Source organism: Euwallacea fornicatus, chromosome 19 (genome assembly GCF_040115645.1).
Source record: "Euwallacea fornicatus isolate EFF26 chromosome 19, ASM4011564v1, whole genome shotgun sequence".
NCBI lineage: Eukaryota > Metazoa > Arthropoda > Insecta > Coleoptera > Curculionidae > Euwallacea > Euwallacea fornicatus.
In genome coordinates, this window is record NC_089559.1 from 245,733 (window position 1) to 1,386,685 (window position 1,140,953).

Below are 1,140,953 nucleotides of genomic sequence, written 5' to 3' on the forward strand. Positions count from 1 at the left end.
GTTCAGCGAATTTCTGAGATATTTAATGATCGAAAAAGGAAAATAATTATTAATCTTGAATTTTTTAAAAATCGTTTTCATTCGGTTTCTAAAGTCAATGTCGGGTCGCCAGATAGTCAAGAATAGCCAGAAATATTAAAAATTGCATTTATCTTACTGTAGATTGATTGGAAATCCCAATTAAAAATACACGAATCGGACCCCCCAACAGGCACATAGTAAGGAGAAGCTCACAAAAACAGCTCTCTGATCCATAGGGTATAGCATAGATACGGACTAGTCAAACAGAAAATCGGTTCTACCATTTGCAATGAGCTTATGGCGCGGGACACTCCACCCAAGCTGGGGGGATGTTTACATTTAAAGAAAAGAAATATTTCTGAAAAAACATTGCGTCGGCGTTGCGACACCGAGCATCGCTTTCCATATTTTAAAGTTTTTAGCATTTATTGTAGCTTACGTCTTTTTATTTCATATGGTAAAACAGCTACTTTACTAAATTCATCTGTTTTCATGCATAGAAAATGGATGGGACGTTGTGTTTGACCGACCTTGTACTATTGAATATGATTTTGTATCTTTTTTTTGGAACGTCATGTATGAGTTCTGATATCAAATTTAATTTGCTTTGTCAATTCATTAACTCTTTGGTCTTTTGCAGTATTTTCTTATCTTTCAGTTAGTGACTATCTGAATTAATTTGTAGTATTTAATCAAATTTAATAAAATAAAAATCGCAAAATATCAAAAAAAACTCAAACTTTGTACTTGTCAACCCTGTATATCTAAAACGATGTGTTTTCGATCATGAGCCTATTGTTTTTTTTTATTTTGAAGAGAATTCTCGCGCTCTGAAATATGTTACACCCTGTATAAGAGGTGCATAAAATACCATGTGCGCCCTACTGACTGCGCAAATTACTCTCGATGCACCTAGATTAAATGAATGAAACGGAAACAGTAAGAAAATAAAACAAAAAGCTTAAAAAATAGACAGGAGCAAAGCAAAGGAAAACTGTTACATAATGTGATCATCTCAGTAGTAAGGTACCCTGTATACATGCTCACGTCCGTACTTCTCATGTTGGGTATTCAATACGGATACCCAATATGAGGGGGAGGCGGATGGAATCGCTTTTCTCATTTGGGAGAAACTTCCGGTTCTTGAATGAAATAAAACACTCTCTGTCACCGAGAGGGTATGATGGTTTTGCACATAATGTGGTCACTAAAATGTAATTTTTCCTACCGCATTGCCTTAACTTAGACTTTATTTAAACACGTGATAATAATTGACACAATAATTTAAAAATCGTAAATTTTATTACTCGACTATTAGAAACACCTCTAATTGTACTACTACAAGAATTTCCAACCTGAACGAGAGCAATTCTACGCTTTATTCTCCTTCAGATAATTATCTAACCATTTCTCGATAATAGGAAGGTTTTCGTTGCTCCACTTCGTTTCCTCCCTGATGTTCTTAAGAGCTTTCTCGATAACAAAATCGGCGTTTCCGAACTCCGTCTGCCTTTCCACGTAGAGCTCAGAAACTAAATCCAAGCCTTCCTGGGTCTTAAACACGGTGGTCGCCGAGGTAATGATGCTGTTCCATAGCATGGGTTTTTCCTCAAATCTAGAACATAAATATATATATGTATATATATACTTATATATATATATATATAAATAATTGCGTGGCAACTGAACATTCCGGTGATACTAATGAACTTAAGTTTAATAGATGTTTTGCATAGTTATTTATGCACTAAGGTCAAACGAAACCACACGGTTAAAGTCGAAATTTACTGCCCATCGGCTGCATACGTAATGTCCCATTGTTTATTGTTAAGGTGTGAAGGTACGATTGATTCGGTGATGTAATTGGATTGCCATGATCAAATTCGACCCTGCAGGGCTCAGCAGAGTGAAAATTCCCTTGAATTTAGTACCTTATTCATTACCGAAGATAAGGATATACATGTGACCTTTGCGATAGTAAACCAGGGGCACCTTACGGTTACATCAGCGGTTCAGTTATAATGGAAAAATTAATCGATTTAACTTCTCAAGGATTGTATTAATCTCTTCCTCACTGCCGGAAAAACGGTAGTTTCTCAGATCTGTTATTATCTTGATATTAGTTAGATAACTGCAAATAATTAACTTTCTCTTTGATCGTACAAGAATCTATTATAAAAGCAAAATTCATGCAATTCACCAATCTGTCCGCGACTTTAATGAGCGATTATGTGAGCTCTACCTGGCCTTAATGGGTTCCCAATTCTTCCGCAGGAAATTGAAGAGAGTAGTATAGCCGTTGGCTCCGCCTGTGAGCATGCTGAATATGAGATAAATGTCGTTGTCGGTGAAATTTCCATTCTGCTCCAGGACTGTGATGTTCAAGAGTCTCTCGATTTTCCAAGAGTCATTGGGACAGCCCGCTAGAGTCTTCAACAGATACGTCCTTTCGCTGGGTTTCCTTCCGGGAGGGAAGTTGATGATTCTCTGTAGGCCGAACTCCCACTCTTCCTTCGTACCCCATTTGAATACTGGGCAGATGTATTGATTCGACACCCTGTTAATTAGTTGAAATGAGACCTAAATTTCAATGAAGAGGGAAAATCACTAACGGATTCCCTTCATCTGGGTCAGTACTTTCGCTCCACTTCCTAAAAGCCTTTTGCGCTTCTTCGATGCAGGGCAGATATCCAGCCTGGCATAGAAACACTTTTGAGGAGCTGCGCAGATGGGCCCTGCCCTCAGATTCGCCCTTTTGAGGCTCGTTGCCCAATTCTTCATATAGAGGGGTTAAGAGGATCCTCACATACGTCTAGAAATGATTTTAAACGTTGTATAAGGGCGTTTTTGAGCTGCCACTAATCGGTTAGGGATGAAAGTTGGGGTGAATGGAGCATCTCAGGTGCTATCTATGACACAATTTAATACTTTTCTGAACATCTGAATTTGATCAAATCCATATGTTTTCTGGAGATGCATCACCTGGAACTTCTTGTGAACCGCAGAACTGTCGATGTGCTTCCCAATATGGTCAATCAACGTAAATACTGGATCCCAAGCCAGGTATTCCCTTTCATTTTTCAGAAACAGCGTCATGTTTAAGGCTGTGGCAAAACTGAGGTCTCCAGCATAAGCCAGATTCCAGGCATCGTGAAGGAGTTTGGCCCTGGTATAGACTGGGATCTTGGTCCTGTTCTCCGTTTGCAGGTACTTGGCCAGTTTGTTCCAGTTGTCCACGTCGTAATTCACGGGAAATGGACCTGGAACCCAATGTGTGAAACCGGTAAAGTGTGTCGCTTAAGTTCTTACCAATTTCTTCTGGATTGACAATAACGAAGTTGTCTGCATTCGGTAAATTTAGCACCTCAATTTCCCTCTCTCTCTTCATCCAGACCAAAGGCGTGGTGTTAAGGAAATTCATCTTATCCTGACGAATCAGCACCACCGGGATCCACCATAGGAATTTTTCTTGATCAGGAACGTCATGGGGTCTCTCCCTCAGATACACTCGCTGCAAGATCAGGTTTTAATCAACTCATATTAATAGCTCAAAAAATGCAAAAACCTGATGAATTTTTGCTGAGTTTGACGCATAGTTCCTTGTAACAGTTACGACGGGTAGCCGATCCTTGGTTATCCAGGATCCGGCAATTTCGTTTATGGTAATGGGTTCTGGAAGAGTTTTGTCGAATCTCGCTTGGTCCGTTAAGGACATCCAGATATCGTCTCCGAAGAACGTTTTGTATTGCCTTAAATCAGATAAAGTAATGGTTGATTGCTGCTATAGTGATGTAATACCTACCTATCAGCCATGAATCGCTGCATCCCATGTCTGAAAGTGCTTTCTCCAAGAGTATAATTGAGCATCCTGAACACCAATTCAGTTTTAGCTGACGAGGAATCCTGCTTAATGGCCGTATTCTTGCCGTGGGGATATCTTTTGCTGAATTCGTAGTATATTGAGTAGAGCATGGTCGTCGGCCAGTTGTTGAAAGTCTCATTTTCCCCTATCTAAAGCCGTTTTATGGTGCATTTTTCCTCGGGTGATTATAAAGCAAATTACTTTGAGAGTGGTGTAAGCAGTAGCATATCGCACTAGGGCGTTGTTGATATGAGCGTCACTCCACCAGAATGGGGTAGCCAAAGCTCCCAACCATTGATAAACTAGTTCTTGAGTTAAATGCCATGATCCTTTGCTGCTTAATTCGCTTTCTCTTTATAAATAAAAAAGAAAAATGTAAAAAAGTGGCTATATGTAAACAATAGTATTAGGAACCAAAATATAATTTTCATGAAATTGATTTTTGCTTCAACAGAAATTATTATCCTCGGAAAACCGTAAAGTTATACTCATTTTTTAGATTTTCTTGATAATAAGGTGAGTAGTAGTGTAGATTGCAATAACCCACTCTAGATGGCGCCAGTGGCAACTTTTCAATTTACCCACTATATGATTCTTGATAATTTGGTGAAAACTGTTTTCTCCAATAATTACTAATTTAAAGCTCAACTAAACTGATTTCCCATAAGCAGTAATATCTATGAAATAGTATAGTAATGTCCATAGAAAAAACTTACTTGAACATTAATACTCCCCAACTGTCGGAAGGCCTTGTGGCCTGATAGTTCGGCAGAGCAAAGATGTTCAACTCAGGTAATGGATAAGGGGATCCCCAGAAGTCTTCCAGGAACTTTATGGATTTAGAGACCTTCGTGGTGATATTAACCAAAGCCCCAATGAAATCGGGCCTCGCCCAGATCTTCATCTTGATGTCTGGAAAGTAAACTATTGCTCCATCTTATTTTAAGATTACAAACTGCTTATTTCTTACCTTCACTATCGCTGACATTGTGATTAGTATAATTGAGCTCTGAAATCACCACTGCCATGGAAAATGTGGCTATAGGAGGTGTTGTTTGAAATTTATCAGTCACCCAATAATTACTGAAACAGTAAAATTGTTACGAGGAGATATCATTAGTCATTGATTCTGAGTACTTAGGGTCGCTGCTGGATTCTAAAGGCATATTGGAGACAGCTTTCATGAAATTGGGTCTGACCACTGTTAGAGTTACTGGAACTTTATAGGAAGGCTCGTCGAAGCATGGGAAGACCGTTCTGGCCATGTTTGGCCTCATAAATGTGGCCACGTACCTACAGACATAAGTATCATTAAGGGTTTCTGCGTTTTTGGAGCAAACCACCATTTATTTTTTTTTGTGTCTGGATCCATGTAAGAACTCCTGAACAGTCCTTCGGAGGTGTTATTGAACATCGGCCCTTTGAACTGAATGAAAATTTCCAGCACCCCTCCAGTGTTAACTTCAGAGCTAAGGTCGATGGTCATTATAGACTGTTTAGGGACTTGCTCCCAATTAGATTTTAAGATTTGTACTTTGTTCTCTGACTGTTCTCTATAACAAAATTTTTACTTGTAAAATTGAAGAGGTTTTTTCATTCTCTTACTTCTTAGGTTCATAGTCTGCGGGCAAAAGTTGTGCAACTTTCAAGGCGGTTACCGTCAAGTCCACGTGCTTGTGTAGAGATATCTGTTTGGTCCTATGCTGGATGGTGGCATTGATTCGAATTTCTCCACTGAAGTTGCCATGTTCAGCATAAGGGTGCAACTTGATGTTGTAGGAGTTGGGAGTTACCGCTCGAGGCAGTTTTGTGTCTGAAATGAGCCCGTGGGCAGCTATGAGGTCAATGCTTCGCTTCTCCAAGCCTTCAGCCTAAGATTTAAAAATATAACAGATTGTTTGAGGAAAAAAACGGGTAAAACTTACGCTAAATGCTGACCATAGGGCCAGGATAAAAGCGAGCACTAATTTAAACATTCTCTATAGTTTATTAAAACTTATGTCGACATATCACTAGATCACCACCAATTGTGGTGCTGACAAGACAAGAATGGGGATTAAATTAGACTAATTTTAGTAGTGCCAAAGAATGGACGTAAAAATGATGGGGGACGCTGGCCAACTCAGCTTAAATTCACTCATCCTGAAGAGTTTTATGGCAAAATGGCTTCTAGGGGAATTGGCCAGTGACCCGAAGCGAAAAAACGTTGCGATATCGCCGATGAATGGGGAATTATTCTATTGACGAGTCAGGAGGGTGAATTAACGCTAATCTTTAAATTAGAGGTTATTATGATCTCAGGAAGAAAACACCGCTAAATCACGGTGATTATTTAATGTCCGACGATTATTAGGGAACGCAATGATGGTGATTCAAGGACCTCAATACCTTATGCGTGCAGAATGTCAAAAACAATGATCTGGATGCTTGAAGTTTCGAAATTATTTCAATTTTTTGAATACCTCATGTCAGTGATCAGAACTGAAAAATGAAATAACAAATTTAGAATTTTAGACAGCCACAGTAGCAGCAAACTAGAAATTTTAAGCCCCCCAGTAACTTACGATTCAAACCTTCTCACCCTTCTCTTTACAAGGATCTCATCATCACAATGCCCTATATCTTCGTGATCAGTGGCGTGCAGTGTAGCTATGCCACTGATATCGTGGTCGATTTAATTTGATCAATTATATTAAAAATTAGATTCACCAAATCGTTAAAAATGACCTAATGACTAAAATTTACTATAGTTAACGATATTTAAAGGTAGGAAATTATTGCTAGAGCCATCTAAAACACATCGTGAATATCAACATTTTTTTTCATATAAGTTTTATATTTTGTTTGAATATAAAATTATGCGAAATTGCAGAGGAGAGGTTTTGATGCAATAATAAATGGAAGAAATCAAGGGAATCTTTTATTTCAGACCATTGAAATTCTTTAGTTCGAAATTTGATTAACAAATATTTAAATCCACCATATTGTCAAGGAAAAAGTTTTATTCAACAATTTTATAATAATATGAAATGAAGACATCTGAAGACCTTCTAGTGTATGTTTCAAGGTAATAAATATTTATATTTTAAACTTTGTTGAATGATGACGTGAATTAATGTGAAGTATGTATAAAAGGTAATAAGTAGAACATTGATTTTATAAAATGATAATTGTCGATAATTTTATGAGACTTTTGTCGAAACAGGTCCAACGGTAGCGTGGCCGAGCGGTCTAAGGCGCTGGTTTAAGGCACCAGTCTCTTCGGAGGCGTGGGTTCGAATCCCACCGCTGCCATTACTTTTTTATTTTTTTATTAATGTATTACATTGATTTTCTTAGTCTACAGCACATTAAATTAACAATATGTTAGACTTATAATTAAAGTATGTGGCTTTACGACATACTAAGAATCGTTGAGCGCACGAATTTCTAATCATAAATCTAACTTATTATTGTGTTAATGTTAGATTCAGCGAGACTCGTCTTTATCGATGAACTTTCTTAGTCATTTTTGAATATTAAAGATTTACGACGGCACCAATTTCTTTCTAATATATACATGGAACCTCCATAATTCATTTTCCACGTAAGGACAAAGTCAAACCGAAAGTTTGCAATAAAATCGGGCCCCTTTTAAAATTAATTCTTTAACAAGCGCTAATTCCCCTCAAGAACGCAGCGGGGAAACGGCGTTCCGGACTCCGGGGAACAAAGCTTCCGGTGCCCGCCATTGTGCCGGATATGACGCTGACTGATGATTCCGTGCCGTACTTTCAAAAGAATCTTTCTTAAGAATGTAAGCGATAGATGGTTCGCCCTATGTTAAGTTGCATTGCTCCTGGAAACTGCTCAGTTGCCGGCTCCACTGGATTTTTAGCTTTTAGAAGTAGTTGGTACACTTCTAGGGTCAGTAGATAAAAACTTGATCTACCAAATAATTTAGTGAAAATTCAAGAAATAACCAACGATGTAGTCTCGTTCTATAGTTTCAACGAAAATGACATTTCTGCTAAAGTTACCTCGCTTTGATTTTGTCAGCACTTCGAGAAGCAGAGTCCTAGTGAAAATTTGGACGCAACTTGGCAACGCCAAACGTGACGTAGCCAAAAATTCCACGGCCTTTTGCTCTACCATGAAAAGAAGAATGATTATACTTTTGTGTCTAACACTAATGGGGCATTTGCTCCGCACCAGATTTCTCTCCCGTTTAAAATACATCGGGGGAGGATTCAATAAAAATTCTTGAATAATTTCCCACGCACGCATAAAGCCCTTTTCTCGAAAATTAATAGATGCAAGACCTTGCAAAAAATCTAATCCCTGGAAATTAATGTCTAGTTCTTAAGGTTGAATTTATCATTTGCCGGCGACAAACACCTTCCCCGGCTCAATTAATGCAGATGCAATTTATAAAATTTAAGAAACTTTCTCGGCAGAGCTTAACTCAATATAAGACTACACAGTAACGGGAAGTCAAAAAACAAGTTAATTAAAAAAGTCGCTGACTATTCTCTCAGTTTATTTCACTCTCGACAAGGCGCAGATGGAAAGCTGAAATGAGGGATGTAATATGCAAAATCGTCTTGATTGCTGAAGTTTGGTGTGAGAGATGAAGACTCCTGCTGCATAAAGAAGAGCATGGAATATTAGCCCTAACAGCCCCTATTCGCCATGTGTCAAGAATTATATCAGGCTTGCCTATTGATTAAAAGATGGCGTTAGCTCCTAAATCAACTAGTGTTCTCTTCAGACGCCATATTATCAGGAAATACGAAGGAAAATGAAACGAGATATTTAATCTTAAATAGACATCTATATTTTAAATCCTTCTCATACAAGTAAAACAAAAATTAAACTTCTAAAATGGATGAAAATCAAAATGAAAAACTCTATAAAAATATAACGGAAATGTGAGAATGACCAGTACCGCAATGACGAGATGGGGGTAAATATTGATTTCGGTGGAAAATGTGGAACCACCGTCGATCTTCCAATTACTTTTCAGCCTATATTGGAGCCTCGTAATCGTTTCCACCCACCGCTTATACACGTAATTAGACTAATTACTTTTATAAAAAAATATTACAAATGAAACAACAAAAGAAAACAACAGGGCTCGCCGATTGTGGCTACCTAAACTAGACATGTATATACATTAAATTGTTTTATTTGAAACCAAGAATAATAGCGCACCCCTGACAACATGTTTATTAATATTTTACACTAGACTCGATCTAATTAAACAAATTCGAAATAAGCCCTATATTTCGTTGTATTTGTCCGAGGATTAGGCGACTTTTATAACATTTCTTTTTATCACAAAAAATGCAGCGTTTACGTATTTTTAAGTCTTACAACACCTACCAACATTGACAATAAAGATCGCCTAAACCTCGGCTGAAGAAGACGTCCCCGACTGGAACACCCAGTATATTTTACATCGAAACAACAAATAGCGAGACAGGGACGTCTTCTTGACCCCCCCCCCCCCCGAGAATTTTAGTTAGTATGGAACTTGTTTTTTGGTCGTCACGAACTAAGAAAGCTGCGTTTACATTATCATTGAGGGTGCTGGACGTTCCAGGCAGTAACAGTGAACGCGGCCTTAATTTTCTATTACTCTAAAAAATCGTTAAGAACTTATAAGTAAAGCTACTATTATAAAATGGCACCAGAGCGAAAATTGAACGGTCACGTCGTAGCTCACCTCCGTTCTCGATAAGTCTAACAATTAATTGACGGTTAGTCCTATATAAATTAAATAAAATTTACTAACAATCATTATTATTTATTAATTTATTAAGGTACCTCCGTACAAGCACGTTTCTCCATCCCTTTAAAACCAAACTATCGACTTGTTTCAAGGAACTATTAGGATAAACTCTTTTAGTTTTAACCTGAGGGTTCCTTAAAAGCCAGGGTTGACAGAAAACATTGACTATTATGGCAAATTGAAAAATTCCCCGTTTAACAAAATATATTGTAAGTGAATTACATAAATATGTGTATATATCTATTGCATTTAAGCAGAACATATTACAGTATGTATACGGATATCAATATGTACAAACATGTATACAAATGATGAGCATAAACCACGAGATCATAATATATATAACAATATTACGTAGTAAGATGGCATATTGCATAAAGAGTTTGAGGGTTCAAGGGGTGGGCAAAAAGAAGCGCCCTTTATTCAATATGCTTCTTGTAATCACATTAACGTCAACCGTTTAGTTTTGCACAACGAATTATAATAACGTAAACATCGCAGCCTATTCCTAGACAGTTACCAACTATTAATTGGTTTTATTTGGGCGGTGACACAGTAGCGCTGGTTTCTCTTTAGAATTAATCTGAAACAGAAAAAGAAAATGTTACGCCTGGTCATCAATTATAGGAGGGAAAGTGATACGTTCCCACCTGAACGCAAAGAAACGAAATAGCATAAAAATTATACACCAAAATAACATTACAATACCTGATACGGCAATGCTATAGTTGAGCGACCTTAACAAACGCTAATTGGGGACCTATCGCTTAAAAAAAAAATGAAACTTGCATTCGCCATATTTTCAAGAAATGTCGCTGTTGACATGGATCTCAACTGGTAATTCGAACTGAAATATTATAAGAGACACGACCATTAGGTGCATTTCCAGTGATAGTTGAAACCTTTCAGATTTGCCTTTTAACAGTGCCCAGTCGAAAAAAAATCACATTCTAATAAGTTACCTAGTGGCCTAGTGACGTAAATAACTATTGGGTGACGAGACCGGAAAGCAGCGTTTTGCGGGGCAAGCAAAGTAGGCCCGAAACCTTGAAGAGCTCGGCTCAACCCACTTTCGGCCGCGTGACGTGCCTACGATAGTTTTTTTTTTGCGACTCTGGCTGATACTTTATTCATATGGTATATCCTTTTTCCGACTCTTCAACATTTTACCAGAAAATTGTATTAAATCACTCTTTCGCGAAATTCCTGCTCGACGTCTTAAGACTACTGGCATATTATAAAAGAATCGATTAAGATAATGTGCCCCGCCAAGGCCCCTTTTCATCGCTATGAGAACCCGAACTTATGTACTCGGTTTGCAAATCATCATCCCCTGCGAGGGGCCAGAAGTGGATGGTAATGGAAGCTTCCAGGGCCGTACATGGCTAAGAAAAGTGCAAAATTGCCTGCAAAAGTCCTATTAGTAGTGGTCGATTCATTTACTGGATTTTTATTGAGATACATTGGACAGTTTAATTGCTGCCCCTGTTCGAACTTTGGATTTATCCCCAGATAAGGATAAACTTAATTAGCCGAATACCTTAGTCCCTCTAATTTGTGAGTGTCCATTAATGGCAAAGAACTTTTATCTCTCCAAGACTTTACCTTGATCGAGGAGGAAAAATTGGCGCAGCTTGGAGCGTCAGACGCCATCGAGACGCCCTCGTCGACGGCGGCGTCGGAAGCGTCACATTGTGGCGTCTTCGAAGGTAATTTGCAATTTTGCAATTTTTAGTTTTTACAGTCCAAGTTGTTTTATTGCTTTAGGAAGTTTCTTTTGCCCTCTCCAGTGCTTCATAAGTTTCCTTGGAATTAAGCAAAATAGTAACTATATCGTAAATACAACGCTTCGATAACGATAAAACGAGAAAAAGAGAGAGATGGTTTGTCCTTTTTATGTCTGCAATTCATTCGGGGACTTTTCCTGATTCAACGATTTTTGGGGAAAGTTGGTAAATGGAGTTTTATCAACTCGTAAAGTAGGTAAATACTTAGGAATCAATGGATAAACTGATCTATGGAGGCTTCTTTGGATCGTCCAAGTTAGGTTGAAAATGGAAAATCTATAACTGTCCAAATATTCAACGTTCCCTTTGTATTTTCTCCTTTGTTTCTGGGCATTTCCTCGCTCGTGACACTGTCCCTCTTCTTTCAACAGTGACTGGTACCGTAAGGGCATCCACTGACCTGAGCTATTTCCTTCTCGCTCGTTTGTTGAAATTCCGCTTTTCGATTTGTTAAAAATTTAAGAGTGACCTTAAGACTTAAGAGAAACACTTCAAAATCGAAGGTGCAGGCCTTCAAAAGGGCCGACTTTTCCCGGTAGTCCCTTCCAACTGAACTAAGTCGCGTTAGGACATTTCATTTCGTCTCGCATACGTTTCCAATCGCCATTTCCGTCGCTATAAATTCCATTGTAGTGAACGCGCATGTTTTGCCCAAGTTAATATGTCTAAAATCACACAATTTTAAATTTAACAACTAATAGTGCCTGAGATTAGATAAGGATCGAAAATTAGCTAAAACAACTAACTGTTTCTGCCACGGGGACTCGCACGGTCGCTGTCTACGCCACTGTAACTTCATTGATGTACACCGAAGACATACTTATGATACTGAAAATTCTACACCACTTCCTCCATCATACAAGTCATTTAATCATTTTCTCAAAGAGGGGAAGTAATATAAGGTTTCGTTACTTTCATACGCAGTTTCCCAATAGGGTTGTGAAGAATTTAGATAAATGGCGGTGAATTTTTAATTAATTTTAAGGGAAAAAGTGGCGTTTTCCGAACCGTTAACTCCAGTTAAGAAGATCAATCAAATTAGTAGTCGCTGATGGTGAAAACAAATTAAGGGGACGTCAACTTTAGTCGGGATGGATGTGTTTAATTTATGCATGAATTAAACATTAATTCGGGGGTTCCCCCAGTGCAGTGCGCTGATTTATTGTCGCGGCATAATTTTTGAATTTATGTCCAAAATTATATCTTCATAAATTCCTTCGGAGTGACCGGAAAATCGACGTTCGAAAATTACAACTTTCCGCAAAGTTTCGGACTAATCAAATTTCCTTCTAGGGAATGATTGAATTTAAAATTCAAAAAAGGACCTCCTTCTCGTGCGAAGTTGACATGATAAACTTAATAAACGGCGTTTAGGAGGACTTTTCGAGGGGATGTTTGTGTCTGGCAATTGAAATTTTTCCTGGAGTGGATTTTTGCTAAACTAACGTCTCATCTGCTGAATATTTCCAGTAGTATATATTCTACCTTGTTTACTGCTGCTTAGTGTTGACAAATACCTCCGAGTTTCTTTTCATGACGACGCAAGATTCTCATTCAACAATTTAATTGCAGTTTAATTGGAATTTGAAAATTAATATCCAAGGAGTGAAGATGCCAAGACTTGCTTCTCCATTCGTTTGCATTTTAAGTATTCCGGGAATAGTGGATTTCATACAGGACGACTATTGATAACAATAATTGATAACGTATTGAGGTCGCACGTCCGTTATCCGAGCTAAAAGGATTAATATCGATGGACTGTCACTCGAAATGGAAAAGTCACTTGAGCGATATATTTCAATCCCCGTTTCCTTTTCTAATACATCAAAACGACTTCCCCGAAGGGAAAAACCTTATAATCGATATGATTTTTCCCTTTAATTATCTGTGCACAATTTGAGGAAATATGACACACACGTTACCCCTAAGGGCAGCTACAAGTTGCAGCTTTTTCACATTTAACTATGGCCTGCTAAGGAGTTGTCGGAAACGTCATTTTTAATAATCTTCTTGGTCTGTAAACTTTCATTTTTCTGGTTTTACGAGCCCTAACAACCATACGGGATCATTCACGGTGAGCGTCCCATTAAAAGTTTACAGGGTTCTGATCCAGCTAGAGACCTGAAATTTTCGATGCCGATGTAACGGAGTTTGATCGGTTCAATTAAAATATTGGTATCGTTGCGAGGTTGCCAGATCTGCGTGCGACCGACAGCAACTTCGCGCTATTTTAAATTGCACACCCTGTATTTTATTACATTTTCAAATTGCCCGGTAAGATTTAAACCCGAGTTTATGTACTTTAGTTTATCATCTATAATTAAAAAAAAAAAAAAAACGTCGCAATTAAATTTAAATGGAAACCCCCTTCCTCGCGACATTTTTGGATTTTGGAAAGACCAAATGTGATTACTGCGTTCAACGTTCCTCCCTGCAAAATTTTTCCTTTGCTCATCTAAATTGATTAATTTTTTCAAGTTTGAATCTTCCTGAATTCCCATCGAAATTATTTCCCGAAAAGCTATACGTAGTCGTGCGGCACCCGGAAGGTGTTGCCGCACCGTGATGAATTTACGATCACGAGATTTGTTTTTTCTTAAAATGCGTCGAATTGATGAGTACCAACTAGCAAGTGGTACTTTCTCCTCTCAATTATTCTAATTTTTGCAAACGTCCCAAAAACGATTGAAAATAATTATCAATGTACGTGTAGTGACGTCAATGTTTAATAATTTTCGATAGCGAATTTATTGATCTTCCGGATGCCATCCAAGGATATATAGGGTGTTCTAGTTAACATTATGGTGTAACTGATAAGCGTCTGTAGCTCAGTTTCGGCTCTCTAGATGCGATAGTTGAAGAAATATTCGTTTTTTAATTTTGAGCTGTTTCTTGCTACATCAGACAAACAAATTTTGTTTTGGTGTCGAAAACGAATGATCGTAGCTATGGGATATGATGCGTAAACTGGGGTTTAAATCTCCCGGGGAAATCGAAAACATTATAAAATACAGGGTGTGACATTTGAAATAACAAAGTTGTTGCCGGTTACGCGTGGATGTGGCAACGGCGCGACGCTACCTGCACTTTAACTGAACGGATCCAACTGACGCCATCCAAAATTCCAGTTATCTAGCTACATTGAAACCCCGTAAACTTTTAATGGGACACTCACCGTGAACGCTCCTGTATATTGGGACGGATTAGATTTTTTTTTATTATCAAAATTTTGAAGCAAACGATAATTAATATTTTCAAGACGATTTATATTTTCAAAATGCCCACACAGCGCATGAGCAACTAGCAGAAGCTAATTTGACGAAATTATTGTCAAACACCAAATGTGACGAATTTTGAGAAATGTTGCTTATTGCGTTTGACAACTATACGGGGTAATTCGAAAAGACGGTTCGCCTTTCTGACTTTGCTGCTTTCAAACTTCGAAAGTTTCAATTCTGAGGAAAGCTATATGGGAATAGGGCCGACTGATTGAAATTAGTGACGTTTATCTAGCACTTCCGATTTAACTGCAAATTATCCCGACTTTCGATTTTTAAACGTAGCGTCCTAAACATTTTTACTTTTTTGCGACCTAGAGGCCTTTTAGGCTGAAATATACAGGGTGTCCCACAAGTGTTTCATTATATTTCAGTGGGTAATAGTACATTGAAAAATAATATGACTCCCTATATAAACCATATTCCAATAATGCTTCATTAAGAAGATACAGGGTGTTAAACTTAAAACACACCTGGAATATTTCAACGTATCAGAGTATCAATGAACAGGCGAGCTCAATTATGTATTGAACAAAATTGCCGCCAATTTGAACAATTTCTATAATGTTATAGCAAATAAATAATATTTAAAACAAACTTAATATTATTAAAACCATTTAGAGAATATCGTGCATATAGACGGTATTGAATTTTTTACTGGCAAACGATACGTCGGACGAAAAAGAGTCAAGTGAGCATTTTTCTTCTAAATGAAATTAAACTTCTAAAAATAATTTTTATTTTGATAAAAAGCAGTGGCGCACCATGTTTTTCTTAAAAAATGTGCTGAGAGGTGTCCGTACGCACGTCACTGGTGAAACGAAAAATAGCCCTTTTGCATAAATAAATGCGTCTACATTAACTCTCAAAACATGCCAAATTTCACTTACATATCTCAAACGGTTTTGAATATATCAATAAAAGTTAGATTTTTTAAGTAAAGTTTAACACCCTGTATCTTCTTAATGAAGCATTATTGGAATATGGTTTATATAGGGAGTCATATTATTTTTCAATGTACTATTACCCACTGAAATATAATGAAACACTTGTGGGACACCCTGTCTATCGTTGTCAAAAAAAATTGTTTTTTTTTGTGGTTTCTTCGTGTCGAGGTACGCCACTGGGGCTTACGTATTGCGCACAATTTTAGGTCGGAATTGTGAAGAAAAATACTAATTCGTGATTTTATTGAATATTTTTTCTTTCATACGCAATTTAAATGCCGAAAAACAGCTTTTCTCGTTCGCCTTTCGGTTTCTCAAATTGCAACGTGGTGGCACACGTCGCGATTTCTTAAAAGACGATTTTCCTGAATTTTTTTTACGTCGAACACAACGCATATTCGTCTAGAAATAATTCGTTAAAAAATATCGATATTTAGAAAAAATACGTGCCGCTTTTCGATTGCCGCAACAAAAGACAAAAATATTTCTTCTTGTGGAAATTATGTGCAGTCGTGAAACCGTCACGGTAAAAGCACAAGTTCACGCCACTTCTTCAAATAATCAGGAAAAATGAGAAGAAAAAGTTCGTAGGGCGATAAATAATATTACCCCAAACTAATTGGACAAACGTTATGAGAAAAACAGTTCAAAATGCTTTTGCTCGTCGAGAAAAACAAACTGGTCATTTTGAACAGCTCAGTTAATTACTTGTTGACAACCGCAAGAATACTGAAGTTTTTTCAAAACTTGACGACTTGCCGAATAGGTAATCCAGCATTCTAGAGCTATCTCACGAATTGCCGTGCTCGAATTAACCTCTACCATAAACGAAATATGGATTTTTTCGTCTTCGCTGATGATAAACTCTTCTTCTTCATCGGCATTTCCCGTTTTCGGTTCATTCGTTCATTTTTGAAAATAGTGGCGGCCCGGATGGCATCCAAGTGGAGGCCATCCACCTTCCCGCCTAAAGTCGCGCAGCATCGCAGAGCCGCTGGCGGCGTCCTCCAACTACTGACCGGATATCAATTTCCTCACAAAAAAACATATTTTTTTTTTAAATGACGTTCTTAGGCTAAAAATTGCCTCCATGTTTCAGGTAAGTAAAAAAATTTTAAGGCGTTAGATTTAAAAATCGAAAGTCGAGGTGATTTTCGGTTAAACTGGAGGGGCTGGACAAACGCCATTGACGTCAATCAATCGGCTCTATTCTCACACAGCTTCTCTCCAAGTTTCAACTTTCCAACTTTAAAAGCAAAAAGTTAATACAGGCAGCCATCTTCTTGAGTCGTCCGGCATGTTGGGACAGGTAGAATTTATTTCTGTTTTTATTTATTTTTCTCTATTTATTTTTATTCATTCCATATACGACCGAAAGGATCGTCAAATGAAGAGCTTTAACAAATTCAAAACGTCCGTTTGATAGCTTCCAACGGTTTATTGTAGCAGATTATAGTTTATTTATTTGCAACGTTGCAACTGGCGATCTAATAAGTGAATTCGTTGCAAAATGGCTCGAGGAAAACTGCAAATGCAAAAATCTGGGAAATTGCGGTCCGGAAATGCCACGGAGTCGTACCGATGAGAAACGTTGGTGGAGAATTCGACGTGGCAAAAAGCGCCGTTCATGACGTTGTCACGAAATATGGCGAAACTTGTTGTATTGAAGTCCTGGAAGACCGAAACTAGTTTCGGAACGGCATCTTCGAATGTTAGTAAAAATGTGCAAAAATCAGGACGGGGGAACGCCCTGAGAGAGCACGCTTTATCTCAAATTGATAGCTGGCAGCGTCGCCCTGGACTTCGATTACTCCTTGGGTTCTTGCAGGCGTACTTCTCACCAACTTACGGCAAAATTCGGGTATGAGCGCGTTCCAAATCTGTCCGATTGCCAATCTTAGAGCTTCAAGGCTGCCACGAGGATTACTTCTTAGACATATCTTCATTTCGCGCCGAATACGTTCAATTACGTTCAAATCGGGACTGTTCGGAGGCCAGGAGACTTCGTCAATATTGTTTTTGTCAAACTATTGCTTTCGATGCACGAGCAGTGTGGCAAGAAACGCCGTCTCGTTGGGAAATAAAATTTTGGTTACCGCAGAACAGAGGAACGCTTGTAAGTAATTTGTTTCGAAATATCTGTCTATACTCCTCGGCATTCGTTGCACCGTCTATAAACTCCATCTGACCCTAATCCCTTGGCAGACATGATGCGTCCCCAAACCGTTTGACCTTTGGCAAACTTCACCGCTCCTTTTAAACAATCTTTGCGAAAGGTCTCTCGTTTTGTCCATATGACTTTTTTACCCACATGTCCGACGCAGACGTCAAATTTGGACTCATCGCTGATGATGACCTTCTTCCAATCCTCATGGGTCCGTGAAACTTTTGCTCTCGCCCAAGTGAATCGATTTATTTTTTGGTTGGGTGTTTCGGTTAATAATGTCGATTTTGCACGGGGGTTGCGATACTGATTCGTTCGTTAACGTAAACTAACGATACCGATGGGGTCCTGAGAGGTAAAAATACCGCATTCAAAGTCGATTCGCCATTAATTGCCACTGTGCAGAAGCGGCTGCCGAAAGTCATCGATTATTACTTGAAGCGTATGATGAACATGCTCTATCCTAAAAAAGTCGCAGACGATGGTTTAACCGTTTTAAAAGTGGCGATTTTGATAGAGAAGACAAGGAACAACCAGCACAGGTTAAGAAATTTGAAGATGCAGATTTGCAACAATTATCGAACGAAGACCCCACTCGAACGTTGAAGCAATTGGCTGAAACCCCTAATGCCGCCCGATCCGCCATTTCCGAACGTCCACGTGCCTTGGGGAAAATTCAAAAGGAAGGAAAATGGGTGCCGTCTAAATTAAAAGCACGAGACATCGAAAGGGCGAAAAGCCATTTGTGAAATTTTGCTTGCCAGGCAAAAGCGACAGGAGGTTCTACATCGAGTTATCACAGGTGACGAGAGGCTCCGAAATGGTGAAAAAAATAAAGGAGAGGATGGAATGCGCCATCTTGACGGTGGAATTCTTGGAAAATAAACGACAACAAAATCAAAAATCTAAAGGATTAACGGAGATATAATCTTTCCAGCCTTTCTGAATTAAACACAAGAATTAGAATTAAGCTTAATTTACAAAAAAAAAAAATGGAAAAACTCCCTTTCAATAAACAAAATATTTGCATGTACCGGTGCAGATCGAAAGCCACAGGGAAAAGTAATCATACGCTTTTTTTCAGAAAATTAGTTTGTTTTTTAGCCACCGCAATTTAATATTATAATAGATATTGGGAAATGGCCCCCTCCAATTTCTACACATTTGTTACGTATTATTTTCTATCATTCACGATTTTATCCGATTATCCCATCTCTGCCCGAAAATGTAAAAACCGCGTCTCGAAAACAATACATTTCCGGATCTATGTTTGTGGGAATTTTGTTCGCAAAATGACCTGAGAAATCCCTGCTTTAAACATTGCCGCGTCTTTTTGGAAGACCCTGTATGGTTGTTGGGGCTCGTACAATCGGCACGGCGCTGAGAATGGAAGTGTCCGATTAAAAATTTTGATCATTTTCGGAATGGCCCTTTGCTTGACGTTAAACATTTGATTACGTTGTAGTTTTCCGCACCCTGAAGGGCATTTTTTGGGTGAAAACAGTTTCAGTTTTCCACCTGCCGGTGCAGCGGCGCGCGAAGGCTGGAAACTCTCAACGTTTAAATCTGAAAGGAAACTAAATATCTGAACAATTTTATACGAAACCGCGTGTCCTACATCAATCGGTCTTCAGCAAATGCCACTTTTACTAACCTACGTTGATCGAATAGAATCCTCCCGACTGTTAATCATGAATTTAGAAATAACATTTATTTTTTGGCGGTTCGTGAAAGGATCCTTTTGTAATACATTGATGGGACTTCCCCGAGGGAAAACGTCCCGATCAATACATTTTTCCCTTTAATTACGATCCCGAGCACAATTCTTGGAAATATGACACACACGCTGCCCTTTGGGGAAGCAACAAGTTGCAGCTGCTTGAAATTTCATTCAGCCTGCATCCTCCAATTTCGAGGACAACCTTGTTTAGCACAAATAACGGAATTTGAACTTGCATCGGCAACTTGTTGTACTTGGCAAACGACCCTTGTGCGAACTTCCGGATTGCCATCTGTCATATCGAAAACCCATGAGGGAGGCATTACGTTAACATTCTTCTTCGACAAACGGTCTAACGATATCTCTGTAGGAAATTTATGCCCTACGAGCCTCTCCGGTGGCCTAATTGATTGCATTTTCCACTCCGGACTCGAATTGTCTTCACCTTAGTTAGTTGGGAAAACCGCAAGTGTGCGGTTACGCCATACAATCGGAATAAGATATATTAAGGTCGGATGGGAATTGATTGGCCATATTTTCCTCTCTTGTTAGCTTACACCGTTCGAGTTAACTGGAAAAACTTCGCAGAGTTCTATTGCGTAATGTGGAGTTCGGTTACAAAGAGGAGAAAAATCTCAAGAGTAAATCGTTCCGAGAGAGCCCTTGTCTCGATTGAATCCGCGAGTCGTCGAGGAGTATCAGAAGTGGGAGACGACGACGTTTCAAATTTAAAACCTTTATGGAAAGAGGTTTCGGAGATTTAAACACAAATAAATTACGCCGGAGTTTCCTGAGTCGAAAATTGTCCCGCAAGACTCGTTGAAGAATCCGCGTCAACTCTTCCCAAATCCCGTATGAATCCTACCAACAGCCCCCTGGGGTCCAGTACGGCACGCTAAAGGCTTGCGGAAAGTCCCGAAGAATCCCCTATGGTCAAATGAAACTTTTTGAAAAATCTTATACTGTCTCCTAGGGTCAATCTAAGATCGCAAATTTTCCCTCGAACTTTCTAAAATAATTCTCTGGCACTCTTTCCTCACCATCTCAACATCGATGTGGTTGCAGTAGGAGCCCCCTAAATTCTCTCCAGCAGTCGGTGCTGCTAAAACATTCATATTTTAGAGAATATCGTAAGTCGTGGCAGAGCTGTGATAAGTCACTCCTCGCAACGTCCCAGCGAAGACCGTAAGTTGACTGGGGATTCCCCAAGTCCTACGTGTAACCTGAGGTCAATTCGAGTCACTATATAATCGAATGTAATCCTTTAAGGTCAGTAATTCTACTTTTCTTTTAACCTGAGATCACAATCTGCAGCCCTTGAAGTTAGAGCGGTGTATACCTGCAGGAGTCTATGGAACACTTCTCAGTTATTTAACGGGGTTCCAGTGGCGGTGCAATTCGTTTTACTCAAAATCGGCGAAAAACTAGATTTCGGAATTGGTAGGGACATGTGAAGAAATGTTATGAAAACAATTACTTTTAAACAATAAACATTAACAGCGGCTTGCGCTGCCTTTTTGCACTTCGAACTGTTTAATTTCGGAGCATTGCAGTGAAACGTACACACTAATGTGGACATACCTGTATTCTCCTTCGAGACTAATGAACCCACGAGGGGGAGGTGACCGCTACTTGGGAGTATGCCGGTGGAGGAGCCTGCGCCCCCGCTATCGTCCCATCGGCTGTCTGCTGGACCATGGCTTGTTGCTGTCCCCCGAAATTGAAGTCCAAACATCCTTCTGCGTTCAGTTCTTGCTGAATTATATCCTGCAATCCCCTCGCTTGTACCCCTCTTTATTAGACAACCCTCTCGCGACTTACTTCAACGTTACAATCGAAACCTCCAGGTAATGAGTCCACGTGAATATTCAGATCCTCACTGACATTGAGGGCGCCAATATATTGACCCATCATGGTAGAGGGAGTCACCTGATTCTGCGGAGTCAAAGGGGGACTCGAGGAAGGCGGCCGGGGCGGCAGCCGGGCTTCCATGAACTGATGCGTGCTTAACGGATCTGGTGATGGTTCAGAGTGGGGATACGAGGGGGACATGCCCGTAGGTGACATGTTCTGTCGGAAAAAAATCCAACTTGTGAGGGTGGCGACCAAACGTCATTACGTAGCAATCAATGATTTATCAATACGCTTGTCCGTTAAGTATTTATATCGGGTTTTACCTCCACTTTGACACACTGTTGCTGCATGGTACACGTACAGGGCTCCATCCTGTGTATCAAACAGGCGTAGGGCGAAGCACCAGTCATGGAAACGTATTCCCTGTGAGGGAATGTAGCGTCGTTGAACAGGGACGTACTATACGGTGGCGGGGGTTGACTAGTGGCGCTCTGCCTCTGAGTCAGGTACCTAAAATCCGAATATTACACCATTACTACACGCGAAGACGCACGGGCAACCCCAAAAAAAAAAAAACAAAGCGGTTCAGAAGCGACACCCCAACGCAGCAAAAATGCTCTTGCTCACCCCATGAATTGACCGGGCTCCAGTTTCATTCTTTGCTCTAAGTTGCCGGCCAATTGGTCGGGAGAATAGCTGCCGGCGTTGCTGCCACCCCCACTGGGGGTGGAATTGTTGATCAGGTCGGAATTGCTGAAAGTCGAACTGTTAAACCCAACCCATTCGGTCTCGATGCCCACCGCTGGAATTGGTGAAAGCCGGGCTGAGGATTGGGAGGAGGTTCTGGGCCTGAAGTCGGGACTCAGCTGAAAACCTCCTCCGCTGGGAGAGAGATAGCGATTGAGATTACTTTAAGTGTGACTGAGAAAGAACGGCAGTTATGAGCAGTGAGCCTGGATTTAAAGCGAGTTAATGATGAATTTCTGGTGGAGTTAGCAACGAGAAATGGTTACAGAATGATGGTGACAATGTGCAGAGAATCCTGTTTTCTCGGTGGGTTTAGCACTTCTTCGCCGGAAACCTAAGATATTAATGACCGACTTTAGACAAGCTGAGGCATGCGTGGAACCAGTAATTAATGCTATTTCGTACCAGAAAACCAAATTCCTCTACCTATTTAACGTTAAAACGTACAGAGGCCTATCACGGTTTGGTTCAAGCGCTGTTTTTCATTGTGTTTGAACGTTCTGCTAATTCTCATTAAAAAAAGAAAGGGAAGGGGGAAAGAGAGAGAGAGAGAGAGAGAGAGAGAGAGAGGGGGGGGGAGAGAGCAAGAGAAAGAAAGAGAGAGAAAAAAGAGAGGGGCCAACCGTTGAACTTTTAAAGATCCACTAATGAGACCCCACTGGGTTTATGTAATCGATTGTTATTGAAAGGGATGAAATCGGGCTAAAATGTGAACCGCACTGTTTCCAAAATTCTGAAAAATGAAAGGCGAATTAGGTGAAATTCCAAAAGTCGATCACGCAAATCCAGTGGCGCATCAAACAGCGATTTTGACAGTTGAAGCCGACACAAATCCTAACTTTAGAGCCTAGACTTTACACATTTGCAAATATCTTTAAAGGCGAGCCACGTTATTGCTTTTCTTTCAGTTTGAATTCTCCAAAGTCCCCTTACAAAGCTTATCAAAAGGATAAAAACAGATCACAATCCGATCTCAACACTGTAGATGGAATAATTCGTGGCCGCGTTCGAACACACGCCACGTCACCGATTTGTCTTTTTTTACCTTTGGAACGTCCCAAGTTTCGTTAACAATTTGCGAGATTCCTAAAGCTCGCTATGAAAATACAGTGACGTACGAGAGAGGCATTTAAATTGAATAAAATCACGACAAAATTTGCCCTTAGCAGCCTTGATTTCGAAAATGAAATTGCATTTTCAAGCCTAAAATAAGACACAGAAAGCGAGTTGAAAACTTCAGCTGAAATTCCACCTGGCTCACGAGCTTTATTGAAGTGTAAGCACTCAGAAGAAAGAAAATATGTTTTCCGAGCTAGACATAAAACTGAAAACGATTTGTTATATAGCAAATTTCGATATAACAATATTGCTCTAAAATTGTGGGTCTTTTATGGCGAAGAAAAATTGCGCTAGGACTAAACGGTGATTGAAAAAACTTGCGAATAAACGCTAATGAGTCGAATTTACGTCTACAAACTTAGGTTCGAACTAAAAAGAAAAAAAAAAGCACACAAAAACTACCTTATTTGCAGATCTACCCAGATTTCGATCAAACCCTCACCAATTTTCGATGTGATGTTTGATTAACGTTAAATCGATGTAAACTTTTGATAACAAAATTTCTCGAAAAATTCCCATTTGACTAAAACGACTCCCAGTAAGTAGTGATTTTGCATGATCAAAACATTGATGACGAAATTAACATCTCAACACAAAACGTCTTTGGTTTTTTTTACCTATAAACTGAGGGATTGGAATAAGCCCTCGGCCGGGATTCTGGACTTATCTGGAAGCCACTGGAGCTGTCAACAAGACACACAATAATAATTATCATTTTACATCAATTTACAGCAAGCTTACATCTCTTCATTATCAACAAAATCATGCACTAAGTCTGTTAAAAACAGGTGGAAGCATTAGTAAAGTACTACTTTATTATAACAACGCACCACTTTAAGTTTTTAAATTGAGGGTGGTGTTAGGGGTGGTTTACCTGTGGATGGTAGGAGACTCTGGGAAGAGATCGAGACTCTCGGAAACTGAAGAACTAGGGCTAGGCGGCTGGTCCGGCAAAGTACCATTCCTCATTAATTCTACCTTCTTTTTCACCCTCCCTACGATCCCTCATCATAAAAAAAGCCAAAAAATCGGAAAAAAAAATACCTCGTCGTTTTTCAAATTTGCTAGTTTCCATCGAAACCGCCCTCCTCCTAGGCGACTTTCCAGGCTTCGCATCGGGGTTAATCATCCACCAGGAAGACTTCCCCGTACCTTCGTTCTGCACCCTCATAAATCTGTTATGTAGAGACAGGTTATGTCGTATTGAGTTCTGCAAAAAAAGTTGTTCTCAGTCAAATAATCGAGTTAAGAAACTACATCGGGGGGACATAAAGAGATTAAGTCATTAACATAGAGGGGGAGAAACATTTCGAACTTGACTGAAGGGGGGTCATTAAACATCGTTAATTTATTACCAGAGGAAAAAATGAATTTTTCATGGAGCAGACTCATTGGCGCCCGTCGAAGTCCGCAGGTATTACCCTCTTAAAGTGATTATGTAAATCCAGATTTAGGGGGCGGTTTGTATTCAGATTCAGCTCGTAAAACTCTCAAAAATTGCCGAATTAAATCGCAGAAACTTTTCTTGGATACTAATCAGAGTACGAAAAAGTTCCATTTTTATAACGTTTCATAAGTAAGCGACAGCGTTATAGAAATGGGGAAAGAATGAATTTGTGGGAAGTTACAGCCTTTATAGTAGTGTTATCGCGGACTGCGGCTTTGAGGGGGATAAAATTATATAAAAACTCCCCGAGTAAGAACACAATCGTTAATTAAAGCGAAACATCTTCGGAGCAGGTGGAGGAGTAATTTAGTTTCTATCCTTACCCAACCGCACGTGACAGACAAGGATGGACTGTAATCAAAGTAAATGCTTAAAATTCACTCCTCCTGTCAAAATGCAAGGTTCGACCCTTCTGCACATCGATTGCCGGACTCGATGAAAAATTCCAAGGGTATTTCTAATAGTTTGACAAGCATTTGCAATATTTTATAATTTTACTACCTTGCAGTTTTATTATAGCCTCAGGTTAGTCCGGGCGAACATGGTTAGGTATTGTTGCAAAAAATCTCTTAAACTATCGTTCTTAATAAAAAATTAAGAGGCAAAAGAGTTTGTAAAACAATTAAGGGACTAAATGAAGTTAACGAATGAAGTCTAAAAATGTCATAAAAAGTTCTTATCTAAAATACTGAGAGCGACCAGGAAAAAAGTAACGCCGGGTAGGGCATTTTAAATAATTCTTTATTCTAGTTCGTTCGTAATGCTAAAGTGATTGCTGTGACCAATTTTATGTTAATTATCCTTACAAGTAACAGAGGAATTAATGAAAATCGAAAAAAAAAATTTAACTTCAACACCCTGTAAATCGAAATGAAAGCAATTCGAGATATGCCTTTACGTGAAGTTTTAATCTTAAAATAAGCTCGTGATTCGCCCATTTGAGCTTTTACCACACATTGAGATACGCCCTGCACACAGGCCAGGTTTCAAAAATTTGAAAATTACAGCGGGCCCATTAATGGGGACGGGAATAACGTGTAAATAAAAAAGCCATACTGGGTGTCTCGTATTAGGAGGCCAATCCCGGTGATTCTTTATGCGAGAACAATTAGACTTTAAAGTATTAAAATTAGTGAAAAAAAGTTACATTTGTTAACAAGTTTGGTGTTTCTGAACGTATTTTGATGAAATTTTGCAGTGATGTGTAGTTCGACTAGGCGCACACATTTCTTATAATTTGACTTAAAAAATTCGAAGAAACAATGGGGAATATGCTTTTTTGCGCATGCCAACGGTGCATTTGTTTAGTTATTCAAATTAGTTGTTTCTTTATCTTGATTACTTTAATCTAGGAAAAGTTTTATTTACAGCTTCCTTTAGAGAATATTAATATATATATATATATAGCTTATCACTTCCCAATGTCTGACCTTCATTTTCAATTTATATCGAGGACATATGTAGTTCTAAAACGCACATACTTGCCGTTTTAGTACTTAGGGAACGTTGCTCTTATTAATCTCTTGATTTTCCAGGTTATCAGGTATTACCAATAGAATTCGGTATAACTTATTGCAAATCGATCGTTCTCGTACTATACCCGGAGCGTTATGGACAATTTGTAAAATTGCGTCTTCCTGGTGCACTCAATTAAATAAATAAATAATGGAAGCCACGTACTGAGGGACAATAGGGCGAAATATCTTCTGACGTAAGCTGTAAATCAAAATTTTCCAAGGACGAAAATATCCAGTTAAAAAAACAACCAATTCGGATAGCTAAACAAATGCACCACTGGCATGCGCAAAAGAAGTTGGAGCGAAAACGGGAAGGCGGCCCCCCATTTTCGCCATCGTTTTATCGAATTTTTTTATTTAAATCACAGGAAACGTCCGGCTAATCGACCTATGCACCACTGAAAAATTTCATTCAAGTATGCCAAGAAGCGCCCAAGTTAGGAACCAAAGTTTTTTTTTTAGTATCTTCGACGCCCTGTGTAACGAGCGTAGAGCGCCAAAGAAAAAAGTGCCATGAAGGAGGTCCAATTATTTTCGCATAAGGAATCTCCGGTTGGCGGATTGTCCCACTAACACGAGACACCCTGTGTCTTTTTCGTAAACTTTTACGATGTGCCACTTAAGAAAAATTAATTGAAGACGCAACGTCGAAGAGCAGAATTAGAGAAAAAACTATTTTTTAACGGAACACCAGGTGTATCAAGATAACATTTCATAAAGGTATTCGTCCCGATTTCAAAAATATAGATTTTCACGAAAGCACCGCCGGACTGTTTTTATAGATGTTCCCGCACATAATTCATATCTGCTATCGTTATCTAACTGCTTCTCTACCGGACCACCTGCTTTCTCTATGTTTCCAACCTCCCAAATCAAAATACATTTAATATTCAGCTTTATCAGCTCCACCAACATCAAAAACACTAACCATCGTCCAACAACAATCTCCGCCTCGACCTCATTCGATTAAAGGGTCAAATCTACTACTGATAAGAAGTCTCCCGTCAAATTCTTCTCGAGTTCACTGCCGAGTTGATGTTGACGAAATTACATGTTACAAACCGATTTCTAAATCCTGTTAATGACGTCATTAACGAGAAAACCTTGTCCAAGTGACCCGAGCTGAAGTTTCATGTCACGAAAAGATTTTGACCACGAAGTGGATCACAGTGTGATTGGCCGTAAGTGGACCTAATCACAATGGCCAATCTGCATACATTGGCCTCTGCATAATTTATTTATCACTTTCGTGAAAGGCTTAATTGAATTTATACGAAGTAAGTATTCTCGTGGGGGGGAGGGGGAAGTCGTAAAATTTCCATAAAAACGTTTTACTACTGTTCCCAGACTAATATCAGGTCTGAGGATGGTATAGATGTATGATGCAAAACGGAAAGCTCCGTTGTTGCTGGTCCTGGAGAATTGATACCGAATACCGCTTCTGCGATTCCCTCATCGGACCAAACGAACAAATAATAACTCATCCCTTGCAAGAGTTGCAATTCTTCGCAAATAAGTTTTATTATCTATCGGAATAAATTACCGAGCGACAAATCATGGAAAGTTGCAGCGAGAGTAACAAACTTTTATTTTGTCCGAATCGTGACAGGTGACGTTACCGCTCCGCGAGGTGCTAAAGTGGCGCCGCGACGCCCGACGCCACGTCCGTCCGTCGGGACGCCCCGATCTCTTAATCCGTCCCGTATTCGCTTCACAGTCGTCGAAAATTAATCACCTCTCTTCGGCCCTGATGCTGCCGTCCGGACCGTTATCCCCGGGCTTTCTTTTCAATTCCAATGGAACGGATAATGGAAAGAGGAGAGGCCCGACCATGGCCTCATGTTTAATTCATGCGAGGTAATTAGGTGCCCGCAAAATGGGCGGGGTCGATGGTTTTTTCCCTACATTCTTCGTAAGTCGGCGATCATAAATTTGATTAATTAAGCAACGTCTGGCAACATTGCCGAAGCGGCAATTTGACAGTTAGCTCGTATCGTCATCCCAGTCGCTCCCGTCGTTACCGTATCTAATCAGCTCGACTTGGTTTTGACAAAAATGCCAGGCCACGTTGGCCTTTATTCAAGATACTCATTCTATCGTCCCAAATACAGTCGGTTTAGCTGACTTAGATGATGAGGTGCCATTTAATCACTGAACTCCCCCTTTGCTACAGCTCTGACTTTCACGTCGCGTCGATTTCGAAAATGCTCAGTGGCGTTACATTTTACATCCCGATGTGCGAGTACGAACTTTTTTAATCTAGATCGTTAGGTCAGATATCGAAATTATTTATTCAATTTAAATCTCTGTGATGGGCCACTGGACGTTAATAATGGAGAAGTTAATAGTAAAGAGGAGAATCAAAATTAAGGCTGCCGAGGTCAGATTATTATATCCCGAAGTTCTCCAATTTAAATCTCCTTAATTTCGAATATGAGTTATACGTTAAAATGAACAATGCTGCTTGACAACATGGCGAACGCAATATTTGAATAGATTTGTTACTCCGATTCACTCGAACGCAATTAGATATATCTCATGGGTTGAAACCTGCGAGTTTCAAATGCGTTTGCTATTTATTGTAAAAATATTTGGCTACGTGTAAAAATATGAATATTCCAACGTTTCGACATTTTTTTACGTTAAAACTAGTGCCCACCATGGTCACGGTTCTGGAAACGACTGCAAATTTTCAAACAACGGGCCTCTAATTAGAATCCGGCAAGCTTGCTTAGCAACGACATTACAGTATCGGGTACTGTAATGTTCGGTTTACTGGCTGCAAATCGGTACAGGGTGGCGCGCGTGGCGTAACGTACCGATTATCGCATTCTCGACCGCCGAGACGAGTGCCACATTCAATTTAAACCTCTCGCGTACGCCACTGGATTTTCGCAACGAACTATCGCGGATTTTTACCGAGATTTGGTACGTGGCGCCCAACCTAGAAATGAGTCGCGTCTAGCTCGTCTAGGAGTGATCGAATTCAATATCGTTGAGCCCCTCTTTTCTCTAGGCTTTATCTCTTTATTACGCCACTGAGTTATCTCGGCAGATATTGAATTCAGTTGTGACGCCGACCCGAAACGTCCGCGCTGAAAAAAATCAGTGACGCAGTTCGAAGACAGTTTTGAAAAACCGATTGCGTAGCAAAATCGGGTTGATCCAGGATTTCCCGGCCACTATTGCCAAGACCTTTCCCACGATATCCAGATCGTCTCTCCACACTAATTCCGAATACTTACCATATTATTTTCTGGAACGAAGCTGTATGGAAACAAATTTACCGAAGAAAAGTCCTAATCAATCATCGGATCCCCGCCCACTGGAAAGGCAAATATTTGGGGATTGTAAATTCGTGGAACGTAGTTTAACTGGCGATTTTTTGAAAAAAAAAAGGCTAAACATAAGCTCGGATTTAGGTACATATTGTTCAAATATTTACAGTGGACGGCAGTTGACCGGACAGCGAGTGTCTTATTTAATTTTCAATTTAAAGGACAACCCGAAAATTTCGTACGATCACAACAGTGTTTGTGAACAAAGTCACAGTTTAATATTGATAAAAACTTGTAGAAATGGAACCGACGCAGGTTTAAAAATTCTAAATGATAGTGGAATATTTATTTGAGGTCTGTAATAATTGTTATTTGCTGCAAAAATAATCGATAAAACGGCGTTTCAGCGATTTTCAACGAGTTCCCTTTGTAGACATTCCTTGCTATTCAATTCAGCCTTAAACAACTTTATCTTTTTACCATCTCCTCTCTCTATAATGAATGTTTCATGAGGATAGAAACGAAATAGACCAATTTGCTTGTTCATATTGCGTTTGGCTCCAAACCCGCGCGTCCTCAGATAAGCCCTGACGACTTCCGAATTCCACTTTCACCATCGATATCCGAAGGTACCCGTTATCTGGCGAGTACTAGGAATTTCCCTTAATGAATACAGGAAGTGGGCTCTTTCGAATATCAGTTTATACACCCAATTTCTTTGGATTCCCCGCCCATAATTCCCTTTGTGCCTTCGTATACTTTCGCTTCGAAAACTTCAAGATATAAATTAGCCCTTTGCGGATATTTCCAGATCGCAATTTTCAACGCGAAATTAATTACATTCGTGACACACAAAAACCTCACCCCCCAATTTCGTCTTACCAAGACTAATTATCGTCCTACAACGTGCAGATTATTTTCAAAAGCCCTTGTTAGGGCACATTTTATTTCACTGCCTGGTAATTTTCGCCCCCCCCCCCCAGCCTTTCCGCCCTTTTTAGACTTCACTAAAGTGGTTTGAGAGGCGATTAATTACGTTTAACTCGGTGAGAAAATTGAGAAACGTACATTACCGGTGGGAAGTTGAATCTTTCCCTTTTCGTGACCCCTTGTAGAATATGCAATTTTTCGAATACCCCTCGTTAACATCGACTAAAAATCTCATCGCCCATCTTTCTTAGTTTTCGAATAATGCGAGGATTGAAAGGAATACGTTCTCAATGCGTTTTAAAAGTGGTCGAATTACCGTTTTTTTTTTCTCTGTAAGTCCTGGACACTCGGTATAATATTGAACATTACATATGTGTGTACGTTCGACGTGCGTACGACATGAAAATTCTTAAAATTTTCGATTAATTTTAGCCGCCACGAAGCGACAATGAGAAAAGTATTTTCACTAAATACTTGAACGCGCTTGGAACCAACTCACTCCACTGATTTTAATCGGTGTTAGTACCTCTAAATTCCCTTTACAATTTGTGATTGTGACGCACTGAATGGAGAATCGACAGAGGCGTGCCAAAAGAAATCCTGACGCCGCCAATTATATCGAAATATTAGTGATGACAGTTACGCGCGTTTGGACGAATACTTCAGTGCGCACGTAGACAGTCTACGTCACTGACTTCAACACCTTTTAGTAACTCGAACTCCTTTTTACACCGATTAGGAAATCTGCGGCGAAATACTAGGGGGCAAAGCGAACGCTTCTCTAGTTCTTCTTCGGGGTCTCGCTCTTACTTACTTTTCTCCTACACTTCCAAGTGCAACAAATCCATTCAAATATCTATTATCATATCTTAGCATTTCTGATAGCTTTCACCGCGCTAGTACGCCACTGCCTCCTATTTGACAATCAATACTTGGAAGACCTACTAACTAAAATACTATTTTCTCAAATGGATTCAGTGGCGCGTCCTCCTTTTTGCATTGCTGAATTTATTTAAAAAAAAAAAAAAAAAAAAAAACACTTAAATCTCCATGAAATTTCTCTTTTTTCGGATTCGTCAAAATCACATTTTGTTATCGTGCGTTTGGAATGCGTTGGACCTTTTCGTATGGGACACAGGGTACGTTAGACAATTTTTGAATTTTCTACTTGATGGGATTGGAGTATCTATACCCATCCCTGCAGGCGTCTCTCTTAGTTTCTGAGTAATATGAGAATTAAAAAGCGCACGCTCTAAATGCCTTTTAAAGAGAATTTATCCTGGAAACTCGACGATTTCCCATGGGACACTCTATGTATTTTCGAATATTGGGACTGTACCAGTAACAAGAAATGTGTAATTCGTTCGAAACCACCACCCTCGTCGCTTTTCAAATGATTTTAAGTTTTTTTAGGCAGTTATCAAAAACCCATTTTTGCTATGTTTTGCACGCTACAACTGCTCTTTTTCACACAGAAAATCCCATATTTTATAAAAATTTTTTTCGAAAGGGGATTTTCGACACGATAATCTGCATTAAGTTCTAGAAGCTTAATTTTTTCCTATGGGACACGCTTTAAACCATTGAATTTTACGAACTTGCTGGTCACGAGGAACAATAGAACGCCCAGTATGTTCCGCGATGCAGGATTTTAGTGCAGTTTTCGACAGCGGAAACATACCAATAACTCCGTAAATTCACGGTTCGATTTAGTATCGAATCGATTTTCCATCGATTTCCACGCGTTCTCGGCTGTAAACGCAGTTTATTTTCGGGCATGAAATCGACCAATCCGGGGCCCATAATGGTTAATCACGCTGACGACTCTTAATAATAAACGACGCCATGAAAAGCTTCTTTAGCACTTTACAGACGATCAAGGTCGACCGGATCAGAGAGACTTAATGTGGTTAATACACTGTTTTTTTGGGACTAAGGATGCTCGTTTTTTCGATTTTAGGGAAGAGACGTAGATGGCGATTTTGCCACATGTGATCGCAGACTACCAGATGCCAGAGATTAAGCTTTGTATGTAGAGCATTTGCGAACGTGTAGTGCCGTGGATGAGTGCCGAAAAGCCACATTCGCCACGAGGAATAAGAACATATCTCCTAGGCAGGAGTTACCAGGATTTCGTTGTGTTGGCCCTATCCAAACAACAAAGCTGCGGCTAAGAGATAAGAACGAGGAACCGCTTTCTCACAGGATAAGAACCTTCCTCGTGGCTTTCCCACATTAGCACAGATACCGTTGAGGTTTGAGGAAGACTTTTTTGATATCCGCCAGTTGCGATGGCACCCGAGGATTCTCACCCGAACGGAACCACATATCGTTACGTGCATCACAGAGTTGCCTAATACATGCACACTAAATCGTAGACGAAACCACTGGGGCGCCGTAGGCGCAGCCCCCTCTATTAGCTCCAATTTGGCTCCAATCAAATGCGCCCATAAATTCCGATCGCAAACCGAACAACACGATTAAAAAGTGGAGGTGAGTGCACGTATCTTCCTGACAGGGGGGTGCCATAAATCTCGCAAAGATTCCGGACCTGGTTCTCACCTGTACGGACGCCTCGCCACGGCGTCGCGGCGCCTCCGATCGTCTTTTGTCCGCCCTCGGGCGCCGCTCAGACTCCCGTTTCGGATAATGGACCATTTTTCGTCCCTTCCGTTGCCACTGCCACCCTTTAGTTTTACGACTCTCGAAGACGTTTTTGGCCACATAATTTTTTTTTTTTATATATTTCAATGTAGGTGTTGGAAAAAAAAATTAGAGGTCACTTTAGTCTCCAAGGTCGCAGTCGTCTGCGATTTATTTTCAGAGACTTGAAAGTGTTAATTCACTTCCAAGCAGAGGCGTAGCACGGGAAAGTTGGTTATTTATGCTGCAATTTTGCGCGTTAAAACCCTTCGCATCGTGCGATGGACAAGACAAGCAAAACCAAAATTTGCACGCCAGTGCCTCCGTACCATAAACCGTAGCAGCGCAAAAGTATGACCTAGGATAACGATATACGAATTAACTATTAAAACTAATGGATACAACGATGTGATATAATGCTTTTCAAGGCTTCAGAGCAAAACGAAGTTAAGCTTCGATGCGGCTAAATACTCACCATACACGAGAAATATCGTATTTATTGGTACACGTTAGAACTTCGTAAGTGGGTTGCTGTAAGTTCACATGTTTTTCTCCGGAATTTTTAGATGATTCGGGATTAATGTAAGAGAATCCCGGAACGTTCTCTAATGACCAGGATCGCTCTCACTTACCGCTCACACATGTCGAACTTAGAAGTGTCGTTAGAGGTTACTTCAGATTAACGCTACTCAGAAATGCATGTACGTGTCCGTTTGCACATTGATGTTATTTTTAGAAATTATCCCCGTCTAAATCGAACTGCGTACACCAATGAGTTCGGTGTATTTTATTTTTTCGACGATGCACAATTAAAATTAAAATTTGAAACCTCCTCTGTTAGGCGTCACGAGCATACTGACGGGATGAAAACTGCCAAGAATAATTCGATGCTTCATTCAGTCATTTTCGTAATTTTTAATAAATTATTTTTCGGCCATTTCAAACAACGCACGTCACGCATAATTTAAAAAAAAAAAAAAAAAAAAAAAAAAAAAGAAAAAAAAAAAAAAAAAATGACCGTTCGTCTGAAGTATCCGAGGCGTACTGAAAGATCCAGAATATCCTTAGGATAAAAGAAAAATCAATTTTCTTGAGGAATGCGTGAAGTCAAAAGAAAACCCCCCTCAGTTATGTTAAACCATCGATTTTCAATATTATTACAATAGTTGAACGTTGGAGGGCAGAAAAATTAAGCGGTGTAACTTCCTTCGTAAATCGGGGACGTACCGAAGAGGTCAGAAATACTCCAAAATTAATCAAAAAATTCGTTGTTTCCAGGAATGTTCGTAATTTTTAATAATCCTTTCCGGTCATTTTTGACGACTTACGCCGACGCATTTGCCACATTTTCCCGTTTTCACGCTACAACATGAATTAAAAAAAAAAACTCAATTTCTCACGTGAAGCATTAAAGGCGCAACGAAAGACAGTCTCAAAATCAAGAAAAAACTCGGGGCTTGAGAGGATCTAGGCATTTTAAAAAAAACTTCCCAGACACTCGAGGCAAAACGTTTCGATGACTTTTTGCGCATTTGGCCCTTTTAATTTGGCAGAATAAAGCTAACAACGTGCAACGTTGTGAGAAAAATATCAGGGCCGCATTAAAACCGGCCGTGACTGCCCCAAATGTTAACAAAAATCATCAATACGAGGAATTTTCGTGCTTGCTTTGACAAAACACCCGTCGCCCCGGGGCTTTATCACGATTTCACGATGTTTTAAATAAATTTCATTAAATTGTATTTTTCGTCTCTCATTAGCCACCAAGACCGGCCCGTTTGATGCCTCGGCCGAAGAAAAGCATGATATGGCATTCGCATTCTGAATTCCCCCTCATAAAGCACGCAGTAGAGACGGAAAAAATAAGCGACTTATCGACTTATCGAGCCCCTTTTTTCCGGTCCCTGACAACCGATAACAGGGCTCCTTCATTTCGTGCATCAAATAATAATGTAACACGTGTCGTCGTACGTTGGGAACGAAGCAGAGGAGGAAGAGAAAAGTCTCGTTTCTGAAGGAGTCTCCATCGTTACACAATAATCCGGCAGGTTCGACGAAGTGCGAAGTAATTTAGTCCTTAACGAGACCACAGCAACCACGTTAGAGCCGGATAGAGCTGAGAGGGAGTCGCGTGCCGCCAGGACCGGACTCTGACCGGTTCTGAGCTCCGGTGAACGTTGCGACAATGCGTGACGAATTTTTGCTATCGCAATAATCAGATTTTAATTGTGCACGTATCTACGTAATATCATGTAAATTCTACATTTCCTCGTTTAATATGCGTAAATTGGCACCCAGGAAGGCCACCTGAGAAACTTTCTATGACGGCTAAGTTCAGATTAATGGAAAAATTCCGATACAAAGTGGATGATAATAATAACAACAAACCGAGGAAAATTCTGGGTCGTCCCCTTTGATCTCTCTTATGACGGTCACGACGTTACAACTCCCTCGCTATCGGAAACATTCAACTCCCGGCGGAACTTCGAAACGAGTGGCACTTGTTGCTCCATAAAGGGGATGGGGGTGGAACGTTTCAGGGGTAACTTGCATGGAGGCACAGAGTCGGCTTCAAAACTTTTTCCTCAAAGAGAACTCGTGGATGGGGGAAATCAAAACTAAGGATTTATAAAAATGCTTCGCTCGTTTGAGTCAGGTTGTTGGTTTTATTCTTTTATTCTATTTGGGAATAACGCCACACACACACCAGTAGAGGTTGTAGCCCGTTCTCAGTTGAAATTGACTGAGAATAGCGTTCACCCCTTACGCAAAGCGAAATATCTTGTTGACGTAAATTGTCTTTAACATGAGTCACCTCCAACAAGGGTGATTTGAGGCAAGTGATTGGTGTGTGAACGTTTCACCAAATTTTCACCTGCGATTTTTCCGATTAATCGCCTGCGTTGGTGCTCACTCTGTGATATATTGCTTGATGTTTAGTTTCCTTTTTTACGTGTCTGAAATTGTTCTCTAGCTCAAGCATCGAGAGCCAAGAACCTATCCCCGCTCACTGAATAAGGTGCCCAACATCGGTATTTATACCAACAGATGGCGAATATACAAGAAGAATAAAACAAAAAAACGAATTAGAGCAAAAAACTACTGCTATTTCCATTGATAAACAAAGAAAAAAACCAAGAATACGGTCTTTAGTAAGCGCGAAATCCTGTGTATTTTTGTTTGTTTTTGGCTGTTGAGAGTGACGTTACGGCCAACATACAGAAACGATATCTGGAGAACATATTGGATTTCTCACGTTTATACAGGGTGTTACTGAATGTGCGCTACATACTCGTAGGGCATGCAGGAGGATTGTAAATTGACCGGCTTTTATTAATAAGCTCACGTGCGAAAACGCATCGTTTCAGAGCTGCGGCTAGACTCATTAGTGATGCTCATATTCATCAAACGCGGCAAATGACACCCATAACAACTCTTTAATCTGTTGATAACTGCGACAATCGTTCAAAATGGCTGCTGCCAACCTCAATTCACACACTGCGTCTACAGCTACTCAAAAAAGCATTCGTACAGACGGAAAAAAAATTCTACAAACCGGAATTTTCGACTGATTTGGTTCAAATTTTGCTTAATGAAAATTTGAACCTAAACCCAGTTGATGTGTTTTGAGCAACTTTTGACCATTTCATTTTTAGAGAGCTTTTTAGGGTTTAAAAAAAAACCGTTTTGAAAACTTTTTGTGCGGTGGAAAAATTTCAATGTGGTTTCAATAATCTCGTAGAAGGGGATTTTTCTACGCGTATCCCGCAAATTCGATCGAAGCCGAACCACAAATAAGGGAGTTGCAGCCCTTTAAAATCGTCAAAAATGTATAAATTTCGTCATTTTCTGTTAAAACCGTCGTTTTTTGGCGATTTTAAAAGGCTGCAACTCCCTTTTTAGTGATTCGATTTTGACGAAATTTGCAGGATCCGTGTAGAAAAGTCCCCTCTGCGAGATTATTGAAATTTTTCCACCGCACAAAAAGTTTTCAAAACGGATTTTTTTTTTTAACCCTAAAAGGCACTCTAAAAATTAAATTGTCACAACTTGCTCGAACACGCGAACAGGGCTTAGGTTCGAATTTTCACTACACAAAATTCGAACCGAATGAGTCGAAAATTACACTTTTCGGAATCGTTTTTCGCCTGTACGGATACTTTTTCGAGTGATAGCACGTGTCATGTTGCGACACGCTATTTCTAATAGGCCCGGCCTTGCTTGTGTTCTTTCTGCCGTGGTCGCAATGCGCGCCAATAGACCTTCCTCCGACTCGACGAATGTCCCGTAGTCGGGACTGCTCACATGGCCTCCAAAAAAAAAGTCCAAGGAGGTTAGGTCGGGAAGGCGCGGTGGCCATGCAACCGGTCCCCCTCTTCCGATGCGTTTTTCATCGAATTTTTCTTTCTTTCAGGTGGCCAACGAATGGTGTGCCGGTGCCCCATTTCGTTGTAGCCACATCCGATGACGAATCTCCAGAGGCGCTTCTTCCGGCAATTCGGGCTAGATCTCTCGCATAAAGTTCAAGTAAACGGGAGGGTGTGGGCCGATTAAATGGCCAACAACAATACCAGCCCGCATATTGATTCCGAACTTGTTGATTGATAGTTGACGGACCGAATACCTTGAGGGTTTTCGTCAGCCCGAAATATGACTGTTGCGGGAATTAAAAATACCCTCCTTGGTGAAGGCAGCTTCGTCAGAAAAAGAACGAACCGTGGAAATTCGGGTTCTATTTGACAACGTTGCACGAACCACCGAGAGAAAATGGTGCGCGGTGCATGACCAGTCGGGCTTAGCGTTCGAACTAGGTGGGGACGATAGGGCAATGGATCGAGTGCTACTTGATGGATCTTGTTCGATCCTACGAAGCGCCTCTTCTTCGAATTCTATGGTTCCACGACTTCTCCGACCTCCAGAGTTCGCCCTATTAACTGCCACTGTTCCTATTTCCTCTAATCGCTGAAATACTCCGGCGAAAACTCCATGCGGTGGCCTTGGCCAATTGGGAAATTGAGCTAAATGGAGCTGTTCCGCTCTTCTACCGTTACAGTGAGCTTGGCGGTAAAGGAACACCGTGTGTTCGCTCATTCGCTAAACGCGCCCTCATTCCCGATGCATCCGCAATTCAATTAAGCTACAAACACTGAGCCAATCTAGCAAATTTGACACGTCAAAATTGACAACAACTATCGAGGGAATGACGACAGCTCACTTAAAGGAAAAATTTTAAAAAATCCAGGCAATCACAGAAATAACGCGCATACGGGTGGGTCATTTGGGGTGTTTGATTAATATGAGCATCAATAATAAATCCGGCCGCGGCTCGAAAACGGCACATTTCCGCATGCGAGTTTATTAATAAAAGTTGGTCAGTTTTCAGTCCCCCCGTATGCCCTTTAAGTATGCAATGCACGTTCATTAACACCCTGTATGTTTCTTCGCATAACATTCGTGGAGATTACGAAATACACGAGACAAATCAATATTTTTACGTGGCTCTACTAGAAGCGCAAACTATCACAGGGATAAATATCCGAGACCAACAACGACTTGAAACGGCACTAATAACTTGGGACCTCTGTTCCACGAGTTACCACGCTCGATGGGGATACTGCCCCTCGAAGGATTCGTCTTGAGGATTAAAAAATGACCAATGAGGAACGCCTATTGGCACACTGAGTAGCTGGGATCTGAGACACTATAGGTGAGAGCCAACACCTTTCGATTGATTGAACATTGTGTTGAACTCGGAACTCCCTGACATCGAACTGGTTTCTTCGCTCTTTAACCGTTTTTGTATGTACATCTTTGTGACATATTACTAAATGTAGGATGCAAAATATGTGTGTTATTTTTTAGGTATTTTAGAGTTGTACGCATGCTCTGGTGACTTGCGTGGCACGAAGTGTTGTCAAGATACCAACGAAGAATCTAATCCCGTCCAATTTAATAAGTATCTTCTATTAGACGAAATACATGTACTTCCTGCGATTTTACTCACGTTCGTTAGCAGTTCTTCGATAACGACGAGTGCATCATTCTAATATCTCTTTCTCTATCGTGCCTCTCTATCTAAAAATAACATGTAATTCCCTGACCATTCTCAAACGCATGCTGGCATAGATTTGACCTACGAAATTCTCTATTTTTAATATAGATTTATTATTTTTAATTCTCTCTCTTGAGAATCTAGGCGTTTCACCCACATCGAATTTCTCACATTCGCTACGAATTTTATTCGTGATATTTTTTGTGTTCGCTTTCGTTCGGTAGTTTTGTCCTTCGCAGGGCCTGAACGCAGTGTGATTTCTGTCCTGAAAACTGTCCCAACATTGTTTTTATTTTCTAATCATTTGATCTAGTTTGATATATCTGCTATGCGCGGTGTAAAATAAGTTGGTAATAGATCTATTTTTATTTTATCCTCATTAGAGGTTGTTCGAAATGCTGAAAACATTTTTCTATAAAATGTTTGGGATAATTGTTTTCACATTTTTTTCCATTCGATCACCTAATTATACCATGATTGGATGGTTCGAGTCGTGATTCAAGTAACGGTCTGTCACAGTTGGTTTCCGGTAAAAACTTGTTTGGAACGTTTGTAAATCTTTTTTGATTAAAACATCGAAACAAGAAAGTGTTTTGTTTCGTCCATTCTGAATCGGAGATTTTACATTTGGCTTTTTGGAATTTAAATCGTTGAGAAAATTAGCCAAATGGTTACTATCACACTGGCGAATCGAAAAAACATCCTAAATATGTACAGTCAGCGCAGAAAATGTTCGCACAGCAGATACTGTTATGTGGAACGTACTGTCCCGATGTTATTACACTTTTTCTACAACGCCACATTGACGACAAATACTCTTTGATCTTTTTAAAATACACTTTTTGCCACAAAAGAAAAAATGCTTTTAATCGTTACGAGAACGACAACATAAACCAAAAAAAAAAAAAAAAAAAAAAAAATGAGCAGGAGCAGACTTGCCAAAGGCCCTCGTACGCTGCTGCATTTCGCACCTTGGACTTTGGTTGTGATCCACCCAAACTACGTCATTAACAATGAAAAGAGGTGATTAGTCCGATGAGCTCGGGGTGATAACATTAAATTTTTCATGACTATTGAGATCACGTGACGTGAAGGTAGTCAAACATCAAAACAACGGCAACGAATAATTCTTAAACTACATAATGACTGCTAATCATCGGAGGAAATTACTCGAATAGTAAATAGATCAAGGTCTGCTATTCAAAGCACAATAGACAGATATCGCTCGCGAAGAGCTTTAGAAAAAGCGAGGACGCTGAGGCCGTCCAAGAAACATAGACGATCACTTCGAACCAGTCTGATCCCGCGAAAAGTAGACGAGAGGTCCATGAACGAATGCAGAAAAAATCGTTTCGACAATAAGAACGTCTTAGCCGGCATTAGCAGAAGCTATTTAAGAAATAACTGTAGAGCAACTCGTAGAAACTACTTAGTAAACGAAGTCAATAGAACAAAGCGATTAGAGCTCGCTAGAACTTATCTAACACCCTCATAACGTATTGGAACAGAGCGATTATCACAGATGAGGGCAAATTATCAGTTTTTAACAATAAAATCCATTTGGAAGCATGGAGGAAAAAGTTCACTGAATTTAATAAAGAAAATTTTCGACCGAGCGTAAAGGACGGCGAAGGTTCGGCAAAGGTATGGGATTGTATGGGCGCTTTAGGGGTAGGATCGCTTCGTTTTATGAAGGCAACGATCAACCAAAATATAAGTATAAACATTGAAGAAGCCCACCTCTGTGTTGGTGCAACTGAAATGGGGATTAAGGATGATCTTATATTTAGCCACGACAGTGATCTCAGGTGTGCAGCTCGTAGCGCCGGGCTCTGGATCTTGCACAAAGTACCTTAAAGTATTTAAAAACGTCTCCACAATTACTGGAAGTGGTGAACCAAATCGAACATCGTTGGGACAATCTCGAACGAAAATGAGGAATTATGTTACTTCGTCCAGAGATAAGTTAAAAGTTGCCCTTCGAGAGGGATGGGACAAAGTACCGTCAACTTGGATATCAAATTTAGTCCGTTCCAGGCCTAGAAGACTAGAAGCGAGAACAGAATCGAGGGGAACCCCAGCACGTCATTGAAACCAAATTGATTGTTACTATTTTATTATTATTTTACATCTGCACGAATGCTTTAAATTTTTTATTTTTTTGTTTATATAGTAGTTCGTATTCGTTACTTGATAAGCAACATTATTATCTTGTTATTTTTCATTAAAAATAAATCCTAAATATACGAAAGATGGTTTATGATTATTTGTGTTTTTTGTAAAAATTGCTTAAGACCATATGTACGAATACTGCCCTCACCCACTGTCACAACTCAACCTTAAAATTAAAAATGTCGGAAAGCTGCATGATTTAATAATATTTTTGTTTATACAGAGTGTTCCGTTTTCGCTGGGCAGCATGAAGCCATAATTTCTTAAATAGCAACCCATAATTTTTTATGCCATTTGATGAAACCTCAATTTAGAAGGAAAATACATTAAACGTTTCTTAAATTGGTTGCGGCGTTGCCACATTAGAAGGTAGTGACAGGTGATATGACAACTAAATGAAATAAGTAATTTACGCTTTTGTTAAATAGAAGCAAAGCCTACTAGAATAAATCTGCTAGATTATGATAATGCCTGTTGCAGTTTGATTGAAATTTTGTAAATATCTCCATAACTGTAAATGTCAGACGAGAAGATGTTATTGCAAATTAATAGAGAATTAAAAACTACATTAGAAAGAATTGAAAAAAATCATGGATACCATTTAAAAAAAACGAGTTTCGGCAATTTGTAAAATTTGCAAATTAGCGCTCTTATACAAAAGAAGTATGGTGCATTAAAAAAATGTTTTAAAGTTTTTAAGTACCTCTGACTTTCATTTCCTACTTTACAACAGCAAATTTCAAAAAACACGAGTTTTATGATAATTTTTTTTTATGCTGCATTAAAAAAAAATTCTCTAATATGGCAACGCCGCAACCAATTTAAGAAACGTTTAATGTATTTTCCTTCTAAATTGAGGTTTCATCAAATGGCATAAAAAAATTATGGGTTACTATTTAAGAAATTATGGCTTCATGCTGCCCAGCGAAAACGGAACACTCTGTATAAACAAAAATATTATTAAATCATGCAGCTTTCCGATATAAATTAATACCGTACTAAACATGTCACATTGATATTTATACAAAGACACCAGGAACCGAGGCCGGAGCAATGGCGAACCCTGTATAATTTAATTTTTGCAAAAAAGAATTGCCAGAATTTTTAACGTGAGAGTCTGTGCTCCCTGCTCACGGATTTAGGATGCTTAGGGAGAGTCTAGAGAGTGGATGTGTGAATGAATCTATGCTACTACCAATAAGTCTTAGAGGTATGTTATTTTCGTCGATCTTAGAAACGCCGGAAAAATTGGGCGTCCAAGCGTTGAGCGTGACGAAAGAAATTTTTTCGTCATCGGCAAAACTATCTGGTACCTTTTTAAATGTGTCGTGAACTTAACTCTCTGGCCCTTTCGCGGGGGATGGGGAGGGGGGATGAGAAGAGGGTGGTCCTTGTTCAATTTAGTCCAACTCCCATAATTCAAAAAAAAAAAAAGATCGATAGACGAATCTTCTTACCGCCGATAGTTGTGCAATAGTAGTTATTTTGTATGAACCGCAAAGTGTTCACTTTCGTTCCGAAAGAGAACTGGGGGGGATACGTAGCCCAACAACTTCGAAATGGAAATAATTTTAGAAATGCTCGAAACGCCTGAAATGTTGCAAATTTTTCTCTTGAAAAAAAAAAAAAATGTTGCAATACGCCAATGATTTTCTGCGGGAATGGGCATGGAAAAAAATGAAAGTCGCCTTTCATAGGGCCGAATTGAATTGCTGAGTTTTTTTTTTTAATTTTTTTATAGATAATTAATTTAAATTTGTGGCGTACATCTCTCATTGGAAACCATACAGAGCCGCAATATTGAAATATGAAAGGGAGATAGATGGGTATATTTAACCGTCACATAATGCAAATGTACTTTTGAGAGGAATCTCGTTCCTGCGGATAGATTCTTGAGTTGCTTCAGGCGGTTGTGGCTTTTTTTAGATCGTCCCCAGTGACCTGTTTAATTCCGAGCACTTCTCACACCCATTAAGCATTTACATTTTTTAATGCGTCTTAACAGGAAAAAAATCCAAGAAAATGCATAAATCCGCACTGACTTTGAGTTAACCTTGCCTTTTGCATCGCGCCATTACGTAACCCATTTGGTCCCTACCTGCACCAAGTCAAACGCTGTTATCCCATGAACTAAAACTGACTAATTAGGTAGTTTTATTCACAAATAAGTATCTGTATTATTATCTATAGTATGGAAAAGCGGTTTTTATTGGTTGCGATTCGACACATGATCGACTTGATGATAATATTATGACATAATCTTGCAACGGTGATAAATGACGATAACGAATCTACGTGGGGGTATTTATAGGAGTCGATTAAAAATTACATTCAAATTATCGAGATATGAGCGTTTTACCTCGATTTCACAAAAAATGTAAATATATTTATTTATAAGATTGACATTGAACAGATTTTAGATCCACGTTCCTGCCGCGTGATCTCGGCTATGCCTACCTGTTTCTATTGGTACTGTGTCAGTTCAGGTTAGAGCACGTTGACCATCAAAAATCTCCCGAGGGACCAAACTGCTCCTTAAAACTCTTCCCTCCTCCATGAAACTTCACTAACAATTTGCCGATTTCAGCGATTTCAAAGACATGTCAGGCAGTACAACAATTTTATTTAAATTTTTCCATTCTTGTACCAAAGCTGCATACAAATTGCAATTTCGGTTTTGATTAGGTTAGTGAACTTGCGCAAATGTGCAAGGTCACATTTTAAGGTGGATTATCTTTTGGGTAAATCGTAATTTTAGCCTCGTGAAGTAAAAAACTGTAGTTTAGAACATATCGATCCTCTCTTGAACAAATGCTTATTATTTTATCGTTTCGTTGTTTGAAAGATCTATATCTGTCCTGGAAATAGAACTGAAATTATCAGCGTCAAAAGAAAAATGGCCTTGGTGCACTAGGAATTTTCTACAAACATAATCATTAAAATGGAGAAACCACTTCCACTTAAATAAGGCAGAAAAAATGTGGCTACATTTAGGTAAACACGGGCCTAATTTACTCAAATGTGAGAAAAAAAACCTTCGTCTACCTACGTCTAGATAACATATTAATTGTCATTAATATGCATTAGACGACAAAGTAAACATGCACACAATTTCATATTAGTTATGGTCATGGTACATCGATCATCTACGTCACACACCTTCGCAACCATTAAAACAACGAATTGTACAGAATAAAATTGATATGTACTGGAGACTGATCTGGCAGCTAGAAGCTCAAATTCGTTAAATTAGAAAAAAAATTCCACCATAAAACGATCAACTTCTCCTTAAACGGCAACAATGCATCGTTCTTTTGTTTGAGCGACTGAAACAGCAATAATGTCCGCATTTTTTATTGGTTGACCGGTCACGTGCGCGCTTCGTGCGCGTCACGGCCTTGCGCATTTTACTTAAGAGCGGTCGATTGGTGTCTGAATTTTCCCGGAGGAAAAAGCACGAGTTTTGAAATACGAAGTGAGACAGGAGAAATTCTCGATTCATTCAGCATTTCCGTGCCGCTTTTCTGGGCACGGCCCAGGTATTCCCGTGTGTTAGGTGACAGTTACGTCGAGCTCATCTTAAAATTTTAAATTATGCGGATTTCGTTTGCGCACCAAATTTCGAACACGAAAGAAAAGTGATCGAAATGTGCAACGTGAAAAAATCGAATTTTCGCATTTTGCATTTGTCGAAGCTCTCTTCGGCACGGCCCCAATGTGGCTCTCCACGAGGCAACAGATATGTGGAGTGAATTTCAAATTTTCGAGGTTTTATAGGGGTTTTACAATTCATAAATTTGCGCAAGAAAAAAAATGATTTAAACTTGGCAACTTTGCGCGTCTCTCAGCACAGCCCTATTGTTAAACAGCTAATACAGTTATAATCGTATCAATCCAATTAAGATTAATTACCCTTCGAAGTCGAAGGCACACGCATACCATAGGTGCGCTAAATTATTGGCAGATAAGCAGAGTTTTTAAAAAATACCTCTTCGCCTAACCGTTTCTGTGGTGAGGTGCTGCTGCGCTTTTGGCCCTCTGCATTACGTGAAACCTTCAAATGCCCCTTTATCAATCGCCATGACCACCAAAGATATTTTAAGTCACTGTTTCGGCCCCAGAGCGAAATTAAATTTGAAATATTGATTAGCGAATATTTGAAGGAAGTCGTAACGTTGATGAATTTTACATAAGCCCAGGTGTCCCAGTTAAGAATTTCTTTGACATTGCCCCATTTATTGCCTTGACAATGTCCCATTTCGACGAAAAATAATTCTTCCATCGTTCCCATGCGAAAATCCGAAATTTGCAGCTGCAAAAACCCCTTTTTCCAAAACCCTTTCATTGTTCATGCATAAAATCCGAAAATGTGGTAACCATGATTTGTATTTTCGGGCACAATAACCCATGACTCCGCAGGGGGTGGGTGTGGGATGCAGATGACCGATCTTCTCGACGCGATAAGCCTCTATAGGGCCTCAAGAAGGGTCTCTGTTAACAATGCCTTGCATGTCCAATGCTAACAACATATTAAATTTCTTTGCACAAGGCCATATGGCCTGATCACTTGAGACAATGATTAACACCTTATCACACATGAGACACTTCTCTGGTATTTAATGTAAGCTCGTAACTAACGCGACCTTCACCATTTCGAACAGTATGACAGGATTTATGGTATTTTACGTTTCATTCTCTGCCCACGAGCTACTTTAACAATAACTTATCGGGTATTATATAATACTAGAAGTCTGAGATTTTTTCCGATTTCCAAGAAAGCATAATTAGTCGAGCTATAGGATTGTTAATCTAACTGACAACCCTGCAACATTGTGCACATTAGTGCGCTACTAATCATTGAAATTTTCACTTTAGAGTCATTTATCACCAATTTCAGCCTTCCTATTAATTCTCATTCAAGGGTGCTGGGACTTAAATCAACATCTTTCGCTGATGGGTGGTTTATGGGTTTAGTTATTTGCAATCAATTATCATCAGTGATCTCGTTTCGTCGGCAGTCGCGAAAATTGTGGAAAAATTACTAAATACAGTGACGCTTTCTGAGATGTGAAACGGCTGAAAATGCAGAGCTTTTTCAGGCGCTGAAAAGTAGCCTGCTTCGATGGGCTCTGGCTACCGCTCATGACTGAAATACGGGGGAGAAAAAAAATCATCGACTGAAACAACTGCGATGTATCACTTTTGAGGTTTTCATCGAGGCGTTAACTTTCGAAACGACCTGCGGCTCATGGTTTTTGACGGTGCAACGCTCTCTTCGATCAAAAATTACTTTTTTCCCTACGCACATATACGGGGTGAGTCGGGAGGATCGTGCCGAACTTCAGGAGCGCGTTGTACATGAAAAATAAATGTAAAAAAACTCAAATGTTGTTATCCGATTTTCGTTTGTTTACGAGTTATAGCGTAAATGAAATGAAAACATAAAATTTTAAAAAATTATAAATTTCATAAGAAATTCCATAAATTGACGTTTGGACATCATAGTAAATGTTCAAAAATATCGCCATTAACTTCTAAACCTTTTCGGCTTCGTCTATGAAGAGCATTCGTTGCGCCCCTGATTGTTTCATGTCTCTCTTTAATGGCAGCTGCAGCATTTCTAATGCGTCGAATTAGTGCATCTTGAGTGTCCGCTTTTACTCTGTACCCTTCAGTAGTTTTAAACCAACCCCCCAAACAATAGTCTAGCGGTGTGAGGTCTGGAGACCTTGGAGGCCGACTAACAGGGCCACCACGACCAATCCAACGTCCAGGAAAGGTACGTTTATGGTAAATAGAATCCTAGTTAAAAAAAAATTATTTGCGCTATAACTTGTAAACAAACGAAAATCGGATAACGACATTTGAGTTTTTTTACATTTATTTTTCATGTACAACGCGCTCCTGAAGTTCGGCACGATCCTCCCGACTCACCCTGTAGAAATATCGCTGATGCGAAAAGAACAGGGCAGTACTAGATGCGTAACAACGTGCGACTCTTTCGTACAGTCAAGCTGAAATCAACGGCCCCGGCGGCTGGTCTCCCTCAGATTACGCAGGCAAGATTCACACGTGACCTCAGGCTTAAACTCCAGATTTGACGTGCACGCATCCCACTGATTATCTGCCACAACCTTGGGTTTAACCTTAGGTGGACTTAAACTGGAAGCGTGCAGCCGAGCCTTAAAAGAGTGAATGCACATCAGGAACTCCATTTGTTATTCTAATACTTCTGAAAGGAGCTGTCTTATAGACCCATCCATTATTAATTTTTAGCTTTAAAAACAGATCATACTCCTGATTTTCTCTTTCCCTCAACATCGGATTGTTAACGTGCAGATAACTTTACCAACAGGATTGAGCCGTTAGATCATCTAGAATATCTCGGCGAACGAGATTGTCAGGTGACTGTTTCGTTCTTGACTTAAAGGCAAAAGTCTCTCCCTAAAGGTGTCTTCTCATAACGAAACTCCTCTGACACCGATTATTCGCCGGATTGGATTAAACCGAGCTAATTAGCATTTAATATGGCGTCTGAATGGCAGCGTTGCGCCATTGAAACGTCCGATTCATTTAAATTGTCAATTGACTCTACAAATAATCGCTTTAACAATAAAAAGATTAACATTGTCGCCTCAGTATAGGTATTGTTGCCCACGCACCGATTTCAATTTTGACTCGTTTTCGAGATATATTATGTACATACCTTAAGTCAAGTACTGAGGAATGTGGTAGAACCGCGTTTCTTACCTGAAAAAGGAAAAAGTGAAAATGAGAAAATTATGCTTTATGTAACTGCCTTCAACAGATGTATATTTGCAGCTATTTTCGGCTAAATAAAGTCTCTAATAAGAAACCGGCAAATTAACTTCAGGAGTTAGTAGTGACTGAATTGCTTTAACATTAAATACCAATAATAACCCCAAAGGAGTTTCATTAAAAATTTAACGTTCTCGATGTTCAAAGTTCATTTACTCTTTACATTCGAAACTTCTTTAATTAACGTCTTTTTTCTAGTTTGTATCAAATTTGCTTTGAGAATTTTAAATTAAATTCCCTCAGTTTTTGAGCGTTCCAACACAATTAAGGCTCAAATTACTAACGCACTGCTACCGTCAAACCAAGCTAGTTTCGATTGTTTCCGATGTTGCAGTTAAATTTAACACCGTATTAATAATTCCACCTTTAGACCTAGACATTCGACCCCCCAGTTTTTCGATACATTTCCTCCCGAAACTGGGCCATATAAATAGTAGGCACGAGCATCGGAATATCAACGTATATATCTCTTTCATAAAATTGGCCTCGACGTCGACGCGGCGCCAGGTATCCTTGGAGACGCCGGCCGGCAGCTGCGTCGCCTGGCAACAGCGTCGCGACGCCTAAGCCGCACCTGGATTCGAGCATATTACTTTTCGACACACATTCATAATACAAACGACGTCTCTGCACGGTGGCCGCTTCAGGCCCTAGGTTCATTTGTTTGCACGCTTGAGGCGAGATAATGGCTTAATTGGATGGCACGCGTCATCAACAACGAAAACGTCCCTCCTCGAGCTGAAGGCGCGTTGTTTACCGATTCCTGTAAACAAACAAGATCCAAACAAGCCGAAACGTGTTGACCTAGGTCAGTGTTGCCGTGGAAAACAAACAAGTCATAAAAATACGTGAATAATAAAACAAGGCGGTTGTGTAATGATGTTGAGAACAATGGGAGAGAGTTGGGAGGATGATTACGGATGTTTGAGTCCGTAAGCGAAGGATCGCCGAGGCTTCTTCACCGAAGAGTCCGTCCTAGAAACCCGTGGAGAATCGTCCCTTTTTGGAGACGACTGTCTTGTGCTCTAGAAAGCAGCATGGATCTTTCATAAAGTTTCACGGTTTTTGACGAGAAGTCGCGATTTTTTTCAACTTTCTTGGAGGCTTCGGAACGACAAGAGAAACGTCGCTGTGACCAGAAATGTTGTAAACCGATTATAACGGACTGCAATTTTAGAGCCCACCTGAGAAACATCTCGATCGGATAGAATTTTTTTGAGAATTCAGGAAGGCTTCAGAACTTCGTGCTCCGTTTGAGGAATCTCAATTTAAGGAAACTTGCCCGTTTCTTAAGAATACTTTACGGAATCAACCCTGCAGGAGGTTGAAAACGACTTCAAAGCCGCTTTTAGATGAATCCAGATCAGAGACGATTTTCCGAACTTCTAGGAAGGTGTCGGAATGACGAGAATAATTTCATGGGCCACGCAAGAAAGCCCAGGTTGGAACCACTTTCCTGACCCTAATTTATTTCGCGGTAAAATCCGATTTCGACCTGCCGACTGTTTCCCTCTTCTGCGTTCGTAGATTTTGACTATTAATTTTAAATATTTAAACACACTTTAATACAAATCTGAATTATTCGCACAGTTAACTCTTGACATCAATCTCCGAGTCGCTTCTTGTGTGGTGCTCTTAGACGCGCAACCGCAAAAAACCAATTCATTACGAACTCAGGGGAAAATCTACAGATTTTGGACTAGACGCTACTGAGTAAACGTCACCATTAAACTTAATACAATATACAGCCCTAAAGCATAAATTTGCATTAAATCGCGCAATGCGCAATCGCAATGAGCAATCGCAATTTTAGTAAATCATCGTTGCAGACTGCAGAACATATCCCCACATACCTGGTCGTACCCAGCAACGGAGTGCACCAATTTATCTGAATTATACCAAAAGTTTTTCAAGATTTTCGACGAATATCCATGTCGAGTTTTATCTCAATTTGTAATCGCATCATAAACCCTCACTATTTATCTAATGATTGCGCAATGATTTATCTCGTTTTACATGTACGAGCTAGTCTTATGCGCCAAAATAGACCCATACTTGGATGGGACATAATTTGGGTCAAAAGGTGCCGGCCTCGAACGGCCCGTAAATCGTCGGTTAATGGTAGCGGGGCAGGCAGGATAATTTCCCTTATTGAGTCATTACTTTCTCTACTAAATTGATGAGGGGAAAGTTTCCATAAATAAATATGCGATGACGTTGCACTTGGAGCCGCATTCCAGGCGTCGAACCTCGCCGCCCCCAAACGGCTCTATTCCACGATAGAGTCAAGAACATGCGAAACGAAAATTGAATGACGCCAGTTTCGAATTTCGCAAATTGCGTTTAAAGGCGTTGGACTCAATTTTGAGGAGGAAGCGTGGCGTCATCCGGATTTGGACTAATTTGTCTGGGAGGGGGGACGAAGCCCTGACCTACTTTCGGGTCGAATTTAAGGAGTGATTTGATGGGTCTCAATTAAACATTCACATTTTTCCCGGCAAACCATCACGTGGATGGCAGGACTAATTATGGGAATAAATAAGTCCGCTTCGGGCGTGTCGAACGTGCATTTTTCGTATTTTTGCAATGCTGCATTAAGCCGATCATGCAGAAAAATCCGCAGGAGAATCAATTATTGGTGCATGTATAAACACGACAAATCGCAAAATGTTGCCCCAAATTTGGCTCGTTTGTGGGCTCAATTTAAGTTTCCGTGGAAAGGTAATTTTCCTTTTTAAAACATCCTCAAAACCAGGAAAGGCACTCCTGGGGATTCTCCAGAGGATCGCAATTAAATCAAGCCCTAGTAGCAAATGTTCATCTTTGTTCGGGACGTTTGAAGCTTTTATTGTTGACCTGTAAATGAACTTGTTCCGAGACTTGCTCGATAATAAGCAAATAACTCGCAGAAATGTATCATAGGCTTTTACGAACCAAGACCTTGCTCGTTAAGCCCGTGAATTATCAAGGATGTTCTGAATTGTTAATTATTTTTTTCAAAGTTAAAAAAATATTGATATCAAAATCAAATTACTTACTACGAAATAACCTTTTTGCTACGTTCCTGTTTAATGAAGTTTCTCCGAAGTTCTTTCGCCTGTTTCGCGTCTAGTCAGGGGCGCGCCGAACGCGGAGCAGTTATTTTTAGTGTCGTATATTTGCTTTTCACTCAGTTGGTATCAGTGTTAACGTTTACCCAATGTACTTCCTACTCCTGAAAATTTAAATGAAAACACCCAGTGTTCAATGAAGAATTTAAAAAAAAAAAAATTGCATACGTAGCTCTGCGACGTACGTCGATCGTGAGAGCCCCAATGGTTTTTTTTTTAAGTTTTAAAACGTCCAATTTTTACTCATTTCTCGTTTCTTTAAACCCACATCCAGCACGTCCGCGACTTACGAACATCGAGATTGAACTCCTCATTATAATTAATCTAATGTGTACTTCAGTGGCGTAGCTCGATTCTAACAGTTAAAATCGCATCGGAAAGTTTCGGGATTCACACATATTTGAACTTTCGATGCGTAATTCCAAAGTCGCATCAGTCGAAGGGTTCCCGATAGTTTGTCCCTGCTTATTTGAAAAAATACTCCAAAACTTGTTGATCCACCAAATTCCTAATACGACTCTGCTGTTTTAAAGTAGTTAATCTATTTATATTGGTCGATATAGGACAGATAAGAGTTTAATAATACAAATTATGTACATCGACGCATTCGAAATCATCTGAATCCTTATCTTAAGTGGATGGGTTTGGCACAGTCAATAAAACCCTCACAATTGACTACGTTTGTTTCCTCAAAATCAAATTGGAAATTCCTCCTTGATCTGCATTTCGGCTTAATTAAAGCAATACCGAGAGAAAGGCAATTATTGTCCTCAATTAACCGCAAAAGCTATATAGGGATGTCTCCTTCCAGCCTAAAGCTTCTTTGGGATGTTTTCACATCATTGTGGAGTGATTGAAGCTGGACAAAGGGCGCTAATGAAAGTCCGAAATAACAGCGTGCCGACTGGTCGCTGACAAACTGGGCAATTAAACGCAATCCCTGCTTAATTGACAGTTTGATTGTGTGCGGGGGGGGAGGAAGGGGGAGGGAGGCAGGGGGGGGCGGGAGCACTTGTGGTGTTGTTTGAAGCCCCTCTTCGTGTCACTGTATACGGAAATTAGCTCGACACCCTGTTGGCATGTCAGCCATTATTGGACCAAGATGGCGCCACAATTCTGGTCACTCTGTATCTTGAAGTTGAGCAGGTTTCGAGGTGCTAAACCTGAAATTACGTGGAATCCTTTTAACAGTTTATTTCCTCGATACGAGCTGTCCATCTGTCGGGTGCCCATTCGACCTTCAGAGATCGGCAGACCGAGAAATTTGACCTCAAACTCGGTTTGGGTACGATTTTCACTCGCTCAGTACTACCTGGTTGCCACATTCACCCATTGGCGCTTCGCCTAATGGAAATTTCCATCAAGTGGAAGTTAAACTCAATTAGAATACAACAATTCCTGGAAGGAAGCTCTTTATTACTAATTAAAGAACGAGGCAAATCGATTATTTTTCTCCCCTGTAATTTGCTAAAGAGCCTTAATTCGGTTTGGAGACGGCCTAACTACAAACGAGGAGTTACACGTTACAAATTAAATGGCAATTGGGTGCAATTTGCGCTCCTTTGGCAGAGGGAAGAGTTCAATTTGTGGATTATTGACTTGTAAGGCCTGGAAATCCGAAAGGACACTCCTCATATTGATATTTGGCGAGTTTCCATTTGGAGAATTATAAACGAAAATTTATCCTAAATTGATGCAAAATTATATCATTTTTCCAGCTATTACTGAATTTTCAAGAAAGCAACAATCCATTTGTTGTTCATTTCAATTTCTTCTCTATAAATATACACTCGAACTCGGTCATAGCGAACCTTGGTTATAACGAACGGTCGCCTTTAACGAACAAAATGTCAGAAATGTACAAAGTGTCTATTTAATTCCGTGTTATCCTTGCTCGGATATAACAAACGATTGATTTTAGGGAACGTTTTTCAAGGAAGAATTTGTAGGTCCGATCTGTTATAACGAATTCTAATAAAACGTCCATTACAAAGACCATCCTTAAGAACGTATTAGGGTAGTTCAAGGGTATTTTTTGTCGGAATGATCTCGAAACCGGGAAATCCCCATGTACGGAATCGTAGTCGATTTCGAGCGATTCTGGACTGCATTAGCTGCATTTTATTCAAATTTGACGTTAAGACTTGAGCAATCTACAAATCTGTCGCTGCCCATTTGGCCTTATATCAAATTAATATGCGTACGTCTAGGTTTGGTTCACACCCCTAATCCACCATCTTTCGAATGAACGCAGTTCGTCAGCTAAGGCAGGACATAGAGTATGTATGTACGTACAGGGTACCCAGGCGAAAAGTCCCACCCCCCTTCTAACTTTTTAATATATTGAGAGAGGACGAAAATCCACTAAAGAGTTATTGAAATTTCATGTAGTTTTTCGAGATAGTTCGCAGTTTTACACAGGGTGTTCAATGAACGTGTGCCAACCCAACGTTGCATTTTTGGAAAATTAAGCAATACTTTTTTAGACATTTAAGCTCTGATTTTCGTTAGGAACGATATATGTATACATGTCACATCTCAAATCTTTTAATTATTGTTCTTACAATTATAACGAAAAGAAAAGTGACAAATGTAACAAGGGACATCTACCGAAGTGATGATGACAAAATGCCTACAAAATTTCGAAAAAAGATATCGACTGTGTGGTGAACATGGTGGAAGAAACTTTGAAAAATACCTGTAAAATAACGACAAAAATAAAAGAATAAGTTTATTCCGTCTTACTGTCATTGTGTTCAATTTAAGCTCATTTAAATTTAAATTATTAATATTTACTTATACTCGTGTTGGGCCGAAAAGTAAATATTGGGTTTAGAAATTAAGAAAAATAAAAAATACCTTTCGAAGCATTTTTCTCGTGTTTCAAGTAAATTGATCAAATTTAGCATGCGTCTTCTACAGTGTATATAATTTTTGATGGAAAATATTGACTATAAACGCAATAAACTTTCAAATTTAAATCCATAATGATGACAAATCAAATAAATACTGCTAAACACATCAGCCACATTGTTTTAAAAACTACCCAAGATATATTTGCAGAACATCGCCATAGAATGTTGCATCAGAATAAATTTTTGTAAATTTTTTGAAAATTATAAGATTCGAAGTATGACACATATATATATATATATATACATCGTTAAATTCGTAATAAAGCGCAAAACTTAAATATCTAAAAGAAGTAATGCTTGATTGTTCAAAAAAGTGTAATGGTTGGTTGGCACACGGTTATTAAACATCCTGTACAAAAATAAGGTGACTGTCTTGAAAAAACTACATGAACTTTCAAATACTTTTTATTCGAATTTTTTTCTCTCTTTCAATATATTATAAAGTTAGGGGATGGGTGGGACTTTTCGCGCGGACACCCTGTACATACTAACTAAAATCGGACATAACCGACTATAAAGAACAAAATCTCTGGTCCCCTCGTGTTTTTTATAACGGAGCTCAACTGTATAACAATCTGATTTTTTGGGGTTTGCAGCCACTTCGGCCACACTGTCAAAGATACCGTAATATTGAGTCTTCGCGCAAATTGGGATTTCAGTTAAGGTTAATTTAGGTTATTAAACAATTCGAATTTAGAAAAATGGGCATTTGGGGAGGACTGGAATGACCTTCGAGTCTTCTAGAGTTTGAGAAGCGTTACACGAATTTCGCTTTGTAAAATCCCAATTCCTAGTACTCTCAGCTACATCTCCAGCGAAAGTATTGAAACTACATGTGAATTTACAAGTTATTTCAGATCAGTAGAAAATTTTAGTTTAGGAAAATTGAGATTTAAAGAGCTTTGGAAAGATCTTTGAGCTCTCAAGGGATTAAAAAACTTTCGCTCCGATCGATCGGTCCTAAATATCAAAGAAGCTTAGAACTAATATATCCCACTGAATACAGTGGCGTAACATGTTTTAATCAATAATAACATTTTCCTAAAATCAGAAATTTAAAGACTCATTTAAACCGATCTTCAAATCGAGAAGGTTCCGTTTCAATCCGTAAATGTTTGAAGATGTTAAGCATTGAGTTTTTCGCCAAATTAAGTTTTTGCAGTTTAAATCGGTATTTCCAAGAAGTTTCTTCAAGTTTGCGAATTTGCAACAATAGTTTCAAAAAATTATAAAATAAACTGGTTTAAAGCTGACTAAAACCTATTGAAAAACCACTGAAAATCCTTGAAGCAGATAACTGATTTATAGTAGTCCTACTAGAAAGAAAGTTTTAAGTGTTTACAGGTTTTTACACCAACTTTCCAGTTTCGAGGGATCTCAAAAACTTGATAAATAAACTGGTTTATGCCTATAAGTAGTTTACAGTTCAAACCGGAATAACTGGTTTGCACATTGGTTTTAAATTCCATCAGGAGAGTCCATTTCGACAACAACAAGATTTTTAAAATAGTCTCTTCAGGCTTTAAAAAAGGTACTGGTTTTCGATTTCTCGTGAATGACACACAATTGCGAAAACCACGAAAGCAAAACTGATTAAAACCTGTAGAAAATGCATTACAAACTCGTAAAGTAGAAAACCGATTTTTTCTAGTTTTACTTTGCAGGAAGTTTCTAGTTTAATCCGGAAATTCCAAGGAACTTACCATAAAAAAAAAAGAATCGGTTTATACTAATAATATTTCAAGTAGGAAATTCACCCAGTAAACCGGAATTACAGAAGAGCTTCCTAGAAACTTTAAGGTATAAAATTTTTTATGCAAATCTTAAAATTTTCGGAAACGAAGTGATTCAAATTTATTAAAATGATTTTCAGATTTTTCACGTACGGCCCTGCTGAAGGAAAATAAACGATTCTAATAGTTACAATATTCCTTTGTTTTTACATTGGTTCAGATAACCTTTGCATTTCATAATTATTTATTGGGGATCAAAAGATAACTATGAGCTTCATTCAAGCATCTGACAATCCCCATTAAGGGGTAAATTCGTTAATTTTATAGCTCTTCTCGAGCTTAATTATGTTAATTATTCACATGACACGTGACTATTACGGATCGTAGGCCTTTCTGTAATAACAGGTGATCATTAAAAAACACCTCCCGGTAGGCGGTATACCGTAATCGTATGGCGTTAATTAAGCCATTTGCCATTCACTATCAAAGATCTAATTGACAACTGATAATAAATGAACTCATCCAAGATGTTTCTCCGATTTTTGAGCTCTTAGTTGAGTTTTCCTTTTTTTTTAAATAATCACCCTTTATAACGATTTACTACTGACCTGCAACCTTAAGTTACAGTTTTATCAATGTTGACTTGCAATGATAACCCTGAAGCAGGAGGAAGTTTGAGAGAAAGCTAAACACACACAATTGCAGCGATCGTGAGTACTCTAAAATGAACAAAATAAGTAAAAGTTCATTAGTACTTTTATAAGTTTAGGAAGTTGCTTCGATATGGCAAAACTAGTCGGAGGAACAACCTAAAATGTCAGAATTCTCGTTTGCAGTTTGCCCACCAGGCGTCGCATTCGTTTTTAAAGTTTGTCACATGCGCCGGCCAATGTGGGAATGAGACACCACCGTGTCGAGCGACTAGGTTTGTTTCAGAGACAGGCATCTGTACGGAAATAGCAACTAATCCAAGAAAAGACTTTTCTTCGTCTTTCAAACCACTTTCTCGACACACCCTGTACACCGACAAAATCTCGACGTGCGAATTTGGGGCACGCATTCCTCCGTTAATTGAGGCCTTGGAGACCAGATATACATCATCACCTGTGGCAACCTACACGGGCCATTTGGGGCCCCTGGTTATGGCGCCGCACAGTGGGACATAAATCCCAAAAAAGGGCCCAAAAAACAGGCAAAGACCAATAAAGGTGGACGCTATTTTGTTACTTTGTGAAATTATCAATTTAAGGAGGACGGGGGAACCAAATCCAACGTAACCCATAAAATCACGATATGAAAATTTCCAAGTTTCCGACCCACTGCCCGACAATATGAAGCTTTCTCCTGACGATTCATCAGGCCCAAGGAAAAAAAATCTCTTATGATAACAATCATTATTGAAATGGACAGAACGTCATTGTTCAATAGCAAATTTATTGATAAACTTAAGTGTCAACAAACTCAGCTCTAGTCCAAAACGCATTCAAAATCGATAATAAACATTCTGACTGTTGTAGTACCGAGTCTACTTAAGTACTCACTTAATTCCAACCTGGTCGCGAATCGACCTTGGACGTTCAACTACGATTTTCGTGACGTAACTATAGATTCAAGTCGAATAAGCCAGTGTTGCCACCTTCGGTGGAAAAATCGACAAAGTTGAAGAGAAATAGAGCGGGCAAATATAGCCAGATTAGTGATATAAGCAATGCTGCATATGTATTGATTTTATCGTATCATGAAAAGTAAATTTTCATCAGAAATGTGCTTAGATATTTTAGACACTTTTGACCGAGTAAACGCACTTAAATGTTGTTTAACTGAAAATAGGCTAACGTTGGAGCCATAGTTGAAACGCTATTTCAATGAAGTTAATTTTCCGAATTTCAACGTAAATGCTCTCAAGTTTGATTTCGGTTAACAATAATTACTAATGTGAGTAACTAGTAATATATTTATGTTGGGGTTAACATTATAAAGACAATGAGTAAGTTTATCGAGTTTTAACCCACTAAAAAATTCTGACATAGGAACGGAAACAGTGCACGTAAACATACTCAATTTACTGGTTCGATAAAGACAACGCCGCATACATACTGAGTACGTTTGACAAGGAGATGTGATAAGAAGTAAATTGGATTTTTTTTCCATCAAATGTACGTTTAAATATTTCAAAAATTTTTAGACCCGAGAATGCACTTGAATATTAGTTAATTGAAATAAGGACAACGGTGAAACAGCTGAGACGGTGTTCCAGTTAACTAAATTCCGCAAGTTTCAACGTAGACATATCCAAGATTTTATGAAAGAATTCAAAAAAACTATAATTGTTGAGATAACCATTAAACAATGCACCTATTACAGATTAACGCCACAAGACAATGCGTGGGTTTGCTTAGTTTTAACCGAGTAAAAAATTTTGATCCATGAAGAGAAATGGCATGCGCGAACACAGACATTTTTTGAGATTTAGCGTAAAAAAGGTAGTTTTGTCAAAGTAGACAATGTAAACAATGTGGACCAACATTTTTATCATTGTTCAAATGCACTAATGATAATTAGCCTCGAATCGTTCTTTTAGCGATACTCATGCAGTGGATTATGTAAACAATGGTAATAAAAAAGGGATGAAGAGATTTTTTCCGTTGGAAATGCCCGAAGAGTCTGCAAGGCTATTAACTGTCTAAAGAAACTTTTCTGTCATTAAATATTATTTAAAAAGACTGAAACGGCAGAATATTTAGGATGAATAAATTTATTGCATCAATGTAAACATAGTCAATCTAGATTAAGTTTGCCCAATTCTTAAAGAGGACAACTAACGCTACAATCACAACCACAGCTTCTTATCCACCATTTTGTTGGTTTGTTGAGAATTGAACAAAAATTCAAGATTACAGTTGAGTAACTTTTTTCTTTCTCCAATACGATTGAGTTAGCTACTTGCGAAAATTCTAACCCCGTAAACCCACTTTAATGACTTCAAACGTAATTCGTAAAAAACTGTGCTCAAATGCTTAATTGTTTGAAATTCCTTGCGATATTGACAATGTAAAGAAAAAAAGGTGAATAAACGAGAGTGAAAAAAACTGATAGTCCGAAATCACAGATGATGGCAATAACCTAAACGAACTTAATTTTCATCCCTCTGTTAATGTCGGCAACCAAAAATTTTGCAATTTGGAAGGCTGAAAGGAAAAGGTGCCTAATAAAATTTTATACGAACGACAGCGAAAAATGCAAAGCTCTAAAATCACAGAGAAATGCGATAATTTAAAGAATGTCACTTATAGATCTCAACATAGGCAACTAGGAATACAAATTACGTTTTGGTTACGCGACAATGCGTAATTGCTGTTGTGGAGAAGTAAAACGTAGGAAATTGTGCAAAAAAAACCAAGAGTCGATCTAACTAAGATCGAAACATAGGCAACCAACAGTACAAGCACGAGGCAGGATAACGTTTGTTAACAGTAAGTGAAAAAATAATAGAATATGTATATAGTACGTTTCAAATTGATACAATCCAACATGACTTGCTGGAACCGGGAACATTTGCGACGATGTAAATGAACTTCACATTACTTTGGCTGATGTTTCAATACGGGTCACCAGCAATGTAAATAGGTTCACGTAAATTTTAGGAGGAAAGTGGATAGGTTTGTTAAAGAGGTATAAGGGGAAAGTACATAAACTCAAGTCAGTTTATACAAAATGGAAGTTGAAGAGCACCAGGGACATAACGACCAAATTCATGTTGGTACTGTAGTGTATTAAAAAAAAGACAAAAGTTAGATACGAAATATTACGCAAAAAAAAGTCTGATAATTATTTCATATTTGTGTTAGATTATACACTACATTAGTCTTACTGATGGCCAGCATGCCTTCAATTTCGTATTAAACTCAAGGCCGCGCGACCGGAAAAAAATTACTCACGGAAGATATTGTTGCAAAGTTACTATTAAATTGTCGAACACTTCGTAATTAGGTGTAATAATGAAGTTTTACACGCATGACCTTCCTGCTAAATTCTTTTTGTGGACAATTTGTCGCAGGTTTGTGCCTCCAATAATCAACTGCGCGAGTCGTCGATCATAACGCGAGATTAGTGGAAAATGGATAATTTTCAAGTGTAAAACGAATTTAAGTCAGATTTGAATCCAATAACAACAAGGAATTTAATCATCGACTTAAGTAAATTGGCGATTTTACGTTTCTTTCGTAAGACGAAATTGTAAATTTTCCAAATCTGGATCGTCAATCCGGCGCAGGTTTTTTGACTGATTGGATGATATATTGAGGCCATCTGCCTGGAAAGCGGCAATTTAAATCCGGAGAATACGGCCTAATAAAATCGAACAGGGTTACATATAGAGCGATGTCTTTGCGGTAAGAATGAGTCATCTGGGGGATGCATGCACCCAAACATCGGGATTTTTAGTGAAAAATGTCCTCATTGCAGATTATATTACTCTCAACTTGTTGTCCTCCCCAGCGGCAATATCTTCCTGAAGCACCTCATTAGTGAACATCCGTAATTCTACAAGTTACATCTGAAAACCTTCTTAACTAATCTTCTCAAAAAGAAGCGTTCCATGTGAATCTTGGGAGGAAAGACGATATGAATTAGAAGTGATAACGTTTACGTCGTTGAACAAATACAACACGGCGGAGGTTTACAAGTTCCACTCTTTATTTTGGATTTTTTTGCCTCGCGTAATCGTTCGGGACAAACCTACTCAATAGACGCCGCGTTAACGGAGGCTACGATTGTACAACGGTCTGCAAATATTAGGATTGACTCCGTTTACTCCGTTGATGCTGCACCCATTATAATATATTCAAGATCAAAAATTTACTTCCGAGATAAATCTACTCGTCCGACAACACTCCCCTTGCAGGGGAAAACTAGGATTAAAATGTATTACGGGTGGTAGAATTTCATTATTATAAGGAGTATCCGACACGACAATGTTCATTTCATTGGATTAGATTTCTTTTCTCTAGAATCGCATTCTAATGATGAAATCAGTTTAATAAAAACGTTCCCCTGTTAAATTTTTGTTAGATGTTTCAAGCTACTTCAAGTTGGTTTAATAATTAATTAACAATTTTTCAAGGATAATTTTTTGTCAATCCTGTTAAATTACCGTGGAAGTCATACTCCTACTTAGGGAGCAAATTTGTGTTTCCTGCACGAACAGGCGAGTATCACCTTATTTGACGATCTACGATTTTTTTGTTGAAATTTTATTGAATTATAATTTTTTTTTAATTTGATCGAAAGAAACTTCAAATAAAAGCGATGTCAATAACATTTAAAAGTAATTCATGAGTATGTTTCGGTACGTTCATCTCATTGAAATAAAGTTTATGAAGCCTAAATTAATTGAAGGATGATTTAATTTTAAAGGAAAATCTCTACGAGCAACGTAGACATTGCACAGGACTCATTACAATGTAATGTTCGTTGCCTACATGTATTTGGGAGTGCGGTAAATGTATGTTAAATTTGACTTCGTTTATCCTGTAGAAATAAAGATCCACTAAGCTTGATTTACAGTTTCATTAACGTAAACCGTGAGACGTATCGATATTCGCTATTGTACATTAAATGGATGTCAGAATTAGAAGGTGCCTTACGGTACCTTTCTATTGAGTACAAATACTAACGAAATAATCAATATGTGTATTTGTCTTACGTCCGAACGTTACGTCTGACGACTTTCGACAATGAAATCTAGTTAAACCTACAAATTCTAAATTAATTTAAAGACTTTTTTTAATTATTTATAAAGAATGATAATGATAAACGCACTCATTCACACGGCCTCCGGATTGCTGATGTTCAAACGTATTAATGACGGGCTAAGTTTACATCGTTGTGTGTCGTACCAGTTAAAAGCATTTATATGGTTCTCTGGTATTACCGTTGAACAATGTCTCATCATTGTTGCATCATAACTTTTCAATTTTCTTCTTTTTTTTTTTTGGCAGATTAGCACTCACAGTGCATAAGCAGAAAATTCGCTTTTTGTCCCGCCTTATCTCGAGTTTATATCGCATTTAATATGTAAATACGACGTGCCTTCGCCTGGCAACACTGGAAGCCCACGATTGGCCGATAACCCGGCTATCCAAGCCACTTGATTAGATAAGGAAAGAAGGATCTCATTCGAGAGGAGAATATTAACATTACTACATTTACTGTGATGCAGTGGTCCAATTTTTCCACATCTCTATGGCTGATTAATAAGGCTTGTTATCGGCAACACTGTTGCAAACCGGTCATCGATTAACATTAACCTGCTGGCAATTAGCAGTGGGAGAAGTGCGTGCCAAGGCTGGTCAAATGCCTTTTGAGGGGGGGGCCGGGAGTTGGGGGGAGGGGGGGTTGATGTAACGCGAAAATGAGAATTCCCTACCCTATCTCAACCTTGGCAATGTTGTCCTAGGGGCGGATCTCATCTAAGGGGGCAACAGGTGGGAGGGAGGGCTTGAGCCGCCTCTCGCCATCACCCCGCGACTGGAAATGGACCTTTTGGGTGGAAAGGGCACGTGCCCAACTTCGGGCACCCGAATTATTGTTGACCGCAACTTTATTTATATTTTGGAGCATTTCGACACAGGCTTTCTATAAATAATGGCGGAGAGCGTTCTTGCGTGCCAAGACCGTGTAAAAATATAATATGGGTTCAACCAGAAGTCACGCAAATGACGTCGATTTTTGGCAACGCCCGGTACTTCAATTAAGACTCGAATCACCCTTAACATTCTTAAACGCATAATTAAAACCATAAATTAGCGAACTTGTCAATTATCCGCTAGCAACCTCGCATTAAGTGGTTATACCATTCAAAGTAGCCATCTTTTTGCTCTGAGGATGTCTCTTAATTACTGGCATTAAGTAACGTGGGCGACTGGTTCTGCTTATAACTGTGAAGGTAATAAATTTAACTCTCAGCTAATACATATTCCTTTGGAAATATTCTAAAAACTATCAGTAACGAAAAAAATGGATACTTGGTAGTATCCTGCAATAATGAATGAGAAATATACGGCGGCGGTGTCATATAATTAATTACTATACTAGAAGTAAAACCAATGACTTGAGGAAATCCTAAACGAACCAATTACAAAGCGAAAACAAAGTTTGCTTGAGCTGCAATAACTTCTATTTACCAACTGATAAACGTTGTTCCCAATATCATTGATGCTTCAGTTGTTTGCTTCCAAAATTACCCAATTAGGTACTACAATTTAAATCGAGAGAGATGTGCCGAATAAAAATTTTCCAGTAACATCTATCCCGCATACCAGACTCAAGTCCGTTTGATATAAACCAGGTAAAGAATGCAGATATATGAATATTCCGTCTAATCAACAAAAAATATTATTTGAAATGCAAATTTTCCAACGTTGCCGGACCTTCGATAATTATTCGGCAACCATGTATCATATGCGGTTAATAAATAAGCTTTTAAACCTTGGCCTCTTATGCTCTAGCAAGCCGAAATAAAACTCATCACTGCTTATGGAATAACTGATGGGTTCAAGGTGTCCAGAGCAAACTTGCCCAACTGTATGGGAATTCCGGTCTAGACCGCCATTGTTAAGCAGATCGACTTTAGTGTACGGACGTCGATACAAGTCGATAAATTAAGAAATGACGTCCAATATTGGGCTTTTGATATAGATCGCGTAGAACTAAGAAACCTAATCGTTGATCTGCACGGGACTTGAGGATATGATGTCATAAGAATTTCAGGTATTTGCCTCGTTGGATTGAATTAAGATATACGCAACAAACGTACTCACACTCTGCGCAACATATTCCTGAATAGGAATATTCCTATTATCATTATTTTTATACGGTGGGTGGCCCATATTTAGGGAAAATCACCGGTGAATATTGGTGCGCATCGATAGAAATAAGGTATTTATTGGGAATTTACAGAAACTTTCTGGAATGTAATGAATTTTGATTAATTTACAACGTAAATATCTTGATAAATACTCATTCAAATGGTTTCCTACATGCAAATAAGTGAGGTCAAAGAGTATTGTGAGTTACACACACATACAAGGAAATATTTATTATAACTGCATAGCATTTCATTGCGTTTATCACGCATCAAATTCCATTTATCACTACAAAAATTTTTCTTCGGGGAAAACGTTCGGGAGAAACCCACTCATCCAGTAGCGTCGTCTCCGACAAGCAGAAAAGAGGGTTACAATCGAGGTTATACTATATAATGGATCGTCTGCGTTCAGGGGTATTTTATTACATGTGCATATTAGACTTAAAGTGATTACATTTACTCCTTGAAAAATCGGAAAAATATTAAGAACAACTGTTCAATTGGAGAAAATGTACAAAAATGTTCGAAGCGAAGGTACCAATTCAACAAGGTAGCCCCCAAAAAGCAACAGAGAGGAAAGGTCTCGGGAAGGTATTATGGGTTGCCTATATCTCACATTCGGCGAAATTTTAAATTAATTAAGTCACACTTACGCTTCGCGACGAAATAGTTACGAATCAATCCACGTAGAAAAACTGCAAATACAAATACGGAAATTCTTGTGGATTATTGAAGCATTAATGTGTCGATGAAGATTTAACTGCGTTTCTAGCGCGAACGCACACGCCAACCGAGTCTTCTACAAAAATCTTCAAGTCAAACGTGTTAGCGACAAAGACGAGTATAATCAGTGCCATGGGTGATCAGCCTAACAAAAAGTATAAAGAGTACTGCGAGTTGCCTATATTTCGGGATACATGTTTCATTATGAAATGACGGAAGCACTGACAATTATATATAAAATATTTTCCACATATGTTCGAGTAGAAGCTTTCGCGAGAAACCTTCTCGTTGAACAGCATCTCAATTATCTTATGCATGATTTGTATTGCCTATTGCCGATATCGAGGGGATTAGTTCGAAGAGTTGCATTTATACCGTCATCGTTTTTTTTTTTTTTGTACAGTTCGACTCTAAGATTCATTTGAGAAGATTAAGGCCTATTGCGACTCTATGCGTCATTCCATTTCTGCGTTTAATTAACTTGAGCACCCCAAAGACCGGTTTCGATCCCATTAGATCTCGTCAATTCGGTTCATCACGAGTCAATTAAACTCACGCAGAAATCGGCAACGCCGACAACGAGTGTATTTGGGTCTGCAAGAAAACGTCCAACAAGCCCCGTTTTACTCATCCGGACCAAGTCTTCCAGTGTAAACATTGGCAATGAAGCAAGAACTGCGCGAGCAACGCATATCAATACAATTGGTCTAGGGAAAAAATCGAGAAATTTTAAGTCCTATTACGACTTGATGTGCAATTCCAGCTCTGTTTGCCTTCGTGCTCCTGGCCATAGGTGGGCCCTGTGCACGCAGTCCTGCTGGTTACGCTCGAAGATCTGATCCAGATGCCCCAAAAGGAACACCACAGATGGCGCTGGTACGAAATTTTCCCGCAGGCCCGACATAGTTCTCGTTGACATTCTCCATTTTTTTTTTTTTGCCTGCGTTTAATCGACCCGAGGTGAACCGAAATGACGAGATGTAATAAGATCGAGACCGGTCTTTGGGGTGTTCGTGTTGTTTGAACAGAGCTGGGATGACGTATAAATTCGTAATAGACCTTAATCTTCTTAGATTTTTCCTACGGCTGTTTGCATTCATCTTTATAAGATTCATTGCCGGAGGATCTAAATGAAGACCGAAACGTCGTCCAGCTGTGATTAAGTGTCGTAAAACTAAAACGGTGGCCTCAATTCGAGCGGGCTTCCTAATTTTAACCTGCCAGCCAGTCGGAGAACTGAAATATTACGCATTCCACGAGAGGCGAGGACTGTGACTTTAGCCACCTTATTAATACCATTATTATCCAATTTGAAGCCAACTAAAAGTAATAATCGATAACAGTATCGATACTCGATCTCTCGGAACTAACACTGTTGTGAATTCAGAAATTCAGATAACGCACAACCTTGACTGCGTATAGTGAAGAAAGTGACAGTTAACAATATAAAATTTTTAACAGTTGCGAGCGTTCATTTCAGGTTTTTATTGCTACTGATTACCTAACTCTACAATGAGATTAGATTTCTTGGTGCGTAGATTCAATTTTGTGGTGTCTACGGTACACCTCCAATCAGTCCTTATGTAACGCATTATGTGTATAACTCTAATATATTCGTATTCAAGGATATAAGCAAACACTTGAAATTATCCATATTGCAGTATATCTATTGCAACTAACATTCATTAGATTCTCGGGCAAACATCAGGCGAATGGGTGAATTTTCCTATGCGGGAAAAATCTAATAAGTCCTCGTGCCTTTCCCAGTGTAAATATTAGTATTGGCCCCGGTTGGTCAGACAGTGAGAAAATCGCAATTTCCAGAAAACATTTTTAAAAATAGAAAATTATGGGCGTTGCCGCTGAAACTGCTAAGTCTGAGGTTTTATTTCAAGTCAAGGCTGGACTCTTGTTTTGATCTGCCACGTTGCCAGGATATAATAAGGCAGGTTGATAGAAAGACACGTGAGGAAGTGTGCCTTCAATCAGAGAAACGGTTATTATTTCCAAAAAACTGCCATTGTATCTCCTCTCGCAGTCGGCCAGCCCTCTGTCTCTTGTCACAATCCATCTATAAAACAAAGAAAAAATATGGTCGCGACAACGGTCGCGAACTAGACGTTCGTTTGTCTTCACGCTTCTTTAGCTAAACATCGTGAAATTTGGCAGCAATGTATTTGTGCGTGGTGATTTGCTTTAACCTAACCTTACTTATGAATTGGTGATATTTTTATGAATAGCGTAACGAAAACTATCGAGTTTACACCAAGGTTGTAAAGTAAATAATTATGACCCGAACATCAAGTTAAACTCTCAGAGCGCGCGAGATCTAAGACGTAAGGATAATTGAATAGAAGATTTATTTTCTGCTAGAAACAATTAAGTTTAGAATTTTTAACGTTTACACAGAAGTAGGTGCAATGTAATAAAATTACAAAATGATAATTTGCAAGCAAATCTGCTTTGCGGCCGTTTCATTGGTTGCAATTAATTACAAAATAAAGCGGATAATTCACTAAATTAAGCAAAAAATGAGATTATGTGATTAATTATATACAGTGAGCGCTCGATTATGTGAACTAATGCAAACTAGGGATGTTCATAAAATCAAATTATTCATATAACCAAAAGTACTTTATTCGCGATAATTTATCGCTTCATTCGGGCTTTACACTTAACTAAAATATTGTGCAATATATTTTGGTACTTTCTTCCCAGCTGAACCTTGTCGCAATGCCCGATCTCCGTAAATTCATAGAACTGACACGTCGTCAAAATCGAATAGGTCTCTTTCTCCCCAACGAACAACATTAAATGCGTCTACAGCTTCTGATGTGGTTACTCCGAGTCGTTCTCTATCATTTTAAACTTCATCCCCACAGCATTCCACATCGTCATCATCATTGTCGCTTTATTGCTCGTCTACCCGATCATCGTTTTACTTGTGAATATCATGTCCATTGAATGGCAGAGAAAGATTTTTTTATGGCATCCCTAATGGTCAGTTCCTTCAAAAGTTTGGACGCGTTTTTACGTTTCGAAGATGCAATCGAAGACAACAAACAAGATCTGTTGTAAAGTTTTGTGATGCGGATGGCATTTTGGTCCACAAGTTGTATGAGCGATGTGAACTTTGGTGGCAGGAAAAATGCAAAGATATTTCCATTATTGGAGCGTAAATTTTTGGCTGACAGATGACCGGGAACGTTGTCCAACAGGAGAATCGCTTTTTCAGGCAGCCCGACTTGTTTCAAAGATTTCCTGACCCAACGAATGACAAATGTTCTTTCAATAACTGCATACGCATGCGTGTTACGTCCAATGTATGTAATCTATGTACTTTTTACCTGCGAAACCAAAAATTATCGATGCCGTCCAAGGGTTTGCGGAATAGTCGTAATCAACTGGTAAGAATTCTGGTAAGTTCTTGAAATATCTGGCGTTCTTCGCTTTTCCTATTACAAGCGATCAAATTTTATATTCTCCAATTGCATTGGTACAAGCAGTCTTGCCGTTTCAGCCTTTCTCCCCGGAGTAGATTTTTGGTAACTTTTAACCAAAATTTTATCAGGCAGTAATGGTCAAGAGAAACCGGTTCCGTCAGCATTATAGATCTGCTAGTTTACTAAATTTAGCCTTAGAATAACCGAACGCAGATTTTGTTTAAATAGATTGACTAGTTCAGGATTTGTGGACAGTTTTTCACGAGATTTTTTTGAAAATCCTACTGCCAAATCTGTGTTTAAAATTCTGCACCCAACCGTCATTTGCAAAAAAATTCGGTTTTTTCTCCATTTTCTCTTGCAAGGATTTGGCTTTAGCTTTTGAGAATTCGCTCGTTACTGGAATATTTTTTAACCTCTGTTATACGGTTTTTTCTCTATTCTAGGCAGACATTTCACCTTGCTTTAAAATTTTTCTTTTAGGTTTCCGAAAATGTTTCGAAGTTACTTTTAAAGTTTACAACACAAATTGTAGGTTTGGCGACACCACATTTTTTAGGTATATTTGTAATACTCACACCGTTTTCCAAGATTTTTATGATGTCACTTTTTTCTGATAACTTCGACTCGATACACTGTGCACACTGTACATAAACCAAAAATGTGTACCTGTCACAGCAAATACAATTGAAACCTGTGTAGTGATTTATACGGCTTCTCAGGTTGCAAGTGGTAGTCCCGGATGCTTCAGGGTAGTCCCATTTTAGTCTACCAAGGTACAAGTACCTTTATTAAATTTAGCTCTATGTTCGCAAAATCGAACGTCCACTATATATATATATATATCGTTATATAAATATTTTATATAAATTGTTATACTAAAAATGTGTATAAATATATATGATTTTTCCCTTACTTGAGTTAACAAAATTTTCTAAAAGTATCATGTCTTTTAAAGCTAGTAGTGAAAAACGTTATTAATGAGCCTTAACGCTTTAAAACAAAGCAAATATTTCAATTTCAAATTGTATATGACGCGTATAAGCGATTTTAATTGATTTGAAACCAAAAATATAACGAAAACATGGAACAAAATGGCATTGGCAAGGACATTGCCACATATCCACTCTGAAAGCATGTATTCTCATTGGCCAACCGCACATGCGTCATCCAGAAGTGGAATTGAAATTATATGCAAATTAATGTAAAAATCATGGAGTTAATTTATTTTGCACCTTTCGCTTAATTCCCAGAACTAAACAAACTTGACAATTCAAGGCATAACATATAACTTTTCAACAAACAAGTCAAACTAGGACTTTATGCGTTAAAAAGCAGCAATGTCAACATTAGCACCTCTTAGGTTCTCCCCCTTATGCCACCACATCCAGTTCTCCGAGTCACATTCTTCTTACCACCAGGTGTTTATCAAAGACCAATAGCATCCCATTGAGTCGAATTTATGTGCTTGCGGCCCTCTTGTACTTTTCGCCTCCGAACGAGTTCTAATTTTTTGCCATTACCACGAGCATTTCGCGCTTTTCCAGGCCGGTGACATGTTCCATGGCGTTCCTGAAGGATTCCTTATTGAAATAGCCGATCAGAGGCCACAGCCGCGAAGAGTGTTCACAGCGGGTCTTGGTTTAAATTGGTTTGTTTACCTGGAAAATTGGTCCCACTATTGCAAATCTTAACTTATGGGTTGAAAAGGTCCTTGCCGCAAGCATAAGAAGAAAAGGTGGGGGACCCGAAGTCTGCGTTCGGGTGGCACGTGCCTCCACTTATTTACTACCGATTTTACTACAATGGGGCCCCAGTGATTCGAAACAAAGCGGCTTTTTAGCCCGGACCTCCGACAACAACAACAAACAACCATCCGAGAGTGTAAACATACACAAGAGGGACACAAAACATATAAACACGTGAAATGTGAGCTTTCCGGTTTCCGCGGAATAAGCCGTTAGTTAAAGCTTGCTCTATCCGTTAATGAACTTAATAAGGGACGTTATCTCGTGTTTTCAATGGGTCATCAAACGGTGGGTGAACTAGGCTGATTTTTACCATCCTCGGGCCCTGATTATGCTGTTACACATCCTCGAATGTATAAAAGTTTGGTGCCACTAACGCCCTTAAATTCCGATATTTCTTCGAAAGACACAAAGACTTGCTTCAAGACATGCCTACATGTCTTGTGTTTTGGAGCCAAAACAGGTGGAGTTGAAGAACTCCATTTAATTCGCTATTCAAAGAAAGTTTATAAGCGATTTCATTAAAGAAATTTGATGTCAGAAACGGGAACTTTGTGTTTGCAACTTTGCGCGCACTGGCAAAGGTTTCTCATTTTCTTCCTTTATTAAAAGGAAAATATTGACATTTCTTTTGCAAATTGGCCTACATTGGTTTATTGAACGAGGAAATATCCAATACCCGACGGTTTCAGGTTTTGTTAATTTTTAGGAAATTTAAACATTAGCGTGCATTAATTATTGTTATTAATGCACGTGATATGCCAAACCGATCTCGCCTAATAAGACGCTTTATTTCTAAAGTTTAAAATGAAAATCTGAGGATCTATTTCTCTGTCTCGTACTTACTCGATGCAAATATGATGTTTAGTGAAACGGAAGTATCTCCGAGTTTCGTCTCAAGGAGCCTGTTATCTAATAGCATTTTCAGCTTATTGCTCTTAATTAAATAGAAGATTTATTTTGTGCAAGAAATAGTTTTAGTTTCGATTTTACGCGCCTGCGCAGAAGTAATTGCAATAAATATGAAGCAATAAATTTCCGAAATGGAAATTTGCAAGCAAATCTGCTTTGCGGTTATTCCATTCATTGCAATGGATTATTATAGATCGGGAAAGTATCAATTTCAATATTAACAACCCCAAAATACGGTAGACGGTTGGAAGAAAAATTATTGCAAAATCAAGACAGAATTGCATCCTCACCTCCGCCAGTTGTGGTGGGGTTCGCTTTTTTTTTAAACTACTCATTTTCAATTTCACTTTTGGTCTATCTGTAATCATCAGTCGGAATGAACAAAATGACCGCAAAGCAGATTTACTTGCAAATTTCCAATTTGCAATGTTATTTTTTATTCATATCGATTGTGCCTTCTTCGGTGTGAACGCTAAAAATTCCAAACTTTCACAGCTCACGCTTGAATTTACGATCGTTCTGTAAGTGATCTGTGACGTCTTGGATTGCACTTTTCTCGATCGAACTCAAAAATATCGTGCGATCGACTTCGGATCGAGGATCGAATGAAAAGTCGAACATCGTCGGGTGCCGTTAGTAACGTCGAACTTGTGATTTAAGACATTCGTCTGTAAAAAAAAATCGATCAGGCGAGAGCGGTCGAAACTAGATCGGAGTCGTTTTCGGAAAATCGAAGAAGCAACTCGAGCTGCGAGCGATCGAAGCCAGAGACGTAAATCGCCAGTCTAGCGATATAAGATTGTCTGAGAGCAGTAAGCCAACACTTTATCAAAAAGTCTAATTCACAGATTCAATACCCACAGAGTTAAAAAAAAAAAAAAAAAAAAAAAAAAAAAAAAAAAAAAAAAAAAAGAAAAGAAAAAAAAAAAGATTTTTCGCACTTTTCTTTGTGTATTTTCATGATTTTTTTTGAGTGCATAGCGTCGATTGGTGTATATTGAGACATTTTTCCACAAAGCGACCCATTCGATTTTTTTTGCATATATGTGTTCAACATAACTCTAAAAGTCCTGCCAACGACAATAAGCTTAAAATCTAAGAGATAAAAAGCTTGAAAGTACCTTCCGATTTTTTCCGATCTCTCCTTTCATCGGCCCGTTGCACGAAGCCCTGAAGTTCACGCGGGATGAGACGCGTTGAGAATCGGTTGAGAAAATTAAAAATGGTTTTTCTGATTGCAATTTGCCCTCAATTTATTTATGAGTTCGTTATATTACGAGCATACGCTTCAACTTGTGGAGTTGGTGCAACATTCTATCAGATTTATGTTGCTAAAGAGCACGCCGCCTGTTATACAGGGTTCCTCAGAAGTGTCGTAAATACGGGGGTAAATAGAGTTGAATCTAATACGAAGAAAGTCGTCATAAACGTGGGTCCCCAAAGCGTTCGTTGCTAAGATACAGAGTGTTGAGATTTAGTTTGAAAAATGCATTTTATAATTACGCATCTTTTTGTCATTTTTTTTTTGTTTTTCCGTATTCTCTTCTCTCCGCCAAGAAAAAAAACATAAAATCGAGTGGATTAAGACTAGATGGACGCCCAGAACTTTTTATTTAAAATATATTATGAATTTCCATTACTTTACACTCGATAAATACCTGTTTTAGAGTTCAGATTAGCCCAGATTTGATCAGGTCAGTTTCTTTCGGCGTGGGTTTGATATGGTTAGTTCCAGGGGCCTGGTTATAGAGGGCAGTTTGGCGCCTAGTACAGACAGACGAGGCTGTCTTGGCAAAGATAAAATATCATATTGACAGGGTAATCCCCCGAAGATCGGTGCTGGGGATGTGCAAAGCTATAGCAAAACGTAACTATATTGTGTTTATACCTGATCGTCCGGTCCAAACCTTAGATTCGATTAATGATCGTTAATCTGGTTGTGCCAGGCTCCGAGATTTGGATGGATTATTGGCGTGGTTATTCAGGATTCGGAGAATTAGACGGTGTTTCCCTTATTTATTCACAAAACTGTGAATCATTCACACAACTTTGTGGCTTCTGAGACCGGCGTCTGCACCAATGACATCGAAGGCCATTGGTCTCGCTTAAGGCAATTTATTAGGCAATTATAGTATGTATGTTTATAGTACGTGGGCCAATTTATGTGGTGGGAAGTATTTGGACACACTCCTACAATTTGAGTTTGCAATCTGGTTCAGCAAATATGCGAGTATTGTTTTCCGACAAACGTTAAGATTCCCAACGAATCAATCATTTGCGTTATTACCTCGGATAGATATTGAGTACTTATCTCCTTATTTTGCGATAGTCATCAAGATGGTTTAATGGCTGTGGGGTGCCACGAGCATTAACTGAGCATTACGAACAACTGACATGTTTGCCGAGCCTGTCAAATCGTTTGGCCATACTACCAGATTTGAAGAGCTTTCGTATAAGTTTCGACGTTGTTCTGCAATGCTTTTGTGTCGTTTCTTTTACAACAAGCCCATCTAAAGATTAATTTTTTAAATCTCCTCACTCATCACGATAGGTATTCATGATAATTCTGTACATGAAACATATGTTGATGCTGTTTATTGGTCCCATTTTGATCCTTAAAGCTCTGACGATCTTCTTTCGCAGCTCATTGATAACGATGGATATCGATTTATAAACGAGGTCTTTCATGGTTTTCCATAAATAACAATCGAATGCGGAAATATCGGGTGACCGTGTCGACCAATGCAATCTCTCCATTATTTGAATTGCCCACCAGGAAATATTTTAACTCTACCACCAACTCCTAGCTTGACATCGAAATTCGGCCGTATTTCCATGAAAAAATGGAAAATCGGTTTAAGCCGAGTGTCCGCATATCGGTGTAGATGCGTTTCAGAAATAACTTGCTCCGATCGAGGGACACCCAGGAACAGTCCGTGAAAATCTTGAGTTTCGGTGAAATTCGACGAATACGGGGAGCGATCAACAAAGCTGCCGACTTCCACCGAGCTGGTGGTCTTGTTATCCTCAAACGAACGCGACTCCGTTGAGATAGAACCGTACAAGGAACCCAGGGTCTAACCGAAATAAGCCAGCAAATCAATGAGACAATATGGTGTGTTTTTTCTCACGTTTTTCTTGATTTGAAAAGGCGCGAATTCTTATTGAGTAAACCGTAATACGGTATAAAAATCCACAAGTAATTTGCTCTTTCCATTAAAAAGTCCGGGCTGTTAAAGTTAATCCTGTTTTCCAAGAAAAAAAAGACGTCTTCCAATTATGCATGGTATTGCGTCGTATCGAATAGTCGTTTCGCACGGATCGATATAACGAACTTGGCTCGAGATTTACAAGGCAAAGAATTTTACAATTATAATTTTCTTCTTGTTGTTGTTTGTTTATTTTGGGATGATTAAGTGTGAACGGTGACGACGCATAAATCTGCGCCTAAAAGCGGGTCAAGTCGAACCGTTCTACCGTACCGGGTACCGGATTCGGGCATACGAATTAGGAATCTCGAGAGGAATCTCTTCGGAAAGAAACGAACCCGTTGGAATTTCATAATATAATCCAATGCACGTTGTTAAGGTCAAATTTCAACATCATTGGCACTGACCATTGCATAATCGTCGTTTAGTTATGTATCCACGTGCTAGATGTACGAGTACGAGTATCAAGGATAATTGAAGCCAGTCCCCATCACTGTTGCGAATCTAATTACGTTTCTGTTATTAAATTCTAGGTAGAAGGGAAACTTGTGATTTCCCCTTTTACCTGTAATACGTCGATGGAATATACAGGACGGTCCTGATTTATTCTGCCCGGACAAGAGAGAATTTTCTGACGCAGATCCCGCGTCGAAAGACTCCGGCAAATGCATAATTTCTAATATAGTACAGGGTGTTTTCTTTTTTTCCACTTGGACACGACGACTGACACATACTATGTACGTATACGCGTGAGTACAGGTTGTTGAAGCCGTGGAATTGCACACTACTCTCACTTGAAATATCTTCAGAATCTGTGGAATTATTCATAGGAAGCATTATTTGAAAAGCCTAAATTAACAGTTGAATATAATGTATGGAAGGTGAATATGCAAAATATGTGAAAAACTGTAATTGAACCAGAATTTTTTATTTCAATTTCTATGTTATCCATGCTTACTGAACAAAAGGCCACATATATTGCATTGTAGGTTATTTGTAATACATTGTAGATTTTTTGCTAAGTAAAATAGAGCACATAAAATGTTTTTCATGCTTGTTTTCTACATTGAAATTTTATTCCATGTTATCCAATGAGGAGGATAATCCAGTGTTTATGGCTCTTATCAACTGTTGTGGATCTTATATTGACCCTGGATGCCTTCGTTCAGGCTCCGGAACCTTAAGAATGCAATTTGAAAAACTTTCATTTAGAGGGACTTCCAATTTGAGAAAATCAGCATTAAAGTTAATCCATATATTGGGAACTAAAAGAGACAGAGCAACCCGCCCACACCAAGTTGATAAACTTCATCGAGGCAATTAATTTGATCTATACTTTTAATGCAATTGCTCTTCGGGTTACCAAAAGATCGACGCTTAAAGTTTGAAAAGTGGACTGAAATCGGGTGCCTGCTGGTCCTTTGGAAACTTTCGGGAAAACTTAGAATCTTTTGAAAGGATGTTTATTGCTCTAATCGACAGATGTGAATCCTGTGCTGATACTGGATGCTTCCGCGAAGGGCCCATCTTAAAAATGTAATTTGCGCGATAGATCGGATAGTCGAAGTAAATTGCTTAAAGGAAGTAGATCGTTCTTACACAAATCGTTAGCGACTCCGCGATGGTGTTCATGTTTAATTTAGTGCGTTTTCCAAGATTGGGGTCGTTTTCAAATTTATTTGTGATAATTGAAAATGTTTCGTCAATTGGAACGTTTGTGAATAATCTAGAAACGTGAGAACTTACCAACGTGCCATTTTGCCATAAATACATATTAATTTTTTATTTTTCTGAACGAAATTTCCTAGGTTCCGAGGACGGTGACGAATCTGAACAACCTGGCAAGGGTTTTCGGCTTAAACGCATTCTCGGAACGCCGTGTATATGTCAAATTGCACCTCCCCGAGACCTTGGTGCCGTGAACTTTTGAACGTAATTAGTTCGGGAAGAATGAAAATTTTACTAGCGATTTAGCCTATAAAAACTCAATGACGACTTGGAACAATTGAATATCAAACTTTTTCATTAAAAATATAGGGATAATTTGTTAAGAACTGCGCGTTTCTAGAACGAGGATATGTGCACACACCTCTGATATTGCATAGACGCATTTACCCGTAAAACTCACATCTGACTGTTACGAAAAATCACACTAGTATTGGTTATTCCAGGAAAACCGTAATCTTTCGCCGAAATAAAGTGTGAGCACAACGTGTGTTGTTGTCTACTGATACGAGATAGCTCCCTACCTGATCATCCGAAGCAGTGAATTTTTTTTCTTTAATCTCGATTGCGACCATCCATTTCCCACATTTACCCGCAACAAAAACAAACCCAAAGCCAAGTTTTTGCCACTTAGATGTTGCCTTGAGTTCTGTTAGCATAAAGACATTCAATGGACCACACAATAAGTGCGTATTTAAATTCATAAAACGTACGAGGCACGACGTTCCTTCATTTTGTGGAGGTTCGAGCAAAGCCATGGGAGATTGTTGAATGAAAATTTACCTAACAAAAATTCCTACGAAGTTCGTCAGAACTACATACATAATATGTTTTCCTGGCCAATGACGCCACGTGTATTATAATGTCCTGTTAGGCGTAGGAGTATTATTTGGTAAACACGAACGAGTTATTTGGGTCGAAGGTTCTGAAATTGCCAGGACCGACGTAAACTCACCGATTCTCATAGGAAAAGTTCAAAACAATCCACCATTAAGTTTTAAATTCATACCGATAGTGTCCCGATCTAAGCCTCAGGGAAAAACGCGAATGCCCAATCAAAACTGTCTTTGCATAAATGTGTATGGATAATTGAGTGGCTTTGAAACTATTTTCTGGCTTCAAATCATCTCATACATTATTAATGCCGTAGTAAAGCTTAGTCACACTGCAATTAACCGTAACTTAATCGGAAAATGATGTATTTCTACAGATACAGAACTCTTCAGAGATTTAGTTTTTGCGTTGAAATTCTTATGGGAGCTTACCTTCCATCCGGCAGAACTGTTACTGTCTCCCTTATCCTTAAAATAGGGCACATTCTGGACCATCCACTCGTAAATCTGCGAAAGCGTTAACCGTTTATCTGGAGAGGTGGTGATGGCCTGCGTTATTAGGTCTGCGTAAGACAAGTTGCCCCACGCGTTACGCCGACTAGAGTTCTTTTTCGTTGGTAACGACGTAACTGGTACCTAAAGAAAATAACTCCTTAAAACCATATATTATGAAGCCTCAGGGAAATGTTAGAACGTCACGAAATTATCACCGTTTTTTTCTTTCATTTTATTAAGGACTAACACTTCACACACAAGTAGGGATAAAGTTGCGCACTGTCCTCAGTTAAAATTAACCAAGAATAACATTCACCCTTTACCAAGGGCTCGGACGGAGACCCTCGTTAACGTTTCAATTATCTTCATTCATTTAAGTAAATTGTACAGTTTAGTCCAAGGAAAACTTAGTAACAAGTTTTTGAACATTGAATAATCATAATAACAATGTAGTTACAAAGACAAGTAATAAATCTGTCCAACAAAAACCTCTCTGAAATTGAAACTCTTGTTCTTTCTACAAGCTGAAATTACTCTGTCACTCCCAAATATGTTCGTAACCTTAACTTCATTTCAGCCATAGCAGGAACAGTTGAAAACTTACCACAGGAATACCAACAAGAGTTCGGAATTAGGTCAAAATTAATTTTAGGTAAACCCTTTAAAATTAAACAAAATTGAAGCCCTACTGAACAAAAGGCATTCAATTACATAAAAATTCTTCCGGTAAACAAAGGCAACGCTATAATCATAATGGACTGCGTTACCTATGAGCGAAAAATTGAGAGCTTTTGAATGATGAAAAGTGCACTAAATTCAATGCGGGCCCCAAAAAAGCGTAAAATCAAAGAAAGTTCGTGTGTAAGGCCTCTTATTCAGGAAGTATGGATAACATTTAGTTATTCGTGCACATAAAAATAAACTAACCGCCAATATAAAGAATAATATTAAAACAAAAAACATTTTCCATACATTTTAATTATTTTAAAATTTTTTTTTAACGAAATCCTTCAAGGTACCGAATAAATTATCATTTTTTTCGATAAATATTTAGTATTCACAGCTAGCATGTATTCAATAGAATCATAGGTGAGAACTTTCTTTTTCTGAGGATACGAACTTGCAACTTGAAACCTTTTTTCTTTTCAAATAATTGTAACTTTGAGGGAACTTGTCCAGACGCACATTTAGCTTCCATTAGATCAATCTGTCAGTTTTTTTGCCTGTAAGTAATGTCAACATCTTGCATATCTCCAAAGCACGCGGACGGTCAACCCCGTTTCATTAAATAATAACTTTAAGGACTTTAATCTAAAAAAAATTGTCTTGTAACTTAAATAATTTATACGGTTCTGCTATGGCACACTTTCGCCTATAATGAGCCCTAATATCATCGTATGGAATAATGTTTTAGAAAATTCACCTCATTTTGATGATTTCATGCGGCGTTATTTCCGAAAAAATGAAAATGTTAATATCAAAATTGACATAAGGTGCGGTGGGGTAAGTGCGGACAAGTTTTTGTATATTTCGATTTGCACTGATTTATATATTTTATTATTTATATGAGTATCTGTTTTTTTTTCACACGTCACTGACATTCTGGGTTATTGCCATTTAATTAAAATAAGCGAAAACGATAAACTATCATCCCAAAATGCAATATTATGGGAAACTGTTAAAAAAAATCAGCTCCGTACTTGGCCCGAACGTAGGGCCAGTGTGGACACGCCTGTTTGAAGTACTTTGGCGCCGTACGTTATAGGGCAAAGAGTAAAAGCCGAATTAGTAAAAATTCATCTACAAATTGCTTTTCATCGCATTAAAATGTATGATTTAGTTTACAAGTGACACACTTTTAAACAAAATGAATACTTTTTTTTTAATTAAAAGGTAAAAAGTTCAAAAGTTAGGGACGTAAGTTAAAAAGTGGCGTAATATGTGTAGCATGTTTCATAATCCTATCGACAAACTTTCAAGGGATGTAGAGCTCATAAAAACAAGTACTTAGAATGAATAAAGTTGGGTCTGAAATTGCTTCGTTTCTAAGATACAGAGTGTTTAGCTTTTAATTTTTTTCAAATATTTCAAAAACGGTTTGGGATACGGACGTAAAATTCGAGACACGCTGTGACGGAATAAATGTGCACATTTTTGAGTAGGCAGAATGTTCCATTTAAACAAGTGGCGTCTGTGCAGCCGCCATTCAATGGAATGTTTTTAGTGGAAGACATGGGACGCCCCTGACATTTTTTAATACAAAAACTTCTCATAACACTCCGTTCATTCTTAATAAAAAAGGCCTTTTAGTGTTTTGTTGCTCGAGTAGTCGTTTTCGAGATAAAAAAATTCTTCTATAGGGTTCGTGCAGCTATGAATCGACGGTGCAATGCTTGTATCGAGGAAAATCGCCGAAATTTCGAAAACTTGTTATAAAATATTTATCATCATTTGTTTTCAAACTATTTCATATTGATTTATGTGAATTTACATAAAACATTAGGTTAAAGTACACTTTATTATCGTATGTGCCTTTTATTTCTTCTAGTCAAAACCGTTAATTTGCGGACAATTTATTAGACAAAAAATGTTTGCCTTAATGTCCTCCACCTCTACTAAAATTAAATTAAATTAAATTTTCCTAAATAATTCTAAAAAATCGCACTTGGAAATCAATACCGGTGTTTGGTAGCCACATGAATGAGAAATAGTTTTTTTTTTATCTCGAAAACGGCTACTTGAGCAATAAAACACTAAGAGGTATTTTTTTATTAAGAATTAATGGCATATTGTGGAAAAAATATTCGCGTTAAAAAAATCAGTGGTGTACCATTATTTTCATCAAAAGTGTTCCATTGAATGGCCGTACAGAGGGCACTGGCGTAAATGAAAACATTCTGCCTACTGAGAAACGTGGACATTTGCTCCGCCACAGCGTGTCCGTATTCCAAACCCTTTTGTAAATATTTAAAAAAATGTACAAAAATGAAAAATTAGACACCCTGTATCTTCGAAATTAGACGATTCCGGACGTAACTCTATTCGTTCTAAATACTTGTTTTTATGAGCTTTACATCCCCTGAAAGTTTGTCGGTATGTTTATGAAACACCCTGTATATTTAATGATTTCGTTTCGTAAAAAGCTATAATGTAAAAAATGAATTGTTAATTTTAGTTTTGCAAATTAATGAGCGTTATTAATTTTCGTCAAAACATCTCTCACATTCATAGTGCTTCTTTTTTTGAACCTGTCGCAAATGTCGCACATTCACTGCGTACAACTAACGCATCGAATCCATTGTCCGTGATTAATATAAAACTGAAAGTAGCACTTGCAGACGGTACACAAGTTATTGTCGTTATCGACATTACCACGATTATGCTTGATGGGCTTCTTCATTCTGCCCCTTTTTCTGCATTCTGCTTTGGTCGCTCGTCTCTAATTAATCTTTTTTTAACCTCTTCGATGGTTATTACTTCCGTTCCCGTTGCTATCTTTTTCATCTTCTTTTCTGCATTTGTTTAAATATTTTATGCGACTGCAATCTAATCGACACTCGCCCCAGCGGCTAGCTTGTACTTGCTCTGTGCATAAATATTTCCGAGGTGTGAGTAGACTAATGCTTTTCTCAAAAAATATCAGTAAACGACCTGCGGTACTTTCTTTAAACGTAAACTTTAATCAAAAATCTTTATACATACCAAAAATGACAACTAGAAACTGGATATTTCGCTAAAAGACAAGGTACTTTAATCGGAACTCCGAACATGTACATAAACCTTTGTTGAAACATAACCTAATTTATTTATTTAGACAGAGGAGACTCAGAAATAATGCGTTAAATCGGCGCCGTTAGATTAAAGTCACTTTTAAGAAAATTTCTAAGCATTAACTAATAAATTTTTACTTTCGTTACAACAGGGGGAACTCGGTAACGTACTTAACATGTTTACACACATACCACACTGCACCTTAATAATAAAGTTCTTGAATACAAGAACAGTTTTAGAGAAATTTCAGTTAGTCGATTGAATTTCAGCTCCATCTAGGTTGCTGCTTGGTCATCGTGCTACTTTAGAGAACTTAGCGCAAACGTCACGGCATCCCTCCGGATATTATCAAATTAAATCGAATTTTAAAAGTGGGATTTTTACCTTGTTTTAAGGCGGGCATGATCTCGGACGAGCACTCGTTACATTTATACGAAATTAACCTTCAACTCCCTTACCAACTCTTCCGAATTTCGTGCACATTTTCACTTGAAATTTAATATTTTTCGCGACCGAAACGGAACGAAATTCGGACACGCCATTAATATTGACAAACGAAGCGTTATTGTTTTGTTTCCAAAGTTTGCTTGACAAAAAGCGTCCCTCCCGTGTGACAAATTTTATGAATTCACTTGTCTTGGTGAGTTGAACTTCCTAAATGCGTATTACAATGATTCTTGTAAAACGAATTTATCAAGTGTTTTGCTTCTGAAATTGAGCTAAATAAGCCAACTCAGTCTCAAATCGACCTCGTTCTTCTGTTGAGTCTAAAAGCTCCAAACCGGGTTTAAATGCTGCCAAATTCATTAAAATCCACCCTCGTGCTATTGAGGCGAATGTCAAATTGGAATATTCCTTTAGTGGCGTCGTTATAAATCAGGTACTGCTCAAATGAAATAACCACTCAATTAGCACTCTGCGAACATGATCTATTCCTCTCTTCCATTCCCGATTGATTCGGGGATTCTCCTTTTTTACCACTACACCGTTAACGGTTACATTCAAACAGCTCCATTCCCGGTTTATTCGAGGACTTTCCTTTTTTACCGTTCCATCGTTAACAGTTCCACTACTGACAAATCTATCAGTAGTGTCTAGAACACTTACAGTTAACCAAAGTTTTTCATTCAAGTCCTTAGTAACGAGTGAATGTTATTCTCAGATATTTTCAACTAAGAATGTTGTGCAACCCCTATTTGTGGGTAAAGCGTTGACCCCGAACAGAATTGAAAAAATTTACAATCTAGCTCAAACACACAGAGACCATATTTAAGATCGTTATTGTCCCGCTAAATGCACACTTGCAGGGGAAACATCGTATGATCATCAAAATCGCTGATTGCACGAAATAGCATTAGGACCGATGACCTCACTACTCATAAAGTGGGTTTTTGTATCAAGTTCCTTTGACGCAGACTAAACTTTGCCCTCTCTGGTAATTTTATCATTGCGATTACCATTATGCAAACAGACATGAACAGAATCAGCAGCACTAAGAACAGTAAAAAATCCTTCAATGGGACTCAGTGTATGTTTGGAAATATTTGAAGGGAATTGCTGTGGACAAAAATAAGGGTTGAGAGTCGAATTTATTTTTTTGAGATTCCAGAAAAACGTTCTGATTAAGTCATCTATTGCAATTCTCTCAATCTCCGTGATGTGCATCAATACGTAACACTCTGCATCTTGATATCTAATGAAATCGAGGTGGAGGAAAATGGCTGCCAAAAACTGAGTAAAATAGTTATAAACGAAAAACGTCTACAAAAACATACATATGCAAGGAATCCTTGGAGTTGACCCCCGGTATGGTCTCTGGACAGTTATGAGACATACAGAGCTACAGTTTGGCTTAAAAAAAAAACAACAAAGCATCATAGAGGCAGTATTTTTTTCTTGGTAGAGACAGACATGTCTGGGTGTAATACGGACAATGAGAATCCACAACCACTGTTATGTAACATATGAATTTTTTCCCTCCAACATTAAGTACACTCCAAGACGTTTTTAAGGGGGCCGTGAAAGGAAACAGCATAATCCCTGATATGCTTAAATAGGTAACAAATAAGAATTGCCATGGTGGTTTACACGGGCCACCACCTGCTCTTGCACCACATTAATATATTTGAGAAATCGGAATGCAGACATTGGTCCAGAAGACTTAAGCCGGACAAAACTGAGAGAAATAATCAACGTTATGAGCATAATTAGAAAAAATAAATAAAAACATACGGGGCACCTTGCAACGTATTGGTCAGTTTCTAGGATTTCCGCGAACGTTATTTTCCGGATGAAGTTCTTAAATACCTTGTTCTATTAAGTAATTATTTAGAAATTATAATGTGAATATGTAAACACTTATACAGGGTGTTCTAAGTACTGCAGCCAAGTTTCAGATTCTGGAGTCTGCCTGTACTATCCATTAATTCTCAGAAAACTCATAGAGACTCAAATGGGTATTGAAAAGAGTACAATTTTTTTTTTAATCAGGAACGTGGATTCACGACCTTACGGTTTTGAAAAATACTGTGTTTTGTTACTAGTTAAACGATTGGAATTGATTACAGTGGTGGCTACTAATAATTTAAAAATCTAACATGGATTGGAAAGTTTCTTAGTAAAATTTGAAAAAATGCAAAGTCTAGTTTAGTCCTAATTAAAATTATTATCACTAACAAAACAAGGGACTCGTAAACGTGTAAACAAAATACAGGGTGATTTAATGGTTTCTGCATGTAGGTCACTTAGGCAGTCACGTTATATCACTTATCATTAATGAGTCAGTAATTCTTGTTTATCAAGATACAGAGTGTTTAACTGATTTACAAATGATGAATGATACAATTATTATATCTCAAAAGCGGCATAAATAATTGAGGCAAATAAGACATATTTGCAAATTGCGCGAATGGTTTTTCCAATATTTTTTCAACACAAAAGAAGCTTTTTCTCACACTAAAGAACACATCAAGTTTCTGGTTTCCAACGGCAACATTGAAACGTCAAGGAAGACCTCATATCATCCTTGAAGATAATTTAATGAATATGGTTGAAAATAATCCTAATATTAGCATGACAAGAATGCTAATGGATTAAATATTCCACAAACTACCGATTGCTAATGGATTAAATATTACACAATCTATCCTTTGACGAAGATTAAAAAAACATCGACTCATTTACAAGAAGTTCAAGGGCTGCTATTAGAAGATTATATCGATTGCTGCTTAAATTTTAGTCGATGGATTTTTCCAAACCCAAGAAATCTAACATATTGTTTTCTAATGTAGTGCAATTTACAATGTTGTTTTCTGGTACAGCAAAATTTACAAGGAATGGTCCAGAATCTGACACGTTTGGCCAGAAGATAAATTCCACTTTATTCGGCAGTCCAGTTCACAGCATACATCTTCTATAAACAGATGAATTTTACTCACATTGTATCCAAAATCTGCTGTGTCTCTAGTTAAAATTTTGAAAAATCATATTTCAACAGGACGAAGTTCCTTCATATTTGATATTAAATGTGAGAAATTTTTTGAACCAAAATATCCCTAACATGTGCGTGCCAATTCTTTATAAGCGGTGATTTGAAAACGTGTTTTTCGAATATATTTCGTGTTTCCTAGACCTCATAACAGATGTTTTATAACTTTTGTTGCAAGATCTCATTTTTGACATTTAAAAATTTGGTAAATTTTGTTAGTCCGGTCCTGTTTTCTGATTCTCCTTGACGTAGAGGAAAATTTGGTTGACGACTTAAAACATACATGTCAAATTAATTTTTTTTATACCTACTAGTTCTAAAAATATGACCCAAAACATAATGAAGCAGCAGATACTCCACATCTTGGTAAATGAGGAATGATGGCTCACTAATTATGGGTTATTAAGGCTGCCCGGTAAGCTACATATGCAGATAAAGTATGTAAATTTACCGATTAATCACTCTGTATATTAACATGTAATAATAAATGATATACCTATTTTAAAATCTTGTTTTTTGTTTTAGATCTTTTAAAATATTACAAAAGAGATATTAATTAAATTTAAGACAATCGATACAGTCTTGAAGTGTAACGTTGAATTCCCTCTGTAGTCATCATTTTCATGGTTGCAATAAATTGTTTACTTGTTTTAGGGTTAGGTTTTTCTTCATTTCATTTTATTAGACGAATTTCAGCGTTTCATTTTATACTTTCCTGATTTTTCACTATTTCTGCCCTTTTGAAATAGTAATTACCTAATTAATGTAAAGTTGTAACAACCAGTATAATTTTGAAGTGCAAAGAAAGCAAATGTACAACTTTTAAACCATAAATGTGCGGGGGTAAAGAAAAACCTTTGGATCAAAGTTCGAGAAATTTGCTCTGAGTTCAGCCTGGGAAAAATGTGGATCGAGGTATGTAGGTGATCGGTGAACTATTTAGGTAATTTTCGTCTTATTTATGTTGGCACTTGGTATTAAACATCTCAGACAAAACTAGCTATTTTAGGCACTTACCATGTAAATCCTAGGATTTTCAATTACCTTAGATTTAAAATATGTTAGAACTAAGTGAGTAACCTAAGGTTACTAAAAGTTGCCTGGACAAGTACGTTTTTTAATGCTCCAAAGAATGACGTCATTAAAAGATGATAATTTTGTCACTATTGTGCAGGGGAAAAGATAAACATTACAGCTTCCCTGTAAACAACCGCCCCCTCATCCCATTTCGTATGAAATATAACCTCAGTTACTGCGTATTAAAATGAACGAATCAAGAGTGAAATTTGTCCATGAGTTGGAATATGAATATGGGACACCCCCAAGCTAAAAAAATAAACCATCATCATCCTCAATTAAAGGATAGTCTAAAAATAAACCTCGCAATTCGCAGCCAACCAAAACAAACGCAAAATTGTAAACATAAACATCAACTACTAACCGGCACGGGACACTTGTTGCCACCCTCGGGCATGCCACCCCCGTTGCCCTGCGCTCCCTCCTCTGGATCAACGAAATTCTCCGGCCTTGGCAAAGGCCACGTGTTGGAGCGGGCCCTCGTTTGTGGCTCGAACCCGTCCACCTCAGCCAACGGTTCCATGATGTTCAAGTTCATTTTGCCTGACAGAGGACTGTACCCCCCGTACAGATCGTTGTTCATATATGCACAGATTCCGTCCTTATTGCGTCGAACTGAAAGATCCTCTACTTTTCGCACTAGAGCGGTAAACAGCGAATGATCGTCATCGCCCCGCGTGCTACGATACACTGTTCACAAAAATAAACAATTATTAAGGCGATAACTCCAAAGTCCACGCACTCACTCGGGACACTCGTAAACTTTTTTTACCTTTTGGTGTGAGGACCACACGGCACTCGGTCCTCAATTCGATTGGACAAACTCGTTCTGGAGGTGATGACGCAGTGGTTAAAACACGCGCGCCGAATACGACTTCACCGAAATGCGTACCACCACCCACGACCACGAGACACCACTGCTCAAGTCTGCGTTCATGGACCGAATGCCAATCTACGCAGACGACGACGACGTCCTCGGACATCGCGTTGGCGGCGGCAACGTTGGGGGCGCAGGCGCGCCGCTTGGCGCCACGGAGGCAGCAGCGGAGTCACGGCGAGCCCCGCAGTAGGGCCCGCGGCTGACAGTTACGTAATTCGCAATTAAATTGGTAGCAGCGGGAAAAGAGCACACAGATGACTGATGGATGGTTGCCTGGGATGCGGGGCGAGGACCTGTATGTTACTTCGAGACACCTTTTTCCTGAGAGAGCTTTTCCAATTAACTGAGACTTTCAGCTGCATTGAATAGTTTTTCCAGCATACAGGGTGGAAATCTGGAGGCACGACACATCAGATGACGACCATTGGCAGCATCCCTTATTCGAAGGTTATTAGTTTCGGAAATACCGGGTGTTGAGGGTTAAAATATTATTTGGTTATGTTGCTATTGTTCTGAAATAGCTAAATTGAAAACTTGGAAGATTATAGAGTTATGTTTTTTTTAGACGACAAGTAAGATTCGTGTTGTTAAATCTGGCCACCCTGTATGTTGAAGAAAACCAGACACTGTGCGTTTTTGAATAGTTTACCCGACAGGCACTAATTCATTGTCAGACTCCCTTGTAACTGGACTCGCCGAATCCACTTTGGGCAAATTGGGCTTCAAATTGAATGCTCTGCACCCCGCGCTATAAATCAGCTATTTCGTGTCAATAGTGGAGCCCGGAAGTCATTAGTTGCTGGAAAATCACTGAAGGCATTTATTAATTTTTTGTAATACGTGCATGTTCCCAATAATGCGCAAATTCTACGAATTCTGTGCATTTCCATTAGCCTATAGGTACTTGCATGAACGAACTTGAAGAGAGTTTACCTTCAGCCTCAATTTGTTTATCAAATTTGACATCATACATATAAGTACTGAGTATATTGTTTTCTGTTTTCGAATCTTCGTCCATTCAAAAAAAAAGCTTTATGTAGAAAGTGTAGGGTTTAATCCAAAGATTTAAAAACACTATATTTGGACTATACAGGATGTCTGAAGAAAAATAGCAGATCGATCCCAACTTGCGCTTTTTTTTTAAATGAAACACCATGTATATTCTTGTTTTGTTTGATAGGGCTCTTCTCGACTCAAAAGTTTAATCTGCCCCGATTTTATTATAAAAGATATTAAGTTACAGCTCTACTTCAACACGAAAGAAAATTATTTTCGTATCGTCAGAAACAGTCAAAAACATGTGCAAGCGGTCCCAACCGGTGATTGCGCATATTTTTTTATCGTCTATCTCGATTCGGAATTGGTTTACCTCTTTGTGGGAACAAGCCCTATGAGATAGCCTCGGAAAGTTTTCAAATGCGCATAAGCGATGCCGACGTTGCCAAGTTGCCTTCTTTCGGGCTTTCAAAGACAGACTTTTTCAGGGGAAATACTCATGAGGACATGGTATGAGTGATTGTTTTCACATATTTTTAGCGCTTATTTGAGTCGTTTGTGTCCTTTTTACGAAATTACTCTTGAGTAAGAATTAATTAATTTATCGTTTGAAGGAAAATTTAATAAAATCCATTATTTGCTTATGCGATTTGAAGTACCCTTGCTCTTCTCAAATAATAGATTAAAATAAATAATCTGATCGATTACCGCATCTAGAGTGCATCCAATCAAGAAAGGCGTCACTTCATCGCTCATATAATTTTATCTTTTACCCCACATTTCTATATACTAAATCCCTTTGATTTATCCTCTAACCTGCCACAGGTAAATTAGTGGTACATAAATCCTTTTTTTTAGGTTCAATAAATAATTGCTATATTTTTTATCGTCTAATCTACTGGCACTTGACATTGGGATAGGTCACGTTAGTCGTTTTGTTATCACTGCAAAAAGCAATGAACACACACACCCCTTTTATGTTTTTTTATCTTGTTTATCCAATCGAACTTATCAGCTCTCCCGTATACAGGGTTCGCCTTTGTTAGTCGAAAAAATCCGTATATGGAAAATTACAAGTGTTATATTTTTGTAATACCCATTTTTGTTTTCTCGGAAAAAATCTTACATTGTAAAAATATTCTCACCCTAATGAGAGCCACGGTTAAACTGGAAAATTACTTCGTTTTTTTAAAGCGATTTTGTAACTGCCATGTTCCATCTAAAAAAATTAAGTACGAATCAGTTTCGGAATTAATCGAAAGTCATATCAGTTTGCAAATATTTTTACAATATCAAGTTTTTTCCACAAAACAGTAAATACAAACTTCAAAAATATATTAAACTCGTAATTTCCGATATACGAGTTGCGTCAGCTCCCAAAAACGAACTTTGTCTAATTCAGGACAAAAAATGATAACAAAGGCCGCAAATACTTCATTCCTGTGATACAGATTTTAAAATTTCTGGAATAAATTCTTCCAGTGATAGAACCATATTCTATCCATAAAAAATTGCAGTATATAGGATTTTAAGGCATCCACATACTGGATGCCCAGTCAAATACTGAAAATAGGAGGTTAATATGGGAAATCGGTTTTCATTTTTGGTCATTGATTTCTCATGTTAATCTCCTATGTCCGGGTTCGCCTGGACACCCGGTATCTGTCATACATAAAGGGCTAGATTCTCAAATATGGCACTATGAGGCGTGTTTGCTGACATTGCACATATCTGGGCTGTGTTGACCGAACTATTTTGACATATTCCTTCCTCAACGGGAATTCTCGACTTCCCAGATTCAAAAATGAGTTCCCGGACCCCGATTCTTTAAGAATATGTGACGGTGGGAGAGAAATTTATGTCGCTGTTGATTTATCAAGAATTTTAATTCGGCGTCTTCACTGAGCCACACAGAATATATTTTTGTTGAATATAATATATTTTAATTTATCGATTTACGTTTTATCAACAAAAGTCAAAGAAGTAATTAGAAGTTGCCGAGCAGTCAGGAGTTATTGATTTTTGTCCACTCTTACCTATATGGCAAAACACTGAGCGGCGCTCAGCACTGATTTTATTTTCCATGTAAAAGTAAATATGTAAAAACTTAAGAAAGTACATTTACCTTCCACCCAAGCATTTCTTTTCTCAAATGCGTATCGAGATTCGTCTACAAAAATCATCTGAAACCAGATATATAAAATATATTTTATACTACTATTATATGTATTTCCGCTCGAAGCAATCAATTTACTTATCAATTATTGTTAGTTAAAATCTTCACTTTTATCCATATTATAAGGTATGAAGCATTTAGTATAACTTTTTCGAGCAATAGATCAAAACGATTAGCAAAAGATTATTCACACAATGTTCAATGTTCAACAGGAAGGGCAATGACAAGATTATACTCTTGTGTGGGGCTGGGTCTCATTCACAATCGTTGTCGCGCATATGTCGCGTATATTCTCTGCTCGAAAAAATAAATGGAGAATGCATAGTATGAATGACTCAACCTACTCGCTGAGTAGCCTGCGCAGATGCCCGAAAGCCACTGTGACCATGACCTCAGCCTCACTAGCCTCACTATACGCCTGCTCGTCAAGGGTGCATTCACAATAGTTGGGAATATTCCGCGTGCAAAATAAAATAAAAATAAATACTCAGTCTACTCGTCGAATGCGCTTGGCATACATATGTACGCCCGACAACTATGAACGCGATATAAGGAGAAGTGACAATACCATCCCAGATCCACTGGAAATCGCTGGTATCGAAGTACTGTGGCAAAACAGGCTTTGTTATCTAAGAGTTGAACCAGTTAAAGTATCGACCTGGAGCCCCTCTGCAAAGGCTGCTGCTACTAAGGCTAGGAAAAACCATGGTCTCGACCGCACAATACCCTTGCTCGATAGGGGCACAGCCACAGTCGTAGTCGCGTCTATTTGGCGAGTAAGTCGAGTCGTTTACAATTCTTATCCTTCGTCCTTTTCCAGATTCACGCTCCAAAACAAATGTAAAAAATTCATACGAATAATAGGGCCAATAGTTGCGCGTTTTGCCTCCCAAAGTTACTTGTATTTTAGGTTTTAGGTGAAAATAATTCGCAGTTAAGTCCATAACAAATGTCAAGTAAACATATATGTCCAAAAAGAAATTGTACAAAATGACCAACTCTTGAATTAGGCACGCGGTAACGCCAAAATCGACGTTGCCACATTCCACTGCATGTTTTGGCACGTTAATGTGAACTTTTGACACTTCCCACATAGTGGCAGTGATGTTTGTGAGGTTAGATTTCTATTTTATTTTGTTTTGTACTTTGTACTTTTATTTGCTAATTTATTTTATTACTGTTAACCATATTTATACAATATTTGTCAATTAATTAATTAAATGAATATCTTGTTAATGGATTTATGATACAATAATACTTAGGTGGAACCGTAAAAATGAGTGAAAGCGACATTAAAGAGGGAGTGAATGTAGTTGTTTATGAAGGCGAGAACCTTTGCAGGTCTTGTTTGGTTGAAACTGATAGTAAACGATATTTTTGGCTTGAAAGTTATTACTTGGAAAGGAAGTTTATAGAAATTTACCATAATGTTACATCCCTCGAGGTGAGCATCATTCATGATTTAATAATAAATTCAAAGTTTAGCTGAAGGAACCATTCTTGGAAACGTCTCCCTTTGAATGGTTGCATTGAAATGAACTCGAGGTATTTTTCTGTTATTTTGAGGTGGACATCAATGATGGGAAGCCTAAGAAAATCTGCGCTTCATGTTATGATACAATAATTAAATTTTACCAGTTTAAAACAAAAGTTCTTGAATGTGAGAAGCTGTTAAATGAAGTCTCAAAACGAGAAAATAATTTTCCCAAATTTGAAGTAGATCTTAAAAATGAAGTCAATTTAGGTAAGTCACTAAGACTACATATAGCAAATATTAAGACACAGTGGTATAGGCAACAGGGTGGGAATAGAAATTCAAGAAGAGACCATTGAGGAAGAAGACAACAAAGATTGTCGACTTTTAAGATATAAACATAAGAGGAAATTAAAAGGTGAGTATTCCTTTTTGGTTTTATGTGAATTCTCAAACAATGCCTTTGTGACTATACAGCCCGAGGAGTTGAAAAGCAACATGTCTGTTCAGTTTGTGGCAAAAAATTGAAGAATTACTATTGTCTCTATTCACACATGAAGTATGTTCATGAAAGAGCAAATTATAAGGTTAGTCTTTGCTAACTCTGTAGATAAACAACTTTTGTATTGGAATTTTATAGGAAGATCAGACAGGGTTTGTTTGTTCCACTTGCGGTAACGTTTACAAGACCAAGTCAATTTTGATGACCCATCAAAAGAAACATGAACGTAGGTTATATACTTTTTTGAAATTTTTTTTATTTATTAAAAAACTGTTAAATACAAATGCAAACCTCTTTACATTTGGTCTAAAATGCTGTAATTGTTTAGAGCCAAAGCCATTCTTGTGCACAATATGCGGCAAACGCTATTCGACCAAAGCAGTTCTTGAAAATCACCAGAAAATTCATACAGGAGAGAAGAGTTTCACTTGTGATGTGTGCAAGAAGCAATTTCGTTTTATTAGCACCTATAAGACCCACGTAATGGTAACTATTACTTCTTAAAGAGAAAATGTCCTAATTTTCCACAGTTTTGGTTCATATCTGTAATTCAGCCTAAATGCTCTTTAGATCCACAGCAACGAAAAGCCCTTGTCTTGCCCGGTATGCGGTAAGTGCTTTAGACAACACGCGCATTTAAAAACACACATTCGAGGCCAACATACCACAGAGCGGCCTTTTAAGTGCACTTATTGCGGCAAAACCTTCAAACTAAGGTAATAAGCATCCCTTCTATTCGATTCCTTAATATTCAATTATTTCAGCGGTAATTTGGTAGTGCATACTCGCATTCACACGGGCGAAACGCCCTATATTTGTGACGTGTGTTCGAAAGGCTTCTACGACTCAAGCAGCATGAAAAAACACAGAAGAGGTCATTTTGAAAAGGGAAGAAAAAAGATTAAGCTTGAGGACTTGAATCTAAATAAAGCGAATGAAGTTATGCGGGTTTTAGAGAAAGAGAAAGAAAATACCTAATTTAATAAAAAGATTAAAATGTGTTTTATTTCGTCGTTATGTTCATAAATATTTATCATTATTTTTTTCGCAGTTTCCGATTCTTCATAAAAACGTAGGACAGTAGATGGAGCAACGTTTCTATTAGCTGTGGCGCCATCTATCTAACAGAGAGATATGTAAGAGTGACAAATTCAAAATATTACAGTTTCCTTCAATACTTCCCATCTGAAAATGACAAGACCTACAGCTAGTATCTGGCACCATGTGCTAGAACAATAGATAATATACGGTTCTTACCGTTATATTTCTTTAGGTAAACAGTATTTTTTAAGAAAATCATCAAACACCATTATAGTTTGAACATTTCCTGTTTAAGTTTTAGTAAAGATGCTTTTTTTTTAATGGAAAAACTCAATTAAAGATGAAAATTAAAACACAATCTCCTCTGATTAATTTAATTGCTACATCGAAATAATCACTATAATAGTATAGCTATGGAAAATATCATATCAATAATTAGGTACTCTAATAATCATACGAATATCAAGATATATGACTAGGACACATCAAAATATACTCACTTCTATAAAACTAGAGTTTTCTCTCGTCTGATTCGCGCCACAGCACAATTACAACGACATTAACGGTACAGCAGCAGATAAAAAAAATAGCACCATGTATATATAGAAAACTTCGATGTCGATAATGGAGAAATACTGATTAATAATAATTAATGTTACTTGAGGCGTATTTATTTTAATTTACGCCTCCTTAAAATTAATTAATTTGATTGTTGCAGATATGCGTAATTCACCAGATTTTCTATGAGAAAATGGTTTAAGTATTTAGTTTCTAGAGCTACAATCGAAGCAATTTTTTAGTCTCTATTAAACACGATTGATGACAGAAAAAACAAAGGTGGTGACGTCAATGTGGAAGTTAGCCAGTTGAGAATTCTTAAATTACATACCTCGAACACTTCATTAACCTTCTAAAATATCTTGCGAACTAAACTAGCAAATTTCAATCAAAGCTAACATGGTCCAGACACTCTTAAAATTATTAGTTTTTGGCTTATGGTTACCGGCAGCTTCTCGTTACTATTCATTTGTCCTCAGTTTCGCTGTCTTTGCGCAGCTTCGGTTCGGAGTAGTTTTCGGGAGGGGTCAAAATGTCAGGGTTTGAGGACGTGACATCTTCCGATTTCGGCCTTTCTAAACTCCCTGACAAATTCCAAAATCTCTCGTGATTCGTTAAAAAAACATATACGCTTACCTCCTAAATCTAGGCTCGAATTGAGGCTGCCACCGATTTTAGGGGGAATAGGAGGTGGGTTTGCATCGCTCCTCTCCGAAGGACTGCCGCTGATATTCACCTCGGCCGATTGAGATCGCAGCTCGAACTCGTCATAGCAGTTTGCGTGAGAATTGAAATTCTTTAAAGCCCTATTACAGATCAAAAGATTTTTTCCCAATTTCAATGATAATAGATCTCACCCATTCTCGTTAATGCTTATCCCAGAATCGCGAAACTCTTTGGTATCAGCAGCGGCAACACCGCCTCCTAAATTGTCGCCCTCCAACGACGAAGTCTTGTCATCGATGGGTAAATACTCCATTCCATAAACCGACTTCTTTTGCCCTCGTTTCGGAATGTTGGGAGGTGTGTCAATGGGCATCGACTGAATGCGTTTATCTGGTGCTGTAAACTTCGCATTAGTACGCATTAACACTTAAAACTTCGGCTGCATACTGTGAGATCTGGGCGGCAGCGGTGGTGCCTCGTCAATCCCCGAATCCGGCCATGAATTCCTTAGGGGAGAAATCCCGTCTGTCGGAGTCATGGAAAGGGCGTGACGTAAAAGCCTTGGGGAGGGCGGCTTGGTCAACGATCGCTCCCTCGAATGGGTAGGTTTGGGCGGCAGGGGAATCTCGCACGAATCACCAGCCTCTCTGGATTTCATAGAAGGCAAACTCCCTCCATTATACTCTAGAGGACATCGTGTGGGGGTCCGCAAATCGGAAAAACTAGCGTTGTTGTTGAACCCTTGAGATCTGGGGCGGCATTCCCTTTGGGGCACTGGAGGTGCCCCCATGGGCAGAGACAAGTGATCCCGGTTCAGTGAAGGTCTCTCTAAGCTCTCATATTCTGCGGTTTGATGCTCGACCAGATGCCCGTAATTTCCGCTGGAATTCGATGAACGATTGCTCCCTCCATTCTCCATCAAGGCAACAGCGCGTTTCTCTGAAGGTACTGGAGGCAGTGGTGTGCTAAAATTCCCCATAGAACACATCAAAATTTCTAAAATATCAACACAAACACTCACTGTATTATACTATTAGGAGTTTGCAAACTCAAAGCCCCTAAGCTTTCTCTGAGCTGCAGGAAGCGTTCGATTAACCTTTGGTGCAACGGCTGAACACTCGCAGGAGCCAACTTGCCATGGAGGTATAAACCTTCCTCGATTACCTAAATATACTATAACTAAAATCAAAAATAAAACAATTTACCACAAAAACGCACTGTTGTGGCATTTAAAATTAGCTCTTGCAACGTATTAACGTGACATTTATGCTCAGGAAAGAGCTTAGCGAATTCTTTGGTGAAAAAGGCCTGTTGGTATTTGCTAAGGCCGCCCTGCACGTTGGCATCAATGATGCCTTGCAGTCGCATGGTGAATGGGTTCAGGTTCCTCTTAGGTTCGTGCGTGTAAATCGCGATCAGTTGTCTAAGTTCATTCTCGACGTTTTGCATGGTCTCACAGGCGTATTGAACTGGAGGAATCTCTTCAGTTTGACGTTCAACTACCTCGAACCATCGCAAAATCCCCGGCAGGGGAGAAGCGATTTCCAGGACCGTTCGTTCGATCCAAAGAGTCTGAAATTTGGAAAATAACAATGACAAAAACCTAATTTGATTTGGATTTTGCTTAATTTCTTAATGAATGCACTTGGAATGGTGCCAAAGCAGATTTGCGTAAGACCAATGAGCTTTGTTTTACCTTAATCTCATTTTCCTTGTCTATGATCCCCTTATGCACGGGCCTATCACACTGGAATTTCTTAACGTCATTATAGTGGTAAAACCTGGCGATTTTCTCTGGAATGTCTGTGGCAGTGGTAATAGGAGTCACTTCCGGAATGGGTTTCACATTGCAAATTTGAATAACTATGAGAGAGATATTAAGGAAAACCCACATTTTAAAGCATAAAAAAAAAACAAATCTTAATAGAAAGGATACACTGGCCGTCGGAATTTATAATACTGTCATCGGGAGGAGTATTCTTCATTAATATCTGGGCCGAAGGGAATTCGGTTTGGAGTCGCTGCGTAAACGCACCGATTCTCTCGTACTCCAAACCGCGATACACGAACTGTTTGTTCTGAAAAACAACACAATTACTTCCCTGTAGATAATAAGTGAAAAATCAGAACTAACCCGGACAAATAAAGGAAAACTGAGGCCGTAAAAGCCAACCCTAAAATACTCGGGTTCTGGACGGAGCTGAGTCAGAATATTGTCGTAAAACTTAGCCTGGCACTTCAAGATGTCACTCAGCTGTTTATAGTCGAAGAACGTCGTTTCGTATAGATTTGCTAGTTCTTTTAGCAGTGGAATGCCCTTTTCCCAACACTAAAACAGACACAGTGCGACAGAGGGTTCCTTGTGTATATCGTAATATACTATATAATATTTTTCTATATGCTACGCAATGTTGTCACAGATTGTAGAGTAAAAATCCAGCATTCTTTAGTTAGTAAATTATTCTTGACAAAGGCGGATGCAAAAAAACTATTCGACGAATATCAATATCAAATTTCTATCAGAAAAATTCGATAGACAGATCAATTTTTTTACTCTACCATTATTACAGTTTCTATTTCAAACTATCTTAAATGTTGATATGTAGGCAAAAGGATAGGGGATTCTTTACCTTTCCTTTATCAAAATAATTGATAATCTGCCGGTACAGCAGCTCTTTGACTTGACACTCCGTGTGATTGGGATAATTCGTATCTGAAACCACCTGAGTGTTATTCCAGGTGAGCTGATCCGCGTACAATTTCATCGTAAACGCTGCTTCCGTGTAATTTTCCGCGGATAAATGTAGATCGTGCAGTTTATAAATATACCGCAGGTACATCTCCTTGCGGTTAAACTCGTTTTTGTAAAAGTTCTGAAATCGTTTAGGGCTGGAAAATGACCAATTCAAAACTATCGAAATCTACCAATAAATTGAAAGTGCAGCTCATGCGCTTGTCCCGATTCTCGTCGCCTTGTATCACGTTCCTATAATCTAAAAGTCTTTCCAACAGTCTCGTTATGGAGCTTATGAAGGCAGCACCGCTGTCCTTCCAAGTGGGGTCCTCGGATTGCACTCGGTCTAGTAAACTTCAAAGAAAACAATTATATGAAATATACAGAAAAAAATCCTCAGAGAAATGAAAACACTTACACAGTACTGAGATGTTCCCTTATGAAGGCATTTAACAAGTCGAAAGTTAAAAATAAGTAGAATTGTTGATTGGATGACTTACATGGTATTAAACAGTCTTCTATACTCATCATCACCCTTGTTTTCACTAATGAGAATGTCCAATTTATCGATCAACTCGCATTCGACCTGTCGGAAGTTGCCCCTGGCCCTTTGCTCACATTCCATCATGTCGAAGAAGATGTGCAGAGTAGCTTTGCGCAACTCAATTTCCGGCACCAGCGTCACCTCCAAAAAAGGGCCCACCATTGAGGGAATAAAGTGAAGTTTACACTCTCCTACAACACGTAAAATAGCACTCTGGTTCCAAGAACAATACCAGAAATTTGTACCTAATTGGGACCACATTGAGAGAATTTGGAAGCCCATGAGCACGCGCATATCCCCGTATTTTTCGATGACTTTCTCGCGTTTTACATCCGAAAATTGCTCTAGTTGCAGGGATTGTTGAGTCAAATAGTTCACTGAGAGGTTAAAGTAGTTGGTCCAGAGCTGCATAGGTTAGTTAAGCATCGAGAAAATTGGCAAAAATATTGCGAAAAATCACCTCTTTGTCGAAATAGCCCGCCTTGCTATCTAAGAACCTAAAGGCTAAAGGTTGAGCAAATTCCTGCAAAGCTTTGAGTATCACATTATTGGTCAGCATCTTGATGACGAGCCAATCAGGCGGAAATACCTCCATGATGATTAAGTTCCTGAACACCAAAAACACCTGCAAAAGTCCTAATTATTTGTTGCACTAAATGGGAACATTTCACCAATTAAAATTTTGTTTGTTGCACGCTGGATAGCAACATACCTACCCTCAATAAGAAGTCTTTCAAAGGCTTTCTATCGTAATTAGGTCCCATTAGAGCCTCCCACAGGCGCTTATAATGAAACTCGTCCAATAGCTGCAAAATGCCTATCAGACACGCCACCAAACATCCCTGAAAATGCCTGTTTTCATTCTAAATCCTTGCAATACTCCACAGTACTCTAAGTACCAAGATTTTCAAATCCTTATCGATAATACTCAAGACGGTCTGTATTAGCACTTCCAGTATGGACAGATTTAAAGTATCAACGTCGTGATGGATGCAATTGTTCACTTTTCCCTGGTCTTCGTTCGCCTTCTTCTGCTTGAACAAGAATCCCAATATTTCCCCCATTATGTCCGTGCACAATTTCAGTTCCTCTTTGCGCATCAGATGGAAGCGCAGGTGTTTGCAAGCGTTGGCCAGCAGGATGGTACGGGATTCTTAATTGAAAGCGAGTGAATGTAATTATTATTAAGTAAAGAAGGACCAGCAGCAAACAGCAAAATACTTAAAGCAGTGTGTACTAAGGATGACAACATGGCCGAGTTATTTCTAATTCTTTGATTTATTGTTATATTTTAGACCATATTATCTGACATTAAATACACATTCAGAGAAGATTAAGACGTATTTTTGTAATTACACCTAAAAGCCTCTTGAAGAGATACGGAAAAATGCAAGGTTTCGGGTTTCAGTCATGAGATTTTGTTCCTACACAATTTTCAAAATATTCAATTTAATTTTCATTTTTACGGGAGGTATTGCATGCAGGAAAAAAACACCAACAATATTCCCTTGTTACATCCGACTAAAAAATCGAATAAACCACAACTATGCAATTTTCAAAAGTTACGTCCGCAATTTTTTTTTTTTTCGACGATTTTTTGCAATTTTATTCATACTGAAATTGTCCAACAATCAATCTAAACGTAAAAACTCATGGGAGTCGGCTTTCAACTTACCGTCGTCCTGAAATAACTTGCTGGTGACCAGATTTTTGACACATGACAGCTTAGCTTGAATCAGCAATGGAGGCAAATCCCTAGGAATGGAATCCAACATAGTAGCTGCCAATTTGGTGCACTCGATAGTAGGCAGAACCTCATTTAACTGCTCATAAACGGCGCTGATCGTCAGCATTAAAGCCACCTGGTAAACAAACTTGAAAATGAGAGCTCATTTGGATAAAAAAAAAACGTATACCTGAGTGTTAATGATGTGAACATCGTTGATCTTCAACATGGCGTTCAAACTGGAGAAAACGCTGTATAAATCCCGTCTGAAACTGTCCTCGAAATGCCCGCCAGTGGCCTTGGAGAACAGCAATCGACTCTGAATGATCAGCTTGAAAATATATTCCAGACTTTTGAAACATTTTTGAATAGGTTCTTGTTTCTCGAAGGACACTACCCAATCAGCACAATGCTGAACGCTGGTAAGAAGACCCCTAAAAAATCACCAAGTTAATAGGGATACGGTAAGCGCAAGGATGGACTTGCTTGTAAACTAAAGCGGCTGCGAAATGATTTTTGATATATGCGTCTAAAACTGGCTTGAAATGCTGATATTTGCTGCCATCCAGCAAATTGAAGATGGAAACTAACACGTGGAATACAAGCCCGCTGTGGGGGGTGGAATTGCCATCTTCTGTAGAAAACAAAGCAAAGAGAGCATCCAAGACATCCTGCAGAAACTTGATCAACTCCTCATCCCCCAATTTGAGCACACGTTGCAGTGATTCTTGAATGCGCTCCGGATGAGCCTTCCATTGCAAAAGTGCCAGTAAATCCACTACAAATAAGCATTTACACAAAAATTTTTTGACTTCCATTAAATCTGACCATTCTGAGTGAGTTTCGTGGAGCAAAGTAATGTTCTAATAGACACCAATTCCTTGTGACTTCTGGAAAATTGCCCGCTGGCCTCATGGTTTCCCTCGTAATCTTTAGCGAACGCAGGCAAAGTTAAATACCCGCAATTATCTAACTTGGAGGGATCTTCGCATTTGTATATATACAATTCGTGTGGACCATCCTGGACGGCTGCTCCGTCTTTGTCCATTAGGCGCATGAAGGAAAAACCGAACAACTTCTTATCATTTTTTTCACGTGCTGAAAATAAATTATTAGTGTTTTTTCATGAATTTTTCCTATGTGTGAGGTACTTGAGCAATGCCGGTATTCTAATCGCACATGTGCCCCAGCAAACTTATCAATAGGCAGTGTCAGACGGATGTTTTCAGCCCATGCAGGGGAATTGTGGTGATAGATAATCATAGAATTGTACTCGCTGGCTCCGTCAATACCAGAGGCGCCCCATAAACAATTCTAAAATTTAAAAAAGAAATTTTAGGGCAGGAAATATACGCAGCGAATTGAAAATAAATTAAAAATTATGTGGCCACTGAACTCAATCAATAGTGCAGGAAGCACGAATATCCCCTTGAATGTTCCCCATAACCACCACATACCTTGACAACATTCTTTTTCCCATCGAGCACTACCACTGCCACCTCAATGTTCTTTCCGGTAGATTTTCCCCCACGTTCGAATTCTCCTTTATCCAACACTAGATACAGATCATTCCTCACATCTCCCGGCATTATAACATCGGGGAATCCCAGCTTATTTGTCAAACTAACGTTTTTAAACAACATAGGACTGTCCTCTCTAATAGTCCTCAACTCCCCATGTAACATCTTCAACGAGATCATAATGCCGTAGTTTATAGGCCCCGAGAGGGCCGAGTATTTCCCGGATTGTCTTATAATAAATTCATGCAACTGGTGGAAGTCTTTGTCTTCCCCTTGAAACACCTTCATGCTGAACTCCTTCTCCTCATTTTCCTCCGATTTGGAAGTTAAAAAATCGCCTATATTCTGCACTCCAATGCCGTGGGGTCTCTTGAACAATTGCGGCTGACCCGCCGACTTTTCAGTCTTTTTGGAGCTGTCCGAGTAGAGCATTTTGCCTATTCGCATGACGTGGGCCACTATGTAGATATCTTTGATTAAATCCGAGTTGCCCAAGTCGGTGAATACTGTGCAGTTGCTGTGGAGCTTCTCGATATGGTTCGTGAAGCCTTCTTTGGAGATTTTGACTAGGAAACGTTCGCTCAAGTATTTCTGCTTGGAAGCGTCATACAGGGAGAAGTAAACTTCGGTGTCTTCACCGATATGGTGGCCGAAATCGCGCATGCAGAAGTACAAGTGGTGGGTCAGTGTTTTTTTCAGTTCTTTCTTTTTTATTGTACCTCTAGCCTGAAAGCACGGTGTAAGACATTAAGTTTCAATCGGAAAAAATTACACTTACAGACACAGAAGTGTTTTCGTCGCTGGCAACATGGACGTGATACAGCTCCACTACTGACATAGAGTCGGGTTCCACCATATTGGCTCCCTGGCGGGGAACCAAGTCCAAACCTAACTTCCTGCAAGAATTAAAGTTTGTGTTACATTCATATCGAACCAAGCGACGCATAATCAAATATACACTACAGGAAAACTTCCTCTTCGGTCTGTTCATAAATATTAAAAACATGCCTTTGGACCCCTCTAAATCGCTCAAGAATTTATAAGTTTGTAGAGTTGATAACCAATGGGATATCTACAAATTCCCTTTCGGGGATATTTCAGCATCATTGACAGATTGAAAATGATTCTGATATTCCTCGAATCGCACTGATCTACCCAAATCTCTCATAAAGGATAGCGAATTTAGGTATCCAAAGAGTGCGCATTGAGAGCGTCAACATGGCTGCCAAATGCAATCTGTCCCTCTCTTGCACGTTATATCAGGTTTTAATAAGACAATGAGAGACAGAAAAATCGACTATATTGCGAATGTTTGTCATTATAAAACAATCGCGCTCATCGTGCATGTTACGCCATGAGTGCGATTGTGACGCAGACTGACGTAAATTTATTCCACTCGAACCATCATGGCAGCTCAATTTATAAGCATTTGTGACGTCAGCAATAATACTGCTCCATTTCGAAGCAGATATTAACTTCAGTGCAGACTCGTATGTTCACCTACATTAAAGCTTATTTAATGACCCGATAAACAACAATTTAAGACGAAATGTCGCAAACGGCAACCCAGGGGAAGAGGTAGATACTAATAAGAAAATTTTAGGTGCTCAAATACTTCAGGAAACTTTTACCAGAATTAATCATGTCACTTTCAGTCGTGCAGACCACGCCACCAAGTCTAAGAAAATTCCTTGAATTCATTTTGAGGGTGATTCTCGTCATTCCAGACAGTAATCGTCGAATTGTTGACAATACCTCGAGGTCGTTACAATTTCACAAGTATTCGCTGTTATCATTTGAACTAAAACCTTTTTTTTTGCGGAGGAGGAAGAGGAGGAGGGGGCAATATAAATATACATACGGGCCGTTCCTCTTTGGAGTGCTCTCGGACGACCTCTGCTGTAGTCTCTTCACCTTATTATAGTGCAAATACATATTGACACTTTCGTTAATGAAGCACATCATGATGAATTTAGCGCTGGAGTATTTGCGGGCGATCACGTCTTGTATGTGGTCCTCCATGGTACCCAAAACCGACCGCAGTATGTCTCGCTGGGCGATGCAACGCGAGTGATTGAAACGAAACAAGTTTTAATTTACGGAAAAGCTTGACGGTCGTTAAAGGTAATTGTGCCAATGGTTAATTCTTCTGGTTAAGTTGGTTGTCGAGAGCATTTTTACACGGAACCAACTCACGTTAATAAGTAAAAGTCGGTCTGAAGATGACTGAACACAACTGACCTTGGCACCTTCCTAATACCGCGAACGTAGATACACTTAGAATTTAATCCCACCTGGTAATATGTGTAATAATAACAGTTGGGAAAGATAGTTAGCATTCAAGCACAGTATGCATTCCGCAAGTTCATTGAAATGAACGTACAACGATTTTGCACATTTGTGCTTCTCTGGCAATATCATGGCATGCACGAAACCAAAGAATTAAAGGTTTCTGCGAAAATTATAATGTCGTCTCATCACGAATATTCATCAGCTGTAGACATTACTTGCCCTTGTCTTAGGTCAATCGCATCTTAGCTAAACCGCGGTGGTGGTGGTGGTACCGCACGGCTGCCAATTGGCATCTACCCAAAGTATCGTAGCAACGTTACCTATAGCCGAAAAAGAGGCAGCAAAAATTCTTCTTCCTGAACCCCACTCCCTTGAACAATTTTCTGCGTTTGAGTTTCATGGTCCACCTGCGTTCACTATACCACTCAAACACTACTATAGATAAACTACTTAAAAACCTATTAAGCAGGTACTTCCAATATAGATTTCACAACTTGACACGACGCGTGTTTACACACAACGCACAGCAAAAAGAACGTTTTGTAAGTATTGTCCAATTTCACCTTAGACAATGGTTCGGACAATATTAGTAACATTAATGCAAATATGAAGCCTTTATCTACCTCCACTTAGATTAGACTAATGTAATGGAAAATTGTCACGGTTTTCATTGCGAAAGTATTCCACATTATCAGTTCCTACATACTAATTATTGAGTACCTTATGCTGCGGCAAAAATCGTGTGCTAAATTTTTAATAATTATTAGTTCAGCAAATATGGACATAGGCCCGTAATAAATGGTTTTATTCGGGAAAAGGCAATTTATGTGGCTATTTAAATTGCTTCAAGACTAGCAAGTTCCCTTAATTAGTGGTAAAACTCTCCCAGAACGTTAAATTTATTAACGCATTACAGTGAGACGAACTACCGATTAAAGATTTTCCAGCAAATGCGTAAAAAATAATTAAATTGATGATTAGGCTCGAAAAACTACAGTGACCGAATGACGATTACGTAAATTAAGTAGACACAACACGGAAAAATGAAACTTCTATGTAATCACAAGTAAATAAGGTGCTGATAGGGTCTCAATAAATTATATGTACAGGGTTATTCACCCAACACTTTCATTGCAAATTTACCGGGATCTAAAGTGATGCAAATTTGGATTTTAGTTCATTTCGATGGGCACTTTTTTTTTTTTAATAATTTTAACTTCCCGTCACTTTCGGTCTAACCAGAAATAGCTGTCGACTCGCTTATTTAAGACACCTGTTCTATGTAATGTTCTACACCTAGCCCTTACCGTTTTTGAGATATTTAACCTTGAATTAAGGTGCCTCCAAGATGACCAATTTGAAAAATGTATATCTTGGCAGTTATTAAAAAAAAATTATAACACATTCTTCATATTTTGCATGAATGTGAATGTGGAGTGTTCAGTTTACATTTTTGCTACTTAACATGGCTCGGTGTGATACAGGGAGGCCGAAATTCAGCTCCTAACCTTGAAGTTTTTTAAGTTGCAGAAGTCTATTTTTTTAAATGGAACATCCTGTAACTTTAAGCAGAACGTAATTCTCTATCGAAGTGTTTCGGGCCCGTCTACATCTATTCCAAATCGTTTTCGTAATAATTGAATTTTACGCGAAACTGGTAGTACATATTAATTCCGGTTTGTATAGATGAAACTGAAACTCCAAAATCCTTTTGACCTTTGCGGGGACAAGCGAACATACACCAGCGTATCTATTACCTAAGTGAAGACTAAAAACTTCCCAGAACGAGCGTGTAGTACTAGTTTCACCTAAAACTTATTGTCATTTCGAAGATAGTTCGGAACAGGTACTGTTAACTCTGATACAGCTCGATAGAGAACGATATTCTCTACTTGGTATCGCTTAAAGTTATAGGGTGTGCCATTTAGAAAGACGGACTTCTCCAACTCTAAAAATGGTAATGTTAGGAGGTGAATTTGGACACCCTGTGTGATGCTAAGCGATATAAATAGCCAACGTGTATGCTGAAGATTATGTATTGACATTCTGCCAAGCACGAAGATTATGCCTTTAATAATTGCGGAGATGTGCAATTTTAAAAGTGGTCATTACGGAGGCACGTTTTTAATCGAAATTTCAATATTTCAAAAACGGCAAAGGCTAAGTAGAGAATTTTACAAAGAAAATGCTCCTCAAACATCACCTAGAATCTCAAAATAATATAATATACTGGGGGTCCCATTTGAAATAAGTTGACAGCTATTTCCGGTTAAACCGGAAGTGACGGGAAATTGAAAATATTTTTAGAAAACAACACACGTCGAAGTTAGTTCAACTCCAAATAATCAAATTAGTTTCACTTTTGGATCCTAGTAAACTTTTAATAAACATGTTGGGTGAATAACCCTGTATACGGATTCACCCCCACTCTGTGACAGCAGCTCTAATAACGTCATTACAACACGGCACCTACCAGGTAGTTATGAGGGGGATTCTGAAAGTACGCGCTTGTCGCTTCTACAACAATCCACGATTTTGCGAAATTTTTGGGAAGCAAAGAAAAACTAAAGCAGTCGTGAAAATGTCCATGCTAAACAGCATAAAAGACATTTTAGCAATTAATTATGTTTGATGGAAAAAAGTTTGCGTGTGCTTGTGCATGACTCGGTAGATTTTCCCATCTTGCGATGAGTCAGGAGTGGATATGGCAAACCAAATATACGAAACAATTTGACCAAGACCTCTGAGGCTATTTCGAGTTTAAAGCGGTGGACAAAATCATCAAATTGTAACATATAGCCCTCCAAACTTTAACATATTCCCCGTGAAGGCAAATTGGTCGACGTGATGCCCGCACTGAATCCATGCCGTACAAGCACCACCAGCTATTTTAGTCAATTAATACCCATCGACACCGTTTAACAATAGTCAGTGGTACTGCCAGAGACAGTTCAAAATGCAAGTGTTTCTGCTTCTTCGAATTGTGGCCCTTTGTGCATTCAGTTGAAAATGACCACATTCCTCCCATGGAATGGGTGGAAAGAACTTTATGAAGAGAGGGAAAGAAACCGGTTCTTCGCGTATGGTCGAGCGAGAGATGTAATGTCCCCACGGGTTTATGCTTCCAGTTGCAAAGGGGCCACATTGTCGGATTGACTTCGATATATCGGAAATTGTACCGAATCCGGCATATTCAAAATAAAACTCCTTTAACGGCTAAGACTAGGGGGAAAGTTACGTGCCCAAGGTACTAGACGAGGTTTTTGCTAACTGACCCTAAAATCGAACGCGTTTATTACCCCGATGAAGGAGAAGAAAAAGACAATCTCAAATTTGATCAAGTGATCCATCGGTTAAAGTCCCTTATTACTTATTTGAACATTAAAACGATTACGCTATTGCTGATCGGTAAGTACCGACTACTACTGGTACCCACAATTTAAAGGAAACGCTGCTTAGGCGATTCGACAACGCCGCATCACAACGCTACGAACATAAAGAACCATTCGCCAGTTAACTACAGCGTACCGACTGATAGTATAATCGCGGTACCACTCTTCGATCACCATTTTGCAGAATGCACCCCAACAGCAGCCCCAAGGCGACACAATAAATTTCCCAAAAGACGTCACGAAAGCCCGCTTTATTGCACACTACCTCTCATAAACCAGGCCTTTCTTCAGTTCCTCTTGGGTGTGCTACGGTCTTCATACCTACCTACCTGAGGATACCGTTGGATTTCCGCGAACGTGACTAGTTTCCACTAAAATTTCGTTTAAAGGTGAATCGTCGTGGTTGTGTAAGACGTATATAGGGGATTTTCCTGAAGTTGGAGGTATGTGAATTGAGTCTAAATATGTACCACATAGGGGAGATAAACAATAATAGTCAATAAAACCGCTATTAAAGCCTGGCAGATGCATCGTAATTAATTGAGCATTAACGCACAGCTTCAATGATTTTTTGTTAGTGTTATTAACGCACATATGTTATTTGGTGTCTAATTGTTTCTAAGTAGTTCGACAAATTTCATGGGAAATTAACAACTTCTGCACGATATTATTTATGCCGCTGGGGACTTAACTAGAAGCAACGCCGTGAGTGCTATAGTTAACTGAATTATTTGACCTCTGGGGTTATCCAAATTAATATTTATTAGCCACGTTTTTAAGCTTCTCATTACGAAGAAAAATCGTTATTGCATGGAACGGAACTTACTGCCTTTGACACAGATTATGGTTAGAAATTGTCCTCCAGGTGCAACCGATATTTGCCTGGTTGATTAATCTTGCATGACATCATTATTTCGCATTTAGATTAATCGTGTTTTAAATTAAACTATGTTTACTTAAACTATAAGGAGTTCAAACCATAACTCTTCTTTGAGACCAACATTAAGGCTCTTTTGTAGCTCCAAAGGCCTGCTAATGTGCCACGTCCAACCCGTTTCAACAACAATCGTTGATGTTATTACACTTTGCTGGTACTGCGTGTGTGCTTATCGCAACAATTACGATTTAAGATTTTACAGCAAATGTGATAACATTACAGGACATCCTTCCATATAAAGCTTTTCACCATGCCTCGTAATACTCGATTTAATGCACGAAATCCTCTCTAATGATGACAAGGACAACCAATAGTAATCCTTAACCACTGTTTAATCGGTTGTTGTATGTTACTGTTGATTTCTTGAATGTCTAAGATTTGTCTCTCTCTCAGTGCATTTTTGATTTATTAATCATGGAATTTGTATGAAAATTGAGACCACACGAGTGCAAATCATTTGTGGGTGTTAACTTGTTCCTCATTATGTTCTTATTAGAAAATTGCCTTTACTCTTCCTTCAATGCTGTTACTGCCAACTAGCAAAATTAACTGCAATAGCAACTCTTTGCACACACTTTGTAGAGTCGATTAATCATTATCAGCACTATATCACATTTATTTACATTCTGATTCGCTCAACTAAAAAAATCACTACTTCCTGTATATAAATTCCTTAAATTCGACCCATCTGCGTTTGATCTTTAATCCTTTCATTTTCCTAATTTTAGCGCTAATAACCCTTCAAAATGACGGTCTTCGGCATGGTGTCCGCAGTGGCGGGCTTCGTCAAGGTCCGTTTCTTGGTAGACAAAGCCATGATTGACAATATGATCTTCAGGACTCACTACAGGGTCACATCCGCTATTTTGTTCCTTTGCTGCATTATTGTCACCGCCAACAATCTTATCGGTAAGTTGCATCATTTATGAACTGGAGATTTTGAGCGATAAACTGTGGATGTAAAATATGTGAAATCCGAAGCTTAAATTTCAAGTCGATATTTTTGAAATATACAACCGGACCTTAAGGCCAAATTATTCGAAGTAGTAATAAACCTATTAGGAGCATATACGGTTCTCGTCACGTTTGAAATGGATGAGTGTTGCCATAATTCTATAGAACGAATGCTGTTGGCAAAGTTATCAGAAGTTCAACAGTTTAGCCCCTAGAGCCACATAAATTCCCTTAAATCACACTATGCAAGGCTACTCATTAGGAGTCAGTTTCTTAAGAAAAACTGGTTCATAGAGAGAAAACCAATCCACACTTCCAAATCAGACTCACCTACATTTCGGCGCCTTGTTTACAGTATTTAAAAGGTTCCCTTCTTAGGAAATTATTGGCGATTAACCAGCAACTACTGTTAAGATAATGAGAAACTATTTTGTGTTCCAATATAAAAAAATCCCTCGAAGCCATGAAAACACAATGGTTGAATTTAAGAATTCATGTTAGAAAATGAATGAAATATCTGATTATTCAGAAGAAAAGCATTAAATATGTAACGTCGTTCATCTTTAAAATCCAAATACTATCAATAATACATTCAGGGGATGCATGTGTGACTTCCATTATCTCAAGGGACTTTCATTAAATTAGAACTTAGTATATAATGCTGTTTCAAAATTCATATGCTTCAAATCCACTTTAGATCCATAAGAAATTCATTGCTAACTTGGTTTAATATTGAAGATTGCTGTGTTTCACGTCATGAGAAGTTCAATCTAGATAAAAAAAAATGATGAATTAAAGTGTGAGAATGTATAAGATTCTGTCTTATGATTAGCAAGTCAACAGCTTCCAATTGACACAAATTTTCAAACGTCCAGGTGATCCCATTCAGTGTATTAACGACCGCGGAGTACCAGGCCACGTCATTAATACTTACTGCTGGATCACATACACTTTCACCCTACCCCATGAGCAAGGGAAACTCATTGGCACCGAAACGGCGCACCCAGGGCTCGGCAACGAGAACCAAGAAAGGCGCTACCACAGCTACTACCAATGGGTGCCATTCGTGCTTTTCTTCCAGGCAAATTTTGTTTATTTTTTACATTAGTTCATAAAGGAAAAAAATCTTTTTTAGGGTGTGGTATTTTACGTGCCTCACTGGTTCTGGAAGAACTGGGAACAGGGTAAAATCCGCATGATCAGCGAGGGATTGCGGGGGCTGTTGATTGGTGAGAAGGCCGAGCGGGAGCATAGGCAAAATAGGTTGGTCCAGTATTTGGTGGAAACTATGCATCAACACAACACTTATGCTTTTGGGTACTTTTTGTGTGAAGCTTTGAATTTTGTTAATGTGGCAAGTATCACACGTTTTTATTTGAGCTTAGAGGTAATTTGTCAAGAATCTCATGTAGATTGTGAACATTGTGATGACCGATAAGTTCCTCGGAGGGGCTTTTATGAACTATGGCACTGATGTAGTAAGATTTTCAAACATGAACCAAGAAAATCGAACGGACCCCATGGTTGCGGTTTTTCCTAGGGTGACAAAATGCACTTTCCACAAGGTTATTATTTTGATCAAGTCCAAAATCAGCAATAAAAGATTCTTGAATTATAGTTTGGTCCTTCTGGTTCCATCCAACGTCATGACGCCCTCTGTATCCTGGCTTTAAACATCTTAAACGAAAAAATCTACATTTTTCTATGGTTCTGGTTTATTATTTTGGCAATTTTGTCCGGATTGGCTATAGTCTACTCAGCAGCTGTGATTTTGTTGCCCAGCACTAGGGAGACCATCTTGAAGAGACGCTTCAGGTTTGGCGCTCCCAATGCCGTCGACACGATCATCCGAAAAACTCAGGTAAATAAAATTCGTGTAAATTTCTTTTTATCGTGAATATTTCGATCGTTCGTTTAAGCCCCCATATTATCTCTTTTTTAATATTCCTTTGATGCCAAATCCCTGCTAAAATTTAGGTTGGAGACTTCTTGCTTCTTCACTTGCTCGGTCAAAACATGAATTTACTGGTGTTTGGGGAGATTTTGGATGAATTTGTGCGCAGGCTCAATTTCGGCAGTAACAGCAACCTACCCTCGGCACCGAGCACCATCGAGATGAGCAATATGTACCCAGAAATCGAGAAGATCGGGAAGGAAACTGAGACTTAACGCGATAGAATTTGTTTTTAATAAACTTAAGGTACTTATTATTTTTGACGATATTATTATTATTGTGATGAAAATTTTTTGTGTTTTAATCTTCTAGATGTTAAGGTATAAAGGTAATTGTGTATTGTTATAAGGAGCAGCAGAGAAGTCCCGCACACTAGAGGTGGTTTACCGAAACTGCCCTGTATATATAAAAGTAAGTAAACCACCAATTAAGTTTTAGGCATAGGAGTTATCAGAAGTTGCATTTACTAGTTAGATTTAGTTGCATTTTACTGATTTACGCATCAATTAGATATAATTATATTTAGATTAGATATTATTATTGTCAAGGTTGCGCAATATTTATGTTATTGTACATTTTTATATGAGAATTTACACATATCCATTTCATAGCTAGCAGTAAATTAGTACCTTAAGACTGCTTTTTAGTTAATAATTTCTAAGAATAGCTCAATTTTCTAATCTAAGGTATATTTTTCTGACAATAAACAATTCTTCAAAACCACTTAAGTTTCATTCATGGTACCTATACCTGACATAAATTGTGCAACTCAATGAAACAATATAGTTCTCAATAATTATAAAATAATCACCCATTATGACAAAAATGTTAGCCAATACTCATAAATCCCATACTAATCAAGTTTCCACACTCACCTGTTTCCCCAGTCGATTTTTTGTATGATTTTCATCTTGAGCTCCTTGGTTTGGTCGTGGGTCAAAGTCCCTGAAACCAATTGCCTGCGCCACTCCAATAGATCCCTCATTACCTTGCCTACAGTATCGAACTTATACTGGTTCCTTTGCTGTAACAAACGTCAGGCTATATTGGCGATTCTCGTTTGTTCATGTAAAAACCTACTACAAACAGATCCTTCCATATCCTGACCCATTCTCGTAGCACTAAACTCAACTCGCGCACCACTGGGTCCTCTAGTGGCACTACACTCTCAAAGAGCCCTTCATTCTCCACTTTGCAGGGCTATAAAGAGGGAGATAAATTTAGATTTGAGGCCCCATTTTAAGTTCCCATGAGTACCTTTAGATATACATAATTTTGTGGGAAAATCCCTTTAAAGGCGCGGTTTTTAGTAGCAAAGCCGCGGTACCATCCTTGGCATTCTTCAAGGATCTGAATGGTGTCGCCTATTTCCAAGGGTAAAGCGAAACGTTTGTCAGCTTTCCAATTGTATATGGCTAGAATTAAAAGAAGAAATTTCTAGTATGAATTTCTGGACTGATATGATTCAACAATGGGTATGGATTATATTTAATTGAGATAGTGATTGACAAAAACATGAATAATAAAAGGGAAGGAGTTCTCCTATCAATGGTCGTCAAGGTTAACATGATTCAGTTTATATTATTCTGCTTAAATTGCTGGTTTAATAAATAATAATTGCAAATTGGCCATGCATATTTGAAACCTCAATTAACAAAAAAGTATTCCTTAATTATCAATATTTAAGTAAAAAACTCCTAAAATGTTAACTATGGATTTCACTTAATTATAGGAAACAACTCTTGGACTTGGAAAATATCATGAAGAAAATAATACAGATGATTTCGAAACCAAAAAGAAATTTGACTAATGAGGTATTGAGTTAAACTCAAATTATTGATATTCACATTTTTGTTAATTTAAATATAGCTTTGAGATTAGTTTATTATGAACTCGGGTTCCATGAAATCTATTTTCCTGGTTAAGATATCAACATATCAACAATTTGGTGAATTAATTTTCAAGCTTTAAAAGGTATAAAAAGGTTATAATCAAGTGTCAGGGCTTTGCCTCAACCAAATAAGACAGCTTTAAATATAATACCAATTAAACATTCCAGTCATGTCCATATGCTGAGAGGAAGTAGTGATTTAGTACAAGAACCTCAGACAGGAAATGGCTGTGCTGCTGGCCTAAGCTTAAAAAAGAGGCAAATGCTGTGCAGTGGGGAGTGATTTGATGAAATTGTTTCAAATCTCAAGAACGTTTTTCAGCAGGATAAAAGCAATTAATAATTTTTGTTTGTTTATAGGCTGATGGTCTACATATTATTCTCAATATTCTCTAATCAGCAAGAATGAATAGGTAATTAAAACTTTTCTGTTTAGGAGAATTTTAACTGCTTTAACTGAGGGCATGGAATAAAAAAAACTAGTGATGAAAACAAAATAAAATAAGGAAAAAAGCAAAAGTTTCCAGTTTGTATTAACTGGGGAGGAGAGCGCTTTCCATAGCCCAAAACACGATAAATTAGAATAAATTCTGTACTCACCGACGCCATATTTTTTACTTTTAGTTGGTGTCCACATTTTTCTAGCTTTGGCAAGAAAAATCACATTTTATTTTACAAGAAAATTGGGAAAAACACTGGAATCGATTGAATTTACGATCTTTAATCTGCGGCCATTGTTTTGAACGTCACTGTCACTGTTAACGGGGTGTCGGAAAAGTCTCTCAGAGGGCGCGGATCTGAAAGTCGAAATTTTGATAAGAATGAGGACGGTTGTTCATATTCAGAATTAAAACCAATCCTGAACATTAATATTTACTGAGAAATTATATATCAAAGTCAAATTTTATAATTTTTTTAAATTATTAAAATAAATTATTCCTAAATATTCTCATTTTAGAGTGAAGGAGGAGAAGCACAAAAATCATACAAAAAAATATCGATTGAATGTCTACAAAGATTACATCAGTATTTGTCAATCAATGATACTTTGCACTTTCTTAATTTTTTAACATGACAAGCAATGCCGATCTAACCTCAAATTATGACTCTCAGTTTCCCTCTTTTGAGTCCAAATTTAAAATCAATTTTCAATGAATTGGGATAATTTTAACTTATTTTTCTAACTAAAAATCCCAAAAACTTGCTTGACTTTACTTATTGAGAGTATGTTCGTTATACATCGTTGCCTAAAATGCCTAAAAAACTGCCACAGACCTCTGACTCGAGATATATCAGTTTCACCCCCCAAATTGAGCCCCATTCGTACCTTCCACACGCTAGTTTTTGGTAAATACTTGTTGCACACTAATATTATAAGTTCCGGTGTTCTTATGTGGCTGGGCGACCTCTGCCAGCAAGAAATTGAGTACAGGCAAAGAAAAATCTTGAAACGCTATGATTATGGTCGAATGAGTAAAATTCTGTTGATTGGCTTCTTGTGCCAGCCTTTAACAGCGCTATTTTAGCTAGAATGTTCCTTGTGGGATTGGGCCTAGGCCCCATACACCACTATTACTATTTGTACATAGCAAAAATTATGCCTAAAAGGGATCTATCAACAGTATTGATTAAAATTGGATTGGACCAATTCTTTATGTCCCCAGTGTGCATTGCTGCATTCTTTTATAGTATGGGAATGATGGAGATGAAGCGTTTGGAGCAGATGAATGATGAAGTTCTAGCTAAGTTTGTAGATGTTTATGTTGTAAGTTTTGGCATAAGTTATATTAAAATTAAAAGTTGTTTTAACGGGAATTATTGTGTTCTAGGTAGATTGGTGTGTGTGGGTGCCCACTCAGTTTATCAATTTCTACTTTGTACCTGTGAAATACCAAGTTTTTTACATTAATGCAGTAACAATGCTTTACAATGTGTTTTTGTCCTATATTAAGCATGTTGATGCGGAACATTTCCTTCAAGAAGAGGGTCTGCATGAGAAGCTCTCCATGAGTATATTACAGACCAGTGAAGGTAAGACATTATAATTGACTTGGCTGTCGGTATTAAACCAATAAATTATGCCTTAAGTATTTTTTTTATGTAATGCTGAATGTACTTCTATTAGTATTTTACATATAAATATATGTTTTTGTTGAGAATTGAAATTACTTTTATTGGATACATGATTACTATCTGTATATACACATATTCTTTATATAAAAGTTGGAACATCTATGTAGGAGAAAAATAATAAATTTGTTTTATTTGGCGATAATCTGCGATTAAACTAAGTGGCGCCAACCCCTATCCAGATATATAAAACGGCTTTCAAGAGGGGTTATTGCTACCCCTTTCATGAATAATAACCGCATTTAAAAAAGAACACAAAATCAATTTTTGCCGACTGCCGAGCGAGAAGGAAACAGGTGGTAAGGCACCCCTCTAGCACAGAGAGAAAATGAGGGACCGCAACACCGCCACAAGAAACCAGCCAGCGGCGGCGATGCTTTCTTGTTCACATTCACTCTGTTTCAGTAGCGATTCGCCTTACTAAGCAAGAGTAGTTTTCCTGCTTCGATCTTTTGTTTATAAACAAATCGAAGACTGCTTTATGGGCGTTCGCATCGTGCTGCTTGTATTGTTTTAACGGCATCGACTGTGATTTGTTTTTGTTGAAAAAAGACGATGATAGAGGGCAGCCCCTTTATCGCGCGCCTGCAGTGATAACGCTCGGACTTTGACTTTGCCTCAATCACATGTTTTGAACTTTTATTCGTTGGATCTCACGGTATGTATTAATACCAGCCAATGCAAAATTATTATTGAGCCGATTCGGAGTATTGTTATTTAACGTCTCTGTTTCTGTTTATTGTTAAGCTTCTGATAATCACAGGCATTAAGCGTGATATTGCTTTAGGTCGGCAGCAGCAGATATCGAATATCGGAAAGAAATAGATTTCAGTTTTAGAGTTTACGTAATCGCAACAACAACACCAATTTTTGGCAGTTTTTAAAGACGGTGATGCGCGAAAAGCATCACGCAAATCCGAGCGTCCTTGTCCCAATGTGTAGCTTTTTTATTTATTAGTATTCAACCGGGCAACTTTTGATTCGGATTGCTTTGAAACCGGTTAGCCAGTTCCTAATAGTTACATTTACCCATGGTATTTTGTCACACGGTGGATCATGTGCCTATTTTGCTGCTGCTGCAAGAAAAAACGAGATAAGGATGGAAACGACAATTCCGACGCTAAGAACAGAGAGGTTCATATCTATTTTTGTATTTTTTATGTCTGACTTGACCACACTACATAGAATGGAAAGTAGAAAACTACTGAAATTACATAGGCAAAACGCGCACCTTAACGACCTGTTGGATTTATTTCCTGGTCGCAAGAACTGTCCTTACCATGTAATTACAGCCATTGTATCCGATTTTATTATGCTCCTGTCTATGTTAGCAGAGAAATATGATTCTTTCAACAAGTACCTGTTTAAGTGTTAAATTATGTAGGTTCCATTACGGGATTTCAAACTTGCCTATATTTATTCTAGGGAAGTAGGTTTATTGCATGCTTGATTGTAATAAAAAATCCATTAATTTTACCACTGGCAGATATCAGTCAGCAAAGTTGGTGGCATGTTTGCACAGGAGTCGAGCATTCAAGTAGAAATGAAAAGGTTATTTTAAGCAACACCGAAACACCTGTTTCTACTTGTTGGCTTCTTCAGGCCGTTGTTCATTACAGTAGGTCCACCCACGTCATGTTGCGTGTATCTGAAGACATGTTTTCCTTTCATTTCATTTGGAAATAATGCCTTACACAGGTAGAACGGCCGTGAAATTGCACAATATTTTCCATTCAATCAAAGTAGGCACAGAGACATGCGGTGCATGTCCGAAGAAATACAGGGTATTTTAAAATTGCATGGCACTTTTTCACGTAGATATTCTCTAGCGCAAGATGAAGAAAAACGTGCATGTAAATATCTGTCCGATCTCGATCGGTAGCGTAATTTCGGAGTGTTAAAAGTTACGAAAAAATTGGGTTTTTATTATATTGTGCTTGATTCACTGTCACTAGAGCTTTTAAATTTTATATGCTGATTAGGCAATAGACGCTACTTAATAAGAAAGTAAATTGCCCCCAACTATTTCACACGATAGTGTATTTTCTGAGGTCACGGTCCGTAAAATCCTTTAGAGAAATTTCCGCGTACGCCATTGAGGAATTTTAATAGTTTCCCCAAGTTCTTCGAGCTATTACCAAATATTATATCTCTTGATTTTTGTTCGAATCCTATTGAGCTTTCTTACAAATTCGTTCATTTATAAATTCAGTCAATTCTGCGGACCATAAGGTTTGACTTCACACCTGAAATTAGAGAGAATGGCTTTTTTCACAAAAGACTGAGGAGCTTTCTTTTCATTTTTCCCAGGCCACATGTGGGTATATTTTCGAACATGCACAATTTCGACGTTTCTACTTTGATTTATTTTCTGATGAATTCGATAAATACATACGCAGCTCTTTCGCGGACTTGTCACTGTCACTTTTCGCATACTGCCATATGTACTTCCTAAGAGTTCTGCGTACAGAGCGCATGCTCGTGGGGCCGTCATAGATTACGTAATAGAAACAACCGGCCGATGGTTTAATCAGATCGGGGTGCGTCCTCACATTAGTGCTGTCAGTCGACTCTTTTCATCGTCCTTTTCCGAAGTGCTGAAACTGTCGGTTGATTCGTAGCTGGCCCTTAAATAGACCACCCTCTATACGCATTAGGATTCTACGGAGTATTTCTGGATGAAAGAACTATAGGTCGAGGGTAGATAGACGGTCTAAAATGCAGCTAAATGCGGTCAGAATTGGGGCTCTTCGTCGAGACACAGGCATTTTAATAAATTTCGTCTAAAACCAGACTTTTTAAACTCTAAACCTGCCATTTCTCCACTTCCAGCCTCGTAAACCACAAACACGAGCACATTTTTAAAGTCCACGTAAAATTTCCTATAAGACGTATAGAATAGTTTTTGTTGGCAAATGTGCGCTTTCGAGCCCAACGTAGCCGACTGGAGAATAGAAAAATCCGAAACTGCATATTTCTTGGTATTACTCGATGGTAGCTCGTGCAATGAACTTTCCTGATGGCTCTTTGGGGTTTTCATTAAAGTTGCTCTATTTAATATACCCTAAATGATATACTCACTTTGAAGAATTAACAATCTTTCCCCCGAAAATTCTGCTTTAAACAGTTAAAAATAACAAACACAAAACATAAAAGTGGGCTTATTCTTTAATAGCATAAAAAATAGAGCAACTTTGATGAAATCCCCCAACGAGGTAGCTGTAAAAGTCATTGCGCGAGCTACCATTGAGTAATACCAAGAAATATGGATTTTCAGATATTCTTTTTCTCTATTCGGCTACGTTGGGCTCAAAAAGGCACATTTACCAACGAACATTTTTCGACATGTCTTATAGGAAATTTCACGCGGATTTTAAAAATTCAGCCGTTTTTGTGTTTTACGGGGTAGGAAGCGGAGAAATAGCACGTTTAAATAAGAAAAAATCTGGTTTCCCACGAAATTTATTAAAATGCTTTCATCTCAAAAAGGAGTCAGGCCAAGGCCCTCATTTTGGCTGCTTTTCAGTATATTTTAGATGTCTATCCACCCTCAGTATGTGGCCGTAGCTTCGTAAAATCCCTGTGTGAAAATTTCTATATTGTCTTTCCTATCTTTGTCAATAAAGTAGTCATCTTGGGCAATAATTGCGCAACGCAAGCCAGTTGGTTGTCAAGAAAATTGTCAGTTTGTTCGCTTCTGCAAAAAGCTTTTAGGTAACTAATAGCTGGCATTGGGCAGTTTGTAAGCAGGTTGCGGTTCAATATGTCTATGTAGGTACACACTTAACTAACAATACTTAGCAAAACCAAAGGTTAATGACTTGCCTCAAGACACAGTCTCATCTCTGGTGGTTAATTACGTATGGGTGTTGCAAATATCATCATTAAGTTCACTAACCATCCCACATGTCATCGACCGTTAAGTTTACTATGTATTGTGTTTATATAATGATTTATACATCAACTTTTCGTGGAGCAGATGGCGTCAATTCTGTAGATATTCGATACCTATCAAAATATTTCAAACCGTCATTGTATCTCATTGCTGGCAACAACCAGGCCGGAGATCCTAATGATCATTTGCATTGTTTTTGCTCGTTCCAAGTGACCTTTTTTCCGCGTTTTCGTTAAATTTAAAATGATTAATTTTCTCCATTTCGGTGACATTCACGTGTAAAAAAGTCGATAACACATTGTACGACAATGGAGGTGAGACATAGAGGAATGCACCTCAAAGCCAAAAGATCCATAGTGCAAATGGGGTTCAAGCAGAAGTCATAAGAAGAACGGAGGCTGACGCACTGGTTGTAGTGCATCATTCTCAGTCAACGTTCCAGAACATGATGATAATTCCTTGCGAGACATGAGACAGATCATATGCGGCATGACAAAGGTGTCGCTTGCGACGGAAGGAGGTGAGACCTGAAGGAACGTGTTTTAAAGCAAAAAGAGTTCTCTGGAGTAAACGAGCTTCAATCAGGAACCAGAGGAAGAGCAGAACCAAGTGAAGTGGTCGCAGTGGGACGCTATTAGTCAATCATCCAGACCGCGATGGCAACGATGGCGTGCGCAACGACCAGAGCTCAAATACGCACAGATATGTCTCAAATTAGAAAAAAAAAATCATTTCACGTGTAGGCTTCATGTGAGAAATGCCAAAAGAGCAAAGACTGGGGAGATAACCTCAGCGGTCAACATCAGTTAATCAGCCAGACCGTGATGAGAGCTTCTTCCGAGGTATGGAAAAAGACACAGGCGGTAAAACAGTGACGGTGGGTCCGAGGGAAGCAGTCGAATACGTCTCAAAGACGAAGGGATCCATATTGGAAGCAGGCCTCATGCGGAAGACGCGCGGAGAGCAGAAGAGGCAGGCGAGGTGGTCGCAGTGTATCGTCCATATCACGATGATGAACGATATTGATGATGGTAATGTCTGATTACGTAATAAAAAATTTAATAATAATCTTGTTGGCGCCTTATTTTTAACCTTTCGAAGGGGGATTTTCTTCAAAAATTTCCGCGAAGCAAATCTTGGATTGAATAGATCCTCCATAAAATATTATTCTTGGCAATCCTCATGTCTGTCCACTTTCGTAATATGCTCTTGCTCGGTAATGAAGCAGAAACATCGGCTTCTCAATCATGGTTCATTGAGTTTGCTGATGGCGGCAAAAACTTTCTCCAGTAATAAAATTACGTTTTTCACGTCGCGCACCTGACTTTGGTACCATATTTGAATAAATTGCCGAGGACTTTGCTCTATGGGCAGACCTATCTAAAGCGGAACAGACAGAGGTATAAAACCTCTCGTGTATATGTCAATTCCATTAGCGAAACCAAACATTTCCTAGTTTACATTCCTGATTTTGAGGATACAATAATATTTACACATAACTTAAGGGGCAATTATTGTTTTCTTGGCTAAAAATACGTGGTTCTGGGAAGACCCAAGCGGAGCGTAAACTTCGGTATTACAAACGCACAAGCAAAAATTGATACTTTCTATAATAAGACCGTGAATAGAGTCTAACCTGCAATGCATAAAGTGTGCAGCGATCGAGATAAAACAGGCACTTATGGGCATAAGTTAATCATTTCATTTAGATATTATACGGTTATGTACTTTCTATTGCCAATTCTTGTCAGCGAACACATGATGATAATTTATTGCTTAGTTTGATAATAAACGCTGTGAAACGTTATTGTAAAGTCTATCGTCGTTTAAATATCATTTTAAAGCCGCAGAGAAATGCACATTACCAAACTGTTTAAACACTATGGCTTTAACGTGTAATGCAATAATGCAGTTAACCTTGTTTGGGTGTCCTCTCGATAAATCCCATATTCGTCAATAATACTATTTGCTCGTAAGTAACAGTATACCGGCCTTGGAATACTACCTATTTACCTGCGATATTCCAATAACCATACTAGTGAGTAACGTTGCCTGTGATCCACATTGTCACCGATTATTTTCCATTTTTAGATATGAAAACGCAATTTTCAGTAATTAGGTAGACCCATGGTGGTACGAAGCGCATTTGCTATAGGCGATGTGTACTCGGCATAGACGCAAGTTGGAGGTGACATTGCTGAGGTAAAAATTAGGGAAAAGTCCCCGTTAACATGCAGACACTCAAAAAAGTATTCATACAGCCGGAAAAAAATTCTGCAAACCGTAACTTTTGACTGATTTTGTTCAAATTTTGTATAATGAAAATTCAAGCCGAAACTCAATTTGCGTAATCGAGCAACTTTTGAAAATTTAACTTTTAGGGTGCTTTCCAGCGTTTTGAAAACTTCTTATGCGGTGGAAAATTTTCAATGTGGTTTTAACATTCTTGCAGAGAGGATTTTTCTTCATATATCCTGAAAATTTGATCAAAATCGAACGACAAATAAGGGAGTTGCAGCTTTTTAAAGTCGTCAAAAACGTCAAAATTTCATTTTGCGCGAAAATCGTCACTCTTTGGCGTTTTTGACGACTTTAAAAAGCTGCAACTCCCTTATTTATCGTTCGATTTTGATCAAATTTTCAGGAAATATGAAGAAAAATCCCCTCTACAGGAATGTTAAAACCACATTGAAAATTTTCCACCGCACAAGAAGTTTTTAAAACGGTGGAAAGCACCCTAAAAGTTAAATTTTCAAAAGTTGCTCGATTACGCAAGTTGAGTTTCGGCTTGAATTTTCATTATACAAAATTTGAACAAAATCAGTCAAAAGTTACGGTTTACAGAGTTTTTTTCCGGCTGTATGAATACTTTTTTGAGTGACTGTATGTCCGGAACCGCTTCACCTTGAATCAAATATTGACCAGATGATTTTTTATTTCTTGGGCCGAGATCCAAAAGCGAAAGGCGCAGCATCGGCCATAATTGTTGCAACATCTAAAATTGATTTATATCTTTGTTTAAGCCGAAGGGCCGAGTGCGCCACCCCGTATGTACATCCTTTATTAAACTACCTTTACTTATTAGAGAAGACGAATGTGTCATGTTTCTATACAGGGTGTCCCAGATGAAAGTGCAAACATTTTAACCATGGTTTTTACTAATGAAATTAGCAAACGCGTATTTTTGTCCAAAATTCTGTCGTTTAAGCTCTAGGGCTCTTCGAATGTGAAAAATATAATATGATATTTTATTCAGGGCGTTCGACGAACGTGTGCCAACTGAATATTGCGTTTTTCCAACAATTGGGCATTACCGTTTTACGTATTTGAATTCGGCCCTTTATTACGAATTTGACGACGTATACAGGGTTTCTCATTTAAAGCTGCGATTGACAATTATTCGAAAACGGTGCGTTGCATTAAAGAGAGTTTCAGATAAAAATTGTCCGTTTAAGAGAGGGACACGTCGCGAAGGTAGTGACTTAGCCGAAACGTCATTTTAAGGTCATTTCAAGGGCAACTCTTTTCAGATAGCAACCCGATATTTTTTTACAGATATTTGCACACCTTTAAAAACTGGACACCTTTTATTTGAACAGTTTTTCCATTGGACGTTTTGCTGCAGAGTTATCCTCGATTTTCGTCCAATTTTTGAGATAGTCGAAATCATTAAATTTTTTTTTCTAAAAAAGTTCTGCAACGCACATTCCGTTTAAAACTCATAACAGTCCCTCTATCGAATCAAAAAAAATATATATTTCTTTAAAAAAATATATTTTTTTTTAAATTTGACAATTTAATAGGTGTACAAAAAGAACCTGAGCAATGAAGTTATATGCGATAAAAAAACATACTTAGACACGTTCAATTCGCCTGCAATTGTAAGCAGGTGTTGTTTGTTTATGACTTTTTATATGATAAAAGTTTCAGTTGCTCAGGAGCTGTAGTTCAGTGCACAAAACGTAAACAGGGACATGGACATTTCCAAGCAATATTTGAGAATATCAATGTTGTTCTGTTTTAAACTGAAAAAAAATGCTGCTGAAACAACAGAAATGGTTAATTCGGCTTGGGGATGTTGGAAAATCAATGCCCAACTGAAAAACAGCTTGCAGAGCAGTTAGGAGTAACTCAACCAGCAGTTTCAGTTCGATCGCATGGAATGGGAAAAATTAAAAAAGCCGGAAAATGGGTTCCTCATGAGCCAACCGAAGACAATAAAAATCGAAGAGTTGACATCTGCACGAACTTGCTTTCTCGGCATAAAAGAAAAAAATTTCTGCATAATATTATTACGGGAGATGAAAAGTGGATTTTCTATGACAATCCTAAGCGCAGAAAAACGTGGGTTGACCCAGGCCAGCCATCCACATCAGTTGCAAAACCACTCGTTCATGCCAAGAAAATCTTACTGTGTGTCTGGTGGGATTGTAAAGGAGTCGTTTACTATGAGCTTCTGGAACCCGGTCAAACTGTTACAGCTGACCGTTATCAGGCCCCAATGATCAGATTAAGCGATGCTCTGGAGGAAAAAAGACCATTTACGGGCCAAGGAAGTCGGAAAGTGATATTGCTGCATGATGATGCTCGTCCGCATACCCCAGGTCCCAGGAACTCATCTTCTCGTTAGGCTGGGAAATACTCCAGCATGCGGCGTATTCTCCAGACTCGGTTCCTACCGACTTCCACTCGTTCAGATCCATGCGGTCTCATTTAGCTGACCAACGATTTTTTAACGATGAAGATATTCGAAAATGACTCGATAACTATTTTTCGTCGAAACCACTGAGCTTCCATTACGAGGGCATCCATCATCTACCCAGTAAATGGCAAAAGACCATAGACAGTTATGGAAATTATTTTGATTACTAATATTCTCAATAACTATGTTTTTAATGAAGCTTAATTTCACCAAAAAAATGCTCAGTTTCCACTTGTACACCTATTAATTTAAAGTCTTGATTTGAGGAACTTGTGGAAGCAAATGTTCAAAAGATTGTCCTTCCTGCTCCGAACAGTCTTAACTCTTGTTCGAGACGAATTCTTTACTCTGCCCAGCAGTTCATCAATTGACGCGCACGTTCAATTCTCCCTTTCGTTCGGTCTGCAGTCGTTGGCGCTTCTGCATAAGCTTTGTCCATTAAAAGAAACCCAGAGGAAAAAATTTGGTGAGGTCAGATCAGACGACTTAGAAGACCAGTGGACCGCTCCGTCTAACCCATCGATCTGGATACATTTCATCCAGAACCTCACGGAACGTTCTAGATGAATGGGCTGGACAGCCGTCGTGCTGATATCACATCACTCGTCTAATCACAAGTGAAACGTTCTCTAACAATTCCGGAAGATTATTACGCAAGAAATTGCGGTATGTTTCTCCATTCAAGTTTCCTCAATGAAGAAAGGTTCAATTAAGTATTCCCCAATAATACCGCACCATACATTCACTGATTATGGTCTTTGATGTTTACGTTCTCTGAGCCAGTGTGGGTTTGCAGCTACAGCACTACAAAAAATGCAGATTGTGACGATTCACTGCACCACGGTTTGTGAATGTGAATACGTCCGCAAACGTAATGTTGGTGGAAGGAAAAAATACATTTTAATTTAATTGCTACCTTGCCCAATTACAAAAACTGGCTCGGTTTTCAAAATCAGTTTCATGTAGTTCCTGGTGCAAAGAAATGCGGTAATGATGGTATTTATTCACCTTCAAAATTCTTTGGGCACTTGTCTTTGAAATTCCCGACTCCAGCAGCATTTTGACGATAACCTACGTGGGGATTGAAGGCAACAGCTGCAACAATTGCCATTTGATTGCCTTCGTGTGTTCTACTTTGCAAGCGATTGCGTTTTTCCGTTTCCAAAATTTCCGTTTTTTTGAAATTTTGACTGACACTGTTGAGAGTCGTCCATCGAGGCGCCCTTTCGTCCTGAAATCTTTCAGCATGAAGTTCTACTGCCTGACTAACATTTCTTCCAACCTCTCTACAAATAAAAATTATTTCTAACTTTTCATACAGGGTGTAGCAATCCATTTCAATTGTCGAATTTTAAAGTGAAAAGAATAATTTTTTAATAATTTCACACAAAACAATTAGATTAATTGTCGAAAAAATAATGTCGATTTCTTACAGCCCTTTTATGAGGTGGACTCTAGCAGGAGGAAATTTAAGAATTTTTTTTTTCTTAGAAACAATCACTTTTTTAATTAGATAGAAGGATTGTTATGAGTCTTAAACATAACATGCATTGCAAAACTTGTTTAAAAAGAAAAAAATTCAGTGATTTCGACTATCTTAAAAATTGGACAAAAATCGAGGATAATTTTCCAACAAATCATATAATGGAAAAATCGTTCAAATAAAAGATATTTATTTTTTGAAGGCCTCCAAGGATCTGTAAAAAAAATACGGAGTTGACGTTTGAGAAAAAAATGTGTCCTTGAAATGACCTTAAAATGACCTTTTGGCTAAAAGTCACTATATTCATGATATATCCCCCTCTTAACTTTTCTTTGAAACTTTTTTTATACAACGCACCGTTTTTGAATAATTATCAATCACAGCTTTAAATGGGGAACCCTGTATATATCGTTGAATTCGTAATAAAACGCGGAACTTAAATATTCAAAAAAATGTAATTCTTAATTATTCAAAAAATGCAATGCTGGGTTGGCACACGTTTATTAAACATCCTGTATAAAACTACTAACTATCTTGAAAAACTACATGAACTTCCAAGAACTTTTTGTTAGAATTTTTTTCCTATTTCAATATATTAAAAAAATAGAGAGAGGGGGGGGGGTGGTTTTTGCGTGGACACCCTGTACATATCATTTTTCCACATAACGTCCTGATATGTTAATACATTTTTCCTTTCGTGTCGGAAATATCTTAAAGCCGTTATCGTGAAAAGAAGCGGGGAGTGTTCGCAACCAATTGCCTCAACATCTGCATCGATGCAGAATCTTTCTCTTCGCGGGGCCTATTTCGAGGGGACAAACACGGAGCGATAAGTCCGGACTGTAGGTAGGCCATTCTTATGTGGGTCTACGAATGTTTGCCAACTTTTCCCAAGTCAGGTTGGCGATTGGTTTTGTTGATTAGTCAGAAGGCCATATGCCTTCTGACTTCTTCTGTAATGATGGATTGGGCGCTTCCATAGCTTATGCCTACTTCACTGCAATATGGTTAATCGGTGATGGCCCCCGAGAAAATGACGGATGGTGCTGAGGTTGTGCTCCACATTGGGCCGAGGGCGGCGAGCATGGGGCTCAACTGTTTTCCAATTCTCTTTCGTCTCTCCAAAAATTGATTGTGCCATTCGTATACCTGGTTTTTTTTGACAGGTTTCTGTGCTTCAGGGCTTTGAAGGATTTCAGCTGATTTTACCTCTTTACGTGCGAAAAATTTAATAATAACATGATGTGCAGCCTGAGTGTGGACCTCATGCTCGCTCACGGTGATGCTGACTGAAAACGCGACCTTCAGGCTCCAAGCAGAATGAATGTGGTCTTGTGATATTCGTATCTATTACACTTAGACCCACGGGTTCCCCCCGATGATCTACTCGTCGCACGAGAGAAATTCCGATTTATATTTGATGTACCCTCGTATTAAGTTTTCTTCACCTCTTGCCTTTCTCTTCAAATAGCTCTCATAGGAGCTACATATGCTCAAATTATGTCTCATCGTCCTCCTTACTTTCGGTTTCTGAAGGACGAGGAAATTACTTTGGGGCTTCTTCATATCTGAGATTTTTGGAGGATTTAGAGTTTGGCGAATAAGATTTTCTTTTTTTTTTTCAAGAAAGCTTTAGTTGTTTTCTAACAAACCTTTGCTGTCTCTATGAATTACGTCTCGGAATTTAAATTTGAGGTTGCTCGTGGTTGGAAATCCTCATGGGCTTTCAGTCTTTAATGCTTCCTTTAGAGCCACAAAAAAGCTTGCAAACCCCTTTTTGAAGCTCCAACTGCTTTCAAACGATGCTTTTTATATTTTCTCAATACTAGAAAAAGCGCACAAATTTGAACTTTTCAACTTCCGAATCGGCGAAGACCGCAAAAGATCATACAAATTTTTTTCAGAGATGTGCAGGAATTAGAAATTTAATATTAATGTCGGAAACGAAACAAGATACGTCATAAATATTAACGAACGTGGCAGTGGCTCTATTCAAAATAAATATAAAAATTGTAAAAATCTACCGGGCGTTACTCTTTTTGTGTAAAATAGCGCCTCGTGGGCACGAGCCAGAAATTTTTAGACGAACCTTGAAATGAAGCGATTCAGGATGTAAGTTTAAACGAAATTTTGTCTTATTTTGGCCCAATATCTCCTTACATTTGCGACAGGTGTTTAAAGGACACACCTACGCTAACAATTTAGACCAATTTGTCCGCTCCCCAAAACAGCATTTGCGACCTCTAAATTTCACGTTTATGACTGGCTGGCGCGAGTAGAGGAGGCGTGTCTTAACGGAGACGTTAACAAACTGTTCCACAATCCGTCATTTTTACTTGACGCTACATGGCATAATTATTCGTCAGTGTAATTATTAATAATCCATTTTTTTTGCATGTTCAGTTCAATAAACCCAATTATAATCGAAAATATCATTTTCGCAATTTAAGAATAAGCGTAGCTGTTATTGGCAGCATAATGCCAACGTAGTCGACCGTTTCAAATTAGTTTTTAGGCCTACATAGTGCCTTTTTCAACCATGATTTGTGGATAATATATAACCGACATTTATGCAACATGCAAAGCAGTTAATTAGGTGTCTAAGAGCCAATTCCATAATTATTGCATTCCTTTTACGTAACGACACACTTGGTAGATTTTGTACCAACTCTAGCCATTACGAGGCAAGAAACGCACGTATTGTTGTTAACAAATTTGCAAATAACGTGGGAAAGTGGGAGCATGATTCCTAATTACATTAATTTTATAAATAAATTGTAGGTATATCCTAATATTGGCTTAAGTCATGGAGCTTAATTCAGAGATTTACTCTTACCGAAACCGCTCTAACACCTACAGTAAATATTATTTGAATATAGAGCCAGGAAAGGCGCATCATATGGAATCTCTTTTCTAATTTTGACTTTTCCTTCCGGCTCTGCTTCAAAATGATGAAAAAAAACAGACAATTTCGGAATTGCTCGGCACCATTCGAGGTATCCCATATACATGGCGTCTCGGGCAAGAACGCGCTCTACAGGAATCCTGTAAACCGTAAGAGATAAGGAGGTGGTTAAATCAGAGAAAAGCGACGCCTTTCTGTGTTCTGAAATCATGCTGTTAAATTTGAATATCCATGCTTTCTTCCTGGAAGAATAATCTTTTACGAATGGTTTACTAGACCCCTGGAGAACATAATGAAGATTATCACTGTCCCGATCAGATTTCGTGGGTAGACGAGAGTTATCATTCAAACAAAATCATCTTTAACGGAAAAAATCATAATTATTGAGGAACAAAAAATGAAAATCGCACCCAAACATTCAGATATCAGCAGAGCTTTAAATTGAAGTTGTGATGTGGTATTTTGGGAACACGAATTATTTAACCCATTATCAACGAGGGAACTCTAGGTTCTGAAAGATAAAGACAATCCTTAAGGAACCAAGTTGAAGACATTCTGGGCGACCTTCTTTTAGCAGTGCCCGGTAACGAGTGGTTCACAATAAGATGTAGTTCTTCCCTATAACTCTAGACATAATGCTGAACGTTTAAGAAGTCATTTTAGAAATAATTAAATTTCTACTAAAGATGTCACAAATTGGCCACCGCGACCGCCCGATATTACACCAATGGACTTTTTCTTCTGGGATTCCTTAAAAATCAGATTTGGTGCAAAACTTTTCGAAATGATGAGTTGAAGGTTGCAGTTCTTATTGCAAATCGAACGAGAACTCCAGAGATTTGAAATAATGTTGTAGACGAAATTGTTAATCGGCGTTATTCACGTTTGGTGAATGGGGGTAGAACATGAAAAGTCATTTCAAACGAATTTTTTGTGTCGATTTCCTTGTTTACTTAGCGACAGATCCGAATAAGTTATATTTAAAGCCTCTCCTGATGTCAAATCAACGTTACATTATGTCGCAAAACGGGGAATGAGAGTTTTTGCACTTAACCGTTTAATTAATCGTGAGTGTGACGTATCGTTGGATTCAGAAACAAAAGTAGAATTTGCTGAGCGCAAAGTGAAATTTGTTGATTATTTAGAAAAACAAAGTGGATCACGGTTTCGGAACAACTAAACGCCGGATCGGAAGCCTAAAAGCATCACCTTGTAGAGGATTAAAAACGGCAATGAGCATTTTAAAGTTGTTTTAACATGTCTTTTGAAATGAAATCTGAAAAGAGCAAGAAAGGAATCTCGAAAAATCGGCTTTCCTCGAACAACTTCGGATTCGTTCGGAATTTTTCCAATTTGAAAACACGTTTTTGCAGAATAAAGGAGGGAGCGACCCTTCCCTAATTTAACCTCCTCCCTTTCCCTCATGATTGAGACGATTCTTGTGGAGAGCATCCTTATTCGCGACAGTTCGAATATTTTATAGCACAAAATTAACAAAAAAATTCATGGAGCATATGTCCAATCTTACACTGATACACCATGCAGCCATTTTAGGTGGGTATTTGTTTGCAAGTCTATTTCTGTGTTAATTAACTTTGTAAAAATACCGCAATAAGTTGACCTGAATACTTGATTTATAATCTAGATTAACCATGGATAAAGGCGTGCATAGCCTCTATAATACATTCTGAATTTTTTTTTCCAAGATTTGTTTATTGCTGCTTTTCGAACAATTTTTGACCATAATCCCATTACATCGAACTGCTTTCGCATAACAGACCGATTTGGATGGCTTGGAAATGCAAAAATAAAATTGAAAGTTGTCCAAGAAACTAGAATATCGTCATGCACACTCACTTTCGCGCGAAATGCACCACCCAGTGATACTAACAATGAAGTCTTGTAACTTCGGCAAAATAACGCTCCACAATGGAGAATCAAACGATCAGACTCTCAGCAAAAAGGTACAACACTTGTTAATTAAAAAATCAATAATGAGTGACATCGCCTCGTGCGGCAATGCGAGCTCGTACTCGTCGCGGCACGCTTTGCAGCAAATGATCAACATCCTCCTGGGGCACCTCATTCCATGCTGCCTCAAGACGGTGTCGTGGGTCATCCACGTGGTTTGGAGGCCTCGGTAAGTTTCGAAGACGGCGACTCGCCCCAAAGATGTTCAATGGGCGATAGGTCCGGTGGCCGTGCAGGCCAAGGCAGTATTTCCAATTGCGCTTCTTCCAGGTATTGTCGAGTAATGTTCGCGCCACGTGGTCTTGCATTATCCTGTTGGAAAATGCCATTTGGTGAAGTTTGCACGAAGGGTGCTAATACTGGCCTCGGGACATTGTTAACGTAGCGCCGCGCGTTTGGGGTGCTTGGAATGAACACAAGAGAAGATCTTCCACCAACACGTATCGCACCCCAGACCACGACACCAAAATGTTAGAGCCGTGTGGCGCCTTTCAGAAAATTGCAAATTTCTTCTTTCACCTCGGTGACTCTTCTACGACCGTCATTGATCCATAAACAAAATCGTGACTCATCGCTGATGACGATGTTGTTCCGCTCATGACTCCGATCAACTCGTTCTCGACACCAGGCCAATCTGGAAGCTCGGCGTTGGGCGGTTAGTGGCAGTCGTAGATTTGGGCGGTGCGAATGCAGGCCGAAAGACGAAATTCTTCCGTAAACTGTCGCCATCGACACCCGACGATTTAGAGCTCCCGTCCAGTCTACTGCGACGGACGTCGTTGTTTGAAATCGATCACCAACGGCCGTCCGTCTAAGAGGTCGGTTTTGACGTGTGTTGCTGCCACGGGGAGGTCGTCCAGCTGGACGATGTTGCTGAACCCTTTCTTCAGACCATGAATTCTCGCAATCGCGGTGTGGTTCCGATTCATTCTTCGGGCAATCTCACGGAGAGAAAGTCCACCCTCCTTCGTGCCGATAATTCGCCCTCTCAAAATCCGAAACGGGGGATAAATTTCGACGCTGTCTCACTTGGGGGCATCTTGAGATGTCTCGTTCACAGTTCAACAACAAAATAAACTGATGTTTCCACGCAAACATTAATTAATTTATTTACAATTGAATAAAAAATCTAAAAGGTCAATGGCAAAAAAACCACCAGCATTCTTCCTTTTTTACTGAAAGTCTGATCGTTTCATTCTCCATTGTGAAGCGTTTTTTGCCCGAAGTTAGAAGACTCCATTGTTAGTGTTACTGGGTGGTGCGTTTCACGGGACAGTTAGTGTAGATAGAAAATTTAAAACTTTTTTATTTTTCGTAAAAAAAACAATGCAATTTGGTAGTTGCAAGGGGGTCATTCGTCTTTTCACTTCAGTGTACATTTTTTATTGTTTTTGAGGCAAAACCGCACAAGGGCAAGCCCAAAGTGGCCCAAATTTGCAGGTAAAAAAATGTTTGATGCGATGCGCATTTTACGTGTGACACCGTGTAATAAAGCGGAATGTAAATATTGAGCAACATGCCTAACACCAAACATTACATAACATCTCTCATCTACACGAATATCTGCTTAGAGATGCCTTAGCAGCCCGTATGGGCATCATTAAGTTTAATTACCCCACTCAAGACTAGTCACACCACGTATTTAATTCTACGTGGCTTTATGTAATGCCCCATTATTGGTTGTAATGGACGTTCTATTGGTGACAATTAAGACCCCAGTTGGCTTTAGAATAAACAATCCGGTTGTTTGTCAATATCGCCTCTCCCTTTGTTAGAGCATTATAACATTTGTCGGTAATAATTGTTGCAGGTAGGAGTGTGTAGTAAACAGACGAGGTGTTTACGCTACAAGCGTCATACTCTATGGACAAATTTCCCAATTAATATGCCTTTATCTATCTAATTATCTAAGCAATTTGCCATATGATACATCTCAAATAACCATATAGAAATCATAGCCTTCACCGGTAATGCACATTGTTCTAGAGTGTGCCCGTAATGGATTTTCAATAAATTAAGATTTTTTTTTTAGATTACTTCCCTTCTTAATTCTGTTAATTTTATCGGCTTATTGGAATACAGTAGATGGGATTTAGTTTCGTATTTTCTCGTTGAAATCCTCATTAGCCGTTCAGCCTATGTGTATGAAAAGATCTTATCAGAACATGGCAAACAGTCACGCTTTATGAAGCTTGTTCAAGCTATAGGACACACTTTAGTTCTGCATGAACTCATTTTTTCGGTTACAGCGTCTGTGTTCAATTCACTGTTCAATTAGAGAGTTGTGAGAGTGTGAAACAGGATTTTGAGAGCTTAATACAAGGGCACTTCGAGAAAGTAAAAAAAAAAAAAAAATCGAGAGACACATGGATGAGGATCAGAATGATCTCGTTGCAGCTGACTGCGACAGGGGAACTTCTGAGTTGCCTCATAAAAATGTGAAAGAAGAGGAGTTAAAGGAAAGTGATTCAAAGTTGATGTTTTCAATTGGGGAATATGGGAAAATTGTAATGTTGTGAGTTATTTTTGGCTCTTTATGCAGCTCGTCTCTTGCAGGAGTCCAACACGGGGGTCCAGAAAGTCGTTAGAAACAGCACTGTTGAGGAACTTAAGCTCAAGTTAGAAAAAAAGGAATTGTTATGTGAGTATTTTAGGTAAACAAATCTAAAGCTTACGCAGAAAAATTTCAAATAATGAACGAAACGAACATTAAATGATCCCCTTGCTGATAATTTATTTCGCGGTTTTTTATTATTTATTGCTATTTTCATATAAACCGAAATCAGTGTGTGGCAAAGATAAATTGTTAATTTATTACAGAGATTGACCTCTTCACATCAACACTTTATCATGTTTATGTATTTCCTTTATTAATACTGATCATTTTTTATTTATTTTACGTGACCCTGCTCGTTGCAGAAGTCCACGTTTAGAATTTGATCATTTGTGATGAATTTTGTGCAGGTATTGAAAAATGGCGTAGGCCGAAACCTCAAAATTAAATGAGGATTCTTGTTCAATCTGGTGGAGCAGCGGTTTTTGATTCGGCGCTGCCGCCACACTGAGAAAGCAAATCGGCAAATGTTGACTAGGTCTTTGAGTAATGTCTTAAGTGAAGAAAATTATTATCTAGCAGATAGTAAGACGAAATCTAGCGTAAGATAAGCGCATCCTAAACCAACTTGACAATTCCAGCCTTAGAAAAAAAATTTAAGTGAGGTAAATGCCGCGTACCACTTCGGAGGCAAAACCTTTGGTAACTGTGCCCTTTTCATTTAGTGATTTTTGTTAAATTCAATTTGATCAATCTCGCACTTTTAATCCAGAAACACAAACTTAAATCGCGAATTTTCGAGTATGTAAATACTGAAAAACCATAAGAAACAAACTTTCGGTTTTTCTTTGCACGAAAACTTCATACAGGGCGTTCTGTGACGAGAGAAAAACATTTAAAGGGATAAGTATATGTATTTCCAATAAAAAATGTCATATAACTGAGAGTCCAATTTCAATCTGTTTTAGAGATACGTGAAAATTACACTAAATATTCTTCGTATACAGACAATGTTGATTGCGGAAAATTTACCGAAACGCATGTTAAACGATTTAAAGAGTTAAAAAATGTAAATATCGCAAATGGAATTTAGCAAATCGATATGTTTAACGCGAAAACGGTTAAAAATGTCTCCCCTCGTTTCGAATACATAATCTGCATCGCTGAGAAACAGAATTTAAGAGCGTGACCAAGTTCCCACAGACTTTCGCGCATGGATTCGCATGCTTCTGGTATTCGCCTCATCGGTTCTTCTCTGGAGTTGATGGGTCACCGATACAGTCGAGATTTTAGGTGATCCCAAACGTAAAAATCCCAAGGTGAAAAGTCTGGATTTCGAGGGGGCCAGAAGAGAGGAAAGAAAGGGGCCAGGTTCCCTCTAAAGTTTGGGAAACTCTCGCAAACGTTTTGTGATTGGGAATTTGACGTTCTGGAAATTAACACTGGCATGACCTAACCATTTCAAGTGCATTACTGTTAGGAAAAGCATACACGAAAACCACGTCCGCATATTCTTCGCTAGTAGACATTATTGTAAATAAAACACGCTCATTTTACCACTGTTACGGTTTTAAATTGATGAATCAGAAATAATGCACATTGACTTTACCCTTTTCGGTAGATACGCAACTATTCGGCTGAAAATTAAGAAAAGCACAAAATCTGAATATCTCCAAAGCAGTTGAAAATAGGACCTTTACACGTTATGTACGTCCGTTGAGCTCTACATACAATCACCATGCAAATGCATGAAGCAACAAACTTAGGCCATGAGGCAACAATTATTTAGATATTTATTGGCATTCTGAATAATAGCCAAAGGGCGATCACTAAAAAAAAACGAAAAAGGCATTAACATATCAGAGGTATGGCGTTGATTAACTCATCGGCTATTGTATGTTCGTCAGACGTTCGATGTTAACTAGCGAATGATTTAATCAACGCCTTACGTTCCCGATTCACCGCCTTGTGTAAAATTTTATGAATAGGCACCCGTTAGTTGTAATATGTTTGTATAGGACGATGATAGAACGCAGAACAATTTAGCAAGACTAGCCCCACACAAATATTTACTTATGTCGATATCTCAGAGCATAATGAGTTCATTGGAGTTATCAGAACAGAATCAAGTGAGAATTTTACAGTTTTTTTTAGGCTGAATCTAATCTTATTCATTGATTCACAAAATCAATTTTGCTATTTATATATATATATGTATGTATATATGTTGCTAATGCACTTACATCGAGAGTCAAACCCTTGTGATTCATCAACGGAAATAGCTATGAAGTTATTATACAGGGTGTCTGTTTCTGGAGCTCAACCACGAGCGTTTCGGTAACCACGAAAGTTACAAGATCGACGCAAACATGTTTTAACCGGGCCATATCTACATACATACACATATGTACTTATTTAAGTATCTTTATATCGCGTGAAGAGATACGTTAATTTCTTCTGCTGTAACCCTTGTCGGGTAAGATTATGTTCACTCTAATGATGAATTCGATTCGTTGCTATTACTTTTGAGGACGTTTTAACATTCTGCTCGCCGCCCGTAAAGCTTCCATTTCACTCTCCTTTGGCCCGTGAAAACCCCTTCGAGGCTTCGAAAATGGACTAGGCCCCCGTCAAATCTCTGGGAAGAAATAGATCGTGATAGTGAGCGGGTTAGTGCCTCTGCGAACACCGCTGTAGATACGTCTCCGACTTTCACATCGCAAATTGAAGCGCGGAAAATGATCGGAATATTATGTTTCCTTCGTTTGAAACGGACATTTTGTTAATAAGTTTATTCTCATTTCGATAACTGCAGGCGACGTTGCGTGAAACTCGCGCGAACTGTCAAAAATCCGTTAATTAAACAAAAGACTAACAAGCAAACGTCACATCCAAGGCACTCGTTGCGACATCGATTTTTTCGCCGTTCGTTCCAATTCCAGAAAAACTGAACCTTAACACGTGACGCACAGAGCCAATCAGAAACCGTTTTTTTCTGAAAAGTGTGTAACTTCGCCCTAATTTAACTGATACGGTATCTATTATGGTTACCGACATCCCCATGGTTAAACTTTAGAGACGGCCGCTCTATATACGTCGCTGAACAACCTGATGGAATAAATTCAATATCTGCGGATTTCGACAAGCAATAGTGGCCAAAAGTAAATGGACAAACAGAATTTTTCAATGAATTCGTGCATACGTTAATTGATCAGTTTCCCATGCACGTACGGTAGTTGGCGCAAAACACGTCGTAAGAAACAATAAACAAATGTTGATAAAGTTGCTTTATTGTCAATAACAAAGTAAAGCTTCGGAATTCACCTGGTCGAAAGTAGATACGTGTGGTAAAAACAATTGGATTTACTTTGAATTCTTAAGGTATCAGAAAAATATCAGTACAATTCGCGTTCAGTTTACAGTCCACAACATGCCTCGTAGTGTAAAATTGTCCCCTAATTTAAAACAGCGAATTGCTAAAGCTTTTAATGAGGATGAACGGCAAGTGCACGTTGCCAGCAGGATCGAAGTTAAAAGGGGCACCATTTTAGCTATAATAAAAAGATGTCAAATGGATCAGTTAACTCGAAACTAAAAACTGAACAACCAAGGAAGCTAGACGAAAGGGACATGCGGAAGATAAAAACATATCATATATTCATATCTTCTGAGAAAATTCAATCTGAGCTAGAAGTTTTCGGGGTTTCTGCCTGTTTAAAGACTCTAAGATGTAGATTAGTCGAAGAGAAATTATTTGCCCTTGGGCCAGCAAAAAAACACTTCTCACTAAGAAGAATCGGAAGGTCAGAATGGAATTTGCCAGACAGCATCTTCATTGGCTCAAACAGAGCCGGGAACAAGTAAGCCGGAGCGATGAATCCAAGATCAATTTGTTGAATTCCGATGGTGTTCAATATGTTAGATGTCCCACTGGTCAGCGATTAAACCCTAAATACACCAGACTCGCGGTTAAGCACGAAAGAGGATTGGTAATGATATGGGGATGTTGCAGCGATTTTGGTATTGGCCCACTGCATGGAATGAATGGAATCATGGACAGATTCGTGTACAGGGACATACTTCAGAATGTTATGTTACCTTATGTTGAAGACAATTTACCCTTAGGATTCCATTTTCAACACGACCCCGAACATTCCTCGAAGTAAATTAAACGATTTCTCGAAGAAGAATTTTTTCCGATTTTGAAGCGGCTTTCCCAGTCGCCCGATCTGAATCCCATAGAAAACCTGTGGCGAATTGTTGGTCAGGGATTAAAATTGTTCAAATTTTATTGAAACACAAGGAAAGGGGCGAAATATTGTTCCAGAAATATTAAACAAATTCGTTAAATCGGTGCCGCGTCGATGTAAGGCAATCATTGACAATAACGGGTATTTTACCAAGCATTAGTGCCTTGACCTTTGCCCCAATTTATTTTTGAAATAATTTGAAGCAAATTGTTATGTTTTTATTTTCATCTTTAAATTATCCACCTACTTTTGACTACGTGAACTCCAAAGATTTATTTTTTTATTAACAATAAAGTAACTTTGTCAACATTTATTCGTTATTTATTATAACGTGTTTTGCAACAAATAACGCGCATGCATAGGAAATAAGTCAATTAACATATGCGTGATTTCATTGAAAAATTCGGTTTATCTGTCTATTTTCGGCCACTACTATGAAAAAATTCAACCCTCTTTAATGACAGTTGCAACCCCCAGATTTTTAAATTGGAAATATGGGTTTGTGATGCCTCATTCGATGGGTCTTTCCATTTTCTAATTGAAGCTGCCGTAAAAAAACCGCAGATTCAACAGATGTAATAGGCGAAATTCTCTACAGCAAACTAAAAAGTTAATAACTAATGCTATTTCGTTATTGATAACATAATAAAATATCAAAATTGATCAATCTTAATGTGTTTTAACTGACTTTTCCAAATTAGGAGGCAGGGAGGTGAGAGTCGCTAGAACGGCCAGCACGATCACCTGATTTTACTCCATTAGACTTTTTTTCATTGGGATATGGGAAGAGTATGGCATATAAAGTAAAACCACGCGATCTAGCTAACTTAAAAAGTAGAATAACGCTTAAGACTAAATCGGTTACGCCTCAGATGTTGTTTTACGTTAGAAAACAGTTTTATTCACGATTAAGATACCGCCAAGGGATTCGAGGAATGCTTTTTGAACAGCTCATAATAGAACGGGATTGATTCATTTGGTGTTTTATTACATTATCGTTATTAGGTTTGCAGCTTATTATAGGGAATGATGCCAATAACACGAAATTCGTTTTTTCTATTATTCTTTGCAGTAAAGTTTAACACCAAAGCAGTTTTGATTAGAGAACGAAAGGAGATACTTCTATGGGGCTGCAACCATCACGTAAAGGGCATTGAATCTACGAATGAAATTTTTGCATTACTTACTTATATTTTTTTCATATACCTCGAAATATGCAGATATCGAACCATTTGACTGCTCGAACTCGTGTAGGACGCCGTGCTAAAACCAAAGTTACTCAAAATTAAAAATAATAATTTCAAAGGCGAATATTGTTAAATTTTTGGCTCGCCCTGTAGTGCGATTATCCTATTTTTCTAATGGAATTAGCATCGTGTGCATTAAAGGTTGAATTGGATTAGAAGGATGCGATATTAATTGGATTGCTCGATAATCTATTGATTAGGCTCCAAATCGTCTGGGCCTTAGAAGCCTCCAGCGCGCGCCAATCTAGTAATAGGAGAATTTGGAGAGAGCTTTGAGTTAATGCCGACGCCGTTTTACAGGAATTGGCAAAATCTAGCCATGACCGCAGTACTTATCTTTAGGTGCTACACCCTTTTAACATCAATATACTTTAGCTTATGGGTGGATGGATATATATAGCCCTGCAATTTTCTAATATAGGGTATTGCGTGCTGACCTTCCCTGCTGGAAGGCGTATTTACCAGAAGGTCAAGACTATCTAAGAAATTGCCCTCCCCTATTCCATTTGGCATGAACACTATTCCACCTAAGGTAGCTTCGTGGGTCTCAAAGATGACCCAGTCCCATAACGAACTTGTAATATCCACATCGTTCCTAGTTCCATCACAGTCAAAATTATATGTGGGCGAGTGTATCTCACATGGATATACATGGTGCTCGATTAATCAGTGCTTCAGTGCGCGTTTTCGTCCTCGAGCAGTCAGAAGTGAATCGTCGCGAGACGTGCGGTGATCTCGAAAGTGAAAACAAAGCCTCCAGGTGGGATTGCGAGCTAATTTTGGGTACCCAACAGGTACCTGCACCTGCATCTTTTTTGAAGCCCCAGGTACCGGTTTATGCAAGACGTGAACCCGCGGTGTAACGAATTAGAAATTTTGTTTCGTCTTATGTCAATTCACTGCAAAGCGATTAAATATTATGGCTTTCCCCATTAGTTATGCGTGCAAAGCGTTTCCGGATTATTTCATAGTATCGGATATTTTAATAATAATCAGCGCTAGTTCCTCCAGCCCGGCGGCGATCTACATCAGCGATTATTTACCTCCATTTACTTTCGTTTTCTTATCAACATGTAAATATAGATAGTGTTTATGTGTGTTGCTCTCATCATCTCAAACCTCTGTTTGCAGAAGCACAATAGTTGAGCTACAGAACGGTCAAGTGGAATCCCATAATCGCTTCTGTTTTTGGAATGTACCAGTCTCCCCCTTGGTTGCATTAAGCAAGTTTTCCAGCAGTGTTATTTTGCTTGCTGGGTATTCCTTACACGTTCGGCATACAAGAAAATTCAACAAGCAATAATAACGGTTCCCTGTCCCCATTGGACTTGACATAATTCCCCTGCTTAAATGGCCAACATATGCAATCGCAGTTTGTTTATTTCGTTAAAACCGCAGGAGGAGTTACATGGTTTTTTGAAATTTTGAAATTTTGAAATTTCCCCTCCAGAAATCCAGTTTTGTGATGAGTTCAACGAAGAAAGGAAGAAGCTGAACTTCCGTATTCTCCTTACTTATCCTTACTCCTTGTTACATTCGGTTTACTTCACTTTTTGCTAGCTAGGCGAGACCCGCTATAGAGGGCGCTTTCTTTGGAAATCCCCGAAAAACTTTTTTTGTGTGTGATGATAGGTCGTTCTTGATCCTATAGGCCACGACGTCGCTCTACTTCGCCGATCGTACGGGGACCAGTAGACCAACGTGATACGCGTATAGCTCCCCAATAAAGATTAAATGAAGGTTAAATTTGAGATTTTTAATCCTAATGTTTTCACAGATCTAAGCCCGCATGCCTTAGTTATCAGTAGTTCCAAATTAATCGAGCCTTTTTATTGGAATTTCAAATGTATTTTGCTCGGCGCAGCAAACCTTAAAGGCTCCATCATAAAACACTTTCACTCTTTTTTTATTTCCTGTCTTAACACCATATTCTCGAGATTAATCGCCTGCTCGTTATCCCAAACTGCAACCCAAACCGGTTCTGCACAGGTGAAAAGCCCACACTGCCCAGAATTGTTAAAAATCTCGAAAACCGCATGATAAAACCAGTTGTCAGTCACATGTTGCGGCATGCAAATATAGTTACCAACCTCACTGTGTTACTTAGTAATTGTTTTATAATGTAGATAATTGTACGTTATAGACGTAAGTATAATTTAATTTAAAGTTAGAGGTATTCAACGTGATAAGGATAGTAATCTCGGAGATACGAAACTAAGTGCTCACTGTGAAGGTAGTGGAGAATTTTCGGAAAAAGTGAATTTATCTCGACGGTTTGAGTCTTTGCTGTTGGTTATTATGGGTATCTCAGATACAGTTGTGATCATTCCGAGAGGTTGGTTTTGCGTGTAATAATACTTCATCCTACATCAACCGCAACTCTGCCAGTAGTTCGATTTTGATTTTATGAACCCTAAATACTTACCGTTACATCACTTTTGAGTAATTTTAGAAAAATATTATGGCGAAAAAGAAAAACTAATGTTATTGCTCGGCGTTTGTTTAGAACTGAACGCTTAAATAACAAGTAATTACCAGAAACGAAAAAATATAGAGTTACTCGCGAAATATAGCTTTGATTTTCGTATACATTCAACCAACTGGGAGAGATTCTTGACATTTCGATGAATTTTATTGTGTTACATCTTATAATTTTCGTACGTTGCTTGTACTCATTTGGTTCTTTGCCGTTCAATTTACTACTTATTTCAAATTCTGGAGGGCACTGCGTTCTTAAAACTTGAAACTCCTAAGTACCTATCATTATTGAACTTTTTCCTGTATTTTACAAATTATTAGGACGAAACATTTTTTTATTGCATTTCACCATATTTATTCAAAATTGAACGATTAAGGGACATATTATTAGTAAATGCAGCTATAAAATTTGGATTCGTGAAATAGACAGTTTTTCATTTCTTTGTGTAAGTAACCTATGATACATACTTGGGAAAAATTGTTGACATTTTGGTGGAGGCTAAATATTATAGGCTATATATTACGTTAACTTGGGCTCTTTTATCATATTACCTCATATGTTCATTTATTTATTTGATTTTCAATCTAGCACCTACCTCAAGTGTACTATATTCCCTCCCTCTCTGTGTTTCTAAAAATTTTGCACTTGGCATTGAAACCTCTTCTAATCCTTGAAACGGCGCCTTCGCCTTATTTTGAAAATTTGTAAGGTTTCTCTTAAATCGAGCTCTATACCAAACCAACCTTGAAGACAAAGCTTTAATCAAATTATGCCGTTTTTACGGTTTTTCGATACTTTCACAGTCACCTGTTTTCACTTCATACTTCTTGCGTAAGGCGAGCATTTAAAATTAATTAAATTACTCATTCACTCATTAAGTTACGTTAGAATTTTTGATTGTAGTTAAACCACGCCCCATTCTTTCATCTCCATCAGAGACGAGCTCACCCACGACACAATTTGTAACAGGAAAAGATATGATACCGGAGACCAAGGCTCCACACCACCTCACTGACGATGGGTTAATTGCTCCCAGGAAGCCTGCCAATCCTGTTAGGGAGGACCCAGGAAGGCAAAATCTTCACCGCGAACTACGTTTTAATCAAAAAATGTAAGTGTACTGACATTGAAGACACAAACCAAAGAATTGGTTTTCCATCACGTTTTTATTTGAGAATTTTTGTGCATACGCCTCTGTTCTTCATGTGTAATATGTAATGAAAAAACTGTGTCATCGCATTTTTTCCGACAATAGCTTCGCTACTGGCACTTACCCACGTCATCATCATTAGTGGAACAAACACAAGTGTTCTCCAGACCCGCATGCATGCGGACTTATATCCTGGATCTTTTGTTTCAGGACCCTTTGGCCCGTCGGAAATATTTTGTTACAGCATTTCAGTATTAATGTTAATAGTGGAGCTTTGATATCCAGGAGGTTCCTGTATTATAAATCCATGAAGCCCGCAGTTTAACGTTTTTGAAATAGAGGAAACTGATATTAATAATAAACCAATAAAGTGTTTTGCATCTGCACATTTTACAAGAACGGATGTATTGCTGCATTACATCGAAAGCCGAGGTTTTGTGTCGTCATATTCATTCGAGTTAATGAGCTTACATTGCGTACCGGATGCTTTTACCTTTTTGCTTCATTTTTAGTTTATGGCAGTAGCATGGTTTATGGGAATAATATATGTGACGTCATAATTAAAAATTAATAATAATAAAATTTATTGCTCTAATTACGCAGCAATAGTTAAGTCCTGGATTATTTGATATTATCTTCGTCATTAGGGGTAAAAGTGTGCTCAACCAGAAATCGGAGCTCCAAAGGGCGTTGGAAAAGCACAAAGACAACGCAGCAAAAAAGCAACTGGAGCACCATATAGCTGAAAAGACCCCCGAACTCGAGAAGGTGATAGCTGATAGGGCGAGGCGGTTGGAGGGTCCACCCAAACAAGAAGTGAGGATCTAATAAGTGTACAAATGGAAACTGAGCATTTTTTTGGTGAAATTAAACTTCATTAAAAACATACTTATTGGAAATATTAATAATTAAAATAACTTCTATAACAATCTATGATATTTTGCCATTTATCTGAAAGATTATGGATGACCTTGCCATAAAAGCTTAGTTGCAAAAATGTTATTCAACTATTCTCGAATATCTTCAACTTTAGAGAATCGCTTGTCAGCTAGATGATCATGTGTTGATCTGATTAAGTGGAAGTCGAAAGTAGTTAAGTCTGGAAAATACGCTGTATGGTAATGGCATACCTTCCTAGTCTAAGGCGCAGATGAGTACCCGTGCCGGTGTTACCTTATGCGCACGAGTATTGTCATGCAGCAACATCACTTATATGGTTTTTTTCCTCCGGAGCTTTACGTAATCTCATCATTTATGCCTGACAAGATTCATCCGTAGTGGTTTGACCACGTTCCAGAAGTTCGTAGGAAACAACTTCTTTCCCATTTCACCAAACACATATGTATTAAAACATCTTAGGCCTGAATATTTGATTTTGTAACTGATGTGGATGGCTGGCTGGAATTAACCCATATTTTTCCTCGCTTAGGATTGTCCTATAGAACATTCTGTCTATTATCTTCGATTAGCTCGTATGTTCTCGAAGTTCCCCATCTTCAAACTTTTTCCCTACACCCGGACGTGGCTCATCTTCAAGAAAATCATTTTCCTCACGAAACATCCTTCTAACAATTGAGCAGTTAACAAAATTGTGTCCCTAAGCCAAATAAATCATCTTTGTGGTTTCAACTGCATTTTTGTTCAGTTTAAAATAAAACAATATGGAAATTCTGAAATTTTACCTGCAAATATTAATATCGTTATCAAGTTTTATGTGTCGAATGGCAACTCGTAAACAATTGAGATTTTTCTCATATAAACAGCAATGATTAAGCTGCACATGCGCAGAATTGCAGACCAAATTGATGTGTCCACGTATGTTATTTTAATCCGGCTAACGGGAGTGCTCAGTTCCTTTTTGTACACTTATTAGTTTGTTTATTTTTTAGAGAACGCCGAATTGTTGTGTTCTGATATTGTAGAATGAGGAAGACAAAGTCATAAACAAAGAATTTCTTCAAGCCAGAATGAAACTGAAAAAGTCTACCAAGGATCCTAAGTAAAGAAGTGTTGAACTCTACAATAATGTAACAAATAGTCGAATATTTTGTTTACATAAGCTTTGAATATTTATTAATATTTTTTTCTTATCGCGAAATTTCTACCAATATATTTTTCTGGACAATATTCTGTAATGTTGGAAAAGCAGATCTTAATTTGAATATTAATGACATTTTTTTAATGATAAAAACATTAATTAATATCTTATTTAGTGATTGTTTTATAATTTGTAAGTAAGGCTAAGCTTAATACCTAACGAATTATATACATTATAGTGCGCCTATCTTTACAGTTATGCCCATATATTAGACTAATAATATGGTCAATGTGATAAACGTGTGGAAATGTGGCCCTATAGGCATGTTGCCTACTTTTTAAGTTTTGATGTATGTAGGTAGTTTCACTTTAAGGTTGTAATAATAAGGGAAATAAACGTATTTTTCTAAACGTTACTCTACATCTACGGGTGTTTCCTTCATTCCACCAGAGTCCACTTCTGGAGATCAACCGCGGAATCTCGGTAACCGTGAAAGATACGAGGTCGGTTAATTTGGGACAAAGTTGGGAGTCGAGAACAGTAAAATTATAAAATTTCCGAGGACTTTCGAAGGTATTTGAAAAACGTATGTCGAAGATAAGGATACACAGGAGAATACTGAAAATCATATCGTAACATTCCGAGACGATTAGTAGCCCAAAATCTGATTGGACCGTTTTGTGAAAAAAGAAGTCATCTGAAGTGCTATTTATTTCGAAATATCTCTGTTTATTAAATCAGAAAAATATATGTAACTCCTGTGGCGTACATCCTTACTTGGACACCCCGTATAAAGACATCTATTCTTATCTCTTGTGTAATTCAGCATTGAATTCAAGTAAATTAAACATTCGGCAAATAATTTAGCCACATGTCAGGAATGTGTTTTGCCGAAATGTGAGAACAGATTTCCAAAAACATGCTCGTTTGAAATTTCCACTTGACTAACAGTGCTTAGTTCGTTTCCCTGTGTGTGAAACGAAATTAGGAGCTGATTTTGAGGATGAGAAAAAAAATAGAGGCGTTTGAAATAAGACTTTTTATTGCAAGATAAACATCAACCAAACGAAAACTGACATTAAAATAAACATAATATAAATAGAACAAAATTTTACACCTGAAACCTAAATCTACACTATCAAGTAAGCAGTTGGTAAGGTGTCGTTACAAAAAGATAGAAAAGGTGGTTAACAACGTTACTATACGAGAAATGCAAAGGCAGAACTAACGTTTCTCTCTAATCCATCGCAAGCTTAAAATATATAGAAATGGAAATATTTACACTTCGGATTGAACAACAGATTTTCACTTGTATAAAACGTAATGTGTGCTTTTAAGGCTTATAATTATTCCTAGTCGCCAGGAATATTATCAGACATGTCAAAACCACCATAAAAATAAATCGTTTCAAACACAAATAGTACCTAAACCCCATGTCCACGCACCTAAGTAAGCACTCTATAAAGCAATTTTTTAACCTATATTGCCCTATAATAGTGAAGTGTCTTACAAGCTACCGTAAACTTACAAGCTAGAAAAATATCTATAATAATAATTGTAATTTGTTAAAAATAGCTAACAGCTGTCTTTTAAAGGAGATTTGCCTTTGCAACACGGCCTATATAAATGCTTAATGTTTCCCGAAAAATATATATTCCCTTTCAGACGCATTACTATAGCAAGTTTTACGTTTTTAAAGGGTCGTTTAAGCTACCATGTAAGTAGCCACAACGCAGTACCTTAATACAGCCCTTAAAATTACGTTTCTCTTCACATAAATGCAATTTTAATACCAACGTTTCTCCCTAATATCTCCACGAAAAGGAAATGCCTTCTCTGAGCTGCTCGTTTAAAGCTGCAACAGTGCCGTCAAAATTTAAAAAAATGCAACTACGTTTTTTCCTATTCTAAACCTAGTTTTTGATGACGTTTGAAAAACCTGTGGGAAAAAATTAGAAAAGCCGCGCTCGACGTTTCAGTTCGTTTCTACGCCACTGCGGTAATCTGTAGAAATCGGGCCTTGAGGCCTGGAAGATAGCTTCGAATTCCTGGTCTGAGAGATGGCGCTAAAAATTGAAAGAAAAAATTATACAACCATGATATAAAAAAAAAGGGTGCCCTTCACCTCTAAATTGAGACGATCAACATCGACTGGCAGTCGATAGTTGGTGATAACGAGCAGATGATAAGGGTAGATCTTGGCAGGCTCGTTGATCAACATCTGGTGCGCCATGTTGGGCAGGCTGCGTCTGACTTGAGAGCCGTACCCGCCGGGTACCCCGAACCTCCCCACTGCGTACGAAACTGGGCCCAGTTCCGAGTGCTAATTAACAACAATTAACTCATAAAACGGTCAAATGCAAATAAAACATCTTAGTTCGCAGTGAAAACCACACCTGTGGCGGACTATTAAAGGCGTGCAATGGGAGTACTGAAGCACTATTTACATACCATTCGCGTTTCGACATCTGTGATGGACCCGGTGGAAACTGAAGAAGAAAGCATTGGTTTTAGTATTAGGGCGCAGGTAACCATTAAAAAAAATTAAAATGTCACGTGAGAAACGTCAATGTTAGTTGGTAAATGCAAATCAAAACCATAACAGGGTTTTATGCCATAAGAAACCTCAGGAGTATTACAAAACCCATGCAATATCCCTAAGCCAACCCTCATAGTAACCTTTCTAAATTAACCCATCGCCCATAGGATTCAACACATATGCTATAACTTAAGGATTTCTCAAAATGAACAAAACTGGACCTTATACCTGTACAAAAATGATCATAATCACACCCGAAAAGGAACAGCAAATATACTCCCCAAAACCTTAGGAAAAATTCCACAATGTGGCAACACGGATTCTGTTATGAACGAGTGTATTGCGCTATCCGCAGCTAAGGATGATCAAAATCGATCTGATTCTTGATCGATACTATAGTTTTCAGTACGATGCATTTACACAATCGAATGGTTAAAGCCGGCAATTCAGTAAAGCAAAAGGTTGATATAAACGTAGGTCCGCAATTACTTTGTTCATACGTTTTGAGATCCAAATGGAAACGTGCTGAGCACCAGCGCTCTTTAAGAAGAATAGCTGAAGGGTTAAAGAAGGCATGGTCCTAGAAAAATAACACCCCGTAGACTCAAAGAAAAAAGCCTCCGTAGATTTTCGCAATCAGTTGGCCTATCTAACGATATTGGCCCTGATAATTTATACTCTGAACTACATATTTCATTTTTTTGAAATAAATAAACTTTTGTCGCCCTGTATCTTGCAACGGAGGCGTTTGCGAACCCGTGATTATTCCTGTTTGTCTGATTTTTGGAAGTGGATTGCGCTGGTAAAGTTTGGGAAACTAATTTCGGGGCACCCTGTATGGTACGCGTGGCATCTATAGTCGAAAGCACTTTTGTCATGGAATTACTGTATCGAACCGATGCAATTTCTAAAAATGGGACCAACTCGTTATAACATTTTGGCCATTTCGAAACGAAAGAACGGCTGCCTGTTCTATTGGTTCGCGCATTTCAAGGAACATTGTCTCCCTTGGAACTGTTATGTTATATCACAGGAGCATAGTGTACAAAACGCAGAGCTTGGAATTCTCGATTTTGAGCACTTGGGCGCTTTTCTGAGGATTTGAACGCTTCACACCCAAACATACAGGGCGTCCGGTTTTCGACGCCTTCGCAGCGTATCTCCGTTGTTGTTGCAGTTCGAGGGTTGGAGTTTTCGCAAACGCGTCACGTTTTTTTCAAAACGAACGATGCCGCAAACAGATCTGTCGTAGCTCTCTTAGTTGTTGAAATACAGGGCGAAATTGAAAATTGTGCATTTCCAGACGCCTCTTGTAATCCAACTGTCCAATTGCAATAATAACGGAGATACGCTGTAAAAGCGTCGAAAACTGGACACCCTGAACAAAGAAATACATCTACACCAATGCAGGCCTCGTTACAAGTAATACGGAAAATATTCAGGTTGTCGGTGATAGAAAATCCATCACCATCATTGGCAAATACCTGGGAACGTGTGCATTAACGAGTGGGTAATCCTCATTGTGCCCAAGACTGCGTTTTGTTTTTTAATTCATCGGATGAGACGAAAATGTGCTGATGTTAAACATGTGAATAATTAAGTAAAAATAAGCAAGGCGAAGCTTTGTAACTGCAATACTTACTGTCGGATTTTCCGGAGCTAAAGTCAGTGCTATGGGTTTTTACGCCCATCCCGGCAAAAGAATAGTCCCCCTGCGGATAGACATGTAATATCAATTGCAACACTTAACCTACTGGGGCTGGCTTCGAAGCAAATGCAACGCATTATTACTCGTTACGTTTGCCCCTCTTCTACACTATCCTAAACTAAAAGCCAGGAAATCCATTACAAACAAAATCAAAAAGTACAATTGCTTTGTTACGTTTAAACACAAAGTTCATATATAAACACGTAATAGTGTTGTGCTCTCCCTTGGGGTACTTGCGCAGTAACATGCACTCTACCAACCAAACAATTAACACGTAACGAAACTCGCATGCACTCGAACCACCAAAAAATTAGTCGATGTTAAGACACATAAACACTGCGCGCAACGCTGCCTGAGGATGATTATCGTCCGGAAACGTTGCGTTTGCACTCCAACTTACGGGGATATGATTGTAGCTACCGGCGGACGAGGAGAAAGTATGAGATCGGGGGGCCAGGCCGTATCCCGGTTTCGGAATGTGTCTCAGGGCACTCACAACTGACAACAAACGGAAACTCGTTAATTCTAAATTATTATTGTTTCTTGGTAATAATCGACGCGATCTTTCGTACACTTTTCTGGACAATTCCACGCACCACACATTATTAGATCATACGACATATCCACTGACCTTTCCATGCTGTACGGGCGGCAGCACATTTTTTTAAGAGTTGAACTTCGTGTTTATCAAAAGGGGGGCTTAAGCGGGTCTTACTTACTCCTTAACCAATACTACTTACATATCCGTTTCCGGCAGGCAAGGTGTGGGCTCGCAATCCATAACCAGGTCTTGGGGCCATTCTCAGGGACGAAACTACTATACGGCAGGCAAAACAAAGGTGCACAAATAAAAAAAAAAAAAAAAACGAGCGAAAAAATAAAGGTAATTGAATGCATGCCAAAGTAAACAAAAACAAAAAAACACGATAAATAAATCAATCGAGTAGTTAAAATAAAATCGTGATGCCTCACCTTATTCGCTACTACTTTGCGGCTGACTGAAGGCATAAATATCAAGTATGGCTTATATCTAACTTCAATGGCATTCTTAATTAAATCAATCAATCTGAATAGCTAAAGTAGAGCTTTTCATATCGTACAGAACTTAAAATGGTCAATTAATAGTTTAAATTTCGTGCCACTGGGGCTTGCACGTACGAGAGATGGAAATATAAAGGCGCTTCCTCCAGTAATTTTCAAGACTAACTGCAGTTTTGTTAGTTACCGAGCAAATTTGTTTCCAATAATAAAGTGCAGCAGGGCTTTAGCGTTCTCCGAGATATCTGAGCCGCTTTCCACGGGCAACGTTAACATGACGGCTTTTCACTGGCCAGGTCTTAATCAAGGCATTGTATGACATTTTAAGCTGCGGCGTAATAAATATTTTAAAATAGACATATACAGTCTGGCTAAAATGGCCATGAGTTTCCAGTTTCCAAAATAAAATATGAAAAAAACGAGTAAAAACACGTAATTTTCTTATGTAGCCAGACGTATGTCTTAAAGATTCTCAAACGAAACACCCGAAAAATAAAACGAGCTGGTTTAAAAACCAATTGAATTACCTACCTCATAATTTTGTAGTTATAAAGGAAACTCGTCCACGCCACTGAGTTTAACATAAAGTTTATTCGGACCACCCTTAAAACTCAATCTGGCCAAAAAACAGAGGCGTGCTGGTCTTCAAATCGTAATAGAAATAACAAGAAAAACTAATTTTGAAAATAAACATTTACACAATTTGAAATTGCAAAAAAATGATACTACTCCACTGAATTCTTACAGGAAGTAGTTTGAGATTTTTCGAAATAATTACACCCAAATTATTATCTTTAAAATTTCCTTTTTCATCTCCCGAACAAGGAACAAATTAAAAAATTACAAACTTATTTGAGTCAGTAGCGTACGCAATTTAGTGCGAACTTGCAATTTGGTCCTACGGTTTAAAAGATCTCGGCAGAATTCGGGATTGCCAGAGAAAAATATAATTTGAATACCAACCCAGTGAATTTACAAACTAATTATGAATTGATTTATCAGGATTAAATGGAGCCGACGCAGAACACTCACCGTTATAGTTCCATCCGCCTGGACGACTCATCGATGACGATCGCCAGCTAAAAGACCTGTCATACTCGTCTTCATCGAAGGGCCGCACGTGATCTGACTGACGAGAAGGGCTCGCACCTATTGGATTATCGTAGCGAAGCCGGTAGGTCGGCTCCTTATTGGCCGAGGGCGTTCTAAAGACAAAAATTTCTCTCCACAAACACTCACTATTTTGTCAAACCTTTAGATACCTAGAGGCGTTCCTCGGGTCTAAATGGGCTGCCTTCCACTGCTTGAACTTTTCCCTTTCCTTGACGTTCTTCAGAAACACCTTTCCGATGCCGCTACCCATTTTGCTCAGCTCTTCCTCCTCTTTCTTCAGCTGAATATCTTCGATCTGCTTCTCGGTCAAGCCGTCCAGATCATCGTCTTCCGATTCGGGCACTCCCTTATACGAATCCGACCATCTTTTCCTCCTCTCTGCAACAGGTTTTATAACATGAACAAATTCACTAAAAAAACATCCTTACCGGGATCAGTATAAGGGTAAGGCGGAGCTGGAAAATCATCCCTTTCAATCTTGGGCGCCTCTCCCGGGGCTGGGGGTTTTGCCCCCGGATAATGACTCAGTTCAATTGGTTCTTCGTTATTCATGTGGGGAGATTTTGGTCTTGGAGTCTCAGTTCGAATCGAATCCACCAAGACTTTCATTGCCGATCTGGAACCGAATCGTTTTCCTCCCGCACCAGTCGAAGAACGAAGGGAATTCTGGGCTAAATCACAAGTTATTTTTCGTTTTTCTCGTTATGGTAAGCTTGTAAATAAAACATACAAGTAGGCCTGTGGAAATGAGGCGACGTGGGTGGCCTGTCATAGGGATCAATGGGCTTGCGCAAATATCCTAACGTAGGCTCATCTGTCAAATAACTGTACGTATATATTCTAGAAATGTCGTCGGCTATGGTACCAGATTTATTGTAATCGCGCAAGATCAATCCGGGAGAGGGCGTTCGATAGCGAGACTGACTGAAGTGCTACAATTAAGATAAAGTAATGTAGTTAAAGGAAAATTAACCAATGTAGGAAATAAATGGAAATGCATAATGAGGCATAAAAAAGAAATAAATAAATAAAACCAACCTTTCGAGATGTGTTGGTAGGGCTGTACAAGGAGCCATTACAGCTAGAAGTGCGCGATCTCATGGAAAACTGAAAGAAAATCATGCAAAACGAAAACAAAATTTATAATAAGCACAAGCCGGTAAAAAAACATTTTCAAAATCCCACTACACACTTAGTTCATCCTATATCCAATTTTTACATATTTCAAGTTTCCAGCATTAAATAACGATCAAAAATAAAATAAATAAAAAAAAAATCTATATAAGCGAAAGACAAACTCAATTCTGGCAGTCAAAAAGAGGAGGATTTTTTTCTTTTTCTCTCCTATAACTGAACGTAGGATCTTACCTGCAGTTCGCTAGCGCCACTGGTGCTATGTCTATCGAAGTCTTTAGTGCTAATATCGGTGTCTGTGATGTTTCCGTTTTCGGGACCGTTCAAAATCAGACCGTCTTCGGCTTGGGGCCCGGGACCGCATCTAGGATGCCACACCGCACCTCCCTGCGTTTATACACGGGAATAAATACTCGAAATCACAGTACTTATTGCAACTTACTTGAAGATACATTTCCTCACCATCTCCAAAGGGATCGCCGCATTTTGAGCATCTGGCGCAGGTCGGATGGAAGTGGTGATTGTCGCCGGCCTAAAATCACCCCAGGAAGAAAAAAGTACTTAAATGGTCATTGAAGGTTGAGAAACTGCGGTTGAAATAACTGTAAGCTAAAGAACGACTGGGCCGCGTCAATAGTGGCTTGAACTCTTCTCTTCACTTCATGCGTTCAAAGCGTTTTAACACTAAAATTATTTCATTAAACTTGCAGAAATAATTGATATTCAAAGTCCCAAAATGAGGACATTTCAGGCAGTACGGAATGGGCCCTCCTTAATCGTTAATCATAATATTGTCTTTATAATTTACAGTAAAATATTCAATAATTATTTTAAATTTTGCACAATCGGCCTTCCGCCTACGTTTAGAAATTTCCAAATGGTAATTTACATGAAACTCATAGACAAGCAGATGAAGACGAGATGTGATCAGTGCCCTTTACGACGTCGCAAGGGTAAACTGCTGGTTTTATTAGCGCCTTGAATCTATGAGTATTCTATTAAGCCACCTGATGCGGTTCTCCTAAGCAAATGCAACACAAAATTTTTACGTTAGCGAACTTTTATATGTTCTGTTATCAGTTTCATGGCAAAACATGTGATATTGGGAGTTCAAGGATATTAATTGGACTGGTGGGGACCCTTGTTAAACGCCCGAAGAATTTCAATTTCGTAACGCAAGACAATTATTTAATTCAAATGAAATGAAACACGTTCTTATCATTGCAGACTAATAAAAAAAATCGTCCTCCAACTTTAGTTAACTCATCATCTCATAGTTTTAAATATCTCTAGTATTTATGCTATAAAGTGATGATAGAAAAAATTTAAACTGATTTGTCAGTTCCCGTATCTTCACCGCTATTTAATGAACGAGCAAAGATGGAAATTTGCATAAAAATAGCGGTGAACGTCGCACTCCAAAATTAATCAGTTAAACATATCGTCTGAAAGCGTAAACGTTCAAAATGTCGCTTTATCTCCGTGACTTTACTGGAATTTTTCTATAAATATGTTTTGTTTTTCTAAAAACACTAATGTTGGAAATAACAAAATTTCTTTAAAAGGACATATGTTCCGTTATACATAAACGAGCTCTAATGCAGCACCTTCCTTCCCCATAACATTAAAATGCCACCGACAATTAAAGTACCAATAAACATAGATTAAATTAAAGCATGACATCATTCACCTTGTAGAGTCTAGATCTATGATGTTTATTTTTAGCAATCACTCATTAGTCGGAATTCGGTAATAGACCGAGAGTCCATATTACGTCTTCTTACCTGCAAGACTTTGCCACTAATGTAGCGGTTGCAATAGGCGCACTTGACCCCAAATTGCTTCTGGTAGTCTCTTTCGCAGTAGGGCACCCCATCCCTGCCCATATACTCGCCGTGAAGCACCGTACTACAGGTATAACACTTGAAACACCAGATGTGCCAGCTCTTATCCAGGGCGACCAAGACTTGGCCCTCTTTGAGGTCCTCTCTACAGCCAGCGCACTCTGTATTTGGAAATAATTCTCAAAAATGGTTTAAAGTTTACATGCACAAGGAAATGCACTTTCAGTGTTGATGTTAAAGTGATAAATTTGTAGAGCTCCGGGGTTTCCCTGTGTGACTGATTATTATTCAATTTTAATAACATTTTGAACATAGTGATGACAGAAGAAAATTAGCATACTGCAGCTACTAACTCTTTTTATAAATTGAATATCCATAATCTAGAGGAGTCATTTATGTTAAGAACTAAAAGTATTATAACCAAAACTTACCATTTGGCAAGGGACTAGTGGCAGGACTGCTTTTAGGTGTGGAATCTCTAACTGGAATTTGAACACACTTCTGGCAAAGCACCTCCTTTCCAGTATAAGTAACCTTTTCCCCTGAAGGGAAAGGTTGCCGGCACCTTGCACAGGTAAAACACTTTTGATGGTAGGTCTTGCCTAGTGCTGTAACAACCTACACAGAATTACCTCAAACTTTTGAGCATTGACAGTTTATGAAGTCTTACTTCTCCCTCAACATAATCACCACAAGACGCGCACTTAGTTCCGAAGTTTCTTTGGTAGTCTGCAGTGCAATAGTAGGCACCCTCCTTACTGAAAAAGCCTCCCTGAGCTAGGGATGAGCCACAGGCCTTGCACTTAAAGCAGCTAGTGTGAAAGTATTTGTCTTGGACCCTCAGGACTTCGCCCGAACATTTTTTCTTGCAGGCTTGGCAATATGCTTTGCCTGATACCAATAACAAATATTTACATTGTGCATGACAAAACTCTCTAAATACAAACGTAAACAAATGACTACAATTGAGTCTAGTTATGTAATAATTTTTGTGGTAATTCCGCAAGTTTTTGATACAAAATACACAATTTTAATTGACGCCCACTAAATGGCTTGCCCAAAAACAATGACAAATGCTTAAACTATGCATACAATTTTACAGATTTTGCTTGTTACATAAGATAATAACAATTACCTGTTGTAGGCTAATTCTTAGAAAAACCAAAAATATGGCTGTTAAGTAAATAAGAGAAATTTCAGAAAATTACAGCAATATTATAATGTTATACAAGTAGGTAACCTCTGAATTTCGATTTGTTTTAAAAACAACTAAAAAATATAGACTATTGAAATAAGTACACTGTAATACTAAAAAAGAGACTCCAAAGAAAAGTCTTGAAAAGATTCAATTACTCTAATGAAACCCAACAAGGGGCAATGAGCCTCTACAGCAATTAGAGCTGAAAAGGGGCCCCAAAAATTCAGACTATACCCACAACATTACCTATAAGTGGAGGCTATTAGTACTTAGTTTTAAACCCTAATGGAATTCCTATAGTTCCTCAAACCCACTCCACCTACATTAATAACAACATCTATTTAAAGAGTTTCCCATTAAACATTTCTTAATGCACCTAAAGGAGAATTAATGAGGAGAAATTGACTTGATCTATCTGATCTTGTACCTGTTCAATGTTTGATTAAATAAGGTGTTAATCAATGGAAAATACACACTTATGACTTTGGAGTATGTGTTTATGACACGGAAACAGGTTGGAATGTTAACATTTGCGCCGTAATTAGGGCAAAGTGTACTTTGAAATAGATTTTATTCACACCTACTACTCGGCTACAGATAACCCAAAAACTTACCCATTTCGCCACGCTAAAGATCGACCGATACGGCTTAAACTTGGTAAGAGGAAATTCCTATTGCTGCATCACTCTTGCGCCACGTGATTTAATTCTGGAATTAATTGGTAACTAATTTTCGGAAGCTTAAATAATAGTAATTAACAAATTATCAGTAGAAAATTAAACAATGGGCGAGCCCCAAGACCTGACTCTGACAGCGACAACGACAACGACTAGAACGACTGCGGCTATGACAGTGTCTTGTATGTGCATTTGCAGAGGAGCAGCACTTTCACTATATGACTTATCTCTGACGAAATATTTAGTTAAAGAAAGCCATTTATTTGGCAACGCTGTATTATGTTCACTATAACATACTTATATTTTAAATTCAAGAGTTTATGGTGAATTGATGATTTTTCCTTTTTTTCTAATGAAAAGAAATGTGCAATTGTGTCGCAGCAACAACCCTTACTTAATAAAATACAAATAATAATTACGTTAAAATTTTATCACGAAATGCACTGTTGCCAGTTTGAAAACCGCGTAGATTCTAAAGAAAAAAATTAATTTTAAATAAAATTCTTTCAATGTCACTGGTCGCTGTCATATGTGACTGTTAATGTGACAACGCTTGAACTGCTGTTTAGTGTTTCTACTTTTTTTGTGTTTAATATTTAATTTTGCTTTAAATTGAAATAAACGAGAATTCCTTTTTACAAATGAGAAAAATTATGTAAAAAAGAATAAACCCATAGATTAAACGGGTCCGAAACATGGATTGGGTTATATCAGATGAGCTGTCCTTGACTGTAGGCCAGATTGTAGGATGGGGGAGCGCTGGAGCAATGATAATTGGGGGAGTAATTCCCTATATACCCCAATATAGGCAAATAAAAAAAACCAAAGACGCAGAGGGTTTCTCGCTTTTAGTTTGCTTAGCTCTACTTATAGCCAATACTTTAAGGGTATTGTTTTGGTAAGTTTTGATAGGCTTTGAAGGACTTTAATTGAATGGGGCTGCGATTTAGGTTTGGAAAGCATTTCGAATATCCCCTGCTAATGCAGAGTATAATAATGACTGTTACAATGTTTGCCATGATTCATTTATGTGTTCAAACTCGTAATAAAAGTGAACTACAACAAGCAAGAAGAAGAATATTTACTGGTAAGTTGTTCCTATTGTGCTAAACAGCAGTCCTCAGGATATTTGTGTTATATAACTTGTACATAATGCTTTGTGCCCTTGTTTCTTTTACTTTGTACTATTTTGAATTAGTAATCTTATATAGTGTTTTTGTTTGGCAGCCAGTAGCCAAGAAGTAGTGAGACTAAAGCTTCTTTCTGCAAAACCTCGCCCTCCTCAGCGCATAATAATTGGTAATAGGCATGCACGCTTAAGTTTCTTAACACATACTTTACAGTGATTGTTTGCCTGTGTTTGCACATTGTTTTCTGTTCTGGCAGATGCTTGTTCTATCTACCTCAGAATCTTTTAGGTGCCCAGAAAATATGGGTTGCACTGTAAAAAACGACATTTTGAGAATTGGATAGCTAATTACTATGTATGCCTGCTTATATGTGCCTACAAGCCAGAGTTTGCTATTGAAGTCGATTGGTGACGGAAGCTCCAAACTGATTAATGCACTGGGGTTCATTTCTTTTATGTATATAATATGCCAGTATTAATTACATGAAATCACATTACTGAAGGTTATAGCTCATTTGCATGTAATAATTGTGTCTTCCTGAATGCCCTGAGCATTCATACTTATATCTTATATTTGTCTATAAAACAGAACCAATAATTCAAATATTTGGATTTGAACTTTGGCACTGCTTATCAATCAAATATAAATAAGTAGTGTGGGAATGTTTTTGAAAGGATAAGGTACCTATTTGTGTATTGAGGTCATCACAATTTTACCAGCATCACTGAATTATAATTAGTCATACTGACTTTGGTCTTTGTAAATAAATTTTAATTTACTTCATACATTAAGCTTGAATTAATTTTGGGTTTCAATTCTTTTCAAATTGGCCTTTACTGTGAGCACAAAGTGTCTCACCACAATGTTTACTCTAATTTTCAATCCATAAAACTCTGTACACAGTGAACAAATTGTATTGTCACCAAAGATTATTATATATGGTAAACAAAACATTACTGTGATTCACCAGAGTTTGTGCTCCAGAAATTGATAATCACCTGCAGGTTACCTAAAGCTGAGTCCCATATTTCAGATTTCGACGCGAAAAATTTCTGGAATTGGTCTGATTTTCAGTCCTACCTGGACTGCATGCTCGTATTTACCATAATAGCTTCCTTGTTAATGTACTTGTTCATAGAGTATATAATTTTTGTTGAGCTTATTGGATTCTTGGCTGTGTTTACTGAGGCAATGCTCGGGATGCCTCAGCTGATAAAAAATTACCGGAGCAGATCTACGGAGGGAATGAGGTTGGTTCAGTTACTTATTCCCTTCCCCCACATCACTCTTAAAGAAGTGACTAATTCCAGTCTAAGTATGGTGGTTCTCTGGACTTGCGGGGACATATTCAAAACCCTCTATTTCATCTTGCGGGACGCCCCAATGCAGTTCTGGGTGTGCGGCTCACTGCAAGTGACCATCGACATGCTGATTCTGCTCCAAGTGTACATATACAGGGGCAACAGCAACAGCAATCGATTCGGGCCACATCGGATCGATTGAGTGGTCGTCAAATGGACCCACGAAGAGTGCAGACACCCACATAAAGATCCGCAAGTGACTGTAATCAACGAAAATACCTGTGGGGATAATTTCACATTCGCGAATGGAAATTGCGAGGAGTTTTATGACTCAAAAGTGAATGCGCAGAATTTCGTCGTGAGTGCAGATGTACATGTGATGCGCGAGAAAAGTTTGAGTGTTTCTAGTGACAATATTACCAAGGTTAGCGACAATTTAGAAATTTTGTACAGGGACGTTAATGGCGGTTGTTGTACAGAAAAAACGGGCGGGGATAAATTTCTTCAGACCTACAGTGTAACTTATAAGAAAAACAGCAAAGTTAGCATGTTCATACATAGGCATACATTATGACATATAGTTTGGACCCTAAATGGCTTCCATCGGCGTATTTTGAAGCTTCCATGTATAGGTTTCTAGGAAAGACAATTTTAAGTATCATTATGATATTTGACCGGCAAGGAAACTATTCTCATTTCTTTCAGAGATATACAGGGTTCCTATACACATAATTATCTATCAATAAAGGTTTCTTAGGAAAGCGGTTCCGTAATAGGGTGGCAATAACTTTTTTTCAGCGTCAATCAACCTATTTTGCCTGCTACTACCCAAAAAACCATATGAAACTATATAAACACATGGGGAATATTTTATAATGGCCACTATATTACATCGCTTTTCTAGAAAACCATATTATACATATGGTATGATAGGAACCCATTTCTAAGCAAAAAAAAAATAGCACAGGGTGGGACATGGGAATCGGGTGTTTTTGAAATAATCATAGAATCGTTAAATTTTGATACATAATTTGTTTTTTATTATAACAGCATGGTCGAAAAAATACTATTTTATAATCACAAACAGAAAATTACATCTGGCATGTTTCCGAGCAGAGCGAAGTGGACATTTATATATCGGTTACCTCACTCTTTCAATTTTTCTCACAGTGCACACAGTACGTTGATGGCGGAGAGGCTTTTTTCCTATCGTTGAAACTCCTTTTCGTAGATCGTTAACTCAACGTAAGATTGTGTCACGCTTGAGAACAGAATAATATCGATTAATGTCAAATCTGTAACGTAACTTACGCCGAACTGCAGTCACAGACTCAGCTCTCCTAACAAAACAATTATAAGCGAATATTCGATATTCTAACGTCCAGGACGACTTCATGGTGGCAACTGAAAGATAATAATAAAATGCTACAAGCCAAAGAATGAAATGCCTTTTAAAGTACAACCCTTCCATTGTAAATGGTCGAGTACTACTCGTTCGAAAAAATCTTGGTTCCTGCGCCGCATCCTGTGTGTTATGCACCAAGCTTATGAAGTATCGTAAGTCCCTATACTATTTTATATCATGTGCTGAGCGCCAAGCTTAAATCTTAATTAATAATTAAATAAGAGCGGTCTAAAACTTGAGAGGCACAAGTGTTTCACATTTGTGGTGTATATCACGAATTTAAGTGGAAATGTAGGGATTGTGTAAGTGAGAGACGGACAGCACAAGCTATTATGTGCTTCCGACAAAGATCAACGAAGTGTGGTCAGTTGGGCTAGTTTCTCCACTTCGATGTTTAGATTAGTGCCGATTTCTTTGCTTTCGCCACGCTTTGTTGATCTTTGTCGAAGGCATATTAAACATTGTACAATTCATTTCCCACTTGCACAATCCCTGTATTTTCAATTGAATTTACGGTACCTGTATACGGTTGTTCCCACTACTAGATTTTATAGATTTGCAGCAAACTTATTTAAAGTGAAAATAAATGAAATCTACCATGAATTTCCATGGCAACCATAAATAGAACAGTAATGGGGTGATAGCCCATTTACTGCCTAGGTACATAATGAGCCACATGTCTCTCATTACTTTACAATAATTCAATATACCCAATAATAGTGTTTTAAAGTCAGTAGTGGGAGGAGTAAGTATACACCAATTTTTGATTGAAATACTTCTAAAGAATTAGTATTTAGTGCACATTATTGCTCCTATTAGAACTTGATTCTACCAATGACCATCATAGGCTTTTTCCAACCTACCAAGCAGCTCGTACTAGACACATTAAGAACCCTTCTTAGTAAGCGCACCTCTCGTTTTGAAAATAAATTTGCAAGGCGTGTTGCTCAAAGGAGTTTTCGAACCATCCTGAGATGGTTTCCTTACCAGTTGGAACAGGCCTATATTTCTAACTTATTATTTTGGTCGTTTCTATTGTTGATTTAAAGAAATAAAACAGTTTTCGCTCACGTTTAGTCAAGCAATAAAAACCTAATAAGATAATTATTTCGCGCACACTGCGACCCTTATGAAAAATTTTGAAAACACTATTATAAAGATATAAGTTAAGTTTGGAGCTTCCTTTGAAGAGTGAAGAATATTAATAGCTACAATAATTGAAGGTTCTTATTTTTGAATGAGAATAGTGTTATTTTAATAATCATTATTCCTGATTAAAAGGTAATTTCGACTGCATAATATCCTTTTGCCATTCTGTGATTGTAACGTTTGTCCCCCTAGTCATTCCCTTGTCAATTGTTCAGAGAGTAATACGTATTTCAAATTATGTTATGTTGTTAAAAATATAAATAAAAAATATCTTCTCAATTGACTTTTTCGTTTGTATTTTATGTTTAGGTCAAAAATAGTGAAAATAGCAGAAACTTGAAAAAGCCGCCACGATGACGTATTAACAGCTATGAAGTTTTACAAGTGCTATTGATTAAATACAAAATAAATGTCTGATTTACCAGAATTCTTGCTTTCAAACCACATATCCAGCAGAAAAAGACGGAATTATAAAGTCACCATGAGCGTGGTAAAGATAGAGAATCGAAAACTGACACCTCACAATAGTCCTTTATTACTATCTTTCTTACACAAATGGATACCCTATTAACCCTCTTTCTCACTCCAGCATCGGCTTTAAACTTTCATAATTTTGAGGTTAAGAATTGTATGTTTGCATTTTAACTTTGTTCTTATTATTCTTTATATAAATTGTATAAAATAAAATATTTCTTAAAAAAAAATAATTTATACAGCCATATTTAAGCAAAGGTTCAATTGAACGATCTCCCACGAAGTATCTTTGATTATTATCAGTTAATTAAGCCCTTAAAGATGCTCATCAAGGTTAAGGTAAGTTTTGGTAATTTTTTAAGTTTAACATCCTCTATATCCCATTCCCTATCTGCATTACACCAATTTACATTATTAACAACCCATTCATTACAAGCAAGCAAAATATATGCAACTGTAGGTTATTAACAAGTCAAGGCTAATCGAGTTCCATAGGCTCAAAAACTCATAATATTAAAATGTGTATAGATTTTTCCAAAAATATACATTAGTATCTTCATAAAACTATTCTTACAATCACGATCATATTAATCCACACCTACATCCGTGCAAAAGAATGAATTGAATACTCCTGAACCTCTGTCATTGACTCCCACTTCTTCATGTCCTCAGGATTAAAAGACTTTCAATTTAGACTTTAACTGGTAAAGAAATCGAAATTGACATCGAGCCCACAGACAAAGTTGAGAGAATCAAAGAGAGGGTAGAGGAAAAAGAAGGCATCCCACCACAGCAACAGAGATTAATTTTCTCAGGAAAACAAATGTAAATTAATCGATAAAGGATTTTTCAAATTTTAGCATTTTCCTATCTTTTAGGAATGATGAGAAAACTGCCCAAGATTACAAAGTACAGGGAGGTTCAGTATTACATTTGGTATTAGCTTTACGTGGTGGGGACAAAGAGGATGATGATTGTAAAAGGTTTTGTTAGATAACAAGTTGTGTCATTTTGTAAAGGTCACCTCTTGATACTATTAACTTATGTTTGTTGTTTCTTAATTAAGTCATCATGAAATAAAAGGAATTTTAAGCATTGTGCATTGTTGTTGCCTGAAAAGAAATTTACTCAAAATATTTTAATTTATACAAACATTCTTTATTTAGTAACATTATCACACCAATACTTACAGTACTGAAAACACCAAAAGCTTATAATCTTCCATCTATGACTAACATTCTATGGAATAATAAATGTCTTAAAGGGATGGCATGTATTGAGTGTTTTTTTAAATTCTATCATAAGTTTTTCTTAGTATATGTAACCTTAAATATAATAACGCTCAAATTTAATGTAACATTTATAACACAGAAGCATCTGTTGTCTCGCTAAACCTTTATTCCTTTGAAAAATGGCTAAAATATTTGGAAGACAAAACGTCTAATAAATCTAATATAAATGTTTAACAAAATTATCTTATACTGTTATTTCGTATTGTTGAAATTATTATATAGTAGTTTTAATAATACTGTTTGTGGGGTTGACTCACTCCCTAATTGTATTCCGATTTACCTAATCATACATTGTAGTATATTTTGATCATGGCGTTTTAAAACAACAGTTTATGTTAATGTTAAACTTTGGCACATGAGTGAAAGAGAAATTAATAAAGGGCAGAAAGTATACCTGCCGCTACACAGCTGAAACTGGAAAATACTCTATCCATCTGACAAACTAGGAGTGACCCATCCATACTTGTCATGCGTCCTCACCAAAGACCGGAAACTTTCTTCAGCTGTCCTCCTATTGAACACCTTTTGTCCTTTGTTCTTGCGCTGTACTCTGCCTTGGCCTTTAACTACACTGGCTGCAAACTGCATGATCACTGCCTCCACTGTGTAGGCGGAGGCCCAGCCTCGAGGAGTCAATAGCTCCATGCATATTGCCCCACCTAAATTGATATTTTAAAGCGAAGAAGTTTAATGTATGGTAAGTACCTTCCATGATGAATCCCTTTTCAATCCTAGGAGAAATGAGCCTCATGAAGGGCGGAGCGAACGGAAAGTTTTCAGGGAAGATCAAGTGCAATAAAATGTAGTGAATGCCCAGCTCTAGCATGTCTTGCATGAGGTCGCTTTCACCATCCACTTTGTAGACTTTTACATACCATTCAAACAGATTGTCTTCGACTAATTCGACTGTGAAAATCGGCTCTTGCTGAGAGTTTTTTAGTCTGAAATATTAATTATGTTTATCAAACAGTTATTGATGGCAAATAAGACCTGAAAACCTTTGTAAGTCTCGAAATTCTTTCATCAGTCTTTTGGCACGGACAGACTTATTTTGAGCCGCAGTCTCTTCTTTTTTGGTTTTTGTGCTGAACCCTGGAGAGGGGGCTTGGCTTGAGCTTGCAGGAGATACAGTGTCTTTGTAACCTAAATAGACAAACATCGTTATTGAAGAAGAAATTACAGCGGCAATGAAGTACTTCTTAAAAGGCGACGTGCAGGCGACCCTTGTGCGGAGCCGCTGGGCTTGTTGGGGCCCTCTTCTTTGCTGTGCGAGGATTTGAACAGACGCCTAAATACCGCAGTGACTTTGTCTTTAGGGCGGACGTTCATTGTGCTGAGAAGAGCAAGTTTAGTTGAAGCAGACTAGTATCACTATGATGTTAAGAATTTCCGTTTTCCTGGAAATGTTAGATTAAAAACTTCATCAATGTTAAGAATTCACTGTTTTCAGAATAATGATATTCCTCACTGCAAACTTAAACTGCGTATTGAGCATTATTATTATAGTATTCAATAAGAGTAAGAGTAAACATACAATTGTACTAAAATGATAAGGTTCCTTCGTGATCTAAAAATTCCATATCAGATGCAAATATTGGTGCTCTAGACGCTAAAGGTGAATGAAACCGTACTATTAAACACAATTATTAAATTATTAACATTAAAATATCTTCATCTACCACTTGATATCAATTAAATTATATGGGAAATCAACCTTTGACTTGTTAATATCACAAGCTTACGATACAATTCACTCACCTCTCGTAATGGGATGCATTTCAATCATATAAATTGTTGAAAGTAGAAGTCCAGAAAAGGGTTTATCCACGGCCCTCACTGCGTCACACAATTATACAGGGTGCGATTTGATTGCGCACCCCGATCGATTGTTGGCCGTCAGCGTCGTAGATGATACTATGCGATTCTCCTTATCATCCCATTATATATCCCGAGGTTGGTTTTAGAAATAGCTTTTATTCCGATATAAAAGCTAGCTTTGTTGTGTCCACTGTATGTATCATAGCAAAAACTTTTGTATTTAGTATAATATAGATATTTTTTGTTTTTAGTACGAATATATATATAAAGATTGTAAAATTCGGCCGTTTTTATTATTTTCGCGGAGGAACGTGTGACCGATTTATTGTTATCTTTTATAAATAGTGTTTTTTAGCAGCATTCACGAGCTTCTGTATATAATATGAAGATTTTGATCGTTGTAAATAATAAATAAATGGATAACACATTTCATTCACCAGAATATCAAGAAAAGTTCAATAGTTTTAGTGTAAATCAAAAAATAATGTTATCGGCTATGTAAAAAATTAATCATTAAATTTCATTCTCCATATTAGCACTGCAAATCAAAAACGGTTTTAAACTTTGAAATTTTTATTTTGCATTACTCTCAATGTTTCAATAAATATACTAATACTTTCCCACTAATAACGAATTTACTAGGTAAATTTGACCTTTTCTGGCATAAAAATGTACAGCAAAATTGACCCCCAGAGGGTGGCAATCATTGGGCAAAAATAAACGTTCACAGCGATGAGATTCTACGACAAATGGTGATATAATAACAATATCTCTTAATATTAAGTGCCCCAAGTTCCTACTCAAACCACTGAATTCTACGATACACCGAGTTGATGTCGCTCTTTCTCAAGGCACGAATTTGGGACACCCTATACATATTCAAGCAACAACACTTATTTGCGATCATTTGAGTTCACTAAAACCTAATCCCGACGCGGACAAACGCTGCTTAAACGACACTTTCAGTTTTTTGAACTCCGCCATCAATCAGCGTCTTGTAGAGCTTAATTTCTGATCAATAGCTGACTTCTTTGGGGAATTTAATCCGCCTATATGCAATTCTGACACATAAACGTCCTCGTTGCGACCGTCAGCTTGTTCTGGACGTGAAGACATGCTGGAGAGTATTGCTCTTACCTGCAAAAACTCATTCATATTAGTCTCTCACACTGATGAATTTTACCTCTTCCAAATCCTCATAAACATTTTCACTCATATCTTTTTCGCTGACCGCAGAGCTCGTAGTAGCAACACTGCATATTTCACACCGATCCAATTCTGCAGTAATGTCGGGCAGAGAACACATATTTTTAGCTTTTTGAGAGCGAATTTCGTCGAAGGATTGATTGAGTTCAGCTCCCACGCCTGGCTCTCGAGGTCTAGTCAAAAGATCATCCTCAGATTGTTTACCTACAAGAATTAAAAATATTTTATTAGTTTTTTGTTTATATATCTGACAGTTAATGAATGATGATTGGATTGCAAAACTTAACTGACCTTGCCGTTTTATGTGAATTTCATTAGAGATTTGTTCTAGATTTTTCAGTGTTTGTGAATAAAAATTTTTTGTTTTCAATATCTCCTGTTTTACACCTTCAATCCGCTGTTTTTGCGTATTTAATTGCTCCTAAAATTTCACTTAGTCACCAGGTAAACTATTTGGTTGCACAAACTAACCTGGCACAAAGTTTTTTCATCAAAGTAAGGTCTGGATTTGATGATAAATCTTTGCAGTTTCTCTTCAAGCTGTTTCAGATTTTCCTCAGTTTCTTTGAATATTGAGGCCTTGATTTGATGCTCCCGGCCCCGTTCTGCCTTCTGTGAGTCTGCCTCCATTACTTTCATGGTGGCATGATTTAGCATTTCCTGCCAAGCATTGTCAAATTGCCACTCATGCTGGTTGGTCAAAAACCTCTGCTCAGCTAAGGCTACTGTTTCTTTAGCTGCTCCATGAATCCCTAAAAAACATGCTACTAAGAAAAATTACATTGAAAATTACTGAATAATTACCACTTGCTTTCTGATACTGTAAAGCTGCCTCCTGGCATTCTTTCTGCTGCTTTTTTGCAATTTCTAATAAGTCATAATAGGGCCTTGCTTTTTCAATGCAGCTGCCCAGTTTCTTAGTCAGCAGCTTTAATCGTCTAGTTGATTCATTGAGTAGCATTCGAAATGTTGTATTGGCCTCCTTAAATGGACAGTTAATGAACCAAATCTCCTTTAAGTTACTTATGAAGTACTTACATCATATTCAAGCTCAAGTTTGTTGATTTCATCAGTGGTAGTGTTTAACTTCTCGAGCTCAATTTGAATTCTTGGATCTAGTTCACTGTCTGAGTCCCCATTGTCACTCATTATTCTTCTGCTTTGGAGTGAGAAGTAGAGATGCAAAAACTGAACAAAACAATATTAAATCAATGCTAAACAATTCAGGGTTAGTATGAGGTTGAATTTTTGAATATTACTTACTATTTAGCTATCTAAGTACTCATGGAAGATGTCAATGCATAGAGGTCAGTGAATCAATACTTTACATTAATAACAAGTGTACTGGCCTGGTGTTTAGTGCTGTTTTTGATGAGTTTATATTATTTGACCTACTTTGAAAATGGTTTACAAATTTGGTCTGCATCAGCAATTAACTTATTGATTGAAGATGGAAGAAGTCTCTCAAACAGACTTATTCAACTTACTAAATACTAATGTTATAAATATTACAATTACGTAAATTCTATAATTGTATCGCAAACAATGGCAACAATTTTTCTATAAAAGTCCTGTTTGTAATTGATTTAGGAGACCAAAAAAGAAACACTAAAATCGAAAACTTTGAGATAATTGTTGCACTTAATGGTCTGTAATGTTTGGTTCTATATTTGAGTAAAACAATGAGAAAATCAATTTAAAATTTTGAGGAAAATTTGATTCAACTTATTAAGAAAGTTTCACTAAAAAATAAGCGCAAAAGCGGACCGTAGTGTTTGTTGTTGTTTAATAAAAGGTTAGATGTCGTTGTCAACGCCACTGTCATTTTAAGGCGTCATTCGGTATTTTAACAGCGTCATCTAGAATACTGTATTTCACGACGTCCTCAAATGTTTAATATCTCGGCAAATTGCATGTTCTAGACCCTGATCATTGTATTTGCTATTTAATATCTAAACCAACCTAATCTGATAGACAATAATTTGGACATCCCGTTATATTAGGATGTATGGTGTCCACAGACATCTCCAATTATTTTTATACTAAACACATGCCACTTATAAACGTCAAACATTCGCTTTTAATGAGAAAAAAACCTACGGAACTTAAGAGTAGGACCAATCTTAGGAAATTTGGCCCCCTGGACGAATTTTTTAGCCACTGCCGTCTTCCTGCAATAAAAACAACCAACCAGGAAAGTCTGCCGCTCTAGGCCGTCTCTCCACAAGACCGGTACTGCCTACAGGCCATCAAATATCTTTTTTTTTTTCATTTTAAACGACGCAGAATATTGTCAGTAATATTCAACACAAAATATTGTCAAATTATTTAATAAAATTTCGTGTGGGCAGGGCTCATTAACCAGTGACCCAGTAAGGAAAAAGCTAACATATCATCTGCGTTTAGCTCGAAAAGTTTCAGACCTTGGTGCGTCTTAAAATAATCGAGTCCGTGTGAACGACTCCTAAAACGCATTGGAGACATTGTTTAATCTCACGCTCCAGGACTTGGTGATCATTCATTCATGTGATAATGTTTTGATCAAACATGCATGTAAAACTGAAAAGTTGCACTTTCACTATTTCTTTACGTTACGTGAAAAAATATACAGGGTGATTCACACCTATGGAATTGAACTTTTAGAGATTATTCACCGCAGCAATAAAAGATATTTGAATATAAGAACCTCTGTCCCGTAATGCCTCCTCGGGGCGCTACATTATCGGTCTTATGACGACCTCATACGGTCTTAGAGTCTTAAGGAGACATTTCCGTACATTGATACTCAAATGTCTTCTGCTATTGCACTGAATAATCCCTAGATGTTTGATCCCATAGTTCCGAATCGCTCTGTATAAGTACAACTTTTTTTAATTTATGGAATCTAAATACAAACACTGATAACCTGTGTCCGTTGTTGCTTCTTCACTTTAACTGGATCATGGTTTCTGGGTCAATAATGCAAAGAAGATATTTAATTTTGAAACAAAATAATATTCCAATCACTACAATTAGCTACGAAGAAAAATTGTAATTACCATCACATTCCCTTAGAAAAGTACAAAAAACGGCAATCCGTATTAACATAAAGACAAAAGGCAATGACGCCATTCGGACAGTTATCAATTTCAGGCACGTTCTCCTTGGTAATGACCTTAACCCTACGACTGCGAAGAAGATAAGTGAAGTACGGTGATTAAGCGCTATTCTCTTCCACACATCTTTATTGTTACAAACATACGCAGCAATTACTCACAACACCGTATAAAATAGAAGACGCAAATGGTGAAGAGCTAATTCTAAAAGAGTTTATGATTAAGATGAAGCTGTCTCTTGGCGTTTTAGCTTTAGTTTTTTTGTTGTGTGTGGGTAATTCAGTTGTGACTGGATCTCCCTTTTGGGACAAATTATTCAGTGGTTATGACAATACTAATAATTATTATAATCGACCTAGGTGAGTGTACTTTACAAGAGTTTTAAGGTCTATTCTATGTTTTTGCTTAGGTCTTATGGAAGGAGTTATGGCTCAGATAATGGAGATAGGTATAGATCAATCTGTCGCGTGCATTCGGTGAACACATTGGCCTTTCCAGGACGGGTTGGAAATCCTGTTTGTGCTTAAGTTTATCATAGAATATTTTGTAGATATCAAATAATAACATGGAAAAACAATAAATCTATTTGAAAAAAGCCCCTTATATCACATTATATTACGCTCAATTACACCGTCCTTTAAATTTAAAACATTCGTTTTTGAATTATATACAGTACACAAGAGATGAAAAATAGAAATGCAAAAAACATTAAGATTTTATCTGTACAATCTCGCCTTCCATATTTATCCAATAATTTCCCCGATTGGCTGATTACCCCTGAAGTAAGCTTCAGTTCTTCGTGAGTACCAAACACTGTATTTGATGAGGAAGTTAAGGTATCTAATGTCTGAGCGCTCTGGAAAACCTCAAACTGTGACTTCAAAGCCTTACTGATGGTTTCAAATTTTAACCTGGTGAGTAGTGTTAGCTAATTGTTTGCTAATATTCAACAATTGATCAGTGACATTAGCACTCATTTTAACCATACTCTCTTTATCTCTATTTTGTCTTTGCCGTGCCTCATTGTCTTTACTATACCTTAACAATTCCTCCTTTGAATATTGTTCTATCACTATCATGGCTTTTAAATTGGCTTTTTTAAAGGCATCCATAGATCTATATGATTTCCTTCAACTGAGCTTCTAAAGAACACGCTTAAAGTCACTTACTCAGATAGTTGTTCTCTTTCCAATATCACTTCCCTGAGCAATTCCTCATTTCTATGCTCTTTAACTGTGTCTCCAAATTCATCAATTAACTTGCGTAAGGTCGCAATTTTAGATCGACCTGCACTGTTCAAGTTTTGAAGTTCGAAAAGCGGGCCCGGACATGCATTAATGTCCTGTGAGATGCCAGAAGTAACGCTTTAAAATTTGGGCCTAACCGTAAAGACATTGAAGAGTTTACGAAACACTCCTTACTTACTTGAATGATGGCTTTTAATTGCAAATGATTTTCTGTAATATCGCGACGCACATTTTTAAGCAGAAATTGAAGAGAATTCATGGTTTTCATTGGTGTGCAATGGATTATAAGGCAAACATACGGAACTGGGGAAATTAGGACAATTATTCTTGAAACAACTTGTTTAAGGGAATTACAACACCAAAACAATGAATTGAGGTTAAGTTAGGGTTTGTCTTACGGTCAGATAAATGTCAGAAAAATGATTTTTAGATGTTCACACACTACATACCCGATATACTTGACTTTGTCGCGCACATTGCTTGTGAGGGGATTATTTTCACTACTCTTTTTCAATATTAAATTTCTTTCTCTTTTGTATGGTTAATTTAATTTAGAATTTATAAAGTGTAGAAATCTAAAAAATAGTTTCTATCAAATAAATTAAACTAAAAATTATAATTTTGTTTGAGTTTTAAAAAGTAATAAAAAAAAACAATACAAAAAGAATTTTTTGGTAAATCCCGCTTTATGACTTATAGAATTGTCAAAATCTATGTATTCATATTAATGAAACCAAAAACAATATGCCAACCTTAAAATCAGGCCGGCTATTTTCTACATTCTTTCCGTGTGTGTTCCATAGCAAGTGCTGAAGTGTATGCATAAAATTTCGCTTAAAATTATTTTTCGCTAATCATTAACTATGTTATACATAAACTTAAAGCATCAACCCTATCAAAAAATTTGTAGCAATAGTAATCGTACTGACTAGATGCTAAACACATCAGTGCCAATTTAACCTCATCTCTCATTAATTGGCAGATGAAATTAAAATGTCAACATATCAAATGACTAAAGAAGTAAATATTGCGACGTTGCCCGCTTAGTGGGTTTATCTGAAATCTTATTAAAATATAATAAATTCCCAGTCGATCCAATTGGCCCTAAGCAATTTTATAGTCTGCAATCAACAATTTAATATCCTGTATTTTTTCCCATGGATAGGATTTATCCTAAAAATTATTGGGCCCTTCCAAAGGCAATTTTAAAAACTTAGTTTTGCTATAAAAAAAAAACTTTATATACGACATTCTGGTAACATTGTAATACAGTAGTAAATGGTGATTATTGGTGATAATTTTGTATTATTATTTTATGACCTCTTAATTTAAAGTTTTATAATAGTAACGTTAAGAAACGTTTATAGGTAGAAAAATTACAGAAAAAAATCAGAAGAAATGTCTAAAATCTATAAACAGCCCCCCCACTGCAAGGTAATCACTAATTTAGAAATCAAACACAATTAAATTGCCCAATCTACATCTCATGAATGTCTCTAAATATTGGACTCTTAAAATACATTTCTCTGGCTTATATAGGGCGGAGACGATCACCAAAAGTACCTTTCCAGGATCACTAAAACTCTCTATTATGGCAAACTCCCTAAAACTGACATGCTCAGCTTCCCCACCACAGGTTGGTGTTTTGCATACAAAATTATTCCATATACCATTCATCATATCCCCCACAGAATTGGCAGTCGAAATTTTCTCTGAGGCTCAAAAAGGAAAATCCCTGAACTGTCTCACTCTGTACACTGCAGCTCAAATATCAAGGAATGCCTGTGTTTCTCCATGTTCTCTGGTCCTAGCCATGTTATATTTAGAAAGGTTGAAAAAATGCAACATGGACTATGTTGATAAAACGACGCCTTCAGATCTCTTTTTGGTTTCCCTTGTAAGTCCTTTGTATGAGAATAGTGAAAGTAGATAATTATAGGAATATATAACATACTAGATGGTTTCCTCAAAATTCCTATTTGATGATGGGGAAATTGATGAAGTTTTCATGGATGAATGGGCTGCTTCTTCAGGACTGACTTGTAAAGAATTGATCCAGCTGGAGCGGGATTTTTTAAAAGCTATAGTAAGCTAGTAATTGATATTATATTCCTAGTTGTCTAAAAGATATTCAAATACCTGATTTGAAATTAGCACATTTTGGCACTTCTATTACTAATTCCTATTATTAAAAACAAAAAATAAAACAGTGTTGCATTTTTATGACATGCTTTACAGAACTGGGAATTATACTCGAGTAAAGGAACATTTTGGGACAAATTGAATGATATTGAGATCTCTCTGGCACTCAAACAAGGTACTTTGAGGGGATATTTTACCTACACAGAAATGGGGGTTCTGCTTTATAAAGGTATGTAATATGAATAAGTTTCAATCTCAGTCTTAAAGAGATGTTTTAGACATCCATGAAGTTGCTCAGTGCATTTTGGCTCTCTCAGCAATTTTGGCCGCTGCATATGCTACGGCAGTGCTAATGCTCGTCGGGTCAGTGGCATTGGCAAGCACAATACCTGGGACCAGTCTCTACTATAATAGAATTTCCAATTCTGCTACATTGCCATTTGCATATCAAGCACAAAAAGGTGAATTAAAAAAGTTTAGCTACGATTTTAGACATATTGCAATATAGCAATCAACTCAATAAACAAAGTACCACTACATCCTACAATGATAATTTCTTTTAGTAGAAACTTCAGCTGTCAATCAAACCACCAAAATGGCTCCACCCAAATGCCATAACACTCTAAACTCCAACGCTCTAAAAGTTCTTAAAGCAAGTATTTTATTAGCATCCATCAAAACCCAAGGACCCTCCAACAGCACTTCCGAATTGGATCAACAACCATTAGACACCAGTACTCAATCTGTAAGCTGGGATTGGTGGAACGTACCAATAATGAACTGGCTATCAAAGTCTGCACAATTGATCAAATCTTTTGAGATGCCAGTTATACAGAATTGTCTGTCTTACTTGGATGTGGCAATGGTTAGTGAGAAGTTCATTTATTTAGAGGATCACATCCATAAGGCTACTAAAACAAGGATTCAAGACCAACTAGAGCGGTCTTGGCATGCCGAGTGGACCGATACCATAAAGGGACAGTTGGCTTATTATGTTTTGCCAGAGACTTGTTAAATGAGTTAGTGCAGTAAAATGTCGATTTTTTCTGTTAAAGGAGTTTAACAATAAAACCAATACCTTTAATACTTGATTTTTATTATAAATTTCAAGTCCTTTTTTATGTATTATAGAAAAGGACTTGATATTTTACAAAAACTTACATTATAAAAAAATTACTTTAAGAACGGGGACGTTCCTTCTTTTCTTTGTACAGCGCCAATAAGGAAACATTGGCCACCTTAACAACCTGAAAATCAGACAAAACCCTTGAATGAACACATCTCTCTACCTTTGTTAAGGTTTGAATTAAAAAAAAAAGACTCAGAAAAATTACAGTTGAATCACAGTTCTCATGGGATTGGCTCTGAACATTTATCATCATTTAAAAATTAATTATAACAGTCTTTTAGTAAAAAAACATTCTTACCTTAAACCTAACTCCAGGAATATCACCAACAGCATGACCTTTTCTACCAAATCCAGCAACCAGCACTTCATCATTCTCTTCAATGTGATTAAGGCAACCATCCCTGGGCACAAAAGCTGTGATTTTCTTGCCATTTTTTATCAGTTGAACCCTGACACATTTGCGAATGGCAGAGTTAGGTTGCTTGGCTTCCACACCACTGGATAAAATTTTTTTTTTTAATTTAATAATCAAATATTAGCATTTTCACTGCAGAAAGCACATGTGCTTCAAAAATAGCTATGGTGTGTAATCACCATTTATAAACATATTTAAGACTATTATCCTTTGTAAGTTGAGTTTTAAAGTGACAGTACAGTTTTTGTAAGAATGTTAGTATGTTGTATTTGTCTGCAGGAAGTGGTAAGGCAATAACAATTATAAAACATGGTTGTGCCCTAAGAGTCGCACAGAATTCTCCTGTGATTGGGCTTCAAATATCACCATTCACAAGGAAATTCTGCGTAACTCAAAAGGTGCAAATACATTGTAATGTTAGGCACATATCAGAGTGGTTATTCCATTAATGGGAATACCCAATGGTTCAGTGCCTACTTTATTTTGCACTATCACAAAGGATATTTCTAATGTAGTTAGAATCATCAAATAGAGTAGAATAATGCAATGAATGAATAGGAAACAGGTTTTTATAAGTGACTAATGAAAAAATCTCTGGCAATAGAGCGTAAACTACAAAACTTAGGGCGACGATTAAGCAATTATTACATTAATTGATTCCAGTTAGGCATTTGTTATTTTAACCTCTGCTTTAGATTCCTTCTTTAATGATCACCCTTTACTCAAATAACAACTCACACTTTCTCAAGTACGATTCCCTTGGCGTGAGAAGCCCCACCAAAAGGATTAGCCTTCCATCTGGTCCCCAAATGGGCCTTTTTGTAGTCCTTATCGGCCCATCGCTGATCTCTTCTGTGATTGACGTGCTTTCTGGCAGTCCTAAGACCACGGGGCTTACCTAAAAATCAATCAAAAATGAATAAAAAAATTATCGTTCTACGGAAAATAGCGGTTCAAAACTTAAATAAGGGCTCCACTGCAACTAAAAAACCTAAATTTAACTCCATGCGTTGAGGATAATTCAAGATGAATGCAGATGAAAAAGTTCTTAGGAAATAGTTGGGAAGTTGACTGCTGAAGAGCCGACTTCAAACTATGTTTTTTTTTATTATCAGATGAAATATATGGGGTTTACATTTTAATGGGATTAATAAGAAATGTTTTCCCCCCCAAAATTAGATGAGTTTAGTTATGAAAAAAGCATATTTTCTACAAAAATAGCTAAAAAATATCTTCAGGACACTCACCCATGTTGTCCTTCGCTTATCGGCAAAACGGAAAAGAGACTGCAAATGACGCATGAATATCATGAATGTCTAGACTATCTCAGCTGACAATGAAGTAAACTTTCAACTGTCACGAAGTTCAAAATTAAAGAATAGGCATACTGTGACGTCATAAGAAACTATTTGTTTTTTTTGTTTTTAGTCTCGATTAATGATTTTCCTATAAAGATACGCTTATACTGAGAGTTCTATCCAACTGAGGATGAAAATAAGTTTCAACTGTTAATAATTAAAGTAACGCGAAACGATGTAATTGTTATCTTTGATGGTTGAAAATAAATAAATTATATTGTGGTATATTCTGCAATTACTGATTTTTTATATTTTAAATTTCATCTAAATGTAATTAAAAAAAAACGAAATCGAAAGACGAAAGTAAAGATAACTAATAGTCATCATAAGTTAAAAAATATTATTTATAATAAAAAAATGATATCTAAAAACATAGTAGAAAAGAACATTTCCGTATTTTCATGACGTGCTGTTGGGCTGTTCGTTTGTCTTGCCTTTTATGCAGTGTAATGTACTACTTTTAAAACATTAAAATCAGTTGTTTTGTGAGAAAATGAAGATGGTTTTATTGTTGTATGATATTTAACGTCAAATAGAAACCCCAAAATAATGTAATTATGCTCATTTCATTTATAAATAAGTTTGTTCTTAAAGCTCGATACGGTTCTATTGACCTATTGAATACACTATTGTTTGATTTTGACATTTTGTCAAAACCATAAACGTCAAAACTGTCATTTTCAACGGCCATATTGTTTACTCCATATTTATTTAAATTATTTAAAAGGCCAAAGCCCAAAGCGAAATGTTAATGGTGCACGCTTATCAGAAGCATTTAGTAGGGCTTCAAGTGCGGATCAAAGGAACTTTAATTTCCAAGCATTACTTGTCAATTAGGAGTTAAGTGTTCTTATTGTGATTTCAGATTTGATTTATTGTCTAAAAAGACCGTACTTAAAGCTGCCCCTTCGTAATATCCCTGTTTAATATAATAATCTCTCTGTATGGGGCCATGCATACACCCACAGCCTCGTAGATTGTCCAAGTGACACTCTTCAGTTGTCACTATCAAATTTAGACAAGTTAGCATCATGAAATTTACTTAAAGTGCCCCATTTATACTCTACATACTTTATACATTGAAGAATATAAAAATGTCTCAAGGAAGTAGTGATAACATTCTTCGGCAGTCCAAGTTGAGAGTGTCAAGGAATCTTTTTAATGTGCAAGCAGCCCCTGCAGGAAACTATGATCGGTTTATACCGTGTCGGACAAATAACAATTGGGAGGCTAGTTTTGCTTCCATGCCTGATCCCAATAAGACCCCTCTGTCAGGAAAAAAGTCAAGCCGTGAAAGTGGGGAGAGTAGCAGAGACTCCTCAGTTTATAATATTTTATTAAGGAATGAAATATTGGGGGAGAAGATTGAGGATGTTAAAAGTCAGTGTGATGATGGACAAGTTTTAACACCTGTTAAGAGTAGAAATTTGTTTCGATACGGAACTCCAATAAAGGTAAGTTTGTTTTTTTTTTTTACTTAGATTTTTTCCCATATTGAATCATTGGTAGAGCTGTGTTGAAAATATTAAAATTTAATTAACCGTAGTAACCAGCAAGCAATATTTTAGTTGAAAATTGTATGATATTTTAGAGGTTGGTTTTATAGAAAGTGTTTTAAATATCTGTATTGAAATTGAAGTAGGTTAGATTAAAAGAAATAATTGATTTACAATAATTGCCAGCCACTTTGACTGGTTGATCAGCTGATAGGGATCAATGTAGTCCAGATCATCACTTCCAAAAACTCCTTATAATTGAAGAATAATAACAATATTAAGGAAACTACCATAAATTTTTTGTGTTTGTAATAATTTGATGTGGCCTACTCACTAGACAAGACTATTTCCTCCCACTGTGTCTGAGATTTGAACGTCCCATGACGTCAGTTGAATGTGGCAACCATCCAAGTATTACCAGTGGTGGTAAATAATTATGTTTTTGGACTACTAGTTTTAAGATACCATTATTGAGTAGGTTGAATGACTCCAAAATAGGTTTTTACTCTTTTTTTCTAAAAATAGTTTTAATAACAGGTTAATGATGTGACCTACAGTATGTGGTGTATTATTTATCTGGTGCATGTGGCTCGTTGTTTACCTAGGGAGTATATGGCAGAAAATGTGGTTATCACCCCATTACTATTTTATTTATGATTTCTAATTGAAAGCCCATCTGTGTTGTTGCGATTTAAATGCGTCGTCTCTTTGAATTTCTGGTTGAACGTGTACAGGGTGTAACGTGTCGTCATGGAGATATGTCAGGGAGCGAAAGTACTTTATGAAATAATTAAAAAATCCTAATAGACCCATGGTCAAAAATCCACCATTTCTGATATGCAGGGTGGCAAAATATCGTTTTAGCATATTTTTATTATTTTGGACAGTACTGTCACTCCCTGAGATATACCCACAATGGAAGGTTACACCCTGTGTAAATATATTTTTTTAATATAGTTATATCCAGCGGTGGAAAGAATAGTATGTAGACCACAGTTGTAAATACTTATGAGCCTCAAGTCGCAGGTCCCTCAGTGTCGCTCGCTTCGGGATTTAAACTTAACGTTCAGGGCATGATAATATACTACTTAACCTTAGTGTATAATGTATCATTTTGAAGTATTACACCTAAGAATTAAGTAGAGAAAAAAATGGGAAATACATAGGGAGAATCTCCAGTAAAACCCTTGGTAAAGACATTTTGACTATATCATGAAAGTCTGCGCTGGCTCGTGGTGTTAAACTTCTAACTGAACACTCGTATATTCTCATGACTTTAAGCAAATTTAGGCAACCAGCCATGCACAGAAACACCATTCAAAGCTCTCACCATAAAGAAGCTTTTTAACAGAACTCATTAAACTGTCAGAAATCTACTAGTACGTGCCATTCATCAAGACCTAATGGCACTTCCTTCACTATCAGAAATTAAGCAATTACTCACCAATTTTTACATTACAAGTAGCAAGTTCTTATTGAAAGGAGTATCTTTTTCAATAAATTGCAGTTTTTATCTGCGGGGGCATATATTAAAAGCTATTTCTGGCCATGATATATAAGTACCCGACCAAAAAGCGTCGGCATGTCATTAACCTGGTGCTGTTTTAGAGCATTTCCTTCTAAGCCATAAGCTGTAAATAGACAACAACACAGTGGGAACTAACAATAATCACTCTGGCATGCGACACCATTATGGGCTCGAATATATCAGGACAAGCCTCATTCCAGTTTTATCGTTCACGTTAGTAATTCCGGGCTTCTTATCAATTTCATTAGAGATAAAATTTTCGTTCCCTTCAAAGTGCGACTGGTCTAATGGAGTTTCTACCTTTGCAATTATTTGCAAAAGCTCCATAAAGATAATCCTAACGCATTTCTATAGTATCAATTTCCAGCCACATATGAACAATGAGGCATCAGGTTTCACATTCCTTCTTGAGACTATTACACAGTTGTAAAGGCATTATGCATATTATTACAATGGCCAATCATTGTCGCAATACGTGGACGTTGATTTGACACGTTTTTGTCCTATTGTTTAGTCATAAGTAAAACCATTGCTGGTTAGAAATCCACACATAGTCCTGGTATTTCAAATGCGCGTTATTAATTAAAATCATATTGCCCAAATAGTCATAATGGTTGACTTAGCAATGCTTCCAACAGGGGACATACATATGTATGAGGTGCTGAGTTTGTTGTGCCTTAATGGGTATAATTAACGATGTTTTTAATATTAATCGACCTGATAAAAAAACGCTATTTTCGGGGGTTTCGATCGCCTTCTTCTCCAGTCTTGAAATGTTTTTACACTCAATTTAAGCTGGAATTCGTTAACCTCACTGTAACGATGGCGTAGGGCAATCCCGGTACGGAATTCACGTTTTGTCCTCCATTAATTCTCTTGTGTGTTTAGCGGAGCACATGCTCAATGTTTGTTCGCTACTTAACTAATCTTGTAATTCGAAATTTTCCGAATAAACGAGAGCGGCTCCTATGAGTCGCAGGTACTTCGTCTTATCGATTATGAAATACTCCTTGAAACTGATAAGTTTCGTTAAACTTAGAGTTTGTTTATCTCACAACACGCGATTTTAATATAGTTCTGGGTCAGGTGCTTATGTCCCAGTGAACGAAAATCCTGGTGTGAACTTTCAGCTTTGTTTGACTTGAATCAAATTCCGAGTGCTGCATGATTACATGATTCGTGTTCATATTACAAACAAGTTGTATACTCGCCAATGTTAGTATTTGAGTTTGTTTGAAATGATAACACTGTCTGCAATAACGCATAAAATTTTTGCTGATGGCGAAGCATACGGGTCGTTTCCTTTTCAAAGGTCAAAGAGTTTTAATCTACACGTTGAATTTAAAAATACCTAATAAACACGAGGTGTAACGTATTATCGCGGGGATGTTTCAGGGGGTGAGAGTACTCTGCAAAATAATTGAAAAATGTTAATAGACCCACGATCAGAAACGCATTATTTTTGATATACAGGGTGGCAAAATTTCACATATTTTATGTTTTTCCCATGCATTCTTAGAGTTGAATTTTTGATATTTCGCACAACTGTTTTCTTAAAACTCTTTAGAATGAAATGCCAAAATCGCCAATAGTCATATACAGGTTGCTATATTTCTTTGGGTCATGTACTATTTAATGCTGGGTATCTTTTTTTGGAACATCCTGTGTGAATTCTGGCACCAAATTTAGATTTCTTATTCGCATCTTTAGCTTATTTTTGCATTTTTCAGCATTTTCGTAGAATTCGCAAAAATACCTGTCAATGAAAATTAAGAATATGAATCCGGCTCATTTATCAACCATCTGAAGCCATTTGTAATAGTTGATCAAATTTGTTAAACTGAAAATTAATCTAAGCGAAAACAAAATTATAAAAACTATTGAAAATCTCCTCGTCCTCCTAAGATGTCGAGCCCCACTCGTTGCCTCATGGACCAACGGACTTTCTTGAAGATTCCAGGAGTATTGCAGATGATGTTACGTAAATGCATTATTCTATTTTGCAATTCCTCTTCTGTTTCAATTGGATACGCCAATGATTTCAGGTAACACGAAAAAAAATTCCAAACTATTCAGATCAGGGGATCTAGGGGACCCTGTCCGAGGAGGAGTATATTTTCAACAGTTTTTACAAATTTCGTGTTCCTCTAGATTTATGCTTATTTTAAGAAATTTAATTAAATATTACGAATTAGTTTAGATACTTCGTAATTAATCCGAATAATATTTTTTTCCTTATTTCCTTTACATTTTTAATTAGCATCGATAGATAATTTTACAAATTGTACGAAATCAGTGAAAAATATTTTACGAAAATGCTCTAGAAGACCAAAAAGCTAAAGAATTGAAGAAGGAATATAAATTTGGTATCCTAATTCATACAGGGTGTCCCAGAAGAGATACAAAGCATAAAATAGTACATTACCCAAAAAACAACACTCTGTATATGGCTGCGAACGATTTTGATAGTTTGCCGTAGAGGGTGATGAAGTCGTTAGGTGTACGGAATTTGAGAAAAATTTATTCGTGAAGAAAGCGCAAAATATGTGAGAAAATGTGAAACTTTGCCACCCCGCATATCGAAAATGGCGCATTTTTGACTATGGCTGCATCAGCATTCTTTAAGACTTTTGCGGAGAATTGTCGTAAAATATATACCTCCATGATGATATATTACACCCTGTATAGTAATTTTCAGTAATTTTATAGTTTCCGACTAAAACTCTATGAATGGCATTAACCCAGTCAGCATTGATTAAATTTGAATTGTGGATAAGTAGATATGGTGATTGTATGGTAATAAATTCCCATGGTGAATATCTTTCTTGGGTTCCAGAGGTCATGTCTTTTTGGTAGGGCACAATCGAATAAACGGCATTTCGATAAGTCTGTCTGATGGTTTTTAAACACTAGACTCGGTCTGGTCAATTGTATCACCGGGTCTCTATTTGAAAAACTCATTAGGACTCGTCATCGGCGTATTACAGGGAATTTGTCCAACTTTCTAATGGAAAACGGAGACACATCTAAAGCGAAAACATTTGGCTTGTTTATCTGCTCAATTATTATCAAATACTCGTTAGTTTCGCTGACTAATTGTTGAAGTTATTAGTTGAGACCATTACTGAATAATACGATTAAAAGCTAATGCATATTTAAGGGCAAAACTTATCTCTTCTTTATCATGCGGGCCTTAGGGGCCAAAGTCATAAAAAATGTTTTAAGTACCTGTGCTGATCCGAAGACCTGGAGAAATCCGTTATAAACGCCCTTTTTTTTAAGTGTTTGTTTTTGGTTTTTGTTAAAATTCTTTGTAAAAAACGTGTAGGTAAGTTTCAAATTTAGAGATTAGAACGTGTTATATTTGGGTATACAGTGTCCCAAAAAGGGGCTCTTCTAGATTTAAAAAATATAAGATTTTTTGATATTGATTCGAATCGTTTTTTCGCAAATGACCAATTCGCCGATTCGTAAGAATAACAAGTTAAGACAACCCTCTTCATTTTCGACGTTGGATTAGTTCTTCGTCGAATGCATTACTCCAGTGGAACAGCTATTCCTTAGTTGCAGATGGCGGCTAGAATTATAGGAAACTCTATATCTTTGGAATCAGAAAACAGAGCTCATTAAACAAAATAACAATGCACAGAGTGTCTTTAAAAAAAACACAAGTTTTGTTTGCCACGCTTTTTTGGGTATATTTTAAATATACAGTTTTAAGGCGGTTAAAACCAGGTACCCTTATAAGGCGATTACCGGTACTGTAAGGGAAATAGAAAATTTTAAATTCAAGAATTATCCCATTATTCTTTAAAATGTCTAGAAAGTTTCACGACCGATGTACGTCACTGGTTTCTATATATACACCTTGAAAACTCAGAAAACATATTAAGCGACACCTCTCACTTATTCATCATTCTGAAAACAACAGGGTCGTACTTGGACAGGAACGTATTGGAAAATTTAAGCACCTCTTTATCTAAAGTTTTGTTAAAAGGCAGGGGTGCACTGAAAGGCAAATGAAAACGTGTAGAATGCAAGAAATTTGCCCAGTTACGCTTCAAAATTTGTAAGAAGTTTTACCATCGGCACACCTCACTGATGATTCTATGTGTAGATCTTGCAAACATGAAGAAAATTTGAAGCCGTTCATTCTTCGTTCCATGGGAAATTCTGAAAAATACCCAGAGTTCTACGGAGTAGAAAATAAAGGGAAAAATTGACGAAATTTGTCAAACTGTTATTCGAAACTCGTAAAAAGTTTTCACGAACGATGTACACCACTGATTTCCTGGAAAAGAAGCCGGACTAAGAGGAAAATGAAAACCGAAGGAGACCTTGATATGGAGTCCTAGTTCCTGTACTTGAAGGGCAATTTTGTTGACGACGTGGCCTTTTTCGGAGTCTTCGGAGTATCCCAAAAAATGGCAAGAAAAAGGGTCATCCAGTGTGGGGCCGAATAGAACGAACGCTACTGGAATGATTGCTTGAGCCTTGATCATCCACTCTGGAACTCTTCGAGAGCAGGAGAAGAGGTCTAGTAAACCTTGATGGACAACATTTGTGAGCTCTTACGAGATTTTATACTGAGGTCTTCGGACGGGGGCGTCGCATGTACAAGAGCGGTTTAGCGAACTACGCCGAATGAAGATCTTGTGGTTGAGGAAACGGTTTGAATGTTACTTAGAAACCAAAAAAATTGCAAAAATAAATGTTGGACTTCCACATAATCTCACTCAACGGCAGAGTTGAGTTTCTTAGGAAGTTAGGGCGAACTGTAATGGATATTGAGGCAGAATGGATCCTCTAGGTCGTCGTACAAGGGCAGCCTTACTCATGATAAATATAATTTAATCTAACTCGGGTCGCTAGAGGACATTGATCAGTGGTGCATTGAAAACACGGCTCAATTAAATGCCTCAACGTGCAAACTGTTTTTCTATATGCACATGCAGTCAACCGACCTATAATGCACCTTGTACTAGACGCTATAACTGCATGTTGATTTAAGCAAAAAATTCAAGCATTATCTTAATAATATCCCTATGGTGCGTGTGAGTAGTTCCGATTTAAACGAGAAATTCGTTGCTTCCTTCAGGACTTCAATGTGCGATTAAATCCAGGAATAACGCAATAAATCCTTGTTGGACCATTGCGAAAATGGAACTTCGTGATGGAAAATGTAAATTTTGATTTAGCCGAAGGGTTTCATGCTTCTATCGAGAAAATTTATTTTTATAATAGATGATATGAATTTATTTAGACGTCTCGAAACACGAAAAATCTTTATCGTGCAATTTTGGCCACGAAGAAAACTATGAAATAATAGGAAATCAAACGCAATCGCGCAACACGGATATGCCCGTCATCCCCAAATTTTTGATAGCGTTACCAACGGGCTGTCTTCGTCACACTCGTGTGCCGGCAAAGGGCGATAGCAGTGACAGCTAAACAACTGAACGTCGCGATGTTGTCATTCAGTTGCATTTATTGATAAATAAGTACTTATGTTTCATTTCGAGAGGGCTGAAGATAAGTATTATCGTTTTTTCCATTATTTGCACTGATAAATTAAATCCGTTCGTCAAGTTATTTTTGGCGTTTCATAGTTACCTAATGAATAACCGGTAAAATCTTACTCATCAAAATATTGAATGTCATTGCACACCACTTTGTGATTTGCAATCTAAATATGGAGTACTTCCGTTAAGTGCGGATCTACCATTTAGGCTGATTTGAATTTTGATTTTTGTCTTATGGCACTACCGTTATTATTTTTGATGTTTTATTACATTAACTTCCTGTACCTACTAAATTTGTCAATATTTCTCATAATAACAACGCAGTATTTTCCTCATTGCCATTGCATCGAAAGCGCATACAAAGGCGCCATTAAGGTATGTGGCAAGAAAAATTGCCCATCACGCAATATATTATATTACGTAAAGTATTTATTTTTAGTATCAGTGCAAACCTCATTATGCGAAATTAATTGCGAATGCTCTTCTAATGGAAAACACATGGCGTGATGCGGTTTTTCAATGTTCCCCATTATAACTGTTAAGGTGTTTCGTGACGGGGATGGTAGAGCCACGGGTCTTAGACACGGTCCCCTGATTTTAACGGAATATTTTAATCAAAAGGGCATTCCTCTGATTAGGGGCAAGCGACTCCTCTCAAGGTCCAATTTTGACCATCGTGCATTGATAGCACTAAAGGTCTATATAGCATACAGAGATAACTGCACGCATGTTTCTCGTATTGAACTCGCAGTGACCAAAAAATTCCATTAATATCATTAATAAGTAGATTATTTGAATATGGTACTTATGTGAATTACGACGTATTCGAATACCATTTATCATATTTCGAGTGCAAATTTTATGGTACTTCGGACCACGGCTGCATAAAAAAGGCCTCGGCGAATAATTTATCAATACATTTACAATGTAAATGGCCCTTGATAATTGTTTTTACGCATATATTTTCAGTTGAAATTACGTATTGTTTTTCATTTCCATGTAATAATAAGTTTAGTTAGAAATAGACTGTATAATGGTGTTGTAAGCTGTAATCCCAATGTAGATCTATTCCAAGGTTTATAATTTTATTATTGTTGATATAATTGGTGTGTGGTTTTCAGAAAAACAACCAAAACGATAGGATTCCAATGAAATGCCAGGCCAGTCCCTATTCCCTCTCCCCGCTTAGTATAAGTAGCCAAAGACTGTTGCGGTCCCCCCACAAGGCCACCAGGAAAATTTCAAGGATACCTTTCAAGGTGGGTAACATTTCATTATAATCAAAATGCCTCAACATGGCGCGCAACTCTGTCTATTCTCTGCGTGGAAAGACTATTTAAGGAAATGCCCTCCAGAGAAACCGATAAACAATGAACCTGTAGGTTTCTTAGGTCTTTGGGAAAAAAGCATGGAAATGTCGTCAAAACGATGACCAATGCTGCCTCAAACTCTGAATAATGGCGTTGTAGAAATCCCACGAAGATGGCGACAACTGACATTTGTCAACAGTCGGCCATTTTGAGTATTTCCCGTTGGGATTCCGAAAAATGAATGCGGCATCTAGGGGCAACAGCGCGTATTTAAGAAAGTAAATGATTCGGACAGGATAATGAATTGTATTTAATGAGTAAATACCGCGAAAATGGTTTCGATAAGATGGCCCCGATTGTAGAGTCAGCAGTTTGTTTTACAAAATGTTGCGTCACGTGACGTTTGTTAATCGTCTAACTTCACAGTCAACAGCCATATTGATTAGTACCATTAGCGATTTGCACTACCGATAAAGGTGCCGTGAAATGTGAATAAACTTTGAGGATAACGAGTATTCTTGGAAAATTTCTGTTAATTGATGTTTTTCAAGTTGCCAATAGCTAGTGAAACAGTTCTTAAAATGACGTCAAATTACATTTGCATTCAGTTATTTTTTAACCACAGAGCAATTTAAAAAAAGCCATCAGCCCTAATATCAACAGTCGATCGTGCAACATGGCGCTAACTCAGGTTTGTCAACTGTCTACTTATGCAGCCATTTCCGTTAGTGTGGTCCTTATGAGATCACATACTTCTATAATATACTGTCTATGACCAACGATTTACATTGATGACCTTGAACTGCAAGACGAGGGGATGAGAATATCAATATTGACCTTATTCGTACTTTGCAAGTTCTGCGCATGCTCAAAATTAGGCCGGCTTTCAAAATTTCATAGCTGTATTGGCAGTTCAGTACACCCGACAGTTGAGCTCGGGCGAACTCGGGGTACTTGGCTTGGAAAGCAGGACCACATCACGCATGCATGTTGCAATCAATGTTGCCTATATTCTTACAAGTCGCTTTGACTCAGCATAGGACTGGTATAAAAATATTCCCTACATTCGACAATTAGTAAATGTGTCCGAGAATTGGCAACAGTGCGTGCGCATGCGCGCGCCGAACTGAGTACGTTATCCCATTTTTTTCAAACCAAGGTTATCAAACGATGATCAATATGTGGATCAGACTGGGTATTTGTGCAGGATTCCATTTCACACATGGGCGGAGGAATAATATAATCAAAAGCTTATTAAATTATCTCCTTGAGGTTATCTTGCATGACGAAAATGATCCCTTATGGAGTTGGTCATTTGTTACTATAGATTTTAGGGGTACGTTTAAGATTTATAGGATCGTTCCTGAAATAAGCAGGGTCTGTTAAACAAATGTTTGCCGGAAATACGGCCACGTGTGCGAGTTTAATAGACAAATAACCAATGTCGAATTCGGGCATTCAAAAAGTGAGTACTAGGTACGGAAGTATGCGCACTGAATGCTACATGCGCTTACCTAACGTGCTATCACAGACCACAGTACCACATATACAGTAAAAGAAATCAGGCATTTTGCCCCACCTACTCGCGGGCACTGGTGCCCAAATACACCATTAGTATTGAGTAATTTAGCTATTAACAGGTACTCACGTTGACAATTTAATCCGTCAAAATCATTTATTCGTTTATTCACAAACCGAGTTATAAGTATTTGATAATATACTATGATGTACGTGTTATTTTAAAACTGCTGTCAATCAAAACGGATGTAAAAGTCTAAAAAATCAATTTGTTATTTTGTTATGTAGAGAGAGAACTGATGAGACTAAAGGAGGCAAAGTAGAGGGCAAGATAGAGAGAATAAGAAAAATAAGGGAATTAAAGAGGGGATTAATATAATATGATAGTTTGCGTTATTTCATTTCTCTTTCGTGTATTTCAGGTTTTAGACGCTCCCGAGTTGCAGGACGACTTTTACCTAAACCTAGTCGATTGGTCGGTTCAAAATGTACTCAGCGTTGGCCTGGGTAGCTGCGTATATCTATGGAGCGCATGCACTAGTCAAGTAACCAGATTATGTGACCTGTCAGGTGACGGAAACGTGGTTACATCCGTGTCATGGAGCGAGAGGGGGAATTTAGTAGCGGTGGGCACACATAACGGATACGTGACGGTGAGTAAGATAAAACACTATGAAAATGCACGAGAGCTAAAGCTGTCAAAAGTGACTTAAAATAATACTACTAAACTCTTCTAAAAGCTCTCCGGGTATAGTCATTGTATTGGAAATAGCTTTAATTAGTGAATTCTAATATCTGTACCACATATTAAATGAAGCCTAAATTTTTATCAAAAAGTGCCACACAATTATCTATATTACATAATTATCTGCTAAACGGTAACATGGCGTTTTTCAACTGTTTAACTACCATGGTAAACGCATTTGATTGATATGTTAGTGCACCAAAGATGACATGTCAATGGTAGTGTTAAAAACGTGGAATTGAGTGCGCATTTGTATTTTATTGTTTTAATTGTCTTTTTTTAACTTAAAGTAAGAGCCTGCTGTAATATAACTATAATAATGTAACGGCCTTCACAATAATGCGCTTGCGAATGAAGGAATTTGATATTGACATTCACTATCTGAACTCATTAGACAGCTTTTTTGGCATTCCTTATTTTTTGTGTTAAATATTTTAATTAGGTTTGGGATGTGGCGGTGAACAAGCAAGTTAACACGCTAATGGGGCATTCGGCGAGAGTGGGGGCCCTCGCTTGGAACGGAGACGTACTAAGTTCAGGAAGTAGAGATAGGATGATATTGCAGAGGGATACGAGAACTCCACGTAAGTTACATCTCTTATTAAATATCTCATTTTTGTTCGAGAAGAAAAAACCTTAGTTTTTTTTTTTTTTATTTTGTGCTCTCTTAGCGAACGTGGCTGAACGTCGCCTCATAGGACATAGGCAGGAGGTGTGTGGTCTTAAATGGTCGCCTGACAATCAGTACTTGGCCTCAGGTAAATTAATTTTGACAGGATAATTTAATAGCCTAGTTTTTAAGCTTTCAATTCAGTTTTCCTTGTTATTCAATATATTTTTTAGGTGGTAACGATAACAGACTGTACGTGTGGAACATGCAATCTTTATCGCCCGTGCAGACCTATACGGATCATTTGGCGGCAGTGAAGGCGATAGCATGGTCGCCCCACCACCACGGCTTGTTAGCTTCTGGGGGTGGTACTGCCGATCGATGTATACGGTTTTGGAACACCTTAACTGGACAGCCGATGCAGTGTGTTGATACAGGTGAGAGAGAAATATCCCAAGTATCAATACAAATTTTGTCAGGACTCGAATGACCCTTAATGAAAAATTTCTATTTTTTCCATTCTCAAGAAATAATGGAAATTTTGATAATGTCAAAACTGTATTTTATCCCAGTGGTAATTTCGAAAAAAATCTTAATGGTTTCCTGGAAGTTTCAGATACCCTATTCATAACAGTATTTGGTCGAATTGTATTTAATTTTATTGTATACACTCCACGAGACGAGCGATAAAAACAAACTCTAACTGCCACGTTGCCAAGTTTTTAATTCATAAGACTAATTTTATTTAAGAAAATAAAGGCTGCCTCGGGACAACTTCTACGATTTCCCGTATTTGTATAAAATTTTGACATATAAAGCTTGAACTTCTTTCCAGGATCTCAGGTGTGCAACCTGGCTTGGTCCAAGCACAGCTCGGAACTGGTGTCTACACATGGCTATTCACAGAACCAAATCCTTGTCTGGAAGTACCCGAGCCTAACCCAGGTTGCCAAATTGACAGGTCATTCGTACCGGGTCTTGTATCTGGCGCTCAGTCCCGATGGCGAGGCTATAGTGACCGGCGCAGGAGACGAAACGTTGCGCTTCTGGAACGTCTTTAGCAAAGCCAGGTCGCAGAAAGAGACTCGTAGCGTCTTGAGTCTGTACACGGGTATTCGGTAATTTTGCATTTCGATAGTTAACGGATATGCAGTGATTAAGAGTGACGTTAATTTGGAAATAGTTTTCAATTGTGTTGGAGAGTTGAGTGAGTTTAGGGAAATGCATGTATTTTTTATGTTGAATCGTGAACTGAAAGAACAGTTTTCATTTAACCAAAAGAAAATGAAAAAGTCAGAGAAAGCAGTAGCGTATTCTGGCATCCGCCAAAAAGCGCACATTAGACAATAGTTACAGTTCACCATTTTGTCGCCAATTGTTGACTGTCCGAATTTGTCAAATGCAGCGAGTGATTACCAAATGCATAGCCCTCGCCTGCGGACATCGCCTTTTTATTTACAAATCGTAATGTACTGGGTGAGCCAAATAATACGAGAAATCAGGAATCCACCAATGCTTACAATATAGTAATATTGCATAAGACTATAATAATTTTTGCCTACTTCTGTGAAGTAGCCGGCCCAAAAGCTAGTATAATACTTTTTATTTATTTATATATTTTTGTATATACTTATTTTCGTCTTGATCTGTCTGTAGGTATTGTGATACGGATCTCTTTATTTTTCTAAGTACCTGCTTGAAGGTAGTCTAATCTATACCATAAGAGAGGTCTATTATAGAAAAGGACGCTTCCATGCATTATATGAAACAAAATGGAAAATTATAGCCATATTTCCCTATTTCCTTGAATGAAATATGACGTTATAACAGGACTTTTCTTATGGTAACAAAGCTCATGACGTACGAAGAAGCCCTTTTTTATGTTTTTTGGAGGGAGCGGTTCGCAAAACTGCCTATGTACTAAATAGGTACAAAAGTCTGATTGGGAATGTTTTTGAACTTAAGAAAGTAAATTTGATTGTTGCAATATTATTATACTTTATATTCTACATTTAATGATTATTTATGGAGATATAAACTGAGAAATAAATGTTTGTTTTTGGAGTGGAACACAATTGACTATTTTATGGATTTCTTAACCTTTGGGAAATTTGGAAGACGCTTAAAGATGAGTGTATTCTTTTGTAAGTAAAAATTATGTTTATCACCAAGATACTTTAATAATAACGAAATTTGTTAAACGTAATTTTGAATGTGGCCGGCCAAAAAGCCACCAATTTCAAATTTAGAACTGGTTAGAATATATTGACGGTGAAAATGTCACTATCATAATAGGCTTTTTCGGAAAGGATGATCAAAATCGGATTAGACTGACAACCGGATTGGCTAGCCACCATCGATGATCAATCCCATTGGAAGAAAGTCAGCTGATAAGGATCGATCCGTCCTTATCATGGTTCCTGAAAAGGCTTATAATGATATGGACTTAACCTTAGAAAATTGTTTCCTGTACGGAAAACTTTCTTTTTAAATTTGTGTTTCTAAATATTCATGTTTTATCCATTGTCAGTGCTTTAAAACCTCATCATCAACCGAATTTAGTAGGTAAGTAGGTTAAGAATCTAAAACTTAACAATTCAGATCATCATAGAAATCGCTGGGATTACAGATATTCGCCAAACTAGATTTTACCTCATATATATTCACTCTATGAAGCCCCCTATTTTATTTATTTAATGATGGAAAACTTGAAATAACATAAGAGGAATATAAGAGTATCTTAAATTAAAATGTCAAAAACTTAAAACTCATTACCTTAATGTTTTGTCGTCTTTTCAGGCACTCGAAGTGCTACAGTCAGTTACAGACAATGCATTTCACTTTAATATGTTTCTATAGACTTGGTTGCATTATTTATAGTAATAACTGAAGTTAATATTAGAAATCGATACAATGGGTATAAAGCCTGTTACAAATATCAGACGATACATAGTGTAAGAAGACGTTTCTCCACAGCCTTTACATTTTAAGGCATTTTTGCCACATGTCACATGTTACATTTTTTAGGAAGAAAGTTCCAAAGAAGGACAGTGTGGCGAAAAATATTAATAAATGTATTGTTGGAATTTCATGATAAATAATTCTTTTTCACTAATTTAATTAATCAAGCAAATTAGTTTATTGCTTTAAAAAATCTTTAAAAGTTTCATTCAGATTAGTACCACTACTTCTGAAACAATATATATTTTGAAAATTCAAACAACTTAAAAATTCAAGATATTTGGAAGGTTAGAAGGTGAAATATTTAAATAATTATAATAAGAATTTCTGGTTGGCAAATAATGTGGGCACTTGTTTGTATGAACATTTTATTATACAACAGTGAACAGTTAAGTGTAAATACTTCGTTGCATTAAAATCAGAGCCAAACCAATCCTATTGTCTAATCTCAGATCAGCATTTACCAAGCAAGGCCTTTTTTTAATGGGCCTTGCCTCGTAGCTATGCTTCTGCGATTTTTTTCCAACTCTTGTGTTTTTAAAAGACACACTACACTATTATTCGCGATTCCGGACATACGTTTATAGGAACCTTTTCTTTTTATTTTGACCCAAGGAACGTTCTTTTAAAGTTGAGCTCTGTATTTAGGAAATACCCTGTATAGAAGTTTTTGCGACGAAAAGTCATTGACGTGTAAGGCAGTTTATTTTAGCCATAACAGCAATGCCACGGGGATCAAGCAAATGACGCGGAAATTTCTGAAGAGAAAAGATCCTCTTTTTATGTGGAATTCATCAAAGAGTGATTCACCTAAATTGCAAATGGTGTGTAAGTTTCCTAAAAACGCATAACGATGATAAAATATCCCTGAAACTGTATTCATTTTCCTTCCCAACAAAAGCAGCACGAGAAGAAGAAAAATTTGACCATCAACCAGTAATTATTTGCTTTCCCTTTAAATTAGCTAACAGTCTTGAAGTACTGTAATGTGCAAACACTCGGTTCAAGAGCATTTCTAGTGGTTCTCGGGATTATTGAATTTTTCTTCTCAAGGTGCCTTGAAAAAATTAAAGGAAGAGGAGTATAGAAGAGGAGCGATACTGAGCAATCTGATCCGTTTTTGAGGAGTAATCATTTTGAAATATGGTCTCACTATGAGATTAAGATGATATTTATTCTCTTGAACTTTTCGAAAAATAGATCATACACCCTTCCCCTGTTTCTCAGGGGTTCTTAATGGTATATCTACAAAATTAAATTCCGTATTGAAAACACCGTTTACTATACACCCGAACACGCGTTAACGCAAACGCACCGGCAACAATCGCAGTCTTCTGGAAGTGGGCAGAAAAAGGGGGAACTTGGGGGAGTGTCGGGAGCCGCGGGACGCAAACTGGAGCCACCGCAGTCTGCGTGTCGCGAATCGATGTGCGGGGAGGCTCCAAAGTTCCCTCGCTCTCTCATCAAGGATAACGTAAATACGAGCAACACGTGGCCTTGGCAGGCAGGTGGTTTTTTTGCCTCTAATGGGTTTATTGGGGAATTAAATTCAATTTTCTGAGGAAAAAATGTCATGTGCGAATCGGGCCTCTCAAGCTGTCGCTTCGTCCTCTTCCAACGAAGTTCTTGCGGCCGCTTCCAGGGAGGCTTCGGGGCTCTCTGATAAGGAACGGGAAATTATTCTTGGAGTGTTGACAAAGGATGAACAGTTGAGACGGCATCAGGAAGTGAGGATAATGTAAGTGGGAACACAGTAATAATTATATATTTTCGTTTTATGCCTTGAAATTTCGTTCCATGAGATTTCGAAACACACTTCATTGCTCCGCTTCTTTCCCATGAAGACCTGTCTATGACTAATTGCAATTAAAAGCAAATTCTCCTATCACCTGTTAAACCACAGTCTCCCGATAACTGTATCCGTATTATAAGGGCGCTTGCGTCCGCTTTCAACTGCCGCTTTCGGTTTCTTAGGGTGTTGTCAAACTTGGAAAAACCATCCGCAAAATATTCCCCCAACGACCCTTTGAACGAGCTTTATGGGATCTACCCTAATACTGCCAAACCTTCGTAACATGAGGATAGTAATGGTTTAAGAGCAAGTTCGCTTGATTAGAAATCTTTGCAGTCGATTCGCAAACTGTGGCAACATGGCGAGTACCACGGACGGTACCTCGGCTCGAGACCGTACCAACTTTGGTACCAAGAGCAGCAAAACAACGCAAGAAAGTTGATCCGCAGCTACCGGCTCGGCTATAGCCGTGGTACCTATTGTTTGCCCGTGCTTCGTGCTTTTATAAACACCCAGTAATTGGTACCATATATTGTGTGGTGGTCAATTGTGTCCCCATCAGTGTAGGATTTTCCCTATTTTTTCACCCCCAGGTATTGTAGTTTTGACATAAGTAGTCCTCAAGTAATACATGCTCAGTGTCAGAAATCAGAGAGGAGGAGCGCCGTTTAAATGAAATATTGCCATATAACGTTACGGGTCAATAACCATTTGACTTGCCCATTATAGAGTGAATAATGTGACATAAAAGCGCATCACATTAAAGAAAGTGCAGTATTATTTTATTGCTAATAATGACAAAAATAGCTCGGAGTGTGATATCTAAAGCCGGCGCCACACGATGCTTTGAATGTTTTCAAACGTTGGACATATGGCTACTTGTCACGTCGTGTGGCCGTGAACCGACAGACTTTATGTGTCGAACGTTTGAAGCTCGTCACGTTCGTACCAAGTCCGGGCTCCGACTTCAAACGTTTTGAAAAACAACTCTGGAACTTCCGACTCACGAGCAAGTGTCGGGTGTTCGATAGTGAAGTTGCCATTGTGCGATTTCGAATCATCTTCCTGGCAGTTTTCGCACACATCATTTTCTCTTTTGTGTCTCCTACTTATGTTTCACTTCACAGAATTACTACGCCAGCAGCAGTCTCTGTAGACGTCATTTCATTTACAGTAGAATTCGTCTATAACGAACCTTCAAGGGACTTCGCCCGTCGTTCTTATACGCGGAGGTTCGTTGTAAGCGGCCGAGAGAAAAAGCTTTTTGATTCAAAATTTCTGCTTTAACCAAATGTCCGATTTTACAATTTTTCGTTGTAGTAAGTAGGTACACGAATGGACTAGAACTAAGGAAAGTTTCGACGATACTGTTTTTTGAATAGTTCCGTTGAACTAACGCAGTTTGATATACAGGGTGTTTCCTAATTACGTGTAAAAATTTTAAAGGTGTAATCTTCGACTGATTTTGAGTCAAAAATGTCTGATAAACATATGTCCGCAGATGCCTTGTTTCCAAGATACAGGGTGTTGACTGAAAGACGTTGAAAAAGGTTTTAAAGGTCTCTAAAGGTTTGGTGGTATTTACTAGCTTGCTTGTTGTTAGTTTTTCTTCTACTTTTGGGGTGATCTGAAGAGACTTATCGATGCTGTCCCAGTAAACACTCTAGATCAACTTCAGGAACGTACAATTACCGGATGTGAAACGATACGCAACACACCAGGAGTTTTAGAGAGAGTGAGACGATCATTAACAAGAAGGATGGAAGCGTGCATCATGAGTAATGGTGGTCATTTTCAGCAATTCTTACGATTAATCATTAAAGCATTCCCCCAAAAAATTGTCTTTTCTAAAATTCAAACACCCAAACTGAGTCGTTTTGGAAATAAAATCTCTTTTTCTTGTCACATTTCAACACCCCTATATCTTGGAAACAAGGCTTTTGCGGACGTATGTTTATTAGACATTTTTGACTCAAAATCAGTCGAGGATTACGCCTTTGAATTTTTTACACGTAGTTAGGGAACACCCTGTATAATAATGGGCATAAGCCGAGAAAAGAAGCTCGCTAACGTGCAGCACAAACAATTTGCGTTACAAAGAAAACAATAAATTATTCTATGAAAAAATAGTTGGGAAAAACTGCAGGAACTTCGGAGAAACTAACAACAAACGACACTTGTGACAAAATAGAAACAATCGAACTGATCATGCGTAGCCCTTCATTCTTAATAACTTACATACATCTGCGCAGCGATTCAAGAAGAGTATTTATTTTGGACATTTCTCCACATGCTTTGAGTGGATTGCTTAAATTCTTCCTCATTTCTGATAGTTTCCTTCGTAATTTGCACTTTTAAGTCAACAATCAAATTTCCAATTTAATTCAAGTGTGCGCTTTGCGCTGGCCGATTCAAAGTACCGACTTTTGATTTCTTGAGCAAATTCGCATCGATTGTTGCTTCACGTTTTGAACCGTTGTTATGCTGGAGAATCCAATTAATTAGCAGATTGTTATCACAAAATGTTTCCATTCCATTTTTCGGAATGTTTAAGCACACGAACCTTTCCATTTTTCCTCCAATGAAATAAATTGGACCCATTTTGCGGGACGAAAAACATCCCCCTACAACAACGGAACCTCCGTTGTGTTTTATCGTGGCTACAGTGCACTCGAGGTCGTACCGTTTACCAACTGGACGCCCATGCCATTCCGTGGGATTCACAAAGATTTACTTTGATCTCGACACTAAATAAAACTTTTTTCCACAAATGTTAAATACTTTTGGGCGGAAGCATCTCTGGCTTCTCTATTTTTCGGAGCGCTCGATGGTGTTTTTGCTGGTCGTCGGCGTGTAAGCTCTATCTCGTTGCACAGTCTCGTACCGCAAGTTTTCGACTCCAAATTTGCGTAGATTATCCTTTGCAAACCAATTCTGTTGTGCCCCACCGATCATTTTTACTCTGGCCTGTCTAGGTGTTTTTCTTGGGTTGCCACCTCAGCGTCTGTTGGAAATAACACTTCCTCGCGTCGCGTACCTCTTTAACATTTCGAATACCACGGATTTGTGCAAAGAAAAATTACGTGCAGTGTCTTTTTGTTTCATTTCGTCATGAAACGCTTTATTTTTTTGTCGCAATTGTCTCAAGGTAAATATCTTTTGGCAGGCATTCCGGCAATGCTTTGCGCTAAATTCGCATGGGTATTCCACGCAAGATACGAGTTTAAGCTAATAAAAATCGATACAAACCAAAATTGCTTTTTTTTTTTTAGTACAAATCGAAAATCAGCAAAAAAAAAAATCGTACTGCGTACATTGAACGAACGCTTCTTGATAAATAAGACTTGATATATGTCTGAACGTTCGACGGGGGTCGAGTTAGATTTATTTCTGAAAATTTCAAAAGTTTCTTTAGTTTTTTTTTCATTAGCGTATATATTAAACGAGAAAAAAAAAGCAAAAAACATTTTAAATAAAATCGAAGTTTAGGTGGGACGGAAGTCCGTAATTTAACTGCACTTGTGATTTTTCAATATCTTTTCAGTTATTTTGTTTTGCAAAAGGTCTGTAACGTTTAAAAACTTTTCATTTTCTGGATAAGCCATCTGTACATAATACGCGACGATCTCCAAAGCAGAAAGGGCCTCTTGAGCTGGGGGGATTCAAACTTTATTATTCATCTCAACTTTCTGCTCATCACTCGAAGCGTTTTCATATTTGTCACTGGCAGTTATTTGAACAATGCTAATATCATTTAAGTTAGTTTCCTCAAAATCAGGAATGCGCTTGTTTTTGGCCCATTCGCTTAAATCTCCACTAGCTCGTTCACAGCAGCATCTCTGGAAGGTTCGTTAGAGCGACTTCAAAGCTCCAGAAAATAATAAATATGGTATGTTATGACCGAGCGTTGGTTATATTCGAGTTTGTTATACCGAATCAAAATACATTGACTTTATAGGATTTTGGACGGGACTTTTTTGTTCGCTCGTTATAACCGAGTGTTTGTTGCAGCCCAGTCCTGCTACGCATCATTTTTTCTTCCCTTTTTTAATTTTCCCCTTTTCGAATACCCCACCCTTTTCTTTTTAATTTCCTATCGGTTTTTTTACTTTTTTTATTTTTTTATTTTCCCTTTTTTCAACACTGCATCCCGTTCGGAAAAATGACCCTTGATGAATGATCATCGGCTCCAATGCTCCTTCCAATGTTGAATCTAACTCCACCCTGGAAGGGACAAATTTTCCAATGGTTGTCCCGTATTTTGAATGTAAATTTGCTGCGGCATTGTCACGAAGGCCACATCAAACGTTCAACGCATCGCGTCGTGCCGGCTTAATTAGAAAGTTAAATAATACTGCGTTTATTTTGATTATATATCGAAAGTTGTTTTACGTTGGTGTAAAATAGACACCAAACCGATTCTGCAAAGCGTGTGTACTCAATTGACAAATTATAATTTCCCTTTCGAAACAAATCCACATGCTAATCGCAATCAGATTGACACGTAGGTATACCAGGGGAGGTTTTCTTGCACCCGGCAAGATGGCTCACCCGGTATAGCTTTGTTTAAAGTACATGAGGCTAATCACTCTTTGAGTGAGGAGATGCTAAGACGGTATCATCTCGGTTATTTCGGATCTTATTGCAGACCGGTCACAGGCGAAAACAGGATCTGATGGCAATTCCTTTTCGAAAATCGAAAAATTAATCAATAACCCCGTTCGCGAATGATTTTAATTGTTTATATTTGGTTATAATAATTACAACAAAAATAATAGAACGTGGGAAAGTTAATCTAGAACTAATTATGATAATTCGCTACGGATGCATTGTTTTGGTCTGATAATCGTGAAACCACATTCAGTGACATTCAAAATTATCAACGATCGGAACTCACTAGTATTTTTTAATCACTCAAATGAGGAATCGCACTTAAGTGGCTATATCTCTCTAAATACTCGTAAATGTTTTTGAAAATGCACCTGCGTGTCCACTTATTAAGTTCATTCAAAGATGTTTTTGTTCAATATTTTTATATTTATGTTCAATAGTGTCGCATTAAAACTGTACACGACTTAAATATCATACAATGAACTTTAAACCACGCCAGTCCCGACTAAAAAGTTCAGTTAGCCATTGTTCTAATCCAAGGTCTGACCATATCTTAAAAAGGCGAGGTACTAATGTGGCAACACTAATGCTAAATAAATAATAATGGTAATCTTTGGTCCCATTCTAGTACTGACCATTCTATTGATCACTGTGGGTTTTTTCTTCATAAGTACCACTTTATTTCTAGTCAGGATTCGTATTTTATGCCACTCCAATTTTGGTGAGATATTACGTTAAAACCTTTTCTTTTCTTATCAATTGAATTGGCTACGGCCCTCTTATTCATTATCACAAAAGTAAAAAATAAGGTGGCAATTCGTCTGCAATACCGACTTACTTTGGCCTACGATTATATGAAGACTTTTCCTGCTTTCTTCTAGTCGTAAAAATAATCTTTTGAAATTACCATTTTCCTCTCATAGCATTTGCATTCTAAGCAGGTACAAATAGTGCGGTAAGTACAAATAATGGCCGGTGAATGACCGTTGTACGGACCTTAATGGGGCCCCCTTTTGTACTCTTTTGAACCTGCATGGTTTCATTCACCCACGAAAAGAAATGGATGGAAGAAAGTCTTGAAATAATCGGTCGAGAGCATACCCGCTGACGTTGCTTCCTTGCCGGGCGGAAATCCGAGGTTTTTTCTTTTTAAGACAGCTTTAAATATTTTGTTTGACAATCAAAGTTCAATGTCAGAATTCGACGATATTCATTTGTTTTCCGAACAGCATCTAGTATCGATAAAAGATTCGCTCGAGAAAAGTTCGTTAAAAATACACGTTTTTTTAAATTGTTCAGTTCCTCTTAATTATTTATTTATGAAATTCTAAACCTTAATCTACCCGAAGTCACTCGCGCGGGGCCTAATCGGCAGTTCTTAAGGTAGGGGGCTGGTCCATCGTTGCCTGTCATGACGCTTTCAAAATGGCTCCCGAGGTATGTAAGTAAGGAGCATTTCGAAATCCATTTGCTTCCTCCTAATGCCTGTTTTGCCATTTATTAATTATTTGATTCATGCCTGTTTTTGTCCCTTTGTCGGTTTTTAAACACCTTCAGTCCCGGACCGAACGAATGTACCTCAGTTCGTAAAATATTATGTGCGTCTGGCAGAACAGGCACATTAATGCAGTGTTTTCGTAAATTCTGGTATGAACTCATTAACATTAAAATTAACAGGTTTTGGAACGTAGTCCTAGAGCACGTCGATTTAGATTTTAAGAAACGTTTTTTTTTTTAATATTTGTCATTGATTGCTCTTTTTTTTTATGATGAACCTCGTTTTTTAGTCAAAATATTAAAGAGAATATTTTCTGGAGTATAAACTGTAAAAAAATTAGGCGGTTACATAAGACATTTTTAAAGAAAAATAACATTGAAATACGCAGGTCAAACTTTGTTACTATTTATATATACGGTAACAGGTAAAAAAAGACAAAAATAAGAAACAAACATTCCCGTCAACAGGACATTTTGTCAAGTCAGAATCGTTTTGCATAATTAATTGTGTAGTACTCATCATTGTGCAAAGAGTATTCCACTAAGCTCTTAAATTTTGACGATTTAAAGAGACGGGTTCGTGTAGAAGTGCCACTTACAAGTAATTTCAGATGTCATCGACGATGTTTTAAAGAATTTATTTACCGTCTTGCTTATTGGCATGTAATGAATTGAGCTCAGTTTAAGCATCGCGTTTGATAATTTGTTATTTTTTTTGTGTAAATTTTCAAATTATATCAACGCCATTTTTCTCAAGAATTTTCCCAATTTCTGTATGTAACTCCTTTATTTATTCCACAGTTTGAACTTCAACAAATTTGCTCTTTAACATTTCGTACAAAGAAATGGGGGTTTTCATTAAAAAAAAAAAAAGTGGTCCATGACGTCGTATCTCGGACAGCTGTGACGTCACCAAGATGAATAATATTTAAAAAAATATGTTTATTAAAAACTAAATCGACGCGTCCGAGGATTTTTTCTACGACATGTTAGTTTTAATATCAATCAAGTTATTCCTTACTTTACGAAAGCACCGTATATCAAAATACAAAGGTGTGAGCCTAATTAATAAATAAAAAACCACTCTGCTTGAAAATGGGTAAACCGACTGCATAATGCAATCATTCAACGTGAAATCGCTCGCGGGCGTATTCTTAATTTCGATTTCAAGGTGAATATGGGGTCGCGTAACGCGCTTTTAAAATACTACTCATATTTATGCACGCTTTGATTGAAACATGCTCAACCATGAAATATAATAGACCAGTTTACATTAAACCACCATAAAGCCAGATACTAGGAAACTGTTTAGTATAGGTCCCCTTGCTGACAATGATAAACCTAGAGCTAGATGTAAATGATAAAATCATTTTGTTGTGGGCAGTTTGAATTCAACCTTAACGGTCAATAACAAGATGGAAATACATGCCAGTTTCACAATGCGTTAAACAAATTCGTCTTTAAGTAGGTTGGCAGGTTTTGCGTGGAAAAGAAGAGCCTTCGTATGTTCTTTGTTCATCAGTCGCGTCCTTAGAAAAAATCGTTTTAAACATGTAAGCCTATGCTAAAATACGTAAAAAAAGTAAAATGTAACTTCATAATGTTACCCAATACGTTCAATAATATATAACACACAGGGCGTTTTAAGTCATCTCATTTTACTTTTAAGGGGTGAGTAAACGCCTCAAAAGGAGCCGTTTAAACCGAACACACCATAATAGAAGTCGCATTATAACAGGGATTTGATTTTTAAAACAATTTATCGTATAATGATCTTCCATATATGTTTAAGTAAACGATGATTATCCAATTAACAATAGCAATCGGCATAACACGCAAGTCTCGGCTTTCGTCTTTGCGAAACGTGATTAAAAAGATCTTCGACATCGTGTATTTCGTTGTGTATACCGTGTTGTTCATAAGGCGTCATAAATCAAAATCGATGGTGTCAGATTGGGTGACCGAGAAGACTGTATAGTAGAACGGGACCAACACGAGAAATCCGTTGGTATCCAAAGGCAAAAGTCAAACACTGAAGAACTGAAGGATTGAAAGATTGGGGTAAGCCACCTTGGAAAGATCTATAATTATCAACCTACATTTAGTGGAATCTCTTCTAAGAGTTCTTCGTAAAACAAAATAAATAATCATATCCGGCTAATCTATTCGGCAGCATGAAAGGGCCGATAAGTTGTCTGTTCACCAGTCTGGTCCAAACCTTTATCGAATAACTGCACTGCATATGGTTACGACGAACAGAATGTGGATTATCGACCGTCAAGGTATGAGCATTGCAAGAGTTGTTTATGTTATTGCGTGTAAACATTGCATCATCGTTGGACAGTACAAAATTGGAAAAGTTTGAAATTTCCTAATGTTTTCCTAGAAAGCATCTATGAAATTCCGAACGTTGTGGATGATCTTCAGGCTATAAAGCCTGCACTTCTGGTGCAATTTGTTCGCACACGGTGTGTCCTCCAGACAAACTGATTGGAGACATTTATTTAGCGGTATCTGTTTTCGAGTACTGGTGGTAGACTATCTTTGTCAACAAGATTTAACGGTTCCTCATCCACATCCGCATCCAAATCCAATGCCACCAGTGTCTTTGTCCGTTTGCAGCACTAGGGCGGTAAAGTCTTGAAGAATAATCGTCCGCTTACTAGGACACCGCTCAACGCGCAATCAGTTTGTTATTTGGCAACAAGTCAAAGTACTCTGAACCGGTGGGACGAACCACTAATTTACACTTTCGTTAATGTTTCTAAGGGAATTAATTTTCAAAATTAGAGAATTGTTGCGACTGATAACAGATGACGTAGCAGACAAGAATGAAAAACTTTTGGCCGCAACCAGGCATCTGATGAATCACGATTATGTGAAGACAAAAAATTAAAAAAAGATGATGAATTTACGTTCAAATTGGAGAATTCGGAAATTGGCACCAGACGCACTTCTGAAGCGACGGAGATCTGCGATTTATCAATTTCAAGACTTCCGCGAAAAGGAAGGCTGGTCCATGCTATTTTACGTCTGTACAGGACTTGTTGGCAAGGAATTTTCAACCCAGAATTGATTTTCGCCATTTGTTACCTCAAAGCAACATCATGACCCTTTGCTCTTTAATAAAATATTGTTCACTGAGGCGGCAACATCACAAGGAGAGGCACATTTAATTGGAGGAACAGATGTTCTTACAATGAAAAAAATTCTCACTTAATGAGAGAATATCACCTTCAAAAATTAGTACGTGGTGTGGGATTTTGGGGGGTCCAATTTTGGGACCTGTCGAAATTCCTGAAAAACTGACCATTAAACGGTACTGGAATTCTTCAAGAAACGGTTTGTCTCTAGTTTCGGAGGCTGTTTCTCTAGCCCTAAGACATTTGCTTTTGGTTTATCTAATATAGCGCACGCGCTTATTACCCTACACGTGTCGGTAAGTTGTTGAATATGAATTTTTTACATCAACTTTTGTTGTTGAAGAGTTCAAAGCATTAGAATTCGTGAAAATATCAACCTTCTCGGCGTTGATAAAAGAGTTTGAAAGATTTTCTGTCTTGGTAAGGCACAGCTAGTTAGAAACAAATATTTAAAATGACTTTACCGTACCCAAAAGCCCCCTACGTGCAATTTCAAGCGTGAATATCGAACACTGTGAGATGTATTCTCAATTTGCAGAATAAAAAATGTATTTAACACTTTGTAGAATGAAAACAAGTGATAATTGCATAAGGCAAGTTTAGGTGAATCCCCCCATTCTTTTATCTGCTAGCGCGCTATAATGGTTTGTAGCAATAATAAATAATACTGAGACATCTGTAGATTAACATACTAGTGTGGTAGATTGCATTATCCTTCGAGTAAAAAACTGATCCCATATAGGGGTTTTATCCTTATAGGAAATTGAAAGCCGAACTCCAGAATCTTCGTCGCAAGGGTGCTCTAAGGGTGAGTTTGGAATTAGCCGATGTACCCTCAGACCCAGAGAGGACCTGTGGACGTTGTCGGGCGGAACTTGGATTGGTGATCAACAGGGGGGCCTTCTGCCGTTCCTGCAGGCTGCGAGTGTGCAAGGCATGCCGGGAGTACAATTTCAGGGCTACGGATTGGGTGTGTGCTGTCTGCCATAAACGAATGTGAGTCGTATTGTCGAAATTTTTTATTTTTTTTTTGGCAGCTAATTACACCGTTGTTAACTGAGAATGTGAGTGTCGATGCTCACAATAGATATTTGAGTTCTAAGAATTTAGATAATTAAAATCAGTACTCAAGCATAAAGAACTAGTTATCTTGGACGATAAGTAAAAAACAACTCGATGAAGGGAATGTCCACTGTAGTAAATAATTTGAAATTTCTACATATATAAAAAGTGTTAACCGCGTTAGTGACTATTCTGCATCTGTTCTTGACTGAACCTACACCCGCATTGCGCAAACTTCAAGGATTTTCTGTTCGGCATATTTCAGAATTTAACCTTTGTAGGATATTTAAACGCCTAAAATCGAAAGCGGTAATTGTTGATAATTACACTTGACATGATAGTATTTACTATTATATAGACAGGGTGTCCGTTACTGGAGCTCAACCTTGAGAATCTAGGTAATCATAAAAACACAAGGTCTGTTAATAAGAGATATACAAGGTATAATATATCACCACGGAGATATTTCAGGGTGCTCTGCAAAATAATAAAAACATGCTAATGGACTCATGTTCAAAAATTCATCATTTTCGGTATACACACAAAATGTCCCGAGATGTAAAAAAAAGTACAACTTTACCACCCTGTATATCGAAAATGGTGCATTTTTGACGATGGTTCTACCAGTATTTTTTAAATTATTTCACAGAGTACTTTCGTTCCTTTAAATATCTCCATGATGCCATGTTACATCCTGCACAGTTTTTGTTGCCACTAGTTTCTTCCTAATCTTCAACAAGAATTGAAAAAATGACGGCCAAATTTTAATAACGAAACATTTATTAACCAATTATTAGCAAAAAAATATTCAGAAAATACTCATTTTGTGGAACTTTATGGAGCCCCAAAGTTGATGTTGTATTCATTAGCGACACATGTGAAGGTACTCTTATGGTCATCGTAGGCGTAGCTGTAGGCGTCTGGGCAGGCGCTCTTGAACTTGGCGGGGTAGTCAACGGGCCAGTCCGAGCTCCTGCAGGTCTCAGGAGTGTTGTGGGATCCAGCGCAACAATATTCGTCAGTTTTGAAAGCGTTGCAAGCAGAGTTACAAGCAATCACTTGGCTGTGGTCATCGTTCCACACTTGCAATTCTCCGGGACACTCTGCGTTGATTTGTGTTCCGCAACTGGCCTTTTTGCAGCTGTATTCACTTCCATCTCCAGATCCGCCAACAGGTTCGACCTGAATCGTTAGTAAGCAACGATGAAACTGATGACTTTAAAGAACTTACTGAAGCCTCGGTGTTGTAACCGTCGACCAAGGAGATGTCGTAGTAGTCAAGTCCTCCGTAACCTCTGAGGGTGAATTCGATAAGAGTAGCTGGGGGAGTGCCACCAGCGCCGGCGCATTCGACCTTGTTGCCGCAGTCTCCGGTCTGGCAGTGGTTTTGATCATCGGAACACCAAGTCCTGGACCAGAACCTACCGCCCCAGTCGTCAGCGGCGTCTAAACTTCTCTATAGAACAGAACGAATCGGATTTAATTTATTTTTTGCTCGACGAAACTTACTGATTCGCCTTGGCTTAGTTTGAATCCTCCATTGGCCAAGTGTTCTTTTCCGTTATTGCCCTGGATTCCGACCCAGATGGGACCTCCATCTTTGTTGTTAATGTTGAATTTGATTGCCTCAGAGCAGACGAGGATGGCCGCCAAGATAGCGACGATTTTCATTGTCATGGTGGTTGTTTGGTTGTTACTTGAATAAAAGTTTGGTCTTGAGTAAGTTCTTTCGCTGTTATGGTAAGATACTTACAATAGCAAAACGACCACTAATATGATTATTGGAGACACATTTTGCGGCATTTATACCATTGTGTCACTCATGAGTGACGATAAAATGAGGTTGATAATGTCTCTAAAGTGCTTTGTTTACTTACACACTTGAACTTTTGAATTTCAATTTGTTTTTTTTATTATTTTTGGACGAAAAATAGGGCCGTTATTTAGGAGCATTTCCTAACATGTTTAGGCAAGATTTCAGAAGGGAAAGCTTGATTAATTTTGATTAAATCTTATTTTTTTATGTGGTATTTGACGAGAATAACACTTTTAAAGAAAAAAAAAATTGCGCAATAATGGAGAAAGAACAAATTTAAAAAAAATGGTTGAAACCATGGCATCGTTCATATTGTTATTATACAGTTATGATTATACGGATTCCAATGCAGATGGAACCTCCATCCTTGTTGTGGATGTCCAACTTGATTTCCTCAGAGAAGAGCAGGAAAACGGCCAAGACAGGTACGAATTTCATTGTCTCAATGGCTTTTTTGCGTGTTTCTTAAAAAAACCTCTCTTGATTGATTTTTTGCTATAATGATGGGGTACTTACTGTAGTGAAAGACCAGTGACATATTGATTTGTTTATAATTAATGTGTGTTTTTTTTTCTCATAGGTGGATAGAACAGTATATTTACAGTAGTAGGAATCGCGTGGCTTATCTTAGTATATGCCATTTTAAAGGTCACGTTTTAGACTTTTTTCAGTAAAAAATTGACTTTCGATAATAAACAACAAATTAGTTAATAGTTAAGTTGAATGCGGATAATCGAACTATCGGGACATTTTATTATGTTATTTTCGATAGGGCAAAAATGCAGTGTAAGCTCAGAAGAAACTGCCTGAAGTTTCTGCTGAGGGTTGTCTTATCGAACGCCAGCATCAGCGTTGGTTCGTTCGCTTTCGTTCCGGAAATTTTAATATGCAAGATGCACCACGTATTGGGGACTCAATCACCATTAATAGGAAACTCAAGGCATTAATCGATACTAATCGGCGTATCACAACTCGAAAGATAGCAGAGAAGCTCGACAAACCCAATTTAACCATTTATCTCCACTTATAACATCTTGGTTATGAAAAAAACAGGATGTTTGGTTTTTTCACGAATCGAAAGAAATTCATCTCGCCAAACGCATTAACGCACGGGATTCTTTATTGAATCGTAATCAAAGCAACCCATTTCTAAAAAGATACATAACAGGTGATGAAAAATTGATGGTTTACGATAGCGCAGTCCGAAAACGATCATGGAACAAGCAAGATGGCCCCGCACAATCGACAGTCAAAGTCAATATTCAGCAGAAGAAGGGTGTGCTTTCCATGCGGTACGATTACCAGGTTATTCTTTATTTTGAATCGTTTCCAAGAAACCAAATTTGAATGTCTCTGTCGTTAAATATCGGAATCGAATGGAGAAATCAAAAGAAAAAGTCCTGAACTGGACAATCGCAAAACGTACTGTTCCACGATGAGACCTCCATACCTCACACGTCCTTAATAGCACGTCAAATATTATTAGAGCCGAATTGGGAATTAATCTCACGTCCATCATATAATACATCGGATTATCAGTTGTTTCATACTTTTCCAAACTATTTGAATGGTACAATTTTCGATTCCGATCAAGCTGTTAAAACTGAGTCGAATTAGTTTTTTACTTCAAGAAACCACCAAGGCTTCTTGGAGGGCGGAAATTGCCAATTTAACGAAAGATACCAAGAGATCATCCAACAAAATGATCAATGTATCATTGACTAATGTTGGTTATTAATATGGATAAATTCATTTTGAAAAAAGTGAAAAAAAAACGAATTTAATTATCGAACAACCCAATAATTGATGGAAGTGCGTTTTTCGTTATTTATATTGTTTTAGTATTTACCTGATCGACGATAAAATAATTTACTGATGCCTATAGATTTTTTGTTTGCTTAAGCACTTAAACTCTCCAAGTTTTCAGTCGTAAGCACTTCAGTACAACGGTGCGGCAGTACTAGTAGCAATCTTCCTGATGACGGCTGCTCCGTTTTGGGCCTTGTGCCATCTCATGCTGGAAGGAGGTTGCGACTAGTCTGGATATGTCACCATAGCCAACCTCCAGATATTTACACGTTTCCGTACATTTAACGGGGTCCCATAAGAAAGTTAGATTTATTCCTGCACACGTCAACCATAATAAAGAAAGCCCCTCGATGGGCTGGATGTAACCGTAGCTTGCAAGGCCCCATTCCAGAATCTGCACGTATGTATGTACCTTTTCTCGCCTTGCAATAACCCAACAAGGCACAGACCCCGGAATAATTCCCTCCCAAATAGGTTATTGACCGGCTAGTTTCCGAGGACTAGGCTCCTTTCTTGAACTCCTAACTCAAAATCACGCGTCCACACCAGAAAAGAGCTGCTCCGAAGGCGACATTTCTGAAGAAAAGTTGGGACAATGTGCTTCCTTTTTAAGAATAATTTCGCCCACCGGGCGGGAACGATCGTGGGTGGAAAAAGTGTAAAAGAACTATAATTAAATTTCGCAACAAACACCGGCAACAGAAAGGGCTGGCAATAAGGGCTCGCTCATTTGCGGAAACAAAGTGGCCGCCTCATTTAATAATTTTCATAAACAGATATGTTTAAAGATCGCATTGTTAAATTGTTTATATACATTTGTATACTTTATATACATAGAAATATCTGCCATATAAATATTTGACAGGCTTATGGTAACGTCAAAATTTGTTTTTTTTTTGATGCGGTGTTGTCAAATATATAGCAATCGTGTTTGTTGAATGATTTGCAAAATTTTGTCTGAAGTAAGCGACAGTGGATCTGTCAGATACATCGCTAGCGGCCATTCGTTTTGACAAGTGGAATGTCGCCTTGTTGCAAATATTGATAGTTTTGTGTGACAAAATTGTAGTCGAAATTACTCTATCCATGTTCATAGAGTGTCCTAATTCCTACTTGAAAATACCTTTAGGATTAATTTGTTCGTTTCCACCATCACACGTAATTATTTTAGATCATGTAATCATGCATTAAGCTGATTCTGAGACAGTCGACATGACACAAAAACGGTGATAATAAATGTTTTACCTTGGTAAACGTCACAATAATTAAAAGCAATTTTGTTGATGCATCCAAAGCTTTTAAAGCGAACGATAAATAACTGCCTCGAATAGGTTTTTTATCACTCTTTTAGAGTTACTTATTTATTGTTATTGAATATTAAGTCATTAATAACGCATAATGGAGCACTTTATGCAATATTGCACTAATAATTAATAATATTTCGCCACTTTTTTTTGATCGGTTTCTACGCCGATTTTTGGCGCAAAGCGGTCAAAAATGTTATTTCCGTTCCTCCAAATCATTTTGAAGTGTTTATTCATTTGTTGAGAAATAATCGAGTGGAAAATCCATAAATCCGGACATTCCATAACCAAACATTAAAATATTCGCGATTTTACCTCTTTGGACATCAATAGAAAAGTAAAGAGTTCTACGAGTTAAGATAGGAATCTAGTGTTTGTTATGCGTGTTGTTTTATTTGATAATAAACTTGACTCTACAGACCGAGCCACTGCGCTCGGATAGAGGGGAATTAATCGAAGAATTTGGTAGGCCAAGTACTCTGTACACATTTTAAACAAAAATATGTTTTATCAGCAGTTGCCCTCACGATTGAAAAGATTATGTTCTATAAAATAAGAATTTTAAATGTAAATAGTTAATGTAATAATTGAACACTAATATCAATACGTGAAGATAACGTTACTTAAGATTAAATGGAACGAGAAAAAACTGATTAAGAGGTAATTGGAAAAATTCGGCACTTCAAGGGCTTTGTCGATTGTTTTATTCATGGTTGAGCTCAAGTCAATAAGAGAGGGATGTCGAACTTCTTTTCGACGTAAGACAGGCTGAGTCGACCATTGAATCAAATCGATCTTGTACCTTCTACCACTGCCGCCGAAACTGACTATATCATAATTGTGCTTCCCGAGTAAATTTGAACGGCCTCATGGCTTATAATAATTGTACGACATTTAGAGCAATGTTTTTGATCATATTGCCTTATGATGGTTTACTGTTTTCAGGGAAATCCAGGCAGCTTCCGGTGAGTGGATGAACGAGTTCGTTCGCAAACCGAGCAGACGAAGAGATGCCCGAGTGTACGTCCCCGCTGCCGATTTCATAAAAAGAACCATCCGCCGGTCTTGGACTATATCAAGTAATTTTCCCTCCATAATTAAAATTTGACTTACCCCTAAAGTCCTCGTTTCAGATCCAACTCCACGGTGGCCTGCTCTTAGAAGTTCGGTGGAAGCGAGGCCTTACAACAGCCTCCCGCGAGGACAAGAAATCAGCAGTTATCCTTCTTTGGTGAACCACCAGAACAACCTGAGGACGGCTGATGGGGGAAGCGTCGAAACGTGCACAGTTAATGAAGAAACTGGTGGCGGACGGTTGATTTTTAAAGCGACCACCGTGGACTCCCATCAAGCTCCGATTTGTCATGTTTCCGAGAACAATAAGCAATGTAACTCTAATTAATGTTATTAATGTAATCTTCTTTCACTGCGTGTTATGACCGGAATTTTACAGCACTTGGATTTAATTGTGCTTGATTTGCAAAAGGGTCGACCGCGATGGACACAGAAAAATATCACGTATTCTATCATTAAAAAATTTAAATATCCTTCAGATGCCAGTTCTTCGCGTACCTTGATCTCATTTTACGATTCTACACATGTTTAAATGTGCTTGTGATGTTATTCAAAAGGGGTATTTAACCACATTTGCTATTCATTTTGTATAATGGGATCGGTATTTGTTATATTGATATTTAACGAAACTTTGTGCTCTTTCCAGATGACCTAAATAACCCAGAAAAAAGCCCTAGAAAAACACGTACGAACCCATTAATGTCGGTATCATTGTACGATCACAAGGGAGCCAATAGGAAGGCTGCAAGAAGGAAAACTGAGCCCGCCTTACAATCTGAAAGCGCCTTAATTAGCAATAAACTCGAATATGGTCAGTTCGCTCTCTCAATATTACACACAACTCATATTTTCTTTAGTAGTAGAAACAGATATACGTACACAGACACCCCTTCAGCCTTGCAATGAAAAAGAAAAAGTTTCGCCGAGGCATGTGAGCTTTGATGGTACCCAGAAAACTGCCGATTTGTCCTATTTTCGGAACAGGTCTTTGTCGAATAACAAACCCAGCGAAGAGGTGGGGAAGATGCCTTTTAGTAGCCGATCGCTGCCCGAGGAACCAGTTAGCAAGAAAAATGAGGAGGTGAATAAATGATTTTTTTTTCTTCATTTTTATTTCACATGTATTTTTTTTATTTTCGATTTACCAACAGACTAATTCGGAGAATTCGCACCCCGCAGTGGAGCTTTGTGACATAGAACCCCTGAGCGGCACGGTTTTCAGGAAAATGACCGTCAGAACAAGGCGGCAGCACAATATGAGGAAGATGAATGCCATAGATTCAGGTAAAATGCTTCCTATAACGCCGTTTACCCTTCCTCTATTCTCTGTTAGCTAATTTTGCTTGGGGTAGGTCCGCAAATGACAACAGGGTGCAGCTAATTTGTTCAAACCATATGGCTGTTTTGATAGTTTTCTGTAACGACTCCGTGTTCTCATATTTCAATTTTTACAATTGTGCAAATTGGTTTAAAGAGTTCCCTGATATCCTGCGATTTGTTGTGTTGGTGAACAATTTCAATTATTAGATAGAATAGCAGGAAGAATTTTAATACTTATGTGCATGCAACTCTTTGTAAGTGATAAGGAGGTATCGTTCGTTTGCTAACACAATATGTGAGGCAATTTGTTAGTCCTTAGCCAGATTCTCAAAACATGAGACATTTTCGAAAACGATAATCTGGATCGAATTGATCCCTCTTAGTTGATTTTAAATTAATCGGATTATTTGGGTGTGGTTTCCGTCGCCCGATGAGGGCTGGCTAGCATCAGGGTGATTCCTGGTGATTGCCAGCGAATGCGATTGACAGGGTTATTAACCGTTAAAATCTCTTTATAAAATCGTCCATAAGTGAAAACAAAGCGCCTTTCACTTGTTGACGATGTTAACAGAAAATGACTCCTAATTTGTAGATGTTAAACCTATCGTTACCTGCATACAAGAATAACACAGATCTTAAGCGAACATTTCGTTTCATTAAATTACGTTTAGTCTTCCTTAACACTTTTTCTTTCAGTTCTAAATTCAACTTTGAATTCTTTTCAAAACAAGAAACTAAAAGTTGTCTGAACTGAAGAGAAATATGATCAAATCCATTACTGAGTGATTCGCCTTCGCCATAATGTTAGGACTCGCGTTTTTATTTTAATAAGTGTTCATTTTAAAGCTGCGTTTGCTCTTGATGTCATATTTAAACTTGGTTTTAGCTGTTCCTAAGGTAAGACGTGAACACAATAGTGTTCCGTTATGAAGCCCTTCTCATGATCCTTCTGCAAGGTACAATAAGCAAAACCGTAAATATAGAACATACGTATAATAGAAGTATTGTAATAGTGTTTGCACTCTCCGCTCGCGGAATATGAACTTGTTGATGGCTCAACAACTTAGTGACATTTCCTCTTTATGGCCAAATGGTCTTATCGGAGGGTTGTGACAAGATTATTGTGGTGCTGAAAATGAAGTTTTGTTTATTGAAGACAACAATAAGGGAGGATGAGTAACGTTAATGTTCTCTATGTGTATCGTGGAGTAGACACAATGTGTTGCACAGAACAAAGACCTATTTGTACCTTAAATGAAAATAAATGAACGTAAGAAAACAAAGATTGTACCTTTCGAAGCGGCGACTTGAGTAATGATGTTTGTTAAAAATTTAACGTGTTTTGGCCATATTTAACGCCCCAACTTTGGTGGGCGGCTTTGCTCAACATGGAGGAAACGATCGGGCATTGTTGCCTGCTTGTTTATAATTCATATTGAATTGTACTACTTCAGTCTTCTTCGAGAAATAGAAGTGTTTAAAGTTCAAGAAAATTGGCATCGCGGTAGATTCTAAGGATTTTCTTTGACTTCAACCCATACTATTCTCTTGTAGCCAATGACAAAGAACAGTATTTGGACTTGCAAAGAAGTGCTCCCTGTTGAACTAATCCTTCTAATAAGTAGTGCTTCTTACTAACTGAGACGGCTATGGTGAATGGGCTTGTCTGGTCTTTCTTGAAGGGTGAGTCTCGTGGGGGATTCCGGTGTAAATGACACCCGTAAATGCGTGTTCCTCAAAAGTCGATTCGTTTGCCGAAGGTTGGAGACGGACGCCCGACAACGACTTCTTTGACATTTTGCTACCCGATGGAGAAGACTACCGCCTGGTTTTCGTGAATTCGGACAGTTCGTCGAAAGAGGAGGACTTGGACGATAACGACAGCTCCTCCGCCTCGAGTTTCCCCATTGATGAGTGCGATTGGGATTATTTCGAACCTGGGGCGGGGTTGGTGGCAGGGTGGGGTTCGCCCTTTGGTTCTCCCAGGGGGTGCAGAAAGCGGCTCATCGATTCACCACTAGGTATGTCTTATAGTTTCATTCTTGTAACATCTGTTCGAGCAGGGTATTGGCCTCGAAAATTACTAGTAACATATGGTGGTTTCGTGCAAAGTATACTCTTTCTGCTCAGCGAGCGGAAACAAACGAAAACCCGCTGTTTGGATTTACGTGCTGGCCCAACTAGCATCAAATGCAAGTCGATATCTAAGTGATATTGTATATGCAACGTATTGGGTAGTTGTGACGACGTCAAAATGATGTTCATTTAGATTGATTTGGGTTGTCGTTCTGACGTTGTTCTGACGATGGTAAAGAAGCTGCAGTCTAAATATCATAACGGAAATTTGTTTTCGAGCAAATATGATAAATTATTAGAGTGAAATTAAGTGAAAATTATAGATTCAATGTCATTTATTTTAAAACAGGGTACTGATGAAGCAGGCGCACTGACGCAACGTTCAAAAATTCGTTTTACGCTCACTCTGTCCTAAAACGGGGCAGTTTTTTTACCCATTTACCCGATATGTTGACATTCGCTCACATTTTAAAATCAAATTTAATTTTTTGCTTAAGTTCTGTAATTATCTGACTTATTTTGTTACTATTTATACTCGGTTTCATTTTCTACCTGTCTGTAATAATTGGGGCCAATGAATTTGCCGTGAACCAGGTTTGCTTGCAAATTTCCAAAAAATCCAAATGAAACTTGTTTCTCAGATTTTCTCGAATTTTTTCGATCAAAAATTAATCAAAACAATCTCTAAGAGTTTTGTGGGTCTCATTTGCAGGTTCCCCCCTGCTGCAGCGCCGTCCACGCATCAGAGAATCCTCGGACGAAGACGCCGCGATAGCCCCGAGCCCCACTAACCCCCCCGTGACGGGTACCGTGGCCGAAGCGATGCAATGTGTCCATCAGAGCACCGCCGGCCAGTCCGTCGACCACTCTTTGCGTACGTACACCTGTAAATCTTGCGGCGGGTTCGGCGATCCGGCACCTGTCGCCCAATACATACCGGTACCGATACCCGTGCCCTTTCCGGTACCTTGGGGTGGTACCTCTCTACCCTTTTCGCTCTACAAGTCGACGTTCGCGAATTTGCAACGTTGCGCGCCCGGTAACACCAATGTGCAACCCGGTGATTTGTGGCAATACTTTGCCCAGGTGCTTCCATGGTCGATGCTGGAGAAAGCGATGATCGATGCGAGGAAGAATGCGGGGGAGAAAGATGGGAAGAGGGAGGACAACAAAGAGGGCCCTGGACAGGTGGACGATGAGCCAAAGGGCCACTTAGAGTGCGAGAATCGGTAAGATTATTTGTTTTTTCTTCAGGGTTTTTGATTTTTTTTTCAATTGAAAATTGCGTAAGGTATGGCTTTGCTTTTATTATATCTGTAGGGTAATGTTTGAAATGATAGAAAACAAGGTGCTGAGTACGCAGGGCGTCTCTAAAATTGGAGAAAGTAAGCCTTAGCCAGTAACCTAAGTTTTTCGAGCGAAGAAACAGGTTTCGGCCACGAGTGTTATACGAGTTGTTTATACAGGTAAATTAAAATGGGTTTGTCGCGCGAGTTTTATACAAAGCTTTATTCATTTTTGATCTATTGCGATTATAAAATACGAATTAATGTCTACTACTTCGATTGGAAGACACTATTATCGTGTTATAGTACTAGGTGAATTGTCTTTTTGCATTTAGAACATAAATCATGCTTAATTGGGGAAAGTTTATGGTAATTTTACCGAAATTAATAAAGTCTAGTAATGGAAAAATCGTATATATCTCGTGGTTGTGAAATATTTATGACTTTCCCGCTTTAAAGCTTGCTACATATTCCGAGATTTTCGTACTTGACATTCCGGTTTCAGTAATATACTTCCCAACCTTAATGTATAATAATACTGGTAAATCACTGGTGAATACGACGCCATTTAGGGGGTTGCTGAGCATTGTATAATTAACTTACTACGTTAAAGTTGTGAACCGCATAACACAATAAGGGAAGAAAGTAACTCTTAATGCAGTAATTAGTGCCTAATTAGCCAAAAAGTGCGGGTAAAACCATAAAACACAATGTCATGTCTGCTTCTTATAGATTGTGGGGATAACTCTCTTACATTTACCAATGCGTTGGGTAGTAAGAGGATTCCCAGAACGGCACAAAACAGCCCAGTTACGTCTCCGCCACTGGTTTTGCATCGCCTTAATTCTCGTTGCCCAATTTCCTAAACCAGGTTATTTTAGATTTCAATGTTTTTCATAGAGCTTTTAAAGGTTTTCCAATAATTAGGACAATTTTCTATAGATGCTTGTAACGTTTGCCAGTTTAATTCTCAAGTGTGTTCAAGTTTATAAACCTTTTTCGCTTGTATAGTGGCTCTGAAAATCGAATTTAAGAGCATAAACCAAGTGACTTAAGTTTAATGTAGAGGAAGGGGGGGTCTTTGCGATGTATTTATGGGGCATTGGTAAAGCAGCAATATAAATAGGCGAATTGTTGTTGCACACTTTTGGATCTGGCAGAGAAACCATTCCATATCACTGTTTCACAGTTAACCGATTCAGTCTTCATATCCCTATATGGCGTTCTAGATAAATCTTCGATTTGGTGATAGCACTGTATCTTGGTTATTACAGAGTACAAAACAGAAATTTAAATAGTAGTTTCATGGAGATTGTGTGGTGGAGATGTAAGATAATAAAAGACGTTGCACATTAACGAAGTCTTAGTTCCGTTATGTCATAATCATGTTTCATATTTAAAATCTCTGACTGTAGTGATAACTGAGCTTTGACTACGTACATTCCATTCGGATCATCAGGTATGTCTAAGAAATCCATGATTGTATTTTTCTTTCCAGCGGTTCATCTGCCTCGGAAAGCAGCACCTCCTCAGATTCGAGCGAGGACGAAGGGAAACCCCCCGCCAATAACGTATACAACGTCACCGGCAATGACAGAGACAGCGATGATGCTTTGCCAAGCAGCGATGTTACCGACGAGGACGAGGTCGATCGAAAATCATCCGCAGACGAAAAAGAACGCGAGGAGGGTGAGGAGTCTTCGTCAGGATCTGCGGATACCGATAGCAACGATACTGGCACAGTGGCCGATCAAAAACCTAAGAGATTCTCAAGGGTCTTTGTGGTTAACCACCAGGACTCGAGCAGCGCCACCGGAAGTACTGGAAGTGGCGATAGCGACAGCTCTGACAATGACACCGACACGGAGTTAGACTGCGGCGTGGTTCTTGTCAATGTGAAGCAACTGCGGAGCGAGGACAGCGACGTTCCGGAGGTATGTGATGCAGAAGAAAGAGAGGATAAGGGAGAAGCCAGTTTGTTGAGAGTCAGATACATCGGAGAAGATCACAATAGTAAAGGCAAAACCCGGCGATTTAACAAAGCGAAGAAAAAGGGCAAAAAGGGAGGCAAGAGTGATGTAGACCCGAGCGAAAGTTTTACCAAAGAGAGCTGCGCGGAAGTCGTGAGAGCTGACTCATTGAAAGCTGAACAAGTCTGTGATAAAGACCTGAACAATGAAGAACAATGTGCGGAAGCTGTTGATACAGGATTGGAACCAGGTGAAACGATCAAAATGGACAAGGAGGAACTTGGTGGTGACAAGTATAAATCGGAGTATTTGTATTCATCTAGTCCGGGCCTGTCCGACGTGAGCGCCGAGTCGCTGAGCTCCAGCGACGTGGAAAAAGAGAGTTCCTCGCGATCGCGCAAAGAATGGAAAAGGACAGATAAAGCGGGTTCTAACGGCGATCTAATGGTGGGAACCGAGACGGAAGAAGTGGAAGGCGCGTGCGATGATCCTACAGGTGTAACGGCGGCAGTGATCGATGAGCAGCCGCCTGTTGACGGTCGAAATGGTGCGGGTGCGAAATACACGAGTTTAGTGATGATCACGAGTGATGTAAGCTATCAACAGGTGAACGTGGTGACAACGGACACCACTAGAGTGGTGCCGGGCGGGCAAGTGGTGGTCAGCCACACCAATAGGCAGGATGAGTGCGCAGGGACTGATGGCCAGAAGAATCACGGTGAGCAACAAACACCTTTCCTTGCGACAATCATTTGCCACTTATTGATAGGCACCATTAAATCATTAATGTCCACAAAAAAATTAGAGATAAGCTGATTAGACGAGTATTTTTGTTGTTAATTTCAGCGATTGCATTGAACTATTAGTGGGTTTTGTATTAATATTGCGTGCACATTATATGCATGTATACTCATTTTCGCACGGAACATCATGTTTATTTATAACGCCATAAACCTTATTTTGGCTCTTTTTTTCGGTGATGGTCTGAGTCATAAGAGATCCATTATTTCATAGTCGTTATCGTAGGTCCTCGTAGCTGCCACTTTTAACTCACAGACTCATTAAATTCTTTTGCGAGTAGAAGTGACGGCTGTCAAACAGGCAGACGGTCAATTCGTCGCTATTGAAAGGTCATGAAAATGCCCTGCAAAATTCAATACAAAAGTGGTAACTCTGTACGGCCGCAGCGTCACTATCACATTGTTTATTGATAATGGCCGCCAGAAGCAATAGGGCATTCTCGGGCGCGGGACACATACGGTCATCGTTCATCGCGTTTTTTTTTTTGTTTTTTTTTTTGTTTTGGATAGTTTTCCTAGATGAAAAAAAATGATCTGCGTGACCGAATAATCATTTATTGATTTTCCATTGATATCTCTGTAAAGCTTTGAGGTATATTCTAATCTATATATTACCCTTGCTCCATGTCGACCATTCCCAAACGGAACATGTGCTTAAAAGAGTTTCTTCGTTTAAGGACCAATGGGAACTGTGACGTTAATGTCAAAATATGAAAGGAAGCACAACGTGGAGACCTAGCAATATTCGAAATACGCATGCCTAGCAGCCCTGTTGCGCAGTCCTCATAATTCTTCTCGCGGTGGGTTATTTCGAAGCTTTTTTACTTTTGATTGAAGAAAATTTTCGTTCTTCCTTGCTCTTCCGAGGCCGAAAGTGAAGGCGTCCGGGAACCGAGCAATTTAATTGATTACTATCCATTTAGGCTCAAATTGTCGAATTCTATACACATTTGCGAATGCCTGAGGAACCGTAGCAAAAACAACACATGCTGAGTAGATAAGCGCAGCTGTGTGCAGCGTGCTATCAAAACAAATCATTTCATATTTTGGCAGAGATTTCAGGCTGCCAAGACCGCTTGTTTGTTTAAATAGCTGGCCAGCGGCCGGCACTATTAATCTATAATTAAAAATATATTTTTAATTGGCACATCTTAAAAGCAAATTGTTTTTCTGTGTACTGAATGACCACTGGGCAATAAAATAACGGTATAAATCGCATCTGCGCAGGTTTATTTTATTACTCAGTAAGCTACGTTAATGTGTAACCAACTCATCACCTTTTTTTTTTGTGATAATTGAAGAATAATTTCTCTGGGACCTGTCGGCAAATTGCAAATAAAATACCATTGTCCAACCACTAAGGAAACGCCCTTTTCTGACCAACCAACATGGACGGGAGTCTAAGAAAATAATTAATTATCGTCGTAATTATGGTTTTAACAGGAAAACTTACAAATTTTTTCTATAAAAGTTCACTGAAATCTGCCGTGCAAAAGATAAAGTAGAAAAGTCGGTTTTCCAAAAATTCTGCCGATATTGGACACTTTATACCAATGAATCATAATTGTAATTTTCGTTCGAGGAAAACGATCATGAGAAGCAAAGGGAAATATGACATCCTAACCGATCTCGGGCAAATAGGGGGTTATCTACTACCCCAAATCGAAAATTTTGTTTTCCTGAACATCTGGTGTAAGTTAAATGTTAATTCAAAAGCCGCCTCCGAAGCAACTTGTGAATATTGCCTGACATTTACAAATTGCCTCAAACGGTTTTGCAATAATTGTAGAGCCATAGATTATTCCTTCACTTTCTTTGACGTCTAGAGCAATTAACTTACTTAATGACAGAATTCGTAGTAAATTAAGGAAAAACTTTGGCATTTAAAGTCAGCAATTAACAGTTGAAGCTTACTGTTTGCAAAGAAGCTCCAAATACACTTTGATTTATACTATTAAAAAGCGCATATACAGGGTGTGTCAGAACATGTGTTGGAAAATGAAGGGTGTTATTCTTTAGGTCGTTGTAAGAAACAAAGTTCGTACTAACATGGGTTGGCAAACGCACCGTTTTCACGATACAGGGTGTCAAAACAAACTTTTTTCCTTTTATTGAGGATATCTCAAGAATCGTTGCGGATACAGAATTCAGATTTTGTACAGCTATTATAATTGATATTAGCCACGTTTGGAGCGCTACTTCAGTTTTTTTTCAATATGCCAGAGGCTGAGGTTTTCGGGTCGGGTGAGATTTTTTTGCTCCCTAATTTTAACGCCACTGGACTAATTAGCATTTTAGAATCGCAACAACCGAACCACAGGCCTGGTCCCCACATCTTGAAAAGTTCAGCTTATACTGCACCGGTTAGTGCTGTTGAAGAACTGAGGAATCGCATTGTCGCATCCTGCAACACTCCGAGCATTTTCGAACGGCTACGTCAGTCGCTGAGACGCAGACCGGGGGCCTGCGTTGCCATTCAACAATTGTGATTTTAAAATTAGTGCAACTCTAAAATCTCTAGCATGTGAAAAAAAAACTGAAGTAGCACTCAAAACGTAACTAATATTAGCGATAATAGATACGCAAGATCTGAATTCTCTCCTGTATCTCAAACGATTTTTGAGATATTTTCAAAAAAAAAAATGAAAAAAAATTGTTTATCGACGCCCTGTATGTCGAAGCCGATACGTTTTCGGACTTACGTTAATAGGAACGTTGTTTCTTATAACGAGTCAAAGAATCACGCGGTCATTTTCCGACACATGTTTCCAAACACCCTGTACAATTGACCAACGATTAATAATCTACGAACGCAGTCCCTTTAAATCGTGACTATCTTGCACCAAAGGCCATAGTAAAAATAACAGTTTCATTAATGTATTGTTTCACGTGCAAACTGCAACATATTCATTAATTACCACATTAGCAATATAGAGAACAATCAGCCATTGTGTAATAAGCCAATTAGGCAAAGATCTTTTCGAGTTTCCGATAATTGAAGTGCGAAAACGACTGTATGATCTTATGGATTAAATCACTTGTGCGCAATAAATCCTACGACCCAATGGATTTACAAACGATTTGCTTCTGTTTTTTTTTATTGTTGTATTGTTGAGAATGACGCTTTATACACAAGTAGGGGCGAAATTGCGCGCACGATCCCAAGTTAAAACTAACAGAAAGTAAAATCACCTTTCATTCAAGAGTTCGGACGAAAAACCCTTGCTGACGTTTTGGCGACAAATTTGTACCAAAACTAAAATTAATTGTTTCATTCGGTATAACAAACGCATTGTTTGTGGTTCCCCCAACAAGAGATTGAACCATCTCAGAAATATTACATCGTTTCTGAGTACAGTAAACTTTACAGCCCTTTGTGAAGGGGCAGTCATATGCTAGAAAACTGCATAGGACACGGAGTCACATACAGTGTGTCCAAAATATTAATGTTTTTAGTTAACCAGGAGAAGGGTTGTGCGTCCGAGGGGGTAGTTTTATGACACGAATAAATCCAAGAGCTTATTTGTGGTCTTGCAATATTTCGAAAAAATCGGAATGTTCTCCCATTTAACCAAGTCTGTATCGAGTACTGTTTACGAAGTACACGCTGGACATTCTTAATAACTTCGGCAAATGAGCTCCGAACGCCTTAAAAACTAACTCATATGAATCAGCTCATATGACGAGCTCTTCAACGTGCCTCATACGGCTTGATTGTATCTTGTTGAATTTTCCAGACACAGAGTCATTTACGTGCTCAAACGCTCGTTTCGGGCGACACCTCTAACTTTGAACCTCGATAACGTCGGACGTTCATCTTGGACGCGCTGCATGTAGTTCATCTGCCATTCTCGACAGTCTACCGGATCAATGTTATGAATTATCAAATGAAGTGTAACAGTGAGGTTTCTCTTCGTGGCTTTATCAAATATTTATGGTTTCGACGTCTCCACAGCGCTTTAGAATACACCTTTTCCGTAAATGTATCGATGACAGATCCAGCTAAGAAGCGCCATCCTCACGTGAGCTACCATAAGGCCATCTATAAGCAAACTCATGAACAATGTTCAAAACTATTTACTTTCACATATGATAGATCATTGACCACAAATCTGTGAGTTCTGATGTGCACAAAATTTTCTAATGGTTAATACCAAAATAACGAGTTCTGAAACTTTTCTTAGAGTTTGCTTTACGCAATAATTCGTTGTTTGCCGTAAATGTTAACATAGTTTATTTGCACGTTTGCTCCGCAAACACAGACCCCACGAAACCTTCACTATTGCTTCACAGGCTTAAATATGTGAGATTCGGCGCTTATCAGTTTCAATTGGTTTTATCGATAAGCGTTCATATTAATGAACGGATCACATGTTACGGGTATCTCACATTTCTAAAAATCACTCCTTGTGCATTCGATTTTCTTGCAATCAATTCTGAAATGCACTCTTGAGAAACGCCAATTATTCCATTCGAAAAGTTAACCAGTTTAATTACTGCTAATGTTTATGCAACGATAATTAAATATGTATTGAGAAGAGCTGTTGGGTGGATTTCCCTTTTTTTATTAGCAATCACGATAGTGAGATACCTAGAGACTATTTGTTCGTTAATCACTACTTAATGCAACGATTCAAAAGGTGAGAAGAAGAAAGATTTGTATGGAGGAAAAATTTAGCCATTTACCTAAAAGACAGGTAACTACTGACTTCATTGTGGAAGGCGGTCGCTGTAGACTTTCTCTTTTGTACCGATTTCGTCCAATTCATGAACTTGGTTTCACTTTTTTAGGCACTCAATTAAATGCTATTCAGTATCCGCACAAACGTTCGAATTTTATCCTACTTAACCAGTCGTTTAAGGAGATGAAATGCCGGAATTTCCATTTTTCTCGCATATCTCAGCTGATGGAATCTAGTACAGCAAAATAAGATCATCCCACACAAAAAAAAAATATATATATATATATATAGCAGTAGGTCATTCCAACTGGGCGTCATTCGCTGGGTGGTCTCTGAGTTATAGCAATCGTTAAAGAAATTAACAACATCGAAATTCAGTTTACGTCTGAAACGTTCTTAAACAAATTGTTACATTGACCTGTTCGCATGAAACAATCTTGTTCGGTATCGCCTTCAGTCGACATGTGCTTATTGCCAAAATTCATTATGTAATTGGTGTAAAAAGTGCCTAAACGAACGTTTCCTTTTGCATGCGCTCCTGGTTATGATTGTAGATGGTACATTCGGGCACCCGCACCAAGGCAACATTATGCCCGGTGAAAGCTATCTGCGCCTGTCTAATATGTTATAAAACGTCATAACAAAACAAAGACAGTCGATAAAGTCGGCCATTTTGCGGCACTGGTGCGGCGTCCTGAATTCGGCTTCCGTCCGCCGCAGTTATAACCCGTGCGAAAGGAAAACCCTCAATGCTCACTTCAAGTTCGTAACTGGAAGCTTCTTTTCTTGTTTCAGATGGTCCCTCCCAGTTGAGCCTCGACGGTGACGTAACTGTGATAACGTCAGCTGAAACGTTAAGCGCTTTCGAAGAGGGCTTAGCAGATGATGATTCGTGGGTTGAGAACCTCAGCTATGACGACGACGATTTTCCCACCGAAGAAAACTCTTCCTCTGGAGAAGAGGTCACTCTCACCTGCTCCGCCGTGGTGGACCAGGAGGATGAGCTAAGGGGTTACCACCGAACTGCCATCGACTTCACTCTGCATACGATCGTCGAGGAGAGCTGCGAGGACAGTGAAATTGAACAGGCGCCATGCAGAACCAAAAAGGACCGCCCTGCTAGCGCTACGGATTTGGAAAAATATTTCTTTTATGGATTGGGGGATGGGCCTGCTGCCGCTAGTAGGGACGATGCATTTTCAGAGACCAGCAGCATTTATTCGGAGGGCATGGAATCCCTTGGGGGGACCGAAGAGAACTCCAATGAGAATTCCGAAGAGCTCGCCTCTTCACGACTGGAAAAATACTTTTTGAGCGGATTCATGGGATTTACCTCCGAGAGAAGAGACTCGGATGGAAGTGTCGGTAGTGATAGCGAGGGGAAACCCAGTCCGGAGCAGCGCAGAAAAAGACTGGTGCGCGCCAGAGGGACGGGGAGGTCTCACTCGAATTCTCTGGACAATCTCTTGGGAAATCCAGATTTGGCCGTTAGCGATCCACAGCAAATGGAGGCTCAGAATGACTCAGAAGACTCTTCAAGCTCAGACTCGGATACTTTCGATGAGGTGAACGGTTTTGACAAGTCAGATACGCAGTTCGATACAGTAAAGAGGAAGAAGTCTAAAAAACCAGATATTAAGAACCTCGAGACTACTCAAGAGGAGAGGAGCGATTCGGATGTTGATGAAGACCGGAATAAAACGCCTCAACCTCATCAAGATACTGCGATAGTGGGTACCAACTTGACCTCTTCAAATCCAAACCAACAAAGCCGCGACAGTGGCTTTGTTGGAAGCTGCGATGATTTGTTAAAAGATCCACAAGAGAAAACTGTTTTTATTGAAGAGAAAAGGTTTGAAAAAGCTTCAGAATCGTTGCCGCCAAACACCAGCCTCACGAGGAAAGATAGTTTCAACAACTGGAGCTCAGATGAAGAGACCAATTTAATGATGAGCAAAATGAGGCAGTTTTTTAAAACCATGGTGAAACCGGCAACACCCAATTTAAACGATCGAACCTCTCCGAAACCATCACCACGTATGCGGAACCGTTGCAAGCCTGCGCAACTCGTTTATTTTGAAAACGAACTCACCAGGCTAATGAAGACAGTGCCGGGTATTCGGGATGATCAAGTCCGGGAAATTGTAGAATATCTAAGCAGTGAGGACACTTGGAGCGACTCGTACGATTCCAGTGATTATACGAGTAGTGACCTAGAGGGGGCGTGCGGCAAATCTGCTTTGCAGCAGCAAATTTCCGATAGCTGCAAGCAGATCATCAATAAGTTCGATAATAGTGCCGAAGACGAGGAAGGAGATGCTGGTGATGGGGGTATTGGAGGTGTTGAGGGGATGAATAAGGAGACGGCATTTGTGTATCAAAAGTTAATGGCGAGTTTTGAGAAGATTGCTACAACTGAGAATCGAGCGGAGCCCACCAACTCACCCCCTTTAATCGAAAAAGTGATGCATCACATCGGGAGCCGCTTAGTGGCGTTGATGCACGAAGTGTCAAGTGGGGAGAGCCACGCCTCTAACAGCCCCAAGGGGCGTACCTACCATCGGAGGTTGCAGCAGAAGCTCAGCAACGCTTCTACCACCGATGAAGACAGCAGCAGCACCTCAGATACGAATCTCCCAGATAATTTGGGACTGCTGCCTCGAAGCCAGTCGCATGATCTCTTAGTGGGGGAAGCCAAAAATCAATCAATGGGAGGCACCTCAGAGATCTCCGAGGAGAGAGAAGCCAGTGACTGTGAGCGATTTTCTTGGAGAGGGAGCTTCGAGTCTGCCTTGCTAGCTAGCGACTCACGCAACAGACTCTCGTTAATCTCAACAGATGGCTCCACCTCTGCGATAGCAGCAAAGCGCCGCTCCGCAGGAGATTTACTCTTCAGCCATACCTCCCTAAGCCGAGAACAACTGGATAGAGTGCGCAGCTGCGGTAGCATAGGTGGTAGCACTTCTGAAGATCGCATTTGGGCGTCTAAACCAAATAGAAGACGCTCTTCAGTCCCCGACGCCACTTCCTGCTCGGGGGCCGAGGGCGAGGATGAAGAGGAAGAGATGGACAATCGGGCGACGTTGCCACGCAGCCTTCAAACGGGGCCGCAGACCACAAATTCGCTCCCTCGCCTGCCCACCACATCCCTGGCGGCCGCCATGCAAAAGGCGCAAAGTCACCACTTTCTGGCACAGAATGTGAAAAGTGCGCGTTACCGTCCTCCTGGATTCGCGAAGCACGCGCCTGCGCAGCCCAAGAGGGCTGTCAGTGCGCCGGGATTGCAGCCGAGCCATCAGAGAAGAGGCAGGAGGTCGCTTCAGTCAAATATCGCCAGTGGTGAGTTGGATTTTCAATCAGGTGGTGGTTTGTATCTAACTGGAGTTACGGTTGTTTCAAAGTAAGATGTCTCTTTCTCCTAATGGCTTCGCGGCTTTTCAAATTTCGCTCTGCCCATTAGTTGAATTATGGGAGCATAACCGCTTTGTATGTAAACCAACCGCGATTGTCAGGAATAGCAGCAAATAATGGTAATTGCGTAATTCTTATTAGGAACGCTCGAAAGTAATTATTATTGCTGAGTGGTGTGGAATGTTGTTTGTGCAGTAAGGCCCTTTTGGTAACTGTGTAGCGCAATATAAAAAAAATAATGCGCCTTCTGGTGGACAAAATGCAAAGCCATGACATGACAAATTTGGCATGTGTTGTCCTATAATTTGTTAGAAAGCAGTGTGTCATTGCTGTTGAGTAATTAGATTTGACATTTTCTCGAACGCGTGAGGTTATGATTTGTTGCTAACGTTTATCGGTTCGTTAAAGTCACGCAACGCCCTCTTTAGTACTAAAAATTCAACTTGAGAATCGAAATATATGTAAGTGCGACACTTGGTCGGAATAATTCAAAGCGAAAAAAGTTGACTTTAACTTTGTTTGGTGGCACCGCCCAGCGCTTTCATTGTTCAAATTACCTTATTCCAGTTGGAGTACCAAGTGGTTACTTGAAAATTCGTCTACGACGTTTTGCTTTTTCCCGGAGTTAACCGGAAAACCTTTTCTTATCTATGCTTTAATTGAAGCACCTACCATTCATATATCGGGCAACATATCAAGCAGAGTATGGTGCAAAAAAGTACTGTTATAGTAGCACAAAGTTCTCACGCACCAACGGCAAAAAATGGTTTGCTTACGGTTATTAATAAGCGCACCGGTCCGTCGAGTACTTGCACAAAGACATTGCGAAATTAGCCTTAGTACCATCATTACCATTCGTACCGTCGGTACCATTACACATTTTTCCTCATTATACAATTTCGTTACGATGCAATTCTTATGTCCGAGGGGACCCTATACTAAAATAGGTCGGATCGATTTCGCTCATTAACGCGATTTACTCGTGGTTTAATTAAGTGGAATTTGAAACCATGGGCCTATGAAAAGGGCAGAGGCCTTTCTTGGCAGCTTACCCGCGTTTCTCTAGTATTGGGAATTTATTTGCACCGACTTACCTGGAATTAAACGGTTTTATGCATGTTATTACATCATTCAAATGAATCAGCGAAGCGTTGCGAACGACAAACAAGATTGGGACATATTCGTTCAAGTACTCCGCTTATATTGGGCTAAACTTTAAATTTCCAGTTAAAAATACCAAAAAAGTCTTCCAGTGATTAGGCTTAATTGGGTTTAATTATTAATTAAGCCATTGAGATAATTGTGACGTTCTCCTTTGGCAGGACCTGTGGAAGTCGATTTATTTATGTTTTAGCGTAGTATCTGGTTCATTGCATGTCTTTTAAGCCCTCAGGGGAATCCGTACAAGGAACGAGTTTAAGGTTCGGGTAACAAGAATTAACGTGAAAGTAACCCGTTCGAGAACTTCCTTTTTACCAAGTATCAGTTTTAAATGGTCAATATAGTTGCCGTTTGCTTGATAACAGCAATTCATTCTCTTTTAAGCCGTCCCTGGATCTCTTATTATGTCTGCTCGATCAGTAAGAATCGATACGGTTCATGTTATGTAGGTGGGTCGGCATTTGGAAACCCGTTCGACGTTGGTTGGCCATTGTTGTTTGAAGAAAGAACCTTTAACCTTCGGCTTTCTTGTTGCAACACTTTTGCCTGGGCAATTCGCCATTTCAAGCTTAAAATGATCTGTAAATCAGGTTAAATTCATCTATGGTAAAGAAATCGATCGTTTATTAAAGAAAAAATAGGAAGGAAAAGTAAAAAAATCTAATAGATAAATAAAATCGCCTACTCTGTAGCTTGATGACGTCCACACATAGAAAATACTTAAGAACGGAACGGAACATCATCTCAAACAACCTAGAGTATTACATAATACATTTCCGCTCTTTCCCGCGTTCCTTTTTTCTTTGAGTGGTTAAACCGGAAGATAACGGATATATCGAAAAAGTAATGCTTTCGTTTGATTGGTTTGAAATGGATAACCGGGTTACGTCACGTTCCGCCTCCAAACATATTTTGGTATGTGACGGCTCGATCCGTGTCATTCTCACTTATGTCAAATTATGGCGTAATGTGAGACAGAAGCAATTTGTAAATGTCAAATCTGAAGCAGTGACACTTCTACGATTGTCGCTTGTTCTGTGTTATAGCCTGTATGCATATTTCTGGAAATTAAATTTGATTATATATATTAAGCATATATTATGCGTTGGTTAAAATAAAAAATATATATGTTTATAGTATTTAACAGTGTTTAAAGCAAGAAATTGTCGAATTTCTGGTTGGTATTTATGAGAAAATAATATGTTGTGATTTAGGAATCTGTAAGGCAAGAGAAGTGTTTATACATTGGCCACCCTGGATATGATATCTAGAATTGAGCAACTTTGAAACGAATTACTACTGGTATGTTAAACTAACATAAATTGAATAATATAGGGAAAAATTGTCGGGATTTTTGACTGGAACATAACAACGAAAAAAACAAAACTAGAATCGTCTTGTTTACACATACACATAATAAACTAGAGTACGATCAACTTATACGCACGTACATCCACTACTCCGTGCTAGATTTGCTTTTTCTAATTACCGTGGGCCTAGCATGCGGCCCAGCAATTCAACACTACGTACAACGCACTCGTTTGCCCTTGAAAATGGTTTTTATGCACAGAACAATAATTATCCAACTCGGCAATCATTTCTACCATTTGATATTTTCTTCCCATCAAGGTGAAGTTATTCATGTATACGTCACACTTAAGGCATCCATTAAGCCGGAGCTTTGCACTGCGATTATCTTTGCAGGGAGAGACAATTCATAGATCATAATAATATCATTAAATCTAAAGCCATCAAAAATGACTATTTATCACGAACAGTCTTTCCAGATGAAATCAGCCTGTCAGAAGCGCATTCCTCGCCGATGCTCACTTCGAGAACTGGCAGCAAGAACACCACGCCTAGTCCAGTGGCCCTGGAATCCAGGAGGAAAACGGCCTCACTCTCCAGTCAGGAGTGGTCCAATCACGAGGATGATGGCGATAGGCTGATGTCTCTAAATCAGACTAGGAGCAGTTTGTCCAGCCTAGGAGTAAGTGTAACTTCCTTTCCATTACTTAGTAATGACCATTTTTTTCCAGCTGAGGTCAGACTCGATGGCTAGTGTCTATTCTGGAGCGGACGACGGCCGTTATGGGTCTGTCACAGTTCGTGGTCAAGTAGAGTTCGGTCTTCAGTACAATTACAAAGCAGGAGCACTGGAAATCCAGATAAAACAGTGCAAGGATTTGGCCCCAGTTGATGTTAAACGGAATAGATCGGATCCTTACGTCAAAGTGTATTTACTTCCGGATAAATCCAAGTCCGGCAAACGAAAAACGAAAGTGAAAAAACATACGTTGAATCCGGTCTTCGATGAGTGCCTCAAGTTTCACATGTCGATTAATGAATTAGAGCTGCGCACGCTCTGGATATCAGTCTGGCACTCAGACATGTTCGGAAGGAACGATTTCCTCGGAGAAGTCACGATGGCTTTAGAAAATAAAGTTTTCGATGACCCCATGCCCAAGTGGTACAATCTTCAGGAGAGGGTAAGTTGAGGATTTTAACCAAGAATTGAAGGTGAAAATGTAGATTTTCAGAGCGAACCATTCGACGATATGCTATCGTTCAAAGGCGATATAATAGTTTGTTTGAAGTTCGTCCCTCCGGACATGACGGTGCACAAGAAAGGGAAGAAGTCGAGGGGGGCCCTGCATATTCTCGTCAAGGAGGCCAAGGCACTTAGTGCTGTCAAGGCTAATGGAACTTCAGATCCGTTCTGCAAAAGGTAACGATCGATGATTCAATTAGAAACAAAAACCTAAACAGTCTTTCAAATCGGCATGGCGTATGACTTTTTCTGTAATCATTTTTCCTACTACAGAATGACTGCAAATCTCCCGAGATTGATATTATCGTCACTCCTTAGTAATTGTTTTTAGTTTTTCTGAATTTATTTTTTAGACTAAAAAAATTAGTCATTTTAAAGTTTATTTCACTCATTTCTAGTTACCTTCTTCCCGACAAGGGGCGCAACGCCAAGCAGAAAACTCCAGTGATAAAGAAAAATGTAAATCCAGTGTGGAACTACACTTTTATCTATGATGACGTTACATTGCAAGAACTTGCGGAGAGAAGCTTAGAACTGACTGTCTGGGATCACGACCGACTTGCCAGTAACGAATTTTTGGGAATGGTTCGCTTTTCCCTGGGGACCGGTATGTATTTACATAATAAATCAAGCCTTAATTTCAAATCTCAATTCTTGAATGCTATAGGCAAACATTATGGTAAATCGGTGGACTGGATGGACTCTACTGGGAAGGAACTGAACCTCTGGAAAAGCATGCTGGAGAGGCCAAACTTCTGGGTGGAAGGATGTGTGCCCTTAAGGCCTTCCATAGGATCGCGTGTTCCATAACTTCTATAATAATTTCGTAAATTGTAAGATTGTGTTATTGGCAGAGTCGACTTTGAATTTTTTGTTTATTTCAGAAATTAACTGAATTGAGCCAGCCTGTACCTAGACGTGTAAGTATGAGATTAATTCTCGCAATACTTAATAAAAAAAATGTGATACTTGTTTCCGAAGGTATTCGGTGTATTTTCAATAAAAACCAATTAGTACATAAAGCAGGCATTTTGGTCGCGATGTTAAGCGTAAATTTCATTTTTAATTTCGATTTTCTATTCTACATGGTAATCCTTAGATTATTATAGTAAATCCCTGCATCCTGAGGAGTAAAACATGAATGAGCCAACGTTGACCCTGTACATATTGTATACTCTAATAGGGGATTTTTTCAGTAATGCCTTAAAGGCGCAGATTTTGTATAAACTATAGGTATATTACATCATACAGTATTTTTTTAATATATAATCATGTGTTTTATTTATATTCTTGAAACCTCATTTTCCCTAGGGTTTTAGGAGTGTAAATTGCGGTAGATATGTTCCATCACTATCGAGCAGAAGTACCTTTTTTTAAATAGTAGCAAGAAAAAGTTATAGGTTGTTAGATCTAAGATCAGTAGTTGATTATATGTCAATTTAGTCAATCCAGTTTTGCACTTTCCAAAGACTGCTTTAGTGGTATATTACATCAAAAAGTAAATAAAAAGACATTGTAATTGGTGAAGAAGAGTGAATAAAGATTGAAAATCATTTGTGAATACGGCCCTCAGCTCTTTTGAAAATTTATAGTTTGGAAATCAAATGTCTGTTTACTCAGTTGGTTGAGCGGATTACTCAAACTTGTAGTAATGATCTCTGATAATATAACGGGAAATTGCTAGAACCACCCGCGTATTTTTGAGAAATATATCTGCTTTTGTACTAAGCTTCGATCCGTTTGGAGAACTGGTACTCTCGGGGAACTTATTACGGACAGTCCTATACCTGCTCATTTCTTTACATTGCGTATAAACCACCATATTTATTTAAATTAATGTCTTTCGTTGTTTCTCCTGATATTAAGGAGAGCATCGGAATCCATTAAAATAATGCTACCTTCGTCCCAAAATAAGTATCCAATTCCATTAAAAAATATGTAAAGGCATATATAACGTATATGTTCACAACTAAAATATAAAATAAATTAGAAATATTTTGAAAATTAACACTTATTATTAATTCTATGCAATTTTGCGATGTAATGAAAACATCGTCAAGTTTTGTCGCGGTTATTTCGTCCCATGCTTTATACACGGCCGCAATGAATTTCTTAATACTGGGATGAGGACTCTTTGTGTTACAATGATTGAATGGTGTTAAAAAAGAAAAACAAATCGAAAACGTTAAAATTGGGACTTTTTTGTGGTTGACAAATTTCAGAAGCATTCTTACGTTTTACCCTTTTTGAATATCGGCGCGAACAACATTATTATCGTCAACTTTGCAATGTGGTCTGGTATTACCTTGCTTAATTGATACTTAAACGTTAACTAAACAATTGATATATGTGATTTCATTATTTTCACAATCTATTAAAAGATCTGAAATCGGACACTTATTTTGGAACGGAGGTAGAAGTAAAGAGAGAATAAAATTAAATTATATGCAGTTTAATTAATTCGTTTATTTTTCTGAAGGTTTATTGCTTTTTTGTGAGTTTTTTTTTATATATATTATTAATCAAAATTTAAATTATGAGTTACCCGCAGTTGCTTGAAAAGATCTTGATACAATGGCGGAGGATTTTTATTGCAGTTCATGGGTTTATTTTCTCAAAGATATTTTGAAGTGAGGTTTCTTATTCCTACGTAGTGCAGAAGCCTAATTTACTAAAAAAATGTACTAAAGTAAGTCAACTTTTCAGAACAATTACTAGAAATGTTTTATTAGTCTTCCTTCAAACATAGAAGTCAATCTGCATTAGCCATGCCAAAGTTAATCCTGAGAATGAAAGAAGTAAGTTCTAAAGAACATCAACAAAAAAGCTCTAAATTTGACTAATTTGTTGTTCAAAAGAACATAGTGGTTACGAATAGAATATTATGCTTTTCAGTATATTTTGTATAAAAATCTGACCTACTTCTATAAAAACGCAAGTAATGGACTACGAAATCTGTTTATTATTTCAATGAAGATAAAAAAGTTTATATTTTTAACTCAATAGTCTAGCACATACCTGAGGACTTAAAACAGTTTGTTTTATGTTAGACCAAGAGCAGTACATAGTTTAAAAACAATTTTTGTTTGGGTTATAAAGACACAAATTACTTAATAATAATTTTTATTGAAAAAAAACTAAGGTTTTTTTTCAGCACCCAAGAAGGCCATGTAGTTATTTACGTGTACTTCTTGGGTGCTGGTTTGCCACCTTCCCTGAATCCGTTCTTGAAGCGCCTACGTATGATCTTCAGGTGACGAAGTCGACCAGTTCCAGTGGTCTTCCTCCTCTTTGCTTTGATTGACCAATTATCTGGAACATAAAATAATTTCATACTCGGATATTGAATATTACCCTTTAAAGCCCAGTTTATAGATTTAACTAAAATGGTAATGTTACCACATAACATGCTGTGGAACTCTCTTAAATTCTGTTTATGTTGCTTACGTAAAGACATGAACTATTGGGCATGTTTAAGCTGGTTTGACCTTTTACGTTACATTATTCTTTTATAGGAATCTCTAAGCCAGGTTTTATTTGGCGTTTTAAAAAATCAAATATTCCGTGATTTAATTTAATAGGTTGAACGAGACTTACATGAACGCATTTTTGCAGAGGGATATCCGCACTGAGCACATACAGACTTCTGGATGTGGTAGGAGGACCTTCCACATCTCCTACACAGAGTGTGGGTCTTGTTGCGACGTTTACCAAAACTGGATGTACCTTTTGTCTACAAGAGAAAGATTTTCAGTTACGATAAAAGGCCTATTCCCCATGAAGAAAAGTCCCAAAGGTAGGTAAACCAAAATTTTGTTTATAGGTTATATTTTCGTATCATTAGAGTGAATGATTAAATGGGAAATTGGGGGAAAAATACTTGTGAGTACTTAAAAGGGATCACAATTGGGGAATTATCCACAATGTTTTTCTTTTTTCACTTAAAGATCTTTTAAATATTTACGGAAAACTTTAATAAAAGCAATTTACCCACCATTTTGCAAAAAGTACAACTTGAGAAGAAGGAGCGAACGTCAAATGTTTTGACGTTAATGACGTTTAAGAATTGAAACTAGAAATGTCTGTATAATCAATGAAAGCAAGTAAAAAATGTAGACAATAGACAAAAAGATACATCAATTTGCGTTAAGTTAATTTTAATGCAGACATTTTACGGCTTAGACTTTCATCACTGTAGTTTATTAGTAAATTAGGCGTCAATAATAATAAAAAATATAGTCATTAGTTACAAAGTGTGTTAAAACGGAACAATGCGCACGTTGCAGTTTTACGTTATTATTATTTTATATTATTATTGAAATATGTTATTATTATTATTATTTATAAGAAAATGCCTTTTCATTCTTCTGTAGGGGCGTTGGGCGTAATTAAAAAAATTATTCTTATTACTATTTTACTATTATCATCATTATTATCGTTATTCTTATTAAGCAATATTTTCGAATGAAATAAAATAAATAAAAGTTGTGCTTCATAGCCTGACAGTTATGGTTTCGAGATATTCGTTAATATGTTTGAGAACGATCTCGGGATCAACTAAAATTTCTAAAAATAAATACCAGACCAATCCGACATATAAACACTGGCCGCACAGGCACACAGCTCTGGCGAAATGAACTTGCTGGAAACAGTAAATATCTACTCAGGGTTTTAACCATTTTAAAGGACCTTCTAAGTATTATTCTTTCAGGATTTGTGGGAAGTCTCATAATGTAGTGTATTGATTTGTCAGAGGTATTTTAGGCGTCTGAATTGAGGTGAAGTGTAAAGTGCGCGCGAGTGTGCATCAGTAGCAATGTGGGGACGATTTGCACATCGTTTGTCGAACTTTAGTCAGTCATTTTCCAGTGATTTACCATTGTGAGAGACGGTCATTAAGCTAACTTCTGCGTTCTTTCAGAAGAACATTGTTGTCTATCAAGAAATAGTAGGTATAAAATAGGTGGTGTAGATTTAAAATAATTAGCAGTCTTTTGAGATGCTATCTATTAATAAGTGCTTTGAGAGATTCCCTCTATTCAGATCGAAAATTTTTAAATGCATGGGAAAATCATAATTTAACGCGTACGCTGCTTTTAACTCTTAATTTGTCGGATTTAGTTAAAAATAGTTAGGAAAGTGTTTTTCCCACCATACTAAAAATATTCTTCCATATTTATGTTACACTACTCCCTCTATACATTAAAAAAGTTGCACTTGCAGATTTTTTAATGTCGACAATATTTACATACTTTGCTTAAAAAACGCGCAAATTAAGTCAAACGGTAATTGAAAACCCCTAGCTCCAATGTTATCAGAAAACAAATGAATTACTTCCGTTTCCGATTGATTTAAGTTGCGGTTATAGTGGTTTCGTTCTCTGACGAACCATTGGGCTGATGAATACGTGAAAACAATGTTCGTCAGAACGTGGTGGTTATGGCAATTAAATTATTTGATGAATACTACAGATTAATCTAGGTTCTCAAATAACTAGCAACTAATACCACTAAATTGATGGTGCATACTCGTTTCGCCAATATTAATTTACTATGGGAACAGCTTTGTTATCAGAAAATGGACCTAGGTAATGATTACTACTTTTTATTAGATAGTAATTTATTTAAAGTTTTAACAAGTAAAAAGCAAAAGTCAGCATGTTAAAATAAAATGGTTTGCATGAAGACAAGTAAATAGAGAATTCCATGTGTTATTTGAAGATTGAAGGATTCCATAAATTTTGGCGAATAGTTTAGAATAACGTCAAAAACATTCTTTTACATTCTAGAAGGAATTTAAGAAAATGTTTGTATGTAATCAATTTTTGGAGAATGGATATCACCAAAAGAATTTCCTTGCTAGTTTTCTCCTACGTCTTTCGTAATATATCCCTGTTATGATATCATTTATTTTTCATATCCCACAAACATGTATTTTTCTAGACAAGCGTTATTAGTTTTTCACGGTCCATTTGGCGTCAATGCTTGTGACGAAAAAAATCAAACGAATTTGAACAATTACTCGCTTGTGGGTGTTCTGGAGAATTATTCGTACGTAATAGTATAACCGCAGGTATTGTACGTGTGGTGTTTGATTACTCGTGCGTATTCGAACGTATCCGTCAGAACGATAGCTCGTCAGAAAACGTATCCACTATAACCGCGACCTTATGCATCTTGGTGTCGTCATTCACGCTCCTCCCTACTTGTTGCTTGAAGCAGCGTTCAGTTTTTGAATTGCTGTCTATTTCGCAATCGTTAGTAGTTTTATTAATTTTTTTTTTTATAACAATCGTACTTTTTTTGGTAAATTTTCGATTTTTAATTAAAAAACATACTCCTCCTCTGGGATGCGGAATGAGATTTTTTCTAACCATTTCCGCTTTAAATTCATCAATTAGCAAGAACGTGTCGGTTCAATTGGTATTTTTGAGCCCAATTTGCCAAATTTCTGTTTACTTTTCCGTCGAGGTAATCTTTCCTCTGCGATGGAAATTACATATTTTGCCACGAAGTTAACGAAAATTTTAAAAACCGCAACCGAGGAGAACAAGTGAATCCAAACTTTGCAAATATATTTCGAAACACTTTTAATTCAAATATGAGCATATTAAAAAATTATACTAAAACTAAAAACGGCTTCATCTACTCCAAAGTACTTTTTTGCCATTGAAAACCCTATGCTTTTTTCTGTTTTTGTTGGAAATTTCACATAGGGCAGTGGCGTATCACATGAGTAGCACCATGCATTTAGAATCACCCGAAGAAACCGAAGTTTCCAAAAAATTCCTATTGGGACTCGTATTATTCGAAAACACATTCGCCTACGTGTGGTAACTGTTCCCTTAACCAGTGAAAACGTCGTTATTTGTCTATATTTTTCGAGAATTTCGTATTAGCCAGGGCCAGCGGCGCATCACGCGAGTAGGGATTTCACAAGTTTTTCAAATCGCTTTCGTCGAAACTGGAATATGTAGAAATGAGTTTTTGGAAGTTGCAGATGTAACTCGAAAATGTATTCAACTGCACCACGGCGGCTTTACTCATTGAGAAGGTCATGTTGGCTTTTGTATTGCTTGCGTCTTTCACGCAACCCAGTGGTTCATCACACCAGTGTCGATTTAAAAAATATAGGAACCACTTCTGACAGAATCTTGAATTTACAAAAAAAAAAAAATGCCATTTTCGAGTCTTATTTCTAAAAACGAGTTCACCTACGTCAATGCAATTTCAACCGTCGACAATTGCAATCTCCATTTATTTTACCTGAGAATTTCACATAAGCCAGTGACGTATCACAAGACTGGCAGTGTCATAAACATTTCGAATCACAGAAACTTAAGTTGAAAAAAAATACTTTTTGGGAATTCTATTACGTGAAAATGTGCACTCTACTGCGGCCTCGGTTAGTTAAACGTTGCAGATTGTTCTTTGTGTCCTGAGAATTTCACTGTGCGTATCACACGAGTGGTAATTTTACAAACGTTACGAGTGATTTCTAACAAAATCTAAAAAACTGTGACTGGCACTAATCAAAATGTTCGTGCTTTCTTCTGCGTTTTCTAACAATTTGTGTAAATAAAAAAAAACAGTGGCTTATTACGTGACTGCCCATTTTACCATCCATTCACAAAGATATTTTTAAGATTCACGGATCGCGTTGTTCTGGTTAAATTTATTCGCTTGAGTTCGTTAAAACGCTGAATACTTCATACTGAGCAACTACCTTACGCTAAGCTGACGCAATTAAGCAGCTGAAGCAGGATCAGTCTCATTGAAATTTGAATACTTTAATTTTCAATATTGAATAACTCGCATATCTAATGCATCTCTTAATTGTTTCATTAACCGGCAAAACGTAATTGTATCATTTCTACAAGCTATTTTTCAACGTGCTCTTCCATCGAGCTGCTTGTTTTGGCACGGCGCCCCGATTTTATTAATTTCGATTATTTTCGAGAGGCAAAATAAAATAAATCACTTTTTAATTTGTTGATTGTTATCAGCCGTTTCGTTGTTTGCACTGGAAAACGTTGTTTCAGAATGTTTGCGAGCCGCCCCCTCGCGATGTCCCCTCGCAAAACACGGACCAAACCCGATTTTCTGCCGCCGAACAGCCCCTGAAAATACCGAAATGCATTGGGATAAGCCGCCTCACGAAGTTCGGTTTTTAAGAGGTTTATTGGAAGTATCTCTAATCTGAGATTACAAGATGATGTTCACTGGGGGATCGGTGAACAGGCAGAGGAAGAGCAAAAGTGGGGAGAGGAGGAACCCCCACGAGAGGAAGAGGCATAACGGGCGCTCTCCGAGGTGTCCTGAAATGGCTGGATACACCGAGTTGGTGTCCACCAAGGTGGGTTCCTGAGCGTGTTGAAATTTCGTCTTGAGGTAGCGCCGAAGTCTGAGAGAGGTGATGTTTTGCGTCTCGATGTTGTGCACACGCAAATACGTTGCAGAGACTGATCCCTTTATTATCTAGGATTAGTGCGATTTTAGTATACACCGGCCTCATTTAGATAAAAATTATGCCATCACTATCGCGCAAACCAAAGATTCTTATGTTGTGTGTCTTATCTACTTCAAATCGTTAAAGTTTGCGCAAAATAGAGGGAATTGTTGATGTCTTTTCGTATCAGGTAAGCAGCAACAAGTCTCGCCCTCCCCGTCGTCACAATCCTCTAATGATATCCCAAAGCCTTGACGGTGGGGAACTTCCCAGCTCTAGGGGTAGCTCAGTGACGCCGCTGATGTCCAATGCCTCGATAAGCAGCGAGGAAGACGAGTTTTCGCAGGTTTTCGGAAGGGCCATCAATAGGCGGAGGGGGGCTGTTAAACATCAAAGGTAAGTTTCAACGGTTCTAACGCGTACGTATAGTTTTAATATATACCGGGTGTTTCGTAAACATACCGGCAAACTTTCAGGGGATGTCGAGCTCACGAAAAGGAGCATTTGGATCGAATAAAGTTACGTCGGAAATCGCTTCGTTTCCAAGAGACAGAGCGTTCAACTTCTTTTATTTTTTACTTTCTAAATATTTCAAAAACGGTTTAGGATAAGGACATGGAACTAAGGCTATGACCAGATAAACGTGCACAGCTCGGAGTAGGCACAATGTTGCCGCTTGCACAGTGGCGCCCGTGCGGCCGGTTAATGCGATGTTTCTAATGAAAAAAATTGGTACGCCTCCGACTATTTCAGATGCGAATACGTATTTTTCACATTCTATCAGTTCTTGGTGAAAAAGGTCTCCTGGAGTTTTGCCGCGCAAGTATGGGATAAAATTCCTCGTTTCTGTGCTCACCAAAAGACTGGTGTAGGTTTCCCAGTGCGATGTTTTTCCACTTCTTTAAGAGAAATCGATTTGACTTTCGTTCGTTAAATATAGAAGATACGAACGCAAACGCGTGTGAAACAGGCCTCATCGCAAGATGATGCTCTTCTTTCTGAGTCTCGTTCCGCTACACTCTGAGCGGTTAACACGTGTAGAAGCGCTGGATGGCCACACGAACGCTACTAACGTAGGTGGAAATATTCCTCCTGGTCCAGAACATCAGCGTGTCCCTAATTTAATGTCCTCATCCTAGAGCATTTATGAAATGTTTGGAGAATATTTCAAAAAATAAGAGATTTAACACTGTATCTTGGAAACGAAGCAATTTCGGACTGAACTTCATTTGATCTAAATGTTTGTTTTATGCGCTCTACGTCCCCTGAAGGTTTGTCGTTATGTTTATGAAACGTTCCGTATAAGAGATAGATATTATTCGTACAACGAGAACAAAATAGAACTTAATCAATCCACATGTACGATCGGATGTGGTTTTAATTAAAATGACTCCGATTAAACCAGTTAGCTTCAGATTTTAGAAGTTACAATTAGACAGTCATTCCTGAAAAATAACTGCCCGCAAATTAGGAATAGTGGGGTCCGTACTTTGGACTAAATGTCGCGGCATATAGAGTTAAGTTATGTGTAACAGTATAGGGAACCCCGGCAAATTTAGAAAAATATTTCCCAAAAGGTACAGGTGCGAAAGGAATCTCGTATTTTGCAGTTTAATAAGAGTGTCTTATTTCTTAGGGTCCATTCGGTTAAAGGCCACAAATTCGTCGCGAAATTCTTCCGACAGCCCACCTTCTGCGCCTTCTGCAAAGACTTCTTATGGGGCTTCGGCAAGCAGGGATATCAGTGTCAAAGTGGGTAGTCAGATTCGCTTTGTTTTGTTTTTTCTTTTTTACATATTGAAACAATTTTTAATGTCTTTTTAGGTTGTCAGACTGCGGTGCACAAAAAGTGTCACGACAAACTTCTGGGCAAATGTTCCGGCTCTGGAATTAACTCGGAAAGCACCATAGTAAGTATTTTTTAGATATTAAACACGTAAAAACTCGAAAAGAGCTTAATCAGAAAATTAGACAAAAAACATTTTACTTTCCAATGCTTGTTCGAAGATAAACTTCCAAACTTCCCGCATTAAGGGAACTGAGGAAATTACGTTTTCATCAGTTTGTTTTCGAGTAGCTTTCTCTTCATTAAGGGAGTATTTGATGAAGAACTATAATTACTGCTTTGGACCTACTTAACTAAGGATAAATCTCATTAATTTTAACTGAAACGTAACGACAGCAGACTTCTGAACCTTTTATTCCACCACAGAGAAAAGCGTTAGCTTAACTTTTCTGGGTTAATAAGCAATAATAAAATAAATAAAATATTAAAACTGCGGCAAGGCATTCGACCTTGCGCTAAAGATACACCTTATTTAGCTAATTGCCTCGTTAAGGGCGCTTATGTAAAGTATCCCTTCATCTATTCTGCTAGGTAAGGCGTAATTACTGAAAAAAACCTCAGGTAGAAAGAGTTTGTAATTAATACATTTGCTAGGCTGATATTTGAAAGAAAATAGTGAGGTGTTTAATCAACGCACTTCGTTATGGTTCACCGCGTTTTCCCTTTTAATAATCACCCGTTGGTTTTTCCCTATTTGTTATTAAGGGTGAGGTTTTTCTCAACAGGAAAAGAAAAAGTGAGTTGGTTTGATAGTTAACAGTTCCTATTGATTTTGTTTGGCCTTACATTATTTATGTAGGTGAGCCGACCGGGGCGACGAAAGGGCGAACTTTAGTACTCTTCGATAATTAGGGCTTGATAAACTATCACTCTTAAGGTAGAACTCCGCTTTTCTTTGATTTTTTATAAATTAGGGAGTGACGGAGAGGATTCTTGCCAAGATGGCGAAGGAAAATTTATTCCGAATTTACTTTTCATCGTCATCGTGATTGTGCGTTGCGGGCTGGTAAATGGTACGCGCAATGGCAAAGACCAAGGGGAGAGCCCACAAACTGACTTCTTCGTGCCACTGAGTGGTACCGCCCGACGGCTTTCATCCACGATTTTGTTTCGCTACTTAGATGCGTCACAGAACATTTCACGAGGACGAGAATTAAGCGAACAGAAGGTTACTTCTAGGATTGGCAAAGTCCACTTTAGTCAAGAAAATACTGGATTCTGATCACGAAATTTCAGTGTTCGCGCTCCTGCAACGTAGGATCCTTCGACGGAAACGTAAACTTACATCGACGTATCCGATAATAATGGACAGAATGACAGTTGGGCACTTCCATAGATTAATGACTATTCTATGCGCACGTGTCAATCAGTACACTCGGAACCTTAGACACATTAATAATGATAATTTTTCGTTTACATTTTTTAAAATCTTAATGCGCATTTACCAAATACCCGTTGAAAACAAATTGCACATAAAGGACTGTTTACGATTTTGACTTAAGGCAACGCGCATTTCAGGATATGTATATTCAAATAATAGATAAACGTTCTGCCTACTTAAATTCAATGGATCTAAGCGACAAGGGTTGCGCAGGTGGCGCGCATGACGGAATTATCAATGCGCCTGTCAAATATACTGTTAAGCATTTTCTGTGGAAGCCTGTAATTAGAACTTATCGGTCGGTCAAACTCTGCATTTCGCCGGAAAGCGTCTTGGGCAAGTTAAACTCGACGGTACCATGATAGTCCTAGAAGTACCTGACCTAATTCTTAAAGAAAAAAAATTTTGGAAAACATTACATCGTTTCTTACATATATAGTTAATGCAGTCTTTTTTAAGATTGGCATGCTGCTCTCAGAGATGTTTTCTGATTTCTCTATCCTGTTTATGGTAAGCAGCTTCGAATGTTTCTAAACATCCATCAATATTGGACTTCACCTCCTCGTTGTTGGTAAACCTCTTTTCAAGTTTGGAGATAGAAAATAATCAGACGGGGCCAAATCTGGCGAATAGGTTTGGTGAGGAAAAAGTTCGAAACTTGATTAATGTTGGTCATCGCGATGACGGAAATGTGGACTGATGCGTTGTCTTGATGAAACAAGACTTCAGTGCGGTTGCTTTTTTCCGATTTCATCGCTCAAACGCCGCAATAAATTTGTATAATGTTCCGCGTTTATCGTTTTCAGATGGGCAATAAAAATGATCTCACGTGCATCTCAAAAAACTGACGTCATCGCATTTCCTGCAGACGAAACGGTTTTTGCCTTCTTCGGGGCCGTTTCTCGCCCCCTTTTAGCCCATTGGTTCGACTGCTCCTTTGTTTCGGGCGCGAAATGATGGATTCATGTGTCATCCATGATTATGAATCGACGCAAAAATTCGACTTTATTGTCTGCAAACTTTACCACACACATCCTTCAAACATCCTCATGGCGCAGTTTTTGTTCGATTGTGAGTAATCGCTACACCCATCTTGCGCACGGCTTCCTCATAGCTGGTCCAAGGGTGACGTACAGGGTGTCCAATTTTCGACACTTTTGCAGCGTGTCTCCGTTGTTGTTGCAGTTCAAAGGTTGGAGTTTTCGGGCGTGCGACCTACTCGGTTTTTCTCCTGGTGTCCCCATTTTGGAGAAAATGATCACAACTGAAATTTATCAAATGGGACGCCCTGTATGTTAATTGGCAGTTACATTTTACTCGCTGCGAGCTTTATAGGAACATACATTATCGTCGATACTTCGGTTCAAATCGAAGGCTAGAATTTACATTTTTTTAAAGAGGCTTCGAGATTGGAGGCCAAACAGATTTGCCCTTATTGAACTTATATTATCAACCAACGACTAATATCGTGTGGATGTTTTTTAGAGATATCGTTCAAACACCAGTTGCCATTTTCCCTAATACGAAGCTGTCACATTTGTGAAATTTTATTTATGGTATTTAATAAAGTCATTACGGGATGATTTTGTAAACATCGAAATGCTAAACGGGCAACTCGCCGAAGTTCCTCTAACGTTCTGCGCTGAGTTTTGTACTTCACGAGACCCCACGGGAAAAATTCAACCCAGATAGGTCGGGCGATCGCGGTGGCCAGCCCCATTTGTGGCTCGTGCTCTTGGGGGAAAATTATGTCCTAGAAGACGTCTTTTTATGTGAGCGTCGTGACAGGGCGCACCGTCTTGCTGCAAATGTACGTCTACCATTTACCTGGGTCACAGGAACGTTTTCCAACGACTCTGTTATAACATCTTCCACGATTTCCAGATACCGGTTTGTCGCAGGCCACCTCTCAAAAGTCAGGTACCTTATTCGGGTGCCCGAAATGAAGCGGGACACACCAAAACCACAGTGCCCTCCCTGCTGCCCTTCGAAAATAATATGCTGATTTTCGGCACACCGCTGTCTCCCATTATGATGGTCAAAAATACCAGCACTTGAAAAGTAGCTCTCATCGGACCAGATTACCAACCTTACAAAATTGGCATTGGCACATACTTGTTCTGTACACCAACCACAGGGGACCAATCTCCGACCTGCGACTCTTGCACGGTTTTAAATTTATATAGATGGTATTTGCATTCCTTTAAAACTTTTGTGAGTACGACTTTCACTTATACCAACTTTTTCTCTATTATTCTGCAAGAAGTTGAAAGAGTGGTTTCTGCCCGTGCCAGAACGTTTATCTCATCTACTTTTTATTTTTCTTTCTTCTATGTTTCGGGTCGAGGCTTCGTAAAGGGTCCGTGTTCTATTAGTTTTTTCTTGAGCATGGAAAATCTAACGGGAAAAGGCCGACTTCTTTCCGGATTCTATAAAATAATTAGAGACCGCTTTGCTACTGTCCATGCACACGTAAGATGCCACTTAAATGCCTCCTGCGGCCTTAAAATTGGCATCTTTGGAATGTCTAATTGTGGTAAAGACACGCTTGTGCTTCCCAACAATAAACGCAGTTCAACCAAAAAAGATTCCAGGAAACACAGCGGCGTCCAATTAAATCCAGAATTAATTTAATTATTTGATGCGGCTCAAAAGTACTGTATTCGCTCCAGAGCTCAAACGGCTCATTTACGGGCGTATGTTTGTTAAAGGAGAAGGTTTACGTCGATGTACCTCATCACCCTTCAAAGTTTGTCGACACGTTTTCGGGACACCCTGTATGTCATTTCCGGGTACCCCTGGGATTATCCTCGTGTATTCATGACTTGGCCCTCGGCGCTGAATTGCTGAAGTGCTTTAATTGGAACGTACACTGCATCGCAAAATTAACGCATCATTTTCAAAATCGGAAAGTCTGACTTTGAAAATATTTATTATGTGCGTTATTGGTTCGAAATCATTTCTTTATCACTCTCGAAACATTTTCCTAATTGTTTACATATTTATTTATAAGACAACAGTTGTTAACAAATTACTCAAAATTGCTCTGTCGGCAAATCTGGCTTGAAGGATCGAAGGTTGAGTTCGATTCGATTATGCTTTTAACGCATTTTGTAAGTTTAAGATTTTTCCCTTGAAAAAAATGGCCGCGAAAGGGGAAATCTTTCGGTGGAAGAATGCGCAGCCGCTGTGGCATTTGCGGAAACGGGTTCAAATCGGACTGCGATTGGGAGTGGCAAAATCTCCAGAACACTCGTGTGGTTCCTGGAGACTGGTACGAATCAAAGAAGACCTGGACAAGGACGACGAAGGTTATGACCAAGATCGATTGGTTTCGCCTACTTCGCTGCAACAGGAGTTTTCTCATCGACGTGACTTTTACATCATTCAAGATACAGTGAGAAGAGGGTTGGCGGAAAGCAATGTCACTCCCTATAGGGCTGCAAGCGGTCCCCTATCGAACGTAGACCATCGAGAGCAGCGTTTTCAATTTGCCTGACAACGCCAAGATTGGGGAGATCGTCAATGGGGCAACGTACTCTTTACGCATGAATGTCGATTTCGTCTTTTCTTATGATAATCGTCGTAGGAGAGTGTATCGACGGCCCCGGAGAGCGGCACCGCACAGTATGACATTGTCGGAACTGTGGGCCATGGAGGTGGATCTGTTACGATCCGGGGAAGCATCAGTTCGCATGGAGTCAGTTGTGCTTCAGAACGGTGCTTTGACAGCCTCCCGATACATAACAGGCATTTCAGAGCCCCGTTTGTCGGCGAGGAGTTTTTACCGATGCAGGATAGCGCACATCCACACATGGTGCGAATGGTGCAAAGTTACCTCGAATGCGGCCAGCAAGAAGCCCTGATCTGAACCCCATCGGACATCTATGGGACAAGTTAGAATCTTACGGATTCCCGATTGGGACTTAAATGGGCTGTCATTGAAGATCACGAAAATGTCGGATCACGTTAATCAAGATGAAATTAGAAACTTAATTTCGGGCATGCCAAGGAGGTGTCAAGCAGTAATAAGAGCAAGAGGGGGCAATACGCGCTGTTAAATATTAATTCGTTTGCACGAATTAAGGATTTTTTGGTACAACATGTATTCATTTAACTATATCCCTTGTCGATTTCGTCAAGTTAGATTTATTGAAAATCATGGTGGTACGTACTACGTTAGTGAGCGTAAATGATCTACTCTAGAATCATAGAAACGAGAATGCGTAAAAACTTAGAATATGCGTTAATTTGGCGGCGCAGTGTAGTTTCTATCGAAATTAATCCTCTGTGTCCAAATTTGCAAAAAAAATGTAAACGTGGCAAAATTTTGGAAATTTAACGTTTAAACATTTATAATCAGCAGCGCACCTCCAGTGACGGCACGTGCGACCATCCACACCACCACCATTAATACCGTTTGAAATTGTTCAAAAACAGCGAATTTTTATGTTAAACGTTGATGTCGCTCACGACCGTTTTTAAGTCATTTTCAACGTCGTCCACGACACGTGTTTGGACCAGGAGGGACAAAATGGACACGAAACGTCACTTTGTCATTTTCGAAACTCAACGTTTTCGTTGGAACCGAATGACGACGTTGCGGTTCGAATGCAGTCTGCTAACATGGATCAATACCAGGATCAATGTTAAGAAGAAACGACTTAAGCTTTACGCATGTTCGGCCAATCCAGCCCGATGCGGCATATCACGGACGTGCCTTCGTTAATCCATTTCTTTCTAACACAGGCGGACCCCGCTTTTTACGTGTCGCTTCACCTGAAACGATTTCCCAACTTAAGTCTCCGCATTAAGGGCGGTTTCCCAGAAGGTAGCAAAAGAAAAAACAAATAAATCGCAATTTATTTCTCTTTTCGCACGCCCTACTAAGTGGTTGCTTTGTTTTCGAGGGGATGATGAAGTTTAAGCGAATTCGGTCGTTTTAATAGGGGCGGCAACGCTACACGTGCTGAAAAGAAACCAACCTTAAGAAGGCATGTCTGAGTGTTTTGTCTTTGCTTAACGTCGGGCGATTTTCAATGAGGCGAGGAGGGGGGGGCTCTAATTTATCGATCAGAAAAAAGTCGATTTGCCGGGTCTCTGGGCCTCTAGAGCAACCCGGAGTCAGTCAAACTTGCCGGAAATGATGCCTTTAATATGATGAATACCCGATTATACCCGGCCAATCCGTTTTTGTGACATACTCTAACAAGGAAGTGTCCTTTAGTCTGGACAGGGAAAGGTCAAAATCTGCCGGTGTATGAGGTGGGCCATTTACGTCAACTTTAAAAGAATTAGGGTGACTTTAAGTGCCCGATCAATCGTTTTTTTTCTGATCACTGAGCGAGACTGTCCCGATGAAGATGGAAGGAGTACGGTCACTGACAGGGTGGTTAAAATAACGCTTTGGGAGTTTCTTCAGCTTTGGAATGCGTTTTGACGAAGTAACACTTCCTCTAGTCCGAATTGTGTTAATTACTGACCTTTGATGATAACGATGTAGCAAAGAAAATCCCTTTTAAAGGGCTTCAAACATGAAAACGAAACATTTTTTTTTTGTCCGTAGTACCTTAGAGAACGCTTCAAAATCGATGTCCCCCATCGCTTCAGGGTGCACAATTACATGTCGCCTACGTTTTGTGATCATTGCGGCTCCCTGCTTTACGGCCTCTACAGACAGGGATTGAAATGCGAAGGTAAGTCATCCTAAGTTTACTTAAAATATAAACCCGAAATATTTTGCCAAAACCGGGATGAATTGCGCCCCTTGCACCCCTGTTTATGTACATGTTCCTCTTGTCTTGATTATGTGTACGATTATGCGGCACGAACACTAAGATAACATTAATTTACGCAAACAGCAAATGATCATATGCATAAAGTGATTAGGTAGGGAATAATATAGCTGCTATTTGCCTGGTGTATGCGTGTTGTTTATCTGGGACATGGTTTGGGGGGTTGAAATGTGTGTGAAAGAAAGTAGGTTCGACAAATTCAATTTGGGGCGATTCCGCTTGTGAAGGAATACACATAGCATACCGGTCAAAACATGAATGCCTTCAGGGCCGGACTCCGGCGGGGACCGCAAACAACACTTTCGCGATATTTTGGACACTCTGGACGTCTTTTGTCGGAGAAACTGACGCGGATCTACGTAAATCCTGAAAAGAACTTTTGTAATTTGCGTATCTACTATACGTATGCTAGAGCGTTTTCCCGATACTAATAGTCGTTTGGAAAAAATATATACACTCACTTTCTCGTGAAATGCACCACCCAGCAATACTAACAATGAAGTCTTCTAACTTCGGGCAAAAAACGCTTCACAATGGAGAATGAAACGATCAGACTTTTAGTAAAAAAGGAAGAATGCTGGTGGTTTTTTTGCCATTGACCTTTTAGATTTTTTATTCAATTGTAAATAAATAAATTAATGTTTACGTGGAAACATCAGTTTATTTTGTTGTTGAACTGCGAACGAGACATCTCAAGATGCCCCCAAGTGAGACAGCGTCGAAATTTATCCCCCGTTTCGGATTTTGAGAGGGCGAATTATCGGCACGAAGGAGGGTGGACTTTCTCTCCGTGAGATTGCCCGAAGAATGAATCGGAACCACACCGCGATTGCAAGAATTCATGGTCTGAAGAAAGGGTTCAGCAACATCGTCCGGCTGGACGTCCTCCCCGTGGCAGCAACACACGTCAAAACCGACCTCTTAGACGGACGGCCGTTGGTGATCGATTTCAAACAACGACGTCCGTCACAGTAGACTGGGCGGGAGCTCTAAATCGTCGGGTGTCGATGGCGACAGTTTACGGAAGAATTTCGTCTTTCGGCCTGCATTCGCACCGCCCAAATCTACGACTGCCACTAACCGTCCAACGCCGAGCTTCCAGATTGGCCTGGTGTCGAGAACGAGTTGATCGGAGTCATGAGCGGAACAACATCGTCATCAGCGACGAGTCGCGATTTTGTTTATGGATCAATGACGGTCGTAGAAGAGTCACCGAGGTGAAAGAAGAAATTTGCAATTTTGTGAAAGGCGCCACACAGCTCTAACATTTTGGTGTCGTGGTCTGGGGTGCGATACGTGTTGGTGGAAGATCTTCTCTTGTGTTCATTCCAAGCACCCCAAACGCGCGGCGCTACGTTAACAATGTCTCGAGGCCAGTATTAGCACCCTTCGTGCAAACTTCACCAAATGGCATTTTCCAACAGGATAATGCACGACCACGTGGCGCGAACATTACTCGACAATACCTGGAAGAAGCGCAATTGGAAATACTGCCTTGGCCTGCACGGCCACCGGACCTATCGCCCATCGAACATCTTTGGGGCGAGTCGCCGTCTTCGAAACTTACCGAGGCCTCCAAACCACGTGGATGACCCACGACACCGTCTTGAGGCAGCATGGAATGAGGTGCCCCAGGAGGGTGTTGATCATTTGCTGCAAAGCATGCCGCGACGAGTACGAGCTCGCATTGCCGCACGAGGCGATGTCACTCATTATTGATTTTTTAATTAACAAGTGTTGTACCTTTTTGCTGAGAGTCTGATCGTTTGATTCTCCATTATGGAGCGTTATTTTGCCGAAGTTACAAGACTTCATTGTTAGTATCACTGGGTGGTGCATTTCGCGCGAAAGTGAGTGTGCATTCAATCGTTTTAAGAGAAACACCGATTCGCCCTAGTCGTGGTCATACCTTGCAAAGGGCCGAAATAAAGCGTCGGTTGTGGTAGGTGTCGATCATCGCCCGTACATCAGAACTTCGCGTTCTACTAAATTCCATAATAAACTTATTTCCATGAAATACCTCAAATGCGAAAAGTGAAATAACGCTTCACATTCCAGCAGTTCGCCCTTCACTAAGGGCCCGAACGCACAGGTTAGGTAATAAAATCTATATGAAAAGTAATAGATTCAAATTTAATAATTTTCGAAAATGGATTGTTATTCATTATTCCATCCGCATAGAATAGTCGCATTTCCAAGTGAAATGCACGAATATCGATAGAGGGAACAATATCCAGTTATGTCTCTATCCAGTAGGGGAGGTATAAATATTTTATTTATGGCTCGCAATGAAAATGAATGCAAATATTGAATTTTATTTGAGCGGAAATAGTCAGTTTTAGGATAAAATTGCTTCATAACCCAATCATTTAAATTAAATACCTAATGTCCTGTGGGGACGCTGTACACCGATAACGTTCAATAGCCCACATAGCAGAAGTGTGTCGAATGCTGGCCTAGATGTTTAACGTCTATAAAGCGCGGGTCAAAGTAGTTTTTCTGAATGCTAGCCTGGATTAATCAGATTAACTAGTTAAGGTCCGTAGATAAGGTTCAAGGTTTTTCTCGTTTAGGGCATAGTTCACGACGCGACCGGCCATCCGTATCGATGCCGATGCGAAGATAAAACTATTTCGCTGCAAAGGTCCAATAAAATCTATTGCAGATAACGCTGGACTACGTCCAGAGGCAATCACTATTTACCTGTTTTGTTTTTATTCTTATATATTCCAATTTTGTCTGAATTCAATCCCTCCCCCTCCTCCTCCTCCTCCTCCTCCTCGTCGGGGACGTACGAACACCTGGGAGTAATTCCAACATGAACGTTAACCCACTCTGGGAGGTCTTGCTCTCGTGGGTTATCGGAGACAGGAGATTTTTGCATTATTAATGCAACTTATTAACTTCTCCCAACCGCATCAGTCCGCCTGAGGTTATCCTAATATCCCGGATTCTAAAAGCCGTCCAACTTCGTATTCTATTTGGGCCATATGCGGCCATTTTCAACTATTTTAACTAAACGTGACGTGTACAAACATAGAGTCGAAACTTTCGGGTATTAAAGTTTGAGGTGAGCTTTTTCATTGGAAACTAAATTCGACCGACAGTTAAGCTTGTCTGCAAGTACTAATCTATTGGGAAGTAATTAGTGCGTTGCGCCGTTTAAATTCCCATATGACTAATATCAAAGTAGACCTTTTCCAAGAGCAAAAGTCTCCGGCAAAACACATACATACAGGTGTTAAAATAACTCCGCTGTTCTACGTCACAATTAGGCATTAAAAATAGTTCCATTTGGCACAAATATCTCTGCTATCCCGACCGCGGGCCTTTAGTATCGGTAGAATCCCGGTCGAGAGCAAAATATCCTGGATTGTGCTCGAAAAAAATCGAACTTTTGAACTTCTTGCGATCGAACGAGCGAGGCAGGAAAAGTGCTTCTTTCCGGCTTGCGGTGATGGGAAGTTTTGAGTGTCATTGAGGGTTTACGTGGATGAGTACAGTCAAACGATCAGGGGTACCTATACATTGTGGTGTGTTTATACGAAATTAGTGCAGATTTTTTTTTTTTTTTTATGTATTAAGCTTTCCATTAATTTTAAGCTTAAATTTTTTGCTGTCTTCCAGCGAGCTTTGATATGTGGTGTTTACACTAGCACAAGCGTCATCAGGAACCTTTCCCATCGGAGGAATGTGAAACTCATTCAACTATTTGTAGAAAAATTTTTAATCATTTAAACAGCTTCCAGCAGAATTTTGGAAGATTGCGGCGCCGTGAGTTCGAATTTCCGTCGAGTCCGTGAGAACGGCTCGGTTTCCTCAAAACTCTGACGTAGTTGCCATATCCGGTATGTTTATTGTCCAAAATGACACCGTCACGGCTAGTTTCCGCTTAAAATACACCTCCTTCGGGCTAGCCCAAGTCAGCCGAAATCGGTACTCGGTGTCATTTGTACTGCAGCTGATTTGTATGAATTTCTGAGAAATTAAGCTGCGCTCTTTCCAGTGCCCCAACAGGCGGCGGCGTGGTAAAAAAGCACTCCCTTTACGGTTTGTTCAAAATAAAAAAAAAATATTCCCTTCACTCGAAACGCCACTGATTCAAATGAGCTTCTGGGAAATATGCACCAAACCGCGCTTTTTGCGCAGCGGTGCGGGAAGGGCCATTTCGTGTATTCGACGGATGTGTTTTGACAGCAACATAGGCCATCATGGCGGACTCCTGCGCGCATGAAATTGACAGCGTCAACGTCATTTTAAGCTGTTTTATTTCTGTTACGAGGCCTGTCAATTGCCGCGCTGACGCGAATTCGCCATTCCAAAGGGTTTTCCAAAATGTCCTCACACATCTGGGAGCAATGTTTTGTCTTGTAGTTCACGCACTGTCTCACCAGAGTCGACAATTGGGCAACTGCTGGGATTTCTGTTGAATGACGCTCCACCCTACAAATACATTTAGATGGGAGATGACGCTATTCTGCTTAAATTTATAACAGTTTTGCGGCGATAACAGTTGTCCAACTTTTATTTTCGCTGAACGTGGCCGCCGTTTCCGGCAGCCATATTGAATAATTTTTACCTTGAAAATCGCATTGAGGACCGCGTAGTATCTTAAAAAAACACGTAAAAAGCTTTTTCGTTTATGCATATAAAATTTCGTATAAGCACACCGTCGATTCGAATTATTATTAGATCACGTTATCAGTCATCGAGGGGCGATATCATTGAGCAAGAGCAGATAAAAATACTGCAAACAGGTGTGCTTCACCTCCAACATTTAACCGCCCTGCCAAGACTTTTAAGTGCGAAATGCCGTACTATTCCGAACTAGGCGTGTACACGCCGAGCAGTAGCTACTCGTCCTCATTACTGAAAGGTCCGTACTCGACCCATTCATCCATTTTGGCCTCGAACTTCCTCCCGCCCTCGTCCAAGCAGTTCGGCCGGGGCAATTTCAGAGGATACAAGCCGCACTTGACCACCATCAGCGAATCGAACATTACCCCTTTGCGAAGGGTCAATTCCCCTAAGGTGCTTTATCACACCTCCCCCAAGGTGCGCATTCCCAGGCCTGTGAAGATTAATACTGCGGACATTGACGTATCCAGCAATCGTTTTAAGCACGATCCTCACAGTGTGAAGAGTGAAGAAAAGGTTGTGGAAAAGGTGGTGGAAAAGGAGGCGAAGCCAAACACTGAAATACGAAGGGACAGGGCTACTATAAGGCTTCAGACGATCCATCAGGATCGGTTAGAGAAGGAGATTGGTCAGATTAAGAGTTGGAGGGACAATTTTAAGCCGGACGAGCTAGTTACCGAAGCTAAACACAGGAGAAAGTCTCCAGGGGAAGTTCTCAAGGACAAATTCCTCATCAGGAGTAAAAGCAAAGATAATTTGCCTTCGTTTCCGTCTCCTAAGATCCAAAGGAAATCTTCGGTGAAGAAAAGCCCGAGTTTCAAAGATATCTGCAAAGAAATCACCTCAGATGAGCAGGTCGAAGACCTGAACCCCGGGCAACCTCTGGAAGTGCGTAGAAGGCAGAGCAGACAAATTTCGCACGAAGATGTCATGAAAGAGATTAAAAGGTCCTCCTCCACTTTGAGTGTGGAGGAAGTGCAGCTACTCGACGCCCTTCTCCAGGCAGAAAATGAAGTTGGTTTATTGGACGTTCCTCCAGTTATAAAAGAAGAACCGAAGAGTGTTAGAAAAAAGAAAGTTGCCAAGAAGAAGTCCGAACAAGATGTTATAAAACATTCGACTAGTGAGAAATCCGTGCTCGATTGTCCAGCAAGCTTCAGCAGACTCAGAAAAGAAAGCTCCCTTAAAGACATGATCAAAGATATTTCTCAGGTGGAAATAGAGATGATCCCCACCAAGCAAAAGCCCATTATCACGGGGTATGTGGGAACGATAGAGGAAAGAGTTAAATCCAACTTAAAAGCCGTGGTCGAAGATCTGGAGATGGACGAGAGCCCCAAAGCCGAAAAGAAAGAGAAGAAATTCAGATTTAACGTGACAGTCCAGGAGTTCCCGGTGAAGAAGATAATCACCGTGCCGAAGTTCAAGATTCGTGAGAACGATTTTGGAACTTCCCAAATCCCTCTAACTCAAAAACCTGTGATCACCAGTATTTTGAAAAAGCGCCAACCTAAGTGCATTGTGGAGCTCTCTGGTGATGGTCTGGTGCTTCTGCCAAAGCCTGAAATAAATAACGATAATAACAACGTTGACGAACTAGAGAGCGTTCATAGCAATTTCAGAGTCACAGTAAACCATTCTGATGAGGATGTGCGGTACGTGGGCAGCCCTGAGGGCAGCGGTAAGCTGAAGATTGTTTCCATTGAACATGCAGGTTTGAAGACTGACAATGATGACATTCCTGTAGTTGAGAAGGAGGCAGCTGAAACTGAACAGTTGCTGCGTTCCACCAAGAAAAATTTGAGGGCTGGTACATTTTTGTGTAAAAGTGATTTGGGGGGCCTTAGAGAGACGTCACCGAAAGCTGAGTTCGGTGAGCCTACAGAGCCGGAATTGAGCGAAGAGTTGACGAACGACTTCTTTAATCAAGAGGAACAATACGAGGCCCCGCAACTAGGAGCTTTAAACTTAGAGCTAAAAGATCCTAGAACTTTACTCTTGGAGATCCAGAAGGCAAACTCAATTATTGATCACGAATCAGGTGAGCCGGAAACTCCTGAAGAGTACGAGAGGAGGATTATGTCCAAGCGGTCCTTGATCCAAAAAGCGAACAAAACTGATCCGGATTTGTACATATTCGAACCTCCCACCCCTCCGCCTCCCGAGCCGGAGAAAGAGCCCTCCCCTGAACCCTCTTTTGTTCCTTTGCAGTCCAACCGACTCTCCCAGTGGATGAATCCTTGGAAAAAGCCTCAGCAACAGGAGGATTGTCCTGTGGAAATTTACGCGAAGCCAAAATTCATTCGGGCGCGTCATATTCCGCGGCGGTGGCGTAAGAATGTGAGTGAAAGTGAGGCCAGTACCACTACCAGCGAGAGCGAGGAGGATGAGAGTGAGGACGAGGAGGAGAGTGAAAGTGAGGAAGAGGAAGAACAGGAAGTGGATGAGCAGAATAAAGCGGGAGCCAGCATGTCCAGCGACGATTCCGGCTTCGATTCTGGAAGGGTCAAAGCGAAAGGTCAGAATTCGATTGTTGTGTTTTATTAGCTGCCAGTTAATCTTGGTTTCGATGAAAAGTTAAAGTTAGCCGCAGATTAATAATTTGGCCCTTAGAGTAGGTGCAAAATTCTAATTTGTCATCGCCGAGGGGTTTATTTTGGATCTACCATGAACTTTAACGTTGTTATTATTTATTCGAATCGGCTATTTTTATGTGGCGACATTGACCAGGAGCCAAAATTAAAAAATTGAAACCTCGGCCTCAACTCAACAATTGAGGCAGTAAATTTTCGTTTCGGCCCAGGATTTACGGTCAAATTTAACTGTTTTAATAATATCCAAAATGGCAGGCAGGTGTTGCTTTTTGGTCCAAAGACTCGAGAATTTATTCGATTCCAGGTCTAACAGTCAGGTATTTTTGGACGTTTTTGGGAAATATCGTCCGTTTTATATTTATAGTAAATAATACACATGTTGCTTCGTATTAACTGCCGGGAATATACATATGAGTTTTGGAAATAAAGAGAAAAAATAGAAAACATTTAGTCCGGGCTGTTTTGATCCGGGAAATGCCGAATAAAAAAATACTGTAGTTATCAATTAGAGTTTTTACCGAATAAATGTCCCAACAATTTTAAATGCACAATTTGTATTCGACATAAATTGGCAACGTCGCGTGTAGCTTTTGTTTGTTTGTTTGTCTTTTTTTTTTTTTTTTTTTTTTTTTTTTTTTTTTTTTTTGAGAGATGGCTGTGCAATTCAGTTAAGACAAAGGTGCGTAGCCATCTGGAAGTATAAAATGTGGAACGAGGAAACCGACTTTTCGACTACAAACATTTGAATTTAGACTCGTGTTTAATTAACGTTTGTCAGGTATCAACTTCACGTTAAAATTTAGATGTGACGTTGGATTAACTGAGGCTTCCTCAAGATCCCAGATCTTGTTAAAATTAGGGAAATAGTAATGTCGCTGTCTATTTATCTTTTAAGCGGGGATTTCAATTTTAATCGAATGAGGCTAGTAACAACGTTGCCGGATTGCGCACGTAATCTGAGCATGCCGACTCGTGTGACGCGAATTTTCATGGAAGTAGAACGTTTCTTCGTCGATTTTTGGAGCTTCTGCGTTATTGACATTTGAAAGTGTTCGGACTGTTTGTCGACAGGCCCAGCGGCGCGCGCATAAATGAACATTCCTTTAGTTGCACACCAACGAACAAGTCGTTACCGAGGAAACGTGAAATTAAAGAGAGCGCATACATATACAGGGCATCTCAGTGATTCCGTTACAAGGTAATATCTCCGTTGCGATTAGAGATACTCGAAGACGTTTTGGGAACGAACCGTTTGCTCTGACGAAACGCATTGCGAGGTGGGACTCCGCCGTTTCTACTACTTCCGGTTACACCGGAAGTCGATGTCAACTTTTTCATTTCAAACGGAACACCTTGTATATTTTTGCATTTTTTGATTCTACACCTTAAAGTGGGTAAATAATTCTTAGACTTCCCTCCTCCGAGACCTTGCATTTAAACGCCCTTGGCTGCGCCCAGCTCAATAGCACGGCCGTAGTATCGTTCATACCCTCTCAATACCGGTTAAATGTGTACGGAATGATGAACCATCCTTAATTAAATGTGCAAGTTTTAATGTTGAGTGATAATTATTCGAAATATCTTTATTAGCTTTGCAAGCAGTGTGGCTGGTTTTTGGGCAAAATAGCCCAGACAGTAGTAATCGCAATTTGTTCAGTCATTACCATACAAACCAAATTTTGTTTTGAACAACAGATGAAACAGTTATTAAATGGTTAAGTGGAATTTGTTCCGAAAATTAGCTTTTGTTTACATTGCGTTATTGGAAACTTGTTTGAGAACCGTTATAAAAATGTCATAAAACTGGCCGTTGGACCAGGCGAGAATTTGACATTTTGCAGAGATTGTCTTTTAAAAAAACGTAAGAAAAAGAGAATAAGCGGAGTTGCGGGTGCGCACCTGAGCTCCGCGCAACCAGACATCGCACGGGAGTTCGAATGTGGGGTCTGAGAATAGAGAGGCCCGATAATCATTTAATCGCTTCAAGGTGTGGAACTTAAAAAAAAAACGTAAAAATATACAGGGTGTTTCATTTGAAACGAGGTAGTACCGGCGTGACCCGAGGTAGTGAAAGTAGCACGCTCCCACCGCGTCGTCGATCGAACGAAACAATTTCAAAACATCTTCGAACATATCTAACGATAATGGCAACATCGCCTTGTAACGGAGCTATCGAGTCACCCTGTATTTTACTTAGTACGAGGTACGACCTCTTGTTCGGTGAGCACGGAGAACGCTTAGCTACCTAGGCTCGAACAACAGATCGACCCTCGACACATACAAGACACTGAACAAATAACACTAAGAATAATCATCAACGCGGGAAGAGGAGTTAAACAGAGACAGGCTAAATTACTTACAATAATAAATTACCGATCAGTTGTCTCGAATCAACCTTTCGGAAATGTCATCCCTCAGCGATGGAGAAGAGGAGATCCGGAGCTTTTCCAGCTACATTTTAGTTATTTGTTAATTTTCGTTTCCGAACGATTTTGGACTTCAAGCTCCGGAAGGGGTGGCAGTTCGCGCTCGAGTCCTCAGTAAGGGACAAATGTTATTCTCAACGAATTTCAGCTGAGGAGAGCACACACCCCCGTCCCCGCTTGTATGCGCGTGTGGGACCTCGTTCCCAAATCGAATGGAAGAATAAAATTCCTGAAATTATTTCAGTAAACTCACGTTGAGACGCTTCAAATTTAAACGATTTAAATTGAAACGCGTTTGCAATGTAATTTAATGAATAATTACAAAAATTTCAGTGCGTTTCGGTGATCGCCAGTGGCGTACGAAGGCTCGTCTCCGAATTTAAACTGGCAAGCGCGAGGCTAAGCCACACCTAATAGTGTTGTCCCACTGCTTTAATCTTACTGCACACGCTACTGAATCGTACCATTGAAATTTAATTCATTTTCGGTGTATATAATTTAGACACCGTTCAATGTTTTTTTTTTTTTTTCCAAAACGGCCTGGCATGCAGTGATGCAGCTTCAGTGGCGTAGAAGCAAACCAAGAATTTCTTCAAACTTCGACCATTCATTTGGTCGAAATGCCGCTGACTTTTACAATTGTGTGTGTGTGTGTGTGTGTTAAGCGTATTTTCTTCACTTTTTGTTAGCCGTCAGTGGCTTACGAACCACGTTTTTTTTTTTCATTTTTTTTCAATTTTTTTTTTCAATTTTTTTTTCAATTTTTTTTTTCATTTTTTTTTTCAATTTTTTTTTCATTTTTTTTTAATGCTCTCAGAGTTTTTGTTTTATTTTCTTGTTTTTAGCTTTGCATAAAATTCCAAGCATAGAGAGACGACTTACTATATATTTACTTCTTCGGATATGGCAAAGATAAATAGACAGCATCGAATGGAGATGAATACGCCATTATTCAGTTGCAACGTTGCTTTCAAGCAGGATCGAATACTGCGACAGGGATTTTAATTTATCGACTCGTAAATCTCGTGAGAAAAAGCCGCTTTTCGTTCCCGATTTTCGAAACTGACTATTTTTAAGCGCGTATCTTTCAACGTGCGGTTGTTTTTGACATTTCGCTAATTTACCATTTGCCTCGCATGGGATTACGAGCGATTTATATTTACATATAACGAAATGCGGTGAGTCACGCACCTTCCATTGCACTCTGAACTCGGCAGTTTTCATTTAGCCCAGATTGATGGAGATTTAAGAAAAAAAAAAACGAAAAAATTCCGATATACGACATTTTAATTTTGGAGTTTTGGAGGCATACATCGGCTCCAGTTTCTCTCTGGCATATTATAATTTATAATATTTCCAGAAACAGCGAACGTGAAACGTAATATATTATGCAAATTGCCTGCTACTTCTGCCAGAATAGACGTGTAGTAAGAAACGAATCTCGCTGTACATAAACATGTCTGCAAAGGGATATTAAAGTACCTATTTAGCATTTATTATTTACGGGCAAAATATTCAGGGTTTTTTACGTAAATACGAACAAAAAGCTTCCAAAAGCTTTTGATTCTATGTAGAATGCGACGTGAACTGTCACAAAAAATGCCAGAAACTCATGGCGAACCTGTGCGGCATCAATCAGAAACTGGTGGCGGAGACCATTGAAAAAGTAAGAAAAGGTAAGTGATGAAAATCGAGCCTCTCAGAAAGGTGAAAAACAGTTTAAATTTGATCGATAACAGTCTTGTGCGTATGTTTCTTGGCACTGGGCCCCGTTCAATTAGGTGCGTTTGTAGTTTTATTGCTCGATTTCCCCCTAATGTAAATTGATTATGATCCGCTTGAAAGTTATTTGCAAATGGCACCCAAAAACATTAATTAAAAGCCATCATCGCGAAACTTATAAATTAACCAGAAAATACAATGCCAGTTTGCTGTGGTCCATCAGAGAAGCGTTTCCATTGGCCGCAAGCGTCGATGAGGGTATTGCCGCGGTGTTGGACGTTGACAAATTGGTCTTCTCACAAAACGTCAAAATGCTAAATTAATAGGACCGCTAGAAGCAACACCGCTCACACAAACAGACGTATTTTTTGAGTTCTCTTTTTTTTTTTTGCAGAAAACCCTTTCGTGACGTATATTGACGCGGCCACAATTTTGTTGTTACATATTTTTGGCCTCAGATCTCCTCAGGCTAATAATAGCCAGTACGCGTCACGTTCGTATCAAGCGTGTGACTTATCGCTTGTCTAGTAGTTGTTTATTTTTGGACAGGTGGTACACACAACATGTTAATGCTGGAGGCGGTGTCCTGCAATTGTCGCCATTTTTTCTCCCAAAGCGTATTTTTTTAGAAAAAAAGGCTCGTCTAATTATAGTTTGGTACTCGGCTTTGATAGACAAGAGGCGACAATTGACGTCTGTCAATTGTCACACTGAGGAGCGTGTCGAAGCGGTGGCGATTTAAACTGCTCGCTTAAAACTCCGAGCGGCCATTTTAAATTATTAGTACCTGAACCAGGGGCGTCTGTTGCCAAGTTCATTAATTGGGACGAAAACCATTTTAGGCTGTATTTTTATGGCTTTAATATATTGACTAGAGGTCCAGAACTTACACCAGCGCAAAATTATTACCTTTTCCGACACGTCAAAAAATTAATTTAACTGCGAATATCATAAACTAATGGCACTATTTAAGGGGTTTATGCAATAAAACGTTTATGAATTACAACTTTATGTAGCTGTGGCCCAAACTTTTTAGCTATTTCATGGATTTTTTATCTTTTTTGCACCCTACTTAGAGCTTAAAATTTATGCGAATAAAATTATTAAACAAACATTAAAAGCTGTCGTAAAGTTTATTTCTTTATAAGTTTTGTAAACAAGGGACCTCTTGCAAAAGAGTTTGTACATTGAAACTTCCATGTTCTTGTCATGTTTCAGTCTTTAAGCTATACAGAATGTTCCTGAATTGATGGTAAGAACCTGAACGGGCGAATTTTGAGCCAAATTTAAGTCGAAAAGTTCACGTGAAAATATGTCCAAAAATGCTTTCGTTTCGACCTACAGGGTGTTGAAAAACCGCTTTTTTTCGTCTTTTTTATCACTTGTATGTTTTCCATCGAAACTTATTCGGAATTTGTACATATCACACGCCGAGCGTTTCCTGCAAACGGAGAATTTCGAATTTTGATTTCGCATACGGGGTGACGCGGATTGACGAGCCTTGAGCTCTCACTTGCCGCATTTCTTTCACGTTAATATTTTGAACCTTTTAGAAAAATCTCTGAAATCCGCATTGACTTTTTTCACTTCAGTTCCTTGCAAAATGTCCATTTCGCGGTCACATCGATCGATCCAAATGACAAAGCGACACTTGGCGAAGCCGGCCAATCACTTGTCGCTGCATTCGTTTGCTGTCAAGTTTGACAACTATCGACCGGTAGCTGCTCGAACCTGTCAAAATTTGTGAAAACGCGAGAGCGTTTTTTTAACACCCCGCGGATCGAAGCCGAAGCATTTTCGGGTACACCTTTGCGCGACCTTTTCGTCTTAAATTTGGCTTGGGATTCACCGATTAAATTTCAAAGCAGACTTTGACGCGCGCCCATGAACGAGGTCTAGAAAAATCAGTTTGATTTTGGACATCGCAAATCGGGGACCATCTTAAGCGGGTTCGCAAGCTAAAGAATTTCACAGTCGGCCTGCGAGGTTTCACTTATATGGACGTTTTGCCTTCGCTGCACGCCACCGAAGGCTTCGGAGGTGGGTGAAAAAAATTATTGAAAAAACGATCGAAAATATCGTTAAATGTATTTATTTACCGATTCATAAATCAGGGGCAGTCCTCGCGTGGCATACAAATTGAATCGATCTAAATCTTACTGAATATTTGAACGGTCGGATTGCACACACCTTCGGCGAATTCATGACCTAAGTACGCCAATGGAGATGTCGGAATGGCGAGGAAAGACCATTAAGGACTGTGAAGTGACAACAGTGACAAACTTGTTCGTTGATTCCATTTAATACACAGTTAGTGGATTATGGGATCGTCAATAACATCTGGCCCGGGCAATTATAATACAATGCGTGAGTAATACGTCGACGAAAAATTTCTAAAAACAAAAAATCAAATTCATTATCGCATAAACGAATAGTAAAATTTTTACAAGCCGGAAAGCTGAGTATCGTTGGCCGAGTACTAAAATTTACTTGTCGAAAAGCGTTTTGTCGAAGATTAGAAATAAGATTTAGTGACTCGAAGTCATGAGTCATTCCCTTAAGTTTGCTAAGTCGTTTCTCACTGATACTGTTCGGCTTAGTCTGTCCGATCGCCGGTCTTGAGAATTCTAAATGGATGCGATTTTTAAAACCGGCGTTACGGTCATGCCGACGTCACTGCAGATAAGCCTAACGAAGGAAAAGTCATTTACATCGAACGATTGAAACTAACTTCTGCATGAGGTCCCGTGGACGTCAGACATAGATCCGATTATAATCCGTTGTTTATCTCAGCGGATTGTGCCATGAGGATCGCTCCTCTTCGAATCATTTTTTTTTTTTTTATCAAGAACAAACAGGGGCTTCGCATATACCGGGCGATTCGAGAAGGTGACTCGCGTTTATAGCTTTTTTATTTTTAAATCTAGAAAGTTGACGTTTGGTGAGGAACCGCATGGGAACGGGGGCCGATTGATTGACGTTAATGACGTGTACCTAGCACTTCCGGTTTCACCGGAAATGACGTCAGCTTTCGTTTTTTGTACGTAATGCCCCGCAAGTTTGAACTTTTTTGCAATCCAGGAGCCACTTTTAGTCTAAAGATGTTTTATTTTTTGAAAAATTCATATTTTTTTTAGGTTTTGTCGTGTCGTGCCATGCCGCTGAGGCATACGTATTAGGCACGACTTCAGGCCAGATTTTTGGGGAAAATACTAATTTGTCATTTCACCGAGTATTTTTTCTCTCATACGCAATTTAAATACCAAAAAAGAGTTTTTCCCGTTTATCTTCCGTTTTTGGAACAACACAGGGGCTCAATGCGATTTTCTAAAAGGCTATTTTCCTGGATTTATTTATACCAGGCACAACGTGCATACATTTAAAAATGAACCGTTAATTCATTGAAAATATTTAAATTTGGAAGAAAATACGTGCCACCTTCCAAATGCGAGGACGAAAAACCTAAATATTTCCACTTCTAGAGAAGACAGTTTAAAAGGCTACTGCTTACCGAGAACAACGAGGTGGTCATTTTGAACGGCTCGGTTAATTACTTGTTGATGACCGCAAAAATACAGAGGTTTTTTCGGAATTGGACGCCCTGACGACTAGCTAATCCCACATTCTAGAGCTATCTCACGAATTGACGCACTTGAATCAACTTCTACCACAAACGAAATATGGATTCTTTCGTCTTCACTGAAGATGAACTTTTCTTCTTCATCGGCACTTCCCGTTTTCATTTTACGCACTAATTTTTTAAAATGGCGACGACCTGGATGGTTTCTAAGTCGAAACTTTTCCGCACAAAGTCGCACAGCATCGGAAGGCCGTTCACGACATTCTCCAAACACCACCAGCATACCAACTTTTTCGCAAAAAAATACATGTTTTAAAATGGTATATTTTTGAGTCAAAAAATGACCTCTAGATTCAAAAAAAGTTAAAACTTTTAGGGCATTACGTTTAAAAATCGGAAGTTGAAGTCATTTCCGGTCAGACCGGAAGTTCTAGGTGTACGTCATTGACGTCAATCAATCGACTCTGTTCTCATACAGCTTCCGTCCCAATTTCAACTTTCTAAGTTTGAAAGCGAAAGAGTTATAAGGGCGGCCCATCTTCTTGAATCGTCCGGTATATAGCATTTTTTCAATGCGAGACATCGACGTCAGATCTCGTTCCAAGTGCATTGTCGTTCGTATCTAGGGGAACTGTTCAGATTCGATTTTTATTCTGTGACAAGACGAATTTGACATGACCCATTACATTAATTAATAATTAAAATTAAAAATAAATATGTTTATTTGTTAAACGTTTTTAAACTGTGAGTTAAAAAACGTATATCCTGAGACTTATGGCTCAAAAGTAGAACAACCGAAGCATTCCCTATGTTTTCCCTAGAAATTAAATCTTTTATTTAGCGTCAGTGGCGGAGACCTTATTTTTAATTAATTCCCACCATCTGTTGTTCACAGACTTCAGTAATTGTTCAATATAATCTTCAGACATTCAGTTGCGGGCATTTTGAGCCTCCTTGAGTAAATCCCCCATATTTCATGCCATTTTCTTCCGAATTATTCTGCCAATTTCATTCCGAAGGTGGTTTCCTATGGGTTTCAGATCGGGGCTTCGAGCCGGCCAGATCGTCACCTCAAATTTATGTACTGTTTACCACCATTAACTGCAATTAATTTGGAGTACGTCTCGCATTGTCATGTTGGAATGTCCACGGAAGGCTCGTATTTTACACTGCCGAGGACAGAGCATGTGAGTTTCTAGAATATTTTTGTGAACATATCGATGCATAATTTTCGCTAATGGATCGATGTCAAATCCTCTGAGGCATCCCTCAACTACCTGTAACTCCTCCACGTTCAATCGTCAATTTAGTATATTTCGGATTAAACCGTTCATTAATTGGTCTTCTGACCCAACGAATTTCGTCTGATTCGAACAGTTTAAATCGATTTTCATCTGATAAAAGGACAGTTTTCCAATTTTCGTATGACCAGTTCGCATGCTCTCTGGCAAAACCTAATCCAGTCTTTCTATTTTTCTTTGAGATGAAAGGTTTCTTTGCTGGTTTTCATCCACATAAACCAGCGTTTTTTGATCATCGTTTACGTGGTACTCACTCGTGCTGAAACGCGTAACTCTCGATGTACGCCACTTGTACCCCTGAACGGATCCTGGGTGGACATTTTCATTCTTGTGTCCATCACTCGATCAGTTTTTCGTCTTCGGCCACACCTCGGGAGCTCGTCTTCGGTTCCTCTACGTGTTAAGTCAGAAATCACCCCTGATATTGATTTATTCAAATTTAAATCCGGTGCGATTTTACACTGCCTTCCACTACCTCAAAAATTTTCCAAGTTTTTTTTTTTTCTTTTTTTTTTTTGACTGACATGATAGATGAACTCCTCTTGGCATCTTGAAATATTTTCAGTAAATAAAGTCGATATCACGCAATAATATTATAAGTAAACAAATTGGCTGCTCTACGTGACAAAACAGTCTGGAAAAAGGACATAAACAAAATTTATTGAAAATATGTTTTTACCTTTGCGATATGTGGACAAACGAGAAATATGTGTTTTATCAAATCTAAAAAAAAATATTTTTTGGAAATTTGTTTATTTTGAATTTCTAATTAGGCGTTCCCCACGTGAGCGATAGTGTACGTGCCCTCGATTCGGCCGTTTCAGCGTATTCTATGCCTTTTCTAGTGTTTTTGCAGGCCGACTGTAGTACAATAAATTTGTTCTTACTTACAAATTGAATCTCCTGTGATTCTCTTGTGCTCAGATTGACTCCATTCTCTTCGCACCAATCCGACATTAAATCGACGGCTGTGTTTGCTTTTGTTAGAATTTCCATGGTGTTCGAAGCTGTTATGATTAAATTGCTGTCATCCACGCATAATATTGATTTTCCTTGTGATGCTAAGCCATTTAGTAATGGAGTGGGAGAAAGACTTAATCCTTGAGGTGTACTCAACGTTACATGCCTTGCATCTGATAGAACTCCATCTATATCAACAATCGGCAATTTCCCCAAAATTAAGTTATGGCTTAACGTATCAAAAGTCTTTGGCATCCCAAGGAAAAGCCCCAAAGACGATAATTTCCTTGTTTAAGGCGTCGTCAATATATATAGTGTGTGCCACTTTTGTTGCAATCGCGGTTATTAGCAAAGATGGAGGGATGCGACTTTCGCGAGCCTGTGTCTCTTTTTCGTGAAACTATTGATGACGTTAGCAGACTTAACCCAGTCATCTTAGTTTGTTCACTACAGGGCGTTTTTGAAAATATTGCATTTTGGGCTCCCCCTATAGCTCGAGTACGAACCAAGTTATTGAAAGTGTCAAACCTGTGTCAGATAGGGATTTTTACGTAGAATCCAGTGGCGTACTCAGATTTTATTTATAATCCATAGCTCTCTTGATGTGAACTAAACTTACATTTTTTTTAACGGGACACCCTGTATAATTTTAGCTGTTCCAACTCCCTTAATTTTCCCAATTTCAAAAATGCAAAATCCGATATGGTTATTTCAAATAACGTCAGAAATTGACGCTTTCCGCTAGAATAGTTGTCAGAGGCGGCCATATTTAACACAAAGTAATTAGCGACAATTATAATCGTTAACATTCATATAAACAGTTGAAATCTAATTGACAGTATGCAGTACGAAAGGCTTAACACACAGTTTTACTTTTTAGAACATGATTTCTAGCAAGAGGAAAATACAGTTTTTTTGAGCTGCGTAATGAATAATAATAGAATAATAATCAGAATTAGTAAAAATATACAGGGCATCCCATTTAAGAAAGCACAAGTTTGGCCCAAATGTCAAAAACTATGAATTATAAATGAAATCTGACTACGCCATTGGATTCCACGCAAAAATCTCCATCTGACACTGTTTTTACGTTGTCAAGAACTTGACGCATATTTAAGCTATAGAGGGAGCCCAAAATGCAATATTCTCAAAAACGCCCTGTGGTGCACAAACCAAGATGACTGGGTTAAGTCTGCTGACGTCATCAATGGTTTCACTAAAAATGGGACACAGGCTCGCGAAAGTCGCATCTCTCCATCTTTTCTAATAGCCGAGATGTCCCGCGATTGCAACAAAAGTGGGACACCCTGTAGAGTTGCGTCGAACGGTCAGGGCGAGTTCATGTTGAGAGTTGGACAGAGTTTATACCTTTCCGGGCTATCCATTAGCGCACGATCAAAAACACTTTTCCATTCCTTTCCCGTTACATCCCTAGTTGCAGAGATATTACTTATGGAAAATAAATTTTTCCACGCCGGTAAACTAAAAATCCTGATTAAGTACTCGTTTAATTACGCACTTTCTGAGCTGAGAGATAAATCATTTGAGACTTATTCATAAATTTCTTCGCTGAAATTCGGTATTAAATACGCCAAAGAGCGGAACTTTCGGAAGTTTCCGAATATCATTTATCACGGATTCTCTCTTTTGTTTCTCTCGGTAGTTTCTTGGGCCGTAAATTGGACGCTCGTTCAGCAAATGTTTTGAGAAATATTTCAATCGTCGGTGCCCGAATCCCCATTGTAAATTAGTTGATTTTAATCGTCTTAAGCTATAAGCGATCGTTTTTGGGGGAGTTCGTTGCAGTCCGTCAGGCAAGCCATTTGATTGGTGTTCTACGGCTAAATGCGGGTGCGGACGTTGACGAATCGGACCAACCTATTTTGTTTTTTTTTTTTTTTTTTTTTGGAGGTATGATGCTATAACGCGCATATTTTTATCGTGACACGAATACTATTTTGAAAAATTGAATATAATTTAGTGCATTAGCGACGTTGAAATAGTGCCAAGTAGCAGGCCATAAATAACCAGGAAGTAAAGTTTTGCCTAAACCGTGTTGGCGGTTAAACAGAGCATTTCCTTGAATGCCGAATAAAAAAAAACCTCCATTTTCAGGTTCAGTAGACAGTCGAGATTCTCCTGGAAACACTCTAAATCCGGCCACCAACCCGGCCTTCGCCCTTGACTTCAACGACCTGCCCGAAGAGGTGTGCCAGAGCAGTACGTATCAGAGTTTCCAAAAAAGTGGCAGAATCACTCCCCCGGCCACGACCATCCCCCGATTTAGGAAATACTGTGTGGACGACTTTAACTTTTTGAAGGTGCTAGGAAAGGGCAGTTTCGGAAAGGTAACGAATCGCTCTATGGCTCTCTAGTTAGGCGGGACATGTTTGCGTAGGATTCGATTTAATAATCTTAAAATTGGTACAGGTAAAAATGTAAAAAATCGCTTTTTTCTCGGGAACTATTGACCGAGATCTTGATGAAATTTCAGGAGAGTTTTAATTGCTTTTTAGGTTCTGCTGGCCGAACTGAAAGGCACTGAATACTACTACGCCATTAAGTGTCTGAAAAAAGACGTGGTGCTAGAAGACGATGACGTTGAATGCACCCTTATCGAGCGAAAAGTGCTGGCTTTGGGCACGAAACATCCCTATTTGTGTCATTTACTCTGCACCTTTCAAACAGAGGTAAGAACTCATTACGTTTTTAGGACGTTGATTCACCACTATTGCGGAACAGGACTGAGTGATTTTCTAATAGTTTTTGCGCCCCAAATCCTAGAAACCGTTTGATTTGTTCCTAAATGCAACGTCGAAATGGCGGATGCGCTTTTAATTGCCGTCTCTGACGTGGCGTAAGTGTCGTCATCTAGATGCCCTCACAGTAGCGGTCATAAGTATTTAAATTTTTAAAAATCGCTTTTTTTTTAATCGACGGGTATAATTTGAAATTTGAAATATATAATATATTCTACTTTATCGTCCTCCTTGGTATGTTGGTACTTTTTGGAATTTGATTTCGAATAGAAATAAACACACAAATATACTGCGGACGAAAGCATGGAAATTTTTGTATTTATTGATAAAAAACGCAACTAAGTTAAATTTATAGAATTTGTATGTAATACAGTAGAGTTCGATAGCAGTAACAACGCCAAAGCGTCATTTGTCTCAAGGATTAAAGCGACGCGTAGTTGAGTTGTCCAGGAATGGACACAAGCGGCGGGACGTTTCTAGTGCTTTAAAAGTCTTCAGAGGAACAATATCAAAAATATTAAAACCTTTTTGGTGAAGGTGGTACAGTAGACAATTTTCCAAGGTCCGGCAGGTGTAAAAAGTGTCCGAAAAGTACTGCGAGATTAAGAGAAAAAGAATGTCGGAAAGAAACCCATATGGACTTCGATGGATATTTCGGGACATCCTGCTGAAAAACACAATATTGTGGTTTCGAATCGAACGGTGCGGAGTATCTTGGTAGCTGGAGGTTTATTTGGTAGGGTTCCTGTCAAAAAATCATTCATTTTCGAAAAAGATCGGAAGACATTTCCTTCGCAGCGTATCAACTGATCGCAAAAAAGTGGAATACCGTCTTGTGGAGTGACGAGAGTAAATGGCAGTTATTTGGCAGGGATGGTGTCCCATACCCAAGACGTGTCAAGAATGCAAGATTTAACCCCAAGTATGAATTGCCCCCTGTAAAACTTGGCGGTAGATGCGTCACGGCTTGGGGATGTTTTTAAGCATCTAGAGTTGGGGCAATAATTAAAATAGAAGTGACTATGGATCGATTCATCTACAAAGATATCTTAGAAAACCATACGCCTCCGTTTGCTGAGGGGAAAATGCCTTTGTGGTACGGCTTTCAACAAGACGATGACCTAGAGCACGCATCGAAGCTTGTTAAAAATTGATTTTAAGAAAATTGTGTCCCGAAAACGGAACGGCCGTCCCAGAGCCCCGATCTTAACCCGATCGAACATCTTCGGGAACACCTCGGAAGACAAATTCATAAAGAAAAAATACATGGAAACGGATATGCCACCAAATGTTAAATAAAACTTGAACTAAATGTTATGTTTCACTCGTTATCTAATTAGAATTTATAGGTTTTCATGCTTTGAACTGCATTCAAATTTTCTTTTCTTGTTATCGCTATGCACGAATCATTCAGGCCTAACTTTAATGTGTATATTTTAAGAGTGTACATTCTTAAGTAGTAGCAGTACTTAAATAACCCGGAAACTGTGTAGAAGGCAGATTTACAGGGATATTTAAAGTAGCCATACTTATGGCTATTACTGCAATTTAGAATTTAAGGTAAATGTGGCCCAAAAACGTAACTAAAGAATCGACTTCAGATTTGATAGTCATTTTGTGGACAACTCAAGTATTTTTCATGACGTTATTGATCTAAACACTTTTTAAAAAAAGTTCCCAACTCTTTTAACTGTCCACAGAAATCTACTTCGCCATTTCGTCCAGATTATTTAATTCAACGTGCGACCTCGCCCGTATCCTCCCCTAGGATCGTTCCTGCATAGTTCTTTGGCCATTTTTGTTGCCTTGTCCGCAGAACAAACTCGATATTCGTCCAATAAATAAAATTTTGATCCCGTCCCTACGTCAGCCCATTTACGCATCGCTGCCGTGGAATTTCGAGTGTCACGAAACCTTAATAACTGAATTGACAAATTGCCCGAGCTATTTATACATTGCGCCATTGGGTTGTTATTATTTAGCTTTGGAGTGACGTTAATATTCCCCGCAATGCAATAGACAGTTTTGAGGTTCTCCCGGATTGCTCTATCGGTTTTGACGTGTTCCGGTTGCCTCGGCTCTAGTTTTAGTGATGTGTGCGACGGAGCAAATCTCATTTAGATGGCGCAGTTGAGACGCCTGTTCTAGATATGATTATCATCTCGAAGGAGGAAATTGTACCTGCACTGTATGCGAACAAAGCTCGAATTGACTGCCGAGGGACGACGGAGATAAATTACATTTGATTTAAAATCAACGAGAGTTGACACATGACCCGTTAAGAATATTTCGAATTTGAATTAGCCATGGCGTCGATTGCGACAAAATGGCGGCCAAGCTTTTTTTTCTTCTTTTTTTTTTTTTGACATATTACGAACGCCATATTGAGACCAATTCGACTCACTTGGGGCTGGAAATTCGTCGATATTCACATCCGATTAATTTTCAGTCGATATTACGCCGTAAAAAGCGAATTAAAATCGTTCGTGTCGATGAAATTCAACAATCTCTGCATAAAATCGAGTTTGTCGCTAATCTAATTTCACGTTTCGTGCAACCTCCTGTAACAAGTTCACACGGCCTAATTCGAAATTACCTATTAAAAACGACCTATTTACGTCCCGTTTAATTAACTAGGCCATTTTTGACTGCGTCGAATATCAGCCTAAAGTCGACTCCAGCGTTCAGGCCGATGACGGTCTGCTATTAGACATGCAGCAAAATATATGAAATTAACTTTGGCCCTTGTGAAACCCGATTTTTATACATCAGGGCGGAGGGATGAGCTTTTATCGTCGTATCGGCCTCCGGGGCGCGTTGTCTTTCCATTGAAATCCCATATATTCGCATTGAAGTAAGTAAGAACTCGGCGCAGCAAATATGCCATAAATCAGCTAATCTGCCGTGACTTTATAACCGGGAACATAAATTATAATTTCCCCTCTTTTTAGGAGTTTTCGGATAAGTTGAAAGTTCGAGGTGCAAGAAGAGACAATAAAGCGAACGCTCCGAACATTTTCACAAGTCAGTAGTTTTCACGGCTTTTTCCTGCGAACAGCATTAAAGTTGAGAAATCTCCATGCAGACGATGGAAAAAGTCGATTTCTCTCGACGATATTGAAGTCAGAACATCCGGCAAGTTTTGTTAACGGAATCGTAAACCGATTGAAGATCAAATGGCAATTTGAAAAATGATATGATCATAACAAAAGCGAAATAAATCAAAATAGTTCTGTGGTGCACGGTGCACATACGCCCGAATGTGTGAGCCATTGTGGCTTAACCTTTTGTCGGATTTCCGTCTCTCTTTCTCTCGCTGATTTGAGGCATTCACAGCGAAAAGAAATATATATATATATATATAGTAGTCATATCTTCTTGCTTCGATTCTCTGAACATAGGAGGAAATCCATGATACGTGTTAGGTGTCGAAGCAGCTCGATACGTGCACGCTGAACACTGAGAATCTCCATGAGCTTTAATGACGGGCTAAATTTGAATTAACTAGATCACCCGTAGGAAGCCCTTGTGAGGTGCGTCGGTGAAGGGTGTCCATTGGAACGGTCCCAGTTAGCCGTCGAAATGTGAGAATTAAGTTCGAGATCAATTCGTTTGCTATGCTTGACGGTAAATGATAAAATTCTGAATCACGCCCTGCATTTACGGCCCCCGCCCGTTCCCTGTTTTTTAACGATCACCCGTTATTGAGATTTTTCCTTCAGCCTCCGTCCCGACCCACGATACTGATCCAGTATAGTGTGTTGCCTACCCTCGAGGTTACGGCAAGAGTAGGAGCAAAACAGCTCATAAGTCATTACTAGATTTTTCTATTTTTAAATCGTGATAAGTAAGCCTCCAGACTTTAGGTGTACAAATGTGTGGAATTTAGACATTTACTAATGTTTTAAGTAGGTGAATTTCGAACAGAAATATCTCATTTACCGCAATTTTTGATCCGACTTTGAAGGTGGTACCAGCATGCGCGCGTGGGAATCCGGGGCTTATGGGAATTGGAAGGTATCTCGGTATCGTTTTGGGTCCGAGCCAAAAATTAGTTCCGTTTGGTAAAGCAACTTTTAACTGAAATTCCGTTTTTAATCATCGAAGCACGATACACAAATGGGAAATTAGTGTAATTTATAGATTTTTTTTACGTTGAGGACAGCCAGATTTGATATTATCACATTTAGTTGCCGTTTTCACATTTCAACAACAAACCACCGTCGACGTTCTCAATTGTAGAGCGCTAAACTTGTGCGAACCTGAAAAACGCCCCTTAATGCGTCGACAAATATTGAAATATAACACATGCAACGTCAAAAGTCTCGGACCCCCTATACAGAGTGTTCCACAAGCGTTTCCTTATGTCTCAGGAGGTTGAAATATAAATTAAAAAAATTATCCCCCCCCCCCCCCCCCACCGTATGAACTATATTCTAATAATGCTTTATTGGGGAGATATCGGGTGTTAAGTTTTGTTAACGATTCATGTGTTTATTGATATCTTCATGAGATGTGTAAATAAAATTCAGCATATTTTGAGAGTTAATATACGCGCACATTTGTTTATGCAAAAAGGCCTATTTTTAATTCCACCAGGAGGGCGTGGACGCACGCATCCAACCGCATATTTAAAGAAACTAAATGGTACGCCACTGTTTTTTAATAAAAGTTACTTTTGGAAATTCCATGTCATTTAGAAGGAAATTGACTCTTTTTCATGGGACGCGTTCTTTGTCGGTAAAAATAAATTAAATGTGAAGAGGAGTTGCTGGCAAGGGCGATGGCCGCTTGCACACAAATCCAAAACACACCTGGAACGTTTCACCGTATTGGGGCATCGATGAACAGGCGGGCTCAATTATGTCTTGTCCAAAACGGCCTTCGATTCGAACAATCTGTGCAATTTTACGGCAAACAAACAATACTTGGAGCACATTCAGTGCTGTTAAAACCATCTACAAAATATCATGAATGTAGACTGTTTTTGTTTTTTCACTTGCAAATGATGAGTGGGATGAAAAAGAGGCAGGAGGGCACTTTTCTTCCAAACGTAGTGAAACTTCCAAAGGAAATTTTTATTTTGAGAAAAACCAGTGGTGTACCAATTTTTTCTTTGAAAATATGCGGGGACGCGGCCGTCCGCATGCCGTTGATGGAATTTGGAAATAACCATTTTGCATAAACAAATACGTCCACATTGACCGTCAGAACGTGCTAAATTTTGTTTACGTATCTCATGCGGTTTTGAAGATATCAATGAACATATGAGTTTTAAATAAAACCATATATCTTCCTAATAAAGCATTATAGGAATATAATTTATAAGGGGAACTACATTATTTTCCAACGTACTATCACCTCTTGCGGTACAATAAAACACTTATGGGACACCTTGTACACATTCAAGCTGTATCGCACGAAATACTATAGTGGGAAGTACTGGGAATACGAGGCTTTCAAAAAGTTTCACTTTTGGGCTGTAGAGGCGTTTATTATGGTCACTTAAAAAAATAATTTTCATATTGTGCAGGGTGTCCCAGAAGCCCTAAAAGAACGAAAGTTTTTTTTATGGAACCCCCTGTATGTGTTAGCATTTTTTGATTCTATGATCAAAATAACTGCCTGTTTTAATTGTGTTTAGGATAACCAAAATTTAAGGTTTTTTAAATAGTCCGAATTTCATTCAAATTTAACGCAATTTCTATATTTTAAATAGGAAGTGTTTAGGTTATGTCAGTGTAATTTACCGTGAAGGGTAACAAAAGATCATATTTTATGTCCCAATCATAGTGAGACTGCCATCTCCTACAGGGTGTTCAAACACTAAAACTAATCAAATAAGAACTTTAAGTGGCTATAACTCGATTGGGTCAAATACAATGCCATATTTTTTAACTGTCCAGGAAATGTGATTTTTAGTAACCTATCGAATGGCAATAGGGTATCCACAAATGTCTCCGTTTTTTTACAAAACACATAAAATATTTGCTCTTCACGCCATCTGGCGTTTTTTAATTAAAAGTTGAAAATCACATACTATCGGCCTCTCAGATTCCCGGACTTAACTCCGCTAGATTTCTTTATGCGGGGATACATAAAACGAATTGTCTGCAATATTCCTCCGACAACTCCATACGATGTGAAAACGCGCATACAAGACACGTTGGGAACTGTTATCCCGCAAATGTCGTCCAGAGTTAGCAGTAGTTTTAAAAAATGACTTTGGACATTTCCTGGACAGTTAAAAAATATGGCACATTGTATTTGACCCAATCGAGTCATAGCCACTTAAAGTTCTTTTTTGATTAGTTTTAATATTTAGCCACCCTGTACAAGATGGAAAACTTATTGCGATCGGGGTATAAAGTATTGAAAAAATTTAAATTATTTAAAAAACTTTGAGTTTTCAGGGTTCTAAACCTTATTAAGAGAGGCAGTTTTTTTTATCGGACAATCGAAAAATGTCGTAATATACAGGGGGTTCCATTAAAAAAAATTTTTTAATCCTTTTAGATTTTTAAAAATATTTTGTATAAAATGAAAATAATTTTTAAAAGTATATACATAGTAGACCTCCATGTAGCCCGAACGTAAAACTTTTCGAAAGCTTCGTAATTTGGTTGCAACGTTCCCTGCCGTAGAGCGCGAATAGCCCTGTATAAAACGATTCGATTAAACCCAGTTGTTTTTCTTATTGTCTGAAAAATTACACGTATTTAGGGAGCAAAAAATTAAAATAAATAAATAAATAAATTACGTCGATGACGAATTTTTACGTTATCGTCAATGCTTTTGCAGACATTGACACTAACAGCGAATTTGACCAAGTGATTAGTGTACTCCTTCAAATTTTTGTTCACTTATAATGGCAGGTCGTGAAATTCCTGCATTTAATCGAGCAAGAATTACTGCTTCACATGACGCAGGGCACTTTAATCGTCGGGCATCGGAGATCTTGGACACCCCGCCTCGATTATCTTTGGTGCGAATAGTACACGGATATCCAAAATTTGATACAGTGGAAAACCGACTACGTCGTGGACGTCCTCGAGTGTCCGGCGAGAGGGAGGATCGTTATTTGGTCCAATATCCCCGCAGACACTGCACAGCTTCAGCTTTCAGACACAATTTTCAGGGTACATTTCGCCGTCTTATATTGACACCCACAGTTCGAAGACGATTCCATAATAGAATTTACGTGTCAGAAGACCATTACGGGCCCCCGCCCTACTTGCAAGACATCGTGCTGCCCTTCTCCAGTGGGCGCGAGAGCACGGGGGTTCGCTTTTGCGCCAGCGGAGGCCCGCGTTATTTACGGATCAAATCAGAATTGGATTGGTGAGTGATGACCGTCGACAAAGGGTCTGGAGAGAACCAGGTGGTCAACAGCTAATTAATTTTCCCCGTGAAGTTGCTCCCTATCGAGTAGAGGGTACCGCAATGTTTTGGGGGAAATCACGTTTAACAGCCTCGCCCCGTTAATCCGCATACCACAGAATGTTACCAGTCAAAATTACATCGAACAAGTTATTACACCCATTACCTACCCCATACGTAACGACATGGGGAGGGGGGATTTTTTGTTAATGGATGACAACGCCCGACCACGTCGCGCAGAAAGGGTTCGGGATAGACCTGAAGCGGGACACATCAGCGGATTGAACTGGCCAGCAAACTCGCCCGATATGAATCCTATTGAAAACACGTGGGGAGTCGTTGTCGGAGCCATTCACAACGGTATCGGTCCACCTCAGACTGCAGATGAGTTAGTAGTAGCGGCGGTAGGGGAATGGAAAATATTCCACAAGAGATTATCCACCGCTTGATTGTTCCAATGCGCAGACGCGTCAATGTGTTATTGGAAGGCAGAGGAGGTCACACCGACCATTAGTCATGCTTTGGTACTTTCTTCAATAAACTTATCAATTATCTTTTTTTTTTTGTTAAATAAGATATACGGTGTGTTCGCGGATGGAATGCGCAAGAAGAAAATAATCTTTACTATTTATTTTACGACAAAAAGTCATTCTTTATAAAAAGTTCTGTTTGTTGAGAAAATGAGTTAGCAATAAATACGTTTTAGATAGGTTGCACATCGCTACGCATTATGCGTCCCGATGTTGGCTAGGAATTCACAAACTTTTAACTTTTCACAATCAGAGCCGATTGCGACGCCCACCACCAACCCACACATTTGTGGCTTTTTAAGGGAAAAGTGGAATTTTATCCGGGGAAACACGGGCCCCGACGCGTACTAAACTGTTATCAATTATTGCGCAATTCTTTGATAAAACGATTTTTAATCGTCAGCTAAATGGTCGCGCATCCGCCAGAACGTCGAGAGATCAAGGACGGTCAGAGCTTCGGCGTCCATTACTACATAATTTATAAACGTTTATTGTCATTTTAGTCACATCTCTTCTTCGTCATGGAGTATTTAAATGGCGGAGACCTGATGTTCCACATTCAAGCTGAGAGGCGGTTCTCCGAAGCAAGAGCGAGGTTTTATGGGGCGGAAATAGTGTCGGGCCTGAAATTCCTGCACAATAAAGGGATTGTTTATAGGTAAGTTCCGTGCATGCACGCAGCAATTTGACGAATTCCCCGCCTAAGAATCCGCACAGACAACGGGACTTTTACCGCAACTTGCAACGGCCATTTGCATACTTGTTTTACGATGAAGCCACGGTAAACAAGGCCAATAAAAGCAGTTGGAATATAAGATTTCATTGAACTTTGCATTCGCCGTGCCTCGTAAAACTCCGAAACGGCCGTATCGGATGCTTAGAGTTTAAAACGTATAGTTTTCCGCGTAGCTGAAGACGTGAATTAGGGGCGTTACAGTATGTCAATTAGCAAGAAGTTTCTGATGTTGACAATAACTCGAGGGACTAAAAGATAATTGAGTTATCACTATATTAATGTTTGTTTTGTTTGCCTCGAACGGTAGAGATAAATATTTCGAAACTTGCTGGAAGTAGCTTCGAGAGTTCTCTGTAATTCGGAAACTCGATTTTCAACTTGAGGTGGGAACGCTGCCTCTTTCAATTTTAATGCCTTTGATTTTAATGCCTTTTATTTGTATTAATGATATCAAATTTGGAGGGTTGTATTGACGAGTAGGACGTGTTGACGCTCGTCATCTCAAAGAGAGCAGTTTTCCGGCTGCTAAACTGAGCTGTCTTCCTCCCTTAAATTTCCTATCTGTCTCGGTGTAAAGTTGCGCCCAAACAATACATTTTCCCGTCAAAAACCTCAGATTTATTTCGTTTACCCGAAAGGCCATAAACTATCCCGCTTGCAGGAACAAACTATCTAGTGCATTTCCATTTTCGAGACTGGCTGGCATAAATTTACACGAGCTTATAGATTTTATACGGAGTGCTTTCGCCATTTAGTCGAGAAAACAATGATTATGTCACGGCATTTCCTAATGCGGAGCGTCGTCATTTTTTTTGCCGATTCGGTCAAACGGGGTGGCGAATTGATTGCATCGGCACGGTTTGGTCGGTAAAACAACATTTGTGTGCTAATAATTACGGTGACGTCGTTCTCACATTGGCAGCTAGAGAAATGGAGAGCGGCTCCTTCGCCCTTTAGTCCAGAAACCGTAGGCCGAATCGTAATTAGTCGGTTGATTGTTTTCTGCGGCCATTACTCATTTATGTGAACGCAATATTGTCATCGAGAGGCGATTAATTTTAACGAATAAACTGGCTAAAAACCTCACTCAGTGCCAAAATAATAAAGCGATAGGATTAGCTAAATAATTCGCCTCTATCTGCCCTAATTGGACGTGTAACCAGCCAGAGCGCGGCAGGGATTTATATTTATTTGCCAAATATGCTACAAAATTAATGAGAAGATAATAATTATTGCATGTGGAGGTGGAATATGCTAAATAAACGCGGCTTTTGATTATTTTAGTTATGTTAAAAGTTACTTTAGTAAGGCGAAATTTGGGGGCCGTGATTTATTAAGATAATTAATAGTCGTACGCAGCATGAACGCCACTCCCATTGGCTCCGGCATTCAATTTTTCCATAATGTTTGCTCTTTCCATAATTCGCAATCAGTTTCCAGTCAATCCGATCGAATAAAAAATTAATCCGAGTTCATTCCAAAACAAATTAATTCCTTTGGATGCATACCAGTTCCGCCTGGCAGTAAGTTTTTTCATCGATTCTGGGACGTTCCAGAGACCTGAAACTGGACAACATTCTCCTGGATTTCGACGGCCACGTGCGGATAGCTGATTTCGGCATGTGCAAACTGCAGATTTTCCTGGATCGCATGGCCGACACGTTCTGTGGTACTCCCGATTACATGGCCCCCGAAGTATGGATATTTACGATTTGAAAAATTAATCTCTTTTAACGTTTTTTTTTTCTTTTTGTTTTTGCGTCCACGCAGATAATTAAAGGACAGCACTACAACCAGTGTGTGGACTGGTGGTCATTCGGGGTGCTCTTGTACGAAATGCTGCTGGGGCAGTCTCCGTTCAGCGGTGGCGACGAGGACGAGCTGTTTTGGTCAATTTGCAACGAAAAACCGGTCATTCCCCGGTTCCTGAGTGCGGAGGCCGGCTCTGTTTTATTACAGGTAAGTGTCAAATTTGCTCCATTTCCGCTCAATTGTCATGTTAAATTTTATTACAGTTCCTGGAAAAAGACGCAAACAAAAGACTTGGGAATCGATTCTCGCCTCACGGAGACATACAGGATCATCCTTTTTTCAAACCGATAGACTGGGCAGCGTTGGAGGCGAGGCAGCTGGAATCTCCCTTTAAACCCAACCTGGTGAGAATTCGTTTTAGATACGTCCCCGTGTTTGACAGAGAAAGAAATGACGGCAGCCACTTTCTGACATCAATTTTGAACGCAATTTCCAGTGAAAGCCCGAAAGAAGCAAAAAAAAAAAAACAAAACAAAACTGTTTTTCACGTGTGACAGAACGCGGCGTTTGACGAGAACCAAAGAATGTGGCAACGTTGCCGCCCTTTCCCAAATCAAGTTTCAGATTGCACTTGGGTAGGATCACCCTTAAAACCTGCACATTTGCGTGTACGTTTGCCAAACGGACCTCGAATTTTAGCGTTGCAACGCGATAGGCTGCGCCACTGCCGGTGACGCGGCGCAGTGGGTTTAGCTCTCAAAAATAGTCGCACAAAACTTTCCTTATGCGAGGAGATCGCGTAGAGTCGCGTAAGAGAGCATAAAGTGCAATATATTTTGCATGATGTTTAAACGGATTGTCCTATCCCAGATATCTCGAAGCGTAAATCCTCTTAAGGTTTTAACGTCCGGAAGAACAATAGAAAAAGATAAAGTTATATTTCAGTCTTTGTTTTTGCATCTTGCCTGACTTGATAGTTCCATCAATAGCGTTTCCCGGACAAGAGAGTGTTTTGCACTTTTGTGGACGGAAATTAATGAAAAAAGTTAACGGTCTCGTGAGTCGTGAAGCCGGCTTAATGTCGGCAAAAAGACCCGAGATTTATTATCATATTTCAGCAGTGATTCGCACGTAGAACTTAGGATTCATTTGGACGAATTGAATGGCCGGAGACTTAATTAGGGATCCGCCTCAAGATCGAGAATAAGTTTTGGGATTTTGGCCAAATTGACTGCTTTCATTAAAACTAGTCGGGATTTAATTAACTACAAAATACAACTTTGCGTCGTCTCCCAGTCGTCTTAGACCTGTTTTAATTTATTTTAATTCAGTCGCAGTTGAGTACAGATGATGGATATTCTTCAAGTTAATTTCGTTCGTAAGTCGTAAAGTCGTAAAACATACTTTGAAATTCTAGATTGTATTAGGTATTGCGTCTGTAAAACTTAGGAAAATTGTCGATTTTATCTCACGAAAGATCAGCGGCGTGGACAGGAACTGGCCGAGAACTGAAAACAGCGTTGCATTACTATTATTATTATATTAATCGAACTCGTTCCGCCACTGTCTGTCGTGACAGGCCATTGGAGTCGGTGTGCATAGAACGAAGTCAAGCTGTAAATTTTTATTCCCAGGCAAAACAGTGGCGAGCAACACAAAATGGTCGATTATTAGAAACTGATTTGTAACATTTTTCAAGGCAACGTGTTGAGAAATCCTACTTCACGCTAGAAATTTAGACTGAGGAAACAGCGGTGTGGCAGTAAACTTTTTTATTACCAAAGAATTCTTAGCATCTCGCGGGCACACGAATTTCTTGCTGCACAAACTCGTTCCGCCACTGTTTACTACCACGGACCAGTGTCATAGATGTGCGTCAAATTGTGGAAAATTGGCAAACAAAGACGCAGCCGGTCAATTCAGCCCATTGTTACGATTAATTTTTTTAAGTATAATTCCCGAAGATCGTCGAATTTTTAACGAACTTGTTTCGTCCCGTGTGCGGTTGACATTAACGCGCGTTAATTTCCGGAAACTTTCAGTGCAATCCTCAAAACCGCAGAGGCGTTGCATTTCAAATTAGCTGCTTAACTACAAAGTTACAAAAGAAAAAAACCGGTTTGTCCCACTTCGTCGATATCTCCCCTCAGCGGACTGCGAAGTTTGCAGTGGCGCCATCTCGTGGAGAAGAGGTGTCAAAGCTGACGGTCGGATAAACCACGGGGTGATGTCATAAATATGCAGGGTGTCACACTTAACTCGAGACACCTCAATATCTCGAATAATAAGTGCTCTACGGGAAAAATACCCATTATGAAAGGTTAATTATCGCAGTGGGGGAAACACGTCGATGCTAAAATTAGTGCCCCTCTTTGCGGGGAGGATGGGGGGTAATTTTAAATACTTAAAAGAGATCCCCAACTTTTTATATTACAGATTCGCATTCCACGGCAAAAAAATCGCAAACTTTGCCTGGAACGTTTTTTTTCGACTCACGGTAGACGGCGCTTTGGTCGGAAAAATTCAATTTTCCTTTCGCTTATAGCTTATCGGGACGTTCGACGATATCTGCTTTAAAATTAATGCAAACAAAAACTTTTTGCAGTTAGTTTTCAAAGTAAGTGCTCAAAATGATGGTCTTGCAACCTCGATGCACTCATGAATTTGCATCTCAAACGGCCGAACACAACTGAGAAGTGCGCCTGATGGAAGTTCGGCACATGCATGCACTGTTAATACCAAAACAAATCGAAATGAGTGAAACTAGTCGTTTCTTCAAGTTACTCCATTTCCCCGTGCGTCGAAGCCAAAAGCGCAGGCAAACAAAAATTTGGCGTTTTTCTCCATCTCCAACAGCACGTGAGAATGAAGCTTTTTTTAATCGGATTCCAACGAACACTCCGATAAGTCGTGAGCGAAAAGCAAATTAAATTCCGTTGATTCAAGCGCCATCTATCATGAACCGAAAAAATGTTCCGGACAAATTCTACGCAATTTTTGCCGTAGAATTCGGATTCGCGATGAAAAGCGCGGAGTGCCATTTAAGTATTCAAAATCTCCCCCCATCCCCCTCACAGTAAGGGACATCGATGTGCTTCCACGGTGGAATAATTAAACTTCGGCAATAATCGGTTTTTTTTGCGCAGCATTTAGTATTCGAGATAGTGTGATTTCTCGACGTGAATGTTACACCCTGTATACGGGGACCGAGTGACACAGTTTTTTTTTTTTTTTTATATTTAGGTGTGGATTGTCGTCGTTTGCGGATCGTTACACGGCCCTAAGAACGAAACTTCATTTGGCTCAAAAATATGCTCTTAAAAGGAAATCTTTCCATTGTTCACCGACGCTTAACGGGCTTATTGCCATTGCCGTCCCGTTGACCACGCCCGCGCACACACACACACACACGCTTACTACTCGCCCGACATTAGAACTTTTCCATTGTGGCGTGCGAGAAAATCGCGAACGTGTCGGTCATCCCTAGTCGCATATCGAAATTTTCTTGCTACGAGAAACAACTTGACGCCGTCTCTCGAGAGGACCCCGTACATACTATTTTTCGCAACGGCTCCATTAAACGGCACCGCCGTAAATGATTTGTCGACATATTAAATATGCTCATCATAGACGGATACGCAGCATTTGTATCACTGTCATATATCTATGCCATTACGTCCCGGTGTGGTATGAATAATTATAATTATTATAACCTGGATGATGATAATTGCACTCGGAAGGAAATTTGGAAAACAAATATGCTGCGCGTTTGAAAGTTTTATACCGGAGCGGTTCGCCATTATCCACATTTCCTCTCTATGAGGCTGTATTATACGAGATTCATTAATATTTATGACTGCGTGTATGTTGATTAAAATTACCCCAATCAACGTCGAGAGTTTTTATTGCATATATAAGTTGTCTATCCGTCCATTATTCGTTCCCCGTTTACCGTACATGGATTAAAACTGAAGTGGGTCACACGGACGGAAGTTTGATGCGGACGTTAATATTTACCACGTGATGAATCTTTGAAGAAGGTTAAGTCCACGGTTGTCCCCCCTCGTAACGGCGCCATCTAGTGGCGACCAACCGAAGCGATGTGTACGGGGCACCCTCAAGAAACCTGCGTGAATATAATTTTTTTTCCTCGATGGCAAACTCTTAAATAATATCGTCTCGTTGACACGGCGAGATCCGAGATAAGTTCTCTGGAATTTCGCCAGTAAATCATTCTCAGCTCGGGGTTTCCTCTTCCATTTCGGTTCGTTATTTTGAAGATTGTTTGTCAATAAAATTTACTGCTCTCATGTAACCGAATGATTTACATGGCAATGGGAAATGGCGTTGCGAAATCGGCATAAAGTCAAATATTTGCGAACGGTGATTAATGTTTTCATATGCGGGTCATCTGTATCGAATACTTTCGTTAAGTATCGTTTCCTAAATAATTCAATTCGATTTTTCCGGAGCGTTAAAACTTCGCCGGGGACGACTTATATCGCTGGAATCAATAGTCAATTAACTCGGAAAAACCGGACTTAGGGCCAATTTATCACCCCAGAGATTAGTTTTTTTCCGACTGCCATATTTGCTACAGCTGTTCGGTCTCCAGATAAGACGCTGATGGATTGGCTTAATAAATCCCGCCCAAGGACTGAGAGCAAGAATTTACCTATAGAGTACTTTGTCCGTCAGATTTGACCTTTAGACGGGCGTCAAATAGCCCTTTGATTAAGGCCGTATGAATATTTCACCGGACATTTTGCGCAAGATGAAACGATAACTTCTTATTATACCGTTCAACGAGATTGTTCGAGAGTGGAACAATTTAGGGGCAAATTGCTTTGCAGCGAAGGATGACCCAATTTTTGTTTTGATGTTAAAAACGGCAATTTTAGGGTGGATTCCGTCGAGCCGAGGTGACACCAAAAAGCGATGTTATTCGATTTTTCCCGTGGGAAGTGATAAATTTTTTAAGTTAATCAGCAATTAATTTCCTTTGATGAGCGAAATTCGCGGCGCTCTCGTTCTGCGCACTCGCCCGTTCAAGTGTTTCTCACTCAATTAATCCTGCGAAGAAAAATAACGAAATTTACTTTCCCAGCAACATCCCCTAGACACGCAATACTTTGACAAGACCTTCACCACCGAAAAGGCGAAACTCACCCCCATCGAAACCGGCATCTTGCAGTCCATGGACCAGACCCAGTTCCAGGGCTTCAGCTACACCAATCCTAACGCCACCGACAAGTGAAAGTCCACCGACCATCTTGGTTGTAGTCGTAAATTGTTCCTGTTCTCGTTTAGGGCCGGCGAGGGTGTTACCGCCCTTGGAATCGGAAATTGTAGATAGGAGAGGAATCAGCTTAACGTTAATTTTTGAGTGAAGGAATAGTACAAAATTTGATCCAATTCGTTGGTTGCGACGTCAACGTTGCTTCGTCGTAGCTACCTGACTTTGTCTAATTATACTTAACTACGCCGGACGTTCGATTTTGTTTCTGGCCGAGCCTCGAGCGTCGGAAACGATCGAGTTAAACCGATTGATGTTCTGACGTTTCGTCTCGCCGAGTTTCACATAAGATGGAAAGGAAAAGAAGACAGACGTATACGGTGTACAAAAAAAAAATACAATTAAAAAAATTGTTCCTATTTTGTATTGGTTGCCTCTACCGTTCAAAAGATGTATGTTTCCCTGAAAAACACGTATATATTTCTATTTATATCAAACTGGAAAGCCAAAAGTTTCTTTTATAAGCACATATACATAGGGTCAATGTCAAATGTAATCCCTTTAGTCTCATACGAATTTTAATTAATCCGTATTGATGTTTTTAACGTTTCTATTAACTCAACAATATGACTATTATTTATTTATATTTTAGATGTAACATATGTCGCGCATAATAGAATATAAATATAGATTTATTTTCTCTGTGATTGGATAAACAGCGGGTAAATGCAAATAAAACGCATTATTCGCAGCGGCCTTCATTTCGGCTTAAACCTGTCTAGATTTTTGTGTTTTCGATAAATATAGATGCGAGGAATAGTGCGTTGCATTGTAATGCACATTTATATTAGACATAGATTTGTACATTTGCAAAAATGGAATATTACATTGAAAGTTTAATTAACGGCGAAATTTGATTTCAAACACCAAAGCAAGAACGTCGAATCAATCGAACCCAATGGATTGTGAGAACTCCGCCGAAAAAGTTTCTTCGCAACCTTACAGTCGCGATTGCCACTTCTTCGAAGGTGCTAAGGACGAACGAAGTGGCAATCGCAACCAAAAAATTATGAAAAATTCGTCGAAAAATTTTTGCACAACCTTTAGGTCGCGATTGCCACTTCGTTCGTCCTTAGCACCTTCGAAGAAGTGGCAATCGCCACCCAAAGATTATAAAAAAATTCGCTGAAAAGATGTTTGCACAATCGTTGCGTCGCGACTGCCGCCTCTTCGAAAGTCCCAAGAATGAACAAAGTGGTAATCGTGAGCAAGAGGTTATGAAAAATTATAAGGACCTGACGAGAATACATGAATAGAATATTGCACGATTTCAGCGAGACTATTTTTTCCGGAAGAATAAAAATATTTGCATACAGAAAATGCGAAGTAAACGTACCCACTACGCTAACTTCTTCACTTCGGCTCTGACCGCGCCTAATTGGTGAACTCGATCCCAAAGGGCGGCACCATTTCCACCATCTTACCGTTCTAAAACAGAAAGATACGCAGTTGTAATTGGTGCGCTACGTACTTAGTTCTGAGTTCATATCAGTTGATGGGGCCACACTGTGTAACGTTTCTTAAGTGCATTTGGGAGTCGATAACCCAAGCCATCTGTTGGGTGTATATTTTTTTAATTCGCCCTACTCATCTCCTTCGTCGAAATCGCGCTCTGACAATCAATACCTTAAAGGAAAATTGCCATACATTTGTCCACACACAGGAATACTCACATTATTCCTGCCCTTAACATCTCGGCCGTATTGAAAATCGGGCTTCGAGTCGTTCCGAAATCGCTTAACGACAATGTCGATACCGCGACCTGGCAGGGGCTCAGCTATGAAATATGGAGTCATGCTTAAGTCATGAGCGGGTTGCGCTTTTTCGCCCTTTTCTTTCCGGATCCTAAAAATGGGTTTATCAAGTATAAATCAATAGAAAGCGTACGGGGCAACAATCGAACAATCGCACTACCTATTTAAATACTTCCGTTCTCGAAAAGCCGCTATAAAGGCCCTTATGGTAAAGTAGTAAATTATTTCGACTCCAGATAGAAGGCTGAAGCCCAGGAACAAGCCCGCGATGCCTCCGAAGGATACTGAAGCAATTCAAGGAAAGCGTACGGTTAAAGTAAGTAATTTATCGACGACTTACCCAATAAATCCACCCAGCCGAAGAGCACTTCGCGTTTATACCGCACCATGGGCCAGGAGACGAAACTGATTTCGATTTTATTCTCATCCAGCGCTGACTCCCTGGAAACCATTTAAATGACTAATGAATTAACGCAAAAATCAACGCTTTCACGATTTAATTTTCGGCGTTTCCACCTCGTAAACCGTGTTCCTGCAACCTAATTGACAGTCGCATTTGCTGACATCCTTAATATCCTGCATGTGCGTCGAAATGCATTGAAACGACGACACGTTGCAATGGGGAAATCCCGATACTTTCGGGTAGAAAAATGGAACGCAACCGCAACGGGATTTTGCCGAGTCCATTCTGCATTGAATCGTACATGCCGTGAATGTGTAGGTATTGTCAACTGCAAAGAAAAGAGGAAAAAAAAACACAAAAGTCGAACCGAAAATCAGCGGCGCCTTCGCCAACGAGTCAGGAATATCGACAAAATGGCGTAGCTGCATGTGCGCCTTTGTCAGCGTATCGCTGTTTCTTTAACATAATGGCGAAAGTACTGAGTTGCGTACTTTTCAGTTTGATTTCGTCCTCGAAAATACAACGCCTTTGCTTAATACTTAGCTGCCTCGTGTCTTCAGTGCTGTACGTCTCCTTGAACGAGAATTGGATTCTGTCAATTTTTGAGTCCCAGTTGAGTTGCGGCTGCACGTCAATGCCGATTCTTTCGTTCGAATCGATAATGTAGAGCTGGACAAAAATAAAACGAGATTACGCGGAAAAAAATTGGGGCCGCTGTACTGCGTGTCATATAGAAAAGAGAGCGCCCCGTAAAAACGGTTTCATTTATATAATTTTTGGTATTCATATTTGTGTACGGAAACACCAAAAATCGATTAAATTGTCTGCCATATTTATCGATGTATTTACGAGTCATCAAGAATTTCAGGTTTTTTCTTCATAAAAAATTGCAATGAAATATCAACAACACGACTGCAAAGTATCATTTATTAGTGTATAGCGTGCCTTCAGATTAATCGAATATGCCCAGAAGCAGAAGGCAGCGAGATGATCATCAACTTGATGAATTTGAGAGAGATCGAACGGTAAGTCTACGAGAGGTTGGTCGGTCGTTTAGTGAAATCGCTACTAAATTGAACAGTAGAGAAAACACTATGGTGTGATGTTGTCAGGCACGGTTCCAAGAAGAGCAAACAGGCAGAAGGAGGGGTACTGGACGATCCTGAGGAACTACAGGACAAGATCGCCGCCTCCGAACTATGGCCCTAAGAAGTATATTCGTCTCGCCGAGAACGCTGGTGGATCAGTGGTTTGCCGATTATGGAAGGCCCATCGGGATTCAAACCATTTATCGCCAGATGAGAAGTTTTGGACCGATTTCCTAATCGGTCCAAAACGGTAGGAACCGTCCCCACCTTGTGTTACCCCTCACCCAACCTCATCGTCAAAATCCACTGTGGTGGTGAAGAGAACGGATACGTTGGAATCTGGAATGGGATAATATCGCGTTTGGTGCCGAATCCAAATTCCGTTTAAATATGCATGATGGGCGGGCAAGGGCAACACGAAGACGGGGCAAAAGACGGGATCCTAAGTTTACTACCCAGAGGTGTTCCATCAGACCGTCGGGGTAATGGTATGGGGCGCTATTGCGTACGGTAGCAGGTCACCTTTAATTTTCATTAGAGGCAGTGCGACAGCCCAACGACACATGCAAGAAGTCCTGGAGCCTCGACTCGTGTCTTATCTGAAAACTCGCGTTGATCCCATTTTCTAACGAGGCAATGCGCGATCACGTGTGGCTAGAGCGATTGTAGACTTCTTTCAATGGAATGCGATCTATTTACTACCTTGACCACCTCGATCTCCAGACTTCTTGCCGACTCAACTTGTATGTGACATTGTAGGTGGATACATAATTTACCCCCATCGCCCACAAACCCTGGCGGCGCTATGTCATGCTGTCCAGTTAGCTCGAAATGAGATCCCCCAAGGGGACATCAATCACCTCATTAGATCCATGTCTAGACGTGCACAGGAATGTATAAGACACCGCGGACGACCGACAAATAATTAATTATTTTTTTTGTTTTTAACAATTAAATTTGTTCATTTTTCTAATGAAGCATTCGTTTTGGCGTGGGAAACTCACGCATCAAAAATTGTTAAAATAGAACCATTTTTACGAGGTGCTCTCTTTTTTACGTCACGCGGTATAAATTTGTAGCGTCATCATCTTGAATTGCCAAAAAATTCATGAATCCACGTAATAAGAGGCAGAAAAGGGATCGACACGATTATGACATGCTAATCTGCGGCGTGGCAAGCTCGAGAGCCTGAACCTTAGTGTTTTTTCATCCCTCCCTAGCAGTTTTTACCCTTAAGCCCCTACGCAGTTATCCACAAAGCAAATTGCTAATAAATACTAAAGAGATTTTATTTACAGTACAACTCGCTTAATAGGGGGACCCGAGGGATCGGCAAGTTTGCTCGCTATAAACGATCGTCCCTCGTATCCGGTCCATCGTGTTTCTAATATACCTGGCGGGACTTTATAAATTGGTCGTTACAACTGTAATCTCTATTCTACTGTATTTACTTTTTTAATATGCTGCATTGATGATCAATGAGATGGTTTCAAAGCCGATTTATTTGCTTGGATATTCGTTGCATCTACTTCTCTCTGAACGCTAAAAATTCCGCCCTTCGAACTATTTCCCAGAGAAATCGTCTACTCAAATAAGGCGGTTTTGGATGCTTTCCATGTCGTTTATTAATAAGCTGTACAGGGAAATTTCAGATTACGTTTTGAACGCACTGAGGGATTTTTGGGGATCACGAAGGTTTGCGAGGTTACTGGAGACGCATCAGTTATGAGTTCCACCTCAATACTTTAAACCTCGAACAGGATCGATATCAAGGTTTTTTTTATTGCATAATTTTATAAAACACTTTCCAAATAAATATTTTGTGTAATTTCTACCGAAGCCACGCCGAACGCATAAAATATTCAATTTTCCCGAACATTTTGACGGCATCAAAGCGATTTTTTTAATTCTGGAGGTTGATTCAAACGTTCCTCATTTCGGTCAATGGAAAAAACACGACTCAAAGCCTCGGATGATCATTTAACGTGGAACAACTTTATCCCCCAATTAATGTCGGAGGTTTAATATGACTCTTCCAGCTTGAACTTTCCACACAAAACGAGGAAATGCGGGTTAAATTAATGGAGACGATTTGTTAACTCTTGTTGCAGTGGTGCGTTACAGAATGAGTAAAACTTTATGAGTTTAATGGAAAAGTAATTGGAAAATTTCGGCTCAATACTGACAAAAATTGGTATGAAAGCGTTCTGTGATTCGAACCTTCCAATTCTCTTATCCTTAATTGGTGTTCCTCGCTGAATTCGAGAGATGAATATTTCCGTCAGCGATGCCCTTTTTGCTCATTTTAAACCCATATTGGCTTGAACTTTATCAGTTACTACCGAAAAAGAAAGAAATTCTTACCGACATGGAAACTGTTCGAGACTTCACCGAGAACTCCAGCGACCATTTAATGTCCGTTTCCTTAATATATTGCTTATGAAACTTCTTCTCACTGAAATAGAGTTTCAAGTTTATTATGATACACGATGAGGTTGAGTTAATTCATAAATTATTAAAGTTGCATTCCCATTCGGCGGAACATGTTGCCTCTAATGGAAAATAAAAACATTTTTTTCGTAGCTATCTCGAGTAGATTTGGCCCAATAAAATATGACACGATAAAGGCGTCGTTGTGCTATCTCAATTTTCGCCGTGTTCTCCGCCTTTTCTCTCTAATATTCCCGGCCATTCATCATAATAAAAACCTACAAGGAATACCGCTGTTGTGTATCTGCGCCGGCGAAAAACCCGCTCAGTCCAATAAATTTTCCAGCCCCGGAAAGGAAAATGAGGAACCGCGAAACGAGGTTCGGATTTTGTATAATAATTAAAACGGGCAGGGAACTTATGGGTTTCGTTATTGCGCCATCTGTTAACATCCTGTTTCGAATTATTTTTTCAGAAACTATAATAAAGGGAACAATAAATAACAGCGAAACACTTAAATTTGAAAATTCTACGCAAAAACACACGGAAAATGGCCGGCCACGTCTCTTGGTGACGTAACGCCGGCGACATTCATTTTTTGTCTTTGTTTAACCCGACCTGATGAACTGACATAATCCGGGAACAATTGGGTTTACATGAACCCTCACGGCAGTATTGAACATCGGGGACACTCACAAATGTCGCTGGACAAAAGGAGGTTTTAATTCTAATTCGGTTCGGGAGTTAAGCAGGATTGAGAGGTATGAAATGTGAACCATAAGGGGGCGACCGTTAAAAAAGCTCTAAAGCGCGTTTTTCCTTTATCGATTGCTCGTTATTCGTCTAAAAATTAATATTCGGTTCTCGTGCGATACGTTGGTTGTCAAATCGCGTAGGTTTTTTGGAATATTTTCGAATTCCGCCTCTCGAAAGGCGCTGAAAAATGTGCAGGATGACAAGTAATTTCTTATATCAAGATTTCTTTTTTCCCCGCAAACTTTTCCGGCATCTACAACTTGCCGACCATTGAATTTCTCGCCCAATTAATAACGCTCCAGTCAATATATTCGTCATAGGAAAATGCTCCGCGATCGTGTTTCGTCCTCCGGACTTTCAATGCAACTTTACATTTGAAAGTTTCGCAATTTCGTATATATTTTTCTAATTTACTTCTCAAAGTATGGATCATCGGACGCAGGACCCACGAAGTACAGAACGAGAGCTCACCGAGGGAAACGGAAAAGGTAAGGGAGACCCCACAGGTTTTCTGTGCCGCGATATAAAGGAAAGTGTCAGAACAATCGAAGTCGCATTCCTCAATCTTTGATCTCTACAAATTGAAAAAAATGTCAAGGGAAAACGTATAGAATCACCTTCTTTTCGGCCACTAAATCAATGTACTGTCAATTTTGCCTAGAGGATAATTTGCATGGAACTCACGGAACTGATCAATACTCAATCTTTATTTCAACGTTCCTGCGAATATCTTCATGGTGAAATTGCCAGAATCCATTGGTTTTAAATTATACAGGGGAAACATCGGGAATAACTTTCGCGTCCAGTGAAACACACTTCTTCTGATTACTAGACCCAATATCACGCCAACAGGTGTTTTATTACGAATTTCAGTAAGTATTTCCAAGGCTCCTATGACCACCTTTAGAAATACTGGAAGTGTACCCATCAAGGCCCCACGGGGAATGGCCAAGATCTCGGGATCTCTGAGGTTTGGCCAAAAATTGAAAGGCAATTTTGACAGTCGAAATTTGCAATTATCACCGCCGTGCAGTACTGCTGTCATTTTTTTGGGCTGAGTCAAGTACTCCCGGCCGAATGGTCCTTGTTTATCTCGTTACGTTGGACAAGAACCAAAATACAATCCTGCTTCCGGCGCTCCCCGCGAGGTTGCGCCTGCTTGAATATCGCCGCCCTGAGCAATTATTTTAATGAAATTTCAGACAAAATTAACAAAATGGCGCGCTGTTTGATTTGGGCGATCGTACCTTGAACGGGGAGAGTTTTCGCACACGGACTTCCAGCTAACATGGACGTTCCAGATAAAACTAACTCTAATTTGCTCCTTAGGTCCTAACTCGATGATATCGTTTCAAAAATAGAGCTTTAGCTGTTAAACTCCACGAGAAAATTGGATTCACTTTTGAATTTCCTAGGAGGAATACCTTAATATGCACACACGGAAATTCCCCATTCTTACTTCCCCATTCTCCTTTTCCCTAAGGATATTTGTTCTATGCATTTCGGGCAGATGGATGTATTCAGAATCATTTCCTACTCTCCATTTCAATATACTTTTTCAGCTATGAATCGATCATAACTTGCTCAGTCTCGCCGTAGTTCACTAGGCCCAATAAGGCTTTTAATTATCGTTACAGAAAGTGAAAAATATTTATTATAATTAAAAAACTTAAAGTTAAAGCGCGACTTTGGTTTCTTGGTTTAATTAAAGTGGCACGTCGTCTACAGAAACAGTAGTGCAAAATGTAACTGTGAAGCTAAAAGAAACCAGGAACGTCTATTGGTAATTTCAGAAAATGAGCAAAAAGCAACAAAAGATATATTTTTTTCCCTTAGAGGTTAAAAAATGGGCAAATAAACTTTGTACCATACCTGGATTCCTGCAAATGCATGGAATTGAAACTGTAGCAGAAGCCATTCTCCGTTAAAACTGGATGGAAACTGAGGCTACCGTCGCGGCAGCACGTGATTGGATCGTTTTTGAATTTGCACTGGTCGAATATATCTTCGCACTTGTCGGCAATCTGGAAGGTACAGGACGTATTTCGATTATTAATTTTTTTTCATTACAATTGAAATTATTATAATTTAAAAATCAGAAAAAATTGCGACAAAATTTGAAAATAAAATTTCGAAAAATCGCACCGGAACCACCTCAATTACTAACCTAATTTTGTTTTTTTCATTTTTTAGGAAACGAAAAAAAAAAGAAATTATTTCTTACATGTACAGTGTTCCGAAAAGGCTGTGACAAACTTGAGGAGGTTAAAGAGGACACTGCGGTGAATAATTTTGTCATGAAACCCCTAAATCAAAGGTGAGTCGCTTTGGCTTCAGAATTATTTTTCTTCAGCAGACTTCGACGTTCAAGTAGGGAACAGAGAAAAAATAAGGAAATTCTCTCCTCTGTTTTATCAAGGATGTCTATCGAAACGTTCCCATGGAGGTACAGCATAGACGGTGGTTGCAACATGACGGTGCACTGACACATTTTGTCCGTACTGTACAAGATCGTGTAAACCAGCATTTTTACAGTCGATGAATTGGAAGGAGCGGACATATCAGGTGGCCAGCGCGAAGTCCCGATTTAAACCTGTTAGAACGTTAGGATATGGGATTCACTGACTTGTCCCGTTGATGAATTTAACTGGGGCTTATTTTAGGGTTTTTTTTTGAAAATTTTGAAAAATACCTTCGACCTGACGTTCTGGCGGGCAGGCAGTGTGAGATTCGCCGAAGCACCTGGTAAAAAAACCTAGAGGAACGCACCTTCCACGGCCCGGAATCGTCCTCGAGGGATACAATGTTTTCATTGTCTTGAAATTTCGTGGTTTTTAATTCTAAAAACTTGAATTATCGTCGTCTTTCGAGAAACGAGGGCCTAATTGCACCCCTATTATGTGGCGTATTCCACCCGATTCTTTCCTTTATTGGGTTATTGCATTCTTGTCCTATTCTCCTTCTTAAGTAGCGGCACGCTCCATTTGTTCCTATTCTTTGACCATTGCAGAAATGACATTGCTGCAACGGTCCTCCTTCGTTTTACGTTCCGATACCCCATTAATGAGAGATGTTGGGGTCAGATTGTTCACGCTCTCGTTTATCGTTTCTCTTCGTTCTTCGAATAAGTGACACTGAAAGATGCAGTGCTGTGCGGGGACATTCCTGCGAATCCTGCAAATATTTCAGTACACGGTTCCTGCAATCTGGGCCCGTTTTACTTATAGGGTGCTTACAGCTCCTCAAGCTTTCGTGTCCGCCAATCACCCGAATTAGGTGGTGATTCAGGTACCTGGGTTCACGGGAAGTCCGCAAGCCTAGGACGGGGATAGTTTGTCTTTGGTCAGCCAACACTTGTCCTCGAACCTTGACCGGCAATCCTGCGATTTTTGGATGATCCCACTTCTGGCCGCTCTCCTGTCGGGCTTCGTTGCCTGCGAAAGAACGTGGAGGGTTCCTCCAAGGGGAAGTCGATTGGGGGGATGCCTGCCGCAATTTCGGCACCCTCACGTTAGACAGTGCGTTGTGCACATATGACCCTCGGTAAACCTCTTCTCTGTATGTTCAGCACCACACGCACCTGCTTTCTTAGTCTCGTCACATAGTTCTAAATTGGGGTGACGCAGAGTGGCGTGAATTGCATCACCCCGTAGAACAGCTATTGTTTTCCGAGTGGGATTTATGTTAGAAATACCTTCAAAAACTCATGTTAAAGCTTATTTTTTCGTAACGTCTAATCTTCGGGTAAACACGAAGGTTTTAATTCAGTACAGAGTAAAGAAAAACATTAGTAATACCCTGCAAACGGTGAAAAATATTCAAAATCGGGTTGGTCTGCGACATCCTACAGAGTGTTCCAAAATTATTGGGTCACATTCAAGGAGACTGTAGAGAGCGAATAATTTTTGCACACAAACGCTTTATCAAAAACGAGCCATTTTTAAGTAGTTTTTGTTCAAGAGACTTCGATATCCGACCTAAGTAAACAGAAAAGAAGAAACAAACTAAATACTTTTCACACGGCAAATCAAATGCTTCAAATTCCTAAATTTTCTGTAAAGTGTACCTCCTGAACTATTGGAAAATACACGCGTTCCTGCGGGCGTACGGGACAGAATGTGGTTCCAACGTGATGGTACATTTGCATATTTTGCCCGTGTTGTGCAGGATCGTGTAAATCAACATTTTTACAGTCGATGGATCGGAAGAGGCGGACCTACCAGGTGGCCAGTGCGAAATCCTGATTTAAGCTCATGGGATATTTCCATTTGGGGTTACACTAAATCGGTAGTGCATGAAACTCCTGTAACCATCCAAGGCAAACTGTTGGGAAAAGCGATGGCAGCCCCACTTTTCAGAACTCAAAGGACAATTTTTTTTCGACCAGGATGAGGGGTCATTTCGACCCTTTATTACGTTTTTTTTTTTCATTATCTTTAACGATTTAAATATAGGAATCTTTTGGGGTCAACGAGTTATCATTACGTTTCATAACGACAATGAGTGGACCCAAAACAGTTCGTTTGCGAGTAGGAGCTCCGCGCAAAAAATTTTCACCGCAACGTCTCCTTCAACCTCCTCAAATTTGGCACGGCCTTGCTGGACCACCCTGTATATTTTTTAACCTCCCCAGAACTGATCGCTTTCATTTTTGCTCGGACTTCGACTTAAACTATTGCAGCCTCTTAAGCCACTAAACCTTTGGAATGTCCTCTATGTGTCGCGGGAATGCCGAACGAATCACTTACTTGCAATATCAACTGGGCGAGACCGTCCGATTCTTTCGGCAGCACATTCCTCCATTGTTCTTCGTACTTACGGGAAAATTCTGGAATTGTCGCGAGAGACAGTCTGCTAACTTCTGCATACAGGTCAAAAACCTCCAGGTTTTTGGTCCCGTTCTGCCTGGATAATATCAATTTCATTTCAAGGCTAACATCGGAACTTTATTGGGTGTAACACCCTTATTCAAGACAATACACGTGTACACATGATGTGGAAAACCCAATTAAACGAGCTCCATTGATTTTAATGGAAAGTGGATAGATTTAAGTTCCATTGTTTAGATCAAGTTGTTAAAGCAACTCACTGTGTTTTCAAATATGCGGCAATACTGCTCAGACTAGCCGGCTGCGTTGGACACAAAGTGACCGCCGGAAATGGTACCAGCCAATTGTGGAAGTCGGTGTCCAGGCCCGTGATGGTGGGGTTGTTCTGGAACTTGTCCCACAGGCTGAAAATGACCACGCAGGTGGCGACAGCGCCCATCGTCACGCAGGTGAACCACATGAATCTGAGGGGGGAAATTTAAGTAGGAAATAATGGGAGAATTTCCCTTTAAAGGATCGAAATAGCATTTTGCTCGTATAATACAATAAAGACCGGTCGAAGTTTCGGCCCCCCAAAAGTGATGCATTATTCATAATGCCGGGAATTTTGGTCGGAAAAAATATGATCCATGAAATACGGGTCCAAGTTTTAAAAGTTTTCATGGCTACCAACTTCTTGACGCAACTTTGAAATATATATCTCGAGGCGTATCGATGTGATAGGAGATACAACTCGAGAGGGGAGACCAGGAAATGGAACAGTATTAAAATATTAATGCGGACCGATAATGTACCAGATCCTAAAAGGCATAATAACTTACGGCAAAAATAAAATTAAGGTGATTCTGCACGGAGGTCGAAGACTAAATGTTTGAATGTTTAATCACCTTTTTAAACATGTATAACCAGACAGGCTTTTGATCCGACATCGGCCCCTTGAGGGCGAACGACCAACGAGACTGCGCGAAAACTCCCAGGTCTCATCCGAAGAGTAATAAAGTGGTGTAAACAACTGTTATTTCTATAAGGCCAAACAAGGACAGCTGTAACCGTGTTGCGCAAGATATATTGTAACGCTCAGATCACAAACAGGGACGTTACCCGGTATTCGTGACGTCATTGGCGGCGTCTTCCCCAGTTTTGGAAAACGGGAATTTTTTGGCGCGATCGCAACACTTCCACGCTTTCCCCGATGCCCATCGATGCGTCGCTGGTTTTCGTTCAATGGGAAATTTCCCAATCAAAAAGCAATATGCCGATTTTGATCATTTAAATGGGTCACACTCACGTGAAATCTCCCCCTCGCGCCGCACAATCACTGCCCGGTGTATCTAGCAGTTTGATGACGTCAACATGAGCCCGCACATAAAATCCAGTGAATTACCGCCACACTTTCGGTTTAAATTGCCGCACATTGCGGCTGCAATAAACAATAAAAGAGCAACATGTAAAAATATCCAAGCCCTCTCACAATGGAATTGCGCGAGCTGGGGGCATTTAAATACTTGATGGGGTCCTGCCTTGGGCGTTCCCCATATACTTTAATGTATGGACATTAACTTTGCGCCCCGGCTAAATGTGACACATTAGACTTTCATATCCTGGACTCGATGTGTTATTTATGCATGGGAAGGTTACCTTTCGATAAAGGGCCGGTCAGATTGAGCGATGTACTTGACTCCGTGCAAAGTGGAGTTTTCGAAGAATTCCTTGGTTTGCACCTCGTAGCTGGTCTTCAAGTAGCCGCAGCTTTCCCTGACTTTGGCCAGGAAAGGTCTCTTCTTTGCCATAGCTTCGATATTTAAGTTCGGACTATCAGTCGGAAATATCAAACTAGTCCTGTACACACGTGCAATTCACCTTTGTGCAGAGAAATCATGATTGGCCTTTTGTGTACTACTCCATTTACTCATATACCTGTGTCAGGCTATTTCCCAGGAATTGGTTATAGTGCCGGAGCCGGTGTTCGCGGAATATTAAATAAACGTAAGAAAAATGCATCACAACGCTCACTAAAACAGTGATTAGAACTGCCCTTGAAATTTGAGAAGCTGGGAGATATTTCGAAGCCGCAAGCGAGCGGGGAAGGTAACTGTGAACGGCGAGCTTTTGCCCACGTACTACTATATGGTTTCCTATCAACATCCAAATATCTAATGGTGCACGAAAATGGGGGTTCATCTATATTTCAGTAATTATTGTTATTATTATTGTTGCCGCTACATCAAGGCTATTGTACAGGGCGTTCCAAAGAGGTTGTGCCAAACTTGGGAAAGTTTTGAGGGGCGCTGCGGTGAACAATCTTTGCACGGAGATCCCTAGTTAAAGATGAGCCGTTTTGTCTTCAGAATAATCTTTGGTCGAAGCACTTTCACGTTCAACTAGTGAACAGAACGCCAACAAGCAAAATAAACCCCTTTCGGTCTCCTCTCTTTTTTCCAAAGACGTACAGTCAGTCACGAAACTGTTCGGACGAAACAAATAAGAACGTAATGTTGCTACTTACTTAACGTGTGACAAATTAAACTAGAAAATTGAGAAGAGAAGTTATATACAGGGTGGCCCGGTAGTTTTGCGGTGGGCCTGTAAAAAGTTTATGAATTGTGCGATTCAGCCCGGATTTTGTTTTAAGTTGTAGAGCTTGACAAACTGCGCATGGTCATAGAAAATTGCCCGGTTGATGTAAAATTCAAAGTATACTATGACGGTTTCTAGGAGCGAAATTTTGATAAATCTTATTAGCGATTTTTTTAGAGAAAATCTGTGCACGCCACTGAATTGACCACCCCTCAAAGCGGGCTCATACAAAATTTTAATGACGAATTTTGACTAGCAACGACTTCGTAGAGAAGAACTGAAAGTGCGCACTGGGTACTTACTTATTTTCAAAAATTTATAGCTTATGACGACTTAGTTGCGGCCTACACAGAACAAATAAAACAAAACGAAAATAAAATTACGTTACACGAAACAATTAAATTTTTGTAACTTCTACCAAACCACCGTTTCCTCCGATGCGCTTGTCGTTCCTTTTGCGCACGTTCAAAATTACATTTCGTATTTGCTGCGAGGTAAGTTTCGCACAAGGGCGGATTATGCTGACTTGTAGCTCTTGTAAATTTCGAGGTCCTAACCTACTAATTTTTCCTTTAAACAAGCCCCGAAGGAAAAAATCTAACGGGGTTAAGTCTTGGGACCTCGATGGCCACCCACAAAACGGACTGTTCCGCCCTGTCCAACAGTTTTCGAAACTTTTCATTTAGCCAATTTCTTATCAAACGAGCATTGCGAACAGGACCACCATCTAATGTTATTGCATTTTTAGTTCGTCTACAAAGTCGTCGTTACTCAAGATGTTTCATTAAAGTTTTGTGTGAGCCCGCTTTGAGGGGCGGTCAATTCAGCGGCGTGCACGGGTTTTTTCTAAAAAAAATCGCTAATGTGACTTATTAAAGTTTTGCTCCTGGAAACTGTCGTAGTGGACCTTGAATTTTATGTCGACGAGGCCATTTTTGATGAGAATGTGCAGTTCATCAAGCTCTATAATTAAAATTTTTTTTTTTTTTAAATCCGGGCTAAATGGCGCAATCAATAAACTTTTCACAGACTGACGCTCCAAAACAAGTGGGTCACACTGTAGATGAATAGCTAGTAAAGAAATAACAAGTACCATCCTGTTAAGAAGGTATTTGAAATATTTTTTATATTGATCTGCAAAAGTGTTCGAGCACTTCAAAAAGGAAAAAAACACGAGCTGCAAATAATATTTTAACCAAAATGTACAAACATTTATGAGTTAACGCTGTAAAGTTAGTAGTGAAATATCATTTACGGCCACATATTATTGTTTATAAAAATGGCAAATAAAGGGGGTGAAACATCAGTTCGCGAACTGGAATTCGTACCAAAATGGCACGACGAAGGTAAAAAAAACATGCAGAAATTGCTCGTTTGTTAAATAGAAGTAAATTAACTACCTCGTTTGTGTTAAAAAAAAAACAAAAAATAGAACACAGGGAAATATCGTCAGTAAACGTCGATTAGGAAGATCAAAGGAATTGACAAAACGTAAAGAGTCTATGGTTTTACGTGAAAAAAAAAACGGTAGGAAATCAGTTCGAAACTTCTTATCCGGTGATAAACGGTTCGTATCTCAATGGGTCTTCCACAGTCATCAAACCATCAGCGTCCGTAACGAAACGAACCGGTCTCTCAAGACCATAATTCGAAGGCGGCCATCTTGGTGTTCTGCAGTTCTTCGGGATCGTCCAGTGCCTCCTCTTCTGCCTGTTCGCTTTTCTTGGAACCCCGCCTGCCAACATCATCTCCCCATAGTATTTCCACTACGGTTTAATCTAGTGACGATTTGCCTAGATGACCGACCCACCTCTCGTAGACTCACTATTCGGTCTCTCTCAAACTCGCCCAATTAATGAAAATTTCGCTGCGTTCTGCGCCTGCGCATAATTGATCAATCTAATGGCAAACTATACAATAATAAATGATATTTTTCAGTCATATTGTTGATATGTTATTGCAAACTGAGTAGTAAAAAAACGGTAAAATTCCTGACAACTCGTAAATGCACTGATTAATATGACTGAAAATTTAATAGTTTTTTGTGTCCCGGTATGCAAACATGCATATCAGAAATTGTTTAAATAAAACAATTTTCACGGGGTGTTTTCTTTTCCACGTCGCGCAGCGCAAAAATCGGCATCTCGCATCCATTGAGCCAGAAAGACCGATGGTGAAGAAGTTCGTACAATTAGAACAGACATTACCTCTACTTCCAGGTGCGTATCTTGCAATATGCTCGCCGCCCGCAACGCCTACACATCTTGGAAAATCCCAAATAGCATTGGAACCACCAGCGATTCTTTCCCTTTTCCAGGACGCTTCCAGGCATCTGAAATGAAAGAAAAATGTCTGATAAGTACCCAACATGTACTCGCACATACGACGAACAACCATTGGGCGCATCATCTACAATTATCGCTATCTCCTGAAGTAGTCGCAAGGTCTAGTGATGATTATTTTAGTGTTTCGCTTTTTCCGGGTACCACCCGTTCGTCCTCCGAAATCATTGTAAACGGAAGAGAATTCGGCGATGAAGGTGAAAGCGAACACATTAACAGGGACTTTCGTGGATCGAAAAAATTAGAAGAGGAGGGTAATGACGAGAACGAAAACTACGAAAATACCGAAGACGCCCAAGGGACTCGGGTGCCTTCGACACCTGGAAAGAATACAAACCAAGATGAATGTTAATGTCCGAATAGGAGTAAAATTGCCACGTAAGCATTTATTCGCAAAAGAAAAGTCGATTGTCAGTCCCGGAAACAAGGGGCCTGCGCGAAATTTCAATATCTGAAAAATAGGCGGAGAGACAAACTCGATTTTTTTGGAAAACGCACTGCTTGTAAACTAAGGGATTTGAACGATTCTTCGCAGGAAATGTTGCCGAACATCCTATAAGCAATATTTTCTTCGAGGCGAGCACGGGTTAACACGACCACGGATTGCTACGGTTAAGTAGCACGTCCAGGACAGTCCCGCCAATCCGAACTCATTCCTCGTCTTGCAGTGCACCACTTCCATCGCCAGCGGAGTCGCACGTGGACAACTCTGTCGAAGGCTATCCAGAAGATACTTCGAGAACATTCCAAACTTCAGACATCATCTCGATGGCATTACGAGTGAGCGATGATACAGATAATTTGGTGCAGCCCTAACATGGGAAATCGCTTGATAATGAAATTCGCTTACTTCAACTTCGTTTTTCAATACGTTTACTATCGCTGCACGTGCTTCTGGTGCCGTCTTGGAAACATCCATTTTGGAAATTCTAGATAAATACATCGAACTGCTATGGGAATCTTCGGTTCCTTGGAAACGCAATGTGACAGCTGATCGTTCTCATGCAACTGTCGCTTTTCCACAGATGGCGTCTGCTGTTCTTATTCGCGGTGCAGTTTCTTTAAACAAAACTTCGCATCTGAGCTAGACATGCGCAGGAAGTTTCTAAAACATCCATCGCTTCGAGGTTCTAACGCTACGTCATCGTTCTTCGGATCTACAGTCAGAACGGGAAACGCTGGGACGGCCGCTGGACGCTTACGAAATAAGGCGTTTCTCGATTGAAGGCGTTAAATACGGAGTTTCCTTTGTAATAATGCCTCGAATCGTGGACAATAGAGCCTGAAAGCTAAAGTTTCCAAATATTTAACAGCAAAAATTTGCTATCAACAAATAATCAAAATGGCAACATTTCAATTATCGAAAAACATTGCTCTTGACATGACCAATCCGATTTTAGTGAATAAAAACTTGTTCTATCTTGTTCGCGCTGTGCGAAGTGGTGCAATTTGGTTTTCGAGTTAGTTACGATATGGAGCGCGGTAAAGCCACAAGTGTCGATTTGAGACGGTGAGCGGGGCACCGTTGCGAAAAGGGCGGCTGCTAGAGCAAAAAATGCTTCAATGTTATTAAGACTTGGCAAAAGGACAGTGGGAAATATCATCATTTTGCGATGTAATGACGAAGACAGCCTGGACCAAAGAGGGCCATCCAAAACTTTTGAATGTAAAAGACCACTTTATTGCGCGAAACGTTAAAGAAGGTCCAAAAATTAGCGCCCCAAAACTCCAAATTTCATTAGACCAACGTACACGGGAAAGGGGGTCCCTTCAAACAACACGCCGACGCATTGATTCTCGTGGTTACCACGGTAGAACGGCTCGGAAAAAAACCATGGATAAATGAAAAGGATCAGAAAATACTGTTAGAATTTGAGTCCAGTCAAATCTTAAAGGAAAATGACCACTGGTCAGATGCAGTCTTCTGTGATGAGTCGAAGTTTAACATCTCCGACTCCGAACGTGGCGCTCGGACGGTACAAGAACGGCTACTTTATAATCGTCCTAAGGTCATCAAAACTCTTGACCAGTCCCCGGACGTTGGAATGTGTCGCATTTTCTTGAAACGCAAACGAGAAATCGCCAAATTACTAATGAGGACGTTGTAAAGCAAGCGTTGGAAGAAGAATGGGATAAACCGAAGAGCGATTTTCTACAAAAAAAAACATTTTTTCAACTCCAAAGAGGTTAAAAAGTGCTCTTGAGCAAGAAGGATCATCGAATGTCCCCATTTTGAATGTTTGTTCGTTAATTATTTTTGTCGTTAAACATTTCGGAGCTTCTGCTGTGAGTCTCTTCATCGCTGGTGATTTAATGTAACATTCGAGAAAAATCTCTCCCTATTTACCACTTTTCAACGAAGAAATATCTGATCTTGCAAATGTTCATCCTCTGTCCCAACATTTTTGGTACCGACTGTAGTAGCAGCTCTTTCCTACTACGTTTTTCCTTTTCCTCCGAACTTGGCCGGACCCAAGGATTACGCTTTCGTCTTCCCGACTCATCTTCCAAGATCGCGAAACAGACTGCCGCCACCGGCAAGTCTCCATCGATCCTATCAGTACTGTCCGGTGATGTCACAGTACTCACAATTCGCAACAATCACCGGTCACTGCAGACTGGACGTTCTATTTAGTTGAATGCATGCGCATGCGAACGCCCTGTAAATTCGATTGGCGAGAGCGACCAAGTTTTTCCTTAAAAATTTTAATAAACAAAAACTCTTTCTGACAAAAAGCTGGTGTAAGTTGCACTGGATGCGCTTTCGAGGCAACAACGAGTGAACGGTGATTTTCCGAAGGAAATCATTTCGTTAACGTCATGAGATGACAAAGAAATTCATTTGGTCCCGAATTGACGCGGCAGATCTCGCACATCAGCAAACGGGAATTGTCTCGCGCCGCGGCAACGCGATGTGGCCACCGCAATCACACGATTTGACGCTGTTGGATTTTTTTCTAATGGTCGGATTCAATGTGTCATTAATGAAATTGGGCTGCCACCATGCTGAAACACCACAGAGAATTTCGTGAAAAGAATCGAGGAATGCCGTCGGCCGCGAGAGGGCAATTTGTCGCATCCTGCATTGTATCAATAACCTGCACGTTTATGCTCTTTATTACAATACAAACGTGTGAACGTTTCAAATGAACATTGCGCCTCTTTCAATTTTTAACGCGGCCGGTCCTAGTGGAACACCCAGTATTACATTATGTTTTTAATCGAAAGCTACGAGAGCTGGGCTACGAGGGCGACGTTCGGGTTCAGAATATTTTCTTCGGGGCGTTTAAGCGGAATTTCAGAGATTCTCATCTTGGGAAGTGCGTTTGATTGATGTCCTCAGCGGGTTTTCTATCAATTTTCTGTGTCTCTCAACGTCTCAGAATTGCCGGGGTCATGTTATTCTATCAACAGTGCAAAAATGTGTTCTTGAATTTTAATAAAATCGCTTTTTCCTCACTCTAACGAGACATAAAATTATGGAAAGCGCAAATTCCGACTCCGTCTGGTCTAATAACGAAAGCAAACGGAAATTCACTCTGTGCGCCTTACTGTGAACCATTAATAAACGCCAGAAAAAATTAATTTAAAACCGGAATGAACTAAGTTAGAAAAAAAGAACATTCACTGCAATTTACACATTTTTAGATTAATCTATATTCCTGCAAAAGACTCTTCTTTTACGGATGGAAGTGAGTAATTGGGAATAGGGAAATCATGAGAGAAATTGCGAGTTTTAGTGCTATTATAAGGGAATATTACTCAATTAATTTGTATTGAAACTTTCGTAAAATGACGGTAAACGGGGTGGATCACATAAAGAAATAATGGTGGAAAAATTGCTTCTTGAAGATGTATCAGAGCTACCCTCCTTTAAGTTCCGTTTAGTTGGTCGTGAATGCTCAGCTGTCACTGTCCTTGCTTCATACAATTCATTCACGTCTCTGTCATCGATCACATCAGGCGAGTAAACTATTCGATATCGCAGTTTCGATCCGAGAGCATTTTGATCATGGCAGTTGCAATCCAAGTTCCCGCCAGATGTGAGACTCGTTAAGTGATTCGTTTACGCCACAAGCACTGCGGGATTTCAGTGTGAAACTTTTAAACGTCTTAAAGGAGATATGAAAAAACAAAAATAAAAAGGGAGACGCGTGTCGTCATCGGGAGTAGGCCTAGTTCACGAAAATGCGCGCCCCCGCGCGGCAGCAGAGACTACGAAGTTGCTTAAGAATTTCGGTGTTCGACTGTCCACCGCACAATCCAGACTTGGCACCAAGAGATTTTTGACTTGTTCGCTAGGGCGAAGGGATGGTCGGAAAAATTGCGGTTTAACACAAGCGAGGAATTGGAGTGGCTTGTGCAAGGCTGGCAAGGCGGTAAACCGGCATGGAAACAGTGGAGAAAAAATTGTTCTTCGTCACGACCGACATCTTAAGCTTGTTGGTGACCGCCTCGAAAAGTAATTTGGATACGTAAGTAACTTTTACGTGCGGAGCGTCTACTATACGATAAAATTAATTTCAAAGGGGGATTTCTTGTCACGTTTTATGGAAAAAAGAAGTCTCAATAAACGTATGTGCTATCTTGCCTCGTTTTCGTTATACAGGACGTCGGTTTTATTTATTTTTCGGTTTTTCATAAATATTTTCGGACGTAAGAGCAATATCTTGATGAAATTCCGTATTCAGGGGTTTTCCGAGATGAGAAATTCAAATATAACCTCGGTTTTGCCGTAATGTGTAGGGGGGACTATCTGCAGTAATGCTCCTGTGCTGGATTTGCCCCAACGTTTTCGGGGCCGTGTGTGCGGACTTCTAATAGATTACGTCTTGTTCGCCCGTCGCTTCATCAAAACACTACTGATTTATTAATTAACATTTAATAATGGCCCCCCCGTATGTTGCGGCAGAACCGATACCACATGTGAATTTATCGTCTCGGAAAACCGCCGAATGCTGAATTTGATCGAGACGTTGCCCTTACGTCCGAAAATATTTACGAAGAGCCGGAAAAAAATAACACCCCGTATCACGAAAACGAGGCGAGATAAGACGTGCGTTCGTTTCGTGAAATGCGACAACGGATCATCCCTTGGTCATCATTTAGTGGACACGCTGTCTAATGAAACATGTTTTGCCGAATTCGTTTGTCTTTGCTAACTCGTCGGAACTCGGAAAAGCGATAGCCCTCGTGTTATCACTGAGGCGCGCAAACCCCTCAGCGCTGGCGCTGCCTATTCGATGGGTGGCGGGGACACGCCGCGCAAGTCTGGCTCTAAAGTATCACCTTTAATCGACAGCTTTGGCGTCAGCAGTGACACTTTACAGTATGACATTAAAGAAAAAAAAAGAAAAAAAGAAAGTTAATCAACTTACTTCTTACCGTCGGAGAAAAACGGATCAATCGGCGCTTTTTGGGAGAAAAATTGTACGTTTTGCTCGGCGAAGATTTAGATTTACTGCCATAAGATCTCCGGATTCATGTGCCCCTTTCATTGGCATTCCATGGGGTGGTGCCTCCGGCCGTTAACCGTGATTTATGAAATTTCGATTTTAATTTTAGGAAACCCGGAGGCGTAATTGACATTTAACAAAAATCCGTTAATAATTGAGACGCAAAGGGCGATAACATTCTTGAACATTTTCCACTGCCCTGGTGCCGAAGATGCGCCAACGGCACTCCATCGGGGAATTAAGCAGTTCTTCCGACCCGAACGCAAACGCGGCCTTATCGCATATTTCCCGTGGATTTTTCATAAACATTGCGTAGTTCGATTTCGGCCACACAAAGGGGGCAACGTTCCTTGGGAATTCGGGCTTTCCCAGATCTATCCGAGACACCGCAAATCCCAATCTAGGCACAATCTCCAATAAATACAGTCATCCAAGCAGCTTGCTTTCAGCATAACCAACCATATCCATATTTTACTTGCGAAACTGTTTCGGCTTCCGATTGTTCTCCTGTCCCGGGAAGTTTTAGTTTTATGGAAATGCGCTCAAACTTTATTACAAAAATCCGCAAACTTCCACCAACTTTTATTCCTCTCTCGCAATGGTGTTTTATTAAATTAGTCGCGTTCTAACTGCGACTACTTTTTGTCTCTTCCATCAATCATTTAGCGAAACCATGAAAAAAGCTTTTTAATCGCACTCATGTCGCATTTGTCCACCAGAAACTTTTCCCACTGGTCGTAAATTGGGAGTATGGACAAACAACTCTCTTGACCCATATTCCTTACAATGCACCGTACATTTTATATCTCACGTCGCGACGTAGGAAGCTAAACAGTGCTCCCTTATGCTTTATATTTTTAATGGAGTTTCGTGTGCATATTTGAAGGGTCAAAACTGGGCGGCCCGTGGAAATTGATCAGGGATCTTTTAAAGTCCATTAATCTCGCGTGAAATACTTCCGAAGGGGAGAGATGGTTCTTCTGAGGTACTCGAAAATTTGCAATGAGCGCGAGCGACACACTCGCCCCCCCCCGTCCAGGGGCGGGGGGAGGGGGGGGGGGAAATAAAAAAGGTCCGACCCCCGTTATCTTCCATGATCTTCCGTTTCACTCGATCAACATTATCTTTATGCGCTCCGCTCTTTTAAAAAATAGATGCCTTAAGGTCACTTCGAAGGGCGTGAAAGCCCATTTGCCTTATTTATCGGTCCGCACTTAAGATGGATGTAAATAAATTCGCCGCTTCTTGGTGATAAAACAAAGATTGAGGGATATTGGATTATAAATCGAAGGAAAGAAATGCTTCAAGCTTCCATTCGGAATCAACGAAACGCTTGTTTTCGAATATGCAAAGTTTTATTAAATTCCCTTTAAACTGCAAAAAGAACTTTACAGGGGCGTTAAATTCGAAATGTCCAATAAAACTTTTACGATATGGACTGCTTCATTTGCTGTTGGAACGGGGTATTGAGATTCAATATAATTTTCTAGTTCGAGGCATTAAATCACGTGAAAATGGAAGAGTTGTACCTGCTTTTCTTTACCGAGAGGATAAACTTGAGTGCTAACTTCGCCTTCCTCGCCTTTGCCTTATTTGCCGATGCTCGTAATTCCCAATTATTCCGAGGCACGGCCCTGAAATTATGTTATAACGTATTTCTCGCAGCTAAATTAATTTATTTAAAACGTGGACGCAGCCTGTGCCGGAGTTTCGTCTGTTTTCTTTCGGGAAAAGGATTTTTTTTAATGAGCTTACCTACAAGTATTTCGTTTCCTTGCCTCTCCCGCCCGCCCCCGCGCGATTCGCAAATGGCAAATTTCTCATTAACAACAACTCGGAAAATGCCGACACTCTAAAATTTGGGGCTTAATCTAAGGGCCAAATTTTACAACGTACATGCGAAAACTCCCAATCCCTCGGGCTACAATCACTCGACTAAATATCACTTTCTGGTTCATAAATCATGAGCCAATGTTGGCGGTGATCAATTGTCTCAAAACGAGTCTTAAATTAATGCGTACCGAATGATAGGATCTGGTCCTTATTTTTCATCCTCGTCCAACCGCCCGCGATAGACGATGCCAGCTATATGATCCGCGATCAGCTGGAGCTGATTTTGTTTCGAGCCGATCGACAGTGGCGGCGATCGCAAACTTACATAGGCAAAATTCAGTTTTGATTCTTGGTCAGTTGTCGACGTTCAAACTGTCTATTTTAGATGATCGTTTTTCAAAGGTCGTCGAGACCTTTCGGGTCCTGGAAACGACGGTGGCGTGCCAAGTTTGCCAGGAATTTTACAAATATTAAGTTACAGGCAATGGTTACTCATTTCCTTACCAACTCGAAATCTACCGTCAAGCGTGGAGTTCTCGAGAGAACTCGCTTGTTTTCGAATTCGGTATTTTGCGGACTTTATGTATTGATTGAGAATTGACAAAAACCAGTGGCGTTCTTTCTGTCCGCGTGCTCAGCTCAACTTGGGGGCTCCGCGACGCCGCTGATGAAATCGGAGCAAGCACCGCGTTCGAAAATTATTAATAAACGTCTAAAAATATCCCGAATCGGCCTCTTCCCACTGACAGTAAAAAATTAGTGCGTGTGTAAGTGCGTGTAAAAGGGACTAGACGTGGCACATCTGGAGCGGCAATCAGGCCCACCCATATCGACTTCAGCAACAAAAAAAAAAAAAAAAACGACTTTATATTCGAATATTTAACGCAAATTTAATCATACCGAGCGTCCTTGGCACCAGCTGCCAGGAATCCATTTTTCTGGCAGGCGTTTTGCCCTTTTAGCTCTCGATCGACACTCAATATCCGCCCAATATCGGTCCGCGTGCAGCACCCTTTGGCCCTTTCCCTTCGTTTTTTCTTCTCCGGGGACACAATCTTATCTCCGCGTGTCACCGCTGCACATGTGCTTCTTGTTAAAAACGCTTTCCAGACGAAGAAAAGTCTGGGATTTTGAAGCCCCCAATCCAGGTTGGGATGGGTGTTTTGTCACCGCCTGAGAGGTCTGCGATTAGCATTCCCCCTTTTTTTTTTTATTGATGGAATTGTGCGAGTTAATGAGAATTGAATGCTGTTCGATTTTCGTTGGGAGTGATTCAAGAGTTTGGGGAGATTCCCGCGTTCCAATGGTTCCTGCCCGAAGAGCGTCTAATTATCAGAGTTTCGCTAGATCTCGAGACTCTAAATTACTAAAAATTTTAAAGTAGCAGTTTTGTTCCGGTTCTCGGATACTCGGAGCATAACTTTCAGCAGAACGTCAGTGACGCAGAACCCGGGCACACCTATGGACTTATTATAGCTATCCATGGGAAGTGCTCTGTTGTCAGGCGGCACCAGCGCGCAAGATACTGACACGTGCGGTGGGGAGGATGCCCTTCCAAAAAGCGGATATCAATTGGAATTGATCTTAAAAGATAACGAAAGAACGACGGCCATTGTTTCTGGTACGCGGAAAAGAACCGCGACTGTAACCCTAAGTATGACTTCTTGGATCGCAAATTTTCAGGCTTATTTAAGAGTTAGCTCCCTCGTGATATCATAAATCATTGCGAGAATGAACGAACCCTTGAAATGCTTGCAAACACTCTAAATGTCTGTGGCAAACACGTTTTCCTGCAATCTCCTCTCTCGGAAATCCGATAAAGATGGAGGAGGAGCATTCAGTGTAACAAATCAAGAGTAGTGTTGAGGACAATTAGATCGGAATGGTATGCAATTAGGGTCAGGATTATATTAAGACAATTCCGGGGCATTATTAGATTTCGACTGTAATTAGCTCGGAGAGGACTGAGGCGAAATTGAATATTAACTGTTAATTGCCATTACCCGGCCTTGTGTTGACCCAATTCTCCGGGATTAGAGGGCCCCCGTCTTTCTTTTATAAATCAAACAATAAATTACATGTGCGAGAATAATCACACCTCCAGGCTGCATTCGCTCAATTACACTTAATTTGATACACTTTTTGGTTAATGCGACGTGCGCCAGCATTAGAACCGGGCGACCGTGTCAATTTGGGCATCGGATTTGCCGAGCTACCAAGTAACCGGAGGATTTTGTTTTTCCTCCTTGTCCAATCGCACGTTACGAACGAGGACGGCCAACTGATCCAGGATCGGCTGACGCTTGTTCAGTTTTGGAGCGGTGGTTGACGGCGGCACAGCGGCGGCAATTACAAATTTCGACGGACAAAATAGCCATTTCCATTTGCGTGGCCTCGAAACACGGCAACGACCGTTACGCGACGCATTGCTCGGACGGTGGTCAACGCTTCATTTGCGGACTTCACACGATCCGGCCCCGTGTCGAATCTAATCCCCCGGGATTGAGGACCCTGTTTTTTCACTGGCATGGAGGTGCCGATAGACACATTATTCCGCCTAATCTCGAGCTCATATGCCGAGAAAAAAGACGTGAAAACAAAAGGAAAAGTGGTCTGTCGGGGTCGTAAAATGTCCGCAATCAAACCGCCATGCGGATAATTGGTTGTCATCGAGGAGGGACGTCTTCTCTTTCCTTTTTTGGGCCCTTCGAGGGTTTAATTGTCGCCCCATTAACCTCGCCGCGATTTCTCATTTCTTTCGCTTTGACACAATGCGAGCCTTATAAATAAATGTTGAAATTACATCGGTGAGAACTAATTATCAATATAAACCGTTTTCAAGTGCTTAACAAATTCCATGTTAATTGAAAATTTCCAATAATTAGCCCTGAATTGTCATTGTTTCAAAAGCGCCCAGATTTGTATGCTTAAATAGCTGTAGCATTACGTTTCGGTGGGTAAATAGTCCATAATTAAAATTGTTTAATTTGACTAGACCTAATTGAATTGTGACTTAAACGAAATAACATTGTCTTTGTCATGCATTTTCCCTGCGTAAACTTCTCAATGAGTTTCTCAGGGTTGCAAGAAGCAGCCCTACAAAGTTAACAGCGCGAATTACTTCGCGACATGCTCGGGGAGTAAAACTTGCCGGAAAGCTGTAACAAAATTTATACACGTGTTTCAACTTGTGCATCAAATAAACTCTGGGCAGTGAAAAAAGTAAACTTTTACGCCCATCGACACTAATGTGGACGGTAACTCATTCTAACGGCGAGAGGACTCGATTCCGTCCTTTGCGATCTAGAGCTAATGGCCTATTAAAAGTGGAAGATGTTTGGCAATAAAACCGGAGGAATATAAAAACCGAAACAATTTCCCATCAAGATCAAACAGCTTTATAGATAGATCCACAGATTTATCCAAAATGAGAGGACTTAATTCGTAAAGCAGTCCTCGGGCCAGGAGGTATTACATGGAAAGATCTATAGACCATATAAAAGTTTACACCCTTTACAGCAGAAAGCTGATGGCCCTCATTTAGCAATGACAAACGGATGGCCGATCGTAACAGAAAATCTTTTGGTAGGCCGTTATGCTTTCGACAAAAACATTCCTGAAAAGGGAAAGTTTTATGGGGTGGCCTTTAGATGGGGAAATAATGGCGGCCCTTTGGCTTAGGGACATACGAACATTTCATTTTAGGGCATGCGTCTTGACGATCGCGGTCACGAGAAAATATGATCCGGGACGAGACTGGCCCTTTTCTACTGTTGTCGAGATTGTTCATGCGACTTTCTTTCCGAGGCTTCGCCTTATCGCTATAAATTGCCCCTTGCTGCGTTCCCGACTCGGATAATTATCGAGTGTCTACGCCAATTTTAGTGGTTTTAGAGCCAATTCCGCTGGCGCCTTTACCCAAGGAGATTTCGGAGGCGCGAGCTGCTTCGGACGCTACTGGCAAAGGCAAAAGTGAAAAAGCTTCTTGCCTCAGTTTTCAACCGGCAAACGAAGAAAAATCCAACACCTCGACGGGTAAAACAGAGGCGGAGCCGCTCGGCATTTTCGGAGAAAAACCCGATTAAGTGGAGTTTCAGAATCCTCGATCCCCCCCCACAGAGGCGCTCCTGCGCAACTTGAGCCGTTGTCAATTTTACGGCTGATTTCTTTAATTGATTGGTTTCTTCGCGCCACACCGTCGACAATAACTGCGATCGGTTGGTCGAAGTGGCGCACTTTTTGCTCAGTCGCACTTGGAGTTCCGTATTTATGACGGGAAAAATGCAAGTTTTACGGTCGGTCAAGGGTCGGGGGAGGGAAAATACCCGGTCGTGCCGCGCCGACTGTTGCATCATAATTAACTGGAGCATAGCTGGATCAATTTACATAAAACATTCCGTATTTTGGCCGTTAAGTTCTGTTATGAGTCGCCTTTAATTTCCCCCAAAAATTTATAAATCTCAGTAAGCGAGGGCGCTTTGTTTTCTGTTTTACCAACCGAGATAATGCGAGGCGAGGAAACAAACGTTCGAAACTTTTTAAACCGGTAATTAAGCCGAGCTTTTAGCACTGAACTGCAATTATTAACCCAAAAATACACGCAAATATCTGGACGGTCGGCGGGAAAAGGGGACGCCGAAAATCAGGTCCAGGCATATGGAAATTATTAAATTATCCTTCACGGAAAACCCTTTGGAGTTGCGATGTTATCTCGTGATTCGCAGCCACTTCTCGAACGTTTCACGAAAGATTAACCGTCTTAATTGAAAGCGTGTTAATTGCGCGCAACGTTTAATTAAACGTCGCAAAAATCCATACAGGAGGTAATGACCCCGTGTCCATAGGCCTCGGGTCTTCTTCTTCTGGGGTCCGACCCGGTGCCGATTCCCGACAAAGAAGAGTCCGTTCGCGCTTTCAGCATCCCCGAAACGCCCGATATGCGGCGAAACTTCAGCATTTCCAGTCTGGAAACGACCGTGGTGCCGACAGGATCTGCCCGGACAATGGATTGGTGCCGGCGCGAACACGCGACCAATTCCAATCTGGCAATCGGAAAGCGAAATTTTTTCCCCTGAGCACCTCCCCGTTCCGCATTGTATTCAAGATTTGTTGAACCGGTGTTGTTGAAGGTTGTTGATGAAACTTACTTTTTGTGCCGGGAGAGAAGAGGATTTTCGCCGACTGACGATAATCTCATTGGTAAGTCTTGATAAAGGTAAAACCGGATGGATCGAATCTAAGTTGTCGCCGAAAAGCGTTTCGTCCATGTAGCTCTCGAGATAAACCACATTTATTTTTGATCTTGCCGAGAAAACGGGACGAAATTCCTTCCCATCTCGACACTTCTTTTGTCTAACTTAACACTCTTTAATCTCTCCGTTGTCGGCTTTAAAGATACGTTAAATGCACGAAAGACTTTTGATCTGCTGTCATCCGCGAATGACAATTGACGAAGATGTTTATTTTCCTTCGAAATGGCCGCCAGCTGGGGGTTTTCTCCGCCGAGCTGTCAATCACGTTTCGGCGTTTTGGGCGATTTTTTAAATATCCGAAACGTGTCCGATGGGATCGGCTCCAGAGGAGAGCCGGAGCGAACTTCAAAGCGGCCGAGCCTGATGAACAAAGTGCTTTATCCCCGTTTAAAACGTATTTGCCGAGACGCCGTTGGCATTTAGATTTTTAAATAAATTGACATTCAATAACTCCCTTAAGTGTTTTCAATTTTCCAGGGTAAGATGGGATACTCGGTAACGCCCCAGGGTGATTACAAAACTGCGCTGAGCACCACCGTTTCATTTAGTAACGATTTTACACAGACGCATCTGGTACCCGATTTTTGAAGCAATGACTCGGTGTGGCCGATTTTTAAACGTAAACGCGTGCGGTAATGTGCGGGGTGTTCCGTAAACGTGCCGACGAACTTTCAGGGGATCTAGAGCTGACGAAAACGAGTATTTAGAGCGGAAGAAGCTAGATCCGAAATCGCTTCGTTGGCGAGATACGGGGCGGTCAACTGTTAATATATATATATACAAAGGTCTGTACAAAATTCTACCACAGATTTCTGAGGTCAAAACACGACGATTCAACCCAATTTACCTTAGTCCAAAAGTGGACGGTCTTCGAAATACGGGGCGTCAAAGTGAAAACAAAAAAAAGCAAAAAAATTGATTTCTTGGTTGGTAACGCTGCTGTCTACACAGAATGTCGTATCGGGCGGTTTTTGGGGATAAGAAATCAGAATCCGTTTACATTTTCGATGCACAATATAGAGGGCGTTGTCAGCGCTCGATGAACCAAGATTACCAACCAACAAATGAATCTTTTTGCTTTTTTTCCTTTTCACTTTGACGCCCTGTATTTCGAAGACCGTCCACTTTTGGACTAAGGTAAATTGGGTTGAATCGTCGTGTTTTGACCTCAGAAATCTGTGGTAGAATTTTGTACAGACCTTTTAGAGACACCCTGTATATATAATGTTATTAATAAACGACGTAAATTTGTTAAGAAGCACTTATCATCTGTTTTCTATCTACTTTATGTTGATTTGTGTGAATTCACATCAAACACTAGATTATAGTACATTTTGTTATCACATGAGCGTTTTGTTTCTCCTAGTCGGGATCTTTGATTTGCGGACAATTCACTGGACAAAACAACGTTTGTCTCCATATCCTCCATCTCTATCAGAACAAAATAAAATTAACTTCTCCTACACAATTTTAAAAAATCGCACTCGGAGACTTATGCCGGTTGTTCGGCAGGCGCATGAGTGTGAAGTCATTTTCCTTTATCTCGGAAACAGCTACCCGAGTAAACATTAAAAGGCCCTTTTTTTTATCGAGAATTAACGGAGTATTATGGAAGGAATATTCGAATTGAAACAGCCCAGTGGCGCGCCATTTTTTTTTATGGGAAACGTCCCATCGAACGGCGGCACTGACGCCGATGGAGCAAATGGAAACGCTCTGCCCACCAAGGAACGTGCGAACATATCGCGTTGTGGCGCGTCCCAAATTTTACGTGCGTGTCCCAAAACCGATTATGAAATAGTAAAAAAACAATTAACACCCCGTATCTCGAAAATTGGGCAATTTCAGGCCTAACTTTATTCGTTCTAAATGCTGGTTTTTATGAGTTCTACATCCCCTGAAAGTTCGTCGGTATGCTTGTAAAACATCTCGTGCATAGTTCGGGTTGCGCAGAATGGGACACAGAAATGAACTGCGGACTCGTATAAAGACACCAGCAGCACGTGAAAAATAATCTGAGGGTTAATTAAAAAAAAAAAAAAAAAAAAAAATATTAAAAAAGTCTCATTTACTTGCAATTTAATTTGCACCGTTTGTAGGTGAAATTCTCGCTGGGTCGGAATCTTTTTAGATAGGCCCCAATTTGCCACGTATACATACACATATGTGTGTACAGCGTGATTCTTTGCGAATGGGACGTGGCAACATTCGAAATAGGGGACATCAATAAATGACCATTGAATCCAACATTGCTAATACCAATGTTTCGTGTTTCCGGAACTGCAGGGTGATAAGGGTAAAAAAGTTTTTTTCACAATTCAAAATTTTTCTAATTTTTTTTTTTTCATCTCTTAATAACTCTTTGCGCTTTCGAATCATCAATACCGAAGTTCCTATACTTAGATTTTGTAAGAGGCGAAGTAAGAATTTTGATTTAGTTTTCACGTAGGTCCTAGAGGGCGCCAGCTACAACCTACCGCTTCAAAATTTTCGGTCACAATTTTTATAAGCGCGACTAAGGTTAAATTCTACTCAATGTAACTGAAGGTAAAAAAGACTTATCTTTCATTAGTTAATGGCTTTCGATTTTTTTAAGATTGGAATATAAAATATTTTAATTAATTAAATGTTTAAAATTTATTAAATATTTCAAATAGTTTACCGCGAACCCCCTTATGAATATAAATCCGGTAGACGAGGGGAAGTGTCGAGATTAAACGAAAATTTTTTTTTTTAGCAAAAATAATTCATTATATTGGATAGAATTCGGCCTTAGTTGCACTCGTAAAAAACTATTACCACATATACTGAAACAGCGGGTTGTAACTAGCGTCCTGTAAAAGCTACGTAAAAATTGGATCAACATTCTTACTGCTGACCTTACAAAACTGAAGTATACCAATTTTGGTGTTGATGCTATGAAAACACAAAAAGTTATTAAAACATTTTACAATGAAATTTCAACTTTAGTCACCCTGTAATTCTGAACAAGCAACATTCGTCTAAGATATGTTAGGTCCAATCATCACATTTTGGTGTCCCCTATCTTGGGTTTTGCCATGTTCCATTTTCAATGGATCACTAGGTATATAGGATGTAACATATGAAGATATTTCAGGAGATTTTGCAAATTTTTTTCTCATATTTTGCAATTTTTGTCACATACGTCTTAAGATAAATTTTCGAACTTTCGTGCATTTAATGTTTTTAAGATCCTCTACAGCAAAACGTCAAATTCGCCGATAGCCTGACACGGGGAGTTATAGCGTTTTGAGTCGGATACTATTTTATGCTTTGTATCTTCTTTGGATCACCCTGTATAAATTCTGTTACCAAGTAATGTTCGTTTTTCACTTTTTTAACGTTTACTTTCACCGATTTCACAGAATTTGCCAAAATATTTACGAACGCACATCAAAAAATTCTAACCAACATATTTGGGTCCGAGTTTCGACCATTTTCATGCTTTTTCTTCTATTTTGGAAGTTTTGCATAAGGTGATCCTTCTTGTAAAGCATTTTCGAATTGTCACAAAATTCGAGAAAAAATGTGAAATTTCGCAACTCTGCATATCGAAAATGATGCGTTTGTGACCGTGGGTCTGTTGGAATGTTTAAAATTATTTTGCAGAGGACCATCGCCGCCTGAAATACCGCCATGATGGTATGTCCCATCCTTTGTATGGTGGAAATTAAAAATTTTTTTAAAACGATTGGTAAAGACTAATGATCATTATTTTCCGTTTATGAATCATTTCAGGGATAAACTGATATTCGATTTTTGAACTAAATTAATTTTAAATAAGTCACTTAATATGTATTTTTAGTACAAACAAAGCCATTTTTCAATGGCGTCTGAAAAAGCAATCAAGTTTTGCTTCGGATAATTCTAACAATAACTTTAAAATGCTACATTGCAGCGTTTCGATCACAAACCAAAAACGAAGCGCCACTGGTTTTTGATTCGTGTTATAAGTGGACACTCGATGACCATCTCAGTTATTTTCCTCCCTTTTAGATTTAAAAGAGAGGTATTCAGTGACGTCCCCGAAAATCAAGATTTTTTTTGCCTGCAACCGATTAACCTCAACGCTCGGACATTTATAATTTCCGTTACCGAAATGGGCAATGGAAAATTCAGCGACTACGGAATGGTGTCGTGGTTAACATCGTGTTACCTCTTTCTTTAACACGATACAGTTGCAGTTGATTATGTAACGCAGCATTCGAGAGGTGGCATGACATCAAAACGACGTAACACGGCATCTTCGCACGGCGAAGATTTACAATTCTGACGTCATTTCATGCGATTGCGTTCCAAATTTAAAAAGAGTTGTTCGGCGATTAAGGTAGTTTTTTTGGGAAATCGAGTTAGGGCGATATATGAATTTTCTGATGAGGTATTATCGCAAAACGGAACTTAGGGCCATAAAATTTCAATTTAAAAAGTAATGAAACTAAAGGGTATGTATGCATAAAATTAAAGCCTTTTCCCGATGAGGCATTAAATTTACAATTCGGTTTCATTCCGAATTGGAGTTCTATTTTTAATTTTCTGGTTGTTTACTATTTGCATTTAGTTTCGAAGTCGGGAAATAATTTAAAAAGCGAACTAAAGACTGATTTTGTTGTTTAATTAAAAACTCAGCAAATAATTGATCTTCTTACTGAAACGTTCGAAAGCAAAGAGAAATATCTGGTAACACAGGGCTTTTGTACTGGTATTGGTTAATGAAGTGTTAACACGCCTTTCAGTTGTAAAACGCTATTTAAATGGTTTTTATTGTCTGTGTACACATATTATAAACAGCTAAAGATTTAACTACAAACATGGGAACTCCGCGCGGCATTGAACATTTCAGCTTAAGAATTCTCATTTAGACGTTTTGTTTAATTGTCAGATTATTCTGGCATTTTTCCAAATTTACAAAACATCTGCAACAAAGTCCATTGAAACTTCATGCATTAGAATTGAGATAAGTATAAAGGGGCCTTGTCAGGGAGCGCCACTGCTCACTGAATAATCACCCTTCTCCATTGTGTTTTATGCAAATCGAGGAATCTAAATAGGCGACAAACGTATGAAACAATAGTTTACACAAATTTATCAAGATTAAATCTTAATCCGTGAAATTTGCATCGGGTCGAACCCGGGCGCTGCGAAATAGCATAATAATTGGTTATCCGGGCTTGTTTTGCATAGATATAAGGCGAGAGTCCCCCTCTTTTCCCTCCCATGCCTTATTTCACTTTCATGATTTTTACGTTAAAATCATTCGAAATGAAAGTTTTTAAATATCGAACGTAGCTGCCTCACCGTTTGAATGCAGATAGGCAACACTTTGACGTCGCCTCGACCGACGACGTTCCAAATATCGACTTCGGTTCGGTGCAGTAAGTTGGTTGCGACCGGCGAATGCCAAAAGTGTTACGCTTTGAAATTTTTATCAATTTTTCGAAATCTCCTGACGCGACCGCACTGTTATGCCATTAAACGTGGCAGCATTTTGTGGATACATAGCAGATACGCACTCTCAAATTCTTTAAAAAACAGCGACGTACTTCTGAGGAATTTTCACATTTTTCGATTGAAATTTCCTTCAAGCCCTCGTGGGGGACTTTGGCCGTCGTTACGTCCCTTAAAAACACGGATGTTGCAGGCAAATACCTAAATTTTCAAATTCGATAAAAATCTGTGAAGTATCTCGATTCTGACGAAGTAAAGGAATTTTCAAAAAATAAAACGCAGAGATTTTGTTAGTTGATTATTCGAACTTTCTTTTTTCCCTTGATGAGACAACTCTGGATTACCGAATTGCATTTTCACGCGGCGGATTTTATAAATGCATTTTCAGCATCTTAAATATACGAAAGGCAGTAGCGCCGATGCTCGCACGGCGCGTTCAGGGACGGAGACATTGTACGTTTTAATTTTCACGCATTCCTTTTAATTTCCTCATCGAGCAACACTTGTACGTTTATCCCATTACCAAGCGTCGCACCTTGCCGATAAATGTGCGGGCCCTCAAATCATTCAAAAATCAGTGGCGCACCTTGTTTTCAAAAGTTTCCGGAAATTAAAAAATAGTTAAACACTCAAATTTATGAGTTGATTTTTTAAACGTGCCTCATTCCGTTGATTGCACCGCACTAGTTTTGTCGAATTGCACTTTCAGGGGTCAGATTTCAAGAGATTCCAAGAATTTTTCAATAACGGCAAACTGAGATTTTCCCCTTGGATTTTGGGACGCCACGCAGGATCGTTCCCCTCGTGGAGCGACTCTGACTGCTCTAATTTCACTTATGGCTGGAGAATTCTCTACACAAATTCTTCAAGAGAGTTCCGATTTTACAAAAGCGAGTGCCGTAGCTCGGTTCTTAACATCTTCAGAAATATTCGAAGTGACTGATTCAGACCCGTCCATTTCTGGCAGTTTATTTTTCCACGACAAACAGATTTTACAGACAGATTTTTAACGTTTTAACAGAAACAAAAACGAGTAGCGATTACCACCTTCCTCGGGACTTCCCCCGAGGAAATTGGCACGTTTTGTAATTAATTTTCTTATTCGGTGTTCATCAATTTCCTGAAAAATCTAAACCTTAATGTCGGCTATCTCCTAATGAGCAAACGAAACTACATTATAAGAGAAAAAGGGCATCGTTTGCAACTTTAAGCCTGCGAGATTAAAACTCAGAAAAAGTCGTTTATCATTAAACGCCTAAATACTTCAAAACTCTTAATTGCCTTAAGACTATAATTAAGAGCTCAAGATAATTGGCTAGATGTACCAGGAAAGCAACTGTACCGTAGTTAAAGAGGTAATTGCGGCATTACCAATTTTTGAACAGTAAAAGTGGGATTGGTAAATTGCAACGCCGCAGCTTTGTTTGTTTCACTTTCGACCAGTGTTGCCGTTCTATTTTTGTGCCTTTTAAACGTTTTTGCATTCCCTTTTGTTGTACGCATAAATTAAGGGATAAAGTAGCAAATTTCCGATGCGTTAATGCCAATACAAAATATATTGAAGGGGCAAAAATACGAAAAGTGTAGGGAAACAAGTACACGAAACAGATAAAACGTGGATCTTATATCAAAGTTCCATCTCCCGTTCTAAATGACGCGGGATCTGGATCGAGTTTCTCCAGACGAACCGAGATCTGGAAGTTCTCGGGACGTCCGACAAAAGCCAATTTCTGTGTATCACCTCGCTATATAAGACAGATTAAATCTGAAAGGAGACATTCTTAATTCAATTTCGAGCGATATTAACTTTCCTTCATTTCTGGTCTTGTTTCGTAAGTGGGTGAAAATGCTATAGTTGGGGCACGTCGTAGTTATTAGGAAATACCGTTCGTCGTCCTCCTGGAGTTCAGGAATTTCATAAGGAAAGACTGGATTTTTCGCCTTTGACTTCCAACAATAGATCAAGTAATCCGGAACTAAATTAGGCCATATAGTAGTTTTATAATAAGAAGAGTTTTTATCGTTAATTGATCAGTGGCGGGTCTGGGGGCAAGTGGGCCTCGGTGCCATGCAAATTAATGCGGGACGTTCGCGAATTTTCTAGAACTTCCGTTCCACTTTTGTGAATGCACGTATATGTGTGTTCGAATTCCTTTCGTCAGCGTTTTGAATTGCGAACGCTACCTCTGGGTGAAACTGTCAAACGACCCACTTAAATGACAAAAATTTCTGCATCTACGGGGAATAACGTGTTACGGAGACATTTTAGGGGGCGATAGTGCCCTGCGAAGTAATAAAGAAATGCTTCCAGACCCACGATCAAAAACGCACCATTTTTGATATACGGGGTGGCGTCGTTTGACGGGTGACGTAGTGAAACAAAATCATCGATACGGCTGAGACTCCACCGTGGCATTCTGGATTACAAACCGAATTATGTAGCCCGAACTTTCTTATTTTGCGCCGATGTATATTTGTGCAAAATTCACGAAAACGGGGAAAGGTACGAAAGTACCACACGAGACCTAAAAGCTTGAAAGATCGAGGAAGGAATTTAAATTTGGCGCCTGAGTTCACGCGGGGTGTCCCAAAAAAAGGCGCAAAGCACAAAATGGTACGCGATCCAAAAAAACCTAACGCCCTGTACATGGCTATCGACGAATTTGATATTTTGCTGATCTTAAACGAAATAGGTGTACGAAATTTAAAAAATTTAATTAATTAAAACGCAAAATACGAGAAATAATGTGAAACTTTGCAAGGTTGCACAGGGTGATTTTTCAAGTAGCTTCAAGACGGAACGTTCTCCTGTATAGTTTTCAAGATACGAAGTGTCAAAGTTGATAAAATAAATTACACGCTGTCTGATATCTTTCGATGTATTTGAGCTAATTGTACGAAAATACAGGGTGAGTCGGGAGGATCGGGCCAAACTTCAGGAGCGTGTTGTACATGAAAAATAAATTTAAAAAAACTCAAATGTTGTTGTTCGATTTTCGTTTGTTTACAAGTTATAGCGTAAATAAAATTAAAACATAAAATTTAAAAAATTTATAAATTCCATAAGCAAATCCATAAATTGACGTTTGGATATCATAGTAAATGTTCGAAAATATTGCCATTAACTTCTAAACATTTTCGGCTTCGTCTATGAAGAGCATTCGTTGCGCCCCTGATTGTTTCATGTCTCTCTTTAATGGCAGCTGCAGCATTTCTAATGCGTCGAATTAGTGCATCTTGAGTGTCCGCTTTTACTCTGTACACTTCAGTTTTAAACCAACCCCACAAACAATAGTCTAGTGGTGTGAGGTCTGGAGACCTTGGAGGCCCACTAATGAGGCCACCACGACCAATCCAACGTATTAATTTATGGAACTTCTTATGAAATTTATACATTTTTTAAATTTTATATTTTAATTTTATTTACGCTATAACTTGTAAACAAACGAAAATCGGATAACAACATTTGAGTTTTTTTGCATTTATTTTTCATGTACAACGCGCTCCTGAAGTTTGGCACGATCCTCCCGACTCACCCTGTATATTTTTTTAAGAGCAGCGTCTTTGTCGCGTTTTCAGTTTAGAGTTGTAGAAAAACGACGAACAAATTACAATAATTTTCTTTAAACTTACAAGTTCAATTTACAGGCGTCAGTTTCCTACGACGTTCCTTTTTTTTGTTTCTTTTGGAAACGCATCAGATGGAAATTAAGTGTCCTAATGGTCGCTTGTGGCGACCTCTAGAAGATAAAACTAAGTCGTTGATAAATTTGTATTTCCCGTCCCAAAGAACCCCCGGGAACGAAATTTCGTTAAAACTAGCTGGAAGAGATCGAAACGTATCCGAGAGTATGTGATTTATGTTTCCAACTTTGATGCCGCGTATCCTTAAAACTAAACGATCCAGGACACATGTTTATAAGATGTTCCATCTTAAAACAACTTGAAAAATCACCCTGTGAAATATCGGACAATTTTTCAATAGCACCCCGTACATCGAATGCGTTGCGTTTTTGACCATGGATCTATTGACGTGCTTTTACTATTTTGCATAGTACCATCGCCGCCTGATATATCTCGATGATGACACGTTACACCTTGTATATTCCCTTCCAAAGAGTACTTTTGTATTGCCCTATCTCACAGTCAATAATGCGCCGGGCATCCGCTACACTAATTTATAGGGGTCAGATGAAAACCGGCATATCTCTGACCCTTTTACATTTGTTCAACAACCAGAACTGGACGAAATTTTACTGCAATTATCGGCAACGCATCGAGCATAAAATAAATTAGAAATTACTAATTTGGATAAAATCACAAAACTCTCCGGTTCAATTAACAGGAGATTAAAAATTTCCCATTAAACGGCAACTCAGCACTACTCATTTGCCGATCGTCGTAACCGAAGTGCAATTTCAATATAATTAGTAGAATCGCAAAAGATAACGGGGTGAAAGGTGTTTCGTGGAATAAGTAACGGCAACGCGGCAGCACCCTTCTGCTTTCGACGCATGAGGGACGCAGCGGCGTTGCCGCAATCGCGAATTTTCCCCGAAAGCCATGAAATTTTATTGCTTATGTAAAACCGAACCCTTTCGGAAATAAACGAGACCCCTTAGGACTTTAAGAGAATATTGGCGTATATAGAAGATTACGGTTATATATTCCCTGTCTTTGTATTAAGCGCAATTTTATCGGGATCGCGTCTCGAGGCGCACAAAGGCCCTTTATTACACGGTCGAATAAGAAAAATGGTTTTTTTTTTAACTCAAAGGAATTGTGCGGAATAAATCATGGCCGAACGAAATTAAATCGCGATTTCGGCTAACAACGTCGAAACTGGATACGAATCGGGCATGTTCCGTTATTGGAGTGCATTTTGACTGAGGAAAGTTACGATTCAATTAGTGACTCGTTTTTGAGGCAGTTCAATCAAGTCCAAGGTGAGATTTTTCCTCAACGCAACGCTATTTTATTTTAGTTGCGGATCATGGTAAAAGGCAATCTCCCTAAATTGAACAAACAACAGTTTCGCTTAAGCTTTTAACGATTTTATTTTGGAGGGCTTCCAATTCCTTTTTGTCTGCCACAGAATAGACGCTGTAGCTATTTAACCCCCATCAAAGATGGTTTTTAGCCACCGCGACACGCAATTTTCTATTTGATCAATATTGAAAATAAGCAAAACAAACTGGATTACTTCCGCAATTATTTAACGAAAATGTTTATTTCGGTCGGAACGTGCGTTTTCAATTAACGGAAAATAATACAGGAAAGGCCGGGCACAAAGTAAAATAGGGAAATTTACAGCCCATGGTTAATGTAAACAATGACGTGCATTATTGCTAATTGTTCACGAAAATATGAGCAAAAATGTGACTGTTGTGAGGTGTATTGTTATTGAGGTGGCAGAGTTGCTTCACAGTTGAAATTTTGAGAATTTTCGCCGAAAATTGGATTTCGCACCCAAAAACTCCACGCCCGAGAGATTTGACAGTCAGCAGGCAAAAACTCCTTAAGACGTCGCTACGATTGGCCAACCAGAGCTGCGTTCGCTTGTTCAATACGTCAAATTAATCTTATACCACATGGCCCCTGTATCCGGGCGTGCCCTGACGTGCCTCAGGGCCGCCAATTTTCCGTCTTTGTCTTAGATGACCCGATAAACAGAAACGGACATGTGATCGGGGCGCGGTGGCCGCCGACGTCGAATCATTTTTAGATCTTGAGCAACGGACCCGCATCTTCACGAGGTTCCAAAGTGGAAGGGCCTAATTTCAGCGGTTTGAGACCTCGTTTGACGTGTGATGCGGAAGCCATAGCAATGAACTAAACCCGAACTGACCTGAAAAATTCAAATTTCTTACGCGCCAACCCGGCCACGCGACGCCGCTCGCTCCTCCATTTGCTCCCGCAGTAGCTTCCGATCCATCGCTGTGCCCATGGAGAAACTGCAAAAATAAGAAGTGTAAACGACTAAGTGCGGCAACGCCGAAAAGGATTGACAAGCGATGGCGGCGCCGTCGCTGTCTAAAGCGAAAAAAAAACGAAGTGCGGTGCGACCAGATCGACCGAATTTTCCTTTTTGTCCGGCGAAAGTATTGATTGCGCGAGTTTCCTCGTACCACCAAGGAGAGTTGCGATGTGACAAAATCAGTGTTGCTCGTGGTTTTTAAATTTAGATCATTTAATGGCGTTTCAAGAGTGGCAAAAAACAGTTCCGTCCGCGTTTTAGTTATATTTAGGTTGAATTTTCGTATGGGAGGATTAAATTTATTAGAGCAGCAAAACCTTTGCCACGCCACAGAAGTCACATTGAAGCATAAAATGAATGGTTTACTAAGTGGTTTACAGAACTATATTCTACTGAGATAAGTCGACATTTAAAACAGGGACCTCGTGTTCGAGACTATATACGAGCTCATAAATTAAGCTTCCATTAGCTCGAGAATACACAAACGCATGTAATACGGTCAAAACAAGAATCTTAAAATGTTTACACTTGACTTTTCCGATCTTTTCGGCGCTATTGCCAAGGGAAACTCAATAGCAATTAAATGGTTGTTATTGTGATGGACGGCGTAGCGACCGATCGTGTTTGATTCGGCTTTAAGAGAAAAATTAAAAAGTACGGCAACGTCCTCGATAGTTATGACGGATAAGCGAGCGGTACGACGTTGCCGTTCGGTCGAAAAGGAGGAAATCATTGATTCTTTAAGTTTATCGGCTCTTAACGAGGATCCCAATGGGCAACATTAAGACCGACTAACGGGAAAAGTTGGAGATTTCATTTAAATCAATGCGGAATTGTTAAGTAATAGGCAGATCCAATCGAACTTTTTAAATGGGCGAGAAACTTTTCCCCAAAAGTTTTCCAACTTCGCTTTTTTCCGGGGCATTTCAAGAAAAGTGAAAATTCGAAAGGAGGGCCTTTCTCTATTTCCCCTTCAATATTTGAATTTAATTAACCCCATTATGATGTTTGTTTAGGATTCCGTTGAAAATAATCGCTCTGAATAACGCCCATACAGTAATTTATCCCTTGCAAAGGTTCTTCCTCAATGGAACACGACATCAGCAATGAATCTGCTTGTCATTCGGGTTTTATTAATTGTTCGCGGGATAAATTGAGATGAAATTATCCGTGGTGCACAAGAAAATCTGGAACGACAAAGGCCCGTTTTGACGACATACAAATACAATCGAATAGACGTTAAACCGACTTAAGTGTTCAAGTAAAATTTTTGGGCCTCAGGCCTAGATGTCACCCCCGATGGTATGTTTTCCGAAAATGTAATTACCCCCCCCCATGCCATTTTTGTCCCACTTTTATATACGATCAATTAACAATCAAGCTGAAAACCATTTTATTAAATTCTCGCAATAATCCCCACGGTCTGCCAAATAATGAACGGTCAACAACTGTGTATTATATTGTTTCGTAACATGGTCAATATGAGATTTTTCCGATACAAAAACGAAACGGCAAATAGTGATTTATTATTAGCGAACATATAGCCGTTCCCAGCAGCCCTTAAACCTAATCAACTTGGGCATTGTAATGCCTGCGCTAATTCGATTAAAAACCCCGTTAAATAAATATTTTCGGAGGTTGGATAAAAATTTTCAAACGATGAGCATACTTGATGACATCAAATTCATTCACCGCCTACTTCGTGACAAAAGACTGCACGGACGTTTATTTGGCAGCTGACAGATAAAGTAAAGGCACTTCATCAGTCATCAACCGTCAAGGACTCTATTCTATAGAAACATATGAGAGTGAAAACGACATTTCCGTCCAATCAAATTGCCGAATAAATTTTTTCCGCCAATCAACGCCGTCCACAATTTCACTCTAACTCCCGCGTTCTATATAATCAGGGCGTCATTCTCATGTGTTTGGCAAAAATGTCCGGCGAAAAATATGTGAACTGCAAAAGGAGTCGAGAGACCTCCTCCTGTCTGGTCCGGACCAGGCGAAGCCCATCGAACTGAGGATGAGATGGTGGACCTGTGCGCGGGAGAGCAAAAACTAATATTTTCGTGGATTTCGAGATGAAAAAAGGGACTTTTGGAGGCGATGCAAAACTAATTTGCCGTTGAAAAAAATTAATATAGAAAAAAATCCGCGAAAAATGTAAACTTGCACGCTGCAGCATGCATAAAACGTCGATTATAGTGAATGCCAAACAACGTATTTTTAATCAGGTGCAAAAAATGCGTTAAACAATAAAGCGATCGCGGGCATAGCAAGAATATTAAAATTTTTTACTCTCAAAATTTCAAATTGCAAAAAAAAAAAAAAATGCGACGACCGGTTAAGAAATATACAGGATGTCAAATTGAAAACGTCCCGCCCGTATCATCTCGAAGTGGTAAAGGATTTTTGAAAATCGCCGGAACACGTCGGTCTTGTTATCGAGGGCGAACAATTTTTATGTAGATTTCACTGCGTCTCTTTCAACCCTCTATCATCTGAGCCGCCCTCCGAAATATCGTAAATGGTAAATGGGGTTAAGTGATACATCATTGTAAAGGGCTTTCCATTCTTTACATGGCGGTACCTTGTTCGTTACGTTTGACTGTTGCGCTATCGAGTTGGACGTCTTTGATCGTCTTAAATTCCCCTTTCCTATTAGATTTTGAAAGCGTCGAAACTAAGACTTTTTCATTCAAGTTTTACGATTAGGAGATTGTTGTAATAAATCTATTTGCCGACCCATTTACTTACTGCTTGCCCCGGCTATCTCCGAAACTGTATAGTTTCAACTCAAAATGTCTAGTTAATCACCGAAACAAATGTTTATCAGTATAATAAATTTCATCGTTCCTCGAAAAGAAACATCTACGTAGAATATGAATCGCTTTATTATTTATTTTTGTTTGTAATTGAATATCGATTCGATAAATTTTGATATTGTTTCGCGTGTAAAACGCTATTTACCTACCTGTGGTACTGGCCGGTGTTACCACCAGGTATTCAAATCATTTAAAAACTTTTGCGATGACTCGTGTGTTATTGTGAGAAATTTTTAAAACGCCATATACAGGGGTGGTCGAAATTACGGCAACTTTTTAAAATTTCAAATAATTCACGGCCTAAATTCAAAACAGTTTTTGAAAATATGATTCTCCGATGACTGCTAATGATAGAAGTATATAGCAATAAAACAATGATAATTTTTATACAAAAATTTAAAAAATTATTCATTTCGACCTGAACAAAAATGCAGCAACTTTTCCAAAATAATTATAAAGAGCAATAAAACTTCAGCGAATTACAAAGGAATTGTTCAACAATTAATATCTCGTATGATGCCCTCGCTGCTGATTAACTTCTGCACATCTTCGTGGCGTTGAATTTATTAAATTGTTGAAGTGATTGTTATCGACACTCTTCCGGGCTTCCTGAAGTGCCTGAAATAAATCCTGTAAATTGGAATGTGTGTTATTCCGAGTTTTACCATCCACATATTCCCACAAATTTTCAATGGGATTGAGATCGGGAGATTGCGACGGCCAAGCAAGACCTTCCATCCTTTCCTCTCTAAACCATTCCGAAACAAGTTTCGATTCATGTTTGGGGTCGTTATCTTGTCGGAAAGTGCTTCTTAGTGGCACGGTTTCTTCAAGGTACGGTCGTAAATGATTCCTGAGGATGTCTCGATACATGAACCGATCCGCGCGACCTTCTACTTCGTGAAGCGGACCCGTACCAAAAACCAGAGAAACAACCCCGAACCGTAATCGAACCTCCTCCACGTTTTACGGTTGGTAAAACAAACTTTCTTTGCAACCTCGCGCCTTTGGATCGTCTAACGTACGATGGGCCATCGCCTTTGAATAAGTTTAATTTGGACCCATCGCTGAAAACTACCAATTTCCACTGTTCAGATGTCCAACGTTGGTGATTCTGCGCAAACTGAAGTCGGGCTTTCACGTTCTTCTTGGACAGCAATGGTTTTTCCGCTGGTCGCCTACCGAATAATCCATTTTCCGCTAATCTTCTCCTTATGGTCTTGGAACTAATATGAGCTAGGCCCGTGTCCTCTAAATATGATTTTACATGAGTAGATGATAGAAATGGATTTTTTTGACACATTCGAATTATCCATTTATCAGTTTTTGTTGTAGTTTTCCTCGTGCGTCCTGAATGTTTCACAGCTGCTTCACTTCCTGTTTCTGTGATTTTGTAAATAATTCGAGATACAATTGACTTATGCACACCCAAACTCTTTACAATTTCACTTTGCCGTTCGCCACTTTTACCAGGTATACGGGTATGAAGTGAGCGTCAACGATAATTTTCCTGATCTCTAATGAGATTGTTTTACCTCGACCCATAACGGAAATCGTCGATTTAATTGAGATTATTAAACGTCTTTTAACGCACAAGTCCGTTAATCAAGTGAAATTTTAAAATTCCGAGAGTTGCTATATCTTTGTCAGGTGTTGAAAAAATATGTCTTGATAGTTTCTTATAGGAATTGTTGATATTTCCTTTGGATGCATTTTAAACAACAACGATTGTGGAAGATAAATAACATAAAAACGTATGTTGGGTTTAGCCGAATGGATACATTTTATTTAAAATATTTAAAAGTTGCTATAATTATGACCACTACTGTACGTACGATCCGGCAAAGAACTGAAATTATGACCGGAAATTATTTTTATTTATGCAGAGCAAGGAAAATGCTCAAAAAGAACAGGGGAAGTTTTTAAAGCTAGAAATCCTAATTCGAATGTGAGTCCCAGATACGTTTCGGGCTTAATAACAACATGCTGAAACGGGTTCTATTACGAACAAAAAAAAAAAAGAAAAAAAAAAGCATTTTCTGCGTGTTTTAAATGAAGCTGCCCAAAATGGAGGTTCTGGGAACCTCTACTGCAAAACCCGGCAATTTGCCGCGTACGGTCGTAAGTTAAACTAGAATATCACATGAAGCTGCACGAAGAGCACTGAAATTAGATAAATTTCATCCTCATAAAATGTAAATTTCTACGGGAAGTTTGTGACGACGATCTTGACAGAAAAATCGAATTTTGCCCAACCACGATCGACCTCATTGAGAATAACAATTTTTTTAGTAAACATTTGCTTTAGCGATGAGTGCGCCCTTTTCTCTCGACGGTCAAGTTAATAAACAGAACCGCTGAAGAAAATCCCCACGTTTTTAGAGAGGGCGCTACACGGTGGCTCGAAAGAAAAAAATTAATGTTTTAAATGAAAAATCTAATGCAGTTGCGCGACCTTTGTTTACTGAGGAAAACTCAACCGGAGAGCTGCACTCAAACTCACTTGAAAACGTAATTGATCCTTTAGTAACAGTTCGTTTGGAAGATCAAGTTGGTGGGAACATTCTGTGCGAAAAGAAAAAATAACAAGATGCAGCTTCGTCAGATTATTCTCGCCTAGTGGGAGACAGGTTGGACGTCCGATTTCCGGACAAATGGATTGATGGGGGGAGACCGATGGGATGAACTGCACGACCACCAGACTTGACGCCCTCGGATTGTTTTTTATGGGGGCAAATAAAATCGGTTGTTTGCGGAACCCACCGCGACAATATTGACGATTTGAAAAGGAGAGTCGCAGAGGCAAACAGGGCCATTCCAGAGGCGGCATTTCGACTTTCCAGAGAAGCGTTCCAAAGCGGACTCTGTTGCTGTTTGTTCGGGAAATAATGGCGAACATTTGGAATATCTAACAAACCAAAAGCGTCAAAAGTACGAAGACCGATTTTGGACGTGTTTTCCTTAACGACCGGTAATAGGAAAATTCGTTCGTTTTATAATCGAAAACGCCTGCGCAGAAGTTCGTTACAACAATTCCCCGATCGTAAGACGCTTTTAAGTAAAAAAAAGTCTTAATTTTAGCGCTCTCGAAAGGCGAAAGGGAAAATACATTTGGGATGACCGAAGACGTCTAACTTGATAGGGCGACGGTCAAATGCAACAAGTAAGGTACCGAGATGTGGAGAACGAGGGCCCCTCACAGTGGTGTACCGCCCGACCCCCGTGCTATTTGAGGTATGTTAGGGGCTGCCACTGGAACTAGGGGATTGAAAGAGGCGCAGTCAATTTTACATCAAAATTGTTCCCCCTCGATAACAAAATCGACATGGCCCGGTGATTAAAAAAAAAAAAAAAAATCTATACCGTTTCGAGAAAATACGGACGGGAAATTTTTCGAATTGATAACCAACATACAAAATTGCTGTTACATATAAAATCAGTGGCGTGGCAGGGGCACTTCGCTGATTTTCTTTTAATTAGCGACGGAACTCGTGGCGTCCGCCCATCGTCATGTTCGCGCGTGTAAACCGTCCCGCGTTTACTCGTCGATACTTGTAGTGGTCTGCTTGTAGCCTGTGTAGTGAGCGGTTTAAATCTGTTATCACCGGGATTTGATCATTCGGCCTTTCGTCGAACGGCTCGAATCGGGAAAACCTCGGTGCCTCTTAACGCTGCAAAAACTGCGCTTAGGGCTCGATTAAACCGGAATCGCCCAGAAAAACTAAAGTGAAAACTTACTATTTTAATGTAATGTCTGTTTAAAGCCGGAGACATCGTTTAGGAGACAATTTCATCTCTCCGGCTTTTTGTATTCAATGGGTAAACTTCGAGATTTAAAAGGAGTTTTCCCGGAGAATATTAAATATACCTCAAAACTTTTGTTGTGCCAGTTGGCTGAAACGGGGGCCAATTTCCGCAGATGAATAAAAATGCCGAGATGTAAAGTGAACTTTAAATTAATTAATGATTGCGCAACTACGCTCAAAACGCAAACAGTCTTGCGACCCCCCCCCCCCACCCCCCCCCACCCCAAAAAAATCCCCCAAACCGGTGGAGCCTTGGCGAAAGTTTCGAGGCATCGAGTTTAGGGCAGAAAGTTTCTATTGTGAATTGCTGTAGCCGCTACAAGGCCCATAAGTTGTTCCGGACAAAGCTGATGCAAATCTGCGCCTCTTACTGAGGCAATAATTAAAAACGCATCGATTCGTGGCGCACTTAAGGCAATTAAAGTGTCGAAACTTCACAGTGAAGAATTATGAAATTTTTTAAAACTTAAAATTTACGACTTGAGCTCCCAGTTTGTGTGATTAATGAGCCATTTAAGTCCACTTAGTCTTGAGGAAAAAGAGGGATTTAATTTTAAAAAATATGCAAGAATTGCTGCTCCAAAAATATGCACTTCGTCATAGAAAAACAACTCCTCGAGAGAGTCCCATTAGCAAGCTCTAATTACGTCGTTTTCCATTTAACGTTCTTGGAATTAAAGTGTTCCTCTGCATCCAAAGCAGCAGTTAGCTGCTCCAAACAGCGTGTGCCAGATATCCTGGATGAAGTTTAAAACGTAACCAAATTGCGGGATGAAATTCCAGAAGTTGGGCACAAAGGCTCTCCGCTTTCGTGGCTTTCCGAGTTGACTGAGGTTAAACGGATCTCGCTCCAGGCCTGGTTACCATTTGTTTTCATATCGCGCTCCTCAATCAAAGCAGAATCCAGACGTTAGCCTGGCACCCGTTCAAGACGGCGATTTAATTAGTTTTTGACATTATTTGACAACAGAAGAAGAAATTATCACCCCCCTAATTGGTCCCGAAAGGAAATTTCGATGTTTTTCCTAGTCAAATTGCTGAGGCGCCGAATTTAATTTTAACGGAAAAATCGAGGATACGTTTTTTGGGGGAGCGAAATCTGGAGATTCTTCGGGGGAATTTAATAGCGGACCTATTTACATGAATTTGCGTCCAAGATGGTGAAAATTCCCTAAATTCGCACATCTCTATGTAACTCAATTATCCGGAGGGGAATGAGGGTGGCCCCGATCTGGAACGTTCGTCCATCCGAATTTTCACATCCATTTAATTAAGCCCAGTTAAAGAAACAAACAACGATAATTCCAGAGACTGGATTTGGTACCCTCCTGTTTAATGTCCAGCTTACAGAGAGGACCTTAAGGCTTTTTCGGAAGCATCGAAGACGCGTTGTTCGGCGAATCGAATCCCCCTTTCAGCTTTGGGCCGGTAGGGACCGGACTTTCCGACACAGCTTCTGGACGGACCTCATCAGTTTCCATTTAAAGAGCGATTCGATCCGAACTGGCACAACATAATATAAAACATTTTTGAAATATCAATGTACAGCGTCGGCTCTCTGATTCGAATTGCTCAAGGTGCGGGCTTAAGGAGGTACGTTCGAATTACCGACATATTCGGATTACTCAGCAGTGCGTGCGTAATTTAGATGCGTTCACAGGGTGGCCCGGTTAAAACTGTCCATTCGAAATATTTTGAGGGGATTTGTTTCCCTTAAGAAAACCCCGAGGCACGTTAATTTTACGTTTGCGGGGGACATCTTTAGAGCGCAAATCCGTAGGTGTGGAGTCATACTCCTAAACGGGGCGGCAACCCCATCGAGAATCTTAAAGGGCGCGGGAAGACAAGTGACACATTAAATCAAAGGCATTTCAATTCTTTTCAAAAGTGTGCTGGACTTTTTGTGCCCCGGCTTGAAATACTGCAAAAAACACACGTTTTGACACATCGGCGAAATAAATTGAACAAAATTAATTTTTAAATGATGATTTACTTAATTAACTATGCAAATTGCCATCCATTCGCTGCTACACAACGATAAAGTCTCTGTTCGACTTTTCCCCGAACATTTTTTAGCATTTTGGGAGTTGTTTCGCCACTTGCTGTCACTACTCGATGGCGAATATCTTTTAAAGAGGTAGATTTCGTTTCATGAACAACAGTTTTTAAATGACCCCACAAGAAATAGTCCATTGATGTTAAATCGGGCGATCTTGGGGGCCGTTCAATGTGAACCACTTTTACCGATGCAGCGTTCGGGAAAATGTCGATCCAAAAAGTTACGTGCAGGAACTGCATGCCGTGGCGGGCGCCATCTTGTTGAAAAGATACATTATTCTCTGAGGTCTGATCATCGTTTTCAAGGATGTCCACAACGTGAGGGTTGATGACGTCTTTAGGCAGATTGGGGTGAGATTCAGCCGTCGGGTTATCAGTTAGAAAAAAGATCTAACAATACGATTTCCCAAAATCCCAGCTCGTACATTGAATTTTTCTGGATACCGTGAATGCTGTTTTCTCATAATTTTAGGATTCACATCACTCCAACATCTGCAATTATGTCTGTTGGCGAAAACATTCAGAAAGAATGTGCGTTCGTCAGAAAAGCGTGTAGAATGTAATAAATTGGGATTAATGAAAATGCTTTCGCTCATCACCTCACAAATATGCACACGGCGATCTGGATCATCTTCATTGAGCTCATGAATTAGACGCATCTCATAGGGATCAAAGTTGCGCTTTTCCAAGATTCTCCGAATACCACTACGGGAAGTACCTGATGTTGCTTCTAATTTTCGGGGCGAATATGATATAAATGAAATAAGATTTTCTTCTCGATTTTGCATGATCCAGTGCAATATGTCACAAAATTGCTACTGTGTAGCGTTTTTGGTAACAGCGTCGCTTTCCATATATTTCGTTAGCAACGCATCCAGTCTCCATGAATTTAGATATTAAATTTGTCACGTAGGGATGGTTCAGATTCTTACCGGGATGCCTTCCATTAAGAATTCTTGTGCTTTCTCGGGATATTTTATTGTTTTTGAAATAGACAGGGCCCAATTTCATTTTCTCTTCAATGGTGTGAACCGTGACGCTTCGGATCGTCGGACGAATCGCCAAAATTCGCGATACAATTTTGATCAGTGTAAAATCGGAACAAAACCCATCACCTTATCTTAAGAATTCGATGATGAACGTAGTTTTTTCAGAATTGGCGAGTTTATTATCATTAAGTTCGGGTGATTTTTTTCAATTTTTTTCGCTTTTTTTCGATTTTTTTCATCGATGTTCTAAATGGCGGCGCAAAAAAAATCAGCACACGTGTAAAGGGAATTGAAACGCCTCTGATTAGATGTGGTACTTGACCGCCAGCGCCATTTAAGATTCCTGAAGAGGTTGCTGCCCCGTCTGGGGGGCGACTCTACACCTACGAATTTACGATCGGAAAATGCCCCCCTTAAAAGTAAAAGTGTCGCGACTCGGGGTTCTTTACGAAGAAAGAAAGTTCCATTCGAAATATTTCGGGTGGACTGTTTTAAATGGGCCGCCCTATATATATATGTCGGAGCATCAACAGGAAGGTTTTCCATGATGATGCAATATAGTTAGTTTTTATTTCAATAGCAAGAATAGAAGAAGGGCAAAGCCAACGAATTCGCTACCACACAAGCGCTTCTCGTCACTTGCCAATCTAATCTGCCTGTCCCTTTCGGTTTCTGGTTTTCCAGATCTCGCGAGTCCTTCAAATTCGAGGGATAAAAGTACCTGTTAGTCCCTGTTTCCCACGAAGGTTCGCACACATGGCCCCTCGATTTCGCCCTTGGTGGTAGCGACCTCGTTCGACAGTACTTTATCTCCGCGATAAAGCTGTCAGCCTGCTCTTCAACCTTATTGCTAACTAGAATTTTACATTTCTAAACTTAAGGGCTAATAAATCTCCGACATATATATATATATATATATATATATATATATATATATATATATATGTATGTATGTACATACATACATATAAATTTGGTTTTGTGTGTTACTGATAAGTCGAAAAATGACAAAATCATACATTATCCTAAAATATGTGTTTAATAAAAATTGAGGAAAATCCATGGAAGGTACATATAGTCTAACTTTTCCATAAGAAATCGGTGGTTCGTGTTCGCTTTTCAGTAGTCATTTTTCTCTTGATGCCTTCTGCCTGCAACGTGCGTTGCAACATTACTTGCTGAGGAGGTAAATCGTTCTCGCGAGCCCATCTTAAACATGTTGCGAAACGTTTCACAGCTTCTTCGTGTTTCGCAAACGTAATTGGTGCCATTACCTCATCGTTCTGCTCATTGCCAACCTCCTCGTCGTTTTCTGTATCGGAAGCCTCTTCGTCAGTTATTTCTTCTTCAGCTAAGAACGTGCCATCTTCATTTTCTCCTTTCGTCCATTCCTGTATATCCCGATTCGAGACGGTTTCGCCGATTTTACCAAACGCTTCCTCGATTTCAACCGACTCACCACTACCAAGCTGGATTTTATTAAATTGAGGGAGTGTACTCAACGGCAAGTCGTCCTCGTAAACAAGTTCTTCTTCAGTCTGGTCGTTGTTCATAGCCGAATCGGCATCCTCCTGATCAGTTCTAGTTAAGTCGGGTCAAACAGATGTCCAGAATTTCTTCAACAGCTCAGTTTTTACTCTTCGCCGTGTTTGGTCGAGAGGAGGTACCACGTTTTTAAAATTTAACGGCTTTAATATCTCTGCAACATCACCACCGGATCCAACGATTTGTGAAGTAGTAAGTTTCTAGTGACAATTAAGTTTAACAGCTTGAATCGCGTGTTGATCCACGGGCTGCAGAAGTTGGTGTCCGATGTGGTGGATGATACGTGGAAAAAATTTGTTTATCTTCCCTCATCAGTTATGAGGCATCGGGATGGTCAGGCGCATGATCCAAAATTAACACACCTTTCTCGGGTAATCCTAAATCCACCGTTTTTTTTTTGTCCACCGACGGCGCAAAGTGAGAATGAAATCAGTCCTTAAACAGATCCCTTGTTACCCAAGCTTTTTTTGTTCCCTCATAAATAACTGGTAATTGGAAGTTACGGAAAGCACGTGGATTTTTTGCCTTTCCCAAAACGACTAACGGCAGTTTGTGACTTCCTGACGCGTTTGCTCATGGCATGAAAGTTATCTTTTCCCTACTTAATTTTACTCCTGGTGCCGATGATTCAGATTTATGAAAAAAAGTTTTTTTCGACAAACATCCTCAAGAAAAGCCCACTTTCGTCTGCGTTGTAGATTTGACGAGAATTCACTTCTAAACTTTAAACTGTTTTTGGAAATTTTAATTTAAACACCTCCACCGCGCTGAAGTCACCAAACGGTTTTTCTCCTTAGAGGCTTAATTGACGAGTTCCATATCCCCTTTGGAGCTTCCGCAGCCACCCACCGCCGGCGTTAAAGTCTTTGATGTCGAGCTTTACGGAAAAAAAAAATCGCTTTTTCACATAGTGCGTCACCAAAAATCGGAGCATCTCTAGAACGCCGTTTCAAAAACCCGGTGCAAAGGGCACTTTCCATATCATTATGTCCACATGCTTTCAGAGTTTTTCTTCCTCCAGGTGCATTTTCAGAAGCAGACGCCACAAAATGAAAAATTTTTCCATATTTTTCTCAACGCCTGTATGCGACGTTATGAATTTTACTTAACTTAGATTCCGGTTCTGGTTAGTCTAATTCATTCTGAACATCTACTTTTTGCAAAAAGGGTTAACCTGTGATGCGTTCTTTTTTGCGACATATCCGCGCGGCAATAATAGTTCGACTAAAAGAGATCGAATCGAAAAGCTTCCGCCCCGCATAAAAGGGGTTTCCCCGGACCGCCGGGAAATTACCCATGAAAAGTGCATAATCATGTGATTATTATGTCGTCTAACTATAATACGAATTTTATTCAATCCGAATTTTGTGCGAATTAAAAAGTTTGCTCGAACTACCGAAACGGGCATTGGCCAGGACAGATTACTACTGGATATTCGGATTAAAGCGTCTGTACTGTATTTGCCGACGGCAACGTGAGATTTCTAAAGTAAAAAATGAAACAAATACAGGGTGTCCCAAAAACATACCGACGAACTGTGAGGGCTGATAGGGGACATTAATGTGCATTTTTAAACACATCATTTTCTTTAATTAACACATGCGCGCAGAATAAAACTCCACGTTAATTTTCCCTTTGGAAAACTGGCACGCACCGACAGATTGGAAGAGCTTTTGTAGCGTGATCCGCGCGTTCTTCTTACCTTAACACCCCGATTTCCTTTTGCGGTTATCCCACCTCTTTGGTCTGCAAAAAGCCTATTCGTAACGAGGGAGACCTCTTCCCAGGAATGGTAGTTACTCACGTCTAGAAGCTATTCCCGGAATATTCCATAGACCGTGCGAGTCAATGAGCCGACAGTGAAATCTCTGCGTCCATGCAAATGCCCAAAATGCTGACCATTTGCATGGACCCATCGCATATTTGTTCATAAAACAACGTCTAGCACAAACAAAAAGTGATTGTAATGACCAAAGCCTCATTGCGTTTTCTCTGTTCAAACGGCTCATTTGCGGGCATATATTGGTTTAAGGAAAAAGTTCGTATTGTTGTCTCCAGCTATCCCTCTAAGTTCGTCGATATGTTTTTGGGACACCCTGTATAATCACGGAGCAATGTGCGAGTCTATTATGGAAATTGCCAATTTAGGAAAAGCGCATTTCGTGTTTTACGTGAATTTTTTGGCGCGTAAAATCGACTTTCTGGGTGGACAATTTGGAGTATGGTCCAAAAATTCGAGTAAAATGCGTGGATTGGCCGCCGCGGTCATCTGATTTAATTTCCGCGGATTTTTTTCGCTGGACCCGCATGACGAGCGGACCCCAGAAGAACCACCTGAACACCACTGCGAGGCCGAAACAGGGGGCCGGAGCATGAAATGGCCGGCATAGAACCTGATTTGTGCCGCAGAGTGGTCGAAAATTTTCGCAAACAGATTAGATTATGTTACACGGGCCGTGACCACCATTTACGTGACGTCACCATTCATACGTAATTGTAATGAACCTCAAAGGGCAAATGAACATGTTTCATATTTGTCGATTTATCCGCATGTTGTTTAGTACCTTCATGTGAAAATCCAAACAAAAATCACCCTTCAGGAGCCGGAGGTGCATCCCTAATTTTAGAGTCTTCAGGAATTTTTCAAAAACATACTGCGTCACGCAAAAAAGAGAACACCCCGTAAAAATTGTTTTATTTAAATAACTTTAAGTTTGCATGTTTGTAGATAGGAATGCAAAAAACGATTAAATTTTCAAACATATTTCTCAACGTATTTACGAGATATCAGGAATTTTAGTGTTTTTTTTTACTGTAAAAATTGCAATAAAATATGAACAATACGACTGCAAAATATCATTTATTGGTGCGTGGTGTACTTAAAAAGTGCTTTTCGATTACTCAAATATCCCTAGATGCAGAATGCAGCGAAATTTTCATCAACTGAACAAGTTTGAGAGAGGTAGAATAGTGAGTCTACGAGAGGTTGGTCGGTCATCTAGGAAAATCGTCACTAGATTAAACCGTAGTAGAAATACCATAGTGAGATGTTGTCAGGCACGGTACCAAAGCGAGCAAACAAGTAGAAGAAGAGGTACTGGACGATCCCGACGAACTGCGGAACACCAAGATGGCCGCCTTCGAATTATCGGCCTAAGAAGTAAGTTAATCTCGTCGAGGACGCTGGTGGGTCAGTGGCTTGCTGATTATAGAAGACCCATTGAGATTCGAACCATTTAGCGTCGGATAAGAATGATCGCTTGGGGTGCTATTGCACATGGTCGCCTTTACATTTCATTGGAGGCAATAAGACAGTCCAACGATACATCCAAGAAGTCCCGGAACATCGTGTCGTGTCTCATCTGAACACTGCTGTTAATCAGTTTTCCAGCAAGACAATGCACGACCACATGTGGCCGAAGTGGCCATGGACTTCTTTCAACGAAACGCGATCAGTTTGCTAACTTGGCCACATCGATCTCCAGACCTATCACCGATTGAACATGCAAGGGACATTGTAGGTAGAAAGTTACATAATTGGCCCCGTCCCCCATAGACACTGGCGGTGATATGTAGTGCCGTCCAGTTAGCTTGGAATGAGATGCACCGAGAGGACAACAATCCATGCCTAGACGTGGACAGGCAGGTATTAGACACCGCGGAAAACCTACAAATTATTTTAAAATTTTTTGTTTTTAACAATTAAATTAGTCCAATTTGTTAATGATGTATTTAATTAAGCGTAGGAAATGTGAACGTCAAAAATTAGTTAAATAAAACCATTTTACGGGGTGATCTTGTTCTATGTCCCGTAGTACAGAACAAACATGTTGAAAGGCGTTCGCGGGCCTCAAACCGAAACTTCCTTACTGCCTGGCTCGAGATACCGAAAATCGAGCTGTCAAAGTCAAAATCCAAACCTCAATCAACCGTAACCGGTCTTGGCGGGGGTGGTGCACGGGGCGAAATTTTTAATCCCCACCTCCGGGAAAGTGCGCTACTCTTTCTGGTCCGCCGCCCCGGGCCGTCGTCCAACCTCATCCTCTCCCGTAAGGCCGGCCCTGGCCCTAACCTGAACGTGTAAGTCGTGTTTCCACGTTCCGCCCGAGGATTTCCGCCGCGCACGGCGTCCGCGATTTCGCAAAGGAATCGCCGCTTTCAATTCCCCATTTTGAAAGTCTCCAGTGAAACTCCTCGACCCTTTCTGAATTTGTTGAATTGTCAAGATGACGAGAGACATTTAATTAACGTTAGCTACACGTCAGTTTGCACTCTGAATGTGAATCACGAGAATGGTCGCGAAATCAAACTTTGCTACGTCACCGAGAATGCGATTGATTACAAAAATAATGCTTTTGAATGCGTCTCACGCCCCCGTTCTCACGTTTTAGTGGTTTGAGGTTATTTTATATTATCGACTGCACGGAGCAGCGATTTGTGTAAATATTTGCCCTTCTTCTCGCCCAGTGGATTATGGATTTTTGCAATACTCCTCCTAAGCAAAATGGTGTGAGAGAGCTTATTTATTGATTTGGTGCCACCAAAAAACATCTTGAATACAAAACAGCGCTCCTTTGTCATTGAAACCCGCCCCGAATGGCTCTTCCAAAGAGCCAACCTAGCGTTTTTTAGCATTCCAGCAATTTGGGCGTCCTCCTAAGCAAGATTAATTGCCATCAGGGTATTTTATTATAAATCGTTGTTTAGGATTATAAAAAAGTCTCAATCTTTTCGGCTTAGATTAAACAAATGGTGCGTCATAGGTTGATTAATTGCTGGCGCCCGGAAAATTACCAATTGACTTTTCCCTTTCGTTTTTAATTAGTGCCGGTTTTTGTATTTCGAATATATTTTTAAAGGCTAAAATTGATGGCGAGACGCCCCCCTCAACCCGAAACGAGCGGATTTCGCACACCTCATGGAACTTTCCATGACTCTCTCAAGTGCCGTGAGGCTTAAGGGACTGCCTATGGATTTTCCCTTCTTCCTCAATAAAAGTGGAACGAATTACGTACACGTCACTTATCTATCTGTACTTTCAACCCGCATAAAACTCGAGGTGGATTGAAAAAAAGGTTCGGTCGGTTGCCCTTCGGTGTCCCGTTTTCAATTTTTGAGCCCCAAGATCAGCCGTGAGAGCTACCTTGGGATGAATATACTTCTCCAACTTTCCCGGAAATGGTTGCCAATTATAAAGAAATATTGCGATAATGGCACTGCCGGGAAACTTCAAGTAACAACTCGACGGAAATAACACGATTATTCATTTAAATGTTTATTAATGAACCCCTTTCTGCACGCCTCAACAATATATTTCCAAACGACGAAGAACATGTTGGAATACATTATTGATGATCCGGAAGAAATGCCAGTCACATACGGGTAAATTATGAACTAAACTTGACTTTTCTGCTTGGCGTGTACAGAGTGAATCTTAAGTAGGGAGCTTCTCTTTACCACGGCATAAACCTCAAAAAACCAAGCAAAGTCCTGATGGAAGACTCTTCAGGAGTTTAAAAAGCAACTGGAACGTGCGTGCACGAGGTAACGTCAAGGGAAATATTGCACGTTTCAAATTACCAACTTTCTAGCAAGTGGGTAGGCCGCGATGACACGGCCTGCGAAACGACCAGATCTAAATCCATGTGATTTTTATCCGTGGGGCGTTATGCGAAAAGCTTGGCGTTTACGACTGAAATTAACGCAGTGGCAGAGTTGCGTGAATAAGTGGAAAATGTCACAGAAATAATTCGAGGAAATAATTTTAACAGCGGCTACATGGTAGGCGAGCGACATTTTCTGTAAATGAGACCGATGGCGGCAGCTTCGAAAACCTTTACATCATACATCACCGTTTTTGTCGTATTTCGATGGTTTCTGAGATTCCGAAATAATGCTACATGAAGGTTTTACTTAGTTTTTTGAGCTGTATGTCGTGTCAAAGGAAAACCCGTATTTGAAATTCATCCTGTATAGCTCACACTCCGTTGGATTAAACTTTGGAGCATTGTAGTAAAACTGCATTCATTAAATCCTCTATACCGCTCGATTCGCAGACATTTAGTAGATAATTGGGAATACCGGTATTAATGGAGCAAATTGCCGTTGGTAACGAGTGAGGGTTTGTTCTATTGCCAACAACGCTCTAATTTGTGGCAGATTTTGGATTTTAATTTATAGGCTTGACTGTGTAATTGTTGCTGCTAGCAATGCAATTTTATGTCGTAACACAGAGATTGATTTATCAACGCTCATTAACAGAGGCTGACGCAAGGGCGTCTCGGACAAGAATGCCCTCGTCAGGAATCGACGCCGTGCCCGAAAACTGCCTCGGATCGGGGATCGCCCTTAAAAATTCCTACGGTATTGCAACTTTCCAGTAGAACTACTATCAAATCCCTTTTTCCCGCGATGTCGTTCGAGGGAAAATCTCCTTCGAACCCTTTACGGGTTCTCATACAGAGCTAATGCCAGTGACGTCTACAAAGGAGTCGAAACCCCAACAAGTCGACCTAATATTCATTTTGGAATTTCGGTTTTATGAAAATTCTCGATTGCTTTGTACCTCGCCGAAGATCGCGAATTTCCGCTGAACGCGCATTGAAACCTTGAAAGCTCAAAGATCCGTTCAGACATAAAACGACAGTGGCGCCTCAATGGGGTGTTGAAAACTGAAACGAGCCGCACTAAAGTACGGGTCCGGGATTGTCGATTCTGTCAAAAATCATAAAGTGCTTTGTGCGTGACTGATCGATTCGAGCTCGAAATTATTTGATATCCTGAAGTCTCGTGTCAGACTTAAATACGAACGGACAATGGCGTATCGCTTCGTACGCCACTGAAGATAAGTGTAATGGCGTAACTGAAGCAAATGCTTATTTTGTCTAGTAGAAATTCCACATGCGAAGTAGATGCTTGAAGCGTTCTCGTTCTGACCTTATGTCTAACGTTTTTCAAACGAACGCCGTACAATTCTCTTGATATTTCCTTAAAGAGGTTGAGAATATGTACCTTAAAAGGCTTTTCTTCTTCTTGGAAATTATATTCAATTAGGCTGAAACTTTCCACTTAAATCAAATAAATTCATTTTACAAGGCTAATTGAAATTCCGGCAGCACTGTACGGGAAAGAACTGTTTGTTTTCAACTTGAAACTAGCAACTTTCATAATTTATTAAACTCCGGGTTAGAGTGGGAACAACAAGGTTAACACGGGCTTTGTAGCGAACTTTAACCGAGTTATCGGAATCCTTCCAAGCCCATTAGGGCCAAACTTGCTGACTTTAACCATTGACAGACATTACTCTTGTAGCTGAATGTTAACGAGGTGCACGACAAGTAGATAAAACCGATTTTAATCTTGTACTTATTTAGCTGAAACTCAAATTTTTTTTTTCCAGGGTATTAAGGGCAGTTTAAATGCAAAGCCCGGATGCTGTTCACTTGGCTCGAATCTTCCCTGTCGAACACTCGTTTCTTTTTAAAATTAAAACGAAAGCTCTCTTCTCCGAGAGAATTTCCCCTTTTCACTGTATGGAGGTGTTCCTGCAGTTTTCTAAAGGAAACCGTTTAATACGAAAGCACAAAGTGGTCCAACATTCCATTCCCTTAAGGGCCCCACGCGGGGGACCCCTGCCAGACGGGCATACCTTTTTCGGCAATTAAGTTTGATAAGATCCGCAAACTTCCTAACTACATCCAATAACATTCTTGACCCAGCCTTGCATGAGAAAACTATGCAAATAGGATCCGACAATATCCAAGATGCACAAACCAATATGTGGTTTCCCCATAAAGTAATTGCGAATTTCGGTTTTCAGGTGGCTGTGAGTGAAATGGTGCGTGCTAAAAACTTTTTCTTCGTGTAGAAAAACTGGAAATTCGGTCACGCTGGCGGTGACAATGAAACTTTGGAAAGTGCTCGCCAGGAATAGTCACGTGTACACCAACGGAGTAGGGCAGGAGGTGCCCGTGGTCAAGGCTCATAAAGTTCCCATTATCGAGCTGCATGGTAAGTGAACGTAAAAAAATTATTGCTTCAGAAATACATTCGGCACGTCAATGACTTCGTGCCTAGATAAACTTCTTCATTGTCGCGCACGATTCTTAACAAATTAGCAAAATGAGAATTGTCGCGACCCCAGAAGTGCCGTCGATGATACACCATTGATTTTCTCCGCAGAAAAACTACACAATGGTTATTCGTTAGTCGGGAGTCGGATAAAGGTGCGTTTGCACAAAAACGCAGAGACGTACCGAGGCGTAATATAAATAATTTTAATTTATTCGGTTTTCAAAATAATTAAAAAGTTCGTAAATTTGAAAATATATCCATACGTTTAACACTCCAATAAATTTTCTGGCAAAACGAACTCTAAAATACCCTTTAATTAGTAAAAAGTTATCAATGCGATAGCTTAATCAAAGGCGTACCGAGCCCTGATTCAGCTGCAACAATTAATTTAAAATAAAAATACAAATAAAAATAGTGAAACCAGTAATTACTTGTGGTCCGCCGATGGTTCTAATATTAGACGTAATATACAACGTTGCTTAGGAGGTCACCAATTGTGAGTGTACCGGATACAGAGGCGCACCGAGACGTGAGGCAGCACTATTCAAATTTAAGATGCGGTTTTTAACAAATCTTAAAAAATCATATTTCTTAGAGACAACTCTGCGCGCCAATGGATTTATTTAACGGCTCGGAATGGAACCTTGTTAATGTGGTTAAAAATTATTATTATGACTATGAAAACTATAGGAACATCCTGGCTGTCATTAAATTAGGTGCCAACGACAAAATTTATCGCAGCAATGTCTTCCCACATTACTAAAATTGTAAATAAATGAAAGGTTCAAGATCAAATGAGTGGTCACCATTTTGTCGAGAGGGTTGAGCTGATTTTTCAGTGATCCGGAATAGAGCTCCTATCATTGCTTTTATTTCGATTGGAAATAATGCCTTTAGGAGCAAAATAAATGTGGAAAATATTAACAATGCGCCTTGAACGTATAGTACATATTTACTTCATAGCCGTTTTCTGTCTCATATTTCACAGAAAAAACCACCTACCAATTACTAGAAAATGCCAGCTTAGCACGCGCTACAGGTCCATTTATTGTTTACGATCGAAATTTATAGGGAAATATCATCTCTTTAATGGAAAGACTCAAAAACCACCATCAAACATTCACGAGCCACGACGAGGTTTCTGGACATCTAAACTGGAAAGCGGCAAGAAAGCAATTTGCTCTGTGTCAGAGCTATTTATGATATACAGGATGTTAGGGAAATAACTTTCGCAAATCTAGCCAATGATTAAGGACATGATTTTGAACGAAAAAGTTTTTGCAACGGGAGGCAAAAACCTAATGGTTTTTTCAGATAAAAATTGTTGATAACCGAAAAGCTACGATAAGCTTAAATGTTAATCAAATTTACATATATATATATATATATATATATATATATATAATAGCCTGTGTAATAAACATTTAATAAAATGTTGAAAACCATACATGACAAATATTGATTGTTCGACGTGTAATAAAAAAAAGTTAATAAGAAATAATACAAGTTAACCGTTAAAAGTAAACTTTAGCGGCAACGTCGCACTGAACCCTGAAAACGTGACCCTGTAAAGGGTCGCCCAAGTTAACTTTGCGAGTGAAGCGATAAAACGTTGAAAGGCAGTTAGCGGGTATCGGCCCCAAAAAGCCTTGCAAAAATGCATACCTAGTTTATGCAGCTACTTAGGGAGATATCGAAATGAAATAAACATGGCGCGACGTTGCCAATTCTAAATAGATGTTTTTTTTGCCTCCCGGGGAAATGGTCGTATTTACGACCCCCTTTATAAGGAACTTGTTAATTCAGAATGATGCTCTTAAATATTGGCTGAATTTAGGGAAGTTATTTCCCCAACAGCCTATAATACCGTGCAGCTCCGAATTGTACCTCCCTGCCCTCCTCAACTTTTTAAATTAAAAAAAAGCACTAAATAGGACAAAAAACACTTTTTTTTTAAACTTTTGCGTATTTTTTAGACGTTACTTACGTCACCGGTAGCGCAAAATGGCCGATTTTTTAAAATTGAAACATGGGTCATGTGACACTTTGCATTGAAAATCGTTTAAAACTACATGCAATGGCGTATTGTGATTCGAAATCTATCGATTGATTTTTGGGAAAAATGGGTATAAATTTGGTAAAAAATGCAATACAAATTCAGCCAAACAGTGCGTAAGCAATGGAAAACTTGATTGTTGATAGAAAATTGGTTTGTTTTAGATTTTGTGGTCACGAGCAGGATTGGTTTGGAAGAGAGAACACAAAGATAAATAAAAATAACCTCAGACTGATACTTCCCTTACATTCTTAATGTGCATCTATAGATATCCACGGTAGTAGATACGCAAGAATCGAAAGCGGTCAAAAAGCTAGAGGATCGGGGGAGTTAAAATTTTATATCAGAATTCAAACAGAGCGTCCCAAAAAAAAGAACAAATCATAAAATAGTACGTGGCCCAAAAAAAACAGAACACCCTACGTAGAGCTACCGACGATTCTGACATTTTGTTGTAGAGGGTATTAGAGAAAATAGATGTGCCAAATTTCAAAAACTTGACTTGAGGCACACATGGAAAGAGCGAAAAATATGAGAAAAAATGTGAAACTTGTCCACGCTGTAAATCGAAAATGGCGCGTGCGCGACCACGGGCCTTCTAGTTTTTTTTCACCATTTTACTGAGTACTGCAACCCTCGGAAACATCTCCATGATCACTTTTACGCCCCATTTTTGAAGGGAAGCTTCTCGCTTAAAAGGTAAGAAATTTTCGCGTAAGTTTCTCGTAACGGAAAATTCGATCTTCCATTGAGATATTCGTGGGACGCTTAGTTATTTCATCAAGTAAATAACATTAATTTAGTTGACTAATTTGGAACAAATTCCTGGGGTTTCTGGCCCGACCGAAGGGCGTAAATTTTCCGGGCATAAACTCGGGTTAAGAAAAATCGCACGCGACCGCCGAGGGGGTCAGGACCCTCCTTTGAAGATTATTAGCTCGAAAAAGGGGTCCGAGACGAATTAATTATTTTATATAAATGGTAATTCGGTCGTTTATTATTTGCGCCCCCTCGCCGAAGGGAAGGGGCGCAATTTTATTTCTAAGGCTTTACCAACTTAATTTCTCCTTTGGAACGATGGGCAAATTTGGTTGATGTGATGTTTCATCAAGGAACTGATAGCACCCTTTTTGCCCTTATTCGCATCAATCAAGCACTTTCCGCTCTGCCAGCGGCTGCCGCAAAAACAAGAATGTAAGTGTCCTCTGGGCTGGAAAATTTTCACTTTTTACGCGAAACTCGCGTTTTTTCCCCCCCCAGTTATATGTATGAAAATAGAGGACTCGAATTTTTGGCGATAAATTATATCTAACCCTCGTAATGTTGTTTTACTTGATAGTTATAAAAACTTAAACAAACCCCGGCTGTTTAATTAGCGCCAAATCGGGATTCAATTTAAGCGGACAAAAGGGGGATCTAAAGAGTTAATCAAACATCTCGGATTCCCATTGTAGAACTTTGCGGTTTGCGGGATAAATTGTATATAGATCTGAAAGATAATAATGGATTTGTGGAAGCTTTTAAAACCTAAAATAATAATTCCGCGAACTCAATTAAAGGGAGAGTTTTCGCTAGAAAATACAACAACGCAACTAAAACGTCTGATTTAATTCCGTGGAGTCACCGCACGAAATTCGCTCAACTTTAATTAGTTATGGAATCGGTTCTCGGCAAACAATAAGGAAAACAAACTTCCATTATTAATTCCCAAAATATCACCAAAGTTAGCGCATCTCCCACGTCTCAGTCTATTTAACGTTGCCCTGAACTAGGAAGTCTAATTTACAACTGTTGTCAGGACCGTGATTTAATAACTTCCTGGGGCTAATAAATAGCAATGATAATAATAATAATAATAATCCTCCGACACTTTATTGTCCAACTTTCAATGTGATACCGCGTTACTGCGAGGGCGGAGATGGAACACACCGAACAGGTACACGTAACGGGAGTCGATCTAGTTACACCTACGCCGCATTTGCACACCGCTTCACCCCCCCCAGTAAAAAGGGGGTGGAAAATGTTTTGGGTCAAGTTCGATTCGGTCCGTCGAGTATTTCGACCCGTCGGTGTCATCTCACTGCCGTCATCATTGCAACCTCGTTTTTGGTCGCGTACTCCTTGTGTTGTGTTGCACCGGAAACGTCAAACTTCCGCTACGTCAAAACTGTCATTTCGACTAATCTATCTGGCATTGTTGGCACAGGCCGCAACTGCGAATCGCGAAGTCCTAACGTTTATTAATCAATCACTCGGCGCTTCCCTATCACATGGGTCATGGTTATGATGGTTATTGTTGGTTATCAAATTTTACCGAGATAATTGGAATGTGGCTCGTTGAGAACTCGACTGCAAGCTCCAGCTAAAGCTATCAGGTCGCCATTTTAAGTTTTCCTTTTTTGCTCGTTCTAACATACGGTCCCGTTAAACCGGCGGGTAGAGTTGCATGTTTTGAAAGTTTTACAAAGAAACATCGCACACTCCGAGTTTTGATTAGACCATTTCTTTTTCAAATCCGGCACAAACATATCGAAATTTCAACAGAGAACACAAATAACACCTGAGAAGGGCGAACGCTTTACCGCTTCGGGATACTTTAGAGGAATGTGATCCCACTTTAGTGGCACTTCCAGAGGAAATGTGATAGATAGATAATGGATAGAGAAACCCCCGAACACTTTTATGGAGTAAAAAGTAGTCGTAACGTGGTCTCAAAGTCAAATTTCTGTGATTTTTTTTCCCAACCCGGAGACTTTCAGGTATCACCACTTTACGCTGCGACCTGTGGGATCGCTCGTAGTGCAGGGAGATGGGCCAGGCGTGTCCCTTGCGGTAACGCCATGCAAAATGACTGAGGCAATTCAAATAACGGGGCTTCTCCAACCGGAACGGCGAGCCCTGCGCCTGCAAAAATTTCGCAAGCTCGTTTAAAAGCTTGGAGAGCTTCGCATAATTTCGATGTCCGACCGGCTTCGATGCTCAGCTATACAGTAATGAAGGCCCTTGAGGTTTCCCGTCGCTGCAGGTTTCATCGCCATTAATTGATGTTTGTGACTTGTAGAAACGATCTACTGAAATGGAACTTTGGGAAGATTCATACATTTGCCTTTCGCATGAGCCCCGGCGGTACTGCGCAGCTCGGACAGAAAGACAATTTTTCGAACAATTCCCGTTTTTCGGACCTGCTGGACTTATGATAAAGTATGATTATCCAGGTAGAGTTTCATCAGTGGATCGTCTTTAGCTAAAATGAAGCGTCTCTTTTTTTTAACTTCAGTACATTTCCTGAGTCTGAAAATCCTTTTTGATTTTGATCGATTTGATTTCAAAAAATTTGCAACTCAGAAAAATTTTCGAATTTTTTATCGTGTAGATGCAGCCGACGGGGAGAGGTTAACAAGCGATAAATCATCACAATCATTTTCGGCGTCCCACCCATTTGACCTCCCGCTGGAAGAACGCGCCTTGCTGGGCAATTTACCACAAGTCACGGAAGCGGACAACAATGGGTAAATATTCATGGCAAGGGACAGTGGACCAAGTTGATCCCGGAGCTGGATATCGCGATCCCGTGCAAGCATAAAAGCCTCAGTGATTACGCAACTCTAGCATTCAGCGGCCATGAGAGTTTTAAGCTATACACAAGTCGGACAGGAAAAACCGGCCCGAATTATAAGTCCCGCGGAGTTGTCGGCACCACAGGACACTACTTCTGTCACTGTTCGGACTTACAAAGAGAAAGGGCTATGCCGGTGGACACGCCGACTCCGGTACTCTTAATGGGAGAAATGATGGAGGACCAGAATGCACGGGACCGCTGCAGGAACACCGTTGATGCAATCGTAAAGGAAAAAGAGCGTGTGGAACGGGCCGTGCTAGATGCCTAATTATCTAGTGGTAGACATACTAGAAATACTGCAAAGAGCCAAAAATAATGACGAGACATCCAAATCATGTTCAACTACCAAGTGCACCTCTCCGACATCGTAAGGAACGGTTCCGGGTAGTTGCGGGATCGACTCCGAGTGATCCCCGAATTTGTAGTGAGTAGACGTCCCGGCGAATTCCACGCTACCCGGTTGCCAGAACTTCACACCGAGTGTCTTAAGATTTTCCTCGTAGCAAAAATCTTTATAATAAAAAAAAATCCAATTTAAAAATGTGAAAATTTAAAATGGCGCCCGTAAGAAAAAAAAAGTTGATAATTGTTGCGGAAAACGAAACGTTGGATTTCGGGTATGAGATGTCCACGTTATGGAAGAGGAAAAGCCGCAGTGATGGATTGCCAAAAATTTTGAATTAGCTCGCCAAATGGGCCGAGGAAAAAATAACAACTTATTTCCAAAATTTGGTTTTTTTACTAAAACCCTCGAAGATCATCCAAATTTGTTACACTTTCATAGGGCACATTTTTGAACTCCAAAATTGCTCGAGTTTGCTCCAATTTAACCAACCTCGTACCTTTGACGATAAAACAGACACCGCGTATGTAGTGTTTCGTATAAATTAACAGCACATTCTTGTGAGGGACAACAAGAAAATTATTATTGTTCATATCATAAAGGGGGCTTACGTGGCTTAAAAACCCGTAGAAGGGAGGAAATTTATGGTTCCTGAAAAGGAGAGGCTTAATTTGAAGTGTAATTAAATGTATTATTTATGATCAGTCCTGGAGGAGGAAAAGAAAAAACAACGTACATTTCTAATTTATTTCCCCTTTGAGACCGTAAAAGGTTCGGACAAGTCCCACATTCCGCAGACACCAACAAAATGCGAAATTTAAACAAATACGAGAATGTATCAATACCAAAAATGGCAATATAGCCACAGGGGGTGTCTCAAACAAAGTGAATTCCGTGAGGACTATAAACCCGGTAAGAGACATAAGGTGACTCAAACTAGAAAACAGATGCGTATTTTTGTGCCTGTTCAAAACATGTTCTAAAATTAAAAATATGAATAGAGGCAGACAGAATGAGCAAAAAACTGAAAACTGTAATTTTCGAAAACAATGAATTATGAGTAACCTATTTGAGTTAATTAAATAATAATAAAAAATTAAAATTAAAAAAAGTTTTCTATTGTCGACAATTGCCAATCGAATGGCAGGAAATTTTTCTAGCTTTGTAGATTTCGAACAACTATATCCAATTTTGCTATTTATTATGGCCGCCATATTGGATTTTGGTGGTGTTGAACGCGCAATAGAAAAGTTATTTCAACCATTTACGACAAAGGTGCCCTTGGATCTACCAAAGTAGAAAAAATAAACAAAAGCACCATTTCACCTAGGTGGGGTTAAGAGAAGTGCTTTGTTTTATACTATTCAAAGAGCCCTAAGGCACCACATATTTTATTTAGTGAACCTATGAAAACTTCAAAATAGACATCACTCACGGACTGCACCTCTTCGTCGTTGGCAAATTTCTTTTCAAGTTTGGGAATAGAAAATAATCTAAGAGGGCTAAATCTGGCCAATAGGGTGGATGGAGAGGAAGTTTGGAACCAAGCTGATTCATTTTAACCATTGTGATGACGAAAGTATGGACGGATGCGTAGTATTGATGAAAGAAAACTATTTTTTTCGTTAAATGTGGTCATTTTTAGATCACAAGTTCGTAGGTGCGGGGTCGTTCCCCTCAACGGGGTGGCAACCCTTTCGGGAATCTTAAATGGCGCGGAGGGTCACGTGGCATATCAAATCAAACACTTTTCAATTCCCTTTACAAGTGTGCTGATTTTTTTTGCGCCGCCATTTAGAACATCGATGAAAAAAATCGAAAAAAAGTGAAAAAAATTGAAAAAAATCACCCGAACTTAATGATAATAAACTCGCCAATTCTGAAAAAACTACGTTCATCATCGAATTCTTAAGATAAGGTGATGGGTTTTGTTCCGATTTTACACTGATCAAAATTGTATCGCGAAATTTGGCGATTCGTCCGACGATCCGAAGCGTCACGGTTCACACCATTGAAGCGAAAATGAAATTGGGCCCTGTCTATTTCAAAAACAATAAAATATCCCGAGAAAGCACAAGAATTCTTAATGGAAGGCATCCCGGTAAGAATCTGAACCATCCCTACGTGACAAATTTAATATCTAAATTCATGGAGACTGGATGCGTTGCTAACGAAATATATGGAAAGCGACGCCGTTACCAAAAACGCTACACAGTAGCAATTTTGTGACATATTGCACTGGATCATGCAAAATCGAGAAGAAAATCTTATTTCATTTATATCATATTCGCCCCGAAAATTAGAAGCAACATCAGGTACTTCCCGTAGTGGTATTCGGAGAATCTTGGAAAAGCGCAACTTCGATCCCTATGAGATGCGTCTAATTCATGAGCTCAATGAAGATGATCCAGATCGCCGTGTGCATATTTGTGAGGTGATGAGCGAAAGCATTTTCATTAATCCCAATTTATTACATTCTACACGCTTTTCTGACGAACGCACATTCTTTCTGAATGTTTTCGCCAACAGACATAATTGCAGATGTTGGAGTGATGTGAATCCTAAAATTATGAGAAAACAGCATTCACGGTATCCAGAAAAATTCAATGTACGAGCTGGGATTTTGGGAAATCGTATTGTTAGACCTTTTTTCTAACTGATAACCCGACGGCTGAATCTCACCCCAATCTGCCTAAAGACGTCATCAACCCTCACGTTGTGGACATCCTTGAAAACGATGATCAGACCTCAGAGAATAATGTATCTTTTCAACAAGATGGCGCCCGCCACGGCATGCAGTTCCTTCACATAACTTTTTGGATCGACATTTTCCCGAACGCTGCATCGGTAAAAGTGGTTCACATTGAACGGCCCCCAAGATCGCCCGATTTAACATCAATGGACTATTTCTTGTGGGGTCATTTAAAAACTGTTGTTCATGAAACGAAATCTACCTCTTTAAAAGATATTCGCCATCGAGTAGTGACAGCAAGTGGCGAAACAACTCCCAAAATGCTAAAAAATGTTCGGGGAAAAGTTGAACAGAGACTTTATTATTCTATGGAAGTAAATGGATGGCAGTATGAGCACTTAATTTAACGAGTGCCTCTACATTTCTCCACTACTGTAGCTGACCTGAACTTTTTGAAGATGTGGCATTGGAAACAAGGCTAGTTTATGCACGTTGGAGCGCCTCCTCGTTTTACATTTACAGGTTCGAGAGCACTTGGACGATACATTGCCGAATCGCTGGATTGGACGAGGAGGCCCTCAGCCTTGGCCACCGCGATCGCCGGACTTAAATCCTTTGGATTTCTATTTTTGGGGGCACCCGGAGCAGCTAGCAGGCGCTGTTCCAATTGCCACCGAAAATGAACCGCAGAATTCGATCTTACAAGCTTCCAGCAATACCGGCGATGGCCCCGGTATCCTTGGACGCGCGCAAAAATCTCTTGGGCGACCAGCTGAAGCATGTGTGATAGCCAATGGAGGTCATTATCGGCAATTTCTTTAACATAATTCAATTATTCGATTACACGTGACATTCTTTCCTTCTCGTAACGTTGGATTTCCTTACCAACGCAGCGATACTATTGATTCTCATTTCTCCAAACCGATACGTAGTACGGAAAACAAACATTAATTTTCAACGCCCTGTATATGGGAGATGAAGCGCCTGCGCACTTGTGATCACATAAACTTTTTTTTTTATATTTTGAGCTGGGCAATCGCCCCGTGAAATATTTTAGGATACCTAAGAAATGCCCTGTAGGTTAAATTACATTTTGTTTCTTACCGTTTGGACAATCTGCATGGAGCTCACTTTACGTGGGACATCTCGTATATATACATATATATATATTTTTAATATAAATGAAACGTTGCTAAATAGTATGCTATTCTGGCTTTTCCATAGACACACACACACACACGCACACAAATGAACAAAAATCCAATTAGACTAATTTCCTGAAAGGGTCACTTTGAATTTCCAATATCCTAGTGGCTAATCCAGGACTTGGACGCCTCCAAAAGCAAATTTAATTTTCATATATATAAAATTATTTAATCCTGGCTTATAGCCTCGAGAGCCGACGCTATAATACCCGAAGGATTAAATTCCATTTCGTTTTCTGGTACATTTAAATGGCAAGTGCAACCACCCGCAAAGGGTAGAAATCCACCCCGACCCGCGGCATGTATAACAAACATTTCCTAATACAGTTATGCATATAAAATATTAGTGCAAAAATAATTTAAGGACATCACTCATGACGGGGAGATGGAGCTTAATGCGTTTTAGCTGCGCCTGTGGGCGGATCATAAGAAAACTGGCGGAAATATTTCATGGCACTTGACAGGTGAGAAGCAACTTTAAAAGCCATTAAATTCGAGGAAGCAAAATGCAAAGGTTGAAAGGATATTATACGAGACTGCAGAATGCAGGTTAAAGTATTCATTTTGCGACTTCGAGGGCAACAAACCCCCAATAACCCCCACATAGGGGCATTTTAGGGGAGAGAGTTTGCGTGGGGCCCAGCCCTGAACATCCTGCGTGTCATAGAAAAGACAACACCCCCCGTAAAAATGGTTTTATTTAAACAGCTTGTGGGACGCATGCGCGGGAGCACAGAAAACGATCAAATTTCCAGCCATATTTCTCAATGTGTTTACGAGATATCAGGAATTTTAGTGTTTTTTTTTACTGTAAAAATTGCGATAAAATATCAACAATGCGACTGCAAAATATCATTTAATGGTGCGAAAACGTGCCTAGACGCAGCACGCAGCGAAATTTACATCAATTGAGCAAGTTTGAGGGAGGCCGAATGGTGTGAGTCTACAAGAGGTTGGTCAGTCATCTAGGAAAATCGCCACTAGATTAAACCGTAGTAGAAACACCCTAGTGAGATGTTGCCGGGCATGGTTCCAAGACTAGCAAACAAGCAGAAGAAGAATGGAGAAGAAGAGAAGGCAGAGAAGAAGAAGAACTGGACGATCCCGAAGAACTGCAGAACACCAAGATGGCCGCCTTCGAATTATGGTCTTGAGAGACCGGTTCGTTTCGTTACGGACGCTGATGGTTTGATGACTGTGGAAGACCCATTGAGATACGAACCGTTTATCACCGGATAAGAAGTTTCGAACTGATTTCCTACCCTCCCCATCTTGTGTGAGTCCTCACCTTAAATCATCACCAAAATCGACTGCAGTGGTGGATACAATGGAATCTGGAATGGGGTAACATTATGTTTAGTTACGAATTGGGGTTGGGTGTGCGTGATGGTCGGGCAAGAATACAACGAAGAGGGGGTGAAATACTGGATCCTCGATTTACAATATAGAGACATGTGCATTAGACTGTTGATTTGGGATGATGTTGCATATGGTAGCAGGTCACCTCAGCTTTTCACTAGAGGCAGTATGACTGCCCAACGATGCTTCCAAGAAGTCCTGGAACATCGTCTCGTGTCTCACCTGGAAACCCTTGTTGATCGAGTTTTCCAGCAAGACAATGCACGACCACATGTGACTAGAGTGACTATGGACTCCTTCCGACGAAACGAAATCAATTTGCCACCTTGGCCGCGTCGATCTCCAGACCTCTCACCGATTGAACATGTGTGGAGCATTGTAGATAGAAGGTTGCATAATTTACCCCATCATCCACAAACCCTGGCAGCGCCATGTCATGCTGTCCAGTTAGCTTAGAATGAGATCCCCAAGAGGACATCAATCACCTCTTTAAATCCATGTCTAGACGTGTACAGGAACGTATAAGACACCGCGGGGGACCGACAAATTTTTTTGTTTTTTAACAATTAAATTTGTTAAGTTTTTTTTTTTTTTTAATAAAGTATTCGTTAACGAACATTATTTAAATGAAACCATTTCTACGGGGTGTTCTCTTTTCTATGCCACGCAGTATAAATTAAATTTATCATTCTTAAATATCATCCCCTATTCTTGACGTTACCCGGGCGATGTAAAGGGTTTTTTTTCGGGGGCATAAATCCGTTTTATTACTGCTTTATCTTGGTGATATCTCTCGAAATATATCCGGCGTTTGGAATGTAGCATTTTGGCTAATAAGTAGAATTATGGCCCTTTTATAGTAATGGAATAACGTTAACGCGTTAACAAGATTTATGCCCGGCAGTAAAATTGTTCCGCAAAGTATTACACAGACGAGTCCCAATTCAATGGGGAGAATTAATGTGTTTTGGAACCACCGAACTACCATGGGGACAAGTGAGATATTTATTGGGGGAATTTCGGTCCAATTGTTGCCATACGAGACACGCTTGTAAATTCCCCCCATAAGGCCAAAGATGGCAAAGTGTCTAAACATGTTTGGTTTTTCCATTACCGCAATTCTCGCTGTAGGAGCCAGAATAAAAATCCTTCCACGTGATCCACAGACATCGTGTTCGGACCCGTTTTGATCGCGCAGATAACGCAAGAGAACGCTCATCAAGGAGCTTCAGTGTATTCAGGCAGGGCCGCCCTTCCTGAGGGGGCCAGCACAACAACGCTAAATGGCGGCTTGGGAAGATGTGACCAGTAGAGCCATGAAAAAGGAAGTGAGTGAGATCTGTCGTGATGACAGCAATGTTGGGAAAGGGAGTGTATACATCAGAAATAAGTACTTTAACTTTAACTAGGGGTAGGGCTTTTCAAGGGCAACAGATCTCCTTGATACTTTTTTTTCGATCACCCCTCGTTATCAAGATAAAAGTAAAAATGGTATTGGACAAATTTCATTACGCGAAAAAGAGGACACATTGAGCAAACAGAAAATTTCAAACTTGTTTCATTCATAAAAGATGCTCGAAATAACCATCATTGTTTTCAAAGCAACGCTGCAACCTCCGACGAAATGATTCTTCAACTCTTTGCGACATTACTCAGCTACTTCGAAGCGATATAGCAACATTTCCTACACGTTCTTCCAACTGTTCGTTTATGTTCACCCGAGTAGCATAAACTACACTTTTCGTGTACCCCCAGGGAAAAAAGTCACGCGAGTTTAGATCCGGAGATCTTACGGGCCAGTTCATAGGACCATTTTGTCTTATCCATCGTCTAGGAAAATTTTCGTTTGGCCAATTTCGCACTGCTCGTTAGTCGTGGTAGGACGCCCCGTCCTGGAGAAACCACTGGCTCGAATGTCCAATAACAAATTTTCCAATAAATCTAATAATTGTAAAAATTTTTGCCTATTTATCGGTCTAGGTATTGCGTGAAAATCAGGCGATTTACGAGTTCTGCTCACACATTAATTCCAAATCTTTCCTGGAAATGGTTTGTTGGGACAATATACAGGTTTTCCTCTGCCCGGATATGCTTATCGATTTTAAAATGCTAATTTTCCTAGTGGCGTAGAAATTAGGGGCAAAAAAATCTCGCGCAACCCTAAAATTTCCGCCTCTGGCGTGTGGAAAAAATTGAAGTAGCGCTCGAAACGTAGCTAATATCAATGAAAATAGGTGGACAAAATGTGAATTCTGTATCTCAAACGATTCCTGAGGCATCGCCAAGAAACTGGAAAAAAGCTCTTTTGACATTCCCTATATCGAAAACGCTGAGTTCGCGGATCCGTGCCAATGGAAACTCTTTTTCTTACCACGAGAAGGAAGAATCACACCTTCTATATTCCTACGCATGCTTTAAAACACCCTGTATACAGGGAGACTTTTTGTTAAAAATTTGCCCATATTGCAAAGACGCAATTTAAAAAAGCTCAGGCCTAAAGCTTGAGAGTGCTACGTTGATTTATGTTAGTTTTGGAGCCGTTTTTAGAGAACGCTTTTAGAGAATTTGTGAACGTAGCTATAATTGGTCATCGAGATGTAATTCAGTATTTCCGTTTGAAAGGTTTTAGTCCATCCAACATCAAAGCGGAGTTAGATTCTACTCTGGGGAAATCTGGTCGTTCGTTAACAACTCTAAAATATTGAGTGAAAGAGTGCAAACGCACCCGTGCGGGCTGTGAAGACGCACCCCGGAGTCGTCGTCCTGATGACACTCTAGATCCGACCTATCTGGAAATTTTGATGAAAATTCATAAAAATTTACTGGGAAACCGCCGGTTAAAATTGTGTCAGTTAGCAGAGACGAAATGCATATCAAAAAGTACTTTACATCATATTTTGAGGGGCTACGAGAACGGTGGGCACAAGATGGGTGCGGCGATTAGTCACAATTAAACAAAAACAGCGCAGTGGGGATGTTTCAAGGGAATGTTCAGCGAAGTTTCGCAACAATAAAGCCGAGTTTTCGACTCGATTCATAGCCATGGATGAAACATTGGTCCATCATTTCGCACCCGAGACGAAAGGACAGTCGAAACAATGGACTCAAAGGGCAGAATCGGTTCCAAAGAAGGCGAAAATCGTTTCGTCTGCAGGAAAGGGAACGGCGTCGGGTTTTTAAGGTGCACGTGGTTTAATTTTTAATTACAATTTCCCTAAAGGAATAACGATAAAGGGGGATTATTGTACAAATTTATCGCAGTGCTTGAGCGAAGGAATAGGAAAAAAGCGACCGGATTTGGCGAAAAAGAAGGTCTTGTATCATCAAGACAAAGCGCCAGTCCACACTTCCGTGATCCCGATAGCCGAAATCAATCAACTGTGTTCCGAACTTCTTCCTCGCCCACCCTATTCGCCAGATTTAGCTCCCTCAGATTATTTTCTATTTCCAAACGTAAAAAGAGATTTGTCGATAATGAAGAGGTGGTGTCCGCGGCTAATGCCCGTTTTGAAACATTCGAAATTCCTTATCACAAATAAGGTGTAGAGGCCGTAGGACATCGCTGGGAAAATTGTGTCAATCTCAAAGGAGACCACGTTGAGAAATAATGTAATATTTTCCATTTGTTTTTTCTTTAAGTGTCGAGCACTCTTGGGACCATCTTCGTATGTCCCCGAAGGAGAAAAATGCGGTCTTAATCACGAAAACGGAAGGAAGTACGTTACGTGGCTAAAGCCTTAGTCTAGTCAAAAAATTCAGTGTCTAGGGCAATGAAAACATTGTAAAAATTGTCGATAAACACGTAACAAAGGAAACACTGGGGCGACAACAAAGATCAACGGGCATGCAGCCGAGAGAAATCGATAAAAATAAATTCGATATATGTAAAAAAAAATAATCTCACAAAGGGGGTATTTTTAGGGGCTGGAAGCAACCTCGAAGCAACGGTCGCATTTAGCAGGGTAAATCGTTCAGCAGCTCGAGTCATTTTGCTCCGAAACTCAATCGGTTGCTAAATCGTTGAATAACTGTTGTCTGTGTTGGATACGGCCAATAACTGAAACGTGGAAATTCAAAAAGGGCCTGAATGTCACGTGGATCAAATTCCATAAATTATTTGCAAAAGGGTCCATGTGACAAGCTAATACTATAAAAAATGGTTTATATGCCTCACGCTTTACGCAGCTATCAAATCGTGAAGTCAAATTTGAGTGGGGTCCAAGATCGTGTGAGTCTTGTTTGTTGGAGGGGTCCAAGTGGCAAGATATCTACATTGTTTACAGCATTTAGAACGGATGGTAATGTTCCGGCGGGAACTGTGAAGGCGAAAAAATGGAAAAAAATTCAAATTTTCATAAACAAAGGGCTGCGGCAATGTGGAGTGACAACCGCACGGGGCGAGACGAGGGCGGGATTATTTTGATGTTACTCGTTTGTGTAGTCGTCAAAGGCATTTACGAAAAAGTGGAACAGAAGTCCGTCGTAAGTGGTCATTCGTTTCCTACCTGCGACAGGGACTTTGTCCAGATACAAAAAAGACAACGTGTTAGAAAAAACTGCATCCCTGATAGTGTGGGGGGATGATTGGAGAGGCGCAGCGTGAGAGACCTCTCAATTTAATCCACATGCTCAGAAACGATTTTAAAAATGTTCAAGACGTGGCAGAGGACTATTTTAACGCTATTAAGGTGAAAATTTCCTAAGTGGCTTGGATAAGAATTGAACAGGGACAAGCGAATTTGATAAAAACCAAGAAGACCTTTCCTGATTCGGAGGAATGGGCATTCGCAATGTCCTGATGGAGGGAAAAAGGTTAACTGACCTTTCACAAGAGCAGATAGCCGAACTCGATTGCGCTAATCGTGCTTCAGCTGAAAAGCTAAAAAAATCTGAAAGACATGATAGAGTATATTCCTTTAAAACAGCCACCTTTTTGTGAGGATCTCATAGAGATAAATGAACGGAAGTAAAAGGTTCCTTTGGACGTAGACTCTTTTTAAGGATTCCGATATATATAGCACTTAAAACCTTCTAGAGTCTACAACGTTTAGGCCAATTTCGTCTCTGGCGCATATTTTCAGAATGTGTAGAGTATACTTGTTTCACGTAACTGTAACTTAACTGTTCAATAAAAAATATTTTGGAAAAATCTTGTGGCTTATTTTCAGTTTTAGACGCGTACTAAGTAACATCTTAGTTCAACATTTTTGATATTTGGACAGTTTTGAACTTCCATGCTTCGATTGCAAAAATATACTTGATGAACACGTCATCACGGACATATTTCGTGCAGCGATGGCACTCTGCAAAACAATGAGAAAAATGCGAACACACGCATGGTCACAAACGCGCCATTATCGATATACAGGGTGGCAAAGTTTAACTTCCCTCGCATCGTAGCAGGACATTTTCAACAATTATTATAATTTTGTTTTCGCTCAAATTTACTTTTATTTTAAGAAAGCTGAATTTTTTGTTTACTGAAATGTTTTTGCGAGTTTTGCTGAAGGTGCGAAAATATCGCAGGAGACGGAAAGGCGAATGAACCAAAGGAGAAATTGAAAATTGGTATCAGATTTCGTGCAGAGCGTTTTAAAAAATTTAAAGCTTCAAATAATGCATGACCAAAGAAAGCATGGCGCCCTGTATACAGCTACCAAGGATTTACGTGTTGTCGCAAAGCGTATTAAGGAAAATCGTTGTACGAAGTTTCAAAAATTTAACGCACAATTTGCGTGAGAAAAGCGCTAAATACGAAGACGAATGTGGAGCTTTGCCACTTCGTGCGCCTTGACCATGCATGGTCAGTTAGCATTTCTGCAGAGTATTAACGTCCCCTTAAATGCATCCATGACATGTCCCTACGTACGTGTGCGCTAGGCAAGTCGGAAGATCCCAACCAAGCAAGAATTCCACGTCGAAAGGGCGCAGATTAAACTGCAAGTAGACTAACCTTTTTTTTTTTTTTAAATTGACCATCAGATTATTTTTCACGTACTTCTGGTTTCTTTTTACGTGTCCGTAGTTTATTTCAGCGTCCCTTAGATTATTTATCACTTGACCGTAGTTCATTTTTTACGTGCCCTCAAATTGTTTTTTACGCGTTCGTTGTTTAGTTCCGCGCGTCAGTAATTTCCCCGTCTCGTGCCTATAGCGTTTTTTACGTGCGCCCGGTTTGTTTACCATACGGTCGTAATTAATTCATCAGGCAGGTAATTAAAAATAATACCAATAATTGAGTGGGTCTATACATGGTGCTAGGGAAATAATAAATTTCGCGAATTTAAGCGATAATAAAAAACGTTATTTCACACAAGACGTTTACCTGAACAGTGGCTGTATGCGACCGTTTTCCCGGAAAGCAAAAAAAAAACATCTTTCGAGAATTGGCAACGTCGCGTCGTGTTTATTTCATTTCGATACCTCCGTAAATAGCCGCTTCAACTAGCCATAAATTTTTACTGAGTTTTTTTGGGTGCAATAGGTTTCACGGTTAAAATTTAAACATCACGTGATTCACATTTTAATATTTTGATAGGCCACTCACCTTTAAATTATCGTCGTCATCTCTGATTAGCATAACGTGTCACGTTACACGCTTTACACCGCCCGCATCACAATCAAAAACACACATTTGTTATTGTTTTCACTGCACTAAATGTTCGTAATGTCCGCCATTTAAGTCCATACAGTCCATATATGTCCGATGGCGTTTTAACACATTTTCCTGCACACGATGGAAAATTCCGTTTGTCAACCTGGAGGTTTTCCTCCTGAATAGCGATTAGCGTTGAACGGGCCCGGTCCCTTCGGAATTTTGCAATGCCTCCCCGTGACACGTCACCTCATGGTACTCGCATCAAATGCACATTTTCACGTGGGTACCGTCGATTCCGAATAAATTCGTGTACTAATAAAAAGTCTGGTTTAGGCAGCTATCGGATGTTGAGGAATTGCAAAAAATTATCATAACAAAAACAAATTCCGTTTCCTCGGTCGCGATCAGTGCGGCGTTGCCGCTTCAGTTGGCTTTCGCCGATTGAATTGCATTGTTAGTTCGCATTCAAATTTTAAATCGCTTTCAGCAATGCTATTGCTGAATAATTGCAACTTCTTTCACCGCAAGTCCAACGATCAACATCTTCCAAGCGCGTTTTTCATCATTTTCCTAACACTGTAAGCTCGCCGTAGCCCTTCGGGCACCACCTGCAACCTTTTCTCTGAAAACACCACTAGGTCTTCCGTTCCGGTTGCACCGAACTGTTCTGTTCAAAATGACATTCTCAATCGTCGATTCGATATTTGCGAAATTTGTTTGCTTAACGTCATTCACGCATATGCGAGTCCGAGGGTTGTGCGAGGAGGTCCCCGCCGAGCGGCCATTTCCTCCGCAGAGAGTGCAGATTATACTGCAGATAAATTAGCCAATACTTTGTTATTTTTTTAGTAGCTCTTTGTGGCCTTCCAGACATTTCCTGACCGAAAAAGAGCCCTCAAACCTGCAAATTCACCCCATGAAAGGCCTGGCCCATAAACGATTAAATTAGGGTCCAAATACAGTTATGAACTTCCTATGGAGCCCCTTTTTAACTCGACAGCCCTCGAAAGGGTCCGGATAAGTAGACCCGCACTTTTGCCGGCTGCGGGCAGGTGTAGTGGAAAAGGGCTGAAGGGGTTATTTATCGGAGTTTTGTTGACAATCGTCCCTCCAAGATTAAGGTGAATTTAGTGCCGGAATTAGCGCGACCGCTTTAAACGGCCAATTTGTGAGTTTTGCTGTCGCGCTTAAAGAGACGGGGAGCTTCCTGCCGGGGATTAAACAAAATAACCCTTCTAACCGCACACATTTACCCCTAAAAACTATAATTCATATACACAAGGCACAGCCGAAATAACAATTCCCCCCATCATCGTCACAATGGTATGTAAATTTAAATGCCATTTTCGAGCAGCCTTTTTCCAGTTTTTAAGGGTAAATCAGGCCCGGGGATGTGTTATGTATGGGGGTGATATGAGAACCTTTTGTTGCTGTCGGGACCGGGGTTGAAAGGGAAGTCAGGGAAAAGGCACGCATATTGGATGTGTTCGGCGATAAAAGTGTGGAAGTTTCCATTAATGAGCCGTCTGTTTTTGCATTTGAAGTCCCCGCTTTTCATGGGCAAGTTTCGTGTTACACATGACGGTTAATTTCCGGCCGCTAAATCGTAAATTTTGCAGGAAAATGACCCAGAAAAAACGGATGAAGGAGGGAAATATCCGCCGCTATAACCCCAATTATCCGACTCGTCCGTTCCGCAATAAACTTAATAAATCAGCCATGTTTTTCAATTTCTGTTATCGCCCCTGTCAATTAAATTTAATCAGCAGGAATTTCCGCCGGTCGACAGTCCTAATTAACGCGAATAATTAAAATCCGATTCAAATATTCGTTAAAGGCTATTTTTAAAGTGCTTGCTAATTAGATCCATTTTCGTTTCTATTTTTTGTTTAAAACATCTTTTTTGGTTCATGACTCAAACACACACGCCGTGGAAGGTAATTACGAAAGCATACGTCATAGTCACATCTCTCTTTGTAAGAACGTCTGGAATTCTTGTTTCAGACTCAAATTGAACTTATTTGAGGAGCAAAGACCGGGGATATATTCTCGAAACCGGTGGACAACTTCTACGATCCAACGACGTCAAAGTGACGTAATTTGTCGAATTGTTAGCACCTGAAGAATGAGACTGTTGCCGGTTTTGACGTCATTCGGATGCGGAAATGTTTAATTCCTGTTTTGAGAAGATCAAGGATCGGGGGCTTATTTCTGAAACAAAAACGAGAGGAATGAAATGGGGCATTGCACGTTCGCTTTGTCTCGCGGTTTTTAGATTTTTTGTCAAATTCTGTAGGCCCGCGGGCCCCACCGAAGACCTCCACTGGCAGGATAAAAGTTTGCGAAGCTATTAAAAATGCGTAGAGTTTACTTGAATTGGAATATCACAGACCAGAGACGTCGCGATGGAAAGAAGTATACTTATTTTTTGAATATTCGGGCCGTCTTGGTTGCGGCATGGTGGGCCCAGATGTACAGTGAAAAACTCAAATCAAAATTTTCAAGTCTGCGCCAAGCCGTTCGGACGCCAGAGCCGTCTCTGTGCGGGGGCTAAAACGAGACCCGCCACTTAGCCTTATTTCGAAGTCTTAAGTTTTGACAATTTTTTTAAATATCGCCCGCCACTGAAAACCCCAATTTTAGGCTTAACATTTAGGTACTAAACACTTCAAAAATTCGCTATTTTCCAATTACAACCACCTGCTAATTTGATAATAACTCCATGTAAAACGTCAAAAAAAATACGAAATTTTCTGAGTTTCGTGCCTCTGGGAAAACGGGGATTATCCAGATTTGTTTTTCCTAGACTTCCGTTAAATTTCAATAAAAACTTCCCTCTCACACGATAATGCTCTCACAACTACATGGAGTATGTACTTGGCGCATCAACATATATCGCACTTAATGAAGGACTTTATTCGATGTTGTTGTGGAAACATAAAACTTAACGGTATTCCTCCTCCTTTTTAGAGCTGAAATCGATGTCGCCGACGTTCTCTGAGGATTCTGGAAAGCCATCGAGCACTTGCCAGGAAAACAGGCAAGGCCCATTTACGACGACGGTGCAAATCAGGAAAAGGGCTGGAGAGAACTTGGGAATCATCTTGTCAGCTGGTAAGTTTCCATTGTTTAGCTGTCCGAGATTCGGTGGTGGGAACTATTCCTCGCTGATAAAAGTATTTCAAGAATTTACAAGACATTCACTCCTTAAAGTGGCCGGTGGATTTGCTGTAAATGTCCGAAAAATATATGTAAAAGTGAAAAAAAAACAAATATTTACATGTTTATTCTGATTATCACATCAATTCTGGGAGCATTTTTAATAAAGTTTTGTGGAATTGCGTTGTATTATTGCAGTTTTTTGACAAAAACGGATTTTCCGACAAAAATTTAAAAACGAATTATAGTTAATGTTTACTGATGGACAAGTACTTAATATGGAATTTCGTGGAAAATTTCTGGTAAAATTTAGCATTTTGCTCGTAAAAAGTTTCCGAATTTACAATCACTGTTTTCAGTGCTGGATGTAAAATAAATTCGCCGTAAAATTTCAATAAGCGAAAAATATGGGATATAAGGGGATTCTATCTACATGACGATTCCAGCGACACTCAGCTACGCAGCGGGGATTTTATGGTCCTTATTTATGTCCCATTTCCAGAAATACGAGCCTGATCCAAATAATAAATAGAGATCAAAAGGAAGTGCAGAATCCGGGAATAAATATCCGACTTTGGAAGCTATTTCCAGACGTCTGGCATGGACCAGATATAGATGCCTGAAATATGAAATTAGTAATTTAAGTTCCATTTCGATGTGTCGATGATGCATCTTTAGCAGATGAAACTATCCATTACTGTCTCTCCATTGTTGTCAGTTCCCAACAAAGAGAAATCGGATAATGTGTTTGCTCACTTTGCCCAACGTTTATTCAGTCCTAAAAATACAGAGGGCTGGCAACCAAACACTTAACTAACAGAGCGAAAGGGGGACTGGAAAATCTGGCACGTAAAAGTTTCAACTTTAAAGGCATAGGCTCGAATACCCGACACCTCCCTTTATCCAGGAATCCAGGGAGGGTGTCTGTTTATAAATTCTTAAGCTTGCACACACTTAACGACGTCGTTGACGGCTTTGCAGTCACACGGGCCATACAAACGCATCCGGTGCCAGCACTCCTGGATACACAAAGCCGTAAAGGGAGAAAACTGGAAAAACAGTGGAGTGTAGCAGGAAACAAAATAAACGAAATTTGTCAAAATCCCATTTTGATTTTTTTTTGTTGCTTAGCTAACACTTTCCCGGTAAAGTGGACAGAGTTTTTCTTTAATGAAACAAATTTTTTCAGGAAATTCCAACTATTTTCATAAATTTTCCTTTTGAAAAAACGAAATCGGTCTAAGCCTTTCTCATTTGCAGTGGCGTTCTTCAAACTGTTAACACATTTTTCTCTTTCAATTTTCATATTTGACGTGGCGTTTTTTCAGCTTTCTCGAGTCCTGATCCCGCTATGATCAAAACAACTTTGAAATGTGAAAAAGTGAGTTGTCTGCTAAATTTGAATATATGAAAAATGTCTTATCTGCAGGTCGTATGTTATGAACTTTTAACATGCTTTCCGACTTCACTTTCCAATCTTTATAGTTCGTTTTCAGCATTCGAATTTTTTAGCCGAAAAGAGGTCTTCAACAGAGTTCGGTCTTTTTGCCTCTCTCGGTCGTGGTTCCATCTACCGTGCTTCAGCTGACAATTCAGGAAAATAGACAAAAATCCAACAGAAACCACAAACTACAGATTATATGTGGCGCCATCTTGGGGAACGCGTGTCTAATTAATTGCTCTTATATTTTGCATTTATTGATATTATTTGCATTGCTAAAATTTGACTTGATTTTATCAATTATTTGTTAAAATTCCAAATGAATAATTTTTGGGATTTTCAAATCAATTTTCGTCTCGAGGAAAAATTTTACTTGTGGCGGATTTCTAAAAGCGTTATATTTATACATCGAAACAGCCCCTACAAGAATATTTCCCGGTATTTTCCGGTCAATTTTCAACGACAGAAATAGGAGGATTATGGAGAATAATTTACGGAACGCCTCTGGAACGTGACACCTCCAGTGAATATCCAGAAACGTGTTTTAAGGGGAGAACGAAAGCCTTCTTCGGTGTGTTGCGTGTAAATATAGATAGTATATTATGAGTTTTAACGACCTCCGTTATATTTATAAATGGACTTCTGTATATTTTATTGAGTCATATTCACAGATGTTATGTTTGCACCTTAGGCAGGTCCGGGCTAGAAGTTTTTGCCGCCGTTTCTACACTGTTTTCTACAACGATTTTGGTGGATTTGTCATAGTTAACCGAGGAGGTTCGTTACGACAACCAACTCGGAGGGTGACTGAAAAACGGTCAATTTATCAAGATGGCAGCTCTTTTGCATCCAAACCCGACACGGTCGTAATAATACGAGCTCGGTTTTAGTGTAGTGTAAACACCTACAGCCATGGCAGCGTGCATTACACATTATTAATGGACGATGTCGCTGAAGCTGAAATAGTTCCAGTCAGTGATACGTTTCGAGTCGTTGCTATCACAGCTTTGTCACTTCAGCGTATACATATTGCCTCTTTATGACCCATTTGCTAGGGGTGACACATCCGGGGTCCAGAGCACGTTATTAGTTTAAATTTCTCAAAATAATCAACAGAGATTTAAAAGTGTTTCGTTTCAGTAGTAATGAGAGCGGTAGACCGAAAGTGGCCTGTCTCCGCCGATAAATGTCGTCAGTGTCAACGTCATACGTCAACAGTACCGACATTAGTCACTAAATAACGACGTGGCGGTACTGTCATCCGTTATTTATAATGGGATAATTCATGAAGAGGTCGAAGCTAGGATAGGTGAGTTGTGATGGCCACGCCCTAAAAATAAGTAGGGTAAAAGCAGGCACATTTAAAATTAACCTCCCACATTGCGGTAACTACATGCTTGCTGATAAAAGCATGTGGTTAGCTGACATAGTGGTAGTACGGGTTATGAGGGTCCAAACTGAAAATAGGCTATCATTTAATAACAAATATCGCAGGGGCGTAGATAGCGTTCGTCATGGTTAACAAATGGCAATTATTGGCAGACGACAATTATTGTTATTATTGACAAAAGACCTCGATTCTAGAGGACGTCGATAAGGCTTAAGAAGCGTTTTTGCGGTTAAAGAAACATTATAAATGTAAAATTCTAAAGGAACGGGCACTAAACAGGCAATTTTTGGCAAAGGAAGAGATGCCGAAAATATGAGGGCAATTTGTAACTTCAGCCAGGAGTTGCGAATAACAGTAACCCCCAGATTTAGAATATAATATCTATTTGAGTGCTCGAGCAAGCTTCAAAATTAACAACGACGACACGAACGGTCCTAGAAAGTTCGTTTTTCATAGAGATGAGCTTAGAGCCTAGAACCTAGAAGAAAGACAGTAAAAACATATAATTCGCTACACTTTCTCTCGATACAATTTATACTTATTATATATAGATTTAGGGTGAAAAAATTTATGGGTAGAGGTAAAATTTATAGCTTAAAGGCTTCGGAATGTTTCTTTTTTTATAGAGATTTGACTCAGTACCCACCTAAAAGATACTGAAAATATGGGTTCAATTCACAACTTTTGTTCAAAGTTATGAACACGAGTAATAGGGCATCACGAAGATTTATAATACCTACTTGAGGGTTCGGGCAAGTTTCAAAATTTATAACCTCGAAGTGAAAGGTTTTAGAAAGTTCCCTTTTGATATAGACATGACACAATATATACCCTTAAAATGCTGAAAATATGGGCACACCTCGCCACTTTAGCCAGAAATTATGTGTAGCAGTATGATAGGAACCACCGAGCTTCAAAAGTTTCATCCAACGATTGGAGCAAGCTTCAAATGATGCTTTAATCAATAGAGAGCAAGATCATTGCAAAACTAACTGACTCTTTTAATGCAAATTTATGCATTTATTCTGAACATATTCAACATCGAAATGAAATAATAATGTACGGCAAACATCAATATTGTGCTTTCCTTTGCTCTGTCCGTTCCTAATTTAGAGCTATTTTTCCTTTATATCATATATGTTTTAACAGCGTCATACAGCCAGTCTGGATCAGCTGGAGTATCAGCGCAACCTCTCGCGATCAAATATGAATTTTCACGATCCGAAAGATATATTCATTTTATAGGATTAGCGGCGACAATCTGGATATATACGAATGGTCGATGTCCAGGAATAAATAAGTTAACAAAAATACCCAGATTTTGACCAATATTATGAATGACAGAGTAAACATGGCAACTTTCCAGCTGCATTTCAACATACTCTGTGAACGACTTCACGCTAATAATCACACAATCGGCTACTTAAAACCGTTTTAATGTGCAGTTAACACGATGCTGGACAAGAGAAACAATTTTTTTTGCGCAAATTGGATTTGTAGGAAACCTTCAGGAAGGTCAATAAATCTTTTCACATAACGAGCCAGTTTCTGGCTTCTCATTCTCTCATCTGGTTAGTGTTAATGGATTGCTCGCAACTATCGAATTTCCTTTATGTATCGATTTTGTCTTTACACACATACATTAATACAAGTTCTGCTAAGTAACTTCATTGAAACTGAATCTCGAAGCAAAAGTGCGGAGATCTTCGTCATAGATAATAAAACACATTTCGCAGCAAGTTAGATTAGACCGAACAAATGGCTTTCATTATCTCTCATTTCATTTCCCTCCAGTGTAGGTTTGTTTCGTCCTTTTTGCAATGGAAAGCAGTTAATAATTCCGCAGTTATTGCCATAACATTTGACACGAAAATTGGAATATAAATCCAGGGTCGTACTAAGAAAGCATTAAATCCTCTAGAGTAAACCTTTCAAGTGTTTAATGACATAGCCCTGGAAGACGAAGACACCGTTTTAAGCCTTCGCATTTCCTTTCAACAATTCCAGCACGATCGTCCAAAAATAGAAGGAAAAAGGGACAAAATACGGAGACTGTTTTCGCACAAAACTTAAGCCGCGCAGCGTGGCGGTAATTAGCTCGACACAAAAATGAAACGGAGCAATAAGAGCAGTTCGAGTGTTCTCGGAGCCAATTTGAGTGACAGTAATGGAAAGTGTCTCGCTAGATAGATCGCAGTCCATTTGTAAAGTTGACTGAACCAGCCAGAAATAAAAGTACTCCTTTATTGCCTTATTCCCTTCTATTTTTCCGCAGTCGCTTTTACCGCCGCTATTAGAAACTCTCGTTTTTCCACTAATCGCTCCCTGAATTGACACGAATAAACCAACTAATTAGAAAAAAAAAGAAAAACACTGGACGCAATCGTTTCAATTTGTTCAATCCGTCCGTCTTTCTCGTAGTTCAAATCAGCGTTGACAGGTGACGGCGCCATTGCTCCGACGGTGACACGACCAAAGACATTGTGATGCTCATAGATGGCGGTCCCGAAGCCCTACTCGTGCGTGCGCGCGCGTGTGTGTGTGTGAGTGAGATAAAGCTAATTGTGGTAAAAGCAACACTAAATACCCGATTAATTGCCATAATTTCTTCATTTGTGTTAGAGTAAAGACTTTCATGGGACGTTGACGTTGATGGAAAGTATTGCGCTCATGTGGACCCGTGATGAATCGCTCTCCATTTGTAAAGTTGGCTCAACCAGCCAGAAATAAAAGTATGTACTCCCTTATTGCCTTCCTCTCTATTTTTCGGCATTCGCCTTTCTTCCCCCAGAAAAACGAGCGTGTAATCGTTATTGGGATGTTTGGGAAAGTGGCGAATCGTGTCAGAATCTACTTTTTTCCAAAAGGGACTATGAGGTAACCGATAATATGGTCGATTAAGAGAAGGTAGACAAATAGCGACCCCACTGCTGGGGAGACGAAGTCGTCGCTTTTGGAGTTCTGACACAAATGTGAAAAATCGGACGTTTTTCTTCAAATTTGGGCCTCGAATGCGTTCTAAATTTATATATCGACAAATTTAAATGAAGTTATAATTTAATATAAGTTTATACGTCACTACTGAAGCTACGTCCCTGCGGCCATTAAAAGGTTATGAATTATTTGTTTTATGCGGGTCTGGAAAGTCGATTTTAAAAACGGCAGTGGCTACACCGAAGGGGTTTTTAAGTGAAATCCAGTTTAGGATATTTCAAGCCTTGTCGTAAAGCATTCGGCACAAAATCAAAATCTACAATGGAGCAAATAATTTATTTTCAAAAAAAACCTTTAACGCTCTGTGTCTACATCAAATTTGCAATATTTAGTAATGTTTAACGAAAACCTAAACCGTGAGTGGGTTATTAAGAATTGGAGAAGCTACAAATCTAAATCGCATAATCTGCAAAGTGGTGCGAATGTTTAACGAATTCGGCGCTTCAAAAACACTCCGAATTTTTCGTTTTTATCTGGAATCAAGATTTAGCTTGGAATTAAGTTCAGGCGCACCTCGTCACACTTTTGCAAGTCTTAAAACCTGGGATCAAGGCTAAACTTAACCGATTTCCTAGTTTAAACTTCAGGTCGTCAGTGCCGTACCTAAAGAGGGAAGTACATTTTACGAAACTTAAAACTCCTGAAACGCTAAACCCTAAATTTTCAATTAGCCGATCCCTTGAGAGACACCACTGGCATCTAACAGTGCACAGGAACCAACGCTGAATAAAGTAATTTATCGATTTGTTGAGACGCCGCTGGTTTTTCGAGTTGCATTCAGATGCATTTCGCAGTACATCAGCTGAGAATTCGAAGTCTTCAACGGCGTGTCAACGTAAATTTTTGAACCGTTTTCAGGAAATCCCCGAGACCCGCATTAAATCCGCATACCCCGATAGAGGTCGTGGAAACCTGGAAAAAATCTAGCTTCAAATACCGTTTTCGAACACTCGAAATTATTACATAGAACCAGTTAACATTCGTCGGTCGTTAATAAATTCGTCGGCGAAAAGAAAATTTTCAATTGGTCAGCCATGGTCCAAAATGTTACATACCGACGCTCGGCGTCAGCAAACTGGAATTAGCGCGTTCAATAAAGGAAATCGAAATGGAAACCTTAATAATAGAAGTGTTTCTGTCTAACATGGAAATGAAATTGATTCTGCATCTGTATTAGTGGTGCGAAACGGACGCCAACAAACTGACCCGAGCGTTATCAATGTTTACAGTCTCCATTCAGCGTTATAACCGGAGACGATAAATTAAGAAATTTTAATAACTGTGACAAATTTCCAGAACGAAGCGAACCTTCCAACTTCCATTAAAACTGTTAACGAGCCGTTCAACCATGGAGCCATCCCAGATATGGCCCGTTCATTATGCAGGCAAGAGGTTGCTGAATTTTAATGAAGCTCAAATATCTGATTAATATACTTTGTGAAGGGCGCCACGTCCACCCCACTGGATCGTCTTGTTTTTTTTTTCGGTGTGGGCCAACTTCCTGGCATATTTACCTGGCTTCGAGTAAAATAAAAATAACTGGATAGCGCACATGTTTGACTCGAAAGTTCGGTTTATCCAAGAGGCCAAAAATAAACACGCGCCAGCGTCTATGAGCTACAACACTGGCCAAACACTTTCGGATCTTCCGCACTTCGGGTCGACGTTTCAAACTCTCGGAATACTTAAAATACTTGAAAAGTGCCCGTTTTTCTGGATTTATTAGTGCGTGGGTTTGAGTGCAGTGGACAATGGTCGAATGAGGATTTTTCCTACTCAAAAAGTAAAGGCGGCCAATTAGGACGGAAGCTTTTCCACGAAGTCGAAAACATTTGCATAATGAGCCATAATCACGCTCCCAACTTTCCAACACACTACATATTTCTTTAAAAGCGGCAGAATTTCCTCCTTTTTGGACTCCGATACCTCGACAGGGCTGAAAGTTTCCTTATAAAGCTCTACTGAGCATAAATATGAACTTTTTAAGTTTCTTTCATCAACTTCCACCGTGAACGGAAACTTCGTGAAGGAAGCACTAATAGAAAAGCTAATTTGTCGATTATTGTTTAGATGGCACCACCTATAGCTAATTAAGTTCACGCAGCCCACAATGCTAAGCCCAGAGACTGTTTCTTGCTACAACATCAGTGTTTCTTATTGATTGAACCTTTAGATGTTTTCCTATATATATATATATATATATTTAAGTTTGGTCTCAATTCCAAAACTAAAACTTCTCTCGGTAAAATATCCGGCGAACAAGTTAAAACTTTCCTCAGGAACTTAGAGAGAATTCTCATAGAAAACAAATGGAGGTTTTTGAAGTTGCTTAAATCCTTCTTAAGAATCAATGATGGGCGTGTGGCAGACCCAGCGGTTGCGATACATCAGGCTGATTCAACTTTTGCTCTGTTTATAAATGGGTTCGGTAATAATTTAGGCCAATTAACTAATGAACTTATATTCGGCCAATTAAACGAACCGACTCTGGGTTTTCGGAAATTAGTAAAATTTAATTAATTGAAATGATCTATTATTCAACTCTAATCAACCTGTAACGAATGGAAATTCATATTACTCTATTAATAATGGTAATAGCGGCAGACGCAAGAACTCTTCTTCATTTCGTTTAAACAAAAGTTCCGCTTTTGGTAATTTATAGAAAAACGTCTGTTAGGTGGTACCTCTTGCCACCCTCGACAGCCCCTAAACCAGTTACTTTGTAGAACTAATAACCCTAACACGTGTGGTGAGTAGATGAGCGAAACGGGGTTAGTTACGGCTTAATTGATTCCATAAGTGAGTAATAAAGAAAAAAAATGCTTCAATCAGTTTTTAAAGAGTGTTAAAAGTTGCGACGCCACTGACTTTAGGGAACTGTTTAACGCTAAATGCTGCCTGCAAAGAAAAAACAATTTTTTCCTCTTCTGTAAAATACAGGAGTGTGTTAAGGGGATTTGTGGGCCAATGATTTTCGAAAAAATATTTTGCGACGAACGTTCTCCGCGAACGGGAAAGTGTAAGTTCTGCTTTCGTGGGAGGTTTTAGGATGAGTGGTAGAGGGTGCCCCGTTATAAACGCCCCCTGTTTAAACCGTTTCACCAGATTCTTCATTGCCCATTTCGACCGCTTTTAAGCAAGAGGTCCATGATATTTGATCCGGCGCCAGATTTGGGCCGAAACATCTGCCAAAACGGCATCTGAAGAGCTTCATCTCCGTTTCATCTTGGGGCCGCGAGGGCAGAGCGAAGCTCTATTTTTTTTTTTTTTTTTAAATTTATTTCGCACTAGTTAAACCAACGATGCGATGGTGTACGACTACCTGACGGCATATTGCACCGAATGTGCTCGATAAGTATAAAACTTCCATTTCGTTCAGGAGCGTGCGCCCACGGGGACATTTTTATGCCTTAAATAAAAAATTTCGTCGATTTTCGAAAATACACTACGACTAACGCGACCCATTAATAAGCTCATTTAAATGTCTCGCGTGTCCGTAGTTGCAGAGGTCGTCATTAGATGGCGCCTCTGCTTGCAACATCCGACAGCTTTGAAATGAAATCCCTCTATGTAGCCTCGACGTGTGAAGAGTAAGACGGTGCCGTTCGCGGCATGTAGAGCGGCAAATAATTACACGAAACGAAGCAAAGGGAAAAATGATATGTCGCCACCTATGCCCACATATTTCGCGTGTTTAATAATCTATCATGGGCCTCCAACAAAGAGGACTGCTCTAAATATGCATCAAAGTGGCTCCGCTCTCGTTTTTAATCGAACCTAATGGGAGACAACGACCTGTTGTAAAAATCTGTAAATAATTACTTTGTAGATTGGAGCTAATGGGTTTCGTGAAAGCTCACAGCACCTTCGAATGCACGTCCATTTGCTATAAATAAGTTACGCACTGTTTAAAGTAGCTGCCAGCTAAATGTGGCTATAATAGAGCTATATTACATGCTCTTTTTGTGTCATACTTAAAGCTTTATAGGCAAAGTAAAATGCTTTAGTAGCAAAGTTTAATTCGGGTAATAATAAATAATTTAGAGTTACCTGAAACAGGAAATGCAAATTTCACTGAAAAGGCAACTAAACCACCCTCCAATCTCAGGCCATTATTGCAAAGTTTCCTCCCCGATTTGCAGCTTCCATTTGCATCTAATTAAAGCATTTCCAGGTAACATGAAGTACACACATACTTCCGTGTGTGCGAAATGCATAATAAACTTCCCTTCCAGAAAATCAAGGAATGTAAATTAAATTTGAAAGTTTCTCTCTTTCGCCTCAGAATTAGGGGCGACTTTACAGGACTTAACAGTCACCTTGTCCGATTCGAGACTATTTATCAACCCTGGCAAAATCTAATGGCTTCGGCTTCGGAATCCGAATTTCAAATGTGACCCTAAATCAAACAGTTCTAGAGCATTGTCGATCCAATAAATTAGTCCTAATGAACTTCGCTGTAATTTAGTGCCTGGACTACCCTCACCTGCTAATGGTCCTTGAAGAGTTTGGACAGTGGTCAGGATAATCTTCCGAATTTTATGGGGTCCTTGATGGAAATCGATTCGGTTTCTCCATCGAGACGTCCCAATTCACTAAGATTTAATGAAGCAAATTCCAATATCTCATCGAGCGAAGGAAGCGGGGCTCAGAATGAAGTTATTGCACAATGGAACCGATAATGGAGAAAAGAAATTAAGAGCGATAGCAGCGTACCTAGCGGGGACCTTTTGAAGTTCATTTGTCGTCACGAATTAGAGCTGGTAAATAAACACGTTTTGTTGTTGAGGGAAGGACTCGTTTGGCTCGTAAAATGATGCCCTAAAACAACCAAAAAATACAAAAAGGACATGATTAGAAATCAATTTCGCTCCTTTCTTAGAGAGCCATTGATTTTAAATCAAGAAAGCACTTCGAGGAACGATAGGAACGATGCATTTATCTCTCTTTACGTCCAAAACAATCTTTAAATTTATACTTACGTTAGACAAGATTATGATCCCTTTGTGATATTATTGACATAATGGCGAAGGTGGCTCGGAAGTAAAATACACACGCACAAAAAAGTAAAAGGGAGCGAGCATTTTTCCATTTATAGAGATCACTTACACTAAAATACTTATAGAAAATGATTGGCAATTCAGAGTATCATTATAAAAATAATAAAAGTGCCCAGTTCGTTTCTGCCTTCCTTGACAGGAGAGCTATTCCATTTATTGAGAAATTTTATGGCAAAATATTTCCCGATAATCATTGGCGAATCACAAAGTTTTTGAAATTTAGTCGAGCAAGACATTATACTCATATGCTCACAACGTGTTGGGTACCACTGCTTTCGAAGGTGTCAAATGCGACGCGGTGACGCCACTTCGTGTATCGAAAATCTTTTTTTGACAAAATTATATGCTCTATTGTAGGACTCTTGACGCATTGGTGCAGGAACCAGGAAAGCAACAAGGAATTCTTTGCGTAATGGCGAACTAATCACTACACGTTGTGGCATGTTTAATATACAGTTTTCAGTGGCGTCTGGTTGTAAAACGTTGTGTTTATGCGTTTTAACAACTTCATCCGACCAATTCGAGTTCTATTTCCGAACTGAGACTACTCGGTGGCATTTGAAACGTTTAAAAAGTGTAATCCATTCGGGCCCAAACAATAAACAGAACTCTTTCGGGAGCGGTTTTCATTGTTTGGTTTCGGGAGCTAATTATAACCAAATTGACTGCCATCGAGAGTTAGTCTGTTACCGAGGGAAATGAACTTGAAATTTTTTATGTCTTAAAAAATAAAATTTGATAATATTTGCTTTAATACAATACTTCCAAAGACTTTGAAATTTTTCGAAAATTTACGAATTAACGTAATTTTTGCATTACCGCCATAACCTCCAAACAAAAGAGACAACGTTGCCATTTATTACCAAAGACTAAACTGTTTGCCTGATGACCAGAGCTGTGTTGCCACTAGTATTACTATAGGTATTTTTACCACGGGAAAAATTTGGAGTGCCCGGAGCATATATACAGAGTGTCTCAAATTTTATATTGCATTTTTCTATATTCTAAATTGCAAAAAGTTCCAAAAGCGGCTAAATCATCTTGAATATTGATTTACCGTCCCTGTCTCTAAGTCACTTCGTCGTCTTCTTGCGAGGAATAGAAGAGAAACGCGACGTTGTCAGACTGCTCCTAATTTTTCTTTTTAAGAAAATATTATCTCACGAAGGTCAGGTATTTCAGCACAAATTATGATATTTTTATTGTCCGCAAGTAATGTGGCTGATTTAATCCGAATCGACTAAGAAGGATGAAATTACTATGATTAAACACTGTTGGCAACGCTGACTGCGCGATATAAAAGCGAAGTACAATGTTGCCACATTGATACTTTTCTCCCGTTTTGAAATAAAATAATTTTTCCAAACGATCTGATCCAACTCGTCCATTGAACCAAGCTGATTGGCCGCCTTTTTTGACGAATAGAAAAATCCACGGCAAAATGAAATGCAACAAGACTGGCAACAATTGTAGAAGCCCGGGTGTGGTGCCAAAAATGTTCCAAAACTTGAAGCTCAGGCCCCGAGCAAGGAGCTTTTCTGGGCTGCCTCCAAAACCTGGAGGAGATCACTCCAACAAGCTGACGGGGAAACCCCCCAAGACCCCCAATTCCTCCCCCAAAGCCAAAGAGCGGCAGCGACGTACGTATTACAATTTTTTTGGGGGATTTTTTCAGGCTTTGTAATTACACGTCTGAGTTGCTCAAATTAATGACAATCCGGGGGTGAAGATTTTTACTGTTAAAATAAAACGGTTTTTATATGAAGAAACGCAAATGGTAATGGAAAAATTCGCCCCGATGGAGTGATAAATGGAAAGCTGAAATTAATATTACCAGCGATGAAATTTTCTTGTTGGCAATAACGGCCCGACCGATTTATCATCTCCGGGGGGTAAGAGAGAGAACCTAATTTATTGAACTTTGTCCATTCAGATGGCTGTTTTAATAATGGGGTAAAATACGGGGTTTTAAAATGCCACCCGGTAAATTCTTTCCGGTTCTTGGGTAGTACTTAGACAAGTATTTACCAACTTAGTCCCTTTACGTCGCTCTATGAGGGACTATAATTAATATAATTTCTTGTCTAGATATAGGGCACTGAGCTGACTGACGTATTTTCCACAAGTAATTGATGATATGACAATGATGAGTACCCAAGTTTGTTCAAAGCCACTGCAATGACCCAAATTTCTTGTCTACTACGTGAAGCACAAACACCGCATTGATCTCGTATTTTTAACAACTGAAGGCCTTACGTGGACACGTGTTTCGAATAAAATTGAATCTGCTAAATTCTCGCTTTTACAAATCAAAATTTTCGTAAATTTGAGTACACACTTGAGGTTGTTCACAGTCGATCTGTAATGGCCTCGATCTATTCTCTTAAAAAGAGCTAACGCATTTACATGACATTTTCAACAATTCAACTTGTTCCACAGGCACTCGTTTGGGCCAAGAGCCTTCCAGGCACTCTCATTTCGATCGCTTGTATTTTTGAAATTTTGAAAAACATTTTACCTGGTCGACGATCGCTCCGTGAGGACTTGAGGCTCTCCGCTTTTCGACACACTTACCCCAAAAATATCTCGAAAACTGTCCAAAAAATTTGAAAAACGAGAGATTTTCACAGCCCTGTAGTTCGGCGATCGTCATCAATTCGGCTCTGTTTCCATGGGAATTTGAAAACTTCGACCAAAGAGAGAATTTAATCAAACTCTAACATTTGCAGCTCTCGTCAAAACTGCAAATTTTGAGTACACATTTAATAAAATTGCATTTTCACATGCAAGTAGACCATATTTCACATTTTATAGTCCACTCGCTGATTTATTGTTCAATATAAAGCTCATTTCGGACCCTTTTGTAATTCAGTACCTGGGTAATAATTTAAATTTCAATGTTTTCCTTAAACTTGAATAATCAATTTCGTATCAAAAACAAATATAATTGAACCTGCTAGAAAGCGCCTGAAAAAACTTTTTGTTTGTATTGTGTGTTGCCTATATTTGGCGTTGAATAGGGCCGCACGAACAACATTTATACTGCAAACTGACTTGTTGACCGTTGGCTTTAAAGCAAAATTCCACTAACAGAACGCCTCTTTTCCAATATCTAATATCATCGTATGGAGGGCCTCTTCGTGAAAATGGGCTTACATCTGCAAGTAACGGGGATCCCATCTAATTTCCTGAATATGCTGAATTCTTCGAGAGCCTGCCAGGATCTAATAGAGAAATAAAGAGTGACCCTATATGCAAACTAGACTTATAAATTCTGCATAGGACCGACGTTCGGGAGTTTTAGGAGCATTTCCTCTACAGCCCTGCTATCTTGCCTCTTGCAAGATTTATGGGGCTAACGCCTAAGTTTCCAGACACCTCTTCAAGAGTTTCCCATCTAACATTATACTAAAACAAACATTTTACTACCAGTGTTTTATCAAATTTTTAGAGCGGATGTTGGTGCAAAAACTGATCGGATCCCAATAATAAAACAAAGTCCGGTTAGCATTTCCTATCTGGCCATTTGGCCATTTTCATCCCTTATAAACGGCCGGGGGGTTCACCTTTAACACTCGCTTCCGAACTGAGGAAGGCGCAAAAGCGATTCCCGGTTTCCGCTCTCTGGATAAATGGGAGTTTCCAATGAAAACAGTGACTAGTTTAATTGTTCCCGAATATTAAAGACTTGACCAATTGAACCCGAAAGATTGATATTGTTAAAAACGGCACAAACCAGCTACTGGCGCAATGGGTCGCTGGCCGATGTGTTTAGGTGATCCGCTCGTAGGGCTTTAAGAAGTGAATTTTTCATACCCTAATCGTCGAAGAAAAATGTATTTAATAGGAATCTCACGATGGCAAACATGGAAGAAAATAATCAATAAAAACAGACATTTGGAACTAACTTTGGAATTTTACTGCACTAATCAATTCCATCTAGTTTTATAGATTTTAATTCTCTGTACATTTTCAAATTAATTCTGAAAGTAAAAAAGGAGTGTTACACGAGAATATCTAGCGACTTGAAATCTATTAAAAGAATTCGAAAATTTGAAAAAACTCGGACTATCTTTAGTCCTTTCGATTCTGGAAGGAACAAAAGTACGTTAAACAGAAATTTGAAAATATCAAATCTCTGGCAGGAGCTAAAGAAATTTTAGAACAAATCCTAATGTGCCCATGCAGCTTTACTACGCCAATGGCTTGTAGGTGTGCGATTCGGTGGCGCCAAATTTTGAATTTATTAAATCTCGATACTTTCTAATTTTTTCTGAAATAAACAAAGGCGCATAAGAGAAAATGTTGAGGAAAAGATATCGAAGAAAATTAAGCAATCCTAGAAGAAATCTCAGTGCGACAAGACTTACCACACGACAATTATTTTTTGTGCCGTTTTGTGACGTGTCTTCTTCTTTTTACATTTAAAAATGTTTAAATTAATTGCGGAGTACGCAGAGACGTGCCAGGTAAAATTCGAAGGAATAAAAATTTATAAGAGGGAATTCATGAATCTCTGAAATATTACTCATTGGTTGTGAATCTACCCTGCGCCACAGATGGCTGCTAGGCAGATCTATCTTTAAATATCTTTAAATCTTTAAATCTTCTAAAATACCAATAAAATTTTTAACTAAAAATAGTGTGCCGATAAGGGGTTTGATGGAGGGAAGTACGTGAGAGAAACTACACAATTTTTGAGAAGAATCCGAACCGGCCTCGCAGCCACATCACTCCTGAATTTTGAACATTTCTCTAAAAGAATAAATTTTGGAAACTTCAAATAAATTAAAAAAATGTCTAGAAGATCGCTGTATAAACAGAGGCGTGCCAGACAGAAAAGAAAATTTTTTGAAGAAGTCTCGCTGCATTCAGCCCACTGGCTTTCGCGTAGTTCAGTAGCGCAGTTTCTGTCGTTACAGGTTAACGTTTGCAAACTAATTCAAAAATAGACAGAGGCGCGCCAGTTTGAGGAAGTCAGATCTATGTATCATGAAATACCAATTATATTATTATCTTGTTAAATTATCTTTAAAGGATCCCTTAACCGCCTCGTAACTACTCTATGCCACTGACTTTTGCGTCTCTGTGGAAAAAGATATCTTCAATTTTGAAAATTTTCAGACGAATTCGAGATAAAATAGAGCCACGTCAGATGGAAGTCTGTCAAAATTGCAATGTGTCCGAACAGCAACGATTTTTTACGTGGTAGTTCTACTTATTGCGCAAGGAACTGCGCTACGCCAATGGATAGCTTGTTTCTGTGCGTTTTTCAAAATGCCGGTAATATTTTTCTACGCCTCTGGTCATAAATACCCCAGAAAAGAAAAACAAAATTAACACGGTCCTCCCATTCCGGAGGTTCAGTTTCGCCCTTAAACGATTCGACGTTTTTCACTTTGTTCTGGCCTTTGTGAGCAGCCTCAGGGAAAGATTGCGTGGAAATGATTCAGCCCTCGTTATTTATTATCCACTAACCGAATTGTCTTCCGGGAAAATTCTAATTTGTTAAAGGCATAGATTTAATTAATAACCCTCCTATACGATAAGATCCTCCGCATAAAGGCTCTTATCGGATAATAATTGCTCGCCTTAATCAAAATCTCCTATTAAGGGATATTGTATATGAAAAATAATCCCTTATAACGAAGGAATTTTCTCAGTTGAGCATTACTAAAAGGAGTATTTCTCTGGCTCGATGCATTTGCAATGAATTTAATAGAGTACAACATAAGACCTTAAAAGTAGGCCAATCTACCTCCCTTCAAAGGGAGTTGGGGGATGATATATCTGTTGGTACCAATTGTGTTTTAGCAATATCGTTTTCTGATACGGATTTATGCGGTCATTTTGCATACGGGTCAGCTGCCTCCGGTGGATGACAAAGACAAGTTTATTTCCGGTATTCGTTTCCGGGGAACAACGGGAAAGCCAATAAAAGTTTATTTGGAGAACGGCTCTATTTCAATCGGTAGTGGTTTAGAGTCTCTATCCGGATGTGGGGATCTCGCTTTAGGAAATCACTGAGCTTCAATAAAAACCGACAAATTAAATACAAAACTCGACATTTTCTGCCATTGTCGACTCATCTCCGGAGCACCTTAAAAGAACATCTGCTTCCCAAAGGAAAAGCCCTTCACGTCCTCCGGACTACTACAGGGAGTTTACCTCAGTCACTAAATATAAAAAATACGCGTCGGGTATCTGAAAGGGTCTTTTAAAGGCTCAAGCCCTAAAGGAAAACAAAGCCGGCAAACGTCTAATGGGGCGCAAACCCGCAGGAAACGGCCTCGGAATATAAGAAGTTAGCGGGCGTTTGAATGACCCTCATCGTCCCAAGTGATGTAACATTTTTGTATTAAACCAACTGCTGCTATGGCGTAATCTTGCGGGTTCTGGTGTCCCTGGATAGTGCTGAAACTCGGGAATGGGAAGTCCTCAGAGAGATTTTTAACACTGTACAGTTACTACTTATTTACTTCGATGTTAATGAAGCAATTTCTTGCGGAAGAGGCGGCGGATTGTTGGCGCTACCTGGCGAGGAGCGGCGACACCTTCGATCGGACTCTCTAAACTGTAAAGGTGTCAACATAGCAATCACGTGAAGAAGCCATGAAAATGATTTGAATCAAAAATTACATCATTGACATTCTCGATTCTGTCATTGTCATTAGATGACATTATTTTGACGTAATTGTCATTAGATGACTTTATTTTGACGTAATTGTCATTAGATGACTTTATTTTGACGTAATTGTCATTAGATGACTTAATTTTGACGTAATTGTCACTAGATGACTTTATTTTGACGTAATTGTCATTAGATAACGTCGTTTAATGCCAGGTTTTTTCTTGTTTAACACTTTGATCTGTACTTTCCAAACGCTTTAATTCGGGTCAATCCATTTTCGTCGATCGCGCCCAATTTATTCTGCAATTCAAAACTCATGACCAAAGAGGCATCTTCTTTTTGTCTTCCTATTCACGTCAGCTTTAGTTTAATCTACGCTTGAAATCTTAAAAGGTGCAGACGTAATGCGCTTTTCTGCCTTTAGGTTAATTCGAGATTAATCAAGTCCCAAAATTCAAAGAGAAGCAGATATTTCTTGCCTTTCTTTTCTCTGAAGGTCTTTATTTTACTCTGGTTTTTCTCCGTCGGTTTTACTTTAATCCAAATCTGAAATATTAAACAGATAAACGTCAGTTCTCGTTCTCGTCCTCCTTTTTTTTTCTTAATCTTAGTTCAATCTAGATCGCAAAACTCAAAAAGAGGCACCTTCCTTTGATCCACTTTGGTCTGTAGTGGTTGTAGCCTCATCACGTCGCGCAACGCTCTCATCGTTGCTGCGCCCAAGTAACTTCCTTGAGACTTGAACAAAAGATGTCGCTGCTTTCTTCAAGACGCTTAGCAAAGAAAAAAATTATATTTATTAAGTTGTGTTCAGCTGTATTAACAATAAAGTCTATCGAATCAGACTATACTACCAGCTACAAAGTAAAAATGTTAATTGCAAATACATGTGGTACGAGAGTTAAGACAACTTTCCTCGTTAGTGGGCGGTTAAATATAAAGTCCGTTAACTTAAGTAATTAGGTTTGAGTTTCCATCGTTGCCCGCTTGTGTAGGCAGGCTTGAATGCGCTACACACACTGAAATAAACGATGTTCAACTTCACTTAAGGACCCTTTTAATGCATCTGTCAACCACAATGCGATCATTCGAAATTTTCTCGAACGATGGATAGACGAGAGAAAAGCTTTAACACGTATCCGTTATTCCACAATACAATGATCCAAAAATACTTTTAATGCATGGAAAACCTGTACTGACCTAAACTGCAAGGTAATCACAGTATTAATCGAATACAAAGGAGTACAGCGTCGGACAAAAGTTGCAATCATTGCAACGTCTTGCGACGTGTACTTCTCTATCATTTGCGATTCGAGGAACTTTCCACGAACTGTCCACATTTTCCGCTACCTGAGAAAGACTCCGTGGCAAGAAGCATGCATGGAACAGAAACTTCATCATAAAACGATTGTTTCAGGAATTTCGGACGCTGACCCATGTCCCGTGATAGCAGGCCTGCGCCCAGACAGCTGCGCCATGAGCTCCGACCAATTGGCGCCCTGCGATCGTTTACTCAGCGTCAATGGCATATCAACGGCGCGCATGCGCCCCGACGAAGTGTCCAGTATACTGGACAGCATAGACGGAAATGCTGTAATGGAGCTCGAATATTCGCTCCCGAGCTATGGTTAGAACCCTACGAAATTTTCTAAAAAGGTTAAAACAATTAAACATTTTTTTAGCCTCTCAAAACTCCCTCTGTATGACCTCCCAAATCACCGAGGTCCCAGTAGGACGAGTAGACGGTTCGCTAGGGATTACCCTGAGGGGGGGCTATGTGCCCGAGCACCCCCACTTGAGCCGCCCTTTGGTTATTACGCATGTCAGGCCTAATGGGCCTGCTCACAGGTAAACAAGTTCATTAGAACATCAAATCAAAACTTCTCTGGTGTTAATTAAACCACCGCAGGTTGAGAATAAAGTTAACCTGAACTCGATAAACTTACAAGGGGCTTAGTTTTGGTATTTTTATTAGTTAGGAAGTTAGTGCCACATTAAAGGGGACCTAGGGGAAGTTTATTTGTTTCCTTGCGAGGTTTATACTGTGAGGGAAACTTTTTTAATTTGCTCTTGGCTTATAGGGCTGCCGCCTTTTTGTCAACGGTTCCTCTGCTTTCAGCTATTATGGAATTTCGTACTCAAGAATATTACTCTATCAGAAAAAATCCCCAAACAACAAAACGTAATATAGCTTAATAGCGAAACATGTTCGTTTTATACATGTTCGTTTTCCCCGTCATATATAATGCCCTTCGAAGGGGGAATAAAACCGAGGATCGGCAAAATATTTCTTCGCCCTCCTGAGGAAAATAAATTACACGACTGGCATGCTGATGCGAAACGAACACCAAAAAACAGAGATCTGTAGCTTGACATGTCTATTTTTAAGGCCACTTTTATGATTGATGTTCGCATATTACTCTTCGCTTTTGTGCATCCACCCCAATACCAAAAGACGCCGCTGACTCCGGCAAACGCTTCACAATTTCCATACAACTTACAATTTCATATACGGCCATTTCAATGTGGGCGCACTACAAGAAAATACCACCGTAAACCGTTCTTACAGCTGTTATATGGCTCTTTGTAATGATACGAGTAACAGTTTTATAGCTGCTGTAAAAGCCGACATGACATGCCCAACATACAGGGTGTGCGGATATATGTCCGGGAACCTCTTAGAAATTCACGAAATAGAAGGGTTGCGGAAATGTGTCAGCGCTATAAACTAAAGACATTTTTGAATAACATCACGCGTCAGAGTTCTATTTGTCTTAATGGTGCCCCTTTGGCGTGTTAAATGTGCGTTTAATCTTTGTGCTCTACAATTTATTCTCAGCAACTCCTACGAAGAGCGTCCCACCGTGGAAAGACTGCCCAAGTTCGGCAGTCTTTCCGATAATCACGTGATGGACGTAAACGTTTTTCCATATTTGAAATTTTCAAAATTTTCGCTCCTCCGAGTAAATCTGATTTCTTCGCGTTCGATCCGGTTTCGTCCATCCGGACAAAATTTCAAATCACGAGGAACCGAAGAAGTACTTAGAAATTGGAATTTAATTGATTTAAATGATTAAAATGGAGTGCGCCAAGTGGAGAGAATAACCGAAAAACAGAATTTCACCCCGAAACGGCCCTGTGTTTGCTCTAGTGTAATAAACCTGTAACAATTAACGTTTTCATGCAGGAGCGGCCTAATCCGAGTAGGCGACCGGCTGCTGAAAGTAGACCGATGCTCGCTTGTCAACAAAACCCTGATGGAGGCGCAACAAATCCTCCGAGATACCGATGGCGGAAATCCCCACGGCCACGCTGTTTCAGCTCTAACCATTGAATACGACATCAGCGTTATGGAATCGGTGAAATATGCTAACGGCCCACTTTTAGTGGAAATTGACAGGTAGATGTGTCCATAAAGAGTTTATAAAGAGATTCGAAAAGAAATTTCCAGACAAACTGAAGAGGATTTCGGTCTGGTCTTGTCCAACTGCAATCCGATTCTCGATCTGAAAGCGTCCCAAAACGACATAATGGCTGCTGGTTACTATGTAGAGCGGGTGCTGCCGGCTAGTACCGCAGATCGATGCGGGGCTCTCAGTATAGGTATGTTATTGGGCGAAAAATGATTTATTTTAATTTTTTTTCCTATCGCAGGCGACCAAATTCTAGCTATCGATAACTTGAATCTGGATAACTTTAGCGGAAATCCGACTGAAGCGGAAAAGCTTCTGAGGAGAGCCACCAAACTTCAAGTACTTCCATTTGGAGCTGTCCAGAGGGCGCAGAGTCGAAGTCAATATGGAATTACTGGTACGCGTCCGTCAATGTCATCGGCAAACTTCATTGACAGTGTAACTGTCATTTTTACGGAAAGCGAGCTATTTCATTGGTTTAGGAGACGTCTCTAATAAACATTTTTCGCCAAAGAAGTTGCCTTATGACAAAGGTCGATCAGGATCTTCTATTTGGACACTTTTGTCGCTCACTAACCGATCCTACCATTAGAGTTTCCTTAATGCTGTTTTTCAACGATAACGGCGCAAATTCTTAAAAACGAACGGTGAAACTTTGCAAATTAATATCTAAAAACTCGGTGAAACTTTCCCTGTTAGTTCGCAACTAAAACAAAGTAAAACTTCAGACACGAAATAACGTTTTAGGGGAAATCTTATTGCTCCACGGGTGACCGGGAACTCTGGTTAATGAAGTTTCCAAACCGGCTGAGACTACTTAATAAGTAGTTAATAGGTAAATCATTGGCTTTCTTTTAGAACTTCCAAGACACTGATATTCTGTAATTAACATGCGGTCTGAAAAACTTTGAAAGTTCGCTAATTAGTTGGTTGATACAAGAATTAATTGAATGACCGTTAGAAAATATATTTATGAAATTTAGATGAACTTAAAATGCTGCATCACATGTCCCTTTAGATCTGCATGGACCTGGGATGAATACAAATGAAGACCCATAACCGATAAATTCGGAATAATATGATTACTAGCATTTCCTTTCTCTGTGTACAGGAATATCAATTTTCCAATGAATCATGCCAGTTTGATAGCCAGTCTGTTTGTGAATAAGCCACGCCTTTGCGCATGAATGCCTACCAATTCTATGAATGAATGATACAAAGGCGGAGACTTCAATAATTCAAAAAACGCTGTATATTAATCACCCACGCCTTCATTACCATTACCTACTAAGTAACGCATCAGGGGCAGAGAATTCAGTAAGGCATACCGCCTTGCGTTCGCACCTGTCTATGAGTAGCGAGTGAAATGAGTCCTTACTATTGAATTCATCAGACGAATAACTTGTCTGTAAGGTACACTCCCGAACTCGTCAATAGGCCACGCCCCCAAATAAGCGTGTCTGTCAGTGAACCACGCCTCCTCACACGGCCGCTTACCAATGAAGGCATTACAAACGGAGATTTGACAAACCTCCTGGTTACATTGTTTAGAAGCCACGAATATCTTATTCCTAGAAAACATTTGATTTCCAATAAATCAGAAACGAATAAAACAAAGCCGCCCTTTTCTCCCTCTGTCGATTGAAAACGACAAAGGCTGTCGGAAAAGGGGAGCACATCCGGCAAAACAACACTGCAGTGTTGTCTCAGCCATCGTCTGTTCAATATTTACCTGAATGTCAGCGAAAAATGGGGAAATTCTGTGTAAATTTGTTTGAAGACGTTACGTAAGGGGGAGAAGTTTATATTCGAAAGCTTTCTAGTTTATTTATCTGTGTCGATTTTCTATTTGATGTTTCAGGTCAATTTTCCGGGAGCAGCGCCAGCGTGGCCGGTTACAGCACTATCAATAGCAGGAAATCCAGGTCCAGCAGGGTAAATAGGAATAACAGGCAAAGCACAATCAACAAGTCTTTCGACAGCGACTGTGGTATGTTTTAAGCCAAAAAATCAAACACTAAAATACATAAACAAAACTGATATTTGCAAATAATGAGTTATTGCCTCGGCTGCCGTACGAGTATATGTCGGATACATAACTCCGGCTCTATTTACCTGCCTCTGGATGTTGAAAAATTAAAGGGGGATTAATACTCGGCTATTAATCGAGTGTATGTTTTGCTGATTGGAACATATGAAGCTGAATAAATCATGCTCGGACAGTCGGTATAAAAGATTAAAAATTCAAATATATCGACTCACTGGGGAAGCAAATAAACGAGTGTTTGTTGTGATGAATATATATTTCGGTGAAGTATAAGGATACCAAGTAACTCTTAGTTATTATATTTTTATCATACATAAGACGAACAATCGAAAGGCTCCTCCCCTAGAGCGTCCTATTGGCTAACATACGAAGATGGGTTGTTGGTGACGTCACAAATGTCTTGGAACAAACACTGCTGGAACCAGTATCATATGTTTGGAGAAATTTCAAGACCTAAGATAGTTAGAATCCTTTAGAATTCAGTGGCAGACACGACACAACTAGCATCGCCATTGTGTTAACTAGAAAAAAAAAAAGGTTATGTTCCGGTAGAAGTTTCTATTAGAGAGAGTTAATAAATTTGTAATTTTAACTAACTGAAAACGGCTGCCGGAATGAAAACATCTCTACGAGTAGTAATGGAATTCGCAACTGAATATTCCCCAATAGCCAATCCATGTTAAAAATTAAACGATACTTCCACTTTTGGATCATTCTAACAGTTACGAAAATTACGCTTAAGTAATTGAAACCACACCTGCTACAAACAACTGACCAAGTCTCCTCCCTCCAGGCTTTTCATTGGTCGTCGCGCAAGCAGCCTATACAGGGTAGTCCAAATATTGGCCCCTGTTCTTATCTTGAGAGCTGTAACTAGAAAAAATTGAAATTTGGGTGTCATACTGAAGTAGAGGTAACCTACTGACTAAAAATATTTTTATGAAAATACCACTTTCGGCTATACTATAATTGTATGTCAACTCGCCTACTTTAAATAGAGTACCCTGTATATTATATCAATTTTCGATTCTGGAGAACATTGGGCACATTTTTCGTGTAGTGTAGCGTCCGATACCTAAATTTTACGGTTTTCGAGACGTTTAGAATTGTCCATAAAAAATTACACTTGCGGCCATTGAGGTATTTTCTAATAATTCGCAAATTGCTAGGAATTTTGCAGTAAAAATTTGTTGTGTTCTACAGAGTTGTTCACTGTTTTTTGAATTAGTGAGTTAAATCACACTTATTCATGCAGGATGTTCAAAAAAATAGCCCAAAATTGCAATTCAAAAATTGTAAAAAACTTTCATTTTTTAAATGGGAACCCCCAATTTTTTAAGGAAGTCATATTTAGCATAAAAAAAATGAGCACATACCACTTTCAATTCAATTGTTTATACCTGAACCTAACCGTTTTCATGTTAACTTAAAAACGCACTTTTTAATGTTCAATATACTGTTTCAAATATGGCGGCACCTGTAAATTATAAAAACGAAGATTTTCTCAATATATTTATTACTTATGGTGGATGCAGTAGAAGAAATAAGTCTATTGACGATGAAGAAATAACTAAAACTGCAATTTGCTAGTTATGAAAATAAACATTAATGGTTGCAACATTTTTTTCTTTTTTTCAAAAAACCTAAATATCTCAAAACGATAAAATTTATATTGAGCATTATATATGAAAAATCTTCATAACATTCCGCAAAAGCGAAATTTGATTTAATATACAGGGTGTTCTATTAAAAATAAGCGATTCGATATTCATTTTCGGTGTAACCAAAAGTGACATTTTCACGAAAAAAATTCTAAGGAGTAGATCACCGCCACTTTAACGTGATACCCAAGTTTCAACTTTTTTCTAGTTACAGTCTTCAAAATACGAATAGAGGCCGATATTCGTGGGACACCCTGTATACAGTCGGAGGTGTTTAAATTGGATAATTAAATGTGATTTATATTATGCGTATATTAGTGTTAAAATAACCGATGGCGCCCATTCGGAAAGCGTCGTCATGAAAGATCAAACTCGGAAAGCCAAAGTTCATCAAGCAAGGACAGCAAATAAATCAAATCAAAGTTTAATATTCTAAACTAGAAGAGTTTAATTGACGAACCAAAATAATAGAATATGCATATAATTCACCGCACAATTCAAAAGTTACGTCGCCTGAGGAGAGCGCCATATATCATAGAAGCCCCGATACTAAAAACAGCACCCTAAAAATATTTATTTTTATCTTGAACCTGTGAAAATTGTCTTCTTATTCTCTTCTTTTTTACTAGTTCTTTTCATTGGTTGATTCTCTAAAAGCATCCTTTTCGTAGTGCTAGAAACCACGCCCAGAACCAACAAGGCAGTTCGTTATTTGGAAGAAATCAATCAGCGTCAAGAAGTCAGTGAAGGATAACTATTAAAAAGAATTAAAAAAAAAAACTTCTATTGCGGTTCCTAGAGCGTTCTGGGTCATGAGGTTACGATTAACTCACGCCTGCTACAAGAAATTGAACAAGGATCCGCCCCAGAGGGGTCATAGTCTTAGAAACAAGCCACGCCCACGACCAGGATAAACCAAAAGGGGCTTGCCCCGGGTCAATTCTTCCCTTTAAAATGGACCAGGTTTTATTAATGGTGACTTATAAATTCACCTCTCCCGTACTTGATAATGGCCAATTTCATATGCTCTACGCTATGTATTTTACTCATAATATATTCATTTCTAAAGCGCGCGTTAGAGGCATTTATCCATTTAACGGCACGAATCAGACACGAAATTGCCCATTCTCAACTTTTATTACTTATTACAAAAGCGCACATACAGCCATTATCTACTAGTTTTAGTGGCTTTAAACCCAGGTTTAAATCCAAAGGATTCAGTTGCTGTGCAGAATTATCGTTGACATAATATTCAGTAAGTTTTCAGGGAGGCACGTGCAACTCACCCCCAAGTTTCTCCTATTAACTGATTACATTTGATTCAGAGTTGTTTAATAATTGAATGGTGCCGCAATGCTCAAAGCTAAAGTTGGGATTTCCGACACAACACCTAATCGGAAGGGATATGCTTATCCCCAACTAATTTCCCAACTTTCCGCCATGTGACAAACTTTCTGCTAATAACACCTCAAAGCTATTATCTAGCACGGTATTTTGAGCTTCATATCAATGTAACACATCCATTAAATTTCTATATTACTAGGAATTTGGATAACTAGGGGCGGGGCCTCTAGATACTGGTATTCGTGGTACCGCCCTCCTGACTGATGCTGATTATTTAAATCCGGTGTTCTCACCAATTAACGATTACTGGGGGCGGTATTTTGCAGATTCGGGCGTCAAATTCAGTACTGTTCTTCTTTATGTTGTTACGTAAATATTTGTGTCGGCGAAATGCTTCTTATTTGAAACGAAATGTCCAGATTTATCACCGATATGGGCACGTTCGAGTTGTAATGGCCCAATTTGTTTGTTTAGAGCCGCTCAAAAACGTCGAGGAAGACATAAATAACTCCTATACTACTTAAGAGGAAATACCGCCATGAGATAAATTCAAAAGGAGATTTGTTCGGAATTCATTTTGGGGATGATTTGATAACGAGAAATAATTTCTTTGTATTGCAGGAAGCAATTACTGTGGCTGTCCGGGGTCCGCAGGGGTTTCCCATCCTGAAACTTTGACCGTTACTTTGACCGCTGATCGTGGAATTGGTTATGGACTCACTGTCTCAGTTGGAGATCCTACCGATAACCGATCAGCTGAGGTGCTGATTACTAGGATTACTCCAAATTCTCCTGCGTATAGGTAAGATTTCCTTTGGTATAAATTCAATTTACGCTTCAAAAATTTCGCGAGCTCTCTTATTATATGACTGAGTCTGGATCTCAATACATACAAAATATGATACGAAGCCGCATCCAGGAAAATTTCCAATCCTCGATGGCTCTTTCCTGACTGTCGATACTTTTTCACGAGAGCGTGCTCCAGAGAGCAATCGGATTTATAAATTTCCTCATGTTTGTTTCCAGACTGTTCCAGTTTATTAGCCTATTATGCTCGCAAACGCGGCTGTAGCCCCGGGAAACATTTGCTTAACAACCCCGCTTATTCCAGGAACAATTCGACGAATCTTAAACGCGTCCCTGAAAACCATAATAATAAATAGCTAACTCTATGAGGAATAATTTCCCTGTTTGAGGCCGCATCTACATCACCCGGTTAGTTGAATTTATATTTCGCCTGAGAGCTATTTTGACGGGTAATTTTTGCTTCCCCCGCGTGTATACGATGCCAGAGAGAGATAACCCCAAGGAGAGGATTTAATAAGCTTTTGATTGTATTACTCCTCCGCCCATGTGTGAAATGGAACCCGGCACAAATACCCCTGTACTCTGATCAAGACCTTAATAATAAACAAAATGGCTACGGATGATTGACGATTCGCAGCGAGCGCCATCTTGTGTGACTAACTGTTGCCACTAAATTATTCAAAATGACGACTACAGAGGCCGTTTTGAGTAATTTACAGCAGCCTTTATGGCGCCATATTTCTTCGTGTTATTTGACAGAAAAATACAGACCCACGGACGCCATCTTGAGTAGTTTGCAGGCTTAGGACGCCATTTATTCGGGTTTTATTTATTGCTTGGAATATCGTCACAATTACACGCCTTTTTACGCTTGCGTTTTACTTGCCTGAAGGCGCATTTCGTTACACTTATACTAGTCCATATGACCGCCTTATGTACTTTATATTCCCCAAACAAATAGTAAATTGACGCCCTCCTGAGGCTTCCTCAGGGGCGTAGGTAAGATACCTGCACTAGCTAATCGCATAATTACAAAGTTTGCTTCAATTTTCCTCCCAATTTGAGAACCGCTGCACTAGCTGTAAGTCGTTGTATCTCGTAATTACTAAAGGGGGTAATGAGACTCTAACTATTTTGCCGTAATATAATAGAAGCCAACTAGGGATGTTGCAAACTATATAACTTTTGACGAACATCCGCCTCTGCTTTGGGAGGTTATCGAATTTGCTTTATTCAGTTTGTTCTTCGGAATTGCAAACTTTTTGAGTGCGCCATGTTAGGTGTATGCGAGTACAGCGACGGTTTAAAAATTATCGAATAATTCATATTCGACAGCACTATAGTGTTTATTCAGCCTGTGGGGAGTTATCACAATGACTCCTTAAGCCGTCTCTGCTTTCAGAAGTATTTTTTCGCAGCATCTCTGGTATGAGAAAATGATTTAAAAAATCTTTAAATCTAGTCTTTCATGTTTCGCAATGTAACTAATTGACAAAAATGATAGTAAATAACACCGATAGCTGGTGGGCACATTAACCGATCCATCGTTTGAACTGGTATTAGCGGGCGCAATTAATTGAATACCTCAACAATTCCCCATAAATTATTATTCCCTCTACCTGTCTGTATTTCATATTAACCCTTTGTGGTCGACAGCAGCATAAATTGACTGTCAATTGAATTTAAATCATCTCTCCAACTCCGCGTGTAATTACTATCTGCTAATTACTAGGAGAATTCAGCAAAAACCGCTAGTAATCAGGCACAATTAAATAGCACGATGAATGGCAACATTGCAGCGTTCTTTTGTTTTCAATTTACCATGGTCGACCATCGGACAACGCAGTTAGGTGCAGGACCACCGATGTTGTCAAACTTTGCGGATTGTCGGATAGCGCTGCGGGAGAAATTCGAGAAACACGGCACGTGTAATTTTGAGCGTTTAAACGAGTGCAATAAGAACGTTTCTCGTCAGGAAACGTGCTTTTGCTTCAGACCCAGAGGATCTTATTCTTATGGTTAAATTTGAAGTTTTAAGTCACTAAACGGAACTTACGAATTCCAGATGCAGTTGTCTTCAAGTAGGAGACAGAATCGTCTCGGTCAACCACCAGTCAAATCTCACGTTGCAAGAAATTACGTCCATACTAGAAATGGGAGCCGACGTCACTGGAGGCCGGACCGTTACTTTAACCACGGAATTCGACGTCGCAGACACCATAGTGCCCTCCAGTGGGGTGTTCACGGTTCGAATGGCCAGGAGGGGGCCTAATTTAGGAATCACCATAACGGGTAAAGCCTGTGAAAAAATATGGAACGATGAAGGGTGCGAGAGATGAAACTTCATCGCAATTTTTTTTTTCCAAAGTGTGAGCGGCGATATCTCAAAAATTAGTAAAGACGTACCTTAATAAATATCTATGAACAATTGTCTTGATCAGCTCGATAAACCTATAGAAACTGGCTTCTAACGTCTGTGCTGGTTTTCCAGCTTCGAGGCCCTTTTGAGACTCATTTTCAAACTTCTCACATCCGGTTTCCTATGTAATGAAGAACGGAACGCTCTACACACATCTTTATATAAAATCCTTTGCTAAACCCTTTCAAGAGCGTATTGCCCTGGATTTTGTTCTTAAACCTCCACATTCCGTAATAAGTTGCTTGAAAGGCGAAAAAGAAAAGCCGATAATCAGCCAAGTACTCACTTTCTATAACCCGAGCCGTTGTTAAAAGACACTTAATCACGAAACCTCGATGGGTGGCAGATTTGTCGCCCCGTTAAGCAGTTTTGCACGGCTCCGAATACGTTTACTAGGCATTTTTCAAGTGGCCTTTGAGGCTTCACGAAAGGAGATTTTCTCGCACTTACTTCAGCAAAAGCAAAATTGTTACAGCCTCCAAGCACCAGCCTGAGGAGCCCTTTTTGATATCTGAAATCCGACGAGGCTCGATTGCGCATCGTACCGGGACTTTGCACGCAGGTGACCGGCTGCTCTCCATCGACGGACGCCCTCTGGATCACTTGAGGTACTTTTAGTTGTTCGTGCCTTTTTAGCGGAAAATAACGCGTTCAACGTTCCGTCCCCATTTAGATTTGTTTAACGATCGCCCCCACTATGGATTTTCCACAACAAAACAATACCGCTTTAATGGGCTTACTTTTAACTTAAGTGGTTCCAAGAAAGAGCAATTTACTTGAGTTTTTTAAAATCGTACAAATTGCTCTTTTAATTTACTCGGTTTGATGATATTGCGGCGGATCGGCCAATGCGCAATCCAATTACACTTCGAATTTGCTTTTTTGATGTTTCCATCACACGTGTGTCCAAAAGCAAACGAAAACGAGCAAAAACATGTTATTCCATGGTATTTAATATATATATATATATATATATATATATCCAAATACATATACATGAAAGCTGAGGAATTGCTTTATGCAAGCCCTTAGGACCCTGCCCAGCATATTGAAATTTACATATTCAAATTTAGATTAAATAAGTTCCACCGCTGCAAAGTTTATATAGGTGCCGGTTTTTTCCAGTTTGGAATCGGCATTTGACCTCTTCCAATCGTCAAACAACGAAATCGTCACCCTTAAGGTGGAAAAAACCGAAACTGAGAACTCCAACCTGTTTTTGGATAGCGTGGTGTACACCGTAGAACTTCACAGGTGAGTTCGCAAAATATCCAGAATTTTATTCTGTTGGCATATGGATGAATTATCAGGAAGTGTAACTAGCTGATACATTGCTTGAATCCCGACTTGAAAATTTAAGCATATTTTTATTCTTTAAGGTAGGGGATTGGAGAGTTATACGGGATGTTTGACATCTTGTCTGTTTTTAACGGGTGATTAGCCGCATCAGAAGAAGTTGACAAAAAAATATTAAACCCATAAATTTTCACTCCATTGAGGCGATTAATCACCCCTTAAAAACAAAATCACATTATATAGCGAGAAACGATCACATTTTATAACGCGATGGCGGACGCGAGTTTTCTAATTTTAATTGTCCGCAATACCCCGATACGAGTTTAGGACGCTAAATATCGTGAGATTTCCATTAAAATCGTTGAAACAAATGCAAATCTTTGCACATGAACTGTTGTACCACCCCCAACAACAAAAAAAAAAAAACAGAACTGAAGGGCCTTTCTTCTGCCGTTCCAGCGGGCATTATCTTGATTGTGCAGCAGCACACAATCCAAACACTAATGACCCGGAACGTAACAGCCACTCGAAATGCTTTAGATTTGCCAGAGTTGTCCGGTTACAACATAAATTATACTCTCAAACATTGCGGGTGTTTATATTGTTCTCATGGAGAACACCGTGCTCCAATCCGTGCTCTATTATGTCGAGTTCCAACAATAAACAAGGTTCGTCAGTGGTTGAAGAGTGAGGAGTAAACAAACCCTAGCGATTTCACCCCGATATCTCTCATATTACCCGTTCGTGTGTGTTTTAATTGGAAACCTTTAGAAATTTGCTATGGAGCTGTGTCAAATTGGCTAAAGTAGTTGGTTTACAATGAGTAGTTCGGTGTCATGAAATTTTGGGTTAGCGACGATTTAATAGCGCCGAGTAGAAAATGTCACGGCTGTGGGCATTGAGGAAGAACTTAAGAAAGAACGTAGTACTGCGCTGGTTGATACCGGGTGTCTTGGCGAACCCTGCCCACAGAAGATTAACATGGAAAATCGATTTTGATTTTTTTGCGCCTGCCCCGATTATCCAATTGAAAAACTTTTACAAGGAGGTCATAGTAGTCAACATTATTCTGTAATTTTTTCAATCTTCTTATTGTAAATCGGAAACTTGGAGCCGTTGTAAGCCAAAACGACTCCAAATTTTGAAAATTTGAAAGTCTCGCCTAACCGCTTAGGCCTCGATTGGCCAAAATCAACGTCAAAACTGCACCAACATAAAGTCGCTAACAAAATAAGCGTAAGAACCCAATGTCGATTGAGTTTTCCTTTTTTCATTTAATATTTTATTTAAATGCGCCAAAAAAGCGATAAAAAATCACTTAAACGACTGCCCAGATATTAAAGTTCCAACAAACGAATAAGTGAGGAAAAACGTGATTGGCGGAAGCATTTACAGCAATTGCTGGAAGGGACCGCTGACCAATCGTGGATTCGGACGTTTACGCGGAAAATTTAAATCGTTTGAAACTCGGAGGCGTTTTGAGCCGAAACAGCTCTAATAAAAGAATTGAAAAATGATGGCCGGTCTTGACTATTATGATCAGGCGCGAAAAAATAATAACCTATTTCCTATGTCAATCTCCTATATCTCGGTTTTACCTGGACACCCGGTATAAAAATTCGCTGCCGTTGATCAGTCACCAAACCGCGAGAGCTACCGTTTTTTCAACTTCCGTTTGGTTAGACGTGGATAATCAGTTGCCACAGAAATGCGGTTCTTGTTTAATATCATTTATTCATCTCTTTGTCAAATCATATCAAGCGAGTAAACTATTTGACGCCACAATTTCGATCTGAATTAATGTTGATTATGGCAACTGCAATTCAAGCTCCTGCCAGGTGTAAGGTTTGTTCAGTAATTAGTTTACACCACAATTACTGCAGCATCGCACTATAAAACTCTTGAACGTCTAAACGGAACCATACAGAACTAAAGGAGACGCATGTTAACATCGGGAGTAGTCCTACGTCGTAATAACGCACGCCTACATTCAGGAGTAGAAGCTGAAGAGCTGCTTAAAAAATTTAAGATCGGAAATGTTTGATCGTCAACCGTACAGTCCTGACTTGGCACCGAGTGACTTTCACTTGGTCACAGGATGAAAGTGTGGATGAGAAAACGGCAGGATAACACAAACGAGGAATTGAAAAGGTCATAGGCAAGAGGGGCTTAGTGCGTAGGTGGCAACTTGATATGAGGAGGGCATAGAAAAACTTCTGCTGGGATGCATAAATAGCTTTTATGTACAATAAAACGTGTTTTTCTGACCTCATTTGGTTTCGCTAATTCAGTGGAACTTCGAAATAAATAGCCCTCGTATTTCACATCGTTGGAATACTGAAAACATGGATAGAGGAATTTTTCCTACTTACATTTGCGTAGCCACTTAACGGCGCTCAGGAGAGCCATGAAAAATGTAAATTGTACCTGAGCGTTTTTAATCAGTAATCATAATCAGTATGTGTCAGTAATATAATCAGTAAATTTTCGCTGAGGGTTTTTGTCAATTTTAAACATTGAGTTTAAACAATTTCGTGCCGCCACTGGAGTGCGGTAACTTATCTCGGTTTTTAAATTAATATTTTTCCTTGATAAAATAATCCATTGATGTACATAAGTTCTTCCTCTAGGACTCCTTCAAATGCGGAAAATGATGTAAATGGGTAACATCCGAGTGATTGCCTAAGGATTTGTAAACTCATCTCAAGAAATGCTGAACAAGAATTTCGCTTTTTCCCATATTTAACTCTTGATGGGCCCCTCAAATTGACTCGCTATGTTAGATTCTAATACCTCAACGATCTTGTTTTCTTAGGTAATCAGAGGCATGTATAATACCCCCCGAGACACATGTACCCCTTGCGCTATTCAAATTTAGTATATTAAGACAAAAATTCCACGCGGCAGCTCATATTCGCCCCACTAGTACAAGACATGTGCGTAATTTGTTTCGTTTTTTTGGGAAAAAAGGAATATTGCCCTGTTTAGGCGAGAGTTGCAAATGTGGCACAATGCGCCAGGCAGTGGAGAGCGGACGGCTTGGGACTGAAGGGCGCTTAAAGAGAAATATTAGGGCTTCCCAGCGCGACCCCTTCGAAGTCGATTGGGTAAGGGGGGCCAGAGCAGTGGCGTGCCCAAGCGTTTAAAGCCATGACGCCATGGCATATTAACGTGCTGACACTTGGAGAAAAGGGGAAAGTCTCGGGGTGCACGTTCTGGTGCGTTTTGGCGGTGTGCAAGTTAGTAGAAATAAATAATAAATTCCGGCTTGAAAATTGTTGGATGTTTGTTCTTTTTCTCGTCGCCAGTAACTCCAGGCCGAGTGTCTTCGAAAAGGCACTTGATCTGATATTCTGACGGCCCAATAGTATGAGATTCGCCAAAGCACCTATCCACTGTAAACCTAATATTAAAAGAACGTTCTCCGACTTCAAAGTTGTTCACGATGAATATAACGTGGAGGTCGGAGAAGACTGCAAGTTGCGACTTTCTAACGAACTCTCGCCCTCTTATAGTTGTTTCGCGTTCTTCTCATCTGGTGTAATTGCATAACATTGCCGCCTCCTGCCATTTTGGACCAATTCGCTCATGTTGCACTTCTTTTTGCCCTCAGATTTTACCCATTGCGCATTCATACTTCTGCATTCCGCGCCTGTTACCTCTCTCCCTTCTCGGGCATTAGTTTCCCGAACTCGGGAGCAGAGGCGTCCGGGAGTCATCGCGTGGAGGTACGAATAGGTCTTTGACTATCAGGAAGTACCCGAACTAACCCCATTTTGAGGGTATTTTGGTCTGTCGAGGGTCTCGACAGACAAGGTCTGAAATCTAAACAGTCAAGAATACATTTTTAATTCTACCCAAAGGTTACTGAGATCAGCAACCTACTGAGAAGGAGAACCATTGGCTGCCTCCTTTAACACTTAACTTTTTCTTCATATACATTGGTGAAAGAATGGGCTCACGGGTTAGAAGAAGGCACAGAGATGGTGCAGAATTGATTTAGAAGTAGATTTTACCTAGAAAATACGAGAAATGAACTTATAAATAAGAAAATTTTTAGTTTCATTTAATCTTGAGGAAATGGCGGCGAAAATGTAAAGCAAAGCTTGTCATCCCTTCAGCCATGTGCTGAACATGTCTAGAATTAGGTCTGGATGTTGTCGTTAAAGTACTTGCTATTAAAAAGCGAACGATTTAATTATTGAAGAATAATAGGAAACGATTGCTGAAACCTCCAACTCCACTTTGATTATTCCCCGGTCTATATTACCACTAATAATTAAGCGATTTTATCGATTTTCCTATTAAGAAGCCTCAGCTATAATTTATTGCCATCCACTTCTGGCTACAGAATGTAGATCTCATCGTTAATTGGGAGGCTTCCCGATGATATTAAGGGCGAAACATGAAGTCGACCGTAATTATCCGCGATATTAATCCCGCGTTTTCATTCAGTTTCCATAGTATTGGGGAATATCCGCCATTTGAGCCCTCATGCGTTAATGAAGCTTTTATTAAACAAGTATTGTGCGCGATTTCAATGCAATAGTCAGCCTACTTTGCAGGTATGGAGGTCCCTTAGGAATCACCATATCCGGGAGTGAGGATAGCGGAGAACCCATCGTGTTGTCCAGGTTAACTGAAGGTAGACACATTATATCGTTTACCTGTACTTTCTAAAAATTATTTTCTTCTTTAAGGTGGTTTGGCCGAAAAAACCGGAGCTCTTCATGTAGGTGATAGAATTCTGGCAATTAACGGAGATAGTCTGGAACAAAGGCCTCTCTCCGACGCCATTCGGTTGTTGCAAACCTCCGGTGATCGCGTTCAGCTGAAAATAGCCAGAAATATCAAAAACGGTGCTAAACTTAACACTATTTTACACTCTAAACGCAAATTTAGACCCTTTAGGATTGGAGGAGCCCCGATGCAGCTACTCCAGTCCAGGCCTCATGAGCGTGGATAGTGCCATTCACAGCTGGGACAGCAGCAATCCTGGAGATCCTCAGATCGAAAATACTTATGGTAAAATTTATAATAAATAAAAAAGATTAATACATATTTAAACCGGAAATTTAAGAATTCAAGGATATAGAGAGCGTGCTGAGTGAGCCCTTATCGTATCAAGAACACCAATTCGCTGAACATCACCATGACAAAGAGCTTACGCTGACAAAAAACCGAAAAAGAAATTCGGAGCTGCAATATTACTCGGATACTGAAGAAATGTTTTGTCCCAGCCCCTTACCACTACCCAATTACAATTTCGGGAACACCATGGGGTGAGAATATACAATACCATAATGCCACCACAATAATTTTTCTTTCGCGTTACTTAGACACTACAATCATCATGCTGGTACCATGGAACGGCTCACAAGTTCCTGTAGCTCCGAAAATATGATGGAAAAAGAGGTGTATCATGTGACTCTTTATAAGGACTCCATTTATGACGATTATGGCTTTAGCGTCAGTGATGGTCTCTACGTTAAGGGCGTTTACATTAACCGGATACGAAAGGGCGGCCCTGCTGATATAGTGGGTCTGCTAAGGCCATACGATAGAATAATTCAAGTTAGTAACTCCAGTGTTATATTTTTCCATGGTATCAAGATAGTTTTACAGGTGAACGACACGAAAACTACAGATTTTGACTGTTGTTTAACAGTGCCCCTGATAGCCTCAGCTGGAGATAGGTTGGAGCTAATCGTCACTAGGAATCCAAATTTGTTACCTATAGAAAAAGTATGATTAAATATTAATAGACAATAAGTTTATGGTGGAACAAAATTTTCTTGCAGGCTGTTCATGGCGTAACGAAGATGTCGTTCTCCTCGAGCCACAGCACTATAACAAAGACTTTATAGATTATTATTTATTATCAAATAAATAATTCCAAGTTTATAATAAAATAAAATATTTATTTTTATCTTAGTTGACATTATATCACCATTTACAATTTAGTATGGTTACTAAAACAAATTCTGTTATATAAATACAGTTTGATATTACTATTGGAAGTTTTTTTTCATAGCTGCACAACATTGAATTCTCAATAAATATTTAAACATAAAAAAAATACCAACACATTTTCTCACACTCACTTAAATGAAGGACTTTTATATTTGACCTAACTATATACAGAGAATCTATTATTGGAAAAATATCTTACAAGGTTAAAAGAGGACTTCAAAATGTTGAAATATGATTCGAGGAAAATGGCTTCTAAACCACTGAGTGAACCAACCACAAAATTTATTCTTAAAAGTAGCAGAGCAAATTTAAATTGAGCAACAATACTATTAAATTAAACCTAAACAACAACTATCATCATCTCACTTTACCACTGCGATTGTCACATCACCCACAGTCAATTATCTAATTCTTTGGCTTACCACTCAAAGCCTTAAGTACCTGGACAAGTTCTCCTACCTAAAACTATGAGAAAAGCAAATTGCCTTTTGATCGTATAGTCCTTGAGTTATAACTAAAATTATTGTTTAAACTGTTCATATCACCACCGGCAAAACCATTCAAATCTTTAACCCCATTTTCAAACACAGGGTAGGTGATTTTGTCCTGCCAGCTTTGCACATAAGGTAGAAGAGTTTCCTTCTGTTCACTTTGCTTCTGGTCATATTTTGCCTAAGAAAAACTTATCCTACTTTCAATTCCATCTCAGTTCAAAACAACTATTTACCTTGTTATAATGAAGAACTCCAAAAATCGCCATAAGCATACCTACAATGTTCATTGAGGTCACTGGGTTACCCAACACAAATAGAGATAATCCAATGACAAAAATTCTTTTGCTGCAATTGGCCACTGCATAAGTCAGAGGAGTGACTAAATTCAATAAACTGAATGCTATAATGTTTTGTAACCAGTTTAGAAGGCCATCAATAAAAAGCAGGGTAATTACCCTATAGTCCTGATAGGTCTATAGAGAGAAATAAAGAATTATTTATTTTTCACAAGGGGCAAGTTTACCTTAGTTTTGTCATGTATTAAACTTAGAAAGTCTGCATACAACCAGACAGGAAGGAACATGAATAAAGCTAATCTACCTAGTAGATGCAACAGTCTTAGATGGTGAATCTTGGTATCTTTTAATACCTGTTAAAACCAGAATATTGTTTCAGGTGGTATAGACATGAAAATGAAATCTCACTTTCTTGGAAAATATATGCTGAAGAGAGAAGCCAGCAGTAGCCACTAAAGCACTGACCAATCCAATCATGTCGAAACTGATCTCAGTTAGAGTGGCAATGGCCACTCCTCCAATTATTGGAATAAGGCTAATATACACCTTAAACGTCTGCTTTTCACCCATAATAAGTCTTGATAGGAGCACCGTAAAAAGAGGCATTGTAGCTTTGACTGAAACAGTATTAGTATCAAATGTAGTTTGAAGTTTTGATTTAGATCTCTCACATAAACATATGGCACTTGCAACTATTACTTACCTGTATGGGCATAAGATACAGGAACTTTCCAAATACTGACATGGCTAAAAACACTTGCAATAAACTTCCCAAAGGCAAGGGGGATGATCAATTTACAGTAATATTTCCAGTCTATATCCACGTATTTTCTGATCCCCCATAAGTTGAAAAAGGGCCCACTGAGAATAGTGATTGTGAGCAACTGGACCATTGTCATGGTCATAGGATACGGGAATTCGTTGAGAACAGTCTTCCCGATTACATTGTTTGTGGAGCTGACAACGTACCATGCTAAACATAGCAATATAATGCTCAAAACCTCTTTGCCCCTTTTTGGGTCAGCCATGATACGTTGGCAGAAACACAACCCCTAAAGTGACCTTTATCAGCTGATTGAGTGACAGATCTCAATGTGACGAATATTCAAATTGCTAGAGCGGAGGTGTCTTTCAGACAAATCTCGATATCGAAAATTATTATCGACATCGGCTTTTCGATGTAGACTGTTATACAGGATGTCTCCAAATTGGTCAATACTTTTCAATTTCATAGTTAAACATATTTTAGATTAGTTAGATGGTTAAAAAATCAATGAAACCCAGGAAAATTCTCATCGTAGACAACGTAAATATACTAGTATAATCATTTTGAGTTAATACGAATTTGATTTTTTGCATTTATCTTACTATCACTCTTAAACCTTAAAAAAATTATACCTTCATTAAATTTGAACATTTCTAAGTGATTCTGCTAACATTCGTCATCAACAGACACATAAATCAATATTCCTGTACAGGCGCTTTCTGCGCTTTTCAGACGTGATAAAACTAAATCGCCTCCTAAATCTACGAAATTTCGTAAAAGACGAAGTTATTAGGCAAATTTTATTATTTTCAAATATTCTCGTGACCTTTTGATAAGCCACAGATAAGAATATCGGTCGTTTACGAGTTATTCACCGCGCTGCGGTCCATTATTTCCACAAACGTCTAGTGCTCATTATTTTTTGTCATTAACACGCATCAACCAGAGTAAAAGTTTATACTTATTTGAATGTGAACTTTTAACGTTTTAATTAACTCAAGTTTATATTCGATCCCAAAATTGACGTTTTAAAAGTGCAATAAATTAATTAAAGGTAAGTTTTCCAGCTGAAGAAGGGTCAAAGCAAATGCGTCATTACTATCTACTCTCTTTACTTTAATAAGGACCGAAAATTTCTATTGAAAATTTTGCAATTCAATGTTAATTAACACGGTTCCAATGTTAACTTAGGTCATATAACATAAATTACTAACGTATTTGAAATTTGAATAAGAAATCCTTAATTTTTCTATGTGTTTTGCGTGAGACGTAAAGCGAAGTCACAAGACGTAAGTAGATACATAATAACGATACGTGATTTGTGATTTTCATATATTTTATAAACATTCCTCTTTTCAGATTAATTTTAGCATATCTCTAACGAAATGATAATAACAAAAATGCCGGATTCCGAGGAAGAAGCAAAGAAAATTAACTTAGATGAGCCGCGTTTTGACCAAAACACTTATATGGGAAGGGCCAAACATTTTATCCAGACCACTAACCCCTTAAACCTTTTCGTTAGCAGTCGCAAATTAGACGATGCTAAATGCTTAATACAATCTTACAAGTAAAACATTTATTCGATTTAATGTCTGGACTTTTATAAAATGTAATTTCTATATAGATCTGGAACGCAATTGCCTAAAGATACAACTGAAAACGATTTATGGACGGCTAAGGTGTTATACGATTCGGCATTCCATCCGGACACCGGAGAGAAGATGATGCTGATCGGAAGAATGTCTGCTCAAGTATGAAGAGATATTCTTTCATAGTGGAAGTATATGACGGTTCATTAGGTACCCATGAATATGCTGATCACCGGAGGAATGATCACGTTCTACAAGTCAACTCCCGCTGTGATATTTTGGCAGTGGATTAATCAGTCGTTTAACGCCATTGTGAATTATACCAATCGGAGTGGAGATATAGTCCAGACTGATAGGTAAAATAATTTTATTTTGATAATTATGTTATGCGCCTACGTGCGTAATTTCAAAATTCTAGGCAAATCCTGACGTCATATGCGTTTGCTACCACGGGGGCCGTTTCTACAGCTTTAGGGCTGAATGCCCTGGTTAAAGTAAGTGTACACATATCTTAAATTGTTCTTTTTCGGCAATTGATTGGGATACAAAACGGTGTCATTGAACACGCGGTCTTCTTAGAGGTACCCGATGCCAAATGAATGATTTTTGTGCCGCAGAAGATGCCGCCTTTGGTGGGACGCTTGGTGCCGTTCGCAGCGGTGGCGGCCGCTAATTGCATCAACATTCCAATGATGAGAGCGCAGTGAGTTTACATTTTACGAAAGCTTGAATGTAACGCGCATTTTGGCATGAGACTTGTAATGTGATAACAATGTTCGATTACAATTAAAGATAGTCGATGGGGGCTATATCTGTCACTCTAAGTGCAAGCGCAAACATAATTATGCATAGTGGAGACAATATAAACAATTTAACGTGACGATTGTTACTTCACGTGAATTTCTTATGTTACTCCATTTTTTTTCAATTATAATAATTCCTTAATATATTTAGTTAGTTAGTTAAAGAACCTTCATAGACCAAAATCCGAAGTTAGCCCGAATATTAGGGAGTTAGCATCGAACCTCTTATATGGGGGAAGGGGGGTACCCTCATGTCACTACAAGTGCTTCTGCATGGTAAAAATGCATCTTTTAAACCGTTTTTAGGGAACTTAAACATGGAACTCCTGTTTTTGACGCAAACGGCAATAAACTCGGATACTCAAAAGTGGCTGCGCAGTACGGCATTAGCCAAGTGATACTAAGTAGGATCGCCATGGCTTTACCGGGAATGGGTATGAAATTCACTCTATTGGCAAATTATTCTTGAAAATGTGTCTTAATGCAGTTCTAACCCCCGTGGTTCTGGACTATTTGGAAAAGAGGGGGACTTTATGCAGATACCCCTGGCTAGGTCTCCCGACCTCCCTGGGAGTTTTAGGATTGTGTCTGACCTTTGCCACGCCCTTGGCATGTGCATTTTTCAATCAAAAGGCCAGTATACCCTTCGCACGTTTAGAGGACGACCTTAAGGTAAAAAAACACGTATACCGACCTTTCAAACCTTTCGAGGTGCGTGTTTTATGACAATAACTTATTCTCTTTGTATATTTTATTTTAATATAATCGACCTTCAAAAACTTCTTTGATTTCAGATGGAAGTCCGCAAGAAATATGATGACAAAATTGAACGAGTGTTTTTCAACAAAGGTCTGTAAGTTTTTCCCTCATTCTGGGGATTAAAGCATACATTTTCATTGAAAAACTCGTCAAATCTTTCGTTCAACGTGACAATAATACTAAGCAATGTTAAATTGTACTAAATAATTTTAGTAAAAGCCATTTCGTGCATTTTATTTTCCTTCCTTACCAGTTAATTCAATGCAATATTGATATAGACTCATCAGGAATTAATTTGGGATGACAGGATTTCCAACTGGAAGTAAATACTTCGTCGGGGTTTCTTGCCAGTTTAACTACGCCTGGAAACTCTGGTAGGGCGAGAATGTAGCCTAATAAAAAGATAGCTGGAAGATATGGTTAAAAAATATATATTACTCTCACCTGGAAACCAAGTAGGAGGCTGACTACCCCTCAGTTGCACCTTGGAGATATACTGCACAGGATCGGCCTCAACAAAATACTCGATTCCACGGCTCATCACACTCTCTAAATTTCCAGAAGATTCCAAATCTGGTACATAAGCTGGCTGCAATACTATTGCAGGCTCTGCTCCCACAATATTCACTATCGGCTCCAAATCTAGATAAACGCCTAGTAGAGGCTAAACCAATGAGGTAATAATATGCACCCTCATCCGCCCAAGGCATCTCCTCGTTCTGAAGAGGCTTAAAGGGCACCGTAGGGTGCTCTTTACTAGGTTTTCTTGCCGCATCATCCATTACAACATTAAAAACGTCCATTGCAGGCCAATCTTCAGCTTCGCTGACGTTTTTATAAATATCGATCAAGTTTATTAAACCTGCAGTCACAGATTCTTTATGAATCTCTTTGGCTAGCTGTTGGGGCACCAGGACATCTTGCAATAGACCTGGACTTACAGAGCTGAAAAACTCCTCGATTTGAACTTATTGTAGAGAAAAAAACTTCGATTATTTAACCTCAAGACAATCGAGTGTTCAGTCGACGTCTCCTCAAATAAGGTGTGAAATATCTGGTCAGGGGGACACTCGGGAGCCACACCACTTTCTACTGTGTGCATTATACAAGCTAGAACTTCCGGGGGGGTTTCCACTATTGCTTCATCAGCTGTAGGAGTATGGTTTATGATCGACTAAAAAATGTTACTGTAAGAGTACTCGACAGAGTTAAAAGCTACAAACTTCTTCTAGGAACATCACAGATTCAGCGTTCAAGCGCAGTCTCTGCACCCGCTGTTTTAATGCATAGCGGTCCTCACGTAGGGGCAAATCGGGGGGGACTATTTTGAGAATATTCTCCACGTCCTGACTCTCCTCTTTCACCATTTTGGCCAGTTCGTGGTACTCCATGTGCAGTTTAGGCTTAAAGGCATTTAATTTTAATTATTTGTCGATAAAATGTTATTAAAACAAAAATTAAACAGATTTATGGTTTTTTTCAAGTTCTGAGTTACATTACTATTAACATACTTCAAATGTGAGTTTTAAGCACCCACCACATGGATTATAAATTTGAAAATAGACAGAGAGAGAAAACGAGGAAATGGGAAAATTTTAAACGATGCGGTGACTCACTTGTACAATAAATTTCGAAAAATCAGGATTTAATGAAAGTCAAAATATGAGATTTTATGGAATTTTAAACTCATGAATGATAACAGAAATGACTCTTGTAGATTCTTACCCTTGCCTCTTCGTGGACAACGTCCTTGGGAGACGAAAGGTAACTCGGTGTGACAGAGAGGGTCTCATAATCTGGATTTCTATGTAGAAAACGTCAAAATATCTTAAATTGTTTATTACAAAAACCTACAATTGTTGCATGCTAATGATCACTTTGGCCCCCTTCTTTTCTTTTTCATTCATCTTATCAACAGCCAAATTCTTCACTACTTTCTTAGTCACCTCATCACGCTTCACCCTTGTTCCGCTGAAGGTTTGCTGTAAAAGTGGCTCCATCCCTTAAGGGTTTTATATCAAAAAAATGTATTTAGAAATTGGGTTTATAAATGAAGATTCTAAAGGAAGATTGAAAATCATGGTTGAAAATTAACCTGAAGAAGTTATTTTGGCTGGTTGTTTCTGGATTTCTTGAATATATTGAGATCTGGAAAATATCCGATAATCGCTCTGCATCTCGGATTTTTGAAAGTTTTCATCAACTGTACCTTCTTGGGCTAAAATTAAAATTTAATTCCCCTTTTATTTTTAATTTTTTGGTAATACAACTTACAAAAAGGTACTTCCGAACTGGACACGTTCAACATTTCATCAGCAACCTGTTGGTTTATCTATTGAGATAGTTATAGGTCAATATTTTAGATACAGCTGCATAGAGGAAAATGAACCAGAAATAAATAAATGATTTTTCTCCCAATCACTTCAATTACGGATTATTTCAGAGACAAAACACACCCCCCTTTTGATCCAAAAACTATCAAATTTACTGCAATTTAACTGCACTGAAATTACCCGATTGCCAGACAGAAAACCTATTTCGTCGGCGTTTATTTGTGTCTTAAAAACACTTAATTTGCACTTTGAACCATTCCCTTGAGGTGTCCCCCCTGAAAGCACTATAGGTTTAAAAATTAGAGCATTTATAGGGCTGTAAGGAATGTCGGGTAAAAGCTCTACCAATCCTCCATTTGCAGAATCATATCCTGCGCCCAAAAGAGACAACCCTCTAAAGACAATAGTCCCTTCTTCAAAATCTTTCTCGGCAACTTCACACTTTAATCCTACTTTGTCAATTTCCACTCCAAAATTTCTGGCAAAATTAATCTTCAAAGCAGCAATTAAAACCTTGGGGAAAAACCAGGCACGCACTAAAACCTCTTTTCGATTAAAATTCTCCATGAAAGTCAGATTTTCACGAAAATTTCTGGCAAAATTTCCAAGATTTTGCAAAGTGGGGTAGCAAAACTTTAACCAAGTTTTAGGAATTTTATTTTGCGATAAATCTAAAGCCACCGCTTCAAGATTGTGATCCAAAATCTTGAAGCCCAGCAATGAGGCCTTTAAGTCTTCAAGATTGCTTCGAATACGCAGCAATAATTTCTGATATAGTTTCAATTCTTTCAATACAAATTCTGATGGGTTTTTTTGAGGTACATTTTCAGGGAAAATATTGAGTAAATCTTCAATTAGTTGTATTAGCAAGTCGGAATTTGGAATTAGGCAGGTTTCCTCAGAAGAATTTGTTAAAAGGGCAAAGTCTTCTAAAAAATCCTCTTTTGCTTCCTCTTCAATAAATTGATAGTGACTCAAAAACAGATCTTCAGCAGTTTCATCTGGTAAATTTTGAATCAGTTGTATATAATCGCTTCTATCATATTTTGAGAGTTTCTTTTCGGCGTCGTTTAAACAGGTTCTTAATATTTCCTCTACCAATCTCCTCTCCTCAATGACTTCTAAGCTTCCACTATAAATGCACTCACCAACGACATAGTAAAGCTTCTCGAACAAACAGCTTTCCTCATTAACAAACTGCCTCAAAAAGGACTGAGAGAGCTCTAAATTTGCCTCCTCAAATTTATAACTCAAGTTCCAATGCATGTAACGCCTCAATAGAATAAAATGAAATCTACATAAACCATATAACAACTTTGAGAACATTTCTTGCTGTCCGGGACATCCATAATAATAATCATCCACAGTTATTGGATATCTATGATAAGCTTCCAATAACCCATTTTTTACCCTTCTCTGACTCTCCCAAACAACCTTCACACAATTCTGGATCATCTCCAAGGGCAACTCGGCGCTTGAATCCACAGAAAGAAACAGCCGAAAGTTTTCATGGGTGTTCTCAAAGTCCATCCCCTCCAACACCCTCTCCAACTCCCACAACCAATTGGGAGCGAGATGGCAATTCTCCAGAAGCACCCAAGAAGCTTCAATTCGAAATTTCTTAATCAAATTTTCGGCTTCAGTGTAATTGGAGGCATCTAGGCTGAAATGCTGGAACTTGTGGAGAACTTGCTTTAATTCGGCAAATCTGCGCAGGTGTTTGAGGATATTTAAACCTGGAGTTAAGAAGAAGATGATCGGCATTAAACTGTGAGATTCATTGTAGATTTGTTGGATATCCATGAATGAAGGTTTTAAGAATTTAGGGCCCAGAGTTTGCTTTATAAAATCGCAGATTTTTGACCTCAAAAATTGAGGTTTCAAAAGTTTAATTTCATCGTTACTTTTAGTTTCAGCTACACTTAAAGAGAGCCAAAAGGCAAATAGCAATTTGTGCCTTTCAAACAAACCTTTATTGATGCACTGGAACAAATTCAAGGTAAAAGTTTGGCAAATATTCCTGCAACGAGTCTGAATATCCCTGGATTTACCTGCGTTTAATATGGACATAAAATAAATGTTTTTGAACCATTTAAGGGAAAATTGGTAACTGTGATGGAGCTTTTGGAGATTATTAATGCAGAAAAATTGTCTAGAGACATATTTTGCCACATCCAGGTAATTTTCCTTGAGCTCGCTAATGATTTCAGCTATTCTCTGAGCCTGAGCTTGTTTTAATTTGACTGTTTGGCTCAGTTGTTTCGACTGATCCAGGATATAAATACTTGCTTCATCCTCCAGAATATCGGTTTTGCTCTCACAAAGAGTGTCAAGTATCTTCGAATCTAGATTTTTAAGCTCCTCCCTAGAGTTCTTCGTCATTTCCCAAAGCTCCTCACTCATCTTCCTCGATTCCGGTCTTTCAATCTCCATCACAGTCCTCAGAAGGTTTTCTGTTAAAGCTTCCTCTGTTAATTGAAAGTTTATAACAGTGATTTTACTACAAATCTCCTCACTGTATTTGGCGTTACTCTTACATCCGATTAAATACGTTTTCGCACTACCATGCACCTCCACCTCCTCTAAATTTATGGTTACGGGGTTCTTTTCTTGCGACAAAAACTCTGTGAGATATAATGGGATAAATCCCTGAGGATCTTTAATAAGGATTCTCAGCCCGTGAATGAGAGAGTTTTTCAATTGAGATAGAAAATCATTGAAGGTAAGTTTGGTTTGCAAGAGGTTATGTCCGGCCTCAGTTTTGATAATCCATTGTTGGGCTTGAAACTCTGGATCTATAAAAAGACAGTGAAATTGGGAATTGTGCACAATGAGGGCGTTTTCTATAAAAAATTCTGAGGGCAAAAGTCCGTTTTCTATCCAAGTTTCTACTTTGGAAGTATTCGCTAAAAGTGCGGAAAACTTAAAATCTTCTTTCTTGGTTATAGGAATTTTGAGATTTTCAATAAAATTTCTAAAAACTAGAAGTTTCTCATTCCTTTTCTGCTGGGACAATTGTGGCAAATATGCAACTAGTGCACAGCTCAAAAGGGCATCTCCAGGCAAATCGTCAAGATGTCGCTGCAGCCTCTCAGCAGCTTCACTCCAACGCTGTCTCTCCCCCCCTAGGCCTCCAATAAGCTTCTGCGCACTGCTCAGTTTTCTGTTACACAAATCGACTTCACTCTGCAATTTCACTTGCTTCTTAACGGCCTCATCCAGGAGCCAATTTAGCTGCGCTAACTTCTCTTCGATCCTTACCACCTCCTCCTTCTTCTCATTCAGAACTCGCATGGTCTGCGCATACTCCTTCTCTGCTTTATCGAGTTTGACTTTCTTCGGGGCCACCTCTTTTGCTACTTTATCGTACATATCCATGGCGATAATCCACTTGCAGAGGCCTTCAGCTGCACTTGAAGCTTTAGCAACTACATGAGGCTTGAAATCTTTATGGGGGAGGAATTCTTTTCGTATTTTATTTATGATTTCGAGTTTGATGTGGTCTTTGTCAAAGTCTTTGAGGGTTTGAAGAAAGTTCATGTCGCCTAAAATTCTTTTTGAGGGGCCCCAATAGTCATAAGTCTTTCGGCCAGTACTGGCATCAGGGATTTTATCAGGTTTCACTTCTTTGATCACGCAAACTGAGGCCATGACCAATTTCACTGCGTCCGGGGGATTTTTCATTGATTTTACCAAAGTAATATCTGAAGGTTTGAGAGTGTTTAGGGCAGAAATAGCGTCTTCTAAAATAGGAATGGCCTGCGCCAATTCGGACTCACACTCAGACTTCAACTCTTGAGCCACAATTGCTTGTCGACTTGCAGTTTTCTCATCTTCCCTTACCAAATTTGAGGCTTTCTCCACCTCCTCACTCTCCAAGGCGATTTGCTCAGTCATCTCTACAGCATTTCTAGTCATTTCCTCAAGTTGAGGCTGATATTCTGCTAGGGCTTTTTGCATGTCGCAAATCTGAGATGAGGCATACGACAATTTGGCCAAACCCTGTTGAAATCTGGATTTTTTTGCTGTGAGATATTTCTGCTTTTTAACTACCAAGTCGATAAAGAGGTTATTGAAGTGAGTGAAGGATTTTGAAGTTGTTTCAGAGGTTTTGAACATAAAAACTGAAGCTGCAGAAATTTGTTCAGAAATTGTTTTATCAATAAGAGAACTTTCAATGTAGTGATTTGCGATGAATTGCAAAGCTTCTTCTGGCCATAAATGCCAGAAAACTCTGCTACATCGAGCAGTTAACGAGGGATATGAGGAAATTTTTCTTCTGAGCTGATCTCCAATATTAAACGATAAGGTTAAGTGCAAGTTTTCCCTGCATTGTTTGTTAAAGTACTTAAAGACCTTTTGAAGACTTATATCTAAATTCTTATTTCCTCCTTGGGCCCCTAGTCTTGTAACCTCCAAAATTTGCAGCTTCTCTTCTGGATTATAAAAATCAGTAACGTCTCCATCTCTCAAAAAATGATCGACAACTGCCAAAAACTCCTCGTTCAGCAACTCTTCAGAGACAAAGAAAACAGTATTTTTTGCCATATATCCGCATTCTTTAAGCACTGTTTTGAAGTCTGTTAACAAGCGTCTATTATCACGAACAAAACTGGATTGAAAATAATTTTGATCGCAAATGAAGCTACAAAATTTTGTCAAGGACTTCCTGCCACGCCCTGTGAGGCCCAGATGCAGAATTGTTTCATTGGAAATTGATAAAAGCCTACATAAAATTGCCATCTTTTCTAGGGCATAATCAAAAAATAGTAGGTTCACTTTGGGAAATTTGTTATTGTAATCTTGCAATAGCTGCTTGCAACTATCTTTGAGATTTATTTCCTCATAGCAACCATTTGATTTGAAGCCAAAATAAATCTTGTCTAAAACCCAATCTTCATGGTTTTCTCCGAAGGTCTCTGAAGCATCCTCTTGGAAGTTCTCCTTTAATGCGACTTTGATGAAATCTAAACCATTCTTGAAATCATCCAAATTATCCAAACAGTCCAAAAACTCTCGCACTAATTCATGAACCCACAATTTGAGATAAATCTTCTTATTTCCATCAAAAGTCTCCTTCTTCAGTAATGTACAACCCTTAACAATTCTCCCTAAACCCTTTATATCGAAACAACTCCTTAAACAGTATTTCAACGACTCCTTTAGCTGCAGATAAATCTTCATCGAAGCTCCTATTAATGTTTCAACAGAATTGAGCGTATCTCCAGGGAATCCAGATTTTTTCCAGGAGTAAAATAGACTTTGACTAAAAATCTTGCAATAACTCTCATTGGTAAATTCGCTAATTCCAAGAACATTAAAATTTTTAAGGAGTCTCCTAGGTAAATCCTCATTAAGTGTAGAGGCTATAAAGTTGGTATTTTCCAGTTTCTCGCGGAAATTTGGGGATAAATCGTGATCTATGATAAGCCTCAATAGTTCTAGAGTATTCGAATCTTTACGGGAACAATTTAAGTCATCCAAAAAACACACTAAGCGCTTAGTGCGTTGATTTAACTTGTACTGTAATAGTTCTTTGAATAAATTATTTGCGCTCAGAAAATTGCTACAGCAAAAAAATGCCTGATCAAAATCATTTTCATCCAACCTCTTCATACAATTCTTCAAAGCTAAGGATTTCCCAGTATTTCTCGGCCCAACTATCAGCAATTTTCTATCATACTTCAAGTGCAGATCAAGGATAAAGTTGATTCTAATCGTATCAACAGTGGGCACAGTCATATCCATCATCTTTTCATTCTTCAACACGTCAGCCCAAAGCTTCCAGGTCCCCCTCAATTTATACATGTAACAATAGTCCAACACAATCCCCTCTGTAGGCACTGCAACTTCTAATTTTTCCAAACATGAAGGATACCCATAAAAACCTTTCCAAAGCTGCTTATAAAACTCATCAAACTTCTTCCGTTCTTCCCAACACATGCAGCTGGAAAGTCCTAAGGCTCCCGCCTGGATTAACGTGGCATGTATCCAAGGAGAAATGTTTTTCAAGTCTTCATCTTTTTTGCCATTTTCAGAGTATGCTTCATCCATAATCAGTTGGAAGTACGTTAAAACATTGTTGACTAAAGTGTTCTGGCTAAGCGTAATATAAGGGGTTAAAGTGAGAAGAGTTTCCAGAGAGGGTGGTAGGAACCATTTGATAAGAGCTTCTATTTGCGTTTTGTGATCTTGAAGCCACAAGGATTTGCAGGTTTTCAACCAGGATTCAATGAGGCTCGAGTAGGGCATGGTTTGAGGCGGAAAGTAGATGACGGTACATCTGGAGATCTGTGAAAAAAACATTGATTTTGAATCGATGAGCACCACTTTCATCTTTTTTCTTTTCCTTCTCCCTTCTGGATACACAAGAGTGTATCGAGGGAGGAAATGATAAAGATGGACAGGTGCCCGCCCTTCAAAGTTCATTTATTATTACAGGTGGCCGTTGTTTAAAAATTTACTTTTTTTAAGAAATGATGTAGCTTTCGTTATTTAATTTTATCCATACGAATATACTTATTTTTTGATTAATCAGTTAATCGTAGAGCAGTTTAAACCATCTTTCAGAAAGCCGATCCAACAAATACTTACCATTGTTGGACTCCAAGACATCAATTCTGTGGTCTCAAACACAAACGTCACGTTATCCACAACCTCAACTTGTTCCAAAGACTCTAGAAACAGCTGCCTTTCATCCAGAACCTCCAACATATCACCGATAAAGTTCTGTTTCATTTTACCATCGAACAAAATCCAGTTTTCCTGTTCCAAATTCTTTAAAACAGACAGTAATATTCCATCTCTCCATCTAACGTTGGGATTTTTGGAGGGTTTTCCAATGATAGTTTCATAGTCTATACAACTGGGGCTGAAGATGTGTAATTTCACGTCAGATTTCAAGTTATGACAAAGTTTTACAGAAGTGGTTTTTCCAGTACCAGAGTCTCCCAGCAAGATTAGACTAGTTCTAGGACGGGTTAAACAATCGAAGACTTCTTGGGTTTTAATCAAGAACTCTTGAGAATAGTTTCCTTCTACGGAAACGTTGTTCGAATTCCGTGGCACGAATGAAATGTCGGCAAAAATGTCTGAAAGAAACTTCTGGAATATGACTAGATCATCAGGCTGTAATTGAGAAGAAAACACCTGACTGATGCTCAAGCTTAAAACTCTGAAGTTGTCACTCTCAGAGCTTTGTAGCTTCTGGAAATTCGTCACAACCTTCTTGAGTTGTTTTAGCTTAAAAATGTAGTGTTTTTCAGTGCCTATGAGGTCTTCCAAAAGCCGCAAACAAAGACACAAGTGCTTTGAACAATTTTTAAAGTTGGACATCCCAATGGTGGCAAAAAGACCCTCTGCAATGATCTCTAAATGAGGCTTTGATAAGCTAAAAGTCCTGAAAATTGACTTAAAATTCTCAGGTAGCTGCGCTGACGCAGAGGATTGACATATTACTATGAAATTCTTCATAGGTCTTCTATCCAAAATATTCCTTAATTCCTGAGAAATACTGCTGAGTACTTCAAATTTTAGTTTCTCAATATGTTTTATATTAATCCAGCAGTAGTTGATAAGGGAAACCCCCTTGAGGACTCTCCCCAATTCATTTACTTTAAGCTTCGAAATACAGCTGAATGAATAAAAAGCCCTTCCGAGAGTTTCTGCTAAATATTTCACAGTAACAGACTTTCCAGTTTGATAAGCTCCTTTGAGAAACCCAAAGAAGTTGTTAAAATACGCGATAAGTAGCGTGACGTAGCAGCGCTCAGTCTGTGAAGAAAGCATGATTTGCCCATTGTTGCCCAGATACTCATACCCATAATCGATCACATGATTCATAAATCTCACAAAACAAACAGAATTTTGACAGTAAAATCGCAGCTGCCTTTGCCAATCAAAGTGATGATCGTCGATCACTAATCCATCTTTAACAAAGTTCTGCAGGAAATATTTCAAGTTCAAATCTACCATGAGTAAATTCTGGATTATATTCCTTTGTAGGAAATTAGTTTTTTGAAGTTTTATTTCCAGAATTTTCTCCTCAATCCTATTATCCAGTCTTTGTTTCAGCATTAATAGTTTAATGTTATGTGGCAGCTTCAATCCATTTTCAACTTGATCGGTCCAGAAGACTTGAGCCATTACTTGAAGGCTTTGTTGGGGGTATTTCTTCATTAGCTCCCTCAAAGGGGTTTTCTTGAAGATTTTGAAGCACTCCGAGTGTTTGTGCTTCAAACTGTTGCGCACCTCTGTATCCAGTGTTTCGAGAAAGATTTCCAGTATCATTGAGAGTTTCACTGGGTTTTTTAATCGCAGTTGCTCTTGACAACTACTCAATACTGCTTCTACTCTGTGATTATTAAGTTTTAATTGATAAATTCCTGGAAAAATCTTCGGGAGCAATGATTGATTATCGGAGATGTTCCTCGAGAGCAATTGCATCAATTCTTTGTCTGGTATCAAGAATAATCTTGGAAATCTAATGCGGATTGTTTCTAAATACTGGTCAATGCCTTTCTGGATTTTTTCCAGGTTGAATAATGCTTCCTTCAAATCACTGCAAAAGCGGCTTTTTTCCACAATCTCAATTAATTTTCTGGAGGAGTTTTTGAAAGTTTCTATATAGAATTTCAAATTTTTTTGATCCATATTTTCCAGCCAAATTTTTTCTTGGAAAAGGACTTGGGAGACTTGTCCATTGAGGGCGAAAATAGAGCTTAAAGTGCTAAAAGACGTTTGAAAAATGTTCCAATCGTATACAACATCTTGAATCTTCACTAAAGTTTCGTAAAAATTTTCAACTTCACTCTCGAATGGTTTCACAAACACCATTCCGCGCATTCTGGATATTTCCATGATTTGCTCATCAACGATCTCCTGAATTTGATTGAAATTCTCAAGGGAATAATTTTCTGCATTAATGATGAAATACACACTTTCCCAACGCTCTTTTAGGGTTTTTAAGTGCCTGACAAGAGTTTCTTCTTTGCTAGCACATAATGAGATGATTTCGTAGTCCTGGAGGTTGTCTTTGAGATCGAATTCGACCATTTTCTTCAAAGTTGTGCCTGTAAATGCATCGCGTTAATATGAAATATACGATTTTCTGATGATCTCGAACCTAACATCAATACAGAAAATTGAAAATTTAATAGGCTAAATTTACGTTTTACTGATGATACCTCAAACATCAAAAAAACCTCACCTGCATTGGGCATCAAGTCGAAGCCGGCAATCTCAGACATTGCCCTCCAATGTGTAGCCTTCAATGCCTTATTGCACATGATTTTCATCACCACCAAAGCCGGTTTGAACTCTTCTAGAATATTCAAGGACATACCGCAGAGCTTCAAAGGCGCTGGCCAATTCAAGATATCTGGATCGTCGACGGTACCTTTAAATCTGGACCATTTAATTTTTAGTGAGTTTTTATCCATAAGAGGTGATCATTATTTTGCCGTACGAGGTAAATCGTAACCACACGACGTTGATTGAGTAATTTACTCTTTACTTGAGTTTTTTTAATGATCACCCTATACGAGCACTGTTAACGGGAAAGAAAACCAATTGTGAATAGACTGGAAATATTTTTGACAGTTCCAAATCGGTTTTCCTCTCTGTTAAAACAGGCCCATTGGGGTTGAGCTAAAATTCAGACCTGATGGGTAAATTTTCGTCCTGCGCCTGTCTCAGCTTTTTCCTGTAGGTTTTCTTGATTTCCTTCAGTTCTGCACAGAATTTTTCAACTGCCCGATTGGCAGATTCGTAGTCCAGCAAGTCAAACTGACCATATTGCCACACTGAAACGTGTTTTTGCACGTCGAGGCTTAGCTTCAAGAGGTGGTAAAAAGGGTATACGTAGTCTTTTAGATTATCAAATTCTGGATACGAGGATTTGGGAAAATTAAGGCAGACTTCTTCCTTATTTACCCACTCAATTTGCAGTTGAATTTCCTGGACAAATTATTGCACTATATCGAACTTACGAAAATTTCAAAAATACCTTGATTTTAGCCATCTGCAAGGTGATCTTATTGAGGTATTTTCGGGCACATTTAAAGTCGTCCATTTCGTCCAAAATCACCAGCAGCGGATACGTATTAATAATGAGGACATTGATGTCCTCAATCACTTTTTGCAATTTGTCCTCAGCTTCGAATTTCAGCTGCTCGTAATTGATCGAATGCTGCTCGATTATAGGAAAAATAAAATTCAGCCAGTTTATTGCTGAAATACATATTGACTTGCACAACTTGCAAAACGCATTTGTTATGACTACAACCTTCGCAATTTCTTTTTATGTGATCATCATCCAAAATCCCCATGGTGATCAAATTTGAGAGCGACATCAGTGAGGCCTGAAGTCTGCAGTTTAAAGTCTCGAGCTGCTCGTTGCGCACCCAAGACATGAATTTTCCTTAAGAAAGTTCAATGATTACACATCCTTTCTGATAATAAAGTTACAAAGGCCGTAACTTTTCGGCCCTCAATTTATTACCAATTTCAATCAGTTCCTCAGTAGTCAAAGGCTTCTGCAAAGCTCGCGATTTGATCAACTGAAAACTATCGCAAATATCGTTGATTTCCCATAAATGTTGTGAGGACAAGTTGGAAAATATTGAGTCGGCAATCATTTTCAACCCTGCGTGTAATTTCGTTCTATAGGGGATTAAATCCACTTGTCCTATGTTGAAATACTCGTTGTCGGGAATTTGGGTAACACTGTGAATGTGCCTGTTGAGAATTAGACTATTTATAAATAAATCTTCGATTAAAAACCAGCAAACCTGATCGAATTAGTTAACGTTCGCGGTTGTCGAGTTTGAGGGGAAACGTCCCTATTTAGTCAAAAATCTACCGAGTGATTGCGGAGGTTTGCCAATGCGGGGTAATATCCAAATTGCATAATTATTTATTTATTTTTTTAAATAATGCACTGTTCTAATTGATACTGATAGGAATAAGTCATTCCGGTAATATAAGCAATTGATGAGAAATTACCCAGAGACCCAAAACAATTTTTTTTTTAATAAAAAAACATTCAAACCTTTTATAAAACTCTATCCTCTCACAGCCATCCTCAAACAAAACGTCATGAGACTGTGCAGAACATCCACTAATTATATCCTCATATACCCCCTCAAAGCGCTCTTCGAGGATGCTCAAATAAGCTTCCATGGGCTGGTATAACTCCCTAATGTTGCTACTAATGGTACTTTTGCATTGCAATATAAATTCTTCAGTCAGGCACAAAGAGATCTTCCTCATTTCTTGCCCTTTAATTCGTCCTCTCTCCATTACCCTCAAATCCTCCCCCAAACTAATTAAATCGTTCAGTAACGCATGAAAAAGCATTACCACCTAAAATGTTGATTCTAAAAATCATAGAGATGTTTTACAATGACGTCTCACCTCAATTTCTGGAGGAGTCATGATCAACTTTCCTGCAAAGTCGACATGCAATTTCAGATATGGACAGCTTTGAGTGAATTTAACAACATCCTCCATGGTATGAGCAATGCTTTTACTGACGTATTTCGACAACAACATGGTACACGCAGGAAGAAATTTGAGGGGACGTTTTTGGAAGATCAAATCCGTGTTTTTATCCAAGATATTGCACAATATTTTGTGGAAATCTTGCAGACAGCATGAAGATATTAATATTTTCTAAAAAGCGAAAAATTCTCAGATCCGCGATTTTTTCCTTAAAAATTTGCTTAATTAAAATTTCAAATAACCTCTTTAAAAACTGCCTTCAACTCATCGACTTCCAATACTCTTTGGATTTCCAATTTTATCAACTGTTTGGGCAGTTTAGTGAGGCAAGTTTCCAAGAAATTTCTCATTACTGGATAATGTAGAATCCAGCGTATTGCAAACTGCTTTCTAACGAAGATAAATTTGTTGTATTGGTCAGTTCTACCTAGGAATCTATAGTCGCTAATTGTGAAATTTTCAGGGCATTTTTCCTTAAATTTTAAATTCATGCCTGCGCAATGGGTTATTTTCTTGAATTCTTGCTTCGAGTCACGCATAATATCATTTAAAAGCTGCGGAAATCGAAGCTCTAATTTTCTAGCGTTGATTTTACTTCTAATATTTTTTTCCTGGAATCTATAAGAAAGTATAAATGCATTAAGTCTTATTTAAAATTACCGAGACATTTCAGTTATGGGACATCTCGCTGCAAATTCTCTCATAGAATTATTAATAGTGGTTGAGACAACCGCTGGTATGTCTACTCTTCTATTCCATGTAGACAATCGCCTAGTTTTCGTAACATTCTTGCTTATACACTCTGAAATTTGGCCAATTTTTCGTGCCCTAACGTCAAAAACCGCGCACAAATCTTTAGGGATATTAAGCAAGGGTGGTAGCGCTGGGACTTTAGTGCGGTGGTACTTTTTGGAGGGTTTGTTAGCCATTATTTATTCGAAGACAATTTTCAAACCGATACGAAGTGATTGGGAGCTTGGGCGAAATAAAAGGGTATTATTGATCAAACATTATCACTGGTTTATTTTCGAACCCCTAAGACATTATCTCTTCACAACAACCCCTCTCGTTTAAATCATCCCGATCCGCAATATTTTCGGATTCATCTGCTCGATGTACATCGAAGGAAAACTCATATCCATATTTCGCAATAAATCATACAAAAGTAGAATTACCTGACAAATACCATTGCGTTTCCTCGTACGACAGAGCTTGACATGGCTGAATTGTGGTTCCATCTGTTCCCTAGATTCATTTAAAAAAGTGGTTCCTCCTCCCCTCATGTACCTGAATCCAACTGGTGTCGGCACCATATATTGGCCAGGAGCAGATTTTCTACTACCACACGGTGCCGTTCTGCCACTCATCATACTGTGGGGGCTTCGAACACTTTTGTCAAATGAGTTTTTCGAGTATTTAATTAATTAACTGAGGAAAGAAAACCGACCTCGAAAGTGGTTTCATTTCACTAGAACCAGCAGGGGGTCGTGTGCCTTGACCAATTTGTACTGGTTGACAACCTTGTTCGAGTGCGTTTTCGGATGGATTTTAAAATTTTTAAGTTTAGGGCCTTCTCAAGCTAAACAGTCATCCAATAGTTTAGTTGGATCGAGTTGCATTATTATGTCGTGCATGCATTTATCAGACAATTTGTGCACACACATACATATATGGATGTATGTCTTTATGCCAATTCATCCGTGTCTGCAGAAACTGTTGGCAGAGCAAATATCTGTACTTTGTGGTCTTAATATTGCGATTAATATCTATGGCAAAGTACTGGCTCGAAAACGGTGGTGCCGGTGATGGTTTTGACAATGGACCTTAAAATTCACTAAAATTTTTTTTGGCTTGAGGAATAACTTTTTTCAAATTTGACTGAACGCTTGACATTGCCACTACTGGGTACTGTATTGTTAATCATACACCTTTGTAATTTTCAACGGGTCATTGTTAATCTGCAATGAATCACCGCAAAATCACATAATCATTCCTAATTTATACTAGATTATATAGTTTTGAAACGTAAATTATTTATCCCATTTTATGTTTATAATAGTATGTTTACAAATTTGGCATTTTAGTTGGCGATTGCCATTTTTTGAACAAAATGGAAAATGTAAAATTACGATAAAAAGCAGGGTTTCTATTCCTTAAATTCGAATAAGAGCACTTCCTAGAAGAATTATGTCAATAAGATGCTCAATAACTCGAAAACGGTTAGAAATGCCAACAATCGGTTATATACCTGAAACGTGTTGAAAGCGATGAAAGAAGATTCTACCTCGGAAAAACCTTTACCGTATAGATTTTTGTCTTAATAAATATAATCATTCAACAGATTTATCACATCTGATGATAACGTATTACGTACACTTGAAATGTGAATTAAATGCCTCAAAAATGGTAGTAGATATGATGAAAAAAAACTTCATACTCTGTATATTGTTATATATTGATTTAAGCATTTGGTGATATTTTCAAAAGAGAAAACTATAATTAAATAAACCTTAAAATAACAGCTCCTTAAAACTTAAAATCTTTTACACAGATATGAAGACATTCCGTTTTACAGGTTTGTGGATAAAGTGGTGAATATAAAATATGTCTTCTATTTATTGCTCGTCTACGATTTGCCGTCGGCTTCAAATTTGATTTTACAACTATAAACCATTAAATATAATCCAAATTTACAGAAAAGATTATTTATTAGTCCAATTGCAGTTTTATTTGCAAGCAAATCGCACATTATGATCAAATTTTTTTCCGAATATTTAGCAGTTTAAATTATTCAAGCAAATATAATCATAATTTATTTACTAATCATCTGACTGCCTAAAACTTATTTTAATTAAACCAGCTATCCGGTTCTCATGATAAATTTCCCATAAGCAATTCTAGTCATATCAGCAACTATAAAACAAAAAAAATCGTGCATATTTGCGGTAACATTCTTTGACGTCCCCCTAAATCTCCAGCTCTCATTGGTCAATGCCTAATCAGCGGCAACGTCGTACGCGTGCAATTATGTCACAGTTGTCAGTGTCACACTGTCAGTTGATTCCCATCTGCGAACGTTGGATGTTCTTCGCGTCTCTCTTGAAAGAGAAATTGGACGTTCGTGGATCCAAAATTTCCGTGAAAACCTGGGAAGGAAATTGATACGTAACGTTACACATTTACCATCAATTTCCCACTTCGAATCGAACCCTTTAGGCCAAAAATCGTGTACAATCAAAACGAATAACCACGATACGGGACCCGCGAAATCAGGCTATTCACGAAAATGAATGCAGATGATTATGAAACGCTTCCTACAGACAGTGTCGGAACCCATATGACGGCAGGGGCTATAGCCGGGATTATGGAGCACTGCGTCATGTATCCCCTGGATTCCGTCAAAGTGAGTATCCCCCTTTCAAACCCTCAAAAATATGGTAAAACCCCAACACCAAATCCCTGTAATTGAGGTTATGTCTTAGAAATATTTTTCCATTATTTTAAATTGTTTAGTGATTAATAAGCTCGTTTAGCAAATTTATTCGTCGGAAACTCAATTTTAGGATTTGGTATATTGGCCAAAAGGATATTCAAGCAAATTCATCAAAGTTCAAAATGATAAACAATATGATAATATTTTGCAATTTTCAGACAAGGATGCAGTCCTTGGCCACAGCAGGAACAGATGGTATTAGTGAAACCTTCATTAAAATGGTCCGGCAAGAAGGTATATTTCGGCCCATAAGGGGCATGAGTGCGATGGTACTGGGAGCAGGCCCATCCCATGCCATGTACTTCAGTGCCTATGAGTTTTTCAAGGAAACACTTACTGAAATGGTGCCAAGCAATAAGTACAATACTTTATGCTATGGTAAGTTTAGTTGGATATAAGATAATTGTAATTTATCTTCAGTTTGAGATTGATTGGGTATCTCCCATGTCAACAAATAATAATAAAAGACAAACTTTTGCTTATTAAGTCTAAAAATTGACATATTTTTATTGAGATTCACCCAAGCATTTGAAATTTCCTTATATATGATATTATATGAAAAATACACTGATGAAATTCGAAATTGGTGGATTTGATATATCTTTCAAATCTGTCCAAAGGAGGCAGATCAATAAGCTACTATGCATTTAAGATAATACAACAAATTATACGAAAAAGGTATTCAAGACATTATATTATATTTATTCATAGGGAGATAACGCTTCTAGTGATAAACAGGGATCCCTCATTGGGGCCAAGCTGTGTTATTGTTACCATTATCAATCCATTAATTCCCAGTAGATAAAAAAAAAATAAAAATATTGTTATTAGACTGCATATTTTACATGGGCAATTAAGATTGGACAATAATAACAATTATTAAGTCCCCAGTGGCATATGACAAATAATAGCTCAGAAAGCCAAGTGATATTCCTTTAGCCAGGAAACCTTGAATTTTCCCACGTTAGACACTAAATTAGCACGGGCACGGGCAGGAGATCGAAATATTTTAAACCACATGATTGGTCCTTTATTAGTAGAATAGAGGAAAAGTACAATCATTTTATTCTTTAACTGTTAAATAATTCATGAAATTTTTGCGGTGGCATTGTTTTTTCAATGTAAATATTACTTTCCTCTATAGGTTACTCCATAGGTATATTATAAACAATTCAATTTCATATTAATCAGAAAAGTGTAAGGAGCTTTTGAGTTACATCCTGGTCTAAAACACTAGAGAGAAAAATTAATTATTTCGATCTGAATGACATTCAAATTTGCCTTATTTCTGCTAATATAAAAACAAATTAGTTCAGGTTAGTAGGAATAACATCTATAATTCTGCAACTCATTTATATATGACAGTAAACCAAGGGATTTACCAATGATTCAGTGACATTGGCATTACTTCATCGTAGATATTCGTTACTTATTAGGCATTACACCGCAATTCAAAGTTCCTTTTTGCACTTAAATTATGCTAAGATCACGTAGAGAGATACGATTGTTTTATTCAATCTCTAGGACAACAGAGTCAATGCAAAAAGTGAATATTTTTTCAATTTCATTTTCTCATCTGATAAGGAATTTTTAGAATTATTTTTTTAAGGACAGCTGCTATTTATTTACCACATAAAACTGGACTAAAATACTTTATCATATAAAGGAAACTAAATGAAACGGTTTTATCTATGTATGTGAATTTTTGCATAACACACTGCGTAATGAATGATTATTTGAAGTTGCAACCAATTCTATTAATACCGACTTAATTACATAAACGGGGGAAACGTCTCACGTTGATAACAATGATCGGTAATAATTGCGAACTTACACCTGCATAGAATTGTAAGTTTCAAAAAATTTGATCTTATGACCTCAGACAGCAAATAATGTTGCTAACGAAACAATTGGGTTAAGATGCACAGAAACTACAAATTTCCCCGTAGATTTTTGACAAATAGTGGTCTTGAATTATCCATTAATACAGCTTTGAGCAACAGAGAATACTAAAAAAAACTTTAACGAATCTAAACTTTTTATCTTGATCAATTTTCTCTAATTATAATTTTGTACAACCTCATCCGTACAACAACACAAACTCATTCTACCTTGCAAAAAAATTCAATTTACACCAAAATACATACAAACCGCTTTGTATTAAATAACAGGTCTGTTTCAGATTTCACTCTCAGGTACTTGCCGCTTAAGTGTTTTTAAGAATAAGTATGTCATATTATTATTAGCAAGGATAAATGGCGTTTAGAATTTACGTGGTTTAATTTTTATATCTTTGCAATTTACTATTTCGACAAAGGCCGACCGACCTTGAACTTGACTATTATTTTATTTAGTTCCACAATGTAAATAAGCAACCATTACGTAACGATTCAATATTATTTTAATTTTCAGGTGCCGCTGGCTGTGTATCGACACTTCTGCATGATGGGGTCATGAATCCGGCAGAAGGTGAGTAATATCCATTACCAATTTGTAAATGCAACAACTAACCGATAAGTTTCTGACTAGTTAGTTGATTAAATTTACCTACAAGCATCATTACATATATATCTTGACGTTCATAGTGAAAGTGAGCGGTTTTAGTATTATTTCCGTTGTTATTGCCGGAATTATCAGGCTTAAAGTGATAGCTATTTGACGCGATGCTGCAGTAGTGGTTTGCTCAATGAATATGGTGTAGTCTTTAAATCTTTATTGAAAAACTGAGCGAAAACAGAATTGGTTTATTGCGTGTTTTAAAGTGGATTAAAATAGCTCAGATCCAGGCTCGGATTAATTTTTCTCGTTAGGTTCACATATCATGTTTTGGATTATTCTGTTAACTTTCAGAATTTTTTTTTATTCATCGGTTAAAAGATTCTTCCTGCTAAGTAGACAAATGGCTTCTTGTATTTGTAGATGATTAATATTACAATAATGGTGAATCTGTGTGGTTTGGATAAATTTAAATGAGATTGAACATGAATTTATTCGTCGCAGTTGGTCAGTTTATTTAGGAGTGTATGATAAATAATTCTGGACAAATATAAAATGGATAGTAACGAGTTACAACCGCTTATCTGTTGCCATATATATTTTTTATGGGAAATCTTTACCTCAAACACATACTTACGTGCATAATGTGCCTACAGCAATGGACGCCTTCAGGGTGAGGGGGCCCCAAACAGTCAAATATTGAAATCGTTGTCTTGGCTCAAATAACGTCTTGTCGCAGCAGCTTTGAGGATTTTCCCATAAATTCCGGCTGGAAGTTTCGTAATTTCACAAGTTAAACCTTGAAAAACACTTTAAAAACGGAATATTTTAAATATATTCTTAAGTGGAATTGGTTCGTATTCAAATCACGCCGCCATGTTGTCCATACGATGACAATACAAATGACAGTTAAGAAGCTTCTGTTACCATGTATCGTTTCTGTCTTTGTCTTACCAATGCGTTCTGATGAAGTGGAAAGAAGTTCGAGAAATCTTGGGAGTAAAAACTAATTTTGATAATTTATTGTTGGTTGAGACTAAGACCATTTGAAAGAAAGTTCGATGGCGTGACATATCAAAAGTAGCTGTTATTTTTGTTGTTTTTAGTAATTAACGTTTAATTTACATTGGATATTTTTCACTCTAATTTGTGTTTTATAGGATTTTTTTAGGTTAAAAATGTAATAAGATGTATTGTGTACTTACAGCAATAGATGCCTTTAGGGTCAAAAAAACCAAAACAGTTAAATAATCGAAACTTGTTCTTTCTTAAATAACGATATCTTGCATCAAGTTTAATGAGTTTTCCATAAATTATGATGTGAAGTTTCGTAGTTCAACATGTAAAGCGACGAAAACATTTCTGAAATCAGTTGTTTTAATTGATTCCCGAGTTAACTTGTTTCGATTTCAAATCACGCCGCCATTCTTAATCCTGTCCTTGTCTCACCAGTCTGGGCTGTGACAGAAGGAAGAATTCCGAGGAATCTCCGAACTGAAAGTTGATTTTAGTTGTTTAGTGATATTTGCAGTTAAAGCTATTTGAATGAAACCTTGAAACTGTAACGGCATCAAACGTAGGTTTTATTTTCGTTTTAATTTAAATATTTTCCACGTCCGTATGTGTTGTTTTAAAGGAATTTTTTTTACTTAAAAGATGTATTTATGTGTGTCACCTATATGCCTATAACAATGTCAGGGTCAGCATACGCACCATTACGCCAATTTTAAAATCAAAAACTGTTCTTTGTTGCTGGTGTAATGACTATCTGATAAATTACGTCCGAGAATGATCGAAATTTCACTGTTAATACTCCGAAAACCATTTGAACTCGCTTTTGTTAACTTTGTTCGAACAAAATTCAAATCAAGTGCCACACAGAACAAGTGAAAGGGGGCCTTTGAGGCCATGGCCATTTACATATTGAGCCTCAAAGCGGTGACGTTATCAATCTTAGGTGTCGCTTGTTGCCTTTATTTAATTAAGTCAGTTAAGTTTAAGTTAGTGACAAATGTAATTCAACGTTCAATAACTAAATATAGTGATTTTTCATGTAATTTATAAGCATACTAGGTGATTTACATTTGTAGTAGGAATACAAATTGCTCTCTAATTATTATGTATTTTAACCTATGCGCTCATATACAATGAAAAAGTGATATGCATTTTAGCGAAATTTTATTACTCTACGATAATCATGACTTGAGGTTTTCACTGTGTATGTGAGTACCGATATCAAAACTTCCTGATTAATATAATGATTAATTAAAAATTATAAAATGACAATATGGGACTAAAATGTTGTGTAAAAAATGAGCTTCACTTGGTTTAGTAAAATTATTAAGTCACTACGCAATTACCGCGGCCTTGATGTCCATATTTAGACTTAAAAATACACCTTAGGAGGGCTATTGTTTTTCAGTTGTAAAACAACGGATGCAAATGGTCAACTCCCCCTACAGATCAGCCCTAAATTGTCTCACTAACGTCTACAGAAGTGAGGGCTTTAGCGCCTTTTACCGGTCCTACCCCACACAGCTTACTATGAACGTTCCTTTCCAAAGTATTCATTTTATGGTATATGAATTTGCACAGACGGTAAGAGCTCCATATAATAATTAAACAATCATTAATGGAGGGGGGTAGATAACAAATAAAGAAAGAAAATACAATCCTGCGGCACATATGGTCAGTGGGGCCGTAGCGGGGGCTTTAGCTTCAGCCATTACTACTCCTTTGGATGTGTGCAAAACTCTTCTCAATACTCAGCAAAATACAAAGGCACAAGGACTGATTCAGGCCATGAAGCTCATATACCAGCTCAAGGGGCCGGCAGGATATTTCAGAGGTGTACAAGCTAGGTAGGAAAAATGATCATTGTTGTCCACATAATTGTCATGTTCAAATTTAAACAGAATAATGTACCAAATGCCATCAACGGCCATTTGTTGGTCGACCTACGAATTCTTCAAATACGTGTTAGGTAGTACACAAGAGCTGCGAATAGCCCCCACAAAGGTTTTTGCTGAAGAAATTAGTGGTAACACTGTAGATTGCTCAGAAGACCATTCCGCAGACCATGGGAGCCAAACTCATTCCGAGAAAATTAACTTTAGGAGTGGGTTGCCTAGGGAATTACCAGCTATGTCTGGTGAGAATTTGAAGGAACAGTTTAAAGAATATATATAAACATTTGGTCGTAATTTCAGGGGCGGGTCTGTATGGGTCAATGTCATTTAACACCATGCACAAAGCAGATTACCGGCAAAAGGACACGATCCTGGATGTGATCCACACTTAGTCCTCACTATTTCACATTTGCTGTAAATACTGTAAGTCCTAAATGTAGAGATTTAATTGGGGTATCAATTATTGCTCTTTTTACAGCCATAATTCGACTACGAGGCGCTTGAAGGGCGGTGAAAACCAGTCACTTTGAATAGGCCCAGATACACATAATTATACTATAGTTTTAAAAGACGGTATATTGTGTAGATCTTCGAACTTTTTGCTATTTAATTGTGCGCTTTGATGGAGAAGAAAATCACTGTGATGGACGTCATATTGTTCTAAAATATGACAATTTTGTTTCGTTGACGAAATTCGAATAGTTTTCTTTATAAGATTTTGGCAGTTAATGAACTTTTAAGATCCGTAGTGCAGTTTGACGGTTCCCAACCATCGGCAGTTTTCATGAGCGTTTCGAGCAGCTCGACGTCCTAACCAGGGATGCGGACAAACTACATCATCAATAAAAATAGCGAAGATTTGTACATTATATTGTTAAGTCGTTACGTATTTGCCATCTACATGGTGGCGTGTCAAAGCTGTGATAAAGTCCTTATCAACTGTTTTTTTAAGTATGATATTGACTTCGTTCAGATGGGGGTACTATCATATTGGTTTTTATCCGAAAGTACCTATACACGCCGAAACTTTGCTCCTATAGGGTTAAACTCCCTGTAGAGTCGAAAGTGGTGTATAGATCTCTAGTTACATCGTGATAAGGGTTCTTGTCACTTGAAAACCCATTTACTTTTAAATAGAAAACACATAAATTAGTGTCATATTTGATTTGTTTTGTAAGGCATCGAGAGAAGACATTTGTAAAAAGTATAACGTTTGAATATAGTACATGTTACACAAGGAGGAGTTTTATTTTCTTGTATTTGTTGAAATTTTGGAAATTATCATAAACCAGAGTTGTACAAAAAACAGAAGAAATTTAACAAATTTCTTCTAAATATTAATTATTTTTGGCTGATTATCAACATTTGTATAAAAAATCTGGTGTTTTTGGAGCGAAATGAAACCCAACGATCGGTGTGTTTTAAACTTTTATTCCCGTAATAACTGAACAGCATCCGCTGCTTACAAATTACAAAACTTAGAGTAACACGACGGACCACTAGGGCCCGCACAAACTATAATATTAGACTAAAAGAATAAATGAGAAAACGATTAATGTGACACGAAAATATAGTAGTTATCATAACAAACTATGAACGGTTTACAAATTGGTCTATTAGAGTTACTTTCCTCGCTTTACAGCAACGAAGACCTTTCCGTCCGCCTTTCAAAAAACGACACGCACTTATAATAGATAGTATTATTTCATATTATACTTATAAATAAATTGAAACAAGCACACTTATTAATCTTTATAGTCGAATGAACTGGTGGTTTTAAGATTTGGGAGACGGAGACTATGGACAGCTCTAAAAAACGAAATTCCTTGGTATTATATACAAGGCGGATTTTATTTTAGCCGTCGCATTTTCGAAGTCTCGACCGCCATTATTGGACCTAACCTCAATGACTTGTCAGGTATCACTGTTAAGACGTGAACTTGTCCTGTCAATCCAAGGCTAAGTTTGGCAATATGACGGCCCTGCTAGGCAAAACGTGAGACAGATTGGTAGGACAAATCGATGGTAGCTTCACATTGAAATTTATTTAGTTGTAAATGTACATACTACATACAGGGTTCTTGAGTCTTTCACGGAGTGATCAATCGAAACAAATAAAGAAAATTGAACTGATACTAACGATGAAAGGCGCAAGAACTTCCACTTCTCACAGTTCTGTTCAGTTGTTATAACTAGTTTATTAAATAAGAACAGCCAGACTTGCATTCACACTCACTCTACTCTCATCTCTCTTACAAACAAAATTATTTTCCGATTTATTACTTAAAACATATTTTTTTTTGGGTGGCTGGGGAAGAGGGATGTAGTTCAGGACTCTCTTCCTTCAAAAGGGAACGTACATCACTCAGTAGTCGATTTCAACGCAGGTTTCATTGTAACTTTTCGGTTACAGCTTCCGTGTTTTGTGTTAAATAAATTAAAAAAACAAATGAGAGCGAAGAAGACGAGGAAGAGAAACGGCCTCTGGACCCGCCGACCAGCGAGGATTTCCCAGTTGATGCGTTGTGAGAGAGAATGAAACGGTTGCTGCTTTAACGGTTCCCTATAAACAAATAATACTCATTTTTTATTCACCTTTGGTCACTCTTTTGTTAGTAAATGATTCATTAGTGGTAGTGAATAATATTGCTATGTTAGAACAAACTAAAAAGGTTAATATATTATACATATCTACACAGCTTGCGTAATATCCTAATCACAAAATTCTTCCGCTTCAGTTATTCTTTTGCAGTTCTCCACTATAATTTCCGGAACAATATTCTTCAAAATCTTCATTCTAAGCTCAAATTCCATGTTTTTCAATTTTAAGTGTCGATGAACGCAGTCCAGTCGACGTTGTCAGGAAGGCAATTTAGGCCTCTCTGTTCCAGATAAAGTTGGCAGTGCTTGAATTTATCCACCCTTAGTTTGATTGGTCAAAGTCCCGAAAGGACAATATCCATGAAAACGTTGTAGTAATAACGGTATTGATATAAAATACGGTATTGGCCAGCTTCTTGGTTTTCACAAAAACTACCGTGCGGATATAGTTGCCAATATATTGTGGTTTTAGTTTTTAGCAAAACTCTATAATGTAGTTTATTTGGAAATGTTTAAATAACATTTTTAAACTTAGTACTGATTGAACTTTTAAACTGAAATGGTGACGAGATTTTCATGTCCCGAAAATTGACATGGTTAAGATGTTAATTCCAACACAGATGAACATATAAATGTTTATATGTGTTTGTAATATTTAAATATTGATAGCAGCGTATTAGTAACCAGACAAAAAATTGTAGTATTCATATATGAGTCTGTACACAATATCAGACTAGATGAATTTGCCAATTATAAGGCTATTAAAACATATCGTAAGTTAATTGATACGCAACGTTGTGAGGAAGAAAACATATCAGAGCACCACCCAGTATTTAAAGCCCGCTTTGATTTACACCAAACCCATGCAAAAGACACGCACATTAGAACAAATCACAAAAACGAGTACAGTCAACGCATGATTTATTGAAATTTCACACAAGAAAGCGGGTCTTTTCAGGCGTTTTTCTAAAATAATCAGAAACAAAATCATTAGACGTTACGGTGGAAACGTTAAGACTTAATGAGCGTATTATTACATGGATGACAAGAATATGGTTTTGAAGAAGTCTAAGCGATCAAAAATAATGTGGGAACTAACTTTTAAGAAGTACATTGCAAATTGCCTTGGCTGTAGGTACCTTTGGCAGAATTTTGCTTGATCTTTTCGTCGTCTTTTTTGTCACGACTCACCGTCGCTGAAAAGAAAAAGCATCTCTTTATTCTCTTGTTTTGACTTTAGACCCATCAAAATTTGCACTAAATTCGCAACCTCAAACACTCCGAAGTATAACGTAAAAAATTTTGAACTCGAAAAGAAATCTCCTGAAACAAGAGAACAAAAAGGCAACGTTTTTGAAATTCGACTAAAATTTACTGGCCGCATTTCTTTAGGTTAAGAGAAGAGAGCCACTTCGCTGCCCGTTCGGCAGATGGGCTTGCGAGCTTGAAACCTGAAAACAATCAAAACAACTACTGAAAACTAGGCTAAATCAACACTACATTGCAACTTGAGAAACACGGCCCGAAACCCAGACAAAAACTACCCAAAAGGTGCATTTATTTACATTTAAACACAGAGGGAAAAATTACAACCGCGCCACCGCCATTAGTCCAGCTGCCATCTTGCTTCTACATAATGCCACAAACGGAACCATTAAGCAACAAAACCTCGTTGTCAAATTTGGAAGTAAATCTTTTAACCGCTGAATAGTTATTTAAAACCGAAAATTTTGCGAATCTGCTTTACTCACCCGGTTGTGCACCAGCGATGGCCTGCGAAGTCTGCGCCTGTGCCTGTCCCTGAACGGGCGCAGCCGCAGTGCCGGCCGCTCCAGATTTTTGTTTCAACATCGTCCAATCAAAGGTGTAATCATACTGGTGATTGAGTGTACGAAACAGAATGCGGAACAGCTGGCGCAGGTACATGTAGTCGGGGGCCTCCTCAAAGCGCAAGCCACGGCAGTAGTTAAGATACATCGAAAATTCCGCAGGAAAACCCTGGAAAATTTTCCATTGAATTATGTGTCCTTGTACGCATGCAAAGAACACTTTTCAGACTGTAAGGCAGGAGAGGATTTCCTTTTTATTTTGTAAAACAAATGTGATATACACCATTGCAACTTGCAGATATTTTTCACTGTATATAATAAAGAGCAGCATATGGCAAATAAATGAGATTCCAAATCCACCAAATGTCAAATTTTACTAGGTATCTATCAAATTTTTATGCGTTTAAATGAATGAGTGATGTTGGAAACTTGTCACGTGCATAATTCCTAATGCAACGCCATAATAAAACTTGACATTTTCAGAATTCCTTACTTCACTCATTTGTCAAATTTGGTCACTGTCAGTGTCAACTATCGCTGGTCATTATTTACACATGGGAAAAACATGTGCGTTCTTCCGGAAATCGGCTCTGTTCTGAAAATCTAAAAATTATTTACTTTGCACAGAACTTCCACGGGAGTGGACATCTTCTTCTCGCTGATTTTCTCGTATTTCTGCTTTTTGGTGGCCGCCTTCAGACCTTGCCAAGGCAGACAACCGCGATTAAAGTACATCAGAACGTAACCCAGTGATTCCATATCGTCGCGTCTGGCTTGTTCAATGCCCAGATGGGCATTTATCGAGGCGTATCTATATCAACAATTTTTTTTTTAAACATCGCAATGTGGGATTCATTTTCAGGGAAATTACTGGGAGTAACAAAATTTTGATAAGGGATTTTACGTCACAATTACAATTTGCGCATTAACTACCGAAAGACAGAGGTGTACTGATTGGCAACTTTACTTACGAAATCAACAAATTAAAACTCACACTTTCAGTTACTCACCTGGCAGTACCGGTCAAATTTTTGTCCTCTCTGTACAGGATATGCTGGCGCGTACGTACGTCCCTATACTTTTTGGCTAGACCAAAATCAATCAAGAAAAGTTTGTTACAGTGTCGTCCGATGCCCATTAAGAAATTGTCGGGTTTGATATCTCTGTGGATGAAGGACTTGCAATGGACATACTCAATGCGGCCGATCATTTGATCGGCGAGCATGAGCACCGTTTTAATGGTAAAGCGGCGAGAGCAAAAGTTGAATAGGTCCTCCAAGGAAGGACCCAAAAGGTCCATGACGAGCACGTTGTGCTCCTTTTCTTGTCCATAGTATCTGGAATGAAATTATATGACTCTATCATTATAACATGTCTAGAGTGGATTCAGAATTCAATATATTTTTTAATTGTATGCCTTATTGCAAAACGTTTGCAAATAGTGTGACCCATCAAAAACATAACTTTCGAGAATTTAGTGCAGAGACACGCAATCTAATTAATAATAAAAGTTAATTTGAATGTATTGAAGTAGTAGTTCAAGTACCATTGTACTTGAAGGACCCACTTAAAATACCGATGCTAATGCTGCTACTACAACAATAAAACCAAATTCTCTTTTTGTATATTTCCGACTAAAATCACTGCTATAGACTTTGCTTTATCGTCTACAAATCACAAATTAATCGTCATTGTTGACACAACATGGTTAGCGGCGGTTTCACCTGGAAAGGTATGATCAACTTATCTAGAGACTTTCATGCTTGGAGCCGCGGACCGGTTGCATGCGACCTCCATTTTCAGTCTGTGCGGGTGTCGAAATGAGGACAAAGAAACGAAATTCGGTTTACATAAACCCGCAGAAGTTTAATTGTTAATCTGAATGTTGCCTAAAACTGATAAACATTAAGCAAAGAGGAAAATTTTTATTATTTTATCTCTCCAATATTGATTAACAATAGGAACATGTCTAGGAAGCACTGACGAAAGTGAATTCAACTTCTGCATGCAATCACGTTCCTAAAGAGTTGTCCAGCAGGGAAAACGTGGCAAATGACACGCGGTTATTTACGTATTCAGATCGAGTTAAATGCGGCAGCAACTTTTCGGTATGCATGACCAAAGGAAGAAAGCCTTGCAACTTATAACGACGCTTGAAACATTTATTCTAAATAGATAAATAAATAAGGGAAGATAAAGGTAATAAAGGAATAGTAAAATCCATTATTAATGGCTTTCAAAGTAAAATAAGGCCGTCTCAAGCTGCAGCCTGCGCGAGCGTCTCGTCTTTTACCGTTGCAAACTGGACGTGACAAGAAAAAGTTGTCCCAGAAGTGACCAAAGGTGAAAACAAGAGCCGCGGTCAAAACCATCAAAAGATGTATAGCAACTGTAGTAAATGGTATATTTATTGGGGCATTTTTCATGATACAAATTTAAAAAATTCAAAAATTTCAAAATAATCAATAATAATTATTATTCTTACCTGATATGTGGAATTCCTATGCCCCCGTGGAGGATTCTATAAAGTTTGCTTTCATAGAGAAGCTGTGGGTGTCTGGCTCTGATTGGCTCTAGCTTCACTGCCACTTCCTATGTGAATATGGTATTACAAAAATAGATGTACCAACTTGAAAATTCATAAAGCCAAGGCGCATAGAAACCTCCTGATTACCTGGTGCCTCTGCAGGTATCTGAAGAAGCCTGTTCTGGGATAGACTTATATTGATTGACCTAAGTAATGTTCAAATATTTTCTATGCTTCACTTATTTTGATTGAATTTTAGATCAATTTAAGTCAAAGAACTCATTTAAAACTGTGGATTATGCTAAAATCTCTAATGGTTATTGAATAAAGAAAAATGTAAAATTATCTAAGTACAGTAGATAATTCATAGCTCAGTATTTTCCCTTACAAATTGTTTTGTTGCCAAATCTGTTCATTTCCAAAGTCAATGTTTCTGCTATTGTTATGACTCTTGATAAGTATGTAACAAGCTATACTTCAAACCAGTTTCTTTTAGCATTCTAAGATAAATATATTAAACTAAATCTGAAGAGTTAGTCCAATAAATTCTAGTAAGGTTATTAAATAGAGTTCCAGAGAAGTGAATAAATTGAATCATCTCATAATACATCTATTCCATAGAGCTGTAGAAGTCAAAGAAGAGGGGAACTTGCCAAATTCTAAGAATAGAACAAGTACACTAGTGACTTTTGATATCAGAAATCCACATGCTGATGTGAACAATGCATTATTTACACATAAAAGTAAGGGTAGAATGGTAAGATATGCTCACAAATAGGACAATTAGAATAATTTGTGGGGGTTTCTCATATTTTTTTATAACTTTACTATTGACAGCCTTGGTTAGTGAGTAATGCAAGTTATGAATTTTTAATTCTTTCCAACTTTCAATTAGATACACTGTTGCAAGTGGCGCTATCTCCAAACGAATATTTTAAGGAAATATTCTCAGTAAACAACCACAATTTTATACAAGAAGATCTATAATTCTACAATACTTAAATGAGAAAACTCTTGGTAATTTACTGTTCTCCATAAAATATCTATACAGAAAAGTACCTTTAGCCAGCTCCATGCATATATTCTTAAATATACTATTGAACTTAAATTTGAATAAAATATCTTATAAATTAAGCAGCTGTATAACCAAAGTGAAGAGCAACATTCACATTTTAGCACTCTGTATTGTTTTACTGATAAGAATATAGCTGAGCAGCACATCTACCTTAGACAAACAATAAAGGGTAATTATATAGTTAGTCACCACAATCATTGGAAACATATTTTGATAAACACAACATACTAAGTGTGGAACCTTGGAAATTTTTTATTTATTGAAACAATAAAGGGAAACTGTTAGATTATTTGTGAAGGTACTATGTAACCCACTTCTAAAAGAGTCTTCAAACATCAATGGGAATAAGGGGCGTGCTTAATCCCAATCAGTTCTGGTTGATTTATGATTAAATTCTTAAGGAGAGAGTGCAAAGCAGGATTTATATAATTAGTTGAAGGCCTTTTCATGTGAACGTGAACCTACTCAGCTGCCATTTCTATGGATGCCAAGTATAACTGAGGCAACTCATACAAAGAAATTACATTTTTCGAGGTCTTGCTGCTTTGGAAAATATTGAATTTCATGCAGTTATTGTAAATGGGGCTCTTACCTCTCCGTTGGTGATGTTAATCCCTAAATATATGTCCCCGAAGGAGCCACTACCGATTTTGCGAACAAGTCGATACTTGCCACCCACTATGTACTCAGGTTTCCCGAAAATGTGTGTAGACATGACGGAAACTTTTGAGAGTCTATTTTCAAAATATTTGGTTGAAAAATTCGAATTTTATACGATTCTGGCACGATTTTCCGTCTTTACTTTCTCGAGCCTCTAGCACTTCGACATCTTTCTTTTGGTGATTTTTTTATTTTTTTGACTGATCGTTGATCCTTCATTTGTCAGTGACGTCATGCACATACAGCGCCATTAGCGGATTAACTGCGAAATGCAATTCAAGTATGCATAAATTTTAAATTTTTGAATGGAAAATCGCAAATTGGGCACTGCAAGGGATTTTTGAGCTTTACTACTGTTATTCTATTAATTTAATTTCAGAATTATATTGAATTTATTGAGAAAATAGTTATTATTGGATCAGCTAGGGAGGTGCCATCTTTACTCAAATATGAAAACTACCCGTATCGTAAAAACTACCATGTTTTATGTGAAAAGTCACGTGAATAATTATTTCATATTTAGCACGCAATGCGCGTTTCAGTCGTTTGACATTTAATTGATTTTAGGTCATAAGTACAAAATTTTGCGATTTCCTACTGTGTTTTTTTATTTTAATATTCATGTATTTCGTTATTATTCTTTCTTTGAATTTTATTATCCCAAAATAGCTAGCGTTAAATAAAATTCATCACATTTCGAGGAGAGGTGACCATAAATTATTTAGTGAATTGTCAAAGGACTACAAATGAGATTTTTTGGCAAATGCAGGCAAATATCTTTCCTGTTAGATTTTTGCGAATTACAGATCTTACTTTATATATATCTGCACGCGGTCAAGTTGCAAATGTTTACATTAGTTTTCTACTTTTGTGAACATTCTTAACATATTCTACACACAATCAATTTAATCAACGTCAAAAGTTCTAACCTGAAAAATAATTTCTTTTTTATCTATTACTTGTGCAACTGCATTTATATTTTTACGCCAACTTAGGCCCCTCAAGTAAAATGTCCGCATCTCAGTTCTTTAATCGCATAGGCCAAGTCGGTCTAGGCATAGCCCTTACCGGAGGGGTTATAAATTCAGCGCTCTACAACGTGGACGGTGGACATCGCGCCGTCATTTTTGACCGATTCGCCGGGGTCAAAAAACAAGTAATCGGTGAAGGTACGCACTTTTTCATCCCCTGGGTGCAAAGACCCGTCATATTTGACGTAAGAAGCAGGCCCAGGAATGTCCCTGTAGTTACCGGAAGCAAAGATCTGCAAAACGTGAATATAACCCTTCGTATCTTATTCAGACCAGTCCCCGATCAACTACCAAAGATTTACACTGTGCTAGGTCAAGATTATGAGGAGAGAGTACTGCCCTCAATTACCACTGAAGTCTTGAAAGCTGTTGTAGCACAGTTTGATGCTGGTGAATTAATTACACAAAGAGATTTAGTGTCACAGAAAGTCAATGATGACTTAACAGAAAGAGCAGAGCAGTTTGGGGTGATTTTAGATGATATTTCCATTACTCATTTAACCTTTGGCAGAGAGTTTACCCAGGCTGTTGAACTAAAACAGGTAAGATGTTATAACTTTTTATATGCTTCAAGAGAGGTAAATTATCACATTATTAGGTTGCACAACAAGAAGCGGAGAAAGCTCGATTTTTGGTGGAGAAGGCAGAGCAAACCAAAAAGGCCACAGTTATTTCTGCAGAAGGAGATGCACAAGCTGCTACTTTATTAGCAAAAGCTTTTGGGGATGCTGGAGAAGGATTAGTCGAACTAAGACGGATAGAGGCAGCTGAAGATATTGCTTATCAATTATCTCGATCCAGACAGGTCTCTTATCTTCCAGGTGGGCAAAATTTGCTGCTGAATGTACCTACCCCTGGCAATTAACTTTACTAAATAGAGAAACCGTGCTGTTTGAACTTTAATACTAATGAAAGCAGACAATAAATTGACATTATTTTATTGTCTCCAGCTTCATTTCTATATAGTGCATAAGATTTAGTTTAGTGTCAGAATTTGTTAAAGGTATTTTATAATAAAATGTATACTTAAACTGTATGGCTCATTATATGTTCAAGTCATTAATCAGTTTTACTTGGTTAAAGCTTTATTAAAACATAATTCACAGTTTATTCTACAATATATGTCTTGATTCAATTGGCTATTGCTTTAGGGGACTTAGGAGCACTTGAGAAAGAGTCCACAAACTTTCTAATTTCAGGGTTCTCCAATAAGAAATCAGCTCCCTTCCTCATAAGTGCCCTGGAGCAACTTGGTAGTTGTACTAAAAACCTGAAAGTAGTTTTAACACCTACATTCCAATATTCCTTAGTCAACTGACACATGTTCTCACTCTCTGGCACATTTGGCAGCTAAAACAAAATTAATTTAAATATAACTGACAAGTAATTATGAAAATAAAACCTCAAAAGGAATTTGTCTCAGCAAGTCATTTAAATAAGGATCAACGGCAGTTTTGACCCGTTTAGAAGCTTCAATGGCTTCTTCGCTAGTATTCCAAATTCCCTGATTTCGTACATAGTATACAGCAGTGCCAGCTAAACCAGCTTTAATAGCAAACCTAAAAATTGTCTTAACAGAACTTCTTATGAATTCTTTCCAGAAAATCAGGGCATTTAAAATTTAACTGAGGAACTTTTTTGACTGAAAATGATGATGATTTTACTGGGAGAGTAAATTCTTTGGAGAACATTTTTTTGTGATGGCCCTGCTAAACAAGGACATTTTTTTGAGCTAATGATCAATTATTTAACTTGTGTTACTTACGTAATAATACCCATTGTATGAATTTCAAAAGGGAAACTTTGGGGCTGCAGTAATTAATTTCGCCCCACAGCCCCACTTGTACTGTGATTATTGAGTTAAATTGAAAGTTATGTCACAGGTCGCGTAAGGTTAAGGTAAAAATTTAATTTTGACATAGTTTACGGCACCAGGTTAGGATTGTTTTGTGTTTTGTTAACAGTTTTAGTAACTTAATTGAATAATATTAAAGAACAACAAAGTCTTATTAAGTTTAGAACCAAACAACAATATTTATTTGATAAATTAATGAGAAATAACGTAAAAATGATAATAAAATTAAGTGTTTGTCCACTGTTTGACTTGATATAACTTTTGTCTGATGTGTCAAAAGGTTCTTTTAAGGTTATGTGCTTTGTATTTATTTGAATGACTCATTTTGGAAAATATTAGTTTTCATTGTTATTCTCTGGCTAATTCACTACAAAATAGCCACAGGAAGAAAATGGAAACTCAGGCAAATTCCAGTGTCTCAAACCACTCCAGTTTGGATCAAGTCACAGAAAATATTAAAGATTTAAATCTCAATAAAGAAGCTACAAACCAAGATCAAACCAAAAATCCACCATCAGACTTTGAAAACAGTGATTCAGAAGAGTCACGAACGGAATCTGAGCAGCCTCTAGGAGATCACCCGGATGACTATATCGATGAGAACGAACTTGAAGATTTGGAAGCAAAACTAAGTTCAGAAGAAAAATCAGATCGACACAAAAAGACACTAGCTTTGAAGGATCAAGGAAATGAAGAATTTAAAAAGGAACATTATATGGAATCAATCAATTGTTACACTGAAGGCTTGAAGCTGTGTCCATTAATGTTTGGGGTGGATAGGTCAAGATTGTATGCCAATCGAGCAGCTTGCAAAGGTTTGTCTCCCTTTTAAGTTTATTGTCAGTTCTATGAAATAATTATTTAGTCAAACTGAACAGAAAGGAGAGTGCCATAGAAGACTGCACTAAGGCAATAGAACTAGATAACTCATATGAAAAGGCATATCTAAGGAGGGCCAAGTTGTATGAGGAGTCTGATAAACTAGATGAGAGTTTAGCAGACTATAACAAAGTGTTAGAGTTTAACCCTAGGAGTCCTGAAGCGATTGCAGCTCAGCATCGCTTATGTGCACTTATAAATGAAAGAAATGAGAAATTAAAAACTGAAATGTTAGGTGAGAATTTTAAAGGGTTTTAATAAGGTTAAATAAACATTAAGGATGTTTTCTTTTTTAGGCAAATTGAAAGATTTGGGTAATGTAATTTTACGTCCTTTTGGTTTGTCAACAGATAGTTTTCAGATTTCTCAAGATCCAAATACAGGAGGATATTCTGTGAATTTTAAGCAAAACACACAGTGAGAGAGATTTAAGTTTCAATTTATTTATATTACCCCATAAATTGATTTGTTTACCTCATTATTTGAATGTCATATTTGTATTTGGCTGGAATAAACCTTATTATATCTATATTATTTATTAGTGTTTATTGGATCACAGCTTTACTATAGGATCTTATATATGCAGGTTGCAGGATAAAGCAAACACCTCTTAAATAATAATTTATAATAAACAATTTACTACCTCATCGAGGACAATTTCATTGATTGAGTATTTAAAAAATTCTAAAATAAGTCTACAATGTATTGCATTTACATCCTTATACCTATCATAATGATTGAAGACTTCCTACTCTTGAACTCTGTCATATCTTGAGAATGTTGTCTTAATAAGAGAGCAGGCTTAAAACTCACCTCACTTGAATCCAAACTTCCACAATATCATATTAAACATTAAATTAAATAGTACTGATAGTGGAATTAAAGTAAAATATGCACAATAAAATGTTTTAAAACTATTTGAAGCTCTAATAAACAATATTTAAGATAAAAAGTACTGTGGAATGTCACATATTGAAGAAAATTACTATCATACGTTGTAGGCAATAGAGAGAAGTAGAGAGCATAAATTATGATTTATATGCAATAAAAAAGCAAGAAGTATTGTAGGTTCAATAAAAGCTTTCAGTATTGCAACTTACAGTAATGAAATAGAAGATAATCTCAAATAAGCTTAGATAGTGGCTACGTTGATTCTATCAGCGTGAAAACCACTACGAAAAAAAAACCGAATTTTCTTCTCTAAATCTGCACTGAACTATCTCCGTCACCAGAAGAGGAGTTTTTATTAAGTGTGAGCAGTTGTTTGGTGCTGCCCCCACTCGTGTAACTATCCGCACTGCTTTTAACGCTCAATGGAGTACCTGGAAGTTTGTTGGGAGTGCTATCCACAGAACTGGCAGTGTTGGTGATAGTTTGGGAATTATACAAAGTATTGGCGATGACAGAGGGCTCCTCTGGAGTGTAGTAATCCGATTCGTCACCTCTTTCTGTCAAAATCAATAAAATACCTAAGAGAACTTCTCTCTATAGTTCTCATTCCTTACCATATCTTCCATTCTTTCCTTTATTAACACTCAACTGGGAAACCTCACAATCTTCCTCATGATCATCTATATGGTCCAATACATCTTCCATGTGCAAAGCTAAAGTGGTAGATCTAGTAAGACTTGATCTCTCTTTTTGTAGCAATGGAGACAATTTCTCAGCTTCACTGTCCTCACTAACTTCATCTTTGTCCTTTTCATTGACCAGTTTAACTGAATCCCTCTGTCTTTGTCTTGATCGAACTACTACCTCCTTCTCATCCTTTAGAAGAGGACATTTCTGAGTCTCCTTCTTTTCGCTCATGTCATCTTCAGATCTAGTGGTCAAAACTGTCACTACAGCTGCAAAAACGATGCCCCTAAAGAAATCTTTATATAATAAGTTATGGTATTACATTTGGTTGTATATTCAGGAGTTGTAGGTTGACTGCCTCTCTTTGAAGAGGGCGATTGTCGGCTCAAAACTCGGGCAGCTAAAACTGCATTTTCATTTTCTGGAGATTCCACTAAGTCTGGCACGGCAGCTGGCGGTTGTCTGGGCTGACAAGGCCCATTTAATGCCTCAATCAGGGACACCGCTTCATATCCAGGTGGAATACTATCACAGTTTGCCTGTATTTTGATTGAGAAGAAACACAACTTTTCATGGCTTTACAGTAACTAAATATATGACTATAATTACATCGGGTTGACTGATTGGAGGGAGACTGGGTACACTGCCCTTTTGTAGAGCCCTAATTTGCAGCAAAGCCCTAAAAGGAGCGCGGCAGATTGGGCAATTATTCGCTTGATAGCGCAGCGAATCAGCGCAAGAGTTGCACAAACATAAATGCCTGCAGGGAAGAATTAACGTGTCTCTAACGTCGCACATACAAATGACACATTCTGAGCCATTGTCCTCAGTATCTTCGTCTCCACAAGCCTAGAAATTCAAAGAATGTTTCAAGAAAAAATAATTAAAAATTTCCCTAATTAAATGATAATTCTTGGTGTATTAATACTTTTATTGGCTATTTCAATATTTTATTTTAAGCAGTGGTATCTGTGCTAGTTATCAAGTGAAATTTAGACAAATCTTAGAATACTCTTTTAAATACTACCTAGCCAGGCCACAATTATATGAAGACGGCTCTCTTAAAGTTTTTAAAAAGTTATGCAGACATTGTAATTAAAGAAACCAATCCCCTATCTAAAGTTATGCATTGTAGATGGATAATATGGTCAAAAATTATCATTTAATTCTGCATCTTTATCTACTATGTTCAAATCATCATCTTGTATAGGATAAAATTTTACTTTTATCAATACCTTCTCATAGTTTTTGTTCTCGATACCATAAATTTCTTGTAACAAATAGCACAGGCCATCCACCCACAATTTCTGCTTTAAAGCCTTGAGCAGAAAAATACCATCTGCAATTTTCTCAACTGTAGCTATGGTTGTATGGGACTGTCTCATGTCTACAACACTTTCCATTGGTTTAAACCTTTTTAAGCAATGGAAACTGACCTTCAGGTCCCTCCTCAGCCACACAATAAATTACTATAGGAATAATCTCTTTGTCAACATCATAAAGAAGCTCGCCCTCAGTATATTTTGCTGGATTAAACATATGAGTGGGCTGGCAAAACTGCTGATTTGCCCCTTTCTTGTAATGGAAAGTTTCTGAGGAAAGTGCAGCATCACGCGGCACATATCTAGATACATAAAAAATTTACAACTTTCCCTTTAAAAGTGAAGAAAATTCATACAATACTCCTGTAGGGGTAATTTCCTCAATGCAAAAGTAGTGAACAGTAATTGCACACCTAACGTCACAGTCAAATGTAAATTCTATATTAAAATAGGAGTTGGTGCCCAACTCCAACTGAGACAAATCTGCCTTCTCAGAGGTTAATTTATTGTATTCATTTGAGGCTCTAACAAATCGAAGGGATTCCTTCCTGATGTTCACTAAACATTTTAAAGTTTTGGTAGGCTCATTTGGTTGTGGAGGTGGATATGGAAACTACAGAAACTGAACCTTTAGGGGACAAATAGGCTTCAATGCCTGAAATTTACTTACAGGAGTGGGGCGACTACCTAGGAAATTTAGGTCAGTATTTTCTCCAAATAAATAAGACTCTGGTTGTGGGGTGTCGAATCTCTCACCCCCCATTATGAAATGGTTGCCAAAGTAGCTGCCTAAAAGGCATTTTCACATACAATAATTAAAATAATATATAAATTACTAGTTCTCACCAGATCTGGGTGGGTACTTGTAGGCATGGTTTGGGCCCACATCCACTTCTTCAACTCCATTTCTCTGCCTAGTTGACAGAAGGGCACCCATCCCGATTTATTCGAATAAATTGTGTAGCAAATAAAATGTTTTATAACATATTTTTGGAGATTTTTATAATAATTATTATTGGGAAAAATCAAGGAAATATTTGCATTCACCATTCATAACAAATAAACGTCAAAACCAGCTGTGAAATGATTATGGTGTCGTGATTGGAGGGAGAAGCTTCGAGTACAATGAGATGTATTTATGTTTCATTTGTTCTATGCAAGTGAGAGTGACATAGAGAGGTGATCCCCGTAGTGGGGAATTCTGATGGATTTTAGGGGAAGGGCGATTATATATTATATCAGACTAGAAATGAAGATGATATAGGGGAACTTCACTTAAATATCTAAAATTTTTTTAAATTTATACTGTGTTTCGAATAATGTTTTGACTCATCTTAGATATGAATCGGGACAAATCATGATTATATTTTAATTGAAAATAAAAAACCATAATGTAAACAATGTAAACAATCTTTTTGTTTATTGTATAATACTTCATTTTAGAATAAATCCATAGGTACATTCACATCAGCTCCAAATGTTCTTCTATCCAAAGCACTGTATTGATAATATTATCCATTTCATTAGGAACGGAACCCAAGGGATGATTGTCTTCATACAGATTCATTCTAAAGAAAGATATCAACAAAACTTCTATTAGCAAAGCGAACAAAACTCACCTAACTTTCACCCCATTCGCCTTTAATCTTAGAAAATATTCATTTCCTTGATTAGGGGGAACCCGCAAATCCTTGGATCCAATCTGAAGAAGAGTGGGCGCCTTCACCTTGTGAGCGTGAACTATCGGAGATGCTTCACGCATTTTTAACAAAGTTTCATTGTCGATTTCGCCCTTTTGAGTATAGGCCCGCCCCGCTACTGCATAACACCTGCTGACCTAAATGTTTATTTTGTTCGGTATTTTAAGAAGGGCTCACCAGTCGGGAATATCAGAAATAATGCTCATTGACGCGATGTCGATTACTGGGTTTCTGGCCACTACAGATTTAAACTTGTCCGGATACTGACCACTTATATGAGCAACTAAAAAACCACCATGGGAACCTCCACACAGGGCCAACTAAATGCATTGTTATTTTCCAAGTTTTTCTAAAAGATTTTTTTTACCTGGTCAGGATTGAGCCAAGGCCGCCCTTCAAGGACAGAATCAACGGCCTGAATGCAGTCGCGCACGTCTGCAGTCCCCACTTTACCCTCTAAATACTTAACTGATTCATTCCCTGATCCAATTGAACCTCTATAGTTTACAAGCAGAATTGCGTATCCTACATACATTTTGAGTAATTATCATCAAAGAACGTTTCAGCCGTCACATTAATAAGATGGGAAAACCTTACCTAGCGACAAGAAAAGCGCCTCTTCTAGGAAGAAATAATTAGCAAATGCTGCGTGAGGGCCACCATGAGGCCACACTACTAAAGGCACAGTTTTACTACTTCCAGAACTTGGACCCAAATAAATAGCATTAAAATCGGCTATAAATGCAGAAAAATCAAATAACAACAAATACTTATTTGACACGCACATACTGAAAGCACCATCAGGAGCTATCAAATCCAGATATTCATAACTACTATCCTGGATTTGTGGCACTTCCAGTTTTGAAGTTATTTCTGACCACTCTGATATTTGTCCATTAATTAGCTTTCCACACACAACTTTATCAGGGACTAGGAAATTACGCCTTAAAGCCAATACCATGTCCCCTTGAACATCCAAAATTTGCTGACTTCCGGAATCGAATTCAATTTCTTTAATGTTACCCGAATCTGCTTAAGACAATAAATATTAATGTTTATTTGCCATTTAATTTTCAAAGTGATATATTGCTGGAAATTAGTATTAACCATGACACGCCCTGCGAGGTTTTTTAAAAACTATCCTCTGTTACACACACGGTTAAAAATTTATCTGCAACGTGAGTATTTTCTCGACAAAATCACGTCACGGTCAATATTTATTTCCTAGATATTACCAATATTAATGAGATAGCAGTTCAAAGTATACTTTTGATTGGTATTGAGGAAAATCTCATTATTGCTGGCCCAAAACCTTTTAGGAAAGACAGTATTGTAGATACCAAAAAAGGTCTTGTTGCCTGAAATTTCTTTTTTCCACTGAACTGTATCAACCACAACTTCCGCCTCTGACTAAAACCCCCAAAACATGAATGACTTTTAAGAGATATTTTTTGCCAAACAAACTTTAGCAGTCAAGGGTACTGCAACTTTAGCAAGCTGCATGCAGGACATATGGGGACCTCCAGCTTCTCTTTCCAACCAAATGACACTTTTACCATCTGGAGTGAACCTCGGCGATTTTACCGCCCTGTTTTTAAGTGGCAACTCCACTAAAAGAATTTTATTTCATATTCATCAAATTAAATATTTGTGACTAACCAAAATTTCCTTCAAAATCTAACTGAAACAAAGTACTTGGCCTATTAGTGCAATAAATCAGGCCAAGTTTTCTAGGCTCAATAAAATAAGCAACACCAATGATGTAAGTGCCATCTGGAGAATATTGAGGTTGAGCTACACAAATGTTATCTGGCAATCCTTTGAGGATTTCTACTGAATCATTCTCAATGTCATATTGAACCAAGATTGATTTTTTCTTGCCCACCAATTGTTCACCCCAGTCTTGCTCAAAAAGGTACTCTTCACCCTATTAAACATAATTTAATACGTGAATATTTGATTTATTAAATTACTTCAAACATCTTTTGATACCTTAGCAGCAGGCTTAGGAGAATTCTCGCCATCTTTAGGCTCTTCTGGCTTCTTCCTCTTGTAAAATGGCTCACTTTTTGGGTTTTTTTTCTCAGCCACATACAACAGTTTCGTTTCATCAGGTGAGAATTCAAATGATGAAAACTCAACTAGAAATATTCACCACTTTTTTCTTTACTTTTTAAATATTAAATGGTAAAGTTACCATCTGCATAAACATTCCCATGCACATCTAATGCTGCCAAATCAACAACCCTAACTAAATTGCTATTTTTCCATATTTCAATATAGTGTTTAGAGTCATTTTCCCTCAGTACAGCTTTAAGTTTTTGGGATTCAGATATTTTGGACAGAACTCTATTAATTACAGATTATTAAGTGATTTTATTCATCATAAAACTATAATGTTTCATTGAAATTTACTAAGGGGAACTTTTTTTGCTCATAGCATACATAGCAAAACAGTAACATAGCCCAACACAACTTACTCTGAGGTTATATCTACAGGCAAGGTACTTTCAATGCTTTTTAGATGGTTGTTTAGCATTATCGTTCGGCTAAATTTTGCCATTGAGCCTTTCTCGAGGTTTCTTTGTAGCCATGTTGTATGTATCACACCTTCTGATTGGATTTGGGCGCCAATCAGGCTCGGTATTTGAGCAAGGGATTTATAGGTCTTCACGATTTTATCTAGCTATAAAAGAAATTTTTCCCAAGCGACAAAACAAAGCGGAAAGAAGGAGTCACAACTCTGTATTTTATAATTTTATAAAAGTGCTAAGACCACACATACCTTTGTAGACATTTCGTTTGTATCACACGTTATTTAGTACTATAATACTACCTACTTTAGCACGATCAGTTGTAGCAAAGAAGGGGCGGTGACAAACATAAAATCATACGATTACAAATATTTGGTTAACCATTATGATAACGGGGTGACTAGACGTTAAACAAATTTACCTAACAGAATATTAATCTTTTAGATTGTTTTGTGTGGTATTTAACGCAATTTCTCACAATTTTAAACCTCGAAAGAGGAAAAGCCCTGAATCTGTTAACAAATAACTAAAACAAATCAACGGAGAAAATAAGTTGAGGTTAGAAGTTTGTTTAAGCTGACACAGTAAAAAAAATGAAACCTGCAACGTTGCCAAACTGTCTGATCGGTACCATGACGAAGGAAAATGGAACCAGATTATTAAATCAACTTAATTTTGACTAATTATCTTCAAAGCGGGTTCGAAGCAAAAGGTCGCCACACAACAATGATTCAAATGAAATCCAGAAAATTTTGAAATTTTTATGTCAAAGAGCCTTCAATATAGTCGAAGAAATGTTACTAATTCAGGTCTCTCTTCGTTGGTTCGAGAGATATATTATAGCATATGTGACATTCATAAATATATGTGTCAGTAATTTGATCGTCTTTACTTGAAATTAAAAAAAAATCTCAGTTTGGATTAATTCGCTGTAGCTCGGATGATTTATACCATTTTAACATTTCCTGTAGCAGTAGGTGTCGTTACTATTGATTCTAGCGCGCCATCTACAGGTGCAAGATTAAAGCGAGAGAGAGAGAGAGACGTGGTATTCAGTTTTTCTTTGGGAACCCCTGAAGGACTTTGAGTATTAGTTCTGACTGATGCTAGATGTCATCACAAGAGAAATCATATACAAATTGAAAATATCGGAGGATTTATAAGGCTCAAAAGGCGGCGAGAATAGTTAATTATTTTGGAAATAAATGAGTAAACAAACATTCGAACACACTCAACCCGCTTAAGCAAACAGAAATTCCCAACAAATCCAACTGGCATGAGTATTAATAATAAAGCAATAAACTGGAATATATCTTGGCATTTTGCCATTACTCTGTCTAAAAATAAAAGTCAAATTTCCGCGGACTAAATCTCTGTCTTTTTTTGCGGGATACAATCAACATGTCTCCCAAGAAACCTGTTGAAAATTTACGTGTTTTATGCTCGAAACTGGTTATGGCCCTCACTTTGGACATTATCAGGTGCTCGGGAAATAAGTGCATTGAGGATCTTGGAGTGCATTTGAGCAGATTACCTCGCACGTTAAAGGAAGAGCTTATCTTGGATATTTTGGACTTGACACAGTTAAATTCCACCAGCAAGTGGGTCAGTTTCTGCGCTTTCCAGACTTCTTGTCCACGGTTCGATTTCAGGAATTTGTCCTCAAAGTTCCATGAAAAATTTGCAGATCTTTTGGAAAATGTTTGCTATCTGAATCTAACTGAAGCCCAGGTAATACTTCATAATAAAAATACTTGCAGCTTCAATTAACCCATTCTAACAACAAAATTAATCCCCTCAGTGCTTATTAACGATGATTGATTACACATTATTAATGGGGAATTCTACTGAGAATCGCAAATAAATCAATAATTTTTTTCTTAGATTTCGGAAAAATCCCTGCGTAGGCTGATTAGTAAGTGTCCGCTATTAAGATCCCTCATCATTCCTAATTTTGCTACTGACCTGGTGATGCAAGAAATAAAGATCTTACAAAATCTGGAACTTCTGGACATCAGCGGCAACACACGCGTCTCCCAAGAGGGTTGGAAGTGCCTCACTAACAAATCCCTTCAGATATTGGTTATTGGGGCATCCTGCAATGTTCAAACCTTATCGGATATCCTAATGCAGTTGCCCCACTTACGGGAAGTTAGGAATTACCAGGGAACTGCTCAAGCGTTGCTGCAGCTGAAAGTTGTAACTAAGCTTCAATGTATTAGTGATAGTGACACTAACACAGAGCGAATGCTTGCGATTATTAGCATTTGCCCAGAGCTTCAGGAGCTTTCTTTGGAAGATCCTTTGGAAGATTCTCTGGACATGCTAGTTCAGGAACTGAGTTCTCTCAAAAAGTTGAGAATATCTTACGTCCACAACTGCAAATCCCCGTTAAAAATCACAAGAAAGCTCACTTTACTAATATTAGAGGCCAAAAACTTATCTCTAGATCTCAATACAATCAGCATAGCCCTTGAGTATTTGTCAATGAAGTCCTGTCATTTATATGCCTCTGATCTCTACTTGCGCAATCTCAGAGTTCTAGAGCTAATTGAGTGTGATGTGAAAAAAGAACTGGTGATAGAGTTGCTGGAAAACTGCGCTCAACTCCGGAGGATAGCAATATCGCATGATATAGGGCTGACGGACGCCGATGTGAAGAAGCTGTGCAAAGCTCAGAAACTGAAGCAGTTAGAAGAGCTGTGGCTGTCTTTAGCTAAGCAGCTGAGCAGTGACTCGGTGATATTGCTAATGAATCACTGTGAAAGGCTAACTTTGCTGGGGACTTTGAATGGGTGGAATGTGGAGAAAATCGAAATTAATTATCTGAGGTGTGTGATTTACTTCGCGAACATTAATTTGAATTTGTTGTATTTTAATTGTTTTTGAGGTTGAGAATAAATTTTATGAAGTTTTGGGGTAGTCTGATTTGACCCATTCGGCATTGGTTCATTCAAATTTTCAAAATTAAATATAAAATATTATTTGGATCATTTTTTTCCCTGTAAAATAATCAATTTTAGGGAGAAAAAAGTCTAGGAATACACATAGCATACAACACAAAGTCTAGCATACATAGCATACACACAAAAGTTTTGCAGTACCTTGATTTTTGGATATTTCATCGCGTGGTTCAAAAAATGTAGGATATATTCATTAATTAACGAATTTTGATGAAAAATCAATTAGTTTGTACCATAATTAGTATACTATTCAATTTTAAACAATCGAAACAACTTTTAAAGTAAACAAATTAATAACGTGTACTTCTATCCCTGGCCTCAATGCTAGCTGGAAAACGTCGCTGCATGCTTCGAACAATGTTGGCTGCAAGGTCTTGAGGAATATGTTGTCATTGCTCTGCAGCAGAAATAACAAGCTCCTGGATGGTTCTGGAAGGATTTCTTCGAATGTTTAGAGGTCTGAAACGCATATCCCCAGCATGTTCTATAGGGTTCATGTCGGGCGACAAAGGAGGCCAATTTGAACGATGGATTCCCTCACTTTCCAGGTAATCATTTATTGCCATAATACGATGAGGACGGACATTGCCGCCCATGAATGCTGATCTGTCACCAACAATCCCCCACCGTAGTCTAACACATGGACCCAGGATATTCCTAGCGTATGCATCTATCGCCTGTCGTCCCTTAAACGTGCATCACTTCAGTTCGTCCGTAGGACACTATGTCAGTCTAAACCGCAAAACGAGGTACTGGGCGAGAGTGGGCAAATTGAGCAGCCTTTGTTGGCACTTCTGGGTCCATCTTGTACAGATTTGGTCTCTAAATAGCGATGCCATATGCGGGAGACCTCGTTTTGAGAAAAGCCTATTGGCTCAGCCATAAACCTCTGCGAATGCGCTTCTTCCGCTGAAGCTAATGTTCTTGCGCGATTAACTTGTGATGTCACTTGGCGATTCACGGTTTCGTTTTGAATTTTAAAGTGGTACCGGTCTGCGCCATTAAAATAAACCTCGAGTTCTTTATTTAAGAAAAAAAGTGTTTTTTCATAATTTTTCGGTACAAAACGGGCATCGTTATTAATTCTAAACGATAAATATGAAAGTGACAAAAACGTTCTCGTGTAAATTATTTTCAAATAGAAAAATCAGGTGATGCAAAACTCGAAGCTATGTGTATTTTCTTTGGAGGGATTAAATCTTCGATCTACTTCCAGCATCTCCTTAGGGAGTGTTCACGTGAAAAAGCATGTTGTTCTGCATATTTAAGGCGAAGTTTTTTTTTTATTATTGTAAATATTTAGAGATCTGGGAACTTCTTACGAGGACAGTCCCAGTATTACGCTGTCGAACCCTGAAAAAAAATGGGAAATACTACATTATTACTTAACATGGTCTCCTTTGAGATTGACACACTTTTCCCAGCGGTGTTTTATAGATTCTATACCCTGTTTATAGTAGGAATGTTTCAAAATAGGCATCAACCTCGGACTCCGCCTGTTCTTTAACTGCAAATTTCCTTCCACCGAGGCATTTTTTCTGGTTTGGAAAAAGCAAATAATCTCAGAGGGTTAAATCTGGCGAATAGGGCGGGCGGAGAAAAAGTGGGAAACTAAGTCGATTGATTTTGGCCGTCGCAATGACGGAAGTGTGGACTGGCGCGTTGCCTTGATGAAACAAGACCTTCTTTTCCAACAAATGCGGCCGTTTTTTCCTAAGTGCTTCGCTCAAACACTGCAATAAATTTGAATTATAAAATTCTCCATTTATTATTTTTCCTTTAGGGAGATATCCAATAAAAATTATCCCACGTGCATCCTAAAAAACTGACGCCATCGCCTTTCCTGCAGACGGAACGGTTTTCGTCTTCTTTGGAGCCGATTTTCCCCTTTGAGTCCATTGTCTTTCGTCTCAGGCCTGAAATACTGTATTCATGTTTCGTCCATGGTTATGAATCGATGCAAAAAGTAGAATTTATTGCTGCGAAACTTTGCCAAATACTCCCTTTAAACAACCACATGGCGCAGTTTTTGTTCAATTGTGAGTAATCGCGACACCCATCTTGCGAACAGCTTTTGTGTATTCAATTTTTCAGTCAAAACGAAATGTACAGGGTGTTCGGAGTTGGAGCGGTTTAACAGGAAAGCCCCATTTCCTGGCCAGACAGGGAAAAATTAGCATACAGAGCAAAAACTCGATTTATGGGAAAATATTAATGGCGAAAACCGTTTTTCGATATTTTTACAGTCGACGGCGCTAGAGGGCGTTCTTCAAATTTCTTTTTCAAAATTCCTCATTAACTTTTTGTTTAGGATAATATTGAAGTAAAACAAAAAACATTCTTAAAGCAATTTTTCGATTTGATTCCAGTAGCGCGCTTAGTTTTTTTTGCTACAGCGTACCGTTTTGCCAAAAACCGACATAACTTTTTTATTTTAATGAAAAATCTAAAAATCCCAGTCGCCTATAACTTTAAAAAAATGGCCATTTTAAACCATATAAGTAGGTCTATAGTTATGTTCAACAATAAGCGATTTGTTTGGATCTTCTAAAACTTTCCTAATTACATTTAATTCTTCGTTGTCTATCATTTTTACTTGCAAAAAGGGCATCAAATCAACGGCAAACACTAAAAACTTTGGCGTAAAAATTAAAACATGAAATAAATAATGTTACTTGGACAGCTTACCCTAAAACCAACTTGAACATAAATACAGAAGTCTAATACTTGTTGTAAAGTCGGTTTTTGACAAAATGGCGTACTGTAGCAAAAAACTATGCACGCCACTGCAACTACATCGAAAAGGTGCCTTAAGAATGTTTTTTCTTTTGCCTGAATCAAACGAAAAGTTATGATGAACTTTGAAAATGGTCGAAATCTGAAAAACGCCCTGTAGAGCCGGGGACTGGAAGAACATAAAAATACGATCTTCGGTATTAAGATTTTCTCATAAATCGACCTCTTGATATGTATGCTAGTTTTTCCCGATTCAGCCGGGAAATAGGATTTCTCTGTCAGAACACCCTAAATCCGAACACCATGCACTTTTTGATACGCCCATCTTCCAGTACAGTTTTGTGGATTATCACCACAATATCTGGAATGGTCAGATCAGGAGTGTCATCCGGTCATCAAACTTTAGAGGTAAACTTTTTTAGATTTGGTCTTTGTCATATAGACAAATTTTTAATGAAAAATCGCCATCTATATAGGTATCAAGTGGAGGTATTTCTGGGACTATCGTGTCTGCTGATAGCGGCTCCACTCGGAATCTTCCATGTGAAAGAGCATATTATTATCAATATTTTTTAAATAAATTTTACATATTTCTATTTCGCTCTGGAAATTTCTAAAATAAATATACCCATAATCACGAAGTGAAAGATTTGTTGAGTAATCAATAGATCGAAGTCTGCAACGTCGGACCTATTAACGGGCGCTCTATGCGAAATCTTTCAAGTGAAAAGAGCTTGCTTTTCTCTATGTTTCCTGTAAATTTGATAACTGCAACGTTTTTCCATTTAGCTCTGCAAACTTCCAAAATAAATATGCCCGTAATGCTGAAGGGATTTTTTTTTCAAATAATCTACATTCAGAGGCCTGAAACTTCGGATCTATTCACACCAGCTCTATGTCGATTTTTTCCTGTAAAAGGGGATACTTTTCTCTATAGTTTCTGTAAATGTCTTCATCTTTCCATTCTCGCGAGCGCGTCTGGAAAATTGATTTAAAATATCAAAGGATGACAAACCTTCCTTCTCCTTAATCCCTCTAATCGCCGATTGCAGGTTTATCAGCATTATGAACAAAAACTTAAAAACGATTAAAGGATCTGTGAAGGTATAAAAGGATTTTGCCTTAGATTAATTGTTCTAGTACTTCCACTAAATCTATGATGGCTTATTGGAAGTTAAGCTGCATCGTGCAATTCTTCCTGTTTTTACATCTTCGAGGTGTAAAACCTGACTGCGGTAAGACCCAATTTTTCTCCAACTTCTTTTCTGTAAAACTAGTCTGTTTCAGATCACAAGAAAGAAGTCGTTTGTTATTATGCCAGCTGGGCTCTGTATCGTTCGGAGGAGGGACAATTCACTACAGAAAATATCGATCCCACCCTATGCACCAACATTATCTACAGCTTTGCAGGATTGAACCTTGATCTACAGATAGCTTCTCTGGATCCTAATGCAGACATAACGCAAGGTAGAGAAATGTCAGAGCAAAAACCATCTGAAATATAAGCTTTTCCAGGTGGTTTCTACAATTTCTCTCAAATCAAAGCGCAGAATCCCTGCGTGCGAACCACCCTAGCTGTGGGAGGGTGGAACGAGGGGTCTTTGAAATATTCCATCGTAAGTTCAATGAAATTTTTAAAGGAATGGCATTCATGAGTTCGTTCGATAGATGGCCGCGGATGAACAAACCAGAGAGGCATTCGCTGAAAATGCCCTAAAATTTATTGCCTACTATGGTTTTGATGGTTTGGATTTGGATTGGGAATACCCTACAGCTCGAGGAGGAATTGAAGATGATAAAAAGAACTTTGTGTCGTTGCTGAAGATTCTTAAACAAAAATTATCCCCCTGGGGGTTTAAGGTTTCCATAGCAGTCGCAATGGAAAACTCATATTACGATGTTCCCTCAATAGCCGAGTAAGTTAAGTTGCAATAACATGAGTTTCCGGTGGAAAACCACTTTGTTTCAGATATGTGGATTATATCCATATCATGGCCTACGACGTGACCCCAGCTGACTCCGAAGTTACAGGCCTTTTGGCACCCCTTCCCATCATAGTAAGTTTAATATGTCCCTCGTGTTTCTGCTCTTCGACAACTTTTATTATTGAAACTAAGTAATAAACGCCTTACTTTCCAGAGCACAAATGTGAATGCATGGATCGACAAAGGGGCGAGTGCTAGTCAGTTGATTTTAGGTATTCCCACCTATGCCCGTTGCTTTAATTTGGAAGACCCTGACGATTCTGGCATCGGGGCCAAGGTGGCATCCAATACGACTTGTGGAGGGATTTGGACTAATCAGAATGGATTTTTGGCCTACTATGAGGTATGAACGTACCGGAAAATTACCTCAGAGAGATGGTGATCCAATTAATTACCTCAGGTCCTCGAATTCGTAAAATTCTTTGAATGCGAGGACGAGATTCTCATAGATTCCAACGTGTATTTTTCGTGTCAAGATGTGTGGATGTCATATGATAACAAGAAATCACTGGAAAGCAAGGCAAGATGCCAATTTCGAATATTTCCAATTTAATCAGATCTATTTGCATTTTAGTGTCAGTATGTAAAAGATACAGGATTAGGAGGAGTGATGCTATGGTCCGTAGACACAGACGACTTTAAGGGTCTATATGGAGAGAAGTACCCACTGTTGACTACTGTCAATTTGTCTTTAAATGGTTGACAGCGAAGAAGTAACTTGTTACGTCATGTTGATCAATAATATATGGTACGCATTAGTTGAATACGATTTAAGTATCAGCTCTCAAAATAAATCAATAAATAACATTTATACAGCACACGAACTTTTTTTAATACGTCACTGGCCACAGAGTTAAATCGGTGTTGGACAGAGCAATCAACAGCCTTAAGGCATCAATTTCCTCCTGCGTAATATCCCAACCCATCAATGACCCCAAAACTCTCAATTTGGGACAATTATCCGCCAACAACTCCACTGTAATTGCAGTCAAACACCTCGCCTCAGAAAGCAGCAGTTCTTCCAGATTTTCGAGGCTGTATTCACTCAGCAACCTAAAAAATACCAAATTGCTTCCAACCGCTTTCTAAGTACACCACACATACCTAAACATATCACCATCGGTCATCTCAATGCTGCACCCTACGGTGAAGCTTCTGAGAAAAGGCGAGTTGGTCAAAACAGTCCTCAGAGCCGCATCACTTATATCACAGTACAAAATCTGGATCTTCTGGAGATTCACGAAGTACGCCCCTGGATTTGTGAAAGTCAGCTGCATTTGGTAGAATTCGGCTGCGTGCAAACCAGGGGCGTACTCGCATAACTGAGACAGGTCGATTTGGCCCGGTTTGCTGTGGTTCAGCTTCAACTGCTGCAACTTATGGCCACAGCTTTGCAGGAAGATCTGAAGCTCCGATGTATCGCCTTCATTTCGACTTTTATTGTTTAGTAATTTGGATAAGGAAATGTTTTTTTCAGACCTTTAGTAAGTTTCACGGAGCATAAATTCCTCAGTATGGATAGTTTCTTGACTACCTCCTCCTGGGGTTGGTTAATATGGGCATTTCCTAAATAAGGGCAAGTTTCATGGATGGCTTCAAGAATTTCTAAGCTGCAGTCAGTGGCGTGTAGATAAGTGAGTTTTGTCCTGAAATTATTGTCCTTTTTGTATAGGTATAAAAGGGCATGTCCAGTGAAGGAGTAGGTCTTCAGGACATTTAGATTGGGCAAATTCGAAATGATTTCCGCTATTAATTCATAACCATTCGTCGAATCTTGGCACAAGTCCTTCTTCCCGAAGCTACCAATATCCAAAATTTTTATAGTGTCGCTTCGTAGCTGCCTAAAAGCCTCAATAAAACTCATCAAAAGCTCAGTTTTTCCATCAAAATACTACCGAATGCCTGCAGCAGTATAGCAGGCCTCACCAGATATGTCCAGCTTCACTAAACTCTTTAGGCTCAATAGGGCTTTTATCACAGAATCATCTGACATGTGAGGAACCATCAGGCTCTTCAGTTGGCTTAAACTCAATATAAGTTCGCTCAAAAGCTCAGGAAAGTCCCTGGCCCAAACTCCCTTCAAATTCAACTGCTGCAGACCTTTTCCTTGATGTTTTATTGTTTCTAAAAACATTTTTTAATTATCTGTTTAAGAGCCTTTGAGGAATCAGCTTACGTAAAATCTGATCATAATAAAACCGAGGGAAAATCCCGATTTCCAGAGTCCTCAAATCGCTCTTTAACAGCACTTGCAGGCAGCTGAATCTAATGCTGGCGTCCAAGTTTGTCAGCCCTATGCATGTCAATAGAGCCGCAATATTTTTAGAGCAAAACACGTACCTAAAATTTCCTTAAGCAGGGATTGAAGGACATCATAAGGAGCTCCACAGACATATTTCCTCACTTTCTCCTGATAAGTTCCTTCTTCATCACTGAGGGCGTGTATCAGTTGATTTGAGAGCATTTTCAAGCAAAGCCTCTTTAAAATTTGAGGCTGCTTTTTCGGAGACATTTCACTGTTACTTAATACATTTGATCAATTAAATCGCGTGTTAACAATGTGCTCCATTGACAAAGAGCCGATATTTCCTTTGTCCGCGTTCCTTAATTAACTAAATCGTGTTGACAAAGTATTAACACAGACTTTCGGCTGACAGCCTAAAATACACTGGAACAATCATGTTTTAGGTCAAAAATAGATTCTGAGATTTATAGATATGTAGGTATTTTGGTTACAAAGTTGTTGGACTATAATTGGGTTTTTAAGCTTGGAACGTAGTCGAGTTGTGTGACGTAAAATTGACGTGAACTGCGGCTGCAGGACTGTTACGTTGCACGTCATTATGACGCAGGCCGAGAAAAATCTACCAAGTTCCCAAATTTCGTTTTTTTTTCTTTTTTGGAAAACATTTTTCGGGGTTCCCACCAAGTCGTCTCGTGAATTTGAGGAAAACCCCCCTCTACCAGGAAGTTCTTTACAGAGAATTCTAACTTCGCAACCAGAATTTCCGGACGTGCGTCGAAGTCCAAATCTAGATGGAATCTAGGTGATTCGGGGAGAAACTCACACGAAACCAAAATAACGTCCTTTCACTTTCAGTCTTCGCCTCGGTCACACGCAGGTCCACATGAGGACGTTGAGGTCGGGGCATCCGCTCACGAGGAGTGCTTCGTTCTCAAAGTATACGTTAAGAAACGTTCCTTTGAGGGCGGATCACACACTGATCGAATGCGAGTCGAAATCACCGTGGACGACTCAAATCGAATGAGCACAGAGCAAAGGCAAAATATAACGACTATAACGTAATGAGCAGATGCGGTTCTGGAGCCTTGGACGACCGGGGAGACCCCGTCCATCGAGGTCCGATCGGGGGCCCGACTCGGGACTAACGCACACTTAACAGCATTTTCGAAATCGCAAAAGTGAGTGCTACCCTGACTCGGTATCTCGAAAACCAAATGAGATATTGTAACTCTGTTTGTATGGGTGTATAAAGCGCATCTTAACGTCTCCTTTGACCCACGTTTCTGTGGCAATTGCTACTCAAGTTCCTGAGATACCGGCATTTAAAATTTGAAAATTGGGAAAAAGTAGATACCTCCCACACTTAACGTGTATGATATTCCTACGGTCTGTGATGCACTTCAACTAATATTTCCTCGCTATGAACTCGTTACGAAACGCAGGCGCATGGCTCTATGTTCCACAAGAACCGGCACACAAAAGAAAACTCATCAGTCCCTTTTCTGCATTTCGCCGATAGAGCAGTGGAAAATCGAGGCGTGGAAGCTCTAAACACGCGAGAATTTACGGGCATCAGCAAAAAAACGGGTTAAACTATATTAATATGGTGGTGATTGGGGCTCTGCCTCTATTCATTTGAGTGAGGGTAATATGACGATAGAGCTTCTTAGGGGCTGAGGCAGGAAAATCGGTTTTTAGAGATTATGTCGTGAGTAAATATATGTATAGGTAGTTTTCGGACGTCGACGACATTACTTACACTTGGTTATTTGGGGGATTAATTTTCAAGGTACGAAGGTCAATAAGGAATAGTTCACCACAATCATTACACTCGAGTCTCATTTAAGGTAATTTGTAGCTCACTCTACGGACTCAATTTTTACTATAACTAAAACTAATGTATCTGGAGTCTGTGCACCAATATCATTAAGGTTTTACCCTCCGCACTAAAAGCTCACCCCCCACAGAAACTTCCACGCGCCCTAAAACTTTCTCTTCCGGCATTTTTACATGAACTCCCGATTTAAACTTTGAGTTTCGCTCTATTTTCGCGGATAGTTTCATTGTAGGTCCCGAATTATATTTGCATGCCTGAAGTTTGGTCCCTTTAGGTTCGCTCTCGGGCAATACTCCGCCTCTATCGAGCCGGGAAAATCACTAGAAAATTCATCATAATTTTAAAGTTTCAGGGCGAAGTTTAGAGCTAACTCGATTCCGCATAAGTTCGGTTTTAGTTTGCGACAAAACTGTCTTGAATGCGGAGATCTCATGATAACTGTCTGTGACTATTAAGCGATGGAACAGTGAATATTTTTACGTTAATGGTGTATGTGAGATGTGACTTGTTTTTGTCTAAATATATTCAAACATTTTCTTGCTTTTACGACGCGAGAATCCGCATTTTCCCTAATATCGATAGTTCGGGAGTGCTACTGAGAGCACTGAACTGGGGAGAATTTTAAGAAAAACTGACGCAATCTATTGATGAAGCATCCAGTCTGTAAAATATTACGAATATTTTTCTTGACAATATGGCGAACGGCAATCAATTAAACTCAAAACATCATATCTCTTAAGCAGTCGTGTATGTGTATTGGTAAATAAGCTACTAAATTGAGACCTAAAACTGCCTTCGCATGCCCAAAACATAACATTTCGTTTACAACTATATTAAAAAAAAAAAAAAACAAATATCAATTTATCGGAAATTCCCTAATGTTTTTATACTCCAAAATTTTCCACGTTAAGCTATCAATGCATACACATCAATATTAATGCGATCCTGAAGGAAGACTTCGGTGAGAATTAGCTTCATATTGCCCACATACTCGTTCGACATACCGAGTGACTCAATTTTAAAGCACGAATTTCGTAGTGTAAATAATTGCTTTTGAATTTAGTGCGAAAGACTTGAAATGTTAGACGGGGAGAAGTTTCTGTTCCTGGGGATGTTTTGTCAATTACTGACGTGTGTTCCTGAATGTAACGCTTTTCAGGGTAAGTACACACTCTCGTGGTTCGTCTGCATGTACAAAGCAAAGCTGTATAGAGCTTGTTCATAGTTGTTAATTAGATGACATGGGAAAAGGGGTTAGTTTGAGGGAACCTGTCGCCAGAGTACTCCTTTATATTGTGTTTGTTTAAACTGCTCAATAATCCAAATGCATAAATAATTGTTGGGTAATTAAAGCCAAGCGATAATTATCATGGAAAGTTGAGATTATCGCTCGCATATACTACATTTATTTGGAAGCAGGTGTTTCAGCTAGTTTTAGTGTAATTGCTCTGTGAGTGTTGTTTAATTATATAACTTCCTCAATTAGCATATAACATATTTAGCTTTAATTTTTAGAGGAATGGCTACCTCACAGCAAATTCAATGACTCCATCCCTATGGGCAACATCACAGTTTCCGCAGGGAGGGAGGCGCTTTTTAACTGCGTCCTCAATACCACTTCTAGATACCAGGTAAATAAGGTAATAGGCGCCCACATAAGCCTTTTATCGATTGCACGAAGGCATGAAAGCCATTAAAAGTTGAAAATAAATAAGTTCATTATTTACTTTAAGCGTGTATAGCGAAACAATCCTGAGCCTGAGGCCCTTATTAAAGTCCCGGAAAAACTCCAGAGTTGTTTGCCTGTGTATTCCATTAAGCCCTTGTTTGGGGGACAAAAAAGCGTTAATGCCCCTTTTTGCCTTGCCATTGGTGGCAATTTCTTGTGCCCTCCGGCTGCTGGAGCGATCATTTGTCATTTCTCTAATGTATTTATTTATCTACCTCTACAGTATTTCCTCCTCGAATAACATCATTTCGGGGCATTTTTTTCCAGGTGGCTTGGGTTAGGGCCGAAGACCAAACAGTCCTCAGCATAGGAACCAAGGTGGTGACGCATAATAACCGGATTTTCATCTCCCACGATAATTTGCACACGTGGCAAATGCGTATCAAGCAAGTGAGAGAATCAGATAAGGGATGTTATCTATGCGAAGTTAGTGTGAACGTTATGAGGGCGCAGGAAACTTGCTTGGATGTGAAGGGTAAGTTTGCGTTTTGGTCATCGGTAACCCTTACTAACATGGGACTTGTGAGGCTCGCCAGGTTTTATTTTGGGCTGTAACGGCAGATTTTCATACTCACTCCGGCACCTTCTCAAATTGTATTCTCCTTTTATTTGCGAACAGAAGGAGAATGTCAGGATTTTGAGTTTTGAGTTAACAATATAAAATTACTAAATTGATAAGGGTTAATTTTTTTAAATCTGGGATTTTCATCCGTATTGTGAGAACCGGTGTAATAAGTGGTAAAATGAATAATTATCGATTGCTCGTAAGAGATTGATGCTAGAGAGAGGCTGATAAGCGGATGTTTCTACCGACCTCCACATTTCTCCACTATGTACTTAACAGCATTGAGATCGATACCTACATTTACCCCTTGCACGATGTTTATTGCATATTGATAAAATTCATATTTTGCGGTTTTCTACTGGGTTAATACGCTGTAGCTTAGTGCGATAAAACATCGAAAACATTTGTAATACTTTTTTTCCTATTATATGTGAATTTTTGCAAGTATATTTTTGTTTTTTGATATCTGCAATATTTTTAATTTGCACAACTTCTCACTATTCATTTAAATATGTTTCAGTTTTTGCTGCCAAAAATATAACTTGCGAACGTTATAATTTACTTTTGTTTATAACAAAAAAATATATACGAACATTTGGGAAAATCGGTAACTACAGTCTTACAGATCCCGTGTCATCATAAATGATTAAAATTTAGACGTCCCCAGTTGAGAATTAATGCGATTTCACCTTAATGGCGAACGTGTGCCAAAAATTTCAGTTTTATTTTTTTTTGTATTAATGACAATTAGGCGAAATAGCTTTTGCCAAAAATGCAGAAACATAATACAAAACGGGACTGCGTTAGGGTGAACTATCGCCATCTGTTAACGAAACGGCCGAGCAATAACGCCATCCGGATGTTTTCTGACATTGTGGCGAATGCAAATTTATGTTTGATTTTGTTGTTTATACGTGGCCCAGATTCAAAATAAACATACGATCGTTGAATCAATCCGAAAATTTGCTCGAATTGGATGATCGATCATCTTGCAGGTCGAGAGTAGAGGAGACAGAGATCGAATCGGTTCAAGTATATAAAGGAGCATCTTTTTAACAAATTAATCGGTTATGTTTGACCTGTCAGATGTTTCATGGGAATAATGAATAGTTGGATCAGCGCCATACATTTACCGCCCACTGGGTGAGTATTTTTTTAATGATCACCCCTTATTTTTTGGTTCAAAAGAATATTTTTATTGGCAAAAAATATTTTTGGTATGTGGCGAAACCTTTATAGCCACACACAGAGAATGGCCGGTCAATAATAAGCCTTTTCAGGACGCTTTATGCTCGGTTGAAAAATCACAATTTTGATTACACCCACTTCGATTTCAATAAGCGAGTCTCGTTTTCGATCAAAAAACTTTCGGAATCGAATCCGTTCAATTTTCCCGTCGAAATTGTTTCCGTACACACACCGTGTGACACGCGCCATATATCAACGTAAAAACTTTAAAATAAATTCCGCGGAAGAAGGAAAATTTCCCATTTTCATGCATTTCCACGTGTGTGCAACACGCCTTGGCTGAATTTCATAGCGCGAAACTAGAGAAATGCTGCCTCACACTAAATCAATGGGGATTACCCGTTGTGTGCCCTCGATGCCCGACAGCTGTCGCGTTCTGTTTTCATTAGACAATGCATTGTTTTGGCTTTAAAATCAGCACAAACACTCCTCAAAACATCTCAAAGAGTTGACTCCATTGTGTACCTACCTGGGCATAAGAACTTATAAGCCAAATTGCTGGATAAAAAAAAAAAATTGAAGATTTGAAGTTGTTCATTGTGAAAGATTTGAGAGATTTCCGAGGCATCATGATAAATTACAACAAATAATTTACACTCTTTATCTCCGCGGCGAGGGGGGTGCGTATTTATTTTTCTTGCTCCGAAATAAAAATCCAGTTTTCCAGGTCGTTTTGATATTGCAGTCCCGGGCGGGCATTTATTAAATCAGCACCAGGAAAAACGATAATAGGTTTCCAGGCAAAAAGTACGGCGGCCTCATAAAATGAAAATCTCTTTTACTCCTCAGCAGGAAACTTCCTTTAGAACGGAATGAAAACCGCACGAAAAATTCATTTCCCTTACAAGAAATAATTAAAAAAGGGATGAAAAACTTAAATGGCTATCTAGAATTTTTCGGCACAATATATAATAAATGCGACCAAGGCGATCGATCATTTCTGAGAAATTTGCACGAGTACAAGTTAAGAAACGCGTGTGGCGCACGAGCGACTTTTCGAGTTTAAGTCGCGCGAACGTTAAATTTTCAAAAATAATTATTACACAACGTTGCATTATTGCAAACTGCCGCCGTGATTGGACAGCGACTGATTTAGCACAACCTACATAAAGGTTAATCATTGAAAAATCCGCAAGTAAGCATTGAAATGCGAGGGCCGTCTCTTGGATGAGTTCATCAGCCGTTATACATTTGTCAGAAGTTTCGTGGTAAGTGACGAAAGTTGAAAATATCAAATTTCTTTTGATTTTTTCCCGATCTGTAGTTTTTCGAGGTATTGTTGACAATTTAGAAAATTAACATTTGCTGACAGCAACCCGATACCGAACGTATCCGCCAGGGAATCACACGACGCGTTGTTAATGCCGGGCCCGATTTGCAAGACGCATCGAATTATTCTTGACATTTGGTGAACGCAAACCGTGTTACTAGTTGCTAAGCAGCTGATAATTTAATTAATTAGACAGGGTGACTAAAATTTAACGGCCACTCGGTGTTCCTAGGTAAATACGTGAGGTATTTGCCTAACATTATCGTCACATTTGAAAGGAAGATTTCTTGATGCGAAACATTATCGGATTATTCGAAAATAGTTAAACAAGACGGGGCATTGTGATAGTCTTACTAAACTTCTTGCCCGTTTCAACGAACACTCTTTCCAAAACTGCTCAACCTCCTGGGCTTTAGGGCAATTAAGGCAAAGGTAAAATCCAACGGTCGGGTTAGTATTAATAATTGTTGATTACCTGCATTTTTAGCTTTGTTTTAAACCACAATGAGCAGATATTCGATAACGAGTAGATATTTTTCCGGACAACACAAGGAAATCGAATGTTATGTTCCAATTTTGCGAGGATTATCTTTCTGGATCAGGCAATTTCCTTTCATCTCTTTTATATTATTGACCGAACATTTTTAGAAAGTTGGAAAATGGGAAGTCGTATAGTTTATTAAACGATGACAAAACTGATTTAACTTCAAAAGAGTACTTTTCTCTCTTCGAAGAACATGAAATGTATCTAATTCGAAGTACATTGCAGTTATTATAGGTCTGCGGGGATGGGAATAACGATACCAAAAATGTTATTCCATCATTCTATCATTGTACGAATACGGAGTTAAAAAGGGCCATAAAGGCATTGTCCATGCAAATTCCATTATTCTGTAAATTGTAACACCCGACAAATAAAAAAAGGGGTTATTCCCGTTTTACAGCACACGTGCCTTGTTATGCAAATTTCACCCCACTATATTGTTGAGTTTTAAAATTTTTTTACCTTTGAAATTGGACCTTTGCTCGGTTTTATTTCAATTTCTCTTTGATATATTCTTGACTTAGAACCAAAAACAATATAGTTAAAACTTAGCTCTAAGCCTCATTAACGAGAGAATGAACGAACCTTAAAAGGGGCCCCACGTTGAAAATTTGATACTATTAATCTGGGGTAGAATAAAAGATGAAAATCCTCCCAAAAATGCATGAGAGTCATTATCAGCAGCCGGTGCCGAGGGCGTAATTTGTAATATTTCCTGCTCCGAATGTACAGGCTTAAATGTAAAAATCCCTTAAATGAGACAAAAGTGTACACCGTCGGTAGTGAATAAAGAATTCAGACGTGCACCAACAGAATTTATTTCCCTCCCTCGTTCTCTCTTTGCCTTCTCCTTTTTGCCCCATTTTCCTTTTTAAATTATAAAGTTGGAATTATAGAAAATTGGCTGCGAATATAAACTACCTGGTTCTGTAATTCTCTTTTAGTTTCACAACCATAGTTAATTTGCATGAATTTTAGTCCCTTACGGAGGGTGTTAGAATTTCTGTCAATACTTCAAGAAATGTATAAACGGGGCAAGTCAGCCCAGATTGTTTATTACCGTTTTGTAAGTCAGAACTAGACAAACAACAATGTACAGTAATGGCTTGAAATGTGCAATTTTGCACTTCAGCTAGATTATTGTTCCTGATAATTATCACAGAAAATTGCAACGAATTTCGGATTTTTTTTACTACCGTACTCATGCCTTAAAAATGTTTTATCAAGTTAAATTTGATTTTAATTTAGTTTTTAAAGTTTTCTTTTAAGAGATAAATATCGAAATGTTTTTGTGATACATTTTGTTGAAAAAAGTTCGTTCACTCTAAAACTAGAACAAATATGAATTTCTCCAATGCAAAATTTAATCGCTCTCTCTCATTTAATGTAATTTGAATGTGAGTTGTTCTTAATGTGAGCTCGAAGAGGTGGCATATTTCAGGAATTAATGGTGAAATTGTATTAAAAAACGAATGCTGAGGGATTGAATGTTATTATGAGTTTTAATGATACCTAGAGATTGATAAAGGCGAACTGCATTACAGATACAAAATCAAATTGAGTAAAATTTGAATAGGTTTCTTGATAATGTGGCGAATGTAATTCCTTTTTCATTCTCCGGCTGCTCTTGCGGTATTAAACTTGTTCTTTCACCCGTTGATAGATGACGCCATGTGTCTGGATCCAAAGAATTTTACTTATTATCTTAAACACAGTTTTACGTGGTGATCAATAATAATTCTGGATAGATTTGATCGGCCTGGAATTTTATTCAAAATTCACTTTTTTTAACCGGGTTTACGTTGTTTCTAACAGTTTTTCGACTTTTCGCCATCGTTCTCTTTCAAATCAACTTCCTCAAACCAAACAAAACTTAAATAAAATAACTTCGTAATGGCTGACCACAATTGTGACCATTAGAAAGCTTTATCGTGCTTTTAGGCACGCATACATCGCCTGTGATTGTCAGACTATGTACGCTTAATGGCATAAAAGTGATTTTATCAAATTTACGTGTGTTAAGTACAGCATAACTATTATTAATTGCGCTCAAAGGCGAGCTTCGAAAGTCGTTAATCTGGGCTGTCGATTCTCTGGCGAGATAAGCATACCCGAAGCTGGGGTCTCCTTAATTTCGGACAGGGAAATTCAATTTTGTTCATGTAAATTATACGCAAATATAAAAAAAATCAGGGGGAACATTAATTTAAAAGGAATTTTCTAATAAAAAAAAAAAGCTTGTTACTCCTAGCCCCCATCGGTCCGTATATGGAGTTTTTTTTAGTTCCACCAGACATTCTCAATGAGGATACCAGCGGTGACTTGTCAGCTTCAGAGGGAGAAAATGCGACCTTATGGTGCAGAGCTTCAGGGCATCCATCTCCGCGGGTTGTGTGGAGGAAGGAGAACGGGGAATCGATATACCTGCGAAGAACCTTTAGGAACTTCTCCAGAGGTAAATTCGACTCGCTGCAACGACTAGGTCTAATACTAACACGTTTCTGTAGTGGAAACTTACAATGGGAGCAACCTTCATTTCTGGAAAGTGGACAGAATTCAGATGGGTACTTACCTGTGCATTGCCAGCAACGACGTTCCTCCAGCTGTGAGCAAACGAGTCTCTTTGTATGTTAATTGTGAGTATTTCATTTAAACTTTAAAATTGAAAAATCGAACAATACAGGCAGAGGTGGTTGTCTTGAAGTTCATTTATTTCCAACATCAACAGCTCGTGAAAGACAATAATACGAGGCACAGCTGCTTTCTAATTTCAAGTAAAACAAATGGGGCTTTCGCAATGATGACTGGCGAGTTTTCTACTTTGTTACTTGAAGAATAAACTTTTAACTTTCCGAGCTTAAGAGTTTTGAAACAAGGAATCTCCAGAGAAATTTCATTTTGTAGACACCCTATGGCATTTGAGAATAAATTTTTCGTCAATAATTTAGTCTATCTGGCTCCGCATTAACAATTCTACAAATTAACATTCGAACCAATAAAATATTAATAATTTGATTGTTCTATTAGGCGTAGTTTGCATGTTAGTGCTGAAATGGGTCAAAACGTCACTGACGACAATATTTATACCCCATAATTAATGTGCATTTATTAGATTATACATGCGGAATATTTAAATCAAGTGCCAGGGAATGAAATTCTGGTTTTTCGAATGTCGATACCATATAGAAATGCGTGCAGGTTCTAAATAATGGCCTGTGTGTGACTGATCTAGGGGTAAATCGAAGAGGAATGTGCATATATAACGACGCAAGTTGGGTAGTGGAGGTCTTTAAGCCGCAGCTTTACAGGTCTTTAACACCACAACGCACGTAAATTCTTTAGTGCCTTAGCTATAAGGAAATTGGGAAGTCTCTACCTTTTGACACTCCAAACTCGATATTGATAATGTTTCGCCCACACCTAATGCCCGTTCAAAACTGAAAAAACTTGATTTTAGCCATCAACCAAAGCCCATATCGAATCGACTCGGAAACCTCAATATCAAACCCCAAAAGATGCTTTTACCCGTGAGGGATTGTAACTCGCTCCGATGAAATATTTTCAATTTGTTCGAAATAAATCAATTTAAACTTCAAAAATGGGGTTATATGTAATATATTTCTCCGGGAAAAAGTCTTCACGTTAATTTTTATACAGTTAGAAACCCCTAAAAAATATTCCCTTGATTTGCATAAATTATCATTTGTATCCCATCGGGCAGAGCGTAGTGAAAACCAAAGTCGTACCTAACGTTCTCATACGGCAATAACTCAGGAAAATCATTTTCGAAAATTTTCACTGTGAGAATATGCCGCAATGTGAAGATTCATGAAACGTAGACAACCAACTTTCAATATTATTTTTCTTTATTTTGTTATAAAATTTTATCACAAAACGGCGGCTTAATGAGAATCAGAGATGCGCTTCTCATTATCCCAACGTGTACCCCAATTCTCTGGACCCATCAGGGAATTGTTCATCCACCTGTTAACTTTATTCGGCAGTTTGGTTTTTCCCTCGATGATAAATAAAATGGACGTAAAATCGAAGCAGTCCAGGACTATGGGTCCAGTGAGTGATATGACGTCGGCACGAATAGTATGTCAGAGTTGTCGGACACGGGGTGACACATGAATCACAAGATGCGGGGATGAAATTAACTCTAGCTGATCGATGGTGCACACATATTTGTCAGGGGATGATGAATTTGTTTTACCACCAAATTACCACTAAATTCATTTATCTGAGTTTACGGCTCATTAATGCACTACAGAAGTTTAGTAATTTAATGTCCTTTGTCAAGAGTGACCGAATAATTAGATCCGATGGGAATGCGGCACTAGAAACAGGTCGTTATGGCTGAAATTAGCAGGGAAACTTTAGAAGTTGGAATGTCACGGGTTAAGATTATCCCTGAAACTCCTATTAAATGGTGGCTCTAAATCCCTGACTGACTTGACAACATTTAATTCATATTCCATCGTCAAATCTCCTGCCTGCCTTAATTGAAATTCATAATGAGCTTTTTTCTTAATTAATTGCGATTAGAATTTGAAACAAGGCTGTCCTTGAGTCGACGTTAATGGCCCACATTTCTTAATACAAGCTCTATAGAAGACTCTCCGTAAATTTTAATTAATGCTCAAACTTGCAGCCCTATTCCACCTTATCTGGGATTCTAAACGAGCATGCAAAGCGGCAATAAAACCAATATATTGTAATGCTTCAGTAGGAGAAAAGTTGACAATTTTCTTATTTTAATGGGGTTTTTGACACGTAAAATCCCCACAAAAACCCAATTTACGGGTTTGAGCAACTCGCAACTCCACATTTCCTCTGCAATTTTTCTTATTGATGTAGCTCAACCTGGAACTTTGTGGGAGTTTCCCGTTAATTGCTAAACTTCATTTCCTCTTAACTTCCTCGTTAGGTACTATAAAAGCTCGATTCTCCTGAATGCTGTATTAAAGGGAATTGTCTGGTAATATTTTCCAGGTCCTACGTGCAACTCAATCAATAATCTCTCTTTTATTTTTGCATTAAAACGACAAAATCGATCTACAAGTTGAATAATAACTTAACAAGCTTTTGAAGGATTTAACATGCTCCTGTTCCAGTTTCCCCATCAATCAGGGTACCGAATCAGCTTCTCGGAGCCCCAGTAAACACTGATGTTCAATTGGAGTGTCACGTGGAGGCTTTTCCCAACACCATTAACTATTGGGTGAAAAACAGGAGCGAAATGCTGTTAAATGGGTAAGACTGCGACAAACACGGGATTTTTAACGTCACTAAGTTTCATGGAAATTACTTTCTAATCGTTTGTTTGTTTGCACACTCTTTCCGTATTTGCTACAATTTTCTGAAAACTGCTATTTAAAAATGTAATCAAATAACTATATTGCAGGTCCAAATATTTAGTGAGTGAGAGAAGGATAGGCTATAAAGTGTCCATGTGGCTCATTATCAAGTCGTTCTCCTCCAAGGATGTAGGGACTTATAATTGTGTTTCCACTAATTCTTTGGGGAAGGCTGAAGGCACCCTTCGATTATATGGTAAGTTCGGGAGGTTTTCTAAAGCGACAAGAGTTGTAATATCGTGTAACTAGTGCTGGAAACGTACAAGTTTCATTATCTTAATGCAAAAATACACATACTCAAATACGCTATATATAGTAGTAATTGGGCCAACGAACGTCTACAGTTACTTCTGGCTCTTATCAAGAACCTCCACATTACCACTTTGTTCTGCACTACAGAGATGTTTAAGTTCTTCTCGTTAATAATTTCGAGTATCTCTTCCTAATACTTCTCTTAGCTTTCTTATCCAGAATGATATTTGGCAATGTTTTGCGCAAGTGCTTGTTTGCAGTTTCCGTGTTTAGCTTCATTATAGCTTCCATACTGTTCACATTCTCGTCATATGAAGAGAAGAAGCTTACAGGTTTTCCAATTCCCATACCGTTTGTCTCTTCAATGATAATCTCCTTGCTCTCTTTCACAGCCTTTTTGGGTCCGACTTTGCTTTCTATCAATTGCACCGCCCGATTAGTTTATACCGAAAGTCAAATATTTCCAGACATCACACAGTGAAGTTATTTCTTGGGACACTGGGAAATTTGCACGAGCTTCCAAACTCTATTTGGTGCTGTTTTTCTGGACGCTTTTTCGAAACACTTTTCTCGTAAGATCACTTAAATTCGTGAAAATTCGATGTAATTGAAAGTTGCAATTTTTTATCTCTACGAAACGGCAGTTTCGCCACTTTGCCTAGTTCCTGAAGTAATCTCATTTTTCCATTATTTTGCAGACTTTTGCGAATTGTTTGGAAATTAGGAATTACTTTTTGAAAGCGTTTTTTTTTCGATTTCACTCCAGTTAAGTAACGTTATTTTTGCAGAAATCAAACTCAATCCTGTTAACACGCCGAACACCTTCAATAATAAAGCAGAACTTGTTGGTGGTAAGAATTGTTTTGTATAAGCAGGAATGTGGAATTTTAAGACTGTATATTTAGGTGCGGTCGAGCTAGCCAGAGGAGCCAGATCCAAAGGAATCCAGGCTTCTTCTAATTCTTCAAAACGGCAACTGCACCCTCTTCAGCTCCTATTTGCAATTATGTATTCACTGGTTCAGTATAGCTGATTCTAATACCTCAAAAACCACATTTGTGTAGTCGGTTTTAAAGGGAAATCAATGTCCAGTCTCATTTTTAAATTCTCATACACTTATTATAGCTATAAAGCACAACCAGATAACATACGGCATTATGGCGCACACTCACTACTTACATACATATAATATAAGAACCCAATTTTACATATCAATTGGCATTTTTGGGCCAAACTGTTGCATGTATAGGTTTATGTAAATACTAAGAAACCATCGAAATAAAAGTCCTCTAAAAAGCACGACTTTGAAATTTTAATCCTTCAGATTTAATTTCTCTATCTGTATAAATCTATATCTATTATACTTAAACTTGGTTGGTGTGGCGGCTCAGTAGTTTTTCATTAGTACAAATCTACTAATCTCTAATAAAGGACTTTTGGTACGTTTTTTACTTTACTTTTGCTGTGCCAAATTAAACTAAAAATTCTTTAAATGATCGTAAAAGTATCTATTAGAAAACTATTATAGAAGATTTATTAGTTTGAAATTTTACTGCCAGGGTAATATGTTTAAACGAAAAGAGGTTCTTCGAGAAACTACAGAAATATGAAATATTTTGTGTTTGTAAATAGTGTAATTTATGAAATAAATGTAATAAATAGCTTTTAAATTAGTGAAGATTTTTATTCCCCATTAAACCGAGTTATTTCCAATTAAAAATCATAAAACAGGTACGTGATTTTATATTTCCATTTAGGTAGACCTGCCTAGCCGCCATTTTGAATACGTCATTTGCAGGGTTTTTTCATCCAGCACTGCTGATTCGTATCAAAATTATTAATCAATCAAAAAAACATCTCATTATAGATAGAAGACAGGAAAGTGTGTCTAGAATCTAGAATAAGTACTTGAAAAATTCATACTGATTCTATAATATAGTCCAGCTTTCTCATCCACAATATTTTTCGTCTTTTTAATAATTTTAGCCGATAATTAAATCGAAATGAAATTGTGTGTTTGCCCTCTCAGGTTTCACGGTTTCGTCGGTGGTTACAAGACCCAGTTGGTTACTGTTTACCCTTTTTCAGACTCAAACACGAAAGATCACAATGAATTGCATCCAGGAAAAGACCATTCTTTGATGGATCATACTTGAATCCTTCGCCTTTTCAAAACGCATCCTTCGTTCAAAACAACATTAAAGCGAATTGAGGTTAAGGAGACGTAAACAAAAAAAACGTGTGAGGTAGCGCGAACACGTCATAATCGATAGGAAGTAATCAGAAGCGATTTGCATGATTAAGCGTTCTACTCTCTTCTCCGTCTTGCCTGTGTGGGACTAGGGCAATGGATTATTTAAATTCTTCAATATTTACGTGAAATTATTGTTAAATTCATTTACAATATTAAACAACCTAATTTCTTGTCCCCCCCCCCCCTAAATACCAACGAAACCCAATTGCCAGCATCTCAAAAATGTGCGAAAAACCCCACACAGATGTGCTAGAACTATTTAATCAAAGAGACTTGGTAAAAGTGTGTGCTCCCATGGTCCGCTACAGCAAACTGCAGTTCCGAAATCTGGTCAAAATCTATGGCTGTGACCTCACCTTCACCCCAATGATACTTGCGGATTCATTCTGCAAAAGCCCCAAGGCTCGTCTCAATGAGTTCACGACAAATACCTTAGATACCCCCCTTATAACTCAATTTGCTGCGAATACAGTGCATGACTTCGTAGGGGCTAGCTACCTTGTAGCCCCTTATTGTGATGGGGTAGATCTGAATTGTGGTTGCCCTCAGCGATGGGCCAAAGATCTCTGTCTGGGCTGTGAGATGTTGAACACCCCCCAGAAGATTTTTGAGCTTGTCAGAGAATGCCGGAATAGAGTTTTAAAGCCATTTACCGTAAGCATTAAAACTAGAATTCTGCCCAACATAGCTGAATCAATAGAATTGTGTCAAAACTTGGAGAAATGTGGGGTGAGTTTTTTGACAATTCATGCAAGAACTCCAATGAATAATGTAGGGCCCATTAGTGAGGATGGGCTAAAGATGATTAGTGATAGTGTGGTAGTTCCTGTGATTGGAAATGGGGGCTTAGGAAGCTTAAAAGAGTGTCAAGGGTTGCAAGAAAAGACTGGTGTTAAAGGTGTGATGGTGGCAAACGCAGTGTTAACAAATCCTGAATTATTCTCTGGGTCTACAGTGACATCCTTGGGCTGTGTGCAACAGTGGCTAGACATTTGTTACAATAGCACTTTAACTATTGACGATTACATCAGTGACAGTCAAAAGACCATTTCAGAAAGACCTCGCAATCTAACTTTTCAGTGTTTTCATCACCATCTAGTTTTCATGCTTGAGAAGCTATTGACAAAAAAGCAAAGAAGAGTGTTTAATAATATGAAAAGCTTCACTTTGGTGCTGAGATTTCTTGAGCAAAACTTTCGATTAAAGCCTAGAAAGTTTCCTGCAGACTATTTCCAGATGTCCATACCATTTAATCTGGATTTCCAGGGTCGTAGTGTGTTGTATGAGGAATTGAAGCCAAAAGAGAATGAAGATCATATAGTGGATGTTTACGGGGCTTATTGGGAGGGTGATGGGAAGTATTTCAAGGGTAAATTTGATTTGGATGTTCAGGAAGAGAGTGATTGCGATTGGTCTGGAATGTTTTTTGAAAATGATTGACTACAGTGGGGATAAGTTGGGATTTTAAAGAGAGGAATAAGGGATTATTTCGAAATCTTGAAATCTACATGGAAACATTGTTAGTTCACAAGGTGGCAGGAACACGGCAGTGATTTGAATGTTCGAATGTTAACAACGTTGTCAAATAACTATTTCTTGACATAATGGTTGTTTTGATGAATAGTACGCCGTTATCTATTGGGACATTAATGACATCGCTTCATTTTCAAGAAATATATTATGCGCAATCAACGAATATATAGACCAAGTGTCACAGTGATGCAACGATTCAACACTAGATGCCAAAAACTATTGCTGCAATCCAATAAAAATTGGTCCTTTTTTGAACGAAAGGCTAGGATACCTTACGAGATTGTTTTGCTGCCGAAGCCACACTATGCGCCTGCGCATATATAAAACGTCAGATGTCATTCCGACGTCATTTTTTCCAATTTCGCCACCATGGATTAATGTCTATTTTGTCAAGAAAGGGAGACAAAATAAAGAAAAAACAATGTTAATCTCACCATTCATTTCTAAATTCTTGGTTTCTTTTTTGGAATTTTGCAACCTCTTTAGTTTTTTTCCATTTAATAATGTTAGCCTTTATTTTTTTATATAATTGATTAACCTATTTAATTCATTAGTTATTGTATTATAAATGTCAAAATAAAGAATATGGCATATTTTAACGTATTTTTTGCTAGTGTTATTGGTGTTCAACATGGCATTACAATAAAGTCTGCATATTATTTTATTAGGCGGGTCTTTTCGTCACAACTTCAAAAATAAAGGGATAATTACGACTTTATTTCCAAATATTTGCACTCAAATGATTTATATGTATGTCTTATTGTGTTCCATAAGGATAGTATGTAGATATTAGTACAGAAAAACAAATCATCTTACAATCGATAGGTAAGAGGTACGAACTAGAGGTCCTCCGCAACAAACCCATCTTACCCTTATCTTATACTCTCCTCTCCCCTCCTTGAAAGGGCGTGGCGCCATCCAATAACGTCTCCCTTAATTCAAAGCAGTTCCGCCTTTCTATAAGGCCACAGCCCTTATTACTTATTACATAATTATTAGTCTTGTTTTCACTTCATCACGTTAAACTAAGATTTAACGAAACATTAAACTGGAGAAATTATCCATCAAATATGTGAAAACTATTGTGCTATTGTATAAAAACTAATAATTAAAATCTAGTTGTCTTGAAAGTGATGATTTCAAACATTTTAAATTAAAGAAACCAGACGAAAAGGTAGTTTATAAAGTTAAAAGCCCTGCCACCCACTTTAGATCATTAAATGCTCCACGTAAACAGAATTTATTTGTGTCTCTTACAAATACAAATGCGCATTGCTCTCTGAGTTTTTTTTTTACTTCAAATGGAGGTCAGAAAATGAGGCCTATTAATCCTATTGCGGTGAAGTGATTTATTATTTACATTTTTTGGCTAACTTGTATAAAAATATTCATACTTATTTTTTGTGATCACACAGGCTTCATAGGTACTAATATACTACAGTATCAATAACATGGGAAAAAAGTACAATTGAAGAATATCAGGAAAAAAAGAACTGCCGTATTTTGATAGTTTTCACACTATTGGCGCCATCTTATGGAAAACAACCGAATTAATATATATGTAAGTCATCGGTGGAAAAAAGGAAGAATGTGCCGAGTTATTACTACGAATTTAAATCGCAAGATGGGAAAAAACAACGATTGTCTTAGCGTCTGTTTCATCTAGCTCAAAAACTTGCCTGGAGGACATGTCTTGTTTTTCCCCATATCCATTAATTATTATTTTCGAAAATAATCTCTTTGATGTTTCGGGACCCAGACATAAACATCTAGACAAAATGTTATTCGGAAGATAACAGAAGACTTATTTTTTGGGACTCAAAAGATAATCGAATCGAATTTGTAGCGCCAATATCCTGTAAAATCTATTAGAGAAATGCCGTAAATTTGCTTAACTCTAAAACAATTGGCGTAAAGGCATGGCGTCTCCAGTGGCTTGCTATTTATTTTTTGGACGGCGGCACCAATTTTGATCGTTAAATATTGAATTTTCATCCTTCAAGCATTCCCCTTAATATACTCATTAATTAATGACTAACTGTAGTTAAAATGCTCATTAAAAACTAACAATATTTACCAAAAACTGCAATAATCGGAAGATCAACATTTTGACGCCGGAAGGACACAAACAATTGAACATTTTTTGAATTTTCAAATCTAAGCGCACGGTGTTAGTGCGCAGCTCTTTGGATAAAAATCATGTGCCAGAAACGACATTTAGAACTGTGCGCATAAAACAATGGCAACAATGTCAACAAATTTGTAAGAGTCTCACGGTGTGGATATCTCAATACAAACGTAACCTCGAAAATCTGAATCAATGTCAAACTTGTTTATAGATTGATTTTCGTGATAAATAATGTAATTAATTACGGCAAATAATTCATTTTAAGACTGTATATTAAAAGAGTAAGGTAAGAATTTACTCCATTTGTCCCTTATATGGCCTAGCAATTGCGGCAAATTCAAAAATTTCCATAATCATGAATATTCTCACTCTGGAATCAATGCAATTGAGATGTCCTCAAAAATAGCGCTCAAACGTACCTACCCCTTTTATAAACATATATTTATGTCGTCAAGGATGTATATACACAATTCGATTCTTTAAAGTGGTGTGTTTGTTTATTTAACATCTCAAATTGTTGTCTTTCCTAGTTCTCAAACATTGGACTTCACAATTGTACTAAAATCACTTTTAATACAAGTTTTTAATGTTAATTTTTTGTTTTTTATTTTTCATTGTGTTGAGAATAGTACTCTTTATCCCAATGGTATATTTCCTTCGCTACAGGATATCCAAAATGTTATTTGAAACTGTAACAATTTCAAATGAAATAGAAACTAGTTTTTCTATAGCCTCTTTATTTTATGATGTTTTATACTACTTGGAACATTTTGAATATCCTTTTCACAACGTCCTAAGCTTAGTTGCATGTCTTTCCAAGCACCTTGTCTTGTTTGAAACTGGGGCTTTATATTTCAGCACAAACACAGTAGTAGTGATGCGGGTTTTTCGAGGCTTTATGAACAACATACAGCATAATCTGAAAAATAAACCTGTTGTAGAGGGCACCAATGAGCTGACCATTGAGCTAGGCAGCAACACTGTCGCCACAGTTTCCTTTGTTAAAATTGACAGTAACACATATGATTTAGTGCACACTCTTATACCTGAACAACTTCAAGGACAGGGATTAGGGCATATTTTTGCTGAGGTATATTAGATCACAATAATAATTATTATAATATCGATAATAATAGTAGTAACTAGATCATTAAATTGCCTCAAAGGAGGTGGCCTGCAGTGATACTCCTTGATTGTGTGACAATGTAAACCCTTCTAAAAAAAATGGATCTGAGCATAGGGATTGCAATTCCTAGTTGATATTAACATCTCTATTATAGTTACAAGTTTCTTTTAAATATATGAGATCTTTGAAATATCTCCTTTAATTGGACAGATCTCCAAATAGAATGTGTGAATAATTACAACAGTCAAAATTATGTGAACTTGATTTCCATACATGGTTTCACATAATAGGTTTAATTATTATAATTTCAGAGAATATTTGACCATCTTCTAAAGAAAAACGCCCGCCTCAAACTAAGCTGTGAATTTCTGCAACACTTTTACTTCAAAAACCCCTCCAAATATCGAGGTCGAGTAATTGAAGACTTCCAAGCTGAAGAACATGGAACCCAGTGATTATTTCTCAAAAATATTTTACCATTTTTATCATAAATATTACAATTTAATGCTAAATTCTTGCAAAGAAGCTATAAGCAAATTCCCCAGCAATCTTGAATTTAAATTGTACCACTCTTTATCTTTGATTTTGACTAGCAGGCTTGAGGAGGGAGTCCATGATTTGGAGGCAATTAGTCAGGAAAATGAGGTAAAATTATCTGCTACTATAGCTCTAATGTACGGCCATAAGTTCCTTGGGGTGGCCGGTAGGGAGATTTATGTAAAGTTAGATATGCAGATGAAGGAGTATAGGAAAAACGCTGAGGCTCGTGATTTCTTTAACTCGGCATTTGTACTTATAACTTTGAATAAAGTGGAAAAAGCCTTGGATTATGCTGAGAAAGCTGTGTCTATGAGGGAAGATTCAGATTTCATTACTTTGAAAGGCTGGATTTTTCTAATATTAAAGAGCGTCAAAAACAATGCATCAAGTATAAAATTGATATTTAGTGACTCTTTACGGCTGAATTCCAAAGATTTATTAGCAAATTTGGGCTTGATTGAATGCGATTTACATTTGGGGGAAGCTTTAAATTCAGCAAATCAAGTAGTGATTAAATTTCCTAACACCAATTTACCATTGCTGCAGAAAATTAAAGTTCACTTTGCCCTGCAAGACTGGGAGCAAATTTCTGACACGATAAGCCGTGTTAACAGGTCCGAAGGGGAGATTCTTTATTGTGTTTACTATGAGATTCTTGTGAATTTGTGCTATGAACGAGACCACGAAATTGCCTGTCAGGCCATTAAGAGATTCTCAGATCTTTTAGAGAAATTTGAAGTGAATAATACTGAGATCAGATTGGAGGCTTCCAGGTTATTTTCTAGATTATGCAGCAAGCAGGAAAGTGTCCTTAAAGAGACCACCAGTATGTTAGAAAGTGTCTTGCAACGAAATCCAGATAATGCAGAGTTGATAGTAGAATTGGGCAATCAAGCAGTGCTTTTAGGAAAAATCAAAGATGCTCTTCGTTTGTTTAAAAGCGCCACTAAAGTAGACGAAGGCTGCTTTGGAGCTTTTCTAGGTCTCTCTTTTTGCGAATATTTGGAGAACGGGAGAAGCCCCCAATTACAAAGGCAAGTGCAATATTTGTTGGAGCTTAATTCTGACGGCAGTTCCATGCATTTGCATCTACTTCGAGCGAAGGCATCGGAGACGTCCAGCGAAGCTTTAAAGCATTTGAAACTAATCTATGACCTCAAGACTCATTTATTGAAGTCCCATTATTATTCAGGCAGATATCTGTTTCTCTTAGACCCGGACTTCACTTTAGACGTAATTAAAGAGTATCTACAACACTTCACTACAAACAAGCAAGTAATAGATTTTGCTTTGGAACTATCTACGCTTGTAGCCAAGGCTTGCCCTGCAAGCTTCTGGGCTTTATACTTTCAAGCGAAGCTTTATCATCTTAAGGGCGATAACATTTCCGCTCTCAACATTCTCGAAAGTATGGCCCATATTTCCGATATAGACTCCAGCGAAAGTAGTTTGCTAATGGCGCAAATTCAAATGGATGGTGGTCAATTTGAGCGAGCTGCTCAAAGCCTCGAAGCCTGCACTAGCTCAAATTTCAAAATCAGAGAAAACCCGTTATATCATTTTATAACTGCAGTGGTAGAAAAGCACTACAATAATCACCCTGGAGCAATTAAAGCGTTGACTACAGCATTAACTCTAATGGGGGATGTCTCTCTAATAGACAAAGCTTCTATCTATATAGAATTAATCGACAGTTTAAATTTGGTGGGGCAGACGGAAGAAGCTTTAAAGGTCCTTGAGGAAGCAACAAAGGATCTACAGGGAACTCCTGAGGAGTCTCGGATTCTGATCTTGACCGCGGAAAATTTGTTGGTAAGGAAAAATGTGCAGGGGGCCATAGAATTGCTGGAGAAGATCGGGAAGGATGAGGGTTGCTATAGAGAGGCTCGGATGAAGATTGCAGAGGTGTATTTGAAGTTTCGCAGGGATAAAAATGCGTTTTTGCAGGTAAGTTATTGGTAATAAAAAGCAGTAATAAGGGAATGAGCAAGATGAGCTGCGCAGTTCGCCATTAATGCTTGGGTTAGCTTGTCCAGTAACTCAAAATTTTTTTTCCCGCAAATGTTCCAATTATTCGCAAGTTTTCTGATGTAAGTACCACACGTTTATGCTCAAAATGCTCTCAATAAACAGTAGAATTTGATTCTAAAATAAAATATCAGATGTCTCAGTTGGAAAAATTGAGCTTAAGTCACGGTAACAAGAGCAACTCTTACAAGTTTTCCAAAAATAGAAATTTTCGCAAATCTGTGACTTGCTTGCAAGTTCTATGAGATAGATACAATAAATTGGTATTCAAAATACTATTGTAAACAGTAACGTGCCAAGCTAGGCCAAGATTGTTGACTATATGTTTCTATTAAAACAGGTTTTTCATTTAGAAAAAATTACAGGAAATTATTAATTATTTTCGCTAGGTATACCAAGACTTCCTCATCGAGCAACCCTCCTCCGAATCCTACATCCTATTGGGTGACGCCTATATGCAAATCTTAGAACCCGATTTCGCCCTAGAAAACTACGAAAAAGCGCTAAAAGAGAACCCTTCAGATCTCTATTTGACCACCAAGATGGGCAAAGCCCTGGTGGATACTCACTACTTCAGTAGGGCTGTTGAGTACTACAAAAAAGCGATTAAAGAAACCAAAGATCCACAGCTGAAGCTGCAATTAGCTGAGCTTTATTTGAATCTTAAAGAGTACGAAAAAGGAGAAGTTTTGTTGTTGAGTGAAATTGAAGATGAGTCCCGGAAGAGCGGTGATTTGGATGATGTTGATTACAGGTATTAAAATTTGGTTTTGTTTGGTTAAGTGAGCGAGTTTTTTTGGTGAGTTTAGAGCAAAATTATATTACCTTTTGGCGCAAATACAGGAGAAATCTGGCAATATTAATGAGGCGATAAAGAGCTTGAAAAATGCAATGGATTACCAGGTGCGGGTAAACAAGCGAATTGCCATTGCCCAAAATGGTAAAAAATAAATGTTTATTGAATTATTTCATCTAATAAAAATTTCAGGAACTTTAAGCGATGTTGATAATCAATTAGTAACAATTTCCATTAAATTGGGTGAACTGGCCATTTCCATTAAAAACAAAGAGCAAGCAGTAAATTATTACAAAGAGGGCCTCGCAGTTTCGCCTAATAATACCCCCATTTTAGTCGCTCTTGCCAGACTTTATATGCAGGTTAAGTAACCTTTTTTCTTAGTTATTGTGTTCCTAAAACATTTTTTTTTCAGATGAACAATTTAGATTTATGCCAGCAAACTTGCAGCTCAATATTGCGCATCGACCCTAACAATGAAAGTGCCTCAGTCCTCATGGCCGATATCGCTTTTCGAAAGGTTTCATAGTAATTTAACCCATAGACCATATTTGCATTTTGACCTATTTAGGTGGATTTCGATATGGCTTTGTTTCACTTCACTCAGTTAGTTTCGAAACAGCCCACAAATTGGAATGCTTTGGTGCGTTTAATTGAGGTTTTCATGCGTTTGGGAAATATACAGGATTGTGAGCAATTTATTATTAATGCAGAAGAAGCCTGCACAAACCCTTTAAAAGAGCCTGGTAGAGATTTTCTTGTTCCGTTTAATTTTCCAGTTTTTTTTTTTTAATTTAAATTTGCAGGATTTCTTTACTGCAAAGCTTACTACCAATGGCATTCTGGCAATTTAAATGCGGCATTGAAAAATTTTAACCAAGTGCGTCAAGACCCAGACTACGGGGTGAAGTCCCTGTGTAACATGATTGAAATTTGCCTGAATCCAGACGGCGAAATGTTAGCTGAGCAGTTAATGGGTAGTGATGATATTGAGTATCGAGATTCCAGAGTTCTGGCTTTAAAAACAGGTAAAAACACAGTTTGCACATGCTCTCGATGGAAACTTTTTTTTTCTTAGCCGAACGATTAATAAAAGAACTGAAGCAACGCCTTGAAGCCAACGGCGAAGACCTCCTTAAGTGCAGGCTTCTCACCAATTTTCGCCTTTTAGCCACCAAAGAAAAGCCCAATATCGATCAAGCTCTGGAAGATTTCGTGGCAATTGCCTCATTAAACTCAACTAAAGATAATTTGGGTGCGGTTCTAGGAATGGCAACTGCCTACACCCTCAGCAAGCAGCAGCAAAGAGCCAAGAACCAGTTAAAACGAGTAGCAAGGAATTCCTGGAACTTTGAAGATGCCCAGTACCTAGAAAGGTGTTGGTTGCTCTTAGCTGATCAATATTTACAATCTAATAAACTCGATTCTGCTAATGAGCTGATTGCAAAAGTGGTGCAGCACAACAAAGCCTGCATCAAGGCTTATGAGTATTTGGGGTATATTGGGGAGAAAGAGCATCGCTTCAGGGAGGCTGCGGCCAATTACCAGCAGGCCTGGAATGTGGGGTTGAAGTCTAATGCCAATGTGGGCTTTAAGTTGGCCTTTTGCTTGATGAAATGCAAGAAGTATCCTAATGCCATAGATACAGCCAATGAAGTGTTGAAGCTCAATCCGGATTTCCACAACGTTAAGAAGGAAATTTTAGACAAATGTATTAGCAATTTAAGAATCTGAATCTTTGATTTATAGGTGCACATATCAAAACATGCTTTTAGGTCATCTAATATGAAAGTTTAGGAAACTGATTGTTCTAAAGAGAGTTCACGATCGCATAAAGTTCAACTTACAATTGTATAATTTTCCGAGATACTTAATTAAAAAAAAATGATAAGTAATTGATTGTTGTCAGCGGTTGTTTTTAAATAGTTCATTAAATCTATAATAACAGTCAAAGAGTTTTTGTTTTATTTACACCGATGCAGATGTCCCAACAGATCAATTCCTCTTTTCCTTTTAAGATTTTTCTCTTTACATCGTGTCCATTAGCCCTGTAAAAGATGCAAATGTAATATCTCGTGTGACTTTTGAGATAAAAATTTACTTTAGCATCTACGTTTGCCGTTTTTAAAGCGCTTGAGATTAGGGCATGTGGGCAGTAGTATAATACAATATCTCTACAGATTGTCTGAAATTTGTGTCCATATTTATGTGCCTGAATTTCAAAAGAACTTAGAGCTTGTAAATAATTCACGCTTTTTTGACCTAATACATCTACGCCACCGAAATTAGACGTGGCATATAGTACCTACATTGTGCTCTCTATTGCTTGTCCAGTGGCGGCACCAATTTTTTTTATTCCGGTTCGTGCAAAACGTTTTTTGGTAAGTCTGAAGAGTTAATTTTAGAACCGTCTACACTGCTGAAGGTCGATGGGGAATAGAAAGCTTTAAGTGTCTGATGATCTTCCAGTAGAGGTACGAAGTTATCTGATCAGGGTTTTCCTGAAAATTTAGGAGACATATTGGGTGTTTGAACAGATAAATTGCTCCCATTTCAGTTTAATTCTCTTCTTTTTCCTGGCGTTTAATTAGATGCGCACAGCTCATTAAAGGTTTACAAGAAAAAGCTTATTAGATGAGGTAAAAAATGAAGGCCAAAAGCTGAACTGCTAAAAACAATTTTATACGTAGTAATACGTACAGCAGCTAATTTATGTTTACACAGTGATTCGTGTAGGCCATTGAAAAGCTGTTTTAGATTTAAACAAGCCATGCATATCGGCACCTGATCGTAATAGTTCCACTTTTAATGGTCGAATGTACTAAATTGCCGTAAATTCGGATTTTCTTAATTAAGCGTTATTGCTAATGGTGATTTATTTAAAAGCAATTGAGGTGATTTCATGCCTGAATTATTGATGAGTGCAGCAAAAAACAAAAGGACCAGCACAAGTATTCAGATTTTATCAGAAAATATGGTATTTAAAAAAAAAATTATTTTCAAAATTTCGCGATCTAAGAGAAATGAGGTGAAAGATTTAAAAATAGTGATTTTGAAGTGGATTTTGAATGGGCAAATTCCACTAAAATTTCCCTCTCAAATCTATCGGTTTGCATATGATTTTAATTTTTTTTTTTAATCACTCATTTGAATTCCTTAGGGCGCAAGACGTTTCTAATTTAGAGGACACACTTTCCGCCCTGAAACTTCAGATATTACTAGAATAGAAAAAGTGGCCATGGCCGCAGATTGCGTGGTCAAAGAAGAGAAACGTGACAAAAATCCCTGATTTCCACACTATCCGCAAGATCGATCATTATTGGAGCCCCTCAAAGAGAATTCTAAGCGACATAAACTTGCTTCAAAACTTAAAGTCTTCGACAAAGACCACATCGAAAACGAAATCATAAATAAAATTCCAAACGAATTCCTTCCCCGTAACAATTTCAAGCCGCATGTAGGTGTTAAAGCTTCAAGTGCAGCTAACGACCTGTGCAAGTGGATTATTTCCATAGATATGTACGATAAAACGACCCGAGAAGTGACCCCGAAGAAAGTTATGGTCGTTAAAGCAGAGAAGGAGTGTCGCAGACTGTGAGTGTTGATTGAAAAGGTGTAGGTGGTGAAGATTGAAGAAAAGTTGATATATTTCACTTTGCTCCTGGACGAGGCCGTTAAGAAGCAAAGGAAACTGCAGAGTGAAGTTAATTTGTGCAACACGAAATTGGGAAGCATGTACAAGCTCATTGGAGGGCTTGGAGGAAAAGACAGCGACGGAGTGAGACTCCTGAGACGTTGCAGCGACATTTTGAGGATTTGCTGAAAATACTCTTTTCAGTTACGGATCCACCACAATTGTCTCAGCGAGAAAGCAATGAGGAACTTGTAGTTTTTAGAAACTATTAAAAATCTCTCTTAAAATTATCAAGAGAGAAGATTTTTAATTTTCTGCACTTTTGGTGAACACTTCCAAAGTACAAAACTGGATAGAAAGGGGCGTTGCCCTCAAAATTCGCCATAGAAAATGCCCTCGTTATGCATAGTGAAAATCTTCACTTTCTTTTCAAAGACTCAGGTTTCCAATCCCAACTTATGGATCATCAAATCTGAGGCCGGAAACCACCTCTTGCAAACCAAGCTTACCCTCAATAATTTTCCGTCGCAGATGAAAGACTCTCTTATTCAAGGACTGAGAATCTTCATTCAAGCGATTCGTCCTATTATACGTCACAGAGATTTTGTCGCAAGAAAAAAAGCCTTGTGTCCATAGATTTTGAGAAGTTGGGGATGCACAGCGGCGTCCGAATGCATTTAAGCGAATGTGAAAATGACGCCAAATGCACTGCTGAGATTTGTGGTAAAATCGCTGTTATAAACGTTCAATGAACGGAAGAAATTTTAATAGAAGACCTCCTGACGACTGCGATGAAAATTGGGAGGCCAGAAGTGAAGAAGATGAATTATGGGAAATGATCGAGAAGTTCTGGGAGGATCTTCAACACCTAGACGTGAAGATATCGGTAACTCTCCTTGGGGGCAAAACTGATATTCTGGAAGATTTAATCAGTATCTCTATCTTAGATAAATCCAAGCAGCTCAGCAAGGAAGTTAAATTGAAGCAGGCCCAATGGGTAAAGTTGTCGAAATCATTAAATTAATCGAAGCAAATTTTTTTAGATATGGCCAAGTATGTTTCTAGATCATTTTGCATTATTTCATTTGCTTTTTATCAGTAAATTTTAGATTTTTATATGCCGATGCCCGTGGCTTCCATTACAGGGGATGTGACACTGAATTTTTTTTAAAGGTCAATAAAAAAAAGTACTCGGTATATATTTTTTTGTTAATTAATTATAATAACATGGAAATTTACTCAAACGGTTTTAAAAAGGATATTTAGCAAGTGCCCACCGGTCGTTTTGATGCATACTCGGATCAGTCCCCTAATGTTCCTTTCAACGCTTTTCAGCATAGCTGGAGGCATGTTGACAATCGCGTCATGAATATTTTTCTTCAAAGCTCTCACAGCTGAAACATGGAGAATTTCAGTGCCTCTTTTGAGGAAAGCTTTTCTCGGACGGGTGATCTCAAATAGAGGTTACGCTCCATGGCCCGCACGTTCTCCAGATTTGGCTCTTTGCGATTATATATTGTGAGGCTACTTGAAATTGGTGGTTTAGGTAAACCGTCTAGCAACCATCGAAGTTTTGGAGAACAATATTCGTAACGCGGTTGCCAACATACCGGTAGCTATGCTGGAGAGCGTTAAGAAGAACTTCTGGGGATTGATCCAAGAATACATCAAAACGAACGGTGGACACTTACTAAATATCCTTCTTAAAACCATTTGAGTAAATTTCCATGTTATTGAAATTAATTAACAAATAAAAATAAAAATATGTGTTTCGAGTACTGTTTTTATGTACCTTTGAAAAGAGATAGTTTCAATGTTGCACCGTGTATTTGAACACTCTTCACTGGTTTTTTTTGGCTCAATCTCAATCCTCATAACAGGTTCAAGCATGAATCCTCCGAAATAAATCGCTTATTGGTAGTTAAGTAGGGAAACCACGAAGTATCTGAATAGCAGCATTTACACACATGTAGGTATCAGAATAGGTATTTGAAAAATGGAGGTAGCTCTTGAATACAGGATATTTCAAGGGTAATTTTCTAATTAAATTCATTAAATCTCTTCAATGTGGATTGCGCAACTAATGAAGGAGAGTTTTCGGGCTCCCAGAAGCATTGACTAAAAGTTAACCGGAAAAATTCGGCAAATTTTCGTAAGTTTGCTTTTTTTTCAAATCCCTGAAATAGCATGTTTCAAGATTTTTGACACAACACCACAAAAATATATTTATAGTAAAGGAAATCGCAAATTGAACTATTTCGGCAGCGCAAAAACTACACATAATAACAACATACCATTGGTCGATTATCACGTGTGACCATACCATGACCAAAATTAGTATACCTACCAAGTGGATTCATCTGTAGCCCATCGAGGTAGTGTGAATGGATTTATGTTAATCAAAGCGATAATAAGAAGTAGATTTCAGAATACCGTGGCGCAGGCAAATTTCGAGAAAAAGTGATTTTTGGATGGGAAAGTTTGTATTTTTGTACAGTGGACAAATATAATTTTGGTGAGGTATCCTAGAATGTGAGTTTATTAAGAGGGAGTTTGATTGGTAAGTAAATGAGTTTATTGACTAAATCTTCTACACATACCTCCATTCTTCTTACATAACTCATTGTTATATAAAGCAAATAATAATCACCCTCATATAATAAAACGAAATTAATTGCCATGGTAATGTATCAGTCTATTGTATGTTAATTGCAAATCTGGAGGTGCATCCCATCAACTTGGGCAATTATCGGTATCCTTTTCAGTACTATCGCTTAAAGTCTGTAATGAATACTAAACTATGCCGATTCAAAATTCCAGTCCAAAACTAGCTCTGAGCTCTTCCTTCTAGAATGATCCAAAATGGTGAAGAACTCAGCTCCATTTTCCAGTAGAACTGAATTCATTTCCGACGAAACCATCAACGATGGGCTTCGCTACAGCAGAAATGGGGGATGTTTCGTTACCACCAAAAAGGCCATAGCATTTGTCGTGATTGCTTTGGCATCCCTTTGTGTGGTCATCGTGCTGATGTATTATTACGGGCCCAATACCAGACTTCAAATGGTAAGAAAATGATCAGAAATAAGCTAATTAACTCCGAGAAATTTTTGGTTAAATATTGACTTTGCAATGGCAATATCTGCAACTTCGCGTTAGCAAAAACCAGATTTTGTGTCAATAAGGCCAAATTTCTTTAATGCGAAGATTGCTCTAATAGATTATTTCATTTTTGGTTCTAACACAATGTGATGGCTTATGCTAATCGAAGTGAAAAAAATGCAAATTAACATTGGAATTATATATGGTTTGAAAATTAAGCGAAGGCTATGTATTTATGTCAGGTCTATAGCTGAAAACTTTTCGTTTTGAACGAATTTCAATTAATTACCTTCCTTTTGTCTTTTTTTTTGTGCGAGGCTAATCGGAATGGAGGATTTCAATTGAAAAGCGACAATATCGAAAAAGTACATGAGCGATTGAGGAACTTCAAATTGCAATTTTTCCCAAATAAGGGAACCATGGCCTCATTAGAAACTTTCTCCGTTTCTGAGATATGCCAATTTAAAAACGGGGTAACTCGTGTTCGTTGGAAAATGGCGGAATGTGCAAAAAATCGGGAAAAATGTAAGAACAACGGCATAATTGTCTATTGAACACAAGGTGTTCCAATTATTAGGGGCCAAACTTGACCCACGATTTCTACATGGAAAACTAATCAAAATTTGTTAAATAAGGTATATCCCAAAAATGATTCGTGACAGAAACGCAGTGTAATAAGAACTTCGTAGAAAATCACAACTTACTTAATTTATCATAAATCGCTCGATATATTTTATTGCAATTTGTAGACGTCACTCATATCAAGCAACGAATTGTTTTAAGTAAAAAATAATCATTGATTTCAACAGTTGCGTGCGCACAGGCGCGACTTAAATATATTTAAAGAAGTAAAACTTACGGCGCTAGTTTTTCTCGAAATAAAAATCGCATTCTCAATTTACATTAATTTTTGAATAAAAACGATATCTGATCTTTTTCGAGTAATACACCGTTTTAGAGTAAAAAAATTAAAATCGTCTCAATCCATAACCAGTTTAATTCTTTAATAAAATAAATTTAAACAAATTAATAATTAACAAGTAAATTTTTTCATTTATTTTATTTAAAACAATGTATTGCTGAGTGCTGGACACTTCTGAAAAATTGCCACGTACTTTGAAATACCGAAAACTAATTTTGATCAAAGTATCAAATATCAGGGGCGTCCCCACAAGGGCTAATATTTTCTATTAATGTACTCTAGGCCTAATTTCAAAATTCGCAATTTCACTTGCACCATTGCAAATTTTTGCAAAATCATCACATATTCGAAAACACCCATAAATATTCTTGCCTTTTTAGTACGCCATTAGAAACTTGTGAAAAATTGCTGCAAACTTAAGAATAACGATTTTCGATTTAGTTATGAGACATCAGAGGCGTCTGGAGGAGGGCTGAAAAATGTCAACAAAACACGCAAGCATAATTCCACAGTTTTTGAGTAAATAAAAAATTCTTAACTGCCTAGCACACCACTAGACAGTTCTGGAAAATTAGCACATACCTGAAAATGTTAAGAAGTATTAATGTGATGAGTGGAGTTGGAGATGTCGAGAGATGTTGAAAACATGCTTCCTTGTATTGTAGATTAACAGTAATTTTTAATTCGCAACTCAACTCCTGCTGCAGTTTTACATTATTTTACATTTTTTTTACATTTATTTCTCAAAAAAAAAAGTTCTATTTTCTACTGCTTAATTGAGACTGAAGCTGTTCCTTTAAAATGAATTTCTATGCAGCTGCAAAGAGAAGTGAACGACATAGAAGCACTCTTGAACGAAACCATCAATGAGGAAATCTCCACCGAGAACTTGCGCCTACCCAACTATCTCCATCCCATCCACTACAAACTTACGATACACCCCATTTTGGACGAGCCCAGAGACGACAATTTCACCTTTACAGCCCATGTTAAAATCACTGTAAGCTTTTAACACAGTTCTGTATATACAGGGTCTTTATTTCAAAATGAATCATCCGAAATATCTTTTTATTGGCCGCATGGATGTCACTGATATAGGTGGTAATGTTTTTCCTACTCCAGAACATGCACATTTACCTCGCCGTAGCTCCCTCTTAATTTCAGGTCGTCATCTCAAAGTGTTTTTGAAATATTTAAGAAACATAGAAAAAATTAATTAAATGCTCTGTATCTTTGAAACGAAACGATTTCGGAGCTAACTTTATTCGATTTAAATATTTGTTTTTATGAGCTTTACATTCCCTGGAAGTTGCTCAGTAAGTTTATGAAACACCCTGTGTTCTGTTTTTTTTTAATAGTAAAGTTATTTTACGCCTGCGCTAGTAGACCTTTCTTCTTCCAACTTCCGACTCTATTAACCAACATCAGTTTTCTTGGTACAGGTATATAGCAAATTGAATTCCGCGTGCAATGATATGCCACTCGTAGGGGTGCCAACTAAAATATCGCAGCGAGGGTAGTCGAGGGTGAGAGGGTATCTGATACAATTCTCTCTAAAGGCAACTTAGACCTCTCGGTGTATATCTAAATAGACGTTTTTTTATTATTTTAAATTATCCTACTAATCACGAGATATTTCAGGTTGTTCATTTTGAAATAAACACTCTGTACATACATATGTATATTCTGTATATGAAAAGTGGTTTATAGCTCAACTGCACAGTATCGACGAATAAAATCATCTTAAATTGGGATGAAGAGCTGCTTATAAATGACTCAGACATCAAGGTTTTTACCATTAAACACGAAGAACCGCATGGAAATGAGACGGGGCATAATGTAACTCGGAGGGAGGCTGTTGAAGATGAGGATGAGGGTGTTTCTACTACGGAGGACAGTGCTAGCACTACAGAAATGGTTCCTACTGAGGTCGTTCCTGAGAAGGTTTCAGTTTCTTCGGAATTCAAGGTGCTTGAAGTGCATGAAGTGGTCAGAGATGCTCCAAACTCCAAGCTCACAATAATGCTCAAAGATCGTCTTTTTAAAAAGCACATTTATACCGTGGAAATCAAAGTTTCAGGCAATATTACCAGCAATCTGGTAGGCTTTTACCGGACCAGTTACACGGACTTGGCCGGTAACGTTCGGTAAGTATTCAAAATAAAAGTATTTGTGAATTAACAAGAAAAAGTAGAAGTAAATGGGGAAGTATGGATTAAAACTTTTGGTATTGGGTGAATAAATTGATGATCACTTGGCTCATTTTATATTTGAAAGATAAAATACAGCTTCAATACACTGTAGTATGAGTGCATGCTATAACCTGCATTTCAGTAGTGAATCCACAAGAAGATTTCATTCGCCAGCCTGTCAATAATCTATAAACGAAGATACTTAAACCAAGAAGCTTAAATTTAGATTTTCAGTAAATATTTATTTGAACAGTACATAACCATTGTATATAATACAGGTATATACTATATAGTATTTTATTTTAATTAAATAAAATAGGTAGTTGCAGTGGGCAAATTAATTTTCCTCAATTTAGGTGGCTGGCAACTACCCAAATGGCTTCAGTATATGCCAGAACAGTATTTCCATGCTTTGATGAGCCAGCATTTAAGGCTCCCTTCGAAATTAGTGTAGCTAGACGTACGAATACCACCGTGCTCTCCAACATGCCTGTCAAGGAAATTGAGCCAATGTAATTATCATTATTATAGAGAAATTTGGATTCTAGATTATTTTCTACCAAAGGAACGAGACTGGTTGGGTCTGGGATCACTTCGAAACAACCCCGCCCATGGCAACCTATCTGGTGGCCTTTACTATCTGCGATTTCGACCACATTACCTCATCAAACAAATCTACAGGGCCGGTTTTCAAGGTCTACGCCCCTAAAGATGACCTTTCAAAGGCGCAATATGCTCTTGAGGTAGCTCAGGAGATTCTCCCTTTCCTAGAACAATATTTCGGGATTAAATACCCTCTACCCAAGCTCGATTTGATTGCTATTCCCAGTTTTGGCATGGACGCAATGGAGAATTGGGGGCTGATCCATTTCAAGTAAGAGCGATTAATTGTGAGCTGGGCAATTGTCTTCATGTAACCATGAAATAATAGGAAGTCCAATTTGCTGTTCGACCCATCATCCAGAAGCATCAAGAGCAAAAGCCTAATTTTCGCGAAAATCGCCCATGAATTGGCCCATCAATGGTTCGGGAATTTGGTCACCATGAAGTGGTGGTCGGATTTGTGGTTAAACGAAGGTTTCGGCACGTTCATGGCAGAAATTACCCTAAGCAGAGTTAGTACTTATGCTAGAATTATGATCTATATTACCATCATTTCAAACCCTCATACTAGTTGAGGCCCAGATGGCACGTATACAGTAGTATGCAGCTGCGCAATGCCTATACTACTCTCTATTACGACAGCCTCAGGTCCACGCAGAGCATCGAAGGCAAAGTCAGCAGCAATGCTCAAATTGAGCAGATCTACGATACTGACATTGTCACCAAGAAAGGGAGCAGTGTGTTGAAAATGCTCAACTACACTTTAACCAAGGACGTGTTCCAAATGGGGTTGCATAATTATCTGAAAAAATTGTAATTGGTAAAGTTAGTTTCCTTTGGCGATTATGATTTTGGCTCTTCTCAGCTCATTTCAATCCACAACTCAAGACGACCTCTGGGGTCTGTTCACCAAACGCGCGCACAACCAGAGCATTATACCCGAAAACGTGACTGTCAAGGCTTTGATGGACTCTTGGACTACTCAAAGTGGATATCCCTGCATTACTGTGATCAGAAATTACAGTTCAGGTAGGCGTACGTTTTTTTTTCTGAAAAATGCTTGCTAGAAATGCGGAAAAACTCGAAAGTAAAAGTTCGAAAACTGCTTCTTGTTTTGACCCTTAGTCCGGCCCTGACCATTGATCAATGGAGCTAAAATAATTTATTATTTATAGTGGAGTGTTTAAGGCATAAAATGTACTAAATCCACTAATGGAAATCGTTTCCAGAAACATTTGGGAATTATGTAAATTTATTCAGGGGCGATATTCAATATATCGCGCTAAAAAAATTGCCGTTGTTTCATCCCTTTTGGTACGGCACTGATAATTTATCAATGAGCTTGGCAAAAGTTCGGCTTAATAATGAACATTGAAGGTATGTACCGTCCAGAGTTCATTGGCGTAGCTGCTCTCTCGGGACACAAGGAATTTTTTATCAAGAATATGAGAGCGAGTCTTTGGCGTTTCATTCGCTCAACGTGGCACGACCCTGAAAATCTATTAATCGAGTTGGAAAAAATTCTTAATAATAAATATTACAGTCCTGAATTAGCAAGAGTTCAGTGGCGAAGTTGTTTTCCACGGTTTTATCTTGTTTTTTAAGCGAAAAATGGAAAATTTGTCCAAATCAAGTGTAGTTTTGTTCCTCCTGGGTTATACCTGATAATTTATCGATTGAGTTGAAAAATTTTCTGTTGGAACGTGAATATTCAAGAGATGAAACATTTGGAATTGATTGGTGTGGTCAGTTTCTAAGGACATTAAGGTTTTTTTCATTTGCCAAGAACAAAATTGACTTTTTCCCTAAAATTCCCCCCTTTCTGGTACGCCATTTATAATGCACAAATGTACTTGGAATTTTTTGATTTATGAAGGAACAGTTAAGTGATAAAATATACGAATCCCATAGGCGTAGTTTATTTCTTAATGTGGTATTTAGCAATTTATTTAATTCAAAAAACGTAAAATCTGAATTTTCCCCATATTTATCATTGTCTCTTGCTTCGTTTGCGGACATGATGATCATTTCAGGATTCGCTGTTATTAATCAAACTAAAATGACCGAGGACAAGACAGTTACATCGGATCAATTATGGTATGTACCCATTACTTACATCACCAGGGAGGAGAGGAACGTGGAGAGCATTTGGCTGGAGAATGTTCGTCAAACCGACCTGAATTTGAGCCATTTGGGAAACGAATCTTGGATTCTGGTCAATATTGAAGAAACTGGTAAGCAAAGTGACTCGCGCCATACCACACAGACTGAAATTCCTTGATGTGTCCCTGAATTTAGGATTTTTTCGAGTGAATTATGACTTTCATAACTGGAACCTTCTGACCCACCAACTGCGCAGGAACCCTAATAAAATCCCCGTCTCCAATAGGGGTCATTTAATTGATGACGCATTCCAGTTAGCTAATATTGGTCACATAAACTACACCATCGCCTTTGATTTGGTCAAATACCTGACCATCGCTGAAGTCAACTACGTCCCGTGGTATTCCGCGCTGAGAAACATGGAAGAATTGAGGTTGGTACCGGTTAATTTAGGTTAATTACACTGCCATATTGATTTTTCAGAGTGATTATCAGCAACTACGAATATTCGGGTTTGTACGATAACTTCATATTGAAATTGGTGAGGCCAATGTTCGACGAATTGGGCACCAGTGAAAAACCTGATGAGACTCAAAATGAAAAGTTGTTGAGGCTGGTAATAGTTACTTCGGCATGTCAGCTGAGGTACTCCAAATGCATTCAATGGGCGAGGTCTCTTTATGATAGCTGGATGAGGTCTAATGATCCCAACACCAACAAAATGTATGCTTCCACTCTTTGTCGATTATGGTCCAAATCATCATTGATTCTCCTAGCATCAACGTGGACTACAAGTACATAGTTCAGTGCTCTGCCATCAAAGCTGGAGGCCCGGACGAATGGGATTTTCTTTGGAACCGCACTTTATCCCCCTCAATGTCTCCTACAGACTTGGAAACTGCCTATTTGAGCTTGGGCTGCACCTACGATCCCTGGCTAATAAACAGATATCTGGAGTATTCCCTGGATGGCAACATGACCCTGGAAAACGTCCAAAACGTCTGGATCTCCATTAACCATCCAGTGGGTGTCAAAACAGGCTTCCAATTCTTGCGATTAAACTGGGACCGCATTTATGCCACCTACGAGGACATATTCCCGGTTTTTAGTACCATTTTCCACGATTTTGTATCGCAATTCTCCACTGAGGTCGACTTGGAAGATGTGAGTATTGTGGTTGTGCGGTAAATGGCACCTTTGCAGTATTAGTTAGGTTGTCATATCAAAATGAGACGTTTCCAAACTTTGGTCAAAGACACGAAATATCCAGACATCATTGGCGTAGCTAGTTTCCAGGGCCAAGAACGAATTTTTATAAAATTTGGGCATACAGTTCTTTTTCAATCAAAATTACCATTTATTCGTCTCCTTTGATATGCCACTGGTAATTTTTCCATGGGATTGAAAAATATTCTGAAATATTTGAGGCATAAAATATCTAGAATTCATTGGCATAGGTCCTTTCCAGGTCTCATATCATCTTCTAGGATCAATCTAGAATAGAAATTTACAATATACAACAATCAATTTTTGAGGGAAATTATCTCTGATTATTTTGCAGTACGTTGACAAATTGTCTGCGTAGAAGAATTGCTTGTTTAAGGCCTGATATACCCAAAATTAATTGTGTTAGTTAGTTTTCCGGAGGCGAAAACTATTTTTTTCAACAATCGAATGTAAAAGAACAAATCTTGATTGCCATAGCTTCGTCCCCTTTGATGCGCCCCTGATCATTTTAAAAAGCGGTTCAAAGCGTATTTTAAAAGGAGCTAAGAGAGGAACGTTTAAGTCATGGAGTTTTCAGAACTCATTGGTGTGGCTGGATTTTAGGGGCACTGGGAGTTTATTTTCTTTCATTTTCACTGTTTGTTACGCTCCTGATAGTTGTCCATTTGGGTTGAATATTTTTCAACTTCGAAAACAACATAGGGAAAGATCTAGAGTCTGAAGTAGTGAAAATTGATTGGCGTAGAAATCTCCCAGGGTACGTAAGATTTTTTTCCTATTTAAAACTAACAATAATTGTAATTTTTGGTAAAAATAAACATTGTTTGCCCCCCTTATGATACGCGCCTGATAATTTTTTTATGGTGTAGCAATATTCAAAGCATGCAGTTTCCAAAATTAAGCAGCGCAAAGAGATTTCAGGGGTGCATACAAATTTACTAAATTGATAGCATAAATTTTTGCAAAATGTCCCCTAATTTGGCCCTTTTTGGCATAATTCCACTGAAGTTTATTTGTAATTCTCCGAAGAAAATGGCAAACCCGCAAGACTGATGCGTTTCTCACATCAATACAACGTTGTCAAAGTTTACCAATTGTCTTGAAACTTTCCGATTTTTCTGCAGCTGACGACCTTTTACAAACTGCACCAAACCGATCTGAAATCAGTAGCGGCCATTCTGCAGAGTGCTGTAGACCAAATGAAGGTCCGTATTAAGTGGAAGAAGAAGCACTTGGACTCTGTGGTGAATTGGCTTAAGGAAAATCGGTTTTGAGTTTATCTTAGTATATGAAAAAATAGTTGTAAATATTGTAGATCCTTTTACCAGTAGTGTTAGTATTGTATTTTAATAATATGTTGTTTATTAAACTATATTTTAAGCAGTTTTAAGTTTTCTGGTATTAAAATCTCATTCCCCTGCCCATTAAAGCGGCCCACAAAGTGTGCCGTGTTGAGCACAATGCCCTGAAAAGCACATAAGGGCTTTTAGGCATGATTTATCTGTTTGCTATAGCTCTTCAGATTCGCCCGTAAAATCCTTACATAGGTGGTTATAACGTTTTAAACAGATGTAGCCGACAGGTATTTTCGCAGCTTCCCTCTTGCCAACTAGGCATGGGACTTTATCGAAAGAATATCGATAACATCCATGGCACCTTTAGATCGAAACCTTCTGTATTCGCCCTAACTTTAACGCAGCCACAATATCCTCATCTTAATTGGTCCATCCACGTCTGATTCGAGGGATTCCAGGAACCATATGGTTTGCTCCTTCGAAAATATTCAAAATTTTACATTGAAATCGCCCTATAGGAACATCAAATTTGCCTCTTCTTAGAGGGGAAGTAAATGGAATAAACTTGAATGCGTACCTCCTAATAACAGCAGAGCTGGAGCCGTATAAACAGATAAAAGCACAAATCCGAGGGATAAATGTATTTAAAGTGGTTTGATATCACTTTACAAAGGGATCTGCATTTCTTCTGCCATTGTTAAAGATAATTGATGGAAACGGGCCATTTGATAAATGATTTTGTTTTGTGAGATTAAGTGTGCTTTTAAATTAGGTAAGAAAGGACTGTCGTCGCGGAAAACTCTTCCGTATAAGCAAATTAATCTTAAGAAAAATGTGAAGAGACGAAATTTGTTAATAACATGTAGCTAGCAGTAATGAGACCTATAAGGGCTTGCTTGCAAGAGCCCTTGGGGGATCGCCCAATTAGAGACATCTGCGCATAATTTAAGGCACCAATAAGGGCCCGTTCGGGACTGCAGGGGCGACATCGTATAAGGACTTAAAATGTCGTAAGCAAGTGTAAAGAATCTGGCATTCTCATAATCAATTTGAATTTAGCTTAAAATATCTCTAAAAGCAAAAGTATAGAGGCGCAGCTCTATTAGTAGAGTTATGAGGTGCCCGAAGAGGCCAATAGGCATGGGAGAGGAAATCGATGTGCGTTCACAAGAAACGGAGCTAATACAAATGTGCGTTTTCTCAAACTTCGCCTAGAAATGATTAATCCCGCTGACGTATTTAAAGAAAATTTGTTGAATCACCTGCAATTTAAAAAAATCAAAATTTCTCTCATCCACTCTGTATCACATTGGCGTGCCTTGCGACCGATTTATTTCAAAAGGGGAATAGAAATCTAAAAATTAACTAGTGGATTTACACAGAAGATCAAAAGACCCGCATAAATTAATTGTAAATTTATGGAAATTACTTAGGTGGAAATGCCGAAACACGCCAAATACTGTTTTTTATTGTGCATTTTGTGACGTAATAGACGTGTATCCAGGATTACTCATGTAGTAGATAAATGTACTTTTTAGTTTATTTCCGTCTGGAACCCCATTTGTATTATAAAGTTTTTGAGTTCTTTGGCAAATTTTAAATATATTTTATGCAATATACCTACGTTTAGATTCAAAAATTATTAAAATATTTGCGCAATGATACAATTAGAGCTAGATCGCATGACCTCACTGCTATAAAGGTTTTTATGGGGTTATCCGAAGCATAGAGCGTATTTCGATAACCTCAACGATATAGAAGGGTTAAAAAATAAAGTGACCAAAAATGCTTATTAAATATCTCCTCACATGCTAAGAAAATTTCTTGAGGAATTTGAATTGCGGCTTTCCCCCTGTGAGGAAATCAACGAGGCGCAGTTCAAACATCTAATACATTAGATCATAGTAGTTTATATGGTTATTTATTTAAATGTTAATAGTTCTATCATTATTTTTATTTTTTTTGTATTTTTTTTCGATACCTCTTGAATTTAGGCATGGATATATCACATACAGTATAATCAGAATTTTTCAAAGAAGTCAAAAACGGCATTTTGTATGTGGGGTTCCACACGAAAAAAATTTAAAAATTCAATTATGTACTACGTGGGTAACCTTATATACATGTCCGTAACGTCAAAAAATGCACCATTGAAAAGAATATTTGATGCGGTTAGCATTTTCATGAAAAGTACTTCCTTCATTTTCTATCGGATTTATGAGGAACTTTTGGTCTTCTATGTGTAACTACGGCAAAAAATTAGCTTCACCACTGATGTATTTAACGCAAACCCGTTTAAAGCTCAACTGCAATTGCGAAAGATCCATTATTGCTCTCTTCAACTCAGAACCACAGTGGCGCGCCTTGCAATGGATTCATTTTAAACGGGGAGCAGCCATCTAAAAGTAAAGGGCTCTATATATAGCTACTGCAAAAACTGAGCTATGCCCCCTTCAAAACAAGAAGTACTGTGGTGAAGCATGTGCAGCTATTTAAAATAATTTTTTTTCACAATTTGCTTCAAATAATCAATCTAAAACGACGGTATATGCATATTCTTAAAAACGCCCAGAAGTAATCTACAGCTGTGACGTAATTCGGATAAAATCCCTCACAGTTCCGTTGAGTTAAAAACTGAAGTTTCAAACTCCAACTTTCAAATCATAGCGACGTTGCAAGGGATCAGTCTTGGGGTGATGAATTGAATGCAAAAAGTTTTTTTTTGCACGCTTGCAATTGCGTTTGGTAAAGAGTGACGCCACTGGTATATTTAAAGTATTTAATTTTTAAGATGTTTCTTCTGTAAATCAGCTACGTCACTAATTATAATTTAAAGTTAACTTACAGAAAATTCGTTTCTCGCAAAAAATTTAGCGGCAGATTTTTCTGCCAGCCGCAGTGGCGTAGCACCTGACCTCCTTGTTTCAAGTGGGAGAAATAACATTTCCCTTTTGTTTATAATGACGATAAATGCCAAAGGACAGTTTCGCCACTGATACGTTTCAGGAAAAATTGCTTGCTGTTTTATTGGACAAAAACGTGAAATTACATAATCTAACCGTAAGCCACAGAAGCATAACATGAAAGATATTTGTTTAATTGAGGAAACATTTATTTAAGATTGCGGCGAGACACGAAATTGCAGATTTCGATATTCAAATAGAATGGCGTAGCCAGGGAAATATCATATTTAAAGTGCAAAAAGGAATGTAAAAATGTAGGAATTTGCACATTCCTATCAATTTCCAGTAATGAGCTGCGTCCCTGAGTCATTGTAAGTTAGAACTGACTAAATTTAGGCAGATCACGATGGCAAAAAACGGAATTGGGAATTACGCTTCAACTGCTGGTCACGGTGATGTAGCAGAGAAACTCACGGATAGAAAAATTGAATCTAAAACATTTGGTTGCTTCATATTGCCAATTGCTTTCAGAAACGAGCCACACCACTGATTCACTTTTAAACTCAGAGAAAACTCATTGAAGAGAGTTCAATTCACTAAAAATCCAATTTATAGATTTCAACCGCCAATTGCAGTGGCGTAACCAATAATCGATTTGAAGAGCGAAAATCGATAATAAAAATGTACTATTTGCTCAGTCGTGCCTACGTCTGAAAACGAGCTACGTCACCGACGACGTACTTAAGAGAAAATTGTTCATAGTTTGAATCACAGGGAAGTGTCCCGGGACCGACAGCTTTCGAGGGAAAATCTATATTATTACATATTATGAATCGGTTTTAGAAATAAGCTACGCTACTGACTGTAATTTAAAGCCAAAATGTGCTGTTTAAGCAAAAAAAACTGAGACACCGATTAAGTGGCGTAACGGACACATCAATTTCAATCTCAGTAAATTTGGAAGAAGCAATGATCACAACCAACTTTTTTTTAGATATTAAACTTCTAAAAACTAAAATTTTGAGGTGTAAATAGGTGATAATCCATGGTATATACGCCTACCTAAAGACCATTAAAGGTTGTCGAGTTTATTTATGAACAGTATCAAATAAGAAGGATCAAACCATATCTGGTGATCAGGAGCTCGGTTCTTGAATCTGGGAACCGGGACAGTCTCTAGAAATGACGCCAATATGGTTGGATATGGTCGTCCTTATCCAGCTACGTGGAATGGGAACAAACCCATAGTCCCGGCCTTATGGGGGGCCGAGGTTTGTTGACAGTCCAGGAGTGCGAACTTTCCTGTTGGAAGTTTTTCTTAGGGAAAGGGAGGATGTGATTACAAATTTCAAACTTGCTAGGGTCGGCCCTGCAAACACAAATCATATTGAAGTCATTCCTACTCTTCAAAATTGAAAAATCTTGCCCCGATCGAGGCTGGATATGTTCTTCCAGAATTTCTCTCGGTATGTCGTTTAGTCTTAAATGAAGTTTACAGACACTATGGCAATTTTCAGGCCTCCTGCAGGGTAAATTTAGATTTTTAACTCTTTTTCAACGGCAAAAATCGTTTAATCCTATGAGAAAATTCATACGCTAAAATCGACTTAATATCTGCAGAATCAAACTTAACTTATGAGCACTTTTCATAGCTAAGGCCTAAATAGACCAAAGACATAACCGCATCACTTTTAAACTTCCCTCTCACAAAGGGGGGATCACCTCCTGAGCGGGGCCCCATGACGCCCCCCTTTCCACTGCCACCGGTACCTATTACAGGATTCCCACACTACTCAAAATCGCGGGATGTTGAACAGGCCCATTAACGCGCCTTTGTGTTATGGTTATTTAAAGCCCCGGATGGTTAACAAGGGATTTCGGGGGTGGAAAATTCGACCCTAGAGGGTGCGAAGTTGTCGATGCGCATTGGGAGAAACCCGGTACACTTTACGTATATTAAAACTATGGATCAAAGGTAAATTTCGAGGGAGTTTTTAAGGCTTTTCCCAGCTATTATTTATTTATAGAGAATTCCTGAGGAAAATGCAATTTCAGCCTGATAGAGCGTTTAAGAGCACGCAAAACACCAATCTGGGCTCTAAAAGACCCCTCTAAGAGCCGCTCTCCCTAACCGGGGGGCGGGCTGATCAGAGCAGGGGCGGAGCTTATCCGGAGGTGCTAACTGGCGGCTAATGGACCAAAATAATCGCTTGTCTTGCGTTAAAAACAGATTGTTAACAGGAGCTTTACTGGTGTGAGATTTCTCGAAAGATAACGGTGTCCGTCGGATAAGACAAGAAAGGGTTGGTGGCCCAAATTGGTGAGCATTTTCGGAGTTGAGGGTGGTTGTGGTATGTTTCTGGATGGTTTAGGCGGGTGCAGACCTGAGGCAATATGGTAAGAATATGTAGTTGCTAATATATTAGGAAACTGGCTCCTTAAACTTTTACGAATTATATAAAGACCTTGCAGATCCTCCATGTAATCTGGTGGTAACTTTACATAGAAGATAATTTTCATGGAAATGGAGAAATTGGCCGAATCCCGTATATAACTATTTCCTTGAAAATTATTTTCCTGAGTGTGAATATTAAGATATCTCTGCCCTAAATATGGTTTTCTCACAAAAAATTCAATGACAATTAGGTTCTCAAGCTACGCCACTGATTTTTTTTTAGTTTAAAATAAATGACAAGAATTTATTCTTAATTGGATATATATTCACCCGTTCTTTCCAGAAAGGGACGAATTGGTCGATTTCTTTATTTCATTATTCCTTCAGAAGTTATCTTTCTGATAAAGTACTTTAAACTTGCAGTTTGATTTTTCTGCCCTAAAAATGATTTCTGCGTTTCAATTTTTTGACTAAGTTTGATTCAATACCTACGTAACGCAATACTGATTGATTGAAAAAAACTAATTAAATTTACAAAAAATCCCAGCTCTGATATGATAACGGCAATGGCATAGCACTGGTTGGTTCAGTATTAACCTAAGATAGAGACCCGAAACTTAAAATCTATCTTTTGTATATTCTTGCCTTCTTCGCAAAACTAGCCACACCACTGATTAATTTAATACAAAATTACTCACTCGGATTATAAACAAATTGCTAAATTTCAACTGTCAATCACAGTGGCATAGTAAGGGCAGAATAGTGCCTAGACAGATAATTATGCATCTCCTTTTTGCTTATTGTCAATTAGATTTGTCGCTACGCACCTGATTATATGAATATAGTGTTTTTTAAAGTTCGCCTTTTCAACCAACATGGCGTAACATGCGACAGACTAATTTCTTATCAGAGAATTGATTAAAAAAAATTACATTTTGCATGATATTGCCACTGACTAATTTAATGCAATATGGTTTAGAGTTCAGTTTACTAAAAAACAAAATTATGAATTTGAATTCTGAACCACAATGACGTAATATGGGACAAAACGATTTTTTGGCAGAAAATTTACCATAAAAATCTACTTCCTGTAATTTATCACCTTTTTCCGGGAATTAACTACGCCACTGATTAGTTTAAATTAAAATTGTTCAAAATTTGAGGTATGATGAAATTGCAGACTTTAACTACCACCCACAGTGGCGTAGTAAGGGACAAGATAATTTTTTGACAGAAAATTTATCCTAAAAATCTACTTTTTGCATATCTTCCCCAACTATGAGAAGATAATTTAAAAGATTAACTGAGCAGATAACTAATTTAATATAAAAATAGTTAAAAATTACTTGAGGTATAACAAAATTTCAGACTTAAACTGTCATCTGTAGTTGTGCGGCCAGGGCTCTGCGTACAAAATTAAGTCTTAAGACCTCTATTTCCTATATAATCAATTAGATCTAAAAATTAGTTATAGCACTGATTAATCCTGTAGGAATTTATTCAGAACTCGAGCAGAAAATTTAGTCCACATATTAGGTTTTTAGCATATCATTAATTATTTTTAAAGATTAACTACGCCGCTGACTAATTTTAATTAAAGTTCGCATGGGTAAAAACTAAATATACTGGCCGTAAATTTTATCACAGTAGCGTAGCAAAGGGCAGATCAATTTCTTGGAGTGGCATCGACACTACAAATCTACTTTTTTATATATTTTTAGTTTCAACTGACTAATTTAATACAAAATTAAACGCTTAAATGAAGATGGAAATTTGAGACTACAACTGTCAAAAATAGTGTTTGGCTTCGCCACTGTAAAAATTCTTTTAAAGCCAAATTCCAGGCCACGATGATATCAACCACAGTGGCGTTGCATGCGATGTAAATTCAAGATATAGGTATTTTGCATATCTTTGAATGGTCACTCGCGGAAATCAGTTACGTCTTTGTATTGTTTACGTAAAAATTTCATCTTTATTGACTTTATACCAAAAACAAACCTGTAGTCTTCCACAACACTCCATCTTAGCAACAAACAAAACAGGAAACTTAATAATCTAAGTGTGTTTAAATGCCTCAAAGTCGCTCTAAAAAACCCGAATTTCAACCTCAGATGCCACCCTCATTGGCGTAACAACCGCCAGTCTAAATCGATTTAAACTCTCCTCCAGGAAACCTCAACTGACGACTCGCCTCGCAACTACTCAGACTGCAGCTCAGAACTCAACGATGCTCCGTATACCTCGGAAGACGATAGCAGCTCAGATTTGTTCCAGGACGGCCCGAAAACATTAGAAGACGACTGCAAATCCAGCGCTAATAACAAATTCTCCATAGACAGTATCTTGGGGCTTAGCGCCAGAGTTAATGAGGGCAATAGAAGTCCTCATGAGGAGAGTGAGAACGTCCAGAATGAGTCTGTTCGGTTTATTAAACCTACGCCCATTAATGCTGCGAATAGGACTGGTATGAGTTTTTACTATAAGTGGAAAAAATTGAGAAATCAGGTGGGTTTTTAGATTCTTCATTATATCATCAGTCGATGCTGGAGAGGTTTCCCAGGCCTGAACCTCTACCTCCAGAACCTTCGGGAAGTTTGTTGGAATATATAGCTAACCAGAATAAACTGATTCAAAATCGGTCAACTACGGAAGGCAATTTTTTGCCCTATCAGCTGCACCCTACTGGTTCCACTTCAGCAGTTCTGTATTCTAATTGGTTGGGAGGCGTTTCTGACGTCAAGGGCTCTAGTCATTTGTTCGGACTGCCCGGTAAGTTTGTCTCGTGGGAAGCCGACTTAATTCCAATTAGAAAATTAACAGATGATGATAATTACTTTGGGTGTCTTGAAACCTGAGAGAAATCGTCTAATTTCAACAGTAACACGGGGGGTTGGGGGTTAATTTCTGTGAGGCACGCGAGTTGCTCGTTAGAGCGAAAAATCATTTTTGCACCTTTCAGCGAACGCTAAAGGTGTTTAATGGTATAGAGGCAGTTATAGGGCATTAGCGTTGTTTATTGGACGTTGGCCCTTTGTTCGCAATTTGGAGAAAAACGAGCGTTCACGGAATTTTATAGCGGGTGTTTGTCCAGTCATTATCACCCATAAGAGACCACCAGTTAGTATAAAATTCCGAAATGGGAAATTAGCATCTCTAATAGAGAGTTTGTCTTAAACGCTGAACAAACAGATAAATCACACAACACTATTTGACACCCCAACTCTTAAACTTACTTCCTAGAATAGTCGTGTACGTGTGAAGCTATAAAACTACATACGCGGCTTTAAACTAACTATTTGCAGGTGGAATCTCTTCATTTCTTAGGCACACAGTAGCGTCCAACTTAGGCCATCTTACATTCTCATTAATTCGTACAAAAGACTTCATCAAATTCGAAGTAATGTATTTACGTACAAAATTTACTGAGAAGGTCCTGCAGCATCTAGGGGTGATTTCTTTTCTATTATATGAAAATCTTCTAAATTTAACCTAAACGGTGATAACTTACACCACTTTTTCAACTCATGTTTTATTCAAGACGTACTCGCGCAAAATGACAAAACACACCATGTAATCTGCCCATCCATCAACAAAGGTTCGTCACGAAGAACGTGTGAATTTTTCGTGTAAATACCTCACAAAAATGCAGTGATTTCTCTGTTTTACTGTCCCTGCAAACCCCTAACGATAAGAAAACATGTTCACTTTAGTGGTATCACCCCCGCCCTTTGCATACACACCTTATGCGAAAAGCATTATCTAACCAATTTTGTTTACCGTCTCTAAGTGCATTTATCGACAAATTTGCGGCTATTAATAGAAAAATTCGCACCTCATTGTTATTTGTGTAATAAGTGGGATGTTGTCGACTTTTACGATTAAAAAATCAAGTTTTGTAAGTCACAGCAAATGGACTATTATCAAGCTTATTGTCCACCATTGTTGAATTACGCAATTAAAACTTGGCCGCTAATTGAATTGATTGATGGATTTCATTGGCTGTAAAGAACTTTGAAATAAATAGGCATAAATTTAATTGTTTCAGGCCCCAAACCTGCGAATAGAAGGTCTCGTAAACCGGGATTAGATAGGAAGCCTCGACAAGCCTATAGTGCGAAACAATTGGAGCGCTTAGAGGGAGAATTTAAGGTGGATAAATATTTAAGTGTGAGCAAACGAATGGAGCTCTCAAAGGCACTCAATCTAACTGAAGTGCAAATTAAAACTTGGTTTCAGGTAGGTAGGTAGTCAATGTAATTCCATCAATAATTTTTTGTGTATAGAATCGGCGTACGAAATGGAAAAAGCAGCTTACAACGAGGTTGAAAATGGCACAGCGACAAGGCCTTTTTCCTCCTCATTATTTTGCCCCATCTCCGGCATCCCCTCAGCAGTATTCTCCTCTTTTCCCCGCCTATTATTCCCCTTTAATGTTCGGCGTCCCCGCAATGGAAGACGTTGCTATTGCACAAACATCGCAGGAGGATAGTAGGAGATAATTTGTTGTTAGTTTTAAGAAACTGTACAATGTAAATAAATATTTACTATATTATTTAAGTTTCTTACTAAAAAGTTGATATTTACATTATCTACACACTCTTTATTCTGTTCTAATCACTTGTTGATGCGCGTTAAATGAAAACCCGTTAAAACCGTCATTTTCACAGCTGATTTTGTGTCAGTGGTGGCTAGTAAATTTGCCGTCAGGTTGAGTAGCTATGAAAATGTGGCTTTTTGCTGATATTTTTCTATAAAACCCCTAAAATTTCCTTTGATTCACCCCTATAAATAATCCTAATATTCATTACGTTTCTCCCCCAATCACTCTTACTTCGGGTAACATAATTTCCCCTGGTGAACGTTTACTAAATCACCAGAAAACTTTGTTTAATTTGGCCCAGGGAAATATTCCAGCTGCTAGCAAAATTTTATAATTTGTAATTTTACTAACAAAAGCCCTTTAACGTGGCAAAATGAGCGATTCGAAGGACAAGCTGATAAAAGCTATTAAGCACTACCAGGAAAGCTTGGAGAAGCATTCAAAAAGTGGAAGAGGTGAGAAGGTAAGTCGGGGATTAGTAGGAAGGTTACAATTTTTGATATTGGTATTATTTTTACTGTTATTGAATTGAAGATACGTATACATATAGCCAGTTTTCAAACCTTGCACCTTAGTACATATTTACAGCCCTTAGTTGTTGAATCATGAATTAAGCTTTGTTCATCTATACCCAAAACATAAATTTTTATATTTAGAATGCACCATTGTCACGATAAAAAAAGGCAATCTAACATATACAAATTCTTTATTTATATTAGTGTGTTCAAAGGTTGATTTTTGGCAACACAAACTTATAGGCATGACTTGGCCTAATTGTGGATTAATTTGATTGTTTTGTCATCAATTTTTATTTGGTCATTCAGATGGTAGCTAAAGATAATATACAGCTCAATGTTGCTACAAGGTATTATAAATTAAATTGATTTGACAGTCATGCTATTCTTATGGAATGATTTAAGTATATATTACAAATAGTTCAACAAAACAAACCTTGCTGAGAGTTTTTCATACAACTGGTTCTTAATCAGATCATTTGCATTAGTACCCATTTGAGAATCCAATTCAAAGGCTGCAAATTTGGATAAACAAATTATGCAGTGATTAAACTAAGTTGAATGATGGAATATTTATGTTACCAGAGAGGTCATAGTTGGGTCAAATATTGTAACGTTGATTTTATGTCAGTTATAGGAATTTGGGGTAATTCGCAAGTTACACTCAAACAATGTAACATAGGTAGGGCTAATTAAGCAGAAGACCACAGGAGCAGAACGTTTATTGACCACTGTCAAAGGATGAATGTTGCAATGTAAAAATGATTAAGCTAGGATAGTGGTATCTACTACGTAGTACTAGGTCAAACTTTTTGCTCAAACAGCCCCAATCTTATTATATTTTCCCAAGACTCTGACCTGATCAATAATAAGAATAATTAATAAATTTTCAAAAAATCTTATTCTTCATTTTGTACAGCTTCTTCATGCAATTGAAAGACTTGCCACCCTCCCTATTCGAGTGTGGCACCTGGAAGAAACAGGTGTTGGTAGGACTGTTAATGGATTAAAACGTTATGAAGGTACATTTCTTTGGCATTTCCAAAATTTCAAGAATATGCTTTTTTTAATTTTAATTCAGGTGAAGTTGGCGAAAATGCCAGGAATTTGGTGGATAAATGGAAGTGCATGGTAAAGGAGGAGGAGGATGAAGAGCAGGCAAAATTAGAGGAGCCTGATGTTACATCAGTGGAGAGAAAGAAAGATAAAGTGGTGGAAGGTAAGAAATTGCACACAATACAAAATAATGAAAGTTATATTTATTTACTTGTGTATTATTACTAAAAAAAGACTGGTGAAATTTTTTACCCTCATACTAGTTTATATTTATAAATCTTATTTCTGTTTCAATTATCATTTATAGAACCTGGATCACATCGAGGAATCCATCATAAGGAAGAAGAAAACCAAACTTTGCGGTATCAAGAATCAAACGTTTCTAGTCATAAAAAGTCTTGCAAAAAAAGTACTGAGAGAATGAATAATAATAGTGACAAAAAACGGCAACATTCTAGTGATAAATCTGACTCCGATCGCCGATCTAAGAAACTTAAAGTCAGTGATAAACATAAAGAAATTAGGAGAAAGAGTGAAAGTAGTGACGACAGTGAGTCAGAAATAGAGAAAGATGATAATGCTTCAAGGAGAGGATCTGAATCTGAATCTAGTGATGATGATTCTTCAAGTGATGACAGTGATAGTGAGAGTGAAGATAATGGGAGCTCCTCAAAGTCAGAAGAAGAAGAGAGAAAATGCAAAAAAAAAGAGAAACCAGAGGCGCAATCTAACAGAGATAAACAAAGCAAGACCGAAGAGAAAAAATCTAGAGAAAGTCAGTGGGAGAGAGAGAGAGATATTAGAAGCAAATCAGGAGACCATAAGACTGAGAAAGAGAATGTTTCTAAAAGTTCCAGAACGTCGACAACTGCAAAAGAGAGTCGAAGAGATTCCAAATCATCTTCATCAAAAGATAAATCCAGGTCAAGTGAAAAAGACTTGAAACAGTCGGATAAAAGTGAGAAAAATAAGAGGCCCAGAAGGAATTCTTCATCAGAACAGCGACATAAACACGAAACTTCTCGTCATAAAAATTCATCTTCAAGTAACAGCAAAGAGAGGAAGCATGAAGATGATGTTAAGAAGTCAAGACCTAAAGAGGAGAAATTTGAAAGCAAGAAGGAAACTTCCCCGAAAAAGAAATTTGTTTCTGATCAGTTGGTAACTAATGGCATTGATTCAGGGTGTGGTGCGAGTTTTGCTGATGTTTTAGGCATGCTGGAAACCCCTCTTCAAAGCAAAAGCAAGAAGAAAATTACACCAGAAGAGAAACCCAGTTTTAGCAAAAGTACCATGAAAGAGCCTTCAAAGAGTAATAATAAACTGTTACAAGCCAATGTTCCTCCTTTGCTCAAAGACTCTAATAACTTAGAACCACTTGTGGATATAAACATCTCCAGTCTCCTCCCATCAATTACTCCAAACTACCGGCCTCTAGGTTTACCAGTGGATGGTCCTAATAAGAAACTTTGGATGGATGATGAAGCGCTTTCCCGCGTTATTACTGCAAAACATCAAAGAACCAAAGTGTTCTCGGGCAACAAATCCACCTACAACAAAGTTCCTTCACTTTTCAATCTTTGCTGTAGGATCCTGCAAGACAACCTAGATGCTCTGGAGTATACCGGAGGAGTTCCATACTCCATTCTCAAGCCCATATTAGAGAAAGCAACTCCAGATCAATTGTATCAGCTGGAGTTCCATAATCCATATGTGATTGCAGAGACTGATGAATTGTGGCAATTACACTGCCAAAAGGAATTTAGAAACAGGAAACGGGAGGAGATGGAGACATGGAGGGAGATGTATTTGAGGTGTCTGGATGAGAGGGAAGCTAGATTGAAAGCTTTGACGGCTAATATAAAGCAGAGTCAGGATAGATCAGTTCCCGTAAGGCAGACCAAGTTAGCGTACGTGGACAGTGTGGTCAAACCTCCGAGGAACGTTGCTAGGAAGCAGGTAAGTTTGCTTTCTTATCAGGTTATTCTACGTTAGTCGTGAAGGGTTGAAAAATTACAAATTTTAGTTAATGCGTGAAAAGTTCTGAAGAAGGTATGGCTATATATGATTTTTCCGGGTTAGAAATGCGTATCTAACGTTAAAACCTTAGTTAAGCGTTGAGTTATTGGCTTAGTCTGCCTTTATTCAAGAGATTCTGAGTGAGGATTTTTGAGGATGAGGAGCTTGTTTTATTTTTGGGCCTAAATTTTTAGTGATTTTTCAGAATTTCAAGATTAGTTAAGAGGTGATTTTGAATGGGAATAGGTACATTTAGATCACTTTTATGTTTGTTCAATTCGTTTTTTATATTTGCATTTTATTTAGATCTGAGAGTAATTTCTTTTTCTCACTTTGAAGCGTCGTAAACAACGAAGAAGAAGAAAGTTAGGCTCTAGAACAGTGTATAAAAGATAGTACCTATTTTATTGTGTTTAGAAGTTTTAAGTATATTTTTGCTATTCTCTTTATACAATTTTGTTCCTTTTTTCTAACTTAGAATGGCCTAATTTTTATTATTATGATTATTATTTATATTTATGAATTTATTAATTATATTTAATATATTAGTTGTTTTATTCATTTTTTAATCTTTTATGTGCAGGCCAAAAATGGTACTGCAGTTGAGATTAAAAGGCCTTCACAAACCCCAACAGAAAGACTGAATCAGTTAGCTAAATCAGGAGAAGCTGGTAAAGTGAGCGTGCCCAATCCCGGAAGGGCTGCTTATGATAGAGGTAAATTGAAATGAATTTTTAATTTGCTTAAAGTATGCCCAAAATAAACGATATTTTAGGTTCTGGCAGTATCAGTCACAGCTCGCATCTGAAGCCAAAAAAGGCTCCTTTGATGGCGAAGAGTCTCTCTTTACTTAAGAACCGTTTTGGACGTAGATAATACTAGATTTTAATAATTTTTCTGAATTTTATTTCATAATGTATACAACGTGTGTTTGTTCTTTCATGTTGGGAATATGCAAGTGTATAAATAAGTTGTGTAAATACATTTTAAGTAATTAAAATAGGAATTATTGTGTAATTCGTAGTTGAAGATAATGGGTGATTATTAAAAAAAAACATCGCAGTATTTTGTATCGATTCTGGTGATTCGAATTTATTAAACCGTGTACTATTTACTACCAAAATTTTAATGGTAACAAGATCTAAATTACTGTCGGTTTTTAATGATCACCCTTCAATTTATTACATGGCAGGAACTTTCAGGATTTTTTGTATCTAAAATACTGTTGAAAATGGGAAAGTTCCCTTGAATGTCAATTTTTACCCAAATAAAATGAAATAAAACAGAAAGGATATATTTTATGTGATTTCCATTAATTGCTCCCCAAGTTGTTGCCTTACCCTCTTAATGTTATTTAGAAAACATGACTTTTTGAGGTTAGTGATGTGTATGAGTCACTTTTGACAGTTGCCCGCTGGTTAAATGTCATTTTGACGTTTATTCTTGTTTTCCTGCAACAATTTTTCGAAAAAGGTGTGTTAGAAATCCGGAAAATTGTGCTTTTAACTTAAGTTTCGAATAATGGAAGCGTACGATGTGATTGTCAACCAACCGGTAGTGATAGACAACGTGAGTATCACGCATCATAATTCAGTATTGAATTGAGATTAACTGAATCTTCTCTAGGGAACTGGTGTGATTAAAGCGGGCTTCGCCGGGGACCAAATCCCAAAATGCAGATTTCCTAATTAGTAAGACACCAGCGAATTTAATCCTGCAAAGCAGTCACTTGAAATTTTAGCGTGGGACGGCCCAAACACATTCGAGTAATGGTTGGGGCTCTAGAAGGGGATGTTTTCATTGGTCCCAAAGCAGAGGAGCACCGAGGCTTGTTGTCCATTAAATACCCAATGGAACACGGTATTGTAACTGATTGGAATGACATGGAGAAAATATGGAGTTATGTTTATAGGTACTTAGCGTAAAGTGTTGAAACAATGTTAAAATAACCTTCTTTATAGCAAAGATCAGCTAAATACCTTCTCAGAAGAGCACCCAGTTTTGCTTACTGAGGCTGCATTAAATCCAAGACCAAACAGGGAAAAGGCTGCTGAAATTATGTTTGAAACCTTTAATGTGCCTGCATTATTTATTTCTATGCAGGCAGTGCTTAGTTTGTAAGTATTTTTTAATCCTTTTTTCATAGTTAAATATGTATGAATTCAGGTAAATTTTTCTTCTCAAACTCCACAAATTGTTTTTGTTACTGTCTGCATACACTTGTTTTGCAGATATTCAACAGGTCGCACCACTGGTGTGGTTTTAGATTCTGGAGATGGGGTCACCCATTCAGTGCCTATTTATGAGGGTTTTGCCTTACAACACAGCATCATGCGGTCTGATATAGCTGGTCGTGATGTATCTCGATTTTTAAAGTTAGTGATTCTCCTTAAACACATAGAATCAAAATTTTGAAAATCTTGTATTATATGCTTAGGTTACTGCTTCGAAAAGAAGGGATTATTTTTCAAACAACTGCAGAATTTGAATCTGTGCGAACGATAAAAGAAAAGGCAAGTTATCTTTCAAATAACCCAGCAAAAGAGGAGTCTGGCGAGTGTGAGTTGATAAATTATACTCTTCCTGATGGGAGTGTGATTAAAATTGGACAATCCAGGTTTAGAGCCCCAGAAATTCTTTTTAAACCTGATTTAATTGGTCAGTGTCAATGAAATATAGCAATTCCTATGTGTATTAATTTGCTTTTTCTTAGGTGAGGAATGTGATGGCCTTCATGAAGTGCTCCTATATTCTATTCAAAAGTCAGATTTAGATTTGAGGAAAGTTCTCTTTAAGAATATTGTCCTCTCAGGAGGATCTACTCTCTTTAAAGGGTTTGGTGATAGATTGCTTTATGAAATTAAGAAAATGTCTCCAAAAGAAACACAAATTAAGGTAAAATCAAAGTATTTTTTCTTCAAATCAGGTAAATTGGATTTCTATGTATGTAGATTTCTGCTCCTCAAGAACGATTATTTTCTACGTGGATTGGGGGGTCGATTCTAGCCGCTCTAGACACATTCAGGAAAATGTGGGTCTCTAAGAGGGAATTCGACGAGGAGGGGCAACGTGCGATACATAGGAAAACATTCTAAGTAGGCTTTTTCAGTTAAATTTATTTATTTCCTTAAAAAATTTATGAGTAAGACTTGTTTAATCCCATCGAAAGCGTTACAGTGTCTGAAAATCTCAGTAAGTGATGTGATTACAGTTTTTGACTGGTATACACTGATGTGAGCTATAAAAATCCTCATTTTTATTGAAAAATGCTTTATTTCCATGACACTTTAAAGGGATTTTTAAAAATAATTTAGAACATAATAAAAGGTGACAATTCGTAAATAACAAATAGCATAATCTCGTCCTGAGGTTACGGTTCGCTGTCGAATGCCAGGTTTTTTGAATGATCACCAATACGTTGCAAAAACTTAATATCATTTACATTTTACTATATTTACTTATGTTTGCTATGTACCGGATGATCCGCAAGTTAAGGCTATAATTAACAAATTCAAAGCCCATACTCTGATCGTCTATAAACGCGTTTCTTAACTATTCTAGTGCCTATATGTCGGTGTCATAATGGGGACTGCACAGTTAATATCTAATTTTTCAGCTTTATAATGTGAATTTCTTTTGTTCTCCTTTTTGTAATAAAACGATTAAGAAACGTTAAAATGTGTTTTTTCCCTGGGATAATTCTTTCAAATTTGACATCTTTAATGGGAATATCCGTGGAAACCGTAGGTAGAAACAAAGAGAAAGGTAAGAGCCCTTCACTGAATGTCTATAGAATAAAAAAAAACTTGTTCTTTGACTTTATATCTAAAATTTCAGTTGCGTACATGGAATTGCTTGGAAGAAACTAGATCCAAAAAAAAAAGCATTTTTCTGATCTGTCGATCACCTGTTTAGAAAAATGTTGCAGGAAAAAAATCGAGATATGCATATGTGTTGTGAGTCTATTAATTTCTTAAGGGCCCATTTGAACTTGAACTTGTTAATTTACCTGTAAAATTTCAGATTCAAGAGATTTAAGAATTATACAAAACTTTGATTTTAACCACTCTTCTTGCCTTCTAATCACAGATGGACTGGATTTTAAGAGCAAGCAAGCACGTATCGTCGGTTCAAGTGAAAACATAAGAATTGTGCAATCAGGAGAAGGATAGCACAAGGTTTAATATCTCTAACAAAGACCATAGAAGCGGGTGGAGTCTGTCCGACTGGCGTTTCCATTTCGATGTTCAGATTAGTATCGATTTCGTTGCTTTTGCGGCGATGCAAATAAAAAAAAACATCAGGAAAATGCAGTAATGTAAATCAATTAAAAAAAAAATTAAATCAATCAGTAGAACCTACATTAGTAAAAATTCTGAAACGGTGAAAGATCTGGACACTGGACTGACTCCGCCCATTTCAGCTGATAGTTTCGCGATCCACTTCTTTGGTCTTTGTCAAAGATATTTTAAGGCGTTTAGTTTTTCTGCCATTTATAGAGTCTATGTTTCCACTTGAATTGATGATACCAGTACTTGCCTCTATGCTTATATATATTAGTTTTGGAGTTTTAGACTTTACAGAAGCTTTGAAAAAACTATTTAATTACAGTAAAAAGTTTGATTATCCTGAAACGTGTTAAATTTGGTTTAATTGTATTTGGGAAGAAAAGTGTTAAGTAAAAAAACGCATAAAGAAAAACATTTATACACATTTTTATTGTAAGAAAATATAAATATTAATACCTAAGATGATTGTTTACATTTTACTCTGCTGACTAAGAAACTTGTTTAATATTATAAAAAATCAGACCTGAAAACTGTTAACCTAATGAGAAGATGAATTTATAGATAAGAGCGAACTGAACATTTGACCCTACCAGCCATAGATAGATATATGTGCAATAAATAAATATATACATACATAAAAACTGGTCACAAAATACAATTTTTCTCGTCAGCCCAAACCTAACAATGGCACGCTCTCAAATATCATATAATTTGCCTTTGATAATTTATCATATTAAAAAAAACATATCAGTGCAGTGGGATATTGGGGAACCCAAAGGAGCTCGTGTATTTGTAAGTCTGCAGCACTGGTCTATATCCGAAAGCGTTCTGGGTAAACGTACTCTCTTGGTTCGATCTTAGAAACCTGTTATTCTGAGGCTGACTGATTTCCTGGTTGAAATTGGGCTTAAAGAACCTGTTGGTATTAGGCTGAATGCCAAAAGGTTGGATACTCTGTTGAATATTGAAGGTCTGAGGCAGATCCAGGTTTTGCCTAAAAAACCTATTCTGGTTGTTAGTTCTTAAAAATCTATTTTGGTTTTGAGGGGGAGTTAGGAAACTCTGCTCGTTTTGCCTTAGGAACCGGTCTGGTACCAGACTCAGCTCGTATTTTGGGGGGAATGGTTGTTGCGATGGTACTATTGAGAAGGTATTCTGTCTGATGTTCGCGGTACCTTGTTCCTGCCTCAAAAACCTGTTTTGGTTCTGGAAAATGTTATTGTTTTGGAAATTATTGTTAGTCCTAAAGTCTTGCTGAGGTGCATTGTTCTGAGTAACTAGAACCCTGTTGGCACTAACGGTGTTAAAGGGAGTCGAAGCTAGGAAGGTACTCTGCTTCAAAGGCTTGGGCAGGTTTACATAATTATGGAAACCAGAGGCCTCTTTATTGGGTAAAATTTGAGCATTCTCTGGAAGTTTCCCAGCCTCCACCAATGGGTCAAAGCTAATGCTGGGCACCAAAGAAATATCCCCATTATCTTTTCGATTCGGAATTGGTTCTGGGTTCTTAGGTCTGTTAAGATCCAAAGGCACTATAGCCTCACTGGCAGTAAACTTATTTAAAAAAGGCTCATTGTTCAATAACTGGCTAGGGTCAATGGTTGCCAGCTTGGACACAACGGATCTATCAGGTTCCGTAAACACTGGGTCAAAATGGTTGAAGTTTTGGTTGATGGCTTTGTTGATTCCCACTTTGTTGGCTGCTTCATTACCATTGAAGTTGGTTCTCGCCAGCAATTGTTGTTGCTTGCGCAGCTCTTGAAGCTCCTGCTCCAAAAGCTGCTGCTTTTGCTGTAGCTCCAATGATGGGGACTGCAAGAGAAAGACAGGATCGGAAGGTTATGAGTTTATTATTGATAAATATTTTTAGTTGTTTTATTAGTTGCGCACCTTTTGGGATGACTCTTTGGGATTGATAGTATTTTTGAAGATGGGTTCTACCTTTTGAGGGAACCCACTTTCGTCTTGGTGAACGGTGAATGCAGCCACCAGCGGGGCTGTAAAGAACTGTACCTGCAATTGAAGTTTTAAGAGAACTTTTTTATGGATTATCTAGGGCGCTTGTGCGTGCGCAGACGGCTCATGAACGCAATATTTTTTAAATTCTGCGAGCTGTAATTTTTTAACTAATTCGGTCTTGATATTTGCCACAACTGCGGCTCTGTTTATCTTGGAATTTACCTGATAATTTCAAAGGCGTAGAAGGTTCCTAAAGCTCATCTAAATCGCATTTAGTTTTCCCTAAAAATTACCCACCTTCTCCACTTTGGCCTCATTTTCCTCCGTGGAAACCTCCAAAGGCTTCTGAGTAACCACTTCTTCTTTCTCTCCAATTTCATTTTGATTCTTCCCCTCGCCTAACGGCTTCACACGAGTTTTGATATAAGGCTCTTCCATATCCTTTCCTGTAGCAAACTTTTCAATTATAGCCTTAGACTTCTTGGGATCGGTATTTGAGATCACGTTCAGATTTTTGAACCCCGCAATCTTTTGAATTTGAGGGTTCAGCTCTTTCGCAACTCTGGGGTCAAAGTTGTTGGAAGCACTTGCAACTATATGTTCTGTATCTGTAGAGATTTCTTCAGTCGATGTTGATTTAGTTGTGACTGCGTCTCCTTGCTGAAAGAGGAAGAATTGAGGCTTTGTGGCCTCATCTCGTTCAGTTTTCAGTTCTTCATTGGCAACTGTCGGGTCAGGTGACTTGGCTGGTACGGATAAGTCGTTGGCAAAGATTGTTACGGCGCTCGCGTGGGCCTTCTTAATGTTCTTTCTGTCCTCATCAAAGGATTCCACGTTGTCATCAGCCTCGTTTGTGTCCTCATTTTCCAGGTCAGTGAGGGCCTTTGAGGGTTATTTAAAATAGAGAGGGTGTCTGTTTCTGGAGCTCAATTGTGGGGATCTCGGCAACCACAAACGACATGAGGTTGGTTCAATTGGGGTAAATTGAGTAAGGTGGAATTCTAAAATATGCTGGGTTAAAATTTGTAAAATTACGGTGATTTTCGGCGAGGTCTATTGAACCGACCTCATTTAATTTATGGTTATCGACATCTTCGTGGTCGCGCTCCGGAAACTGGGGCTCTGTATACAGGGACCCACACGGACGTCATATAGAGCCACATATCATCATGGAGATATTTCAAGGAACGATAGTATTCTACAGAAAAAAAATGCTAAGAGAACCCATGGTCAAAATATAAATATGATTTTGTTTTCGCTTAGGTTTGTTTCAATTTTAAGAAATTTGATTAAATGTTACGAATCGCTTCAGAGATATCACAAATTTTTCATCTTTTGAATTCTTAATTTGCATCAACAGATATTTCTGCAAATTCAACGAAAACGGTGAAAGACGCGAGAATACTGCAAAAAGCGAAAAGTTAAAGAGTTGAAGAGGGAGTTTAAATTTGGCATCAGAATTCACACAAGGCGTTCCAAAAAAGCTACAAAGCTCGAAATAGTACATGACTCAACATAACACTTTGTATACGATTACCCACGATTTCGATATTTCATTTTAGGGGTCTCAACGAAAATATGTATAAAAAAACGAGACAAAAATTAATTTGCCACCCTGTATAGCAAAAACGGTGCGTTTTTGACCATGGATCTATAAGTATTTTTTTGTTATCTTGCAAAGTACCACCGCCCCCTGAAGTGTCACCACGACGATGTGTCACACCCTCTATGCACTACATACTCGAGAAGAAAACTGACCTTTAAAAGGGCCGATCGCAGCTGCGAATCCAATTGTACTTGACTTTCGGCGAGGGGGGTTTGGTTCTCAGCCGCGGTGCCTTCAGATGTTGAGGACGTGTCTGAGGCTTCCACCTGATCAGCGAAAATGGGACGGACTGAGGTGAATGCTATCAGGAAGATGAGGCCACCAGTCTGAAATAAATTGTTTTAATCAGAGTCCTCTTTTAGATCGGCAAAGCATTTACCTACTTAATCGTAACACTTACCCTGATTATTTGCAATAAACAGTATCTTGGAGAAATCGTTCAAAGAAGGAAAAAAGCCGCAGAGAAAATATTTTCTTTCAAACGATTGGCAATAACATTTTTTCCAAGAAATCTTGATTGATTAATTTAATTCATTGTTCTGTCAACAACTTTGGATTGTTTACCATCAACAATGGTTCGAAAACAGATCCAATATTTGTCGGTTGTAAGTGAAAATTGATGGGGTAATTTCACCTTCAATTGGCAAACACAAGAACCCAATTTGTTTGCATATGTTGCGGTCGAAAAGAAAGCTTAAACATGCCGAAGTAAAGCCGTGGTACCTGTTTGTTATGGATGATGGTACTGCTGCTCGGGAGCAGGGAAAATCATTGTATACATGTGTAACTTACTTGAAAAGGAAAAGTGATATTAAATTCACTGAGGCAAGGTTGTAGATACAAGTTTCTACTCGTAGTGTGGCTTAAAATCTTCAAATTCTTGGCACAAACTATGACGCAGCTCATCTTAATCATATAATACAGTAATTAAAAAGTCTTCATTATGAGATGCTACCGAAGGAGAAAGTTTCTTATTAATGGATTTCTGCGTTATTCTCGGAATTTAGTACCATTTAAGTGTTTAAAATCGATTGGTCTCACGCACATCTGTAGTTTTCACTGTTTGCTTATTGGGTGTGAATCTTCAAATTATAGCTATTTACCTTATAAGTCTGTTAACATGGCACAAATTGATGCTTGGAGATTCTTTGATTCAGAAATTATACCAGCAAGTCGGTGCTTTGTGGCGTTTCCGTGACCGAACAGGCTCACTATAAAGTGAACTTCTTAAATGCCCCATATCTAAATTGCCTACTTAATTAGACGGAACCCAGAGGCGTATCAGGCCAAGTTTCTAATCTCCTTAAATACCGTATCAAAAAGTTTTTTGTTAAAGGGCCTTCGCTCCGACACTGAGTATTTGGCGAGACGGTGCCGTTTTTCAATGTGTGATACTCAGGGTCGTACTGTGAATTAATGCGAAATTTTCAGGCTTTGAGAGCATATTCAGCCTTTTTGCTCTGCCGCTGGAATTTTCATTCATAAATTTATTTAATTAGAATTCAATATTGACAATGTGTAATACGATTTGGTCAAGGTTTGCATTAAATTCTTTTACAATTTCGGAAAATCTAGACAATTGCCGATTTCCTCCATGGTGACCTGCTTTGTAAAAAAACTCCCCGGGGAAAGTGCTTTTAATTACAATTTTTCGAGAAAATCGGCTGTTTATGTTGATGACTTTCTTAAGCAGCTTCTTGAAAGACGGTTTCTCACCACAAGGGCGATTTTCTCAAAAACATGGCGGAAAATGCACGCGTACGCATGACGTAAAAACTGCACAAGCGCAGTGTACATTTCGCCACGTTAGGTTGCTAAAATTTTCGACGATTTAAAAAATTTATATTTTGTCTGGATATAGCAGAACAGAATTCGCATCTACTTCGGCCCCGAGAGTTGACTCTCTGTGACGAAAATTTTGCTGTTTATGGCGGAGAGTGTAAGCTCACTGATGAGTTAAAAACTGCACAAGTGCGATATATGATTTGACAATTTAAATCCTCAAATTATCTAATTAAAAAAAAAATTAAAAAATCTTTCTACAGGGCGATTCGTTAGTAATGTGACAACTGGAAGCTGGAGATACTACACGTCAAACGGTGACGATGGGAGTAAACATGCCTTATCCGAAAGTTGATAATTTCGGATATACAGGGTGTTGAAAATTAAAATTTTAATTCGTTTCTTTAGAATTATTTTCAAAATATGGATTTCGGTTAGGCAGTTGACAAATTTGTAAAATTTTTTTTTTGGGGTGATGGATAAGATACGTTTTGCAATTTCCGCGTTGCTCATAGAGAAGAACATTTACAGTCAATTTTGTAGAATTCACGGTTGATAACTTTTTACTTTGAGCGCTTAACATGAAATTTGATTCAAAATCTGAAAGAGCAGTCATTTTTTCATGAATTATTTATACTTGTTTCATTTCGATATCTGGATTTGTTGTCGACAAATCTCTGTTTAACTAACACTATGTTTAAATTTGATAATACGAGGATTTAAAAGTGAAACGAATCAAATGTACTTTCGTTTTCTAAAAGACTTAATTCATCACCTAAAAACACAACTTTACAAATGTTTAAGTTACTAATCTAGATATTTTCAGAATAGCGACTAAAAATAAATTAAAATAGTAGCTTTCAACGCCCTGTATATGTATTCGGAACTATCAACTTTTGGATAAGACGTGTTTTCTCCAATCGTCACCGTTTGACTTGTGATATCTCCAGTTTTTGGTTGTCTCATTGTTAATGACCCACGCTGTATATAGCGGCAATGAGTTTGCGCCTGGTACGGGCCTGGTTATACGTACATACATGATGATGCGTACATCACGATGAAACCTTGACAATTAATAGAAGAAATGTAATGATTTCTGATGACTGAACGTAGGTTTCTCCGAAAGCAAAGTTGCCCATACGTTTTCCGAAATGAATTTTCATATTCACACATTTCCAAATTAGTCAAAAAATGTCGACATTGTGCCCGTAAGTTTTCCACATTGGTAATTTAGTCGTTTCCAGTTTATTCCACGTTAACCTAAATTAACCTGGAACGAATCAAAACTTCGTTCCTCCCATCTTTCTTGATCTTGCATTGGTCAGCATTCGGATAGCTGGAAGAAGCTTCTTCGAAATCTGTTTTTTTAAATCGCCAATAGACGTGTGTGTTAATGCGGCCCGAAGTCGGTCAATGACTATCATTATCGACCTCAAGTGTGAGTATAAACAGCGAAATTCTCCGAGCGATAAAGAGAAAGTAACGTATCATCTTCATTCAGATATTTATCTTCCCCAATAAAGGGGATTGGCACATTAAGTAACACGTAACATCGTTTACTTTGTTGAAAAAACGCATTTCGGTTACAAACAAGCGAATTATTACCCTGTTGGGTTGTTAATAATGCAGTTATTATGTTCGTAATGGCTTATCGCTTTAGAGATTTCAGCCCAATTCGCTTGTCGGTTTTTGATGACTTTCTTGCCTGTAAGCTTTAAGTAAATAAGATTATTATAAAGGGTGATCGTTAAAAATCACGTGAAATGGGAGTTGAAACATCAGTGGCATGTCTCGGACACATTCATCACCCGTTATTTATTCGTCAGCTGTTTGATGGTGATTAATAAATTGCTTAATCGGAGTCCTCCGTCTTCTGCCCACCATCCACCGCGAGGTCATTTTCGATAATCAACCATTATTGTGTAACACCATTTTGGTGAGAAATCTCAGATCCATTTAGACCCATCCCGTAACGCCATTGTTGTCTTGTTCGTCCATCTAGAAAAGCGCAGTTTCATTGTTTCATTTCAGCCATGAAGTTGGTGTAGATCTGATATAGCCCCTGGTGTTGAGTTACCAAGCTTAATTCGAGTCCTGCACATTAAGCCTTAAATAATTGTCGTTTATTGCGATGTGGGATTCTCCAAGAACTACACAATGAGGCATTCATTTTACACCCAGTATTTGGAAAATTGCCGTTCTTTGTGTAACTCGAAGGGTAACGAAGTAGATTCGGTAATTACCCTTGTTGATTAAAGTTAATCGTGTCACAACGTACATGGGCAGGTATAAATAATCTCGAAGAAGTAGTGTGTTATACGCGAAATGTTGCCAACTTTCTATTTCAGATGGGAGGTCGATCTGGTCTTGACACTACACCTGAACTTTAGCTTCTATCGGTATAGGAAGAGATAAGTTACACTTCTTGACAATATCTTCCCACGCTTTTTCTATTTTAGTATCACGGGCGGAATTAGATTTATCAGCTTATATACACTGTTATTATACATGTACTTAAACATATACAGGGCGTCCCGTTCAGAGCTGCGATGAAGATCGCTCAAAAGCGGCACGTTGTATGGAAAAACTTTTGAACGAAAATGATCTGATTAAGAGGGGGGCGCGTCACGAAGATGGCGACTTTTAGCCAAAGCGTCATTTTAAGGTCATTTCAAGAGCAACTTTATTTTTCGAAGTGGCCACCCCGTATTTTTCACAGATCCTCGTCGACCTCCAAAAATGAACATATTTTATTTGAATAATTCCTTCGTTAGACGTTTTGCTGTGGAGACATCCTTGATATTTGTCCAACTTTTGAGATAGTCGAAATTGCTGCACTATTTTTCCAAAAAAGTTCTGCAGTGCACTCACACTCTCATCACTCGTCACAATCCGTCTAATTAAAAAAAAAAAGTTTCTATGAAAAATTTTTTTTTCTTAAATTTCCCCTTGCTAGGGTCTACTGTGTGACGGAGCCTACAGGAAATCGATATTACTTTTTCGACGATAAATCAAATTGTTTTTTTTGCAAAATTACTCAAAAATCGTTCTTTTCACTCCAAAATACAATAGTTGAAACGGGTCGCTACACTTTGGATGAAAAATCCGAAACGGTTTTCATTCATGGAGGGCCTGGAAGAAATGTTAGTCGGGCAGTGGAATTTGATGCTGAAAGATTTCCGGATGAAACAGTTCCCCTTTTCCACGGTGTCATTAAAATTTCAGTAACGTCGGCAACAAGAAGAAATCAATCCGAAGTGCAACACGTGAAGACAACCAAATAGCAGTTCCTGCAGCTGTCGCCTTCAATCCCCATGAAAGTTACCGTTAAATTGCTGCTGAGTCAGGAATATCAAAGACAAGTGCCCAAAGAATTTTGAAGGTGAATAAATACCATCATTACCGCATTTCTTTACATCAGGAACTCCACGTAACCGATTGTGAGAACCGAGTCAATTTTTGTTATCGTTCAAGGCAGCAATTAAATCGAAATGCAAATTTCTTCTTCAACATCTTGTGTTTGGACGAATCCACATTCACAAACCGTGGCGCGGTGAATCGCCACAATGTGAATTTTTCTTGGCGCTGTAAACCCATAATGACATAGAGAAGTTAAACACCACAGATCATGATCAGTGATTGTATGACGTGGCATTATTGGGGAACATTTAAATGGACCTTTCTTCACAGAAGAATACTTGAATGGAGGCATGTACCGCAATTTCTTGCGTAATAATCTTCCGGAATTGTTAGAAAACTTTCCACTTGCGATTGGACGGGTGATGTGGTATCAGCGTGACCGCCGTCGAGCCCATTTTTCTAAAACGTCCCGCGAGGTCCTGGATGAAATGTATCCATACCGATGGACTGGACAGGGCGGTCCCGTGAACTGGCCTCCTAGATCGCCGGATCTGACCCTACCCAATTTTTTCCTCTGGGGATTTTCATACGTTAAAGTTTATGCAAGAGCACCAAAACTGCGGACCACATGAAGAGAAGAATTGAACGTGCGCGTGTCAATTGATAAACAGAGAGATGCTGCGCAGAGCAAACATGTATCTTAAGAATTCGATGATGAACATCATTTCCTGTAGTATTTGTGAGTTTATTATTATTATTATTTTCAGGTCATTTTTTTATTTATTTCGCCGATGTTTTAAAACGAGTTTTTTACAATATTTACAGACGGAGCAAAAAAATTCCAGCATACTTCTAGGGGGAATTGAAACGCCTTTGATTTGATGCACCACTTGGGCCCCCGTGCCATTTAAGATTCATGAAGGAGTTGCCACCGCATCAGGGGGGACGACTGCATCTACGGATTTACGATCTAACAATGACCCCCTTTAAATGTAAAATTGACGCGACCCAGGGTTTTTTCCCGAAGAAAATAGTTCCAATCAAAACATTTCAGGTGGACAGTTCGGAATGGGCCACCCTGTATTTGTATGGCCCTGCGTGTTTAAACTCAGATTACACAATCACCGACACTATAAAGCACTGAACACAATGGGTGCAGACTCCGCAATGTAATTAATAAACAGAAGCGATAACCATCTCTTAAGCGGGTTTTGATTACTGATAAGTCGGAAACTTTAGCCTCCGGCGGTTATTAACAAATTCGACTTCGTAATTATTGTTTCTTTGTGCGAGATTAAATAGAATTGTGTACGACGCAAAGCCACCTGTGGGTAAACAAATAAAATAAATTAATTAATTAAATAAACAAATATTTCACGCCCAAGCATTCTCACTTTGTATCCGGGAGGAAAACATGTTCAACAAACGAAAATTTGCTAACATATCGACCTATTCAGTTTGTTAGACGATTCGGCCTCAGACTCAATTTCACAAATAAGTGTCGTCCCGACTTTTCAACCCTCAAAATCGCTCGAAGTAGATGGAAAAGCACTCGCGTTTCAACCCTCAAACGGCAGCATTATCAACCCGCAATCTACCATTTCAATTCTGATACGGAGGTTCAGAAAATGCGAACGAAGTCTATAAATTCGGTGATATATACCATTGAACTTTCATATTTTGGAATCAGCATATATCCTCACTCTTCAATTTTCACCAAGGGGCTGATCAACACCGAAATTCGTCACTTTTGGTTGAAAATAATGCAAAATAACTGAGCGTAGTAGTCTCATTTTTCAACAAAATAACTGACACTCTATGTTCAAATATCATCACTTTTCAACAATAAAAGCATTTAAAATGACCCAAAACCATCAATTTTTATTAAAAAATTATACGTTTTTGTTGCATTAAGTATTTTTTATATTTTCTCACTCCTCACATTCCTCACAAATGTGTTGTTTTCGACCTGAAATCACTTGCAGAATTTGACACAGGTCGCATCAAAAGACTGAAAGAGAGTCGAATGTTGTAGACGCACCAGAAAGATCTCTCCTAAAGCAACCTCAGTTACGTACACTCACCATAAGGACTTTTTGGGTCGCTTGGTTAATCTGACATGAGCAGCATTAAATGAGAATTAGGCTTTGGCTAGGCGGACTCACCAGAGACACCTTACCCCCGAAAGTCAGAGATGTGGCTCGCCATAAATAATCTTTCACTCACTGACTCAAATAAAGAATTTCTGACCTTTTCTCAATTGCGTCATAACTCGTCTCAATTTTTCTGTTTCAGATTCAATCGGAAAATCCTTAACCTTTAACTAACCCCCTCCACCAGAAAGCTCCTCCAACTCACCCAATTCATCGTAAAACTCCTCAAAGGTTGCCACTAACCAACAGTTCTTCCGGTCACACACGTCCAAGTGCGGAAATCCACCGAGAAGAAGCGCGTTTGAAGACCAACTGAGGCCGATGAAGAGGAAGATTTCGATTTCACCGGACCCCTTGAACGATTCGCGAAGATCTCAACAGAAATTTCTTCTTTCTTCAATTGTGTCTCGGGGCGTTACACGAGGCGGTGCCTGATGACACCGATAGCACCTTTAATAATTTATCTTCGAGCATCTGCCAGGTAAGTTTATCAGCAGGTTTTGAGGCAGTTAGGCCCTGCTTTCCAAAGTTCTGGTTAGCATTGCAATTTCCATGGAAGTGGGGAAAATTGATCCGTTCTCTCCTTCGATTTTGGCATTTTCATTGAAGTCATCTTAATCTTTAACAGTGCATGTTTTTCTACATGTCACTGATTATTTTCGTGTTGGTGAACAATGGGTCCTAATCAATCAGTTGTGTCACTCCCATAACTTTCTTCTGTGGTGATATACGGCTGAAGAAAAGAAAAACCCACGTAAGATTTATGGTATGCATAAGACCCAGCAGCAACCACACGAATTTCCCCTTAGGGTTTTATGCAAATACCACTTGTTTTCTAGTAGGAAGATTGCAACGTTGCTGAAATTTTTTACGACATGAGTCTATATAGATTTATTCATAGATTCTCGTATTACTAATTCTCTAATTAAGTTTTTAAAGTGATCTATTATAGAAATCAGTCTATATTTATCAATTCATGAACGATTACCCTACTGAATCTAGAACATGCATGGGAGCTCAAACGGCCACCCCGACAACTATTTTTGGCATCGAATCTAAGCCACCCCGATGGGGATCCTTTGGGGATAGAGCAGCCTCTCGATTGACCCCTTTTTGGTCGTGTTTCCAGGGGCCCCGTTGCCTGGTTTTCCCCAGAACGACTCCCAAGTGGAGAAGTGCTTCATCGAAGTCTCATTATCTCTTCTTTTCATTTCCTGTTCAATTTTTATTGCTAAAATGCTTCAGGGGGTGAAGAGCAAACCTGTACCTGAATCTGCTCTCTTTTGTTAAGCATTTGAGCAGTCAAATCCTTAAGGTAGCTCGATCCAGATCTGCTGCAAATACCATTTTTCCTAGAAGAGAAATTTAATGATTAATGGCAGCACTAAGGGTTGGCTCCTTTAAATACTTTTCCTTAGTGACGTCGGTACTGCTTAGAGGTACTTTAATAGAGGTTCTCCGATCTTTAGCCAATAAATCTACCAACTCGAGACCGTTTTCCTTGTTGCCGGAAAGCGGTGAGAGTTTTCTGGCTTTCCCAGGAACTACGAACTCTTTTTTGGAAGTCTCGGATATCGGGTCCAGCTTGACGACTCGGTTGGGAGGTACCATTTTGGATTTGCGAAAATTTTGGTACCTTCTGAAGAGCAATTAAGACGTGCTTGAAAAATGTATTTTTGTTTGTACCTGTCGTCTTCGCATTTTTTCAGTATGGTCTCTTGTTCCAGTTTCCTCAGTGTTTCTTCGTTTGACCATCCCTAGAGATCCAGAGACTTTTAATTTGCAGTTTTGGGATAAGCTGTATGTAACAATACATGCAGGCCATTCCATTGTGTGCGGAAATTTGGATTTTGCTATTAAGTTCTGGAACGGACATGCAAATGCTGATATTCGATTATTGAAACCAGGGAAGTAGGCAGGAGGAGTCCCAGTTCTAGATGTAAAGACCCCATTCGAGCTATTCAGGGTCAACAATAGAGGAGAGGTAACTACTCCTTAAAAAGGATCTCCTGCAAGGTTTCACGTGAGTTGACGATTAGGGGCTGCCCGACACTTTTCAAAGTTCGAGGGCTGATATCGCAAGAACCAGTGGAGTAATTGTTTGATAACAATGGCTACAATTCATAATCTGGATAAGCTCCATAGGGCTGCATAAATTGGGTTGTAATATATTTTTTAACTTTTGTGATGCATTTTCTAGATTTTGAAAATACTCTCCTACATTTCCAGGACCTGAACTGAGGCATCCAGGCTCAGTATAGAGTCAATATCAGTGGCACTTAACCAAAAGTCTCTTTATGGGTATCTCGAAAATATGCTATTTTGGGTTAACACGGATTGAATTTTGTGCTCGTCCAATATCTTTTTGATCCTAAAAAGCTCTGGTCCCTTGGCAGAAACGTCTTCAGACTTCCGAAATTGGTGAAGAGTACTTTCATAAAAGAGGACCAAGAATCAATTCACTTAACGAATCGTTCGTCGCAAAGAATAATATGCGAATTCACACAATCCTAAAAGATTTTTGGAGCTGGTACTAACCTAAATTAACGAGTACTGACTTGAACTAACCCGAACCAACTAGAATTAAACCGAGACTAAATAGCTTTAAATGAGTTTCTGAGTCCTCCCTGCGGCTTCGTCTTCGAGTTCAACAAATCATTTAAATCTTACAAAATTAATTATCAGGAAACATGCAGCATTACTAATCAATTACATCTTTCCTCATTCTTCCGAGTTTTTGCGTAATTGATTTTGTCCCTCAATAGAATTCTTGCAAATGAGTAAGCCACCAGTGTAGCTTACCAGGGATGCTAAAAAGCCAAGTCCAACAGTTTGAGGCTGTCTCCAAGGCCATCCTCCGGGTCCCCTCAAACCCCAGGGGGGAGTTTTCAAAAACTTCCAGGACAAAAATGGACTTTACTACACAAAACTTCACTCACAGCCACATGCAACATGCCTCTCAAAGGACCAATAGAAATTACTCACTTGTCGTTTTTCAGACTCAACGTCGAGGAATTTCTGCTTCAGCTGCCTCTGCTTCTTCTCTTCAACCAGCTTATCTGCATTTATAATTATTGAAATATTGATTTGTATATAATTTTCATATAAAGTAAAAGCACACAAAAACCATGATTAAATTTCGATGTTTGTCATTCTGGTTAGCGGAGAATCTTCAAATATTTCACATACTTTCTCCTCGTGTGCCTATTTTCTCAGACCTAATCGAGTTTATTATCTCGGAGGAAATTCCTTTTAAATTCTTATTTACATTGTACGATTCATTATGTAAGTCACATTTCTTATATGTACGTCTTACCTAATTCCCGCTTATACTGCATCTGCTCTTCTTTGTTTGTTTTGTATCGAAAAGAGTTCTCGACTGCCTTCTTCAAGTCCTTGCTCCCCAATTGGAATCTGAGTAGAGGGTCTTCTTTCGTTTTGGTCATGCGCTGTCCATCCTTGATATTGGGAGCCCCACAACCTGGACGACCCAAATCCAGACTTCCAACGAACCTTTTGGCCTAAAAAATGTTCCTAGTTTGTGTTTCTTGGATTCGAAAAACTTACATCTTGATAGTCTTTGTCGGGGAAGATTTCCTCCAGTCTCAAATTGCGCAACCCTCTAGGTATGGCATCAGAGGGTTTGCTCCATGGCCAGTAGCGTTCTAGCATTTCCTTCATCTTAAGCATAAAACTCTAATATTTGTTAATTATTATTGAGTAATAAAAGACCTCTTGTTGCTCTTTGATTTTCCTTCTACGAGCTTCTTCCTTTTGTTTCCTGAGCAGCTCCAACCCGTCCCTCATAATCCGCTCTTCTAGTTCTTTTTTCCTCAGCTCTATTCCTGTTTGAACTTCCTCGCTTATTAGCATTATTTGGTTTTTTGAAGTACTTTAGGGTGTTACTAGAATGTTTAAAATACTTTTTACGAAAGAGAATTTCAGTAGTATTTATCTTTGAGTCAGCGTTTACACCCGCAGTACTCCACTGGTTTCATGGACGATGGTGTGAAAATTTCCCCACAGAAGGTGGTGCCTAGATCCTATTATTATGATCAAAAACCAGTAACGTAGTGCATGGTTATTAAGGGATGGTTTTTTCTCATTATTTCCTATATCAGACTACCGGTAAAAAGCCATTGGCGTTGTTCATGCGCCTTAACAGAGTTTGATATTTTTAAGGCACTTTACAATTTTTCGTATTAATATGTCGGTCACTTACGTCATCAGTACACCACTGACTTAATGGAGCAAGAACTAAAAATTCCTCAAGTTGAAAATGCTTGTTATATCTAAATTTCTATAAAAATCCAGTGGCTTGTAAATATCTACAATTATTTGAATAGCATGGTCCATTTGATCCCGAGCATGGCACTGATTCCATAAATGATGAATCGCAAAATGTTTCCTTTGAAAATACTTCTTCTAGGAGATTATTAATGAAACACCATTAGCGTAGGTAGCGTGCATCTTAAAGGTTCGATTTTTTAAATTGAGCTAATAGTTTTATTCACTTTTTTGTGTATTGCACTAAAGTAACTAAAAATGGATACTTAACGGTGGTTTTGAACAGCAACATGGTCACCAGTGCCGTCCCAATAATATGTAAGCAAAGTTCAACATTCTTCTCTTCGAAAAATGTGAAATTTTCAAACTTTGATTTAAAAATGCGAAATGACCAATATTTTAAATGTAAACATTATTTAAAGAAATGCCGGAATTGAGAAAGCCGAAAATTTGATTTAAGGAAGTTAGAATGAAATTTTATGATTCTCGAGAAAATACAAAACACTGCATAAACTTTCACTATTTTTGGAGGAAAAAGTTTCGAAAAAAAGGTTTTCTGTAGGTGTAAAACTGATCTGTATCACATTTCACTTATGAGTACATAAACTTTACTTAGAAACCTGAAGTGAGCAGAGAAATCTGATGATAAAGGTTAATTGATTAAAAAAAAAACCTTAAGTAGGTATTGAAACATCAGGAGCATTTGTTGGATAAGTTCATCAGATGTAATTTATCTATTCGTCAGATGTTTGATGATAAATAGTACATGATTCAATTAACGCCATACGTTTAATTAAGGGTTTTTTTCTAAAGATCTAAATTTGAAATCATTTGAAAAGTCTGCATCCAAAAAACACCCTTTTATTATGGATGAACTCAAATTCGTAAATTAATTAATTATCATATTATGGATTTAAAGTTGGGGCACTTTTATACTTTTAGAGGCCCTGAGAAGCAGAGCTTTAAATCATGCTACGCCAACGTTACCTTGAAAGGCCTGAAGATACTTCTTTCCTTGTAGTCTAAATGCCAACGAGTATTTCTCAATTCCTTTAATATGTAGCCTCAAATGGAGAATCGAACCACTGACAGCAAAAATTCAAAGAACAAATTCCTTTACACCAAAAACTGCAAGTGCAGGCGAAGCTGTGACAGGCACGGCCCGAGCTCCCCGAAATCTGATTTCCTGGGAAAATCTTTATAATGGGACCGAAACGCGCAAGTTACAGCCCTGCGAATAGCTCTGAAAGGGCTGCAGAAAACCCTTTTCCGCGCAGCCTTTAACTTGGTTGGCTAAATTCGCTGGGTCATCCGCTCGGTAAATAAATGGGAAACCATGAATTTTTATGAAAAATCTATCATAGGTATTTGTGGATTTCGTGATTGCTTTGCATTAGAAAGAATTTGCATGTATTAGGAAGAGACATCTTCTTTAATCATGATTGAGTCGAAAGTCATGTGTTTGAAAGAGAATAGAAGGGAATTTCATATTTTGAAACCCTCATTCAGGTTTGCAATATCCTGAAAGCTGCATGTGTATTTGGCCTATATTGCATTTTCTATGCGAGTGTGAAAATTCAAAATTGATGATACAGGTAATACGTAATATTATATTCAATCAAGGGGGGTTTGAATGAAATAGGGACTGTGATTAATGACTGGAGCGGACGTTATCTAGGCCAACCTCTTCAGAAACTGAAATAAAGAGGTTTAATGTGGTCTTTTGATTTTTGGGAAAGGGCAGTGTTTGCCCTTTATGAATCGAAAGTAGAACGGTTTTGTTGGGCTTCGAAATGCGTTATAAATATAGAAGAAACTCTCAATAAAATACAAAAAAAAAGCTACGTAGAATAAACACTACCCGTTTTAAATACATTCAAATATCTGTTTTTTTTTTAATTTTTGATTTCCTTATCGCAAACAGAAAAATTGGAAAGAATCACAGACTTATGGAAATTATCAGGAAATGCTATTTTGCGCAAATTGTGTTGTTTTGAAGAACTTCGCTTCGCTCGTTCGGTACAATCCTCCTCGTTACATAAAACCAACCAAGTAGTTCCTTATTGATTACACATCTAAGTGGCTAATTATTAATAACTAACAATTCACTGGTAAATAAGAACGTATAAAACAGTTCTTTAAAGTGCGAACTAGAACTATGAGAGCCATCTGTGTGCGAACTATCAACCTACGTATCCCTATTGATAGAAACCAAAATGGTTATTTCAGCTTCCCACCACTCGAGGGCGACCTAGTCTCTAGGCGTCTAAATTTTAAATTCTCATTTTCGCGGTGAAAAATATTAAAGTTCTTCAATCCAAAATATCTTTTTATCGTCAATATACCCATGGCTTTAGTATGCAAATTAGGCAAATCGACAATTTTCATACAGAGTTTTTAGCCCCTTCCAATGATTAGATAAAAATCATTTGAATTGCAAATAAAGAATTTTTTTATGAATAATTAAAAATCTTTAGTAAAAATTCAGAAGTCGAATTATTTTTGCGAGCGTCTTGAATTATACGCCATCTCTATGTGAAACCGTCAAATGACCTACTTGTATGACAAAAATTGCCATATCTACAGGGGGTAACATATAATCATGGCGATATTTTAGGGAGCCATAGTATTCTGCAAAATTATAAGAAAATGCTTATAGATCCATGGGCAAAAACACACCATTTTTAAAATGTACGAAAGTAAAGTTTCAAACTTTTCTCACGTATGTTCTGATTCAAGTTTCGAAATTGTGTACATCTCATAGATCTTCTACAACAATAGGTCAAAGTGGTGAGCAGCCATATATTGGGTGTTCTATTTTTTTGGGTTATGTACTATTTTATGGTTTGCATATTTTTTTGAAACACCCCGTATGAATTATCATATCAAATTGAAATTCCTTCTTTAATTCTTTAGCTTTTTGGTCTCTTGCAGTATTTACTTATTTTTCACAGTTTTCGTAGAGTTTATCAAAATTTTTATACAAAGTGTTTGAAAAAGACGAGGCATCATTTAAGGGGGTGATTTCTCAGGTTATTTGATGAAAAAAGTTCTTGTAAAAATAGATCCCGAAATGTTTCATTTCCAAAATACAGGATGTAAATTTTTTAAATAACGGTTTTTGAAAAAAAAATTAAATATCTTTTGACCGGTTTTTTTAAATTTTGTAGCGTTATTTGTAGTAATAAAGAACTGATTTGGCCATAACTAGATTAACATTATTAAGTCCATTGGCCTATGGGATAAAGAGTGGAGTTCTACCTCTTAGTAGGAGGAGGACATTTTCGACAATTTTTATAATTTTGTTTTTTTTTTATTTTTATATTAATAAATTTGATTAAATGTTACGAATTTTTTGACATAGTTGATAACCGAGGTGAATAATTTTTAAATTATTTTCTTTACATTTTTAATTTGCATCTCATTTTGCAAATTCTACGAAAACCAAAAAAAAAAAAAGAAAATACTGCAAGAGACCAAAAAGCTAAGGAATTGAAGAAGAAATTTAAATTTGGCAACAGCGTTCATATAGTGTATTCAAAAAAAGTTTTTATTATTATTTTGCACTTTACAATTTTTTTTTGGCACCTATCTATAAAGGATAGACCGAAGGGAGGATGAGAAATGTTGGTTTCGCGATCACAGACTATTCGGAACACCCGGAATTTCGGTGCACAAGAACTCTCTTCTGGGGGAGGTTGAAAAAATCATGTGGGGAAACACTTACAAGAAATATCTCCCATCTGCTGTTGAAGATTGGGAGTGACTGTGATGCAAATGTTGGGGGGGATCACGAGAACGAAGGAGATAGAAGGGATAGTGCGAAATATATGTTGAGAACGTAAACGTATTCTGAGGAAACGCCGACGACAGCAAATAGACTAATTCTTCCCTCTGAAGTAATGCTTTTCTGTGGGAGAACTCAGAGCGGAGAGAGGATAAGGGTTTTTTTAGGGAGTTAAGACAGCCACCGACTCCGACATACCCTGGTGCCTATACATCAGATCAACCACCGGTTGGGTAGTGTTAATGCATTTTTCCTCATCTTTCAAATAAAAAGTCACTACGTATCTTCGGTTACTTTTACCTTTGAACTAGAGCTACTTGAAAGGAAGAGAATGAAACTAGAATAAAGACTAGCCATTTATTATTATTCTTATGGTTTTTACAAAATTTACATGAGTTTACATCTTATCTACACATAGAATTTTCTCACCTAAATGACATAATTTTCATATTCCATATTATCTCTTAGTACGACAGAATTAGGGCCAATTTTTAACGAAAATTCGAGTGAGATATTTGCCTTCAGAAATGACGCCATTAAAGCATAAACCTTTCCCTAGTAAATTTCTTCAAGTAAGTGCAACTTGCCTATCACAATTCAACTGCTTTTGAGGTCATTCCCGAGGATCACTTTCAATGAAGATAAAAAGGCAAATTGAAATACATTAGTTATTATACAAAAGATTCAAGGCAGGTTTATAAAAAAGTACAATTTTACTAATAATTTTTCTATCACGAGTTGCTTATTTTTAGAAACATTTAATATTTCGTATATTAAAAATAGCTCATAATATTCCTTGTGACTTAACTCCTCTTTCCTTTCAAATTTCTTACGCAGTCGAGTTAAATCGCACAGAAAATTCTAACGAGTACCCTAAGATAAATAGCTATTAATCATAGTAATATTTCCAATTTATAATTTCCCTAAAACATCTTTTGATTATGTTCGTTTATTGGCAGTAATGGACGTGTTGGCACAGTTATTGCTTCGTTCCAAGTGTTGAAACCCCCCGATCGGACGGTTATCTCTCTCTTTCAGCGTGGAAGACAGAGAGCTGCTACTCACTCCGCTGTCGCTAGATTTCTCGCTCAGGCAGCTCTTGCTGATGATGTTAAGCTGCACTTGCTCGGAGATTTCCGAATTAGCCACATATTTCACTAAAAAAAAATAATAATTTTTTTTTACTCCTTTTCCAACTTCAACTGACCTGAAAACTTCTGATCGCTCTCACAGAACTCGTCAGACCTCTTCCTAATCTGGACACCTCTTTTGGAGGGATCCAGCAAGGAAGTTTGGCCGTGCATCGACACATATGAATCTTTGGCTCGACGCTCCAAAACTGGAATGTTCAAGTCGTAAACTACCTCCCCTTTCAAATTGATTTGGTTTTGTTGAGCTTGTCGCACCTTAAACCATGAAAACACACTGTCCAAGTCAAATGTAAATTTAAGGCGCGCAACAGGATGTAAGCAACAAGGGATACAACGCACCTACCCTAGCCAGAATTTCGTTGTTGCACTGTTCGACCACCGAGTCCAGATTATTCTTGTCACCATGATCGCTGGCGTCGCTTTGCGGCGATGCGTGCGCCCTCTTGTGGCTGTCATAGCAGCCCGAGTCGCGTGACAAATGACGTCTGTTGAAGGGAGTGCGTCTGTTTCTCTGGTCGTCGTTTTCGCTACTTGAGCCTGCGATGTCTGGATCGCTTCCAGCTGAAATATGGATTTGTCCTTGTTCATCTAGGGCATTTCGTCTCCCTGAAGTCTTAATTGAGCGCCAATGTCGCACAGTAAATGTCAACGTCAAAACTGTCTCTTCCAATCGAATTCTTCTCGAAACAAAAGAAAACACGAAGAAAGAAGTTGATGAATGCAAATCGTATCCTTCATCTATCAACTTCCAAATTTCCCATTTGAGAATTTAATTAGAGAATCTTCGGGGGTGTGCCAGATGGGGACGGGAGGGGAAAATAAATACTACACGCAACTTTGAATTTTCTTTTCTTCAATTATTTACTGCTTTTGTAGAAAACTAGGCCCACTGACTTAAATGTATCTTCGTATTTCCGCATTCAATCTGCGATTTTACAGAATACAGCAAGTTTGAAAGCTTATTTAAAAAATTTTATCGCTCCTAAAAGGGACGTACGCCACTGAGTTTAATACACTTTACATGTTCAAATTTCCTTTACAATTAGTTATTACAGAGTTTCAATAGATAATTAACAGAAACGCGCTCGGGGGAGGTGGCATGTAAACATTAGCTAGATAGTAGAAGCTACTGCAAAATATTCTCTTTTAAAATTATTTATTACGTTTGCAGCTCCATTCCATTTGCCATTTAATGCCTTTTTTATACTTCGAAGTTTCCTCTACAATCAAAAAACGAACGGAAAAAACGAACAAAAAAAGAATAGAGGTGTTGAAAATCAGTGCCGTGCTACTAATAATTTCAGTTGCTTTATTTACATTCGAGCTGAGATAGTGGAAAGCTCGTAGCAGCCCTCCATAGGTTATTTACGTCGAAACACATAAAATCAGAGGGGCGATAAATTCGAATCATTACTCTTGAGCTGTGAATCTGATGGATCCCTACACAATCAGCGATGTGAAGAATTTGATTAGAGAATCACCGCTAGTGAGCCAGGTGATTCTGAACTATATCTTGATGATAAGACAGTGGCGTGTGAAAGACATAGAATGACGAGCTTTTAAGTTTCAGCATGGCAGTTTCTAGTAATATTAGAGGCTCTCTCCCAACTTACAATCAAGCTCATGCAGCAACTGAACCGCAGTCAAAATCTTAGCCCGATGTTCTCCGTTCACGATCCCCAAATAATCCATATCTGAAGGCTCAATTTCCTTGAAGAGCTCCAAATCTTCATATCCATTCACTATGAAAACCGATATATACTCAGCAAGCCCGATCTTCTGAAGCAAATCTTCCACTGACACCGGCCGACCTTTGAAGGTTCTAATCCATTTTTGGTCCTTCTTTTTGACCGTAAGAAGTTCCACATTCTTGAACTTGAACGTGCCTTTCTTACCGTGAGAAACTCCCTTCCATTGTCCAGATGGGTTCATTGAAACTATATCTATTACATCACCAGCCTTAAACTTCAAAGTTTCTTTATCATAGGGACTAGGGTTTTGGTCCACCAAAGCTTTGGCCCTTCCAATAATAATTTGTTCTGAGGGTTCAACTTCGTCTGTGGAGATTGAGCTGTGGTTGCTACCAGCCCTGACTAATGCTTGAGTGCCTATTAGAAAGTGAGTAATGGAAGGTAATTAGGATTAATGAAACATTTACTTGAGCCTGAGCCACTGGGCAAACTTTCCACAGAACTTGCAGAAAAAGTGAGGGTTTGCTCGTGATGATTGTGAGACTGTTCCTCTCCTTTGAGTCTGGAAATTTTCCTTTGAACATCTTCTCTGAGGCCTCGAACTTTTCCCACTAAACTGGACACTCCCGAGGATCTACCATCGCTTGACTAAAACCAAAAACGTTAATTTTCTCATTTTCAATGGTGATTTATTAGCCGACCACATGGACTGTTGCAACTTGTTGCTGACTGCAATTGCTGAACTCTTCCTGATCTTCATAGTCCGAGCTTTGGCTTGGAGATAGTCCATCTTCACTACGAGGGTAATTGTGGCTTCTTCTGCAAGGCAAATGTAGCTAGAGGAAATATTCAATTTGGTCAATAAAACTGACCTAAACTGCCTGCTTTTGTTGCTTTCCAAAGGGGTGTAGTATTGCGGAGAAATTATGCTGGTCATTTCAAATAGCTCAGACCTGCTGGTGTCCATGGACAAGGTGGACAATCGGGAACTCACACTTTGTACATCTGAGCTGGCATAATCACCGCTTTCCCGTTCTTTGGAAGACCTACAATTGGTGGGTTGGTTCACTGTCTCGGGTGGGAAGGGATCCTACCTTAGAGGTATGATTGTGGGCGGGTACCCAGCCTCACGAGGTAGTATTAGACCTCTCCGAGGAGTCTGACAGTGTCCGGTAGAGAGGGATATGTCACCTGCACTTCGCAATGAAATCACCCCCTCCCCATTTTTTTGTTCTGGACGTACGTTTAGGGTAAAACAGACTCGTCCATTCTATTGGAGAGAAGGAATGAATCAAGTCATTGTCAAAAGGGGTGTATGTACCTGTATGGTTGCCTGTCCACCACCCCCCATTAAAAAATCTTCCGGGTCACTTTCGTAAGGAGGTTCATCGTACCAATGCCCCAGTCGCGGGTCATGGGGGTGAGATCCCGTTGACGGAGCTAACATTCTCACATCGTCATCATACATATACGTATCATCTAAGGAGGAGACGCCTTGTTGATAGTCGATTTTGACGAGACTCAGTACTTACCTGTTGCAGTCATCGGACCTCTAATTCCTTCTTTGCCTAATTGTAGTAAACCCTGTTTAATGTCCCTCAGAATCTGCGAAAATAGTTGGCATGAGCAAATAAACAATAAGCCGAGAAACCGCGGTTTGTATTTAAATAAAACGGGGCCCCATAATTTATTTAGAAACAGCCCTAGAATAATTGCAATTGCTTATTGGGCCCGTAAATTTCCAGAGGTTATCCATTCTTCTTTATCCGCGGTTTGGGATTCAACGAACCAAAACACTTAGACCTGCCTTTGATGCATGACTGCAACACGGAGGTAATACACCTCTAAAGTCTAACTATTTTCGGAGGGCAAACCTCACACAATTTGAGCGCAAATCTGCGTACTCGAACCATAGAAAAATTAGCTCAAAATGTGAGAACTCGTTCGATTTTCATCATACCTCTTCGTGTTCCTTAGTGAATTTCTCCCTCTTCCTCAGCGCCTCTTGAACCTTGAGCTGAAACAAAATTAGAAAAACTTTAGGAAACGGATAAATTAACATTCATCGGGAAAAAGTAACGGGATGGGCAATAAATTCCTCCTCTAGTTCGAATTTAATTAAATTCTTAAACCCATGTTTGCTCGCTCATGACCTTAATCCATCTGAAACTTACAAAAGCAAAAAAAAATAAATCGAAAAGTTGCATCTACGTATTGCTTCGGCGTGAATATTCACACTTATGTTATACATAAACAATGAAATGTTGTAAACAATTGGATAGTTGGGCCAGATTTGAGGACTCCTGAAATCGCAGTTTTAATCGCAGCTTCTCAAACAAACCATCTGCACCAATGAATTTTGGACCAGATGTTTTCTTATGCGTTGTGTATGTGCAGAAAAATTATCTCCTTGATAACAGAAGAGCCAGAGGCGTAAGGGAGCGACATTTGAGAACTCTTTAAATCCCACTTTATGGAGCTTAAAAAACGAGAAAGTTTTGATAAATTGAAGCTTTTCAAACTAACCATTTTTATCAATAAGTTTTTAGGGGAAAGCCTGAATCAATAAATCTTCGAGTAAAATTGTAAACTTGATAAGTAAAGCAGAAGACACGGTGGCGTAGCGGGGTCACATCTAATGATTACAGAAAGCGTTTTTGGAAAAACTCCAGATACGGGAAAATTTAGAAAAAATTTAGCTCCCAAATAGACCGTCTGAGCCAATGAAACTCAAAATGAACACTGTGCCACGCACCATGTACACATAGCAATATTTTTCACTTGACAAGCGCGGAAACAGTGCCGTAGGGGGTGATATTTCAGGGGACGAGAAAACATTTTAAATTCGCGAAACATGAGAAACATTTGAAAAAACACAGCTACGAAAATTGACTAGCTGCACCAATGAGTTCGGACCGAACACTCTCACATATGTTGCGGCTATACAGAAAAAAATCAATTTGATAGGTAAAGAACCAGCGGCGTACCGTTGAGGACTCCTAAAATCTCACTCTGAGGACCCTCAAAAAGAGAAAATTCATTGAAAAATTGTAGTTAGCCAAACACACTATCTGTACCTATGACTTTCGGAGCGACACTTCCTCGAATACTGTGCAGCCACAGTAAAATATTCATCTTGATTGACGGAGACACAGTGGTGTAGTCGAGCCCAATACATTTAGGAAAATGTAAAAAGTCTGGAAGTAGTATATGCAACTCTGACCCTTCCCCTATTTCCAAAATTCTGGACGGAGACAGAGACCTATTTACTAGACGAGGCAGTGGATAAACTTTTACGAGACCTCGTGATTCCCAACGACCGTCTAGGGAATTTTAAGTGGCCATCGGGAAACACCGAAACCCTGCAAATGTGTCACGTGACCGATCCGCCCCAATCAAACCCGATATCGGGGAATATCGGACATTTTCTTTTAGACTCAGTCATTAACCTCAGTCATAAGACGTTATGAAAACTGCTGCATGTGGAAAAGGGGTAGTTTTCGAAGGCAGTTTTTCGGGATTAGAACAACCACTCTGGCAAGCGCACCTTGGAAACAAGCAACAAGAATCTTTCCAGCGGTCATCCCTTAAAGCTGAGGGCCGTAAAACTATCCCTAATAAAAGCTGCAGGAAGGAGGAATCCCTCGGTCTCGAGGGAGGGGATGTTGCTGGGTTGAAAAAACTGGACCGGAGCTTAGTTTCCTCGTTGACAAGCTGATTTACGCTTGTTTTTGGGGATGTTATTTAAAGGTTACCTTATAAATGGTCTCCTCGAACGACGTGGGAGCTCCTCCGTTCATTTGCAGATGCCGAAGTCTATCATAGTCCAAAGGGTCCACCATGGATCGAATTACTGCATGTTGCCCTAAGTCGGTTAGCCCTAAACCGGATTGAAGAACACTGTCTGGAGTATCAACCTGGAGAATAAAAATTGATAAAATGAGGTATGCCGCTGAGTTTGAAAGTCGAGGGTCACCAAGGGCAAAAAGAACTTAAGGGGAGAAGCCGTACTTGTCTGTTTATTTTTAGAAAATTTCTGGAAACTCCGACAAACGAGGAACGCTACTGACTTTCGCAGAATTCGAATTGTCCACGAAATCTATCTTTTGTAAGTATAGTGAGTACACCAGTGGCGTCTCGTGAGGGGATTGAAAAGATAGAAACAAATCGAAGTACAAGTCTCTTGCTAAGTTTTTGGTAAATCCGCGTACGGAAGCCAGACTGTTCCGTTGACTGCAAGATAGTACATGCCACAAGGGATACAAAAGGCACCCCCCTATTGAGACAAGAGGTTAATAAGTCCCACTTGAGACAAACCGTGACATTGACAATGATGCATCCCAAAGTGCTTAGATAAGCCTTTTTCCCTTCGGAAAGGACACGATTTTCATATTTTTAAAGTTAAAATTTTGCATAATTGCACATGGCGAATCAATCGCATATAATGAATTTGTTCCTATTAGGAAACTGCAAAGGGGAAATAATTTGCACACAATCACTTTCAATTCGGCCCTGATATGTTCGGATACATTAAATTCCGGCATTAGTTATTAATTCTAATTAATAGCCGATATTGAAAACTCATTATCTTGGCACAACTGTAATTTATTTCAAAATGATCGTTTCCATGTTGACATTCATACTGATGTTATTACATTTTGAAATTTTAACCGAATGAGCTTAAAAAACTTAATTTTCCATTAGGGTCTCCTCGCGAGAGTCCCAGAGATATCCAAGTCGACATACAGATGGCGGTTTTCCGTTAAAAGTGCACAAAAATTACAAAGACCTAACCTTAATCAGTTTAGATCTAAAGTTTGAGGGTTCTACATTGATTTGCGTCAGTTTTGCTAGCCGTTTTTGGTAAACGCTTTTAGAGAATTTGTGAACGTGGATGAAATTGGGCGTCGATACATGATTCAGTACTTTTATTTAAAAGCTCTTGGGTCGTCTAATATCGAAGCTTAGGTAGATTTTACTCTGGGGGAGTTTGGTTCTTCGTTAACCACGGTAAAAGTTTGAGTGGAAGAGCTTAAATGCGATCGCACAGGCCGCGAAGACGCGCTCCGCAATGGTCGGCCCCACGACACTCCAGATCCGACCACTCCGGAAATTGTCGGGGAAAATCCACAACATTGTGCCGGAAAATAGACATTTCAAAAAGTGCTATATGTCGCATTTTGACCGAACAATTGAATATGAGAATAACGCGTGCAAGATGAGTGTTGCGATTACCCACAATTGAACAAAAACAGCGCCGTGGGGGCGTTTCAGGGGAGTCTTTGGCCCCAATAAAGTGGAGTTTTTACGTCGGTTTGTAACCATGGATGAAACATGGATCTATAATTTTACACCTGAGACGAAAGAAAGGTCGAAGCGATGGACTTGAAAGGGACACTCGGCCCCAAAGAAGGCGAAACCCGTTCCATCCGCAGGAAAGGTGATTGAGTCAGTTTTTTGAATCGCACTTGGGATAATTTTCATCGACTCTCCCTAAAGGAAAAACAATAAACGGAGAATGTTGTACAGATTTATTGCAGCCTTTGAGCGAAAAAAATCTGGACAAGCAATCGCATTTGACGAAGAAGAAAGTTTCGTTTCATCAGGACGATGCATTAGTTCACACTTCCGTCATCGCGACGGTCAAAATCAATCAATTTGATTTTGAACTCTTTCTTCATCCACCGCATTCGCCAGATTTAGTCCCCTCAGATTATTTTCTACTCCCAAAGTTGAAAAAAAATTAGTTGATGAAAAGAGATTTGTCAATACTGAAGAGGCGGAGTTCGAGGTTGAAGCCTATTTTGAAACATTCGAAGCTTCTCACTATAAAAATGGCATAAAAACCAGAGAACATCGCTGGGAAAAAATGTGTCAATCTAAAACGAGACAATGTTGAGGAATAGTGTAATATACTGGTTGAAATGAGAAAGAGAACACCCAGTAAAAATGGGTTTATTTAATGAATTTTTGGTATGCACGTTTGGATATGGGAACACGGAAGATGATTAAATTTTCATGTTCATCGCATATTTATCAAATGTATTTATGACTTATTAGGAATTTTAGAGTTTAACTACAAAAATTGTAATAAAATAGCAACAATACGACTGCAAAATATCATTTATTGTTGCATAATGCGCCTTTAGACTAGTCAAATAGGCCTAGACGTAGAACGCAACGAAATTTCCATCAACTGAGTAAGTATGAGAGAGGTCGAATAGTGAGTCTACGAGAGACCGGTCGGACAATTAGGAAAATCGCCACTAGATTGAACCGTAGTGGAAACACTATAGTGATATGTTATCATGCACGGTTCCAAGGAGATCAAACTGGCAAAAGAAGAGGTGGTACTGGACGATCTCGAAGAACTACAGAACGCCAAGATCGCCGCCTTCGAATTGTGGTCTCGGTTCGTCTACGTCGAGGACACTGGCGGATCAGCCGAGCATTGGAAGACCCGTTGGGATTCGCTCCATTTATCGCTAGATAAGAAGATTTGGACTGATTTCCTCTACGGTAGCCATCTCGCGTTAACCCTCACCTCAAATCATCGTAAAAATCGACTGCAGTCGTGCAGAGAACGGATACATTAGAATCTGGAATGGGATAATATCGGGTTTGCTGATGAATCCAGATTCTGTCTGGCTACGTATGATAGTCGGGCAAGAGTAGGACGATGACGGGGTGATAGACGGGATTCTCAGTTTACGATACAGAGGCACGTCCATCAGACTGATGGGGTAACGGTTTGGGTGGTAGCGGGTCACCGTTACTTTTCATGAGAGGCAGTGTGACGGCCCAACGGTACAACCAAGAAGTCCTGGAACCTCACCTCGTGTCTCATCTGGAAATTCTTGTTAGTCCAGTTTTCCAGCAAGACAATGCACGACCTCACGTGACTGGAGTGGCTAACCTGAACTGATTTGGAGTTCTTTCGACGAAATGCAGTCAATTTGCTACCTCGATCCTCAGATCTCTCACCGATTGAACTTGTGGGTAGAAGGTTGCATAATTTGCCCCATTCCCCGTATACCCTGGCGGCGTCACGTTACGCTGCGTCTAGTTATCCTGGAATGAGATCTCCAAAAGGAGAGCAATCTCCTTATTGGATCCATGTCTGGACGCGTACAGGATCGCATAACGCACCGCAGAGGGCTGACAAGTTGCTAATTTTTTTTTGTTTTTAACAATAAAAATTTGTTCATTTTTTTTATGAGTTTAAATTTATTTTAGCGTAAATAACGCGCACATCAAAAATTGTTTAAATGAAATCATTTCGACGGGGTGTTTTCTTTTATGCGTCACGCAGTGTATTTGTTAAAAAAAAAAAAATGTCTCCAAGTGTTAGAACAGGTACTTTCGGGACTATCTGCATAAGTGATTCGATTTCGGGGCACCGTCGCTGGTTTTTCGGTCGAATTTCGATGGTTTTTAAGGGAGGAACTCCTGCTAGGCGGTTGTAATATTCAAATGAGACTCAGACGAATTACTTATGTCGCGACAACATCAGACACGGCCCAAGCAAACTAATCCTTTCTAATTTTTCAATTAAACAAACAACCGCTCTCATGTTGGACAGTGACGTATGAAGTCTGTATATTTTTCCAACACCTTCGCGTGTCTGCGTGCAGGGTTCTCATTTGTTATCCCCAACACTTTATCTCGGAATCGGGTACTATAGAGAGAGCTTAATTTTCTGCTTAATTAACTTTTTCTAGCCTTGATAAATTCGCCATCGTGGATCGTATGCCGAAAAGCCCCTTTGAAACGTGCACAACTCGAACCTCACACGAGGCGAAATTTTCGTTAATTAATATGGCGGATCTTAATGTCCTTTTATCTTCTATACCTATGCTCGTTACGTGCTTCACGGATAAAAGAAGCGTCTGACAATAGGGCTGCTGAGCCACATTTCTGCATCTCCAGGGCCTTGCCAGGAACATAGAGCTTTCTCTCTCGCATCACTCAAAAATACACTCTGAGAAAAACGCTTCTAGGAGATCGCATAGGCCAACGTTCCTGCTAAATTCTTTTTGGTTTTTTTTTGGCAAAATCCTGAGCAAAAGGGCGCTCTAAAAGTCGTCGCTATTACCGAAATGAGTCCCTTTGGCGAAAAGAAGTTTTAATCACGATTTCGGAGGTCCTTGACATCCCTCTCGTTACCGAGCTAAAGGTGTGGATTCGTTAAAAGTAAGGTAAAGCGAAAAAATCGGCTCTGGGGAGGATTTTTTAAATTCTGAAGGGCTGTTTTGGTGTTGCAGGGCGGCTAGGTTAAGTGGAAATGTTTAGACTGGCAATTACCGAAAGCTCAAAGCAATTTTTTTTTGTGCAAAAGCCTTTAAATGTCGTTTCTTTAGCCTTTGCATAAGCAAAATTGGCCTGGTAGAATCCACGAACGCCCAAAATTTCGTGCTCGACCCTGTAGGTACGCCACCGTCTTTCAAAAATTTAATTTGCTGTTATTTTCGCATATTATCGACAAGACATTTAGGCACGTTCCTGCCTGACGTCACTGGCGTATCACATTTCTTGTAGATGCACTCGTTAAACAAACGTCATTAATTTTGAATTTATTGTTGATATGAGCTCGTAAATTCGGAGCTAAGTACGCCACTGTCGTTAATCCAATTTGAGTAATCCTGTTCCACGTTATAAAGAAAACATTTGGGCACATCCTTGATTAATTTCACTGATGAATTGCTGTGGTTATTGCATTTAAAAAAAAAAGAGTCGCAAGTAATTTTGAAATAATACGTTACCTCGGGACCCATGCAGTTCGGAGAGTTGTGTGTATACAGGGTGTAACATACAACCATGGATATTTTAAGGCACCGATAGGGCTCTGCGAAAAAAAATGGCAATAGATCCGTGGTCAAAAACACACCGTTTTCGGTATATACAGGGTGGCAAAGTTTCACTTTTAAAAAAAAATTTCAAGTCTCCACAATTTTGTTTTCGTTTAGATTTACATCTATTTTAACAAGTTTGATTAAATGTTACCGCTTATTCTTGATGATTGCTAAGCGAGCCGGACGATTATTTTGTCCTTACTTCCTTACATTTTCAATTTACACTCGTAGATACTTCTGCCAAATTCTGCAAAGACTGTGAAAGATACGAAGCTACCGCAAGAGACCGAGATGTCCAAGAATTGAGGAACGAATTTAAATTTCGTGTCAGAATTCATACAGGGCGTTCCAGAAATAAATACGAAGCATAGGATAATACGTGTCCCGAAGAAACATAACTCCGTATATATGGCTAGCGACGATTTTGACATTTTGCGGTGGAGAGTCTTGAAGAAGATAGGTGTACGAAATATGCAAAAAATTTTATTCAAGGCGTGTGTGAGGAAAGCGCAAAATATGCGAGAAAAATATGTCTCTTCCACCCTGTACATTGAAAATGGTGCGTATCTGACCCTGAATCTATCAGCTTTTTTGTCATTTAGCAGAGCACCACCGCTCCCTGAAATATCTCCGCGACGACATGCTACACCCTGTATTGGCGGGCTATTTAGGCTCATCCGTGTAAAATTCCAGTACCGTAACGGATTGCTTTCGTAAGTATCTCCTTTTTAAGATAAAAAAATGCAATTTCTCAAGTGCAAAGCCCTTTAGAGTGCCGTGACGGTTGCGGATCCTTAAAAAATTTTTCATTAATGGAAAATCTGCAAAAAACTTAAGATCCTTCAAACTCACTTCCCAATTAATTTAAATTTGTGTTTTGTACGCATTTATTCCCAGCAATACCTTGCTTTAGAAAAAAGATGGTATCCGACGGGGCCGTTTAATTCAAAACAGGCTTTTCTAGCATTTCATATTAATGCCAGAACTTCTATTCAAGTGGATATACTCGGGAAAACCACAGGTTTTTCACACATTGTGTGCAAATTCGCAAGAGGGGTGTACAAAGCAAATTACGTTTTGTGTTGTTTGTGTAATTTTCCACGCTGCAGAGGTTTATTTCCGGTAATTGTTTTGCCGTATATATGCCTATCAATGAATGATATTTTCGTCTAAATAACGTACGAAAACGAAAGTTTCTCCCCCTTGGAGAATGAATGTACTTCAAAAAAAAAATAAATAAAATAAAAAAAAAGACGTATCCCAGAGCATGGAAAAAAAACAATCTTCCGTTCCAGAAATAAAATATGCAAATTTTCGTCTATTTGCCCCTTCACAGTTGAACGGTTCGGAAAATTTGCACCCCCAATCTCCAGTTTTTTCGGAATTCGCTGTTTGTCTCCTTCCAGACGCCCTTTTATACCCCTAAATAAATCTTTTACTGCTGTTAGCAACAACTCCCTGATTTATGGCAATTTTTAATAACAATTAAATCCAATGACTAATGATGATGGTTTTATTATGAGAATGTAACTGAATCAGGCAATAACCGAATTAATCATTGGTTTTGTTGTTTATGCCTATTGTTATGGCATTGAATAGTGCAACAATTGCACATTTTTCAGGTCGTTAATAATACTAAAAAATGAAATAAAACCGAATATTTCAAAACGGGCTTGTTTATTGTGTGGAAAATTTGCGTTTGATATTCGATCGGACCAAATCCGCACCTGCAAATCCTCATTGGTGTATGTCTTCGCTTCATCTGCTTAAAATGCGCTCAGGCAGAAATTGCTACCCAACACGTGCAATAATATTCCGAGGACGTTCTGAGCCCTTCCAGAGGAAGTGATTGACACTCAACTCTTATTTCCTGGGCTTTAACGTCGATATAAAAATGTAGGAAATTTTAAAATTAGTTTAGCCCCCTGTGTGCACTTTAAATTTCGCTCCGAAAAGGGCCTTCGGTGATGTAGATTTACCGCTACATGAGCATCTTTCCTGATTAAAGCTGGATAATGAAGAAATTTCCATTATCCATCTTTGACAAGAACTTCTATAGAACAAACTAAAATAAATACGAATTTCTTTTAATTATTTAAGTCCCGACAAAGGCCTTGATGTTCAATATTTACTCAAGTCTGTTCAATTGTGGCTCGGTTTGTTCATGGAAACTTTTTAATTACAAAACGTTTGCAATGGAGACAATGACGAATTCACTTTGCTTTCAGTTCATCGTGGGTTGAATTACATTTACCAACTAAAAATACCAATTAAAGCATGACTTCAACGGAGTTTGCATGCAACTTTAGCTGCACTTACTCCAATATTTAAATGGAGGGATTTAGCACTAATTCAAACTATTTCAGGAAATTTCATTAGACTGCCATAAAACTCTAAGACCTGTAAAATAATATCCCAGTTTTCTGCTTTAGTTTCTTGAAAGCAGGATTACACAGCTTAAGGCAACTTGAGTATGCTTTACTCAAGGAATTTCAAGGGATAAGTGCATTCCAGGGAGGGAGGAGTGGGGGAACGGGTGTTGTTCCAGAAAAACTCAAAAACACAGCAATTACTCAGAAGAAACGAGAGGAATAATCCCGAAAAGAGTTGATGTTTGTGAAGCGGCTTACAAGAAATCCGGATGATTTAATCAGAATTCTGCGGGCCTCCCTTCGGATGAGATTAAGGGGGATTTCAAAGAGACTTTACTGCCATTAATGAGAATAATACGCAAATATTTGTCAGTTTATTTGCTGACAACTGCGTAAAACGAACCATTTAAATCATCCCCCATTGTGTCGCAGTCGTATCCCCCTACAGCGTTTGAATGCATTACTTTATTTGCACACTTTATTTAATTCGCGTTAATTATAAAAAAATTCAATTGCCGAGTACACAGTTTCTAATTAAAACATCCTCCGTATCGATTATCCCTCTTTTGCAATCTCCATTTCATCATCTATTTATAACTGGCGAAAAGTTCGCCTAAGAAAGACAAAGTTTTAATATTCTCGCCGATATCTAACTTCTAATTAACGATTAGAAATAACTCTCCAATTAAGAATCCTAATTGAACAGCTCATACGGAAAAATAAAATGAATCGGCAACGTCGCGCTTGGCTTTTGTTCAGGCAAGCCGGGCAACGTTGCCAGGTGATGGGAATTTCGTGAAATTTCCCGACTTCGTGCAAAGTTATCCAAACAATTAAAACACAAGACCGCATTATTCGGCCCAGTAAACTGAAAAATGGCATGCCTCAACTCATAGGGGAAATAGAAATTAAAAATATAAAAGGGTTAATTTAGAGGGTAGTTAACATGCGGTAGAAAACGTGGTACGTTTTTTTAATACTTGTGTCAGAGATTTTTCGGTTTTGCGAGCACATAGCTATTAATATCAAAGGACGACGCCCTAAAGGGCATATCCTAAAAATGAAAAATGATGCATGCATAACTAGTTCTTAGAGAAGGACTGATTAAAAAGTTTTATGGGAATTTTTAATAACGATAATAGTGCTGCTTTAGGGCTGTAATAAGCGTTCGGTAGGGAGTCATTAAAGATGGGAGAAAAATGGCCCTTAATTGGTGTTTTAATCAGAAAGTTCATCATCAAGCAAAAAGGCTTCCTATAGGTAGACAATTTATTGTCAAAGACATTTTTTCAACTATGGTTTTAGAACATGGGAAAATATCGAGTAACTCCCAAAAAAGTTCGCGCAACTTTCGGAGATCTCTAGAACGGTAGGAGTTAGGTTGTCTTTGACAATGGAGTTCGATTTTTTGGGAAAAATTTAGTGAAAATAAGCTCAAACTTGTCGGTTTTACATCGGAAATTAAAGAAATCCTAAAAAGAAGTTCTTGTTGCGGGGCACTTCGCAAAGTACAATTTCCTGAACGTGTATTTAGATGTCTGGACAGAGCAGTTCTAAAGCTTCAGAAGTTTTCTTCAAATTTTCGTGAGTATGTTCAAAAGAAAAAATAGGTTTCTAGATATTTTATCTCTAATGGCTCAGAAGCCTGATAGGGTAGCTCTAACGTCACGGTAGATTGTGTCTAATCCTTTTCAGGTTTTAGAAAAAACAACATTAATTTCTCTAACGGAACTAACTACACTGATTTTTTCCAAATTCTGATCGATAGAGTTGCTCATGCATGAGATTCCGGATGTTTCCACCATAAGAGCACAGAAGTCTGGATATCGTAGCTTTGGCATACCAGAAATTTTTTTTGTTATTTTCTTTATTTTGAGGAAATCCGACGTTCATTTCTGAACCTTCTGAGACTGGGAAGATGCCTCAGAAGTGCGAATTTTTCGAAACGTCAACTTTTTAGGCTCGTAACTTCCGAAAAAAGGGAGATGAGATATGATTTTTTCCCCTTTATGGAAGAAATTGATTTCTGAAGCTTTTGAAAATGGAATTGTCCATAAAACATTTCTCTAATATAAGTTTCTGGCTCTTTTAATCCTAATGACCGGAAACTTGACAGAGAAGTGCTTTTTCGCAATTTAATGCATTAAAAACTGTGCCAAATAAACTCCAAAATAACCACTTTTTCTCCTCTTCCATTTCAGAGAGCAAAGCTTCAACATGGAAACAATAAAAGCAAATCTTTTTTACCGTCCAACTTTAGCTATTTAGGGAATTTAACTATGCAAAAGGGAATCAGCCCCCTTTTAAAGGCCTTTTACCTTGTTTATCACCCAAAAATGACCCAGAAACCACTCCCATCCAGATTCTTCTACTTCTACGTTAGACAAAACTAAATACTATTAAGGGATGCAAATGGGTCCCATTTACACTTAGAAAGGGTGGGATTTTGCCCGCTTAATTTATCCGGAAAGTTGCTCGCAAGAAAATCGTCTCAGCCGGGAAAATTATCGTTAATGTTCGGTAATTTCCCTGAAAAGCCCTGGGAAATGAGGGGAAATGGTCCGAAATAGCCCATCTGATGCCGCATCAATAGCGGCGCAGCCCTTATTTCATTTCACCCGTGATAATAGACGTCATTAGGTTAACTGGGGGTTAAAAAAGTCAGTGTGTCTTACCCTTTGCGGAACGCCCTTGATGGTAGTTGCCCTCCCGTGTCTGGGCGAACTAGCCCCATGTTTTTCCTTCCTATGGGACGTTTTGAAGATTCTTTGTATCCTAGAGAAAGTGTTCTTTTTCTTCGTTGTGTTCGCATAGCCTTGCTCTGAAAGTAGAATAAAATAATAATTTCCCATTTCAAAAGTATCAAAAGAATACACGGAATAATATATTTATAGATATATCCATTTTGATTAGCTCTATAAGGTGGAATAACAGTTTCATTGGTTAACCTGTCGGAAAGGAAAATAGCATTGAATTATTTATAAAAGAAGTGGTTTTCGTTAGAAGCAGCAGCAGGAAAAAGACATCATTGAGTTTTGGTATTATTTATTTTGTATTAAACCATCTAAACACGTAGCAGCAGTGGATATTGGATCCTGCGATAATGCAGAACTTAAACTGTTTCCATTAATCCGATAAAATTGAGGCAACACGCAATCAAACATGGCAATTTTAAATTCATATATTTTTGATGATGGGATTGGATGATGAGAAGTGGGCACATCAGTACTCCCGAAGGAGAGGAGGCCTGGAACCTCTAGAAGGAAGCATTTTTATTCCAGAAGCTTTCTCGAAACCTGAGCGGCTGAATAATGAACCTTTAAAGCCTCAAATGCCAGGGCAGAACAACTCTAATTTCTCAGAAGATCTTACCATTTTGTACAGGAAACTTCTTCTGAAACTCTACGTTATAAATCTGAGACTCCAAAGTGGGATGTTTCTATCTTTATCTAGATCTGGAGAACACGCAGAAAATTGCAATTGAGGATTTATGGATAAGGTGATATTAAACAGATGCCGTGCCAGGAAAGCTGTCGTATGTGGACATTTTGCCTTTCTGGAACTGTGAAGTTCTGGTTAGGATAACCTTGAGGCCGCGAGAATGTGAGTAGGAAAGCTTTGACATTCGAATTTATTTAAGTCGCGTGTGAGAAACCAGAATTCTTCCGAATAGAACTTACGGCAGTCTCGCCGTACAGAGCGATGAAGGACGCGAGTTTTCGAACCCGGGAAAACTTTTAACACTTATTATTTTTAACCTCGATAATAGGCTAAATAAATGCTTTTGAAGGGGGCTAAATGGGCTTTTAAAAACGTAATATTCAGCGCTAATTCCTAGACTGGGAGACCCTAGAACCCCGCCCGGGGACCCGTAGAACGACAGGAATTTCTGAAGTTATGGCGTGTTCTCCAATGCACGCTTCTGGATAATGATGTTCAAGACCTCTATTTGGGTTTCGGAAGCATGGGAATCATTCCCCCATACAGAAAAGCTCATACCTATATCTCTTAAGTCTTTGTTCATCCACTTCGTGGGTTATTGCAAAGAGTTTTCCAGGATCACAATACCGTAGTCATTAGGGACGAAAACATACGAAAAAACCTCTGGAAATGCATCGAAATGGAGCGAATCCAAGATGGCACGCCTGTGCAATAGCGGAATTATGAAAGCCCTATGAAAAACTCCCGTACACGGTTAAAACTGTCGCGTCTGCACTTTTGTGCACACATCCGTTAATTGCATTTTTTTTTTTTTAGCTGTTGGGATAACGATACAGCAGACAGACATGTTGAAAGCGATGTAGCTGGAATAATCAAAGAATCCCGAGTGTCTTTTTTTACTTTAAAACCGTTTTGATCGCTTGTCCCCTATGGCCAAAATTTGGGAAGAATATTATAGGGCCTGAAGACAGGCATTAATCTAGCTCTGGAGGCAACTTTTACAGCTTCACTTTACACCCCCTAAAATTGTGCCATAAATCGGAAAAGCTCTGTCAGAGATGCGCTTAATTTAGCCGAGCGACGGCTCCGGAAAGAAATAATTAATTTTCCTACTTTTCCTGAATTATGGAGTTACATAGACAGGGTTGGATTTTAATTGAGATAGCACGAGGGATTTAGACGAATTTTTAGCTTCTATAAGCGCATTTCCATTGAAAGCTATAGCAGGAACTTGGCTCAAACTTTAAGTTTACCGGAATAAACTTAAACGCAATTATAGTGCTAGTTAGACGATAGTTTATAGGGGATGAGGGTTAGTTTGTCTGTAAAGTTTAAATTCCGGCATCGATCTGGTTAATTTGATTAATTCCACATTGGCGATTGAACAACCATGTTTACTTTGCACAGTTTTAACAACCGTTTTGCGCTTGAACACACTTGAAGTTTAAGTACCAAAGTTCTTCATATTGCGGTCATGACGAGCTAAATGGAATATCGCTAATTTCAAAACTGGAGTCGTATCTCCGTGGTGAAAGTTTAGGGTTAAGAGCTCTTGGTTAGCATAATTTAATAATACAGTTTACACGACGCCATACGAGTAACTAAAGGGATCTTAATTAACTTCTAAACCGTGCGGCTATGAATTGTCACCCCCCGTCACCCGTTCACTATTTAACATTTTTTCCCTCACGAACACCACTAAAGAGGACAACGAATGCCATCTTTTGGTGTTTTTTATTTTTCGAAATATTAATTGTGTCACCGGTAGCGCAAAATGGCCGTTTTTCGAAAATTGAAACGTGGATCGAGTGCCACCTTAAACTGAAGATCTTACAAAACTGCATTCCATGGCGCCTTGTGAGTCAAAATCTATCGATTATTTTTTGAGAAAAACAAGTATAAATTTGGCGAAATATGCAATGCAGACTCAGTTAAATAGTACATAAACTATAGAAAAACTTGTTCGTTGATAGGAAATTGGTTTATTTTTATTTATTTATTTATTTTTTTTTTAACCAAAGCCTTGTTTGCGAGCACAAAATCGAAAACAAACCAATTTCCTATCAACAAACGAGTTTTTCCATTGTTTACATACTATTTAAGTAAGTTTGTGTTGCATTTTGACCGAATTTATATTTAATTTTCTCATTAAATACTCGACAGATTTCGAGTCACATTGCGCCATTGAATAGAGTTTCGAAAGAGTTTTAATTGGAGGTGTCACTTGACCCACGTTGGAATTTTCAAAAAACCGACATTTTGTGCTACCGCTGACGCAAGTGACATTTAAAGAAACAAACAAACATCAAAAGATGGTATATTTTGTCCCATTTAACGCCGATTTGGAATTTTGAGCAAATAAGAATTTCCAAAAAAGTTAAAGGGGGAGGTGGGGGAATGGAGCGTATAGCAAAAGCTTTAACGCACGAAATCTGGAAACTTGAAAGCACAACACTGACGGTGTAACAAGCTGAGGCAGGATTGTCGGACACCTATAGAAGTTCGTGATCAAATCAGTCGCTTAAATATTTCTACCTTCGATGAATAAAAAAAGGAGGCGCATTGAGGCAATAGCACGTGACCTCGATTAAATTTCGATATTTGATAATCCCCGAAGGTTTCAGAAAATTCCTAACTGCTTGAAGAAAATTTACACGCAACTGGTTCGGCACCTAAAATTATCAGTAGAGCTTCAGCAAAAGCTGAGGTACTTGCCCTGCTCGCACAAAGAACAGAGACGTACTGAGGCAGGATTGCACGACACGGACTAAATCCACATTGACAATCATAAAACCAGGGACGTACTGAAACATAACAAATCTTAAAAATTCGAATTTTTTGTAGTAATTTGTACCGGTATGAAGTAGGTTTCATGATGCAGCTTTGATTTAGGAGCGATGTCTATACTGAGCACTTGTAGTACAGATATCTGATACATGTAAAAGAAACCCGGGCAGAGCAAAGGGCGTAAAGGGAAATAACGTTTTTGCTTCGGTGTAACGAAAAGAGCAGTAATTGAGAGTTATGTTTATATTTTTCATAGATTGAAAAAAATGTTTGTAATCACGTAGTGAATATTTAACAGTAATACACGTCGGGGACTGTTATATGCCATGGATTTATGGTTATAAAGCAGTATCCGTAATAGGGTCGCATGTCATATCGTTGGAAAGGATTATGCGCGCGGGGTATTTCACGGGTCCATAAACATTCCAAAGTGAGGCCATTAATCACTAATCTCACGACCCAGAGCCGATCGCGTGCTAACGCAGCTGAAAAGTCATATTAAGCCTTTGGGGAGTGGGTGAATTATGTTTTTTTCCCATTGGGAAACGAGAAAAATGCTCACTGTACATGGCGGAAATAATTGGTATAAACTTTTCGAAAGGGAACTCAGAAACCAGAATATCTTTTGAAACCTGGACAGAATTCGGAAGAACATGTTCAAAGAAGGTATGTACGTCTCGTGAAACCTGGTGAGGCTCGGAAATTAGAGATGTAAAAATTTTGTCAAGGAAACCCTCTGATTTATAAGTTGAAGATACGTAATGTTACACCGGAGGTTGTTGCCTCACACCGACGTCCCAAAACGCATCTTCAGGAGTGAGTTGTACAGGAGCGATTCGCTTTAATCTTTAATTAATTTTAAGAATACATCGCTCCGGTGCCTGAAATTGCATTCCTAAATTTATCCATTTGGAAGACAAAATTTTTCAAAATTAAGGAAAATCGCTCGTTAAATTGTTCCGTCACACTAACGCTCTCAAACACCACCTGAGCGCGCCACTGTGAGCGAGCGAACATTTTAATTTTTCATTTAATTGCAGACTCCATATAGCTGCACACTTAATTTCCTGAAATTTTCCATTTAGGATCTAGAAAATTCGAAAATGATTGATGATAAATATGCGATCGACGAAACTTGTCTCCAGCACCGACCTAATTGCTATGAACTGGGGTACTATATTATAAGGTTTCGTGGCGTTGGAGTTAGCGTCGGTACCACTTCGAGGTGCTATCCTGGCGCCTTCAGAACTTAACTTGGATGGAAATTGACACGTTGTGCTTATTTCTGGCACAAGAACGATCCCCAGAATACGTCGGTTCTAAACATTGGAAAATATGCAGTGTAGAATATTATAAAAATCACCACTTTTGGGTACGAACAGTGGCAAATTTGGAATTGTTGTATAGACAGAGTATGGATATTGAAATATGTACAGGGTTTCCTATCTGAGGAATTCGACATTTGCTTCGAGAGACGACGAGGAGGCAAATTTGATCGAAACGTTGCCATTCAAAGCATTGGAAATTACCCTTAAGATATATGGATTCTAAATATCGGTAGCTATACAGGGTATTCCATCTAAGAAACTTGACTGTTAGACGAATACTACATGAAAAAGTGCAATTTAGTCGGAATGTTTACCTTAGAACTAATACAGTTTCCTCGAGTTAACCCCAACGAAAGGCGGGTTTAGAAAATCGCATAATGTTCCGTGTGCTTTTTGAACGATATACTGTTCTACAGTTTTTCTGGTTTTTAGAAAGAAATTTTAAATTCCTTTTTCAATTCTTTACTTTTTTGGTGCCTTGCAGTATTTCCGTATCTCTCGCCGTTTTCGTAGAATTTGCAAAACTATTTATTAATGCCAACTGAGAATGTAACGGAAGTAAATGGAAAAATGATTCATCCGCGCAGCTATTAACCATCTGAAATAATTCCTAAGTCCATTCCGTTTTCCATCAACGTTTTAACGACAATTCGGAGGACCTCAGTCTTGGCCTCCTGGGTCTCCCGACCTGAACACTCCAGACTTTTTTTGGGACACCAGCAATCATTAGCGAATCGGATCTCCATTGAAACAAAAAGAGGAATGGAATAATAGATTCGTACATCTTTAGCAACACTCCTAGGATATCTTAGTGAGTCCCTTGGGGCAAGAGTGGAGTGCTACCTCTTAGTAGGAGGAGGCCATTTTCGGCAGTTTTCATAATTTCGTTTTGTTTTTTTAATTTTTATATTAATAAATTTGATTAAATGTTACGAATTTCTTGACATAGTTGATAACTGAGGCGGATAATTTTTAAATCGTTTCCTTTACGTTTTTAATCTGCATCTCATCTTGCAAATTCTGCGAAAACCATAAAAATATGAAAATACTGCAGGAGGCCGACGAGCTAAGGAACTGATGATGGAATTCAAATTGGGTGTCAGCACTCATACAGGGCGTTCTGAAAAAAAGGTACAAAACATAAAATAGTTTAAAAGAGGCGCCCGCTGTACGGTTCCTGGCGATTTTGATACTTTTTTGTGGTGGGTCTTAGAGTAAATATATAAAAAATATGTGAAAATCGTGATTTTCCATCCTGTATATCGAAAATGGTGCGTTTTCGACCACAGATCTATTAGCGTGTTTTTAATATTTTGCAGTGCTATCGCATTCTGGAATGTCGCCATGATGATATGGCACACCCTCCACAGGGCGTTTGGTACGGAAGCGTAGAAGACCTGGGGAAATAACGAAGCTAACGAAATACTCCCTGTTATAGGTAAGTTCAAAATATCCGAAGTATACCGCGTGTCTCGCGGGAAAAATCGAGCTTTTTGCGTTTGAAGGGAAATATTTGCATATTGAAATTGTAACTCTTCAATTTACGAGAGCTACAGCATACATTGTTACCTTTCCACAAGTTCCTTATAAAACTTGTAAACAAGCTTTAGAGTAGCCAATCCGTCCATAAACACGGAAACTACTAGTAAACCGTCATATTTCGTATGGGAGCCGAAGAAATCGAGCTTCTTTCGGAGAAAATTCTCCGGATTTATCGTCGGAAAATATTTGTTTAGGCCACAATACACGCGGTTATGGAAATACGGCGATAGCAGCGGCTTTGTGTGGCTGCTAAATTGTTTTTTAAAGGTAAACAGATGTCTTTTCCGTGTTTTATAACCGAGCTTGGAATTTTATTGAAGCAGCCGGGATTTAATTTTGTTTGCACATCACGGTTTATGTCGACACCCTTGTTAAATTTAAATTTTGCTGCAGGAATTATACCAAAATTAGGATATCAAACCTAAAAGTTTCATTGGCTTGTCCGTAAGTTTGACCCAATTTTTCCGACTTACCGTTGGGTGGAAACTCGTAGAAATAGGCGGATCGGGGGCTCAAGCACCTGCAAAGTAAGAAAACCTAATTTCAAAACTTCACTGCTTAATAAAATAAAACTGCTCTCCATGCAAATCGAATATTTTACTCTGGAAACCATTTTCTTAAATGTTTTAAAGGGAGTATCTACTTCAAAGCTAATCGGTTTTTAAAAGAGAAAAATCGATTTATTGACACAAAACGTTCGTTTTCTTATGACTCTGGACAAATTCTCGGATTCCAGAATTTTTCCAACTTTATTTGCGGAGACTAAAAGTGTTTAACTGGACGTACGTTTGGTAGTTGTGCTGCTGCTGCGAGAGCAGGGGCTGTGTCATTTGAGACCCGACGATCCTGGGGGGTTGCTGCGGGATGGCGATTTGATTGGGTTTCACTTGGGCGCCCACAAACCCATAGATTTCATCCTCGTCTTTATGAGACAAGCAACTCGACGGCTGCAAACATGGTTATTATTCAAATTTTCAATAATAAATTTTCTTGACGGAAACCGACCAGGTATTTCCCAGGCGCATAAATGGGCTGGCTCAGCGACGTGGTCATGCCTGGAACTATGCTGCTAGTTGAAATTTCCGACACCTCGGTCTTGCGAAGGTCCTCCAAATGAGCGAACACGTCGCCGTAATGGGTGGAAAACAAGTCTGCGTATCTGGAAGCGAGCCCCTCCAGGTACCCCCTTTCGCCATCCTGAAAAGAAATGCCCGTTATATAATGGGATTGTCGATGTCAGTTAGAAATATAGATTTCGTAAGGGCGAAAGCCACGCTGGTTAAGGTCAACGCAGCGGCCGTCGCCTAATGCATTGAGCCCAGATTTGAACTACCTTAATTAATTTCGATGTAGCGGTTTTGGGCTGAATTGGGTGCGGGAATAAAATAATTCCAGGTCAAAGTATGAATATTCAGGGGTTCGGGTCAGATGTGGCGAGGCAAAAAGGCGGAATTTGAGGTTTATATCTCTGGAATCGGCGGAGAACAAATTTATTCTCTACCTGTAACGACGGTGTGTCTTCTCTCAAACTCTCAACAAAAACATCATAAAAAGGCGTGCTAAATTCGATTTATTCATCTGATTTTTAGCGCAAACTATGTTTTAAATACGTCTCTACATCAGCATCATACTACCGACGTAGAGATAAAAGAAACGTTAAAGGTACTCCTGAGGACTCAGTTGCGATATTTTTACACCACTATAACTAAGGTTGAAGTTAATATCAAAATCGTGAAGGAAATAATAATTTTCTTCTTGATAAATCGTGAAATTTCCCCTTGAATTCGTTTCAATCCAGGGACGTGCGAGACTAGACGATGAAAACTTTGTTGGCGAGTGAACAGGCGACGAAATTTGTTTACAAATTTAAAAAATGCTGAATCTCAGAGAGCTCAGTTTTACTGAGCCATATCCGGGGAAAGACCATTCTACATCTCCTGGATAAACTATAAAATTTTTATTTAGATTAATATCCGACCAGGGGCGTACGGGAGCAGAAGTGAAGATTCAACCCAAATAACACAAAACTGGTTTCAATCGATTGAAACTTGAGCAAAATCCTGAATACCAAAGGGAAAGTTGAGAGCCGCGAATTTCTCTGGGAAAATTGATTTAAGCCTTGTTAATAAACTGTGAAATTTTCACTTAAATTGGTTTCAATTCAGAGGCGTACTCGATCGCAAACAGGGCGCCTTAAAATAGGATTCGATGGACTCAAAATTTCAAAAAATCGCCGAAGTTCGGCGAGAAGATTTAGAAGGGTGAACTCGTTTTAACAATGTTGATATAAAGCTTCTCGATCAACCTTGAAATTTTAATTTGGACCAGTTTAAAAGCATAAGTGACGCAAATCAGGGGCGGACGGGCCCATCGCAGAGGGACCCGGTGGTGACGTCTTTCGTTTCCGAAATATAAGGTTATTTTGATATATGTCTTCTCGGCTTCACCAAAAATTTATCAAAATCGACCATTTTCGCGAAGATAATGGATGTGAATTTCGACACAAAACTACTCAATTATTTTGACCCTGTAGGCCAGTTCTCCACGAAAATCGAAACAAAATCAAATTTCCCCAAAGAACACACCAAACTATAGCCTCCCTCCTCACTTACGCCTGATTTCATTATTCTCTTATCTCCTCTCTACAAAGTAATATTTTGATTGGCAATTTGCCAATGTCCTTTTAACTTGTACCGGGAAATTGACGCTCTTCAGAGGCCTATACTTAGAGGCCTAATGACACATAATTTAATAAAATCTTTCTTAAGCTTCGATAATGCTTCGCAGGACATATTTCCAATGAGGAAGATCATCTCAAAATTTCAGAAAAAGAGCTTGAACTTCGTAATGAAGGTGATTAAAAACCGTGATTAAAATTCTCGGATTTAATGAGGATTCGAGATAAAAACGAAAAAAAAGACGTTTTCTTTGATTTGGAAAGGGAAGTTCGAAAAACAAGTCTTTTAACGAGCTGGTTAAATCGATACTTAAACATAGTTCATAGCTCTATAATTCTGCTAGGGCTGAGGTTATCATCCCCCGTAATGAAACTGCGGAATTAGCATGTCAAAGGGGCTGTTTTGAAGTTGTTTTAGCTGGATTTTTGGTGACAATCGAGAGATCGATGGAGTTCGAAAAAGTATATTTTTCACACGAATTGGGGCAACGTTTGTCCCCAAATGCAACATTGAATTAAGGTCCAAGATTAATGAATTCCCTTTCGCTTATCTCCTGATTTGGGACACGTTTCTCTGGATTGATGATCGATCCAGAGAACCAGACTTTAATACACAAAGCAGTTTTCTCAGAAAAATAGGATCAATCTGCGAGATAAATACTAAGTAGGGAAAGAGATGAAGTTCCATTTTAGTTGCAAACAAGTCTTTGTCTCCTCGGCCAGACAAAATGCACCCCAGCGACAACAGGAGATATACGGTGGAGTTTTCTGATTTAATAAGTTTAATACGTTTCGCCACCCCCGGGGGTGCCAAACAAGCCGATGCAGCACAACTACCCTCTACGTGATTTCAACTTTTTAAAGTTGAAATTGTATCGCCACTGCTGTTTCTGGATAAACATTGGATCGGACCTGGAATTAATACCGTTGAAATCGAAGAAAATTGTCGATTTGCAAGTAAAATCTTGTTTGCCATCAGAGAAATCCTTGGGGATTTGCAGGTTTTAACTAGATTATTGCTGAGAGGAGACCGTGATTTTACACATTGGAAAGCGATTTTGCAAGTGCAAATTTATATGTCTTACTGGGACATTTTTAATAGTTCAATTTTTTGAATTTTTCAATATTCTAGCTGAACGGCTCAAATGAGTTGTTGAAAGCTTCGAAATGCTGTTTGGGGCCCGTTCATTCAAAACAGATTTGCGTCTTAGGAACTAAAAGACACATTGCAGTCTGGTTTATGGAAGCTTAAAGAGCTCATTAAGAACTTAGATCGAGCTCTTCTTCGAAGTAATTTCTTTACGAGTTTCCGAAATACCGGCGCTCAAATTCCAAAAAGACTAGGTACTTCCTCCCCTTTAATAATTTAACATCGAAACTGCTTTTATTATAAATTTAAATCAGTGTCGGAATGGATCAAAAACAATGCAAATGACATAAAAAAAAAAACAGAAAAAATTCTAAGTTTTTGTCGTCCTAGAAACCTTCTTAAAAACGCCCGCTCGTGTTTTCTCTGTAATCGAGTAACGAATTCAGGAATTCTATACTTTCTTTTGGAATTGAACTCAGTGGCGTAACAGTCCAAAATGGCCAAGTTAGATTTCAAAAAACAGCAAAGTCATCGAAATGTTTTTTTTTTTTTTCAGTCGGGGGAAAACCACATTCTGCCCGTCTCAAATGAAAAAATCAGTACAAATTTGACCTTTTTTTCGGTCATGCAGTTACGGAAATCCCCTCCGATACGCCTTAATTTCTGAAGGGCTAGAAAACGAAATTGGTCTAATTGAGTGATGACTCCTATATCGAACTTCGATAGTTGTAAAATAGAAAAGATAAATAATAACAGAAAACTCAATGTCTTTGACATTCTCTCTTCGAAACTAATAGAAATGTTACAGCGCAATTTATGCATTTTTACAGAGCTCTTCGAGATAAATAATTTTAGCTATTTTCTATGGAAACTCCTTTACGGGTTCTCTAGATGTTGCATCTCAAAGTTTGAAAACTGGCTAAAAATAAGCAATATTTCAGAAACGGGCGATAAAGACACAATCTAGTTTGTGCATTATCATGGAGCTCATCGACATGATTGCTTAATAGTTTTTTTTATGAAACCTTTGTCAAGTGAATCCCCGAGATATTGCGTTCAAAATCAGTATACCCTCATACAGGGCGTTACTGAACCAGTGTTTTGTTATTTCCCAAGGTGACTTTCCGAGCAGTTTTATGATGGAAATTTCTCATAAACATGTACCCTAGCTCGGTTAGTTTTCAAGATGCGGGGTATCGAAGTCAAAAAAATAAATCACATGTTCTTTGATGTATTTCAATATTTTGCAGCTAATTTTACATTTCATATTCAGCGGTTTTTTGGGATGATAAATCCAAATTTATTAGTAATTTAGTTGTATCTTCGATAGGGTGCCATAAGCGACCGTTAGGGCACTATTAATGTTTGAAATAGTAGAATCATGTCAAATTATTCAAAATACTCCTGGATTTTTTCAGAGAGTTCGCAATAGAACAATAACGACATTTCCAGCTCTTACTGCAATTTTTATTGTTTATTTAACCTTATTTCGAAATATTCTAAAACAAAAAAAAATTATTACGAAAAATTTCATACTATTTTGGCTAAAGTCTAATAGTATTTAATTTTTGAAGTGTAACGCCCTTGTTTCCGGGGACAAAAAGCAAAACAAGTTATTTTAGCATTTTTTGGATAATTAGCAAGCATGATCAGCCTTAGATACGCTTTTCTCAGAAACCGTTGCTCTTCGCGACGGCAATAAAGTATATTTTTCTCTTCCAAGGTGACATACAGTGTAGCGCAAAAAGTTGCAGCTGTTTAAAAGAGTCCTAATGGTCGCTTATCACGCCCTCTAGGAATCCTTAGTAAATTTGAATTTCTCACCCCAGAAAACCGCCGGTTACGAAATTTCGTAAAATTAACCGGAAGAGAGCGAAAGATATCAAGGGAAATGTGATACATTTTTTCAATTTCGATACCCTGTATGTTAAAAGTGGAACGCGTTAGGGCACATGCTTATAAGAACTTCCCATCTTAAAACTACTTGAAAAATCGCACTGTGAAATATTGGACATTTGTTCAATGACTCCCAGTATGGAGTTTTCAAACGTAATTCCTCTCTTCGAATAGACATTTCCGTTCTCAATGATAATTTTTTTATACGGAAAATTCCATTTTTCCCGTCACTCCAAATCATCACATTCAAATATGTCCCGAAAGAGGAAAAATCGTAAAAAATAACGGACGGTCAGCGACAACGTCTTCAGGCGTCTCTAGTAAGTGCTCTAATAAGTTCCTTCGGGGACTCTGATTTCATTGGGTTATGGAGATCTCTATCTCTGACTGTCCGACCCTTTTATTGGCCTCATTTACATATTACCGCAGCCTGAAATATCTCTATTGCAATTTTTCCTGCAAGACCTCCGACAAAGGAAATTGAGCCCACTATTTCAGCAAATATGCTGGAGAGCGAGACCAGCGTGAAATTAGAGCTGAAAGCGTTTCACGGCTCGATGGCCGCCATGTTAATTTTTAATACCCTTGCAAGGTTTATGAAATCCACCCTTTTCGGGGGAGCAACGCAAGACTCAATTTTTAATTAAACGGAGAAACGAACTAATTTTAAGAGGCCATGTAAGTGCCTTGGAGAGATGTAGATCTAATTGATTGCCACCTGTTGTAATGGAAATCCAAGGTGCAATGTTGACTTAACGCACCGGAAGGTTTAACCGTAAAAGTTGGCCATTCGATGACCATCTGCCCTGTTCAAGTGCAGGATGGCGAGTGTGTTTGCAGACCGACACGTGCTTTGCCTGCTGTGAATAATTAGGACTCAATTGCGAATTGATTGCCATTGAGATTCCAGCGTAAAAAACTGTTTTAGAAACTGTGCCCCTCAGCAGCCATATGTATGTGTATAGTAATTAACGAAAAAAAAAAAAATTATTAATTAAATGAAGCTCTTGGAGTGCGTAAAAGTATTTTTTTAATCCACATTTTTTTTCCATATTTTATGGATTTTCACATAATGTATCTACAGGGTGTCGCTTAAGCGACTGTACAATCCTTGACCTGAAATTCTTTAACCAAACTTGAGACGTTTTAGGCAGGCTTGCCCATATCCACTGTTGCGTCATTTTGCAGCTGCGGGACGCCAGGTACCCCAAATCAATATCGTTTTTTCGAAATAATTGCTAAACGATTTGATCGCTTTTCACTAAATTTGAAATTAATACTTTCTACATAATTTAGCGTGTTTTGGCGTAAGCCGGATTTTTTTTTATAAATTAAATATGGCGCGTAACTCGTAAATAAAAATCTGTATTTTTATTACCCCCCGTAGGAATAAGTTCATTTTTTTCTCTCCCAATAGCTGACTTTATTCTTAAACTTTTCTGCATCTCGTAGTATTTTAGCCAGGCGCACCGTCTCTCTATAAAAAAAATTATTTACGAAGATTTACAATTCATCACTGTTTTTCAGGCAAAGTTGACAAACAAGTCCGACGCGATGCTCAAAGCGCAGATTAATTTTTTTAAACAAATTTACCTGTACCGAGAGATTCTTTGAATTTCATATCTAGTGAAGTTTCTTGAGGAAAAGAACGCATATTGATCATCATCTGCTTATATTCGGTTATCTCAACAACCTAATATAATAATCTAACCTCATTTTGCAGCTTATAATCAAGCTACGACCTACTTTTTATCTTCTATTTCTCTTGTGTAAAGTCCCGCAGCGGGCTGGATATAAAATTTAAATGATCTCACTGTATAATCAGGAAAACGGGTACTATATTGAGTGTTTGTTATAAGAATTAAACTAGGTCGGTTAGTTATTTAGAAGTAAAGTTTTTTCATGTTTTCGTTTTGACGAAACAACAATTCTGAATTGTGAGATATCTTAAATATCTTTTTAGACACACTGCGCGAATGGCAAAAATTTTGGAAGGAACCAAAAAAGTTTCAAAGTAAATTCAACTAGTGGAATACAAAAATCTAAAGTCGTTCATGTATATATACACAAAAATACAAACTTTCATTTACGACTAAACGTGATTTTTAATATTTCCGCGAATTGAAAAAAATCTCGCTCAGGTGAAAATACGTCAATTTATGTGATAATTCTTAGGTTCAAAATTAGCGAAAATTGATAAAAGCGTTTAGCAGTTATTTTGGAAAAACGACATGAATTTGGCAATTTCGGCGCCCTGCAGTAGCAACACGAAGCAACGTTAAATATAAGTAAGCTTGCCTGAAATGCCTTATTTTTAATGATGGAATTTTGTGTCAAGCACCATACGGTGATTTCAAGGACACCCTATATACAGGCCATTTCATGATAATATGTCGAAAATTCAGGGGGTCAATCTATGTCCGATTTCAACAAAAAAAGTTTATAAGAACATGAATTCCTTTTAATTTTTTTTCAAAAAAATATGAAGCATTCAGAAAATTACCATATTTCTATAAAAAAAAAAAAAAAAAAACGTGGCGCATCATATTTTTTATTTAAAATATTCGAGGTCACGTCGACGGCTACGCCAATGGTGAAATTAAAAACTCTGTTTCCCCTAAAAAATGTGCCGGTAGACCTATTTTAAGATCCCCAATTTTCGTGAAAATATTTGATCCTGGATTGGATTTTTTACGGAAAAAAAATTGTGCCCCTGTACATCAGACAGGAAGCGAAAACGGACCCATGTTCACATGAACCATTTACCTTAAAATCATCCTCAGGTTCGGCCCCGCATTTTTGACTATTATGGAACACCCCGTATTTTGCAGAAGTTCTTCTTCTACCATCTTATTGATGCCTCTGAAATATACAAGGTCTTCACTTCTGGAGTTCGACCATCTCAGGAACACTAAGAATTAGACTGGGGCAAAATTATGAAATTTTGAGTTCAAGAATGTGCCGTTTTAAAATTTGAAAAACAGCAATGATTTTCGGAGGCATTCGAAAAATACCAAATATTTTGAAAAGTGTTAGCTCTACTCTAGAATAAAATCCAGGGGCGTGCGGCGTTGCCACACTGGAATTTTCACAAAAATAAAAAATTCAGTTTCACGGCGGGAACAGACTTAGTGGTTACGAAAGGCAGAACGGAATTTGCAATCTATGTCTTCGTGGAGATGTAGCCTAAAGGGCACCTAAGTAAGACAAAAACGGGGAACTACATGGTCAAAATCAGAGGCGTGCAGGGACATCAAGCAGCTCATTGCAAAAATGCACATTACCTCGAGATTCTAAAGTCGAAAGTAGACGTATAGTTGTCATGTGCTTTGGTGGAGATATGGCCGAAACATTATGTGGAAAATATCGGCAAATTATTCAAATGAAAACAGCGGCGCCCGGGTGCATTATAATCGAATTCTTCACGAGTTTTTAAAACTTACTTTCGTGTCTCAGATTTGAGAATTTTTAAAACCGGAAAGAGCCTTCAACCCTTTAGATTTACTACAAAAATAATCACTTGTGGAGGTCTCAAACGCGGACTATTGCTCAAATTGAAGCTTGAGGTTGAAAAATTGAAGAGTATTAAATATTTTTGAGGCCTCAAGGAGGCTGCAAACCCTATTGGGTCCTCATAGGCACTAAAAACTTATCGGTTCAGATATCACGCGGGGGGCGCGAGGGGATCGAAGACGCTTGAAAAAATATGTAGCTCACGTTAGTGGAAAATTTGAGCATATTTACAATTTGTGAAACCTGATTAAGGGTTCGAGGCTTGTCGGGACTTGCCAACGACATAGTCCTGATCTTTGTTTTACTCCTAAAAAATCGTCATATTGATCTGGTGCAAACCGGGGGTATTCCGGGTTAAAAAACTCTAAAGCGAATATTTCAAAGCTTGGTAATTCAAAGAGGCTTCGCATGCGTTCTGGGAGGGCCTCAAAGATCCGGAACGTAAGCGACAGAAACAAATTGAGTATACACCAATGTATATCATGTTCAAAGACGGCACAACATAAACATATCCAATTTAACCGTTCCCGGGAATACGATTCCGGATCCGCTCCGGGCGACATTAGAATAAATCCGGGCGAATTTATGGACTGACTCTCCAGTGAAACTTATTAAAAAAGAGGAATGGCTCCCGGAAAAATCTGCCGAATTTCCTCTTTCTCAGTTTATTGTCGGTGGAAAACGAATTGGAAGGAACTTGTTGAGTTTATGCGGCCTCCGGGGTTCGCATACGAGATTAGAAGGGCAAGTCCCAACGTGCATCACTGAAATAGTTAATAGTTTCATTGTGCAAGTCTCTCTTTGTATGCAGATGATCGTTTTTGTGTCACATTGTGCCTCTCTTTGAATTAATTAGTTTCCAGGCACAATGTGATGGACCCCTTTCATCTGGCAAACTGTATAACCTTACATGGTATATGAGGATTGTTCACATTTCATGAGACTTTATTCAGAGGTATTTCACACAGAAATTCGTTTTTTTTAGACAAAAAAAAATGCATAAAATTAGACGTAGAGGGAGCTCCACTTGAGCGGTCAAACGGGGTTAAGTCCTTCACTTGAGACGGCACGTCGAGATGAAATTTCCAGCTAAATTTCCAGAGATTTTATTCCCTGTAACTGTAACAGAGCACATAGACAAAACATTGTTATCTTTTCCTGGTATAAATCATCAAGGAGTTATTAAAATCAAACGTTCGAATTTCCTACGTCTAAAGGGTTCAAGCTCAAAGTTCTAAGCTCAAAAGAACCGCTTTGCAACTTTTTTTTGACTACAATGGAATCCGAAGCGGGTCGAATCAAAAATGTATGAGGCTCTGATGGCAATTTAGATAGCTGTATCTGGCATTATTGCTGTTTTTCCTCACCTTTTGAACCTTCTTAAACACTCCAGGCTTTTAACCTCGCATTTCTAATTAAAAGTCTCAGGTTTTGGCGAGGTTTCCGGAAATAATTTCTATAAACCTAAATTATTTAAAAATTAGCAGCAAAATCCCTTCAGTGGTTTTGTCAGGTTATAAGTAACCGCACTTCATGGAGATTTGTGAGCCCAGTCGAAGTTTCAATATTACCGAACAGTAGTGAAGGTAAATTGAATGGCAGGAACGTGCTCAATCCCTAAAAACCCTCAAAGAAATTGTGTCAAAACCGATTTTCGTCTGAGTATTATTGAGGCAGTGTTTATTTAACAGATTTTATGGACAGGGTGTGAACGCTGCTTTTTTGGTGAATAACGAAAATTTTCCATATGCAGGTCGTTTCAAGAATTGCATGGTACTATTTGAGATACGTGTGCTCTAGAATAAAATAAGGAAGAAAGCTCGTAGTATGAGTCCGATCTCGATCGGTACCGAAGTCAGAGGGTCTCAAAAGTTGAGAAAAAAATATCGCTTTTCAAGCACATTAAAATAAAAATCCAAGCGTGTCTTAGCACTTACCATCCTGTAACTCCGCTACTGATCGACGTCGGACGCACGTTTTTATGAACTTTTTCCTTTTTTTTATACTAGACAATACAAAACTAAAATAGTACCATGCAATTTTGAAACATTCTATGCCAGGGATTTGTTGCAAAACTCCTCGCCCTGATGTGTTTTTGAGGTCATGCTTTTACTTGTTTTCCAGGAAAATTGTATAGTTACCTTAAGGAAAATCTTTATAAAATTGACAATCATGGACACATAGTAAATTCGTAAATTATGTAGTACATTTCCGGCACTTTTTCCACGTTGGTGGAAAAATTCGATATATTCTACGCTGTCCTTTAAAATTTTAAGGGCTTTTTGTTTATAAAATGATAGAGGGGATACGAAATAATGGCCATATTGGTGGTTTTTGATGATTTAAAAATGGTGTAAATATTTAGGCAACGTATTAAAATAGCTTGGTTCTCTTTCGTCGTTTCTAAAATCATTGAAACTGGTCCCTCAATTCTGCACTTGCACCTAAAGTACCAGATTTCGTTTCGAGAACTTTGAAACCAACTTTCAACTCTCTCTGAAATAGTCAGACTTTTTTCCCCAATTGACTTGTCGCCATTAGAAAATCGGCTTACATCCAACAGTTTCTTTTCTTCCACTGCCTCCGTTTGTATATGTAGATTTATGACACATATTCCAAATTCTCTCCTACTGTGGATACTGGAAACGAGGCCTGCAGTTAGAACTTTTGTCACCTTCAAAACGGCCTTAAACTTTTAAAGAAAAACCTTATTAAACTTTGGTTTTGACCGTATGACTCGGCTTGTTTAGTTGCAGATAAAAATTAATTCTATGGAGACAACTTGGTATTTCTTTCGAACAATCTCTATTTGTTGGAAGTTCTGGAAGCAGGAATTTAAAACTATGATAACGAGGGACAGACATCCTTTGGCTTTAGTCCTATTCTCCTAGGCGGAGCCTTATATTTCCCACGGGTTCTTGTATAAATATCCCAAAAAGTGTTTTCTCTGTCCCCATTTCCTTTAGTTCTCATAAAGCCATTGCAGGTATTTGTCTATGATAAATGCGACTCTAACGTAATTCCTAAATTTTGTTGTTGTGCGCCTCTGGTTTCAGCCGAATGAAAGTATAACTTTGCTTACTTACAGAGCAGAAATTCTAGTTTTCGTAATACTTCAAATTTAGAGCATACGTGCTGCTGGTTCCGGTCCTGTGAAATCCTCAAATTAGCGAATTTTATTTGATCTAGACTTCGAGTCATTTAAGTCTTAATTTTTTTTTTATAAGGGAAATTAAAACCAGACTTTTTTACTTTATAGGGCCTGGAAGTCTTGCTTTGCACGCCCCCGATTTGACTATAAAGAATGTGGCAATTTATCGAAGATCCTGAGAACCATCTGTTTCAATTTTAGTAAATTTAGCATTTTCAAATATCACGAAAATTTAAACCAAATTTTCTAGTTTTATAGAATTCTTGGGATTCGGGTTATATGCGACTCCGAATTAACTCGACAAGAGGTGCCGCTTTGGCATATTAAAAAAGACTTTCAGAGGCAAAATTTACATATAAAGAGCCTCTAGATTTCCACTCTTTCGGGTTTTGCAATTTTTCCAAAATTGAGGAACTGAAAAACTGGCTTGTCTATATCTATATTTAGTAGGCGTCGAGTTTAGGTCATTCACACGTTTAGTTTGAATTGCATGAAAATTTTAATATACAGTGCGACCCGTTTGTTTTGGGGTCAGTCTGCAAAAAGTTTATTAATTGTGCGATTTAGCCCGGATTTTTTATTATTATAGAGCTTGATAAACTGCGCATGGCCATCAAAAATTGCCCGGTTGGTGCAACATTCAAGGCCTACTATGACAGTTTCTAGGAGTTAAATTTTAGGAAATCATATTGGCGATTTAAAAAAGAAAAATCTGTGCGCGCCACTGAATCGGCCACCCCCCAAAACGGGCCTGTACGAAGTTTTATCGAAAAATTTTAAGTAATAACGATTTTGTAGAATAATTAAATACGCTCCCTCAGCGCTCATTTATTATCAAAAATTCATAGCAGGCTATGGAGAACAAGTGAACTGTTTAACTGTCAAACAAACGCAACGTACATCAACATCGTTATTAGAACTTATTTGTGCCCAATGCAGATTAAATCATTAATCATTATAATTGTGGAAAATTTAAGTGTAAAAGAAAAAACAGAAATTGTTCGTCTTGATGGCGACAACGCGCGCACGGCGGCAGAAGCCGCGACAGAATTCAACATCAGACATCCAGACTGACCAGTAAGCCGAAGGAGCGAGGCAAAATGGACGTCGTGGACTTTTTCCAAATAGCAAGCAAATTTTGCAATACTTCGACGACAATCCCCGGAACAATATTCGAATGGCCAGTTCGGACCTTAATATACCCAGAGAAAGTGTAAGAAGATGTAAGTAAGTACCTAGCGTGCATTTTTAATTCTTCTACAAAATCGTTATTACTAAAAGTTGTTCGATAAAATGTTGCACGAGCCCGTTGTGGGGGGTTGCCAGTCCAGTGGCGTACCCAGATTTTTTCTAAAAAAATCGCTAATGTGATTTATTAAAATGTCGTTCCTCGTAATTGTCATAGTAGCCTTTCAATCTTACATCAGCCAGGCCAATTTTGAAGGAAATGTGCAGTTTATCAAGCAATGGGTCGCACTGTATATGAGTGAGGCTTTCGACTCAAATGAAACCGACTTAAGGGCAATAGATTACAAAAATCAAATATACGGGGAAATCGCGAGAGGTACGAAAGAATATCAAGGGTACTTTTGGCCTACAATTGAATACTGTAGTTTGCGAATATGGTCATTTTTCTTGCGTAATCAAATGATCGATCCTCGTACCTCCGCCACTGGTGGACGGTCACTTCAAATTTTTTGGGCTTGTGACGCATTACGAGTACGTCAATTCTGTTCGTCAAATAAAGCTCGAGGCGCGCAACTAGTACGAAATGAAAAAATCTATAAACATTAAAAGAAAAGAATTTATACATTTTTAACACAGTCAGAACTCGTTGATAGACATTCCAGAGCGGATGTACTGCTTTTTAAGGTCAGTTTTAAGTCGGTACCGTGTTTTTACGTTACGTAAGTGGTACCTAAGAATTCATAAAATTTCCTTACTGGTGTATGTTTTAAAATTTTTCAAAATTCTGCAAATATTTTGAAAAGAAAACTAGTAAAACGCACACCGTTTTTCGTTCAAACTAATTGAGGAATGAGTGCGGAACCCTTGTTAAGGTTTCGACGGCAAATTCTTCACCGTCTCCAGTTACGTCGAAAAAAACCGTTACAAAACCGAAAATTAATGGAGGTAAAGTATACAGGGCGGTAAATTTAACTCGAATAAGTTCGGTATCTACGTGGATTTCGATTTTATAATCATCATAGGCCGAAATAATACTAAAAATATTTTTTCCTGCTTAATTTTTGGTTTTTTATTTTGTTATGAAACGTGCGAAATGCCCCAATAATCTGAGTATTCCTTCAGTATAAAATTTAGTTCATTTCGCTTAACACATGAAAGAAGTACTCGGCGTAACTTAAAAAAAAAAATTGCCGATAATGCTCTGTTTGGCTGAATTTCGTGAAATCGAAATTTTAATTATTACTGAATGCGGTTGATGAGTTCGAACACGAAATAAAGTTGCTCAATTATTTCGACGAACCTATTCTGAGTTGCCGCCCATTAATCAAGAGAGCATGAGCAAAATAGGAAGATAAAACTAGAGATCATGGTTTTGTGACAGATACTCCTAGAAACAGACCTCAAAAACTGATGATACATAAATTAATGAACTCTTGGCGTCTGAAGAATACCCGATAACATCAGGTCGGCAGACAGCTCATGAAAATTTAATCAGTAATACATCCTTTTTGAACACATCGAAAAATGAAAATATTCGACCCAAATAAAGTTCAGGCACGCCGGACGAACAGATTTTGTTACAACAAGATGGAGCACCATCACATTTTGAATGATGCCTTTCCCAATCGATGAACAGGAAGAAGAGATTCGATAAAATGGCCGCCGAGATGTCCCGATCTCGCCCCTCTCGATTTATTTTTATGGAAATACCTGATATTTTTACGGATTCTGATTTATACGGCACCACATGATATCGGCGAGCTCAAAGAAAGCATAAGAAATGAAATTAGGCAAATCACTCCAAATACTGTAGAAAACGTGAGAGATGAGTTTTGTCATCGCTGCGGGCCATACCAAGAAGTTAGCGGGGAACATTTCGAGCAGTTGCTAAGTGAACGAAAAATTGTTTGTTCATAATTCTGTTTATTTTCTAGTATTATTTAATCCTATCAAGAAGAGTAATGTGACAGTTAAAGCCAGGCTGAAAGGATCTTTAAGATAATGTTTCTCTGAACTCCTTTTCCATTTAAACTTTTAAATGGAACCATCACCCTAGCCAAGGTTGGCAGTTTTAGCAGCGAAACAATATCAAAAAGTGTATCGGGTAAAGTAAAAATTTGCGTATTCGAGCAATTTTGACAAGAATGCCACGTAGACATCGGACTTAATCTAGTCAAAGTTCCCACAGTCAATAGGGCTACTCTAAAAACTCCCCCCCCCCCCCCCTCTCAATCGCTGAGGAATTACAGTTTGTCTCTTTGGACAATTTGAAAACACCTGTTTTTTAAGAAATTGTAATAAAGACGTTTAAAACAAAATAAACTATTTTAAACAATTAAAAACAGATGTTTTGCTTAAAATAAAAAAAATATATTTTTTTCCAGCTCCGCCTGCAAGTAAAGTATTCATATTAAAACCTACTCTTTGGCCACCGAGGGCATTAATACAGGAGGATTTAGAGGCCCTTAGGGAAATATGTATTCGCCGCAATTTTCTACCGGTTTTCAGACTGTGTTGACCCGAGTTTCTAACCACTATATTACACGTTATTCGTTTTTCCAGCAGATGTAGTTGGAAGGTAATTAGGGAAGTTGCAGATAAATATTTGCTCTCTGTGGATTTAGCCCCAGAAACTAACTTAAAAAATGTGACAATACTGAGACTGTAATCAAACTTTTACCATTTAGCTCGTAGCAGCTCATAGATCCGAACATACGGAACTTTTAACTGAGCTTTTAAAAGTTCCGAGCCCATTTTGAGATTGGAAATCTCTATATTTGTCCTACTAAATCTAACCCAAATGTAACGACAGACTCAATCGCCGGAAAGAAAGAAGTTTTTTAATATCGCAAAGTAAAAGGAGTAATTTGCTTCCCATGTAGAAGAACTGGCAGTGTGTGCCATTCATGGATGTCGTATTTGCATGCAAACAAACATTCGAAATCGACTTCTCAGCCGAAAGCATCGATCCCCGAAGTCCTTAACTCGACTTCGACTGCTGTTTTCATCAGGAAAATAACTCTCAAACTTAAAGTTCACCCGAGTTGCTGAAGTTATTTCAACTTTTCTGCTTGCAAAGTGAATTATTTTGGGCACTTAATCTTTGAGAGATCGATTTATTTTCAAATCGCTTGTTTGGGGGAGGGTCGGATGCCCGATATCGACTCAAGTTTGCTTAAAACAATTATGATCGCAAAAGACGAAGGCTCGAGGTCACAAATAGTAAATTTCAGCAAAAAAGTGATATTCCTATACGTATACCCTCTACGGAATCTTGTAGCATAAATTATTCATTAGGGCTGTCTACACTCTACCCATCTCAAATAGGTGCACTCCGCCCAAATTGAGATTTATTAATGTATGACATTAAACCAGCTTGGGATGTTTACTTTCCATGTTAGCGTAATAGCTCAAATTGCAGCAAAAGAATATTATTCTCTAGAGAATTTCGCTTTAGGGCCCATAGCCTGATTAATGAGAGCGAATAAAATTTTTTTTAGACAGTCGCTCCATAAGTTCCCGAGATATCGGCGTCTAAAGCTCCAAAAATGCAAATAGCATCGAAGCTAATTGGCCACACACTGCCACATGCGGGGCTCGCTTGTAGCAGCAGGCAAAATCCGTATATGGACAATTACAAGTTAAATGTATTTTTGAAATGTGTGTTGTTGTTCTGTGAGAAAAAACTGAAATTGTAAAAAACACGATGGAAAAAAGCAAAATAAGTGTGAAGCGACTTGATTGTGTGAAGGTGCACTGATGGATCTATCCATTGCCTGCGCACCATAAAGTAGTTTATAACTTTTTTCGATTTACTCAAAAAGTATAAATTTTTTATAGTTATGATGTCTATCCGATTTGTTCATTCTTTTTTCACCAATCTAATGATGTAAAAACAATTTTAGGGTAATATCTGAAAAAAAAACTTTTTTGAATTTAAAAATTCTAAATTTCATGAACTTTTTTTGAAAAGTTTTTCTTAACTCTTCAATTCTTTGTAAAAGTTAATTTTCCAGGAAGTCAAAATTCCTTTTTATAAATTCATTTCAAATAGTTTTGTAGATAACTGAATTTTAGTAAAGCTCTGCTGGTCTCGAAAAAAATCTAAAAATACAAACAAATCAAAAACAGTTGATAATCGGCAACGTGTTGTATCATAAAATTTACGCTTATTTTCGGCAGGCCAGTTTCCATTTAAAAAACTGCGATGTTTCATTGAAAACATTAAGCCAACGTCAGTTCCCGGTTTGACCGGAAGTCGTGTCCATTTGGAAATACTTTTACAATCTCAGGTTTTTTCCATAAAACAAAAATACGAACTTCAAAAATACATTAAACTTGTAATTCCATATAAGCATTGTGCCAGCTCCCGAAGGCGAACCTTATATAATTTGCAGTTTGGATCTTTGCGTGAGTATCGAATTAGGTAACACGTACGTGCCTAGAGTGCGTGGGTGAAACGTGATATCTAAATAACAAAGACAGAGAGATGGTATGCATGTCTTCTACAGAATAGACTAACGGGTCAAAATTGATAATGGAAACGTATCCGGGTTGAATAAAGATGGTAATATGAACATATTTCTTTGAGTTAGTTATTTGTTACAGCTCTAGAACCATCAGAAGCGTGACAATATATGCTAATGATTTCACAGTGTTCCGTTTTATCCCCCCATTCTTTACCTGCCGTTATTATACCAACTTTTTTATTTTAATCCAAAAACGTACGACCTGTGAGACGCCACTGGTTATATTTTGTGTTAGCCTTGAATTGATTTGATGCATACGATTCGTGTGCATGACGCACATGCAAAGATTCAAACTACAAACTATAACTACGTTTGTTTCGGACATTTAATATCACCAACTTTACGTTTGGGAGTCCTTTCAAAGGCTGTTTCCTTCCCTTTCTGTAACGTTCAGTACATTTAGGGTTTCAATTTAATTTTGAATTTTTACTCCTTTGTTTTCCCGAATTTTCTCATTTTCCTCAATTTTCATATAAACGCGACTTTATTGTATTTATTATTTCAAATTGGAATACTTGGCGACTGTGTGAATGTTATTAATTCTACCCTAAATTACCCCTTAATCCAGACCACCCATCATACCCAAAACCTTGCGGCTTTTACTAAACTCGTTTATCTCCGCTTATGAGACATGTCCTTGGGATGTTTAAGATTGCAATTAAATTGAAAATAATGTGAATTTTCTAAAAAAAAAACGACATCGACTTGGGGCCTTAGATGGGGGCGGAAAGCGTGGCGACATTTCGGCGGTGAAGCACGTCTTTCTGGGGCCCGATTCTATAGATACACGTAAGAATGTTATGGATGTTTCGTCCAGTGAAACTTGATAAATCAATTTTTTCATCGAAATCGACAAAAATCTCACTTGCGCCCTCACCTGACCCGACTTCGACATTCATTTTTGGACTCCATCCGACAGAGTTTGCCACTGAGTCGCCACAAAAGAAGAAATTGGAAGAGAACGGGCAAACGAAATTTCGTTCAAACCAGTCCTGGACAGAGAAACGACTGGAAAAGTCCGGACTGCTGGAGAACATTCAAGACAAATGACGAAAAATACAAACGAAGAAAATAATTAAAATTAAATGCTCTCAGCAGCGGGCTAATTTAAGTGAAGCGGCAAGTGGACACAATAGAATGGAAGCTATGTACTGCTGTGATTGAAAAAACTGGAAGGGAGAATTCCCCAGAAGAGGGAAATATCGGGTGTGCAAGAAAATTGAAAGTGAGTTAAAGGAGTGAAGGAGAGTTAAGAGTTGGAGTTAAAGAAGTTCGTCGAATCGAAGAAGGCGCAAAAGTTAAAATGGACAAATGTGGAAGGAACGAAACGACAAAATTGAGAATATGTGACACGAGCTGGAATATTCCAACTGAACTTGCAGGCACGTATGCGAACAAAATCTTATAGTAAAATTCATAGGGGCACGTTATTACAAGCTAATTTTCCCAAATCAACCCTCATTTTGAAAAAAAGCTCCATTTGCCAAATGAAGTTCCATTGCATTTCGACTTCATAAACGTTGCAGTTCTAATTAAGTCTGAAGCTTAAGATTTTTAATTAAATTAATTTTAATATCTTAATTAGGAAATTAGCAATTCTGGCAGTCTGCCGCGTCTTAGTGCTATGTTGGAGACGGTTTTCGTCGGGAACAAAGGGATATGAGGATTATTAAATTTTGAATTGAGCTTAAACAGGTAGACAACCCGTTAATATTGTACTGAGTTAAACTGGAATTCCATATGAGAGGAAACTCAAATTCTCTGAAGGTTTAAGTGCAAAGAACAAAAGGGCTGAAAAACCTTTAATGCTCTTCCATGTTAAACAACTGCCAATACAAAGTTTAATGGTGTAGGGAGAAAGTTAATTGTCCAATCTGAACTTTAAATTGGATTAAAATTCCGGTGTCCAAAGTTGGGATGTTGATTTTTAGTGAGATTTAAAATTGCATTTTCGGGAATTTGCAGCATTAAATGGCGTATGGGGACACTCAAAATTGTTATTGAGGAGGAAATTTCCCATCAGTTAATCTTCCCGGAAAGTATTTTCTTATTCATTAGAAGGCTGCGTTTCTGTCTTTCCCCTGGACTTGATTTGTAGCCGGCAATTTCTCACTTTCCAGACTGCGTCCGGAATCCCGCCATTCGCGCGTCACTGATAGCGCCCGGAAACTTTTTGGTTTATTACATTCGGTACGTTTTTAATTTAGTTGTTTTGCGTTAAGCCCGGAATTAATCACTTTCACGGTCTTGAGACGATTTTAATTGCCCGAAAATCCAACGACAGCCAAGCTCGTTAGATGCGAAAAAAAACCAGAGGAGTAATTTATTTATCGCAATGTAGCACACCTGAACAAGACAATATATCCAGGAAGGATAACACTCTGTCATCCAGGCTGGCACAATCCTTATTTATTAAGGATTCCGCTGACGACAATTTGCCCGCTAAAGCCTCGTTTTTGTATTTGTCAAATTTCGGGACGTCTTTCTAACAAGTCGGCAAAGATTCAACCCCAACACGAATAAGTTATGTTTCCAGCAAAATTGCCTCGGTAAAAATGGATTTGTTTATTCCACAAATCGTTCGGCTATTTATAAAAATTGATGGAAAGGAGAAAAGAACGTTCAGTCAGCCCGAAACAAGGTCTCGAAGAGGCAAACTAAAGCACGTTAAACCAATCACAAAATTGATCCATTGCAGACGCAACAATCCCCATTTCTCAAAAAAACTGAAAAATTACTCAAAATCTGGATGGTCCTAAATTGTGAAAAAAAAAATGGCCCGATCGGTCATTTCGATGAACTACAGACACAAACTGAAATTTTCAAAAATCTTCGAAGGAATTTTAATTCCGCACTTCGTTGGACGTTATGTATTCGCCGTTCGCCATTTGCCAAATCAACGATTGTAGACCTAATGAACTCATTCCGACACTCCCCCATGAAAAAGAAATGAGGCAAATAACGTGATGTTTCAAAGGAGCACGTCTGATTTCAGGCCATATTATTACACCCTCCCCTTGTCCCAACTTGTCTTGTCAAAAATCATCCCTTATTGTACCGATCAAAAGAATTTTGTGCGTTTCGGACGTGACCAGAAACCAAAGGGCCGACACAGGTGCGTGTTGAATACTTTATTTCCTCTCCGGGAAAGACAGTTTTTCCTGGAAAAGTCGGTAGGAGATAGTTGGAAGGAACAGACTCGCCCTAAAGGATTTTAAAATTTAATTAACCAAGTTTGTTATTAATAAAACGCAAACTTCCCTGCTCTGCCTTAAAAATACCTCATTGTTAAAACCTCCCCGAACGAAGAAAAATTGAAATAACTTTGAAAAACAATTTCGAATTAAATTAAATAATTAAAGAACCGAGGAAAAACATTCCACTTTCCCCATATTTACGAAGTTTTCAAGGGAAGTTTTTCCAAGTTTCAGATTAATTTTTCGTAAAAGCGTCCTCGATAAACCGCCGAGAGATTAAAACGAACTTTCCTGCTTTGATTGGGCTGATTGGGGGCCCGATCGACGAGGTTAATTTGCATTTTTTCAGCATTCACTTTTAGGATTATGAGTAAAGAACTTTAAGGGGGACCTCAGGGAAATTAAAGGAGAAACAATAATTGCCATTAACACTATTCCATCAAGGTTTCCAGACCAAGTTCTTGCAGGAACATGTCCTGGGAAACCACCGACGTGACGCGAATAGTTTGGGCCTAAAACGCGTTCCTGTGGGACATAGACTGCGCTGCTTTCAAACTAAAGGTCACAGAGCTTTTTGTCCATTAAGGGCGCATTTCAGCGACCTGAATTGTCTTAACTTAGTTAGGCGATGACTCGATGATGTATGGATGTTTCGGATAATTTTGAAAATGTCTATCTACGCGAATAGACCCTCTGCACAAACGACTTTTTGTCCGTTCGTCTGAGAAGCGTTTTGTTTCGACAGGAAAACTTTCAGCTGCATTGACGATGGAACAGTGACGTAGGTGGAGCCCATTTGAAGGGTCTGGAAAATACACTTGTAAAAACTCACAATGAAGCGAATTTCTTACAGTTCTATTTATCCACAATAGACTCTCTACACCAATAATTTTCGGCTCAAACAATTTTCTCAATTTCATGTTTAAACATTCCATCTTTAGTTGCATTTCGTACATACAGAAAATAGAGAAACATTTTGGAAACTTCTTTTTCTCTCAAATAGATCGTCTGCTGCAATAAATTTTTGCCTAATTGATCTCGTAGGTATCGTGTTTTAATAGTAAAATTTGCAAATGAATAGGTTGTGGTGCAGTGACGTAGTTGTGATGGATTCTGTAACTCCGGGAGTCACAATTACAATTACTCACAGAAACAAACTAAATTTCGTAAATTTTACTTGCGTAAATAGACCCATGACTTTCAGACCGAGTAAACGTTCGAACCACAAAGCCTCCAGCTGAACACATGACGACTCAGTTGCATACGAAAATTACCTTACAAGAAAAATATTTTGAAAATGTGTCGCTTTTCGCGTAGACCATACGCACCAATGATTTTCCGGCAATATAATCGCCGAAGAATTGTATTTACGCTATAAATCCATCCGTAAGATAGACGGAGAAACAGTGGCGCATTTAAAGTTGCAGGATGCAGAAGACTCACTTAAAGAACAGTGCAATAAGAGAAATTTTGAAAATGTGTTCCTTGCCGAAAAGAACCCGTCTACAACAATGATTTCCTGCCCAAGTAATGCCCTAAATGTGAAAAAAATATCAAGAGTAAGCAATAAAATTTTCTGTCGGTGACAGTTGAGAGTCATCTGAGATAATAAAAGAGAAAATTTTAAGTTTAAAGAGAAAGAGATGGACCCGAGACTCACCCTGATTTCCTCAATTCCGGATTCAAGGCTTGAGATTTCCAAAGAATTTTTTTACCTCTAAAATTGGGTGAAGAATGAGGGCTCAATTAAGGCCGTTTCCACTTTTTCCTGCCGCTTAAAATCCAAAATTACACAATGTTTAGTTCCCAAAGTGACTTTGCAATATCCTCGTAACGCTCATAGAGCCATTTTAGCTTTAGACAGAGCTTAATGGCCTCATTGCATCAAGCCATTTTCTATGCAGATGATCCCCATTTCACTACATTGTTTCAGGATCTTAATCTAGAGTCGCTTTGGAGTTATCTTAAGTGAGTGTCTTCTAAATTAATTATCCTCGAAAAACATTTAATAACTTTATCTTGGAGGTATGTGATGGAGAAGAAGTTAGAAAGAAAAAAGTGCTTTTAAGGGCAAAAAGAGACCTCCGAAAGTGCATCTGAGTGTATAGAAACTCGGTAATTGCCCTAACACTATCGGAAAACATCCCGGAAGCATGTGAGGCGAAAGTTAATTTGCCGGGCACTGCGTTATATACTTGAGTTTACTTACTTCCAGACCGAACTTGCAAAATTCATTTAACTTCTCAACTTCCCGGAGTTTGCCTTTTAAATTTTGAATCAGTCCTCAAATATTGAGGCCAGGTTTTGGTTATTTAATGAACTGAATTCAACTTTATGTCTTACCAAACCACCTCCAAATCTCTAAACTCATAGCCGAGGAGAAGTAATATCTCCAACTATTCAGCAAGTGAGTCACCCCTCGGTTGCGAGCCTCGCTTTGATCCTCGTTAGCCCTAAGGAGCTTAAAGGGCAGTTTTTGTGGTTTAAATGGGGTTGTGCTCCTTTGATAAACACAAAAAATAACATTGTATTCGATACTTTTTGTGCGGTTTTATTGCGGCCGTTTAGTCCCCGTGAACGTGAAGTATAAAAGAGGAAAATTAGCAGGGGCGGTAATGGAAAAATCAATGGACATGATGCGAAGCTCACATGGAAATCTCTCGATATACTGGTCAGACGAGGTATTAAGAGCAGCTGGGAAATCTGCATTTTTATCAAAAAAGTGGAGCTTCCTTCGATAAGTCGACTAATGGGGGAAAAAGCCAGGACGAGGCCCAAAAAGAATTCGAGCAATGCAATTTCTATGCTCATTAGCATAATAGATTTTAATATTCATCCCTAATGCACTCAACGCCTCCACTGCCTCAAGTGCCTTTGGGGAAGAGCGACAAATAAGGGCGCTTTCTTTCCCTTTCGCATGTAAAAAAAAAAAATTTAATTCAGCATTTGTAATTTTACAATTTGGTTTTAATCGCAATTGTAGAGTATAGAGGCGACATAGAGGCCTTTTATTGTGCCGTCCGTTATCTGGCATTGTTGTTCAGCAATTAGCTTTTTTTTGTATTTAGGGCAAAGGCGTGACACCCAAGTAGATGTGGAATTGCCCGCCATTCGCAGTTAAAACTAACTGAGAACAACATTCATCCTCTACCAAGCTCCCTGACGAGCATAGAATAATACGCATAACAATGTAGCTGCAGCTGTGAGGCTCATGCCCAATTTAGAAAATTAAGAAAATTACTTCGGCACCCTGTGGAATGAACACAACATTACTACCGAGGCGGGTCTGAACTAAATCGCCGCGCTCTCTTATACGCAAGCGTAGTACCTTCCCTCGTACTAACGTTTTTGAAACACCCTATATATTCATGTATTACTTGATGTTGTGAATCGATTTTTAGACTCGTGAGCTGGATGCGTGCAAAAAGGGCTGTAAAATTTTTTGCACGTTTTCGTACCGATATTGTTCTATAGATGACTTAGATGAGTGTTCGCGTGGCAACAAACAAGATATTCGTAATCTGGAACCATTAATCGGGCGTTTTTTTTTTCCAGAGACACGTGAGTTGCGTCATTAGTGTACCGGACATTTAGTGAGTGCAAGAGGGTGCCACCAAATACTTCTTCATCCTTTTGCTCGAAGGGAACATGCCAAATCGCCAGGTGAGTCGCCACTTGCTAAGAGAATTTGCATATTTTACGGCCAACATACAAACACTAAAATCCTCCGCGAGGTTCATTTAATAAGGTTTTGGAAATTAGGAAGAATATTTAATTATGGAACACCGTTCCCTGGATTTTATTTACATTAGTCATCCGGAATCGCTCGCCAGACTGGCTTTTCCAGGAGATTTACATACATTTCCAAGTGGAAATAATGCTCCTTTCCAATAATTTCCAAATGAAAACTAAAATTTATTTAAAACCAATATTCTGGATTCCGTTGCTCTCGTTTCCACATACCAAAACTGTAAATCAGCAACTTGTCTCATTTTCCAAAATTTAAAAGCATATTTACTTACGATATACTATGAAGTATTTATTCAGATACGTCCTGGGGATCGTGCGACAGTATTGAACCTGGAAAAATAGTTTCCTGGAGTGAACTTTCCAGGAAATAGGTCCCAAATGACACATGAAAGTGCAGGGTGATATTGGAAGGGAAACATCTCCATTTAAAATTCAGGTTTTATTGCAACTTTTACGTTATGGAAGTGTTAACACTGGACGAGGATATTTTAGATATTCCGTGAGTAAACTAAAGTTTGGGGTGTTTAGTATATCGCCCTATATACAATATTGCAAGTGTTTTCAGATATTGCAGAATATTAGCCGATACTTGATATACGATTTCATTGTGAATATTCGGTTTCACAAGTCTAGAAATTGATTTTTTTTTAATTTAAAAAATAATTAAAATTTCTTTTGGATCCAACTGCTCTTAGACATTAATTTTGACACGTGTAGTCAGCAAATTTTAGCGGTTCTCGAGAAATTTCTAAGCATAAAACGAAATATAAAGTTGTGAACATTTAGAACCGTGAAAATTTGATTTTTCCGAATGGGGCAGCTTCTATATCGTTATGTCCTCTGATGTGGCTACGTTTAAGAAAAAATCCGTTTTAGAAAAAATAACAATATCTAGACATTTTTTACTTATATGTCCTCATGTTGTTTTATACAGTGTCTCAAAAATAAATATTCCATGTATAGAGATAAATCGATCTTGAACATATACGGAGAGAATTATGATAAAAACGGTAACAGAAACTTTGTTGCAGAGGTGCAGAGTGTTTAAGATTACTTTAATACATACAAAATTGTAAATTTCTTTAAAACATTTTAATGAAATTTTGTCAAACCATTTTAATATGCTTCTTCAAATCAATTCTAAAAAAAGAAATTATTGCAATTTTTTTCGAGCAAAAAAAAAAAAAGTCAGGAGATCTTTTGTGCGCAACGAACTCAAAACTTATTTTTATTTTCAAAAAACAATGTCGCATCATTTCTTTTTTTGAAATATGCGCCCATAGGTCGGTGCCATTGCGCTTTGACATTGATATCCGTGAAAAAGGCATACTTTTTAAGGAAAAATACCTTTGATTCTCCCATTACATTATTGGATCTTTTGTATTAAAAAAATTTTCACTTGATTGTACAAAGAACCTCTATTTTTTTCGGAATTGGCTAGTGAATTAAAAATAATTTCACTTTTCATAAAAAAAAAACAGTGACGCGCCTCTATTTGTAGATTCTCAAAAGACTTAGCTCAACATGTAGTTCTGAATATGCAGAGCTTTCGATTTCGACATTTCAAACGAAAGCCCCTGCATTTTTGGTGTCTAGATCCAATTACCCATAAAAGAGAAGTAGTCTGTCCTTAGCCCTGTAGTGATCTCATGCGAATCTCAAGACATTTGTAAGTTTTCTGTGAACGATGCTTTAATATATGGTTGCGGATAATCCGAGGCTTCAGTGTCGATTTTTTTAAACGCAAGGCCCTGTACATTTTTGTCTTTGTCTATAGACAATTCTTTAAACACATCTTTCTCAACACAAGCGCCTAGAACTCGTGTTTTGTGAAACATCTAATGTAGAGGGTGTCTCTAACAAGTATGTACCAAATTCTACCACAAATCTATGAGATGACAATATGATGATTTAACCCAATTTGCCTTATTTCAAAAGTGAGCGGCTTCCAAGTTGCAGGGCGTCGAACTGAAAATTAAAAAAAGGAAAAAAAAATTTATTTAATTTGTAGTGTAGTTATCTGAACAAAATATTTAAGGGATTTTTAGGGACGAGAAATCGAAATATGTCTCCATTTTCCATGCAAACTGTGGACAGCACAGTCCTCGGTATGTGAGTTCTCTTTAAAGGGACGTAACTTTTTCATCACTCGGTATAAAATTTATTTATGACTGAAATTGTGTTTTTCTACATGTTTTACGAAAGATGCAATCTTGATACAACTCCCCATGGACACTCCTTGAGATATTTCAACTTCAATATTCGCTGCACGCTCTGAAAAATAACTTTAAAATACATATTATTTACTTGTACAGTATAGCAAAATAAATAATTAATAAAAAAAATGGTAAAATCAAATAAAAACATGAATATTAAAAAAAACTGAGTAATAATTGGAGATTAATTGAATATTTGAATATTTTTCGATTCAAATGTACGAATAAATATGTACTTTAAAGTTGTTTTTCAAGATATGCAGCGAACTTTGAACTTCAAATATCTCAAAGAGAAATGACCGTAGGGTCTTGTACGATGATACTGTTTTTTTTTAAATATGTAAGAAAATACAAATTTAGTCATATATAAATTTTATACCGGGTGATAAAAAAATTGTGCCCCTTTATAGGGACTTCTCACAGCTCCGACAGTGCTTTCTCCAATACACATCAAAAGTCTAAACAAGTTCTGATTTATTGCCCCTAAAAGTCCCACATGCGGCATTTTGCTCAGATAGCAGCATTGCAAACGAAATTATTGATTTTTTATTTTTTTTTTAGCTTTACTTTGACGTCATGTATTTTGAAAACCGTGTACTGTTGGGGTAAGGTGCATTGGATTTAATAGTTATGTTTTCCTCTCAGAAATCTGTGGTAGAATTTTGTACAGACCTCTTAGAGATGTCCTGTACATTGCCGCCTTTTTTAACCACACACTTGTCGCATCATTAATAATTCTCTTTATTAATACACTTGTTAGTTAATCAAACAAGACGGATTTAATATAAATTACACTGCCTACAGACAGGTGAAGTGAGAAAGTTACCTGTTTATTTGCATACTCGATTCAATATTCACATGTTAGAGCAACATCGGGGTGGGGTCGCGGGGGTTGCGAATTCACTATTTACTTTCCCGTTCCAGCCATGCCGAAATTGAATTAATACCACGCAAGTGTTGTTTTGTAAATATGAGGAACGTAAGGGATGAAGTGAGAATTTGGAAGGGCCTTTTGTGTCGAATTTCTGGCAAAACAAGTCATAGCAGTTTTCCCTGGAACTGTTAAGAAATGCAGGAATATTGATTAATAATTGGTACGCGGGGGTGTCGATCGTGACGTTGCCATATTAATTTCAATCACAAATGACGTCGACAAAGCTGTGAAGCGATCATTTACCCACCCGATGGCAGATTATTAATCAACTGCGAAATGTCGAATTTGCAATACCATTTACTAGATTATATTATATTTTTCCTTCGTCGACTGTACAGCGGATCCAAGCAAATTGATTTATTAGCCTACAACTTGCTAACTGAACAGACTGAGGGGGGTTCATTGTCGGATAAAACAATAATTTCAAACTCTGGAAATTACATGCAAATGCCAGGAGTACGCTCCTGATATTTGGTTTGAATAATTGCTAATTTGTGTTCTATTGTACCGGGTGTTGCAAATTAGCACGCCAATTCGCTAAGCACAGATACCTTGAGCGAAAATAATCAGACTCTCCTTATGCGACTTTTCTCCTCGGCGCTTTTCGCTTATTACACAGAGTTTTGAAGTTATTAAAAAAATTTTGTTTAGTTAATAACTTCGGTCTTTCTTGACATATTTTAATGAAATTTTGCAGCGATTCGCAGTTAGATGAGGCGCACTTTCCTTATAACTTGAGTAAAAAAATCCGAAAGCAGAGTGGGGAAAATGGGCAGTCGTGGGCACGTCCCTTCCCCCAACTTCTTTTTTGCACGCTAATGGTGAACGTGTTTTATTTTTCAAATTAAATGTTCTAATTCGTCATTTTTCGTTCTGGTAAAATTTTCATTTATCGCTCACTTTGGATGGTGTTCAAGCATATTGCCTGTCAATACATGGCAATATTTCATCTAGATTTTATTCAATTTGATGCAAACTGAGTCATTTTCGCAAGCACATAACGATTTTGGAATGTTGAAGATAAACAATAATAACACATCTAAGTGGACCGAGTGAATCTGAATTAAATATTCAATATAATCGCCCCCATCTTGACTTCGCGCCAGAGCCCTTTTCATCACAGAAATGCGAATGTTGTGAAAAATTTCTGGTTTCAACTTAAATTGTCCCGTCTCTTCTATGATATACCCCCAATTTCTCGTAAATGTTGTTCATTTAGCATCGAAACCATGCAAACGGAATCTTTAATAAATTCTCAAAAAAAAAGCTAGCGGATTAAAGTCGGGAGAAAGAGCTGGCCACCGAACAGGTGCTTGGCCCTGGCCAATTTAGCGATCTTTAGAGACCACGTTTAGACGGTTCGTAACGTTTCGGCCATAATGCGGTGGGGCCCCACCTAGCCAAAACCCCATATTTTGATGCACATTTAAAGGCAAATCATGACGCGAATTTAAGAACGAATTTCTGAATAAAAAATAAAAATTGTTTAAGCATGAAAGCCGGATCTAAGAGACGATTGTCAACCATTTCCGGTGAGACGTTTAAGTACAATTTTACTTGATGGTACCTCTCCATAATAGCCTTTGGATTATCTTCTGCTCTCACGTGGGTATTCTCTACATTGGTAAATTAATTGCACGTAAATGTGGGTTCACCCGAAAATAAAATAAATCTGAGAAATCCAATATCATGGTTATTTTGCTTGCAAAGCCAATGAGGAAAAGTAAGTTTCGCTGGAAAGTTCGAGGGTAGAAGTGCATGGACCTTTTGAACATCGTATGGGTATAATAAATTTGGTGCAGTTGTGGACAAAAGTATGGAATATCCTAAACAGAGTATGGTTTTATATCAAAATAATTGACTATTAAAAAATAAATATGTTATAAAAAAATCCAAGTGTATATTTACCCATATTATAAACAAAAACAAATAAATTAATTTCTATAAATACAGGGTGTTTCCTAAATGCTAGGCAAAAATTTAGAGGCCTATTCTGAAGTAGTAAGTGAAGAAAATTTTTAAATGTTTTCCCCTTGGATGATTTTGGGAAAAATGCTTTGTTCCCTAGACACACGGCCATATATGTTTACTGATTAATTTTTTTATTTTTCGTTAAAATGGTTTAAATTAACGTAGCAAGATAACGTGAATTCTCGAAACAGCACTGGTATACACGTCGAACGCCATTTAATTTGAATACGTTTCCGAATTTGCCACTTTTAATCTTTTTTTTTTATCATGAATACGAATACGGAGATGACTGACATGCATTTCATGTATGAACTTGCCCATGGAAATTCGTTGCGGGCCAGGAATTTTATATTGAATGATTTCCGAATTTTAACTTTCCCAACTGAAAAATGATAGAAAGAATTCATCTACATCCTCGTGAAACAGATACATTGAAAGAAAGTAGAGGTGCAGGAACGCCGGCGACAGAATTAGAAGAAAATGTGCTAATAATAAAATAATATAAGAAAATCTAGGTACTTCTATAGAAAAATTGGAAGGGTTTTGAATGTTACTAATAAGACTGTGTGGAAAGTTTTAAGGGAAAATTTGTTGTACCCGTACCATATACAACGTGTTCAGGTTCTTCCTCTTACAGATTTAACCCTGAGGATTGCATTTTTTCAATAGCTTTTGCATCATTGGCGCAAATTCCGCAACTACTGTAGTTGATTCCCTTTACAGATGAAGCAAATTTCTAGAGAAATGGAATAAGAAATTTTTATAACAATAATGCATGGGCCGTAAAGAATCCATGTGGAGTTATAACTGATGATGCCCATAACAACACTACAAAGTATTCCATACCTTTGTCGAGCAAAAAAAATAGTTTTTAACTGTTTTAAAAACATTTCTAAACTAAATATTGTATGGTGAATTTAGGAACATACCTTTACCTTTTTCAACAAACTTTCAATATACCATTCTTTCGTCCCCACCTGTGTGCAGTAAAATAAATTTGACTCTATGGACATCACTAAAGTTGACATGCGCATCGCCGTTAATTCCACCGATTTCTATATATTTTATTTTTCTTCTATAATAAATAAAAATATTAATATCTCGTACTTATGCCGAGGTATCTTTCCACTATGTAAAGAACATGTCCTCCTTGATTTAGTCATATCTTGCGAGGTTGTCCACATTGCCCTGTTCTCTCTTAAATTTTTGCCGATTCCCTCAAACGGTTAACTAAATTGGAGAAAAATTTTCTTTTTGGATTGTGCCGATTAGCAAATGTATCTGGATAACATCTAGCTCTTAAGCTAGCATTAGCACTAACTGAATTTTCCTATGAATGATAAAAAAAACATTTACCACGATATCAAAAATTTCTACCATTATTAATTATATTATGTTAGCTGCTACAAGCCCATCGTTAAAACTATATCGTCCATTTCCGAAAATGATCAAATTTCTTCAGAGATTTAAGGCGTAATTGATGGACATACTTCTGTAACTAGATGCTGTAAATCTTGCAAATTGGCTGGTGTGATTTAGTAAGCGATTGATTCGATGTAACCCCAAAAAAAACCAGCGGTGTTAAATCCGGTGACCGCGGTGGCTAGTCCATTCATTCCCTGCAACCAATCCATCTTCCCGGTTAGCGTTGTTCTAATTACTGTTTTGTTCGTATGGCGTAATGCGGTGGAGCACCATTCAATTGAAGATTTTTCTAGTTGTTGTTCGTTATCGATTTACAAATTGAGCGATGCGCCATTTTTGCAAATTATTTTGAACACAACATTCGTATTAGAACAATATTCGTCAATCCAATATTCAAACTAGCAACAGATCAATAAAGTTTTATTTAAAAAATGACCCCACAATGCAAGATAAGAGGGAAAACACATAAAACTTGTGTTGACAAAACATTTTGAACTGTTTTTGTCAATATTTTTTACATATGATATTGCTGTATTAAAAATGCCGCACCTTCTGAAAATTTGATTTTTTTTTATATAGGAACTGTTTTATGTATGCGGTTTACAAAGAGGTTCAAAATGAAGTATCACATGGTAGATGTTGCAAATTCAAATTTGTTAGGCGGGATGCCTATGCTGCTCAAGGGCACAGATGGAAACTGGCAACCGCTATTAAGCTGCTTCCCCCTCCATTCTGCCAAAACGGTGTTCTGAAAGAATGTCAATTTTTGGAGTTATGAGCAATTCAAAGCGTTGATATCGACACCCTGTATACATTCCCGACATAAACGAAAAATAGGTTTGATGGACTGAGATGCACTGAAATATCTTCTAAAGCAAGCGGCCAATTCAGATTTTCAAGATTGAAAAAATTAAGATGAAGGAATATTTAGCTTAAAAACGTTCACTATGAGGTGCACAAAAAAGGAGGGGAGGGGGGGCTGTGGGCTCTTATTTCCTCATTCTGGTTCCAAACGTTTCTGTCTAAATTATACCAAAAGTGCGCTGCAAAATTTCATTAAAATATGTCAAGAAAGACCGAAGTTATAAATCAAACTAATTTTTATTACAACTTGAAAACTGTGCGGCGAGTGTAAAACGCCAAAGAAAAACGTCGCATAAGGAAAGTATAATTATTTTCGCTTAAGGAAGCTGCGGGTAGCGGAGTGGGCCACTCATTTGCGACACCCTGTAGAAAAAGAAAAGATGTGCCTAGATCATTGCTGTACGTTATCATCAAAATGCAAGATTATGGTCTTGAGTTCCGGAAATCTGAGAAATAAGAGATGTTTCGATGATTTTTGAACAAATTTTATCCTTTCAGTACGTCCCTGATACTTAGTAGAGGAATTTGTAACTGTTTATTTTTGCTGCTAGACGTTACCTACATGATTTGATTGTTCAGCATAAATTGCATCAAAGAGAATTGTTTTTTGTTTGAAATTCTAAATTCCTTGGAAATATGGAGGTTTTTGCTGATATCACGATGACCTTCGCCCGTCCAATGCGCCTCTTCATCATAGAAATTTGTTAATTTTTATTTATATCCTCGGACGTTCATATAAGAAAATGCGGTAAAATTACCGACGAACGTGGCGTCATATTAAATTTTGAGTCCAACGTCAAATAAATCACATCAATAAATTCATTCCACCGGTTACATTTTAGGGTAATTTGCGATTATTAGGCCATATTCCCGAAGCTAATAAACATGGAATTAACTGGACCGAATATCGTTTTGAAAATCTACCTGTTAAATGGTAAATAATGGGTTTAACGCTTATGGGAAACCACTAAACACATAACTAAAAACAGTATTATTGTTGCGATAATGCGAAATTTGAATTGTAATCGCAGCAGCTGCCAAAAATGGAGGTTAATGCGGTGCTTCATCGCCATTTTGCAGTTCAGATTCGAGTTCAATAAAACTATTTTGATGCTTTTTTGGGTTCGTTTCCAAACCCCGATGGAGCGATAAGGAGTCTCGTGCAATTTCCATCAGCGATTTGCAGGGATTTATTCAGTCAGCTCGAAATTTTGATTAGTCAGTCCAAGCCATTTTAATAATGCCTGGATTCGAGTGCCCTGTGCATTGATTTTCGCCAGGAAAAATTGTTTGATTCGGGAACTACACGGATCCCTCTTAAGGGCCATCAATTTTAACTCGTCAGCATATTCAAACTCGGTGACACAATGACGCGACCAATCGGACATGTTTCATTAAATGGGGTATCAAGGCATCCCCTATTTGTACATCATCGTAATTCGAGACGCGTAACTCGCTCCATTCACCTTCGGGAACTTATTGCAAGAAGGGCATGACTAAAGGGCCGCACGTCTCGGAGTGAGATGCACCCCCGGAGCTCTCCCATGGGGAGGGGGGCAAAGTCATTTCTCGACTCCACAATTGTTATTGTTCTCTACCTCTGGAAAATGCTCGTGGATCTTTCCCCGTGCATGGTTGTTTTTTTTTTGAGTTCTTTAGGCGTCCATCAATCAAAGCCCAAAATTACCAGACAATCTAGTAGGAAATAAAAGAAGAGGTCGGCCGAAATATAACCCCGGAAACGAGGTAATGAATTTCGTTCGTCGAGCATTCCCATTTGGTATTCATGACGCGGACCGTCAAAAGCAAATGCCTCTTCGGCCGAACGAGATCGGCATAAAACCGGCGCGAATTTCTATTTTGCATCCCCACGTAAAAATACAAATACCGATGTAATCCCAGGGAAGAGCCAGTGTCGCCCTTTTTAGGGAAGAGTCACATACGGTGACGACCCGTGATCAATTCGGTCGTTCCTCTTCAAAATTCCGCAGAACGGGGCCAAATGGTGAAAACAGGCAGCGCTGCCGGAATCACAAAGATTGCGACACGACCTCTTCTTTAAAAAAGAAACAAAAGAGCGGTGCAGTGTTGCCGCAGGTAGGGTGTTTTCGAAAGTGCGCTTGTTGTTGCTACCTCTGGGTAGGGTGAGAGTTACGAAATCGGTTAAATGGGAAAAACTTGCCATCTTTTTGGGGAGTTTCGTTATGCTGTAAACGGCGTTCACGGAGACTAATTCGCAACAATGTACACGTAAATGCCCGGCAAACTGTTAGTTGCGGCGCCAAATGGTTATAGAAGAAGAAATGCTCCAAAGTCAGTGGCGTTGGTTATCATAAAGATGCAGGCGCGTTATTTTGCAATTGGGAAACGCTCAGAAATAAGGAAGTTTCACGTGGCGCCCGAACAGATCAACCCATTCCGTACGTCCCTGATTTCAGCAGTGACCTTTTTCATTTTTATACGGGTTACGAAACATTGTCAGAAGATAACGTGCCAAGATCATTTATGTACGTTGTCTTAAAATCACAAGCAGACCGCGTTTCAGCCGAGAAAAGCCGAGAGGCGAGAGGTTCTTACGAGATTTTGGGACCAACATCTTCAGTACGCCCTTGGTTCGCCATAGAATATATGCCAAGATCATTGGCGTACGTTGTCACAAAAACGCAGGGAAAATTTCTCATTAACAGCAACATACTGAGAGATTCTGACTTCGGCCCTGGCACTTCATAGGAAGCTACGGAAAAAAATTAGTTGCGCTCGCAAAACGCAGAAGAGAATTTACTTTTAACGAGGAAGAACTGCAAAATCAAAATTTTTTTGCCCAACTATATATTAGATTTGACCCCTCCAGCACGCCCCCCTATACTTAAAAATGAATTTCGTAAATCTGTGTCCTCAAACGTTTCTTGAGCAGTTTTAATTAATTATTGAATTATTAATTCGTTTAATTACGACTGGCAACATTGCTCCGTTTTGAATGACTGCGTCACTCTCTTCGGACGCAACGAAAGAAATGAATCTCGCGACGTTGCCAAATGGCGGTCTTATTCGTTGAATTCTTAATTAGTAATTTAATCATCCCTTCAAAAATCGATTCGACATGAAGTGAAACCCCGTACTTTTCCGCCAATACTTCAAAAAAAAAGGGGGGAAATGAGATTTTTCTGTCATGAAAGAATGTTGTGTGCTATCAGCTGTCTCCGCCTCGTCGCAAGTGATTGACGTTCAAAATTAAAGAATTTTAATCCAGTTTTTCTGGCACCGGTTGTCGCGGGCATCCCGATGAATAATAGAGTCATACATCAACCCTCTAAACATTCAAAATTAACTGAATTTATGCGGAAAATTCACTAGCAACTATCTAAATTCGAGCCAATCGCGTTTCGATCTCGAACACTCAAAATCCGCGTATTAGATCTTGATAAAAAAATTGATGTATTCTAATTAACTAAGTGACAAAAATGACGTGAAATATGCCATCATAACTCTATTAAGCTCAATCGGGTGAACGGCTTTATGTATGGCTGCCACTCTGGAAAATTGACTTTTCCCGTTATGGATTTCACGCATGAAAGGTCATAGATCCTTGCGTTGAGTTGGTTGAATAGTTTATTGTTGGAATTTAGTATGGATAAATACATTGTGCCCTATTGGGCGATAAGGATAATCGACTAGAGAACTAATAATCGAATTTTATTACTTCACATTTATTGTCCCTTATTTTACACTGACGCAAAAATTCTAAAAATAAAAATTATAGATGCACAGCGTTATGTCATCTTCTAGCAGTTTTACGAGATATTGCATATTTTACGTTAATGACGCTTGAAATGTGGTCATTTAGAGGGCAGAAAATAGTGTTTTAATGCTGCACGCTGTATGTTACTGAATTTTTAGGTTCGGCGTATAGTGAGGAACGATTTACAATCTAGTAAGGAACAATGCATACAACCGCAATATCTGGGGATAATTAAAAATGCGCCTTTAAACGGTATTTAATGTGCAACTTTCTGCTTTTCCTTGTGAAGGTATAAAATTGAGCTTTAGAGTAATGCAATAAACTCACAAATTGAAAAAAATAATGAAATTTAAAAACCACGAAGGCACCGATATTGTATGGAAATGGCCGGAAATTAAAAAAAAAAACCAAATTTAAATTTTGGCAAAATAAAAAAAATGCCGAAAGGTCAACGACTTGTACGCTCCCTCGACCATTGAAAACTGCTCAGGATCGTGTGACGTGCACACAATAAAGTCATCAATGTCGAATTGGAACGTCTTATTCCATGCCTCTTAAAGCCCTAAAAAAGTGTTAGTTTATCTATAAGACGAACTCTTCTTTGAAGCATATTCCAGATGCACTCAATAGGGTTTAGATCCGGGGACGATGCTGGCCACGGTAATGTATCGATATTGTCGCTCCCCAAACATTCAATTGCAACTCTTGATCTGGTATTATCATCCATATAAAGCTGAAATCAATAGTCGCTGCAAATGGCACGACCACAGTTTTCAGTATCTGATCCACATATGATCTATCGATGAAAAACTTCTTCAACAGAACGAGATCGGTTCTTCCGCCGATACTGATTCCTTCCCAAACCATAACTGTTCCCTTTAAGGCAGACTTCACCTCTTGAATGTTGCGAAGACGGTTTACACCATCAGGCTCTCTCTCACGCGCAAACCCTTCTGAAGTCGGGATAAATTCTAAACTGAGATTCTTGAGAGGAGAGAACATTTGCTCAATTTTCATCTCGTCATGCGAAATGTTCTTCTGTCCATAAAAGTCATACCCCCCGATTATCTCACGATAACGGTTTTCGTGTAATTTACGTTGCACAGTTTCAGCCAAGACATCAACATTATGTACGTGCTGGAGTGTAATTCGCAGTTCTGATGCCGGTACAATAGGGCTTCTCCGAGCATGCACTTGTAGGAAACGGTCTTGTATAGGGGTTGCAACGCGAGCTCAAGGGCGACTTTCCGCCACATCGCCCTCTTCTCGATACCGTACATAAAGTCTTGATATCAGGTTCTGAGCAACACTTATTTCCTCGGCAACGTGAATTTGCCCCATGCTGCTGCCCAGAAGGGTCCTGCCCTGATATTTTCTTTTTTTTGCCAATTTTCTTCGCTGCGTGGTTAATAAACACTATACTGACTTAAGCGTATAAGATTAAGAAGTATTTATTTGTTGTAAAAAAAAATTTTTTTTAATCACCGAATTTTAAATTTTTGGCTATAGGACTAAGTATAAGGGAGAAAATATCCAAGTTATTCACTAACAAACTAAAATAGGACTAAAGTAGTTGTATTTTTACGAATGTAGTGAAAAAATAGCTCTTGAATGCTTAAAGAAAAATTAAGCCTTAAGTTAAGGAAAATCGAGCCTAAAATGGAAATATCACTAGATATGCCGAGCTATGTCTGGGAAAATATTTAAAAAAATGAAAAAACAAAAAATAAAGGAAAAGTAAAAATGTGTATACGGGGCATTTTCTGAAATATCGGAAATACCAAGGAAATAAAAGAAAATTGTACCATCCTCTGTGTCTTCAGGGAGGCGGAGAGAAGGCACCTCCATCCTCTTTAACCCTAAACTTTTAAGCTTCTGGGTTTTTAAACCGATTTGCGGTTTATTAAATTTCCGACCTACAGAGAAAAGGTACTCCTGGTTGACGTATGTACCTAAATCGAATCGTTTATCGGAGAAACGCCCTTTTATTAAAGGGCGCATTGTACAAAAGTAATGGAATTTTGCGTGTGGTTTTCACCTTAATCACCTAGATAACAAGATAAGCAACTAATATTTTGTTGCATATATTTTCGATTCGACAACAGCCTGACGTTCGACGGTGCATAGAATCGATTAAACTTCCACAAATTTAAATAAGAATCTTAACCCGTCCTTCCTGCAGGACTTTCCACCACTCATCCCGATTGGACGCATTCCTGTCTCGAACTTTTCGTTTTAAGTGTTCCCAGAGATGCTCAATCCGATTGAGATCTGGCAAATGAGACGGCCACTTCCTAATACGGGGTGTTATCACTCAGCCTATTTTTTACCGATCGGGATGAATGTTTAGGGTCGTTGTCCTGCTCGAAACGCCGGAGCAAAGGCATGTCTTTATCAGCAAATGGATCTCGAGGAGAATGGTTTTGTATTTGAAACCGATTCGTAATTCTTTCAATTTTGACCGACGGTCCAACGTCGAATCGAGAAAAACGTCCCCGTACCACTGTGATGCCACCACCACGTTCCACTGTTGGCTTGTCATGGTTGGGATTGAACCTGGTCCCCACGGGTCGACGAGCGTAACTTTCCCCATCAGACTTGAAAATATTAACTTTGTTATCGTCGCTGAAAAGAAGAGTACTCCACTTTGAAGAAGACCAAGACAAATGTTCCCGAGGAAATTTGGTTCTGGATTTCGTGTTCTTCTTGGAAATTAAGGGCTCCTTCACTGTAATCCTCTCTACTAATCCCATTTCGCACAACCGACGCCGTACAGTGCGATCGCTTATATCGATGCCATTCTTGTTAGTGGTTTCTTGCTTTGTAATCCTGGAGGACTTGCGAGGATCTACAGATAATATTTTTTTAATCGGTCGATCGATAGTGCCCTTCGTTTTTCCTGGACGTCCAGGTTTTAGACAATCGTTTGCGACCCCGTAAGTGCTAATTTTTTTTTTATTTTGGAGAAGGCCCCTCGGCTGATTTCGGACATTCGGACCATTGAATTTCGAAAATCTCCCGAATCGCTGATGATGCCCCCGTGAACAACAACACCACGCAGCATTCTACACTTATGTCCAACAAAAAAGGAGTTGTTAACAACAATTATCTTGAAAACAACGCTCCTAAGCCAAACATTGTACGGTGAATTTGGGAACATGCAACCTTTACCTTATCAACGAACTTCGAACACGAAAACTTGAAAAGAAAATGTCGTTTCAAAAAAGTTTCCACACTTCTGTCCACAATTCTGCGTATTTTTCTGGATACACATAAATTTCCCAAAATTCAACAGCAAAAACCAGCTTCGTTGGAGCTTTACCATCTTAGCAAGTATTCAATTTTTCACAATACAGAAGCACGATTCCCAATAGCGAGTTCCTCCATTGTCTCCATCATCAAAATATAGCAATAAAAATAAAGGTTGTCCTTTATATTTATAGGAGAATTTATTTGGGGTCATTTATCGCCTGCTTCTGGAGAAAAGCTCCAAATGGCAGCAAATAAAGACGCAATAGAAATAGTGTTATGAAAGGTATACGTGCAATATTATTTGTGGGGGAAAGCACTTCGAGAAACTTATATAAAATCGAATTTAATAATGCGGTTTTTAGGCATCGAAATCGAAGTCTAAAAGATAATTAAAGAGTCACGAGTTTGAGGCATATTTAAAGATAATTGGGGAACTAAAAAGTGCTCAAAAGGCCTTGAAAAACGTTTCAAAGAATTTAACGAAAATATATCTGCAAGTTCAAGCTTTGACCTCTTTGGAAAGTGTGACGTACGAGAGGACAAAGGTCAGCTGAAAGCTCTGGAGCTGAGCGTCAGGGTGATTTGTTGCCTGGATAGGACACAAATTCCTGGATAGAGGAGCTTTCTCTGGTAATTTTGATGTCTACTAGTTTGATTTAGAATCGCCAGACATTTATCACAGAGATATTCTTCGTGCTAAATATCAACAAACCGACCACGTATACTTTTCATTACACTCTTTCAATTGCGTCTCTATTTGCCGCCATTTTGTGCTTTTCTTCGGGAACAGGCGATAAACGGCCGCAAATAAATTCCCAGATAAGTGTAAAGGAAAATCGCTATTTATTTTTCTTTAGCATTCGCTGCAGGGATGGCGGGAAAATGTCAGCGATAATATGAAGGTTTTGTTCCTTGTAGCTTGATCTTGAAGCTGAAAGAAGTGAATCGCGGGCGTTAAAAGTGCAGCAAAGGGCAGTAAACCTATTTTATTGCCGCTTGATGAAAAGGGGATATTGACCTTCGACGAATTTCTTAAATGGGTTCAGTGAAAGTTTTAAAGAACGAAGAAATTTCCGTATGCCGGCTTGGTTCTTAAATGGACAAATGCGACTGGGCAGTGGACAACGAGAATGGTTGTTCTTCGCGGGTTTAGTGCCCATTTCTCTTTCGCAGTAGACGATTTTTGAAAAAAGTGTTCTTGCCCTTCGTCATTTCAAAATTATATTTAATAATTTTAAATCGTGTACAATGCGCCTCTGAGTTACAAGCACATGATATGTGGGAACTCTATTGACCATAAAAAACTTCAATTTTTCGCGGATTTAACCGAGATTCAATTCTGACAGCTCATGTAAAAAGCAGCGACGGAGCAGTTTTTTTTAACCCAAACAACTTAAACTAATTTAAAAGAATGAAAATTAATTTTGAAAATTTTGATTGGTGCGGCTTCTAAGTTGATCCGTATTTAGCACATACATTACGCTGATTGCTCGCATAACCAGTAGCGGAACATGTTAAAAAAAAAATAAAATGTATGATGGACCTCAGCAGAGAGGCACATTTAATGTTTTTTTGATATTAGAGAATCTCGTCATGTTCTTACTAAAATACAAATTTCAAAAGTGTTAAAGATTCTTAAATTTCTCGTTTATGCGCGACTTACGATTCCACGCATGACAATTCAAACCACATTTCTAGAAGATTTTCTTTGGCTCAATTGAATTTTTGCATTGAAAAAGATTTCGCTGACATCGAGTGCCCACCCATAAACCCCCTTGCATCCCCCTAAGAACTGAAATCATGGCCATGAAGAAGGGGAGGCGAAATCCGGAGAATTCGCTAATTGTGTGTCGCTATGCGTGTAAACTGAGTATGTTTCCGAATTTAGGGAGCTATTTGCCTTATTTAATGTCTGTACATTTGGGCCTTTATTGCCTACACTGCCTCGTTATTACATTCTGCAGTTGCCAAATATAAGCTTATTAATATTTGCGAAAGGATTTTATCAAGAGGCGTATCTTGGGGGGCTGCAATAAAGCCAATGCAGAGCTTGTGTGTAGAGCCGTATAACGATTTTAGAGCAAAGAGCGTTATTTGTTTAGTTCTGTAAAATGATAATAAAGCACTAAAACAAGTGTCAAATTTTTAAAAAGGAAATGTGTTAATTGGAACGTTTTTCCTACATAGTGGGGGCAAAACAAGCAATTCTTTATCATTAAAGCTTTCTTGAGGGCGTCGAAAAATTACCCCCCAGGGGCCCCTTTTACCCCATATCGCCACCGGGAGAGGAGGGCATAATTGCACGAGCTCATAACTTTCATGAATAATAATTATTCTGGGCGCAGGAACCGGTCTTACAGATTTTATTGCCTCGCTGCAGTAATTTCTGATTTAAAACTTCTTCCTGCGGGTAATTAGAAAAATTCCTAAAAGTTCAATTTTTTTAAGGGATGGTTTAATGGTCTTTTCAAGAGAAAGTTTCCATTTCATCGCATCGGGGCTGTAGCCCCAATTCATTCAAGCGCTAAGGGCTAAGGGCGATAACCGACTGCGTCAAAGGGATTGTAAATTCTTAAACGGACTGAATACGAATCTCGCATTTGTACAGATATCGGATAATCGGTAAATCCCCTGCAAGAACTTGTCCAAGATAGCGCTTTGTCTAGCTCGAAACGGACGAGATATAAAGTCCCTTTTGTAAGGGATATGATGGGCTGTAATTGCGCTTACAAAGTGATGGGATCATTGAAGGCTTGAGAATCGAAATTGTTGCTATAAGCTGCAGGGAAACGATTTAAGATTTAAATCCGAATAAATGAGCACGGGAGCTCTAATTGAGATGCTTTAAATTGGAAAAGGTACATGGAGAGACTAGGAAGTACCAACGGAACGTTTAAAATTAAGAAGATCATGGAACGCTTAACTCGAAATAGAGAGTTATTTAAAAAAATTTAAATGTTGAAATTAAGTAAGAACTTTCTTGGTTTGAGGTGTAATTAAGCATTAAAACTCAATCTACAAATCCTTAAAAGTTAAATAAATTGCCTTAAGAAACATGAGAGTGCAGGCGAAGAGTTTTGCATAAATTTTAGTTAAATTTTAGTTAAATTCTAGAGAAATGAAATACTTGCAACTATCGAATTCAAGCTGGAACTTCGTTGGTTCGTGGCTTGACGAAGCTTCAAACACTCAAAATTTCAGGAAAATACCTTGAGACACTAAGTAAAAATAACTACGGCACCTTCAAATATTTGTAACTTATGAATTGAAGCTGGAACTACGGTGGCTTGAGGCCGAACCGAGCAATATACGCTACCTCAGGCTGCAAACGCTGAAAATTGCAAAAAAATATCTTAGATACACGGAAGTGCAAACCAAAAGTTTTAGATAAACTTTCATACTGAAATCCCAGTTAAATTATAGAGAAAATAAGAGATTTGTAACTTTTGAAATAAAGCAGGATCTTCGCTGGTTTGACGCTAAATAAAGCACTAAATCTCAAGCTACAAATCATTAAATTCTGACGAAAATACGCTGAGAAACGGGGAAGTACATGCGAAGTGCTTGGGATTAAGGCTTGTGCAGTAAAATTCCAGTTGAACCCTGGAGGATACAAAAATTTGTACCTTTTGAACTAAAGCTGGAAGTTCGTTAGTCAGAGGCTTAATAAGCAATAAACTTTGGGCTACAAACTTGGAAAATTTCAAGAAAACATCTTGAGAGACTGGCGAGTACGGTCTACAAATTTTCGTAGTCAAATTCGACGCAGGAACTCTCTTTTTTATAGAAATTTTTCGACATTATTAACGCACGTATTTTTTTTTAATTTTATATGAAAAAAAAGTTTAAGCTTACGTGCGATTCTACAAAATTTCACAGGCAAAAAAGGTTATATGATCCAGGAGGCTATAGCTCCTTTATTATGAGAGACATGGAAGTGGCCCAATAGACAAATTTTTAGAAAAAAATTGCATCAAATATGATGCAAAATGCGAAAATGTCGAGGCTTTAGAGTAATCTACAGGGCACTACAAAATTTAGGAAAAAAAAATTGTTTGATTTACCAAGTGTGCCGTAATGGACCTTCGCCACAAACGCAAGGGCGTGATGTGATCAACAAAGAATGGATCTACAATTTCGTGAAAAAATCGCGGATCCACATCACTTTAAACCACCAAAAATTAACGATTTCCTCCTTGACAAAAATCACTTGTTTGAGATTGTAGTACGTGATCCTTCACAAAGAAATGCGGATTTTTTTACTCATTTTCCATAAAAAAAACGTGCAGATTTTCGGGGTCGTAAAAGGGACAGAGGCACCGGGTGCGGTGAAATAACACACAAAAACAATTGGAAAATGCAAGGAATAATGTAATAAAATGTAACCAAAGCTAACCCAACCACAGGCAAACCCTCCAAAACCTAAACCAATCCTCTCACATCGTTGATATCCAATAAAAGTTAAAACGGTAAAAACAAACATATAACATAATTGAACAAAAGTTAAATGCATATGGTGAATTTGGTTGTGGTTGGGTTAGATTAGGTTCGGTTTGATTATATCATCTATTATGTTTTTCAAGTGTTTTTACCGTATCCAGTGCCCAATTCGCTCCAGAGTTCCCAACGCTTGCAGATGCTTATATGAAAAAATCCGAAAATTGTTACCAAAAATTACGTCAGAGAAGTCATGTTTTTTCTTTTTTTTTTTTAATAACCCATTAATTTTTGATGGGTTAACGTGAACGTTACCAAATCATTTAAATCGCACGATAAAGGCAGAAGTTATATAACTTTAATGCTGTGGTATATTTTTAGTCGAGCGATAAGTTTGTCCAGGCATTTAGGCCCATGTGGGTTGTAAGTTTTTCAATATTTAGGATTAATCGTATCCTCCCTTGAGCATTCGGCACCCCGAACCCGAAACCCTAACTGGTTGGATAAAGCCAGAACAAGGGAGTCTATCTATGCGCACCTAATCTCTCCCTGGGAACAGCATCCTCCACTCAATGAAACCCTCAATAATACGGACTAAGAAGATTTGGAGAGAAAAACTTTATATTAAGCGCATTTTCCAGTCGGCATGGTGCAACATGCCGGGATTTGTTGCTGGTGCTAAACCGGTGTGAATGAGGCAAAAAAGAAACGAAAATTGCCTTTGCAAGGAAATAACCTTATCGAAGATCTGTGCATGTACGGACTTGCCCAGACTTTCCATGTTCAACCAACCTGGGAATAAAAATTGAAATTTTGCGTGCTTTGAGTTAAAGATCTTCGAGTTTTCCAGATGTAGATTACTCGTTAAGAGAATTCATTTTTGATATTGAATTAATCTATGTCGGGCAGCACATATTCAGTGATTAATCCTGTTCGAGCTTATGGCTAACTCGTCTCTAACAACATATTGTATCCTGCTGAAAACAATAATTCTGGATGTGCAGTTAGTTTCCAGAATTCCGAAACGTTCCTCGTGTACAATCCCCATAATATCCCCGAAGAGATTTTATCATTCAATTTCGTCGCTCGGCTTATAGTGTTTCTGCAAAGAATGGCCGATCTTTATATTTTTATTAAAATGAATATACGCAGACCAATTTATTTTATTGGCTTTCCCATTCTTTAGTGTTTTCCGAGGGCATATGGTCTGGATTTTATTGGCTCAATTAGAAAGAAGGGGTGCAAAATCCTCCCAATAAAAACGTGCCCCTAGAAGTATTCTATTAATTAACGTCTTATCTCGCTGGGCTACTTTCGACTTGTACAAATGACGTTTCTACCGCTGGCGTAAATCCACTTCTGAATTTTGACGAGGGTCGAATTGACCCCCTTATAACTGGTCGTGTGCTTGTTTAACACGCCTTGTTTTTAGATGGTTTTGATCAATTTGCCCCATCAATCCTTGCCCTAAACTCCCCTTTTTACAGGGCGTCAGCCTGAGCCAGGCGAAAGCGAAGAAACTTAGATCATGAAATTCCCTTCTTCTCCTACATCATTTCACTTTTGTAGAGCTCGAATTCGACTCCTGTAACGAATTGAAGGAAATTTCCCCTCGCAGATGTGAATAAAACCAAGGACTATGGCTCCCCTTAATTTTTACACAAAAACGATTAAAATTGATCCTAAATTTGCCTGAGTGCGTAATTAAATTCCATTGAATTAAAACAGATTTTTCCATTCACGTGAATTTATCGATGGTTCTCAGATTTTTCTTGATTTCATTTGATCTAATTTCGTTCCAAAGTGTTCCAGATTTTACACAATTTTCCGATATCCTTCCAATAAGAAAGATTAATCTGATTTCGTTTCAATGGCGCCAGTTTCTTTCCAGCTTTCTCAAAAACGTAATTTGCCTGATTTCGTGGGAAGCTATTTCTAACCTGAAGTGATTTTGCCTACGGTTTTTCAGCAACTTTCCACTATCCAATATTTTCCTAATTTAATCTGAACATCACAAAACGCTGCCCCATTTTCTTCTATATAAATATCAATGATCTCAGTTCAAATGTGGGAATTCCTGCAATAAGTTTTTATGGAAATAACTTCGTCCATGCAATCCTGTCCGAAATCAAATTTTCGAATTTAAGGCCCTTTAATTTGATTTCAGTAGAACTGGCCTGGTACCAAGCTTCAATTTCGGTAGAAAATTCAGTTTCCATGGTCTTAGGTGGGACTCTTGTACGGCACTGTTTCCAAATTAATGGAACTACTTTTTTCTCCAGTTGCGCGTCATGCTTTGGTGATTATTCACCTTGAACATCATTGGCTTAGGGAGGGGGTCTATTTCGTAAATCAGAATTTTCGAAACTTATCATTAATGAAAGGTGCTTTAATGTGATTTTTGATTTGTTCCAAGCAGAGCTTTGTAGACCACCGATTCGAAATAAATTTAAGTGCAAATTGTTTCCCTCACAAACTATAATTTGGTGATTATTCACCCTCAAAATCACCGGCTCAGAAGTCCTATTTTTCTAATGAGTATTTTAGAATTTTTTTGCATTCTTGAAGGGTGCTTAAATGCGATTTTTCAAGTGTTCAGGTGAGAGCTTCGTGGGCGATTGACCCAAAATAAATTAAGCTGCTAGTTTTGCCCATGGCCGATTACACTTTGGCGTTTATTTAACTAGAAAATCTGTAACACAGCTCTTTTCCATTTTTGACCCCAAATTTCGATTAACTTTATTTACCGTCGTTCAAATGAACGTCTTCATACGGCATGAACCACAATCGAAATTACATCCTCAAGGCCCTCAAAGGATCCTCGAACTGGATAGGGAAAATTTGCAAAGTTCTGCGAAACCGTGTTAAGTGCCTTAGAAGTTGCGGCGGAAGTGTTAAACTATCCCTTAGTCCATCCTATCTATAACTTAAGTGCGGGCCTATTTGCCATCGAAGTTTTTACCCCATTTGAGAGGGGTTCGAAAGATTTTGGTCTAATTTTAGAATATTTATCGCATGATCAAACATTCTTCTAGAGCTATATTAAAACCTGAGACACGGGAGATTAATTTAAATCTGAATCATGTTGTCATCGCTGGGGAATAACAAGATTTATGAGGGGCTCGTGTTTGTGGAAGTTCAGCGCCAGCTTGCAACATTAATATGTTTTATTCTTGATTAATTGACAGTGAGACTTGTTTTAAGTCTGGGTCGTTTATTATCGCTTGCAAACATACGTCGTTTTGCTTTCAGAAAAGTACAGAAATAAGGCCTTAAAGGGGTTATCCACCTCTATTTCAACCACAGACAAAGATGCTTATAAGTTTCCCTAACTCTGCGAAAGCTCAGCTTTCACAAAGAAACAACCCCCGTCTTGCTGTTTTATATATATATATATATATATATATATATATATTTTAAGATTCGATAATCCCAGCACGTTCTGATATTACCACAACCTGTAAAAAGCGAATTTGTAAGAAAACTTTTCGTGGTCGGACTAAATTAACCAATTTTCACCTATAGAGGAGAATTTCATCCTTCTACGCTCATGATTTCACCCTTTTAACCCCCTTTAAATTCCTACCTTCTACAAGCGGATTAAACCGAGTAAACTCCACAAGATAAACTATGTATTTGGCCCCGCCTTATCACTGTGTACCAACAAACTAAAATATTTATTTAGACCCGGGATTTGCCAACAATTTGCATTTTTGCCTCAGGTTTTAATGACTTTAATGCATACTAATTCCACCAGAAATATTCGACCAGATCTAATTTGGGTGGGCTACCAAGCAAAAATTGGGATGCGGCACTAAGGTATAGGATATCCCTTCCAAACCAACAGAGGGCCTAAATCAGAACTTTTGAACGAGTTTGGAAAATAAATTTACCCAGAGAATGGAAGGGTGACCGGTTTAACCAGGGGTTAAACCGCATTGCTTCGGTTTAATTAGTTGCGATAGCATGGGAAAACTTTAAAGGAGTGTTTTTAGACAAACACAATGGCGCACTTGGGGATTACATTCATTAGAAATACCAGAACAAAAACATAAAACATGGCATATTTGCCAACAAATCTTGTTGCCTTGCGCATAATGGCCTGCACGCACTCCTGACCTAATTCCTTTCGATCCTTGATATAACTAATTAGGAGAGTTTAATCTGAGGTTTAATTACGTTTGACTGCGATTCCTTTTAGTACTTAAAAAACTTGCTATGTCAGTTGAGTTTCTCGGGTTAAAAAGCTACTGAAACTCTGTTTCAAAATCACATTTTTTAATTATGTTTTCCCGGAATCTAGAGGCTTACTAAAAAATATTTATTAAATGAAAATCATGAGAAAATTGCCGAAAATCGAATCACAATTTTCATTAATCGTTTTTATTTCTGAAACTTAGCAATTTGCCATAGTTTTCACAGTTTCCAGCTGGCGAGAATGTCATTCGAAAACAAGTTTTCTCCCCTCGTTATTGAGAAATCGGAACGCACTAAAGGATGTACAACACAAGCTTGAGACAATGAGGATATCTCGGACATTTTAACTGCGCATTTTTTATCATGTTAGTTAGGGGTGAAAAGATCGAGGCGCGCCACTGATGTATAGGGAGTAAATCTTGTGAAAATCCTTTTTGAGATCACAGTTTTCTACGGTGTTCGAGAAAAGTTAGAGGTGTATTGAAGGAGATAACAAATGAGAACATACTGTTTAGAGCAGTTAATAATGAGCTGATAGTAAGCTGCTGCGCAACTGATTTTACAGGTAAAAACTAATGAACTGTCCTCCGAAAGTCACACGTTTGTCCAACTACCGAGAAGTCGGAAGTAATTTGGAGGATTATAGAATCATGGGTTGATAGGACTATTAGGGGAAATTGAACAACAATTTGTTAACAATTAGTCCTGGGAGTTAACCTGCCACGTCATTTTGCAGATTTTTTTTTTCAGAAATTATTCAGAAATTAGAGAAGTACTAACGGAATTTTCTCAAAAAGGGGTCGTAGAACATTTTTCGTTAAATTAAGTGTGTCGTAGAGGTCCCCTCTACGCCTGTGGTATTTTCAATATAAAACTACTCAAAATTCAATTTAAAATCACTGTTTTCAAGGTGCCATAGAAAAGAGGCCGTTCTAAAGTGGATTGCAATTATTTAGTGACACTCGCACAGACAACCTGCTACGCCACTGATTTTGCACACAAAGAGGCTCCTGGAATCCGCTTTTAAAATCACAGTTTTTTGCCCTATTATTCAGACGCCCAGCGGCGTACCGAAAGAGGTCCATAAAAGTGCGAAATAACGGGAACTGCTGGGAAAGTTTAACTGCAACTTACCAACTACATCGCTGATTTGTAGAGTATGAAACTACCGAAATTCCTTTGTAAATCGCTGATTTCCAAGTTGTAACAGATAAGCCAGAGGCATTCTAAAGGAGGTTGCAAAGGCGAACATTGAAGAGATTAATTAGGGGAGTGTAGCTAGGGGACTTAGTCCAGCGTCAAACCAGTTCCTGCTACGCCATTGATTTTCCATTAAAAAAAATAAAAAAAACTATTGAGGTCTTTCAAATTCGCAATTATTTGCCCTTTTATTCGGAAATCAGGAGCGTACTAAAGGAGAATTATTTAATAGGCTTTAAATGCACTTTTGTCAAGAAGTGACGTTGTGTGCGCTCGGGGAAGATTCCCTCTTAGGTGAAGGAGCCCATTCTTGCCATGTCTTGAATGGTCGGTAACAGATCAGGTTTGTCTATCTTCATATAGCATAATATGCACATATTTATTCACATCGGACGTTGCTCAAGAGATTTACCAAGTAATTGCAATCCAATTTGCGTACATTTTAGCTAGACGTGACCCTTATACAAACTCGCTTATTTCAGCATTTAACTTTGGCCTACTTCAAGTTAAAAGCTCCCCATTGGCTAATTATTGAAATGAAGCTTATTGATTCAAAGTGGTGGACGACAAGAACAACAGGGAAATTCTCGCCCTCCGTGTTGAACCTGTCGACAAAATTAATCTTAGGCTTAAAAAACTTATACTCAAACAAAGTAGATCAGTAAATTTTAGCACCCGGAGCAATTAGCTCTCAGTTTTAAGTTGGGGATGCAATTAAACAAGATAAAGTGTAACCTGGAGTTGAAATATGGGGAGTTCCTGGGGGGGTAATTTTATGTATCCAAGACAAATTTCTCTCGATTATATTTTCAAACCGGAATTCGCTAAATAAACAGAGCAAGCGAGTTGAAAAGCGGCCTGAATGGCCTCAACGCTCAAAGACGCATTAAGGGTGAAATTCCTCACATAGAGGCCTCTTTGTTTATCAGTGAGTCGCTCAAAGTTGCCAGAGCTGGCCCATTGTTCCTCGGACGATTCCCGAGATTGTACGGAGGGTTTCTTAATCGTATTACAGGCAATTTACATGAGCTCTTAAAGGGGACTTATTTCGGAAAATCGTTTGCTTTTAACGACTGCTCTAATCAGTAAGACTGACTTAATAACGCTCGGAAAAATTGAAATTTACATTTTAGATGAGACACTAAGTAAGTACGCACTTGCATCTCGGGGTTTTAATTTTAATGCCCGAAGCAGAAGCACCAAAGGGACATAGAACCTTTTTTCAAATCTTTCAAATGAAAATATTATCAAACTTTAAAAATTTTTAGCTTCCAAATGGACAGACTTGAGAAGCTCTATTTGGGTAATAACAGACGTAGATAGTCCCCGAAGTAACCGACCTAAAACTTAAAGGAAAAAAAATGGGAGATATTACGTTACTTCTCGACATTGTCTCCCTCGAGATTGGCACACTTTTCCCCGCAACTTTCTATACCGTACGTATCGTAAGAAGCTTCCGAGTGTTTCAAAACAGGCATCAACCTCAGACTCCACCTCCCTATTGGTGGCAAATCTCATTTCGCGGGGCCAATTTTTTAAATTTAGAAATGGAAAATAATCTGAGGGGGCTAAATTTGGCGGATAGGGTGGGCGAGAGAAAAGTTCGAGACCAAGTTGATCGGCCATCGCGATGACGGAAGTGTGGACTGATGCGTTGACCTGATGAAGTACGACTTCCTTCTTCGTCAAGTGCGATCGCTTTTTATGATTTCTTGGCTCATAGGCTGCAATAAATTTGTATAATATTCTCGGTTTATTGTTTTTCCTTTAGGAAGAGTCAATCAAAAATTATCCCGCGTGCATCCCAAAAAACTGACTCAATCACCTTTCCTGCGGATGGAACGGGTTTCGCCTTCTTTGGAGCCGAGTGCCCCTTTCGAGTCCGTCGTTTTTACCTTTCTTTCGTCTTAGGTGTGAAATGATGGACCCATGTTTCATCCATGGTTAGGAACCGACGTAAAAACTTGACTTTGTTGACGCCAAAGACTCCCCTGAATCACCTTCACGGCGCCGTTTTCGTGCATTTGTGAGTATGTACTTGCAACCCTCATGTTGAATACAATTTTTTCAAATTCAATTGTTCCATCAAAACGTGACTTTTAAAGTGCCGATTTTCGGGTACAATTTCGTGGATTTTCTCCACAATTTCTGGAGTGGTCGCATCTGGAGCGTCGCGTGGTCGACCACTGTGAAATTCGTCTTGGCAGCTGGTACGACCGCGTTTAAACTCTGCCACCCAATTTTTTACAGTTATTAACCAAGAAGCCGATTCCCCCAAAGTTGAATGTCATTCCGCCTTGATGTTGAATGTACCAAGATGTTTCGAATGTACAGTGATGGCCATATAAATGAGAACGCTCTTTAAAGTGGTAAAACTGCTTCAAAACAAAAATAATAAACATATTTGTATAATCAGGCATTTTTATATTAATCCAATAGGCCGAAGCAATAAATAAACAAAATTCCTTTGGATAAATAAATAAGATCGTTTTCAAAGAAATTATTTATGGATCAGTCTGTGTTGCTTTAGTGTACAAAATGCACTTAATAGAACATAAATTAGGCAAAAAAAAACATCGTACTCCAAGTTTGCGAAAATTGATTTTATCTTTAGTGGAAAACAGTTGGAGTTATCAAAAAATTGCTGACCATTTAGACTGGTCCAAAACCATGGTCGCAAATACAGTTAAACATTTTAAAGTCCATGAAACTTTCGAAAATTCTATAAGACGTCGAAAGAAAAGAAAAACAACAGCCCTATGTGATAGACATTTGTTAATACTACAAAAAAATATATATATCCAAAATTAACGTCCATTCAACTACAAACAGAATTTTTCGACCAAAAATCACCCACAGTTTCAACAAGAGCAATACCATGGCGTTTAAATGAGGATGGTTTGTTTGGAAGAGTTTCCAGAAGAGAACCCATGACATGAAAAAAATAGAACTGCATGGTAGTAATTTGCAAAACCTCATATTGGATGGTCAAGTTGCCAATGAAACGCATGGGTCATGGTCGAACGAAACAAAAATTAACACATTCGTTTACGATGATCGAGTTTTCATGCGAGACGACCTCGTAACACAGAATTCAAGCCAAAGTACACTACAATGACCATCAAGCATGGTGGCGGCAATATTAAACTGTGGTGGTCTATGTCTGGACGTGGAGTTAGACCCATTACCACAATTAACAGTATCTTGAACGTGCACAAATATCGGGATATTTTAGAGAATTTAATGCTGCCATAAGCTGAGAATACCCTTCCTGTTGTACGGCGGTTTCAGCAAGACAATAACCCGAAACGTACAGCAAAAATTCTAAAACAGTGGTTACTAGAAAATCTAGTTGATGTCATTAAGTGGCCTGCTGGCAGTCCCGATTTGGACCCAATTGACTGCTTATGATGGGACGTGAAACTGACACTAAAGGATAAAAATATAACAAATCTTATTCAATTTTACGAAGAAATTCGGCGAATATGGTATGCCATACCCCAAAAATGATGTCAGAAGTGTTACGAAATCATACGGAATAAAGGATACCCAACTAAATATTAGTTTCGGTTTAGTAGTATTAATATGATTATTAATAGGTTTGGGCCATTTTAGGGATAAAATTTCATTTAAATGGAATTATTCTTATTTATTTGTCCAGAGGAATTTTGTTTACTTGTAATGTCGACCTAAATCCTCATTGGAAATGTTGGAAATGTGAATTAAAATAAATATTATTTGATATAAAACTAATGTGATAGAAATACGTTTTTATTTTCCTGATTTTAAACAAGGTCTTTACATTTTAAAGATTGTTCTTATTTACGTGGCCTCCACTGTATGCATCGATTATGATTTTTCTCCATGTTTCCAAATTCTCTAAAAGCTCTCACTAAAAACGGCAAGAAAAAAAGCACAAATCAACTTAGCACCCTCAAACTTTAGACCTAAGCTGATTGAGGTTAGGTCTTTGTAATTTTTGTACATTTTTAACAGAAAATCGCCATCTATATGTCACCTCGGGCACTTCTGGGACTATCCTCATACGTACGTCCACTTCTGAGGCAAAGTGGCGGTTCATTATTCGAACTCTTTGAAAGTATACTCGGAAGAAGTTGCAAATCATCGCAGAAATCGTAAATTTTAAGTTAGAAAGCTCTAAAATGCACGTGTACGTGCCCTTTATTGAGACAAAATAGAGGCTCGATTTAGTAGCGTGTTCGAGATATTTTTTTCCATTTTAGCGCCAAATGTATGTCCGTCTGCCTCTTAATAAAGCAAAACGGAGGCTCAATTTAGCAATTAATTTATGAGTGCGAGCATGCGTTGCAGGTTATGCTAAAAACTGAAAAATGCAATGAAAATTTTGCTACAAATTTATTGGAAGCTGCAAATGTAAAAACTTGTAATTTCCGAATGGATAAAGCTAGAAAGTTCTATTTTAATTATCAAATGCATGTGTCGGACCGCTTTGTTTCTGCAATTTGTTTGAGCGTACTGAACACGAGTTGTGCGTTGGCATTTATAGAAAAACTGTGAATCATAATGAGAATTCAACGAAAAAAATCTCCAAATGGAGGCATACACCCTCTTGTTCGACGAAATAGAGGCTCGATTTAATCATCTGTTTAGAAGTGCTTAGCACGAGTTAGAAGTTAATTCAGTGAAACTCGATAAAACTTTTAAAATGTAGCTTCGAAACGTACGGACAGAAAGCTCTCTTTTGACGGTCAAATGAATACATAATACCTCCTCTTTAGGCAAAATAGAAGCTTTACTTGGAAATCTATTTGGGGACGGTGAGCGTGAGTTCGAAGTCACCTTAGAGATTATAAATCTATCCTCTTATGAGGCAAAATTGAGGCTCAATTTTGCTATTTACTCGGTGGAAACCGGACACGGACTTCAGGTCGATTTCGCACTTGCGTCCTGGATTTTTGTACTTTCTAAAACAACGATTAGTGCTACTAAATGCGAACCACAAACGACTAAACAATAAAGGCTTTATGTCACGGCAAAAGGTCGCAACCACTCCAAAAACTCGCTTTCATTTATTTTAGATTCAATGGGATAAATCACATGGGCGTAACAATATCGAGAGATCATCTCCATAAGTAAATATTAACGTGTTCTCTCGATTGTTCAGCTCGCATTTGTGGATGTTTCGAGTCAAAGAAAGAATCAATGTATGTGGTTAAATAACCCGAGTGGAACACCAGACCAAAAATTAACCATCACAAGTACAAATGGGATTAGAGAGACTTACCCCTAAAATAATTAAGCAAACTTTGAGACTGCAATTTGTAGTTAGACGAAGTCATAGCGTCGGGCCTTAAGTAGAATTAACCGTTTTCCCTCGGGCCACTTATTTTCATTTAATCCCGCCCTATTTTTCAGTCTTTCCTTGCAAGAAGGGCCGCAGTGTGATTTAAGCTTTAAAATGAAGCAACAAACGGCCCGAATTAATTTGCTACTGTTGCGACACTGTGTTTGGGCCTGTAAATTTCACTTAAACCCCCCGATCCAGGGTAAAAAATAATAGTACTAAAGCGCACGAAATTTCCGCTATATGGAGAGTGTAGGCCTTTTGATTTTCGAGAAATATCGAGAAGCCAGAAACGACGTCTTTTTTAATCAGCCCTGATTTCTTTATTTATTCAGATCTGTCTCTCTCCTCCTCTCCTTCCCTCTTGACTATTCGCATTATTTCACGCTTTCCTAAACCTTCCTTAGTCAGTCTCCGACTTCCGACTGTTAGGGAAAAAATTTTAATTTCCAAAGGGAATTTTAGTGGTATTTTTTATTTACAAAGTCAGTGGGCCGCAAGTTTCTAAGACCCAAAATAAGTTTATCGAAAATTCGCAGTGAATTCACCTAGGGTGTCTCAAGAGTTCACGCTTTCGCAAACGCCCTTCGAACGCCTCTGACTTTTTTGCAGAAGTAATCTAATCGCAGAGCGGGACCTCCAACGCGGTCGTACCGCCAGCTGCAGTTGATTACTGCAGACAGAAAACGATGATTGAGGAAAGTGAGCAGATGAATTTGATTTGTTTTGGGAGTGTGAGTCAAAGTCCCAATATTTGGAAAAAACGGCCGTAAAATCACTTTCTGCGAGTACGCAAATGCTCTCGCCTCATTGGCGTGCGATCCTTAAGTAAAAATTGCAGGAGATACGTTCTAGATTCACTTCTTAATTTCTTCAATCATGTGCTTTGTTTCATTTCCGCTCATTCGAACTATTTCATTTTTATCCATCTGCAGTAATTAACTGCAAACAGTGGAATGACCGCAAATCGGACATTTGCTTGCAAATTTCCAATGTGTAATTAAATTATTCGTTTCAAATGCATTGCACCTACTTCTGCATAAACACTAAAAGTTTCAAATGCATATTATTCCTCAAAAAAAATCATCTATTCAACCACAACTTTGGGACGCATTGAGCCGGAACGCTTTGTAATTTTGGAGTAATTTAAACTCAAATTCTGCAATTTTTAATCAAAATTGCTATATTAAAACCTTGTAATTTCGGAGAATGAGTACACCCTCTATAATTTTGGAACAAATGAAAATGGCTTGGACAGCTTTAATGTAAACTGAATCTAAATATGTAATCGACGATTTTGGAGTAACGTGAACTCACCAGTCCTGGGAAGCTCTATAATTTTGAAGCGATGAAAATTCACCTGAATACAGGTACTGTAATTTTGGTCCAACTGAAATTCATCTGATTAGGGACACTGTATTTATGACTCAAATTGATCGAAAGTACTCTGTAATCTTGTAATTTGTAATCTGGCATAATGGAGCGATTATGAATGAATGAACCAGTCGGAATGGGAATAATGTAATTCAGAGGACTGTACCGCACTCGAAACTTCAACAGCTCTTCGTGCATCTTGTACCTTGCTGAAACCGAGATACACTGTAATTTTACATGAACCGGCAGTATAGCTATGGAGTAATGTCGGAAATTTGGAGTCACCCTAACGCATTTTTTTTTTTTTTTTTTAGCAAAACTGAAGGTCTTCTTCCCTCTGTAAACACGTATAATAAGTTCCAAATATTAATTAAAACCGGCCTAAAAAAAGCAGCGGGGAAAGGGCGGCGGTTCCCAACTTGGGGGGGAATTGAATTTACAAATAGAGGAGCATTAGCATTTTGAATATGCATGAGGCCGGAACGATGGAGGCCCGTCTCTATTAATTTCTGTTTTTGGATGAAAATTTCGAATGAATATTACCACCGATCGGTCCAAATTACGGGGGTTATTTCATATGCTAACTGAAACTACGTGATCATTAATGCAGTTTTCGTACAGCTGGATTGAGTTGCCCGCGAACTTCCATTAGTATAAATTGAGTTAATTTTGAGGAAAAAAATGGAAATTTGGCAACAGACGAACGCGAAGAGGGGAGGAGGAGGAGGAGGGGGGGAGGGGAGGAAGGAAAGTGGGAGGGAGAAGGAAAAAGGTGAAGGCGATTGCATCAAAACCCTCAATAATTGATTTCTTGAGGGACTCAATTTGAAAGTTTACGTTCAGGATTCCTGAGGGAAAACCGTATCCAGTTTCGTGGGATTGGGGGACGTTGTTAACACAATGTCTATTTACATATTTATGCTTCTTGCAGTTTGCATTTCTTTAACCTCAGCAAAGATTTTATTTCAGGGTTTATTAAAAAAAAAAAAAAAATAACAAATTGCGCAAGCTACTCTTAACCCCCGGAAAAATATTAATTATTATTGTGTTCGTCGTTAGGAGAGCTCCCTTCGAAATTAATTGAAAACGAGATGTAATTTGCGAATTGGCATTTGGAACGCCATTTTATACGGTCGTAACTCTGAGGAAAAGGGGAAGATTTGTTACTTTAAAGTCAGTAAAATAAACAGTGCCAGAACAAAAACTTCTTAAGCAAGGAATTCGGATATTTGAAGAAATCCCCAATTATTGAAAACAACGCTCGCAAACGTGAGCTCTAGACGAGGGCAACGTAATTCTACTGCTCAAATTAAGCTAATTCTATTTGGAGCCTAATTGGGTTTTGATGAGCATAGGGATGCTCAACTCTTCAAATAATTATTCTATCTAATTGAGACTCAAGACGTAAAACAAATTCTGTAATTTTGGAGCCAACGAAACTGACCAGAACCATAACGGAAACGGCGTAATTTTGGTGCAATTTTAGAGTAATTTTGAGCAATTGGGTGCCGAAGGAGACTTAGGTGACTCCCCGAACATCAGATTCTGAGCCTACAAATCCGGTAAAATGAAAACTTGCATCAAAGTATTGCCTCTTGGCACAACATTACACCGATACGAAACCGACTAATAATAACTTCATAGTTCGGTGACAGCCCCGCTGTCCCAAATTGGGATCATGATGATTCCGCCCTTTTAGCAGCTTTCTCTTCTTGGGGATTTTATTATATCTCCACGGAAATTCCCTTTGTGCTCCCCATAATTTAGCGATGAGGCAAAAACTTTGGACCACGTCGCATATGGCAGACCGCCAGAACTTGGTCTTTTTTGCGATGTACCTCCAGAGGCGAGCCGTTTTGAGGCAATAATTGAACACTGGCAATGGGGTCGATATTAACCCCCGATTGAAGGGTTGCGAGCCTTAAAAAGAGATGGGAAAAATTGAAAATTAAACTTGAAACAATAGCGATATTTTTACGGTTATCCTGAAAGTTGAGGCAGCCGAAATGTGCTCAGAAACGTTGATAAGAGGGGGCTTAATCAGAACTTTTTACATCAAAATTTTCTCCTTTCTAAAGGGCGTTAAGTTAGCCAGTAAAAACTGAGTTACATGGCTCTTTTGCCATCCATTTTCCATTATTTATTTCCATTATTAGACAGCATTTCCAGGGCCCGCGTGTGTGTCTTGCCTTACCTTTCGACAATACTTCTCGATTTTGCGAGGTACTGACCTGGAACAAAAATCTTCGTTAAGAGTTTTGCAAAACATTTTTGTAGAATTTCTAACAACTCTATGAAAGTCAGTGGGGAGACTCTTTGCGGAAAAGTGGTTGTAGTGTATTGCGCCTTGTCTCCTCGATTTCCCCCCTTCATTTCCCAATTTTACTTGCCAGAGCGTACTACAGTTTGACAGTTTTTTACATTTTCAAGTTTTCAAATTCGATAGCTTGGATCGTTTCGCAACGAAAGGAACTTTCAACAGCAGAGTGACAAACACAGATGTTTTCCTTGATTTTATAGATTCTCCCCAAACCTCTCGTAGGACGACTCTTTGATTTATCTAATTTCATATTCAAGAGTCTTCAGACAATTCTTTAAGTTTTCCGATCCCATATAGATCAGTAGCGTCGCTCATTTCTCACAACTCCCGGGCGTGAAGAATGCCAGAAATTTATTGTTTAATTTTCTTGGAATTTTTCAAGAAATCACTGGCGGATTTTGTGGGCGCACGTTAAAGCTTTCAAATGCCCCAATAGTCAGTAGCGTATCTTGATCGTCGGCCCTAATTTCAACTTTCAATGAATGACCTCTTGATGAATCATTTTGACGTTCTTTTAATCCCTTTATAAGGATTTATCTAGTTTTAGTTCCCAGAGAAGAACTTTGTAAAATACAGAAGTGTTAATACTCAAGTTTTTCGGAAATATAAAAGGAAAGCGAACGAAAGTACACGATTTTTAAGGTTTTCGTCAATCTCCTATAAGACGACGCTGGTTTTCAGTCTTCTTTTGCAAAAAGCGGATTTTCTAGATAACTCCTTAAGCTTCGAAATCCTACCAAAGTAGCGCAGCTCATTTCTCAGTGTTTCCAGGAATTAACTAAATGCACCACCCTTCCTATTAAGTTTTCCTATATTTTTTCCATTTTTCGGGATACCGACCTGCGAAAAATTTCTTATTAATTCAGTTTGGCATCTTAAATATGCAGGAAACGCTTAAGTTTATGTGACGCCCATTTTCTTGCCTTTACAACCATAATGTAACGGTCATAAAGCTGGAAGATTTAGTGCTTATTAAAGGTAACATAATATTCCATAGAGAAGATAATGGAGGGTGGTGTTTGTAACACAGTTATTAATTAGGGCTTTGGGAAATTAATTTTTGCTTTTAGAGAAAGAGAGGGAGATTCGCATTGCTCCGGGATTCACATAGAATTTAGCAGAGCAATGTCCTTCGATTGTCGAATTTCAAAGCCAAATAGATCGCATTTCGGGAGCTGCGAGAATAATAAAGTTTCGGACCCAAAACAAATTTTGATGATTATGGTACTGAAATGTTCGGCAACCTTATCGATTTTATGATCAATTCTGATAACCCGAACGTGAAGACCTTCTACCCAACTCGCAGATTAACCTAATACAGCCTGAGCATTCCCCGACACAGACAAGGAAATTACGTATTAACAGACTCCGTCCCTATAACTATCAACGCCACATTATCCATGACTTGGTGGTTTTCGCTAATGGAACTGGGTAATGGATAAAATTGCCAACTTACATCCGGCGCATTGTAGCCAAGCATAATGTGGATGTTTAATTATTCAATCTTGATTTAATTGTGCGCAAAAAGATACAGTAATAATAATTGCCGAAATTACTGTTAAGTTATTGCGTCGTATGGTACACTAGCAATAATCCTGAAATTAAGCTTAATGGGGATATTAATTTTGACAGTGGTGGCAAATTGCATCAGATTGGGGTCAATGAGGATTGGTATTCCCTCCGTCTTTCCTCCATGAATAAGCAGGTATAATTTAAATTTATATGGCAAGCACAGCGTGTTCTGTGTAAGTTTACAAGCCGTCTCAAATTTCCCTCATTTGAATATTTTCTATATGTAAAAGGAGAGTGGGCGCTCTTCATGTATACATACTTTTCTTTCATGGTGTTAGATTGTGCTCCAACAAAGCGAGATACATCAATACGTAGGAGGGAGGCATGCTTTTGTTAGTGAGACGAAGAGGTAATTTACAAATGAAAAATCTCTATGGTTTATCCGCAACTGCATAATCACTAAATCAGCTTTCCAGGGAACAGTGGAAAATAAACCGTTCCAGGCCGCAAAATGGAAAAGCAGAAAATAGGATTTAATTCGTGCGAAGCCCGCAATGGCCGTCATGAATTTCAAACATCCCGAAAATACATAAAACAATATTTCTTTCACGGCAGAAATCTTCAAATCCGGAAAATTTGCGATGGTCAGACGATTACGGAGAGTTTTCGACTTTCCCAATCTGATATAGAGCCTCAACTTCCCCTAAGGTAGTCAGGGGCTGTTTCTTTAGGCGAAAACTCTCTGATAATCGAACCGGAAGTTTAAATGGCGCGCACCGGAACTCGGCCATTTTGAACTTCTTGGATCGGACTGCAAAAGGTGAATGCATCTTTCATTTTTTGGAGCAACACGGCGGAAAACCATAAAAATAATGGGGCCATAAAGCAAACTGCGCTCGTAATGAGGGCTTTATCTAAAAAAAAAAAAAAAAAAATTCCCATGGCAAGGTATATCTGTTTTTGTGTTAATTTGGCGTTAATGGAAGAAGTCAAATGGTGATGATAAACGCAGCGAGATCGAGAAATAAAAAAAAATTGAAGAAAAAGCTGATCACTCCAGGAATATATTCTTGTTGATCATTTGAATTGCCCCACACTTGATTTGCAAAAATCATCTTTAACACTTGCAGAGACCTTTTCAGTATTTCAAGTGCCTATATGAAAATCAATTAAGTACCTCCTGTATAATGCGATCTTCAGAATTCCCCAAAATAGGAATTGCCTAAAAAAGATAAATTATTTTTATTTTTTCAATTTCTTCAAGGCGCGACTCTGATTGTTCTAATTCCATTTGCAACAGTGGCATTTTACAGACAATTTGTTAAGTTTTCACACTCCAATAAAGGTTCAGTAACGTAGGTCGTCCTCCAGCGTTTCCAGGAATCATTTAAAACTAGAGCGTCGCAGTGGGATATTCCTCTTGAATGTTATAATCTTCTTCAGTGTTGTTTAATTCGATTCGATTTCAATCCCACAAAAATCAGTAGCGTACAATTGTTCGTGCTTTTCGGAAACTTTCTAGATATAAACTATCAAGATTCATCACTGAATGAAAAAAAAAAAAATTAACTCCCCCGTGGAACGGCCCTGGTTTTGGTCATTCTCCTTTCAATAATACAATCTGTTATCGACTTCTTTAATGGAAACTGTCAAGCACAGATTTATTTCATAATACGACCACTCTCTCATTATACGACCCCGATTTTGCTAACTTTCCTTACACGCTGGTCCCGACCCAATGCATCAAGCTCCTACACGATTTTTTTTCTGACACCCCGTGTATCTTTTCGATATAGAGGGTGTTAATTTTTTTTCGAATTCGGCCTATAGTTCTAAAAAGCTTTGCTCAGCTAGAGTGATTCTAGGTACGACTGGACAGTTCTAACCGAGTATACCTAATTGAACATAATGCTCATATCACAATTTGAATTACATAGGGTGTTTTATAAATATACCGACAAACTTTCAGGGGATATAGAGGTTATAAAAACAAGTATTTAGAACGAAGAAATTTAGGTAGATTTTAGGTTTTCAAGATATAGGGTGTTAAATTTTTTATTATTATTATTTTTTTAACATATCAACGCCGGTTTGGGGTCCGGACATAAAATTCGGGACACATTATGACGGGATAAATGTGCACGTTCCTGAGCAGGCAGAATATCTCCCTTTGCACCAGTGATGTCTGTGCGGCTATTTAATGAGACGCAAGTGATTTTTTTCATAATATTCCATCGATTCTTAATTAAAAAAATTCCTGTTAGTGTATTGTTGCTCAAGTAGCCGTTTTCGAGATAAAAAAAAATTATTCATGTAGCAACCAATAAACCGCTATAGGTTTCTAATTGCGATTTTTTAGAATTGATTAGGAGAAATTAATTAATTTTTATTTTTGTAGAGGTGAAGCACATGAGAACAAACGTTCTTTGTCTAATAAATTGTCCGCAAATTGACGATTTTTGACTAGAAAAAATAAGACTCGTATGATAACAAAATGTACTATAATCTAATGTTTTACGGATGTTCACAAAAATCAATATAAAATGGATAAAAAACAAATTATAAATATTTTATAAGAAATTTTCAATATTTCATCCATTTTCCTCAATACAAGGATTGCACCGTCGATTCATTGCCGCACGAACTCTATGGAAAATTCCAGAAATAGTTTCTGTGTATGTAAATACTGACATTACCCTTGTAAGTACTTTTTGGTGATCACGAATTGGTCTGTTATAGGTAACGATTTAATATATTTATAATATTATATATATATATAATTTTATATCCGTGTCCCAAACAGTTCTTGAAATATTGAAAAAAAATTAAAAAACAAAAATTAAACACCCTGTATCTTAGAAACGAAGCAATTTCGGACCGAACTTTGTTCGTTCTAAATACTTGTTTTTATAAGCACCACATCCCCTGAAGGTTTATCGGAATGCTTATGAAACCCTCTATGTATCTCAAAAACCGTCGGGCCTATAGGTAAATTTGGAAAAAATAATTGCAACTTTGACACCCTGTATATCGAAAACCGTCAGCTTTCGTATAACACAAATTTAGCCAAATCATAACGTTCTTGCAGAAAGAACACACGAATGAAGTTCGGCCTGTGAGTTGGGGCCTTCCCCTTCAACTCCTGATGGAAACTCCCTTCGTACAGGTATGTTTTAAATCTTTTTGTGCTTCCTCATAAAATACCCGATTTTGTCCGCCCTTCAAATTAAACTGAATCGTTTAAGCGCCTATAAATCTTTATTAAAAATTAAGTCTACAGGAAAGGACTCCGGATCATTAATCTCTATTAAGAGGTGAGTTTTGACGTCGAGCCCTCCCTCCAAGTGTCACACAACGTTCTATTTAAGACCTCGTTTGCCGCTCTTTCCTCAAGAGGTGCCGAAATCGCTGATAATTAAGATGCATTTCAACGAGCTCTCCATGTAGATGTTCCCCCCTTCTTCTCTCGATAGGGAAGAATTTTATATTGGCTATTTATTTCTATATTACGAGCAAAAAGAGACATATGTTGTCGTTGTAAAGGGACATTTACCGCGCATATTTATCGCATTTTTATTGGCCATTTTATTTTACGTTGCAGTAAAACTTAAATTTTTAGGACGAACACTTGCCCTAGCGACCCGCAACAATTTGCCGAAATAAATTTGTCAACGGATGGCCGTAAAGTTGAATATTTACAAGGAAGCGGCGGTAAAAGTTAAATTACGACTTACATCCTAGGACAAATCGCCTCCTTTAACAGCCTTTTCTGTGCTCCCACCCTTATTGGTTTAATGCACGAAAGCGTGGAGATACCAAAATCATCCGCAACCGAAGAATTCGTGGGGCATTTTCCTCCCTAATCCATCACGAACGAGCTGATTCAAAGGCTTAAACCCTCGGTTAGAAATTTTAATGAATTACTTTAGACAGAGTTTATTTTTGGCCACACGTTCCTGTTTGGACAGAGTTTTAAATAGTTTCGGCAGTTCCGTGTGGCTAAACCGTTAATTCCGACTTGTCTGCAACGAAGTTTACTTTGGCACTTGGTTTACGTTTGTGAAGGGCGAAGCGGAGGGCCGAGAGGACAAAGAGGAGCAAGATGGACGACTAGTTTTCGTATAATTTGCTGCGACTAAACGAGTGCGAGAACGGTACCTATACCGTGCAGCTCTCAACTCCGCAATACCTTCCGAACATCCCCTATTCACCCTTAAACGGCTCAAAAACAAAGATGGGTGGATGTATAGATATTTAGTGTGGGCCGTCGAGGTGAATTGCCGCAATCAATCGTAAATTTAATGAAAATCGAGTGATATACAGGGTGTTCGACGTAAAAAAATTATTTTTGCCTCTCACAGTTCTCGGTAGTGTTAGAGGATATGCATAGACGACCAAAAGTCTCAGGTAAATTCGTTGAAAATTTGAGGAAATATTTTTCGTGAAATCCTGGAACACGCCAAATACTGTTTTGATTTGAGTATTCGTTGACGTAACAGACATCTATACAGGGTTCCCGTGTAGTTAATAGATACACTTTTTAATTTCGTTCTTATGGAACCCCACGTATATTACGAAGTTTTTGAATTCATCGAGAAATTCTGAACGCACGCTACACCGCAAGATTAACGCATATTTTTTATTTTAACGCATTTTTGTTTTTATGATTTTAGAGAAAAGATTTTGCGTTTACTAAAGGATTGCCGCAATTTTCAATAAATCTAACTTAAAAGGGCCAATAAGGACCATAGCTAAGCGAACGCATGCGCCATCCAAAAATCATGTAATTTTTATTCCTTACCTATGTGATACTTACATGTAAATACTTTTTTATTCATTAGCAACTGAATGCGAATATCTGGAAGGTTGACGACAAAAAACCATTGGCGTTCTTTCGTTTTTTGCAAAACACTAATCATTTGATACTCTGTTATGAGTCACTACAAGATTTAACTGCTATTATTACTGCGTGGTGCATTTCACATGAAACTGAGTGTAACGATTTTGAATATTTTGTTAACAATGCCTTGCAAATAAACACGTAAAAAATGTATAAAAAGGTTTTAAGAGCAATGGAGCAATAATTTAAAATCAGTAACGCACTTTATAAATATTATCGAGAGCAAATTGTTCAGTTTAAAAAATTATGCCTTAATTTTGCAGTGCGGTATATTCCATGTCACATGCCCATGTCCAAATTCACCAGCTTTTGAAACAAATTACAAAAATATAAATCACGATAGAACTACTAATACTTAAGAATAACAATATAAAGTACTATAATCTGATGCATTAAATGTCCGAACTGTGCCCCACTGATCTAGTCTTAACTTAAACTAACTTAAAAGTTGGCAAGCCCCAATTCAAATTCCTCAAAAACCTCTTTTTCTCATTTGAACGGGTATTCATTGGGCCTCGTGAGTAATTTCACATTTTAACTCTCCCACATTGTTGGGTTCATTTAAATACACCCTACGTTTCAGATGACCCCATAAAAAAGTCCATAGGGGTCAAGTCGGGCGATCTAGCAGTCCATTCTAATTGTCATATTGCGCAAATATTTCAGGAACTGTGGAATTCAGACGTGGCTATGTTGCATGAAATATGCTCAGAATGTTTCAAAGAACTCGAAAACATCATAATATACATGGAGTTTGGTAAGAAAAAGTACATTTACCTGCCACATGGGTAACCCTGTGTACAAGTGCGTTACGTCCAAAAATGCACAAAAAAACAACATATGACGTGTTTCAGCATTTCCATGAAAAATATTTTCTTCGATTTTGAACGAATTTACACAGAACTTTTGGTCCTCCATGTAGAAGAGTGTGTAAGACACATTGTTTCCCGTGACTAGTATATTTGAATTATTCAATAACATACAGAAGGTTCAAAAAATGACGTTTGATTGGAAAGACGTTAGAAAGGACCTTAGAAAAGCTTTTTTCTTTAACTTCAAAGCACTGGGGAGTAACAGATATAGGGTGTAGACATACGGTATTGGCCATAAATATAGCGACTTTTCATAAATTCGTTTTTGAGATCCCTTTGCTATTTCCCTGCCATTTTAAAATATTTTTTAGAATAAATTTTAATAAACAAACTTATGTTTTATTGGTTAAATTCCGTTTCTTGTAATTTAACCAATTTTTTTTTTTTATTTTGGCTGGCGAAAAAGAGCAAATTTTGATATTTCAATATTATTTGACATTTGACTCGTAAAGTTCCGCATATTTAGTATTGCAAACGACTCAGTTGCATTCTTCAATAGTTTTTGGAACAATGGGTGGAGGCAAAACAATATCGGAAGACTTAAGGAAAATTGCGATTAAGCGATTCGATAATGGCGAGAAACCTATCGAAATTAGTGGAATTTCTCGAATTATTGCACAATATAAAAGTTCAGGCATCCTCGGTCCAAAACCGATCCTTGGAAGACCTAAAGTCACTTCAGAAAAACCAGATCGCTGCATTGTTAGAATTTTAAAACATAATTCATTTCTGTCATCAACTAAGATAATTGCTGAAATAAAAAAAAAGAAAGGAGCAATGCTCATGTTGGTGCAGGAACTGTGTGAAGAAGATTAGTGGATGCAGGACTGTTTAGTAGAAGGCCAGATAAAAAACCACTTTCATCTAAGAACATAAAGGCCTGATTACATTTTGCTAAACAGCACTTTGACTGGACTTCTGAGCAATGGAGAAGAGTCATTTTTAGTGATGAATCTAAGTTTAACTTGTTCGGAAGTGACGATATAAATCATGTTAGACGTCCTGTGCGAAAAAGATGAAACGAAAAGTACATTGCACCAACGGTTCAACATGGCGGCGGATCGGTAATGGCGTGAGGATGTTGCTCTGGATACGGAATGGGACTCGTTCACAGAATTGAAGAAACGACGTATAGATTTATATATGGGGATATTTTGAGAGAACATCCAGTACAATATATATTGATGAAAAAATGCCCCTGGAATCTTATTTTCAGCAGGATAATGATCCCAGGCATTCGTCGAAGTTCGTCGAGAAATGGTTTGAAAATGAAAAGATTGCCGTTCTGTCTTGTCCGTCTCAAAGCCCAGATGTGAGTCCAATAGAGGACACGTGGGAGTTTGTTGACGCGAAGATTCGTGACAAAAATTACACAAACATGAATGATTTATTCGTTTCATTACTGAACGCTCGGGGACAAATTAGTGAAGATTATATTAACAAATTAATTCTGTCAATGCCCAAGAGATGTGCGACTGTAATTACCCAAAAAGGTTGCTGTGCCAAATATTAACTAATTATGGAATTTGGCTGTTTTTCGTACAATTTCCATCATAGAAAATTGGAATAATTGTAAAAGTTGCTATCTTCTTGCCCAGTTAAAAATGAAATTAATTTTTTAATGCCCTTTTGTGTGACTTTTTTCATTTTGTTCCTTTCAGTATCTTGAACAAACTCTTAAATAATTGTGGAAAAAATGATACAGGGTGTTTCAGAATAGCATGTTAGAGATTTAATGGGCGATTCTGCGAGTGATTTTGAGAAAAAAGTTTATATATAAACACAGGTCCGTTTTCGTTTTCTGTCTGAAATACAGGGTGTTAAAATTAGCTACATTTTTTTTTTTTAATAAGTCCGGGCCTGCATTAAACGTTCCATCAAACTTGGTGGGCGTAAGTTAGGTGTGGAGACATCTCTTTTGAGAGAAAAACGAATTTTTTTAATGCAAGCAGCGGCGCCCCCAAAGCCGTGCCCTTGATTATTTTTTGTGGAAAATGTGTTAAGCCTCTGCTTTTTCGAAAAATCAAAATCGTTTTCTTAACGGAGGACATTTTCGGCATCTTGTTCAATTGTTGTTTGTCTAAATGGTCGTTACACATTGCTGCAAATTAAGCATTATTATAACTAATTTGGTCGTTATTATGACATACAACGTTAACTAATCCGTTTGTTGCTTGAAAACGCTTGATGTTACGGGAAAAATGTACGAGACAATTTTTTAAGCAAAAACAACTAGAATTGAGAAAACGATTTTGATTTTTTGAAAAAGCGGCGGTGTAACATATTTTTCACGAAAAATAATCAGGGTCGTGGCCTTGGGGGGGGCCACTGCTTGCATTTTAATATTCGTTTTTCTCTTAAAAGATGTGTGTCTACGCACAACTGACGCCCACCAAGTTTGATAAAAAATATTTCATGCAGGTCCGGACTTATAAAAAAAAATATATATATATAGCAAATTTTGACACCCTGTACTTCAGGCAGAAAACGAAAACGACCTCAGTTCATACAAACCTTTTTTCTCAAAATCGCTCCTTAAATTTATGACACGCTATGCCGAAACGCCCAGTATGTTGAGTTCTCAAAATAGCACTTCCAGCTTTGTTTCACTTTTTTAAACGTTGCTACAACTTCGGCCAATACCGCACTTATAGATGGTTTGACCTCACCGAGCGGTAGGTTGAAAAAGAATCGATTGATACAAAAGGTGTTCCGTAAAGTGTAGCTTCAGCCCCTCGAGCCGAAAGAGCACATTTTTTACTTTTTTGCAAACATTAATTTCAGTGGAAGAGAAGCAAAGTTAATTTGTAGCTGAACTAGTCATTAGCAGGACTTTCGTATGCCTCAAAACTGGTGAAAAGTTGATCCGATAAATCAAGCAGGGTCGTGTCAAAGAGCCTCCGAAATTAGGAACAATATTTGTATAGAAAAGCCGAAGGAAATCGAGAAAGGCGAAACGAATCGTTTCAGTAAATATTGATTCGAGTTCGTCGCGACTCCACCGAAAGACTATTTAATTCTTTTCAGGTTCAATTTAAAGTTACCCCTAATGCGCTTTCTCGAAGTTATAAATTCCTAAACTCGAAACGTTACAATGGGAAAACGCAAACCGAAAACTTGGATATTTAATATGTAGATATTGGTTAGGAAATTTATTTCGACTCAAAGCCCCCTGAAAACTCGCGAAATGAAATATGAAAATTCTGCACAAAAGAAAGAGGCGAAACATAACTTGGTTAAATAAGAAACATGGCCCAATATATAACTTGGGCTTTCGCAGAAACTTTTAAATAAAGTAACGGTGTACCACCCGGTTATGCCCTTTAAGACAAAGAAATGCCGGGGAATGGGAAAGTGCCCGGGAACTAAACAGACTGGGATATTACCACCATAAATAATCACTTTTTATTGTATCTTGCATTTACCTTTTAAATTGAACTGCATCAAGGAATGAGCACAGAAATAACAACCCTTAAAACAAACCAAGTTATTTCGCAGTATAAATCAACGAAAATTTGTGGAAGAACTTTTATAGGCACGTCCATTGGGTATATTACGGGAACCCAATCTTTCCAGAGCTAAAAGTTATGGAAAAGTTGCTAAGTTTTTAGATTAATGCCCGAATTAGGGTTGAGAGTGCGATGGCGTGGACGTGTGGGGGTTCGCGTTGATGAAGCACATCTACCCGGGTTTATTACCGTTATGCGAAAGTTACCGGAGGAGGCGAGAGCCTTGAAAGAATTTCGAAAACAACTCGAAACAACACGCGTCTCCATTTGTCCCCGGGCCCACGGATCGATCCCGCAATCTGGCACCTACGCCCCGGCTTTGACAGCAAGCGATGGAATTTTGAAACAAAGGAACGGTCCCGCGTTGCCGTCCGCTCGCGCAAGTGTACCGAACCAAAAATGGAACTGTTATAATACGTCCGCTGGATAAATTATGGGATTTAATAATCATAAAATGTGATTACAGGCCGGGCGATTAATAACAAATATGGCGGTCGTTTTAATAAATAAATAACGAACGGTGCGCAACGCATAATTGCCAGCGGGATCGGATTAACCATTGTGCATAATAATAATAATTATTATTATTAAAGTTTTCGTCAAAGTTAAGTGCTGCGCGTCAAGAATATTATTGTGGGTTTGCGTTAGGAATGAAGTACTATCGCGAAATGAAGGGAAAGTACTTTTATTTGTCAGTACAGAAATATCCAAAGCGGATACACACGCCGAGAAAACGTAATTTATGCATATCAGATGCATGCGAAAGAGCAAAAATAAAATAATTTCACATCTCAGTAGCGGTGAGAGATAACTTCTTGTTCGGCCGTCAGACGTTTTAAATCAAGCGGCTCTTCGTTTTTCCGTAATCACGACTGCATGTTTTGATCTGTCCGTTTATATTAACGTATATCTTGTTGAAACAGGTTTCAATTTCCTTAATTTGTATGTATTTATGAGGCAACTTGTCGGTAGAATTTGCGGAGTGTCCAGTTATCGGTGAATTTTAATATGCCAGCCGAAAAAATTTCAGCAACATTCATGAATGAAGAGATGGCAACGACGATAAATCTAATTGAGGTCCGTCTTTGGTTTCTTTTAAGGACCTTTGAAAATGAAAATTTTTAGACCACGCTCAAAGGCCCCCGAGTACCACTAAAGAAGCCGCCAAAGTGGTCTTCAAGCAGTCCCTTTTCGCCGATATGTTTGTGGGAAAATATCCCCCTATTTACTGCGCATAAGCCCGCAAATTTATAATTTGATTGGTGGAGAAACAGACGAATTGAGCGCCCATCTGCTGACTACGAAACGCACTAAAACGACGTGGCGAAAAGGGTACTTCCGGAAAAGAGTGACGTTACGCCAATGAATTTTCCCAAAAACAAGCTCCTAAATACTGCAGATAAACTCGTAAATTTGCATTCTAACTACCTCTTTTTCGGCTTTCTCTATAGACCTCCGAATATAAAACGTTCAAAGCTATTTAATAAGAACAACTCTTAATCGCTTTTTCTTGATTTTTTCCACAAACCTCTGAAAATCGATAACGAAGACTTATGAGGCCCCTTTAAAATGCTCCGAAAACCGCCAAAACCGCTCAAATGAAGATGGGAAATGACGCTTCCTTAATTTTGCGTATGAGCCTCTAAATATACTAAAGAAAAAATCCTAGTTTTCTTGAAGTTTCGGCGTAATTTGATGAGCCCCCTGTACGAGGGAATACTTTGAGAAAAATCTCTAAAATTTCATCCTTGAAAGTCTGTTCGTACCAAAGAACGCGTGCCAAAAGCCGGGAAGATGCACAGTAGAAAATTCGACACACCTCCGAGAAGCGTGCTACGCCACTGATAGTAGGAAAAGTAAACATTGAATTTATGTTCAAAATTTAAGAAATATCCGAGACGGCGCAAGAAGAGTTTAAGTAGTTTGAAAAAGAGAGAAAAATTGCAGTTAAATATTCCACACATATCCGCAAATGGAGGTACGCCATTAACGTTAAAACACGTTGGAAATCTATTAATTTCTTGATGTTTTGATTTTATTAATCTTTCATGTCTGGATCCTGAACGTACACTTCGGAAATGTCAGAAACGGCACGAGGAGGGTTTAAAAAGTTAAAAAAAAAAAAAAAAAAAATCGCAGTTAAATATTCGACATATATCTGCAAATCGAGGTGCGCCATTAACGTTAAAACACGTCGGAAAGAATCTATGAATTTCTTCATGTTTTGATTTTCTTGATCTTTCACGTTTCGGTCCCAAAACGTACACTTCGGAAATGCCAGAGACGGCACGAGGAGGGCTTGGAAGTATTAACAAAGTCAAGTGTAATCGTGGTGTAATAACATTCAACTCATCTCTGCGAATTGAGCTACGCTCCTGACGTTAGAGAACGCGGAAACGTTCGCACTTTCATTACAATTCGGACCTTGAAAATCGATTTTCAGAATATCGGAGAGGGCACGAGGAAGTTTTAAACTGGAATCAAATTTTTCGAGTGAATCTTCGTTGCACGAGGACGAACAGAGTGTGTATTTCAAAAAACCCGAAAGTTCTTCCCACACTTCGACGAAATCCCCTCCCACGCCACTGACAACAAACGATTCCGGAAAACTTTCTCTAAGAATTTTGGCTTTCACGAGTCGATTTTGGAAATCTCAGAGGCGGCGCGCGGAGGCTTCGAAAAATAACGAACTTTTCTTGCACCATCTCAAATCCTAAGAAGAAATCCGGAATGAATCAATACAGAATAGGCGTCTTTCCCGCCCTTTCGTCAACCTTCTCATCCCTCGGGAAATTGAATCCGACGCCGCCTCAAGTGCCACTGTGCGTCCATCATTTTGTTATTCCATCTGTTTGTCGATACCTCGAAATGTTGTTCCTGGATTGCCGACCCTGTTCTTTGTCGAAATCCCGATTTGGCGAACGAATTGTTAACCCCAATAGGAATTAGATTACCCCAAGAATAGACCATGCCTTGATGAGATGTAGTTAACTTGTAGTTAACTTTCTTAGTTTTAGAGCTAGAGCAATAATTCGGTTATCCTGGATCTTTGAAAGGTGCAGCACAGATGGAAACTTAGTTAGCAACAGGATTTTTTTCCTTCGAGCAGTTTCCCGGAACGAATTTCTCATAAAATCAACCGCCACGAAACGTCGAGGAAACATTCGATTCCAACTTTTAAACTTCTTGGCCGAAGGAAAGTTTCCCTCGATGTCTTTGTTTAATATTGGTTTTTAATATTTGGTAAAAGCGTTCCAAGTTTCGGGGGAGAAGCTGTTATAGTAAATGAATGTGGAAATCGAGTTTTAAACTTGCCAGCAGTTCCTGAAAGTGGGATAAAAGGATCTGACGGTGTAAGAATGGAAACTATGGAGGTTGAATATTAACGAGTTGACAAGGCGGAGTCAGAATTAATCCCGCAATAATTATCCTTATTTACATGCCGAAATTGCTTCGTCTTCAAGATGGATATTTCCCTTCAACCTCCTCGATGTATCGAACTCGATTTCTCCAAACGAAAACCCCTCGAATGTAATCTTTGAGCAATTTTAAAACGGTTTCGTTGCGAAAGTGGCTGAGGTAAGCAACTATAAATTCTTACCAGACCCGATAAAAGCCAAGCTTGAAGGGGAAATAGTTTTTCTTGGAAGCGCTGATAAATATTTTGCTATATTGGGATTTATTCAGATTAATCTAATCTTCAAGCTTTCCTGCATAAAACGTTCTCCTCGGTTCTTGTTGCGATGATCGTTTCCGTAACTTTTTTTTATTCCGAGTGTCCGTGATTTCGTTATTCAGACCTGCCCACCTCCGTAGTTTACAAACTTCCCCCCAAGAGCGATTTTAACTAGACGTACATTTACGTAGTTCCCACGTTCCGAGGTGGTCCGTGGCGTTTTTTCTCCAGGTTGCTCCTGCAGTTTTGTCTGGATGTGCATTTCCGTAATTTCTCTTAAATGCTCCATTCTTGAGCGAACGAAAAGTTTCGGAATTTCCTTAATCTCGTCCTTCCGACAATCGCCATTTTACACTTTCATCTAAAGACAGGTTTATCCGCCGAGTACGTCTACGTAGTGTCCGTTAAGTTCTTGCGAGCTTTCGGCGAATGCGCAGGTTCCCGTGGACTTCCCCCGAACGCTCGCGATTCCGCGTTCGAAACGCAGCTTTCCCAATGCACCCGTTTCCATAGATTCCTCACGCCCCCGTGCTAACGCTTCCATTCTTCACGTTAATGCTTCGCCTTGTCGCAAAAGTTATGAAGACTTTAAACCAACTCTGGTTGGATTTACTGATGTTGGAGGAGCAACAAATCAATCGCCCATAAAACTAACATAAAGCAAAAGCTAAAGCTTAAACTTCACATTCACGCCATTGTCACGTACCACCAATGAAACGACAGTATGTTATAAGTTATCAGTTTCAAGAAACATATTGTAAGCGAGCTTTATGGGGACGGAAATGGGAATAAAGCTGTGGAAAACATACAGAGTGGGCAAAATTCATTGGCCATTACGTGTGAAGAACTTGTATAAAAGCTTTGGGCACGGACCGCTTCGTATAATATTCTAGTTCGGAGCTTTATCTGGAAGAGTGCATGGAGAGGCCCAAATTCGTTGATATTTTTCTACTAAAAAGGAACGCGAAAGCAGCACGATATTTCATTTTAAGACTTTATCCAGGTGGCCCAAATTCGATAGAACTTGAGCGCGAACCACCTGCTTAGTCATACGCGACACATGGCTCACTCTGTATATATTTTACTTTACGACTTTATCCGGGAGTCGATTTATGGTATAGGTAGAACGGCACATAAAGCATTTTCTCGATTTTAACATATTGAGTTCATTGGCCCTTTCTGGGCCTGAGTGGGGAGGCTGCGGAATTCCCAATTCCCATCGCAAATGATGCATTATCACCGCTGCAATTAACGGGGCTGAGCCCGACAAGATGGACCTTAAAGGGTACACCGAAAACACCCTCTCAAAGGGCTAGACGAGTCGCAATCGATAATAAAGGGGAGAATGTATGTACGTGTCACTGGCTTGATTTTTAGTCCGGTAATATCGTACTTTTGGAATGAACGTTGCGACGCTTTTGAGTAATAAAATAATCAATAAAATACAGGGAGCGTCTGGGGAAAAATGAGTTTAAAGGCAGTTAAAAATAATTTAAATGCCATTTAAAATACATTAAAAGTGATGGGTCGACCATAATGAACAATAAATCAGTAAAATAAAATTAAAATAATATAATAGGGATGGTCGAGAGGAAAAAATTTATTTCGGTGTCTGAAGCATTGCTTAATAAAGCTCAAATTTGCCGAAAACTAGTGGAGTTATTAACTATTTTAGACAAATGTTCATTTGGAAATCCCTGCAAATATTTCCTCGATTAACCTCAAATTATTCAAAAACTAGAAAATATAAATTCGATGTACGAGGTGTTTCGTAGCAGTGCGAAAATGTGTAAAAAGTTTAAGGCGGTGTAACTGTGGACGATTTTAAGGAAACAAGTTCTTGTGAACGTTGGTCCGTTTTCCCTTCCTGCCTGCAATAAAGGGTGATAAAAAATTATGGAAACAAAAATTTCCCTGATAAGTCCAATCCGAGTTCACGTACCTTTATGGAAATTGTAGAGCGTAAAATACATGCAAAGACGCGTCTTTTAAGGAGAAAATAATGTTTTTAATTTCACTAGTGGCCTTCCCATTGATGCGATCCTGAATTTAAAAAAAAAAAAAAAAAAAAAAAAAAAAAAAAAAAAATTAAAATCTCTGAATGCTTCATATTCCTGTCACAAAAACCTCTGTCGAATATTTTTTATAACGTCAATCGTTTTCATGGAACAAAACATTATTTTTTTAACTAATACTAGAACTACAAAACTAAACTAGGTGCAGCACGTTATTTACAAAAAAAAAAAAACAACTAAATAAGGCGTCGGAAAATCCTCCACCTGCAAAAACACACGACTTGGCCCTTTTCGCGTATTATCGTGCACACTTTGAAAAATCTCTGGTGCATTTCTTATTCTGTTAAACGAATGAATTATACCATTTATCAGTTGCAGATAGTTGCGCTTTATTTGCACCAGGAGAACGGTTACAGTTACGAAAAATATACAAGAGATTTTTTTCGCATAAATATGCAGCAGTTGGAAAAAAATTTTTCTCTTTAGAAAAACCAGTCGCGTGTGTTTTCACTTAAAACCTCCGCGGCCACATCAACTGAGACGCCACTGGTGAAATTGAAGGAGTTTTTTCCCCTTGAAAGCTGCATCTCTACACCTATTTTACGTTCCCGAAATTTCCCACAAACGGTTAATGCCGGAACGGACTTGTTAGGAAAAGCTAAAAGAATGTACCACCCCGTATTTCATACAAGAAACGAAAGCGGACCACGCTCATGTCAACTTCTTTTGTTAAAATCATTAACAGATTCACCCCATGAATTTTTCACGAACTATTAGGGCGCACAATGTATACGGCCCAACATACAGGATGTTCCATGCATGGGCCCTACACGATCAGGAACGAGAACAGAGGGCCATATAACGCGAATATCTCGTGTGATTAGCAGCGTTAACTAGGACAAAATGTGTAAAAAATGCAATACAAATTCAGTTTCGTGCTACATAAACAATAAAAAAAACTTTTTGTTGATGGGAAATTAATTAAATAAAATGTTCGAAATAGGCACCATTTTGCTGCTGCAAAAAAACGTAACCCATCAACAAATTCCTATTTTACATTGACGAAGGTTTATGGGTTAACATATCTGCAAGTTTCCGTAATTCGACGATTTTATTGCACTAAAAAAACTGTTGTTATTGCACTAAAAAACTGTTGTAATTGCATTAAAAAACTGTTTTTATTGCACTAAAGAACTAATTTACCATGATCAGCCTTGCAACTGATCACAGAAAATTATAAGGAAGAAAGATGCGGTTTCAATGGTTAAGGGCGATTTTATCTTATGGTCCTAATGAGCTCCATTTGTCCATCGCGCCAGGCGACTTCGCACAAAATATTACAATGGGACGAGATGGGATGAAATGCAGATGACCACAAGATAACGCAGATGGTTTCACGACGATACAGATGGACACAGAACTCCTGGCATTTCATAAAAGTAACAGAAGGCTGATATGTATTGCACTTTTACCGCATATTTTTTTCTATTTACCGCTCTTTTCCTCAAAAACGAAATAATCGATGTTTAATTGAATTACACCGTTAAATGCAGGTTTCAAATACCTCTAATTGGAGGTGTCACTCGACCCATGTTTAAGTTTTGAAAAAATGCCCATTTGGCCCCACCGGTGACGTAAGCAACGTTCAGCGAGATAAACGAACGTCCGAAAACTAATTTAGAGACTCGCTAGGTACTGAGTAATTTACAGGATGTCCGATTAAAGACGTCCAGGTCTATTCAACTTCGAATGCCGAAAAGAAAATTTAAATTTTTCTTGGCCTAACATAAACCTCCGCTCACGCCCGACAGAAACATTCTAATAAACATTTCATTGTCGTGGAAATTTTAGAGTACAATAAATATAGAGTAAGTTTTGGGGCTGTTCTGACATCCCCTTGTGTGGAAATTACAATGATCAATCACACACCAAAACATGTTTTCTCCACCATCACAGACACGCAACTTCATTGCGTGAAATAAACTCGAAGACATTATTATACCAGCATTATAGTGCTTAGTTTTAGTGTTTGTCCACAAAGGGCAGACGCGCCCTAAAAAACGATTTCTTTCTTCGTTGAGCTTAAATCCTCACGCAAATTGCTAGTGAATAACGTATAATTCGCTTGCAAGAAGGGCTGAAACAGTGACTAGTAAAAAGGCGTTAATGCCGAATCCCTTCAACTGCCTCACTCGTATCGTGTGTACGTTTTAATGCGATATACTGCATAAATGAAGAAACCACACCAACATTGTTCTTGCGCTTTTTATTTAATAAAACTGGCAGCTCAGGGTTAAAACCCTTTATATTGCTGCCAGCTGCAAATGGATTACAGTCGGAAAATAAGTGCCAAAAGGCTTCGCAGGATTGAAATCCAAATATAATAATTAGTTGAGGCCCTTGATAATTCCATTGTGAAGGGCTGAATACACCTAATCAACTAAACCGACCCTGATCGAAAGTTCGATTACTGTTTAATAAGGGTCAAGTCGGGAGCGATCCTATTTATCAGGAGCGGCTTAGATTCCCTTTCAAAGGGCGATCAGGGCACAAATACTGTGGCTCGTATTCCAGAAATTCGAATAAGCCCTTTCAACGAGATAGAGATACCACTCAAACTGGAGAAACCAACGAAGTCAAACTTGGAGTTCTTGAAATCACTCGAAGAACCGCTCGCGGGGTGAGGAACGAAGGAACGCGTCAAATTCTTCTGCTGCTTCGTGCGGCACTTCGAAGACCGTTCATGAAAGACGTTTGCGCGAAAACTGATTTTTTCCCGTGATAATAACGATTTAGCTGTCTTCAGATGGAAAAAAAATTAATTTTAATATAATAACAATTAACAAAAATACAAAATTTGAGTTTACGCGACGAACACTTGCTAAGATTTTTCAGTACTTCGCAGCCATGTGACTCGACTCATAGTTGCGTTCTTCACAATTTATTAAACTTTTAAAGGAAGAAATTGAGTCCCAGAGCACGTGGTTTTTCGATTAATGCCATTTCATGTCACGAAGAAAATCTTGAGGGTTATTTGTCAATTTTCTCGAGTTCAGCGGACTAATTCGGACGCATTTGCTTCAAATCCGAGTGGGGATTCCTACGTGTTCAGAAGAAGAAGTTGAATGATGCATATGCAGCAGCAGCTTCTTCATCTTTGTTATCCTTGCACATTCACGAAGAAAATCTTCAGATTTTCTTCAGTAAGAATCGCGGCTCTTGCGAGTTTTCTCAGAATTTTTTTCCTCAAGACCCAGTGAAGGTTTTCTTGTTTAAGATGCGTGAATTATTATAGAGCTCTGCTCCTCAAACTCTGGAGAAGGTTAAGCTGTTTTTTTAGAGAAATTAATTCAAAGAGAGTACTTCTGACTCTTCCCGTATCTGCGGCTCGCTTAGATGAAAATTCCCAGTGACTCTTAAGTTTTGGAAAAGAAGAAAATTAACCACAGTTTTGTAAAGCATTGCACAACTGCTTTCTCCATAAAGGAGTGAAAAGCGCAACACACACGTGTTCCTAGGAAAAGAAATTGACTTTAGAGCTTATGTTTCTGCATCAATTTCGAATGGATTTCTTTAAGGAAACTGAGCTGAATGAGAACTGTTGCAGAATAATTCTCCTCTGAAATGGTCAGATTATACAGGGTCCGCCTTTGGGAGCTGGCGCAATCCGTGCATGGAAAGTTACAAGCTTAACGCAGTTTTGAGGTTTGTACTTGTATTTTTTGGAAGAAACCCGACATTGCAAACATGTTTTCAACCTGATGTGACTTCCAGTCATACCGGGGACTGATCGTTACCAAATTTTTTACGCGGAACGTGGCAATTTTGTCGGTGAATATGAGGTTTTTGCTAAAAATAAACGTAAGCTTTTTCGATTTACTCAAAAAATATTTATTTTCCGTACTTAACGTGTGTGATGTAATTGTTCGGTTTTTCCTACCAATCGAATGGTGCAAAAATGGTTGCAGGGTGCTATTTGAAAAAAATTACTTTTCAAATTTCCAAAATTTCAATTCCAATCATTCCTTCCAAAATCTTTCTCAAATATTTTTCTTAATTCTTCAATTGTCTCTAAAAACGCATCGATTTTTCAAAAATTCAAAATTTACCTCACCAATTCATGCACAAACAGTTTTCTAAATAACTGCGTTTTAATAAGGCAATGCAAACGTGGAAAAAGTCGCAAAAATGCAAACAAATCGGGAACAGCTGGAAATCAGCGCTGTGTTGTATTACGAAACGCATGTTAATCGTGAACAGAAAACTAAATTTCACTAAAAAAATATTAAGTAAGGGCCGGCTTCCGTTTTAACCGAAACTCACGTCAGATTGAAAATATTTTTATGTCGTCACGCTTTTTCCATAAAATGAAAATGCAGACTTGAAAAATGCATTGAACTTGTAATTTTCCATATACAGATTGCGCCAGCTGCCAAGGGCAGATCATATATTTTAGGAAGAAATGCATGTAATGGTGATAGGCGTCATGGTACACGTTTCGTTAATCCATTTCAATGTAATACCCATAGCAGAGAGATCATTGTGGGTGCTCCCGTGTAGCTCTATCCTGCGCATGTTATTCCTTAGGGTGGCAGCAGTTCAAGAGCAAATCTTTGTCGTTTTAAATTTCATTTATTTATACAGCCAAAAGTCGAAAAGTTTAAATGAGTGATTCGAATAAATTTTTAACGTTTTAATCAGAAAAATGCAAACATTTTCTTTCCACTGCTGCAAATCCAAACAAGGAATCGCTGCGTTTTCCGGAAGTTAACCTATTTTTCTTTAGCACAAAAGAAAGGCGCACTATTGTACTTGGCGCGAAATAGTCGTTTTTCCTCATTTTTTCCTCAAGAATGGGGCTAACAGGAAAAAAAATTGCTATCCGCAAAATGGACTTTTTAGAGGCTGTTGGTGACTGGACGAAATTCCCCTTGAGAATGAAAACTTAGCACACGTGACGAAGAACATTTCTCATCGCTCTAATACAATAAAGCACAAATCTGCTGTAGTAGCCGCCATTATCATACATTTTTAACTTCAATAAAAGTATGAAATATCGACCATAATCTTACAGCAATCTCCATAGAGAATCCAGAAAGTCGAACTTTTATGGCTCGGGAAATTGCCCTTCATCGATGCACAGTTGATATCTCAAAAACTGCTATATTTTACATATCTCGCAAACTAATAAAACCATAGACAATAACATATTTGCACTCGATAAATTCAGGAATAAATCGAACTGTCTGACTGAACACTGAGCGATTCTATAAATCTCCATTTGAGTCCGAACTCAATTCTGAGACATCGAAGCACAGGGAAAATTCCTTATTATGCAACATCAGGGTCAATCTAGTTATGTCTGTAGAATGATAATGAGGACATGGAAAATATGTATGACATGCATGAAAGTGGGTTACGGAACTTGTATAACCTATGCTAAATGTCTGAGTCTAATAGTCTCTTTAGTTCCTTTCCTTTCAATGGCAAAGTTCTTGTTCGGTAAAAATCACCTGAACCAGGAAAAGGTGTGACCTCATGTTGGAAAACGTGCCGCACATTTGACACTCTTCAGATATCAGAGAGCGATACATTTTAATTCATTGTTATGCTGCTTCGGACTCAGATTAAGGTCATGATATATTGCATCACACTCGGTTAAATCGCGAAGATTGCTCCTAGTACTGCACTGGAATGTTTTAAGAACAATTAAATAAGGCCAAAGCCGTGGAGATTATAGAACTGCAAGTTTGTTCAAGTTGGCAGATCTGGGCTTTACCTGAAATTGCGAATATGGAAAACTTGTGTTTCCCAGAGCGAGCTTTTTGGGGAATATTATCAGCACTTTTCAGCTTAAGCGGAACACTCTGTATAATCAAGCCCTCGTGCTAGACCCACATAACAATTAAAAAGCAGGTTACTTAAGAATTAAACTCCCTGTCCAGCCATTTATTTAATGTAATTTTCTTGTATAAGAGCATTAGATCGAGTTAGGGAGATTTCGCACGGCCGCCTTAGAAAACTTCTAACCTCCACTAAATCTGAAGGACATTTCATCGACCGCTTCTAGGCCCGAAACCAACTTTCCATGGGAAAGAATCCGTGAAAACTATACTTGCGGGCTAGATCAATAAGGCGCGGTAATGTTAACGTGGCAAGTGCGAAATCTCCCTGTTTAAAGTAAACAGTGTCGCCAAATCAAGTTTGTGTAAGTTGTTGGAAGACCAGGATCGAGGGTCACTGTGTATGCAGTTTTTGGCCATACTTTACGGCAAATTGAGTTGTAAACGGGCGGTAATTGGTGTTGCTGATTAGCGGGGTAGTTGAGGCCTAATAAATGGCATTTGCGGGCACCTTTCAGAGGAGTTTCTCCGGATTCGGGAGGTGAAAACTGTCCTTAAATGAAAGGAATTTCTCCCAAAGAAACCATTTGTAGCTAGCGGGATTTTTTGGACACGGCAACGAGATGCACCAGAGACTTAAGTCTTGGCGTTCGTCTATACCTAGTGCATCCGTTAAACTTCGAAGAGTGGCGCAGGCCACAAAATGGCTTCCAAATCGGGAATGTAGAGAAGTTTCCTAAAAAGCAAAACGTACAAGATTGAACACCTTTGTGATACGTCTATGCAGTTAACTATAGACCTGGGTCTTGATACCTTAAGAGCCAAAATTGGGCGAGCAAACAGTGGCGTCTGCAGGCTCGAAAGTAACTTCTACATTAGGATTATAACGATCTTGGGACATCACTGAAATTACAAACAGTGGCACAGGGAGGTCGGCAGATGGTTCCTATACTACACCGACTTATTCACGAACATAAAAAAAAAGTAGATTAGGAAGTTTTCGTGACATCCCAACGGAACTCGCCATAGAGATGAGTCATAGTATTGTGCGTATGCGTAAAAATTGGGGCTTTTATTAAGTCTCAAACAGTGGCGTACGGTTACCAAATTCTACGTATTGTCGACCCGAAACCTTCGACGTTCATAGCCAGTAGGAAAACACTGGCAAGCAGAAAGTTTTGCGCAACTATCACGTTACAAGCCAGATACCTCCAAGCCTATTAGAAAATGCACATTCCCCTGGAACAAAAGCCCAAAAGCTCTCGCAGCGTCAGCCAATCGCCGATTTCTTTAGGTAAAAACAACAGGGTAGCAGGGGCTAATTTTCCCTTTCAAATCACGGGCATAATAGCCCATAACATAAAAACTATAAAGGCTATAAATCTCCATTGTTCCGATGCAAAAACCAGATGTCCGAAATGAGACCATGCGAGTGTCTGTCTATAGCATTATTTCCTCTGGTTGTAAAGAACGCTTTGATGGGATTGAAAACATTGGAATTTTAACGTAAAATTGGACAAAAATTGTTAATTAACAGCTCTAAATCCTGCGGCTGTATTACACAAAATCTTCAGGAAACAGCCATCATTTTCATTAAACGTGTACGCACATACTCCGACAAACGCACTCCGAGTGCTTTCAATTTTCAATGGGACGTTGAATTAGGTCTCTCCATTACGGATTTCCACTTGGAAAGGGTTTAAATCACCCCATCAATAGGACTTTATTATGTGCGGAGTGATGTGTATTAGGCCTCCATTACTTCGCAACAATGCCCTTATATGCCTTTATCATTTTTATGTCTTTGATGGATTTGCGCTGGAAGACTGTTTCAGCTGTTGCTTCATCATCAATTACAGACGGCAAAACACAATTAGAGGGAAAAAATGGACTCATTTAGAGCCGGACTTAGTTTAGTTCATCCTTTAAGCTTAAGAGTGCAGTCTCAATCCAGCTGGAAGACCATTTATCACAAAGCGGAAAACGCCGAACAAAACAAACTGCTTTCGCCAATTAGCGACGTCTGTCTTTTCTTCCAGTTCATATTGTGCCACCGTACATGTCTTGCTTAAGCAGTGGCGGAACGTGAAGTTTTCGCCCACGCAACTTCCTGCGAGGGTCTCCAATCTCTTCTCGCTTAAGACACCCTCCAAAGATGCGGTGTTCCATCGCGATTGTGAAGATGTTGAAGGCGGTTTCTACGCCCCTGATTACTGCCAGCTGGTTTTTAATTACTTATTATACCTTTATGACGAGGTCCAGGTGCAGATACGCCTATCAGTGAAAGGAAATGCATTTTAACTCTTCCTCTTTTTTGCTCTCGTCAAAGAACAATTTGAATGTTTCGCCGAAGGATTGCCGTGAGATTCTCCCCATGTATGGGGCACGAAAACCTACAATCGGCCTGAAGAATGACTGGTTGTGCTCGCTAAGCTCGGATTCGAGTGTTGCTGAGACCTGAATTTTTGACAAATTATCAGTTGCAAACAAACCTTTCAACGCCACTGTAAGCAACGGCGTCGCGAGATTTGCAAGTTGGGGCAAGTGTTCAGCTTGGTACCCGAACAATACAGAGCGTACCGGAGGTAACTTGTAATTTTTGCCAAAACTAAGTTCAAACTTCTAAAAGCTGAATATTCGGAAAATCACAGGTGTCAGGTCTAATTACGCTTCAATTTTGTAGAATTTTTTAATTTTTCATCTAACAATCAGAGGCATGCCGGACTGATTTGAAAAAAATATGATAGAAAAACGTTCAGATTTCTTAAAGCATTTATGCTGAGGAAATAATCAGGCTTCAGACAGGACACCGCGCCTTCTTTTGCAGTGTGAGGCATTTGGTCCTAATTATTCTTGGAATTTGTCTATATTTCCAATGTGGGGTCTCAAATCTCGGGGGCGTCCGAACTGATTTGTAGTATTAAAAGAAAATTGCCATTTAAATTCTTGAGAGATAAACGTGCAGAAAATCTTCAGCTGGAAGAAGACATTCTACGCCACTGCTCGCCGCAAAATATACTAGCTCCAGGTATGCTTTAAACTCAGAGATAATTCCGATTTGGTATTTCAAAAATCAAAAGCGTTCCAAGTTGATTTGTAACTTTTAAAAGAAAAGAATTTAACTTCCTCAAAAATTAAGCTCGGAAAATTTCCCGGCCAGAACTGCAAGTTTCTGCATCTGCAAATGGAAAAATTAATTTCTACAATTACACTTCTTTCAATATTTAATTTAGTTCATAATTTGATGCACCACTGATTTTAATGTGCGGATAAGTGTAAAGTGCAGAAAGCTCCGAATTCCGCTAGCAAGTTGCCTAATGGAAAGTGTGAGGAGATGAAAAACATATTCTAAAAATTTTACGGTTTTCTTCCTTGGAAGGAAACTAATCGATAAAAGTTGATTCTTAATTCCCCTTTAACAAGAAAAACGGGAATATTCGGGTCGGACGAAAAACATTAAAACTGCAGTTCCCGAGATCCCGAGTCTGTCCGTGGCCGAACGAAAATTCAACATTCAGGAAGTTTAGTGTTTCAAAATGGCATTAATGGATAACTCGGCGATACTTCTTTCACGTGCCGTAAACACCGAATGTGGGGAAGAATCGGTATCAATCCAGAGGTATAAATCTGGTGCCCCAACGGGTGATTTTCCATTTGCGCTTAATAGAAAATTGTAGAGAAAAAACGAACTTCTATAGCAAACGGTATTAGAGGTATTAGTTTTTGAGAGGACGAACTCATGCGGAAAAAGCGTTTATTGGGGAAATAGCACGGGAGCAACATTCCAACAGGATTGGAGATTAGGGGAAAAGCGGCCCTAATACGATTGTTACGTCGGAATTTGTCCAATTACAGAGAAAAACGCGAGAGCTACTATTTTCCGAATTTTTCCAATGGAAAACCGATTTTTACGAGTATCGCCTATTAAATTAACTGGGTTTCCCTATCCAATCGCAGATTCGAATAATAGAAAAGCACTTCAGTTTACGGGTGTTTTCCGGCACTTTGTGCCAGATACCATGGGAATTTATAAATAATACCACGGTATCAGATAACGTTTTAATGTCGCCCAAATGCATGTCAAAGAGCGTAACAGTTCTTATTACTCAAAATGGAAGCTTTCGCCTGCCACCTAAGCAGAATTTATCGAAAAAGTTTTAAGTTGCACTACCTATTTCTCTTCCTTATACTTGAGGAATAAAATCCTGCATTCTGGTCATAAATCTCTTTCAAAGAGACCGAGACTTTAAAGTTTCCCGTCGCTCCAGACACAATCGCCTAGATTTGACTATTGAAACGACGTTTTGGATGTTTACGATTTCAGTGTTCTGTTAATAAAATTCTATTTTGATCTCGAAACCTGATACAAATCGCTCCATTCGAACATCATTTATCGCGTAATACTTTATCTGCCCAATTGGCTCGTTCGAAATTGGCGATCTTTGAAAATCCTCCATATTTTGATGGGTTAATCCTGTCAGTGATGTATTTCTCCACCATGCAAAGAACCGCATTATCCTTAAGGGACATCGAAAGCTCTTTTCCCTCAACCCGAACTAAATAACTTTTGAAATCCCCCAAGATTAGTTGCGCCTCTCTAGTTGGAAAATTTACTGCGTTAACTTTGTGTAGTTTCTAATTGCTTCCAGAATTCGTTGGAAGATGATGTAAAATGGAAATTGTGAGCTGCCAGGGGGCGCTTACCGATTAGGTAATGCAAATTTCTCCCTTCGGAACTAACCATAACTGGGATGTAAACATACCACATCCCGATATAAGCGGATCGAAAAGAAGAGAATGATTCCCCCATGGGCCACTGGCAGTCGCCCCTCTTAATTCAATGCCCCATTACCTCTAATTTGAGACCTGAAGGCTTTGAAAACTTGTGCAGTCGCATTGAGCTCAATGAAACGATTAGTTTGAGCCATTCTTCAAGACGGCCCCTCTGCGTGTTCCCGAGATGTCGGCGTTAAAACTTCCAAAAGTCGATGGGAAATTTGCAAATTTTAGGGAAAGTTTGGAAGTTCGATGGGGTGTCGCGAAGTATTTCAAGGCTGCGCGTTTTCGAATCCGCTTTTGATTTAAAAAAAAAAAAAAAAAAAGGGAACGCCGTACGGGTCTACTTCGAAATTCGATTACCTGCTGCACGCCACTGTGTCAGCTTTAATGAAAGCTGCGCGAAGTCTTGTGCTTGACCACAACAACAAAACCTACATCTGTTGGGGAATTTTGTTGATGCACCTCGAAGTATTTCACGATTGTAAATATTACAATTTGCAGTCTTACAACTAAATCGCGTCCCCATTTCACCGCGAGTCGTCATGCGATCAAAGCCCCAAATTTCGAGTTCATCTTATTGATTGATTGATTGAATGATTTAATTTGTGAATCATAAACAGTCGTGGAGTCACGCATTTGTAACTCGTCCCTCTTGAAACAGTCTGCTGCATGAGCCCCATTGACAACCCAGAACCGTCCCCGTGGAAAAAGTGTTCGACGCACCTGATTTAGGAGCTACAATTGAACCTTCGCACGCCGCTGTCTTTATTTTGACGAAAATCGCTTACGCACAATATTGAGACCAGAAATCTGTCGTCAATTTCATTGAGGCATCACGAAGGCTCGCAAGTTGCAAATGTACATTTTTAGGGAATCCCTTTATAGGCTAAGGGCAATCGAAGCACTTGCCTGTACGTTACCATTGCTGTGTCCGCGGTTTTTATGCTCGGCAGTGCCTCGTTTCTGGACATAGAGGGTGTTTCGTTTTTCCAGATCGTAGTAAATCGACGTTTGGGTCCCCCCGCGGTCGAGAGGGTACGGACTGCTTTGCAAGATTTTGGGCTCAATTAATGTGGATGCTCTCAATGGGGCCCACAATCGAACCGACACGGCAATTGATTTGACAGCGTTGACGGAAGTTTAACGTATTTTTTTTTTTTCAAATGATCTCGATTATTTCTTTACACGCCCTGTCTCAAGTGAGGATGAACAACGTGGGAGTCTCGGGGAGGGTAACAGAGGCGAAATCGCTTAAATTAGAAAGAAGTGGCGCGATTTAAAACGAATTAATAATCCGTTTTTGTATCGGCCAAATTCCGAAGGGTCACGAACACACCCGGAAAAAAACGAAATTTACGGTTTTCGTTTTTTGCAAATAACTCTCGAACGGTCGCAGTTGGAGGAGCGAACGTTTTACGTTGTCGAGACACTTTTGTGAGGATGTGGTGTTGCCAGTTTGTCTTCTAAGTCCTTGCTTTCGGAGATAAATTCCTATAACCAAATAAGCGCGGTGTCGTAATAATTTCATTTTTAAGCTTGTCACAGAGCCCCCGTTCCGGCCGCGTATTTTCACCTGGAGTTTCTCGTAGAAACTCCATGGGTTACGACCATTGAAACACTTTTGGATGAGTCAGCTACGATCTGGCCTTGGAACAGCGGTACGCAATGAATAAACGAATGCTGCGCAACCGTGAAAAATATTTTCAAGGTGTGATTTGGGTGACGCGTGCGCAATTGTACTTGTGCGCATCCTTGAAATCGGCACAAAATAGGGGAAAAAATTTAAATTAAATTATGTTTTTAATGTCCACAATGCGGCCAAATGTGGATCGACAGAAGTTTCAGATTACAACAAATGTTCAAATAAACCGCCATTATTTTCCAAACATAAATATGCTCTTTTCACAATCGAATTTAAAACTTTGTTTAGCATTTCTGGGGTAATCGCGTCGAATACTTCTGTTACACACGTTCGTCATTGTTCTTCCTTTTAAAAAGTTTCAGCGCAAACTTTGCCTTTTTTTTGTAAAGCCCTAGGAAAAAAATCCAATGGAGCTATACTCGGAGATCACGCAGGTCGCAGGGGGTCATTGCGAGTTCGAATAAATCTTCCTACAAACTGCCCAATCATTTCCATAGCATTGATTTATTTATTGTGTGCCATTACTATAAGTCAAAACCATATCCGACTTATCAAAGAATGTTTTAATGGTCATTCCTCGTAGAGTTCCTGAGAAAAATGCCGAATAAAATGCTCGGCTGAGTGGGAGGTTTTGTGACGATGTTAAAAAGTTTAACTATTTATCTTCAAAAATGGGGACTTTACAAGAAAATCGACAACACCACTAAGAAGTTCTCAAAAAGGTGCACCGATAATACAAAACTTTCCTTTCTCTGACCGTAATCGTACAAGAGCTATTTGCGAAAAACGAATTCGTTTTTTTCCGGATGCATTCGTTAACCATTCGGAATTTTGCCGGTGTGAAAACGTATTATCAATTTGTTGTAAATTGCTCAACTTTTTACTAATTTAAGCGACTTCGTACCTATTGCCCCTTCCGAGATCTCCGTGCTGTTTATCCTTATCCGGGGCAGTATATTAATTGCTTGTTAACCCGAGTGTCGCCAAAAAGGATGTTCAGGTGTGATACATACTATGCTAATTAGGTAACATCAATGCTACAGTAGTAGCAGGATCGAATATGAAGTTTTAACATGAGGCCTGGATCAAATGTATCTACGGGACGTCCCCGGATGGGGTTACCTAGAGGAGAACGTTTCTGACTTTTTATTGAAGCGTTTGCTTCTTCCAAAACGGTTGAATTACTTGTCATCACTGCAGTTTGCCTTTTCGTCACAGGTCAATATTGCGCAGTGAGTCCGTTTAGTTGAAAATTTTTCCAAGTCGCGAAAATTAGTTTTCTTTTTTGACGGCAACGACGCTCAAGATTTTTGGTCATTCAGTTTTTGTTGCGACAATTAACAAAAAAAAATTAATAAAGAGGAAACTACAGATGAAGTTTCCGGTTGATTTAGTCGCCATCTTCTCGAATTCATGGCTCAAGTCTTCGGTGCAGTTCACTCTGACTTGTTCAGATCTCCATCAACGATAAAAAAAAAACACACAGTATCTCTGATCCTCTCTTGCAGATATTCTGCATTCGGAGGAAGATCATTTGCATAAACAATTTATTTTAAAACGTTCCCAACGAAAAAAAATCTGCCGCAGCCCAATCGGGACTTCTGGATGGCACACCGTCAACAGTCCATTTGTATCGCACCAAAAAGCTCATTTACAACGATGAGACTTGCGGAATAATTATTCACAAAAAATTATAAAGAGCGATGATAGTTTCGGATGGTTAAGGGCGGTTTTATGCGGTCTTTTCTCCCTGGGCCCTAATGGGCTTCGCTTGTCCATAGCGCCAGGCCTGCTCACGAACAGCATTACAATATGCGTGTGTGATGAAACAAAAGACGGAATGAATTGCAGATGACCATGGGATGACGCAAATGGCCCCGGGACGAAAGACATGTTTATGAGGCCCACGGAAACGTGAATTAATTTTCGGGATCTTCGAGGAACGTTCAATTGAACGGATCCAGATTTCGATGTTTGTGGCCGACGAAAAGGAAGATTGAAACGATAAGAACTGATTCAACCGTTTTGGAACAAGCGAAAACTTTTCTAAAGAATACATTCTTCTCGTAAAATGAGAAACAAGAAACTTTCTCCTCTTGGCAACTTCCTCTCGGGACATACTGTATATCTTAAAAATTCATCCTTCCAACGAAAAGTATTATTCAACGAAACACTTTTTCATTGAGCCTCGTACCGACCTTGGTGCAGATAAGACGTGTCTAGAGAGAGTGATTCAGAAGTTTTTATCCTTTCGTGTTGGAATACCTGCATTTACTCGTAATAAAAAACCCCAAATCGGTGGTAAATTACATTGGCGTAGCACAGAGTTTTCCGGCGCCGGAAAACGTTTCGATCTGATTTTTTTTGTTTTTTTTTGTTTTTTTGAAGATCGCTTATTTTCTCCCGGATGGCTCCGCCACACTCCGAAATGACTCGGAACTGCATAATAAATCATAAGAACTTCACATTCGCAGGCATACGTTCACCACTTCGAATTGAACCGATCGAATTTCATGCCAGGAAATGATAATTTCACCGTGGAATCTTAGGGAATAATAATAAAATCTGGAGAGGAACGAAAACTACCACCACATAATGAAGCTGTTCTTCTTTTGGATTTATTTGCATCACGGGAAACGTTAGAAAGTGAATAAAGGTTATATGGTATCTCCCTTTTCCAAGTGAATAATGGCCCTGGAACTGCATCTGTTTATTTGAAAACGTGTCTAAATGTTGTTAGTTTCGGTGTTCAGACAGATCGGAGAATGGACGATTTGTTTGACTTGACAACCATTTTATGCCTCCAAATATTTATAGAGCGGAACAATAAAATTCCCCCACATCTTTATCTACCATTACGGTTCGATCTTAGAAACTCAAAAATCTCAGGGAAGATAATAAATCCCCTCCCTGCGAGATATCTTATTACGATCCACCAATATTGACTGGGGCCGTTTTAGACATGAATATTTCAATATTTGATATTAAAATGCAAATTGGACGTCGGTATATTGAAATTTTACAGCCGCCATAACCTCGAGGCCGAAGATATTGTTTTTTAAATTAGCTCAATCTATGGGAAAATAATAAATTATCTTCACTTCCGTGCAAAAAGTTTGGATTTCCCGGTACGGTCAAAAAGCACCTCCACTTGACCCATAAAGCCCCCTACAAATTTCCCACCGCAAAACCCACTCAAAAGCCCATAAATCAGTTGAAGATATCCGCGAATACTAAACAACAGCTGATATGCCGGTGCCATTTTTCGTTGGGCACAAAGTCATCCATCATGCCCAGTGTATGGAAATTTTTCTCTTTGAATTTCCCCCTATTTGCTCTCAGTTATGGTCCATGTAATGTGGGCTGAAGTAGACGTTTTTGCACCTATTTTAATTCCTGACGCTACATCTAAATCGACTTAACGAGCATCTCTTTCATGCTTTGCATAAGTTATTCAATACAATTTGACAGGCTGCCATGGAACTTTGCAGGCAAACTGAATCCTGAATCCCCATTAGATGGCAATTCCGGTTCACGTGTATTTTAATTTGCCAGGTTACCGATCGTCGCTATATGTAAATTGGCTTTTAAGGGGAAACGTACATCATTGATTTGATATCGATATGACGAGATCGTTGACACCGAAAAGCAATTAGACATGCATTATATTCATTAGTGATCCACCGACTTAAGATTGCCGAAACTGGATTATTATTGAAATTCGGGAACCGCAAGCCCGGGGCGTCCGTTCGACAGCCCCTCGGACCCCCGCGGGTTTGTGCTCCCACAAAAAATCAATTACGGCACGAGGTGCACGTGAGGCTGGTCAAGGTCAATTTTGGAACGAGTCGCGACCCTACGGGGTGTCCCGAGAAAGCGGAGCAGTCGCAGAGGGTTATTGTCTGTTTGTTTTCGTTCTTTCGGTACCACCTGAATTCTTCCACGTGACAGTGTCCTTCCTCGGTCCCGCGTCACTTCCTCGATTTCTTCGCTAAGACGCAGCGACTCGGAGCCGGGACGTCCAAAAGGAAATTTTCGATATCTACAGTGCCGTAGTACCCATCCCAGTTAGCTTAAGTTCGATTTTGACAACGTTGTAGGGTGGATTCTCGAACGGTGAGGACGCGCGGGCTGGAACAAATTCATTTAAAATTCAGCGATTCGCCCTTTCGAACAACGCTCGGATGCGTCGATTTGTATTTTCGGCTGCGATTTTTTTTTTTTTTTATCGTAAAATCACGCACACCGGGTGGCCCAAAAATAAGTTATCACCATCGACTTAATTTTTTCAGACGGAACCGACTATTTTTTATTTAACTTTTAAATCCCGCATCGAATTCGAAGTGCAATACGTATCGTAACATATCGTATTCCTAAATTCAGTAGTTGTCGAGAAATTTGCGGTTGTACGGAGTGTTCGGATTTGGAGTGTTTTGACAGGAAAATTCCATTTTCCGGCTACGTAGGGAAGAACTAGCATACGCGTCGAGAGGTCCATCTTTCAGAGAATATTAATGGCAAAAACCGTATTTCAGCATCTTTACAGTCCGCAGCACTATAGGGTGTTTTTCAAATTTCAGCTATTTTCAAATTTCCTCATAACTTTTTTGTTTAGGATGACACTGAAGTAAAACTAGAACATTTAAGGCTCTTTTTCGATGTGATTCCAGCGGGGTGCTTAGATTCATGGAAAACCCGCATAACTTTTTTATTTTAAATGGAAATCCCAGTCGCTTGTAACTTCTAAAAAATGGCCATTTTTAACCATTTTCAATTATGTAAGTAGATCTATAGTTACTTCAAAAAGCAAACATCTTCTAAAATTTGTCTAATTACATTTAATCCTTTAATTTCCTTATCTTCCTTTAATGTTTTAATTAAATTGTAGTGTTGTGGCCCACACTTTTCGAAACTTCCATAATTCTGAAAATTGCTTCTTTGAATTGCTTAAACTGTCTTCTACCTGTTTGACGCTGCTCGGGAAAGGTATGGAAGTGTAACTCACTTGCGGCTTATGAGATTTCGTTTGACGCTATAACATACTTTGTCATGTCATATTTTTCATGATTATCTGTCATTTTTTCAGGAAAAATCGGCACCAAATCCACACTAAAAATGAAAAACTTTTAAAACATTTAAAGTAAATAACGTTACTTGGACAGCTGGTGCCGAAGCCATCTTGAATATGAGCACAAAGTCAAATACTTCTTTTATTTTTGAAAATAACTATAGGCCCACTTGCACAGCTGAAAGTGATTTAAAATGGACGTTTTTTGAACTCACGGCCAATTTTGATTTTAATTTAAAATAAAAAGTTACGTCGATTTTTCTCAAAACGGAGCAAAAAAATCGAGCACCCCACTGGAATCACATAAAAAAAAGTTCCATAAAAACGTTTTTGTTTTACTCCAATATCATGCTAAACAAGTAAGTTGTGAGGGATTCTGAAAACGCCGAAATTTGGAGAACGCCCCCTAGCGCCGTGTGGAGTGAGAAGATATCAGAATGCGGTTTGAGCCTTTAATATTTTCGCAAAAATCGAGTTTTTGACATGTATGCTAGCTTTTCCCTATCTAGCCGAGTCGAGCCAAAGCACTCCAAATCCGAACGCCTTGTACATATCTAAAATTTTAAAACATTTCCTCAACAGGTTTCAAAACGCGCATCCGTTTCTGATTTAAGCCACCCTGCATCTTACTTACCACTTCCCATAATGCCCGTCGAACTCACTTTAGTTGGCACACCCCGTATAATATGCCGCGGTCGTCAAGGTGGAAGGGGCATCGAGCTGTGGGGATTAAAACTTCATCGTTTCTGTCAACTTCATCCCATCACTCGGACCATTTTCATTTTCATCATAGGCAGAGTTACTTGAACAATGTCCACATCGCTAGGAAATTCAGCAACTTACGCGTGTTCATCAATCATGTCGTATTCATTTAAGTTCACTTCCTCAAAATCAGAAACGCGCCAGTTTTTGGCCCATTCGCTTAGATCCGGTTCTGTTTCTTCCCTCTTGTTTCGCGTTAAAATCCATCGTGCAAGGGGGAGTTCACCTTCGTCTGCGTATTCTTTCTAAACGTTGAACGCGACATGTTTAGAACGGCTGGAAGTTGTCTTTTGAGGCATGTTCCTTCGGGCTTTATTAGACAGTGAAATTGCCTCCAAATAATTAAATTTTAAATTTCACTCTTTTGTAATGAGTTAATTAATTAATTGCAGCAATAACTGTCTCCGATAATTTAATTTTACACATCGAGTTTCCCCTTGGTCGGTGGCTGCAAGGTCGCACTGACATCGGAAGGAAGGAAAACCCGTCCGATTCATCGTAAATTCTCATTTTTTTGGATGCGCAGGGCAATTATCGATAACTAATAAAATTTTTCTTTATTATTATTATTTTTATTCAAGTTCTCAGGATTTCGGCAAAAACGTCCGACGTTGCCCATCCTTTCTTATTAGCTTTACAAATTACAGGTAGTCGAGGATGATTTTTGAAGCATCTGGACGAATAAACTCGCGCGTGTTTGTACGTCTAAACATTTGTTCCTTTCAGCCCAAACGGTTGATATCGTCGACTTAGAAAAGCCATGCTCTTGACGAATTCGAACGTTTGCACGACCGTTTCGTAATGTACGAATTATACTCAACTTATCTGACGAGGAAAGGGCTTTGCCTTCGGCCTTATTAACATTGAACATTTTTAAAGATGTGTACGTAATTAAGGAGCATTATCGTACTATTAGTATTACAAACGATGACAATACGTTAAGACTTTCACTCGTCAAAACTGTTAACCGAATGCTTCGTAAATTTTAGGTTGTCTCGCCAGCCACGGCCACGGCAACAGCCTATCCGGTTATCTGTTTTAATTCCAATCATAACTGACTAATAAATCGGTCACCTTAGACTTGAACAGCTCCGCAATAGAACGTTAATCAAGCCCTATTCCTCTAAGGCCAATAATTTATAATAACTTTTACAGGCATCAGTCAATTACGAAAAAAAAAAATAAATGAACAATAATAAGCGATGCTTATTCGGGCAGCTCGTTAACATCAGCATCTCTCCACGGTTTGTTATAACTCGGCATAATAAGCTTATAGCTTCTGAATGTTAAAAATACGATGCGTTATAACCGTGCGTTCGTTATATCCGAGTTTGTTATAATCGAGCGTTCGTTATATCCGAGTTAATTATAATCAAGCGTTCGTTATAGCTGAGTTTGTTATAACCGAGCGTTCGTTATTTCTGAGTTTGTTATAACCGAGCGTTCGTTATTTCTGAGTTTGTTATAATCGAGTGTTCGCTATATCCGAATTTGTTATAATCGAGTGTTCGCTATATCCAAGTTTGTTATAATCGATTGTTAGTTTTTTTTTTATTCGAGTTCGTTATAATCGAATAAAAAGACATTAACAACTTTATAGAAAATTCGACAAGACCTTGTTATTCGTTGGTTTTAACAGAGTGTTCGTTAAACCGCGTGTTCGTTACAACCGAGTTCCATTGTATTTTGTACGTGGATACTGCCACGGAAATCAGTATGATAGCCGAGGAAACACACTACCGTTAACTTCAACAATTGTCCGCATTAAGATCAAAGTGATTACTTCTTATGTGTAACTTGGGCAGGAAAACAAGTTTAGGATTGAATTAGGAGGAAAACGCGGATAACTACTTTTCGACTCCAGTCTCAAACTGTTTCTGCTTTTAGGAAAACTCTGGAGAGAAAATGAACAGGTGTTGGTATCTGACTTCCTTGGTTTGATTGACCTACGAGAACACTAATTAGCTGGTTCCCACGGATTTGAGGCTTTAGTCTGGGAAATTTAAATGTAAACATCACAAAGTTTTGGCAATTAACACTTTAACATGTCGACTGCGCATGACACAGTCGGTATCAACGTTTATAAGTGGCGCTTGTTCTTCTTTCCATAGATTCTCACGGTCAAACCAGAACAATCTTCAAGTTGAGTGATTTATGAATTATAATCTTTTAGTCCTCTAATATGTTATAGATCCAAATGCAAGTGAAAAATAACGAATTGGGTGGGTATCCAATAGCGTACACAATAACAAATTTAATTATCACTCTTTCAACTCCAGTTTTCTCGATTTTTTCAAACAGAATTGAATGTATTTTATTAAGTAAAACGAAAGAAAATTCAATTTTCTTCTTTTTGGTCTAAAATAATGCCGTGATTATCTTAGATATTAACGGAATTATTAATTTTTTTGGAAAAACCTGCATTCATTGCTAAGTATCTCAGTGTTACTCATGCGTTACCACGGTTTTCATACTTTTTTGCTCTAAGTTTTGACAGCTCAGTGAGCTTAATTTCTCTTACGCTAATGCGCTAGTTTTCTACTACTGATGAAATTATTTCCAGTTCATGTTCTTTTTTTAAAGCTCTCTTGTTTCGAATTTTCTTTCCATAATTAACACTTCCCGTTCGTACGGAACGCTTTTTTAGACCTTTTAAGCTCCTTATTTAGTTAGAACGTCTTCTATTGGGAACCGTCCTGCCGAGATGCTGACAAACAATTTCCATCACATGAACTAATTACATAGATCAAGCTAATAAGTTCTTGTTGAGTATACTTCGTTTTGATGGCCAGTTAAAGAAAAACACAGATTTCGAAGGAACAAAAAAACAGTAAATGAGCTCTCAAACCTTAAAACAGAAAAAAATCGAAACCATGGCAACGCGTGATTACCGATAAGCCACTTAAGCTTAAATGCAGGTGTTCTCGAAATAAATAATAATTCGATTATCATTCAAGGTAAATTGGCATTATTTTATACCAAAAGGAAGAAAATTGATTTTTTTTTCGTTTGGCGTCATAAAAAATAAACTATTATTTTTGAAAAAATAAAAAAAATTTCATTGAAAAGGGATAATTAAAGTTGCCATTGTGTACACCCTGTACGTATATCTGACTAAATAAAAATTCATCCCTGCCAAGGTAATCTTATATGAGAATCCATCCTAAGATTATCCAAATCTAACTTAGACTAACAGTGACATAAATTTTTTTATTAGACACTGCAAACGTTTGGAGTCTATTTTTAAACGTCATAGTTCAAATCACTGCATCCCAGGATAAAAAAAAATCCGGGAGGTAGGGAGGGATCACGAGAGGGTTCTGTCACGTCGAAAAAATGCAGGTGGCTCCATTTAAAAAATTACATTTTATGACGTCGCACTTTCTAGGGCCACCCTGTACGTTCTCGCCAATTTCAAAATTCACCTTCGTTAGCCTCATATACGTCCCCATAACTGATGTTTTTTTTGTGAAGTCACAAGTTCATAGCAGTCTGAAGAGCTGTTAAATGAACACCCTGTATATTACGTTTATAACAAATGGGGCCGAAAATACACGGGCCCAACGAAAACTTTGCACCTTGACTTTTAGTTTTTGAAAGTGAACACTTGCGAAACCACTCGGACCTGTCGATTTCCGATTCGAGGGGGACGATTTTTAGTCGTATTTGAATTCCTCGCACCTCGACCACTGCCCGGGGGGGGGGGCAACGGTGGCTCCCGAAATTTTTAATAGGAAAACGTACCGAGTGATATCTCATTTTGAAAGAAATTTTGCCCTGATTGTAATCTCAAAGTTTGAAGTCACCGCCATCATCCCCATATCGATATGACAGCTTGTCAAAGCCTGTGCGAAGTTTAACTTAATGAAAAGTGCAGACTTCAAAATGGGGGCGAGATGACCTTTAAAAGTGAGGCATTACTGACTTGTATTGAAAATTTCCTTTGCACATCCTCTGTTTAGAACGTTGAAACAGCAATTTTCGATGCGGAACGCGGTATAATACATATTCACTGTTTTGAATCTACTGTTCATTACAACGAAATACTCCATAGATATCTCTAGTTCCGCCTCTGACATTTCTGGAGTGATTCGAAGGTAATGGAGGGAGCGTTCGCAATGCTTTTTACATAGGGTTTCAGCTTTCTTCCTCTTCCAACTTTTGGAAGTCTGCTTCTTCTCTCATGGGATGCTTTATGTATTACTGAATTTTTCGAACGTAGCAATTACCGGGAGCATTTCCACGACACACTTTCCTATGGCTATCTTTATCAGTTTTCGAGCTATTTGAGCCTTTATGGGGCCAATCATTTTTAATAAAAAAAAAAAAAAAAAATCTCTGTTTGGATTGCTGAAAGTCGCGATTTGCACATGGAACATCCTGTGTATTATTAGTTGCTCGTAATACGCTGTTCATTAAGGTCGAATCGAAGGCAGGTATCTCTGTGCCCACACTTTTCCAACTAATTTGATATTCATAGAAGGAATACATATTTGCAATGCCCCTTTCAAGCCTTGTAACTCGATTTTTTCATGGAGCACCTCATACATTATTTAGCATTTCGAACCTACCAACTACAAGAAATAATTCCTTAATACGCATCCTGATCAGTTTTCAAAGAAATACGAATCTTCATGCTACAAAACAAAGTTCAAGTCTGGTTAGCCGACCAGGGGAATGTACCCAAGAAATTTCCTATTACCTGTAATAAATTTCAATAAAACTTGAACTGCTGCGGCAATCGATCTGTAACTTAAACAAGTCTATTTATTACCGGTGTCACACTTGAAGCTTTAACAACAAACAAAAAAGGTATACGTATCCTGGGCATTAAAGGGAACGTTCCTTCCGGTCTCGTTAAGGGCCGTTTTCATCATCTTGTATGACATTTGTCCAGAAAAACTGCTGAACGCTCAAATTACAAAAATGATGGATGATGTGAAGCCCTCAGGAAATACATTTTTAATGTTCTATCCCTTTCTCTATATTGTCTAGCTCAATTTGCCCTGCATATAAAAGAAAAATTGAAATATTCTTCATAGCCGCTCAAAGGGATGTGTACATTCGCGATACTCGCAAATCTCGTTATGCTGCCCTGCAGCCCTTAATTAGTCCGAGATAAACTTAGCATGAACGTTCGGACATCGGCGATGTCCGGCGGACTTTTATCCCCGAAATGTTGTCCCCACCCACGGTGCTTTCCCCTTGATTTACTTTAGGTTTTGTATTCCATAACAAGACGTCAACACTTTGGAGAAATATTACAATTTACGGTTAAGTTACGGCCGGATAACGAATCCATTAGTCAAGAATGACAAACCAATTATTCAAGGTAATGTCGCGTCATTTGTTAGTTCCCGAAATAAGGTCATTTAAGAAACTTTTCAGGTCGATAGAGCCGAAATTGGGCTCCTCTGTTTCAAATGTTAAACGTGCATCGCAAACAAATCGATAAATCACTCGACATGAATCATAAAAGTCATGAGGCGGCTGCAATTATGATAAGAGGTCGATAAAAGACCACCAAGCTGCGGTTTGATGAGTGAAATTAATATTTTATTGCCATGTGAAACGAATGACTTTTACGGCGTATTGCAGTAAAAAGTTGGGAAATGACAGGAGACGATGCACCAACGTTCGCCTCGCAAGATTTAAAAATACAAGCAAATGCGGGAATGTGCCCGTGAGTTAATGTTCAAATTGAGCAAGTCGACATGCCCCCACGGAGCCGCAAATAGCACAAAAGGTGCTGAAGACGTAGACGTCGGAAGGATCCCATATTTAATAAATGTTACTTTACTAATTAAATAAGAACAGAAAAGGGCACCCGGTAAATTACCGAACACTGTGCGGCTCTCAATTATCTTTTGACGTTTCTTCATTACTCGTAACCGTTGTTGACGTCATCGCCAGGACTAAATGGCGGATTTTTTATTTTTTTTTTATTAACGCACAGGTCAAGTGACATCTCAAATTAACGGTGTTCCAAAGCTACATTTAATCGTACAACGCAATTTAAAATCGACTGATCCGTCATCGAAAGGCAGAAGTGTGAATGGGAAAAAAAATAAACATAAGAGATGCAACACCAATTCAGTATCGCCATACATAAATGATAAACGAACTCGTTTGTTAATAGGAGATGACAATTAATATAAGGTATAATAATAATAGGAAAAAATAGAAAAAATTTCCATTAAACAACCTTCGACAGCACTAGAGTTTCGACTAGCTTCAGCAAAAATAAACACAGCTTCACCTTTTTGTTCTAACGCACGCACCACTAACAAATTATTAGCACTTGTGGATGTTGCCCAGCAATTTACAAAAATAACCAGTGACCGTTAGCCCAAAATCGAATAAAAATATTATTATTATTATTATTATTATTATTATTATTACTGTTATTTTTATTATTATTATTTTAAGTTATATTAATTATATATTTATATATTTTTTATTTCCTATTAACGAAAAATTTTTAAAAATTGTTTATGTGCCATGAAACTCAATTGCTATTACATCTTTAACATTTTTTCTCCTACTTATAGTTCTTCCTCTCGAAAACGAATCGTTCGACCTTAAGGCGCATTACACCACGAAACGCAGCGTTGAAGCACCTTCAACTTGGTGACGTCACTCGATCTGAGCCTTTTTTTTTTAAATCCCCATTTCGCCCTAGCGGTGACGTCAACAACATTTACAGCAGTAAACCAACGTCGAAAAGGAGTATTTTTTGCTTTATTTAGTGCTGCTTAAATTTTTTTTTTTATCGTGAAAAAGTTTACAGGAGGCGGGACAATGGGGTCGCACGGTATTTCGACTGCCCATTTTCCGTTCTTCTTCTCCGTCTCGATTCCCAAGATACACCCGAGTCCAAAGAGGGATTCCCCGGTCACGGCCATTTAGTACGCGCGATAGTAGTAACCTCCTTCGTGCTTCATCCGTAGATGGCTCTGTCGGTTCCTCGGATATTATCTGACTGCTCATTCTAGTACCTCAACACTGAAATTTATGACCTACTTAATCTCCGACACATGCAATGTATAAGGACGTGTGAAGAAATATTTCCTGTGACGGACGCGTTAAACGGATTTACCATCATACAGGGTGTTCTAAATCGATTAATTTTCGAAGGTCAGAAGGAAAACAAGATTAAAAGGTCTCTTAAAAGGCATTCCTCAAACAATTTCGTAATTTATGAGAAATAAATCATAATATAACACAATAACGGGGCCTCCCATCGGGAATTGCCGTCAGACGATTTGAGAAAAGTGTGAGTCGCAAAGATACGAAAATTCGACGGTTTGGTGAGGGCCTCGGGGCGACCTCGTCTAAAATATTTTCAAGGACGTCACTGTCTGATTGTATCGGAAATCGATACTTGCTTTCCTCTTTTAAATTGAACACTCGGTATATTATTGTATTTTTGGATTCTACGTTCAATTTTATTACAAGTTTATTGTTACGTTTACTTTCTTGGAATTAACGTGAAGTTTTCGAGATATATGAAATTGAAGGTTAAAAAAGACAAATACAGACATCCGTGCGATATACAGTATCGGGCATGATTATTGCAACATTTAAGATTTATTTATTTTTTTGTTTAAATGAAAGGGACAAATGCGCCACCCTGTACATGCATCCTTCGTTGAACTACCTTTACTTATCAGAGAACAGGAATGTATTTTCCCTTTTTACGTTCACTGATATGAACAAATTGTGTTTCTATGATGGCCAAAATTGCTGCAGCCGCTTAAATAATTAACTATAACAATGAAAAATAAAATACATTTTTAATATTTAGTGTAATATCCTTTAGCCTTCATTACATCTGCCATTCTATTCGGCTTAGAATTTATCAATTTCTCAATTATAGCTGGATCTATTTCTGACCGAGCTTTTAATAGTAATTCGAATAGTTCCGTGACATTTTTAACTTTTCGACCCGGAATTTTCTGGTCCAAGATTTCCCATAAGTTCTCGATCGGGTTAAGATCGGGACTTTGGGACGGCCACTTCGCGACAGGCATTTTTTGCTGTTCTAACCTCTCTTTGACCAAATTGGCATGGTTTAGGCCGTTACCGTGTTGAAAGGTGCATGTAAGTGCCGTGACCTCACCTCTGTGTATTTCCAAAATATTCTTCGAAACGTCTCTGTATACAACCTTGTCCGTCCCTCCCTCGATTTTGTGTTAGAGGAGGCATACCAAATGACGAAAAGCACTTACACACCATGACAAATCGACTGCCATATTTGACGGTGGGACAAGTGTGTGTATTTTCGATCCAATCGCTGGCATTTAGGTCGTCTCTCGTGGACCACCCCATCACTCCTAAACGAATTGAACTTTGACTGGTCACTTAATATGACTCTTGTCCAATTATTTGGCGTCCAGTGGATGTGGTTTGAGCGAGGGTTTTCTGCCAGGTCTATGACCATTTGAGCCGCTTTCGCAAAGTCTTCGCCCTGTTGTTCGACTTGGAAAGGTCAGATGGTCCTGCTCGGTCGATTCCGCCCAGGATTTTCGTTGAAGATGGGAAAGGCCTTCTCTTCGTGATATTTCAAATCTTCCGGTCCAACTGCTCGGATCGCAGTTTCTTGGTCCACCAGCGTTTTTTTAATGGTATCAAACTACCAGTATGAGCAAATCGTCTGATGGTTCTCGACACTTTCGATTGATGAAGTTGTGAATTTCTGGCTGTTTCGACTTGCCTCAGACCATTCTTATACGAATCAAACAGTCCGGTTCTTATGTCACCACTGTAAGTTCGACTTCGAGGCATGACGGAAAATTAGCTAAATTATAGTAGGAGTGAATACTAGAAATGAGAAGCAGAATTTCCTCAAGACAGCACGACAGAATGAATAGTTGCGATGATTTTGGCCCGCATAGGAACGCGATTCGTTTATATCAGTGAACGGAAGGAAAAATAACACATTCCTTTCCTCTGACAAGTAGGGGTAGTTGAACAAAGGGTGGCGCGTACGGGGTGGCGCATTTGTCCTTTCGATTTAAAGAGAAATTTAAATAATTTTTAAAAATTGCAATAATTACGGCCAATACTGTAGACCTCCATAAATGACCGAACCCCGATGACCGGAGGACAAAAAAATTGAGTTATCCACAACGCGTTTCATATGGAAATGCGGCGTTTCAGCGTCAGGAACAAGCGCGAGGGGCTACGTATGATTTTGCTTATAAAAATCTCCCAGGACTCGACATGCCGCAGCACAGAGAGATAATGATCAAATATTTTAATATTTCGAAACGTGCTGGTCATTTGACCAACGGTCGAACCGTATTTATTCTACGTGCCGGGTTCGATTGCAAGGCGACATGTCCGATGCATTTGCTTAAACAAATATCCAATTCAGCCGGTGCCCATTAGCCCGAAACGGTCATTTCGTGCACAGGGAATATGCATAAGCTGCGAAGTGTTGGGGGAGATAATAAACTCGTTGCAGATACACACAGATGGATTAACTCCCTTCGCCCTTGGGGGTGAAGTTTCAGCTCTATCTCAGTCATCTACCCAATAAAATATTTCCATGTCCAGCAGGTTTCGTCTGCGAGTAATTTCCCCCCTAAACGATTTCCATAAAGCCTCTCTCGGTTGATTGAAACACTCGGAAATCACGCCAACATCGTTCCCAGACGAGCTACTCCCATAATTAAAAGGAGAAGAGGAAAAAATTGGCCCGTCCAAATAATAAATTCATTTCCTGAAGACCGCATATCATAAACGTGCTTGATTTCGGAATTGCGAGTGCCGGTCACGCGATCACCCCCCCCCCCTCGAGGGTGGGGGAGAGGGGAGGGGGGGGGGCATTCGTTATTCTGTCTTTTTACGATACTTTTTCTCGTTCTCCCAAATTTTGGTTCGGTTCCCGCTTTGCACGATGGCAACTAAGCGAGGTGCGCTCAGAAGCAAAAAACCTCCGCGATCATCAGCCTTCAGTCGCGGCCTTCGTTCGAAGTCGGGTATGACACGTGGAACGTTCCCGGAGCGGCAAAGTGCCGTCTAACATTTCAGTTATTGCGACTAAACAATTCACCGTTTATTGTGCAAAAACCCATGCAGCAAAGTTGAGTGGCCAATGGCCGGCCGTGTGGGACGAGTTTCTGCCGCGACCGACGGGGGGACTGCCAGGCGACGCATCCCGATTCCTTTTCGATTATTTTTGCGTAAAATCCTGATAATTCGGCAACAGTGCATTTGCCGCGAACAAAAAGAGGCAGCAACGGTATGCCCAAATCGGCCGCCTTTCGGGAAAAAAACGAAGAAGCAGAAGAGGCTTTTTGCGCTAATGCTTATAATAAGCTTTCAAGGGGAAATGCTTTGTTTGAGATTTCAATTACGCGGTACCATTTATTTGTTTTAGTTCGCCGTAAAGGTTGAAATAATAATTTGTCATGTCCATGCGAGTGCACCTCTCCCGCCCCGGTTCCGTTGCTGGGAAATGCGGGATAACAAAGGTCATAAAAATCGGTTAAATATGATTATTGCCTTTTATCGGAAGTCAATTGCACAGCTCTCATTATCATTAAATAAACCTAGAATATTTGAAATTTTATCATTTAATTTCACATTCGTTTCCTCTCAACGGAAATAAATCCGCTCCACTCTTGTTTTTTTTACGCAATGATATTCCAATTTGTACAGGGCAAAAAATTTGCTCTCTACAGAGTTAGTGCCGTAACTACCGTGTTCTTAATTAAAATAAACCGCGAAATTTTCAAACTCCATTGTGACATATTTGAAGAGTTTTTATTATTATTTTTTTTTATTTTAGTGAAAGAACTCGCCGTGCACATCTGTTTTTGTGCTAACAAATTTCGATTTATGGACAAAAATAATTTAAATTCCATTGCTTGCCTCTAATAAATGAATTGCGTGGCACTCGTTTACCCAAAACAAGGTTTGATTTTTGTGTTAATTAATTTGAAATTTGTTTGCCTCATGAAAAACCCCGTACACCTCTCCTGTTTTTTTGAGCAATTATACGAAACACGCTGCATTTCATCGAATTTTCTAGATCTTCCGTTCCCTAGGGTTAAATCGTCCATGAACACTCCCATTTCCATCTCTCTTAGTTTCGCCTAATTTGGGGTCAACAGTTAGAAAGTCGAGTATGCTTTGACCATTTAAGCTAGCTTTCCTTCAGGCCTCGAAACTCGCTCTTTTACGCTGAACACGTTATACGCTGACTTTCGAAAAAACCGCAACACCAAGAAGTACACGTTTGAAATTCTGGCACCACGTTGGGTCGGATAATGGATAAAAACGATCAAAATATCAAAAGAAAATTGTTGTGAATAAGTGAAAAAATTTAGTAATAATTTAATAACGGGTGGTATCTCCTCTTAAATTAATACATTCCTGTATGCGACGTGCCACGCTTAAAATTAAATTGTCAATATCTTCCTGTGGTATTGTATCCCGGGCAATCTGCACCTGCTCGCGGAGCTCATCTATGGTCTCTGGAGGGCGAGCTAAACGTTGAAGTCTCCGACCCATTATATCCCATACATGCTCTATTGGGGACAAATCTGGAGGCCGAGCTGGCCAAGGCAAAGTATCCAAATTTTCAGCTTCCAAATACCTCGAAGTATCGTTGGCTACATGTGGTCGCGCATTATCCTGTTGAAACGTGCTTCCAGGATGGTCGTGCGTGTATGGTACAAGAACCGGTTCTAAGATACTATTAATGTACCTCTGAGCATTTAATCTATCATAAATGAAAACAAGAGGAAACCGACTACCATACTGGATGGCACCCCAAACCATGACACCTGGTGTTAAACCAGAATGACGCCTTTCCAAAAAGTCAAAATTTAATCGCTCCCTTCTGCGCCTTCTAACACGTAACAGTCCATCAGATCGCCATAAACGAAATCGGCTCTCATCACCGAACACGATTCTTCTCCACTCATCCGCCCATTGCACTCTCAGACGACACCACTCCAGTCGGGCCACCCTGTGGTTTCGTGATAATGGAAGCCGACGCATAGGACGATGTGAATTTAGCCCAAAACTTCGAATTCTGCGATACATCGTACCAAGGGAGACCCTTCGATTTAGGGTGGCTACCCAGTTAGCACCAAGAGACGGAATTGTTTCAAACGGAGCGCCTGTCGCTGAACGACGAAGTTGCCGTTCTTCGCGTCATTCTTGGACGGCCACTACCACGATGACGATTTACTGACCCTTCGTTAGACCAATCTCTCCAAGCTCTTAGCACTGTTGATGCGTTTCGATCCAATCTACGTGCAATTTCGCGGAAAGGCAAACCTGCCTCGTGCATACCAACAATTCTTCCCCTTTCAAAGGGAGTTAACTGCCGATCAACTGTATTTTGGCGTACACGAGGCATTTTGCACTACCACACATTCAATATGGTACTAACAGTGGTACCTTTATCGCTAACCGCCTGTAAAAAAATTCGCAAAAAGAACGATCGTCACAGATAAAAAAGTAAAGAAAAACTTCATATCGCATTAAAATACGAACTTGAAATTTTTATCATTTTTTTCTCTTTACAAGCATAAAACCATACCAAAATTTCAAATATATACAGTGCGTTCTTCTTGGTGTTGCGGTTTTTTTGAAAATCAGTGTATTATCGGGAGTACAAATTGATCCGGTCCGTTTTTTGGTGTTAAAAAATGAATTTATTTGTAAACAAAATGAACGAACAAATTAATTAAAATATCGGCCATCGCTGGTTATTACTTTTTCCCATCTCTCCGGTAATTTTCGAATTCCATCTCGAAAAAAAGATTCATCTTTTGAGGCAATCCCAAGTTTGAAGGCAAGTTTCGGTATCTGCGAGAGAAGCGATCCGGCAACCCGCCAAATCATGCTGCACTCGTCGAAACGGCCAATAATCCGAAGGAGCAAAATCCGGAGAATACGGCGGACGCGGTAAACCATCCCATTTTACCGCTTCCAAACAATCTTTGACAACTTTAGCGACATGAGGTCGAGCGTTGTCATGAAGAAAAGTAACTCTATCATGTCTTCCTTCATATTCCGGCCTTTTTCCTCGCAACGCACGGCTCAAACGAACTAATTGGAGTCGATACCGACCGCCCGCAATGGAGTCGCCAGGTTGCAGTAGCTGATAGTAAACAACTCCCCTTTGATCCCACCAGATACACAGCATGATCTTCGAACCATGGATGTTTGGTTTCGGTGTTGGTGTTGAGGTGGATGGCAACGATTGTCCGGGCTTAGCGTAGTATTTTTTCTCTTCGGGGTTGTCGTAGAATATCCACTTTTCGTCCCCCGTTACTATCACATGCAAGAAACCTTTTCTCCGTTGCCTTTGAAGAAGTTTTTAACAAGTGAATGATCAATGTCTCTCGGTTTGAGTTCATAAGACACCCAATTCCCTTGTTTGTGAATCATGCCCATGGCCTTCAGTCGTACAGAAACGGCTTGTTGGGTTACACCCAATGATTCCGCAAGCTCCTCTCGCGTTTGACTTTGATCTTCATCAAGTGAAGTCCCTGAATCTGTGTCTTCGAATTTCTTTGACTGTCCCGAACGGGGCCTGTCTTCAACACTAAAATCTCCATCCTTGAAACGTCGAAACCATTCCCTACACGATTTAACGGTTGGAGCAGCGTCACCATAAACTTCCACAAGCTTCAGCTGCGCTTTTCTTCCGATTATAGCAGAAAAGTAAAACTTCCCGCAAATGCTGCTTCGTTACCACAAAATGCGACATTTTTAACACAGTAAAAAACACGGTTTTTGTTTACCCTCCTAGGCGATATAACCTGATGTTATTAGCACGTGTCTAACCTTTCTAAAACCACCAAAATCAGTTGTCACCGTGAACCATTCGTAACAGCCGAAGCCATCTTTTAAAAACGGACCGAATTAATTTGCACACCCAGTATGTTATTGAACATTTTTAACCAAACTGTACAGAACATACGTCCCACACTCTTTCCCATACCTACATTCATCAATTTCTGAGTGACGTGTGTCCTCTTACCTTCGAGCGTGCAAATTTCGAAAAAATTATACCCTCAACACTTCGGACGGCGACGCTGCACTTTTCTTGTAGCACCCTGTACATTGTCGGGTTTTCTGCATCTATGCCTCGACAGAGCTAAATCGTCGATAGATATCTCTGTACCCATTACTCTTAGTTTTTGACAAATTTAAGATTAATGAAAGGAACGTTTATGATGCTTGTTAAATGACGTTTTAAACTAGTTTCTCTGTAGGCCCTTGAAACTTTTCTCAATTGAACCGTGTTCATCATTGAACATTTTGGAATTAAACATTTCCCGACACGTATCTCAATCAATTTTCGAGCAATTTTCGCCTTCACCGGGTAGCTCTCTTGAAAATTTTTGAGAGATCATAGTGACTAACGAAAACAAGCATACATTAATTTAATGTCGCTAGTCACTCCACGTGTGGTAAACTAGATTATCCTACGAATGGTAGGATCTATACAGGGTGGCAATTTGAGAAGTTCCCACCCCTATCATCTCGAGACTGCACAGATCCTTAAAAACACGTCACTTTTGTTATCGAGGAAGAACAATTTCTATGTAAAATTTACTGCGCCTCTTTCAACCCTCTATCCCTCAGAGCAACCCTCTCAAATATCTTAAATGGTAAAGCAGGTTAAGTGATACATCATTGTAAAGGGCTTTTCGTTCTCTACATCTCGGTACCTTATTTGTTACATTTGACTGTTGCGCTATCAAGTCAGGCGTCTTTGATCATTCCAAATTCACTTTTCCTATTAGATTTTGATAGCGTTGAAACCAAGACTTTTTTTAATGCAAACGTGCCTCACGATTAAAAAATCATTGAAATAAATCTACTTAATCACCAGTGACTTATTGCTCAACGAAACGACCATCAAAAGGACAGAGGCGTTCGTCACTGAGGTAAATGTTTATCAACGTAACAAATTTCTTCCGTCATTAAAAAAAAAAAATTATTTAGAATGTGATTGTTTTTATTGTTTATTATTGTTTGCAACAAATTGCCGTTTCGACAAACCTTGATATCTTCTCGCACGGAAAGTATTGCTCACCAGTGGTACCGGTCCGACGTTAATAGGTGTTCAAATCAGTTAAAGTTTATCACGATAATTCGTGTATTATTGTGAATAATTTCAAAAATGGTATGCACAATTCGGAAAAGGACTGAAATTGTGTTTCTATACAGGAAGCAAGGAAAATGCACAAAAAGTGCAGCTGAGGTTTTTAGTGTTACAAATCCTAATTCGAATGTGGGTCACGGACTCGTCGTGGACTTAATTAAAAAAAAATCACTGAAACGGGCCCTATTGCAACACTACAGAATCTTTACGACGACGATTTTGATAGAAGAATCGAGTTTTGCCAAACCTTGACCAACTTAATTAATAATAACCGTTTTTTTCTAAATAAACGTTCGCCTCAGTGGCCAGATCACCTGCTTTCTTAATGGCCGGATCGAAAATCAGAAAATTATCGACACTGGGCCGATGAAAATACCCACGGTACTACACGGGGGCCAGAAAATTTGATTTTTGGGCTGGTATTCCCGGAAATGCCTTCGTTCGTATTTGAGGAAACTTGACTGGAAAGCTCTACTTAAGCTCAGTCGAAAACATAATTGAACCTTTAAGAACAGCTCATTGTGAAGACCGAATTGGCCGTAACATCTTGCAAGAAGACCGGCTCCACTTTCAGGAAAGCGGAGCTCCGCCGCATTATCTTCGGTTAGTGCGAGAACGGTTGGATGATTGATTTCCCCAAAAACGGTTCGGTAGAAGGGGACCCGCAGAGCGACCTGCAAGATCGCCGGACTTAACGCCGTTAGATTATTTTTTAAGGGGGCACATGAAGTGCGCTGCGTACGAAATCTGGCCTGATAATATCGACGACATGAACAGAGAGATCAGAGAGGCGAGCACGGCTCTCTGATCTCTCTGTTCATATGTCATGGCTGTTCCAGCAGCGGTATGCGAATAATTACATTTTAAAAAATTGTCACTTCTGACCAGACTGCGCAAAAGTGGAAAAACGCGGAGAAATGTTTCCTTCGGAAAAGGTCCGATTCATTGAAAATATACGTTATTTGTTTGATAATTCAAACTAATGAAGGGTATTCGAAGAATTTCGGTTAATAGCAAGGGCAATTTCCTAGCTACCCTTATTTATAATGGATTTTGATGAAACTTACGATAGATTAAGGCCCTTGTGCTACGATGATTACCTGCAATTTTCATTCCGTCATCTTAGGCAAATAGTTATTTTAAAAAATATTCAAATGATGGGACCTCTTTGGAAGGCCGCATCTCAGCAACGGTGCTCCGTCGGGTCAGCGTTTCACATTCCCGTCGTTCAGTTTCGTATCAACTTTTCCAAACACCCTGTACGATATAGCTCACCCGATTTTCCAGGAATAACGTAAACGTATGTCGAAGACTAAATACCGGTCGAACACTTTTCGTGACTCGGCGCATGTTGTCGACGTTTGGGGAGCAGAAAGCTCTATTTTTCCACTAACCAACATCCTGTATATTGCTGCATTTCCTAATTTCATTGTTCATTACGTAAAATCGCTCGCATGGAGCGGTTGAAGCAAAATTTTCCCTTCGGCCCTTGAAAATCGGCTTTGCTCCCCGGAGCACCCGGCGCATTATTGCGTATTTTGAATCTTCCAACAACAGAGAACAGTTTAGCTACATATACATTCCACTTGTTCCCTTAAATAGCGGCGGATAACGTCGACTCGCTCGTATCATACTGAGTCAGCAACACGCCTTCCTCAAACAAAGCAGATTATTCAAGACTGATTTCGTTATATACCAAAGTAATCGACATGCAATAAAATTTTTAACGCATTTCCCTCGTTATATCACCGATAAATGGGCTCGATTTATACCTTTGGCTTACACAGATATCAGATTGATAAACCGGCGTCTGCGTTTGACGTGCTCGTTCTCTGATAGGGAACATATCGCGTGAAGAACACTCCACATGAATTTTCCCTTTAGCATCAATTTCCCATGACAAAACTGAGTGAAATTCAGTCACATTCACATGTACAAATTTGATTTGCTGATAATTTCGGATTAAAAAGGTGGGCCCCACTATCGGTTTGAAAGAGATAAAATAAGCTCGACTACATAGGGAGATTTAATACGTGCGAAGCGGCCTTTAGAGGGAAGATTCATACATCCGCTTAATACCCAAATTGCGAGCTGAATTTCCTCGGAAATGTGGTAAAACTAAATTATGGACTTATTTACGAGGCCACGGTAATAAAGTAGACGCTACATAAATCTTGGCTGAAACCCCTTTAATTTATTTACTATTTTGATAGATAAAACAATTGCCTCAATGAGGGTCCTGCACGGTCAAAACCGTCGGAAAACTCGAGTGGACGCTCGATAGTCCCTCTGAATTAATTTTTGACTGAGACACCCAAAATTGGGTCTCTCAGCTTTCCCATCCGAGTCCTCTTTCTGTTTACGGAAGCAATAAATTCCCGGGTTTATTACACCTAAAAGCAAGTTTCCATCGAACATGTCCCCATCGACTAATCACAATTAATTAAGGACGGTCTGAAACACTAATTATCGGGCGATCAGTCAGGTCCTGGAAACGCACGCGGCGTCGCAGACAATAATTACACTTTCCCATCCCACTAATAGTTTCGCAGGTGACAAATGTTCCATTATACCCATCAAGGGGAGGATTTTAACTTTAAAGCGTCACGCAGGGGGAATGAAGAAATCAAGGGGTTCTCGTCCGAAAATAATTACTGCGCTCGCACCAGGACGGTATCATCTCCATGGAACAAAACAAACGGCAACAGAGAGGAATTATGGGGCACCTGTTGCCGAATTAGCCGGCAAGAAAAGTATCGCATTCCCATGAGAATGAACAGATAATTTTTTGCATCATGGCAGCTTTCGGCGGACAATCCTGCTGATTCACTCTCCTGCGATTAGACGACCAGTGATTGAACGCTGTTGCTACTCGGTTTCGTCAAGGTTTGTTTCTATTTCGTCCGGTTTCCACCCCGATGGCGTCTTCGAGATGTTCCCTGCCTTCGGCAGGTCCTAGATTTTCGATAAGACATCGGGCGTTCCATGGGAGAGAATCGAGCACCGAGGACTGACAGAGGAACGAGCTCGCAGGGGCATTTAGAAAGAGTCGCGAGCGTCCCCATTGACCCGAAATTACTCGAAAACCAACAGAGGTGGGTGCAGAGACGTCGAGTGACGATTCGTCTCTAACGACGAATAGATCCCAACACATCGAGCAATGAACCGTTCTGAATGGAAAAATCAAGCCTGAGCACCCCAGGCCTTCGTACTCCGGTGTCTCCGAAATACCGAAAACATAGTCCCGTGAAGCCTGAAATCTTTGGAAGACTGATGAAGGTGGATGTGGGAGAACGTCACGTGGGAACATTTCCTGTACTCGTACTTGGCGCAGCAGACGCTCGATAACGTTTATCACGCGATAATGGAAATATTGCGTTAACGTAAACGCAAAATTCGTACTATCGGACCGAGCGGGACGCGTGATAATGTAAACAGCTCTTGGCGACACACAAGACAAAGCCAATGATCATAAGAAAAGCGCAATTTCAGCCCTCATTTAAATATTTTAATGTCTTTGTTGGTCGCCGATGTTCAAAAGCCGCTCGGATGACCAGCAGGTATCCAGAAAATGGTTCCACAAGCGTTTCGCCTCGGAGGTATGACGTTGAATTTGTTCCACATGCTCATAATATGAGGATTATATCATTTGCAGGTTAAACATTTCCTAAAAAAAAACAGAAGTTTCCAATGAAAGCGTTTGGTACTATTCGATGACGCAACGAGCCATCCTCCTGAGCGACAAGTGAGGAGCGAAGAGGGGTCGGTTTTTTTCACGCATTTCCGCTAAAGATGGACAACTGTGGAACAAACTTGAGTAAGCCACTGGATCGCACTTAAAAAAGCGCCTTAAGTTCGCGCTTGCGGAATTGAAATATTCTTTTGAAATAAAACGGTTATTCGCAACTTTCAAAATGGCCAAAAATTGAAAAACGCCCTATATCTCGATTGACAGTGAAAATATCGTTAAGCAGTTTTTACCGTTAAATATTTCTCAGGAATCGAGCCCGCGACATTCAAGCCGATTTTGCTCCAACTAATCGAGAAATAGGTTTTTCTGTTCCAATCTCACTGCACAAGGGCATCGATGTAATTGGTCAGGTGTCTCCCGAGTAGATTAAGAAAAACCGTGGCCGGAGCCCTTCGCCCCATTCCTGAGCCAATTCCAACAATCTAAACGGCGTTTTGTCATCTCGGCTCGTTCGGGAGATACAGACCGTTTTTCGTTTTTTGTCGTTTTCTTCAAAGGGCCATAACTCTTTTTGTTCGTCAATATTTTTATTCTTAAGCGAAAACATCCTTTGCGCATTTTCTTCTGTGTAATCCAGTGGCGTGCTCGAACTTTTCCCAGCTTAATTTGTTTTCCAGTTGCAAACCGGAGTTGCTTTTGTTCAATGGAAATCATAATTGGCCACGGCTCCATCGACTAGAGATTACTTTTAGCTTCCTGAAAACGTACAGGTCTACATGTTCGTTTCGGTGAATAAGGCCCCACTTTGGCCCTTAAAAATTGACGCTCGTGGCCACGCAGATATAGCAGTTTGCATTGCGGATACGCTCCCCATTATCCTGAAATTACTGGACGTCTAAAAGAGGTGAGCAGAAATTGCTGATCTGCTGATAACGAGGGATAGATCCGAAGCATTTAAAAATATACAGGATGTTTTACATTTAAAAAAGTGCGGATTAAACGTTCTTCAATGCGTTCAAAATCTTCCTGAAAACAATCCGAAAAATAAGAAATATAAGGTGCGTCCTAACTGCGCTCTGTTGCCTCCGGGCGCAATTATTCCCGGTATTTAAAGAAAAGATGGTTCCTGTCAAACATGGGGCCGAAAATACTTAAAATCCGAGGTACACGATGTGGAAAATAAAAAATATATATACATTATTTGAAATAAATTTGAAACAGTCAAAGCTCTTACAATTTTCCATTGATTCCATGTTGATGGAAAGTTGCATTTTTGGAGTGAACTCGATTTTGAACTGCCGCCAGCGGCGTAGTTAGGCGTAAGCCTGTCGACCTCTTCGTTATAAAATGTAGAACGGTAATGGATTTTTTAACATTTTTACTATTTTCGGGTTTCCCTACCGTTTCACAACGCAGAAAGTTTCTCGTTTCTTTTTGCCTAATACAAACTTGCTAGAAGAAGAGCCGGCAACTACAAACAACAATCGTAGGAATAATCAGTTCAGGCACAAAATCAAAACAGATGTTGAAAATGGAACCTTCTGATCAAACGCACGATTCCGATTATTTCATGACAATTTGATTTTTTTTTCATTCTTTATATAAACAAAATTTATTTCAAATAATATACAGGATGTCCTTATTTCAAGGGATGAATATTTAACTGATTTTATTCACAAAAAGTTTCTATGACAGCAGGTCCGCAACGTCTTCGTTTAACAGCTAGAGGGTGTTGAAATTTAATTTTTAGTTTGTTTTCTTGTTGCATATTTTCCGACAACGATATAATAATCGGATGAAATTGGGCATGCGGGGGATTTTTACGGCGCAAAATCGAAATATTGCCCTGATTTTTTTCTTGCCGATAGAGGGCGCCACGTGCAGGGTTTCATAATTATTATGCGCCACACAGTATGCCACTTTTGTATTAACGGACTTATTGTGCGTTTATTTCTATTGAAAAAAGGCACTCTTCGAACATGTCTGTAGAAGTAACCGCTATGGAGACAAACGGGTTTGCAATTAACATGACTTGGTGAAATTGATTTAATAACAATTATTGAAACGATCAAAATTAATTTAATATTATAATAGTTGTTGGAAATGGCCACTTTCGCATTCTTGCACCGAACTCAGGTGGAAGATGGAAAAGACCTGAGAAGTAGAATGATCAACTCTTGTAGGGAAATGAAAGATACACCGGGTGTGCCCGAGAGTTCGCCAATCGACGTTGAGAAGAGAGGATGTTCATCCATGGAAGGCATGTGTAGAAGTCTGAGGTGGCCATTTTCAACCTCCGCTATAACATTAAACTAATTTTGATGACATCAATAATTGCTATTAAATAAATTTTAAAAACCAAATTTAAGATGAAATTTCAACACCCCCCCAGTTCTCAAACGAAGACGTTGCAGGCCTGCGTTCACAGGAACTCTTTAGCATACAATCAGTTAAAGATTCATCCCTTGAAATAAGTACATGTACTTAATTAACACCCTGAATCTTGTTTCAACAACGGGCATCTCGGAACCCGAGTGCTTCCTGCCACATCCTTATAGGAACTGTTTTCTTTAAGTACCATAAGAAATTGCTTCCCGAAGTTACCGCCGTACTTAGGAAACACCCCGTGTACACGTTCTTTGAGTAATCTCTGCGCAGATCGTGTTGCTGGCTCCGTATGATGTAATCCAGCAATTTCACCACTTAAGTACGTGAGTTCTCACAATGGAACCATCTGACCCAAATACGCAGCAGATGCAGTAAATTACCGCAGTAGTTCGCGCCTCTTTCATTAACCGGTTCAATTTTGGCAGGCAGAAGCGAATGACCGAATTATAAAAATGATAAATGACGCTAATGACGGAATTCTCATACAAATCCGCAATGGAACAGGAAGAAAAATCGACTCACCTGATTGGAATACGGCTGCAAGCTGAGAGTAACTCCGTCCTGAGACAGTTTCTCCTTTAATAACGTTTTGAGCTGGACTCTGGGAATTTTCACTAGTTCTGCCTTTCCCTCTTCATACTCATCTAAATACCTGGAAACCTCCTCTTGGGGAGCACTGGGGTTCTTGTCACTTCCCGAGTTAACGCTATGCCGGTCTATATCACTGCTATTTAACTGTTGCGAATCTGCAGCTGCAGCTGCTTCTTCAGCCTCTTCGAGGCTAAAATACACACTAGCTGCACCCTCTTCGCGTAAAGTACGCACACTTTGAAGAAGCCTTGCTCGATGAGTGGGATTAAAAACGCCGATCGCATCAAGATCGGGGTCTCCAATCTGCTTGCAGATCTCCAAGTCATCATAGCCATTATCAATGAAGCTCTCGGAGTATTGTCCCAAACGCAGAGACTTCAGCCATTCGGTCACTATATTTGAGGCCATTATGGTGCGCTAATAAACTTCATCTGGGACAAGACAAAGCCCGCGAGAAAAAGAGTTAAAGACACCTGATCAAGATCAATGAACCGCGCTGGAGGTGTCCCTGAAGCGGAACTTCGTTGAATAGATTGTCGCTTATCGGATCTCTTCTTTTCGCTACTGACAACATCAACAATCACGGAGTCATCGTCCTGCACTCCCATCGAAAACTGCTATTTTGGGGGCACAGAACTAACAGTGGGACCGCCGGGGTAGCTGTCAAAGATGCAATGTTTACATTATTGCGGAGTCGCGGCGATCGTTTCCCCGATGATGGCTCGAGGTTAAATATCGAAACGTCGCCTACAAACGCGATCGTTCCAATGGAGAGACTGGGGACGAGATTCCATCGAGAAACCGGCCCGCGAAAGACAAGAGACATGCGGGGCGCACGCTTTGGGCGGCGTTGCCGATGCTCCGCAACGAATTTCCCTGTCGTTTCTGTCATCTGTAGCAACTGTCATCAGTTGATTCGAAATTGTTGTTAGCGTCCCGGCAACGCCGGACGGGTGGTAAATATTTGCGTAAAAGTGCCCGGAAAAATGTTATCGCGAGATTAGCGGCGCCCCTTTTTGGTAACGTCGCATGTGCGTTATAGTTTGCCGAAATCAAAATCAAAGACAATTCGCGTCAATAATAAGTAACTTGATCGATAAGGGACATTGAATTTAGCGTAATATCAAGTGCTTCTTGATGAACTCGGTACTGCGGCACAGGGCCGGCGTTGGCAAGTCGGCATTTTAACCCTGCTCCCAAGAAGAACCGCCGGCCAGGAAAGTCCGCCGCCCTGGACCGTCACCCAACCTCGGCCCCCCCAGAAGGCCGGTACTGTGTGTTTGTTCCCATCCCACGTAGCTGGATAAAGGTGAGTGAACCATGTTGGCGTAGTTTCCAGGGGCCTTCCCGGCCCCCACATTTAAGAATCGGGTCCTCCATATCAGCCATAGTTCGCGAATAAACTCATGAAAAATGGAATGGTTTTTAGACAGATGTACATACCACGGTATTACTACCTGTTCATACCACAGAATGTAAAGTTTTAGGGATTTAATATCGGAGTTAAGCTAATTGGTGACGTCATTGCTTTTTCGAAATCTTCCGAGTTTGACATTGAGGCGTCCTTCGCTACGTCACTGCAGCGGTCTCTGACGACGGTACTGCTCCGATAGTCGGTTTGAAGTACTGAAATTCCACTTTTTCAAATAGGAGACCTTGCATGTTAGTCGATTTTTCTGATTTAGGGTTTATTGTGGACAATCTATAAAAACACGGGGCATTCCAAATTCAACCCTCACCACTGGCATTTCGGGAATTACGTGAGATACGAAAAGTTCAAATGCGGGCAACATTGCGTAATTTATAGCTTGACCAAATGCCGTTTTCGAAATTGGAATTTTCCGAGTACTTCCAAAGACGTCCCAAAGAAAACTAAAAATTAGGAACTTTGTTTTTATTTATTTTTTTTAGCGTTACTTTACGAAGAATTCCAAAGCAGCAAGCACTATGGCATTTCCACTTAGTTTCGGCTACACCATGACGTTTTCAGATTTGTCATCCGACCTTTCGTCTTTTGGCTACCATCATCAAATTAATTTTTTTTAATCGATTTTTCATAATAACTGCCGTTACATGATCACGAACGGCGGTTACGTTAACCTTCGACTAACCGGAACTAACTTTGCGTGCGTTCCTAATGACTGCAGGAAAGTTCTAGAACGCACTTTCCAATTAGATTTTTCAAGGAAAAGTTATTTATCGCTTTTTTGAGCGACCCCGTTTACTTCACTTTCCTGTCTGTTTTCACTCTAATGTTCGTTTCAAAGGTGTTGAATGATCCACTTAAATGCCCGTTTCCAGCAACTTTGCACCAGACTCGTGAAACTGTGTTTTCCAAGTTGCTGTTTCTATTACGGCTACGAAGAAACGGTAAACAATTTTGAGCCGTCGGGTGCCTTGTTGGACGCCGCTGTGGACATAATTTCGAAAAAATAGTGGCGTACCCCTAAACTGACATTTTAAAACATAGTAAAAAAAAATGGAAAACTGTGATCACGAGTCAGGCAGTCTGCCTACGCCAATGATTTTCTGGGAAGACATTTCCTGTTTACATAACATAAACTCACAAAGCTGTGCATTGAATGGTCAAGGAACAGAGGCGTAGTAAGGGTTCATTTACTAACATTCTAGGGCACACTTAAATGACCTTGTAAAAAAGGAAACTTTGGAAATTCGCGACCTCTGAAACAGTTCTTCCACGCCAATGAATTTCTGGGAAAACAATTCCCTCTGCTGCACATAAACCCACAAATTTTCAACTTTAGTGGTCAAGAAGCAGACCAGCAGTAAGGGTTCATTTACTAATACTTCAGGGTACACTCAGACGACCTCGTAGAAGAAGGAAATTTCGAAAAATTCCGATCTCTGAAACAGCCCCCCTACGTCCATGAACTTCCGGAGCGTTAAACCCATATTCACTGCATACAAATTTTGCCAATTTGCGATTTTATTGGACAAGAAACAGAGGCGTAGTGAAGTCGCGTTTACTGTCACCACAGAGCAAGCTTAACCAACATTGTAAAAGAGGAAATTTTTGAATTCCCCCTAGGGAAACGGATATCGGTGGGAGCGGTCCCCTATTTGCAGGATATAAACTCACCAATTTACAACTGGATTGGTCAACAAACAGAGGCGTAGCGACCTTACAAAACACCTTTACGCTAGTAGTAAATTCCCAAAGCCCTCTACCAGCGGTTTCCCCCAGTTCTCCTCACATCGGCAACCCCGCAGGCTCCTATAATGAGCGCGGAGTTGCCACATTCTTGTAGGGTTGCAATTCAGCAGGTGTAAGGAAGAAGGGAGGCAAATATCGGAACTCATAATTAAATGTTGTCTTCTACGGGGGATGGTCGTAAAGTTGGATCGTTATGGGTTTTATGGGTTTGTTCCTGTGTCATCGGCGGCTGCTCGTTGCCCTTCGAGGGAATTTTTGCCATAAAAGTTTGTTTCGAATGCAAACATCGGTAAATTGCGCAAGTTTAGATTCCCAGTATTGAGTGTTAATGCATTATTGCGAACGAACGGACTTGCTAATCACCGTTTTCCTTGTAAGTTTCGACACTAATTTTACAGATAAATACGTGAGTTACTTGTTTATTGTTGATTTAGTGTTACCCAACGGTTGTGTGCATGAGAGCCCTATTCTCGACATAAAACTGAAATAAACAAGCTTTAATAAATTCTGCATCACAAGCAGGTACTTGTAAAATTAGTCGGCATGTGCGCATTAAATTTCGACGGCTGTTGCGGCCCGAATCCTCCCTTGTTGTCCGCTTTATTTTGTTTTCCTGCTACGTCCCTTGAATATGCAAATGCCCCAAATATGTATGTAAACGCACATATGGACAAATTCCGGTTAAAACCCCTTTTTAATTGCTAATTTCATCAAGAATCTGCTTTGAATTTGTGGCAAGAAACGATTCCCCCATAGGCCGTGAAACACCGGAGTTTTACGATTTCCTGGATAAACTTTCCGGGCACGTCTTTCGGCAAACATTATCGTAAAAAAGTCGAGCCAACTGAAAATATTCTCTGCCAGACAAATATAGAGGTTTCTGTTATGTTTTTGCGCAAAAAATCCTGCTTGGTTTATACGTGCCCTGGATAGCAATAGTAGATTAAATCCCCTTATTGTTTACAACATTTTAAAGTCTAGGACCCTATTTAATTTACCCCCGCAATATGGCCAATTACTTCCCCTACCTGACGCTAAACCGCCCTTAATCCCGACCTAAACTCTCTCCGTATCCCGAATGGAGGCTCCGTCTGTGGCTCCGGGCTTCGACTTCCCGAAATGAAGGTCCCATACACTCTAAATATTATGGAGGCCCCCTGTTCCCGAAGGAATAAGGCTTTTAATGTTCCAGCCCTGGATTCCTTCCACAGACGGTACGGAGCGTTCCTTTTTATATTTTGTAAGGGGGCCAGAGGGGTGTGGGATGTCTACGCTGGCCGAAATTTTAGGTGCATATTTAAAGACTAAAAAACTACATTCTTGGGTTCTAAATTTCTGAACTCGGCTTTTACATAGTACACTCTGTATATTATTGAATATCTTGGACATACCAATTACAGGAAATATTTTCTTGCTGCATTTTCTAAGTTTTATCCGTTTTCCGAGCAACATCGGGCTATGTAAGGAGATATTTGCCACATTTAGAGGCGAATTACTATCTCGCTAAATCTCGACTTCTTCACATAGAGCACGCTATATATTGCTGGATTTTCTGAATTCGCTGCTCATTGCGATTCAGCCCTCAATGAACGTGTGTAGACCCATTTTTCTTCTTTCTAGAGGTTGTTGAAGGGACTCCTTGCAAAGCTTAATTTTTCTCACACACCCCGTCTATTACTGATTATTGTCAACTTCACGAGCAAAACTTGACTAATACCATTTTACCATTTGCCCTCTATCTCTGTTCATTTTCGAGCAGCATGCGGTTCCATGAGGCAAAATGTGAAAAACTCATGAAAAATATTTTCTCCCAGTTTGGCACGCTGCAATTCAACGTTCTCATGCAGAACATCCTATGCATTATTCGATTTTTTTAAAATCCACTCTGCAACAGGAACAAACCACCATTAATATCTCCCCCCTCATCCTCCCCGTCCCGCCTTTGTCTCAGTTTCCGAAACTTGAAGCGAACGTAGAGAATTTAATGCTTTTTAAATCAAGCTAAAGAGCGGTGCTTCCAGCCCTGGACACCCGATTTTTTCCCATTGAGCACTATACCTATTACTCAAAATCGTGAATCCGCGGTTCATTAAAGTTCAATCATCAATCATTGGGAACTCCTCATAAGTCCTCAAATTCAAAATTTGAAAAGTACAAATTCAACCAGAATTGCACGCATATTAATGGCAAATCAGACCCAAACAGACGTTGATGAATGCCTACTCCGGACCTTGAGCGCCTATATTGGATTTCAATCCCCTCGTTTATTTCCTGTTTAACTCAATAAGGTTTTGCAAATCTCCGAAAGAAACGATTGTTGAATCCAGATTGACGCGTCTATATCTCGGAAACTGCGTTTGAAAGACTTAACGTGTGAAGGATGTGTGTTATTGGAAGAATCTCGCATAACGAAATCTCATTATTTTTCTAATTCTGTCGCCAAGGGCTATCACAGCAACACAGCGTTATTCTTGCAGAACGTTCCCCATGGTAATTATCGCCGTAGTTTAGATTAATCAGGCCTTAATATTTATGCAAATTACTGCGCGTACGAGGCTATGATCGTCGACCATATAGAATTGCAATTGCAAAGCTACATGGGCAAGAATAGGGCGTTGGCTGCAAAGCAAATCCCTTGAAACTGCCAAATTATTTGCTCTCAACAACACTTAAAGTGCAAAGCTCTCTATGTAGCCCATCATAATAGATACAAAGTGCATTAAACTTGGTAGTATTCAGTGCATTTCTAGGTGCTAGCGCTTTAATATTATAATTAAAGGATAATTGTTTATGACTAGGTGCAAGCTATTAGTTGCAGTTTGCGAGCATAGGCGGAATTCCAAGTCGTTACACTGAAGGAGGGCATATACTGGGTGGTCTTAATTCAAATCCACAAAAAGATGTCCTCTGGGAGGCCTAGAACGCCGTTATAAGAAATTGCTAATTCCTCCAGCGCAGCAATATATGGCTGAAATGGTGCAGGGAACATTTTGTATTCGCTGAATTATATAATGGTGGCTGTGTGGAATTGGAAGTTGCCACTCTCAGTTTGAATTCTGAGGATCGCGAGAGAAACAAAAAAAGACGAAAGCTGTCCACGACACTGTATGAAACTCGTTAATTATAAATCATAAAAATGCCACACATATTCAGGACAATATGGTGAAGACAGATTTTGATCTAAAAATTGCAGAAGAGACCACTTGTATTTTTAGCGATATACTACAAGTGAGTCATTAGAAAAGCTTCCCGCATTTCGCTTATCAATAAAGCCTTAAATTTACCAACAAAATCAATATAGAGTCCTCTCAATGCTATTTTATTGATATGCGCAACAACGAATCTACAATAAACCAAAGAGGCTTAACACACTGCCCGATAGATGGCACGGCCAACGTGACATTCCCACTTTACAAATTCCTGAGTTATTCTAAGGACTTTTAACCTTCAACGTAGGTTTTCATTGATAGATGGCAGTACATGTATCTCAATATAGCATATTCAATTATATTTTACCTTACGGACTCCAAGTTAAATGATGGCTGGTTTTTTTAATACAATTTTAAAAATAACATTTTAGGGCGAATTTAAAGGTGATTTGAAGCTGTAACGAAGCAATCGCCATAAGATTAGAAGTAAGCAATCTGGATGGGAAATGCATGATTAAAATGAAAGTTGTGAAGTTCATTAAAAAAAAGAAAATTCAGAAAATTCTAAATTTCCGGCAACATTTCACTATCAAATGGTATAGGAAATCTGGGATTTAAATTGTTTGTGTCATATCTAAATTTCACCCTCGATCGGGAGATATGAAGTGCACTTTGGGAAGCAGTTGGATTACTTTTTGTCACATTTTGAGCGCGGATATCTCGGGAACTCGCGGAGCAATTCAAAATGAACTCAAATTAACCCTCTCGATATGCTCTACAAGCTTACACAATCCAGGTTCTAATATCTCCTTCAGCTTCTGAGATGCAGATTGCCTCTGCAGAGCGTCCTCAAATTGCATTTTTTATTTACGAACTAAATCGTAACAAATATTCGTCTCACGTGAGTCAGTGTAGGCTAAAGATGGTATCACGAAAACTTCGAAATTTCCGTATGAGAAAGCCAACCCACTTTTGTCGCATTTGGAACTGTGGACCCCCCGTGCCTCGGCAACCTATGAAGCAATGATCTCTAAAAATACTTAAAATTCATCGTTTCGATAGAGCTTATCGATCCTTGCAACTAGGCGCGATATCGCCCATAGTTTGTGAGACACTCAGTGACTTTGGTAGCTTATACTGTAAGGGTGTGAGAAATCCAGATGTTTGGTTCGATAGGATTAAGACACGAAAAGCACAGAGTATTTTTCAAAAAAATAACAATATATTACATTATTATTGTATGTTATCTTATTGCTTGTCATAGTTACCGATCTTCAAGGTCTTAAACCGATTCAAACGATCGAAAAGAAGTATCTCCAGCGAGTACGCATACAAAATTGTTAACACTACAATCACTATCATAATTACGCCTTAAACATGATTACAGTAATACTGAGAAAGAGACAAAATCGTAATAATTTACTTAATTAATTCAATATAATAATTACATTGAAAAATATAACATTTCTATGGTAGTGTGAGTGACTAGGGAAAAGCAACAATTAATTATGGGGTTTCCAGGTGAATTTTGGAGTAATAAAAGCTTAACGTAAAAGCTCAATATGAGCAAAAAGATATGCTACTATGGGCCCAATCTTACAGGAGATATGTCATATTTAGGGCCGAATTTTAAATGTGCTGTTAACTTTAACTTGAAACAAATTTCCAAAGAAAACAGTTGTTCGTTAAAATCGACAGTGCACGAATAGTTTGGCCCTTAGCAGGTTCAATCACGTCACACCATTATTCGCACTAAAGCTATATCATGTCAGAGTAGTCGTCCTTGACAGTAAAACCTAAATTTCAGTCTCATCGTAAAACTAATCTTAACACCCCCAGAGAGCAAAAATGGCACACTAGTCTTTTGCAGGCAAAAAACCGCCATCTTTGGAGGATCACTGGGGCTAGTAGACGTAGATCTGCTTCAGTTGAGGCTTCAGCTCGGGGGGAATGGCGCAAATATCCGTTTGGGGCTTCTTTTTGACCAGCCTCCTCCATCTGCCCCCCAGGTTTTTCCTGAATCCCCTCACGAAACCCGATCGATCATTGCCGTTGATTTGTACAATTTCCCTCTGAAACAAGGAAATTCGGTTGTGAAAAAAAGGCTGCACGCCATGTGTTTTGGGGGGGAAATAGGCACACCAACTTATAATTTGGTTTTGTTAAACACCAGGGGCGTGCGGCAGAGCAATTCTATTGATGCTAAAATCTCATGCAAAGGTGTTTCGTGTCAGTTCGTTCAAATTTTGGCAAAACGAGATGGCACGCCTTTGTGCTTTGAAAAAATACTAGCCCTGAATCCTAAGTATTGACTGAAAAAGTGGTAGTTTGGACCCGTTTACGTCAGAGACGTGCTCAAAAGCTGTGTTGTCTCACTGTGTTTGAAAGATGTGCTTTTGCATTTTAAAAGACTAACTGAAAAAAAAATCGTTTGCACGCCTATGTGTGTTGGGAAACTACCCATATTATGAAACAATCGTGTAAAAAAGTCATTGAACCCTCTTAAAAAAAAATTAACACGACATTGAAGTTACCGAAAATAGTAATTCAGGGTTTTACCTGTAAACCAGATATTTATAGGAATTTTTAATCTAAATCAGAGGCGGAGTGTGCTAATTTCCTCGATATTAACTAATACGGTTTATCTTATCTTTCAGCCAAAAATACACGTTTTTCGGGGTGTTGGGTTATCTCCAATTTAAATACATAATGCGGCAGCTCGATGACACATATGTTTCAGTACCAACGAATTCGTCATGTGCATGCTTCCACCGAGTGGTACCCGATCCCACACACATTGTGGTACCGTCAAGGAAATAACCGTTACGACACACTATACACTGAAAAGCCTTGATGCTATATGAGTTAACGAGGCCAGACGGGTGTTTTAGCGTCGTTTCATGTAAATTTCAAGCCAGCACATAAGCCAATACATAAGCAAGCACTTTCCGGTCAAAATAACCTTTCTTCCGCAATGCAAGTGACAACACTGGAGATTTCTACTAAGACCTCTAAAAACCTGTATTTAGAACGGGCCTTTCACGCAGAGTTTTGCAATGTATATGCAAAAAATTTCACTTTATTAATAAGTACCATAAAGGAACCCATATAGCGGGGAGAAAGTAGGCTATGTATGAAAGAGAGAGATAGAGAGGGAGATAGGATTTGTTACTGAACTTCGGACTGCAGGCTACGATGACGTTAAATTCTCACCCCATAACGAACGCACCCTCTCAGACTTTAAAGATCAATAACCTGTTTTTACAGGGACGTACTTCAAACGGTTTTTGGGACAATTGGTCCTGAGATGAGGCCCCTACGCCGCTGGATGTGTGCCATTGACCTGGCAGAACAAAAAGACCCATCTCGCTACCATGGCCTTGCAACAACCATCATGGGTTTTCTTCTCCGGATGGGATAGAAATAAGGCACTGACCAGGGCTAACGACTCTTTGATGGATTCTTTAATCTTTTTCTTGACTAAAACCCTCTAAGCAGCTGTTCTGGGTATAAAAGCGGACTTGCAGCTGTTGATTTTCAGTTTTTCAGTTACAACACAATTTTCAGTTGGAGCTTTCCAGAAATCTAGCCTCTTTACCCTGAACTCTAAAATTAGTCCACGTCGTCCACACAAATTTATTTTTGACACGGTTCAGTGTATAAAGAAAACGAGTCGTTTCTCAATGTCTGCAATTGTTAGTGTTGGAAATGAGTTATTGTTGTTCAATGGGCGGTTTACGTACATGCACACCTTCGGCTTACGTATAAAGCAAAAAGCAACGTGGGGAAAAATCCGTTTTTCGATTGCCTTGCGACGTCAATACTGGACGACCTCGATTTGTTCGGATTTTTGTTTAGAAATCAACTTTTAAAGGCGAATTTTCAACGCAACTGAGAATTTTATTGGGATTCTAAAGACGGCTATAGCATCGGGACAGGCGCAACTCTTAGGTCTGAATCGCGAAGCTTTAAAATCGATAGAAAATTTCCAAAAACTCGTCCTCGGAACAATTCGGGACTCCCGACAACTTTGAGCACTGGGACAGACAGTTGAATCTCATTTTTGATCAGCTCAAAACTCCCTCTGGAACTTCGGCAAAGTCGCCAGAAGTTTGTTCAAAATCTGGTCGTTCTGTGGCCTCGGAAACGTCTCAAAAAATATTTAAAAATGCTTGTAAAACCATAAAAGGCCACCTCAAATGAATTAACATACAGAAACTAAAACCCCTAGGAGTACGTGAAAATTTCAAGTAAAATGTGGAAGCTTTCTGGATAAATTGCAGCGAATTCCCTCTAAATATAAATCCAGTGGAGACCGTCAAATTCGCTTGCTCAATAACTTTCCTCACTCCGCCAGAGAATCTCAAGTCGCGCAGGATCGACTCAAAAATGCCTGTGAAACCCCCTCAAATCGCACGAAATTTGCCCAGAAATTTCCGAAAACCAAATACATTTTCTGGGGCGTCTTTTTCTTTACTCTGATTTAAAAATCCCCTTCGGGGGGCCAATAGATGTTTGAGAAAAATAAATGGAATAATTGAAGTATTTCGGTGCTCCTATTACAATCCATGGGGTAACGACTCAAAAACTAGCAGAGTAAATTGGAAAATTCAGTGGGATTCACGGAATATTTTCAAAAATATTTTAGTCACGCGAATGTCCTTCAGATCGCCCTGATCTATGTTGTTGGGAGGTGAATTCAGACAATCTTTGTGCCTGCATTTTGCCTTGAAATCAGTGGGATTGGAGCTCGAAATAAGCAGATTAAATTTGAAAATGCAGTAAAACTTAAAAAAAAAATTCAGTTATGAAAGACTCTTGATGCACTTGATTTTTGAGTAATTTCATGACGAATTTCATATTCAACAAAATGAAAGTATTTTTCAAGTTTGGAGTGAGGACTAACCTTCTCCATTGTAAGTAACTAAGCAACAAATTTGAGCCCATAAAAAACCCGTTTGTTTCACACTCAAAATTAAAATCAGTGGCGTAGCTCATCCAGAGAAGTCCAACTTAAATTATAATAAGCACAGAAATCGTGAAAATGTTTCTCCAGACTTGCAGTTAATCGTGGAACACTCCCGATGTCCAAACTCGAAAACCGATGAAAGCATAACTCCGCTTAATACTATCTAAAATACCACATGGTAACCTCGACTTTAAAGCAATTTTTGACACGACTTACCCAGCTGTGCTGGACACGCCGAGCAAGGCCTCTGAGTAGCAATAGCTATGCAACTTTAGTTAATACAAATCGCCGCTCGTCATTCGTGAAAAGGTAATTATTACTTAAAACGTTACTACATAGTAACCGCGACTTTAAAGTAACTTTTACACAACTTGATAATTCAATGGAATAGGTACAAACCTGTTCGCTATTGTACAACATCCTCTGGGCAGGCTGAGGGGGGAAGGCCCATAGAAACTGCCCCCGATACGCCAATGGGTCGTTGGTTTCAGTGCGTTGCGGCTGCGCTGTGGCTACCGGACCTGTACCATTGGTAGCAGTTACAGGAGTAGTCTGCAGTACTACTGTCGTGGTAGTGTCTGGTACTGGATGAACCGAGTTTGAGTGTTCTTCGCGCTTGCGAAGCTTGCTGAAACAATAGCAGTGATATTGTCAGCTTCAACTTACAAGTAGTTAGTTGCGGGGTGCGTAACTAACCTACGAACCAGTCTTATAGCGATCATTGTACCATTCGAGCCCACCATCTTCGAGTCGGTGGGATCTTTGGAGAACCCGAAAATAGCTATTTTGAGGCTTTGGAGTTTACTTTGAAAGGGAATCTTGGCGCTTTGATATATGTAGTAGGAACAGGAGATTCTGTGCTTTAAAGCTCCACACTTATAGAAATTAATATCACAGTCACTTCAGTACTAGATGATTCTCTGGGAGATCACACGAAAAAGTCTTTGGTAGATGAGTCAGTACACGCACTATGACTAGATTCGATTCCGGATAGAGCGGCGACTCTTAAGTTACAGACCATCGAAGTGTAGCCGAAAGGGAGCTATGGCGATCGCTGAGCGGCAGCTTTTAGCCATACTCTGTATAGTAAGAGTTTATACAGAATATCGGTTCGGCGCTGCCTACGTTCTCGGTTTTATACTCGGCCAGGCAGTGACGTAGTCTGACGATGTATGGAGACGGTATAGTAACGTAGTAGTAACCGAGCATGGCCCCAGCGCGATAGGGGAGGTGAGGGGAGGGGGGAGCCACGCAGGGGTCTACCAATGGGTCTGGTTGCTGCATTGCCGATTCAATATGTGCAGCTAATTAATCACCACTTGGCAACAAGGCGCCGATACCGTAAATTGAAACTTATCAAGGAAAAAACGGAAACCGTAAATTTGTTTGCTGGAAGGCAGTGGCTGACCAGGAAAGTCTAAGTTCGAAAATAAGGTGATTGGACACGATTTGCGGCCTGGGGACGTGATTAAAAACCAGGGATTTATCGCATGTTTACGTCAGTAATGAAGAGAAATATGCATCGGTATTGACCTCTTATCACGACCGTTCGCCTTTTCGTATGAATTTTATTTTACGAATTCCCCTCAGTCTCAACTGAAGGCAATATCTCGACGAGCCGGACGAGATCAGTGCAAACGGGGTGGTGAGAGCTCTCTCAGTTCGTGAGATACAGGATCATTTTTAACAAAAACCGCCTCGAATTTCGTTTGCGAGCTTCGACGACGTGAGTTGCGGTGTCCGCCGCCAATGTGGGATCCGAATTGGTCGACTAGACCAAAAACAACACCAAAATAACGCGTAAATTATTGTTGAAATTTCCAAAATTTTCTCGAAACCTCCTGGAGCAATTATCTGAGGAGACAGTTGAAGCAAATTGTCCCGCTGGGCTCCACAAGCGCACAGGGTGTCCCATCGGGAACCGCCACTAAGCGCTTTGGGGAAACTGTGAACAGCAAAGTTACGAAAATTTTCCCATTTGGTTCGAGCCTAGAGGTGACCTCAACTAAAATATTCTCAGTGACGTCGCACTTCCGGTCATACCGGAAGTCGACGTTTGCTTATTTTAAGTGACAACACCCTATAGATTAGTGCGTTTGTGGATACTACGTTCAATTTCAGTCCAAGATTATTAACACTTTGTCCTTCTTAGACTTAATGGTTCTCAAGGCATATGCAATTAAATGTTGCAGGCGACAGATGCAGATCGTTAACAATCGGAAAGGTATTTTCTGGCTCTTTTTCGTCATGATACCATAGAACGTGCGCGTTTCGGTACGGTGCCGAGCTTCGCGTAACGCGTCCCATAGGGTGTCCGCAAAAATGGACGCAGCTTGGACATCGGAAATGGTCAAAGCTTAAAAATTCCAAATCAAACCCAGCTGCTGTTTTCATATGTTATTATAAAACTACATCGAAAAGCACACGTAGTCACATTTAAATATCTAATGTAAAGTTGTATAGTTTTTGGATCATTTCCTTTCATAAGTTATAAGGAAATCCCTAATTTTAAACTATAATGCTATAATTAAATTAGTTTTATGTAACTAACATTTTCATTTACGTGTGTACGACTTACATTGTCGCACAACAATGACATTTTGCGGGTATTTCCATTTTCCATAGATGCGTCTATCGCGTTCGCTTCATGGCTTAAAATCAGGGATGTGCCGTCCCTGCATCAACTTATAAAATGAAATTACCCGAAAGCTGTGCACGGGCTCTTTTGCCACAACAATACGTAGTAATAACGCTAGAGTTCCATTAAAAATATTTAAATTTCCACCATTTTTTGACGCCCAAGTTGGCCCCGTCTCGGTGGACGCCCCGTGGAAAATGTTACTCGAAGTTCGGCGGCCTACGCAAACGCGGACTTCATGTGGTGTCGTAGGAAAGAGCAGTTACAAAATTCCGTTTGTTAACAATTTCCTGTTCTGCAGACGTGTGTATCTGTCACTTGCAACATCAAGTTGGATATTAACCGTTAATTCCAGGAAAGCCAACGCACCAACAAACTGGCATCAAAATGGAACGCAGGATCCAAGAATTGATACACGGAGAGCGTCCCATTTAAAATGAGGAAGTAAGCGTCGACTTCCGGTACAACCGGAAACGTGACGTCATCAAGAATATTTCAGATGAGGTCGCCGCAGGGCTCCCGCCGGATTGCTAAATTTTCGTAACTTTGCCATTGACAGCCGCCCCGAAACGTCCAATGAAGGGTCCCAGAGGGACGCCTCGTGTACACATCAACGGGGTCGCGATGGCTCTCTGAGATGCGGGGTAATTTCGAAGGAAAGTTGCTCCTCGGACGGCCATTTCCAAGTTTTCCAAACCCCAATCGGGGTCAATGCAGGGTCCAGCAGTGTCAACGTAACCGAAAAGCGGCACCTCAAAGAATGCGGGTTTGAAATTTCCTCCGAAAAATCGCCCATTTTTTCGAATTTAAGCGGCGATATCTCGGGAACCCACCGAGGGATTGCCTTAAATAATGGCTCGTATTAATCGCCTCGACAGTCCCCATCAGCTTACGTGAACCAGATGATGGTATCTCTTGAAGTTTCCGAGATGCGGGATCATTGTCATTCCTATTTTCGTGACTCGAACGGCATTTTCAACGGGCCCGGACACCAATTAAGGATCGACGTGGTCGTCCACGTCAATTGATTGTTTACAAGTTTAACCCTATAGAAAACTTGCCGTAAAAACAATTAACAAATAAAATAAAAACGCGACAAACTTGGCCTGGTTGAATTAGCAATTAACAATCGCATTTTTATAACGTTTTTATGAAAATTGGGGTACCTGAAGGGTGAAATGACTAATTCCACTTAAGCAGAAGAGTTGTAAAATATGATTTACCGTCGTAATTATTTTATTATAACGATCAGTGCCAGTTTGATTTAATCATTGTTTTTGAGAATCCAGCTATTTCTAGAAACGCGGCCATTAAATTTAATCGATGAAACACATATGTTCACATTATAATAATTTACTGAAAATACCCAGGAATTAATCAGTTTGGTAATATCTGTTATTAGATAAGTTTCTACTCATCGTTTCACTGAATGAGATAAACCTCCTTCAAGTTCATTCAAAACACAAACGTCGTGAATGTACGGAAAATCCATCGGTGTTATAAGAAACAGAATAATCACGAAGAAACACCTTAATTACATGCATTGGGAAGTACTGAATAAATTTTTTCCTTGCCATTGGCAACAGTGCTTTTTCGAAAATCCTTATGCAACCATTTTGGAAAAATAAAGACGGTCTATGTCTGGATGGAGTGCGTGCCAACATCTATTTTCGTGTTTTTCCACTTTTTTGTTTGGGTGGCTCCAATTGCGACACTTGGCAGTGAATCTTGCTCTCAGGAGTGCCATCGTCATTTGTGTCTGAGGAGATTTATTTGGCGAGTATTTTTGGGTACAAAAAATACAAAGGAAACGTAAATCGTTGTAAGAGACTTTGAGCTTGTACGCCTACAAATCAATAAAACGGTTCCGACACTGATTTTCTGATTCTCTTTGCGGGGCGACGTTTTGAGAACCGTGACGGGTGCGGGCCTCGTTTTGAACCCGTCGAAAGGGGAAGAGAAGAGGCATCCTCGGTCGTCCACGTGGGCGTACGGGAATTTCCACGAAAACAACAAAACGACCCAAAAGTGCATCAGATTTTGCGGGCATTTCCAGGACGCTCGCCATCAATGAATATATTACTTATGAATCTATTGATAATTATATTAAGTCAATATCCCCGCCTCTGACATCTCACGTGCCATAACCGCCCTCAATTGACATCAGTTACTTCTTTAGTCCTCCAAAAACCCCGCTTTCGATGGCCAATTGACACCCTGTTTTATTAGTGCCAAAAACCTCGATTTGGACATCGGAGAGGTACTTTCCCCGGCATGGACGCGTATACCTCCTTTGGTGAAACCTTTGCGACCGTTTAAAGCGGAGGAATAGAGCTAAGCTACGACGTCTGGTGGCGATCTCTAAGTCGAACGATAAGAGAGCTGCACGCCTCTAACTGTGACTTCTGTTAATTTTGTGGGTGTACGAAGTTACTGTCCTCCCTCGACACCACGAGGGTCATGACCACATCAATTTCAGTTGGATTAAATCGAGACCACGCCCGCGCCTGCGCAGACCTCGAAGCTCTCAATTCCGACCACAGTACACTCTAAATTGGCCTAGAAAGCTCAATTTAGAGCTCGAAGAGAGTGAAAACTTCGTGCCTTTCCAGGGGTTCATTTCGTACTCCGTCGTTAGATCTTCCATTTGCTCGTTATAGGACTATTTAAAGTGGAAGAGTAAAGCTGACTTGCGATTTTTGGCGAAAATCCCGAGGTTTGATATTAAGAGAGTTGGAGACCTCCGAAGTTGCCTCATACATAGGGAACCAGGAGTCTTGCGCACGCTCGTTAAAAATTGACGAAAATGCTGGAACGTGTCGGATAGTGTTTTTAGTTGCAATTTTTTCGCGTAGCAGGCATGTATACAGGGTTACCCGTAAAGTAGATAAATGTACTTTTTTTTTCTTATGGAACCCCGTGTATATCGTGGCCTTTTTATGTTCTTTGAGAAATTCTGAACATATTCCATGTCGGAACTAAGCAATTTTTGAAAAAAAATACAAAATATACTCAAAAAATGACAACATAAACTCCAGTAACGCAATCTATTAAACGTTCGAACTGCGCTCCGTGAAGGTTCCGAGAGGGACCAGGCCGCGATTCCAACCCCTCAGGAACTCTTCTTATCATTTGAGGAGGGATTTGTTGCGCTTCTCGAGTCGTTTCACTTTTTTAACTCTTCTACGTCGTTGGACTTACTTAAATACGCCCTAAGTTTCACGTAACATCGTTAGTAAAGTCCCTAGAGGCGAGGTCGGGCGACGCCAGTGGCCACATCGGGCAAATGTTTCAATCATCGTTGAATTTAGACGTGGGGGCGTGTTACGTGAAATGTGCATATTGAAAATGTTCCAAGGAACTCAGAAACGTCGTAACGTACATGGGATTCCGTAAGAACGAAATGAAAGAGTACATCTATATACCCTGAACGAGAGTCTTTTACGTCGAAAAAGTGCGCAACAAAAAGCAATATTTGACGTGCTGCAGTGTTCTTAAGAAAAATATTTCCCGGAATTTCCCACGAATCCATGCGGAGCCTTTGGTCTCCCGCGCGCATGTCAATTGCCGTTTTTCCAATTTTTTTCAGGAACCGTGAGAGTCAGCGGGAAATTTCAGAAGTCCGACGCGGTTTTACGTCGGACGTTCGTTTTCGAGATCTTGACGCGTTCACGTGCCTTCCGACGTTACCGAAATGTTCAAACGACGGAATTAAAAAAAAAATAAAATAAAAAAAGGATTTTTCCTGCTCCGACACCTACCAGTCGAGTCCATCATCAATATAATCAATGGGAAACACGTTCATTTAGCAAACAACAAGGGAACTACGTCAAACCTCTCTTTTGTTTATAATGGCTTGTTCACTTAAACTAATTTTACCCGAACACAATTACCAATGCATTAACAAATCATAATGGACCAGATTCTTTTAATGTTTGCCGTAATGTGAATTTCAGTTACAGACAAGTGTTTTGTTACATGTCTGATGCTCCGCTAGGTGATTCAACTGGGGCGACGTGGAGGGGGCTCCTTTGAAGGGAGATTTTTACCTGAAACTTCCCACAAACCAGTCATGCTCTCTTCTCGCTCTTTCGAGCATATTTCACTTGTTTTCACTCTCTCTCTCTCTCCTCGCAGTCATTTCGTATTACTACTTCACACGCACTCTCATATCCTACTTACAACATTAAGCGTAACAGTACTTATGAGGAAAAGGCAGAACATGCCGCATTGATTGCTTTTTGGTTTTTTTGACGTTTGCGTATAATAAAAAGGCGATTTTCTTAGCTCCCGTCGCGAATTAGTCACACTAATGCACGGTGATAAACACATGATTCATGAATAACAGTGCTCATGTTATGTGCAAGGTTGCCGAGGATTACTTACAAAAACACTCCGGGTCTGAAATACACGTAATCATACGCTTTGGCATACCTCCTCCCTCTCCTGCCGACACCCTCCGTTTCCTCCTTCATTCGTTAGACTCTCCTTCCACCCCGAAATTCGAGACGAGACTGCGAAATTCTCAACCTAATGAACGTTAATGTTCGCCGCAAACAATACCCGAAAAGTTTATTTTCTATACCTGGAAAATTAATCTTTGACATGAGTGATATATACAAAATGTGAGAGAAATATGATGTCCAGTGACGTCGAAAGATATGTATATCTAAAGTGCAGTAAATAGAGGAACGTTCGTGACTCTCTAATCTCCTCAAAGCTGCTGAAATTGCCGGTGTACCAGTCTAATCAGCCGATTATGTAAATAAGCTCAGTACGTTCGAAGGTGAACGTGCCCTTTTACTTTTACTCCCTTCGAGAACGACACAAGCAGGGGCGGAACCTCGCGCCATTCTCACTCGAAACTACTGGCTAAAAATAGCGTTCACTAGAATTCGATGAATTCTCATGCATTAGAGGGAAAAACAGTCGATTCCGATAGAAAAAAATACCTAGAAATACCATGAATCATACCAGCAATAATACTACAATTACCTACCAACAACAACCACAATTATCCAATTAACCATCACAATTAATTCAGATACGACCTGACCTAACCCAACGGCTAATGCATAATGTATTGATACCACGTTCCCAAATCTCTTGCATCATCATCAGGATTCGTTTAAGTTGAAACGTTGTTGAGTAATAAGTTTATCTTTATTAAGACGACATTGATCTTGTTTTCGCGATGCTCGAGGTCCGGCAACAACTTAAAAGTGATGCAATTTCGTCATATGTAACTTTATTTCACATTATTGGGAACTTGAGTCGGAATTTCGACAGGTAAGCTCAAGCTTAGAGCTCGGGATTTGACGAGACGATTTGCGAATTTTGAGCGGCCCCGCACGCCTCTGGCTTTTTACGAATTCACACTGGCAGTTCCTGAAGTTGAGGAGAAAATTTAAGGTGGCTCCTGCCTAGAAAGCTGCCGGCTCAGCAGTTTCAGACTTTGAATTTTTCGAATGAAATTCTAAAAAAAATCCAAAAAAATACTGCTGGGGTGAGTGCGTGACCCGCACGGCTTTGGATTTCTGCTAATTTAATCTGGAGCTTCCTGAGCTTAAAGGGCACAGTTCGCACAAGCTTCGCCCACACCATTGACGCATTAGTTATATTTTGGGATTTACGACTTTTAAGACGAAATTCTGACGTAATTGGGAAAACAGTGCCAGGGTTGACTTCCTCGTCCCTGGCTTTTCCCTACGAACTCGTCGGTGCCGAGGTGGTATTTTCCAGTTCCAATCGTTCAAATTAAACATTAACAAAATGGCGAATGTGGTTTAGGTTCCTTCAGCCAAAATCTGCATTGGCGTGGCAGTACTATCTTTTTTTCGGCAATTTTTCGAAATATTTTAGAAAGAAAGGGGGGAAATGTCGCACTACTTTAATTACATAACCGTATTCTCGGCTCTCGGCTGGTTCAAAACGGAAATTCCCAAATTCCAGCACGATTAAGGCATCGTCCATTCAGAAACTCATTGGCGCACTTTGCAAATTCTCCAACTTCCATCGAAATTCATAAAAAAAATTTAAAATTGTGCCGGGGTTAATCGAATGACCTCTACGCCTCAAGACTTCTGTCGACTCCGATGAAATCGATTCCCTTTACAGCTGAAATCTAACCTAAATTAACCTAAAAAAGTGTGGCGCCAGTTGCACTGGTCCAAATTTGTACATTAAAGTCCCAAAATGTTGTTTTAAAAATACGTCACTATATCGGACTTCTGGCCCCTCTTATCCTACAGGATGCCTCTAAAAGCTTTGTGCAAAATTCTACCATAGATTTCTGAGACGAACACGTGACGATTTAACCCGATTTATTTTAGTTCAAAAGTGGACGGTTTTCAAAATGCAGGACGTAAAATTGAAAATTAAATACAAAAAAAAAAAAATGAAATGCTGCTATCCGGACAAAATGCCTCATCGGGGGGTTATTAGGTGCGAGAAATCAGTGTCTGTTTGCGTTTTCGTTGCACGTTGTAGATGGTGCTGTCAGCGCTAGATAAACTTTCTTTTAAGAAGCGCAACTTTTTTAACTCCCCGTATAAAATCAATTTGGGACTAAATTGGTGTTTTCGTACATGCAAGCCCCTAGGGGCATTCCTTCTTGAAATAATTCAAAATTTAAAGTGCGCTGTGTGTCTTGATAGATAGTTTGTTGTATTTATTCGCACACATGAAACGAAAAAAAATCAAAAAATTCAATCAATCTCAAATTTACATCATTTTTTAAAAATCTTCCTGTTTTTTTTTCGACTTTACCAGTTTTTATTATTTATTTTGCTGTACTGTACGAATAAGTATGTACTGTAAGGTCGTGTTTCAAGACATGCAGCGAACTTGAAGCTTTCAATATCTCGGCAAGCAATGCCCGCAGGGACTTGCATCACAATAGCATTTTTTCCAAAAAAACGTGCAGGGAAACACAAACTTAGTGATGAATAAGTTTCATACCGGGCGATAACAAAGTGTTGCCCTTTTAGAAAAGGATTCACCTAGCTCTGACAGCGCCCTCTACAATGTGCATCTGAAATGTAGGCGGATACTGACTTGTGACTCCCAAAAACCCTCGATGCTACACTTTGTTCAGATAGCAACGCCAGGACTTAATCATTTTTGTCCTCTTTTTGGTCTTCAGGTTAACGTCCCGCATTTTGAAAACCGTCCACTTTTGGCCTAAAGGAAAAATTGAGTTGCATCGTCACGTGCGCACTTCGCGAGTCGAAGATAGAATTTTGTACCGACCTTTTAGGGACACCCTGTACGTAAAACGCAACAACTGAGGCTTAACGGTTGACGTTCTAAAATCAATTATCGCTTCTTCCTCTACCTCACTAATTAGCCCTAATCCCGAAAAACGCGATTAAGAACGTGTCACGGCTGCAGGTTTACGAAGAACTCTCGTATCGAGACAATAAATTTCGATTGCCAATTTGGTATATTAGAAATCAATTCGGCATGGTTTTATGTGCTTAATTAACTACGATTAATTGACTAATTAGCCGATGGAAGGTCAAGAGACGTACCTTTCCTCCTTGGCAATCTTCTGCAGCTTCACGATGACCTTACAAAGCTTTTTCAGCTGCCCCACCAGGACGATGTCGGCACTTATGGAAAGCGAGGAACGATCCTCCATTTCAATTAATCGAGTTGTCGAAATTTAACCCAGTTCTGATTGAAGCCTGAAGGAAACTAAAGTAGCTGCAACCACTTCTGCTGGTTTTATAGAAAGATATTCCTCTGTTTGTTTTTGCTATTGATTAATATGTAACAGAAGGAGGGAGTAGATGCGAGTGACAGGAATTTAAATGTGATAAATACCACTATAAACACTGTATTGTTATCAAAGACGTATATCGAACTTTCCTGAATGAATAGGGTCCACAATTCGATCTTTTGACGCGTGTGGAATGAGCAAATATGTACGTATCGTCTGCATGATTTCAAATGTGCTTTTCGAAAATTTAACGCGATTTCATAGTAAAACCGCGACTTTGCTCATGGGATGTTGTTCGGTTAAAAGTTTATGTTTTTTCGTGATTATTTTATATTTTGTTATTGTTCTTAGTACGTTGATTTTAATGGGGCGTAAAATCTAAACTTAGAAGTCCACATTTCACTGTATCAAACTGCAACTTGTCCAAGGTTGAGATTTCTATATACCTAATATAAACGGTAATTTATCAGGCAAGGTAAACCAGGATGTTACCGATTGTAACCAACAATAGGTCATTTTATTTGTTATTGAGCAGTCGTAAAACTGATGTATGTGACTGTTTTGGATGAGATTTCCCGTTAAAAGTCCGTGACGTTCAGATTTGTTTATATGGAAAAAATCAACGCACTTTGCAAATGCAAATTTTCAGTATGCCGGAAGTTCCTGAAGGACTTAAAGGAAAACCAGAGATAATTTAAATACGTCGAGAGTCGATTTTGCGAGAGATGCAGGTTCGTCGTTTGGGAGGTTGCAATTCCGACCTTCCTTCTGCAACGTCCTGTGGACTATTGTTTTTGTTACGCCGTTCGTTAGGGCTAAATCGTCCATAAATATTTCTACAGCGATGGACGACGGTTTCGGATAATTCGAGCTTGCGAAGCTTTCCAAAGGGAATTTCAGGCGTGGCCGTCTCGAAGTCCGGAAAAAAAAACACGACCCTTCCCGCGGTTACTCCAGTATGTCATTGAGCTTATTGAATCTATTAGTCACAGAGAATGCTTCCTTAATGCAGTTTCCTATATCCACCTTTATCGGTTTTCGAGTAATTTGAAGCTGCTTAAGGTCACGTTTTATCAACATTGTAAAAGTTAAATTCGTGTTGACTTTTGGGACGTCAAAACTCAACCTTTTCGCAGAAAACAAAAAAAAAACGTTTAGATCCCAAGGAAGCCAGAGGCGTCTCTCGAAAGGGGGCAATAAATTGAAACTATGCAGTTTAGTCTTGTTTTGATTTCGTAAACGTTTTTTCGGAACTCTCTGCCAACTGACTGCGTTGGTACACGACTCAAACGCAAATTTTGACATTGAAATATTGGGAAATTATTAAATTCACACCATTGTGTTATTTAATATTTTCCACCTACCATTTATTAGAGCCAACCCACCAAAGGATATCCCTCCACTCGTCTCTCTATCCATTTCTCGGGCAATTCAAGCCAAACTGAGAAAACGGCTTCAATGTTCTTAAATGGAGTTTCAAACTAGTTCCCATTGCGCCTGCGAAACTCATAATTTTTCCATTAGATTCTATCGATATTGTTGAATATTTCCATCCAACTAGTCTTCCCTACCTACACCTTATCTTTAAGGCCATTCAAGTAATTCGAGTGTTAAGAAATCTAAGTCTCCCGATCTCTGCAAACCACTCTCTTGCATGCGCGGCTCTAACACGCAACCCCCCCCCCCCCCAACATCTTTTTCACAATTTTTTTTTTTCAAATTCAAAAACAGCATGAAATAGGACGAAAAAATTCTATCTTCTGACGCTTGTTTATTTTTTTAATGTTGCTTAAATTAGAAGTAGTGTAATATAGTCGATTTTATTAAATTGAAACCAAGCGACCCGTCAAATTGAAAGTTTTTCAAAACTACATTCGAGAGTGTATTGCGATTCAAAATGTATCGACTAGTTTTTGAGAAAAACAGGTGTAAATTTGGTAAAAATGGAATACAAACTTAGTTAAATGGTACGTGAACAATGGAAAAAGTTGCTTGTTGGTGGGAGATTGGTTTATTTTCGATTTTGAGCTCACAAACAGTCTTTGGTTATGTTTATTTATCTTTTTATTCTTTTTTCTCAAACCAAAAACTCTTTGTGAGCACAAAACCGAAAACAAACTAATTTCCTATCAATAAACAAGTTTTTTCATCCTTCACGTACTATTTAACTGAGTTTGCATTGCCTTTGTTACCTGTTTACTGTTTTTTTTCCAAAAACGAATCCGCAGATTTTCAACCGCAATGAACCATTGAATATAGTTTTGCGAGCTCTCCAATTTGAGGCCTCTCTTGAGCCATGTTTCAATTTAGAAAAATCGGCCATTTTGTGCTACGGGTGATGTAAGCAACATTAAAGAAAATTAACAAATATCAAAATTTAGCAATTTCTCTCCCACTTAATGCTGCTTTTGAATATGGAAAAAAAATTATTCGTGAAAAACTTGATGAAGGGGAAGGGAGGAGAATTTAGAGTCGCACGGTATGTGTAACATTCTACATATCCCCCATTATTTTGAATTCGCAGTCAATTAATAACTCTAAGACCTTCTATTAACATTCACTACCTCATATTTGCTTAAACAAGTAATCATAAGTTTCGGTGCATGGTTCCTTATCATCTAATCATTCTGTCAATACGACTTCAAGGAGACACGCTCACGATGGACTTACCACTGCCTTGCACCCTGAACCACAGGGCGTCGCTATCACAGAGCAATCCAACGTCACTAAACGGTACTTACGGGGCGTTCTTGGAGTTGCGTCGGAAGCACGAAGTCCAAATGTGGCAGTACAAGTGATTCTTACAAAACTGGCACACCTTACACAGGGGATCATCCTTACGAGGGGTGAACTGGTACTTTTTGATCGCCATAATAGTAATAATCGCGAAAGTGGAATTATGCGATGAGAGACGAAGCGGTACTGACTGAGATAGTTACCAAAGTACTAAGAATAAGATTAAGTTTTACAATGTCGTTTGAGATTTTCAACGTTGTTTATAGAGCGTTGAAAACAATAAATATTTAATCAGGAAAGTTGGGTTTGAAGGACTTTTAAGTCCTGCGACCTGGACAAAAAGGTTTTTTGTACATTGCGACGTATCTAAAGTGCAAATTTTATTGCTAAACAAGATCAATTTTAGTTCGTTTGTTATGGAAATATAAGCGGATCCTCGTGATTTTTTTGAACGATGTTAAACGCACAAATAAGACTTTACCTGAGCTTGATACAACTCATCCAACACTTCATTTACCAAAACGACAATGGTACATCAGCGGGTACCTTCGATAATGTTACTCACGGGTTTATCTTTTATGGGCAATTTTACAGACGTTGTTAAATACGAAAACTAATTTGCTACACTGAAATAACGAGGCGAGTTCTCATTATTTCCATAATGCCACTTCATTAAAACGCCATTTAGATTTTTTTTTTGTGCGAAATCTGGAAGCGTTCTCGGCAAAATGACAGCTTGCGCGTGACGTCAGAGGCGTGCTCCCATTGGTGGCGGCCCGTCGAGACGCCGTTGCGGCGTTGCAAAACTTCGCAAGGGAGCGAAAACCGGCGCGGATCTCGCTAATAATAATTGCGGCAAATTGAAGATAAATGATCGCATATTCGGGCTAATTGCTCACTAACAGCTTAATTAGCGCTGCAATTAGTATTTCCCTGAAACGCAGATATTTCAAGTGGCTGCGGATTTCGCTTGACCAATCCGGTTTTCGTTGGTCGCAGTTAATCACAATAAAACCATAAAAATCTATGGAATTATGTCAGTTTTAGTGTTCTCTTTTTTTTCAGAGAAAACTCTTTACGCTTTTCAGAACTGACTCGATTAGACTTAAGTAATCCCCGTCACTGAGAAAACAATCAGACCTTCAGCAACGCCTCACTCGGTGGATCCCGGCGGCTTTTACCAAATCCCCTTTTACTTTCCAGCATATTTGCAAATCAGCTTTTCAAGTTTTGCACTCCCTGTAAATATCCGTGAAAGCGGTGAAAGTAATTTTTACAGGATATATCACTTTGTTTGGTAATCTTTTGGGTTGTTTAGATGGTCTGCAAAGCAGATCAAACTTATGAATGGTTTTGTAATTATGCGAAGGAAAAACTAGTTGGTTTACGATTATGGTCGTGCTCTGATAGGTACCTTATTTATGGTTGTCTAAGAGCAGTACCCACCTTTTATGTAAGTGCAATGGTTGCGGATGTAACGCACACGCCTTGTTCTGAAGTGGGTGTGAGTAATTGTAAAGTATGGACGATAATATGGGTCATTTTCGGGACGATTTCCAGCCTCAAATTATGCACATTGAGCGTATGAGTTCGTCATTGGACAGTCACGCATCCGGAATCCTAATTCGGTGCTGGAAACGTCATGCGAAAATTCTTAATTTTTAAGGATTTTTGCAACGTTGTAAATTTCTTCCTGGCCATTTAAGACTGCAACACTTGAATTATTTTTGCATGTTTCATTGCTGGGACGTTGCAGAATAACAATTAAAATTTTCAACATTCCCTGTTAAGTATCAGAGGCGTACTGAAGTCATCGAAACTGTAGTGAGCTCAAGTAGCAACTCATTGTTTAAAGGGGATGCCGCAATTGTTAGAACCTTCTCCCCACCATTTATGAGACTGCGCACGATACGCAAGAAGTTTCCATTTTTTATTTCTCGAACGTCGGAGATCTAAACTGATATTAAAAAAGTAAAATTTTTATCATAATATGCTAATATCAGTGGCGTACTGAACGGGCCAAATGTTTTTAAAATTAAGCGTGTAAAAAATCATTGTTTTGACCAATTTTTGGAGTTTCAGCAAATTCTCTCCGGTCGCGTGAGAAGAGTACGCCAATGAATTTTGAACATTTGATTTTATGAACGTTACCGAAGGAAACTACAATTGTGAACCTCCTCAAAACAGGTTAGGACGGTCATAAAATCAGTTCCCAGATGGAGAAAATTTGCAATATTTTTTTGAAAATGGCTAACCAGCGTTCAAGAAAAACATTTTCAACATTCAAATTGTTACTTAAACTAATTACTCACATGAACCGAAACGCTCTTGACATTTACTTAATCGCACTTGCCCGAAACACACTCTTCTAATTGTGGATGGAGCCATTTGCATAAAGTCAATTATTGCTAATTTTCATTAGAGCTTTAAGAGTTTTAGCATTATAGCTCTAAATCCAAATTTCCCATAAAAACCCCATAATTTATTCCTCAAAATGGCCTTTCTCACTAACCACATCGGTCCCCTTCGAAGTTTTCGAAATACCACTCATTTTCTCGTCCGAATATTTCCGATATTTCGTAGTGGCAAATTTTCAGATTTACGATAACTCCTCGACTTATTAAAACCCATTTAACGCACATGGGTTTCACGTGATCTGGGAAATGATGACTGTAATAATTACTTAAAGCAGAAGTTCATCAACTTCCAGTTCTTTGAAACAAAAATGACGGTTTCTAGTAGTTTTGCTTACCTAATAGTGACTGCCAGAAGAATGATGATGACGGCAACCAAAAGCATGGCCACACATACTCCACTGATCATGTACAAGCTCTCGTTAGGGGCATCTGCAACCAAATGGTTTAATATTAAACTAAATTATGTTCAATAAAGAGTCGCGGCTAGAGGTCAGAAATGGTCATTATATTTCGTATTGCCGTTCTCGAATTACAATGACTTCTTGTAGTAGCAATTTTTCCGAGTCGGCTAAATAAAATCAATCGGGAAAATCGCAAGACTTCCTATCGCCCACCCCAATTCGTCGACCTCAACCCCGACAGATCTTCATTGTATTTGGGGAAGGAACAATGAGAAAGGGAGGGACGTGTAATTCTGTGAAGGGCGGTACTAATTTAAAATAGTTCGAATTTCTTTAAATTAAGCCATTCGATCAGTAAATTGTTAATTTCTTCCATTTTTGCCCGTATCGATTTTAGTCCGAAAAATCCACTTTGAAACTAAATTTTACGATTCTCAGAATGAACTTCAAAACAACAAACTTGGCCCCGGAGACAGATGCACTAATTACCATTTAATGCCTCAATCCAGCCCTGCGCAAATCGGGCACCCTCAAACCCATTTCGACGCGTTAAATCTCGTCAGTTCGGCTCATTTAATAAAATAATATTCAAATAAGCACAGGCAGAAATTAGCAGTATGAGCGGCAGTAGCGTTGGGCCTGTAGGAAAGTATTCCACCGGCGCCCTCTACCGTGTCCTTTATCGAATGTCCGCAAAATCTTCGGCTGTCAGCAGTAGGACTTAATGCGCAAAGCCGACCAAGAGAGTAATAGTCACAGCGAAAATTTAAATTGATTGATTTGAGATGAAGCAAACCGACGAGATCTCCAGGATGGTTACTACAAGACGGCAAAACTGAACGAGGCACGCTAGATGGCGCTGGTAGAATGTTTTACCGCAGGTCCAACACACGTGCCGTTGACATTTCGGATGGCTATTGGGGGAATGCCCTGGCGGCATGAACGTTTTCTTTGTATTAATATAAGCGGTAACCACAAAAATATTTCTATTTTCATACCAGTTCCACATTTCTTGCGATTACATGTACGTTGTCGTGTCTAAGAAAAAGAGCACAATCTCTCAAATGGGGAGCAAACAGCGTGAAAACCCGCTAAAATTCCTAGATGGAATGTTGCTGGTTGTTAATATGTGTTAGATGGCAAAATCTGCGTGACTTAAATGTTACGTAAAGTGTCTACTACGGTTAGTTCAGGTTAGAACGTTCCCACGTGTGTTTTTTTTTACATTTTCACACCCCCAATAAGATTCAAATTTTGCGCCACGTATTTTTGAGAAGTATCGAGGTTTGCGAAAAGCAGCGGCGTCGGCGGAAGGAGTTTTCGCACGACTCGGGTTTTGTGTAGCGAATGCAGATTGCGTAGATTTTTTTAAATCGTAGCGATTCGATATTGACTCAAATTCTTCTAGTAGAGAGCGCGTAGTGTTTGGGAAAAAATGTGTTGGTTCTCGCTTTTGTCGCAAAATCAATGTTTCCATGGGGGAATCCAAGTTCCCGTACATCACGAAATTTGTTTAGACTATCCTGCGTTTAGAAGAGACTTAAACTGGAATTAAAGAGCTTAACAACTATAAGGCCCCGTAGATAACGAGAATTTATCGTTTTCCCCACACCTATAGGGACAGTACAGTTGTGGCGGATATGGCTAATTGAGATTCCCGACCAAATCGGTTAGTAAATCCAAATTGAGTCGGCGAACGAGTGTTTTTGGTAACGTAATCTCATCAAATACCTGAATTTGGAAATTTGAGATCGAAAGCGATTTGCTGTCATAACCGGAAAGATAACATGGCGTGCGATTTATGACGCAAATTTTCGTTCTGCGGCAGTTTTTTGAGAGAGAAAAAATCGATTCCGATCGTCCTTGCAGACGCGTTCAAAGTTAACGAACTGCTTTGCCAAACAAAAATAAATCAATTTTCGTATTCCCGAAAGTTTCCAAACGACTTTAATGTCGAAGTTAATCAATTCCGTACATCTGTGCAAACGTATAATAATTTATTATTAACCCACTTTGAATGCCCGAGCGTTTCTCATCTTGTTACATTGTGATTGTGTACTTTTTCACTCTCGTAAGCAGACAAAAAGTCATGAAAATCTGGATTTAACCCGAAAATCCCGCTCTCGATACTCTAGAATTGTGCGGACTCCGACCATATGGTCAAACTCTTGTTCCTAGCGGACTTATTTATGCCTTTAACCCAAATTTGATTTAATTATAGTTTACAATTTGACACACGTATAAATATTCTGGTACTATTTTCGTGCATACCCATCGGGTCGTAGTCCACTGCAATCGCAGCTGAATGACGTCAATGTGACGTCAACAGTGATTTTTCTAGGTTGAGGGTGTGTTGCAAGAAAATGTGGACGAGTTAAAACGTTTAGAAGTTTTAATTGGTTTGAAGTGCTTTAAAGGGCTCCTGGCAGATGCTCCGCCGCCGGCTCCATTTATCGAGTTTCGTTTTCGTAACTCCAAACTGGATCAGAACGCTGCCAAAAGCGACGTTTTCCAAACGGGTTTCTCGCACTTTTTCTGGATTTTCACGTGGGGTCACAGACCATGGCGAAAATACCGACGAAGCTAATTTGATGGCTCGTGAACGGGCCTCTTCGCCCGTTAAAGTCGCATAAAATTGATTGATACCGCACACATTGGCATTGAACTCATTGTTTTGATGGCTGGCACCCCTGCTATTTATACCCCTGGAAACAAGGATTGTAGCGGCAAAGGGGTTATCTTTCCAGAAATTTATTCAGCAAACATCTCGCAAGTGGAAACCGCACCACGATCGGCGACTCTCTAATTACCGCGCCGCTGTACTAATTATGGATGGTGTGGGCAAACCCCGGTCATATTTCATTTGCCATAATTTCTAAAATTATTTATTCAAGCCCCAGTTTGTTTGAAAATAAATTTGTTGTTAATTTAGGGCTCGTATTGGTGTTAACGCAATCCCCAGAGGAAAACCAGACGATTTTCCGCAATCGAAGTGGAAAAATAAGCTTTCTATTTAGATAAAAATCAGAGTTAGACAGATAAGAGTTAATTTGGTAGTCAAAATAAACCTTCAGACTAAGCAAAACACAGCTGTAAAGTAATTGGAATTTGCACCAATTGTGTGCCAGAGAAACTGTCTGGGTTAAAAAGGGAAAAGCCTTTGCACGTATCCGAACGAAATGAAATCGATGAGCCACGGCCATTATATCTTAATAGAAACGGTGTTTGAGAACTGCAAATTTCAGCTTCAAATGAGGCACGGAAATAAAATCACCCACATCGAATTGGTGCGACTGGACTGCTTCCAACGTGTCCAGAGAGCTTCTGGAAAATGTTCACAGATGTTGTTTTTTTCTCTGGCAGACTGAAAGGCAGATCTGATCTAACCTTCGAAAATATATCCCAGCCATATATTGATGTCATCAACGTGTTAATTTTCCTATAATCAACCCGCTGTTTGTATACAGATATCGGTTATGGGTACCTTGACGAGACTTAAAATAAATCGCTCTAACCTTAAGCACTCAATACTTCCTTGTTTAAAAATAAAATTGCCAATCTCGTATGAGTTTTTTTGACTGCCAACCTTGGCAGTATATGTGTATCACCTCGATAGCTCTTTATTTTTTTGATTATTATCTTTAATCACGGCCCATTGTCGGTAATCTTCACCAACTTCCATAGCCACAGATTTCCACTCGAGGAAGGGTTTTCCAAGGCTTCGTTCAACTCTCACGACGGTCACGTAAACGATTAAAAATAAATTAAATTAAAACCGAAGACATGTCACAGCACGAAAATTCGGGCCGAGACGACCAGAACGAGAGCATAATGGTGTACACGCAGCATTAACCCAATGCTTCCTGGTCGCCGCGAATAAGATCCGTTAATTATCGGCATTATCTAATAGTCAGCTGTTATATCATTTCAAGGCTTGTAGGATCGTAGAATGTACATATGTACGTGCACATTATATATTGCAGATTAGAATACAATATGTTCTCTAATTGCGGTGGAAGATTTGTCCAAGGCTACGGATTACTGCTAAACCCGACTTATGTAATCGGTTATCTCACGTTTTCAAGGAAAAATTTCAAAGCTAGAAAACGCTGTCGGATTCACAAAGAAATTCCCACAAGTTTTTTACAGGAGAGCAATTGAACAAATCGTTAATTTAGAGGTGATAAACGATGATACGCCGCTGTTGACTGTACGAATTTGAATCGTTCGCCGATTCGTATTAAATCGGAGATTTTCTGGCGAAGCCTTTGACCATATTTACTGGAAAATTAACGCGATTTTCACGAAAATACAACATTTTATTGAACCTTAAAGCTTTAGATCGAGGCTCGCCGCGCCACCGTCCATTTTCCCAGCCATTCGTCAATTTCACAGGTACGTCGGAACAGTCACGGTAGAAACGCGACCGAAATCGCTATGAAATTTCCATAACTTCGGTTAAAGTGTAACGATTGTAATGTTGACGATACAGATCACGGCTCCGCAAGCCACTGTGCCATTCATCGTCTTCAGCATTCGACAAATTCCCAAATCACCCGGGGAAATTTTGACGGAAACGTACGAGCGTAGATACGCTAAAAAATTTCCAGAACTCTTCTCGGAATATAACGATTTATCGGACCTGGATGTGGGAGTAATTTTAGTAATCGAAATCAGAGCTTGGTGCGGCAACGTTTGCCGTCTGAAGCACCGCAGTGCCGTCACTATTTGGGGGAGGCTGCAGCAGGAGCGCGGGAAATTGATGGTGTGGATCAAGGCTCGGCACGCCGCTCATTGTCTTCTGAGGCACCCACCAATTTGACAGTTCGTTTTGCGAAGTCTTGGCCTCAACTTACAAAAAAATCTAGTTGTTCCTCCCAAAACTCGATGGATGTTTTAACGCGGATGGCAGTGGTAGTGGTTGGGCCCCTATCGGCGCACGATGGGTTACTCGTTATCGCGCGACGCATTTGTTTATTTTTAATAAATAAACGGCGTACGACATCATCTCTGTTTAGAAATGATCGAAGTCACTTTCGGCGAGCATGTCCTCAGCCAAAACTGACCGAAAACACCCATTTCGTTTAAACCCAAATTCGGAAGAACTAGCTGCAGACCCGCCGATTTCCAGTACGCCGCACCTCTCCGTACCATCTGAAGCATCGGCCAATTCCGCAGCTTGGTCTGGATACTGGCGGCACGAGTTTAGCCAGAAATTCGAGAGTTATTACTCACTTTATCTGAGGAACGGTTGAGAAATCCGCAAAAAGCCAAAGTTGAGCACTTAGCAACGTCGAACGGTTAGATGATATCGTTGACCCGAAAGGAATGTCATCAGTTTCGAAGGATTAGTACCAAGTGGTGCAATCTGGCCAATGATTTCTAATTGAAAGGATGATTTGCATGAATATCAACAATTCAATGTATTGTTGCCGCATGATTTGGCCGACACAGTTAGAAAGTTGAATGCATATTTGACTGTGCAGGCAAATCGCAGACTTGTTAGTGGGTTCGCGGGCCCGTTGTAAATGGTACTAATTGCGTAACGGCTGATTAATGGGTCAGGGTAGTACCAGTTCAATTTCCAAAAGATTCGACGCCTATAAATCCCTGCCAGCTTTAAAACGGTAAATCTCGATAACAAACTTTCATATACAAATTACTCAAAATCCGACTTCTAAGGTTAAGAAAATGATGGATAGACTTGCGAGCGGTCTGGATAACTTCCACAAAAATATGAAAGTTTACATTTTCCTAAAATTGTTTGTATGAACACACCGCGGATAATTAACTCTCCTGCAAGGATAATAAACAGGTTCAAAGCCTTGGGAGCAAAAACCCGCCTTGTCCCTTAGGTCTAGACATTTTAGGGCGCAAAAAAGAGGCAGATGTAGTCCCTATTACATACATATATAAAAGTATTGTGAAGAGGCATTTCCGGTGCCGTAATAATAACACTAATAACATGGTATCAGGCTCATCCAACAAACAGGGATTTATTGCAAAAATAGGACGAGCACATGTGTCGAGATATGAAAACCCATGTGAATCCGTTGTTTACCTCCGAGTATCTTTATGAGGAAAAATCCGACTAAATCCAGATCGAGGGGGCAAAGCTGTCCCGGACAAAGATCCAGGTATTAGGAGTTAATAGCAAATTTATATTGGAGAGATAAGGTTCAGCTGCGCAGAAAAGTTATTGCTTCGGGAAATGGGCACTTGCGAACGAGCCCATTGAATCATAATGTGTGCATAAGATAGAAAGTAAAGTACCTGATGTACGTCAAAAGGTAACATGTTGCAGATGTGGAAGTACGGCCGAATTACTCAATTTCTAGCCTAATATGTGTGGCACAGATGAAATATGTGGGTTAATTGGGTTTGCTTTGCAGTTGTTGATAAGGATTAGGTTTCTTCTTTCTCATCTGGGTCGCAGTCAGATGGGTTTAATTGAAAAAAAAAAAATTAATATTAACCTTGCACGCCCATGGGATTTATTTGTAGAGCGCTTAATTAAAATTTAAGCAGAGGCAAAAAAGTGCCGCGAACAGGGGCGTGGCAGGGCATAATCTACTAGGAAGCAACAATTCAATCTAAAATTTCATTCCTTGCAAAATTGAAAAATGCATTATCCTTCAGAGAAAACGTTGCGCTGCAATGGTTTCGCCGCTACAACTAGTAGCGAGGACCCCCTCAACGCTCGACGTTGTAGAAATGACCGTCGTAAAACAGGGGCGTAGCGAGGCAAGCTCGAAGGGCGCATTGGCGACATTTCACATATCGCTCTATAACGAAATGGAAAATTTCGTTACTCCTAGGAAAAACCTTGCAGGCCAATGGATTAAGCACCACAGCTGCTAGGGAACGTTTCGTAGTCGCTCTGAAGCCGCGAAAACTACTCACTGGAAAACAGGGGCACGCTGAAGTAACATTTCAGGTACTACAATTAGAAAATTGCAGATGTTACTTTTTGAGAAAATTCAAAAAATCGCTTAAGAGGACCTAGCACGGCGACAGTTTAATTGCCAAAATTAGTAAGATTTGAAAATTCCATAAGTGCCTCAAAACTTTTTACCAGCCTGTATTCGAATCGGGAGTGTACAGGGGCGGGATGCGGTGACAAGAACTGGAATTCCAAATCTATCTACTGTACGAATTTTGAAAATTTATCATTTCCAAAACACTCCGCGTATCAATGGCTTATGTGGCATTGAAAGTCAAATTTTAATTAAAACGTAAAAACTCATTACTTATAAGAACGAGCGTGCGCACCAACGGTTCAATTATTAAAATCAGCAGCGAAGACTCTGAATTCTAAAAAATTGTAGCCCGATCGAAAATCGATATTTATGAAAGTTCATGAACATTCACGAAGACTTCAAGGAAAAATCGCACGCCAATGGGATGGGCGTTAAAAAATGAAAAGAGAAAAAAACTTTTTTTTTTTTTTTTTTAAAGAAAACTTGAACCTGATTTGAAAAACGAGACATCTTCGGTAACAGAGAGTGTCCTAGAACATGAAGCTGTCCTAAACGTGTTTGGCCAAGAACTACAGACGTACTTGAACAATATTACTGAGCTATTTATTGATACACCAGTGGCGGCATATGTTTTTCCTCTCGACTATGAAAAAGAGAATTTTGATGAAATACTGAGTTTTCAAGCTCTCCATTTCTAACTTAAAAAAAGGATCTACAACCAATTGAGTCTCCTTTAAGACATAAAAGTTCGTATGCGTTTGAATTCGTATTAAGCTAGTTACTAATGTTCCAGTGACGGCACATAATTTAATTTTCTAAAATTCTCGTTGCTTAAATACAGATAAACACACATCGTTTTGAGGCGTAGTTGAACAATAGTAGTGAGCTGTTTACTAACGTACCAGTGGCGGCAACATATTTAATTTCCTGCCAGTTGTCAAAGTTATTATTTTGTAATATTGGGCTCGTGGGTTTAATAATTTGTGAAAAAAATATCTACGCCATTAAAGTTCCTGCCAGAATATAAAGCAGCCACAGACGTAGTTGTACAAACTACTACTTGAGAATTTACTGACGCTCCAGTCGCAGTAACACACTATTTTCCTCGCGCATGTTAAAAACAAGAATTTCCATAATACTGAATTTTTAAAAATGAAAAAAATTGCAACTTGAGGAAATGGACGTCTGCGCCAATGGAGTTTGTAAGCAATCACTGGGGTATTTGCAAAAAATATAGTGAGCTGTTTACTAATATCCCAGTGGCAGCAAACATGTTTATTTGCTCTCAGTTCTCAAAAACAGAACTTTCTTGGAATACCGACCTATCAACCATTTAATATCTATTTGAAGAAAAGATAACATCTGCGCCAATGAAGCATATCTTTTATGGAGTGCAAGGCAACCGTAAGCGCACTTCAATGGATTTAGACAAAATGATACGAGACACGTGCTTTTCACGCAAATTGCCTCTCAACCAAATTTTTTTTCCTGAAACCATACAAAAGCTGCAATTGCCTGAATAATAATTGGTAATTGGTCTATGACCGGAAAACAATACATTTCCTCATGTGGACATGGAAATACACAGATTTGAACCCAACACCAATCCAAATTTAGCATATAAATCACGAGAGAGCAACGTGATAGCATTGGCGGCTTGACTAAGGAATATAGTTTGGAGGTCACCGTACCCCAAGTCTGGTATGCGCGGCGGTTTCATCAGGGTTCTTAACCTACAAATGCCCTCTTTTCGCCCGATTCTTGATTTATACGTCTAGTTTTTGAAGGTTCCAGTTATGGAGTGAATTAGAAACAGCTCTGGGCAGGCAAATCGTTAGTCGCAGATCGGTGTAATGGTCTCAAGTGCGATCGCCCGAAAATAGGGACAAATGGGGCAGGTTCAAGGGTTGCAATAAGTTTTCCGAGAGGAAAAGTTTAGACTTCTATAAGAGCAAACTCCATGGATTCCAGTGAATGGGAACTATTCGGCCGTTATGAGGCGTTTGAACCCAATTCGAACAAGGAACCTTTCGAGTTTCAGAGAATAATTTGGAGCTAATTGGGGTCTGACTCAGCAAATTATTGGCGTAGATCAAGATTCAAGGATGTCTAAGTTTTGGGTTTGTTTGCTTTTATATCGGTCTTCTATCAAAAGAGCGAGACGTGCAACAAATGTTATTTGCAAGTGTGTCGAGTCTCGTGAAGAACTGATAATGAAATGCACAGCGCGAAGTTCCAAAGTATTTTTATACGTATTTTTATATGTATTTTTATGTTTTTTTATTACTGGATGATTGTAAATTGCGTTATTAATGATTTATATTAGTTATTGTTGTTTGGCGTTCGGGGTGTTAACGAGATTATACTCTCAATAAATCATGGTTTTGCCGTCTCCGCTATCAGGCTCGAAAGTAATTATTTTCGTTCGTTTAACCATCCGATAATGCAAATACACATCACAGAATGTATTCAATTGTTCGGAATTTCTCAAAGGCAGGAGGACAATTTGAGTCCCCGGTCGATCATAAAGATAAAATTGCGCAATATTTTCACTAAGAAATCTAATCTAAAAAATGGATCATCTACCTTCCAAGAGAACGTTTCTATGAACGTATCATTCGGGGAAACGTACATATGATCTACAGAGAGCTGCGGATGCCGAGATAAAGGTTCCCCCTTCCGAGGTGCATTCGTCCTGTCTACGCTCTGAGTTGACCTCAGCGCATTAGAACTAGCTCTAACAAATGTAGACGTGCATAAGATTCACATTGAAGAATCAACTGAAGAAAGGAATCTAAGAGTTACTCGAAAAAAATCTCAATTCGATGCCATTACGTTGGGTCTATGACTCAATTCTCCAGACTGAATCTAAGTTCTACATAGTTGATTCCCAGTAATTCGTTAGTCATCAAATGCTCCTACAAAAGCATTTTATTATTAACTTAACTTTATTAATAACCTTTTATCGTCCTATCAGGGACCTTTTAATATAATTAGCTAAATATAATTAGCTGAGGAGTGTGCTTTGTTTACAGCCAGAATTTGCGTGCACACATTCAGTAGGTGTGCAATTTGCTAATAAAACGTTGAGTAATTAGATGTCTTCTGCTTACTCTTACACGTTGTGTCCCAAATTGGCTCTGCACGTACGAAGATCTCAGTTGTCGCGAGAGACAGAGAATCGGCTACACGGGAGAAGTTTCCGAGAGTTCTGTGAGAAAGGCACATCTGCCTCGAAAATCGCCACGTTTCTCCCGCGTTTCGGGGAAAAAACGGAAAAACGTGAAACAGCGCATTTCAAAATCAATCCGAAAGCGACTTTGTTGAAGGCAAGAGTCAATTGGGCCAATTTTTTTTAGGTAGAATTCAGTGATGCGCCAAAAATAATTCAACCGTCATTTGTTACAGGATCCGGGGTGGTACTCACGGACGCCATCTTGAATTTTTGCATTTTCGAAAAAGGGCTCAACCGACGTCTCTGTTGGCGCGTTTCTAAAGGGCAAACTCGAGGTTTCCAAAAAAATTTTATTAAACTCTGACCGGTTGCGTTGCTCGTCGCGCAAACCACACTGGAGTTGCTACTCTACCTGTCAAAGTTCTGTGACAGGTACAGTGGTAATTCTAGTTCGGTTTGCGCGGCACAAAAGCGAAATGCAAGATGGAGGGCGTGGCGGAATTCTACTTCGAGTCGAACAGGAACGCGGCTACGGCGGGCGCGGGAACTACGCAGCGTGGAAAACGCCGGAGCACGTCGTTTAATTAATCAATTGCAGTTAATCGTAAATGATTGTCGATTAACTGTTTCTCCGCCTTTTCGAACGAAATCGGCACGTCACAGCCGGTTCAGTCTCCCGCGCGGTTGATCCGGTTAGGGGAAACTGTCGCGCACGTGACGACGACCATTGCAGTTGCGTTTCTGTTCAATTCTAAATAGATTTCTATCACACTCGCTTTCGTGCATTTCACTCGCGAATCGACTTTCGCCACGTGACGTAATGCCGACCAACTCGTAATGTAATTTTGGTAAATAGTTGACGATTTGGGGAACTCCTCGCGCTCCTCCGAGGCGGTCGCCCTCGTCGAAGTCAGTTGAGGCCCTCGCGCAGTTTTCTCCTTTAAGGAAACTGTCGCGCGCGCGGCGACGTCTACTGCAGTTGCGTTTCCGTTCGATTTCAAAATAGGTTTCTATCACGTTCGCCATCTTGCATTTCCCTTACAAATTAACTTTGATTTTCGTTGCCCAGTTAGGTGATGTGGCCGTAAGGTAGTTGCGCGAGTAGCTGACTGTTTGCAAAAATGTCGCGCATGTGACAGGCGCAAATTAGCAACGGAGCGTTCCACTTTTTTCTGTTTTTTTTTTTGTTTTTTTTTGTTTTTTTTTTCTTTTTTTTTTGCGTTTTCTGAAAAACGGTGAAACACGCAGTAGCTCTGCAGCCGCGTCCGAGCATCTCGCGAACTTCTCCCGAATTCTCCCCCCTTCAGCCCCGTCCCCCCGATGGCCAGCCATGGTCCCTCGTGCGTTTGGAAGCAGTTTGGGACACGGCGCGTAATTTTACAAAAATCACGTGTTACGTAACAGATTGGGCGGTATTAGTAATGCAGACAAGATCTTAGAACATGTGGACGATTTTCAATCGGCGCTCAAGACCGAATTAAACCCGGTCTAACGAAGGTTGCACCCAGTCAGAATCCCGTTAGATATAAATAGTCTTCCTTATTTTTAACTTGGTAATTTAAAACTGTACCTATACCGAAGAAAAGATTTCAATATCGCTATACGGTCTTGTGCATTGTACATGACCCTGATATGCCAGTTAAGACAACTCATAACACAGAACGTGCATTACGTAATACTTACAATAACAGTCACATTCACTATATTGATCCGTAAGTTGCCCGATCTTTTGCACTTCAGACTGATCTTATCTGGCACATGCAGTTTAATTGGTTGCTAAGTATGACTCGATTGGGTTTAGGCAAAGGTTGCGTGGTACGTATCTGCCCATGCCTCATACCAGGCATGAAATGCACACAGCAACGAAAGCGCAAACACTTTTTCGGAAAAAAATTGCTGAATCGCAGGAGAAATCGGACACCAAGTGCCAGTTTATCTTGCTGAACAAGGGGGCACGAGCTTGTGCTTTGTTTCTCCTTAATGACAAAAATTATATTTAGATTTCGATCAACTGAACCGGGCGCACACGTAGATTTTACGAGCAACAAAAAAACCATCCATTTTTATTGGAAAATTCTACAATTTCGTCCAATTAAAACCCACCAGGTACACACATCAAAACACCATCAACATGGAGAAGAGGTAAACATTAGCATAATGCCTGGCTATTTTTGGAATATCGTTCTGGAAAGCTGTTTTTGGATGATAACACGGTGAGATTCCAATATAGCCGTTGTGTTTGCTTTGAGGGAGATATTTCGCAATTACAAGATAACTCGTTTTCGCTTTTATGCAACGGTTTCAAAGGTGATTAAATTCCCAGACCCAGACGGTTTCAGATCAAATAACCGGCCAAATTTCAGATTCAAAGGTTTTCTAATGGGACTCGGACACTTGACCGTCAGAAACCTTGAACTGTTTATCTTGTCTGAGATTTAAATTGGCTGAAATTGCATTTAATGAGTTAACAATTTGGAGATTTGTCTAATGAAATGTTGAGTGTGAGTACGAAATGAGTGTCGATTTGACGTTTCCTCCTGAGTGCGCTCTCCCAAAGGGGGATGAAAGTTTACTGTGCTTTGCCCCTTTGTCCCCCATCTGCCCCCGAAACGCCAGTCTCAGCAACCAGCCTGAGACCCTTTCTAGAAGTCGAAAGGTTAAAATGTTGAGCTCTTCTTCAAACATTCCTACAGTGGCTCGAAGTGAAAACGATACACCTCACAAGTTGACAGATTTTTATTCATCAATTCGTACCTGCAATTGGGGGATCTGGGGAAATGCATACAGGGTTGCTGACAATTCGACATGTTCCTTTGGAGAGGTGCTAGGACGTGAGGTAAGGAGGAAATTGAACCCGTATATGCATATTCCAAAACTTGCTAAATTTTAAGTAATTTATTATTTTTTTCAATCGGGATCCTGATTTTAGATCCAAAATTTACCAAATTTTAAGTATTTTAGTTTTTTTTTAATTTGGGTTCTTGACGAGTTCAGAGTGACATTTCAAGAAATCCTTCTTGGACGTTCTTGCCCTATATCTCGGTCGGCAGTTTTTACTATTAAACATTTCTCAAAAATCGAGCCCATGGGGTCTAAATCGATTTTACTCCGTCTAATCGGGAAAAAATTTCTTTTCTATTCCGACCAAACTGTCCAATTTTCGATGTAATTGAGGAGGGGGGGGAGGGGGGTGTAAGGTACTTCCGAAGTAGATGGAGAAAAATTGCGGTCGGAGTCCTTGTCTCGATTTTTGATCTCGTTTCAAGGATCTAAAGAGCATTTTGACACCTCAACTCGTCTGGGAGATACAGTGTGTTTTTCGTTTTCTTTAAGGCCCCATTAATTTTTTGTTCGTGAATGTTTCCGATTCTCGGCAAAAACATCTTTTGTGCATTTTCTCATGTGCCGCCCACTGGCGTGCTCGAATGTTCTCGAAAAACGTTGTTAACATTAGACGATGCACCAAGTCATTCTCTGAAGCAAAAAGTGAGGAGCAAGGATGGGTCAGGTACATACCGCCCAATGGAACTAAATTAATTCGACCCATGGACCAAAACGTAAAAAAATTGACCAAACTACACTACCGAAAATGTCTATTTTCGTCTCTCTTGTCTAAGAATCCTGAAAACGTATCTGAGGATTTGGAATGGATAGCATTGCCAGAAGCTGTTTTAATATTACATGTGGCCTGGAACGCAGTTTATCTGCAAACTATTTAAACATTTCGGAACGATCTCTTTTGTCCGAATGGTCAAGACGCAGACCATGTTCTCTTAAGCGTAAATAGGGAACTATTTAACTAATTAATTCCCTCTAAAGTCGTTTAAACTTGGTTCGGTTCTATCTCACAAGGCTGCGATTTTGTCAGAAACGATAAGGTTTCCGATAAATTTCGAAGGGGAATAAGAGTTTTAAAATTAAATTTACTCTTAAATGGCTTTGTCACTTTGTCAGTTGTCTTACATATAAAAAAAAATCCCAACTCTTTCAGACTTTACCTCACCCCTAATGCAACCTTTATTGAGATCTATCGACTTCACATTTTAACCAATTAAAGATATCGATAAGGGACACACACGTTCGAAGTTTGGTTGCGTTGGGAGGATGCACTACTAAAATGTGCCTTTTTTTAGAAATTTTCAAGCCAACCCCGGATACCGACATCTCCTCAACCACCAACTGTAGAAGAAGATATATCCAGCCAATCGTCGTGTTCTGAGGCCCCCTACGCGCACTTGCTCTGCGTCGGTCCCGTTACGACTCGCCCTGTATATTGATTAAGCATTTCTTTAAAAAATCGTTTATTATTTAAATCACTTTGGCCAGCGTAAACATTTCGATAACGTGAACGGCACTTGGTTCGAATTAGTTCACATTATCGAGCGTCTGCAGTATTTTCATACGCTTCGATATTTACTTATTCTAAATAGTGTCGTAAATAAACAACTGGAAGGCTTTTAATAAACAAACAGCCGCATTAACGAACTGACTGCGCAAATGAACTTGAAAGTTTAAATGGTGGATACAATTAGCGAGCACGTTATTCCTTCGTATGCTAAATTACGTACTGGATGTGGCGTCTCCAGACCGAACGCGGGGAAACCCATGTGAGTTTCTGTACTCTCTAATGTTATCTTCCTTGTTGGTTGAAGGGCACAATTGTATTGGACTTTTTTGAAAGTCTTTTTATGAGGGACTCGCACGTAAAATATGAAAAGTGTTCTTCACACCATTTGCGAGATATTTTTAACAGAAACTTTTCTGAAATCTGCGAACTTCTAATGCTGCCCTGACCTTTCCTCAATTAAACCGCAAACAACAAAATAATGTATTATTTAATGGTATTAGCAAACGATAAATAAACCTTCCCAGTTCCATTTTTAAATTAGTAAATGTTCAAATAATCCCAATTTTTTCCAATGGAGCACTTATTTAATCGTGTTTGCTTTCTCCACTGCTGTGAAGGACATTTTTAAAGAAATTTTAATAAAATTAGAATCGTTTTGACAAAACTCATTTGCATACTACCGCAGTTGATAATGAGGTAACAGTCGTTTGTGGTTTGATTGAAGAAAATATCAGGGCGGTATTGCAAGTTTTCAGATTTTAGAAGAGCTCTTTCCAAAATATCTCGCAAACGGCGCGAGGAACACTTTTGACATTTTCAATGCAAGTTCCTCATTAAAGCACCTTCAATCAAGTCTAATACAATTTTGCCTTTGAACGAACGGGGAAGATAATATTATATATTATCGAAATTTACATGGGTTTTCCCATTCGTCGGTCCGGCAATGCAACGCCCTGTACACATATGTAATTTAGTGTTCGTCGGTAAACCTTTGTTTAATATTACTCCTGGTAAACGATTGGGAACTCATTTCACTAATTTTCAGAAGCAATCGATGATGAGCAACCCTGTATATCGATTCGCCTCCAGCACTTTCGACATAGTATTGTGAAACACCCTGTATGTTTCGCACAATTCCACATCCCTCTTTAAGTAGTAAAAGTTTTCATAAGAGATCCTGTGTCACAAAGACGCTGAAAGGGGTTTTTAAAGGTTTGGTGGTTGGGAGCTTGGTGGTTTGGAAACCTTTCCATGTAAACGCGCCTCGCTGCCGAACACTCACCATCAGCAAGGCCGTAAACAAAAACCACATTGGCCATTATTTGATTTTGTGTAATTGGGCATTTGAAAAATGTTCAAAACTGAGGTATAATCTGATTTTTGGGACACAGAACTAAATTCTTTCACTTTAGAGAGTAAAACACCAAAATAACACTGACTATCTTGTTTATAGTGGTGGAAGTAGCAAAAAAACTAACAATAAACAAGTTAGTAAATACCACCAAACCTTTAGAAACCTTTGAAACCTTTTTCAACGTCTTTCAGGCAACACCCTGTATCTTGGAAACAAGGCATCTGCGGACATATGTTTGTTAGACATTTCTGACTCAAAATCAGTCGAGGATTACGCCTTTAAATTTTTTACACGTAGTTAGGAAACACCCTGTATATACATATGTAGATACGCCTAAATAAACCGTATCACACGTGGCTCCATCATGGAGAAGTATACGAATTGGGACTTCGAAATTTAACTAAAACTTCCCATTAACCAATATTCTATTTTGGTTCCTCAGACCCACAATTTTGTCGTCGAAATGAATACTTTAAGCTGAATCATTACAAATTCATGGGGGCTACAGCCACTGTTTCAAGAGAGACCATTCAATGCGGGAAAATCAATTATTCCTCGCTGATACGTTTTAGCTAATTTTACGCACTAATAAATAATAAAATTACCTCTTACGTGGGCCGAAAAATCGAACAAAACCCGAATATAAACTGAAAGTATATATAACTAATAACCCTCACTAAAGCCTTGAACTTACTATCCAGGCTAGGATATTCCGCCTGTGGTCAGCGGGAGGTCACAAAACCTCCCTTCTCCCACGTTATGTTTGACCTTTGTACATTTTTAACATGGAAATTGTAGGAAAGTCGATAATCCGCCGGATCTGGAAAACATCTACGTTCTCTGGATGTGTCATTGAGATAGTAAAAAGTATATTAGCTGAGTCAGTTGATGCATACGTAACTCTTAATTTTCTCCTGAACGAATTTAACAACAAATTCAAGGAACTTGCAAATTAACCGTTTTATGGGCGTGTTCTGCTTATTTTTCTAAGGGAAATTAACCGTTGCAGAGTGCGTGTTTATTTGCCAAACTGATAACGATGTTTAGTTCAACAAATCAATATATTGGCGAAAAGTTTTTAAAAAAGTTAAAAATAGCCAGGTTTGAGTACAGCACTGCGTTGCTACAATGGCGCCGACGGTACCACCTACCAAAGGCCGTTGCCCATGGAATTCTGGTTTCTTTTTTGCTTGCGTTTTTGTCGTGTCGAATTGCAGTTCAATCTAGTTAAGTGGACAGTTCTTGATTGGAAATATCCACAGATAATTTTTGATTTCGCATTATCCCGTGCAAAAAACAAAAAAGCTCAGACACGAGGTCAGTGCGCATGTAAAAGAATCGCGAATGGAAAATTCTATTTTCCATCTATTCCCGTCAGTTTTATTTCGACCTCTATGTGGTTTAGCACGTAAACGCAGTAGCCATAGAGCTCCGAAACTAGTAGGAACCGTCGAGAGTTTCGGAGCGGGAGAAACCCACCTAATCAGCATTATGCAATTGCGGTTTTTCTAGTCTAAAATAACTCTGAGAGGGTACTTACCGAGATGCGATAAGTCTGACACGTCCGAATCTGAAAAACACAATAAAACATTCATTAGCTACGTGTTTTCATTTCGAAAAATCGGCAATTTCTGCTCAAAACATCGGTCTAACGTGAATTTTGAATTATTTTTAAACTCATTTGGGACGTTTGACGAATCCATAAAACCACTCGTAAAAAGTTGCAATTAAACCTTGGAAAAATTCCGAAAACCTTCATGTGCCAATTCGATTTCGGTTTCCAGCGTGTCTAGCCAAATTTGCAGACTGGAATTTTTGGCAAAAGATTTTAAGACGCATTATTAAATCATAACAGACGTGAAATGAAAATACCATAAGGTGTGTCATGGCTGGATTTGTCACTGATCTGGCGGAGAAACCATGAGGAAAAAACGACGTAAAATAGCCGAAAATGTGACGACTAAACAATCCATGTGGAAACGAACATTTCGAACCTGCTCCTGTTCCAATTTCGTGAAATATTTTTTGTTGTCAAATTTCTGACTAAAAACGTAATCGTGGCGCCTTTTTTAAGCGCCATTAATCGCATTTTCTCACACCTGCCTGGAACGGGATCATATTTAAACCCACCTTATGATGTTAGATTGTTATAGTTACTACGCCTGACTCACTTTGGTGGACAATGTCCAGCGCCAGTTTTAACTCGGAGACGTAGAAATTTATTTCAATTTGTTATCCAACCTCAGACACACAAACAAAAACAATTTCATTAAAATTCCAAAAAAGCAAGCACAAACAAATTATTAGTTTCCAGAAACATTATTGGACAAATACCAGCGTGTTTTCCGTTTTTTGGCAGATTGTTTGGGTGTTTGGACCAGCGAAAGTGTCACATGACCGTGGACATGATCATTTCCCTGAAAAACCATGACGCCAAGGAACACTTTGCAGCCATGACGATAGAACTTCGGGCTACGTTTTTGGCCACGCCACAATTTAACAATAGAACGATTATTTTGAGAATTCGTTGTGTAATTAATCGAGATGTGTGGTCGATCGTTGAATTTTAAATATTCTCTCAACAACCATAAATAAGAGCATATACGGGGTGTCCCTGAAACGACCGTACAACGCTATACCCAAAATTGCCTAATCAAAAATAAGGCGTTCGAGGCAAAGTTGCCTGTTGCCTCGTTTCGCCCCAAAAGTTCTCAAATTGACATTGTTTTTTCAAAATAATTGCTAAACGCTCTTGTCGATTTTTACTAATTTTGGTACAAGAGTTACTACGTAAATTGGCGTCGTTTGACATTGGCGACATCTCTCTACGACTCGTAGAAATATTAAAAATTACGCATGCTCCGTAATTAAAAGTTTGCGTTTTTGTTTCCCCCTGTACGAGCGACTTTAATTTTTCTCTCTGCTACTAGCTGATTTTATGTTGAAATTTTTTAATCTCTTGTGAAATTTTCCTCAGGCACGCAGTTTCTCTACAAAAAAAAATTATTTACAACACGTTGCCGTCCCTTGTTGTTGTTTATGCAGAACGAAAACGTGAAAAAATTTCAATTCTAAATAACTACCAATTTTGTTTAATTCTGATGATAAATGTTCAAATGTTGACCGTCTTTCTGATATGTACTTAAATTCGTTTTAAAAAATTGATATGTGCTTGGGGTATCGTGTCGGGTAACATTCATACCAGGCGCAACAAAAGTATAATCTTTTTTCCGAAACACGCGCCATTTTTAATATTTCCATGCACTAAAAAAAGACCCTGCTTACGTCAAAACACGCCAATTCATGTAGTAAATCTTAACTCCAAAATCAGCTAAAACCGATAAAAGCGTTCAGCAAAAAAGCAAAAAATTTTTTATTGATTATTGATTTCTTGATTTAAAATCTTTGTGGCGGCAGAATGAAGGAACATATAGCTCAGTTTGTCTAACACGCCTTATTTTTGGTTGAGGAATTCTGGGTCGAGCGTTGTGCAGTCGTTTCAGGGACATCCTGTATATTTTGAGAAAAATTCGCAACCTACGTCAATGGAGCTTTGCCGAGCTCTTTAATCAGTTATGGAAATCTTCAAACGACACTAAATCAAAAATATAAAGCAAACGTGTCTAGAATGCCTACAGCACAGGACCTAGTCGCGGTTCTAGAAATAGCAATACATTTCGAAATTTGTTCAGCAAAAATTTATAAGCTACACCAATGAAACTTTGCTGGTCGATTCTCTGTAATCAGTTTAAAAAATCTAATTGGCAGCAGACAAAAAATAAAACACGGGCGTGCGTAACCGTGCACTTCGCCAGGTTTGCAACGCTCTACCTCTATTTTGTTTGCGCTCTGTATATGATTAGAATCTTTTAATCTCCTGTTGACTTGGAGTATATCACTACTTATCTATTTTTACCGTATTTTTAGCAATTTGGGGTTCGAGGAGGAAACGTTTGCAATAGTTTTTAAATTACCTTTCGATCTGATTTTTCTTTATGTCCTGGAAACTTGTTTCTTCACGTGGGACACCCCCTATGTTTTTAAAGTTTTTAACCAATCAATCACACGTGATATTTCCTCAATACACTTTCAACAATTTTAGTCAGTCGAATCGGATTTTCCTGTCTGCTATTCCCTTTTTATTTGATTAAAAAAAAATTAGAAATGATTATTTGTCATTAGCTGCCCACCAGGACTTCCACCCAGCCAGACTAACAAAATTTCCACACTATGAGAAGTCGCATAAGAGGAGCTTTCCATATCACAATTTCTCTTTAATGCTGCAACCGAAAATTCTTGATCTGACCTAATGTCATTTCCCGGCAACGTATATTGATCCCTGGCATGTGACGTCCCATGAATCATCATTTGTTGGCTCGAAAATTGATATTCCACACACATTTCATGAAATAATATTACAAGTTAATCTATCAATCGAACAGATGTTCCTAGCAAATGTAATCGATATATTATCGTAATGTTCGATTGTGAATTGATTTGTTTCCATTGAAGTCAAGAAAACCCGAGCGACTTTATCCCATTATCATGAATCTCAGACGCGCGATAGCCAATCGGAGCTCGCCCTTTCGGGGCCCTTATACATAGAGCCTTACGGTCACTCGCACCTTGTATATAAATATTTACAAACACAGTTGTTAAATTTAACTCATTTCGGAGTATTTTTAGACGCAGAAAAGTAATTTTAAAGCGTCATAAAATTCGGTACAAGGCGAGATGCGCGGCTGAAGGTCTTCTAGATACAACAAAAAACCTAAAGTATAAAGGGTAATATAATGAGGAATCTTCCTCATGATAACTAAACGAGGTTTCTGTGTAATTAGGTCATTGTGCAGCGATGGAAGTACTGTTTGGAATGGTGGTACTGATCTGGGTAATATAAATATTACACATTCATTCGTTACGAAAAACTGTAGTCGCCTGAGGCCGCAAGGCGAGCCATCACAAGGTGAACAAAGAGTTAAGCTCTTGATGATGATCGAAAGCTTTTAATTTGCATTCTACATTTTTTAAGGGGAAATGTTAGTACGGGACCGGGAACGCATTGCATGTGCAAAAAAATCGATTACTTTAGAAGTTTTGTATGGAGAAACCATTACGAACACGTGAATTGGACGTGTATGGGTTTGGGAGGCACGTGGACAAGATCAAAAGTTCAATATGTGTCAACGGATATTTACTTTATATTTATAAATATGTACAAATATTTGCTTTCTGTTTATTTGTATACACTGTATACTGTACACCACTGAAAATTTTAGAAAATCGTTTGTGGCAATTTCTCACAACGAAAGCCTATGACATTATTAACGCCACCTATCCTACGCTCTAATGAAAAATATCGACAGCATAGACAAGTGGCGACCTCTCACCGCACACTTCAAGAGTATTAGAAGTCGACCGCTGAAACGGGAGCAAAGTACTGCAGCACTCCAACGATATTAAGTATGTGGCGTCCTCTCACCGCAAACATGAAAAGTATCCGAAGTCGAGCGCTATAGCAGGAACGAGTACTGTAACGCTTTGCAAGATGGCAATGGTAACTGTGTAATATAGATGGCAGCATCAGTACTGCCAGCAGTGGAGATTGCTAATAAATTCACAAGCTGCGCTCGAGTTCAGGGCTTTTTAGAGTTTCTAAGATGATTTTGGAGAATTTTTGTTATATGCACCTAATACGATAATGGAATGGTAATAAATGGAGCTGTGTTAAGAGATGTAGTGGGTCATTTTTTTTTTAATAATAATAAAGACACGTGTCTTCAAAGGCGATGTACAAAAAATATATTTTTTTTTTAACCAGATCGAACATTTTTATTTTTCAGACTGACTTGGATTCGATATCGGTTAATTAAACCTAATGAAAGCTCCTGGTAAATTTGAAAATTTGTTCGGACGGCAGAAGGCGGTACCTGTTTTTCGCCAATTTGTAGAGTTTGTCGATATCTCTCGAACTAGTGGAGTGAAAGCATTACAAAATAGCCTTATTTAGGCTTGTGAAACAAGGCTTCGGAATCTCGTTTAGTATCTGAAGTACAGATTCACTTTGACAACTCAGTTTGGGATTTTGGAAAAGTCGAAAATGTCCCAAACCATTCCGTTTTCCGTTTCGGTCTTGGAAACGATAAAATTTGTGAAACGAAAAAATACGAATTTCTTACCTGTGTTATTGGGAAACCCCTCAACTGGCTCGTCACTGTACCCCTCGCCTTCGCCGGACATGGCTGAAAAAAGACATAAAAAGATAATCGTCGGTACCACTAATTAACGTATAATCGAATTGTTTATAGAATTATTGAAATAAAAGTTGTTTTAAAAGGGCATTACTAACGCCTATTAATCTCAATTTGAAGCTGCTACAATCCTACAAGGTCAGAGTATTGTCTACTGGATGATGAAGTTTCATTCAATTAAAATAATAACAATGAAAGAGAATTTTATTTATAATTCACCTTGAATGGGAAATTGCGATTTGAGCTGTAAATAATTATTTCTGTATGTGCAAATGCTCTGAATGAATGAAAGAAAGTTCCTGGTGGTGGCGGAGAAAATGCAAAGGAACTAAAATGTAACGGCTTATTTGCCGTCTTGAGTTAAAAAGCAAAAAATTCAGATCACTTTACTCGTTATCAGCAAAGATTAGATTCTGGGATACTTTGCACAAATACTACTTGTAGTAAATGTTAAATTCCTATAAGAAGGCAACCAGGGTTACTACATCAAAAGTCACCAGGTCAAGTTTATCATTATAGTTTTCACAGTCGCAGATAACGTTATCCGGCAATGAGATTACTTTTTAATCTGCTTTTTAACCCTGAGTATTAAAAGAAAAATAGTTCAAGTGCCACTGTGGGTGGTTCCGCCCTTAAAACGACACAATATACAATTTTAGATCTCTATATCTTTTCGAGATACATACTACAGATTTCATGCACATACCACATGGCCTCACATGGCAAACCTATGGGTGGACCTTGGTAATTAATTTCGCCTCTTTTGACCACTCATGGCAAAGTCACTGCCATCGAACGGAAGTACTGTCACTCGAATGCTTATTGAAAAATTAAATTATTTTATTGTCTTTGATTTACTGCTAAGGCTAAATAGCTGAAATTTCGGTGTGGTGTACCTTGGCAGGAAAATCGTTTTTTCCAGCTGCCATTGTGTGAAAATTTGGCGATTTTTTTTTATGAACGAATTTAAGGGCTTAAGCTCCATTTCCGGTTACTTAATTGCGTCGAAAACAGACGCATTTGAATATTTTTAGAATAAATCCCGGATTAATGCAAATCAATCAATCAATCGGTAATTGTATTTTAAAACTTTAGTTGTCTGGAATTTATATGTTGCGGGTACTGCAGCTGTATGCATAAATCAGAAATCTGCATTCATTTTGGTTGCGAATGTTTATTCGGGTTAAACAATGCAGAAATTGATTTGTTGGTGTGTGTGAGAACGTAGCTCTGGCTGATTTTGATATTCAAGAAATTTGGTAATTTTGTTGCAAAAAAACCAGGGGCGTCCACAGCGTGTTCACGAAATTGTCATTTTAACAGGATTATTTAACTTCAAAATGAATTAAAGCAATTCTGGTTGCGACACTGATTTTTCGGCAAAAGTTCCGGTATCCATATTTTCTACTGGGTGTTCAAAAAATAATGTTAAACTCGAGGACGTTGAAGTGGACATTGTGGTGAACAATATTTGCACGCGAACTCCCGAAAAATTAGGTCGTTTCGGCTCTGAAGTCATTTTTGTTTAAAAACGTAACTTGCGCTCCTCGATGCCAAAAGACTTCAATATTTAAATTATTTTTATTAAAGATAACGCACAAAAACATTTAATAAATGTTCAAAATGACAATCCCCGACCTGGTTACATAAATTTGTTCTTGAAATCATTGAATCGCGCACCCTTTGTAAGATATGCGGATCTTGCTACATAAAAAGAGAGGCTGCCATAACTCTTTTCAACAGTTCTTCTTGGGTGGCTACAGGACCTTCAGACAGCAACGACTCGATGTGATCCCGGAGGAAAAAATCCAACGGGCTTAAATCGAGATTTCGTACTGGCCACCTGATAGGTCTGCAATGTAAACTGGATCATTTTCACAATTGAAACCCAAAAATTTGTCTCCAAAGGAACGAATGTTGCTGTGATTAGGATTAAAAGCAATTTTCAAGAATGTTGAGTTCAGGAAAGCAATTGATAAATTTATATCAAGAACCAGAAAATGTTTATTTGGTTTGTTTTTATTCTATTTACTTAACTCGAACATCGAAGTCTTTTGACTCTGGAACCAAAACGGCTCATTTTTAACTATACAAAAATTGTTCGCCGCAATGTTCCCTATAACCTCTTCAAGCTTGGCACAACCTTTTTGCAACACCCCCGTATATTAAACAAAAATTAGCTACTTGATTGCCTAAAATTTATGGGCGTACCAGGCTGGATTGCTGCGAATAATCAGAAGTTTTCAACATTTCATAAATACAGAATTTGGAAAATATTTTTCGATTGAAAAATGACCTGTACCGACACTAACTTTTCTGCATGAATGTTGGAAAAGATGTTTAACTGAAGGCTTAACTCAAAAGCTAGAAGCGTACCAGATCACATTAGTAAACAATTACTGAAAGCTTTCACGTTTTTATAATACAGGATGTATGAACAATTAAGAAATATAAAAAGTACCTACTCCGACACTGATATTTATATGAGAAAGTGGTTAGAAATATCCGTTAAATCTAGGGAAAGCACTGGCGCAGCAGTTAGTTTTTTGTTCGGCAAAACGGGTTAAAAAGTACCATTCAATTTCACAATCACTGTTGAAGCACCGTAGATTATTTAGATAATTCTGTGTGCGTAGTATTTTTTTCGACATAAAAGAAGTGTAATAATAATTATTTACATGTAAATGAAAGAGCTCTATGCTTGGAAAAAGCACATCTATTATAAAAAAATCAATTTATTTTCAATGAGCGGATTGATACGCCACTGTGTTTTCACAATAAGTCACCATTATCTTCTGGGTGTATTAGAGTTTTTAAGAACCTGAGATGATAGTGAAATTTTCCTTCAAAGTCACAATTCTCCACTCAATCACACTTCTCTCCTCTATATGAGTTACCATGTGGTAACTCAAAATTAGAGGCGCACTAAAAATAATTTATAAGAGAGTGAATGTATAAAAGAGTTTTTTTACTAATGTTTCTCATTAGTTAATTCTGAACTTAAAAACCTGTTATACTTTAGAGGTTTCAATCGACTGAAATTCTGGTTTAAAATCACACTCTTTTTACTCAATAAAAAATCAGGGGCGCACACAAACAATTTGATTTGGCCTTGGCTTTGTAAAATAGTCTACTATACACACCGTACGTTCTTGCCCCCATAGAATTAAATTGCCATCATTTACATAGATTTACATCGAATTTACACCATCAAACCACCATCCTCACACCTGTTCGGGTCAACTAAGTCGCTTGACAACTTGCAAACTTCAATAATGTCTCTTTCTGCCTATCTGAAGATTCTAATGGAATGGCGATTCGACAACAGACGGATGATTTCCAAATTTCTGCTCAAAATTCCAAAAAGCCTGTTTCCAGACTATAGAATAAACATCAATCCTGAGGCCATCGAGAGCAACAGAAAAACTTTGAATTTCCATAGCGACGCTTCTTTCGGGGATTTTTCCTCCTCTTCAGGGATAGAGGACACTCCCAAAAAGTGTTGCAGATACTGCCGTTCTCTTGAGGAAAGATCAAAACCACTCAAGATCAATCTGAGACCGGAGAAACACGACTTGTGGCAAATGTCTAGCACTCCAAAGAACTATGATGCTCAATTTGAGTCTTGGTCTGAGGAGGTCGATAGAGAACTTCCATTGACCGCAAGAGGCATTCCCACTCCTCCTCCAATGCCTTCAGAGGCCTTTTGTGAAACATGTGCGAAGGCAGGTTTGCGAGTGAAAGCTGACTTTTCGTTAATTTTTTCTTCAGTTCAAAGCTTTTCCAATATCGAAAGCGCCAGAAGTCCGCGATATGAAAGCAGTTCTGAGGAGGAGATTTGCAGCCATGCATTCACCATTATGTGACGATAGTAGCATTGAGTCTGACACTGATGGTTGCAGGTATGCTCGTTATCCGGAATTGTCCCATAACTCCTCTTCGGGGCTCCAAGTGGGGGTTACGTAAAGGACTTTACCTATTAAGTTGTTTTTGTTTTAAAGGACGTTTTTTACGTAATAAAGTGCCGTTGCAGCAACACACTCCCATACGTACGTGGAGGGCCAAAATCCCGCATAAATTCGTTGAAAATTCAAGGAAATATTTTTCATCAAAATGCTGGAACTCGTCATATATTATTTTTAGTTGTGCATTTTTTGATGTAACAGACATGTATGGTGTACAGTGTTACCCACGTTGCAGATAAATGTACTTTTTCACTTTTTCCTTATGGAACCCCGTGTACATTGTGAGATTTTTTAGTTCCTTGAGAAACTCCAAGCATATTTCAAGTAACATGCCCATGTCTAAATTCAACAATTTTTGAAAAAAATTACAAAAGATACTCAAAAAACGACAACGTAAACTCCTATAATTGATTCTATGAAATGTTCGAACTGTGCCTCGTTGACTTCCTGAGAGTGCCCAAGCCGCCATTCAAATTCCTCAAGAACCCCTCTCATCATTCGAGGAGGTATTTGTTGAGCTTCTTGAGTCATTTTATTTTTTGATCTTCGTGTATTGTCGGGGTTGTTTAAATGCACGATATATTTCAGACCCCAGACTATATTTTAACCCCGTAAAAAAAGTCCATAGGCGTCAGGTCGGGCGATCTAGCAGGCCACATTTGTTTCCATACTGGCGTATTCAGACATGGGCATGTTACGTCAAATATGTTTAGAATTTCCCAAAGAACATAACGTCATAATATATGTACATGAGATTCTATAAGTAAAAAAATAAAAGAATACGTTTATCTACTACATGGGTAACCCTGGATACACGTCTATGACGTCAAAATATGCACAACAAAAACCAATATGCGACGTGTTCCAGCATTTTCATGAATAATGTTTTTTTCAAATTTTAATGAATTTATGCGGAACTTTTGGCTCTCCGTGTATGTGATTCTACCAACTACGTACTGCGAACACATTCAGCAGGACAAATTCATAACATATTGTACCGGACCTTGAATTTAACAATTTCAAATAACACTTCCGTTTAATATGCGAGCATAATTTATGTTGTAATTGCCTTTAGACTGTTTAAAAACGCAATTAGTATTGTCTGCATAAATTACATTTCTTAAGTATGTGCGAATGTTTTTTCGTTGAAGGAATTTTTGTGTGGTCCCCTATTTTTGACCCTGATGTAGTATGAATCTCACCTTTCAGATCCGCACTTATTTACCCAAAAAAATCAGCCTTGAGGACATAAAATAAATTTGCTCCCGCTGAGACAATAGAGGAGATTAGGTAAAAACAAGTGTACATAGTCTCATATTCAAATACAGCTAAATATTATACCAAAATAATCCATTAGCGCGCATTTTTTTTTGGGTGGAGGAGGGGGTCTATTGCGTATCTGAGAACCACATTTCCCATTACTATAATAGTGCATTTTCGAGATGCCAAATGGAACCAAAAGGTGGGGCTCTTAGACACTCACGAGAGGGCCATTTTCATTAGATTTTTATTATCATTATTAATTGATACATGTTACGCCGATGGTTTTCATCTAAAACTATCGTTTTCCCTTGATATATAAGGTGCTACCAATACGCGAAAATGCACGGAGACATTATAAACCGTAAGATCATCCAAAATTGGTAAAATTGAGACAGATATGCGCAATTTAACGCTCATTTTTGAATCAGTTTTAAAATTGGAAATATTCCGAACGGTTCCGGAGATATCCGTGGAAAAACGAACGTTCCCACAATTCTGTTTTTCTCAAATGCCATATAACCCACGCCTTGTTCGAAGGAAGAAATGGACATTGATGGAAATTTTTTTCCCTTATGGGCATCATGGTATTTTGGTCGATTTTTCGGTCAACGCTGGTTGCAACTTACATGAAAGTCTTTGTCGTTCATAAAAAAAGACTTTTTAAAATCTGCTACGGAGACAAATACTAAAAGTGAAACCAAAAAAATGATCTTTTCTTTGTTATCCAGTTTGCAGATTTACATAAATTGACAAGCTGTTTCGAGTCAATTAAAAAATCAGTGCCGCAACTACGCGATTTTGAAATGCATTTATTAGAAATTTCGTATTCCAATATCTTTTAAGTAAGACATTTCTTATACAGCATGTTTCACGACAGCACAACATAATGGTTTTAATTTTACCAGTAGCATCCGCGTGCATGTGATTCTGGACGTTTTGAACGAAAAATAATACGCCACTGGTTTTTGAAAGTTATTTTCTGAACGCTCCAAATTTCTGTGAAAAATAAGGTCTCTCGAACATTTTCCATAACGTTAATTGTTTTCATGGAAAAACTAAACCGCAATAATCTGCAATTAAGAGATTCCATAATTCATCAGTTTAATACAATAAAAAATACACTAGGGATTTTTCAAAGAGAGATGATACGTGAAAAGGGGCCAAGGCGTGCGTTTTTGCAGGTGGAGGATATTTTCAACGATGTATTTAATTGTTCTTTTAGAAGTAACGTAATGTTACTAATTTAGTTTTGCTTTAATATTAGTTAGAAAATAATGTTTTTGATTTTTTTTTTTTCATAAAAATAGTCAACGTTGTGAAAAACGTTCAAGACATAATTTTTTCCCACAAAATGTGAAGCATTCAGAAAATTATTTTTATTTTTAAACAAATGATCTATCATATTTTTTGTTTAAAATGTTTAGGGTCTCATCAATGGGGGCGCCACTGACAAAATTACAAACGTCGCTTCTCCCTTAAAAGATACGTTTCTCCATGTATTTCGTGCTTTCGAATTTTCATAAAAATATACAATTTTATGATTTTTTTATCACCCTATATTTAAGGTAAAATTGATGCATTTTTATAAGCACTTTTTCCTCAAAATTGCCCGCAGATTTACCCCCTGAATTTCTGACGTACTGCTACGAAACACCGTGTGTATTCTCACGTCTTCGCCTTTCCATAAACTTCCTCGGGCACGAGTCTGGCATATCAGCCACGGGGTGGGAAAGGGGGAAAATTCAGATATTTCAAATCTAAAAAAATTAGTAGTGCAGTAAATTCAGAAGACCCAGAATTAAATCATCAACTGAAATCAGTGTCGTCCGCGCCAGTTTGCAGCAGGCCTCATTCCGAATGGAACAGTGGCGAACACTGGACGATTCAAGGAAAATCGTCCATATCGGAATTTCAAAATTTTCCAAAAACCGAGGATCTCCCAAGCCGTGACTAAATGCAACGAAATTGTGCACGCTCTTGGGCAAATTCTTCGCGCCGCCCGAAAGCCAGAGTCGTACGCAATAAATTTTTGAGAATTTTTAAGGGGTCAAAGAGCGCAATTTCGAGTAATTTAAAGGTATGACTCTGCAAAAGAAGAGTGGTTAAATAACGAAACCCGATAAAGCGTAACTTGTAGAAAAACATAAAGGTTGTTCAGAAAAAAGGAGGAATTAGAAACACTTTCTCTCTTTTAAACAAACACAAAGTGCACTATAATTATAATAATTATGTAATAATGCGTAACAATGATTAGAGCCTCTCCTCTAGGTAAGAGCCTCATTGTCACTGCACTGCGGTCCATTATCTGTTGCTCTATTGCTGTTGTCGCAATAACTCGTCAAAAGGTCGCATAATAAGTTCCTTATAGCGCCAACGTTTGCGGGTAAAAACAATAAATAACAATGTTATTAAATACGCATTGAACGGTGATGATGGCCTTGACACGAGTTTCATGCACCATTACAGTATCTCCATTTTACCTAAGAATTATGTAAAAATGGCTTCACTGGAGCTTTTTATCCATTGTTTCATTTTGTCTATGGAAACTAAATTCAATTACGGTCCCCTTTGAATTAACAGTTAAGCGAAATTATAATTTGTGGTTTATTAGATCCTACAACAATCCCAAGGACTAATGACTAAACTTCTGCTCTCCAGCATCCTTTAGATCTTCTAATAACGACGTTCTTTCCATTTAATATCAAACAGCAGATTGGAGGTGTAGTATGTTGCAATTTGCCTTTTAAAAGACTAGATTTGTTACGACTTAATTGGTTAAAAAATTGCATAATAACAATGGTACTTTCTTCGTGAAAGTACTCGGTTTTACGACGTGTGAGTCGAATTTCCAATTAGGAAGCGCATCAGAAGTACTCACTTAAAGATTAGCTATAGACGATGACCAATGTTATTAGGTAACTGATGATTTGATGAATATTTTTGGTGGTGTGATGAGGTAATAGTACCAGGTTGTGCATTGGGTTCACTTAGCGTCTTGCTTTTTTCTCCTAAATCCCAACGAGGAACGACTGAGACTGTTAAAAGTAAATTCGATTCAAAGATCGGATTTCGTCAGAAGGGTTCAACACTTGAAATTGGTATTCTCTGTGATCGGCAGGTCCGTAGCATCGAATAACGTCCAGCACACCCTGCGGGAAGTACGGAGCTTCAAGGGTTGAAAGGATACCAATTTGACGCGACCATCGATGATTCTCAACCCCAACGGACCGAAAATCTTATGGCATTCAGGGCGATCTGCGCGAAAAGCTCAACTTTCAGAAGCCCCGGGCTGAACATTCTTTTATTGCTCCTGGCAATTTCCGTACAAAACCGCAGTTAAAAGCTTGATTTATCATGCTGCGATCTGTGCTTACGAGAAAAACGTCTTTAAAGGATGTTCTACGGATTTAGGCCTCTAGAGGTATCATGGAAATTATGACTAGCAAAAAGTCGAAATTTGGGTGTCACACTAAAGTGCAGGTGATCTATGGATGAAAAATATTTTCGTGAAAATACCACTTCCGGTTGCACCGGAAGTGGATGTTAACTCCCACATTTTAGATGGGACACCCTATATATTATATCAAATTTCGATGCTGTAGATCGTTAGGAACATTTTCGACGCATAATATTCTATACCTGAATTTGACCGTTTTCGAGATATTTAGAATTTTCGAAAAAAAAATGACAGTTGCAACCATTAATGTATTTCCTCATAATTGCCAAAATACAGTTTCAATTATTTCGTAACCAACAATAGATTTATTCCTTCTGCAAGGTGTTTTGACAAATCTGCTAGTTTTAGAATGATCTCTATTATGCGTTCGAGAATTTTTCGTGATGGCTTCGTTCTTTCTGGGTATCAAGCACGAAATGCATGACAAGTTCTGATTAATATTTTGTTGCATTTACCATAAATAATAAACATATCGAGAAAACCTTCTCTTGCATAATTTGCAGGTGCCGCCATACTTGAAGCAGAGTACTAAACATTGAAAACGTTTTTTTCGATAAAAATAAAAACGGTCCGGTTTAGAAACAAACGGTTTAATTGAAAATGGCACTTTTTATGTTAAATGCGAATTTGTTAAAAAATATGACGTTCCCATTTGAAAAAATGAGAATTTTTTACAATTTTGGACCATCTCTCTGAAAATCCTGTTGGAAAAACCATGGTTTAACTCACTAATCCACGGATAGTGAAGCATTTTGTAGAGCACGGCAAAAATTTCATTGTAAAACACTTAAGCATTCGCAAATTATCAGAAAAACATTAAAAGCTGCAACTGTAAGTTTTCATGGAAAATTCTAAATGCTCGGAAAACTGCAAACTTAAGGTACAAAACATTATACATGAAAAATATTGATAACGTTCCGTAGAATCGAAATTTTACATACGGGGTGTTCCATTTAAAGTAGGCGAGTCGACAGTCGTGTCCGATATAACCCAAAAGTAGTGTTCCAAACTATTTCCTGTAAAGTAATAGTTTTTAAGATGCAGACAGAGCCCCATGTTCGTGGGACATCCTATATAACACTAATTACGTTTAAAACATTCGTCAACAGCATCCGAGCATTGTTAATTTCGGTTTGTGTGAGTCACTTTTTATAGTATTTGGATAGCATTAAACCTATATGAGAACAAGGAAGGTAATCTTCGGAATCTCCAAGAGGAGATTAAAAAGGCATTGACCGTTTCTAGAGACCGTTTGAATGATTCATTGACGGAATTCTTCAACTTCTTGCAGAGAGACCATTTTCGATCATCAGGCCTCCCGAATCGCCTGATTTGTAATACCCGGCCTTAAGCCCGGTTTATCATGCAGGTTACGGTTAGTGTTAACTACAGCTTATGTACCTTATTGTATCTCCTCCTAACCAACCTCAAATTCAACTTTTCACCAACTAATTGAGGCTCTTCTATGAATATTAACGAGTCACCTACATCGAGTGACAATCAGCTTTAATAATGTGTCATGTGACGGACGTAATAAAAACCAAATTACGTCCTTAAGTCAGTCGAAAACACTTTAAAGCACGTGAGCCAACTTAATTTGAAAATTTGCAATGATGATGATGATGTTATTCATCATGTGATTTATGCCCTATTGAAGTGCTGATTCAGGGATTTTTAACTCACTGTACTTAATTGAACCTTACCACGGAGAAAAACTTTACCATCGATCAATCATCTATAAGATTAGGAAAAAAGTACAAATCAGCCTTGACTCTGTTTCTCTTGACTATGTTGTGCACTTGTAATTGGATTTTTATAGCAGGCTGATAATTGACTCGATTACCATTGTAGATTGAAAGCACTTAATTGGCTGAAATCCGCAATTAAAAAAGTCTGAGGTGATTAAGTTCGGGTTACTTAGTTCAGAAGTCATGCACACATTAAATCAAAATTTTAATTACCTATTTGGTACGTGTCAACTGAAATATTTGCAATTTGTCTGCTTAAAACATCGGGATTGCAGAGGCGTACCACGAGGTCAAGAAATTTCGTTTATGAAGAAACAAGCTGAAAGTTTATTTGCTCTTAATTTATCATCCCCCTTAAGGACGTCCCGAAAAATTTTTATTTAACCGAAATTAAATTGACGAATTTTTCTGTCTTCTGAGACGCGCCAGGAAGCCAAAAGTGTACAGTTTTTGAATTAGAAATAATCTTGAACCGTTCATATTTTCTTAGCTTATCAAACCGCATAGATTCATTGAAAATAAATTTTCAAACATTTTTACACTTTTTAAACCGAAGTGGAAATATTAAAAATACGAAGAAGTCATAGATTATTTGACTTCAAAAACGTCATAAAAGTTGTTTTCTTAATTTATCCACCCTGCCAGTGAACCCGGTAAAAACTTGTTTTTAACTAAAATTGAATTTCCGCAAAAATTCTAGAATTAAAAATTTTTTCATTCAATAAGTCTCAATTTTGAAGCTGCGCAGGAAGCCAATAATATATTTGTTAATTAAAGTGTACTTATCTAACATTTTCTGGTTTATTGGCGCCGCCCCTGATAAATTGGAATTTAACTTAAATTAAATATCTGAACTTATTACTTGTTTTCAAGCTTTGTGACTAAAAATGGTAACCTTCAGAGGCGCACCGAGAAATAATTTTTTTTTCATTCGAAATGAAACAATCTAGAGATCTATTTTCTGCATTTATCGACAATTTTAGCGATGCTCCTAGAAATTATATAAAAATACTCAAAAATTTCACTCCGTCTAAATAGCTCTCTTTTAAGTATCTCAAAGTGTTTTTTTTTAAGTGAGCAAAAACGCGATATTTTATTATTATTTATATAATTTATTAAAACAACCGGCGAATTCGATGACGAATGGATTATAGACAAAAAAACATTTTATACGAACTTCAAAATTTTGAAAAAATTCAAATCATAAATACCCGGAATTCATTTGAGATAAGTGGCAATTGCCAGGGTCGTCGCGAAAAGGGGGATGGAAAATTGAACAATACCACTTCAAGTTTATTCCAACAATTCAGACATCTAACATTACACTGATCGATATTCGTTCATATCAATGTGATTTGTCTCTTTTTCATTGTTCCGAAACGGGTTCCAGCAGTACCTGATTTGACCGAACCACTGTCAAGTGGCCACTTAATTAAAGCCCACTCCAAAAGTGAAGTTTTCAACGAACATTACCTGAATGGTGTCTGTTGAATATTTGATAAAGCAGTGGAACACACTTGGACGAAGCACATAAGCTGTCTTCCATTACACTGCATCCACCTGAGGGACCACCTCAACTTTTCATTAAGTGTCTTCAATTTATCTGAGTTTAAAGTCACTTTGCTACAGAACACTTGGTATCATTTTACCAAACAGTACCACACTTATTGATTAAGTACCAGCGCGGTACCAAACGTTTTCGTCTCATGTCGTTTGTGTTTTCACTGCAATGATGATCCGCAGAAATGAGGTGTAATAATACGATTTCATGTTTCAGTTCAAAAAGCCATCCAACCTTTTGGCGGCACCTGAACCATCAGGTACTACTGGAACCACGAAACTTTTCAGTCTTTGGAAAGGGTCTTCGAAGAGTCGTTTTGATTTTAGGCGGTCGGTATGAAGGTCGGAAAATTTGCAAACAGTGGTACGCGGGTACCACTCATGGTGCAACCGAGTCGGAGCGGGTGTTTGAGTGGACTCACCTGTTCGTCGGTGTTTTGCCGGTATATCTGTTTTACGGATAGCGTGTGCCCGAGCATTAAGGTTACGGGCCTGTAACTTAGTACCCCGGCCAGAGAGCGTACCGAAGCAAGTAAAACCAACGCGGTTCCGAGAATTTTGGCTAATTTTAAAAATGACATGGGTATAGAAACATCCGTGATATCGAGGGTTTCGGTGATGAATTGAGGTACGCCGACGTTTCGAATTTTCCACACCTTCGGGAACGCTCCAGATCCTTGACGCACAAATTCAAGAGAATAATGAGAAGATTCGAACTTTTTCTAAAAACAACTTTCGACCAAAATAAAGCGTGATGGTTAAATCCGGTCCACCCTTTTTGAGGCGCCCCCTCTTCCCTGTATATAGATCCGTTAAATCATCTAACAATATTTATATATGTAAATGTTCAGCCAAAAGTCTTTCTTTTCAGAGAGTAAATTTTTTTTCTCTTTTGAAACCCTCATTGACGCACCCTTGTTTTTTTCCATCAAAGTAAATTTTTGGCGTTTTCAAACGTTCAGTTCTGTTTCATGGATACTTTGCCGAAATCTCATTTTTACATCAGATCTTTGCGGTCAGCATAGTAGGCCGAACCTTTGAATGCGATCCGACACGAAATCTCTCGCTGTGCTCCGATATCGTGTCATAGTTTTCCATAATTAGATTTTTCTCTAATTATAGGCAAAACCGAAATGGTGGTTTTAATTAAATTGGTCATCCTAAAGATCAAGGTTGAACCAGTGTCAATAGCGAGACCATTATTGACCATCATTTTCACATACTTTTGTAACACTGAAAACTCGAAGTACAACAGAACATCATAAAAAAGAGTGGGTTTTTATGCCGTTAAAAGTTCATTTTCACCGCACCAAAGAGGGTTATTTACGTAAGTCACTGATTAGCAATAATTATAAATTATTTATTTATTTCGCCCAGTAAATCCTGAATTTCAATGAGAGTATTTATATGAATGTCACGTATAATATGAGACTAGTCAACATTGATTGACGTTGGTATTTAAAATTTCTAGGAAAACGACTAATTCATTTGTCCAAATTCATCCTCAAACCACCTTTTTTAACTTTCTGTATATAACTCGTACCTGGCGGAAATACAGATCCATTTGTGCTGCTAATGGCGAAGAAGGTTAACAGTCTCTTCTGATAACAACAAGCTAATTAATCATGTAACAGAATTTTTATTAAGCATATAGAATATTTGCAAACATCTTCGTCATAAAGTAGTTCCTTCAGGTGGTACCAAACACCGATAATTAATCGCTAAGTGATACGTCTTGTTTGCTACTGCTAACTTTGATGTGCTAAAAAAGCAATGGACGTGTGTCTCGTGGCTTCTCAACCACTCAAACTGCTAATTAACGTTACCAAAAATACCGATTTGTTATTGTAAAACGACCAACTATTCTGCGACTATAGCAATGTAGAGTTCCTTTGTACTTTGATTCTATTGAAAAATAAGGTGCGATTGTTCCTCGATCCGAAAAGATGAACTTTGTACCCATTAATTTGCTTCATAATCATAATTAATAATGGAAAATCCCTTGACGCGTAAGTGCAAATGTTGGGTAAATATCTGAAAAACCATGAAGTCCTACCGACACACGAACCAAATTTCTTCAAAGTTTTTTTATTTTTCAAGAAACGGCAACGTTGCGCTTGGCTTTTTTTTCAAACGTGTATGTCCAGTGGTGACAGAAAAACGAGCAAAGTTGGCTGGGCAGTGTTGCCACACTGGACAGATATGGAATATCTGGAAGCACGGCCATTAGAGAATTGAAGTAATTTTTTCTTGAAAAGGAAAAAATAGCTCCTTTTACACCTCCACTAATAAATATGTCACAAGAGCATATGCATAACAGGAACGTCCTTGATAGATAGGATGTTCGAATATAAAAAAATATACAGAGTGCTCTTTTATTTAAGGGAATCGGTTTCAGGATGATTAAAGACTGAAATGGAAAGCTCAGGTTGCACTGATAATTGTCCTTCGAGACCAATTTTTAAAATCTAATCAGCAAATTTCATGATTTCCAAAAACTGTGGATCTCACATAAAAAATCTTTTAGATGCACTTGACTGACAGAAGTGAACAGGAAAAAATCTTTATTAAACATGGAGATTTCTCAGATTTTCCTACCAGAGACGATTTTGAGTTGTTCTAAAATTATTGTATACACACGTGCATACAGGGTGTCTACTAAATGATGGCACTAATTTCAAGGGGCGATTCCTTGTCACATTTTATGAATAAAAATCCTAACAAACGTATGTCCTATCTTGGTTCATTTCCGTGATACAGGGCGTCAAAATGATTTTTTTCGGTTTTTCGTAAATATTTCCGCACGTAAGGGTTTCATCTCGGTAAAGTCCAGTATTAAGAGATGTTCCGAGACGAGAAATTCAAATATGACATCGGTTTTACCGCAATACACAGAGGGCCATTGTTAAATGTTTATTAATAAATTGATATTTTTTATGAAATGATGTGCAAAGAAATTTTAATCGTCGATATCTCGGAAACCGTTGCCCTGAAAGTTTTCGACCAACTATACCTTTTTTGTTTAGAATTGACGAGGAGCCAAGACCTAATCTCTTAGAAGTCCAAATACAGGGTCCTAAAAACGTTAAGGCAAATTTGACACAAAAACATTACTGCAGGTGGCGCCCTTACATATTACGATAAAACCGATATCATATTTGAATTTCTCGACTCGGAAAACCTCTGACTACTGAACGACGAGATATTGCTGCATCTTTCAAAAATATTAAAAAAAAAAAAATGTTACACTCTGTATAAAAAAAAACGAAGCAAGATATGAGATACGTTTATCAGAACTTTTAAAAAATAAAATTCGACAAGGAATCACCCGTTGAAATTAATGCCATCATTTAGTAAACACTCTGTATAGCGGCTTATTGGAGTTTTCCAGCTTTAAAAATGTAAAAAAATCAGGGCGCATATTCCAAGTACAGGCAGGGCCAGATTCAAAAAAATTTCTGCTTTTTAGAGCGAGATTTCATTTATGGTTCAACCCCCTAGATCCCGAGCTAAGTAAGTTTCTGGTTGGTTCAAAATTATGATGAAATTTGAAACAAATGGTTTATTAAAAGTTGAAATTTTCTGAATTGCAAAAGGATCAGGTGCGTAGCCTCTTTACAAAGGCAGTCGTGCTTTTTAACAAGTTATTTTTGCTTTGAATGATTATGAAAATTAATGAAAATCATATTTACTTAGAATTTCTATGTTTCAGTTGCTTAGGTCGATTTAATACTCTCCGACATGAAACGACTCACGGCAAATTCGATTGTAATAACTAAATGGGATGATTGTTGCAAATACTAAGCTCGTGTGTATAAATACCAAAAAATGACTACGGATTTTTTCTAGACATTGTATAGAGATTTTTATATTGTTTTGAATAAAATGTGGACTACTAAATATAGAAAAACTTCCTATAATGAAAAATTGTAAATCATTTTCCTGCATAGATCCTGAAAAAGTGAAGGTCGATTTCATGGGTGTATAACCAAATCCTGTAAAACGTCGCATTTGTGTGAAGTTGCAAAGACTTTAGAATTTTAATTGAAACAAATTTTTGTAGGTGAACAGGAATTAAGAGATCGGGAGATAATTACTGACACAATTATGTACGATCTTAAGTGAATCCTCCAATACCTCCTGATTTGACACAGAGCGAAAATTTCCAAAGAAGGGGGACCTCCTTCTAGCTCCCTCCGAAATTCTCTTGAGCGTCTACATCTCGGGAACCCACACATTTTTTTAAACTGTAACCGCCTGAAAAAATGGGCTTAAGGAGCCATCTCGATGAGCGCTCGAAGCTTTCGCAAAATCGCTCATAACGCCTCTTCCAGTTTCTGAGATATAGAGTCGCATTAGCGCATATTAATAAGCGCCATTCTCATTAATGATATGAGCGCAATGTTGCGATCGTGCACTCTCAAAAATTGAAAGAAATTGACCTTTTTCCGGCAAAATGACACAGCTATACTTTTTTTGGTACAACTAAACAGAGATTTCTGTTCAGGGATAAGAAATATATTAAGTCCTACGTATTCGTGTTAATGTATTAAAAAAAAAAAAAGATTAGAAATATGTGCCTTGAGGCTAGACAAGATTTTGAATAATAAATGCGCAGAGGTAGGACTTATGAGAGGTATTTGACCATAGGTGTCTAGCAACGAGGATATACTCATAGATAATTTTTTTCCGCTGCCTTAAATTGCGAGTTTCGGGGGTCAGTTTGAGTGGGGACATTCGATAAAGTTTGATAAAAGTTTGCCGCAGTTTTGACCCAACAACGGAAAATCGAAAAGGCTTGAGGATAATGTCAAGTCTATTACTCAAACCTTCTTTGATGGGCCGATGATGCCATTCTCCAGGCATGCCCATCAAGTAAGGAAAACAATGACAAATTAGGCTTGGCCATTAATGAATAAATATTAACACACATGCGTGATTAATCTATCATTGAATTATACTTCAACCTAATGCTATTAAAAAAGTAAATATAGGAAAATTTTCGAAGACTATTGACCTGTATAGAGAATTTTGTAGAGTCCTCTGTTTATTATCGCCATCAATGGAACCTGAAACCGATCAGGTGTAAAGCGCAGGTAGCCACCTTGACGAACCCAATTAGTTTCTAATTCATTAACGACTTCGGGAATTATGGTTTAACTGCATCCATGCAATTTGACGTGATCTTATAACGCAATTAAATCAATCCATTTGTTTCGATAATTAACTGTGGCCGTCAATGTTAATCGAGACCGAAAGGTCACTTTTTGCCACGGTCGACGTGTCGATCTGTGTTGCCAGAGTTTTCTTTAAAATCCCGGAATTCGAGTCAAACGCGGCAAACGCGCAATTCATTTTCTCGCAGAAGTCCGCCATGAAAATTGTGAAATCGCACGACTTATCGGAGTCTCTAAGTCTCGTTGGAAGGCCCGAAGTCTTCGCGATAAACTCTGAAAACATCGATGCCGATTAATTCTCGCCCCCCGAACGCTTTTTATGGATATAATAATATAACCGCGGTGGGTTTTAGTATCCGGTTTTCAGATAAAAAAGCTTCATCAAGACCACAGAAAAAAAATTAATTACCAAACCATGCAATCTATTTAAGTCACTATCGATGTTTTAATCTATTTTCGCTACAGAACGATGAATTTTTACGACCTAATTTCCATATGGAAAATTTCGTTAAAATCACAGAAATCTTCCAAATTGTCTAATGCCGGAGAGCTCATTGAAGTTCCTGAAGCTTCGTTAGAAAGCCCAGAGTCGGCTCTAAACCCTGCAAGTTTCACAGGGACACTGCAATTCATAGAGATATGGTACATGTGGATTTCGCGCACAGTTTTCACTTGAAAAAATACCACTAACGTGAGCAAATCGACCACGCAGCTCAGTGCGGGCACTAGTGCTACAATTTGGTCTAGAAACTCCAAAATTTTCAAATCGACAGTTTATTTGCAAATACCGTAATCATCCGTCGACCATATACTTTATTAATGGAAACACTGTTTAATAATAATAGTTATAATGTATTTACATTACGTGCGTAACCTGTTTAATGAACTGATCTTGTAGTTATTTCCGTATATTTCAACATTGTTAATTATTAATAATTCATACTGCATTGCGAGCGGTGATAACATGGAATAATTTCCATTTTGAAAACATATTTCCGAATCGGAGCACAAGAATTGTCACATATGCACATACGGGGTGTTTGTTGAGAATTTGTGCAAACTGTAAAAAGCGAACCTCTGACTAATTTTCAGATAAAAAGTCGGCGCGAACGCGGGTCCCTGTCGGCTCGGTTCTCGAGATGGAGGACGGCAAAAAATTCCTCCCGGATCGCCCGATTTGAATCCTTTGGATTGTTTTCTGTGGGGTCACTCGACGTCACTAGCCTACAATGCGCCAGCCCAAAGCGGAAAATCTTAGAAACGGGATATTTGAATCGTGTGTCGTCATTAATCGCACACCCGGTATATTCGGAAGAGCTCGTCGATCGACGTTAAGGCGAATTGACGCACGCATTGCAGGAAGCGGCAGTCGTTTTCAGCATTTATTGTAAATGTTATTAACCACTTTTGTAAAAGTGGTTTAGTCTCAGTTTTGTAAGCCTCTTTCATCTTAAAATTAGTCAAAGATTCGCGTTTGCGCGATGACTCAATAAGCGCCCCGTCAACACAGGGTGTTTGAAATTTCCATTTCAACTCCCACAGGTAACAATGAAATTTACTGCCGGAGAGCGTTCAGTTCTTGCCTTTTTATCAAAGCAAATTACAATAATAACTTATCATTTAACAACTCATTAAATATTTTTTATACGTAGGAAAATTATTAATGATTTAACCGTGGGTAAGTCAGGAAATTTATGTACTGATAAAAATCTATTTAATGGCTGCAGCAATTACATAGAAATATTTCGATGTGTTCGACATTTCTTTTGTACATTTGTTTGTTATAAATATCGTCTTTGAGAGGACAATTTCACGGTTTGAAGATCCGATTCACTTCACGATCCTTCAAGCGGTAAATTGCTCTTTGGATTGTTCTCAAGGATCTTCGGTAACAAGAGCTACTAAATGTTTATAATTAGCATTAAGCAATGCTGTTATATGCCGCAAAGACTTCCTGGTACTAACCTTTGCCTTGTCTAGATTCGATTGTAGCCCTAATGCACATTTTGACTAACCCGATTTCAAGTAGCAGTTCCGCGATACTGATCGTTGAAGATCGACCAGATAATCATCGAGAAAATGAAAAAATTAGCATGGAATTCCTAATCGCATTCAACATTGAACATGTCGCTCGTATCGTATGATAATTGTTCGGTTGCAGTATTCTCCCCTCGAGTTCGTGCCGATATTAACCATCCTACTCAAACCAAAATTTAAGGAAACAAAATCAGATGGTACTTGAACCCTGATACTTGGTGCCCTTGGAGATGATGGTCCTCGGGGAATCCCAGAAACCTCAGGCTTGAAGAGAAACTCTACGCTTTTCTACGAAGTTTAAGTGACTTCAATGACTTGTGTGGTTTGTCAATTATTATTTTTTGAAAATGATCGTTATGAAATCCGACACTTTCCAATAACAGAGGTAAGTAGTGTACCTAAACCTGCTCTCAACCGTGCAAAAATTCCATTACTAATAGCACTGGAAAAAGTTTCAATTCTTATATAAATTGATGACGACAAGAATCAATATTTGCCCAACATCACTATACAACCTAATCAAATTCTTCGGGATAGGTTTCAATGATTTTCCCTTTGTTTTATCTTGTTTTCATAAGATCCGGAACTAATTAGTCGCACGTCCACTCACGGTCAGTTTTAATGACCAATTTGCATATTAAATTCATGTTTTTCCTACACTTTGGGACATTTATTCAAATACATCCCGAGCACAATGGAAACACACCGGAAAGGGAGAATTCTCCGGGGCAGAAATGCGGAACGATGCGAAAAGTGATTGTTTTGCTACCAAGCCTGGGTAATAATTGTTTTCGAAGCTTAAATCTTCGAAACCAGAGCTTTCCATTGTTATTTTACCACGAAAATTGTTGTTTGTTGCAGCAACATCGAAAATAGCGAATGTCTGCTAAAATTTACCCTCTTTCAGTCATCACGGCACGCCCCTGACCTGTGTATTGTGGGGTTGGAAATTTTGCTGCTTCAAGAGAGATATCCGGTAGTGAATAAAATATACAGAGTTGGTTGTTCGCCATATATAGGTGCTATGGAGGAAATGACATTTTGAGCTCGCGGAAAATGCATGGCGGGCAATTGGTCCTAGCATGAAGTACTTTTTTTTCAGAATTTAATTCGAAAAAATTAAAATTAAAGCCACTCCTTCGGCGCCAATGAGTTCATGCGCGAAAATGATGTAGGTCAAAGCTACATTTCAAGTCTAAACAGTTACAGTTTTAGCTAGCAGAAAACCAAAGGCGTGCAGGTCGTGCAATTGCTTACAGCAGTTGTTTCGTATTTTAACGCGATTTAGTGCGAAACATCGAAAGTCAAAAGCCACTGCTCCTACGTCAATGAGTTTGTAGGTAAAAGCGACCCTAGCAGCGCTTTTCGATGTGAGGCAACCATAGTTTGGATACGCTAGAAGTCAGAGGCGCGCAGATCACGCAACTACCAGCACCACATTTTTTTCTGATATTGTCAGAATTTAATTTTACAAGCCATGGGCCCAAAAACGCCATTCCTACGCCAATGAATTTGTAACGCGATATGTGTAAACAAAATATCTATGAACCATAATTTCGATTATAATTTACCATAGTCCTTCCCCTCCTTATGCACATCCGATTCTTTGGAATGGCGATGGAAGATTTTACCAATTGTAGAGAAATGTCTATTGTATGATTTCACTGATTTTCATTACATGAAATGGAAATTTTACTATTTACGGGGGTACACCGGCTATATGAAATATATAGAGATGAGTGACGTAGCAAAATTTTCGGGAAGAAATTTCCTTTTTGTTAAGAACTTTTCTACGGGTGTTTATCAGCCCCTCTGATGCCCCTCTGACGCTTTATATATACCTAGGTTGTCGAAAAATTAGCATATGCATAGAGGAATGTCTGAAGTGTTAGGTAAGTAGCAGTTAAATGTGCAGCTTTCGCTTTCCTGAGAAATAAGGTAAACCTATTATTTGGGTTTTTCCCATTCTGGCGCGACACTGACATTATCAATGATATAAAATATACTCTAGTATATCTGATCATAATTTACGGGAATTTAGAGAGACCAATAATTACATACATTGATGTCAATACTGCAACGATAATAAACCCAGTGGCATTTAGTAATGACGCACGATTTCAACATGGGATGTCGTTCTTGTTTTCAAATTATAACTGCATTGAGAGCATATGATTCATACAATTTTACTATTAACCTAAATTAACTCATTTTATTTAAACTTTTAAATATTTTAAGATTAGCTCAACAATGAGATCGAGATACGGTTTAATCTCAATATCCTTTCTTAAGGGCCTTTTCGAAACCCTGCAAGTTACGAAAATGTCGAAATTGATCGTTCTTTTAGCACTTTTCCAATATGATTTGGGCTTAATCGAATTTGCAATGGTGAAATTTGCCGCTCTCGTCACATTGGCCGACTCATTGAAAAATTGCCGACAATTGGATGTAATTGGAGGTATCCTTATTTACAAAGCTTAAAATACTCTCTTGTTGGTTTCTTTCACTTTTATGACTTCTTTGTGTGGCTATATTTATACCCGCAGAGGTAGGCAGTTACCTACTCTCTAGCAAGTTTCAAATTTTGATTTTCTACACAGGGTGTTCGTGAAACACGCGGCAAAAATTCCGGGGTGGGGGATTCCCTAAGCTGCTTTAAAAACATTTTGTCCTTCGATGATTTTTGAAAAGTCCCGTTGTTCCGCAGATACGGGGCGAGAAAAATTTTCGACGATAACAATATTTTTCTACTAAATAGATGCTGTGTGATATAGAAAAGAGAACACCCCGTGGAAACGGTTTTTTTTTAATCATTTTTGGTATGTATGTTTGTATATGGAAACGCAAAAAATAATTAAATTTCCATTTGTATTTATCAATATATTTACGAGTTATCGGAATTTTTTTTACCATAAAAATTGCAATAAAATATCAACAATATGACTGCAAAATACCAGTTATTGATGTATGGTGTGCTTAGAATGTGCTTTTAAGTGAATCAAATATGCCTAGACGTGGAACGCAACGAAATTTTCATCAACTGAGAGCGTCTGAGGGAGGTCGAATAGTGAGTCTACGAGAGACCGGTCGGACATTTAGGAAAATCGTCACTAGATTGAACCGTAGCGGAAACACTATAGTGAGATGTTATCAGGCATGGTTCTAAGGAGATCAAACTGGCAAAAGAAGAGGTGGTACTGGACGATCCCGAAGAACTACAGAACGGCAAGATCTCCACTTTCGAATTATGGCCTTAAGAGATAGGTTTGTCTCCTCGAGGACGCTGGCGGATCAGTGGGTTACTGTGTGTGGAAGGACCATTAAGATTCGAACCACTTATTGCCAGATAAGAAGTTTTAGGCTCATTTCCTACTGTACCCATCTCAGTGGTGCAGAGAACGGGTACATTAGAATCTGGAATGGGATAATATCGGGAAACTCTTATTAATCCAGTTTTGCAGCAAAACAACGCACGACCACACGTGACTAGAGTGACTATGGATTTCTTTAAACGAAATGCAATCAATTTGCTACCTTGGCCACACCGACCTCCAGACCTCTCATCGATTGAACATGTATGAGATGCTGTAGGTAGAAGGTTGCATAATTTACTCCATCCCCCGCGAACCCCAGCGACGCTATGTCGTGTCGTGTCCAGTTAGATGGGATCCCCCAAGAAGACATCAATCACCTCATTAGATGCCTGTCTAGACGTGCACAGGGATATATAAGACACTGCGCAGGACCGACAAATTATTAATTTCTTTTTTGCTTTTAACAAGTAAATTTGTTTAATTTTTTAATGAAGTATTTGTTTTAGCGTAAGAAACATGCGTACCAAAAATTATTTAAACAAAACCATTTTTACGGGGTGTTCTCTTTTCTGTGTCACGCAGTATAATATGTAAAGCTTCTCAGCCTACAACAACTGTTGAAAATGATTATTTCAAGTGAAGTAATCACTGCGAAGTCCACCTCGATCAATCCATATCTCGAGAAGTTAGCGTCTTCAGTAAAAGGATCAGCGTCAGTACCTGAGTCTTTCTCTGTCGTGTCCAGCGCATTGTGCTCCACTTCTGGCGTTCTTACTCTCATTGGTCTCTCTTTTTTAATAATAACATAAGGGAATCGCTGGATTGGTCGAGATGGACCTCACGTATGGTCTGCTCGATCCCCGGACTTAAACCCGCCTGATTATTTTCTATGGGGAATCTAAAATCATTCATTTATGATGTTCCAATGGAAAGTGTGGAAGGTTTGAAAAATCGGATCGTTGCTGGGTGCAACTTCATAAGAAACGACCCTGGTGTTCTTGTGAAAGTTCGGCAGTCAATGAAGAGAATACTAGATTCTTGCATTCTTGCTGGAGATTGTCATTTTCAACTGTCCTTGTAGACTAAGAAGCTTTGTAAGTAATATTTTATAAGAAAATGTTGTTGTTGTCCAAAATTTACCTCGTCCTGTATCTTTAGGACACAGACTCTTAAAAAATTATCAAAGGATCAAATGCTTTTAAAATAGCCCAGGGAATAACCCCCTGAATTTTTGTTGTATGTTTGATGGGCACCCTGTATATCTAGGAAATTCGTAGAGCAAAACGAGATTTCTTAGGAAACGGCTAAACCACATCTCTCAGTTTCCGAGATACAGCGTCACTTTGATATTATTGTTATCACGAGTTCCTCAGACTCATTTGCTCTTTCATATGTCACGCGTTAAAGCCTCGTAATATCGACAATAAATTATTAACTCGACTATTATACAATTCTATTTACAACAAAATTCCATCAACCACCGTATAATCTGCATAATAACGTTGCTAAACCATCACTATGTGTATGTTTCTTAATGCCAATGTTTATGGGCTTTGGCAATCGTTTATTAACGCGCAGAGGTTATCGGCTGCTTTGACTGGACACCGTTTTGTTTATATCACTAGTGATGAGAGTGACGCCATAGCAGCATCACTGGGTATGCAAAAGTCCCATTAAAACCGAACCCAGCTTGACGTCCTTCTATGCCAACACAGTAGTATATCAAGGTGATTTCGGTCAAAGAAATTTAGTGGACATAAACAGAACCTTGATCCTCCCATGGGGTCAATATTGTAGGAAATTTCCATCAGAAAAGGCAGAAATCACGCAATAATGCCAGTGTTACTGCCGTAAAATCCCATGAACAATGAAACGTTTCACTCTTCAGGAATAATAATCAATCAGCACTCGTTTTAGAACCGTTTTCACTACTATTTAACATGTAAAATAAATAAGAAATTTTGCGAAATGCTTTCTCTTATTCCATTGGAAAATATTTTTACCTTCATCCACATGGGTGCCATGCTTGAGATGGTGCAAATGGGCATAATAGTGGTGATGGTGCAAGATGCACTCCAAGTCGGTGCAATTCAGCATTTTGGCACTACACAAAGTACTGTCAAGTCACTGTATTACCACAATAATCCTATTAGAACACCTTCCAGCACTTCATAGCGATCACTGTTGCTGATGGTAATGATGATGATGATGGCTCTAGGAGGTTTAAGCTGAAATAAAAAACACTATCAATAAATGAGTCATTTAAGACCAAATATGCTTAATTGTAGTGTTTTCCGCGTTATCACGAAAGCTCTCGAAGAAGGCTCAAGTGTTACTGAATAAACAAATACGTAGAAGTCTTCTTCGTAGGCCAAGCTAGAGATATCTTCAATAAGAGGTCATAAATGCCACGAGGCGACGAGATTCGACAAATGGAGTATGACGTATGTTATGCAATTGCCCAAATTAGGTACCCACGCATCTTCGGTCTAGACCAACGAGAGGTTCCAAGTGAGCGAGCAAGGTTGTTGCGAGGTGCCCGCTATAACGTATTTAAATGTTTTTTTTTTGGGCAAACTGACGAGAAGGTGATTGCAGATCCACCTGATGTTCTTCATGAAGGTGAGAAGCTTAAAAATACCAAGTCTAGTAGGGATACAGATGGGATCCTGGTGACAACCGAAAACCGCAAAATGAAAAAAACTCGCCATGGGTCGAGTTATTTTCGAGGACTGGTATCAAGTAAGAGAACTGCTATACGCCACTGAGTTTTTAAACTTTGTGAGCCTCGGGGATTTTGTACGGTTACGACAAATAACGCGTTAATCTAATAAGGAACAGAGCAGTACTGGCAAGCAGTGATACACGACATCAGCAAAAGGAAAAATTCATAATGCGTGAATTCTTCTTTGGAAAGCAATTTTTGAGCAAGGCAATTGCGAAACGCCACTGACATTCTTTTATGTTAAAAGTACTAAGTTTTGTCCATAGGAATTGCAATAGTTAGGTCCTCAATGTGGAAAAAAACAGAGGCGCACTGGAAGGTATTCCTATAATATCAGCAAAATAAAACTTTTGAGGAAATTCTGATACAAATTTCATGACAACAAGTCTACCAGGCCAATAAGTGTTCGTTCATTAAGCGTATTTCATTGTCTTTATAAATAGTATAATAAAAATTTAATTTAAAAAACGAAAACGAGGTATACGGAACGTTGCAAGAAAAAATAATTCCAAAATTAAGGAATTAATCGAGAACGATTACTTAGAGAAGGCACAAATTATGGTGCGCTAATGAGTTGCTACGGATTAAAAGACTAATTTTCTACAAATGCAAGCATTTCTACCTGAGTACTGTAAACGACAGTGACGTACTAAAGAAAATGTTACGATGGACTAAATTAAAAGAACTGAAAAAGTCAATTTTGGAAATTTCCAGGGGGGGGGGGGGTCAAAAGATATGATACCACATTAAGTTTTTACACGTTAAGAGCCCTAACGATTCTCAATAATTAAGACTACTGGTGCCGTAATGGAGTAAAGAACAGAGCCGTGGTGAATGTTGGTTGATCTTTGAAGTTTTCATTAGTTCTGATCTGAATCGAACCTCTCTCACGGTTATTCTACTTGCTAGTGCCTCCATCATCAATACTTACTTACTTCCAGATATTCGCAATGGACTCATTAAGGTTAATTTTATTCTTAAAATAACATTAGACACTGTATCAATAATAAGTCTGAGATAAAGAGGCGATTAGTTGGTCAAGTAAATACGCACTCAGGAATGTCCAGTTCTCAACAACAAGCACGAAGCATTTTCGGTTAATTGAAGTACTAAGAAATTTCATCATTTACCAGTGAACTTGTAATGGCTTAAAGCGATATTGACCTCTAATACTTGAGGTGAACAAAAAGTCAAGATATTGGTGACAAGTTTGCTCATCCGTCACCTAAGTCCAGATCGATGGTTCCTGCGCCTTCGCTGGGACCCAATCGGACCTTGGCACCCCATCCAAGTGTCACATCTTGGTCAATGTGTACGTGGATATCAGTGATGTTTGGGAAAAAAAGGCAGTGATAATTAATTAAGTGAATGAAACCGCACTGCACCGACCTCAATCACTCGCGACATAACAATAGAAAAATTCAAGGTTAGTTCGGGTTATTATCGAAAAGTTCCGTAAATACCCATATACTTTTATGGGTTTTTATCGGCTGGGTTTCGTTCAGGCAAACTACCTCGAAACCGCTCCTTGATGCTACGTTTAATACTGAAATACTTGACAGAAGAGCGGATTTTTTGCGTAACCTGTATAGTATAGAGGTCGTGTTCATAAAGACACACCATGTGTGATATTTCTTATTCCCACCCCATTTTTAATTAAGTTAATCGCTGATAGCCAGCTCTATGTTCTATCGCCAGCTGGGAGTCTCTCAAAAGAATGGGCCAAGACCCCTTTAAAACTGAATTTTTTGTTAAGCCGCTGGAACATACAGGAGTATAGAGGCACGGGCGTACTAGAACTCAATACAGAACGAAATCGGAAATGGAAAAAGTGCGAAAATTGCGAACAATTTCTTGCTGCTGAATATCTTACTGTGCGCCAATGACCTTCTGGCCACTGGAACACAGGAACGTAGTAGATTGAGAAGCAGCATAATAACAGAATTTTTACATAAAACATTTTTTTGTATAAAAATTAAGGAATTATATACTTCCAGGTTTATTTACTAGTGCATGTCAATAAAATTCTACATAAAACGGTTTATAATCAAGTAATTTGAGCACTTTTAGGATGAGCCGCTGGAAAACGAATCCGAAAGAACTCCAAGGTAACAACAAAATTCTGATATTCTCAGGAACCTCTTGGTGCCAAATTTATTATGTACTCCAATGATTTTTTATATATTATCGCTTTCAGACCTCTTCAGAAACCATGAAAATTATGGGAGCGAAACTATGAATACCAGAGACGTGTTGTATCAAAATGCTTCACAATCTCGTCAGAAATCCTGAAAAATTGATTACGAACCACTTAAAAGAGAGGAAATTTCATTTCTTCATTTTGTTGAAATCCGAGGAAAATATTTATTTTTTAAGTGATTTGTTTGTTTTTTTATTCCGCTGTCTGTAACCTCGTTACACTTAGAGATAGAGAACCCTACTCAGTGTCATTTTAGAACGGAACATTCCTCAGAACCTACATCCTCATAAGATTGCCGCAAAAATACCACCGGAACAGATTAAATTGCCCCCTCCCGCTCTCCCCCCAAAAAAAGCACGATTTGGTACCCAAAATCCGATTGCTAGAGTGAGTGCCAATTCACACACACACATGCATTTAAACCACCATAATCAGATTCAAACAGCAGCCCGTTATGAACGACCTGACCCTACCTGAACCATTATCATATATGAAGGCAAGGGCTCGATAATAATTGTTAATAATGTTAATGATGATGTCAGAAAATCGCATTAGACCATACAGTACAAACTTAATAAAATGTAGATAATCCTTGACATATAAAAACTAAGCGGTGTTTTATTCTAATTGATTCTGGTTTATTGAATCTTCATTACCTGATGAACACAATGCGGATGCATATGCAATTCTCCTTAGTAAAGGTGCGTCTTGACGCATTATACATTGGGAGACTTGGACAACAAATAAAAAAAATAGTACTAGAAATCCCTTTAAAGTTCAGTCAAAACCCAACTGAACCCAGTGAACATATACCCAAGTTGCAGCTCAATGCTAACGATGTAATTAAATGGTAATTTCCAAGGTGTTTTGGGCCGACTTTTCAAATCGATGGATAAAGGAAGTAGCTCCGGTGCTGCCTCAAATTACCAGTAGCAAAATATAATATTATATCAATTTCTATAGTTAAAAGGTATTTGGAGCGGTACCACCTGCCAGGCAGTGCTTGGTACCACCACAATCTCAAGAACTTAATCAAGCATTAAGAACTACATACTCAGGTATAAGCAATCCAAGGTCCCACTTGCAAGATCAAAGACCAAAATGTCCATGGGTGCATTTACTGCAGTGGTACCATCTATCCTATCATTGTTGATTTCACTATCACGGGTAAAAACGAGAGACACCTATCCTATCGCCACCACCACGGATCAATTACCACAAATAAATAAATAAATAATTGATTAAAGTTCGAGATAATGAAGCAGCAGCGAAAAGAAATCGGTACTACTTGGTACTACGTGAAATAACGGTGAACTGAAAATGAGAATGGTATGGTATATGTCGTCGCATGCCACTCGAAAGGAAGGTATTAAAGAATTCTCGGTGTCAGACAGTCTATGGGGGCTACTTTCTAATGGTCTGATCAAGTGAGACGATGGGAGATGGTACCTTTATCAGATATTATGCATTTTTATCAACTTTTCATGAGAAAACAAGTTAACCACTTGAAAGTGAGAGCGGATCAATTCGGGGGTTTTTCAGTCCCGAAGATGTCATAGAGAATGACGATAGAGTGACATCGTTTGCAACTCATAGACGCAAATTTGATGTGGGATTGAGCCTAAAAACCACAGTCTGAAATCGATTTTAAATGCTGAAGTCATGCAATGATGTTAAAAAAACATCGACCTGACGTTTGTACGATACCGACTACTAACATAATTTTGACGTATTTGTAACTTAGTTTTATGATCTACTACTACAGGCAGTGGCGGAGTGGGTCTCCGTGTAGAATTTTTTTTTCTGTTTAGGGGTCATAATGCTGCGCCCCTGGTTTTTGAGCAATCGCGTTATGAATTTTTCCGGATCTAATCGATACTTAGAGTTGTGAGCCAACGGCATAATCAGTGGTGGAACCTGTTCATTTCAAATCTAAAAATGTTGAAATTTTGGTTTTCATATCTTAAAAAATTGGAATTTAACGATTTAGTAATTCCTCCCATTACGACTCTGGTTTTTAAGCAATCTTAATGGTACCTTTTCTAACTTTGATATACGCGGTGTTTTTGAATAGATAGTAAAAAATTTGACGGGTGAACCCTGAGCCAATAAACAAACAAATCAGACACCTTTACAATAATGTACCTGTAATGAATTCTTTAAAATTTAGTTTTCATATCTTCATTCTACTATGCGTGTACACCTCTGATTTTTGAGCAAACATGGTGCGAATTTTTTTAGATTTAACAGATACCTGCCACTGTGTTCTCGGTCCATGTTCAATTGATAACAGAGTACATTCATTTGAAATGTAGAAAGTATTTAAAAAATTTGGATGTCATATCTTTGTAAATTAGGTTTAAATAAGCCCTTAACACATTTTTATAGCTTTCATTTGAAATCATAGTCAGAAACTCCAAGATTATGCGTGTTCAACCACTCGTCCTGAGGTTCGCCTTTGCAATTCTTGCATTTGCCGCTGTCGGTCCAACCACTGGTGTTTTGGCATTCAGCTCCACACTTAGCTGTACTCGTTTTTTTTAGTTTTGTATCAACATTTATCGCAGCAGAATTTCAAAATCGTACATTTTCCCATTTGAAGAGAAGTAGCTGGGTATTGACGTACACTCTACGAGTTACACATACATAAAAACGCCCTTTTCTCCACGAGCAAAGATCACATTTGCACATGCGATGCGATGCGCATCCAAATTAACCCGGAAAGTGAAAAATCTGAATCGGGAAAAACCGAAAAATTCGAATTGACCCAAAAAACCGAATGTCGTCGGTGGTTTTCGGATTTTTCAGACTTCGGGTTGATTCGGGTATTCAGGTCTCGGATTTTTCAGACTTCGGGTTGATTCGGGTATTCAGGCCTCGGATTTTTCAGACTTCGGATTAATTCGGGTATTTGGGTTTCAGCTTAATTCATTTTTTGGGGGTTTCGGCTTTTTCGGGTTAACGGCCATTTTCCAGGTTTCGGCCGACCGCATCCAACGGGAGCTTTTCCCGGATATCGCGTTTTTCCACTTCCATAACAAAGGAAATAGACCTGCACCGTATGAACTTACATAACGCATTAAATCACACATACATATTCATCATTTCCCACTTCCTTGTAGATTCATCTGGGATTAAAATAATAGATCTACAATAATCTCATATATTTGCACAAATTTCTCTCCCCTGGTGCGTGTTGCGCAATCCAATGATACCGAAGTACGATGATACTGATTTAGCATTATTATTTATGTAGTTTGTTAACAGATCCTTGTAATACTGTCCTTAATATCTACCTTGTCCTTAACTGTATTTGCTTTTGTATGTAACAATGCTGTTTTTATTGTTATTTTGATTTTTTCCTTTAGGCTCAATGTCACTATACAGTAACAATTCCCAGTTACATAAAACAAAATTTGAATTTACAATCCTATAAAAGGAAAAGCAGGCATTTTTGTTGATAACTTTTGATTGAAATTTGCAATTTTCCCTGCGAGGCCAATAAGAGAGTAATTATTGTAAACCAATATTAATACTAATTTGCTTCAAAACAAAAATTACTAATTACACTGGTTAATTTGCCAATCAAGCCGAAAAGTATCTAATGATCGTCAGTAGCCTTGAAGTGGAAATCTAGAACTGGGTGGGGCAGTATTATGTGTGAAACCGTGCCGTAAGTAGCAACCACACATGGAAATATTCATTAATGATGCAGAAAAAACGTTTTTGCAATTTTCAGATGTAACATTGTCATATGATATACGTGAGTTGCATTCTTTCCTCAACCATTTCGAAACCTCACGTGACAATCAAAACCGGCACTCAATCAGGTTACACCGATTACACCAAAAAGCGTTACAAGGCGTGAAAGTTCTGCAGTTGCTTTTTTTGTGAAGAATTATCATACAATGATTTACGGCGGTTTGATTATGTCATGGTGAAAAATGCATATTATTCACACAATCTGGGTCATTTTGGTCTCCAATAAACCAGACTGTTTGTCTCCAGGAAAACCAAACCAGTCCTTATCGGATTTTTCCTTCTTCAATGCAAGGTGTGTCGATCTTTTTACTTTCTTTGCTGCATTTTTAGCTTCGTAGAAGATGATGAGGTCGTTGGTGAAGAAGTCCTTTTGGGAAGTTTCGAACGTAATTTAGTACCCCGCGAGGTTCTTGCTGCATTAACTCGTTAACTGCGTCATGTGGTTTTATGAATGGTAAAAATTCTTGGATCTGGGTCATATATATATCATGTAAAATGGTCACTTTTCGTTTAAACGCAGCGAGCTTTTAAACTTCAATTCTAGAATGTTGAAATTGATTTTTTTTGTCGAGAGGAATTTGAGATTTTTTTAAAACTAGAAAACAGTGGCGCCACCAGAGCATCCAGACAATTAAACAAAAGCAACTTTGGGAAATTTTCGTGTGGACAAGAAGTTTCATGTACTAGAGCGAGACTTGCACGCCAGTGACTAAATGAACTATTGAATTTCTGAAAATTAAAACAAAAACTTGAATTAAAATTTGTGGTGTTACCAATGGAACTTCTATTTCCGAGCTTAAGCGAATGTGCTTTCAGACTTTGAGGGCGTAACGTAGAGCGGTCTCGTTGAGTCGTGTTGGGCTCCCGTCCGGGAACCACCGCTACCTAAACCCCCTCTCCTTGCATCTGGCACTACCCCAGGTGAATTGATTGAGACCAGTGAGTATATGTCCTCGTTTCATCCGTTTGTTTCGTTATCATTGTTGCCTTTAACATTGTTGTGAAAGCATTCCAAGAACGTGGGAGCAGTTTTGAGACATTCCGTTTGTCAACAGTGCAGTTCACCTTTTCCTCAGCCAATTTCCTCTCTTTTTTGTCCAGTTGTTACATGTAAATAATGCGTGTTCTGGTGCATCTTCTCTCTTACCATACCAGCGCGTTGGTGTCTGATGTTTGCCTATTTGATTAAAATATTTTCCAAATACAGGGTGTCCATTTAACAGGCCCTCAAACCCGTCTATTAATTAGTTTCTTTGTGACTTAATTTAAAAAAATCAATTATGGGGATGTATCGGACGCTGCTGAAGGTAAATTTTGAAATTAGTGACAACTCTACAGGGTATCCCAAAAATCTTTTTTCTCTATCTTATATCTAACTGCAATTTTAATTTTTTTTTATGGGGCGATGAAAATGTCCAAAGTTTCTTTTAAATTAATTTCCATTTTTTTTCCTAAAACTTTACAGCCCTGTATTCTCGTAACGGAGCATTTTTGGAACATAGTTTATATAACAAACTATCATTATTTTTTCGTGTAGAATTCCACCGTAAAATATCTGCATTATATTGAGGAACACCCTGTATATTCGAAACTATCAATTTTCGGCTAGGGGCATATTTTGTCCGATCGTCACCATCTGACAGGTAACGTCTCCAGCTCTCGGTTGTCCCGTTGCTAATGAATCACACCGTACAGATCCTACGAGATTCCACGAGGCTTGGAGAACAGGGCCTGCCCTTTAAACGGGACCTCTGTAGTCAACCTTTGCAACAATTTATTCAGTGAAAACCAGCGATTGAACAGGTTTCATTTTGTAACTGCTTACACAATAAAAACAGGTACCTTGGTTTGTTAACTCAGTTAACAAATGGGACCAGTAACAACAATAACCGTAGTAGTTCTGCAGATACGGGGCGCAGCTTAAATATATTCAAATGTATGCCATTTTCATAAAATTTCTACATATAACGAACAGCAATATTACAAAAATATATACGAAACTCATTGGGATATACTATTTTATGTAAACTCGTGCTGTATTAGAGGACCTTGCTTCGCTCGTTACATAAAATTACGCATTTCCTAACTCGTTATGCAAATACCTATTCTGTGCTCATCTTTATCTCTTCTTTCAATAATCCCTTCGCCGTTTGACATTCAGCCAACTCCACGTTATAGTTGTGCGAGCTAATCAGGTCTGAGAACGATTCCCATCTCATTTTTTTTGTGGGTTTAAGAACCCTAATTTACCCAGTGATCAGTGGCGATTGCGAACCTCCACAGGTCGGAAAGAGCCACCGCTATCAAGACCTTATATCATCGGTACTTGCAGGTCCTTTACCTTTAGTCACCTCTAGACAGCCCTACCGGGTACAGTCCCAAAAATCGGTACCGTAGAAACGGGAAACAGTGGCGTCATCGGAGGAACTAAATAATTAAATAAAAAGGAAACGAATTTAGGGATGTTTCGTTCTAAATGAGACTTCGAGAATCTTCATCTTCTGAATCAGAATGAGGGAGGAGAGGGGGGATAATTTCACAAGAGAGCGGGCGGTTACCAAAAGATGCAAATGATTTAAAAAAAATTAATTCATATTTGTCATGGAGGAAACATCGTGATACCACTGAGGGTTGCCGTAATTAGCTCGGTCAGAGTAATAGAGTCGGTATTCAGAGTCGAAAAACTGGAAGAGAAGGGCATTTTTAGAGGACGAAAGACGTGTTCTTCGTATTGAAAAAGAGATTCCATTTCGGTTGTTGTATAAATCGTATTTACTCGAACCGTATACATTTCAATTTTTTCTGATTTCTATAACAAAATTATAACAAAAACTCTCAAACTCTTCATTGACAACCGGTTTGGAAACGCGGATAATTGATTTATTAAAATAAAAAATCTCATGTGATCACCTGAGCTCTTTAGGAGTAATGGTGTGCCACCCGCATTATAGTGAATTTTCTACCTTCAGTTTCAGTATAGATCACATAGCAACCTGAGTATAACAGTAGCACACCGTGTCACAGGTGGATAAACTAAACATTCAATTTTCCTATAAAACCACACTTGAATTTTTTCCAAGTTCCTTTTTCTCACTATAATAGAATGTACACACTAATAAATCCCCCTGAAGGGCATAGCGAGCGAAGTAATCATCAAAATTCTGACCTTTATCTACCGGATACTTTTTTTTAGCAGTAGGCCGAGATTTAACAAACCCCTGTATTATTTGAAAAAAGCCAAATGTCATTATACAAAAATTGACAAACATGTTAGAAAATTCTCTGAAAATCGTATTTTTCTCCCTAGTGGTGCTACATGAAACTTTACTACTCAAAGCCCAAGAAGTCATACATGGTAAGACTCACTCTTACACATTAACAGCGAAATTCAACTCTTTTACTATAGGAAAATACACTGAAAACATCAAAAACTTCCACTTGGCAGTACCCCACAAAGCGACTCCTGATGGCGAGTTTGCTACCTTCCATTTGGAACATTCGCACGCTTACAATCCAGAAGAGTTCCGGAAAAGAAGGAAAAGAGAACTGGATGATCCGGATTCTGTTCACTATGGTTTGTATTGAGATTTGCAATTTGCTCAAGTGAGTCTTTATTGTAAAGGCATCATGCTGGACAACGAGATGTACCACTTGGAATTATGGCCGGACAGGAATCTCGTGCACCCCCAGGCGATTTTCGAGAAGCGGGACCCCACCCTTCCAGTGCGTGAGAGGGATGTAAAGGGTGTGGAAAACAAGAAAATGTGCTATTATTGGGGTAGAGTGAGGGGAGTTCCTAATTCCAAGGTAGCTTTGTCTGCTTGTGATGGACTGGTACTTACACATCTCCTAAGGAACTATTTGGCGATATTAATTTTAATTTCATATAGGCAGGGACTGTGAGCATGAAGAAAAAAATGTACCATATCGAGCCAGTTGCTGGACACTCTCCAAATAAAAAAGGACACCATTTGCATGTGGTGCATCAGGCTGAAAAGAGCAGAGGAAATCGATATTGTGCAGTTGATGATTCGCAGGAAAACTGGACTAACGCGATTAAAAGAAGAATAACGTAGTTAATTAAACATTCAGAATAATGAGGAATATTCCTAAGTTTTTTAGTGAGGAATATGCCAAAGGAAATAACATTTTCCGAAGAGAAGCCGAGTTCCAATCAGCAAATGAATCTCGAATGGAAATCTTTCCGCAATGGATCGAAATCATGTTGGTTACCGATAAGAAGATGGTTCTGCGACACACAGGAAAGCGAGATATTGAACAATGGATCCTAACACTTTTCTCACAAGTGAGATTACTACATCTTCCACCCTGAGTAACTTTCAATCATTTTTTCAAAACAGGTCAGGATGATGTTTGCAGATGCGTCAATGTGGGCAGTCATTCAGCCAACGTTAGTCCGCATTGTTTATTTAGAAAAAGAAGAACAAGAAATCGATTTGCAAGTGCAACAAGATGTAGATAAAACTTTGCACAGTTTTTGTACATGGGCACGAAAACTTCAGCCCAAAGAAGAGAGCCATCCGAATCACTTTGATGTTGCCGTTTTAATGTCCGAGTGAGTCTTTTATATTTAAAAAATATGCGGATAAATAATTGTTCTTCGTTGATTCAGATGGGATTTCTGTAGAACTAAAGGGACTGAATGTGGCATAGTAGGATGGGCCTTCGTGGGAGAGGCATGTTCCCAGAAATCCAACTGCATGGTAACGGAAGACGGTGGATTGATAGATACGATTACTACTATTACCCATGAATTGGGGCATTTGTGAGTATTCGTAAAAAGAAGCGCCGATTTTTATATCTACTAGAATATACGTAAAGATAAAAATTAGGAAATATTGAAATTGATGATTTGAATTAATGAAACTGAAATAATGACATTGAAGTGAAATTGAAATGAACTTATAAAAAAATTTAGAAGTATTGAAAATCAGTCCAAAAATGAAAAAAAGAAAATCTCTCTAAAAACACAATGTATCAATCCAATATCAATTTCTTCTTACTGGAGAAAAAGCTAGGAGGGTCAAAAAGTTTAAAAATTCATTTAAACCCTTTTAAAAAGCTTTTGCGTTGATTGCGTTCCTTGCCACCGATTTCAAAACAATTATCGAATTTTTCCAAATATTTCACATGGCGAAGTTAAAAAAATATACATACATGTATGTGACAAAACTAATATTTACCACAGACTTGGTATGACCCACGACGCTGACGAGAACCCATGTCCAGGCGACGATCCCTCCGATGGGTCCTCGTACGTGATGAACGCCTATTCAAAGGGCTACACGATAAGGTGGTCACCTTGCAGTATTGCCTCAATGAAACAGTTGGCTTCGTAAGTGCCAAAACATCCCATTTTACAAAACATCGAAAAGTTTATTAAAATATGTACTAAGAGGACGTTAAAATTCAATTAGTAATCAACGCCCTTTTAGCGAAAATTTACAATTTTCCGCTATTTTCCTGATGATATTCCAGGATACACCTTTTGGATTGTTTCAATGATGAACCGGAATTCGAGGTATATCCTTTAGGGGATAACCTACCAGGGGTGGTTTACGACCAAGATACTCAATGCAAGGTTTCACTCAGAGAAAAGGGAGGCATTACAGGAGGCTGTAAAGCGTCTTCAGATCCAGGTAGTACCTGAACGTATTTACTTGCTTTTTCGGAAAACGCTTTTGGTATCTTTCATAGATAAACAATGTCAGCAATTAGGCTGCATCCGTGCAAACAAGAAATGTGTTGCATTCTATGGACAAAGAATGGCTGATGGGACTGCTTGTGGTACAGACAAGGTAAACGTATTTTCTACAACGTATACACAAAAATGGAGTTTACAGTATGTTCGAAAACCACCCTGTAAACTCTATTAAAATAGCTGAAGCATAATATTGTTGCATTTAATGCAATTGTAGAAAATTGATAGTATGTTCGAAAATGTTTTGGTCACTTGTAAAAACTTTGTTTTACTGAGTTCATTTTGAATACCCCCTGTATATTAACTCTTAGTCTCTCCTTTGGGTTTCAGTGGTGCATTAACAAAAAGTGTGTGCCTAAGGGTACGAGGCCTGAAGGCATTGATGGTGGCTGGGGCGAGTGGGGCGAATGGTGGTTAAAAACAAACTTTCTTCGAGGTTTTCTATGTAATTTGTACTTAATTTAGGTCTCCCTGTACGAAAAACTGCAGCAGGGGAACACAGTTTCAAGAAAGACTTTGCGACAATCCGAAACCAGTATATCCAGGGAAAGGCTGTACTGGACCTATAAGAATGATCAGGATTTGCAATCCGCAAGTAATAATTTTTTTCAAACAAAATCGTGACCTCAATCAATCAATTCGCTCCCATACTTAACCTGAGTGAATCCTGAGGTCAGTTCTAAGATAATCTTGAACCTGAACCTGAACCTGAACCTGAATCTAACCCGAACTATAGGTGTTTTTATAATTTTATCAATAAAACTCGCTTACTGTCCAGGCTGCATGATCAAATCGGTCAAAATCAGAACAACGATCTGCTTCATTTGTTGTTGAGAAAGTCGGATCTTCTATTGAAGCTGAGCATTGACTTTTGTTTGCATTTATTTTCCCAGCATGCCCATGTCCTAAAAAATATAAAGTTATTACATAATTAATTAAGTCCATGTTTTCCATCTGAATTGAAGGTCCAACGGTAAGCGTTTGCTCGGACAAGTTGTGTTGCCAATATGTCCGACCATGCAACAATTCTCTTCATGTTAAATACACCAGATAGACATAGTATCCCTATTATTATTGGTAATATATGTATAACGAAGGATGTATATTGGTAGTTAATAAGGAGAAGCCATTTTAGCTTGCATGGATTAGATTTAGGCAATTTCGTTCTCAAATCTTGATACTATGGTGACGGGTAATAGTTAACTATTTAAACAGTTTTCGAATTTTCAGTGCAGCTACATATGTCGGAAATTCATGAAACAATGATTTTTTTAATAATTCAAATAAATCGCCTGAATTGTAAATTATGCGGAGATTTTCGCATTTCCAGGACTGTCCGCTGGACGCAATACCTTTCCGACTACAACAGTGTCACAAATATATGATAGACTACTCAGCGAAATACATCGAAGGACATTTCAGTAAAGGTATTTTCAATTATCCAGTTTAACACAAAGAAAACCATATATTTATTGAAGAGCAACCCTGTATTGTAAAATGTTACACGCAGAATAAAAAAACCGATAAAAAACAAATAATAAACCTTCGGAGGCCAATTGATGATGGAGCCAAATGCGAAGTCGGCAACCCGTTGAAAATGTGTGTGGCAGGTAGATGTGTGGTAACAAAAAGCTCTAAAACTTTTATCGTATGTTTACTTATTAAGAAACATTCTCTAATTCTAAAAGGAAGTTGGGTGCGACAACAAATTAATAGGTTCTGAAGCAGTGATGGATCATTGCGGTATTTGCAACGGAGATGGAACCAGGTGTAAAACTGTAAATGGTGAAGCGGTGGTTAATGGGGAAGGTACGTAATTTTTTAGTCATTATAAAAATATAATCTATTATATTTAGGCTATCAAAAGTTGACTGTAGTGCCTGCAGGCAGCCGTTCGTTCAAGCTACGAGAAATGACGCCAAGCGAAAATTACATCGTCCTGGGTCTGCCCGACAGAAAAATTTTCTATTTTAACGAAGGGTAATTTCTCCCCCATCTATTTATCCCTCCCTAACTCTTTCTTCGCAGTGCAAAGAATGCACCAGGAATTTACCCTCTTGGTGAGAAGAAGCGAGGCTATTTCATGTACAAACTTAACATTTACAATCAAACAAACCGCGATTTCGACATTGAATTCATATCCTGGGACTTGAACAGGGAAGACATAGGAGTATATGCAAGTATTTGCGTTACCTGTTAATAAGTATCTCGAAAGTGAAATTCACAGGCGCTCCGCAAGAGCAACACCAAGGACAATATCACATGGACTTTTGTCGAGCCCTCAGAGACTCCCATATTCGATCCCAAATACAAATGGGACATTGGTGAGATAAAATATTAAAAACGTCTAACAAAAAAAAATAATTCGTTAAATTTGAAGCTGAATATAAGGAATGCTCGAAAATGTGCGATGGCGGTGTACAGGAAGCGAGACTGGCTTGCTATGAGAAAACTGCAGGAAGAGTCAGTGATTTCTATTGCGAAAAGTTAGAAAAACCTAAGGAGCAAGAACCCAAGAAATGCAATACTCAACCATGTCCTAAAGAGCAAGCTTGTGGATATTTTTTTTGCTTTCTTAATTTAAAATTAAAATTGCAGGTGGAAAGTAGGCGTTTGGGGTCGATGCCGCGCCTGCAAAAACAAAAGTGGAGTGCGAATGCGTGAGGTGCAATGTGTGAAAAAAAATTCAAATCCCAAAGGAGATGATATTATTTTAGAGGATTCAGAATGCAAAGGTTTAAGCAATTTTGAAATTATTATCAATTAATTCAAAAACAAATAATATAGAAATTAAGCCTGGTATAGCAGAACTATGCACCTCCAATAGAAAGTGCGATTCTTCTCGAAGGAAGAAATCAATTTCTATCCCTAGAAAATTTCAAGACAGCATCTGGAAGCAGATGAGTAAGCGACATGTAATTGAAAATCGTGGAACGTTGGTGAGTTTTAACCCCCACTTTACCTCAAATTAATATTATATTTTATATGCAGAAACACCCCTCAATATATTTAAATGGCAAGAAACCTCCTCCGTGCACCAATGCCACTACAGCTTTCACATGGCGGCCTTCAACCATACATATCGGTTACTAAACTAACAATCAAGGTAGAATTGCTTTATAATACCAGTTTGCAGGTCAAATAGTAGTTGACAAAGGTGAAGATGCTGCAGGAGTAGGTGATATTGTCGTCCAAGATATAACAGAGGTGGAAGTAGACAGTTCTGTACAAGAAGATGATTTGGAAGAGGCAGAGGATCCTGCACTTATAATTCAAGGAACCACTAAATTGATGAAAGGTTATTTAGTGATTTGAGTTGTTTGGTATTTTATCTTGGATTTTAGCTCTTGATTTTGAACGTCAATTCGATACTCCAGAGAAGTATGATGAGCCTGAGAGAAAAACAACCAAGGATAGCAAAGTTGGTGGTAATTGTATAAGTACAAAATTTGGTACTGAAGTTAAATGGATGCCTGTAAAGCAAACAAATGATTAGGAAAGAGTTTCTTTAATATACTTATATGTATTGAGATATATTATAATTGTAATATATGAAAATATGCTAAATGCTGCGCAAATTTGGAATAAATAACTCAAAAACTATGATGGGAAAGCCTCATTACAAAATAATGAAGCCCGTGTCAATATACATACATATATGTAGTCAGTCTAAGTGAAACTCTTATACTAAGTTTGTTGGGTATAAGAAAGTAAAAACTGGCAACAAATATGTAGACAAAATGAAACTTGTATATATTGTAATTCAAATTCTAGCTTTAAACCATGTTCAATTTTAATTTAATATTTAATTGAAAGTCCTTTGTTTTTAATTATGTCTTAAACGGTCGGGTACAAATTCTACCAATTTTTCACAATATTTTGTTAATATCTTTACCCATTCTCACCTTAAAACAATTTTTAACTGCGTTCATACATTACAAGATTTCCAGAACATTTTGATCACATGCACCCTCAGATCATAACGGAACCTCCTCCGTGCTTCACTATCAACCGTAAATTTTTTTCTTTTAATATCTCATTAAATTCTCCCCAAACTAATTGTCCATCAAAAAAAAAAAATGTTGAATTTGCTCTCATCTGCAAAAATTACATTTTTCCAGAAGTTAAAATCCTTTTCTTGATATTCGTCCGCAAATCTTAAACGTTTGATTTTATTAATCTTACTGATCTATGTTTTTTTTAAGCTACTATACTATTTAGATTATACTTATGTAATAAGTTTCAAATGATTTATGGATTAACAACCTTATTTAGATATGTTTCTACAATTTTTGCCAATTTAGAAGCAAACATTTTTGGATTTTCTGCAACATTTCATAAGATCCCCCTTTCATTATAATCATTAAGGATTTTTCTAAAGCTATTTCGCACTTTGTTTTTAATCCTTTCTTCATTAACATAACGATCTATAATACTGTGTATGGTTGTATGATTCCTATAGACCATTTTACATATTTGACAGGAAGTTTTTCCTCTTTCATAATGGTAGATGATGAGATCTCTTTTAGTGACGGTGGTTTGGCCTCTTTGTTGGCCCATTACAAACAATAATTAAATTTAGATAAGCGAGGCTAATAGTATACAGAAAACACAAACACCCAATTCTTTTAAATATGCATTTACTACTAAATACCTTGGATGTATGAGTTTCATGTTGATACCAAGAATTTATATTTTCTAAATATTTAAAAAAAACTCAACATTTTTAAAATTCTTGTTTACCAAATCCCTTATTATTTTAATCCTTTACCATAAAAAAAAAATTATTAAAATTATTCATGAGTACGAGTTGCACTGTGACTGACTGTATATAGAACATTACCGTCTAGTGATAAATTTATAGTTAAAAAAAGACTTGGACTAGAATTTAAACCAATATAAAAGTCTTTAAGTTGAAAAAGCCTACCATCATCCCTCTATCTCTTCTTTAACGATGATAATGTAAATTCCCGCCAACATTATAACCTCTATTAAAAGAGTTTGCACTATCATTAAATATTATACCCTCTGTACTACTACCCCATAGGACCTCATGAGTCTCGGGGGCTCATATGTGTCTCTTCCAACAGGGCCGCATCAACAGCTTATTTTTATACGTTGTTATTTTTTTAGGTTAAACCATAATTCTATCTCTCTCGTACTTGTAAGAAACAAAAGTAAAATATAGTCCGAAATTCATTTTAAGATGATGATCAATTTTAGCCCCATAATTTGTCAAAAACTGTGCTAGACTTTATGGGAAATAAAATTGAACAATTCGACATTTTTACTTATAAGTCTCTTACTATTTATTCATCAATAATTTCAATATTATTTTTACCATTTATACTAAAATCGATAAATTTTTAATTTAAAATAACATAAATAAACCAATAATAAATATTAATTATCCTTTTCATAACGGCACCCCCGAGGTCAAATTGTGACGTCACGCGGATATCAGCAATTGTTATTTTATTTTATTTTCTGTATTATAAGTGAACCTTTGATTCCTCTATTCAATTAAACTTATAAAAACTCAACCAGTCATCTAACAATCGCATTTAAATCAAGCAGAACCTTCCAGTCTACCAATATAGCGACATGTCGACTGCCGGTCAAGTAAGTTCTAATTTCTGTAGAGATACAACCACCAATGTGAAGTGTTGCCTCAAAGGTGATAACCTGCAAGGCAGCAGTGGCCTGGGGCCCCAAGGAAGATCTGAAATTTGAGACCATTGAGGTGGCGCCCCCCAAAGCCCATGAGGTGAGGATCAGAATTTTGTACACTGCAGTATGCCACACTGATGCTTATACTCTCAGTGGGGCTGATCCTGAGGGTATTTTCCCTGTGGTCTTGGGGCATGAAGGCTCAGGAGTTGTGGAGAGTGTTGGAGAGGGGGTAACCACCATTCAACCAGGTAAGGCAAGAATATAACTTACTGTTTGAAAGATTGAATAACTAGATTAAGAAATTGAACCAAAGCATTGAAAGACTAGTAACTAGATCTGCATAAATTAGTGTTAAGTGAGCTATTACTTGCATAAGGATAAGCATTGAATTTTAATGGAATTGCAATAATTTAAAGGTGAAACTAAAGTCATTAAAGTACACATTTCAATTGACTAGTAATACTAAAGTTTCCTTTGAATTAATTATGTGGTTAATCTTTCTTTTATATGCCACAAAGGTGACCATGTCATCCCTCTCTACATTCCACAATGTAAGGAATGCAAGTTTTGTAAGTCTCCAAAAACCAATCTTTGCCAGAAAATCAGGATTACTCAAGGGAAGGGAGTAATGCCTGATGGATCTTCGAGATTTACTTGCAAAGGGCAAACACTCTACCATTTCATGGGCACTTCCACTTTCAGCGAATATACTGTAGTAGCTGATATCTCAGTAACAAAGGTAGGATCCTCTCAGATTGACCCTACATGTTTTTTTGGTGTTTGGGATTAATTTTTTTTTACTAATGAAATTATCATTATTATTATCATAAACTTGACCTTTATTTGGCTATTTTTAAATAATCCTACAAATATGGTGTGTTTTCTGAACACAAAGATAACTTTCTAGATAAACCCTAAAGCTCCACTGGATAAAGTATGCCTCCTGGGATGTGGGGTTCCCACAGGTTATGGTGCTGCTTTGAACACTGCTAAAGTAGAAAAAGGTAGCACCTGCGCAGTTTGGGGCTTGGGGGCTGTAGGTTTTGCAGTAGGACTTGGGTGTGAATTAGCAGGAGCCTCTAGAATTATCGGCGTGGATATCAATCCTGAAAAATTCGAAATTGGTACTTTAATTTTTATCAATAGCACGTTTTGTATATGTATGTTTTTTTTTCATAGCAAAAAAATTCGGTTTTACCGAATTTATAAATCCAAAAGACTATGATAGGCCTCTTCAAGAAGTGCTGGTGGAATTAACAGATGGCGGACTTGATTTTACTTTTGAATGTGTGGGAAATATCCACACTATGCGACAAGCGCTAGAGGCTTGTCATAAAGGATGGGGAGTATCCACCATCATAGGCGTCGCTGGGGCTGGCCAAGAAATCAGCACCAGGCCCTTTCAACTGGTTACTGGAAGAGTGTGGAAAGGAACAGCTTTTGGGGGTCTGAACCTCAATTCTCATCACTAAAACCAAACTAAAACATATTTGCTGCAGGCTGGAAAAGTATCGATAGTGTGCCTAAATTGGTCGACGATTATTTGGCCAAGAAAGTTAAATTAGACGAGTTCATATCGCACACGTTTTCCTGGGACAAAATCAATGATGCTTTCCATCTGATGCATGAAGGAGAAAGGTGCGTTTAAAAATAAATAATAGTATGTTTATTGTTGGTTGTTTTTGCAGCATTCGCACAGTGCTCACCGTGGGACAACAATAAAGTGATTGCGCGCTTTAATAAGATTATAAGTATCGAATCACCATTGGGTTTAAGGTTAATTATGTCAATAAAGCACTTTTCACTGTTTAGGTATCATGGTAATTTTTTTCCTAGATTACAATGGCCTCTTGTCGCTGCAGTTCCGTTCAGTCAAGTATATGTAACAGTTTATCCTTTTATTATGAATTCCCCATTTCAAGAAATGCTTGTCAGGATGGCCTCCCAGGACCGCTGGAGAACTTTACAGCGAGATTTCTTTCCTTTGTTGATTATGTGGGCTGAGGCATGACCTGCTTTATCATAGCCTCATTCTGGGAATCCAGGTCTTCTTCTATTAAGTTTATTGTTCATCTGAGAGTATGATGTGAGTGTAAGTATGAGCTTCTTGTGTGAATGTAAATTGCTTATGTTATGTTTTGGCCTTGCATCATTATAAGATATGGTGCTGCATCTTTATATGTATATTTGCCTGACGAATTTTCTGAGCTCTCCGAGTTTCAGTTCATTAACCTAATTTTCTACTTATACATATATTACGTTATTGTTGCAAACAAAAACGGAAAAGGTTATTAGGTGAAAAGCGAATGGAGCGGTCAATACTATGCTCTCACTTATCAATTCCTTTTAAAGGGACTACCAATTTTGAGTTTTTCGCTTGAAAATTACCTATTTAGCGCTTAAAATTTAGTACATTCTTTGGAGAGTCAAAAACGTGTAGTTTTACTTTTTGGTATAACACAAATCAGTAAATATTTGTCTGCTAATGGAGGAATTTTTAAAATATTTGAAGAATATCTTGCGAAATCATTTTCTTGATAATGGCGATTGCACAGTTCTGTTTCCCATCCTCGATTGTTAAAGCTAGTGTCGCCATCTAGTAAAGAAGCTAATGAAAGTGTCCGAGTAATAACTGCAATCTCTAAAATCTATTTTTCTCTTATGATGTGCAGTAAACAAGGACAAAAACCAATCTATCAAGAATTTACTGGGCCTAACGTCAATATCATAATCACCTGATTTAAGAAAAATTTTTGGAATTCCAAGAAAAAAAAAAATTGTTATGTACTGATAGTTGAACTTAAGGTAAAAATCGATTTAAACAAGTATTTTTCGTATATGAACTCATACAACTTTTATGAAAAGACACGTCAGAGTAACGTAATTGATTCTGATAAAATTCTAGCTATTTCTAGCTCAAATTGTTTGCTATACGGTGAGTGCGAAAGTGACCCATTTCTGCTTGAGATAATGTAGAGTTGAGATTCCTAAATTATCTTTCAAATGCTTTATAAATTCTCATCGAAGTTCCATATGTTGGTACTGTTTGACGAAATCGAAAAAGTACCTTGGCCTGTTTACATAAAAACTGTATTATATCTGTTAAATATTTATGCCATATTAGACATCAGTTATTAGCGATTTATTAAAAAATAACATTTTAATGCATGCAGATTGAGACATGTCAACCAGCACAGAAGAGGCTCGAGAAAGCACTAGTCAAGGAGATGAAGGAGATAGCCCTAACTCAAAGCAGGGAGACAAGAAAGATGATGGACTACTGGAGTGCAATATATGCCTGGACACAGCTAAAGATGCAGTTGTCAGTATGTGTGGACATTTATTTTGGTTAGTTCTATTAGTTTTATAGGTGCAAAATTTTTTTTAATGAGGTAAAAAACAACACTTGAATGATAAATTGAGGAAGCAGCATCTTAAAATGTTGCATGAAGGTTTACTGATATCTGCAAAAAAATCCATGAAGCTCTGTGAAAATTCTTTTTACCTGATCTTAACTCTCTTTTTAGTTGGCCTTGTCTACACCAATGGCTTGAAACACGGCCAAACAGACAAGTTTGCCCTGTATGTAAAGCTGCAATTAGTCGAGATAAAGTGATTCCTCTCTATGGGAGAGGGAGCAAGAACCAGCAAGACCCTCGAGATAAAGTACCACCTAGGCCTGCAGGACAAAGAACTGAGCCAGAACCGGGAAACAACTTTAACGGTAATTTTTCCTTAATATAATTATTCTCAGTATAGCACATTAACATAGGTTTTGGATTTGGGGATGGGGGATTCCACATGTCTTTCGGAATTGGGGCTTTTCCCTTTGGATTCTTTACATCAACCTTCAACTTTGGAGAACCTAGACCTAACATGGCGCCTCATGGCACCCCCCAATACATGGAGGAACAATTCTTATCCAAGGTTTTCCTGTGGTTGGCTCTAATTTTTATTGCCTGGTTACTGCTTGCATAGTGGCCCTATTTCTCTATTGACTATTTTTTGGGATGGAATCTGATATTTTATTACTATAAACTTGTGTAATATACATTCCTTAGAGAGGTTTTTTGGTGGTCTTTCCAGGCAAAAAGTCATATGATGTTATTTAAAGTGTCTAGTCAATGTGAGCGCTTTACTGAAAAGTTGTCGGTAAAAGTCTTTAATCTTTGATTGTGTTGGACCCATAAATTAAATAATATATTATTATATGGTGTAGTTGGTGTTTTTTTTTACATGACCTGGCCCTTTTTGATGGATTATTATTGTCATTTGCGGTTCTCAGAGGAAAATTCCGCATAATATAGAAAAAATTCATCTCAAATCGACGAAAGAAATAGAAAATTTACAAAAAAGTGGAAAGTGTTTTGGGCAACCCCGAAGATTTGCGCACATGCGAGTATAACAAGGAAAGAAAAAATAAAGAAACCATATGTAGACATCAGCTCCACCTATTATAAAAATACCCGTCCTCCAAAGTTTCCCTAATTTCGGGAACGAGTTTAGGACATGACGAAAACGTAAAGGTTTACTGAGAATAAACACAATGATAAGTCCACGAAAAGAATACAGAATTCGTTACTATTTGAATGCTCTATTGCTTTTGCAAACTCTCCATTATCTTTTCCTATTATTTTTAACCGCACTAAATTTTTATACTTTATTCCAAATAATACTCGACCAGTCAAAAACAAAAAAGAACTCTAATTGTACATTTAATGCCAAAAATGTATCAAATTACTTATTGAAGCCATTTAAGTCTCACATTAAAGGCAGATTTTGGCATTAAGAGAATTAAGTTTACAGCCAAATTTTCAATAAATTCAAACGCCTTAAAGAGCTTTTAAACGGCTATGTGTTCGTATATCCTTACGTCCCTCTGGAAACTCTTCAAAAAGAAATTCGTAGCAGAATTACTCAAGAGGGCAGCTACATCAAAAGTAGGTCAGTGGGTCACATACGAGTAAGAGACATCAACAAATGTCAAAGCTGACAAGGATGCTAATACAAGCTAACTATCCTCGTCGTAAACTCCCATAACGCACTATATTAAAGAAAGAACTTTAGTTGTTTTTCCCAAATGCTATCAACGCTTTAATTCGTAATCTCAATACGTCATTTCAAATCATTATGAATTGTTTTTCATATTCAAAAAAATCAATTATTTTTCCACCCAACAGAGTCCTACATTCAGTATCAAATATTCCCGAATATTTCGTGAAACGTCATAGACAAAACAGTTGAAAAACATGATAAGTAGAAATTAGGTTATAAGAATAAGGATAGAAACAAGAATTAGGTCTGAAATGTTTTAATTGAATAATAGAATTCAGTATTATCATTAAATGTAGAATTTAAAAAAGCAATATAACTTTGAATGCATTCAATTCATGTTTTTGTTTTTTCTATTTTTTTTTAAATACAGAATATCTACTACACACACTCATTAAAAATGACACCTTATGAATACACTCACTCTATGAGTGTAATTTCTGACTGTGAAATAGGAAAAACTTAAAACTGTTGACAGCCTCGTGTTTATTTTTTTGACATTTATCCTTCATTATGTGATAACAACAACAACAAATTCATTAATTTAACAATTTGCAACTTTGAACAACAAAAATGGACTTGACAACCCTCTTCAAAGCGTGGGTGAAATCCATCAAAGTCACTAATAAAAATTTGGGTGTATTTGCCCCTGATAGCAAAACTACCCTCTTAAAAACAGGTCCCAAAGACGTACACCTGTCCAAAGCCCGAGAAATCGTAAAACACATTAAAACTCTGCAGAGTTTTCTGCAAGACAACAGAGCAGCTTACCTGAACGTTATAAATTACTTATCAACCAACAAAACTATATCTGAGGGTGATAGAGAGAAAGTGGATGATAGGGCTGAGAAAATTATTTCTGAGTGTACAACCTTGATAAATGAGTACAAGAAGGAAATTCGGGGCATGGCAAAGACCAAGCAAAAAGAAGAGCATTATCAAGGTGTGGTGGAATCTCTGGAGAATTATCTGAAGAATGTTTCAAAGATTTATACTGAGGCTAAAGCAGTGAGGGTGAAAAGAGTCATTGAAGCCCATAAATTGTCAAAACTTGAGACTAAACCTACTAGTAAGAAGACTGACTTGGAGGGTATAACAGAAAAAAATGAATCAACTTTACCATCAGCATCCTCCCCAATTAGTTATGATGAAGAATTGAGTACTGAAGATATGCAAATGTTCGAACAAGAAAATGAACATCTACTCAAAGAACTTAACAGTATATCTGATGAGGTGAAACAAATGGAAGGCAAAGTTGTACACATAGCAGAATTGCAGGAACTTTTTACTGAAAAAGTTCTACAACAGGAACAAGATATAGAGAGAATTTCTGATACAGTAGTGGGTTCTACTGAGAATATAAAGTATGCTAATGAACAAATTCGGCAAGCCATGCAGAGGAATGCTGGATTAAGGGTCTGGATGCTATTCTTTTTACTTGTATTGTCTTTTAGTCTCTTATTTTTAGATTGGTATAATGACTAAAATTTATGAGCTCATATGATGTTTTTTAAGGTGTAGGCATTTTGTTTTTTTATATAATAAAAGTATATTTATTGCATTAACAACAAAGGTACATTGGTGCTTTATTCTATATAATATAAATAGGTACGTAAGTATCACTTTCCACCTTAGTTTCTACTCAAACTCTGGTATATCATCAAAGGAAAACCCAGGCACTTGTTTATAAGCATAATAAGCAATTCTAACGTGATATGCCCCAGGTATAAACATGATAATTCCAATAATAATGATGGGCCATAAGCGATCTGGGTATTCCAACTCTATACGCCCACCAACGGCTAAGGAACCAAATACCAATAGACTGGTACCCATCACTAGAATTCCACTCATAACTTCCTACTATGAGCACAAGAAATCTAATTTACCCAAGAGTAAAGTAGCCAAGGTAATTGCTTTCCAAGGAACTTCTTGGGAGGGTTTCTGGAATTGGGCATCAACAAATCCATTATCTCTTGTGGGCAATTTAGCATATTCTTGGTTCTTGTTTCTTCGACGTGTGATATCATCAAAGTATTCTATTTACGAAAAATTAGCAATATAGAATGAAAATTCTTATTTGGAAATACCTGATATTGAATGTAAACTCATGCTGGAAAAATTATTCAGTTTTTCCTTGTTAAAGCATAAATTGATGGGTAATATTTTATGCATTTATTAGATAAGCAATGTTTAGAATTTAAAAAACACAATTCTCCACTAATTAAAATTATCTAAATAAGCAATAATGATTTATTTGAAAATAAATAATATTTGAGGTTATGAATTCAAAGATTATTGACATTTGGGTAAAAACAACTTAAGATAAGGATAGGTAACCAGTATCGTCATCCTTGTCTGGTTTTAATTATTATTTTAATTGGCCTCTCTTACTAATGGGTGACCCACTGACTTACCTCTATTAAAAAAAGTTCTGATAAGAATTCTCTTTAAGGACTTTCCAGTGTAAGGTAATAATGTGAGCACAAGTAGCACCTTAAAAGGATTTTAGGTTATACTTTGTTGACAATTTTGTTAAAAAAAGGGGGTCACCTTTAGTGACTGTATATAGTTGATATTGTTCCAACTCAAAAAAAATAGAAAAAGCAAAAACGCCAATTAAATACATTCAAAATTATGTTCCTCTCTTAAATTATACAATTAATAATAAACTAAAACTTTTCAAATCTATTTCTTATTTTTCTATTTATTCTTGTCAGCTAATTTTTGCTTAACCATATCCTTCAACTGCCCCAAAATCAAGTTTTCTCGCTTCTGTCTCTCTTCCTTACTAAACATCGCCAAAGCCCTCTTTTCGTCTGCTGAATAAATCTGGTTTTCTTTACGAATACGAACAGCCTCCATCCTCCTGTGTCTTGAGCCTGACATAACGTATCCTACCTTTTCAAACGAGGCTATTTCATCTGAGGTTAATCCGATTTCTCCTCTTCGCGGAATTCGTTTTCCTTCAGCTACAAAAGCAGCCATAGCAGCTCCTTCACCTGGCAAAAGGGCTTTGCCCATTTCTTTATGGGTGAGGGTGGTCAGAGGTTTCTGTTCAGGTCCCAAAACTGCATCTTCTTCTTCTGATGAATCTGAGACCATAGCTTTCTTTCTGGGTTTTAGTTCTTTTTCTACCCATTGTTCTTCTTCTTCTGAGTCATCAGAGCTTGACACAGACACTCGTTTCTTCTTTTTCTTCTTTTTTTTATCCTTTTTGTGTTTTTTGGACTTTTTGTGTTTCTTATCTTTTTTATGCTTCTTATTTTTGTGCAGATTTGTGGTCTGGTCTTCTGGCTCCCCTTCAGATTCACTGAGACTAAGGATTACTTATAAATTTATTGCAATATTAAATGAGAACTTACTCTTCTCTCACAGGAGATTTACTCCATACAGTGCTTTCTCTAAGACCTAAAATCTCCCTTTCTTGTCTACGGTGCTCCATGAAATCATCCTCTTGTGAAGAAAACTTCTTAGTGTCCCGAGATCGAGGATAGTCCCCATTCTTCCTCTCATGTTTACTGAATTTTTCTTCTGGATAGCGGCTACTGATTCTATGGCTACAACGGAAGAACTAAGAAACATTTCTGTAAGTCCTGAAAGGTTATTTCCTTATTACCTAGAAATTCTGGCCTTCGAAGTGCTCCTAGACCTTGATCTGTAGGATCGAGAAGCATGTTTCGTTCCGTTTCTATTGAATGGGGACCGGGACTTTCTTCTATACGACATATTCTGCTTTTTTTATGAAAATCATAAGTATTTTAAGTGGACTTAACAGTGGTAAGCCTGAAAACTTTAAATCAATGAATCAAAACAAATATCAGCTGATTTTGACAACAATTGTCACTTTCCTCACTACAGCTGTACCTTCTGGCGTATGTTTAGTAATATCACACCCAAAGTAAAGGGAAAATGTGAATGTACACCAAGATTGAATGTTTTCTAGATTATTAATTGGAATTTTAAAACATTTAGCGCATATATGTAGAGTTAATTAGATACCCAGATGCCTGCTTAGACTGCATTTACAATCTCGCTGGAAATATCAAAGGGTAATTTTTATTTATAAACATTATCTGCATTCTCTACCCGCGTAGATAATATTATATGAAATTAGATAATATACCATGGTTAATTGAAAGATTTAGGCGAAGAAACTTGAGTACAGATTCTATTCTAATATAAGAGTATATTGTTATATCGATGTTAATAAAATTCATCCTTGAACATCACACGACAATAATTAATGTTGCTCTGAAACAAGTAATAGAATTCCCCGTCCTTTATTCATTAAGCTGCTGGGAGAAAAACATGTTCTCTATCGTCACACAGACGCCTCTAATAATCTCCCCTACTGTATATATCCAATTAAATCGGTTTTATCTGGATGAAATGAAAATATTCGACAAACATCCATGGCTGCCAAAGACGCCGCGACGGGCCCGGCCAGGGCGTCAGGGCGCCCCACTTGCGGCGCCACCGATTTTGTTATTCCGGCGTCATATTTCCCCTTGTACACATGGAAATTGATACTTTAGTCAAATTACATACTGTGCTATCGTTTCACACACCCACTTGTGAAGACATAGACAGGTATAAATATCCTCCATAAAATTCATCAATCCAAAGTTTGACTTAATACTATAAAATTTCCATGAAACTTTTGAAATATTAATATACGTGTACTTCCAAAGTACGATCTCGAGGGAAACTTGCTGATTTAAAGTTTCTTAGTATGGCCGCCAAACGAGGGGTAATAAAGAGTTTTGAGGCCAAAACACACACATAGTTGTTGTGACAAACAAAGACTCATAAAGAGGCCAGCAGAGGTGCATCGGCGTCCCCCTCGGCGTCGCTTTTTTCGGGCATCGGCGTCTTCGAGGGACGCCGGGCGTCGCGCCAAACCTCGCGGCACAAAGACTCGACTCTTCGACGACGGCCTCGATGGCCCTTCTTCTCTGACCAATGAATTTACGGATTATGTAATAATAATACATGGATAAAAGAAAATCTAGAAAACTGCAAGAGGTTTATTGAGCAGTTCTCTCAAATTAACTTGATTCCAGACCCTGCCAAGAACGAATTAAAATATCAAATTTCGAGGGAAAGGGCGACGTTTTGTATGCACCCTGCTACCACCCGATTTGGCGCCGATCGCACCCCCTATAATCACGCCAGCACCCTATAGTCATATTTTTACCATTTATTTGATAAATGTCCGAACTTCGACGATGACTAATCTGGACTTTAAGACATTATTTCACTAGTAATAAAATAGTGCAGTAAAGTGTCATGAGACAAGATATGATTGCACACATAACTCAGTTACACAAAGAAATTAATTACAATCTATAGAAAATGAAAAATATCGTCTTGGAGTTGACCATGATACCGACGATTGGTTGTGTGGTTTTTGGTACCTATCTGAAATCGTTTTCCAGAACAAAATTGGCATACGTATGGGTGTTTCCAACTGGTATACCTTCATTTTTTTATTCGCTAAAATAATGAAAATACGTTTATGTGTTACGTGTCTATTAATGCTTTAAAAGTTTGTTGTTAGAATCTCATGTCATCATTTTTACATACTCCAACCTGTTGTATATCTTATAAGTACTTTTTCAAAAAATAAAGTTTAAGAGTGTAGTTGCAAAATTTCAGAGACGTGCGTAGGGGATTTCAAAACAGTAAATTTCAAAAGAATTTTTTTTTTCTGTAATTATTTGGTAAAATAATGAACATACGTTAATGTTTTCGGTGCCTCTTAATCATTTATATTAAGTCCTCTTATGAAACATAAAAATTTCAACTTTAATAACGTTTGCTAAGTAATCAAGACAAGGCAATGTGTGTGTACGCGTGAACTTGAAGTTATTAAATCTGCTTGTAAGAATTCATAGGCGTACATGAGGGTTAATTTGGTAAATGGTAACTGGTGAAGACTGATTGTCGTCAGAGGGCACACCCTATCTGTTTTCCACATTCGTCCGAGTGTTTTGATGTTCATGTAAACCCAGGGGGCAAAAACAACCCCCTCGATGGGGCCAGTATTCTTCGGCGTCCGTACGAAACAAACAAAGTCGTCTTCATGAGCGACGCCTGCCGTCGGGACGAGCGGGCGGCCGGTGCGACGCGACGCCCTGTCCGACCTATTTAGTTATTTTTATTATTAAAATATTTTCACTACCAATTCTGAGCAATGGACTCCTTGTTTTCTTGCTCCAAAAGGGTTGAAACTATAAACGACATAAGATGAAACCAAAAATCCAGGCGGACTAATCGGTATACGAGTAACTGAATTAAGATTCCGCATTTAAATGACGATACCGTCGATTTTAAATTTAGAAAATGTCGCATCTAGATGACGCCACGTCGTCTTTTTTCTCATCGTTGAAAATTATAAAAAATGTTTTAAGCGGCAAAGATTCGCATCCTACCGACGTTTCTATAAATCAGGTGGGTAATTTGTTCAGAACAGCGGAAATGCCTAATGGCACGCCACTGGAAATTTCTGACCATTATAGATAACATGCAAATGTCATTGACACCAACTGGTTTGAATATGAGAAAGCAGCGGCGTCTGTATAAATGACGTAACAAATTAAAACTGTTCATTTCAGTCATGTTTTTTGAGCATGCTAAATTTTTAAAACATTTATGACTGCTCTGGTACGTTTGCGAAACGCACAATTTTACTAGTGGTTTTTAAGTTTTGGGCAGTGGCGCACTCAGCCGGAGCACGTGGTAGCGCAGAAGTCAGATATGTGAACAATAAAATGGTGTTTTTTGAAGGAACGAATCCAAGAAAAATAAGAAAATTTATGGCACTGAATTCGTGGAAGGAAATATTAATTAGTATGTTACCCAGGTAGCGGTGTTCAGTTAGAAGACAGTAACGCAGTGAACAAAAACATTACTGGTTCTAATTAAAAGGCAGTGGTGCGCAAAATGCGGAAATATTCAATTTTTTTAAGTGTAAGTACAAATTTAAGGGAAATCAATAATTGTAGCTCAATTAAATATTTTTTGAGTAGTTGCCACAATTCTGGCCCCAAGTAAATAATAATAATAATTGTTAAAAGAAACAGAGTAGTTATTTCTTCCAAAACCTCTGTCTAGACGCAACGCCATACAACCGTAATTTTCGACAATTTCACCCATCCATGGTTGGTGGTACCATGTAATTTTGCTTCACTTTGATTATCATTATGCAGCTCCGGACAGTTTTGTCGTAAGTTTGAGCTGTTGTTCCCGGCAATACTACAAACACCACGTCTTTGCAGCTGTGGTAGTTCTGTTCTGTGCCAATTAATTTAAGTAGAGAAACCGAGGTCTCAAGAAGAACTCCTGGTAAACCCGGAGGATCTATCCTTAAGCCTTAAATGAGATTCATGAACTCCATTCAATAAGAAGTGGACAAATGATAGTCTATTGCAGCAATGACATAATACCTTAATAATTGCCCTAAGTCGCGTAATCAAGTCGAGGTAATTACCTGTCGATGCTAAGTACCTAATTTGCAGGGAAAAATAGGATCATTAAATTTTTTACATATTTGACCGACTGGCGCCGCTATTTGCAGAAAACGCGTCCAATTTATGACCGGCCATTAATTCTCTATAAATAGACCCATGATGATGGGGCTTCATTCATGTCTGCGATCTCTCTGTGTGCATGCAGATATTTGCAATGGAAGAAGCAATTCAGGTCTTTCCTGAAGTTTGGTTGTTGATTTCAGTGGTACTGTAACCAGGAAAAGTAAAACGAGGAAGTGCGGTCATACATATACCGTTACTGATGGCAAAATATTCATCTGCGTCCAGGAAGTGCCATGGTTAGGAATAAGTTACCGGTCAGCCATGTAATAAGGTGTGATTTTCATGCTTTTACATGTAAAATACGATTCATCTAATTAAACTGTAAATTCCCCGTGATTTGTTCTCCTTCATACTCTCTGACTATCTCTGACATACATAGAAAGCAATTATCACAAACTAAGCTTAATGAAGTATGGGCGATAATTTAACTATTTTGCTGACCTTTTTGACTACCGATTATGGCGGCATAGAACTGCCTCGTGAATGGCCCTAAAGGCGTTACTAATAATGCATACTTTCGCGCAAGTGGTGATAATCGAAGAAAACTGACCAGGCACACTTTTATGACCTTTTCAGTAGCCGACCCTTATTCACAATATTGTGCGCCGCTTTAGATCTCGCCCACCACTGGGTCTCACTGTTACGCCTCCCTTAAACCATTTTATGGTCTATCTATATCAACACTCACCCCCTACCATGGTTTGTGACACGTGTGGTAGTGACCACAGACAAAGCTGGTGGTAATCCGCTCGTTTTCGCTTTCGGTCAGGACCCGATTGTTTGTCTGTTTGCCCTCAATTGATGAAAAATTTTTAGTCACTTGTTTGTTTAAATATGGAGACAAAAATGCTTTTATATTTAGGACACTTGAGGATTTTGTAAGACACTGAGATGTTCATAGCTTCACTAATAAATGGAGCCAATTTTAATGCAACATTCAAAATTCCAATGTGCATTTTTTAAATAATTTGTGACACGTTTAAAAAAGATAGATAATTTGATAACTGTGTAAGCCATGAGTCAGTTATAAATTTCACAGATAGACGTAACGAACTTAGAATGAGATGTTGCCAAAATTTCAAGCTACAGTAAGTAGAAGAGATCCGTTTGAATCGTAGCTTTACCACAATTCAAACAAACTAATTTTGCCCCACTTGAAGATCAAATTCAATCTTCCTTCTAATATTGATTTCTTCTGATAAAATTTGACATTGTTTGGGAAATTTGACAACCGCGCAAATAATTTTTAAAATAATATGCATAGAAAAAATAAACATTGACACCACTCTTGGTTGCAAATAATATTTAATAAACAATTTTGGCAAAGACACATCCTGACATCTCTTTAACTCTGACCATTGGTCAGTTAGGTAATTTTCGGATACATTTACAAAGCAATTTTTTTTTTTTTTGAGAAGTTTTGCTGCAATATTAGTCAGTGTTCAGTGGTTGTAAATTACGCCAATAGATTGAGCGGTAACTTTTTGTGATGCAAAGCCAATTGCGGCTATCTTTTTCTCAAACGAGTTTAACTGAGAAACGGCAAAAACCAGTATTTAGAACCCGAAACAGAGTTATTTCCGGCTCGCGCACCTGGACTAAAAAATTTAATAAATTGCAAACAAACCATAAAATACGATAAACAAATACCAGTCCGCCTCTGCTTTATCGGTGGCGCCACTCCTCTCTCACTCCGCGCACCTCTCATGACCAAGACCAACCTTCACTGAGCCTCATCGAAAGGCACCAATTCACTGTCAACGTTGAAATATCAGTTTTAATTGTACTAAACTCAGTACAATTATGACCTTTATTAACCCCACTTTTTGCTTCGGTTCTAAGGGTCAAATTATCTTTTCGTTGGTTGCCAAGTTGAAAATACAGGGTTGTTGTTAGAGGGCTCCTACATTCAGCTGTGACATAGCATTGAAACGGTTCATCATAATATAGAAATCAACTATTCTACTGTTGTACTATTTCCAGAACTACCTAATATTTACGATCAGATCTTTGAAGCAAGCTCTTAAATTCGAGTACAATAATTGCACCATTGATTCAGTACAATTCCTCAACAGTTTGAGTACAACTAGTTACCGGTCCGCTCGCTATCGCAACGTAGACAAATGCCGTTCAAAGCGAACGAAACCGAAAATCAGTCAGTCTTTGACCGTTGCGTGGTGTTGGCTATGACGTCGCGTCGCGTATGAGTACGCTTCCAGTACAGCCGCCCCCTTGGAAAAAAATCCCTTGACGCCGCTGTTTATCGGTGCCGGAGCAGTGTCTCGCAGTGTGCTTTAATCGAGGAGAAATCGCAATAGTGGCCCCCAAATGTCCTTTAAATTGTTGCTACCCGTGCCGCGAACGAAAGAGCCCCTTAATGTTTATGTTTCGACGTAGTAGAACGACCAACCTGACCAGAAAATTGTTGCGGAAACGGATTGAGGCTCTCAATGACCCCTCGCTTACGGATAGGGGACTTCTCGGCCCCTGGGATACGCGCGAGAAGGACGTGCGGAACCTCCTCAAGCAGTTACAGGTGAGAAAGCCGGAGACCTACCACTTTAATTTACATTTAAATTATTATTTGCAATATAGCCAACCAACAACGTACAGTTAGAAGATAAACCTCCTAAGGGGCAAATTATTGCAAATTGCCTTTTTATTGTTCAATCATTTTTCAGTTAAAATTACCATTAAATTCATTATTTGCCCCTAAGTGGTAATATCTCGAAAAGAAGGCAAAAGTGATTTTAAAAGTCCTAGTCTCCATCTATTCAGGAGATCCAGAAGTTTCCTTGTAAATTTGTACTGAAGTTAGTACAAATTGGCATTTGTTCCCATCAAACAATTGCCATTTATACTGTGCTGGAATTTTCTTTTGACGTAACCTCCGGCACTGTTTTCTTTATCAACCCAGCTGTAAATTTTGCTCTTTATACCCAACGGAAACTTGATCATCTTCTCTGAAATTCATTGGTTAGAAAGTATATTTTGAGAGCTCCACTTTTTAAAAAATTACCCTTCTTGTACAGTGGTTATTTAAGATATACATTGGCATGTCGTCAAACGAGGCTTTGCCACATTGCTGTTTCGTGACCTGCCAATTGGAAATTTTACTATTTATACCGAATGCACGGTCAACTCTTCCCAAACTTCATTGTTGTAGAAAGTCTCTTTGGTTCTTTGTAATTTTTCACAATTTTCTTTTTCCATGAACTTTTTTGTAAGCTGACTTAATCAAGTTGTCAAATACGATACCCCTACGCCGCTCTTACTTGACGGATTTAATTCGAATTTTCATTGTTCATGCCCAATATATTATTGATTACTCTTCCTAAAATTTAGATGATTATTGGGTCCATTTGGGTTGTTACCAAAAAGAATTGCCAAGTCTCAACTGTACCTTAGGTACCATGTCATCAAATGGGACTCTGCTACGCCACTACCTCTTGACCAATCAAATTAGAAATTTCGACGCTTACAGTCAATATCTAGTTGATGATTCCCATTGAAATTCTTTGGTGTAAACAGTCAATTTCAGTAACTACATTTTCTTTCAGGTTTTCTTTGTTATAAAGGCCTTTAAGTGTGTTATTGTCGTGTCATCAAATTCGGCTCCTCTGTGCTACTTGAAAACATTCGACCAAATAAAATTGAAATTTTACTGCTTACACACTAAAGAAGTTCTATCGGGATAGTTAGGGTTTTGCAAAATTTTATCGTAAGGTATTTTGAGTGTGCTTTCCCATATAATTATTCAAATTATACTTTTAAAAAATTAAAATTCAAATTAAATTGCGTTACGTCACTGCTTCTTGATCAATTTGATTAAAAATGTCGTTGTTTATATAAAATATCTATTTACAGTTTGTTGGGGTAAACGTTTCATTTTTGGAATTGATCTGCCTTGAAAGGGTCGATGTGTGTGCTTTTTATCAAAGTGGTCACCAACTATTGCGGCTTCGTTACGGCACTGTGCATTGACCATACTACTTGAAAGTTTTGATGTTTATAGTCAGCACATAGTTAATTGTTCATCACAACATTCATTGCCGCGAGTGTGCAGTTTCATTTGTAACAATTTTTTTACATTGAAAATAAGCTTCTTTAAATCTGCTTTGTCGTTCGGCGAAGTGCCCCTCTTCGGTGTCGCTTCTTTTCGATTAAGGGAGTTACAAATTTTGCTTTTCATCTGCAACATCTAAGAGACTCTCTCCCTTGAAGTTCTTCGCTGTAGAACTGGGTTCTTGGGTATTTACAATTTTTTATTCTCTCCAAGTAAGATCGGGTTGTAATCGCAAGTACACTTCCACTGGCCCCATGTTGCGTGACGACTATCTACCTATTATTTAGCACATCATTTTTATCACAATTAACTATGCGAATTTCACTGTATTTCGCTCATTATTATCTCATGATTTTCTACTCCACTCGACTAACACATGAACTTAGATAATGCAAGAATAGATGCAGCTCCTTAATAATTATGAGAACCTGTTTCTCTCGCTATGCGGATAAATTACGGGCATTATTTTTAAACCGATGTCACTTTAATGGAGAGAAGAAATAAATGAAAATCAAAACAAATAAAACGGCACCGGGAGAAGGAAAAACGTGTAGCAGCCGCCAAGTTGATTTCCAATGAGTTTGCAAGAATAGAACCACGAATTTATGAGAATTCCTTCGTTTCATGATTTTCGGAGAGATCTGGCAACGTGGCCGCCCGCGTGCCAGGTTAGGGTGATGTGTGACAGGTGTCGAGAGGTGGCCGCTTGGCCATAGGCTACCGCGACGTTGTACCTCTCGAAAATGAAAAAAAAACTTAGAGATTTCTCAAAGTGTTCCTTTCTAATTTTTAATTCGTTCACTTTCTCTTGTAGGAAACTCAACTTGCCATGCTGCTGACTGCGTTGGACACGCGAGGGCTCGAGCTCGGCCATTGCGTTCTGGTCCCTCGCACCTCCTGCTATGAGCCTCACCTCTTGCTCTGCCAGTTTTGGAGGTGGCCGGAGGTGCGGTGCGCGAGCGATCTGCGCAGACTGCCCCAGTGTGGCGCTGCGGAGGATTTGGTTTACTCGTGCTGCAATCCGTTTCATTGGAGCCGCATTTGTCAACCTGGTAAGTAACACATATGGGTTGACGTATAATACTAATGAACCCACTGTCGGCTGGGCCTGGTCTAAGACCAGTTTGTTGGGTCATTTTAAAAATATTTTCAGTTTTACTGCCCATAACCTGCTGGGTAATTTATAGCCGTTGTCCGTCAGAGAACTGTTACATAATTGGGTTTTGTTTTATTTATATCTGATGGGTTTTTATACGCATATCGAGAGTTTTCTGCGTGTCTGGGAATCAGAATGAACGAATATGAAGAGGATCTGTAATCTGCACCGTCGACACTATTTGCCCACTAAATAATGTTGTTTGCTTAAGCGCATATTTGTTAAATAAGCTGTGGCCTTGAGGATCGCACTCTCTGCGGTATCTAGCTATACATAATCCGGTCTTATGTGGCATCTTTAGGTGCGTCCATTGAATTTTTGTTTCTAGACGATAAACCACGCATCCTGGGAGTTTTCTATGACCTAAAGCCAAGAATCTTAAGCGTAGCTGCAACTTTCGTTCAAGTTGTTCATTACACTGACCCCGAGTAGAAAAGACACAAAACGAAAGAGATCTCAGTCTCTCAGTAAAGCGAATTCTAAAAATACTCCTCCTGATTCATATGTGAACCATTGTATGGTACGGCTATTTCCGTCTCACTCGCGTATATACGGGGCGTTGTATAAATAACGGCGTAACCCAGAGCATGTGTCTAAGAACAATATGCACGCGATTTCTGTCCATTTGTCATATGTGTAGAAGAATCTGATAGTAGTTTAGTCGGTAAAACGACGAAAACGCAAGAGAACCTCGAGTTCCTTTAATATATAAATACTTCCAAGGATATTCTCGTAATCCTTCATTGAATTTCTAGTTGAATTTGTTTGGCAAAGAGCTCTGAGAAAGGGCCGAATTTAACATATCTTAAAACCGTAACATTTCCTCCCGGTGGTACTGGAACTATGGTAAAATGATAGTTTTTTTACCATGCTTAAGCATTACAAGCATGCCATTCACACACCTTGTTCTCACCACATTAAACCACAATCAGAGTGGCGTTTTGGATTATCACTACGGTTATTTCTAAATGCTTTTAACTTTTTGTCGAAACCCGCCTCCAGGCAGGTTCCGCTCTATCTTAAAAGGTTCCTGCGATAAAGAGTGGTCCTTTGCATTAAGAACCGTGCATTAAGTGACACCCATACCCACGGACTTATTCGGGTACCATCTGCGTGGGCCGAATAGTACTGCAATCATGAATGAACCAACGGCACCTATTGATGGTCAAATGGGGAGATTTTATATGGGTGGCTATCTTCGCATTTATATAATGCTGTTTTCGAGCTTTGGCAGATAATAATGATGAAGCATTCGCGTTACTTACAGTGTTGTTAGATGTGTGTGCGGGGAGCGCCCACAAAAAGTGTTTTACAAATATGTAAATAAATCCGAAAATGAGTGCCAGTGCTGGGACTTCCTACGCACTTGCGAATGGGTTCTTTAGAGTAGAATTAATGTAAGGAGGCCTAACCATTCGAGTACTTGATTGGAGTTAAAAATGCACAGAAGACTCACAAATTACGCCATTGTCGGTAACATAATCGGGTACCTACTATAAAATTATCATCCACCGCCGGACGTAGGCAGCGCAATTTCGATAAAGACCAGTCCGACTGGGGCCCCGCGGGGCCAGGGGTCCCCCTAATTACAAAAGGAGAAGTCGGCTCTGTTGTCGCGAAGAGATAGCGGTGGCGCCGCATCGATGGGTGGCATCGGGTCTCCCGCGATGGGTCTTCTTCTCTTTGAACCCATCAGTGCATTCCAGTTTGCATGTAAATTACAAACAAGTAAATTACATTTGCTCTATAATGTTATTTGAGGACTCAATTATTGGGGCCGGAACCCAAAGGGTCGTTTCGCCGTGGCGCCACGACCAGTGCAGGCCCGACGTATCATTAGGGCCGCCAATGCATCCATTAAACGCCGTTCTCGGAATTCTTAGATGGAATTCGAGTGGGCCGGTACCATCCGATGATAGGTGTCGCGCCTTCTGCACCAACTTCCCGAGCCCTGATACCATTTTTTAGGGCCCGCGAACACGTAATTCACCTGAAAATGTGCATACACAAAAACTTCCGTTTTTTTAGCTCGAAATATTCAATACTATACCGGGGGTTTGGTGAGTTTCCGGCTAACTAGTTTAAAACGCCATTTGAAGAGTGTACCAAAAACGTGCTCTCCATTGACCTCAAATTACTTAAAAGCCATAAGAGATTGATTAGAGTTATCTATAAAAGATTTTACCTTGACGATCAATAAGCTCGAGACATACAACAATATACCGGGTGTCCCACGTGAGAAAATTGAAAATCGACTTTGCAGGGCGTAAAGAGAAACTGAACCGATGGTCGATTTAACGTGCGGTTGCTTCGGCCTATGCTAATGCTAATTTTGACCCCAAATTCAAAAATGCATAACTTGAAAACGCAAAAACACATTCAAACGCAGTTTGCGTTGAATTCAAGCGTCAAGTTTGGAAAATACGATTGAGCCTGAAAACGCTTTCAAATTTGAACCGAAACGTTCTCTGTATTTTTCCAAAGTTGACCGAAGTTTTTTTCATAAAATCGATGCAGATTCCTGAAAACAATTAAAAGACCGAATGCTCAAAAAAATTCGGCGATTTTTGATAACTTCATCCGTGTTCGATACACAGGCTGAGGAAACATTTTGTGAATTTTGCGAACACGTGCGCTAATGGAACGTTTGATTTTTGGTATTTTTATGGCATATTGATAAATCCTTTCTTTGTGGCTTGCCAAGTTTCAGTATCGTAAGGGGAATCAATGCCAAATTGAAAATTGAACACATCAACATATAACAAACGTTACAAAATGGTAACATTGAATAACGGCTTATTATTTACTTTGTTTGTAAATACAATGTCACGCTGTATGTTAAGGTGCCAACTTAAGGCCGATTGATAGCATTCGCTGATAGGAAACCACCAGACCTCCCTCGCTCGTCATAAATGAATAATTTGTTTCAGTGGAATGTAGTTGCGAAAATTTCATTATTGCCCGCTTTAAAAATCACCTCAATAGAGTAACTTATTAGTAAATATTATTTATTAACAGTTAACGTACGTGCGGTGTCAGTGACAGATTTATTTATTTATGGTCCTAATGTTCGTCGATTATTCAGAAAAATGAAATTTTTATCGATATCCCACATTTAGGTATCAATTAATCTTCGTTTCTTAACATTAATCAACTCGTAGATTAATCGAAGTTTAACCCGCACCACCGTTTATTTCTTTATTTCTAAGTTGCGCTTAATAATGACCTTACGCCGACTACAGTACTTTTCTTAGTTTTTATTTAACCGGGCTTCCTGTGGACAAATGGTTTTATTTCCTTTTTTTCCCTTTCGCCCCATGCAAATATAATTTCCATGTGAGGAAAATGACCAATAATGGTTTGAAAAAGGGTTTAAAAGGCCCTTTGTACCGGGAGTAATTATTTAAGTAGGTACAGTTTGCATGCCTAATCAAAATTAAGGTGTAAGGCCTACAACATGGTAGCTGCTGCTTAAAGACCACTTCTTACACTAATTAAAGTGGTTAGAGCAGTGCTTTGCCGACATTAAAGACGATGGCAGATTGATAAACGGCAACCGCTAACTATGTAATTGAAACAAAAATTCCACATTGGGGGGAAACAACACAAACTCTCCATTAACCTGAAATAACTCGAAAACTATATGATTTAGGCGTAGAACTATCGAGCAGTTCGCCCCTGCTGAGCAGTAGATTTAAGAAATTCAAAGTTATTAAATGCCCGAGCGGGAGGAGCGTAAATTTCTCAAAAGTTGCAAAGTTTCGTTCATCTGAGGTTTGATCCGGATCGCCAAAGGCTCAAAAGCTGCTGGCTTGGTCGGATGTGAATAACTCATACATGTGTCATTTCAGAAACATTACATTGGTGCAGGCGATCCACGGACTCCATGGTACCTAACTGTTCCTCTTTAACCGACATTCTTCGGCTGGCAGCACATCAAGCTTTCAGAAGATCTTACTTCAGATAGCCCCGATTTTTTTTTTTTCTATTGCGGCAATATTTTGTTATAACATTTCTTCATAAACGTCTCGAAGTCGCTGATCGAGAGCCCTCCCCGACTATGAGACACTTTTTAAACGGAATGGATCAAGTGGTTCTTCTCGAACAGAAATGTGTTTCCAGACTGAAATACACAATGGGAAAAAAAAATGGTAATAAAGTACCATTTCTCACGCTTTTATCGAGCCAACAGGTCGACAAAGGTGTCCTAATTGTTCTAATCTGGTTTCGGGTCTGCGCGGGTATAACGGATCTTTGCATTGTAGGTTCCATTATCGTTGCTAATTACGCTTCGAGACGTGGCGCCACTGCTTTCCCAACAACTAAACAAAACATGCAACTATAGCGTTGTTTTTATATGCCACTTGGTACCCACCAACAGTTGGTGCTGAAACGCTGCCCGTTTCTTTCCTAGTTCTCGTAATCAATTTTCGATTTTTTAACTCTTCAATTAGAAATTTGGAGTTTGCCTAAGTAGGAATAATTATTGATAAACCGATGATAATTTCGCGGACAAAGACAGGTATCAGTGAGAGGTTGATTGGCGAGTGAAATGCATATAATAGTAGTACTGGGAATGACGTGAACATAACCAGGCAGGCGCCTCGTCTGGTAAACATTTATCGAACCAAGGCGCCATCGTGCTATTTTCGTTGTATATGTACTTAACTTTTGTTCAAAATAAGTTGTCGTATCTATATTTACTTTTGCCGGTGTAGGCTGGGGATGTCGAGGCCGATACGTATTATGCTCTTTGGTACAACCGGAATTCACATTGTTCCAACACTGTATTGCATAATCCTCAAAACAATAGGAAATTTGGTCATAAACATCCAAAAACATGTTGTATGACTTAAACTCAGAACCAACGTCAGTTCGCTACCTGCCGGCTACATGTCTTCGGTCCTCTTTTTAACCGGCATTCTTTAAGAGCCCCATCATCAGAGCCCAAATATGAACGAACGCATCAAACCACATAAACACATTGCATCGATCAAGATATTTATGATTAACCATCTATACGATTCACTTTCGTTTTTAAAATTTTTCTGAAAATCATGAGGAATTCTGGTTCCATGTGGTACCTTGAATTGGTTCCCTTAATGAGTTCTTTTTTTGGTGGCCGACATGGCGCCGGCTTAAAAAACAATCCGGGTATTCAATACACGGGCCCAACATTGTTCCGAACATCTGGTCCCTCCTCTGGGTACCGAGAACTTGGCATGGTACCCTGATTCCGAGAATGCGCCGAGCGTGAGCGACTTGTATTTGAAGGGGCAATGCATTTTTAATAATTATTGGAAACTGGATTAAAAATGTATTGGAAGAGATGGAAGAAATGAAATGAAAAAAAAAATTTTTTTTCATTTAAAAAAATGGGTCGAACTGATCCACGAGGTCTCTCCCTTCTCTGGCGTTGCGCAGATGAGTTACCGAATGAAATTTCATGGTAAAACCGTATCCATTCAGGGCGATTTAATTACCAAGTTATGTAAGCTTCAATGAAATATCTCACTCCAGTAATGAGAATTGCGAGATCTTGAAAATGTTGTTGTTTAGGGAGTCGCATTGGTCCTTCCCAACTCTCCCTTCCCTTGCGTTGTATGCGTGGGTTCCTGGATGAAATTTCGTGGTATACACACATCTGAATAGGGCGATTTAACCACCAAATTATGTGAACTTCAAGAAAACACTCGTTCCTCATATGGAAATTGTTATACCTTGAAAATTGTGTTAATTGTGAGATTCGGCGAGGCTTGAGTCCTCTCCTTACTTTAGGGTTGTAGACATGCGCTTTTGAACGAAGTTTCAAGGCGAAGGTATATTTATATAGTCGTGGAAAAAGTATCAACCGGTACATTTTCGCGATCTTCTGGTGTTTCCAAGCTGCCCATACATCAAATTCGGAAAAACGGGAGTTCCAAAGGAAAAACTTAAATAGGCAAATAAATTTGAACACTTTGCAGGCATCTCTGGAGTGTTAACTATTTGCGCCCTTTGTTTATACGAGAAAGTCGGATATTAAATTTTTCGTTATCATTTAGGAACAACCCTGTGTCTAGGACCATAATAAATACTCGTGTACGGAGTGTTTGATGAAAGTGACTCCCTACCTCATTGTAAAAATATTTCTTTGAAACTCGAGAGTTAGATAACTGCATGGAGCATTTTCATGCAACTTCGACTGCAGCAATATGGCTGCCGAAGCTGAGTATTTCCCTGGACCGTCTTTATTGGAAACACGAGGTTGATTTATAGCCTGACGTTTGGTAATTGTAGCTGATTTATATTGCCCTAAATCCGGCTATTTCTGTATTAATTTCGAGATTAATTCTTTCAAACTTTTCACGCTTGGGAGCTAGGCCAAGTTTATGTTTACAGCGCTGCCCAGTGTCTGTAATAATTTTCCTGAGTTTTACCATTAAATAAAACTGAAATTCGATTTTTTTTTGTTGCAGAAACCCCACCGCCACCTTACAGCCGAAGTAGTGAGGATAGGATACGACCTGAAGGTAAGTCACATGAAATCCGCAATTTCACGGGTTAATTCATACGTCATTTGAGCCACGTTGGCATTTCTACTGCTGGATGAATGACGGCGCTATTTCGTTGTTTACCGGTATTAAACTTATCCCTTTACGACGGTGTAAAATAAACTTCCCGGTAAACGATGAATGAAAGGGAACTGTCCAAACCCCATTATAGTAAAAGCTCGTTACATAAAATCAGTCATCTCGAAGCGGCTATATCCAGTTTCCAGTCACTTTATCTCGCCATTTTCCCGGCTGATGGACCCTTTGTTGGGACACTTGTTGCTAATCTAGCCCGAGTCTACACGGAGAAACGCCCATCAATTACAATTAACAAAATCACCCGTTATTCTATGTCACCAGCTGTCCTCCAGGATATGCACTTTCTCCGCGTAATTCCATTGCACTCGACCGTTTTTCTCAGTGTACAGCCGCTCCCGGACCATTTAAGATTAACTTGTTGAATATTTACCCCAATTCTGCGGGGACAGGCAGCATTAAAGGGAATCGATTCTAGCAGAAGTTCTCACGCAAATCTCGAATACAAATCCTCCACGGCCAGGTGCACCACCTGTACCTTCCTAAAGGTACTCGACGCAGTACCATAAGTGGACAAGGCTTTATGGGTTTCAGGTTTTTTTCGAAAACCAAAACATGTAAGTAGAGTTGGGAACTGTGAAGTGTGTTTGCCTTTATCGCAGCTGCATATACACGCTGATGGTACCTAATTGGTACCGGTTAATAAAACAAGTGGATGGAGAGAGCGCTATGGAGATTTGTTGTAGTGGAAAAAAATCGATCTGGTTCGTTTTGGATGAGGCAATATGAAATATATTTGTAAACTAAATGCCGCCGCCAAAGAAGGAAAAAAAACAACACGCATTCAACAAATGAAATATCAAGGTCGGAATTAAAAATAGCCCATAAAAAACTAATAAGATTGATAACGCGACTGGTAATATTCATAATGTGGAGAACATAAACTGTCACTGAAGTCGTCGCAGCGATTTACTTTGTTAGCTGAGTTTGATGGCAATGCCAGTCTTAAGGGAGGAACAAATGGTATTCCAGGAATCCGGAATTGAATTCATCGAATACGTGATAGGCAAGGTGTTCCAAGTTAAACGAGAGGCCTCTGGTAATTTTTCGTAAGGTTTCAGATGGAACACCAATGACTCCCGGGACATAATGAGACTATTATGTGTATTCAAAATCAAATTTGATCCTTGCACGGAACTGTTGGACAATCGCATATAGCATGTATATCATAGTAATGATCGACATAGGCTACGAATTTCTGCAGTTACATAAAGTCAGCACTTTAACGATCATCCACCGTGAAAATCGTTGCTCCAGAAGGCTTTCTGTCATGCTAAGAATTTTCCCAAAACGTGTCATTTTCGAAGGTATTACGTGGAGCGCTCGTACGAGACGGGCTTCGGTGATCACACACGTTGAAAATCAGCAGCGTAGCAATTCCACTTTTCTGGTCACATTTTTTCGACGTCAAAACCCCCCAAAAACGTATATATTGGCGTGCCGCTGCTTCACCTTTAAAGCGCCCTCTTTAATTAAATTGAAAAATCGTAGTTTTCTTCTTTTTTTTTCTAAGTTAACATGTGGGTACATTTGATACGTGCGAATTGTTTCCGTGCGGCCACCTGGCACGTCATGACAAACCGTGACGTTTCACGCTGTTTTGAGGTTATGCAGTGCCTGCCATTTGGCTAAAATGACAGTCCGCGATGTTTCAATTTCCGACTTCAATTTCAATCGTGATGTCGCCCCGAAACCTATTTAAATTACTGTGACAGTACGTGGAAAAATGCGGGGAGGAAAGTAACCACTATAATTGCGATAAATCATTCTGAGCGGTACGGCGGTGCTTCCCGGCTGGCGCCTGGCGGTGCTATAAATAGAAAGATGGCGGCCAGACGACGCCGCACCACGACGGACGCCACGGCATCGACACACCCGACGAATTTTGATTTTAAAAATCGAGATTCAGACATGAATAATTTGGTGACCGAAATTCATTGATAAATTTCGGATGTTGCGTCATTCCAAGGTGATAGAAAAAACGGTGATAGCGACTAAAGCGGCCACTTTTTCTATTCGAATTAATCGAACTACGACATTCATTGTTATGTTCGATGCTCACATTTATGAACTGTGATTCATGTCGGCTTTTGCCTCAAATAAGACGGCACCTTTGTGATTTTTAATTATTTCCCTGTTTTGTGCTTTATAATGACTCAAATACACAATGTTGTCGGCGGTCATTATTATTGATTTATGTGTATTTATGGGACAACCTCCAGAGAAACCATTTTTAAAAATGCGATCGTAATTATTCTTGATTTCTCATGTTACGTTGTAAGTTTCGGAAATCAGTGAATTTCAAAGAAGAAATATCTCAAATTTCCATTAGATATTGCAAAGAGGCAACATTGAACGCTTGCCAGCCAATGAAAGACGGTTTTGTCATTCGGGTCAGCGACGCTGTCTTTGTTTAGATGCGCCATTTAGACAAGGATGGTTAATAATCACGTTGGCAGATTCTTTCCGAGATTGTCGCACTCAGACCTAGGAATAAATTATCAATATCGGGGATTTTAAAACCAATGTTTATAACTTTTTATTGTTTTTTCGATATAATAAACCGATAAAATTTATCCCAAACGGCTCCCCTGGTGGCGTTTTCCTTGAAAACAGGACCGTAAATTTGATCCGCGATTATAATTGTGAATATTTTAGTGATGAAACTCATTGTTATGTTGTCCTGAGAACACAACATTGTAATTAATTTTTTGGCAAAATCTCCAAAGAAGATTTAATTGAAATTGTGTTTTCAGTGAACTCTGTACGAAATTTTTTCCTTCTTCTTTTATTGTTTTATTTCGGTATATTTATTTGTCCAGTGCTAAACACATCATTATCAATTTTAATGAAAACAGAACTAATTTACGACCTGTTGAATAAATTAATGATACAGAAAACAGCATTGGTTGAACTAGCTGATAAGAGATTCTCTCGGTTCCACGATGATAATAATAATAATTATTATTGTCATCATCTTTATTTTTAACATGAAGCTGTTTGCTTTGGCACTGGCGCAACGACGCCTAGGTTTTTAACTTGCAGAACTTTTCTTTTTGACGTTTTTTTCCATATTTTAATCAGTAAGTAATCGAAAGTCTTATCAATGAGGGATTGGTGACGTAAGTTCGGGTGTGATTGACCTCTGAAAGAGACAAACGTTTGAAGATCTAGATAGGTCTAGTTCAATGCGGAGAGAAAGAGACAACAAAAATCCCGGATAGAAGATAACAAATTTATTCAAAAAATTAGCAAACTCTGCAGAAATCAATTTTAAAGATCTAGTTCTGGGACTGGGTTTCACAGGGAAACATTTTCGATAATCTAGATAGGGGAATTTAGTGCGTTGGCGAAAAACTAGGAAAAAAGTCCTTTTTACAAAGAGAACGCTCTCTTTTAGAAATATGCCTATATGGAAAACTCGGCGAGAAATCAACTTTGAAGATCTAGACCTTGAATAGAATATCGTTGAAGAATACGTTAATATCCAAACTCGACCATGAATTGTCTCTGAAGAAGACAGTTTTGAAGGTGTAAGTAGGAGTTTAGTTAATCCTTGAATAGCTAAGAAAAAAAGTTTTAGTATGCCAAGAAGGAGGTCTCTGTTAGAGACATGGCTACATGGCAAACTCCATAAGGCAAACGTGTAAGGAGCATGTTATTGAAGATGCAGAGATACTTCGTGTTCTAAAAACTTTATTCTTAATCAAATGTCAAATTTCTTTCACCTTTTGATCAGTACAATCCAGAATGTCTAGACGACTCTATCACTATCGCCCTGGGTCTCGATGGCATTCTTTATGCAGTAATTTTGCAGAATTGCAGAACTCTCGAAATCATCTATGGTATATTCTATTTCCAGGTAATAGATTGAAAATTCCGATCATCCAAGGAAACTTAAAGTGTTTCCAGGCCCGTCTCTCGCTTCCTTTTAGAGCACTTCACAGAGCACTCGCTATCATTAAAATATTTAATATGCGCTTTGGATTTCCTGATCGGCAAATCATACCTTCCAAACATTTTATGATAATTTCGCGTAACTTCAACCGTTTTCATCATCATCCTTATCATGGGTGATGCTGCTGGTTCTCTGAGTGCAGATAACCTTTATCAGATATTTACTAAATTCATCGATAATTACTAATTAATAAATTGTTACCAATGATAAACTGAGTGTTCGGTCGACTGTAACCGAACGTAGCGCCACCCAACTCCCGTTACATCGGTGTCTTTCTTCAGATTTTACGATTATTATCATTGCATGATTCACACGTCTCATGTTCTGTAAAAAAAGTGTTGCAAAAGAGAGGTGTACCGGGATGCGGATGAGGGGGACAAAGACGGAAGAGTGGAAGAATCAGGTGCCTCGTAACAGGGTCATCTGAAAGGAAGAAAGAGAGGGCAGCCTTAAAGGTCATTGTCTCTTGTTGGTCTTTTCTCTTCTGTGCTACCAATGAAATGCCAGTTTTAGAACATATTTAAATAAAAACTATCTTGCTTATTTCTTCGTTTCTATGTGACTCAGTTGAAGAGCAAATAGTGAGAAGAATATTTTTGAAAATAATCGTTGGGGTTTTGGTTGCAATAGTGCGAGCTCGTTGAAGACATTATTCATGTATTGTGTGTTTTTAGGCTTGTTAAAGCCCACAATGGGTTTTAAATGATGGTAGGCGTTGTTGAGTTACTGTGGCAGTTTCGAAAACGGAATCGCGTTTATTGAAGTCGCAAATTTTGCTCCGTTAATAACTTTTCTTGTTTCTTTCAGATCGAGCCCCCAGCGAGCTGCCATTGCTAACCCGGGATTCGTTTGAGTCGCTGACTACAAGTGGAGGTTAGTTCAGGTTTCTCATGAGAATTTACATCGCTATGAATGCGCGGTCAATTAAATATAATAAGCAATGTTTTCCCATGACTGTCACTGTTAAATGGTCATATTTACATGACAATTCTATAGCTTCCAGAGTATTTTTAGTGATTTTTTTCACGCTCTCAGTCTAATCAGAGAACGTCTGCTTCTATTTATCTTTTACGACTCGAATAGAGTAATTTATTGTACTGTGGCGAGAATAAGAATTACATTAATTCGTAAGGCATCTTCGTCTTTTCAAGGCAAAATATCGGCAAAATCGTTTTTAAAAAAAACATCGATTTTACACAAATATCCCATTATCAATTACTTTAAAATTCAAATTTTTATTGTAATTTTATTTAAACGACCGCTCCCAGCATTGCCGGATGTACTCATCTGCAAGAAAATTGTATGTCTTTGCTTTGATTTCTAACTGCAGCTCCATCTCCCGCCGGCCGCATGAAAATGACCCATTTACGGCACGACCACCAGCGAAACTAGGCAACAATGTAACCCGCCGGTACTTAAAAATAGAGATTACGCTCACGCGGTGGCGCCAAGATTACGACGCGACTTGCGGTCGCGGCCCGACGCGACGGCGGCCATCATGGATTGCGTCATCCGCCGACGAACCAATCGCGGCCTTTCACCGGTCGTACTCGACGATTCAAACACACACGCAGACACGCGGTACTGAATGCGGCAATTTCGCCGGTACAATTCTAATCGATTGTATTGGAACGCATTTTCGAATATATTCATCATTGCCCACTTCCCAATTCAATGAAACTTTTGACGTTGACACCAGTTGCCTACGCACTTTCACTTTCCCAACATGTGCTGCATTGTGTGTGTTGGTTTAACGACGTGACGCATCAGCGGAACATTTCTGACAGTTGAACCTTGAACTACAAAATCTAGCGCTAGTGTCGACCATCTAGGGTTTAAAAATTGACACCACATTAAACTATTGGCAATGTCACGAATGACATTTGATGTCAAGTTTAGGTTAGGTTATCTCCTGCGTCACTCTTACGTCATTTTAAATTGTAGCACAGATCTAAGCGGACCATTAACAATTGACGTCGAATTTACATTTTCCTTCACGTTGCTGACAATTTCTGATGTAAAATGGCGGAAAGGGTTCGGGCAAAACAGTTTGCCAAAAACAACAAGATGATACCTGCCCAACAGCGGTCGACAAAAAACAAAATGGCGGTCCTATCGTTACTGAATTTTCCACTTTAAACGCTGACTTTCGTGCAAGGAGACTAAATGAGACGTGCATTAGGGCTTTATCACAGGTTTTGTGTAATAAAGACGATATTATGGGGCCAAGGGGTGGGCAGGTGGAGTTTATTACTGACGTCACGGTAGGATGCGACCCCACCTGGCGCCCGTGCGACGCAGTGGCGCCGTAAAATGCACCATCGATCACAGATATGCGATTAACACCTGTCTAAACAAACTGGTAAAAGCATTATCAGAGTCGAGCAGACATCGAACGATTCTGTTTAAGTAAATCTAGTCCAAAACCACAGTTTCTAAATTTAAATCGAAATGAATGTCTCGACGGGAACCACACCCATGATGATGCCCGCAGGTTCTAATAGTAGAGTTTTTCCATGAGGAACGTTTCCCTGATTTCCGCGCTAACCCGAACTAACCCCATGGTAAAATTTGGAGCTTAGCTCGAGGACTTCAGTGTGCGTGATCGACGGATGTGAATACTGGGCAATTTGGTGATAGTTGTGTGATTTAAAAATAGCGAAATCAATTGCGAAAACCTCTTGATCACCTTGAATGGAGTAGAAGAGAGCGGTTGAGTATAATGTGAGTGCCGACTTACTGCTGCGACTCTGATGTCATTCCGATTCGTCTACCTGTTTTTCCTGTCCTGGCTTTATATTAATTTCTATGTTGTAACAATTCAATGTCGTAACAACAAAGGCTCGATTGAAATCTTCGGAATGAGATGTATAAGAGAGGGTCTTCCTCTCGCTGTTGAGTCGGTGTGCTCGCATGTGCAAGAACTAGCTGCTGCCAAAAGCAACAAACTTCGATATCCGCAGACAATGGTACATAACGCCAGATAAAATAAACGGGCCGCAGCCTTAACAAAACTAACAAAATGGCAAATATATGTCTATAAAACCGTTCTGCTTACTATTACAGATGCAAATTGATGGCGAGCCGGCGCCATACTTCGTCTAAATATAGCTCGCGGAAAACACTGCGCCATTAGTTTTGCTTATATATATATATATATATATATATATATATATATATATAATATATAATGTATATATAAATATAATATATATATATATATATATATATATAGAATATACATATATATTCTATATATATATTATATCAGTTTTATGGGATTTTAATAGTTTATCATTCCTGCTCCACTAAGGTGTTTTCATCAGTGTTTATTATTTTCCCATGAAATGTTTGATGCAGTCAAAGGCCTTTGTCGCGTCCCGATATGCTTTGGACCCCGGAGCAACGAAAAATGTCAGTACACGGTCCCGACCTCTCGACAATTCGGCAAAGAATCCGGCGTCGCGGATTCCATCAATCGCCAGGCGCCACGACGGACGTCGTCGGCGGCGTCGTTGAATGACCCAATCGCTAATTTTACCGATTGGCAACCGCACCGATGCGGTACCAGGAATCGGGATGTTTACTGCCAGTCCCGCCGTCAATTTTTAAGCAAAAATCTCTTGGATATATACACGACGATAAACACTACTCAACACACTTCGCAGACAGGTTATGTTTAGGCCTATGATTCGTCCGAAGTGGTTCCTTCATCTACAGAAAAACGTACCGGAGCAAACGCTCGTGTTTTCGTTGTTATATGAAAATTTCTCGTATTACCGTCCATCTTTGAGGAAGGAAACAGTTCAAAAAACAACCGCGATTTTCCATGATTTTCCATAGGATGTAGCAGGTCCGGGTTCCAGAGATAACTGCTGTTGAGTAAAAAAATGACAACTAAAATTACATAAAATTCCTAGTGCTAAATTAAAAGGAATTTCCCAATTAATTTTGGTACAAATTAATCCTAAAGTGTCCTCAATAACATTTGGACTTTGCAATTGAATTATTGAACAAACAGTGATCCATGGCCAGATCTTACAACTTCAGATATAACAAGATTTTAATTGTAATATATTTTTTTTTTAGATAGAAGCTAAGAGTTACCTTTATGAAAGTAACAACTGAGTGAAGTTTTAGGCCCGAACACGGTCGTATACAAGGTGTTGCACATTCGAAGGCCAATCCGCTAAGCACAACTAAGATAATTATGCTTTCCTTATGGAACTGTTTTAGTGCTTTGTATTTTGCATACAGAGTGTTCAAGTTGTTAAAAAAATTTTTTTTTGTTATTAACCGGTGTTTCTTGACATATTTTTAATGAAGTTTTGTAGTGATGCGCAGTTTGATGCTATATTTCGGGCAAAATCCCATGCCTGATACAGGGTGTTTAAGGAAAGCGTCGCAATGTTTTAGAGGGTGATTTCTCAGGTCATTTTATGAAAAAAGTTCCTGTAAACGTAGGTTCGGAAATGTATTATTTCCAAGATACGGGGGTCAAAAAAAATTAAGTAACTTTTTTTAAACGTATTTTACGTAATAATTTTTTAACAAAAAAACTTTTTAAAAATTATTACAGCCCAAAATATTCGTATGGAATAAGGGAGTAAACTCTCTATTTAAAAAAAAATGTTTTTATATGATAAATGGACGTGCAAAAAAAGGTTTTTATTTTCTATTTCATGAACGATGCAAGTTACGACGAAAATTTAAGAGACAAAAAATTTTTTGTTGTTTCATAAAAAAAAATTGTCTAAATTTAATTAAAGTCAGCGGCGTACATTTTTTTGTCAATAAATTTGGTTAAGGTTTCCCTTCCCCTCTTGTCGCCACTTAATCATTTTAATTTAGTTAGGGCAAATCAGCCCAACTAATTACCACAAACAACCTCATTAAATTTAAAAAAATCGGTCAAAAATATTTAAATTAATTTTCAAAAACTGTTATTTAAAAAATAACTTTCTGTATCTTGGGAACTACATTTCCGCACCTGCATTTATACGAACTTTTTTTTTTTTTAATGAGTTGAGGAATCACCCCCTTAAATATTGCCGCGTACTTTTTTAAACACCCCGTATATTGGATTCGATCTTATATTTCGGTAAAAAAATATCTCTTTTCGATTTTATTCAATCCAACTGAATGGATAGGATGAATCAAGATTAAATGTTCAATAATTGTCCCTTTCTTGAATACATGCCTGAGCATAATGTATTGGAAAAGCAATGCGTTGGAATATCTTCTAAAATAAGCGGCAAATTAGTTTTGCAGAAGTAAAAAAATTAAGATAAAGGAACATTTAATTTAAAAATCACCATCGGCGTGTACAAAAAATTTGAAGGGGGGGCGTGCCCAGGCCACCGTTTTTCTTACTTTTGTTTTAATTTTTTAAAAATTCAAATTATAGGAAAAGTGCGCTTCGTCGAACTGTGCATCACTGCAGAATTTCATTAAAATATGTCAAGGAACTTCGAAGTTATTAATACATTTTTTCCACAACCTCAACAGTCTGTATAGTGAGTATAAGCCACCAAGGAAACAAGTCGTATAAGGAAAGACCAACTAGTTTCCCTCAAGGAATCTGCCGTTACCGGGTTGACCTACTAATTTGCAGCACTCTGTGTATAAACGACTGAATGGGAATCAACTCAAATTTCACTTAATATTTCATCGTCGTGTTACAGATATCACAATCAGTTAGTTTCCAAAGCATAAACGGGCCTCACACGAGATGTGGCAATATCCGTATTAATGTTAGTTTCCGCACGGAATTGTCAGAGCTGCAGCAGAGGCGATTTTTTTGAAAAATCATTTGAACGTAAATCAAATGGGCTTAACGACCATCGCATGACCAATTCCCTAAAGGGCAGAACCAAAATCCATCTTATTTTTAATACGAGATAGTGTTGAAAACGGTGAAACTTGTAGCAGCAACGGCTCTTGAAAAATCCAGACGAGTCTACGTCTACGTACGTATTACGAGGTAATTACACGTCTCTAGAGAGGAACGTTGCTTCATACTTAAGTCTCATCCGGGAAGTAACTTGGTTTTACCAATTTAGCGTAGCCGAATGTCACGATAAGGCACAAATGCGCCCCGGAGGGGAATCTGGTTAAATGTTTAAATAACGAAAAAAGAGCAGAATCGAAGGTAAATTTTTATTCAATGTTTGAACATTTTATAGGTTTGAACCTTGTTCAATATTTAAACCGGGCAATAACTCATTCTTCGGAATCAGACCTTTTAATATAATGCTTAAATCGGGGAGTAAATTCGTTTCTGAATAATAAATCTTGTCGAATCCTCAAGTCAGGCAATAATCCGGTAGCCAAGGCAAGTAATCAGGAGTAATTGGGTCGTGAGATTCAGAGAGGATGTGGAATAATTAATTAGACACGGTGCATTTTCTAGCTTCCCCCTTGCTCATAAGGGATGGAGTACCTAACGAATGATTTTTTTTTTTTCATTTGGGATAAAAGTTCAACGCGTGTCTAATGATCAGTCCTAAAGGGAACCCACAAAAAAATGTGGTACTCTCTGTCGATTTTTAATGGTTTCGGTGTACTTTTGAATAGCAGGTACAGTAGTGGCCATAAGTATGGAAACTTTTTTAACATCGCTTTTATTTAAAATGAACGATTATAATTTGAAATTGTAAATATAAAATAGATTCCATTTTTAATACTTTATCGACGTCCATGGTATATTGGTATTTATTGGAATTTGGTTTGGAGTAAATATGAAATTAAAAAAAAAAAAAAACTGCGGACAAAAGTATGGAAACCAATAATGTATTTTCAGCAACTTATAATAAAATATTTCCTTTGTTTCAAAATTGTGTCAATATTTTAAGGCAAATCCTTTTCCTTCAATTACTGCACGACACCGTCGGTTCATAGAATACACCAGTTTTCTGCAAACTTCCACTGGAATCAATTTCCATTCCCTTTCCAAAACCTCGAATAACTGTGGTAAACTATGAATTTTTTCTTTCCGAATTTGCCTTCCAAGGTGTTCGATCGGGTTAAGATCTGGACTCTGCGACGGCCATTCCACTTTCCCGACACAATTATCTTCAAACCAATTTTTAACCAGTTTTGATGCGTGCTTGGGGTCATCGTCTTGCTGAAAACTCCAAGACATGGGCATTTCCTATTCTGCGTAAGGAAGCATATGGTTCGCTAAGATGTCCTTATACACGAATCGGTTGGTATTTTAATTAATGGCCCAATCCCAGACGCAGAAAAACACCCCCACACCACAACACTTCCACCGCCATGTTTTACAGTGGGCAATTGATACTTAGAATCGAATCTTGCATTCTTAGGATATCTCACGTATCGAATACCATCACTACCAAATAACTGAAATTTATTTTCGTCGCTCCACAAGATTGTATTCCATTTTTCCTGTGACCAGTTGATATGTTGCCAAGCAAATGCGAGACGCGCCTTTCTATTTCTTTAGGAAATTAGTGGTTTTTTGACAGCAGTCCTTCCAAACAAACCTCCAGCTACCAAGAATCTTCGCACCGTGCGGCTCGATACCGCTATGTGGTGCTCTTCAGCAAGAAGTCTTCAAATGTCCGTTGAAGTCAATAGTGGATTTTTTTTCGACATCCTTCGTATTAATTCTGGAGCGCGTTTTGGAAACTTTTTGGGCCTACCTGGTCTTGGAAATCTCTCTATTGTACCACGTTCATGAAAACGTTTCAATATTTTCGATATTGTTCCTTTGGGTACATTTAAAGAACCAGCAATATCACACTGCTTGTGCCCCTGCTTAAACAACTGTACAACTCGCTGTTTTAATTCTTCAGGTAAATGACGCTTTGGCATTGTCATTTTTATTGAATTCTACTGTATACTGTGTAAATTCGATAAATTTAGCTTATATACAATATATATATATATTGTATAATCTTTATTTCCAAAAAGAAAAGGGCTATCGACCGTTGTTGGTCTTTCTGCCCATGGTACAAGTTACTAAACTTAGTGCTTCATGCTGTCCAAGAGAAAAAAGAAGAAAGAACAGAAATATTTTGAATCAGTTGCACTATTTACATTTACAGGCTGTAGTGCTCTATCAGGGTTGTATTGGGGAATTGGAGATTTTACTGTCCTGTTTGTCTTGTCAGACACAGCGGGGTTACTATTGCCCAATCGTCAGGATTGTCCTTCCATTTCGTTTGCATGTCCATGGTGCTTTGGTATAATAGCTGGTTGGATGGGTCATGTAGGGGGTTGTCGGGGTGACGTATCTTAGTAATCAGTCTGAGTGCGATTTGTTCTGTCGTCTGGATATGTCTTTTTGTTTTTTCTGTGGTGTTCGCTCTTATCATGTGCCCGTAGTCTAATAGCAGTCTGCAGATGGATTTGTACATTTTGGTGGCTTTTAGCCTTTATTTGATTCGTTTTATCAAAAAATGCAAATAGTTTCCATACTTATGGCCGCTACTGTATATCTGTGAAACACACAGACAACAATGTAAATATTTTTAATAAAGATTGCGTCTAAATTCGTCTAACTCGATACCCATTACGATGTGTGGGATTCAATGAATTTTACTTGGATTGCGCCAATTAATTATTATTGGATTATTAATTATTGGTGCGCACCTACTACGGTAATTTATTGCATATATCGCATTACTTCATCGTAAAACAGCAATTCGAGGGGCGCTTATAGAAATACCGCTTTTTAATGCTGCGTATTACGATTTTACCGAATTAACAACCGATTGATTTGGGTCCAATTACCGCATCAATTTATTGCCCCAGCGAAGGTGTTTTTTTTTTTTAGAGGTGCGAAATTTATGAATTGAAGGCGATTTTGAATTCAAAGAGGCGCACCGCAGATGGGACGTTGAATCCAGTAGAACGCTTCCGAGAATCGAACCGAAGGAACTCGGGGACGTATCTGGTCATTCTCAAGTTTGAAATAAATTTCAAAATTAATAAAAACATTTAAGTAATTTTTTCGCCCAGAAAATCCCGCTGACTATTGACCATTAATTTCGCGTGGCAGTCGTAAAATTGAAATATTTCCCTCGGTCATTGAGGTCAATTACAATTGTGTTGTAACTCCGTTATCGCTGCCAATATATACAGAAATATGACTTAAAAAGTTTTTTTTTTTTTTTTTTCGATTTTTTCGAATCAAACTCTAATGGACCTTCCTCTTGGTCAGCTGCCAGCACGCACTGGGCACATTTAAACGCCGGACAATGTAGAGTAACCCGAAACTGACCGCTACTTGTAGCGCGGTCCTTGTTTATTCCGACGCCAGCGTTTATTTTCCGAGAATAATAATTAATAACATGTTTTAATTAATAATATATGATCCCGTGGCGGTGTCCTTTTGAAACGACACCAAGTGTTATCGACAACGGCCGATAAAATGCGATTTTGTTGGAAATTTAATCAATAATTACGTTCGACAAGTTCGTGTTTTGTTTAATAAAGTCAGAATTACAGAACAGGCGTAACAGAGCTCGGCGAGGGATTTATTGCCCGAGTGACACATCGAGGAGAGTTGAATCTGGAAATCAAATTATTGCCTCATTTAAGCATTCGTTGAGGCGTAAGTGTTCAGATTCAATTGCCTGATTGAGATGTGGAGCAGCGGACGATTTCTTGCACGATTTAAGTGTTGAGCAATGTTTTATCCTGCATACCGTGTGATTCAAGAAGGTGGCTCGCTCTTGTAACTTTTTTGTTTTTAAACTTTGTTGTTGAAATTCGGAAGGAAGCTATATGAATATAGAGCCGATTGATTGACATTAATGACGTTTATCTAGCGCTTCCGGTTCAACCGGAAATGACCGTAGTTTTCAATTTTTAAATGAAACGCTCCATAAATTTTCACTTTTTTAAAATCTGGAGGTCATTTTTAGTCCAAAAGTGTGTCATAAAAAAATACTGTTTTTTCATGTCGAGCTGGGCCGTTGATTTGTTTCGATTTCTTTGTCTTGACTGATAATAGTTTTCTTTTTCATTAGTATTTCCCGTTTTCACTTTGTTCACTAATTTTCGAAAATAATGGCGGCCTGGATGGTTTCTCAGTGGAAAGCTTTCCGCATAAAGTCGCGCAGCGCCGGAACACCGTTGACGACATTCTCTAAATATAAACAGCACATCAATTTTTCCACTTTCAATAAAATTTTGCATTTTTTCTAATTTAATTCGCACGCGTTTTGACGACTGCACATAATTTCAACAAGTAAAAATATTTTATTCGTTTTTTCTGTCATTTGAAAGGCGGCACGTATTTTTTTCTAAGTTTGAATGTGTTTTTTATGAATCAACGGTTCATTTCTATATGAACGAACGTTGTGTTTGATATCAAAAAATTCGGGAAAATCGTTTTTTAGAAAATCACTAAATGCGTCACCGTGTAGCCATTTGAAAAATGGAAGATAAATGAGAAGAACTGTTTGTCGGTATTCGAATTCCCTACAAAAGAAAAAATACCCAATAAAAAACTAATTAGTATTTTTCCCTATAATTTTGACGTAAAATTGTTCCTAATACATATGCCTCAGAGGCGTAGCTCGACAAGAAAAAACCACAAAAAATATGTATATTTTTTAAACGACATATTTCTTATTAAAGTCACCTTTAAACTCTAAAAATCTAAAAATTTAAGGACATTATATTCAAAAATTTAAAGTTAAAGTCGTTTCAAGTTAAGCTGGAAGTGCTAGATAAACGCCATTAATGTCAATCAATCGGCTCTATATTCATATAGCTTCTCTCCAAATTTCAACTTTCTAAGTTTAAAAGTCATAAAAGCGGGCAATCTTGAATCACCCGGCATATACAGTATGGTGCAAATGTATGGACTAAATCCATTACATCTAAAACGAACGACATTTGACGAAAATCCTAAAACACGTCTATTTTAATTTTTAAGGGACCTCATCCTAGTAAGACCTCCGGAGATATGACGTCACCAGGGTGGGAGCAATGACGTAATTGAAATCTTTCTTAAATATGAATAGGCGTCATGTGACACCTCCTTCGAAAGGTCTCCTCATGGCTTATTCAGCAATATAATAATTTTTTCCTTTAACGTGTATACTATTAATATCGTCTAAACATTCCATTTATGTTTTTGTTGGTTTTTTGCGGTTTGGAAAAAAATGCCTAAAAATATCGAAAAAAGTTACATCTACCGACAGACGTGTAGAGTGATGATAAAAAGTAGCATTCCAATTTCATATTTTTTAGTTGATGTACTACGAGTGAAGTACTATAATTTTTGTAAACGCCTTAGAACAATTAATTAAATATTGAAGCTTACAGGGACTGAATGAATTGAAATTTTAATTATGATTGACTATGGAGATAGAGCAAGGACTCAGGCAGAAGTGTGTAATTTAGTTAATGCTAAGTACCCTAACCGAGAACCAGTTTCTCAATCAACAATTAGTAAACTTGAGGAGAAATTTCGCGATACCGGCCATATTAAAGATCTCCCCAAAACTGGTAGAATATCAATTTCCGAAGCCCGGAAACTTGATGTGTTTTTTACATTTCAAGAAGATCCCCATATCATCTCAAGGCAAGTCGTACTAAATAATAATTTACAGCATTCGACGATCCTTACAGCGATAGAAAGGGAAAAGTGGCATCCGCACAAAGTACATCTAGTCCAGGGGCTGTTAAAAGATGACGTTGACAGACGAATCGAATTCTGCGAGACCGTTATGGAATGTTGTAACAGTAATAAGGGTTTTCTAGCAGAGGTGGTTTTTTTTCAGTTGAAGCTACCACTTGGCTCAACGGTCACGTATACCGTCAAACATACCGATTCTGGCCACGTGAAAATCAACACTGGGTAAAGGAGTATGGCACTCAACACCCGTAAAAGGTGAATGTTTGGGCAGAAATTATCAACCGCCAGGTCAGAGGACCGTATTTTTTGGAGGAAAATTTAACCGGTGCTCAATATCTTCAATTTCTTCAGGGTTATCTTCTACCAAAACTGAATCAGCAATTTCCAAATAGAAATGATTTGTGGCCCCCGCAGGATGGGGCACCCTCACGTTGTGCCGTCCCTGTAAGAACCTACTTAAAAAAACATTCTCTTAGGTAGATGGATTGGGAGGAGAGGATCGATTGAGAATGGCCACCAAGATCACCCGATTTGACTCTGTTTGAGTTTTTTTTTTATGGGGATATTTGAAGTGCAAAGTTTACAAAAGTCGACCACACAATTTAGAAGAGTTGAAGGCGCGCATCGGAACGTAGATTACTCACATAACTCCGGAGATTATGGAAAATGTTAAAAGAAGAATTTCCTGCCCAGATGTCGCACAACATAATTGCTGAAGGCCGTCAGTTTGAGTATTTATTGGAATGTCGCAGAACTGAACGGTTTTACTAAATAAACTGTTTCATTAAAGAGTCGAGGGATGAATAATTATTCTGCTGAATAAGAGATGAAGAGACTTTTCAAAGGAGGTCTCGCATGGCCCCTATATATATTTAAAACTGTTTTCGATCACGTCATTGCGCCCACCTTGGTGAAGTCACATCTCTAAAATGCTTACTAGAATGAGGTCCCTTAAAAGCTCATATAGATGCGTCTTGGGATTTTGGCTAGTGTCGTTCGTTTTAGATATAACTTATTTATTCCATACATTTGCACCGTACTGTATACGAGCATACACGTAGTATATGTATAGACTAAATCATTGCCATTGACAGAGATTGAATTGTTGTCGGATTAAGTATTGCCAAAGGTTGCAGTGTAAAAAGCTGATTTAAGCATTAGACAAATACTGTCCCCGTAGAAATTAAATCGTTGCGTAATAGGAGTTAGAGTTTGATAATAGGGATCGATTTCGTGATCGATTTAATGAATCGAAAAGACTTGGATACCAAATTATTATCCGATTTGAGAATTCAATTTTAGACCAGATTTAAGCATTCGAGATTTCTCTCCGAGTGCCAAATTTAAACCTGACGAAATTATTCGACGAAATTTGATGATCGAGACATAAGCACCCCAGACTTGACTCGAATCTGAAATTTAAATTATGGCCAGATTCAGACGTTGAATAATCCTGAAAGAAGCATTCAACAGTTTACCTAATGTTGGCTGATTTAAGCATGCGAAGTTTCTCTGTCGAGACAAAATTGCTCGATTTAAACTGCGATACTAAGTGTCCAACTCTTGATTCACTTATTTTATAAATTTTTAGTGAAAAACGAAGAATTGACGGATTTAAGCATTGAACAACGCTTGACTGGAGAAAGAGAATTATTTAACTAATTTATTTTACTTAGATTAGAAACTAATTAAATTTGACTTTGTACTTCGGCGAATTTCACTGTTATATGTACATGGAGCTTATGTGGTTGTTAAAAAATTTGAAGATATCTCGTCGTCTTGAGATAAGAAGCCTGAACACTTATTTTCTCTCTAAACAAGCTTTCATATATCACGTTGAAGATTCATTAGGGGCGTGCTGAGCGGGCTTTCCAAAGCTGCAAAACTGAACAGATTTCAAAATTTTTCTGTTCTTCAACACTCAATTTATCTTAATTCTCTTTTCGGAATTTTTTTGTTTTGTTTCGTTCGAGAACCGTTACGTCAGCGAGGATGAAGGCACGGAAATTGCCCGAAATCGCAACTTTATCACGCAAAAATCGCCGGTAACCTGAGGACTTGTCTCCTTCAGAGAGTGTTCAGATCATCTAATCGGATATTGATTGGTGTAAATCATTTACGTCTGAGGGGGATCAATAGGGGTTCTGCCAATTCTCTCCAATCCACTCCTGTGTTATTAATACGAGTATGGAAAAAAAAACATGACGAATTCATCAAAATCCTATAAAACAGTATTTACACGCGAATTACCCCTATCTCGTCTGATTATCTCAATTATTTGAAAGTGACACATTAAAATAACCGGGCACATGATTTTTATCCATGGCATTGTGCTTCTTATTTGACTTGTCAAATCGCACACCAAAACTGGGAAATACACGCGAATTTGAATCAACTGTTGTTACAGACGAAGATGTAAAAGAATTGGACTCAGCATCGGTTTTTTAGAGGTTTAGGGTCCACCCTCAACAAATGAAACCATGGCTGCTCAATCGGAAAAAATGACGTCACCACCATCCCCTACGTTTGATTTGCATTGACCCCTGACAACAAAATGACATCGCGGGGCACTAACCCATGGCGGCCTCTATGTAAAAACGATTGTTTGCTAGACCCAGTTCGCCTAGATAGGTTTTGGACCATTCTGGAACTTCGCCTCGAACGTCTTTGAACGTTCATCATGACTTCATCGTTTTTTTGCCATATTTACTGAGAATTCGTTTGAGGAGATAACCGATATCCTTGACAAGGTCCTCTAAAAATAAACGCTCAGTATCGGATTACTACGCTAGATTTGATAGTACCTAATCTATTAATCTTGGAAGGTTGTTTGCGGCAAGACTCAACAATCCCGATTTGCGGTAAACAAATTTGCTATTTTTTTTAGGTTTCTGGCTTACGTGATAACGAGCACGTACCTTTTCAAGAGGCGCATGAACGGCCTACCCCTGCCCTACGCGCATTGTAGTTGTTGACCCCAAGTTGGTTGAATAATGGGGGGTTATGGGTGCGTGATACAGGTATTATCATGGCGCCGAAAAGCATGCAAACTATAATCAGTGAATTTCCGGCGCCACCATATCGCGACGCGACCTTACTAGGCCGTCACCATGGCCGGATCTGTCTCCGGGTGACGTAGTCATTCCGACAAGTGGGCGCCAACGTTGCCAAGCCTCAGACTTTCCTACATCCCATCAGAGCATTCATCTGTTAACCCTCCGAATAGCGGCTGGGATCGCTGACGACACCATGCCCTCGTTTTTTTCTCATGTATCATTCTTAAAACAGATTATTCTTTCGTCAAACTGCAGGTATGTTATCTTTCAGCCGTCTGTATTGTTTGGAGTAGAACATATTTCTTTTACGACACAACAATGATTTTATTGCATAGGGACCCCACTTGGTACTTCCAGTATTCTTCATTTAAAGCGTTAAACTTCTCCGATTTGACGGTGTAAACATTACCGGGATCTAGTTAGTCATGTTGGTTGTTGTGTTCACTCGTTCTCTTTTTCTCTCGTCATTTTCTTTTTTACGAAATTTTCCCATCTTACCTCCCTTTGAACGTTGAGACTTACATACCGGGCGATTCGAAAAGGTGGCTCGCCATTACAACTTTTTTCTTCTTGAATTTAGAAACTTGAAATTTGGACGGACGCTATATGAGAATAAAGCCGATTGGTTGACGCTAATGACGTTCATCTACTACTTCCGGTTTAACCGGAAATGGCCTCAACTTTCGATTTTTAAACGTAATGCTTTATAAATTTTTACTTTTTTGAAATCTTCAGGTGATTTTTAGACGAAAAATATGTTATTGTTAAATATATATTTTTTTTTGGTGGAAAAATTGATATGCTGTTTTATTTGGAGGATGCTGTGAACGGCCTTCTGATGCGGCGCGACTTAACGAGGAAATGGTTTCCACTCAGAGACCATCCAGCCCGCCGCAATTCTCAAAAATTAGTGAATAAAATAAAAACGAGAAATACTCATGAACAGGAAAACTTTATTATTAGTGCAGACAAAGAAATCGATGTTCTATTTAAGGCAGAAGTTGATCCAAGTACATCAATTCCTGAGATAGCTCTAGAATGTGAGATTAGCTATTAGTCAGGGCATCGATTTTTGAAAAAACTTCTGTATTCTTGTTATTATCAACAAGTAATTAATTGAGATGTTGAAAATGACCACTTTGTTGTCCTCAGTAAGCGAAGCATATTGAACTGTTTCCCTCATAACGTTATTCAATTGGTGTGGGGTAATATTATTTATCACCCCATGAATTTTTTGTACTAATTCTTCAGAAGAACTGGCGTAAACTTATGCTTTAACTCCACAAAAAAAAAACAAGAGGAGTTAAGCCGGGCGATCTACAAGAGTTTATGCAGATTATTCGTTTAAATTGGTTTAAATGATCAGTAGTGAATTAGCTAGGTACTTAGGCCACCTGATTGGCCCATAGTGCCAATTCATTGATTTTTAAAATTTTAAAAAGTTTCTAACTAACAGAGAATTGTGCGGGGGAGCACCTTCATTGCGAAAACAAATACTAAATCGTTCTTATACGTGTAAATTATCCAAAAAAGTCCATATTCATCCATTTAAAAAATTTAAATACCGTTCCCCTGTTACCTGCCCATGGAAAATTATTGGACCTGCAGATGGCCATAAGAGTTCAGCAACGAATTTGCTTTTAATATTCTTAGCAAAATTTGCCAACAATTCTCCATCGTAAAAATCTCAGCAAACAGTTAAAGCCAAATCGTTCTTGACGATTACCTTCCTTCAAATGTAAATTATTTTGAGACCAATATCGCGTATCGTTCCTGTTGAAGAGTCCGAAATTAGCAATCTGCTCTCATCAGAAAATAATATTATGGAAGGAATCCGTGGATTTAGGTTCAAATTTTCAATAAATCATTTGTAATATTCTAATCGTCTTTGATGATCTTCTGGATATAAATGCTGACGCAGTTGATATTGGTATGACTGGTATTTGTGTTTCATCAAAATTCGGCGCTCTGACGAATAGCTAATCTCACATTCTATAGGTATCTCACGAACTGATGTACTTTTATTAACTTCTACCATAGTTAAAACATCGATTTCTTTGTCTTCGCCGATAATAGTTTTCTTCGTCAGTAGCATTTCCCGTTCTCAATTTATTTACTAATTTTAAAAAGTAGTTGTGGTCTGGATGGTTTCTAAGTGGAAACTTTCCGCATGAAGTCGCGCAGCGCCGGATGGCCATTGACGACATTTTCCATATATTAACAGCATATAAATTTTTTCATAAAAAAAAAAAATTGTGACATATTGTTAGGCTAAAAATGACCTCTAAATTCCAAAAAAGTAAAAATTTGTACGACATTACGTTTGAAAATCGAAAATTGAGGTCATTTCCGGTTAGACCGGAAGTACGCGATAAACGCCATTAATGTCAATCAATCGGCTCTATTTTCATATGGCTTCCCTCTATATTTCAACTTATAACTTTAAGAACAAAAAATTTATAAAGGCGAGCCATTTTCAGGAATTACTCGGTATAGGGTGCTGCATCATCGGAGCGACCGTAGGAAAACCTATTTAAATTTTAATTCCATCTAATATTATCTTCCCCTGCTCGTTTGGGAGCAAAATTGTATTAGACTTTATTGAAGGTGCTTTAATGAGGAACTTGCATTGAAAATGTCAAAAGTGTTCCTCGCGTCGTTTGCGAGATATTTTGGAAAGAGCTCTTCTAAAATCTGAAAACTTGCAATACCGCCCTGATATTTTCTTCAATCAAACCACAAACGACTGTTACCTCATCATCAACTGCGGTAGTATGCAAATGAGTTTTGTCAAAACGATTCTATCTTTATTAATGTTTCTTAAAAAATACCCTACACAGTAGTGGAGAAAGGAAACATGATTAAATGGAATTATATTGAAAAGAATTGGGATTATTTGAACATTTACTAACTTAGAAACAGAATTAGGAATGTTTATTTATTGTTTAATAATGCCATTAAACATAAAACATTATTTTTTCTTCCTGATTGTTTAATTGAGGAAAATATCAGGGCGGTATTGCAAGTTTGCAGATTTTAGAAAAGTTTTTTCGAAACGTCTTATAAATAGTGATAAGAACATTTTTCATATTTTACCTGCGAGTCCCTCATCAAAGGGCCTTCAAAAAAAGTCTCATACAATTTTGCCCTTAAACGAATAAGGACGACATTGGATCGTACTGAAATTCACATTCGTTTTCCTATGGCAGGATCTGGCGACGCAACACCTTGTATAGTTTCTATTCGGTCAGGGAGAAGTACCAAACGTGGTTCGAGTGTAGAGGAACCAAAGGTGCGGTGCGGTTCGCGGGACCATAATTACGTGATCTGGCTCGAGTGCCAACGTGCACGATCCTTCCCGATAACCGAATTGCGGTGCTTTCACGAAATGGCAGTCAAAAAGATTATGGATTGGACATTGGACCTACAATCCAGAGACGACTGAATAATCTTGGTGTTTGAAACGAACTTCTAAGAAAATTCTGTCAGTCAATGGAGCGTCGCCTATTTTCATGGTCCACGAGGGACAACAAGTGGAAGAAGATGGACGGGAAGATGCCTCAGAGGAGGGACTGAAAGGCGATGACTCCTCCAGCCAATCGACAAAAGGAGAGATCGAGGTGGCAATTTTGCCCAAGAAACATTGACGTCGAACTCAACACCAGCTGCTACAAGTGTAAGAAATTTGTCTCCAGAAAACATCAAAGCATCTCCATTATATGCAAATAGTGTAATTAAAATTTTCAAGCCTCTGTATTTTAATGATAATTTCTCAATACATAACGTTTCAAAATATTTTATAATTTATTGAACATAATTTCCTTTATTTGTAGCACTCATTTATTATTATATTTATTAACAATAATTGGGAAATAAAGGGGTAGAGTACGTACGCAGGGAGTGGGGTCCCTCACGAACCTCAACGACCCCACTCGGCACGTTGTGCACAATTTTACACACGCCATTCGGAGGGTTAATGTGAAACAAAATTGTTTCCAAAGATTTCGTTACATCTTTCCGACATATCAAGCATTTCGTGAAATTTTACGAAATCATCTCTCTTTTTCCAGAATCGGCAATGAATCATCCTGAATGGTGCACTTTGGCGTACTGGGAACATCAACATCGTGTAGGGCCATTGTTTCCTGTGGAACCTAACTATGTGAATGTGTTTGGTTCCGTACCGTATGGTCTCGATGGGCTGAGTCTGGAAGCGCTCGGTCTGCAGAGCGCAATGCAATGCGAAGCTAGTCAGAAAACTAGGAATAAAATAAAACTAGGTAGGAACGCTAGAGCAGCCATTTCGATGTTGAATTTTAATTTGAGATGACAGTCAAAATGTGACGCTTGACAGTGATGGCAAGTGCAAGCGTCACGTGCCATCATTTTGATGGGAAAACGGTTTATTACGATTTCCGAAATAGCGTGCGAGACCGCCATATTGGCATTAGGGATGAAAGTTGACCGATACTACTTCTATATTTCATCTATGTGACGAAACAGTGTCAGAACAAGCTTCCTTTTCACTCGAATATATATTTTTTCAATGTTTACTTTTCTATTATATAAGCACTGAAAATTGTTTATATTAATACTAAATAATCCCATCCCCCATAAACTTCTGATTTAATTTAAAAAAATCCTGAATTTGACAGCTTGTCTAAGTTGTCACGCAATGATTAAATTCGGAACTGATCCATTTTGAGCATAAATTTAAAGATTTTTATATGTTCCCTATACCTGGCACGCCGCTGATTATTAAGTTATCCAAATTGAATTTTTTTCTAATTTTACCAATATAAATTGGCAAACCTTTAATCTCGGATAAAAATCAGTGCCGGAATATATATTTTTTATTTATACTTTTTTTTAAAGATTTGAAATAAATCTAGGAAACTTGTAAATAATTACAATAAATATTTGTAATTATTATTGTAAATATAAAAATACACCTGTATAACCTGGTATGCCTCCATTGTTTAGTTGACAAAAACTGCCAATTTTTATCATTTTAAATGACATTAGTGCTTTCTACTTCAACAAAACCAGTGGCGAGACAGGTGTCTTTTAATCTAATATATTTTTCGCATTGTGCTCGATTTTAACGAATAGAAATTTTGAAATTTTTTGACCTACCGTGAACAGAAGTTTTATAGTATGCTGAACAAATCTGAATTTTCATAATTTTGAAGTAAACTCAATTAACCGAAACCGATGAAAATCCTGTTTTCTAATTTTGAAGAAATCCGCACAGATATTTTGACGTAACCTGAAGTAACCAGAACAGCACTGTTGTAGTATCTGGAACTGGTGTGATATTTTGTTTTAAAACTCGTAAATATTGAGTTTTGATTTTAATTCCAGGAATAACTTTAACCCGTGACGTCGACGGCTTCGTATGGCTGTACAACCGGTCTGAACAGCCGGTTTTCGCCGATTCGCTGTACCTGAAGGGCGGCTGTGACGACCGGTACGGATGGCCAACCCGGATACCACCTGATCACTGTTTGTGCGTACATGCACCCGGTAACCCCCAAACGTTCGGTTGGGACAAACTTATGCCAGGGGGTTTCCCCAAGGGTCCGGCTCCTGATCCAAATTCCGTGAGGTGAGAATCAATCCCCCTAGCCCCAAGGTCCCAATAATTGACCTAGTGTGTCTCTTTCAGGATCAGTTTCGTTAAGGGTTGGGGAGGGCGCTATTCGAGGCGCGACATCATCTCCTGTCCCTGCTGGCTAGAAATCCTGTTGGCCCCCTGCAGGTAGTACAACCACTTGTCTAGCAACTTTCAAACATTCTGCTGCTGCGCACCAAAAGCGAGACAGGTTCTACGCGATATGTGTGATAAAGACAAAGACGCGAATAATTAGTTTTAGACTATGATTGGTAATTTAGGGTGGCTTTGGGAGCGAGCACCCTCATCATTTTGCCGTTTATAATTTATTTTCCTGATGAGAGAAGAGGTTATGGTGCTCGTTCCCCGGATGAGATTGCAATAAGCCAGTGCACAAAAAAGGCTGAATAATTATTAATTTTAAGGAAAATGAATGTCTAAGTCCGTCCCTGTTTGGTTTTTCTATTTTTGTATTGTAAAGTGTCCAGTCTCAAGGAGGAAGACCGAGGCATTGTTACTCTTATCACAGTGTTAAACACTGAGAGACTGCTGGAAACAAAGTAATTTAGGAGCCTGAAAAAATGTCTATTATAAAACGTTGCCTTATGCTACATCTACTTAATAGTGAGATGTACTTTTAAGGTTAAGTAGAGTGGTGCTTAAAAAAATACTATACAGATGTCTATTTTCCTAGGAAGGGACCAGAATCCTTGAATTTTCAGTCATTAAGAAAGTTTATTTGGTTTTTCTGTTCTGCCTGTGATTTTTTTATAACCTACAGTCTTGATGATATATATATGTATATATATATCCCCCCCAAAAAAACACCGGCAGAAATCCAGGACATTTTCGAAAAAAACTTGTACTTATTATAATTTCTTTGCGTCATTCATTTTACTTTAGAAGAATTTTTAAAACTAAATTACATACTAGTCATTGATATGTCCGCTTTAAATATATAATATACGATAGGTCCACGTAAAACGCAGTCATCTCTAGTGCCTTCGAAGTGAACTACAGCAAATATTTATGAATCAAATTATTGCCTAAAATAACGTGTAAGCTTTAGGAAAACGGTCTTGTTTCTCGTACAATTCCAATTCGTGCTATTTTTCCATATTCATTGGAACTTGCAACGATCTTTTTTACCTGACAATCCTTATTGTCAACAAGCAAGTTCCAATTATTATTGGGGATTTCGACCGAATTAAGTCCTATTGTGCAAGAAAGGCTTAAGCTATATTCAACTTGAGCTTTAGTTACCTTGACTCCTCCCATGAGGATAATGTTGCTAGCACAAATCAGTTCATTTAAGAGAAATACATTCCTTATGAGAGAACCCGAATTACTTAAAGCTTAAGTTGAGCATAGCTTAAGTCTTACTTCTACAGTCAGGCCTTAACCATCTGAGCAAATTGGTAAGGACGAAGTTACGAAATGTATTTGTAAATATCTGTACCTAGTACCTACCGATGCCTTTATAGCAACGAAGATATTTTGGGGCAAATTGTCCCACTATTTGAGTATACAAAATAAAATTTACTTAATACGAAATTTTGTTTTTTAAATCCTTCAATTCCCTAAGTTAATAATTCCTACGGAACTTCAGGAAATTGCCTTCTGCGATGTGTTACTCAAGTAATGTAAGATCATAATGAAATGTTGAGAAAAAAAGTAGAAACCAAAAATTCAAAATATCCATAATCTACGTTCTTTACCCCAGTGCCGATACGCAAATCAAACCACGTTAAAGCTCCTCCTGATCACTCCATTGACATTGAACAGGAAGTCTGTATTCCGGAAAGACGTGGGTGATCAAGTGAAGAATTTTTTTACTCCTTTTTTAATTAACCATGTCTGAGAATATTCCGTTTCATAATTCGGAAAGTCGAGATGACTTTTGAAGATATTCGAAAAAAAAACTGATATTTTTGAAAAACAATTTTGTTTTTTCCCTAGTTTATCCAGTGAGGTAATTCAAAATGATTAGCATTTCTCGATCATTGCAATTTTTCCTCGTCTACAACGTGGCGAAGTCATATTCGAAACTAGACGATTCGATTCTGTCTGTGATTCTGAATTTTTTTTTCATACCCACGCTATGTTGATTTTTCTACATAAAATTTGACAATGTTGAACGATGTCGCACAAATCTGATTCGTATCAGGAAGAATTTGATAAGAAAAGGACAAAAAATCAGGAAAAAAGCCCGCCTTCGCCCCAGTGAATTTTGACAATTCCTCAGGTTTGACAATCGTGCTACGTATATTATTATCTCCCTTGGCCTTTGATAGCTCGTAGAGATTTCTTTTAAAAATTGTAATTTGGAACGATATTGTAAAAGTCATGGTCATACTAAGAGCGGTTTGAAAAAAACCGGCGTCAAAAATGCATGCTGGGTTTAAGAAGTACGGCACGTCACTGTCTGTCTTAAGGTTCCAAAGTTCATAAAGACTCTTGTATGCATATTGGACAGTTTCAAACTTAACCGATTTCCTCAAATATAAATCAGTGGCGGAGCCGTCCCTCATTGGAATGAAAATAAGAGAATGAATTTGACAGGAAATACTCGAAAAGAGGGGACAAATTGGCAACATCGCGGCTATTTTCGAAAATGGTTGTCGCTTTTTGACAGCGCTCGCACGCTACCAGCGTTAACACGGTGGGACAGTGTTGCCGGATGCGGCAAAAAATTAAGAAGTTTGGGTATTTTTTTCTTTCAGATCCAAGATGTATTACAAGATGTGTCTCCACATTACAGCCTTTGTACTAAAATAAACCAATTTCATTTTAATCTAACTATATCATCAACGCGTTGACCCATCGCACAACCTCTTGGCTTACTCTGCTTCGACCGTTCTCGCGGATTTCCGGGGAAAAAAATTAGTGAAAGCCGACGATTGAACGATTATCAACCGCTTCATGCCCACCACACTTTGCGTCACTCATTCTGTAAACTCTGTGTTTGTTATTACATATTAGCGTTAGTCAGCGTGAAGCGTAGCGTCGACCCATGTAGCACCGTTATTCCACCAAGCTTATGTGGCTGTTTCAGGCGATTTCGACCGAGTTTCCAGGATAATTCCCGTGGTATAAGCTGCGCAGGAAGGAGACGAGTTTGCGCATCATCATGACAGAGGAACGTAGCTTTTTGGGAATTGACTTAAGCACCCAACAGGTGAGAAAACACGCTAAATGAGTCATTTTAATAGATGCAGCAATAATTGGTCTTGCGGTTATCGATAAAATGCGAGACCGCTCTTGATCTTGTGGGTCGATATTTCTTTGCGCGTGTCGCCAAAACATTTTATATGGAGTTTTCTATGGTTTCAAAACAGAGTTATAAGGATTTATCTGCTCATTCGACTTATACGTGTAGATAAGAAAAATGTAAAACAAACATAATTTCGCCAATGTAAACTATACAGGATGATAGAAGAGGCAAAGTGGCAATAATGAAGAAGTACTAAATAAACTGAGAAAAAAGTGAGAAGTTTTTTTACCAAAGTTTCAGTTTTTTCCTGTATCTCAGGAAGCCATAGGAATTTTTCAAATTTCCAAACGGCAAACCATTGAACTCTAAACTGCGCACCTTTGCTCTAATTTAACCACCCTCGCGTCTATTATGATCATCGAGATCCTAATGGTTGAGCTCGAACGACGGCCACCCTGTGTACAGGTTGAGAAAGTACACTTTCAACAGCATCAACCCTATCGATCAATTACACATTTTTCAAGCTTTTGCAAAAATATTATAGTTTACACGCTGTGACAAATTTTCCTGTTTCTTTCAGCTCAAAGCGGCCATTGTCAATGATAACTTGGAAATTCTCCATGAAGCTTCCGTAATTTTCGAAACTGATCTACCGGAATTCCGATCTCAAGGTGGAGCTGTGATAGATAAATATGACCCCAACTATATTACCGGTAAATTGTAATTGATATTCAATTTTGCAGTGTTCAAAAAACCTACTTGATATCTTTTCTACATAAAGGACCAAAAGTCCCTCATAAACTTGTTAAAAATTGAAGGAAATATTTATCATGAAAATGCTGAAATACTTCAAACATTATTTTTATTTGTGAAATTTTCACGTAACAGACATACATATATACAGGGTTACCCATGAACTGAATGAATATACTTTTTTATTTTTTTCTTATAGAACTCCATGTATATTATGACATTTTTGAGTTCTATAAAAAAATTTAAATATATTTTATGTAACATGCCCACACCCAAATTCAAAAGTTTTTGAAAAAAATTAAAAAAAATAGAAATGACGATAGAACTATTAACACTTAAAAAATAACAATATAAACTAGTATGATTTAAAGTATTAAATGTGTTAACTGTGACTTCTTCTTGACAGTGGGCAAGCCGCAATTCAAATTTCTCAAGAATGTTTCTTATCACTTGAAGAGGTATTCGTTAAGCTTCTTGACTAACTTTATTTCTTAACCCTTCTATATTGTTGGGCATTTTTAAATACACCATATGTTTCAGATGACCCCATAAAAAAGTCTATAGGGGTCAAGTCGGGTGATCTAGCAGTCTATTCTAATTGCCATATTGCGCAAATATTTAAATAATTATTTAATGTCGAAATGGGTGTGTTACGTAAAATATGTTCATAATTTCTCAAAGAACTAAAAAAATATGATAATGTACAAGTGGTTCCGTAAGAAAAAATGGAAAAGTACATTTATCTATTACATGGGTAACACGGTACACTGTTACCTCAAAAAAATGTACAACCAAAAGCAATACTTCACGTGTTCTAGCATTTTCATGAAAATTATTTTCTTCGATTTTTAACGAATTTATACGGAACTTTTAGTCCTTTGTGTACGTGAATTTGTAAACAATACACGAACGTGCCTCTTTGATTTTCTTCCATAAATCTGTTTGCAAATTTGGCATTAACGATTTCGCAGGTTTTTGAACAAACTCAAATGTGATTTTATGTTTTTCGGGCATCTCGGTACGTTATAATTTAAGTGTGCAAGAAAGCCTTTAAAACATGTGCGACACGTTAGAACTTGATTCGCTGCATATTTGTTTACAAACTGCAAACCCGAACCGACATGATTTTGCTTCTAACTAATCTTCTAAACGTAATTAATTATACCGAACCTGAAGGGACTTTATCAATTTACCCACAAATAGCTGATTTGTTTACTTTCAGCACCCGTCATGATGTGGGTGAAAGCCTTTGATATCATTATGGACAGACTAATTGTAGTTGGTGCTGACTTCTCCCGAATTGCGGCCATTAGTGGGTCAGCACAGGTACATTATTATATAAATTAGGGAAGTTTAACATCGTAATCTCTCCATCATAGCAACATGGGTCAGTTTATTGGCAAAAGGGAGCTGGGGAAACCTTGGACAATTTAGATTCAGGCCAGTTCTTACACGAGCAACTCAGTCACTGCTTTTCCATCACCAACAGTCCTATATGGATGGACAGCAGTACCACCAAGCAATGTAGGGAGTTGGAGGAGGTTGTGGGAGGACCTGAGGTATACGACAAATGACCGTTTTCTTCTTTTACGTTTTTCATTAAAAAATATAAGGAATTGGCGAGGATAACAGGGTCTAGGGCATATGAGAGATTCACTGGGGCGCAGATTGCAAAAATCTATCAAAATCGGCCAGATGCTTACAAAAACACTGAAGTATGTTTTTTTCGATGTAGAAGAAGCTTCCAGCTTCTTACTTTAAAAATATTTCAGCGAATTTCCGTTGTGAGTAGCTTCGTGGCCAGTATTTTCCTGGGCAAAATCGCCCCCATCGACCTCACAGACGGCTCTGGAATGAATTTAATGGACATCAGAAGCAAAACATGGCATCAGCCTCTTTTAGATGCTTGCGCATTGAATCTTAAGGAAAAACTAGGGCTGCCAGTCCCATCCACTACCAACATAGGTCCAGTTTCCAGTTACTTTACCGAACGATACCATTTCTCCCCCAACTGCCGAGTTATAGCCTGCATGGGAGATAATGCAGGATCTTTAGTAGGTAATTTTTTCCCGTAGTTTCTTAGAGATTTTCGACCATCAAAAATGTCCAGGAATGGGACTTTCCGAGGGCTGGTTGGCAGTGAGCTTAGGAACCAGTGATACCGCCTTTCTGTGGCTGACAGAACCTAAGTTGGTGCTTGATGGACATGTGATTTGTAACGCCATAGATGAAAATGCTTATATGGCCTTGTTGTGCTTCAAAAATGGGTCTTTGACCAGGAAGAGGATCAGGAATAGCTGTGCGGAAGGATCTTGGGATATTTTCAACCAGTTATTAGAGAGCACCCCAAGAGGGAATTTTGGAAATATGGGTTAGAAATACTAAGTTAAAAGAAATGCAAACCTCTTAGTATTTATTATTTTAGGGTTGTATTATGACGTAAACGAAATTCTCCCCTTTCTAAAGGGTGATTTTCGGTTCAGTAAGACTCAACGCGTGGCGAAATTTTCCAGCTTGGAGGTGGAGGTGAGAGCATGTGTTGAAGGACAGTTTATCGCCATGAGGTCCTATGCGGAAGAGTTTGGGTTAAATATTGGTAGGTTTGAAAGATCAAAACGTTCAAATTTATATTTTCTCTGATTTCAAAGGGGAGGGGGTCCGAATATTGGCCACGGGGGGTGCTTCGCAGAATAAGGCCATATTGCAAGTTTTAGCGGATGTGTTTAATTCTCCTGTATATGTTCAGGTAAGTTTAGTCCGATTAGGGGGAAATTGCGCATATTGCTTTGAACGACTCGAAATAATTGCGACTTATCTAATAACTAATGGAGATATTTTTAGCAAATATGACACCAACTTCAGTGCTTATCTCAAGAGTTCAGATGTTAAGAAAAATCACGATATAAGCGTCGACAGTGGTTAATTACTAATAGAGTGCTTACAAGAAATAAATCTACGAAGGGCCTTTGCTTGAAAGCTCCTTTAAGTTACACATTTTTATCTTCCATCTACATTTCCAGATCTTTTTTGTCCCTCGTTCGTCATCGGAACTTATCCAAAATTGTTCTTCAATCTGAAATAAATGTCGAGATTTATAAAGATTTAGAATGATTGTGCAGGAGTTGCTTTTACTATACGGGGTGTACCTCGTTAAACTTTAAAAGTTGGTTCCACACGTCGAGTTCTATTAAAAATTTAAAATAAAAAATATCAGAAAACTTAGTCCACTTCGAGAAAATTTAATTTTTTTATTTTTGAGGACTGGACGTGTTTTGTAATCTAAATGTCCTCGTGTCTTCCTTTGCATTGCCGCTACAAAAATTTTAATATTACCATCGAAAAGCCACTTAAATTTACTATTTTCAACAACCATTGTGAGGTCAACTTATTTGCCCTTTGTACATGTTTCAGGGACCTGAACGTTTTTATTATCTAGTCAAAATCAAAAAGTACCATTATGGCATTTTCCCCATTCCAGGACGCCGCCAACTCCGCCATGCTGGGTTCAGCCATTAATGCAAAACATGGCTTAAAGGGTACCAAATACGAGGAGATAATTGCATCTCTGGCCAAACCCCACAAAGTGTGTGATCCATATCCAGATTCCGACGAAATCTACCCGTCCATGACTGCGCGATATAGGGAAATTGTTCAGGAATTACTCGCGGAGCGACAATAGTGTTTATTTCAAGGAGGAAAAGTGGGGTACAAATTCCAAAATTACAAAATAGTTAGGAAAATGTATGTTATGGGTTTATTATTAATTAAATTTTATTAAAACTTTCAGCTAATAAAAGATAGACTATTAACTACACAGTTGCTTGTTTCTATCCGCTCTCTGCTCGAAGTTGAAGCTGCGTTTCCCGATTATGGTAACTGAGAGTTTTTAAAAAATCAAAAGTGAATTAATAAAATATAATTAAAAATAAAATTCGACTTTGGTATGTGCAAGATTATTTTATCGCGATGACGAGTTTAAAAAAAAAATAACAATATACTTTTTTACCATCTATTTAAAATCAAATACCAACACTAAATTTCTTTCGTTCCAAAACGCCGCTAGCTCCGCTTTACTGAGTTCAGCCATTAACGCAACAAATGCCTTGATCGGCATCAAATACGAAGAAACAATCGCATCTCTGGATAAATTTCCAAAAATATGCAATCCCTATTCAGATTTCAAGGCAATCTACCCATCCATAACTGCTTGATTCAGGGAAATTATGAGGGAATTACTCATAGCGAAACATAGTTTGCAATAATATTTTGAGGGCTAAAAGTACAATTTAAATTTATTCCAAAATTAGAGGTTAATTGTAAAATTATGTTTTAGTATTTTGTTAATGATGACTCCTGTGAAAATGTATCGAAGAGAAGTCTTAAAAATAATGAAAATCTATTTCTTCCTGCCGCCTCTCTCCTTCAATTGAAGTTGGATTACAGCGCCGCCGGTTATGTTGTAATAACCAAGAGTGTTTTGGTCTTTGAAGAACATTCCCTAAAACAATGAATTAGATTTTCTACACAATATGGATAATTTAAGTATATTTCTAGACCGAGGGGAAAATCACATTTGAAAACCAAAATTTTCATTTTGAAACACAAGGAACCCAAATTCTCGAAAATTAAAGTTCTTCAAGATGTTTTGAAACTCAGTAAATTCTTTTTTTTAATAATTGATACTCTAGAGCTTTCAATTCAACTAGCAACATTACCTATCTAAGTCTAAGACGATCTTGTCCAATTTTGTATTTGTCTTGTCTTCCAATGAAAAGTAGAAGTTGTTGTTGAAAATTTTAAATTTTGACAGGATTACTTATAGTCTTCCATATTTGTATATATTTCGCAGCGAGCATCCTCATCGTTAGTGAAATTTGACACTAAACTTAGCAACCATGCAAAGCGTAACGGTGCTAAGTCCTGATATACATTTTTGCCTAATTTTACTTCATTGCCTCGCGTAGCGAAGTTTGTGGACCAAGATGTGAAAAGATTTATTCTGGTTTGGTGCAATTCTCACCAATTCATGTGTGATTTTCGTCACAAATTCCAGATTAATCGACTTTTTAACTCCAGATAACTCACATCAAAAAATAATTTCTGTTTCGCCGGCGGCATGCTCAGCTCTTCCTGTATTTTTGCCTTCAAATTGGCTACGCTTTCAGTCAATGGTAGAGTGTACGCCAACATTTGCCCATTCAATTTCCATTCGCTCTTTTCGGGCATCATGGGAATGGCCACCTTGATGCCTATAGGCCCCTAAATTTTTTCAAATTAAAACGAAAATTTTCTAATATTTTGTGTTTTCCTACAGGGTTTCTGGCTACGAAAATTTCCTCTGGGATTAGGGAGTCTTCGTTGCGCATTTTTTTGTTAGCCGGCTCGTCCTCGCTTGCAACTTCGATCGAATGCTTCATGGGCATGTTAAGGGGCGTGCCCATGGGCGGAGGCATGGGTGTCACAAAACCCGTCATCGGCGGTGCTGGCACTGATTTGAAATTGCAAAATTTCAGTTAATCAATGACGAAACATAGAACATGTTTCTAATAGAAACGTTTAATTATCTGGGGTTGGTTCGTTTTTACTTACTCATAAGTGGCGGGCGCATCGTCGGCATTGGAGGTGCGGGCATCATCATAATGGGCGATTGAGCAGTTAAAATTGGCGGCTGTACAGGCATCGAAATAGGTTGCGGTGCCGCTGATTGCGTTATCACCGGAGGCTTAGGTGGCTAAATAAAAAAATTACAGTAGTAAAGTTTTTTTAACACTCACTTTAGAGTTAAATTATTAATAGGTTGTTACCTGCGGAGGAGCAGGCGGCTGCTTGATAACAGGTGGCTGCGGAATTTTAAGTTTAGTTACTGTTCCGGTGACATTCTTTGGCCCTATTTTCTCCTTTTCCTCATCCGGCAACAGACCTTTGACTTTATGAATCTGATGAATTTGCTCCTCTAGAGTAATGTTGGCCCTTGCGGCTCTTGTTGCTGCTTCAACACTTGAAGTGTGCCCATCCCATGTAACTTTTTCATCTTTCCTCGTTTCTTCTTCTCCAATTTTCTTACCTATATATTAGAAATTGAAACAAATATCTAAAAAGTTACAACAAATAATTTACCAATAGCAGTTTCTTCATCTCCCACTCCGAAAATATCCGTACGTCTCTCCGCTAAAAGCTTCAAACTAGCCTCAATTGCAGTTCCTTGGGCATAAACGGTATCTTGATTCATCTAAAAATCAATAAAACATTATTTACAGTTCCCATAAATTCTTATACTTCACCTTATCTGTAACGTGCTTATCCCTCTGTTCCACCCATCTTGGGTCCAACAATCCAATACGCATGTGCTCCTGCACTTTACTTGCAGGGATTTTCTCCCCTGTAATGGGAGACACCAAATAATCATCACCTACAGTGGGTCTGGTGACTTTCACCGCTTGTTTAGGGTCGTATTTCTTAACCAAAACCTTATCGGGAATGGGTGGCAATGGAGGCTGAATCGGTGGCTGTTCCTGAATCTCAGGTTCCTCATCCGAACTTTCCTCGTCCATGTCCTGGACCTGGTTGTTATCTTTGGCGCCTTTACGAACTTGCATTGTAGTTCTATCCTCCATGTGACTAAGACCGGAAGACTAGAAAAGACCTTTAGATATTGTACAGAATAAAACTGAATAAAGACCTCAACAGGCGCTTCTTCTTCGTCACTCTCCAACTGCATCTCAATGTCCTCACCATCTTCAATTCTCTCTTGAATTAATAGCCTTGCTCCTACTTCCTCAGGGGTAGTGGGAGGGGGAAAATTACCCATTTCGAATGATTGATAATCTACTGTTTCCACCACCACAAAATCATGCCAATCAATTTGTGCATAGGCAACTGAAAAATTGGATTTGAATGAGATTTTAAATTACAATGGACTATAAAAAGATCGCTATAAATTCATGTTTTATAGATCTCTTTATTTCAATACAACTAACTTCTCTCTCTCTCTAAAATCTCCTCCTCTCTCGCCCTTTGGGCTTCCTGGTATTTCTGGTACTCAGCTCGGTACTTCGCGAGGTCTAAAACTGCTTGCGCACTCTTAACCTCATCACGAAGTTTTTGCTGCATGGTTTTAGGCGGAATTAATACCTAACGCAAACAAAATCCTTTGATCTGTGTTGATAAAAGAGATAAAACAGTAGCGACAGAATACCTTTGTGTATTGTTCCAGTAATTTGGTAAAGTACTGAAACAAAGAGTGTTGTGGTCTCAGAAAATCGAACTGAAAATTTCTCTGTTCTCGGTTCATTAACTGGGTAAGAAAAGCCCTGCCATTTCTTGCGACAAATTGCGCTGTGAGCTTGACTATGTCTCTATAAAACAAGTAAATTACATGGCCAATTTTGAAGCAAGAAGGGTTTCAAGGGCTTACAAATCTAAGGCCGAAATTGAGGGGGGATCAGCCACAAACTCAAAATCAGATGGAGGTTCTTTAGGAACAAAAGGCTGTTCTACTTGCTTCAAAATATCATGCTGCTTCTGCTGTTGGCTGGCAGATACTGTTAGCTTGGAAATTCCTTGGGAGAGTGTTGGCTCCTGGGCTATTAGTTACAGAATAACCTATTTTTTGCAAATCTTAATTTTCTTCAAAATACCTTACCTTTCCCTTCTTTAAATTCATTAACTTTATGTTGGTAATAAGCATGATATGGGTCCCCTGTATTGAGAAAATTAAATTTGGGGTTTCCCAGCTCATTTTGCCTGATTCGGGCCTCGAATTCTGGGCCATTTCTCGCCACGAAACTTGCGGTTTTATCAACAATGTCTTTTTAAACTGTCAGGAAAATGTTGAATTTTACTAAAGTGCCCTTGTTGGTCATTCTAAATGTAAAAATCAAGGGAAAACTGTCTACCAAAATACCTCTTTTTGAGCCAGAAATGATGAAAAAATGAAGTAGTATATCGCATGGTGTACAACTAGCTTTATATGTTATTTGTGACCAATTCTTATAAACCAATCAACTTTTATTTCAGCTGATCCTTATACCCTATTTCCATCAATAAGTTGGAAAATTAGATATCAGGTAATATTGACCTATCACACCAAAACAAACAGTTTACTTTAAAAATGGGCATAAGCGGTCAATGTGGGAACAGGAGTAATAATTGTAATATGGTAATAGTTGGGACAATAACTAACGTAAATAACAAAGTTTATAAATCCCATTTCATGAATAATATCGCTGAGCAAAGCAATATATGCTGTACTGAAAAGATTCAATTTATCATTGTTTCTGTTCCTTGTTAATGTTTTTAGTATACATTCTAAGGAGTTGGAAAATTTGCAATGGGATACATACACATATCACAAAGACGATACATTGAAGGGGTTTGAGGCATTATATTTAATATCCTAAAGCTATTAAAGGATACTTCTAACCTCTGGAGGGGGGTAAATAATCCCTACAACGGGATTAGCAGGTGCGGCGTCTTCATTGCCGTTGGTGGCAATCTCAATTGGGGGCATTTTTCTTGGGAACGCCGGTTTTCACAGTGGCTAATTACGAACGATAGTTCACTTTTTGTTTTCAAACTAATTATTACGATCTATTTACAGGGAATGTTGGAAATGAATAGGAAATATAGACGCTTCTTCTGAAAAATTGACGTTGACGTAAAAATATTCAGTTTTTAGGTTAGATTTCACTGAAGCATCAAAACTAAGAATGACGTCATCCATTGGGCTAATCACCATTCAAACCTACTTATGTTGAGAACGTAAACAAAAGGTAATCAATTATAAATCATCATATATAGGGTGAGATCTAATAAAGTTGACAATTTTTTTTAATTACCTTGAAGGAAACTCTAGTAATAAATGATTTGAATAGTTTATTGCCGTTACTGCCAACAAAGCAGTAGTATTTTAGGTATAAAAGTCTAGTTTTGTTAAGGGCAAACTAGAAAACGAAATGCCAAAAAATATTTAATTTAATGATAAACAATGTGCCTTTAATAATTACGTAAATTTCTCTCATCCTTTTCGAAGCTCTGAAAATAATTATAATATAAATTCCTAATTTGTAGTCATAGAATTCTCTTTTCTACAATATATACAATCTCAACGTAATTGTACTCGCCTACATAGATGCGTCACCCCCCCATACGTCATACGTCACCTGACACTTCACTAGAAACAAACTTCCAAATTGGCTACTAATGCTTCTTAAACGTTTTTATTAGCCCTTTAAAGAACCCTTTTTCTGTCACCCGCCACCTCCTTGCTGTCAAGAATCGAGAATAGAACATCAAATTGTGAAGTTCTTCACATAATCAGGATTCCTCACCTCATAATCGTTTAAAAGAAAATTGAGACTATGGCAGAAGCAGCAGTAGAAGAAAGACCTCCGGCTCGGTTTTATTGTCATATGTGCAACGTAGAATTTCAGAACGATGCAAACGTAAGTAGTTACAATTGTAATAGTTCTTTTGCTATTCACAAAAATCAATTTTTAATTTAGTCATATAATATTTAATTACCTACTGAGTCTAGAGTTCTCCCTTCATAACGAGTCACTCTATCACCAACTTGTATTATCAAAATTAGTTCCTGATAATTTTGTAAACATATGATCTCTTAAATCACCTTTCCTAGTAACTAAACTTAATGTTTACAAAACTGCAGGCTAACAAACAGTCCAAAATACCTATGAAATATACTTATGTAGTTCTGGTGCTTATTTTTTTAAGTTCAAAAGTCAATTAAAAAATTTTTGTACTTTCCAAATAGAAAATGTCAACTATAGAAGGGGCAGAGAGTCCAAGAACATGCCCTACACAAGTTATAAGCTTTAAGTTCGATTTATGGTTTCTTTAAAGTAATAGTAACAGTTAATAGACATATCATTAAGATTATGCTTCAAAGATCAAAATATAATTCCTTTTGATACCATATTTGGCTCCTGGGTGTTGACAATATATATTGCTGAAGTAGATATACATTTCAAAAAACCTTTTCAACAAAATAAAATAATGTTACATTTATCATTTACATTAACTAGTATCTATCAAACTTTAGAGCTAAATTTGTGGATATTTTAATGTATTATTTTTCATATAAACTGAACTGGACTGATGCAACAATGAACTGTCTAATAAAATGTCTTTACTTTATGTCCTATGGCTTAACCTAAGGAAACTATAAAACCAACTTTTAGTACATGACTATATAACATTCACTGTTTCTTTATAGCTGTATGTTGCTTGAATTTTTTTTTGTTTTACATTAAATTTGAAGTTATACATGGCAAGCACTTAACCATGAGAAAACTTATAATCAAATATTTTACTACAATGCTCCTTCAACCCTTCATGAGAAAATCTTAAATACCTATATACCTACTTGTATGGAATAATACATTTTAAAGTTATTCGCTTCAGACATTAAGGATGTATGATTAGTTGTAATTGAGAAATAGGCGATACTACTTATGAGAATTTATTGCTGGAAAGAGCAATAGGATGTTATACAGTCACACCATTAAGGTGAAAACCAAAAACAGCTTTAATTTCATAAGTTTGCTAGGTAAGTGTAATTTACCTTGTCTTCAAGTTTTTTATTGAAACCTATCTGTACTTAAGGTATCACATATGAAGTGACAAATAAGGCAAATACTTATCTCATTACTTATCTGTCAGGTAACACTAAATACCAAGCATTGTTTCGAGGATTTTCATATTTTAGAAAATCTATGTAAGCAATAAATGAATAGAGATTTAATTGCATCAGACTTTCATTGTTTTGAATAAGATTTTACATAAGGTAGGTCATGCCTGGACTTGTTGAAAACTATTAAAATAATACTAAAATGCGTGCTTTGAAATAACAATGAAAATAACTCCTATCACAGCTCTGGAGGCGTTGCTTAATATCCGCTTAAAGTAGCTCAAAATTTAGTTGCTAGGTCCCTTCAGCATATTTTTCACTATATCTCTTAGATCAATTTAATCACTAGACTCATGAGAGCGAGCAAATTAGAGACGATATTTGTGGCATGTAAAATGAACAATTTCACCAGTTGCAAGTTGTACATTTGATCTCTTTTGCATATGTCTTTTGGTATTCTGAAAAGTGTCTGATTCTCTTGAGAAAAACTTTTCTTCTACGAATTACTGCCTTAAACCTTTAAATTTCGTCGAAGTAGTAATACCCGAACATCAGGAATGGAGCGCAAATATTTTCTCAGATATTTTGTGATAAAATTAGCTGCTGATCAATCAGTCAATACCATAAATTTATGGTTTGATAGTCTCAAGTTTGTTTTGTATTTCATGAGTTTTGACAAATTCATATATATATATATATATATATATACAGTAAATCCCAGCGAATTAGGCATATGAAGGAGTGTCTGTTTCTGCGCATCTCGATTCATAGTATACAAAATCCGAATAATACGTGATGAAGCTCATTTGCGGTACTGCTCGCTTGATGCGCCGTTTAAAAGCGAGCCGGCAACGTTGCAGAGTTCTGCCTGACCATCGCATCAAGCGAGCAGTACCGCAAATGAGCTCCATCACGTATTATTCGGATTTTGTATACTATGAATCGAGGTGCGCAGAAACAGATACTCCTTCATATGCCTAATCCGCTGGAATTTACTGTATATAGTAGGGTATGAGACTCAGATTTAAATGGAAAAAAGTACATATATATGTATAATAATGGTTCTTTTTTTCAGAACTTCACTTGTCCCCATTGTTCCGATGGATTTATTGAGGAATTACAAGAAATTAGAGACAGTGATTCGCGGTCTGCGAATTTTTCTTGGGACAGTAACACGGTAAGTGGTAGGTATTTTGCAAGTTGCGACACCTTTGTAACATTATTTTTGTATATTAGGATGACGCAGGAATACTTTTAGCCTCAAGGTTCGCTCCTGGAGGCGAATTGGAACCAGGAAGATCGCTGATGGAAGGAAGGTACTCTTCTTGATGATTTTCATTCTTCCATCAAAATCCAATAATTTTTTTCCTTCTAGGACACTCCCCAGAAATTTAGCCTCCTCAAATCTACGAACTCTGCAGCCACCCATAGAGCACTTAGTGCACGATTTCATAATAAATCTCGGAGTAGGTGTGAATATGGGCGGTCCAGGAAATGTCCAGCTATTTCTGGGTAACCCCGGGGACTACGCTTGGGGCCGGGAAGGACTGGACGCCATTGTATCGCAGCTGCTCAACCAGATGGACAGCGCTGGACCTCCCCCGGTGTCCAAAGCGGTCATCGACGGTCTGCAAGTGGTGGAAGTTACCCAGGAACAGGTGGCTCAAAATATGCAATGCTCCGTGTGTTGGGAACAATTTCAATTGAAAGAACTAGTTAGGTAAGAAAGGGATCGTCTGGTTTTAGGCTTTAATTGGTGTTTAATATTTGTCTACGAACTGTTTAAAGGTATTTCAATTGTGTACATTTCAGGCAACTGCCATGCCTTCACATATACCATGAATCCTGTATTAGGCCGTGGCTGGAGTTGCACGGCACTTGTCCAATTTGCAGACAGAATTTGACTGATGAAAGCGGAGATTCTCATCCGCAGAATGGCGCCGAACAAAATGGATCTGAAACGCCTGTTGTTCGACGTAAGTAGTGTATAAAATAAAGGTCTCGACCAACAAACACCTATTTTTCAATTTTCGTGAAAATCGTGGATGCGTATTCTATTTGACACAGTAGTCACTTGCGGAACACTTATTTATGTGTAATATAAACTTTGAAAATTAGCTGAAAATGTTGTTGTCTGGCCATCTACGCCTTTGGGTTTGATTTATTTAAACTGTACATTTTCCTAAACATACTAGGCACGTACAACTATGATTTCGCACAATAGTCAGAGGCAGAACACGTTCCTTTTGTATTTGGTAAGTTTTGAAAATTTACTGAAAATCTTACTTTCCGGCGTTGTACGCCTCTGGTTTTTGCTGATTTAAATTGTATCTTTTTTTATACAGACAAGGACCGTACCTCTTTGATTTCACACATTAGTCAGTGGCGGAACACGTTCCTTTTATATTAAGTATATTTTGAAAAAATATTGTTAATTCATTAAAAATATTGTTATGATTAAGCCTTGTGTGTGTGCCTTTGGTTTGCGTCATTTTAAATTTGAAATGTTTTCTGAATTTAGTACTTATGCATGTATGTCTTACGTAATAAATTTTGAAAATTTTAAATTGCAAAATTTTGAGATTATTCTACATACGATCTATGACGAATCAACGTTCCTTAAATTTCTGAAGCAGTTTGTTTGGTTAACAATAAATCTTGAACAACATCGTCTCTCAGGGATTTTGCGTTTCTTGTAACAATATATATAGCAGTCTTCAAAATATTGGTAATTTCTAACCCTTTTTGGCATTCTGCATATATTATACGCAAAAGTAGTAAGGCAAGAGACAACAGAGAAGGTAGATTTGTCATATTTATGAAGACAGGCGTAGATCAAATTTTAGAATGAAAAAATGTGCAAAAGTTTTGTTAAATCTCACCCATAATAACATTGGTTTTTGATAGTAAATTATTTTCCAGCTCCAACGGCCGAAAACATCCGAGAAAACGTCTATCGGGCTTTTTTGTCCTCCACTCCTTCCACAAGCAGTAGTCGCAGCAATCAGATGGACCAATCAGAGTCCAGTAGTAGTAGTCCCACATCTTACGACGGTAGTAACCTGTTCTAGCTTAATAAAAAAACATTTATATCCAGCTCTGTATAAACCGGTGATCTTTGCTGTTCTTATTTCTATATACCTAATAGGTTGATGCAATGCCATTTGAATAAAGGACGCAATGCTATTTTAGCTCATCCTATCGAATCAAGTATTGCCTTTATTTATTGCGTTTATCCTGCGGTGCTGTTATTTAGGATATTGTTATTCTGTACGCGTTTTATTGTCATTCTTTTAAAGTCACTTTCATCAACAGTAACGGCAATTAGACTCGACTGAAAGCTGTCTAATTGTTGTTGACTGCTACATCACCGTTCCTGACATCAGATCAATTTTAGCGCACGTCTCAAGTTGATACTGTAAACATATAACTATTGTTGTTAACGTTGATCTTAGGGGAAATAGGTGTATAAAGCGTACATTTTTCCTCAATGAGAAGTTGTTAAATTAGAGAACTAATGTGAGATTTTTTTACGTTGATTTCATACCATGGGCTTCAAGTTATTAATTATTTAATTTCCAATTACTGTATGATGTGATAAAGATAGAATAAAAATGTGTTAAAGGATGCTTGTGTTTGTTTTTTGTAACTAATCTTATGAAAAGCGACTCCCGTCGATTTCTACCCAAGTGGATTTAACTTCCATAGTACACGCTCCTAATATACTCGATAGTCAAATAACTAGTAAATCCATCGAACAGTTATTCATATTGATTATGCAACGTAAAAGTTTTCTCACCATCTGATCCTGAATTCTAATTTGGGTAGATTTATCTCAAATATTTAATACATTCGTTATTGATTTGAACTTTTAATAGAGGTCTTTTTAGTACGTAAGAGTGCAAGTTATTAAGATAAGACATCAATAAAAAACTGCACACCTGATTTTGTTCCATTTATCTCCTCATATCTTGCATTTTACATAATTCCCATTATTAGTCTTCCGTTTACATTATGCAGAATGTTTAACAGTTAATACTCATAGTTTTAATGTCCTTCTATTTAGTATAATAATGATGTATAATGGGAATATTGATTGTTGAATGGGCCTCAGAAGTTCCTTCACAGAGTCTTAATATGTTGCTGAAATTGCTTGGTTCTTCGTTGAATTGTTAAATATAGGGAGAAACTTGAGTTTATTACAGAAGCGGAAAACGTATTTGGAGGAAAAGAGATGAAGTGAATGAGCCTCCAATCGAAACTTTATTGTCAGAATTATGGGATTCTCGCAAAGCTAGAAGCACAATTTTATCTACCCCACATTAATTAGGTGGGTAAAAATTAGATATGGCGCGTCTTTCCATATATTTCATTAGCTTTATACCAAATGTTTCCTACTTAAAATAAATTCAGAAAGTTTTTTATAGTTTTACTCATCCTGATCGTTAAATTCTCGATCACCATGATTTAGTTAGTCCCTTACAAAATTACCATCAAGGCGTTTTCGTACGTCCGCGGACATTCTTCGCATAACTATGGGCGGTGCCCAAATTAATTCCATGGAAGTAATTCAACTCATTTTTTATTATTGCTCTCGAACAGTTGCATTAAAAATACTATCATTTAATTGTCAAGAAATATGCAGTAAATTCTTGACGTTCTGGCGGAGGAAATCAATGACCTAATGAAGCTTTTATAAATTTTTTGGTCACAGTTATTCAATAATTTTTAGACTTTATTTACGTAAGTAATTTGACCGTAAAGCTTAATCTGGAATCAGGTAAAATTTAATGAGTTTCGTGTATTATAAGGAAAAGTGCGTTTTGAGGCATATTTTCATGAATATTCTTATTCCATCAACCACATGGCGCAGCCAACAAGAAGAACTTAAAGTGGCAGTGGAATCGGCGTATACGCGTTCAACGTCGCCGTTACGGTCGAGTTTACTTCAGTCACCATACCGCAGTCTCGGGGAACGGACGGACGTCCCATGCTCTAGGCCGGACACGAAATCGGAACTTTCGACCCGGAAAACATGATCGAAATTCCCGAAACTTTGCCCACTTCCTCCGGAAAATAAGAAGGTGAAAATGCGCCGCCGTTTCGGACGCTTTTCCGCGTTTTCCGAGAGAAAATGGTTCCAATGGACTTAAAGTGGTGGTTCGTATGCTGTTGGGCTTTTACCATATCGTGTTCGTGGGACGGAGGCCAGTCATCACCGTTACCTGTAAAACCGCGTGAAGGTAATAGACGGAATAATGGATTGTCTATTCGGGGTTCTATAGGGAAATTTGAGTGTATTTTTACCTTTTTTTGTTGTGTTAGAAAAATCATATTTTATAATAAAAAAAAAAAAATGTAAAAAGTTAGAATTTTGCAAATTTTTAAAAGAATTGATTGAAACTCGGGCAGTCACTTTTGGAAAAGTATATTTGCAGATGTGTACCTCTATTTATTTTTAAGAGCGCTATTTGCAAAGAAGGAAATTAACTAGTGTCCCAAAATATAGGTAATCATAGCATTATTCATATACGTCATATCATCTAATTTTTGGAATACTCTATAGTAGATATTTTATGGAGAGAACACTAACGTACTAAAGGTAGCTCGGTAATATACTTAACTAAAGAGTTCAACAGTTGCTCGGGGAAGTAACTCTAAAGGCAACATCTTTAATTTCCTCGGGAATTTCCCCTTAGTCACTTCTCATGAATGGGCCGAACATGTGAATTAATGTGCGCTGAGATAAATAGTGCCCAGGCATATTTCAACATGCCTTCAATGACAAGAAAAGTCGTTTTCCTTAGGGTGGGGAAAAGAATTGTCATAAAGGGCGAAATGTGCGCGAGTTCTGAGAAAATTGAGGAGAAACTTACTGAAAGTTTCTCCTCAAGTAACCCCTTGGGAAACAGGGGAAGCGTTGGAGGTGTTTATATGCATAATTTCCTATGGCGCCTCCTGCAAAATTATATGTTCGAGGGGCATTGTCATAGGCAGAATCGCATTGGCATAAGTAAGGCTAACATTTCTAAAACTCAAAGTTTCCCAGAAATGTATGTATAACTGAACATATCTCATAAAGGAAATGGAGACGTTTTTACGAGAAAAAACTAGATTTTTTCTATTCATAAATGCACTCCGTATTTTCAATTAAATCAGTGAGAAATCACTTGGTTTTTGTCAAAAAAAAAAATGTTTAAAACTGTTGTTTTTACATTGTAACTTAATTTAAATAAAAGTGGATTGTTTAAATCCGACGGCAGTCTTTTAGAGACGCTACTGCCCTTTGAAACTTGAGCAGCGAAAGTGAGCTTCTCGAGAGATTTTTCATATTTTCAAGATATTTTAAAATTTTTCACAGGCATACTACTAAGGTTGTGAATCATTATTAAATATATCCGGGAGTTGAAATAAGAATATATAAGTCCTCTGTTGCGGTTAAGGACGTCACTGACTGGAAATTAAACAACTATTAAGCTGTGGTAATTTCAAGCATTTGGAAATTTGTCAAAGGCGCATTATAAGGAGTGGAATGTAAAAGTTCTTGAAAATAACGGGAACAAGCTTAAAACGATCTGTTTCAGTGTATTAACATTTTAGGAGACGCCCGGTTTTCGGAAAGTTTTGAGATACCCCCTCCAGTGGCGTATCCACTGAAGAGGTACGTCTCAAATCGGCAATGAAGACATGCCAGATAATTTATACCTACATCAAAAATGGAAAATTGTTGAAATACTGGGTGCACGAAATAGTAATAATTCGCATCTAAGTATGTTTACTATGATTCGATTGGGTGGCTAACGGGTAAGAAAAGGAATCTCCTGTCGCAAACAGCCCTTTGAAATTCCTGGGAATTCTACTTTTTTTTTTATTCCCAATTGCCTCATATGCGTACATATAAACGTTCCTCGTTTATCCAAAACAAAGCCGCATCTGGAGCAATCCAGGAACAAGTCAAACACACCCGCATAGTTTCCGCGTGGAGAGCCACTTTGTTGTATTTTTCAACTCCAGTAATTTTTCTATTATCTTTTACGACTTATTTTACACGTATTTTACAGCTTTTCATTTCCAAAACGGCTCAAACGGAATTACCTTTCCTGCGGAGCTAAATTACTCCATTTCCCCCCTTTTGTTGCGCCTCTTCTCTTACCTGACTACCTTTCCAACAAAATTCTCAGGGTTTTATGCACTTTATAAATACTGTTATTTTTATAATTTGAACGGACACAAAAGCCTATTACACATAGGAACAACATGCAAACCTGAGATCGAGGTAAAAGATAAATGCATTGTTCAATTAAACACAATTATTCTCCATACTTGTAATCTTACGCAGGAAAATGTCCTCCAACGATTCTTTAAAGAAACACGAGATAATATCTGTTATTTGTATTTTCATGACGAAACTCTTTCGATATTCGACGGCTCCGTTAGTTGGTAGGTTCTTCCTACTTCGTCATCGCAACCTTGGTTAGAAGCATGCTGTTTCACCTAATTTTGCAATATTCTTCATTTTCAACGTAAACCCACAAGAAGGGAATAATTTTAGGAGTCTAGGATAACTCCAGCTGATGCTTGCATTATTGAAATTCAAACTCAATGAATCCTCAAGTGTGGTGTCTAGATAGCAAAATTTTCAGGTCGACCGCAGAAGAATCCTACGTGTTTTTCACTCCACCTTTATTACCTGTGGAATTGCAATTACTTGAAACAGAAATTGAAAAAAACAGTAGATGACGGAATTGACGATCTGCACCAACCACTTTTCAGCTCGATGACGAAAAAAAATTATTCAAATTTTCACTTGGTTATGCTCTAATTGCGTTCCTGGGCAGAGCAAAAGCTCGCCAAAATTGGAAAAATGTAAAATATTGTAAATATCGAAATTGACGCTCTACATAATTGTGTCCCAGAATCAATGATCCCTGAAATAGTGTGTTTAAATAGTAAAACTTTCAGGTCGATTGCTCAAGAGGCAGTGGCGTACCTGAGCTCTGTTAATTACCCGAGGAAGTGCCTTTAGGGGAACGGGAAATTTTGAAAAATTACAGGTGACAAAATAGACAATCTGCACCAACCACTTTTGAGATTGATTATTCCTTAGATAATGCATAAAAGCTAAAAAAAGTTTCTTCTATTGTTCATACGTACTTGTATCCGATAGGTTCTCAAGCACATCCGGCGTGAATGCTTCCTTTTCTACAATAAAGGCAGGTTGATTCAGGTTACAGTGGTATCTCCCAATGATCTATTATGTATTCGGAATGCACAAAACAATACGACCCGTTTATATAGTGTCGCACATATTGATTTTCTGAGTAAACACGTATTCCCACCCATTTATTCATCGTCTCATGGCCGCGTCTGCAATGGAATAATGCCGCTTCTTTGGATTTTTTTTTTGTTTTGTTTTGACGTGAAAACCTAGTTTTGGGGGATACTTAACTATTCCCCCAAGCAAGAAAAATCGCAATAAAAAAATCTCAACAAAAGCAGTTGCCGACCTTTTCCGACCATAAATTTATGTTCTCGGCAGGCGGAAAAGATAAAAACAATTAATTCGCGATTAAAAATACACAAAAGAGCCGACCACACAAATTTGATTTAAGACCACCCCCTCCGCCACTTTCCAACCCTTGAAATTGTGCGTTCCAGAGATAAAAAGAACTGGAGACGAGTAACAAAGAATAATATAGGCCTCCGGAGATAAAGGTATTAATTTCTATCTGTTTAATGCTTAGGGATCTTTGATTTATGTCGAGAAGGATATTTTTCAGTGGAGAGTTGCGTTTGAAGGGTTTTAGCGATTTTCGAGGGGAAAACAATGGGCTCCGTTCTTTTTACGTACCGAAAAACGGCAGGACAATATCCGAACAAATTTTTCTGCTGTTTCCACTTTTTTGCAATCATTCTTCCATTAATTCGCGAGATATTGCAGTTCAAAATTTGAAAAGTGCAAATTGATGAAGGCAACATGCCGCAGCAGCCATTGATTGGGTATGAGTAGAATTTTATATAAAAGAACTTAATCCAACTCCGGAAAGGCAAGATACATGGAATACCGCGTGTCCGGGCGAACCCCGGACCTAGGAGATAGACATGGGAAAGTGGTTTTTGTTCCTTTTGCGCCTGCACGGATCGCCCGATTGAAGAATTTTTATGGGAAGGGCCGTAGTACTCAAGATCGGTCATCGTTCACGCGATTTTTTCAATTTTCTTTCCGGCTTAAGACGCCTCCAAAAAAAAAATCAAGTTCCCGCGTAACCCTTTGAAGCCAGGATTAATATATTTTTTATGTATTCATTAATAATATTAGTATATACAGTCACTCAAAAAAGTATCCGTACAGCCGAAAAAAAAATCTGTAAACCGTAACTTTTGACTGATTTTGTTCAAATCAGTCAAAATCAAAGTTTTATCAAAAAAAAAAAATTTTGTATAATGAAAATTCAAACCGAAACTCAATTTGCGTAATTGAGCAACTTTTGAAAATTTAACTTTTAGAGTGCTTTCCAGCGTTTAAAAAAAACTCCGTTTTGAAAACTTCTTGTGCGGTGGAAATTTTTCAATGTGGTTTTAACATTCCTGTAGAGGGGATTTTTCTTCATATATCCTGAAAATTTGATCAAAATCGAACGGCAAATAAGGGAGTTGCAGCTTTTTAAAGTCGTCAAAAATGTCAAAGTTTCGTCATTTTGCGCGAAAATCGTCACTCTTTATATGAACTTTTCGTTTTAAATTTGGCCCAGAATTCACTCATTAAATTTTTTACCATCTAGTCACAAACACCCTGTGTATTAATATACAGTATGTTTCATAAGCATACCGACAAACTTTCAAGGGATGTAAAGCCGATAAAAACAAGAACTTAGAACGAATAAAATTAGGTCCAAAATCGCTTCGTTTCCAAGATACTGAGTGTTTAATTTTTCATATATTTTTTTTTATATTTTAAAAACGGTTTGAAATACGGATATAAAATTGTTTGCCTTCGTGTCCTCCACCTACACCAACATAATATTAAGTTAATTTATCCTAAATAATTCTAAAAAAACCGCGTTTGGAAATCTATACGAGTTTTTTGGTAGGCACATGAATGATAAATAGTTTTTTTTTTACTTCGAAAACGGCTACTTCAGCAACAAAACACTAAAAGACCTTTTTTTAATTAAAAATTAATGCAATATTATGAAAGAAATATATATTCGTATTAAAAAAAAGTCAATTGTATACCATTTCTTCCATCAAAAACACCCCTTTGAATGGCCGCATAGACTCCACTGGTTTAAATGGAAATTTTCTGCCTACTTAGGAACGTGCACATTTATCCCGCCATAGCATGTCCCGAATTTTGTGTCCGTGTGTTAAACCTTTTTTGAAATAAAAAAAGAATTAAATGAAAAATTAAACACCCTGTATCTTGGAAACGAAGCGATTTCGGGCCTAACTTTATTCGTTCTAAATACTTGTTTTCATGAGCTCTACATCCCCTAAAGGTTTGTCGGTATGTTTATGAAACAGCCTGTATATATGATAGATATGTATTAATATATATTTATTTTATAGATATGCAATATATAGGTTCTTACCAACCACTCTTGCAGTTTCACGTTTTCTTCGGCCATCTTGTTTCAGTCCTCCAATTCTTGCTACAACACGATGTAAAGATATTTTCATCTACTAAATGAACACTAAAAATAGACCGTAAAACCGATAGATTTTAGAGAATAAAATCAACATTAAACTATGAAATATGCGATGAAATGTGCATTTTTAATAACATTAATAATAATACACATCTTTATTTCATTAGAAATGGTTATCGACCAGTTGGTCTTTCTCTCTATGTTAGAATTAATTGTGTAAAAAAAATTATATAAAAACAAAAAGAAGCGACTTTATTTTCACTCCAAATAATACTCAAACAGGGCTGTGGAAGGGGAGATGTATCGTGATTGTCTCGTCTGTCTTACTATGTAAAGGGGGTTGAGTATAGTCCAGTTGTGAGGGTTGTTTTTTCATTTTGGTTGTAGTTGCAATGTCTTTCCGTTATTTTAGTCACTTGTGTCCGTTAGTATAGGAATTTGTTGGATGCGTTGTACAGAGGGTTTCCGGGGGCGCCTCATGTTTATTATTAATCTTATCGCCATCTGTTCCGTCGTTTGTATGTGTTTTCCTATTTTATACGTAGTGCATAAACGGTTTACAGATGGATCTCTAAATTTTAATGGCCGTTTTCGTGCTAATTCCCTTGTCTTTGTACCTTAGTTCCCTGAAGTCTTTCTTCTTGACGATTGTGAATTTTTAATTACGCCGCATTTAGGTTGGCAACACATGACAACTGACAAATATGACAGATTACGTTTTCAGAACACAAATTATTCACCGCCTAACGGACAAGTCATTCCATCATTAAATTTATTTCTATAATTATTTCGCTTTTCTTAAGCGACCTAATTTTTTTGCTCATCAGGTGTATTCTTTGCATGTTACACAGGGTAGCCATGGCTTCTCGTCACACTCCCTGAAATCCCAGAATTCCCGCTCGTAAGGTCGGTAGAAATTTCGTTGTCACACTATATCAGCTAAAACTTTTCGCCCCTCTCAAGCAATCGAATCTGCGGTATTAACACAAGTAACGATAACAGCGACCTTTCCTAGACCATCCCACACTCTTCAAACCCATTAGACATTCAGTGTTTGCTCACAGTGAAACCTGTCGACCTTCATTCCGTCATGTAAACAAAAATCTAGAACTCATGATTAATATTACTGTACTGTTAGTTCAATTAGTTACTGAATTAGTGGAAATTTTACAATATATCTTGGGTTTAATTGGTAGTTGAAGCTGGGGCTTTCAGCTTAATGAATGAGCAAATATTGCAAAGTCTCGAAGATGGGCAAGTCAATCCCTGGAGATTAGTGGTCTCCCCCTATAAGTCCCCCCCAAATGAAATATCGTCGATTCGATACTGTACAGCTAGGTCATGCAAATCCCCACCAATTTTCCATGATTTATACCGGGGACTTTATAATAGGTGAACTTAAGGGCCGAGGAAGAAGCGTTTCCCTCGGCTTATGTCACTTTTATTGATTGCCTCCGTTTCAAAGGAGGAAACGAGTTTGTAGGGTTTGCATTAATGGAAAATCGAGGTGAAAATTTTATTTGAATTATGCAAAAATTTGGTTGGTATAGAAATTTCGATAAACTTGCCAGCGTTTTGGGCCTCTGAGAAAATTATGCTGACTCAGTCAAAGGACGTTTGTGTCGTTTTTTCCAAACGTTTATTTTTGCTTATTCAAAAAGCATTTTTCTTTTTTGGAAAATTAGAAAGTTTCAAATGCTCTAAATGAAGAAAAAAAGCAAAAAGAAGAAACTCTTCATAAGACCTTCAATGGTGAAGTCATATACACTCATTTTCATACGAAACGCATCACCCAGTAATAATAATAATTCAGTTTTGCAATTTTGGCAAAGTAATGTTTCATAACAGAATATTATATGATCAGAGTTGAAAAAAACAGAATTTATTAAATTAAAACTTAATTAGTGGCATTGCCTAGTACAGCAATACAAGCACATGTATATGCTTCGCGGCATGCTTTGCAACAAATGATCAATATCCCCGTGAGATATTCATTCCATACCACCTTAAGGTGAAGTCGTAGGTCATCCAAATGATTTGAAGGCCTCCGTAAATTGTCATGACGAGTAACCGAAGACGGTGACGCGTCATGTCCCAAAGATGCTCGATAGGTGGTAGGTCCGGTGATCGTGCAGGCCAAGACAACATTTGGAATTGTGCTGGTTCCAGGTACCTTCGAGTAATGCTCGCAGCATGCGGCTTTGCATTATCTCTTTTGGAAAATGCTATTTACTAAAGTCTGCAAGAGCATTTGATATTTTATTACGAAGAATTATTTTGTCAAAATTACAAGATTTAATTATTATTAGCACTGGGTAGTGCATTTCATATGAAAGTAAATATATTTTATCCCCACTTGTTGAGTTGAGGATTTTCTGGGTATGTTGACAAGTTGAGTTTAAGAGCTATTTGGAAAACAATAGTTCTGCATGTAACTGTTCTTTCTCTTGGAAGATAAATGAAGAGAAAAAACTCTCTAGAGATTTCAGTTACAGGCCATTATTACTTTATCGGGTTATCTAAAGAAAACGCACCTAAGCCGATTGAATTAATGATGAAATATAGGGACACATCTTGAAAAAAAAAATGTTGGGGTCTTCGCTGTTGGCTTCAACATTTTTAAACGAAACTACGTTATTTTGGAATTTTAATAACCTGAGATCGTCATCGCACAGGCCAATACTTCAATGTCCACCTAAACTAACCATCGGTCAAACTGTCTTTGTTAGTTACGGAGGTGTTTTATATAACTGTCCTGACTTCAGTAATTTTAACTTCAGTTTAAAAAACACTTCATCTGCCGGCTGGTTGTTAACAGCTCTCGCTTCCTATTTGGACATTGAAAAACCGCTTCTGAGTCTTCTAATCTCCAATAAAAGAACTCGTTGGGATAACTAATACGATTCTCTTTGGCGTTCCTTTTATATTTTATGTGTTACTTTTGACCAGTCTAATACGTATTGATATGGAAATTATGAAAAATAGGTGATAAACATTTTTCAACTTCTAATATCCCGAATTAAAAAAAAAAAACCTCTATCATGTCTTTAGTTCACTCGTGACTTTTGGCAAATTGAGTGACGAATTAGAGAATCTAAGCAGTCATCTCGGCACTTTGATATTTTATATAAATCAGGGGTGTAACAGACAGGGGGGTAAAAATATATTTTAAAAGAGTTGTATTGTTTCAATTTTTTTTTTTAAGTTTAGTTATAGGTACTCGTACTCGGGTACGCCCCTGTTCTTTTACAAGTTCAGCTTCAATTTGCTGGATCTAAAGAGTGTGTGGTTTCTTAATTTGTTTCGCGATGAGCGGTGTAGCCAACCCACAATGACGCAAATTAAGTTTCTAATAGTCGTAAAATTTTATGTCGCTAATTTTTGCCAATTTAGAGGTGAATCGTCTGATTTAGTGAACAATCTCCGCGCCTTCATCATGTCGCATGATAATAAGGTCAGTTATAACCGATAAAATTTCAAACTTGACTAACGCTTTAAAATTTTTCTGTCCGTAAAGTTTCAGACTTACGGGCAGAAACCCTTTTACTACTCCCCTGACAAATTTAGTCCAGAAGTATGAAATTTATTGGGCCATTTGCGCTCTCATGTGGTATAAGAAATCAATTTCATTGCGAATCTATAGGTATAAAAAAATCATTAATATTGAATTTCATATTTTTCAGTTTCAGAAACCCTTTTCAGCGTGCCCCTATTTTTTAAATAATTCAGAAACAAATTGGAGGCCCGTCCATGTGTTTTATGATGTGTGAAAATCGGTCACGTAGCAAACCTATAAAAACACAAATTGATGGGAATATTTTATTCCTAATTTTCGGTTTATTTTTTTCTGCTTTGTTTTGATGTGTATGTAAACAATTTGAAGTAAATTCAGTTTGACTCAAAAGGCTTCACTCATTTATGTAAAATTGTGGCCACAGGCGCGAATCTGCTTAATTAAACCGTTCCAGAGTAAATGAGTTAATTTATAACTTTTTAATTGAGTTTTTGAAATTAAGAGCAAACTCGGAGGCTCGGGATATAACCCCTCGTGCCTAGGCGCGTTTGAGGGTTCCACCGCCATAATTTCAGGTGCGACCTACCCTTCGGACTCCATAAGGAATTTAGAGCATTTTTTGACTGTCTGCGTATTATTTTCGAAAAAAGACACATTACAATTGCAAATCCTGGCCGCTTATAAAGCTTCGCATTTCCCGCGAGATAAAGGCGAATTTACAGTTCTGCCGGGATTTAACTTTAGTACAAATTTCCCGATCTAAAGCAACACAGCTTAAACCGGAACTTTCCCGGAGTTTTTCTGGAAGTTTTTCCCACGAACTTTCAAGCGCATCCTTCTTGTTCTCCCTTCGATAAAACGATTAAGACTTGAAAGAGCTGCTTCGACAAAGGCTTCAAGGAAATTATCGCTCGTTTTGATGGTTATGAAGACGCTTAAGAGCCGCATTATTTATGTGCTGTCAACTTTAACTGGATGTTAGTTTCTGTGGGAACATGGAACAAGAGTCAGGATAGTGGTCAGTTTCTTGGTTTGTCCCTCTTGGTTGTATAGAAACTCGCCCAAGGTTAAAGTTAACAGCAAGCCAATAAATTGGCCTTAATGAGGTTTGTTTTTTGTTTTAGTATTTGACTTAAACTCCTGGGTTAGACACTACGATGTCGCCAGGTACGATACTTCTCTGCTGGTGCATCAGTACAAGAGGGTGCGAAGGGGTGTCAATTCGGGACTCATTAAACTGGAGGTGAAAGGGCTTGACAGGTGAGCATTAATGATAGTGTTTTAGGGTTTATTGGGAGCTTCAGAGACAACTCACGCTAGTTCCTTTTCAGTCTCATTAAGAAATTTCCATTTCCTACTCTACCGATTTTAGAGATCCAGGATAGTGATTTTTGACCTATGAGCCCAGAAACCTTCTCTTTTAACCAAAATTTATCAGAGGGGTGATTAAAATTATCGATTCGCAGTAGCGAAACCAATTTACATCGACGACATCTTGAACCTTATCTGACAAGATTTTGGCATCGTGAGCAACTTTAATGAAATCCCTTCTCGCTCAGATATCACCCCGGAGCAATTAGAATCCGGGATGAAGGCTGCGTCCGTGAATTACTCCGGAAACGGTGTGAAAATGCAACTTTCGGCATGTTTGTCATACAAACGTAAAAAAAAATGTGCGTGACGTAGTGCGGATGCGAAACAATTGTGTGTAATTATTCAGTGACATTGTGTTACTTTTTCGCCCAACCTTGTGACATCCTGCAGGTCTGAGGAAACGAGGGAAGTTGCTAAAATTTCGAAGGTAGTTAATGTTATGCAAAAATTGATGTACGGGAAAGCTGGGTGTATTGGACCGTAACTTGAATCACTACTATATCTCGAAACGTTTTTATTTTTATGAGTTGGCAGCACTAAGCGATTAGGAACAACTTCATGTTGGTCGGCCATATTATTTTTCCACTCAAAACTGACGTGATCGCGTGCTGTTTCCAAAATACAAATTTCGAATGTTCTAATGTATTATAATTTTTAGTGCTTTGTTCTAAAGACGTAGTAAAGGTAAGCTTTCAGTGCTTATACAGGGTATTTCGGAATTATGGGATCCAACTTCTAAGGATTTTTCAGTATAACATTAGAAGACATCCGACTATAAGAACTCGTATCCGCAAATATCTTCCTAAAGCTCTACGGCCTTATAACGTTTTAAAATAAAAACTGTGCGAACGTTTTTTATCGAATTTTAATACGTTTTATTTCAATTTATTTGTGCAAAGTAACACTACAAAAATTGTTCAAAATGTCGTTCTTGAACTTCGTTGCACCTCTTTATGGTACACGATTTCTGCGGACTTTGCAAAAAAAATTTATGATCGTTTTGAATGTTTTCAAATGCCGCAGTGATTCGAACAATCAGGTATTGTTCTGTCTCCACTGCCGTTTCATGAACTAGAGACATTACATATCCCTGCAGAAAAAAATCGAAACGTGTCAAATCGGGTGACCAAGAGGCCTAGAGAACTGGATCACCTCTGTCGATCTGATAAAGTTCAAGGATAAATAATTTCTGTAGTCTTATTTCGTATAAACAAATGGGAACACAAAGTGGAAAAAATCAACAAAAGACATTTTTGCACATAACTGTCTTAAAGCATCATGAGGCCGTAGCGCCTTAGGGAGAATTTGCGGACACAGGTTCTTATGTTGAGAGATCTTCTGACGTTGCGCTGAACGCTATTAGAAATTTGATCTCGTACTCCGGCAATAGTCCTATAGTCTTTATACTTTACATTCATTATCTATCTATAATTTATTGCAGTGACACAAATATCGGCTTTTCTTGTAGGTTATGTTGTATTTTTTTTTATTTTGATATTATGCAGTTTGATAAATTGGACTGCATGTAGTTGGGTAAAATGGACCGGTTCAATTTAACCGATGCAAATGACCTCTACAGATGACAAACAATAAGTATTATAAGTGGGAACCCGAAGGTTTGTAAAATGCAATACATGATTATAAAAATGAAGGTATAGGTCTGAACGAGTGCGCAAGACTGCATGAAGTTCCTAACGCTGCCTTAAAAAACATTTGGATAAGTGCGGTACAAGCGAAAGTGCTGAAACAAAACAAAAGCTAAATGTTTTCAAAGCAGAATTTAAAAATATTATAGTTGAGCATATATCGAAGCTGGAACAACATATGTTCGATTTAACAGTTACAGATGTTCGCAGATTAGCTTACCAACTTGCAGAGAAGAAATCTATTCCACGCAATTTTAATTGCATAAAATAATTAGCAAGCAAAGGTTGGTATTACGCTTTCACGAAACGGCATCGAGATAAAACTGGCCTTAAAACTGCAAAAAAAATTAAGGAAAATAGATAAAAGAGATCAATTTGTAGAACGAAAATAGAGGAAAGCAAAATACTGAAGAAAAAGGTGTAAAGAAGCGGAGGAAAATGATGAAGGGAAGCGCGACTGACGAGTCAGACTACGAAGAAGGAATCTTAGTTCTAGACGATTCAGTAGTATGTCGCAAGATAAAGAGAATGAATGTGCCAAATGTAAACTTAATTATTTTGGCACAAAAGCATTTAAGCTTAATTAGTGCTGTGTGCACGTTGTCCTGATTGGAATTATGAAACTTGCACCAATAATCCCCAGCTAATAGGGATAATTGTTTTTGTTTTAATTTTACGACTTACATTTGCTATCGCTAATATTTATTTTTTTGTAGTTCGGATCTTTACATGTGCGTCATGCGTACGAATCGCATGTACTAAATCCATTCAAAGCTAACGTAAAATACTACAAATAGCGTCTCAAAAATTTTATGTTTTTGGATGAAAATTTAAAAAAAAACTCGTATAACAAAGGCGGGTAAAGTGTGATGATGGGAAAAACAATTAATTTATGAATTAAATATCACGAAAATAAAATCAAAATGACGAAAACTGTTTATGTATGTATAACACATATAAACTGTATATATGTTATATATGTGTGTGTGTATGCCTCTGACCGTGCTAGGATTGTAACAAATAACCAATTCAAAAACATACATATGTCCATACCGCCATCTTTATTCAACCTGTATACACTCCCATTATCAATTTTAATCCGTTAATGTAGTCAGTAGAAGAAATGCATACTATACCTCTGTCCTTATCATTTGAGTGTTACCTTCCTCCTTTACACACTAGACACGTACGTGCTATCTAATTCAATACGCACGCCAAGATCCAAACTACAAGGTATAACTATCTACTATTGTCGTTCCAAGATATTTTTTAAGAAAAACATATTTTTTTCAATTTTTTAGCTCTGCATCAAGTCCAATTTAGCCACCACGTGGTGCAATTAATGCGGCTGGTCGGTTAATTTGGGCCAAAGTTTTTGTCGCAAGTTCTGCTCATTATTGCGAAATATACAGGGTGTCCGGCAAGATCGTGTTATAAATTCTAGTGGTTACAGAGAAAGTTAAAGTAATGCCAGTATTTCACATAAAAAAATTCTTAACGGCGTCCGTTACCAAGTTAATCGCTTTCGAAGTAAGAAGTTAAAAAAGTATTTTTGCTGTAACTTTCAAATAATTTTCTTGGCAACGATGAAAATCGGGTGATGTAAATAACTCATAGTCGTGCGTAAACAAACGTTTCATATGTTTTCTTTATGCACGGCAAGTCAAAATTTCTCATTAAAACTCATTAACTTTTCTGGCAAGTTGACGAAATCAGTACTTTTTAGATCATTTTCATGCTAAAAAGGCATAATTTGGGTTAATCGATATCTCGTACCTTTTTGAGAAAATCGCATTTCATTATCAACAAGCATCATACGCGTCATCAATTTGAAATCAAATAAAATAGCAATTTATTGTAAAAATATGGTGTGTATCGTAGCTAGTTATCAAAAATGTTCATGTTAACTTTAAATGTTATCGACATTAGTTATTTCAATAATATCATGGAGTTTAACAACCAGCACTATGCAGATATGCATCTAATGTTCGAGCTTGCAGAAGGTAATCTTGTCGAAACTGCTGTGTTGCAGTCTAAAGTGCTCATATTGAAGATTCTTGATAACTTTATCTGTAATACATAGCATTTTTAAAATAATAAACTGTTATTTTATTCGATTTAAAGTCTTTCGCATGTATGGTGCATGTTCATAATAAAATGCGATTTTCTCAAAAACTATACAAAATATCAATTAAAGCGCGGTGTGCCCTTTTCGTAGGGAGATTATGAACAAAATTAAGCCGTAAAAAATAAACTGACTTCTTCAAGTCACTAAAAAAATTCATGACTTTAAACGAAAAGTTTTCAATTCCCCTGAATACGGAAGACACGAAAAAAATCTGTCTATATATGAAAAACGCACGACTATGCGCCATTTAAACCGCCCAAATTGTATTTTTATCTTAAAAATTGTTTGAAAGTCACAACAAAAATACTTTTTTCACTTCTTACTTTGAAAGCGATTAACTTGGTAACCAAGACCGCTATAAATTTTATCATGTGCAGTTTTAGAATCATCTCAGTCTTCTCTATAACCCCTAAAATTTATGACGTGACCTTTCCGGACACCCTGTATAACAATTGCGTTGACTTATCTTTAATATCTTTAACATGATAAATGTGATGTCCGTTCATTTGGTGTAACGAATATTTTGACCAGTTCTAAATTATTCCGAAAAAATAGACAAAAAAAAACATCAAAAGTGGTCCAGTTCAACCGGCTCTCCCCTAAATGTAAGGACGGTATATAGGAAGTTCATAAGCAGATCACCATTCAGGGAAAGCCACAGGAATCCTGAAGATAATATTTGAGTGTACTGCGTAAAGTCTAACACAGATTATGCTGCTCATCACGTGACAAATTCAAAACGCCGGGGAATTCCTGGGATGAGCATATGCGGGAAGACAGGAGTTGATGGTTTATTTAGAGTGGATGTGCCTCGTTTGGGACCAGGTGGTTGTTTCGGGTTAATGTTAATTTGATGACGGCGATTTCCAGGGGAAATCTAAGACAATGTTGTTGGATATGACACTCGAGATTCTCATATATTATATCCAGATGAGCAGCACGATGCGAATTAGTCTAGAGGTCGGTCCAGTTTGTTTGGCAATAATTCATCGAACTATAGGTCGCGTTCGAATAATAATTGTGTTTGATCATGAAGTCATAATTCGGGTTTTAGGAAGTATCGGGCGCATGTCAGAACTATTATTGATACTTTAAATACAATCAATTTTTCAGAAAGTGTCGTTTAAAGTTCGCGAAACTTCTTCAAAAGCTTAAATTGCTGGTTGTTTACGTGATAGAAAAGCGAAATTCGATTTTGTAGATAAACAAAAGAAGCATCAAATTTGATATTTGTTTCATTTTCATTGCCAGGAAAATGCTATATAGTTTTTCCTTATTTTGACCGCCTCGTATACGAGGGTGCCCGTGTCTGGAGCGTGGAAGCTCTGGTGATCATAAAAGATACGAAGTCGTCCAATTTGGAGTCGAAAAAATGCTGTTTCGATTTTTGAATAATTCCGATGATTTTTGGAAATATTTGAAAAATTAAAATTTGAGGAATACTCTTTTATCTTTTTGTCAGCGTATTTGGTGCAGTAATTCAAAATGATTGACTCTTCATCGCTGCAAGGTTTTCCTTTCTATAACGTGGCAACCCCTGACTTGAAATCCTCAGTTTCGATTTTCCGCAACCATCATCAACTTTCTTTTTTTCTCATGGGTGCTATCTTAGACCTTTACATTTCTGTATTGAGCTTTTAGGATGTACGGACCTCACAGCTTTATGTTTTTTTTTAACTAATCATTCAGAGATTGCACTTCGTAGAAAATTACAATCGTCAATTTCGTTTTTTGGTTCCCAGGAATTTCCCAAAAATTTAGGTGTTTTGGCGTAATTTTAGCAAACGATGATTAGTAAGTTTCCTCACGTCTTTTTTTTTTTTTACTTAAATGAGATGTTTTTCACGCTCTATAAAACCATGGGCGTCCTTTATATTTCCTAGGCTCTCGGAAGTTTTAAAATACAGCAGTCGCTCATCAGTGTAAACTAATTCAAATCAAATGTGGTCGCCTTTATCGAAATGTTTACATTAGCGCATGCGATTTAAGTAATAAACGATTCACTACAGAAATATTTAATGCATATACGAGGGGTGAACAAACAGTTCCAGGACTTTTTGAATTACAAGGCAACATCGTAACGAAGCGCAGTGTGCCTGACAGCATTGTTTATCATGACTCAGCTAAAGCATTACTGTTTTTCTAGATAATTAATTTTCTTCGTCTTGGCAAAGTTGCAGCTTATTTTGTAGAACGACTTTTGCGTGTTGCAAGATTAATTTTCAACGAAGAGTACCGTCTTTGTATCAAGTTTTGTCATAAGCTGGGTACAAACTTAACCAAAAATTTTCAAATGTTGCAAGACAGGTTTGGGTATTAACGTTCGAGTGGGTCACAGTATCACAAGTGATTCAGGAGGTTCCGAGAAGGACGGACGTCGTCAGTAGACAACCCACGTCCATGACTGCCATCGCCGTCAACTGATTAAAGGCATGTTGAAAGAGTAAAGAGTCTCGTGCCGTCAAATTGTCATCTACCCACTCGCGAAATGGCCAAGGAATGCTAAATTTCATTAGGTCCATGCCAAATGGAACCATGCCGCGCCATGACAACGCACCGGTTAATTTTGCTTTGTTAATTCGCGCTTTCTGCACAGAAACCGGCATGACTGTGATTCCTCAGCCTCCCCATTCACCGGACCTGGTCCCCGAGGACTTTTTCTTGTTTCCCAAACTCAAGAAACCTTCGAAAGGGCAGCGGGTTGACCCGACTGAAAGCATTAAACAAAAATCGCTGGAAGAGCTATATAGCATTCTATAAGGACAGCACTCAGGATACTTCCAACGGTGGAAACTACGTTGGGGGAAGTGCGTCGAAGGGGACGACGTTGAATTATTTGAAATATTTTTAAATACAATTTTTAAGCATTAGTCCTAGAATTTTTCAATCATCCCTCGTATACATAACAAAATAAACAAATGTTCGAATAATGATAAGTATTTTTTAATTTAACGAAAAATAGTCCACAGTTTTACCGTGCTTAAGTTGGTGTACGGCGTCGTCTTCCAGTATCTGCGCCCGTAATTTACCAAGAACTAACACATCTGTGTACGAGACGTATTTTTTCTTTCGGGCTAATCTAAAGCTCGGTTAAAAATTTGTACATTCACTCCACTTTTAACTTCAATGGGAACGTCCTCATCGTCCTCACTATCCACCTGTTCCTCCTTATTAACATCATTCGTCAGTTCGTCTTCGTTCCATAAATTAATATCAGCTGGAGTGCAAACAATGTGGAGATTCACTGTTTTCAATAAATCAAGAACATCTAATGACCCCCTGACAAGAACATCAGCATTGGACCGCAATTGTTCCCTAATGACGGTTAAGGGAACATCATCTTCGTCTTGATCATTGGCGCAAAAGAGATTGTTCCAACATGTTGGAATAGTTTGCTGATTAACTGCGTTCCAGGCCATATGCAAATTTAAAACAGCTTCTCGTAACGTGACCTGTTTCAAAGCTTTAGATAGGTTTACAGGATTGTTTGATAAGAGAAATGAAAATAGACATTTTCGGTGGTAAAGCTCGGTCAGTTTTTTTACGTTCCGGCTCATGGGTTGAATTAATTTAGTAACGTTGAACGGTATGTACAGGGTCATCCAAACTCGATACCCCATCCGCTTCGTACGAAAACAGATGGGCTTAGCGAAATAATTTTTTCAGCACATTAAATAGGACGCCAGCTATAACAAAAGCTAAAAACAATAAAATATGAAATGTGCCGCTCGGCGCATTCCGTAGTTTATTGTTTTTTCAGAAACATAACTTTTTTTCAAAAATGATCGATATTTTCGATAAAAATGATAATACATCGATAAATTCTACACATTTTTTTAAAATAAAAACCTCTTTTGACATTTATAAATATTTAAAAGCCAAAGGGGGAACAAATGTTAACATAAGACTGCCAGTGTGTGTTGATGATTGTTTCTCCTGTAGTTTTTAGATGATCGCGAACTTCAAAAAAGCTTTTATGCGAAACTTGTTTGGAATGTGTCGGCGTTCACATTTTTGGCAAAAAGGTATATTTCGGAAAAAACATCATGCCGTCGTCGTCGCGTCGTCGATGGTTGCTTTACCCATTTTAATGTTTTTATCATTTACTTTAGCTTATTTCCTCTCATTTCATGTGCTGACAAAATTGCCCTGCTGAGCCCACCTGTTTACATATAAAACAGGCGGGGCATCGAGTTTAACTGACTCTGTATGTGACAAAAATTGGCCCATCCTCGCTCCTCAGATGTTGCCCTGGAGTATGACTTGGTGCATTACCCGATAGCAACAACGCTTTTATTAGAAACTCCTGTTTGTTCCCGACATTTTTTACTTAGAAATTAAATAATCCCCAAATTATATGAATATGTATGTAGCACATTTGCGATTACAAATCCATTGTCGTACCTCAGGGGCAGAGCGGTTGTCGAACCATTTTATGGATATCTGCCAGTCATCCGAGCGGTTTTTGAACATTCATAACCAACGGGGATATTAAAATGTTTAAATGAAAGCGGATTTTTTGCTTTTCTTACGATCATTGGCTTTATTTTGTGCGCCGCCAATGACTGTTTACGTTGTCAATCGTCTGCTGGAATAAGTATTTTAGCTGAATTTGAGTTTAAGAAAATGTTTAATTTCGCAACCCTCCATGTTTATTCCCAAATCTCCACATTTGTCAGGCTAATGCCAATTTCGTTTCTTTTTAATTGAACAGCCGGTCCATGACTGGTACATCGAAAAATGCCTTTGAAATATGGCGAGGATCGCAGCTGAGACCGAAGATTGCGTAACTTTACCCCTTCATTATGCAGCAAAAGACAAGAGAAAAATGTCATCTAGGTTGAATAAAGCCGAACAATCAATTTTCCATTTTAGCAGCGTCATAGGAGTGCTCCAATGAAAAAACTACAATCAACCCTCTTTTATAGTCCATCCATCCGAGAGTGGATACAGATTTGCTTTGTGCCATCAGAGCCAGTTTTCCAGGCGAGTCCATATTTATTTTTTTATGCAGATTTCCTATTTTTAAGCATTGTTGCTAGAGGCCTTTTTAACCCATATCTATTCTCGTTAAAAAAGCTGCAATCAGCATATATTTTGTGCCAGATATTTGCACTTGAAGTATGTTCCAAAGCACTGAAGCGAAAACGCTTCTTTGCATAACGTAACGTTTAATAATCCCATTAAGTCTTAAGTTATTGTTGGTTAAAGTTGCGAAACAATGTGACTCACATGGCATATTCACTTTATTGTAGTTGACCTGAGTCATTGAACTACAAGTTTTTAACGACAAACATTAGGTCAATAACAAGCGCAAAAATTGAATTAACCGCGGTATAATTAAATCGGCAACCAAACTACCTGTCGATCAAATTGCTGCCCATGGGGACTAAACAATGGGCCTGTGTGAATGGTAAATGCTCTTCACTAACTGTACAGGTTTTTAACCTGAAAACGAGCTCTGTTAATGATCCCATGGAGGTTCTTTACATCGGCGGATACCCACATACGGTATCACGCTTCTTGAATTGGCTAATGAAAGTTAAAAAGGGTTCTCTAAATAGCGTGGGTTAGAAAAAGTCTTTGTACTATCTAGCGAGCTTTCCAGCAAGCTTTATAGAAGCCATGGACCCAATACTCAAAAAATTAAAAAAAAAAAACAATAATTTCAGGTCTCAGAATTGAGATACGCCACTGGGTCAAACACGGAAGTAAGGCGTCAAAATTCGTATATCAAAATGGAAGTTGCCAATCTTCGATTGTCCATGGTCAGGAGCGTGCCAATTGTATATCAAATGTAGCGAAGAACACATATCTTTCGCTTAAAATTTTATTAAATTGAACTGCAGCTCTTAAAATCGGGCCACGCTATTGAGTTAAATATAGGGTTAAACGTGAAAAAAATGTACATTGAAACCGACGTTATCAATCTCGTGTGTCGATGATGAATATTGGTACTGGTCGTATGGAAATACCGGAAAAACCAAACACTCCCACTGTAACACATACAGGACATTTCAAATTCGACCCTCACCACTGCGATCTCAGAAACCAGAGGAGATTTTTTTAAGTAGAGGCAAAAGTGCGTTATTTAGCGCCCGACCTAATGCCCTTTTCAAAATTTAAAGTCCCCGATTACTTTCGAAGATATCCGAAAAAATCTAAAAATTAGAGATTTTGTTTTTATATTTTATACGATATTTGACAAAAATTAATAAAACTACAAACACATTTTTATTGCTCCTTTTTTTTCAGCTGCACGATGATTTTTCAGATTTTCCACACGACCGTTTTCCTGTCAAAAAATCTAATGTCGCGGTCTTAAGAAAAACTAAAGTTGATGATGGTAGTCGAAAAACGAACGTCGGATGACGCATCTGGAAGCGTCATCGGGTAGCTGAAAAAAAGTGATAATGAAAACGTTCTTGTGATTTTGGACTTTCTTGCCGAATAACGCTGAATATATAAAAGCAATATCTAGAATGTTTATATTTTTCCGGATATCTTCGGAAATAATCAGAAAATTAAAATTTTAAAAACGACATTTGGTTATACTCCTCTAAATTATGCAGTTTTGCCTCCATTTAAACTTTTTCGTATCTCTTCTAATTTCCGAGATTTCAATGATAAAGGTCGAATTTAAAATGCCGTGTTAGGTCGTTTCGCAAGTACGGTCCGTAACTTTAGAACACAATTTCTTATGTTATTTATAAAAAAAAAAAGGTACTTTTAAATATATTCCTGAAAACGCTTAGATTTCGAGATACAGGATGTTAAAAATAGAAAATATATATTATTATTTAAAATAAATTTGAAACAGTCAATATACGGGAACAGTTGTTCTATGTTGGTAAAGAGCTGCATTTTTAATATAAAGTCAACTTATATCTGCCGCCACTGGCGTAGGTAGCGGTGGACAGTCGATGTTTTTTTGGTCATAAAATGTAAAACGCCAATTTTTAATATTTTTATTATTTTCGGACTCTATTAACGCTTTACAACAATAATGGTCTTTTAACTTTTTTACCGAATACTAACCGACTTTTGGAAAAATCACCGGCAGCTACGAACGACAATCATAGGAATAATCGGTTCCGCCGCAAAATCAAAACAAATGTTGAAAATTGCCACCTTCTAATAAAAAACGCACTGATTCCAATCGTTCCATCATTGATTGTCTCGTTCTTTCAACAATTGCTGAAGAATTCTGTATGACATCGCAACTTTGAGATATTCGATATCGTAAATTCGTTTTTGATCTAGTACAAGTGTCTCATACACAAGAAACCTGAGGTGACCTCATACATGAAAGTCGCAAGGATTCGTATCGGGACTGCGGGCTGGCCGCGTCGAATCCAGCGATTAGGTGGATGGAAAGATGTTGTCGGGGACTAATGAGCAACGAGGATAAAATGAGCTCGGGCACTGTGGAGCACATACCAAAAATTAGCTCTTACTTGTACAAGTACATATCCCAACAAATAGTTTGATTCTTCGGGTAGACATTACGTATGCACGTCACCTAATCGACCCAGTAAAAAGTAGGGTCCAATAAGATACTCGTGAATCATCAAGTGTTAATAATAACAAATAATGCATTCCATATTCATCTTTTATGTTTGTTGCAGCTGCGTTAAAGAGGTAAGATTTTCTAAGAACAGGGTGGTATTAGGCAGAAAAATTATGACACTTTTTTTGCTGTAAAATAAAAAAATAATAATAATAATGTAAAAACGTCTGTTGGCCTTCTACATTTTATGACGAAAAGGTCGACTGACTCACGCGTAACTGCGCCACTGGCGGCAGATCGACATTGACTTTATACTAAAAATGCAGCTCTTTTTCAACATACTGCAAAATATTAAAAATCGACTGTTCCAAAATTTCTTTTAGATAATAAAAATTTTTTTTCAACATCTTATACCTTGAAATCTAAGAGTCTTCGGGCACACATTGACAGGAACTCTTTTACTTTAAATGCTATAAGAAATTCTATACATGAGTTACGCACCGTACTTAGCAAACATTCTGTATGTGTAAAATCCACTGCAGTGCTCAGAACCGAGATATGCCACTGAGGTAAACGTGGGATTTGATTATCTTTCTCATCAATTAGTTTCATTTGATATGGAAAAATTCCGAAAGAGATTCAGAAGTCCTTAAAGAATCGTGGAAAATTGACAAAGGCGATCATTACAAAAAGACTGAAGTGGAAGTTGAATTATAAAAGGTGTCTTGGATAAAGTGACTGGCAAATGGCTTAATCAACGACCGACATTTACGGCCTAATTTAAGCGTTTTTATTGAGTTTTAATTGCTTATGGACGTTCTGGAGAAAGAATACTGTGGAAACTCCAAATTCCCAAACATCGTTGCAGTTACTCTCCTTTGGCTATCAAATCCTCTAAGCGGGATATTTTGGCTAGGGAATCGAGCAGACAAGGCAAAATTTAATGGAAAATATTCGGTTTCGAATCTAGGAAGAGGACAGGGATGCTCGATTATTGTTTGTGTTCCATTGTCGAAATTGATGACATTATTTACGGAGGAATCGATTCCAGATTTCACGGTAAACGAGTCCTCTGGAAACAAACGTACATTATTGAGTTTTGAGCAGTTTTGCAAAGAATATGTCCTTTTTCCCTCTTCCTAATAAAAGCGCAGATCGAATTTTGAGAACGTTATTTCATGGAACTTCCAACAATGTTTATTCAATGTTGGAAATTAACCGGGTAAAGTCATTATTAAAGCAGCGAGAACTTTCCTGTAAAATTGGCCATGTTTAAACATACAATACATGTGAGGATACACCCTCCCTCATAAAGGGCGGACTAATCCGGAAATAATTATGTTAGGGAGTTAAGGCAGCATAAATCAAGGGAATATTCTAATTTTGAGCTTTTTGTGTGAGTGCGGGGGTTTACTCCGGATTTTTGCATTCGTCGACAAACACGCTGAAAGAGAATTGAAATTTTTATGGCACTTTTATAGAGAAGTCCCGAGATTGACTCGCAGGATAAAAGGGAATAGTATTGGGTCGAAATCGTGGAAACTTCGGACAGACGTAATTGAAAGTTTCTTTTGCATTTGGATGCAGCTAAATGGGAAAAGTTTCGATGCATTTTAACGACATGTTTATTGGGAACGATCGGAAATACCGCCAGTGAATGTGTACAAACAGCGTTTTCCACGAGAAAAAGCGAAAGTCAATTCAGTTTATGGTTTTTGACTTCCATTGTACGTTTCTAATCAATAACCAATAACACTGGACCTGTACCATTAAAGGATCAAAGGGAACAAACGATTATTGTGCCCATACACGCAGAAAGACAATTAAATTGGAATTATGTGCGTTAACCAAAACACGCTGTACCAGAAATACATATTAAAAAAAAATTATATATATATATATATGTATATTTTTATAAAAGGATCGCAATATGGGTGGGAACAGACCAATAGGGTTGACTCAACGATTTTCTGATTTTCTAGAAATAAAAATTTAATCCACTCTCTGGAAATAAAGTGGATCCTCGCTTCCGGACTGATTTATAGTCGGATATTTTCGTTGCGGATAGCCGAGAGTGGTACTACATCACACATTGTACCTTACATACCCGAGAGTGTTCAGAACTTGGTGTAAACGCACGCAAATTAAACAGCATATACCTCTACGTCATAAAGCCGGACTTTCGAATCTAGACAGTGGAACGGTCTCGCGTAAGAAATTGTCACAGTGACGCATATTCGAGGGACATGGAACTGAAGAATAAAAAATACTCTCGTGGGAAGTAATTAGAGCACTGCATACTCCAAGGGTGATCTGACATTTGTCACATGTCAAACGATATACTTGACAGATTTATAAATAATTAGAACCTGACGGAGTAGAGTTCTACATAACAAAAGAAGATGTCAAATTGACGTATATTTGAGTGACGTTTTAAAAAGGAATTTTAACCTCATTCCCCGTAACGTTCTACTCCCGAGCGTCGGGAATCTAGCTCCAGTCCAGGAGGAGTGTAGTGGTGCAAACTCTCATCTACTCCAAATCGTTGTGTGTTTATGACTTATCCATGTTCTCGTTCGTTCAGTTGCCCTGCTATTTGACGTGTAAACATTTGACTAAGTTTGTTTCGTTGCATTAGTCTCAATTTGCGCCTAAACAATTGCTTGGCGTTTAAGAATGAAATAGTATAAGACAAGAAGAACGAAAGGTAAGAAAAAAGCTTACGGGAGAAACATCTTCATTCAACAACTTTTATCCGGAGTAAAAATCAGGTGTTAACAGCATTGCTGGTTGCCCATATTGTTCCGATGTCCCACATACTGCGAATTTGATATCTAGATGATAATTTCTTTTCTAAGAAAGAAAGCATTGAAATCTGTGGAAAAACGTAGTCTTTGAGCACCTTCGTGACCAAACCGAAAGAACAGGCCTTAAAATGCATTACGAGTTGTGGAAAAGCTTTGTATCGGGCACAAGAGAAAGGGAAATAAAAAAGTCTTACGAGTTGCCTGTATTTATAGGTAATTTACAGAACATTTCACTACGTTTATTCCATTAAACTACGTTTCGTAACTTATGATCTTTGTATCCGACATGGGGTACAGAGTTGAAAATGTATCATTATTGTCTATATTTTCACGACATTCTGTAGTATAGACCTTATTACGTTGGTCCTTTTGAAAGAAATTCTATTTCCGTACAAACGATAACTCAATTTCTTCAAAATCTGCGAGTAACGTACCCATTCAATATTGTTATGCCCGGCATAAGAAAGCAGTGATTAAATGTATTATGGATTGCTTGTCCTTTAGATGTAATTAATAGAGATATAATTAACAGAGTATCGATCTATAAGAAAAACGACTTGTGAGAGAAACGTAGTCATTGAGCAACTTTGTGTTCAGTTCGAAACAAAAGCGGGTAAAATGTATTATGGGTTGCCTGTATTTAATATATATATATATATATTTTTCCACGCTAATTTGGTTGGAATAGATTTTAACTGTGTCTAAAAAATAATTCAGTTTGTGAAATGATGTGGGAAAAATCGTTTAAAAAATCATTTGGATCGCTACCAAATCCGCGAGAGAAACGTAGTTGTTGAATAGCAGCTTGATGTCTACCATGAGAGATGTATTAAGGTTTGCATAAATTTAGAGGTAATTTTTACCATATTGGGCTGTGTTTATCCTTCTGAAATATCTTTCAGTGTATTTAAAACAATAATCAAATCTTTGAAAAAAAAATGCAAAACCTTCGAGGGAAACTTAATCATTAAACAACTCCTGCACAACATGTAACAAGCTAAAAAATATTAGGGGTTACCTATATTGAGGACAATTTGCAGTGTGTTTGACTGCGTTTGCACCGTTGAAATGGCCCTCAGCCGCGTCAAAAAATCTAGTAATTTCATATTTTTTAATTTTATTTTTCAGAGTGTTCAAGCTCCTTCTCGCACCCGACGAATCGGTCTTTGCCGACGATGTCACATTCGAATCCACCAGACGTCCCAAAATCCATTTCAACACCGGGAATGTTTACACTGGAACCCTTGAAGGTAAACCATTTGACTAACCGATAACCATTTTTTTTGCATGAAATATTTTGCTTTCGCCACTGATTAAAGTTCCCCAGATTAAAGCTTGTGTAAAACTAGAACAAAAAGTCATGTCTCTGTGTTGTTTGTGAATTTATGTTTTGTATAATGAAGCAGCATTGTTTCGTTATTGATAACTGGTCGTTGTGTGTACACGACTAATGTGTATCCACTGGCATTTTTAAGCTTGAGATAAATATTATTTAATTATTTGAGCGTTTTTTACTTGATACAACATTTGGAGTAAAATTTCACAAAACATTTCCTTAATCAGCTTTTAGAATCTCATTAGTTAAATGAGCTGAAACAAAATCGAAAATCGATGAAGTCGGAGACTAAAAATGCGGGATTTTGTTAAAATAATAGCGTTGGTAATCTAAAATTTTAACGAATTGGTCTATGCGTTATTAATAACGCAATTACTATAATGTTGGAATATTATTGAGGCATATTAATGCAAATTTTATTAATGTTCCACCACATTAGGATCATCGGGTTTGTATTTATTGATGCAAATTTAATGTGTTATTTTTGAATTGATTATAAATGAGGACGAGATATTAATAATTATATTTTGTGATATTTGATATTACGGGCATGGTAGAGAGAGACATAGTGATTTTGCGAAGCATTCGATTGCACACAAGTAAATGGGGTTTATTTGAAGGTCTAAAAAGGGGGAATTTAAAATGTTGCATGAATTGAAATAGACATTTTACACCCATTAACTTTTTATTCAACGGTGGTTTAAGTGTTAAACGTTTATAGTAAAATGCTCAACTTGGTATGGAAGGAATCAGAGAATTAAGGGAACAATTTTGAACAGGTGCGACAAGCAATCACACTCCCGAGACGCTTAAAAAAAGCAAAATTTTGAAAAATCGTTATAACCGAAATAGACCTCGTACACCAAGGAATTTGCCGATAAGTAACCAGCCGGGTATTGTGCATAAATAGTAAAAACTACAGATTGATCATCTAGAAATTAAAGAAACAGTGGAATCACATTGGAACACGCACGAAATCGCACTCGCGAGAAGCTGCAAGAAAGCAAAATTTTGAAAAATTGTTCCCCCAAAATAGACCTTCTGCACCAATGATTTTCCTAGCGAATACAGTCGAAGTCTTGTACATATACAGAGTGCTTCAGAACGATGGGATCAAACTTTTAGGGATTGTTCAGTGCAACAATAGAAGACATTTGAGTGTAACGATTCGTGTCAGTAAGTGTCACCCTAAGGCGCCATGGTTTTATGATCATTTATGACAGTTATGTGCAAAAATGTTTTTATTTAGTGCGTTTCATTTTAATTTATTTGTGTAAAATAATACTACAATAATTGTTCAAAATGTCATTTTCGATCTTCATTGTATCTGTTTATGGTACGTGATTTTTGCGAAATTTGCTCAAAATTTGATAGTCGTTTTGAACGATTTCAAATGCTGCGCTCATTCGTGCAATTAGGTTTTGCTCTGTGACCACTGGCGTTTGATAAACTAGAGACGTTACATGTCCCCACGAAAATAATTCTAAAGTTGTGACATCCGGTGACCTGGGGGGCCCCGGAACTTGACCACCTCTGCCGCTCTAATGTCTTCCGCACTAGCGAGGCTCACGGGCAAGATTTTGAAGACTTTCTGTAGTGTTATTTTGTACAAACAAATGAAAATAAAACGTGCATAAATTCTAAAAAAAAAACACATTTTCGCACATAATTGTCTCAAAGCATCGTAAGGCCGCAGCGACTGAGGGCGGCATTTGCCGACACGGGTTCTTGTACTCAGACGTCTTCTGGTTTGAACCGAACAATTCCTAGAAGTTTGGTCTCATAGTTGTTAAACACGCTGTAGAACTTGATTGTGTAGAAATAAGAACGAGGGAAACCGTATTTGATAACTCAAGTAGTTGCACTAAAGGGATGCTCGTCGAAAGTAAATTTTGAAAAATTGTAAGAACTTCGATAAACCTTCTGCACCAATGAATTTATCAGGGGAAAATTGTTAAAATATTGCGTATTTTTAGTTAAATTGAACGGACTGATAGGGTGGAAACCACAGACCTCATTTGATGATGCAGAAAGCTTAAAAAATATTTAATTTTAGCACATTCCGATGACCGAAATTGACCGTTTACACCAATGCAGTACCTATAGAATAGTCGTATAAATACTTTAAAAAAGGGAAAATTTTTTGCTGCAAATTTCACGCTTCAAAGCACAATTTAATTTCTGTTCCTTAATGGAGATTATTTGGAGCTATACTGCAAATTCTTCCTCAAAGCTTTCGTCGACGGACCAGTAATGGAAACTTGTTTAAATCAAGGACAATCTTCGGTTTCCTTCGATCATCGTTTCAACAAAAAAAAAAAAAAAACGATAAATCCCAAGCTATCGAAATCGAACCCCTCCCGTTTAAAAAGTTATTTTCACTTGAGTGGCGCTCATGAAAAATTCAGTATCCAGCATTTTCTTGTGACAATCCTTGAACCGAGAAATTTAGTTATTTATTTATTTATTTCGCATCTACAACTATTTTTGAGATAGTTGAGGGAATCGGAAGACTGGAGATATCTGCCTAATCTGAAAATAATCATGTTAGTACTTGCCGAAACTTCCAAGAATAAAAATCTGCCTGAATGATCGCTCCATTTGTTAAATGAAATTTCTCCACTGAGGGTTATCCCCAAGTTTACAAATTCCATCTTCCCCTTAAACAAAACACACCCTTAATTACACCCCCTTACACCCCAACAATTACCTTCAAACCCTTCCGGCTCTGCATTTCCCGATTATAATTTCAAATTTAAAATATGTTTCTCGAATGTTTCAAGTTTATTCATTTCACTTTAATTTATTCCTCCGGGCCGGGGAGTTTTGATAATTTTAGGAATTTTAATTAGTTCCATCTCGCAAACAGGGAAATGTGATCTAGCGGGGATTGTAGCTAGGCGAAGTTTGCTTTTGACATATTTTATGGTATTTTTGCAAAAAAGTCAAATTGAATATATTTTCTAGAATCATATTTGCACGTAATGACGCCTACAAAGCTTAAAATAAAGGCAGGAAAAAAGCGCTTTCAAGTTGGGAAATAAGGGCACGTTCCCCTAATATACATTCGTATATACGAGTACATATTTGCTGGGTAACTTCGTTTCGGGAAACGTGGCTGGAAAAACCTGACGTGCCGGAAATAACTATTATTTCCGTATACATCTTTCCCACTTTTCGGGCCTCATATGTCGGGGATATTGTACTATCAAACTGGAACCTAATGGCAACTGAGTACTGCAAAAAACTAGTTGAGGTACTTGCAATTCATTGCAAAAAAAATTATCCCGCACGCCTCTGTTTTATGCGATGTTTAGACGTTACCTCTAAGGATTTATAAGGCGCGCGACCATTAATGAGGACGAACTCGTTGGCGCAATAAATTTAATTTAATTTATACAGGGTGTTTCATAAGCTAATCGACAAACTTTCAGGGAATGCAGAGCTCATGAAAACAAATATTTAGATCACATGAAGTTTGGACCGAAGCCACTTCGATCATAAGATACAGAGTGTTTAATTATTTCTTTTTTTAAACATTCCAAAAACGGTTTGGGATGAACACGTGAAATTAGGGGCACACTATGGCGGACTAAATGCGCATGTCCTGGAGTGGGTAGAGTATTTCCCTGTACACCAGTGACGTCCGTGCGGCCTTTCAATAGTATGTTTCCAACGAAAAAATGGTATGCCACGGACTTTTAAATGCGAATATATTATTCAATATTCCATCAGTTCTTAATTAAAAAAAGCGTCTTAGTGTTTTGTCATTCAAGGAGCTGTTTTCAAGATCAAAAAAATAATTCCTCGTTTGTGTGCCCATCAAAAAACCGGTGTAGGTTTCCAAGTACGATTAATTTTTAAATCTTTAGGAGAAATCAATTTCATTTTCTTTTAATAGAAGTAACGGACACGATGAAAAACATGTGTGAACCATGCCGCATCGCAAAATGGTACTCCTTTACCCAAATATGGTTCTGTTAAATTCTAAGCCATTTATACATAATGAAACGTCAGATGGCCGCACGGACATCACTGGTGTATGGGGAGATATCCTTCTTCGGAATGCATTCAGAACGTGTACATTTATCCCACTACAGCAGGTCTCTAATGTCATGTCCTCATCCCAAACCGTTTTTGGAATATTAAAAAAATATTTAAAAAATAATAAATTTAACATTCTGGATCTTGGAAACGAAGCAATTTCGGGCCTAACTTTACTCGGTTCAAATATTTGGTTTTATGAGCTCGAAAGCTCTTGAAAACTTATCGGTATGTTTGTAAAACACTCTGTATATATAAATTCAATTTGAGCAATATAAATTTAATATTGCTTAAAAAAACTCTCCGAAAATAATTTCTCTCATCTTATCATTTTAATTTTACCGATTTTATCAGATGGTTAAAACACGGTGCCGCATCGCATTTTTCATACTTACAGATTGATATATGATCTACCAGTACGCTTCTGTTTTTCATTAGGTTACGGGTTGATGATTGTGTTACATGAAACGCGTAGGACTTTTAACTTATAAAATCTCAGTGGCGTTTTTACTCCCATAAATTGTCTTAAAAAATCCTTTGATAGTAATTTTTTTATTTGAGTAACTCCTTAATATTATCTTCGGAACGCCTCCCTTTCTACTTCACTGCGGCATTAATGCATGTGGTAATAGGCAACCATTAACGATCTCAAAAGAACTTACCCCCAGTTTTAACGCAAGAACTGGGTACGGTTTCCAGAGCGAATAAATGATCCAAAATGGACGATGCTTTTGGTTATTTTCCCATATTTCGACAGAAAGCAATTATTCTGACCTGAACCAACCTAACTTGACGAATTGTACGAAAACTATTTTAGAAACGACAGTGCGGAAAATGTTTCCCATTGGTTTTGTTGGGCTGGGAAGTAATTCCCTAGGAAGTCAAGCTATTAACGTTTAATATAAATTTATAGCGATTTTATTGCGAACAATACCGTAAAAATAATGTATTTCTGTCCCGTTTTTACAAATATAAATGACGCAGTTCAAAAATATACGAGTCCCTTGTTAAAGCTACCAGTGGAATTCGCCATTAGCTTTCATATTTCAACTATGTGTTTACTCCGACCCTGTCTTCGCCCGCACCACAGCTCGAAGTTGCCGGTCGCTTGCAGCTGATCGTGCGGCCTCATCATCTATTGTGCGGCTCTAAATCGTCCGCCAGTCCCCCCCTGTAAATTTTTTTACAAATCCTTATTTTTCAAAAATTGAAATGAAGCGTGTCATAGGACAGATAATACTATCTTTTGACGTTTATTTTTTTAAATGTCGCTTGCGTCACCAGCAGCACAAAATGGCCGATTTTTCAAATTGAAACAGTCGTCGGCCGAGTGACATCACAAATTAGAGGTCTTTCAAGACTACATTTAATGGTGTATTGCGATTCAAAATCTATTGATTAGTTTTTGAGAAAAACGGATTTAGGTTCGGTAGAAAATTTAATACACATCCGATTAAATAGTGAAAAAACTTGTTTGTTGATAGGAAATTGGTTTATTTTCGATTTTGCGCTCACAAACAAGTCTTTAATAAAAAAAGTAAATAAATAAAAATAACCAAAGAACGTGAGAACAAAATCGAAAATAAACCTATTTCCTATCAACAAACAAGATTTTTCATTGTGCACGTACTATTTAACTAAATGCGTATTGCATTTTTACCAAATTTATATTTATTTTTCTCGAAAACTAACCGATAGATTTTCAATCGCGATACACTGTTAAATGGAGCTTTCGAAGGCCTTTAATTTGAGGTGTCACTCGACCCATGTTTCAATTTAAAAAATTGGCTATTTTGTGCTACTAGTGACCCAAGCACCGTTTAAGAAAAATAAACAAACGGCAAAAGATAGTATTTTTATTCTATTAATGCCGTCTTTTAATCTAAAAAAATTGTTAAAAAGTTAACAGGAGAAGTGTAACAATTCAGAGCAGCACGGTATAAAAATGCAGTGGCGTAACCCAATGTTCTTTTTCCTAATGACCCCCCTCCCCAAATTATCTTGGGGCTTTTGATTGTTCGGACAGAGCTCGTCATAAAATTATCTCTAGTATTTCTGTCTTGTTTTTGTTAAGGGCGAATTACCTTAGTTATTGCAGAGCTTGGGAGATCTCAGTGGCGTCTCGTAATCTTCAAATCCCCAGTAATTTTCCAAAAAAAATCTTTTTGTCGTGTTCTCATTTATTTTGCTGTTTCTATAGTATCGCCTTCCAGTGTGCCTCTGCCTTTTCCTGGATTAATCCATTAGCGCCCGTGAGTAAATTTGAAGGCTTTAACCCCGCAAAGACCAGAGCGGTGTATCGCAGTTTCCTCACTAGAAAATAATTCACCAAAACTAATTGGTCCCATTGTGATCGTATACGTTGACACAGAATCATCAATTGATTTTCCTCCTCTGGCGTTCTCTGCTCAACGTTTAGATGGTAGGGTTGCTCGTATTTTCCGAATGGTTATTTAACAATAAAATCGTTTCGAACTAAATTGGCAACACATAAATTCAGCTCTCACTATTCGCTATCGGTGGCGTTTCTCACACTGGTTCGTTAGAGCAAAATGGGTGCCACGGATCTAGTTTTCCTTTTCCGTCCGAACGTCTGATTTCCATTCCATCCAAAATCATAAAAATGCACGAATTTGGGGCTGTCATAAAAACCAGCATAAATCTTTCCGTTGACCTCTCCATTAAAACGGCTCTTTCCTTATACCTGTTACGTTTACACAATCCATTTGCATTGAATGTTTGCCACCTATCCGTTTTGGGGCTATCTGTACACACGTGGAGCAGTTTACATTTTTTATGTAGGGAAAGATTGACTGTTGTGTATGAACGAAAGAAGCGAAAGGAGCTTTTAAAATAAAAAAATATAACGGGAATAATACAAGTGTTTAGTTCTTTCGTATTTTGTTTTTGCTTTTCAAAACGATCATCAATATTTGAGCGCTCCACTAGAGCTTTAATAGCTTGAGAAGTGATGGTTTCAAGCAGATAAATATTAACCGATATCACTTATTTATCCGAAGACACGTCCCTTCACCAATAGGAAGGCGCAGAGGCGTGGCATTGGTGCTGATGCGGGTGATCAGGATGGCATAGCTCCAATCAGTCAAGAGGCATATAGGCGTGGCTTTATGGATATTTTATTATCATCATTTTATTTATCATTGAGGTCACGTCCCCAGCAATCTAAAACTGCGGAAGAAGCCCCATTTCTGATAGATTTGAATTAAGTTTCAGACTGAGAGGGTGCGATTTCAAATTTTACTGATTGATTTGCGAAAGATTTTATTGACAGCTTGACTACTTCTAAAGCGTCTCTATTCAATTTTCATTCCGAATATCCTAATTGTTGTTTCTGATAAAACCGAAGTTGGCAAAGGGCTGTTTAGTCGTCCCTCAGGGATGCCCGAGCAATAACGACAACCTAAGAGGAATTAAACGAGTGGTCGTAATTGGGAAGTTTCAGGGAGTTGCGGCCGGTCTGGAACTAGCAAAAACTTTCGGGTTACTAATTACGGTAGCACATAATTCTGGCGGTTTGTCTAGGATAGTGGCCAGTCTCAGGGCTATTTTCGGATTTGCGGAGTTAAATGTTAAAGATTCAAAACACATATAGTTGATCTGTCCTTAACTTTGTTCATATGAGTACTAATTGGTAGTTTCCCAAAGCGAAATTCCGGTTGGTAATCTTTGATTGAGATGCGCGATTTCGCTGTAGATCGATAGCTGTTCTGCAATATAAATAACCACTTCAAAGGCCGACCGGAAGTTCGAAGAAGTTGTCGGAAAGTTTGAAAAACTCCAAGAGAATCAATGCGTCGTCGTGCCTTTCGATTGGTGGAGGAACGCGTCTACTGATAATCGTTCGATGAATTAACGGCAATGTAATTACTTTCGACATAAATGAGTTTCGCAATGTCTTGTGAAGGATTGTCCCTCTTTCTTATATTGCTGGAGGCGTAGCCTCGACGGTAACTTCCGAATGATGGGAGGAAGCCGACAGTCTGACTCGATCGTTTACGTCAGTCTCAAGGTCACGCGTCAGTGCCTTTCAAATGACAGCGAGGCGTGCCGATGTCTATCAGTTCAGGTTCTGATACTTGAAACTGTGTACGGATTTAATTTCTCAAATGGAGAAGCAATATATTTTCAACTTGTTCGACACATCGTCATTTTAAAACTGGTTCTCTAGTCATAAATTGCTCAACACGTGTTCTCAATGGTATTCTACCTAGCCACGCCCCTGTGTCTTTCCATATTCGACATAGCCACACCTCTGGTCCTCGTGATTGGTGGCGTAAAGCGAGATTCTGCCCCGATCATCCCTACTGGCATTAAGATACCCCCTCTGCGTATGCATAGATTTTTTATTGGGCTATCGTATGAGGTTCGTAGAAATGTTATTCTGGTTTTTCTGCAGGTATTAAGTCTATACATCTAGATAGATATTACGTGCTTTCCTCATCGATTCCTGCCTCTGGAGGCAGGTAGACGATCAACACTAAAACGCAAATATCCATCCTAAAGCTAACATTACCGTAAAACAAGCCGGGTAAACATACCCGAAAGAGAACATTTCGACGAGGGGCACGTTCGTCCTTTACTGCCCCTCGATTTTTACGGTATTTGGAGATTGACCAACGAAAAATGCTTATTTCGACCCCGAAGGAACTTGAGAATATCTCTGTTTTTCCCTTTTTTGCCTTAATCGAGTTCAAACTTTGTGGGTAAATAAATGAGCATTTACTATCCATGGAATTTTGGAGTAACATTCATAACGTCTTTTCAATTTTTAAATAACTTTCGCCGATAACTTTTTGCAGCTGTCGCAACTCCCAAGCGACAGCTCCCTTTCGGGGTTGGAAAGTTCCATTTCGATGTCACAAGAACAGTATGTGACCATAATAGGGGTTTACCGATAATGTATTTAGGTCGCTCTAAGTGAACTTTTGTTAAATTTCCATGAAAACGTTGTATTTAGCGCCAAATTGTTAATGCGCTGTTAATTTCAATATCAGGCTGGTTTCCATGGAAACAACGAATCAGACCAATTTTGCGAAATTAGCTTTTACTTAAGTTTCAGTTCAAGTAGGTGGCATATTCAATCACAGAAGCTTTTAGACTTTAATTAGATAAGTTCTTGTCATTGCTTTCTGGTCACAACACGTGCGTGTTAAGCTGGAAACTGGTTTGCCTTGAAATCTGTATAGAGCGACCAAAAATGCTTTAAAGCCGCCTTATAGCACTCAATGACCGGGTTATATTCACGTTTTACGCCCCATCAGATTGTAGCTTTAAATGGGATTATTCCCTTCGCAAGATAAACGATCTTTTAAAAATACCATTTCGTCTTTTATATCCTTTTCCGGACAATGATTACGGCAGTATATTTCCGTTCTTATTCCAATTTACGGTCTGATCAACCGATCTCTAGATTTAATACTGTGATACGGACATAATCCAGGAAATTAGAATACACACCACCATTTCCTGCTCGTATGAACAGCAAAAATCATATCGAACGTTCCAACATGGCAACTATTCACAATTCGAGAGAACATGACCCGCATTTCTCTTTAGTTTTGTCGATTTCAGTATTAACTCTAATACAGTATTTGTCATGTTAAAGGAAAGTTTCAGGCCTGGAATAAATTCCGCTCACACCCCAATTAAGTCCGTCTTTAGCCTAGTTCTTGGGCAAATAAGAAAGTTCCTAATAAAAGAAGGTAAACATGAGCCCTCGACAAATCATTCCGTCATTCGTTCTGTTACCCCGTTCACGTCCAAGAACTAATGAAAGGGTTAATAACGATGTTTTACGGCTGCGTTTTCCAACACTCCTTCAACTATTGTCTGTAAACCTGCCTTTGTTTGACTGACCACTAAAACTCGTGAAAATTAGCTCTAACCGATGTAAGTACAACTGCCATTATTTCTTGTGGGACTAGAAAACTTGTCGGGGAAATAATTTGATTTTACCAAATTTATTCGAAGAGATTCCCTTCTAACAATTGGATAGCGTGGGGGCGAGGCTTTATTTATTATCATTGAGGCCACGTCTCCGTAAACTAAAAAAGTCAGAAAACATTTCAAGTAGACAAAAATTGTACCACCAACGTACGCCCCCCTTCACTAATGGGAGGGGGTGAAGGCATGACGGAACCCTGGTGGGACACGCTCAGCGGTTCGCTCCTATCTATTGTAAGACGGGGAGGCGTGGTTTTATTGAGGCCGCGCCCCTGGTAACCTAAAAAAGCAGAAAAATTCTTTGTTATAAACTCATTTATATCGTTTGATTTCTGGTGTATAATCCGATGGGACTCTAAGTCACTTCTAATAGCTGCGGAATTTTTCATCGGTCCAAGGGAGCCGGAAAATTAATTACATTAATTAGTTTTCCAACGCGTTGATGGATTTCCCGAGGAAATTGAAAGACCATTCGTGCGAAATTAATGTCCGATGATGCGAAAATATGTGATTGGAATGGCGATCGCGGCGTGATTGTAGTCCGGATAATTCCTCGATCGGAAAAATGATTTTTATTAATTATGGTTTATTGTGGCTGCTCAAGTTGTTTATCCGATATGGGCTGCGATTAATGGGTTTTTGGCGTTTAATTAAACTCTGACGTTGCGACGTTTATGCGCTGGTTTTGGGTAATAAAAAAACGGTTACCCTTATTGAATATACACACATGAGTATGAGACGATCTCAACTAAACCCTCTGTACTAGCAAATTTATATTTTCCCGATGGACTTTTGCTAACCTCAGCATTATTAAGTAATTTCTGTTTTCGTTCTTTTAGCCCTGTGAGGCTTAACCGTTTCGGAGATATTGGGTTTTTGGAGAGCTTATTTAATAGACCCTAATACTGTGTGTAACGTAACGTAACCGAGTGAAAACCCATAAAAGGGCAAACCCGGTCTGATTCTCAAAATAATGGGTAATCGGGGAAGAGAAAAGGGAGTTTAAACCGCAAAGTTTGAAAGTTCAGCCGGTAACGGCCCAACTTTACATTTGCTGGTGAAGGTTGTGAATACTGAGTGCCCCGTTATTCGGGCCATTTCCTAAATAATTTCAGAAATTCCAGTTCACTCGGGTATTCCTAGAGCTGGAAGACTTCCCAGTGATTCATCGATCAATTTGCTCCGACTCGCAGCTTTATTCAATCAAAAAGTTTCATCTTTTCGAAGTTTCAGTTCAAACACGGCAGAGCCTGAAGCGTTTGTTTGAGTTTAAACACAAGTCGTGTTGATTTTTGTCCCTCTCTATATAGAGCCCGCCGTGTCTGTTTGTTTTCCAGAAGTTCCTACGAAATTCCTGACTGGAAAGCTTGCCCTTTTCCGCTCCGATTCAGACAAGTCTTGTTATGAATGCACTTCTCCCGGAATCGATGGATTATTATCTTCATCGCCAGTGAGAGTTGGAAAAATCTAATCTTCAAGAAATGCTGATAATATGGCATTTCTCTTGTTGACCGTCCGGGTAATAATGAGCCTTTATCCTGTGTTTACACAAACCCGAAGTGTCTCTCTTGGCCTTTGGCGTGGGAACGGTTTTATTTGGGTTTGGGCTGCAAGTTTTGTTGACTTTGCAGCTATTCTGTGAAGAAGTTATTATGCACCACGAAGCCCGCAATAAGGTTCCTTTGTTATTGTTTAATTGCCGACGTTTGGAATATGTTTATGCTGGAAAAGTGCCTTGCCATGACAGTTACGCTTAGCTTTGCCTAGCCTGGATAGAACCATAGAGATCTTGATATCCATAAAAAAAAGTCTGATTCGTTTTTCTTTTTTTTTCTATTTTTTTTTCTTTTTTTTTTTTTTAATTGTAAATCATACGCAGGCGGAAGTCGGCAATGTGAGCGGTAAGTGTGTGGGACCTGCGGGAGAATATCCTGCCAGCGCCATCTGCACGTGCCTGAAATCAGACTGCCTGAAATGTTTCAATCAACGCACGGAGATGAGATTCATGAAATTCTCTTTTCAAACGCAATTCGTGCAAAGAAAATGAATCTAGATTTTTTTGCAAATTTACGGTCATACAGTTGAAAGCAAAGGAAAAGGGCACGTGCATTGCGTACACTCGTGCGCTCTCAGCGTACACGTTTTACGTTGCCCCTGAATAATGTATAACAGTGTTTTTTCATCGGCGAATGTATAATCTACGTCTCCCGGGTGAAGGGCTTTCAGGGAAGAACAAAGGGCCAACATTCCTTTAAACAATTTCCTCCTGTTGTCCCTTTTAACGTCTTAATTACCCGATATCGAAGGAACACTAGACAATATCAAAAACGAAAACCGAGGGAGAGATTTTTAACAAAGGGGTTCTTCGTGTCGCCTTAATTACCGGCGTTTAGTGCGCAGCGGTGGCGGCTCTTTGTTGAGGAACTTCGCGCAGTATTAAACGCTCAAACGAAACGACTTTTTGGCATTTTGGCGTACATATTGGATTTCGTTGAGGCAGAAGCACGTTTGCGCTTTTATTGGCCTGAAGGTAACGGGCGAAACAGATTTTAAAACAATGGGGTGTGTGTAACGGCACGAATAAAGGCTTCCTTATTGTTTTGGACGTGCGGTTTGTTCGGCAACCTCGACATCGTTATCTTTTGCGCTTGAAAGGCACAGAAGTCGTTCGTTCCTACGTCAAAGTTTTACAGGATTCCGTAACAAAACGAAGTTCCGATTTCTAATTATACGTTCGAGGGCGATCGACTGCAGGCAGAAATCGGCAACGTCAACGGCAGGTACGTTGGACCTGGAGGGTAATGTTCCATCACTGCCATCTGTCGCGTGCCGATCAGACCTCCCAGCGTGAAAAGGGCCCGCAGATGGCGCTGGGGGAATAGCGTGCTTCGAGCCCAACATGCGGTCAGTCAAAGTCAAACTCGTACACATGAATTGTTTTCGTCAGCTTTTCTTCATGTTAAGGAGTTATAACAAAATAATCGGTCGTTTAATTTTCATGCTGAATAGATCTGGTAGGTAAACGAAAATTCCAAAAATGTAGCATTTTTTGTCAAAAAAAAAAAAAAAACAATTTTTGAAATTTAGTAGCAAATGCGTATTGAAAAGGGTATGGTGTCGAATTTTTTTGTTTTCTGTGTACTAATATCCTCGTTTGTCTGAACTTAATTGTTGTTTGCAATGGGTCGGCAAAAGGGCCAAACCGCCGTCACCGAAAGAAATCCTATCATCCACCATTATGACCGCAAAAAATCTTACCGTCAAATACGTAAAATGGTCAATAGGAGTCACACAACCGCCCAAAGCATTACAGATCGTTATGTTAATGGAAAAAGGGTTGAAAACAAAGTGCGAAATAGCCCTAGGAAAATTCTCGACGATTATGACGAAACGTGGGCTTGACGAAAGGTTGCAGAAAATTCAAAAAACTCTGCTCCTAAATTGGCAAAAATTGCAGAAACGTATCTAAATAAGGTCGTTAATTCGTAGACCATTCGAAACTTGTTACATAAGCGTAATCTACATAGTAGAGTGGCCTCAAAAGAAATCACGGATCAGTAAGATCAATTGAGTCAAACGCTTGAGATTCGCGGAAGAATGCCAAGAAAAGGATTTTAACTTCTGAAAAAATGTAATTTTTGCAGATGAGAGTAAATTCAACATTTTCGGCTCGGATGGACAACCAGTTTGGCGAAAATGCGATGGGGCGTTAAAGGGGAAAAAAATTACGGCCGACAGTGAAGAACGGAGGAGGTTCCGTTATAATCTGGGGGTCGGCAAAAACGTTCTGGGGATCTTCGTTCCATTGCAAGTACCATGGACCAAAATGTGTATTTGGATATTCGAAAGCTAAATTTAAAGCAAAGCGCGCGGAAATTGGCAATTGAAAGGTCATTTAAATATTACCAGGACAATGACCCAAAGCTCAAAGCACTAAAAGTTAGACAATGGCTACTTTATAGTTGTTCCAAAGTAATAGGAACGCCTCCCCGGAGTCCAGATTTAAACCTAATTGAAAATGGATGGAGCCAGTTAAAAACTGGAACACGAAAATTTGAAATTTCTAATAGGGAACAACTTACCGTTTTAAGGGAAGAATGGGCAAAGATACCAACGGAATATCGTGAGAAATTGGTAAAATTCAGTCTAAAAGACGTAATTAAAAACAAAGGACTTTAAACTAAATATTAAATTAAAATTGAATATGGTTTAGAGTTACAATTTGAATTATGTACGAGTTTCATTTTGAGGTGGAAAATTGATTTTCATTTTGTATCAGGCACGTGTGTGGAATTTTTGAATCATTTTTAAATTTTTTATTGCATTCAATACATAATTTCATTTTGGCCACGTGTTCGTTCTCAGTTTCTATCTACTTTGTTACTTATACCAAATATACTTAGCGTACGAGTGTCACTTTGACTGACTGTACGTGCCGGTCTCTGCCTGCGCTCTATTGACTCGAGATGAACCTAAATGGCGAGATACGATAGGAACGAAACGGGATTTTGCAGTGCTCCAATTAATTCAACTCAGAACTGGAATGTGGCATGAAATCGCGATAAGCCTCCCTGGCCCTTTTTCATCTTACCTGGAAAAAGAGGTGTCTTGTTGGGTGTGGCGGGGGCATCTGGAGACTTCGCGTTGATATCACCGATCGCTATTCGTTGTCCTCCTTGTCTTCCAAGGAACGTTTTGTCCAGATCGTTTTGCGGGGTTCTCGGAGACGACGATGAGCGACAGCAAGAGGTTCCCCCGACGGTGTTAACCTGTACTGTTTTAGCTCTTATTACACCCCCGAGCATAAAAGTAGGGTCGTCTCGTAATACGCATGTAATTTCGCAGCTTGTAGTGTATTCGAAATTTGTTCACCTGTAGCATAATTTACTGACTTTGAGCAGTGATTTTGTCGCGATTGCTCGAATGAGAAAGCATTTCTATTGCAACATCCATTTATCCCCAAATAAATAATTTTCGCGAACCGAGCATTTCCTCCTCCAGCAGCGATAGCAGCTCTTTTGGACGACGAGTTAGCTTTTGGCTCACGTTCTGCAGAAGATTGTCTCATTCGTGCACGAGCATTCCGCGAGGCTCACGGGGATCTAGGGGAGCCGGCCCATGTCTTCGTAAGCGTCCCTTTATCTCATCCCAGAAATACTCGATCGGGTTCAAATCTGCACTCCCAGCCGGCGCCAGGCCATCCTCGCGAATTGGACCAGGCCAAGAAAAGCGGTAACCTCGCGAGCGGTGTAGGGCCGGGCATTATCACGCATAAAGTTTGCGTTCTCTCCGAGAATAACCACGAACGGTACTTCGAGAACCTCCATTGGGTACCTGTACGCGTCCAGAGTCCCATTTTGGATGAAGATTAAAATTCCTCCCCCTGTCATAACTGAGCTTCTACCAACTGGAAACTGATGGGCCACTCGGTGTCTTTACACCTCTGCAGCAACTGTTGGACACTAGATAGACTTACTCCGCAGTTTCTAGTAGCTTCGCGATCTTCTAAAGCCGCCACGGTTCACGTCTCAACGACAGGATTTATGGACAGTTTAACGAAAGGACGAATTGACAATGATATTGTGATTGAATTTGCACTCCACAGGTAGAGAGACACAGGACGAAAAAATGCTGATAACGCGTTTAAGAAATTTTTCCTTGGCTCATGGAACGCTCATGGAAACATGTGATTATTGCTCAAGAGCGTCTTAGATTGCGAAGAAAGGCTCTCCTAAGGTGGAAAAGTACCCTCATGAATTTGTTTATATAAACTGTGAGGAATTTTTTAAGTGACCTTAATTTTATGCTCGAGGGCCTACTTCCGTCTGGAACGGCGACAGCTGGGCATGCTGGATGTTCCCCTTGACGCGAACTGCTGTTCCTCGTTTCCATCCTCCTCGCTGTGCTTGATTGTCGTCATCCTTCCTGTGTGTTTAATATCCTGAGATCCTGAAGTAGGGCACAGCATTGTTTCCTAAAGGCCTGCAATCTGTCTACATCGAGGCGTCCTAGGAGCTTCTATAGTTCTGTTTTATCCCCGGTTACCATGAACATTCACGACATCTGCAGCGCTGAAAGTTGAGGATGTGTATCAATCAACCCCGCAGTTTGGAGAGATTTAAGAACGACGCAGCCGTTGCTGAATACGTCGTTGACATTTGCTCAATTAAATGTAGGAATAAATCGCGCAATGTCAACGACCGATGTGTGTTGGGCCTAAAGGAAAGTATTCCATCAGCGCCATCTGCGGCGTCCTTTTTGCTACTTCTCGACCGAAACTTCTAGTGTAAAGTGGCGGGACGTTTTCCTTCAGCGACATGTTTCCCGTTGACGTTGCCGAATGCTGCCTGCATTTAATTGACGAGTGATGAACCGATCTGACGGGATCTAATGGGATTCAAACTGGTCTTCCGAGTGTGCGAGCTAATTGAAGGTAATGCTGGAGTGAGGCATAAAGCCGTAATAGGCCTTCATCGTCTTGGCTTTTTCCTAGGGGGTGTCTGCATTTATCTTCATAATTTCCAATTAGGCGCATCTTCGCCAGACGACGGCGCCCGGTTTTCGATGCTGTAATGGAATTTTGATTTTTCATCAGGTTTGATAACTCACATCCGATAGAAGGCCAAACTTCTAACTCCAGTTTGCGACATCGCAACAATGTCACATTCATCCACTCAGTGTCCTTTTAGTATATTAACTAATGGCTGCTGCTGTCTGCGACCTAAATATGACCGAAGTGAGAATATTACTTCTCGGCTAAAAGCACTGGCTTAATCCAGAAATACGTCCGAAAACATATCTCACTTTAATTTGTTTGCTCCGCTGTACAGAGATTAAGGTGTATATGAAAACGGGCTCTATTTTTCAGGGCTTAACGGTTCGGTTTACTCTATGGGCTCCCAGCTGCGTTCTACGGTTATTTTTATACAGGGTGTCCGTTAAACATACGACAACAACTCAGAAGGTTATGCCCTGGACCATTTTGCGAGCATCTTGTCCTTTGATGATTTTTGAAAGTACTCTTTGCTCCGAAGATACGGGGCGATGAAAATTTCCGACCACAGCAGTTTTATTACTGAATATTACATATAAACCTTCTAGATCTACAAGAACGGTCGGAAATGACTACCTCGAGTGACGTAGGCAACGTGAGGTCCACCTTGACCGATCCACGCCTCGGGAAATTCGCGTCGTCAGTGAAAAGAATCGGCGTCAGTATCTGGACCTTCCTCTGTCACGTCCAGCACGTTCTGCTCCACTTCTAACGTTCTCACTGTCGCGGTCCTTCCCGGTCCTCCAATTTTTTAACAATACCATACGAGAGCGGTGAATTGGTCGAGGTGGACCTCGCTTATGGCCTGCTCGATCCCCGGACTTAAACCTCCTGGATTATTTCCTACGGGGGCATCTGAAGTTATTAGTTTATAATACTCCAGTGGAAAATGTACAAGATTGGAGAATTCGGATTACTGTCGGGCGTAAATGAAAAAGTGCGGCGGTCAATGAGGAGAAAATTAGATTAGGGAATAACCCCCTGGTTCGTACTACGTGTTTAATGGACACCCGGTGTATAGTCTGTAGTTGGAATCTTTACGTTTGTGTTGAATTAAGCACCACGTGCGTGACCAGGGTGCGTGGGGGGGACGTAATATTCAAACAAAGGCAGAGATGTAGCATGTATGTCTTCTACTGACTAGGCTAACGGGTCAAAATCGAGAATGGGAGCGTATGCGAGTTGAATAAGGATGATGATACGAAAGTATGTCTTCAAATTGTTTTTTTTTTACAATTCTAGGACGATCAGAGGTGTGACAATATATGTGTGTTAATGATTCCACCGTGGGCCGTATAACTATAAACAATTTTCGTGACTTTGATTTTATTTTTCTGGCGTTCTTCCTCTCCTCGTGCATTACCCGCCTTTGTTATATCAACATTTTTGATTTTAATCGAAAAAGATAAAGTTGTTGAGACGTCACTGGTTACATTTCAAGGTAACCTTGAGTTAACTTGATACATATGGTTCGTATGTATGACGCACATGCAAAGATTCACAGTACAAACTATAGTTTATATATATATATATATATATATATATATATATATATATATATATATATATATATATTCGAGTTACCATATTAGTCGGAACTTTTCTTATTTAAATATTTACTCAGCTACTAAACTCCTTTTTAAGGGCAAATATGCTTAATGTGGCTTAGTTAAGCACACCCACACTTCAAAGTTGTGCTGCTGAAAACAACAATACTACATGAGTTCTGCGATATCCCGCACGTCTTCTGCCGTATTCTATACAGGGTGTTCGACAATACTAAGACCAACCTCGGCAAGAGGGTTGATAGCATTATTTCAAGGTGGGAAGTTCTTATATGCAAAGCTATCGATATGAGAATGCTAGACATTGAAGTTCGAAAAGTTTACTAATTTCTGCGATTGGGTTTGATCCCCATGGTTACGTCTCCATGCTATAAACGCGCATATTTTTCCTCTATTGAGATTTTTCTGGTTACGTCCCGTTTTTAAAGGAAAAAATTCCAATGGAGCACCAATGAACCTTGAACGCGCTGTATCTTCGTGCCGACGCTGCTAAAGACAGTTGTCGACCACAGCTTTCTACCTGTAATTAATGACAGCAATATCTCCAGGAGTTGGTGAAAGCTCCTTCGGGTCACCCTGTATTTATGGCTGTTGACCATGCTAATGTGCAGCAAATGAAAGTAATATTAAGCAGAATTCACGTACGTAGTTCTTGTTCCAGAATATACGTTTTCAATGAAAAAGGCGAAAAAGAGCTTGAATTGATGTTCGTAGCGAAAGCCTTTGTTTTGCGAAAATGTGCACAGCTTTCACGCTTAAAAATAAGCAGAAATAGAGTTATGCTAAGTTTGGGGGAGCTCGGAATTCGAATCTGCAAACGAGAGAATTTTTCCCCTCTAATGCCGGGATTTACAAGGAAATTAAGCCGACATTCAAACTACATGTGCAAACTGACGAAATATCGAAAAGGTGCTGCTTTTGGGGAAAAAGGGCCACATCATAGCCCAAAAGTTGCCGATCTTAAATTATTTTACATCTTGAAATGTGAAACAAACATATTCCCCACAATAACCTCTCTTCACATCTAAGAAATGTTGATTTATTAACAAAATATAGAAAAACAAATTGACGAATTTACTACCACAACGTCCCTGCCATACTACATATAGACTACCCATTTTCGCTCCTTCATTTTCCTCTTCGGTTCTGGAGAGGTACCCCAGTGTAGAAGGGAATCCTCCGGCACTAGGCCACCTGGTGGCGGGAGCAGTAATAACCTCATTCGACAATGCTTCATCCAGATAAGAGTGCTTGTCACTATCTCGTTACCAACTTTAATATCATAATACCAAAAACGTATGAACTGTTTGGGTCTGAGGAACTAGAGGAGACACGAAGAGGTTTAAATGGGGCAAAATTGCGTGATTCGGCGCTTGACCGAATGCCGTTTTAAAACTTTTTTATTTTCCAAATATTTCCGAAGATACACGAAAAAAACTCAAAATTGGCGATTTCGTCTGGATTTTTCTTAGCGTCACTTAACAGTGACGTGCCTGAAGCCACAAGCGCGTTTTCATTGTCACGTTTACTCAGCTGCAGCGATGACGTATTCGGATTTGCCGCCCGACGTTTCGTCTTTCGGCCGCCATCATCAAAGTTATTTTTCCTTATGGGCGTTTCACAAATGGAGAAAAATTAAATATGTTAAGATTTTATTGCAAATTTGGTGGGAACGGCACGAAGAGGGCTCAAATGTATTTTTGAGTTGCGGTTGAAAAAGAAAGAGTCGCCGTACACCGTTATTTGAAATTGTTGATGAACATTTAGCCGGGCTTGGTGATTTTCAAAAACCTAGGATGAAGCGTTGAAGAAGATACTAGAAGTAACTTACTGATAGAGGTGACACTAAATCTCATTAAAAAAAAAAAAAAAGTTACATTTTCTTACTTTTTTTTAGATAAGTGCGAACCCTTCACAATCGTCTTACCAAGGTTCGTCAGATATAGATGTGTCACATGCCAGTGTTCGAAGGGCATTTAAGGCGAGTGGTTTGAAACGTCATAAAATACGCATTTTCCTTAAGCTCCGTCAAGGTGATTCTCTAGGTTTTTTTAAAAACCCACGAAAATGCTTTTTTCAAGCTGTGCCTTGTTCGATAGAAGCAATGAATATATTTCAAGTCAAAATAACCCCATATATTTTAGGGGAGTTAGACCAAAAATTCGATTTAGTTTAAATGTATGGGGTGGAATTTGTAAGGATAAAAAAATCGGAATTTACTTTTTCAACGGGGCTTTAAACGATTAAATATATTTTCACTTCTTGATTTAAGCAATATGTTGGTCCCTTTCTCGTTATGCCCTTTACGGCGCGGCGGGGCCACTTCACCTAATGCTATAGCGGTTTGTGATTATTTAAACCAAAGGTTACCACATGGGCGGAGGGCAAGTTAAAAACATATCAATTAAATACTGGCAAGACGAAACGCCGAATAGCAAGTCTGAAAACGTGGTTATGTAGCTGAGGAAAGGTAAAAATGAAAATGTACTTGTGGTTTTGGATTTCCCGGTCAAATAACGCTATAAAAAATGAAAGCGACATCTCAAATTTTCAGTCATTTTCCGAAGTAGTCGGAAAAATTTCACATTTAAACATCTTCGCATCTCCCCTGGTTTCTGAGATTCCGATAGCGAGGGTCCATTTGAAATGTCCTGTGTGCGCATGCTTGAAATTCGACTTCGTTCGCATTTTTCCACTCTGAGGTAGTTTATTCCGGTGAACAAACCTTTAAATACACCTAAAATAAATTTTTCAACCTCTTTGTGCTGTATAGCTACAAAGGACGTTGAAAATTTACTGGATAAAGGAACGCAAACTTGTTTTTCGTGCAATGTCCCAATTTAATTTCAGTCCTATTTTCATTATCAAATTTCCAATTTCTTCAAGACAAATTGGAAGTTCTGAGGTGCCTCCTAAAAATGAAACAAAATTGGAAAATTCTTGGACACAACAATGCAAAACTGCGTCGTTTGCTAAATCCATTTAAAGATTACCTCGGAATCTAAATAAATAATTGATTTGGTGTTCTAATTTTCCAAATCCCTGCTCTGCCCCACTGGAAATTACGTTAGGGGTCTAAAGAGTTTTTGGAAGATTCGTACGTTTTTAGGAAAATTTTCGTTTTGTTATCGGAAAAATCACACCAGTGGCGGGGTAATTTGTAAACTGCGAAAGATAATTATTGACATCCCTGAAAGATGAATGTTCAGAAAATTGTCAAAAAGCTCTGTCTGCAAAAATTTTAGACACCGACACTAACCACTTTGATTTGCGCGCGGTAAAACTTCTTACCAGACGCGTGTGGTAAAAGTTTTTACGCACAAAGGGATCGAAACGGTTTGTTTACATTTTAGTTCCTATAGGGAACACAAGAAGTTTACGATCAGCGCCCGTTGTCTTATTTTTATGACTCGTCTCTCACGGCAACGGGCTATAAAGTTGCAATAACGCCCATGGCTCTTGGCAAAGGGCCGTGCAATAAAAATACCGTCTGCGAACTTTTTAATCTCTTTCATTCGAATAACTAGAGATAATTTTATTCCAATTTCCTGTGGAGGATTAAACAATATACGGGGTAATTCGTAATTGAGTGCAAATATTTTAATAGCATTTTTGAAGTCAAAATAAGGCTGTTTCTTCTTGTAAACCTGCATCCGAAATGCGCCTTTTTAGAGCTGAAGTCATCGAAAGTGCTACGAAAGAAATCAGCTAGGTCAAATTGTGACCATAGTTTTGACCTAACCAAAGTGACCACAGGTCAAGTTTCACGAAAATTTGCAAACTCTTGTTTGTTTTGGCGGTCTGATCGTTTTTTGCTTAAAAAAATATGCGAACCTAATTTCAGAGGGGTTGGAGGGGGTCAAAACTTTGCATAGTTCACATTTTATGTTTCCACCCAGAGACTATAAATTTGACTATCATCGTCCAATAGGTCACGGAAGAATCTACTATTTTGACGTCTTGCGTTTTTTTGATACAATTAACCATTTATAAGGAAATTATTGTTGAACGGAAGGGCAGTATTGAGGGGCTGCGTTACGATGCGGCTCCTGATACTTTTGTTTATTTTCAATTTTGGATTTGTTTGTAACTTTAAAAAAATAAATGTTCCTAATTGTTTATAGCAAGTGTTCAAAGTGTTCTTCCCCCTGTTGCGTTACGACGCTCCCTTCTTCTGCGCATGGACTGTCGTACACGTTCTAAAATTCCAGGGGTGTTCCTCACTGATTGGAAGGAATCAATGAGGCGTTGACAGGGAAGTTAGACCGAAGGCACTGGGCCTGCAGCGTAAACTAAAGTTTTTAAGTATCCCCGCGAAAAAAAGTCCAGTGGGGCGCAATCCGGGAAGCGCGGGGGCCAAGCTATTGGACCTGCTTTACCAATCCATTAAGTTGGAGGGAAGAAATTTAAGTTATGGCGCACTGTTGTTCGGAAATGGGGGGAATAAAATTAATTTAAATCTCAATGCAAACAATTTTTGAGTTTCAAGTGCACTACCATCAGCCAGACCATAAGTATAATACACAGTTTTGTTTAAAATAATGTTCTTAATTATTTGCTAAATTTACGGAACTCATTTCACTAACACCCTGTGTATGTCAACGAGATGTCCAAATGAATAAGGTTCATCTTCTTTTATTAATATAAAAAAAAAAAACTAAACAAACTGCACTAACGAGTTGACGCTTTCGAGGGCCGAAAAAAGGGAAGGGAATTTCAACCTAATCAAAATGGGAATAAGAATTACAAACACCCAAAAAATACCTAAAAAAAGAATAAATAGAACGAAGTCGTAACGGCCACGGCCTGTCAAAGTCTTGAATTGGTAATTTTCACAAAACTACCCTTCCGTCCAACAACGATTTTCTTGCAAACGGTTAGTCGTATAAAAAAAAAATGCAAGAGGTCAAAATTTTAGATTTTTCCATGTCCTATTGGATGGTAATGGTTAAATTTTGAGTTTCTCAGTAAAAACACAAAATGAGGTCTATGTAATGTGCAGACCGCCCTCCAACCCTTCTCAAATTAGGTTCAGATAATTTCTGAAGAAAAAAAGGGAGGCGTGGAAATTTTTATGAAATTTTATCGATAACTGCGGTCACAATTTGACCTAAACGAATTTTTTCGATAACTGCAGCTTCCAAGCGATGCTTTCTAGGACGCAAATCTATAGGAAGGAACAGTCTTGTTTCAACCTCAGAAATACTCTCGTAAAATACGTGACTCAATTTTGAATCGTGCTGTATAATCTGTGCGTGAAACTTCGTACGCACCACGAAACGAAAATAGGAGTACGCCCTTGACCGAATTAAGGCCCTCTGTTTCGCATCGCGTTTCAACCTTCGGCAGCGGGCGTAATCTCGTTCTTTTAGCCTTCTGCAGGGGCATAATTATTGCCTTCGATGTTTGGGAACTTTTTTCTGCGAGAGATATTGGAAATCAGAAGGAGGATATCGTCGGAGGTTCTGAGTTTCGTCATCTGGCAGGCAATGCGTTGAATTCTCCCCTGCGAAATCGTTGTCGAAGCTAATTTTCGAATAAAGCAACGCTTTCTGCGAATTGCAATTTTTAGTAATACACCCCTGACAATCGACGTCGATAAGCCGACGTGTAATTTTGTTATTTTGAATATTTGATTTCTTCCATGAAAAACCAAAGGCGTAGCCATGGGGCTTTCGAAGCAATTTCCGGAGCAAAAAACTAATTTAGATGTGCAAGTTTGAAATTTTTTTTTTAATATTTAAAAATTGGGGTGCGCCAATGCCCCGTGTCGTAGGTATAAATGAGGTATCGAATCTAAATTTTAAATCGGAAGGGGAGTAACAAAGAATTTGCACAGATTCCAGGGATATATATATATATATATACAGGGTGAGTCGGGAGGATCGTGCCAAACTTCAGGAGCGTGTTGTACATGAAAAATAAATGTAAAAAAACTCAAATGATGTTATCCGATTTTCGTTTGTTTACAAGTTATAGCGTAAATAAAATTAAAACATAAAATTGTAAAAAATTATAAATTTCATAAGAAATTCCACAAATTAACGTTTGGACATCATAGTAAATGTTCAAAAATATCGCCATTAACTTCTAAACATTTTCGGCTTCGTCTATGAAGAGCATTCGTTGCGCCCCTGATTGTTTCATGTCTTTCTTTAATGGTAGCTGCAGCATTTCTAATGCGTTGAATTGGTGCATCTTGAGTGTCCACTTTTACTCTGGACAATTCAGTTTTAAACCAACCCCACAAACAATAGTCTAGTGGTGTGAGGTCTGGAGACCTTGGAGGCCAACTAATAGGGCCGCCACGACCAATCCAACGTCCAGGAAAGGTACGTTTATGGTAAATAGAATCCTAGTTGAAAAAATTTATTTGCGCTATAACTTGTAAACGAACGAAAATCGGATGACAACATTTGAGTTTTTTCACATTTATTTTTCATGTACAACACGCTCCCGAAGTTCGGCACGATCCTCCCGACTCACCCTGTATACATATATTTTGATGTGGCAATATGTAGGGTTCCCGCACACCCACAAAGATCGATGGATATAATGCGCCAATCCATGCTGTCCGCTGGTCGCCGCAAGATATCTCCGAATTTTTCATTTATTCTTGGACGCACTAAAACCGTAGCAGCAAGGCTTTCGTTGCGATCGCCGAAATGAGAAAAGTCGCCCTTGCGCCTTCGACCAGTTTCCGACGTATCCAAAACGCAGGGCACGCCAATGGGTAGTGCACCGTTCCGACGCTACACAATCCCTTTGCGCAACGTGAGTTTTTTTCCCCCGCACAAAAACCAGTGGCGCGTCGTCCGCCCCGCGGGGGTGCCTCGCTCTCGTTCGAAAGCTCGAACTGCAGCGTCGAATTCGGGTTGAGAGGGAACGTCAGCTTCAATTCTCGTTTTTGCCGATTGTAGCTATTTACGAGATACCTGAACTAATTAGATGAATGAGAATTTGTGGCTTTGCGAATCACACGGCCGAACCAATACTGTTCCCGTTTAATTGTACCGCTCTCTATCCATTATGCAGCAATGAAGTTCGAAGCCTAATGAGGATGCTCGGTCATAAATTATTCCGGCAATCCGCAACAACCGATGGCAATTAAATTTTCCATGCCCAAATAATAAAATGGCGACGGATGTACCGTTATGGGATCGCACATTTGTTCTGGTGATGCCGGTGATGTTCAGCGATGACGAATCTACTTAGCGATTTTTGTCAGGAAAAGCCTCAGCTTCCCTCCGAATTAAAATCCGGCTAATCCGCCGAGAAACGTCGTTATCCCAATTTACTGGCTGAAGCTCGCAGCTCGGTTAATGGCGATACAATTAAATCCTGCAATCCTATATTGACCCAATTACATGTCCAATTTAAAAATAATCGATTAGCTTTTAAGCTACTTCATAAAACGGGTTTTAAACTGAAAAAGGTATTTTGATAGCGTATTTACTCAGCGGGCTTTTATCGGCCCGAAAAGCTGACAATGGACTCCAAAAACTGCATTGAAAATCGAAAAAGTGTGCCATTAAGCTTAATGGAGACTACAGTTGCCCCTCGGGCGTGGGGCAAAGCGGCTTTGCCGCACGCGTGCGGTAAAGCGCGTGCGGCAAGGGCAATCTTCAAATTGGAATATCCGCGGAATTTTTATTATAAATCTACATTCGAACGGGGCGCGAAAGGGTGGCGGGGGGGGGGAGAGGGGCTGGGGGGGGGGTGGTGGAATTAGCGAAATTGTCCTGTTCTTGGGGATTTTTACGGATTGTCTTTCCCGGGACCTTCGTTTAATTAAAACGTTTTCGGTCCGAGGTTCCGACAGGTTCGGATTAGATTACTTTCGCGAAAGGGCTGAGGACAAAAGCCCTTGGGCGGCGCGTAAGATAAATCTCTAGTAAAATTTAATTTACATCCGGAATCGAAACGTCGCACCCAAACGGGAAGGAGGGATGAGAAAAGAAAACGGGAACAACAAACCATGCAGGAACTGCCAAAACTTTAAGATGAATGTCTCACTTTATTCGGAGAGATTCGAAACACTTACGGAGAATCTAATAATATATTTCTTTCGGTTTGTCTTGGGGAAAAGGGAGAACCGAGAGAAATTTGCGGGATTAAGAAAGAAACTTTCCCCTGAAAGACTAGCGGTTCGATAGGACTAGGTCTGGATTTGTTTCATTAATCCAGTGAGGTGCGCCCGAGCTTTAGACGAAGGACCAATCTCGTGGCAAAAAGGTCATAGTAAATGGTGAAACTTTAAAATTTATGCAAATTACTACCGAATCGTGCTAAGAAAGGATCTGAGGAGCTTATACATACATTTATGAGTTTTTCTCTGCGAAACGAGAGGTAACTGCCTTTGAACGTGGTCCCAGCCGCTAACGTTCCAGTGCCATGACCCCTTGATCAGATTCAACGCTGTTCTCAATTTTGCCCTTAAGTACTACAGGGCCGTTCTGAGCAAAATGCCAAATGAGCTTACCTTTCACTAAACCAATTGCTTCATACGTAACTCACGTGTTCGTGCGACTGCTTTTTAAATCTAAGCACGCCACTGACTTTTCATGGTTCTGTAGTTGGTTTCCCTCTCAATGTGTCAAACTTCAACTTCATTCGCACCATCACAGAGCGGTGCTGAGCGAGAATTCGAAGAAGGCCACATGTATTGTATATGTTTCACCGAAGAAGTTCATTTTGAGCGTGCCAGCAATCCACGAAAACAAAAAATGCAGCTGACCTTTCCCAATCGGGCAATTATAAGATAATTGGGGAAAAAATATTGATCCTCCATAATGGATTCCATTACCGATGCCATAATTTTCTTCAATATCAAACGATTATTAGATCCGAGGGCTAATACCCTTAAACCTCGATTGAACGTTACTGTTTGTCCTGATAACTTCTTGATCGCTCTATTTGCCTTCGGCCGCCTGATGATAGCCAAATAGCTCAAAACCGGTAGCGGCCCGGCCTCGGATTCCGTGATTTCTGCAGTGTGGAACATTTTTCAACGTATTAGTGTAATCTCTCGTGATAATCTTCGAAGTTATTTGAATTTCTTTGATTGACTGATTTGATTCATTTCTCTTGTAGCTGGACCGGTAACTGCAATTATTAGGTGTAAAAGTACACATTAATGATAGCAGTGCAGTCCATAGTTTGTGGCTGATTATGCCTACGTATACGGTATTTTTTGGTTGTCCGGAAAGATAGTCATTAATCACATTTTATGATGCCTCGGGTCGTCAAAGCCTTCAATTAGAATCTTTCTATAACAAAACCGGACGAAGCAGACACAAACAGCTTTTATGCAAACTTAAAATTAATGCCTTGCTGCAGCTCATTTTTATTAGTTTTTTTTCACAGGGTGTTTTCTAAAGATGCCGCGTTTTTAAGCTGATATTCCTTGAGTCACTGTATTAAAAAAAAATCCTACAAGTAATCTGGAATCACGTAATTTTCGAAAGACAGGGTCTTGAGGATTAGAAAAAAATCGGTTATTCATACAGTTTTTCAAACTGTATAGTTCAATATACGTAAGAGAATTAGTCATCGGATAGCGTTGTGTCTGTTCGTCTTCCTCTCGCCAACTACTTGTGCGAGTTATCCCAACTCGGGTCACCCTGTATGCATTGTCAAAAATTGTATAAATTTATAATATATTTTTAATAGATACAGCGTAATCAGCTTAAACTGGAAGTTATAATTTTTTAATATTTCTAAAATCCAACGAAGTGCAAGGCGTTCATGTTACGGGGGATGGTCAAAATGTTCCAGGACTTTTTGCCTTATGGGGCAACGTCACAACGAAGTGCAGTGCGCCTGGCAGCATTGTTTCACGTGGCTCAGTTCACGCGCTCCTGTTTTTTCCGATGCTCTATTTTTTTTCGTTTTCGTGAAGTTTCCTCTGATTTTGTAAGACGAATTTAGCGCATTCAACGATTTTTCGTTATTTTGCAAGATGAATTTAAATGAAGCGGAGAATGGGTATTTTTGAAATTTTATTAATATAATAATTTTTTCAACGAAGCTGTGACGAAGTAGAGATTGATCGATGCACCATGACAACGCACCACTTCTTTCCGTGTGGCATATTCGCGATTTCTGCGCAAAAACGACGGCATGAATGCAATCACTCAGCCTCTCTACTCTCCAGACTTGGCCCCTGTGGACTTTTTTTTGTTTCCCAAACTCAAGAAACCTTTGAAAGGGCAGTGGATTGACTCGATTGAAAACATTAGAGAAAAATTGCTGGAAGAGTTAAATAGCATTCCACAAGAATAGTTCTCATGATCCTTCCAGCAGGAGAAAGACGGTTAGGAGAAGTGATTACGTTGCCAAGAGGAGTACTTTAAAGGAGAAGACGTCGAATAATTTTTAATATTTTTAATTAAAGTTTTTAAGTATTAGTCCCGGGACTTTTTGATCATCCCTAGTATCAGTGATTCACTTCGTTTTCCGGAGCTTGAACAACATTTTTTAATTTTAAGGGATAAACCAGTACTTTTCATTGTTAAATATTTTACCTCTTTTGGTGAGGCGCTTCTTTTTTAACAAAATTTAAAATTATAAGCTTTAGATGTCCATGACAATCAGTAGCGTGCTTCGTTCCCCAGAGCTTATATGAAATTAGAAGTCAATGAGAAACATATTTTCTAACAAATTCATACTTGCCACTTCCGTCATTTTGTTCCATCCATTTCCGTCCATATCCAGCGCATTTTGTTCATTTGTGCACCACTTGTCCGTAAATTCGCATAATTCGGAAAACTGTCTGGTAAATGCCACTGCTTTTTCCCTCCCTGTACCAGTTTGGAATACCAAACATTCATCAACTACTTCGAACTTCTGTCGGGCCTGTTGAGGGCACGGCACATTCCACTACGTTGAAAGGTATTGATTTCCAGTTATTAGGTGCCTCCCCCAAATTTAGGCACAGAACTTGCCTGAAAGGCTTTTTATTGATAACGTGCACTAACTGCTTTTATACAGGGTCGCTGATGTGTCTGGCAACTTTCCAATATCTCGTAAAACTCAAGAGGTATTAGATATTTTCAACGCGAAAGTGGTCAAAAATCTATTCAACTGATGGAAGGTCATTAACGCAGATTCGTCAAAAAGACATATAAGAATTTTGAAGACTCCAAAGCTTTTGCACCTAAAACATATTTACCCTTAAAGTTTCTGAGATGTCGGATCGTGGATCGAGCTTCGATTTTCAAATCAGCGTATAGGTACGTTTAATAATGATTATTATTATTCAACGAGGAAGCAAATTAGACGAAGCTAATCCACGTTAACTGTTAATCTTGCCTGCCGAGAATATTGAGGTTTAATTGAACCAATATGGCTCTCTATTAAATTGCTGACCGTAGACCGGACAATCGGATTCAATTTGCTATGAAGGTTCCATTTCAAGGGGTGATGGACTTGTATCAGCTCATCGAGAGCTATTAATCAATGGTTACGTCGAATAACTCCAATTATTCCAGAGATTCCCGGTTCCTGCATAAAAGTTTGGTCAGTGGTTTATTTATTCCTTCTGCGAGTTCGTTTCCTGTTTTACCGTTTCAGAGCGCTTAGGGCCCTTGACATACGAATAAACTACGTTAACTATTTATGCTGAAAGTAAATAGCATGTAGTAAGTGTATTAAATTAAAAGCTGCAATGAGGAGAACACTGTACTATTAAAATCTAGTCATGGGAGCCGCACGCCACTGGTTTTTTTTAAAAGCGTCCGAAGGCGCCTTGGATCATCAAGTGATTCGTTGAAAAAGTATTAAAGCCAGTGGTGCGTATACTGGAACGTTATATTTCTTCGATTGCCCACTAATCCCTTCTAAATCCGACCCTGATTTCTCGAAAAAATTTACTGACTACGGGCGCGGGTGTCTGAACATCTCAAAAATAGCCAAAAGCATCAACAACGAAAAATAGAGAATTGAGAGCAGAAAAGCGAGGACGCCAAACAGTTGGAAGAGCAAAGAACGAAGTGAAGAAAGAGAAAAATGGGAACAGAATGGGCTAAAAGCTCGCCAAAGTTTTTCTGGACACCCATAGCTTTGTTTCGATGTAATTAAGCGACCTTCGCATTTGTGATTTTATTTTATATATATCACGTTAAATAATTTTAATTTAAAGCAAATAAACCATTAAATACGAGCCTGAAAATTATCATAAATCAGTCGAGAAAGTTGCAATAAAGAAGACAAGTCTGGAGCGAAAACGACACTGCATCATTAATATCCAGCATGGATCGTGGAAAAAAGGCCCACTGTATTTTTATAAAGTCTCAGAGTCGGGTAATCCCAATAATACACGTAATCCCTTTTATCACGAGGTAAACCTCTTACCTGATCTTCAAAATAAACGAACAAGACCTCGAAAATGAGGCTAAGAAGGACACTACATTCATTAGTTTTGGTGCGCTCTTAAGCTCGTCATCAACGTCAATGGAATTACAGTTTCTGGGGCATTTTCATTAGCCCCCTCTTTTGGAATCTAGACCCAGTAGACGTTATTATACAGTGCGGTGTCGAAATTCGAGGGTAAAATCGGCAAGAAAAAGCCGGAAAGGGACTTAACTTTGTAGTACAGTGAACCAACTAGTCGAGTGAAAACTTGGGGAGGAAAGGGGGAGGAAAGAAAAGAGGAAAATAAATAGGGTATAAAAAACAGATATCTGGGTTGGAACTCGAATGAGGTTAGGGAGGTTCAGAAAAATATGGCGAAACGCCAGGGATATTATTTTTTGGAAGAGATTTAGTGAGATTTCGCTCAATACCTGAAAAATTTTAGTTTAAAGATAAGTGCAGTAGGCCCGCCGGCAACACAAATTGAAAAGTTGAAGTTTGCCAATATTGAAATGCATCTCGTAGAAATCGGTTCACTCCGTAACACTACCGCCCTTCAAAAAAAAGCCCTTTATCGACATTTCAAAATTAGATCAAAGTGAAATCTCACTAGTGCTTTTTCTCGCCCATCCTAAGCAATCCTTCATCCCATGCAGGGAATAAAACTGCACTTAGGGTTTTTTTGGTCGACTTTATTCGCGATTTACATATGATACTGGAGTGGGCTCCGACTTAAAATAGGAATGTTGTCGAGTATGAAACGGCCCTTTCCGCCCTTGATTGTGCTCCGATATAGTGCGGCACGGGGTGCCATTTGACGGCCCCTAGGACTCTTATGAGGTTATTTTCGATTTAAAAAAAAAAATCATTTACGGGGATATGTGTAGGTGAGGCTAGTGAAGGCAAATTTGAAAATTAATGAAAATCCTACGGGGTGTCCCAAAAAGCGAGGCGTCATAAAGTGTCGTTTGTTTTTTAATGGAATGACCTGTATTTTTTTCTCACGCGGTGGAATCCTCTTTTGATTTTGTGTTGACTCCTAAATTTTTTCCCTGGAGTGCAGCGATTCGAAGTTGGGTCGTGATAAATGAAGTGAAGTTCGAGTGAAAGTCGTGACATTTGCAGTGCTCCAAAAAAAAAAATGAGGAAGTTAACTTAAGTTAGATTTTGATAATCTTAGGATGGATTCTCATATGAGATTACCGTGACAGGCACGAATACTCCTTAAGCCAAAAATACATACAGGGTATACACAATAACAACTTAAATTTTCACCTTTTCACCTTCAATTTTTTTTTTTTGGTTTTCCAAATAGAATGAAATGCTTTATGATGTAAGACGAAAGGAAATTCAGTTTTCTCCATTTTGGTATAAATAATATCTATTTATCTTGAATGTTAATGGAATTATTCAGTATTTCGGAAAAACCTGCATTGACGACTAAGTCCTGTACTGTTAATTGTGCGTTGCCATGGTTTCGATTTTGTTTTAATTTTTGACAGCGCATTTACAGTTTTCTGTTCCTTCGAAATCTTTTTATTTTTTCGAAATTGGCCATCAAAATGGAGCGTACTCAGCGAAAACCTCGCAGTATGATTTAAGTAATTAGTTCATGCGATGGAAATTGCTCATTAGTATCTCGGCCCTACGATTCCTAATAGAGGACATCCTAATTGAAAAAAGGAAAATATTTCATTTTTTCAAAAAGGGCTAGAGGTTCTTTAAGGAAATTTTGGAGGTGTTCGCGACTATAAACGCCGCCTATGTTTTGCTGGAAACAAATATTTTTTAGTTTTTTCATTCGCGTGTCTACTTGAATGCTGGGGGGTATTTTTTCAAAAAAAAAGTAGTATGCCACTAGCTTTTCTGAAAATAAATACTATTCTTAAATTTTTTATTCAATTCTGGAGAGATTCCTTTTTGAGACTTTTCTTCCGACCCACCGATTCCAAATAATTTTTTTAAAATAATTTTAATACTCGTTTTAAGTTCATAATTAGAACGTAATGGTGTCAATGCTTTACGGGAAATAAAAAAGAAAAAAAAAACAAGGAAAACGGCATTTTTTAAGAATGAAATTTGATTTTACATCAAAAACATTTAAATTTCGATATTTTTACGTCAAAAATTATTTTTATGTATCAATTTATGTAGGTATCACATTAACGTTAATATGTAAGCAAACTAAACGTGCATTAAAATTATTATTATTTTTTTTAATTTGGGAACTGTGGGCCGGTCGAAAAAATCTCGACAGACCCTGTTTCTCCAGAATTGAACGAGGAGTTCAAGAGTAAATTTTGTTTTCAGAAAAGCCAGTAGCGTACCACTTTTCCTTGAAAAATATCCCCTAAAACGAAGGAAAGCACGGCACTAGAAAAGCAAAAAATATTTTTTCCAGTAAAACATGTGCGTGATCTATAGTCGTCTTTTGGTTTATAGTTTTTTCCTGTAGTTTTTTGAAGAAATCCAACATTTTCCATTTTTTAAATTAAATTTGACCCCCCCGTATATGCCGAAGGAATCCATATTGTGCGTCGATTTATACAGGAAACTGGCGTTACTTGTCGGCGTTTAACACGCTGTTAAAGTTGTCGGGGCTGAAAATGGCGCACCCTGTAGAGGCTTCCTCCGTAGCTGTTGATTTGATAACGAGAGAACAAGTGCGTTATACGTCTGTAGTCTCTGTACCTTTGTGAAATTCGTAAATGTGCGGTAGTTGCATGAAAAGAAACGCTTTTAGCCGTAACCCAGATTCGCAAAAACATTTTATCCCGAGTGTCATCCCTAGCAATTCATGCCTGTTCCCTAAAATCCGATTCCTTTTAAATTTTTCATGAGTGCGATATTGATTCCTCAGCGACCCACTTGACACTGACAAATCGACGTTTTTCCTTGTAATTAGATTTCTTCGGGGCCCTTTACTGTCTTCGTAATAGACTAACATGAAAAGCATTCTTCACATCTCGTTTTTACTTAAAATAGTTACAAAATTCAGCTGCGACATTTCCCGTCATAACGGCTAATTGAATAATAACGCATTCAAAGCGTCTAACTTTTAATGACGTCTTCAAGGAATAAGAAAGATTATTACATTCGCCTACTTACATTTAATGGCCTAACTAGTTTAGAAACTTTAGCCCTTAATAAGTTCGACAGATACAGCTAAGATCCCGCTGCAGAGCGTAACACTTTAATAATAACGTAAGTAGGGTTTAATAAGGGATTCTCTTTAGGGTTGCACTTCAGGGAAACTCCACACTAAGTCCCAAAAAATGAGGATTTCCTTACATTGTAGCTGTTTATGCAGGGTCTTAAAAACAGGGGAAACCCTAAAAAATCAAGTGTGTAATCCAGCCGGCAGAAGTAATTATTTTAAAGTTTGAATTCGGTTTGTTCCAGATGACGAATCGGCCCTGGTCCACGGGATCATAACCCAGGATGGTTTGTTTGAGGGAACCGTTTTGACTCCAACAGAAGAGTTTCACGTCGAACCAGTCACTCGCTACTTGAATGAGAGTGCCAGCAAAGAACCCACTTTCCATTCGATTATATACAGGGTGAGCGACGCGAAGGATCCAAGAGAAGGAGAGGCCTGCGCTTCCCATAACTTGTGGCAGAAGAATTTGGTGGGAGAGAGGGCCGGTGAACGTCACAGGGGAAGGAGGTAAGAACAGCACAAATTGAAAATTATCTAGATTTTTTTTTTAATTGGTCAAAGTAACAAATTTTTTTATGATTTTTTACATTAGAAATGCGGAGGGATGTTCTGCATTTTTCCCGCGCGTGCGCATTGAAATTTTTAAGTTTCAGCGATTTTTGAAAAAAATTACTACATCCAGACGCCTAGGAGGTCCAACATTCCGAATATTCAGAGCGCATGCTCATTTATGATTTCGAGACTTTTGTTTTCGACATTTGTTAAAACTTTCAAGGCACGCGCTCCGCCCCTGATTTTTATGAGGAATTATGGCCTGGGTCATGTGCTGTATTCAAAAATGTTAGCGATTTAAATGCCTGAGAACCGGAGGCACAGTAAACTCGGCTCGCAAGCATTGCAAAACGAGTAAGAGCTAGCTTTTTCTCGGACATTACTCGCTCGAAAAAAATCGTTACTCTGCTGATTATTGTACGAACTCACAGCACGAGGTCTCACCGATTTTTGACGAAAGTAAGCTGCCTATTGCCAAAATCCAGAGTCGTAGTGTATCTGTTTTTGTAATACTCGAAGAGGTCATTTTGATGCTTAATTCAAAAAAATGTATTTTCAAAATTTGTTAAAATTTTTGAGAAACTTACTCCGTCTCTGGTTTTTGTGCGGAACTATAGATTTTGTTGCCTGTTTCTTTCATCAGCACTAGTAATTTAAATTCCGAAAAGTCAGAGGTGTAATACATCTTAAAGTACATTATCTAAGCGTGTTTTCTAACATATAAGAGGGAGCTCTTTCGGCAGTTGTTAAACCCTAAAAAAATTGTTACGCTACTGATTATTCTTGCAAATGAAACCTTCTAGTTTCATTGATTTTCGGAAAAAATGTCCATTAGCCAAACGCAATTGTGTCAACTCATAGACGTCTCCTGAATAGGAAAAATATCTTAACACGTAGAACTTCTTTGGGAGCTCACAAATTAAAATTTTTGAGAGCCTTTACAAGCTAACGACGCGCTCAATTTCTCACTGAATATTTCTCTGTTCGTCAAAATATCGGAAAATATATTTACCTAAAATAATACTAACTTGGGGGTTCCCCAAAGGGTTTTTTACAGATGCGCCACTGAAACCTCCAATTTTCAATTAAAAAAATCATCAAAATATTGAGACAGAGTTAAACCTAGGTTAAATTACTTGTATGGCTCCGTTCAACCCTGTATAAAGGCATAATCTCATTCGCACCCATTCCAATTTGGGTAGAAATTGACCTATAGCTAAGCTTCAAACTGATTTGCATGGCCGTCCAAGCTGGCCTTTACATATCCTTGATTACCTCTTGCCGTACTTTCCAGATGGTTGTTACAAGCTAATGCCAAATCACCGTACTACGACGATCTGATATTCCTGAATCGGACTCGAAGACCCATCGTGACCACCTTCGATATTGGCCAGCAACCCATCGACGAAATCATGGAGGTTAATAATAAGACGAACGTGGACGTTTCAGCTTTGATCTTCAAGAACGTCTTCAAGAGGGCCACCATCGACCCGAAGAAAACCACATGCATGTTGTACTTACAGGTACAAATGTCTAAAAACTATGACAAAAGTTCAATTCTCTCCTCAACCCATCTAAAAACATAAAAAAAGCTCGTTCCATGTTTAGTGAGACAATTGAACTTTTCTATACTTTCGGGACGCTCGGTATTATGCTGAAGGATATTCAGAATTTAAAATTTTCAGGCCGATCACATGTTTTTTCAAAAATATGGAACAGAGGAGGCATGCATTGAGGTCATGACCAGACACGTTCAGAGGGTGAATGTCATATATAGGAATACCGGTGAGAAACTTAAATGATTGTTACAACTTTCAGGGGAAGTTACTGGGTGCATTCAGGCAGGAGCAGAGGCTGCATTCCACTGTAGCATTGGCTCAAAACAATAAAGCGTTTTACGCTGGGAAGCTGGAATTTTGAGTCATCGATATCTCCGAAATCAAATAAATAGCTTCTCGTGAAAATCAAATTTTCCGTCAAAAATCAGGTAACAAAAGGAAGCTTCAAATGCTGCAGCGCGCCAAACTCCGTGAATGCGCCCATTCGCTTGCAAGGTCAAATGACTAATTGAAGGTCAAATCGGCAAGGTATTGCTATCTTTAACGTGTTTTCAATGATTGTATTGATACGTTGATTACTGATACTGAATTTGAGCAAAACGTTTTGTCAATTTCTTGAAATTTTTCTAACGCAAATTCTGGCCTATTCTAAGGGAAAAAATAAACAAAGCTTAAAATAAAGCACAATAATTATCTTTCTTGGCTCCTAACTCACTGATCCGGCATAAATAAGACACTCTAACAAGAATCTAATTCCGGCAGCCTTTATTGGCCCTATTTCGCGCCCTCTGGTGATAAATTGAGTGACGGCTTCGAATTACTGCCGGCTTGAGGAGACGATAAATTGTGCCCCCGAAGAAAGTAAGACAAGAAATTTCCTTTTAAATATTTGCTCTTTTTTTCGGCACTGTTTTGTGTCTAGTGACTTTTTGTCGGGGACTTCTAATTCACTTTGCGAACGAGCGGAAACGAGGCCCGGGGACTAATATTTTTTGCCCTTTTAACGTAAATATTAGCACAGTTTTCTCGTTTCTTTACCATCATTTTCCATACAATGCAGATATAGAACAATTTGGAATGTTTTAATTAAAAATGGTACTAAGTGCAAGCCCGAAAATCCTTTGAAAACATGAAATAGGGAATGAACAAATTGCTCAACGCTTAAATTGAAATTTGAAGAGTCCAAAAAAACACAGGAACATTCTAAAAGTGTGCAAGTGAATAGACAAGTCAGCACCATTTATATTCATTTTCAAATTGTTATGTAAAAAATGATAAGTCCAATTTAAATTTTGCAAATGAACTGTAGGTCACCGGTCCCCGTCGGTCACTTGTGGGCAACTGTGAAAACTACGCGGGATATGGCCGATATATTTCTAACGGGGTGCATGAACTCATTCGTGAAGTAAAAACTACACAAACTCAATGTATTTTATGACGCTTGAAGTGTTTATATCCTTCTCTGGTTCAATGTAGCGTAATGCATTCGTGCCGAGTACGGACCTGTTTATAGATACATCATCGTGAAAATTTGACAGTTTATAGCGGAAGATATATATTTATTCATAATAACTGCAGAAGTGCGGTGTATAATTTGACAGTTTAAATTTCCACTCTTCGGATTTTGCAGTTTTTCCTTTTTTATATGACAGCGATAACTTCATATCTAGTCTGCCCCGGTTAGTAGATTCACCACCGATTGCGTGAATTCACTCGTGAAATAAAAACTGCGCAGTCGCCTTATAGCTCTATGAGACAAATTCTTATAGCCTTCTCTGGCTTAGTCGCCCAGCAATCGTCGTGCATGCGCGGCTAGTACGGCCCATTTGCATTACAAAAATTTTACAGTTACGGAGTGACACGTGCACTCGTGAGGTAACGGCTGCAGAGGCGCCGTGTATAATTTGAGAATCCAAATTGTCCAAACCTCCAAAAATGAAAAACAATTCTCTTTTGAATTACGTAAGCGATGAGTTCGCGTCTGGCGCGCTCGTGTTAATTGATTCGCCGAATAAAAATTTTTAAGTTTATGGCGGAGGGTATAAAATCACTCGTGAGTTAAAAACTGCGCAAGCGCAATTTACACTATATGAGTTGAACTTCTCAAGAAGTCTCTCTCGTTTAGCACACTTGTGAGACGTCAAATTTAACGAAAAAATTGTCTTTGATCGGATATACCATTTTCTTAAAAATATTTTTGACCCCTGTGTGACGTAAACGTGATGTCCACGCACAATTTCTGTTTTTTCTTTTACTCGATTATTAGTATGTATTATCCTCTCAAAGCAATACCCCAACACTCGAACCACGTTTTCGATTTGAGCACCCGTTGACAAGATAAGGGCACTCACGCTGGGTGAGTGGATGAAATCTTTTTTCCCCACTCAATGAAAGCGGAATTGTGTAGGGTCAAAATCCCGACTTCAGTTTAGCGAAAGAGTGTGGGTGAGTAAATATTTATAGCGGTCGAGTGTTGCCGTCAATGAAGTTGTGTGCATCGAACAAACTTAAAAAATATCCCTGCAGAAGCTGGAAAAGGAGGATGGAAATATCGGAAAATCCGGAAACCTAAAGTGCGAACCTTTCTCCGACCATTTTCCTAAATAATTATTTTCTTCTTCGACAATTATTTCCGGCAATAATTCAATACTCTCTCTCTTCTTAAGACTTCAACCAAGACGGAAAGAAAGACAACATCACCTTCATGGTCAAACGAGTCAAGGTACACACCCTAGAAGCGCTCAAAGACCCGACCTACAGGTTCCCCAACAACTACGGAGTAGAGAAATTCCTAGAGCTCTTTTCAGGTGAGTAGATTTAATGAATTTTTGCCCATACAATTTCAGCAAGCAGCACAAGCAAAGTAATGGCGACCATGGTCATGTAGATCGATATTAGGCCCTTGATGTGGGAAAAAGTTATTTGGTTCGCTCCAGTTATGCTGGAAGGTGAGGTTGATGGTGCGCTTTTCACCCACTTGGTTTCCAGTTTTCTTGCAATACCGGCGCTTCTCATTTTCAACATCCTAAAAAAACGATACATCAGCAATTAGGAAATGCGTGGTTTTCTGTAACAGTTTTCATTTTGCGCGTATTGCGGTTGGGATAAACTGGAAAGCGCCACTATTGTCACTATCATCTCACTTTGAGGGTCGATTTCACCCCTAAAAAAGTACTAAAACTACATTCTGATATTACCGTTGAAGTTGGCGCTCTTAGGACTCGCAGAATACTAATTTTAAACATTCGGCCTTAAGGCGCACACCTACAGGGTGGCCCATTTAAAATATCTTGAATGGAATTTTTTTTCGGAAAACTCCAAGACACGTCAGTTTTACCTTTAAGGAGGACATTTTTAGATCATAAATTCCTAGGTGTTGTGTCATCCCCTTATATGGGGTAACAACCCCTTTAAGAATCTTGAATGGAACGGGGGCTTAAGTGGTACATCAGATCAAAAGTATATCAAATCTTTTTGCAAGTATGCTGAACATTTTTTGCTCCGCCTTTAAATATTGCAAAAAATCGTTTTAAAATATCGACAAAATATATCGAAAAAAAAAAAAGTTTTATTTAATTAAGCGTTCAAATTGCGACTCATTTACTTTCACACAATAATAAAGCCTTTGTTCCACCTCTCGCTGAACATTTTGTAGCATTTCCGAAGTTATTTCACCACATACTCTCAATATTCGGTGGCAGAAATCTCCTAAAGATTTCAGTTTATAAACAACAGTTTTTAAACGACCCCGTAAGAAAAAATCCAACGAGGTTAAATCAGGCGATCTTGGGGGCCATTCAATTCTTCTTTTTCTACCTGATAACCTGACGGGTGAATCTCACCTCACTCTGCTTCGAGACGTCATCCACTTCCGCATTGCGCATATCCTTGAAAACGACGATCAGATCCCAGAGAATAATGTATTTTTTCTAGAAGATGGCGCCCGCCAAATTATGCAGTTCCTGTACGTAACTTTTCGGATCCACATTTTCCCGAATGCTGGATTGGCAGAAGAGGTTTCACTGAATGGCCCCCAACATCGCCTGATTTAACCCCATTGGAATTTTCCTTATGGGGACATTTAAAAACTGTTATTTAAAAAACGAAATCTGCCTCTTTAGAAGATCTTCACCGCCGAATGGTGATAGCATGTGACGAAGTAACTTTGAAAATGTCGGAAAATGTACGGGAAGAGGTTGAACAAAGACTTTATTATTGTATGTAAGCAAATGGGCTGCAATTTGAACGCTTAATTAAATAAAACATTATTTTAGAAATTATTTCTTTCGATTTATTTCATCGACATTTTAAAATTGTGTGTTTTTCACAATACTTAAGGAGGGAGCAAAAAAATTTCATCGCACTTGTAAAAAGAGTTGAAATACCTTTCGCTTGACGTGCCACTCGACCCCTCGTGTTATTTGAGATTCTCGAAAGGGTTGCCGCCCCGTTTGGGGGGATGACCAAGAGTTTACTCCTTAAAAGTAAAGTTGACGCGTCTCGCGGTGTCCCGAAAAAAAAATTACATTCAAGATATTCCAGCTGGAATGTTTTAGATGGGCCACCCTGTATAACAGTTTTTCGCGCTTCCGTTAAAATTTAAATCATCGTTTTACAAAAACGTACAACAATAACTTGAATTTTGAATGTCCTGGTTGGAGTAGACTGGTCAGCATCATCAAAATCACATTAAGAATTTATCCTTCTCGCTATTTGTATAAAACCGTGGTTGGACAACACGTGTTGGACGACACGTGTTTTTCAAAGCCAAGTCTGCCCTATATAGCAAAGTTTATTTTATCAAAGTGGTGGGGGAGAGTTTCCGATACCTTTGCCGCTTTTGTGGGTAAATTTTCATGTGTCTAGTACCTTTTCTTCATTGCGGAAAAAGCTGCATGTTACATAACTAACCTTGTTCCCCATCAACGAAGCCCCAATACTTCGAAGCAAAACACGCCCTTAATTTTCCCCCGGAACCTGGCCTTCAACAGCCAAATAGGATGTAATTAGATTGTATCGATATCCTCTTATTGGTTACAAGATGTAAGTCAATAATTCACTAGGTCAGGCCTAGAAGGTTATTTATGTAGGGCTTTGGATGCAGTCGCTTATTTATTTAAAATTACTCTACTGAATCCCGTACTTTCATGAAGATTTAAAACGTCCATTTAACAGCAACAAATTCGAAGTTCCTGGTTTTCGAAAATCTGCTGTCGATGCGGCATATGGAAAGTTGATTAAATTCGCACCAGGTGCGAGTGCGGAACCCAAAATTGGTCACGTGTTTCAGTTGCTCTTGGGGCGTGAGGCGAATCCGGAAGTTACACGTTCGCTGTGAATATTCCGTTTCACGGAGTATCGAACGTTCAGAAATGACACACCTGGTGTGAGTGTTGTGACTGACACGGCGCGAGCTCAGAACGAGGGCGCAGCGTATTCCATTACAAACCTTCAAGTTTTCAGAAAATTATCAGAGCTAAACTGACATTGCACAGTCGCTATTTTGCTACGTTAGCTTTATACATACAGGGCCGTCGCACATTATCTAACATTTTCGGTATTGAGGATCAATTGTACCTATATACGGAAGTGAACAGAGGTGACTTTCAACATTTTTCACGAAAAAAAAAAAGTATAAATGGGTAAAATCAAGTTATTTGGTTTTTGCTTAATTTTTACAACAATAAATGATAAAGGCTTGACCATTTAGAGAATAAAATTGCCCTTCAGGCGAAACATAGCGCAATTCCCCTCCAATTTGAAAATCTCAAAATAGCGTTTTCCGGGAGCAGAGAGATGATATTTCGAAAACAACTTTTTCACCAAATCACATCTCCCTCCCTATCAAAGTTGCCGCGTTCCAAGGTTTCTCTCTGAACAGAAAAGGTATTCAGGGTGGACGCTCTCCTGGGAAAACCCTGTATATGTATCGCGTACAAGGAAAATTGCAATTTGATTTAATTGAATTTAGTTTCTAAATGGTTACTGACCAATTTCACGTATTTTATGCCGAGCAACTTTATTGCCTGAAAATCAGAGGCGTCCCAGGGTGACCTTTAAAGTGCCCTCTATCGTTATAAATTTATAAAAGTGAATTTTCGGAAAATTATCACTGTTCAAACGGCTTTCCTACGCCACTGTGGTCAGCCCTAAATACGTGTCGCACACGAGAAAAATTAAACTAACCTGAACTAACCTGAATTTTGAGAAACCTATCAGGCATTTTTATGACTGTGCTAAGCGATTTTTTGTAGTGTTGCTGATTGTTCAAAAAATTGAGTTGGGAGTGAACAGTAAGGTGAATTTGGAAATTCTACTCTTGGTGTAGGTGTGCACTAGTTCCTATGGTGCGGCATCTTTGGCGCTACTTACATTACAGCAATAGCCTTTGTGTTTTTAAAGGATTCGGAAAACACTATGAAATTGCCCACATCAAAGTACCTTTGGGGCAACATAGCAACTTCGCATTCCACGTTTTGCAAGGCCCAAGCCATTATAATTCTGTTTTCGAGGACGGCTACATTATCCTGGCAAATAGCCGCTGATATGGTTTTCCAATTAACCATGTCCCTCGGACAGTATTCGGTATTGGCCACATTGACCCATTGAGGCAACAGTTTACGGTTGAGATCCTACGGAAAAAGAAGTGTTCGTCTAGTTTTCGTCAGTTTTCGTTAAGGGACTCACAGTAAAATTATCGTAAACAAAGGTGATGTTTCTCAAGCACAAAGAGAATGTTTTCTGATTCCTTAACTGGGTTAAATCCGTAAAGGGCATTTTTCGGTCCATAACTGCCAAGCTAGCTACTAAACTAGCGCTCAGCGCGTAATAGCAGAGCACCCCGAAAATCAGAGCCAGAAGAATCAGCAATCGTGCGGTGAAGCTGCGAAGCCTCAGATCGTACCCTAAAACGTCTCTCTATCTGGATACTCCAAGCATTAATTGATGGTGATACCGGTATTGAGGAAGGCAGAAATGACGCCGAGGAAATACGTAAATATGGATGAAAGCCTATCCAGACCTGGAACTGTTTTATTAAGGGTGAAGGTAGTTATCCAAAGACAAACAGTTATAAGGGCAAATAGAGATAAAATGTATATCCATAGTTTGAGATTTATGGCCTTAAAGTGCAAATAGTCCGCGGGCTTTCCTTCCGGTAGTTTAAAGTATAAATGGTACCTGAAAGGTGCTGCATGGAAAGTCTTGTTAAACGTTGGAAATTCAACTACCAGGTGCGGATGAAAGGTTGAGAAAATCTCATTTTCGTCGTATTCTTCGTGTAAACCAGGGCAGCCAGAAACACGTCTGCTTCTCTTCTTTTTATCATGTCTCTGCCATTGTCAAAGTACACTTTTGTGATGTTGGATCTGTACTCTCGGGATATTATCTAAATAATAGCTGAAAGAGTTAAACTTTACCTAAACCCTAGAATTTCTTCCAAGATATTCCATATGTCACCCAAAAACCCTTCTAGGTGAGAGGTGTTTGAATTGATGATTAAGTAGGAGTCCATCTGGAAAAATCGACGATCTCAGACATAGAATTGGGACAGTTTAAAGTCCTTACACCGTGGACAAGAACTTGAATAACTGAGTTTTTGATAGAGTCGTAAAACAGATTATTCGAGTTTCTGGCTTCTAACAGTGCTGATTGTAGCCTCAGGTCGGTGAAGCTCTTTAAGGATTTGTTCCAGAGCCAAATATTAGGGCTCATCGAGCGTGGCGACCTTTCAAGATTTTTATTGGTATACTAAAATCAAATTAAGAGCGTTTAGATAGTCACGTGAACGCTTAACCACATAATCCTTAGTCAAAAATATGGATTCGTGGTGCCATAATTATTTTCGAAATTTTCTCTTTCTGGAGATACTGTTAGGACTTGTGCAGCGGATTTATTCGTCATTAAGCAGTTTAATCCAGTTAAACACATACTGATTCCAGATTTAAATCTGTGTGAAAAGGAGCCCGCGTGCTACGGCTATGAACGTCATCGCTTCTCTAGACGTTGCACTCAGTACGGCCAGGTGTTGGTGCCCAATTTTTCCTAATTAAAAAAATTAGTACGCCCATGTGCGTTAGCCCTAGTACTCAAGATTTTGTAAATTGAGGAAGGCTGCTTCATCTTGCGCAGCCCTTCACTCCGTACTCCCCCTCGCGTACTTTAGTCACAATTCATGGAGAGTAAGTTAACACGTGAGGTAATTTATCACTAAAACGCGTCTACGCATTATTTCCCGTTTTGTTAAGTCGATCGAAGTCGTTGGTGACCAGTAAATCTTAGTTATGATTGGAAAGGTTGTTGGTTCCTTTTGGGCACGAAAACAGTGTTTCTGAGACTGCAAACTCAGGTGGTACTTCGAATCGTCCAGTCCATTGCTGGTTTGCAAGGTCAAGCATTCAGCGACACATCAACTCGCAACATTAGGTCCAAACATTGCAGATAACATTTTGTTCTTCGAGGCACATCCAGACAGAACAGATGCAGCCTCTCTGAGCCTAACTTTTTTTGAAGTTTTGCACTTAGGCCGAAAATACCTATATGGGCTGTTAGGTCCTTAATTCTGCACGTGTACGTGTTTGGGTCGGTTCACCCCTTTCGATACGATAACCGTGAACCTACGTAGATCGTCGACTGGATTGATCGATCAGGAAGGACCACTCTGAGTTCGCAGTCTCAGAGACACTGTTTTCGCGTATAAGAGAGACTAAACCTTCTTAATTTAACAAAGATTTATTCGTGACATTAACAACTATACAATATCGCGAGATGCGTTATTTAAACGATGTTGAAGGGTCTAGCGCGCACGTGTCCGTGATGAGGTAAGAAGGACAAAAAAGAGAGTCTTCAGCTTCGCACCCCCCTTAAGTACTGATACTGAGGTACATCACCCACAGACGTACTTCCAATAAGACCCATTAGCGGCTTCCAGGCTACCTTGTCGCGTTAAAGCGTAGCGCTTAGAGGCGTGGTCGCTGGGCTTTTATTGGAGCTCAGCTATTGTGTTCGTTTGGCGGTACCTTTAATTTAAGTTCGTAATTTTGTCCGACAAAGAATAGAGCTAGAAATCCCAATCATAAAGTGACTTCCCTCAGCCGAAGACGGGTGTTGAGCGCTGGAAATTCCACCAGTATCACGCGAATGCTGGGGTTGTCCATGGGCGTAACATCAGTTTCTTAAACTCACTTTGAACATTTAAACTGGTAGATAACGTAACTATAGTCCATGATGGAACAATACGTCGCAAGTCCTAACGTGGACTGCAACGAAATTTGGTGTGTAATCTTTCGTGGCACGTTCGACGAGGTTTATTGGTCTGAAACCATCAGGGGTAGTGGTCAGTTGCTAAGAAGTCGAATGTTTAATACACCAGAACCTATTTATTCGCCCACGAAGACGGTTGATTTTTTTTTTTTTAATTGAAATTCCCGGAATGTTACACAACATTTTTTTAATCTCTTATTGAATTTAGATTCGTAGTGCCAAATCAAACGAAAAAAAATTTAATTTTTTATTTCTATTTCTGGCAAATCAGTTACAGTGAATGTGGTGCCGTTGTCGTGTAATTGACAAAAATCGATCAACAATCACGACGTTGATGATTATTTATGGTTCGACAAAAATTCAAGCGGAGCGGGCAGTGGCCCCTCCAACATCTTGAACTGGTTGAAGATTAAATGGACCGATCGATTCTTCTTCTATCTTTCTATGCGTCGATGTTGTTGCAACGTTCAGTCGAATTACTAGTCTTCTCGTGCTGTTACCAGGATTCTGCTCCAGACTCTCCAATAGTTTCTTCCTCCCGTTCGGCCAGTAGCGCCCACACAGATGAGGTTGAGCAGCAAAGCTGCCAGTTTCTCGAAGGTCATTCTCCGATCGCGCAAAAGTTTTCCAGAATCGCCGATTTGGAAATCTCTCCGCGTAAACTCGCGCACTATTCAGGCCATTTCCCTGACAAAATCCCGATGTGATCAACGTATCTGGTTTGCCTCCAAACGCATACATTTTCCAAAACTTACTTATAATCTGTCAAATTTAATCAAATCAAAGGGCGTTCGTCGATTCTGTCATTATGATCATGCGCCCACTGACATTGTCGACAATGAGCTGAGCTGGCGACGGCGTTCATGTTAATAGCATTGCAATGGCGTCACATTCATTATAGCTTGTTTTCCAGAGGCCGAAATGAAAAATTCCTTTTTTTCTCGTGTAATTGAGGTCCCAAATCCAAATTCAATAAGAGATTTAAAAAAAGGCGCATGACAGTCCGGGATTTTCCTTAAAAAAAAAACTGTTTTCATGAGCGAATAAAATAGGTTCTGATATATTTAACGTTCGATTTTCTACGAATTGACCGCTACACCTGAAGGTTCTAGAATAATAACCTCCGTTAAACATGCTTCGAAAACTTGAAAGGTTATACACCAAATTTCATTGCAGTCCACATAGCCGTTTTCGACCTATCTGCAAAACTTTGAAGAAGAGTGAGACCGAGAGGCCGTATCTCTGCAAAGAAACGATTTCGCACCTAGATGTACCACCGTGAATCGTTATATTCATGACCAAGGGGTATGTGGTTGAGCGTCGACCTCCTCATTCTGGGACACCCTATATAATGGGTTAAAACGGGTGTGATTTTGATTTGGCACAAAATGGCACAGAAATTCACCAAGGATGTCACTGAGCAGCCCAACTCAACGATCTGAAAATAGGGGATTTCACTTTCCTTAAGTTTCCGAGGCGACCTCTAGCAAATCTCTGCGTTTCCAGGGAAACACTGACCGAGTAATTGCCGAAGTCAGATATTTTAATGTGATAATCGAATCATCGTTGAAAATGTTGACGCTGACTAAGCTACAAACCGACCGCGCTGCCCAGTCCACGGCAAAATATCATAAATTTTAATTTGCGTTATTAACGGTAATCTACGGTGAGGGATGGTGCCGTCCAGTCGACACTAATCACAACGCGCAAAACTGAAAATGTCAAATCAGGTGAGGAATTGTAACCTTTAAGACAACATTGATAATTTTCATGAAAATACACTGAAAATTTACTAAAGCACGCCAACATAAAGTCACTGAATCCAACATTATACACTCTGCCTATCTCCTAACTAACCACAAAATCATTTTTGCAATGAATTTGCTAATAAGGCATTAATTACTCGGCGTCATAGGCCTAATAAATCGTATTTACCCCCATGGCTGATGCAGCAGCAAACAAGCCTAAAGCCCAAACCGCACCGAAACCTAATTTCTTCGTGATGCCTTCGGCCATGTTTATGCGTTAGCAACTAACTAGTATTGCCTGTCCAATTTCCAAATTAGATAGGAGTTCCATCTAATAATCCTTTTTGGATTTTCAGTGAGTTCAGTTAATGGGCTATTAGCGGAAACTTTAGCAGTGCAGTTCGTGAGGTCGAAAAGTTTACAGGATGGTTAACACTCCTAAGTGCTAGCAACGCTGATACGCGCTTGAATCTCCATTAGGCGTGTTACCCCAACTGACCCGAAGAGGAAAGTTTAGTGCGATACTTCAATGTAAACTAAACGCGTCATCCGTTCTTTATACACATGTTCGCACTTACTCGCGGGGACCCTTCACGTTCGGGTTAATTTACTTAAAGCGAAGGCACGCCCATGACGAGCTGGGAACTGAGGACTTTTCAGGGGTCACCAGTAGGGTCTCACTGCACTTTGGTCTGCAAATGACCGAAAATTAGGAAAAAATCTGAAAATAAGTCGACTCACTCGAAGTAGCCTGAACTAACCTGAACTAATCTGCGATGGCGAATTCGCAAAAGGCGGTGAAAATGGTACCCGTCCAATCCCCGCGTATGTAACTTAAGGGACAATCGCTGGCCCTATTTTGCATACGTGGAGATTAGACAGTAGTAATATGCTCGATTCTGAAGACTTCCCCTTCCAAGCCTTGCTTAACTCAGACTAAATGTTCGAATCTGTTTTTTGGGAAAAATCCCAGACTCCCTCTTACGTTGGTAAGGGGTCCACGTGCCCAAATTGCACTAACTTGCACCGATCCCCTAACGGACATTTGCACCGACCGCCCGAACCAAGGTTTACCTTCAAGTTCAGACGTTTGATGGGATCTATCGCATCACTTTTGACGGTAAACCGAGTTTAGGGGCGAACCGTCCCCGGTGCAATAACTCCTACGTCGGCCAACTTGGCTCGATTCCAGGTCTGTTGTAATACGGAAAATAAGTTACACCACTGACTCGGGCCTGTTCGACTTCTCACCTTTCCATAATTGGGTAAAACGGGCGTGTCTACCAGAATGATTTCCCTTCATTCAGAAGAGCAGAGATTTCGATTAAAATCCTCTATTCTTTACGACCTCACATATCCCCAGGCATAACATGAGAACCCTATAGGGAATTAAGTATCCCTCCGCCTCGCTAAGGGTAGATTTGATTTGGGAAAAGCAAATCTCCCTTGGAGGGGACAGGACTAAAGAATAAATAACACAAATTGAACCATTGAGACAGAGACAATCGATGTTTAGAGTTTTCTCTACAGCAATTTTTGTCACTTGGGTGGCGCTTCAAGCTCCTTACGGCGTGCGTGATTGAAATGCGTCCTGGCGACACCTGTCGGACGTTATCCTAGGCTACGTACAAATTAAAAGAGCGTCGATATCTCGAGAACTGGATGGAATTTGTGGCCAGTTCCAGGGCCTCTACGTTGCTAAAAACATTGCCGTCCGGCTCTTAATAGCAAAATGTGATACTGCGAAAATATATCACGAAACAAAGTTCTAACGTCCCTGTTTCTATGAGGAGCATTGACTAATTACCCCGAAGACAGGGTTATAATGTAAACCAGCTATCCCAATTTCCTATTTACGTGAATAACGGATGTAAACGGATTGTTTAACATCTGGGGAAGGCGTATGTTACCCCAATGTAATACTTGTCATCCGAAGGGATTAAGGTCTAAGGAGTTTGGTGTGGTTTCACTTTGATGATATATTTCATGCCTGGGCGGTTTTCTAAAGCACAATTATTAACTTCCACCATTAAGGTGAGTAAAAATGCCCCAGTTAACACTTATTTCAGTAAAATCTTAATCACGCTGCAACGTCCCCTTAAAGTTGGTAATGGGGAACAATGCGCAAAAATGGTCACTGTAAATCTCTTTAACACCGCCCAAAGCCCATTTCTTCCCTTTAACTTCCTATTTATTTGAGAGTTGTTTAATGTCTCTTGCAGTTCTCAGATTAAAAAACTTTCAGTTAAATAGGGAAAAACTTTCTTTTAGATTCGGTTGGATTTAAATTTCATTCGGCTTGGCCGGAGTTCATCAAGTATCGGAGCCCAAAAGGAACGGAGGAAAAATTTGCTAAGTCGTTTTCGATAATTGATCATTACTCCGTGCTTCAGTTTACTAAATATCTTTGGGTTTTCTTAGTTTTAATGAAATAATCATCGATTCAGGTCAGGCTGAGTGACAGTAAACATTTAATCTCCCTTTGAGCCAAAATTGAAAACGGGATGTTGTTCCCTTTTGTATTACGTTTACCGATATTTTGCTTTATGTGTCCAATACAGCAGCTTCCGCAAATAATACGATTCGGAGAGTTGCAACTAATAAAAGCTAGAACCATCATTGGCATTCCGACGTCGTTCCAGCCGCAATAAAACTCCCGTTTTATTGGAAACTTAAACTCCATGTCTGAAAAGCTGAAACAGCTAACGATATTGCCCTTACAGGGTTAATAATTAAGAAACATTATGGGAAAGTGTGTCAGGTCGAAGTGGCAACAGGAACAACTTTATAACTGCTACTCAAGCCCTATATAACCAATTTTCCTCGAGATTTCATGTCTGGGGAAAATTGTCCGCGAAAATAAAAACGGAAGCTCCGGACGGTTCTTTTTGGGTGGAAAAGCTCACTTGCTACCGTGATCAAAAAATAGGGCGAATTTATTTAAAAAGCGAAAAATCCTTGTTTGCTCTTTCGAATAAATTCCATCGCCTTCAAAGTATTCCCTGTCCAACACAATGCACTTATTCCGTCGTTTTTTCCAATCCTCGAAACGATCAGAGAAGTCCTTTTCCGGGACGGCCTTCAACACTTTCTTCGATTCGGCTTTTATCCCCTCGATCGAACCGGAGCGGTGTCCCCGGAGCAGCCTTTTGAGCTCGCCGAACAGCCAGATGTCCAACGGTGCCAAATCTGGCGGGCGCGGTGGTCGCGGAGCGACGTGGGCTTTTGGGATAACTTTCTCGCAGGGCCAATGCGGTGCGGAACGGCGCGTTCCCGTGGTGCTAATTCCGAGAATTGTCTGTCCGCGGTTCCGACCTCTCGGGGCGAACGGCTTCGCGCGAACGACGCGGAACTTCCAAATAATGTTCGCCGTTGACGGTTCGACCTGACGGAAGAAATTCACAGTGCGCAAGACCGCGACAGGCGAAGAAAACCGTCTGACTTTTGAGCGATTTCGACGCGTTTCTTCGTTCCGAGTTCGCCTTTTGCACGACACTCGCTCGATTGGTCGGGCCTTTCCGGGTCGCAGGCCTCGATCAAACTCTCATCTCCCGTAACGATGCGTTTCATCACGTCCTGGTAGTCAGATATCATTGTTTGACAGGTGTCAACTGCGACGCTTTTCCGCGCAGGGTAAATCTGTGGTAGTTTTAGTCGCTGACAATCCCCCGACGACTTTCAGGTACGCAAATAATAATAATTTCGTTAACTTCAGGGATCGTTTGAGCGTGGAAAGCCGTTAGCAGGTCGTGAGCGCTGCAGAGGTTAAATACCATGGGTCCCGGATAAAAATCGACATATGTTCTAAACAAATAGAGATATCGAGTCGAAATTTTCAGGATATGAATAAAATTTGACGCTCTTTCTAACTAAAATACCAAACACACATCATTCCAATTTGTATTTGCAAGAAATTTGCTAACATTACAGATTTAATAATGAAGCGCCCTGTAAGGGTACTTTTATCGACTAAAATGAATTGCCTGACAAGTTCTTAAACAGAACAAAAAAACCTTTTTCAGAGAGCTACCACTTCTGTACAGAGTTGGGCAAAAAGATTGGAATGTTTTTCGAATTTGAAATATTTTGTTAATATTTAATAGCCCAAGTCTATGTTATTACATTACAATTAGCGTACAATTGGTAATACATTCCGAATATGCAGTATTCGTTAAAAGTAAAGCAACAAACAGAATGATTTCTAATATCTTTAAAGACTTTAAACGGCTCTCAAAATTTTATCGCTAAGTTGAAGGAATTTATGAACAAATAATAATAGTCAACAAAATTTAAAAGATAAGTAACAGCTCTAGTTCAAATTATAAAACATTTCTAACAAGTGTTTCAAACGTAAAACAACATATAACTAAACGAATTTAGATTTAGATTCCCTTACGACTTACAGATTCCAGTGAATTCATGAGGGTTAATTCTGGAATGGGATTCCATACTCGAACAATGACGCCAAAGAGCGAATTTTGAAATTTTTGTGGATTTTTCTCTCTCACTTTACCGTCAATAATGTCCCAAAGGGCCTCTATGGGGCTTCGGTCTGGGCTCCGGGCAGGCCATTTCGTTGCATGAATGCTACGGTTCACAAAAAATTGTTTTACTATCTTAGCAGTATGCTTAGGGTCATTGTCGTGTTGAAATTCTCACGGCAAATTTTCTTCAGCGAACAGCACCATTGCGTCTCTTATAATTCATAAATATTAAAATCCATTACCCCATCAATTTTAATCAGTGGGCCCACCCCGGTTCCCGCGAAACATCCTCACACCATCACATTTCCTCCTCCCTGTTTTACCGTGCTACGAGTGCATTTGGGGTCGAATCTTTTATATTAAGAGGGCGACGTACCTAGCAAATACCATCACTTGAATGCAAGTTGAATTTCCTTTTGTCCGAAAAAAGCGCTGTTTTCCATTTTCCCACTCTTCAGTTAACGTGCTCTTCAGCCTTATTTCGGCCGAAGTCGTCTGTTTTTCGCAAAAATAAATGGTTTTTTGGTCGATTTTCTTCCAAATAGTTTACGTTATGTCAGACGTCTTCGAAAAGTGCTAACGGAAACATCAGCATGGTCTAACTCTTTTTTTTTTTCATTCCGCTGCAGTGCGAAACGGACCCTCCCGGGACAAATTTTCGGTAATTTGATCTAATTTTTGACTGGTTTCTCGTGGCCCTTCAAATTTTTCAATTCTCTAGCTGTGATAGCTGAAAAGACACGCGTTTTTTTTTTAATTCAGAGCTGTTTGTTGCCAAATCAGTCAAAAAAAAAATTATTTCGAAAACGGTCCGTCATAGCTATAGCATATGATAGATAAGCTGGGGTCTAAATCTTCCGGGAAATTCGAAAGTGTAATAAAATACAGGGTGTGCCATTCAAAATAACAAATTCGTTGTCAGTTACACATAGATCTGTCAACGTCGCAACGATACCAACATTTTAATTCAACAGATCGAACTCCATTACATCAGTATCCAAAATATCAGACCTCTAGCTATATTAGAACCCCGTAAACTTTTAATGGGACACTCGCCGTGAATGACCCTATAAAATTAAAAAAAAAACGAGTTTCAGCAATTTGTAAAATTTGCAAACTGGCACTCTTGTACTAACAAAGTATGGTGCATTAAAAAAATGTTTTAAAGTTTTTAAGTACCTCTGACTTTCATTTACTACTTGGCAAAAACAAATTTGAAAATTTCAAAAAACACCAGTTTTGTGATAATTTTTTTCTGATGTTGCACTTTCAAAGAAATTTCTCTAATGTGGCAACGCCGCAACCAATTTAAAAAATGTTCAATGCATTTTCCTTCTAAATTAAGGTTTCATCAAATGGCATAAAAAAAGTATGGGTTGCTATTTAAAAAATTATAACTTGATGCCGCCCAGCGAAAACGGAACGCTCTGTATGAACAAAAATATTATTAAATCATGCAGCTTTCCAATATAAGTGAGTGCTGTACTAAACGTTTCATATTGATATTTATACAAAGACACCAGGAACCAAGGCCGGAGTGATGGCGAACCCTGTATATAATTGTATATTGTTATATGTATGTGATTTTTATTTGTTGCCTTATTTTTGACTGACACTGTAATTGGCTTCGAAGTATGTAAACAGGTAAATATACAGGCAAATCCCGCTTTGAGCCTGGACAAAATGGTTGGAACCTTATGTTTTTTTTTTATCATTTTTCGATAAAATATTTCTTGAAAGCAGTTTAATTTGTTTACAATTCAAATGTTTTTTTATTCGACAATACGTCCGAAGGTGTTGCTGATTCATGCGATTTTCGAGAGAGAATATTACGGCTTTTTAATGATGGTGTTGAGCAAAACCTTATTGCAAGTCAGTTGCTATTGAGAAAAATTCAGTTTCACGAATTATAAAACACTTCAAACGTGAAGGAACTGTGAAACCCAAGAAAATTTAGGTCGACCGCGAAGAACCTCAAGCAGGTTAGAAAGAAGATTATACGACCACCACTAGACAACCCGTTTGGGTCTCCTTCGAACGTTTCGAGTGCCATCAATGAAACTGTTCCTTCTAGAATCACGAATCTCAGAGTTCAACGACGTTTGACAGAAGTAGGTCTCCACAGCTTCAAAACGGTCAAAAAAACCTCTTTTGAGTAAAAAAAAAAAAAAACATAAAAGCAAGATCACGTTTTGCTGAAACCCATGTCAATTGGACCGAGGAGGATTGGAAGCGAGTCGTTTTTGGCGATGAGTCGAAACTCGACTCAGCTGAAAGTGGCGGTGCTGGATGCGCCCAAAAGGCAAACGGTTGGGGGAAAAATTCATTGAGCCTACTGTAAAGCATGGTTACGGCTCTATAATGCTCTGGGGTTGTTTTTCATGGTATGGCACGGGTCCCCTACGTCGTATAATAGGAAAAATGGACAAGTTCATGCGTTTGGACATAAAAAAAATGCAGATTAGATCCATATTTGTAGGCTTTTTCTTTTCTTTCTTAACTCGTCTAGGGCTTTATCTCTGAGTTGTCACAGTTAGGGGCTTACTCACTAACTTAACTAAGAGGATACTTGCGTTCCTTCACGACACTCCCGACACCTCACCGACTCGTCGTCACCTCGAGAAAAAAGAGAGCGTCCCAGTTTCTCCAATACCTTAAATGCTACTTTCTGGGGCAATAAACCAGCGGCGTACCCTAACCAGAGACCGATTCCCGATCCGCCATGTGGCAAGCCACATCGGAACATCATGAACCATCCTTTGTCAGAACCGCTGTCGCCTGTCCTTCGACCCTCTTCCTTGGTTCTAACAAAGAGGAGAGGTGCTCGACTTTCTTTTACTTTTATGCGGCTCTCAGCCAAGGATAATTACTGGGAAAATTCCGGTAATGCTGCGAACCACACGAACTCAGTGACCATACACATGGGCGTATCATCAGGGCACCTCGCTCTTTATTCCTCTAACCTAGCTTAAATTGGAGCTACTTTACAATGTACATCCTCCTATTTGCATCTCGATTCGGTCAGATAGGCAACAATTATACTTGTTAACTAATATTTATAAAATATTGCAGCGATCTGACAAACGGGTTGTACATGTTTATACGTTACGATGCCCTTAAAACGCGAATTTCAACGGGACAACGGCCCAAAACATACGTCAAAACTGGTGCAAAAGTATTTACTTGAAGAAGAAATTGACGTTTTGAAGTGGCGGTCATAGAGTCCTAATCTCAATCCCATCGAGGACTTGTCGGACATACTGGACAGGGAAGTAAGATCAAGCCAAAAAGAACTTTTTGAAGAGCTAATTCGAGCTATGCCAAAGCGATGTCGCGATGTGATCCGGGGGTGTCACGCTAAGTAAAAATTTTTTTTTTTTTTTTTACTTTTAGTGCTTGTAATTTATTAAACGAAAAAATTCCAGCCATTTTGTCCAGGCTTAAAAGCAGATTTGGCTGTACACCTATCTGTTTACATGTTCCAAAGCCAATTATATTCGGAATATATTACCGATCGTGTACTAATTATATTGTAGTAATCTAGAGTTGAGCTATTGAATATTAACAAAATATTTCAAATTTGAAAAAGTTCCAGCCTTTTTATCCAGCACATGAATTACAACCTGCAGAGCACTGCAGGTTGTAATTCACATTTGATTACGACGTCACCTAATGACGTATTAAATTTTTTATTTTATGTTATATTTTATTTGCCGCATAAAAACAGTTTTGAATAAATTTGCATTGACCCGCGTAATTTTTTGCAATTAACGCCCCTCTACGACCTGTCTCTACGTACCAAATTTCATTGGAACATCTCGAAGCGGTTCCGAAAACCCATTTTTTTTTAACTTTTCAACCCTGTATTTTCGTGCCGGAGCATTTTGGAACGTAGCTTACGTGACAAATTACCAATATTTTTTCACGTAGTTATCTCCATCTTAAAATATTCGGATGTCGTTAAGGAACACCCCGTATAAAAAATTTCATATACAAAATCATGCAGAAACTTTCCACGAATAAAACTGCGGCATTTCCAGCATACCGTTGAATCGCATTTTCTTCAGTTACTTGCACACTTTCGATCACTATGTGAGACACGGTGAAGCTAGGGGAATTTAAGAAACACCTTCGCCATCTTATTTCGGTCACTTCGGTCTTAGCGCTTTCAATTTCAAAGCCCCACCACCAGCAGTTTTGGCGATGCAATCGTCTTGCCCTGTTTCCGGAACGCCCGGTACATGTTAATCGGAAACGGACGCGACGAACGCCCAGCCATGGCGCACAAAATCTGTTGCCCCTCGTATTCTGTACGACCGAGTTCGACCGTTCTCACTGCAGTGTATCCGTCATCCGAGGGATGCACGGGGCAGCGTGCGATGACGGATGCACGGGCACACCTACGTCGCGGACGCACGGCATAAGTTTTGTTTTACGGCAACCGTCATAAATTAAATAAATAAACTAATTTCCCTCGTAACTCTCGCTTCCAGAGGAGGATTACGACGCGTTTTGCCTCGCCTACATGTTCACCTACAGGGACTTCGAGATGGGGACTTTGGGCCTTGCCTGGACGGGCGATCTCAAGAACGCCGGGGGCGTCTGCGAGAAAAACGGCGTAAGAAACGAATGTCGCTTGGCTCGAACCAATCTTTATCGCATTATCCGTAGCACTATCGTGGCAGCATGAAGTCCCTGAACACCGGAATAGTGACTCTCCTGAACTACGGGAAGCACGTGCCGCCTGCGGTCAGTCACGTGACCCTGGCCCACGAAATTGGGCACAATTTCGGGTCTCCGGTGAGTCGCTGGGTAAAAATATTTTTACGAGGGACATAAAGTGTGTCTTGCAGCACGACCCCGAACAATGCACTCCAGGTGGGGAAGATGGCAATTTTATCATGTTCGCCAGAGCGACGTCCGGAGACAAAAAGAACAACAACAAATTCTCTCCTTGCAGTCTCAAGAGCATCAACCCCGTGTTGAATTTCAAAGCCAGGAGCGACAAAGGATGTTTCACAGGTAATTCCTCCCCGATTTTTGCTCATAATAATGCAATTTCGAAATGCCAGACAAATGAGACTTTTACTTGTTCCATAATGGACGGGCAAAGGCTGCTCCACTGTGCATAAATATATATTTACAGTTTTTCACAAAACGAATTTTAATTACGAAAGAGACCTTTGGAATATTTTACCTGAAAGTTTTCAGTGAAAAAAAGTCTGATTTATCTCTCTTCAGCAGCTCTTCGCAATCGGGTTTGATAATTAATTTGCAGCGCGTTTCCAAGTTTCTTAATTTAAATTTCTTTGTGCCGGAACAGCTCTTAAACCGCAATTTGTCGTCATTCGGATTAAAATGTTTAACGTAAATATTGTCCTTTCCGGGACAAAAAAAAGTCGCTAATTAACATGAGTTGTTGTGGGAAACACTCGTTGATTTAATCGTTCTTTAATGGGGCCGTGACGTATCGCGAAAATTGTAGCGTTTAACCCAGTGAAGGAAAATTCCTTCCGGATCGAAGAGATCGCAGAGAAAATTCTAGATTACCAGCGGGGCTTACCACCGGCTTAGGATGGACTTACTGGTTTTCCCGAAAATTGGTGAAGCAAATCTCTTATTTTACGCAATAATCAGTGGCGTTCGTTTTGGCAGTGGCTTCAACTCCAGCTCTAACTCGAGCTCCAACTAAAAATCTAACTTGCCACGCCTCTGGTTCCAGGCATTTAAATTACCAAAATCCGTGCACATGACAGACGACCGCAACCAGCGGTAAAACCGAAGACGGACCACCTCTCTTAAGAATAAAACTCCTGGGATGGAGCTCGCTCAGTGCTCTGCATTTACTCAAATATCCGTCCTGTGCCACTGCATTTCGGCCGGTAAACTTACGAAGCCCGAAAGTCGCTGGAGCTCAGTTCACATGATAATCAGTGGCGCAGCATTTTTTCCCCGGTGAAGTTGCGGCCTTCAAACTGCCAACGTTCCGATTTTAACGGACACTCGAAAGGACGTTTCTCTGTAAAAGCCAGGGACGGAGTAGGTCTCCTAAAACTTCATCACGGCATCTCTCAGTTGTCATCCTAATTTGTCGAGTCCGCGATGGTCTTAGACCAAACTTGATGTGCTATCGACCTTCTCAATTCCAGAACCAAAAGGGGCGATTTGCGGCAATGGCGTGGTCGAAGAAGGAGAAGAGTGCGACTGCGGATGGGAGGAAGACTGCAGAGACCAGTGCTGCTTCCCAATGCGCAGATTCGCCCCCATCGACGAACCTCCCTGCAGCCTAACCCCCAGGAGCATCTGCAGCCCCTCTCAGGTGAAAGTCGCCTTATTGCGAACATAACAAGAGAATCCATTCATCAATTCGCAGGGCCCTTGTTGCACCGTGGATTGTCAGGTGAAGTTCGGAGACAAATGTCGAGACGATAATGGATGCAGAGATGAGAGCTTTTGCAATGGTAGAGACCCACATTGTCCTCCATCCATAAACAAACCCAACAAGACTATTTGTAATAAGGAATTTGTGTGCTTCATGGGGGTAAGAACGAAAATGTACTAAGTTGTGCTAAAATATTACCACATAAAGTTCTTAACACGAATCAAGTTTCCAGAAAATTAAGGACATATCTTATGCGCTAGTGCATTATTTATTAATTTCACACAGGAGTGTACTGGTTCCATTTGTCTGGCATATGGCTTGGAATCCTGCCAGTGCATCCCTGGGCAAGACGATCCGAAGACGAAGGCTTGCGAACTCTGCTGCAAACTTCCAGGTGACAATCAACAGTGCAAATCCAGCTTCGAATGGAATGATATGCCTTATGATATCCCAGATATGTACGCTAAACCCGGTAAGTACCTCAAGAAAACCTCAACAACCTCAAGAAAAATTGATTCAGTGTTGGCGTGTGATCGAATAAGGACTACACATGGTGTTCCAAGTTCGGGCCCCGCATGTATAATAATTAAGTAATTACCTTTGGGATTACCAATGGAACGTAACGAATAGAGATAATTATTATACGTGAATATGTTCGAATGCCGAAATGAATTCAGTAAAAAGAAAGTGCAAGGTGTTCTATGAAAATAACTAACTACGGATCTGTCGCGTTACACGCCGAATAACTGCGAACCACAATAACTTTGATGCCTTGCATGCTGTGGTGAATCTCTAACTCAATGTACATTCGACCTTATACGGGATGTCCCAAATCTGAATCTAAACGTTGAGGTCACGGATGCCATCAGAGGAGGAAAATTGTTTTAGGCATTTTTTAATTAATTAACGCACTACGCCACTCTCATTTCACTGGATTTTTGCCCAATTCTTTCTCTAAATCGACAAAAATGATCAACTCAATTAGACAGGAAATAGTAGCGTACTGGGGTCTGAATCAACCCTAGTAGCAATAAGTAAGTGGACAGTTAGAAAATAATTTTTTATAAATGTTTGTCCTCAAAAAAGGACGTTTCATGCCGCTGCCAGTATGTTATATTTTTGTCCAGTTCCTTCCGTAAGTCATCAGAAATTATCAACTTAATTGGATAAGGCACAGTAGCGTGCCTGCAAGGACCCGAAGTAAGACTAGCAATGGTATGAAAATGGACACTTCAAACATTCAAAAGTTTATTTTAAAACACGTTAAAATCTTGATAGTGGCGTGAAATCAAATCATCGGATGCGAAATCTTACAGCATCATTTAATATATAGGGTGTTTCTAAAAAGTCTCCACATAATTCTATCACAGATTTCTCAGACAAAAACATGACTATTTACCTTAGTCCAAAAGTGGACGTTTTTCAAAATACAGTGCGTCAAAGCAAAAATAATAAAAAAAACTTTGTATCAACGAAGGTCACTTCGAACACTTACTAAAAGTGTAATTTTTTTATAAAATTAAATTTACGTTTTCAAATAGTTTTTAACGCATTTTTAAGTTTCGATTTTTTTTTTTGAACTATATGAATAAATATGTGCTGTAAAGTTATTTTTTCGAGTTGTACAGCAAACTTTAAATTTCAAATATCTCAATAAGGAACGCCTATAGGGACTTGTACTAAGTGACCTTCATTTCATAAATCATGTGGGAAAATATAAATTTCGTCATAAATAATTTTTATAGCGGGTGATAAAAAAGTTATGTTTCTTGAAAGAGAGTTCAACTAACGCTGCGGGCGCCCTCTACATGCGCAGCGAAGATGTAAACGGATTCTGATTTCAAACCCCTAAACCCCCCCGATGCGCCATTTTGATCAAACAGCAATATTACAAACGAAGTTAATAATTTTTTCCCTTTTTCTAACTTCGCTTTGACGTATTGCATGCCTGAAAACCGTCCACTTCTGGACTAAGTTAAATCGTCGTGTTTTCGCCTGAAAAGTCTGTGATGGAATTTTGTAAAGAGTTTCAAGTAACACCCTGTATAAAGAAAAATGCCAATAGCGATATGTCAGTGTCACTTTTTTCCGATGTTTATTGGTCCACTTTTTTTGATCCCAAAATGGCATTTCTCTTATAGTTTCTGAGATCTCAACGATGAATTTTCAATTTGCAAAACTCTGCTCAAATACAAGAAACTGTTCCATATCTCTTTCGGTCAATTCCTAATCTGAACTTATTCGAACAGTCTCAGCAAACGATGAAATTTTGCTTTGAACTCTGGTCACAATATTCTGATGATTCTTCCGGTTAATCTTGAATTTGTCCTATTTGCAGGCACTCCTTGTAATGATTATTCTGGCTATTGCGACGTCTTCCAAATGTGCAGAGAAGTAGATCCCTCTGGTCCTCTGGCCACTCTCAGAAAACTCTTGCTGAGTGAAGAAAGTATCGCCAGTTTCAAAAAATGGATCATGCAGTATTGGTATGTTGTGGCCGCCATTTTAACTGCAATTATATCATTGTTGGTAAGTAACTAAACATTCTCCTAATTAGACGAGTAAGTATACGATTTCCATTATTATTATTTCCTGGAAAAAATGTTTGAGTTCTGTGCAATTTGATGAGTACAGTTCGTTGAATTAAATATTTTACCTCAGAAAGGTGTAAAAATATATTTTTTATCATTTTAACAGGCAAAAGTGTTAATAACACTTAGAAGCTATAAAAAACGTAAGTTGGAAAGAAATGTTGGTTGTTAGAAGCTAGTAACAGAGTAATAAAGAAAATAATGTACTGTAAAATTATCATAATGTATAGAAGACAATTTGGCGACGTCGTAATGTTGCATGTGTATTTGAAGAATTTCCGGGTTAATTTAGGTTGTCCCACGTTTTAGCTATACAAAACTTGTTTGATGCTCGATAATTACGAGCCAAACAAATTGGCAACTGTGTCCAGCTTTTGAGCTATAATTGCATATTTTTAACACACCCTGTAGCTGCTGGTAGTATGTAGTTTATAGGCTCGAAGCCAGACGATATGCAGGGTGATCCAATTTTAATAAAACGTTAACAATTTCCTGTAAGATCTGTCAAATATACCAAAAGCTGTTAAATTAAGGCAAACTAAGATTAAAAAACGACGTCCATAAATTTCTTGCACATGATTATTTCCATAAATTTTATGTTAACAGCTTTTTTCTTTGTTTTCAGGTGATGAGCACTAAGTACTTGGGCAAACGACCTAATATAAAACTAAAATCGGTGACAATAATGCACAAACAAACTACAGAGGCGGTTCGTCTTCCAGATGGCCACGATGGGGTGATAATACATCGAGGAATTCGTTCCAAAGTACCGTTGAAAAAACGAGTACGCGATGGCCGAGTAAAAAAGAGACGAAAAAATGACAAAACGAAAGAAAAACAAACGAACAAAGACGGAAAATCTAATAATAAGAATGTCAGCACGACTGAAGATGGTGATAAAGACAAAACTGTGGTGGCTGGAGTTAATAATAATGTCAATAGTCCCAAGAAGATTTCTCCGAGGAAAAAGAAAAGGATTAGTGCCGCAGTGAGTAGTGAGGAGAATGGGGGAAAGACTAAAGACATCTTGGAAGTTCCTCATAGGTAATTTAATCCATGTAGTTATTTTCTGAAATTAACAAACTTTTTACTCTCCAGCAAAGTAAAGAAACCTCCACTGAAACCCAAAAAGAAGAAAAAACAGGAAATAATCGACTACAGCTCAATCAAACCAGACATAGACGGCAAAAACGACTCGACCACTCCAGTGGTTCACACCACAATCACCCAAGAATCAACGGACCCTGTAGGCAAGGTACACCACTGGCTGAAAAATCAGTACAACTTACCGAAATCAAAAAGCACCCCCGTCGGCTTGACTACCGTCCGCAAACCAGTGCTGCGCGCCACCCGCCCGGACAAAAGCAAGTCGCGAAGTGTAGCCAACATTCCTAATGAAAAAGACAAAGTACGCGTACAAGTTGTGTACAAGCCCCCCTTTAAATTCAGCCTTAAGCTGCGCAAGCCCGAGAAAATCAATGTCGTGGTGGAGCCGATAAAAAAATCAAGAACTGCATTCTTGGTACAAAGTGCGAATAAAATTCCCGACACCACCTGTCAAACCGTCGAATCTGTCAAACCCTATGATACGATAGACTTAGCAACGGTGGATATAGATTCGAATGTGCATACCGTCCAAAGTGATCTAGAGGTTTTGTTGTCAGATGAGAATGATTACGTCAGTGTAAATGAATAGTTTATTTAATAGTAACTGTCAAAGTTGTCATGTATAAGTTTAAGAAAGAACGTATGAATTCAAGGTATTGTGAGGGATATTTGGAAAATCAAAAACTGAAAGAGCGCTTTCTTATGGATAAAATACGACGCAAAGAAAAAAGGGAAGTTTTGACATAATGTAATTTGGAAATGCAATAAAATATGATTTTTTTTTCTGCGTCAGCGCAATTCTAATGACGGCAGCATTGAGTGACATGGTGATTTCTTTAAATTTAAACTTGCCCTATGAATTGATAATGACGTTTGAGCAGCATAAAATAACTGAATTCATATCTACTTTCGGTTTTGCGATAATTACCCAAATTCCAAAATTTATTACATGTCTGCAGGTTCATTAATATTCAAAATAATTGGCTTCATTGGCAGCACCTAGTGCCACCAATGAAGAAATCGGTAGATTTCATTAAAAACTATTCTTATTTTTGGACTAAAAATAATTTATAATTTACATTCTCGAACTAGTTACATAATAGCTATACTTTACATATTTTTATGGCTGTGGAACTAAATAACGTTTATTAATTAGTACTTACTTATTAGTTCTTATTCCTGGTGTATTTAACCAAAATCTTCGAAAAGTCACATTGTGGTTTGTACGAATGTTTATTCGTAATAAAGTCTTCTTCAAGCCTTTACCAAAAAAGACACAAAAGCAAATGTTTTATTTATTTTTTGCATGAAGACGTGTGTGTGACTGTGCGTACAAATTAAAACAAGATTATTGCTATAATTATATAAATGAGTACGTTTTTGTTACACCTCGAAGTATAAATATTTCCTCACTCAAAAGTTGTGCTCTATTCCCTCTTCAGCCTCATATGTAGTAATATGTCGATAAGAATTAAATAAATAAAGTGTCAAAATTTACACTTGCCTAATATGGATAGTGCCAAATAAATCGTTATTTGCGCTTTTGATATAGAAAACGTTCATAAGAGCTGTAAAAGCTATATTTTTGTATAATAAATTGTATGAAAATGCCAAAAAATACGTCACTACTAAAGAATATAAGTGAAGCCGCCATTGTTATATCTACGAGTATAAAAAGGAAATTAACAAACTCTATTAATAATAATAATTGTATTTTGGTTTAACTTGGTTTTATTCTAATTTAGGTTTTAAGTACTTAAATGTTGTAAAAAGTGAAAATAAAAAAAAACTCAAGCAGGCGTTGAAACATCAGAGAAATGTCTTGCATAAGTTCATTTGTTTTCAGTAGTCAGTCAGATGTTTGATGGTAGATGGAAAATCGCTTAATCGAAACCCTACATTTACTGTTCACCACCTACTGCGAGTTTTTTTAAATGATCACCCGTAATTTGTATTCCGCAAAAAAATATTTTTCATAACACAAGCTTTGTTTTATTTATTCACAAATATTGAGGATTTTCTCTCTTAAGGCCACAATTCATAATCACATAATATAATATTATGGTCTGCGATAAAATAATTAGATGACGGTGGCCAGGCGCAAAAACGCCCTGTACCGTATCGTCATAAGCAGTGTTTTAACATATATTATTGCAGCAATGACTTTTCTGTCACTATTTACTTTTTATTCATGAAAATCGAGCACTGAATTGCGAACGCAACCATTTTCAGGATACCCTGTCTAGGATGTCTTAAATAAAAAAAAGCACACTCCATCCTTAACTTTTTTATTTTCAAACTTAGAAAACTGTGACACGTACAAAACTTGTATGAAATTTTCTTACACAACGTCCAGTTAAGGTAATTTACAAATTGACTGCTGGGAAAAAATTGTTTATGGTTTTAAAAAACTACGAATACCAAATTATATTTATTATCAAATTTTTGAGCTTTTGATTTATATCATTTTTAAATGTTGTAGACATGTTTCAATCTATAAAATCACTTCGAATTTATACTTCAGGAAACATACGTATTACTATTCAATACAAAACACGCAATAAATATTGGCTGAACATTAAATGAATAGTACGTATATATTTTATTGTTGCAAGTATTCTATTATTAACGAGGGCAGAATATTTATTCAAAATCTGTAAGGATATTTGATGAAATTAGTCAATTATTTTGCGATATAAAATATATAATGGAAATCTAATGAGATATTGAGTGAATACTCTCTAAATATTTAATCAAGTTAGAAAATCCTACAATTATACAATTCGGATGACGGACCATGCTCGCTAGTATGAATACCAATACAAAGTGAATATTACGATATTTCACCTTACCGTGCTTTGACTGATAATACGAATCGTCCTTCACTTTATTCTCTGTCTTTTTTTTTAATAAATTGTCCAATTTGCGAATTTGAAGCAAAATGTTCTGACATCTTTGGCATCTGGCCAATTAACTTCTCAATTCTTAGTCGTATTTTCTTTATTTGATTTCACATCACTTTGTTCATTAACTGCTTAAAGTATTAACTACCCCATGATTAAACCAATATATTGAATCACAACTTACACAAGTAAATAGATACAAACAGTTTGAAGGGCTTTGTTGCTCATAAATGCCTTACATCTAATTACGTACTACATCTTTTAACAATATCAATAATTTCAACTGTAAAATTAAGGCACGGAAACTTAAAAAAAAACTAAGCATCTAAACTTTTCACTATATATATATATGTGTGTGTGTGTGTGTATTTCAATCGTCTTGGACTAAAGTAACTTCATTATGAACTTCCGGGGAAGTTATATCAGGAACAAAGGTGTCGGATAGGAACTTTCGTTCTCCTTCAAGCTCCGGTTTATCTTCCTCCAAAATGGGCAACTTCATTGTGGAATTGGAGCAATTCGCTAGATTGGGGATTGCGGTAATTTGACCCGTATTAGAAATCATCGAGCACAAGTTATCCTAAATAGAAAATATGTTTTATGCAACGAAATTATAGAGCATATAAAGAAAAAAATAGTTTGCCTTAATGTATAAAGTACTCTCAGCTTCATTTAAATAGTTGCTAACTTCGAATATTGGTTTAGTAACCTCCATTAAATCACCACTTGTCGCATGTAAAAAATTATCGATTTTGTTGATATCCTGTAGATCGCTCACACGTCCTTCTTTGTCCACCACTTGATACTGAAGACCTAAATAAACGGAAGATTAGTTCAAATTCCTATGCTTTAAAAACCCAAAAACCTACTTTCTTTATTGAAAAGACTCTGTAAAATTTCTTCATTGGCAGGCAAAAACTTGCCTTCTGCATCTTTATACATTATCTCTACGTGAGAGGACATATTGGCACCCAAAATGTACTTCAGTTTATCACATGTAAAGGTAAGCTTTTCAAGTTGATTTTCTTGTTTTGGCATACGGGTAATTAAACCTAGACAATGTGTTTTTGTTTTGAAGGAACTGTTTTGGTGGTGATTCTTACCTGAGGTATCATTAGAGGTTTGACTAACTGGAACGGGTAAAAACATGACATTCTCCAAATTTTGATCCATTAAGTTATCATAATTTAAATCTTCAGGGTAAGAGACTGTGTCGGCATGGGGTATGAAATTTTCTACCGTCGTTTCAGTGCAAGTGTCTTCAATAATAAAAGTATTGACCTGTAGAAGTGAGAAAGAAATAATTTTAAATCAATGAGAGCGTAAGAGAATATTTCATCAATTCTTGATATAAAATAATTTCTTCTCATGTATCATTTTTAACAGTAAAAGAGTACCAGTAAAAACAAACAATTATATTGGATATTAGAAAATAATTTCCAACCCTTAAATGAAAAATTGTCTTATATATTCGTCATCCGACGATATCATGATTGTAAACTATATTACCGAATGAAACTATATGCGATGATAATATAGTTCCCAATCATCGCATCATCGGTTGACGGATGCATACGACAGAAGCTTTAGTATTTTATATACTTAGATACCTGTGGAGCAGCAGCAATTTCCTTTTGCAAACATGCCAAGGCTAACCTGGAAGCTTGAGCTTCCTTAACGCAGGCCTGTTCTGCCTATATATAAGAAAATATTTGTAAGAGAAAAGGCAAACATTTTCAATACAAATCACCAATTCAAAAAATCACAAAACTTTCTTTTATTTCCATACTATAAGATTACATAAACAAATGTATAATGTCTTTAATGTAACAAAGCACTTACCTGTTGTTTTAAAGTCCTTTTACCCCTTTGGTAAGCTTTAAAACTCAAAGGAGCAACAGGTTCTGTTAAAGGTACATTAAAATCCAAAGCTTTTAAATCTGAACCAGTAGGGTGGGAAAGAGCAGGTAAAGTGACCACAGCTACTTGAGAACCATTGCTTGTAAAAGTTGATTGAATAGTTGGAGGAGAAGCAACACTAGCCGCAATTGCAGCACTTTGAGTTTTTCCAGAAGACAGTTGGTTCAGGTTGGTTTGGGTTGATGAAAATGATGGATATTTGGTTTTACTGGTAAGAAATTGAGGTTTGGGCAGGTAAATGTCATCACCTAATTGGAACAGAATGGTAAAAGGGAAAAAGTTTCAAAGGATTTTTGGAGTTGGAGTTTACTTGCTCTTGTGTAGTCATTAAAGATGCTGTCTAAATGTCTCATTTGAAATAATTTCACTATGGCTACAAGGAATTTAACATTATCGTCATTGATTATGGTTTGGCCACAATACATTATTTCTACCACACTTTTTAAAACTGCAAAATTGCAACCATTAATTATGACTTGTTGTATGGAAGGGTTTTTCTCAAATTCTTCCTATAAACAGTAAAATAAAAGTTCATTTAAGAACCACCTTCTAAACTCAAGTGCAAAAATAATTTCAAATTGAAAGTATGAACTTATTTTTGTAAACCCTAAAAGCCACCAAATCTGTAGAATAGAACTTACCCTAAACAGGGGACTATTAGCTGCCAATACAAACTTGTGAGCCTGAATACTATTGTTACCACAACACACCAGTACATCCACCAAATTTTGATGTTCCATTAGAGAGCAGATATTTTTTACTAGGTTCTGAGGCTGTGTTTCCCAGTTTATTAGATACCGAACTCCCTTTTTTTCAGAGTTTTTATTCATCTTTAGCACCACTTTAGAAGAACTATAAAGTAGATAAATTGATCGTATATCGTATTGAAACGGCCAAAGGGTTATGGTACTATCTTGATATTTATAATTATTTTTATTTTTATGTAGTTTTCACTTTAGTTAATTGTAAGTTTTGAGTTATCAAGCGTAATTTTGAAAAGTTGGAGAACGGAACCGCGAAGCTAAAAATGATTGGAAGGGGAGGGGAAAATAATGTCATATGACTTTTGAATGATAACTCATTTCGAAAAGAAGTCGTTTTATGATTCCCTTCACTCCATGTAACCTGTATCACGTGATAGTATATAGAAGATATTGTGGCTACTCACGTGATAGTTAAATTTGAAAGTAAATGGAGCACGGAAATGCTCCTTCCAAAAAAGCTTATATATATATACAATAACATCTAATAAAAGCTAATACACATATAATAAATGTGAAGAAAGTGGTATAAACACAATGCGTAATATAAGCAATTAAAAATCACGTGACAATTTTTTTAATTTGTCGTGAGTTTTTAAAATAAATGTGCAGGATCAGTTTTGTAATTTATCTCTCTTGTTATTTTTATTTTAAGTTTAGTAATGTAAAGTGCAGTAATGATAATAATTTATTAAGCGATTAATAGGCTTATTTGCTAAAAATAAATGTACTTTTGTAACAGTTATCAGAATAGTCGCTGCTTAAAACGCATTTCTTCCGTCTTCTACGACTAGTTTAAACCCATTCGTGCGAAATTTCGTTCTAAATGAACTATGATTCTCTTTCCGAAAAGTTAATTCTGTTGATAATTTTCTTATTCATTTCTAGATAAAATGAATTTAAATAAATTATTGTTCGAATGTACGCTAATGTGTCCTGGAGGTAATAAAACCAAAATTTTATAGATTCCTTTTGATTTATTGATTAGACACCAATTGCGGCTACCCATTTGGACATTTTTTATGTCTGATCAATTAATAGTTGAAGGAGCATCCCCAGACAGTTTCGGTGAAACCCCGATTATTTTATATGTATCCGTTAGGGGAAATCAACTGATTGGCAACAATGTGAACATCACAGAATGGCAACACTACTTTGCCACCGCAAGTAGATCGACGGCATGTCAGTGATGATAAAGATAAACAGCTGATCAGTGGCAATGACATCAAAATATTCGAAATGTTTTATTTTTCTTTTTTAATAATTTATTTTGAATTTGCATTTCCCCTATTAAATAGTGTTAGCAATTAAAACCTTTTCTGTTTGCAGTGTCATTTCAACTTGAATATTACTGACTCGGCTTTTCTGCCACATATCAACAGAAGATAAATATAATAATCAAATATTAAGTGATCTAAAGTATTCATTAGAAAGTAAATAATAAATCTCATAGAAGAATTTAAATTGTGATCCAAATTTGCCAGGTTCCTTATACCTGTTACAGAATTCTTAGCTAATATTTCATTCGTTTGATTATACAAATGCAATGGATGAAGGACTGCAAGGCCCTCAATATGCCATACAAATTGCAGTTCATACACTGCGAGATAGGTGCAAGCACCTGCAACAACATGTCGCCTTATTAGAAGAAGAAAATATCAACTTGAGAGTAAAGTGCAGTCAGCGTCAAGAGATCAAGCATTCTTTAACTGAGTTGGACCATCTTCGAGCTCAAGTTAGTTATATTGTCATAGTAAAGTTGGTAGTTATTATGTAAATGCTACAGGTTGCAGAGTTGACACAACAAAAAGAACAACTACAAAGTAAACTTAAACTGGTGTCTAATGAAAATCAGGATTTATGGACTATGTTAAGCAAAACAACAAGGGATAACCAATCTTTAGGTAGTCAATTGACAAAGATTAGTAATACCTTAACTCAGGTATGTAAGTCTTGTTTAAGAGTTGAAAAAAGTTTTTTGGAAAGAGACAAGTGATCTTAACCCAAGAATGATCATGATTTATTAATAGAATTTGAACGGTTAAGTTAGAACATTTATTTCTTTAAAATACTAACCAAAACAGTTCATTTTAATGAGGGTAATATTCGTCTGAGTTAGCTCTACCCGAAGAACCAAAAAAAAACACATTCAGAAAATTATAGGATGATTCAAATTAGATATTTTTATGGAAAAGTCAATCCCTGTATTAAACCAAATTACCAAAAAAAAACTGATATTGATGAGTTTATGATATTGTAAAACAATATTGCAATGTTATTTTTCTTTAAGTCTTTAGATATTAAAGTTATATATAGAATATATAATTTTATTCTATTTTTTAAAATTGTTTATCCCTTCAATTTTAGCATTCAGCTACTCCAAGTGCCCCTCAACACAATCTTATCAGGTCCAAAACATTTACTAAATCAGAGTTGCATACAAAAGTGCAAAAAAATTTAGAAGAAAATGATAAAATTAGTCTAGAGTTAGAGGATGTTTCATTGAAGCTCTCTGATAGCTTCTCTAAACAGAAGAAGGAATTGGGTAATGTATTAGATTCCTTATGACCTGTTTTTTTTTTATGGAAATGATATATAATCTGATAAAGAAATGTATGAAACTCTTGCAAACCTTTCCAAACACTATAGATTTGAATTTTATCTGATTATATGTATTTTGGAATTAAATTATGTTCAATGGAATAACAAATACAAAGACAGGTCTAGAGGTAATTTGGCTTTAGTGTCTTGCTAAGTGTTCACCACTCTATCCAGTGTTCAATATGTACATCACTGACAAATATAAATTGTCTAAAATCATTTTTTCTGTTTGTTCCCTTTCTGGTCCTGATGACTATCTTAAAATTGCGTTGAGTACCCAATTTTAATTGCTTTTAATTTACCCAAACAAGATGCAAAATATTGATTTATGTAGAGCATTTATAATTTTCAATAAAGACTGAATTCTTTGTATATCACTAGGTTTTGAGAGTCTGCAATTATTTTCCTCTAGGTAAGTCGTGATATTAAATCCTTGGCGGTGAGAGCTTTTTAAGATCAAAGATTTCTCCAAATGAAATTGTATTTCTCTTATTTGATTTTTTGTTGTTGCTTAAAAATTATATTGTATGCCCCAGTATCCTAAAGTAATCTTTTTCACTAATTCTGTTTTGGTACTTGTTATTATCTACTTTAAAATGGATTCAGAACGCTTCTGCATTTACTATGCGAAATTTTCGTATTGCAGCGAACTCCTATAGCACTCTATTTTAAGATCCAGCCAAACTTCCCATTGTGTTTCTTCCATTTTTCTTGTTAATTATTTTTTACTAGAAAATTACAATGCATTTGTTCTTGTGTTAACTGAATTAAAATGCAGGTTTTTTAGATAACAAAGAATCCCTACAGCCAATGGTGTAGGTAAGGTAATATGATCGATACTGGACAAATTTCACGTTATTGCAATATTTACAATTTTTCTTAAATTATCAGGAAACATTTTTGAAATAGGATATCTTATATCTTAGTCAAATTCTAAAACTAAAATATCCGAGTTGATGACTATCATGGTAGAAATGGGGAACTTGTTATTCTATTTTTCGTAATTTTTTATCTTCTATACAGAATTAAATATTGAAAAAAGATTTGTAAGATATTACGTTTCATATATTTGGAACATACAATGCAAAATTTCAAAAATCTTGCAGATTTGCTGTGTTCCGAAATTTCGGAGATGACTTTTTCGAATGATGCATTAACCACTGATAAATGTGCGCTCATATATGATGAAGATTTTGATAGTGATACTTTTTATGAGGTACAGACCTTTGGGGAGGAATTAAAGGAGCTAAAAGATACAGTTCTCCATCAGCGCACACTTTTAGAACTCAGCCTTAAAAATATTAATTTAATGAAAGGTAAATTAACTTACGTTTTGTCTCTCTGCTCTTTAGATTCAATGAATATTTATTTCAGACAAGATGCGCTGCAAGGCTTGCCAATCGAAGAAACTGAAAGTAGAGAAAAGTACTTCCACAGTTGATCTGTTGAAAAAATCATATGAGAACAAATGTACCGAAACAGACGTATTTATGGACAATTCGCCAGTAACAAAACAAGTTTTACCTGCGAGAAATAATCAATTTAGCGGTTGTTCAGATGACGGTGACAAAATTTGCCCCATTTGTGCTGTAGTTTTCCCTAGAGATGCTGAATTTGTGATATTTGTTAAACATGTAGAGGAACATTTCGTTCCAAATATGGAGAGCTTTGAAATGTTATAGCATAGGTGGCAAAAAGATTTCTCATAAATATTTTATTTCGCAGTTTTGTTTATAATAATAGGGCCAGGTTAATAGAGAGGAAATCGTATTCCGGACCGTCAAAAATATCAAGAATATGGCTATGACAGTGACCGGTAACTTGCACGTTCTTCACTGATGAAACCTGGCTAATACTTAACGTTTTGTTGGAGTATTTGCAAAGTAATGAAAATAATTGTGTTGTTCGTAAAAGCGAGCTGCTAAGTCACTTTAATGCATGCAGAGTGTTATTAAGAGAATATCAAGTAAATCTCATAGTGTGTAGTAATATGGCTGTTTTTTTGACTGTCTTTATTTAGTTATTATGTGTGGTACCTATTAGACAGACGTTGATATTTGTCAGCCATATTACTGCACTCAACGCACATTAACGCGTGCACGTTTACAACTTTGTAAAACTATTATGAATGTCTCATAACACTGTTAAATTAGTAGCAATATATGTTTGTGGTAGACACATGCAATAAAGTGACATTCTCTGCACTGGTTAGGTAAAAAACTATTACGGATTATTCAACTATTTTAGTATTAAGAGTATAACAATTTTTTTTATTTTTGACTGTATGACGTATTGTTTATGAATTTGTGTATAAAATGTTGATAGCTGGTAAATAAAGTTTCAGAACGTTTTTCTTGTTTTTTTTTTACCTATACACGGTGGCAAAAATTTATCTCAATTGTTTGGACTGGGATAAATTATATAAAATATATATTTATAATAATGTATGAATTTTTTTCTTACTCGAATAAATTATTTGATTCTTTACACTGTGTCTTTCATTTTATTTATGATGCTATCAAATAACAAAAAAATAGTTTGTTAACAAAAAAAGCCAAAATTTCGAATGAAGTTATTTCAAACACTTAACAGTTCCAACGATTCATTATTCATTATTGGAAAAATGCATAATAGATTTTATCACTTTAGTGCATTTTTTGCTTTTTCACTTATTTTGTAAAGAGAAATTTTGTTTTCAAAACATCTAGGAGAATTTTTGTTCAAACACTTAATATAGAGTGAACGTTACTTTCGGATAGTTTCAACTGCGTAGAGTGACCAATTGGATGATAAAGAGATAATGTCGTGGACAGATAAGTATTTATTTTCTTTAATACTAATTCTGCTTACCAATAGTAAAACTGGTTATGATCATTCTCTACAAAGTCTACACGCGCCACTACATCTCATCCCACACATGACTTATGAAGTATATAATGTCAAATCATCTTCATGATTATCATTGGTTCGAAATTTTTTGGAAAATTTTAGCTCAGACTTCAAATTATCCATAACCGTCCAGGCTTGTTTTCCTTGTCGGAAATGAGTTTTCATGAATTTGATGACTAAAATTGAATGTTTTGAAGTTTTTATCGGGCATATTTCGAGTTTGGTTCGTTAACGAGGAGAAAAACATTCCGAATTTATAATAATAAACACAGGTAACAGTTGAGTTTCAATAGTTTGATTTTTCTAAACAATTCTGAGTGTTACAAATAATTTGTTTTTCGCAAAATGGTCGATTTGTGTCGTTTATATAAATCTCATAATGAATAAGTTATAGCTACAAATGTTATTAAACTGTTGCTATAACTACGATTATTCATGAAAGTAAATTTGGATTGAAAGAAATTTGTGGCTCTATATGTACGTATTTCTAAGCCTTTTGAGGCAGTTTGGAAATGTTAGACGATACGCCCAATTTGTCGCTTAATATTTTGCTTGCTTTATTATTTTTCTTGCTTGAATTAATTACTTGCTTCCTTACATTGTGTCTCCCGTTTTAGTTGCAATGATATCATGTAACAAAAAATAACTTTTTGCCAGGATGAGTCATGGCAAAAGTCTAAATTTCGATAAAGTTATGTCAAACAATGAATAGTTGTCGCCCACTTATAACGTGCTCTTACCGTCACCTACAATGAAACATTTAAAACATTTTTTATATTAATTTAAAAATATAAAATTAGCCAGATTCACAAGAATTTTTATATATGACGCACCTTGTGCGTTAGTTCTCGTTTTGTGGTTTTATTGTCGGTTTGGAAGTTTTGGACGTAGGGTATTTTTTTGTCCTAAAGTCTTTCTAAATATTGAACGTATTTCCAACCGTATCGTTCAATTTGGTTTTGTATACCTGCTACGTACGGTATAAAAAAGTTTTTTAATTTCTAAATTTAGTTTTATAAATGTGATATTACTAGGGAAAATTTTTATATTAAAATGAGTGATTGATCAAATGAAATCATTTTAGGTGGGCGCTATGCCAGCATGTAGTGTAATTAAAGCGTTTCCCATTTTTTGATACGGGGTTCAAAGAAGACGTGATCAGATTTTATTTTTGGGATATTTTTATGTTTATACAATGAAGTAAAATTATCATGTACCAAATTAACCCTCCATATCTGCAATAGGCAGAAATATTTAAATTCAAATATACCTGAATATGTATGTATTATTATCTGTCGTGCATCGCTACTATGGTTTGAAGGATTCGCTGTTCGTTTGCAAAAAAAGTGCTAAGTTCCTTGCATTCCTAGAAAAGACAATTAATGAAATCAATCCTATGTTTAGTTTATCTCACAGCCTTACTTACGCCTTGAAAATGACAAAAAATTAATAAAAATAAAGTTTAAAAATGGCGACCGACTACTCCAATAATACATTTGCTATGGCTTAAGTTAAACCAACATTTTGGTGTGTAAAAAGTTGTGTGCGGAGGCGCGTTTCTCTTTCAAGGCTTTGTAGAAAAGGTTCGGCACTCTTTCTTGTGTTAGACTGCCATAATTTTCCATTTAACATGAGAAAGTGCGATACGATACGCATAGCAACGCCATAGCTATACGGCTCTGGCCGTACGGTTAGGGGGGAGGGCGGGCTCGTCTGAGTAAAGAGAGACGCCGTTGGATGGTCTCAGGCACAAGATGGGGCGATGGGCGTTGAAAATCAGGGTAAGATGAATTTATGGTTTCAAATTTAATTTCAGTTACTATTTTCGTTATGTCTAATATGTAGCTATATTAAAATTCAAATACATATTTTCACACCCATAAGTTTTAACAAACGAGATGTGGCTGTTGGTGAAATGTTTTCCTTTCTTTTATTCAATAAATATTGTTTTAATTTAAAATGTAGGGTACATAGTAATGCAACAGTATTTCTTTGTTTAAGGAAAACCATGTAAAATTATTTGCTGCTTTAACGAGCTAAAACAGGTGTCCCCAAGTTTTGTATTTTTTCTCGCTTTGTTTGTAATGGAACATAATAAATTTCACTTATGAATCGAAATGAAATTGAAACTATTGAAAATATTTCATTCTCATATAAATCGTTAAAAACTTCATAGTAGTGTTTATGATTAATTGAGTGAATTTTTAAAAATATATATTTTTTTAATATTTGTGTTTTATCAACTGCAACATTTATAAATTAACTAGTAATGTCAAAATATACCAACGTGTGAGTTAGGTCTAAATCTAAATCTTTCAATTTTTCAAGTCAACTACTATAACTTTTAACACATATGAATTTATTTTTGAAATAAAAAATTGAATTAATGAATTTCGGATATTTAACCAAATTTATAGATCCAACGTATGTATCATAGAAGTCAAGCTTACGAATGTATTTCGGAATAGTAGAATAATTTCAGTCTTTAAAAAGAACAAGAGTTTCAGTTCGGAAAGGATTTTGTGGGATAAACTTATTACTGCTTTTGTAGCTCCATTATTATTATTATTATTATCAATGTTTCTGAACAGTTGTCTCTGCAATATCAATGGTTTTAAACTTGTTATTAGCTTTTTCGTGAACGAAAACAAGATAATGCTACGGTCATAAGGGGCTGTACCTATAGGCAAAAAATTGAAGCCTTTTTATATTCTGGGAATTGTATTGAATTAAATAAAGACTTCAGAGAAGCATTAGAGAGACAGAGAGTTAGACTAATTAGATGAATTTCATAATCTTTTCCTGATTCCTGGAAAATATTTGATATCTGGTACATCTTTGTATTGGACGTACTGTGTATTATTTTGTTTTATAGCTCTTTACCGTTTTTTGACGGATGAGTTGTATGCTTAGAAAAAAAGGCTGTAGAAGTTTTTTTTTTTATATCTGGAAATCGTTGCAACACTCTTGCCGTTCGACTGATCAGCTGTACCTTTCCAAACATCACGATGTAAAATTTTTTGTATGTTTTCGTATCGATATGATTTCATAGATGATTCAGTCTTATGGTAACACACTGGCAAATGAGATTTTCGTAATATAGGAGTTTAGAAGCATTTTTTTTTAAGTTTTAAACCTATGAGACATATCACTAGTGTAGCTAACATTTATTGAATGAAAGTGCGAGTCGTGTAAGTGCCGGTTAGTGTCAAGCGCTTTCGAAAACTTTCCCCTTATGTGGTGAAGTGTCGTTGGGGGTCGAAGCTGTGTTCCCCTCCTCAAGACTAAATGAAAGTACCCGTACTCTCTCATCTTAAACCGCTACGTTAAACTAGGGCTTAACATGGGGAAGTGCGATAAGATGTAAGGTCTAGGGCCTTGCAGGGGGGTGGCCCTCTTCTGATCAAAGACAGACGCCGTGGGATGATCCCACGCATAGGATGGGGCGATGAGAGTAGAATATCGGGGTAAGATGTGGTTCAATTTGAATGGGGAGGTTGTCATCGTTGTTTTTTTGTTTTTCGCAAGTAAATTTTGATAGGTAAACCAAAGCGAAGTAATTGGAAAGATGCCGTGGGATTGTGCCAACTCCAGGATGGGGCCATAAAAGTAAAAAGTTGGGTTAACACGGATTGTCGATTTGAATTAAACGAAGAGGTTCTGGTTATTGTTTTTTCTTCTTTAAGAAAGAGTTTTCGCAGGTCCACGAAAGCGACGTAAAAGAAAACTGAGTTTGATTCATTTTTCAGTAACAATTAATATCAGTTTTAACCTGGTGTTTGACTTTTGATATTAACTTTGGTGTTTTGAATTAGTGTCCGGGATATGTGTTATTTTATTAAATCGAAAAAGGCACTAAATATAAGTCTACATAATTGACGTTGCCTACATCCCTCTTGGTTTTTAAAGTGCGGGGACACGGTAATACCGATTTTTGCACTTTTAAAGTGTTGTGAAGTGAAGGTTCCCAAAATCTAAGGTCTCAATTGTTATTCGAGATCCATGTCATTCGATTAAATTGAAAAATAATATAGCTTTGTATGATCAACAATTTAGACTTCTTTGAAACAATTTGTGGATCGAACTGTTACGGGACGAAGGGCCATTGCTCCCTTAAGGCTAACTACATCTAGGTTTCCAGCTTTGCTCGCTTACGTTACGAGTCCGATAGAATATAAGACTCGGGTCTTGGAGGAAACGGGTACTCTCTCTGAGTGAAGAGAAACGCCGAAGGAGAATGGCTTAATTAGAGATGCGTCGTTGACTTTTGCGACACTTAGGGTAGAATGATGAAAGCAAATTAACGTAAAATAGCTTTATGGTTTAAATTAGAAGGGGAAGTTCTGATTATCACTTCTAGGGCTGGAGATTACGATTTCAAACCGATATCGGTATCTTTGAGGGTTTTGTCAAAGTTTCGGGTTTGAAATTATTCTGAGCTCAATTTGATAAATTTTCTCTAATTATATCAGTTTCACACTGTTTGTGTGTTTTCTTGAATCCTGGTATATCTTTGATTTTTGGCTATTTATATATTTCAAATATTATTTCGCTTTGCAAATCGCTACGGTGGTTCGATCGATCCGTTGTATCATTGTAAAAAGCCCGTAAAAGTTGTTTTGAATGTTTCGAAGCCATTGTATCGTCGTCATCGTTCGGCCTATGACTAGTACCTTCGCAAAGGTATATTGTAAGATTTTTTGTTCGTTTTTATTGCGATATCGTTTTTTGGATGGATTTAGTTGTGAGGTAGCGCTGAGACGAACAAGATGTTCATAAACCAGAACTATTTATTGCCACAATAGAGTGTTCTTTTGTTTCAGATAATTCTAAGATACGTCGCTACTGTATCATAATTGTTCATCACATTTAAGATTTCTGGCTCAAGATGAAAATGAAGGTCGAAGTGCAACGTTCGAGCTGACCACTAAAAATACAGTGGCTCGAATTCAGGTGAGTGGCGTAGATAACAAATGAAGTTTCATGACGATCTTGAAAAACAGATGCCTTATTCAATACTCTTATGTAGCATTCTTCTTTTTTCCCTTTGATCTTATTTCATTAGGAAATAAAAAACAACACTTTCTTTTGCTAAGGACTTGTATGATTCTTGAAAATAATAATCACAATGTAGCAGTAATGACAATAAACAATCTGTCTATATCCATAGACGTTTCAATTGATAAAGCACAACTACTCAAATATTTTCTTGTTTTCCCTAGGAGCAATTTCAAGTGTGTAAGTCAAAACTTATAAGATTTATTTCCAATTTATAGAATTGAAATAATAGCTTGTACATCCTGCATCATGAAAGCAAGAAGCTTTTGTATAAGGCATATTTAACCAAATCGTGTTATTTTTTACTAGCCCTCAATACGTATTTGCACGTTTGGTTCACTCTGCACAAGACAAAATATGATCTATTACAGCCTTATACAATAGATTTGAGGAAGTTATCTTTTTTGATTTTCCAAAATTTTGTAGCAAACAGGCTATATGACTCAGTGTCATGATGTTCAGTATAGCGCAAAATAATATGCCTATATAATTGAGACATTTTGAAATATCTTCGATTCCCGAATATTAAAAACGATTTACAAAATTAACACAGTTTATGGAATATTAAAAGTTTCTAAAAACTCAACTGATTTCTTTCTAATTGATAATTCTCACTGTTCCGGAGATAGCAAAAGTTAACATGCAACAGACATGCTGTGTGCAGGGTATGATTATTAATTATTGCTCTCATCCGCAATTGACGAAATTTCTCCACAAAACTAGGAGTGTCGTCTTTCTTTTGAAGTCAATTTTTCCTCAATTAAAGCAAAAAAATAAGAAACCTATTTTAACATTTTTTTTGTTGAATTTATGATAATTTTCAAAAAGACATATGGTTACTACTCGCAACAGAAAGTAAACCCAAGAAATAACGCGTAATCACTTATGTTATATATCTCACAAACTGTAGAACTATAGGGGAAATTGGAGCAAATAATTCGAATTTTCATATTCTGTAAAATGAAAACTGTTCACTTTCGTATAAACCTAGCACGCGTAAATTTACTTTGTGCGTCTCAGGTACTGCGCATAATGACGAAGCAGACATTCGGCGAAAAAGAGATAACACTAAAATATTATTAAAAGTATGAAGCAACATACGATCCATGACAAAAGTGAAAAGTAAGGGCGGTTTTATTCTCTCTTTATGAAATCTACATATTTTCTTTTTATCCGAGTATACCCATGAAGTTAACTTGGGCGAGCTGCAAATGTGGTATAGTATTTTTGTGGAAATAATATGGGGATTAAGTTTGGCCCAATAAGTAGGAACTACTTTGCATAGTTCAGCACAAAGTACGTTGATTTTTACCCGATAATGCATAATGAAAATAGGTTATAGAAATAAAACCTGCTCTTTGTTTTATGTCATATATTGTAACTCAATACCACTCGGAAAGCAAGCCTAGGCAAGACTAAAAATTCCATATTAACTTTACCTAAAAGTAACCCTTGTAACCTGATAAAAAGGCACCTTAAAGCCATCAATACCATGCTCAAGTTTCACACATGCTAAATGTTAATCCTTGTAAAACGAAAATATAATAAATCTGAATATATATTTAAATTGTGCCATTAATTAGGTCGGTGTCACCTTTTAGGATTTAGGTATCCATAACTCAACAATGCATAATAAAATAAAAGCAGTGGGAAAAGAAGCAAATTTTATTATCACTCTAACATCGATATTTCCCACGTGTTCCATTTCAAAATCCGCCACTAATACAATTACGTAATCATAAAGATACTTTAAGGAAATGAGATTAACATGTGCCTCAACTAACACGACAATCCCCAGGACTGTTTACGTTTCACAACAGTCGGCATGTCACAGCATCTCGATTCTTGGAATTCGAGGTCTCTGCCGAGCGGTGGCAGCCCGTGTGTGTTTTGATTGGGCATATTCGAAAAGCAAGCAGTCTTTTGTCAACGCCCCAGAAGCAAACCGTATGTAATAGTTCCATAAGGGCGATCATTCGGGAAAATGAATTACCGCCCGATAGCAATTGTTTCTTAAAATAAATTCCATTAGTACATCAAACGGCCGCAAGTGAACTCGATAGGTGTTAGTTATAAAGTTTCAGTAGGCTTTGATTTCCTTTTCGTGTAGGGTGAAGATGACAAGATGTCACCGTTAATATTCCAAAATATTGTTAATTATTCAGTTATTTTAAATCAAATCGGTTAGCAGTTCTTCTCAACACGCCTGCAAGTAAACCTTAAGACGAGAAAATACATATTAAATCAAAAAAAGGATTTATTTGTTTTCGATTTGTGCATCGAGATTTGACAGTACATACAAGGTAAAATAATGGCGTCCTCTAAAGAATTTATTTGATTGGATTTTTGGCGAATTTGTAAAAAGAAAAGATATTTTCCGAGAAAACCCTCTTTAAATCGTTGAAACTTCCAGCAAATTGTAAACCAGTTACAAGTTTCCCAGAAAATTATTTAAAATAGTTCATATATCATAGGTGAACGAGAACGATCTGATTGAAAAGGACGCCGTTGGATGATGCCACCCTCAGAAGGGGGTTGATCGAAAACGGGTATCGCGAAACTGACATTTATTGAGTGAAAGTGCGTGTCGCCAAAAACTGTTTTTCCGCTTATGCGATAAAAGAGTGTGTTCACGGTGGTCGGAGGTTCGTTCCCCCTACAAGACTAAGTAGAACGAGGTCTCCACCCGTGCTCTCTCATTTTAAACCGTCACGTTCAACCGTGGGTCAAAATGAGGAAGTGCGATAGGATGTAAGGTCTAGGGTCTTGCGGGAGGGGGACAGTTTCTCCGATTGAAGACGTCGTTGGATGGTGCCTACCCCAGGATGGGGTCATGAAAATGGAACATCGGGGTAAGATGGATTTGTGCTTTAATAGAATAGTTTCTGATTGTTGCTTCTATTATTTACAGGTAAGTTTTGTAAGATCAACGAGATCGTCGTAACTGGAAAGACGCCGTTGGATGGTGCCTACCCCAGGATGGGGCCATAAAAGTAAAAGATGGAGGTAAGATGGCTTTGTGGTTTAATTTAAAAGGGACGATGTTTAATTGGTATTTTTATTGATTATAGGTAAGTTTTGTTAGGTCAACGAGAGCGTCGTAATTGGAAAGACACCGTTGGATGATGCCAACCTCAGGAGAGGGTTGACCGAAAACGGGTATCGTGTAACTGACATTTAGTGAGTGTAAGTGCGTGTCGCGTAACTGTCGCGTAGTGTCGTGCGTCGTAGGGGGTGTCGCCAAAAACTTTTTCCCCTTATGCGATGACAGAGTGTGTTCAAGGTGGTCGGAGGTTCGTTCCCCCCACAAGGTTAAGTAGAACGAGGTCTCCACCCGTGCTCTCTCATTTTAGACCGTGACATTCAATCATGGCTCAAAATGAGGAAGTGCGATAGGATGTAAGGTCTAGGGCCTTGCAGGGGGGACAGTTCCTCCGATTGAAGACATCGTTGGATGGTGCCTACCCCAGGATGGGGTCATGAAAATGGAACATCGGGGTAAGATGGATTTGTGCTTTAATAGAATAGTTTCTGATTGTTGCTTCTATTATTTACAGGTAAGTTTTGTAAGATCAACGAGATCGTCGTAACTGGAAGGACGCCGTTGGATGGTGCCAACCCCAGGATGGGGCCATGAAAGTAAATGATCGGGGTAAGATGGATTTTTGATATAAATTGAACGTTAGAGTTCTGATTGGTGTTTTTCTTATATTATAGGTAAGTTTTTGTCTGGTCCTCGAGAACGACGTAGAAGAAAGTTGAAATCGATTCGTTTTGCGGTGGGAATCAATGTGAGTTTTAGATTGGTATCTGATATACATATCATTCAACGAAATCGAAAAAGGCTCTTTAAGCCTACACAAACAAAATTGGGACAACCCTGTTGGTTTTTGAGATACGAGATCACATTGGAATTTGTTTTATGATTTTGAAAGGGTTGTTAAATGAAGGTCCCTAAAGGTACATTTTTAAAGCTGGAGGGACTCAAAAGCTATCGCAGAACAATAAGCGTCGTTAATTTTCATTTATGTCTGGAAAGGCTCTTTAAGCCTACACATTCTGATTAAGGCGTTCCTCGTCACTGACGCCACTGGACTTGATAATTTTATTTTAATTAGGACCAAGACAGACCCTTACTACTACAAACAACGCCACCAAAAAAAAAAAAAATCGATGAAAAGTTATTCGATTTATATTCCAAAAATCGCAATAAAGAAACATTGAACGCTCTGTATCTTGGAAACAATACATTTACGGTCTACATAATTCCTGGAAACTCTTGGACATTTAGTATATCTTTATGTTGAACATACTGTACAATTATTTAATTTTGTAATGCATGGTTGCAAGGGTACTTCAGTTAGATCAAATTTTACATTTCTTGAGTGTTCGGAATGTATTGATCGCCTTTGTCCCTTGGTCTATGACTGGTACCTTTGCAAAAGGCAGATTTTAAAGTTGTTTATATGTTTTCGTATCTTCGATGATTCAGCCGTGTGGTGGTGCGGAGACAATGCAGATGCTCGTAATTCAGAACTATTAATAGGGACAGTTCGGTGTTCGATTGTTTTAAAGAGTCGTGAAATATGTCACTAGTGTAGCGGACAATTAGTGACCGAACGTGGGTGTCGCGTAGTGGACATTTTCTGTTCGAAAACGGGTTTCGTTTAATTGACATTTAGCGAGTGAAAGTGCGTGTCGCCAAAAACTGTTTTCCCCTTATGCGGTAATAAAAGTGTGTGCCCCTGGTGATCGGAGGTTCGTTCCCCCCAAAAGGCTCAGTAGAACGAGGTCTCCACCCGTGCTCTCTCATTTTAAACCGTCACGTTCAACCGTGGGTCAAAATGAGGAAGTGCGATAGGATGTAAGGTCTAGGGTCTTGCGGGAGGGGGACAGTTTCTCCGATTGAAGACGTCGTTGGATGGTGCCTACCCCAGGATGGGGCCATAAAAGTAAAAGATGGAGGTAAGATGGATTTGTGCTTTAATAGAATAGTTTCTGATTGTTGCTTCTATTATTTACAGGTAAGTTTTGTAAGATCAACGAGATCGTCGTAACTGGAAGGACGCCGTTGGATGGTGCCAACCCCAGGATGGGGCCATGAAAGTAAATGATCGGGGTAATATGGATTTTCGATATAAATTGAACGTTAGAGTTCTGATTGGTGTTTTTCTTGTATTATAGGTAAGTTTTTGTCTGGTCCCCGAGAACGACGTAGAAGAAAGTTGAAATCGATTCGTTTTGCGGTGGGAATCAATGTGAGTTTTAAATTGGTATCTGATATACATATCATTCAATGAAATCGAAAAAGGCTCTTTAAGCCTACACAAGCAAAATAGTTTCATCCCTCTGGGTTTTCGAGGTACGGGATGGCATTAGTACCTGTAATGCGATTTTGAGTGTTTTTGAATGAAGGTACCTAAAGGTACATTTTTGAAAAATATATTTAGAAAGGCTTTTTAAGCCTACACAAGCAAAATAGTTTCATCCCTCTGGGTTTTTGAGGTATGGGATGGCATTAGTACCTGTAATGCGATTTTGACAGTGTTTTTGAATGAAGGTACCTAAAGGTACATTTTTGAAACTGGAGGATCTTAATTGCTATCCTAGAATAATAAGTGTCTCTAATTTTAATTTATGTCTAGAAAGGCTCTTTAAGCCTACTCAAACGAAACTGTAAGATCCCTTAAGATTTTTGAAACACGGGATTACGTTAATTCGTATTTTTATGATTTCAATTGTGGTATAAAATGAGGGTCCCTAATAGTGTATTTTCTGGTCTCCAGATCCCCAATTGCCACCTCCTATCAATATAGTATTTGCAGTTTTCAATTAAATCGATAAACGTTCTCTAAGATTGTATATGCGAAACTACCACATCTCTTTTGTTCATTCATATACGTGGTCGTGTTACTACTTACTTTAAGACTTTGAAAGTGCTGTAAAATGAAGATCTCTAAAGATGCAACCCTTAATCTGCAAAGTCTCAATTAACATTTGAGGCCTATATCATTCAATTAAATCGAACAAGGCTCTAGTTTCGACTCGTCAAGAGTCAATACCTCTCTGAGCCAATGTGTAGCTCAAACTGTTGAAGACAGAGGCGCGTCCCTTCCTCAACGCTAAGTGTATATAGATGTCCATCCTCACTTTCTCACGTTATACAGCTATTTAAAATGAGAGAGATCCCATAGTATGTAAGGCAAGTGCGCCTTGCAGAAAGAGGATGCTGTTCTCTCTCAGTGAAGAGAGACTTCGTTGGATCGCTCGACATACTGAGTGGTGCGATGAAATTGTCATGTAAGTTTTCAGGTGAACGAGAACGACGTAATGAGAGATACGTCGTTGATTGGTACTACATTCGGAATTGAGCGATGAGAATAGAAAATTAAGGTAAAATGGGTTTATGCTTTAAATTAAAAGGACACGTCGTGATAGAAATTTTTGTTATTTACAGGTCAGATTTGGCTGGCCACCAACTTGGTCTCCGGTGGGCCAATTTGTGGCTCTAACTATTGAGGACGGAGGCGGGTTCCTTCCTCAACGATAAGTATATTTAGGTGTCCATCCTCACTCTCTCACGTTATACAACCGTGTAACGTGGGGAAGTCTCACAGGATGTAGGGCTAGGGCCTTGCAGGACGAGGATATTCTCTCTGAATTAGAGAATCTCATGCACAAGATGGTGTGATGGATTTGTGACGTAAGTTTTCAGGTGAACGGGAACGAAATAATTGGACACACGTCGTTGGCTGTTGCCAAATTCAGTACGGACCGATGAGAGTAGAAAAACTAGGTAATATGGGTTTATGGTTTAAATTAGAAGGAAAGGTCCTGACCATTAATGTTTTATTTACAGCTCAGCTTTGGCTGGTCAGAATCTCGGATTTCCAAAACCATTTTCCGGCATCAGTTCTTGGGAGTGGAGACGCGTTACACCCTCAAGACTAGATATGTCTAGATCTCCACTTTTGCGCTCTCATCTTAAACTGCCGATTAATGTGGAAAAGTCTAACGATAAGGATGCAAGACTAACTAGATGAAACCAGGAGATCGAGAACGGGGTGGTTGCTCAAGTCATTTTATGAAAAAAAGCTTCTACAAAAATAGATCCGGAAATACGTATTGTTTCCAAGACAGTCAAATATCTTTTAAAAGATTATTTAAAACGTTTAAAAAATAATCGAAGCACAAAATATTCTTAGGGAATAAGGGAATAAACCCTTGAATTTTTTGAATATGTTTTTGCATGATAAATAGACATGTAATAAAATGGTTTTTACTTTTTATCTCTTAAACGAAGCAAGGTACGACGAAAATTCAAAAGACGAAAAGTTTGATTTTTAGTTGCTTTGTCTCAAAAAATATCGAAAGTGATTAAGGCGTCTTCCCATCCCTGACGCTTCTAGACTTAATAATTTTTATTTAATTAGGGCCAAGTCAGCCCTTTACTACTACAACGAACGCTACCAAATTTCACAAAAACTCGATGAAAAGTTATTCGATTTATATTCCAAAAATCGCAATAAAGAAACATTGAACGCTCTGTATCTTGTAAACAATACATTTACGGTCTACATAATTCCTGGAAACTCTTGGACATTTAGTATATCTTTATGTTGAACATACTGTACAATTATTTAATTTTGTAATGCATGGTTGCAAGGGTACTTCAGTTAGATCAAATTTTACATTTCTTGAGTGTTCGGAATGTATTGATCGCCTTTGTCCCTTGGTCTATGACTGGTACCTTTGCAAAAGGCAGATTTTAAAGTTGTTTATATGTTTTCGTATCTTCGATGATTCAGCCGTGTGGTGGTGCGGAGACAATGCAGATGCTCGTAATTCAGAACTATTAATAGGGACAGTTCGGTGTTCGATTGTTTTAAAGAGTCGTGAAATATGTCACTAGTGTAGTGGACATTTTCTGTTCGAAAACGGGTTTCGTTTAATTGACATTTAGCGAGTGAAAGTGCGTGTCGCCAAAAACTGTTTTCCCCTTATGCGGTAATAAAAGTGTGTGCCCCTGGTGATCGGAGGTTCGTTCCCCCCAAAAGGCTCAGTAGAACGAGGTCTCCACCCGTGCTCTCTCATTTTAAACCGTCACGTTCAACCGTGGGTCAAAATGAGGAAGTGCGATAGGATGTAAGGTCTAGGGTCTTGCGGGAGGGGGACAGTTCCTCCGATTGAAGACGTCGTTGGATGGTGCCTACCCCAGGATGGGGCCATAAAAGTAAAAGATGGAGGTAAAATGGCTTTGTGGTTTAATTTAAAAGGGACGATGTTTAATTGGTATTTTTATTGATTACAGGTAAGTTTTGTTAGGTCAACGAGAGCGTCGTAATTGGAAAGACACCGTTGGATGATGCCAACCTCAGGAGAGGGTTGATCGAAAACGGGTATCGTGTAACTGACATTTAGTGAGTGTAAGTGCGTGTCGCGTAACTGTCGCGTAGTGTCGTGCGTCGTAGGGGGTGTCGCCAAAAACTTTTTCCCCTTATGCGATGACAGTGTGTTCAAGGTGGTCGGAGGTTCGTTCCCCCCACAAGGTTAAGTAGAACGAGGTCTCCACCCGTGCTCTCTCATTTTAGACCGTGACATTCAATCATGGCTCAAAATGAGGAAGTGCGGTAGGATGTAAGGTCTAGGGCCTTGCAGGGGGGACAGTTCCTCCGATTGAAGACATCGTTGGATGGTGCCTACCCCAGGATGGGGTCATGAAAATGGAACATCGGGGTAAGATGGATTTGTGCTTTAATAGAATAGTTTCTGATTGTTGCTTCTATTATTTACAGGTAAGTTTTGTAAGATCAACGAGATCGTCGTAACTGGAAGGACGCCGTTGGATGGTGCCAACCCCAGGATGGGGCCATGAAAGTAAATGATCGGGGTAAGATGGATTTTCGATATAAATTGAACGTTAGAGTTCTGATTGGTGTTTTTCTTGTATTATAGGTAAGTTTTTGTCTGGTCCCCGAGAACGACGTAGAAGAAAGTTGAAATCGATTCGTTTTGCGGTGGGAATCAATGTGAGTTTTAAATTGGTATCTGACATACATACCATTCGATGAAATGGAAAAAGGCTCTTTAAGCCTACATAAAAAAAAATTGGGACATCCCTTTTAGTACCTGTCATGCGATTTTGAATATGTTGTTGAATGGAGGTCCCTAAAGGTACATTTTTAAAGCTAGAATACCTCAAATGATAGCCGGAATCAATAAGGACTCGCATTTTTGAAAAATATTTTAAAAAAGGCTATTTAAGCCTACACAATCGAAACTACAAGGTCCCTTAAGATTTTTGAAACACGGAGTCACGTTAATTCGTGTTTTTATGATTTCAATAGTGATGTAAAATGAGGGTCCCTACGAGTGTATTTTCAGGTCTCCAGATCCCCAATTGCCACCTCCTATCAATATAGTATTTGCAGTTTTCAATTAAATCGATAAACGTTTTCTAAAGTTGTATATGCGAAACTGCCACATTTCTTTTATTCATTCATATACTTGGTCGTGTTACTACATACTTTAAGTCTTTGAAAGTGCTGTAAAATAAAGATCTCTATAGTTGAACGATTTCAATTGCTGCTCGGTATTCATATAATTCAATTGGAGAGAAAAAGTTTCTAGCTTTGGCTGGTCAACAATTTAGACCTCTTTGAGTCAATTTGTGAATCGAACTATGAAGAGATGGATGCGCGTTCCTCTGTCAGCGTTAAGTATTTTAAGTTCCCGATCTTGCTCTTTCGCATTAAACAGCCCTTTAACGGAGGCTAGTCTGATAGGATGTAAGGCTAGGTCCTTGCAACAAAGGAGCACCCTCTCTGAGTCAGGAAAGTTGCCACCGAATAGTTAGGCGCACACGGGGTGGTGCAATGGATTCTGATTTGCAATAAGTTTTCAAGTGAAGGACAATGACGGTGGTTCTTATGATACTTAGATTGGAGTAATGGGAGAAAATCAAGGTAAGAGAATTTTTTTTTAAGGTTTTAGGGTAAAAAGGGACGTTCTGTTTTTTACTTTTGAATTGTTTGAAATAAAGATCAATATGAAAACAATATAAAGAGCATTTTCAATACAGTGAGAGAATTGTTACCGTTCACACTAGCTTGTGTCTTCGCCCTTCTTAAAGGGGTAATATTGTTCTTTGCTAGTTTTACCTCAAAATAGCGTGCAACTCGAAAGTACTTTAACATCCACCTTTTTTGGGTGTCATGTTAACAAGAGTTTTGGATCGAGTCCTTAGTAAAAGGTGATTGTTATTCTCAGTTAGTTTAAACTCAGAATAGAGTGCAATTTTACCACTTCAACAACCCCTATTCGTGCATGAGGTGGTATGTCTAAATAGAATAGTGATTTTTACACTATTTAAGTGTTAATTACGTCCCTTTAAATGTCAATACTTGACTTGCATCAGCATATCAAGCATCGGCAGCCACTAAGAACTTCTGTTTTGGCTCAAAAGGCACTAACACACAAAAGACACTAAGGATATTTTCAATGGCATTGGGACCTGTCTGATATGGTAAAGTGGGTTAATAATGTTTCCGTTTTATTTATTTAAAGATTTAAAGATTACTAAAAAGGTCGTTAACGTTAATTTTTAATTTTCAAATTGTAAAAAACGTTGTTTTGCACTTCATTTTGTAAAGAAGTTATTAAATTTCTGAACAGATTATAATTTTAGCAAACATAACTGTAAATAGGATCATTAATCCTAATCAGGTTCTTAAAAGTCTACTAATTACATGAATAACGATACTAATTAACGCAATTAATTGAGCGATTTAAAGGACAATCAATTTTCAAAATAGCATCAATAATTAGAAAAACAATATAATTCTTATCGAAATCTGAGTCTGGCGACAATCATGAACTCGTGAGGTCGAACGTGAACATTCGATGTTAAGGGTGACCGATAGCGCCAAGTTGAGATATAAGCTCATCACTCAAACAGTTTTTTGACCCAATTCCCCACTCTCAGTTTTCCTCCGTTTTATTTATTGTGAAAACACTTCTCGAAGATTCTGCAAGCAATTCTAAAAATTATATGGTAACCAAGATATTTTCAATTCGAATAATTCTTTGAACAAAATCTTAAAAATTATCCATCTTCTGACGTGTTATATCATTATTTACGTACAGATATCTATCTATATATAGACATTTAAGGGAATAGTAAACAAACTTATTAAATATTTTGCATTCTTCCTTAATTTTTCAAACAATTTATAGTCCAAAAAATAGTTGAACAAAAATACTTATTAACGACCATCTTGTTGGCATTTCAGCGATCTCCTGAAAGTTGAATGAAATTGATATTATTCACAATACATAAATAGACCCATAATGTCTAAGGAAAATTTTTAAATAATTTAAGGTCGAATAATTTAGAAAACGTTGCGCTAAGACGTAAAATAGATATCAATTGCATTGAAACGTGTCGTTGCAAAACTAAAAGCTAATATTATATTTCTCTAAATATTGGTATTTTATTCTTGCCTTCTTCAACCCAATTTTAAGTTAATTTTTTCCTGAATTTTTTGCTCTCTAAATTATTTTATCCTTCGTATGTTTTATCGTTCGTATAATAAATAAGTTCTGGTTGATTTAGAAATAGACACTAGGCATTTCATAGTGAGATAAAATGTAGCAACATCATGGTTTGGACCGCATTCTTATACTTTGTTCAAAGATAACCACGATATTGTTGAAATCCTAGTCAAACTTGCCACACTATGGATAAATAAAAGACAATCTGTTTTATCCATGAAAGGAGAATATCTTTTAGATAATAATCAAGAAAAAGTGTCTTATAAACAGTGGTGAAATAATCTGCTCATATTTTTCCATTTCGATAACGATCAACCTACTTCAGCACTATGAAAATCGGAAATGATATTTTTAACATTTTCTCTAACTTGTCCTAAACATTTCCATAAACTAGTTCAAATCAAAACTACAAGTCTGATTCTAGCTAGATATTTCTAGTGGTTACTTGAATATTAAAACATTTTAAATTTGGATCCATCAACTATACTGTGCCGTCAAATTAACGCATATTTCTAATTTTTACGTATTTTTGTATTTATGATTTTAGAGAAAATATTTTACATTTACTAAGGAAGGATAACCGTAATTTTCAATAAATTTAACTTAAGGGAACCATTAAGGGGCAGAATTGAGAGAATACACGGCGCACCAAAAAATCCTATCATTTTTATTCCTTAAATATATGATATTTCCATGTAAATATTATTTTATTTATTAGAAATTGTATGAAAATCTAGACACTCAGTGACAAAAATACCGTTGACGTTCTTTCTTTTTTAGTGAAACTAATCATTTAATACTCTATTATGAAGCATAATTTTACAAAAATTACAAGACTTAATTATTATTATTACTGCGCGGTGCATTTTATATGAAACTTAGTGTAACAGTTTTGAATATTTTGTAAACAATTGTTGTTATCTTATAAATAAAAACATTAAAAAATTATGAAAGTTTTAAAAACTATAAAGCAACAATTGTAAATCACTAGCGCACTTTACAAATATTTTCGAAAGTAATTTGTTAAGTTTAAAAAATTATGTGTTAATTTTGTGGTGCACTGTATAATTGACAGTTAGATTCTATTATGAATTACCTAGTACTCGACGTCCCCCTGTCTAGAATTAAAAATGTAAAATTACTAGCTTTCACATTAGTTTATTATACATTAGGAGGGGAATAACATTTTCTAACCTTTGCTCCAAGTCCATATCGCTAACTCTATACAGAAAACAAATTTTATACATTTATAGTTTATGTTTTCGATATTTCATCGTTTCATCATTTTAAATCATAGTAATTATTGCTTGAATTGTTGCTTGAGTTTTACTTGAAAGAGCTTTAGACATATTACCTACAGGGGGTTATTGTTGATCTTATACCAAAACTTTTGGCATAATTTTGATCAGAAATAGAAAAGTTCAAAGTATAATAGATTAATCAAATTATTGACCGATTAAACAACAATTTTTAGCCTCGACATGGCGAGAACAATTGATATATACTGAGAGTAATCGCACAGATAAATTGTTTCGGCGAAGTTGATTAGGCACAAAAAATTTTCATATTCCCAAAAAACATCCTAAAACTGAATTCCCAGAATTGTGCATTCTTTTTCCTCCACTTTTAAAATATCGTCCAGTATTCCTCTGTTTTCTGTGTGGCTCAGATCTTGTTTCAAAAGATTTTTAGGAAATATAAAGGATTATTTAGTGGCAAAAACTCATTGGCGCACAGATATTTTTTTGCTCGTTGTAATTTCCTAAAAATACAGTTTCTACAAGAAATGTCTTTGTGCTAGACATTTAAAATTATTGTTCCTGCACCTCTTATTTCTGCTTTTTTCCAATGATATTTTTGGAATTTACAAGGATGGTTAATGAGTGAAAAGTGACCCTTCTCACATTTTTGTTTTGTTTCAATATTTTTTCAACATTGAAATTTCGTTCATTTAATATTAATTTTTATCGATCATTTAAACTTTTTAAAAACTTCTTTTTTACCACGATTGGATAGTTGGAGTTATAATTCAACTAACGATCTATGTGAATTAGTTTTCGGTAAACACTTGTTTTAGACTTTTATAAATTTTGTTCCATTCAAATATTCAAGACAAATAGTTTTTTATTTTCTTTTTTTCTCAATGTTGAATTTTATAATTTAACTGATTCAGACAGCTATCCAAATGATTATGAACACGCTCGTATGTTGATAAAATATCATCCACATATGTCCATCAATCTAAAGGTATATAATTATCATTGTAAACATAATTTGACTAAAAATTTTCTGTCGCAAAATGACTGAGTATGGAAGATAGTGAGAATCCCATTGCTTTTTGGGACTCGCTCATAATAGTCATTTTGATATTTATACGATTTGTTTTCATACAAACCGATGATAACTCTACGGTGGAGCTTTTGTTTAATTTAGTGCGTCCTCTCTGATTGACGTAATTTTCAAGTTTATTTTTAACAATAGAAAGTGTTTTATCAATTGAAACATTTATGAATAAGCTGGAAACGTCAAAACTGACCAATGTGTAATTTAAGTGTAAATTTATATCAGTTCGTTAGTATGATTAAATAAAAACTCAAAATATTTAAGAAAAATCTAGACTGCGCCTTTGTAGCTGAATTTAATGCTGCTAATAATAGGTCTTAAGAGTGTGTAATTTTTGTGGATATCTAATTTGAAATTTCTTACGATATTTCTATTCTTAATGTTGATTTCTGAAAAAGCTCGGGAATTTTGAAGCGATTTTTTGAAACTATTTGTTTTCTTGTGGTTTGTGTACCATCCAACTAGCTTCGTTTAAATAGGTCAATTAAATTTCACATGAGCAGTACCATTTTGCCCCATCCTCTCCTGCTCGCCAATCATATAATCCGTATAAATTCGTGTCGAAAATTGAACCATTACAGTACTGTAACGCCGGTACCCTTGCAGTGAAACCCGGCTCAATCCACTCTAAATTCAATTAAAATCTCTTTGTCATCCACTTTTCACCAACAAGTTAATAGTACCGCGTGATAACGAAAATTGTTCTATTATTTCATTAGTCCGCCAGGGTTTAGTTCTTGGCAAATACAATTTTGAGACCTTCAATCCGCATTACTACATCGCGAAAATGGGGTGCAGCTCTATATAGTTCATGAGCATTTTACTTCTGGTTCTAGTAGTTCTTATAGTAGCTGTAGTCCTTACGGTTCATTGGTATTTCAACATGAAGTTCCTGATTTCTTTGGGATTAGTTTGTGTCACCGTTGTAGGCAGCCAGCCCATTAATGATAATGACAGCCTGAGATTGGTCAGTGTGGTAAGTAATTTATTAGATAGTTAAGTTATAGCATTAATTAGAAATCTATTATAGCTACATTTCGTATATCTCACCAGCAGTACGACTAATTTCATGTTTTGTGAAGCTAAGTTTCCGAGTTTGATTATTTCAAATAAGACATATTTTAGTACTCATTATTTTTTTTTATTTCCATAGTCTTCAATTTCTTAACTGGCAAGGAAATGTTCTTTTTAGTGTATTAGCACTAAATTTTCTAATGATATAAAGGAGTATGTTTTACAATTCTTACTGTAGTGCCCATTTTAAATTAATAGCTAAACTTTTCTCTGGAGGAACATTATGGAAAACACCTTTATTTCTATAATTCCTTATCATTTTTAATTTATATCGTTAATATGTTATATAAAGAACGTTGTTTTTAACCTTACTTCACAAGGTCATGTCTAAATAAAAAAGGTTTATGCAAATGCCAACTATCAGTGTTGAATACCTATTTTGTTTATTTATGTACGTGGATCGAGGATGAACTTTATTTTCCAAAAATGGTTATAATTATTTAGTTTTTCCAAGCATTTAATTTATTCGACAATTATTCCTTTTTTAGTTATTAACTTTTTATAGGATTTTTTAGCTTAATCAGTCTTATGGAATGATTAAATTTGATATGTGATAATGCATAATTAGAAGAAGCAGGTGTCACCGTCTTTCAAGTACTCAAAATTAAAAAAAAAATTTCATCTCGAGCGTCAAAAAATTGTCAAATTTCATAATTCACTCAGCATTCAAAATTTATGAAAAAGACTGATTTGCCTGAATTTTTAAAGTCATATCATAAATTTTTCAGAAACATAAAATGAATTGTCAAAGTGTTTCCTGATTAGTGGCAATTTTCCAAACCCTCTTTGATACAACCTTACTATTTGCAGTATCACCATAAAGTTATTAAATCATAAGAACAATCAGTTTATAAAAGCCAATAGAATCATTAAATTTTCATTTTCCATTCAGTTCATATTTGCTACGATCCTAATACTTGCAGTTTTTCTTTTTTTTTTTAACATTACCTATACCTAAAAAGGAGTTCCGTCACTGACTTTTGTGTTAGTTCAATGTAAAACACAGTTTTCAGTATAATATAATAATACCACTAAAAAAGTCTCACACGTAAGTGATTCTGAAAAAGTAAAGAAATTTCTAAAACATATTTCATTTTTTTTTCAGATATTTCAAAAATAGCAGGATATTTTGCTTTTTTGAAAAGCTCATGTGAGAGGACCTTAAGATGCGCAACTTCTCTCTAATTTAATCGTTTCTCTATCTGTGCTACTTTTCGAGATCTCAATAATGACACATCGAAATCATCACCACCCTGTATATATATATATATACATATATTTATTTATTATTGGGTGACCCTCTTAGCGCCCATTCACTTCAACACAATTCTATTGACAAACCTACAAATTATGTATCTTCCATAATCATACATATGTTATAAAATTCCAAATGTTATTCTCATTGGACGTATAATTCGAATAGCTTTGTCAATTGACCGTTAAAAATCAATTCGTCCATTTATAACAAGAATCATTGGTACTCAATACAATTTAAAACTAAAGTATTGCGTAATATTTTATAATAGTTTTTCACGTCTGAATTGCAAATTTTCCAGTTTTTCAGACATGGGGCGCGGACACCAGAATTGAAGGACACCTATCCAAATGACCCATATAAACTGGACACATTTCAACCAATGGGATGGGGACATTTAACTAATGTAAGAATCTCATAATTTTTTTTAAATGAAGCATGTATTTCCCTATAATGCAATAATCATTATATATCTTTTGCAAGTTTATCGTTTAATGCTAATTAAAAGTTAGGCAGTAAATAATACAGTTTTTGTTTTGTGGGGTTTCCGTTGGCATTGAGCAGCTTTGAACTTGAAAAAACCCCATTGCGGATACATTTTAAAAAGATCCATTGGGTTATTGATTAATTTTAAATCGTAAACATGCAATTGTTACTGCTTATTGGAAGCTTCAGTATTAATGTCACGTAAGCTTAATGAAAATTGATTATTGTGTCTATTGTACTTATTCGGTCAAAACCTCCAAGACCATATTACTCGTGTAACAATTAATGACCGCATTCACTAAAGTCAACAGTTGCCATTTCTGCTATAAGTAGGATTCGAAATTCTCCGGATGTGCTTACGTTAAACTTGATGAATACATTCTTAATTATTTACATGATGTATTAACTTTTTTCAGCATGGCAAACGAATGGCGTTTTCCCTTGGAACCTTACTCAGAACCCGATATGACAAGTTCCTGGGGGAGATTTACATCCCCGAAGCAGTATTAGCTCGAAGTACTGATTTTGAGCGCACAAAAATATCAGTTTTATTAGCTTTAGCGGGTCTTTATCCTCCGTCTGAAACCCAAAAATGGAACGAAAAGATAAACTGGCTACCTATTCCTTATGAATATGAGAAAGGTAGATTAGATCATGTGAGTGAAAACTTTTATATGATGATTTAGGTATTCAGTTTATAAGCAAATATTACTAAGAAAAATCTCGCTACATCTCAAAAACCTCCCTTTTGAATGGAAGTAATATGTTAAACAAATCTTTAGTTTTTACTATTAATTCTTTGATTTAATGAAAGAAAATTTCGTAACTTACTTAGTATATTAATATCAGTAATATCTTCAATTGTCCGTGGAATATTACATCTATTTTCAAAAATAAAATTGATCAAAATCTCATTTCTTATATAAATGACAAAAGTGAGCATCCCAGACCCACATTTGGTATGCCACTGTTAATTAATGGATCGAAGCTCAAATTCTACTACGTACTAAATAATCTGATATCAGCAATATCTAAATGATTCTGAAATGCAAAACAAAAATATAATTTTATAAATATCCAACACGGGTTTTGTATGCCGCTATCAATTGACTGAAGCAAACATTTTGCGAATTACTTAAAGTACCTATGCTAATCAATCCTAGAAGTTTCATACACACAATTTTCCAAAAAATGTAGTTTTTCAATTGTCACGACAGAGGTAGTTAAAGTGACTCTTTTCCACCCGGATTGGGTGCGCCCCTGCTTATTAAACCATTCAATCGAACATCACACAAGTTATTGTGGATACATCTGTATCAATAAATTGTGAATAGTTTCTTTATTTTGAAAGTTGTAATTATTCAAAATTCAAATTTAAAGTTATATGTATAAATATCAAATATTATGACTCTAGACTCAAGTTTGGTACGCTACTGTCAATTGCCTAATTCAACAAAAAATTTCTCGGATTGCTAAACAAACTTATGGTAATTATTTCATGATCTTTTATTGATACATATATTCTCTTTGACGCGATAGAATTTTTCAAAATCAATTTTTTTAATTATTAAGATAGGGGTTGTAAATATAACGATGCTATGCGTAGGTTGAGTGCACCAGTCCTTGTCATACGGTTCAATCTAATATCTTATAGGTTATTAAGTAAACTTATATTAATAATTTCACGAAGTTTCGTCGAGATAACCTCTGTTCTAAGAAATAAAATTTACCAAACTTCAGTCTCTTATATGGCTGGCAAATCTAAAGACTCTGAACCCGGATTTGACATGTAGGTCACTGTTAATCATCCGATTTAATCGAAAAATTTTCACATTGTTAATCATCCTTATATAGTAAGAGTAATTTCATCAGATTTGATAGTTATTTCTTTTATTTTGAAATTTATCAGCTTCAAATTCTAATTATTACGATAAATATGGTAATTATTATGAATTTAAATCAGAGTTTTTTTCTATTCAATCGAAAATTTTACAGATTACAAAAGATACCTATGCGTATTACTTCCCCAAATCCCATTAAAACATTATTCTATTTATAAGATTTCAATTTAAAAAGATATATTTTTCTAATTATCATGGGATGAACATCAAACGTAAGAAACTCTAGAATCTTAATTTGGTATTACACAATCAAATTCTATATTTTGTGTAACCAAAATTTTAGATGTTAAAAAGACCAAACACATATTGCCCAAGGTACATGAAAGAACTTGATGAAGCATTGCAATCAGATGAAACCTTAACATATCTAAAAGCAAACAGGAACACTTTCCAGTACATTACAAATCATACAGGCAAACCTATTAATAAACTACGTAAGATAATGCATTATTTTGCAGTAAATTTTCATTTAAAGAATAATAAAATTGACAAGTTTGTTGTGTGTTGTAGAGGATGTTTTCCAGATATATCAGACCTTGACTGCTGAAAAAACTATGAATTTAACGCTACCAGAATGGACAGAAAAAGTGTATCCTGAGAAAATAACGGAGTTAGCAGCAAAACAATGTGAAGTGGAGAACAGCAATGATGTATTGAAGAAACTAAACGGTGGTAAATATACAGGGTGTTTTGGAAATGTTAAGCAAAAATTTAGGGAGCTGTACTCTGAATAATTTAAAGAATTTTTTGTCGTTTTACGATTTTAGAAAAAATGCTTTGTTCCCCAGATACAAGGCCATAAATGTTTATTGATTAAATTTCTTCTTTTTTATTAAAATAGTTAAAAGAAGTTAATTTTCAACACCAATGTTCATTAAACTTTTGGGTTAGATTTGTGGGTGATTGGCTAATTGAACCAATATTTCTATCAGAAGACTTACAGGCTCAGTTTATCGTAACTTTTTGGAACATCACTTCCTTAATTCCTTGGAGATGTGCGATTGACAACCAGAAATGCAAGGTAGTTTATGCACGATATAGCATCAGCGCATTTAAATAGGATTGTTCGCGAATTTTTAATAGAAACATATGCAGATCGCTGAATTCGTCGTGGTGGACTTTACTTATGGCCAGCTCGATTTCCATACTTGAACCCTCTGGACTATTTCCTATGGGGGAGATTTAAATTTATACTAATTCAGTGGGAAACCTGAAAGATTTGAAAAATCGCATAATTGACGGATGCAATTCAATAAAAAATAGCTCTGGTATTTCTGAGTTTAGCCGTCAATGAAGAGAAGATTATAACCATAATTCCAAGCTGGCGGCAATTATCTTGAATAATTAATGTAACTTTTAACAAATTTCATGATAAACATTTATCACCTTGCATCTAAGGAACAAATAATTTTTTCTAAAATCGTTAAAGGACAAAAAATTCTTAAAATTGCTCAGAGAATAGTCCCCTAAATTTTTGTCCAACATTTAGGAAACACACTGTATAATTTTCCAATTTTCATCACATGTAACCATATTCATAAGCAATAGTCAAGATATTGATTTTATTTATTGTATTGAATTTATTATATCTCACTTTGTTCTATTCTAGGACGTAGTCTTCAGAAGGTAATTAAGGATATGGTAGCCAAAACTGAGGGGTCTTTGCATCCTCATGAAAGAAAAATATTTCTCTATTCAGGACATGAGAATAATGTAGTCAATGTATTATCTTCCTTAAATCTGTTCAAGACGCATTTTCCCTCCTATAGCTCTGCAGTATTAATTGAACTTCATTATTTGAGAACGAGACAAGATTACGCCGTAAAAGTGAGAATCAAAGTACAAAGAAATATGTCAAACATTTTCCATATTCCCTAAATTGCAGGTATTATACGTCAGAGATGTATTTAATTCACCAGAGGAACTCACAGTACCTGGTTGTGAGGTTCTATGTCCTCTCAATAGTTTCGTGAGGTTAACTGAAAATCATGTTCCCAAGAACTATACAGCTGAATGTGACTCTCTTGTGAACTTGGATTAAGCTGTTGTTTTCGACTTTTATTGATACTGGAGGTGGTTTTATATTATTATTATTTATTGCTGTTAAAGAATTTTGTAGTTAAATTTGAAATATTTATTTAAATTATTTTTTTAGATTTAATAAACATGCCCTATAATAATGAAAGATCATAAAATACGAATAGATATTATTTTGATATATTTTGATTGGAGAAATTAAAGATAAATCAAGTTTGAAATACCTCAAAGAAAGAAGTAACATTTCGTTCCTCCCTTATCTTTAATACCAAACTTAATTTATATAGAAATTAATAATGGAGACCAATTTGAACCACTTAAAAAAAAAATCCTAATTCGGTTCGCTTTCCTTTCTTGTGACCTAAATATCCACTTGACTTGTAGAAAAATTAAGTATTTCGAAATCCTTAATTTTCTCTTTTGTCGTAAAAATTCAACCTGATTTGCCGAAAAATTAAATAAATAAAATAGTTCCAACCAATGTAAGGAAAGAGGTGTATTTCGTTGTATTTCCTTCGTTTAACTTACAAATTTAATCTGATTTGTATAAAAATTGAATAAAGTTTGGCAAAATGAAAAAAAGAGACTAATTTGATTTAATGTAAACGAAAGAGCTTTAGGGCATTTTCATTGTTACATTTTTAGCTTAAATATTAACTTGATAATTGTGAAGAAATTTAAAAAAAATTAGCTTAACCTAAGTAAAGACAGCAATGTAGAAAAGAAGCAAGGTTGAAATAGGTTAAGTAAAGAGGTATTCTGTTGAACAAAAAATAATTTTAAGAATGAAACTTTGTTAAATTGACGGAGAGGAAGGGTTGAGTTTTGATGTGCTTCTTACGAATCTTTCATTAAAAAGAAAATCAAGGAAATAAACTAACATGAGTTAATGTAAAGTCAAATATGTCCTTTTTTTCTATTTTTTTACTTGACACTTCGACTTGAATTACAGAGAATTTCAGGTTACTTTAAATTAGAGCAAAGGGTTATAGACAAATTCAAGGAAAGAAATAAATACATGAACTATGTTAAGGATCAATATTGGTTTCTTTCGTTCTTTTGAATTTAATTTGTAGAAAAATGAACAAGAAAAATCTGGAATATCACTTAACAACTCTATAGAGGTTTAATAGAGAAAATAAACAACGAATATTAAATTGTATTGCTAGTAGTTCATACACATGATGCTCCAAATTCGAGCTGAAACGTGGACATCTTGAAAACCATAAAAGATCTAGGGGTGTACATTTTTCAAAAACATCTTTACTTCACAAAATAGGTGTAAAACACTAATATATGTGTTAATGATTTGGGAACAGAATGTCAAAAATTGCATTGCTTTATTTTTCAGTTTCTTAAATACAGAGTACATTTAAATTATTTTCAATAAAATGCAAATACATGTACCGTTCAACAGAATTCATGACCGTTTTTTAAAACACTTTAAAGCACATTTCATTGAGTAGTATATTTTTCTAAAATATTAAAACTAATATTTTTAACATAAACGCTGCTTGAATGATTTGTAATTAATAAATCTATTGTTAATCATTAATGATTTTATTAAATTGATTAATCTACATCCTACATTACTCTGCATTTTTATAAGTCGAAATTTTATCTTTTCTGAGAATATCTCGGTTCAAATTGAAGAAAGGTCAAAATGTAAGCACGTGGATATCTTTTGCTCACGAGATTATTGTGGTTAATCATAAATTATATGCCGCCAGACTTAAAATTATGATATCACTAATTATTATAAATAATTAAATATTTATTTTAATATCGCTAATTACCTTGAGGTCAATAGGTATTTGTTTGTCTTGTTATTAATTACCAAATATGTTCCGCAAAAGGGTATTTTATCAAAATGAAATGTTTAATTTTATTTTACTGATTAAAACTTTAAAAATTATTGGAGAGAATATCAAATAATTTCATAATTTCAAATCACGAAATCATTGTTTTGAAATTTTCTATAATTTATGTAAAGAAATTATATATCTTTTGAAAGAAGTTTTCATTATAAATCTTCTAGATCAAAACACTCCTTATCAGACTCGGGAAGCATGAATCGAAATAACCTTATGAAAGTTGCGAGTCTGCAAAAGTGACCTCCGCAACCGGGAACTCTCAATCTCTTTGGTTTCGAACCAGTATAATCTTGGTAATAAAACTAAAATAACTATAATATAAAATAAGAAATTAGAAATTTAATATGTTTTTACCTTAAAACCCCTTACTCCTTCATAATTGTGTAATTCAATAACGATATAGCTTCCATAAGGAGGAACATGGGAGTAAAACACATCGAGATATCTCAATAAAATTGCAATATTGTATTCGTGAGCCGAATAAAGAAAGATTTTTGTTCCGTTGTGGTATTCTCCTTTGGTTTTTGATAAACTATCATCCACTATCTTTTTGATCAAAAATCCTGTCGGACTTTTAATTTTAGCGAAGCTTTTGCAATGTTAAACAAACTTACCCACAACATATTTTTTCAGCTCAGCAGTTGCAGTGCTAACATTGTAGTGTTTGATTCCCAAATGTTGAATTTCATGGAAAACATTCTTTGCCCATTCAGGATGGCTGTATCCATTCTCTTGCTAAAATTTACAGTTTTAGTATCCATTTTTTTCTATGAAATTTAGTGAAAATTACCTCAGTGGCCAGCGTGAAATACAAATTTGCAAAATCCTGACTGCTCATTGATTCTCCAGTATGAAGTTCGAGATATTTGATTAGTTCAGTATGATTCTCATACAATTTTCGACCTTCGTTAGAATTCAAATAATTCCAAAATAACTTTCTGAATCTGGGACAATTTTCGAAGGGATCTCCTAAGACCTACAGATATTAGTAAATAAAATTACAGGAATTTTACAGCTCACTTATATTTATCCATAAGTATATCATTTTCTTACATGGTCTTCTTTTACAGGCCAATAGTTGAAAGGAATAGGTTGCCATTCCAGTTTATTTTGCTCTGTCCAGACGGAATGGCCCCTGGGAGGAAAAAGTGAGGCTAGGACTAACTGTAAGGACATTTTGGTTCGGTTGTAATCGGTACATCTTGCATCTACAATGTCCAAAGTGAATATATCTTCTGCCAGGAAGTTGAGATATCTTGAACGCAATTCTTTGCCTATGTTAAATTCTTTGCGCTTTCCTGCCTGAGAATAAAATTAGGTATGAGTTACGTAAGTAAGAATTTCAATTCAGGGTGAGTAAAAAAATTCCATCTTAATCCATCTAATGAAAAACAGTCCTGTGCTGTGTAACACAGAGAATATAGAAAATAATTTCAAGTTTAATAACTTGGATAATTTCCAATATTAACACCACTAGTACTACACCACTGATTTTTTTACAGGACTTTAGTACAAGTTAGTTTTAGTTAACCTTCCCTTAACCATCTTTAGTTAAAAATTTTGAGAAATTTCAGTTCTAATTGATGGAAAATTGGCATACCGATAAGAAGTGGCATTCTGAACACTAAAAAGAAATCTTATTCATCTCTGAAAAGTATCTAATTTCAAAACATCACGTGTTATATCACAATTTTCGTACTGAAAATGAGTTATAAAAAGTTTCTGATCAGAAATGTTTCAGTCCGATCCGATTGTACTGAAAGTGGCACTTTTTGCTCACTGAAGGTTCTGTTAGAGAAAACTGCTCACCGGGATAATAATAACAAATGCGAGAACACTTAATCATAATAAAAAGTACTTACATTAGTAAGTTGCCCATTTCCGACAGGGTAATATGTTACATTTATGTAAGGGTCGTTTTTGTAAATGGCGCTCTTGTCCGGTGTTCGGTCTCCATGCCTGAAAACCTAAAGAATAATGGTTTCAGCAAAATAAAACGTTTTTGCTGTACAGGTCCCCATATCTGTCTCTACATGTTTTATAGATATACAGCATTCAAACAAATTAATTGAAATCGTAACTATCCTATTTATTTACACTCAAAGTCGGGTTTTTATCATAATATACAGCGCGTTTTAACATACTTTAATAACCCACTTTTAGGGACTTTAAAAATTGAACGTTATAACCGTGATCGTCTATAAAACATGTTCGTATTAAATGAGTTTTATTATATATTATAACATGTGCCTTATATATGTGAAATTATACAGTGTTATTTTCAAAATATAAAATTTTTGGTAGGAGGCGATAGTACTCTGCAAATCATTAAAAAAATTCTAACGTACCCATGGTCAAAAACGAACCATTTTCGATATGTAGGGTGGCAAAGTTTAATATTTTTCTCTCATGTTATTATTCTAGCATACATATCTGTATACTTAACTATCTTCATATGTATTCGATATATGAGGTATCTACAGGTCGTTATTAAAAAAATATCTAATTTTTGGTACTTCGCCTACATACTATCCAAATATCGAGTGTTTTTAATACCACGCTCGGTATATTATGTCACCACGAAAAATTTTTATTTCATGCGTTGATGCAACTATTTCTAAAATATAAAACCTTAAAAGAATATTTAAATTTTTCTCATTTTATTTCTGTTGCCGCTAGATTTACTTTTTCATAACACGTTTCATCTTGTAAATGCTCATATATTTTAGTGGAATTGTGGTATTAAAAGTGGGTTTAAAACGCACTCAAATATGCTAATTAAGTGAAAATTTTGACATTATTTTAACTTCAATTTAAACTTACCACATGCAGCAATTCCAAGCTATCAATGGAATCGTCAGCGTCTCTTCTAACGATCCTGCCCCGCAGGCATAGACAACTCACTGACCAATACAATACGAAAGCCCAAAGAGCTATCGTTGTTAACTTGTTCATTTTTAGATGTTATTGGAGACTGACAACCCTAATCATTCGCAAATCCACTTTTAAAGTCTAAAACTATTATTATTGTTGTGATATAGTCTGATCGCCAATAATGGTGACTTCGATCAACCTACGCTAAATTTATTATTCAATTCTCAATTTAGACGAAGAGAATGAACTTTCTATTTCGTGTCAAATAAGAAGTTTATAAAATGTAAAATCAGTCCTTTACTAAAGGACCTAAAAGTTACGAAATTTCCGTGCTATCATGAGAACAAAATTTAACATCCAGCACCATCAGAATTTTTCGGTGGTACGATTTAAATTTGTCTCAGTCTTTAGATGCCTATATTTTTCTTATCAAATTTATAGCAATCCCTAACTTTGGAACTGAACTATACATTACATTTAAGGATAAGACATAATTAGTTCTCGGCGAATTATTTCACAATTAATTATTAAAAATTCTCTCCGTTATTTACGTTTTATGAATGGACGCTAATCGACTTCAGAGAGCAGATTAATAAGAAAGCTATAAATCAATCTAAGTCTTAACATCTGACAATTTACTAGGTACTTACCTAAATATTAAGTTAAACGATATAAGGTGAATCGGGATTAGTTAACCGCAAAGGAAAACAATGATTTTAAATGCGTTTTTTAATTTCATTGGTAATTCTAGGTAAAATTTAACCTTGACTTGATTTCTAAAGTACCCCATTTAGAAGCTGATAACTCGAGCCATTCTGGAAACATTTTATTTCTTAAGCGTACTCGTTTACTTTCTGAGCATTCATCCGAATGGATGTTGAAACATTATGTAACTTTACTAGCCACCTTTATGTATTACACAATGCACTAAAACAATTCTTGAGATACTTATTTCCGCGAGCCTACTCCACTAGGGCTCTAGTGAGGTACTAAATTTATTAATCTAAATTATACACACATTTTTAACAGTTCTAAAGAGTTAAATTTAAAAACTTCTTACTTATAAAAAAAAAACATGGGCGCCACTGAGAATGGGTGGGGATTATAACAGAACTTAGTGTGCTAATTTAGCTACCTCGTAAAATTAGCATCATTCTCTATACTTTAGTATGCTTTGGTTTTGACCAATTCTTGAAGAATCCATCGCCACTTTTCTTTTAACAGATCACCCAATAAGGCAATAAGACATGTGGCATTGTTTGATTATAAATTTTATCAATTAGGTATTTTTTGCGCATGATTCGCTAAAAATAGGGTTCACGCTTTTTTGTTAGAATAAAGCAATGCTCGAGAGTCACGATGTCGCTCTTGTGTCAATATCTCAAAAACGGCTAAAACTAAATAAACTATGACTTGGGTGATTGAGTTTTCGAAGAGATTGGTCGAAGATGATAAGTCATTCAAATTTTTTTTCTTCGCAAATTAAGTTTCAAAATCACAACACTTTGCAATAATCCCAAGAGCGGTTACGGATTAGTGGACTTTGATTTTGACTCGCATTAAAAAATATGCGTACCATACAGGTTGTTCCATTTAAAGATGCGATTGAATATTACTCAAGAACGGTACGTTATATGAAAAAGTTTCAAATAATAGTTATCCGATAAAAAGGGGGACATGTCATGAAAATAGCGACTTTTAACCAAAACATCATTTTAAAGTAATTTCAAGGGAAACTTTTTTTAAATGGCCACTCCGTATTTTTTTACAGATCCTTGTGGACCTTCAAAAATTGAATATTTATTATTTAAATAATTTCTTTATTAGACATTTTGCCGCAGAGCCATCCTTGTTTTTTATCCAATTTTTAAAATAGTCGATATTATTGCATTTTTTTTTTACCAAAGTTTTGCAGCACATATTCTGTTCAAAACTCATAACAATCCTTCTATATAATAAAACAAACTTTTTATATGAAAAAAAATATTTTTTTTAATTTAGCAAATTAATTTAAAATCGTGATTTGAGAAACTTGTGAACCAAATGTTCAAAAGATTGTCCTTCCTGCTCCAAACACGTCTCAACTCTTTTTCGAAAAGAATTATCTACTCTGCGCAACATCTCCTCGTTTATCATCTGACACGCATTTTCAATTCTCCTTTTCATGTCGTCTGCAATTGTTGGTAGTTCTGCATAAACTTTGTCCTTTAAAAATCACAGAGGAAGAAATCCTGTAAAGTTAGATCGGGGGACCTAGGAGCCCGTACAATCCATCAATTTGGATACATTTTATCTTGAACCTCACGAGACATTCTAGAAAAATGGGCTGGACAGCCGTCGTGCGGATACCACGTCACCCGTCTGATCGCAAGTGGAACGTTTTCTAACAATTCCGAGAGATTATTATGCAAGAAACTGCGGTACGTTTCTCCATTCAAGTTTTCTTCAACGGAAAAATGTCTAATTAAGTATTCCCCAATAATACCGCCCCATACATACTCAACTTCTCTAAGCCATTGTGGGGCTAGAGTACTCCAAAAATGCAGGTTATGGCTATTCACTACACCATGATTTGTGAATGTGGATTCGTCCGAAAACAAAACGTTAGAGAAGAAATTTGATTTTGACATAATTGCTGTTTTGCCCAATTACAAAAATTGACTTGATTTTCTAAGTCAGTTCCATGGATTTCCTGACGTAAAGAAATGTGGTAAAGGTGGCTTTTATTCCCCTTCAAAATTCCTTGGACACTTACGTTTGATATTCCCGAGTCAGCAGCAACTTGAGGACAACTTACGTGGGGATCGAAGGCGACAGCTGCAAGAACTGTTACTTCGTTGCCTTCATATGTTGCACTAAGGGAGCGATAGGGTTTTTTTGCCTCTTACGTTTTCGTTTCTTTGAAATTTTTTGTTAACTCTTGAAAGTGGTGCAGTGGGGAACTCTTTCACCCGGTAATCTTTCAGTCTAAAGTTCTACTGCTCGAGTAACATTTCTTCCACCCTCTCCATGAATAAAAACCATTTCTAATTTCTCATCCAAAACGTAACGATTAATTTTACACAAGACAATTAGATTCATTCTCGAAAAAGGAATATCGATTTCCTATAGATTGCTATAAGGGAGATTAAAAAGAGAAAATTTGGGAAAATACTTTTTCCATAAGAATAATATTTTTTTATTAGATAAATAGATTGTTATGAGTTTTAAACGGAACGTGCATTGCAAAATTTTTCTAGAAAAAAAATGCAATCATTTCTGCTATCTGAAAAATTGAACAAAAATCAAAGATAACGCTACAGCAAAATGTCTAATAAAAAAATTGTTCAAACAAGAAATATTCATTTTTTGAAGGTCTACAAGGATCTATAAAAAAATACGAAGTTGCCATTTGAATAAAAAGTTGCCCTTGAAATGACATTAAAATGACGTTTTGGCTAAAATCACTATCTTCATGACATGTCCTCTTTGCCGGACAATTTTTATTTGAACCTTTTTTTCATACAACGTACTGTTTTCCAGTAATCTTCAATCATAGCTTTAAATGAGACATCTTGTCTGTGATCCGACTTTCAGGAATACCTACTGTAATTATTAAAGAAGATGCATATTCAGTAATTTTATTCACGACTATGTATAACGGTTAATAGCTATATCTCTACTTTAAAAAAATATATTAGTAAGTTGCATAGGGAGGAGTTCCAAATTTTTCATACAAGGTTTGATAGAATAACCAGTCATCTTGGGAAGGATTCGTTTCCATTGTTAACGTACTGTTAATATTCAAATATTCAATGGTGGTGCTAACATTCTTATTGGATTCGTTCGGAGACCAAGTTAAACCACCCAAAATGGTATTATTGTGTGAATTATTGTGCGGTGTAGGGTCCCTAAAAATTTTCAAAAATATTAATAAATATGTTACTAAATAACATTTTTATGTTCCTATTACCCAGTTTTTGCAAAATTGGTCCACAATGTAACAAATTTGTCGATAACCGCACGATCTTGTTCGTTGACAGTTTGATTTGGGACAACGAACAAATATCTAAGTTCTTCTGCATGGGTTACTCCTGAAAATTTTATCAATAAGGAAAAGTGATTTAACATTGTAGAATTGAATACCTGATGAAATTTGCAAGGGATCTCCTAGTAAACCCTTGTAGCTGAACCGATAGAAATAAACTCGCGTAAACGCAGAAGCGAGAACTACATTTTCTCTGATAGGGCGCTCAAACAGTTCAACCGAGAGAAACTAAAGTTAAGAAAAAAATCATTTAAATCAGCAAAAATACTTCTTGATGAATACCATACTTCAGCAAGAGCTTCAGGCTGAACTGTAATCGGTCTTAAATGGAAAAAGTGCTTCTTGACTTCAAGCCCTGCTACTAATTGCTTGAAGAAATTCTGGGTCAGCCCATAAGGAGCCAATAAATTTGGCTGGAGATCGTAAATGAACAGTAATTGTTTTATCTGATCTAAAATGGAAATGAAGAACTAGAAAACTGAACTCTGGGTTTTAATATAAAGGGTTTTACCGTAATAACTCAGCGCATTTCCTACTTCCAACGAGTTATATCCTGCGAGAATTGGGACTCGCTGGAATTGTCCACTTTTAAACAACTCCCAGCTGCTATTTGAGAATACAGCTTCTGGATGGTTAGGCTCTTTGACCACACCAAATGGGAGACCATCGAAAATGTTACTTATGACTTCCTGAAAGGAACTTGAATGATCTCCATTTGCTACGTCTCTCGTTTTAAAAACCCATTTATTGGGTCAAAGCCAATTTAGAAAAGGCAGTGACCAATTTTGTTTCTATATTTAAATATATGGTTTTAAAAGGAAATAATTTAATACATATTTATTTCTTTTAATTCTATCCTCATTTGCTAAGTCTCTAATGTCGAAGACCTATACGATTAATGAAAATGTTTAAATTTCTTTGAAAAGGCCGAAGCGTAGCAAAAATAAATCAGTGTAGTAACTCTGTTAATTGCTATTCACTAGCTACTCACTAAGAGTTAACTTACCAACGCTGAGATTTCACTCTCCGCCAGCTTTAAAGTCTTGTAGTCCATTTTTCTGAGCTCATTTACAATGTGTTTGCTGTTCGAGGAAATTATCCCCAAAGAAATTGCTACTTTGTACGCTTGAGTTTTGGGAGAGCGGGTCAACGCCCACCCACACACACTGCTCCCACTCTGCATAATAGCTTTCTCAAATAATCCTAAGTGCGAATAAACCAAAGTCCAGATAAGTTTACCAAGAGAATAATATTCATGTGAAACAATGAAGTAAAAACTTAATATCGATCGGTTTCCATCAAAATTTACTTCCAGGTAATGTTTCCAGTATATTGACCTAGTGACCTTAGGGGCCAATATATCAAACTTAATGTAGTTTTGCCAGCAAAATAATTTTCATAGAAACTATTAAATAAAAGTGGCTCATTCGACAAATCATTAGTTGCTTATTCAACAAGAGTGATATTTCGTATTTTATAAAATCAATACTATTTGGGATCTATTGGCCCCAAGAGTAACCATTTTCTCTAAGTTACCATTTGTTTTAGAAGTGTGAAGTAAGTAGGAAACTGAAGCAGCTCCTGCGCTCTCCCCGAATATGGTTACTTTACGAGGATCACCACCAAAGTGCTTGATGTTCTCTTGAACCCATTTTAAGGCTAAAATTTGGTCTTTTATCCCCCAGTTTCCTGGAGCTACCAGATCCCCCAAACTAAAAAAAAAAATATATATGTATATATATACTATCAAATAACTGCAAATATCAGGTAGGTGCAAACCTGAGAAATCCAAATATTCCAAGCCTATAATTAAATGCCACGTAGACTACCTCTTTTTCTAATAAATAATCTGGGGCATAAGTCTTGTAGTCCGAGAATCCGCTGTAAAAACCTCCACCATAAATCCATACCATTACCGGGAGAGACTTATTTACCTTTAACGGGAGCAAATATAAGATTCACATGATAATGATAACATTGAATTTAACTTACACCTGTAGTGTATACATTAATATAAAGACAGTCTTCTGAACCCACTACTGTTCTATTTGTGCTTCCTGGAAATGGAATACCTTCAAGCAATTGAACACAGAAATCTCTATCCGCAGTTGCATTGAGAGTGCCAGTCCATGGGCTGTTTTTCACTGGAGCCTAAGATTTAGTTAACAAATCACTATTCATTCACATTATTAAATTCAAGAGAAAACTATCAAAATTACTAACGTATGAAATAGAACACTTTCTTTCACTTGCGTACTAGCACTGACTCGAAGTAAAAATTTCTAGGATCTTGCACATTTAAATCAAAGATTTATTAATGTATAGACCGTGTTCTTACGAACCTGAAAACCATTCAGCTCTGGGTTCAAACTTAACTCATTTTTCGACACTCGGACTACCGTTTATAATTTAGAAGGTTTTCCGGCATAATGTCGGAAAAATATATTTTTTATAGTTTGTTGATATAAAAATGTCATGTTCCCACGGTCCATGTACAACTTGACATTAAGAATTTAAACTCGTTTGTAAAAGTAAAGCTCAAATGCATTGTTTGGATTTATGTAAAATTTCAATGTAAAATTGCTACAAATGAATCTGGAAATTGTTCACCATATTTTTGGGTCCGAAGCAACCGTGTTCCCACGTCCGACACTTCTACTAAAATCTAACTAGACCGTTGATATACGTATTTCTCATATTATATAAATTTTAAGATTCCTTACTCAGTTTGTAGTTTCGCACAAATTACGAGCACATTTTTTCCAAATTTTTTGTACGCATCAGTCTGGTTCCCACGTTTAACTGGAGGATCCTTGAAATTCGTTGGTTTGACGAGGGTTTGGATTTGAAAGTACTTTAAAACAATTTACTATAGAAACATAAAATAACCTTTTTTGATTTTCATTCTGCATTTTGAATATAATTCTTTAAACATTTATATGAAAGTCTGTAGCGTATTTGATTCCCCACTACTTGTTTGAAGAAGTTTTCTGGATTTATAATGAGTCAGCAAATCGATCACCCAAAAGGAATCAGCAATTCTGAATTCTCCGATTTCCTTTAATGTTCTCAAGGTACGGATCTAATTTTTTGAACCCGACTTAATATCGGATTATGGAGATCATTTTATGGAGTTGTGTGACAACAAGATGTATTTTGTCACCAATAATTACATACGTAGGTATGTTTTTCCGAAAACTTCAAAATTTTTCTAACACGAAATTTTCCTTTGAGGATTCCTGGCTTTCCATAACCCCCTCAGAGCACACCTTTGGTTTTTCAAATTCGAGTGTCAACAGCGAATTTTATAAATAACTTCTTTTAATTTCAATGTGAAAATGAGCGTCGCCTCCGTTTCCCCGAAATTGAAAGAAATTTTAAAAATATACATTAAGTGATAGAGCAATTTTCTTCCTTTGTCAAACTAAACTTTTTCAATAAACACTGTATTTTTGTCTGTATTGTGATAATACAGGGTAGATCATAAAAGCATGGGTTTAAAAAAAAGATCGCTAAGGATAAAGTTGACTTAAATTGATCCTCCGTTTTGTGGAAAAAAAGGTCTACAATATTTCAAAAAAAGAGGGCTAAGCGATATTTTCAAAAATTTCGAACATACAAAGTTGAATTTGAATTCTTCGTTTGGATTCATGTGAAGACAGACTAATTGAGACACATCAAGCCTTTGTCGGAAATTCTAACTTTAATTAACGACCTACTGTAAATAGCGATAAAAAACTATTGCAATACATAGAAACCCATCTATGTATTTATATCACTGTGGATTTTTGTACACTGTCATTAACTCTGGATGAAATGAACATATATCTATCTTTCATTACTTACTGCAAATCTCAAATCGTTAATTGGCTTCTTTGCATACGGAATTCCTCTATACGCATAATAAGTGACATTTAAACCAACAGTTTTACTAGTTGTACCCCTTAATCGACCATCCGTGATTGAAATTATGGGAGCTTCTTCCTAAACACCAAATGATTAATTTTTGAAAAATCGAAAGTTCCTTTATTGAAAAGTACCTGACCAAAGGCAACTTTGCCACAGTTAAAATTTAATAAAATTGCAAATAAAACACTCCATAAAGACCCCATCGTTTTTCTGTGTTGATAGACACAAACAAAACTAAAAGTAGGAAAGAAAGTTCTCAGGTATATATAAAAAAGCACCTATCGTAATCCTGCATTTTTTACCTTTAATTTATGCTTGGAATTAGCACGCTTGCCTAGATACTTTTTTTTTTTTTGAGGGGAATAACATGGACAGGCCCAAGATAAATGGGTTGTAATGTGGTAAAATTTACATTTAGATAATATTAAATAGTGCATATTGATAGGATATATGAGTTGGAAAATAGCTAATTAAACCTTGGTAACGTTTTTAACGCCAATTTTGGATACCTTTCAGGATATTTGCCAATAAATTTAAAAGACGAAAATGCAGTGAATTTTTCATAAACAAAAATTCCATGAACAGAGCAAAAAAGATCTGAACGGTGATTCTATTTTCCTGAGAGTGTTCTGGTGGATTTCAAACAATAAAATCAGAAAATCGTTTGAATGAAAAAATCCCGAATGTAAAAAATATTTCCCAACGTATGCGAAATCTTCTTTCTGGTTAATTTTCTGGTAAATTTCGACGTAAAAAAGTGGAAAATTGTTACTAAAGCTACCAAAATTCAAGAACGTTAGAAGCACCTTCTAAATCTTAGTAGTCAATGTTTCCAGAAAGTTTGTTAGTACATTTGAAAGGAAAAATAGTAATATAGAAGACCATTGATAAATGAATATTATATATAGGTGTTCTATCTTAACCATTAATAATCCTTTCCGTAGAACTTTTCGGTACATTTGAGAAGAAGAAAGTAGAGAAAATCGATGATTAACAAAAAATTCTACGAAAGCACGATTTTTTTGCGTTAAATTGCTTCTTTCCAGGAATTTTTTTGGTAGATTTTAAACTGCAAAAATAGAAAATGGTGAATTGAAAAAGCCCCGGATCTAAAGAATTTGAATAGTCTTCTCTTATAGGATTTTTTCTGGTACTTTTAAAAACAAAAAAAGGATAAAGTGAAAATTAATAATTAAGTGATATCTTGTATATATATGTCCGGGTGACCAAATTTCAATCAATCATATCAAGGTACCCCTGAGTATGTGTTCCTCGCATCGATAAAACTGTTTTTTATCACAACTATAAAAAAAATAACAGATTTTAATCAATGTCCTTAAGGTAATATGATCATCTTGGCTATTTTCGAACGTCAACTTTAACCTGACAATTATTTTTTGTTTGATAATAATCGATTTGGTTAACATATACTAACTTACTATTTTTGAACAATAAAACTTAGGGAAAAACTGCCATACACATAATTACATCATTTTAAAAAATGTGCAACCTTGAATACAGCCAATCGATAAAATTGAAGGTAATTGGTTTATACAGGGTGTACAGAGTTAATTGTACATACGCTACCAGAAGTTGATGTGCTTCGCCATGATTCACATACGCACATACGTACACAATCGCAAGTAAATCTTGGGCGTTTCTCTTTTTTTATTTAATGATTCTATTGTCATAACTTTTGATCCACTCGCTATACCTAATTCAAATGTTGTGGGTAGCCACGTTTTAATATACACTCTAAGATGCCATTAAAAGTTTGTAAATTACAAGTCCGAACTAGGAAATAGTCTATTTCGAAATTTTTATTAATTTCAATATCCTGTATATTATGTTCATTAAAGCCATATTGAGTCTTCACTAAAGCGTTACAAGCTAGCTTTACCACATTAGTTTCATAATCCTCGAACGTATTATTTTGTCTCATTAACAAAACATTTTTTGAAACAATTAAAATATTTAATAATTATTCGAAATAAACGTCATCTTTGTGTTGTTATAACCAAAAATGAAATTAGGTAATTATGATTACAACACAAAAGAAAGAGTTGCAAGAGGTGTTAGAAATGGCTGTCGTTTGCTTGTATGCGTTTTCTTGCTTTTGGCGAAAGTTACCTTATGGCCTTTCGTATAATGTCGGGATTATTTCTAATTGTCGCCCAGCAATCGTTTAACGTTTGCAAGAGCTCCTTTTTTGTGTTTATCTCTCGTTTACAAATCTCAGATTTTAAAAATGTTCCCAGAAATAATAATCCAGTGGATTCAAATCTGGCGATTTAGCAGGCCACGCATACGGGTAATGACGTCCAATCCATCAATTTTCGTATTCAGCATTCAAAAGATCTGTAATTGCTCCTGTAGAATGGGGTGGCGCTCCATCACGTTTGAATTACATATCTGGGATGCTAATATTTTCGAGAAGAAGAGGTGAAGCATTCTGTAGAAAGTCTAAATAAACCGCGCTAGAGAGGGTTTTAAGAAAAATATACGAGGTTATTAAATGATTGTTTATCAGTCCACACCAAACGTTCATACTAAACCTGTAAAGGGAAACGCATTTGCCTTTGTGCGTATGGATTGTGTGAAGACCAACTGTGATCATTTCTCACGTTAGCGATTCTATCCCTAGTGGATAGAATTTCATTCTTAAAGAGAATTCTATAATGATTTCTCTGACGTTATATGATTCACCGATGGGATGTTACTCGATTTACGTCAACCACACTGCGAACCCGCTGCACATGAAGTGGAGGTAAACCTGTCCTGTTTACAGTTCGCCAAGTCTTAACATGAGTTATACCAAGTCCTTAACTGACTAATTTATCTGGTGTTTGTTTCTGGGTGGTTCTCTGTCATATCAATTATGTTTTCATTTAACTAAATTTCATCATTATGGTCAGCATGTTCACTATTTTTGGCTGTAGAAAAACAGCCGTATTCTCGCAGGTAACTAAACATCTTCCTAAATATTTGATAATTTGGGAACCTACAGTTGGGGAAACGTACTTCATATTCACGAGCTGGTGCTCTTCCATTACTGCTGCGAAGACCACATTAAAAAATTATGTCGGTATAATTTTGAGTTGTGAATAAATCAGGCATTACCACACGATAAAATATTTGATAACGATAGAAATTAAATTAAGAATCGAAAGAAGTAATAAAAAAAACTCAAACAAAACAAAATTATTAATAAGCTTATTATAGATCTAAGTTTACTTATTAAAAAGAAAATCCTACTTGAATAATAAACTTACAAAATTAAAAAAATAATAAAACAAACTGTATCTCGAGAATAAGTCGATAAGATAACCAGATTTTAATGCATTGGATTATTATTTCTGGGAGCATTTAAACTCTGAAATTTATAAGCGAGATCTAAGCACAACAGAGGAATTTCTTCAAAAAATAAAAAACTGCCTTGTGAGAAATAGACATAATTTCGACTTTATACGAAATTCAATAAGGAAACTTTAGCTAAAAACAAGAAAATGCATAAAAGCGAATGGCAGTAATTTTTTACACCTCTTGTAACTGTTTTTTTTTTCATTGCGTTGAATGTGGTAAAGACAGCTTTTGACATTTTATTGAAGGCTCCATACGCTTTCAAAGAAAATAATATACAGAGTATTCAATTTAATAAATATTTCTAAAAAAAACTATCTTCTAGTCCGGATCTGCAATTCACAAACTCTGATGACGGTATCCTATAGTGTCTGTTAAAACGTGACTATCCACATAAGTTAAATTAGTTATAATGAGTAGATCAAAGGTTACGACTGACTGTAAAGTCATTGAGGTAAAATAGGAAAACACACTGTATCTCGATAACGAATCTAAGATTCACCTACGATATATGGGTGAATTGGAATCATGATGATTTACTCTATCGCCTGGTAGGGTATGTACAATTAACTCTGAAACATCCTGTATAGAGTTCATATGTAGAACTTGAATCGCAATTAATATCGAGTTCCCAACACTTTGCTTATTTGAGGATTATCGTAAAAAACATGTTCATAACCAACATTTTTTTAATAGTTTTTGTGGAAAAATGTAGTTTTCTCGGAAAAGCAAAAATAGAAAACAATTCATAGTTTGGCCTAAAGATAACATCAGAACAATGTTGGTTAAGAAATATTAAATTAACATAAAAGTGAAACATATTTGGTTATCTAAATCGTATTCTTTTACATCAAATTTAATTTTATGCCTGTAATTTGCCACAGTTACGCTGATTAGTGATAATTTTCAAATGCAAAATGTAATTCATAATGGGAGTTTAATACAAATGAGGGCTATAATTTAAAAGTGAGGACATTTTGTAATTTAGAGTTGAACGACTTTTTAAAGTAAAAAATTGTATTTTCATCATTTGATCCCATCAAAATATAAATATTTATTAACAAAAAACTTTTGATTTATTTTTTGGAAAAGACAACAACCCCTAAAATATTTAAAATGGATGAAAACGTTAATTGAAAAATAAATAAAACAATACACGAGAAAATCAAAAAAATCTACGTTCAAAAAGTAATCGCGAACGCGTGGTTTCTCGATTTTTTCCTCTTTTTTTTTATATTATTAAATTTAAATATTAAACAACGCTTCGATTTGCATAATGTTTAACCTACTGAGATAATTCCGACGTTATGCCTTAATTCATCCACGACATATTTGCGGCAAAATCACTTGTTTATACTTTTGAATTCGCATTAATAATGTATCGGAATTTAAAAACATTTTCTCGACAGAGATCACTTTTTTCAATTTCGACGTGTTTGCGAGTTGGCCGAAATCGCATTCAACCGAATTCATTTAAAAAATATAAAAATAAATTTTCTTTTGAAAATCAATTTTTCCATAATATTTTTGAATTTCGACTAACCATGATAATAATTATTAATGCTAATTATTTTGGTTATCTATTCTATCTTAGAATTCTTACTCATTTAAAGTGTCTGGAAATTCATGCAAATATTCTTAATCATTTTTCTGTTTCTTTAATAATTTTTTGTAGATCAAGTAAGGAGTTTCGTACATTATGGGCAACCATCCTATATTTATTTTACACGTGAAGAATCATTGTTTGAATGAGAAATATACGTATCTGTCTAGAAAAATGATCAATCTCCTACCAAGAACGATTTCTCTCAATTTTCTCATAAAAATTTGCGGTAGAAAAAAATTAACGACATTTGACATCGTCAATACCCCAACGACTTCTAACTGGTTGTAGTAATGGCCTTTTAACTATTTCAAATCAGATTTATAATTTAAAATCTTGTTTAATAGTTAAGTAATTGCATTAAAAAATATTGGAAATTAAATCAAAATTAGTTTCATCTTATTAGAAACTATTCTGTACAAGTTTCAGTAGATCATGCAGTAGATTTTCGAGCGCTGTGCATACAAGTCAAACACAATGATTACAGTTGTTCCTTCAAGTGTAATTTCCAATCGTAAGATATAATATAACTGTTAGGGACTTTAAATTACTAGTTTTTTTGTTGTTGTTAATTTTGTTTTTGTTATGTATTTGTATTTTAGCCCTTAGGTTACGCCCATGTGCGGCGATACTTATTCTGAGAATACCATCCAGACCACATGGCCCATCAGGCCAAAACTAAGGGTGCGTTTTGGCTGGGGAATATGTGCTACTAGTCAACAGAAGCTTCCTCGGTCGGGACTATTGCCGTGATGGTCAATTTGTTCGGCCTGCGATGTTTCCAGAAAAGCGACTAGTATAGATATTCCCCAGGTGGTCTCGATTTATGGGATCCGGCGTAGCCATAGCCCGTAATGGTTCTTGGTGGTGGTGCGCCCCTGGTTGGAATTCCTCGGGATTAGTACTTAAGGGATAATCGAAGTAATTTTTGTCCTTTTTTTCTCTTTTTCTTCTCTTCGTGTGGAAGCTGCGTCGTTGTCGGGATGCGATCAGAATCATAGTGTGTAACCCGCCCATTTAAGCATTCTCCCTCTTCCTACTTCGACCAAAACTCATTAATTTTTTTGATATAAGTGCAAGTCAAATACAGTCCATTTTATGTAAATCAAGTTTGTCGTTGTCGTAGTTTCATTTATCGAAGGAATCCCTCAACAATAACAAATTTCAAAATTGTGCAGTGGAGATTTTTTTCCAGATTTAAATGCCATTATGCCAGTTTTATTGAAAATTTTAACAGTCCTGAAATACAAATGCGTCTATTATTACTCCATAATAAGTATCATCACCGGCACTTTGTTCTCCATTATCCTAGTGGTTTTTCTCGTAACGGAATCAACAAAAGAACTATGGTTCAGCTATGGACCGTTACTGGCAATATTTATTTCTGTAATAAGCTAAGTTCGGCCCGATGTTTAGTACTTTAATCATTTTTCTTTTAGCTGTGTAATCAAATGTTATTTTCCCTGATTAATTTTCAAAGATGGAACAAAATTAGGGTCTTCTTCGACACGGATCTGCCGTGGGATTTCGCTTGTTTGCCTAATGAACTTAAGGACACTCTGCAGAAAATTGGAAAAAGATCAGATTTACTTTGCATTGCTGTTGTAGTTACTGCAGAAATATGTACATTGGTGAATCAAATACAGTTGGTTCCAGTTTTGCTAAATTTACGCATAGGCATTCTTCAAGGCAATGAAAAGTTATCGTTAGTTTCTGAGCTTCGCCATTTCATCCATTACTTTTTCAGATTCTGCGTTTACAAAAGCGGTAATAGTGCACATCGCTTTAACCAGTCAGTTCACTGTAGGATTCTTAGCGTGGCCGGGATTCAGTGCTGTCTATTTGAGCACAATTGTAAGGTTGCAGTTAGAGGTGCTACTATTTACGTTAAGAGAGTTCCAAAGCAAAACTCTACAAAAAAATGGAACTCAGCATCAGATACATGTACTTGAGGGGTTGAGACAACTTGCCAAAAGTTACAAATATATCATGGAGTAAGAAATAGAAATAAAACATGATGTTATACAATGGAACATTTCTCCATTCAACGAGAAAAATATATTCTTCATCAAAGTTTTTGCTTCTTCCAAAAACGGTCGAATTAGAGCTCACCATTTCAACTTGCCTATTCGTTGCAGAGAAATATCGAAAAATAAGCCCTTTTGGTTAGAATTTTCTTTGAAAAGACCAAAATGAGTTCTCGTTTTCATGGAAACCGTAAGCAAAACTTAAATGAAATGAAAGTATTCCCCGATGACCAACGAGAATTTTCCTAAAACGCCCTATGGCAAATGTGATAAAATAATTCATGGAATTCTCGAGGAATTTAATCAAAAGTTCCTGTATGTTTAAAAATTAAAATGTGATGTAAAAGAATCGATCAAGAAATTCGTAATTACTGACTCCGTATGAGATGTAAAAAAACCAAGGTAGCTCGAGATGAAGATGACATTGCATATCTTCTTGCAATGGATTCAGTTTAACAACTGAAAATTCATCCTTTCAAACCACTTTTTAATCATGTTTTAAAGCCAACGTATTAATTTAAACGTTTTAATTTGTATTTCTGGATGACTGCTCAAATCATGGATAATTACTGATGATACTGTTTCATCTCGGCACGCCAAGTACTGGACCCACCATAACGTTTACCTCCAAATTGCTCGTAATCAGTGATATTCGGATAAAGCGAATGTGTGGTTTGCAATTTCTTACCATGGTATCATTAGATCATATTTTTTTTTAATGTGAAATTTGTATTTGTAGTTTTCTTTTTTTTTGAGGAATTATTTTAATAAAAATTTGATAAATAAAAATCTTGTTCAGGGCTGCAATGAAAACGAGTATTAATTTTTAGAATGTACAAATTTTCAACTAAATGGACTTATTTTTCGCTATATCTCTGCAATGAATAGGAAAATTGAAACGGTTTGGATTGTTCCAACCATCTTGGAGCGAACAAAAATTTTTATTAAGAATATCTTTTACTCGTAAAATGAAAATTAAGGAACTTCTCTTGGCAATCCCATCCGACGACATGGTCTATATTAAAGTATAATGTATTTCAGGATAATTAGGAAATTAAAACTATGGACTTTTTGGCCAAGTACCTTGTCCGAGCTCAACGTCATATGCTTGCTGGGGTTTTATGCTTTAATTATGTTTTCGGTAATTACCCCAAATTAGGTTATTTACACAATTCAAATATTCTTTTTTTTTTATTTTTAGCCATATTACAACTTTATCGTGGCCATTTCGGTATTTCTTTTCACTGTGTTCCATATCTTCTATTTTTGCCACGAGGGTCAAATTTTAGAGGATTTGGTGATAGTTTAGTTGTAAAAACAGATAAAACAATAACTTAAAAATCGATTTCAGTTTTTAGAAGTAAACCAGGAGTTTTACAATTTAGAATGGTATCGATGGGATAAGAAAAGCTCTGACTTGTTCAAAGTCTTATTCACCAGTGTTTGCACTCCTTTCAAAATTAACAACAACCGTATCCTACAAGTTAATCATGAATGTTTCAAGCAGGTTTGTGTTATTTTTACCATTTTCCATTGTTAAGACATTATAAACTTACTTATTTCAGTGCATGGTTATGGCTTATTCCATGTTCAACTTAGTTAAAGCCACAGCTTTCAAATAATGTAGTATTAGGGACATTGCATGTTATAGAATAAGAACTCAGTCGATGTTTAGAGAAATAAAAACATTTCCACGTGCTGAAGTTGAGGCTTAACGAATAGTTTTGACCAGGAAAACTGTTCGACACGCGTTTACAATTACGAAATGGCTTTTTGAGACTGAACAAGTTGAGGTAATAAGATAGCGAGCGCAGAGACCCGATTTGAATCCTTTGGAGGACTTGAGGGATCAACTTGAAGGTGATGTGAGATATAAAAATACGGAAAGATTTAGATTAGAAGGAGAATTATTGAATGCCTTGTTTCGAGCTTTGAATGGCATATCGGAAGACGTTATCAAAAAACTGATAGAATCGATGAACAAAAGATGTGAAGCAGTAAAAATAAAGGTTATTCGACAAAATATTGAAAGAACGCATTGATAATTTTCACTTTCATAAATGTTTCTTCATTTTTGTTGGTGTAAAAATTTATGTTAATCGTGTTTGCTCAGAATAAAGGTCCTTTTATAAAATATTTTTTTGAATTATTACTTTACCAGTTATCTTATATTCATACGAATGTGTTAAATTTGAATATTACTACATTGTATAAAATTACAGCAAATTATTGAAAGTTTTTCCACTTTTGGCCGGAACTGTGTATGTAGATATTTTAGACCTGCAAGAAAATATTCTACCAGTGCTATCTGCTACGTCATTTTTGCTGGATCTCGGCTAAATCAAAGATTGTAAGCAGCGAAATTTAGTACACAGGGCCGACCTAAAATCAAGAGCAATGAATATAAATACAAAATTTAAAAAAAAAATGCTTCATTTAAAGTTCAATGCGGTATAGAGTATTTAAATTTATAAAAAGGTTTAAAGGGATCATTGCCTAGTCCGAACTTGCAATTTACAATCCCTATTAATGCTGTCTTATAATGTACCTTAAGACGTGACAAGATACAAAATTTGAGTTGACTATAGGGAGTAGGTCAAAAATGATGACCATAAAGTCGGTTAAAAAAGGGGAAACGCTGTGTATATCAAAAATCAATCGAGATTTGCCTACGATAAATAGGTGAATTTGAATCATGGTGAAGTACCTTAACCACTGGTGAGGTATTTACAGTTTACTCTGAAACATCCTGCATAGAATTTGAAGTGAAAGTATTATCGAGTCCCCAACACTTTGCTTAATTAGGGATTATCGTAAAAAGCCTACTCACAAACAACATTCTTGTCCATAGTTTTTGTGGAAAAATGTAGTTTTCTCGGAAAAGCAAAAATAGAAAACAATTCATAGTTTGGCCTAAAGATAACATCAGAACAATGTTGGTTAAGAAATATTAAATTAACATAAAAGTGAAACATATTTGGTTATCTAAATCGTATTCTTTTACATCAAATTTAATTTTATGCCTGTAATTTGCCACAGTTACGCTGATTAGTGATAATTTTCAAATGCAAAATGTAATTCATAATGGGAGTTTAATACAAATGAGGGCTATAATTTAAAAGTGAGGACATTTTGTAATTTAGAGTTGAACGACTTTTTAAAGTAAAAAATTGTATTTTCATCATTTGATCCCATCAAAATATAAATATTTATTAACAAAAAACTTTTGATTTATTTTTTGGAAAAGACAACAACCCCTAAAATATTTAAAATGGATGAAAACGTTAATTGAAAAATAAATAAAACAATACACGAGAAAATCAAAAAAATCTACGTTCAAAAAGTAATCGCGAACGCGTGGTTTCTCGATTTTTTCCTCTTTTTTTTTATATTATTAAATTTAAATATTAAACAACGCTTCGATTTGCATAATGTTTAACCTACTGAGATAATTCCGACGTTATGCCTTAATTCATCCACGACATATTTGCGGCAAAATCACTTGTTTATACTTTTGAATTCGCATTAATAATGTATCGGAATTTAAAAACATTTTCTCGACAGGGACCACTTTTTTCAATTTCGACGTGTTTGCGAGTTGACCGAAATCGCATTCAACCGAATTAATTTAAAAAATATAAAAATAATTTTTTTTTTGAAAATCTATTTTTCCATAATATTTTTGAATTTCAACTAACCATGATAATAATTATTAATGCTAATTGTTTTGGTTATCTATTCTATCCTAGAATTCTTACTCATTTAAAGTGTCTGGAAATTCGTGCAAATATTCTTAATCATTTTTCTGTTTCTTTAATAATTTTTTGTAGATCAAGTAAGGAGTTTCGTACATTATGGGCAACCATCCTATATTTATTTTGCACGTGAAGAATCATTGTTTGAATGAGAAATATACGTATCTGTCTAGAAAAATGATCAATCTCCTACCAAGAACGATTTCTCCCAATTTTCTCATAAAAATTTGTGGTAGAAAAAAATTAACGACATTTGATATCGTCAATACCCCAACGACATCTAACTGGTTGTAATAATGGGGTTTTAACTACTTCAAATCAGATTTATAATTTAAAATCCGGGTAATAGTTAAGTAATTGCATTAGCAATTATTGGAGATTAAATAAAAATTAGTTTCATCTTATTAGAAACTGTTCTGTACGAGTTTCAGTAGATCATACCGTAGATTTTCCAGTGCTGTGCATACGAGTCAATCGCAATGATTAAGGTTGTTCCCTCAAATACAACTTCCAAGTGTAAGATATAATGTAAAAAACTTCAAAATAGTGCAGCGGATATTTTTTTCCAGATGTTAATGCAATTATGCCAATTTTATCGAAAATCTTAACAGTCCTGAAATACAAATGCGTCTATTATTACTCCATAATAAGTATCATCATCGGCACCTTGGTTTCCATAGCCCTGGCGGTTTTCCTCACAATGAAACCAACGAAAGAACTTTGGTTCGGCTATGGACCATTACTGGCAATGATTATTTCTGTAATAAGCCAACTTCAACCCAACGTTTACTGATTTTATCATTTTTCTCTTAGCTGTCTAATCAGTTGTTATTTTCCCTGATTAATTTTCAAAGATGGAACAAAATTAAGTTCTTTTTCGACACAAAGCTGCCTTGGGATTTCACTTGTTTACCTAATGAACTTAAGGACACTCTGCAGAAAATTGGAAAAAGATCAGATTTACTTTGCATTGCTGTTATAGTTATTGTAGAAGTATGTACATTGGTGAATCAAATACAGTTGTTTCCAGTTTTGCTAAATCTGTACACTGGTATTCTTCAAGGCAATGAAAAGTTATCGTTAATTTCTGAGCTTCGCCATTTCATCCGTACTTTTTTAGATTCTGCGTTTAAAAAAGTGGTAGTACTGCACATCGCTTTAACCGGTCAGTTCACTGTAGGATTCTTAGTGTGGCCGGGATTCAGTACTGTCTATTTGAGCACAATTGTAAGGTTGCAGTTAGAGGTGCTACTATTTACGTTAAGAGAGTTCCAAGCCAAAACTCCACAAAAAAATGAAACTCAGCATCAGACACATGTACTTAAGGGGTTGAGACAACTTGCCAAAAGTTACAAATATATCATGGAGTAAGAAATAGAAATAAAACATGATGTTATACAATGGAACATTTCTCCATTCAAAGAGAAAAATATATTCTTCATCAAAGTTTTTGCTTCTTCCAAAAACGGTCGAATTAGAGCTCACCATTTCAACTTGCCTATTCGTTGCAGAGAAATATCGAAAAATAAGCCCTTTTGGTTAGAATTTTCTTTGAAAAGACCAAAATGAGTTCTCGTTTTCATGGAAACCGTAAGCAAAACTTAAATGAAATGAAAGTATTCCCCGATGACCAACGAGAATTTTCCTAAAACGCCCTATGGCAAATGTGATAAAATAATTCATGGAATTCTCGAGGAATTTAATCAAAAGTTCCTGTATGTTTAAAAATTAAAATGTGATGTAAAAGAATCGATCAAGAAATTCGTAATTACTGACTCCGTATGAGATGTAAAAAAACCAAGGTAGCTCGAGATGAAGATGACATTGCATATCTTCTTGCAATGGATTCAGTTTAACAACTGAAAATTCATCCTTTCAAACCACTTTTTAAATACTTGGACCATATTTTTTTGTCGAGTTTTTATTTGTATTATTCCTATTTTTTTTAAATTATTTTAATAAAAATTTCATAAACAATATATTTCACTCATAAAATGAAAATTATGAAATTTTTTACTCTTGACAATCTTATTCGAGAATATACTTTATATTGAAAATATATCTATTTCAGGATAATTAGTAAATTAAAACAATGGGCTTTTTGGTCCAATATTTTTTTGGGGCTCAACATCATATTCTTGCTGGGGTTTTATTCTCTAATTATGTTTTCGGTAATTACCCCAAATTAGGTTATTTATACAATTCTAATATTCTTTTTTATCATTTTTAGCCATATTACGACTATAAACTGACCATTGTGTCATATTTGTGCACTGTAATTCTTGTCTTCTATTTTTGCTACGAGGGTCAAATTTTCGAGAATTCGGTGACAGTTTAGTTATGAAAACAGATAAAACAATAACTTAAAAAGTGATTGCAGCTTTTGGAAGTAAGCAATGAACTTTACAATTTAGAATGGTATAGATGGGATAAGAGCAGCACGGACTTATTCAAAGCCTTATTCACCAGTGCTTGTATTCCTTTCAAAATGAACAACAACTGTATCCTACAAGTTAATCATGAATGTTTCAAGCAGGTTTGTGTTATTTTTACCATTTTCCATTGTTAAGACATTAGAAACTTACTTATTTCAGTGCATGGTTATGGCTTATTCTTTGTTCAACTTAGTTGAAGCCACAGCTTTCAAATAATGTAGTATTAGGGACATTGTATGTTATAGAATAAGAACTCAGTCGATGTTTAGAAAAATAAAAATATTTCCACGTGCTGAAGTTAAGGCTTAACGAATAGTTTTGACCAGGAAAACTGTTCGACACGCGTTTACAATTTACAGAGACTCTTCGACTTGTAGTTACCAGAACTTTCGCTACTCGATCCCTTGTCTAACATTATGATGTTCCGTATGTAATGAAATATGTCCGGAAACGTTTGTATTATGTGAGGATTTTGAGTGAAAACTTTCTTAAATTAATTTTTCAATATCGGCTATCTCAACTTCTTCTGAGCAGATTTCAAAAAATGTTTGAGGTATAGCTGTCCAATGAGATGTTACACGCTCAACAAATCATTTGTTGTTCCAAAAAAAAAAACGTTGATGTGGTTTAAATGAACAATTCAACTTAAATTTGTGATAGGAAAATTTACGAGAAATGTTGTGCGTTTGAAACTAAAAACTCAAAAAACAATACAAGTAATACACTTAAATTTAATTATTCTTTATTTTTAATGTGATCACCTCTGTTCCGAACGCATCTTCGACATCTGTTGATTGCCGTTCTTGTTATTTTTGTTATTAATGTATTTTTCAACTCTTCAGCCGCATCAATGAATCTTTATCGTAGAGCATCAATGTTTGCTATAGGTTCAAGCTTGACTCTACACCAACGTAAAATAAATAAAATGGCATCGAATGCAAGTGCAACTTTTCTATGGAATCAACCGGCTGTTGCCAGCTCTCCTCTCGCGGCTTAAAGTGTCAAGAGGCTAACCAGACTTTTAAATATTTTGACGTTCCGAAATCAAAACGCCAAATAATCCAACACTTGTTTCAGTTTTATTCTGTGTGCAATATTTACAAATTCTGAATAATGTTTTGTTAAAAATCGGCAATTTACCGTTACAAATGTAATAATTTACGTGATTAAACATGAACCCAGAAGTTGAAGAACATGTCCGCAAAAACGTGCCCTGGTCAAAGCTGCCCACTCATATAAAACAGGTAAAACAAAATCTCTGCTAAAACGCAAATCTATATTATTACCCAATAATTATTACGATTTCTTTACAAGCGACAAACGAGATAAGAAGAGTTTCTAACAAATAATTGTTTTGCATTTCTTTATAGATTCTGAGCAATTCAAAAAATTATGAACGATACATTGTAAACTTTAGTATACAAAATCAGTTGAGGTTTCGAGGAAATCTAGGTAAGTTATCCTTAAAAACTTGTGATAATTTAAAACAGCCAAATTTTCTTAGTGCGTAACGTTTTCAAAGATGAGAAACGCTACTATGAAAGGGTCATCGAATTCAGCAAAACCAGGTTTATGTTGTTTCCATATCACTTGGCGGATATGATTGTTAAAGGGCTAAGAATAACACCATTCAACTACTATATATCTCTGGTCGAACGTCTGATGCAAGCTGAGAAAAGCTATGACACTTTGCCTAACTTTACTGCTGCTGATTGTAATAAGTGACTTCCTTTGGTTTGGCATATTAATTATGTTTTCCTATTAAGGTTTAAGATTATTGGGAATTGGGAGAAATGAGTATATTGAGTTAATAAATAAATCAAGATCTAATCGAGGGAGGCTGTTTGGCAAAAGAAATGTCAGAATTTTGTTACCTCAAGTGCCAATTAATATCCATATTGAGCCTTGGTGGAGAGTTGAAGTTGGCCTGGTTTTAGAGGAGGATATTAAAGTATGTTAATCTAAACTTAATACTTTGTCTAGTAATTCAATTTTTAGTTGGTGAATGAAAGTGAATTGGCCATTATTGATAAATTAATAGATTTAGGTTCACAGAATGCTGGTGATTTAAACTATGAAGTTGTGCTTAGTTTGTATAAGTAAGTAAGAAATTATGCAAAATATTATGTAGATATATTGGAGTATTATGATCTGTTTTAGAAAAGGTTTAATTTACTTAGATGTGCCTATTACAGCAGCTGATAGAGTTCAAGTGCCACCTCTGCAAGGATTTGTCATGAATAGGATTTTAGGAGATTATTTCGAGACTCTTTTGTATAAAATTTTTGTATCAATAGATGATCACACCACAGTAGGAGAGGTAAGTAGCCTATTTTAATATGATACGAGATGTTAACTGATAATATTCCCCCTTTGTGTGTTTTTCGTTCTTAACAAACGTTTCATATCATTGTCAGTTAGCAACAGTGTTAGAAGTAGATACAGAACTAGTGAAACAGGCAGTGTCTTTGTACTGTCGCTTACAATTCGCCAGGAAATTGAATCCGGACAGTGAACAAGAGAAATCCAAACGACATCCGTCTTGGTCCAATCAGCCGATCCCAGATGAGAGGTAATTATAATCTATCTTCAATTTTTTTAACAAAATTTGACTTGCAATAGTTGTTGCAATGAAAATATGATTTTTAAAAACTACTCATTTTACAGCCCACCAGTGGACATCACCCCTCTAACCCTCAACTTACCACTTACCACAAATTCCCCTCCACCCCTTTCAACCCCTTCCTCTGAACTTACCCCATCAGATAGCTTAAACAGTTCCCCCAATTCCAACCACAATAACAACCAATCAGGAGGCCTAAGAGTGGCGTTTTTGTTCGACTCGGCTCTGACTGCTTTTTTGATGATGGGTAACTTATCTCCGGGGCTCAAACGACACGCTGTCACCATGTTCGAAGTAGGCAAGTTACAACATGAAGGTCTTGATAGTTTTTTGACAGAGTTGGAAAAAGTGTCAGCCATGGATTCGGATGGGGAGGGGGAAGCCCGGAGATTCTTTGATCATGCTGTTATATTGAGGTATGGAGAATGCTTTTTTTGTTTTGCATCAAATCATTTTCAATTAATCAGAAGAACATCATAATACCAGTAAGGAATATAAAGATTATAATTTACTAAAGAGACACCTTTTTTTAAAGTTTTAGTTTTTGAAGATTTCAACATTTTCTGCTATATATTTCAGAAGTTCTCGAATGGTTTTTATTCTAGATCAACGATATTAGCCTTACGTAAGTTGGGTGGTCCTGGCCTGGACTTAATCCGACTCGAAAGTTTGAACTCCTTGGACGAAGCCGCTTGTCAACGTTTATTGAAACGAAAATATCGACTTCTGATTACTATGGCGCCAATTGCCAGAGAAGTACGTTTTCACTGAAGTTGTGTGTTATTAAAAAATCTCAGTCTTCTATGATGAAGCAAATATCTTTACCCTCTACACATAATAATGGACAGAGACAGTGTTTGACAAGTGAGTAAGGTTAGAAATATGGCAACCGTCAAACAAACGTCTAATCTAACACATTAAATTGAGAATTTATGGCAAATTCAGGTTTGTAGTAATGTTGGTTTGGTAATGTTTTTTTAGATTCGATATTTTATTATGACATTTGGTACCATATTAGACCGTCACTAATAATTTACTCTGGACATGTTTCTCCACTGATCTCGTACTGAATTTACCATTATGAATTTGACACATACCTAATAAAATTGGTCAGTTGCTAAATTTCCAACCTCGATTATTTATCACATTCAATCACTGTTACCTCTTATTTATGTAAGGGAAAATTTCTTTCCTTAGTGAACTTGGTTTTTTTTATAGTTGAAATTCAAATAATTATCATTTTCACTCAAAAAAAAAACATTTTTGTAATACTTTATCTATTTGTCTTTCATAGGTGAGAATATCTCCATTATCAATAATGCCTCCTGCCTTATTAGGCCCGAGCAATCCGGAAATCAACAGCCTGTGGTTTCGCATGTTTCTCTACTACATCACAGGTTACGGTCCTCCCAGTTTATTATTGGCTAAAGGAACAGAACTGAAGCGTTTGCCTAGAATGTTTCTGGGATTCTCTAGATTACTGGTGAGTTTGGTCCTGACAATAGTGTTTTAACGAAAGAACTCTAATATTATAATGGTGTTTAATCGTTTTCGATCTTCAGTAAACTAGACAATGCTTCTTCCAAATTCATATGTTAAATAGTAGTATCAAGTCAACATAATTATTTGTCAATTTCGAGTACTTTTAAAATGAAAATTTGTCGAAATCGCCGTCTAATCTAAAAAATTATAAACTTGATGACACATTTACAGATCAATGTTACAGAATTTTAACTTAGGAGTGATTTGGAAAGTTTATTCTCATTATGGGCAAAACTAGATTTTTTTAGTCACTTATAAAAAATAAATATATGTAAATATGAATAAATTAAACTTTAAAATTATGAAATATGCTTTGAAGCTATTTTTACTGTTATGGTGGCAAAATATTTCTCTAAAAATACAAATTTTAATGTGGGAACACTGTTATTTTTATATTCTCCCACCAACTTTCAAAAATTATGCGATATTTGACATATTTATAGGAAGCAAATATCCTGTTTACAGTTTTTAAATTTCTTTCGATTAATTTAAGGATTTTTTGTAAATATGCATGTTGCGATTATTGCATTAATAAACTATCTACAAATATCAACTTATCGCAATACCAGGAAAGGGAAAATTATATCAATTGAAATTAATTTTTGCAGTTAACCTCCTGGTTACACGAACCGGCTGTGATACCAATAGGCAATATTTTATACGTAAACGCCTCTTTACAATTTGCCCCAGTATTAATTCAAGGTTTCGGAGTGCATCAAGCAGCCGAGACGGAAATATTGCCATTTCCTTTTAAAACTGCCTCTACATCATCAAAAATTGGGTGGGTAAATATAGTAATTGTGGTGTTTATATTTATTTTGTATATTTGAATTTGTGTTAATCAATTAAAAGCAGTTTTCATGGTGTCACTTCTTATAGAAAACCTAATCCAGAAGCAAACCTCCCATTATCGAAACACCCAGCAATCTCCAGTTTAAGCGAATTACTAGATTTCCATCACAATTGCGGTTACCTCACTTTCGCCAATATTGGTGTGCTCGATTTTGGCAGGCCACAGGGTGAAGCGTCTCAAGTTCATTTACGAGGTACAAAGCTTATTATAGCTGAAAATTAGAGGTAATATTTGATAGCATGGGATTTCCTCACAGAATCGTCGAAATCCACCCATCCAGGCGGCATTAAATCGGCAAAAATAGATCGTAGGACCACGTCTATTGAAAAAGTTGCGTCACATAAAATAAATGCAGTTGAATTAAAATTGCAGAGTCCGGTTGAGACTCATTTTGCAGTTACGCCCGTGGAAGGTGGAAGCCAAAGATCTTCGCCTACAAATGGATTCACAAGGTAGCATTGAAAATCTTTAAAAGACTATAGAAATCAAACTTTTTTCCTCCCTCATAGAAATTTAAAAAGATTGTTATTTCTAGGTGGAAGCATGCGCTATAGTATTTTTCGCATCAAATCTAACTTGTTCGTGAATACGTTTTTTGTGTAACGTTTTAGAAGTTCTTACATTCCCGTATTTTATTACATTTTAATAACTTTTATCACCTACCATTAGGTAACACAATGGAAGATTTGATGTTCTCGTATCTACATATTCCTACATCGAGTTGCTGGATCGAAAGATAAAAGTTGACGACTGAAATAACATTAGCTCTAGGCATTACGAATTCTGAACTTGATAATGAATACATTTTATACGCAACATCATTTTATAATTTTTTTTAAATCAAAACCTTTTTAGTCAATTTCAAAAGTTGCTAAACTGTTACTTTTGCTAAATACAGTCAAAATATTCAAGAATTTGTTTGATTATCATCGCCTGCATGTAATTTTTTACTTTTTTACAACGTAATATCAAGTCCAGAATGAATCTAATGTTGTACAAGAAATATTTTTTAGCCAAGACTGTACCACTTTACTTCAAGAGGAACTGGACCAATTAGATAATAAAGTGATAGAGCCTTCTGTAGCCTCACTAGATCGCGTAGATTCTGTAGAGCAGCTTTTGAGCCCGACCGAAGATCACGTAGGCATTTTTTGTCGACTCGAAGATGCTCCCGCAAAGGAGGTTCAAGAAAAGCAAGTGAAGACTGCGGATCAAGATGAATCTATCAGGGTACGTTATTTATTTATTTATTAGACAGGGTCAGATTTGTTTAGTTGATATGAACGGTATTGATATATAAACAAAACAGTTGTTCTATAAAACTATATATAGAATAGTATGTCATAAATTTAAGGGGTGATTCTGAGTCGAATTTGAGAAAAAAGTTTATATAAACCTAGGTCCGTTTTCGCTTTCTGTCAGAAGTACGGGGTGTTAAAATTTGCTATATTTTTTTTTTGTTTTTGTTTTAAATAAGTCGGACCTATATTAAATATTTTTATCAAACTTGGTGGTTGTAAGTTAGGTGTAGAAACACATCTTTTTAGAGAAAAACGAATTTTTAAATGCAAGCAGTGGCGCCCCCAAGACCATAACCCTGATTATTTTTTATGAAAAATATGTTACGCCGCTGCTTTTTCAAAAACTAAAGATCGTTTTCTTAACGGAGGACATTTTCAGCAACTTATTTATTTATTTTTTTGTCTGAATGGTCGTTATTATAACACAATGTTAACTAATCCGTTTGTTGTTTAAAAACGCTTGATGTTTGATTGTTGTTGACCAATTTTTTAACAAAAAGAACTAGAATTAAGAAAACGATTTCTGTAAGAAATAGACACTTTTACAGAATTGGACTATACTTGACTGCCATTTTGGTGTCCCACTATTCGATGCCGATGCAAATACAAAAATCTGCGATGCAATAGTTTCTGGGGGTCTGGCCAAGGAAGAAAGGTAAGAAAAGAGAGTAAATTAAATACAAATTTGCATTGTAATTTGACGAGGAAGGTGTGAAAATCAAAACGATTTCCGGAAAATATTTGCTGTGATTTGGGAAGAAAAAATTCTGTGTATAAAAAAAGATAGCCCGCTGAACTGTAATATTATTCCCATCACAAAATTTTTACACAGAACTTTTGTTTCACCTCCCAATGTTACCTGTGATTTAGCCTAGAAAAACTCATGGAATCTAGCAAGAAATTGGGAACCGTACTCCTAGACTTCATATCACAATGTCAATATTTTTCGGGGGAAAATATGGAAATTATGAAGAGAGGAAAACTAGTTCCGTTGCCGAGAAGATGTTTGGTCTTCGATAATGGACGCGTCAGTGAATGGAGCGGCAAATAAAAACCTTTAAAAAAAACAATTTTTCCGTACTTTAAAATAAGGCTAAAACCATATTTAAACTTCGTCATTCCTGAGTAAAAAGTATTATTTTTGCTAGAACCGAAACCATTTAGATAATCGTAAATGTGAAGAGGGAGAAAAAAGGAAGATGAGCTTTCGGTGACTTAAATGTACGTACTTATTAACAGTTATGTTGTGAATAATAATAATTACTATTATCATTACGTTTTTACTTTTCAGTCATTGCAATGTTATTCTCGACTCGTTCTGTACAGTTTTAAAGTTTATGTCTATAAGGCAAAATACTGGAAAGTATTAATTATTATTAATAAAAAAATGCATGTTATTTAAAGGATAAAAACTGAAAAAATAATGAATAATTAGACTACAAAAACTGTGCAATAATTGTTTTCTTTAGATTTCGCTACTTTCTTAGCACATTTTTTGACGAGTTGGATTTTTAGGTGTTTAAAAAATGCCAACGGAATTATTAATTTAACGTACAGGGTGAATAAAAAATTCCAAAACAATTATGAAACTAAAAATACATGTACAGCGTAGTCACAAATAAAATTCTTCCTGGACATGTCCCTCATTTAAACATAAACATCAATATCAGAAAAGTATCAGTTATGGATATACGGATACCCACTGTCACTTCACAAATAAATCATTTTTAACATGATATCCAGTCATTTATTAACGACTGTTTTAGTCCAAGTGGTTTTTTAGCACCTTTGAAAACTATTAGCCATTCCATATAGTTGTGTTACCCTGTATAAATTATTTATTTATAATATTTCGATTTCAAAGCGTCTTTATTTGAAACTTTCCATTTAATTTATTACCACTAATAAATTTTTTTCCCATATTTGAGCCACAATATAAGTGTTATTGATTATTGTTAATGCATTTATGGAGTTTATACTTTTTTGTATAATATGTAATTAATAAATTTATAAACATTCTCTCGTCCTGTATATTTCTGCCTTTTAACGTAATCCAAAAGATACTATAATTATATAGGGTATCCGGTTTTTTTTTATAACAGGATTTCAACCCCGTATTCTACGAGTAAAAACAATATTAGTTTACCATATAAATTGTATTCGAGAAATACTTGTTGAAGAAATACAGGATCTTAAAGTTTTGTATATTTTTTAAAATTTATCTTCTATAGCTGCCAAAATTTTTGAGATATTACTAGATGATGCTGAAAACATACAATTTGGTAATTTTGGGCGTTGCGATATTTAGAAACGTTTTGTATTTTGATCATTTTTGTATCTGTCATCGTTTTTCAGTTATTTACAAAATGGTGAAGTAATGCATATTGATTTTTTCACTGGGTAAGTTTAATTAGTTTTTGCTATTGATGACATTTTATTGATATTACGTTTTCTAACACACTACTACGGTGTAAACCGGAGTGAGAATTTAAGAGTAAATCGGATTTTTAGTGGTAGAGAAATAAAAAATAATAGATGACACGACAACAGTAACTTCAAATATAGAATAAATTGAATAACAATATTTTATTCTATTAAAAAATTATTTAAATCAGTACCAAATTATTATTACAGAAATTGTTCGAAATGATCACCATTACGTTCTACATGTAAATTAAAACATCGCCATAAATATCGCAGAACCTCTATAATTCTAAATAGTTATTCTAAGAGTAGAAATTTTTATTCTGATGCACATGAATCGAGATGCGCAAAAACAAACACTCCTCCGTATGCTTAGTTCGCTGGGATTTACTGTATAACAGTGTGTTGATGCAGATTTTTCTTACTGCACAAGGCTCTGTCTAGCTACTCATTTGTAGATGGCGCAGACCAATGCATATTTCTATAGATATATATTTAGTTGACGTATTAGTCTGTAGATAAGAAATGCCACGATACTTTTATTAAATGATGAAGTTGTATGACAGAAAATCCCAAATATCAATTCTTACTACTATTATCTTTCATGGGAGAAGAGTTAGGAAGTGAGTTAAATAAGAGAAAAGTTTGGATTTTTTTTAGTTTTTTTTTAATATGTTGGTTTCCCACATAACACAGCTACATGCTTATAATTTCATATTTGCGAAAATGAAACTCAAATGTAATATATGCATTACTTTTAGAACTTTCTAAATAAATAAAACCAAAGAGTTATCTGTTCAAACATTTTTTTCAAGAATTACAGTCAGAATATCATGTGAGTTTGTACAGTTGTAGTAATTTAGGTGTAGTTTAAAACACCCTTTGTAAAGGTAATTTGTTAGACGTTGCCACATTTTGCTGCAGGACAAGATAAATAATGCCGCTATAAGTAACACATGTCGCACGTCAGTCATGAAGGAACTGCGTTGTTGCCAGTAGCTGGGTGTATATTTGGTTGCCTGACATATATTTAAAATCAAAGTTTTAAATAAGGAAAAATGTTAACAATTATGAATTAAATGAATAACGAAAGTATTTAAGGATACTCAGAGGTGAACCTAATATCATTCTGATTAAAGAATTTAATTGCATAAGGAATAAAAAGGACTAGAAAAGGATAAAAAGATCTGTGTTCTATTTCCCCCCTCTCTTGCCCAAAAATGGAGTCGGTGAGAAAAGCGAAAACCCCTCTTCACCGCCGAGTATGAGACACCTCACTTCTGTGTTTATTTTCGCCACAAGCCCTAGTTATTTTAGGCTAGTTTTTAGATTTAATTAATTTTAAGTTTAGAATAAGAAGTAATCCGAGAGAAAACGCAATAAAACGAAGATGATGGAGGACTTGGAGTACGGGTAAGTAGAATTTATGCGCGAAAAGTGGCGGTGGCGCCGCACTCGAAAAATTGACGGAAGTCGGCGAGCTGCCATTGCAGTACTCGTTCCGTCATTTTTGTGTGATACGTGGTGAATGCTGTGCACGAGACCGGTCGTAAATATCGCTTAATTTGATAAAACGGGGGCTTGAAATAGCATGCGAATGTTGAGGCTCAAGCACGAGATGATGGACGACGACGAAAAGGGGTATTTATCTATATTTAGTAGTATTTTTGTGGGTTGCTTTATAGGTCACGCCGTGTACGCACCTCGTTCAATCGCACACTTTCCTTTCCAATATGACCTAAAACCTTCCGGAAAGCCCGACTTTGTCGTGCAACGTGGCCGTTTTCCAGATTTTATCGAATTTCGACCATCATTCTTCCCAATTTTCAACTTGTTATGGTTTCATACCGGTTTTGACTACTCTACCAAAATCGCCGTTCACCGACCCCAAGCTAGACATATCAAGCGGTCAAAGAACGGAATGCCCTGCTTGTTCCCTATTTTTATTGCCACAGTTTACATTTTCTTCCTCTTTTGCTATGCTCTTTTTGATATTTCATTTTTAACGTTCAAACAAATATTCGAATTTATCTAAATACCTATGATAAACATACATATATGTTTATTTATATATATGTATATACATATACATACACGTGTGCGTATGGGTATATACATACAGAATCATACATAAAGTAGAAATCATATGGGAAATGTTGTTCGTTTTGCTTTTGAGTTTAGATAAATTTTGCCTACCTTGCTAAATCAAAACACCAATGACAGCAATTAAATTGCAATTTTTTCATAGGAAAATAAAGTTCGCTATTATTTTTGTAAATTTAGAAAACCCACCATGAAGAAAATTTCTTAATTTCTTATTGTCTATTCACATGGTAATTTTTCAAATTTGTCGATTAACTTTAAATTTTATTTCTTTATTTCAGTATCTGCTTGGATTTATAATAGCTTCTTAATGCATAACGTAGCCATTCTAGACTTGTATTCGTTTATACATCTATTTCTGTACCAATTAGCTTAAAAAAAAAACAACAGTAAGTGAACCTGAATACTTGCTTTATAATCTAGATCAACTTTGCATCAAGGCCTACATAGCCCCTTAAACGCATTTTACACTTTCTTTGAAAACATAGCTCTTACTAATAAATATTTATTCGAACAATTACTTTGACATAATGGAATTATGGTTTCAGTAACAAATAACATTAAACTGTTAAGATAAAAAAAATTAAAATATCTTTTTCTTTTTGAAAGACTAGCAAAAAAGCAGAGAAAGAGTTCATATTAGGTAAATATAAAAGAAATGAATTTTGTCGACATATGTACATATTTGTTACAAAGCATAGCTCAAATATAAAATATATACGAAAATGTTCTGGGGGCACCCACTATTGGAAGAAAGAAGCGCTTTGCCATGATTTTGTATATTAGTTAATAAGTTAATAGGCGGGATCTCCATTGTATAATATACAAGATTGTCAAATTCTTGAATTTTACATTCGATTCATAAGAGGATATAATTTTTACCTAAATGGACGCCTCCATGCTTTCGTCCTTTACTATGTTGATATGTTCTTATCTCAAACCGAATTACATTCTGCAAAAGTTAAGTAAACTTTGTGCATTTACAACGTTCTTTCGGAACGAATGATCTCCAAAAGTACACGCCAGTTTTTCTGTTTGTGTGTGCATGTTTTTTTAAACATTAGTAACGGGGTCATTGTCTTGTTACTTTTTAATTTCTTTAGGGCCACTAGATCAACAAACTATATGTGTTTTATCATGAAGATTCTTTTCAAAAAATTGGTCAATAATATGTCTTCATTTCGACGTTTCGCATTATTCTTTAGGTAAATTTGCTAGAAAGTCTATTAGCCCTTATTGATCTTCACATATTCGTAAAAGCAACATTAATTTTTCCCTTTACCAAAGAAATTTTAGGAAAATATTCTTAAACTGTGAACGCAATACTAGCAATAACTAATTTTTAAAATTATTTTACGGATAAGATCGGATTATAGGTGAACGAGTGTCATAGAAGCAATCAGGTAAAAACTAATGTATTTCGAATATATCAATCAATTTTCAAAACGTAGCGACGTTTGTCGTGACATTTTAAATCCGGTTTAAATAATTTGTGTAACCTCAACTCAACAATTCTATATGGGGCAATCTGTTCAGTGGTTCCTAAAAAGAAACTAAGACATGAATGTGCTATATTTATTTTTCAATAATTTAAATGCAAGGATTGCTCCTTGAGTTCTAATTCTTCATGCAATAGGAAACCAGTCCTTTTTGAAAAAAATCGTAACACTCTTAAAGGAAGGTGTTTGTACCTATGTCAAGGGAGACAGCTTTCTAAAACGGCATGTTAACAAATTTAAACCTAAAACACAGACAAAAAAAGTAATGTAATATATGAAATTAACTGAAAAAATTGCAACGGAGTTTGCATTCACCAATCTAATCAACACGGAATAAATTGGACGAATTAACGGACATAAATACAATAAAAATAATCCGACTGCATTAACAAACCGTGCAAACCAACATTAACATAATTTCGATTTTCAGAACACCGAAGCATTAAAAAACGAAAACAAGAAGCGAAAACGCTTAATGAAATCCCGTACATTAAGAAACACATAAATTGTTAAAACGCTATGTCTGACATGGATGACTTAAGTCATTTTTTTTTTTCTTGGGGATTATTTTTACTGAATTTGTGCCTGTTAAGTAGATTTTTTATATATTGACTGGCTTGGTCAATGCACACACAATTGCACGGGGAATTTCACACACTGCATTACTTTCTTTTGCTTGTAAATCTTTTTGACATAAATTTGCTGAAAATGTCGTTTTAGCAAATTGTCTCTCACGAAAATGGTAAATATTTTCTTTTGCGAAAGAGTAATTTGTGAAGGTTTTCAAAAAGGCATAATACACAAGGTATAGTGAGGTGGTTCCTAGTTTTTTTTCTGGAGGGAATACTTGCTTTGTTCTAGAATTTGTGGGTTTTTGTTTTGAAAATAGAACTTCATCCCCTGTCACGCGAGCTGACAAAGAGTGATTTGAGTTAAGCTGTAGGTACCAGTTTCCGGACTAAGCAGACCACGTATCATGCTATTCTGATTTTTCTATTTTTGTTATTAAGGGTGAAGTCAAAATATTGATTTGGCTGCTTTATTCGATTTTAAGTGTGAATTCTATTCTGGCATGGTATTTATTGAATTCTTTTAGGATTTAGTTAGCTGAATCATGTGGTGCGACGAGTAAACACTCGGCCAATCAGCGCCGAGACTTCTATAAATATATCGCAAAAGTTTTGAGGAATTTTGTTTCTCATTAAAGGAAGCACCACAACCCAAGAACCATTACATATATATATATATATATTATTTTATTTTATTTTTTTTTTAATTGAAGAAGAGGTATGTTACGCTTAGGCATTATTTTCTCTTAAAGAAGCCCCGAAAATTTAACATATCGCCTTCACACAAAATTATTAACAATAATGCGATCTGTGTCATCTCATCAATTTTTTTTCTCATGTTTTTTGCCCGTTTTCAGTAAATTTACAAACTGTCGAGGTTGTTCAATTTATCGCAGCTGATAATTAGAAAATAGAAAGACAATAAAATTGGGTACTATGAATACCTACAAAAAAAAAGAAAATTGTAAAAAAAAAATGGAATTCGGATCTGAATTGAGTCAAAATTAACATGTTGAATAAAGTCAACAAGTGTTTTATTCACGTGTTGATTTTAACGCACCACTTCAAGATTAAATTTCAATTAATAGTTTTAAAATTGTTGGTTTTGTTTTGTTGCTGCCATAATTGAGTGAAACTGATTATGAACAAAGTGGTTTAGTTTTGTTTTACTCAAAAACATTTATCTTATAGGTGACTCACACAGGGTGTTTCGAACTTAGATGTAGGTATTTTAAGCAATATGGCAAAAAACTTGCGGTATAATCACCTCCTGAAGTATTGACCGTCTAATTTTAGGGCACGCATTATAATGTCGACTTAAATATTTCTTGCTAACTTTTAATTCTTTTCATTTTCGTTATGACGCATATCACACTTGGAAGGAAATGGGAAGCTCATTAGAAAACCTATATTCCATCTTGTGTATTTCCAAAAATTTCTCCTTTCAGACCGGGTTTTGTTTGCCTAGAATTAGTCCATGACTTTATCGCACTGTCAATAAGCTTTACAGATAAGGCGTAAAGTTGATGGGTTCTCGAAAACTGGGTTCCAACAAAATGTCTGCCTTTGATGGGGGTCTTTGCAAATTTCACTGATTTATGGCTCATTTTTACCTTTCTGTCTAAAACAGCCTTTCCCCATGCAAATTTTAAGAGTTTAGTACCTATCCAGGCAACTATTTCTACTACCTACCCTTGTTCTTTACTTAGTTCAAGGTTCTTAAGTGTCTGAAAATTCCGTTACATTTTATTTGAAGACCCACTGGGCTAGTCAGTTCATGTATCTCAATGATGGGTGATACATGTGGCGTGGTATACGATCAACAAGGGTATGCTTTTTTTTTCACTAATTTTCCTAAGAATATAATATTTCATCTTTTAGATACCTACTTGAACAAATTTAGTGAAAGTCGATTAAAACTGTATTTATTGAAATAAAGTAGCTTTGATTGCAATGCTATGAAAGTTGCAGCTTAATTAATTTTCCTGTATTGTAATGTAATGAATTGTGAATGTAAAAATGTTTGTCGAACGATACGTTGTGTGTGATGTGCCTATTTGTTACACTTTCTGATTAACACGTTATAGTGTGATCACCGCAAATTAATCTCTATAAAAAAAAATAGTAATTTTTAGATTCTCTTCGCTGTAAATGCCTGAGTTATCGTATACTTACTTCGTGACTATGCTTACGTCGATCCGTTCAATCCTGATGCACTTCAAGTCGACTTAAAAAATTCATTGAACCGAACTTCAATTTCTTATGTGTGAAATTAAAAATTGCTTTAAGATCTCACTTCTTTATTCGGCCTTCTTTTAAGCTCATTTTTACACTGCGTCAAGTCTGTTAATCTCAATTATCCGAGAGCCGAAAGTTTCCACCCCATAAATTTATAGTCTGTGTAACTTTTGGCAAAATACACAGGGTGTTCCGTTTACGGAAGCAAACGATTGGCCTGTCACGCTTTTTGCACGTCCTGAATGTTTAAAATAAAGGGAATTTGATCTTTTTTGTGTAGAACACTTTTCGCAAATAAAAAGCTTAAGAAGGGTGGTTTGTAACGAAACACAGGTATCCCCGGGATGGCTAGTACTGATGTGAGCATCCTTCATATTTTACCTCCTTCTTACGTGCTCATATCTAAATTTGCAGTATTTTGCGATGATGCTGATAACCGCTACCTTAAATAAAGTTAAGACATGCAAACCTTCAGCTAACTTCCAAGTTACTTTTATCGACATTTCGAATTGTTTAAATTGGGATTGCAATTTATATTTACTACCTTAAATGTGAATAATGACAAATGAAAACCGTATTATGTAATTGGTATTTACGGAGACTATTCAATTTTTAATTTATAGGAAAAGTGGGAAATAATGCCCATCGAAAAGTGTACCATGACTGAATATTTACTTTTCGATTATTTATCTTTTTTCCCCGCAGCAAGCTCTTCGTGGGAGGTCTATCATGGGAGACAACCCAGGACAACCTACAAAGGTATTTTTCGCGATACGGAGAAGTCATCGATTGTGTGGTAATGAAAAACGCGGAATCTGGCCGGTCAAGAGGATTTGGATTCGTCACTTTCGCTGATCCCGCCAATGTTAATGTAGTCTTACAAAATGGGCCACATACATTAGACGGAAGGTGAGTTGTTTCGATGGAAATAGTACAGATTGAAAAGTTGCACTAAAAATGTGTTAACAAAACCCAGATAACCCTTATAGTTTAAACCTAACTACTGATTGCATCTCGTAACATTTGAGTACGTAATGACGTGTGGATTTCAAACTGGTCAGTATGTAAACTTAGGCACTGACCGGTTATGCAGCTTTTGCATTTGGACAATTTTTTAAACTCCAGGTTCCAAAAATTGGCTAAATTCAACATTATTTTTTAATGCCCGTTTATATAAGTTTAATTTAAACTCCACCTCTGGTCAAAGTGGAGAATTTAAAGGGTAAATAATGGGAAAGATCTGTAGTTTCAATTTTAGTTCCAATTTAAATCCAGGGATATTTTTATGACATTTATGTACATGACAAACCATACATTTCAGCGAATAATTTTTTATTATTTATTATTTTATCATCCCCACCCTTTCAAAAATAATTTGAATGATTTATTACTGTAATAAAACGACGCTACCATGTGAGCGCATTTACTTATGTTTTTCACGTGGTAAAAATACCTAAGTGATATATATTACATACTTCTTGGAATTAAATGTAATCAAGTTTTTTCATGTTCAGTCGTTACACAAAATTTATTGGTCAAGATATTGTATTAAGTCAAAATTTATCTTATTACATTAGGGGCTCATCATACGAATCGGAACTAAGATGTTTTAGTTCCGCGAACCCTTCACACAGCTATTTCAATTTCCATTCGCTCCCTTCGAAATTTTTGTTTGCGTCTAAAAAAAATGAATTTTACACCTTTTCGAGTTCCCAAATTGTTTTGAAACTTTGAATGTGCCAAGCCGAATGCTGAAAAAATGTCTCTCTGACGAAGTTGTGACTACACTGGCGGTCGAAAACTCGTCCAAGACTTCGGAGCCAATAGCGAGCGGTAGCAATACTGTCAATAAGTCTATAGCATTATTTGCAATTGAACTGTAATGGCCCAACTTTATTATATAAGCGTGAGATATGAACTAATTGTAACTGCAACGACAAAAGCTCACAAACCTTACGTTCCACATTTATTTTACGTTTCTTTTAGTTTTTGTTATCTCTTTTTAATTATCTTTAACTTATTGTGGTTTGTTAGAATATCGGGCTATTAAAATATATATGTAGTTCTTTTGTTGTGGCATACGTGTTTAACATGTTTTAAAAATAACCTGAGAGTTTACCTGACGTTTCAGGTACGATTAGAAAATAACCCGAGGTTAACAATAGTTGTTCAGGTAGGTACTTTGCCGTACCTACTTCACCTAAGCAAGTTTTTAAACAAGCCAATAACAAAAGCTATAAGACTCTTCATACCGAAATTTATGTTTGTTTACAATTATTACCTTGGTAATAAGAGCTTCTTAGAAAATGAAAAGAACAAACCGGCGTATTACATGTAGTTGGTTCGGTCATCCTTTTCCTTAATCCACCAAAGTTTTGCAACGTAACCCTTCCCAGTGTTTTCCTTCGGGACCCAGTGGAAGCGTAACACGTTTTTCCTTTTGGTCCAGAAATTAACTTTGCACGATTACATTTCACATAACTGAGCATATTTACATAGTTCCTATTTGAATATGCTCAATTCAACAGGAAGTAAATGTTACTTGACATGCTACAAATGCACAGTGTATTACTGTCAAATTGCCGTTAGCATTAATGTAGAAATTTGATACTAGATAACGAGCGCTTATCTCTTATTGCGAATTGTTTAAATAGGATTTAATTAAGTTCCATGTGATAATTCTACGTTATTTTAGGTGGTGTAGAAAGTCTTTTCTGTGAACTCCTACTATATATAAAAGAGGAAGAATGTGTCTTCGAAGCATACAATAAGTCTTATTGGTGAAGTGTCCGTAATGGTTTCGAGGTCGCAGCCCACGGACGTTGCAAAATGTGCAGATGATCAATGTTAAAAAATGTCTATTTTCGTTGGATGGTCCCTCCCTATCTTTTGAACATTTACAACATCCCAACAGAAGGTTTTAACTGTTCAGCCGAAGGGCTTTTAAAACTCGGACGCAATATAAAACACATTTTTGTAAATTCAGCATGATATCCGCATGGTCGAAGGACGTATTTCTACCATAACAATATAAGGCAACCTGCTGGTTTATCTTTTTTAAGTAGTCTCTTCATGGACCAGTTACATCTGCATTAGTCATGATCGATAGAAATTTTTTCCGTTTGAAACTGTTACAACAACAAACAGTCTTCGAAATCACATTACATGAATTTTAAAATAAAATTATTTATTTAAGAACCTCTGTAACATGCATATTAATATCAAGTTTATACTAAGATTGTTCGCTTCTTTTCCATATATTCGCGCCTGCTTCTCTCGGCCGTTTGGAGGTAATACTTGCACATTCTTCAGTGATTCTAGCTCGTGGTCCTACGGCCGTGGTTTAGCTTTACAAGCCTTTTGTTTAAGGATGTCCGAAACGAGAATGTCACTTGACGTCAAGTTCGATAAGTTTGGTGGCCATTCAAAATGGCCGTTTCATCCTATCCACTGGTTTTTCAAATTTTCTATCGTGATGTCTGACATTAAATTCTCTGGTTGCCCACGTCTTCCTGAAAAAATAATGTCATTAAAAAGACGCACAAGTTCAACTTTAGCCTATTACACTTGTTTGTTTCATTATTGATGGTCTACTTCTGTAATGGCCGTAACAATAACCATTGATTTTTGTAGCAAATATGTGACGCTTCATCCTAAAGTACCGTTTTCCTCCTTCTACAATAAAAAAAGGTTTCACAAAATTGGATCATAAATACAGGTTTTATGGATGCGCCCCGTTTTTGAAATTAGTTACACTGTATATCATGATATTTATCGCAATTACATCTAAATCGAATCCTGTTTAAAATGAGCGTATACAACTGAACTTAATGGTTAGTGTAGACGTCGGATCATGTATTTTCTATATTAATATTGGAGATTGAACCTGCATTTTTCCCTCGGTCCGTCACAATTTTACGAATGTTTGTTCTCTAGGACAATAGATCCAAAACCGTGTAATCCGAGGACATTGCAAAAACCCAAGAAGGGCGGTGGATACCCCAAAGTGTTCTTGGGAGGGCTGCCATCAAACGTGACCGAGACTGATCTGAGAAGCTTTTTCACGAGGTTCGGGAAAGTTATGGAGGTTGTTATTATGTACGACCAGGAAAAAAAGAAATCTAGAGGTGAGTTAACAGACACCTGAATGTGTGTACCGTATATATGTGATACGGGCATTGTGAGTGATTTTTGGAAAACTGTCATTCTTCCAGAAGCAAGACTTCAATGCCCCTCTACCACGAATTAATTGTTTGATTTGCACGATAATTTCTATTTGACAAATATCACAATTGTTTGTCGATTCAGTATTGTGCTATATTAAATGCTTCTTGTCGCCTCCGCTGTAGATATTTTATAGTACATTGGAGTGAATCAAGATGGGACATTAAAGCAAATCATAGACAAAATTATAATGTTATCAGTCGAGTTCTCATCTCTTTTGATGGTATTTAACTCGAATTAAATCGTATAACGCAACTTTTACGCTACCAAAGGCAGTCTTTGCAATTTTTTGCTTTCACGAAAATGATTTATTACGTTCACACTTTTCTTTATAGCTCGAAGTACGATTTTATGTAAATTGTAATTTTGGAAATATTGAAATCGAATAATTAACACTTGACTGACATTCCAAATTGATTTCGAACCGTGTGGGTACGATTGTCAATTTGGCTTCTAAAAAGAACTTCTCCCTGACTGTTACGATCTGTCAACAATAAAAATTTACAGTTGCTAAGCAAATGGGTGTCGAAATAATATTATCTTTCATGGCCTAATTGATAGAAAATTAATTATTGCATTATTTCTTAAACAATTAAAAATATTACCTTGTCACTCTAAAAGTTATATTGTAATGCATTATACTTATCCTCTGAATTCAACTTCAGGTACGTAGTGGCCAAAGATACGTGATACGCAAGACATGCAACATGAGTTATGAAAGAATACTGCTTGGACGCATAATGACACAAATCAATTAAATTTAAATGGATTTCGCAGGAAGTACGGTACACCGGAGCAACGTACGCAGATTTTGCACTGGTGTGTGATACTTCGTGACACGTTTGTTTAAATTCAATTCATTACATTATTATGTCTCAAAGCAGTATTTGCTCCACGTCTTTTGTTTCAAACGCCTCCGGTGCAGAACCAGTCTAATATAAAATGTACTTTGACGAAATGAACTTGAAGAACATCTCAATCAATTATCAACTTCTCGACTTTCCAACAAATTATTATTATTATTTTTTGTTGTTCCAGGTTTTGGATTTTTATCTTTCGAAGATGACGATTCCGTCGATAGGTGTGTTGCAGAGCATTTCGTTAATTTAAACGGAAAACAGGTATTTCTTTTTAATTATATCTGTTATTAGTTCTGGAACTTTTACTGTAATGCTCCGTTTCGATGTTCCCGAACTTTGCTGATGAGCGACTCTTTCAGGTTGAAATTAAGAAGGCGGAACCCAGAGATGGATCAGGCGTGAATAAGATGGGCGGCAACGATGTATCGTCCGCCTGGGGCCCACCGCAGGCGCCCATGGGCATGATGCAGGGCCCCAACGGACAGATGGGCGGTCCTCCCATGAATATGGGAGCCCCGATGGGTCCCAACATGAACCAAGGATATTTGGTAAGTCATCGAATCTTATTGGTTAGTTTTTTCCCCTGAAGCATCATTTGTTTTCATTTTGCTAAAAAAAGGGCCTCTTAAATTACGCCTTGAATTTTAGAAATACAGCGGACATATTTAAAGCAAGTTATTTCTTATTTTGACTTAAGGACCATTTACTTAAACTTGTGCCATGTGGTTAGTAAACTCTTTGGGTACAGGATGTCCGATAATTGGTAGTTCTCAGTTAAACCAGGTGGGAAACTTGAAATTTTTTATGTAGATTAAAGAGGGCGCTGTCGTTTGCACATTTTCGCCAAGATTTTTGAAAATCCCAAACTAACCGTCTGACGTTCCAACAATAATTTTCTATTTCAAATTCGCAAGTCGATCTACTTCCCCGAGAAAGTGACAGGTACTTTAATACTATATAAACCCAACAAATAATACATGTCTGACATTACTTCAGATTTGATAAAATTACAGGTACGTTTAATGATCTGGTTGACAGTGTATTCACAAAATATTCATTACTGGTGCTGTGGTATATGTACTAATTAGTACATATTTTTTGAGGATGTTATGTTTTCTTGCGAGATCCTTTTAGCATAATAATTTTTCTCAGGGGTGGGGAACTTCTCCTCAACAGCAATACAACGCTGGCTATGGCACACCTTCAGGGCCAGGCTCGTATCAGGGTTGGGGTGCGCCACCAGCCCCTCAAGGGCCTCCACCACAGTGGGGCAGCAGTTACGGGGGACCTCCCACTCAGCAGGGGTACGGATCCTACGGTAAGTGTTTCTAGAGTGTATTTCGTAGTCATTCCGATCCCATTGACACAGTTACGATTACCAGCGAAACAAATATTTTCGGGCGTTAATGAATTTTGCGACTAACAGATGGTATTAAATACTTGTTTACGTGGTTTGGCGTTTAAAATATTTTTGTGGATTGTTTCAAAGGGTGTGAAGAGAGGCTGTTGCATCACGTGAGCTCATCTGACGTACTATTTCTACACTAAGAAGTTGAATCACCTTCTAAACCTTCATTTTGTGAAAAGTTTAGGGTTGTAAGACAATAACTGTCAATTCTGTGAATTACACTGATATAAATAAAGAGAAGTTAAATTGTATCCCAATTTGTCCATAACGACCCAGTAATGACAAAACGAGTGAGTGATAACGTTTATGACAAATAAAATGACATTTACTGGGCAAATTTGAGCACGAACGCAGTGTTAATCATTTTGCTTTGGCATCACGTGAGTTTACGTGACATGATAGCTATCTGTTTCCACCTAAAAGTGTATTAATTAAAAAATGAGCTTTAATATACACCTTAGAAATGCTACTGCATAGCTGAAATAATCTCAAGTTTCTTCATTTTAACAAGGAACGAGCACTCGAACTCGTCGAGGCTAATTAAGGATATATTTTTTATTAAACGCAAATTATTATTGACATATGGGGTATTTCGTGTAAGCAGGCCACTGACTTAATGAATTTTTCACTTTTGACACATGTTTCTAACATATTCAAAGGCAAGTGTTTCTATAAGTTTTCTGTTTGTTATATTCTGGTTGACTCGAAAAAATAAAGTTTCGCGATAACAATTTCCGGATTTACTAGTTTAAACCGATAAAACAAAAGTAAACTTACAGAAACATGTATTTTTAAGCATATTATCAATATGTGGAAAAAAATCATGGCTCTTTTTTCCGAAATCAGTTCTTCCCGCCTATTTGTTTTTTTTATCTATGGTTTTTTTATTTATTTATTTTCATACTCCGGAAACTATGTTTTAAACTCCACCTATTGCTCTTTCTAAAAATACCTCCGTAAAGCAGAAAAATTCGGTGGCCCGCTGACATAAGACATCTTCTACATTGTAGATTACTCCATGCATGCCCATTAGAGGTTTTGCGCTCTTCTGGAGCTACATTGTGAAGGAAGTTAGAAGAGGTATGCGATAAGTTTCAGAACCTTTTTGACGTCCTTTTTTTTTATTAGCAATTGTCTATTCACCTTATATTTGGATCTGCTCCATACATGGAATTTTGATATTTAATTGCCTTCTATATTTTTGACAGGTTGGTTTTGCAGGTCCCCGTGTTCTCAAGTTTTCAGGAATTTTTCCAAGAATAGATTGATTAAACTTGTTGCCACCCTTTTTTTTTTGTTGATCATTTGAAGGTTCGGTGTTTCGAGCTAGCTTCTCGAAACCTATTGACACCTTAGCGCCTTCAGAAATCTCTCTAAAATGCGTTGGTAAAGAGATATTTTTCACGGAATTTTTGAAATTGTTTTCCACTGTGTTTTGTACAGCACTGATTTGTGATTTTCCCAGTTACGGCCGCAAGTTTTCAGATCATGTTGGAAAAATCCTTTGATACTTCGGGGTAAGTCTTGGTTTTCTTACTCCAGTGACATCTCCAGTTTTTCGAAGCAGTTAGAAACTTTTCGCGAATTTGAAAAAGTTTCAAGAAATTTTTCAGATTGTTTCATGGTTATCTAACGTACGTGGCGTTTTTCAAAGCTGCCGGGGATTTTTCAGAACGGAACTGATGAGATTTATGTTTTTCCCAGATTTCTTTGGAATCGATTTGAACTATCGATGGACGAAACTGGTTTTACACTGTTTACTCAAATTGATTAGATCTTTTTCGCTCCGTTGTTTATGACGTTACTTGCGTCCTCCTTTTTTCAAACTTATCTTGAATTTTGAATTGATGATAGAAAAGCGTATTGATCAACGGATTTTTTTCCTGTATAGTTTCGAATTATTTTTGAAATTGTTTATGGAACTGCACTAATTTTTTTAGGTACCCACTCAGATTTTTGTGGAAACTTTCTGAGTTTCACGGTTTGGTGTTGGTGACAAAAAGACCCCTTTCCTTGATTTTATTTTAATCGTTTTCAGACTTCGCTACGACGCTGAATTTTGCAATATGGACTCAAAAGCATATTGATCCTCGGTATTCTTTTCTTTAATTCTTGGGAACGGTTTCGATATATTTTTAGGATGATCCTAGTGTATAAAAATCCGGATGCCTCGAGCGTGTCACGATTTTCAACTAGATTACGTTAGCGATCAAATTTCAAACTTTTGGAATATCCGTTGAGTTTCAAGATTTTTTTAACCTGTCTGTCCTCCTTCGATTTTCAGAACAGCCAGGAACTTTTAAATTATTTATTGACGAAAAAGACTTATCAGTATTAATGACGAGCGACTTTTGATGCTAAAGTGATTGTTGCGGTTTGTCACTCGACCTATTCTGTCAATTCATAGTGGCATTGTAAATTCAATGGATACAAATTCAAGGTGACTAGCATTTGGAAGACATTTTAAAAGCATTTAATTATCATCTGCCATTTTTATTAATTTTCACAATATAAAATACAGATATTTCGAGAAATACATTTAATTTGACTTGTTCGCTTAGGTCAAATTCTGTGAGCGTAATTACGTCACTTGTGACGCTAAGTGAAAAATCATAAATAATTTAAATTTTCAACGCGTCGCTCTTAGAAAAACTCGTTTCGCATAACAATTTCTCGGTTTAAGGTGTTTCCGCGACAACCACGAAATATGTTCTCATTTAGCTGATGATTTCGATGGTCTATTAGAAATTATCTGACGTAGCATTGCAACTTTGCATTAACCCTGTAATTAATACTAGAAATAATTCGCAAACCTGACGGTACGCAGGTGAATTTAAGCGGTACCTCGATTACTAACCCTAACCCCGTAACATTGTTGTAACACGTTACCAATTTGGGCCTCTCCGTACATGTAGGCAACAGCGCAGCTTCATGGAACAATTGGAACATGCCCCAGAATGGCGGATCTTCGGGACCATCGGGTAGGTGTCTTAGCGTTATAAACACGGTCGAGAACGTGGGCCAATTGTCGGGAGCTTTCGGGGAGGAGTCCGCAAATATGTTTTAGTTTTCTCATATTCATCCTGCGTGCCACGAATGTCGCAAATCCTCTAAAAAAATTAAAATTCTTAATTACTACGGCCTCGTTAATATTAATCTTGCGTCACTACCGATTCATGAACAGCCATCCCTGGTCTCCCCGGACCTCCCTTCTTTGTAATTTTTTTTTACGAGTCAGTTTTAACTAGAGAACCTCATCGTATATTGGTTCGATCAATATCAATCTGGGTAGTTGTTGTGTTACAATCCGAATACAGGTTCACCTGTGATTTAATGTGTAATACTAGATTAATGCATTAAGTGACTAAATTCAGTCTGTATAAATTAAGGTACTCATAAGAAGTAAAATTAATTACGTTGTAGATACTCCCTACCCTAAGGATTAGAGTTTGTTGTTGTTGTTATTAATTAGTTGATAGCAGTTAATGGTGAAATCAGTATGAGAGTAATTTAATTAAAAGTGAAAATTATACTTGACTCAGTATAGGTAGCGTAAGCTTTAAAGATTAAGGGGGTTTGACGACAAATACGCAGTATACGTAGGTTCATGCAACTAGATAAATTAATTAGTAATACACGGTGATTTAGGATATACGCTACATTGTTAAGCTAAAACAATATAGCGTATTTTAGAAAACATCGTTTGTTATTATTTATAAATTAATGTTTGTGTAAATATCTTAATCTGACTCATACATAGGAATAGTGATTATTCTAGCATTGTTTTCTCCGTGTATTTGTATTGCAAACGCATATATTACCCAGATTTTTTTTTAAATAATTAGGAGTAAGTTTTTCAAAATAATGATGGGTAAATGAGACACATTATAAAGTATCCATGCGCATAAAGCAAATAAAGAGTTTTTTGCAATTTTTGTTTTTAATTTTTAGTTGTACTGGTTGATTCGTAGTCGGTGTCGGAAACTTTGGAGGTCAGGTGACGTCCTAAATCATTTAATATGGCGAGTAAAGTAGCGGGAGTTTGTTTGTTTAGTGGATTTTGGGATTTGCGGATATCGTTTTACATGAAATATTTAAATCTTAAATACGGAGAAAAGTATTAAATAAATTAATGAATTTAATTCGATTTTTTTAATCAAACAAGTTTTAATTATTTCTATAGGCAAAAACATTGTAGAGCCGACTTATTATTTATTAAAAATGAATGCAAATTGAGAAAATATCACAATATATATGAGCTATTTCATTTCAAAATAAAAATTAATCTTCTGTCCAATCCAGAGTGTATAAATTTCTCGTGTCTCACAAAATTGTGATGTTTTTCTATACTTAAAACTTTTTTATATGTTGATCGAAACATTATAAAATGTACAAAATGGTCCGATGCAAGTATTATCGAAATCTCAAAAATTTGCTTTAAGATTATAAAACTCCAAATGTTTGCAAAAAAATGAAGTATATGTATTATAAAAACCCGAAAATTTGCAAAACTCGCTTTACTAGTGGCACTTGGTTTCATCTTCGTATAAAAATGAAGTTATTTGTTTTTATTTTCGGTTTCAATTCTCTTCATCATAAAAACTGTCGAGCCGCAGTAAATCAGTTCAAGTTAAACAAAAATTCTTCTCTGATTTTCGAAAGATGCAGAAAGACTAACATGTGCAAATACGATTCTACATTTTCCCATGGATTAATGAAACCGTATTTTTCGCAAATTAAATATAAATCTCTCTTAAATAATTCTGTTATAAAAAGCTTATATTGTTTGCTTTTAAACGTTAGAAAATCAAAACAGACTGCAATTAAATCCAGTTTTCTTCGTTTTCCTAGAACTTATTTGTTTACCGTTTTTCTTCTAGCGTTTAATTGATTTACACATAATTCATTAATGTATTTAAATCACTAATAGCGAATTTGAACATCCGCACCAACAAAATCAGGTCACGTCATAAAATTTTTTATTAATTGCATCATTTTACCAAACATTATCGATTCCGCAGTCTCCTAATGTCGCAGATCCCTGCGACATTAAATCACTGTATACCCATTATCTCTTTTCACCGTGTCTATATAGCGGACCATTTCGTGTTTCAAAGTGCAGAGCTGTCCATGCTAAAACTCACGTTTGGCGCCTCGAAAATTATAGATGTGACGTCGATTAGTGGCAAAGTTGCATAAGTTATTATTCAACAAATTGCCACTGGATTTAAAAAGTTTCAGGGATACTCAAAATGTCAAAAAATGATTAAAAATTACAAAATATCAAACACTTACTAAGTTTGAAAATCGGCAACCGAACATTTGCGGCTCCTCCTCCAAAGCGAACGCTCCGCCTCTCGGCCACGCCCCTATCGCCGTTCTCTTCCTTGGCAGGCTACATGGCCGGTGACGTGTACTCGCGTGGTGGCCAGTCTTCCGCAGCTACGCCCTCCGGGCCGCCTGGTACCGCCCCTAGCGCTGGCACCGCCTCCAAGCCGGGCTCGGACTACGGTCCGGCGTCGTACGGCTCCGCTTACGCGTCCTATTCCGATTACTCAGCTCGCTCGACGGCCCCGTACGGCGCCGACTCGACCGGCGGATACTCCAGCGGCGCTCCGCAACCAACAGGTGGGAAACACTTCCCTGATTTCAAGGAGTGGCCGGCGTCATGACAACCTATCGATGGTCAAGGTGCCGCCACGGCAGTCCCCGGCGCCGGACTGGCCGTCAGGACGGTTTCGGCCGCCGTGGTGGAGCTGTCTCACTGATCGCAATTTTCGGACGATTAAATGGGGGCTTTGTCGTTGTTTTTCCAACCTAAAAACTAGCAACGGTAAAGCCCGAAAAGCGACTCTTTACTAGCTTGTAGATCAGTTAGACACCTATAGACGGCACCGGTAACAAATCCGTAAGTTCGTCTCATATTTAAACAGAATTTAGGGGTATTAGTTGTTGTGTAACTATTATAAATTAAGGTATATAAGTAAAAGAAAATGCTATCTATTAACAACGGCGGATAAGCGCCGGGTCACGTGGTCCACCGAGCAGGCATGCCGAGCGACTACCGAGCAGACAGACAGAAGTGGTGCCCTCTTACTGCCGCGTTGACTATTTTTAAGTATTATTAGATGTCTGGTTTAAATTTTGTAGCATTTATTCCAACTTGTAAAAAAAAACTCAATTTGCCACGGGAAGCAAGCGTGTTCCTCCGTTTAAATCATAATCGGTAATGACAGAATTTGACAAATGAGTGATGTCAGAAGTTCTTCAATTGTTACATTTATGCGATGGACCTTCCGAATGACAACACGAAAACGCAAATTCGGAAAAATGTCCATGCGCCAGTCCTGACTTGGTATTACCGAAATATGATATTCTAATAATAATGACAGAAAATGTCATGAACAAAACTGCACTTTTGCCAGCTCTTCCTATTGCTAAACTTATGAGAAAGTTAAACCATGCCGAGTACATGTTTTATTAGGCATGTCCTAAATTTCTAATCTCAAACACTTTAAAGCACTGACCGTGGCGCCACGTCATAAATCAAAGTGTGGTGTAAGTTAAATTTTACTCATTTGTTTTGCCTTGTCAACTGTATCTATACGTTACATATTTTTACATCGGGAAAGCAACTACCGTCAATAGCGAATCGAGACATTTTTATTAACTTTTCAAGTTGGAATAACATTATAGACTTGCCGCTACATAATTTTAACATAAGACTTGACAGCTCACGAAAATACCACTTGTTGAAGTAATTCTAATCGAATCATTTTAGATACATATAAAGCAAAAATACCTCATATCTTATTGACTATTGATTAATGATTATTGTAAGATATGCGCGGTGATGGTGACCTTTAGGCTTGTCTGCGCAACCGTGACGGGTCCTCATGGCAAGAGCGTTGCAGTAATTTTTTGGATACCTTATATTCGTCGAATGAGCGTTTTCCACCAATGTAATTGCGCTACACCTGTCATTTCTGTCATCATAAGAACCATAAAAATGACAGCCTAATTTCCGTTTTAACCACAAGTGACTATTGTCACAACTGTCAAAATTTTCAGAATTTTTTTTATTTTTGCGCTCACAAGGGTCCATTTTTTTTTTAGATTTATCAATGCGCTGCCAAACTTGAAAACTATCGTTTCGGTCGTACTTTAGCAGGCTTTCTCGCAATTCCCTTTTCAAAGTTAAACCTCGTACTGGTCATTTCAATACACAGAATCACATTCCAGATCGGGCAGAAGGAACGTGAAAAAAATTCTTTTAAAGCAGGCATTTGCTTTGAGTTGGACTGTCCGCGCCCTTTTCTTTGTGTTATTTAAAAATAAAAATTTTGTTTCTCTCGCATTCGCCGATTTTAGAGAAATCAATAGTGCGTCGAGTACTTTTGTTTATAATTTAGATTCGTAATAGTTATTTTAGTGTTTTACAATTGGGAAGTCAAAAAATTGATATGACGCCTAGCCCTTCAAATTTAGAGAAGTAATATCAAAGTATAGATAATTATTTTGTAGGTAAACGAGAATATACTAGGTAAAGAGAATTCGTTTATTTTAGTATAATTTTTATGTACGTGTTGAGGTTTTATCTTGAATTACGGGGCAAGAAAAAAAGGATCAATGTAACTTTTGAAATAATACCATTTAGCGGTATTATTATACGTATTGAAGAATCGCCAGGTAACGGTCGCCAAATTGACTATGATTGTCCGACGGGGTTATGAAACGTTGTCAAATTGCCAATTCAAAAATGTGTGTATCATATACATATATACGTATGAACGACCATTTAGATATTCCAAAAACGAACAAGATTCTTATCAATGCTAGTTCGATTTCGAATTGTGGAGGGTCACTAAAATTGAATCCAAGACGAGGTAGAAGTACTAAATCAAAATGGCCACTGGTAAAAATGCCACCGTCAGTGGCATGGTTTTCAATGGCAATTTAGAGTCGGTACTTATGTGAGAGAAAATTAATTCTTAAATTATCAATGCTCTTCAATTGAGCTGTCATTTTTCTCGGCAGCCGTTGGTCAGCACCTTGAACTCTTAAAGGTTAAACCTAGAAGGTCAGGAATGGCCAGAGCTGTAGGAAAAAAATCCAAGGTTGAAAAATTCCGTTTTTGCATTTATTTGTAATTCTTTAATTTGTCGAATAAGTAGGTCAATAGACTAATTGCCAATAGAGGGAGCTGCATTGCTTGCCAATGTCAATGCGACAGTGACATTACCTTCGACGGAAATTTTGAAATAGCAATTTGACAATATTTTTTGATACACCATAAAGTTGAACAGCTTCACCACGAGATGTCGTTTGTGTTTATCAGAATCTACGTTTATTGATAGTGAATGCCATTTTACCGTCTTCACTTATAGTTTCAAGAACTATTCTTATTTTAACTTTTAATTCCCGACCAGATAGTCCTAACTGTCACGTGCTTTTTGGAACAAATTAGTTATTAATGTGAATTGATATAATTTTGTATAAGTAAATAAATAGTGCACAACCATGTCCCATTTCAAGGTGAAACCGTATATCGGTAGGAATATCATGTTTTAGATCTGGGGTGTAATTGCATTTTCAAGTAGGACCTTCTAAATTTGATATTGTTTTTAGGGGAGCCTTTTTAACGTGTTGCTGTTTTTAATTGTTGATTATTCTTAAGCATATTCTGGACAATTTCGCTTAAATTTGCGATTTAATTAATATAGTTGGAGTTGCCAACGACGAAGACGACTGAAGTATATAACTATTGATCAATATACCGACTTTTCATTTTTCTTAAATTCACTATTTTAACATTGTTGAGATGTTTTTATATTTATGATAATTTTCATTTAAGGAATTGCCTATTTATTACGTAACGATAATTTTAGTTTAGAAGCAAAAGACTTAATCCTTTTTAGAGTATATTACCCGATACGAATAAAGTAATTGTAATAGTTAAAAATATATAAGCGGACTAAGTGGTTGTGATCTATGTTAATTGACTATAGATTCTTCTCTAATAAACTTAAATATCTACCTTATGTGTATGTTATTAGTAAGCAAGTTTTTAAGGAAATAAGCCTACGTGGGCCCTTTCTGTCTGTCTGTCTGTCTGTCAGTCGGGGGAAAACTCGAACACTCATTTTGTCACAATACTTTGACGATAGTCGGCCCTCATATTATAATTCATTTTATTTTACCGGTCTTGCCCTGATCACTGTTTTGCTCACAGTTATATCTAATCACGTCGAATTCCCACGTTTCGTTTTAGCGTGATAATATGTCATGAACAATGTTTACATAAATATTCGGTAAGTAGTGGAGTTGTTTAAATTTCTAAACGACCCTGAAAGCTTGCAGAAGAGGGAAGTACCGTTAAGAAAAGGCATAGGGGGTCATGGATCGTTGGATCATAAGTCGTCTCATGGATGCATTTATTAGAGTAATTGATCTGAGAAACATGGGGAATTTATTTAACATTGTTTTTACGGGTAAATACAGGGTGGTCCATCGGTTGATTACGATGAAGTGTGATTTGGAAAACTGGGGAAATTGCCCGCTAAATAATTATTAATATGAATTGTTTCGAAATTTTGTTATCTTTAAGTCAAGAAGTAAAAGCGATAAAAGTTGACAGACATCTAAAGTGACACTAAAGACTTGACAAGTGTCAAAAGAAACAACTAGTACGCCTTAAAAATTAAAGTGAAGTCAGAATTTTTCTGACAGGTAGGTTGAATCATTCATAGTGTATATCATACATGTACTTTGTCGAGCACAAACTTCACGATTTATTAGTTTGCACAACTAAAATTATGATCATAAGCCGCACAAGTAATTCATCTTAAATTGTCAAACGCAAATATGAAAGGAGGTAAGGTTGAAAATCCCTAAATAAAAATGAAACGTTAACGGGTTGGTAAGAGCTATGCGAATTTTTTGAGGGGCGATTAATGCACACCTCCCAACCTTAGCGGGTGCTAAAGAAACAGACCTCATAAATTAACCACTACCTACTTAGAATAGAGGAAAATATTATCAAAATGGTACTGTTTAGGAAAATTCGCGGAATCGATATAATTTTGTTTTTTTTTTTCTTTCGTACATGGTTTAAATACGGGGTGGTGGCGACAACACTGTCTATATTGATGCATTTTGAGAAAATGGATTTTTGTGATCTCTCAAGAGTCAATGCCGAAATCATCTCAATCTGTTTTTTGTAATGGATCACTATAACATATTGGTGACATATTGACGTTTGATAAATGACAACCTCGTCGCATTATTTTAATGTGTCGAACGCCGCCTATCAGCCGCCAATGGAATACCCTGTTCTGGCAATGTCCAAGTTTTTACTGTTCGTTGGAACACTCTGTACCTTATAAACAATTTAATTTTGGAATCGTTAGCGGTTACTCAGAAGTAGGAACAATGAACGTGAGTAAGTAATAAAATTCAAAAATGGGAATTTTCAACCGAATCTATTCACAGAGCATGCAAAATTACGCACCTATAGGAAGTAATTTTATAATAATTTTGTTCGATATTGACTCGCATTTCAAAGCCAAATCTAATTTGTTGCTTTATTTTTTTGACAATTTGCGGTCGATTTGATGTTCTGCCTTTTCGGTAAGAGCCAATCGCAGCTTCGGTCAAACAGAATTACGTAATTGTATTACTTATCTCATAATCAGTGTACGTCCTTCTGCGTAAGCACTAAACACTCCAAGCTTTCTCCCGGAAAATAAATCTTCTATTCCGTTATAGACGATGTTGGAAGGTGAAATTCTTATGAAGTTCTAGCCTTTTTTGTACCCCCTTGTCGAGCTCTTGTACGGTATCTTCCGTTTGGGCCAATTCTTACAAGTTCTCTTTCTTATGTGGTGGAGGGATAAAGTTGCTGTACATATACAATTATACTACGTGTTTAGAAACAAGAAATCAAGTTAAAACACTACACACAAAATTATGAAAGATTACTACACTTTGCACTTACGCCACTCTTAAAATGTGCGAGTTATTAGGTAAATTTCTTCGGGTTCAGTTGAAAGTTGGGGCGTGTTAAGGGAATTGTCGCGTTATTAGGCAAATAAATGGTTAGTTCTCGCCAAAAATACCAAAAATTAAATAGGGAAATCGAAGACAGAACACACGAATATATTAATATACATTTAAAAAAGCATTTCAATTTAAATGAAAAGAACTGTTGTATTAAACGTAATTTATTTTAAAATAGTTAGAACTTAGACTAAATACCTGATAAAAGGAATACGCATTAAGACTAATGATTTGTTTCTTGGATGAATTAATTGTACTGTATAATTAATTACAAGTTATTGACCTATTAGTGTAATATTTTATGATCGGATAAATTTAAACATAGTTGAACTAAATGAAAATTAGACCAAATCGACTGATGTACAGAGAATATACTTGGATAAGTTTTAAATTTAACTTAATGAAACAATACAAAATTAGGGCCTTCTTACTATTAATAGTGCAATTCCTCATAAAACTAGCGAAATAGATGTTATATAAGTTAACGATTAGTTGCCCCGACGTTTCGATCATATAGCCCGGACTCATTAAACTTAGTGGTTTTTAAAGAAATGCGTTTTCAGTCCTGTTCTCACGAGTCTGTAGGGTGAACGTTTTTCGACTTTAAGCTCGGTTTTCCTTAATTCCGACTAAACTGCTAAGTGTTATTCACTGCGCTTTGAAACGTCACGTGAGATGCGCGAAGAACGAAAATTGACAAATCGTAGTTGGACTACAACGAGCGAAACCTCAAACCGAAATCCAAACGCAAAACCAATGAAACGAGGCCGAATCGGCAAATTGTAAAAATGGCGATTGTCGAAACGCCGAAAACTCAGATTTCGAAATCTGGCACCGTCGCGTGGTGCGGAATAAATCCAGGAAAGTTTTCAAGAATAATATTACGTTTTCGGACACGTAGGCGGGACACGTAAAATTTCAAATGCAGACGTCTTATTGGCCATAAAATAACCAAAATACGCTCGCTTAAACAGTAAAAACGATCACCCTGTATAATGTTAAACTACAACAAAACATCTTGCTCTTGGAATTTCTTGCTCGTGTGTTTTATTTCTAGCGTAACCCTAAAGAGACCTAGTAATTTTAAGGTTCTAGTAGTAAGGGTACTTTACGCTTTAATTGCCGATTTAGCGACTAAAATATATTTCCTTAGAGACTACAAAATTCGTCATAAGTAAAGTGTGATTCTAATAAGTTAAATCTTAAGTATTGTAAGAGCTAATTAGAGAGATATCAGTATAATTTAATAAAAGTAAGTTCTCAACTACTGAAAATGTGATCGACCAGGTTTCTTAGCTTTAGAATCACTTAGATTACGTCAAGGATTTGTTACGTTTACGTCGTTAGAAGTCTAATAAGTAATTTTATGTGATATCTACATATAATTATTACTCACTACTACGACTTGAGATTAGACCAATGTGTACATATGGATCTTTTTAAGCTCATTATATAATTTTAAGGTTCAATAAGGACGCAAGGGCATATCTTTAAAAATTACCACTCAAGTCTTGTTGTATCGAAATGGACGGGCTATCATTTACCTAAGACGATTCACAGTCTTGCTCAAAAGATATTATTTCATAATTTAAATCCTTTTTGTTGTCTACGTTTTAAACGAATATCTCGAAATTGTATATTCATATATGAGTGTGCGCAATTTAACTATTAAGCGTGTTGAAACTTGTTTAAAATATTTAAGTCTGATACTACCTACTACATAGTTGATTGACATTCGTGTTAATTCTAGTTAAGTGTCTTAAAGAGAAAGAGAGAAAGAGTTCCATTAGTTGTGCTTAAATTAAATACATGTCCCTCCTATTGACTCCCTCATCCTCCATTTTTTCTCAGTTTCTGTCCTTGTCGATGATCACACAAAACTACGTATTTTAGGTGAATTATGAGAATATGTCGTGTGCTTTGCTTAGTGAAAGAAATGCATTTCGATCAAATTGTTCTTGCACGCCTCTGAGAACGACCCGATCAGAAGTCGGCTAGTTACGGCTCGAGCGTCGTCGAAACGAGCACGTTTTGACGGAATTTCTAAAATTTCGCGAGTTTTGGTTTAACCGCATCGACTCCAGATTTAAAAATTTATTCAAACAGCATTTTGTGATTTTTCGAAAAAAACGCGAAATTTCCTTTTCAAGGATACGTCACAATTCCCTAGTCCGATTCGCAGTGGCGGCGAGGCACTTTTTGGACGATTAAGTTGGCGTTATATTAAAAAACAATTGCAGCAGAGTATAAATCACCACCGTCGATTTCGCGGGTGGATTTCGACTTTGTTGCAATTGTTTCTAAAAAGTGAAACCATTTTGATTTTTTCGAAATCTAACACTGTTTTCAATACTTTACAGTTTCAGAATATTTGCGAAACGCGAAAAATTCTTTTGTAACGAAATTTCGCCATCTAAAGCGACGATTTAAAATGGCGACGCACCAAGAATCTTTCTCCATACCAAAGTGATATTATGCTTTCAAAGCAAATGCGGTAAAGTCAAATTCACTATTATACTTAATTAGCATTAGTGGTTGTTTCCAAGCTGTTACAACTAATGCACTGACAGTAATCGACAACGGCAGTTGTTTCGACTTTGCCGAAAAACAGATCATGTATTAGTTAGGGTCAGCGGCGTCTCTAAAAGAGTTACTGGTAGAAGAAAATGTACTTAAAATTTGTACCAACTTCAAGTTTTAGGATTCGTGACTGCGTTCCTCTCTAAATATCTACGATACTATCTACCACACTTCAGACTTGTTTGAAGCTTCACACGTTAGGTTAGCACGCCGCTGAAGATCTAAGCAAAAACATCAAAATCTCGAATTTCATTTAAATGTGAAATATCAGAGGAGTCTCTAAAGGGGTCGATAAGTTGATCGGTCGAACCTTAAATCGTTTCAGGGTTTTTATTAAGGTTGCTACAAATCCTTAATTATATCGTGAAACCTTCAGGGAAAGATTAGAAGTTAATTGAAAAATCGAATAAATCTCTTGTATTTAATCGCAATCCGCGGCTTCTTTAAAGGGCTTATTATTGATAGGAGAAAGCATCGCACCGCAGGGTTTAACTTTTCTTTTTTTTTCCAAACTCACGGCTTCATCGGCACGCCTCTGAGATAAGTTGGGAAAAAGGCTTGAAAGTATTAGAGCTTGGTTTCATTTGGAACGTTAAAAGTTCGAGTTGATGAAAAGCAGATATCGCACTTCAGAGTTTTAAGAATATTTCACAACTCTTGAGTTCGCGCGGCACTGAAGACGTGCAAAAAACTTGCATGTAAAGACTTCCGAACAACTGCTGAATTCCAAAAAAACAGGAAAGTCGTCAAAGAGGTTGATAAGCTCCAGCAAAACAATTTTCCTTTATTGAATTCGAGCATGATAATAATGATAGGTAGAAAGGGCGTGTCTTCTTCGGGAGAAGCAGCCCCAAATTTTGATTTCTAGATATTACTTAAACATGTCTTAGATCCTTTAATGTGCCTTTTCATGATGACTTATTTCAAAATTTCTTTTATTTAAGCAAAGCACCGTAATTAGAAACGGGTTTAAACATGGTGTTCATTATCGTAACTATATGTTAGGTGTATAAATTAACTTCGGTTTTGTGTTTTCATTGAATCCCAACATCTTCCACGATGTGTGTACGTTGCTCTTTAATTAATAAAGCAAACAAGAGAGATGCAAGTGTTGGACACGTTATTTTAGGGGGGTTGGTGTGGTAAATAGAATCACAGTTATCCCTCTTTAAGGCAAAAGAAAAATCATCATAGAATGTCCTACATTTGACCGAAAAAAAGCAAACACTTTGACTCGTCATATTAAGCTAGAAAGTATAATAATTTAAGTGTTGGGTTGTCGTAAAATATTCTATTATAGTAGAACTAATTGTTATAATAACACACACGGAGACCTGGTTTTTAGCAAAATAATATTACTCTATTTTAAAAATAATAATTAACTATATGAAGTAATAATAACTGTAGCGCATTTGTATTTGGGATTAATAGTAGAATAGATAGTATCGAGTATAACTAAACTTTAAATATATAGCCTGAAATGTCTATTAGATTAATCTAAAAATGAGAATATTACTTAAAGGTGTGTACCTCTATTATCATTATCGCCGATAATGAGTAATAAAAATTACAAAATACTTTCGGTCTCTTGTTTTATACCTTCCAGCTTTTGTTGTTCACTCTCACTGGAAATGTCACTTTAAAAGAGTTACTGTCAAACAATTTGTTTTTAAGACAGTTTGACACTTGCAGAGTATCAAACATAAATCAAATTTGACACAATGCAATTCTTACGTGTTTATTTCTTGCAAACAATGGTTGGTTTTTCAAACTACCTTTACAGCGACTTTGATTTATTACTTCTTTTATTTTGTCACTTGGATTCAACTATTACGAATTAATCATGTCGTCAGTGAGAAGTTGGGTCCAACATCCCGCTTTATATCCATTTTTTTTTACGATTTTTTGAGCTCTCCCTTGACAGTGACAAGAAGAAAATCTATCCCCACACTCTCCTCTTTAACCTGCCGTCGTTTCCTTCTTTGAACTTTTTAAAATCGACAAACCATATGTTCCTCCAAATTATAATTCAATTCGTTTCGTCATGGAAGATAAGCGTTCTTCCATATATGTATAAGCAGTGGCTCATTCTGACAAACGAACGAAGCTAGGAATTTGACAACTATGAAATTCTGTTAGGAATGTGTTAAATTTCTAACCTCACGCCATAAAATGAGCAACTGTTGAGTGGTGAGTTTGTTTCCAATGTCGAACCGAGGTTTTTCGTTTCGGCGTTGAAACTACATATACAGGATGGCCAGATTTTGGATTGTTTTGACAGGGAGTCTCATGTTTACATAGGGTTCAGACATTTTGAATTAAAAAAATCACGTATAATCACTCATTTTGCCTGAATTTGAAGTTTACTTTTGCAGGTTTCTTAATGCATTTTTTAGAAGATAGTTCAGAGGTTCGTACCATTTAGCCGAAAAAATATATTCATACAAAGAAGTTGTCTAAACTGGATTCTTGTTATTATTACTATTTTTTAAATTAATTTTTATGCATTCACGATGACCCAACGACACGTCGAATGCTGAATTGTACATGTCTGAATTATATTTATTAGAATTATTTAAAAATTGAAAACCTTGTGTAACTTAGAAACATTGAGTAAAGCAATGCGGTTTTCATCAGTGAAAATTCCTCAAAATTTCTGTTAAAACAGTCGAGATTCGACCACCCTGTGCCTAAAAATATTCGTCTGTTTTTCTCAGCACATAAGAAAGATGACTGCTTAAGAAATTTCAATGGAAAAGAGGGAATCGTAAAATGTAATATTCATATATGGAGTTAATAACAGGGTTCGTTATATGCGTATATGGAATAATGGCGATAAGTTTTAAAATAATTTTTATCTAAAAAAATGCTTCAAGCGAAGGTTCTAAGGCCGATTTGCCGTCACTTTTTGATGGCTTTGAACTTTGTCTTGCCCTATAACGTTCCAACAAACTTCAACTTTAATTTTTTTGATTTTAATTTATTTCCAAATAATTTTCTGGAATCTGTAATTTTTTACGAATCTAGACCCATCAAATTTTGTTGGCGCTAAATAAGAAAAATATTTAATAAAATATTATCTTTGTTTTATTTAAAAAAAAATAAATGCGATCATAAAAGTAAAATATCAGTTTATTGCTTGCTTACATGAATGAATTGCTATTTAATGTTCAAAGTATTCGCTCAAAATATCTTCCGTTGTTATCTAAACACAATACTGTTATTTGCGTAAATGATCTTCCCACATTGAAATAGGTAACAAACCTGATTGATTACATTATACTGACAATACGAATGAATTATCCGTGTTATTTGGCCGATCCGTATAAATTTTACCTTTTAAATGGCCTGAGCCGAAAAAGTCGCGAGGATTTAAATCAGGTGACCATATCGGCCACTCAATTTTACCAAGCAAAAAATTCGTGCTCCTTTCTTAAAATTAAAAATTAGAATTTACGAAATGCCGTTTACTTGACTTAACAAATATGGAGGGTGTTTTTACTATTTCGCTTATCTAATCGAATTAAATTTTTTAAAATAAAACAAAGAAAATCTTTTTTTTTTTTTTTTCGAAATTTTTCTTATCAAATCCCAAAAAAGAATTGATATGCCTGTGTTGGTAAATAATTGTGGATTTCATAAAACAATTCGAAAATAGGACGCCACTTTTGAAAAAATAAAATCGGACTTTGTTGTAATGTTACGGAGTGAGCAAAAACTTCAAAGTCATTAAAAAATAGCAACAAATTAGCTTGAGAACCTTTACTTCAAAAATTATTTAAAAAATTATTGCTATTATTCCATTTGTATATGACGGACCTCTGTGAAGTATAATTATTTTTGTCATACCTTTTTATATTTAATTTTTTAACAAAATTTAATATTTAATTTTTCCATCAAAAAGTATTGTTTTAAAATGTTGTAAAACAATGCCTCCGTGCTTTGGGCGATCTGTTCCCTATATAAAATATACGTTGTATTTTTGTGGTATTTCAAACCTAAAATTTAAATCATGAATTTAACCAGACATAACCGTTGGCAGAGCTGTGAAATTTATAAAAAGTCAGTCAAATGTAGGGCGTATAATTCATATTTATTATATCGGCAAAAATTGTTTTGTTTTGTTAAAAATTTTTGAATATTAAAAAATTCAACATATTCCTCTCATAAAAGGTAGAAATTTGCCTTATTTAAAAGACATTACGGACCTTCTGTTTATTAAATACACATAGTTTCAGATAAAATATTTACGTGTTAATTTAACAGAATTACACTTTGAACACCCTTGACTACCCCCAATTTGACGCTAGTAACACGATCGGCAACAAAATTTGTAAAATAAATTAAAATCACCCTTCGACAACATCAAAAATACCCCAGATTCTGGTGACCACAGGGACGGTGCTATGACGCTTGCCACATCCTTTGACGTAAGTAGAAAAGATTATGATAAGTTAACAGCGTTTTTTATTGGCAAATTTAGTGCAGAACTAGTGTAGATATACTGTCTTGTGTGTTATACTTAAATGGGATCCTGTAAACTGGGAAAAATATTGCACTAGTTTTCCCATAGAAAACGACATTAGTGTTAGATATTTTCTTTTTTATTTGATTTTTTTCCTTCATTTGAGTACATCAATCATTCTAAGTAAGCCATAAGAACATTTCTTGGCCAAGATATGTACATATTTGACAGGGTTTCTTTCGTTTTCCCTGAGATAAGTTTGAAAATTCGCATCCTTCATCGACCTGAATATGATTAATTTTAGACGGTAAAGTAAAAATTAAAATAATTTTCAAAAAGTAAACAGATGAAGAAAATCCATTTTTAAGAGCGAATTTAAAAACTTATGTAGTCCATTAAACCGAATTTTGCTTGAAATTCCAATAACTACGCAGATAATCCTTCCATCAATATTTCCTGTAGTCTTCACATTAAATCAACGAAGTAAATGCATCTCATTTAGTAATTTTCATGGAAGGTAAAAATCCAGGTAAAGTTACCAGGACTTTGATCTATTCCTCCTAAGCCCGTTTTATCAAACAACAGGTAACTTTGCCCTCAAGATAATTTTCATAGAAACCTCGAAAATAGACCGGAACGTTGATCGATTTTTCCATTTCCATGAAAATTGTCTTTACTGGCAAAGTTGGCAGGAGCTTGAACAACCATACCTCAATCACCCTTAGGTTCCGTTCCTTGCTACCTAATCGGTCCTCCTGACGTCACCTCCATAACAGCAGTCCCTCCGAGTCCCATAGACGGCACCACATTTTTGCCAAGCTCATACCCTCCTGTCCGGTGCACGTCTCCGCAATACGGCCCTGGTAATAGTACCAAAGCGAAATCCTTGTCAAACTTATCAGGTCTGTACTCAGGCCAAGGATAGTCATCCAAAAAGTGGGCATTAAGTGCGACAAAATGCTTGATTGTCCTTGTTGTGTTATAAGGTTTTTTAACGCATCAAAGTGATATAGATGGCTTTAAGCAGCCATTTTGTCGCAGTTTCTGCACACCACTCGCCACAAGAGGGAGTTCTTATGATAATTTAGCGCTACTACTTGTATATATATTTAGTGCTCTCATCTGGGGAAATATTTTTAAAAATTAGATCTTTTTAGTATAACGTCTAATACAATTTGACATTTTTTGTCAATTCAAAGCATAAGAACTCTCTTATTCTGAACTCAAAAAAGCCTACACATCGTTTGTTTAAGCAGGGTATTCCCAAACTGCAGCCGCCGGAGACTGTTACTCCGGAGGACCTCAGAGAAGCTCTTCTTATGGTACGCCCAGTTCGCAAGGGTACCACCCCTACAGACGATAAACAGCCGGAGAAGAACCTCTAACTAGTTTTAGTCGAGATCAGAAAGGACGAAAAATACATGAGTGCGATTAGATTAAAGCTTAAGTTTGACTCTAAGAAGACGGATAGATGAATACATACTTAGAAGTTACGGTGAGGCAACCTTGTGACTGACAGATTTAATGTTGTGAGTGACCTTCGTTTAAGCCTCGCTCTAATTTAGCAACTTTTATTCTTTAATTTATCATTTTTATTGTATGTGCTCTGATCTGTCAAATAAATATTCCGCCATTTTGATGAATTAAAAAGAAGCATCGTTCTTCCCCTTGTTGACAGTTGGCAGTGCGGGAATTTGACATTGTCTATATGTTCAAGGAAAGAGCATTTGTTTTCTCTAATAAACCAAGATTTTGTTGTTGGGACAAATACAAATGTCTGACAGTATTCTTAATGATGGCGTTCGCTGTCAAATACCGCCGACTTCGCCATTTTGCAAAATAAAGCATCTCGGAACTAACTAAACGAAGTTTCTTAATAATGCAAAAATCACTGATAAATTCAGTGTTATTAGCAGTTAGATTTAAATGAAGTTAATGCCCAATTTTCCGGTAAAGGAATCCAGAATTGTGGCTAATGTGACCTTCCTGCCTTCCTTGACTCGATTTACATGCATTAAAGTAAAATTTAATAGGTAGGTACCTAATGCAATTTAGGTAAGAATCATAACACTATAAGTAAGAGACGTCAATCATAGACTTATTGTTAATAGCTTAGAAATACATTCGTACAAAATATAATGACCAAATATACTTCCCGCTAAAATGTATTCTTCGTCCTTTTTGTCGTTTTTGCATTGAGTTAGTCGTCATGAGTCGATGAAATAAATTCACATTTACCTGCAAGTGTTGTTTAAAACTTTATACTATTATTTTTTTAGTTCTAGCCTTTGCATTTTGTAGGATTTAGTTCGTAAAAACCCACAAGAGGTTTCTTTTATTTGTTAATAATTAGAATTTTGTACTCTTTAATTAATTCTGTGGAAAAGCTCAGTTAAATATATATTTGCTGATTTTTCATTGACTAATACGTATTTTGTTGGGATTACACACTGTATATTCACCTATATATATATATGTATGTATATGTATGTATATATCCATTATACGTCCAAGGGCCGAAAGTTAAAAAAAATACAGTAATGTCGGCAAAACTGAGTTATTTAAATCTATATGCGTTTTTTCCCGAGTTCCAAAAAAAATCCAAAACACAAATAGACCATGTGGTTTAAATCATAACATTGGCAGTGTCTTTTTATTTCTCATTCATTTCTACGGAAACTATACATAAAACAGCAATAATGTGACAACATTGCAATCAATTCGCTTGCATATATTTCCTGTAGCTAAGCAAATGTCGGTTTTACTACAGTTTTCGAGATTCCGTGGTTTGACAAATAGAGCTCCATTGAAGAGTCATGAGTTTTAAATGGTCTGAGTTATGCCGAAGCGATATTCACATTCCCATCTTAACTATTCAAATCCGTGCTTTACAATTTTGCCCCTCTATTCATTTCAGAGTTAAAATAGGAACGTAAAACTGATTTCGACATAACTAAAACTGGTCATAACATACGACTTTCGAAAGTGCAAAGTATGTCATTTGTCAACGTCAAGGATTTTCATATGGTAATTTGCTTTTATTGTGACACCCTGTACGTCAAAATGTTCAAAATTTTAGATTTAAGTAAACTAAGGTTAATCTACGACACATTAACTCTAGTTGAATTCACCCTGAAAACTTCATACCCAATTATAACGTTGGTTTTGCTCGAACTTTAACCATTTACAGCGACAGGAAATATAAAAAGTGACATTGTGAAATTTGTCTTTGTGATCCACTTTGACCTACACTGCCGAACTAAGGTCCCTTAAGCGTGTGTCATGTTTACTAGTTTATGTATCAAATGGGAATTTTACTTGTCTTTTGGTTTTCTCGTATGTATGCAACGCTGTAATTCCTTGCACATCTAACTTATACAAAATATCTTCTGTCATACCCAACGTCTATTTATTGTTTGCAACCATATGTATATTGCATTAGTTTTGACAGCACCGACATTTCCTATTAAGGTGTGAACAACTGTTACACCGAACACCCCTGCAAAAGCGTCCTCTAAATAGTAAACTGTATTTTATTAATTATTGTTCATTGTCAATTTGATTTTTTCACGGATAGATGGCACTATCGTTAGAAGTAGTAAATGCAAAAATCCCATTGGCTGTAGCTAATTGTTTTATTATTCAGATTTCATGTAAAATAGTAAATAAATTAAATTAAATTTAGAACAGGTGGAGATTGTATGGGATTTCGCGTTAAAGTGTTTATTTCTCAATGTTTCCGTTGTGAATGTAAATGTGAATTGTGGATATGATATTTGGGTTTTAATAACCCTACGGCGGACAATATTCAGTCTCGAGCTTGGTAAGTAAACACTTTCTTCATCTTTGATTAATGTGAGGTTAGAAATTGTTATTTATTTTTAAATTCAAAAACACCTGTAAATTTAATATCTATACATACTGAGATTTGATAACTCACTTGAGAAAGTCTATATTTGGTCTTAGGTTGGTTTAATGGAGTTTTAGTAATGTTGTCATGTAAAAAATGCGTTGACAATGTGTAACGTTAAGAGTCAATAAACTAAAGTACTCACAACTTTTTCTCTAAGATCATAACATCCACGAACCAAATATGATAACTTCGAAAACCAAGAACCCAATGATGTATTATTATTTAATCATTACTATAATAATTTAACCTTTTCAGAAAGGTATCAAAGCATTGAGTTTTCAGCCCTTAGTTTCCTGCGAATGTAACAGTTTGTTTAGATCTTGTTCTACAGGGTGTTTCATTCAAATTGGGAAGGAAGTAGCATGCGTTCAGTTCATAGAGAGGTTACATGGCAGTCAACAGCTTGTTAACCTTTGAAAATACAGCATTTAAAAATTATTCTAATCAAGTATTAGTTATGATAGAAGTTATGTCATTACATGAGAAATATTTATATTTAACATTAGTTCTCTCTAAAATTGAGATTTAAAGAGGGGGGTTATAGACCTACAATATGATAACATCCATGCCGTTGTTGAAGCTATTTCAGATATAGTTCTGAAACTAAAGTATTATATAGAATAACTAAGGTGTCATTTTAAAAACACCAACTATGGTTCAGGGTGTTCTAGAAAATTGTGATTTAAACATATGGTTTTTCAAATGTGCCGCCCTGTGTATTATTCCTACAGATAAAGCTTTTCAGTCTTTGAATCATGTTATTTGGAACTTAAACCTCCCTGTGTAGTAAATTAAATAAGTAGTACTCTGTATTTCTGCTAGTATTGACATTTCGAAAAAGTGCAAAACACAAAAATATTTATTTCTTGAAGCTTCACTTGCTTTTTTAAAAGAAAATCGCCCGCTTTAGTATCACCTTGTGTTTTTAGAGCAAGAGCCTTGTAACAATCAAGCAATGTTTCCCATACCTCCTGTGTCATCCCTGTATAAAATTTGGGCCACAATAATCAAAGATGTCAAGGTTATAATCCACACTCCTCAAAAATTTCCATTTCTATTCCATTGATCTGTTTGCTTTGATTCTCCCATAATAATGGCCCTAAAATGGGCTTGTATGCACCTCCCAGCCACAATATTTAATTTGGGTCAACCTTTATCGCTTGACGTTTCCGCAATCGGAAAGAAATAAAAGGGGAGGACAGGCCTCCATCAAACTAGGGGGAAAATCTATCCACGAGTGCTCTTCGGGGGGGTCTATTATCCGATTCGCTTCACCTACTGTCGTATAGTTAATGTCAGAGTGGCATTTTGCCGAGGGACTACAAAGCAACGTGAACCAGGGAATAATAATTAATTGAGCCTCAATTTTGACGTTAGGTTTGATATTTTTATGAAGCAGAGGCCTTCGACCTCTAAAGGCAATAGGGACGTGTTAAATAGAGCGGCTATTAGTAAAGTAAAGGGTTTATTATAATGATTTACAAATGTCTGGATCGATAAAAGTTGTACACAAGATAATCGCAAGAAAACAAAATGACACGGGACAATGACGATGGCCGAATGTAACGGTGGGGTGAAAAGAGAAATGTTATTTATTTTTATTATTTTTAATTTATTTTAAGCATTTAACCAATAATTTAATTTTATTTAGCATATAAGTAATAAAACTTGACATATGCCGATTTTGTAACGTCAGCCATCTGTCATATTAGGTCACTGTCATTGTCATTATTTATACAGGAGGCCCAACTGGTTTCCATGGCGAACCGAGATTAAGACATACATAATTGATACAACCTCTGTATAACCTTAAAAGTTTCTTAAAATTTAAAATATAGTAATGATCATAACAAATATTTGTAATCTTTGTACGCCTCCGCGTTTATAGAATTAACTTGCAAATTTTCTTGAATATCAAAAACATCTAATGCGCACACTGTAACCAATAGCGTAATATATTTCGATTCGGTATAGTTTTCTTAAAATTAGATATTGAAAAATTGAAAATTTCCGACCTTTATATATATATATAGATTTTCCAGTGGCGTAGAGCAGTACCCCTGATATTTTCCTAAATTGAGATTTGTACATTTATAAACGGATCAGTAACAAGTTAAAAATCCACTTGATGCGCCTCTGCTTAAAAAAAAACTAATTGCATTTTTTCCTGTTTCACGACACCATAAACAGTGGCGTAACAAAATCGTTCTCTCTCTAACATTTTTTTTACAAACTTAGAATTGGCAAATTGAAAAATTGATAGTTCACAAATCAATTTGGGGGGCATGAAATTTTGAAATAATCAAATTACAGATTTACTTGAACACGACGGACGCTCCGAGCTAACATAACTCATAATCATTAGTGACACTGCAATGTCATGTTAACCCCGATGTTTCTCTGTCAGATTTCATTCCTTCACTTAATGAAATATCCTGATTAATTCCTATTTTTGTCTTGAAATAGCAGCTGGAAGGTTACCTTGGCCCGAAATAGTCAATTTCGAGCTTTAAGTTCATCTATTTAAATCGGGCCTAATTAAAACTGCAATCTCTACAGATGCGGCCTGAATTAATTTCCGGTATGTACGATTTGTGTTTTGTGCAGTTCGAGTCCGAAATAATTTTAAAGAAGCTAAAATTAAACCACAATCCGTCTCTGGTAAAATCCCCAACGGTCGCAAAAGTCGGTGGTAGAATCGAATTTTAGGGATGGTCAAACCTTTAATGGTTAAGGGCAATTCTGTATCTTGAAGTGAGCCAAGGTGCGTCCATATTATCATCATCCGAGGCGTCGCAAAGAAAAGTGAATCATAGAACTTTTTGTTTATTGCAATTATACCTGCATTAAATCGGATGTAATTCATATACATAAGGTGCCAAATTTAGGCATCAAAATCTTGAAAATTCCAACAAATTGTCGATCTATATTTACTTCCATCCCTGGATAGGAAACTGTTAATAATTGTGTCAGTGACTATGGAAAACTATGTCCATGATATAATTATCTCATTATTAGCGCCCTGCCAGTAATTGTTTTACTATTACTAATTTTACGTAATAAAAAACATGAGGCAGTTGTTTGTTCTCCAAAACATTAATACATGGTTTTGGCAAATAAAGTATTTATTATTACACATGCGACCCTTTCAATGCCAATAATACCAGATTTGGACACTTTTGAGCTCATTGGGTCAAGTGCAAAGTGTGGCCACTTAGATCGATTTTTAGTTTCAATTGATTGACCATGGAAACTTGATTGTTGGCGAGACCAATTGACCGGCGTATTTGTAACACTCATGTAACAAGCGATGTAAAAGTTATTGTTTTTATTACACTTTAATTGGATCAATTAGTTTTTTCCTTTGTGACATCCATTGTGTCTCATGTGCAAACGAATATTGCATCGAAATGAAGATTAATGTATTGAAATTGTTAATGGTTGATAAATCGCTGCATTAAGAATCGGGGGGGGGGTAAAATCCATATATTCCCAATTAAACAAACTGAAATAGCCCATTGCCTTGTCGTAGAGCCATTGAAGACTGTAAATTTTCTTGTCAAACAATAGTCGTCAGGTCCAAGCAAAACAAAATTTCTAAATCAGTTTTATTTCGATTTTGGTCGATGACATGACGTCATTTACTATCTCCGTCCGTTTCGTAAGTCACCTCGCGCTAAACCTTGAGATAGTAGACGAACATTAACCGAAATAAAAGTATATACTAGAATACTGCATGCAACATAGCAGACTATGTTTCGAGGTGAATGGTGTTTTCATTTGAACTCTTTTCATATTTTTTAATGCCGAACATTTTTACTTTTATTCCGACCACATCCAATGTGCTGAAGAGAAGTGTTTTTATCAATATTTTGATCGTTCTAAACGGGAATGATCTTTGACTACCTTAGTCCTGTTATTTATCGACTAGTTTCCGGAGAGTTTCGCCTCGATACACGTGTCATGTATCAGTCATTTTTCCCAAAAAATGTTGATCTTTGTAAGTAAGTCAATTGTCCTTGATTCTTTGGAGATTATTGATTACACATTATAACTTCCTAATTTTTTTAACGATCTTCCAGCGATTTTGACGTCAATAGATGTGTGTCAGATATCAGTTATTATTGCCAACACTTTTGGACCTTCATAAGCGAATTAAATAATAAAATATCAATTTCTTGGGAGGTTGTTAACCGCCGCAAGTGAATCTCTATTTTTTGACGGATTTCCCTTTTGGCTCAGTCATGTCTCAACTGTGTTCCAGAGATTTTGACCTGAACAGATGTGTCAAATACTTTTAAAAAAATTTATGTTTTTTTTCTTCTTAAACCAGTTTGTAGCCCTTGGTTCTTTGGAGCCTTTTGCCGCTGCAAACTCATCAAATTTCGGTAATCGGAGGATTACTGTGACCCAGTAATTTATCAATTGTGTTACGGTTGTTATTATCTCGGTAACTGCGTGAAATGCCACCAAGCTTTCCAACCTTTTTGTTCTTAAAAGTTCCTCGCGAGTGGGCTTCATTTACGGGAATTTCTAACCGTCTGAGTTTGATCAATTATTAACCATTTAAAAAAATCTCACCGTTCGAATTTTAAATGAATTTTTTCCATATGTTTACCCGACATTGACATTCCAGTTTGAGTCAATGTTTACAACACCAAAATCGTTCGAATGTTTTACAACCAATTATTCATTAATGACCGACCACTCCGATACACATACAGGTAGCACTTCGACTTAGCTCGATTATTGTTAATTTAATGCACACCACGAATTTAAATCTAATTATTTTTTACGGCCGAAATTGCAATAATTATAATAACGTATTACACGTGTTAATTGTGAACACATAAAACTGTAGTGTAGGTCGTTGCAACGAAATAATAATTAATTAATGATCCAATGTGGATAATAAAGGGGTAAACGCAAACAAAAGAATTCATAAACATCGGTGGGAATCGTGATGTCCTGAATTTGCCGGACTAATTTAATATTGAAAAATAACATGAATAATTAAAAATATAAATTTTTAACGCAAGGGAGGGTCTATTGACTTTGAAAGTTCAGTTATTGCATATTAAAAATAGGTGGCAATCGATATCTTTAAGGGTCAGCGCAGGTGGTAATAAGATTTAATGAAATATGTAGTTTGCAAAATTGTTGATAATTCGGGGGAAAAACCGTGAACTATGTCAATTTTGATAAATTATACGGCCGTGCGAGTGCCCCATTGACCCCTTATTAAAAATACGAAATGTTCCACTCCCCTTTCACCTTGTGACGTGCTTCGGCTTTGTATTGTAATCGTATCTATGGCACTGTTTGCGCACGTCATTAATGCGAAATAAATGTCTATTGATATTCCCGCTAAGTTTACCCATAGAGAGTTTACCTATATTAATCAACGATGGATCGAGAAAGTTTATTTTGGTGCCACATTGCCTTTTTGCACGCAAACCACCACCATCTTTGCCTTCGATTAAAAATTGAACTGGTCAGGCATTGATTGAGTTCTATTTTTTCCGCTGTCGTTCAGTGTTCCATTGGTCGAAAATGACCGTGACTGAAGACCAGTTGTACATTTGTCAGCGCCCGGATTTATTTGGTTTTGGGACATTTGAATACGGGGGAATTCATTAACGATGAGACAACAGACAATGGAGGTGTCGCCCCGCAAATTGTGACTGTTGGAAAAAACATGTTTCCTCCGAAAGCTGATGGTTTCGGGTGCACAGGATATTAAACGTTAAAATTTGAAGTCATTTTTGCGCCACTGTATTGAAAATGGTATGATGGTAAAAAAAATGGTAAAATGTAACAGTACCGTAAACGGTTTTCGCTCCGATCGTTTTGATTTTTTAATATGTTATTCTAAAGGTCATTTCGAACAACTTTTCTAAAGGGACAAGGGCGCGCAAATGCCCTTTTCACACTTTTTTTTAGGTTGAACATTTTTCCAAATCCGACTGTCTTACGGGATCGCGGAGCGAATAGGGGTGCTGGGTGGGGTAAACTGCTTCACTACGGGTATGTAATATTTTGTTGCTGCTTTAAAGATCTGAAACGTTGTTGATAATTACCTCACTCAGCACTCCAATTCACTCCGTGCATCCCGAAAGGCACTTCACTTAATCGACTAAAATACTTGCGTGGCCCCTGCGCAAGAAAGATACGCAAAAATTTTACAATTTTATTTCAATTGCAATCGCAATTGAAAAAAAATATAAATTCTGATCTAAATAAGTAAATGAAAAACACATTGCTTGATAAGAATTGAAACTAAATGAAATAAATTTCCTTGCTGAGGTGGATGTAACTTTCCAATTTCAATAGAGAAATAATGAATGTCGCTTAATAAAGGAAATGACCGTTTAAACAAAAATTCTGATAGATATCCAACAAAATGGGGCTCTTTTCTTCCATAACTGGGAATGCTGGGAGAATCAAGCAATGTTGTCGAATTGATAAATTCAAAAATGATTATTTGGATGAAAAATGGAAATGTGTTGCCTCACCTTACCTTATCTTACCTCACCTTACCTTACCTTACCTTACCTCACCTTATCTTACCTTATCTTACCTCACCTTATCTTACCTTATCTTACTTCACCCAGCACCCCTATTCGCTCCATGATCCCGTAAGACAGTCGGATTTGGAAAAATGTTCAACCTAAAAAAAAGTGTGAAAAGGGCATTTGCGCGCCCTTGTCCCTTTAGAAAAGTTGTTCGAAATGACCTTTAGAATAACATATTAAAAATCAGAACGATCGGAGCGAAAACCTTTTACGGTATAATTACCTTGAAAATATCTAGGGGAAACACTTAAAAATTTGTAAAGTTACGTTTCTTAGGTGACGCGTAAGACACGCTCTGCTATTTCCGCGTTACTGATAAAGGGCGCCACTTGCGGGCAGTTCGACAGGAATTTACAGTTGATAACTTTTCACCCTGTACGTCTTGGAATGGAATGGAATTTGAGTCAAAATCTGAAAGAGCGATCATTTTTCCATTAATTATGCATTCTGATTTTATTTCGATATCCCGATCCGTTTTCGAGAAAAATCTATTTACCATTCGCTATGTTAAAATTTGATAATACTGTAATGGAACTCGCGAAACAAAACTCGGGAACACTTTTATAGGTTTTATTCCACTCGTTATGACACACACAACACTGAATCGTTACAAAACTAAAGATCTTAGTCTTTAATTGGCATTTAAAATGGAGAGAGTCAAGAGTTATATCAGTTCTATCGTTATTATTAGGGAAAAAGAATAGTGTAGAATAGAGAGTAGTACAAGGTTCGGGGTATCTTAAGTACTGAAACATGGGGGTCAGTACCCATAGGCGTACTCCGGGTTTAAACAATAGGCAACATAACCCACAGATGGTAACTTTCCAAATTCTTAACCCGTAAAGTCAAGACAATGGTAAGGAAGGATAATTTACAAGGGTGTTGTAGCTGAAATCTGATTTTGGCAAGAATGAGGATACTTTAGTCTTTTGTCTTGACGAGGAAGAGGAGTGAAAGTTTTTTATGAAGGGTAACCCTTATTGGCAGATAATGGGTTCCCGACATATGGCCATCCTGGACATACTACTAAAGCAGTGGAAATCCATAGGCGTAGCCTAAGGGTACATTACAATACGAGAAACTAAAAGCGAAACAAATTAAACACATTTCCATTTTCTAGAACGCAAAATTCGTCACCTGAAAAAAGCAACTTTACAAATTTTCAAGTGTCTAACCTGGATATCTGCCGAATTATGGCAAAAACCCGAATTAAAGTTTTAACTTTCAACACGTTGTATATGTGAGCTTTTATGAAGAAAGCGATACGAAGGTGTTTATCAATTCGTCTAATGCGAGTGTGAAAAACATGTTGTCTCATAAAGATAGTGTTATAAACCAGCCTTAGGCGTGGGGAGTACGTTACGAACACCTGCTAGTGTCTCACTACGTCACGGAAATGGACTAAGCTTGTATTAGTTGGAATAGATCATCGGCGATAGGAGATAAAGAGGGTCTGCTTATATCTCGCCAAAATATATGGAAGTGTGAAGGGAGTGATCCAAGGATGCGAGCGTGAGCAGATTGTGGATGTCTGGGTGCCTGTTCTTGAGATGAGAAACAGGGTGCGCCCGGGGTGACTCTGATACATTGTATGAGGGGGCATTCGATCCCCGATCTTAGGGAAGAAAAGCGGTACCGCCGAGACTTGTGCTTTATTCCATCCTCCTCCACCGCCAAAAATACGATTTTCTTTCATATATATGTGCGAAACTTTCAATTTTCGGAAAAGGCATATTTTCTCCAGCCGTAACCGCTTCGTTGTGCTGTATTTCCAGCTTTTGTTTGTCTCGCTGTTAACGAATCGCCCTGTAGTAGTGGAATTGAATCCGAATAGCCGTAGGAAAAATCTGCGACGATTAAAGGCCTGTTCCCACTTTATTCCTCATTCCAGCTCTGCGTAGAGTAATTTGAGCTCGTCAAAGTGCACTGGGAAATCAAGATCTTCGTTAGTTTTCGTTCGAACTGCTTTTTAAATTCTGACGCACGACGCCTCTGTTTTCCTTTTGGAAATGGCGCAACAAATGTCGGGTAACGAACAGTCCGTCAGACTATGAATTAATAGAGAACTAGTGAGACACAGCTAGAGTGTTTCAGGACGATGTTACATATACAAGGTGTTTTTTAATAGCGCAGCAGACGCGCGATAATGTAAACTGATACAAACCAAGTGCCGTTCGCATTATCGAGATGTTTCATCAGAGAACGTGGTTCAAATAGCAAACCATTTGCTAGAGAAACGTTTAATACATATACAGGATGTCCCATTTGAAGGTAATTAATCATTCTCATTGATTCCTGTGCAATTGTCCCATTTAAAGCTGTAATTGAAGATTACTTAAAAACGGTACTTTGTATGAAAAAGTTGCGCAGAAACATTGGCCGGTAAAGAAGGGGACATCTTATGAAGAAAGTGACTTAGCCAACGTCATTTTAAGATCGTTTAAGGCACTTTTCTTTTTCAAATATTGCTAATTCTTGTAGGCCTTTAAATAACAAATATCTTTTATTTTATTTTTTTTTATTAGGCGTTTTGCTGCAGAGTTTTCCTTGATTTTTATCTAATTTTTAATAGGCAAAATTATTGCATTTTTTTTTCTAAAAAAGTCTCGTGATGTATATTCTGCTTAAAACTCGTAGCAATTCTTCTACGTAAGCAAAAAAACAAATTTTCTATGAAAAAAAGGCTTTTCGTAAATCTCCTCCTGTTCAAGTCCACTTTATGACGAGGTCTACAGGCTATCGATATTCTTTTTTCGACGATCAATCTAAATGTATTGTGTGAAATGACTGAAAAATTGCTCTTTCCATTTCCAAAGTCAGTAATTGAAATGAATCGCTACACTTTGGATGAAGAATTCGAAATGGTTTTTATTTTATGGAGAGGCTGGAAGAAAGGTTAGTCGGGTAGTAGAACTTTATGTTGAAAGATTTGCGAATGAAATAGTCCCCTGTTGGACGACTTTCAACAGTGTCACTGAAAATTTCGAAGAAACGAAAACGTAGGAGGCAAAAAAACCCTATCACTCCCTTAGTGCAACATATGAAGGCAATGAAGTAACAGTTCTTGCAGCTGCCGCCTTCGATCCCCACGTAAGTTGTCCTCAAGTTGCTGCTGACTCGGGAATATCAAACGTAAGTGTCCAAGGAATTTTGAAGGGGAATAAAAGCCACCTTTACCACATTTCTTTACGTCAGGAAATCCATGGAACTGACTTAGAAAATCAAGTCAATTTTTGTAATTGGGCAAAACAGCAATTATGTCAAAATCAAATTTCTTCTCTAACGTTTTGTTTTCGGACGAATCCACATTCACAAATCATGGTGTAGTGAATAGCCATAACCTGCATTTTTGGAGTACTCTAGCCCCACAATGGCTTAGAGAAGTTGAACATCAAAGACCATGGTCAGTGAAAGTATGGTGTGGCATTATCGGGGAACTCTTAAGTGGGCCTTCCTTCATTGAAGGAAGCTTGAATGAAGAAATGTACTGCAAAAACCGTTAAAATAAAAGAAGTTTATTTTTTGAAGGCCTACGAGAATTTGCAATAACATACGGGGGTCCTATTTGAAGAAGTTGCCTTTGAAATGACCTTAACATCACGTTCCGGCTAAAAGTCACTATCGTCACGACATGTTCCCCTCTTTACGGGACAAATTTATTTGAAACTTTCTTTCATACCACATACCGTTTTCGACCAATCTTCAATCACAACTTTAAACGGGACACCCTGTATGCAGGGCGAGTCTTAAATAGTGGATCGGCTCTGAAGTACGTTACGAGGCGATCTTCAGGGAGTATAGGACAAGCAATGGAAAATTCTGTTTGGAAAATTGACGGAATCGTTAAGGAAAATTGAAATAGTAGATTGGGCAGCGTTTTATTGAAATTTATAGGAAGTTTTCAAAGTGTTCGTGTATTTCAAAATACGAACGCGCACGTCTCAAAATATTTGCCTGCAAGTATTGCAAAAAGTTTCGGTGGTTCACATGAATCCCCAAGGTATTTCCCCACATAATCAACACCATATTTCCGTATTCCCGATTGGGGAACGTTGCAGGAACAAGTGAGTGAATAAATAATTAAACGTAAACACTTCGTGAAACTTTCCTTTTTTTTTCAGCTGATTGTCAGTTTGAAAGGTACCAGTGAAATTCTTGCTTAATTGAAAAAACAGCGTCGTCGAGTGCAATTTTAAAATTTCAAATTTATGTTAAAGATTTCCAGTTGCTTCCAGTCCCTCATATGCAAGAGTCCCGGGGGCTACATTGGAACTATTCATAGTATAAAGAAAATTGGAAGATGAAGATGTCAACTTTTCGCTTTGACACCTTAATAACTCCGTCAATTTTTCCAAACAGAATTTTTCTATTATTCTCTCTATACTGAAGGTCGCCCCGAGACGCACTGCAGTGCTAATCCGCCATTTAAGATTCACTCTATATAACAAAGTAAACAAATGTTCTAATATTTTTAATTTTTTTTTTATTAGAAGAAAAGTAATCTGCCTCTTTAGTCAGCGTTAATTGGCAATTAGTATCGTTTTCCAATACGTGCGCCCGTAATTTACGAAGAACTAAAATGTGCCTGTATGATACTTCTTTTCTTTCAGCCCGATCTAACGGTCGGCTAAAAATTTGTACAGACACCACCACACTTTCAACTTCAATGGGAACGTCCTCATCGTCCTCACTGTTCACCTGTTCCTCCTTATTAACGTCATTCGTCAGTTCGTCTTCATTCCATGAATTAATATCAGCTGGAGTGCAAACGATGCGGAGATTCACTGTTTTAAATAAATCAAGAACATCTAATGACCCCCTGACAAGAACATCAGCATTGGACCGCAATTGTTCCCTAATGACGGTTAAGGGAACATCATCTTCGTCTTGATCATTGGCGCAAAAGACATTGTTCCAACATGTTGGAATAGTTTGCTGATCAACTGCGTTTCGGGCTATATGCAAATTTAAAACAATTTTAATTTTTTTTGAGAATTAGATGTGTCTTCCAAATTCTTTGACAAGACAGATGAAAGTAGAAATTTTCGGAAGTAGAGTTTGACGAATCTCACAACGTTCTAGTCCATGGGTTGAATTAATTTAGTTACGTTGGTTGTATGCACATGATAAACATTAGCTCATCCTCCCTCCTCAGTTGTTGCTTTGAAGGATTTCTTGATGCATTATATAACAGTAACAACGCTTTAATTGGAAGGCTCGGTTTTTTACCCACAAATTAAATAGTCGTCAAATTATGAATATGTATGCAGCATATTTGTGATTACATATTCAATGTCATACCTCATGAACTAAGCTCTTATGGAGTCATTTCAGGAACACGCTGCTAAGTCACCGAAGTGATATTTAAACACTCATAATGAAGAGAGATATTCAAATTTTTAAGAGGCTTTATTTTTTGCGGTTTAGAAGAGATGTTTACATTACCGAGGGTCTGCTGCATGAAAAAAATGTAGGGGTTGGAATCGTGGATGATTAAAAAAAAGTTCATATGAACATGGATCTGTTTTCACTTCCTGCCTAGGGAATAAAAAGATGCTTTTAGCTTTTTCCCAGCAAGTCCGTTTCGGTACTAAGTATTTTTGTGAAAATTGGGGAACTTACAATAAGTGTAGAAGGCAAATCTTGAAGGAAGAATAACGTTTTTAATTTCACCATTGGAGTCCCCACTGATAGGATTCTGAACATTTTAATGGAAAAATGTGATACACCGCTGTTTTTTAAGTGAAAATAATTTTCTGAGTGATCTGTATTTGTGAAAAAACGTCCCTTCAATATTGTTCAAATCTTCAATCGTTTTCATGAAAATGTTCATATTCAATGATTCATGTTTATTATTTCTGCTTAAAATCGTCCACACACTCGCCCCACGAATTGTTAACGTACTGTTATGAAACACTTGATATAGGAACATAAATATTTTGATTAATGTCACGAATTAACCCCGTTAAAATTTTTTTTCCACGGACGCCTCTGACTTTCCCGAAACGTAGTAACAAATTTCAGAAAATGTGGAGGACATCCCAGACTCCGAATCGTTAGAAAATCAGTAGGGTAGAGTTTTTCCGAGTTAATGTGATAAATATTAGAAAATTATAGCAATATTAAAAACTTTGATCCCCATTAAAATCCTGACCTAAAAATCTCTTTTACGTATCTCGGACTGTGAAGTGACACTTTCTTTAATATCTCACGTAAAAACAATTGGCAACGTTGCAAATTTTGCCTTAAATAGCTCTAAAAATCTCTAAAAAAATTAGGCAATGATGTAGTGTCCAGTCCATTGGTACTTCCTTATACACGTCGAATGCATAGTCTTAATAATCAGCTTTACCCCTCCGAAAGACAACAATGTGGTCTCAGAGGCACCCGGTATAGTGACTGACGAAAAATACGCACGCCATATGGATTTTTTTTTCATTTGAATTTATCGGAAAAAATTATTTTTGGTGAAAGTTTGTGCATTCCTGCAAACTCAAAACGTAGTTTACAAAATTTGCATATCCCATTTCATATGAGGCAGATTCGAAAATTAGGAAATTGGGTAACAAAAAAAGTGCCTTTATTTTTAATTTTACAAGAAACGCGTATTACGAAAAGTTTTTTAGCATTAGAACATAATCCCAACAATGCAGCTCGCAGTTCTTCTTTCAATAAACGTTTTTTTATGCTTTTTTAGGGTTTTTTACGGCTTACCCCATAGGGAAAACGAAAGAAATCTATCTAATATACCATAAGTTTAGTTTCAGAAAGGCTTAAAGATACAAATACACAATACTATTTGATGGGGATTTAAAACCACTTTCTGCCAGTCACTCTGTATATTTTAATACTTTTTTCTTGCGACTATTCATTATTGTAAGACGCAATGAGCGCCTTTCGCATGGCGGCGTGTGGTCTTTGACATTTATTTAACGGCAAACAGGACTTCGCTGAATTATTGAGCGCCTTTGTACGGATGTGATAATTAAAATTTCAGCTTCATAAGCAAAAATAAATCCTATAAAACACTTAAATTGTCCCTAGATAAGGTCAAGGAGCGCCCTAGACAACCCTGTAATTTAGTATCCTCGTGCCTATTATGTATTGACAACTTTCCTCGCTCTCTGTCCGAAATTTATCATTTTTTTGCTTCGACAAATAAATTATTCATTCGCCATATTCGCCTAATCGACAAAGATTTAAAGAAAATACAGAGCACAGCTGAATAATAAAGTGGAAAAATCAATAGAGAGTTTTCGTATTCTTGGAAATTGAATTACGTATCATTTTCATCCCGTCATCGATTTTAAGTCCGGCACTGGATCTCCAGTATTTTATTTATTTTTTCTGTACGAATATCAAAATAATCGATTCTCGCTTATCAGGCAATTCTCAATAATTCTTATCAGAGAGCAGATTCGATAAAACGGGCTGGCAGGGCCTTTTTCAGGGCTTCAATAACGATAGTTTGTTGCTTTTAGAGGTAATGAGTGACGCACCTTTAAAGATATAATACCCATTCTAGTATTTGTTCTACTTAGTACTTGCGGAACATACATGTGATATGCATCGTGGACTATTTACAGAGATAGATATCGCGCATTGGATTGAGAATGGAGATAAGTGCGTGAGGACTTTGGGTAGTGGTTTTTTATTTTGTTGCTAATGAACAGCTTACAATGCGATTACTTGGATTTTAAGCACATGACAGCGATGTAAGTATTAAAAATAAAGATTCAACTGTGAACTTCCTGATTGCCACTGCGCACTGCCTACTTTAGCAGCGTTTTTCAACTTACGCCAAAACTAAATTCAATAGATTTACTAAAAAAATTTAACTAAGAGAGAACACCAACTCGATGGTTCTATTTTTGGCAATAAAGAGTTGTGATATTTTAAGCGAGCTACCGGTGGTAGAAACTTTAAAACTGACATTGGAAACGGTCTAAGAAAGCCTAAGAAATTTGAGCGGCTGGAAAATGCTAAATTCTCGCCCCGTGGAAATCCAAGATCGCTTCCGTCTAACCCCGCTCCTTTACTTTAATAGTTTTCGAGATCTCTACGTTTGCAATCGAGCTCCAGACGCCCTGCGCGTCTGCAGCCTAAAATGTTCCCTTTAGACTACATAACGCAATTAAACGTTGCTAATTTCCTTCAATTCATCTTTACGCCAATTTAGTTCCCCTTTAAATGAAACATTCACATATTCGAGGAATACCCGAGAAATTACCCTCAGCCTTCCAGAAGCTGATGTATAATGATAAATTTACTACCTCTGGCTGTTTTATTGTTATCAACGTCTGGTTGTCATTGTCAGCGCCAGGGCTGGGCATGTATGAGTTATTGCCATTTTGTGACAGGCGAGCGAGTGCAGCGATTCGGCAAGGGTTAGGACTGATTAGTCATCTGTCTGCGCTAAATTTCTGACTGTTCGGCCGCGCGAGGGAGGTTAGAAGTCATTTTTAGCGCATGTGTAAGAAAATCTGCCAATTTGCAAAATCTGATAAACACGCCTTAATGCCGGACGATAATAGAACAAAGGGAAATTCTTCTGCCTATTTAAACGCCATCTGTGGCACCTTTTCAACTGTTTCACATGGCCGGGCAAAGTGCCCAAAATGGCGACTGTTGGCTAAACCATTTATGGAGTACCGTTTTTAAAATTCTAAAGGACAGGCGCTCAAATTTTTTCGCACTCATTAAAAATCGCCCTGTATATGGGAACGCTCGAACTCTGTATCAAACACGTGCGACTTTGTCCCGGAAATCATTTAAATTCCTCCTTGAAACCTTCCATAATACGACAAAAATAATGATGTACTCTTTACTACCTCCCCTGCATTTACTTGCAGGCAACCCCCTTACCCAAAAAATCTTCCACGAAATCAACGTAAATAAACGAAACTCCCGACATGAAAAACGAACCACAATCCCTGTAATCCCTTGCGCATATCAGAAACTCACCCCTAATCAGGGTGTCCCTAATCGCTTTTCCATTATCTTTGGTCACTATTCGGGCAGTGAAGGCGTGTTGTAGTGGACGCCGGCCTAGACGCATTGTTCTTAGGAGGCGTCGCAACGCTTCATTTCTAGTTTTGGCGGTTTTTAAAGTGGTTCGAATTTCAACGCTTGTTGTGAAGTAATGGTTTCGCCGTTGTAGTGTCACTATGGGAGGTTTTTATCCTATTTAATAGGGGGTAAGGGTTGGTTGTGATGTTGTAATACGTGAGTTTGCTTTTGGAATAGGGACACGCAGGAATAACACAATAGAGTGTTTCGATATTGGTACGCAACAACTGCGGAGCTAATCTAACGTGAAAGAGCGATTCGAAGGAATAAGAGAAAGGTAGCACGGGGGGAAAGAATACAAAACCATCTCTTCTTTACGTGACAAATTTTTGAGTAACCTTCAGCGAGGCAGCGCATTTTGCAGTCCTTATTCTCTACAATTTCCTATAAATCATTCACAATTTGTGAGTTAAATTAACTTCAAACTAGAGCAGTGTTGGGGAACAGAGGGAAGGAGGCGAGTTCTTGAACATTTCTTCCTGATTTTGAAGAGAAAAAATTCTCAATGTTGATTCTCTAAAAACTTAAAAATGACTCAAAGTGCGTAGGGCAATCAACGGGGCTGGAACGGTCTAGGAGGGACACGGAAGGGGACGGAACGAGGGACAATTGCTTTAATTTGCAAGCAGTTCTCTGTGTGTTTCATCTTGGAGACGGGGCGAACCAAGAACATTTACAGATTATATTGTTTAAGATTTGGCTAAAGATGAAAAGTGTTCTAGTTAATCCGTAATAAAATAGTAGCGGTACTGGGGAGACAAAAAATGAACGAAATGGTACAAAGTCGTCCTGTTTTTTACATCATGAATTTTCGAATGATATAGACCAATAGAATTTCCATTTTGAATTCCTTTCCCCCTAATTCTGACGACATCGTAAACCATTAAAATTTGTCCTTTAAAATTTTGCAGTAAATCACTGAAGTATACGGTTTTATTATCCAACAGTTCTTTTCTCACGGTGCCGGAAAAGATTTGTCGAATGGTTGTTAAGAACCTACATGGTCACTTTTTTCCTGCAGTTCGGCGCCTTAATTTCATCACATAAAAAAATCATTACATGTCACGGATCGGTTGTTCCTTGAACTTTTTACATTTTCCGTTTAAAAAATATTTGTTTTTTGCCGCACTGGAAGAAAATGAAAAATCTATGAAAAGAGACTCCTACACTTACAGTGTTTTGGAGCAGAAATTGTGACCTTGTGCTCCAACGATGACAACAGTTTTGTAGATTTGTAACTTTGAGAACGAGAAATTTTCATATTTTCGACAGAATCGCCAAAGAGACAACGGAAATTCACAGACGTGGAATAACCCATACGGAAACTAAGAACTTCCGAAATTATGTGTGGCCCCCTTTAGATATTCTTATCTTGTGTTGTATGTTGGAAAATGAAATCAATCAATACTTATTTAGCCAGTTCACTTTTGTTATGTGAATTTCATTCGAAGGGTGGTTTTGTGCACCGTTTTTCAAGAGGGAAAAAGAACCGCACTTGCATTGTGAGGCAAAAATATTTGATTTTTATAAAAAAATATGTAATTATTCCAGTCTTGCAGTATGCGACAGGGTGGTCCAAAGTCAAATTCGGAACGCCCTTGGGTTCGCTTGTTCATCACTGGCATCCTCGGCGAATTTTACCGAAATCTGGTAGATTTCTAAGGATAACACTTACCATATTTCATTAAAACGTTTGGATGAAAAAAAAACAAATATGAACGTTTTCTTTTTCGTAAATGTGAAATCCTGGAAGGTCTAGATCGCTTTTAGATCGTGAAAAACCGATAAGAGAGATATCAACGGATATCCCCCAAAATAATTCAAAGAATTCCTTCAAATTGACGTGGGGATCCCGGACACTTCTTGATGATTCCCATCAATTGCAAACGTTGAGAGGTGGCAGAGTCGTTTAAATCTAAAGACGCGGTTCTAATCTACGGACAACTCCCGAGACTTGCGAAGGATTTAAATGAAAATGCATTTGTATTCCCTCGAAAAATCGAAATCCATCTTTGAAATTCCTTCCGACATCCCTTATAAATTCCGAAAAACTTTTGAAAACTAAGAGAAAGCCCTGAAATTTAGACATTCTGATAACAATTTTGATGAGCATCCCTGAAGATCATTTTTAAGTGTATTAAAAGTTCCAGAAAATCTGAACCTCAAAAAATCTATTGAAAACCTAATGTTAAATATAATAAACGCGTTATTAATGAATAAGGCAGCAAATTTGGCATTTCCTTTCGATGTAGAAAATTTTAATGTTATAATACCTTTAGTGTCAATTTAATAGATCATTATCACATGGGAATATTGTGTGAATTCCTGCGAAATCTAGCTCATTTTTACTGGAAACTGGCCAGGCCCCACACTTAGATGTAATTTGTTTCCAGCTTTACATACCTGGACATTATTTAGGGCTCCACTTTAGCCTAGAAAAAGGTCAATGCGATGCGAGTCACGAATGGATGCAGAGGGCTGATACATTTCCCTTTTTTTGTACCTACTGCATGCTAATTTAATTAACTAAAGACAAATTCTAGTTAATCACGCAAGTGTCGACTATCTTTGCAACTTTTTTTTTTTTTTTTTTTTTTTTTTTTTTTTTTTTCTTATGCATTTTTATTGCGGTATCCACAAGTACATTAGCATGTTATTACTGTTAGTAAAATTCCTAGTTACGTCAATAAATGCAATAGAATTAATTTAAAATGAACCCCAGCAAGGGAAAACAATATTTCTATGCAAATGAAATTACAGTCCCAGCAATAACTGCCTGTATTCCACTGCACAAAAATGAAAATAGGGGCCCATTAACAAGGCAATATCGACTTAGAAATGGCTTCACCGTTCGAGGTTTAGGGCGAGGACCCAAAGGTAATAGTAAAAGGGCCATTAAAGTGGGTCCTGCACGCAATTCTTGCTTTATACATACACACACTCGCGTTACTTGTGTTTGTGTTTCATTCCCTTTACTGGCGGGTTGTTAATTTCTTTTCCTGACCTTAACCCTGTACGACAAATCAATGTGAAAGGTTGCAAATGGAATATGTGGAAAAACTGGAGAGTGCTCGTTAGTTATTCGTCAGGGTTGGGTGATGATAATCGGCAGTGTGTGGGAGATCTTTATGGTCCGCTTCAATGTAGGTTTTCCAATTAAGATTGAGAGTAGTACGGCACGGTTTGCTACGTGGTCCAACCGAACAAATTGCAGATTACTAGGCACGCCAGGTGCGGCGGAAATTTTGGCGAAATTCATTAAAATATTTTCGACATTTTGAAAAAGAGAACTTTTCAAAATGTAACACGATGAGCGAACGTCGAGTCTCTGATCTCGTCGGTACTTGGCGCACGCCACTGCTTAGCATCCGATTCGGTGGAATATTTCGCAGGTTATTCATTTCGACAAAATCCACTGAAATATTTGAGGTTTATAGCAGAGGGGGGAAGTGTTCGATCAATCACAACTTGAGCTCGACAATAGTTCTTTTGAGATTAGCAAAGGTTCGCTTTGTTGTTTTGGCATTTTCGACTTTTTGGTAGAGTTCCACGGAGGTTTACTACACCTGCCAAGGAAATTTTCGTTTTTGAGGGGCGCAGTTGCCTCGGCGGCGTGCGAATTCGGATTTTGCAGAAAATACAAACTCTCAGCCCACAGCTTCAACAATATATTAATTAGAAGTAATTGTACTATATTAGAATATTTGATAGAACTATTTATCGCCTATTCAGTTATTATTGCTGCTGGAAAACCATGAACTATTAAAACAGCCTTGAAAATTGAGTGAAGGTTTACATGCGGAGTCAAATCCGACGGACTGCAAAACTAATAAATAAGTCAATAAAAACGTAACAACACTGTATTAATCGATAAAGATGAATTAATTAAGGGCCGATGGCTTAGAAAATGACACATGACCATGTACCGTGCAGGGGCGTATCGATGTTAGCAAAGGTTAGGGTTGGCAGACGTGGGAGGAGAGCATTCAAAAGGTTAAGGGCCAACATATCAAACTCATGCTAACTTCACCAACGAGATATTTTCCATCGAAATTATTAAATCGAAGCAGGGCGTTGGCCAGCTTATCATTTTTTCTTCGAACGTATCTTCTAGATAGAGTCATCAGGAATTTGACTCATGCGCTCGCCATTGTGTAATTTATGTAGACTGGAAGAATTATTTAGGGACTCGTTAATTAAGCACCAGTCGATATGGAAAAGTAAAAGATTTATTATGAACTGCCAACTACAACAAACGGCAAAACTAGAATAAACTGAGAAACTCCTACCATTGAGAAAAGTAATGGGCAATGCCGACTCTGATATTTGTTGATCAAGCAAATTAGATCTAAGCCGGACTGGCCAAAAATAACAAGAATCAATCAAGTCGATTACAATGAAGTATATTTGTATAAAGGCTCAAATGTCGGTCTTAATTCAATTCAACGGAACTCCGCCTATAGCCCAGTCCTCATCCGAAAATTTGGAACTTCAGTACGAATTCTGATTACACCATTCGTGGTTGCAGGGGCTAAACCTAACTTGGGGAAACTTCCGGAAGTCCTCACGTTGAAGACTGTCACAGTCGCAAAAAAGATAATGTTAAAATATCGTTATTCCGGAAATTTAGCGAGACTTTTAACGAAATTTGGTGAAATTGCACTTCACGCATCCTTGCTAACATGTGAAATTTTCGGTTGAACCCGGTGATAAATATTGGAAAAATTCGGATTCTTGAAATTCGGGATATTTCAATGAAACTTGAAAAAAATTGCGTTTATAAAGAGCCTTAGAAATGCACGAAAGTATGAGATGGATCAGGCGATAAACAGTGGCGTACCGAGCCCTGGTCCAGAGACCTCATGTTCGTCGCTGCTATGGTATTAATAGAAAAAAAAGGAAAATTGCAAAAGTCTGGAAAGCCTTGAACGCTGGAACGAAAATGTTTTTAAAAAAATAATAAATTTTCAACTTAAAAAAAGTCTTCACCCTACGTTTTTTACATAATTTGGAATTTGTTGCCTTGTTGACACTAATGGCATGGGAATTACTTATACTCGAGCTAAATACATATAATATGTTAGGATCTATTGCCAAGTTAGATGTTGACATTGTCGTGATAATCCCGTACACTATTTCTTTGCGCTTATGTGCCTAAATTAGAAACCTCAGATTTTCCATTCGATCTAATCCAATTAATGGCATCCATCTTCTTTATCGACCTAGAAGGACTTAGATGAAACCACTCGACTTTGTGTTTCTATCAAAATCTAACGCCGTAAGTCGTAACTTTGTATTATAACTGATACAATGCTACGAGTTTGGTAAATTGGTTTTGTTTTAATGGAAAAATAATTTGGAGAAAAAAGGAAAACGAAACGGCTCTTTTTACTTTTGCGCATTTTCGTGAGTTTAGTACTAACCGTTTTTCTATTTCAGAGCAGTAAATGGCTGGGATCCCATCGCTAGTCGGCGCCCATGTACAACCCCCCAGTCCCCCCTTAATTCCTCAGCGGCGTCCTCCTCCATTCCAACCTCCGGCCCTCCTCTGTACTACTACCACCTCCTCTCACGTACGATTTAAACCAAAAAATACCTTTAGACCCATAGAAAAACAAGATTCAGCTTACATAGACTTTGTATAATCTATTAGTTAGTTATTTATTTTTGGTACACCAAGACTTTCTACCTCTCGCATAGTGTATAGTTTTTTAAATTTTGAACCAGTTTTTTACGAATTTTTACCTAATTTTAAAGTAACCTTTAAGTGGCCTTACTCTATACCTGATAGTTTTTAGACGAACTAGGAAATACGTCTCTTAAAAAGTGCCTTTATATATATTAGAGTGCGTTTATCGTGAATTATATTTTCGGAAACAAAGCAATTTAGGTTTTAGAACTTTCCTTTTTTCCCTTGCCATACTTCCTTGGTTTCGTCACATTTTGCGGGATAAAATGGGCGAACGACGTTCCTTCAAACTATCTCGAAGATCTCAACTTGCCGGTAAGTTTTTTCAATTTTCATACCGTTGCAAATGGGGCATTTCGACAACCAAACTTTAACTTTTTGCACTTATCGCTAATAAATTGAAGTTCTGGCAATTTTATCTGGAAGATAAATTCACTTTAAATCCAAACTATTAACGTGCTATTAATTTTAACCTCTAGATAGTTTCCATGGAACGCAACCATCGGACCGATATGCAGGCTCCATTTCAGTGTTCCTATGTAAATTAGCTTGAGGTTAAAATTGATAGTGCATTAATAATTTCGCATTGATTCAATAGTTTCTCTGGCTATTAATTCTATTAAAATTACCTGAACTAACCTGGTTTTTGAACTCAATTTTTTTTTTACCGATTAACCACTTGAGATGTCAATTATTGCTGCTGAATTACTTTGAAATTGGATTAAATATGAGTGTATTTTCACGATGACAATATAATCCATTAAATTACGTTAATATTTCTTATCTGATAAAAAAAAAAAACTTTATTTGTATAGGGTGAACGTATCTTATATCAATATTGGACGTTTCAGGATTACAGGGTGTGAAAGGTTGAACTTTTACTTTAAAATTCTTTGCGTTTTCACAGCATCAACACCAAAATTGGTATACTTAGGCGTTGTAAGATGCCAAGTAAGAATTTTGTATCTAATTTTTACGAAACTCCCAGAGGGCACTAGTTACAATTCATCGCTTCGATATGCACATTTGATCATTTTTTTATGAGCGCAATTAAGGTTAAATTCACCCCAATATAATGAAAAAGCGCCTATTTGTACTCAAAAAAGAAGATATTGTGTTATCCTGATATCTCTCCGTTTACGAAATTTTTATCTATAACCTAATTCGCGTCGCACCACCTCAAATCTTTAATTAATAAAATTGGTTAATTAATAAAATTAATTAATTAAATCTTTCGTTCATTAAAAAACTGAAAATCCATGGACAAATAAAAAATAAATATTATAAAATGAATTTGAACCAAATTGTAAATTATATCGCGCATGTCACTAAAGAAAAAATTATTAATATGCGTTGGCGTTTTTACTTTTAAATTAAATTTTTTTATTTAAAAACAGCAACTGACAAGAAAATAGTCTTATTACCTTGACAAGCCAAAGTAACAACGGCTAAGTAATGCTTTGTCAAGCGAGTAAACTACACCATCATTGTTTTTGAGGATTTAAAATGGTACAACGCGAATTAGCTCGTTGGGGAAAATCTTGTAAACGAAGAAATATCCCGAGATGAAGCGAGAATACCTTTTTTGATTAAAAATAAACTCTTTTACATTATATTGAATAGAAGAATGGAATTTCATCTCAGTTGCGTTTATAAAAAAATGGCTAATTGTATCAAAGGGAACGGGTGCAATTAGCTTCCTCTAAGAGCTACGTAAAAATTTAATCAAAGTTCTTACCAAGGATCTAACAAAACGTAATTTTGGTGTTGAAGCTATAAAAACAAAAAAAAACATTAAGAAATTTTAAAACAAAGTTTCAACCTTTAACATCCTGTAATTCTGAAACTCGCGACGTTGGTATAAGGTGTGTTGGATCCAATCGTCACATTTCGGTGTTCCCTATCTCGGCGCTTGCCACGTCCCATTCCGAATCAATCACCCTGTATACGAAAGAAATAAGGACAGAACGTATTTGAGTACAATATTAAGATCCAGGAAATGGTAAAAAGGACGTATGTCTATTAATTGGGAGTAACTAACAATATGGACAATTACACAGGTGGGACTGAATAATTGATATCTTTCATGAGAACGTTGGCATTTGGGTGGAAAAATGGCCTGAAAGCTACTAGTTTTGCGAAGAATTCTTAAATTCTTAATGAGGAACTGGTTCAATATTTTGTAAGTCGCGGCGTAATATCGTTGTATGCGTAAAAAATATAGGACACGTGGCCATGTTATTATATCTGGGTTTTGGAGGTAATATTTTTGGTTTTCAAATGAGTGATTGGTTGTTTCAACATATATAAGAGGCAAAGTACGTGTCGTTCCTATTTTACAGAAAAAATCTAATATTATTATTGACTATAATATTCTGCAGAATTGTTGCGATATCACTTGTTTTAAAGGACCGTCAATCGTTCTCAGATCCCCTCCCCATATGCACGCCACTGGTTGACATTTTGCAAAATGGAATATATCAGCTTCTTCAATGCGCCAACCTAACTTAATACTCTAAATTCGGTAATTTTAATTGCTATCGTTTTGCAGTTATTACAAAAAGGCCTTTGCCATAACTCGTGTGGAAGATCTTTTTGGGTATACGTTTATAAGCATTTTTTTCTTATTTTCGACCATACAATCCACCATTACTTTTTGGTTCACCAATTTTCGAACACCCTGTACAAATCAAATCGGGAACCGATTCTGTACTCTGGGAATAGAACGTTTCTCGCATAATTATCCATTATTTTGAGATCATTCTCGGCGAATGTTTTAAATAAAAGACGCTAAAATCTGACTCCCGGACATATTACAAACGTTCCATCACTTCATAATGTAGTGAAGTGCAACCGCTGGTCCTCATCTCAAATAGGTTGCAACTCGTGGCCCCCTACAATAGTTAAAATCCACCTTCCAATACGTAGTTAAAAAACTGTTGGAGGTAGGTGTGGAATTGCGCAGAATCGCCCGTAGAAAGCAAAGACAAGGTCACATTGTGCGTATTCCATAAAAAAATTAGGAATATCACACTTCATCGGAACGCCCTGTATATTTTTCCATAATTTTCAAATATGCACCATAATACGTCTTTCTACAACTCGCATATCTTAACTCCTATCTTTAATGTAGAGTAAGTTATCAACCAATTATATGCTGTTGGGACACCCTGTATATTTTTTCATACTGTACTTGCCACACTAAATCGTTACTAATTGTTCTCTGCCTAAAGGTTTTGCTTTCTGTTGCTCTAAAAAATATTCGATATACATACATACATATATAGGTTATCACAAAAGTAAATTGAAATACTTGTTGAATTATAAGCTTATGTAGTAATTAAATGGTTAGATAAACGTTCTTTCAAAGAATCCTGCATTATTTTCTTTTTTAGCCATTATATTTTAGCACCAGTAGGCTCAAAGAAAAACGTTTCAGCCACCGATATCGTATGCTTTAGATGAAAAAAAAAAGAAACGTTAAGCAAATTCGAAAAAAATGTACTCCGTCCGCTCCCTTACAGTTCTGCCGAGAGTGAAAGTATAAAATATCGCTCCATCTTGTAAACGCCTAAAACTATCGGTTGCGACATCTATCAATGATATTTCTAAACTTAAAACGTCACCTTGACGAAATCGAAGTTAAGTGGTTTTTGTGTATGACAACACAAGAGATTTTTTTGGTAGATTGTTATTGGGAAAATTTACTATTTTATTAAGTTTCCATTAAAACATAAAATGGATCGAACGTGTTTTTTAAGAGGAATTAAATAGACTTTCACTTTAAGCCTAAACTACACCTCAACGAGGATCAACCGGAATTTACCCTTGTAAACAGTGCTAAACCTGTGATTTTTTTACCACCCAAAAACTACCAAATTGATATACATAATTTCCCCATTAAAATATACCTCAAGATAGCCATTATTATTGACCTAGTTCGAACTATCCTCAAACATTAAGACCAGAAAAATAAGCAGACACACAAATGCTAAGAGGCGAAAGCAGGAAATGGATTTCGAACTTGAAATATTTGAGGTCTATGATGAAAATGAACCGCATACCTCAAAGAAACACGCCAAACACACCAGAAAGAAGTGTAAGCAAAAGGGAAAATCCACTAAGGCTCGTACAAATATTGAAGTTGGAGAGAATGATATTAGCAGATCTAAGATAAGTGTACTGAGTGGAGATAGGAGACATTTAAGTCTCGGCGAATCTATTTTAAATGTATTTAGTAAGCTTGTGGTATGGCGAGGAAGAAAATCATCCAAATATCGAACATCCGAGAAACTTGATTCACCACACAGCTCCAAGGATTTATGCAGGGGTTACATTCCTTGTGGTGAGTCCTTGGGGATTAAATTTCATCCAAGAGTCCCAAGTGTTTTAATTACAATTTTTTTTTTCCTGTTCTCTGAAATATTGAAAATTCAAAGTTATATTTTGAATGATGCTTAATAAATGATCTAATCAATATTTATCATTAATTACTTGTAATGCAATTGTTTTCTCGTTCATTAAATTATTATTCTTAAATTAGTCTTATACAAGAAAAATCTCTCTAAATGTATTATTGTGATTCTAAAAAGTGATAAGTCAAATAATGCATTTCTTTATAAATCCTTAATCTGAGTACCTGGAAGTATCAAAAAAGGAACAAAAACAGATTGTAATTTAAATTTATAGATTTATATCAGGCTATCCATGTATAAATATTATAAGTAACTGTCTTAAGACCTCTGTATAGTTATTTAACCCTGAAGGATTTTCTCAAACTAGTCAATTTCCTTCCAATATGTGGAAGAATCACAGTACTACCACTTGTTACTAGCTGACTTTTAAAGTGTATTTATCAATATAACCAGAGGTAACTGACAAATAACTTGTGGTACTAGCAGAAATGATATGATTCTCCTGCGACCAACCCTCCACTTGTGAGTTATTCTCCAAACACATTTTCATACACAAACCTTTTCTGATTTTTTCTACATTTCTTCATTTGATAAGGGTGTAAATTTAAATGTGTTATTTTGAAAATAGAATATGATGAACTCTGGACAGAAGGGAGAAACAAAAGATATAATAGGTGAAAGTAATCCTAATTCTGTAAATATTAAAATGGTGAGTCCTCCAGGTTTAAGCTTAATAAAATAGTAATTAAGTGGGCCATTAAAACTAAAACCACTTGCGATCCACATGAGTTTTAGCTTTTACCAAAAAAGGGGATTAAATTCTATATTATTGTCAAGCCATTTATTAATTAACCCAAAATTGACCTGTTCAATCACTGCCAATTTCAAAAGGTTTACCTTTGATACGTGCCTAGTTTGCCTAGTTAACGTTGTATTATATTGCACAACTCATATTATATTCCACTTAAATAGGCACTTATAGTTACTTGAATAACTACAAGATTTGAGGATTGATTTAATGTTTTTCACGTGAACCATCCATATTTATGTAATGGCATGGCATTGAAATTCCCCAGTTGCTTATTTACATTTGATCACTTTTTAGTAAAAAACATCCTAATTCGTTACATACCTGGAATCATAACTGTTACGTAGGTGTTTTGATTTTAGATACGGGTAAATAAAATTCTAAGATTCGTGTTTAATATATATTTTATTGTAGACAAATTCTGCCTGTGTCTATAATATGTTATTTTGGATAAGGAGTTGAAAACTTAACGCATAGTACTCATAAACATTGAAATTTTGAGTGAAAATGATGTTTCACCAATTATCTCTATTTCAACAATAAGCTATTTTTAAATGCTATTAAAATCTGTGAATTAACCATTCCCGTAGCAGTAATTTACCTATTAAATTAACATACTTCCAGATAATCAAAGAAGAATCCATGCCAACGATAGAGTATTTAATTCTCAGTTTAAATATGCAGTAAGTGAGAATATTAACGTGCAAAACACACTTCACTTTAATTGTAAAAAATTCCAGAGCAATTTCATCAAAACTTCAAAGTATTCAATATTGACCTTTCTGCCCCTGAACTTGTTTGAGCAATTCCAAAGACTTGCCAACTTTTACTTCTTGTGCCTTTTGGTGTTGCAACTAATCCCGGCCATCAGCAGTTTGACCCCCGTCACCACGGCACTGCCCCTCATTGGGGTGCTTGGACTGACTGCCATCAAAGACGCCTACGATGATATTGTAAGTAGTACCCTTCTTATTTTGATTTTAAGAAAAGTTATGTGAAATTCAAAATAGTTAAATTCATGTAATATTCGCCTAAAACCAAACGTCATAAGGGACTGTAATGTACTTCATAAAACCTAAGAATCTAAACCTATTAGGTGTTAAAAAATAAATATTGACTCTTTATAGCTATTTGGCCCAATATAACTTACCAAACCCTACAACTTATAACGCGAAAAAAATGTGAACACGATGGTTCCAAACATTTTGAGATGTATTTTGTGTGTGGTCGTTTCGTTAATGGTACACAAAGGAAAACGGTTGAAAACGCATTGATTTGCATCGAGTTCTGCATATTTCAGCAACGGCATGTATCAGACTCTCAAGTGAACAACAGAAAGTCGCTGGTGGTACGCAACGGGAAACTTGTCGAAGAAAAGTGGTCCGCGGTCCAGGTAGGAGACATTATCCGCATAGACAATAACACCTTCATTGCCGCCGACCTGCTCCTTCTGACGTCCAGCGAACCCAATGGACTCTGTTACATTGAAACGTCGGAATTGGATGGGTGAGATCTCTTTTGTCATCACGGCTATTTTTAAAATCAAGTCTTTGGTATGATTTGTGACACTTTCCAGCAACTGAAAAGGATAGATTATGAAAAATTTTAGCTTTAAGACACGAACAGTATCACAGGCTGAAATCAACCACATGAAAGTTTCCATTAAAAATAAATGTGTGATTTGCAGAATTTGGAACCACATTTTTTTTATTTTTTACACGAATTTGTGCGATTGCTCCAAGCCATCACATTGGGATTTATGTTTCAAATTCAAAGTTGTTCTTGCCTAGCGAAATCACAGATTTTAGGTTTTTGACACAGTTTTTGCGGTTTTTTGCTTATTGCGCCCACAAAATTTTGATTTTCAACTCGAACTTTCATTAATTTAATCTTCCAATGTATCAGGTGTTGACAATGGGAAGTGTCAAATTAGTTTAAAATAAATCGTGCTTCAAGTAGTCACATTTGACTTAAATTTTGATGACGTAGCAAATTCGACTAATTTGGCTCCTTAAATTTTCAGTGAAACCAACCTAAAATGCCGTCAATGTTTGGAAGACACGGCCGTAATGGGTCAGGACGACGCCCGACTGGGTGAGTTCGATGGGGAAATCGTCTGCGAGCAACCAAACAATTTACTAAACAAATTCGAAGGAATTTTAGTGTGGAAGGGAAGGACGTTTTCCCTGGACAATGATAAGGTAATTTTGACCATTTTTTACTCAAATCCCAATCACCGAAGAATTGAAAAATTTACTTTTAATCGCTGCGGACAAACTGCGGGTAATCTATTTCCATCGATTTCCCATAGTTGTAATGTAAATTTCTTCGGTACGCTGTGTAATTCAGAAATAGCAGTGGAAATTCATTATCTTTAAATGTTTGTATTCCCCCCGGAAGTTGTATATGGGATATATCAGAGATCAAGATTTCTCGGGTAAATGATTTTGTTTATTCAACGGTTTGTTGTAAGTGGCCGAAAGTTGAAATATAAGAGATTCTTGTTACATTAATAATTCGTCTTTTATATTAATGTAGTAGTCCCATGCCATTCAATACTATTGAAACGCTCATGGAATATATATACATCAATCATTGAAATACATCAGTTGTAATCATATAGTATATATGTAAGATCCAGTAGTCAGAACAATCACCCTGTAGATAGTTTTTGATTGTATTGTATTGTGTATTCTGATCAGGTCGAGACTCGATCTGAACGGTTGTAGATTGTAAATATAATTAGGATTAAGTTATTGTGAAGGAGTTGATGTACCCTTTTGGAACGCCCATGGTAGACTTTAGTTGATGCGTGAGAATTCTCACCGAGTTACTTTGTCGGCATGGGCATTACATGCGATAAGCTTTGTCGGCCTTGATATGGCAGACGTAATTACGATTGACGAAATCGTCGACAAAAAACCTCTTATCAGCTTCGGTGCCACGATCCAATGCGACGGGTAGTATGCGTGGTATCGATGGTACCCCACAGGGTACGCCCATGGTGCGTCGCTAAAGGGTTTAGTATTTAAGACTTTCCCAAAAACAAGGAGGCCCTTATTTCATTGAGCATCTTCAAGTGCTACATTTCAAAGTGAAGATCAAAGCCGACATCGAAGCCGTGTCCACCCTCATAAACACATTTTTATGTTACACCCGAGATTAATGAAATAAAACAAAAAAATGTATCCTAAAAATCATAAAAAAATACCTTTTGGATGGAAGTACTAGTAATCTTTATCAAAAATTCATCGAATTGTTCAGTTAATGTATAGACTACTATAAATGACAGATTTCTTCTGTTTCAGATAATATTACGAGGTTGTGTGTTGAGAAATACGACCTGGTGCTACGGAGTGGTAATCTTTGCAGGCAAAGACACCAAACTGATGCAAAACAGTGGCAAAAGTAAATTTAAACGGACGAGTATAGACCGGTTATTGAACTTTTTAATTATAGGGGTAAGAGTCCACATATATTATTGTAATTGGGTGTCTTTTTAATACTTTTCCGGGTACTTTTCGCAGATAGTATTTTTTCTATTGTCGATGTGCCTTTTCTGTATGGTGGCCTGCGGCATCTGGGAGTCGCTTGTGGGCCGCTACTTCCAGACATTCCTGCCTTGGGATTCCCTAGTTCCCACGGAACCTCTAGGGGGCGCCACAATCATAGGTAATTCTGTTTTGCTTTTATGTTTGTTTTCCTTTTACTACGAAAGTACAGTAAATGGCTTTACCGCGTGCGTTTTGTAAACTGAAAGTAGCATTTTACCGTACATGTGCTGACCGGACCGTGCTTTGCACCCTTCGATCATATATACAATTAACGTGCACTAGGTGTTTTGGGTCTCATTTTTAAGTAAAAAAATTAAATATTTTACACCTGTTCAAATTTTTTCCAGCTCTGCTCGTGTTTTTCTCGTACGCCATTGTGCTCAACACATTCGTGCCGATCTCGTTGTACGTATCAGTGGAGGTAATTCGGTTCGTGCAGAGTTTCCTAATCAACTTCGACGAGCAGATGTACTACAACAAGAGCAATACGTATGCGAAAGCTAGAACAACCACCCTTAATGAGGAGTTAGGTAAGATTCACCTTTCACCGTGAAGAAATTCCTAGAGCGTTTATTTGAAGATAGCTTTGGTATAAAATTTTCATATAAATAATTTTGTGTTCGCCGAGATAATTTTTAAATAAATTTCAGGTCAAATCGAGTATATTTTTTCGGACAAAACGGGCACCCTCACTCAGAACATCATGACCTTCAACAAGTGCACTATAGGGGGCGCATGTTATGGCGACATAATTGACCCCAGGTCAGGCGACGTCATCGAAATAACAGACGACACTGAGCCGTTGGACTTTTCCTTCAACACTAACTACGAGCCGGAGTTTCGGTTTTACGACAAGCATCTACTGGACGCCGTACGACAGAGGGAGAAACACACTTGCCAGTTTTTTCGGCTATTAGCCCTCTGCCACACTGTCATGTCCGAGGTATGAGACAAATACTGACCGTTTCCCTTTTATCTTTCTTTTAGTTGGCTATGACGGCTATTCTAACATACTATTCTCATGTAATGTGAAAGACATTACCAAACATATTTTTGTTACGGAAATATTACAAAACCTGTGTATTTAGAACAGGGATGGACAACTTGAATACCAAGCCCAGTCCCCGGACGAAGCTGCCCTAGTGTCGGCAGCCCGCAACTTTGGCTTTGTGTTCAAAGAGAGAACACCAAACAGTATTACAATAGAGGTGATGGGTTCCAAGGAAGTGTATGAGCTTCTGTGTATCCTGGATTTTAACAATATTCGCAAGAGAATGTCCGTTATATTGAGGCGAGATGGTAAATTGACGTTATACTGTAAGGGGGCCGACAACGTTATCTACGAGAGGTTGAAAAGCGGTCAAGATGAGCTTAAAGTGAAGACTCAAGATAACCTAAATGTAATTTTGGTTTAAAACGTATAAATTGAAATAACATAATTTTGAGAATTTGCAGAAATTCGCCGGAGAAGGTCTTAGGACACTTTGTCTGGCGTATTGTGATCTCGAAGAGAATTTTTTTAACGATTGGAAACAGAGACATCAGGAAGCCGCAATTGCGTTGGAAGGGAGAGACGAGAAGTTAGACTCAATATACGAGGAAATCGAGCGTGATATGTTGTTAATCGGAGCGACAGCCATCGAGGATAAGCTGCAAGATGGAGTTCCTAGCACCATTGCCAATCTTATCCTGGCAGGGATTAAAATTTGGGTACTTACAGGAGATAAACAAGGTACTTATTGAGTCTCCCCGTACAGATATATCATTAAAGCTATTCAGGGACATAAGCCCAATTTTTATTCAAGCGAATAGAGCTTTATCCCATCAAGAATCGGACCGAAAGTCACGATGTATACGTACTTAATGAAAGTGTTTTTAACATATGTGAATGAATTCGTTTCCAGAGACTGCAATCAATATCGGCTATTCATGCCAGCTGCTTACCGACGACCTGATGGACGTTTTCATTGTGGACGCGGCAGGTTTCGACGAGGTGCAGCAGCAGCTACTCAAATTCCGCGACACAATCAAGATCGTGAACAAGTACAAGCCGCAGTCGCCGCCCACGACGCTCGACGGCGACCTAGACGCCATCCATAAGGCAGCGAGCAACGCGGAAAATGGAGTAGGGGGGGCGTCAACACAGGGAGCGGACGCGGGGCCACCCGCGATTAGCGTGGTGACGTTCAGGTGGGCGGGAACGGAAACAAACAGACGCAAGAGAGCAAGGTAGATGACAAAAGCCACTCACTCCGCCTCTCTCTTTTCATGTCGTCTTCAAATGTTTATTTGTCGGAAGCATTTCCAGTTTATTACTGGAGTTGGGGCTTGCGAAATGGGGTTTGCGTGTTCGGGCTTACCTTTAGGTAGAAGTATTGGTTGGTCTTTATACAGAGTGATCTTTGTAACTTACCATCTTTGACGAAGCAAAAGTGACGAGATTTTAAGAAAAAAAACCTCTGGTAATCATATATCCGATTTCATTCATTTAAGGTGTTAGAAGACTACAAAGTTTTCTCCATAAGAGACCGATTTACTAATATAATCATTTACAGCATCAAGGCCGCCTTCTTTCGATTTTAATATTAAAAATTGCGTGATTTTTAAATTATAATGCATCTTGATCTGAAATCGTGTGTCGGAAGAAAGGGCCTTAAATTTCCGTTGCTTTTACCAGTTAACAACTTATAGTAACAAATGCAAATAAGCGTGCGAGTTTCCTCTCGGGCTTAACAATAAAAAAACTGTTAAGATTGCACGCTTATAGCATTGAAATCAGATATTTTATATGTGCATAAATAATGGACAGTGACAGTAGTGACCTTTGACAAATTCACCTTCATTAAAATAATGCAATCTTAGGTAAGTGGTACATAAAGAAACATAAGTACACTAGAACATCACAAGGAACAAAGTTTGTTAGGCAAAAGCTTATCATAGTGTTACACAGAAATGTCCAATGTCCATGATGTCTTGATCTTTATGCGATGGAAATGTTGCGTCTAATCTCTCTGCTCTCTCCAATTTTAAGGATAAAAATTCGTTGGTTTAGGTTTGCTTTTCGTATTGAACTTTGCTTATATCATTAAAGCACAGATCTGTATAGGGCTTAAAGTTATTTTAATAGGAAATGTATGTTTGACGGTATGAACTGAACTTTGATTCAAAATTGAATAAATCTTCATTACCAACCTTATGAACACATTTTATATATACACACACATATCGCAAATTCTACATTTCGCAACCCGTATGCCAAGACACTATGCCTTATTATTCGTCTTATTCGTGTGGTGGCTAAAACTTTTTAGTGCAGTTACTAACAAAATTCAAGTATGCGACTTCTATCACTTCCCAAATTTGCCCTTTGATTTTGATTATAATACGTATTGTAAATTCACACAGAATGTTTTATTCCTCCGGAGTTGAAAAATTGCTGTTACGGCGTTACGGCGAAACATGTAACTTGTCAAGGCTATTTTTGGTTTTACTAGAAGTAGTCGGTAAAACTATCGGCACGTCTTACGTCTAGGCCTAGTATTGACATTTCATCGTAAATAAAAGAAGTTCAGGATCAATGGTCTTTTGCTTCAAGCCGAACTTAACACAAGAGGTTTTCTAATTATATCGTTCCCATAAAAAAATTCTTTCAGCTAAAGTTAACAGTATTTTGATCTCTGACTCTTAAAGTTTCACTATTCATATTATGGATTAACAATACGAAAGGATAAGAGAAATGGCAAAAATTTGGGTTGTCTTGATGTCGTGTATGCCACGGTCGCGTCACAAATCACACAATACTTAGTATAGGCTACTCTCAAGCAGCCCTTCTGACACTACTTTCATTAATAAATTAATCTACCTCTGCTCTCTAATTCTGTAGTGTGTGCTTACTTAGGCTTAGACATTCGTTTATGATTCGCCGATGCGAAGCATTTATCGTACTTTAATCTTCCATGAAAATTAAGCTTGAATTCAATCCAAATCATGTTATAGACGGTTTTTACATAATTGTTATTGGGGCTCCAAAAACGTATGCGACCCTTGGTGGACAGAATGCAAACATAAGAGAGCCAGTAATTTAACATAAAATGCTATTTGAAGGTGATGCTTTCTTCAGTTTGCTTATCCGTTTGTTTAGGGTCAGTAACGCGTTCATAAAAAGTGTTGGTTCCCAATTGCTATGTAAAACCTGATATCTAGGCCGTCAGTCTTTACCCAAGCCTTGTTGTCAAACTTGATTTAATTCATGTAAAATCTGAGACTTTCTCACTACACACATGACGTTGTTTGACAAATCTGGCATCATCACGGAAGAATGACGGCAAAATGTTACGCATAGACCAGATCACACCTACAAGGGTCCGATCAACAATCTTTAGAAAGATAATTTTTACTGTATTTTCCTCGTAAACGTTTCGATTTACTTCAGTACGGAACTGGAGTACTTAGGCGGGATAGAGGACTCGCACGTGGAAGAGTCGTCGGCCGGTTTTGCCATAGTGGTGAATGGCCACTCGCTCGTACACTGTCTTCACCCGCAAATGGAGCGCCTCTTCCTAGAGGTTGTGATGCAATGCAAAGCTGTGATATGTTGCCGGGTGACGCCGCTGCAAAAGGCCCTCGTCGTGGAGTTGGTGAAGAAGAGCAAGCACGCCGTCACTTTAGCTATCGGGGACGGAGCTAATGACGTTTCGATGATCAAAGGTGCGTAGTTTGTAAAATATGTGGCAAAAATTTCCTGTAAGGTAGATTCTGGGAGAGCCAACGTCCTCCTCTTTTCTTTGATCATACCTACGTGAAGAATGGGAAAAGCCCTCGCCACAGAATTACATTAAAACATTTAAATGGTTTTTTCACAACAGCGGCCCACATCGGAGTTGGTATTTCCGGCCAAGAGGGCATGCAAGCCGTCCTCGCTTCAGACTACTCCATAGCTCAGTTCAGGTTCCTAGAACGGTTGCTGTTGGTGCATGGACGATGGTCTTATTACAGAATGTGCAGTTTCCTACGCTACTTCTTCAATAAGAATTTCGCGTTTACGTTGTGCCACTGTTGGTACGCGTTCTTTTGCGGATTCAGCGCCCAAGTGAGTCCGGACCCGGATTACTGTGATTCTAGTTAACAATACTCCTTTTGTGGTTGTGCAGACGGTATTTGATCCTATGTACATATCGATATACAACCTGTGCTACACGTCCCTGCCCGTATTGGGGGTGGGGATATTCGACCAAGACGTCAACGACAAGAATTCCATCCTCTATCCGCAACTCTACAAGCCGGGCCATACGAACTTGTTTTTCAATAAGAAGGAGTTCTTCAGGAGTGCCCTTGTTGGATGTTTTGTATCCATTGTGTTATTTTTTGTTGCTTTTGGTAAGTTTAAGCATTTTAATGTTACTTTTTAGCAGTGCATGGAGTATGATATTTGTCTGGTATGACAAAAATGTTAGATGTGACATTTTCTTTTATGCTTTCTCCAATGCGATCTGAAAGATGCCCGGCAATGGTTACAATGTTATAAGTGTGACTCCTCTTTACAAGTGCGCTCTTTTACATATGTACCCCCCTTCCCCTCATCTCCCCACGAGAAGAAATCACGTATACTCACATCTAGAGGAGATTGAAGCGGTCGAGGCACGTCTCCTGGGACGTACCTGGAAATCAAATGATCCAGAAAAAAGCTTCAAAGCCAGATCTTCTCATCTAATCCCTTTTGCATACTGTTAAAATTAAATATGCAACATCTTGACGTAAATTTCAAAATTTTTCCCAGGTACTTACTATGACGCTGTCGCTCCTAACGGACAGGGTCTCTCGGACTACATGCTCTTTTGCAGTGTTACAGCCGCCGTTTTGGTCATTGTCAATACCGCTCAGGTACAGTAATTCGTCATTACTTATTGATGTTAATGGTGGATGTTGATTTTGTTATGGCTTGTTGATTTGGCTGTGAACCGCCAATTCGTCCATGCAGACCAGCTCAAATTTGTCTTCAATAGTTTTTCTGTAATATTTCTGTCTTAATTCCAGATCGCCATGGACACCCAATATTGGACAATGATCAACCACATAATGATCTGGGGCTCTTTGGCGTTCTATTTTATCGCAGACAACTTCTACAACTACGTGTTCAAGGGGCCCTATGTTGGCGCCCTAACCAAGGCTATGGCCGGCGCTAACTTTTGGTTTACCACAGTGCTGATCGTCATTATGTGTATTCTGCCTGTGCTCGCCTACAGATTCTATTTTGTGGACGTATTTCCCACACTATCCGACAGAGTCAGGTTGAAACAAAGGCTCGCACAGGTAAGAAAAAAGGTTATATATGCTCGTAGAAATCTTCGTTGTGTCTAATTGAAACACACATTTTTACATATAACCTAAACGGCCCCTTATTGAGCCTCTTAATGAATGAAGAGTGTTTCTTAATTTAAAGATTCTTAAATACAGTATATTCTTTTATTAATTTTTTTTTGGTTTTTTATACAAATAACCGTACCAGCCCCGACATTTGCAGGTGCGTTCGCGACAAAGCCAAGACGTGTTACGCACGCCATCAGCGCGCAGGGCCCGCCGATCCATTCGCTCGGGCTATGCATTTGCGCACCAAGAAGGCTTCGGCCGCCTTATCACTTCGGGCAAAATAATGCGCAAACTGCCCAACGCCGACTTTTCCATACCGAACATCATGAAGTTCACAAACTCCAACAAGGACTCAAACAAGAATTCGGCCAACGCTACCAACCCGCCCAACACGGCCACTTCGCAGGAGGGCAGTAACTCCAGCAGCGGCGGCCGGGCCCCCATCCAAGACTTGGACACGATCAATTTGTGATAATAGCTGAATTTTCTTTAGGTTTTAACGATGCTGCTGATCACGAGGGGCGTGGGATTTGAACTTAGTCGCTAGGTATGCATACAGGGTGTTTCTACGTAAAATACGAAAAATTATTTCCCTATATTCTCACCAAAAGGAAGATCAACAACGAACACTGGTTGTTTTTGCCGATCTTTCATAGATTTTCTTACTACACTCCGTATATCTGGTGGCGTCAACTTTAACGAAAGATGGGGAAATTTCCGTTTACCGTGATCAGCAATCGAAAAACCTGCAGTTTTAAGAAAATCGTCATGACAGTATTTTTTTTACACATTTTTGTCGTCAACCCAAACAAACGCGATTATTTAATTGGTTTGGGCTTTGGTGACGGAACGCAGGGTCCCCCATCCCGGACTCAGGTAAGTTTTTATGATTTAGGGAAGTGGTAGACTCGAAGTATCGGTAATGACCCAATAATATGGAACTGTCGATGGGAGGCTTTGGGGTTTTTTTATGGTCAAAATTAGGTTTTTAATTTCTTTTTTAATGCTCCTGAATAGAAAATTCGGTACTGAGAGACAAAAAGAATAAAAAACAAACATGCGTAAAAATATTTAATAATCGAAAACTAGATCTCAATAGTGAACCTCAAATTTAGCCCACCCTGTACAAGACGTCAATTTTTGTCGTACATTTGAAATATTTCAGTAATCATTAGTAAGATTAAAACGTTTTTTGCAATATTATACTTTTTTGACGCGAATATTAATGGTGACGAAAAAATCGTCACTATCTTGGTTTCGAAGATTGATTTTTCTATTTTCTTCAAATTTTCCAAAAAGGAAAAATACCGGAGGATTTTGTGACGTACAATCCAGTAGCGTCACTCGTTCTTTTTTCTATACCATATTAAGGTTTGTACAGGGTGTCCCATATTCAATTCTCAACATGGTGATATCGAGAACCGTAGGAAATATAAGGTTGGTTAAATGGAGGCAAAGTAGTCTTTGTGAGAGGAGTACTTTACCTTTATAATAGAAAAAAATATCCGGTTACGTCCAGATATATTCGAAAAGAATCGAAAATTACTATTTTCTTAAAACAATGTTCCCTCTTAAACCGTAACTACTACTCACATAAAGACGAAACGCAACTGCCCTTCATAGCTCTGCGTAGTTGAGTTTATTATTTACTAAAAAATGTAACCAGTTCAAAAAACTTTGATTATCGTGAATTGGCAATCTGAAAGTTACATATTTTAAGACTACTTAACACATAACTAAAACTATTTAGCACAATTTGGGCAGATTTTAACAGTTCATTGTTTGGCAAATGCAGTTTTTAAAATTGTTGGAAACTGCATTTGTTTTTTTTTGCCCTTTGACCATGGGCATGTGGCACATCTTTTCCTTTTTGAAACTGGGATATCCAGGATGGGTTTAGATGCAACTGGAATCGGCTCATTAAAAATTCTAGAGTCCAAATCTCTGAGGGTACGAGGAACCTTTGTGTTGCCGAATTTATTCATTACAAATGGTTTCCACAGACACGCCTAGTTGTTTAAAAAAAAAAACTGTATCACGTGATAGTTTAACATCTTCAGAGAAACACTTAAATGGGATTTAGCTGCTTACTCCAGCAATGTTCAAAATTGTGTGAAATATGGTCATGGGCCATCGTTTGGTTCCTCGAACAGTAGAGTAACTAGCGCATTTTTCATCGAGAGCGTTAACCACCTGCTTTTGTACTGTTGTATCCTGTAATGATGTCAGGTTTCTTCGATGTTGTATTCATCTTAGAATCGTGATCTATACTTGGAATTAGTATTACGGAGATTTTTTTGGGACATATGATACCATGGTCGTTGAAAGAGTAAAAGCAAATAATGAAGATGGTAGCACTCGCGTACAATTGGGTTGAAATTGTGGTGGTATTGCTCGCTTATTTTTTTAGCCTCCCTATATATGTAAGTTTAGGAGCTGCTCAATTATTTCTACCGAGAAACACCAATTATCGATCGTAACATTTCGGTTTGTTCCTTTTATGGAGCGTCTTTAAAAAATCGACACTTTTTAAAGGATGGTGGGAGATATCGATATAAACTTTTTTCTTAAATACACATTGTCCGCAAATGGGCCATTTGAGCAGAAAAAAGGCAATATGGTTTTGGTCATTACAATCACTTTTTGTTCGTGTTAGGCGTCGTTTGGTTGGTAAATAACGATGGCTTACAGTAATTATTCATAATGTTGGCCATTTGCTTGAATACAAAGATTGTACCGACGCTTTATTGATTTGCGGACCCTATGGAATATTTCGGGAATAGTTCCTAGACGTGGGCAACTGGTCATTTACTCTTGCTACCAGATCTTCCTCATTTCGAATAGGCGTTTCGAACACCAGATATTTGAGATAACTGTAAAAGAAAAAAATCGGGTTGTTGAAATCAGAAGAATGCGCGGGGCTGGCTGCATGGCCGCTTCCAGTCCATAGATGCATATCGATAAGTTCTTCAAATGAAAAATTAACGTGTTTTTTTTTGTTTTGCGGGCATATGTTTATTTTAAAAAAATGTATTGATGTCCCCCTCTACCCGTTACACTATGTCGGTATATTTTCGGGGCACTACGTATATTCAATCAGACATAAAACTACTCGTGACGGGTTTGAGAGCTGTTTGTCCATCGCAGTTTGTTCCTCGACTTTTTCACAAATATAAACTTCTGCATTCAACATACATAGTGATTCTTAACCTGTACGCTTAAGGTTGGGAAATTGTAGCTAAAGAAAAGTAACGATTATTAGAGAGAAAAAAATCTAGTGAAACATTTTTAGTTTCAGAGATATCGATTTATTTCAAATAAAAATAAAAGGACCTAAATTTCATAATATTTAAAATACATTTATTAGATTATTTAAAAAATATTGTCGGTTTTTAACCTTGGACTTTTAACGTATGTATTTTAAGTAAAACAAAACTTTATTAGTCGAAATGTGAACTGTTGGATTCTAATACATTTTGACCAACGAGACACAAGATTACTTATGTCAGTAACGTAAAATTCCTGAGTTCTGAAAGCGATGAAATAATTGCAGGCATCTTTGGCTTCTAAAAAATATATCTGAATATTTAAAGAAACGGCAGTCAGTGGGCGAAAGGACTGGCGATTGTGACGGATGTGGCGGGATTTCATGGCCCAAGTGGTTTAATTTTTGTAGGGTCAATTGTGCGATGTGCAGCCGAGTGTTGTTCTGAAGCAGAATCGGTTCTTTTCTACTGACTAATGCTCGATGATGTTGTTCAAGTTTTAAGTGTATTTCGTCAATTTGATGACAGTTTAACCACCGTAATCGTTTTTCAAAATAGACAAATAGGTTGCGTCTGTGACACCAATCGCAACATGTCTATGTCTGTCACGTTATTCATTTGACGTAGGGGTTTTCAATTTCCATTATGAATGTGGAGCAAGCAGGATGCCCTAATGCAGAATGTGAACACGTTGGGGTATTGTTTCTCTTAGCAATGAGTATTTTTTTTTATCTAGACTAGCTAAATTCGTAAAAAAAACGGTAAGGTCCCTATTAAAAAAAAAAGATGTTGAAAAACCGTAATGTCGTATATCCCAGAAACTATTTTCACGTTGTAGCGCAGAAAAAATGCTTTAAGAAAATAACAATTTTAGGTTTCTTCCGTATATCTTCAGAAGTAATTGGATTTTTTTTTCAAGTTCAAAAGGAAAAATACTCTTCTTATAGACACAACTTCGCCTTCATTTAGCAGATTCCAGTTCCCACGGTTTCCAAAATTCCTACGTTGAGAGTCGAATATAGAACACCCTGTACACAATATTCTTTTTTTTTGGCATTAATATTGCGAACAAATTCCTTATAATTTATGTAGAGTAAGTACAATGAATGTGAAGTAATAAAATTACAATGTGGAAATTTGCAAGCAAATCTATTTTGTGGCCACTCCATTGGTTGCAAGTGATTGTTCAAAATTCTTATACTCCTTGACCTTTGCCTAAATCTTCAGCTTAGCGATCACGACAGCCACAATCTCAAGTACAGTAGTTCCATTACCATGGGAGACACGATCAACGGTCGTCTTCAGGACGTACATTCGCAATTTCTATTCAAATTATTACGATCAAGCAGTATTCGCTCAGTATTATAATAAAACGCCAAGTTTGAATGGTTCGGAGTTAGATAATTTTATCTCATATTCAGAAATTAATAGACATTTAAAATTGTGTAAAACCTTATTTCTCTTAGGGACCTTAGAGGGCACCTATCGAAACTCCATTAACCTTCATAAAGGCCAAAAGGGTTAGCAATGTACCTTTATGTTTATCCCTGTTATTCCCCGATTTTTCGCAACTAAATTTCTCTTTAATAGAAATTTAATACGAAAAATGATACTTTAATATTATGTCGGCACAAGTAAATTGAATGTATTTTTTCAAGCATTTTTATATTTATATTTTTTTCAAAATATAAATATTTTTGATACAAAATATAAATACTTTGATGGTTTTACTTGACGCACTGATTCCGATTATTCATGGTTTTCTCGTTTCTCTTGGAGATATCGCCCCATATAAGTTTAATTTCCACATTTAGAGTTTAGAGTTGGTGCGGCAACATCGAGAAAATGGTAAAATATTGTGAAGAGCCAGCGATTTGTTTTCTGTTGAAATTATTTCGTAAAACAAAAGCAAGGAGAAGATTGAAAACAATTTATTTTGATAAAAGCAGCTAAAACTAACTAATTCAAAGATAAAAAAAAGGCTATTAAAAGTAAGACACTAAAGTACAGCAGAATGATTACTCTGAGGCACCCCGCCAGGTCTCGTGAAGGTTAAGCTGGTCTGCTTGCATTAAAGTCTGATTCTATTATGGATTGTGAATATCCCGGTATTACTAGCATGATACTTTTCGTATACGTTCTTTAGTTTTCTTGCGTTACCTGTTGCTGATAAAATTAGCAGCACTTTTATCTCAAGATATTCACAGAACTTCTCAGGACATTTTCCTCACATGTGGTCTCCTTGTGAACCTCTTATCATTTTCGATCAAACTTTCCGCATCTTTTCTTTATCGAAAATCGACACTTATTAGTCTCAAAAACTCCCATCGACAAAGATCACGACTAAATTGTTGACTGTTTGTTAGATACATTTTACCTACTTTTTATTATCCCGTGAAATCAAACATGATAGTGTTTTTATAAGAGTAAAACGGTAATAGCTCGCGTCGGCCTGCCCGTGTTTGTTCATTTCTCAGCTTGAAAATTGGACACTGCACGGTGGTTTGTTGGAACGCCGACACGCTCTATACCCACTTAGGGAATGTTTTTACATGTACACTACACTTAAAGTAAGCTTTACTAGTCAAACAAAGTATGTTTAAATGTTATAAAAATAAGATATTTCTTATTAATTATTATTATTATTATTATAGTTATATTTGAAGTATTGCTTTTTGTTTTTTATGAATAAATTTATTTTTTCTCTGTTTGTTCATTTATTTCAGCAAAGATCAGCAGATTTGTTTATGCAAAAAAGTGACATAGGCAGCGGTGCGCATGTCATCATTACTCTTTTTGAGATGATAAGCTGTTGCCAGACCTATCAGCAGCCCTCTGCAGGTGCCAAAAAGTTGAATAGATTAATTTAACTATTTTCGAAAACCGAATTCAAAACAGCGAATCATTGTATAATGTGACCTTGAATTGTCTGTATGACAATTCGAGGTTACATTATACATGTATACAAAACATATCATACATGTCATACAAAACTTTAATGTATAAAATGGTAGAAACTCTGCTATTATAAATATTAATCGATCATTCCTCAATTAAAACTAATTTTATCCAAATTAGAAAACATAGGCAGAGAAGTTTCAGGTTAAATCTTGTAATAAAAGTTTTGGAGTACTTTCAAATTGACCTGAAAGCTAAGTTTCAACTTTCAGCATTGCTATTTTGAAATAAAATCATGACTTGCTGCGTAATTCAAATCGAACCCCCTATGAGATATGCACAATGGAAAAGCTAGTAACTGAAGCATATTTTATGCAACATTCTTTATTTCAATTAGTAACTTTTATCTATTGACATATCAAAAATCTTAATTTATAGTTTTTTTTTAATCAGTTGTTGCCGTTAAAGCAACAAAAGGGTAAGTGAAAAACTTTTTATAAAAAGTAACTAATTTTTGAGAATTTGTATAAATCAGTACATACACACAACTTTTACTTCACTTATCTGTAATCCTATCTCTTGCACTCATGTAAAACAAAAACTTACACAACCTTTGCCCTACAATTAGGGCAGCTGATTTGTCCCTGTGTCAACCAAGGCATAATGCATTTCATATGGAAGTTATGGCCACAGCACAGCTGAGTAAAAGCCTTATCTGTATCTGTCAGGCAAATGCTACAAGATGGGTTGATTTGTTTACTTTCGTTTATCTCTTCTTTTGGCGATCTGCAAGTAAATTTAAATATGTTATATATTGTTGGCTCACTGATTGCTGATTTGACATTATTGCTCTTAAAATTGCTGGTCTTTGGTTAATAAATAAATCAGGAAATCTCACTTTAATCTTATTTTCTATATCCAAAATATAACATACAGCGTGTAACATATCATTACGAAGATATTTCAGGGAGCAATACTTTGAAAAACAGTTAAAAATGTCAATGAGACTCATGGGTAAAAACGTAACATTTTCAGTGCAGAGTAGCAATGTTTCAAATGTTTTCTCATATTTTGCGATTTTCTTGCGTATGTGTTTGCGTTAAATTTTTGAAAATTCGTACACCTTCTTGTCATTAAAATTCTCTACAACAGAATCTCAAAATCATCAATAATCATATACATGATGTTATATTTTTTTGGTTCATGTTCCACACATTTTATGCTTTGAATCTTTTTTTGGAACACCATGTATGAATTCTGATACCAAATTAAAATTCCTTCTTCGATTTTTTAGCTTTTTAATCTCTTACAATATTTTTCTATATTTCACCGTTTTTGTGAAATTTGTTAAAATACCAATTCATGCAAATTATGCATGTTAAAAAAAGTAAGGGAAAAAAATAATTCAGTTATCAACTATATGAAGCAATTTGTGACATTTAATCAAATTTTTTAAATTAAAATAAATCTAAAGAAAACAAAATTATAAGAACTTTTAAAAATGTGTGATTTATACGTGTATATCGAAAATTGTGCGTTTTTCACCATAGGTCTATTAGTATCTTTTTTATTATTTTGCAGAATACTATCACTCTCTGAAATGCCTCCTTAAGACCCTCCATAAACATTTTGATAACATCCTTACAAATTTCCCTATTTGAATTAGTGAAAAATTGCAATAAATACTCCTATTTGTCCCAAAGTTGCTCATTGTGAACGAAACATAAATGGGGGAATATTACTCTTAAACTTCCTAAAGTTAATTAAGATTTGGGTATTTTGCTTAAGGAAAAAAATTTGATTACCCTGTAAACTGGTGAACTCAAAAATTCTGAAATTCCTTTTTGCTTTTCACTCTAAGTTTGTTAGTCAAAAGCCCTTAGAGTTGCTTACTTTCAGCTGTCAAAACTCACATTTCTCTTTAATGCAGTTGAAATTTATTACATTAAAAATTGTACAAATAAAAATTTTATAGTAATAAATGTTGAAAATAATTTTTTTTTGTTAGATTTTCTTAGGTTAAAACTATTGATTTCTTATTTTCAATTTTGAATTTGCCCCTGTTGTTTTTAATACCTTTTCTTTTACAGGCAATCATGAAGGTACTAATATAAAATGTAGAAGGTGAGAAATACAGACACATCCTTAGAAAAAAAACATCCTGTAGAATTACAGTTACTTTATGTGTCAAACAGTATAAATAAATCCTAAACAATAACACTCCAAATTTGAACTTTATATTTAAAAACTTATAAGAGCAAATAAGAAAAAATAACAAAAGTAGAACTCTTGAGTTCCCTACAAACCTAAATTTTAGTCACAGAAAATAATTGATTGAATTAGAAGCAGAATAAAACTATCTATTATGCAAAGTGAGATACACCTTCGCAAATATATCGTTTTATTCATCTTTAATTTTCTGGTCTATGTTTCTTGATCTGTGGTGGTGTATTCAAATTGGTACAAAGTTTGAACTATGCTTGAAAGCACATTAAATTGCACATAATTATTTTAATTTAATTGATCTTCTATGTCCTATGGTTTACAAATAGATCTCAGATATTTCTTTAAATTTCTATTGCCTTGTATATTATGATGTATTTCAACTTACTTTGAAGTTCCATCAACAGATGTATTAGAAGAGGTATTCCAAGCTGGAATAAAATCATTTTCAGATGGTATGCATTGTTTTCTTTTTCGTTTTGAAGAGGGAACAGACAACCGAGGAGGATTCCTGGGAGGCACTTCACCATAAGAGTGCTGATAAGATTGTTGTTGCCTGTTTTGATAATTGGAGTAAACGGCAAACCCAATGGTACCAATTATTGTGACACCAAGGAGGATGAGTCTTAATGGAATCATAATTCTTGCTAAAGTGAATATAAATAAAAGCATATAGTGAAATATCTGCGTTTAGTTTGTGTTACCTATTTGTTTTGTGCATATTTATATACATATTTATATAACGCTTAGTTAAATGATATATAATTGGTAGATAAATGAATAGATGTAACTATTTCTATATAAAGATCGGCATCTTATAAACAAATAATTATTGTTTACGGCAAACGACATATTAGAAATTGGCGACTTTCTTCGTTATGAGAGAAAATAAAGACTTAAACCTGTAATTTTCTGATTAACTTGAATCTGAACTTGAAGCAAATGAGGTCAGTGAATTTCCGTATGCCAAGAATAACATCGGTGCTCCCATCGAAGTTGGGTATAATGGAAATTTTCGAAAATTAGGAAAAAACCTTTTCGGGTTTATTTATTTTGATGATTAATGCGAAGATGCTGTTTAAAAAGCTACCATCAGTTTAGCTACTCAATAAACTGAGTGTGAATTATGCAGCTTACCATTACTTGTATCAGTATCACAAAATATCTGTTACATTTACCTTAAAAAATCTCTTGTGTTACAAAGAAAAGTCATCGAATTCTCACCATGTCAAGTAATTTTTCTTGTGTTGTGTGGTAAATATAGAACGAAGTTAGAAATGTGGCAACGTTGAGGTTGATGATATCGGAACCTGTTTTGTATTTTGAAATTCACTAAGGGAGGATCATCGAAAAGTAACACTCGTAGTAGTCGGTAGATCGTAAACGTGGGACGCTGACTAAGGTGTTTGTATTTATCATCAATTATGTGACTGACAACCAAACAACAATTGAATTTATCCACGACATGCCTCTTATATATATTATATATATTTGTTTAGTAATCACTCTATACAGGGTGTTCCTTAATTGATGTTAAAAGATGAAATGGACGAATCATAAGCTTATTTTAAAATAAAAAGTTCACATAAGGGCATGTCCTAAATTGTTTCCATATTTATTTACAAAATGTTGAATTGTTTTATTTCCATTTTCATTAATTTCTTAGTTATTTGTAAAGATAACTAGTTCAAAATTGGCAGTAACCATCATTGAAAATACTCCACTGGGCGAACCTTTTTTTTTAACATATTTAGATTTTATTCATCAACTTCATTTGATCCCTATGTTTTTTATAAACTTTTTTGCCTCTTCAGATTTTTTAATAGGAACAATAGTTTAAAAGATATTTGCAAACATATCTAACCATGTTCGCCCCGATTCACCTAAGGATATAATAAAACGGCTAAATAGTGAATTCTTGAAAAATTATAAATGCTTGTCAAACTATTAGAGATACATCTGGAATTTTTCATCGAGTCCGGCAGTCTATGCGAAGGGTAGAATCTAGCATTTTGTTAAAAGAAGGACATTTTAAACAATTACTTTGATTATAATCCAAATTGGTAGTTTTAATTTTTGCAAATATCTCTTAAACTACCGTTCCTAATAGAAAAAAAATAGAGATACAAAAGTTAATAAGATATAAAGAATTAAATGAAGTAAAGAAATGAAATAAAAAAATGTAGCGAAACAAATTGATGTGAAATATTGAAAGCAGCCACGCAAAAAATAACGACCATTAGAGTATTTTAAATAATTATTACTCCAATTTGGTCGTAATGTTAAAATGATTGTTACTACCAAAGTAAATTATCTCTAAAGAGAAGTGAATGAAAATCGAATAAAAATGAAACTTCAACGCTCTGTAAACCAAAAGGAAAATGATAAAAAAAAATGTCTTTATACCAAGTTTGTATCTTAAAATAAACATCATGATTTGCTTATATTATTTTTCACCATCCATTAAGAAACGGTTCATATATACTTTTGCTAAGTGACCCTGATTGAATCATCTTATACTTTATGAATTTATTGTCCCTTATTGCCATTGTATCGGTTTTTGTTCTGAAGTGAAATTGAAACAATATCTTAACAAAAACCAATTATTTTTTTACATAATTTTTAACAAAAATCAACTGAAAAATACCAAGCCATCCTCTGGACAATCGTATTTGTTTTCAAAATAAGGTTGGAATGTATGTATTGATTTACGATTCCTGGAAGCCAGAGAAACATTTCAATGATGGAATAATCTCAAATTGGTTAGAGCCAACACAATGTTGTGGTCGTTGCATGCCCGGATCACCTCGTCGTCGTTCTTGGATCCTGACGGACTTCCAACGAATGTCACCCCACTCTGCGAATACAAAGCATTATGGACATTTTTATCACCAAGTGCGACCAAAATAACTGACGTTTGAAACAGCCATTATAAGGCACTTGTTGCGCTTTTTTAACTTAAGTTTAGGATTTTTAACATTTATGCAAAAGCCAACATGGCTTTAGATTACATTGCAAACCCAAATCTTGTTTTTTTTTTGGTTAATTTCTTCAATTTCTAACTTTTGATGAAAAATTACAAACAGTGAAATGACCACAAAGGAGATTTTCTTCAAAATTTCTATTTTATACAGTGTCTGTGAAAGGTCTGTACAAAATTCTATCATAGATTTCTAACTCGAAAACATGACGATTTAACTCAATTTTCCTTAGTCCCAAAGTGGACGATTTTTAAAATACAGGACGTCAAAATAAAGAGTAAAATGGAGAACAAAATGTTGCATGAAGGGGTTTTTCGAAGCGACAACTTAAAATCCGCTTACGCTTTCAATGAACATCATAAAGGATACTATTACCACTAGGTAAACTGTCCTCAAAGGGGTATAACTTTTTATCACCCAATACAAAATTTATTTGTGACTAAATTTGTGTTTTCCTACATGTTTTATATAAAAAAAAAAACGTATGTCAGAACAAGTCCCTACAGCCAGTGCTTCTTAACATATTTGAAGTTCAAACTTTGCCGCATGTCTTGAAAAAGAACTTTAAGGTACACGTTATACAGTTGAAACGAAAAAACTCAAAACATTCAATTAATCGTTAATTCCTATCATTTTTTTATCTTCATATTTTTATTTGACTACCAATCTCGTGTTATTTATTTTGCTATATTTTACGAAAACAAATGTACTTTAAGGTTATTTTTAACACATACAGCGAGCTTTAAACATAAAATATTTTAGGAAGAAATGCCCGTAGGGAGTGACACCAAGATACCTTTTTCTCATAAAACATGCAAGAAAACACAAATTTAATAATTAATAAATTTTATACCGGATGTTAAAAAATTATGCGCCTTTAAAGAGAGTTCACCTGGCGCGATGTACATCGAAAATGTAAATGAATCCAGATTTTTCGTCCTGAAAAACACCCCGATGCGACATATTGTTCTGACAGTAGCATTACAAACCAAGCAATTTTTTTCCCTTTTTTAATTCTCGCTTGGATGTCCTCTATTTTCAAAACCATCCAATTTTGGACTAACGTAAAGTAGGTTAAATTGTCGTATTTTCACCTCTGAAATTTGTAGTACAATTTTGTAGAGTTTTTAGAGACACCCTGTATATTTATTACTTAGTTCATATTCATTGCACCTACTGCTGAGTAAATGTTAAAAATCCCTAACTTGACTTGGATATTGACTGAAATGAAACAAAAAGGTTTTATCACCAGTCTGGCGCGGTCAATGTTATCCCTGAAGGGAAAGAAAGCATCGGAGGCCAAAGCCACCCCCGACAGTTCATCTAGCCAATTCCGTTTCTCCTTTTCGGTCAGAGCATGGGGAACTTCTTCGAACATCGACTTGAAAGTCTGCAAGTCCATGTCTTTTCCTGCCAATTAATACTTAAAATAAAAAATCAAGTAACTTGCCAAAATCCTTACCAACAGTTCCATTCACATAGTTGTCAATAGCATTAGAGATTTCAGCCCTCTTTACCCCCTTTTTGAACTTCATCCCCAATACCTTGGGATGACGCCTCAGCCACCAGTTATCTGCCTTTTCTCCAGCCAGTCTGAATGAACATTCATTGTTAGCAATGCGTAATGGTTATGAATATTGAAGTTTTTTGTCAACATCGCTGAGATGCGAACAAGATGAAAAGAAAAAGTTTTCATGGGTACTAGTAGTGGCTTCTGGGGCTTTTAATTTAAAATCGACCTAAAGCTTCATGCAAACTTATACATTTGGCTCCATGGGAGAGAACGGACATCGAACAAAACAGTCGTTTGAACAGGGCGAAACTATTATTTGCAAATCTTACGGATATGTTGTCCCGTTCAAAGTAAAGCTACTTCACATATACACGGTGATTGCCTAAACGACCCCGTTTATTCGGTGAGCTCATTGAGAAACTAATTACCCAGATTAAATGGAAAATTCTTTGTTTCTATTTTTACCTAGTGCAGTGAATCCTCGACTGCTGCCCGGCCCCAATTCCGATAGTTTGTCCGTCTTTCGCATAACATACAGAGTTACTCTGTGTATACTTAAGCGCAATAGTGGCCACTGTGAGGTCTCTCACGGCATTCTCAGGCAGCTTTTTGTTCAGGGTCACTACATTCGAAAAAACTGAGGCGTCGACTATAGCATCGTTCCTTTTTTGCTCCAAACTGAGCCCAAAAAGCACACGACGCTCGATTGGATCTGGTTTGTACTTCGGATCGATCTATTGGTGATTAAAGCATACGAAAATATACTTATTTCCAGGGCGTGTAAAAAATGCCTGTATACCTGCAAGATGCAGTAACCTCCGTTTTTCTTTTTCGCAAGTAAGGCAAGAGCTTCGGGGGTATATCCAGGGGCAATTATGCCATCCGACACCTCTCGGGAGATAATTTTTGCGGTCACTTCATCGCATGTGTCGGAAAGAGCGATAAAGTCGCCGAAAGAAGACATGCGATCCGACCCGCGAGCTCGAGCATAAGCTGTAGCTACAGGAGTGATGACGTCCAGCATGTCATCTACCATACACAATCGAGCCTGGAAATCAAATTTTAAAAGTATTAATTTAACAGTTTTCTTACATCTCCACGGAAATTATGCTCTAAACGCACGACTTGAATTTTTCTGCCTTACCTCGTCTTGGCTCAATGGGGTTCCCACTGCAGCACCAGCGGGTGATACGTGTTTGAAACTAGTTGCGGCAGGAAGACCTAAAGACAGAAAAATATTTTCTAATTGAGTTTGACCAAAGCAAAGAATTGTGTCTTAACACTTCAGAATTTGATCAAGAAAATATATAATAATTAATAGCTACAGGGTGCACTTGGGGTTCAAGAGTGATGTACCCTCAAATACACAGAATAAACGTACCTAACGCTCTTTTCAGCTCACTAACTAGCTGCCAGGCATTTAAAGCGTCACACAGGTTTATAAAACCTGGAGAACCATTTATTACTGTTAAAGGCAGCTTCGGGAGAGTCGTGAATATTTGCGCCGGTTTTTGATGAGGATTCATCCCATACCTAAATACCCAAGTTCAATGTACTTCCACTGATTAAATCAACTGTATAGCAACTAGATGCTACACAATTGATAGTAAAAGGAAAAAGTTTTTGATTTCTATAACACCACTGAAATGGATTGGGGGTGATCTTGTGGATAGTGACTTACCTCAAAGTAATCTGGGATTCATTAGCTGAGTACTCTTTTCTAAAGTAGTCTGTAATTGCCAAATCATACTCAGAAGTATGAGTAAAAGCTTTTAATGCCAAGTTTTGCCTTAAAACCATAAACAAACCCTTCTGGTATCATTTTAATACAAAATGTTTTAATGTTTTTACCTAGTTTGTAAAGAAGTGTCTTTTCTAGCATTCCCCTGGATCTCACTCACAACCTTCCCATAATCATTAGGGTCACAAATCACAGTGACTCTTTGGTGGTTTTTAGCTGCAGCCCTTAAAAGGGTCACCCCACCTTAAGAAGGAGATTTTTATTAATAATTCTTTTGAGATATTTTGTTTATCCTACCAATATCAATATTTTCAATGGCTTCAGTTGCAGTGGAATCAGGTTTTGATACAGTTTGCACAAATGGATATAAATTACACACCACTATTTGAATCATTTCAATGTTTTGTTTCTTCAGATCTTCTTGATCGGATGGGATCAACCTGAGAAGTTAAAAAATAATAATAAAAAGAGACTTAGCAGTTTTTGATAGCAATCTGACAAAGAAGGTTAAACTGTGTTTAAAACTCGACAAAGTTACCTGGACAATATACCCCCATGAACTGCAGGATGCAGAGTCTTAACCCTACCACCCAGTATTTCAGGGGCATTGGAGATCTCTGATACATCCTTCACTTGAAGCCCTGCTCCTCTCAAAGATGTTGCAGTACCACCACTCGCAACTAACTTAAAACCCAAATTCTGCAATTGCCTTCCAAGGTCTAATAAACCTGTCTTGTTTGACACAGAGAGAAGAGCTTAAAATATGAAAACAGCTTTTAGTGATCAAAATAATTCATTAGTTTTACTGGAAAAGGTTAATAACTATAGAATATATCTGTTTACCAGAACATACCAATATTTCCACTTGTTGATGCCATAATTTGTACTCTTAGCTTTTCTCCACTGTAGTGCTTTCCCTGTGGAATAGTGTTACTAAGTGGTTAATTATTGTCTATAGGGGGTCTGCAAAATACTGATAACTGGCCACAATCTTACTTGTTACTGTAAACTTATTTATTAAACCTAAAAGGTCGAATTTCTTAAACACTTTCTGATAGCCTTTAAGATTTCATTTCAATTCATTGGTTTATCTGTCGGAATTACAACATTTGTGACGAAAGGTGGAGCTTGGGAAACTGTATAAAAACACAAACAAGAAATCTGTTTCTAAATAAGAATAATGAGCTATTTTCGGTTTAGGTTTAGTAGAGATCTAAAAAAACTATAAAGATATGAAGGGCACGTGCTGAATTTGAATTCACCGCCATGATGCTATAGATAAAAATACTAATACGATTTAGTTGTACAGGTCGTGGAATGCAAGCTGGCAACACCGCATTTCTCTTAATAAATGGGCTGCATCTTGAAGAATTAAAGAGGACATTGATTAATTATCAATTAAAATTATTATTATTTAACAAATTTAAATATTTAAATCTTGCGGTCGTATTCTTTTGGGAAGGGATTCATGAAATTCAATTGTACCCCCTATGGAGACCCATACGGCGCAAAAGATTTTAAAACTTTACTAAATAAATTGTAAACACTAACTGTCCATTCTTCCCCAATACAGCCGATATGGAAAAACCTTCCTACATTCCCTCCCTCTTATAACACATCGTCTAAATGGAACTTGGCACTAGACAGGCGCGAAAAAACAAACATAATAGACAATAATTTTATTAAAATACTTCTTGCACAATTTAATTTTTTTTAGTTATCAATAAAAACAAATAAAATGTTGCACAGAAACGCGGCCTTTGAGACCACAAGAGCAAACATACGTCGTATAATTAATCACACTCGCACACACCTTTTATTAAAAACACATATAAATCTATATACAATTCCATAAAACTTCATAAAAATTATTATTTAGAATATTGCATACGCGTAACTTAATTCTCTTCGTTTCCTTTTAATTTATAAACATCACGAAATAAACTAAATTTTAAAAGACTTAATTCTAACGGTAAAAACTTACGTTTTGGTACACTATGTTGCATAATGTAGAAAATCCCAAAAAAACACATACTCTCAAATGTGTCAAAAATATACTTCACCAATTTGTCAACTGAGGCAAATGCCGTCAGATTCTACTCCAAATAAGTTCCGAGGAAAATATATGAGTCCCATAACATCTTGTGGGATTTTTTATAATCTGAAACATAGCACACGCGGTAAAATATCTCACAAAAATAGTGGTAGCGATTTGGTCAGTCTTCCATTAAGTAATAATTAAATGCAATGTTTTGGACCCAATAAATGCTACAGGGTGAGCTATAAACTGCTATGGCTGCAAAAAGATTCCCGGATTTTTTTGCGAATTATTGATATCAAGTCACCCTGTATATGTATTTCAAGACTGCTAATGGCAACGATAATTAATATTGTCAAATCACATATCATTGTATTTGTAGAAAAAAATAGTCATTTTTTTCTTGGACTTTTTTCTTGGACTTCAAACGAGATCATGACTAAAAAAATGTGAAGTAGAAAAGTTCTTTTAAGGCTTAATAAAGTGAGTGTATTGGAAAATAGGCGTTACCGCTTGATTTTTTTAGATCAAAACTCGATTCAATCGAGGACGGATTAGTTTTTGTGTAGGATCCTCTTTGCTGCGCGTATTAGCGGCGTGAGGCTGCGCAGTTCCATGCGATTCTGCAAGAACTCATGCTGTAGAAGCGTATCGGCGGTAGCTCTGCTATCGACATCCACTTGTAGGCATTGATCGATGAAGTCTTGGAGGAGAGGAGAGCAGGACTCCCAACGGGTGATTTTCGGTCTGCCATTGGCTGAAAGAAAAATATTTAAGGCCTAATGTTGTAATGATTATTATTATATTTCATTAATTAGATTGATTGAATGTGCACTTGGAAGCCTTTCCTTCTTAACTTTTTAGGAAGTTAATGATAAAGTCAAATTGCACGTACCTGTAATCAAATATAAAGCTCTAATGGGAGGTTCCCGCAAGTAGGGCGGCTCTCCATCCAACATTTCCACAATCATAATGCCCAAACTCCAAATGTCTACCTTCTTTCCATATTTTTGTCTCGTCACCACCTCTGGCGCCATCCAGTAGGGTGTGCCCACCATGGTTTCCCTGGAAAACCATATAGACTTGATAAAAACACGCAATATTACTATATGTCTAAGCGAATCCTGGACATAGGAAATTAACATGGAAAATCAGTTTATATTTTTTTTGTGCCTTCACGAAAATTACCTGACTGAAAAACTTTCACGTGAAGGCCATAGTGCTCAACATCGGCCTTCATTTCGGATTTTTGCAATTTTCTAGTTAGTCATTTTGGCTCAACACACCTCAAAGTAAGAATTAAACAAACACTAAGTTTCGACTCTGACCACTAGTGATCTCGAATGGTAACGCAGGACATTCAAATTTATTAAATTTGGAGGCATTTTAAGCTAAAAAGCTTGTAATTAGACAATTCAAAAAATTGTGGAATATTGGTCGGGCTCGAGTACTATGATCTCCAGTAAAAGTTTTTCGTTTAGATAATCGGTGTTGGTGCCAAAAAGTAAAACTAGTTTCCTATATTAATCTCCCATGCCTAGGCTTCGCCTGGACACCTGATATTATGATTGATATATATAATCAAAAATTAATAAAGTCCTGAATTTTAGAAGTTCCCTTCCCGCACATGTGCGGCAAAGTTCTACTTTTAGCATACAAGTGCGCGCCACAAAGCCACCTCAGTGAACGATTTTAGGACAATATTTCATTGCGAAGCATAGCAGAGATAAAGAGGTCTCTGACATACAACAATGTCAGATAAAATTCTCATTAAATAATACACGGCATTCCTAAAAATGCACATATAAAACCAATGATCATAATTAGTGAAATTTTCTAAAAATACCACAAACCAACCTCTTTTGATATCTACCTTTGTTCATTGCCAATAACATTGGCACAAAAACCGAAATCCGTGACTTTCACGGTACCACCCATGCCCAGAAGCACGTTATCGGACTTGATGTCTCGATGAATGGTGCCTTGATTATGCAGGTAATGGATGGCCTGCAAAACTTCATAGCAGACCGCCGCGATTTGGCCCTCCTTCATTACAGTCTCGGTCACCACGTCAGTCAAGGGACCGCCGTCCAGCAGCTCCATCACCACCCAAAGATGATCGTAATCCACCACAAAAGCGTCCAAGAAGTTTACTATAAACACCAATCGTTAAAACGCGATTTTAAGTGCGGTTTGGTTCAGTTAAAACCTAAGTTTTTATGCTGGAAATCTTTCATTATTTGAATCTCGCTGAGCAGTAGGTCTTTCTTGGACTGCTTCGTCATGTCGATATCTTTTATGGCAACTAATTCCCCGGTTCTCTTATTGGTGGCAGCGAACACCATGCCTGACGCTCCAGATCCTAGAAGATTCCCTACATCTTTATCTTAAAAAATAATCCACAATCCCTGGAAGGGTATTTATTGAAAATTATTCTCAAAATACAAAGTATAAATTTAAAGTATTGTGCGATTACGGCGCTTATTGTGATTTCCTGCTGTAATATTCCTCGAAGCCTTTTCAGAGGGGCTGTACAAAAGGTGGGACCGTATGGACCGTCATTCTGAAGCCCAATAGACTACCTCCAACCAATTGAGTCCACTTTAATTAAACAACAAAAATTTCTAATTTTACTACGTCTCTCGCTATATCTACGAAAGTTGAGTTGCGAAGTGTGAAAAATTCTGAAATCTACTTTATACCTGTCCAATTAGCCCTGTTAAAGATAAAGAAATTCGGGTAAAGTTCCAAATTGTCGCGAATTTTGATAGTCCAATTTTCAAAATTGTAATTTAAGACTATTTTTCGGTTTTTCTAACATACATGATTCAACATATTATCGTGGAGACATTTCAGGGAACGAGAGTATTTTGCAAAATAATAAAAAGATTCTTACAAATAGACCCATAGTCAAAAACGCATGTGCGAATTTTCCATCATGTATATCGAAAATGGTAGGTTTTTGCCTATGGCAAATGTATTTTTAAAAATTATTTTGATGAGTTCTATCGGTCCCTCAAATGCCTCCATGATGATATGTTACACTCTGTAGATACCGTAATGAGTACCGCGCCATCTTTGAAATCGCTGGAAATTTTGTATATAGTAGGCGTTGCAACGCTTGATTTTCAACTGTTTTATTGACCATAATTACTGTCATTGGTGACATTTCCAGTTTTGTGTTATACTTAAATCGACTTAATTTGACGTGAAATCCAGTTTCAGACACAGTCAAAACTACAGAACTGGAAAGTAAATACGTAAAAAGTAGTATTAAAAAATTAGTATAAAAAAGTTAACTACTGAGATCTAAGTAAATTTGCGTCATATTTATTTCTATGATAAATCGTGTGATTAAACGAAATTAGACTTCAGAAATGCAAAATACCAAATGGTTAACTGAAATTTCGAGTTTTAGTGAGAATTTCGGGTTGAGAAAGCACTTTTTACTTGGTTTCACCAAGAAAATTGCGTCTTTTAACATACGAGTTGCGGTACTTCTTGCGCTGGCACGGGTGTTACGCATGGCGATTTGAAACGAATGTAGATTATGTACAATAATCGCAGTCAACAACCTGAAAAATTAACATTCACGTTAAAATGAGATTAATATGAATATTAACGTAAGCTCATGGTGAGGTTTGTGAAACTTGACCCATGCTGAAACCTACGCTTTTTTTACAAATACCATCAACTAGTAAATGTGAGCAATTCAGACCCTTAGTACATAACACAACGTGAGGTACGTTGTGCTTTGACAGGAAAATACAATAATGGACTAATAGTAGTACACATTATAGACATGCCCCACTGACCTAAATCTTTAAGAGTTTTCTCATAGAAGTCATAAGGATCTCCTGGATTGCAAATTTTTTTAATTTCCTTCATATAGTCCTGGTCGGACAGGCCGGACCTGCGCCTGTACAAGTCATCCTCAGTAATACTAGGTTTTCGATATTCTATATCGTCCGCCTCCAGAGTGAGATTTTCTATGCTTTGCGCCAAGATTTTGGTCTGCAGTAAATTATTCACGTCATTTTTTGGCACCACGTACGTCGATCTGTGACAATCACCCTCATATATTACCCCCTAAGCCCTACAATGCACTAAACTTACCGGAAATCCTCGTTCGACTTCTCCGACTCATCCGAAGATAAGTTAGAATCTTTGCTTTTGTGCGCGTCCCGTGACTGCATGTACAAGTCCATTTGTTTAGACTCTTCAGCAATGTCACGTTCAGTGAAAATGTGCTTAATCTCTTGACCATGCTTTTTAACGGAAAAGTTGTAATATTGGAGTACTTTTTTGACCACTTCCGGGTTCTCCTTTTGTTCATCCTTGGTGATCTGAGTGCCCATTTGGCGGAGCCACGAGGTCGGCAGGCCCTGCAGTACCCCATCCGCAGTGACGCTAACGTGAATGTCATGGTTCACATTAGTAGGGGTGCCTGGTGAAAGATATTTTTCTTAATTCAAAAATACTTATGTCTTTCATTATACGATTTGAAGTGAAAACCCTTCGAAATTTTCCCAAATAATAACTTTAATTGTGAGATACATATTGTTAAAAAACTATAATTTTAACACTCTCATGAATTTAAAACCTCATGAGCGTAGTACAATGCAAAATATTCTCGTTATTTAATTTGCTTGATTTGATCGATTTGTGATCTTTAAATCTACCAGGTAAGATCAGGCCTCACTATAATAAGGGAAGAAGCATTGTGACAATTTGAAAAATACGTATGTGAATTTGGAAAACATAAAAATTTAAAAATAGCTGGGCTGGAAAATATTTATTTATATCATTTTCTCTGTGCACCTAATTTTATATTTATCTTACGTGTGTCATAGTTTGCTTCTTTAATGTGTTTGTAATCTTTATTAGTACCTATTAGCAATTATATTACTTTTGGATAATACTAATCATAGGAAACTGTTGTAGGCAAATGTAGTTTGTAGGGAGTACTGCTGATTTGCTATCTTTCAATAAAAATTACATCAGCAGATTCATTCATTCATTGATAATTCAATCATTGATAAGCTAGTTTCAAAGGTTTCAATTGGTATTATTATCCTCTTTAGTAAATAATTTAAGGAAAACTAAATTTAAAAATAAACATAAAACACATGAAACATTTTTTAAACTTTTCTAATTCTAAAGCAGAATTCAAATGAGTATTAAATTGCATATATTTGCCACGAATTCAGCGAATCCTGTATCTCTTAAGAATTAAAAGATCCCCATACATTCCTGTGAATTTGCAGCACTATGTATGTATAAACGTATATATGAATATATAAGAAAAGGAATTTGTAAGGAAATTTATATATGCCAAATTGTTGTTGCCGACAGGAATAAATTTATAATTAATGTAAAATTCATGAGAGTCCAGTTTAAGTAAACCAAGCTTAAGCTGTGATGCATCAACTTGGCCCAGGAGTAGTAATCACCACAAATATTTTATCTAGTCTATAATAACCCTATGAGCTGATAAATTATATCAGTATAATATATACTGGGTGTCCCATTTAAAGTTGTCATTGAAGATTACTTAGAAATGGTAATTTGAATTAAAAAAAGTTTTATTTAGAAATTAGCCGGTAAAGAGGGTGACATGTCCTGAAGATAGTGACTTTTAGTCAAAATTTCATTTTAATGTGATTTCAAACACAACTCTCTCTTCAAATGGCAACCCCGTATTTTTTTACAGATCCTTGTAGACCTTCAAAAAATGAATATCTTTTATTTTAACAATTTTTTGGTTAAACGTTTTGCTGCAAAGTTGATTTTTGTCCAATTTTCGAAATAGATGAAATAATCACATTTTTTTTTTAATACAAAAGTTTGGCAATGCATATCCTGTTTAAATCTCATAACAATTCATCTATCTAATAAAAAGAAATTATTTCTATGAAAAAAAAAAATTCTTAAATCTCCTCAGGTTTGCGTTTGTCTTATAACGAGGTCTACAGAAAAACGATATTCCTTTTTCGAGAATTAATCGAATTGTTTTGTGTGAAATTATATTAAAAATTATTCTTTCCATTTCAAAATCAGATCATTGAAATGGATCACTACACTTTAGATAAATAATTTGAAATATTTTTATTTATGGAAAAGCTGGAAGAAATATTAGTTGGGCAGTAGAGCTTTATGTTGAGAGATTTCCAGATGAAAGAGTTTCCTATTGGACGGCTTTCAACAGTGTTGTTAAAAATTTAAAATAAATGAAAACGATGGAAACATAAAAACGCAATCACTCCCGAAGTGCAACACATGAAAGCAATTAAATAGCAGTTCTTGCAGCTGTTCCCTTCGATTCCCGTGTAAGTTGTCTTCAAATTACTGCTGACTCAGGAATATCAAACACAAATGTCGAAAGAATTTTGAATGGGAATAAATACCATCCTTACCACATTTCTTTACATGAGGAACTCCATGAAACTAATTTTGAAAACCGAGTCAATTTTTAAAATTGGACAAGGCAGCAATTAAATCAAAATGCGAATTTCTTCTTCAACGTTTTGCTCACATTCACAAAACATGGTGCAATGAATCGTCATAATCTGCATTTTTGGAATGCTCTAAACCCACACTGACCTAGAGAAGTTGAATATCAAAGACCATGGTCAGTAAAAGTATGATGGAGTATTATTGGGGAATACTCAATCAGACCTTTCTTCATTGAAGGAAACTTGAATGAAGAAATGTATTGCAATTTCGTTCGTAATTTTCCGGAATTGTTAGAAAACGTTCTACTTGTGATCAGACGGGTGATGTGGTATCAGCATGACGGCTATGCAGCCCATTTTACTAGAATGTCTTGTGAGATTCTGAATGAAATGTATCCAAGTCGATGGACTGGATGAGGCGGTTCAGTAAACTAGCCTCCTAGGTCACCTGATCTGACCTCACCAGATTTTTTCCTTTAGGGTTTTTTAAAAGATAATGCTTATGCAGAAGTACCAACAACTGCAGATGACATAAAAAGGAGAATTGAAAATTCATGTCAATTGATAAACAGGAAGAAATGCAGAGTAAATAATTCTTTTCAAATAAGAGTTGAGATGAGTTTGGAGCAGGAAGGACATTCTTTTGAACATTTGCCTCCATAAGTTTCTCAAATCAGGATTTTTAATTACTTTTTCAAATTAAAAAAAAAATTATTCTTTATAGAAATATATATTTTTTTAACTTGATGAAAGGATTGTTATGAGTTTTAAACAGTTTATATATTGCAAAACTTTTCTAGAAAAAAAAATGCAACATTTTCAACTTTCTCAAAAATTGGACAACAATCAAGGATAAGTCTGCAACAAAACTTTTAATTAAAAAAATATTCTAATAAATGATATTCGTTTTTTGAAGGTGTATATGGATCTGTAAAAAAAATACAGGGTTATCATTTGAAAAAAAAACTTACCCTTTAAATGACATTTTGGCTAAGTCTCTATCTTCATGACATGTCCCTCTCTTTACCGGACAAATTTTATTTGAATTTTTTTTCATACAAGATACAATTTTTGAGTAATCTTTAATCATAGCTTTAAATGAGACACCCTGTATATTACTATCTATATACAGTTCATAATAAAAATGTTGAGTGATTTTCAAGTTTTAACACCCTGTCTCAGAAAGGAAGGATTTTAGGGAATATGTTTATGTAAAGTGTTTGTCTTAATAAGAGACAAGAAGTCACTGGCCAAATGTTTTATTACACTTTACATAGTTCTTAGATGCTGGAAATATGTCAAATTTGTCACTGGATAATAACAGGGCTGTTTCAACAAACTATTGGAAGATAAATTGATTTTAGTTAGAATTAGCTAAGACTAAAAACAGTGTATAAGTAGGCTTACCCCTATTCTACCTTTATCACACCTAAAACTACCTTTCTAATACTTCCTGATTTTTACAATTTTTTCATAGAATAACCACTGTACAATTTCATATACCACGCGCCCCTGGTTATCACATCTATAGGCAATGTGAAATGGAACATGAAAATTAACAATTAGCCGAAATGAATCAATCTCGTAATATAACTTAGGGACATACATAAGTAAACTAAAAGCTTCAAGTCTGGCTGTATGCATTAATACTTACCTATAATAGTGGCAATTCGCTCTTCTTCCCTGGGCTTTTTCCTCTTAAATATATTAACAAAACTCATGTTGACAGAGGGCTAGGATGTAAGGATAGGGGACTGAACTTAATTTTCCTTATAAAGGAGTTGTTCAGGATCAATTAGTGTACAGAGAAAGCAACCGAATGATCATTTGGAACAGAGTAATAGTCACTTTAAAACAGATTTCCTATTAGACATTGTGAAACTTTTTAAGAAACGAAAAAAAATCATAAGAATGGAAAATGAAGGTAAAATTCAAAAGATGACACACACCCTTTTGTGTGTTTTTTCTATTTTGATATTTGTCAGATTGACACAGAACTGTGACGTAAAGGTTCAGGTACGTATAAGTCATCGCCGGAAGCGGGTTCCGTAATATGGTTATAGTTTCAGATTTAAATGGTTCTGGGAACTCAAAGTGAATTCAGACACCCACATCGGTGCGTTCATACTATAGAATTTAGAGAAAAAAAAATAGAAGTTTTTTCACGCTTATCAATAAATATTCTCATGAGGTTCTTCGCAGAATATAAATAAGGTGGCCGAGTGGCTTGAAGAGAAAGATGCAAACGCCCTTTAATAATTAAACGGTACCATTTGAATGATTAGAATTGGGTGTAGATGCTAAATTATGTTGTTTCATGAACTAGATAGTTTATTTCGATTTTAAATCTACAATATGAATTATTTAATTAAACAGGACTTTCGACTCCCTTCTAGAATGTTTTTTCCTGACTATGAACCTTACTGCATTAATACCTTTAACTTGAAAATACTACACTTTTTTTACAAACTAATAAAAAATGTGAAGTATTATAATTCTATAATTCCTCCATAATCGATTCCAATTCGAATTAAGTTAAATTTCTTTTGCATATATTGTTAAGACGAGCGTCCGACGCAGCTAAAAACATATCAAGGAGCTACCTTATTGTGGGACGTTTCTACTACAAACAGTTTAATGTCAGGTGAAAATATAATGAAAATCAAGTGATTGTAATAAATATTCTAACTGTAATTTAACAGCGATTATCACACACAAAAATCTAGGTATTTTTCTCCAGTTTTCCTTCCTTATGTCGCATTAATTTTCTGACCACTGATATCCTGAGAAGTGGCGCTTATTATTTGTTAAACTTAGAAATTTTTTGATTCTTTGCTTTCAGTTGCATGTTGTTTTTAAGCAACTCATTAAAATTTTCTCCTTTTTCTCAAATAGGTATTCTACATTCTTAACTTTTCAATGGGACCTCATATATTAAAATATAAAAATTCAACAAATAAAATCACTAAAAATGGGAATAAAACCACACTTTATTTGTCAACATCATTGTTGCTCAATAAGTGTTGCTTTTCACAAAACAACACTCATCGAAGAAGAGGAACTTTATTGAGAAAGAAGTTCCTCTTGCACCTTCTTCCAGTTGCTCAAAGGTCCATGTTCAGGCCTGTACTGGACGTTGCAACCGTCGTGAGCAAGACGTCCTTGACTTTTCAAATCTTCATACACGTCTCTCTCATACTTTGTGAAGCCAAACTTCTTGGATACGTAGATTTTCTGACGTCCAGGGAACTTGAACTTAGCACGACGTAAAGCTTCAATCACTTGAGCCTTAAAACGGTCAGTGGAACGCACACTCATAATTGGTTGACCAATGCGGACCCGCGCCACCGTGCCTTGGGGTTTACCAAAAGCACCTCTCATTCCTGTTTGGAGCCTGAACAAAAAATGGTAATCAGAATATTTTGAAAAATTCAGGGTTAAATTAGAATAATGAAAGATTATCTACAAAAAATTCTCTGCAAGCTGATCTTTCCATTAATTTCTTGTCTTACCTATCAGCTCCAGCACATGATAACATCTTATTGATTCTGATCACATGGAATGGATGTAGCCGCATACGAATATGGAACTGGTCCTTGCCACAGTTTTTCACTAGGTATTTGTTACAGCAAATACGACCTGCTTCCAAAGCCTCTGAACTGTGAAAGAAATTTTAGGCTTCAAAGTCAATTTTTGCATGAATTGTAAACCAGTAGTTGAAATTAAAAAAATATATTTTAAATTCATTTAGGTCACTTACCTGAGTTGTTCATATTCATCAGATACCAAGTGAACACACAGGGGGAAATCATCTACTGAGGCTTTTTTTTTACCTAAATCAAAGATACGAATTTTGGGATCAGGGACACCACGGCAGAAACGTGACTTTGGGTACGGCTTGTTCTTGCAATAGCGATAACTGAAATAATAAAACAATGGTTATGTTGTTAGTGTTTTTGAATTGTAAGTTATTTTGATTTGGGTATTTAAATTTTTTAATGTTGTGCAATAATTAAAAGCTTAAACGAAAATTAGAGATCTTTCCTAAAAAATTTTATGAGTAAAAACTTAAAAATTTTTCTTAAGAAAAAACTGGTAAAATTGTTATTAGTCGTCTTACCATCTTGCGGGACGGCGCCCCATGTTTGACGCCTGAAACGAAACAAAACAAACCACTTTAGCGCCTAAATATTACCAAATATTAATGTTAAAGATATTTGACTACACATTTTTTTTTGGTATATTTTAATATTACATAAGATGATTTAGAATTTATTGCATTTATTTCATACAAACCTTATAGTATTCTATACGGCAACACAAAGAAAAGGAAGACGTTCGGATTTTGTTTTAATGCTTGACGTCAACGTCAACGTACCGTCGTCAATCGCGTTGTTGCCGCGACACGATGACTGGATTATCTATGAGAGTTCGCCTTAAAAAGGAATTGGAATATTATAGTAATAAGACATAATAAGAAGCAGGATGAGATTAATTCAAATTTTCTATGTTTTTTTGTACTGAAACTGCAGGTGTTTCAATAAATTTACTTAATAGCTATTGAAAAATTAGTAGGATAACAGTGGCGTATTGAATCTTCTAACTTACTAATTTGTATTGCCATATTTCTAGATATATTGGAGTATTTCATTTGACGTGATGCATCTGACATGATCTAAACTAAAAATCTAACCTCACACTAAACAAGATGTCAACAACAGTTTTCAGTTGCATTTTATATTTTTGAATCAAAGTTTTATTATGTTAAATTATTAGAATATGATAATAATGTATAACAAAATGCTCTCTTACCGTATAATACTCTTATTTTGTTTATTTGAGATCATCCCAGGTATGTCCTACTCATAGTAATATACCACACAAGTGGGTCCATTTCAGCCTCAATAATTATTCCAAAATTATTTAAATTACAATTAAATTGCCATTTTCGACTCCGATTAGTATCCACCTTTTGTTAATTAACTCATTTTAAACTTACGTACTTATTAGAATTAAAACTTAACTTGGCTTATTGGCTGTTTCTTTAACAGATTACCACACCCTACTTGCTGGTTTGTTTGTAATACTTTACATTACGTTTTGGAAAAATGGCCCTCTTTTGCCTATATTTAAAACAAGGCAAATTATAAACCTGATTTAAAAAATGACTCAATAGTGCTCTTTTAGAGATCATCAAAACAACTTTTTCTAAACCTACCTTTTTGTATATGATTTCATAATTTAGACACCAAAAATTTAGATACAAGCAAGAAAAGTTTATCTCTTTAAATGAAAATTTTTGGATGTTGCAATAAAACATTTTTTATAATTTAAATTGTTTTTTTACTTGTAGTCAAACAGGGACCATTTCTTTCTGAAATGCTATGTAGGTTCTGTTGTTAAAATTTTTTATTTCTTTTTGGTTTAATTAACATTCCATTACACAGCTCAAAACTACTGGAAAGTAAAGCAAATCGAAGACAAACAACCACCCAAAGAACTAAAAATAATCTGGTGCACAATAAACGTCAATGAGACAAAAAAATGCGAAGGCCTACTTCAAGCAAATGAAAGAGACCAGATCCGAGTGGGATATGAAACCATTAAAATTGAGTGTTTGCAGGCTTCAAATAAGGATGAATGTATGAATCTTTTGGATGAAGAGAAAGCCACAATGACAACCTTGGATGCAGGGCAGGCTTTTGTGGGAGGGCGCTATCACAGTTTAGTACCCATTGCCCAGGAAGTTTTAGAGGGTATTTTAAATTATATTTGTTTGTTTGCCGTTTGATCTAGATGTGTGCTTATTTAGGGGGATTCACCCATTACTATGCTGTGGCTGTGGTGAAAACTGGGGGCTTGAGTGATGTTGTTTCACTAAGAGATTTAAAAGGAAAAAGGGCTTGTTTTGCTGGAGTTGAAACTTATGCTGGGTGGATGCTTCCAGTTAGCACCGTAAGTTATAAAAATAGTTGTGAAAAATGTACATTCATAAAAACACTGTTGTTACTTGTAATATTTAAAAAATATAAACATCTCTGATATGTTCAATCTTGTAACTAATAAGTAACTGTACATTAAAATTATCTTTCAATTAGTTAATGAAAGAGGGTATTATGGATATCATTGACTGCAACAATCATGTGAAAACTGCCAGCAATTTCTTTGGGTCTTCATGCTCCATCAACTGTCTCTCAGACAAATACAATCCAATTGGGGATAATGCAGACAAGCTTTGTCAATTATGTGTGGGTTCTATTCCTGGCAAATGGTGTACTGATGCAGACCCTTATGCAGGATATAATGGGGCCTTCAGGTGTTTATTACAAACAGGGGAAATTGCCTTTATTCGTCACACAACTGTACCTGATCTACTGAGAACTAGGGAGTTTGGTAAGTTATTGGAGGATTGCTTTTAATTACTAGAATAGGAATGTGCAGGTGGAATCCGAGAGCACCAATTTGAGTTGCTTTGCAAAGATGGCAGCAGAAGGCCTTTAGGTGATTATCAAAGCTGTCATTGGGGTGAAGTGCCTTCTGATGCTGTTGTTGTTTCATCAGCAGTACCTTTTGATATAAGGGATAAGTATCAGCAGTTTTTGATGTCCTTTGCTGAGAGGTGACCTAAGACTATTCTTTACATTTTTGTTTTTTTTTAATATCTTAATTTTTCTCAAGATATTCAAAGTATGGTCACCGCCAGCCAGACACCAGTCAACGCGAATCTAACCATGAAAACTTTGGTAATCACCTTGACATTAATCAGGACCAGTTTAATCGCGACCGGCCTCTTTACAACCGGTACGATGATCAGCAAAACTACCCTAATCGCCAGTATAACCAATACAATACCAAAACACAGCAAAGAAATCGCAGACAGCAGGATCAGTGGGATCAAAACAGGTAGGTAATGCAGTGATTCAGTAAATCATTCTCCACTAACACAAGAATAAATTCAGTATACTATAGACCAGCTGAAAGGAACATTTTTCTTATAAAAAATATTGTTTTCAGATACAACTCGCCTGATTATAGCACATACACAACGAATAATAATAATAATGATGCCCATGACAGAAATGGCACTTCTAGGGATTTCAACTATTATGAGCACTTTGATCTGTTTGAGTCTTCTCCACGATATGGAGACCATGGAAACTTGTTATTTCAGGTCTAAATCTCCGCTGTAAAGAAGGAAAAATGATAAATTTGAATTCCAACAGGATTCGACGACCGGAATAGCCGTCGTTCCTGAGCAACTCCAAACTTATGAAGCCTTTTTGGGTGAATCTCATGAAAAAATAATGGAGGTGCGTCGTTGTCCTGTCAATAAAATGACACTGTGCGTTACTTCTGACGAGGAGAAGAACAAATGCGTTAAAATGAGGGTAGGATATTCCTTTTAGTGCCCCCCCACTTTTGCGAAATTGAGACACGAATGGTTTTGTCGGGATATTCTTGTTTAATATTAAAATCAGTGGCGTTATGTGTTAATGATAACACAAATTAAGTTTCACATAGCTATAAAATTTTATAAGACTGAATTAAGATTAGAACAAATAACGAGATTTAAACAAATTACAGACGGCGTTAGAAGCCCAACTCCTGAAGCCCCATCTAGACTGCTACAAGGGCCATTCCCAAATTCATTGTATGCAAGCCATTAGGCAGGGTAAATGTGAACAACCCTTAATTCTGCCTTGCCTTTATTGTTTCTTATATAGGAACAGCCGACGTTACCGTTTTAGACGCGAGCGACGTTTACACTGCAGGTTTAAACTACGAATTGATCCCGTTTATAAGTGAAGTTTACAATTTGGAAGACGCGGATTATTACGTGGTGGCGGTGGCCAAAGAGTCCGACCCTGATACTGAGCTTACATACTTAAGAAGTAAGCTTCACATTATCAGAAAAATCTCAATTTAACCTGTATTTTTAGCCAAGAATACGTGTCATGGGGGCATAAATACAGCAGCGGGTTGGGTGTATCCTTTGGCGTTTTTGATCAGTAATAGTTGGATCAGGCCGTATGGATGCAACAGTATTAGAGCGGCTGCTGAGTATTTCACAAAAAGCTGCGTTCCCGGAGCGATTAGTACCGAGTACAATACGGGAGTTCCCTATGATAATATGTGTGATTTGTGTCACGGGGCCAGTTCCAGGTAAAAAATTTGATCTATACATTCTACAATTGGCCTTAAAACAAGCTTTATACGTAACAGAATAGTAATTTTTATTTTATATATGAGAGATTTGAAGTAAATGACGAACATTTTGAACGTCACTTGATATGTATCCCTGTGGTATGTTTTTCGAAAACAAAAATAAGGACGAAGGCCAACGACAAGAAGGCTTTAGATTTGTTCAGAAATTTGTTAATATGCTTGAAATTTTTTACTCAACCCTTATAAAATCAGAATTATACCAGGACTTTGTAAAAAATTTAAATATAATTTTTCCATAAATGCGTCAGTAGTTTAGTAAAAAAAAGAGGTTTTAAGATTTAATCTCTTTTCAGATATTGCCGTCGCGACGCCTCGGAAGATTATTATGGCCATACCGGTGCCTTCAGATGCCTGGTGGAGGGAGGAGGGCACGTGGCTTTTGTGAAGCACACCACGGTGTTTGAAAACACCGGGGGTAAAAAACGAGACTGGTGGGTACGGGATAACCTCCTAGAAGACTTCGAGCTGTTGTGTCCGGATGGTAAGGAATGTCCTTTCCAATTCACTGTTCTTTTGTCTGGCGCAAACGATGATTTATTCCGCGTGCCAAACCGTCCAACTCCAATTAAAGTGAAAATGTAAATGTATCTTTCCTTGTTCTTATATCTCTATATCTGTAAGAAACAAAATTTTTATAGAGACAAATTGTTACAAAAATCTCGTATAGAAAATTTGTTTCTGTCTTAAATTTTTTTTTGCGACAAATTTAAGAAGTTGTGGAAATGAAGTGAAATGAAGTTAAAGTGAAGAATTTGTTTCTCACAAATTTTCACAACGAATTTCTATTGAAAATTGATCTCTTCCATTCATGGGACAAAAAGTTCCTTAGTTTGGCGTTGGGCATTAATCCGTGGAAGGAAAAGTAACCTTTTTTTTATTTGTACCGTGAATATTTAACTATTTCAGGCACAAGAGCGGAAGTGAACGAGTATAAAAAATGTAACTTAGGGAAGGTTAAAGCCAACGCCGTGGTGACCAGAGGAGGTTACGACTACAACGACACTCAAATCGATGCCTACGTCAATTTGTTCATGTATGCTCAAACGTTCTATGGGAGAAAAACCGTAAATGAATTTAGGTAATTTTTAAACCTTTTCAAAGTATTCTAAATATCACCGCAATGTCAGCTTTAGCATGTTTACGTCGGAGTCTCCACACGCAGATCTGATCTTCCAGGATGCCACCACTCAACTGAAGGTGATCCCCCCGAGTAAACGGTACTACTCATCGTATTTGGGCTCCAATTTCATGAGGGCTCGCCGCGTTGTCGATTGTCATGCTGCAGGTCCATCCAATGTTGCTGCAATAGTGCTAACATTATTCAGTTGTTTTTTAGCCATTGTGATTGGCCATTGAGCAAAGAACGGTTCTGATATTTTAAAGCAATTGTATCTACAATCATTTCAAATGGAATCTCCTAGTTATTTAATTTCGGATTTTTTTACATCGCCATTGCTTGTGAAAGTATAAACTTTGAGACTGAAATAGTTGTAAACACAATACAAAGTTCTGGGTTATTCCAACCTATAAAAGTCTCCATTTGTGGAGAAAAGCAGCACATACTTCCATAATATGCTGATCATTTTTTGATAAACTTGGTTTGAAAAAGGAAAGATGAGTGACACTACTCGTATTCGATTCAGCGTGTGATACTTTCACGTTATAAATATTATTAATTTTCATTGGTCATACTGTTACTTACTCACAGTCAAGAATTTACGAAATTCACCAAAATATTTAACAATTTGGTTAGTCATACTTTAGATTCTGAAAAGTTATAATTTGTATTCGTTTCATTTCTTCAAACATTTTCTTAGCAACTTTGAAATATCAGATTATATTGTAGCCGTGTAAATTTTACTGATATCGAATCATTCTTGAAACGAGGAATTTAATATTTATCGAGTGTACATTAACCGAATATACAACATGTCTGAACGTAGTGTCATCAGTTCAATCACGTATTCAAAATAAAATGAAAATTGGATATAAACATACATATATGCAACTTAGCTTTAAATCTGATGTTTATTTAATGAAACAGAGTATCCACCGGTTAGTTAAATTCCAATTTTCTTGAAAACTTTTAGATATGTGGACTTTTAACAGGAGTTGGGCACTTTTAAAGCACTGCTCCGCTTGTATTGCCCGCCCCTGGAAAACGTGGCAGTTTCGTTTTAAAGGTTCAAAAAGAGCACGAAAAGTTACAAGTAAGTACAAATTTTCAATACCTAATTTCGAAACGGTTGGAAAATTACAATAAAAAACTATCATCAGAAACTAATCTTTTATGCTCTGTATATCAAAACGAGGCGCCTTTGGATACATGTTTATAAAAGTTTTTTCATATTTTGGGGTCTAAAATACGTGATGGAGTTTATGGCACTATGTTCAGGGACATTTTGTATAAGATATGTAATAAAATTATATAATTTGGATAAAAACTATATCGTAACATTTACCATATTGATAAGAATCAGCAATCTTGGTCATTTGAGATTTCTTCACAATGTGATGATAAAACTTTTTGTAATTTGATCCATTTTCAAACACCCCTTTTGCAATTAATTTAATCTCTATGAAGTAAACGTTGTTTATGTTAGCAATACATTCAATAATTTGTCGTGTGTATGATAGGAAATATTTTTTTATCGGTCCAATATTTGAGTCAAGGTTTTCCGTGAAAGTATTGATAACATTAGTTAGCGCATGCATGCGTGATGTGGTGCTGCTTTCTTGCCTAAATCCGATTGTGCAGCTAGTAGTACCATCCATTAATTGCAGGTAGTTAATACAAATAATATAATTATAGTGTCAAGCAAATATTAATTAAACTAAGGCTGTAAATGTTATTATTGATGAAACAAAGTGCACTTAGTAAATGTAGTCCGTCCACTGTATGTTTGAAATTAATACTATACAATAGTATTTTTTTGTAAAAACTATTTTTTATGACTTTTTTAAAACTATTTTATGTAAAACATTTTATATTTTTATCTATTGTGATTATAAAACCTGCAGTTAACGGGGGGTTAACTCTCTACTTAACTGCAAGTTTATAGCTGCAACCATTTCTTTAGTTATTTAGCGATTTTGAACTAACAATTATTCGAAGTAAAAATGATATTTGATATTACTAAGCGTACGTGCAATGCCTACCTGGAAACCCAATATTTCCCAAATTGGAGTACCTTCACTGTTTTTGAATTAAATTAAAGTTTTTGTGAAAGTTTAGATGGGCATTCGTGGAAAAACGTCACTTACCATTATCGAAAAAAATTAAAATTCTTAGCACTATTTTATCAAAATGGTCTTGATATGGTAGTGAATGGAAAAGGGATAGGTCCGAAATGACGGTACGTTGATGCACTTTCCACAAGTCTATTTAACGGATCTGTGGAGAAACGTGAATTTTGTTTCTTCGGGGCGTCACTGTTTGTTGTATATATGAAACTGTATGATTTAATGGTTTAAAGTACTACAATATGATAACATCGGGTACCTTCAACCCCGATTACTTGTATCTCAGAAAAATATAGTTGACAAGATGGAAATAATATTTATGGGCATTGAACTTTTTAAAGGAAATGGCCAGTGGTCTATCTATTTTAATATATCAATATTAACCTCGGCTTCTTTGAAAAATTACAATTTATTCCTTAAATGTCTACAAACGAAATTCGGTACTTCAAATAAAATTTATTTCAATATTTTTTTACAATAGGTACTATAATCAATATGTTCCAACAATAATGGTAAGTTGTTATGTATATAAGTACTTACAAAGCTTTTTTTTAAGCTCATATAATAATATGACTCTCGTTATTCGTTAAACGTATTTACAATAAAATATGGAATGTTTTTTCGCGTGATATGACAAAAACTAATACAAACAGGTGCTTAACTTACGTGTTCTTTTCATAAAAGAGAAACTTCGGACTAGGTTGCACTCGATGTTTGGTTCTAAAGTACTCGTATAAAGGGGTTAAGTAAACGCGAAAGCTGCTTAATAACTATAATAAGGTAAGCATCCGTCATATTATTGTGTTCGCATCGAAAAATTACATATATTAAAATCTTTTTCTTTTGGGCGTATTTTATACAAAATCCTATCACCGTTTTAAAAATACTTCTTGTTTTCTTAAAGGTACCTACTTAAATGCAAATTATGATACTAAATACTAGCTTAGAGCAGGAATAAAGCTTTTTTTTATGAACTTTTAGAAGCCCACTTAAGTAAAAAAAAATAGTTTTTTTTTAAATCTATAAACACTGTGTTAAAAAAAATATTTGCCCGTTTTTTAATACCTAGTAAAGCACTTATTTAAGGAATATGTACACCTAAAAAGGTACAAAAATAGAAAAACAAAAACAATAAATCAATCCGAAAAGCTTTGTGTTAAAAAAGTAACGAAAACCATTATGAACTAGCGCATATTGTAAAAGATCAGACTTACTTATAGTTATAATAATTGAAAGAAATTAGATTTTTTTTATAACTTGGTTTTACATGTTTTAGGTCATATATGGCGGTATAGCATAAAAAATATTAATCTATGTGTCAACTTAGTCGCTATATAAGCAGTGTGCAATAATTATTTTGCTCATACTATTAAAAAATGCGAAAACACAGAGTTACTATCAATGGTTACTTAAAGTGAAAAAAGGATGGTTTGGAACGGTGTAAAAGAAGAAAAATGGCAACGTTGCAATCCTCTTTTATTTGGTCGCCATTGAGATCTCTAAAAAGAAATGCGACATCTATAATCAATAATAGGTAATAGTAAAATATTCCATGTTTTGAGTGATAAGAACCCAACAATGTTGCCAATTTGTTTCGGAAGAAGAACTTCGAAGTAGTGGCTAAAAAATTATACGCATTCAAAAAGCTTTATAATCTATCTAAAATAAATTAATATAAAAATAGTTCCTATCCGCTGAAATTATTACATTTACAGGGTGTTTAAGTTCGAGCCACGTCATTGCCCGAAAAAATGCTGCCTATTCCAACAGAAAAAATATAAAAGTCGCAGAAAACAAAAAAGGAAATTTCGGTCTTTTCCCTAGTATTTCGAGAATTAATAGGAATTCTTGAAACCTCAAAAGATGCATTTTATTGCTCTGAAAATTGCACTGCATTTTGAACCGTTTCCAAGATCCCAATAACGTGGTCGGAATTTGATTTGGGAAAAATAATTTCACATTCGACTTTCGCATTTAATCCTCAGTAAGGGGAATAGAATCACAGACACCCTGTACAACCCCCGTGGAGTGATAAACTTACAGTTACCACCGGAAAGACAAGACAATTTACAAAAAATAATCACACTGCGCAACAGTCAATGTCATCTTACCGCCCACATTCACATTCAGACTTGTACGTTGTTGCGCATCACCTTTTCCTGCAAAATCATGCGCAGCTCGCTCTCCATCTTTAGCCGATTCTTTAGTTCTTCGATCTGTTGCCCCTGGCTGCCGCATTTGGCCTCCAGTTTCGCTAAACGGTCCAGGACTTCGTTAAATTTAACCGCAGACACCGTTGTTACTTCCTCGGCCACTCTGCTATTACTACTACTAATGCTATTGTTGCTGGAAACTGTAGTAGTGGCAGTTAACGTAACGGCGGCAGACGACGTGGTGGCTGTACCGGAATGGGCGGCGGAGGAAGTGGTAACTGGTTTTTGAAGTACGACGTTCTCACATAATTCGGCTCGAGGTTTGGGTGTGACTTTAAACAGTTGAGGTTGAGGCAAAAATTTCCCAAGGGCGTCTCGGGGAACTGAGCCTGTAGGGGCGATGTAATAACAATGTAATTAATATATTGCAACAAATTGAGGATTTTATAAATATTTGAATTTCTAAAGATGAAAGAGTAGATTGGGATGCCGGTGATAAAGTGAATTTAAATAAAACGCGCTGTATATTTTTTCAATTTTAGCTCTACAGATACGGCCGAGACTACTATGTATATTATTCTTTGTTTCTCAAATCGACTTCCTCAATAACTGACTTCACAAAACGAGGATTTTAAAGGGAAATTTAAATTTCAAAAAGTCTGTATTGAGATGCCTGTAACTGTTAATTTAAATACAACACCCTCAATATTTTTGGCTCTTCCGGCACAACCAAAACCATACTGTATGTCATTATTTGTATCTGAAACGAATTTTAACCATTATTGACTCTACCAAAGTTGGTAATTTTACTTAAAAATTTGAACGTTAAACGAATGTGCGTCATGTATCCATATTACTATCGTATTGTTAGTTATTCCTATCAGAATTATTACCTAAATTAGTTTCTTTATGTGACAAAACCGCTAGTCAAGAAGAGTGGTTAATAATAGAAACACTACCAGGAGCTCTAATACCGGTTAATGCAGATAAAGTCCCAGCGACTTCAGTATTACTATTTGGTGTACCTTACCTAACGAATGTCTATTAACGGACGGCAAAGACGGCACAACGGGCTTACTTTTAACAGGGGGCGCCTTGTCGAGCTCATTCGGGGGCGTTTTCTGCGGCTTGGGAATAGGTTTGACCTCCATGGGACTGACTTTCACGTCGGACATTGATTTGGACATATCCGGAACGAGGACTTCGCGCTCTGCCGGCGAGTTTTGACTCGATTTAGACGTTTCCGGCTCCCCTTTCTGTTCCGACGTTTGGCCAGCTTTGGGCCTCGCCTCGGGCACTGGCGAAACCGAAGTTCGTTTAGCTGCAAAGAACTCAGTAATACAAGCATAAAACAAATGTAATGGAAGATTAATAGTAGGATAGGTAACAAGTATGGTAAATAGGTTATTACTGCACACGGGGAGGATTTGCAACCCGAATCGGCGACTCACTTGAGAGCGGCCCCCCTCCTTTCTAAACTTCATGTGACGTAACTAGTCAACTCTAACCATCAGTTAGTGTCCATCAATTACGAACTTCAGTTTAAAAACACATAATCTGTTACTTATTGGTTAATCATTAATTACAGGATAATTTACACCGAAAAATTGAAGTGGCACCTTAGTATTAGTTAGAATCTTGGTTTCTATGAAGGCTAGTTTGGTGTTAAAGTTCATCAACAAAAAATGAATAATTTGGCTGTAACGATACTGTAAAAATAACTTCTGTTAACTTAAAAGGCACAATTCACTAACGGAGTATAGCAAATGTGAAAACAAGCAGGCATCATGTATAGCGCGCTGCTGTACTACTACTGTGCGCTTCGGTCGGTTGAATGCGCCCCTTGAGTAATATCAAAAATAATTTGAACTTATCAAACTACTGGTTAACTCATATGCGAAGTTACATATTGTTAACAATCGGGGTAACGACGAGAGTTATTTTAATGTAGTCAAACAGTCTGCCTTAGACACGCTTTTTAAAAATGGGAAGTTTTACATGCAGAAGTTTAAAATCTTGAAAATGGTCCAAGCAATTCATAAATGATACCGAACTGGAACCTACGTAAAATGCGCTTTTGATATATGAACAGATATACAGCGTGGTTCATTAGGAAAAATACAAAGTAGATTTTCGTCTGGTGATAAAAAGCGCACACTGCAATATTGACGGTTATGCACGAAACACACAATTTGTTTTTATCATCATTGCGATATCTTCACAGGATAAAGCATTTCCAACTGAGTCAGGATAAGAACCTGTACAGGGTGTTTAATCGGTTATACGGATGGGGACATTTGTGTCATAGTTAAAACTTACGAGCTATTGAAATCACCTCAAAAAATGAAAAAGGCGAAGTTGATTTGTCCTCATCATCCTATATATTTGCACAAAATACTAAAGGAGTTCCGATATTTTCTAGACTTTATACGGAATGTAGATACTTTACCCTTGATTTCTAGAATGCAGTGAAAAATAAAATGCGGTATTTCACTAAAAAATTTTTTCTAAAAATAATAAACTGCAAAAAATAGGAGCGAACACTTCAGTACGGCTAATTTGAATGTTTTATCTGGAATTTCTATCCAATATCAGTTGGTATCTTTGTTGACTTAATTAGTAGGTCTATTTATCGCGGAGGAATTACAACTATGTATTATGTGCATCAATTCACCCACCGACCGTTCCAGTGGCAAGAGCCAACATACTGTCGACTGTTCATAACATGTCTTTTCGTTCGAGATTCTCATAATACAGGATCTGCCCCAAGAGTATGGACAAAACTGTTTCCAGTGAAAATTAAATGATTTAGATGGTTTAAAGATAGGTTCTTGACCACTACGTATTACGAATGAGGTAATATTTTTTGTAAAATCGCTAGTCACTGCAATAAAAAATTAAAAATGCTTAAACCACCTGATGGAAGATAATATCCAGGGTGATTTGGGACTGTGGGATCAAATTTCTAAAAATTATTCAATGCAATAATGGAAGATATTCGAGTATAAGAACTTATATTCGGAAATGTCCCCTTGAGGTGCTACGACCTGACGATGCTTTAAGATAGTTTTGTGCACGAATGTGTTCTATCGAGTTTTAGTAGGTTTTGTCATGTCTTCCTTGAACTTGAATGCGCCTGAATCAAGATAATTTATTGATGAGTAGCCTCAGGGTAGAATAATCATAACTATTCCTCAAAGGTAATCAAAACTATTCCGTTCTGAGGCCCATAACGATAATTATTGCTAAGGGGCCAGGAAACAACAAAAGGTACCGAACGACAGACCCTGGATCCAGGCATTAAATGTAACGGTTATAACTAACATAGGGAGAGGGTTTAGGCATAGCATAGGTCGCAAAAATATATTGGCGGGAGCACCTGGTAAAGATGATGCATATTACAACAAAAAAATTGATGATTTCGAAGCTCAAGATGATGAACATCTTTATGCCATAGACAATGGTTAGGGGGGACCGAAGTTGAATTTGCAGATGCATCTGGTACCCAAACACATTTTAGTTATGTCCAATAAGGTGAAAGTGTCACATGGACAAGAAAACAAATAGTATAAAACTTTTGGTGAGCACGGGCTAACAGGAAAATATTACGTCATTAGTGTAAATGCTAATAGAAGAGATGATAATTCTGATGACCATAGTTCCAGCGAAGCCAAGGCATAACTAAATTGGTATTTAATAGAAGTATTATGGAAATTCAGTGTTGCATTGCTGTTTATAAATAAATTATTATCGAATGTTTCTCGCCGGTCGCAGCATAACGATTAAATACTTAAAAGGTTAATTTCGCCTTAAGTGCTTGGTTAAGTATATATTTGCTAGAGGCGGTGATGGGTCAAACAACAAAATGAATGGTTTAATATCAGGCAACTCTGGGCACCTAATTATAACCTACCTTGATTCATCTTCATTTCCTCCAACCAGGGCGCCTTGTGCTTCTCCCACTCCCTCAGCTTGGGCTTGGCCTCACCACTGGCATCCAAATCAGAGGAGTCCAAGTTCTCGCTGCTGGCACTTCCTTCTGACTTGAAACTGTCCTCGGACTTGATGCTATTCTCCAATTTGCCGTGATCGGAAGTGCCGTTGGGGAGACCCGAGCCCTCCTCGTCATCCTCCTTATAAACATTGGTCGGTAGACGACGCCCTAAATAACACAATCATTTCGCGAACGTTTCACATGTGAAATTATACCCATTAAAGCAGGAAGTTTTGTTTTCAAAAACATCACTTTCACCTTGTCGAGTTGACTTAAACAATGAGACGAGTTAAAGATGCGTATCGCCTACATCTAAGGCATCAATTGCCCGTGCCTGGTCGCATATATTAATTGATTTAGGCAGGTGTTATATTAATGTAGTGACATAATTGCAAGTACCATTTATAAATGATTCACCACAGTAGATCTGAACAATATGCATCACATCGTCAATTAATTATAAAATTTATTTTTTAGTTTCTAGATAGAAATGGTCAACATCGTAGTTCTTTTCTCGGGCGTTGAGTTTTTTCGCGAAGTATTAAAAGATTGCACGTTCAGCTACTTTTTTATTTCATCCTCACAGGTAGATTGTGAGTGAGCGCGTTGAAGAAAACATAAAATTTGGTGCATGCATTGAAATAATTAGACATTCATTATTATAACTGTGTTCTCCCTGACATGATGCCCTCATGGCCCCTGTCATCTGACACACAAGGTGGTCTTTGAGAGAAGAGAAGACCTGTAAAATGCGTTTAAGATTACCTCCTACATCTGTTGCTAAATTACTCAATCTGTTGTAGCTGGAGGCTGAATCTTTTTAATGTTTTATGTCAACTTAATAGATCAGTTTGATCGACATGTTTCTTGGATAAATGCTACTTGAACCAATAAAACAACAAGTTATAGGCCCAGGGTATCTGTAGTAGTGTCAGCAAATAGTGTCTAAGGGCTACCAAATCAATGCACTGACAACTTTACCTAAAAGATAATTTTCATGGAAGTCACAAACTCGGCAATATTGTGTTTTTATTTACACTTTTCCATTCCTCTAGGCAAAATTACCAATACATTGATCTATTGGTTCTTAGAGCGGGAGAAATTCTTACCAGGAGGTCTCGCTCTATTGGCTCGAACATCATTAAGCAAGGGCTCCCGCTTCACTTGTTCGAAAGTACTCGCTTGCGCCTCAGAAGAAATATTATTCTCCTTGCTCGGCTCAGCTTTGGGTTTGCTGCCAGTAGCTCCGTCCACCGCGTCCGCTATTTTGTCCTTTATTTTCGAGAAGATGCCGATGCCCGACCCCGAAGGCGACTTCTTCACGGATATGATGGGCTTTTTACCTTTTTTTAACATATAGAGAAGGTATATAATAACAGTACATATCTGTCACTTACCTGGCAGTGGAGGTATACTTTTTGTTTCCGGCGGTTTCGCCGGAGCATTTTTCAAAGATTTTATCTGCGAGACGCCAGCACCCCGCTGTTTTATGGCACTAGTATCAGCAGACGGTTTACTCTCCACCTAAACATACACTTCCTTAGAAAACCCGCCCTCCAAAGATATAAACGTGAACATCAACACTGGAGAAAATAACATTTTCTGCAGAGATGTGCTGATGCGTATCTCATTCGGTGTGGTATCAATAGTGCATGTTGTAAAAAAAAGCAAGAGAAGAAAATATTTTTGCTTCTTATAGAGCAAACATTTTTTGTTCCCTACGAACTAAAGGTGTCGTCGTCTTTTCGCAAATAAGAGATAAAAGAAGTCGTAGGAAAAAAACAATTTTCCCACCTTATTACTGGGCGAAGTATCCGCTTTTTGATGGGTTCTCGCTCTGTCAATACTGTTGGGCGACGGTTGTATCAATTCAACGAAATTATCGGGGAACCACCCGACTTTTCCATTTAGTTCACCTTTCCACCAACCGGGATCGCCACCATCAGTGGACAAAACCGTTATTAAGTCGTTTTCTAATAAGCTCAGTTCGTCAGTGTTCAGTGCATCGTAGGAAAAACGGGCTCTGCACTGCTGTTTAACTGAAAAAGGACTATGGGCAATGGCACTCAATACTGTTGAAGTTGTTAAATACTATTGGCATTTATGGCAAACATGGCAACTCAAAAAATACGTGCAACTCATTTATTTGTTCTATGTCAAAGTCTTTAAATTCATGCTACTTTACATACATAAATTATTCTATAAAGCTTCCACAATTACAGTTTTATAAATTATAGGTAAATGCAACGAATGACCGGTTAATTTAGTTCACAATTTGCGTGAAGTCCGAGTAATTCAGAATATGAACGGGCGTTGAGGACCAGTGGTACGGAACTTTTAATACCGTATATGACAGGGAACAAATATTTTTAAACTGAATTATTAATACATAATTCACTTTGAATAGTTTCTAAGCAAATTCTGTTTTTAAAGTCGTCGTGTTAAGAAAACCGTAAGAATTCAATTCTAGAAATTTAAACAAGATTTTTCTATGTTAGAAAGATGTCCAAATTTCTAAACTACACATGAAATCTGACACAGAATTTGTCAGTGAGAAATTGATGCATTATGATGTAATTCAAATACAGAATTAATAGCACGTTTCTTTAAAATCATTATACTTATTAGTGAATTCTTATTATCTTTGATTTATAAGTTTAATTCCTGTTTGCTTTAGTCAATCAATTATCAAATCAGGCAGAGTAATGAATTTATCTGTACAAATCAATAACATTTTTAGCAGAAATTTAAGACCTTGTAATTTTTACCATTCAAATTCAACAATTGAACAATTTTCACATTTATTGTCAATAAACTGATAAGATAAAAGCATCAAATTGAATGCTGAAAATCTAAGATTTCACACAACCTTTAAAAATAGCATTTCTTTGTTCAAAATTCAGTAAAAACTGACTTACCAGGTTTGGCAGGTAACGCTGGAACTATTTCTTTTGCAGTCTCTCCCCTGGAGGTGGGTCTGGGTGTTACAGGAGATTGAATTTCCTCTACAAAATTGCAGGGAAAAACGCCCTGCTTACCATTCAATAACCCCCGCCACCAGCCCTCCTCTTCCTCACCAACAACAGTTATAATATCTCCAGTTCTTAGAGTTAGCTCATCTTCTTGATCTCGTTGGTAGCTGAACACTGCTCTGCATTGCCTAATTCTTAAGTTAATTATTACTAATGAGGTATTACAGTTGCTGAAATATAGATAGTAGTATTAGTTGCTAGTAGTGGGTACCTTGCAGCTTCTTTAGGATGTCTCAAGGTCACCCCATCTGTGCTCAGCACTTTTACAAAATTATCAGGAAAGTATCCTGTTTTTCCACTTAAAGTGCCCTCCCACCATCCCCCTGAAAAGAATATTAGCATTTTATATAAAAAATAAACAATATAAGTTAAAACAAGAACTAATTTGCTCTATTACATAAAAGCATCATAAAAAAATTCTATTATTACTTGTGTTGGCCCAACTCAAGTGATGGTAGGAATGAGTGGTTTGGAATTGGGTGAAATAAACATTGTCAATTGTTGAAGCCAATGTCTCTGTGTGTGAAATTATGTCTTATTGTAGTCTATAAAGGTTTGCAAATTTAGATAGGGCTCTGCTTATTAATAGTAAATTACTTAGTACACACTTTAGTAAACATCAAAAATTGTTAGTAAAATTTACCTAATGAAATAATCTTCAGCTTAATTGACAAGAATCAATGTAAATAAAATAGAAATTCACTAATTTTTGATAAAGAACAAGCACACAAATACTGAAATAATTTGGAAAACGCAAGGGTAAATATCACTAAAATCTGGATAAAAAACTCAACTATAACATGGGTGAAATGCTCTTCAATCGCTGCTCTAATTGCAAAATTTTAAGCTGAAGTTCCACAACAGCTAATTTTTTTGAAAATTACTTGCATACAATTTGTTTCAACTATATGGCAACTTGTGAGATGATCCATAAATATTGTTGCGGTTAAAGGTACTATCTGAATTTTTGCAGGGGCTATTAACAGAAACCAACTTACCAGCCTGCTGCACCACATTTTTAATAATATCCCCCTTTTTTAGAGTGAGCTCATCGGGCTGCTCGGCACTGTAGTCGTATTCTACTTCTACTTCCACTGGAAAACAGGAATTTTCCACTTTAGCTGCCATACAAAGGGGCCCATGACGCGGGGCCAAAGTAACTGTACCTACCCATGGTATTTTTCACATAATACAACCTTTCATATGGTCATTTTTGGGGTGTTTATGTAAATAAACACACAACCCAACCCAGAAATGATATCACAATAAATTTTTATTATTTACAACATCTTTTTGGCAGGAATCGTGACAGCTTGACGTCGAGACGTATGCTGATTTTGACACTGCGGCTGTGAAAAATCAAAAAAAGGGACGTTCAAATACAAAGTATAGGTGACGTTCTACGAATTGTATGCAGTCATGACGAAAATGTAGATAACTCATTGGGAGAATGTAGATAATTTGATAGTATTTTAAAAAAACATTAAAAAAAAACATTTAAAGCACCTTTTTACCCTTTTATTAGTATAGAGTTTTCATGCATGCATTTTTTGTGCTTAAGTCTTTCATACACCATAAAAATAACTCTCGATTTATCTTTTTGTAAATAAAACGTCTTTCAACCGCACAACAAGGCCCACTATAGGGTACTTCGATGAAGACCAAACCTTCAATTTAAGCAACCGGAAAGCCTCGAAGGAAAATATCATTTCTATTTTTAAAACAATCAACAAATATTGCAAATGTGTAAACTAAAACATTCCAATGTTAATAATCGTCATAATTGTACGGTCAAAGAACTGCGTTGCATAGAAGGCCTATGATAACTGATACGCTGATATCTTTAACAAAATAATTAAAATATGTTACTGTGGATATTTCTGCGCAGAGAAACCTTACAAGAAACAATATGTCTCGATAGTAATAATTTCATTATAATATGAGCGTTTGATAAAAAAGTTGTTTCTCAAAATTATGAAATGAACAAGGTTGATGAGCATATTGATATGTCCCCCAGTACAATATCTTTTATCGAAGGCAAGGTGAGTTACCTTCATTTTAACTTATTCATCAGGAAACCTTAGAAGCACCTAAAATTTCCCCTTGAAATTCACGTTACCTAATTGATATAGATACGAAATTAGCGGCTGCTATGATGTACTTGTTTAGTTTTAAATATAAATTTTAGTATGATGCGATCTGTGTTCTACCATTCTCTAGTACTAGAAACAACCTCAGGGAACACGTCTAAAAAGTCGCATTTAGTACGAGAAGTCCATCATTATGACTCCAAGAAAAAAGTGTTTGATAAGGTGCTGCGGACGCATTGAGCAGCATAAATAATTAAAATAAAAATTTTCAGTTGTGCTACTGCGGTCAGTCCTGCACCCGCATTCCTGAAACCTTGATCAAGCTCTATGGCTCCAAAGTGCAAAGCCTTGACCTCAGCTACAACGACATAATAACCTTAAAGGGCCTGGGACACTTTTCGGACCTCAAAGAATTGATCTTGGATAACAACAAACTAGGAGATACTTTGCAGCTACCTGTCTTGCCTAAACTGCATACTTTATCGTTGAATAAGAACCATGTGGGTCTCGCCAGTCGTATGGAAATTTTAATGCATTAAGTTTTTGAACAGATTTGCGCATTAGAGCCTTTGCTTAAGCAGATCAAAGAGCAGCTACCTTCTTTGACTTACCTGAGTCTGCTGGGTAATGAGGCGTGCCCGAACCAATTGTTCAATAAAGAGAATGATGAGGAGGATTACCAGCGGTACAGGTAAATCTATCAATAAACTTTCAAAGAAAATACTGAAATTTTTCTCCCATCAGATACTATGTGATCCACCGCCTGCCACAGCTTAAGTTCCTGGATTCAAATATTGTCAAAGAGGAGGAAAGGGCTGAGGCCAGAAACAGGGGGATGTTCATGAACATCGTTTCTCCCACTTTATTAGATGGAAGCGTTGATGTTAATATAAATTTGAACGTATCTGGTAATCTCAAGTATAGTCCATTGCCTAGGGCCCTGAGAAGCCCTGAGGACTATAAAGGTAGCAGGTATTGATATAATGAGTACTGTTTGAGCACTGCGGGTTTCAGGGGTTTACGGCAAGTGTCGCTATCGGTACAGTGGGAAGCATTCCGAAGGAAATAGATTCATTTCAAATTGTGATTTATAACGGTTTTCTTATGGAGAAGAATTGGAATGCAAGATGGAAGAAATCATTATCATGTCTTAAGTTATAAGTATCAAATAAAGAAAACGTGCATTTGAAATTAATTTTATAACTGCTTAAGTTGAGGAAACTTTCCACCATGAGACCATTCCAACGATTTTCTCAGTAGCTTTTAGTCATTCCACACGTGATAAATGATCGACAAGTATGGGCGCTGATAAGCCAGTTTGGTGCTGATATGCGGGAACATGGCTCATCTTCACTAATAGGGGGATGAGGTCTTGCGATGAGTCAGATTTCGCATTTTCATTCTAGCTCTTAGCGTTTTTGAAAGAAATCCACATTTCATCTCTCAGTAAGAGTGATGTAAGTTTTAGGAAGTTAAATGCTCACAACACCATGTTAATAACAGTTTGGGGAAACTTCAAAATCAACTAAATCTTTTGATTTTGGGTCCGTCGTGTCTCTTGTCACCAGGATATTAAGTTTGAGGCCTAAATCAATTTCTGAAAATTATGATTGTTGGAGTCTGCGCGTGGGACGACTGGGAAGATAGTAGGAACATTTCTTGTCCGGGCGAAGCATCTCAAAAATTTAAAGCTAAATTCTTAGCAATTTCAAGTAAAATTGTAATAAACTTCTTAATCTGTGTGCATTTGCATCACGACGTTCAAATATTGACGGAATATGAGTTCTGGAATGACCTGAGTCTTGGTCACTTGGTGCATGGTGCACGGACCGTAGAAAGCGACTGATTCTTATGCAATTCGCGGCTAGGACGTTCTTAAAAAAAAGTTAAGTTAAACCAGACGGCGAAATGTTCTATTAGTCACTTGCATAGCAAGGGAGCCAAGAGGTGTTTCTGCTTTCGAGAATAATTTGAAGCTTGACGAAGAACGAAGGGCATAAACCTTTAATAACATTTAAAATAATTTTTCATAAAAGAAAAGTAGTTTTTTTCACTAAAATATCATTATCCTCAGAACTGGTTTTTACATGTAGTTGTACAAGTTGGCCTGGGTGAACTGGATTAGAACGAGCTCATACGTGACGATGGCACTCGCCACCTGTAACGGAATAACATATAGGGTGTCAAATCGAGATGAAAAACGCTCAAATACTTTTGAAAAGCGCACTTTGCACTAATATACAGGGTGCTCCTAAAAGCTCTGTAACACACGATGATTTAACCTAATTTTTCTTAGTCCAAAAGAGGAAAGTTTTAAAAATACATGACGTGAAAGTGAAGATAAAAAAGGGAAACAGATTAATTTTTTGGTTTGTGATGCTACTGTCTTAACAGAATATCGGATCGTGGAGTTTTTAGGTGCAAGAAATCAGAACTGGTTTATACTTTCCATGCACATTTTAGAGGGCGCTGTCAACGTTTGGTGAATTCTCTATAAAGAGGCATAACTTTTTTATCACCCGATAGAAAATTTATTTATGACTAAATTTGTATTTTCCTACAAGATTTAAGAAAAAAGGTCTCTTGGTACGAGTTCCTACAGGCATTCTCCCTCGAGATATTGAGAGTTCGTTACATGACTCTTAAGCTTGAATTCTTATCATTAAAATGTTTTTGTTCGATTATACCAATTTTTTTGTTTATTTGTATGAATAAATACGTACTTTAATGTTATTTTTCAAGACATACAGCAAGTTCTAAACTTCAAATATTTCAAGAAGGAATGCCGGTAGGGACTGGCATCAAGATATCTTTTCCTCATAAAAGATGTTAAAAAACAGTAATTTAGTTATAAGTAAATTTTATACTGGGTGATAAAAAAGTTATGCCCCTTTACAGAGAGTTCACCTAGTACTGACAGCGCCTTCTACAACGCGCATCAAACATGTAAACGGATTACGATTTCTCGCCCCTAAAAACCCCCCGATGCGACATATTATTCACATAGCAGTGTTACAAACGAAGTAATTAATTTTTTTTCCGTTTTTTTTAATCTTTATTTTGACGTCCTGTATTTTGAAAACCGTCCACGTTTTCGCCTCAGAAATCTATGGTAGACTTTTATACAAACCTTTTAGAGAGACCCTGTATGTATTTTTTTTTTATTAAATGAGAACTTACACTCAAAATAATTCCCCTTTTGACTACAAACATTTTACATCCAGTAAGAGCAGTCTTGTCAAAGCTTATCTGTATCAGCAATCTCCGAATCTGGCAACTTTCTTTAAAAAAATATATACAGTGCGTTTAACGTTATCTTACCTCGACATTGTATATGGAAGAATCAATGGAATTCAAGGCATTCGTGGGCCCCTTGCTTTCATCGTTGATCCATGCAGCATACAAAGACACAGTCGTGGTCTTAAAAATCAAATAAACGAAGGAGAAGACGAAATATACTTTGCTCACTGTCAGGGAAATTGATCTAAAATTTTTTAATAAAATATGAAATCATGACGACTTTTTTCTTCTACAAATTTTTGTGTGCGTCTTTTATTTTTTAATTTTTTGTTTTGGTGTTTTTTTTTGTTAATTTTTCAATTTTTCGTTCATTTTTTTTTGCCATCTATTAAGACAAACCAGGCTTACTCTAAGCCGTGATACAGCTGGATCAAAAGAAAAAATATGTTGAGAAAGTAAGACAGCAGGATTATGGGGGAAATATGGCTATCCAGTTCCTTACAGAAAGATGCCAAGCGGTCATAGTCCTCACGAATTCCTTTCCAAAATACCAGCGACACAATCTGATTAGAAAAATTTAATCTAAAGCATCAACTCTCAAGAGTACCTGCATTTCATACTTTTTGCTTGTCTTGTTGTCCAAGTTTCTGAGTGATCTGCCTGAATCTAATAGCCAGGGCCGTACTGGCTACGACGATAAACATGTCGTTCAAGGCCCAAGTTAAGTGTGAGTGCACTGTGATGATCTACAAATAATCCTTTGATCTTTGACCGGGGGCTATATATTTGTATTCTTATTACGACAAAAAATGGGGCTGTGGCAATCGAGTATGGAATATACTTAAAGAGCTCCTGGGCGCTTTTTGCCACTAAATCTTCAGCGGAAATGTTGCTCTTGTGTCTATTGAGAACCTCTTCATATTTACTGCCAATCGACAGCAGATAATCGGCTAAAAAAATCAAACCTTACAAGAAACCGCAATTCTATGTTATATGCGGGACATACCAAATCCGAGTACTGCAAATATTACCATGAAGGCCCTGACTGTGAAATCCAGCTTTCGGGGATACCCATAATTTACGTTCATAATTTTGTCCATCGAGTACCAAAATTGCATTAGTTTTGGCCATGATATGGCTAGACGGAGATATAAGATCAATGTGAGCAGTGAACCTCCATAAAAGACTCCTGCATCTAAAAAAGGGGTTGAGGTAAATCGCTGCAAGCGTCTCAAAAGATATTGTAATAAATATCAGTGGGGTGCTCATGAGCATTAAGAATATTTGAAGGGTATTATGGGCATTTCAAGATTAAGGGCATGTTACTGGAAATAGGAACAGAATGCCTATTTATTTTTTGCTTACATTTACCAGGGCAAGCCCGGACCTGTAGATGTATCTGAACAAGAGATCTTACCTAAACCATTAATACTGCTTCCAGAGACTACCCAATGGACCACAAAAGAAACCACAGCGATACCGAGTAGAACCATCAAAAACATGGAATAAATGACCTTCCAACTTCTCCATTTAAATTGCAGTTTCTCCACGTTGTCGCTCAAATTCTCCAAAGGGAGAATTCCCAGCACTTGCGAGTAGCGCATGAAGATCCTAAATGAACTATAAATTGATTTTTCATGGCATATTCTTAGTTTTTCTTGGATGATCGCCTGAAATGCTTGGGAATGCTTGAGGGTTTTGGGGTGAATCTTGTTCCTGGAATAAAGCTGGCCCGCCATGGTTCTAAAAGGGATTTTAAACATGTTTTGCGTGAAGGGCTAAAGGGGTTGAAATATTGGGGTTTTGTTTGTTAATAATTCACTCGAAAGTAAACAATGTAAGGGCGTCAATTTTTTCGTGCAATATACCATTACGTTGATTAGGGGTTGTTTGCATGAACGATTGGTGGAAATATAATTGCTGTCAGTCACCATAAATGAATTTAGGACAAGAACGCCTGGGAAGGGGTCTCATGAGGTTGATTCTTCAAAAAAAAAAACCTAAATGCCAGTGCAGTGCTTTGTTTTTTACATTGAAATGATCCCATCCATAACTTTTTTTATATAATTTAAGATCATGTAAAACCCTATGCCAGTGGTTCTTTTGTAATCTAGCATAATAGGTGCTAGAAGAGTGAAAAAATATTTCTGTTTTTAATTGTCTTAAATGGAATCATTTCTTGTAGGTGTTAATAATAATAAAATAACGCCGCCTACGTCAATGGGTTTTAAGTTTATATATCACCTACAGGGTGTTATTTAAGTATGTAGCCAAATTTTGAGCGGTGATTCGTTGTGTAATTATAGAGGTAACATTGAAAATAAAAAAAAAAATCTAGAAAATCAGATAAACGCTTTAATAAAACTACATTTAAACAAATGTTACGCGTTTTTTTAAATATAAAATTTGTTTTAACAATAAGTAAATTCTAAATTTCAACAAAATCGGCTACAGGATTATTAAGATTTTTACGAAAAAACGATAAAAAAACAAGTTTGACACCCCGTATCTTGAAGACGAAAGATTATCGAACCTATGTTTATATAAACTTTTCAACTTAAAATCACGCAAAGAGTTCCCCTTTGAAGTTTGGCGACGTACTTGAATAACATCCTGTATATATCTATATACAGAGCGCGTCATAATAATATGTCAAAAATTCAAGAGATTCCTGTGGTTGATATTAGGAAAAATGTTTACACGAACATGGCTCCGTTTTCGGTCCTCATCTAAAATATTGAGCAAAAAAAAATTTCAAGTTTTTTCTTATCAAATCTGCTCCTGCACTAAATATTTTTGTAAAAATTGGAGAGTGTAAAATTGGTGTAGACATATTTTTTAAGGGGAAGCCAATGTTTTTAATTCCACCAGTGGCATTCTCGTTGATGTGACCCTGAACAATTTAAGCGAGAAATAGGAAACGCTAATGGTTTTTCTTTAAATTAAAATCATTTTTCGAATGCTTTTTACATTTTTGTGGAGAAAGGTCATTTGAATATTTTTCATGACGTTAACCGTTTTCTCTGGAAAAAAACACTATTTTTAACTGATATTAAAACTATAAGGTAGGTACTGGGAACTTATAAAAAAATAATTAAATAAGTGTTGAAAAAGCCCTTCAGTCCTTTTTTTATAAATTATCGCGCATTTTTCGAGGACTCCTTGATACATTTTTTGTTGTGCTAAACGATTGAATTATGTGCTTTCTTTGTTACAGACTGCTGAGTTTTATTTTTTCCATTAAAACCGTTAACATTATGAAAAATATTCAAGAGCCTTTTTTGTCACAGAACTATGGAGAATTTAGAAAATTATTTATATTTCTGAAAAAACTAGTGCAGTATCATATTTTTCGTTTAAAATGACCAGGGTCACACCAATGGGGACGCTACTGGCTAAATTAAAAATATTGTTATCGCCTTGACACGTGTGCGCGTCTTTGAACCCATTTTATGGTATTCAATTTTTATGAAAATATTTAATGCAGGAAGCGAAAACGGATCCATGTTCATATGAGCTTTTTTCCTTAAAATTATCCAGATATTCACCCCTTGAGGTTTTGACGTACTAATATGAAACACTCTGTATATTATAGTATAATGAAAGTTCCGGCTTTACATTGCTATGGAAATACATCGGATACTATACCATTGCACCCATGGAGAACATAATTTACGATAAGGTAGAAATAAACATTGATGTGTTAATTCAACGAATTTTAATATTTTTAACAAGAAGAAAAAATTATGGGAACACCAATGATCTTTGGAATTTTTTGAGGAACTTTACTAGAATTTGAAATAAATTGTACACCCCTGTCGATGTACCTTTAAGGTACAACAGTAGCGATACCACGTAGATTTTCTTTGATCGACTAGAAACAACATCAAAATCGCATAGCATGCCGATGCCTACATCAGTGTTTTTGGGAATTTTGTGAATCAATAAAGTGCTGTCGCCAAATTACCTCCCCCCCCCCCCCTCCCCCCTTTCACACCCTGCAGTAATGATTATAAACAAGTAATTTCGAAACAAACCTTTTAGTAGTTTTTCAGTGGCGGCACCAAACTTTTTTTTATCATTATTACCAACAATTTTATTAGGCTAATGAGTCTTTCATACTAAATGTCCCCTATAACAACAGTCCCACACACATGTCTGTCTTGATTCTTATTACTGTAATTAAACGCCCTTGCACAGAGACTTTCCCTTCTCCTGGTATTATTTACACACTTGTATATTAATTCCTGCGAACTCTGTTATGGCTGATACAAATCTGTTTTAAGTGAAAAAAAATAGTGCTATAGAACTCGGGCAGATTTGCTTCACAAGAGGCGTTAATGAAAGCAACTGAGAGCAATGGCTTTGCTAAGTGAGATTTCTTTGTTAAACTCGAGGAAAAGCTTCAAAGAATATGTTCCTTCAAGCAACACTACTCCTAATACTCAAACATTTCACCAGCAAATCAAATTTCAGCTTGTTTTATTGGAACTTTTTGGATTTTTTCCCATACAAGGTGTGAGAATCTACATCTAAATACGACTAAACTTGACTGCAATTAAACTCAAGAGACGGTTGTTTAGGGCCAAATTATTAATCTTCCGCTAAGTTTAGCTCGGACTTAAAGTTCGTGTCAACTAAAAAAATATAGGCTTGCAATTGTTTATCAGCTCCTTATATTCCTGTTAAACTTATCACTAGTTCAAAAATTTGGCTTTAAAAGGTTCTGGAAACTGATACTGGTAGATTTAGGCTTGAGACGCTCATCTGACAATAAGACTTTAACCTTCACCTGGAGGTCTTGGAAAGTTCTCCTGAATATAGTCACCATGCTGGGTACCTTCTTTCATCTCATCTGTTTCCTTTTCTACACCAAAGTTTACAATATTTTAGCTTTAAGTAAGTAAAGCTTCACGGGTGTATTAGTAATAGAAAGAGCCTTTTTAGACGCCCTGGAATTTCATGTTGAGAGTGTTCTTCTCTCACTGCTGTTTCTCCATCTGACCAAAGAGTGGCCTAAATTTGCACATGAATGGCACAAAGCTGAGACTTCTATCAGCTATTACAGCAACTGCATGAACCCTAAGAAAAGAATTTGTCTAGTATCCGCAAGTATCCTGGGACTAGCTCTATGTAATATTAAAGCAATGCTAGATTGGGTTTCTACTATATAGGGTGTCTCAATTAGAACAGCTCACTTTCACTACAAGGGGTTTTTCCGGAAAACCCCGAAACAGTTTCTTTCTGTCCTGCCGGGAGACATCTTTTGAGGACATTTCGGTTCTTTTTACAAACTCGGTGAAATTTTTTTGTTCTGCTTGAAAAGTAATGCAAAAATACCGTTGGAAGTGTCGGTGTAATAAATCGAAAAAAAAAAACAGTGAAATCGAGCAATTTTTAACTATTTAAGTATTCAAATTGCGACTTAGTTACTTCCATGCGGTTATAAAGCCTTTATTGAACATTTTCTCGATCATTTTACAGCATTTCAGGAGTTCTTTCATTACATGCTACCACCATTCGGTGACGAAGATCTTCTAGAGAGGTAGATTTCGTTTTATAAATAGCACTTTTCAAATGACTCCATAAGGAAAAGTCAAATGGTGTTAAATTTGGAGATCTCGGAGGCCATTCAACGAAACTTCTACCAGGCTAGTATTCCAGAAAATGTTAGGGAATGTTGTGAAGAGATTTGAAGTGCCTTCAAAAGATGCACCTGTTGAAAGCAAAATCAACCTGTCTCAACGTTTTCTGGAAAAACTTCTTTCATCGAAACTATTTCAGCTGGACTGTCTTAATTGGGAGATGCTATATGCCATTCTAATTTCTAACAAATCCTAGAAGTATAAATGATGGTGAATGACAATGGATTTGGCACGAGACATTTTAATCTCAGTCACTTGTCATATTGACAGCTGTTAGCTCTCATTGATCATTTTAAAGGGGAAAATATCTGATTTTCTTTAGCGAACGTTTTTCATAGATGGAAGTAACATGTATTTGCGCACAAATGGATCGAAACTGTTTCTGTACAGCTTAGTGGCTATTGGGGAAACAATGAGTTTACAGCCAGCAAGCTTTTACCTGTTTGAACTGCCTGTCGCTCATGGCAACGGGCTGTAAAGTAAAAATAACGGCTTTTATCGCATTTAATTATATAATTAGATCTAATATTCTCCCCTCTAGAAGATAAAAACAAATTCTGTCTAGAATGTTGTATGTACCATAGGCCGAAAGAAGGACTACTTCCTTGATCGGATAACTAGCTCTTCCGCCGCAGGCGTAATCTTCTTATTTCAGCCCTCTCCAACTATTAGTCGTTTTTTTCGGTATTTTCAGTTGAGCATATAGTAGTGACAAGTCGCATCGCCCTTTTAAGCATGAGGCGAGAACCTTTGAGCATGTACAACGCCTCATGTGACTATTTTATCCATTACGAATTCCCAGAGGTGTTTCATTACGTCCCATATTCCATATGGACTGGGTTATTCTTCAAGGTTTCACCGCCTCTATTAAAAATAAATTTGATCCTCTAGAGAAATGGTTTCAGCTGTTGGTATTGCAGAAAACCTTCTTATGGTCTCAGATCGACGTTTTCATTGTAGCAATAAGTATTTGCATGCAATACAAGCTGAGGCAAGTCTCCATGAGATTGAAGCATCTCTCAAGGACTCGGGTAAATATAGTGGTCAACCCCCAGTGATTTAACCAAATTGGTGCATTTATACAGGAATGTAACGAACTAATCTGGCGCTTCATAAGGCAAGACTACGTGAAACTCACACATCTTTGCAGCATCATCAACCAAAAGCTCTCCTGCTTCATCTTAATTTCCTTCTTCAATAACTGCTACCATGTCCTCTCCCAACTTTTCAACAGCTTACGCCCCTCTATAAACGATATGGTCCATAAAGCCTACTTCTGGCTCTCATTCCTTTTGCTTATTCTTCGCATAGCCTCTGTATGTCTCTTTGGAGGGGCGATTTATGAGGAGAAAGAGGAGATTATCCGAACTCTTCTGACAGACCCTTCAATATCTTATAATGTTGAGGTGAGGAAGAAAAAATTGAGTTTTATCAGAAAAATAGCTTACTTTAGGTGGAGAGGTTTATAGAGCATTCGGTCACTTCTGAAATGGCTTTGACTGGGCTCAATTTCTTTAGGATAACCAGAGGGTTGCTGCTTAAGGTAAGCTTTCAGATAAGAAAAGGGAAGGTACTGGCGATTTGATCTAGGAGATAAATTACGTAGAAATACTCGCCAATGCAATCTAAGTTGCATTGTACCCTACAGAAATTACTCTTTTGATACAGTGAAATATGTAGTACCAAGCGAATATCAGCACCGCAATTGGAAGTCCGAAAAACCTTCAAAAAGCGAATTTGTCCGAATTTTGTATTTTTTCCTCGAAAAGTCTTTATATAATATAAATTTTAAGACTTTTATAGAAAAAATCAATCTTCCCGGAAATCAAAGAAGTACGAAATAATTTTTTCAACGGTATTTTTTTTATTTTGGAGTATGGCTGCTGTAACAGTTTCTTCGCTCAGTACGCCACTGTTCTCACAGATATTAAACTGTAAATTTCACCACAAAATTAGGAATAATAAAGGAAAGATATGCTGGAATACCGTTCGCATGCATAAATTAGTTTCAATTAAAAATAATGCAAAACAAAATGAAGTTGGTAAAGAGTTTCCCTGATCAGTACGGTTCTGATTTCAGCGAGAATATCTGGAAAAAAAATCCTCTACAAAATGAAAAGACATTTTGCAGCAACAGAGGCGCGCGAAAAAAAGTTGAAGAAAAATTGCGCATTTTCTTTTATGACTGAACGTAGCTGCTGTTATAGTTTCTACGCTCCGGCATCTCGTTTGGTCCTAAAACTTGCTTGGTACATTCTGTTTGCTCAGCAGTTTATAAAATAAGTAAATTTTCAGATTACGAGCGCCATCCTCACATACGAGCTTGTTTTAATTCAATTCGATCAGCAGGAATTTCAAAGAAACCGCTAGAGGAAGGTCCACAACAAACTGAGCAGACTTTTAAAACTTTATTTTATTCTCGCTTATTCCCATACATTAAATGCGTTTAAATATATTAATATGCAACTTTAATACAACATTTTTCAGCTAAAAGATCAGAATCACCTCGAACTAGAAGCTAAAAATATCTCCATCCTCTACAGGATTGGCTTCGGCACCTTTTTTCAACAAACAAAATCAGCCAATCCGCAGCATACCTCTAATACAATGCAAACAATCACATATAATTACGTTATAGTCGAAAAATATATTCAAGCATTTAGTAGTGCTCATGTGGAAACTGAAAATACAAAAATGTGTGATTACGTACCTGACCAATACCAGGGTCAAGTATATCGAATAAACAGGACCGGAGTGAAAATTTTTATTGCGTTGAATATATTTTTAAACATGCATAAATGCGGACTAAACGACTGACTTTTGCAGTTATATTGCAAAAGGGCAAATTTGAAAATTACTAATTTCGAGGAGGCCACCCTCAATAGCACCATCTTAACTAATTTGTTACTTCTACCTATTCTGCGACATTATAAAGCTGAGTGATTACTCGTGTGAGAGCAGTTTTATCCCAGTGGCCCCACCATTTTTTAAATTCCTATTTCGTCAGTTTTGCTTAGGTGTGTGTTATACAGGGTGGCCCAAATTTTAGAAAAAAAAAATTGGAGTTCCTGATGTATTTATTACCAGTAATAGCGCTTTGTCACATGACACAGGTCCGCATGACTCATGTCAGTTGTAAGTCATTTTGAAACGTTTGTGTTTACTTTTCGAATTCCAAACATTTTAACCACCCTGTATACATGTATTAACAAGTTTTATTCGTTATTTTTTTGTTTTCGTCTTATAAACTGCTCCCGGATTGAAATGATTCATATCAAAAAATGCTTTAATAAACTAAGTACAGTCTCGCTCTATTAAGTTTCAGGCTCTATTATAGGCCTCATCGTAAAGTAACACAAAGCCGTAGACGCTCTGATTTAATCACAATAGAAGCTATACGAGTATAATAACAATGTAATAAATAATATATTTAATAAAGCTTGGTTTATACGTGCATTTTCTACAATATTAAAAAACAAAACAAATTTCCCATACTTTTCAATTGTGTGTTACTAAATTCCTCGTCTTTTTTATCACCTCAATTTTTATCTTTTCATTCTTCTCAAAACTTCGTAAAAAGTCCCAATTTTTTTAAATATAATATTCAATAATGCCAACGAAGCAATACTAAAATAAAAATTTGTTGACTAGAATTAATATTATGGAAAGTTGACTAGAATTAATATTATAGAAAACCAACTTTCACCATCGTTACATCTAGCGGTGGCAACGCCAAATTTCTTATTGCCGTCAAGTGCCATCTAGTGGGATGAACGTTAACAACATCAACTGCAGTATTGCGGGATAGATTATGCTTGGATAATTCCTCTTATATTCTTCGAACGCGTTGCCACACTTGCAACATTGCTATGAAACATCATCTAGTGGGATGAACGTCTACAACATTAATTGCAATGTTGCCGCACAGATTTTTCTCACCCATCCTGGACACTTTGACGAAACTTTTCGCGACCCTCCAGCCAATTTAAGCTAGTTTAAAATGTCACCCATGACCTTTAATATATGGGAACCTCAAGAAGACTATAAACTAAGTTAAATTTCAAGACAGTACCTAATTATTCGAACATCAAATGGATGATATTTTACACTACTCAACTGTTGAGACTACCAATAAAGATTCATCTTTAGGCCTAAAGGACGACAGAAGTGGAGGAAAATTACGTGGGGAGGGGGCGGTTTCTTTAAAACTCCAAACGATAAGCCGAACACGAGGTCTCGTGATCTTGGAGATTGATGGTGCATCGGCTGGCAGAGGGTGCGAGATCGATCTTGTGTTTCGCTAGAAGGTCCTCGTTCTCGGCCACCCAATAGCCCAAGATGTCCGTATCGTACGTCGGAATAATGGTTACCTCTAATTATTAAAATACCGTTTTAATCCAGTGCTTAATAAAAATGTTATAATGGCAAACGTGACCATTTAATAAACATAATACAATTTTCGCCAAAAAACCAAATATATGCGTCAATCTGACATCTTATCAAATGTCATAAAAAACCAAAGAAAATACAAAAGGTCGGCCATTTTGTCATATGCGATCATCTTGGCTGAGTGACATTTGGAGAGCGCTGATATCGACGTTATACTTTTGACAATTGTCAGTATGAATCAGAGAAAAATTTAATGGCCAAGAACGTTTTAACTGTCTTATTAGTGAAGTAACAAGAAGAGTTTGGTGATATATTTTTATAGAGAAAGGTGCTATTATGTTCCTCAAACGACCAATCTGGACCAATTCTTGGAATTTTAATTAGGTAAAAATCTCTGAAATTGCTAGGTTTTGGTGAGTTTTCGGGTAAGTCAAAAGTATCACAATTGCTTAATTAACAATACTATAAACAGTCCTGAAAGCTGCTTGGTTCGGATGAGGAACGGCATTTTATTGGCAAATAGCGATCTTAAAAATAATTTTTATACCCACCTAAATCTTTATCTTCCCACGTCTGTTTGGCCTCCAATAAAGCATCGTATAGTTGTCTACTCGGCTCCAGTCCCGAAAAGACGTAATAACGGGCCCTTATCCTCTTGAAGAAGTCCACGGACGAGTAATAATGGTTCCCGTGGTGAGGAACGTAAGTGAGGTCCACATAGACAGGACTCATTTTCCTCGCCTTCAATTTAGACGGAGACTCCGATCTCCTCTTATCATCATTCAGCTTGTTTTTCGCACTCACATGCGAAGGCAGCTTCTTCTCCTTTTTAGGGGTTCCATTATTGTTAGGGGGCGCAGGGCTAGGTAGACCCAAGGGCTTCCCCCAGGAGGCTATGGGATCGGAAGATTCATCGAAATAAACACTGGTAGTCATTGGATCTTGTGTGGGAAGTTGATCACCAATAAAACTGCTAGTCATAATGTCTTCTTTCGGACCGGGAAGCCCTAGAGGCTTCCCCCATGAGTCTACAGCTGAGAAAGAGGGCCCATCCTTTGGATCTCTAGTGAGTCTGGCTGCAGTTACTTCAAACTCATCTGTGATTTCCAAATCATCCTCAAATTTCACGTCGCTAGTATACTTGGCTTTAGTGATTTCATATAAATAAGTGGGCGGCTCGTCGAATTCTTTAGGGAGGGCGCCGTACAGGGACGTACTCATGGGGTCTAGACTCTTCATGTCTAGTTCGTCCAAGTCCGACTGGGAATTGGCCACTTGCGACTTGGTGCTTAAGTCTTCATCATCGGTTTCTAATGAAAAGTCACCTTTACAATGATAATTTGTAACAACTCTCTCATATTACCTTGTTCGATGAGTCCGCTGTCCCTTTTAGTGGACGATAATTGGCCCTCTTTGGCTATAGGGCTGATGGGGACAGTTGGAGGGGTGGTTTTGCCGGATATGTCCGGTTCGGGGCTTGATTTATCGCTTGAGGCTCCAATTCCGGAAGAGGTCTACAGAGGGATGGAAATCAATTTAGAAAGCATGAAATTTGCACTAAAGAGCAATTTTCTACTTGAGACAGTTCTCAATATTGCTTTCAAATTTAATGAGTACGGATGGGTTTTGAGGTAGGCAAAAGATTCGAAAATTTTGGAAATCAAAAATATTGAAAAATACACTAAAAATTTATTATTTTGTGTGAGTGGAAATCCCCGAAAATAGTGATTAAAATTATTGAGTTCGGATGAGTGCAGATCACCTTAAGTTATTCTTAAATTAGGCGAGTCAAAAATAGTTCAAATTTGCTCTGAAAATTGCTTGGTTCAGATGAATCTCGAAAGTAATCCTTTAAATTACATATTTTGGGTAAATTTTCAGGTCCAGGTCAGTCACAAGTACCGAAAGAAACGATCAAATTCAGTTGGTGAAAAATATTGAAAAATCGTCAAGTAATGTTGCTTGGATACAAAAACATATAGAAAGTAACGTTCAGTCAAAAGTAAGTCAAAAAAAAAAACGTAGAATTACTCTTTATACTATCTGGTTTGGATGAGTAAAATGCGCGGAAATGGAGCTCAAAACTATCGAGTTCGGATAGGCTCTCGAGTGAGTTAAGAGTAAAAAAATGCTCAAATTTGGTGAGTGAAAAATGCTCAAAATTCTCTTCAAAATTGTTCAGTTCGGATGAGTAAAAATCTTGAAAATAAAGCTCCAGTTCCGGTCAAAAATACTAAAAATTAGCTTGAAGCGTTCAGCTCGAGCGAGGCTAAACTACCGAAACTTACGCTTAAATTGAACTAATGAAAAATAATGAAATTTGCACTAAAACCTGCTTAGTTTGTCCCAATTAAAACTTTTGGAAAAATCACTGAAAACTGTTGTGGGTTACAGTAAGTAAATGAGTGAGGGTGAGTCAAAACTGTCTTGCACTCTACAGGCCGTTTTTTCAATTGTTTGGATTGTACTGAGACTTTTCCAGTTATCTTTAGGTTGTTAAAACGTCCTTTTGATCGAATTTGAGCATATTATTCTCTGGTCATGTATAAATTGAATAAAAAAATGCAACCAAATACCCACAATACTTACACCTATGGTTAATGCGGAAGACCCATCTCCTGAAGGCGGTACGCATATTTTGGCATCGGTACTATCACAAATAAGACCTCTCTCGTTTTCGAGGAAACTTTGACTGGCAGCTCTATGATCTGAATCAGTCTTAATGCAAATCTCCACATCAGATACGGAGAGTTTCTTCGGTTCCCCACTACGGTCTACTTTAAGCTGGTCCTTTAGAGTCTTTTCTGCACTCTCCTTTTCACCTTTTTCTTCAGTTTTATCTTCGAGTTTTTCTATGTCTTTGCATTTGTCGAAGGACACTGATTCGGTGAATTTATAGAGATGTTCATAGTTCTTCTTTAATGAGTCTGCTTCTTGTTCTAACTGTTTTTCTTCCTTCTTCAAAGTTGCTTCATCTAGTTTGAAATCTTCGCGGATGTTGCATTTATCGAATGGGACTGACTCTACATGTTTGTTTACTTCTTCGTAGTTGCGTTTCAAAACCTCGGATTCTTTCTCTATTTGATGTTCTTCTCGTTTTAAAACCTCATTATCAAGCTCAGAGTCGTTCACAGTCTCTTTCGTTAAGCACGTTTCTTCTTTTTGTTTAACATCTTCTTTCAACTTAAATTCATCTGATGGTTTACATTTATCAAATGTGGTGGATGTTGCAAGTTGAGATGGATCTTCATGGCTTCTTCTCAGAGCGTCAATTTCTTCTTCCATTTGTCTTTCTTCTCTCTCCTTAACCTCTTCAGTTAGTTTAAACTCATCGGGCATTTTACATTTGTCAAATGATGTAGATTCTGCAAGTTTAGACAAATCTTCATAGCTTCTTCTCAAAGCATCTGCCTCTTCTTCCATTTGTCTTTCTTCTCTCTCCCTAACATCATCCTTTAGCTTAAATTCATCGGACACTTTGCATTTGTCAAATGATGTAGAGTTTACAAGTTTAGACAAATTTTCGTAGCTCCTCCTCAAGGCATCTGCTTCGTCTTCCATCTGTCGTTCTTCCTTTTCCAGGTCATCTTTATCAAACTTGTACTCTTCCTTGCATTTCTCGAACTTAACCTCTTCCGATATTTTCGAAAGATCTTCAACATTTCTTTTAATTGCAAGTGTTTCGTCTTCAATTTGTCTTTCTTCTTTCTTTAATGTTTCTTTATTTAGCTGAAATTCATCATATCCCTTGCATTTATCAAAGCTGATAGATTCAGTAAGTTTAGTCAGATCTTCATAGCTTCTCCGTAACACAATGGCTTCATCTTCCATCTGTCTTTCTTCATTCTTCAGTGTTTCCTTATCGAATTTGTACTGGTCCGGAGAGCTGCATTTTTTAAACGGAACTTCTTCTGCGAGTTTAGAGAGATCCTCGTAACTCCTCCTCAAATGCTCTGCTTCTTCTTCCATCTGTCTTTCTTCCTTTTGCAGTATTTCTTTATCGAACTTATAATCATCCACGTTTTGGCATTTATCAAATGAAACTGATGAAGAAAGTTTCGATAGGTCTTCATAGTTTTTTCTCAGAGTATCTGCTTCTTCTACCATTTGTTTTTCCTCTTGTTCCAACACCTTTCTGTCGAATTTAAACTCGTCTGAGGGTTGGCACTTGTCAAACGAAATTGACTCATTTAATTTGGACAAATCTTCATAGCTTTTTCTCAAGTGTTCTGCCCCATCTTCCAATTTTCTCTCTTCTTTTTCTAGATCTTTCTTCTCCAGTTTGAATTCGTCAAATACCACTGTATCAGTAAGCTTTGACAAATCTTCCACGCTGCGTTTCAGTTCTTTAGCTGTATCTTCAATGTCTTTCTGGTCCTTATCAATTGTAATTGCCTTTATTTCTTCTTTTTTAGTAGCATTATCAGCTAAACTTTTGTCCTCTGGAAGGATTGATTTTTGGGAAGAGTTAGCTGAAGTATCAAGAGTCGCAGAATCTTTCGTTTCTTCATGTTTGATTTTTCCTTTATCTGAATCTTCAGTTTGAAATTTTGAATCATTTGATTTTATGTCTGTTAATACTTCTTTCTTTTCTGCACTATCATTTTTCAATACTTTTTCCACATCTTTATTCAGGTCTAGATCGCTTTTCTTCTGTTCCTTTGGCAATATGTCTTGCAAAACTGTCATAACAGCTCCCCCAATTGCCGAAAATACCGAGTCTAAATTCTGCTCAGATGTCTCAATAAATTCTTCAGCAGCTTCAACGACGCTACTTTTTCTATCTAGATGCTCCGTTTCTGTGGGTTTTTCCACTTTTTCAAGTGCTTCAGAAAGAGACAGATCTTTCTGAGATGCTACTTTCTGATCTTTTAGAACTTCTGTGATACCAAGATTTTGAGACGCTTCAATTGTACCCGAGCCTTTTTCTGATATCAGCGACTCGGGCGTTTCTTTCTTTGTGTCTTCTTGTCCTTTTTTTAGATCAGATTCTTTGATCTTATTATCCTTAGATTCTTCAAGAAGGGAGTGAGTCTTTTGGCCAATTGAGGTAATAACACCTTCAAGAGCTTCTTCAGATTTTTCAATCAACTCTTCAGCCTTCTCTATAATGCTTTCACGTCTTTCTAAAAGGTCATTTGGTGTTTCTTCAATTTTAGATCGGTTTTGATGTTCTGTATCTTGCCCTTTGCCATCTACAGCCTTCTCTTCAATGATCTGAAGAGCGGACTGCAACTCAGAAGTCTCTTTTGTCGTGTTTTCTTCGGCCTTCTTCAAATTAGGTTCTTTATTATTCAGTCCATCCAGAAGGGACTGAGCTTTTCCATTAATCGAAGTAATTACCTCCTCAAAAGCTTCTTCAGATTTTTCAACTAAGTCTTCAGCTTTCTTCACCAGAGTTTTAGGCCCTTCCTTGATTTCCTTTTGAACATCTTCCTGTTTGGATGGTTTTTTATCTTCTATTTGTTCCTTCTGAGTCCTTTCAGAGTCATTTTCAAAAGATGAATCTCCAATATGTTTAGGCTTTTCTTCAGTTTCTTCAACTTTTAGAGATTTTTCAAGATTTTCTATCTTGTTTTGGCCTGCGTCCAGGCACTCAGAGGTCTCTTTTTTTATATCTTCTTCACTTTTCATTAAAACAGGCTCTTTATTATTAAGTCCTTCAAGAAGAGAATGACTCTTTTGGCCAATGGATGTAATGATACCTTCAAATGCTGTTTCAGACTTTTCAATTAATTCCTCGGCCTTCTCTATGATGCTCTCACGTCTTTGTGGAAGATCTTTTACTTCATCTTGGGGCTTGGGTGGTTGTGTATCTTCGGAATCATGCTTCTGAGTATCTTTTGAACCTTTGGATGAAGGTAAATCTACCACACTTTTAATCTTTTCTGTAACGAACTCATGTGCATCTGAAGTACTTTCTAAAAGTTTTGTCGGATCCTCGGGCTTTGATGATTTTTTCTCTTGTGAGAGTTCCTTGTGAGTGTCTTCTGAGTGTTTTGTTGTAGATATGTCTCCAGCTGTAACTTTCTCTTTAATTAAGTCACGAGAATCTACTGCAGGTTCAGAGATATCTCCAAGTACTTCAGTTATACTCGTTCCTGATGCTAGAGGCGCAGAAACCTCTTTTTTCTTTTGTTCTTCCATATCAGCTTCGTGTCCGATAAAATTGTCAAAAAGAGAGTGAGCTTTCTGACTTATTGAGGCCATCACACCCTCAAAAGCTTCTTCAGATTTCTCGACCAACTCCTCGGCCTTTTCTATAATGCTCAAGCGCCTTTGAGGAAGCTCTTGTGTTTGTTCTTCAGGCTTAGAAAATTTCTTCTCTTCTGAGTCTTTCTCTGAAGATGTTTTTATAACACTCGTCGTTGTATGTTCACTTTTAGATTCTAATGGTTTTTTAAGGTCTGAAGATGATTCTATTACGTGTTTTTCTGATCCCAGCCACTCAGAAGTTTCTTTACTCTTATCTTCAACTTTTTTCTTTTCTTCAGGTTCTATACTATGAAGAAGGGAATAAGTTTTCTGACCAATTGAAGTAATGACACCTTCAAGCATTTCCTCAGGTTTCTCGTCCAAATCTTTAGCTTTCTCAATGATGCTCTGCTGTTTTTCAGTACATTCTTGAACCAAATGTTCGGATTCTTTAGTTTCTGATTGTTCTGACAAAGATTGTTTGCGTGTCGATATTCCTTCTATATCTTCTTTATCTTCTTTAAGATCTTGAGACACTATACTTGATCTTTTTTCTGTTCCCTGAGATTCAGTCGTCTCTTTCTTGTTTTCTTCTATACTCTTCAAGTCTGGTTCTTGATGAGTAACTGTTTCTAGGAGGGAGTGAGTTTTTTGGCCAATTGAAGCAACTACACTTTCAAATGCCTCTTCTGAGCTTTTAATCAATTCTTCAGCTTTTTCAATGATACTCTGACGTCTTTGTGGGGATTCTTTTGCTACATCTTCAGGTTTCTTAATTTCTGAGTGTTCTTGCAAAGATTCTTTAGGTGCAGATTTTTCTTCTATATCTTCTTTAGTTTCTTGAAGTTCTTGCGGCACTATACTTGATTTCTTTTCTAAACCTAAAGGTTCACACGTCTCTTTCTTCTTCTGTTCTTCAACATTCGTCAAATCCGATTTTTGATGAATAACTCCCTCTAGGAGCGAGTGAGCTTGTTGATCGACTGAAGCAATTACACCCCCAAATGCTTCTTTAGATTTTTCAGACAATTCAGCTTTCTCTATGGTGCTATGATGTGCTTCTGAAGGTTCTTTTGATAGATCTTCACGGTTTCTCCCTTCGTAAGTATTTTCATTAGGTTGTAATGATTCTGTAAGATTCTGAGATAATTCAACTATACTTGATCTTTTTTCTGATCCCAAAAGCTCAGACGTCTCTGTCTTCTTTTCACTCAAATCGGCTTCTTGATGAGTCACTTCCTCAAGCAGAGAGTGAGCTTTCTGACCAATTGAAGTAATTACTCCTTCAAAAGCTGCTTCAGACTTTTCAATTAACTCTTCAGCTTTTTCAATGATGCTCTGACGTCTTTGTAGAGGTTCTTTATCTTCATCGTCATATTTGGATGCTTTTTGATCTTCTGCATCTTTCTGTATGGAGTCCTTGCGTGCATGACTGAAAGACTCCACTAAACCTGCAGCTTTCTCTTCAATATATTCAAGAGTATCTTCCAGTTTATGTTCGACGTTGGTGAGAACGGAAGATATTGATTCTGAGATGCCGTTGGTGTGAGTTTCTTCAATTCTAGCATCAATTTGGGGTAGCTGAAAACATGACTCCTTGGAATTTTCTGCTTGAATTGATGTAGCATCTACCACAGGGACAATAACGGTCTTTTCTATAATATTCTGGACTTCAGAACCAAGTTCTTTTGTTACAAGTACTTTATGTATTTCATCAGTTTTTATCACATCATCTTCTACTTTCTTCACTTCGGAATCTTTATGGTCATGTTTATGTTCGACGTTCTTTCCTTCAGATTTTTCCTGAATTAATTCTTCAGTTCCATCAAAATTTGCTGCAGATTTTTCAATGTGCTCAATTTCCTCAGATTTATTTTCACTTTCAGTGACTTTAGAGTCTTTTCCTACTAATTCCTCTTCAAGTTTTGTATCACTTTTGTGTTTTTTAATCTCATCAACTTTTCCTTCACTCTTCTCACTTGCTCCCACTACATCACCATCATCTTTAATATCTCCTAGATGCTTTTCATCATTATTTTCTTTAACTGATTCAATGTTAGTTTGTGAGTCAACTCTCCTAGCGGTAGATACACTTTCCTCAGTCTCAACTACAGAAGATTTTTGTGATTGCGTTTTCTGCTCCGGTGAAGACCTTCCAGAGCTCTCAGAACTGCGCGAAAACGTTATGGAACCTGCAGGACAAATCTCAGTTTCTTCTCCTCCATCTTCACTTGAAGCAGTCACCAACATACGATGAACGACGTCCTCCTGTTTGGCTTGCTTTTCATCTTCGGATTCTTCGGGAATAGGCGGGATTTCATCTTCAGTTTTAATGATTTTTGCTTCAATAATGGGGGAGTCTTGAGTAGTAATATGAGTCTCTTTAAGTTCTACGGCAAATCCAAATGGTTTTCCTTGGAGTTCTTCTAAAGGAGCGTCTGATTTGAGGACTTCAGCAACACTGACTACGATCTTCTTCACATCCTCTTCACGCTCTGCTGGAGATTTTCTTCCTAATTCGGCTTTATCGATATCTAGATCTGGGAAGATTTTAGGCCCGTCTTCTTCTGGAGAATAATCTGAGAGTATTACTGCTTCAGCGTGTTGAGGACTGCGATTTGCATGCTCAATTTCGAAGTCCTCTTTTGAAGATTTAAGCTCGGACAATTTGTCGTCGATCTTGGACACGTCTTTAAGGTTTTCTTTGAGCTCTGCCACAGAAGCGTCTTCAAGTTTATCTTCAACTTTCCTTATTGGTATTGAGTCTCCAATAGGGATTTTGACATCTTTTTTCAGTTCACTTAGCTTATCATCTAAGGCAGACATCTCCTGCTTACTCTCCTTGATAGAGACAATTTTGTCTTTCAAATCAGCCTCCTCAATCAGAGCTTTGATGTCCTCTTTAACTTCTTCTTCCAGACTCACCTGGATTTCATCTTGCAGACGCACTTCATGTTCATTTACTTCAACTTCTTTGTCATGTTTCAGCTTCTCATTGATTTGATCTATTATTGCTTCCTCAGTTTGGGTTTTTACCAAGTCCAAACCCTCTTTAGGTGGACTTTTATTGGTTATCATAACCCATTCATCATCATCAATAATAGTCTCTGCGATGAGGTTGTTGTCCTGATCTGCTTTCTCTTTGGTCTCAGTTTCAGCTTTTTCTAAAACTTTCTCTTCATCGATTGCCTCTTTTTTGTTCTTATCTTCAGCCTGGAAATCTCCCTGATAATCAGCCTCTTCGTGCATTGGCAAATCTGCTACTTCATCTGGTGTCTTCACTGCATCTTTCATGTGTCTTTGCTTGTCCAGAGGAATGGCCGCTAAAGTTGTTTGTTTGGGTTGTAGGTCTTCTTGCTGATGTTTCAAGGGAGGAGTTGCTGCTACTTCTTTTTCTTTAGTTTCTTCTTTTACGTGTTTCTCTTCTATCGCTTTATCCTCCTTAATTTCATCTAGGGTCATGCGTTCATCTTCTGGTAGAGTTGGAGCAGTGGTAGTAGCACCAGATTCTACTTTTTCATCAGGTTGCGATTCCACTTTTATTTCTTCTTCTTTTTTATCAGTACCTTCAGGGGATGTTATGGTAGGTTTTTTTGTTTTCTTTTCATCTTCGCTGCTTTTACGTTGCTTCTCCGATTCCTCACTATCACGCGCCAGTTTCTGTATTTCATCTTCTTTATTTTCCAACTCTGAATGTTCCTCCTTCTCTACTATGAGATACTCTTCAGTTTCTAAATCAATGGAGCTTTCCTTCACTTGCCTCACACCCGGTTCAGACTCCTCGGCTGCACTTTTACGAAAAACGGCCTCAATTTCCTTATTCACTTCTTGTTCTTCTTTTAGTTCCTCCAGTTCTTGCTCTTTGAGCTGCTGGATTTCTTCTGGAGTCAGCTTCGATATGTCTTTTTTTAGAATGCTGTCCTGATCTGCTGAAGGAGTGCTTACAGTGCTAGAATCGGTGGTTCCCTCTTTATCTAGTTTTCCTTTTTTAAAAAGGGAGTCTGGTTTCTGAGTGCTATTTTGGGAGGGTTTCTTTACAGGGCTTTTCGCAGTTTTGGGCCTCCGGGAAATTGGTTTCCTTTCAGGTTTTGGTTTGGCTTCAGATGTCGGCTTTGGTGGTGATATTTGCTCCTTCTTTTGGGGAGCCCTTTTGTTCTCAATAACTTTTCGATTGCTTGCATCTTTAGCGCTTTTAGCGGGAGTGGCATCAGGAGAGGGTTTCTGAGTTAATCGCTTCTCTTTCTCTTTAATATCTCCATTCTTCTTGTTCTCGATCAAAGTTTTCTTAGGAGTCGCAGGTCCTTTTTTCTCAGGCGCAATTTTCTTCTTCTGTACCACTTCTTCTTTAACTTTGGGCTTGTTGTCGGGCTTCGTCTTGGGCTTGAAATCAGCAACATCTTCGATCCTTTTGGCTCTTACTACATCACCGTTCATCTCTGAACCCTTCTTAGCTTCCTCTACCTTGTTTTCTTTCTTCTCCTTCACAGCGAGCTTCTCCAATACCTCCTGTTTGGTCTTTTTCGATGAAATAAAGGTCTTTACAGTACAAGTTGGATGTTTCATGTACTCCACGCTTTTAAGTCGATCCAGCCCTTCAAAGATCTTCCTCTGGGGTGCACTTCCAGGATACAAAATCCTGGTTACTGTGTCATTAGGGTTTGCAGGTTGCCACACCAACAAAGCGCAAATGGATACCGAGTTTTGCAAAGGGAAAATGAAGTCTTTTCCAGGTTTGTTCATACTTAACAACTTTGCATCGCTTTGGTTCCATTTCAGCAGAAACTCGCGCACTTCTTTGGAGTTTCTGTCCGGAGATAGGACGAACATGTTCAAGGTACCATGGCCCACTTTATGGTAAAGAATTATGGGTTCCGAGTCCCTGTAGCACGGCTGACAGGAGAGGTTCAAATGCTTCAAATCCTGGATTAGGTTCTGTCCTTCTTCCAGCAAACTAATGATCAAGGGGTCCTTGTCTTTGTCTCCGTCAGGGCTTAGTAGGGATTTCCTTTCCTGAAATGGGTTAAAAGTTGAAGAGTTTCGGAAGGACGAGGAGGGAGCACTTTCACCTGAATGTTGCAAAAGAAATGGCCAATCTGGGGGTAAACTGCACCCTGTCTCTTCCTCTTCAATACGGAACTAACACCACAAACGCTACTGTTATTCAGTCTAGTCATTAAAACTGCATCTAGTCTGAAAAACCATGGACATGTTAAAAAGCATTAACTCGATTTAAGTTGCTAAAGCTGGCTCGATCAAAGCGCCCCGCTACCCGTAGCTCCGCTGCTGAATACTAACTGTTTATTACAATCATGGGCGTTCAGAAGACAATTTTTAAGTTAGAAGCAGCAACAGCAAAAAATCGAATGGAACTAATGAATTTTGAAAATTTTGAGCTCTGGTTTAGTCATTTTAAATTTTATACTCAAAAGTATCGTTATTTTTGTATCGGCACATGACCAGTACCAGCCGAAGGCCTATGCATACCCCGAACCGCTACACACCTTTACCCACCTATCTAAATGTCGTACAAAATCCCAAAAACACGCCTTTCTAGAGTACCCCCCATCCAACAGCATGTTGAACCCATTGATTCCGAATAGAGAAGCATCCCCTTGTCCACCTTTAAACATAGGTAACAATATCGAATTAGGCCGAAAGAGACGGGGCCCCAAACGGGGAATAAATCTGCACAGTTTGAACCTAAATTTGATATTAACAAATCACACTTACCGGGGAAAACGTAAAGCGTGGGTCTGGAAAATCTAATATTACCCACAACGTCGGAGCTCTCCAATATATCCTCCAGCAGTGTGGGGACCAAGAAGGGCTCTAAATATTTAGAGAAGCCCGAAATGGATGGCGAACCGGTTGTTAGGACGTCTGTGGGATTTACCCGTACCTGAACACCATTAAAAATTTGCATTTGCAAGCATTCCACCCTAAGTACTAAATTACTTCGAAACGAAAGAGTGCGATTGGCGTGCGACCAGAGCCCTTTTCGCATAATACAAACGCGTGCGTAATGTACAAAATAAAACCTTTTTTGCTGTGACTTACTTTACAAGATTTAGCAAAAGATTCCTTTGATAGTCTGGTCCATTCTCCCTCGGGGGCGCAGTGCAGGTCTATAGAGATGCCGTTCTCGTAAGCGTGGATTACTCTCTGGACCTCGATTTCCTGGAACGCTTCGGCAAAATCGGAATAGGAGAATGTGCCGTCCTGAAATTGAATGCGGCGTTAGACCTTAACAAGCGAATTTATTAAAAACTACTAAAAAAGATCTATCAGAGACAGCTGACCTGTAGAGCCCACGAGCCGTTTCCCTGGAAAGTGTATCCTGCATGGATAATATGTCTATGCCTAGTGAAACTACTGAGTAGATTGCGGACACATTGGGACAATGTACTGACGGCAGGATGGATGAGGATTTCAGTCACTAAATTTTCCGAGGCGAACTGGATAAGCCGTTCTCCTGTAAATAATAAAAAAATACTTTTGCTAAAAAAAAGAGCTAATTGCATATTTTATTCATTAAATTCCCTCCGAAGGTTTTTGTATTCTGATAGACGTCAATGGACGAAGGGTGTTCGTTTTTCTCTACAATAAACCCCCGTGCAATTTCAACACTGCTGACGTCATTTTGTACACTGGAAGCGCCAATCGACACAATTTTATCATGCATCAACGCGTATACCTCGCAGCGATGACCATTTTACATAATCGAATAGGCGGCGAAGGCTCACTTCCTGTCGCATTCCGGATGACGTCAACGAATGCACAGCGCCACCTGTGCGAAAGTCTGTGGTGGTCGAGAGGCGCGAATAAGTCACACACCTTCGGGTAATATTTGTATAACGTCAATAGGAAGTGAAGGTTCGTTAAAGCTCTGTCACTGTCCAATATTTAACTTCTGACGTCAGGCTGTGCGCGTCTCGAGCAAACAAATTTAATTTTCTCAATAATTTAACGTTTCTATAACACATAGAGATGTTCATGTCACGCAGCGCACCATTTCGTATTACATTACGTCTTTGTGAGGCAACGAAAGAAGCATCTAAGATACATTAAATCAAAGAGAACACCGAGAAAAACAGAGGGTTCGGAAGTTGATAAATATGTATCTGGGATTTATTGCACAATTTATCAACCTCCGATCACTTGCAGGCAGAAAATATGCTCTTGGAAAATAGTTCCATCTGGGCTAAATTTTTCCATTCGAAAACACGTACAGTGCCGGTAAAAAGTATTGCAATACGTTTATAACTTTCATAAACTTAATAGTTTTAAAAAATGCTTAAACACGTATATTTTTATTGAAAAAAAGGCGTTTCATGCAACATCGTTCAAATTTTGCACCCTTCGCCAGCCACCCAAACAACCCTTCAATTTTCAAATAGAAAGGTACCCATTTGTAGTATATCAGATGAAGGGTAATTCATTGAGTGATATAGAGGTGTGCTCAGAACTAAAATTTAATATACAGTTTCCTTAAAAAATTAAAATTATTACATACAAAACAAGGTAATTCAATATTACATTAAAAAAAAATGGAAATCCCTACAATAAGTGCCTAAATTGGGTTCCAGTGTCAATTTGGCAATGACTCGGTCGTTCTTCAAACTCGTTTATTTTCTAGTGCTGCTTCTGTTATTAATTCTAATTCTATTTGAATTCTACGACATAAATAATCTAAATTTTGCGACCTATTTTTATAAACGGAACGCTTCAATTGGCCCCACAAAAAAAAGTCGAGGGGCATAAGATCTGGAGATCGCGGCGGCCATTCTATTGCGCTTTTCCCACTTATCCATCTTCTAGGAAAACTCTCAAAGATTCCCTCTCGCAGTCACTGTGTAATGTGGTGGTGCCCCCTCTTGTTGGAACCGAATATTATTGGCTACTTGTTCCCCATTTTTTCCAGGAAAAATTGCGGGGATTGATGGAACCATTTCGTTTTGGAATAAGAGCGAGTATGGTGCGTTGTTTAAGTTTTCCTTTATGAAAAGTGGACAGGTGAACTGGTGGCCGATTATACCCCTCTGTAGTAGATCGAGTTTGGCGGATTTTGTGTATGCAAAAGTCTCCAGCCGAGGTGGGTTTTCTGTAGATCGGTCAAGACGACCATTTCGACGAACAGGTCCATTTAAGCAAAACGTTACTTCATCCGAAAATAAAAGTCTAGAAAACAACCTATTATCCTGAATGCCTTTTTCTTGCGTCAATTCACAAAACTCCATCCTGTGATAAATATCTTCAGGCGTCAACTTCTGGGTAAGGGAAATTTTGCACGGATGAAATTTTTCTCGTCTTAAAAGATTGTTTACTCATTTTACAGATACATTAAATGGAACAATAACTTTACTGGTGGATTATATGGGGTTTTCACCGCGAGATAAAGGAATGTCTAGTGCTTTATCGTAACCAGTTGCTGTTCGAGGCGTTCCACATTTTGAAACAGCTTTCCCACTTCCAGTTTATTGAATTTCTTTATTAATCCGACAAACTCTACTTCCATCAATAGGTCGGTGCGGATATTTCTCGTTAAATATGGGACACACCTTCTCCTAAGCTCTTCTGCAATTTCCATACCCCCCCCCCCCCAACACTTCAAGATTAAAATTTCAATTTTTGTTTCTCAGATAATCGACCCATTTTTTGATATCCTAACTGTCGCAGGTGCCTAATCACTGGATTCATCTACTAATGAATTCTATGAAAACCAAAATATTTTGCATTTGAAAAATTGTTTAAATTGAAGACGATTTGGAGCTTCCACGTCTTATTTTCATTTTTTCGTTCTTCGAAAATGAAATGAGAAATAATTCTCTATCTAAGAAAGAAAGATTAACACTATAAATCTTTTTAGGACGTGGACTTTGTTCTCTTTTTTTTTAGGGAAATTGTAGATTCAATGTTAGTTCTGAGCGTACCGTTATGTCCCTTACTGAATTATCATCGAATTATCTTTCATTTGATATACTGCAACGGGTACTTTTCGATTTAAAAATCAAAAGGTAGCAGGGGTAGCTGCACAGGGGTAAAAAAGTTCTTCATCGAAAATAATATATCAAACGAATTTTTTTAAACAAAATTACACATGTTTAACCGTTGTTTTTATGTCAGCTATATGAAGCTTATAAACGTGTTTCAACGCTCTTTACAAGTGCTCTATATTATCATTAGAAACTCATTTCGTTCATGGTTATTAATAATTCTATCCTATGAGCCCCTAAGAGCAACCTCGAACCAATTAAAAACCCAATTACCCACCCCTAATGATAAATTCTCTGATTATAGGGCAATAATCTCGGTTTATTCAAATTGCGAAGAGTTAACTCCGGCAGACACACTTACTGAATTATTTAGCCCTGGGATATAGCGAAATTGAAACTGCAACAGACAAGGGCATTGTTGGGGATTTAAGGCCTACTGTTCCTTCATTTAAAGGCTCATTTCCGGCAATGACTTAGAAGTTTGTGCATTTGAATGCATAGTGCCTATGGCAGCCAGGAAATAAAATCCATGATTAACGTTCATTAATTAAAGTGTTTGAAAAAAAGTATAGAATGACGTCAAAATTACTTGTCCAATGAAATCTCCCTGTAACAATGTATCACAACTTACGTTGTTGTCACGTTAGAAAAACGAATAATGTATCTGGTACCATTAGCATACAGGGTCATTCACGGTGATTGTCCTATTAAAATTTTCAGTGGTTCTAATATAGCTAAAGACCTGAAATTTTGGATGCCGATGTGGTGCAGTTTAGTCTGTTGAAATAAAATATTGGCCCAATTGCGAGGTTGCCATATCTATGGGTAACTGACCACAATTTTGTTATTTTCAATAGTGCACACTGTATTTTATATACATTTTCAAATTGTCCGGAAGATTTAAGCCCCAGTTTATGTATCACATGCCATAGCTATGACGATCCGTTATCGAAATAATTTTTTTTTACTGATTTGGCAACAAGCAGCTCTAAATTGAAAAGCTCATATATTTTCAACGCTCACAGCTAGAGAGTTGAAATTTGAGCTACAGACTCTCATTAGTTATCTGCATCTTGTAGTGTTATAATTTTTCTGGATTTACATACAAGGCGTGGGAAAATGCGTGCGTTATCAGAAGGATAGAAATATGAGTGTTAAATCAGAGTCTTAAAAAGGACACCCTATATTTTTTATACATTTTATTTGGATGGCATCTGAAATATCAATAAATTATCTATCGAAAATTATTATACATTGATATAATGATTTTCAGTAGTTTCTGAGATATTTTTAGAATCAGAACCTTTGAGAGTGAAAGGTACCACTTACTAGTTGATTGGATTAGGATGAGGCTATGCGCTACTCTGGAATCATTATAAATGGAAAAAAAAATTTTGCAACATTCTCCATTATTAGGAAAAATTAAACAGTGGAAAATATTTGGACATTTTCAGGACAGCAATTATCGAGTTTTAATGGACAATTTACCAATAAACTTATATGGGAACTGTTGGTATCCATTAGATGATCTTGATTCTCACTGCGCAAATGGAGTAAGCGCCCAACTTCTTTTGATGTTTGGAGATCGATGGATGCCGCGTCTGGGCCCTTGCAGTTGGCCACCCCGATCACCAGATCTTACACCGGTTGATGCCTATTTACGGGGTGTCATTAAAAGTAGAGGATGCAGGGACGAGGTGCAAAACATTGAACAGTTAGAGGAATGGATGAGAGATTGATTTGATCTGCTCGACCCAAATGAACTTCAGAGAGCTACCAATGTTATGAATTCAATCCAAAAATGTCTCAAAGCAAACGGTGGCCATTTTCAACAAAATCACTCATTTTATTTGTATTACGTAGATCTAGTTTATCATGAAGGATATTACAATTTCGTTTATTTGACGTCGTTAACCCACACCCTCCTCCCAATAGAACCAACCAGTAAGCGGTACCTTTTATCTTCAAAGATTCTAATTTTTTTAAATACCTCAAAAACGATTAAAAATAATTATGTCAATGTAAAAGAATTTTCGATAGAGAATTTATCGATCTTTCAGATGCAATTCAAAAACATAGGATGTTCTATTTTAAGATTATGATTTAACACTCATATTTATATCCTTCTCACATTGCACTAATTTTTCCACGCTCTGTATGCAAATCCAAAATATTTATAATGCTACAGACAACCAATGAGAATCCGTTGCTGAAATTCCAGCTATGTAGCTGCGGTAGCTGAGGAGATAGGTGCTTTTCAATTTAAAGCTGTCTGTTGCCAAATCAGCCAAAAAATAATAATTTCGAAGACGAATCGTCATAGCTCTGGCATAAACACATAAACTGAGGTTTAAATCTTCCGGGCAATCCGAAAATGTTTATAAAATACAGGGTGTGCCATTAAAAAAAAAAACAAAGTTGTCGGTTAGACGTAGACCTGGCAACCTCGCAATGATACTAATATCCTAATTCTATAGATCAAATCCCTTTGCATCGGCATCCTATTAAATTTCAGATCTCTAGCTATATTAGAACTTCGTGAGCTTTTAATACGCCACTTGCCGCGAATGACGCTGTACACAGAGTGAGTGTTTTTCGAGCTCAGCCATAGAGATCTCGGCAACCATAATAAAATCAGACTGAACATGTGATACATCATCGCATTAAAAATAAACCAGAGATAGAAAACGTGGAAATCTAATATTGCGCTTTTAAGAAAAAAAAAAACAAAGTTGATGATGTTCTTCCGAAGATCAAAACGTCGAATTTCCAATATGATATCGCCGCGTTGCAGAAGAGGAAAAATTGCACTGATGAGGTGTCAATCGTTTCGAATTACTTTGCCGCATAAGCTGAGCGAAAAGCAGAAACGTTTTTCCAAAATTTCAGTTTCTTCGAATATCTCCGAGAGTCACGGGATTTTTTTAAATTCCAAATGGCATATATTTGAGCTTTAACTTTGCTGTAATTTAACCAACCTCGCATCATTTATGGTGGTCGAGATACTGACGGTTGAGCTCCAATAACGGACACCCTGTAAATAAAAAAAAAAAATTATGAGAATTTTCACTTAATTTTTCTTTAGCTATCTTGAACTAATTACATACGGTTTCATTTATTTTTCGCCCAAAGTGTTCCATATAAAAACATTGGTCCCATGCCCGCCCAGCTGCCGGTTACGAAGTGATTTGGGTTTTCATCGTTATTAACGCTCCAAAATGTTTACTTGAACGATTGATCATTCTTAAGTTGAATAAATGAATATTTAGGCAAGAAGTTTTGCCAAGATTTTCAGTGTAACAGGTTTCTCCCGCAGTATCATGCATATGATGTAGGGAAAGCTGCTCTAGTTAGGACGGAACAACTCTGTTTTGAAGACAGAAGCCTGAACAACTGTAGAGCGTAAAGTTTTCACGAACGCTATTTTCATGTCGGAATCTCAAAAACTCTAAAAGGAAACATGTTTTTTTTTCGGGAAGGAATCCTCAATGGTTTTCGAACGGTGGCCTTGTTTAACTTGATGGGTGAATGGAATGAAAACAAATGGACGAAAATTCAACCTAAAACAAGCTCGTAATTAGAGGTTAATCGTAATCAACGCAATTGATGAAGCAACTGCATAAGTGAAATACTCCGACTTTACATACCAAAACATTTATTCGCACAGTTTAACTGAAGCAGAGTCTATTGATTTTTGGTGGATTTAAATGAAAACAAGGTCAGCGCAGATTTCCTATTGTCGCAAAATTCAATAGGTCCCAATGCTATAGAATCATACTTTTCTTATTACCCTGACACGTGTGGTTTCTTACCAAAACGGGCCTCCTCGCCTTCCAGTCTTTGCTCCGTTATAATTGTCAGCTCCTTCTCCAAATCTACCAGGCACTCTTTCACGTCCCACGATAGCAATCCTGCAACAGAAAACGCTCATAACGTTCGTGAAAAGCTTCTTAGGCCGCGTTGTATGGCGAAGGTGTTAACCCCCGACCTGAAGCTGAAAATGGCCGGATGCGGATCAGACCTGGAGCTTATGCCTCAGGTCCGACGCGCGACCCAGTCATTAAATCCCCGATGTCTTCGGTTTAACTTCAAGCGGAGTTTAAGCTGAAGACACGCAGCTGAGTCCTAACGAATTTCACGCAAGAGAAAAAACAACCATTATCTACTAGGGCAGTAATCAGCTCTTAATGAAACAATTTTCAGCACGTTTAAGGGATCGTAAAAACTCGGGTTTTAGGAAAATATTCATATGCTCTATGCCCATTTCCAGCTTTGCTGGGACGCTAAAAGGGCACCAATAAATTGCAATTCAAAGCCGCACTGCGGGGTCGCGCATCTGACCTTTAAAATGCGGTTTGAGCACCTCTGGCCTGATATTGGCTCCAGATTATTTGCAAATAACCCTTGAAATACCCACATAAAATCCCTTTCACAGAAAATATCTCACGGTGATTTGTACTGTGTGAAATACAAAATAGCGTGGCCACGTGAAGGCCCAAACTTCCAGAAACGCAAGAGGTTAATTACCCAACAAAAACATTTTGTGTAAGTCGGGTTCCCACGAAGTTTCGTCGGGGCTGTCGCTTCGCGACGTCAGCTGTGTTAAAAATCGATGCGGAAACTTATCGACGTAATGTGTCGAGATAAGAAGTGTTTCCATGTGCTTCCCGGACCTCACTCAAATCCTTTAAATTGGACTTTTCAGGCAAAGCTCAAACTTCGATTATCTGTACAAGCCGTGTTTCCTGCATTCTCTTAAATTTCTTGTGACCGTCTGCCTGAAAAGGCCGATTTTGTCAGGTTATATTTCATAAGCATGAGCCGTGCTTCCACGCACACCCGGCTATAATTGAAAAATCCAAAAGCTCACCGTTCAGGTGACTCAACTTTTAATAACCTCTAATATTTATGAGTCGAGTTGTCACGTTCTTGTTGATATAATAAATAATCCGAAAAAAATTTTCGTTTACGACTAGAACTTGAACGTCTCCAGGGGGAAAATGGAGCTCCCCTTCCCGGTCGATTGTTGATTAAGCTGTGTTCCCACGGACTTCCATCTCTATCCTGGGAATCGGATCAATACCCCTAGTCCGCCGCTTCAAAAGTTTCTGTAATCGTTACGAAATATTTAAATACAGATAGTTGTGTCTTCACGTGTCCGTGGGCATGACTAAAAGGTCAAACTTGGAGCGTTTTAGTTATTTTCGAAAATTGAGTAAGTCAAGCTTTCCGGTTATATTCCAGACTATTCACCTTGAACCCTAAGACTACCCCCGCACGTTCCAGTGGTTTTTGTCACATTCCTCTTACATGTCTTTGTCTATTATGTCTGTAGACTTCCCTAACGTACCGACACTTTGCTTTGATCATGTTCCTGTAGGTTTCTTGGTCTGTTGTACGATCACTTATTGAGCCTGCGCAGGTCTGTTACCATATTACCGTTCTTCTGTACCAGCTTCCTGTACAAGAAGAGGGAAAAAGCAATTCCAGTATGGCGATGATCACCTGATTGGTCCCGATATGCTCAACGCATTTAGAAGCGCTGTCCCTTACGTTGGAGTGTACTTATTGGGGGACGCTTCAAGGAAATCTGAGGCTACTTTTTGTTAGACCAAATGGCGGGAGTCCCCATCAAGGGTGGATCAAAAAATGTCTAGTCAAGAATGCTTTGCCACAAATTTAGTTTACTGCTCGCAAGTCGCAGCTAAGCTCAGCGAATTTGATTTCTGTGTGTGAATTAAGCTACGACATACGAGTCACGTTCGCAAATTTTTGCGTGGCATTTTCGGCCAAGATTTTCTTCATACTCTCTTTATTTTGGAATAGAGACTTTTTTCAAATACCATTTTAGGTTGTACGTCTTAGATTTAGGTCCTAAAATCGCAATCGGGACCTTTTGGCCATGGCTCGCCTTAATACGATGGAGTGTTGCTTTAAAGACTTTGAGGGCCGGCTTGAATTATCGGTCGGGGTTAAACAAACAGCGCCTAAGAAGTTTGATTCGACGAAAATTTTTGGAGAAATGTGGAAACTGAGTTATCTACGATAAACGGTGTTTTGTTTGAAAACCTTTGGACATATTGAGAAAAATTATAATAAAGTTTTGTTTATCTAATGGGGCGCATCAAATGTTTATTTTTGAGTTTTAGTGGTCACGAATCTTTCGAAATTGTAAATTAAAAAAAATTCGTGATCATTGTTACCCCCAAATTTCCAAAAATTTTGTTCACGTTCCGTTCGAATTTTTAGAAAAACTCGACTCCAAATTACAAAAAAAAATTAAGAAGTTTCGGCTTCAGTGGAAAGTCAACGTACTCAACAAACACACTCTCCTTATTGTGCAGAACAAGAACTCAGGCTTCCTCTATTCAAGGGTTCAGCCAGCGAATCAGCTAAGGGTTCTTTGCCCGGAACATGTCTAATTTGAACAGAACCTTCCGGATTTTTTTCATTCAGGAAATGGCAACCGACCTCTATGGGCGTCGCTCTTGCATGGCAAGCTCCTGTGTACGCCGAGTTCTCTGCTCCTTCATTATCCACGAAAAACTACACAAATATAGTGGTCCTCCTCTTCATCCCCTCAATATTTTTAATCATCAAGCCTATTAAGCAGCTGCTGATATCGCCGTATATTTCGCCTTAGAGGTCCATAAGGCAATTGCTTCTGGTCTTCTGGCGGCCCAAGATGTGACACCTTCTTTTTTATAAAATTATACAGAGGACCGAAAGATGCGCACAAATTCGTTGAAAATTTAAGAAAATACTTTTCATGAAAATGCTACAACGCGTCAAATATTGTTTTTTGTTGTGCATTTCTTGACGTAACGGATTCGTATACAGGGTTACCCATGTAGCAGATAAACGTATTTTTTCATTTTTTTTAATGGATGTGTACAGGGTGTTTTTTTAGGTACATGTAATTGTTCCAGGGGGTGATTTTAAGGCAAAAAAGAACACTTTTTTTACCGATAAGTGTATGACCTAAATCCACCTCCCACCCCGCAATATACACTCAAACGTAAGGGGGAAACGTAGTGTTTTATTATTTTTTTCAAAATGGAAAGGTAGCACAGAAGTTCAACTTGCTACAATGTATTGCCCCCCAGGGGCGACTCTCTTCCATATTTTGTTAGACTTCTATTTTGTCTAGAAACAATTAAATAAACGACCACAAAGGCCTTTTTCGTCCAAACAATCGCACTTATTTATTTTTTATTATACAAAAAATATCCAATGGAAAGTCTGTTCATTTTTAAAACTTTCGTACCAGTTGTTTTTCTATTTTCAATTTAATAGTTTTCGAAAAAAAAAAATGGGCGCGTCTAAAGTGTAAATATTGAAAATGTGCACCAACAGCAACAATACAGATTCGACTTCGCCTGACTAACGATCTGCGAACTTTGCAAAAATACTCGATTAATTCCTAATTGTTTTGCATTTGTGCACAATCCGATTTTTAAAATCATTTTCAGTCCCTGTAGGTGCACGATACACTAAAGATTTTAGGTACCCCCTTATTGGGTTTAATTCGGATAACCTTGGAGATGGGGTGGAGTTGGATTTAGACCATACGTATACAGGAAGAAAAGTCATTTTAGCTTAAAAGCACCCCTCGAATAAGGCCATACACTTAGCAAACGCCTTGTATTATGAAATTTTACAGTTGTTTGAGAATTTCTGAAACGTAATTCATGTAACATGCCCATCGCCAAATTGGCCAGATATTGAAATATTTTTGTGCAACATAGCAATTAGAATGGTCCGCTGAATCACCCGACCTTATTCCTACGGACCTTTGTTACGGGGTTATCTGAAATACAGGCTGCATTTAAATAAACCTAAAAATATGGATGATTTAAAAAAAGGGATTAACTCGAGAAGCTCGACAAATACTTCCTCAAGTGGTAAAAGTAAGGTGTCATTATCAGGTTAGTTCGGGTCAGTGTTAGGTCAACGAGGCACAATTTGAACATTTGATACAATGGATTATAGCAGCTTATATTGTTATTTTTTTACGAATTAAAAATTATATCGTTATTTCCCTTTTTTGCATTTTTTTTGAACTGTTAAATATAGATATTCCGAAAGAAGTCAAGAACGACATAATATACATGGCGCTTCATAAGAAAAAAAATGAAAAATTACATTTATCTACTATATGGGTAACCCTGTATACGTGTCTGTTGCACCAAAAAATACATAACTGAAAGCAATGTTTGACACGTCGGTCGTACGAGCTGCTAAGACGAACTCCGCATTGGTCGACCCAGTGACACACCAGATCTGACCACTCTAGATCTGACTACTTCAGATATGGTGGTGAAAATCCACAAAACCGTACTGACACATCGTTGGCTAAAATTTCGCGAGTTAGCAGACGTGAGAGGCACTTCAAAAAGAACTGCAAACCGCATTTTGACTGAGAAATCGAATATAAGGAAGATGTGCGCAAGATGAAGAAAAACATCGCCGCGAGGACGTTTCGAGGGTGTCTTTAGCGAAGTTTCGCAGCATTGAAGCCGAATTTTTCTGTCGATTCATAATCATGAACGAAACGTGGGTCCACCATTTCGCACCTGAGGCGAAAAAACAGTCAAAAAAATTGAACTCAAAGGGGAGAACCAGTTCCGAGAGATGCGAAAACTCTTTCGTCTGCACGAAGAGTGATGGCGTCGGTTTTTTGGGATGCACGTGGCATCATTTTTATTGACGATTTCCTCGAAGAAAAGACAATAAAAGGGGAATATTAACATTATATAAATTTATTGCAGCGTTCCAGCGACGAAATTCGGAAAAAGCGCACTTGGCTAAAAAGAAAGTCTTGTCTCGTCAAGACAACGCAGCAATCCACACTTTCGTCGTTGCGATGACCGCAATCAATCAACTTGAACTTTTTCCCCGCCCACCCTATTTGCCAGATTCGGCCTTCTTGGATTATTTTCCATTTTCAAGTGAGAGAAAATGGTGAAAATAAAGCATATTACTTCCAAGGCGAATGTCAAAGTTGCACGTGCGCACTACACTTGTCATTTTGGTAATTGTTTTTAAAAGATAATTGTATGATTGAAGGCTAGATAGGCGTGTAGATCAGAAGGAAACCTGAAGTGATCTGAACTAATCTTGACAACCAGTTGATTTCACAAAGTTGTTAGATCCTAAACAACATGAAGATCAAGTTTGTTTCATTAAAGTCTATGATTTCATTGGATTTTAACTAGAATGTGTCACTTATGAGGACAATTTTGGAATGGTTAAGGACACAAGGGAATATGTGGGGATTTGCTAGGCTGTTTGACTAATTGACTTCAAAAGGTCCTATTGGATGCGAAGGTATCCAGAAAATTGTTCGATGTAGTTCTGGAATATCGAAAGTGCCCATTTAAATTTCGTACTGTTTGAAGCTGTGTTCGAATCATAATGAGTTCGTCCCTTTTTGCTCCGCTTCTCTCTCCCGCCCTCAACATCAAACTTAGCAATTTGTCTATTTATTCTCATTTTTTTAGTAGTAAATATCATCGAAAAACCCCTGCCAGGGTACATCGACGATTTCAACGGCCCTGTGGGGCTCTTCTAAAAAAATCATTTACGGCGACTGTGATTTAGATATAAACTACTAGTTTGTAGACAATGTTATCGAGCTAATGTTAGTTTCTACATGGCTGAAGGGCATTTCAAGGTACAATTTAGACTCCTTCTGAATCAGTAATTTTTAAGTGGCCTCCTTCAGGGACAAGGAAACAGCAAGAATTTTCCATGCTAGCAAAATTCTAGATAAAAAGTTGTCAATGAAACGAACACAGAACGTGGGTCGACCCTTGTATTGGGAGCAACCTTTTGATGGATGGGTGTGGTTCCCCGGAAACGCCTATGCTAAGTGCCTCTATAACTTTTATACCGTTATAGTTGTGGTTGTAATACTGTTCCATATGTTTCCAGCATTGGTCCTCGACCTATTATTGCGGTTGGCTCGTCACAAACATTTCTAAGTGCTAAAAAACTAAGTCCCAGATAATTTTATCTAGAAAATAATTTAATTGCAGCTTATACAGACTACAGCGCAAAATTTACCTTGTTAATGTGACAATTAGTCAATTTGTGTTAAATGAGCAGATTTTCCGACACGAATACACCATGAACGCTTTAAAGAAGGTTCCTAAAGAGGAGATACTGGATTCTGACTTCACGCATAGACCTAAAAATGACAAGGAATACTATGAGTGCTTGTCGCATTGTTCTCAATGGGCCAGGGTTTTTTTGATAAAAGAAAAGGAGGAGATTAGCGAGAAAGTGCACAAAAAGACATTGGTGTGTGTTAAAATTGGTTAAAAAAAAACCGTTAGGGGCTAATTCTTATTCTATAGAACGTACTACTTGGATAAAGTGGTTAAAGGGGTATTCTTCGGATGGCTCGCACAGGCTCTGGTCATAAAAACCAACACATTGGGAGTTCTCTTCGATCGAACCATCGCCTACTGGCAAGGATTGTAGTGATTTTTATAGAATAAATCGCAATGGCTTCAGCTGTATTTTCGAAGGATTAACAGACACAAGAACCTTATATTTAAGAAACTCGAACCGAAGATAAGCATATCCGTGACAAATGAGAAGATTAGTAACCTGCTTATATAGGGCGTCGTATTATGTTCAATTTTTGCTTTACGACGAGGATTCACTTCGAATTCTCCGGCTCATATGTCGTGGCAAAGATACAATATATCTCAG

At 37.9% G+C, this 1,140,953-nt stretch overlaps 78 protein-coding genes, 7 long non-coding RNA genes and 1 other non-coding gene across 211 annotated transcripts in view; 46 read left to right on the forward strand and 40 right to left on the reverse strand.

Moving 5' to 3' along the window:
- Positions 1-1,304: 1,304 nt before the first annotated feature.
- Positions 1,305-5,957, reverse strand: LOC136345404 (aminopeptidase N). Of its 2 annotated transcripts, none has more exons than XM_066293671.1 (14): positions 5,809-5,957; positions 5,489-5,754; positions 5,227-5,436; positions 5,021-5,176; positions 4,854-4,966; positions 4,600-4,795; positions 4,085-4,235; positions 3,824-4,032; positions 3,587-3,770; positions 3,331-3,532; positions 3,004-3,281; positions 2,634-2,833; positions 2,264-2,578; positions 1,305-1,636 (listed from the first exon to the last, which is right to left on the reverse strand). In XM_066293671.1, exons 1-14 carry the CDS (start codon positions 5,857-5,859, stop codon positions 1,393-1,395), a joined length of 2,775 nt encoding a protein of 924 aa, XP_066149768.1. In that variant the 5' UTR covers positions 5,860-5,957; the 3' UTR covers positions 1,305-1,392. The 2 variants fall into 2 exon arrangements, with proteins under 2 accessions (XP_066149768.1, XP_066149767.1); XM_066293670.1 differs by having other exon boundaries at positions 4,600-4,807.
- Positions 5,958-7,095: 1,138 nt separating this feature from the next.
- Positions 7,096-7,177, forward strand: TRNAL-AAG (transfer RNA leucine (anticodon AAG)). Its single transcript has one exon. It is a non-coding gene; the product is annotated as a tRNA-Leu (tRNA).
- A 1,499-nt stretch (positions 7,178-8,676) lies between these two features.
- On the reverse strand, positions 8,677-86,134 carry foxo (forkhead box, sub-group O). Of its 5 annotated transcripts, none has more exons than XM_066293675.1 (10): positions 85,543-86,134; positions 76,781-76,984; positions 24,317-24,482; positions 24,147-24,267; positions 23,890-23,955; positions 22,034-22,159; positions 21,730-21,916; positions 21,374-21,622; positions 21,134-21,319; positions 8,677-10,239 (listed from the first exon to the last, which is right to left on the reverse strand). In XM_066293675.1, exons 1-9 carry the CDS (start codon positions 85,759-85,761, stop codon positions 21,152-21,154), a joined length of 1,506 nt encoding a protein of 501 aa, XP_066149772.1. In that variant the 5' UTR covers positions 85,762-86,134; the 3' UTR covers positions 8,677-10,239; positions 21,134-21,151. The 5 variants fall into 5 exon arrangements, with proteins under 5 accessions (XP_066149772.1, XP_066149769.1, XP_066149773.1 ...); XM_066293672.1 differs by having other exon boundaries at positions 22,034-22,288; XM_066293676.1 differs by lacking the exon at positions 23,890-23,955.
- LOC136345411 (oocyte zinc finger protein XlCOF19-like) lies at positions 84,787-92,336 on the forward strand. 3 transcript variants are annotated; one of them, XM_066293686.1, is made up of 8 exons: positions 84,787-85,016; positions 90,797-90,974; positions 91,024-91,122; positions 91,182-91,291; positions 91,345-91,432; positions 91,535-91,692; positions 91,777-91,922; positions 91,971-92,325. In XM_066293686.1, exons 1-8 carry the CDS (start codon positions 85,005-85,007, stop codon positions 92,182-92,184), a joined length of 1,005 nt encoding a protein of 334 aa, XP_066149783.1. In that variant the 5' UTR covers positions 84,787-85,004; the 3' UTR covers positions 92,185-92,325. The 3 variants fall into 3 exon arrangements, with proteins under 3 accessions (XP_066149783.1, XP_066149784.1, XP_066149782.1); XM_066293685.1 differs by lacking the exon at positions 84,787-85,016 and adding an exon at positions 89,728-90,674 and having other exon boundaries at positions 91,971-92,327; XM_066293687.1 differs by lacking the exons at positions 84,787-85,016; positions 91,182-91,291; positions 91,345-91,432 and adding an exon at positions 89,716-90,674 and having other exon boundaries at positions 91,971-92,336.
- A 229-nt stretch (positions 92,337-92,565) lies between these two features.
- spg (dedicator of cytokinesis spg) lies at positions 92,566-112,173 on the reverse strand. Of its 7 annotated transcripts, none has more exons than XR_010733135.1 (28): positions 112,016-112,173; positions 110,782-110,939; positions 110,605-110,724; positions 110,400-110,548; positions 100,774-100,891; positions 99,933-100,721; positions 99,627-99,789; positions 99,304-99,573; positions 98,962-99,253; positions 98,666-98,909; positions 98,425-98,611; positions 97,649-97,902; positions 97,466-97,591; positions 97,210-97,374; positions 96,995-97,154; positions 96,706-96,940; positions 96,624-96,641; positions 96,397-96,559; positions 96,102-96,344; positions 95,606-95,800; positions 95,408-95,549; positions 95,168-95,334; positions 94,690-95,043; positions 94,493-94,635; positions 93,919-94,436; positions 93,663-93,867; positions 93,442-93,601; positions 92,566-93,380 (listed from the first exon to the last, which is right to left on the reverse strand). XR_010733135.1 is itself a non-coding variant. In XM_066293666.1 (28 exons), the coding sequence occupies exons 1-28, from the start codon at positions 112,050-112,052 to the stop codon at positions 93,271-93,273; spliced, it is 5,895 nt and encodes a 1,964-aa protein (XP_066149763.1). In that variant the 5' UTR covers positions 112,053-112,173; the 3' UTR covers positions 92,570-93,270. The 7 variants fall into 7 exon arrangements, 5 of the variants coding, with proteins under 5 accessions (XP_066149763.1, XP_066149762.1, XP_066149765.1 ...); XR_010733134.1 differs by having other exon boundaries at positions 92,568-93,389; XM_066293666.1 differs by having other exon boundaries at positions 92,570-93,380; positions 93,442-93,611.
- Inx3 (innexin 3) lies at positions 105,731-110,244 on the forward strand. Of its 2 annotated transcripts, XM_066293684.1 has the most exons (8): positions 105,731-106,122; positions 107,345-107,525; positions 108,446-108,651; positions 108,706-108,924; positions 108,983-109,135; positions 109,189-109,431; positions 109,548-109,770; positions 109,837-110,244. In XM_066293684.1, exons 2-7 carry the CDS (start codon positions 107,363-107,365, stop codon positions 109,737-109,739), a joined length of 1,176 nt encoding a protein of 391 aa, XP_066149781.1. In that variant the 5' UTR covers positions 105,731-106,122; positions 107,345-107,362; the 3' UTR covers positions 109,740-109,770; positions 109,837-110,244. The 2 variants fall into 2 exon arrangements, with proteins under 2 accessions (XP_066149781.1, XP_066149780.1); XM_066293683.1 differs by having other exon boundaries at positions 105,746-106,122; positions 109,548-110,244.
- Positions 112,174-112,484: 311 nt separating the features above from the next.
- LOC136345422 (mpv17-like protein 2) lies at positions 112,485-113,574 on the forward strand. Its single transcript, XM_066293721.1, has 3 exons — positions 112,485-112,888; positions 112,942-113,180; positions 113,245-113,574. Exons 1-3 carry the CDS (start codon positions 112,642-112,644, stop codon positions 113,458-113,460), a joined length of 702 nt encoding a protein of 233 aa, XP_066149818.1. The 5' UTR covers positions 112,485-112,641; the 3' UTR covers positions 113,461-113,574.
- Positions 113,575-114,401: 827 nt separating this feature from the next.
- Positions 114,402-142,634, forward strand: LOC136345423 (protein FAM107B). Of its 3 annotated transcripts, none has more exons than XM_066293723.1 (5): positions 114,402-114,679; positions 131,058-131,142; positions 139,935-140,142; positions 140,829-140,997; positions 142,104-142,634. In XM_066293723.1, the coding sequence occupies exons 1-5, from the start codon at positions 114,602-114,604 to the stop codon at positions 142,182-142,184; spliced, it is 621 nt and encodes a 206-aa protein (XP_066149820.1). In that variant the 5' UTR covers positions 114,402-114,601; the 3' UTR covers positions 142,185-142,634. The 3 variants fall into 3 exon arrangements, with proteins under 3 accessions (XP_066149820.1, XP_066149819.1, XP_066149821.1); XM_066293722.1 differs by lacking the exon at positions 114,402-114,679 and adding an exon at positions 130,853-131,008; XM_066293724.1 differs by lacking the exons at positions 114,402-114,679; positions 131,058-131,142 and adding an exon at positions 138,728-138,887.
- A 609-nt stretch (positions 142,635-143,243) lies between these two features.
- Unc-115a (Uncoordinated 115a) lies at positions 143,244-153,654 on the reverse strand. Of its 13 annotated transcripts, none has more exons than XM_066293703.1 (16): positions 153,408-153,653; positions 152,266-152,486; positions 152,027-152,213; positions 151,536-151,756; positions 150,194-150,283; positions 149,986-150,138; positions 149,656-149,724; positions 149,348-149,549; positions 149,046-149,288; positions 148,767-148,995; positions 148,537-148,709; positions 146,867-146,964; positions 146,401-146,470; positions 144,671-144,708; positions 144,345-144,542; positions 143,244-144,285 (listed from the first exon to the last, which is right to left on the reverse strand). In XM_066293703.1, the coding sequence occupies exons 1-16, from the start codon at positions 153,409-153,411 to the stop codon at positions 144,172-144,174; spliced, it is 2,310 nt and encodes a 769-aa protein (XP_066149800.1). In that variant the 5' UTR covers positions 153,412-153,653; the 3' UTR covers positions 143,244-144,171. The 13 variants fall into 13 exon arrangements, 10 of the variants coding, with proteins under 10 accessions (XP_066149800.1, XP_066149802.1, XP_066149801.1 ...); XM_066293705.1 differs by lacking the exon at positions 146,867-146,964 and adding an exon at positions 147,207-147,280; XM_066293704.1 differs by lacking the exon at positions 146,867-146,964 and adding an exon at positions 147,207-147,283.
- A 328-nt stretch (positions 153,655-153,982) lies between these two features.
- LOC136345420 (solute carrier family 66 member 2) lies at positions 153,983-159,753 on the forward strand. Of its 7 annotated transcripts, none has more exons than XM_066293716.1 (5): positions 153,983-154,368; positions 154,421-154,557; positions 154,698-154,769; positions 155,634-155,850; positions 155,898-156,032. In XM_066293716.1, exons 1-5 carry the CDS (start codon positions 154,166-154,168, stop codon positions 155,902-155,904), a joined length of 636 nt encoding a protein of 211 aa, XP_066149813.1. In that variant the 5' UTR covers positions 153,983-154,165; the 3' UTR covers positions 155,905-156,032. The 7 variants fall into 7 exon arrangements, 5 of the variants coding, with proteins under 5 accessions (XP_066149813.1, XP_066149811.1, XP_066149814.1 ...); XR_010733142.1 differs by lacking the exons at positions 155,634-155,850; positions 155,898-156,032 and adding exons at positions 158,765-159,268; positions 159,602-159,753 and having other exon boundaries at positions 153,988-154,368; XM_066293714.1 differs by having other exon boundaries at positions 153,988-154,368; positions 155,911-158,738.
- Positions 159,127-160,025, forward strand: Nedd8 (Nedd8 ubiquitin like modifier). The gene is made up of 3 exons (XM_066293725.1): positions 159,127-159,268; positions 159,624-159,754; positions 159,808-160,025. Exons 1-3 carry the CDS (start codon positions 159,251-159,253, stop codon positions 159,920-159,922), a joined length of 264 nt encoding a protein of 87 aa, XP_066149822.1. The 5' UTR covers positions 159,127-159,250; the 3' UTR covers positions 159,923-160,025.
- Positions 160,026-160,065: 40 nt separating this feature from the next.
- On the reverse strand, positions 160,066-162,277 carry LOC136345421 (ubiquitin-conjugating enzyme E2Q-like protein 1). The gene is made up of 5 exons (XM_066293720.1): positions 161,980-162,277; positions 161,418-161,618; positions 161,220-161,364; positions 160,927-161,162; positions 160,066-160,880 (listed from the first exon to the last, which is right to left on the reverse strand). Exons 2-5 carry the CDS (start codon positions 161,548-161,550, stop codon positions 160,648-160,650), a joined length of 747 nt encoding a protein of 248 aa, XP_066149817.1. The 5' UTR covers positions 161,551-161,618; positions 161,980-162,277; the 3' UTR covers positions 160,066-160,647.
- Positions 162,278-162,594: 317 nt separating this feature from the next.
- pcs (parcas) lies at positions 162,595-165,254 on the reverse strand. The gene is made up of 7 exons (XM_066293314.1): positions 164,509-165,254; positions 164,284-164,433; positions 164,050-164,227; positions 163,717-163,997; positions 163,537-163,666; positions 163,223-163,449; positions 162,595-163,176 (listed from the first exon to the last, which is right to left on the reverse strand). Exons 2-7 carry the CDS (start codon positions 164,392-164,394, stop codon positions 163,027-163,029), a joined length of 1,077 nt encoding a protein of 358 aa, XP_066149411.1. The 5' UTR covers positions 164,395-164,433; positions 164,509-165,254; the 3' UTR covers positions 162,595-163,026.
- A 208-nt stretch (positions 165,255-165,462) lies between these two features.
- LOC136345229 (uncharacterized) lies at positions 165,463-167,048 on the forward strand. 3 transcript variants are annotated; one of them, XR_010733111.1, is made up of 3 exons: positions 165,463-165,477; positions 166,378-166,699; positions 166,750-167,048. It is a non-coding gene; the product is annotated as an uncharacterized lncRNA (long non-coding RNA). The 3 variants fall into 3 exon arrangements; XR_010733110.1 differs by lacking the exon at positions 165,463-165,477 and adding an exon at positions 166,137-166,322; XR_010733109.1 differs by lacking the exon at positions 165,463-165,477 and having other exon boundaries at positions 165,488-166,699.
- On the reverse strand, positions 166,907-168,027 carry Sec20 (vesicle transport protein Sec20). Its single transcript, XM_066293315.1, has 4 exons — positions 167,766-168,027; positions 167,510-167,682; positions 167,252-167,456; positions 166,907-167,196 (listed from the first exon to the last, which is right to left on the reverse strand). The coding sequence occupies exons 1-4, from the start codon at positions 167,853-167,855 to the stop codon at positions 166,984-166,986; spliced, it is 681 nt and encodes a 226-aa protein (XP_066149412.1). The 5' UTR covers positions 167,856-168,027; the 3' UTR covers positions 166,907-166,983.
- A 696-nt stretch (positions 168,028-168,723) lies between these two features.
- Positions 168,724-170,813, forward strand: LOC136345245 (protein CNPPD1). The gene is made up of 7 exons (XM_066293335.1): positions 168,724-169,021; positions 169,127-169,223; positions 169,279-169,484; positions 169,545-169,673; positions 169,826-169,958; positions 170,008-170,190; positions 170,293-170,813. The coding sequence occupies exons 1-7, from the start codon at positions 168,986-168,988 to the stop codon at positions 170,742-170,744; spliced, it is 1,236 nt and encodes a 411-aa protein (XP_066149432.1). The 5' UTR covers positions 168,724-168,985; the 3' UTR covers positions 170,745-170,813.
- On the reverse strand, positions 170,809-172,675 carry RpS23 (ribosomal protein S23). Its single transcript, XM_066293336.1, has 4 exons — positions 172,521-172,675; positions 172,012-172,171; positions 171,157-171,355; positions 170,809-170,976 (listed from the first exon to the last, which is right to left on the reverse strand). The coding sequence occupies exons 1-4, from the start codon at positions 172,522-172,524 to the stop codon at positions 170,908-170,910; spliced, it is 432 nt and encodes a 143-aa protein (XP_066149433.1). The 5' UTR covers positions 172,525-172,675; the 3' UTR covers positions 170,809-170,907.
- A 635-nt stretch (positions 172,676-173,310) lies between these two features.
- fzr (fizzy-related) lies at positions 173,311-186,652 on the forward strand. Its single transcript, XM_066293370.1, has 7 exons — positions 173,311-174,085; positions 182,299-182,436; positions 184,428-184,658; positions 185,193-185,334; positions 185,422-185,508; positions 185,594-185,797; positions 186,196-186,652. Exons 1-7 carry the CDS (start codon positions 173,726-173,728, stop codon positions 186,480-186,482), a joined length of 1,449 nt encoding a protein of 482 aa, XP_066149467.1. The 5' UTR covers positions 173,311-173,725; the 3' UTR covers positions 186,483-186,652.
- A 1,143-nt stretch (positions 186,653-187,795) lies between these two features.
- On the forward strand, positions 187,796-226,955 carry LOC136345248 (uncharacterized). Of its 9 annotated transcripts, none has more exons than XM_066293344.1 (17): positions 187,796-187,925; positions 200,124-200,360; positions 206,301-206,434; positions 206,489-206,743; positions 207,076-207,240; positions 207,287-207,510; positions 207,581-207,713; positions 209,510-209,770; positions 210,538-211,054; positions 212,610-213,799; positions 219,359-221,902; positions 224,914-225,125; positions 225,175-225,624; positions 225,676-225,863; positions 226,085-226,293; positions 226,354-226,519; positions 226,571-226,955. In XM_066293344.1, coding segments are annotated over exons 2-16 (6,627 nt in total). In that variant the 5' UTR covers positions 187,796-187,925; positions 200,124-200,358; the 3' UTR covers positions 226,497-226,519; positions 226,571-226,955. The 9 variants fall into 9 exon arrangements, with proteins under 9 accessions (XP_066149441.1, XP_066149437.1, XP_066149438.1 ...); XM_066293340.1 differs by lacking the exon at positions 187,796-187,925 and adding an exon at positions 189,753-190,059 and having other exon boundaries at positions 226,354-226,512; XM_066293341.1 differs by lacking the exon at positions 187,796-187,925 and adding an exon at positions 189,753-190,059 and having other exon boundaries at positions 207,290-207,510.
- LOC136345259 (uncharacterized) lies at positions 201,189-206,487 on the reverse strand. Of its 2 annotated transcripts, none has more exons than XM_066293376.1 (4): positions 206,469-206,487; positions 201,936-202,122; positions 201,658-201,882; positions 201,189-201,608 (listed from the first exon to the last, which is right to left on the reverse strand). In XM_066293376.1, the coding sequence occupies exons 2-4, from the start codon at positions 202,101-202,103 to the stop codon at positions 201,261-201,263; spliced, it is 741 nt and encodes a 246-aa protein (XP_066149473.1). In that variant the 5' UTR covers positions 202,104-202,122; positions 206,469-206,487; the 3' UTR covers positions 201,189-201,260. The 2 variants fall into 2 exon arrangements, with proteins under 2 accessions (XP_066149473.1, XP_066149472.1); XM_066293375.1 differs by lacking the exon at positions 206,469-206,487 and adding an exon at positions 202,180-202,299.
- A 1,837-nt stretch (positions 226,956-228,792) lies between the features above and the next one.
- Positions 228,793-229,789, reverse strand: RpL37a (ribosomal protein L37a). The gene is made up of 3 exons (XM_066293378.1): positions 229,681-229,789; positions 229,284-229,419; positions 228,793-228,998 (listed from the first exon to the last, which is right to left on the reverse strand). The coding sequence occupies exons 1-3, from the start codon at positions 229,681-229,683 to the stop codon at positions 228,865-228,867; spliced, it is 273 nt and encodes a 90-aa protein (XP_066149475.1). The 5' UTR covers positions 229,684-229,789; the 3' UTR covers positions 228,793-228,864.
- On the forward strand, positions 229,345-279,674 carry Pkcdelta (Protein kinase C delta). Of its 7 annotated transcripts, XM_066293351.1 has the most exons (15): positions 230,226-230,337; positions 230,398-230,634; positions 233,728-234,041; positions 234,325-234,530; positions 235,771-235,886; positions 235,959-236,044; positions 242,928-243,057; positions 254,389-254,490; positions 262,493-262,725; positions 262,894-263,067; positions 271,550-271,704; positions 273,339-273,477; positions 273,553-273,741; positions 273,798-273,938; positions 278,642-279,664. In XM_066293351.1, exons 3-15 carry the CDS (start codon positions 233,898-233,900, stop codon positions 278,789-278,791), a joined length of 1,965 nt encoding a protein of 654 aa, XP_066149448.1. In that variant the 5' UTR covers positions 230,226-230,337; positions 230,398-230,634; positions 233,728-233,897; the 3' UTR covers positions 278,792-279,664. The 7 variants fall into 7 exon arrangements, with proteins under 7 accessions (XP_066149449.1, XP_066149448.1, XP_066149447.1 ...); XM_066293352.1 differs by lacking the exons at positions 230,226-230,337; positions 230,398-230,634 and adding an exon at positions 229,345-229,482; XM_066293350.1 differs by having other exon boundaries at positions 230,314-230,634.
- Positions 279,675-279,883: 209 nt separating this feature from the next.
- On the reverse strand, positions 279,884-356,577 carry ppk23 (pickpocket 23). Of its 6 annotated transcripts, XM_066293369.1 has the most exons (13): positions 356,114-356,577; positions 318,865-318,970; positions 294,875-294,999; positions 291,729-294,547; positions 290,351-290,554; positions 290,010-290,166; positions 287,134-287,285; positions 284,440-284,530; positions 281,479-281,656; positions 281,078-281,315; positions 280,925-281,025; positions 280,745-280,868; positions 279,884-280,675 (listed from the first exon to the last, which is right to left on the reverse strand). In XM_066293369.1, the coding sequence occupies exons 4-13, from the start codon at positions 291,878-291,880 to the stop codon at positions 280,450-280,452; spliced, it is 1,623 nt and encodes a 540-aa protein (XP_066149466.1). In that variant the 5' UTR covers positions 291,881-294,547; positions 294,875-294,999; positions 318,865-318,970; positions 356,114-356,577; the 3' UTR covers positions 279,884-280,449. The 6 variants fall into 6 exon arrangements, with proteins under 6 accessions (XP_066149466.1, XP_066149460.1, XP_066149461.1 ...); XM_066293363.1 differs by lacking the exon at positions 291,729-294,547 and having other exon boundaries at positions 356,114-356,576; XM_066293364.1 differs by lacking the exons at positions 291,729-294,547; positions 318,865-318,970 and having other exon boundaries at positions 356,114-356,576.
- On the forward strand, positions 307,269-395,838 carry Grip (Glutamate receptor interacting protein). Of its 7 annotated transcripts, none has more exons than XM_066293357.1 (20): positions 307,269-307,497; positions 338,039-338,229; positions 359,135-359,278; positions 378,257-378,466; positions 378,522-378,687; positions 380,027-380,239; positions 380,291-380,442; positions 380,494-380,649; positions 382,114-382,242; positions 385,926-386,106; positions 388,177-388,403; positions 389,006-389,138; positions 389,656-389,784; positions 394,392-394,471; positions 394,527-394,685; positions 394,738-394,851; positions 394,907-395,108; positions 395,166-395,400; positions 395,452-395,571; positions 395,628-395,838. In XM_066293357.1, the coding sequence occupies exons 2-20, from the start codon at positions 338,121-338,123 to the stop codon at positions 395,691-395,693; spliced, it is 2,925 nt and encodes a 974-aa protein (XP_066149454.1). In that variant the 5' UTR covers positions 307,269-307,497; positions 338,039-338,120; the 3' UTR covers positions 395,694-395,838. The 7 variants fall into 7 exon arrangements, with proteins under 7 accessions (XP_066149454.1, XP_066149453.1, XP_066149458.1 ...); XM_066293356.1 differs by having other exon boundaries at positions 307,270-307,497; positions 394,729-394,851; XM_066293360.1 differs by lacking the exons at positions 307,269-307,497; positions 338,039-338,229; positions 359,135-359,278 and adding exons at positions 366,752-366,931; positions 371,634-371,848 and having other exon boundaries at positions 394,729-394,851.
- On the forward strand, positions 342,582-344,396 carry LOC136345231 (uncharacterized). 2 transcript variants are annotated; one of them, XR_010733112.1, is made up of 4 exons: positions 342,582-343,042; positions 343,108-343,356; positions 343,410-343,563; positions 343,722-344,396. It is a non-coding gene; the product is annotated as an uncharacterized lncRNA (long non-coding RNA). The 2 variants fall into 2 exon arrangements; XR_010733113.1 differs by having other exon boundaries at positions 343,108-343,338.
- LOC136345261 (uncharacterized) lies at positions 391,460-394,577 on the reverse strand. The gene is made up of 3 exons (XR_010733115.1): positions 394,494-394,577; positions 393,712-393,842; positions 391,460-393,651 (listed from the first exon to the last, which is right to left on the reverse strand). It is a non-coding gene; the product is annotated as an uncharacterized lncRNA (long non-coding RNA).
- On the reverse strand, positions 395,727-397,771 carry LOC136345257 (solute carrier family 35 member E1 homolog). The gene is made up of 5 exons (XM_066293372.1): positions 397,293-397,771; positions 396,998-397,206; positions 396,817-396,942; positions 396,527-396,766; positions 395,727-396,471 (listed from the first exon to the last, which is right to left on the reverse strand). The coding sequence occupies exons 1-5, from the start codon at positions 397,615-397,617 to the stop codon at positions 396,265-396,267; spliced, it is 1,107 nt and encodes a 368-aa protein (XP_066149469.1). The 5' UTR covers positions 397,618-397,771; the 3' UTR covers positions 395,727-396,264.
- A 328-nt stretch (positions 397,772-398,099) lies between these two features.
- On the forward strand, positions 398,100-400,731 carry Sfxn1-3 (Sideroflexin-1-3). 2 transcript variants are annotated; one of them, XM_066293373.1, is made up of 9 exons: positions 398,100-398,409; positions 398,715-398,925; positions 398,983-399,109; positions 399,158-399,303; positions 399,366-399,441; positions 399,565-399,650; positions 400,057-400,184; positions 400,238-400,422; positions 400,545-400,731. In XM_066293373.1, exons 2-9 carry the CDS (start codon positions 398,741-398,743, stop codon positions 400,605-400,607), a joined length of 996 nt encoding a protein of 331 aa, XP_066149470.1. In that variant the 5' UTR covers positions 398,100-398,409; positions 398,715-398,740; the 3' UTR covers positions 400,608-400,731. The 2 variants fall into 2 exon arrangements, with proteins under 2 accessions (XP_066149470.1, XP_066149471.1); XM_066293374.1 differs by lacking the exon at positions 398,100-398,409 and adding an exon at positions 398,465-398,644.
- Positions 400,732-400,761: 30 nt separating this feature from the next.
- LOC136345256 (uncharacterized) lies at positions 400,762-402,959 on the reverse strand. The gene is made up of 9 exons (XM_066293371.1): positions 402,784-402,959; positions 402,605-402,727; positions 402,364-402,511; positions 402,235-402,313; positions 401,733-401,912; positions 401,511-401,683; positions 401,201-401,454; positions 400,954-401,151; positions 400,762-400,901 (listed from the first exon to the last, which is right to left on the reverse strand). The coding sequence occupies exons 1-9, from the start codon at positions 402,815-402,817 to the stop codon at positions 400,768-400,770; spliced, it is 1,323 nt and encodes a 440-aa protein (XP_066149468.1). The 5' UTR covers positions 402,818-402,959; the 3' UTR covers positions 400,762-400,767.
- On the reverse strand, positions 402,933-415,659 carry LOC136345247 (dynein axonemal heavy chain 7-like). Its single transcript, XM_066293337.1, has 12 exons — positions 415,520-415,659; positions 415,005-415,450; positions 414,587-414,962; positions 414,258-414,515; positions 413,893-414,206; positions 413,344-413,579; positions 413,128-413,262; positions 412,849-413,072; positions 412,504-412,799; positions 412,051-412,247; positions 409,437-411,913; positions 402,933-409,133 (listed from the first exon to the last, which is right to left on the reverse strand). The coding sequence occupies exons 2-12, from the start codon at positions 415,271-415,273 to the stop codon at positions 402,933-402,935; spliced, it is 10,983 nt and encodes a 3,660-aa protein (XP_066149434.1). The 5' UTR covers positions 415,274-415,450; positions 415,520-415,659.
- Positions 415,660-416,953: 1,294 nt separating this feature from the next.
- On the reverse strand, positions 416,954-421,345 carry LOC136345236 (uncharacterized). Its single transcript, XR_010733114.1, has 2 exons — positions 420,971-421,345; positions 416,954-417,490 (listed from the first exon to the last, which is right to left on the reverse strand). It is a non-coding gene; the product is annotated as an uncharacterized lncRNA (long non-coding RNA).
- Positions 417,403-424,479, forward strand: mfrn (mitoferrin). Its single transcript, XM_066293321.1, has 8 exons — positions 417,403-417,747; positions 417,996-418,215; positions 420,250-420,306; positions 422,756-422,931; positions 422,980-423,194; positions 423,249-423,484; positions 423,543-423,665; positions 423,721-424,479. The coding sequence occupies exons 1-7, from the start codon at positions 417,631-417,633 to the stop codon at positions 423,632-423,634; spliced, it is 1,113 nt and encodes a 370-aa protein (XP_066149418.1). The 5' UTR covers positions 417,403-417,630; the 3' UTR covers positions 423,635-423,665; positions 423,721-424,479.
- Positions 424,480-424,653: 174 nt separating this feature from the next.
- LOC136345427 (casein kinase I) lies at positions 424,654-432,137 on the reverse strand. 3 transcript variants are annotated; one of them, XM_066293729.1, is made up of 7 exons: positions 431,867-432,137; positions 430,158-430,264; positions 428,683-429,009; positions 428,291-428,483; positions 427,595-427,841; positions 426,983-427,039; positions 424,654-425,805 (listed from the first exon to the last, which is right to left on the reverse strand). In XM_066293729.1, exons 1-7 carry the CDS (start codon positions 431,987-431,989, stop codon positions 425,795-425,797), a joined length of 1,065 nt encoding a protein of 354 aa, XP_066149826.1. In that variant the 5' UTR covers positions 431,990-432,137; the 3' UTR covers positions 424,654-425,794. The 3 variants fall into 3 exon arrangements, with proteins under 3 accessions (XP_066149826.1, XP_066149825.1, XP_066149827.1); XM_066293728.1 differs by having other exon boundaries at positions 426,943-427,039; XM_066293730.1 differs by lacking the exon at positions 426,983-427,039.
- Positions 432,138-432,828: 691 nt separating this feature from the next.
- Positions 432,829-434,028, forward strand: l(2)37Cc (prohibitin l(2)37Cc). The gene is made up of 2 exons (XM_066293732.1): positions 432,829-433,507; positions 433,564-434,028. Exons 1-2 carry the CDS (start codon positions 432,944-432,946, stop codon positions 433,828-433,830), a joined length of 831 nt encoding a protein of 276 aa, XP_066149829.1. The 5' UTR covers positions 432,829-432,943; the 3' UTR covers positions 433,831-434,028.
- Positions 434,029-434,883, reverse strand: LOC136345430 (MICOS complex subunit MIC13 homolog QIL1-like). Its single transcript, XM_066293734.1, has 3 exons — positions 434,731-434,883; positions 434,368-434,524; positions 434,029-434,315 (listed from the first exon to the last, which is right to left on the reverse strand). Exons 1-3 carry the CDS (start codon positions 434,742-434,744, stop codon positions 434,097-434,099), a joined length of 390 nt encoding a protein of 129 aa, XP_066149831.1. The 5' UTR covers positions 434,745-434,883; the 3' UTR covers positions 434,029-434,096.
- A 193-nt stretch (positions 434,884-435,076) lies between these two features.
- Ttc1 (Tetratricopeptide repeat domain 1) lies at positions 435,077-436,233 on the forward strand. The gene is made up of 3 exons (XM_066293733.1): positions 435,077-435,635; positions 435,686-435,934; positions 435,996-436,233. The coding sequence occupies exons 1-3, from the start codon at positions 435,212-435,214 to the stop codon at positions 436,118-436,120; spliced, it is 798 nt and encodes a 265-aa protein (XP_066149830.1). The 5' UTR covers positions 435,077-435,211; the 3' UTR covers positions 436,121-436,233.
- Positions 436,234-436,309: 76 nt separating this feature from the next.
- Positions 436,310-439,684, reverse strand: Mrgn1 (Mahogunin ring finger 1). 2 transcript variants are annotated; one of them, XM_066293726.1, is made up of 9 exons: positions 439,446-439,684; positions 439,270-439,388; positions 438,956-439,212; positions 438,714-438,901; positions 438,513-438,664; positions 437,887-438,126; positions 437,600-437,816; positions 437,205-437,546; positions 436,310-437,147 (listed from the first exon to the last, which is right to left on the reverse strand). In XM_066293726.1, exons 1-9 carry the CDS (start codon positions 439,534-439,536, stop codon positions 436,900-436,902), a joined length of 1,854 nt encoding a protein of 617 aa, XP_066149823.1. In that variant the 5' UTR covers positions 439,537-439,684; the 3' UTR covers positions 436,310-436,899. The 2 variants fall into 2 exon arrangements, with proteins under 2 accessions (XP_066149823.1, XP_066149824.1); XM_066293727.1 differs by having other exon boundaries at positions 437,205-437,540; positions 439,446-439,683.
- A 309-nt stretch (positions 439,685-439,993) lies between these two features.
- On the reverse strand, positions 439,994-443,404 carry LOC136345237 (acylamino-acid-releasing enzyme-like). 2 transcript variants are annotated; one of them, XM_066293322.1, is made up of 13 exons: positions 443,085-443,404; positions 442,780-442,985; positions 442,497-442,648; positions 442,292-442,440; positions 441,959-442,226; positions 441,764-441,909; positions 441,535-441,709; positions 441,089-441,328; positions 440,897-441,034; positions 440,667-440,824; positions 440,477-440,619; positions 440,219-440,431; positions 439,994-440,167 (listed from the first exon to the last, which is right to left on the reverse strand). In XM_066293322.1, exons 1-13 carry the CDS (start codon positions 443,094-443,096, stop codon positions 440,062-440,064), a joined length of 2,106 nt encoding a protein of 701 aa, XP_066149419.1. In that variant the 5' UTR covers positions 443,097-443,404; the 3' UTR covers positions 439,994-440,061. The 2 variants fall into 2 exon arrangements, with proteins under 2 accessions (XP_066149419.1, XP_066149420.1); XM_066293323.1 differs by having other exon boundaries at positions 440,219-440,428; positions 443,085-443,402.
- Positions 443,405-443,895: 491 nt separating this feature from the next.
- LOC136345238 (F-box/LRR-repeat protein 2-like) lies at positions 443,896-445,748 on the forward strand. The gene is made up of 2 exons (XM_066293324.1): positions 443,896-444,564; positions 444,718-445,748. The coding sequence occupies exons 1-2, from the start codon at positions 444,235-444,237 to the stop codon at positions 445,720-445,722; spliced, it is 1,335 nt and encodes a 444-aa protein (XP_066149421.1). The 5' UTR covers positions 443,896-444,234; the 3' UTR covers positions 445,723-445,748.
- Positions 445,749-449,629: 3,881 nt separating this feature from the next.
- Positions 449,630-451,335, forward strand: LOC136345208 (acidic mammalian chitinase-like). Its single transcript, XM_066293293.1, has 8 exons — positions 449,630-449,767; positions 449,820-449,999; positions 450,048-450,148; positions 450,201-450,448; positions 450,502-450,589; positions 450,672-450,860; positions 450,918-451,037; positions 451,092-451,335. Exons 1-8 carry the CDS (start codon positions 449,689-449,691, stop codon positions 451,218-451,220), a joined length of 1,134 nt encoding a protein of 377 aa, XP_066149390.1. The 5' UTR covers positions 449,630-449,688; the 3' UTR covers positions 451,221-451,335.
- LOC136345205 (uncharacterized) lies at positions 451,273-453,384 on the reverse strand. Its single transcript, XM_066293274.1, has 6 exons — positions 452,858-453,384; positions 452,694-452,810; positions 452,413-452,641; positions 451,997-452,358; positions 451,622-451,940; positions 451,273-451,570 (listed from the first exon to the last, which is right to left on the reverse strand). Exons 1-6 carry the CDS (start codon positions 453,027-453,029, stop codon positions 451,348-451,350), a joined length of 1,422 nt encoding a protein of 473 aa, XP_066149371.1. The 5' UTR covers positions 453,030-453,384; the 3' UTR covers positions 451,273-451,347.
- A 256-nt stretch (positions 453,385-453,640) lies between these two features.
- On the forward strand, positions 453,641-467,240 carry LOC136345207 (lachesin-like). 15 transcript variants are annotated; one of them, XM_066293291.1, is made up of 10 exons: positions 453,641-453,659; positions 455,663-455,759; positions 456,115-456,239; positions 456,596-456,803; positions 462,240-462,410; positions 462,463-462,591; positions 465,073-465,211; positions 465,363-465,511; positions 466,356-466,418; positions 466,473-467,240. In XM_066293291.1, exons 2-10 carry the CDS (start codon positions 455,678-455,680, stop codon positions 466,598-466,600), a joined length of 1,194 nt encoding a protein of 397 aa, XP_066149388.1. In that variant the 5' UTR covers positions 453,641-453,659; positions 455,663-455,677; the 3' UTR covers positions 466,601-467,240. The 15 variants fall into 15 exon arrangements, with proteins under 15 accessions (XP_066149388.1, XP_066149375.1, XP_066149376.1 ...); XM_066293278.1 differs by lacking the exon at positions 453,641-453,659 and adding an exon at positions 454,248-454,609 and having other exon boundaries at positions 455,511-455,759; XM_066293279.1 differs by lacking the exon at positions 453,641-453,659 and adding an exon at positions 454,248-454,609 and having other exon boundaries at positions 455,551-455,759.
- A 537-nt stretch (positions 467,241-467,777) lies between these two features.
- On the forward strand, positions 467,778-469,954 carry Dus4 (Dihydrouridine synthase 4). Its single transcript, XM_066293275.1, has one exon. The coding sequence runs from the start codon at positions 468,044-468,046 to the stop codon at positions 469,259-469,261; it is 1,218 nt and encodes a 405-aa protein (XP_066149372.1). The 5' UTR covers positions 467,778-468,043; the 3' UTR covers positions 469,262-469,954.
- A 1,660-nt stretch (positions 469,955-471,614) lies between these two features.
- Positions 471,615-477,925, forward strand: LOC136345224 (tetratricopeptide repeat protein 21B-like). The gene is made up of 10 exons (XM_066293311.1): positions 471,615-471,768; positions 472,341-472,572; positions 472,920-475,095; positions 475,566-475,930; positions 475,986-476,116; positions 476,165-476,334; positions 476,388-476,492; positions 476,544-476,718; positions 476,779-477,000; positions 477,051-477,925. Exons 3-10 carry the CDS (start codon positions 473,050-473,052, stop codon positions 477,704-477,706), a joined length of 3,870 nt encoding a protein of 1,289 aa, XP_066149408.1. The 5' UTR covers positions 471,615-471,768; positions 472,341-472,572; positions 472,920-473,049; the 3' UTR covers positions 477,707-477,925.
- Positions 477,926-481,862: 3,937 nt separating this feature from the next.
- On the forward strand, positions 481,863-491,140 carry LOC136345241 (aminopeptidase N-like). Of its 4 annotated transcripts, XM_066293329.1 has the most exons (15): positions 481,863-481,981; positions 482,028-482,166; positions 482,458-482,672; positions 484,448-484,630; positions 485,341-485,777; positions 486,179-486,334; positions 486,388-486,696; positions 486,754-486,937; positions 486,997-487,238; positions 487,291-487,454; positions 488,459-488,659; positions 488,724-488,961; positions 489,012-489,251; positions 489,305-489,692; positions 490,880-491,140. In XM_066293329.1, the coding sequence occupies exons 3-15, from the start codon at positions 482,469-482,471 to the stop codon at positions 491,027-491,029; spliced, it is 3,096 nt and encodes a 1,031-aa protein (XP_066149426.1). In that variant the 5' UTR covers positions 481,863-481,981; positions 482,028-482,166; positions 482,458-482,468; the 3' UTR covers positions 491,030-491,140. The 4 variants fall into 4 exon arrangements, with proteins under 4 accessions (XP_066149426.1, XP_066149427.1, XP_066149428.1 ...); XM_066293330.1 differs by having other exon boundaries at positions 481,949-482,166; positions 482,427-482,672; XM_066293331.1 differs by having other exon boundaries at positions 481,949-482,166; positions 482,445-482,672.
- A 5,058-nt stretch (positions 491,141-496,198) lies between these two features.
- LOC136345214 (homeobox protein MSX-2-like) lies at positions 496,199-500,932 on the forward strand. The gene is made up of 5 exons (XM_066293297.1): positions 496,199-496,350; positions 498,521-498,815; positions 498,869-499,120; positions 500,397-500,587; positions 500,635-500,932. Exons 1-5 carry the CDS (start codon positions 496,348-496,350, stop codon positions 500,848-500,850), a joined length of 957 nt encoding a protein of 318 aa, XP_066149394.1. The 5' UTR covers positions 496,199-496,347; the 3' UTR covers positions 500,851-500,932.
- A 97-nt stretch (positions 500,933-501,029) lies between these two features.
- On the forward strand, positions 501,030-505,830 carry LOC136345275 (transcription elongation factor B polypeptide 3-like). The gene is made up of 6 exons (XM_066293405.1): positions 501,030-501,414; positions 502,386-502,488; positions 502,548-502,685; positions 502,830-504,481; positions 505,125-505,257; positions 505,317-505,830. Exons 1-6 carry the CDS (start codon positions 501,325-501,327, stop codon positions 505,415-505,417), a joined length of 2,217 nt encoding a protein of 738 aa, XP_066149502.1. The 5' UTR covers positions 501,030-501,324; the 3' UTR covers positions 505,418-505,830.
- A 131-nt stretch (positions 505,831-505,961) lies between these two features.
- Arp1 (Actin-related protein 1) lies at positions 505,962-508,219 on the forward strand. The gene is made up of 8 exons (XM_066293821.1): positions 505,962-506,110; positions 506,168-506,232; positions 506,283-506,453; positions 506,503-506,658; positions 506,773-506,916; positions 506,979-507,199; positions 507,255-507,436; positions 507,493-508,219. The coding sequence occupies exons 1-8, from the start codon at positions 506,063-506,065 to the stop codon at positions 507,634-507,636; spliced, it is 1,131 nt and encodes a 376-aa protein (XP_066149918.1). The 5' UTR covers positions 505,962-506,062; the 3' UTR covers positions 507,637-508,219.
- Positions 508,220-509,240: 1,021 nt separating this feature from the next.
- Positions 509,241-520,443, reverse strand: LOC136345475 (probable WRKY transcription factor protein 1). Its single transcript, XM_066293814.1, has 5 exons — positions 519,896-520,443; positions 512,548-512,721; positions 511,087-511,671; positions 510,721-510,843; positions 509,241-510,642 (listed from the first exon to the last, which is right to left on the reverse strand). Exons 1-5 carry the CDS (start codon positions 519,902-519,904, stop codon positions 509,578-509,580), a joined length of 1,956 nt encoding a protein of 651 aa, XP_066149911.1. The 5' UTR covers positions 519,905-520,443; the 3' UTR covers positions 509,241-509,577.
- A 123-nt stretch (positions 520,444-520,566) lies between these two features.
- On the reverse strand, positions 520,567-525,173 carry LOC136345476 (DNA ligase 1-like). 7 transcript variants are annotated; one of them, XM_066293816.1, is made up of 10 exons: positions 524,965-525,173; positions 523,423-523,595; positions 523,258-523,371; positions 523,007-523,211; positions 522,676-522,749; positions 522,493-522,585; positions 521,377-521,447; positions 521,099-521,326; positions 520,958-521,042; positions 520,567-520,904 (listed from the first exon to the last, which is right to left on the reverse strand). In XM_066293816.1, exons 2-10 carry the CDS (start codon positions 523,561-523,563, stop codon positions 520,746-520,748), a joined length of 1,170 nt encoding a protein of 389 aa, XP_066149913.1. In that variant the 5' UTR covers positions 523,564-523,595; positions 524,965-525,173; the 3' UTR covers positions 520,567-520,745. The 7 variants fall into 7 exon arrangements, 6 of the variants coding, with proteins under 6 accessions (XP_066149913.1, XP_066149914.1, XP_066149912.1 ...); XM_066293817.1 differs by having other exon boundaries at positions 521,099-521,329; positions 523,423-523,544; positions 524,965-525,172; XM_066293815.1 differs by having other exon boundaries at positions 521,099-521,329; positions 524,965-525,172.
- A 2,934-nt stretch (positions 525,174-528,107) lies between these two features.
- On the reverse strand, positions 528,108-666,348 carry LOC136345347 (SAM and SH3 domain-containing protein 1-like). 3 transcript variants are annotated; one of them, XM_066293546.1, is made up of 17 exons: positions 665,496-666,348; positions 551,934-552,125; positions 551,715-551,875; positions 551,402-551,448; positions 544,506-544,651; positions 534,362-534,523; positions 532,567-532,623; positions 532,139-532,211; positions 531,928-532,085; positions 531,701-531,876; positions 531,479-531,652; positions 531,308-531,425; positions 531,074-531,254; positions 530,529-531,023; positions 529,259-529,476; positions 528,972-529,170; positions 528,108-528,921 (listed from the first exon to the last, which is right to left on the reverse strand). In XM_066293546.1, exons 1-17 carry the CDS (start codon positions 665,970-665,972, stop codon positions 528,704-528,706), a joined length of 3,252 nt encoding a protein of 1,083 aa, XP_066149643.1. In that variant the 5' UTR covers positions 665,973-666,348; the 3' UTR covers positions 528,108-528,703. The 3 variants fall into 3 exon arrangements, with proteins under 3 accessions (XP_066149643.1, XP_066149644.1, XP_066149645.1); XM_066293547.1 differs by having other exon boundaries at positions 528,783-528,921; positions 529,255-529,476; XM_066293548.1 differs by lacking the exons at positions 528,108-528,921; positions 528,972-529,170; positions 529,259-529,476 and adding an exon at positions 529,492-529,592.
- Positions 666,349-666,511: 163 nt separating this feature from the next.
- Positions 666,512-755,377, forward strand: LOC136345345 (A disintegrin and metalloproteinase with thrombospondin motifs 12-like). Of its 4 annotated transcripts, none has more exons than XM_066293543.1 (25): positions 666,512-666,873; positions 749,396-749,443; positions 749,495-749,662; positions 749,711-749,922; positions 749,979-750,160; positions 750,211-750,394; positions 750,450-750,664; positions 750,722-750,874; positions 751,298-751,444; positions 751,588-751,748; positions 751,807-751,907; positions 752,141-752,220; positions 752,276-752,405; positions 753,141-753,237; positions 753,289-753,431; positions 753,499-753,619; positions 753,667-753,790; positions 753,839-753,986; positions 754,038-754,134; positions 754,191-754,356; positions 754,409-754,545; positions 754,598-754,749; positions 754,802-754,895; positions 754,947-755,108; positions 755,155-755,377. In XM_066293543.1, the coding sequence occupies exons 4-25, from the start codon at positions 749,716-749,718 to the stop codon at positions 755,304-755,306; spliced, it is 3,153 nt and encodes a 1,050-aa protein (XP_066149640.1). In that variant the 5' UTR covers positions 666,512-666,873; positions 749,396-749,443; positions 749,495-749,662; positions 749,711-749,715; the 3' UTR covers positions 755,307-755,377. The 4 variants fall into 4 exon arrangements, with proteins under 4 accessions (XP_066149640.1, XP_066149641.1, XP_066149639.1 ...); XM_066293542.1 differs by lacking the exon at positions 666,512-666,873 and adding an exon at positions 728,042-728,200 and having other exon boundaries at positions 750,450-750,658; XM_066293541.1 differs by lacking the exon at positions 666,512-666,873 and adding an exon at positions 728,046-728,200.
- LOC136345351 (uncharacterized) lies at positions 673,089-743,600 on the reverse strand. 4 transcript variants are annotated; one of them, XM_066293555.1, is made up of 7 exons: positions 743,381-743,600; positions 739,405-739,629; positions 714,809-714,871; positions 710,170-710,199; positions 692,707-692,800; positions 677,257-677,485; positions 673,089-673,960 (listed from the first exon to the last, which is right to left on the reverse strand). In XM_066293555.1, the coding sequence occupies exons 2-7, from the start codon at positions 739,496-739,498 to the stop codon at positions 673,793-673,795; spliced, it is 678 nt and encodes a 225-aa protein (XP_066149652.1). In that variant the 5' UTR covers positions 739,499-739,629; positions 743,381-743,600; the 3' UTR covers positions 673,089-673,792. The 4 variants fall into 4 exon arrangements, with proteins under 4 accessions (XP_066149652.1, XP_066149651.1, XP_066149654.1 ...); XM_066293554.1 differs by lacking the exon at positions 743,381-743,600 and having other exon boundaries at positions 739,405-739,734; XM_066293557.1 differs by lacking the exons at positions 739,405-739,629; positions 743,381-743,600 and adding an exon at positions 734,016-734,082.
- On the forward strand, positions 718,107-720,130 carry LOC136345213 (uncharacterized). Its single transcript, XM_066293296.1, has 3 exons — positions 718,107-718,605; positions 718,652-718,782; positions 720,055-720,130. Exons 1-3 carry the CDS (start codon positions 718,156-718,158, stop codon positions 720,095-720,097), a joined length of 624 nt encoding a protein of 207 aa, XP_066149393.1. The 5' UTR covers positions 718,107-718,155; the 3' UTR covers positions 720,098-720,130.
- Positions 755,378-757,024: 1,647 nt separating the features above from the next.
- Fdh (alcohol dehydrogenase class-3 Fdh) lies at positions 757,025-759,294 on the forward strand. 2 transcript variants are annotated; one of them, XM_066293552.1, is made up of 7 exons: positions 757,025-757,432; positions 757,488-757,731; positions 758,002-758,222; positions 758,391-758,607; positions 758,663-758,929; positions 758,983-759,121; positions 759,172-759,294. In XM_066293552.1, exons 1-7 carry the CDS (start codon positions 757,415-757,417, stop codon positions 759,203-759,205), a joined length of 1,140 nt encoding a protein of 379 aa, XP_066149649.1. In that variant the 5' UTR covers positions 757,025-757,414; the 3' UTR covers positions 759,206-759,294. The 2 variants fall into 2 exon arrangements, with proteins under 2 accessions (XP_066149649.1, XP_066149650.1); XM_066293553.1 differs by lacking the exon at positions 757,025-757,432 and having other exon boundaries at positions 757,488-757,577; positions 757,634-757,731.
- Positions 759,295-759,425: 131 nt separating this feature from the next.
- Positions 759,426-761,701, forward strand: LOC136345352 (E3 ubiquitin-protein ligase RNF185-like). Of its 3 annotated transcripts, none has more exons than XM_066293560.1 (4): positions 759,426-759,575; positions 760,657-760,831; positions 761,011-761,207; positions 761,256-761,701. In XM_066293560.1, the coding sequence occupies exons 2-4, from the start codon at positions 760,665-760,667 to the stop codon at positions 761,459-761,461; spliced, it is 570 nt and encodes a 189-aa protein (XP_066149657.1). In that variant the 5' UTR covers positions 759,426-759,575; positions 760,657-760,664; the 3' UTR covers positions 761,462-761,701. The 3 variants fall into 3 exon arrangements, with proteins under 3 accessions (XP_066149657.1, XP_066149656.1, XP_066149655.1); XM_066293559.1 differs by lacking the exon at positions 759,426-759,575 and adding an exon at positions 760,140-760,288; XM_066293558.1 differs by lacking the exon at positions 759,426-759,575 and adding an exon at positions 760,277-760,418.
- A 1,321-nt stretch (positions 761,702-763,022) lies between these two features.
- On the forward strand, positions 763,023-764,111 carry Syx18 (syntaxin 18). The gene has a single exon (XM_066293319.1). The coding sequence runs from the start codon at positions 763,109-763,111 to the stop codon at positions 764,018-764,020; it is 912 nt and encodes a 303-aa protein (XP_066149416.1). The 5' UTR covers positions 763,023-763,108; the 3' UTR covers positions 764,021-764,111.
- Positions 764,049-764,848, reverse strand: LOC136345234 (transmembrane protein 230-like). Its single transcript, XM_066293320.1, has 3 exons — positions 764,626-764,848; positions 764,425-764,574; positions 764,049-764,373 (listed from the first exon to the last, which is right to left on the reverse strand). Exons 1-3 carry the CDS (start codon positions 764,708-764,710, stop codon positions 764,174-764,176), a joined length of 435 nt encoding a protein of 144 aa, XP_066149417.1. The 5' UTR covers positions 764,711-764,848; the 3' UTR covers positions 764,049-764,173.
- A 355-nt stretch (positions 764,849-765,203) lies between these two features.
- LOC136345232 (NKAP family protein CG6066) lies at positions 765,204-766,417 on the reverse strand. 2 transcript variants are annotated; one of them, XM_066293317.1, is made up of 3 exons: positions 766,155-766,417; positions 765,901-766,095; positions 765,204-765,848 (listed from the first exon to the last, which is right to left on the reverse strand). In XM_066293317.1, exons 1-3 carry the CDS (start codon positions 766,262-766,264, stop codon positions 765,239-765,241), a joined length of 915 nt encoding a protein of 304 aa, XP_066149414.1. In that variant the 5' UTR covers positions 766,265-766,417; the 3' UTR covers positions 765,204-765,238. The 2 variants fall into 2 exon arrangements, with proteins under 2 accessions (XP_066149414.1, XP_066149413.1); XM_066293316.1 differs by having other exon boundaries at positions 765,204-765,854; positions 766,155-766,398.
- A 5,823-nt stretch (positions 766,418-772,240) lies between these two features.
- Positions 772,241-807,786, forward strand: Dad (Daughters against dpp). Of its 2 annotated transcripts, XM_066293299.1 has the most exons (7): positions 772,243-772,669; positions 775,014-775,251; positions 781,814-781,867; positions 786,750-786,815; positions 804,689-804,898; positions 805,983-806,226; positions 806,287-807,786. In XM_066293299.1, the coding sequence occupies exons 1-7, from the start codon at positions 772,511-772,513 to the stop codon at positions 806,381-806,383; spliced, it is 1,068 nt and encodes a 355-aa protein (XP_066149396.1). In that variant the 5' UTR covers positions 772,243-772,510; the 3' UTR covers positions 806,384-807,786. The 2 variants fall into 2 exon arrangements, with proteins under 2 accessions (XP_066149397.1, XP_066149396.1); XM_066293300.1 differs by lacking the exon at positions 781,814-781,867 and having other exon boundaries at positions 772,241-772,669.
- Positions 807,787-809,094: 1,308 nt separating this feature from the next.
- LOC136345349 (xylulose kinase) lies at positions 809,095-814,015 on the forward strand. Of its 2 annotated transcripts, XM_066293550.1 has the most exons (10): positions 809,095-809,410; positions 810,027-810,159; positions 811,422-811,525; positions 811,579-811,758; positions 811,813-811,914; positions 811,972-812,257; positions 812,310-812,570; positions 812,625-812,795; positions 812,848-812,945; positions 813,678-814,015. In XM_066293550.1, exons 1-10 carry the CDS (start codon positions 809,363-809,365, stop codon positions 813,876-813,878), a joined length of 1,584 nt encoding a protein of 527 aa, XP_066149647.1. In that variant the 5' UTR covers positions 809,095-809,362; the 3' UTR covers positions 813,879-814,015. The 2 variants fall into 2 exon arrangements, with proteins under 2 accessions (XP_066149647.1, XP_066149648.1); XM_066293551.1 differs by lacking the exon at positions 810,027-810,159 and having other exon boundaries at positions 809,096-809,410.
- A 179-nt stretch (positions 814,016-814,194) lies between these two features.
- On the reverse strand, positions 814,195-818,878 carry Sf3a1 (splicing factor 3a subunit 1). The gene is made up of 13 exons (XM_066293549.1): positions 818,615-818,878; positions 817,842-818,006; positions 817,614-817,782; positions 817,395-817,554; positions 817,177-817,330; positions 816,879-817,075; positions 816,481-816,831; positions 816,317-816,428; positions 816,004-816,263; positions 815,789-815,930; positions 815,512-815,687; positions 815,285-815,458; positions 814,195-814,697 (listed from the first exon to the last, which is right to left on the reverse strand). The coding sequence occupies exons 1-13, from the start codon at positions 818,706-818,708 to the stop codon at positions 814,596-814,598; spliced, it is 2,256 nt and encodes a 751-aa protein (XP_066149646.1). The 5' UTR covers positions 818,709-818,878; the 3' UTR covers positions 814,195-814,595.
- A 481-nt stretch (positions 818,879-819,359) lies between these two features.
- On the forward strand, positions 819,360-824,474 carry LOC136345293 (E3 ubiquitin-protein ligase Iruka-like). Of its 4 annotated transcripts, none has more exons than XM_066293438.1 (7): positions 819,360-819,642; positions 821,923-822,024; positions 822,084-822,163; positions 822,223-822,567; positions 822,660-822,823; positions 823,043-823,102; positions 823,770-823,907. In XM_066293438.1, the coding sequence occupies exons 1-6, from the start codon at positions 819,559-819,561 to the stop codon at positions 823,069-823,071; spliced, it is 804 nt and encodes a 267-aa protein (XP_066149535.1). In that variant the 5' UTR covers positions 819,360-819,558; the 3' UTR covers positions 823,072-823,102; positions 823,770-823,907. The 4 variants fall into 4 exon arrangements, with proteins under 4 accessions (XP_066149535.1, XP_066149536.1, XP_066149533.1 ...); XM_066293439.1 differs by lacking the exon at positions 823,770-823,907 and adding an exon at positions 823,193-823,422; XM_066293436.1 differs by lacking the exon at positions 823,043-823,102 and having other exon boundaries at positions 819,362-819,642; positions 823,770-824,474.
- Positions 824,475-825,787: 1,313 nt separating this feature from the next.
- LOC136345346 (disintegrin and metalloproteinase domain-containing protein 10-like) lies at positions 825,788-915,119 on the forward strand. The gene is made up of 16 exons (XM_066293545.1): positions 825,788-826,090; positions 836,135-836,270; positions 851,604-851,725; positions 885,694-885,958; positions 887,298-887,526; positions 887,689-887,788; positions 890,229-890,369; positions 907,549-907,673; positions 907,727-907,855; positions 907,909-908,077; positions 909,205-909,374; positions 909,429-909,596; positions 909,723-909,909; positions 911,776-911,966; positions 912,654-913,072; positions 913,127-915,119. Exons 1-16 carry the CDS (start codon positions 825,982-825,984, stop codon positions 913,722-913,724), a joined length of 3,258 nt encoding a protein of 1,085 aa, XP_066149642.1. The 5' UTR covers positions 825,788-825,981; the 3' UTR covers positions 913,725-915,119.
- LOC136345361 (uncharacterized) lies at positions 893,888-895,275 on the reverse strand. The gene is made up of 5 exons (XM_066293590.1): positions 895,129-895,275; positions 894,792-894,949; positions 894,518-894,741; positions 894,250-894,467; positions 893,888-894,194 (listed from the first exon to the last, which is right to left on the reverse strand). Exons 1-5 carry the CDS (start codon positions 895,273-895,275, stop codon positions 893,931-893,933), a joined length of 1,011 nt encoding a protein of 336 aa, XP_066149687.1. The 3' UTR covers positions 893,888-893,930.
- A 1,069-nt stretch (positions 915,120-916,188) lies between the features above and the next one.
- Positions 916,189-919,188, reverse strand: LOC136345325 (uncharacterized). Of its 5 annotated transcripts, none has more exons than XM_066293496.1 (8): positions 918,600-919,188; positions 918,269-918,467; positions 917,881-918,206; positions 917,649-917,732; positions 917,142-917,319; positions 916,908-917,090; positions 916,748-916,851; positions 916,189-916,618 (listed from the first exon to the last, which is right to left on the reverse strand). In XM_066293496.1, the coding sequence occupies exons 1-8, from the start codon at positions 918,786-918,788 to the stop codon at positions 916,409-916,411; spliced, it is 1,473 nt and encodes a 490-aa protein (XP_066149593.1). In that variant the 5' UTR covers positions 918,789-919,188; the 3' UTR covers positions 916,189-916,408. The 5 variants fall into 5 exon arrangements, with proteins under 5 accessions (XP_066149593.1, XP_066149592.1, XP_066149591.1 ...); XM_066293495.1 differs by having other exon boundaries at positions 916,727-916,851; XM_066293494.1 differs by having other exon boundaries at positions 916,682-916,851.
- Positions 919,189-919,909: 721 nt separating this feature from the next.
- On the forward strand, positions 919,910-923,670 carry spn-F (Protein spindle-F). Its single transcript, XM_066293452.1, has 5 exons — positions 919,910-920,454; positions 920,506-920,661; positions 921,087-921,264; positions 922,427-922,636; positions 922,695-923,670. The coding sequence occupies exons 1-5, from the start codon at positions 920,266-920,268 to the stop codon at positions 923,000-923,002; spliced, it is 1,041 nt and encodes a 346-aa protein (XP_066149549.1). The 5' UTR covers positions 919,910-920,265; the 3' UTR covers positions 923,003-923,670.
- A 5,359-nt stretch (positions 923,671-929,029) lies between these two features.
- On the forward strand, positions 929,030-939,436 carry LOC136345326 (uncharacterized). The gene is made up of 13 exons (XR_010733122.1): positions 929,030-929,162; positions 931,742-932,119; positions 932,179-932,273; positions 932,339-932,765; positions 932,825-932,919; positions 932,985-934,232; positions 934,292-934,386; positions 934,452-935,660; positions 935,725-936,063; positions 936,127-937,513; positions 937,579-938,003; positions 938,063-938,157; positions 938,223-939,436. It is a non-coding gene; the product is annotated as an uncharacterized lncRNA (long non-coding RNA).
- A 4,298-nt stretch (positions 939,437-943,734) lies between these two features.
- Positions 943,735-950,818, forward strand: LOC136345225 (venom acid phosphatase Acph-1-like). Its single transcript, XM_066293312.1, has 7 exons — positions 943,735-944,139; positions 945,794-945,898; positions 946,395-946,634; positions 948,163-948,313; positions 948,390-948,551; positions 949,489-949,706; positions 949,765-950,818. The coding sequence occupies exons 1-7, from the start codon at positions 943,975-943,977 to the stop codon at positions 949,918-949,920; spliced, it is 1,197 nt and encodes a 398-aa protein (XP_066149409.1). The 5' UTR covers positions 943,735-943,974; the 3' UTR covers positions 949,921-950,818.
- A 201-nt stretch (positions 950,819-951,019) lies between these two features.
- LOC136345226 (venom acid phosphatase Acph-1-like) lies at positions 951,020-954,788 on the reverse strand. The gene is made up of 7 exons (XM_066293313.1): positions 954,614-954,788; positions 953,653-953,757; positions 952,844-953,092; positions 952,581-952,766; positions 952,405-952,525; positions 952,145-952,353; positions 951,020-952,092 (listed from the first exon to the last, which is right to left on the reverse strand). Exons 1-7 carry the CDS (start codon positions 954,743-954,745, stop codon positions 951,940-951,942), a joined length of 1,155 nt encoding a protein of 384 aa, XP_066149410.1. The 5' UTR covers positions 954,746-954,788; the 3' UTR covers positions 951,020-951,939.
- Positions 954,789-958,268: 3,480 nt separating this feature from the next.
- LOC136345262 (juvenile hormone esterase-like) lies at positions 958,269-962,879 on the reverse strand. 2 transcript variants are annotated; one of them, XM_066293379.1, is made up of 11 exons: positions 962,732-962,879; positions 962,538-962,675; positions 960,684-960,842; positions 960,471-960,625; positions 960,228-960,403; positions 959,698-959,894; positions 959,203-959,380; positions 958,979-959,142; positions 958,790-958,919; positions 958,617-958,737; positions 958,269-958,554 (listed from the first exon to the last, which is right to left on the reverse strand). In XM_066293379.1, exons 1-11 carry the CDS (start codon positions 962,801-962,803, stop codon positions 958,341-958,343), a joined length of 1,704 nt encoding a protein of 567 aa, XP_066149476.1. In that variant the 5' UTR covers positions 962,804-962,879; the 3' UTR covers positions 958,269-958,340. The 2 variants fall into 2 exon arrangements, with proteins under 2 accessions (XP_066149476.1, XP_066149477.1); XM_066293380.1 differs by having other exon boundaries at positions 959,203-959,376; positions 959,694-959,894.
- Positions 962,880-970,425: 7,546 nt separating this feature from the next.
- Positions 970,426-971,483, forward strand: LOC136345276 (uncharacterized). Its single transcript, XM_066293406.1, has 4 exons — positions 970,426-970,731; positions 970,792-970,887; positions 970,942-971,097; positions 971,156-971,483. The coding sequence occupies exons 1-4, from the start codon at positions 970,621-970,623 to the stop codon at positions 971,210-971,212; spliced, it is 420 nt and encodes a 139-aa protein (XP_066149503.1). The 5' UTR covers positions 970,426-970,620; the 3' UTR covers positions 971,213-971,483.
- A 5,337-nt stretch (positions 971,484-976,820) lies between these two features.
- On the forward strand, positions 976,821-984,130 carry LOC136345240 (protein FAM91A1). The gene is made up of 16 exons (XM_066293327.1): positions 976,821-977,024; positions 977,151-977,232; positions 977,285-977,494; positions 977,547-977,731; positions 977,779-977,879; positions 977,941-978,100; positions 978,198-978,352; positions 978,448-978,819; positions 979,009-979,159; positions 979,698-979,886; positions 980,554-980,726; positions 980,825-980,991; positions 981,055-981,250; positions 981,812-982,028; positions 982,648-982,754; positions 982,970-984,130. The coding sequence occupies exons 1-16, from the start codon at positions 976,953-976,955 to the stop codon at positions 983,148-983,150; spliced, it is 2,718 nt and encodes a 905-aa protein (XP_066149424.1). The 5' UTR covers positions 976,821-976,952; the 3' UTR covers positions 983,151-984,130.
- Positions 984,131-985,765: 1,635 nt separating this feature from the next.
- On the forward strand, positions 985,766-1,017,953 carry Hrb27C (Heterogeneous nuclear ribonucleoprotein at 27C). Of its 2 annotated transcripts, none has more exons than XM_066293808.1 (9): positions 985,766-985,936; positions 991,638-991,841; positions 994,869-995,059; positions 996,195-996,277; positions 996,376-996,564; positions 997,169-997,334; positions 1,000,340-1,000,405; positions 1,002,819-1,003,052; positions 1,016,784-1,017,953. In XM_066293808.1, exons 1-9 carry the CDS (start codon positions 985,914-985,916, stop codon positions 1,016,888-1,016,890), a joined length of 1,263 nt encoding a protein of 420 aa, XP_066149905.1. In that variant the 5' UTR covers positions 985,766-985,913; the 3' UTR covers positions 1,016,891-1,017,953. The 2 variants fall into 2 exon arrangements, with proteins under 2 accessions (XP_066149905.1, XP_066149904.1); XM_066293807.1 differs by lacking the exon at positions 985,766-985,936 and adding an exon at positions 985,996-986,164.
- Positions 1,017,954-1,018,504: 551 nt separating this feature from the next.
- ATP8B (ATPase phospholipid transporting 8B) lies at positions 1,018,505-1,061,888 on the forward strand. Of its 8 annotated transcripts, XM_066293795.1 has the most exons (20): positions 1,033,432-1,033,498; positions 1,033,557-1,033,730; positions 1,040,524-1,041,088; positions 1,046,621-1,046,679; positions 1,046,737-1,046,949; positions 1,047,297-1,047,502; positions 1,048,020-1,048,197; positions 1,049,305-1,049,457; positions 1,049,524-1,049,668; positions 1,049,898-1,050,080; positions 1,050,201-1,050,493; positions 1,050,639-1,050,950; positions 1,051,006-1,051,282; positions 1,051,455-1,051,779; positions 1,053,983-1,054,257; positions 1,054,416-1,054,639; positions 1,054,701-1,054,926; positions 1,055,327-1,055,430; positions 1,055,584-1,055,859; positions 1,056,071-1,061,888. In XM_066293795.1, the coding sequence occupies exons 3-20, from the start codon at positions 1,041,040-1,041,042 to the stop codon at positions 1,056,386-1,056,388; spliced, it is 3,816 nt and encodes a 1,271-aa protein (XP_066149892.1). In that variant the 5' UTR covers positions 1,033,432-1,033,498; positions 1,033,557-1,033,730; positions 1,040,524-1,041,039; the 3' UTR covers positions 1,056,389-1,061,888. The 8 variants fall into 8 exon arrangements, 6 of the variants coding, with proteins under 6 accessions (XP_066149894.1, XP_066149895.1, XP_066149892.1 ...); XM_066293797.1 differs by lacking the exons at positions 1,033,432-1,033,498; positions 1,033,557-1,033,730 and adding an exon at positions 1,018,505-1,019,350; XM_066293798.1 differs by lacking the exons at positions 1,033,432-1,033,498; positions 1,033,557-1,033,730 and adding an exon at positions 1,028,179-1,028,286.
- LOC136345473 (uncharacterized) lies at positions 1,046,383-1,047,303 on the reverse strand. The gene is made up of 2 exons (XR_010733149.1): positions 1,047,147-1,047,303; positions 1,046,383-1,046,936 (listed from the first exon to the last, which is right to left on the reverse strand). It is a non-coding gene; the product is annotated as an uncharacterized lncRNA (long non-coding RNA).
- LOC136345467 (bifunctional purine biosynthesis protein ATIC) lies at positions 1,061,098-1,071,787 on the reverse strand. 3 transcript variants are annotated; one of them, XM_066293803.1, is made up of 14 exons: positions 1,071,392-1,071,787; positions 1,071,077-1,071,293; positions 1,070,836-1,070,978; positions 1,070,649-1,070,781; positions 1,070,479-1,070,586; positions 1,070,179-1,070,330; positions 1,069,942-1,070,018; positions 1,069,597-1,069,845; positions 1,069,263-1,069,531; positions 1,068,747-1,068,877; positions 1,068,534-1,068,694; positions 1,065,482-1,067,160; positions 1,064,692-1,064,950; positions 1,061,098-1,062,866 (listed from the first exon to the last, which is right to left on the reverse strand). In XM_066293803.1, the coding sequence occupies exons 1-12, from the start codon at positions 1,071,414-1,071,416 to the stop codon at positions 1,067,041-1,067,043; spliced, it is 1,785 nt and encodes a 594-aa protein (XP_066149900.1). In that variant the 5' UTR covers positions 1,071,417-1,071,787; the 3' UTR covers positions 1,061,098-1,062,866; positions 1,064,692-1,064,950; positions 1,065,482-1,067,040. The 3 variants fall into 3 exon arrangements, with proteins under 3 accessions (XP_066149900.1, XP_066149899.1, XP_066149901.1); XM_066293802.1 differs by having other exon boundaries at positions 1,065,441-1,067,160; XM_066293804.1 differs by lacking the exon at positions 1,064,692-1,064,950 and having other exon boundaries at positions 1,065,441-1,067,160.
- A 415-nt stretch (positions 1,071,788-1,072,202) lies between these two features.
- Positions 1,072,203-1,081,012, reverse strand: Pak3 (p21 (RAC1) activated kinase 3). Its single transcript, XM_066293806.1, has 7 exons — positions 1,080,686-1,081,012; positions 1,076,693-1,077,023; positions 1,076,392-1,076,636; positions 1,074,786-1,074,938; positions 1,074,450-1,074,729; positions 1,073,472-1,073,641; positions 1,072,203-1,073,333 (listed from the first exon to the last, which is right to left on the reverse strand). The coding sequence occupies exons 1-7, from the start codon at positions 1,080,750-1,080,752 to the stop codon at positions 1,073,131-1,073,133; spliced, it is 1,449 nt and encodes a 482-aa protein (XP_066149903.1). The 5' UTR covers positions 1,080,753-1,081,012; the 3' UTR covers positions 1,072,203-1,073,130.
- Positions 1,081,013-1,082,003: 991 nt separating this feature from the next.
- On the reverse strand, positions 1,082,004-1,083,446 carry RpL10 (ribosomal protein L10). Its single transcript, XM_066293812.1, has 5 exons — positions 1,083,328-1,083,446; positions 1,083,152-1,083,183; positions 1,082,792-1,082,950; positions 1,082,544-1,082,690; positions 1,082,004-1,082,425 (listed from the first exon to the last, which is right to left on the reverse strand). Exons 2-5 carry the CDS (start codon positions 1,083,172-1,083,174, stop codon positions 1,082,095-1,082,097), a joined length of 660 nt encoding a protein of 219 aa, XP_066149909.1. The 5' UTR covers positions 1,083,175-1,083,183; positions 1,083,328-1,083,446; the 3' UTR covers positions 1,082,004-1,082,094.
- A 264-nt stretch (positions 1,083,447-1,083,710) lies between these two features.
- Tsf2 (transferrin 2) lies at positions 1,083,711-1,090,393 on the forward strand. The gene is made up of 14 exons (XM_066293799.1): positions 1,083,711-1,083,883; positions 1,084,479-1,084,787; positions 1,084,844-1,084,986; positions 1,085,130-1,085,424; positions 1,085,473-1,085,650; positions 1,085,710-1,085,934; positions 1,086,046-1,086,202; positions 1,086,255-1,086,419; positions 1,086,616-1,086,703; positions 1,086,756-1,086,923; positions 1,086,972-1,087,194; positions 1,087,551-1,087,738; positions 1,088,164-1,088,335; positions 1,088,385-1,090,393. The coding sequence occupies exons 1-14, from the start codon at positions 1,083,811-1,083,813 to the stop codon at positions 1,088,611-1,088,613; spliced, it is 2,613 nt and encodes an 870-aa protein (XP_066149896.1). The 5' UTR covers positions 1,083,711-1,083,810; the 3' UTR covers positions 1,088,614-1,090,393.
- On the reverse strand, positions 1,086,252-1,088,475 carry LOC136345474 (uncharacterized). The gene is made up of 2 exons (XR_010733150.1): positions 1,088,349-1,088,475; positions 1,086,252-1,087,871 (listed from the first exon to the last, which is right to left on the reverse strand). It is a non-coding gene; the product is annotated as an uncharacterized lncRNA (long non-coding RNA).
- A 548-nt stretch (positions 1,090,394-1,090,941) lies between the features above and the next one.
- Positions 1,090,942-1,100,996, reverse strand: cindr (CIN85 and CD2AP related). Of its 2 annotated transcripts, none has more exons than XM_066293801.1 (10): positions 1,100,850-1,100,996; positions 1,100,678-1,100,773; positions 1,099,891-1,100,002; positions 1,099,566-1,099,813; positions 1,098,442-1,098,686; positions 1,098,045-1,098,171; positions 1,097,757-1,097,990; positions 1,096,567-1,096,815; positions 1,093,732-1,093,974; positions 1,090,942-1,093,042 (listed from the first exon to the last, which is right to left on the reverse strand). In XM_066293801.1, exons 1-10 carry the CDS (start codon positions 1,100,851-1,100,853, stop codon positions 1,092,627-1,092,629), a joined length of 1,974 nt encoding a protein of 657 aa, XP_066149898.1. In that variant the 5' UTR covers positions 1,100,854-1,100,996; the 3' UTR covers positions 1,090,942-1,092,626. The 2 variants fall into 2 exon arrangements, with proteins under 2 accessions (XP_066149898.1, XP_066149897.1); XM_066293800.1 differs by having other exon boundaries at positions 1,093,684-1,093,974.
- A 537-nt stretch (positions 1,100,997-1,101,533) lies between these two features.
- On the forward strand, positions 1,101,534-1,102,960 carry LOC136345471 (leucine-rich melanocyte differentiation-associated protein-like). 2 transcript variants are annotated; one of them, XM_066293810.1, is made up of 6 exons: positions 1,101,535-1,101,721; positions 1,101,868-1,101,991; positions 1,102,042-1,102,269; positions 1,102,321-1,102,460; positions 1,102,514-1,102,734; positions 1,102,784-1,102,960. In XM_066293810.1, the coding sequence occupies exons 1-6, from the start codon at positions 1,101,672-1,101,674 to the stop codon at positions 1,102,861-1,102,863; spliced, it is 843 nt and encodes a 280-aa protein (XP_066149907.1). In that variant the 5' UTR covers positions 1,101,535-1,101,671; the 3' UTR covers positions 1,102,864-1,102,960. The 2 variants fall into 2 exon arrangements, with proteins under 2 accessions (XP_066149908.1, XP_066149907.1); XM_066293811.1 differs by lacking the exon at positions 1,101,868-1,101,991 and having other exon boundaries at positions 1,101,534-1,101,721.
- A 1,945-nt stretch (positions 1,102,961-1,104,905) lies between these two features.
- LOC136345470 (gustatory receptor for sugar taste 64f-like) lies at positions 1,104,906-1,106,893 on the reverse strand. Its single transcript, XM_066293809.1, has 6 exons — positions 1,106,427-1,106,893; positions 1,106,016-1,106,204; positions 1,105,811-1,105,959; positions 1,105,630-1,105,755; positions 1,105,418-1,105,572; positions 1,104,906-1,105,253 (listed from the first exon to the last, which is right to left on the reverse strand). The coding sequence occupies exons 1-6, from the start codon at positions 1,106,770-1,106,772 to the stop codon at positions 1,105,082-1,105,084; spliced, it is 1,137 nt and encodes a 378-aa protein (XP_066149906.1). The 5' UTR covers positions 1,106,773-1,106,893; the 3' UTR covers positions 1,104,906-1,105,081.
- A 2,120-nt stretch (positions 1,106,894-1,109,013) lies between these two features.
- LOC136345445 (gustatory receptor for sugar taste 64a-like) lies at positions 1,109,014-1,113,025 on the forward strand. Its single transcript, XM_066293767.1, has 9 exons — positions 1,109,014-1,109,527; positions 1,109,579-1,109,583; positions 1,109,637-1,109,908; positions 1,109,957-1,110,142; positions 1,111,349-1,111,506; positions 1,111,560-1,111,685; positions 1,111,740-1,112,060; positions 1,112,108-1,112,197; positions 1,112,950-1,113,025. The coding sequence occupies exons 1-9, from the start codon at positions 1,109,369-1,109,371 to the stop codon at positions 1,113,022-1,113,024; spliced, it is 1,392 nt and encodes a 463-aa protein (XP_066149864.1). The 5' UTR covers positions 1,109,014-1,109,368; the 3' UTR covers position 1,113,025.
- A 22-nt stretch (positions 1,113,026-1,113,047) lies between these two features.
- Positions 1,113,048-1,140,953, reverse strand: part of LOC136345462 (microtubule-associated protein futsch-like) — a 46,859-nt gene continuing 18,953 nt past the window's right edge. Inside the window, exons 2-11 of the mRNA XM_066293791.1 lie at positions 1,134,044-1,134,142; positions 1,127,538-1,127,710; positions 1,127,296-1,127,457; positions 1,126,969-1,127,137; positions 1,126,750-1,126,858; positions 1,126,305-1,126,428; positions 1,117,633-1,126,248; positions 1,116,407-1,116,557; positions 1,115,595-1,116,353; positions 1,113,048-1,115,026 (exon numbers count right to left, since the gene is read on the reverse strand). Coding sequence (XP_066149888.1) covers positions 1,114,857-1,115,026; positions 1,115,595-1,116,353; positions 1,116,407-1,116,557; positions 1,117,633-1,126,248; positions 1,126,305-1,126,428; positions 1,126,750-1,126,858; positions 1,126,969-1,127,137; positions 1,127,296-1,127,457; positions 1,127,538-1,127,710; positions 1,134,044-1,134,142 — 10,532 coding nt within the window. The 3' untranslated portion in view covers positions 1,113,048-1,114,856. The remainder of the gene's footprint in view (positions 1,115,027-1,115,594; positions 1,116,354-1,116,406; positions 1,116,558-1,117,632; positions 1,126,249-1,126,304; positions 1,126,429-1,126,749; positions 1,126,859-1,126,968; positions 1,127,138-1,127,295; positions 1,127,458-1,127,537; positions 1,127,711-1,134,043; positions 1,134,143-1,140,953) is intronic.

Excerpts from the sequence above, each read along its gene's own strand:
- LOC136345404 (XM_066293670.1), bottom strand. The coding sequence starts at position 5,859 with ATGTTTAAATTAGTGCTCGCTTTTATCCTGGCCCTATGGTCAGCATTT. Across the intron at positions 4,967-5,020 it reads GAATCCAGCAGCGACCCTAA|TAATTATTGGGTGACTGATA; the intron begins GTACTCAGAATC and ends TTACTGTTTCAG. Across the intron at positions 2,579-2,633 it reads GACCCAGATGAAGGGAATCC|GGTGTCGAATCAATACATCT; the intron begins GTTAGTGATTTT and ends ACTAATTAACAG.
- foxo (XM_066293672.1), bottom strand. The coding sequence starts at position 85,761 with ATGAACAACGATCTGTACGGGGGGTACAGTCCTCTGTCAGGCAAAATG. Across the intron at positions 24,268-24,316 it reads CAAATTTGAAAAACGACGAG|GGAGGGTGAAAAAGAAGGTA; the intron begins GTATTTTTTTTT and ends GAGGGATCGTAG. Across the intron at positions 21,917-22,033 it reads GAGCCCGGTCAATTCATGGG|GTACCTGACTCAGAGGCAGA; the intron begins GTGAGCAAGAGC and ends TTCGGATTTTAG.
- LOC136345411 (XM_066293685.1), top strand. The coding sequence starts at position 90,507 with ATGAGTGAAAGCGACATTAAAGAGGGAGTGAATGTAGTTGTTTATGAA. Across the intron at positions 90,675-90,796 it reads ATAATGTTACATCCCTCGAG|GTGGACATCAATGATGGGAA; the intron begins GTGAGCATCATT and ends TGTTATTTTGAG. Across the intron at positions 90,975-91,023 it reads TAAAAATGAAGTCAATTTAG|GCAACAGGGTGGGAATAGAA; the intron begins GTAAGTCACTAA and ends ACAGTGGTATAG.
- Inx3 (XM_066293684.1), top strand. The coding sequence starts at position 107,363 with ATGACGGTCTTCGGCATGGTGTCCGCAGTGGCGGGCTTCGTCAAGGTC. Across the intron at positions 107,526-108,445 it reads CACCGCCAACAATCTTATCG|GTGATCCCATTCAGTGTATT; the intron begins GTAAGTTGCATC and ends TCAAACGTCCAG. Across the intron at positions 108,652-108,705 it reads CATTCGTGCTTTTCTTCCAG|GGTGTGGTATTTTACGTGCC; the intron begins GCAAATTTTGTT and ends AATCTTTTTTAG.
- spg (XM_066293665.1), bottom strand. The coding sequence starts at position 112,052 with ATGTGGACACCAACTAAAAGTAAAAAATATGGCGTCG. Across the intron at positions 110,725-110,781 it reads AAAATTATGTATATCTAAAG|CCCTGCAAAGTGGAGAATGA; the intron begins GTACTCATGGGA and ends CCCTCTTTATAG. Across the intron at positions 110,549-110,604 it reads TATGGAAGGATCTGTTTGTA|CAAAGGAACCAGTATAAGTT; the intron begins GTAGGTTTTTAC and ends CGTTTGTTACAG.
- LOC136345422 (XM_066293721.1), top strand. The coding sequence starts at position 112,642 with ATGTTCGTTATACATCGTTGCCTAAAATGCCTAAAAAACTGCCACAGA. Across the intron at positions 112,889-112,941 it reads CTATGATTATGGTCGAATGA|CTAGAATGTTCCTTGTGGGA; the intron begins GTAAAATTCTGT and ends GCGCTATTTTAG. Across the intron at positions 113,181-113,244 it reads AGTTTGTAGATGTTTATGTT|GTAGATTGGTGTGTGTGGGT; the intron begins GTAAGTTTTGGC and ends ATTGTGTTCTAG.
- LOC136345423 (XM_066293722.1), top strand. The coding sequence starts at position 130,868 with ATGGATGAGGATCAGAATGATCTCGTTGCAGCTGACTGCGACAGGGGA. Across the intron at positions 131,009-131,057 it reads TTGGGGAATATGGGAAAATT|GAGTCCAACACGGGGGTCCA; the intron begins GTAATGTTGTGA and ends CGTCTCTTGCAG. Across the intron at positions 140,998-142,103 it reads AGGGTCCACCCAAACAAGAA|AATGAGGAAGACAAAGTCAT; the intron begins GTGAGGATCTAA and ends CTGATATTGTAG.
- Unc-115a (XM_066293703.1), bottom strand. Across the intron at positions 148,996-149,045 it reads TTACCCTTATACTGATCCCG|AGAGGAGGAAAAGATGGTCG; the intron begins GTAAGGATGTTT and ends AACCTGTTGCAG. Across the intron at positions 144,543-144,670 it reads CAGATGTCGAAACGCGAATG|CACTCGGAACTGGGCCCAGT; the intron begins GTATGTAAATAG and ends GTTGTTAATTAG.
- LOC136345420 (XM_066293714.1), top strand. The coding sequence starts at position 154,166 with ATGGATTGGGTTATATCAGATGAGCTGTCCTTGACTGTAGGCCAGATT. Across the intron at positions 154,558-154,697 it reads AAGAAGAAGAATATTTACTG|CCAGTAGCCAAGAAGTAGTG; the intron begins GTAAGTTGTTCC and ends TTTGTTTGGCAG. Across the intron at positions 154,770-155,633 it reads TCCTCAGCGCATAATAATTG|ATTTCGACGCGAAAAATTTC; the intron begins GTAATAGGCATG and ends CCCATATTTCAG.
- Nedd8 (XM_066293725.1), top strand. Across the intron at positions 159,755-159,807 it reads ATTTTCTCAGGAAAACAAAT|GAATGATGAGAAAACTGCCC; the intron begins GTAAATTAATCG and ends CCTATCTTTTAG.
- LOC136345421 (XM_066293720.1), bottom strand. The coding sequence starts at position 161,550 with ATGAACGTCCGCCCTAAAGACAAAGTCACTGCGGTATTTAGGCGTCTG. Across the intron at positions 161,365-161,417 it reads TGCACGTCGCCTTTTAAGAA|GTTACAAAGACACTGTATCT; the intron begins GTACTTCATTGC and ends TTGTCTATTTAG. Across the intron at positions 160,881-160,926 it reads AAAGGGATTCATCATGGAAG|GTGGGGCAATATGCATGGAG; the intron begins GTACTTACCATA and ends ATATCAATTTAG.
- pcs (XM_066293314.1), bottom strand. The coding sequence starts at position 164,394 with ATGAGTGACAATGGGGACTCAGACAGTGAACTAGATCCAAGAATTCAA. Across the intron at positions 163,998-164,049 it reads ACAGTATCAGAAAGCAAGTG|GGATTCATGGAGCAGCTAAA; the intron begins GTAATTATTCAG and ends CATGTTTTTTAG. Across the intron at positions 163,177-163,222 it reads TTTATGAGGATTTGGAAGAG|GTAAGAGCAATACTCTCCAG; the intron begins GTAAAATTCATC and ends GAGTTTTTGCAG.
- Sec20 (XM_066293315.1), bottom strand. The coding sequence starts at position 167,855 with ATGAAAACCATGAATTCTCTTCAATTTCTGCTTAAAAATGTGCGTCGC. Across the intron at positions 167,457-167,509 it reads GAAAGAGAACAACTATCTGA|ATCTATGGATGCCTTTAAAA; the intron begins GTAAGTGACTTT and ends GAAATCATATAG. Across the intron at positions 167,197-167,251 it reads TAGCTAACACTACTCACCAG|AGCGCTCAGACATTAGATAC; the intron begins GTTAAAATTTGA and ends GAGGTTTTCCAG.
- LOC136345245 (XM_066293335.1), top strand. The coding sequence starts at position 168,986 with ATGTCTAAAATCTATAAACAGCCCCCCCACTGCAAG. Across the intron at positions 169,224-169,278 it reads GCTCAGCTTCCCCACCACAG|AATTGGCAGTCGAAATTTTC; the intron begins GTTGGTGTTTTG and ends TATCCCCCACAG. Across the intron at positions 169,674-169,825 it reads GGGATTTTTTAAAAGCTATA|AACTGGGAATTATACTCGAG; the intron begins GTAAGCTAGTAA and ends CATGCTTTACAG.
- RpS23 (XM_066293336.1), bottom strand. Across the intron at positions 171,356-172,011 it reads GGAATCGTACTTGAGAAAGT|TGGTGTGGAAGCCAAGCAAC; the intron begins GTGAGTTGTTAT and ends AATTTTATCCAG. Across the intron at positions 170,977-171,156 it reads TTCCTGGAGTTAGGTTTAAG|GTTGTTAAGGTGGCCAATGT; the intron begins GTAAGAATGTTT and ends TCTGATTTTCAG.
- fzr (XM_066293370.1), top strand. The coding sequence starts at position 173,726 with ATGTCTCAAGGAAGTAGTGATAACATTCTTCGGCAGTCCAAGTTGAGA. Across the intron at positions 184,659-185,192 it reads CACATAACGGATACGTGACG|GTTTGGGATGTGGCGGTGAA; the intron begins GTGAGTAAGATA and ends TATTTTAATTAG. Across the intron at positions 185,798-186,195 it reads GATGCAGTGTGTTGATACAG|GATCTCAGGTGTGCAACCTG; the intron begins GTGAGAGAGAAA and ends ACTTCTTTCCAG.
- LOC136345248 (XM_066293340.1), top strand. The coding sequence starts at position 189,890 with ATGTCATGTGCGAATCGGGCCTCTCAAGCTGTCGCTTCGTCCTCTTCC. Across the intron at positions 207,241-207,286 it reads TAGCAATAAACTCGAATATG|TAGTAGAAACAGATATACGT; the intron begins GTCAGTTCGCTC and ends TATTTTCTTTAG. Across the intron at positions 209,771-210,537 it reads GCTCATCGATTCACCACTAG|GTTCCCCCCTGCTGCAGCGC; the intron begins GTATGTCTTATA and ends TCTCATTTGCAG.
- LOC136345259 (XM_066293375.1), bottom strand. The coding sequence starts at position 202,229 with ATGCCGCAAAATGTGTCTCCAATAATCATATTAGTGGTCGTTTTGCTA. Across the intron at positions 201,883-201,935 it reads AACTAAGCCAAGGCGAATCA|AGAAGTTTAGACGCCGCTGA; the intron begins GTAAGTTTCGTC and ends TCTGTTCTATAG. Across the intron at positions 201,609-201,657 it reads GTTACAACACCGAGGCTTCA|GTCGAACCTGTTGGCGGATC; the intron begins GTAAGTTCTTTA and ends CTAACGATTCAG.
- RpL37a (XM_066293378.1), bottom strand. Across the intron at positions 228,999-229,283 it reads CTCTGCAAAAATGCGTTCAT|ATAATTGGTCAATCAAAGCA; the intron begins GTAAGTCTCGTT and ends TTTATGTTCCAG.
- Pkcdelta (XM_066293348.1), top strand. The coding sequence starts at position 247,966 with ATGCCGTACTATTCCGAACTAGGCGTGTACACGCCGAGCAGTAGCTAC. Across the intron at positions 262,726-262,893 it reads GAAAGGGCAGTTTCGGAAAG|GTTCTGCTGGCCGAACTGAA; the intron begins GTAACGAATCGC and ends ATTGCTTTTTAG. Across the intron at positions 273,939-278,641 it reads CTCCCTTTAAACCCAACCTG|CAACATCCCCTAGACACGCA; the intron begins GTGAGAATTCGT and ends TTACTTTCCCAG.
- ppk23 (XM_066293369.1), bottom strand. The coding sequence starts at position 291,880 with ATGGCAAAGAAGAGACCTTTCCTGGCCAAAGTCAGGGAAAGCTGCGGC. Across the intron at positions 290,555-291,728 it reads GACCGGCCCTTTATCGAAAG|ATTCATGTGGTTCACCTGCG; the intron begins GTAACCTTCCCA and ends TTCCCCCCTCAG. Across the intron at positions 290,167-290,350 it reads GCCGCATATTTGAAAACACA|GCAGAACGGGACCAAAAACC; the intron begins GTGAGTTGCTTT and ends GATATTATCCAG.
- Grip (XM_066293356.1), top strand. The coding sequence starts at position 338,121 with ATGAAACTTTGGAAAGTGCTCGCCAGGAATAGTCACGTGTACACCAAC. Across the intron at positions 394,472-394,526 it reads GTTGTCCAGGTTAACTGAAG|GTGGTTTGGCCGAAAAAACC; the intron begins GTAGACACATTA and ends TTCTTCTTTAAG. Across the intron at positions 395,109-395,165 it reads AATTTCGGGAACACCATGGG|ACACTACAATCATCATGCTG; the intron begins GTGAGAATATAC and ends CGCGTTACTTAG.
- LOC136345257 (XM_066293372.1), bottom strand. The coding sequence starts at position 397,617 with ATGGCTGACCCAAAAAGGGGCAAAGAGGTTTTGAGCATTATATTGCTA. Across the intron at positions 397,207-397,292 it reads TGTATCTTATGCCCATACAG|TCAAAGCTACAATGCCTCTT; the intron begins GTAAGTAATAGT and ends ATACTGTTTCAG. Across the intron at positions 396,472-396,526 it reads GAGTTCTTCATTATAACAAG|GCAAAATATGACCAGAAGCA; the intron begins GTAAATAGTTGT and ends AGTTTTTCTTAG.
- Sfxn1-3 (XM_066293373.1), top strand. The coding sequence starts at position 398,741 with ATGATAATAACAAAAATGCCGGATTCCGAGGAAGAAGCAAAGAAAATT. Across the intron at positions 398,926-398,982 it reads TGCTTAATACAATCTTACAA|ATCTGGAACGCAATTGCCTA; the intron begins GTAAAACATTTA and ends ATTTCTATATAG. Across the intron at positions 399,651-400,056 it reads ATTCCAATGATGAGAGCGCA|GGAACTTAAACATGGAACTC; the intron begins GTGAGTTTACAT and ends AACCGTTTTTAG.
- LOC136345256 (XM_066293371.1), bottom strand. The coding sequence starts at position 402,817 with ATGTTGAACGTGTCCAGTTCGGAAGTACCTTTTT. Across the intron at positions 402,314-402,363 it reads ATCATTAGCATGCAACAATT|AAATCCAGATTATGAGACCC; the intron begins GTAGGTTTTTGT and ends TTTTCTACATAG. Across the intron at positions 400,902-400,953 it reads GCCTCCTACTTGGTTTCCAG|GCTACATTCTCGCCCTACCA; the intron begins GTGAGAGTAATA and ends TCTTTTTATTAG.
- LOC136345247 (XM_066293337.1), bottom strand. The coding sequence starts at position 415,273 with ATGGCTAACAAACCCTCCAAAAAGTACCACCGCACTAAAGTCCCAGCG. Across the intron at positions 414,963-415,004 it reads CCCATAACTGAAATGTCTCG|ATTCCAGGAAAAAAATATTA; the intron begins GTAATTTTAAAT and ends ACTTTCTTATAG. Across the intron at positions 413,580-413,892 it reads AGGATAGAGTTTTATAAAAG|GCACATTCACAGTGTTACCC; the intron begins GTTTGAATGTTT and ends AATTCTCAACAG.
- mfrn (XM_066293321.1), top strand. The coding sequence starts at position 417,631 with ATGAATGCAGATGATTATGAAACGCTTCCTACAGACAGTGTCGGAACC. Across the intron at positions 423,195-423,248 it reads TTCAGAGGTGTACAAGCTAG|AATAATGTACCAAATGCCAT; the intron begins GTAGGAAAAATG and ends AAATTTAAACAG. Across the intron at positions 423,485-423,542 it reads GGAATTACCAGCTATGTCTG|GGGCGGGTCTGTATGGGTCA; the intron begins GTGAGAATTTGA and ends TCGTAATTTCAG.
- LOC136345427 (XM_066293728.1), bottom strand. The coding sequence starts at position 431,989 with ATGTCTACACACATTTTCGGGAAACCTGAGTACATAGTGGGTGGCAAG. Across the intron at positions 430,265-431,866 it reads TTAACATCACCAACGGAGAG|GAAGTGGCAGTGAAGCTAGA; the intron begins GTAAGAGCCCCA and ends ATATTCACATAG. Across the intron at positions 428,484-428,682 it reads AATTTGACCGGTACTGCCAG|ATACGCCTCGATAAATGCCC; the intron begins GTGAGTAACTGA and ends TTGTTGATATAG.
- LOC136345430 (XM_066293734.1), bottom strand. Across the intron at positions 434,316-434,367 it reads TGAGACAAATTCCTTTTGAG|CTGCCAAATGTGCCAGAGAG; the intron begins GTTTTATTTTCA and ends ATTTTGTTTTAG.
- Ttc1 (XM_066293733.1), top strand. The coding sequence starts at position 435,212 with ATGGAAACTCAGGCAAATTCCAGTGTCTCAAACCACTCCAGTTTGGAT. Across the intron at positions 435,636-435,685 it reads CAATCGAGCAGCTTGCAAAG|TCAAACTGAACAGAAAGGAG; the intron begins GTTTGTCTCCCT and ends ATAATTATTTAG. Across the intron at positions 435,935-435,995 it reads ATTAAAAACTGAAATGTTAG|GCAAATTGAAAGATTTGGGT; the intron begins GTGAGAATTTTA and ends TTTCTTTTTTAG.
- Mrgn1 (XM_066293726.1), bottom strand. The coding sequence starts at position 439,536 with ATGGGTGCCCTTCTGTCAACTAGGCAGAGAAATGGAGTTGAAGAAGTG. Across the intron at positions 438,127-438,512 it reads AGAACAAAAACTATGAGAAG|GCTTGTGGAGACGAAGATAC; the intron begins GTATTGATAAAA and ends TTGAATTTCTAG. Across the intron at positions 437,817-437,886 it reads CTCCAATCAGTCAACCCGAT|GCAAACTGTGATAGTATTCC; the intron begins GTAATTATAGTC and ends ATCAAAATACAG.
- LOC136345237 (XM_066293322.1), bottom strand. Across the intron at positions 441,710-441,763 it reads CAGTACCCTTGACTGCTAAA|TCAGAGGCGGAAGTTGTGGT; the intron begins GTTTGTTTGGCA and ends TGGGGGTTTTAG. Across the intron at positions 440,620-440,666 it reads CTTGGCTCAATCCTGACCAG|TTGGCCCTGTGTGGAGGTTC; the intron begins GTAAAAAAAATC and ends CAATGCATTTAG.
- LOC136345238 (XM_066293324.1), top strand. The coding sequence starts at position 444,235 with ATGTCTCCCAAGAAACCTGTTGAAAATTTACGTGTTTTATGCTCGAAA. Across the intron at positions 444,565-444,717 it reads TGAATCTAACTGAAGCCCAG|ATTTCGGAAAAATCCCTGCG; the intron begins GTAATACTTCAT and ends TTTTTTTCTTAG.
- LOC136345208 (XM_066293293.1), top strand. The coding sequence starts at position 449,689 with ATGATGGCTTATTGGAAGTTAAGCTGCATCGTGCAATTCTTCCTGTTT. Across the intron at positions 450,861-450,917 it reads GATTTTTGGCCTACTATGAG|GTCCTCGAATTCGTAAAATT; the intron begins GTATGAACGTAC and ends TAATTACCTCAG. Across the intron at positions 451,038-451,091 it reads AGAAATCACTGGAAAGCAAG|TGTCAGTATGTAAAAGATAC; the intron begins GCAAGATGCCAA and ends TTTGCATTTTAG.
- LOC136345205 (XM_066293274.1), bottom strand. The coding sequence starts at position 453,029 with ATGTCTCCGAAAAAGCAGCCTCAAATTTTAAAGAGGCTTTGCTTGAAA. Across the intron at positions 452,359-452,412 it reads TATACTGCTGCAGGCATTCG|GCAGCTACGAAGCGACACTA; the intron begins GTAGTATTTTGA and ends TGAGGCTTTTAG. Across the intron at positions 451,571-451,621 it reads ACCGATGGTGATATGTTTAG|GTTGCTGAGTGAATACAGCC; the intron begins GTATGTGTGGTG and ends GGTATTTTTTAG.
- LOC136345207 (XM_066293291.1), top strand. The coding sequence starts at position 455,678 with ATGTTAGACGGGGAGAAGTTTCTGTTCCTGGGGATGTTTTGTCAATTA. Across the intron at positions 462,411-462,462 it reads CTTTAGGAACTTCTCCAGAG|TGGAAACTTACAATGGGAGC; the intron begins GTAAATTCGACT and ends ACGTTTCTGTAG. Across the intron at positions 466,419-466,472 it reads TAAAGCAGAACTTGTTGGTG|GTGCGGTCGAGCTAGCCAGA; the intron begins GTAAGAATTGTT and ends CTGTATATTTAG.
- Dus4 (XM_066293275.1), top strand. The coding sequence starts at position 468,044 with ATGTGCGAAAAACCCCACACAGATGTGCTAGAACTATTTAATCAAAGA.
- LOC136345224 (XM_066293311.1), top strand. The coding sequence starts at position 473,050 with ATGGAACCCAGTGATTATTTCTCAAAAATATTTTACCATTTTTATCAT. Across the intron at positions 475,931-475,985 it reads TTGGATGATGTTGATTACAG|AGCAAAATTATATTACCTTT; the intron begins GTATTAAAATTT and ends TGGTGAGTTTAG. Across the intron at positions 476,719-476,778 it reads AAACCCTTTAAAAGAGCCTG|GATTTCTTTACTGCAAAGCT; the intron begins GTAGAGATTTTC and ends TTAAATTTGCAG.
- LOC136345241 (XM_066293329.1), top strand. The coding sequence starts at position 482,469 with ATGGTGAAGAACTCAGCTCCATTTTCCAGTAGAACTGAATTCATTTCC. Across the intron at positions 484,631-485,340 it reads CAGCCCATGTTAAAATCACT|CTCAACTGCACAGTATCGAC; the intron begins GTAAGCTTTTAA and ends AGTGGTTTATAG. Across the intron at positions 487,455-488,458 it reads GATCAGAAATTACAGTTCAG|GATTCGCTGTTATTAATCAA; the intron begins GTAGGCGTACGT and ends TGATCATTTCAG.
- LOC136345214 (XM_066293297.1), top strand. Across the intron at positions 498,816-498,868 it reads TAATGCTGCGAATAGGACTG|ATTCTTCATTATATCATCAG; the intron begins GTATGAGTTTTT and ends GTGGGTTTTTAG. Across the intron at positions 499,121-500,396 it reads TCATTTGTTCGGACTGCCCG|GCCCCAAACCTGCGAATAGA; the intron begins GTAAGTTTGTCT and ends TAATTGTTTCAG.
- LOC136345275 (XM_066293405.1), top strand. The coding sequence starts at position 501,325 with ATGAGCGATTCGAAGGACAAGCTGATAAAAGCTATTAAGCACTACCAG. Across the intron at positions 501,415-502,385 it reads AAAGTGGAAGAGGTGAGAAG|CTTCTTCATGCAATTGAAAG; the intron begins GTAAGTCGGGGA and ends CATTTTGTACAG. Across the intron at positions 502,489-502,547 it reads TGGATTAAAACGTTATGAAG|GTGAAGTTGGCGAAAATGCC; the intron begins GTACATTTCTTT and ends ATTTTAATTCAG.
- Arp1 (XM_066293821.1), top strand. The coding sequence starts at position 506,063 with ATGGAAGCGTACGATGTGATTGTCAACCAACCGGTAGTGATAGACAAC. Across the intron at positions 506,454-506,502 it reads ATATGGAGTTATGTTTATAG|CAAAGATCAGCTAAATACCT; the intron begins GTACTTAGCGTA and ends CCTTCTTTATAG. Across the intron at positions 506,917-506,978 it reads GATGTATCTCGATTTTTAAA|GTTACTGCTTCGAAAAGAAG; the intron begins GTTAGTGATTCT and ends TTATATGCTTAG.
- LOC136345475 (XM_066293814.1), bottom strand. Across the intron at positions 511,672-512,547 it reads TGCGATCGGCCCTTTTAAAG|GCCCTCACTGACCTGGAAAA; the intron begins GTCAGTTTTCTT and ends TAACCCTCAAAG. Across the intron at positions 510,844-511,086 it reads ATGAGGCCAAAGTGGAGAAG|GTACAGTTCTTTACAGCCCC; the intron begins GTGGGTAATTTT and ends CTTCAATTGCAG.
- LOC136345476 (XM_066293815.1), bottom strand. The coding sequence starts at position 523,563 with ATGCTAATAAGCGAGGAAGTTCAAACAGGAATAGAGCTGAGGAAAAAA. Across the intron at positions 523,372-523,422 it reads AAATCAAAGAGCAACAAGAG|ATGAAGGAAATGCTAGAACG; the intron begins GTCTTTTATTAC and ends TTTATGCTTAAG. Across the intron at positions 521,330-521,376 it reads AAAAAATGCGAAGACGACAG|AAGGTACCAAAATTTTCGCA; the intron begins GTACAAACAAAA and ends ATTGCTCTTCAG.
- LOC136345347 (XM_066293546.1), bottom strand. The coding sequence starts at position 665,972 with ATGGCCTCAAATATAGTGACCGAATGGCTGAAGTCTCTGCGTTTGGGA. Across the intron at positions 532,086-532,138 it reads AGGTCCGATGACTGCAACAG|ATGATACGTATATGTATGAT; the intron begins GTAAGTACTGAG and ends TCTCCTCCTTAG. Across the intron at positions 531,877-531,927 it reads GTGGACAGGCAACCATACAG|AATGGACGAGTCTGTTTTAC; the intron begins GTACATACACCC and ends TCTCTCCAATAG.
- LOC136345213 (XM_066293296.1), top strand. The coding sequence starts at position 718,156 with ATGTCTCTTTCTGCCTATCTGAAGATTCTAATGGAATGGCGATTCGAC. Across the intron at positions 718,606-718,651 it reads TTTGTGAAACATGTGCGAAG|TTCAAAGCTTTTCCAATATC; the intron begins GCAGGTTTGCGA and ends TTTTTTCTTCAG. Across the intron at positions 718,783-720,054 it reads TCTGACACTGATGGTTGCAG|ATCCGCACTTATTTACCCAA; the intron begins GTATGCTCGTTA and ends CTCACCTTTCAG.
- LOC136345345 (XM_066293541.1), top strand. The coding sequence starts at position 728,155 with ATGCCGTTAAAAGTTCATTTTCACCGCACCAAAGAGGGTTATTTAC. Across the intron at positions 751,749-751,806 it reads TAAAGCGTCTTCAGATCCAG|ATAAACAATGTCAGCAATTA; the intron begins GTAGTACCTGAA and ends TATCTTTCATAG. Across the intron at positions 751,908-752,140 it reads CTGCTTGTGGTACAGACAAG|TGGTGCATTAACAAAAAGTG; the intron begins GTAAACGTATTT and ends TTTGGGTTTCAG.
- LOC136345351 (XM_066293555.1), bottom strand. The coding sequence starts at position 739,498 with ATGCTGAATTGCACCGACTTGGAGTGCATCTTGCACCATCACCACTAT. Across the intron at positions 692,801-710,169 it reads GTCAGACTTATCGCATCTCG|ATGCCCCTAACGAGAGCTTG; the intron begins GTAAGTACCCTC and ends ATTTGGTTGCAG. Across the intron at positions 677,486-692,706 it reads CTTCTGGCAGTCACTATTAG|CAAGCTTCGCAAGCGCGAAG; the intron begins GTAAGCAAAACT and ends CTATTGTTTCAG.
- Fdh (XM_066293552.1), top strand. Across the intron at positions 757,732-758,001 it reads GGTAACCACCATTCAACCAG|GTGACCATGTCATCCCTCTC; the intron begins GTAAGGCAAGAA and ends TATGCCACAAAG. Across the intron at positions 759,122-759,171 it reads CTGATGCATGAAGGAGAAAG|CATTCGCACAGTGCTCACCG; the intron begins GTGCGTTTAAAA and ends TTGTTTTTGCAG.
- LOC136345352 (XM_066293560.1), top strand. The coding sequence starts at position 760,665 with ATGTCAACCAGCACAGAAGAGGCTCGAGAAAGCACTAGTCAAGGAGAT. Across the intron at positions 760,832-761,010 it reads ATGTGTGGACATTTATTTTG|TTGGCCTTGTCTACACCAAT; the intron begins GTTAGTTCTATT and ends CTCTCTTTTTAG. Across the intron at positions 761,208-761,255 it reads ACCGGGAAACAACTTTAACG|GTTTTGGATTTGGGGATGGG; the intron begins GTAATTTTTCCT and ends ACATTAACATAG.
- Syx18 (XM_066293319.1), top strand. The coding sequence starts at position 763,109 with ATGGACTTGACAACCCTCTTCAAAGCGTGGGTGAAATCCATCAAAGTC.
- LOC136345234 (XM_066293320.1), bottom strand. The coding sequence starts at position 764,710 with ATGCATAAAATATTACCCATCAATTTATGCTTTAACAAGGAAAAACTG. Across the intron at positions 764,575-764,625 it reads GAGTTTACATTCAATATCAG|AATACTTTGATGATATCACA; the intron begins GTATTTCCAAAT and ends TTTCGTAAATAG. Across the intron at positions 764,374-764,424 it reads CTTGGCTACTTTACTCTTGG|TGATGGGTACCAGTCTATTG; the intron begins GTAAATTAGATT and ends GTGGAATTCTAG.
- LOC136345232 (XM_066293316.1), bottom strand. The coding sequence starts at position 766,264 with ATGTCGTATAGAAGAAAGTCCCGGTCCCCATTCAATAGAAACGGAACG. Across the intron at positions 766,096-766,154 it reads TCGAAGGCCAGAATTTCTAG|CCATAGAATCAGTAGCCGCT; the intron begins GTAATAAGGAAA and ends CTTCCGTTGTAG. Across the intron at positions 765,855-765,900 it reads AAATCTCCTGTGAGAGAAGA|TCTCAGTGAATCTGAAGGGG; the intron begins GTAAGTTCTCAT and ends AGTAATCCTTAG.
- Dad (XM_066293299.1), top strand. The coding sequence starts at position 772,511 with ATGTTTATGTTTCGACGTAGTAGAACGACCAACCTGACCAGAAAATTG. Across the intron at positions 775,252-781,813 it reads GAGCCGCATTTGTCAACCTG|AAACCCCACCGCCACCTTAC; the intron begins GTAAGTAACACA and ends TTTTTGTTGCAG. Across the intron at positions 786,816-804,688 it reads GTCGCTGACTACAAGTGGAG|AATCGGCAATGAATCATCCT; the intron begins GTTAGTTCAGGT and ends CTCTTTTTCCAG.
- LOC136345349 (XM_066293550.1), top strand. The coding sequence starts at position 809,363 with ATGACAGAGGAACGTAGCTTTTTGGGAATTGACTTAAGCACCCAACAG. Across the intron at positions 811,915-811,971 it reads ATGCTTACAAAAACACTGAA|CGAATTTCCGTTGTGAGTAG; the intron begins GTATGTTTTTTT and ends AAAATATTTCAG. Across the intron at positions 812,571-812,624 it reads AGGGAATTTTGGAAATATGG|GGTTGTATTATGACGTAAAC; the intron begins GTTAGAAATACT and ends TTATTATTTTAG.
- Sf3a1 (XM_066293549.1), bottom strand. The coding sequence starts at position 818,708 with ATGCCCCCAATTGAGATTGCCACCAACGGCAATGAAGACGCCGCACCT. Across the intron at positions 816,832-816,878 it reads AAGAAGAAGCGCCTGTTGAG|TCTTCCGGTCTTAGTCACAT; the intron begins GTCTTTATTCAG and ends GGTCTTTTCTAG. Across the intron at positions 814,698-815,284 it reads AACAGAAATTATTTTTTGAT|GGAATGTTCTTCAAAGACCA; the intron begins GTGAGTTATCTG and ends TCATTGTTTTAG.
- LOC136345293 (XM_066293436.1), top strand. The coding sequence starts at position 819,559 with ATGGCAGAAGCAGCAGTAGAAGAAAGACCTCCGGCTCGGTTTTATTGT. Across the intron at positions 822,568-822,659 it reads CAATTGAAAGAACTAGTTAG|GCAACTGCCATGCCTTCACA; the intron begins GTAAGAAAGGGA and ends TGTACATTTCAG. Across the intron at positions 822,824-823,769 it reads TGAAACGCCTGTTGTTCGAC|CTCCAACGGCCGAAAACATC; the intron begins GTAAGTAGTGTA and ends ATTATTTTCCAG.
- LOC136345346 (XM_066293545.1), top strand. The coding sequence starts at position 825,982 with ATGGTTCCAATGGACTTAAAGTGGTGGTTCGTATGCTGTTGGGCTTTT. Across the intron at positions 907,856-907,908 it reads GGCACAATTTCGGGTCTCCG|CACGACCCCGAACAATGCAC; the intron begins GTGAGTCGCTGG and ends TGTGTCTTGCAG. Across the intron at positions 909,910-911,775 it reads AGATATGTACGCTAAACCCG|GCACTCCTTGTAATGATTAT; the intron begins GTAAGTACCTCA and ends TCCTATTTGCAG.
- LOC136345361 (XM_066293590.1), bottom strand. The coding sequence starts at position 895,275 with ATGAGCCCTAATATTTGGCTCTGGAACAAATCCTTAAAGAGCTTCACC. Across the intron at positions 894,468-894,517 it reads TTCTGCCTTCCTCAATACCG|GGTACGATCTGAGGCTTCGC; the intron begins GTATCACCATCA and ends GAGACGTTTTAG. Across the intron at positions 894,195-894,249 it reads TTGTTTACGATAATTTTACT|GATCTCAACCGTAAACTGTT; the intron begins GTGAGTCCCTTA and ends CTTTTTCCGTAG.
- LOC136345325 (XM_066293494.1), bottom strand. The coding sequence starts at position 918,788 with ATGAATAAAAACTCTGAAAAAAAGGGAGTTCGGTATCTAATAAACTGG. Across the intron at positions 918,207-918,268 it reads TAATGACTACACAAGAGCAA|GTGATGACATTTACCTGCCC; the intron begins GTAAACTCCAAC and ends TGTTCCAATTAG. Across the intron at positions 917,091-917,141 it reads AACCTCTAATGATACCTCAG|GTTTAATTACCCGTATGCCA; the intron begins GTAAGAATCACC and ends CACATTGTCTAG.
- spn-F (XM_066293452.1), top strand. The coding sequence starts at position 920,266 with ATGGATGAAGGACTGCAAGGCCCTCAATATGCCATACAAATTGCAGTT. Across the intron at positions 920,662-921,086 it reads TTAGTAATACCTTAACTCAG|CATTCAGCTACTCCAAGTGC; the intron begins GTATGTAAGTCT and ends CTTCAATTTTAG. Across the intron at positions 921,265-922,426 it reads TAAACAGAAGAAGGAATTGG|ATTTGCTGTGTTCCGAAATT; the intron begins GTAATGTATTAG and ends AAAATCTTGCAG.
- LOC136345225 (XM_066293312.1), top strand. The coding sequence starts at position 943,975 with ATGAGCATTTTACTTCTGGTTCTAGTAGTTCTTATAGTAGCTGTAGTC. Across the intron at positions 946,635-948,162 it reads AGAAAGGTAGATTAGATCAT|ATGTTAAAAAGACCAAACAC; the intron begins GTGAGTGAAAAC and ends CCAAAATTTTAG. Across the intron at positions 948,314-948,389 it reads CAAACCTATTAATAAACTAC|AGGATGTTTTCCAGATATAT; the intron begins GTAAGATAATGC and ends TGTGTGTTGTAG.
- LOC136345226 (XM_066293313.1), bottom strand. The coding sequence starts at position 954,745 with ATGAACAAGTTAACAACGATAGCTCTTTGGGCTTTCGTATTGTATTGG. Across the intron at positions 953,093-953,652 it reads GAAATGGGCAACTTACTAAT|GCAGGAAAGCGCAAAGAATT; the intron begins GTAAGTACTTTT and ends TTTTATTCTCAG. Across the intron at positions 952,354-952,404 it reads GCTGAAAAAATATGTTGTGG|GATTTTTGATCAAAAAGATA; the intron begins GTAAGTTTGTTT and ends AAAGTCCGACAG.
- LOC136345262 (XM_066293379.1), bottom strand. The coding sequence starts at position 962,803 with ATGGGGTCTTTATGGAGTGTTTTATTTGCAATTTTATTAAATTTTAAC. Across the intron at positions 962,676-962,731 it reads GCAAAGTTGCCTTTGGTCAG|GAAGAAGCTCCCATAATTTC; the intron begins GTACTTTTCAAT and ends TTTGGTGTTTAG. Across the intron at positions 959,895-960,227 it reads TCACACTTCTAAAACAAATG|GATTATTTGAGAAAGCTATT; the intron begins GTAACTTAGAGA and ends ATTCGCACTTAG.
- LOC136345276 (XM_066293406.1), top strand. The coding sequence starts at position 970,621 with ATGTATTTCAGGATAATTAGGAAATTAAAACTATGGACTTTTTGGCCA. Across the intron at positions 970,732-970,791 it reads ATGCTTTAATTATGTTTTCG|CCATATTACAACTTTATCGT; the intron begins GTAATTACCCCA and ends TTTTATTTTTAG. Across the intron at positions 970,888-970,941 it reads GTCAAATTTTAGAGGATTTG|TTTTTAGAAGTAAACCAGGA; the intron begins GTGATAGTTTAG and ends AATCGATTTCAG.
- LOC136345240 (XM_066293327.1), top strand. The coding sequence starts at position 976,953 with ATGAACCCAGAAGTTGAAGAACATGTCCGCAAAAACGTGCCCTGGTCA. Across the intron at positions 977,025-977,150 it reads TGCCCACTCATATAAAACAG|ATTCTGAGCAATTCAAAAAA; the intron begins GTAAAACAAAAT and ends ATTTCTTTATAG. Across the intron at positions 980,992-981,054 it reads GTCTCAAGTTCATTTACGAG|AATCGTCGAAATCCACCCAT; the intron begins GTACAAAGCTTA and ends ATTTCCTCACAG.
- Hrb27C (XM_066293807.1), top strand. The coding sequence starts at position 986,115 with ATGCGAATGTTGAGGCTCAAGCACGAGATGATGGACGACGACGAAAAG. Across the intron at positions 986,165-991,637 it reads ATGGACGACGACGAAAAGGG|CAAGCTCTTCGTGGGAGGTC; the intron begins GTATTTATCTAT and ends TTTTCCCCGCAG. Across the intron at positions 997,335-1,000,339 it reads GCAGGGGTACGGATCCTACG|GCAACAGCGCAGCTTCATGG; the intron begins GTAAGTGTTTCT and ends CCGTACATGTAG.
- ATP8B (XM_066293792.1), top strand. The coding sequence starts at position 1,044,785 with ATGGATTTCGAACTTGAAATATTTGAGGTCTATGATGAAAATGAACCG. Across the intron at positions 1,048,198-1,049,304 it reads TTTCCCTGGACAATGATAAG|ATAATATTACGAGGTTGTGT; the intron begins GTAATTTTGACC and ends CTTCTGTTTCAG. Across the intron at positions 1,054,640-1,054,700 it reads TTTGCGGATTCAGCGCCCAA|ACGGTATTTGATCCTATGTA; the intron begins GTGAGTCCGGAC and ends GTGGTTGTGCAG.
- LOC136345467 (XM_066293803.1), bottom strand. The coding sequence starts at position 1,071,416 with ATGGCATCAACAAGTGGAAATATTG. Across the intron at positions 1,070,019-1,070,178 it reads TGAGCTGAAAAGAGCGTTAG|GTCTTCCTGCCGCAACTAGT; the intron begins GTACGTTTATTC and ends TTCTGTCTTTAG. Across the intron at positions 1,067,161-1,068,533 it reads ACATTGACCGCGCCAGACTG|AGTGGGGTGACATTCGTTGG; the intron begins GTGATAAAACCT and ends TTGTATTCGCAG.
- Pak3 (XM_066293806.1), bottom strand. The coding sequence starts at position 1,080,752 with ATGAGTTTTGTTAATATATTTAAGAGGAAAAAGCCCAGGGAAGAAGAG. Across the intron at positions 1,074,939-1,076,391 it reads GAAAACTCTTAAAGATTTAG|GATCTGGAGCGTCAGGCATG; the intron begins GTCAGTGGGGCA and ends GGAATCTTCTAG. Across the intron at positions 1,073,334-1,073,471 it reads AGCTTTATATTTGATTACAG|CCAATGGCAGACCGAAAATC; the intron begins GTACGTGCAATT and ends TTTTTCTTTCAG.
- RpL10 (XM_066293812.1), bottom strand. The coding sequence starts at position 1,083,174 with ATGGGGCGCCGTCCCGCAAGATG. Across the intron at positions 1,082,951-1,083,151 it reads GGGCGCCGTCCCGCAAGATG|TTATCGCTATTGCAAGAACA; the intron begins GTAAGACGACTA and ends TTATTATTTCAG. Across the intron at positions 1,082,426-1,082,543 it reads TCATGTGCTGGAGCTGATAG|GCTCCAAACAGGAATGAGAG; the intron begins GTAAGACAAGAA and ends TTTTTTGTTCAG.
- Tsf2 (XM_066293799.1), top strand. The coding sequence starts at position 1,083,811 with ATGATAATAATGTATAACAAAATGCTCTCTTACCGTATAATACTCTTA. Across the intron at positions 1,085,651-1,085,709 it reads TTGATGTCCTTTGCTGAGAG|ATATTCAAAGTATGGTCACC; the intron begins GTGACCTAAGAC and ends ATTTTTCTCAAG. Across the intron at positions 1,086,420-1,086,615 it reads ACAAATGCGTTAAAATGAGG|ACGGCGTTAGAAGCCCAACT; the intron begins GTAGGATATTCC and ends AACAAATTACAG.
- cindr (XM_066293800.1), bottom strand. Across the intron at positions 1,098,687-1,099,565 it reads AGCGTTACCTGCCAAACCTG|TTAAACAGCAGTGCAGAGCC; the intron begins GTAAGTCAGTTT and ends GTCCTTTTTCAG. Across the intron at positions 1,093,975-1,096,566 it reads GGAAATGAAGATGAATCAAG|CTAAACGAACTTCGGTTTCG; the intron begins GTAGGTTATAAT and ends AGTTCTTTGCAG.
- LOC136345471 (XM_066293810.1), top strand. The coding sequence starts at position 1,101,672 with ATGAGCATATTGATATGTCCCCCAGTACAATATCTTTTATCGAAGGCA. Across the intron at positions 1,102,461-1,102,513 it reads GAGGATTACCAGCGGTACAG|ATACTATGTGATCCACCGCC; the intron begins GTAAATCTATCA and ends TTCTCCCATCAG. Across the intron at positions 1,102,735-1,102,783 it reads AAGCCCTGAGGACTATAAAG|GGGTTTACGGCAAGTGTCGC; the intron begins GTAGCAGGTATT and ends TGCGGGTTTCAG.
- LOC136345470 (XM_066293809.1), bottom strand. The coding sequence starts at position 1,106,772 with ATGTTTAAAATCCCTTTTAGAACCATGGCGGGCCAGCTTTATTCCAGG. Across the intron at positions 1,105,756-1,105,810 it reads CCACAGCCCCATTTTTTGTC|ATCATCACAGTGCACTCACA; the intron begins GTAATAAGAATA and ends GATTATTTGTAG. Across the intron at positions 1,105,254-1,105,417 it reads CAGCTGTATCACGGCTTAGA|ATCAATTTCCCTGACAGTGA; the intron begins GTAAGCCTGGTT and ends AAAAAATTTTAG.
- LOC136345445 (XM_066293767.1), top strand. The coding sequence starts at position 1,109,369 with ATGGCTTTGCTAAGTGAGATTTCTTTGTTAAACTCGAGGAAAAGCTTC. Across the intron at positions 1,109,909-1,109,956 it reads TTACAATATTTTAGCTTTAA|ACGCCCTGGAATTTCATGTT; the intron begins GTAAGTAAAGCT and ends GAGCCTTTTTAG. Across the intron at positions 1,111,686-1,111,739 it reads AGCATCTCTCAAGGACTCGG|GAATGTAACGAACTAATCTG; the intron begins GTAAATATAGTG and ends GCATTTATACAG.